The 1,153,433-nt window shown below is 42.3% G+C and overlaps 1 protein-coding gene and 2 pseudogenes across 2 annotated transcripts; 1 reads left to right on the top strand and 2 right to left on the bottom strand.

The window, feature by feature from the left end:
* Positions 1-294,971: 294,971 nt before the first annotated feature.
* On the bottom strand, positions 294,972-954,012 carry LOC126336137 (suppressor of lurcher protein 1-like). 2 transcript variants are annotated; one of them, XM_049999628.1, is made up of 13 exons: positions 953,963-954,012; positions 824,543-824,624; positions 798,668-798,731; positions 701,559-701,739; positions 568,632-568,855; positions 481,820-481,973; positions 441,686-441,745; positions 405,782-405,996; positions 357,068-357,266; positions 338,039-338,235; positions 327,531-327,744; positions 307,744-308,003; positions 294,972-295,298 (listed from the first exon to the last, which is right to left on the bottom strand). In XM_049999628.1, exons 2-13 carry the CDS (start codon positions 824,564-824,566, stop codon positions 295,210-295,212), a joined length of 1,881 nt encoding a protein of 626 aa, XP_049855585.1. In that variant the 5' UTR covers positions 824,567-824,624; positions 953,963-954,012; the 3' UTR covers positions 294,972-295,209. The 2 variants fall into 2 exon arrangements, with proteins under 2 accessions (XP_049855585.1, XP_049855584.1); XM_049999627.1 differs by having other exon boundaries at positions 953,764-954,010.
* Positions 933,625-933,742, top strand: LOC126337353 (5S ribosomal RNA; annotated as a pseudogene).
* A 138,122-nt stretch (positions 954,013-1,092,134) lies between the features above and the next one.
* Positions 1,092,135-1,092,252, bottom strand: LOC126337455 (5S ribosomal RNA; annotated as a pseudogene).
* Between the last annotated feature and the right edge of the window lie 61,181 nt (positions 1,092,253-1,153,433).

Below are 1,153,433 nucleotides of genomic sequence, written 5' to 3'. Positions count from 1 at the left end.
ACACTTTCCCAGTAGCACTTATCGAACCATTTACTTTCGTGACTGTTAATTCGTTCGTAATATGAACTGACGCAAAGAAACCACTTTAGTCGCTGCCTGTATCAAGAAGACAACGCACTGTTATTCCTGACATGTTAGTTTTTATAATAGATTGAGTTATTGTAGTTTGAACTAGTTCCTCATGAAAGTTTCTAATAAATATTTTTCATTATGTTTCCAGCTAAAGTAATTTTGCTCAGATGCAAGTACATTTACGCTTAGATACGTGGGGTCATCAACCCCTACATCCGCGGCAGCCTTTTCGAACCTGTCCATCAGATTGAAATCCCGCGCTTGTCGACTTCCTCCACTTTACTTTGCTGCACATCAGCTAAACTAGTGTCTACCTCTGAGCAAATGCGTCCCTGCGCAACATTGCTATGTGTAATATTGTCGTCTGCTTTAATAGTCTGTGGTGAGTCAATATAACTAACAGATCCTCTGACCTCATTATAATTGCTAGTCCCTTCACCTAACGACTCCTTCTCCTCAAAACCTTTCAAATCTGGATTTGCTTCCTTTACCAAAACTTTATCCTTCAGACTGCCATCATTGCCGAAGTTGTAAGCCTTTAATTCCTCTTCTGATTCATTATATTTTGCGCTTTCTCTTTACTTTTTGTTTCGTTTTTCTAATTGGTCACAAATGCTGTGAACTAGATAATGAGAGTGACTCAGCAGAATGCTGGTACTGTCTGTTTCTGCTCAATCGTCCCTGTTATCGGTTTGCGTGTACTGATTGGCTCTGAACTGTGTTTTTGTACTGGCTGCGTCACTGTTTCCGTCTGATTCACGCCAGTTTCCTCATTGACGGGACTTGTTTCCCACACGCGGCCTATTTGTTCATACGATTCAGAATGAGATCGAGTATCGTTCTACTCTTCATCTTCTCTCAGTCGTACATTATTTATGTTTCTGCCCTTGTCATAATAACTATTGCGAAAGCGCAGTGGCTGCTTACCTCCTCTTTCTCTTCCATGGCCTTGACCACAATAATTACATCAAATATTCTGAACTCCTATACTTCTTACATTCAAGTTCCCACTGTCATTACTACGGTTATTTACATGGCTGTTAGAGAACCCACGCACCATCGTGATTCGAAACAGAACTATGAACAGTTCAGAGACGACCTTTACAGGAAGTTCCAAGGAAAATGGTCTATGGTCCTGACTTCTAATCGCCTTAAAAGTGGAAAATAATCTCGCTACTTGTCACGCTGTTTGATGAAATTTACGTCCGTTCCCTGTAGCTGAATGGTCAGCGTGACAGATTGTCAATCCTCTGGGCCCGGGATCGATTCCCGGCGGGGTCGGAGAATCTTCTCCGCCCAGGGACTGGGTGTTGTGCTTTCCTCATCATCATATTATCATCCTCATCAACTGCAGGTCACCGAAGTGGTGTCAAATTGAAACGCCGGCACCCGGCGAACGGTCTACCCGATGTGGGCCCAAGCCATACGATTAAATAAAAATCAAATTTACGGGCGGCACACAAACGGTTACCTCTGTGAAATCTAAGCTATTCAGGACGGTGTACAGTCCTTGCCAGTTCACTTCCTACTCTTACCAAAAAATGCGTTGAAGTCTGCTCAGCTCTGACATAATTCGAGGCACAACACTCACGGGCATGTGACTGACGCAGACAGTTTGAAATCTCGGTACGAAGCCTGTCATACCACTGCCCCTCTGACTGTTTGTATATAGAGGCGCAGTGGTCCGCCAAATGGAATATCTGCTATCAGCCGCTCTACGCACAGGTATCAGTTCCTAAATAGCCCCTTTCACGGACACGTATTAATTAATAGTCCTGTCGTTTAGCAATTTACACTCTTCTTATTTAATATAAATGGAGGTAAGCATTCTTTTGTTACTGTAAAACTTTTAGATCGACTCCATTTAAACTTCGCTGGCTAAAATACTTAGAACAGTACTCACAGTAGAGCAGGCCTCTGAAATGCCTCTTTAAGTTTCCTTGCAATCGTTGTTATTTAAAATACATTCCGGAAACTTGCTACAGCTTTATTATTTCATGAATGTATTTTCTACTCTCCTGGAAATTGAAAGAAGAACACCGTGAATTCATTGTCCCAGGAAGGGGAAACTTTATTGGCACATTCCAGGGGTCAGATACATCACATGATCACAGTGACAGAACCACAGGCACATAGACACAGGCAACAGAGCATGCACAATGTCGGCACTAGTACAGTGTATATCCACCTTTCGCAGCAATGCAGACTGATATTCTCCCATGGAAACGGTCGTAGAGATGCTGGATGTAGTCCTGTAGAACGGCTTGCCATGCCATTTCCACCTGGCGCCTCAGTTGGACCAGCGTTCGTGCTGGACGTGCAGACCGCGTGAGACGACGCTTCATCCAGTCCCAAACATGCTCAATGGGGGACAGATCCGGAGATCTTGCTGGACAGGGTAGTTGACTTACACCTTCTAGAGCACGTTGGGTGACACGGGATACATGCGGACGTGCATTGTGCTGTTGGAACAGCCAGTTCCCTTGCCGGTCTAGGAATGGTAGAACGATGGGTTCGATGACGGTTTAGATGTACCGTGCACTATTCAGTGTCCCCTCGACGATCACCAGAGGTGTACGGCCAGTGTAGGAGATCGCTCCCCACACCATGATGCCGGGTGTTGGCCCTGTGTGCCTCGGTCGTGTGCAGTCCTGATTGTGGCGCTCACCTGCATGGCGCCAAACACGCATACGACCATCATTGGCACCAAAGCAGAAACGACTCTCATCGCTGAAGACGACACGTCTCCAATCGTCCCTCCATTCACGCCTGTCGCGACACCACTGGAGGCAGGCTGCACGATGCGGTGCGGTCCCCTACTGCACTGCGTAGGATCCTACGGTCTTGGCGTGCATCCGTGCGTCGCTGCGGTCCGGTCCCAGGTCGACGGGCACGTGCACCTTCCGCCGACCACTGGCGACAACATCGATGCACTGTGGAGACCTCACGCCCCACGTGTTGAGCAATTCGGCCGTACGTCCACCCGGCCTCCCGCATGCCCACTATACGCCCTCGCTCAAAGTCCGTCAGCTGCACATACGGTTCACGTCCACGCTGTCGCGGCATGCTACCAGTGTTAAAGACTGCGATGGAGGTCCGTATGCCACGGCAAACTGGCTGACACTGACGGCGGCGGTGCACAAATGCTGCGCAGCTAGCGCCATTTGACGGCCAACACCGCAGTTCCTGGTGTGTCCGCTGTGCCGTGCGTGTGATCATTGCTTGTACAGCCCTCTCGCAGTGTCCGGAGCAAGTATGGTGGGTCTGACATACCGGTGTCAATGTGTTCTTTTTTCCATTTCCAGGTGTGTATTACAAATAAAAATAATACACTGAAGAGCCAAAACAATATGACCACCTGCTTAGTAGCATGTTTGCCCGTCTTTGGAAAGAAGTACATCACTGATCCTGCGTATCAGGTACCCGACAGTTTGTTGGTGGGCTTTTGGAGGTAAGTGGCATTATATGCCTACGCACAGGTCATGTAATTCTCGTACATAACCGGCCGTTGATGTGCGTACGCGGTGATGGTGCTCGATGGCGACCCAGATGGGTTCCATACATTAGGCGATTTTGGTCGCCGAGACATTAACGTGAGTTCACACTTACATTGCTAAAAAACATTCACAATTTCGAAAATCAGTTTGAAGACGTGTTTATAAACGTGTGCAGTGTACAATGCTCAGATTCTGATTGGCTGAGTGTAGTTGATATGAGAGAAGATAAAGAGAAGGTTAGTGTTTAATGTCCCGTCGACAACGAGGTGATTAAAGACTGAGCACGATCTCGAGTTAGGGAGCGAAGGGGAAGACAATCGGCGGTGCCCTTTCGAAGGAACCATCCCGGCATTTGTCTGAAGTGATCTAAGGAAAATCTAAATCAGGATGGCTGAACGCAGGTTTGAACTGTCGTTTTCACGAGTGTGAGGACGGTGTCCTAACCACTGCACCACCTCGTTCGGTCGAAAATGTGAGGACTTCGGAGTTGTATCGCTGCATGCTACAAACCACCGCCGCGAGACACATTACAGTCTATTAATGCTGCAGGGCTATGATAACGCTGGCATATGTCAATTCTGTTAGATAAAAGATTTATCCAGGTGCGCACAGAGTACCATTATTATATTGTAATAAAAGGATGCTGCCTGTGGTGCCTTTATTTCAAGGAATAGTTAGATCGACATCTAGCTGAAAGGAAATTTGTAAGTGAAAAATGTAGAACTTTAGAATCTGACTTGAGGCACTACCACATTAATGGGAAAATAAAGAAAAGCAGAAACTTGGAATTTGAATACACTGTATGTAAAAAGTCTGTACAAAAGAGTTTTTATAATACATTTTGTATCTATCTTTTGTGAGTTTGAATTTTAGTTCGTATTCATTCTGTGGTCTGTTTCCATACAAAGTTGGCAAGTGTCTTTATCTCTTGAACTGAACTCCGCCCTATCTGGATAGGTGTGAGATGTGCAGAGATGTCTCCCTCTTGCTAGACCACTCTATCTGGTGGTGGCAGGTGAATAGCAGAACTAAGAAAAATGCGTACTGTGTGTGTGGTTTGAGGTTTCCGGGCGCTAAACAGCGTGGTCACTGACGAAAAGAGTTTGAGAACATAACTTTCGTAGAAAGAGAAGCTGTGAGATAGTCTTTAATGATTGGACAGATGTAGTCAAACCATGTTTGAGACAAGATTTAGTGAGGAAATTAAATAACGTGACAGTGCAGAAGGTAATTTAAAGGGAACCTTCCTCCAACTTCTGGAAAAATTGACAAGAATTCATAACCGCACACAAGTGTGTTTAATCAGTATGGTACAATTTGGTGTATGAAATAGAGAGATATATGAGTGAGAGAAAGAGAGAGAGACAGAGGGGAGAACGCGACAAAAATATTACTAGATATCACAGCTTCTGAGACGTTATATGCAGAGAGAAAGAAAGAGAGAGAAAAAGAAATAATATAGCACGACACTATTTTTATGCCTGAAACAACGAATATCTTACAATCTCAGTAATGAATATTTACTTTCTAGTGGAAGTTATGTAATGTTTATTACATACCTGGCACCATTTTTACCAATCATTCAATTACTGTGCTCTGATTGGTTGGAGATAGGGACGATGGGAGGATGAGTGTATATTGGAAATAAGGTAATTTATTACCACTTTTTGCAAATCATTTAAACTTCACACTCCCATTGTTTATTCCTCTGTAATACATTCCAATAAGAGAGTAATTTTGACAAAGTTGTTTATAAAAAAAGAAATGATTAATTTGCGTGAGAAACAACAAAACAGCACAGTAATTTATGATGTGAGGGATGCAGAGATATGTCTGCACGTAAATGATGCATGGATTTAACCTGAGAATTGTCGTTCTTAGTATTATGCCAGAGATTTGGTTACATACACAATCAGTTTCGAAGTTTGGCAGAAATAATTGACACCATATTTACGCATTATCAATTTTCATAGAGATCAGTAATTGTACAAGCATACTGCTACGGCGTTTAGCGTTTACCAATAAGCGTGTACACAATCTAGCGTTTACCATTTAGCGTTCATTCACCGTCAGGCGTTTAGCCCTCATCGCTTAGCGTTTACCATTAGAGGTTTAGTGTTACCATTTAGCATTTACCGTTATGCGTCCAGAGTTTACCATTTAGTGTAAGGCATCTAGTGTTAGACTCTAGGAGCCTACCTTCGAGCATTCACCAATAAGTGTTTATCATTTACCGTTAAATGTTTAGCGTTTTGTGTTAAGCCTTTATCATTTACCATTTAGCGTTTAGTGTTAATTGGAGGGAGTGAGGCGTATTAAACAAAAATTTGGTCCATTTCCATCATCTTGGAGTTTTAATAGTACCCTATGATTGCTTGGGAAAAAAGGGAGGGGAATTATAAAGCACAAATCACTACAAAATACCCACTGGACCAACTGTTTGCGCAGCAGTGAAGGTGAACATGCAGAAAGTGAAGTCATTGCCCGAGCACATTACAGGAAGGACGTGCTTGGTCACCAACTGGGCTTTCTGAATGTTCACCTCGGTGGAATGGATATTTTGTATGTTCTTTTTTATTTGTATGACGAGCCAAAGTGGCGTTGTTTGCTGTTAGTGTAAATGGTGGCATGTTAATAAGACTTTTCTGAAGATCCGATGGTGGATGAGCTAATACTTCTACCCCATTGATGAATTTCGTAGAATAACGAAGTATCAAATGACGTGAGGTGTACAAAATGTGACTAACTCAAATAGTCAGAGCTGTACAGCAGCCTGTGTTCGTAAGTATTATAAAATTATGTGGTAAATACACGCCAATTTTTATACACAAATGACTTACTTGAATGGCATTTCACTCAACTCTCGTAATATCTAGTCTATCGTAAATATAAATCGCAAGTTTTGCCTGTATTACATGTTCTATCTCGTTGGAGGATTATCCGTGGACCTATAGAAAGTACATCAACATGCCTAATACCAAGGTAAATGTCCAGGAATCTAAGACGGTGACCCCATTAGTTATCTCTCAAACCGTAGCTCGTGCTACTACGTTTGCTGTCTCATGGAACGTTCACTGTGAGAAAAGAAGCAGGGTCCTCGCTTTTTACGGATAAAGAGGGCATAGAGGTTTAATTCGCCCCAGAAATACTCAAACAAGATCACATTATACCAAGGAGTAAGAACATGTCAGTTCAGTATTTCACATAACATTCAAAGAGCGATCATTGTACTTGAAGGGTTCGTTACTGTGAAGTACTGCAGGTACCCTGCAATAAACTCATTAGCTCATAATTGCTTTCTGGAAGAGAGTCACCTGTTCTGAAGGGGTTTTATCTGTTAGCAACTGTCGCACCTCTCTATGATCGCGCGTTTCCCAGCAGAAGTGGTTCTTTCTGCAGAGAGGGACCCACCCATATAACGCACAGGAGTCCTGAAAGGACGCAGGCAGCTATGGTCAGTCGTGAATGGCATGGAGTGTTGGCGCTGTAAGCCGCATTCAGTCTGCGCACACGTCCCCTTCCCAGGCACACAAACTGAAACGAGATGACTCTTCAGATAACGGTCCAACCACGTGTCGCACGCCGGCGTTAATTCACGTGGCCCATTAGAACTAAGCGAGATATTCTGGAGCTGGTTTACCATCAGTCCTCCAACAAGTATGTCTTAAATATGACGACTGTAGATGACAATACAGAAAAGTATTTCCATATAATGAAGAGGGAGTTCTATTAGAAATCTTGTCAACAACAGCGCAGTGCCATATACAATGGCGTAAATATAGTCTCAAAACTGAAGCTAACATTTAAACTAAATATTGTTCCCACTCAGTATGATGAAATTACTAAGAACAGTTTTTATCGAGCAAAATAATTACAGCGGCTTTTCACGTGATAGTAATGTGCCATCTTAATACACGGGAATAAACACACTAGGTTAACATAAGGGAGACCTCTGGGCAGTCCTCTTTGAACGAGACGGCCTTCATCTCAGAATGCATCGACAGACAGTGAAAGACGACAGCTTTACCCTCAATGAGCCTTACATTACTGGACGCTTGTTACTTTCTAGCTAATAAGTTAGAATCAGTTGAACTGGAATGTTTATTAACTGCTATTACAGCTAAGTGATTGCGAAATGCATCGAAAGGGATGTATTAGGAACGCAGAAATTGTGCGCAAAGTTAGAGAAACATACTCCTATAGGCTGCCGCGGTGATAAACAGAAATTATGTTTGATATTTCAAGCACCTGTCGGAACACCTGCTCGCATGTGGATGAGAGACCTAGACAGTAACTAACAGATGCCAAAGAAGGGGAAAGACAGCTGAAATAAAATATGTGAGGATAGTAACAGATACACTCTGAGGGCGCAAATAAACAATTATGGGATAAGGAAAGAATTACATATGACTCGTGTGAGTGAAAGAATATGATACAGGATAACAAAATTAAAGAAACATCAGAATATAAACCTAAATGAATGAGGCGTATACGGAGACAAACGAAACGGGGTCGGAATAGGCCATAAGCCTACTACTTGATGGGAAGAAAAAGAAAAATATTTGAAATAGTACTAAATGTTTCTTAATGGTGTTAGTATTCGTAGTACGAAGGACTCAAATCAAGAAAAATCGTAAATGCATCTTGAATTCCGATTTCTTTCTACACAAGTTTTTTACATACTCTAGCAGGGATTCGAAATGCCGAATAAACTAACTTTTATACATCCTTTGCTTGTGCGCATGCGTTTCTTATTAAGCTACAAACAAGTCAGCGAAAACGGCACCTGTTAACGAGAAAAGGGTTACTGCCGTTCATAATAGGAGTTCCCTAATGAAATGGATAATAATAGACAGTTTCGTCCATTCGATTATAAACTTTACAAACATGAAGAAAAAAGCAGAACTTCTACGTTGGGACCGACTGCTACCGTCACTCAGTTCCTGAATTCCGCCTCAGTTTTAAGGTGATTCAAATACGAAATATGAAATGGTAGGTGTTTAATGTTTTATTTCGCTGTTAAAAGAAATTCATGGTAACTGTAAATGTAATGTAAACATTGAGTGTCACAACAACTGTTTTTATTCAGCGCATAGGAAAGAGATTTACAGAACACAGAGAATAAATACTGTAAATTGAAAACTTTTTCTGACACAACTTTTACCTGTTTAATAAGACCTAATTTGGAATTGTCGATGACAGCTATCGAACGCTAAGTATTCGTTGAACATAATTTACAGTTATATATTTAGGGATGGCATTAGATTAGCCGGCCGCGGTGGTCTCGAGGTTCTAGGCGCGCAGTCCGGAACCGTGCGACTGCTACGGTCGCAGGTTCGAATCCTGCCTCGGGCATGGATGTGTGTGATGTCCTTAAGTTAGTTAGGTTTAAGTAGTTCTAAGTTATAGGGGACTGATGTCCACAGCAGTTGAGTCCCATAGTGCTCAGAGCCATTTGACCCATTTTGATGGCATTAGATTGATTAATTAATTTAAAAATGTAATAGGAACTATGTCTAATCAATTCACGCATGAAATATTAGATTGAAAGGACTCAATATCCTTTACCTACGGTTTATATAAAATGGCTTGAGAAGGATTCCAGGGCTTAAAATTCTGGAAGAAGGAAATCTGGTTAGAAAAAATGGGGTATTTTTGCTGTACTTACACGAAGAGAAAAATTTTATATTATGTTCATTTATTTTCCGTTACTTGTCTATACCGGTACATTACTTTACTATGATTAGTTTAGATTAGATTAATACTTGTTCCATAGATCATGAACACGACACTTAGTAATGATGTGGAACGTGTCAGGTTAATAAAAGATGTCTGTACAAGATATTACATTACGCAAAATGTTGCATGACACTAATATTTCATTGCTTTTTCCCCTAAATTTATATCTAAAAATTCAGCCAATGAGTAGAAGGAGATTTTGTTTGCGTTGCTCCGAGACAATGGTGACGTAGTCAAACAAGTGTTCGAGTCTCATCTATAGATTTCTCTTACAAGAAGAAAATACGTCGGATTTCATGAACATGGCTATAGAATATGGAAGGTGGTATTTACATGAAGAACTCACCTATTTCTTCATAGCTAAAGTTACATTTGAGAATAAGGTGTAGTGGCGCTTTGAAACTAAATACTGCATCCTTCCTCCAACGCATCTAGGAAACTAAAAACAACCATCTAGTCTCCAGTGGCCAAACGGAGGAAGTACTGTTGACGATAGAGGAGGTGTAGATATCACAAGGCCCCCAAAGGTGGCAGAAGTAACCAGTTTGGTTGATAACTGCCATCAATTTCTGTTTGTGTTTCTTGTAATTTAACATTTGTGAAGAGATACAATACAACAGTTTATTGGTAAGTGTGTTCTGCAGTTGTACGGTACTTATTGTATACTTACTGAAAATAATGAATGTACTTGAGTAGTTTCCTGTGTTGCACAACCACATTACTTATAAGGGATGTATGGGGAACGATGCCTTTTTTCGGTTATTAAAGAAGTACCTAGGTTGCATTGTTTAGTATAGTGACAGTAGATATTGAGCGTCAGTGAGAGAGGGGAGCAAATGTCATTATTTTATCACGGAAGAAAGCGACACTTTGTGGGCGCTTTAGTGGGTTCTTTCCTTGTCTCAGTGAGCGGTTTGTGAGGGACACTTTGGTGGTTCCACTAAACGACACTTAAAAAAAAGAGTAATATAATGTGTTTTACCTCGCTCAATTCCTCGTTGCTGCGGAGCGACGGACTCGTAGCGTGTACACTCCGGTGGCAGCTGACGGGGCAACTGCTCGGTTTTGCACCGGCACGCCGACGGCGTATTCTCCCGTGACTCACTCGGGTGGCTGCGCGGCCTCCTTGTGAACTCGCTCATTGCGCCATTAACAAGCGGCTACGGCGTAGCGCGGAGTGCTCCGATCTGGAATCGAACCAGCGACCCTCAGGTTCGGCGTTTCTTCTGACTGCGTTCATCAACCTCTGCGTTCATAAACGACACGTTTGGTGAGGCCGCAGTCCTTTCGTCCTCACCAGGCACCTGGGTAAGCACCAGAAGAAATTCTATCTGATAACATGTGGCATGGCATCTTCTACGTTGACCTATTGGCGTGGTACCGACATCTTCTACTGTCGAGCAGCGTGGCGGCTCGTTCGTTGTAGCGAAGTTTGACGTCCACTGACTAACCATCGGTCCGTCCGTCCAGGTGACGTTTCTTCGTATCTTCCTTCTCCCCTCGAAGGACCTCCTCAACGGACCATCTCAAGACCGTTTGTCGGCGATGTTTATTCGGTGTTTTTGCCAATGTCGCAAAGTTTCTAGGGCGGCGACTGACTCTTCGGTCGTTGATGTATGATTCTCACATTGGGCAGAAACGTGACCAATGTCGACACACGTGCCGGCTTTCCTTATTCGACTGCTGCCGCTTCCGAATATTATGGCTAACGTGTCAATGTCTCTAAAATGTTCACTAAACCTATAATAGGTATTTACGTATTTTTCTGCCTTGAAAATCCATAAATAATATATTATTATAATATACAATTATTATACACCCTACACTATAAACTAGGAAGAGAAAATTTATGTTGTCTTAGAGGGAACCTCAAAAACACATTTTCAGATTCTTGTAAAGTAATATTTAGGCAAGAATTGGAAATCATCGGATATTCGTTCAGTTTTCATGAGTTCTTGGGTCGACAATTTTTCGAATTCTTCGGCCTAGCATTTGGCCTGTATTCGCAAGAAATCGACCCCAAAATACGAGTATACTATCAAGCGGAATCAACTATTGCTTTGTACACGACGTCAATTTTGGTTTATCATGCGGAGAAGTAAAGGTTGGTCTATTACAAGGGCTGGGTAAGCAGTCAGCTCCTCAGACGAACATGAAACAAAGTTGTATAACTAGTGTAAATACACCGAGAAAATGAAAAAAGATAATTAAATTGTTTTTTTTCTGCTAGTAAACACTTGTCGCATTATTTTTATCTATATTAGTGTCTTTACTTGGGCAGAAGTACCCTAAAAAATTCAACAACTTAAGAAAGAGAAATACCTAGTCCATACTACGTAGTTTTTTAAAATATTCGTTTAAGAAAACGTACGAACATCCGTCCATCCACGCTACGCGTTTGTCGTCTGTGCATTCTACGAACGCTGAGATATTTTATCTTCAAAAGTATGCTTTAGTTCAGTGTTCACTGTTAGTTTATTCGATATTACGCTCTATCGGTAAGGAATCTTGTTTCCACTTAGTTCTTCGTATGGGCAGTTTTTGTGGTTCAGTGACAATAAGTTTGGTTATTCGCTAGTGCCTTCTTACAATAAGACATTTTCTTCTCACTTTACTAGTAGTTTGTATGATCGACGACAAAGTGCTGCCCAATGTAGCTACTACTCTAACAGCCAGTTGCAGTTGAACGCTGTTGTATTCAAATTAAACTGTATGTTCAGTTTCTCGTTCTAAATTGTGTTTATCGTTCGGAACTGTGGTAACTCTCGCGTTACAACACTAAAGTACAGTTCATCACACCACTCACTGACGGCAAGTAGATATGATGATATTCCATGCTGGGCAGCACAACATGCATCACAGTCGTTAGAATTTTCGCGTAGGAAGGCACATACCCACAATTCTCCAGTTTGCTCCTGTCTCTGGATTGTTTGTCACCGGCTCTCCTCACTGAAGTAAACTATTTTTCCATAACCCTAAGTACTAACACAGACAACAACAAAAATCACGAAACTCAAGCTAATCTAGCATCTAATCGCTACTAGTATCTCGGACCTGGTATTTTTACTGAAGCCGACAAATTGCAGTGACCATGTAGCTAATTATCTGCACAAAATAGTCCCTTACACTGAGCGACGCAACGTTATTTCAATAGCTTTATCACAGAGGATATAAATTCATCACAGTCGCCTTCCTAGCATTATTTCATTTCAGAGTTTTTCATGTCACAATACAATATTCGTAGCTAACAATTCTCAGTTTCTACTTCGAATATTTTGTTTTATTCCAATGAAATACAGTTTCCATACTCGATTTTTAAATTTTATTTTGGAAGTTGTCTCATGCAAGTACCATCGATTTCAAGACAAAATTACCTCATCACCAGTTAGCTTTTAGGCGTGTTTCTAGAAAGTAATAGTTAGCTTTTAGGCACGTTTCTAGAAACTAATGAGATCATATAGTCTTTAAATCGATTATGCATATATGAGACAAGGAAAAAATAAAGAAGTACAGCTATAAGAAAACTGCCTTTCATTTGAATAAAATTACAAATAAAATCTGAGTCTTTGGAACGTAGTGAGCTCCACGACTAAAAATCAGTTTTCTACATCAGACACCTGGATACCGATTTGGCAAATAAATACTTTTGAAAAGCGCGTCAGGGACTACAAAAAAATCTTATTTCTGAAATATGTACATCGACTACTATATCTACATGATTATTCTGCAGCTCGCAACAGAATTTCTGGCTGGCACCTTTAAGCTACTTCTCTACCGTTCCACTTCTTGGATACCGCATTGGAAAAACGAACACTTAGATCGCTCCATGCGAGCCCTGGTTCCTCTTATTTTATTATGATGATTATTCCTCCCTATGTAGGTGGAGGCCAACAGAATAGTTTTACACACTGCGGGGAGTGACGGAACGAAAAACGCCTTTGTTTTAATGACTGCTGTTCCAGTTCGTATGTCATATCCGTGGCGCTCGCTCTTTTATTTCGTGATAATATAAAACGAGGTGCCCTCTCCCAAATTTTTCAATGTTCTCCGTCAACTTTACAAGCTGCTGAGCACCGAACGTACAAGATTTTCAAATAAAAAAAAAATAATGAATGATAAATGAAATAATACTGAATATAAAAGCCAACCTATGGCAATTATCTGTGTAAGCCATCTTTTATTTTGTCCCATGAAGCGTCTCGAAGGCTTTGAACCACTTGTTCAGGTGGATTAGTGGATTACATTACATTTTTGTTTGCTGGATGTAATCAATTGCCGGTTTTGAGTTTCATTTCGCTACAAATAAGTTACAGTGAGAACTTGTTAACGTAATATGGCATTGCGTCGTGGACTTCAGTCCGAAGACTGGTTTGATGCACCTCTCCACGCAACGCTATCCCGTTCAAGCATCTTCATCTCCGGAAAACTACTGCAACCTACATCTTTTTGGTCTGCTTACTGTATTCGTCTCTTTGTCTCCGTCTACAATTTTTACCCCCCACCCTTTGTCCAATACTAAACTGGTGATCTTTGATGTCCCAGAATGTGTCCTATCAATAGATCCCTTCGTCTAGTCAGGTTTTGCCATGAATTCCGTTTCTCCCCATTTCTGTTAAGTTCCTCTTCATTAGTTACGGGATTTACCCACCTAAACTTCAGCATTATTCTGTGGCACCACGTTTCAAAAGCTTCTATTCTCCTCTTCTCTTAAAAGTTTATCGTCCATATTTCACTTCCATACATGGCTACTCTCCAAAGATTTCCCAAAACTTACATTGGTATTTGATGCTAATAAATTTGTATACGAACATTTCTCTACTTAAGCCATCATCATTTATTTTGCTGCCCACATAATGACATTTAACTGAAATTTTAAAAGTCTCGTTTTGTAATCGAATTCCCTCAGCATTACCCGACTTTATTGGACTACATGCCATTATCCTTGGTTTGGTTTTTTTTATGTTCATGTTATATCCTCCCTTGATGACACTGTCCATTCTGTTCAACTGATCTTCCAAGTCCTTTGCTGTCTCTGACAGAATTACAGTGTCATCTGCCAACTTCAAAGTTTTCATTTCCTCTCCCTGAAGTTAAATTTCTTCTCCAACTTTTTGTTTGGTGTCCTTTACTGATTGGTCAATGTACAGATAGAATAACATCAGGGATAGAATACAACCCTGTCTCACTCCCTTCTCAAACACTGTTCCCCTTTCATGCCTCTCTAGCTCGGTTCTTATAATTACCATACTGTTTCTGTACAAGCTGTAAACAGAATTTCACTCCCTGTATCTTAAACTTGATACTTTCGCAAAACAATTAGTGTAGACAACATCGTAAAAAGCTTCATATAAGCCTACGGATACTATAAACGGGGGTTTGCCTTTCCTTAGCCTATCTTCTAAGATAAGTTGTAGTGCCACAACTGACTTGCGCGCTCCCACATTTCTGGAGAATCCAAGCTGATCTTGCCTGAGGTCGGTGTTTACCAGTTTTTCCATCCTTCTGCATAGAACTCATGGCAGTCTCTTGCAGTCACGATTTACTAAACTGATAGTTCGGTAGTGTTCACATCTGTCAGCACCTGCTATCTTCGGAATTGCAATTATTACATTTTTCTTGAAGCCTGTGGTTATTTCATCTGTCTCGTACATCTTCCGCACCTCTATCGACACAAATTTTAAACTATAGTATAGCTATTTACAGTATGTTTCAGTAGAAAGGCCGGCCGCGGTGGTCTCGCGGTTCTAGGCGCGCAGTCCGCAACCGTGAGACTGCTACGGTCGCAGGTTCGAATCCTGCCTCGGGCATGGATGTGTGATGTCCTTAGGTTAGATAGGTTTAATTAGTTCTAAGTTCTAGGGGACTAATGACCACAGCAGTTGAGTCCCATAGTGCTCAGAGCCATTTGAACCATTTCAGTAGAAAGAACCATGAGGTTCCTCATAAATATAAACTTTCATCTTCAGGTGTCACACAAACACGAAATATGCACATAAACATTGCAAGAGATTGTTCACATATAGAAATAAACTGTCTTGTTCGTCCAGGAGCATTCATTATTAACTTACATTGTGAATGAAAGATATAGATATAGATAGGGATATAGATATAAATATGACTATGTTATGAAAAGGATAGGTTGCCGCTCACCATATAGTGGCGAAGATAAGTCAAAGACAGGTACAGCAGAAAGAGTACTAAATACGTACCCTTTCGGCCGAAGACCTTCTTCTGAAATACGCAACATACTCACAAATTCAGCTCTCATACACGCATGACCACTGTCTCTTGCTGCTGAGGCCAGATTGCGAGTAGCAACATATGATGGGAGAAGCAATTTGGCTCATGGGGCTAACAAGGAAAATAGGGGAGGGAGAGCAGAGTATGGGAAGGTGATGATAAAGTTCTGTTTGGTGGAACATACAGGAATGAAGTGGAGAGAGGGTAGGGTAGCTGGTGCAGTCAGGAGATTAGATGGAGGTTGCAGTGGGGGTGGAAAAGGAGAGAAGTAAAAAGACTGTGGGTGAGCTTGTGGAATAAGAGATTTTGGAGTGGGAACAGGGAAAGGTAGGTGGTTCCAGAATAATAACTAACGAAAGTTGTGGCCAGAAGGGCTACAGGAATGTATGATACACTGCCAGAAGAGTTCTCATCTGTGCAATTCAGAAAAGCTGGTGTTAGTCCAAAGGTTCTAGATGGCTCACTGTGGAGAACGTTGTGACAAGCAGCCTGCTGAACATCTTGGTGAACCAGCTGTTTCTTGGCCACAGTTTGTCAGTGGTCATTCATACAGGCCGACAGCTTGTTGGTTATCAGGCACATGTAGAAGGAAGAACAGTGCTTGCAAGTTAGCTTGTAGATCACATGGCTGGTTTCACAGGTTACCTTTCCTTAAATGGGAGAGGTGATGCTTGTGACCGGATTGGGGTTGTTGAATGGGACAGGTCCTGCATCTAGGTCCATTATAAGGATATGAGCCTCGAGGCAAGGGCTTGGGAGAAGGGGTTGTATTGGGATGGACAAGGGTACAGTGTAGGTTCTGTGGGTGGCAGAACATCACTGTGGGAGGAGTGGGGAGGATAGTGTGTAGGTCATTTCTCATTTCAGGGCACAATGAGAGGTAGTCGAAACCCTGGTGGAGAATGTCAGTCAGTTGCTCTAGTCCTGGCTGGTACTGAATCACGTAGGTTACACTGCTCTTTAGTTATATGGTGGGACTTTAGGAGGTGACAGGTGTCTGGAGAGGTAAGCCACAAGATATCTGTTTAGGTACAAGACTGGTAGGGTAATCATGGCCCCAATGAGACTCTTGGTACATTTCCAGAGGGTTTATCATCACTACAGATGCAGTGGCCACAGGTGACTAGGCTATATGGAAGGTACTTTCTAGTATGTAATGGGTGTCAGAAGTCGAAGTGAAGGTATTGATGGTGGTTGGTATGTTTTTTTTATGGATGGAAGTGCTTATGTAGCAATCTTTGAGGTGGAGGTCAACATTTTTTTTAATGGATGGAAGTGCTTATGTAGCCATATTTGAGTTGGAGGTCAACATAGAGGACATTAGCTTGTTGGGTTGAGGAGGACCAGGTAAAGTGAATGTGGAAGAAGGTTACAAGGTTCTGGAGGAATGTGGATCCTCAAACTCAGTCAATATCATGAAGATGCCATCAGTGACTCTAAGCCAGGTGAGGGGTTTGGGATTCTGAGTGTCTAGGAAGGATTTCTCTAGATGGCCATTAATTGATTTGCTTAGGATTGTGTCACGCATTTGTCTATTGCCATACCTGGGAATTGCCTCGGTGTGATGCCTTAAAAGGGAGAAGTAATTGTGGGTGATGAAGCAGTTGGTTGTGGTGACCAGGAAGGTGTTTGTAGAGTTGGAATCCATCAGGGACTGGGAAAGGTAGTGTTCAGTAGCAGCCAGGCCTTGGGCATTATGGATGTTAGTATAAAGGGCACCATGTGGTAAAGGGACAGGAACAGTGTAGAGTCTATGGGGGAAATGGTTGGCATCTTTCGTATAAGGGGTAATAGGCTGAGGGCGTTGTTGTACAAAAGCTGAGATTCTCTGAGTGGGGCATGGTAACCAGCCACAATGGCGCATGCTGCGCCATTGGGTTTATGGATTTCAGTAAGTGTGCCGAATATAGGAGTGTGGGGAGTGGTAGGGGTCAGGAGGGAGAGACACACTCTGCAGAGAGGTTGTCGGATTGGTCTAAGGATTTCTAGGGTGTGCCTAAGGAGCACTGCAGCAGGATTTAAAGGTTGTCAAATCTGACAGCTGCCAGAGTTTTTGTGCCAGGTAGCTTTTGCGGTTCAAAACAACAGTGTTGGAGACTTTGCCAGCAGATAGGATAATAAGGTTGGGATAAGATTTTAGGTGGTTGATGTAAGGTTAGCTTGTATGTTGAAGACTTTGGTGAGACAAGGTTTGAGGTTAAGAAATTTTGGAAAGCTAACTGTGGCTGATTAGGGGAGAGAGGGGATGGATCACAACTGGAAGTGGAATTAACTGAGTCAGGCAGGTTTCAACATCGGTATTAGGTTGGTCTGATTGGTAGGGTTGGTGACAATAAAGTGTTTTCATTACAGGGTCTGGGAAAACGAGAGAAGGTCTCAAACAAGTCCAGCATGTTATAATTTTGGAGCAGCGCCAAAGGTAAGGCCTTTGGAAAGGACAGATATCTCTATGGCACTAAGACTTTTGGAGGAAAGGTTCATGAATGTGTTTCGGGTCTGTTTAGGTTGTGGATTCTGTATGGTGTTGAGGGTTAGTTAAATGTATTAGGTCTGCAAGGTAGGGTCTGTCAGCTATGAGATGAGGGAATGTGGAGGATATTTGGAAACTGTTTTAGTGGTAGTCGATGGTGGAAGTTAGAAGTGAACAGGTTGGAGAGTTTTTTGAGGTGGCGTTGAGCATGCTGCTATAGTTCCTGGAGGGCAAGGCTTTCATTGTTTGAGATGGCATCTGGGGATCTGGGGCTGCACAGCAGGAGAATTTTATGAATAACGAGGAGGTGCTGCAAGAAGATTTTGGCCCGATTGGCATGGTTTTGCAGGACTTTGTTGGTGAGAATTAAGGACTGGTGGAATCTGAACAGATGAAGGTCATTGGAAGGAGGGGTTGCATCTGGAGATGCTTAACTTGATGGTAAGGGCATTTGGGGGGGGGGGGGGGGGGAGGATTCGATGAGCCAATTAACAAAGCCGGAACAGTACGTATAACTGGCTTCTGGTTAATAATAAGGAAACTTTTCTGTGGTGGTGCATATAGAAGGAGCAAGGATCCATGGTGTAAGATAAAAACGCTTAAAATACGTAAATAACGTAGTTATACGAGCAAAAACATTTACAAAAGTACAATAAAAATACGGAGAAAAAATCTGAAATGATGGAACAGGTGAAGTATGGGAAAACAAGACGAAATCCGAAGCAGTAGACCAATAAGGAAAGGCGAAAACTGATTGAAATTGACGTGAAAACACAACGAGATCAAAGATAAAAGTAAATAAGAAGATTGTAATATTGGTTGCAGGTCTCTGCGTAGTACGTGTGAAGAACAGTATGTATGAAGAGACAGCAGATGTGTCTATATAATGTGAGATTCGTATGTGTGAACTGGATTAAGGCACAAGAGAAGTGAGGGGTGGGAAGAGGTTCGTAGGATGAGATACAAGTTCGTGTGGCACAGGAAGGTATGGAAAACATCACGCAAAAGTTCGTGAGGGTGATACCGCAAGTGTGATCAATTTGAAGGTCTAGGATTAATTGTACTGAAGAGATTAATGTGGGACATGAGATGCCGCATCAACAATCAGCTTGGTCTTGTAGTCATGTGTTGAACTAGGGCGAGAGGGTTGATAATCCTTGATAAAACGTCCCCAAGCTTCAAAAAATCTGAACCCGTGTGGCCATGTGGACCTGCATACCTTACTAGTACATTAAGTTTTTATCCTCCATAAAACAGAAAATAAAGAAAGTTTCGTTTTTTTTGCGATTGGCTGGCGGCCAGAACCAATTGAGCCATCTCAACAGTAATATTATTTATGGCGATATGAAAGCAAACACAACACTTTACCCCGTCACCGAGTGAAAAAGTAGATCTTTGACACACCTGGGAATCAAACCTAGGTCCCTTCACTTCAGAATCCGCCGCATTGACAGCGCAGCTACAGGGTCAAACGGACAGCAGTGATTCAGTACAATACAATGTGGAAAATACTTCCAACATCATGTTTCCACTCTTGAGTTCAAAAAAATATCTCAAATTTTAGTAGTTCAATAAACGTTTAGATACTTTTGAGTGAGTTGTTATTTGTTATTCTTTCGCTTAGCATCGCACTTGGAATGTGTTGCCAGTGATCATAAAAGCTCCAGTCTTGAGCCACATACACTGTACAGAGCGTATGGCAAACCATCCACTCCCCTCCCAATAGCTTAGGCTCCCCACCACTCTCACCGATCGGATCCTAGTCCATATCACTAGCTCACTGTTGCCCAACATTCTCACGAATCAGATTGCAAGTTAGCTCAGTAGCTCACCACTCCCCACAACTCTTGCAAATCTGATTACAAGCTGCTCCCCACGAAGCCAACTAAATCTCGTGGACGAGATCGACGGGGTAGACCACTCGTCAACTTGAGGGGTTCTGCACTCTTGGCGCAGTGATACAGCTTGCAACTAGCTTTCTTGACTGAGCACCTCTCCACCCGAGTTTAGCTCATTATTCTTTGTAACCTTGTTTGATTTTTTCTAATCGTCGTCTTCTTGTGCTGTTGCTCTTCTCTTATCTTGTTGTGTGAGTGTTCTTGCTAGGTGAACTATTATGTCTTCATCTGTATCTGTTGCATTTATAGTTGCTATTGTTGTTGTGTTGGTAGCCCTTATGAAGGTTTCATTCTTAGGGTGGATAGAATACCAAATGTTATTGTATGTATAACATATAATTAATTTAACATTCATGATAGGCCTCGTATGAAGATTGTCTCAGGAGAAATTGTATGAGAGGCGTCATCATTTGAGGAAAAAACTAAATATGTAGATATGACCTATTCCAATTGGTTTCTGGGATGGAACGTATTTAAAGTTACTTTTATACGTTTTTCTCAAATAACAAGAAATCGGCGGCCTCTAGCGAAAACTTGTTGCAGTATAAAATTAAAATAAATTAAATTTTCTTTAAAAAGTATTACCCATTTTTTCTCAAGAAATTACAGGTAGTGTGAAAAGAATGAGGGAATACAGAAAATCTTGTACAACGTGCTTGCGTTGAGGTACAGGTAAGCCTGTTGGCAGTAGTTTGCTAACTTTATAGACCATGAGTCCACATAAAATTATTGGTCTCGATTTAATCCAAACTACTATGTAACGTTGTAAAAAAATGACACTGTATTGAACAATATAGAAAATAAGTAAAAATGTCCATTAAATAAGTTCTGTCTCTGAAACCATTCAGAATAATGTATTTGTCCACATGAAGTATTTTCCTTCAAATGATCATACCTGTCTCATCCATGAATATTGGCCATTCGTCTTGGGGCAAATTGTATATTATGTTGAATTTTTTATTTAATCATTTAACCGAGACTGATTTGTGCCTTCAACAATCCTCTTACATCAGAAGAGTGTTTCACATGTAATCACAAAACTTATGAAACTCACAGTTACTCAAAAAATAATATTTTTAGTATGAGTTCTCTTGTGCTTTCTGGGTATATTTAGAATTTACCTGTTACGCCCCCTTGGTTGAAATTGTTGATTTTCCTCAGTCTTCCTAAAGTTCTCGTGCCCACTGGGTAATAAGCAACACTAGTTTTGGTAATCTGTCATCTTCCACTCTAGTGGCGCAATCTTTTCAGTTTCTGTGTTCTTTAATCTGCTCATGTATGTTATTCATTCTCAGTTCTTTTTTGATGTCTGCAGTCTCTCTCCAGTCATACAGAATGTACCCAGCTACTTTTCTTAGCAGTCGGATTTCTAGTGGTTGTATTCTAATGGGAACGAATGTTTCTGCTGTGTTGTCCTGGCAAGAGCTTAAAGGTCTAGGGAGCAATAGTTTTTATGAGTAGTAATGGGGTCACCAATAAGCTTGATCATTTAGACTGCGACGCAGACCTGTACAGTAATTCATGAGATGAATCGTTTTTCGACAGCATTAGCATCTCTTTACGGTTCAATGGGGTTTGCACTAAAGTCAAGTACTGGTTTAGTTCTTCGGTTGGGACAATGGGATCAGTTGCAACCTCTACTTTGTCTTCTGTTGCCTAGGTCATAGAAGCTTTTCCATAGAATATCTGTCTTAGGGTAATGTTTTGGCATGTTATAATTGTAGTTTCTATCAGATTGATTGATTCTGTTTGCTTTCTGCTTCTAATCAATTTTGTTCTGAAGGGTAGGAAGTAGTTTCTAAGCTCAATGTGCAGTGCCTCTGAGATTCATGAACTGTTTTCGCTCTTCCGTTAACCATGGTGCAGGTTTTCCATTCAGGTTTCCGCTCTTTGGGGGAGCATATTTGTTGTGTAATAGAGTTACTTTTGTAGTAAATAAATAGAGTTGGTCTCTCTTGATCTGGAATGGTATGGAAGTTGTCTCCCAAATTACCTCTTGTGCCTCCGCTGCAAGTCCAGGCACGCTGATACATCTGAAGATTCTGTATGTTGGCAAAGTTTATTCCTTGCATTATTTAGATAATGAATCATGAAAAATGTGTTGTAAGCTGATACTGTTTGTTGTGGTCTTCAGTCCTGAGACTGGTTTGATGCAGCTCTTCATGCTGCTCTATCTTGTGCAAGCTTCTTCATCTAGTATCTACTGCAACCTACATCCTTTTGAGTCTGCTTAGTTTAGTCATCTCTTGGTCTCCCTCTACGATTTTTACCCTCCACACTGCCCTCTAATACTAAATTGGTGATCCCTTGATGCCTCAGAACATGTCCTACCAACCGATCTCTTCTTCTGGTCAAGTTGTGCCACAAACTTCTCTTCTCCACAATCCTATTCAATACTTCCTCATTAGTTATGTGATCTACCCATCTAATCTTCAACATTCTACTCTAGCACCACATTTCGAAAGATTCCATTCTCTTCTTGTCCAAACTAGTTATCGTACATGTTTCACTTCCATACATGGCTATACTCCATACAAATACTATCAGAAACGACTTCCTGACACTTAAATCTATACTCGATGTTAACAAACTTCTCTTCTTCAGAAACTCTTTCATTGCCATTGCCAGTCTACATTTTATATCCTCTCTACTTCGACCATCATCAATTATTTTGCTCCCCAAATAGCAAAACTCCTTTACTACTTTAAGTGTCTCATTTCCTAATCTAATTCCCTCGGCATCACCCGACTTTATTCGACTACATTCCGTTATTCTCGTTTCGCTTATGTTGATGTTCATCTTATATCCTCCTTTCAAGACACTATCCATTCCGTTCAACTGATCTTCCATGTCCTTTGCTGTCTCTGACAGAATTACGATGTCATCGGCGAACCTCAACGTTTTTATTTCTTCTTCATGGATTTTAATACCTACTCCGAATTTTTATTTCGTTTTCCTTCACTGCTTGCTCAATATACAGATTGAATAACATCGGGGAGAGACTACAACCCTGTCTCACTCCCTTCCCAACCACTGCTTACCTTTCATGTCCCTCGACTCTTATAACTGCCACCTGGTTTCTGTACAAATTGTAAATAGCCTTTCGCTCCCTGTATTTTACCCCTGCTACCTTCAGAATTTGAAAGAGAGTATTCCAGTCAACATTGTCAAAAGCTTTCTCTAAGTCTACAAATGCTAGAAACGTAGGTTTGCCCTTCCTTAATCTAGCTTCTAAGGTAAGTCGTAGGGACAGTATTGCCTCACGTGTTCCAACATTTCTACGGAATCCAAACTGATCTTCCCCGAGGTCGGCTTCTACTAGTTTTTCCATTCGTCTGTAAAGAATTCGCGTTAGTATTTTGCAGCTGTGACTTATTAAACTGATAGTTCGGTAATTTTCACATCTGTCAACACCTGCTTTCTTTGGGATTGGAATTATTATATTCTTCTTGAAGTCTGAGGGTATTTCGCCTGTTTCATACATCTTGCTCACCAGATGGTAGAGTTTTGTCAGGACTGGCTCTCCCAAGGCCGTCAGTAATTCTAATGGAATGTTGTCTACTCCCAGTGCCTTGTTTCGACTCAGGTCTTTCAGTGCTCTGTCAAACTCTTCACGCAGTATCGTATCTCCCATTTCATCTTCATCTACATCCTCTTCCATTTCCATAATATTGTCGTCACGTACATCGCCCTTGTATAGGCCCTCTATATACTCCTTCCACCTTTCTGCTTTCCCTTCTTTGCTTAGAACTGTGTGTCCATATGAGCTCTTGATGTTCATACATGTGGTTCTCTTATCTCCAAAGGTCTCTTTAATTTTCCTGTAGGCAGTATCTATCTTACCCCTAGTGAGATAAGCCTCTACATCCTTACATTTGTCCTCTAGCCATCCCTGCTTAGCCATTTTGCACTTCCTGTCGATCTCATTTTTGAGACGTCTGTATTCCTTTTTGCCTGCTTCATTTACTGCTTTTTTATATTCTCTCCTTTCACCAATTAAATTCAATATTTCTTCTGTTACCCAAGGGTTTCTACTAGCCTTCGTCTTTTTACCTACTTGATCCTTTTCTGCCTTCACTACTTCATCCCTCAAAGCTACCCATTCATCTTCTACCGTATTTCTTTCCCCCATTCCTGTCAATTGATCCCTTATGCTCTCCCTGAAACTCTGTACAACCTCTGGTTCTTTTAGTTTATACGGGTCCCATCTCCTTAAATTCCCACCTTTTTGCAGTTTCTCTAGTTTTAATCTACAGGTTATAACCAATAGATCGTGGTCAGAGTCCACAACTGCCCTGGAAATGTCTTACAATTTAAAACCTGGTTCCTAAATCTCTATCTTACCATTATATAATCTATCTGAAACCTGTCAGTATCTCCAGGCTTCTTCCATGTATACAGTCTTCTTTTATTGTTCTTGAACCAAGTTTTAGCTAGGATTAAGTTGTGCTCTGTGCAAAATTCTACCAGGCGGCTTCCTCTTTCATTTCTTTGCCCCAGTCCATATTCACCTACTACGTTTCCTTATCTCCCTTTCCCTACTACCGAATTCCAGTCACCCATGACTATTAAATTTTCGTCCCCCTTCACTATGTGAATAATTTCTTTTATTTGTTCATACATTTCTTCAATTTCTTCGTCATCTGCAGAGCTAGTTGGCATATAAACTTGTACTACTGTAGTAGGTGTGGGCTTCGTATCTATCTTGGCCACAATAATGCGTTCACTATGCTGTTTGTAGTAGCTTACCCGCATTCCTATTTTCCTATTCATTATTAAACCTACTCCTGCATTACCCCTATTTGATTTTGTGTTTATAATCCTGTAGTCACCTGACCAAAAGTCTTGTTCCTCCTGCCACCGAACTTCACTGATTCCCACTGTATCTAACTTTAACCTATCCATTTCCCTTTTTAAATTTTCTAAACTACCTGCCCGATTAAGGGATCTGACATTCCACGCTCCGATCCGTAGAACGCCAGTTTTCTTCCTCCTGATAGCGACATCCTCTTGAGTAGTCCCCGCCCGGAGATCCGAATGGGGGACTATTTTACCTCCGAAATATTTTACCCAAGAGGACGCCATCATCATTTAATCATACAGTAAAGCTGCATACCCTCGGGAAAGATTAAGGCCGTAGTTTCCCCTCGCTTTCAGCCGTTCGAAGTACCAGCACAGCAAGGCCGTTTTGATTATTGTTACAAGGCGAGATCAGTCAATCATCCAGACTGTTGCCTTTGCAACTACTGAAAAGGCTGCTGCCCCTCTTCAGGAACCACACGTTTGTCTGGCCTCTCAACAGATACCCCTCCGTTGCACCTACGGTACGGCCATCTGTATCGCTGAGGCACGCAAGCCTCCCCACCACTGTCAAGGTCTGTGTTTCATGGGGGGGAGGAAGCTGATACTACAGGTACTAATTTCTTTTCTTTTGGATTTCGTGACAAGTATATTTATGGGGGCCAGACTATAGGCTTCATTACGGGTTGTGCAAGTTGCAGTACTGTTACATTTGAAGAAGAAGCTACACACTTGAATTTCACAGTAACGGGACAGAATATTTATATTAATTTTCCTAGCATTATATGTATACTTCTAAGTCGAATCGAATTATGAAAGGTCAGTTCTGAAGCATTCCAACCCACCTACTTTCTGAGATCTGTAGAGGACGCACATCAGACAAATTTTCTTAAGGGATTTGATATTTATGAACATATATTTGCTTGTTTGTCTTCATTATTAATGGATGTGTAGCAACGTCAGCAATAAGTTAAAGGGTTTGCATGCCACTACTCCACCTGCTCATCTGTTATTTCTCTGGTGTCTCAGGACAATGGAGTTTGTCAAAATGGGTTGAAAGTGGTGGCCAACTATGTTCTACAGTAACAATAGAGCCACAGTTCTAGAACTAGTGACTGCAGGAGTAGAAAAGTTCATAGGTACTAAAGCACAGGCGTTACAGTTCATTTGCACTGCTTTTTTTACAAGCCTTTATCCGCACCATTATCCTGCCATCTTTTGTTCACGCGCTCTGTTGCCCAAATTTGGATATCATATTATTTAAAATTTATATCTTTCGATACTGAAAACCTCACATATTATCAGGCGTGCCTTCGCGAGTTTCATAATCACTATAATTGCTTCAGACCTTTCCGCATGTGATACAAGCTTCACGGTTGTGAATCTAGATCACAACGTTCAACATATTACTCTATAACTTCCGACTGTAGATTGTGCTGGATGTATATTTGTTCTCACTTTAATCTTTTACAATTTATAATTGCTATGTTAATTGTAAATATTTTAATTTTACCAGTGTACTTCTCATTGCTGTACAACAGTTTGTTCTGCGCCAAGCTCTGATTTATTTGCATTTGTGTTGCCTTCATCCTCAACTGCTTTTCATTTACAACAACCAATAAGTGACTTTTTTTTAATATTATAAAGAAGCTGTTCATATTAAATACTGGTATGGCATTAGATGTACAGCTTGCAAAAATGATTTGCAGAGAATACCATTTTTTCTCTATAGTTGAAGAGACAATATATATATATATATATATATATATATATATATATATATATATATATATATACTTTGCCAGAATTATAATTAACTATGTCGAAAAACATTGTCAAACTCTCCAATGCCCAGTTTGCATCATGAGCTATTTGATAAAATTAAAATGATTTGACCACTGTGAAGGCAGTCTGCCTTTCGCCTGATGGGTGGACAAGTGTAGATATCATTACTTTCCATTCACTCACTGTACATTTCGTAGATGAGAATGGTGAACTCAAGTCGTACTTTTTAAAGTGCTCACAGTTCGAAGAGAGAGACACTGCAGAAAACATCTCAAACTGAGTAAAGTCTTTTAGCCTAAAAACAATATCAGTTTCAAAATCACTTCTATAATAACAGAAGATACATCAAAATATCAAATTAACGGCCATACTTCTGAAACTTCCACATATCTCAAGCTTTGCACATTATTTCAACTTCACTGCGCAACACGCAGTTCAGAAGTCCTTTCAGAAAACCGCTGACGTTATCAAATAGTTGTTATCTTTTTAAAGAGGGATCCTTTGCTTTATACAAACTCACTGAAGCGTAAAAAAAAATTTAAAATATGGTTGACTGTAACAAGATGTGCCAACCAGCTCGAAGTATACTTACGAAATGTCACAAAGGTTCACTTTAAATAAAGATCTCACAATTTCTTGTCTCGCTATTTTAGCTCGAAAATCTAACGCATTTAACATAAAAGGTACAGACTGGGAGATAATGCAACAGGATTTAAAGATTTTGAATGTTTTAGCTGAGGCAACCAAAGAAATGTCCTAAGAGAAAAAAAGCCTCACTTTTAGTGATGATCAATGATGATCAATCAAAATAATGAAAATCAAGATCAATGGAAGAGCAACTAGAATCTCTTAAAGAGAAAAATAATCAATATCCTCAAGGAGTATAGCCACTGGTTGATAATTCCCTTAAGGGTTATCAGAGTGGTTTGGGGTTATCTCCAGCAAAGAACTGATTAGTCAGGCAACGTTACTGGAAGCCCTGATTCAAAGAGGTTTTCTAACTACAAAACATTTCAGAAGCGTTACATGAAGAATATTGCACAAATAAAAGCGTTCGTTGTTCAAAAAAAAAAAAAAAACGTTGCCCATTTCTCAACCTGTTACCACTAAGACACATAAGATGTCTTCAGTCTGGGAGGAGTTCAATGAAACTATTGGTCAGCTTCAAGCAAGTCACGACCCAGAAAGTGCGGCAATTGTCGAAGTGGACAACTATTTAGTGGAGGGAAACAGCAATCCTTTGAGCTGGTGGGAAGCAAGAATATTGCTGTGGCCAAGGCTGTATCAACTGGTTCTGAAAGTATTATGCAACACAGCAACATCAGTGGCCTGCGAACGAATATTTTCAAAAGCAGGAAAAAGGGACAATAAGAAGAGAAAGAGACTCACATCACTAAATGGGTAAAATTTTATTTATAAATGACAACATTGATAAATTTTTTTCTTTATGGGAATTATATGGTAATACTGACTGTAAGCGATAACTGCAGACACACTTGCCGCGCGGGATTAGCCGAGCTGTCTTAAGCGCTGCAGTCATGGACTGCGCGGTTGGTTCCGGCGAAGGTTCGAGTCCTCCCTCGGGCATGCGTGTGTGTGTTTGCCCTTAGGATAATTTAGATTAAGTAGTGTGTACGCTTAGGGACTGATGACCTTAGCAGTTAAGTCCCATACGATTTCACATACATTTGAACATTTTTGAACAGATGCACTTCAGTTATACTTGTTACAATTTTTATACTGTTTCTTTCCAGTAAAAACATCAAAATATAACAAGGTCCTCATTCTATTTTCTACTTGATAAAAAATATTTACGATTTTGTTGTAACATTTATAATTTTTACAGCAGCTGAAATGTAAAACAGTTGTTAGGGAGTAATACAAAATCATTAGTGCACTTTACATGTTCTTTCAGAATAGCACAAAATCAGATAAAAATACAGGTTTTATTAACAGAATTAAAAAGACAATGTACTTTCCTTTTACTTATTTTTGTGAGGTAATGGTGAATGCTGAGTAATGGAAAAAAGCTAGTTCATTTCAGTGACTAACAGTTTTGATCCGATCACTTAAAATAACAGTTTTGCTCATCTCTAGTTTTCAAGTCGACACGCGAACACAAGAAAGCAGAGGAAGTAAACGACTGACGCTGAATATAATGGCGTTACAAAATAATAACAAAGGAAAACATAACTTGGTTGTGGGATGGGAGAAAAGACGTTACGCAAAACCAAACAATGGAAAATCCAGGATAGATAATGACAATATTATGGAAAGGATAGAATGCTACTCACCATACAGCAAAGACACTGAGTCGCAGACAGGTACTGCGAAAAGTTGGCCTTTGTCTCTGGCATGATGTACACTTAACTTTCGTAAATGTTCTATCCTGTGTCTCCTGTTACAATTTTATGTTGACAAGAGCTTCTACCAGTGGGCATTAACCAGTGAGCATTCATTCTGATATTCGTTGAATGTAATCCGGCTGCTATCTAAAGCCATGACTTGGGATAGTTCTTGTTTTTTGTCAATTCTATGAATGACAAGAGCCGTTCGGCTTCAGCTAATCTAATGTATCATCAGGTGATGTAACAAGGCCCAGGACTCATGAAGAAGATATTTTTAGAAATATCGAAACGTAGGTCAAGGGCTAATAAACCTTTGTTTTGCCAATGGTTAGTTGATTTTTGCAACCTCTTGAGGAAAAAAGAGTACTAACACCTTAAAACCTTTAACAAGACGTTTTCAGATGTGCTAATGGTGACTGTTTGTTGAAAATGGCTCAAAGAACACATATTGATGACGTTATGAGGGGTAGAATACTAGGGTGACTGAAGGATGGTCAAACACAGCAGGTTGTAGAAACGGGCCCTCCGTGTGCCACAAAGTGTGATCTCAAGATTATGGCAACGATTCCAACAACAGGAAACGTGTCTAGGCGCTGCAGTAGGGGACTTCCACAGTGTACAACACCACAAGAAGACCGATATCTCACCTTAAAACACGTCAGTGACGACACATATTTTTATTAAACAATAGAGTGCCGGAATTATTCAGTAATTTTAACACTATGCAGGATATTTGGTTCAAATAACATATCAGAAACATTAAAACGATGGTGAAGCAGAATTCTACCGATTATTTTTTGACGATAACTAGAAGTAGTTGCGAACCTAAGAACATTCACACATTTAACAGCAGTTCTCAGCGGCGGCATCACGAGTTTTCTAATCAAAAAACTGGTGCATCTCTTATAATTCCTTGTGAACTGATTTCTTATTTCCAGTGTTCCTTTTTATTTCCGTTAGATCTATGTCTCATGCAATGGTTCCAATTATTTTCTAGCAATGAGTGCCTTCAATCTGTTTTTATGTTCTACTATCACCGCAAAGGAATTAACTTCTGTATGTTGAATATATTTTCACGTCATTGAATCTAAAGTAATCAATGTATTTTTAGTAGCCCACTACGAGTTTATTTTCCAACTCATAACTACTTCCTGACAACAGTTTCAAAGGTGTACTCAGTGAGGTGCAGGGGAAGGCAACGTCTCATGGCAGCCTGGATTTGATGTTAGTGGGTTTGTCAGAATGCTACGCCAACTCTATGAACGATCCTGAGCTACGCTCCTTCACAAATGGATTCTGTTGCCTGACACTAATAAGTTTTTCATCACTGACAATATCTTGAATGTGCGAAAAATAGTGTGGTTCAGAGTGTAGCTGAAGCTGTAGGTCCCTCACTTCGTACCTCATTGAACAGGTACGGAGCACGTGTAATAATGGGCGGTGGATTTAGAACCAACAATGTGACTGAGAAAGGCTCTGCTTCTTTTACGAAATGAACTGCATGATAAAAATAGCAGAATAGTCGCACAGCAAACGGTGCCTTTATTCCGCTCTGACTATATACCCAAAAAAGTTCATCTACATCGAAAATTAATTAGTAAATCGACAGTACTCTGTTGGCTCTTGTTAATTTTTCTCGTAGATCCACATTTATTAGTTTTAAGTATGCTGAAGATAAACCAAGTCCCCTGACACACGGGTTGGACTAGAGGTTTCGGGCAAATTTCTCTTCATTCACAGGTGCTAATTGGCAATTAGCAGTCATGTGGCTAAGCTGCAGATGGACCACTAACGAGTGGCTGGCAGGAGGTGATGCTTACCGCTCTGAGTGATCTCGTAATGACGCCAGGCGCCACTGGACAAATAGCACGGAGCGTTAACACTTCGATGCGTTACGCACATCTCCAGGCGAGGAAATTCCCGCTTCGCGGGTAACGGCGACAAATATTGACAAACTCTGCAGCTGACGTGTCCCAGAGGAGTCGTTATCGCTCGCTCCCAGAGTGTTTAATAAAATAACACGACCCCACAGGATACGAAGCTAAAAATAGTATCATATCACACTGTTATTAACGAAATTTTCGTTTAAAAAACTGCAGTCCGTACATAAATTTAACACGAAAAAAGCGTAGAATTGGAACTGGTAATCAGATATCAGGCTGTAATGCTCGCTTGTGAAACTTTTGGATCGGAAAAGTGGAAACCACATCTACTAAAAATAGTCATTTAACACAGTTATAAAATACCCTACGTTAACTGACAGAGATATATGCTGCGGTGCTTGTAAAGAAGGACCACCGGCCTTCACTGAAACTGCTCGCACATGGAAGACACAGTGCCCGGCATAAAGAAATGCAGATACATAAAAAAATGTAGATTCATGAAAGAGGAAGTCTGAACTGTTTCAAAGAAAGAGGGTCTATTATATGTCGTAATTTTAATATTTTACTGTAATATATTGCAATGGGAATATTACAATAGAGAATCAGTCGTAATTGAATCAAACTGGAACTTACAATCCTGCCTATATTTCACAACCTGCTACTGCACATTTTTGACGTTCCTGTAGTTCAAGGACTAGATGCAAAGGCACGTCAGCTGCATTTCCCTCGCAGGAAAGAAAATTATTCTTGAAAGCTACAGGGATCTGATTTTGTAGACTTGAGCTACGTAATGGACGGCGCAGTAGCCACCGAACTACCCACCAAACAACATTGGCACTCGCTATCATAGGGCCGTTGTCTGTCAGGAAGAGATTTACTGTTAAACAGGTGAGAGTGTGCGTTCCAAGAAGAGCCAGTCAATAAACTTACTCCAGTGTACATCCCGTGATCTACGGGTGGAATCGTTGATTAGTAATCAAAAAGTCTTCTATTCCAGTTTCGAACTTCACCACTGCTTAAATTGTGGATAAAAATCATCAGCAATGGCAGCCGACGTCTTCCAGTTTAAGGTCACCCCCCATTCAAAAAACGGCCTTGTCAAAAAGGGCGGAGGGGCCGACAGAGGTTCAGGGCGATTTCTAGCCCGTGGGATGGGAAACTACCCTTAAAGGAGGAAGAATCAATAGTGATCACAGACTTGAAGATGTAGAAGGCAATGTAAAGCACTGCATTAAAGACACATAACGTGATTCCCCAGAACATGTGATCCGTATTCACACATTCCGAAGACAGAAGACAAGTGCGAGAAGTATAGCACAATCAGAATAAAAGGTCATACATCGAAATTCCTGACAAGAATAGTATACAGAAGAATGGAATAGAACATCAAGGATGTGTTAGATGACCATCAGTTATGCGTCAAGAATGGTAAAGGCACCAGAGAGGCAATTACAGCTCTGGCCTTGCATTTGATAATGGAAGCAAGATTGAACGAAAAGCAAGACACGTTCGTTGGATTTGTCGGCATTAAGAAAGATTTCGATAACGTAAAATTATGAAAAAAATATGGGTAATCTAGAATGAAGTTCAAATGGTTCAAATGGCTCTGAGCACTATGGGACTCAATTGCTGTGGTCATCAGACCCCTAGAACTTAGAACTACTTAAACCTAACTAACCTAAGGACATCACACACATCCATGCCCGAGGCAGGATTCGAACCTGCGACCGTAGCAGTCGCACGGTTCCGGACTGCGCGCCTAGAACCGCGAGACCACCGCGGCCGGCAATCTAGAAGGAAAGACGAATGATATACAACATGTACAAGAGCCAAGAAGAACCAACAAGAGTGGTACACTACAAATGAAGTGCTCAGATAAAAAGGGGTGTAAGACGGAGATGTAGTCTTTCGACCCTACAGTTCAATTATATATCGAAGAAGCAATGACGGGAATAAAAAAACAGTTCAGGAGTGAAATTAAAATTCAAGGCGAAAGGATATCAGATTTAAGGTTCACTGTTGACACTGCTGTCCTCAGTGAAAGTGAAGAAGAATGACAGGTTCTCCTGAATGGGGTGATCAGTCTAATGAGTATAGAATATGAACTGTGTGTAAATCGAAAAGGGGCGAAATTAACGAGAAGTATCAGAAACGAGCACAGTGAGAAATCTAATATCAGAATTGTTGATCAAGAAGTATTTGAAGTTAAGAAATTATGCTAACTATGGAGGCACATAACCTATGACGAACGGAGCAAGGAGGACATAAAAAGCGACTAGCACTGGACAAAGGGCATTCCTTGTCAAGAGAAGTCTGCAGTATCAAACATACGCCTTAAATTGAAGAAGAAGTGTCTGAGACTGTAGGTTTTGAGCACAGTATTGTATGATAATGAAACGCGGACTGTGGGAAAATTTGAACAGAAGAGACTCAAAGCACTGAAAATGTGGTGCTACAGAAGAATCTAGAAAATTATATTGACTGATAAGGTATGCCACGAGGAGATTCCCCGGAGAATCCGCAAGAAGAGGAATAAAAGAAAAACAGTGACAAGAAGAAGTGGCAGGATTATAGGACATTTGTTAAGACATCAGAGAATAACTTCCATGATACTATGGGGAACTGTAAAGGGTATAGACGTAGAGAAAGACAGAGACTGGAATAGATCCAGCAAATAATTGCAAATAATTGAGGACTTAGTTTGCAGGTGTTACTCTGAAATGAAAAGTTCGGCACAGGAGAGCAGTTCGTGGCGGATCGCGTGAAACCAGTCAGATGACTGATGGGGAAAAAAATTTTTGCGAAGTGACCGTGTCGGTAAAATGAGAGAAATTAAAACTCATACTAAGGGTTCAACTGCATCATGCGCCGGTGGAACAGGAAAGGGAAGGGGGGGGGGGGGGGGGAAGAATGATAGGCCTGCACGAATTAGTATTCACATCGTGAAGTCTGTTGACAAGTGTAGATGTACATGTAGTTGGAACACGATAATTCTGTTAATTACCATCGACAGTTTCTATTGTTTACGTGTGTTCCTTCCAAAGGGAGTGGTAGAACACAATTCCAACTGGGTTCATTACATAATACTGACATAAAGTGACACGTGCCTATACGAGGTGTCTCTCCTAAGAGTTGTAAGGAGCATTTACTCAGATTATTCGGCAGATATTTGCAATTTAGTTTTTGCCCTGTATATCTGGAGTCAGCCCAAACAATTATGGCTCATCACTCATCAGGTCTTTCGTATGACCTCCAGTGACGACGGAAGACGTCTGTTTGTTTCCCGTTGCAAACAAGATGATGCTTAAAGCGAAGTGCCTATTTGACAGAGCAATCCCAAATTAGTTTAGACCGATATTCGCTTCGTAGATATGTGTTTACAGGGACTGTAAAACACGAAGGATAACGAGTAATCTACTAGCGACAGCACTTCCCTGAGCCGCTTTGCTACCGCTATGCATTCTGTGCTGCTGAGTCGCTGCTGGATTGCTGTTTATTCTTCGTGTTCTATCGTCTTTGTTAATACCTATCGATAAAGCGAATGGCCTAGGCAAATTTGAATGCGCTCTATCGAAAGTGCACGTAAAATTCGGATTTAAAAATAATTTTTGTTTGTAATTTGAACAAACCGAGGGGCTTTAAGTTGTCATGGGGCATCGCATGGAAAACGTGACGAGCAGCACTTATTTGGTGAAATACACAAAACCACTACGAAATTGGAAATACGTGTCGAAATACCTGAGACAGTGCGCCTGACGAATCTTAGGCAAAACACTCGGTCTGTGCTGTCCAAGACGGTACTAGACAAAGAAGTATTTGTGTTGTAGGTCATACTAACTGCCATGATCTAACAAAAACGCTAAATTAGCCTTCCAGGGTAAATATTGTGTGCGTTATGTGGCTGTTTTTGCAACATGGACAAATGCAATGAATATGGATGATACGATACGCTATGGTATTCTGCGGTTTGAATTCACTCTGTTTTTTACCAGTTGCATTGATTTGATTTTGTAAGTGATACTGACAATATTATACACATGTATAATGCATTATTCATACTACAACTCCTCCCGGATAATTATTAAGTTCAAATTGCACAAGAATTCCATGTGACGTAGTGTAATACTATTGACTGTAAGTTGTGTTCATATCATTAAAATTACAGATCGTACGTCAGAGCTTTTATAATTGTTGTCTTCCATAGATTTAATTATTCTTACGAAATTGATCATGAAAAGGAACCACAGAATACCACCCGCACACAACACTGACGTATGCTACCAGGAATATTTTTCTCCGTGATTCGTTCGTAGTTTAATTGTGGTCTCATACATCAGCAATGAAATCTTGTTCAACAATAAATACCATCAGCAGTGTTCTTAGAAAATGCAGTCTGCTCCGATTAATTGTTTCTTTTATAAATAGAGTTCAGTACCACCGCTGCACATTTATTTCTTACACATCGGAATATTGTTTGGAATTTCAAGTAATTTAAATTTGCCGCTGTGATAAAAGTTAAGATGGCGGCCAACAAAAGATACAGGATTTGTTTTTTAATTAAGATTTTCGTTTGCTCAATAAATGATTAATCACTTAAATTGATGCCAACAAAAAAATTATTAAATTGTTTTGCAAATTATTGTAACACAAATCCATGCTATTTTCAACTAGAAGTACAGAAGAAGTTGCTATATAATCGCAACTAACAATGGCTGCGCTTCTTGCAGATATAATAACACAATTAATACACAATTATAATTAAGAGAGGAAGTGATTTTTCAATAAGTATTCATAAATAGTTTTAACGCATTTCGCTTTATTTGTTTTATTTTTACCAGGAAATGAAAATAAAAGTTCAAAAATTTTACATTAAATGTTTTTCATTGAATGAATATTCATTCCATTATGAAATTATTTCTTAAAAAGATGATAATTATGTAAAACAGAGACAATATTTGTCTCACATTCTTTGTTAAACTGTCATTCTTTTCTTTTGTTTTGTACTCTTTTGTATTATTGTTCTGATGTACGTCGCTGACGCAAGACGCGAATCGATGTGAGGTCTGTTGAATGAAAAACATTTAATGTAAAATTTTTGTACTTTTATTATATATATATAAATCGTGGATGTTATAGTTAGATAACAGTCACTATTATTATTATTATTATTACTATTATCATTATTATTATCATTATTATCGTTGATTGTTATAATTATTTTTATTGTTATAACTATCATTGTACTACTGTTATAATCTCAATTTTTTTCGTTTGACATCAATACTGCATAATACGTTAAATGTTCTTAATGTTATTTAGTAACTGTAACTCGTTCAATCTGAGTATGCCTGGTTAGGTGTAAGAGAGGGCCTGAAGGCCCTAATCTTGCCAGGTAAAATAAATGCATAAATAAATAAAAAATAAATAAATAAATAACAAAAGATAAAGAGAGATTCCGAACTTGATCAGATTTCAGATAACCAGGTGGCTGGTGATTCAACGACCTCAATATCAGCACAAAGATGTCCGTATTCAATGCATTTTCGCCCACACAATGCAGCACATTCTCCTTCGGCATGACAAAGCTAGAGCACACACGAGTGCTGCGACACCTGCAAAAATCCTACACTTTCGTTCACTGTCAGCGATCATCTTCCATACAGCTCCGACTTGGTACCAGTCGATTTTCGTTTGCAAAACGTCGACGACTTCACGCAACGGTGGAAAGATATGGGAGGTAGTGTCTCCACCAACAAAATCAAACATTCTAAAGTGACACTGCATACAGAATGTGCCAGTGATTCTCTTATCTAGTACGGGCAGTAATCCAGTTCGTTTTGGCATGAGCGTTTTCTCTTTGGTTTGTCTCTTCTGCAGCTCTTTAAGCGCGGCGGTTCCGGTTATGGTCTATTGGTTTTCCGCTACGGGACCTTAGTGGTCGTGCTTGCCGGTTGATTGGGCATATGTTGCGTTGACAAGTCTTGGAGTGACCGCTGGATGGCTGTGTATGGATTCTCGCCGTTTGCTGCTACAAATGGTGGGCATCAGTTGTTTCTTTGAAATAGTGTTTGTGATCAATCTGATAGTAATTTGTGTTCACAGCCGGAAACAGTGATTAGTAGGTGGTAATCCCCGCCTTGGCGAGAATAAGGAATTCACACTTGGTTCCGGTGTACGTGAGCAGTGCTGTTAAGATTGTAAAACATTGTTCAGCGACGGGGGCACTAAGTGTGAGTAGTGTGAAGGCTGCATGAGTCATTCTAGCATAGTGCGCAGGCCATGTTTAGTGTTAAGACAGTGCGCTTGTAATGTTACATGAGTGTCTTATGATTTATTCTGTGGTCTTCATTTGGAGGGGCCGTGAATTCGATGTCTTGTGTTATGGGTTTTTATGTTCGTAGTTCGGCAGGTCGTTAACTTCTCCAGACTTTAAGCTTCTTGTTGGAGTCTTCCTGTAATAGTAAAGAATAATTTTCCACGCTATTGGTTTTACGTCTTGCATTTGTTAAGGGTATTAAATTTCAAGGGGCAGACATAACTCTTAAATAAGAGGGTTTGTGTTGTGTCCTTTGGTTTGGTTGTCTGTCCTTTGTTTCTTTTTTCTTTTACGTTGCAGTGTGCTACGAGCGGCGGGCGCAAACGGTTCCGGATTGACCATACAGGGGACGACGCCTTAATTGAAATATGTTAGGACGGCATTAGCTCACCCAGCTACGTCTTGGTGACGTTCGGCTCTACTTGGCTGTATCTATCGGAATTATGTGGAGATTCCTCTCGTTAATGTGTTCGGGTTGCGCCAAATTGTGTCCCCTATTCCTAGTAGTTTGGTGACTCTTGATTTGGGGTGGGTCACCCGTTGGGCTACGCCCGCTGTTTAGTGGAACTTAAACTGGCTATTAAGATAACTGTATTTTCTGCCTAAATATTGTTATTATACTTGAGAGGGATTTCACAAGTGAGTTCAGTGAAATAAGTCACTAACCAGGGTGAATCACTAACTATTACCACCAAGAGTAACTCCGAAAGTATGATAGGAGCTGAAAAGTTTGTGGGACAAAAGTTGCATGCGACAACGGGGCCCATAATATGACGTTGTGTTTTTGTTGCTAGGTGGGGTCGCGTCAGAGGTATGAAGATCAACTTCGTGTTTTTAAATGGGAAGCTATTGTTTGGTACTTATTTCCTGATAGCAGCTATCGAGACGAATCCAATGATGTGTAACACTAAGGTCTTTGTAGGCCAACGAAGGTCACAAAGGAAGTATGAACGTCCATTTACAGAAGGTGTTCGAAGTGATGATCATTCGTATCGATGCATTGGTGCAATCCTCTTATCATGGTTTGAGTGGTATTCCTTATTGAATCACATACTCTGACAATTCCATCTTGCATATCTTCAGGTTAAGTGGAATGTCTTTATAAACAATGTGTCTTACGAATCTCCACAAGAAAAAATCCAGAGGCGTCAAGTCTGGCGAACGAGCCGGCCACGATACATCTCCTCCGCGTCCAATCCAACGATTTGGGAATTGCCTCTGCAATTCATTTCCAGCCATCGGCGAAAAATGTGCCGTACACCCATCGTGTTGATACCGCATTCTGCTTTTTTTTTTGTTCCTAAAGGTATTTCTTCCAATAACAGACCTAAAGTTTCTAGCAGTAATGTGGTGCACTACCTATTAAGATTTCCTTCGATGAAATAAGGGGCCTATAATTCTGTCCTCCAGAATCCCACACCATACATTCACCGACCACGGTTTTTGGTGTGCAACTTGCCGCAGCCAACATGGATTTTAGGTTGCCCAATAATGTATGTATGCAAATTAACATTTCCATGGTTCGTAAATGTAGCCTCGTCAATAAATAAAATCAAATTAACGATTGTGTCATCGCCCTGAATAGGAAGTTCTACCCATCGGCAGAATTAAATGTGATGCATACAATCCCTACCAGTTAACTCTTGATGGAGACTGATGGAGATGCAGAACACCAACACTACTTTGGCTCATGTCAGATTCCCTTGCGATCTGACGCGAACTAAAACAAGGATCTCGAACCACAGTGGAAAGAGTACCAATTTCCGTTTCCTCGTTAGCAACTTTCCTTTGCCGTATGTGTTTCCGATGTGTTAAATATCCAGTTATTCTCAACTTACCATAAGCATATTTAAATGTAAAACGAGTAGGTTGATTACCTTGAGGACACCTTTCAGTGCATAAGTCTCTAGCTCTCACTGAATTTCGTTGGCATTCTCCGTGAATGAGAAGCATATTGACTTCTTCTTCGAAGGAATACATCATTCACATTCGCTCTGTTCAACGACATTAGGGTTACCGTTCCTATTAGTGTTGTATTGCGAAACCGTCGAATGGTGTTTACATGTCAATGGCACACTAGATGGATACGTTGTATTCGGCGAATATTTACTAATTGTACGATATACGAGTGAGAATTGACAGAGCATGTGCTTCCATAAGTGCCGATGTGATAAGGAATACCACTCAATACATGATAAGAAGACTGCAGCACTGCGTTGATTCCAATGCTCATCACTTCGAACACCTTCTATAAATGGACGTTCATGCCACCTTTGTGACCTTCGTTGACCTTCAAAGACCTTACTGTTACATATAATTCGATTCGTCTCGATATTCGCTATCAGAAAATAAGTACCAAACTATAGCATCCTTCTTAAAATAAATAAAGTTGACCTCTTCATATCTCTAAAGCGACCACACTTAGCAACAAAAAACCAACGTCATATTATGACCCTCGTTGTCCCATACTACATCTATGCCACAAACTTTTCAGTTCGTATCATACTTTCGGAGTTATTCTTGGTGGCAATAGTTAGTGACTCATCCTGTAAACTACTTTGTGACCTCATTGCACTGCTGAGCTTATATGTTATGAAGCATCTGGTTGGTCTAAGTTATTTGATATCAGCGATTTGCCCATGTTTTACTGTTCAAGTTTCTTTCAGTCGTTAAGAAATATCTATTTCAGATGGCTGTAATTTGGTACTGGGTTCGCATCTAAGGAACTATCGTTTGTTGGTGTTGTTTCACCGTACTTTAGATATTTTGTGCCTTAAAGGGAGTTCCCTTTACTCAAGCATTTTGTAAAGATTAGCTGCGTGGATGATCACTGAATTGTTTATAATTATATTAAGATTACGATTAAGTGGTCTGACCCTGGTGCTTTTGTCGTAAACCGAAGATGTGTTCGTGACTAGCTGTTGAGCTACTAAGAGCGCGTGGAATAATAGTAACTGGCTTAAACTGTTTGTATTGCTGTTGATCCGGAATTATTTTATAAAGTGAAGTGCTCATGTTTGCATTGGTCAAACAGTTAATTTTTACTTGAATTGTCTGGAAATCATTCAAATTGTCAGTTTGTTAACTTAGTATGAGAGGGAGCAATAATCTATTGGATTAATTCACAGACAGCTTAATTAGAAAGTTAAAATTAAATGGGTTTGTTGCGTTTAATGCCAAGTGATAATTCTAATAATTGCTTTTCATTGCAAATTTTCTGTGTGTGTTTGTGGGGGGGGGGGGGGGGGGAGGGAGCATTTATTATGTTTGTTGTCGTTATTAAACGTCTTAAATAGGTGCTGTGAATTCTTGTCTACGGCTGGTGTTAATAGGTTTGTTACGGATATCGTCAATTACTCTAACCAGAGGGACCAAGAGGTGGACTATTGTAAAGAAAAAGGCAGCAAGTGCACTAAGGGACTCAAAATTTTGTAAGACTAATACCAATACTGTGGCACTTAAACCCTCCTCTCCCCTTCCCCACAGATTAAGTACTGTTGTTCATTCGTTGGTGGCCAAAATTGGTTCGTAAGGATTGTATCAGTTGTTTAAGTGGTTGTCTTAAGTGGTTTCTCGAGCCAGCCATTTGTTAAATTTATTCGTTTCAAGGTAAAAAGGTCATACTTGAAGACTCTTGGAATTCTTCGTACGTTGTTTACTGTCAGTGTTATTTCACTGATGGCAACCAGTCTTATAAAGGTAATAATCTTCTGTAATGCTGGTTATCTGAGTTTTCTGAAGTGACCATCTGTGCTCCGCTGTTTAAAAGTCTTGAAGAGACTAACAATAAATCTGTTTTTAAGATATGTTCGTAAAGTGGCTGGGCACCTTACCACTCATTTCCACTCCCACTTTCTCCTACCATGTCAGTGTGTTTCGTCGGAGTGAGGAAGAAGGGATGGGGTTTTAAATTTTCCTCTAATGCAACTGACTATTCCCACCATCTTGGACATTTTTAATACTGGATTATGATTGGCTGGAGATAAGGGGAGTGTCACCGCTCCTCACTGAAAAGGATGATGTCACTGAAGAAACGATCAGTTCAAGGTCACTGATGACATCGTGCATGTCGTCACTGATAAGATCAAATTTCAGTGTCAAAATGCTCCAGAATAACCAGATAGTTGAGAAGTGATGATTCTAGCTGTACTGGATAAATGGTAGTACTCCCGGCATTGATCAGTCACGATCTCAAATGTGAACCACAGTCTTACTGTCTGCAGACACCAGTATCATCTGATTAATGTTTTATTTTCGCATACAGGACGTTGCTAAGTCTCAATGCAGTTAAACTGATTTGAAACGAATAATAATTTCAGTAGCAAATCGTGCAGTCAGTGATTCACCAGTAACTCTTATCAGCTGAACTTTTCGTTGTCCATTTCCTAAATATTACATAAGGTATATAACTGTCCCTCGCGGTGAGGAGTAGTGAGACGCATCTACTGATATTGCATTTGGAATCATTCTTCAGTGCAGTTCTTGTATGCCGGTACATAAAACCAGCTTGGTATAAAGGAGCTTAAAGGTTCTTTATAAATAAAACGAAGCAAGAGGCATATGAGGCAGAAAACATGAAGCATAGTGTTTGTTATGACACTGCATCCAGATTTCTTGCCTCTCGCAAATATAAGTCTCGGCCAAATCAATAAATGGTCAACGCCTGGCATTCAGCAAAATGATTATTGAAACCAATAAGAAGTTCAGTGAGACTGACAATAACCAGCCACAGTGCAGTGACTAATGAAGCAGAGAGTAAGAATACTGCTTAAGAAGGAATGAGTATCAAAAGTGGCAGCGTTAGGAGAGTCTTTTCATAGCATTGGTATCCACATAATATGGAAGATGTGCTGCGTTGGGCTCCAAGATTTTCTTTGTGTTTAGTGCGACTTACTAACACTACGTTATTAAACCTTTGCAAGCTCACGTCCAAGGAAAATCACTTTTGTTTGGTAAACCAACTTCGAAAATGTAACCTTAATACTTCACGTAAAATATATATGTGCTTTTCTTTTTAACTACAAGAAACTGTGTTTATGTATCGAGAGACGAGTATTTTCGAACGTTGAGTGTGATAAGCGTCTCATATGTTATTCGTTAGTGACTGGAAGGCCTGTCGCCTGAATTCTACTCCTGTCAATTACTGAAATATTTAACGTTTGTAATAGGTAACATCAGTGATGGCCAGGATTCAGCCATCTTCTTTTATTTTAATTCCCAATCTTTCCATGTATTGTATGTAATATTCTTTGTAGTTCAGGTAGATCTGTGACTTGGTGTCCCGCTGCGCTCCCTGCGATTTGTAACTCGCCTTCCATAGGGAAGAGAAGGAGTATAAGTCGAAGTGACCACCCTTGACTGGTGTCACCCATTAACATGGGAACCAGAAATTCGCTTTCTTGTAGTTCTTCGTGTAATGTGCCCTGCACAATATGCAGTCCAGGCCTACATTCACAAAATTCGTACAACATAGTGCTCCCTTGCAATTTTTACAAGCAATGCCATCTGGTGAAAATCACCTTCAAACGAACTTTGGTGTGTGCTGACGTGTCGCTCTCTGTGAACGCTGTGGAAGGTAAGTCAGTAAGTCTCGGCAATGACAGAGCTGCATTGTGGACACTAATTCTTTTCTCTTTGTGGAACAATGGATCGACTTTCAGTCATCGCTATAGATGGGGTGAACAACCTCTTGTCTAAAATGCTGCAAGAGGGCTCCTCATTGGTTAATCCTAAAAAAAAAACAGAAGAAGAAGTCAACATGTTAGTTGCTGAGAAATGTCGATTTGGAGACGAGCTTATTGGCTCAAGCGAAAAATTTGGTTAAGTGAGAGAGCAACTCAGAATTATTTGCAGACTGCATACATGGAAAATATTCGATTGATTAACATTGTAGGAAGGAAGAATGTTGCCTTGTTAAGAAAGATATCACTGGCCAACACTTTGCAGATCCTTCGTCACTGGTAGAAAGGAATTGGGTGGACTGGTATAGAGGAGAAAGTATTCTGTGCAGGTAAGGAACACATTATCTGAAGAGAACTCTTCAGCTGGGGACCTGGAAAGACAGTCTTTGTCAGGAGTCTAGTAGGGAATACTTTGGCTGAAGACATGGAACGAGACGATCTGGTGATACGGGAGAGAGAGCATCTGAGGATATAGAGAAGGGTTGTTCCAGTAGCCGACAGGTGATGTGTAACGGTCTGCAGCAGATCACAGCGATCGGAGCTCTTCACGCAGTTGAGTGCTGAATAGAGTGAGAAACGGCAGCTCGGATGACAAGAGTATGGGACTTCCTGATCGATTATGGGCATGTTGTAAGGATAATGTATATTCCGAGATTCTTTGTGAGTAACAGATGATCACCCTGTCACCCTGTTAGTCACCGTTTGTGAGGTGCAACTCCCATGTCCCATGTTTCCAGGGCCACCCCTGTCTTACCAGTTACCTGTTGCACGACGACACCTTTTACTAGAATGGGAGCAATCTGACTATAGGCCAGTCCAGGTACTGTAGACCATTGTGACATCACAGAGGTATGACAGAAACTCAGCTGTGTGCTCACAGGTGTAACGAAGAAAGTATTTCGTGTTAACAACCTCGGTCACACTGATACTTACGTGGGGAAATATATGCATTTCACAAGTTTTGGACGATATGAGTTATAGAATTGGAAACGGAACATAAAAAGACAAAAAAAGAAGTAGTTTCAGCAAACCCAGTAATTCTTATCCTACGTTTCTCTGCTATCGTAATAGCAGACAAGCTGTTGGCGATGAGTATAAGAGTATAATTATATTCACTCGAGACATGATCACCCACATTTCCTGAGGAACCTTTTTCAAATACCAGTGCACTTTAATCACTTGTCTAAAGTATTTACTTGTATTGAACTGAAAGCTAATTTGTAAGCCTAGCAGCCGATAGAACTAATATACATGCCACGTGCTTAAATAGATCTACAGCTCCTTTCTGTGCGCTGGCACGCACTTAATAGTATAATTTCTGCACGATGTATGGGAGTCATCCAGACAATAATTGACCCCATATTTTATGAATAGTGACTAACTTGTTATAATAAATAAACAACCACTGCCACAAAGTGCAGTTTGTCGATGAATGTATACAATTAACGTTACAAAGCGTTAGTTTTTTTATTCAGCCAGACAGTTGCTACTTTTGTTGTTTATTACCTCTCTCTTTTCGGAGCAGTTAAATGAAATCTCTCTTTCAAGCATCGTTTCCCTTTGATCTGTTGTTCAACTTTAGTGTCTAATTTGTGAGGAGGATATTATTTAGAAACTATCAGAGTTCCGATATGAATAGGTAGGCTCCAATGTTGTTAGGTTACGTTAGAAATGCAACATTTTGAATCACATAAACTTCCGGCAAAATTCTCCCACTCCTTCAGAACGACCTCAATGCCCCTCCCCCCCCCCCCCCTCCGAAACGTGGTTATTTTACTAGTTTAGTACTTTAGTTATTTTATAGGATGACGGAGCAGCACAGCCAGAAAAGTTTTAATGAAAACCGAATTCCACTTCGAGTTTGAGAATTAATATTGATTATTCGGCAAGCATATAACATTTGAAACAGTAACTAACAACTAAGGAAGTGAAATAAAATTAAAAAAAAAACCAAATGAATACATCTGTGAAGGAATGCATCTGTGAAGTATGATAATGACTAAATTTTTGTGCAGGAACTCACGAGAAGAGAACAACAATGTTGTGGTGCGCTGTGCAACAATATTATCGGGTCCCAAATCGATCACGGATGCACTGTGCGTGCGGATCAACAAGGGGAACAGAGCTCAAGGTATTAGACGCAGTCCATCATGAAGGGATTAGTCTGACTGGAGAGGTTTATCGAACAATCCGTACAGTCGATCTCTGGCTGTACGTGGTAATAAGCCTCCAGTCGCAAACCTGTAGGCAGTATTTGATAACTAAACATAGATTTAGAGATGTGCTTTCCCAATGATAACTTAAATTTATCGTTCCATACGCATCCGTGAAGAGTCATTTTGTTAAATGGACACTTATAACATTTTCAGATAAAATTTTAGTTTAGCCATAATTGGCTGAAACGATCTCATCCATACAGAAGTTGGCATTTAGCGCGATACTTCATTTGAAGTACACGTGATGCTCCTTGCTATACTTACTTTCGGATTACTCTTGTATTTGGGGCAGTGCATACTGATGATTCCGAACGAGAGTACACCTGTTTGCTCAAAAAGCCTCTCGTTCAATCGTTGACACTAAAATTAAATAAATTTAATGACGCATGCAGAGATGTTGAGTGGTTGTGACTCTTCACTGCTATTTTCTGATACGAATCTGGCTGAGTTAATATAAATCATATTTTACATAGAAATCAAAATTAACGTTGAGTGCCGCAGGTTTATTTTGAGCAGTTCAAGTAAATTTTCAAATGTTTCTCTGTCTTTACTTATTCAGATATAAATAGGGGCACTTTTCATTTAAATACTCGTCACATTGACACTAACATTAATGGCATGGTCCCCACATCACAGATTTTTTGTGCTTTTTTTCTATTGGTTATAAAGTCGTCAACGAGCTCAGACTACAGATACACGACGTAATATTAGAAGCTGAAGAGAAATAGTGATTCTGAGAACAGTAGCAACTAAGAATTCCTTTTAGGTGAACTTAACGATACCTCAAAACTGTCGACGCCAAATCACTGGTATTTAGGTCTGCTGCTACCTTTGGTTTCCACCTTGTGCGCTACAGTGGTTTCGTGAAGGCAGCTGTTGTGACTACGAAGACATGAGTGTCTGAAGTGGTGGCAACCAGAGCATCTTCAGTCTCTTTCACATCAATATATTTCACAAGTGAAAAAAGACTAAAAATGTTCTATAATGGTCTCCAGCTATTACGAATATTCCCGAATGTTAAAGAAATGTTCTAAAATATTCTAAGAAATTTAGAAAATAAGTTGGAAAGGGCATTTATCGCACACATCTGCGCTCCAGCAAATTAACTGTTGTAACCGATGAGTTGCAGGACATAGTAAAGAAAAGAACTCATGGGCAAACCGCATCCTGTTGCACAGGGAAATTACTTAAACAGAGTAAATTTGTTGGTGGACAACTTCAGCAAACAAATCAGCAATTACCGAATAAGATACCAGGAGGAGAAAAACTATTTGAATCCATTGATACGAGTAGGTATCGGCGCGTTCTCAGACAAAGCTTCTAAACAACATCATTGAAGTGTAAATGTTAAGCGAAAAAAGGCAAGTCAATATTTGTATCACGACTTTCACCCATATCAACTAAGTTACCATTCTGCTTTAAAAGACTCTGATTTACGGTACGATCATTTTACAGTACGACCAACAATAAAGCACAAGGGCAAACATTTCCATGTTGTGGAGTGAATTTAAGGGAATTTTGTTTCTTGTGTGTGAAATCTTATGGGACTTAACTGCTAAGGTAATCAGTCCCTAAGCTTACACACTACTTAACCTAAATTATCCTAAAGACAAACACGCCCACCCATGCCCGAGGGAGGACTCGAACCTCCGCCGGGACCAGCCGTAGAGTCCATGACGGCAGCGCCCCAGACCGCTCGGCTAATCCCGAGCGCAATTTTGTTTCTTGTATGAACAAAGTCACCTAGTGAGTATGCGTGTTGAACAAACACAGAAACTGTCCGTCTTCACACCCGAAAGCAGAACTCCGAATATTTATAGTCACATATTTCGAATCAGTTAGATACTACAAGAATGATTAACTGCAATTTGTTTCTAACTGAGAGAAAAACGAAAAAAGACCAAGTAAGGTAGCCCATTTTCAGATGGTGCAGAAATAAAACGCAAAATCGTATACAATACGTGATGGAATGGCTGAATACTTAAAAAAGTGGTTCTGTTTATCTTATTTCGCCTCGACAAGATTTTCGTTAATTCCAGGATAGTGAATACGCATTCACTTTATGCCAACATTCATCTATGGGAATACACTGTAATCTTAACGAAAGAATTAAGTTACAGTTTTCTTGAAACATGGCGCTGGCACTAGGTTGCGTTATTGTTTAGGCTGGTAATTCGTGGGTTTCTAGCAGTTCTATGGTAACACAGACAAAATAACACTCATAGCTTAGTTTTTCAAAAATAACTATGAGCATCATAGAGCAACGAAACGTCACCCCAAATCATGACAACATATGGTCACACACCATTCATTATCAACTTTAAAAAAAAATGAACAATTTGTGAAGGATTATTTGACATTCAGTTAGTGAAGGTAAAACAATTCAGTTGATTTATACGATATCCAAACAGTAAAGGAACTTTCAACATTCCAAAAATAAAATATTCTAACTGTGAACTGGAAAAGAAACATGGCAAAATGCAACAAAATGCATTTCATTCAGTCAAAAATATGATTAAATCCACCCAAAAAAGTGCTCATTGTAATATATGAGTATATAACTAATAGGAAACACAGATAACTATCTACATAAAAATCTCTTAACTTCTTGCATATTTCTATAGCTCAAAAACCGGCCCTGAAGCAACTTTGGTTCAACCAAGTGCCATAGATCACAGGGGTGAACGACGTCTGCGAAGATGTGTACAGACCAACAGACGTGCAACTGTTGAGCAAGTGACCGCCCAGATGAAACACGGGGCTACCAACAGTATCTCCTCAACGACCGTTCAGCAAACATTGTTGCATATGGACCTCCGCAGCATCCTCCTGGCTCATGCACCCATGCTTCATCAGGGATGAAGGCTGAAATTTGCGGTCCATTACCACGGTGTGGTGACAGGTGGGCTTTTCAGATGAATCAGGTTTTATGCTCCATCTGACAGATGGCCGCTCTATTGTACGGCTTGAAACATCTAAAAGCAAATACCATGCGACAGTTATGGTCTGAGGAATGTTTGGATAATCTCGTCACTCTTGAAAGCACACTGTATCAACTCAAGTATGCAGCTGTTCTTGGGGACCACGTCGACCCCTGCATGAAGTTAGTTTCGCTTCAGCACGATAGCATCTACCAGCAGGACAATGCAACATGTCACACACATCGCAGTGTACGTGCATGGTTCGAAGAGGACATTGATCGGGCTTTTCGCGCCATGGATTCTCAACTAAGAAATCTTGTGCACCTGGCCATAGCACTGGAATCGGTATGGTTTCACATCCCTATTCGTACTTCCCAGTCTCTCATTGTCTCTCTTCCTGCACGTCTCGCAGAGGTCACCAGTGCAGAAGGTGGTTGTTCGGGCTTGTAGCAGGTGGTCGCGTTAATGTGACTGGACAGTGTAGTTGTGCCAGCATCAGAATTATTTGCTACGTTTGCTCACTTTGGAAGTAAACCTAATAAGGGTGGAACTCAGACTGGCTTCGGTATCTGTTTTCAGTTGTTACAAATTGATGCCAACTACTACAAAATTCACGTCAGCCTTTTCTATGGGATTTGAATGACACTGTCAAGACGTGACAGTCGCGACCGATTCCTGTCGATTGTGATCTTGTTTTGACCACCGTTACTACGTCACATGACCAGCGAATGGTACACCGCTGCTCTTTCACACGTTTGAGAGTCGACAATGACGTCTACTGCTCGTGGTCTTGCAATCGCGTTCTCGCTTCCCTAGCACGGGGTCCCGGGATCGATTCCCGGAGGGGTCAGCGATTTTCACCTGCCTCGAGATGACTGGGTGTTTGTGTTGTCCTCATCATTTCATCATCATTCATGAAAGTGGCGACTTTCGACTGAGCAAAGGTTGGGAATTTGTACGGGCACTGATAACCATGCGGTTGAGCGCCCCACAGACCAAACTTCATCATCATCGACGTTGATACACTACCAAATCGAGCAACTTAATTCACAGCCAATCTTGGGCACTTACAAGTTCTGTCATTTCGACGAGTCTCCACGTCGATCCATCTTACTGCACTGATTCCATACAACTGAAACTTACACAGTGATTCACTGCCATGGCTTTACGTCAAACGTGCTCGAAGTGTGCCCCTATGATTGGTTGATTGATTGGTTGATAGGACGGAGGGAATCAAACAGCGAGGTCACAGGTCCCGTCGGATTAGCGAAGGATAGGGAAGGAAGTTGGCCGTGCCCTTTCACAGGAATCATCCCGGAATTTACCTGAAGCAGTTTAGGGAAATCACAGAAAACCTAAACCAGGAAGACTGGATGCTGGTTTGAACCGTAGCTGTTCCGAATGCAAGTCCAGTGTGCTAACCACTGCGCCATTTTGCTCGGTGTGTGTCCCTATACAAATAATCAATCATGATGTTAGTTCTGAGCCGTGGGGCCATTAAGTTAGTAACTGTTCAGTCTTGCACCACTTCCTCAAGGCTAGTGCCGACCATCCCTCTCGCGGCCCCATTGTCAGTATCTGTGGGGAAGAGTTGGTGTCTATGGGTTGTATACTCAGAAGGTCTTTGCTTGCCAATATATATACCGGTTCGCTGGCCCGAGGGCAGGAGGCAACAAGTTTAGGGATTGGCGCTAGTGACGCGACAAGAGGTGGTGACGAGGTCCGAGCGGCCGTAGCCACGAGCTACTCAAGGAGGGTCTGCGCAGAGTAAAGATGCCGGAGTTCTTCACTGGGATCAGCGTCGACTACAAGCAGCAGGCTGAAACCCCCTCGGTTGTTTGGCAACATGTGTCGGACGACCGCTCGTGGCCCGGCTGCCCTCTTCTACCTGTATTTCATTGGAGCCACTCAGTAACCGCCGAGACGCACCTTGGATCCATGGAACTGCATCCTGATAAAGGGGAGTAACATTCTGTGGTCCTCTTGGTGATTTGTGTCATTGTCTACCTGACCTTCTAATTATTTTCTTGTTTGTACCCGACCCTCAGAGTTTCACTAGGTCTGCTGTCTGGTCGTAAATATAGGCCATAGTAGTGTACTAGACAGTAGTTGTTGTTTTAAAATTTGTTCCGATATTATATTGCCTTTCCTGGTTTATACCTGATCATTAATGTTCTAATGAATCGGCTCCTGCTCGTAAAAGCAGTTGGAACAACTGTACTAAGGCACAGGTTGCCACTAAACAAACATAGGTCTTGTGGCTAGATTTACATGTTAACTTGTTCAATTTGATTGTAGTTGCGTTAGTTACAATCTGAACGACCTGCTGCACTGAGATGTGCGTTGCTGTGCATTGCTGTATTTTTAACTGGATCTTGTGGTTGCGCCGAGTGAGTTCTCTTGTAATAAGTGTTCATAAGTTAATGTTTTAAAACGTTCCTTCAGAGCGGTCTTCATAATTGGCAATCAGTTTAACTTTTAAAATATTAACAGCCAACTGTCACCAGGTCTTTAGTCACGATAAGATTATCAAAAGGGACAGGTTGGGATCCACTCGAACCTTGGATGCCGATTGAAAATAAGAGGTAGCTTGCTTTGAAGTAAGCCTTATCATTGGTATAATTGTTTCCTAATTTGTTTAACCTTTAGGCACAGGTGCGCATCTTAACCCCGAACCTTTCGATACACAGCTTTCAAATTAAAAGTTACCTCATCCGTTTAAGTTTCTGAAACACTTTTGTCATCAATGGTGCTTATGTAGTTTTCATGTGTTGCAGGAGGGCATTTAATAAGAGAAACTGTGTCCAGCGCGGTAGTAAACACAGCTGTTTCACCCGATAACGGGCAGGCTGCAGGTCCGGTCGTCTTGTAATTATTGTCATGTTGTTGGTTGCTTGATTTCTCTTGCAAAAGCTTATTCATTTCACAAATTTGTTAATTTTGTAAAAAAAATATATTAGAACATATTGCTAAATAAACAGGCTGCGCGAAACGAAAGTTATATTGGTAGGTCCCTTCCACGTTTTCCTTTATTCCAGTGAGTACCCACGCCTCAAGACCTATGGATGTCATTGTTTTCAACTGCTGGTATGGTTCCGTGGCTTACTTGAGAGTGAAATGAGTCTCTTTAGACCTACCCTTGTGCTCGCACTGCACATACAGGGAAGTGTACAGTAAAAACACACTAGCTCCACGCGTCGTTTTTTGTTATAATTATGTCACTGAAGTCTAGCAAAAAAAGGTTGGTAGTGTTATCGTGTGAACAACAAAGGTGCGGTGGGTGGTTTGTGTCGCCTCTCCTTCCCATTCAACAATGGCCGTGTGGTAGAAGATAGAACAACGCATCAGCGGATTTTCACCTCCGAATATTGTCGGTTAGGATTTATTTACGATTGCTGTCACTATACCGTGTTACAAAGATCAGGTGATACACTAATATACACAAAGAAGCTGGTACGTTTTAGGTACTCGGTGTGCAAAATATGTTGTGAACTATTGCAACTCGTCAGCATCTCCTATTCCAATGATTTGGTTCTGACCATCAATTGTCTTGTGGCGTGAGACTTCAATAGTGTTCGGCAACATAAATAACGATTCATCATTGGTTCTTGGCATGATTATCAATCGAAAGAGAAACCGAAGTATTATCTGATTCAGTAGGTTTGAGAGCTTATCAGTCAATAGCTAGATAATACCAATTTCCCTAAAGTTGCTACAAACTCTTAAATGCACGTATAAAAAGTCAAGGTGGTGTGACTTACACGCTGTGTGCCATCTTCTGCTGCCGATAAATACACCGAAGAACCAAAGAACTGGTACACCCGCCTAATATCATGTAGGATCCCCCCCAAGCACGTAGAAGTTCCGCAACACTAGGTGCCATAGACTCCGCTAAAGTCTGAATTAGTGCTGGAAGGAACTGGCAACACGTATCCTGCAGGGTTGTCCATAAATCTGTAAGAGAACAAGGGGTGAACATCCATTCTGAACAGCACGTTGCAAGGAATCACAGGTATGCTCAATAATGTTGTGTATGGGGAGTCTGGTGGCCATTGGAAGTCTTTAAACTAAAAAGAGTGTTCCTGGAGCCGCTGTATAGCCATCCCGGACGCATGGGGTGTCGCAGTGTCGTGCTGGAATTGCCAAGTCCGTCGTAATGCACAATGGACATTAATGGATGCAGGAGATCAGACAGGATGCTTACGCACGTATCACCTGTCAGTTGTATCTAGACGTATCAGGGGTTCAGTATCACTAAAACTTCACACGCCCCATACCATTACAAGCCTTCATTGGTTTGAACAGTCCCGTGCTAACAGTCAGGGTCCATACAAGTACACGGCCATCCGCTCGATACAATTTGAAACGAGTCTCTTCCGACCAGGCAACATGTTTCCAGTCATTGAAAGTCCAATGTCTGTGTTGACGAGCCCAGACGAATCTTAAAGCTTTGTGTCGTGCGATCATCAAGGGTACACTAGTGGGCCTTTGGCTCTGAAAGGCCATATCAATGGTATTTCTTGTTGATGGACCAGCACTGAAATCTGCAGCAATTTGCTGAGGGGTTGCACTTCTGTAATGTTGAACGATTGTCTTCAGTCTTTGTTTGTCTCGTTCTTGCAGGATATTTTTCCGGCAGCAGTGGCGTTGGAGGTTTGATGTTCTACAGGATTCCTGATATTCACGGCACACTCACGAAATGGTTGTACAGGAAAGTCCCCACTTCATCGCTTCCTTGGAGATGCCTTGACCCATCGCTCGTGCGCCGACGATAACCACTCACTAAAGTCTGTTAATTCTATGTAAGTGAAACATTATGTAAATAGACACACACGTAGAATTAAATAATTTCAGGTATAAAAATAACAAGTTTTCGAAACGTAATTTTGGATTAAACAGTTTATCTACTTTTAGGTATAAGTGGTTGCAGGTGACAAACTGTGCAACAAAACGGTCACTATAGAAATACAACACATAAGAAAAACCACACCATATGGTAAAAAGGTATGAATTCGTAATTTAAGTGTTTTTTCAAATATCTGTAATTACGATTTAAAAACTAATAGCTTCATGTATACAAACAGCAAGGAATATTTTTTATCATTAACAGATGAATAATAAAAGGCCACTGAATAGCTACATGTATACAAACAGCAAGGAATATTTTTTATCATTAACAGATGAATAATAAAAGGCCACTGAATATATTGAAACTGTAGTGAAACATGTTTGGATTAAAAAACAAAATTGTGTTTTGCTAAAGGCGGAACCTATCCAAAAACATAGGTATAGTAATAATATTCATTTATACAGTTGGGTATAACTAACCAACCACTTCCGTGAATTCTGACGGTCAAATCTGCTCCGCACAGCCACATTGACTGGTTGATATTTTTGTAGTGAAGCCCAAAGTTAGCAGCTCTTGTACATGATAAAGAGGTTGAAATTCGCAAATGTCTGCATGAGGTTTCCAAAGGGGAAAAATATTTCTATTGATACTAAGAGACGCAGTAAAATTTTGTGCACACGTTTGTAGCCAGAGGTCTGAAAGGATTAAAAATCTTTCTTTAAATTTTGCATTCATATATATTTTCTGTCATTCCTTGATTCTTCTTCTGTACATTCTCCAAGCAGAAGAATGGAATATTGTGCCACTGGCAGCTCACCGCTCGTCCGTGTGGGGCGAGTAGGATGAAATAACAATAAGGGAAAGGAAAGCTGGGGTGGGTAATGGACAGTTACTAGTAGCACGTGTACCTAGAGACAGCTTTCATGAAATCATGGGTAGACCCGTGCGTCATTGCCTAAATAGCATTACATAGTTGTTCAACAACTGTCACTGCAGACAGTATTACATCGCAAACAGCATTATTGCTACTGGGCAAGTGTATAACAGTGCCGATAACTGCCGAAAGGTAGGCTGCTGTGGCCGAGTGTTTCTAGTTGCTTCAGTCCGGAACCGCGCCGCTGCTGCGGTCACAGGTTCGAATTCTGCCTCGGGCTTGGTTACATCATACTCACAAAACCACCTAATACCATGTAGCGGACTGTACTTTATGTACCGCCAACTGATTCCTCTTCCCTGCTCCACCCGCGAATTTATGCATGGTTACATTGAATGTCGCTAAACGTCTGCATTAGCTCAAATTTCTCGGATTTTCTCGGAGTGGTAATTTCTGGAGAAGTGTGTTGGAGGAAGTAATATGTTGTCCGACTCTCCCCGGAAACTACTCTTCCCAAATTTCAGTAGCAAACCTCTTCACGATGCACAACGCATCTCTTGTAACGTCTGCCACCAGAGTTACTGAGCGTCTCTGTAACGTTCCCGCGCTGACTAAACGATGCCTTTAAGAAGCGTGGCACCCTTGGTTCGATCTGCTCTATCTCTTGTATCAGTCTTGTTAAGGACCGAGAGAGGTGGCGCAGTGTTAGTACACTGGACTCGCATTCGGGAGGACGACGGTTCAATCCCGCGTCCGGCCATCCTGATTTAGGTTTTCCGTGATTTCGCTCAATCGCTCCAGGCAAATATCGTGATGGTCCCTTTGAAAGGGCACGGCCGATTTCCTTGCCCATCCTTCCCTAATCTGATGAGACCGATGACCTCGCTGTCTGGTCTCCTCCCCCAAACAGCCCAACCCAACCCCCAACCTGTTACGGATCTCCGATTGATGAAAAGTACTTAAGAACTGGTCGAACAAGCGTCTTGCAAGCCTCTTTCTTCGTGGATGACTTTCATTACCTTAAGATTCTTCCTAATAATTTCATCTGGCATCTGCTTTTCCTACTATTTATTTTATGTGGTCATTCCACTTAAGGTAACTCTGGATAGTTACTCCTCGACATTTTACGGTAGATGCTGTGCTCAGCAGTTTTTCAGCAAAGTGTCTTGTAAAGCAGTAGAAAGGTTGCACGATTCAACAATCCTCTGCGGATCATTCTGCAAATCGATTCTGTCTTGTGGTGGTGCTACCTTGTTATAGACAACCGTGTTATATGCGAGCAAGTTTAAAGAGGTCCGACTCTTGCTACTAGATATACCTTGTAAAGAGCAACGGTACTACCATGCTTCCTTGGGGTACTCCGGAAATCATCTTTACATTTGTTGATCTTTCTCCGTTGTATTTAGATCTATCTGCAGTCACCGATCTGGTCCGATAATCGGTAAACTCGTATTTTGTTCCTTAAGCGGCAGCGTGGAACACTTTGAAATGCCTTCGTGAAGTCGACGAACGCGGCACCAATCTGAGTGTCGTTGCCTACAGTGCTATGAATCTCATGGAGGAACAGAGCGAGCTGAGATTCTGCCTGCGGAGTCCTAGTTGAGTTTTGTAGACGAAATTTTCGTTCTCCTTCGGCGTTATGAAACATGTTCCATAATTCTGCAACAGACCGAAGTCTACGGCTGCTGTGTAAACCCTTATGGCGCCACCAGGTTCTGTGACGAGGCGTCACTCTTTGTGGTGGCTGGTCTCCGGGCAGCAGGCAGGCGCAAACGAACGATAAATCACAGTGCACGCAAGAAGCGCATTTGTTGGGCCGCGCTAACGCTAAACTCATCAATTTCCTTTCTTTCCCCCAGGAGAGTCTGGCGGTTTTAATGAACGACCTAAACCAGCAAGGTCAGAGCACAGTACTCCCTGAGGTGTTCCTCCACTCCGCCTGGCAGGCTCAATAATTTAAACGTAGATCTCAGTTACCGTTGTGAAAATGCAAAGGGACTGAATAAACTTTTCCTTAATACACTTCCAATGATCTCCACCTGCTTTCACCGAACTTCTAGTTACGCAACAGAACAGAAATGAATTGCGCAAGCTTGCCAAGCTACACACACTACGAGTTACGACTGCATTTAAGGCTGGTAGACGTCAAACGGGCCGTTTGGGAGCAGGAGATGCACTACAGGACATTTTAATCTCCACTATGTATATTTTTACGCATAAATTCATAACACTTTGGCAGCATGAGCATGAAGGTTTAAGAATTCACACTCATAGCAGTGGAAGTTCTAAAACATAAAAAAATAATTTTTTCACATGTGACATTTTATCATTTTTTCACTTACTATTGGCTGCATTTGCTGCTATAGGTACACTTTTCATCATAAGTAAGAGAAATTCTTCGATGAATTTTGCACAGCAGACAAACAATATTTAGAGGTGTATGAAACTCTAGAATTTTCCAAATCCATTAGAAAGTGTGGTAAAAATTGAGATAGTTAACTATAAAATTTGAGTTTTTTCTGAACATGAAGTTTAGAATGAAACAGCTCATTAGTTTTTTTATGAATTAAATAAATTATAGAGTTTCATGCCTGTATGAATGGTGTGAATGCTATCCAAAATTCAAAGAAGAATCTTTCATACCCATGAGTGAAAGTGTACCTATACAAAAAATGTTGCCAATACTAGGTGAATAAATGATGAAATTTCACATTTAAAAAAATTTTTTCTTATGTTTTTGCTCTGAGTGTGAATCCCAAATCCTTCCTCGTCATGCTCAAAAAGGGTTATGAATTAATTTGTGAGAGTATAGACAGTGGAAAGTAAAATGTCCTGTGGTGCCTTTCCTGCACCAATTAAGCCCGTTTGAAGTCCTACCTCCCTTAAAAATGAGTTAGGAACTGAAGCTTTCTTACTTCATATTCAATTATCTGACTACCAAACCTGTTTGTTCCATTTCTTCCCTGTCCCTCTGCCCATCTCTTCGTCCCCTCCTCCCTCTGTCGTGTCATCCTCCCACCCTCTCCATCCATCTCGTCCTCCCCATCTCTCTGTCATATCAGCTCCTTTCTTTTTTCTGTTCATTTTCCTCCACCCTCTCTCTGTACACTTCCTTCTTCCCCTATCTGATTCCATCTGCGAAATTTGTTGCGAATAGTGTTAGTAATAAAGACGTAATAGAACGGTACGTATGATGTGGCGCTTTTTAAGACATTTCATTGTTATTGACATTGTCTCTTGAACTATGTAACGTACAATTATGTACTTTTGTTGGTACTTTCAGCCAACGGCCTTGCCGCAGTGGCAACAACGGTTCTCGTCAGATCACCGAAGTTAAGCCCTGTCGGGCTGGGCTAGCACTTGGATAGGTTACTACCCGGTCTGTCGAGCGCTTTTGGCAAATTAGGTGCACTCAGCCCTTGCGAGACAAACTGAGGAGCTACTTGATTGAGAAGTAGCGGCTCCGGTCTCGGAAACTGACATATGGCCGCCGGGTGAGCGGTGTGTTGATCACATGATCCTCCACATCCGCATCCACTGATGCCTAAGAACTGGGGGTGACACGGCGGCTGGTCAGGACCGTTGAGTCCTCATGGCCTGTTTGGGAGGAGTTTACCTTTCTGTAGGTGCGTTCAGTGCCTTATATGGATACGGTGTGCCAACTATGTTGCGAATAGATTTAGTAGCAAAGAAGCAATAAGCTAAACGTCATGCACAATGGACCAGTTTTCCATGCATCTCGCTGCTTATGACACCAAATCTCCTAATCTACATATCGTACAATGTTATCATTTTGTAGGTACATTCAGCAGAATGTGTGAATACTGTCAGCAAAAGGTGTTCTGATTAGAGTTAGTAACAAAGAAGTAATGAATTTAAACGCCATACACAACGCGCCAGTTTTTCACATTTTATGGGTGCATTTATAGTCATATGTGGATATTCTCGGTGAAATTTATTGCAAGTATGGTTTGTAGTACAGACGTAATAAATTTAAATGTCATGCAAGTTGCATCGCATTGTTTATAATGTCATAAACTCCCGGGGTATGCTAGGTATCCCACAGCGATTACCGAGTGACAGTAAAGGATATGTGTACCGAGATTGGCTGAAATCGGTCTTGTGGTTTATGAGGAGATGTGGAACATACACATATATAAACGCATGCATAGATCCATTTTTACGAGTATAGTATGTGTGGATAATATCAAATTATCGTTAGGCAAAATTCAAAGCAAAAACGAAAGCGTTCACAAGGTGAAAGAAGAGAATGCTTAGGAGGAGAGCTTACAATAAGGGTTTGTGTAAGTGGGAGGAACTGTCTGTAGTACAATAGAAGAATCAATTGATATTTGCTTGGAAGACGGATGAAATATTACAATCACTGCCTAACATGGTGTTGGAAGACCTAGATCAAACAAAACACAGTGTATAAAGTCACCTGGAATTTCTAAACTTATTGAGGTAACTGAAAACCAAACGATAATTCCACTCAGTGTGTGGAATCTATGGAAATGGAGACATAAAATCGTAATTGGGAAAAGTGTCACTGTCACAACCACTGAGATACGAAATGTAGTTAAATCGTGAACTGCCAGATCAAAAGCTCATGCAAATCAGTTCCTGATAGAAATTATATACATAACATTTGAGGATTCGTTAGATTACAATACGTTTAGCTTCAGCGAAGATAAATTCTCCAGAGAGGGGATTTAATAATGGAACCACGCCCTACAGAAAGTGAAGACATGCACTTAGAATTTGTTGCTCAAGAAAAAGTGCTCCAAAACGTAAACCTAAGGTATGAAACTATCCGAAATACAGGTATAATTTACATTAAAGACGGCTAATATGCATATATATGTACGACATCCAGTAGAGTCTTCGCCTCTGTTGAAACTTCATGGTTTTGTATTAAACTGCTGAGTGAAATTAAATGCATGTAAACCTGCTTAAACTGCTGAGTGAAACTGAAGGTACTGTCACTTTGCTTGTCTGTATCTTCTCAACACTGACCCACAATATCCTAGCGCAACGCAATCAGACTGCTGAGAAATGATAACCTGACTTCAAATTACTAGTACAAAAGGATGTCCCTGAATTAGAGGAAATCCTAACAGTAACCTATACATTTCAAACTCACTTACCTCACAAAAATCTTCATTACACGAACTATTTCAATGCAGCAAGTGCTAATACAGCCAACTACTATTGGCTCTAACTACTATTAGGCATCTGGTTAGCAAAGGAAAGATTTTGTTGCACAGCAAACAATATATTTACCTTAAGAATGTGATAACCAGTTCAAAAATTATATAATAGTCCATGACACCCAGTTCCGAAAATTATGTAATCATCGACAAGTTACATTTCCATGACGGAAACACGTCCAGTTCGTCCACATGCACTTAAACTTCAAACCTCTAACCTCTATCAATGCTAACTAGTCACATCTGACTCCCATCACAGCTGGCTGTTCACCTCCAACTGCCATCACTGCTGGTGATTCACCTCCAACTACAAGTGTGACTATCCACAGAGTCTCTTACAGAGTGCGCACAGCTCTGTCAAAGTTATTAATGCAGAGCGCTACATAGCGCTGCCAAGATACAAACACATAAACAGCCTACTTCTCTACATAGCGCTGCCAACATGCAAACACATAAGCAGCCTACTTAACTAGCCCCCTGCTCCTCTCAAAAAAATTAAGAAAACAGTTTGGGCAGTGCCCAAGACTAACATGTTAAAATTTTTTCATATTAACAGTATCAAATAGATCAGATCCACACAATTAGTAATATTCTGTTGTTCAATAAATATAAAATATCACCTCACTGTCCCTAAAGACAGTCCTTAGAACTTATCAGAAAGTAATCTAGGGCAGTTTCGTTCACAAAAAGTAACCAGTAAAAGAAAATGGACATGTACGTAGTGGACCTCCATGCAGTCTTGAAGAAGTAGTGTTATACTCCCAATGGAAGCACAGTGCTGCGTCTTGATACGAAGACTGGTAATGGGCCACAACAGAGAAAACCTACTGCAGAGTCAGTCGAAGTCTTGAAAAATGTTGGTAGAATTGGTAAGTCACAGAGCAGACCCACAGTATGCTTTGTAGAAATTATGGTGGTAATGGGCCACCAAAGGTGCAGACCCACTGTAATCCTTGTAGAGATGGCCAGTAGCCATCCGTTGCGACAGTGCAGGTGCACAGTCACAATCTTGATGACAATGTAGCAAGTCCATGAACCACCACTTTTGCACTCACAAACTTTTGCAGTACCCTTAGAACCAGCAACGCTGTCAACCAGTCGCTTTATGAATTATCAACACACATGCAGGCACTATAACAGTCATATAACCATTGAAATTTTACACATATCGTATGATCAACAGAAATGTGTGCAGTAAAATGAATCCCTACAATTTACTTAACTTGAATAACTGAAGTCTATACGATTACAATTTTACAGCCTAAGAAGCCAATTACAAATGTAAATAAAACGTCATTGTAGTCAAAGACATGATAATACAGAAAATATTTGTAGTAATACGGGCTTTTGCAAAAGGAATAGAAATAACCATATACATCAGTATTAGAGGAATTATAACATAAGTAAATAAATGAAAAAATTAGGATATTGTTAGAAACATTAACCTGACTTATGAGCGTTAAAGAAAATATAGCAGAATAAGTAATGTCCAAACATATTTTAAAAGTAAAAAAGAAGGTTACATTTAAGTATAAAAGTATTCCTCATCATAATGAATGCAGCTTAGTATTAAGGGAAAAAAGCCCTACCAAATTTATCTTATCAGGTAAACACAAAGAGACAGGATGAACACAGACACACAGGTTCTGTTTTCAGTGTAATATTCAGTACTGCAGTCCTTTTGGAACTTCATTTCCAGTCAAAACTTCATTTATCTCTCTTACTTGAACATTTGTTGAAACAAACAAAAAATCCTATCCAAGCATGCTTTTTGTATTTATATTTTCAACCAGTGCTGATAAATCCATATTTTTTTCTTACCCCATCATTTGTTTCCAAGAAGAATCCTACCTAAACCTGTTGTCACTATTCCCTCTTTCAAAATAATTAGTCGTCATAATAGAATACTCTTTGACCAGACCTTTTCCTTATAGCTTCTCATCATAATTCATTTTCTTATATAGCATACCCCTCCTAAGCTAACTTAAACCTAATGAGATCAGATACATAAACTAGACAACAATGCAATGCAGCAGCACAAAACAATTAACAAAAACTGCGAATTGGCAAAGCAAGCAGCAGCATAATTAAATTTTGATAAAATTGGCTTGTCAGAGTAATACAAAGTAAATTTCAGTAGGGCAATACCTGAGAAATAGCAGCATCAAATGCTATAACATATACTTAAACATGACAAAGCACAAGCAAATATATATATATATATATATTAAAGACAGCAATACAGGTAAGGAAAATGTCAGTTCACATCTTAATGTATATGTCACATCTTAACACAAGGGTAGTGCGCAACAACAACTTACTCTACCAAAATAAATAAATAAATAAATAAAATTAAAAGTCCTTGAAAGAGAAATTATGTATGCAATTCCTGATACTAGTCCCTTCGCCTTTTTATGCTTCTTTCCTTTCCTAGTGCTCCTTTTTCAAAGATGTGGATCATAAAATTATTATTTGATGGACCTACTGAGAGAAAGTGTTTACAAATTTTTTATCTTATAAAATAAATGCTGCAGTGCAGCTAGAAACTAGATATCAAATAAAATAAGCAAATATGTACAAAACAAGGCATAAAAACATCATTCATCAACAATATGGCATTTCATAAGTCAGTAAAATTCTCTCAACTCTCATAGAAAGCCACTAGTTATAATCAGGTGTGTAGACGTAAGAACATTTCTCGACAGTTCATAAGAATTTTAGTAAGTAGCACAAAGTACGAGCTCCAAAGAGTAATCATACGTTCCCAAGCAGACTAATTGTGTGTCATGTTTCTGGTGTGTCCTGCAAAGAAATAGCAATGGTGAGGTCACCTGCCTCTCTTTTTCTACAACTGTGCAAGCGCTTATGGAGGCGCAGCAAGCTTCAAAGTTGCTGAAGTGGCACGACAAAAGTTCAAAGTCCACAGAACAGTAATTATATTTCAAAGCGGCTAGCATGCAGCTCAGAGTAGCATTACGTCAAGGCCACATGTACTCTTTACCGAAATATTTACAACAGTTCCTGCTACAGTGACCGTTTTATACAAACGAAAAATTTTACATGTTGAAAATTTATATTGGAAATTTATAGAAACAAAATCTCATGAATAACCGTGTCCAAAAATTTCTGTCGGCATTGCGATACTCACATTCACATATATACTCACCTTTCATAACTCGTAAAGTACAATTCTTGATTTCCAACTTCCTTTTTTTAAATTTTTTTTATTTTTTCATTTTCATCCTAATAAACATGTAGCAAGATCACATTGATAGTAAACATATCTCTATATCATAATACACATCATCGCCACATAATATCATCACAACTCCTCAATCAAATTTCGAAATCGCTGTAGCTTCTTTCAATACTTTCAAAACCTAAAACTAGTGCTCTCTGCTGGTTTCAATAGTGTCATCTACTTCAAAAGTACTTCGAACATCATAATCCCATGCAAAATACATCACTCAAATCCCTCACAGTATCACAATGGTTCCGAAAATATATGAACAGTTACCAAAATGCAGACAACTACAATTTCATAAATGCAAACTAATTCAAATGTGTAATTACCTAGAAATATGTGATAGACATAGTAAAAAAAAAATGTTTCTCTCTCTCAGTTAAATGATCAAATAGCTGTGTAACTCTGTGTTAGAGAAATATAGAACCGATGTGTAAAATTGTATAAGGAAATAACATATCATTTATGGCTCCTTGCGTTTGTCACACGCATGGTACACGAAGTAGGAGTACCGTCATAAAACTGCGGAATGAAATGTATCGCCGAAAACCTTCTCTGTATCATAGTGGTTTAAAAATATTTCTTAAAAATGTTCCAAGTACAAAAGTTAATAACTAAAATGTGTGTCCTGCAGTGCTGAATTATGCTTATTGCTGTAATTTATGTCATTCTTTAGCGCTAAAATGTACCAAGTGTCGCAGTTATCGTCGTTCAAAAGCAAAATTCTCCAAAAACCTATGTAATTACCTTGTCATATACAAAAGTAAATAGCTATGTGTATAAATCTCGTAGTTATTACGCTCATTGCTGTGACCTTGAAAGTACTATACTGTAACGTATTGTGTTCCGAAAATAACTGTCTCACTGTAGCTATGCCAAAAAAGTAACATATTTTACTTCTCCCCCCCCCCCCCCTCATGAACCATTGACCTTGGCGCTGGTGGGGAGGCTTGCGTGCCTCGGCTATACAGATAGCCGTACCGTAGGTGCAACCACAATGGAGGGGTATCTGTTGAGAGGCCACACAAACGTATGGTTCCTGAAGAGGGGCAGTAGCCTTTTCAGTAGTTGCAGGGGCAACAGTCTGGATGATTGACTGATCTGACCCTGTAACACTAACCAAAACGGCCTTGCTGCGCTGGTACTGCGAACGGCTGAAAGCAAGGGGAAACTACGGCCGTAATTTTTCTCGAGGGCATGTAGCGCCCTCTTGGGTAAAATATTCCGGAGGTAAAATAGTCCCTCATTCGGATCTCTGGGGGAGACTACTCAAAAGGACGCCGTAATCAGGCGAAAGAAAACTGGCGTTCTACGGATCAGAGTGTAGAATGTTAGATCCCTTAATCGGGCAGGTAGGTTAGAAAATTTAAAAAGGGAAATGGATAGGTTAAAGTTAGATATAGTGGGAATTAGTGAAGTTCGGTGGCAGGAGGAACAAGACTTTTGGTCAGGCGAATACAGGGTTATAAATACAAAATCAAATAGGGGTAATGCAGGAGTTGGTTTAATAATGAATAAAAAAAATAGGAGTGCGGATAAGTTAATACAAACAGCATAGTGAACTCATTATTGTGGCCAAGATAGATACGAAGTCTACGCCTACTACAGTAGTACAAGTTTATATGCCAACTAGCTCTGCAGATGACGAAGAAATTGATAAAATGTATGATGAGAAAAAAGGAATTATTCAGGTAGTGAAGGGAGACGAAAATTTAATAGTCATGGGTGACTGGAATTCGAGAGTAGGAAAAGGGAAAGAAGGAAACATATTAGGTGAATATGGATTAGGGGTAAGAGATGAAAGAGGAAGCCATCTGGTAGAACATAGCATAACTTAATCACAGCTAACACTGGGTTCAAGAATCATGAAAGAAGGTTGTATACATGGAAGAATCCTGGAGATACTAGAAGGTATCAGATAGATTACGTAATGGCAAGACAGAGATTTAGGAACCAGGTATTAAATTGTAAGACAGAGGCAGATGTGGACTCTGACCACAATCTATTGGTTATGAACTGTAGATTAAAACTGAAGAAACTGCAAAAAGGTGGGAATTTAAGGATATGGGACCTGGATAAACTGACTAAACCAGAGGTTGTACAGTGTTTCAGGGTGAGTGTAAGGGAACAATTGTCACGAATGGGGGAAAGAAATACAGTACAAAAAGATTGGGCAGCTCTGTGGTATGGAGTAATGAAGGCAGCAGAGGATCAAGTAGGTAAAAGGACAAGGGCTAGTAGAAATTCTTGGATAACAGAAGAAATATTGAATTTAATTGATGAAAGGAGAGAATATAAAAATGCAGTAAATGAAGCAGGCAAAAAGGAATACAAAGTCTCAAAAATGAGATCGACAGGAAGTGCAAAATGGCTAAGCAGGGGTGGCTAGAGGACAAATGTAAGGCTGTAGCGGCTTATCTCTATAGGGATAAGAGAGATACTGCCTACAGGTAAATTAAAGAGACCTTTGGAGAAAAGTGAATATCAAGAGCTCAGTTGGAAACCATTTCTAAGCAAAGAAGGGAAGCCAGAAAGGTGGAAGGAGTATATACGAGGGCGGGGTACTTGAGGACAATATTATGGAAATAGACGAGGATGTAGATGATGATGAAATGGGAGATATGATACTACGTGAAGAGTTTGACAGAGCACTGAAAGATCTAAGTCGAAACAATGCCCCGGGAGTAGACAACATTGCATTAGAACTACTGATGGGCTTGGGAGAGCCATTCCTGACAAAACTCTACCATCTGGTGAGAAAGATGTATGAGACAGGCGAAATACCCTCACACTTCAAGGAGAATATGGTAATTCCAATCGCAAAGAAAGCAGGTGTTGACAGCTGCAAAATACTAAAGCGAATTCTTTATAGATGCATGGAAAAAGCCGTAGAAGCCGACCCCGGGGATTCTGTAGAAATATTGGAACACACGTGAGGCAATTTTGACTCTACAACTTATCTTAGAAGAAAGATTAAGGAAAGGAAAACCTACATTTCTAGCATTTGTAGACATAGAGAAAGCTTTTGACGAAGTTGACTGGAATACTCTCTATCAAATTCTGAACGTGGCAGGGATGAAATACAGGAAGCGAAAGAGTATTTGTCAGATGGCAGTTATAAGAGTCGAGGGGCACGAAAGAGAAGCAGTCTTTGGGAAGGGAGTGAGACAGGGTTGTAGCCTCTCCGCAATGCTATTCAATCTGTGTATTGAGCAAGCTATAAAGGAAACAAAAGAAAAGTTCAGATTAGGAGAAGAAATAAAAACATTGAGGTTCACCGATGACATTGTAATTCTTTCAGAGGCAGCAAAGGACTTGGAAGAGGAACTGAACGGAATGGATAGTGTCTTGAAAGGAGGGTATAAGATGAACATCAACAAAAGCAAAACGAGGATAATGGAATGTAGTCTAAGTCGGGCGATCCTGAGGGAATTAGATTAGGAAATGAGACACTTAAAGTAGTAAAGGACTTTTGCTATTTGGGGAGCAAAATCACTGATGATGGTCGAAGTAGAGAGAATATAAAATGTAGACTCGCAATGGCAAGGAAAGCGTTTCTGAAGAAAAGAAATTTGTTAACATCGAGTATAGATTTAAGTGTCAGGATGTCGTTTCTGAAAGTATTTGTATGGAGTGTATCCATGTATGGAAGTGAAACATGGACGATAACTAGTTTGGACAAGAAGAGAATAGCAGCTTTCGAAATGTGGTGTTACAGAAGAATGCTGAATATTAGATGGGTAGATCACATAACTAATGAGGAGGTATAGAAATAGAATTGGGGAGAAGAGAAATTTGTGGCACAACTTGACAATAAGAAGGGACCGGTTGGTAGGACATGTTCTGAGGCATCAAGGGATCACAAATTTAGCATTGGAGGGCAGCGTGGAGGGTAAAAATCGTAGAGGGAGACAAAGAGATGAATATATTAAACAGTGTCAGAAGGATGTAGGTTGCAGTAGGAACTGGGAGATGAAGAACCTTGCACAGGATAGATTAGCATGGAGAGCTGCATCAAACAAGTCTCAGGACTGAAGACAACAACAACAACATTTTAACAGAAGAACACAGAAAACTGTGCAGACATAAACAGGTACAGTGTAAAAATCAACAACGAAGATTGCGTCACTTATTCGTAGCGTCTTAAATTAATTGTGTACCTGTCAAACAAATCTAATACTGTGTCATCTGTAATCTCTCAGGAAGTACTTTACATAAAGAAATGTATTTTCAAGTAAACCAGAATGTTGCAGTAAAACCTCATAATCGGTATACGTTCCAAGTATGTGAGCCTTATAGTCGTCTCATAATCGTGCAACTAACAAACAAAATGAACACACAATAAGACTGTGTCATCTCTTCATATTAAAAGAGTACTCGCAAAATTACTATATTAATAGGTTTCATAGGTTCTTGATTAGATTGTTAACTTCAAAACGTCGTTGTATGTTAAGAATTTCTGAATTGTAACAAAGCGAAATGGTAACGTGAAGTAAAAAATTTAGTGGCAAAGACTAAGTCAGACAGCAAATTGTTTCTCAATAGTCGGTTTTACAAGAGAAAAGTCGTACAATCTTTTGTTAATTTTTCTGTACTTTAATGACCAATTAGGAAGAAAGCAATAAAAAAACTGATGAAATCAAGCCTGTTGCTGTACACCATTACTACATTTCTTGAATGTTCTGAATTTCCGTCTAGTGATGTTTACGTTACAGTCAAAGTCATCCTGGTGTTAATGCCATAAATTTATGTACTACATGTTTATTATTTAATCTGTCTGCTGCTTATGTTTGGAACATTTTCTCGAGACTTGACAATTGGAATATACAATAACACACAAAATAACCCACGTTATCATAAGAAATTTTACTAACAGTACAAAATATTTTTATGGTCTTTCAAAAATGGCAGTTCCTATCTTTCTTTAGACTTAAGGCCCATGCTCTCTGTTATTCATCCATCCCTAAGACATAGGTTGGGCCAAGAAATATTAAAGTATCCAAATCTTTTCAAGGTGGTCGCCCAATAAATTACAGTGCTTCATGTAGCCATTAATATGCAAAACAAGCAGTTACATCAGTTATTCTAGAGGTTATCTATTGGTCATTACATAATTATATAAAATTCTGTGAAATATCCTATGTAATTTTACTTGGCCATATTTATGCTCTTGGCTTACATTTTAAAATAAAACATCATTTGACAAACTGATTGTCCAAGTCTAGTGTTTCCCTAATGTGTATACTCTTTAAACATTTCAAAAATTTTACGTTCAAAAGCGGTTGGAAGCTACAGTTTTTGTGAAGTTTCGTAAGTGAAGATTAGTTCAACATTTCTTTGAGATCGCTCATGGCGGTTTTGCAAGTCAGTCTTAGGACCCTCAGCCATTGTTGTTCCCGTCGCGTTGCAAGTCTCTCGCAGAGATGATGACGTGGAAGGATCCTCAGAATATTCAGCAGTGTAAGTGGGTAGATATTTTGAAACAGCCACGTTTTTGTCGAAATTGCACACAGTATGAGGGACGTACAGTCAGGTAGGATCTTCATAGGTCGCCTAAAATTGTTCTACATCAGCTAAGAGAAGTGTAATGGTATCTAGTCTTCAGTTCTTCATGTTTCTTCTTTGTACTATATTTGCGTTCCTAATCTTCTGTTCTTCATGTTGCTTCACTCTCTTGATATAAATATTTTGTTTTGGATAAGGATACTGGCAATTGTAGACAGGTAGGTTACCTGTTTGGTGACATTATACTTGGAATTTCAGTCGTTGTGTGTGACTCAGATTCATTGTAAGTCAGTGCCAGGTGACTGACTGCTACAGATTATGATGTTTATCAGTCTCTTTGTGGTAGATGACAGCAGAAGGAATAGCAAATAGAGTTCACAGTTCCATACAGCTATTTGTGAAATCTGTATGCACTATTACATACAATTAATTTCCGATTTACACAAATACTATACAATACATGACACAAAATCATTGACATGTTCCTGTTATGAAATATTTTTTAAGATGCACTCACCAGTCATTTATCTTTACAATGAGGCAAGACGCTCACTTATTAACTCTTATTATTCTGATCAAAACTCCATGTACAAAGTTAATGTTAATTATAAAAGAACACATCCCTGAACCTACACTCCTGGAAATTGAAATAAGAACACCGTGAATTCATTGTCCCAGGAAGGGGAAACTTTATTGACACATTCCTGGGGTCAGATACATCACGTGATCACACTGACAGAACCACAGGCACATAGACACAGGCAATAGAGCATGCACAATGTCGGCACTAGTACAGTGTATATCCACCTTTCGCAGCATTGCAGGCTGCTATTCTCCCATGGAGACGATCGTAGAGATGCTGGATGTAGTCCTGTGGAACGGCTTGCAATGCCATTTCCACATGGCGCCTCAGTTGGACCAGCGTTCGTGCTGGACGTGCAGACCACGTGAGACGACGCTTCATCCAGTCCCAAACATGCTCAATGGGGGACAGATCCGGAGATCTTGCTGGCCAGGGTAGTTGACTTACACCTTCTAGAGCACGTTGGGTGGCACGGGATACATGCGGACGTGCGTTGTCCTGTTGGAACAGCAAGTTCCCTTGCCGGTCTAGGAATGGTAGAACGATGGGTTCGATGACGGTTTAGATGTACCGTGCACTATTCAGTGTCCCCTCGACGATCACCAGAGGTGTACGGCCAGTGTAGGAGATCGCTCCCCACACCATGATGCCGGGTGTTGGCCCTGTGTGCCTCGGTCGTATGCAGTCCTGATTGTGGCGCTCACCTGAACGGCGCGAAACACGCATACGACCATCATTGGCACCAAGGCAGAAGCGACTCTCATCGCTGAAGACGACATGTCTCCATTCGTCTCTCCATTCACGCCTGTCGCGACACCACTGGAGGCGGGCTGTACGATGTTGGGGCGTGAGCGGAAGACGGCCTAACGGTGTGCGGGACCGTAGCCCAGCTTCATGGAGACGGTTGCAAATGGTCCTCGCCGATACCCCAGGAGCAACAGTGTCCCTAATTTGCTGGGAAGTGGCCGTGCGGTCCCCTACGGCACTGCGTCGGATCCTACGGTCTTGGCGTGCATCTGTGCGTCGCTGTGGTCCGGTCCCAGGTCGACGGGCACGTGCACCTTCCGCCGACCACTGGCGACAACATCGATGTACTGTGGAGACCTCACGCCCCACGTGTTGAGCAATTCGGCGGTACGTCTACCCGGCCTCCCGCATGCCCACTATACGCCCTCACTCAAAGTCCGTCAACTGCACATACGGTTCACGTCCACGCAAGCTACCAGTGTTAAAGACTGCGATGGAGCTCCGTATGCCACGGCAAACTGGCTGACACTGACGGCGGCGGTGCACAAATGCTGCGCAGCTAGCGCCATTCGACAGCCAACACCGCGGTCCTTGGTGTGTCCGCTGTGCCGTGCGTGTGATCATTGCTTGTACAGCCCTCTCGCAGTGTCCGGAGCAAGTATGGTGGGTCTGACACACCGGTGTCAATATGTTTTTTCTTCCATTTCCAGGAGTGTATTACATTTGATTATTAAATATCTGTTGGCACTTGTAGACCTATGAAAAAATACGTATAACAGTAGAATTATGATCATCACCAGATCCTAATATTAATAATTGCAAATACTACTTGTTAAACTACTGACCAGTAGGATGTTTATACTAGTCTAACTACAACCCTATTTGAAGTACTACACTGACGTTGCGTATCACAAGATCGTCCCATCTCATGGCTCTTTTTTTCTTCGTGGATGTCGTCGTGAATATCTGTGAACAAGAAAGAGCACATCTGCACAATCATACATAATTGAATGAATATTCAGGCGTCTTCTTCATTTCATGCTTTGGCTTACTTCCCGTGGACAATCATAAACTACATAGCAAGTTTAGTACAAAACTACTGATAGCTTCTTTAATCACACTGTCACGTACCTTCTTTCATGTTTTTGCTCAGTAATACATTCGCAGTGACTCCCCTTTCTCTGGAGCTGCTGCTATTAGCTTTATCTGTCGTTAACTGTTCCTTTTATGTTACTAGAGTTATATTTTATTTTACTAGTGATACCGGCTATTATAAAGATTTTAGTACATTATATAAAATCACTGTTCTTCAACACGACTGCCATGCCCTTATGTATTACCCACAATGTCATGTGCTTTGAACGTTTAGCATTTCGTACTTTATTAATTTTTACGTGTCGATTTTCCTCTTATTACATGTCCATTTCATGACGCTATAACACTCAAACAGCATTTCGGTGCCCTCATATGGTATTTCGGAGAACTGTCCACCGTGTACACAATTATTCCATCTCTCTGAACAGCATAAATACAACACTTCCGTATACGAATAATGGTGCGCTCTCATGTAGGCACGTGGAGCAGGTCACCTAGTGAACTCTGATTTCTCTGAATGGAGACAAATCATACTTGGACGACACACCTGCGTGTCACCACAAACCACTACTAGCAAGTCACTTATTTGTGATCCCATTGCTAAACATCGAAGATAGATACTGATTTCGTTAAGAAGTTCCAAATTTGTTTCAAAATACAGACATTCTCTGCTAATATGTTCCACATCAATTTGGTAATAAATTTGTCTTTTCACATATCTTTACAACATTTTTGTAGTACCACATGTTTCACATTTTTGCTTTATTCCTTCATGGACAGACAACACATTTTAAACTCCAAACATCCCTTTAAATTGCATGCTCAGCTTGCTGTGCACATAGTTATAGTCTAAACAAAGAAAGATTCCCAACTTTTCTCACCCTCTACATCCTGCCCTTTTTTATGCACTGACGTACGTCTTCTTAATGTGATAACAGCACAGAAAATATTGATAAATCTACATATCCCTTCAGTGCATAACTTAACTTACTTGCTTACCATTGCATGGGGGCTCAATTAAATATAATGCAAATATTTTTTAGTTTTAGTCGCTGTTTGTCCGCTTACGCAGTCACGTAATCGGTTGTCCCTGAATATTATTAGTACGCAATCTGACTGCACAGAATAACAACAAAGAATGAAAGGAAATTTCCGTTAACACAATTAATTAAGACCCCAGCAACTATAAAAGCTACGAAACAAGAAAGTATAAGTATAACTGTTCTGTGTGTGGAAGTGTGATTCAAAGTACACATCTGGCAGGGTTCTACCTCAATAAGACAAGATATTTTAAACACGATTTACACTGAAGTATTAAAAAAAAACTAGAAATACTATAATTGCATATAGAAACCAGAATTACAGTCTAACACAAGAACACAAGCCAGATGCTTTGTTGACTGAACCTGTGACCAAGAGGATAAGACATCTGAAATAAAAAAATTTCTTTACCTTCATATATATTGACGAAAAATACACTTTGATCATTACAACATCCTCAATCAAATAACATATGGTGTCTTGCCCAACAGAACAACTAGTACTCTATCGACGTCTCAACAAGCACAGATCACGCCTACCTCAGAACTACCACTGCTCTCAGCAACTTCTCAGCGGCAACTGCCAGTGGAGGCGGCTGAATAATACTCTTTGGCGCAATCTCTGGCGCTGTGACTCAGTGTAGCCACCATTCATGTACCCCTCCTCCACGGGCTAGAATTTGATGCTATTTTTGCCAGCATTGGTGGTGAAAATACCACCAAATTCGTCCAAAAAAAATCCAGACAAAAATAAAAGATTATATTAAATAAGTAAATACCATATAGCTAAATAAATTTTGGCTTTGCACTGAACCTTCAATAACCTAATATGTAAAATACAGTAAGGGATACAAATACTTGCATACATGTGATTTTACATAATAGTTTACACAAGTATCATGTGATTAAACAATTCAATCAATAGCGTCAGCAATGACTAATAGGTGCAGGTAAGAGTCTCATAATATTTCATAAACAGTAAACACAAAAAAATTAGTTTATACAAATATTCACATAAAATCCTTTCAATAGTTCAATAAACAAGTAGGACTCCTCAGAGTAGTAGACAGTGCCAACATTAACACCCAGCAATGGTCAACAGGTGCAAATAGCAGTCTCATAACATTTCATCAGCAGTATTTAAACAGCTCCAACAGTGGCGCCCAGAAACAGCGAGCAGGTGCAGACACCAACAAGTCACATTATCTCAGTAGAAGCAGTTCCTTTAGTGAGACCCAGCAATGTTGAACAGGTGCAGACATCATCAAGTAACATTATTTCAGTACAAGCAGTTCCATCAGTGGCACCCAGCAATGTTGAGCAGGTGCAGACACCAACAAGTGACATCACTCCAGTAGAAGCAATCCATCAGTGGCACCTAGTAATGTTGAGCAGGTGCAGACAGCAACAAGTCACATTATCTCAGTAGAAGCAGTTCCTTTAGTGAGACCCAGCAATGTTGAACAGGTGCAGACATCATCAAGTAACATTATTTCAGTACAAGCAGTTCCATCAGTGGCACCCAGCAATGTTGAGCAGGTGCAGACACCAACAAGTGACATCACTCCAGTAGAAGCAATCCATCAGTGGCACCTAGTAATGTTGAGCAGGTGCAGACAGCAACAAGTGACATCCTTTCATTAGAAGCAGTTCCATGAGTGGCACCCAGCAATGTTGAGCAGGTGTTCACACCAACAAGTGACATTATTTCAGTAAAAGCAGTTCCATCAGTGGCACTCAGCAGTGTTGAGCAGGTGGAGACACCAACAAGTGACATCATCTCAGAAGAAGCAGTCCATCAGTGGCAGCCAGCAAAGTTGAACAGGTGCAGACATCAAATGACATCATTTCAGTAGAAGCAGTCTATCAGTGGCATCCAGCAATGTTGAGCAGGTGCAGACAGCAACAAGTCACATCATTTCAGTAAAAGCAGCTCCATCAGTGGCACCCACGAATGTTGAACAGGTGCAGAACATTTCATCAGCAGTATTTAAAAAGCTCCAACAGTGGCACCCAAAAACTTCGAGCAGGTGCAGACACCAACAAGTGACATTATCTCAGTAGAAGTAGTTCCATCAGTGGCACCCAGTAATGTTGAGCAGGTGCAGATAACAGTCCATAATATTCACTATCACTAAATAGACAGTTCATCAGATTTCATTATCACAAATTAAATATTTTCAAGTAGCACCCATCAATGTTGGAGAAGTGCAGGTAACAGTCCATAATATTCACTATCACTAATCAGACAGTTCATCAGAGTTTATCAGCAGAAATTAAACATTTCCAAGTGGCACCCATCAATGTTGAACAAGTGCAGGTTATAGTCCATAATACTCACTATCACTAATTAGAGAGTTCATCAGGGTTTTTCAGCAGAAATTAAACATTTTCAAGTGGCATCCACCAATGTTAATATGTGTAAGCACGAACAACACACACAATTGCTTTTACAAAATCATTATCAATGCTCTTACACTAAACATACAAATTATAATAAATACACAAATGATATCAGATAATTGTAACATTAACTATTACAAATACACAAATGTCAGTAAATCTATAATATTCATGGGTGTCAGTGCAGGCCACAACAAACAAGTAAAATAATATTCAGGAGATAGGTCGGTACCAATTATTTGGGATTAGGAAAGGAAAGCACACAAAACACTCACTCATCTCTCATCCACATATTAAGTACTACTGTGTAATTGAATAGTGTTAACTGTGTAAATGCAATTCTGTCAAAATTTGATGCTCAATATGTGTATCAAGTAGTAGTGGTACAGTGTATAACTGTCAATAATAGTTAATCAACGTCATATTCATCATGTCAAGACCAATGTTTGCCAAGCCAACTTTTTCTTAACAACTGTCAGTGTGCCATGATATGCAAATACTTCCTTTCTCCAAAAAAAAAGTATATACCGCTTATTGATTTATCAAAGTGTGTGTGTGTAGACAATCTTCTAGTGTTCTAGTCTGCCATCTTCATCCTCCTTGTTCCAAATAAACCAACAAAAAAAAATATGCTCCTCACTTACTTTACCTCTTATCCACCAAAACTCCTATAATCATCACCATCACATAATCTCAATACTTCAATAATACCTCTTCAATACGTCGATACATATAAACTTTATCACCAATATCATTTCACTTCCGTAACAACTCTTTCCTCTAGTCAGGCTCCTCGAACAAGTACAGATAAAATCCCAGTGCAAACTTCATCATCCCATACAATCCGAAGACACAATGTCCACACACAACCTCTGTGTAAACGATCTGATCTGAATATTCTACTGATTATGAATTATGAAATACATTTTGGTTACCTTGTCCATAATTAAATAAGAGAAATGCATACATGACCTCTAATAGCATTTAGTTTGAATAACTTTCAGTAAGTACGAGTACGGAGTGTGAATGATCGTAATATTTTACAGTGTGTACACCACTTCAAGAATCATGGCACAACAGAAGCAAACATGTACTCACGAAGAATGCACTGTAATAACTGTCAATGGTCTAAACCTAGTGTTGGTATGTCATGTTGTTAGCTTCCTTCCTATTAGCATAAATTTATACAGCTTCCATAAAACCTCCAGCTCACGTGACTTCAATGAAGTTTCTTGTACCAACGTCGTTCGTAGAATTATAACAGTTCATTTTCTTATCTTAAAATATAAGGCACTGAGCGTAAGCAAAACATGCAATAGCGAGTAAATGTACCAGTAGAGAACAGAATGTTAACAAGTGGATGTAGCACAATCCCTATAACGAGGCTCTGCCAAGCGAACAATTTATAATTAATACCACGGTGTGACCCAGACTCCATGTACGTACACCGTATATCAGCATTTCTATATACCAAATTAAAGAGTAGTTATGACAACAAAACAGAAATGTGTAATATGCAATCCATACGCAGAGCGCCAAATATATATCTTACATAATAAACAGGTCATTAGCATCATATCAGCATAAGCAAATAAATGTTCATATGTAATCTTAGTAAGTAAACATTTAGGCGCAAGTAGATAAATCACAAAGTATAACTTACATACATAACCATATCAGCATAATTAATCAGGTGACATAATTTAAATAAATAAGCCCAGCAGGCACATAATAAAAAAAAGTAACATCAGTAAAAAAGCATTGCAGCCAAGCGATGCATAATATACATAATTAACAACCCTGTTCATTAATCAATCATTGCCAAAATCAGTTTATACAAAGTATAAATCACGTAATCGCGAGCAACAAATTACGTCTAAATTACGTACCTAAGTGGAAATATGTTTCCTGAAAAATAAACTCAGTTAATAGTTACCTTTTTAGTTTATTACTTTCTTCTTCGAAATTACATTCTTCCTGAAATTTTCTCGATCGCATGTCCTCTTAACATCGGACACACACAGAATTTACCTGAAGTTCTTAAATATTTTATACAACTGTATCCTGAAAAATACTGAGCGTTAATAACATAATTTATCAAGTCACTATAGCTTTATACTTAATTTAATCAGAGAAATTAGACTGTGTATTTGTTTACGGCTGTCAATGCAATCGCACTGAGCGCTCAATCAGCTGTAGGTATGCATGACGTAGGAAGTAACTGTTTGCGGTCAACGACTACCTTGTGCGGCGCGCAAACTTGACTGTTGCTTTGAGTATGTGCCGCCGTCGGAACACGGCGCGGTATCCTTGTACTTTCTGTGTGTTTACGTATAACTGTTAGTTTCTCAAAAGTACGTCATTCCACAAAAATTTTAACGTTCGATATATAATGTATTCCCTTAGAGTGCCGTGATTTAAGTTTCTACTTCGACAGTGTTATCATGAATAATTTTGCGAACCTTATATGGACCGTCATAAAGCAGACAAAATTTGCGACATAAGCCTTTTCCTTTGTGAGACAAACGATGAGACTTAATTAACACCTTCTGACCAATTGACAATGTTTTTAAACGACCAGGACGTTTAGCTGATTTCTCTCATCTAGCAGCCGCAGATGCAACATTTTGTAGAGCCAGATTAACGACTTCAGAATGCCGTAGTTTCCGTGAAGCCGGAAAAGGAACGATTTCCGAAATGCGATTTGTCGGTGCTTTATTTTTTAACATCACTATAGGCGGTAAAGAAGTTGAATCATTAGGGAGTTCATTCAGAATATTTTGAAAAATATGAAGATACTGATCCCACGTTCTATGATTCTGATGACAATAAAGTCGACACAATTTATTGATTTCCTTCATCCATCTCTCTGAAGCGTTAGATTGAGGGTGAAAAGTGAAATGAAAATTGGTTTAATCTTACGACGCCGTAGAGTACGATGCCAAATTTTAGAGCGAAACTGTGATCCATTATCTGATATAACCTTATCAACATGACCCACTTCTTTAAGATAATGTTTAATGAAAGCATTAGATACTGAACGAGCTGTTGCTTTGCGTAAAGATGTAAAACACACATATTTTGATGTCAGTTCCACTGCTACCAAAATGTACGCAAAACCATTAGTAGAACGAACCACTGGAACGAACAAATCGACTTCAGCCATGTCCTTTAATTTTGCTGGAATGATAGGAAACAACGGTGCTCTGTGAGAAATAGTTGGTGGCTTAGCCTTTTGACATAATTTGCAATTGGCAAGAACGGATCGAATACGTTTTTCCATATTACCGTGAAGTAGCAATTTTATCGTAATTTATGAAAGCATTTTCTGGGACCAAAGTGTACATAACCGAAATGTGTATACCAAATCAATTTCTTAACCCACTCATCAGGAATGCAAACTAACCAAACAGAGTTGTCGACCGATTCTCGTTTAAAAAGAATATCATTGCGAACTAAATAATACTGTCTAATCGCTACAGTTTCCTTTCTCCTCCACTTCTCCTTAATGTCCTTCAAGATTGGATCCTTGTTCTGCTCCTTAGCGATGTCCTGGAGCGAAGACGAAATAAAATTTTCAAACACAGCACCTTGAATATACATCAAACAATAATTGTTTTCTTTGCAGTCCTCCTCAGAACTTTGTTTCAAACCCATAGGTGCACGTGATAAAGCATCAGCAATAACATTTGAAGAACCCTGTATGTAAACAATACTAAAGTCAAATTCCTGTAGATACAGCGCCCATCGTGACAATCTTCCATGTGTTAATTTTGTTGACATAAGAAATTCCACAGCTCGATGATCGGTGTAAACCTTAATATGTCTGCCATACAAAAATATGCGAAATTTTGTGAAAGCCCAAACAACAGCCATGGCTTCTAATTCCGTAATCGAATAATTCTTTTCTGATTTGGAGAGAACATGACTTCCAAATGCAATAGTTTTCTGTACTACAACGCCGTTTTCTTCTATGTCTTGAAATATGTGTGCACCTAGGCCTTTGTATGATGAGTCCGTCGCCAAACAAAAATCTTTAGATAAATCCGGATGTGAAAGAAGTGTAGCAGCAACTAAAGAATCACGAAATTGTTCAAATTCTGATTGTGCTTCCTCATCCAAACACCATTTAGAATTCTTTCCAGATAGCTCACATAAACGAGGTGTGGCCAAATTATCCAATATAACAAAGCGTCTAAGTTAATTACAGACACCAAGGAAACTACGAACATCACGTTTTGTAGTAGGAACAGCATAATTACGAATAGCGTCTAGTTTCTCTGGATCAGGAAGAATACCTTCTGTAGAAATATTATGAACAAGGAATTTCACCTGAGAACGACCAAATTCAGATTTTTCCAAGTTCACCGTAATGCTAACTCTTGCAATACGTAATAATGAATCCAAAATTTTGTTGTGCTCACTCCAAGAACGTTTAGCAATAAGAATATCGTCAACATATGAAGTAATATTGTCACGAAGATAAACAGGTAAAATTTTGTTTAAACTACGAATGAATGCTGCTGAAGATACGGTAATTTCCGAAATTGGTAACAGTTACCAAAAGCTAAAAAAGCAGTGTATTTTCTACAATCAGGGTGGAGTTCTATTTGCCAAAAACTTGCGCGCATATCAATCGTGGATAAAACTTTAATTCCATGGAAATGTTGAAGAAGTTCATCTAGATGTTGTGGACGGTCAGTTTCACGAATGATGATATTATTTATCTGTCTGGAATCCAGAACCAAACGAATTGACCCATCCTTTTTAAAAACGACGTGTAATGGGCTGGCATAAGGACTGGCTGTTGGCTCAATAATGCCTTGATCTAAAATACATTGAAGTTCACTCTTCACCTTGTCTCTATAAGCCAAAGGAATAGCGTACGTTTTTCCTCGAAATGGTGTGTGTTCTTTTACTTTAAATAAATATTGAAAGCCTTGTATAGTTCCTGTGTGATGACTAAATACTGTAGCATGTGACGTCAAAATTTGGTGCAGTTCTTCTCATGCAACGTCACCTGGCACTTCAGCTTTCTTAACCTTTTCATTAATTAATTCTTCGCTATTAAATACATCATCCATCGCGTCTCTGTATCTATTGTCGTTGTCATGAATGAACACATTGTCGTCATAATGCTCAGAGAAAACATCAGAAGTAAGAAACCTCAAACATTTTGCGTCTGATTCATATTTCGTCAAACACTCGAGTAATGGAACAATTATAAAATTAGCAGAAAATTCATATCCTTGACAAATGAAATTTAATTTGGTCTGTTGTTTGACTTCCACATTTTTTCCAGAAATAGCTCCTCGAATTGTAGTTTTAGAAACAGGTAACACACGACAAGCAATAGTTCTTACACATACACGAGAAACTGATTCACTAATAACGTTCAGTGGGCTCCCAGAATCTAAAACTGCAGTGAACTTACTCTTACCCACACATACTTCAATACCAGGATGTAAAAATGTGTCTACATTATTTTCCTTTTCGTCTATAAAAATGTCTCTCATGTCTTCCAGGCGTACGTAGTGTAAAGTCGTAGTGTCATTACTTTCTGAATCGTCTATATTGCTGCCAGAAGCCGAAGCTACAAGTCATTGTCGATTGTTCGCGTCACGTCTTTGATTATTCCCGTCATTTTGGGGATCAATTTCTACCATTTGCACTCGTCTCTCTGAATTTCTGTCACGCGGAGGATGCCAATTAGGTCCTTCCTGTCTGTTAGATGTAAATTCTTGGTTGTGTCTGTTATTAAAATTTCTATTTTCCTGTCTATCTGCATGACTGCTTCTTGTGTAATTTCGTCTGTCACTTCTGAAATTATTGTTATATCTACTACCCTGGTTATTTCTATAGTAAAAATTTCTATTATAGTATGAATAATTTCTGTCTTGATGATAACGATTACTGTTTCCGTATGATTGATCATTCCGGTAGGAATTTCCGTTATTATAATTGTCTGTGTAATTTCTGTTAGACCGTCTGTTATTGTCATATGGCTGGTATCTATTGTCCTGTCTGTTACGTCTGTCATTTTCAAAATTACCGCTATAACGTCCGTTCCGATCACTGTTCCTTTTCTCTGAAAATCTATTGTAATTACTGTTACTGAAAAACTTACAAGAAGTCCCGTCGTCGTTGTCATACTCAAGTTCTTGTAGCAACGTCTTAAAAGTCTCAATGTCGTCTTTACATCTTCCGGCTAAAGCAATCTGTCTTATCGATTGTGGCAGCTTAGTTAAACAAATGCAAATTAATTCAGTCGGGCTATAAGGGTTGAAAAGGAACTGATTCTTCCGAATCATTTCTTCAAAGTATTCTGCTGGCGTGCGGAACTCAGACAGTTTAAAATAACGCTGCATAATAAGACTATGTTTGATTCTGTCCTGCGTGTTTTCGGACCAATATGCCGATAGAAATGCATGGTAAAAATCATTTACATTATTACAATCCCTAATAAGTGCGCCCATCCGCGTCGCCGGTTCGTTTTCTAAATATCCACACATAAATTCCAGTTTTTGACTTAGTGGCCAATTTGGTGGAAGTGCGTACATAAATTGATCTAACCATGAACATGGATGTATGTCATTCTTAGAATTGCGAAAGATTTTAAATTTCCGAACAGTTAAAAAGTGTTTATAGTCAAAGTTTTCGCCTCGTGGCGACAAAGACCTACCGCGTCTGTCCCCGTCCCAATGTCGATTATTGTCAAGTTCGCGCGCCTGGCGCTCTCTTGTTGCTTCTCGTAAATGAAATAAATTATTTTCTTCAAAGCCCTCTGCTATCTGTGATTCTAAATTTCTTCTGCTATCTTTTCCTACGATTTCGTTTTCAATTTGTTTGACTTGCTTTCTTAACGCCTCAAATTCCCATAAAGCGTTCATTAAATTTTCCCTGATTTTCAACATGTTTATTTATGTTGTGGTACTCTTCGGTTTCTGCAAATGGCAACGGAGCTGTACCGTCGGAATCTCTGTCCCATTTAAACTAAGACTCGTCAGTTTATCTGAAATCTCCCCAACTCTTTCCGATAAGTCACCTATTTTTTCTTTCTATTTATTTACGTCTTCCGTAAGTGTCGCCACTCGGGTTTCAGTATTGACACATTTAGTAGTTAACTGTTCATACTGTTGTGTTAGGTTATTTATTCTTTCATTTGGTACAGATTCCTCGATTCTTTCAAATATTTCTTCCTTATCGTGTGCGAGTTGTAAATTTAACTCTGCAAATTTTTGTACTATCACGCCATCTCTTTCTTCCTGTTCTCTATCCTGTTCCTTTTGTCTGATTTCTATTGAAATTAATCTATTATTGTGAGCATTCAAAATCGGTTGTACTTCTTCTCTAATTTCTTTCTTTAATTTATCTTTCATGTTTTTAAAACATGTCCCTATTCGTGTATCTAACCGTGTTTCCATTGTTCCCATATCAGTTTCTAACCGTGTTGCCAATGTTCCCATGTCTGTTTTAATTGTTCCTATTTGTGATCTCATTCTTTGTAATTCAGATCCTAACTGTGATCCCACTGTTTTTAATTCAGATTGCACTCATCAATTGCTCCATATTAACTGGTTCGAAATTCTTTTCGCCCCTAAAATTTCCCATATATGTAACTTCCTTCGGCATACCCGTAAAGCTATCTGTGTTCGATACTATTTCAGAATCGTCTATCGTTAATCTCGTATTCTGTGAATTTTTTGATTGAGAAAAATTTTGAACTTGTTCCGGACTATTTTTCCTACTTATTAAATTGTTTTCTACTTCATTATTCATCATACTGTTCTCATATGTTGGCGAGTTCGCCATGTTAACAATTTCGTCATTCTCACTATCCAACATTTTTGCCTTTTTGATCGATCGCGTAATCATTTACAAAACATACAAAACTCGTCACAATACGAAAATTACACACAAAATGACACTTTATCACCAACAATACCATTCACACGACATGCTTCCCGACAAACACGATTAACGAACAATTGAAATGTTCATAATTGCACAAAATTGTCAAACACGTATATAAGACATCAAAAATTAAATTCTGCAAAGATACCATTAGTTGAAAGACAGGACCACTACAAATGTTCATTACCAAATCTACACATGCAATGTAGACTACAGGTACTAAACTACAAATTATCACAACAATACTACTGTTTGTTACTTTTACTATCAAAGAATTCCAAGAGACGATCAGAAGCAGCGGTCGCCACGTGCATGGGGGCTTAATTAAATATAATGCAAATATTTTTTAGTTTTAGTCGCTGTTTGTCCGGTTACGCAGTCTCGTAACCGGTTGGCCCTGAATAATATTAGTACGAAATGTGACTGCACAGAATAACAACAAAGAATGAAAGGAAATTTCCGTTAACACATTAATTAATTAAGTCCCCAGCAACTATAAAAGCTACGAAACAAGAAAGCATAAGTATAACTGTTCTGTGTGTGGAGGTGTGATTCAACGTACACATCTGGCACGGTTCTACCTCAATAAGACAAGATATTTTAAACACGATTTACACTGAAGTAATTAAAAAAAAACTAGATATACTATAATTGCATATAGAAACCAGAATTACAGTCTAACACAAGAACACGAGCCATATTCTTTGTGGACTGAACCTGTGACCAAGAGGCATAAGACATTTGAAACAAAAAAATTTTCTTTACCTTCATATATATTGACGAAAAATACACTTTGATCATTACAACATCCTCAATCGAATAACATATGGTGTCTTGCCCAACAGAACAACTAGTACTCTATCGACGTCTTAACAAGCACAGATCACGCCTACCTCAGAACTACCACTGCTCTCAGCAACTTCTCAGCGGCAACTACCAGTGGAGGCAGCTGAATAATACTCTTTGGCGCAATCTCTGGCGCTGTGACTCAGTGTAGCCACCTTTCACCATATACAATATACTTTACTTGCACCATACAGGCTCACATTAATTCTTCCTACTTATTCTATAAATGTCTTGAGATTTGCTCACATGATGGACTCCCAAAGATATTCCTGATGTCACAGAGTCAATTTCAACCACATCTGCGTGTGCTAGTCTTCATATACGTACAGGGCCGCTGTACCTCTTGAAGAGCTTTTGACATAGTTTCATTTGTTTATTGGACAACCTGTAAGACTTAACTGAGACTTTTGTCCAACTACAGATTCCCTTCCGTGTGCCTTTTGTCCGCGAGCACCTTGCGCTTCTCTCCAGCGACCCAAATATTGCGCAAAGCCTCCTCCACTATGACTTTATGTTGTCGACGCGTCCTTTGTGGAAAATCGATCAGTCCCCAAATTTTATCTGGACTGTCTTTATTCTTGGGAATCATCGTATGTGGCATCAGTGAGGTACTGTTGGAGAGCTCGTTTATCATATCCTGAAAATCGTTAAGAAATACATCCCAGCTAGCATGATTCTTTCCACAGTACAGTCTACATAAATTACTCAAATCTCTCATCGTTCTCGCTGCGGGATTCGAACTCAGATGAAATTTACTAATGAATATGTACTTTATTTTATACCTTCTTAGTGTACTTTTCCATACCTAGGATTTGTATTGAGGTTCATTATCTAAGATAATACAATCTACGTTCCCACTTGGTTTATGATGTCTCTGTACAAGATTTTACTCATAGTTGCACCAGTCGTCCTTTTTAGTGGTGTCAACATCACAAATTTAGATGTGAGCTCCAGTAGTACCAATATGTATCGATGACCCCTGGGTGTGTTGGGTAATGGTCCCATTAAATCCATCGCTGCCATATACCTTAGTTTCTCAGGATCAATTTGCTATAAAGGAGCCTGGGTTTCTACAGTAATGGATTTCGCCTTTTGGCAGTTTTTCCTTATACGTTTCTCCATTTTTTAAAGGAGCGGACACTCCTCATTTTCGAAAAACATTTTCATGGACCGAAATGTACGTAACTTAGACGTGAATGCCATATTAGCTTGTTTAATAACTGATTTGGTGTGCACACCACCCATCAAGAATCATTAACGTTTGCCCTATAAAAAAGAATCCATTTTCTCAAGAGGTACTGCTGTCTTATGCAGGCCTGTGTCTGATTCTTCATTTTTCCTTTATGTTGACTAAATCTGGATCCTTGTCCTGCTCATTGTAGATATTCCGCATCGTTACATAGACGAAGTTTACAAATGCAACGCTCTTGATCTGATGTTTCAGCCGTCTCTTCTGTTATACCAATAGGTGAGCGGGACAGGGTGTCAGCAATGACATTTGTCGGACCAACCACATAGAATGTTGAAAACTGGTATTCTTGAAGCACAACTACCCATCTCGCTAGTCTTCCATGTGGAAATTTGGCTGCTAGGAGATATTCTACGGCCCTATGGTCCGTGTAAACTTTTGTTTTTCTACCGAACAGAAAGTATTTAAACTTTTTAAATCCCCATACTATTGTTAAGACCTTCAAGTTCGGTAACACAGTAATTCCTTTCAGTTTTGGATAGTACCCTGCTATCAAGGGCGATTGTTCTGCGTACTAATTTGCTGCCTTGTTCAAACTCCTGAAGCAACGTAACTGCCAAACAGGTCTTCATGCTGTTAGTGGCCATACAAAAATCCTGTGATAAGTCAAGATGTGATAAAATAGGAGCACTGACGAGTGCCGCCTTCAAAGTACTGAATTCCCGAGCTGCACACTCATCCCACACCCAGGGTGTTCCTTTTCCCATCGACTGGCAGAGTCGAGGACTAGCAAATGTTTCCTCGTATATACATTTTTTATAAAAAATTTATTATCCCTAGAAACCCTCTCAGTTGTCTTCTGGTCGTAGGGGTGGCAAACTTTGCAATTGCTGCCTACTCCTTTTATCATGTGTATCAGAACTAACGTTACTGCTCCCAAAACAAGACGTATCAATATTTGCAGTCACCTCATATCTTTTCAAACTGCTTAATACTCCCTCCAAGAGTTTGTTATGTTTCTCCAAGGTATTTTATGCTATCAGTATATCGTTTACATATCACGTGATCTCGTCTTTTAACTCTTCACTCAATATTTTGCTAAAACCTCTGATAAACGCAGCTGAAGATATATTCCATCTAAAATGAAGCCTTTTGAATTGAAAACACCTTCCGAAGGCAATAGAGACTGTGTATTTTCGGCAGTCAGGATCGAGCTCTATCTGCCAAAAGCTCGATCCCAAATAAAACGAGGAAAACACAGAAACCCCGTGAAATCTTTGAAGGAGCTTCTCAATCCTTTCAGGGCGATCCGTCTCTGACACAATAATGGTATTTATTTGGCGTGAGTCTAACACCAGTCGAATTCCACCGTCCTTTTTGTCTACTTTGCGTAGTGGACCATTATATTGAGATCTCACGGCCTCAATTACACGTTCGTCCTTCATTCTTCGTAGTTCACCTAGAACCCTTTCTCGGTATGACCATGGGATGGCATAAGGAGGTACCCGAAATGCTCTTTGTTCCTTTACCTCAAATTTATGTTGACACCCCTTAATGCATCCGGTTTTAAGTAAGAAAAGCTCTGCGTTATTTTTTAGTGCAAGCTACAACCCTTGCCTCTCCATATTATCTATGTTTACCAGATTCTCGTGTTTCGAATCAATCTTACTGTTAATTTCATTCATCTGCTCACGTTATGAATTGAACTCTGCTCTACTCTCATTATTTTTTCTACTCTCTTCCCTCTGAACTCCATGTTGGTCCATGAATTGTAGCTTTAGACAGATCGCCGGAATTTGCACTTTTATTGAATTCTCATCAAATCTGATTTTTATTTTATTCTCTTTCCCTAACATTAATTCCCCTCTTCGTAGATCAACGATAGCTTTCGGCGCTGAAAGAAAATCTCCACCGATTATTGTATCAGCTGTTAGTTTCGATATTATTGTGGTGTGTGTATTGTAAGACCATCGGTACACACACCATCAGATTATTTGACTTGTCGCTCTAGGCGAGTGTCAGCAATATGTCTCGTGATTTCATCGTGGCGTGTTTATCTTCTGCCGCTAGGTCAGACGATAGAGATGCCACTTGCACGCTTAGAGTAGCAGATTGACGGTGACCCACTTTAAACAGAACTTGATTAATTTTCACACACATTTATTAAAATAATAACCAGCATAAAAATTACTTAACTTGGTTCTGGATGCTATTTACAATTGACAATCTGAAATTCCTTTGGTATGATACGTTAATCTTATTCTCACATATATCTGATACTTGACAATAGTCTATTCATTTATCTTCATGGCTATGTACGGGAATATGGTGATCTTATTACGCGCAGACGGAAACTTGACTATAGACTGGGACAGACAAATGCAGACTACTGCAGACTGGCTAATCGGAGGTTTGTACACTTGTTGTAATACCTCGAGCGTTCAGGTATCACTGTGCGAGTGTGATCCACGAGGAGAAAAGGTTCTATGTTAGCAGCAATCTCATTGGCTGCGTGACATATTAATACGCGGATCGGCGGAAGCAGAATTCGGTCCATCTCTAAGACAGCGCCATCTCGTAGTGCAGAGACGGATGAGCGCTGCGCCTGCGCTGTTGTGCTTAGCGGAGCGCGCTCTAGTGGAAAAGTTGTGTACACGCTGACTACGCGTTGATTTTAGCGAATAGCCTATCTGAAATAGTTGAGAGTTCACTTCTACTATCTATTATTGCAGTACCCCTAATCCCTCGAAGTTGTATTTTTACCACCGGACAGATGTCCTCTTTAGGTAAAGTTTCATTTTCTTCAAGTAATATCTCAGTCATGTCCTCATATTGTATAATATTTATATTATTACTTCCTAGACGGTTTACAGGTGCATTTTCACTAGTGACCAACGTCTGTCCTAGTCGTTGTTCACTTTCTACGTCGTTCTGGAGTGCTCTCTCAGGGTTAGGTGGTCTGATTTCAGCTGCTTGTTCCTGATTCCTGTTGCTATTCATTGCACCCCTTCCTGGGTCAGACCGTAGACGAGTTTCTCTATTGTCGCCCCATGATCCGCCATTATTTTGTGGGTCCCAACTGCGTACATTTTGTTGCCTATATTCTCTGCCATAGTTCTTCCACTGTACATTGTTCCCACTACGTTATCTATGGTCTATGTTTTGGTGAGGCTGCCGATTAACATTGATTTGCCAGTTATGGCCTCTATTATTCCCTCCGTTGTTCTCCCTTCTTTCACTCTGCGTATCTCTCTGCCTACGTTTACCTCGAGCCTGGTGTTCGTTGAAAGCGAACTCTAACTGTTTTAGGATACCCTTGAATCCTTCTACATCACTTCCACATCGGCCGACGAGCGTTTGCTGATAGGAAATTGGTAATTTCATGTAACACAATCTTACGATCTCAGCCGGTGTGCATGGATCATACAAATACTGATTTTTCTTGGTCAAGTTTTCGAAATTCTTCACCACTACGGAACTCTGAACTCTCCGAGTGTCTGTTCATCATTATTTCCTGTTTGATCCTGTCCTGTGTCTCCTTGGTGTAGTATTTGTTTAAAAATGTGTCACGAAACTTTGCGTATGACGTGCATGCTTATGTAATGTTCTGCATGCATTCGGACGGTGATTCCTCGATATGTGAACATACGAAGTCCATCTTGTACACCAGATGCCCTTGAGGAGGTAATGATAAATCAAATTGTTCAATAAAAGTTTTTGGGTGTAAGACATTCCCCTCGTCTTCGTAATGCTGGAATTTTCTTACAGAGATAAAATCCTTAAAATCTAAAATTTCGTTAGAATTTCTTCCCGCTCGGCCCACCACATTCTCACTTGGCGCTAACGTTTCCTGTTTACCGTTACCTTGGGCATAATCTCTTCTGCTCCCTATCACGTTTTCATCACTGGAAAAATACCGTATGATGCACATTATCGGGTAGTGAAATAGCTCATTGCCATTCTCCGTATTTGCAATTTGCGACCCAGGAGTGCAGTTTGTAGACGCAGGGGCCATATCTCTAGCGATATATCGTTGCTCTGCAGATACGCTTTCAGTCTGTAGTTGACTAGCAACTCTTATATTCGAGGACATTCTAGTACTGTCTGGTCTTGGACATGTACGTGCTGAGTTTGAGCTAGCTCTTTCGGCTTCTGTTATTTCCAGATCGCCTACTATTTCCTTTCTGAGATTTTTGACAAGGCTGCGACCTGAGATAATTGTTTAATTTCGTTTTCTATGCCTTGTTTAAATTGTGAGAGGTCAATGCCCTATTTGATGCAATTTCTGCATTTTGCAGTTGTGTTCTTTCTACTTGGTTCAAGTGCCTCTCCAACGTCGTTAATGCACCTCTACCTATCTTTGTCGTATTTTCTGTCTTCTGTCTTTGCTTTGCAGCCCTCGCAAGTAATCGCGCGTCATTTTCTGTTCTTCTGACCTCCGCAGTCCGCAGTCTCTCGATCTAGTTTTGTTCGGAGTGTCACTACCTCATTTTTCACTTCCCTCGTTTCATGTTTTATCCACTGAATTTTGACACTAGAGTTTTGAATTTTACTTCCCATTCGAACACTAACGCTTTGAATTTTATTTCCCATTTCAGCACTAACGTCTTGAATTTTATTTCCCATATCTGAGCTGAACTTACGAATTTTACTTCCCATTTCACCTCCCAAGTGTTATCTAAATCTTCTCTCGTATTGTGCTTTTCTCTTCCTCTGATCTTAGGTGATCTTCTTCCCCTTTCCAATTCTTGGTATTCAAGAAAGTCATCACCGCATTCCCCTGGTATTCTGCCTCGTAATGATGTCACTGATGGTGATATACAACGATTCTTAGTTGTTCCATGTTGACTTGGAATTCCAGTATTATAGTCCGGCATCTTTACGATTTCCTCAGCGTGTCTCTGTTCCTCATCTTCGCTATCAGATCGCCCACCATGGGCTGTACTGTGTCTGTCAACCTCAAAAAGTTCCCTTGGATCGGTATTCTCCTCACCTGTTCCTAACACTTTCTCATCCCGTAGGTTTTGTTGGCTACCCCGTGTGCCTGCCATTTCTATATTGTTACAACTGGTGATCTGTTGTGCTACTAAGCGTGCTTTCGCCCTAGATTATCATGGAGTGATCTCTGTTAAAAGTACACACAAATTACATTACTCACATTCATTATGTAATGGGCATGTAACATAGAACCTCTACAGCAGACAAGCTAAAGTAATCGTAATGATGTGAACGAGCAGTGTCATTACAATACAAACAAGATTCAACGACAAATGGCATAATATAACTATCAATAAATTGCAACAAGCGGGCTGAAGCGCAACACCTCTGAAGCAAATACATAAAAAAAACAAATGTTATTTTTAATGTTATTATGTGATTTTACCACTGCAAATTATACATGTGAGCTAGTGATCACTATCAATAACACCTAAACATTATGAACGGAAAAAAAATTTTTTGAAAATTTCTGAGGTTTGAAACTACTATCAGAAGACTCTAAATAGGAACCTGGCAGGGTCACCATATCCAAGATGCTGCTCCAGGTAGATGTAAAATGAATGAGTGGAATGGAAAACACTGAATGCGAAAATCAAGATTTGGCCCTGTCAGACTACCTGCTGAAACAGGTCTTAGGATATCTTAACTGTGATATTATTTCCTCGTTCTTGCTCTTTAACTTATAAATTACAACCCAAACTTAAATGAAAGACTAAGGGAACTAGTAACAACTAAATAATAAATGTTGTTTCTGCTTATACATTTATTGTAGATGAAAACCCTTTATATTACAAACGTTTATATTTCCTAACTAATGCCGCCCGTTGTGGCCGAGCGGTTCTAGGCGCTTCAGTCTGGAACTGCGCGACTGCTACGGTCGCAGGTTTCAATCCTGCTTCGTTCATAGATGTCTGTGATGTCCTTAAGTTAGTTAGGTTTAAGTAGTTATAAGTTCTAGGGCACTGATGACCTCAGATGTTAAGTCCCATAGTACTGAGAGCCATTTGAACCATTTGAACCTAACTTACTGATGAATTGCCCAAATATGTCCTTTTTTATGGCTACTCAATCTAATAGAAATAACGTAAAATGACTGAATCATCTACGTGCCAATCATTAGAAGACACTACTTTCAAAGATGATCTGCAGTGGTGTGCAACCTCAGGAGAAATAAAACTTACCTGACCACAGCTGTTTAGCCTTCTAGCCCTAATAACCCAAAGCAATTAGCAATATCACCATATGTACTGCAGACGGTGCATCGGAGTGATGGTTCACGTACACATCTGCAACGATGGAAGAACCCAAGCCACGAAATAAACTTTCAAACACTAGGACGGCAGAAGGCGGTCCTCTGACTAGTATACTCCAATACTGTCTTTCCTCTCTGTGTTCTACAGACAAGAAACGCCAACTGCCAGCTACAAGTACGGAATTCAGGTAATGTCTCTATGTGAGTATAGACAGAGGAAGTGCTCTCAGTCACTGAACACTGCGTACACAACGGCGACTCCCTACTGGGAGACAAAGTGCAGAATCGTATAAGTTCACAATAGTACAGTGCCTAATGGTTCTAACTATAAAATCTCCTGAGATTAAAGACAGCAAGTCCGTCTGTACCAACAAAGCTGATACTGAGTGACCGTCAAACACGGGCGCTCTAAACGGAAGACCTCTTTCTCTCCACCGCTGGCTTCCCTGCAAAGCTCACTTCCCCTCCCTCGTAAAAGCAGAAGGCGAATCATATTCTCGAAACCATGGTATATTCTCCCTGAACGCCGACCAACCATATTTTAGTATTTTGTCGTCCAGTGTGGAAATTGTGCCAGGAAATACCAATCCCCGTTAATTAGGAGCTCATACAATCGTACCTTTCTCAGAGTAAATATCCTGAAATAATCCAGCCTGCGTGATTTCCGAAGTAACGCTTCCATGTTCCTCTCTACTGCGTCCAAGAATTTCAGAGTTTCCGGTTATCCTTCCAGCCTAGTTACAATAACAGTCGGCCACCGCTGTATTGTGGTTCAGTGCTCAGGTGCCCCGAACGTCCGTCTTGGCTACTTCCTGTATCAAGCAGGACCAACACACCTGTGCGGGATTTTGCACCCAGGGCTTGAGTTACACTTGCCGTTTCATTTCCACTGGCGTTCCAACCTCTATTAGTATAGGCAATCATTCATTGCGCCGTTTTCATAATAAAGACACTGTCACCTTTCATGCAATAAGCGTAAACAACTATTTACAAGGCGTACGTGAAAAAATCTTCCTATTCATATATAAGATGTACAGCCTATCAAATGATACCTAATTCCTGTTGTAAATCACTGCGATGTACAAGAGTGCTAGTAAGGTCCGAAATTATAGCCACCTTACAAGGTCTTGGAATCTGTTTCAAAACACTTAATTCAGTGTCTCACATACGCAAAAGCAAAACAGTCATGTGTGCTCCACAAGTGTCTACTTGCAGTTGCAAGTAATTTCCTTCCAATGAGGTTTCGTAGCCGGCAAAATGGCGGTATCGGTGCGTAGTAAACACTTAGCACTGGCTACTCATTCGGTAATTTTGACTAGATTTTGTGATAACGGAAACACGATCACGTAGCAGCCAGCTGCACGAAATGGCAACGCTGAAAGATGCGGAAATTTCCGCAGGAAGAAGCATTCCACTTGAGCTGTAGTTTCACTGCATGTTCTCGTGTTCTAGTGGTAAACATCCTATAAAGCAGACTTAAAGTCGACGGTACGCTACCGCACATTCCTTTAAATTCTAAAGCAATTCCGTCACTCTGGAAGACCAGAGAGTGTCCTCTGGATTCAGCTGATGCGTGCCAAACCCACCAGCCACCTAACGCTGGCCGACGACTGCCGAGGTGACAATGACGCTTTGTGCCTTCCACCTATACCGAGGTGACGAATGTCGTTGGATAGCGATATACATGTACACAGATAGCGGTAGTATGGCGTACACAAGGTATAGAGAAGTAGTGCAATGGCGGAGCTGGTGATTCATGTGAAAAGGTTTCCAACGCGATTATGGCCAGGAATTTACAGACACTGATCGCGTATGGTTATTGGAGTTCGACGTATTGGACATTCCATTTCGGAAATCGTTACGGAATTCAGTATTCCGAGATCCACAATGTCAAGTCAGTGCCGAGAATACAAAATTTCAGGCAGTACCTCTCACCACAGACAGCTCAGTGTTCGATGGTTTTCACTTAACGACCGAGAGGAGCGGTATTTGCGTAGATTTGTCAGTGCGAGCAGACAAGCAGCACTGCGTGAAATAACCAGCGGATTAAAACTGTGTGCCGGACCGAGGTTCGCACAAGAGCTTCTGTGAATTTTGGAAGGTAGGAGACGAGGTACTGGCAGAACTGAAGGTGTGAGGAGGGGTTGTCAGTCGTGCTTGGGTAGCTCAGTTGGTAGAGCACATGCTGGTGAAAGGGAAAGGTCCAGATTTCGAGTCTCCGTCCGGCACACAGTTTTAATCTGCCAGGAATTGATAAGCTAACGTTTCAACAAGTTAAACAATAGTTCAGAAACGTTGTATATCCCAGTGTGGGAGAAAAAATCGTTCATATTGTATGCATGGAATAAGAAAAGAAAATATTTTTTGTTGCATGCATATCTTTACCGATTATCATTATTGTAACGATTTTGTAACATAATCAATTATTATTTTCAGTTAACAATAACACTCATGTGGAAAGCTAACTAGAGAACGGTTAAAAATTACAACGTAACATAACAGATTAAAACATGAACGAAAATCTCATTTCTTTCAGAGGTCGATTACACGGTTTTCAAGAACGTTAGATATTTCGACTTTTATATCATATATGTTTTTTATATTTCATGTTTTCGAAGTTATTCCCTCTAAAACTAATATACAGATTACTTTTCTGTGTGCATTTTACCCTTTAAAAATGAAATTGGACCAAAAAAGGTATTGCATGATTTTGCCTGCTCTTCACACCCGCCAAGTATCATGAAGATCGTTAATTGTCAATTCAGAATGTTCCTTTGTGAGTGGCGACAGGTCGACAGGTGGTCTTTAGAGAAAAATCAAATTTTTTTCTCCATCGGCCTGAAACCTAACACCCTGGACCACTTTCCAGAAGAGTGAAGGCCGTAGGATGGAAAGTTATGCTCTGAGGGTTGTTTTCGTGGCATTCGCTGGGTTATCTCGTCATTGTGCAATGCACAATGGACAGCACAACTATGCCTCGATCCTTGAGGAGAACGTCCAACCCTACATGTACACTACTGGCCATTAAAATTGCTACACCACGGAGATACGTGCTACAGACGCGAAATGTAAGCGACAGGAAGAAGATGCTGTGATATGCAAATGATTAGTTTTTCAGAGCATTCACAGAAGGTTGGCGCCGGTGGCGACACCTACAAAGTGCTGACATGAGGAAATTTTCCAACCGATTTCTCATACACAAACAGCAGTTGACCGGCGTTGCCTGGTGAAACGTTGTTGTGATGCTTCGTGTAAGGAGGAGAAATGCGTACCATCACGTTTCCGACTTTATCAAAGGTTGGATTGTAACCTATCGCGGTTTATCGTATAGCGACATTGCTGCTCGCGTTGGTTGAGATCCAATGACTGTTAGCAGAATATGGAATCGGTGGCTTCAGGAGGCGGATCGTGCAGCCACGCCTCGATCCTTAAGTCAACAGATAGGGACGTTTGCAAGACACCAACCATGTGCACGAACAGTTACACGACGTTTGCAGCAGCAGGGACTATCAGCTCGGAGACCATGGTTGCGGTTACCCTTGACGCTGCATCACAGACAGGAGCGCCTCCGATGGTGTACTCAAAGACGAACCTGGGTGCAGGAATGGCAAAACGTCATTTTTTGGGATGAATCCAGGTTCTGTTTACAGCATCATGATGGTCGCATCAGTGTTTGGCGACATCAAGGTGAACGCACATTGGAAGCGTGTATTCGTTGTCGCCATACTGGCGTATCACCCAGCGTGATGGTATGGGGTGTCATTGGTTACACATCTCGGTCACTTCTTGTTCGCACTGACGGCACTGAACAATGGACGTTACATTTGAGATGTGTTACGACCCGTGGCTCTATCCTTCATTCGATCCCTGAGAAACCCTACATTTCAGCAGGATAATGCACGACCGCATGTTACAGGTCCTGTACAGGCCTTTCTGGATACAGAAAATGTTGGAATTCTGCCATGGCCAGCACATTCTCCAGACCTCTCACCAATTGAAAACGTCTGGTCAATGGTTGCCGAGCAACTGGCTCGTCACAGTATGCTAGTCTCTACTCGTGATGAACTGTGGTATCGTGTTGAAACTGCATGAGCAGGTGTACCTATACACGTCACCCAAGCTCTGTTTGACTCAATGTCCAGGAGTATCGAGGCCGTTATTACGACGAGAGGTGGTATTGATTTCTCAGGATCCATGCACCCAAATTGCGTCAAAATGTAATCAAATGTCAGTTCTAGTATAATATATTTGTCCAATGAATACCCGTCTGTCACCTGCATTTAATCTTGGTATAGCAATTTTAATGGCCAATAGCGTAGTTTGTTATCTTCGGAACGATTTCTCAGTGTACCTACGTGATTCGAAGAGAAGCAGGATGGGTTTACTGTTCTCCCCTGGCCACCAAACTCCTAGGATTTAAACCCAATTGAGAATCTGTAGGGAGCGAGCACCTCTGTCGAGCTTTTTGCGCCACGGACCTTTAACCAAGATAGCTAGCGCAGCTGGTCTAGGTACTGGAGTAGGTATGGCTCCACATCTTTGTCAGTATCTTCTGCAATCTAACTGACTCTTTTCCTGCACCTCCTGCAGCAGTCTGTGCTGCAAAAGTTGGTTATTCGGGCTTTTGACAGGTCTTCACATTAATGTAGCTGCACAGTGTATTAATGGGTGAGCCACAATGCAAGAGAAGATTAATGGGCGAACACTACATATAATATTTTACGTCTTCTGGTACAGAAAGGAGTTGTGACTATGAGCAGCATTCCAGTAGTACGTCTACCGTCGCCGAAATTTATTGCCTTTCGACAGCTTTCGGTGAGAAAGAAGACCAAGAACGAAGCATCAAGCGATTCACTGCTAATCCCACAAGAATATTTTTCGAGCAGATTAGTTACGTCATCCCTCGCCGACCCTCTCCTCACGATATTTTTCTGTAACAAATGTGTCGTTGTCACCTCTTCTCGAATGCCCATCAAGAAAATTCTTTTCTTCAAGAAAATGCACTTCTAGTTGCATTGCCCCCAAACCAGGAGTAGAATCGAGAAACTACTTAAGCTTTGCAACACTCTCGTATAAAGTACGAGGGACACTATCGGTGATAGATTTATCTGTTGTATTCAATAAACCAACGAGAATCGCTGTCACATATGCACTGTTCTAATACAAATGTATTACAAGTTATCTGTTGTGAAATAGTTGAACAACTGTATCACGAACCAGTCCTGAGATTATTAAGCACCACTTTTCGAAAACGTATGGCTTATGCAATACAAGTTTCAGGATTACACTGTCCCATTAACAAATTCTATAAAACCAGGGAACATAACACATTACTTCCCTTCCACTCATTACTTCGCATACTACATCTACTAACAAGTATAACATAAATCTACAGGGCACTATGCCTCGATAGACTGATCAGCCAGAAAACTGTAACCACCGACATGCTATCGACATGAAACCGTTCAGACAATAGCGACGTCACCTGGCGGGGAATGACTGCTAGTCAGACATACGCAAAGTGCGTGTAGTATCTGTGAGCGTGCGGCCTATGTGGGGAAGATGTCCGATATGCCTGAGTTTAGGGCAGACTGTGATGACCCAGAAGCTCGGCACGAGCATTTTGGAAACTGCACGACTTGCCTGGTGTTCTAGGACTGCTGTGGTGAGTGTTTTCAACACATGGCGAAACCAAGGTTAAACCACGTCCCAACGTCGCGTGGTTGGGCGGTCATTCCTTATTACACATGTCGGACGTCTTAGGTTGAGCAGACTGGTAAGACAGGGCAGGCGGCGAACTGTGGCGGAACCAACATCAGACTTTAATGTTGGGCAAACTACAAGTGTGTCTGCACACAAAGTGCACCGAACACTCCTGACGACGGGCCTTCGCAGCAGATGACCCAATCTAGAGCCAATGTTAACATCAGGACAGCGGCAACTACGACGGTAATCGGTACGTGACTGTCGGCACTTTACGATGGTGCAGGGACGCAGTGTTGCATGGTCTGACAAGTCCCGATATTCTTCATCATGGCCGGCCGCGGTGGCCGAGCGGTTCTAGGCGCTTCAGTCCGGAACCTCGTGACTGCTACGGTTCGATTCCTGTATCGGGCATGGATGTGTGTCATGTGTTAAGGTTGGTTAGGATTGATGACCTCAGAAGTCCTATAGTGCTCAGAGCCATTTGAACCATCTCCATCATGCCGATGGGAGGGCGGAAATTCGTCGCGTTCCAGGGAACTGTTCCTTGACACCTGTACTGCGGAACGGAGACAAGCGGGCGGCAGCTCCATTATTATCTGGGGAACATCACCTGGTCATCCGTAGGTCTAGTAAGGCTCGCGTAAAACGCCATGATGGCCAAGGGGTATCGTATCCGGTTACAGACCACAGAACATGATGATCATGTTTCCCAACTCCAGAGGCATTTTTCAGCTCGATTATGCACCATGTCACAAGGTCAGGAGTGTCATGGATTGTTTCGAGGAACATAGGGATGAGTTCCTAGTGATTTGCTGCCCCCATACCCTCCCCTTCCCTCCCTCAACTCGCCATATCTGCACTGTGTAACTGAACATGGCGTCAGAGATTATCGCCCTCTTCCCCGGAATTTGCGCGAACTAGGTGACTTGTGTATGCAGAGGTTGTACCAGTTATCTCCAGAGACCTACCAAGGCCTCATTACTTCCATGCCACGATGCTTCGCCAGTATTATACGTTATAAAGGTCGACATACTGGCTATTAGGTAGATGGTAGTAATGTTCTGACTGATATGTGTACATTTAAGTTTTAAATATGTTAGTATATGCAATATGTGAAGTAATGATCTGTGTTTCTTTACAGCATGGTAATGCGATAATTTGTGCCGAAAAATAGTGTATTAAATGGATCACACATTTCCTCAGCTGGTTCAGAATAATGAAGTACTACTTATCATTGTCATCTTACGACGAACCTCTACTTTAGCAAAATAAAAAAGTATTCGTTACATGAGCCTCCTACTACAAATTATTAGTGAGATATTACGCGTTTTTCACCACCTTACGGTCTTTGTCTTCATGAAATCCTGTGTCACATCCGAAAAGCATTGTGGGACTATCACCTGACTGTGTAAAACTGAGTGTGCGAATAGATCCCTAAAGAAATCTATGCCACACGTTAATCATTTAAATAGTGTATTCTCAAACACTAAAAACTGTGTCGTTTTATGCAGTAAAATTTCAGTTTTTACAACAGTGCAATGTCACACTATCTTAAGTATTTCACCTTTATATGTAGACGGTATGAAATCGAGGTTTCAGGAAGACTTAAGACGGCGAATATTGTGCTTAGTGATTTTCATTAGGGAAATTTGTGTATGACTAATTCAAGTAACAAGCTGACTAGCTGTCTAGGTCTCCAGTGACATTGAACCCTAGAGCTATTGCATCTTCCATTCCACAAAGTGGCCATATTACACGCAGCTACCAAGCCAATACTGCCGACACAACACTGTCACCGATAATACCGATAACACACGAAGTAAAATATCATGCGAATTGTAGATTCTGTGTGAAATGACATTCCTGGAATCAAATCCCATATTTAAGAACCTAGTCTTACATCTTGCATGATAATCGTTGAAATGACAAGCGACAAGAAGACATCAAGTGCATATATCAGGTAAATTGAAAACTACTCCGCTATATAAGTAGACGGTCATACATTTGCCACACATATTCTGCAATGTAGCCAGTGCTTCATTAGTACAATAGCAGCAAGAATACAATTGCACAGTGTGTTTCGTGCTCTGATCCACATCCAGAAAGCTCACATTTCGAAGAAACAGCAACTCTGGCTTACGCTGAGAGATGAAACACCTAAAGTATAAGTCAATGAGGTTTATTTCCATTTCTGTAACTATGACGTCGTTCTGAAGTGTAGTTAAATATGATATCCCAACGCACTGACGGCTACCTGAACAACATAAATGAAGAGCGGGTGGAGTTTTTTGTGTGGCACTTGTCTTTAGTAGCTCAAATAGCTATATTTGCTTTTCTACATGCTGCAAATTAAAAAAAATATATATTTCACTGGAAGTGTTTTACATTTATTTATCATCACCCAACATTATAAAGATTTTGAGTAGTAACGTTTTTTGTCCTTTTGAATATTAATGACATAAATACAGTTTCTCTTCAGCATGCTTTTCTTGGCACTAGCTCTTGCATCGTGCACTGTTTCGATAGGAAATCCAAAGCGCACCGTAACCTCTTTGTCGGCAACCAAACAACAGCTTCTTTCATGTCCCAAAAAGGACGAGTGATTGACCCCAATAACTGGAGGATGTCTTTCTAAGGACATGTGCTGCCAGTTATGTAGAGATAGAAACAAATGCCGAGATAAAATATCACTTTTCGCGAGATTATGTTGCTAATTTATCAGTTTACATGTCCGAGGAACACATCACTCAGATTTGCTGGAAGACGACGTTGACATAGCGTCTGATGTGTGGAGTTACAGAAATCACCGGTAGTGTGGAATGGCTGAGGCCTATGGACTTATCTGTTGACAGCATGAGTTGCTACTCGGACCATTCTGCTGTGCTGTAAGGTTCTAAATACTGCGTGTTTTAGGCTTGAGTTAATACCTATGTTATTTAAAAGAATTTATCAGCCGCACTAATTTACATTGGTAATTTCTTTTTACGTCACTGTAATTTTTGTCTATTGGAGACGAGTCCTGATTTTATTTATTTATTTATTTATTGTAGTCATCACTGTTTATGGGTTAGACGCGGCCCATCTAGAATTACTGTCCTGTGCAAACTGTGCATCTCAGAACAGCACTTGCAACCTACGCCCTCAATTATTTGTTGTCGTTATTCCAATTTTTGTCGTCCTCTATAGTTTTTACCCTTTACGCCTCCCTCTGGTATCAAGATAGTTATTCCCTGAGGTGTAACACATGTCATATCTCCAGCTTCCTTTCCCCGTCAGTAATTTCCATACGTTCATTTCTTTTCTGATTCTGTAGAGAACCTCCTGATTCCTTATCTTATCAGTCCATCACCTTTCAACATTCTTCTGCAGCATTATATCTCAAATACTTCGAATATTTTCCTCTCTAGTTGATAATTACGGCTGATAACGTATGAACATCATACCAGACGCTTCTGTAATCTATTGTGTATTCATCGTAAGTGGCGGTTCAGCTTTCCTATCTTAGTAGTAGCCATGTCGGCGTTATCATTCAGACCTTACTTAAACACTCTTTTACGCAACTAGGCTCAGTAATTTCAATTTAAAATCAGCCTATGTACATCCCAAAGGTTTGTGTCTGTCTACGTTATAGATATTTCTGTCAATTCGAGCGTATGAATTGTGCTGTCTTTGATACTCAGGTTTAACTTTACTACTTGTTGTTCTACCTTAAATTGTATTTCTACATCTTTTATCATTGCCTATTACCTTCCGAATATTTTTATTCCTAGTAGAGGCTCACTGCCTGTTCTGATCAGGTACGTATGTTTGATTTATTATTGTGGAACACTTGATAATTGAAAGATTTTTGTCTCTGTTTTAGTTCATACTGTGCTTTATTTAATCTGTGTTGAAAAAGAATCAATAGAGTGGAGTGAAACTCAGGAGTTTGTTCCATTTTTAATTTTCACTTCTAAAACCTTATTGTCTATTTGCTTGTGTTAGCTTCAGTTTCTCAGGCTTCAAATGCTAAAGGAACACATTCAACTGATTGGAGTACATTAAAAAAAATGAAATTATCGTTTCCAGTTCAATTCTAACGTTTTATGACCTGTCAGCTTACCAGTACCAACTCTTCGCTCGCCATAATATTTCAGCCCTAATACAGAAAAACAGAACTGAAAAAAAAATCACAGAGTTGTTTGTAAAACGTGTACATCGAAAAAGAAATTTCGTGAGCTGCGAATGACAAGATTCCAAATAAAAACGCTAGCTTTACAGGGAAAACTTGCGCATTAACCGAAAAATTAGATTCACAAAACTGGGAGGCTTCTGTTAACATGAAATATATGGCAGTTGAGGTCAGAATGTGGAACAAAAAACACAAAAAATAGTTTGTTCATATGTAGATCAACAGCCACGACGTAAGTTATGAAGGCTAAAACTGTTTTTACTCTCCACTGTAGTCTATCATATCACCACATGACACACACTTAACAATCAAAGCTGCATGATAATAGTCCCAGAATGAAACTGGCCACTAACATAATGTAATACATGTTGCCATATAGGTCATCTTGTGTAGATAATTTGACAGTCTACGGTGCACATTTACAATGTATTTATTATTCAGCTGATAGTAATGCGTGAATAAGTCACTTTTATGTGACACTATCATTCATTTTATAATAACCATAGAAACGAGAAGTATCGTACACTCTTAATGATTACAAAATAGCTCCAGGTGATGGATTGCCAATAAAAGTGAAAAGTGTCTGAAGAATGAGGCTTTGAACTCTTGGACAGCTAAAGATAGGGAGAAACCAAAGTAATAAAAAGAGGTTTACCGAAGGCAGTGTGGAATGGAACTTCTATGAAGCTTCTCGCAGCTGGCATATTTTAACCGTCATTTAGTACCTGGTTACTTAACACCGACGACGCCTCTAGACTACTGGAACATTCATACAGGAATTATCAATATGTACTTACTTGAACAGACTGCAGCATTAAGTACGTTGGTGCTTGCTGCTTAACGCTAGTTGAAATTTAATCAGGAAGAAGACAAGAAACGCTAAATAGCCCTTTGAAGATAGTCCCGGAGCATACAAACATTTCTCCTGACACTACTGCTCATCGGCTTTTGCTTAACTATAAAATGGGGATCACATTAGCAGAACAAAACCATAACGACAAATACACTCCTGGAAATGGAAAAAAGAACACATTGACACCGGTGTGTCAGACCCACCATACTTGCTCCGGACACTGCGAGAGGGCTGTACAAGCAATGATCACACGCACGGCACAGCGGACACACCAGGAACCGCGGTGTTGGCCGTCGAATGGCGCTAGCTGCGCAGCATTTGTGCACCGCCGCCGTCAGTGTCAGCCAGTTTGCCGTGGCATACGGAGCTCCATCGCAGTCTTTAACACTGGTAGCATGCCGCGACAGCGTGGACGTGAACCGTATGTGCAGTTGACGGACTTTGAGCGAGGGCGTATAGTGGGCATGCGGGAGGCCGGGTGGACGTACCGCCGAATTGCTCAACACATGGGGCGTGAAGTTTCCACAGTACATCGATGTTGTCGCCAGTGGTCGGCGGAAGGTGCACGTGCCCGTCGACCTGGGACCGGACCGCAGCGACGCACGGATGCACGCCAAGACCGTAGGATCCTACGCAGTGCCGTAGGGGACCGCACCGCCACTTCCCAGCAAATTAGGGACACTGTTGCTCCTAGGGTAACGGCGAGGACCATTCGCAACCGTCTCCATGATGCTCGGCTACGGTCCCGCACACCGTTAGGCCGTTTTCCGCTCACGCCCCAACATCGTGCAGCCCGCCTCCAGTGGTGTCGCGACAGGCGTGAATGGAGGGACGAATGGAGACGTGTCGTCTTCAGCGATGAGAGTCGCTTCTGCCTTGGTGCCAATGATGGTCGTATGCGTGTATGGCGCCGTGCAGGTGAGCGCCACAATCAGGACTGCATACGACCGAGGCACACAGGGCCAACACCCGGCATCACGGTGTGGGGAGCGATCTCCTACACTGGCTGTACACCTCTGGTGATCGTCGAGGGGGACACTGAATAGTGCACGGTACATCCAAACCGTCATCGAACCCATCGTTCTACCATTCCTAGACCGGCAAGGGAACTTGCTGTTCCAACAGGACAATGCACGTCCGCATGTATCCCGTGCCACCCAACGTGCTCTAGAAGGTGTAAGTCAACTACCCTGGCCAGCAAGATCTCCGGATCTGTCCCCCATTGAGCATGTTTGGGACTGTATGAAGCGTCGTCTCACGCGGTCTGCACGTCCAGCACGAACGCTGGTCCAACTGAGGCGCCAGGTGGAAATGGCATGGCAAGCCGTTCCACAGGACTACATCCAGCATCTCTACGATCGTCTCCATGGGAGAATAGCAGCCTGCATTGCTGCGAAAGGTGGATATACACTGTACTAGTGCCGACATTGTGCATGCTCTGTTGCCTGTGTCTATGTGCCTGTGGTTCTGTCAGTGTGATCATGTGATGTATCTGACCCCAGGAATGTGCCAATAAAGTTTCCGCTTCCTGGGACAATGAATTCACGGTGTTCTTATTTCAATTTCCAGGAGTGTAGATGTCTAGACTGACACCTGTCTCTTGACATTACCCTGATAATGCGATGGTATTATATGATACGAGACATTAGATGTATGAAAGAACTCGTGATCAAATCATAATCATTGCTTTCATAAATACTCCCGTTGAAAGGGTACAGTACCGCCCGACATTGAAAATAGGTACAACATTCTTCGTTATTCTTGTCAGTACAACATATTTTTTCTAATAATAACTCAATTTCAATTAATACCGCGAAGGCGGATACCAGTGTGGGAAAGAATGACAATTTATTTATTTAACTGATCACATGTGCACTCCCACAAAATAAATCACTACATCCAATTTGGTGAGATCTGCAAAATGAATGAATGTATGGTCGTCTGCTAACCACATATAGTGAATGTGCAATGTATGATCATCTTTGAGACGGCACTTTTGTCACCTTTGGTGAAACCAAACAGATGAAACTTCCCGGAGCCTTGAAATGTGGCTGACCAATACGGTAGCAAGGTGCTCCCCCACTTTGGCAGAGGTGCGAGAGAACCTGAAGAATGGCCATGTTTTCAGCAATCTGCCGCTGCATCTTGTGTTGGTAAGACCTGTCTTAGGTGCGCTCCGTAAAGAAAAAAGAGTGGAGACATGGTATGCATGTGAAATACTTAAGTGTAGTTTGCAATAATAATTTCTCTATTTCAGGAACTTTTGGGGGAGAATTAAATGTCAGGCAGGTAATATTAAGGGGATCGTAGTAATCTTCGGAAGTGACCAACTGTCACAATGAAACCACATGTAGCAATAAGTTGAAATACTTCTGAGTGCTTAAGTTAAGCTGTACTACTAGCGTGTGTACTATAAGTTGGAAATAATTAAGAAATGGCGTGTACAGGACTTGGAATTAGAGACGAGTACTTCCACGTGGTGAGTACTGTGTGAGTCTCATACTGTGTGTGAGACAAAGGATAAAGTGAAGTACTCGTCCACGGTATCAGTTGAGGACTCACATGTGTGATTAATATGTTCTTAATATTACTTTGCGTGTTAGATGGTGTTTAAAAAATGACCGGTATATTTGAAACTGCAATAAAAACTAAACGAGCAGCGGTAGAAATACACCGTTTGTTGCAATATGCTTGGGACAACAGTACATTTTCAGGCGGACAAACTTTCGAAATTACAGTAGTTACAATTTTCAACAACAGATGGCGCTGCAAGTGATGTGAAAGATATAGAAGACAACGCAGTCTGTGGGTGCGCCATTCTCTACGTCGTCTTTCTGCTGTAAGCGTGTGCTGTTCACAACGTGCAAGTGTGCTGTGGACAACATGGTTTATTCCTTAGAACAGAGGATTTTTCTGGTGTTGGAATTCCACCGCCTAGAACACAGTGTTGTTGCAACAAGACGAAGTTTTCAACGGACGTTTAATGTAAGCAAAGGACCGAAAAGCGATACAATAAAGGATCTGTTAGAAAAATTTCAACAGACTGGGAACGTGACGGATGAACGTGCTGGAAAGGTAGGGCGACCGCGTACGGCAACCATAGAGGGCAACGCGCAGCTAGTGCAGCAGGTGATCTAACAGCGGCCTCGGGTTTCCGTTCGCCGTGTTGCAGCTGCGGTCCAAATGACGCCAACGTCCACGTATCGTCTCATGCGCCAGAGTTTACACCTCTATCCATACAAAATTCAAACGCGGCAACCCCTCAGCGCCGCTACCATTGCTGCACGAGAGACATTCGCTAACGATATAGTGCACAGATGACGGTGATATGCATGTGGGCAGCATTTGGTTTGCTGACGAAGCTTATTTTTACCTGGACGGCTTCGTGAATAAACAGAACTGGCGCATATGGGGAACCGAAAAGCCCCATGTTGCAGTCCCATCGTCCCTGCATCCTCAAAATGTACTGGTCTGGGCCGCCATTTCTTCCAAATGAATCATTGGCCCATTTTTCAGATCCGAAACGATTACTGCATCACGCTATCTGGACATTCTTCGTGAATTTGTGGCGGTACAAACTGCCTTAGACGATACTGCGAACACCTCGTGGCTTATGCAAGATGGTACCCAGCCACATCGCACGGCCGACGTCTTTAATTTCCTGAATGAATATTTCGATGATCGTGTGATTGCTTTGGGCTATCCGGAACATACAGGAGGCGGCGTGGATTGGCCTCCATATTCGCCAGACGTGAACCCCTGTGACTTCTTTCTATGGGGACACTTGAAAGACCAGGTGTACCGCCAGAATCCAGAAACAATTGAACAGCTGAAGCAGTACATCTCACCTGATGTGAAGCCATTCCGCCAGACACGTTGTCAAAGGTTTCGGGTAATTTCATTCAGAGACTACGCCATATTATTGCTACGCATGGTGGATATGTGGAAAATATCGTACTGTAGAGTTTCCCAGACCGCAGCGCCATCTGTTGTTGACAATTGTAACTACTGTAATTTCGAAAGTTTGTCTGCCGAAAAATGTACTGTTGTCCCAAGCATATTGCAACAAACGGTGTACTTCTATCGCTGCTCGTTTAGTTTGTATTGCCGTTTCAAATATACCGGTCATTTTTGAAACACCTTGTATGTTTCCGTATGACGCTTGATTCAAACTATAATACACTGAGAGGAAGCAAAGGTGAGTCAGCCGTCTATTCAGCAACGCAACTAGGCTTGCATTGCACAGGAAGACGTGCATGCATCCTCCAGAGTTCATAGTAGGAAAGAAAAGTTACGAAGTGGGGCAGTGTCGTGTGAAACTGGGATAAATACTAATTGAAGTGGGAAAGCTGAAAGTGATGTGATTATAACGTTGTGACTATTCTTTGATTTGTATGTTGCCAGTGTGATGTATTTCATCAAATTTAAGTATGTGTGGTTGGCATGGGAGAGGAACAAGATAGTTTCAGAGGCAGTGAGTTATGCATGTTCCTTTTAGTACCGCTCAGTCTGGAGGAAATTTTCGTGATGATGGGTGTGAGAGTCGAAGTGTGAGATATAGAGATCCACCATCCTATCCAGAAAGTGCACTGTAGCGTTAAATAATTACGAGACCATAAGATAGAGAATCACCAATGTAAAGCCATGCCCACTGGTCGGAATTTCTCATGTGTTATTGTTGTAGGTTATAGAATTTGTGTCTTTAGGTTATAGTATTTATCGGAATAAATAAGATAGTGAAAAGAAATAGATTGGTGGCCTTTCTCCTTCGAATAGTATGTTGTCACGATACCTAGAATTTATAATGTGTGCGTCATTCATATTCAGTGCGATGGCCACGTGTTGATCAAAGCCGTTAAATAAGAAAGAAGCGTAGTGAAGAGTCAGAGTTGTGTACATTACTAATAGAAAGATGTGCGTTTCAGTTGCGTAATATCCAAGCAGGAGACTAACTTTTAACTTAATTGTGAGTACTAGAGTTCATGTTACTCGATAAATAAGAATGAGTCCATTCGCTTGGCAGACCACTCATCTTTCAGGCCTGACTGCTTGATGCCACAGTATGAGCATGGCATGTGGGTGCCTCTCACCGTATTCAAAAGCACCTACATGGCTAACAAACGGCCAATGCATGGCGACAAACAGGTATTTGCTGCATTGAAAGGAAACCCTTTTGACCTTTTATATGAGTCACATTTTATTTTATCTGATGAGCCAAATGTCATGTAACAACACTTATTTCTTATGGTAAAATGTTTCATGAGAGCCGTTCCGTTGACTCCATTGAGCTGCCTTCAGCCTTTCTATACCTATTTGCACCTCTGCTGGTCGTTGCATCTGTGCTTTCGTTTCCGGGGAGCAGGATGAGCAGCAGAGAATGGTTAAATAGCTTCTGACGGGCCAAAGAGATATTGGGGGACTCCGGTCATCAGCTACTGCAGGGTATACGGAACCTATTTTCTGTCCCAATTTCAGTCCCTACCCGTGGACCTCAGTCCAGTAGCGTGAAACAATGCTGTCCGCTGGGTCACTGGAAGAGGAGAAGAAGGAAGAGGAGGGGCAGCAGCAGATTAGCGTGTGACGTACCGTCGACAAGGAGACCATTAGAGACGGAACACAACCTCGGACTAGGAAAGGATGGAGAAGGAAAACGACAGTGCCCTTTGAAAGAACCCTCCGAGCATTTGCCTTAAGCGATTTAGGGAGATCACAGGAAACCTAAATCACGATGTGCGAGCGCGGGTTTGAACCGTCGTGTCGTCTTTCGGAATGCGAGTCCAGGTGCTAACCGCTGGGTTAGCTCACTCGGTTGGTTCATTGGAAAGGGGTGTTTGACTCCACCTTTGTAGTTAGTGTGAATGTTTTATGTGTGAATGCGTTGTGTGCGTGTTATCTGTTTGCCATGTTAGAATTCTTTTCCTCGTTTAGATCCTAAATTCGTGAAGGGAGTTTCGGGTTTCATGTGGCATGTGAATCGGTAATAGACCACGTTCTTCTCACGTGGCGCAGTTGAGTTTTCCGCTCCGTATATCTTATCTTCTCTTGCTGTTGTTTTTTCTGTAACTTTCTGTACGTGAGTAATACACTGAAGAGCCAAAGAAACTGGTACACCGGTCTAATATTGTGTAGGGCCCTCGCGAGCACGCAGAAGTGCCTCAACACAACGTGGCATGGATTCGACTAATGTCTGAAGTAGTGCTAGAGGGAACTGACACCATTAATCATGCAGGACTGTCCATAAACCCTTAAATGTACGAGAGGGTGAAGATCTCTTCTCAAAAGCATGTTGAAAGGCATCCCAGATAAGCTCAATAATGTTCATGTCTGGGGAGTTTGGCTGCCGAATGAAGTGTTTAAGCTCAGAAGAGTGGAGTGTTCTTGGAGCCACTCTGTAGGAATTCCAGACGTGTGGGGTATTGCACTGTCCTGCTGAAATTTACCAAGTCCGTTGGAATGCACAATGGACATGAATGGATGCAGGCGATTAGACAGGATGCTTACGTATGTGTCACTTGTCAGAATCATATGTAGACATTTCAGTGGCCCCATATCACTCCAACTGTATACGCTTCCACTAGCTTGATCAGACCCCTGCTGACATCCAGGGTCCATGGATTCATGTGGTTGTCTCCACACCCATACACGTCCATACCCTCGATACAATTCGAAACTAGACCCGTCCGATCAGGCAACACTCGAATGTTGGTGTTGACGGGCCCAGGCGAGACGAAAGGCTTTGTGTCGCGCAGTAATTGAGGGTACACCAGTGGGCCTTCGGCTCCGTAATCCTGTACGAATGAAGTTTTGTTGAATACTTCGCACATTGACAATTGTTGTTGGCCCAGCATTGAAGGGCTGCATTGAAGGGCGGCACTTCAGTCACGTTGAAAGATTCTCTTCAGTCGTCGTTGGTTCCGTTCTTGCAGGATCTTTTTCCTGCCGCAGCGATGTCGGAGATTTGGTGTTTTACAGGAATCCTGATATTCGCGTGGTCGCACGGGAAAAACCCCACTTCATTGCTACTTCAGAGATGCTGTGTCCCATCGCTCGTACGCCGACTACATTATCATGTTAAAAGTCACTGAAATCTTGATAACATGCCATTGTGGCATCACTAATCGATCTAACAAATCCGCCAGACTCTTGTTGTCTTATATAGGTGTTGCGACTACAGCGACGAATACTGCCTGTTTACATACCTGTGTACTCGAATATGCATCCCTATACGAGCTCCTTTGGTGCTTCTAACTTCCGTGAGTTCGGTGTTTCATTGTGCAGCGTAGCAAAAGTAGACCAATTGCCAATCCGCCACGTGGAGAGCCTAACCGCATGCAGATGAGACGAATACTTCCTTATATCAAATTGAGGTTTTTTCCGCATGTTAAGATATAGTTTATGAAATAGCTTCTATGTCACACGAAGAATGTAAAGGAGTCTTTTAGTAATCATTATTATTCTTAATTAATATTATTACATGATCTGGTTCGTGAATAAATACTAAATGGACTCTAAATTGTGATTCCAAACGTTTCCTAATGTTGAACAAACATCCAATTCGTGGCCTGTCTCCCTCAGAGGCACCTGATTCTACTCTTTGTTTCTCTTTCTAATACGTTTTTTGGTGTAGACAGAAAAGTTTTATTTCTCATATAATCGAAGGCTAGCCAGGGAGAAAACATCTCAGTGGTTCAATGCACTCTTAACTGATTTAATTACTAATCCCCTCATAAATTTAATTTATTGAGATTTACTCGATGCAAACGAGAAGTAGGCGCTTTTTCAATCTGACCATTCCGATGGAATGTTTAGTTGAAGTATATGTAGGTGTCATTCAGTTGAGGATGTTGAAAATAATTGGTACAAAACTGCGTGTTGAAATCAGATCCTCACTTTCGTGGGAGTTGAGCCCTTTGGGACGATACAGTTCCTTTACTGACACATATCGCGTTCGAATCCTGGCACGACGCAAAAGGTTTCATTATGTCATTGCAAGCTGTAGAATTCACGCTACAGACTACTAGTGAAAGGCAAATAAGATTTTTAACGTCTCTTCAAGCGTTGTCAATAATCACGATACAGCAGGTTTTGATTCTGTCAGACTCTGAACACTACATCACATCGTTTCAGGTTCGATCGTGGGTTCCCTAGCTATTGGTGAAAACTTTTGGATCCTAGATTCACAAGAGTTTTCTTGACCAAAATTGCTATTTGTACAGTCACTCATCAAATACTACAAACGTAAAATAATAAAATATCGCCAGCTGGTATTCTTTGTGACTCTTTCCAAGGCGTTTGATTGTGTAGATCGTGTTACATTCTTAGACAAATTCAGGTTTTATGGAATCAATGGCTTTACGGACAACTGTTTCCACCCATTCTTCACGAAAGAAATGCAAAGAGTAGTGCTGAATAATTCAAACTATGTTGGAAGGGTAGACAAGTGCAGTAAGTAGACAAAAATTGCTAACCGAGTGCCAATAGTTCAAATTTGGGTGCATTCCCATTCTTTATGTATGTGAATATCCTTCCATTCAAAATTCATCAATCAGAATTCTTATTTTTTGCAGACTTTACTAATGTTATAATAAATCACATAAGGAGAAAGCCACAGAAAAGACTGATAATGACGTTTTCGAAGAATTATAAAGTAGTTCTCTGATAAAAGACACTCCCCAAATTTTGAGAAAACGCTATATATTACGTTTTGTACAACAACAAAAAAGTCATACCACTAGTTGATGTAGCACATGAACTGGAGTCAGCAACTAGGATGCAATGCTTCAAATTGTTGGGTGTACATACTAATGAACTCTTGAACTGGAAGAAGCATATTACTGAGAATCTCTAGCAATGAAGTCCATCTACTTTTGCTCTTCGTATAACTGCTTATGTTGGGAACAAACAAATTAACCTCCTGACATATTTTGCATATTTCCACCCAATAATGTCTTACAGAATAATTTTTTGGGGTGACTCATCACTTACAAAGAAAGTACTGATTGCAAAAATTAAAAAAAAAAGAAAAAAAAGGACGAGCAGTAGGAGTAACATGCATTGTGCGCCTGCAGCCCTCAGGTATCATCTCTTCGCGGAATTGCGCATCTTAAGTGCACCGACACGTGAGTTTTATTCGCTAATCAAATAAATAACCCATCGCCATCTGGAAAGACCAGCGTTGTCCATACCTGCAAAGTTAGAGGAAAAGATAACCGTTATTACGTATTACTAAAGCTGCCAGTGGCCCAGAAAGAAGTTCAATATGCAGCTCCAAATTTTTTTTTATTATTTGCTGAATAACATATATTGCATGACAGGTAATAGATCAAGTTTTAAATCTAACCTAAAATCATTTTTCTCGTGGACAGCACTATATATTCCGATTGCGAATTTATATTTAAAACCTGTTAGAGTGAAAAAAGTCTTGTTTTAATGTGTAGTTGTATGTGTCGGGTTAAAAATAATGTGTTCGTTAAAGTTTATTCATGTATGCGTCATTCGAATGATCTATGAAAAACTAAGTAAGTAAAGAGTTCTGTGGTTATCGTCTCGGGGCACAGTCATCAACGACGATATCTGTGAAGATTGACAAAGTCGGTTTTTTATGTAAATATTTGTAACCTTGCTACTCCTGAAAAAAACTATATTTGACGTCTATTCGTGACTTGAAAACCACGTCGGTAAACACCTGGTACGAATTCCGTTAATGCAATACATTTTCGTCTTTGCATTTCAGTGTCTACCATCTAATGACTGTCGAGAAAGTTCGTTATGTAACATTTGATTGCACTTTGTTATTAATCCGATTAGGTGATCAGTATATATACTGCAGACTTTACTAATGTTATAACAAATCACATAAGGAGAAAGCCACAGAAAAGACTGATAAGGACGTTTTCGAAGAATTATAAAGTAGTTCTCTGATAAAAGACACTCCCCAAATTTTGAGAAAACGATATATATTACGTTTTGTACAACAACAAAAAATCATACCACTAGCTGATGTAGCACATGAACTGGAGTCAGCAACTAGGATGCAATGCTCCAAATTGTTGGGTGTACATACTAATGAACTCTTGAACTGGAAGAAGCATATTACTGAGAATCTCTAACAATGAAGTCCATCTACTTTTGCTCTTCGTATAACTGCTTATGTTGGGAACAAACAAATTAACCTCCTGATATATTTTGCATATTTCCACCCAATAATGTCTTACAGAATAATTTTTTGGGGTGACTCATCACTTACAAAGAAAGTACTGATTGCAAAAATTAAAGAAAAAAAGGATGAGCAGTAGGAGTAACATGCATTGTGCGCCTGCAGCCCTATATATATATATATAAAAATATATATATATATATATATATATATATATATATATATATATATATATATATATATACACTCCTGGAAATGGAAAAAAGAACACATTGACACCGGTGTGTCAGACCCACCATACTTGCTCCGAACACTGCGAGAGGGCTGTACAAGCAATGATCACACCCACGGCACAGCGGACACACCAGGAACCGCGGTGTTGGCCGTCGAATGGCGCTAGCTGCGCAGCATTTGTGCACCGCCGCCGTCAGTGTCAGCCAGTTTGCCGTGGCATACGGAGCTCCATCGCAGTCCTTCACACTGTTAGCATGCCGCGAAAGCATGGACGTGAACCGTATGTGCAGTTGACGGACTTTGAGCGAGGGCGTATAGTGGGCATGCGGGAGGCCGGGTTGACGTACCGCCGAATTGCTCAACACGTGGGGCGTGAGATCTCCACAGTACATGGATGTTGTCGCCAGTGGTCGGCGGAAGGTGCACGTGCCCGTCGACCTGGGACCGGACCGCAGCGACGCACGGATGCACGCCAAGACCGTAGGATCCTACGCAGTGCCGTAGGGGACCGCACCGCCACTTCCCAGCAAATTAGGGACACTGTTGCTCCTGGGGTATCGGCGAGGACCATTCGCAACCGTCTCCATGAAGCTGGGCTACGGTCCCGCACACCGTTAGGCCGTCTTCCGCTCACGCCCCGACATCGTGCAGCCCGCCTCCAGTGGTGTCGCGACAGGCGTGAATGTAGGGACGAATGGAGACGTGTCATCTTCACCGATGAGAGTCGCTTCTGCCTTGGTGCCAATGATGGTCGTATGCGTGTTTAGCGCCGTGCAGGTGAGCGCCACAATCAGGACTGCATATGACCGAGGCATACAGGGCCAACACCCGGCATCATGGTGTGGGGAGCGATCTCCTACGCTGGCCGTACACCTCTGGTGATCGTCGAGGGGACACTGAATAGTGCACGGTACATCCAAACCGTCATCGAACCCATCGATCTACCATTCCTAGACCGGCAAGGGAACTTGCTGTTCCAACAGGACAATGCACGTCCGCATGTATCCCGTGCCACCCAACGTGCTCTAGAAGGTGTAAGTCAACTACCCTGGCCAGCAAGATCTCCGAATCTGTCCCCCATTGAGCATGTTTGTGACTGGATGAAGCGTCGTCTCACTCGGTCTGCACGTCCAGCACGAACGCTGGTCCAACTGAGGCGCCAGGTGGAAATGGCATGGCAAGCCGTTCCACAGGACTACATCCAGCATCTCTACGATCGTCTCCATGGGAGAATAGCAACCTGCGTTGCTGCGAAAGGTGGATATACACTGTACTAGTGCCGACATTGTGCATGCTCTGTTGCCTGTGTCTATGTGCCTGTGGTTCTGTCAGTGTGATCATGTGATGTATCTGACCCCAGGAATGTGTCAATAAAGTTTCCCCTTCCTGGGACAATGAATTCACGGTGTTCTTATTTCAATTTCCAGGAGTATATATATATATATATATATATATATATATATATATATATATATATATATATATAGAGAGAGAGAGAGAGAGAGAGAGGGAGAGAGAGAGTTGAAATTAACCGACAAAGATTTATTCAGAAGCTTTTGTTGCTGTTAACTAACAGTGAGTGGTCTGGAGTGTTTTTTCATTGAAAATAACATTATCTGCACATCCACGAACTTGAAATGCTGGTTCGTAAATTTATGCGTTAGATGGGGATTTGAACTGATCATCTAATCGGATTGCTAACTAAGTGCGATCAAATACTTTATATAGTCCATGCATATTGCATACCTTTCCAAAGTTGTAATGGTATTTTCAAAGAAACAAAAATAATCAGGACGAAAAACGGAATAAATCATAATTAAAGAATTATTTTGTAACAAGCCACCAGATAGCACAGGTCACTAAAGCAAAAACGCTCAGAAAATTTCCTCTAACAGTCTCTGAACTTTTATCGGTGGTGTTCGCGCTCACCCTGTATATTCGAACTGATTTCTGGTGACAGCACTGATTAGGACTCTCTATAGGCTAATTAACTTCCGATCCTACTGCTCCTTCATCTGGTTCAAATACGCGCACGAGATTTGCCTGTCAGTGACTACAAGAAACCGCAAGGCAGCCATAAAACGGCGTCATTATCTTAATAAGCTCGGCGACAAGTTACCGGAGCGGTGCAACCGCATTGGACCCCGCTATTTGGCGAGATTAAGCCAACAGCTTACGGCAATTACAGAAATCCCTGGGAGTGCAGTGACCTGGGATTTACCGCAATACCGGCCCGCCGTCTCTCCGCGGCGAATGGCGAGGGGGCGAGGGGCCGGAACGGCTACCTGCGCGGTTCTTTTGCTCCCGGCGCTCGAACAGACCATTAGTCGGAGCGAGTGCCGGCGCAGGTAGTTTATGGCTCGGAAGAGAAGTGCGGGTGGCGGCCGCGTGGCGCATGCAGAGCGCGCGGGACCCACCTGTGTGCGTGCTGGGGCTGCGGCCGTGATGTGGGGCGGGGGTGCTTTCACATTCCGCTCACCGCTGCCGGCACAGTTCGCGCGCACGTCGCTCAGCCACCGTCGCCATTTCCGGTGTCGCTCACGCAATTTTTTTTCTTTTTTTTTTTCGTCTCCTGACAGCCACGCGTGAGCAGCAGCCCAACTCCGCTTGTTCGAGGTACCACTGCACCGAGCAAATGTGTAACATTTCTCTCTGCACTTTACGAGAACCTACCTGTAAACCTTTCCCTGCAATTTATTTATTTTCCTTTCTGCCTCACTACTTTTACTGTACTGTAAATATTGCGACACTGCTGCAGCAGGGTTTGAAAATTCGTTGGGTTGATCAGTAATGAGGAAGTGCCTTGCAGGACTGGAAAACATTGACAATAAGAAAGAACTGGATGACAGGACATGTGTTAACCTTTTGGTGACCAGCTGACACATGTGCGCCAGATACTAATTTATTTCCCTGAGTTCATAGTCATGTGGAAGTCCGACATCTGTTTGTTGCTGCGATCCGGCGTTGAATGTATCTTCTGTTGGGTCCCAACAGGCACATTGTTTGGCACCGAATGCGCAAAATATAGCTTAATTGTCTCAGCTGTGCAATATGTGCCTTTTGTGTTGATGGTGTTGCGTGATTTTTTCCTCTCTTGTATAGATAAACTCAGTAAAGGTACTTATTGTCTTTCTTTATATTGTTTGGTACTAAGGCACCGAATTCGATAAATATAGCTTAATTGTTTCATTTGTGCAATATGTGCCTTGTGTGTTGATGGTTTTATGCAATTTTTTCCTCTCTTCAACAGATAAATTCAGTGATGGTAGTCTTTCTGTATACTGTTTGGTACAAATATACAGATTAATGCACATATTTTTTCACAAAACACTTTTCCAATCGACTAACGGTTTTTCCTTGTTCGCAGTGTGCGTAGAGAGTTTTTCTTTGTGCCTGTTGTTCATATTTATGTCTAAATGTTTGCATTTATGTATTGTATTCGGTGCTGTGGTCTTATTTTATTTCCTTTGATTTGATATGGAACGGAAAACTCTTTTAGTTCCTGGTTTGTTTCTTCTGATGAGTGCTTGGCTTCTCTTTACATTCGTCCCTGCCGAAAGCTGCCTCACAAGAGCAAGAGGAAATGAAAGTGCGTCGCCCATTTACCCACAATTACATTTCTATATGATGAAACTGTTTACCATTGCAACGTCCAAAACAAAATAAAAAAGACAAGTGACCTACTGAAAATAGCAAATGTTTCTCTACGTTGGTCGAACCGGTCCGCAATTTCCGTTACAGCTGCGTACGTTGCTACTGACGCACGGCAGAGTTTAGATGAGGTTGTTCCACCTCAATTTTTTGTGACTTACCTTACATCTCTCACGTGATAAACAGCTGACAATATTGCACCTGGCTTATTATCTTGCTATTTTACTGCATGTGTATATCCATTTGGAAGATGAGAAACTACTTTCATAGTATGTTAACTGAATGAGGAGAAGGGGGAGGGGGAAGAAATTAAGGAAAGGGACATTACCCGGAATCAACGGCGACGAATGAAAATGTGTGCTGGACTGTGTTAGGAATCACAGATCGCCGGCTTCCTAGGCAGGAGCGTTAACCACTACGCCACATGCGACAGAGTGTTATCGCAAGTGCGCGGACTATCTCGGAACGCCTAACGGATGAAGAATGCTCCCACCGACCCCGCCTACCTGCCCTCTCTCTCATTTCCTTCATACTACATACTCGTTAATCCGAATTCCCCGTAGGTGGTCTGACATATTTGTCCATCCACACTGAAGAAGGTGCGTCAATTGTCTAGGACGAATGCACAAGTACGTCCAACATTTGCAGGAATCTCAGAGCAGCGAGCATGGAGGAAATGGACAGGGATTGCAGATAGGTGGTGCTCGGTGGCGGTGTGGATCGGCCGTAAAGTGTACCGAGATGGTCCACGCAGTTACGATAGCAACGTATCCCGCATGGGGCAGTGGTTAACGAATTTGCCTAGTAAGGGGGAAATCCCTGATTGGAATCCCAGTTTGATGCACACTTTCACTCGTCACCGCTGATTCCGTGTAATGCCCGATGCAGCTGACATCAGTAATCCCATCTCTTTTCTTTCCTTTCCTTTCTCCCCCTCTCCCCTCCCCCTACCTTCAATTTACATGTAATGTATCACAGCAGCGGAGCCCGTATGTTTTCGATTCTTTTGTACTTGTCCAAAAGGACAGTACCCAGCGATTATACACTGAAGAGCTAAAGAAAGTGGTACACCTGCGTAATATCGTGTAGGGCCCCCGCGAACGTGCAGAAGTGCCACAACACGACGTGGTATGGACTCGGCTATAGTGTGAAGCGGTGCTGGAGGGACTTGACACCATGAATCTTGCAAGGCTGTCCATAAATTCGTAAGATTACGTCGGGGTGCAGATCTCTTCTGAACAGCACGTTACAAGGCTTCCCAGATATGCTCAATGATGTTCCTGTCTTGGGAGTTTGGTGGCCAGCAGAAGTCTTTAAATTCAGAAGAGTGTTCCTGGATCCACCCTGTAGCAATTCTGGGATGTCCTGCTGGAATTACCCAAATCCTAGGAACGGACAATGAAAATGAATGGATTCAGGTGATCAGGCAGGATGCTTACGTACGTGTTACCTGTTAGAGTCGTATGTAGACGTATCAGGGTCCCATATAACTCTAACTACACACTCCACACCATTACAGAGCCTCCACCAGCTTGAAAAGTCCCCTGTTGACATTTAGGGTCCATGGATTCATGTGGTTGTCTCCATACCAGTACACGTCCACCTACTCAATACAATTTAAAACGAGACTCATCCGACCAGGCAACATGTTTCAAGTTATCAACACTCCGGTCTTGATGGGACCAGGCGAGTCGAAAAGCTTTCTGTCGAGCAGGTGTTATGGGTACAAGAATGGGCCTTAGGCTCTGAAAGCCCGTACCGATGGTTTTTCGTTGAATGCTTCGCACGCTGACACTTGTTCATGGCCGAGCACTGATATTTGAAGAAATTTGCTTAAGGGTTGCACTTTTGTCACGCTGATCGATAATTATCTTACAGGATCTTTTTCCGGCCGCAGAAAAAGATTTGATGTTTTACCGAATTCCTGTTATTCGGGGTTTACGCGCCCTCTGTAACAGAAAAAAAAAAAAAACTGAGTCAATCGCTCAACAACGAACATAAATGGATGTCTTACGACGTCCGCAGATTCAACGAACACATTCGAACAAAATGAAATTAAAAAAATAATAGAGGGGGGGGGGGTAGCGTCTTTGATTCATAATTAAAACGTCTTCGGTCCCCGATTCGATCCCCGGAAGGCCTTGTCAAAGAGGGCGGAGGAGCGGATAGAAGTTCAGGGCACTCTCTTGTCCTAGGGGTGGGAAATTGCCCCTAAAGGCGGAAGAATCAGCAATGATCAACGACATGAGGATGCAGAAGGCAATGGAAACCACTGCATTAAAGACACGTAACGTGTATCCACAGCACATGTGGCCTGTAGTTGAAGAAGTGTCATGATGATCTCTACATTGGCAAAAGATTCCGGAATAGTCCCCCATTCGGATCTCCGGGAGGGGACTGCCAAGGGGGAGGTTACCATGAGAAAAAGATTGAATAATCAACGAAAGGATAATGTTCTACGAGTCGGGGCGTGGAATGTCAGAAGCTTAAACGTGGTAGGGAAACTAGAAAATCTGAAAAGGGAAATGCAACGGCTCAATCTAGATATAGCAGGGGTCAGTGAAGTGAAGTGGAAGGAAGACAAGGATTTCTGGTCAGATGAGTATCGGGTAATATCAACAGCAGCAGAAAATGGTATAACAGGTGTAAGATTCGTTATGAATAGGAAAGTAGGGCAGAGGGTGTGTTACTATGAACAGTTCAGTGACCGGGTTGTTCTAATTAGAATCGACAGCAAACCAAACCCGACAACGATAGTTCAGGTATACATGCCGACGTCGCAAGCTGAAGATGAACAGATAGAGAAAGAAAGTGTATGCGGATATTGAAAGGGTAGTGCAGTATGTAAAGGGGGACGAAAATCTAATAGTCATGGGCGACTGGAATGCAGTTGTAGGGTAAGTTGTAGAAGAAAAGGTTACAGGAGAATATGGTCTTGGGACAAGGAATGATAGAGGAGAAAGGCTAATTAAGTTCTGTAACAAGTTTCAGCTAGTAATAGCGAATACCCTGTTCAAGAATCACTAGAGGAGGAGGTATACTTGGAAAAGGCCGGGAGATACGGTAAGATTTCAATTAGATTGCATCATGGTCAGACAGAGATTCCGAAATCAGATACTGGATTGTAAGGCGTACCCAGGAGCAGATATAGACTCAGATCACAATTTAGTAGTGATGAAGAGTAGGCTGAAGTTCAAGACATTAGTCAGGAATAATCAATAAGCAAAGAAGTGGGATACGGAAGTTCTAAGGAATAACGAGATACGTTTGAAGTTCAGTAACACTATAGATACAGCAATAAGGAATAGCGCAGTAGGCAGCACAGTTGAAGAGGAATGGACATCTCTAAAAAGGGCCATCACAGAAGTTGAGAAGGAAGACATAGGTACAAAGAAGGTAGCTGCGAAGAAACCATGGGTAACAGAAGAAATACTTCAGTTGATTGATGAAGGGAGGAAGTACAAACATATTCCGGGAAAATCAGGAATACAGAAATACAAGTCGCTGAGGAGTGAAATAAATAGGAAGTGCAGGGAAACAGACGAAATCGCTGCAGGAAAAATGTGAAGACATCGAAAAAGATACGATTGTCGGAAGGACAGACTCAGCATACAGGAAAGTCAAAACAACCTTTGGTGACATTAAAAGCAACGGTGGTAACATTAAGAGTGCAAAGGGGAATTCCACTGTTAAATGCAGAGCAGAGAGCAGATAGGTGGAAAGGATACATTGAAAGCCTCTATGAGAGTGAAGATTTGTCTGGTGTGATAGAAGAAGAAACAGGAGCCGATTTAGAAGAGATTGGGGATCCAGTATTAGAATCGGAATTTAAAAGAGCTTTGGAGGACTTACGGTCAAATAAGGCAGAAGGGATAGATAACATTCCATCAGAATTTCCAAAATCATTAGGGGAAGTGACAACCAAACGACTATTAACGTTGGTGTGTAGAACATATGAGTCTGGCGACATACCATCTGACTTTCGGAAAAGCATCATCCACACAATTCCGAAGACGGCAAGAGCTGACAAGTGCGAGAATTATCGCACAATCGGCTTAACAGCTCATGCATCGAAGCTGCTTACAAGAATAATATACAGAAGAATGGAAAAGAAAATAGAGAATGCGCTAGGTGACGATCAGTTTGGCTTTAGGAAAAGTAAAGGCACGAGAGAGGCAATTCTGACGCTACGGCTAATAATGGAAGCGAGGTTAAAGAAAAATCACGACATGTTCATAGGATTTGTCGACCTGGAAAAAGCGTTCGAAAATATAAAATGGTGCAAGTTGTTCGAGATTCTGAAAAAAGTAGGGGTAAGCTATAGGGAGAGACGGATCATATACAATATGTACAACAACCAAGAGGGAATAATAAGAGTGGACGATCAAGAACGAAGTGCTCGTATTAAGATGGATGTAAGACAAGGCTGTAGCCTTTCGCCCCTACTCTTCAATCTGTACATCGAGGAAGCAATGATGAAAATAAAAGAAAGGTCAGAAGTGGAATTAAAATACAAGGTGAAAGGATATCAATGATACGATTCGCTGATGGCATTGCTCCTGAGTGAAAGTGAAGAAGAATTAAATGATCTACTGAACGGAATGAACAGTCTAATGAGTACACAGTATGGTTTAAGAGTAAATCGGAAAAAGACGAAGGTAATGAGAAGTAGTAGAAATGAGAACAGCGAGAAACTTAACATCAGGATTGATGGTCACGAAGTCAATGAAGTTAAGGAATTCTGCTACCTAGGTAGTAAAATAACCAAGGACGGAGCAAGGAGGACATCAAACGCAGACTCGCTATGGCAAAAAATGCATTCCTGGCCAAGAGAAGTCTACTAATATCAAATACCGGCCTTCATTTGAGGAAGAAATTTCTGAGGATGTACGTCTGGATTACAGCATTGTATGGTAGTGAAACATGGACTGTGGGAATACCGGAACAGAAGAGAATCGAAGCATTTGAGATGTGGTGCTATAGACGAATGTTGAAAATTAGGTGGACTGATAAGCTAAGGAATGAGGAGGTTCTACGCAGAATCGGAGAGGAAAGGAATATGTGAAAAACACTGATAAGGAGAAGGGACAGGATGATAGGACATCTGCTAAGACATGAGGGAATGACTTCCATGGTACTAGAGGGAGCTGTAGAGGGCAAAAACTGTAGAGGAAGACAGTAATTGGAATACGTCAAGCAAATAATTGAGGACGTAGGTTGCAAGTGCGACTCTGAGATGAAGAGGTTAGCACATCTTTATCTGTTGTCATAGATAGCTCCATATATTTTTCTTTCCTATCATAAGCAACCGTGTGCGGTTATTTTTAAGCTTTATCTCCTGTGTAGCTCATCACTCATTCTATCCATTCTATTTTTGAAATACGTTGATCCATGGTTGGGAATATAAGGGCTATTTAGCCACGACCCATGTATAAACTTTCACGTGTTAGTATGCGCATGCTCATTCAATTAACTTCCCTTGTGTTGCGCATGTGCATAGGTAGCGGGTCGAGCGTGTAAGTGAGCGACGATTTGTAGTTGCAGTGTATGGCGGGTCGTGGCCCATCGAACACAAGCCGGTGTGAGGTGGATGTTACACCATTAAGTTAAGTAACGGTTTAGACTTTGTACATATGTACTGTTTGTGTTTCCCTTTTTTCGTTTATAAATGTGTAGCCATGATGTTCTTTTAATAATTGACAAAGATCTTTTTAGGCACTTGTGGGTTTTATTGTTCTGAAGAAGGTGTAGTTATCTACGCCGAAACCTAGGTAAACACTAGGTGTATTTTTTTTGCAGTCGAGGCGGGTTTCTAGTATTTTAATATATTAACCAACGAATGCTGACGTGCTGCGATGTTGAAGGTTCTTAGATTTGAAATTACATTCTCATAAGATTGCATCCAAGGTATTCACTAAATTATATATATAAAAAAATAAACCTATGAAATTTCCTCAGAAACTTTTTAAAATTCCCATTTTACTATGGGAATTTTAAATGAAAACACTGCAATAGAAAAAAGAACTATTGAGGAAATGTCTCTGCATATCAATAAAAATAACCAACAAAAAATACCAAATTAACACTCATCGAGGTGGGGGAATAGGGAATAAACTTTATAAATGGCTTATTCCACTTTGATGGCATCTACAGTGCTTTGTTTGCCTTCTAAACTGCCCATCTGGTCACGTCAATGCATTTATTTTATATCTTTCACACATTATACTTTTTAATGTTACCATGTGCAGATAAAGTTGAAGAAAGAAGTTATGTGATTTGAGTTGGCCGTGTAAAGTGTGGCTTAGAATCGGAATATGTATGTGTGTTCATTTTAATCTGTCTACTAGTATTTTCAGTTTACCTGTCTGGATATGTGGCACACAACTCTACCCCTTAGACTAGGACAAATGTGGTGTCACCGCCAGACACCACACTTGCTAGGTGGTAGCCTTTAAATCGGCCAAGGTCCGGTAGTCTACGTCGGACCCGCGTGTCGCCACTATCAGTGATTGCAGACCGAGCGCCGCCACACGACAGGTCTAGAGAGACTTCCTAGCACCCACCCCAGTTGTACAGCCGACTTTGCTAGCGATGGTTCACTGACCTCTACGCTCTCATTTGCCGAGACGATAGTTAGGATAGCCTTCAGCTACGTTATTTGCTACGACCTAGCAAGGCGCCAGTATCCGTACTATTGATATTGTGTATCATGTACCATAAAGAGCGACGTTCTTCATTAATGGATTAAAGTTAAGTATTCCACCAGGTACGTCCGTTTTTCTCAATTCTAATTCTCTTGTCATGTTCCAGACCTCACGCCAGCCTGCGTGAGCTGGGACGCGTGCGTTTCGGCCTCCTTCAGTAACACGGTTGGCTCTCCTGCCAACCACAACAACAGTTGTCTGGAATTATTGATTTCAAGCCATCATGGTTGTCAAACTTAACATACATGAAAACAAGGGCCCGAAAGCCGACGTATATCTTGAAAGTGCCTCAGCCACAGATCTAGTGGAGGAGGCAGGGTGCATCTACACGAGTTTATAGGGCTTTCATCAGATCACGTCTAGTAACGGCTGCACGGTATACCGATATCGAGAACTTCTCACCTGAAAGTAATTGACGCCATCCACCATGAGAGTATCAGGATGGCTGCGGATGCTTACAGGGACATCTCCACACCCTGTGTCTTTCCTGCGTAGGGGACCTACCATTCAGCATTCTGTGGAAACTCCTCATGCTGCGTCAAGCATACGATTGTAATACGTCAGAACACGGCCACTTTCGCCGGCCGGAGTGGCCGTGCGGTTCTGGGCGCTACAGTCTGGAGACGAGCGACCGCTACGGTCGCAGGTTCGAATCCTGCCTCGGGCATGGATGTGTGTGATGTACTTAGGTTACTTAGGTTTAATTAGTTCTAAGTTCTAGGCGACAGATGACCTTAGAAGTTAAGTCGCATAGTGCTCAGAGCCATTTGAATCATTTGAACGGCCACTTTCGCCAACGTGCCGTTGGTGGCTGAGAAGGAGGAGCAAGTCGGACACACTGCAGACAACCCTCAAGAAGAAGACACAGGAGTCATTCTGGAAGCACAGAGAGGGAATCCGGGCCAGTGTCCTCAAATCTCTCAAGGAGGGACACGATGCGAAGGGCCCGTCTGACAACGAGAAGCGTGCCGAGAAGTGATGGTCACCTTCAGCCATTAGGGCGGAGAACCAAGAATGTGTGAGTGAAAGCATCTGAGTTCTTCTGGCCCGATGGTAGTTATTTTACCTGTCTTAGAAAGCAGGAATGTGCAGACAATTCAAGCACCCCATGGGCACAGGGAGGAGCGTTACAAAAAGTGCACGGAACTATTCAGGGAGGCGTGTGAAAGAAGCCTGCACTCTTAAGATGATATTTTTCTCGCCAATGAGGACGGATTTTGAGACAGAGCCTAAATATGAGTCTGTCCAGAGCTCACGTACAGAGAGAGAGAGAGAGAGACAGAACAGTTATCGAGAAGTGCTGTGTAGGTGCTCTCCAAACAGCCTCAGAATGAAGGAAAACCTGTTAATCCTGAGAAAGATGCCGATTCACGAGTCACACGCCAGCCCACTCCAGATAGGAAATTTCCACTCCGGAAGGAGAAGCTTGGCTATGGAACGGCGATCTGTTATTGGGCTGCATTGACAATTTCGTCTGCCAATGACAACGCTGAAAGGAAGAATATTTCGAAGAGGGGTTGAGCTGAGAGATGGACCAGAAGCGAGGGGGAGTCGTGAAGACACGGTGGCAGCGAGAGGGCACGTGCACTCTCCCACCTATCGTCAACATCCGCCGTCCAACGCTTTGATATCACGGCTTCGGCCACGCAACCGACAATGGGCAGACAACGCACAGCTGGAAATCCGCGATTGCTGATGAGGGCAGCCAACCCATGCAGCACAGCTGCAAGGTGACGCGCCGCAGTGACGCAGCACGTGCCGCCGACAGGAGTACACGGCGAACGATAACGAAGAGTGGTGAGACGATTCGTTCCTTCCTCCTTCCCCTTAGTAAGTAAGTACATGTCCGTGTCCAGTCACGTCGGCCCAGATACTTGTAATTTTGTTTTGTGTAAACAGCACGAAAATAAATACATTTCTTTCGTGGTTTGATCATATAAGCAATCTTTTACATTCATACTTGAAAACCTCAATGTCGTAGCATTTGTGTTTGATTTTATTTACTTATTGATATCAACTAATTGTTGACTCCTAACGTGGGGCAATCTCATCAACCTTCTGCTCGTCATTTCACATCCAATAGCAGAGAGAAAAATTCAGAGTTCACTACATTTTTGGCGTCCAACTTGGGGCGACCTCATTAGTAACGTTCATGGTATCTGATGTCACAAAATAATTTCACGAGTTCACAACACATTACGTCGCTATCCCGAATTCACCAACGTACCACACTATTGTTTGTCGAGATGTGGAGGGCGTTTCCTTCATTCGTCGGTTAGCAATAAGGCCGTTTGAGATCCGTTTGAGGTTTGCACTGGGGTCACTAGACGTGGGGCAAGTACAGATCCAAATCCAGCGTCTTAGCAGGCTGCCACCCGGCTTACTGCAGAGGATCGGAGTAGGTCAGATTTAGTGCCATATAGGAGAGGTACATTCCTGAATATGTTGGCGACAACGGTAAGCAACGGTCGAAAGAAACAGATCACAGACATCTCAGGCAACATAACCTCATTCAAACATTAGTTGATTTGTGTCTTCATCATAAAGTTGTTCTTTATTGAAAATGTCAGTTTACGAGCCTAATTGTCGTCATTTGCGGAAGGTGTTACTGTTTTGTTTCAGTATGAAGAAAACAGCAGCTGAGTCTCATCGAATGCTCTCAAGTACGTGTGGTAAGGACGATACTAGTTAAAGAACGTGATGGGAGTGGTTTCAACGCTTCAAAAACGGTGATTTTAACGTCGTATACCGGCATAGCGGTGGAAGAGAGAATGTTTCGAAGATGCAGAATTGGAGACATTGCTGAGTGAAGACTCGTATCAGACTCAAGAGGAATTGGCACGATTAATGGGAGTGACACTGCAAGCCATTTCAAAACGTCTCAAGGCCATGAGCATGATTCAGAAAGAAGGAACTTGGGTCCCGTGTGAGCTGAAACCAAGAGACGTTGAATGGCGTTTGTGTGTTTGTGAACAGTTGCTTCAGAGGCAGAAATGGAAGAGATTTCTGCGTCGCATTGTGACCGAGAACGAAAAATGAGTTCATTACGATAATCCTAAACGCAAAAAATCATGGGGGTATCCCGGCCATGCTTCCACGTCGATGGCCAAACCGAATATTCACGGCTTCAAGATCATGCTCTGCATTTCCTGGGACCAGCTCGGCATTGTGTACTATGAGGTGTTAAAACCAAGTGAAAAAATCGTAGGTGCTCGTCATAGAACGCAATTAATGCGTTTGAGCAGAGCGTTAAAAGACAAATGGCTGTAATACAGCGAGCTCTACGATAAAGTGATTTTGCAGCATGACACCGCTCGCCCCCACTTTGCAAAAGAGGTCAAAACGTACTTGGAAACGTTAAAATGGGAAGTCCTACCCCACCCACCGTATTCTCCAGACATTGCTCCTTCTGACTATCACCTGTTTAGATCAATGGCGCATGGCCTGGCTGACCAACACTTCCAATCTCATTAAGAAGTCACAAATTGAATCGATTCCTGGATCGCTCCAAAAGATGAACAATTTTTTCGATGCGAGATTCGTACACTGCCCGAAAGATGGGAGAAAGTAGTGGCCAGTGACGGAAAATTCTTTGATGGATGCATATGTAAACAATTACTTTCATGAGAGCCTCAAATGTTGGGGAAAACCGGCGGAAGCAGAGTTGTACACCTTGTAGATAATACTTCATAAAGCTCATTTCCTTCATCACCAGTAACGGCAGTGGTTTCACTTAACTTATGGCTAATCAATGTTTTCAAGTCATCATATTCTGCATGACGTGTGAGTGTCTGTATGTTTTTTTTGTTGCTCTCTTGAAAAAAATTGAATTTTGTACCCTGTACAATACTTGTCATATTTGAGAGTCCTGGTATCGTAATCTATTGTGATTTCACTGCCACCGGCCGGTGTGGCCGAACGGTTCTAGGCGCTACAATCTGGAACTGCGCGACCGCTACGGTCGCAGGTTCGAATCCTGCCTCGGACAGGTATGTGTGTGATGTCCTTAGGTTAGTTAGGTTTAAGTAGTTCTATGTTCTAGGGGACTGATGACATCAGATGTCAAGTTCCATAGTGCTCAGACCAATTTGAACCATTTCATTGCCCATACGTGTAAGGAAACATTTACGATTCGAGAAGTCGGTAATACTGTCCTGCATATCTAAACCTATAATACAATTAGTAACTAGATTCTGGACTACGAGGAAAGGCCTTTGTACTGTCCCATTACCTGTCTTAATGGTCAGAAACACCTGTTTCGTAACTCTGCTAGACTTATTACCTACAGCAGTTAATGTCTTACACTTTTGAAGAGGGAATTCTTATAGAAATTATACGACATAACACTCACAGCTGCTCTGATGTCCAAAACAATAATGGTTGGAGTACTCCCTACTATATCAATAGTTGTAGCTAAAACTACACTCCTGGAAATGGAAAAAAGAACACATTGGCAGCGGTGTGTCAGACCCACCATACTTGCTCCGGACACCGCGAGAGGGCTGTACAAGCAATGATCACACGCACGGCACAGCGGACACACCAGGAACCGCGGTGTTGGCCGTCGAATGGCGCTAGCTGCGCAGCATTTGTGCACCGCCGCCGTCAGTGTCAGCCAGTTTGCCGTGGCATACGGAGCTCCATCGCAGTCTTTAACACTGGTAGCATGCCGCGACAGCGTGGACGTGAACCGTATGTGCAGTTGACGGACTTTGAGCGAGGGCGTATAGTGGGCATGCGGGAGGTCGGGTGGACGTACCGCCGAATTGCTCAACTCGTGGGGCGTGAGGTCTCCACAGTGCATCGATGTTGTCGCCAGTGGTCGGCGGAAGGTGCACGTGCCCGTCGACCTGGGACCGGACCGCAGCGACGCACGGATGCACGCCAAGACCGTAGGATCCTACGCAGTGCCGTAGGGGACCGCACCGCCACTTCCCAGCAAATTAGGGACACTGTTGCTCCTGGGGTATCGGCGAGGACCATTCGCAACCGTCTCCATGAAGCTGGGCTACGGTCCCGCACACCGTTAGGCCGTCTTCCGCTCACGCCCCAACATCGTGCAGCCCGCCTCCAGTGGTGTCGCGACAGGCGTGAATGGAGGGACGAATGGAGACGTGTCGTCTTCAGCGATGAGAGTCGCTTCTGCCTTGGTGCCAATGATGGTCGTATGCGTGTTTGGCGCCGTGCAGGTGAGCGCCACAATCAGGACTGCATACGACCGAGGCACACAGGGCCAACACCCGGCATCGTGGTGTGGGGAGCGATCTCCTACACTGGCCGTACACCTCTGGTGATCGTCGAGGGGACACTGAATAGTGCACGGTACATCCAAACCGTCATCGAACCCATCTTCTACCATTCCTAGACCGGCAAGGGAACTTGCTGTTCCAACAGGACAATGCACGTCCACATGTATCCCGTGCCACCCAACGTGCTCTAGAAGGTGTAAGTCAACTACCCTGGCCAGCAAGATCTCCGAATCTGTCCCCCATTGAGCATGTTAGGGACTGGATGAAGCGTCGTCTCACTCGGTCTGCACGTCCAGCACGAACGCTGGTCCAACTGAGGCGCCAGGTGGAAATGGCATGGCAAGCCGTTCCACAGGACTACATCCAGCATCTCTACGATCGTCTCCATGGGAGAATAGCAGCCTGCATTGCTGCGAAAGGTGGATATACACTGTACTAGTGCCGACATTGTGCATGCTCTGTTGCCTGTGTCTATGTGCCTGTGGTTCTGTCAGTGTGATCATGTGATGTATGTGACCCCATGAATGTGTCAATAAAGTTTCCCCTTCCTGGGACAATGAATTCACGGTGTTCTTATTTCAATTTCCAGGAGTGTATTTTATTGCTAGACGAACGACATTGTGTATTTTCCTTCAATAGTTCATCATAAAAGCCGTTATCATAATTGCAGCGTATAAATAACAGTGGTTGCTGCTTAAAACTATTAGCTAGTTAATCATTGTTTTATTCGTCAGTGGGTGTATCAACCAATGATTTGATATTGAAGTCGCCCCCCAAACCTTCTTCAGCTACGACCTGGGGCACAGTAGTAATTGTCTTTACGTCGTCGTAATTGGTACAGGTGATGATACAGGTGGAGGTGGAGTTTCACTTGACACTTGCATTATGTTTACATTAGGGTATTACATTCTCCAATCTGTTGTGGCTGTTGTGGCTGAGCACCTTGACTTTGTACAGGCTGTGGCGGCATTTACCGTGGACCTGTGTTGAAGTTGTACTGAGGTGGTGGACTAATACGCATTACCGTAGTTACTGTTCCAGTTTTGCTGTTGATTTTGGTCAGACTGATAATTGTTTCTGTTTTTGTTGTTTCCGTTTCTGTTTCTACCATTATTATTGTTACGGCTCCTCTTGTGTGGGTTGTCACTTGTTTTCTATGATATGATATGATTATTGTTCATAATGGGGTGTGTCTGCTGATTTTGTTACGTATATAGGTTTGCGGAAGGAAGCTGTCGATTCTGCTGCGCTACGTAACCGAAAGCGGCCGGCGCGCCAGGCTTAAGTTGGCTAGCCTGCGCGCTTTGCATGCCACTGACGTAAACGTTGTGGCAGCTGTTTTGATCCTCATACAACATATCAACAGAATCAAGCACAGTCAGAAAATATTGTGGAAATATTTGTCAACTGAAACTGCTCTGCCCCCGCCACGCCGTTTGGCATGACGTTACGGACAAGAATGGGCTCTGAGCTGGATTTAGCTATTTGACTATTGGTCGGCCTATTTATGAAATTTCTGTCACTAGGCATGTGAACTGCTGTTGTAGCCAACTCTGGAGTCATTGTGACTGTTTTGTTCAATGCCAAAGCTGGATTCGGTTTGTGTCTGTTATCTTTTCGTGTTCCATTTTTGCTAATTGTTTACGTGTTACTAGCATGATGCACTTAATGTATATTGCAAGAAAAATCTTTAAACTCTTTTGAGAATACATTCTTGAAATTAATTCAGTATGGTAACAATGTTGGCTTCACTGAGCAATGGTGAATTAATGGTGAAAAAAATTAACAGCCATGGATGCTTGCCATTTTGCGTTCCACATGACACAGTTCGGTCTTCTTTGTGGAATGTTATGACTGTATTGTTGTAAGAAACTGTATGATAAAAATAATATGAAGTATGCGATCTTGCACAAAAATGTCTGCTAAGATTGTGGAAAATTCTGACAAAGCTAGAAAGCAAGCTAGAATTACTGATAGCGCTGGGTCTAGCGCGCTAATGTAAAAATGCGAAGTCTTACATTGGATACAAGTATTCAGTGTACGTTGCAGGTTTCACCAACAATTTAAAAGCTTAGTCTTTTTGTATGGTCTTTATAAATATTCAGTTGCAATGGCTCGTCAGTTATGACCCAATTATCCATGCAATAAAGAAAAAAAAAAACAGAGCAAATACAATAAAAGATTGTGTCACGGTCGTCAGTTTGATTTATCGTGGCTTTTCCTGTCTGGTTTGAGAATATCTAAGAACAAACAAGTACACATAAGTAATGATAATAGTATGTAATCAGTTTATACAAACTCTGGGCGCTTAGCAATGGCTTTTTGCGTAAGGTCCGATCCTTGTAAGTTACACTGTGAGTGATTTATCTGGAAATATCGGACTTCGTAGTTTGAATAATTCCAAAGCTTTTGTTCATACTGGATCTTTGATATAATTTGTAACACGGAACCTTTAGCCTTGAGAAGACGCCGTTTAATATGAACAATAGCTTGCAACGCAAATGAAACACAAGATTAAATAATGCCGTTTTATTCACAAAATATTATTGTAAACTAAACCGTATAGATACTTACACCAATTCTGTTGCTGTGTGCAACTGTGAGTACGCCTTGTGAGATTGCGTCACATAGAATAATGGCGATGTGCCAAATAATTATGTGCACCGATGGCAGACATGCGTCCGATCAGGACGGCTTCCAGAACAAAAAAAGGTGCCGTTTTCTCTGCAAGACAACTGAACTGCATAATTATTCTAATGTTTCAGCGGTTGCACGTCGTAATCGATACAACCGCATATACTAGTTAATATCTTATGTAATTCTTTACTTATATTCTGAACTTATATCTACGTTTTTGCTATATATCCACGACCGTCCTGCCAAGTGTGCTTTTCAAAGGAACAAGGGAGATCACTGCGAAGAAACTGTGGGTTAAAGCAGAAGTGCTTCAGCTGATCGACGAAAGAAGGAAGTGCAAAAACATTCTGGTAAATACAAGAATACAGAAATTTCAAGATTTTAAACATTGAAATTCTTCACGGTGATTGATGACAGCCAAAACAGTTGCAGGATAAAGATTTATTAAAATTCTTGACCACTGTTTCGGTATATATAAATATACATTAATCAGAAGTAAAATACCTAAAATTACATCCTGCAATGCAGACTAATCAAACAGTTGTGCCAGAGGCGTCGTCAGTAGTTCATAGGCGAAGTACTGATGCTAAGCTGTGTTCGCATCGACCCTTTGTCCATAATCATGACGTATAAATGGACATGATGTTTTAACTACTGACGACGCCTTTGACACAACTATTTTATGAATCTCCACTGCAGGATGTGATTTTAGGTATATTACTTCTGATGAAGGTGTATTTATACATACCGAAACCGTGGTCAAGAATTTTAATAAATCTTTATCCTGCAACTGTGAAGAATACAGAAATACAAAACATTTAGGAATGAAATAAATACGAGGGTTGAATGGAAAGTAAACACTCCACCTTGGTTAATTGGGTTTAGATGGGAATATTTTAATAAATCAACCGCAGAACTAATCCTTAGAATGTGATCTTTAATAACAATATTCACTTTTCCACATAATCACCAGCCAATAGGATACATTGTCTGCCAACGGTGAACAACTTTTCTGAAGCCGTTACAGAAGAAGTCGACACTCTGTTTCCGCAACCACAGTCTCACAGGTCTCTCAACGTCTTCATCAGAAGCATACTGATGTCCCCACAGATCGTCTTTCATTATCGGGAACAGATGGAAGTCAGACGGTGCTAAATCTGGACGGTATGAAGGATGCCGTACGGTGGTGAGATTCAGTCTCTGAAGTTCTGCTGTGATTTCACGTGAAGTGTGTGGTGTGGCATTGTCATGCTGCAGTAAAACATTTCCCTTCTCCTTTGGGACCCTTGTTATCCGTCGTTTCAAAGTTCGCTCTGAATGCACTGTTGTTCCACAATCAAGGAAATTAACATGGATAACACCATCTGGGTGGTTGCTGTCATAGGACGTCCAACTCTTTGTTACTCAGGCAGATGGTCCCGCCTCAACATCTTTGAACTTACTCGCCCAACGACGGACAGTACTCACATCAACACAATCACCAAAAACTGTTTTCATTCTCTGATGAATCTCTTTTGGAGTTACACCTTTTGTTGTCAAGAATTCAATGACTGCACGTTGTTTAAATCACTTAGGCCGACCGTCTGCGCAGGGTTCCATACTTTACACTGTAGCAACACAATCGTTCAATGCTAAGGCTTCCTGCCAACTGGAGCTGTAGAGAGGAGGCTACAGAACAAGCCAGTACCTGCCACATACCAATGCTGTCTACCGTTTAAAAGTTACGAAGGTGACGGCGTTTCTTTTCAGTCAACCCTCGTAGGAATTGCAGGGAAATAAACGCGAAATGGCTGAGTGAAAAATGTGAAGAAATCTAAAGGACATGATTTTCAGAAGGACTGAAAATAACCTTCGGTGAAATTAAAAGCAAGTTCGGTAACATTAAAAATGCATTAGGAATTACATTGTTAAATAAGGACGAGAGAGCAAATATGTGGAAAGAGTATGCTGAAGGCCTTTGTGAGGCGAACAACTAGTCTGATGACGTGATAAAAGGTGAAACATGAATTGACATATCAGAGAAGGGGATGCAGTATTAGAATCAGGATGTAAAAGAGCTTTGGACGACTTAAAATCGGATAAGGTGGAAGGACTTGATAACACTGCATAGGAACTAACTTCGGCGATATGCCATTAGACTTTTGCAAAATAATCATCCACACGTTTCGGAAGACCGCAAGAGCTGACAAGTGCAAGAATTACCGCACAGTCAACCTACACACATGTGCATCTAAGTTGTTTATAAGAATAATACGGAAAAGGATGGAAAGGAACTGATGATTTATTAGATGAGGGTCAGTTTGGCATTAGGAAAAGTGAAAGCGACAGAGAGGCACTTCTGACGTTGCGGTTGATAATGTAAGCAAGACTAAAGAAAAATCAAGACTCGTTTACAATATTTGTCGACTTTGAAAAAGCATTTGACAATATAAATTGGTGCGAGATGTTCGAAATTAGCTGTAGGGACAGGCTCTTTATATACTACATGCACAAAAAACAAGAGCGAACAATACGACTGGAAGCCTAAGAACGAAGCTCTCTGGTTAAAAATGGCGTAAAATGGGGATGTAGTCTTTTCCACCTACTTTTTTATCTATACATGCCGCAATAAAAGAAACGTCATAAGATGCTCTGACGACATTACTATCATCAGTGACAGTGGGGTAATTAAATGGTCTGTTAAACGAAATGAACAGTCAGATGAATAGGGAATAAAGACTGAAAGTAAATCGAAGATTGACGAAAGTAATGAGCAGTTGCAGAAATGAGAACTGTGAGAAACTTAGCATCAGAATTAGGAATCACAAAGTAAACGACGTTCAGGAATGCTGTTACCTAGAAAGCAAAATAACCCACAGCGGACGGAGCAAAGAGGAAATAAAATCCAATTTAGCACTGACAAGAAGGGCTTTCCCGGCCAAGGTACGTGTGCTAGTATCGGACATATGCCTCAGTTTGGGAAAGAAGTTTCTGAGAATGCTTGTTTGGAGCATAGCATTGTATGGTAATGAAACATGAACTATGGCGAACTTGAACAGAAGAGAATGGAAGCATTTGAAATGTGGTGGGCCGAAAGAAAGTTGAAAAGTATGTGAAATGATGAGGTAAGGATTGAGGAATTTCTCTTTGGAACTGTCAAGGAAAGAATATATGGAAAACACTGACAATGAGAAGGGACCACAAGACAAGACAACTTTTAAGACGTCAGGAAATAACCTTGATGGTACCAGGGAGAGCTGTAGATTGTGGTAAGTGTATCGGAAGGCAGAGACTGGAATATGTCCAGCAAATTATTGAGGACATAGGTTGCAACTGCTACTATGAGATGAAAAGGTTATCTCAGGAATTTGTGGCATGGTGCTATAAAGCAGTCAGAAGACGAATGGATAAAAAAGAGAAAAAAATAAATATATTGTATGTGGGCAGTTTGTTAGAATTTCCTTTCACACTAAAGAGAATCTCGACTGAGAGTAAGGCTAGTCACCACAAGTGGGGTAATGTATGTCACCACGTCTATTGAACCTCATTACCCTAATAATATTCACCGGGCATTCAATTTAATGGTAGTCACAGTTACCATGTCCATTAACTCTCGTTACCCCAGTAGTATCATTTTTATTGTACCATTTTCGGTAGCAGCACAGCAAGAATCTTAAGATAAATTCAATTTGAAAACGCAGAAAAATATTTTTAATACGAAATGGTGCCTTAATGGGCAAATTGATACCATTTTTATTTGACGCGATTTGTGGGACAGTTTGTAACAGTTTCATTTAGAAACTTTAGATGTATGGAGAGAGTTATCTGATGTTCATCTGTAACTTATGACATATGGGGCAGTTTCATGTCTATTTGTCGCAGGTTCGAATCCTGCCTCGGGCATGGATGTGTGTGATATCCTTAGGTTAGTTAGGTTTAAGTAGTTGGAAGTTATAGGGGGCTTATGACCGCAGAAGTTAAGTCCCATAGCGCTCAGAGCCATTTGAACCATGTGTGTTTGTAACGGTATAAGTTAGCATTACCAGCAGAAGATGACTAACGTTTTGTACTGAAAGACACGAACTTCCCCTATCTCAGAGTCACTGTAATGTTTGCCTTACTTTGAAAAGTAGTAGAAAGTGGGTAGCTGAAAGTACAGCAGCCCTCATTTCTTACCTTTAGCTAAGTGTTTTAACTTCATATGTTAAACTGATATACAATATTCTGTTCCAGCGATATGTCTCGTAATTTCCACTGCCTGAAGACATAAGTGTATCTTAATCTAAGTGAGACCAATACTACCAGTAAGTGACCCAAACTTGTTTTAATAAATAAGAGCGATACTTTTTTGTTTTTTAAAGCGTGGTAAAGGTATCAAACTGTTCTCCTTGAGAAGTGCATTGTAACTTGAGTTATATTAGTAGTGCACAGTGTGTTACATAATGTTAAAGAGCAAATTTGCAATTTAATGGAGACATCTTTTGGTGTCTTTAAGCTGAGGTACAGTGAAGTGAACCTTAATGTGTAAATTACATCAGTTCTGCTTATATGCGAGCTACATGTACTTTTTTACTGTCATAAAACAAATAAGTTACAACAGCATTAGCAAGTGTGTTTTGTACTGTTACAGAGGTAGTCTTTACGTATTTTGGTGAACGATACATTCAATTTTATTTTGGTTCAAAGACTGAATGTCTTTCAAGATCAGAGATGTTTGGCACCATGTCGATCACTGCCTTCCAACTTAGCAGTTTTCATGAACAGTAATTGGTGCTTGGTTTAAGAGAAGTCATAAAAATGTCGATATTACCCACTCAACAACATTAATTACATTTTTCTTGATGCATCATCTTATTCCTCTAAAGAGGTTTCTTGGGAAGGTTCGTTTTAGTATTATCTGTAATATGGCCTCATTTACCATTAAGAGGATATTTCATCTCTTACTGCATTGACCTGTTTAGCTTATTAATTTACTCACATGTGTTTCCACTGTTACAGAACAACAAACCAAACAATTTTAGGTGGAAATAATATTTTTCTACTTAATTTGAGAGTCTACAGTCATTGAATAACATGTGTTCACTGCAGCTATAGAATAATAAGGCAAATATTTGATATGTATAAATATTTAAGTCTGGGTAGCCCATTGTGCCTTGCACCAACTGTGGTACAAGGATCAAAGTTTATCTCTGCTCGAGTGCAGCTCAGTTAGATCAGCGGAATCGCATTTATTTGGAAAACACTTCAGTAATGAAAGTACTGTAAGTTACACCGGTATTGTCAATATATTCATGTATTTTTGACTGACTTTCTAATGTGAAAATAACATTGTGACATCTGACATAAAAGGCTTTCACATTTTTCATTAATTAAATATTGTAAGTTATACCAGTATCGTAAATATCTTAACATGTTTTGGAAAGAGATGCTAGACACGCAAATAACATTGATATACAGTAACTCTTGTATGTGTGCTTACATATTTTTAATACATATTGCAGATGTGGAAATACTATTTAGACCATTATTGTCAGTAACTTTACGTTTTTTCACAAGCAGTTCAGGTTATTTATATATATATATATTGAACACTGTGACAATTTACATGGTTCAGATTCGTTGGATATTTTTGTCTGTGGGACAATTTATGCAGTTCAAAATTGTAAGTAGGATGTTTAGGTTTTTTTATTGGTAACGCCAACGCCACGTAGCGCTCTGTAAGAAAATCACTGGCTGTAATGAACCAGTTGTAAGAATGCGATCGGTCATTCACGATTGCCACAGCGAAGGAGAATTTTACCATGCCTTCCTCTCAGCATATTGGTCTCAAGCCACACAAGACCGAGTAAAATATGGCATCATAATGATGAAAAATTTCGAACAATCTGAATTTTCTAGTCTTGTGAAATATTTTGTAGACATGTTACATAAGAATCAATATCTTTCAAACCCATACAGCCCCACAGAACTCATCCGCATTTGCTTAATCAAATTACCTGAACATTTACGACAGATTATTTTAGCAGGACTATGCAAAGACGACATTGAAGCTTTCCAGGGACTGTTACAAGAACTGGAAATTGACACTGACAATCGCGGAACGCGAAAACAGGAGCACAACAATTACAGGTCACACCTGTCACAATTCCTGTAACAGTGATGTATATGTAATTTCGATTCTTTTGTAAAGCCTGTATTACTGCAAATGTTATCTGTACTATTATGTTCTTCAATGATATATTTTGTACCTTTGTTATTGTATTCTCATGTTATAAAATTGTAATTGACACCTGTTCATCAAATTAAGTAACTTGTAAGTTACATTTCACTGCACACATTTCTGTTGGTCATAGTATATGGACAATATGTGAGAAGTAGGGACTGATAGTGTTTGCACGTGTGTTAATAATTCATTAAGGGATTGGATAACAGCACTGCTGGTTCTAAGGACATTTCAAAAACAATTTTTGTGAGTGCACAAGTGGTGGTTGATGGACTTGCTATATTCTCCGCAAGACTCTTCGATGGTGATTGTGCACCTGCACAGTCGAAACAGATGACTTCTGGCTATCTCTACAAGGACTGAAGTGGGTCTACACCTTTGATGACTCACCAATACCATTATTTCTACAAGGACTGCAGTGGGTCTGCACCTCTGGTGGCCCACCAATACCGTAATCTCTACCAGGACTACAAGGGGTCTACTCTGTGTTGACCCCAATATTCTTCAGAACTACGACTGACTCTGCTGTGGGTTTGCTCTGTTGTGGCCCATTATCTGTCTGCATGTCAAGAGTCAGCACTGTCAATCCGTTGGAAGGACAATACTACTTCTTCAAGACTGCATGGAAATCCACTACTTCCGTGTGCATTTTCTTTTACTACTCAGACTTTGAGAAAAACACTGCAATTTTACTTTGATGAATGATCAGGACTGTCTTTATGGACTGTGAGAAAATTTTAACTTTTGACCAACATTGTATCGATAAGTGTGTGCATTTCATTTCTTTGTTATTGTAATTATGAAAAAAATTTTCAAATCAGTATTGGCCACTGCCCAAAATAATTTGTAAATTTTTTTTGTGGGGAGCATGGGGGCTATGTAAGTAGGATGTTTAGGTTTTTTTATTGGTAACGCCAACGCCACGTAGCGCTCTGTAAGAAAATCACTGGCTGTGCTGTGTGCAGTCTGTGGCTGGTTTGCATTGTTGTCTGCCATTGTAGTGTTGGGCAGCGGCAGCTGGATGCTAACAGCGCGTAGCGTTGCGCAGTTGGAGGTGAGCCACCAGCGGTGGTGGACGTGGGGAGAGACATGGCGGAGTTTTGAAATTTGTAAGAATTGGGGGTGTCACGAACTGATATATATATATATATATATATATATATATATATATAATGACTATTAAGGTAAATACATTGTTTGTTCTGTATTAAATTCTTTCATTTGCTAACTATGCCTATCAGTAGCTAGTGCCTTCAGTAGTTTGAATCTTTTATTTAGCTGGCAGTAGTGGCGCTCGCTGTATTGCAGTAGCTTGAGTAACGAAGATTTTTGTGAGGTAAGTGATTTGTGAAACGTATAGGTTAATGTTAGTCAGGGCCATTCTTTTATAGGGATTATTAAAAGTCAGACTGCGTTGCGCTAAAAATATTGTGTGTCAGTTTAAGCACAGTCGTGTATAATTGTTCATAGGGGACGTTTCATATAGACCAGTCGTGTATAAATTGTTCTAAGGCGACGTTTCAAAATGTTTGGGTACTTTTGAACATGGCTCCAATTTACACAAGTCATGTCATTCAGATACTTTTGAAGATGACACTACAAAGGCCATGTGACATAGTTCTGTCGTCTTCGACTCTTTTTTTCTACTTACAGCCACTTTTAACTTTGGGAAATTGTGCCAGTTCTGCAATCTTCTCCTTTTGTTATTTCCTACCACAGCTATCTTGGATTCTGCATTCTTGGATTTTAATTCTTGAGTACTGTTCAGATTTTTGAGATTCACCAGGTTGGATTAAAGGAAGAGGTCAGAGGAATTCGGAGTCGTGGTGACAGTTTTGTTAACAGTAGTTTCGATAAACGTGTGAGTTGTAGGGAGATGTTTCATGAACTCAGATGGGAGTCACTCAAGGAAAGCCAAAGTTCTTTTCACGAAAATAATGATTGAGAAAATTTGGAGAACTTGGATTCGCAGCTGACTGCAAAATTATTCTACTGCTGAAAAAAAAAGTTCCACATGACTGTGAAGACAAGAGATATCGGGACTTTCATGGAAATATTTACGCAGTCGTCTTTACTACGTCCCATATGCCAGTGGAACAGGAAAGGGAATGGCTGGTAGTGGTACATTATACCCTCCACAGTGGTCCATATGTTGGCTTGCAGAATATGTATGTCGTTCTAGACTTAGGTGCCGACATCACTGCCCTGCATGTAGGCAAACTGGGTGCCTTATGACAATCTATTTTCATACTAGTTATTGGTCCCTCAAGTGGTTGTAAACTTTGCTCACAGACAAACATGGCAATGGCAGGTCTGTCCTTGTGAATATAGACTTTCTCGCTGTGCACTGTTGATGAAAAGATCTGGACTACTCAAGTAAATCAGAATATTTGTGATGTTTAAAAATCAAAATTACCATTTTTGTGGTCAAATGCTTGGACATTACATATCCTCTTCCTTACAGTGGAAGGGCGGCTGCCGCCTTGCTCTGAATGAAAGTATTCTAGAGTATACTCTTGATGGAAAATGGGAAGTGTGTGAGGACAGAGGCAGGACTAAATTCCTTTGGTGGGCATTTTTGTTCTGTGTGGTGTGGCAGCAGTGGCAAGTGCGCTCTTGAGAATGACAAGTATGAGCCTCGTCGAAACGACCTCCATAGTTCAACCTCACCAGCCAGGTAGAAATCAGAATGCTTTCCATTGTCTTGTTCATTATTTCGCTATGGTTATTGATAGCATTATTTCCCTTTGATGGACTACTTTTTGTACCAAATGCTGAGCAGTCCTCATTATTTTCAAAGAGTTGCTTTTCTACCTTCGTTTCCCTAAGAGATTTTTGTCAACAGCAGTTCCTGTATAGGTGTGACCTCCCATCCTGTATCAACTAAAGTTATTAGGTCAATATCTTCAGTACCAACTTTCTGTTGGGCACAGTCTGTAACTTCGTCGTGGACGTTTGCCATTCACATCAAAGAATTCTTATAGTTACAGTATCTTCTTTCATCCACCTTTGTGGCCCTTTTGAGTCGTCAGTTACGAGAGGTATCGCAAAGCAATTCTACACATAATTGGTACACGTTCTGTCATATATTCGTACCTGTTTTTATAGCGTCCTGTTTCTTCTCGGCTTAGCATTCATTGACAGAGTTCTTCTCGTGAGTCATATCGTGCCAAATTCTGCACGTCTGCACAAATTCTGCAAGTCTGCACACCTGCAGTAGATGCTCTTGCCGTGTGCGGACAGGCATTATCTTGCTGAAATATAGACCTAGGATAGCTTGGCATGAAAGGCAACAAAACAGGACACAGGAATCGTACACGTACTGCTATGCTCTAAGGGTGCCTGAGATGACAACGAAACGGATACTGACATGATAGAAATGGCATCGCAGGCCAGCACTCCCGGTCGTCGGGCCGTATGGCGAGCGACAGTCAGGATAGTAACTCACCCCTGACCGGATCCTCTCAAGACACTTCACCGCTGGTCATCGCGGCTCTGTTCTAAGCAGGACTCAGCACTGAAGCCAGTTCTACTCTAGTCCGTGCGATTCCAGGCAGAAGGCGTGTCTTGAGGCACCCTGAACAGCTGTGGAATGCCAATATGATTTTCACCCGCCAAGTGCTGCGACAACCAGGAGCAATGGACACTCGTCATAGCAGGATTCCCTTTTTTGTCATCCGCAGCAGCCTTACGGCACGGCAGTACATCGGCGATATTCTGCTTCCCATTTTGTTGCTCTTCAAGCCAACCCATTCTAGGCTTGCATTTTCGCAAGAATATCCCTCCCGCATATGGCGAGAGTTTCTGCTGTCTTCATTCTTACGATACCCTACGTTGGCCAGCAAGGTCGCCGCATCTGTTCCCAACAGAAAATGTTTGGAGCATTATGTGCGGGGACTACCAACCACTAGTGATTTTGACTGCCAAACAAACCAGTTGGACCGAATATTGCACGACGTCCCTGTGAAGGACATCCAAAAACTCTGTCAATCACTGCCGAGATGGATAAATGATTTGATAAGGGCCAGAGATGAACCAACATTTGTTTGTCTTATTCAGTTTTTGAAACTCTTTTCCTTGAAGAAAATAGAAGTCGTCCAGTTTTTTCTGAAACTGTGATCGCTTGCGTCTACATGTACATCACATCGACCGATTCCCATCATATTCGGATATTTCCTTTATGGTGCCTCTTCTCTTTTGTCTTAGAGTCTATTGCCAAACTCTCTTTCACAGAATTCGTCTTTCACGATGCCAGTTATTATCACTGAATTCAAACTCCTGGTTACTAATTATCTCGTGGTTGATTACTGCTTTTGGTGAGCTTTGTCCTCCTTTGGTGTCGACAAGGAATTTGAAGCTCCAGGTAATAAATTGTTTGTTCTTGTTTGTATTCGGACGTATTATCTGCTACGTAACAGCTCTTTTTAGATAAGTCCCCCTACAGACTTATAGATTCATTACCGTCCTCGATCATATGAGTACATGTTGTTTCTGCTAGTTTACTCACATCATCTCCTCTCTTCTCATTATGTTGTCTTCCGCTCTTTTCTGATCTCTTAAAGTCCAGCGACGATCCATTCCCATCGTTACATATCCTCCACATCGTCATTTCGTTTTTATTGTAGCCATACTTATGTCATACACTCCATCTTGTTGCCTGATCAATATTTTTTTTTCTTTTTTCTCGTAGTCGTAAGGACCGTACTGTATGCCATTAACAACTTGGTGTGTTAGTAATCTTTTATGGTGGATACTAATGTTTGTTAGTCATTGTTGAAGTCTGTTATTGTAGGAGAAACTAATTTGAACTATAATGCTTTTGAATTGGTTCGTAACTGATATATACAGTGGGTGGGCAAAATAATATGAACATCTGACATACACACAATATTTTCTTATTAATAAGGAGTTGGGCCACAACTGGCTTTGAGAACTGCTGAAACTCTTCGCGGAATAGCTTCTCTCATTCTTCTACCAAAATTTGCGCCAACTGCTTAAATGATGTTTGGTTTGCAGATCTGGTCCTCAGTCTGTGGTCTAAAACTCCCCGTAGCTTTTCAATGGTGTTGAGGTCTGGCATTTGTGCTGGTCAGGGAAGATGTTTGATGATATTATGATGCTCCACAAATGATACCTGAAGCGTTTTGACTGTGTGTATGAGTGCATCATCATCTTGGAATATGGCAATGTTTCGCAGCTGATTATACTAAGCACTTCTTTGTCGAGGATGTCCAGATATTCATTCGCACTAATCTGGACAGATCGCGTAATATTAGGACCAGCTGAATATCACGACGTAATCGGCCAAATCGTAACGGAATTTCCCCTATGCTTCACTGTAGGAAGCAGGCAGGCCGGATCGTAGCATTCTTTTGGTGTCCTCCATAAATAAACCCAGCCGTTTGTGGGAAAACAATGAAAACGATGATTCAGCGGACCATACTACGTTCTGTCGTCATCAAGTGTCCAGGTTTTATGATCGTGGCGCTATTTCTTTCGCAGCATTTCTTTGCCTTCCAACTGTAAGGATTTTGCAATTGTAGCCTTCCATGAATGTTAGCCTTGTAAAGTTCTCTCAGTACTGCTTCTGTCGACACAAGTGTGTGTTGAGTTCTGCAGTCACTTTTGTCGCAGTATTTTTGTGTTGTCTGGTCGCTATCCTTTTGATTTCTTGTTGGTCACAGGCAGTTACTTTGGAATTTCGTCCACTTCTCTTCGCTAACGATGTTTTACCATGTTACGTATATCCCGTCATTACAGTGGATACTGTCACTCGTGAAACGTTAAACAGTTCAGCCATTTTCGTCTCAGATGTTCCTGCTAAACGAACACCAACGAGATGTCCTTTTTTGTAAGTCTGAGAGATCACACATTTCATTATCACTTGTGTTCACTGTTACAGAACAAAGTGTACAGTACATTGGAATGTAACGTCCAAGACACGACACGTCAGCAGTGCGCTGCAAACGTGTCGCAGTATTTACACATATGAAGCGGTTCCAAATTGCAGAAAGATATATTGTAATGCAACGTGTTCACATTATTTTGTCCACCCCCCTGTATATGAGTAGGGCTATAAAATGGTCGCACGCTAGAGTCCATTTCCATTACCTATAATGGATCAATATCTTATAAACATAACTGTTATTTTTCTCTTAAATTCAACATTGATCAAATAGATGGAACTTACGAATAAAGAACAAAGAAACATGTCGATGCCTTAGGGTTTGACAACGTAAAAAAAGTCAATTTCCAATTTAAACTCCTGTAAGTGAAACGTGATTAGTGGAAAGTAGGCTCTAAACCTAGCACATTGCAGATATGAGCAGCACAATGCTCTTGCAGGAGTAGGATGATATTATGATCAACAAGCATACCTTTCTTCCGGCGTCATGTTCCTTCCTACCACATTTCCTTATCCTTACAAACAACAGAAACGGAGTACCTTGTGACTACCTCCTCTGTTTTGCTTACCTGAGCGGCACATTTAAGAGAAGTTATGAGTGCATAAAAAAGAACATGAAGACTTTGAAATATTCGTAGAGGGCAGTTTCGGTTATTGCCACACGTCCTGTTACTGATGACGTGGTTTATGTTACTATCGAATATAATTAATCGTGAACTGAATTGACTAAAAGGACAGATAAAAATAAGATGTTTTTGAGGGATTCTGTCATCTCCAAGACACGTGGATTGATCTGAGAATTTCACTAATGTTCCTTTCTCTCTGTTATATTGTTCTTAAGGCCTCATATTTTAAATTCAACGCAGTTGCCCCTATTCTTATTTGTGTGATGCATTCTAGGAGCTAAAACTTTTATCGCGAGTAACATTCAAACGAAATGCCGCATTTCTTTCTCTTCCTTCTTACGACCAAAGATATGGCGGGAATTAAGTCTCCTCTCAAGGCAAGAAGTAAATAAGAAGTTTCGTCATTACGAGCCAAGCAACGTTAACTTCAGGACGTCTGTTAATTTCAGCCGCTCAATGGAGAGAGCAGACTTGGAAGCACTGAACTTCGTTCCCACCACAGTCCACCGCACTATCTTTCGTTGACAGCCTCTCGCCTTCTTTGGGTCAGCAAGGAGTTGTGACGTACTTGACAGTGAAGACTGCATCGGCAAATCCTACTGTCAACTAACCGAATTGCTGCACATACAAATCTTAATTCCCCACTGATTAACAGAAACTTGATATTTTACTTCCAAGTAGTTTATCGATTTATCTCATGGCCGCTACGAATTTTATAAAGGACATGAGAAGGAGAAATAGTCGCAGTTAGTAAATCTTACAGTCGTAACGTTTACCTATGGTCTTTGGTAGATTAAAATAATTAATGTTGCAGGTAACTGTAAACTGCGTCAATGTAACTTGAATTGATGTCCTGTAGTTTACCTGTCATTCATGCATTGTAGGATAAGTATTTTACATACAGAAAATAACATGTCACAAACATTTGAGGATCGCGAAGCAAGGTTTCTAGCTGAAAAGAAACATTTACTACAGGGTTAATAGTCTTCCTTTTTTCTACCTCTTTTTTGCAGGACTGTTTTTGTATCTATAACTTGTACAAAAATATTGGACCATCGTGTTTTAGTTTTTCTATGATTTCCCTAATCGCTCGAGCAAAATACTTGGATGGTTTCCTTAGAAGCCTTATATATGAGCTAGTGCTCCGTCTCTAAAACCGCAATCTTCGTTCCTTCAGTTTGCCAAGCAGACATTCCAACATATTTTTTTTCAATCATCATTTACTCTTGAGCTCAAGTAACATGCGTAGTTCGCTACTTTCAGCTTGAATTTGAAACAATGTAGTAATCCGTCGAGGTCCTCGATGATGTACGTCCCAAAGTATTGCTTTTCATATTCTAATTGTGAAATGTACCATATTAGTTGTTAGCCAGTTCAGTGCATTAGTTTTCATGCTAGGGTAAAATCTGCGACCAGGTTTTTTGTAACGGCTACATCTGGAAAATGGATGGATTTGTTCTGTGCGCCGGCCGGTGTGGCCGAGCGGTTGTAAGCGCTTCAGTCTGGAACCGCGGGACCGCTACGGTCACAGATTCGAATCCTGCCTCGGGCATGGATGTGTGTGATGTCCTTAGGTTAGATAGGTTTAAGTAGTTCCAAGTTCTATGGGACTGATGACCTCAGCTGTTAAGTCCCATAGTGCTCAGAGCCATTTGAACCATTTTGTTCTGTACATAATCGCTTACTTATTTTATGTCTATAATCAGTTCTTCACATTTTCTCCACGTACAGAACTACGTGCTATGCTTTCCAGCACATTGCAAGTATTTGTATGTTTACCGAGAGTTAAGTGCACTTTATTTAGCTTTTTCTTTAATACGGAGATGGTGCAGTGGTTAGCACATTGAACATCCGTTCGGTAGGACGATGGTTGAAGCCCGCTTTGGGCCACCCTGATTTAAATTATCCGTGATTTCCATAAATAGCCTCAGGAAAATTCCAGCATGGTTTCTTTCAAAGGGCGCGGCAGATTTCCTTCCCCATGCTTCCCTAATCCGACCTATTGCTCCATCTCTAATGACCTCTATGTCGATGCGACGTTAAAAACAAATCTCTTCTTCCTCCTCTTTTTATCCTTTAATGTGATTAATAATTGCCCATCTTGTACCAAGAGGCCATGAAGTCACATACGAGAACGAAAGGTTCAGATTGTTGCAGATGTTGTCCCGGTTACAATTGAGATATGTTTCCTGATCTCTCTTTTAATTTACTTCTTTGAAGCAAAAACGCTTTGTCTTGAATGGAATTACACTCTACGGCGTTAGATAGGTCTGAATAGAAGAGTATGATTCAAATAGCTCTAAGCACTATGGGACTGAACATCTGAGGTCATCAGTCCCCTAGACTTAGAACTGCTTAAACGTAACTAACCTAAGGACATCACACACATGCATGCCCGAGGCAGGATTCGAACCTGCGACCGTAGCAGCAGCGCTGTTCGGGACAGAAGCGTCTAGAACCGCTTGGCCACAACGGTCGACAATAAAAGAGTAGTTCGATACAATGCAAATTATTGTTTACAATGACGACAGCCTTAGTATTCACACCTCATTGTTACATATATTTGCTATTTGCTTTTTGTCATATCTAGCCGGAGTCAACGCAAGTGAATACCGCTCAACTGGTGTTTCATGCGCTGTCCATTGTCGACGGAAACCGTAGTATTTTTGTTACGCACAAAACGATTTTTAAAGTCGTATTTTACGTCCCCGTCCTTTAGAACTGTTCCAGATCAGTTTAATGTAATATTCATTTTATCGATATGCATTAACAGGGACAATAAAGCACGCAGAATAATCAATAATCGAGCAGCGACAGCACCGCCTTGGTCAGCGCTTACTGTTACCGTCATGTAGCAGTGCTGCTCAGTCGCTGCTAGAGCACTGGTTATTCGTTTATTTTTGCTTCTCTTGTATTCCTGTTAACAGTTTGACAAAACTAATATCGCATTAGATTGAGCTGAGACCTCTCAATCGAATGTGCACGTGAAATTCCGCTTAAAAATCATCTTGTTTGTAATGGGAAACAAGGCGACGCTTTACGTCGGCGCTGGGCGTTGTATGAAAGACGTGATGGTCGGTATCTATTTCGGCTTAGTACAGTAACAAGTTGCAAACATACCATAGGAAACACTACCAGACTTAAGATGAAATTTCCAGACTGGTAAATCTGTATGCCGAACTGGGACTCGAAGAAGATAAATTCATATTCGCGGCCAACGCTCTTACCTACTTTTTGAAATTCTTCTTTTTTGTTTTTATTTTTTATTTTTATCTGTTAAAACATAACTCTCCTGGGAGATGGAGGAAATTAACTAATGCTACCATTCCATCTGATGTTGCAACTTCTACTTTAAATAATTATTTAAATTAAATTTCTTGTTAATTGTAAATTAAATTATTAGGAAAGTATTTCATTTCCTGGAACTGAAAAAAGGTAATCCTAAAATATAGTTCCTTTTGATGACTATTCCTTCATTCTTAAAATGTGATGTAATTTCTCCATCTGAAATCCGTGATGTCTCTCTTAGTACTTAAAGTGAAATTCATGATTCTTCATAAATGCAAAGAATTATAATAATTTGTCCAGATGTATGACTTTATCATCCACAGAAACTGAAGTTCTTTTATCGTTTTAAGGAAAAATAGATAAATAAATAAAACCAACTTCTTCTCTTGCTCTGTAGAATTTTTTTTACTAGTTTTATCATCCTATGCGTGTCTGAGTTCTATTTAATATATAGAAACTAAGTGGCTAAATAAATAATCAATGAGAGTAGAACACTCAGCATTCTATACAGGGTGTTACAAAAAGGTACGGCCAAACTTTCAGGAAACATTCCTAACACACAAATAAAGAAAAGAAGTTATGTGGACATGTGTCCGGAAACGCTTAGTTTCCATGTTAGAGCTCATTTTAGTTTCGTTAGCATGTACTGTTCTTCCTCGATTCACCGCCAGTTGGCCCAATTGAAGGAAGTTAATGTTGACTTCGGTGCTTGTGTTGACATGCGACTCATTGCTCTACATTGTTGGTGATGTCTTGATTGGGCCCCATCTTCTTCCACCTACGCTCAGTGGAGCACGTTATCATGATTTTATATGAGATACTCTACCTGTGCTAATAGAACATATGCCTTTAGAAGTACGACACAACATGTGGTTCATGCACGATGGAGCTCCTGCACATTTTAGTCGACGAGTTCGTACGATTCTCAACGACAGTTTCGGTGACCGATGGATTGGTAGAGGCGGACCAATTCCATAGCCTCCACGCTCTCCTGACCTCAACCCTCTTGACTTTCATTTATGGGGGCATTTGAAAGCTCTTGTCTCCGCAACCCCGGTACCAAATGTACAGACTCCTTGTTTCGTATTGTGGACGGCTGTGATACAATACGCCATTCTCCAGGGCTGCATCAGCGCATCAGTGATTCCATGTGACGGAGGGTGGATGCATGTATCCTCGCTAACGGAGGACATTTTGAACATTTCATGTAACAAAGTGTTTGAAGTCACGCTGGTACGCTCTGTTGCTGTGTGTTTCCATTCCATTATTAATGTTATTTGAAGAGAAGTAATAAAATGAGCTCTAACATGGGAAGTATGCGTTTCCGGACACATGTCCACATAGTATATTTTCTTTCTTTGTGTGTGAGGAATGTTTTCTGAAAGTTTGGTCGTACCTTTTTATAACACCCTGTATACTGATATTAATATCTCATATGTAGGGATACCATGCTTTAGCGTAGTTAAATTCTTTTCATAATTCAGTTTTTTTTTCTATTCATGGTGTCTACTCTCTATACATACACTCTGTCAAGCTCTTTGTTTCCGATATTATCACGTAATGTACGATTTGGTCCGATAGCCAGGACACCATATTAATTTCTGGCTGGAGAAATGTTTTTTGTCTGGTGTTAGAACTTCTTGTATCTTGACATACTGCGTTGCTATACTTGGTAGTGATACAAATTTTTGTTGCATTGATTGCAGATTACGCGTGCGCGGTGATGTGTTGAGGTATGTCTTCTGTATTGCACCTAGCACAGTTGGGCGAATCCGTAAGATGGGCAGAATGACGGCTCTGCCTCACTCTGGCCCGAAGTCTGATGAAAGCTAGTTGTTATGAACATTCTCCCATACCTCAGCACAATTGACGTGGAGGTATTTAGCTTCCATTCTGTTAGGACTTGTACATTTTCTAATACGGTCGTCCTATTTCTTTGCGTTGTTCGTTAGCGGACCTTTCTTGGATACCAATACGATGAGCCCCTAATGGAAAGTTATGGGAAGCCGTTGGACATTACATGAGTCGTTGACCAAGTTGATTAGCACTTCTTTCTATATGTCCCAACAATCGACGTAAAATTCAGTTGGTATGCCATCTGTTCCGGGAGACTTCCTGTTGGTATCATTCACAAAAACTGATGAGAGGTTCTCATCTACTTCTGCTGCAGCATACAACTCACGGAAATGTTACAGCACTTCACTTTCGATTTGTGCCTGCCGTTGTGCTATCTCGTTTCCTTTTCGTATATCAGCCATTATTTTTTGTTTTGTCTTTTTCGATGTTAGGATTAAAATGTAGAGTGAGGCATTCTCCTCTTGATATATTCTCATGTATTGACCTCACTTTTTGATACCCTAGTTTCGGTTATTACACTGATATTATCTGCGCTCTAATCTTCTTGATCTGGGAACTATAAGCAGTTACATCTCAGGTATTTTCATGCAGGTATATAAAATTCCTCTGTTCTATTTTGCCCGTCAGTTCTGTTGTAACCATGTTGTGCATCAAACACATTACAAGCATCAATTTAATCAGCTGAGATATTTCTTCAATTTAGCCTTCCCATGCTTCCAGCACTATAATTCTCTGAGTAACGTAGTGTTTCCAGTATTCTTGTGCAGTGAAAGTCGTTTGCCTCTGTAAACTTATTCTGGTGAACTAAGTGCAGTGATAGGAAAAAAATCACAGGACAGATTTCTGGTGTAGTAACGTTACGTCCTATGACCAGAATGTAAATCTGGTCTATTCTTCTCGCAGAAGACTAATTACCTTGGTAAACACTAATGAATCTGTGTTTGGTGCTTCCTATGTATCAATCAAACTGCTGGGCATGTGTTCTAGTTGCACGCACCTGTTGAAATCTGAATTTAGTCTTTTTTATTAATAACAGAGTAAATATAAACACGAAATTCAACTTAGTTCCATATAGTTGGTAAAACAGACATAATTATCTGTCTGAGAAACTGTATGGCTGCTTCCAGACGGAGTATTGGGATTTAAAAAGATTTTATCTTCCATTTGCGCTGATATTCCGCTACCTCTTGAAACCCTCCCAGTTGCTACAACCTTTGTTAATGCCGCTGTGCCTGCACTTTCAGATCTGTTGTGAACTGATTCAGCTTTTCTATACCAGCAGACACATTTGTGTGGTAAAACTGTAGATGCTTTCGCTGGATGTATAAGGGCGCGCTGAAAACGCAGGTTATTAACATTCTACATCTTTATTCTTCGTATCTGCATATTTATTTCTCAATGTAGTCGGCTTGGAAACAAACACATTTCTCCCAACGAGAACCCCGGTTTTATGGACACTGTCAGCGTACAGTCTTTATTGATGGAGCAACAACCTCACCTCTCCTTACATCGGTTTAGCAGTATCAAAGTGAAGATGTTCCTAAAGTTTTGAAAACAGATGAAAATCGGATGGGGCTAAGCCGGGATTGTGTGGAGGATTATCGATGACAATGAGCCCATGGTGTAAGAGTATTGCAGGTGTCGCAGCACTCGTGTGTGGTGCGCGGTTGTCATACTGAAGGTGGGTCGATACTCCATATGTAGACGAAATCTTCAAAACTCGTTTACAGCCTGCTGTTTGTCACACACCGACATGGTCACATTAGACACTGCCATGTTATACGCTACAATTCGGATGCTACTAGTGGCAGAAGACCGCAAATACGCACTGTACATATGAAGAATAAATATGAAAATTGTTAATAACGTTTATTTTACTTAAAACACTTTAAGAGTTTTCATATAAAAATGAGAGGCGTTAACTGCAGATGCGTGCCACTGAGGTGAGGAGATGATACCTTCCGCAGTACGGGTTCGGCTTGAGGTTTGTGTTGTACAGTCATTCACCTGTGGAAACTGCTTCGTTCACTATGTCTTACCACATCCAGTGACGCTAGAAATTAACGGGGGATTTTTAGTATTTTCTAGCATAAATTTCCAGTCTCTATACGGATACTTGTCTTCACTGTGGATTACCGTCCTTGAATTTGAGATGAACTGACTTTTGTGGACTGTTTTCCATATAAACGATTTCTGTCAAATATCGACGAATGTATTAGAATCCCTTGTGATTTGTCCTATGTTCACTGGTGGATTCCTGTCATTAGGGTATAAAATAGCAAATAAAGTTTTGTAATGCTTGACTGGTTGTGCTGTAGTGTTCTAACAGTGTTCTTAATGACGGTTGCTGTGCACTGTGATTGGATGTCTTTGATCCACTAGCCTACCGGTGTGGCCGAGCGGTTCTAGGCGCTTTAGTCTGGAACCACGCGAACGCTACGGTCGCAGGTTCGAATCCTGCCTCGGTCATGGATGCGTGTGATGTCCTTGGGTTAGTTAGGTTTAAGTAGTTCTAAGTTCTAGGGGACTGATGACCTCAGATGTTAAGTCCCATAGTGCTCAGAGCCATTTGAACAATTTGATCGCCAGTCTGCCTTTGAGTCGCCAAAAAGGTAGTTGTCTCGTAGATAAAGATATTCGCTTTCCAGATATACCTACAACCGAGGGCAAATACAGGATTTTGTAATGGGGAGTATCGTCATGTGGTATATTCTGCTTAATACGAAATTATGGGGAAAGCTGACTCTCGATGATTGGTTAAAGCTCCACTTTATGTGCTCTTTGAGGATATACCATAGGCTGTTAAGTTTCATTTCCCACTCAGTTGTATCACATCCTTGCGGCTGTCTGTCAACATGATCCCTAGAAGTTTAATCTCTGTAGTGCGCTGTAGCCACGTTTTGTGCACGTATTCGATTCACGAGCATAGGGGCATTATTTTTCATTTCTTTGCACTGAGTTTTGCTACAGTTCACCTGTAATTTTTTTTATCCATTTAACTTTGTTAATCTCTTCTCCGCCGCGCGGTCTTGGGCATCGTGTCACGGTTCGCGTGGCTCCTCCCGTTTGAGGTAAGAGTCCTCCCTCGGGCATGTGTGTGCGTGTGTGTGTGTGTGTGTGTGTGTGTGTGTGTGTGTGTGTGTGTGCGTGTGTATGTTTGTTGCCCGTAGTGTAAGTTGGTTTAAGTTAGATTAAGTAGTGTGTAAGATTAGGAACCTCAGCAGTTTGGTCCCATAAGATCTTACCACAAATTTCCAAAATTTCTCTTCTCCGAAACTGACGAATACACATGTGATCTGTGTGTGCTTGGCATACCGTTCTTATATTATCTGAAGACCTTGTAGAAAACTGTAGAATATGTTCAGTTTAAGTTCTTTAGCTACGTCGAACAGATGTACTGAGGGACGGACCATTGCTTTCGTACTCAATTTTTTTCGTAATAGCCACGGGATCTGTGTGTTGCCCATTAATTTTCACATTCGATCCTACGCCAGTTTTGCATTTCTTTATTAACTAACTGGCTCATTAAAACTTAGTATTTTTTTAGTTTTAACTAACAACTGGTGATTAATTCTGCCAACGGCTTTATTAAAATCACGGAAAGCTATCGCTAATTTCGTCTTGCATATACATGTTAAATGTATAATTCCACTGTCCTCAAAGAAATGTTTAACATAGACCGCACTCTAAATGAAACAGCTGGGTACGTTCCAATAACTTTATGGAGAAGTCGTTTCATGCTATTGCTTTCAGCACGCGTTATTATTTTAAAATTGACCTTGAGCAACATAACAGGACGGAAATTTTCTAGCACATTATTTTGTCAGTGTTTGAAAGAAAACCATCATTTCCTCCATAAACTATGATGGACGTCGTTATTTATTAAGACTCCATTGTACATTCCGATGTCTTCGTTTCCTATAATACCGCAAACCTGTTCGTAAATGTCAGTGGACAATCCATAGAATCTAGCAGATCTTCTCTTGGCAGGGTTAATGATGTTATGTTTGATGTTCCCGTTTTTTTGTTCTAGCGATAATATCTTGGTAATCACTTGAGTGAATAAACGATACTGAACTGTTCAAAAAGTAATTTGCTCATGTGTCCTCTGCTTATGGTGTTGAGCAAATACCTTTATAATATCTTGCAGCTTATTCCTTGGTCGTACTTTGTTGGATATATTGATTTCCACCGTCATCTACAAGCTTACTCATGATGTTTTACTTTCTCAGTTTTGTTTCTCGTGTTACGTGGTGGATAAATGCAGTTCATTCGGAGTCTCGAGACCGTTATTCAACGCCAGGAAACGTTTGGCGCACTCATGCTTTTAGTTTTGCCTTAATCCACTCATTTTTAATTACGTTGTCCATTAGAGTAGTTGGTTGACTGAATGGTTTGCGTAAAATTGCAAAGTAGTATGTCAGTGTATCCCTTCTCTAGTTGTTGTTGCTGTGGTCTTCAGTCCTGAGACTGGTTTGATACAGCTGTCCATGCTACTCTATCATGTGCAAGCTTCTTCATCTCCCAGTACCTACTGCAACCTACATCCTTCTGAATCTGCCTAGTGTACTCATCTCTCGATCTCCCTCTACGATTTTTACCCTCTACGCTGACCTCCAATACTAAATTGGTGATCCCTTGATGCCTCAGAACATGTCCTACCAACCGATCCCTTCTTCTGTTCAAGTTGTGCCACGAACTTCTCTTCTCCCCAATCCTATTCAACATTTCCTCATTAGTTATGTGATCTATCCGTCTAATCTTCAGCATTCTTGTGTAGCACCACATTTCGAAAGCTTCTGTTCTCTTCTTGTCCAAACTATTTATCGTCCATGTTTCACTTCCATACATGGCTACACTCCATACAAATACTTTCAGAAATGACTTCCTGACACTTAAATCTAAATTCGATGTTAACAAATTTCTCTTCTTCAGAAACGCTTTCCTTGCCATTGCCAGTCTACATTTTATATCCTCTCTACTTCGGCCGTCATCAGTTATTTTGCTCCCCAAATAGCAACTACTACTTTAAGTATCTCATTTCCTAATCTAATTCCCTCAGCATCACCCGACTTAATTCGATTACATTCCATTATCCTCGTTTTGCTTTTGTTGATGTTCATCTTATATCCTCCTTTCAAGACACTATCCATTCCGTTCAACTGCTCTTACAAGTCCTTTGCTGTCTCTGACAGAATTACAATGTCATCGGCGAACCTCAAAGTTTTTATTTCTTCTCCATGGATTTTAATACCTACTCCAAATTTTTCTTTTGTTTCCTTCACTGCTTGCTCAATATACAGATTGCGTAACATCGGGGAAAGGCTACAACCCTGTCTCACTCCCTTCCCAACCACTGCTTCCGTATCATCTCCCTCGACTCTTATAACTTCCATCTGGTTTCTGTACAAATTGTAAATAGCCTTTCGTACCCTGTATTTTACCCCTGCCACCTTCAGAATTTGAAAAAGAGTATTCCAGTCAACAATGTCAAAAGCTTTCTCTAGGTCTACAAATGCTAGAAACGTAGGTTTGCCCTTCCTTAATCTAGCTTCAAAGATAAGTCGTAGGGTCAGTATTGCCTCACATGTTACAACATTTCTACGGAATGCAAACTGATCTTCACCGAGGTCGGATTCTACTAGTTTTTCCATTCGTTTGTAAAGAATTCGTGTTAGTATTTTGCAGCTGTGACTTATTAAACTGATAGTTTGGTAATTTTCACATCTGTCAACACCTGCTTTCTTTAGGATTGGAATTATTATATTCTTCTTGAAGTCTGAGGGTATTTCGCCTGTCGCATACATCTTTCTCACCAGATGGTATAGTTTTGTCAGGACTGGCTCTCCCAAGGCCATCAGTAGTTCCAATGGAATGTTGTCTACTCCGGGGGCCTTGTTTCGTCCCAGGTCTTTCAGTGCTCTGTCCAACTCTTCACGCAGTATCGTATCTCCCATTTCGTCTACATCTACATCCTCTTCCATTTCCATAATATTGTCCTCAAGTACATCGCCCTTGTATAGACCCTCTATATACTCCTTCCACCTTTCCGCTTTCCCTTCTTTGCTTAGAACTGGGTTTCCATCTGAGTTCTTGATGTTCATACAAGTGGTTCTCTTTCCTCCAAAGGTCTCCTTAATTTTCCTGTAGGCAGTATCTATCTTACCCCTAGTGAGATAAGCCTCTACATCCTTACATTTGTCCTCTAGCCATCCCTGCTTAGCCATTGTGCACTTCCTGTCGATCTCATTTTTGAGATGTCTGTATTCCTTTTTGCCTGCTTCATTTACTGCATTTTTATATTTTCTCCTTTCATCAATTAAATTCAATATTTCTTCTGTTACCCAAGGATTTCTACTAGCCCTCGTCTTTTTACCTACTTGATCCTCTGCTGCCTTCACTACTTCATCCCTCAAAGCTACCCATTCTTCTTCTACTGTATTTCTTTCCCCCATTGCTGTCAATTGCTCCCTTATGCTCTCCCTGAAACTTTGTACAACCTCTGGTTCTTTTAGTTTATCCATGTCCCATCTCCTTAATTCCCACCTTTTTGCAGTTTCTTCAGTTTTAATCCACAGGTCATAACCAATAGCTTGTGGTCAGAGTCCACATCTGCCCCTGGAAATGACTTACAATTTAAAACCTGGTTCCTAAATCTCTGTCTTACCATTATATAATCTATCTGAAACCTGTCAGTATCTCCAGGATTCTTCCATGTATACAACCTTCTATTATGATTCTTGAACCAAGTGTTAGCTATGATTAAGTTGTGCTCTGTGCAAAATTCTACCAGGCGGCTTCCTCTTTCATTTATTTGCCCCAGTCCATATTCACCTACTACGTTTCCTTCTCTCCCTTTTCCTACTACCGAATTCCAGTCGCCCATGACTATTAAATTTTCGTCACCCTTCACTATCTGAATAATTTCTTTTATTTGATCATATATTTCTTCAATTTCTTCGTCATCTACAGAGCTAGTTGGCATATAAACTCGTACTACTGTAGTAAGTTGTGGGCTTCGTATCTATCTTGGCCACAATAATGCGTTCACTATGCTGTTTGTAGTAGCTTACCCGCACTCTTATTTTCCTATTCATTATTAAACCTACTCCTGCACTACCACTATTTGATTTTGTGTTTATAACCCTGTATTCTCCTGACCAAAAGTCTTGTTCCTCCTGCCACCGAACTTCACTAATTCCCACTATTCTCTAGTATGCTTGATTTTGTGCAAAGTGGATGAAACATTTCTTTATTTTCGACTTTGCCCTGGCCGTCCACTATAGCACATTTTCTGCGTAACTGTCCCAGTTGCTTAAACACTTACTCCAGTAATCTTTAATTTCTTACCTTAACGCATCAACGTCTGGTAGCGATACATTCAATTACAATACACGATGCTCTAGATAATTTTTCTCTCTGGTGTGAGGATAGGGGTCTATGGTAAGCGTAATGACCATATCTCATAATCTTGTACATTATTTGACATGGCGTTTGAAGGAACAAATTCTATACAGTCTACTGGCGGATTGGCTACTGACTTGAATCAGGATGCAGGAGGTTACAGTTGTTTTTGAGGGGCTGACGTTATGCAAGTAGTTCGCTTCTTTCCTTACTGTTCAATTGCAATGTCCTTTTAGTAGTAAACATGGACATGCTTTAGTATGAAGGCCTGCCATTCCATCTCGAAATAAGGGACTTACATTCTTCCTTTTGTGCATTGGGGCGTCCATGTTTAAGAGTACACCCTCTATCATGGCAGCGATGTGTTTTCCTAGCTCTAGGCACCCCTGAGCTGTACATCGTATACCCTTTCTGTATATATCCGCGTTTCCAGTTTCTTCACCCGTAAGTCAAGATCATGTAACGTTTAGCGGATCCAAGCTTTTATTTTTGTCTTAATTCAATCAGTGTTAACTACGTTGTCCATTAGAGTAGCTGGTTGACTGAATGGCGTATGTGAAATTGCAAAGTAGTATGACAGGGTATTCCTTCTCTAGTAACTATCACATCAAGTCCAACTACCCCTGAAATCATTGTCCCATGGTGCTTCGTAACTCATTTTTAATGCGCTTCAATGTTGAAGATCATTCTCCATCGTAATTGGTGATGAAAGACGTGAAATGGGCAAGACTGTTTGTACATTTGGCAAACGCGATTCTAATGAATTTTCCATTAAAAGTTTATAAAACTGCAGCCCCAGGTGCTCCTGATTTTCGCTGTTAATAGCAGCAGCTACGTATGTTTTGAGCAGCTCAGCAAACTGCTTTCTTCCAAATACTTTGGGTAAAGAGTAACGATACTTGGAGTTCTTTTCAAGCTCTTTTCTGTTGCTGAAGATTTAAATTTCGAAAGTATTCCAAATACACTAGTCACTTCATGGTTCATTTTTATGCATTTAGCTAATGCAGACATCACTTTACCAGTTATGACAATTAACAACTGAATTGGAAAATAGTGTCCTTAAAAATCACATATGACTTCACTTAACGAAGTCTAATTATATCATACATTGTTGTAGTCGATAATGGGTTAAGGCAGAAATCGTGATAGTAATATAAAATAAAGAAGTTTTTACAGTCAAATGGCGGAAATAGCAATCAAAAGCAGACAAGTGCCTTCGCAGTATCTATTCCGGCCGACCACCTAGTGTCCGAGAACGTTTTTCAAAATCGGAATTTTTCAACTACTCTTAGTTTTCTTCAGTACTTTCAAAAGAATACTCCATCGATAGATAGATGCACAAACATTATTTAGAGGATTTCAACGTAATTGAAGAAAAATTATGTTTCTATACAGTATAATATAGTACGCTCCAAAACATCATTTAATGTACGTTCATAGTAGGGAATTTGTTGTGTGTATTGCTTTCTCCTGTTATTCGTGCTTCGAAGCCACATCACTTCTCGCTCATGTCGCTGGCACTACCATAGCTTTGTTCCCTAGAATGTTTGATATTAATGTCGATAGAGTTTAAAAAAATCTAGTAAGCTTTGGGCGTATTGCACAGCATTGTGGCTTTTCATGTCGAAGAACCTTATGAGTGTCTCCACTACTCTAGACGGCAGGACACAGCACACTATTAAAGTCAGTTGGTCTGCATGTGATACATCTGGAGTGGAATCGAATGAAACAGAATAATATTTGCGTCACTTAACCTCACCAATCATAACATCCCATGTCATTAATGCAATTAGTTGGTGGTCTTATGCAAGTAGATGAATAAATTACTCGCATGTTATTCATGAAAACTATTATATTTTATTTGCAGTGATATGTGGATGTCAGGCAAGGAAATTGTCTAACAAGGCTATTTATTCTAAAAAAAAACTAAAAATTTCTATTCTGTGGTGAACCAACAGTTACATCACTACCCAGAAAAACAAGATATCGTTCTGCTTAAAAAAGGCATAACTGCAGTAATTTGTTCAGAGCGTGTCTTCCAGTACTTTTATTCGGTTTCAGATTGACTTACAAATTGAGAAACCCGCATCCATGTTTTTGCGAACTAACAACGAAATTATCTATTGCTTATGTGGTGTGGTTCTTTCCTGCCTTTTCAACAAAATATTCCTTCCATCTTTTCCATCTTTCGTAAGCCGTGAGGAGCAGTCCGAATCCGTAATTTTGCAGACAAAACAGGAAACTTTCTCTTTAGATTTTGAATAACACAACCACTCCTTAATGTGAGTTTTACCCGTTAGCTTATATCCATATGTGAAATACGACTTTTGAAAGAATCATTGTTTGTTTTCTTTGTCGTACATTTTCTGTGAAGACAATTTGCTATTCGCATGTTGCACTCTGCTGTTTCCAATTGTGAACCGATGATGTCGATCTAAGTTGCCCGGCCATTTACCAATATCGTTGAAGTAAAAGTCACTTTTGTTTCGTTGTTGGTTGTAGAATATGTAATAACATCAGAAATGTGTAATATGAGAATGAGATTTTCACTCTGCAGCGGAACGTGCGCTGATATGAAACTTCCTGGCAGATTAAAACTGTGTGCCGGACCGAGACTCGAACTCGGGACCTTTGCCTTTCGCGGGCAAGTGCTCTACCAACAGAGCTACCCAAGCACGACTCACGCCCCGTCCTCACACCTTTACTTCTGGCAGTAGAGCACTTTCCTGCTAAACGCAAAGGTCCCGAGTTCGATTCTCGTTGCGGCACACAGTTTTAATCTGTCAGGAAGTTTCAATATGTAATATGCTTTCCATCTTTCTTTGGCTTGAAGAAGACATCTCAGGGGAAAAGCGATGGCCGTACTTTCAAGTTCTGTTTCGGTGGAAGACGGTATGGCCGAACTTCATTGGCCCAAGCAGTTGCTCGTTACGATCTTCTGTTAATCGGCACACGTCTTTGAATATTCCGACTGGCGGACGAGTCTGTCAGCACTACAACAGAAATGTTCAGTTTAGCATCGCGCTATTTGATTGAGGTCCGTCGACCTCCTCGAATGAGAGAGTCCGCACGTTCCAACTTTGCAGGAGTCACAGCTGTGTTTGGCCAGCCAGCAAGCGGGAGATGGGTAGGTTTGCGCCACCTTGTTGCGATAATGAGAGAGACATCTTACCCATCGACCCACCTTCCTCTGTTTCACTGCCAGGTCTCCGTCGACATTCTCCTAGCGGCAGTGGATACCTGTGATGCTCTCGGCTACACGTAGCACCGACATCAATCGGACCGTCGTAAAACTATAGGGAAGGGAGCGGGAATATTTCACGGCGTAAAAAAAAATAAATAAAAAAAATAAAAAAATAATAAATAAATAAATAATAAAAAAAATAAAAATCGCATTTTTCAACTGAAACTGACCAAGAAAAAAAAAAAGATGTGGTTTGCTACTTATCGAACGCCCCTCGTGTAAATGGGGCACGTTAAAACGACAATATTGTTAAAAATATTGACATATACGAGTATACCCAAATGTTTGACAAATTATACAGGAACACTGATTAAATCGGACTGAGCTGAAATAATTGGATAGGAATTATGGCGGAACCCTCTAGTGACCTTAAACCGAAGCTTGCACTGGCTTATATACGAAGAGGAAGTTGCACAACGTTGCGGGCGTGTGCTGTGGTGCTACGTGTGTTTTTCTTATAGGTAGCCGTAATATAATTTTTGTTCTGTATATCGCAGCCAACAGATGTAGTATTCAAGATGGGTAGGTTGTGCTAGACACTTCGTAAAGGTTTTACTATATATTTTGTAAACAGTGCTTAATAGTGACAATAATGTCGCATTTACCCTTGCGGCTGTACCATTTGTTATTTGTGCGTTCTTGGTAGAAATAAAAATGGTGGGCTGCCGCCGCAGTATTTTTCTATGTGGGACTGCTTATTTGGAGTGGTCCACTTTAGAAAAATAATATCAAGGCATATTTCTAAATAATAGAGAGATCAATTATTACTATGAGTATTGAAATTATAGCTGCAGTGCTACAGTTCAGTTGCTGGAAAGCCTATGCTAATTATAGTCTTTCTTGCTATCGTAGATTATGTCAAAATGTGTTAAATACGGTGTCTGTGAAGACGAGATAATGAGAAGATGTTTATTTGCCTACATAAATGGGGAAATGGGGTTGTACTGTGGAGGCCGCACGTACAGTTTTCGGAAGGCCACTTTCAAACAGTCTATTGATGCTTTTGATATTAACGCGTTGAAAGTAAATACGTCTTTTGGAACAAGTGCTGACGTTCCTGAGGACGTAGATAATGCCTTGGTAAGTCATCTGTTAATACTGGAAATAAGGTTGTTTGAACGTAACGCCTAGCGTTGGAAGTAGCGGCCCGTCACGAATACTTCTCTTGTGTCAACCTCTTCACCTCAGAGTAGCACCTGCAACCGACGTACACCACAAATTTTACCCTCTACAGTTGCCTTTAGTACCGTGGAAATCATTCCCTGATGTATTAACAGATATCCTATCAATCTGTCCCTTCTTCTTGTCAGTGTTTTCATTCTATTCGTTTCCTCTCCGATTCTGCACACAATCTTCTCATTCAGTACCTTATCAGTTCTCGAAATGTTCAACATTCGTCTGTAGCACCATATCTTAAATGTTTCGATTCTTTTCTTTTCCAGTTTTCGCACTGTCCATGATTCACTACCGCACAATGCTGTGCATTATACGTTGATCCTCAGAAACGTCTTCGCCAAATTAAGGCCTACCTTTGGTACTAGTAGACTTCTGGAGGCCCGGAATCCCACTTTGGAAGTCCTAGAGTGTTTTTTGTGTCGTCCTTGCTCTGTCCGTCATGGGGTTTAACTTCTTCCAGTTCGTGATCAGCAATTCTGATACAAAGTTCCTCACTGTTCTTCTGTCTGCTACTTTTCATTACTTTTGCCTTTCTTCGAATTTACTGTTAATCCGTTTTCTGTACTCATTAGATCGTTCATTTCATTCAGCAGAGCCTGTGATTCTTCTTCATTTACATTAATGATAGTAATAACAGCAGTGAATCTTATCATTGATGCCCATTCACCTTGAATTTCAATTCCACTCGTTCTTACTGTTTCTCCATTACATCTTCAATGAATAGATTGAAGAGTAAGGGCAAAAGACTACATCCGTGTCTTACAGCCTTTTTAATCCGAGATCTTCGATCTTCGTCTTTCACTCTTATTGTTTCCTCTTGGTGCTTGTAGAAATTGTATATCATCCTTTATTCCCTACAGTTTACCCCTATTTTTCTTAGAATTTCGAACATCTTGCACCATTTGACGCTTTGACGCTTTTTCCAGATCGAAATATTCTGTGAACGTATCTTGCGTTTTCCTTGTTTTTCTTTCAGTATCAAGTTCAACGCCAGAATTGCCCTTCTATTACCCTTATCTTTCCCAATGCTAAACTGCGGCTGGTCCCGGCGGAGGTTCGAGTTCTCCTTCGGGCATGGGTGTGTGTGTTTGTCCTAAGGATAATTTAGGTTAATTAGTGTGTAAGCTTAGGGACTGATGGCCTTAGCAGTTAAGTCCCATAAGATTTCACACACAATGCTAAACTGATCGTCATCTAACTCATGGTGAATTTCTCTTTCCTTTCTTCTTTGTACTTTCCTTGTCAGCAACTTGGATACAAGAGCATTTAAGCTGATTGTATGATAATTTTAGCTCTTGTCGGCTCTTGCAATATTCGGAATTGTGTGTATGATTATTTTCCCAATGTCAGATGGTACATCGCTTGACTCTTACATTCTACAAGTCAACTTGAATAGTCGTTTACTTTCCACTTCCTCCAATGACTTTAGAAATTCTGGTGGATTATTATCTATCTCTTCTTCCTTATTCGATCTTAACTCTTCCAAAGCTCTTTTAAATTCTGATTGTAGTGCTCGATCCCCTATCTCCCCTAAGTCGACTCCAGTTTCTTGTTCTATCACAAGTCTTCCTCCTCAAGGAGGCCTTCTACATACACCATCTACCTATCTTCTCTCTCCGCTGCATTTAAAAATTGAATTCCCAATGCACAGTTAACGTTACCACCTTTACTTTTAATTTCATGAAGCTTGTTTAACTTTTCTATATGCTGAATCAGTCCTTGCGACAACCATTTCTTTTTAGATACCTTCACACTTTCCATGCAACCAGTTCGCGTTAGCTTCCTTGCACTTCCTATTTATATCACTTCTAAGTGGCTTGTATTTTTGTATTCCTGAATGTTTCTGTCCTTCCTTCTTTCACCGATCAACTAAAGTCATGCCTCTGTTACTTATACTTTCTTCATAGTTCTTTGGACCTATGTTTTTCTTTCCATCAACTGTGAGAGGTCACTCCTCTCTCAACAGTACTGCCTTCTGAGCTATTCCTTATTGTAATATCTACAGCCTGAGGGAACTTCAAGCGTATCTCTCCTTTCCTTAGTACTTCCGTATCCCACTTCTGTGCGTATTGTTTCTTGCTGACTACTGTCTTAATCCTTAGCCTACTCTTGATCACTACTACACTGTTATCTAAGTATACCTGCTCATGGTTACGACTTACAATCCGTATCTGATTTCGGAGGCCCTGCCTGATCATTAAGTAATCTAACTAAAATCTGCCTGTACCTCCCGATCTTTTCCAAGTCTATCCACTCTCCTGGTGATTTTTGAACGGAGTATTAACTATTACTGGATGAAATTTATTGCAAAACTCAGGTAGTGTTTCTCCTCTCTCATTCCTAGAATCTAGTCCATGTTCTCTCATACATCTTTCTTCTACTCGTTTCGCTTTAACCGCATTCCAAATCCCCATGGTTATTAGATTCTCATACTGAATTACCCGTTCAGTATATACTTTCTCTACCTCTTCATCTTCGGCTTTCAATGTAGACATACATATTTGAACTATTGTTGTCGGTGCTGGTTTGTTGTCGATTCTGACGTAGACAATACTGTCACCGAACTATTCACAGTGACACACTCTCTGCCGTAAATTCCTATTCATAGAGAATCCCACTCACGTTATACCATTTCCTGCTGCTGTTTATATTACCCTATAAACATCTGACCAGAAATCCCTGTCTTCTTTGCATTTCACTACGCTGTCCCCAACTATAGAAAGAGCCCTAGCATTTTCCTTTTCAGAATTTTTGGCTTCCCTACTACTGTTCAAACTTCGGACAATTCACTCCCCTAGTCGTAGAACATTATCATCTCATTGGTCATTCAATCTTTTTTTCATGGTCACCGCCCCCTTGGCAGTCCCCTCCCGGAGATCCGTATGCGTGAGTAGACCGGGAGCTTTTGTCAATGGAGAGATATTCTTGACATTATTTCAATTACAGACCACATGTCTTGTAGATATACATTATGTATCTTTAATGCCGTGGTTTACAATGCGTTTTGCGTCTTGATGCCATTGATTACTGCTGATTCTTCAGCCATTAGGGGCAGTTTCCTATTCCAGTGGCTAGAGAAAGTCATGATCTTCTGTCTGCACGTTTACCACCTTTAAAAAGGTCATTGGCTGAATGAGGGTGGCTTACTACACTGAAAGTCTTCGGTCGCCGTTGGTGATGCTTTTTACCCAGGATAGGAACCCGTGAGCGAAGACGGTTTGGTTACTAATCAAACGCGCTACACTTAGGCCCAAAGGAGAAGGTAGATTTTCTGAAATGCTATAAAATATTTGGAATCCCTGCTTAACGCGCAGGACAGGACAGATAGAATAAATTGCGGAAATGGGCCAAAATAAGGCGCTGTCAGTTACACTCGAACATACAATTTTATTACTAGAGGCAAAATTTTTTTTAAACACACAGCTTTAATCTTTGGGACTTAATTACCGGCTGAAAGACACTTTAATGTAAAAAGGCTGAAGGCCAATAACTTAAAACGCAAGCATAAGCTGGAATTTAACAGGCAAGCCTTATCTTAATACAGTTCTTTAGTTACGCTGAAGTAAACAAGTTAAATTCAAATCTTCTAAAGGCTGAACATTTAAAACTCCAAACCATTATTTTTTTTAATACCAAAGTCCTTACGTGAAACAGTTCCTTCATTTAGGCTGAAGGCCTTAAGAACAAACAAACGAAATTCAAAATGGCTGAAGGCCGAAGACTTAAAAATTCAATAGGCTGAAGTAAAGAAGTTGAATTCAAATCCGCTGAAGGCCGAAGACTTAAAAATATTTTTTTTAAATGACAAAGGGCTTACGTGAAACAGTACTTTAACTAGGCTGAAGGCCTTAAGAGAAGCCGGCCGAAGTGGCAGTGCGGTTCTAGGCGCTGCAGTCTGGAACCGCGAGACCGATACGGTCGCAGGTTCGAATCCTGCCTCGGCATGGATGTGTGTGATGTCCTTAGGTTAGTTAGGTTTAAGTAGTTCTAAGTTCAAGGAGACTAATGACCTCAGAAGTTGAGTCCCATAGCACTCAGAACCATTTGAACCTTAAGAGTAAAACAACTCTAATTTAAAACACAACAGGATAGAAGCCATACAAGTACCAACAACAAGAACAAATTAAATAAAAAAAGGCAGTCCACACATGGGCGCTCAGATGTTCGAGGGTCGGCCTGCATTTCAAACACTAACGCTCGCTTAGGTGAGATAAGCAGTCGGGCCAACCATTCACGATCCAACGACAACCCCAACCGACCGACAGTCAGCGGACCCACCGACAAGATAACTTCCACTTCACCCGACCAGCACACAACTGGGAGTTCATTGGAACAACGTTGACGATATTGGCGCCGACAACCAATCATACACTACACACCACGCTGAGCAGCAACAAGACGATGAGGAAACTACACTGTCTGAAATTTACGTCAACGGCCAGGGTAGGTAACCGGAACGTTAACGGCTACAAGGCAGAAGATTCGGCTGGTGCATTTCAATTCACCAAATACAGTGAAACTCCACCGGTGGATGGCTAGAATTTGCCAACTTCACGTTGTTGCTGGCGGGAATATTCTAACAGCTGACAACGAACTCAAAACGACACAATGTGAACAGTCTGGACTTGCTGGTAGGTTAAATAAAAACAAAATTCGCGTCCAGAATCGGTGAGGCACGGACCTCGTAGCAATGGGAACAGCGCCACACTCTCCGACACCACGAAGAGGTCGCCAGCGGGCCTCGGCCAAACTCGACCCGCCGCTAATTCGTCACTGCTCCACGCCAAGCGACCGATTCCTCAGAGCCAGTACGCCGACGACATTTAAAATAACTTGTCAATCAAAATCACACAAACTACACACGGTTTCAGGAACACTTGCACGAAGAACCAGACAATGCTAACGGCAGTGACTCAACAATAACAGTGACGAATCACGAGTCGGCACACACAGCCCCCGGCCAAATACACGTCGTCCGGCAAGACGACCGACCGACGAACAACCAAAGTCGTCGCCGCTCCAATGATGTGTGTCGGCAACCGTCGGGCAGTACACACAAGGGCGCCCAGATGTTCGAGGGCCGGCGGTCCAGACCTCACTGCTGCCGCGTACCAACTCAAACACTGCCAGGTCCGAACTAATGATCGCGCGTTCCAACTCGCTGGTCGACACACGACGATCGGGAAGTAATAGCAATCCAGCAAATATAATACGGCAGGACTTTTATCGATAAGTGCTGCTGCTGCCACTCACGGGCAGGCAAAGCAGCAACTCAGTGACACAAGTGATTGAAACTAACATAACGAGGTGGCAGTACGGGAAGAGAAGGATGTTGAGTAGGAGATGTCACTAACACGAGCCACGCACGGATCAATATTGTTGATGAAAGTAAATTTGATGCTACACGAATGTTCAGCGTAGCTGAAACTAATCTTTTCTCCGTTCAGAAACCTCATAAAATATGGAAGGGAACGCATAAAGTTGGTACGGTAACAACTGGTGAAAGAGGAAACAATACTATGGCACTTTCTTGCTTGAGTGGTGCTGGGATGTTCGTGCTACTCATGCTTATATTTAAGGGGCTCCAGATTAAATTTCAGCTCTCAGCAAGAGCACCTCCAGGAACTAAATCCACATGCTCCTAAAGTGATTGGATGATAAGTGAAACTATTTTCCGGTGTCTTGAACACTTTATAGAAATTGTAAAATCGACAAAGGATAAGGAAGTTTTGCTTTTGCTGGATGGGCACACTACTCACACTAAGAATATTGCCGCAATTTACTTCACACCTCCTGCAGCCTTTGTATGTGGCATATTTAAGCCTCTTTCTGTGATCTGCAATCAGTTTTGCCATACTTGGGCGAGAGAATATCTTATGCACTAATTACACAATTCCAGATAAGTGAAATGCTCGGCAATTCACATAAGCGAGCTGCAACAGCAGCCAACGCTGTAAACGGGTTCAAAAGTATTGGAATTTGGCTTGTTAACAGAAATGTTTTGAGAGCAACGACTCTGAAGCAGCAGATTTATCAGCAGTTTCAGTGGAAACTTCTGCCGGGATTTTAGCAGAAAATTCCGCTTGAATTACAGCAGCAGAGGCTCATGCAGAAAAGACTGCTTAAAGTGATGCCAATTATGTCAGTATAAAAGCTCTCCAAGATCTGAAACCTGTATAAAAACGAGGGAAATGTTTCCGCTGCCTAAAAACAAAGGAGTGGAAAGACGAAAACAACAGACTGTACAGTTTTGACTTCGTCTCCATATAAGGAAAAGCTGGAAACGAAGAACGGCTTCGTTTTGTAAGTTATGCAAGAAGGATGAACAGAGGCACATAACTGAATGTATGAAATGTCGGGAGTGGAAACATCAAGACTGCGCTAGAGTACGGCCAAGGAAGAAGAAATACTGTTGTTATGAACGTATTTAGATCGTTGTTTCAATTACAAAGTTATTTTCATTTTTCTTCTCAGGGATAACATGGGGCAAATATTATCGTATTTATTTCATAATGATGCAATTTAGGAAACCAGAGGTCCGATATAAGACAGTGTATCCCGAAATTGGAAGAACGTTTGTTTAAATCAAATATTTACTGTGTTCCTTTACAAATTTTCAATTTCATTAATTTGAGGAAGCTGTGATTCACAATAAATGTGTTTGTACGTACACAAATTTTCATAATTTGTCATTCTTAATTTTTTTTGTTAAAATGCCGAAGTCCTTAGTTGGTTCAGTACGGGCTGCCTCATGTTACATACTCATTTAGCGAACCAATTTCCGCCTAGAATAAGATGTGTTCTCCAACAGGATTTCGGAACTGGTTGTTACTCCGCTGTACAAAACTGGGCGCTCGGGCATTAGGCACCTACACCGGCGTAGAGGTAATGACAAACATCGCTGTGCGCGAAAGTTTGTAAGCTTTACTTTCAGAAGATGCTACCTGCGCCCTTTAAGAATTGTGGTCACAATTTTCGCTCGCGATCGGTTGCTGGGGCTGTTAACTTGGAAGTTTAGTTACGTTTTATTATTAAGTATGGTATTATGAAGTTGACACATATTGTATTTTATCGCAGCGTTTTTGTAATGCATTTTTCGTATTTTCCGGTTTATTGAACTAGGCGTTCTTTTAAATTTTATTTTGACGTGAAATGATAGCTCTTTCGATATGGCCCGTAACGGGCCATTAACTTGCCTGCTACCCTGGTTAAAGATCATAAGAATAATCAGAATTTTTCATAGCCACTGGTATTCCTATTTTAACAACTTTCGTTATATAGTTTGTTCCTTTGAAAATTGTTTAAAAAAAAGAGAATATCAAACTTTAATTAGCTGCATTGAGCGGAATGTAGTACTGATTGACAAAAATTAACCCACAAAAATAATATGGATAATGCTTTATATCGCAGCAATGAAAAATGTAAAAATTTAACTCTTAACTAGTTAACTTCTTTTTTACATTTTCAGCGAACTCATCATTAACATTAGTGACAAAGAAGTACACTTGAATGCATAATGTTTTTATTTTGTACTGCAGTGAGTGCAAAGGAAACAGCAGTTTCAAATTAGTAAACCAATTAATGATCAGACTTTTGCTCTTTTAAATTTATTGTTAGAATACGTCAGAGGCACTTGAAAAGCTGTTTGTAAACCAGCCAGGGAATTACCTTTTATGTACACTACACATCTCACAATGCTGTTTCCGCTGTGGGCGAGGTGAACTACAGCGGGTGTCTTACGTTACATCATTTTCTTTTACTGTATTTTAATGTTGACGTAATCATCAGTACTAATTGGTAATGAAACGATATTGTTAATTGGCTCAACACCTACAAAACAGTACTAGTACATTAAGTGATTAGTAAATTATTATCACATTGAGAACCGTGAAGTCTACCATAGCGCATGTGACGTCCATGAGCATATAAAATCTTGTAGCATGTACAGAAGCTAGTGACACTTCAACTAGCAATAAGAACCTTTACGAAATTAAGTATGTGTGACAGCTGTCGAATCAGATATTTACTTTTTCAGAACATAATCTGTCGCAAATTAGTTGAAAAATACAATGAAGCGCCAAAGCGCCAAAGAAAGTGGTATAGGCATGTTTATTCAAATACAGACATATGTAAACACGTAGGATATGGCGTTGCGGTCGACGACGCCTACATAAGACAAGTGTCTATCGCAGTTTTTAGACCGGTTACTGCTGCTACACTGGCATGTTATCAAGATTTAAGTGAGTTTGAACGTGGTGCTACAGTTGGCGCATGAGAGATGGGACACAGCATCTCCGAGGTAGCTATGTAGTGTGGACTTTCCCGTGCGAACATTTCACAAGTGTATCGTGAATGTCAGGAATTCGGTGAAATATAAAATTTCTGACATCAGTACGACCGGAGAAAAGATCCTTAACGATGGGACCAATGATGACTGAAGAGAATCGTTCAACGTGACAGAAGTGCAAGCATTCCGAAAATTGCTGCGGGTTTCAATGCTGGGTCATCAACAAATGTCAGCGTGCGAACCATTTAACGAAACATTGATGACTTGATGATGCTTCATGACTGCACGACACAAAGGTTTACGCCTCGCCTGGGCCCTTCAACACCGACATCGGACTGTAGATGGCTGGAAACATGTTGCCTGGTCAGACGAGCCTCGTTTCAAATTGCATCGACCGGATGAACGTATAAGTGTATGTAAACAAACTCATGAATCCATGGACCTTGCATATCAGCAGGAGACTGTTCAAGATGAAGGAGGCTCAGTACGTACGTAAGCATCCTGTCTGATCATCGGCATTCATTCATGTCCATTGTGCATTCCGACGGACTCAGGCAATTCCAGCAGGACAATGCGTAACCCCACACGTCCAGAACTGCTACAGAGTGGCTCCAGGAACAATCTTCTGCGTTTAAACACTTCCGCTGGCTACCAAACACCCTAGACGTGAACATCATTGAGCATATCTGGGATGCCTTGTAACGTGCTGTTCAGAAGCGAATTTATGGACAGCCCTACAGGGTTCATGGATTCAGTTCCCTCCAACACACCTTCAGACGTTAACTGAGTCCATGCCACGTTGTGTTGTGGAACTTGCCTGCTCGCGGGGACCCTACACGATATTAGGTAGGTGTACTAGTTTCTTTGGCTCTCACTTGCATATAAGAGTTTACCTAACGGAAAAGACAGGCCTGGACCTCTTACTGTAGCTGACTGCTGTGGTATTATAGATCGATGCCACCCTAACAGGCGTCTCACAGTTGGAAACGGAAACGCACATTTCACGCATTTCCGCCAGACTCCGATAGCTGTCGTGCGGGGACTCAACAGGTCCAATGATGCGTGTCCACTGAATCTCACCTTCATCGGCTCCAACTAAGGGCGCCCTCTGCCGCCACGATATAGGATCGCCGGCGGCAGCTACACAGCCCAACGTGAGATGCAGTCTTTGACAGCTCGTGCATAAATAGCGGGAACCTCATACTGCATGATGCTCTTTAGTAGCTAGGCATTACTGGTTTGTTCTTTTGTGGAGCTTCTTCACAACGCTTAGAGAAAGTTGTAAGTTAAGTAAAATATTTGTTGCATTTACATGTTCACTAACCATTTCTGCTCCTGTCCAGCATCCCTACGACGACAACTGCAGTACGACTCTGTAGCCCATCTATCCGTACTGTTGTATACGAAGTAGTACTCAACAGAGGCCGTGACAATGAGCACAGTGTAGAGGCGTGGAAGTATTCCGAAAGTGGCTAGGCATCGACTCTATGTGGCAACTTCCGTCACGTTTCTTTACTTTATTGTTTTTCCTTCTATTCTCTGGGCGGGCTCGCAGAAGGACTGTGTGTGCTTTTTAACCACAAATTTTTGCTTATATCAAGGTTGAAAATAAATACAACAAACCTATAATAATGGAGATTCAGCTTTTGGAGTTGTCATGCGGTTGAGAATGATGGAATTCAAATTCCTGTGATTGTTCTAGAGCTGATATTCTCTGCTTGGTGCCCAAAACAACTAGATGAAATGGGGTAGAGTGAGACATAGTGGTCACGGAGCTCATGTGAGGATGACAATACGAGAAGAGAATTATGATTTGGTCATTCGGAGGGCAGGAGAGAGGGAGAGGGGGGGGGGGGCGATAATGGAAGAGGTGGAGATTGCGTGCAGTGAAATTGGAGACGGTAATGTGATAATACGGGAGAAGAAAGCAATACGTCTGGGAGAACGTAACTGTGGAATTGAGGTTAAATGATGATTTGTACCCGGATTTTTGTTTTCACAAACATAGGTAATGTGATGAAAAAGACATTGTGACAAACAAATCTGTTTCATGTCAAAGAGTGAATGCAGGCTGATAACGTTTAATATTGAAACTGGTCGGTTGAATCTGCTTCCAAGCGCAACAGGCGCCTTATCATGACGGCCGTGTTTAGTCTGTCTGACATTTCACTCTGCCACAACTATACTTAGCCCCTGGATCACGGAAGACCGATTCTGTTTGTTTATTCACTTTTTTACTCCCCGTTTACCTCCCACTTTACCCTAATAGTATGTGTGAGTGAGTGGACGCGAGATAGAGAGTCTCGTTTTTGCAGTTGTCTCTACTAAATCCAGAGTTCTCAGGGGTGTGGGGTCGTATTACCGGCCTAACCATCGCAGGTGAGAAGCGCTGGGAAAAGAGAGATTCGGTTAGTGACAGGGGTAGAAGTCAGTCTAGAATGCCTTACGAATGTGGTTTGCAATCCTTCTATGACGGAAACTTCTCGCCCCACTGAGCTCTAGGTGGACGTTTCAAACAGGTGTCAGCGATCCCCTTTTATTTGCACTTTGGCTTAATTTTCGTGAGCTCATAAGAAAATCTCAGTGACACTCTTTGTCTTAGCCGAGGAGCCATTGTGTTCTCTTGCCCAAAACTTTAAGGTATCATGAACAACGTTTTTTGGTATCGTGGCTCTGTTTTATGATAGCCCAAGTACTGAGTTGTCTGGCGCGATTTTCCAATATCTGTATGAAAACACCTTAGTAACTGAGGAGGTAACGTTTGACTTTTAGGATCCTACGTGCCCGTACATAACTGCTACAGTGAAAGGCTGTACAAACTGTAGACCCCAAAACAGCGAATCCAACGAATACCCACACGTTGGAGGAATTTCTGTCCATTTTCCGATTTTTAAATCCCTCAAGATTCTCGTTTTCAGCCCATCAGATGTATTGAGTCTGGTCATTACAGGTAGATGTTCAAAATTCTTTAGGTATGACAGTTGCTGAACTTTGGACGACAAGGTCTCGGATGTTTTGCAGAACTCCAATGTCCAGTCAATGTGAGAACTATCCCACGGTAGAACTGCTGACAAGATATGTTGAGTACTTCCGATGGAGGGACACCCACTGAAGATTCCTCTACCCACTAATAGGAGAACTGGGTGGGTGGGTGTGTGTGTGTGTGGGGGGGGGGGGGGGCATTTACGTGAAGCGCGCCGGGACCGGTTGGTGATAACTCGTTTTTATTGAGAACGGTCTCTTACCTAGCAGCTCGGTCCGCGACCAGACGTGTCCACTAGTTCCTCCCTTTGGGGGTGCAGTTTCAATTTAACTGCGACAGCCTCCTGTTGCCGTAGAGAGTTTGAGTATTAGGCATAGGCTTTTGAAGATATAAAAAGGCCACTGGCGACTGGAAATAGTTCCTTCTTTCGAAGATTTTCCTCAAACACAACCAGACTACCCACTTGCTGCTCATTTTTCCCAAAAGTCCAGAACATACAAAGTGCTCTGAACTACGTCCGGCTAACACGTTTCCTTTGTGGATTGTCGCCACTTTGATTTGATGGATACGAGATGGCAGAGCCTGTTTGCCTGTTAGTTCCTATGTAATATGGCTATGATAAAAAAAAACCTCGACGTCTTGTTTGCGTTTGGAACCGCATACTGTGTGCTCGCCACGTGCAAACGCTTGCGGTGCATATTGTCATAGCATTAAGCCATAGACGTTTCCTTTGCTATCTAACATTCGGCGTGGTGTCTGTTTGTTCTAAGTCGTGTCTCCCTACCACTTTAGCGCAACGAAGTTCTGAGCGTGTTTTTTTTGGGAATTGACTGGTTTGAGCCTGGGACCTGTTGCTGGTAAGGAGACGCCAGACCACACATGACATGTAGAGTTCAGAAGAGTTCAGTGAGACTAGCGATGATATAATCAAATACTTAATGATTTCATCATCAGCTCCACTGTACTCCCTGTAAAAAAAACTTAATACTAACTAAATTTAGTGGAAGGGGTTTAAGGCTTTCCTATTTTTATTTAGCTGGTAAAATAACGTCGAAAAAGCAGTTAAGTTTACCATTGGAAGTTTTATTCTACTCACAAAACATTGTTTATAAATTGTACTATTGATGAAAGGAAATATTTGAATACAGGATGATAAAAACCAACTGCGTTCAACAAAAATGTGAACGAATATTCCCTGAACGGGTTTCCAAGTTCTATAATGGATCGAAGGATGACCTATGCCACATCACATCTGTGATCTAGGTTTTAATTAAGTTTCATAAAAGAGAAAACTATCAAAAATTGTCTACAGTGACCCTCAATTATCTTTAATTACTTATCTAACTTGTCGTAAATTACAGTGGCTGATGTGGCTTCTCAATAATTATATAACAGAAAAATCATCGTGTTTCAGATTTTAACATACGTAGCAAATGTGAATACCATGAGCTTCAATTGACGATCGACACTAGTATTACGTAAAAAGAGGATGTAACAGATGAGACTTCTGCAGTTCTGAGTGAAGCCTTATGTGCTCTTATCCAGCATCGCGTGCATTCATTACCTTGTCGGTGGTTAGGCAGCGTCAGGGGCGGCTGGCAGCGCAGCTCCACACACCTCGCCGTCTCGGTAGCAACTCTCTCGAACTTATCCTTACTACTGTTTACCGATGTTGGTTTAAGAAAAAGGTACCTGACTTTGTTTTCAACTGACCAGTCAGCGTCTAAATGTTAACCTTAAGCTTCGCCTACAAAAATTCTGCCCATCGAATGAGAAACGTTATACTTTTCGTGGTGGGGCAATGTTTTTAATGTTTGCTACATAACAGAGACGCGTATAGTCTCACGCAAAAACTTGCAGCTGGTGTGGCCTTTTTAGTGTTATTGTAAGATCTATACTGTTATTCTGGAGGGCTCTATCTTTTAACAGGGGCTGGGGAATGTACCTCTTGGTGGTCGGACTGCGATGCGGGTGTCCCATTGTCCCGCTCTTATCATAGGGCCTTCTAGCCTACACGGCTCTGCTCTCGGCTTCTGTTCTCGTTTCTCCCCTCGGAACTGGGTCTACTTCACGGTTGGAAGGTATGACATGCGTTTAGACGTTCTTGTGTTAGTCTGTGGTATTCCATTTGCTGACTCGTTGATCATATTACTTTGGTCAGTTTAATGCCAGGATTTATTCGGAGCTATGTGACATATTGCCGGATTTGCTACCATGTCAGGGTTTTCATGGAAGGTGTTGGATTTGCCTGACACCTTACAGCTCTGTGGGCGCACTATTCCGTACCGCGTCACGCTGCTGCCGCAGTATTCTCTACGCTGCGGGCGTAGTCTGCTGCATGCCGCCGATATCGCCGCGCCTTCGTAGCGGCACTACCTCGACACATCACCGAGGGTCCGTGCCGCCTCGCCGCCGCATGCAGATGCTGCAGCCGCCGCCCTGGATACCTCGACACCTGTCATCGCCGTGCCGTCGGCCCGTCGACGCAGGATGTTAGTGTAAGTGTCACTGCATTCGCGCTTAATTTTGCGAGCTTACGCCGCGGGAACTCGTCGCTGGTAAATCTAATATAAGAAGGTGAGTCAAATGAAAACCTTAAATATTTTGTAAATATTATTTATTGTGCAGAAGTGGTACAAAGCTGTATCACTCCTCAACATAAGCTCTCCAACGCTGAATGCAAGTCCTCCAGCGCTTACAAGGTGCATAAATACCTTTAGAAAAAAATTATTTTGGTAGTCCGCGCAACCACTCATGCACCGCGTGGCGTACCTCTTCATCAGAACGGAACTTCTTTTCTCCCATTGCGTCTTTGAGTGGTCCAAACATATGGAAATCACTTGGGGCAAAGTCTGGTGAGTATGGGGATGGGGAAGACACTTTAAGTGCAGGTATGTGATTGTTACAACTGTTGTACAGGCATTGTGGGGCCTTGCATCGTCATGTTGCAAAAGGACACCTGCTGACACCAATCCACGTCACTTTGATTTGATTGCAGGCCGCAGATGATTTTTTTTTAGGAGATCTGTGTATGATGCACTGGTGACAGTGGTCCCTCTAGGCATGTATTGCTCCAAAATGACGCCTTTTTCGTCCCAAAAGAGAGTCAGCATAACCTTCCCTGCTGATGGCTCTGATCGAAACTTCTTTGGTTTTGGTGACGAGGAATGACGCCATTCCTTGCACGCTCTCTTCGTTTCCGGTTGAAGGAAGTGAACCCAGGTTTTGTCCCCAGTAACGATTCTTGTAAGGAAGCCATCACCTTCTCGTTCAAAGCGCCGAAGAAGTTCTTCATCAGCATCAACACGTCGTTCTCTCATTTCGGGAGTCAGCTGCTGTGGCACCCGTCTTGCAAACACTTTGTGAAACTGGAGCACATCATGCACAATGTGATTCGCTGACTCATGACTAATCTGTAAACATGATGCAATGTCATTCAGTGTCACTCGTCGGTTTTCCTTCACTATGGCTTCAACTGCTGCATGTTCTGTGGAGTCACAACTCGTTGTGCCTGACCTGGACGAGGAGCATCTTCCACTGAAGTCACATCATTTGCGAACTTCCCACTCCATTCATAGACTTGCTGCTGTGACAAACATGCATCACTGTACTGAACATTCATTCGTCGATGAATCTGATAGGTTTTACACCTCCACTACGCAAAAACAGAATAACAGAAACCTGTTCTTGCCTGGTGCCAGTCGCAAGTGGGATGGCCCTCTTTATTCTGATACTGCGACTGTATGTGTGCATCTGCACTATGCTGCCACCTACAGGACATTCTGCACACTGTTTGTAGCACGCTATCCAACTTACAGGATAACGGCGAGAAATTTCGATTTGTTATTACAAATTTAAGGTTTTCATTTGACGCACCCACGTAGGTTGCTATTGAGACTCCTCTCTTGTAACGTTGCTGGTCTACAGAAATCTTGGCTCTTATGTTGTAACCGTGCCTCCCAAAATAAAAAGTAAGAGCAGAGTTCAAAGACACTCTGAGAGCGCGTGGTTAACCCCAGACGAAGATTTTCAAATTTAAGTAGAGAGACTGTTGGCGAAAAACAAAGGATTAGAAGAGAGAGGAACTAAATTTCTAGAAGAAAGAAATTCTGAACGATCAGCCGCACGGTCAGGCCTCTGCAGTAAGATCAGATTTCAGTGAAACATTGAAGTTAGGCATGCAGACTGCTTCAGAAAAAGAGGACAAGTTTATAGCAAAGAGTAGCAAATTGGAGAAGTAACTTGAGGGACTGCAGAAGCAAATCCTTGTTCCTCCAACAGTAGATAAAGAAATGCAGATAGACGGTGGCGGAACAAACCCGAAAACAATAGATTTAAGATGATCAAGTATCCGTTGAGAAGGACAAGGTAGAGAGGTACGTCCCTCCAACTGCTTGTACAACTCAGAACAAGGTCAGAAATCTTAACAAATAATTTAGACGCAGTATTAGAGAGAATTGCGGATCTTGCAGCGGAAGAGAGAAAAGCAAACAGGAATCAACACCGCCTGCCCCACACATAACAAATACTTTTCGGGCAGTTCCTTTTATCCTCACTTGCGTGGGAAAATATTATGAAAATGTCATCTTATTTCTTGCTATATATCCGCTATATGGCTCATTTTTGTTCTTGGAAAGATGACTTTTTACACTTTCTAACAAAATTTGAATTTGCTCGCATGTATATGTAGTCTGTTGATACACTCAGAAATGCGAGGAGATATGAAGTATCAGCAAAGGGTTTGGCAGAGATTCTCAGATAAACGTGGGAATAGTTACTGCTGCGATAAGTTGTCCACTTAGTGGCAAAGGCCGGGTGAAGAACTGGAAGCGTTTGCGGACTGCATTCGCGTAATTTCCTCCAAAAAATACCTCCTTGGCACTGACGCGATCCGAAATGAGGTGTTACAAGAGGAAAACGAGAGAAGGGCTATATATGTGTTTATACGTGGAATTGATTCACATTCGATCCCCACTTCCCTGCACGAAGCAGTGCGAATAGCCTTTCTGTGGGAAGAGGCGCAACGGTTCGTTTCCACTTCGCGCAGAATAACAAACCAAAGTGCCATGACTTTGCACAAGTGGCAGAATGTCACCGATGTGGTCAGTCAGGACATGTCGCCAACCGGTGTCAGACACCTTATTGCCTGAATTGCCGCTAGGTCGGACACCTAAGAATGCACTGCCAGGAGCCACAAAATCGACTCGAATGAGTCGGGGCTGCGGCGCCACGTCCACTTACAAAGTAAGAAAGCAAATCTCCCTATAACCCCAGAGCATCCGCGTCAGGGTGTGAATAGTTCCAGTAAAAAGCGACAGCGGAATAACCATAAATTACCAACCAGCAAAAGCAGACAGGCACTAAAAGAAAACACTACTTCCCAAATCGGAAAACGACAGTTTAAAATCCTATACGAAAAATGCAACATCACCGTCTGTTGGGAACACTCGACCGCCAAGCAGCAAATCCCGCTTTGTCCAAAATGTAGACAATCCGTCCTACTCCGGCCGTCTCTCAAGCCGAAAACGCTCGTTGACGAGCAAGATGAGATCATTAGTGGAGGAGGAGGAGATTAGTGATTAACGTCCCGTCAATAACGAGGTCATTAGAGACGGAGCACAAGCTAGGATTAGGGAAGGATGGGGAAGGAAATCGGCCGTGCCCTTTCGAAGGAACCATCCCGGCATTTGCCTGAACGGATCTAGGGAAATCACGGAAAACCTAAATAAGGATGGCCGGACGCGGGGTTGAACCTTCGTCCTCCCGAATGCGAGTCCAGTGTGCTAACCGCTGCGCCACCTCGCTCGGTGATCGTTAGTGTTAGCGAAGAAATGTTCCGGGGAAGTAGTATTTCGAAAGAAGGGAAAATCATACGAAATTAGAGAAAAATGAGGATTTCACCAAAAACATGCTAAAAGTAGCCGTAATTAGGCCCGATGAAGGAGATAATATGGACGTGAGCATAACACCAGACTGGACAGTCGAAAAAAACTCAAGCACAACCATTATCATTACTTTGACCCGCCATCTATAATGTGTTGAAATTATGTCTACCTGGTTCAGTGGAACAATGTAAATGGATGTTGTGGGTAGAACTACCTTTTTACACACAGATATTTATGCCGCTGCCTGAGGAAGAGCTGCTCACAAACACTCTCATGAACCATAGCCAATTGCTGTAGCCTCGTTTCATCAGGTCCTCCATTTTCTGCCTCCTGTGTTAATATTTTGCCTCCTGCTGCTGTGCGATGCTTCACTGTCCGTGATTCCCACTTGTGTATACTTTTTGTGGTTCATGTTTACACTAAGTCCTTATTTCTTCTATGCTTGTGGTTAAAGTAAGGATTATCCCCACTATAGAGGCGAAGTGAGCGGAGTGTTCTACTTCCTTCACCTGAAATATTGTTTTGCATTGCCGTAAGTTATCACAATCTACTTGTTGGCTGTGTCGTGATTTATTTATGGTATTCTACGCTGTATTGTTCAGTAGTGACAGAATGTATTTGGGTAACGAATTGCCTTGTACATAGAATCTAATATTGAATTATTACCACCCGGAAACATCTCAGTTTGTAATGGTTCTGAGAATGAACACCCGTGAATTGTAATTTTACTTTCAGTGATGTACGAAGATCTCGAGTAGCGGTAACATTAAATCATTCCTTGACCTCTAACGCACTTAATCCTATATCTTCTGTTGGCTGATAGAGTATAATTCTAATTAAAACAGTACATAGTGAATAACATCCATTTGTCAGAGACAGTTACTGAAGAAATGTACTAGAAGAATCTCCCATCCTATGATTGCTATAGAGACCTTTGTCATACCAGGTTACAGCAGTTGCTTCTTATCCTCGACATCCACCGTTATGGCGAAGAAGAGTTTAATGGTTTTCTTGAGCTACTATTTAGCTCACTTCCTCATATTCTACTGGCACGTTACTCGAGTGGCTTAATTCATATTGCTCTCACCTATGGAATTTAACCAATTAAAGTGTATTTATAGCAATTTGTCCATTTTATTTGGACTGTTTAGCTCCGTGGACGTGGATAATGATACGGAAACCAGCCACTTTTTAATGCGTTTTTTTATTTACGCCAATATGCATTTCGGGTTTGCACCTATCTTCAGCTGGCAAATTACATGGATCTTCAGTTACTACAGTAGTACAATGTCGACAGCAGTTTGGATGCTGCAGCAGCCCTGTGCAAAAGCAACGACTCCAATCATTTACTTCAATTTCGCGAGTTTAAAGTCACACACTATCAGTTGTTCATTTTACTTACATTCTCCTCTCCTTGTTATTTCTCGGCTTTTCTTCTTTTTTGCAACAACACAAACACTTTTTATCGCGTATTTTGCACAGGCGCACTGCGTTATCCGCCATGTTGTCGACTGACAGTTTTTGTTCACATACAAATGGTTTATCTATGGACAGAGTTATATTTTTACGAAAGTTTTGAGGTTCTAAGATATGCTATTGTTTTCTAAATATTGACTTGGCTGCTAGAAGTATTCTAAGTACGATGTATACATTTTTTTTGTAGTATTGAAGATAAAAACTAACATTACACAGTTATACAAAGCAGTAATTCATACATTTACAATATAACAAAGATAGAATTAAGATTTTTATGTTTTATATTATTACATGCATTTGTTTGGTTTATACTAGATTATGTTATTTCTTGATTGTGCTTAGTAAGTGGTAAACAAGATAATTTATTACAAAAGGTATGTTGATGATATAATAGTCTTATTTGATGGCACAGCAGAAGAAATTGATAACCTTGCAAAAGAAATGAATAAAATGCATCAGAACATCATCTTCACTGTAGAACACCAAACAGAAGTAGGTTTAAAATTTCTGGATCTCTGCATAAGTAGCTCCAACAACAAACACAAATTTCAAGTACACAGGAAACCAACATACACAGATAACACAATTAATAAGTCATCCTGCCACCCGGATAAACATAAGACGGCTCCATACAGAGCAATGCTAAACAGAATGCACAAAATACCACTAGAACCAGCTGACCAAATAGAAGAACTAAACACCATCAAAGCAATTGATTACAATAATGGTTACAATCCAAAATTAATAGATGAACTAAACTCTAAGATGAATCCTCACATAAACAAATACAATAACAAAACTACATTAGAGAATACCACAACACAACCAAATGAAAAATATGTAAGCTTGTCATTTGTAGGAAAGCTGTCATATAAAATAAGAAACTTGTTCCGAGGAACAGATATCAAAATCAGCTACTATACAAACAACAAAATAAAGGACAAAGCTATCCATAACATTAAAAATAATTCCAAACCGTACAATCAATCAGGAATATACAAACTTAACTGCAACTCATGTCCAAAAACATATATAGGCCAAACAGGAAGAAACTTCAGCATACGGTTTCCAGAACACATGGATGCTCTTCGTTTAAAAAACTTAAATAAATCCACATTCGCCCAACATGTAGTAGAAGAAGAACATCAAGTAACAGACATATACCATAACCTACAAGTTCTCCACTTAGCCAACAAAGGAAAAAGAATGAACCTCCTAGAAGAAATCGAAATTTATTCACATAAACATGCATCCCCTTCTGACATACTTAACGACCAAACAGAGCTGCCAAACCGAATATTTCTAAAAAACTTCCACACTCTGCTTATCAACAAATAACATAATCTAGTATAAACCCAACAAATGCATGTACTAATATAAAACATAAAAATCTTAATTCTAAAATCTTAATTCTATCTTTGTCATATTTTAAATGTATGAATTACTGCTTTGTATAAATGTGTTATGTTAGTTTACTATCTTCAACACTACAAAAAAAATGTATACATCGTACTTAGAATACTTCTATCAGCCAAGTCAATATTTAGAAAACAATAGCTTATCTTAGAACCTCAAAACTTTCGTAAAAATACACTCTTGGAAATTGAAATAAGAACACCGTGAATTCATTGTACCAGGAAGGCGAAACTTTATTGACACATTCCTGGAGTCAGATACATCACATGATCACACTGACAGAACCACAGGCACATAGACACAGGCAACAGAGCATGCACAATGTCGGCATTAGTACAGTGTATATCCACCTTTCGCAGCAATGCAGGCTGCTATTCTCCCATGGAGACGATCGTAGAGATGCTGGATGTAGTCCTGTGGAACGGCTTGCCATGCCATTTCCACCTGGCGCCTCAGTTGGACCAGCGTTCGTGCTGGACGTGCAGACCGCGTGAGACGACGCTTCATCCAGTCCCAAACATGCTCAATGGGGGACAGATCCGGAGATCTTGCTGGCCAGGGTAGTTGACTTACACCTTCTAGAGCACGTTGGGTGGCACGGGATACATGCGGACGTGCATTGTCCTGTTGGAACAGCAAGTTCCCTTGCCGGTCTAGGAATGGTAGAACGATGGGTTCTATGACGGTTTGGATGTACCGTTCACTATTCAGTGTCCCCTCGACGATCACCAGAGGTGTACGGCCAGTGTAGGAGATCGCTCCCCACACCATGATGCCGGGTGTTGGCCCTGTGTGCCTCGGTCGTATGCAGTCCTGATTGTGGCGCTCACCTGCACGGCGCCAAACACGCATACGACCATCATTGACACCAAGGCAGAAGCGACTCTCATCGCTGAAGACGACACGTCTCCATTCGTCCCTCCATTCACGCCTGTCGCGACACCACTGGAGGCGGGCTGCACGATGTTGGGGCGTGAGCGGAAGACGGCCTAACTGTGTGCGGGACCGTAGCCCAGCTTCATGGAGACGGTTGCGAATGATCCTCGCCGATACCCCCGGAGCAACAGTGTCCCTAATTTTCTGGGAAGTGGCGGTGCGGTCCCCTACGGCACTGCGTAGGATCCTACGGTCTTGGCGTGCATCCGTGCGTCGCTGCGGTCCGGTCCCAGGTCGACGGGCACGTGCACCTTCCGCCGACCACTGGCGACAACATCGATGTACTGTGGAGACCTCACGCCCCACGTGTTGAGCAATTCGGCGGTACGTCCACCCGGCCTCCCGCATGCCCACTATACGCCCTCGCTCAAAGTCCGTCAACTGCACATACGGTTCACGTCCACGCTGTCGCGGCATGCTACCAGTGTTAAAGACTGCGATGGAGCTCCGTATGCCACGGCAAACTGGCTGACACTGACGACGGCGAAGCACAAATGCTGCGCAGCTAGCGCCATTCGACGGCCAACAGCGCGGTTCCTGGTGTGTCCGCTGTGCCGTGCGTGTGATCATTGCTTGTACAGCCCTCTCGCAGTGTCCGGAGCAAGTATGGTGGGTCTGACACACCGGTGTCAATGTGTTCTTTTTTTCCATTTCCAGGAGTGTATAACTCTGTCCATAGATAAACCATTTGTATGTGAACAAAAACTGTCAGTCGACAACATGGCGGATAACGCAGTGCACCTGTGCAAAATACGCGATAAAAAGTGTTTGTGTTGTTGCAAAAAAGAAGAAAAGCCGAGAAAAAAGAAGGAGAGGAGAATGTAAGTAAAATGAACAACTGATAGTGTGTGACTTTAAACTCGCGAAATTGAAGTAAATGATTGGAGTCGTTGCTGTTGCACAGGGCTGCTGCAGCATCCAAACTGCTGTCGAGATTGTACTACTGTAGTAACTGATGATCCATGTAATTTGCCAGCAGAAGATGGCTGCAAACCCGAAATGCATATTGGCGTAAATAAAAAAACGCATTAAAAAGTGGCTGGTTGCCGTATTTTTTCAGTGAAATAAAGCGTATTTGTTCTTGAACTGCCAGCAGTGTGGGTTCCCGGCCTCCCTTTACAAGATGGTATGTAGTAAGACACGATCAAGTTTGTAAATATGAATATGTAAATGGAATTAATACACATGGTTAGTACAGACTCAATACACATAGTCCCATGGCGATACCCGTAAGACACCGCTAGCCCACGCCTCTCGCGGTGTGCGTTTAACCCCATTTAAATGACGCGCCAAGCGCGCGCCCAGCGGCTGTACGATTAATTAAATAATCGGCGTGCGAATCACAGTTGAAATCTCTGGTCCAGAGGGACGTGAAGAGGCTGTGGTCCAGAGAGAGAGTAGAGTCAGTCGAGTCTTGTTCAGTCTTAAGAGTCAGTCGAGCTAGAAAGTGTCTTGTGAAACGATCATTCTGTGGATAATATTAGTATGATGATTTCTTTTAAATGTGTTGTGTTGTCTTCTTCGATGAGTAAAAAAAAATATACGTCAAATAAGTTTTTGTGATGTCCATCAATAAGTTCATTCCAGTAAAAATAGAACCACTTCCCTTCACCTTTATTCACCCTTTTTTCTTTCTTTCCTTTCAACAAAACAAAAAACAAAAAATTACCACCTTCCCTTTTTTTTAAATTCCGGACATCACACTGGCGACCGTTTACAGGACGTCAATCTCCGGATTTTACTGGAATGAACTTAACAAGGGCAAATTAAAGTAAAATCATACGTGTAGTAATATTTATTGTCTTGTACATTGGCTAAAAAACTGTAATTTTCTCTTTCATGTCCAATATGAAAACGAGAGCTAACGTTGTTTCAAGATTAACAAGATTTCTGCAAGCTTCACCGCAGCGCGGTGAGTAGTGCAAAAGCATTTGTTCTGCTATGCCATTGTCCAGCGTGCGCCTCCCGCCTATGCTAACTTTTATTCCCATTTCCCATGCCTTTCCCTAAACAAGAATCATACTCTTTGTCAATGGAATTTCTATTATTGTAACATTGAAATTCAACAGTAAGATATGCAGAAGTCATTGTTATGAGTCAATCCTGTTTGTTACGTCATGTCACAACTTTCAGATTAGCTACGCGAATACGGTTACAACCACAATAATAATTCAGACATTTTTGGAAATTCTATCAAGTAATAGTTATTACCGTCTAACTATTTAAATTTTATTTATCTTTTGTACTTTGCAAGCCATCGCCATTCTGGGTGTACTATTTGTATATTTCACGTTTGTTAATTATTGGCAAAAATGGAAGAACAGCAACAGCAAACTGATAACGGTGGTGCTACTGTATCATCAGCATCCCCTTTCCTAGGCTTTTCCAGCCCAGTATCTATGGAATTTACTGCAGGTGTATCACATCAAATAATACTAAGTAACGAAAGTAATTCATCAGGTGACACACCCAATAACCCTCACCCTATGGAAAACGATAGTAGACGTGTCCAACTAGGGATTTCCCACTCCGATCCTAATTTGCACAACTCTAGTAAAAGGAACAATGATCCAAACATTGATCCGAATCAGTACGGAATTTTAATACAACTTCTTACGCGAAGTATGGATAGCATCCTTAATGAAAGGTTTGATAAACTAGACACTAGATTTGATAAACAGGAGCAGAGTACAAAAGAATTAAACAGCAAAATCGATCAATTGTCTTCTGAGGTAACATCTACTCTGGAAAAACAGGCTAACCAAATCTCAGAACTTAATTCAAAAACGACACAATTGACCGAAAGTTTCAACGAATTGTCATGTCGTGTAAACACTCACGAAAATTCCTTTGTTAAATATCAAACAGTGACAAATTCCGAAATGCAGTCATGTAAAACCAAGTTGGATCAGGTCACGAACGCTCAGGCTCAGGTCAATGATCTAGTTCAGAATTTCGTGCAAAATCAAACCACCTCACAAAATAAAATTTCGATGGATATCGAAGGTATTACTCAACAAGTTAGCGTAGTATGCTTACAACAATTAGAAATGAAAGAAAAAATTTCCCATTTGGAGGAAAAAACAGAATCGCTTTCTTTAGAGTGTAACGCAAACATTGCAGAAAAATTAGTGCACGAATGTGGTATTTGCAACAAGCTCATTGAGCAAAGGGTAGAAACCGCTACAAAAGAGATTTTACACCAGGCCATGTCGCAGGTGCAAACCGAGACCAACACTTTAAAAAACCAAATTTCTCAGTTATTAACTCCCGATTCTAACGTAGTTACTGTTCCGCCTACAACTCCACTCACAACGAGTTCACCGCCTAATTTCACTGTGCAGTTTGTTCCACAGTCTAACAGCGAATCACTTGCGAGCGAAAAACATCAAACAGAGCCGCTCTCAGTGATCGCACAAAACAGTAATTCTCAACCACCCTTGTGCCATGAAGTTTCACCAGGGAACAATAGTTCAGGCCCTATAGTGCCTGCCGGTATTGTTGACGGTAACATGATTAAACATGCCTATTTTCCAACGTTCAGTTCCGATGATACCCAAGCGGTGCACCCGATTGTTTTTATTAGGTCTTTTGACGGAATGTTTCCGCACAACTGGTCAGATGCGGAAAAGATTTTTTTTGTAAGTAATTTGTTGAGGGGGCGAGCATCCAGATGGGGAGCTGAAATAAAAAGGCAAAATTTAACTTTCAAGCAATTTGAAGAGGCTTTTCTGCAGGAATTCTGGTCAGAACATGAGCAAAAACAACTTCGACGTGAAGTTCACAATCCCGAACCATACAACCCTCGTAAAGAAACTTTGCGTCAATATTTTGAAAGATACCTGGACAAAACACTTTATTGGTCAAAACCGGCCGATCTTGCCGATGTGATTAACACCTTAAAAAGTCATTTACCCCTGCATTACCGGACACAATTAATTGGTGTTCCGGAAACTAACATCAAGAAATTTCTAGATTATTTGAATGAAGTAGACCTTGTGTTTAGAGGAGATTCAGGGAACACTCCACATATTTATAATGCTAATTCCAACTCTCGCCAAAACAATTGCCATAATTTCAAGCAAAATAACAACAGCGGTAACATGTGGAATGCAAACCCGCTTCCTCAAAATCAGGGGCAAAAATCACAACAGCCCAACTTCACACAATATTCGCAGCAATCTTGCGATCCCCGATTCCAAATTTCCAACAATTACAACGGTTTTGGTAATGATCAATTTTACCGAAAAAGTAATAGTAATGGCAACAGACGCAATGGTAGTTTCAACAACAATCAGTACTCCAGAGGCAACAACAACCGTAACCGAAACAACAACAATCAAAACAGACGCAAATTGTTTTTTGAGATTCCAAGACGGACACACTATGGAACATGACCTTCTTGCCGAGAATAATAAGTCTAGTAATAACGACAAAGTAAAGGTAACGGTTCAGGCAACTGCTGTTTTATCGTTAGAGAAATCCATTGTAGAAGTGTTATTCGACACTGGAGCGTCAGCAAGCGTGATTTCTAGTTCCCTGTACTTGGATCTAGATAAAGGTTCTAAACTTCCGACGTTTCCAGTGCAGAACTGCCGAATCATCGGTGCCACTGGAAACAAATCAAAAAATGTCAAATTACTAGCTCTTCTAACTTTTGTTGTTTCCAACGTGCATGTTCGTTATCATTTCCTTGTTGTGGATAATTTAACAGTTCCATGTCTTTTCGGCATCGATTTCTTAAATCAGTATCGAGCAGTGATTGACTTAGGGAATGGTATCTGTCAATTGACGGTTGAAAAGCAAAGAATTTTGATACCTTTATCTAAAACAATTAATAACAACAATTCTTATCGGGACGTACGTCACTTGAAAGTACAATCTGTGCCCATCACTAATTTTTCTATGACAAACAATTGCAATTCTTCTTACAATGCTGATAGTAAAACTCTGTGGGAAAAGTGTGCCGAAGCCTACCATCTAACTGATTTGCAGAAACAGAATCTGTTTCACCTTCTTCAACAATTTTCAGTAGTCTTTCAAGATAAACCTGGTATCATACGTGGGTATGTGTACAAGATGGATGTCAAACCCCACCTAACATTTTGTCGTACACACTACAATATACCGTGGTCTAAAAAACCAGCGGTTATGCAGGAAATTAACAGAATGCTACGTTGGAAAATCATAGAAAATTCGCACTCGCCGTATTGAAACCCTTTGTTGTCAGTTTCGAAACCCGATGGAAGCGTGCGTCTTGTTCTCGATGCACGCGAAATCAACAAAATTATTATACCGGTAAATACTCGCCCTGTAAATCTGGACGAACAACTCCTGAAATTTCACAACGCCAAATTTCTGACTAATATCGACCTACGATCGTCCTACTACCAGGTTCTTCTACATCCTGAATCACGTAAATATACAGCATTTTTGTGCGAAGGACGATCATACCAATTCCGTGTTTTGCCATTCGGGTTACGAATAAGTGCAGGAATCTTTATCGAGGCGCTTGACGACGTCCTCGGGCCAGGTTTACTTTCACAAATCACTCCCTATGTGGATGATTTAGTTGTGGCGACTGCCACCTGGGAAGAACATGTCGATCTTCTAAGACAAATTTTGATTAAATTCGCCGATGCAGGCGTGACAATCAATTTGGAAAAATCAAGGTTCGCCCGACAACAGATTAAGTTCCTTGGCCACATCATCACGCCGGAAGGCATCAGGCCGGACTCTAAAAAGACTGAAGCAATTCGCAACTTTCCTGCACCCCGAACCAAAAAACAACTTAAAGCATTTTTGGGTCTTTCGTCATTTTTCAGAAAGTTCGTGTCACAGCAAGCTCTTAATAGCCCACATCTTCTAAATCTTCTAAAGAAAAATTCCCTTTGGCGATGGACTACAGAATGTCAAGCCGATTTTGAAAAAATTAAACAATCACTAATCCACGGACCACTCCTCTGTCATCCGGACATGTCAAAAGACTTCTGCCTATCGACCGATGCGTCATCTTATGGACTTGGGGCCTTTTTGTTTCAACTGTCTGTTGAACATGATCGAACAATAGTAAAACCTATCAGTTTTGCCAGTCGCACCTTAACTGAATGCGAGAGATCGTATTCAGTTACGGAACGCGAGGCCCTTGCAATTATTTGGTCTATGCGAAAATTTCAATATTTTCTCTGGGGAAAACATACACGCATCTATACAGACCACCAAGCTTTATCATTTTTACTGTCTTGCAAATTACTTCATTCCCGGCTCACTCGTTGGTGTTTGTCGTTACAAGAATACGATTTCGAAATTATTTACATCTCCGGCGAAACCAATATTGTTGCGGACGCTCTTTCTCGTCTTCCGCACGATGCGAAAAATCTTTCAGATTTGCATGAGCAAACTTCCGACTTTCAGGTCATGTTAATGTATGACGAATCCTACAACCGCTACTATCACCGAATCTGCAGGGATTTTGCACAGTTACAAGATGCCGATCCTAGGTGGTCTACAGTAAAAACAAAATTATGTCAGAATTCAAATTCTAATCTTCAAAATTACTACAAGATCAACAATGGTGTACTGTTTCATCGTTCCCATCTCGTGTCAAAGCGCTGGTTAGTATGTTTACCGGAAGCTTATGTTGACGACTTCATTTTGTTCACCCACAAAACCTGGGGACATTATGGCATTAATAAATGTGCCGCCAAGATCCTACGCTTCTGCTATTTTCCTAACATGCGACGTAGAGTCCTGCAGGTCATTCGCAAATGTATCATTTGCCAGAAGGCAAAATATTTGAACAAACATGCATCAATTGAATTGCATCCCATTCTTCCAAAGCAACCGCTTGATTTGATTTCCGTAGACATTGGCGGACCCTATCCACAATCCCGCGGTGGTGCTAAATACATTTTGGCTATATTGGACGTTTTTACTAAGTATGTGAAATTGTACGCCTTGCGCACAGCCACTGTTGCGGCTATCATTCGACGCTTTTCGGCCGACTACCTAGCCCGCGTCGGAAAACCTGTCGCTGTCCTAACGGACAATGCATCGTACTTTACGAGTGCAAAGTGGAAATCATTTCTGCAAGATTCCGATATTAAACATGTTCTTACTTCCCGATTTCACCCACAGGGTAGCCCCGTTGAGCGAATTTTTAAAGAATTTAATCAATTTATGCGCATCAATTCTTCTACAAAACATTCCAAATGGATAGAATACCTCGCTCCGTTCGAGTACATTGTGAACAATTTGCCTCATAGTTCAACCGGATTCTCACCTGCCGAGTTATTATCAGACGAACCAGAAAAAAACTCATGGACAAGTCCCCTGCCTAAGTTGTCTTCGAACGATATTTCTTTGCAGGAAAAGGTAAGGCAAGCTGCCATTACCCTGGCACACACTGCGGAGCTCCGGAAGAAAAAATTTGATAAACGGGTCAGACCGACACGTGTGTTCGAAATTGATGATTTGGTATTGCTCACAACCCATCCCAAATATACGAGGCTAAAACGTTTGCTTAAGAAATGGCAATTAGTTTACTCAGGTCCATACCGGATCGTCGATATTCCTCACCCTGGATGTTATTTATTAGCATACCCTACAACAAAAAAAGTTAAAGGACTTTACGCCCACCACCACTTAAAGCAGTATGTAAAGTAAGAGAAAGAGAAAGGATGTGCTAGTTACAGCTAAAATGTTAGTGTTAATTGTTAGTCAATGCAAAGAATCATAACGCATTAAACTATAGCAAATCTACGTTAAACATTACATGCAATCCAAGAACTATTTCATCTACGTTATATTTACTATGCTACGAATAATTTGACTACTAGCAAAGGACAACGAAGTTAGCGACCAAACTTACTCCTTAAACAGGCATTTTCTAGAACAGGAAACTATGTACAAGAAAAAAGATTTTATTATGTTAATAACTGTGATGAATTTGAGAGCCACCAGAATGCTATACTATACGCCAGCATGAGTGAATGATTGTGCTGAAATGAGTGTGAAAGAATGAATGTGAATTTTAGTTTATAAGGTAGTTTTTATGATGATGATGAGGATTTCGTTGTGTGTGAGCCAATGATGCCACCACGTAGTATTATTTGATGATTTGCGATTTATATTGAAGCTGTTCTATGAGAATAAAGGTGAATATTAATTATATGAAGCTGTATGAATGAAAACGATACGTGTGTATGAATACTGATAGATGTTAATGAGAAATGATTCGCCGTGTAGGCAATAAAAAAGGAGAAAGAAAAACTTATTTGGTATGTGCCCTATTTAAAAAACCATTATCTCACGCTTGGCATAAAGAGTTTGTGTGCTCTCCATCGTAACAAACGTAAATTTTGTACATAGGTCATTGTGGAGGAAAAATGTTTATCAGCCACAGCGAAATAAATAATCTGCTTACGTAGCGAATAAAAATTGCTGTCGTTATAGAATCTCATTCTTTACACAGGCTAATTGTGTAGTACCATGCATGCAGGCTGCCTTCGTAAGATTCGTATTCTACATTTACGAAGGTCGTGTTTAATGGTTACGAACTTATGAACTCACTAACATTAACACTATTTAAAAAAATGTTTTTATCCTGTGAAGTAATTTAGGTGAAATCTAGCACTCATTACTTGATACTGTGAGGACATGGACATATGTATTTGTGTAAGTGGGATAGTATGTAAGTTATGCAATTTTATGTCGTTCTGTCTGGACCAGAGTTAAGAAAATGCGACTCTCATAAAACAATTGCTAGGATACGAAGTCTCCCGCTCTCTGCTCATATTCTCGACCAGGAAACAAAAACTACACGACTACCGGTACGACGTACAATTCACGATTACAAGAAAACATACTTTAGTGTATGAGATTTTTCTTTCTCTTTCAGCAAAGTGGATAAGTTTTTGAAGATTTGTGTGTGAAGCAGTACGACGCAGCTGTCTTCGTGGACACAGCGATTTTCTTGTCTTTATGGAAACTAAAGCGCATTCATTTTCCTTTACCTACAGGAAATTCATATATTTATTTTACTACGTGATGCTCACTAAAGTACACCTCTTATGGAAGGATCCTATAGTCATTTATTAGTACGTTTACTGACCGAATTTTTTTTTCAGGAATATAAACTACCGTGTCATTAAGCGCGTATTTACCTAAACATGACTGATTCAACGAGTGAATTAAACCATATACGGTACTCACATTGATTCTTGCAAAAAATCTTTGACTGATTTACAGGAAGTGATTGACAATGATCATTGAATTTCTTTTTGCTTAAACAGCAATTCGGATCAACTTTAAAGGATGAAACTGAATACAACATGAATTGGCTTAAAGTCAGTGACACTTGCGCAATGGCAAAGTTTATGATGCATACGTTACGCAAACAGACACACTATTCGTCGCACACATGTGTGAAAACACTACTGTATTGATGAAGATTTTGTAAATATGAATATAACCCAATCCTTCTATCTTGATCCTACTCCCACCTCCTTGCCCACTGCTGGACGATGGATAGTGGGGTAGTGAGGTTTTTGCACTATTCTTTTGTATATTTTGTCCATTCATAATTTGCAGCACTTAGGGTCTCTCGTCGAGTTTTGCAGAATTCTTGATGGCAGATGCCATAGATTTCAATATTCTGTAAAAAAGGAGATAGTACTCCGTTAGTGCCCATGCACAGCAAGAAATAGATGGCACAACCTGAATTTCGTGTACATAAATATGTCATGTCATGTCTAATTGTAAAATTTTGTAAATGTAAACAACTAGCAATCTCAATATAAATCTGAATTTTGTAAAGTTTCACAGGACACGACTAGCAAAACATGTCTAATTGTAAGTTTTTGAAGATGTAAACAACTAGTATTCTCTATATAAATATGAATTTTGGGAGAGTTTCACAGGTCACGACTAGCAAAGTATTTCAATGGCTATGTAGCAACTTAGCTACGAAGAAGTTCATTTGTATTATGTATATTGAATTTCATGTCTATAGTAGGTAATCATTTTATGTATATGTACATGTCCATTTTTTCTATGTAATTTTGAACTTGCCTATTCAAAACTTAAATGTCCTCTTGTGAAGGCTACACACAAAACAGTCTTACTATGTGCACCTAATATAAAAGGAGAAAAGATGCAAAGTGTAATTTTGCTCAAAAGTGAAGTGTCTGTGAAAATGTGTTCTCAGAAGGAACAGGACGTCGAACCTCCCTTCTGAACAGTGTAAAAAAAATCAAATAGTGTTGATAAAGAGAAATCAACCAGTCAAGAGTAAAAATATGATAGAAAAGTGTTTTCCGTACAAAGTGATAAGTTTAATCTCAAATTCTACGATAAAGTGCAATGATGCGTATCACAGTGATCCCTACCTTGGAAAGTGCTTGGAAGTGTGCGTTGTACGGTCTTCGGATGCGGCTACCAGTACTGTCGCGTCCGTCGTAAGGGGTGGCGCCGCCAGACGTGTCACCGCCTATTATACCTCAACAGCGGACCCGAGCGCGAGGCTGTACGCAGTGCCGCGGTGCGTGGTGGATGGACCACTTTATCAAAATTACTGCACTCGTGCACGCACAGCCACTCTCAAACACCAACAATACTGACATGAACTTTGTTGTCATCGACAACTTAAAACCAAATTGTATGACCTTTTGTGTTCTTTTGTCGTAAGCAGATTCATTACCTATTGTCCTGATGTGCAAACTGTAAAGTAAACAAAGTTGTGGTGCTGTGACTTTTACTGTGCTTCGCACGACGCACCACACTGAACTGAGCAAAGCATAGTGCTCACTAGTCGACACAATAAGAACTGTGAATACAGGGTAGCAGCTATTGTTTTAATAACAGGACTGCCAACGGTGCAGGCATCTCTCTAAAAAAAATGAATCATTCATTGATCAATTTCAAAGTGGCTATTTTGTAATGTGCAACAATTTATGTATATTTACTTAAACTTTGTACTTTAGGCTATAATTCTTTATATATGTATGTACTTGTCATATGTTTGAAAATGTTGTATAATGCTGGTGCAAACACTGCACAACCTTGTTCGTCAACTCAAATCTGGTACTGCCGCGAAGTTTGAAAAAACTTACGCACCAGTAGAGGGGGCCGTGTGGCGATACCCGTAAGACACCGCTAGCCCACGCCTCTCGCGGTGTGCGTTTAACCCCATTTAAATGACGCGCCAAGCGCGCGCCCAGCGGCTGTACGATTAATTAAATAATCGGCGTGCGAATCACAGTTGAAATCTCTGGTCCAGAGGGACGTGAAGAGGCTGTGGTCCAGAGAGAGAGTAGAGTCAGTCGAGTCTTGTTCAGTCTTAAGAGTCAGTCGAGCTAGAAAGTGTCTTGTGAAACGATCATTCTGTGGATAATATTAGTATGATGATTTCTTTTAAATGTGTTGTGTTGTCTTCTTCGATGAGTAAAAAAAATATACGTCAAATAAGTTTTTGTGATGTCCATCAATAAGTTCATTCCAGTAAAAATAGAACCACTTCCCTTCACCTTTATTCACCCTTTTTTCTTTCTTTCCTTTCAACAAAACAAAAAACAAAAAATTACCACCTTCCCTTTTTTTTTAATTCCGGACATCACAGTAGTAAGACACGATAAAGTTTGTAAATATGAATATGTAAATGGAATTAATACACAAGGTTAGTACAGACTCAATACACATAGTCCCATGAGCAAACAAGACCTTATTAACACCAAAACGTATGCACACACAAAGCCGGCTACGGTGGCAGAGCCGTTCTAGGCGCTTAAGTCTGGAACCGCGCGAATGATAGGGGACTGATGAACTCAGATGTTAAGTTCCATAGTGCTCAGAGCCATTTGAACAATTTTTGGACAATTAAAGCCAGTTACAAGGTAGTACTCAGTGAAATCAACTGGAAATACTTGTTAGGCTTTCTAGGTTTTGTAATTGTTCATGAAATGGCCGTTGACGCCATGCAACCAGATGAGCAAGGCCGTCACTTGACAGTTACTTGAATTTTCCGGTCGGCCACGCACTTGAGATGCCACCTTTGGAAGGCGAAACTTACTCTTTTCCCGTACCTCCCTCGTGCCTCTCACTCGCACAGATGTTACTTACCTCGTTGCGTGGACACAGAGACCTTTCCGTGCTCCCCTCTCTTGCCCCTCCGATCGAGCCACAGCTACTTGGACGTCACGTGAGCCAACGCACGCGTACTTCTTCCCTTCCGCCCCTCCCCCGTCGCTCTAGGTGAGAGCTACTGCGACATCAACACCCACAAACAACCTTGTGAGGTACTGCACTATCCACAGCCACCAGTTGATAGTGCCTTGAGTAGAATAATTCCAGAACGGATCCCATAAATAAGTTCGTACCTGCTTACCTGACACAACAAACCAATATGAGTACACCAATATCTGTAGTAGACTTCTTACTCTCAAAAACTCCTTTATCGACTGGTTGATTCGTTAGCGTCATAAAACCGAATTTAACTATCCTTCAAAGTGAAGTTTTTCGATATCTTGGATGCCGCTGGGGTAAGTAAGGAAATCAAGCGTGAGGCAGTGTCTTGCCACTAAACCATGACTGATATACGCACAGCCCCAATGGCATGCTGAAAGATAGAGCCGGCAGACCTCGGATTGGAAATATTAAGATAGTGGAAAAATTCAGTTCGCAACTGTATGGTGTTACCCTATCAGAATTCCTTGGAGAAATTTACACAATGAAAACCGCTCTCTCGTATACGGTCTCTCAAAGAGTAACAAGAGCCGGCCGCTGTGGCCGAGCGGCTCTAGGCGCCTCAGTCTGGAACAGCAAGACCACTACGGTCGCAGGTTCGAATCCTGCCTCGGGCATGGATGTGTGTGATGTCCTTAGTCTAGTTAGGTTTAAGTAGTTCTAAGTTCTAGGGGACTCATGACCTCAGATGGTAAGTCCCATAGTACTCAGAGACATTTGAACCATTTGGGTAACAAGAAGTCTGTTGCCCTTTCCATTAAGATTTAACGAACTCGAATCCTCATTACGAATATTATCAATTGGTTTCAGACTGTAGCTTTTACCACAGTCTGTGTGCTATTATGTCCGTAGTGGTTACCATATAAACCTTCGAGACATCACAAGTTTCATCACACAGTACTTTCAATAATATGTAAGCCATCAATAGGAGACCACCATCGTTGCAACAAATACACAGTTCAATAAGTTGCGATAATGCGAGATCTCCTATTAACATTCTGGTATACATAAGGTTTATTAATTCACTAATAATCACTGTATACTGTTACCGTCACGAAACACTTTCTATTCCGCGACTCGTAATGTATCAACTTGAAGGTAAGTGCGAGAACAAATTTTCAGCAAGAGCCCAGCGATGCAGATACGTATCAAAACGGGCGCAACTGAACCTGTCCACGACATCAACAACAGCTGGCATAATTCATTCGAATATATACTCCATTATTTATCAATAACACCAGCTACAATTGTTGCTTGCTCTACATCTACATGTACATGGTTGCTCTGCAATGTACAGTCAAGTGCCTGGCAGAGGGATTTTTATACTGTTTCTCTATACTGTTTCTCTACCATTCCTCTCTCGAATGGCACGCGGGAAAAAGGAACACCTAAATCTTTCCGTTAGAACTGTGAAATTTCGTAAATAGATCTCGCCGAAAAGAAAACCGCCTTTGTTTCACTGACTGCCATCCCAACTCGCGTATCATATCAGTGACACTCTCACCTCTATTGCGCAATAACACGAAACCAGCTACCCATCTTTGAACTTTTTCGATGTCCTTCGTCAATCCTACCTGGTAAGGATACAACACCGCGCAGCAATATTCCAGCAGAGGACGGACACACGTTTAATGTAGGTTGTCTCATTAGTGGGTTTGTCGCATCTTCTAAGTGTTCTGCCAACAAAGCGCAGTCTTAGTTTCGATTTCCCCAGAATATTATCTATGTGGTATTTCCAATTTAAGTTACTCGTAATTGTAATTCCTAGTATTTAGTCAAATTGACAGTCCTTAGATTTGTTCGATTTATCGTATACCCAAAATTTATCGGATTTCTTTCAGTGGCCATGTGGATGACCTCGCATTTTTCATTGTTTAGTGCCAACGTACATTACTCCAAGTGTCAGGTAGAGAAGTGGTACACATTAAAGAAACTGTTGTTAATGCATTAAGATCTTATTTGCCCTAAACTACTAACCCGCGAGGTGACAGTAAGCTGCATTCTCGGACGAGACTGTACATCATTTTTCACGCGCGTGAGAATACACTTTATCAGCAAGCGAGCTACACGCCTCTAACTGTTGCACTTCGAGGCTGTTAAATTTACGATGCGGTAAAAAGGACTGGCTGGGATAATATTCTGCTCCTTCAATTGCAAGCAGTTGCCCCGAATGTTATCGCAGCGTGTGGGAAAATTGCTAATTCTTTCACCTTAGGTCCAGTCCCACAATCATATTGGACGATAGTTTCAACTTTGGCTACAGACTGCGCGAACCAACTCCCAAATGATACTTCTAAGGCGACCTCTGCTACCATCTTCTCCGACTCCACTCGCCCTCATTATTTGTGATGTTTATATTATGAATAATTGCGTGACACTTACATTATTTTACTGTGGTGTGTATTTTGATGCCAGCCGCTAGTTAATCATTTAGTTTAACGATATTTACATTTGTGCTGCTATTATTTGTGCAAGTAGATTATTTAATTTGTCCATACTTCAGCCCCATGTGTTACACTGCTATGAAGTTCATGCTACTGCATGAATAATCTCTTCTGGTTAGAGAGAAGTTCTCCATTATGGTACTTACGCAATTAACTGTCTGTTCATCGCGTTTTGAGTCCGCCCCTCGTGGTCTAGTGACGCCGGCACGGTAGCTCAGCGTGTTCTGTCAGAGGGCTGCTTGCTCTCTGTAATAAATAAATAAAAATAAAAGTAAACTGAGTTAAAGAATCAAAGATCAACTTGAATGTATGTCTTCTGCCGTCCGCTCAGACCAAACGCAGAGAAAAATACCGAACAAAATATAAAAAAAGAGAAAGCAAAACATCATCATGTTCCTGATGCGTCCTCAGTTTCTGTCGTTAACCATTTACTCTCGTTTCTAGTTTATGGATGTGTCAAGCTGTTTCCTTACTACGTTGTTTGCCTCAAATAGCTACGCCTCGTTCACTCATTTCTTCTGTTACTTGGAAACATATCATTGTTCTTCGTCTTCCGCTGAAAAGTGTCCTGCAAGCGTCATCTGAGCCCTGGTTCACTTGCTTCTAGGAAGATGTCATTTGCGTCATTAAGATTTCGATGTTATTGACCTTACATTTGTCGATGTTCCACTTAAAATCTTTTTACCATTTCTTTGTGAGTGTTATTAAAAGTCATTCCCCTTTCATATCCACCTGCAACGAGTGATCTGCGTTTGGAACTAATTCTCAGACTTTTATATTTTGAGCATTAATTTATACAATTTACCAGCAGGATGTCTCTAAAGTCTTCGCCAGTGGCTACTTGAAGTTTTTCCGCAATGACCGTGAACGGTATGGTTTCATCTGAACAAGTGCCCAGTTTGCGTGTGATCTGTGGAAGTGCAGTTATCTTGAATCCTTCTAAATCCTCTTTGATTATTCTGATGCATCTTGGAGTTGGAAGTGTTTGTACTTCATTCCTGTTCTAATATCGTCCTTTATTTCTCAGTATCAATTTAAAATTTACCTTCAGCAACTGTTGGCATCAGTTCAGATGAAACTTGGTATTGATGCCACCTCACCCGCTGACTCCTTGAGGATTGCTTTAGTGAGTGATAAAAGCCCCATCGTTTGTGACAGCTCGTCGTTGTAGGATTCACTACTCCCCCTCCGACTTTTACTGTTTAAGTGTGGCCGGGCTGTTGACTCCCTCTCCCGGCAAGCAGGGTCGAAGACAGACTACCGTCAGAGAAGTATTGCTCCTCCTCTACCGTAGTGTCCGACAAAAATTCATCTCCTGAAGCTTCCCTCTAAGCTCGACCACGTTAATATACCGCGCTATCGATTCAGTGTTAACTAGTGTGAGCCAATCTCTGGTTGCTCCGAGGAGTTACTGTGCTCTACAGTATGTACCCACAGTGTCGCATTTCTGAAGATCATTTCCGAGGATGATGCCTATAGAAGGCCTCCGCCTTGGCACAGCCACTTTTTGTCAGATTTAAAACACACCAAGATGCATACCACGCAGGATTATCATGCCGTCGGCTAGTTCGTATTGTGATCGAGGACCTTGTGCGTTGTGTCCCAGAACTGTTTACGATCGGTACCTTGTGATGTCACACATCTACCAGCCGTGTGTCTCTGCTTCTCGCATTGCTAATATTGCTAATAGCGTATTCCTCTAATGACATTACCATGGATGCGTTACAACCACTGGTGTGGTACCATTGCACCATCTTGACCCCGTTTCAGCATGTAATTTAGCCTTCAATTTGTGTCCCTTCCTGTCAACCTATTCCGTGGTACCGGAAGAGCGTTCTCCGCCTATTCATCTGTCCCTTACCGTAACTTTCGGCAGTTGAACCTGTGCCAAACAGATAGCCTATGTAAGGCGTCAAACGTTGATTGTACTAAGACGTTACGGATGAGATGTGAAGCTACATATTTACATCGTACCCAAAATATTATTTCAGAAACTGCGTGAACCATAACGCCGAATAACTTTTAATCCATCCACACCGGCTGGCCGGGGTGGCCGAACGGTTATAGGCACTTCAGTCTGGAACCGCGAGACCGCTACGGTCGCAGGTTCGAATCCTGCCTCGGGCATGGATGTGTGTGTTGTCCTTAGATTAGTTAGGTTTAAGTAGTTCTCAGTTCTAGGGGACTTATGACCACAGCTGTTGAGTCCCATAGTGCTCAGAGCCATTTGAACCAACAATTTTTTCCACCCACACCTGTGAATCGCTGTTTCGGTACCTTCTCCCCGTTTATGCTTTTGACTAGAGATTGACGTATTCTCTCCTTGTTTACATCACCAAGAACGGCTTGCACGCCGGCTTCCTAACTCTTATTCTTCAAATTGCTTTATCTCCAAGAGAGACTGGTAGGCAGTTCTGTGAACCACTGGAAGAAGTGGCTGTAAGAACTTCAGCCAGTAAACCCTTTTAATGTCTAGACTGTACATATAGCGGAGGCATGGTGCCTCCCTTAGATTAGTACGTAGCTGTAAGTACAAAACCACTCAATCTTTGTGCCTGATAGGTATGATAGCAAATTTAGAAGTTTATTAAGGCCGAACTACGTTGTGATTAGATTATGAAAGTGTAATACTGTAACCAACCATTTGTCCGATGGTCTCCAACTGACTTTGTATAATGTTGATAACTGACTCAACCCTTAATAGATTTTTCATTTTTGCTTAACATTACAGTAATTACTTAGCGCTGTAGAAGGAACCAGTATCTACATTCCTAAGATACAATTTTACTAGATACTTATATAGGTCTTAACGGAATTAAGGATTAATTTTATTTAATGTGCAATATTGTACAACATATATACTTGTAATTTGGATAATTTTCTTATATTTCTCATTTTGGGAAAGAGCCTTAATAATTAAGAGGGACTAGACAAGAATAAAGATAATTAAAAGAAGGAATGCTGCACTCTCAAATGTTATAAGAATATAGATGGACAAAACTTAGCAGAAGATACCGACAGTCGCTCATTAGGATTTTAGAATAGAAGACTTGCAGCCGCAGCTGTTAGTTTTATGGAACGAAAATGCTTACTCACATTATCTTTTACTTACTATCGCCAATGCAAGTGGTGTACACTAAGAGGAATCTACTCTGCCGTATTATTACTCCGTTGTGAAGGTGTGTTTATGGCGATTGATGGACGCTTTATAGGCAATCATGTCGCTACCTGCCGTAAGTGGCAGCTGAGAATTTGAGTGCTACTGTCTACGCTCTTTTCCGGTTGCCTGGACAGCCACACAGAAACACATACTCTGGCGTTATCTCTTAATACCTTTTAGTCTCGTATCCTAGAAGAGATTGCTGTCTCTCTTTACTCTCGTACCATCCTTACGATACGCGAACCTTTGCTTGTCCCTGTCGAGAAAAGTTTGTTGTACTGTGTACGAGAATCAGTCTCAGTAGTTTTGAAGTTCTATCTGTCTACGCTCTTGTCTACCGGGTAGTCAGAACTAGCAGTGGATTATTGTTTAACATTTCCTCTTGCGATATATTTACGTCCACTGTTAAGCTTTCTACTTATTTAACTTATCCCAAAACGCTAGTCTTAGACCTTTCATGTTATACCTGCCTCAAGTACCTACTGTGTTGCCACACCAAGACAGCTTGTCGGTGTTACTCAGCAATTTTAAGTCTCGACTTTTAGACTCAGTTAACATGTCATTAGCTAAAGGACACAGGAAAATCATTTTTGAAGGCGTAATTGCGCATATCAATGAGTGGAACGACAAAGATTACATGTAACGAGTGATTCTTCCCAGTGCTACGAGTGTCCATCTAACTCTAATCCTTGTTTAACTTGTTAGATGGACCTTATATATGAGTGGATGCTGTGAATATCTTAATCCAAGACCTCAACCACTAACCGAGCAGCTTGCATCAAGCGAGTATGACGGTTAACACCTAAGCACAGTCCAGGTATGACCCTCCCTTATGTTACGACGTAGAGAGCAGCGGTTTGTCTTATTACATTGGTATTCCTTTTAAATGGACAAATTTTATGTCTTGGTATGAGGTCATCCAGAGTCACTATAGTGAAACTTTATATTTGAGCGTTAAAACTCCTACATATCAGGCAAAAGGGATATTTTGCCACGTTCAGTAAGAAATGTAGATAATTATACGCTTTTGTAAACCACAATCACGGAGATGGCCTAGTTGTCAAACAAAGCCCGTTCAATGGCATTCACCCTAATAATAAGTGTTGCATTTTAAACCGCACCACAACATGAATTCTTCCTCGAGCCCTCCACTGATGCGAGCCCCTCTGTTGAGCGTTACAGCCGCATGAAATCTGCGAGGCCTACTCACCGAGTCCTCCGACCCACTACGACAGCATCAGCCATGTCGGATTCGACCGCTCGCCTACTCCGCGGCGCCCGACCCCTGCCGCGTGCACCCCGCCGCTGTCCGGCTAACGGCCTCAACCGCCCCCTCGCGCCGTCCACTGGCTTCGACCGCCTGACACCGCTCTCACACCGACCGCATCCCATCAGCCTGCCCATGTCAAGACCGAACTCACCGAACCACTTTTCTGTTATGTTGGTTGGTTTTATTTAATTTTGTAACAAGTTGTATGTGGCTATTCCACAGATATGAAAACCAAATTACACTACTGGCCATTAAAATTGCTACACCAAGAACAAATGCAGATAATAAACGGGTATTCATCCGACAAACATATTATACTACAACTGACACAGGTTCTAGGCGCTTTAGTCTGGAACCGCGCGATCGACACGGTCGCAGGTTCGAATCATGCCTCGGGCATAGGTGTGTGTTATGTCCTTACGTTAGTTAGGTTTAAGTAGTTCTAAGTTCTAGGGGACTGATGACCTCAGAAGTTAAGTCCCATAGTGCTCAGAGCCATTTAAACCAATTTTGAAGACCTGACATTTTCACGCAATTTGGGTGCATAGATCCTGAGAAATCAGTACCCAGAACAACCACTTCTGGCCGTAGTAACAGCGTTGATACGCCTGGGCATTGAGTCAAACAGAGCTTGGATGGCTTTCACAGGTACAGCTGCCCATGCAGCTTCAACACGATACCACAGTTCATCAAGAGTAGTGACTGGCGTATTGTGTCGAGCCAGTTGCTCGCCCACCATTGACAAGACGTTTTCAATTGGTTTGAGACCTAGAGAATGTGCTGGTCAGGGCAGCAGTCGAACATTTTCTGTATCCAGAAAGGCCCTTACAGGACCTGCACCATGCGGTCGTGCAATACCCTGCTGAAATGTAGGGTTTCGAAGGGATCGAATGAAGGATAAACCCACGGGTCGTAACACACCTGAAATGTAACGTCCACTGTTTAAATTGCCGTCAATGCGAAGAAGAGGTGACCGATACGTGTAAGCAATGGCACCCCATACCATCACGCCAGCTGATGCGCCAGTATGACGATGAAGAATACACGCTTCGAATGTGCGTTCACCGCGATGTCACCAAACATGGATGCGACCATCATAATGCTGTAAACAGAACCTGGATTCATCCGAAAAAATGACGTTTTGCCATTCGTGCACCCAGGTTCGTCATTGAGTACACCATCGTAGGCGCTCCTGTCTGTCATGCAGCGTCAAGGGTAACGGCAGCCATGGTCTCCGTCCTGATAGTCCATGCTGCTGCAAACGTCATCGAACTCTTCGTGCAGATGGTTCTTGTCCTGCAAACGTCCCCATCTTTTGACTCAGGGATCGAGACGTGGCTGCACGATCCGTTAGAGCCATGCGGATAAGACGCCTGTCATCTCGACTGCTAGTGATACGAGGCCGTTGGGATCCAGCATGGCGTTCCATACTTCCCTCCTGAACCTACCGATTCCATATTCTGCTAACAGTCATTGGATCTCTACCAACGCGAGGAGCAATGTCGCGATACGATAAACCGCAATCGCGCTAAGCTACAATCCGACCTTTATCAAAGTCGGAAACGTCGTGGTACGCATTTCTCCTCCTTACACGAGGCATCAGAACAACGTTTCACCAGGAAACGCCCGTCAACAGATGTTTGTGTATGAGAAATCGGTTGGAAACTTTCCTCATATCAGCACGTTGTAGGTGTCGCCACCGATGCCAACCTTGTGTGAATGCTCTGAAATGCTTATCATTTACATATCACAGCATCTTCTTCCTGTCGGTTAAATATCGCGTCTGTAGCACTTCAACTTCATGGTGTAGCAATTTTAATGGCCAGTAGTGTAATTTAAAGTATTATATTTCCTTTAAACCATGCCCCTCTTAAACGATATACTATAATTCAATGGCCTCAATATTTTAAGGTCCCACATTACCGTAAATGTTAGCAAAATTTTTGAGGAAGCAATTTAAACTTGTAGACAGTTTTATAACTTGTAAATCATTTTTAGGATCCGGAAAACGGCTCTCATCGAAAGAGGAGGAAATGTGCGTTATGAGCCGTTTTAGTGAGAGGAAAAACGAGTTTTAAGTTTTCTTTTTTTAGAATTTTCAATTTCAATTCTCTTTCGCGTGACACACGTTACTGCATCTTCGGCAAGATATCGACTGAGCCTGGGCCTGCTTCGTACCGGATGTTTTGCGTAACACCCAGGCTCAGTCCACGTAAACATCGTCCCCCGGCAGTACAGCTGACTGAGGACGCAATATTGCGTACCGCAGATGGAGGGACGCCCACTGAAGCACCCTATGCCCCCCAATAGGAAGACTGGAGGGCGGTCGCGTGGGGGGCGCCGGACGGGTTGGTGAGGATCCGTCCGTATTGAAGCCGTTCTCTTGCGTGCAAGCTCGGTCCATGACCAGACGCGTCCACTAGTTCCTTCCTTTGGGGGCGCAATGGCTCTCAGTTTTAACTGCGGCAGCCCCCTGCTGACATAGCGAACTTGAGTGGCGTACCCCTTAGGTATATGCTGTTGGAGAAACAAAAGCTCCACTGGTGGCTGAAAAGTCTCTTCGTCAAACACCGCCGGTAGCCTCGCTTCTCGCTCATTTTCCCGTCCTGACTGAGTTCAGCACGTACATTCTGTCACAGGATGCGTAATCTGAGATATAATGAATACCTACGTGTGTGGATAATTTCTCTTAGTTTCTGATTACTATATTTTCATTCCATTTTACGTGGTGGTCGTGGATATTTCTCACCAGGCCCGATGCACGCCCCTGAAGCTCTCAGCTCCTCGCTGGTCTGCCACGAAGGCAGCAAACAGTAGATTTAAATGTTGTGTTCCTGTATTTATCTGCATGCAAGCGAACTGAGTCTTCTCCGCTCCCCTTACCATATTGCCTCTCACATTTAATCGAGGTGCGTCTGAGTGTGTTTAAATTACTCATTTTCCTTACAGAGGAGCATAGTAAAGGACCATTTATGGAGTAGTTTCGTCACAAAATTCAACTCTTGCTGAACAGGACACACTCCGGGTTTTCCTTAGCACATGATGTTGTGCAGAGTCAGGTCTTTTTACGGTACATTGATGCGAAGCCTTATCCTGTCTTACTTCACACATTCACATAGTGGTTAAAGAATCTCGTTGTACCTTAATACAGATTCCACCATCTTGTTTCCCAACGTCCCGCGTGACTACCGAAAATGTTTCTATGCAGTAACTTTTTACTTCCCAAATTCTTATCAAAGAATAAAATAAGTCCAGCACTTGTTATGCGTAATCATTTCAATTACTGGGTCAGTTTAGTAGATGGACTTAATTAGTGCAACAGGCATACAACGCTTGAATGTGATGTAGGTGAACGTAAACGCGATCCCAGACGACCATAGAGGAACGAGCAAAGGTAAGTAACCACCATCGAGAGAAATGTTACAAACACCCACATTTCAATTTTAAACTCGCTTAGTGTATTGTCAGAAAATGGTTGATATTGCCACTCATACTACTATCCCTTATGAAATCGCAGCTAATATCAAGTTTTCCTGCGTTCTACAATTTAGTACGTTATTATGAAGTTGAAGTGTATTTTATTTTAATGCAGCATTATTTTAATGTGAGTAATTTTTTATTTCTCTTTGTCTTGCTTAAATTTTATTCATATGCGAAGTGGTCGTAAGAGTCCATCAATACGTCTGCTAAGCAGGTTTATGATCGTAACAATATGAACTTACGAACGTTCCGAAGCCGCTGGTTTTCCTGTTATAACATTTACTTTCCTCATTTACACCGTTTAATTGAAAATTATTTGAAACAAAAGAGAATACCCATATGTTAATTAGCCCCATTGAGCAGAATGTAATTCTAATAAAGGAATAAAATGTTAATACATTACCGAAAATAGTGTGGACTGGATTTGCGCGCTTTTATATTCGAGATAAAAGTTAATTACTTCCGAGATAGCTACCTTTCTTGAAAACAGTCACTGCAATCGGAATTTAAAAAAAAAATAATGAAGTGGTTCCACTGACAGTACTAAAAGACAAGACAAGGTTCACATCTTAATTAGCGCCTCTGATCTCTATGTAATATTTATGGAGGAAAAACTACATTTTATTTCGCAGAGATAAAAAACGTCAAAATTTAATTTTTAATACGTTAGCCGCATTTTTTAGACATTCATGGAACGTGTTTTCAAAATTACTGACAAAGTACTATCTTAGAAAATTAATGTTCGTGTCTCTCAGTTTTATTTTTTGATGTAATGAATACAAAAATAACAGCAGTTTCAATCTCTAGATCAGTTAACGAGCATTATTTTGCTGTTTTAATTTTTTTTTCGAATATGGAAATAACGCATGAATAATTAGGTATTGGCCCACCCTGGGACTAGCTTTTGTATATAGGAACCTCTCCACGTATACTTGTTGACAATATGGTTTCTGCTGTTGCGGAGGTGAGCCATAGCATGTATATTCAGCCTCTTTTACTGTAGTTTAACTCTGATGTAATCTGCATATCTGCCCTTTTAACTTTTAACCTCACTCCTCTAGCAAATATGAGGATAGATGATGATGGCTAAAAATAGGTAATACTGTTGTGATTGTGCTAGACAACAAATTTTTCAGGACTGGAGACTAGTTGAAACAGTGCTGCAACATTCCATGTGATGTTGTAACACATATACTGAGACTTTCGTTCGTCATTTTGAAAATGTACTAAGAGATTAAGTTGTTACTGTGAGTTTTGAATTGTTTACGACCAAGACTAAATATTTTCGACATCTAGTTTCTTATCTCAGAATTCTCATAATTGGATTCTATATTACATTTGCCCACGATATTTTGGGAACGTAAGTGTTAGTTGCTTTGTTCATCACGCTGGAATAAAAGGAATCAATCAGTGTTACTGGAATGTCATCATCATTCAGTTGAAATGTATTTATTACACTGGCGGCTGATCTTAGGCGGAAGTATTACCTCAGCACATATTTGTGCACTACACTAGTTTCTACATGTAAAAATGAACTCCACAACCAGCTGCATAGTGCTGTAAGATGTTTTCATATCATTCCACATTCAGTACTTTTTTAAGTGCATTGGGAGGACCACACAGCAACAACGAAAAACTCGTACTGTAAAACCACCTGATCCGCACGTCATTGTTGGTGCTACATATTGGGACAGGTAATGTTCTCCAGCCGTTCGCCAAACCCAAACGCTTCCATCGGACTGCCGCAACGTATTTTACTACTCGACAGCCAAGTGCAGTGGCATCGCTCTTTGCATCACCTCAAGCGTCGCTTAGAATTGATTACAAAAATACACTACTGGCCCTTAAAATTGGGGTATTTACTGGACAAATATATTATACTAGAACTGACATGTGATTACATTTTCACGCAATTCGGGTGCATAGGTCCAGTGAAATCAGTATCCTGAACAACCATCTATGGCCGTAATAACGGCCTTCATACGCCTGGGCATTGAGTCAAACAGAGCTTGGATGGCGTGCACAGGTACAGCGATACCACAGTTCATCAAGAGTAGTAACTGGTGTTTTGTGACGAGGCAGTTGCTCGGCCACGTTTTGAATTGGTGGAGAGATCTGGAGAATGTGCTCGCCAGGGCAGCAGTCGAACATTTACTGTATCCTGAAAGTACCGTACAGGACCTGTAACACGCGGTCGTGCATTATCCTGCTGAAATGTAGGGTTTCGCAGGGATGGAATGGAGGGTAGGACAATGGGTCGTAACACATCTGGAATGTAAAGTCGACTGTTCAAAGTGCCGTCAATGCGAACAAGAGGTTACCGAGACGTGTAACCAATAGCAACCCATACCATCACGCCGGATGACACGCCAGTATGACGATGACGAATACACGTTTTCCAATGTGCGTTCACCACGATGTCACCAAACACGGATGCGACCATCATAATTCTGTAAACAGAACCTGGATTCATCCGAAAAAATGACGTTTTGCTATTCGTGCACCCAGGTTCGTCGTTGAGTACACCATCGCAGGCGCTCCTGTCTGTGATGTAGCGTCAGGGGTAACCGCAGCCACGGTCTCCGTGATGATAGTCCATGCTGCTGCAAACGTCGTCGAACTCTTCTTGCAGATGGTTTTTCTTGCAAACGTCCCCATCTGTTGACTCAGGGATCGAGACGTGGCTGCACGATCCGTTAGAGCTATGCGGATAAGACGCCTGTCATCTCGACTGCTAGTGATACGAGGGCGTTAGGACCCAGCACGGCGTTCCGTATTACCCTCCTGAACCCACGGATTCCATATTCTGCTAACAGTCATTGGATCTCGACCAATGCGAGCAGCAATGTCGCGATAAGGTAAACCGCAGTCGCGATAGGCTACAATCCGACCTTTATCAAAGACGGAAACGCGATGGTCCGCATTCCTCCTCCTTACACGAAGTAGCACAACAACGTTTCACCAGGCAACGCCGGTCAACTGCTGTTTGCGTATGAGAAATCGGTTGGAAACTTTCCTCATGTGAGCACGTTGTAGGTGTCGCCACCGGCGCCAACCTTGTGTGAATGCTCTGAAAAGCTAATGATTTGCATATCACAGCATCTTCTTCCTGTCGGTTAAATTTCGTGTCTGTAGTACATCATCTTCGTGGTGTAGCAATTTTAATGGCCAGTAATTTACGTGGTTTTTGAGGAGCTGCTCAGCCTTTGTACACTATTCTTTTTAAATTCCTGCACACAGTTATTTTGCTAGATGGACAGCTAGCAGCACTTTGGAACTAACTATTGGTGTCTTCCGCTGATTATATGCGATTTTTTTACAACAACACTGTGCAATGTTCAACCATCTCCGTCTGTCGGTACGTGAAGTCTACCGGGTCATGGTTTAGCTGCGGTTCTTGCTTCGCGTTTACATTTGACAATCACAACACCAACAGTCAAACTGCGCTGCTTTAACCGGGTTGAAATATCTGTGATGGATTTGTTACACCGGTGATATCCTATGATAGGATACGTCCATGATATTCTGACTGACCCACCGCTTCTGTACTGACAACACAGCACTCCCCCCGACTCCTTTTATATGGACAAGTCTGCCCGCAATTACATCTAGCAATCAGTCCTGCATTAAATAAGGGTGTCCACTTACTTTTCATCAGATGGTACACGGCGCGAGTATAGTTGCGATGCCTGAATGTATCCTGTTTACATGCTTGTTGTGAACATTGCAGCATATTTCGAGTTCGCAGATTTTGAACTAGGGACGATAATCACGCAAGAAACGTGGATTGCAGCATATACAAAATTGCACGTGATTTCGAGTTTATTAGGTCAACAAGGTCTCTGATGTAACTTCAGTGTTGCAGGGGCGGTGTATTCTCCTAATAGGACGAACATAAATATTTGACGAACATATGTCACACCTCTTCCTTAGACGCATACTGGAAAATCAATGGACTACAGAGAGCCTGATCGCTGCCATTTCAAACTCGGCGCATCAGAACATCTGTTCTCCAAGAACTATACAGCAACGTCCATGGACTTGAATAGCCGATGACCGATTTTGTAAGGGCTATCACTAATGATAGTGGTATGACGTGGTACTCTTTACGCTTTACTGGTTCTGTCCAACATTCGGTGTTGTGTGTCCTTGAGGAGGCTGTCATGCGGCTCTCGCGAAACGTATTCGATAACATAATAGACACATCTAAATAGTCAGTCCAATCTATTCTTCAATGCTGCATGAATACTGAACTACTGCCAAAGATTACACAGCTAATCACTTCTGCTTCTCGAGCCCTCTCTTGGGCATGGGTAACTTAATTTAAGTTAGATTAAGTAGTGTGTAAGCTTAGGGACCGATGACCCAAGCAGTTTGGTCTCGTAAGATCTTACCACAAATTTACGATTTTACTTCTGCTTCTCCCTTCCTCTTGTTGCGGTAAGGGGGACCTGTTATTTTCTGCTGCCTTGGGAGCTTTCTTTAGGTGGCTCGCAACAAGGAAGGTGACATCGGACCGGGGAAGTCACAGTGTCCCATCTCTGAACAGTCCGCCCCGATAGCTGAGTGGTCAACGTGACGGATTGCCCGGGTCCGATTCCCGGCTGCGTCGGGGATTTTCTCCGCTCAAGGGCTGGGTGTTGTACTGTATTCATCATCATTTAATCCACATCCGGCACGCAGGTCGCCCAATGTGGTGTCGAATATAATAAGACCTGCACCAATGCAGCGGGACCTGCCCTTCAAGGGGCCTCCCGGCTACTGCCGCCAAACGTTTATTTCCATTTCCATCTCTGAACAGCAAGCGTAGGAGGGTGGCCTACGTTCCATAAAACTGCGCTGTGTGAGGCACTAGTAGGAATTCTTTTTTTAAGAAAAATTATCTGGAAGCCAGGTGATGCAGTTATAACTTGAGAATGTGGGTGGCCTTTGCCCTCGGTCAGACCACACGGGAATGTTCTTTTAAATCCAATTAAAAGGGACTGTGATTTGCTCATAATAATTATACGGATAGAAGACTGGTTTTCCTGCGTATGTATACAAACCAAGTTTTACATTGGGTGGGGCCGGAAGCCTATCATATAGTGGAAGGAATTTCCGACTCCGTTCCCATAACACCTTTACTGGCGTAGAAATTTGTTAAACTTGTTTATAAAATTATTGTTGGACGCAACTCGCAAAGCATGCTACATTAGCCAGTGAAATTACTAAGCTGGCAGGACCAGATCATTTGTGAGTAGTAAGGTCAGAAAACACTTGCTTCCGGGACATCGAGGAATATTCTTGAGCCAGAGCGCCATTGAGAACGCACTTTGCTTTAGGCAGCTGCAGAGACCGGTATAGTTAAGAGCTCGAATTGGACTCAGGATTTCCAACAGCCACTGCAGCTGAGTTCCATATATATTCTCATGCTTATTTTGTCGGTGAGTAATAAATGAGCCAGCAATGCAATCAATGAGCCAAGCGGGGGACCCTATGCTGTGTGATTTACGTCAGGGTATAATTGCACAGTTTGAACATTTGCAGCGAGCTAATTCTACCCATCATGCATTTTGTTGTATCTATTGGTGTTTTTACTTGCTTTTCCAGCGATCTTTCTTCAGATATTATTTTTTTCACGTGGGGCACCACAGCAGTATATTTGCCAAAGGACGCTTTCAAGTATTTCACCTCGGCTGTTTTTTTCACAGGTTTTCAATTTATTATACCTTGCATGATTGGCCAGTTTCTGCTGTACGGGCCGTTTTCAAGCACAGTAGGTGGCGGTATGTTAAAGAATTAGTATGCCGTTGAACGGTGGTATAGCCTATCTGAAGGCGAGCACATGAAGTGCAAGTGTCGGAGTTAAAACTGAAAGCCCACTGCATGGAGTAACAGTTATCTTTACAACTAATTTCGGTTATAGGACACTACATGTGTTAGCTTTCGTTGTCGAACACCAGCAGTCACTTCTGTCCACGTGGAAACAACCACTAACTATTTATATATATATATATACTACAACTTTGACTTTGGAATTATAATCATACTGGTGACAAATCGTCTCGCTTTAAATCTAGACGTAAACACTACTTTCTATTATGTGATCCGTAGACAGAAATTTAACTGGTCGGAACTAGTAGTCGTTGCATCCTTCCTTGCTATACTGGCAACTAAAATATTATCCAAAACAAAACTACAATTACAGATCACTCCTACAACGCTGAAAACGTCTGGTAACTGTAATAGAACACTTTTGTTCATTTCAATCTTTACATGCTTGATTTATTGAGTAATCATTTGTTTCATGTCTAATAGTAATAAACCTAACGCCGCCCGGGGTAGCCGTGAGGTCGACTCGCCTTGTCAGGGTTCGCGCGGCTCCCCCGTCTGAGGTTCGAGTCCTCCCTTGGGCATGGGTGTGTGTGTTGTGCTTAGCGTAAGTTAGTTTAAGTTACATTAGGTAGTGTTTAAGCCTAGGGACCAATGACCTTAGCAGTTTGGTCCCATAGACCTTACCACAAATTTCCAAATAAACCCAATTGTTAAAGTGACTACTACTTTTTTGTACAGTCCATTTATTAATATATCCGTGTGAGTTATGGAACGTATCTTTTCACGCTTAACTGGCAAACCCCTAACAGTTTTTATTCAGTAAAACATCATCCGTTCCTCGATACTGCTTCCCTTAAGTTGACATAACCTTATGGGAACTTCACTTCCATGTAGGTAACCGGAGAACCGTCTTATGGCATCTTAGGGGTATGCTAAATAGCTCAGCCGACATCTCGCAGCATCACTTTCAGGCTTTGTACGAAGCGTACTCTCTCTTCTTCAGTAGAATTCCGAGTTAAGAGGCCTTGGTCGAGACATAAAAGTACTCCCTTAAGTTTCGCATCCTAATGTAGTGGACATCTTCAGAGGTAAAACGTTTTACTTCTGAAGATGCCTCCTCAAGTCAGAAACGAAACTTCAGGGAGTAATTTCATATATTGTGCACGGCACCTCAACCGAGAAGTTTTATCTGAAATAAACACTAGTTTTAAAAGGCCATATCGTATGAATGTGTTCTTTGTTTTACCCATCTATTACCAGTGGTCCGATCACGGCAAGGAAAAATATTTCAAGAATGAGATTTTCACTCTACAGCGGAGTGTACGCTGATATGAAATCTCCTGCCAGATTAAAACTGTATGCCGGACCGAGACTCGAACTCGGGACCTTTGCCTTTCGAGGGCAAATGCTCTACCAACTTTTTTTTTTTTTAATCTCACTTTGTTCGGTTTAGTTCGATGCGTCTGTTCGGGGCGGACGTTGTAAAACATCCGTTTAACTTCGTTGATGATCGATGAACTCAGTTTTTTTTTATTACAGAGGGCGCGTAACCCTCTGACCGAACACGCCGAGCTACCGTGCAGGCAAGCATCTGAGCTACCCAAGCACGACTCACGCCCCGTCCTCACAGCTTTACTTCTGCCAGTATCTCGTCTCCTACCTTCCAAACTTCACAGAAGCTCTCCTCCGAAACTTGCAGAACTAGCACTCCTGTAAGAAAGGATAGTGAGGAGACATGGCTTAGCTACAGACCGGGGAATGTTTCTAGAATGAAATTTTCACTGTACAGGGGAGTGTGCGCTGATATGAAACTTCCTGCCAGATTAAAACTGTGTGCCGGACCCAGACTCTAACTCGGGACGTTTGCCTTTCGCGGCCAAGTTCTCTAGCAACTGAACTACCAAAACAAAACTCACGCCCCGTCCTCACAGCTTTAATTGCGGTAGTACCCTGTCTCCTACTTTCCCCTACTTCCCAAACTTCACAAGCTTCTCTGAAGTTTGGAAGGTAGGAGACAAGGTACTGGCGGAATTAAAGCTGAGGACGGGTCGTGTGTCGTGTTTGGGTAGCTCAGTTAGTAGAGCACTTGCCCGCGATTTGCAAAGGTCCCGAGTTCGAGTCTCCGTCCGGAACACAGTTATAATCTGCCAGGATTTTTCAAAGAGGTTTTAATTAATAATCAGCAAAATATTGATCTAAGGTCGCTAAAACTCGAGTGCCAGTACCTCCATGAGACTTTCGACCACTTAGTAACTTAATCTTGAATTATCAAACAGCTTTTCTTGCTGCAGATTACTTTTACAGTGTTGTAGTCGGTGATATGGCGATCACCTTCGTTGTTTTTTCCCGAACAGGGTTTGTTCCGAGAAACGGCCATCCCGTTTGTGCTCAGGACGTACCTGACGTACTTTACGTATAAAGTTCCGTTTATATTGGCTTTTCCATCGCCACATGACATCAAAACATTTGTAGAAGTTTACGGGTTTGAGACGAGTTCGTCGTTATTAAAGCGGCGGCTTCCTGGAACATTTTTCATTTCGTATGGCAAGTGAAGGTTGAAGGGCCGTAGGCCAGCACGCTGGTTCATCCAGCACGGCAGGCGCCCTGCCTCTGGACACGGGGCTGTGCCGCCCCAGTCCGACAGCGCCGCATCACCGCTCGCGGCGGCCGACAGCAGAAGGCTCTGTGGAGTACTTCGAGGCCACGGATGCCGACACGGTGTGTTTGTTCGGCAAACAGCGGTGCTGTGCTGCCTGCTGCAGGTGGCCCACGGTGTTGAGCTGCTGCTGTTGCTGCTGCTGCCGCTACTGCCACCGCCTGTAGCGCCGGTGATCGATAGCCACCGGACGCGCGCTCTTTACCTGCCTCGGCGCCAGCGCGCCGAAACTCACACACCAAGCGTTTCGCCACCTGTTTGTCTTTTGTCGCTGTCTCGTCGGTTGATAGTTCGTGGTACGTAGTCGACGCTTTTGCTTCAGTCCAAGGTACGGCGCTCGCCCTAAGGCATGCAATCACAATGCACTACATGCAGTGCTGTCCATTAAAAAACACAAAGAATAACAGCAAATACAATTTTACTCACGTTGCATTTAGAAGAATACAGCTGATTTCAAGGCTTACACAGTCCTGCGTTTCGTGCAGCACGATTCCACCTGTAGTCGCGGCAGCTGGTCTAATCTGTATGATCCGGCTGCGTGTAGGATCCAGTTAACCAAGAACGACAGATATGGGAAGGTCATTCATCTACATGACTCTACATGACTACTCTGCAATTCACATTTAAGTGCTTGGCAGAGGGTTCATCGAACCACAATCATACTATCTCTCTACTATTCCACTCCCGAACAGCGAGCGGGAAAAACGAACACCTAAACCTTTCTGTTCGAGCTCTGATTTCTCTTATTTTATTTTGATGATCATTCCTACCTATGTAGGTTGGGCTCAACAAAATATTTTCGCATTCGGAAGAGAAAGTTGGTGACTGAAATTTCGTAAAAAGCTCTCGCCGCGACGAAAAACGTCTATGCTGTAATGACTTCCATCCCAACTCGTGTATCATATCTGCCACACTCTCTCCTCTATAACGCGATAATACAAAACGAGCTGCCCTTCTTTGCACCCTCTCGATGTCCTCCGTCAATCCCACCTGGTAAGGATCCCACACCGCGCAGCAATATTCTAACAGAGGACGAACGAGTGTAGTGTAAGCTGTCTCTTTAGTGGACTTGTTGCATCTTCTAAGTGTCCTGCCAATGAAACGCAACCTTTGGCTCGCCTTCCCGACAATATTATCTATGTGGTCCTTCCAACTGAAGTTGTTCGTAATTTTAACACCCAGATACTTAGTTGATTTGACAGCCTTGAGAATTGTATTATTTACCGAGTAATCGAATTCCAACGGATTTCTTTTGGAACTCATGTGGATCATCTCACACTTTTCGTTATTTAGCGTCAACTGCCACCTGACACACCATACAGCAATCTTTTCTAAATCGCTTTGCAGCTGATACTGGTCTTCGGATGACCTTACTAGACGGTAAATTACAGCATCATCTGCGAACAACCTAAGAGAACTGCTCAGATTGTCACCCAGGTCATTTATATAGATCAGGAACAGTAGAGGTTCCAGGACGCTTCCCTGGGGAACACGTGATATCACTTCAGTTTTACTCGATGATTTGCCGTCTATTACTACGAACTGCGACCTTCCTGACAGGAAATCACGAATCCAGTCGCACAACTGAGACGATACCCCATAGCTCCGCAGCTTGATTAGAAGTCGCTTGTGAGGAACGGTGTCAAAAGCTTTCCGGAAATCTAGAAATACGGAATCAACTTGAGATCCCCTGTCGATAGCGGCCATTACTTCGTGCGAATAAAGAGCTAGCTGCGTTGCACAAGAGCGATGTTTTCTGAAGCCATGCTGATTACGTGTCAATAGATCGTTCTCTTCGAGGTGATTCATAATGTTTGAATACAGTATATGCTCCAAAACCCTACTGCAAACCGACGTCAATGATATAGGTCTGTAGTTAAATGGATTACTCCTACTACCCTTCTTGAACACTGGTGCGACCTGCGCAATTTTCCAATCTGTAGGTACAGATCTATCGGTGAGCGAGCGGTTGTATATGAGTGCTAAGTAGGGAGCTATAGTATCAGCGTAATCTGAAAGGAACCTAATCGGTATACAATCTGGACCTGAAGACTTGCCCGTATCAAGCGATTTGAGTTGCTTCGCAACCCCTAAGGTATCTACTTCTAAGAAACTCATGCTAGCAGATGTTCGTGTTTCAAATTCTGGAATATTCCATTCGTCTTCCCTGGTGAAGGAATTTCGGAAAACTGCGTTCAATAACTCCGCTTTAGCGGCACAGTCGTCGATAACAGTACCATCGGCACTGCGCAGCGAAGGTATTGACTGCGTCTTGCCGCTTGTGTACTTTACATACGACCAGAATTTCTTCGGATTTTCTACCAAATTTCGAGACAATGTTTCGTTGTGGAACCTATTAAAGGCATCTCGCATCGAAGTACGTGCCAAATTTCGCGCGTCTGTAAATTTTAGCCCATCTTCAGGATTTCGCGTTCTTCTGAACTTCGCATGCTTTTTCCGTTGCCTCTGCAACAGCGTTCGGACCTTTTTTGTGTACCACGGGGGATCCGTTCCATCTCTTACCAATTTATGAGGTATGAATATCTCAATTGCTGTTGCTACTATATCTTTGAATTTGAGCCACATCTCGTCTACATTTGCATAGTCAGTTCGGAGGGAATGGAAATTGTCTTTTAGGAAGGCTTCTAGTGGCACTTTATCCGCTTTTTTAAATAAAATTATTTTGCGTTTGTTTCTGATGGATTTGGAAGAAATGGTATTGAGCCTAGCTACAATGACCTTGTGATCACTAATCCCTGTATCAGTCATGATGCTCTCTATCAGCTCTGGATTGTTTGTGGCCAAGAGGTCAAGTGTGTTTTCGCAACCATTTACAATTCGCGTGGGTTCGTGGACTAACTGCTCGAAATAATTTTCGGAGAATGCATTTAGGACAATCTCGGAAGACGTTTTCTGCCTACCACCGGTTTTGAACAAGTATTTTTGCCAACATACCGAGGGTAGGTTGAAGTCCCCACCAACTATAACCGTATGAGTGGGGTATTTATTTGTTACGAGACTCAAACTTTCTCTGAACTGTTCCGCAACTGTATCATCGGAGTCTGGGGGTCGGTAGAAGGAGCCAATTATTAACTTAATTCGGCTGTTAAGTATAACCCCCACCCACACCAATTCGCACGGAGTATCTACTTCGACTTCACTACAAGATAAACCACTACTGACAGACACCAACACTCCACCACCAATTCTGCCTAATCTATCTTTCCTGAACACCGTCTGAGACTTGGTAAAAATTTCTGCAGAACTTATTTCAGGCTTTAGCCAGCTTTCTGTACCTATAACGATATCAGCTTCTGTGCTTTCTATTAGCGCTTGAAGCTCAGGGACTTTTCCAGCGCAACTACAACAGTTTACAACTATAATTCCGACTGTTCCTTGATCCAAGCACGTCCTGTAATTGCCAAGCACCCTTTGACATTGCAGCCCATCAGCACTTTCCCGAGGCCTTCTAACCTAAAAAACCGCCCAGTCCATGCCACACAGCCTCCGCCACCCGTGTAGCCGCCAGCTGAGTGTAGTGAACTCCTGACCTATTCAGCGGAACCCGAAACCCCACCACCCTATGGCGCAAGTCAAGGAATCTGCAGCCAATACGGTCGCAAAACCGTCTGAGCCTCTGATTCAGACCCTCCACCCGGCTCCGCACCAAAGGTCCGCAGTCGGTTCTGTCAACGATGCTGCAGATGGTGAGCTTTGCCTTCATCTTGTAAGCAAGACCGGCAGCCTTCACCAAATCAGATAGCCGCTGGAATCCAGAGAGAATTTCCTCAGATCCAAAGCGACACACGTCATTAGTGCCGACATGTGCCACCACCTGCAGCTGGCTGCACCCTGTGCTCTTCATGGCATCCGGAAGGACCCTTTCCACGTCAGGAATGACTCCTCCCGGAATGCACACGGAGTGCACACTGGATTTCTTCCCCTCCTTAGCCGCCATATCCCTAAGGGGCCCCATTACGCGCCTAACATTGGAGCTCCCAACTACCAGCAAGCCCACCCTCTGCGATTGCCCGGACCTTGAAGGCTGAGAATGATCCTCTGAAACAGGGCAGGCGGCTGCATCTGGCTCAGCCAGAGACAGTGCCTGAAACCGGTTTGTCAGACGCACCGGGGAGGCTTTCTGATCAGCCTCCGGGGACGCCTTTCGCTGTCTGCCACGCCTTGGAACGACCAATGCTAATGTAATCTAATCCCACAGTAACTGGTCAGTGGTGGCGTGCCAGTTTCGCAGCAAACACATGGCTACATTTTTCAAATAACTTCCGGGAATTCAGCCAGGTAACACTTTCAGCGACCGCCTATATTTCGGCGGAAGAACACCCCGCCATTTTCAAGACAAACTGCAACGGACAGGAGGCGTACATGCAAATTTAAAACCTCGGTTCTCGGACTGAAGCGGGAAAGATAACACACACACTTAACACTTGTGCCACCAAAGATCACCAAAGTCAGAGCTATCGATATTGAGACTGTGAATTCGCAGGTGAGGTATCATTGACTCTGTCCCTCTGTTTTTTAACAAGAGAGAGAGCCGGATTCCAAACAGAGTTTAAACAGAAACCTCCATCTCCGTTAACGAGGTTGCTCGCTAATGTAATCTCAACAGCAATGTTCGGCAATAGTAGATCTATTTGGCTGCTGTAATCGTGTGTGCCGCTAATGCTCAGTACATCGGTCCTCCACGGTCCTGATAGCTTGACCAATATATGCCATGCCGCAGCTACAATGAATGCGATATACACCCGTCTTACGCAGTCCAAGATCTTCCTTAACGGAACTGTAAAATACGACCGATATTGTTGGACGTGTTTCCTACGTAAGGGAAAAACGCAGGTGTTGACTCAGAATTATCATCAATCACCCGATGTACAGTTGATCGATAGCGCAATGCACTTCAATCTGTCTATCACTATAACCATTTTGACGGAATGTAACCTCAAGATAGGACAGCTCAGCTGGCAAAGTCTCAGCGTCAGAAACGACATGGGCCCTGTATACCAAGGTACGAAGTACCTCTTCACTCTGAGCCGGATGGTGACAACTATTAGCCTGTAAGTACAAGTCGGTGTGAGTACGTTTCCTGTAGACTGCATGTCCCAGTGATCCATCATCCTTCCTCCTAACCAACAAGTGAAGAAAGGGAAGGCAATCATCCTCTTCCACCTCCATCGTAAAACTAATGTTCGGGTGGATCGATGGAGGTGGAAGAGGATGGTTGCCTGCCCTTTCTTCACGTGTTGGTTAGGAGGAAGGATGATGGATCATTGGGACATGCAGTCTACAGGAAACGTACTGACACCGACTTGTACTTACAGGCTAATATTTGTCACCATCCGGCTCAGCGTGAAGGGGTACTTCGTACCTTGGTACTCAGGGCCCATGTCGTTTCTGACGCTGAGACTTTGCCATCTGAGCTGTCCTACCTTGAGGCTACATTTCGTCAAAATGGTTATAGTGATATATTGAACGTGCGTTGCGCTATTGACCAACTGTTCATCGGGTGATTAATGATAATTCTGAGTCAACATGTAAGTCTCCTGCGTTTTTGCCTTACGTAGGAAACACGTCCAACAATATCTGTCGTATTTTACGGAAATACGATGTGAAATGTGTTTTCCGACCTCCATTTAAAATTAGAACACTTTTCAATTTCGTTAAGGATGATCTTGGACTGCGTAAGGTGGGTGTATATTGCATTCATTGTAGCTGCGGCATGGCATATATTGGTCAAACTATCAGGACCGTGGAGGACCGATGTACTGAGCATTAGCGGCACACACGATTACAGCAGCCAAATAGATCTGCTATTGCCGAACATTGCTTGGATACTGGTCACCCCATATTATATAATAACACCGAGATATTGGCATGCACGTCCAGCTTTTGGGACAGTGTTATTAGGGAGGCAGTTGAGATTAAATTAGCGAGCAACCTCGTTAGCGGAGATGGAGGTTTCTGTTTAAACTCTGTTTGGAATCCGGCTCTCTCTCTTGTCAAAAATCAGAGGGACAGAGTCAATGCTACCTCACCTGCGAATTCACAGTCTCAATATCGATAGCTCTGACTTTGGTCATCTTTGGTGGCACAAGTGTTCAATGTGTGTGTTATCTTTCTTGCTTCAGTCCGAGAACCGAGGTTTTAAATTGGCATATTCGCCGCCTGTCCGTTGCAGTTTGTGTTGAAAACGGCGGGGTGTTCTCCCGCCGAAATATCGGCGGTCGCTGAAAGTGTTACCTGGCTGAATTCCCGGAAGTCATTTGAAAGTTGTATACGCCAGGAGAAACGCAGGTCTGACATGGCTACATGTCTACTGGTCAGAGCGACAGAGGAAGATGCACTGTATCGACGCACATCAAAACAGCATGAGTAACTAATACTCTTGCGTTGTCTTGTTCAACAATAACGTGATAGATCTCGACTAAGCAACTTTCCCTAACACATCGGTAACATACGGCCCAGTCACATTAATGAGACCACCGCCTCTGTTCAATGTCAACGTGCAATATCCACTAAAAGACCGATAGTGGCAGCACTAGTATTGGAGGGTATAAGGAGCGTGCCGAGAGAACGAGCGTAACACTACGGTCTTAATCGTAACACGGCATCAGAGCGATTTATCTGACGTTCAAAAGTCTTGATCGAAGATTTTCTGGCCAAGCGTGGAAGCGTTTGTGAAGCAGCTGAGTTTGAAAACTGTTCGCATTCCGCCCTGGGTGAAGAATAACTTGAATGGCAAAATGCCACCATCCAAAAGCGGCGCCGAGGCAACAGAGGTACCGCACAGGCCATATGCGAACGTTGCTGCGTATGAGTCTCCGCATGAGCCACCTGGTTCGAGCACCCATGCTGACCACTGTTCACCGGCTTCGAACGCTGGTATTTGCGCGCCAGTGCTTCAACAGGACGTCCACTGGGTGGCGACAGGTGACCTTTTCAGATGAATAACGTTTAATGCTCCATCGGACAGGTAGCTGGCATGCAAGGCGTGAAACGGATGAAAGCAAACACCCTACAAGAATATATAAACACGGTATCTGTTCTTTCGGACGTGTCCGACAGTACAGGTTGAGCCGTGGTAAAAATTGATGTTTTGAAGAGCGCCCCGCAGCGTGGAATGTGAAGCACTCGCTCTCCGTTTCTGACGGTGGCGCCGCTGTGGCAATCGCAGCTTTGGTGTCTTCCTCTGGTGGGAATGGGGAAAGCTTGTCTGTACACGTGTATTTAAGGGGCGCTATGAGCTCGTCATTGGGTCAGGCGCGTCTGGTCAGTTGGTCAGCCGGGTCAGTGTGGGCCAGTTAGTGTCTGTCTGTCGTCCGGAGTGCTAGTATGTGTTAGGCCGCCCGTCTGCTCGAGTCTGTTCAGGCAATGCGCATCGGTCGTACACTGGGACACAAGATGACTTCCCCGTCTTGAGCGTCGGCACATGTGAGGTCGCCACGTCAGTCCAGTGGGCCGCGCTGTATTGCGAGGGGTAATGGTTTCGCGGCCGACACGAGAGCAACAGGAGTCAACTCACGACATCGGTCTGTTCGGTTCGAGCTGCGACACCGTGAGACAGGACATCGGCGCGCTTTCCTGCGTCCGTTAAAGCGGCTGGCAGCGGACGGTTCGAGAGACCGTTTTTGGGGTGCTGTGCCAGGTCTTCGCCAGACATCGCAGTTTATTAGAAGTGACTCGTGATACGTTATATCGTTTACTTGTTAAATTCTACTTGTTTTCTTGGTCAGTCTTCCGTCCCCAGCTTGTTCGTCTGTCTCTCGTCCGCATGTGTTAGGCAGTTAGAGTCTGTCTGTCTGTCGGTCTGCCGTACGGTAATAGCTGCCTCTGTCATGTTGGTAGGATTCGGTTGTTAACGAATTTATTGCTTGAAGTGACGGCCGAATTCCTGAAAAATGTTTTTATCTTGCCATCTTCTTGAGAGGCGGTATATGTGTAATGTAGAGCATGTTTGTAAATATTATGTAAGACTGCATTTCATGGGTTTTTATTTAAATGGTCGTTTTAGTATATAAAGTTGCCACCGTTCCACCATAACAGTTTTATTTTAAATCAAGTTGCACCTTCGGTGACAAGTTAATTTGTTTTTTAACGTTAGTGTATTGTACCATTTCCATCCCTCCTACGGGTGCATAGTTTATGTGCTTGTGTGAGTTGTTAAAATTTTAGTATAAAGTAATCTGGTGTGTTGCATATTTGCACCAGTGTAGTCTTTCAGAGGTTGTTGTGAGCGGTCGTGAATACGGCCGTGTCAAAAGGGAGCGGCAAAATTCTCAGCCCGAAAGCTCATACAGTCGAAATTTGTTCTTTCTGACTTCCAATAAATTGTAACTTGGTATTTATAGGGTGCTTTCTTATTATAATTTGAAATCCTTTTTTTTTAAAAAAAAAGGATTTTAGGAATAAAATTTCCATTTCTTGGAAGAAATTTCATTTGTTTTCATCAGTTACCCACTTGCAACTACTTCCACGCTCACATAGTGTGATTAAATGTGTTAATGTTTTTGATGAATCGCTAGTAAAGAAAGTAAATTCTTAAGAAAAGTTTTTGAAAGTAAATTCACGGTTCACAGATACCATCTTCTTATAGATAAGGATTATCGGCCAATGAACTTCTTCAGAGCGGGTGCACTCACATTTTTGAAACTCTTACGGGAATCGGTAGATTGACTGCCGCGAATAATGGCTATAGTGGACAGGGGCTTAGAATGTAGCGCGTGGACAGTAAGCTGGAAATGTGGGTCTCACGGGGAGCGTGCCAGAGATAAGTTCCTGCAGTTACACTATCCTCTGTGTCTTCTGTGGCTTAGTCGGATAGAGCGTCTGCCATGTAAGCATGAGATCCAGATTCGAGTCCCGGTCAGGGCACACATTCTCAACTGTCCCCGGTGATATTTATCACCGCCTGTAAGCAGCTAATGGTCTGGATTTCATTGTAATTTGACCCTCCATGCATAGTCGGAAGAGTTCAGGACGGAGGAGGGAGCGTTATGGTATCGGCACGGATCGACGCTACTTTGCATCTATCCTTCGGAACTAAGCCCATCCACGTACTTCGTTTTTCCTCGGCACGATGGCTTCAGTGAGACAATGCAACGTGTCACACAGCTTGCAGTGTACGTGCATCGTTCGAAGAGCATCAGGATGAGTTTACTGTATTTCCCTGGCTGCCGAACTCCCCGGATCGGATCAAACCCAATCGAGAATCTGTGCTCGGGTTATTCACACCGTACTTTCTCAGAGAGGAAACGTAACGCAGCTTGCCACGGCACTGGAGTCGGCATGGCTGCACATCCCTGACCGTACCTTCCAGAACCTCTTTGGCTCCATGACAAATTACTGTGACTGGAAAGTGTATAACGTCTACTGTTGATATTAATAGCTATACAAACCACAAGTGGTCATGTTCAGTACGTAGTGACACCTGGTACCATAACGCCAGCTCCTGGGTCTGTATTATGTTGACGATTGCTGTATGAAATGTTCTTCCGTGTTCGGACCTCCACACATGGACGCGTCGATTGTGATGCTGTAAGCTGGACTGTGATTAGACTGGAAAGACGAAGTGGTAGCACATCTGTCGCTGTCGCTGGATTCACCATTGTCGTCTCGCCTCTCTTCGTTACCCCATCAAGGGAAGCCGTAGTGGTGTCTGCCGTTCTCATTGTCCGTGGCGCTCCAGCTGTTGCGTACAGTCCGTGTGGAGACTTGCTTTGCAGCGTTACCTGCCTAAAGATATGTGACGGGGCTGTATAATCCTTCATTGACAACCTGACACTTTGTGTGTACTATCGAACACTGTTGTGAAATTCACGAACCATGGCGTTTTGTGCAGACCGAGGAATGGACGGGGTTCGCAGCGACGGTACGCGCACACACGTGCTTTGCGATACAAGAAAGCTTGTATCCTGCAAATTATGTGCCTCGCTTACTTCTGTAGAATTTGTCGCTTACCAAGAACATGAATGATAATAACTCGCAACAAATGGAATAAAAATTGACTAAGTAACTCGCATTTAGAGCTCACGTTGGCTGCGACATTCACAGAAAAGCGCTCAGAACACTAACGAACGCCCATTGATCGTCGGAGAACGCCGCCGTTCGTCACTCGAACTACAGATAGAGGGAGCCGTTGAGACACTGGATAGAGATGTGGAAGGCCCTCCGGAACCAATCCATTCCATATGCGCACGTTACTTGTCGTTTGCTGTAAAAACGTGCACAAAAATTGCGCCGCCGTAATCGCAGTCCCATTAGAACACGATCAACTCTCGAATTCTGACAAGTGGTTGTGAAGATTTCTGTCCCTCTTTCTTTTTTATCTATTTCTTTTTTTAATCGTTTTTCTGACTTGTGTGATGCACCCGTCATGAATTCTTGTCCCACGTCAAGCTCTTCATCTCAGACTATCACTGGCATCCAGCATAAATGGTTCGATAATACTTAAACCTAACTAACCAAAGGACATCACACACATCCATGTCCGAGGCAGGACCGCTCGGCCACTGCGGTCGGCTTTACTTTTTTGGTGGTATATCTGTAGCTGATTCAGGAAAGTCATTAACCTCTGTAATTAATGACATCCAATTCCTCCTCGCTCTTCTCTGTCTTTAAAGGCGTTTTGTTGTCGCTGTGTACTGTGGATTTATCTGCAGCCTTCTTCTGTACGTCTGAGTGCAATGATGTGGTAGGAATTGCGGCGCAAAAAGTAGTTTTCAGCAGTACACCATAAAGAAAAAGAATCTAAGTGAAATGCTAGGAGAGAAAGGGCGAACAGCTGAGAGACAGACATGACATCCAAGAATTTTATCAATTCACACAGCTGTCCGAAACGAAAATGCATTATGGAGATTCGTTGTGCTGCGCATGAAAAATCATAACTGGTTCAATAACTTCATTATTCAAATTGTAACATGCAAAATAACCTGTGCAGAGTGTCTATGCCGCTCTCCGCTCAGTTATGTGGATTTATCAAGTATCGGCGGAAGAGGGCAATGCCAGCGACGTTTCTTGTACTTAGAGATAACCAGTGCAAAAGGGAAAAATGTTATTTAGACGCAGTGTAAATTGATATTCCAAGGAAAGAATCATTTATTTGGTACTACTGGTCTCTGTCGGCTACTGTGGCCGAGCTGTTCTAGGCGCTTCAGTCCGGAACCGCCCTGCTGCTTCTGTCGCAGGTTCGAATCCTGCCTCGGGCCTGGATGTGTGTGATATCCTTAGCTTAGTTAGGTTTAAGTAGTTCTAAGTTCTAGGGTACTGATGACCTCAGATGTTAAGTCGCATAGTGCTCAGAGCCGCTTTAACCATTTGTCTCTCTCAGAAATACATGTTTTACAGCCCCCCACTACACATCGTATCCAGTGAAGGCGATCACAGAGTACTAACGGCTTTCACTTATTAGTGTAAAACATCTTGGAAAGAGTGTTCATGTCATCCTGATTGTCAGAGTTCTTACCCATTCGTATTCTCTGACTGAATTGCTGTCACTCTGGTCTATCAGAAAGGAATCAGAAATATTAAGTTTGTTTAGAGTGCACAAATATGCATTTCATCTCCTTTGGTCCGAGCAATCGACTTTTAAGATACTATTAAAAGCATGATCTGTAAAGAATAGCAGCACCGAAGCAGTTTATCTAATGTTAACAGTGAATTCATCACCTGGGACAGGCTCCAGATATGGTCTGCTGTGGCGAACATGAAGATAGATGCCGAGCAGTGACATCTAGTTATACGAGCGACTCTCGTTCGTCCAGTGATAGATTCTGTCTCTCCTGCTAGTATGTGGATGGGGTTTGTATAGCCAGTCTGGAAGTTAGTTGCGTCTACATTTCGTCCCACACTGAGTTTCTCTGCATGGAATAACGTGACCTTCTGCGGCTCCTGGTGCAGGTGACCCTTTAAAATACGATCAGTACTTCGTGTACCAACAGTATCGTGCGTCAATAAAGAGAAAAGGTAGCTGGGAACATGCAGCATCGTTCTCTATCCAGAGGACCCAGAAGAAATTCCTGGACATTAAATTCGCCTTTAGGATTTCATCTTGGCACATTGTTCTCCTGGTCTGCACTGCCATACTAGACTACGATAGCTGATCAGTTGATGCCCCCATGAATACTAACCATTTCTTACTCAAAATCTTTTCTTCGCGAAAATACAACAGTACATTTACAATATGCCACTACCTGGTGAACGTTTCATCAGTGGAAAACCTTAATGTCATTACCTGGGATGCAAACGCCGTAAAAAAGGGAAAAAAGTCTCGTCTGGCAAATCTAAAAACACCGGGAAACTATTTTTCCACCGACAGTTAACCTGGAAGAAAACACTGTGAAGATACGAATGTCTCCGACTGACATAAGATTAGTCTCTGCATTTCAACTGCCCCAAAGAAAACTTCTAGCACTTGATCTCACTAGCGCCCTATATAGGTCCAACGAACCAGTAATACCGGTACGTGATCTTAATTCTAAATATACCGTCTTGCATTAAGGGCTACCCAAACCTGAAACGTATCTAACTACTACAATATCTCCAATTTATCTGTTATTTCACCAAATGAACCAAATAGTTTCTCACAAGTACGGTTTACTTACCGGGCGTTCTGTACATCGTTCTATATAAAAGCATACTAATGTAAATGCTCTTTGTACCGTAAAGTCTGATTCTAGCCCGTTACCATAATCAGTAGGTGATACATCGCTAGTCATTGACTAAATTCAGGTACACACGAACATTAAACATATAAGCAAGAAATTTCAGCTACGATTGAATCTGTTTCTGAAGCGCTGAATGTCGAAGAAGTGGGACTGCGAGTAGTATTATTCACGAATATCTTCACCACAGCGGCTAACCTCAGTAATACGCACATCTCAATTACAAACAAATGAGTCACCTAAACTGAAACTGTTAACTGCATTTTAATTAATGTCTACAAAATTAATTAGAAAACCAAAACTCTAATGTAAATAAGCTGCCCTAGAAACTCTGTGCCGGCCGCGGTGGTCTCGCGGTTCTAGGCGCGAAGTCCGGAACCGTGCGACTGCTACGGTCGCAGGTTCGAATCCTGCCTCGGGCATGGATGTGTGTGATGTCCTTAGGTTAGTTAGGTTTAAGTAGTTCTAAGTTCTAGGGGACTAATGACCACAGCAGTTGAGTCCCATAGTGCTCAGAGCCATTTGAACCATTTTTAGAAACTCTGTATTGTTCCAAAGTGAGCAGTGTTGAAATTCGTGACATCACAATACGTAACCTAGAATTTCAACACACAAAGTGAACAGAATAAAAATGCTACATAAAATCACTCTAAGAATTTCGAAAGAATAAATCACTACACTGTAGGAAAGAAAATTAATGTTCTTGAAGAGATTAAAATTTACATACATAGCTAAAAATCACCACATCTCATTCTCAGTGAAGAAATAGTCTTGGCAAACAGGTTGTTTCTAGACATGTTTAATGAAATTTTGAAAAACTGAAACTAGTTCTCATTGTCTCATCACAACTAGCAAAAGAAAAAAATGTTCTGCACTCATTTACATTTCTTTACCGGCTGTGAGGATGCAAAAAGTAACAGTTTTAACTTTTTTTAATGTTATGAAAGGTGTCTAGAAATGACTTGTTTGCCAGGTTCCCGTGTTCACTGAGAATCAGATATGGTGGGTTGGAAGTTTGCAGGCAAATTTCACTCTCCTCAGGAAGGTATGTATTCTTTCCTTAGCTGACAGGGTGTAGTATCTGCAGGTTGGCTGTAATGGTTTCTTCCTGTACATGTAACATCTTTGAACTTCCTGCACCTAAGGTTTTATGGTTTGTAGTTTAGTTTTGGTATTCAAGGAAAATGATGTGAGCTTTATATTTTCATCTGAATTGTCATATACCGTATGTATACACGGGTCACTTTTCCAACAGCAGTTTTCGATAGTCGGTGTGTTACGCCACAGAGGTTGTGAGTACAAACGCTCAGATCTTTGGCTGCTGGTAGCATTGTTGTTGGAGTTAGCGTTCTGGAAGAGGCTAGTAAGAGAGTCGGGTGTTAGATATGTTACTGCATGAATGAGAACAGCTTGCAGAGCACAGAGATAAAAATACGGAGAAGGATAAATTTTGAAATGTGATTTGGTAAAGCGTAATTTGGGATGTGAAGTTTCCCAGGTTGTATTGCTTACTTGCAAATAAGTGTGATGTGCTTTTATAATGGGAGGTTTTAGGGGAATCTCTTATTATTGCTTTGGGTTAGTTAGTTAATTGTTCAGACTTGCACTCAGAAGTGGGTTTTACCAATCTTTTACCATTTTCAGTAACTAATTTATTGGCAGAGAAATTTTTGTTGTAAAGGATAATTTAATTAAAGATCATTGTAATATTTGCGAAATGACTACTAGTCTTCGTAATGCCGATTTTTGAAGGGTACATTAGTTTCAATCATTTAGCAAATTCAAATTCCACCACATTCTCGTCATTTCCCTGATTATGTGTGTCACGGCATTGCACAGATCGCAACACTGTTTTTGAAAAGGTTAAGCATGATCTGTTTAGTATAGTTTCACGTCCTTACGTTGCACAGCGTAAGACATCTTTCTTATTTGGCTTCGGTGCTTATTCACATCATAATTTTCTTGTTGATCTCTGTGTCGTTAGCATAACACTGCGCTCACATTTACGTCTAAAGACGGTACAAGCCAACTTAAGAATTAAAAATACTAGTGATCAAGGGAAAAACAAAAATCGAAGAGATCGAAAACAAGAGAGTAAAAGACCGAGAAAGATCTACGGACTGGTTCAAGAATTGGGGATCTGGGTAAAGTTACCAGCAAAAGGACTTTACGAACAGACAGGGACGCTTACAAACAATATCAGGAAACGAAATCCGAAGCTCTTCGCACACATACACAGGACGATCAAAAACAGACTGACTAAGCAGATTTTTAATATAGTGACAACCAATACAGTGAAGAGAAAGTGGGTAAAGGAAATAGTGGAATATCTCAAGAAATTGAACATCTTCACAGAAGATATGACAGACAGAGGTAAATAGAGCGAAAAAATCAGAAAACAAAAACTAGAGGAAAGAAGTGGACAGAAGGGAGGAAGAAGAAAGCCAGTGGGTATATGAGAGGATTTTGATAAGAAAAAAGAAAGACACAAACTGCCATGAAAATTCATTGTGTTTCAGCACTCTCCTTAAAGAGGAATTAACGATAATAATAATAATAATATGAGGTATAATGTATCCTGAGTTGGAACCTTACGAAGTCAAATAAATGAAACTAAATACCGCGAAATAGATAAATGAGAGTAATTTTTCTGAGTTTTACAGTTATCACAAACGTTAATTTATTAATGACTAACTTCTTCCATGTTAATTAAGTAGCAGAACTTTACAGCAAGGTGAAATAGAGCGAGGGAGAAGTGATATATGTGTCTACATTATAAAGCTCTAACCTCAAAAACATTTCTGTTCTTCATACCTCCGTTGTGTTACTACTGATAATGTGTCTCTGATCTCATTTGTACTAAGATTGCAGTACACGCGAGGTGCTATTTGCTTCCACCGCCTGAGTGCAATGCATAAGTTACAACAAATGTTCACTAACCTGCAGTGTTCTGCAGTTGTTGTTCCCTCCGCAACAGAAAAAAAAGCACGTAGGTTGTGAATCCGTAATCTTGAGACAGTAAGAAACTGTCAGTGAGGAACTGTTGTTTTAGAAATGATTAAATTTCCAATCAGTTTGCCACTCGCTTTTTATTGGCAGAAGACGAGAAACTGCACAATTACTTCCCTTTTTAGAGTCAAAAATGATATTTATTCCTCAGTAAATTAATAAGCTGTATATTTCCTTAATTAGTATCACAATTTTCTCAACTATATTTCCAAATAATCATGCATTGCTAATAAAGTATTAACTACTAAAACAACATGTCTGTCCTCCGGGACTGCCGAACCAGCTCTGATCTTACAGCCGAACCACTTCAGCCGCCTTCCAAGTTAGGCGCGATCCGAAGATCACCGAAGTGCTTTTTCTGTCTTTTTCTTTCGCAGTTGTTTGTTATTCGGCTGGTTATTAGTACTTCTGAAATAACGAAATGATAGAACGCTACTGAGAGGTGATTCAAATATGACATGCAAGTAAATACGCTATTAGCTTGTCTAATACTAATAGCTGAAAATTATCATTTTGGCGCGCAAGTACCAAACGCAGCAGCCAATCGCACAGAAGGACCACAATCTAGGCGCTGTTTCTTACGATACCCGAACACACCATCTGTCATCGGTACCTCAGACCATATAACGACATCTTGGCAGTTCTGCCTTCTCATCAGCTCTAAGTAGAGCTTCTTTTACCTCAATATGATAGCTGCAAAGCTAGAAATATTACAATTTCTATTGATCTTTAGTGCGATGTAATTGGTTTGATCGAGGCATCTCTTTTGTTCCAAATTCCAGAATTGAATCTACTAGCGGCAATGACCATCTTGTCATTGTATAACAAATAAGACTGGAATCTATAAGTTTTATCTTCTTATAGATGATTAGAAACAAAAGTAGCGGATAATTCATTTGACTACCTTGTAGCACATTAGCACCTTCCAACAGACGTGAGTATTGGGGCGTACTATCCGTTTACAGACCGTGAAATTACCGTTCACTGACAATGGATGACGTAATATTGGCTGCCAATCATAGCAGAACATTGAAACGCGTAGGAGCGAAACTAATCAGTTAGGAGTGTGTGAGCGTTAGAGCGCACTCGTAATGGGTGGGCGAAACTATTGGTTACATTAAGCAGCTACTTCCATGAATCAGATAGTGAGTGTAGTTTCGGTGATACAGATGGTTTTCTGCACTTATTCACACAATAATGTCCTTCTTGACCTCTGTGTCGTTAGCGGAACACTGCGTCCACATTTGTGCCTAAGGACGGTATTCACCGACTGTATAGAATCGAATTAAGAATATTAGATCAAACTAAAAAATAACCCTGACCCTATGATTAAAATAAGGAATTTTTATGGTATCCCCACGAATTGATGGTAAACATGGCGATGTTATCTGACGAATATTTGAATTGACGATTAATCTGTATCCTGCGACAAGAGACAAGAGAACTCTATAAGTGCGAAATTAAATCGTTGTATCGTTTAATTAATTGTTATTCGAAATAGAATTACGCCAGTTACAGCAAGACCAATTCGCAAAACGCTGTATAAATTCTCTAAAGACTGTACTATATTACAATGGCAGGCAAATCTCCTGTTGCGACTAACTGGAATTCTTCTATGGTCTTTCTATATTTAAAGGTGGATTTAAAAATTTTGTTTATCGAGATTTAAAGTGGATTTTGAGGGTAGATCGGACGGCATTACTCTTGAATGAGATTTCTTACAAATCCTACTCTTCCGTAGTGCGTGTCTAGACCCCACCCACGGTGTCAAATTTTTGAGAGGGGCCACGCTTTTCGCTGTGGTGAAGAGTTGTAAAGTTTAGTGTATTTTCTTCGCTGAGTTTCTGCATGGATTTAAAACAAGGAAAAAAGTAACCTCAGACCACTTCAAAGATAACTGCAAACAGAAATAGAAACTACAGTGTCGTCGTTTTGTGTGACAGGTTTTGTTAGAAACAGCATTTCTTTGTGTGTAAATAATAGATTTCAGTTATCGGTCGTCCTTTGGTATTTTTATTCGCAGATCTAGATTTCAGCTGGTAACTAGCCATTCTCAATGCACTATCATTTTTGGTCAATGCATGTAATGCCTGTTGGTCGGCCGGCCGGGGTGGCCGAGCGGTTCTAGACGCAACAGTCTGGAACCGCGCGAGTGCTACGGTCGCAGGTTCGATGTGTGTGATGTCCTTAGGTTAGTTAGGTTTAAATAGTTCTAAGTTCTAGGGGACTGATGACCTCAGAAGTAAAGTCCCATAGACCTCAGAGCCATTTGAACCTGTTGGCCGGGCTTTGTCCGCATTCAATAAATTGTGGACAAAGCCCGACCAATAGGCATTATATGCATTGACCAAAAATGATAGTGCATTGAGAATGGCTAGTTACTAGCTGAAATCTAGCTTTGCCAGTAAAAATTCCAAAGGACGACCGATAGCTGAAATCTGTTATTAACAAACCAAAAATAACGATCGCTGCGTGCAACAGCCTCTGAATGGAGGGTAACCAGATTTCTTTGTGTCTTCTGCGATAGAAGGAACATTAATGTATCCAGAATATCTTTGATTTACTGTATTTTTCTGTACTTAAAGAAAGATGCAGATTTCTTATTTTAGCTAGAATATTTCTTGATTATGGCGACTGCCTCAAATAAATCTTCCTGTGTCTACATTCTGGAGCATATCGAAAAAAAGAGTCAAACTATCGTATAACATTTTTTAGTCAGAAGAGGAATATAAATTTTCCATGAAAAAAGATCGGTTGTGTGAGCACAAAGAAGGTCAAACGCTGATTTTTAAAATACCCTGACAGAAATGTGAAGAACGGGTGCCACAGTACTTATTTCACCTTCCTCAGCAAAAATTTTGGCATGAAAAATATTCATGCTCTTTTCACCAAGAACGTTCTAAATTCCTTAACTTTGTCGCCCTAGGTAGTTAGGCAGTCATATTCAACACATCTTTCTCGCTGGCACTGCCTATAAGTCTCTCTTGACTTACAGTATATACCACCGCCAGTGTCACATCTCTCAGTTACTGTCTCCTTTAGTGTTTCTTTCCCATTGACACTGGCTACATCATAGTTTAGCAGCTCAAATATTCTGACGAACCCAACTTTTCCCCTAAATCCATGTGTTTAAAATTTCTGTCCCCAAATGCGCCCTTCCCTATACCTACTTATTGATGTTCACTGGTCTCGGGGTGGTCCACTCCCCCAAAACCTATGTAGGGAATCCACTCAGCTGTCTTTTTCATTTCCACTGTCTCCTCTCAGTTTTTCTGCCTCTGCTACTATCTCCTCCATCTCTCTTACTCTTTTATTGCCACTGGCTCTCACTGACCATGAATATCTCCTCTGTCTTTGCCTCCCACTGCTATTGCTTTTATTCACTCTCGATCTCTTTCAATGCAACTTTCTCTCTCGTGCCATCATTGTCTCCTCTATACCACTGGCAAGGTCCCCTTTTCCTCCACCGTCAGTACCTCTGAGCTACTCTCTTTCTGTGCAGTCCTAAAGCATGGACCGCACACCGACCAACGCAGCGCCAATGGAAAGGGCGGGCAACGTCACAATCCAGGAAGATAAGAGTTCAGGTCCCCCGTCAACGCTGACTTAACCAGCCGCCCGTCGTTGGTAAGCCCCAGTTGTTCTAGAGCATCAGTACTGATTAATAGGAACTCGATACTTAGCCTGCGTTCGGCTTTTAGTAACAGAGAGTAGATGTAACTGAATATAGGAGGCACAGGAAGCATAGGAACCCACTTCATAACGAGATGTTATGTTAAATTTCTTTCTTTTTTAGAAATAAAGTATTCTGTAAATATCAGAGTGTTACCGGTATACATACATCATTTTGGTTGCCAGCCACCGGTCATCGCAACTTCTCTCCTTCGTTGTTTTTGTCGGTGGTGACTGCCGCATTAGCCGGCACAACACTTCCGCCAAATTTTGTTTCTGCAGAAGGGGGAATGGGGATCGTGTCTCCGATTACACACTTTTCTGTCAGGATGTTGTTAAAGAGTAGAATATTAGAATTTTCTGTGCTTTGAGAAGGGCGTTTTTCGGCTGGTTCCTGTATTTTTCCCTGCTACAGTACGATGAGATGCTTATATAAAATGAATTCTACATTCCAGTAATGTTTTGACAATTTATTTATAGACTTCGACACATTTATATTCTTCGAAATGTATAACCAAAAGATAAGTATACACAACATTAAGTTAACACGAAGGAGTTCACTTTAAATTAGTTCTGGATACTTCGCTCATTGATCGCAATTAATGGAAAAGCCAAGTTTCTGATTTGTATCTTAAACGAGTAAAACTGTTATTAGAAATATTTTACTGGATTTAAAGTCTTTCCGGTTGTACAAAATTTTTGCAAGTCATTTTAAGTACTTTGAATGCATTTTTTGTCAGTGCAATAATAATTTGGGCGTAGTTGTGTGGACGTGAAGTACCCATTGTGCGGAGACAGCACGTCGCAGTTTCGTTGGTGAAAAAATGCTGACTAAAAACATAGTTTAGTAACCTCAGAACCGTCGCGATGATCATGAAACCCTTGCCACGTGTTCACTAAATCTGTTAAAACTAGATTCACGCCTGAGTTCGGAAACTCTGAATCTCTGGATCTCTATAATGGATAATTACATCGAGAAATGTTTCACGGTTTGTTCAGAACATCATCTTAAGAACATAAGGTAAATATTTTGACTATTTTTCCACGGCCTGCACGAGAATACGTACCTTTCATACCCAAAAAATTATGATTTTATAGATGTATCTTGATAATGGATACAGTATTTCGGAAACGGAAAACTGTCGTTCCTAGACGAATCCCTAAATAATGTATACTTAAAATTTTATCCAATTGCCAATGTTAATTATTTAGATAATAGTGGCTTACGGAGAAAAAAAAGGCTAAAATCCTGTTTCTATGATGTTCTGCGTAAGTACGGTAACGTTGAACCTCTGGATTTCAGTAACGAATAATGATGTCAAAAAATTTTCTAAATCTTCCCTGAATATCCCCTTAAGAACATATGACAAAAAGTACGACGATCTGCCACGAACAAAACAATATAGAATTGGGGATCCCAACAACTGGTACTTTAGTTACCAGAATCCATGCTTTCTCCGGGATTTGTCAGGAACCGACCATTGGACAAATGATGTTATTATGACCCACCTAAGAACCACCCTAGATCACAACCAATACAGAAGAACCAACCACTGGGCTCTGTTTGCCTGGGCTGGAGGTAGTGTGCAAAGTTTAAATTTTGGCCCGGTGCTGTAGGATAGCAACTGAATTCCAGTTTTCCCCGTATGCACACCAATGATCACTAGGCTGAGGGCTAACCAAAGCACTTGGCCCCATATGTCTGTGATGAATGGAATCCGAGATATGAGCGCCAGAAAAATCACATTTCCGCACACGGTTTTATGGAACATATTAGTACCGTACACTGCAGTGCAAAGACCATTGACAGACCAAAGACCACTGATAGAAAGTGGGATTCCCTTATGAAATTCCGTCTATAGTTTCGCAATATAGAGAAGACGTCTACTTGAATAAGTAAGGAGATGGCATCTGCAGTTCTGATTAATAGCAGGTTACAAGTGTACTTAATTGTTGACGGCTTATGTAAGGTTCAAGAGGAATTTTGATGTTTAATGTCCACTTGGCGAGGGAAGGGTGGAAGGAAGATTAGCTGTCGCTGACGAGGTTATTAGAGTCTAAGTTCGGATAAGGGAAGGATACGGAAGGAAAGCGACAGAGATCTGTCAAAGGAAACATCTCAGAATGTATCTTATGCGACTTGCAGATATCACGGAAAAACTAATTCCGGATGGTCGGACCGGGTATAGAACCGCCGTTCTCTGGAATATAAGTTTATCGGCTTAACACAGCAACAACTGTGCTAGCAGGCCAGACGGTTGGAAATTAAAGGTAGTCGGCCGTGGCATTTTGAAGGAAAATACCGCAGTAATGGAGGTAAGTGTTCAGAAAAACATAATGCGTCTAGTGTCAAACTCCCCGCTCTGTAGGTCGTGGAGACGCATGTCACATTCCATGTCGGAAATCGTTACGAAATTCAATATTCCGACATCCACAGCGTCTAGTGTGTGCCGAGAATACCCAATTTGAGACATTACCTCGTGGTACGGACAACGCAGGGACGATGGCCTTCTCTTAACGACCAAGAGCAACGGCATTTGTATAGAGTTGTCAGTGCGCAGCTCGTGGCCTTGCGGTAGCGTTCTCGCTTCCTGCGCACGGGGTCCCGTGTTCGATTCGCGGCGGGGTCAGGGATTTTCTGTACCTCGTGATGACTGGGTGTTGTGTGTTCTTCATCATCATTTCATCATCATTGACTTGCAAGTCGCCGAAGTGCCGTCAACTAAAAAGGACTTGCAATACGGCGGCCGAACTTCCCCTCTAGGGGCCTCCCGGCTAACATTGCCATACGATCATCATCAGTGCTAATAGATAAGGACCATTGCCTGAAATAACATCATAAATCATTCTGGGACGTACGACGAACGTATCCGTTAGGACAGTGCGGTGGAATTTGGTGTTAAGGGCCACCATCATGGCGGCAGACGACCGACGTGAGTGCCTCAGCTAACAGCGCGACATAGCCTGCAGCGTCTCTCCTGAACTCGGGACAATATCGGCTGGACTCTAGTTGACTGGAGAACCATGGCCTGGCAAAATTGGTCTCTATTTCAGTTGGTGAGAACTGATGGTATGTTGCGAGTTTGGTGCAGATACCACGAAGCCATAGTACAACGTTGGAATTGTGATAGATAGTGGTGGCTTCATAACGGTGTAGTTTATGTTTACATCCTTTGCCTTTCATTTATGTGTGTCTGAATTCCAAACTGGGGTGTGCACTACTTCTCTATCCAGAGCTGATATCATCTGGAACGTAAAACAAGGATACGTTCTTGGCTTATTTTTTAGTTGTTACTGGACTTATACCTCCATCATTTCAGCGTTACATTTTTGCTTAGAACCCATTGGGTTATGAATTATGTTGACTGTAGATGTCTTTTTCGAATTTAAGGCAAATGTTAAGATTCCATTTTACGATACTAAAGTACAGCATCGTGTTTATGTGGTTGGTTGAGAAGAAGGTCCCTTTGATTTGAGCCATATAATTCCTGATCAGAGAAAGTATGACTTGCAAGTTTTACAATAGTTTCCTGAAGCCCTTTCTGACTGGCTAGAGGTTACCAACCGAATTAAATATCAGATTACATTAACTGATTCCACTGCTCTGAGACAGATCTCAAATACGACTTTACCCGTGAAAATGAAAGAACTTCATCGAATTAGTTGTATCAAGTGTTGGAATATGACGTTATTAGACCATTAGTATCGCCTTATGCCTCGCCAGTTTCCCTGGCGCCTGAGGCTGAGGAAGCAGGGTAGAGGCCGCTTGTTGATTACAGGCCTCTTAATCAGAAAGTTGAATGGGTCCCTATGCCTGTATTTACATAATTGTTTTTCTTGGTTTTCAGGCATTAAGTTTTTAGTGTCATTTATCTCAAGCTACCAGATACCGTTAGCTGAGGAATCTAAAAGTGTCGCCCCACTTTGCACCGATTACAAATTGTATGAGTTTAATCACGTGCCTTTTGGCCTCGCTACCGAGGTGGCAAACATGTTTCAGTGCTGGAGGAATCAAGTTTCGCTGCGTTTATAACTACTTAGATCACGTGGTAATACATAGAGCTCTGAGAAGCACGTGCATCATTCCTCTCAGGTTTTAAGTAGGTTTAAGGAGACCGGGTTCAGTGTTAAGTCATCCAAGATGATCCTTGTACCCACTCAGATTTCATTTTCGAGCCACGTTGCCTATAGTGTAGGCTTGGCGACTGATCGATCTCGAACCCAAGCCATTTATGGCTTCAAACCTCCCATAGACAAGAAAGGAGTGAGATGTTTCATTGGGGAGGTAAATTCGTAACATTCCGCTCATGTCTGCCCTGATGAATAAGCTCTGGAAGACGAATTAGCATTTATGTTGGTCGTCGGCTCAATAGGAGGGCTTCAATGCCTCTTGCGAGTGCACCGGTCTCGGGGAGTCCTGTCTTTAATTGAGAACTTTTGCAGCCTGATGGTTCCTATTTGGGAGAATCTGTGGTGCATCTTCACGGGGAATTGGGCGGGGCGAGAGCGGTGACCGCTAGTGCATGCCGTCGTGCAGTTTGTCCAGGGCAGGAAGCAAATACTCTGTCTATGAATGGATGTTTCATGAAGATGGGGCATGTCATGAACCTGTAAACCGTGGGATGGTCAAAGAGAAGGGCTGATGCTGATTTAACAGAGGTGCCCTCGCTTTTTGTTAATTGAAGGAGCAACAGCGTCAGAATCCTGATACGGCCATGATCCGGGAAACGATCGATAAGGACGACGCTCTCTGGAGCCCTATTTGCTGTCCTGGTGGTTTCTTTGCTACCACACCAACAATGATCAGAAACTGAAAGTTTGTCTTCCTAAAAGTTTGTTTCCAGCTGTTAGCTATTGTTTTCATGCTTCCCTGTATGGCGCACATCTGGGCTCAGCTGAGACACTTCATAGCATTAAACAGCGCGTTACCTGGAGTGGTCTGATAAGAACTTGATGGCGCAAAGCGCGTTGTGTAAAACGGCTATGCCGAATTAGAACACCCAGTAGAGGCTGTTGGGTTCCTCTCGGGAAGACAGCCCCAAGGATCGATTACATTGGTCCTTTACAACATACAAGCGTCTAGGAGAGCCGGTATAGTAGCTCAGCGTGCTCTGTCAGAGAGCTGGTCTCCGTAGTAAGAAAACTGAGTGAAGGGATGAACAACGAACTTCAAGGATGTCATTTGACGTCCACTACGACCAAATACAACGACCAATACAACGAACAATAACGAACAAAATGCCAAAAAAGGGGGTAGCGTCTTTGATTAGCCATGAAAATGTCCTCGGTCCAGGTTCGAATCCCGCCACCGACTAAATTTTAATTAATAATCAGCACTGGCGACAGAAGACTTCCGGCATAAGAAGTCACCCTCGTTCTGCCAACGGCTTTGTCAAAGAGGGCAGAGAGGAGGACAGAGGCTCAGGGCACTGTCTAGTCTTAGGGGTGGGAAACTGCCCCTCAAGACGAAAGAATTTGGAATTATAAACGGTATGGGGATGCAGAAGGCCATGGAAACAACTCCATTAAAGGCACGTATCATATCCACACGACTTGTGGCCTGCAATTATCTCTCCACTGGCCAACAATTCCGGAATAGTCCCCCATTCTGATCTCCGGAGGGGAATACCAAGGGGCAGACGACCCTGAGAATAATCAACGAAAGGATAATGTTCTACGAACCGGGGCGTGGAAGGTCAGAAAATTGAACGTGGCACGGGAGCGAGAAAATCTGAAGAAGAAAATGCGAAGGATCAGTCTAGACATAGTAGGTGTCAGTGAGGTGAAATGGAAAGCAGACAAGGATCTCTGGTCAGATGAGTATGGAGCAATTTCAACAGCAGCAGGAAATGGTATAACTGGAGTAGAATTCGTTATGAAGAGGAGGGTAGGGCTAAGAGTGTGTTACTATGAATGTTTCAGTGATAGAAGTGTTCTTATCGGGATCGGCAGCAAACCAACACCGACAGCAATAGAGAAAGTATGTAAGGGTATTGAAAGGGTAATGCAATACATAAAGGGAGATGAAAATCTAATAGTCGTGGGGTTCTGGAATTCAGTTGAAGGAGAAACAGTAGAAGAAAAGGTTACTGGTGAATATGGGCTTAGGAGAAGGAACGAGAGAGGAATAAGACTAATTGATTTCTGTAAATGGATATGCCGTGTGGCTAGGGCCAGCCGTCGGGTAGACCGTTCGCCTGATGCAAGTCTTTCGAGTTGACGCCACTTCGGCGACTTGCGTATCTACGGGGATGAAATGATGATGAGAAGGACAACAGAACACCCAGTCCCTGAGCGGAGAAAATCTCCGACCAAGATGGGAATCAAACCCGGGCCATTAGGTATGACATTCCGTCGTGCTGACCAGGGGCGGACCATTGTTTTCTCAAATAAATCTCAGCTAGTAATAGCGAATACTCTGTTCAAAAATCACAAGAAGGGGAGGAGGTATACCTGGAACCGGCGGGGTGATACGGGAAGATTTCAGTTGGATTACATCATAGTCAGACACAGATTCCGAAATCAGCTACTGGATTGTAAGGCGTAGAAGCAGACTCAGATCACAATATGATAGTGAGGAAGAGTAGGCTGAAGTTTAAGACATTATTCAGGAAGAAACAATACGCAACGGAGAGGGATATGCTTGAAGTTCTCTAAGGCTATAGATCCAGCAATAACGAATAGGTCAGCAGGCAGTACAGTAGAAGAGGAATGGGCATATCTAAAAAGGGCCATCAAAGATGTTGGGAAGAAAAACATAGTACAAAGAAGGTAACTGCGACGAAACCAAGGGTAACAGAAGAGATACTTCAGTTGATCAATGAAAGGAGGAAGAACAAAAATGTTCAATGAAATTCAGGGCTGCATAGCTACAAGTCTCTAATGAATGAAATAAATAGGAAGTTCAGGGAAGCTAACACAAAGTGGCTGGATGAAAAATGTGAAGAAATCCAGAAAGAAATGACTGTCGGAAGGACAGTCTCAGCACACAGGAAAGTCAGTACGACATATGCTTACATTAAAAACAAGGGTGGTAACATTCAGAGTGCAACGATAATTCCACTGTTAAATGCAGAGGAGAAAGCGGACAGGTGGAAAGAATACATTGAAAGCCTCTATGAAGGGGAAGATTTGTCTGATGTGATAGAAGAATAATCATGAGTCGATTTAGAAGAGATAGGGGATCCAGTATTAAGATCAGAATTCAAAAGAGCTTTTGAAGACTTAAGATCAAATAAGGCAGAAAGACTGTATAACATTCCATCAGAATTTCTAAAATTATTGGGTAAAGTGGCAACAAAACTACTCTTCGCGTTGATGTGAAAAATGTATGAGTCTGATGACATACCATCTGACATTCGGAAAAATATCATCCACACTATTCCGAAGACTGCAAGAGCTGACATCTGCGAGAAGTATCGCACAAACATCTTATCTGCTCATGCATCCAAGTTGCTCTCAAGAATAATACAGAGAAGAATGGAAACGGAAACAGGTTGTGCTAGATGACAGCTTGGATTTAGAAAAGGTAAAGGCACGAGAGAAGCGATTCCGACGTTGCGGTAATGGAAGCAAGCCTAAAGAAAAATCAAGACACGTTCATAGGATTTGTCGACCTGGTAAAAGCGTTCGACAATGTAAAACGGTGCAAGATTTTCGAAATTCTGAGAAAAATAGGGGTAAGCTGTAGCAAGAGACGGGTAATATACAGTATGTACAATGGCCAAGAAGGAATAATAAGAGTGGACGATCAAGAACGAAGTGCTCCGATTAAAATGGATGTAAGACAGGGATGTAGTCTTTTGCCCCTAGTGTTTAATCCGTACGTCGAAGAAGCAATGATGGAAATAAAAGAAAGGTTCAGGAGTGTAATTAAAATTCATGGTGATAGGATATCAAAGATGCTGATGACGTTCCTATCCTGAGTGAAAGTGAAGAATAATTTGATGTGCTACTGAGTGGAATGAGCTATCTGAAGAGTACAGAATATGGATTGAAAGTAAATCAAAGAAAGGCGGAAGTAATGAGAAGTATCAGAAATGAGAATAGCGAGAAACTTAACATCAGGTTTGATGGTCACTATGTAGATGAAGTTGAGGAATTCTGCTTCGTAGGCAGTAAAATAACCAACGGACGAAGCAAGGAGGACATAAAAAGCTGGCTAGCAATGGGAAAAAGGGCATTCCTGGCCCAGAGAAGTCTGTTAGTATCAAACATAGGCCTTAATTTGAGGAAGAAATTGTATGGCACTGAAGCATGGGCTGTGGGAAACCCGGAACAGAAGAGAATCGAAGCATTTGAAATGTGGTGCTACAGACGAATGTTCAAAATTAGATGGGGTGACAGGGTAAGGAATGAGGAGGTTCTGTGTAGAATCGGAGAGGAAAGGAATATGTGGAAAACACTAACAAGGAGAAGGGACAGGACTATATGACGTCTGTGAAGACATCACGGAATAACTTCCATCGTACTAGAGGGAGCTGTAGAGGGCAAAAACTGAAGTAGAAGAAGACAGAGGTTGGAATACATCGAGCAAATAATTGAGGACGTAAGTGCAAGAGGTTGGCACAGGAGAGGTATTCGTGATGAGCGTCATGAAACCAGTGAGAAGAGTGATGAAACCCCCTCCCCTCCCCCCCCCCCCCCCCCCCAAAAAAAAAAAAACAGACGGTTATCGATATAACTTTGCGGTAGTCTCGTAGTTGCTTTTTATGGCTTGTTCCCGGTAGATCAATCACAGGTTGTGCCACCATTAAGCACTTCACCAGTATTTTTCCCCAATTTCGGTCCATCAAAGCCCCTAGAAGTTTTGTTTGGCCTAACCTATGAAAGTGTATTGTCCCCAAGCATGTTAATCCCATCTTAAAAACTACTTTCATCCTATATCATGCCAAGAGTCAACCTTGCTCGGACATATCGGTTATGTTGTTTAGCTTTTAATACAGCTCTTCATTAAGCACATAGGCTTCTTTCATCATATATCATGCCAAGACTCAACCGTGCTGGGACATGTCAGTTATGTTGTTCAGCTTTTAATATCGCTCTTCATGAAGCACATAGGCTTGTTGATTTTGGGCTGTTCCATAAACTCCCCCCTTTCCAATCTGTGGACGATTGGTGGTTTCCAGCCAGAGAAGATTCGTCCTTTTGATATTAAGATCAAGTGGAATGTGGCTTGGCATAACACTGCTCCAGTGCGTCAGAGACATGGTGTGATGTACATCAGGGGGCGCCGGGAGTGCAGCGTCCAGGTAGGAGGTTTAGTTTAGGTGTGTAACTTCTGGGGGTCAAAGTAAGGGCAGTCAAGGGATTATACAGAGGATACTCCCCCGTTTTGTGGGTCTGTGTAAGGTAGTAGAAAGGATTTCGCGTGCCATTTTCTGGTTGCAGCGTATTAAAACCAAGAAGCGTACGCAGGCAGACATCAGTGAAACAAAGCCTGACAGCAGAGATAGTCTTAATGTTAAGAAGACCTCCAAGTTGTTCTGGTTTTAATCAGCAAGGTTGAGATGGACTGTGGTCAGTGACCTGCGAGGTTTGCCTCTCCGATAGGGGCGGAGTTGGGCCGCAGAGGTTTGAAGAGCACACGCAGGCTGTCTTGACCGTGTATGTTGAGCCCGTCAAGCGAGCCTGAAGGTGGTTTTCCTGGTAGAGTACACGTATATGGCGATAGATGCTGTGGACAATGCTGTGTGGAACTGGATATGTCATTAGTAGTGCTAGTGAAGTTACGTGAACGTGTTGTAGTGTACCTTTTGGAACGACAAGCGTCCATGACAATTGGTTCGTCCGAGTTAGGAGTCTGTGCATTTGTTCGGAAGCTAACATCGCAGTCTGCTTAATTGGGGTGACACCGAGGCTGTGCTTCAGAAAAGGTGCTGTTCCGCGGAGGTTACTTAATTATACTGATCTCACCTCGGCTTCAGGATGCGTGTAGAGCGATTTTGGTGGAGTCATTTGAGTTGTACTTCACAGTACGATTGATCATGGCGTGCGCTGTCCTTAGATGGTGGTAGAATGCAAATGTTAGGCTTGTCGACTTAGGGAATGGTTTGGAGGCTCCTGTTTCAGTAGCCTGTGATCGCAAATGATGTTAATCTGGATTTTTTAAGGCTCTGAAGTATTTTTAAATTTTAAGCTCAGAGTATTTAAACCTGGTGGTCCTTGCAGTTGCTAAGCGAATACCTGCTGTCTAAATCTAATCTGCAGTTTGTGCTACTGCTAAATTTGATTACTTTTGTACGATTATAAATATGAAAAACGAATTGATTTAATTGAGCTTTTACTGTTTAAGCCTGGTGGGATTTTGCAGCTCTCAAGTGAATTACTGGAAGCTAAATTTAATTTGCAGTTTATGGTACCGAGTGAATTTGACTATTGAGCTCGATCGTAATCATGAAACATTCATTCATTTAATTGATTTTCCAGTCTAGTTGCTGGTGTTATTGCAAATTTAATAAGTTTATAATTTTTTAAAAATACGTTTTCAAGTTATCTCGCCCATGGCATGGGTTTGGTGTTATTGTTTGATAATTGTTTGGGTGTTGAATGTTAGGTAGCCTGCCGGCGGCCGCTGTTGGCGTCATCTTGTTACTGGGGAATCTTGCGCTCGTTTATAAGAGGAGAAATGTATAAATCTGAAATTTAGTTCTTACTTATATGTGAATCTGGAATGATTATTAATTGTGTGATAACTTTGTAACGAAGTGTGTGAATTGTTAATCTTACAGCCTCTGGGTTGTGGTCTTGGCACCTAGTACGACCGAGCGTCTAACATGAGAGGGAACCATGGATTACCACCAAGCAGCCGAACAGGATGGATTTGGCTGGAAGCCGGGGCAGCTCTAATCTGCTCAGCAGCCGAGATGAAGAGTGTGCTGTTCGCAAAATGGAAGTACGGCACTAGGCAGGATCCTGAGCTGCATGGTGTGCTACCTCTCCTTCAAACAACCAGTATCGTGCTTATTGGAAAGAGCTTATTGGTGTGTATATAGGTTCTCAGTCCGTGCTTACCTATTAAGCGTTTTTGGAATAGAGTACTCCTAATTATGTCTTCTTGTACTGTGATCACTTCATCTAGTGAGCAGTTGCATTCCGTGAAGCACCGGTACGTTTTATTACATCTTTGGACAGGTAATGTAAGCACATCTCAGTGAAGCAACCCTTTGACTCATTTTGATACAAATTAGGTCTTTGGAAAAGTTAGTAATTAGTTTCCCGCGAATGGGCTTGCTCTGAACTGTGAAAAAAAAAAACGCAGTACATCCAATCTTTTGCTGCAAAAAGTATAATTCCTTCAATGAACGTAACACGTCAAAAGAAGTCAGTAGCCAGGGTAGAGCACAATAAGATTTTGGGTGTACATATAGATGAGAACCTTAATTGGAAAATTCATATTTTGGATCTCCTAAACCAACTAGGTTCAGCAACTTTTGCAATCAGAATATTGCCCATTTTGAGGATGTAGAAATTAGTAAGCTAACATACTTTCCATACTTCCGCTCTCTGATGTCATACGGAACAATATTCTGAGGCAACTCAACATTTAGGCAAAATGCATTCACTACCCAAAAGAAAGTGGTTAGAATAATGTGTGAGGTTTCTAGCCACACATATTGAAGGCATATTTTTAAATGGTTACGAATTCTTACAACTGCTTCACAGTACATTTACTCAGTAATGAAATTTTTTCTCAACAACATAGACCAGTTTAAAATCAACAGCAACATTCATGATTACAATATCAGAAAAAAGAAAGACATACACTATCCTTTACTTAACTTATCTTTGGCACAGAATGGGGTAAAATATGCTGCTTTAAAACTTTTTGATAAATTACCAGATGAAATAAAATGTCTGTCAGACAGCAGTTACAGTTTCAAAAACAAATTGAAATCATACGTCCTTGACAACTCCTTCTATACCATAGATGAATCCCTGAATATGAGTAAATAAATCTGGAGATATAATATATGTATTTTGTGCCATTTAATGGAATGGGACAGATAATAGAAATTTTAAGGTATAACACTATAATGTAAACAAAAAAATTTGTTTCCTGTAAGCATTTCTTGTGCGTTTGACACGTGCAACATCATAACGGTTTTCCGTGCTATTGATCAATGGAACACGTAACTAACTAAATAACTTTGTTTCCTTTGATCTAGTTTTGTAGCTGCCACTCTGGTTCCTTCTGCAATAAATGTGTTTTGAATCCTACATATAATTTTAATGAAGTTTCCCATAAAGACTCTTTTTGGTACAACACCTAAAGCAGGTTTGGAAGTTTTTTGGAAACGTTCTCTCATCTCCTTGTGATTTTGAATTGTAAAGAAGTTCATTATGACCCATTATATTTCTGAGTTATTACCATTCTGGTATTTGGCAGCGACTGTGGACGCGATCATCCACAGCAAACTTTAGATACATAATTTTCTCACTGTTGCTCTGATATTGTACTTGATGCTCTGACACATGTGCAGTCAATTCATTTTTGAGCGTTTTTAAATTTTTCTCATTCCGTGGCTTGACACATTGTAATTTCTTTTTTGTTATCCTTGCGGCTGTTACCTGGTTTTGGATTTTAAGTAACCCAAATGGTTTTTGCGTTTTGCGTTAAATGTGGGTCCATTAGTGAGTGTATAACTGAATGTTTGTTGTTATTTGGCCGCTTGTTGTTCTAGTTAAATTTATTTCTGTTGTAAGTCTTTCATGTTAGATTGTAAGCTGAAATGTGTCATCTTGCTAAACACAAGATTTAAAATTAAGATCACTCATCCCTCAACCCAGCCATACCCTTCCTGTTACATAAATAATTTAAGTAATTAATACTATTTTATTTCGTTGACTGTTTTCAGACATGTATATTGTTTTCGAAGAAAGTCATTAATGGATCTTCTATAATTAAAAAAATACATTTTGTGATTTCTCTGATCATTGCGTAGGGAACCGGTAACTAGAACTGAATTGCTTATTGCAGAAACCCCAAAAGACCACTTTTGGTGAAAAGTGAGATAAAGGCAGAAATACATACTTTCCATGTAGTTCCTCCAGAAAGTGCACAAAAACTACCAAATTCATCGTTTCTTGCCATGTAAACAAAGGTAGGAAGTGTGAGCTGGGCGCTGAAACACCCAAAGTCCAAGACTATTATTATTTTTCCTTTCAGCTGTTGGTACTCCAATAATGTGTGGTACAACTGCGCAGAAGAAACTGGTTTCCCTATTCTAAGTATTATTGTCAAAATGGACGAAGAGTCTTGCACAAACAGCATGCCAAGAAAAGTGTGAAACATTCTTCGGAATATCAGAGAAATATTACGGAGAAAGCTAAAATTCACGAAGGGGAACAAGTGAATTAGAGAGGCAAAGCAGTTACGAAGTGCCGAGGAACCTGTTTTACTATTTTTCATAAGCAACAGAACTCTTGATTTAACATATTTCCTGAACATAGAGCACAAGAGTGATCAGGACCTTTTCCTGCAAGGACTGATTGTAGCTACTAATCTAAAAAGACACCGTCAAAATAACGAGAGGGAGTACAGGCATGAAAAATCTTTTAACTACTTTTGTGTTGGTTAGAGACTGACGATTTGACTTACATAGACCAGCTTTTCTAAGTTATACATGCTTGAAATTATCAAGTTTGGGGTGATCTACGCTAACGTAGAAACAGAAGTATAACTTCAAACAGCCAAGGTCGCTAATGTAGAGCAATGATTGTGAGGACCGGTTTCAGTAAACTACAATGCCATCATCAGATTTTCTGCATTACATTGCTCTGAATATTGATCAAATATATATTACACCGCATCGTATAACAGAACGATTCTTCATGAACATGAGGACAACAGTATACCAGCACGTCAAGCGTGAAACAACTGTTACATAGAACAACGTACGTCTTGCACGATTATACAAGATCATGTTCATACATTAGCAGAATACAGACATATTGTTCTCATGTTCATGAAGTATCGTTTTACGGTATGACACGGTATAATATACGAGTACATTTCGTCAAGATTCAGTGAAATGCGCTGTAGAAGATCTGACGAGGGCACCGTAATTTTCTGCAACCGCTCATTACAACAAATGCCGTAAAATAGCGATCTCGGTTGTTCGAAATGGAAGTGAAGGTGCAACGAGTGTTAGTCCTATGCCATCACAGGAAACTGTCAAAATTACAGACCACATTAGATAATTTAGCATCAGGGAAAATCATTATGGCAGCCACACATGCGCTACCTACACTGCGAACCATCTGTAAAGATACCTCGCCGATTTTTTATTGCTAAGCATCCTAAATCGATATTGAAATAAGAGCACTATAATAAGGTTTTTCGTGAAAAATTTTCACTTTCTTTCGGGAGACGTAAAGTAGACATTTGTTACACGTGCGAAAAGCTGATGCTGAAGATTAAGTCGAAAACATTCAATGAGGTCGCAAACCGAGCTGTAGTAGCAGAGACTATTATCAGTACACAGAAGATGTAAGAAGTTTTATGATTCTCTAAAAAATGGGAAAAGACGATCGAAGATTGATCCTGGAGTCACTGCTTTACGTTAGCACTACATGCCAAATGTTCAACTTCCTTGTGCTCCTGTACAAGGACTGTTGTACTAGCACCAGTTGACTGTTGCAGTATTTTGTATACATAATCGACAAACTTTGGCTCTAACGGATAGCGAAGAAATGAACCAGTGAAGTTTTTACTTTTCTATTAAGCTGCACCAATGAACATATAGCCCAGATGTGAAAAAGATGCTTCTGTCTTGCGATAACTGCCCGGGACAGAACCAACACAGCACAATGACCCGCTTGCAGTCAGCTCCTGTAAAGTTAGACTAGCTTGAAATGATAGAACATTTTTACCGTATGCACAGACATTCATTCCTACTTTGTGATATGGCATTTGGCTTAATAAAAAGGGCCCTCAAGAAAGCAGAGATAATGTAGACAATCCAGGAATTACTGGAGATTAGTTTCAAGCAATATTTTCATTGTGCACTGGGTGAAAGGAAATGAAAAAGTACAGTTCAAGTAGTGGTGGCCACCAGTTTATAAGAAGACTTGCTGTTCTGTTGAGACGTGAAGACGAGATATTGCAGGCGCTGACAGGCACTGATAAGTGTTTCAAAATTTTAACATAACTGTTACAAATCATGAATTCCAGGAGTTGTGGGAGGAAGGAAATTCATTAATGAACTCAGACGAATAAATTCAACCTGAAATTTGATATAGGAAGAAACAACAATCTGTAAGTAGGCTGTTTAGGTTTTTATATTTGTAACGCCACGTAGCGCTCTGTATGAAAATCACTGGCTGTGCTGTGTGCAGTCTGTGGCTGATTGGCATTGTTAGAATATTCGCTATTGTAGTGTTGGGCATTTGGATGTGAACAGCGAGTAGCATTGCGCAGTTGGAGGTGAGCCGCCAGCAGTGGTAGATGTGGGCAGTGAGATGGCGGAGTTTTGAGAGCGGATGATCTGGACGTGTGTCCATCAGAGAGAGTAAATTTGTAAGACAGGATGTCATGAACTGATACATAGTTCGAGTAACGAAGATTTTTGTAGGTAAGTGATTCATGAAAGGTGTAGGTTATTGTTAGTCAGGGCCATTCTTTTGTAGGGATTATTGATAGTCAGATTGAGTTCCGCTAAAAATATTCTGTGGCAGTTTAGTGATGATCAGAGTAAGTAAAGAGAGAAATGTCTGAATACGTTCAGTTTTGCTCAGCTCTTTGAAAATCAAATAACGTAAGGGGTTTACCAGCACAGTAATTCATAATTTTTTTAGGGGACGTTTCAAATTTTCAGATGAAAAGTGTTCCAAGGATGCGGAAGTACCTATAGAGAGGAAGAAAATGGAAGATGTGAATAGTGTGTACAAAAAAAATAATTAAATTATGATATGGCATTGTTGGCCGAGAGGCCTCTTTCGGTGGAGTTTGGCCGCCGTATTGCAAGTCCTTTTCAGGTGACGCTAAATCGACGACTTGCGATTCAATGATAATGAAAACGATGATGAAGGACACACAACAACCAGTCCCCTGCCGGGAATCGAACCCGGGCCCCCTGCGTGGTAGGCGGAAACGGAACCGCTACGCTACAGAATACAAATTGTTGATACTGATAGTGTGTCATTCTCCAGGAACGAAATTTAACTTGGCCCACTGCAGCTGTGAAAGAAACGTAGGCAGGCTCCCTGTACTGTTAACATCGAACACTATTTAGCTTTGTTGCATGTTTGTTCTTCTGTAATCAGCAATGATTAGTAAAACTGATTAAGCATGTCGTACTGCAGTCCTGTAAGGAAGAGAACAGTGTACAGTTTTCTCGCTAAACTTATTTAATTTGTTTGAGTATTTCTTGAAATTTTTTATCAACAAACGCATTAACTGCATAACAACCTAAATCTACAGCATAAAAATGTCTCTTATTGTACAAACGGCACAGCAGGTCAAGTGAAATGCTAACCTGGATCAGTGCTACGTAGTCTTCAGTTTAACTTTCATCTCCTTCTAACAATACATTCAGTAATAACATTGTTTCTTTCTTAAAATTAGGTCAATGGCATTTAGATTGTTCTTGTAATCAGCGTTATAACTGTGATTGTCAGAACGGAAATAGAGGAGAGAAGTGCCTGTATGAATGGGATGTGTTAGCATGCCAAAGGAAGAAGCGAGATGCATGAGGTTAATGCAATAACAGCATTTATGGGAGTCAAGAGCTCTTTGCTGAAATTTGAAAAGTCTGGAGTGGAAAGTGACGGAAAATTATTTGCAAACTGCTACTAAAAGGTCTTAGATGGATGTTCTGTCAAAATGTTGCAACTTGGCATAATGTACAATGCTCCAAGAAGTGTAACAGTGGAAGGAAGTGTAATTCGCATGAAGAGCCACTAGGATTCATGATAGTGCTATATTCATTTTCACTGTCGGTTAGCAGGAAGTATGTTTTTTTAGGAATTGATTTGAGTTTTGTCTGGAACGCTTTTGTTGGGTCTTTTTGTTTTTCAGTGATACCATTTTCAGTATAGAAGTCTAATGTTTTTATTATGTATTCTGCTTCTTTCAATATACATAATGTATTGCCTTTGTCTTCTTTAGTTATCCTTGGGAACCAAAGCTAACATCACAAACAAAGATACCTAAAAAAGGCTCTTCAGTTCGCCCAACTGTGAACTCAGGAAACATCCCAGGTTACAAAATTACAAACAAACTTAACCAGATTCTAACTAAGACATAAACATTCGCTAAAAAATACTCAGTAAAAAACAATCAGCAGCTAACAGACGAAATTAAAAACACCAACATTCCCCATTCAGCCCAACTTTTATCATGTGCCATTACAAACCTATACAGTAACATTTCCATCCCCAAAACGCTCAAAATCATCAGGACAAACCTCATAAAACATTAAAAACTATCATTGCCGGAAATTATTGAATTCATGGACCTCCTTGAACTAGTACTAAACTACAACTATTTTACATTTAATAATAAAATCTACATGCAACAATGTCGCCTTGCAATGGGCTCAAGTATAGCTGGTACATGTGCCAACATATATATTAACCACCTTGAGCACAAAACTCTTGCTAAAAAATCAAGCTCTATGGAAAAAATAATTTACTATAAACGTTATGTTGATTATACATTACTCCAAGTAGATGGTGACACAAATGATATTAACAACATACTCGACACTCTCAATAAACAAGATAGTAATATAAAATTCACAATGGAATATGAGAGCCATGGTAGCATCAATTTTCTTGATCTAAACATCAATAAAGAAAAGAACTCACACAGCTTAAAAGTGTACAGGAAGGCAACAGCAACAGATATCACCACACTCAGCTCATCCTGTCAGCCCACAACACACAAACTTGCTGTGTATAGTGCACTACTTAACAGAGCCAACAATAAACCAATGAGTAAATATGTAATTCTTGATGAGCTCAGCATAATAAAACGAATAGTTTCAGCAAATGGCTATGATGAAGTATTAATTGATAACCTTACGCAAAAACGGAAAAACAATGATAAACAACCTTCCATGTATGAAATGAAAAAGAAACCAACGACTTGCACACCTTTCCCAGCCACACTCTCATACAAAATAGTAAACATTCTCAGATTCCATGACATTAACATTGCTTATACAAAACACGACAATCTGTAGCAAACACTGAGACACAATATACACACACAGACTGATAAACAATCACAATCAGGCATATATAACATAATATGTAATACCTGCAGATCCCTTTATACAGGCCAAACTGGGAGAGACTTCCAAACAAGATATAAAGAACACATAAATGGTTACCACACTAACAATAAGAATAGATCAACCATAGCCACCCACATAAGAGACACAGCTACCCATTCCATGATATTGTGAATGATCTTCATACATTACATAAGAAGTAAAAGGGAAAACAAATAGACTTATATGAAGAGCTGGAAATCTTCATTCATGGCATAGCACATGAAGTTGTATTGTTAAAAGATAAGCTTGAATGTAATAATGTTAACTTCTTCAAAAACTTTTCCAACATTAAATGTTTATTTTAGTAACACAATAGTATTCATTAAGTATCCATGTTACATTCTCCATATTGCCAATACATCTAGATAAAAGTTTTCATCTTCACTACAGTTGTTATAACTGTCTTTGAAATTGTAAGTTCTTTATCTTAGATTTTAAAACTCCTTGGAAAGTTGTAAACAAACGTTTGTAAAAATGCTAAGTTGAGATTTACCTGTTACCGTGCTCTGTGTGCCAGAAAATGAAATCGCCAACAAAAATGTAAGTAAATGTTTTAATATATACAGGATGGCTTATTGAACATGACAAGGCCACGAAACCAGATGGCGTTATGGTTGGCCCGTTAGATGGCGCTTCCATACATCAAACGGATATCAACTGCGTTTCTTTAAATAATTATTTATTACATATTCTAATAGTAAGGAAAGAAATATGAATGTTTTAGTTGGATCACTTTTTTCACTTTGTAATACATGGCACTGTAATAGTCACAAAAATATGGCTCACAATTTTAGACGAACAGTTGCTAACAGGTAGATTTTTAAATTAAAATACAGAACGTAGTTACGTTTGAACATTTTATTTCGGTTGTTCCATGTGATACATGTACCTTTGTGAATTTATCATTTCTGAGAACGCATGCTGTTACAGCATGATTACCTGTAAATACCACATTAATGAAATAATGCTCAAAATGATGTCCGCCAACCTCAATGCATTTGGCAATACGTGTAACGACATTCCTCTCAACAGTGAGTAGTTCGCCTTCCGTAATGTTCGCACATGCATTGACAATGCGCTGGCGTATGTTGTCAGGCGTTGTGGGTGGATCACGATAGCAAATATAATTCAACTTTTCCAACAGGAACAAATCAGGGCACGTCAGATCCGGTGAACATGCGGGTCATGGTATGATGCTTCGACGACCAATCCACCTGTCACGAAATATACTATTCAATACCGCTTCAACCGCACGCGAGCTATGTCCCGGACATCCATCATGTTGGAAGTACATCGCCATTCTGTGATGCAGTGAAACATCTTGTAGTAACAACACTAGAACATTACGTAGTAAATCAGCATACATTGCGCCATTTAGATTGCCATCGATAAAATGGGGGCCAATTATCGCTCCTTCCATAATGCCGCACCATACATTAACCCGCCAAGATCGCTGATGTTCAACTTGTCGCAGCCATAGTGGATTTTTCGTTTCCCAGTAGTGCATATTATTGCGGTTTACGTTACCGCTGTTGGTGAATGATGCTTCGTCGCGTTCAAAACCGTACTTTTTCTTGTTCCCAGTAGCAGAACTGTACACGACGTTCAAAGTCGTCGCCATGCAATTCCTGGTGCATATAAATATGGTACAGGTGCAATAGATGTTGATGTAGCATTATCAACACCGACGTTTTTGAGATGCCCAATTCTCGCGTCGTTTGTCTGCTATTGATGTGCGGATTAGCCGCGACAGCAGCTAAAACATCTACTTGGGCATCATCATTTGTTGCAGGTCGTGGCTGACGTTTCACATGTGGCTGAACACTTCCTGTTTCCTTAAATAACGTAACTAACTGGCGAACGGTCCGGACACTTGGATGAAGTCGTCCACGATACCAAGCAGCACACATAGCACACACCCGTTGGGCATTTTGATCACAACAGCCGCACATCAAGACGATATCGACCTCTCCCGCAATTGGTAAACGGTCCATTTATGACGGGTAATGTATCATGAAGCAAATACCGTCTGCACTGGCGAAATGTTACGTTATACCACGTACTGATACGTTTGTGACTATTACAGCGCCATATATCACAAAGCGAAAAAAGTTGTCCAATTAAAACATGCATATTTATTTACGTACTACACGAATATTTAATAAAAATGGGGGTTCCTATTTAATAAAACGCAGTTGATATCCGTTTTACCTATGGGATCGGCATCTAGCGGGTCAACCATACCGCCATCTGGTTCCCACTTCAAGCTAGACAAGTTTCGTTCTTGGTAGTTTTTTCGTTTGACGCTTATTTCGTGAGATATTTAGCCCGGTCACGATCAATGTACCACCCTGTATTACCTAATCATGCTATTCACATAACGTACACACTGTAACAGATTTATCCTTCCACACATGTTTGTTTTTTGATTCTTAGCCCCACTGGCACTCACAGCTAATGTACATAACCTGCCAGCTGATGTATAAGTAACTCTATAATGCACCTGATGATGGAAGCCTGCTGCCGTAATGCATTGTGCTAATGAAATACTAGTAAATGTGACTGCAGCAGTGTAAAATTATTCCACATAATAATTAAAGTTGTTAAATCAGTTTAAAAGGTAATGCATTTTATGAATAGCTCAACATGATCTAAAAACCAGATAGCTGCAGAAGATAGTTGATTTACTTTTCATACTGATCTGAAATTACTTTTGCTTACATTAGTGCTGCAAAATTTAACACATGTCCTACACGTCTCTGCGTCTGATATTTCTTAAAACGTGTTGCTGAATGATATCTCTGGCCTAGGGTTAACATATTCTAGAAATGGTTGTGATGAATGATTGATAAAGTTTTACTAAGGTGGCGTTTTGTTATTATGCTGGTTAATTAGTAAACTTTATGGTGTTCATGCTCAACAGGAGAGATCTTTGTAGATGTTGTAATTTATATTGATGTTGCTGACATGTTCTCGCCTAATTCCCATTGTTAAGAGTAAACGCTTTATTTCTGAATTCTGAATGTAAAATCAAATGTTATTGATGACTACTCCAAAATTATTTGTCTGATTTGGACAGATAACTGTTTTCGTTTCTCCCATTACATGCTATTCCTATTGCTTAATGAACTTGTATTCGAATAGTGTTCACATTTTTGCTCTCTTTTTGAGACAATGCTATGTTTTGGAACGAAGGTAACAGTCAAGGGACTTTAATTCCTTAGGCACAGGATCACGTTCACTTAATCTTGGAAACATCTTGGCATTTAGTAGCTGATGTGTTACAAGATGGTGAATATTTTTCAGATCTACGAGAACCGTATTAAAGCAAGCTATTTTCCCTTGGAGAAACGCCGTGTAATGTCCATTTACCAAATAGGACACTAGTTGAAATGAATTTTATAACAAATAGCATTATTATATTGCCAGACAATGAAAGACACACCTTCCCCTTGCTGGGATAATTGATTCGCGAAACTGGACTATAATCAGACTTATTATATCGAATAACCGTAACATCGATTTGCTCGTGTAAAAGGAGTTCTACGAGTAATCGGAGATTCATGGATAAAGCAACAGTTTTCAGAAAAGAAGGAGTGTGATTAGGAGAGTCTACACAAAGAAAAACACTTACTATTATGATAAAGGAAGAAAATGGTGAAGGTAATGGCGTGTCTTAAGATATGAAGCCTGTTTGACCTACAAGTTTCTTTGCGCTCCAGAAGGTTGAAGGAGGGTGTGAGCTTCCTTGGTGGACGGACGAGCAATTTATCAGGCCACACAACTTATGAGATCACATTTATTCCGCAGCCTTCCTAGGAAAAGATAATATCAAGGTACGTTTGCAGAAAATAAATGTTGAGGAGTGATGTTGGAATATACGCACCGTATTATACTGCCCATTTTTCATTCAAACATTATGACGAAGACTACACCATTAGGTTTTCACATAATAACAATGCGGAAGTTCGGTTTTTCACCATCCATCATGAGTTGTGTTAAATACCTGAGTGCACATTTTACTACGACAATATTAGCTTCAACATCGTATGTTACTTTTTTTTAACTTTTAATTAAGAATCGGAATGAGTAAGAAGCTTGTTGATAAATGAAGAGGATGTTTACTAAACCACAGAATTAGCTTTATGTACATAACGAAAGTGGGAGCAATAAAATTAGCTCTGAATATCGCCTATCTCTTTTTACAAGCCCTATAACGACACAAAAACGGTAGCAAATAAAGGTCCTTCCTGTTTGAAGAAGCATTAACACACGATAAACGTGAAGTAGCCCATCAGCTATTTCCAATGATCTTTCACCGAATGACCTGTACATTCATATGTCTGAACTTAATTTTCTCCGATGTCTCAGAAATTTTTAAGTCTGAAGTTGACCAAACGCGAGACTTACGGAGGTACTGTGGAACGTCAAATGGAGAGAAACATTATACTAAAAGTGAAGGACTAAAGAAGGAGCGTCGCAGAAAAATTAGCTGAGGAGTGCACTGAAGAGGGTGGAAACATTTCTAAAGATATAATCATTCATATTTAAAATTTTTCTATTTTTATTTTAGTAATGAATTCAATCTCTATTAAGTTTACGTATTTCGCTTGTAATCAAACACGTTATGGGAAACATACATAAATTTATCTTAATATTGTATGGAAGTGTGTTAATATTGGAAATATTCGTAAAGTGTTGATCGTTGTCTTTGGAAAAAAAAGAAATGTCAGCTGCTGCATTGTTGGTATTGTTATCACTGTGTGAAGTGCTTAATTTTGAATCTAAAGACTTATCATTTCCTTTCAGAATGTCCTAATTCCTTCCTTGATCAGTTCATAAAATTCTGAACAGTGTGTTAATGAAGTGCATACCTGAAGAAAGCGAAGGGAATGAAGAAGCGCTTCAACACCGCACTTCAATAGCTTCTGACCGATTCAGATCTTTCTTTGCCAGCGTCCATATTTCTTGCTCACAAGGAGCTGTACTCTAAACATAGTTTTTCTATAATTATTTTCTGCTATCAAGGTGGAAATGTTTGGATTTTAGCAGCTGCTGAAGAGAAACTACTTTTCCGTTGTGTAATTCATGTTGCTCTGTCTTTCTCGCCTCTTTGTTATCTATCTCTTCCGAGGGACAAATTTCATACAGCTCTTTAAGAGCTTCATACAACCATCCAGTACTTGCGTATTCCTTACAATACCTCAGCCTTCTTGCTTTCTGTCTGTCTGTCACAAGCGTTAGCTAGCAAATATTTCATTTCTTCAATCACTCGACGCTACTGCTGTTTACTTTCGGCAACTACAGCGAACCATATGATGTTGATGTTCTGTTCATGAGAAGCCACTCATATATTGAGATAGTCCTTTATTGTCCTAGTTATGTTTTCTGCATTAAAATCAAGTTAGTGCTGAGAATGAAGAACTGTCTTACAATTTCACTGTGTATCGTTTCAACAGTACTCAACTCTCCAGAGAGCTTCGCATAAAGAGAATGAATCAGTCAGTTTGATCCCGCGCTGCCAGGTTAACAACACTCTTCTCTACGAATGCAATGTAGGTTCTCTTTAACTTCTCTACGTCAAAATTTTCTTTAAGTTGTACATTTGCTGGGCATGATGCGATACTTGCTAATCATTTCGACATTTTTTTTTCAAGAACAGCTGAATGTTGTGTCTGTACTTCTAATTTAATATGACTTGCAGGTATCTTCTGAGTCAACTGTTGCTGGCATTGTATTTGAATGAATCATCGGTATAAATTGTGGATGAATCTGTAAATTTAGGAACTAGGCCTATATGTCTTGATACTTTCAAGAACATAATTCATCTGCATGTGTAAGTAAGCTGTAAATGTACGTAGGTGTGTACAATATAATTCTATTGGTTGTTTAGGTGATTCAGATACCGTCAGTCCTTACCGTAAGCTTATGGTTGTTTTCGCATAGACCGATAGATAATTCTTCCGTTGTGTAATAGGCATTGCTATGTCAATGTGCGTCGCGAGTACAGTGTTGTATTTCAAATAATATTTAAAAGTCGCTGTAGTGCTCACTCACGCCACCGCTGACAAAGCACGTAAAAGCTCATTGACGCCTTCGCTGCATTTCCGTTCAGTTTTAAAAAATGGTTCAAATGGTTCTTAGCACTATGGGACTTAATATCTGAGGTCATCAGTCCCCTAAACTTAGAAATACTTAAACCTTACTAACCTAAGGACATCACACACATCCATGCCCGAGGCAGGATTCGAACCTGCGGTAGTAGGAGCAGCTCGGTTCCGGACTCAAGCGCCTAGAACCGCTCGGCCACAGTGGCCGGCTACTCAGTCTTCCCTGAGGGGCCGTGACTATAACGGCTCCAAGGACGAACTTGCCTCCACCACGGGGTACACTGTTTGTCCTATGGACTTTTATTTACCTGTTACATTTATTTCACCAACAAATTTGGGGCATTTATTTCATAAATAGAGTGTACTCTTTCTATTGTTGTGTTATTCAAGCACAGTAACATTATTTCCAGAACGTGAATGATTACAACGTGATCTGGTTACCACGTTTCTTCACTTGTTTATTGGCTGCACGATTATGTCATAGTAATGTTTCTCCCCTGCCATAAAGTAGATCAGAAGGTGACAGCTAGGCTCTGTTGAAAACATTAATTGAGGAAACAAAAATATTTCAGCATTCCATCTTGGCTGCAAAAAATCTTATACATCGTTTAAAATTTTCCTTCCATTCTTCTAAAAAGTACTCTCTAACAGATTTCTGCGGTTACGTTATTCGAAAGCTGAGTAATTATATTAATTCTCTAACCTGATGTAACCCCCCCCCCCCCCCCCTCCGACGCATGAATTACATCCATGAGATCTCACTCTTAGCCAGCCACAAAAGACCGTAATTACTTCTTCCTTTCATTTCGGTTGCAACACAGACTTTTAGTTTGCCAGTTCTTGTGTCTTCAAAGTTACTACTATCAGACACATATTCTGACTCACAGTAATCAGCATTTGTGTTTTTTTGTTTGTTTGTGTGAATATAATGTCTCGTCTGTATCCATTTCAGCTCACCATTCATTCTACACTGACCAGCCAATAAATTATGTCCACCTGGATTAATGGCGGTTAGATGCACCCTTGGGAAACAATGCAGCATCGATTCAGCATGGCATGGATACCACAAGTTCTTAACAGGTGTCCGGAGACTAACACATCTACGCTCAATCACACAATTTCCGTAAATTAGGGGTGTTCATTTACGGGCGCGAACGTCACGTTCGAAAGTGTCCCAGGGGATTCACATGAGTTCAGGGCAGGCTAATTCGGTGGCGAAGACATAAACCTAAGTTCAACATCATGCCTCTCAATCCACTGTGACATGGTTATCGCCATCTGACATGCACAGTTATAGTGCTGGAAGAGACCACAGCAGTTGTGGAATATATCAAGCATAGAGAAAACGCAGGTAGTCCGCAGTAATGTTCACGTACTCCCGATGATCTCAGTGATCCAGTACTCTGTACGACGCCACTGGGTCAAGCTGTGAAGACGTAGGGGTTACGTGTTGCGGAGCCCCATGTCGAACAACGTGTGCTGAACGATGTTTTCCGACTCAGTAGACTGTTCTCAGATCTGTCACAGATGGTCGCCTATACTGCTTTACTGACTAGCCACCGTCGAGGCGTTGACGTTTCTTCCCTTGGCTTCTACTCATGGTTTCGGTGTCCTTCAACCACTTTCCATAGTTGCTCACACTGACTTTCTGTCATATTAACGCCCCCTGAGGAAGACACGCAATGAGATCCGAAATTTGGGACTATTTTACACATGGAATATTTTATTCAGGTGGAATCCGTCATTGATTGTTTAGCGGAAGTATAAAGTCTGGTTTCCAGTGGCCTTCCACGCCACAATACTGTAGCTGTTAAAGTAATTTCGTCCATACCAGCATCTAGTTGCGCTATCACCTTTGTTTCATACACTTTCGACTATTGGAAGCACTACTGCCAAGTAAAACAATTAAAATAATAATACTTACAGTAATACGATTTAATGATACAGACTAACTGCCTAAGCACCCTCGACTACTGCTTTTGTATGCCAGAATGTCTCTGAGAATTCTAGAATCACTAACTGCTGCCACTGTCTGCAACAGCGACTTTGGGTGTTACCTCTTCAATACAAGTCTAATGCTTCCATTGAGCCTATACACTACTCGCCTCAGACCTTGCTTTCTATATGACAAGCGCCAATTATCTCTTACTTGAAATAGTTACAAATATGAAATCACAATGCCATATGTTTACTTACTTAAAAAAGTAAACTGCTTCTGTCGATTTTATTCAGTCGTTATGCCACAAGATATTTAGCACATCTTTCACTGTCCAGAAGTAAGACTGTGTAAACGAAATTGAATTATTAACATTTAAAGATCAAACACTACGTTAAATGATAATTTAAATGACGTTTAGATCGGTGTGCTGACCACATGCCTTTTCTATCCGCATCATCAACTGAGGATGACACGGCGGTCGGATGGTCCCGCTGGACCACCTGTGGCCTGATGATGAAGTGCATTACATGAATTTTATGACGTATACCTGCGACCATATCCGTCAAGCTTGGTATCCATTAGAAATTTCTGGTCCTGAACTGCTGAAAACTGCTGTATCTACAAAACTGTTTTAAATGAGCAGATGAATAGAATGGACAGTGTCTTGAAAGATGGATATAAGATGAACACCAACAAATGCAAAGCGAGGATAATGGAATGTAGTCGAGTTAATTTGGGTGATGCTATAGAATTAGATTAGGAAACGAGACTCTAAAAGCTATTGGTATGTTTTGCTGTTTGCAGAGCGAAATAACTGATGTTGGCCGAAGTAGTGAGAATATAAAACGTATACTGGCAGTGGGAAGAAGAGAGTTTCTGAAGAAGAGATCTCTGTTAACATCGATTACAGATTTAAGAGTTAGGAAGAGTTTTTGAACGTATTTCCATGGAATATAGCCATGTATGGAAGTGAAACATGGACGATAAACAGTTTAGACAAGATGAGAATAAAGGCTTTTGGAATGTGGCGCTACAGAGGAGTGCTGAAGAATAGATGGGCAGATCGCGTGACTAATGATGAGGTGCTGAACAGGACTGGGGGGGAAGAGGAATTTGTGGGACAACATGACTAGCAGAGGGAAATGGTTGACAGGGCATATTACGAAACATCAAGGGATCATTAATTTTATATTGGATGTAAACGTGAGGGATAAAAATCGTAGAGAGAGACCAAGAGACGAGTAGAGTAAGCTAATTCAGAAGAATGTACGTTGCAGCAGTTATTCGGAGATGAAGAGGCTTGCACAGTATAACGTAGCATGGAGAGGTGCATCAGATCAGTCTTCGGACTGTAGACCACAACAACAAAAACAACTATTACTCTTTTGGACGAGTGCCTTTACTTTTGTCTCACCTCAGCTGATGTTCACCAGGATAGTCTGCTACAAACATCCAGCTCTAATGATGAATCTCTGCAATTTTTCCTTGTCTCCCCTGGGGTGCTACCGCTGTAGTTGATGGCAGCAGGAATCATTGCGGAGCGTACGTTCGGCGGTCCATGGCAAGAAAAAGGCAGCGTGGAGCTATCTTTCCAATGAATGAATTACTTTGTAAAACTTCATCGAAAAACTGCCATCGCCGCTCCAATGCGCCAACACGTTGTAGAACACTCACTGTCGAGAAATTCTTGTTGAGAAGGTGTGGGGCTGGGATATGCCAGTGTTGAAACATGGTCACTACTTCATGAATGCAACAACGGACTACAGTGTAGCGATGTACTTCTGTAGTGTACAGTCTTTTTATTTGCAGCTTTCAGTTTTCAGAAAACGTGCACTTTGGTCTTCAGGTCAAATAACAATAATAAGTCTGTTCATAGTTCACTCTTTCGAATACCAAATAATCAGCAACACTCGCTTTTTGCAGTACCATCTACATTACTGGCGAAGTTCAGTTTCTCCTCAACAAAAATTAAACTGTTAACTGTTCTGTACATTGTCTTGGTGAATTCACAGTATATTCGCGTTTTGTGGCTATGACCGAACATTTGATGTCTTGAAAACATTCTGAGCTTCTGCGTGGATCCTTCGCCAAAGTGTTAAGTTCTGAAATCTTCGCTCTTGTGTCTTCTTTTCTAATAATCGTCTCCTCTGGAAAATTCTCTACTTCGCCGAAAATGTCAAAGTCTCATTTCTTTTCGAAACTTCTTTTACCACAATAATTGTGCTATGATGTTTATCTGGAAATTTCTATGTTCTGTCGTTTCTCTCTTCCACATACAATCATCTGAAAATCATCAAAAAGAAAACTGCCTCTCTTTCTGCAAAATTATCCCTTATTAAACGACGTATTGTCGTCCGGCAGTCAGTACACTACTGAGTCTCCGCACTGACTGACTGCTTCCACTTGTCAGTTCCTTACCAATAAAATATTGTGGATACGAAACATCTCCTGCTGAACCAAAGTGTATTCTTCACGTATAAACAGCATAAACTAAAGTTATATGAAACTTTACAATATATTGATTGGGCGAATTAAATTTGATTGGCTGACTGAGCGGTCGGTTTATGGTAGTGTGTGTTATATATTATGAATCAAATCACACACAACTCTGGTGCAATATTGTACAGTAAGATTATTACATCAGTGTTGTGTATGTTTTCATTCTTAATATTAAATTTCCGGCTATGATTAATTGTGTATTTCATAACTGAAAATGCGCTATGTGGTTTTCTCTTGGAGAAAATAGCTATTATAATATCAGTTATAAGTAAAAAGAATAAAAATTATACCTTTCCTATATTTCATTGAGTCAGTGCGGGGATCCTAGAATAGCGCAGGTCTATGAAGTTGTGTTGAGTGGTTTCGGCACATTCTGTTGGTGAGTGTGAGGTCTTTCGGAGATCTTTTGTGAGAAATGTAGGAAACTGCTCCGTATGTATGCATTACCAGAGCACCAATATTATGTGGTTATTTTATATTGTCTGATAATAATATCAAATTACCCTATATGAAATCATACATAAGAAAGATATTAAACTCACACAGTTGCAGGCACTAAGTAAGGCAATTTCTTCCATCTGGAGTTGACAATTCACCGTCCGGAATTGTTTACCATTAGCTTGTAATAGAGAGAGTTGACATACAAAGTGTTAAAAAATACATTTACACATTTTGAGGACAGGTTCCTTAAACACAAAGGAAAAAATGTTCTGAATAATAAAATAAAATAAAAAAGAAGATACACTACGAAGGAATTATTCTAATGGGACGGAAATCGGTAGATGTGACGTAAATGCACAGACATACAGGTGATTACAATTTGGGCCCGGAATCTCATTTACTGGAGTGGAAAAGTCTTCAGTGAAGAGCCCAGCCTAGAACTGAGCCATGATAATCGGCGAAGACGTGTCTGGAGACGTCCCGGACAGTGGTGGGATACCAACCTGACTGTGGACCCATCACAAGGCCCGACAAACAGTATTGATGGTCTGCAGTGTCATTTCTTTTCATAGCGAGACTCCTTTGGTTGTCATCTGCTGCACTGTAACAGCGTAATGGTACGTCGACGATATTCTACTCCCAGTTTTGTTGCCCTTCATGTCAAACCGCCCTGGGCTTTCATCTGAGCAAGAGAACTCCCGACCGCACTTGGCAACATTTTGTACTGCTTGTCTTCGTGCTTGCCAAACCCTGCCATGGCTAACGAGGTAAACAGATCTCTCACCAGTTGAGAAAGCTTGGAGCATTGTAGGCAGGGTCCTGCAGACAGCTAGAGATTTCGACGGTCCAACGCACGATTTGTATAGAATTTGGAACGATATCCCTCAGGAGGACATCCAACAACTCTATTAATCAATGAAAAACCGAATAACTGCTTGCATTTTTTTTAGGGCCAGAGGTGGACCAGCACGTTACTGACTTCTTCTGTTTGTAAAGCTCTTTCTCTTGAATAATTTATCTTGTCTTCCAGAGATTGTAATAATTTATCTGTCTGTACATGTATATTACATCTACCGATTACAGCCCCATTCGGATACTTCCATAGTGGTGTGTCTTTATCTTCTTCTTCTTTGTGTGTAGATCCACAAAACATTGGTTTTCCAGTGTCGATGAAATATGACGTTCAACGGCTTTCCAGGTACAACACAACAACATCAATTATCTACAGGGTGTTTCAAAAATGACCGGTATATTTGAAAGGGCAATAAAAACTAAAAGAGGAGCGATAGAAATACACAGTTTGTTGCAATATGCTTGGGACAACAGTACATTTTCAGGCGGACAAACTTTCGAAATTACAGTAGTTACAATTTTCAACAACAGATGGAGCTGCAAGTGATGTGAAAGATATAGAAGACAACGCAGTCTGTGGGTGCGCCATTCTGTACGTCGTCTTTCTGCTGTAAGCGTATGCTGTTCACAATGTGCAAGTGTGCTGTGGACAACATGGTTTATTCCTTAGAACAGAGGATTTTTCTGGTGTTGGAATTCCACCGCCTAGAACACAGTGTTGTTGCAACAAGACGAAGTGTTCAACGGTGGTTTAATGTAACCAAAGGACCGAAAATCGATACAATAAAGGATCTGTTTGAAAAATTTCAACAGATTGGGAACGTGCGGATGAACGTGCTGGAAAGGTAGGGCGACCGCGTACGGGAACCACAGAGGGCAATGCGCAGCTAGTGCAGCAGGTGATCCAACAGCGGCCTCGGATTTCCGTTCGCTGTGTTGCAGCTGTGGTCCAAATGACGCCAACGTCCACGTATCGACTCATGCGCCAGAGTTTACACCTCTATCCATACAAAATTCAAACGCGGCAACCCCTCAGCGCCGCTACCATTGCTGCACGAGAGACATTCGTTAACGATATAGTGCACAGGATTGATGACAGCGATATGCATGTGGGCAGCATTTGGTTTACCGACGAAGCTTATTTTTACCTGGACGGCTTCGTCAATAAACAGAACTGGCGCCTATGGGGAACCGAAAAGCCCCATGTTGCAGTCCCATCGTCCCTGCATCCTCAAAAAGTACTGGTCTGGGCCGCCATTTCTTCCAAAGGAATCATTGGCCCATTTTTCAGATCCGAAACGATTACTGCATTACGCTATCTGGACATTCTTCGTGAATTTGTGGCGGTACAAACTGCCTTAGACGACACTGCGAACACCTCGTGGTTTGTGCAAGATGGTGCTCGGCCACATCGCACGGCCGACGTCTTTAATTTCCTAAATGAATATTTCGATGAGCGTGTGATTGCTTTGGGCTATCCGAAACATACAGGATGTTTTTTTTTCTTTATTGTTATTTTATACCTATATATAGGTAGGCCAGCAGCGGCGTAACTAAGCCGCTCTTCGGCCACAGCCATGAACATAGTACAAGCAGTAAGAGATACAAAGAGACATGGAGGTTAAAAAACAGTAGACAAACAGAGTAAAATAACAGAAGCCTGTTCACTGTGGAGCAGTCAAGTTAAAAGCGATTCACACAGCACATAACGGAGAGATACAAAGTAGCACACGTGAACGATGGAGCACGGAACAAGAGACACGGATGCACTAACAGGACGACAAAACACATAAGCACTGCGGCGACAATCTCCGGTGGTTGTTGATGCACGTGTCACACGAGTAAGGCTGGGGACCTGCCAGAGGGAAGGGGCGAGGGTAGGAGGGAATGGGGGAGGGCTTGATGCCAATGGGGAGAGGATGGGAGAGGAAGGGGTGGTGTGTGGAAGCCCAGGGAGAGGGGGAGGGGAGGGAAGGAGGGAGGGAGAGAAGGGAGAGAGGGTGCCCACAGGATAAGGAGAGGAGAGGGAAGGCAAGGCTCAAAGTTGGTAGGAGGGGTAGACGGAGGGGAGGAGGGCATCATCCGGGAGGGGGAGTTGGCGGAAGCCACCTTGGGAGAGGGTGTGGAGAGTGTGAAGATGGAGAGCAGGTGGGATACAGGAGTACAGGCGCGGCAGCGGGTTGTGGTGGGAGAGGATGGGAGAGACAAGTGGGTAGGGAGGATCAAGCTTGCGGGAGGTGTAGAGGATCTGTATCCATTCGAGGAAAAGGAGGAGGTGTGGGAAGGGGATGAGGTCATAGAGGATCCACGTGGGGGAAGGGAGGCGGATGCGATAGGCGAGGCGGAGTGCATGGCGTCCAAGGATTTGAAGGGATTGGTAAAAGGTAGGAGGGGCGGAGATCCAGGTGGAATGGGCATAACAAAGGATAGGATGGATGAGGGATTTATAGGTGTGGAGGACGGTGGACGGGTCCAGACCCCAAGTGCGGCCAGAGAGGAGCTTGAGGAGGCGGAGTCGGGAGCGTGCCTTGGCTTGGATTGTCCGGAGATGAGGGGTCCAGGAGAGGCGACGATCAAGGGTGACGCCAAGGTATTTGAGGGTGGGGGTGAGGTTAATAGGACGGCCATAAATGGTAAGATAGAAATCAAGGAGACGGAAGGAAGGGGTGGTTTTGCCTACGATGATTGCCTGGGTCTTGGAAGGATTGACCTTGAGCAACCACTGGTTACACCAAGAGGTGAACCGGTCAAGATGGGATTGGAGAAGGTGCTGGGAACGTTGCAGGGTGGGGGCGAGGGCAAGGAAGGCGGTGTCATCGGCGTACTGGAGAAGGTGTAGGGGGGGTGCAGGCGGAGGCATGTCCGCCGTATAAAGAAGGTAAAGAAGAGAGGAAAGGACGGAGCCTTGGGGCACACCGGCGGGGGGGTAGAGGGTGTAGGAATCCGTGTTGTGGATGGTGACATAGGAAGGACGGTGGGAAATGAAGGAGGCGAGCAGACAGACGTAGTTGATGGGAAGGGCAAAGGTTTGGAGCTTGAAGAGGAGACCAGAATGCCATACACGGTCATATGCGCGTTCAAGGTCGAGGGAGAGGAAGATGGCAGAGCGACGGGAGTTGAGTTGTTCTGAGAGGAGGTGAGTGAGGTGAAGGAGAAGGTCATCGGCAGAGAAGGATGGCCGAAAGCCACATTGGGTGGAGGGAAGGAAGCGGTGCTGGTGGAGGTGCTGGTGGATGCGGCGGGTAAGAATGGATTCCAGGACCTTGCTGAAGACCGAGGTAAGGCTTATAGGACGGTAGGAGGAGACAGCGGAAGGTGGTTTATCAGGTTTGAGGAACATCAGGATCCCGGAGGTTTTCCACAGGTCGGGGTAGAAGCCGGTGGACAAGACCACATTGTACAGTCTGGCCAGGGTGGAGAGGAAGGAGGCGGGAGCTTCACGGAGGTGACGGTAAGTAACACGGTCGTGACCAGGAGCGGTGTTGCGTTTGGTGCGGAGTATAGCTAGGATGTCTTGAGTAGTGATAGGGGTATTGAGTTCGGCGTGTGTAATGTTGTCCAAGTATTGGAAGCCAGGAGCGAGTGGAGGGACAGAGGTGTCAGTTCGATCGCGGAAATCGGGGAAGAGGGAATAATCGAACTGGGGATCGTCAGGGATGGTAAAGATATCCGTGAGGTAGGAGGCAAAATGGTTGGCCTTACTAAGGTTGTCAGGAAAGGGACGGTCATTATGGAGGAGAGGATAGTAAGGGGGGGGGGGGGGTTTAGATCCGGTAAGGCGGCGGAAGGCAGACCAGTACTTGGACGAGTTAAGAGGTAGGGTAGCATTAAGACGGGTGCATGTCTGTCGCCAGTCCCGGCGTTTCTTAGCCGCGAGCAAGTTCCGGATGTGTCTCTGGAGTTGCCGGTGGCGTCGTAGTGTGTCCCGGTCACGCGTGTGAAGGAAGGCACGGTAAAGACGACGGGATTCTCGTAGGAGGAGAACGGCCTGTGGGGGTAAAGTGGGACGGTGCGGGTGGATAGCGATGGTAGGGATGTGGGCCTCCACGGCCTCAGACAAGGTCTGCTGGAGAAAGGACGCGGCATGGGTGATGTCATCAGGTTGGTGGTAGGTGAGGGGGTGGCTATCGACTCGGGCAGTAAGGGTATCCCGGTAGGCATTCCAGTCGGCACGGGAGTAATCATGGACATACCTGGGGGGTGGGTCAATGTGAGGGTCGGGACGGGGGCGACGACCGTCAGATATGGTAAGGAGGACAGGGAGATGGTCACTGCCAATAGGATCAAGGACGTCCACCGCTATGCGGCCAAGGAGGTTGGGGGAGGCCAGGACAACATCGGGAGTGGTATTGGATTCAGGGCGGGTGTGTTGGGGAAGAGGAAGGACATCTCCTTGGAGGGTCGCGAGGAACCGATGCCACCGCTGTAGCTGGGCAGCGGAGTGACTATGGATGTTAAGGTCGGCGGCAATCACGTAGGAGGAGAAGGTACGGTCGATGTGGGAAAGGAAGTCGAAAGGAATAGGGGCAGTGGAGCGGACATAAATGGTGGCACAGGTAATGGTGAGGCCGGGGAAGAAGAGGCTGAGGATCAGATGTTTTGTGGGGTCAGGAAGGAAGGGTTGGAGCCGAACAGGGATCTGGCGGTGGTGGCCAATGGCGACTCCACCACGCGCTATTGGGAGGGGATTGTTGGAGCGATGAAGGAGGTAGGGGGAGGTGTGGACGGTGATGTGGGGCTGGAGAAAGGTTTCGTTCAGGAGGTTGTCAAGACGGGAGAAGGTGAAGTGGGCCAGGTTATGAGAGTAGGTGGCATAGGTATTGAGATGGAACACGGAGCGTGTGGCGAGGGATATCTGCTGGAGGGTGTGGGGGCGCTGAAAAGGATGGACGTTTTGGAGGACAATGGTGACAAAGCAGATGATGTCCTCGGTAGTGGGGGGGGGACGAAGGGAGTTATCAGGGGGGTAGGGTCATCCAGAGGGTGGACAGGGACGGCGAGTTCAGGAGTGGAAGGGGCTGGTCGAGCCTTGCATTTCTGGGAGTATGTGGGGTGAGGGAGGTTACAGGTGTTGCAGGATGGAGGGGATTGAAGGTTGGGGCACTGCTGGAGGAAGTGCGCTTGCTTGCAGTGCGGGCAGACAGGGGCCTCGCGGCACTCAGATGTTGGGTGTGCATTATAGCGCAGGCACCTCTGGCATCGGATGGACTGGGGAGGGGAGCGGGAAGGGTCGACCTTGTAGCGGCGGTTGAAGAGGAGGGCACCCTCCTTAAGGAGAAGGTCGATCGAAGGAGTGTGCTCAGAAAAAACCCGCATAAGGCGGGTGGGGCCAGCAGGGTAGTGGATCCGGCGAACGGCACGAACATCGAGGTAGGGATGCGCCTTAAGCTCTGCCAACACCTCCTCCTCCGTGATCGTCGGACTAAGCCGAGTGATCACGGCGGTGAGGGTTGGCGGGTGACGCGGGGGTTGGGGTTGACGGGAGGAGGAAGGGGAAGGAGCAGGGGCGAGAGAGGCATTGGGGCCGAAGCGGGTAATGGGGATGCGGGATAGGATGTCGGTGTGGTGGGTGGGGCCAGAGGAGGTGATAAGGACGGAGTCCCTACGAGGGGTGAGAAGGGAGATAGGGGCGCCAGGAAAGTGTTGGCGGAGGAGCAAGGTGAGGTTGCGGGCCTCCAGGAGAGAGGGATCTGGATGGGAAAGGAGGTATCTGTAGGAGGGGGTGGTAGAGGAAGCGGTAGAAGGGGCGGGCGGGGAGACATCCGTGGCATCTTTGAGGGGAGGAGGGGGAAGGGGCTGTGATATCTTGGGAGTGGAGTAGGCAGGGGTGCCACTTGGACGTTTTACAGGATGGGAAGAGGGGCGGGGTACAGGAGCAACCGGGAGATGGTGGGAGGAGGCAGGTCCCGGCAGTGGTGCTGGGGCCGGTGCTGCAGATGATGCAGGTGCGGGCGCAGGCGCTGGTGCTGGTGCTGGTGATGGTGAAGGTGCGGCACGGGTGGTGGCTCTCTGAGCCACAACCCTGGCGGGGGCTGCAGGAGCGGATGAAGTGGCGTGGGGGAGTGGAGGGAAGAGGTCAGGTGAGGTGGCTGGGGGAGAAGGAGCGACAAAGGGAGCGGGGGAGGGAAGGGTGAGGAGGGGTGGGATGTAGGGGGCGGGGGTGTTTGAGCATACCAAGTAATGGTGGTGGCAGCTGCTGAGGGGGAGGTGTAAGTTATGGCTGTGATAGTTGCGGTGGTGGTAGGGGTGGTCATGGTGAAATGGAACAACTGAACGGGATGAGGGAAAAAGAAACACTAAGGATGACAGACAACGAAGACGAAGATGAAGACGAACACTACACTACACTGCACAAGTCCAGGAAGGCGAAGACGGCGGTGGCGGCTGCTGCTGCGACGGCGGGGAGCGGGGTCCGGGGCCCCGCCCTGCTGCAGCGGCGGCGGAGGAGGACGGGCTCGGTGGCGAGCTGGCGGAGGCGGCGGCGATGACGACGAACGGGGCAGACCGCGTCAGCCGGCGACGAGAACGGCGAGTAGGAAGGGCTGCACCGGCGACAGGAGTCGCGCTGCGGGGGCGGCGGCTGCTGCTGCTGCTGACATTGGTGCCTGCGCTGCCGGAACTGTTGGAACTGCTGGAACTGCTGGAACCACTGGAACTGCGACGGGAACCGCTACTGGAACTGCTGCTGCTGCTGCTGCTAAACCTATCGCTTCGACGATTGCGGAAATCAATCCTCGAAGGGCGCAACTCTCTCGAGTTCCGCCGAAGATGCATACAGGAGGTGGCGTGGATTGGCCTCCCTATTTGCCAGACATGAACCCCTGTGACTTCTTTCTGTGGGGACACTTGAAAGACCAGGTGTACCGCCAGAATCCAGAAACAATTGAACAGCTAAAGCAGTACATCTTATCTGCATGTGAAGCCATTCTGCTAGACACGTTGTCAAAGGTTTCGGGTAATTTCATTCAGAGACTACGCCACATTATTGCTACACATGGTGGATATGTGGAAAATATCGTACTTTAGAGTTTCCCAGGCCGCAGCGCCATCTGTTGTTGACAATTGTAACTACTGTAATTTAGAAAGTTTGTCTGCCTGAAAATGTAATGTTGTCCCAAGCATATTGCAACAAACGGTGTATTTCTATCGCTGCTCGTTTAGTTTGTAATGCCGTTTCAAATATACCGGTCATTTTAAACACCCTGTATGAATACATCTGGCCCATTGTATGGTTTGTAACATTGTTACCAGTGAGACTTGTTAACTACACAGGCTAGACGTTGCATCAGTTTAGGATTTTGTCCTAGGTGACACTGTCGCCAAGGAGACTTCTTTACTGAACATGCTGGACATCTGCATCAGTTTAAGATTAATTTGCGGACTGGAACTGTAGGTGACTCTCTGATAGACTCACACGTCCTCCCAGCATGTCTTACACATAATTTGTACAGGGAATCTGTTCAGAACACCCAGCAAAAACGGATAGAAGAAGTGCCCTCGAAAATAAGATGAAACCTGTGATTAATGCATAATAGGGCTCCATCTCATTTCCACCTCAGTGTTCGAAATGCGCCGCGTGATACCTACCATGTAGATAGATAGGTAGAGGAGGGCCAGTTCCATGGCCTTCACTTCCTTCCGACGTCAATCCTTTGCATTATTACCTCTGTGGACATCATAATACACATATCAATAAAAATTTTGAATCTTCCCGGTTCTCAGAACTACTGAAGATAGACGTTGGCTGTGGATATTGTATCACAGACACAGTCACTTTGATTGTTCATAGATGTCACTAAACTTGCCAAAGATGTAAGCACCATCGATGAGCAGCACCAGCGGAGGGAGTCCGACAACCGATCGGGTCCAGTCATTCCACCAGGAAGATGGTACACGCCTCGTGTCGTCTCTAGTTCAACTACGCGGAGATGGTCAGTGCCGCGGTTCGATCGCGTTCGAATTATTACTTTGTGCCAGGAAGGTCTCTCAACAAGGCTAGTGTCCAGGCGTCTCGGAGTGAACCAAAGCGATGTTGTTCGGACGTGTAGGAGATACAGAGACACACGAACTGTCGATAACATGCCTCGCTCAGACCGCCCCAGGGCTGCTACTGCAGTGGATGACCGCTACCTACGGATTGTATCTCGGAGGAACCCTGACAGCAACGCCACCATGTTGAATGATGCTTTTCGTGCAGCCACAGGACGTCGTGTTACAATTCAAACTGTGCGTAACAGGCTGCATGCTGTTCAACGTCACGCTCAGCGTCCATGGCGAGGTCCATTTTTGCAACCACGACACCATGGAGAGCGGTACAGATGGGCCTAACAACATGCCGAATGGCGCGCTCAAGATTGGCGTCACGTTCTGTTCACCGTTGAGTGTCGCATATGCCGTCAACCAGACAATCGTCAGGGACGTGTTTGGAGGCAACCCAGACAGGATGAACACCTCAGACACTGTCCAGCATGGTGGAGGTTCCCTCCTTATTTTGGGGTGGCATTATGTGGTGCCGACGTACACCGCTGTGGGTCATGAAAGGCGCCCTAACGGCTGTACGATACGTGAATGCCATCCTCCGACCGACAGCGGTACCATATCGGCAACATATTAGTGAGGAATTCGTACATGGACTACGATTCGCGCCCCCATCGTGCACTTCTTGTGAATGACTTCCTTCAGCGTAACGACATCACTTGACTAGAGTGGCCAGCATGTTCTCCAAACATGAACGTTATCGAATATACCTGGGATAGATTGAAAAGGGCTGTTTATGAACGAAGTGACCCACCTACCGCTCTTATGGATCTACGCCGAATCGCCGTAGAGGAGTGGGACAATCTGGACCAACACTGCATTGATGAAGTGTAGATAGTATGCCACGACGAATACAGGCATGCATCAATGCAAGAGGTGCTACTGGGTATTAGAGGTAGCAGTGTGTACAGCAATCGGGGCCACCACCTCTGATGTTCTCTATGGTGGTACAACATGCAATGTGTGGTTTTCATTAATAATAAAAGAGGTGTGAATGATGTTTATGTTGTGTTGATCTCTAATCCAATTTTCTCTATAGGTTCCGGAACTCGTGAAACGAGGTGATGCAAAACTTTATTTGATGAGTGTGATTAGTTAATGCAGCAGGCCACACCAATGCAGAAACTTTTCCCCGACGTATCATGGGAGACAGCACAACCACTCGAAACCGTAAGTGAGTGTCTGAAAGGCTGCGAGAGTCAGTGAGTGATTCTACCATTGGAGGTAGGTTTAGAACCAAGACAAGGCCATTTTTGTTCCGGCGCAACATCAGGCGCCTTCGCGCCGGCCCGAAACGTTGCAGCAGAGAAGGCTGTAAGACGACGTCAGCCAATAGAACGCTGGCTAGGATGACACCACGACGGGAGCGACACCTATACGAAGAGAATATAAGTGCCGCTCCAGCTAGCCACGGCCGGAGTGCAAGAGCCGCACTAAAAGACGGGCTGTGACATAAACTCTATACCAGTGGCTAATGAACTTGTATGATTGCTTACATAGGAATTGTATATATCGAAGGACACTGATTATTCACATGTCGCCATTTGCTTGCGACCTACCTTGTATATATGCATGTTAAGTCTTGTCAATTCAATTTATTGTAATAAACTACATTAATAAGACTTGCATGAATCTTGTCTAGCTATCCGAGAAAACAGCTTCCTACACATCCTATATTAGACGTGTGGGCAGGCTCCACAATTTAGGTCATTTGTTATGAGTTTGTGTGTTGATGATATCCAATCACCTAATCTGTAAGCTTCCACTGTTAACTCCAAAAAGAAGGATTTTCGGACATACGTTAAAATAAAGTGGGATCTTGTTCGCTATGAGCAACCAGTTGGATTCCGTTTCGCTATGAGGAACCAGTCCTCAAATTTTGTAAAAGTGTTTTTGAAGTAACCTGTATATCGTGGTACTTAGGGTACCATTCATAATCCAAGACGGAAATACTGCTGCACGAGACCAAAAGGATGTACGTGAGTTCATGGTTAATGGCCATATACAAAAAGAGTATACTTCGAAAAAATTCTTAATTTATTATATCCGTTCAAGAGCAACCACCCTGGGCCAACCACTCTTCCTTTTTCTGTTGAAGTTCTTGTTCGTGTTCCGAGATCTCTCACATCATCCCGACCAATTATAAGAAAAGCCTTTGTTCATTACGATAATAGTAATTTCTAAGTTTTAGAGCTGCACTTCGCCTTTGTTTATGAAGAAAATGATTTTTGTAGGCGCCCCCGTGAAATTGTTGAACACCGTCACGCTCATCACTGAAACAAATATTGTCTATACTTGAGGCAAGCCTGTCGAGCTCAACAAATGTACTGGGTTTATCAGCAAACTGAATAGATGAACGATATTTGGGACACATTCCCTCCAAAATATTACTTAGAGCTTCTGCCTCGATGATTTTTAAACACAGGGCCGAAATAGCAGTTTTTAATTTGTTCTATATATTGGACAATTGCGTTATGGCAAGTCTGTACCTAGAAATAATGCTGGTTCACCAGCTCATTCGTAATCTTGCTGGATAATTTCTCCAGATCAACCTTCTTAAGTAAGTTTTTTAATGTTTCAACATTATACTTGACCTCAGCAACAACTTTGAGTTAATGGATGTATTGATCGGAGAATGACTGAATGAGAAATTTGATGAATACGGGCATGTTGTTTTGATTAAACAGAGAACCACAAGATATTTAACAATTCCTTCACAGGTACTTGCGAATAAATTAACAATGTGGTGAAAAAACGTCACAATTTGCTAACTTCTTAAATTGTCTAAACATATCTATACCGTCACCATTCAACAACCTGTCTGCTGACCCATGGTTTTTGACCTCCCCAGGAAAAGGTTCACTCCTACTATCAAATGACATACATTACCATTTTAGCCCACCGATACAAAGAACTCTGTTTCTCTGCACAACGGCGAAAAAAAAAAAGGTTCAAAAGGCTCTGAGCACTATGGGACTTAACATCTGAGGTCATCAGTCACCTAGAACTCAGAACTACTTAAACCTAGCTAACCTAAGGCATCACACACATCCATGCCCGAGGCAGGATTAGAACCTATGACCGTAGCGGTCGCGTGGTTCCAGAGTGAAGCGCGTAGAACCTCTCGGCCAACCCGGCCTGCCACAACGGTGAGTAAGGTGAAAGAAAAAGACACGCTGGCACGCACCTTGCCAACGTCAGACATTGTGACTTGTGGCAACGTACCACAGAGCAAAGCATACAAATCGGCCATATTATTTTATTTAGGTTGACAATGGATAAATCGCTATTGCACTTGTTCCTTTTTATGGCACAGCATCCCCAGTACATCTCTTGGCGCCATACTTGCTGAGTTAGCACCTATATCAAAAACTCAGAAATAGACACCACATTTACAACTCCAAAAACAAGAAATACCTTTTTCTTAACAAACTTAAAATCTTAATTACTAGCAATCTTTCAGTAGCAGCCAGGGAACTATACTATGTTGCCATTCAAAGGGTGGGAAACACGGGTGTGTGTAAGTTGTCAGACCAAGAAAATATTTATCGCAAAAATATAAACAATTTTCCTTTTTTGTGCCAGTAATCCACCAAAACAATAAAATCTGCCCAGGTGTGTGATGCTTAACATTACACATCCGGAATTAGTGACGTGCCACACTGGACCCTGAAGAATTTATAACAACGTTTGTTAATGCAATCAAGTTACACATAAGAACTGGGTACTATTACCAAGAATGGACGCATGATGAAACTTGATAATTCCACTCAGTAAAGCGGTAACACGTGGTATCTACCACATTTACAGGAAAAGATCTTATAAAACATGAAATAAACGTATTAACACATATAACTTCAGATTCCATATAGAACACGTAAACCAAAAAAATTCAGATCTCGGAATAACTTTTATGAAAATTTGATAATATTAAATAAAAGAACCCTCAACATTTAAAAGGCATAGCACAGGCATTAATTAATGCCAATACCAAAATATAACGTACAAATTAAACGCTATGGCAGCGATTAGCGACTTCACAAATTATATCACAAGCACCATTAGTATCAGAGTGCCCTGCCACAGCATTAAAGAACCAAATGAGGCTTGCAAGATGAATAATTTTAGCTAAGGTTCTGCTTATGCAAACACATGGATCACTCACTGTAACCCAGAGAACAGCTGAAAACGTGTTTGTTAATGTGCTTCTCACCAAATTAATTATTTTCGGTGTTCCGCTTGTGGTGCAGTGGTCGAAGTCGGAAACAACAAGTCCTTAGGGGCAGCTGGCTTCGTTCTATCCTAGCCCAATTATTCAGGCCGTAGCACGTTCCCTCCAGCGGGCCGATATGAACAGGGTGGCGCAACGCAGCGGCCCTGCGTGCTGTCGTGTATACTGATCAGCCACATCATGAAGATGCCAACTTCCGGCAGCGATGAACACAATGAGAGCAACACCCCGAGCACTGCTACTAAACCGGCCAGGTAGGACACGGCGCTACCTCGACTGCACTACTATAACACACGGTGCTAAGTTACGACGTCAAAGTTATTATAGACGAAAAGCCTTTATCGATACGAGCCGATATACAGTGCAGGAGTCACCCTCATTCGAATAACAGTCTTGTCAAATATGTCGGAAGAGAGGACGAAAGTGTGAAGCACCCTGTTGTCCTTGAAGCTGGAAACTGGCTGGAAAATTGGAGTAATCAGAAACGATAAACATGAGGCTACAGAAGGCAATAAAAACTATTGCACTAAGTACACAAAATGAGTATAAACTCAATATATGGCATGTAATGGCAATGGCGAAATAGTACCGATTGGTCTCCTTTTTAGTTTTGTGGGATGAGAACGCCAAAGGAGAGATGAGTAAGTGACAGGTAACATTCGAAGGGTAAAATGTATGAATGTGATAGGGACCATAGAAAGTCTGGAAAGGGAAATGCTACAATCCAGTCTAGATATAGGGGTGTTAGTAAAGTGAAGGCAAACAAGTGTAGGGGTGCTGAGTGGAGACGCTCCTACATTGTCAGCATAGTGATGTGAACATGTAGAGCAGTTTTCGCTGCTAATAAAATATCATTAGTAAATAAGTACTTCCAGAATGAAATTTTCACGCTGCAGCGGAATGTGCGGTGATATGAAACTTCCTGGCAGATTAAAACAGTGTGCCGGACCGAGACTCGAACTCGGGACCATTGCCTTTCGCGGGTAAGTGCTCTACCAACTGAGATACCCAAGCGCGACTCACATCCTGTCCTCACAGCTTTAATTCCGCCAGTACCTCATCTCCTTCTTTCCAAATTTAGCAGAAGCTCTCATGCATACCTTGCAATACCTTCTGCAAGGTATGCAGGAGAGCTTCTGCGAAATTTGGGTCGTGAGTCGTGCTTGGGTAGCTCAGTTGGTAGAGCAATTGCCCGCGAAAGACAATGGTCCCGAGTTCGAGTCTCGGTCCGGCTCATCGTTTTAATCTTCCAGGAAGTTTCAAATGAGTACTTACTGATTCAGATTGTCAGCACACTGTCTTCTCGTCAGCTCGGTTGATGCTTCTAGCTAGTGACAGAGTGAAATTTCGATGTGGTCGGCTCAGATGGCTGTCATTAAGACTGCTCCTCCCGTAATTCAACTGAAATCTTGCGGGCTGGTGTCTGGCAGTCTGCAGGCGAACCCGCAATGTATGTGCCACACACTGCGTTAGAGCGTCCTTGATCTCTCGCTCCGGAAGATGATGATAACGTGCGGTGATCCACCGGAATGTACTGCGCTATCGTAAGTCCTGTAATCGGCTGATCTTGGCTCCACTGGAGAGGTAGTTCCTGCACGCTGAAGTGTCTGCTGTGAAGATCAGGAACAGAGACACCAGATGGCTCTCACGCACTGACGATGATTTTAGTGCGATAAGCACCGCGAGGATGGTGTTGGAAGACCCCAGTCTCGCCATCTGCGACGTGGTACAGATGAATGTCACCACATCGTAATAAAGATTGAATCGAGTGCTTCAGATGAACGTCATGGATCCTAATGTCCAATTAAATTTAGAGTTGCACTATTTATGGATATGATCAGATGATAATGACGTGACGCTCTGTCCTTTATGGAAGAATATCTACGGTCCTTGTTCTCCAGTGCTTTCTTTAACAATTTGTTAAAGGCTCCTAACCGCACTGACAAGTCTCTGAAGAGTATTACTACATCTGAGCCTGTTGCTTCATCGACTGTTGATCGACTTACAGTGCTAACTGTTTCTTTGTGCTGCACATCTATCGTAACGTGAAGAAAAATTTTAATTTATTCCTTTTTCCTTCTTTGTGGTGTAATGGAAGATAAGGTTTTCAGGTCAGACGAATGTAATAGCAGCATAAAATGTAACCTAGCAGGAGACGAGAACATTTGTGAGTTCCAGTGCACAGTTTAATGACAGGATTAGTCTCATCAGAATCGACGGCAAACTATCCTCAACAAGCAAAGCTCTTTGCAGATCTTTTATGGGTCCATCCTGTAATCGATATCGAAACGTCATGTAATTTCTTTAAGCAATATCTTTGTGAAACACTACTGTTGCTAAGCTTTCCAGCTTTGGTGAGTTCTGACTTGTTCGACCAATTAGGTGCGGAAGCTGCTGAGTGGACCACAAAATATTACAGTGAAATGATGTGGACGTGGCGGCCATGAGTTTTTTGCATTTGGAAATGTAGTGAGATCGTTGCAGTTATTTGAGATGATTATTAATACGCAACGTGAAAGACATTTCAGTTGGGAGGTATTACTACTTGACATCTAAATCGTTGTTCCGCTTGCTAGTATGGTGATTAATAAATATGAGTGTGGACTATATTAAGAGAATGTTTACTTTTCATAAGCTGGATGTGATTACACGACTGTGACGTAGTTCTTCAGTCTAATGTTTTTTGCAGTCAGTTTAGTCATCCTATTCTGTTATTCAGGTTAGTTACTGCATTGTGTAAATATCTGCATAAAAAATTATATTTATGGAAATTAAATTCATAACTACCTGCATTACGAAAACTATGTGGTCTATAACTATGGTTTGATTCTTTTGAGGTACAAAAAGCGTGTTAACTCAATATTGTGGTTGCTTATTTATGAAATCCTCAACCGTTTAATTAATTTTCATGCGTAATATTGAAGCACACGTTACCGACGCTGTCGTGGCGATATTTGTTGCCGACAACGCGTTTATTATCTATGAAACAGAGAGTGAAATTGTTCATTCAGGTATAGTTTCTCCCACGAGTCTATACATGTCATGAAAGTGAATGTACAGGGGAACAACTATTAAACTGTATGAAAGAAAACCTAAATTAGTTACAAACTCCTGCGTGCAAACATTTTATTCAACATGTAAACGTCACTACACATATTCGGATTTCGGCTGTGATATGTCCGATATGCCTGCCATCTTTGGGGCAGACGAAGAGCGAAATTCTGCATGACACGCTGAAGTCTCTGAACATCGATGCTGCCGACCACTTCCTAAATGGCTGTTTTCAGCTCAGCGATGGTTTTGAGGTTATGGCGGTACACCTTGCTTTTAATATAATCCCAGAAAAAGGAGTCGCGTGTTTTCAGATCCGGAGAATATGGAGGCCAATCGAGGCCCATGCCAGTGTCCTCTCGGTACCCCAGAGCCAGAATGCTGTCCCAAAGTGCTCCTCCACGACATCAAACACGCTACTTCTTCGATAGTGTTGGTCTCCGTCTTGTATGTGTCACAGCTCGTAGAAATCAGGGTCACTTTGGATAATGGGGATGAAATAATATTCCAAAACGTTCACGTACCTTTCGTTAGCCACCGCGCCATCAAGGAATATCGCACCGATGATTCCGTGACTGTGCATTGCACGCTACACAGTCACCCGTTGAAGGTGAAGAAACTTCTCGATACCTAAATGATTCTCAGTCCCCCAAATGAGCCAGTTTTGCTCACTGACTAACCAATCCAAATGAAAGCGGGCCTTCGTTGCTAAACCAAACCATGTTACCCGTACTAATTCCCATCATGTCCTGGCGCCAACCTTGCAGTTTGAACGTCCTAATGCAAACTGTTCAGAAGTTACGAACTATTTATTAAAGCGGTATCTACAGCCTTGGAAAACTTTAAGCGCATCGCCTTAGTCCTCATTATGTCCGTATGCCACCTCTTTGCGCATTGGTTGTTTCTGAGTAAATTCTGAAACTTCATTCTACTCTTCATCACTATTAAATTGTGATCTGAGTCTATGTCTGCATCTGAGTACGCATTACAACCTAGTATCTGATTTCTGAATGTCTGTCTGACCATGACGTAATGCAACTGAAATTTTCCTCTATCAACCGGCCTTTTCTGAGTATACCTCCTCCTCTTATGATTTCTGAACAGAGTATTCACTATTATGAGCATAAATTTATTGCAGAACTTAATTAGTTTTTCTCCCCTTTCATTCCTTGTCCCAAGCCCATATCCTCCTGAAATGTTCTTCTACTCCTAAAACTGTACAACTGCATTCCAATCCGCCATGACTAATATATTTTCATCTTCCTGTAAGTACTGAATTACCCGTTCAACATCCTCATATACTTTCTCTGTATGATCATCTTCATGTTGCGACGTTGGCAGGTATAACTTAACCATCACTGTCGATTCTGATAAGAACAATCACAGAACTGTTCAATGTGACACACTCTCTGTCCTACCTTCCTATTTATCATAAATCCTACTCCTGTTATACCATTCCCTGCTGCTGTTAATATTACCCTATACTCACCTGACCAGAAATTATTCTCTTCTTTCCATTTCATTTCACTAACACCCGCTATATCTAGACAGAAGCTTAACTTTTCCCTTTTCAGGTTTTAAAGTTTCCCTACCACGTTAAGACTTCTGACATTCGACACGCGGGCTCGTTTCAAGTGACCCTTCCGTAGATGATGCAGTCTCCTTCGCATGGTCAGCTCCCCATTGGCAGTCCCAGACCGGAGATCTGAATTACGAACTAGTCCAGAACTTTCGCCAATGGAGAGATCATCCTGACAATTTTTAAAATATAGCCCGCATGCCCTGTGGATAAACATTACGTCTCTTTAACGCAGAGGTTTCCATTGTCTTTTGCATCCTCACGTCGTTGATCATTGCTAATTCCTCCGCTACTGGAAGCGGCTTCCTACCCCCAAGGGCAAGATAGTGCACTGAACCTGTGGATGCTCCATTCGGCCATTGGCTGAATGTGGGTGACTTCTTATGCCTGAAATTTTCAACGATTATTCCTAATAATTTTTGTTCTAAATATAAGTGGTGGCGGGGTTTGAACACTGGACAGAGGACGTTTTGGTTGCTAATCAAGACGCTACCTTCCCTTTTTTCCTTTCTTCGTTTTTACAGTTATTTATCTTCGCATTTTATGTGGGCGGACGTCACATGACATCTGTGCAAATTAATCACCGAATGCTTCACTTGGTTAATTATTATTATTATTATTATTATTATTAGCGGCAGCCTCCGAGTCTAGGAGACGCGCAGCAGAGCAGCAGCAGCATTTGTCTGATAAACTGTAAATTAATTTAGTCCTTGGTTTTTGTTCCCGTAATTTTACAAAGAAGTGAGCTGTACGTGTGTATTTTGCTGTGTGAACTAGTGGTTAGAAACTTAATCGTAGTTTTTGTTGTTGCGTAAGTCTTGTAAATATCCTTGTGTAGGGCAGCTTCCTAGCGTAAATTTTCCCGTCACCAGGAACTCCATCGCGCCACTAAGTTTTAATTTTGTGCTAGTAGGCAGCACACAGTTCAGATCAGTGCAGCAACGTTTCGGCAAAGGGGATTTATAATAACAGGTATCCGTAAATACATCAACTTCAGTAGAGAAATTTATTTCTATTTAATAGCTTGCGGTCTCAGAGTACAGTGAGAAATCTGCACAGTAACTTTTTATGTTATTTTATTCTCCTTTGGTATATTTTCAATCTTAGTAGCGCTATTTGAGACCTTATATCTAATTAATACACAATACGTTATGACTAGGGACTGTGCTTTTTGTGAGCTGACACAAGGAGAGTTGGCTCATCTCAGTAAATAGCTGGAATGTGCGTTGGCTACTGGCGACAAGCTTCTAGCTAATGCTCAAAGTTGGGGGGCCAGAGACGAGACCTGCGACACCTCTGGAGCCACTGGAATCACCTGGTGACCAGGACGTCGCTGCGGCTTCCGATATGCAACATCTGACCGGTCCGTTCTCACTCCAGAGTGGGTGGCAGACATTGGTGGGGGTTCGAATGTCACTGGGTGGAAGGCGATAGAGGGAACAGTCCGTGCGGCTGAGTCCCTACATCTTAGCTACAGGTACGAGGGGCTACACAGCCAGCACGGGATGCCTCCCCTGTTGGGCCAGGCGTCGATATTCCTGTCCAGTATGGACAAGTACAGAGCGCTGGTATGCTCGTCATTGGGAGCTCCAATGTTAGGCGGGTAATGGAGCCCCTCAGGGAGATAGCAGGCAAGGCGGGAAAGAATTCCAGTGTGCATTCGGTACGTTTGCCGGGACGTCTCATCCGTGATGTGGAGAAGGCCCTGTCGGCGGCTATTGAGCACACAGGGTGCAACCGGCTGCTGGTAGTGCCACATGTCGGCACAAATGACGCCTGTCGCTTGGGTTCTGAGGCCATTCTGTGCTCCTTTCGGCGGCTGGCTGATTTGGTAAAGGCAACTAGCAACGCACGCGGGGAGCAGGCTAAGCTGTCTATTTGTAGCATCGTACCCAGGCATGATAGTGGTCCTCTAGATTGGAGCAGAGTGGAAGGTCTAAACCAGAGGCTCAGACGGCTCTGCGACGGTATCGGGTGCGAATTTCTCGACCTCTTCTATAGGGAACAGAATTTTAGGGTTCCCCTTAATAGGTCAGGCGTACACTACACGCAGGAAGTGGCTACTAGGGCCGCGGAGTACGTGTGGGGTGCACATGGCGCTTTTTTAGGTTAGAGGACCTTGGGAGCAAAGACGATTTGCCTGTTAAATCAGCCACAGCGAGCTCAGAGAATATTGGTCCTCTCAGATCGGAGATAGAAAAGATTAATATCATTTCAGTATGCAGGAGCATCCAAGGAAAAGTCCGGTAGTTAGCATCGCTTACTGAAAGTTGTAATGCATGGATAATTTTATGAACAGAAAGCTCGTTGAAACCAGACACCAGTGACAACAAAATCCTAAATTCGGACTGGAATGTTTCTCATAAGGACAAGTTAGCCGCCAATGGTGGAGGCATGTTTATTGCAGTAAAATTTCCATAAAATCTAGCGAGGTTATCACGGATTCCTAATGTGAATTAATGTCGGTGAAACTGAGTATCAAAGAACGGTCAAAAATGGTGATCGGATGCATTTATAGACGACCTGGCTCAGGATCTGTATTTGTAAAGCGCTTCAGACAGATCTTTCAGAATATAATTAGTAATTTTCCTGATAATCCTGTTGTAATAGGGGGTGACTTCAACTTGCCAGGTATAGACTGGGAGTGTTATGCCATCAAAACTGGCCCCAGAGACAGGGAATCATGTGGCATTTTTCTGGATGTCTTGTCAGAAAATTACGTTGAGCAGATAGAGACCCGACTCGTAAGGGTAAGTCTTAGACCTCTCGCAACAAACAGACCTGGACTTATCGAATCAGTTAACTAAGAGGAAGGTATCAGTGATCGTAAGGCTGTGACAGCATCTATGACGACGGGTCCTACAAGAAATGTTAAGAAAGGTAGGGAGATATAGTTGCTTAGCAAAAGTGACAGGATACAAATTTCTGAATATGTCAGCAGTCAGCATCAAATATTCGACGATGAGGACGAAGATGTGGAGAACAAATGGAAAAATTTCAAAGGCATCGTTCAATATGCCGAGAAAGGTTTTAAGGTATGGGAAAGATCAACCATGGTTTAATAGCTAAGTAAACAAAGAGCTCTTCAACTCGGATTCAAGAGAAGTAAAAACCAAGCTGACAAACAAAAGCTGAACAAAGCGAAAATGAGCGTAAGCAGGTCAATGAGAAATGCGTTCAATGATTTTGAAAGTGAGACGTTGTCAAACGATCTGAGCAAAAACCCCAGGAGATTTTGGTAGTATGTAAATGTAGACCTATGTGGGTCAAAACCACCTATTCATTTTCTCAGCGACCACACCGTCACCGAAACGGAGGATAACAGAGAGAAAGCCGAAATACTGAATTCGGTCTTCCGAAGTTGTTCTCCGCGGAAGATCGTAACATTGTACCTCCTTGCAATCGTCTTAAGAAAGTCGAAATGGCAGATATCGAGATAACCGATCGCAGAATTGAAAAGCAGCTACAATCGCTTAGTAGTGGAAAGGCTCCAAGACCAATTGAGATACCTATAGGATTCTATAAAGATTATGCGAAAGAACTTGCTCCCTTTCTAGCAGTAATTTATCGTAAATCGCTTGAACAACGAACGGTATCTAACGACTGGGAAAAATTGGAGGTTATTCCTGTTTTTAAGAAAGGCCGAAAGGGAGATCATTGACGTCAATCTGTTGTATAATTACGGAACATGTTTTATGCTCAAGAATTATGACGTTCTTGGAAAATAAATATCTCCTCTATAAAAACCAACATGGATTTCGCATACAGATAACCTGCGAAACTCACCTCTCTCTGTTCCTCCATGAGATTCACAGCGCAGTGGACAACGGCGTTCAGGTTGATGCCGTGTTCCTTGATTCCTGGAAGGCACTTGACACCGTGCTGCATTGCCGTTTAATGAAAACAATATGAGCTTACAGAGTATCGAAGCAGATCTGCGATTGGATTCAAGACTTTCTTGCAGATAGAACTCAACACGTATAAATCGACAGGTGTAGTGGTAATATCCGGAGTACCATATGGAAGTGTGATAGGACCGTTCCTATTAACAATCTATATAAATGGTCTAACAGAAAGCGTCGGATGCTCTTTGAGGCTATTCGCTGATGATGCATCTGTTTATAGGAAAGCAGCGGCACCAGAAGATAGTAAGAATTTGCAGAACGACCTGCAGAGAATTGATGAATGGTGCAGACTCTGTTCGTTGACCCTGAACGTAAATAAATGTAACATACAGCGTATACATAAGAAAAGAAATCCACTACTGTGCAGCTACACTATTGATGACAAACAACTGGAGACAGCGTCTGCTGTAAAATATCTAGCCGTGACTATCCAGAGCGACCTTAAGTGGAATGACCATATAAAACAGATTTTGGAAAAATCTGACACCAGAATCAGATTCATGAGAAGAATCTTAAAAAAAAGTAGCTCATCCACGAAAGAAGTGGCTTATAATGAGCTTGTTCGCTCGATTCTTGATTATTGTTCCTCTATCTGGGATCCCTATCATGTAGGACTGATAGAGATAGAGAAGATCCAACGAAGAGCGATGCGTTTAGCGGAAGAGAGAGCGCTACGGAGATGTTAAACAAACTTCACTAGCAGACGTTACAAGAGACGCATTGTGCATCACGGAGAGATCTGCTATTGAAATTTCGGGACAGCACTATTCGGGAGGGGTCAGACAACATATTACTTCCCCCACATACATTTCGCGTATTGACTACGAAGAGAAAATTCGAGAAATTAGAGCCAATACGGAGTTTTTTTTTTTTTGGGTCATCAGTCTACTGACTAGTTTGATGCGGCTCGCCACGAATTCCTTTCCTGTGCTAACCTCTTCATCTCAGAGTAGCACTTGCAACCTACGTCCTCAATTATTTGCTTGACGTATTCCAATCTCTGTCTTCCTCTACAGTTTTGCCCTCTACAGCTCCCTCTAGAACCATGGAAGTCATTCCCCCATGTCTTAGCAGATGTCCTATCACCCTGTCCCTTCTCCTTATCAGTGTTTTCCACATATTCCTTTCCTCTCCGATTCTGCGTAGAACCTCCTCATTCCTTACTTATCAGTCCACCTAAACATTCGTCGATAGCACCACATCTCAAATGCTTCGATTCTCTTCTGTTCCGGTTTTCCCACAGTCCATGTTTCACTACCATACAATGCTCTACTCCAGACGTACATCCTCAGAAATTTCTTCCTCAAATTAAGACCGGTATTTGATATTAGTAGACTTCTCTTGGTCAGAAATGCCTTTTTTGCCATAGCAAGTCTGCTTTTGATGTCCTCCTTGCTCCGTCCGTCATTGGTTATTATACTGTCTAGGTAGCAGAATTCCTTAACTTCATTGACTTCGTGACCATCAATCCTGATGTTAAGTTTCTCGATGTTCTCATTTCTACTACTTCTCATTACCTTCGTCTTTCTCCGATTTACTCTCAAACCATACTGTGTACTCATTAGACTGTTCATTCCGTTCAGCAGATCATTTAATTCTTCTTCACTTTCACTCAGGATAGCAATGTCATCAGCGAATCGTGTCATTGATATCCTTTCACCTTGTATTTTAATTCCACTCCCGAACCTTCCTTTTATTTACATCAGTGCTTCCTCGATGTACAGATTGAAGAGTAGGGGCGAAAGGCTACAGCCTTGTCTTACTCCCTTCTTAATACCAGCACTTAGTTCTTGATCGTCCACTCTTATCATTCCCTCTTGGTTGTTGTACATATTGTACTGACCCGTCTCTCCCTACAGCTTACCCCTACTTTTTTCAGAATCTAGAACAGCTTGCACCATTTTATATTGTCGAACGCTTTTTCCAGGTCGACAAATCCTATGAACATGTCTTGATTTTTCTTTAGTCTTGTTTCCATTATTAGCCGTAACGTCAGAATTGTCTCTCTCGTGCCTTTACTTTTCCTAAAGCCAAACTGATCGTCACCTAGCGCATTTTCAATTTTATTTTCCATTCTTCTGTTTATTATTCTTGTAAGCAGCTTCGATGCATGAGCTGTTAAGCTGTTTGTGCGATAATTCTCGCACTTGTCAGCTCTGAACGTCTTCAGAATTGTGTGGATGATGCTTTTCCGAAAGTCAGATGGTATGTCGCCAGAGTCATATATTCTACACACCAACGTGAATAGTCGTTTTGTTGCCACTTCCCCTAATGATTTTAGAAATTCTGATGGAATGTTATCTATCCCTTCTACCTTATTTGACGGTAAGTCCTCCAAAGCTCTTTTAAATTCCGATTCTAATACTGGATCCCCTATGTCTTCTAAATCGACTCCTGTTTCTTCTTCTAACACATCAGACATATCTTCACCCTCATAGAGGCTTTCAATGTATTCTTTCCACCTATCTGCTCTCTCCTCTGCATTTAACAGTGGAATTCCCGTTGCACTCTTAATGTTACCACCGTTGCTTTTAATGTCACCAAAGGTTGTTTCGACTTTCCTGTATGCTGAGTCTGTCCTTCCGCCAATCATATCTTTTTCAATGTCTTCACATTTTTCCTGCAGCCATTTCGTCTTAGCTTCCCTGCACTTCCTATTTATTTCATTCCTCAGCGACTTGTATTTCTGTATTCCTGATTTTCCCGGAACATGTTTGTACTCCCTCCTTTCATCAATCAACTGAAGTATTTCTTCTGTTACCCATGGTTTCTTCGCAGCTACCTTCTTTGTACCTATGTTTTCCTTCCCAACTCCTGTGATGGCCCTTTCTAGACATGTCCATTCCTCTTCAACTGTACTGCCTACTGCGCTATTCCTTATTGCTGTATCTATAGAGTTAGAGAACTTCAAACGTATCTCGTCATTCCTTAGAACTTCCGTATCCCACTTCTTTGCGTATTGATTCTTCCTGACTAATGTCTTGAACTTCAGCCTACTCTTCAACACTACTATATTGTGATCTGAGTCTATATGTGCTCCTGGTTACGCATTACAATCTAGTATCTGATTTCGGAATCTCTGTCTGACCATGATGTAATCTAATTGAAATCTTCCCGTATCTTCCGGCCTTTTCCAAGTATACCTCCTCCTCTTGTGATTCTTGAACAGGGTATTCACTATTACTAGCTGAAACTTGTTGCAGAACTCAATTAGTCTTTCTCCTCTTTCATTCCTTGTCCCAAGCCCATATTCTCCTGTAACCTTTTCTTCTACAGAGGCTTACCGACAATCATTCTTCCCACGCACTATTCGCGAGTGGAACAGGGTTGAAGGGATCAGATATTTGCACAAAAAGTACCCTCCGTCACACACCATTAGGTGACTTGCGGAGTATCACGTAGATGTAAATGTAGATTATTACTGGATAGGATAGTCACCCCTCTTACCGAACACGCTGAGCTACAGTGCTGGCATCCCTAGACCACGGGTTCTTTGATGCACCCGACACTCGTAAGAGAAGTGGCAAAGGATCCATCTAAGACTATCCAGTTCGGCAGCTCCATCGGTGCTTCCCACGCTTTTTTTGTTTACATTAAGGATGTAACCTGTACAAGGACTACTGTTTATTATTATCCAGACGTCTGCGGGACAGGCAACCCCTTCAACACCCTCAGATGTCGCATGGCCACAAGCAAGCGCTACAGCACCGGCGTCATACCACTCGGTTGAAGAGTGTTGCAGTAGTCGCCTGTCCAGCAGGTGGTAACGTATATTTAAAATGCATTTCTAAAGTGCTAAAAGAAGTACTATGTGACATCGAGGATGCAGCTGAGCTCTTTGGTGTTAGATGGATAACTGCCCTTTTATACGCAGTCGTGCTAGTGTCGTGCTCTCCGAGCATGCATCCTAGGAGTAGGTGAAACAGAGAGCTGACAGAGCATTACCACCGTTTGCTGCTTCGGATCAAGTTCATGTTTCGTTGGTTCCACGGTATGTGCCGAAGCTAAACTTGTGGTCGTGCTACATTCAAAGGAGGTGAGATCACATTCAATAGGTTTTCACCCCGATGATGCCCTTCGAGAAGAGTTGAATCCTCTAAGCCCCTTGATGGAACCTTCTAAGGCCTTTACGTTTCGCCTCTGAGCAGCTGTGGGTCTGAAATATTTTCCTCGTGCAGCCATAAGAAAACCGCGTGATTTCGTCGCTGGGCGTAGCGGTTCTGACCTCCATCACACTACCGTCATAAGATGTGGTGCGATGTGCGTAAACGAGGTGTGACGACCTTTCAACTGTGTGACATATCTGCTGTTGCTTTGGGCAGAATTGTGCTGAAATTTTGTGTCAATGTTACATAATTCACCCACCTGACACAAGGAATGAACTTTTGAACCCAGTCCTTTTATTCCGTAAGTGTCGACACCTTACTGTCTGAAGCGACGCAGAGTCCGAAGCTGACGTCACAGGACGCCACGGGCACCACTCTTTTACACTGATACAGAATTCTGTTGGCACCTTTGAGCCATTTGTCAAAATAAAGTAGTTTCAAAGAAATGACTCTTTAATTTCGCTGTGAAGTGTACTTTCTATAGGCTGACTGAAGTCTTCATCCACCCATAACAGGAACATAGATTTATATCTTACACAATTTCGTGATCATAATGAATACTCACAAGGCACAGAAGATTTACTGAGTTATTAAATCTTTAGTCAGTATGGCGGATTTAGCTTCGTATTTCCTTGTAGATCCATCCGCAGTGATAGTGAATGATAGTACGCAAACTCCATGTAACCTCATCCCAGAGGTTTCGCTTGGCGAAGTCCAGAGCTTATTGGGTTCTCATAAACATCCATATCCTACCATCTTTGAGCAAGGGTCACTTGCTAATTTTAAATATAAACCATGTTTAATCTAAATTCTCTCTCTCTTAAGAAACCGTATTAATAACATGGTTCTTGGCATATGATATGTGAATCGAGAGGAAATATCTGTCAGGCTAATAAATACTTCTTTCATTGTATATAATTCACTCCTCGTCTCTGGCCTGTGCATTCTGCTATTTTCCTACATCCCATGTGAAATCACTGATGCAAGGGGCCCTGCTTGAGGAATTAATAACGAATGCTCCATAAAACCCACTCCATGGACCATTCCGCTGAAGTGGCGATATTAATTTCCGTTGCGCTTTTCAAATAATTGATCGGGTTATATATAAGTAACGTTTCACAGAGACTTCACATGACAATGTATACTGTGTACAGCAATATTTTCCCTACCCCTAATGACAATCATAATAGTGTCCAGAAATCCACGGCATACAGCAGAAAGTTTGATCCGGAAAAATAAAAAACTAAGAATCATAGATATAAGCAGAACCACCAATTTTTATTCCATAAGGAACTGTTTATCACAGCGAATATAGACTACCAGGGAGGAGAGGCACAAGGCAATCAGTCTCAATTGCATTAATTTTTATTATTCTTGCAAATCTATATTTCGGTTACAAAGAGCCATCTTTAGTGCATTTGAGTTACAATTCAACAGACTAGTGCCAGTACATGTCACATTATGTTCTTACAGGTATAAGAACACATGTTGATATTGCCTACACACGCTCATACTCTGTACATGATGTGGATACAACAGGTTCTCATCTAGCACTCTAAAGACCGTCATGTGTTCAGCATTACTTGTTGCAGCTAATTGTCTTACGCTGACACTAGTGTTTTCGTCAACTGCACGAAAATGTTCCTCCTCCATTTCGGGTGTCCTTTTCCCTACAGACCTCCCCCAGTCACCAACAGCAGGCTTGATCGTTCCGTGCTCAGTGAAGACGACCATTAACTGCTTCAAACCTCCTCCTGTCGGGGGACTGTTGTTTTGGAAATCTCTGCCGATATAAGCATCGAGATCCACGACCATTAAAATCTACTAACCCTGAGAGAAAATGGACATCCGACAACTCCACAGTTTAGCACATCTCCATTGCACTGTATCGGAAACTAAGTACGTGGTTAACATCACACAGCTAATGCTACGTGCTCGATGCTAGTCGCATGTCAATATGAGCAACGAAATGAGACACATATCAGCGTTACCTTGGTTCAGTTGGAACATCAAAAGTTGGTGGTGAACCTAAGAATTACAACTTACTTTATACACTTCTGACATTGTCAGTGTATTATGAACACGGAACAGATTTTCAACTGCCAAGATCGCTAAAATCTTGTGTTCATATAGATTACCGGTTTCGGCAGTTCTCTGTACTATCTTCGGATCTATATTTACATCATTATACAATCTTCTCCTTCAGCACAGTTCGTATCAGAACTCTGCTACAATTCGGCATGTTTGTTGTGAAATAACAACCATGTTCAAACACCTTTGGGCCCATTACAAGTTTTCACATGTATCACTACTGGCGATCTTGGCAGCTGAAAATTTGTTCGGTGGTCATATAGGAAAAAGTTTCATGTACCGCTGGTACGTTCTGTTTATGTGTGTCTCTCATGATTAACACGATTTTGGAGGGAAGCAGACAATGAGTGCCAATATGGAAATAAAGGGTTCCCTCAGCCAGGTACTATTATTTGTAAGTCATAAATTTTCTGACTGGTTTGATGCGGTCCGCCCGCCACGAATTCCTCTGCTGTGCCAAACTTTTCCTCTCAGACAGCACTTAAAACTTGTGTCCTCAATTACTTGCTGGGTGTATTTCAAGCTTTGTCCTCATCTACTTGGGTAAATGTTTCCTGTCAGTATGGCCACACCTTTTGTGTTCATCACGTTTGTGGCACCTATCATATTTCACAGTTTTGATCCAAATTGAATATGGTGAATGCATGGAGTCGTGAGGATGAAACATCAGGCGAAAATTTTAAAAGTGACACGTAGAAATAGAATTAACAATAGAAATTTTCAGTAATGCCATTTAACAGCTTGTTTCTGATAAAAGTATTATTTACCAAATTGAACTTAAATGACGTGAGCTAATGACTACTTCACAATGACATGAAAATGAGAAATCTTCAAGATATAGGAGGTGCGTCAATAAAGTAATGAGACCGATTTTCTTTGCCAGATGTGGCAACCCTGTAGGCTTGCATAGGCACAATATCTTTGACCTTGGTCTATAAGCTGCTTCTAGTCCAAACAGCACATTGATGCAACTGCTCAGTCGTGAGTTGTACTGTAATAAGTTAACACGTGTTTGTGTCTCTCGCCACGGAAATGGAACCGCATAATATTGCGCAACGGTATGCAATTTCTTTTTACGTTAAATTGGGTAAAAACGCGATGAAAACTTACGGTAAGCTTCAGAAGGTATTAGGAGAGTAGGTTATGTCAAGATCTCAAGTTTTTCGTTGGCATAAAAAGGTTAGTGAAAGGAGATGAAGATCTAGGCGCTCAACCGGAACCGCGCGACTGCTACTGTCGCAGGATCGAATCCTGCCTCGGGCATGGATGTGTATGATGTCCTTAGGTTATTTAGGTTTAAGTAGTTCTAAGTTCTAGGGGACTGATGACCACAGATATTAAGTCCTATAGTGCTCAGAGCCATTTTTGAAAGGACATGAAGACCGCAGTGGACGGCCATCAACCTCAGGGACGGATGTCAACTTGGCCAAGGTGCGTGAACTCGTACGGTCTGATCGAAGATTATCCGTGAAAATGATTGCAGAAGAACGGAATATCAATCGAGGAACGGTCCGTCTAATAATAACTGAAGATCTTGGTATGAGAAAGATTTGAGCAAAAATGGTCCCCAAAAATATCACACCACAACAGCGAGAAACATGGTAAAAAGTGGCAGGCGATCTGTTAGAGCAAACGGAAATTAATCCAGAATTGTTGAGCCGTATTATCACTGGTGATGGAAGTTGTTTTTTTCAGTACGATCCAGAGACATAACGCCAAAGTCAGCAGTGGTGCTCAAAGGGATCACCCAGATCAAAAACAGCTCGCATGTCAGAGTCAAAAGTGAAATGCATGCTTGTGTAGTTCTTTGATTCCAAGGGAATTGTTCATAAAGAGTGGGTGCCTCCGGGACAAAAAGTTAAGCAATATTACTACAAAGAATTTTTAGAAAGACTTCTTAAAACAGTTGTGCATGTCCGTGCCAACATTGCTGTTAATTGGATTCTGCATCACGATAATGCGCCATCCCATACTGCTCTGTCAGTACAGCAATTTTTAACCTCAAAACAAATTTCAGTATTACCACAGACACCTTATTTACCATATATTGCTCCGTGCGACATTTTTTTTATTTTTAGGAGTCAAAACGGCGGTCAAGGGACACTATTTTCAAACACCACAAGATGTCCAAAACACTGTGACGGGGATATTACAGAAGATGAGTTCCAGAAATGTTATCATCAATGGCAGAAGCGCTGGAAAAAGTGTGCGCAATCAGAAGGAAACTACTTTGAAGGAGACAACACTAAACTTGATTAAAACGGTAAGCAACATTTTTTTTCACTTCAGTCTTATTACTTTACTGGCGCACCTCGTATACCTGGAATATTTCCTGAAAGTTTTGATATACCTTTTTGTTGCACACTGCATAGGGTGCGCACCTTCAGCTGTATTTATAGGTCTAGTTTTATTTTCAATCTTTTCCGGTGCTACATTACACCATCTCCAGACCACTTTATTATACCAGGTGATCATGTGGATACCGGGTATTCATCGTCATACATCTCATGGAGGGTACAAAAAGTTTATGTCCTTCGAGCTGAAACTTTTAATCCTTTCATCGCCTGAACGGCGGTATCAATACGCTCAGTCTTGTACTGCCGCCGTTCACAACGTAGCAGGCAAGATGGTAAAATTTGACGATAATCATGTGTCTTGACCATCTCGCCGCCTCGGCGCCTCGAAGACGGCCAGTTGCAAGGCTTGACGATATGGCCGTCTGGTGGAACTTGAGTAGTGCGTTCGCCGCGGTAACTGGGACGCTGTCCTTCCAACGCATCTTGGCGTTCCGAAGTGTGCCTGCTCTGTAAATTACGCTGTACAAGTATGGTAATCTGTAGAATCTCTGCCGGAAGGCCACAATTCTGGTTCAGGCAACAGCGTTTAGCTGCATAGTTCTTTGCACATTGTTGAACATGGACATCCTGAGCAGGCTACCCGCAAGTCGTCAGACCCCGGTAGCTGAGTGGTCGCCGGCACGGTAGCTCAGCGTGTTCGGTCAGAGGGTTAGCTGCCCTCTGTAATAAAAAACTGAGTTAACCGATCAGCGACGAACTGAAACAGGTGTCTTGCGACGTCCTCCACGAGCTGATTCAACCAACAAAAGCGAACAAAATGAGATTTTAAGAAAAGTGGTCAGCGTGACAGAATGTCAATGTTCAGGGCCCGGGTTCGATTCCCGGCTGGGTCTGAGATTTTCTCCGCTCAGGGACTGGGTGTTGTGTTGTAATCAACATCATTTCATCTCCATTGACGTGCAAGTCGCCGAAGTGGCGTCGAATCGAAAGACTTGCACCCGGCGAACGGTCTACCCGATGGGAGGCCGTAGTCACACGACATTTACATTTTATATACCCTCGTCTTTACATGTTGACCCCAACGACATCGTAAATTAGGATTACATTGAATACCAGACCATCCTGATTCGACCGTCAATCACATTTCTGCTACTTTATGTCTATGGTGGTCTCCACAAACGCCGTCATCGAGGCGAACGGCGGCTCTAAACTGGCAGCGTGTCACGGACGCTGGCTAGTGGGGGGCTGTATTGACATTCTCCTCTACTTTCAGGGGACATTTGTTAATAATCGCGGACACCCCTGCATCCCTTCATGCTTGATGTCTTCCCCGAAGGCGATGTCATCGTTCACCAGTGGAACTATCCGTGGCTCGAAACCAGACCCGTTCTACAATGGTTTGAAGAGCGTTATGGTAAACTCAGGTTGATGTCTGTTAATCAATATAACCTGATGTAAATCCTATGGAGTCCATCCTGGTCGCCGGCATCATCAACGCGTACGCAAATCAGCGACCCGTTACTTAAGCGAATTACATTCAAATGGTTCAAATGCCTCTCAGCACTATGGGACTTAACATCTGAGGTCATCAGTCCCCTAGAACTTAGAACTACCTAAACCTACCTAACCTAAGGACATCACACACATCGATGCCAGAGGCAGGATTCGAACCTGCGACCGTAGCGGGTGCGCCTAGAACCGCTAGGCCACACCGGCCGCCCGCCAATTACGTGGCCTGTGAGTAAACATGTGATGCCACATAACCCCACAAACCTACCAACGAGCTTTCGGGTCCCTAACAAGCAGAATCGGTCATGTATTTTGTTCCAAAGGGAGCCAAACTTTTATTAAGCCGGTGGTCGTAATGTTTAGGTTCATCAGTGTATATTTCCTATATTTTATCAATGCTGAAAACATTGTCATATTTCTGCTTTCATTGCCAACGTAACATTTAACAGATCGATATATTTACGTCTGGCTATATTTAGCCATCACTGCTGTAACCACGCGTGAGAACTAAAAAGAGATAAATTATGACGAGGCACTATGAAACAAGCTGCTAAAAGAAGGTGCTTCATCTTAACGGCTGTCGGAGTTCCAATATAATTTCAACAAATACCAACAACCTGCGGAGAAAAATAGTTCTTATTCATCATGCGGCTTGTTACATATTGCCGGCCGATGTGGCCAAGCGGTTCTAGGCACTTGAGTCTGGAACCCCGAGACCGTTACGGTTCGAATCCTATCTCGGAAATGGATCTGTGTGATGTCCTTACGTTAGTTGAATTTAAGTGGTTCTACGTTCTAGGGTAATGATGACCTCAGATGTCAAGTCCCATAGTGCTCAGAGCCATTTGAGCCATTTGTTACATATAACTTGTCTTCGCACCACAGTTAAAGGCATTACAAAATCCGAGAAAACTGTAACGTCATTTGGCAATTTCGGAGGATGCGTCAGTGGCATCTGATGACGGATCAGTGCACAAACACAAAACTTAAACCTTACAAAGAAATGCATCGACTGACCAGATACCTTAGCTCGCCTTCAGTACTGTATATCACTATTGTAGTCTGTACATGGTGGCAGTGTTGATCTTGATATTCTCATTCTTGTCACAAAGTACTGCTACGTTACTTGGGGTAGGTGAAAGAAGGAAACAGTCGACGTTGGAGTTCTGTCCTGTCTTCAGATACGCCTCGTTGTCTTAGACGCTCTTCCATTACCGTCAATAAAATAACCAAATGCTTTTTTGTTAGTTGTTGATTCACATCCACATCAGACGTGCGGGTTGGTGGAAAATAGATCACGCTGGAGTAACTACCCTTGATGTACGAATAACGTTGAGATTCGCAACTTGCGTTGATCTTGAAGTTCATGTACGGAAAAAAAATTCAGCCATTCTTCTGGAGGACAAAAGGCCATTTCTCGATGCACCAATCACATTGAATAGACTGAAGTATTTAGTGGCAGTGCTGAAGTCGAGCAATAGTATTAAAATTCAATTTTAGTTTGAAAATCTTGTGTAGGTGATGACTTACAAATAAATTTGTTTTTGGGTGGGAGTTGAGTAAAACTTACTCCTGTACCCCAGACGTGCTTGCTGAACTTACAGCATCATCAGTGAATATTTTTCTTTCTATTAAAAAAACAGGACGAAAATGATCTTTACTTAATGTCATACATAAACACGAGTTATTAAGTATTCATAAAATTGAAAACATAGAAGATTTATTATTTATACTTTGTTACCAAATGCAATGGTTTTCGTTGTTATTCGTGTTTTGCATTACAGTTATTTTCCTTTCACAGTTTGTCACGGGCAACCGAATAGAACTTAACGCAGAAAATTTATATACTTTAAAAATATACGACTGTATATATTATGGTTAGCCCTATTATGAATTAACACTCTGTGAATGTTTTGTGTCCGTTTATGCAATATGTTAAACTTACTTTTTCTGGTTTCCCCACTATCTTCGCTGTAAAAACTGTTCTTTGTAGATTTTTCATTTTCAGTGTTAACAAAACCACGAAAACAAGATGGTGGTGAGTTGAACAGTTGGTACTGTGGGTGGGAGTTTTGAATATCTGTGGGGTGTATCTGATTGTGAGTGTGCATGCCCTCGCGCGCTCGCGCCTATATGTCTGTGTGTGAGAGAGTGTTTTAACAGTTGAGGATGTGTGGGCAATTATTTATTCCTGCGATCAGATGATACCGCCTCCCTCGTAAATGGCGCTTCAGTTTTCTTTAACGTCCTACCAATGTCGCTCCAAACCCGGATTTCTGCTCAGAACAGCACGCCAACATCTTTAGTTGGAGGTGGTGACTGAAGAAGGCTCTGAGCACTAAGGGACTTAACATCTATGGTCATCAGTCCCCTAGAGCTTAGAACTACTTAAACCTAACTAACCGAAGGACATCACACAACACACAGCCATCACGAGGCAGAGAAAATCCCTGACTCCGCCGGGAATCGAACCCGGGAACCCGGGCGTGGGAAGCGAGAACGCTACCGCACGACCACGAGAAGCGGGCACCGAAGAAGGATCCTTTATTGTATGATTATATATATGATAGCGGAACAAACACTGGTAGTAGTTACTTCTGTAAAATATCTGGAAGTATGCGTGCGGAACGATTTGAAGTAGAATGATCATGTAAAATTAATTGTAGGTAAGGCGGGTACCAAGTTGAGATTCATTGGGAGAGTCCTTAGAAAATGTCGTCCATCAACAAAGGAGGTGGCTTACAAAACACTCGTTCGACCTATACTTGAGTATTGCTCATCAGTGTGGGATCTGTACCAGATCGGGTTGACGGAGGAGATAGAGAAGATCCAAAGAAGAGCGGCGCGTTTCGTCACAGGGTTATTTGGTAACCGTGATAGCGTTACGGAGATGTTTAGCAAACTCAAGTGGCAGACTCTGCAAGAGAGGTGCTCTGCATCGCGGTGTAGCTTGCTGCCCAGGTTTCGAGAGGGTGTGTTTCTGGATAAGGTATCGAATATATTGTTTCCCCCTACTTATACCTCCCGAGGAGATCACCAATGTAAAATTAGAGAGATTCGAGGGCGCACGGAGGCTCTCCGGCAGTCGTTCACCCCGCGAACCATACGCGACTGGAACAGAAAAGGGAGGTAATGACAGTTGCTAGTAAAGTGCCCTCCGCCACACCCCGTTGGGTGGCTTTCGGAGTATAAATGTAGATGCAGATGTAGAAGTCTGTCTCCTGGTTTTCCCACATGACGCTGGTGGCGTTAGATTAACCACTGAAAATGATTTGAAAGTTGAAGACTAAAAGGCTCATAATCTGCTGGATTAAAATCATAAGTATATGAAAACTATATTTCATTACCTCATTTTAATGGACGTTAAAACCGGCATTGTCAAAAAATATTTTCTGTGGTAGCTGAGAGGCAGTAGCCAGTGTAACACTCTGAAAAAAGATCCAGATTGTATTTCTGCTCAACGAAAATTATTTTAATTGTGTAGGCTTCTGTGAACAGCGTCAGTTGACATGTAAGTATTCTGAGTATCGCAACCCGTGATATTGTAAAAAAACTACACTGAGACACCACCGTTTCAGTCACGGTACTGTATAAGAATAAATTTTCTCACACAAAGCGAAAGATATAGCAAAGTTATCGTTTGGTATCTGATAATATAAACTGTACAGGAATACACTATTTAAAATCAATTCCTGCTCTGCTTTGGTGAAACTACCCAAGGTATGCTCATCAATAAACTAACTGGAGGACGTAAGTGACATTTGTCCCTTATTTGTTAGCGGTTTCGCGAAGTTTCAGTCTCACTCAAAAAACTAATGCACAGAACCTCTTACTGCTGAACTGCAATAGTTCGTATGTAAGGAAGCTTAGAGTATACATCGATAATGAGATGTCCTCCATATACTTCCAATATATTCAGCATTAAAATGGGAGGAAGGTAACTATTATATAACCAGACACTTATTATTATGAAATGTTTATTTCACTTTTGATTGTCAGCATACAAAAACGATCGATATTTTCTACCATGTTTTCAATATTTTATCAGAATTTTGTACAAAATTGTCATATAAAACGGTTAAGTACAAACATTGCTGCTCCTGAGGGTCGAGCTGACGAAACAGCCTCCATTATTGTATTGTCGGTTGTGAAGTGCAGAGAAGCTCCCTCTTGCGACTGTGATATGTGTGTGTGGCACTCCTCAGACCACGGTCCACTGTGACGGCGTGGAGCAAGACCGCTGCAGAAGCCTGCTCACCAGCACAGCAAGTGCCCACAGGACCACGCAACCTGTGAACAGCAGTATCACTGGAGCGCATACACCCAACAACAACGAGGCAGACATCGTAGGAGAAGAGGAAAAATTTGTTACTGACGTTCAAAAAGGCAAAAAAAGGTGCAGTGTTCGATGCAGAGCAAAATTAGTAAGTGAATTACGAGGCATGCAACAGCAATGCAAATTGCTTGGGTGAAAGTAGTAATTATCATTTCAGAAATGAAAACTACAGACATCAAAAAAAAGTTTTGCATCACCCCGGTTCCCTGAACTCCTCAAGATAGACGTTGACTGTGGATACTGTATCACAGACAAAGTCCCTTTGACTGTTCAGAGATGTCGCTAAACCCGTCAAAGATGTAAACAACTGTGCATGAGCAGCGACTATTTGACGGTAGGGGTCCGACAGCCGGTCAGCTCCAGCCATTGCACAAGGAAGGAGGTACACGGTTTGTGTTGTCTGTGGCTCAACTACGCCTAGACGCTCAGTAACGCGGTTCGATCGCGTCCACATTGTAACTTAGTTACAGGAAGGGCTCTCAACAAGGGAAGTGTCCAAGCCATTCGGAATGAACCAAAGAGATGTTGTTCGGACATGGAGGAGATACAGAGAAACAGGAGTTGTTGATGACATGCCTCGCTCAGACCGTTCAAGGTCTACTACTGCAGTGGATAACCGCTACCTACGGATTATGCCTCGGACGAACCGTGACAGCAACGTCATCAAGTTGAACAATGCTTTTCGTGCAACCACAGGACGTCGTGTTATGACTCAACCTGTGCAAAGTAGGCTGCATGATGCGATGGCTTCACTCCCGGCGTCCGTGGCGAGGTCCATGCAGTGAGGTATAGATGGACCCAACAACACGGCGAGTGGACCGCTCAGGACTGGCATCACGTTCTCTTCACCAATGAGTGTCGCATATGCCTTCAAACATCATGTAGCTTACTGCGCACAGTTTGAGCCATAACACGACGTCCTGTGGTTGCACGAAAAGCATTGCTCAACTTGGTGGCGTTGCTGTCACAGTTGCTCCGAGACATAATCCGTAGGTAGCGGTTATCCACTGCAGTAGAAGCCCTTGAACGGTCTGAGCGAGGCATATCATCGACAATTCCTGTTTCTCTGTATCTCCTCCATGTCCGAAAGGCCTGGACACTTCCCTTGTTAAAAAAGCCCTTCCTGTTATCAGGAGAATGAAAAATGGCATTCTACGGATCGGAGCGTGTAATGTCAGATCCCTTAATCGGGCAGGTAGGTTAGAAAAATTAAAAAGGGAAATGGATAGGTTAAAGTTAGATATAGTGGGAATTAGTGAAGTTCGGTGGCAGGAGGAACAAGATTTTTGGTCAGTTGAATACAGGGTTATAAATACAAAGTCAAATAGAGGTAATGCAGGAGTACATTTAATAATGATTAAAAAAATATGAATGCGGGTAAGCTACTACAAACAGCATAGTGAACGCATTGTTGTGGCCAAGATAGACACGAAGCCCACGCCTACTACAGTAGTACAAGTTTATATGCCAACTAGCTCTGCAGATGACGAAGAAATTGAAGAAATGTATGAACAAATAAAAGGAATTATTCAGATAGTGAAGGGAGATGAAAATTTAATAGTCATGGTTGACTGGAATTCGGTAGTAGGAAAAGGGAGAGAAGGAAACGTAGTAGGTGAATATGGATTGAGGCTAAGAAATGAAAGAGGAAGCCGCCTGGTAGAATTTTGCACAGAGCACAACTTAATCATAGCTAACACTTGGTTCAAAAATCATGAAAGAAGGTTGTATACATGGAAGAATCCTGGAGATACTAACAGGTTTCAGATAGATTATATAATGGTAAGACAGAGATTTAGGAACCAGATTTTAAATTGTAAGACTTTCCAGGGTCAGATGTGGACTCTGACCACGATCTGTTGCTTATCAACTGTAGATTAAAGCTGAAAAAACTGCAAGAAGGTGGGAATTTAAACATGGGACCTGGATAAACTGACTAAACCAGAGGTTGTACAGAGTTTCAGGGAGAGCATAAGGGAACAATTGACAGGAATGGGGAAGGAAATACAGTAGAAGAAGAATGGGTAGCTTTGAGGGATGAAGTAGTGAAGGCAGCGGAGGATCAAGTAGGTAAAAAGACGAGGGCTAGTAGAAATCCTTGGGTAACAGAAGAAATATTGAATTTAATTGATGAAAGGAGAAAATATAAAAATGTAGTAAATGAAGCAGGCAAAAAGGAATACAAAAGTCTCAAAAATGAGATCGACAGGAAGTGCAAAATGGCTAAGCAGGGATGGTTAGAGGACATATGTAAGGATGTAGAGGCTTATCTCACTAGGGGTAAGATAGATACTGCCTACAGGAAAATTAAAGAGACCTTTGGAGAAAAGAGAGCCACCTGTATGAATATCAAGAGCTTAGATGGAAACACAGTTCCAAGCAAAGAAAGGAAAGCAGGAAGGTGGAAGGAATATATAGAGGGTCTATACAAGGGCGATGTACTTGAGGACAATATTATGGAAATGGAAGAGGATGTAGATGAAGATGAAATGGGATATACGATACTGCGTGAAGAGTTTGACAGAGCACTGAAAGACCTGAGTCAAAACAAGGCCCCAGAAGTAGATAACAGTCCATTAGAACTACTGACAGCCTTGGGAGAGCCAGTCCTGACAAAACTCTTCCATCTGGTGAGCAAGATGTATGAGACAGGCGAAATACGCTCAGACTTCAAGAAGCATATAATAATTTTAATCCCAAAGAAAGCTGGTGTTTACACATGTGAAAGTTACCGAACTATCAGTTTAATAAGTCACAGCTGCAAAATACTAACGCGAATTCTTTACAGACGAATGGAAAAGCTAGTAGTAGCCGACCTCGGGGAAGATCAGTTTGGATTCCGTAGAAATGTTGGAACACGTGAGGTAATACTGACCCTACGACTTATCTTAGAAGCTAGATAAAGGAAAGGCAAATCTACGTTTCCAGCATTTGTAGACTTAGAGAAAGCTTTTGACAATGTTGACTGGAATACTCTCTTTCAAATTCTGAAGCTGGAAGGGATAAAATACAGGGAGCGAAAGGCTATTTACAATTTGTATAGAAAACAAATGGCTGTAATAAGAGTCGAGGGGCATGAAAGGGAAGCAGTGGTTGAGAAGGGAGTGAGACAGGTTTGTAGCCTCTCCCCGATGTTATTCAGTCTGTATATTGAGCAAGCACTAAAGGAAACAAAAGAAAAATTCTGAGTAGGTATAGAAATCCATGGAGAAGATATAAAAACTTTGAGGTTCTCCGATTACATTGTAATTCTGTCAGAGACAGCAAAGGACTTGGAACAGCAGTTGAACGGAATGGACAGTGTCTTGAAAGGAGGATATAAGATTAACATCAACATAAGCAAAACGAGGATAATGGAATGTAGTCGAATTAAGTCGGGTGATGCTGAGGGTATTAGATTAGAAAATGAGACATCTACCACTCTTACGGATCTAGTCCGAATCGCCGTTGAGGAGTGGGACAATCTAGACCAACAGTGGCTTGATGAACTTGTGGGTAGTGTCCCACGACGAATACAGACATGCATCAACGCAGGAGGACGTTCTGCTGGGTATTAGAGGTACCAGCGTGTACAGCAATCTGGACCATCATCTGCGAAGGTCTTGCTGTGTGGTGGTACAACATGTAATGTATGGTTTTCATTAGCAATAAAAATGATGGAAATGATGTTTATGTTAATCTATATTCCAATTTTCCTTATAGGTTCCTGAACTCTCGGAACCGAGGTGATGCAAACCTTTTTTTTGTTGTGTGTATTTCGGCAGTAGACTTCGTGCCCATCGCGAAGCTTTAGATATTCCATATCTTAAGGAGCGCTAATAACGCAGCATTGTGTTTCTGTCAAATTGAAGGGGAATGCGGTGACAGTTTTGATTAGTTAGACCTTTGCTTCAGTCAATGGAGAATGGAAGTAATGCATAATTGGTAACAATATTTCCCACGAAGGATTCTAAGTTCGATGTTTTCAACAGACTTCCAGAAAGAGAGTAGGTTACCAGTTCATCAAGAATAATTTTTACAGAAATTCTCGTATAACTAGTCAAGAGGGTGATCGATGTTAATAATTCTGGTCAGGATAACCCGATATCATCTTGAGTCAGTGCTGGCTAAGTACTGGGCTTACACGAAGAAAAAGACAGCTTATTAAATTTTATATCTCCATCCTTTTAGCAGGAGGTCTCTGGGACGACGGCCGTTCACTATCGTGACAGAAAATAAAAACACCTACAGCTGTCCATATGATTTTATTTTGTCGCTACCAGTTTCAACGCTTCATTGCGTCAACTCAGGCTTTTTTGATGCTGTACAGGTTGGTATGATCCCCATGCTTAACCCATCAGTTGCCAGTATTACTGGATTCGCAGATAATGTGTCAGCACTCCAACCATCAACTGCCACTTGGCAAATGGAGTGTACTAATTGCACAAAATGTAAAGTGACGACCTGACGTGAAGGCTTTCAGAGTACTAGAATTGTAGCCTCCTGCTTTCGACAAGTAGGTTGTAATAAACACTGACAAGCAAGCAACAGGTAGAGGATGTGGAAGTGTATTGCAGAGATGAATGTGAGTGGAGAATGCAACGAACTCTCAGGTGCAATCAGGAGCTTAAACAACAAATTTATTAAAAAATTAGAGGAAATGTTGGTAATGGAGATACACTTAGAAGAAGCGCACTGTGTCATAAGTAGAGTCCAATCTGAATTCTGGGAGAAGGTAAGGTACAGAACCTCATCTTCGTCTTGTCAATCTTCTTATGGGAAGATGTATGTTGCTGTGCTGAGGAAAGAGGGAGCATACCGCTGGAACAGAGTTCTGATGGAACAGGAGATAGTCTGAGAAGACGCTAGCCGATACAGACGTTCGCATTTTAGACGCCGCAAACACTATGTATGGGATGAAGGGCTTCCTCCCCGCAATTCAGCATCGAAGACCATAGACTGCCGCTGCAGATGACCATCCGACTCGTTTCTAGACGACATAAAGACATGTCCTAAGCCTCATTTAAGCATAGATATACTTATACGAGGAATAAATTCTGGTATCAGTTTTCTTTTACCTTTGGTCTCCAGTGCAGACTATCTTTTTCAAAATTGACTATTTAACCATTTATTTGGCAATATTGCCCTATAGCAACTTAAAAACTGCACACTGTTTTCTGCAGTACGTTTCAAGTTTTGGTCTGGATGGGCACTGGTGATTGTAAGAAACATTTAAAGTCTAATTTACAAAGATATTCTGTCCTTTGCAAAAACAGACATGATGTCTTATGGGATAACAGCAATCAGTGATTTTATAATGTTACTTGATTGAATTTTTTTTATTATTTTTATTCATATGACCGGTTTTGGTTCATTTAGAACCATCTTCAGATCTGGTATTTCAGTTACAGGAGTAACCCGTCCAAATCCAGCAATTTCCACATGCTACGTCACATCACGTCACATCACGTCCACCCATGTGACGTAGCATATGAAAATTGATTGATTTTTACGGGTTACTCCTGTAACTGAAATATCAGATCAGAAGATGGTTCTGAATAAACCGAAACCGGTCATATGAATAAAAAAAAGTCGCAATCAAGACGGATTTTAAGCAACATATTCTGTCCTCTCTGGTGGAACGTTTCACAATAGTGTACTTCTTTAGCAGGCACTGTGCAAGGTTATGTGAGCATCAGTTACCAGCGGAGCATTTTCTTATTTTATGATGCTCCTTTTTCTTCAATAACACAGACTTATTGTCAACGGGAAGAGGGAATCATAAGGATAAGTTGTTATACAAATGTGTTAGAGAATTCGTACGTGTCACATTGCAAATGGAACGATATCCTGTCTGAAGAGGAATTCTGGGTCTGGCTGTTGGATGGACAATAAGTCAAGAAAAAGAAGAAAACATTAGCTCCTGTGCCAGAAAATTATGTTTGATTCATACTGATTTGCTCAAGAGGGAAGATGTTTGCATAGGCTTCGATTGTTAAGTGTGGAAAATGTGTTACTGTTCGATGCTTTGTACCAAAAAGAAATTCTTTTTAGACATTTCACATGAAATACTGCAGCATTCAATCAGTTTTACAGCCATTGGAACATCATTGTAGTATTTATGTTTTAAAACCCATGCACCTTTCCAAGGTAATAACACTAAATAGTAAAATATTGTATTTTGAAATTTGTATAATTTTGTTTGCCTGACCATATACATCTAATTTAAGTAACATAATTTATTTCCTCACGCTATTTGTGTATGCCAAATAAAGGGTTGACAGACCAGTTTGTGACACACAATTATAATGACATGAAAATAGTTTAAAATTAACTAGTCGAATAGAAAATAGTACAGCCTGGGAAGGAAATCTTAGCACTACTTGATGTGTTGTTATATTTAACTCTCTATGGCCGAGCTCAACAGATTTGTAATACATACTACCGAAACACTGTTGCAAATTTATAGCAACAAGCACTCCATCGCGGTTATCACGCATCAGAGATTTGTAACGATTCAGATGACGTCCATAGGAAATGACGCTGTGCTGTGACAATGTATTGAACCACGTGCACTGTTGCGTCTTGGGAGATTTGTATAGTGCGGAAGCGTTTATTTCAACGGTTGATATTTATTGTTAATCATATTAAGAACGTAAGTGAACTTCTACAACATACAAGGGGACCTTATCGTATAGGAAATCCAGTTGATGGTGAGACTTCTCAGGTTTGTAGTATACCTCAAGGGCGTTCACGAATAAAAATTTTAAAGTGCACTAGCCAGAACATCCCAAGAAAAAGGCTTGTAAATTTTACGCGTATCTCATTTACCGATCAAATTTTACGCCTAGTGTAGCACAGCCAAATGGCTGCGCCTTTAGCGGACTCGCTTGGCACGTAGAAGTCCAAGGTTCAGTTTTAACTTTGGGTAGCTTTTTATTTTTTAATTTTTTAAATGACAGCAACTTTTAAATAAAGTTGATATCCTATAATATTATCAGTTAAACCACAAAGAGTTTTACTTTATTTATGAAGTGACTGTTACAACTAGTTAATATAAACTGTGAATTACAATTAATATTTGTAGATTTCCAGAATGCTGGGTTAATGACAGGAATCATATTGTGTTAAACACCCATAGTGGCGAAATTCAGTTCTTTTTATGTAACTTACGAAGGTCCGTTTATATTTTAGGACATCTAGTTAGGATCTCAGCTCGGAGTAGTCTGCGAGCCACCGACTTGATACATATTCTTCTTATTTGTCGAATTACTTAATTTTCACTAAAAACTAGGACTGAGCAACTTCTGTCATTTAAGGCTCTTACTGCATTTTTAAATACAACATGTATTAAATGATAAGTATTTTGTTACAGTGGGACATTCTGGGTGACGAATAACAAGCGTTTTTTTTCAATACATACATATATACATTATTGATATAAACTTCTGGTCACTGGTATTCCTCGACAGCGAGGCTGGCGTAGAAGACTCTTTGCCGCCTTTCACTACCAAGACTCCAAGTGCGCCTTCAACTCTCTCGGAAAGTTACGGAGACCAGGCGGAATATCTCATGCAAAAAATAAAACACACAAAACAGGACTTGTACCCTGATAAAACGTCTTACATAATTATTAAAACTTTATATTCCGAACGATTATTCTGGATAACAAAAGATGTATATACACTCCTGGAAATTGAAATAAGAACACCGTGAATTCATTGTCCCAGGAAGGTGAAACTTTATTGACACATTCCTGGGGTCAGATACATCACATGATCACACTGACAGAACCACAGGCACATAGACACAGGCAACTGAGCATGCACAATGTCGGTACTAGTACAGTGTATATCCACCTTTCGCAGCAATGCAGGCTGCTATTCTCCCATGGAGACGATCGTAGAGATGCTGGATGTAGTCCTGTGGAACGGCTTGCCATGCCATTTCCACCTGGCGCCTCAGTTGGACCAGCGTTCGTGCTGGACGTGCAGACCGCGTGAGACGACGCTTCATCCAGTCCCAAACATGCTCAATGGGGGACAGATCCGGAGATCTTGCTGGCCAGGGTAGTTGACTTACACCTTCTAGAGCTCGTTGGGTGGCACGGGATACATGCGGACGTGCATTGTCCTGTTGGAACAGCAAGTTCCCTTGCCTGTCTAGGAATGGTAGAACGATGGGTTCGATGACGGTTTGGATGTACCGTGCACTGTTCAGTGTCCCCTCGACGATCATCAGAGGTGTACGGCCAGTGTAGGAGATCGCTCCCCACACCATGATGCCGGGTGTTGGCCCTGTGTGCCTCGGTCGTATGCAGTCCTGATTGTGGCGCTCACCTGCACGGTGACAAACACGCATACGACCATCATTGGCACCAAGGCAGAAGCGACTCTCATCGCTGAAGACGACACGTCTCCATTCGTCCCTCCATTCACGCCTGTCGCGACACCACTGGCGGCGGGCTGCACGATGTTGGGGCGTGAGCGGAAGACAGCCTAACGGTGTGCGGGACCGTAACCCAGCTTCATCGAGACGGTTGCGAATGGTCCTCGCCGATACCCCAGGAGCAACAATGTCCCTAATTTGCTGGGAAGTGGTGGTGCGGTCCCCTACGGCACTGCGTAGGATCCTACGGTCTTGGCGTGCATCCGTGCGTCTCTGCGGTCCGGTCCCAGGTCGACGGGCACGTGCACCTTCCGCCGACCACTGGCGACTACATCGATGTACTGTGGAGACCTCACGCCCCACGTGTTGAGCAATTCGGCGGTACGTCCACCCGGCCTCCCGCATGCCCACTATACGCCCTCGCTCGAAGTCCGTCAACTGCACATACGGTTCACGTCCACGCTGTCGCGGCATGCTACCAGTGTTAAAGACTGCGCTGGAGCTCCGTATGCCACGGCAAACTGGCTGACACTGACGGCGGCGGTGCACAAATGCTGCGCAGCTAGCGCCATTCGACGGCCAACACCGCGGTTCCTGGTGTGTCCGCTGTGCCGTGCGTGTGATCATTGCTTGTACAGCCCTCTCGCAGTGTCCGGAGCAAGTATGGTGGGTCCGACACACCGGTGTCAATGTGTTCTTTTTTCCATTTCCAGGAGTGTAGATAGGTTCAATAGGAGGACTTGATCCAGCATAGGGTGTCAAATGAGATTATGAATGAAATGATCAGTTTCACTATATGCCAAGAACAGATGGAAATATGATACTGTTGCCTGTTCACGTATATGGAGAACATTCCCTAATAATTGTGTATTGCACTTAAACAATTCCCATAAAATACCTTTATCACGTTTATCACAGTAAGGTAGTGTTGACCATTTCCTGAGACACATGTCTGGGAAACTCCACAACGCAATAATTGGTGAATCATAAACATGAGTAACAACATAATTGTTTTCAGAATGTGCCACTCATTATTACCGTTGAACTGCACTGGTCATTGTTTATCGAAATTGGGTTTAATCCAAAAACTCAAGAGGAGTCCAGTACGAACTATGTGTTGCGTGACTAGAGTACCTCCTTGTGTCGAAGGTGAAAAATTAGTGATATGTAGTTCCTATTTCAAAAGGCTGGACTGTGGGTATGCAATGTAATTTAGTACATTTGGTAACCTAGCTGAAGGTGTTTCATGTGACGTTTCAGCGGTAGTTGAGGAGCCCATACTGCTATCGCTGAATTATGTCTGACCTTCATTTAGTGTTCAGAGAGTAAAAAACGATTTCCGTGATTTTAAACCGTTTGCAGTTGTCTGAATATAAGGTTTTGTGCCCCATATAATAGTAAATTACAATTAATTAGCAACGGAAAATTTGAAGCTTTTTATGTGAACGAGCCTGGCACCCAGCAGCGAGTTTCTAAACCGCAACCCTGGAAGCCGGGCGTTCGCAACTGCAAAACATCGTAATGAAAGTGCAGCCGTATTTGCAGTACAGCTAAACCGGCCGATCAGTTCTGAAAATGACAAATCATGAGACCAGTACCATCGAGTCCCTCGCAAAATGAGAGTTGCGTTACGAGTATATGTATTACGCACAAGTTCCCGCTTCCTCAAATCAAGGTAAAGAAGAGAAGCCGAAAAGAGGAGAAGACCCGTGCAATAATAACAAATAATTTCCCCTTACTCAGTCAAACTTATCTTCTAAAGAGAAGGAAAGAAAATAAAAGCAGCTACAGGACCCCAAATTAAAAACAATTGAGGAAAGTTCTCAAAAAAAAAAAAAAGAAAAAGAAAAAGCGGAACGTGCTAAGGAGAATGATAAGGAAGCAAATGTGAAAAAACTGCTGCAATTTGAAAATGCTGTCTGAAAATCCTCTGCAATTGCGGCCCGAACTATCTAAGAAGAAGAGAACGAATCTATTATTTGCTGAGAAGAAACTGGTATTCTGAGGATACGGTGCACTACTGCTTATCCAAAGGGTGATGGTACAAGGAAAGGTCAAATTGTGAAGGGAGTTTAACGTTGATTTGGGAGAAATACTACTGTATATTCTTGTCTTCATATTGAGTGAACTGTACTCAATATGAGTATAAGTATTTTATTTTTAATTTATTTCCTTCCAACTGCTGTATTAAAAATTGATAGTAATTTTTGACATTCTTGAATGAAAAGTAGAGAAATTTTTGCAAAAATTTTGACTTTGACATTTTTCGAATCAGCCGAAGTATCACCAAAAATCACTTATGTGCGTATTCTTACCTTCCGTTACCCTATATTTCTTTTCATAATGACGATGGCGATTATGTAAATTTCAGATCTAGACTGTTATTTATGTAAGTACTGAACTATTTGCCTACCCTAACTGGGGTGTCTAAAAGGACTTTTCACAACTTTGAACATTCATGCAAAGTTATTTACACAGCTCACACGCCTGGTCTTGGCGTAATTGTGTAGGATTCATGTAGTATGTTAGTACCAATCACACCATGACGAGCAACAGTTCTGGCAAATATGACTGCTTCCACTCGTCATGCGCGTGCTCGCTGTGAGTTTTGACTTGTAGATTCAAAATCAAAGATAGCAATATAACTACTTTTCGGACAGAGCAACGTGAAGATCCTCCCATTAGGCTAACAATTTGAGAATAGCATAACGTTTTGGCTTGAAGTGGGTGGTGGTGGGGGGAGAGTCTACAGAAAGTCATAAAAATCCTCATATCGGCAGCATGTATTGACGATGTCGTAGAACAAGTGAGTTAAAACTTTGTTAATAGTCCTACGAAAACAATGCGCTTCTTTTTTTATTATGAACACCGCAAGCCGTACAAATTACCACCGGTACTAGCACTGAAAGACAGTTATATGGCTGTACGAATCGACTTTTTGCGGGGAAACATTATGTTGATTGACTAGAAGTGTAATTTACCTTGGAAAAAATTATCTTTGGTGATGGGTCGACTTTTCATTTAATTGGTAAAGTTAATAAATACCACTATGGGATTTTGGGAAGTGAAAATCCACGACAAACTTTGGAGCACCTTTGTGATAGCCTAAAATTCTATTGTGCTTGGAGCGAGAGTAAAATTTACTGCCATTTCATTTTCCAAGAGTAAATAACCAACGAAATAATTCTCTGGAAAACGTTTTAATTCTTCTGATTGGCGTGTCTGACAAGAACGCAGCGTACATTTCATGCAAGACGGCGCACTACCGCACTATCTACGTCTGAGATTTCGTCGATAACGGCTTTGTAGGTAAATGGATTGATCGAGGAGTACAGATTACATGGCTCCCACGATTGCTGGATTTGATACGTCTTGACTTTTGTTTGTAGGGATTCATCAAGTATACGGTGGTTGTAGCACGCTTACCGACTTCTCTAGCAGCTCTCAGAGAAAATAAATAAATAAATAAATAATAAAAAATAAAAAATATTCAGATGTGTGTGAAATCTTATGGGACTTAACTGCTAAGGTCATCAGTCCCTAAGCTTACACACTGCTTATCCTAAATTATCCTAAGGACAAACACACACACCCATGCCCGAGGGAGGACTCGAAACTCCTCCGAGACCAGCCGCACAGTCAATGACTGCAGCGCCCAAGACCGCTCGGCTAATCCCGCGCGGCTCAGAGCAACAATCTGCTCAGCTATTGAACAAATGATGCCTAACGTGCTACAGCGAGTCCGCCAATAAACCGAATTTAGATGGGTTGTGTGACACATAACAGCTGGAAATAATATTCTTTTTTGTTAGCTAAAGCGTGAAAAGTACTTCACGCACTTTGCTGAAAAAATAAAAATAAAAATAAAATACACCAAAACCAGGTATATAAGCCATGTGAATAACTCTACGTCAGTGTTCAAAGTTATGAAAACATTTTCAGACATACCCTATATTTACAAAAAAGATCGTGCTACATTTATAAAGCGCGAATTGTTGGCACTACTGCTCTACCAAGGGTTGGCAGACCTACCGGAGGCCCTCGCCGCGGCGGCCTCCTGGTCCTGCTCCCTCCTGGCGGGCCGGCTGTCGGTGCCGGGGCCGAAGAAGCGGAAGCTGGCGTTGAATCCCGTCGCGTCCAGGCGACCGTTGGAGCGGAACGTCAGCCGAAAGTACTTGCCGTCCGAGACGGCGTCGAACCCGCGCCTCTGGCCGCAGAAGCGCGGGAACTTGCGGTCGCGGCCCATGTAGTTGGACAGCTCCACGTAGTCGCTGGCCGAGACCGCTTCACACCTGTTGGATGGTTTTAAGATTGTACTCACGACTGCATACAAAGCACCAAGAACACACACTCGAAACAAAATTCTGGAGTCCCTGTTTGTAACGAAACATATGCGACATGTGTACTAACAAAAGCATTGTAATAATGAACAACTACACACATTTCAAATACAATAAAATCACAAGAGGTTCTACTTACAACAGTTCGATTAGAGGGAATTTATGTCTGATTCTGCAGTGAATTTGCAGCTCAGTTAGTCCTACTTTTACCAGAAGACAATATACGTTTCAGCCTACAGTCGCAGTTTCTTTACAAACTACTTTGAGGGTACGGCAGCCACAGCTAAGGAAGTATATTGTCAATATTTAAGAATCTTCAAAAGCGTTTTTTACAAAAAGGTCTTCTGAGACGCTTTAGCTGTTTTGTAATTCTTTATTGGGAACAGTACCGCTTTCGCACCGTTACAGGTGCACCTCCAAGTTAGGCAGTGATAGCCTTCAACTAGTCGGGAAACTACGATGTTCCACAGCGCAGTTGTACATCGAAAATGTTAATCCAATCCATGCTGTTGTCAACGGCAAATTTGGTTTAAAATGGTTCAAATGGCTCTGAGCACTATGCGACTTAACTTCCGAGGTCATCAGTCGCCTAGAACTTAGAAATAATTAAACCTAACTAACCTAATGATATCACACACATCCATGCCCGAGGCAGGATTCGCACCTGTGCCGTAGCGGTCGCTCGTCTCCAGACTGTAGCGCCTAGAACCGCTCGGCCACTCGTGCCGGTGGCAAATTTGGTATTAAGCACTAGTAGGTGAATGTCCAACTGGAGACTTCGAGTCATAAGACCATAAAACAAACGTGAAAACGGCTACAGTCTATTGTTCATCCAATGCTACTCACTGGTAGTCGATGGTGTTCTTCTAGAAGCTCATATTGGCAATCCCGGGACGGATGTCTGTCAATATGAGCTTCTTACAGCAACCACCAATTTCCTGTCAGCAGCATTGGCATAACAAGCTGTCACCGTTTCCACAGTTGCTTAATGGTCTAATCACCCATGTGTTTAACAATCAGCCACTGGTGCTCAATGCCAAATTTTCCGTCGACAAAAGCCTATAATGGATTAGCATTTTCGATTTACAATTAAACTACGGGATATCGCAGCTTTCTGATTGGTTCAGCGGTATATTGTATCATCTGAGGATGCACCTGTGCAACCATTAGTGTTCCCAATAATGGACCACAAAACAGCTAAACCGGTTTCAAGAGTCTTCATTCATTGTGAATCGCATTAAATCATAAGACCTTTGAAGTTTATTAAATATCAACATCGCTTTTTTAAATTTTTGCTTAGAGGTTACCAGTTTCGATACATCCTCAGGTCACCCTCTGGCTTGCAATGGCAACGCTCGCTTCCCAAGTAAGTGGCCGTTGCTGAGTTGTGTGTCCGACACACGTACTCTGGAAGCGACCGTGTCGTTTGCGTGCCAGGGAGTGGTCTGAGGATACTACTGTGTATAGAAACCGGTAGCCTGTAGGCAAAATAAAATCTGGGGCTCTGGACTAAAACACGGACTGTGGTGGTCGCTGTTCTGTCAGATATTATGTCGGAAATGTGAACCTACTTTTAACCATAATGTACCGTAGATCCCAAGTACAAAAATTGTGTCCAGTTGGAAGAAAGCACAGGTCACACTTGCCTACAAGAAGGACAGCATAACTGAACCATATAACTGCCGCCCGGTGTTCTCAACATACACTTCTTCTTGAATCCTGAAAGGTATTCTGACATCAAAGGTAATGACGTTTCTAGAACAGGATAAGTTCCTCCACGCGAACCAGCATTAACTCCGAAAAACACTGATTATTTGAAACGTACTTGCAGTATATTCTCATAATATCCTGAAAGCCACTTATGAAGACAGTTAGGTACACGTAGTATCTTTCGACATTCAATAAACACTTAATTGAATGCCACATCTACATTTGTTATAGAATGTGGTATCGTATTGGGTACCAAGCGAAACTTGTGACTTTATTGAGGTTTCCTTCATAAGGAGAACACAGCAGACTATCTAGAATGGAGAGTCATAGACAATAGAATTAAGTTCAGTGTGATGGGACCCTTGCTGTGTGTATTCTATATAAATGGCCTACCAGACCATATTAATAGTAATTATAGACTTTTCGAAAATGGTACGGTATTTAGTACCGCGAGAAAAAAATACTGCAAAGATATTCATTAGGTTCTTAATAAGATTTCAAATTGATGCGTAGATTGGTAACTTGGTTTGTACGTTCAGAAACGTCAGATTCTGTATTTCACAAAACGAAAAAGTATGTAAAATAAATTACAACATTTAGATCGATCAAAAAGACAAAAAAGAATGGGACCCAATAAATTGTAGTAATAATTATTTTGAAATAAAAACAAATTTTTATTTTAGTACATTTTTAAATTGGACCAAAAGGTATCCTAGCTCTATACAGATTGATAACTCCCATACATGTAGCTCTGAAAATCGTGTTTGTGAATTTTTAACAGCTCTGAAAATACTTGTAAGATTTAAAATGAAAAACGTGTGGAGTATACAAAAGGTAACTCTTAGGAGCTCAGCTACTCATGCATTACACATCAAGTAGTGTAGCAATAAGTTAGTGAACTATTCACAGATTAATTATGTATTGCAGGCGCCCCACGATTGCGCTTTAAATCCTACAAATACTTTCACAGCAACAGAAAATTAATAATTACAAATTTTCAGGATACCTGTGTGGGATAATTGATCTATGTGGGGCTGGAAAAAATTATGTTATACGTTTTAGTGCCAACTGAAAGCATGGTATACTATTTTTTTTTAAATTCTAATAGTTATTTTTAATTATGTGCTGGATGATGACGTCCGTTCGATTTGTTTAAATACCTGAAAACACCATATTCCAGTTAGTCGCATTGAAGATTTCGCCGCTCGGGTTTAGCCGCGCGGTCTCAGGCGCAGCAGTCTTGGACTGTACGGCTGGTCGCGGCGGAGGTTCGAGTCCTCCCTCGGGCATGGGTGTGTGTGTTTGTCCTTTGGGTTAGGTAGCGTGTAAGCGTAGGGACTGATGACCTTAGCAGTTACGCCCTATACGATTTCACAGACATTTGAACATTTTTTTTTAAGATTGCGTGAACGCTACACCCAAAGAACCATCCACAGCTTGAATTGTCTCTTAGTATTTAGCGAGTTTAGGTGGCAGTGAAACATACGTAGTACCCGTACGGCAGTTGGCATACATGTTGTCGAAGTACCTCAGACAGCAATTGGGCGACAAGTGTTCACCTGCGACGAAATGGCCCAATTCAGAGCATGAATAAACCAATAGCCGCATCGGACTTCCCAAGCACCCCTGACTTTGCAGGTAAACCTCACCGCTTATCTTGCCTGTGGGAGAAAGATATGTCGAAGATTATGAAATGTATTCGCAGATTGCGAATTCTGTAGTACATACAAGGTGTTATAAAAAGGTACGGCCAAACTTTCAGGAAACATTCCTCATACACAAAGAAAGAAAATATGTTATGTGGACATGTGTCCGGAATCGCTTACTTTCCTTGTTAGAGCTCACTTTATTATTTCTCTTCAAATCACATTAATCATGGAATGGAAACACACAGCAACAGAACGTACCAGCGTGACTTCCAACACTTTGTTACAGGAAATGTTCAAAATGTCCTCCGTTATCGAGGATAGATGCGTAAACCCTCCGTCGCAAGGAATTCCTGATGCGCTGATGCAGCCCTGGAGAATGGCGTATTGTATCACCGCCGTCCACAATACGAGCACGAAGAGTCTCTACATTTGGCACCGCGGTTGCGTAGACAAGAGCTTTCAAATGCCCCCATAAATGAAAGTCAAGAGGGTTGAGGTCAGGAGAGCGTGGAGGCCATGGAATTGGTCCGCCTCTACCAATCCACCGAATCTGTTGTTGAGAAGCGTACGAACACTTCGACTGAAATGTGCAGGAGCTCGATCGTGCATGAACCACATGTTGTGTCATACTTGTAAAGGCACATGTTCTAGCAGCACTGGTAGAGTATCCCGTATGAAATCATGATAACGTGCTCCATTGAGCGTAGGTGGAAGAACATGGGCCCAATCATGACATCACCAACAATGCCTGCCCAAACGTTCACAGGAAATCTGTGTTGATGACGTGATTTCACAATTGCGTGAGGATTCTCGTCAGCCCACACATGTTGAGTGTAAAAATTTACAATTTGACCACCTTGGAATGTAGCCTAATCCGTAAAGAGAACATTTGCACTGAAACGAGTATTGACACATTGTTGGATGAACCATTCGCAGAAGTGTACCCGTGGAGGCCAATCAGCTGCTGATAGGGCCTGCACACGCTGTACATGGTACGGAAACAACTGGTTCTTCCGTAGCACTCTCCATGCAGTGGCGAGGTCAACTTCTCTGACGCTGACATTAGGGTTATCGTCAACTGCACGAAGAATTGCCTCTTCCATTGCAGGTGTCCTCGTCGTTCTAGGTCTTCCCCAGTCGCGAGTCATAGGCTGGAATGTTCCGTGCTCCCTAAGACGCCGATCAATTACTTCGAACGTCTTCCTGTCGGGACACCTTCGTTCTGGAAATCTGTCTCGGTACAAACGTACCGCGCCACGGCTATTTCCCCGTGATAATCCATACATCAAATGGGCATCTGCCAACTCCGCATTTGGAAACATTGCACTGACTGCAAAACCACGCTCGTGATGAACACTAACCTGCTGATGCTACGTACTGAAGTGCTTGATGCTAGTACTGTAGAGCAATGAGTCGCATGTCAACACAAGCACCGAAGTCTACATTACCTTCCTTCGATTGGGCCAACTGGCAGTGAATAGAGGTATTACAGTACATACTGACGAAACTAAAATGAGCTCTAACATGGAAATTCAGCGTTTCCGGACACATGTCCACATAACATCTTTTCTTTATTGGTGTGTGAGGAATGTTTGCTGAAAGTTTGGCCGTATCTTTTTGCAACACCCTGTATATTTCTATGGTTTACTGTAGACACAAGAAAATTTGTGCCGCACCACGACCCCAATCTGAATTGCAACTTATCATTAGTGCTCGCCTTAAAAACTTCGGCTATTCGTGCACTCCTCGTGAAACGATCCGAACTTCCATCTATCATAACGTCTACGGCTCATAGCTCTTGCACACCGTTCATATGATTTTTCCACAGGGAGAGAGATCGTTTTTCTCGTCAATTTGCCTTGCTTTCGCTTGAAATACACTTAGTGCAGTATTTGACAGTTTCTTTATAGCTCTACTCAAATATCTTTCAGACATGCACGCATTTGTATAGTAAACTATACAGGTGACACAATATCGTAATCGCAATTTGCGAATACATTTCATAATTTAAAACAGCTGTAGATCGTCAGTAGTGTGTATATGTAGGGCATGTGCATCCGTGTATACAGACACTGTCAACAGACTCTGCACTAACTGTAACTATATGTCTGGACTTATTTAGCCACTGACTAATACAGCAAGACATTTCACTTTATGGTAACATGTTGAGCTGCTGGTTAACATAAGTTTACTCAGAACACCCATACAGTTCGTATGGTAAGAGCTAGTTTATTTGTATTTTCCTGTGTTTGCTGCAGATCTGAAGATGGTCGTTGTTGATCGAAACCAGTAGTCTGAGGAGCTATCAAGTTTGTGATCATAGAAGTAAAGAAAATTGTGTTTCACTTTCTTCATCACTGTTACATTCGCGACGATGTCACAGCATGTCCAAATAGGGGCTGTCGTACCTATCTAGAACCTATAACATAAAAGACAACTATTTTTTTCTGTAAAGCTGTGCCTCTCAGGCTTTTTAGTACCTTCCGCGTAGGCAACTGCGTGTCAACTCTTCCTCGGCTATTCTCTGGGACGTGTACGTTCCTACAAAAGTGGGAACACTGCGAACAGTTGGGCAATGTAAGATAGTTACTACAGAATTGCACCTGTCACAAGACTCTGTAATTATCATATCAAGCAATCGATCGGTGACCATGAAACTTGGCGCTTGGCCTCCTCTACATACGCATTGGATGACTTGGCTAAGAACTTAGTTCTGGAAGTCTGCATTTTGCCGGTTTAAGCTTTAACACCAGTTGGTTGTCATACTGAAACAGCCTGAACTGCAATGATCGTTCAGGTGAAGGAAGAGGAAGACACTGGGTGCTCTATAACAATAATACGAGGGTGAGGCGACATTTGATAGCCCAAGGAAGCAGAACGTAATGTGTGTCCTGTACGCAGTAAGCTGCGACCTTGTCGTGGAGTAAAAGCGTTGATTTTCGACAGGTTCCCACGACGTTTCGTCTTTACAGGCTCTCGTAAACTTGTCAAGAGATAATTAGGTTAAGTATATAACGCATCCCTGCTGCTAACTGCGTAAATCTGTAGGATCTCATCGGCAAAGTGCGACGGACATTCAGAGACGATTGTTTTAACTTCTCGTTGTATATATTCCCTTGTCCACGCTAGGTATCACACCGCGGGAGACTGACTTTCTTCGGAAGATGCCTACACTGTCATCTCAACACTGCAAGTGTTACACTACGGTATAGAGAATTGAATATTTGAGAAGGTCTCTAATTACCAACTTGACATAACATTAGAAACAGATTTGGGTATTACTGCCATAGTTATGGTTCCACTAGTATTCAGAGATACATCAATAGGAAGTTCATAGTGACTTACTGAGCTTTTCGTATACTGAGTAGTACGTGGCAATATAGTAATTTAATTGTGTTTTGCCTTCCCCCGGCATTCTAATTACCAAGAGCTACATCAGTATGTGATTATTGTTGACGATCTCGTGTATATTTTATACATTGTTATGTCGTTGGATGCTAACAAAGTTTGGAGGCTGCTTTGGAACAGATGAGTAAGAGCAAGAAGATTACTTGCAAAGTACTTTTATGTGATACGTCTTCCTAGGACATTGTAGGAATATACGCAAACATGTAAGTTGGTGGCGCTTAAGTTGAGCCAACAGAGATGTTCATTGAACTTCTAGTGATTAACTTTCGCCTGTGCTATAACTGCCCTAAAGCTTGTTGATAATTGTGTGTCATTATACCATGGTAATCGTGGAATCAAGCGATGGGTTAGTGCGTAGTTACTCCCTTGGGTTTTAGATGTCCTCGAGTATTCCTCTTACCAGTCCGGCGACAACTGCTTTCAGACCACAGAGTTTGTTATGTTTAATAACTCCGTGTAGAGATGCTTGCTTTGCTAGGACATCTAATTATTCATTTCCTCGTATCCCAGAGTGGCCTTCCATCCATACCATCACTATGCTGCGATAGTTCCTCTGCAGCCGAAACAATTATGAGGTTGCCACAATTCTCATGATGGTTTCTAATCGGCTATAGGGCGAACATACTATGAGAGATTATGACTATCGTGTCTGCTGTGGTCATCTGTGCGGATATAAGGGCTTCCAAAACGACAGTCAGCTGGGCTGTCATAGTACTGAAGTATTGAAGTGTGCATCCATCTTGTACAGGCCTTGTCGTTTATTTCAGGTTACCCAATAAACACTATTAGCGCCGTCACTCACGTACGCAGCGTGAGAGTGAGACAAAAATTCAATTGCCGTTGCTTTAGCTGCGTCGTGGCTTTAAAACGCTAAACTGGTCCCAGCATCAGTTTGTTGAAGTTGATGTTCCATATGGTCTGTTGTAAAGTGGTGGAAGAGGACTTTATCATGCTTGGTGCCTTAATGCATATATCTCCATATATTCAGCTACAACGGGTGAAAGTGGCTTATTTAGCAGTATTTGTCGCACATACAGAACCACGTTTTTCATCAAGGGGCAATATTCGTCGAAACAGAGCCACATTAGGAATTTGTTTGTGAGAAACGTTCGTTGCAGCTGTAACGATGGTTCATTCGCTTCAGCCAGTAGTGCATTGGTTGAAGTTGACATGAACGCCTGGACTTTGTACTGCAAAGTGTCGAGTCTTTGGAGGGTGCTGTCTGGTAATGATCCGGAGTATATGTGTCCGCAATCAAAGTATGTTCTTAGCAGGGACCGATATTATATCGTCGCTGACCGCCGATCGTAGCCCCACTATACTCCACTCGTAGATATGATAAGACTGTCTGCTTATGTCGGATATAATAATCCCATCTTAGTTTATCATCTGTAATCATCCGAAGATACTGTGTTGTTTTTGCAACTGGAAAACTGTGTTGTCCCAGTTACACTGTTTGCGGAAGTGATATACTGTGGCGAGTAATGATCATTAGAGTAGACTTGCTATCACAGATTTTTAAGCACGTGTCTATACACTACTCATATAGTGTAAGTCACCATTTGGTGCCACAAAATTTTCCGGATCTAGTATATTCACTAGCATTTTTCCCACTGCGTTTGCATTCCTGCAACCCCAGAGTGTATGGAGGTCGTTAAAGTCACCTAATACCAGAAGAGGTTTCGGATGGTGTCAAACATTAACTGTTGACTGGGAAACCTGTCGTTAGTTGCTTTGTATGTTAAGATCAAATCCAGATGGACATCCTCGATCCGCAGTCGAATAACCACCATTTGATTGTATCTTGCTGAGCGTCAATGGAAAAATGGATATCTTCCTTTAACAATAACGTTGCACCGCCTTAGCCATCGTCCATATCTTCTCTAATTACAAAGCTTCCCTGGATCGTGACGATTCGTAGGACTTTAACTAGGTTTTAGTGTTGGCAAGAAAGTCTCCTCTATATTTCATACAATTTACTCGCTGCTGGTATAGGAGCCGGGCGTACTGTATTAGAGGAGGAGGTGGTGGTATCGGCCGTGAATCCACTGGAGTCACCGATCCTGAGGTCTGCAGCATCGTCGTCATGGCATAGGCTAGTTGCTGTGCATCATAGATGGCGGTGCTAATTTTTCCATTGAGTCGCTGCTGCGTCGTAAGGAGCGGCATTTCTGTGCATTGTCTCAGAATTTTTGGGGGAGAAGTACCTGCATTCAAATAAGGCCTAGCGTCGAAAAGGCTACTGCTTGTGTAAAGGTAATATTATTGAGAGATACAATGTTGTGAATTTCCTTGTGTTTGAGATACAATTGGGAGTTTCGAGAAAGGTCACTATGACCACCGGCACAATGAATAAAAGTTGGGTGATTGGGACTAACACTGGCATAACTTCTATGTGGGCCTAAGCAGCACGCATATCTTGTGTTCCTTCTGCACTTTTTGCTGCCATGTTTAAATCTCAAACTGGTATAGCACTGTAAAACAGAGGGAACATACACTCCACTGGACAGCGAACTCCACGAATATAAATCTGTGTAGCCGCTCTCATCTAAACGACAAAAAAAAAAAAAAAAAAAAAAAAAAAAAAAAAAAAAATGGTTCAAATGGCTCTGAGCACTATGGGACTCAACATCTGTGGTCATCAGTCCCCTAGAACTTAGAACTACTGAAACCTAACTAACGTAAGGACAACACACACATCCATGCCCGAGGCAGGATTCGAACCTGCGACCGTAGCAGTCACGCGGTTCCGGACTGAAGCGCCTAGAACCGCTCGGCCACCAGCGGCCGGCTCTCTGCGAGTGCTTCAGGCCTCTTGTTGTAGGTGCATTAGATAAAATATGTTTGGGGAGTCTGTCTTGTGGGATGCCATGACTGCGTCACTAACTACTTCACCGGTGGGTTGATGAAGTGCATCAGTAGCCACTGCGACATTGCGCTGCTGATTTTGTGAAGTTTATGTAGTGGGAGGAGGGCTCCAGACGCCAACATCCGTGGTGGTGATCTCAGGGTAGCGGAAGTTCTAACGATTTGGCAGAGACTATGGAAATATATCAGATACTGCTACAAACCGTCGCTGTTTACACTGCGCGAACACTAACCGAGCAGGAAGTGTTGACACCATTGTACTGCACCGATGAATTTTCTTCCATATCACGTAGAAAACTGCTTCTAAGTCTTCATTATTACATGCCACATGTTGGTCTTAAAATATAAAGAATCCAGGTTGATTTTCGAAATTTTTGAGCTTACTTGTACTACCTCCTACCACACAATAACTTCGCTTTATCGACATGTTGAAAAAGATTAGTCGTTGACTACATTAATTACATGCTCTGTAGCAGCATGGGTATCAAAGTTTAGCAACATACACCGTTCTTTAGCTCCGCAAGGGCCACTCGTCGCTCGGACTCGTGGCAAGAATTGTAACGTTAACAGGCGCTTCTGAGACAGGAATTCACGTAGTATCTAACTCATGTCGCAGTTTAAAATGCGAAGATAACTCGGTTGCATTATTCAGTCTGAAATGTATTCTCGGTTTATATTTTATTAACTTAATAAACGCCGTTCAAACATAGTATGTCTAAATACTTTGTGTCTTGTGACTGTTAATCCAATAATATAATCGAGCAACGAGACTTGTTATGACGGCGAAACAGAAATTTTATGGGTGTACTGGGAAGTGTTGGGAAGTGCTGGGATGGTCTCCTATTTCTCCTCAGAAAACATGAAAGATAAATGGTTAAAATCCGAGAACGTGCAGAACGAAGTTAATATTAGCGGGTAGAAGTCACACATGACATTCCAGCCCATAGGTTATGTGATTACTGTGGCAGAAGGACAACGTCTGACAACAAAGCGGAAATAAATTAGTCACATAATGAAAGAAGTGGGCCTCTTACGAAGGATAAATGTAGGAACAGAAAAGGAGTGAAACTTTTTCGACTATTAAAACGGCGTGGGGGATCGGGACTCAAAGCTGGGACGTTGCAGGGTAAAGTGCTCTGCCTACTGAGCTATACAGACGCGACTCACAACCCACACTCACAGATTTACTTCCGTCAGTACCGCATCTCCTACTTTCCAACCTTTACAGAAGTTCTCCAACGTAAAATGCGAGACAAGAATTCCTGGAAGGAAGGATATTACTCCGTAGTGAAGTGTGGACGGAATACCCGTGGTCCAAGGGCTACTCTTTAAAATCCACTACGATACCTTGGAGCTGTCAGTGAGAGGAGGAGGCACCGGTCTCGTAAACATGAGGAACAGGCCGTGCGATATTTTTTAGTACTATCCAACGGTACTGGAGAACCAAGCACATCACCTTAAATGGAGTTATGATCAACGAAACGATCCAGCCTCCATTCACTATGTCCACCAGTCAATATTGGCCTCATCACGAGGCCGTTCGCACACCTTCAGGACATATTCGTCTATTGCAGTTACGTTGAGGAGAGTTTTCCGGAGACCACCCCACAACGAAAGACGTATATCGAAGCTTCCTCCAACAATTTCGCAATATGGCCCAACGGAAGTACCAGGCGATACAGTGGCAGAGAATACGGAGAGGGATTTATCTTCTCTCACTGTCAACGACTTCACTCTGTTCACCTGGTCGACCCACCATAGTGTCCCCACTGCGCGGTCGTCGACTCCGACGAGCACCTTTTGGTTTGTGACAAGGCAACCGACTGTTGTCTTCCCATGAAGAAAATGATGGCTATTTTATTGCGTACGGCGCATGCTTTGACCAGATCTAAGGACCAACTGTTCCCTGACGAAGTACACTTTCCCACCGCCCAGACAAATTCCGTAAACTGGATAAAGGATATGGTGACGTATTATCTATATCGCGAAGGTGACAAGGACGACATAAACTTCTGGCACATACTGCAAGATCAACATATGATCTTGTGCTGGCACGTAAAATACAGCACTTGTTTTTCCAATTACTTGGGTTTCTTATTCATGGATCCTCTGACCAGCTGGGATGTTCTGGTTGTGAGAAGTGAAATGAGAAGATGCTCGACGTTCTGGAACTAACGTTCATGCTAGATGTACTCTGGGGACTATATAATGTTTATAATTTTGCGATAAACCGACTTGGATACACACCATCTGGGCCATTTTAGGGTCCCGTTTTACTTTTGTTAGTGAATTATTTAAATCTAGACGGCATGGAGAGCCGTTTCACGTTTGGTAGAGTTATGGAGCACCTTTAGTTTCTGTATGTTGTGTTTTGCACCTATAAAAAGCAAAAATAAATTTCTAATGAATACTCAAAACGTAGTTGGCCCCGGGTTGGAACGCAGTCACTGCTTAAATTTCGAATACAAATCATTAGCATTGGCGGCTGAAGACATCCACATAATAAGTCACCCTCATTCTGTCAACGCCTTCTCAAAGAGAGAGGACAGTCTACAGCTCGTGGTCTAGTGGCTAGAGTTGTTGCCTCTAGTTCACAGGGTGCCGGGATCGATTCCCGGCCGGGTTGGGGATTTTCTCTGCCTGGGGACTGCGTATTTGTGCTGTCCTCATGATTTCTTCAGCATCATCATCGTCATCGTTCTTGTCAGTGGCTAGACGGGATTGAGAAAAATTGGGACTGCTTCAAAATTGGGACATTTACGGTTGCTGATGACCGCGCATTTGAGCGCTCCACAAATCAAACTATCATCATCGTTAAAGAGAGAAGAGGAGGAGCGGACAGAACTTCACGGCACTCTTTTGCCCTTGGGGTGGGAAAGTGGTTCTAAAAATGGAAGAAACAGCAATGATCAAAGGCATTTCGATGCAGAAGGCAATAGAAATTACTGCATTAAAGACACATCACATGTGCCACGTAATGAAAATGCGTCACGGTGAAATCTTCATTGGCAAAAGATTCCGGAATAATCCACCACTTGGATCTACGGGAGGGGACTGCCAAAGGGAAGATGACCATGAAAGAAATAAGCTTAACCAACGGAAGGATAACATTCTACGAGTCATGGCGTGGAATATCAGAAGCTTGACCGTGGTAGGCAAGTTAGAAGATTCGAAAAGAGAAGGGCAATGCAAAGGCTTAATCAAGATATAGTAAGAATTAGTGAAGTTAAATGGAGAGAAGAATTTTTGGTCGGCTGAGTATAGGTTAATATCAACAGCAGCAGAAAATGGCATAACGGTAGTAGGATTCGTTTTGAACAGGAAACGAAGGCACACACTGTGTTACTGTGAACAGTAGGGTTATTCTCATCTGAATCGACAGAAAACGAACACAGACTACGATAGTTCAGGTCTACATGCCAACGTCGCAAGCAGAAGATGTACAGATATGTAGTGTATTGGGATATTGAACGGGTAACGCACTACGTAAGGGAAATGAAAAACTAATAGTCATGCGGAACGGAATGCGGTTGTACGGAAAGGGGTAGAAGAGAGGGGAGAATGTGGGCTTGGTACTTGGAATAAGAGAGGAAAAGGACTAATTGAGTTCTGTAATAGTTTCAGATAGTACTGGCGATACTCTGTTCAAGAATGACAAAAAGAGGAGGTATACTGGGAAGAGGCCAGGGGATACGGGAAGATTTCAGGTAGATTACATCGTAGTCAGACAGAGATTCCGATATCAGATACTGGTTTGTAATGTATGCCCAGCAGCTGACATAGACTCAGGTCACAATGTAGTGGTGATGAAGAGGAGGCTGAAGTACAAGAGGGTGGTCAGGAAGAATAAATACGCTAATACGTGAGATAGGGAGGTACTTAGGAATGACAAAATACGTTTGAATTTCTCTAAGGCTATAGAAACAGCAATAAGGAATAGCTCAGTAGGCAGCACAGTTTTAGAGGAATGGACATCTCTAATAGAGTACAAAGAAGGTAACTGCGAAGAATCCTCAGGTAACAGAAGAAATACTTAAGCTGATCCATGAAAGAAGGAAGTACAAAAGTGTTCATGGAAATTCAGGATTACAGAAATAAAAATCACTTAGGAATGAAGTAAACAGGAAGTGCAGAGAATCTAACACGAAATGGCTGCACGAATAATGTGAATAAATCGAAAAAGAAGAGATTATCCGAAGGACTGTCTCAGCATATAGGAAAATCAAAACAACCACTGTAATTAAAAACAAGAGTGGTAACATTAAGAGCGCAACGGGAAATCCATGTTTGATTCAGGGGAAACTGCGTAAGTGGAAAGAATCCATCGAAGGCGTAAGATTTGTCTGATGTGATAGAAGAAGAAGAAACAGAAGTCGATTTAGAAGAGTTAGGTGATCCAATATTAGTATCATAATTTAAAAGAAATGCAGTAAATGAAGCAGGCCAAAAGGAATACAAACGTCTCAAAAATGAGATCGACAGGAAGTGCAAAATGACGAATCAGGGATGGTTAGAGGAAAAATGTAAGGTTGTAGAGGCTTATCTCACTAGGGGTAAGATAGATACTGCCTACAGGAAAATTAAAGAGCCCTTTGAAGAAAAGAGAGCCACTTGTATGAATATCAAGAGCTCAGGTGGAAACCCAGTTCTAAGCAAAGAAGGGAAAGCAGAAAGGTGGTAGGAGTGTATAGAAGGTATATACAAGGGTGATGTACTTGAGGGAAATATTATGGAAATGGAAGAGAATGCAGATGAAGTTGAAATGGTAGATACGATACTGCGTGAAGAGTTTGGCAGAGCACTGAAAGACCTGAGTCGAAATACGGCCCCGGGAGTAGACAACATTCCATTAGAACTACTACGGCCTTGGGAGAGCCAATCCTGACAAAACTCTACCATCTGGTGAGCAAGATGTATGAGACAGGCGAAATACCCTCAGACTTCAGGAAGAATATAGTAATTCCAATCCCAAAGATAGCAGGTGTAGACAGATGTGAAAATTACCGAACTATCAGTTTAATAAGGTAAAGCTGCAAAATACTAACGGGAATACTATACAGACGAATGGAAAAACTGGTAGAAGTCGACCTCGGGGAACATCAGTTTGGATTCCGTAGAAATGTTTGAAGACGTGAGGCAATACTGACCCGACGACGTATGTCAGAAAATAGATTAAGGAAAGGAAAACCTACGTTTCTAGCATTTGTAAACTTAGAGAAATACTCTTTTTCAAATTCTGAAGTTGGTATGGGTAAAATACAGGGAGCGAAAGGCTATTTACAATTTGTACAGAAACCAGATGGCAGTTATAAGAGTAGAGTCGTGTGAAAGGGAATCAGTGGTTGGGAACTGAGTGAGACAGGGTTGTAGCCTATCCACGGTGTTACTCAATCTGTATGTTCAGCAAGCAGTAAAGGAAACAAAAGAAAAATTTGGAGAAGGAATTAAAATCCATGGAGAAGAAATAAAAACTTTGAGGTTCGCCGATGACATTGTATTTCTGTCAGAGACAGCAAAGGACCTGGAAGAGTAGTTGAACGGAATGGACAGTGTCTTGAAAGAAGGATATAAAATGAACATCAACAAAAGAAATACGAGGATAATGGAATGTAGACGAATTAAGTTGTGTGATTCTGAGGGAATTATATTAGGAAATGAGACACTTAAAGTAGTAAAGGAGTTTTGCTATTTGGGGAGCAAAATAACTGATGATGGTTGAAGTAGAGAGGATATAAAATGTAGACTGGTAATGGCAAGGAAAGCGTTTCAGAAGAAGAGAAATTTGTTAACATCGAGTATAGATTTAAATGTCAGGAAGTCGTTTCTGAAAGTATTTGTATGGAGTGTAGCCTGTATGGATATGAAACATGAACCATGAATAGTTTGGACAAGAAGAGAATAGAAGCTTTCGAAATGTGGTGCTACAGAAGAATGCTGAAGAGTAGATGGGTAGATCACATAACTAATGAGAAGGTATTGAACAGAATTGGGGAAGAGTTTCTGGCAGAACTTGACAAGAAGAAGGGACGGGTTGGTAGGACATGTTCTGAGGCATCAAGGGATCACAAATATAGCATTGAGGGCTGCGTGCAGGGTAAAAATCGTAGAGGGAGACCAAGAGATGACTACACTAAGCAAATTGAGAAGGATATAGATTGCAGTCATTGCTGGGAGATGAAGAAGCTTGCAGAGGATAGAGTAGCATGGAGAGCTGCACCAAATCAATGTTGCAGAGGCACTTACCGTGAGTGTCTGACAATCCGTTTTTTTAGCGATGGCCTTGGTTTTTTAGAAAATCGATTTTGAATTTCATTGCGTGCTTTGTATCCCCGTAACATAAGAGGTATACCGTGTAAGTCAGCGCAGCGCAGTGGTAGAGACTAACGGCTACCGCGCTGAAGGTAAAGTGATCAAATCCTAATCGTGTACTTCGTTTTTCAAAATATCAACAAAAAGTTTAAGGTGTGCGAAATTGTAAAGATATATTCAGTTATTAACTTTTTCTGTCATATAATATTACAAATTGTTATTTTTCATCGTTCAGATTGCTTGATGTGCCAGAACAATATTGTGGCTGATACCTACCATAGAAACAACCGCAGCACCACGCGCATTTTATGAAAGCAACCGTCTTGCAGGCAAACGGTTTCATCATGAGTGATACCGGGAAACACAATTCTTTTGCATTCAAAAAGATTTGTCTTTCAACCGCTAATTTCGATGCGAAGCATGCGTATCTAATCATGCTTTCAAAATTAGGTGCCCTGAATTAAAGTTTGATTAGAGAATGTAACTTAATCGAATCTTTCCCAGAAGCGATGTCCCTATTGTCTTCCATCAAGTCGGGACTATCCTGAACAATCTTCGTGAAAATTTTCACCTGTCGGTAAAAACAAACAACGCAGGGCTGCCAATTAGGAGTGCACTTTGGTGGGACCACTTTTAGGGTGCAGGTGCTCGCCTTCCTTTCATCAGTGTACATCGTATAAAGTTGAATCGATTTGCCCTCTCCACGAATCGATAATGTACCAAAAAAAATTCTGTCCCACGTACGGAAGAATTACAGAACGCAAAAATTCTTCGTATACCAGTTTCGTGAACTTCCTGCATTTCGACTACATTTCTGTATTTCCCAGTTAATTCGTCTACTCGTTTTTGAAAATTAGAGTAAAATTTTGTGGTCTGTCTAGCATACATAGAAAAAAACATACGTGAGCACGATTCTGACACGGTACCTCAAGCGCAGAAGCAGTGCGTTTAGCCACAGCGCTACGCTGACTTTCTCGGGTTAGATGTAATGTTACAGCAATACACAGCAAGCAAAGAACTTCAAAATCACTTTTCTCAGAAAACAAGCCCCATCGTTAAAAAAACGAATAGCCTGGTACTCAGAGTAAGTACCTCTACAACACATTTGACACCGAACGAGGTTGCGCAGTGGTTAGACACTGGACTCACATTCGGGAGGACGACGGTTCAATCCCGCGTCCGGCCATCCTGATTTAGGTTTTCCGTGATTTCCCTAAATCGCTTCAGGCAAGTGCCGGGATGGTTCCTCCGAAAGGGCACGGCCGACTTCCTTCCCCATCCTTCCCTAATCCGATGAGACCGATGACCTTACTGTCTGGTCTCCTTCCCCAAAACAACCCAACCCAACATATTTGAAGCGCATCAAAATCCGTGATTTACACTATGGAGGGTCCCCTTGTAAGATGAAGAGGGTGGCACAAGAGAGGGATTCGTTGCGGGTGACATCGCACCTATGAGAAAACAGGACTGCCAATAAAAAAAAAAAAAAAACTAGAGCATCAATTTCGCATCCCGCGTACTATCCGCCTCTTCAGATGCGTAGTGAACGACGTGGATATGTTAACGAGCTTAATGGAAAGAGATTCGGCTCTATCGTTAAGTACTAACATTAAAAACACCCATCGATAGACTGGAGCAATCCATCAGTTCAGGTCACAGTTCTGAGGTAATAGCACTCACCAAACATGATGAGACTATTATGAATTCTAAACATGCATGGTGGTGCCTGTTTGTTCTATATCATGTCTCCCTACCACTTTCACGCAACGACGCTCTGAGCGTGTTTTTTTTAGGGAATTAACTAGTTTGAACCTGGGACCTGCTGCTGGTAAGGAGACGCCAGACCACACATGACATGTAGAATTCAGAAGAGTTCAGTGAGACTAGCGATGATACAACCAAATACTAAATGATCTCAGCGTCAGCTCCACTGCACTCCTTGTAAAAGAATCTTAATTCTAACTAAATATAGTGGAAAGGGTTCAAGGCTTTCCTATTTTTAGTTAGCTGGTAAAATAACGTCGAAAAAGTAGTTAAGTTTACCATTGGAAATTTATTCTAATCACAAAACATCGTTTATAAATTGCACTATTGATAAAAGGAAATGTTTTAATACAGGATGGTAAAAACCAACAGCGTTCAACAAAAATGTGAACGAATATTCCCTAAATGGGTTTCCAAGTTCTAAAATCGATCGAAGGATGACCTATGCCATATCACATCCATAATCTTGGTTTAAATTAAGTTTCACAAAAGATAAAACTATCAAAATGGTCTACAGTGACCCTCAATTATCTTTAATTACTTATTTAACTTGTCGTAAATTACAGTGGCTGATGTGGCTTCTCAATAACTATAGAAAAGAAAAATCATCGCGTTTCAGATCTGTTCTTCAAGTGGCAAATGTGAACACCATGAGTTTTAATTAACGATCACCATTAGTTTTACGGAAAAAAGAGGGGTGTAACAGATGAGTCTTCTGCAGTTCTGAGTGAAGCCTTATGCGCTCAAAAATGCGGCATCGCGTGCGTTCATTACCTTGTCGGTGTTTAGGCAGCGTCAGGGCGGCAGCGGCCGGCGCAGCAGCCATCCAGCCCGCCGTCTCGGAACTCACTCTCGAGCTTCCCTTTACTACAATTTACCGAAGTTAGTTTAAAAAAGCTATCTGGCTGTGTTTTCATCTGACCAATCAGGGTCTCAATGTTAACCTTACGCTCCGCCTACAAAAATTCTGTCTATCCAATGGGAAACGTTATACTTTTCGTGGTGGGGCAATGTTTTTAAAGTTTGCAACGTAACAGAGACGCTAAAAAGTCTCACGCTAAAACCTGCAGCTAGTGTGGTCCTTTTAGCGTTATCGTGAGATCTATACTGCTCTTCTGGAGGGCTCTATCTTTTAACATGGGCTGGGGAGTGATCCTAATGTAACAGACACGCGAAAAAAGTCTCACGCTAAAACTTGCGGGTGGTAGTGGCCCTTTTTGTGTTATCGTAAGATCTATACTGCTTTTCTGGAGGGCTCTAGCTTTTAACATGGGCTGGGGGTTGTCCTTGACATACCTGAGACGCGAAAAAGCCTGACGCTAAAACGTGCGGGTTGTATAGTTGTACAGGTAGGCTCGTGGCGTGGGTGCCCAGCACCTCCCCACGGTTCTGCTCTCGGCTTCTGTCCTCGTTTCTCCCCTCGGAACTGCGTCTGCCTCAAGGTGGGAAGGTACGACATGCATTTAGGCATTCTTGTGTTAGTCTGTGGTATTCCATTTGCTCACTCGTTACTCGTATTACTTTGGTTAATTTAATGTCACAATTTATTCGGAGCTATGTGATATACTACTGGATTTGCTTATCACGTCAGGGTTTTCATGTAAGGTGTTGGATTTGCCTGACACCTTACAGAATGTTCGACTGTAATTCACCGGCTTCACTTAATATCTGTTCCTGTGTGAGATTCGAGGTTCAGTTACTTGCTGCAGAAATGTCGGCAGTGAATATTTGTTTTAGCAGGTATGAAGTGAGACTGAGGTGCGATACTCACGGCTCCACGCCTTCGACGTCGAAGTAGTGGAAGCGCACCGCGACCCTCTGTCCGGGCCGGCCGTGGAAGAAGTAGTGGCACTCGGTGTCCCGGGGGTAGAGTCCGGGGAAGTTGGGGCTGGAGAGCCGGCCCGCCGACGCCACACTGCTGTTGAACGAGAAGGCGCACGGCCACGCCGACAGCTGCCGGCCGCCCACCGAGGACACGCCCAGGTCTGCGGCACGGCACGTCGCCACAGCCTCAGCCGAGTGGCTACACTGCTCTGGGAGTTCCACTACTGTGTGATAACACACTGCAAGCAGATGCCGCGTGCCAATGACACAAAGAAAGTCTCTGATTTTTAAATATTCACTACGTGATCAAAAGTATCCGGACAGTATCAAAAACATACGTTTTTCATATTAGGTGAATTGTGCTGCCTCCTACTGCCAAGTAATCTATATCAGCGACCTCAGTAGTCATTACACATCGTGAAAGAGCAGAATGGGGCGTGCTGCGGAACTCACGGACTTCGAACGTGGTCAGTGGTTGGTTGTCACTTTTGTCATGTGTCTAACCGCAAGACTTCCACATTCCTAAACGTCCAAAACGTACATTTTTCATATTAGGTTTCCCATATGATAGTGAAGTGGAAACGTGAAGGGACACGTACAGCACAAAAACGTACAGCCGACCTCGTCTGTTGACTGGCAGAGACCGCCGACAGTTGTAGAGGGTCGTAATGTGTAATAGGCAGACATCTATCCCCATCATCAGACAGGAATTCCAAACTGCATCTGGATCCACTGAAAGTACTATGTCAGTTAGGCGGTAGGTGAGAAAACTTGGATTTCATGGTCGAAAGGCTGCTCATAAGCCACACATCACGCCGGTGAGCGCCTAACGACACCTCCCTTGGTGTAAGGAGCATAAACATTGGACGATTGAACAGTGGGAAAATGTTGTGTGGAGTGACGAATCACGGTACCCAATGTGGCGATCCGATGGCAGGGTGTGGGTATGGCGAATGTCCGGTGAACGTCATCTGCCAGTGTGTGTAGCGCCAACAGTAAAATTCGGAGGCGGTGGGGTTATGGTGTGATCCTGTTTTTCATGGAGGGGGCTTGCAACCCTTGTTTGTAGTGGCTCTATCACAGCACAGGGCACATTGCTGTTTTAAGCACCTTCTTGCTTCCCACTGTTGAAGAGCAATTCCGAGATGGCGATTGCTTCTTTCAACTAGATCGAGCACCTGTTCATAATGCACGGCCTGTGGCGGCGTTGTTACACGACAATAACATCTCCGTAATGGACTGGCCTACACAGAGTCTTGACATGAATTGCATAGAACACCTTTGAGATGTTTTAGAACGCTGACTTCTTGCCAGGCCTCACCCCCAAGAAACCTTTCAGCACCTGATTGATCGTTTGCCTGCGAGAGTGGAAGCTGTCATCATGGCTTAGGGTGGGCAAATACCATACTGAATTCCAGCATTACGGATGGAGGGTGTCACGAGCCAGTAAGTCATTTTCAGCCAAGGGAGCGTATACTTTTGATCACATAGTGTATTCGACCTGCTTCACAAGCCGATGTGTTCTACAGGGGTTCAGATAAAGTTCTGGGATGTTCTTCAACTTGCGTGTGTAACAACGAAGTTTTTATTTGCAAAATGACTTAAGATGTTTCTTACAACTAGGTTCGGGATGAACACTTTCATTTATCTTTCACTGACGCACAATGAGCCCTCCATTGAACACACGATAAACATTCAGACAATAATATATCTCGCCCGATACGTTTCCTGCCATGTACTGCTCCCATCACCCCCCCCCCCACCCCCCCTCCCCCAAATAAAATATCACAACATATTGTAACATCAGGTGATTTCAGAGTCTAATAGTTCAATTTGAGTTTCGTACACCCTTTACGACCGATCCACCACTGAGGCTGCGTATTGTTAGCAAATACTTTGATATACATACAGTGTTGGTCTGTCATCTTGTAAAATATATCTTTCGTCATGCTCTCGTAGTTGTGAAATTAAAGAGCAAGCCAGCTGCCACAAGGAGACCCTACCGACAACAGCATGAGCAGGTATCCTACAGTTGACCCAAAGGTTAACTTGTGGTTTCAATTCTCAAGTTAAAATCAGAAGTTTATTCACGCATGTACAGGATAGTCTTATCAAGCCGTATGAATCCTTCTGTAGCGCCATGTACTCCGGATGACTCTTTCACGCATTCGGAAACGTCGACTGTACAGGTAATTTAACGTCAGAGTTTTTTTGTTTAAATGCCTTTCAGAAACCACCAGTGACGGGAAAAGACAGCGGTGCACACATATCGGAACAAGCAATGGTGGACATCAGGATTCGGGTTGACAGTACATGGTACTTACATAGATGGAAATAAATGCCATGTTCTCTTAACGATACTTGCCGGGGAGCCCAGTCTGCCAACCTGGAGAAGTAAGGCTACTATGTCCCCATTATTACCTTTTTTGCAATGTTTACTACTGCAAATTTTTGTGCATTTTGGAATCAACGTGCTTCGCGTAGACAAATGAGATGAGGAACTTTAGAGATAACTCCCAAATAATAGACGTGATTGTATGATTCCGTCCATGATGTTTAATTTTTCGTACATATAGAGAAATCACCTGCTACATAATACAAGGTGAAACAGCTAAGACGGGTCCCACAATGGGAAAATACATTTCCTGACACAAAAAAAGGAAGCACCCAGAGGATTTCGTAGGATGACAATGTCACTTCGTACACATGTACGCCATTTAATGATTAAAATCTGTATTTTACGCTGTAACCAGGACTGGTAGGGTATTTAAAGCCCATGAATTGATCAGTTTCTGAGTGATCACTGTGTAGAACACGGATGTGCCTTGTACTCTTGTCTATCAGCGTTTTCAGCACTTGGAAGAGTTTGAAAGGGTTATTATTGCTAGAATCCTTTTACCTGATTTGTCGAATCATACAGTAATCCACATTTGTAGGACATTTGTATGTGACATTGGCGAGATGTAGGACTGCTTCGAAACGTGAGGACAGGCATACACTCTAAGGTTCCGATCGACTACCTCTGACCACCAACGGAGGATTGCTATGTTGCTCACCAAGCACGTTGTAGCTCCTTCATATCGGCCATCTGAATACAAGTAACAGACTCCCTACAACGTATTATATCATCCCACAGCTATGGTCAGAATCCAGCAGCAACCGGACTGTGAAAACCAGAACACAAACGGCTGATTAGATTAGATTAGATTAATACTTGTTCCATAGATCATGAATACGACACTTCGTAATGATGTGGAACGTGTCAGGTTTGGATTAGTGCCGTGACCAAGAAGTATGGACAGGTGATGAATAGCATCGTACTGTGTTCAATGATGCATTGTTGTTCTTACTATCCCATCGTCGGTGTGTATGGTGCCAAGCTGTTTTGAAGAGGCACAGCAGTGTTGTTAGTCCTGGTGTCAAGGTATGGAGAGTCATCTGGACAATTTGGTCGTTACTGAGAAAACTAAGACGCCGCAATGATACGTGATGTACATTTAGTGTCGTAGCGGCCGCTTATAATTTAGAGAGCCCGCAAGGTGAATTGCCAACCTCCCTTTAACAGCTCATATCGCAACATCGCCAGTGTACGTAAACAACAAAAGACTTTCCGCATAAACACGGAACTACTTCGTCACAAACTATGTGACAGAGATCCTCCAATTGGAATTAATGTGACTAGGTGTAGTACTCCGCCGAATCGGCGTTATGAGCACGCCAGCAGAGTCAGACCGGCAGTATGTACCTGCAGCTAGAACAGCTTCGGCCAGTACCAACGCCGGTTCTAGCATAGTAGGCACTCACCGTAGCATTCAGTAAAATTTTATATTTTTCTAATAGTATAGAACAGTATTTTGATTATTATTTTCTTTTCATTGTCTTGCTCTCCTAACTAGCTTTTGCCACTACAAGAGTTGTTGTGCTTCTTGTTGTTCTTGCGTTTGGAAATTAGTGCACCCCAAGAAAGAGTTTTGGTTACAACAAAGTATGTTCAAATTTGACTCTTAGTTCTTTCCTATCGACTGCAGGACACTACATTTATTGACGACGAGGATCAAACTTTGATTTTTCAACGAAATGGCCTTCTCAGAGAAACTTCTTCAGTCCTTGGTGGAAACTAATCAGATTCAGGCAGCATTCACAAGATCAGAACTTTGCCCTCACTCCTCAGCATTGTAAGAGGTAGCTCGTATAGTTGATTCTATTGCGGGTAAACTGAACACTTTGCCCATGGCTCCACCGACATTTCCGGCTTTTAATAAGTCCGTCGAACCATGGTCAAATTACTTCATCCAATACTTTACCAACAGCCGAATGCATTGTAGAAATTTATTTTGTGAATATCTAATATGCTACCAGTTTCGGCATTATATTGATGCCATCTTCAGACCCCACAGGTCATAGTCGTACACGGAAGGAGCCATATAACTGGATTTGTGAATCAAATCTTTATGCAACAGCTCTGCTCTGGTGTCGCCTGGCCACAAATAGCTGTTGTATAACGATTTGATTCACGGATCCAGTTATATGGCTCCTTCCGTGTATACCGATTTTACGACTATGACTTGTGTGGCCTGAAGATGGCATCAATGTAAAGCCCGAAACTGGTAGCACATAAGAAGTTCATAAAATAAATTTCTACAGTACATACGGCTGTTGGTAAATTATTTCATCAAGAAATACATGCCAGCCGTTGTCCCATGGTTCATAACGGATCAACTAAGTTGGTCAAATTGCGTCGCACGGTTGGAACAACAGTTACGGGCACATGGGATCCAGGACGAAAATCGAAGTCGAGGTCAGTCGGTCTACAGGTGTATCGTTTCATTCAACATTGGAACCCTGAGCAGCCCCCTCACGATCTCTTGTTTACTCATATTAAAGGTTGCCTTTTTGCGTACAGACACACACCACCTCCACCCTTAAGACTTTCTTTTCTTGTTGAATGTCCCAAGATCAGACATATTGGGAATGGATTCCGACATTCCAGGGTCCCTCCTACGCTTGCAAATTCCGGTGTGCCAACGTTGCTTGCAAGCAGTCTTATGCCTCTTCGTTGATTCACGAAATGGTAATGTTTCACACACCTGACGAGGGTCTTCTGGCTGATATTTTGAAATTACAGGACCCGTCCCTCCAACCATGTCTGCTGATCATTCGTGCGTTTGAACATTTTCACTGGCTACAACCGCCGCGTCTTGATCGGCTGTTTTTGCGGCTCGCCAGTTGCCTAGCGCCGAGCGAGAGTCTCGTCGATCCGTTGGTACATCCAGTGAGGGAAAGCTTCTCACCCGCTTTCCATCATGTCTGGACTCACCAACGATCGGAGTGCCCCCCACTGGCGAGCAAGGTGCACGGCTTGCAGCCGAACGGGCAATATCGCCGTTGTATGTCAGGCTTTGCAGAAACATCACGTAGACGCCATGCTTCCTGCAGACGCACATATTCCTCACGAATCGTCACCTCAGGAGGTGGCAGCCTTGCATTCTACTGATGGACAAGTGTACTTCATCATTCTCCAGTCGGGAGCCCGTTTTCTCCTTACCTTGGAGGCCATGCATATTCCGGTGGTCTTCCAAATTGATACGGCATCGTCCGTTTCTGCTGAGGATGATGACACGTACCGACGCTTGGGCTCGCCAGCTTTGTCTGAGTACACTCGCTCCTTGCAGGGTTTCAGTAATCACCCTAGATCAGCCGACTCTCATGGATATGATGGGGTGCCTAGCGGAATATTAAAGTACTGTGCTGCACATGTTAGGCCTGTATTTAGCCATATTTGTTATTTTTCCTTTACGAATGGTTAGTTTCCTGAACGATTAAAGTACTCAGTAGTGAAGCCGTTTTATAAATGGGGAGAAAGGGATCATGTAGATAATTTTAGACCTATTTCTATGCCGTCAGTGTTTGATAAAGTTACTGGAAAGGCTGTGTATGTAAGGATTATTGATCATTTTATATCACACGATTTGCTGTCAAATGTACAGTTCGGCTTTAGAAGTCCTTTGACAACTGAAAATGCTATATTCTCTTTTCTCTGTGAGGTACTGGATGGTTTAAACAAAAGGTTTCGAACGTTAGGCATATTCTTTTTTAGATTTAACTAAGGCGTTTGATTGTGTTGATCACAAAAATTGCTCCCGAAGTTGGACCATTACGGAATACGGGGAGTAGCTGACAACTCGTTCACCTCTTACTTTTGCAACAGACAGCAAAAGTTCATAATTCACAGGGTTGAGAATGGCTGTGATGTGGGGGCCTGAGTGGGGTACGGTCAAGTGTGTGTGTGTGTGGGGGGGGGGGGGGGGGGGGGGAGGGTGCCACATGCATCAGTGTTGGGGCCACTCCTGTTTCTTATTTCTATAAATGATGTACCTTCTAGTATCACAAGTAACTTTAAAATATTTACGTTTGCTATGACACTAGCTTGGTAGTTTAAGGATGTTGTGTGCAACTTTGGCTCTGTTTGAAATAGTGCAGTTTATGACGTAAGATCATGGCTTGTAGAAAATAAACTGATTCTAAATCTGAGTAAGATTCAGGCTTTACAGTTTCTAACACACAATTCAATAAAACCTGACGTTTTAATTTCACAGAATGGGCATATGTTTAGTGAAACTTAACAGTTCAGATTTCTAGGTGTTCAGATAAATTGTAAACTGTCGTGGAAAGCCCACGTTCAGGATCTTGTTCAAAGACTTAATGCTGCTGTTTTTACTATTCGATCGATATCTGAAGTGAGTGATCGTTAGACACGAAAATTAGTCTACTTTGTTTATTTTCATTCGCTTATGTCATGTGGTATTAGATTTTGGGGTAACTCTTCCTGATAATAAAGGATATTTCTGGCTCAGAATAGGGCGATTCGGGCAATAAGTGGTGTAAGTTCACGAACCTCTTGTCGACCTCTGATCACGAGTCATTTTTTGTTAACAATATTAACTTATTCCCAAGGATAAGCAGCTTTCACTCAGTTAATACTCGGCAGAAAAATAAATCTGCATTTGGATCGGACTTCCTTAACCTTACTGCATAAAGGTGTGCAGTATACTGCTGCATGCATTTTCAATAAGCTACCGCTAGAACTCAAATATCTTAGCAGTAATGTACGCGCTTTCAAATGGAAACTGAAGAGTTTCCTCATAGGTCACTCCTTCTATTCTGTAGAGGAATTTCTTGAAAATTAAGCTGATTCTTGTTGCATTGTTAATTGCGTTTACTTAAACGTATGGCTTGACATTTTTAGGGTTTATTAACATTTTATTTTTATCTGTTACTACATTGATGTTGCTGGCCGAAGTGCCCGTGCAGTTCTAGGCACTACAGTCTGGAACCGAGCGACCGCTACGGTCGCCAGTTCGAATCCTGCCTCGGGCATGGATGTGTGTGATGTCCTTATGTTAGTTAGGTTTAATTAGTTCTAAGTTCTAGGCGACTGATGACCTCAGAAGTTAAGTTCCATGCTGCTCAGAGCCGTTTGAACCATACTTTGATGTTGTAATTTCATTTACTGACATGTTCCATGTCCTTGGAGATTTGGTCCTCTATTTGGTCCAATGGAACTTGACGTGTAAATAAAAAATAAAATAAAAGTGAAGAATAAAAACCATTAACGAAGACGAATAGCAGCGGTTGAGAGAAGTACAAGTAACATTTTAAGAGAAGTAACACACAGTCCACATATCACTACGAGGTTGCGCAGCTGGAATCTGTCAAAGGAAGATTCTTTGGGTACTATCTTCCAATGCATCTGGAACTTCTCATTTCACTCCCTTAACAGCTACATGACAATGACTTTCTAGATCGGTTACAGTTGTCCGAATTACGTCAACAATAACTGAAAAGTTGTGGGACATTTCTATTCAAGGTTGTGTGTACAGATGATGAATCGCTTACAGATCACTGGCAAATCGGTTTATGCAGCATACATTGCTATTGAGTTCAACATTCGTACTAGCTAAGAGAGAGGGATAAACAATGACCTTAACTTTCCAGTTTCTGGTGCGCCTCTTCAAGAATTGTATTGCTGGCTGCATTGTGCTGCTGCGAATTTAAATTGGCATATAACGTATATCTGCCGTTCTTAGTGGATACGCTGCAGCTGTTATTAGAAGTCATTCCACTTTACAGAAGACAATTCTTGACTGACTTTCGTAACAGTAGATTTACTCATCTTACGATCGATCAGCCTCTAAGCTCACCACATTTAAATTAAAAGATTTACAAGAACGTAGCGATAGCTCACGAAGACATAGGATAAGGTGCAAAATAGTCTTGCACTGCGGTAAGTCCATATGCAATTAAACATGCAGTATTGTCTGCATGAAATCGAATTATAACATTTATCAGTGAGCATGGTCAATATTTTGAGCACATGAACATGCTAGTCATAATAAAAAAAACCGCGAACAATATCAGAGTTACTTGCTTGCTTACATTTCGTACAATAGGGTAAACGATTGAGGCGCCTCCTCTCTCTAATGCAAAGACTGTGGTCCACGACGCTGTTGTCCTGTTGCCATTGAATCAAGATCCATATACTTTTCTGAAGTCCTCTTCAAAGACTCTTTTCAGTGCTGGAGAGGAAACTATGTATTTCAGACAATCTTTATGTTTCCAAATTTCGTAAAGCTCACACTTGTTTGCAGAGTAAAAGACTCACGGTGGCTGTACTTGGCAGACTAAAAGAGGGGTCTACATCCAATCTCACTGCCTTTTCGAACAATAATTACATGGCACCTTGGGTCATCTCTCATATTTCATATACTTCAGTGACTCATTTAACTGGGGAAATAGCAACTATACAGGTTTACATGGGTAAAAGGGACTTGTGATTTAAAGATTTCGAAAATCAGCACATTATAACAACAATGCCACTCGCGTCGTGGTCGGAATGGAAGCTTTACATTACTATGCTACAAATACGCCCGCATCACCCTGCTTTGCAGAGCATAGTTATAGGACCGACCCCAGTAAGTTACAAAGACAGTGAAGTGTCACTAGTTTCCAAGGTACCAGAAAGCGTGGTGGCAATCGCAATGGAGGACGGACTGGAAAATATCGTGTAACGTCAGTACACTTTGATCAGAAAGTAACTTCTTGGTCTTAGCTATCCTTAGAAATTGCAGTACACTCAGAGTTCCACGAGAAATTATCTACGGAATTCTTAAATCTGTTCGTAAATGTGCTGGGTTTAGCAGTATGTTTTCCGTTCGAAGCAATACTTAAGTGGTAATAATTACAGCGGAAAGATGATCATTAATCGTGTACCACGAATAAACGGCTGATAACGATCTTCACAAATGAATTCTACTTCAGTCTCTCGTCGGTGGTTCATACTGAGGATGAGGTATAATTATGAGAAAGAAACGAACATCATGGAGAAAAATTAGATTGGAGGGGTGTTTGTGGTGAAGGGACGGAGTGGAGTGATGGAAAGACGTCTTGGTGTGAGGATTGACACGGAGGTGCACTGGGAAACGTTCGTGACTTATAAAAAGTTCAGCTGGGTATCTTCCTCTTTGTGAGCTGTGAAGCCCGTCCACATTGATCTGATTAGTTGGCTGAATTTCGCGCATCTGACCTAGTGCACTGATTGGGCAGCGTAGTTATTGGACATTATAGTTGGAGCCACGAAGGATGGTGCTCGAGTTTAGGTCTGTTCTACGCACATACGTGACGCATTCCGCAACAGCCAATGAGCACACAGCAATGTTACAAGCACTCTGCTGTGAATGTCGTAGCCAGTGCGAATGTTAAACGTGATAGTAGATAGTTATGTAACGAATTTTTATTCTATTTGTTACGAATGGTTATCGATTATGGTGATGGTAAGCGATAAATTCTACGAGGATTTGAACTTTAATAGTGGCAACTATTTATTTACTGCTCGAACAAGATAGATACATGTTTCAAAGTTTTACTGAACTTCAGAGTGGTCACCAGCATTGTGAGCCATATGTTTGTGACTATTACAGCGCCATTTATCACAAAGCGGAGAAGTGATCCAACTAAAACCTTCATATTTCTTTACGTACTACACGAATATGTAATAAAAATGGGGTTTCCTATTTAAAAACTGCAGTTGATATCCGTTTGACCTATGGCAGCGCCATCTAGCTGGACAACCATAGCGCCATTTGATTTCCCCCATTCGAAATACACAAGTTTCGTTCTTTGTAGTATTTTCGTTTGACGCTTATTTGGTGAGATATTTGGCCCGGTCACGATAAATGGACCACCCTGTATAAGCAAGCGAGAGACGTGATACACATGATACATGCTTTCCTCAAGCTCGAAGTGCGAGTATGGGTGTACCGCTTGGAACTGCCAACAATGCAATCCCTGCCTGTGCCTCGGCCCACGCGAACTGCCATCTATCGTGACTCCCAGCATAGCGTTCCTTGGTTCTGTGCATGCGCAGCAACCAAATGAGGTCGGCAGTTTCTCACTGACTGTTGACGAAGGTGTATCTGGCCTGGAAGCCGACGCCGCCGGAGCCCCTGGCGCGCAGCTCGAGGGTGAGGCGCGGCCCGCTGGACATGAGGGGCTGCTGCAGCTGCAGCTGCAGGCCGGCGCCGCACGCGCTCCACACCTGCTCCTGGCGGCCCTCCGACCACGCCAGCACCGACACCGCGTCCACCGCGTCGCACCTGCGCACCGCAACACCGCGCGACTGCTTAACAGGCCGCAGCTGCTGGCCGCCCACAACTTCACTACCTTGTACTGTGGTACCATGTGTCAATCTAAATGTCTGGACAGCTCGTATTCCGCAAGTTCATAGACTTAGTACTTTGCAGACTGCTAGCGTAACAGGGAGAGGTGAGGCGTTTTCAACTTAATCGTTGTGACTGGAGAACTCAACTGAGGGCAAGTTCAACGATGAGCCAAACGCTGAAAATAGTTTCCCGGGTTCATGGTACAAGTTTATCACTAGGAGGGAAAATGAGTCACATGTTTAAAAATAGTGCTGTTTTTATTAATTTATTGAACTTGATTGATTAGAGACTCAATGTCCTCACCTTAGGTCGGACCGCCGCTTTATACATACAGTGAATTTAACATAACAATTACTTAAAATAAAATTACAAGGAAGGTCAGCATTGGCCGTAATTTTGATGATTTATTAACAGCAAAATCGATTTTCGATCACCTAATGATCATCTTCAGTGCTTCAGCGTGCAAATTAAAGCTCGTAGGCACTAGTGTAAAGCTATTAGCAGAAACAGAAGCTATGAAAGGATCACAATAATTATACGAGCTTCAATTTGTACACTAAAACACCGAAGATTATCATTATGCGATCGAAATTCGATTTTGCTGTTAATAAATCATCAAAATTACGGCCAGTTCTGACCTTCCTTCTAATTTTACTTATCATATGGTCGTTGCGAACACAGCATTCTATGGAATCGCCAATCAATACTTAAAATCATCATTATTATTATCATTCGCTTCCAATTATTAACAGTCTTTCCAGTGTATGCCATCTATCCATCCCTAACGAAGTCTACCTGATTCCCTCTTTGCAGTCGGCCGATAACTCATTTTTTGCCATCATTCTATCATCATGTTCCTCCCATTCTTTCTATTTTATTCTATGTTGCATTACCTGAAAAGATTTTTAAACCTGATATTATTGTTACATTACTTCCTGCATCAATTTTACTACTGTCCCTTACATATCCTGTTGTGTTAAATGATGCGGTACCATAAACACGAACAGATGCAGCCATAACTTTATAAGCAGGGAAATGTTCCTATCGGAGCACAAAAAAAGCGAATATGTTCCTCTTCATTTGATACAGTCTGACTGAAAAGTGAGTACCAGCTGCCTCATTTTATCTTCTTCAGCACCTTTAAAAGATTTCCTAAAAATTTTGCTTGCGAACCTATCCGAGCTTTTTCTAAAATTCAAGTCACCTCGAACTCCCAAAAGCTCCCCTAAACGGAGCTACATTATACCGTGGTACCATGCATGAATCTAAATGTCTGTACAACTCATATTCCGTTAGTTCATAGACTCACCCCCAAAAATCTATCACTGTAAGTCGCTCTTACCCATCCACTCCCAGTTGCCGTTTCTCAGTACGTATTCCGCCCAGCTCGTCGCCTTTATCTGTTCGTGTCTGTCTGCCACTGCCCACTGCATCACAGCCACAGAACTTTCCTTCTGTCCTACTACTACAGTCTACTCTCACTGTTAATGTCTTCCTCTTGCTCCCTCTTACATAATTCCTTCTTTCCTACTGCTGCTATCTTTTCTCACTGTCGTTATTTCTGTCTACCTAGTTGTTACTGTCGCAGATTCTGTCTCCCATTATCACTGGCCCTCACCCATTTCCACTTTCTTCGTCTCTTTATTTTTCTCCCACTGGTATTGTTTATTTTATTTTTGTCTGGTACTGTTCTGTCCCTGTCAGCTATGTCCCACTGCCACTTTGTGCTCCGATAGAAACATTTCCCCTCTGGTTCTCTTCTTTTCCCTGTCACAGCTTGTTTTTCCTCCCAAAGTGCTTCCAATGTTTCCGCATGTACGTTGATATTTATTAACCTTCTCCTCAGTGTCTTCGTTACAGTTGAAACTAATATCACATATTAGACAAATGAAGAGGTATACTTGTTCTAAAATGTTCTTTCTTATTAGTATTATTTTCGATATGAGTAGAGTCTTAAAAGCCATTTCTGTCTTATTTGCGGATCTAGTTAAATTGTGTGTTGGATTTGGGCTTAATCTATGTACTGCTCTTTATAAATTGACTTGAAAATTTATTTATCTTAAAAATAAAATTGTCTTAAAAATGACAATAATTTAAATATGACGAATATTATTAAAACCTACATCTTAATCTATATCCATCCTACAAAAGCCACCTTATGATGAATGACGGAGGTTCCTTTGTGTACCGCTGCTATACACATAAGGAGATCCGACACGACATTAGGAGGTATCCCATGGCTTTTTTCATCTCAGTGTAACTTGTCCTGGTCGATACTGTACCTCCTGTTTAGTTCTGTTCGATTAGGCATCCGTCATAAGCACTGTTCCTTGTAAATTTCAGCTTAGCGGAATTACGGTGTAACGAGGTTTTCTGGGACATGCTGTTGGTAGTTTATTATTCAAGAGTTCGTAGGTACAGACCTTAAATACAAGTACTATTGTTTTCACTTATTTTTATTTGAGAGGTTTAAATTATTAACTAGCATTGTGAAAAGTTATTTTAATCATATATCTGGATGCGGGAAATGTACTGTGTGACCCTGTGAAACTTTGGAGTGTCGCCCACTTATATGGGTTGGTTATCGTTTGTTTGCTAAATGTGTTATATTCACAAGTATTAGAAGTATTCGTGTTTGCAGTATCTGAGCAGCCTCCTGTAGATTAGCGCGTCCACTTCTACCGTCCACAATTGGTTGGTTGTAAAAGGAAGCTAATTGGACACTAGCTGGAATTTATAAATTAACTGTATTGTAAACTTTCAGGCAACAATCTCTATCTTGTGATGTTTAAAGCTTTCCTGGCGTACTGATTGTTCCATAGAAACACTGTAGTACTACTACAGTGGCACTCAGCTGAAGATGGCCAGAAGACTCTGCGCCAAAATATCGTGGCAGGACTTTACTGATATCCGGCACTTCTCCCGTGTTTTTATGGAACAATCAGTACGCCGGGAAAGCTGTGCCACTGTAGTGGTACTACTACAGACTCTGCGCCGAAATATCGTGGCAGGACGTTACTGATATGCGGCAGTTCTCCCGTGTTTGTATGGAACAATCTCTCTCTTGTTACTTAATTAGGGCCATAGTGTTGTATTTTAATAAAACTTGTATTGTTCGAATGATGTTTATTTGATGGCCTAGCTCCATCACTCCTCATGCACCTATCTCACTGGCAATTCCACTCATATTCCCAGATCTTTAATGGCTGTGACTACTTGCAACGATAGTTCTGCAATCGAACAACCATAAAGAAATGATAACAAAAACGTTAAAAATTATAACTATAGTTAGTAATGATTAATAAGTATCAAAAAATGGCCCTGAGCACTATGAGACTTAAGATCTGAAGTCATCAGTCCCCTAGAACTTAGAACTACTTAAACCTAACTAACCTAAGGACATCACACACATCCAAGCCCGAGGCAGGATTGGAAGCTGCGACCGTAGCGGTCGCGCGGTTCCAGACTGAAGCGCCTATAACCGCTCGGCCACGGCGGCTGGCGATTAGTATGTATCAAATGTCAGCACTGACCAAGAAGAAATAGCGATAACTACGGCACTGCTGTTAGTACGAGAATCATCATCATCATCATTTAAGACTGATTATGACTCTCAGCGTTCAGTCTGGAGCATAGTCCCCCTTATAAAATTCCGACATGATCCCCTATTCCGTGCTAACATTCGTGCCTCTTCTGAGAATAACGGAAAACAATCGCGGCAACAAGATGGAGTTGTGCGACATGAACGAGAGTTGATCGGCAACTGAAAGCTGAAGCCTATGCAAATTTCTTGACAGTCAAATAAGAGTGGCGGTAGTAGCGCTATTTTGAGGATGCAAATCAGATTAGCTTTAAATACACGCTATAACGGTCGTGAGTGTTCGTTATCTTTGAGATCTACATCTACATGGTTACTGTGCAATTCACACGCAAGTGCCTGGCAAACGTACTGAGTTGAAGTTGGTCAAGAATGGCGTTAAGGCGACAAAGACGCCGTTATTGAGTTTGAATCAGTTCGTGTAATAGGGCTACGAAAGCTGGGTGATTCTTCTGCGATACTGCAAAAAGATTTGGCAGAAATGTAGGCACTGTGCATGACTGGTGGCTGCGGTGATCACGAGAATGTACGATCACAACAAGACAGGGATCAGGAGTGCCACGTGGCGCTACCGGGGGGAAAGCCCTGGTGTTCGGCGCTTTGCTATGGAACAGTGTACTGCATCTGCAGTAGGAATCTGAGCAGCACGTGGCACCACAGTGACAACAGCAAAGTTTTACAAATCGCTTGCTTCAAGGATAGCTCCGAGCCAGTCCCCTGTACAGCGTGCATTCTACTTACCCCAAACCACCGCCATTTGTAACTTCAGTGATATCAAGCGAGAGCTCATTGGAGGGCAGCGTGAAGGCCTGTTGAGTTTTCTGATGAAAGCTGGTTCTGTGGTTACCCTGCGCACCCCGACTGTAGATTTGTGCGCCAGTCTGGTGATTTGGCGTGTTCTGAGCCGTTAATGAGTAGAATTCCAGATGGTGCTTTCCAGCAGGATAAAGCTCGTTCACATACTGCTGTTGTAACCCAACATTATCTACAGCGTGTTGACATGTTGTCTTGGCCTGCTACATCACCAGATCAGTCTCGAATCAAGCCCGTATGTGACATCAACGAGCTACAACTTCTGCGTCTTCCACAAACAGCTTTATCCGTCAGTGTACTGATCGATAATATGCCAGAGGTGTGGAACTCCATGCCACTAACTGATATTCAGCGCTTGTACAACACAACCCACGCACGTTGCTTGCATTCAACATTCTGGCCACCTACACCGATCATTAATGTACCCACGTATCATATTTTCAGTGGCTCATCGAACACTTACATTAACCTCTAATATTGCAATGTTAACCACTTAAAAATGTTGCCTAGAGAAATTCCATTATTCTACAGTAACTATTTCTTGGTGTCACTATTTTTTTGCTCCCTTAGTGTGCTACAACTACTACAATTACTACTACTCTGCAGCTGCTGTTGCTAATAAAAATAATAACAGTCGTGATAGTGACTGATACAGAATGCATTTATGAGTGTATAAAAGTGATGTGTTCTGAAGGGAAAAAAAGACTTGATTTTCCGGCATTATCACTCACAATTTAAATTATAAATTACAGGTTTTGGGCCGCTAAAGATCCGTGTAGCGTTATAAATAGATAATTTATCTGTGATGTTCAGGTGTCTTTCGTTACAAGTATCGTGTATGGTTTTTAATTCCCACTCTCAGTAACAATACTAAGTTTCTTTTTATTAAGTTGAAGCCCCAGTACTGATTTATTGTTCTTGTACGTATTTTCCTTGATATCAACGTGAAAGGCCTACCAGTTTTCGCTAGGCACTGTTTCATACTGAAAGAGAAGAATTGAAAAATCAATGTATACAAGAGAGGAAATACCATGGCCGGTGTATGCCAGGCCTTACTTCATTTGGAAGACTGGCTCTGTTTCAGCTGCTAAACGTGAACCACCGTGGCACGGTGGATAAGCGGTTCGCGTCAGATCATCGAAGTTACACAGCGTCCGGCGACGCCAGAACCTCCATGGGTGAGTGCTCTGGTACGCAGCACGTTTTTGACTATTTTCTGTTTCTTTTTATGCAGAGGGGACGGGAGGGGTGGTGGCGTAAATCCCCTGATCACCAGTGTATGCGCCAGTGTCCTGGAATTAATTCGAACCCTTTCATTAGATACACTTACACTGCATTCATACGCGAAGAAAAGGTGCGTGCGAAGACCAGGAGAAACGTTTCCAATTAGGCGGCTGAACCTGTCCTGCGAGGGATTCTAGCCATTCATGCCTTCTCAATTAGCACCAGCCAGTTTCGTGTTATGGCACGTAGAACGTCCGTTAATAAATCATAAGGTTTCTAATTTATCTCGTTTGTGCAGTGATAGGATGGGCAAGTTATTTCTGTGGTATCAGAACAACTTTTCAGTCTTTTGGATAAAAATAACTTATATACAAAAAGAACTACAATAGTTCCTTTAGGTCTTTCTTTTTTGTTTTCAGAATAAATGTGAAATTTGCCTCTTACAACATATCCTGTGTAATATTGCTTAAAAACTTATAAAAGTCTTAAAATTCTAACTTAAAATCAAGTACAAAATTTTTAAATTACGGTAAGGGGTTCATCACATCGGAATAGGTACCGGTATTACGTTAAAAGTACATGCAATTTTTTTTACTTTGCAGCATGTAGTACATAACGTCAACTAACTAACTTCCTAGGTATTACAGAGACTGAAGGTTGTTTAAGTACGTTTTCCATTTTGGCACAAAAGACACGTGGTCTGCTGTGGCTCTTTAGAGAGTAACTGTTTTCCTAGCTTATTCACTGAAGTATCTGACTACAGAATAACAGTAGACAGTATGCACTGTACGTCTTCTTTGGGAAGAAAAGTGTCCCATCCTCTCACATTAGTTGCTCTTAACAACAGTAATGCTCAGTATATTGTAAGTCCTGAAGGTTGCATGCAGTAAGCTTGGTCCTATCGCAGGTTTGTTTATTTCTGGTAGTTTTAGTTGTACGTTGATAGTAATACACAGCAGTTTGGATACGTTTAGCACAAAGGATAATTTTGGTTTCTACTTCAGTCGTGTCACTAATAACAGATTCGAAATGAAGCAGTGAGGTGTCATATGAATTTTTAGTTTTTGGTTAAATCGTAATTTTGTCCTGTGCTCTTCCATCTGTATGACATTTTATTTCTGCAGTGAGGGTCATAAGGGAAAGAATTTACAATCACGTCACGAGGTGTATTCCAAAGCATCTGGGATGGGCTGACGGACACCGTATGTGACCTCTTTTTTCAGGACAAAACCTTCTATGTTCATATTAGTTAACCCAGAATATGATGCGATATGAGTGAGAATAGCCACAGTAAGCACCTACTGTTGGTTCTTTTAGATAATGGAATACTGTAATCAGTTCCTGGAAACCGTAAGAGTCCTTTCCAGTCCCTTAAGGGAAAGTTTACTATCTTCTGGTTCAAAAAATCCATTTTTTTAAAATGCATTTCTGTATCCATAAAAGTGTTTAGAATACACCCCTGAAACGGTTTTTCCAAATACGAAACGGAAATGTTTGTTATTCGCAGTTGAACAAAAACATGCACCTCCCTGAAATCGGCCTTTACATGGACAAGTTTTTTCTTTCGGAGGACTAGTTATTGTACCGGTGCTTGGGAGGAACCACAAAATTCAAATGAAAGTTTGAGCGCGTGTGTTTGGAAGTTAACCCCTATGCATTTGCATTCTGGTGCAAAAACTGTGGACATTGCGACTTTCCTGGCAGTGAGCAGCTTCAACGAACGGTAGTCAGCAATTCTGAGTACCATGACAACCCTAGACGTCACCCCGGGACTCTATTCGACGAAGTTCACCAAGCATTCGGACGGCCACCAGATTCGAGCGGCCGAAAACCGTTTGTCACCAGCTGTACGAGCGGCTCTGGAGCAGCACAGTATGGCCCAGACCGAGCAGAACGCCCTCTGTCAGGGAGAGGAAGGACTAGTTTATGGACCCGCAATAGTAGATTGAACGTACGTTGCATAATATTGCATTCATATGTAGTCAAAACTTCAAGCGCGTTTTTCTCGAAATGACGTTTTTTTATCGCGCGGTATGGTAACTTCAAATATACTGAACCCATTGGCATGATTCTTAGTTTCCGACGAAGCTAACTAAATTGTCTAGGACTTATACCAATTTTACTCCGATCCATCAACTATAAATAATTTTACTTGGCCGGCGAAGTCGAAAAATCCATGGAAAAACCCTATTTTCTTCAAATAGCCGTCATTTTGCTTCCTACGGTCCAAATAACCTAAGTGAGGAACAACTCCTAAAAAATCTTATATTCTTCGCTAACGTCAACTCAAGTTTGATTTCAGACGAGCCGGCTGACCTGTGTCATACAGCGCGTGGAGGTCTACATCGAAATTTTGTTTCGTTCCGATGGCACTTCCGCCTTCGCTCTTCGACATTTCCGGTCGAAAAAATTCCAGTTTGTGGAGGAAATGCCAATAAACATTTTGAGAAAATTTGACATTGATATCTATAACACATCACGAGAAAGCAATTCTCAAAGTAGATGCTTTTTTCGGCCCAAAGATAGTAAACCTCCCCTTAATAAAATAGCGCCGATTACGTCACCACAACACGCCACACGATCTGTATTTGTGCGAGCATTTGTTTGACATGAAGGGGTTCCCTGCATAGGAAGTCATTACGAATGTGATCGCTGCCAGATGACGACTGTTGGTGCCAGTTTTCATGAGCTCATCTCCATGACCTGAATTTGCTAATGGATCTGCAAATGCAGTAGGATATGAATAATCTTCCCTATATTTCACCGCATATGCATCTCGTTATGCAGAATGGATTTATTAATAGGATCTGCATATATTGTTCTTTTGCAGCGTGATAATACAAGCAGATGGATCACACACTGCAGTTCTCAGCATTACAATAAATTAGAGGTTTCTAAACCATACTTCAAGCTAAATATGATAACAGTATTTTGATACGTTATTGCTCTTCGTACCAGCAACCTGAGACTAGGCTTTAGAAAAGAATGAATCCCCAATTACATGTCAACGAAAACGTAACTGCAACGAAGAACGGGAAACAATACCAACAACGAAAAATTGTTGTGGTGGAATACGATTAGTGTGGCGTAACGGGCACAAATGGGAAGAGTTCATCATGAAATCTCTTCAGGTAAGAATCTGAATGGTTCTGGTGCTTAAACGGCCATTAAGAATGAAACAACAGTACGACATCCGCAGAAACAAATTTTATTGAAAGCAGCATGGAATACACATTAATTGTGAGGTAAATATATTCAGAAGCAACATTCTACCAAGAATTTTTTTTTTTTTTAAATTGACGTTACTATACGAACAACACACAGATCAGAAGCGAATTTTCACTCTACAGCGAAGGGTACGCTGATACGAAACTACCTTGCAGATTAGAACCGCTGAGACTGGAAATACTGAAACTCGAAATCGGCACCAACGTTTTCCGTGGGCGAATGTTCTAGCGGCTGATCTACCTAGGACGACACAAGACCTCTTCTCACAGCTCTGATTCCGCCAATATCTCGTCTCATATCTGTCAAACTTCACAGAAGTTCCTCTGCGATACTTGCAGGATTAACACTCCTGGAAGAAAGGACATTGCGGAGACATGGCTTAGCTACAGCCTGGGGGATGTTTGCAGAATGACTTTTTCACTCGGCTGTGGAATTTGTGCTGATATGAAAGTAAAGATCTTGAGTTCGAGTCATGGTCTGGCACACAGTTTTAAACTGGCCGTTTCAATACTCAGATCAGTTCGTAGAGGTAATTTGTGGTTAATTGTCTGTTTGTGATTGAAATTATATTGTCATTCATAGTACTTCGAAAATATACCTATTGAAAACAGTCTTGCGATAAATATTAGCACACATACTACAAGCAAACCTTGGCCAGAACTAGTTTTTGTGGGAAGAGTTGACGTTCCCACTAGTTTCTTGCTGTGAAAATAAGTTCGATGCTCAGCCTAAGAACAGATCTACTAAAGGGAGAACCTATTTTCAATTACATGGGCAGCCTTTCCATTATAACGTTTACAAAAAAAGTTAGTTTGATGAAGGGAATGTGAAATAGAACTTTGTACGCATGAGGTACAGCTTCATACTCAATCTCTGTAGACAACATAGTTCCACATTAACCATTTCACAATGGAACCACAATTTGTCCACCTATCCATCTTGTTCAATAAATTGGAATAATGTGATTTAGTCAGTTGCTCCCGATATGAGAAATAAATTATTTGGAAAAACGTAGCAGCCTCCGACAACATTGATCAATCATGCATTTAAGAAAAGCAATTCATGACCAGAAGCGTCCCACATCCAACTTGCGACAGAAACTAATTCTTGGTGAACATCTCACTCACCAGGAGAACGATGAAATGGTAAATCGATAATCTCTGCACCAGCCCGGAGAGCCGAGCGTGTTAAAGAGCCGCTTCGGGGATTAGGTCACGTTTCCCACGTCTGACTAGGCGAATACTGAACTGTTTTCCAAGTCCCGACTCAGTTGCACGATTCAAAAACATTCAGAGAACGTTAGCACACAGGTGGGTACATATATTGCGTGTAGGTGCGTAACAGGGTGATGACAGGAAGAGCATCAAAACACCCCTTAAATTACCCATGCCAATTACAATGAAAACAATATCGATCTCGTGTGGATGAGAGAGTAAAGAAAAAAAAAAGGATTTTAAAAAGAATTTGACAGAAAAGTGAATGATTTAAGCCAAAATAAGGAACCTGAGTTGACGACGACCCTTTATACACTCTAAGATAAAAAAGCATTAATTAAAAAACACACCACGAAGAAATTATCCGAATTGGACGAAAATCGGTAGATGTATATGTACAGACAAACAAATGATTATATTTTTCAGATTAACTGGATGCCTTTTTCAAGAGAAATAGCTTCATAAATAGAGAAATTCAACAATGCTTTGGTTCACCTCTGGCCCTTGTGCAAACAGTTATTCCGCTTGGAATTGATTGATAGAGTTGTTGGATGCCCTTCTGAGGAATGTCGTACGTACTGTAAAGGAACTGAAAATATTGTGATTTAATCGCAGAGGTGCTGAAAAATTGTTCCAGTGACACACCAGAGAAATATCTGGTAAACCTTTTATCTTTGAGAGACATAGCAACAATTTCGCCCTTCGTTTTTTATTTCTTATATGAACGACTACTTTTTGTTCTGATGGGCTGGTGGGATGTCGTGCTGTCTAATTACTAGTGTGTGTGTGTGTGGTAAATGAATGAGTTAAAAGACGCAAGATGTGTTTTATATTATTTTCATCGCACAACAAGCCTTATTCCCATGCCTATGGAGTATTTATGTTAAGCAGAGAAGGCGAGTTTTAGATGGAACCGAAGATCTTCAAAACGGCGCTGCTCAACAATAGAGGTACGTGATTGTGCTCTCTACTTTCGTGGCCGCTAAAATTACTTCCGATTCGTTTTGCCGAGACATTCAGAACCTGCAATCTTCTTTTTCTTATAAAAATACTAGTCCGATGCAAAAGAAATACTCTTAGATTTAAATAATTGCCATTCTTTTACCCAGGCCACGGGGAATGATAGAACGTACGTGCCTCTACTCTGAATGTACGTTCGCAATCTCCGAGTGTGTTACGACGAAATTATTTCACAATGAAAATTTCTCATCAGACCGCAACCACTCGCACGCGAATGTACGTACCCTCTGAATGTATCTAGTCAGTCACGCGCGTTGTTCAAAAGCTTTACTTTTAATATTCAGTGGATTACATTTCCGAAATTAATTTTTGTTTATGCTGCAAATCGTACTTCACGCGAAGTATTTATTACGTAAGTTTCAGGCTCAATTTAATAAAAAAAAAGGATTCCGAATAATAGAAATGAAGAATAACAATCAAACAAATCAAACCTAAATAAACAGAAAGAGGGAGCGTTACAGTACTTCTATCTATATAGTGTGTTAGATATTAAAAATCACGAGCTGGGTGGAGAGCACTGCCCACAATGCTCTAAATATTCTCTACTGGGGAGAGATCCGTCGATCTTGCCGCTCAAGGTAGGGTTTGGCAAGCACCAAGACAAGCAATAGAATTTCTCGCCGTTTGCGGGCGGGAATTATCTCGCTGAAATGTAAGCCTAAGCCCAGGGTGGCTTGCCACGAAGGGCAACAAAAAGGTGCTCGGAATGTCGTCAGGCTGCCGCTGCTGTGTAAGGGTGCCACGGATGACAAAAAAAGGCAGCCTACTACGAAACTGATTGATTTCCTAGTGCAGGGGTTTGTCTTTGGGCTTGGGCCGGCTCGAGATGTAAGGGAGTGCCGACCGCGAGCAGAGAGGAGAGGACACAACGCTGTGAGAACGAAACAAGGTGCGCGAGTCGGCGATTGGCGGGCAGACAGAAGCGAAGACGGCGTGCCTGAGGCCGGGCGTCGGGTGTCACGTGGTTGTGCTGGAGTCGGCGGGAGTTGGCCGGCGCTGTGCATTCTCCGGCAACCTCGTGAGCTGTGGACGTGCCCCCTTCCTTGGAGAGACACGCTGTTATGGTCTTGCGAAGTGATGGTCTGGCATCTTCGCAAAACCGCGCCAGCATCAAGACACCCAGTTAAGTACGCTAATTACTAAGAGCGCTTAGTTTACTGTCATTGTGATCGCCCTTGGTACAGTAAAATGTTACACGACGTGTGATGTTACGCTTGTTCCATTTCATTTGAGGCCTCTCACTAAGCGTGTGCTCTGCTTCCACATAATATTGATGTATTTGCAGATCTAAGTTCTAGTGAGTGCCGGTTCTCGAGAGCCAGTTCATTTCCCGCTCTTCGAGTATGTTTATCAAGTATTGTTTCAGTTAAAGGAAGCACTTCCTAGTCAAATTAGTTGTTGTTTAGTTCATTTGCTGGTCAGTCTTAAATGTTAAGGTTAAGGAAGTTTTTACTGCCTTTTTTTGTCGGGTGTGGTCTGTGTTTCAGTGAGCTGAGGCCGCGGGCACAGAAGCGCAGGGCCTCTTTTTAGATTACAAGTTTGGCTTAGGAGTGGTGCACTTCGCCTGAGCTCGTGTGTTCCTCTTCGGTAGCGTCTGCTTCGTTCACATTTTGGTGGCCTACTCGACGTATGGTTGCAAACGGAGCCACGCCTTGGTTCGAAGTTAAGTACTACTTCCCTCAGTCGGTTAAATCGTTCGTGGCTAAACTTCGGCCATACAAACATTGACCTTGCTTTATCACTGTACAAAGTTGTAACTTTCTATGCCCTAAAAGTCCACCTTACAAATCAATAGGCATTTGAGTAATTTCGGAGTCGCTCTGTAAGATTGACCAAGTTATAAATATGTTTTAGGTGTTCGCGTTGAAGTTGAGGCTGAGTGTCAAATGTTATTTTACATGTAATGTGAGGTTGTAATTGAAATGGTGTTAAATAATGTGTCTTAACTAGAATTGTTTGCGTAAGTTATGGTTAAATTCAGCCTCAGTTGCTTCTGTCAATTTCAGTGGAAAATCGTGGGCTACATGTAATGTTAATTGGAAAGGTCTTTTATAATGTGTCTTAACTAGAGTTGTCCGTTAAAGTTTTTTATTAACTTCCTCACGATTTATGTAAGGAACGTCTCTTAAATAATATTGCCCGAGTGGCGCTTGTCAAATTTTAAGGGAGATAGTTTTGGTTAAATAATAAATCCATAGGAATTGACATGCTCTCCTTATTGGATCAGCCCTTCCACCCCCTTTAGATTTAAAGGTTAAACAAAGTAGCTGCTAGGTATTCCGCTCCAGGGCCTTATGGAGGGGACATTCGGGCTCGTATTCCACCACTGTATGGGGCTCTCCAGAAACGCTTCGCTTCAGTTCGGGGCTCAGTTCGAAGCGGGGCTCACCACTGAAGACATTTCTACTCCAGTCAACGAGATTCTAGGCCGAATGTGCCCGACATAACTGGAAATGGGCGTGTCGGAGTACAGAGGTCAATTTTAGTCGCCGAAACAGATGCCCTGAGTTCAGACGCCTCTCCGTAAGCCAACTATTAATGTTCTTGAAGCACTAGTTGTGTGTCGGCTCGATGATGATGATGGATTCAGGGCTTTGAGTGCCTCTCTGACGAATGCTCGTTCTTCTCGTACTGTCATCTGTCTTGGTCGATCGTTTCCTTCTTGACTCTGTGTTCGGACACGGTGTACCCATTCCTGTCAGCATTTTCGAATAGTGGCATCGCTCCTAGTCAAACGCCGAGTGATTCGGCGATTACTCCAACCTGTCTCTTCGAGCCCCACTGCGTGTCCCCTCTCAAATGCTGAAATCTACGTACACTGTTCATACGCCAACGTGCGGGGCATAGTTACTGTCCAACTGAGTATGTGGAATGCAATTCTCAAAGATTTTATGTCTTTCTATCGATAAGTTCCATGTTTACTACAACATTTATCCATAGCATGTTAACCAGCAAACGTATGATAGCATCACTTCCCGAAGTGAAGAAAGCACTTGGTTCAGCATACAGAAAAATAATCACCGTGCCTTACAAAAAACTTTAGACTCTGAAATTTCCAGCTAACCAGGTGAATAATGTTAGTAAAATCTTATAACCCAATATTTCTGGAGAAAGAAATCATCAAAAATAACGATTACAGGAGATAAAGAACTAGAAAGAACTAATATAAAAACGCGAAATTAAAGAAAGCAATTTCGTAAGTAGAAAGTACTAAATTAGGAGACGTTTAAAAGGCAGAACAAATAATAAATCAGGAACAAGTAAAGACAAGGTTGAGAGAAGTGGAACGACCTCTGCAAAAATATGGAACAAAAAAGAGGAGGAAGTTGTTACTTGATCCCAGATAGTTAATAGTTCATACCTTATTTCACCACCTTAGTGGATGAATTTCCAAATACAGTGAATCAAGTATTATTTTATTTTAGACTTAGAAGTCAAATACCAATATTCTCACATGTAGATTTAAAAATTCTTTAGTAGTTTTTCACTAATGATCTATTTAAAAAAAATACCCACTACTTCACCCCACACGGTTTAAATTTACAAAAATTTTCGAACACGTATTTCTTATTCCGGTCGAGATCCCAAATTATCTATTTTTGTAGGTCTAGTTTCAAAATTGCCTTAATAGCGGCTTTTTTCGCAAAACGTTTCATCCGCTTGTTCACCACCTAAGGAGAGTAATTTCGAACTATCCCATCTTGTACGATGCCTACAATATATAAGAGCCACACCCCTTCGAAATTTAAAATTGCTGCCCGTAGCGCTTTGGGCTGGGCGATGATGAGCCAGTGAGTGAGTCAGTCAATCAGAACATTGCCTTTTATACAAGTTCATCGTTAATAAAACCGACAAACTGCAGGGATCGTTTCAAGACTGGAAGTGGAGGAAAAGAGGACCAATGAACATGTGTCCATAAATGCATCGTCATGACGGTAGATGGCATTGACGAATGACAGTTTCTCGGAACATCAGCAATATCTGTAGCTGACAGATAAAAATTGTTGAGGTTAATGATATCAATTCTCGTAATGGTTGCTTCGTAGGTAAAGTGGTCTGATGACAGAAGTCTCATGATTGTGATGGTATGGTACAAAAACTGTCCAGAAAATCCTTCACGTAGTGGAAAATCAACCGTTGACAATCCTTGTACTCGTTGCAGGTAAGCCGGTCGGGGTGGCCTAGCGGTTCTAGGCGCTACAATGTGGAACCGCGTGACCGCTATGGTCTCAGGTTCGAATCCTGCCTCGGAAATGGATGTGTATTATGTCCTTAGGTTAGTCAGGTTTAAGTAGTTCTAAGTTCTGGGGGCTGATGACCTTATAATTTAAGTCCCATAGTGCTCAGAGCCATTTGAACCACTTTTTCGTTGCAGGGTATAGGGATAGTAGTGGTTGTCATGCAGGATACACATACTCATGCTTACGCTTACAACATGTTGGCGGGCCACTTGCCTCGAGCTTGCGCTAGGTTCGTCATAGTATCCTGTAGAGCCCAGTCCACCAAATCTCGTGTACGGACGTTCCGCCGACCCTCAGCACGTTCGTCTGAATCAGATTCATGATCACACAAACGACCAAAAAGGGCTTGAAATGTTTTGTGATGCGGTTGGTGTCTGTGAGGGTAATTGTTTTGGTACAGCCGTGCTGTCTCTCGACCGTTTTCATCGGCTTGGCCGGACACAAACAACGTCTCGGATCGTTCCCAACATGGCTACCGGAAAATTCTGATGCTTACAGTATGCTGCGTCAATCACACGGCCGGCAACGCACAAGGAACACACGGCATGCGATCAGAGGAACCTTAATTCGTCAGCATCACCTACCACGGCGACGATGCACTTCCGGACACAAGTTCATAGGACCTTTTCTCCCCCATTTCCAGTCAGGAATTCGTCCCTGCAGTTTGTCGGTTTCATTAATGTTCACCTTGTATGTAGGTGTGGAGACGTTGTTACCTAAGGCAACGGTCCAGGGATGCACCTACGTCAGCAGCTCATGCAATGGGCAGGAATGCGCAATGCTCTATAAGTAAATAACCATAATTTTTTTAAAAAAGTTACCTGTTTGTGAATGCACCTGTATGGTTTTTTTCTACTGCAATGAAATATTGAGGTACCAGTAGTAATGCCAGACTTGGTTTCACACCTTTAAATCTTACACCTGGGGAATACTTAGTCTTTCAAAAATGGAAACGGTCCCCAGTTTCTGCCACAGTGCTTAATGCCGTAAGGCGGGTTGCCTGCACTATCCTGAAGCCTTCTGTAAGCAATCCCTGCTCTGCGCATTAGGCACAAACTGGCTCGCAGTTTCATTCCTTTATTGTCTACGTGTTTCGGAAAGTATGAGATATAGAAAAGTGAAAACAGTCTGTGCTATACAGGGTGTGACCGATATAAGGCACCAACACTATACAGATGGTACAACCCAGTGTGCTTGACAAAATAGTCTAATGACATTTTCTCGTATCATGTACTTTATTTTTGTATTATTAAAACCTAATGTTCGTAGGATACACGGTATACGCATTTCTGTTTACTTAGTCAATCGACAGTACACGGCATACCGAGCTTATTGCCTACAATGACGGGGCGGCCAGAGAAAGGGAACGAGCCGACCAGAGGATTGAAATCATTAGACGTGTACAACGACGTGGTGTGATAATCAGGTGGTACCGAAAAAAAGAATGTAAACGGTTTTCGGGTTGTCAAGAATGTGTAATTCGCTTTACGTGAATTGAATACAACCAGTCTGTTTCTCAACAAGTCGATAACAAAGGTCGTAGTAGTAATGACAAGCTAATATCAAACACAATGTATTTCCAGTAGTACAAATTCGATCAGTCACCAAGTAGATAGTTGTGCTTTAATTACAATCACCTGTTTCACCTTTTTACTGCAATGCCATAACGAGTGCTGAATTCACATTATTTTTCTTCTGTACAAACTACATCGTAGCGAAAAGAAAACCCATTACTTCGTTTCCTCTTACGCCAGTACTACAATAAATGTTCGAAATGACCACCATTCACTTCTACACATGCTTCATTACAGCGAACCCAGTTTCGTCGCACTCGTTCACACACATGCACATTGGCCTTTATGGTACTGGCAGCATATAAAATCTTCTGCGTCAATTCGTCCACATTATTTACTGGCTCAGCATAAACAGGTCCCTTCACATGGCCCCAAAAGTAAAAATCCAGTGCATTTAAATCACGGCTCGGAGCTGGCTCGGAGCTGGCCGGACCCGAACGCCAGGTCCATCGTCCTGGAAATCGACTATACAAGAATCTTCATACTCTGTGACCAATGTGGTGTGGAGCGCCATCGTGGAGGAACCACATGTTATGACGCATGCCTAACGGAATTTCTTCTAACAACGTTGGTAACAATGTTTCCTCCAGAAACGTTCGGTAATAGTTACCAGTCAAACGTGCAGGTAAAACATAGGGCCCAATAATGTAATTATCGAGCATACCCGCCGACACATTTACGGAAAATCGTCGCTGAAAATGTGTTGCCACTACGTGGCGATGATTGTGTACACTGCATGTGTGCATGTTATGGAAATTAATTATTCCGTCGCGAGGGAAACACGCTTCATCTGTGATGAGTATTTTGTTGACAAAATCATGCTGCGCTGTGTGTAACAAAAACCACTCCGAGAATTCACGTCGTGGAGGGAAATCTTGTTCTTCCAATGCCTGGTAAGGCCGCAGACGCTCTTCTTGCAAAGTGCGATGAGCGACAGTGTGCGATATACCCACGTGGCGGGCGATGCTTCTAGTACTCTGAGAAGGATCTTCCTGGATGCGGTCCAGAATTCTTTCCTCAGCTTCCAATGTACGATCGGCGCGTTGTGGGCCTCTGCCTTCTGCGCGGGGCAGTAAACAGCCAGTATGTCTCAATGAAATGAGATTAAATACGTTCTCGTCAGTTGTATTCTGTCATGATGTAACAAAAATGGAGAGCATATCAGAACAGAAGATACGTTTCGCATACGGACGAAAATTTACAAAAGTGCAGATTGCTATTGTACTTTATTAAGATGTAAATGCATAGTAATCACATACAAGTAGAAAATTACAATGACACAAACATCAGCGAATGTCTTTCGTGCAAGAAGTTGTCGTTGTGGGAAGCGTTCTCGATAAATTCGTACAGCTGCCCTCGCAACCTTTTGCCTCACCATAAATTAAACGCATATCGCATAGTTCAGCTATAGTAAATCTCCTTTCCATCCTAACAGTTTACAGAGTTGAAATAACATCTGCACAGGTTACTCGCCTACTGTCGTCGCTCGGTGTATTACAATGACGCAGACACTCGAGCCGCAGTTGCCTATGTGTTTACGATTTACGCTCGCGATGTCAATACGCGCAGCGGGCAATAACAGGAACCGATTCCTTACGTACAGGCTCGGCCAAGAATCTACTTTGCCAAAACCATTATCCTGAGAAGAAATGTTTTTTTGTTTTTGTTTTTTTTCTGGGACAACCGTAGGAAATACGCAAACATGTTACTAGACTTTTTGTGAAGCATTGCGAGATGTGCCATCTGTATAATTTTGGCGCCTTATACCGTTTACACCCTGTATAGCGTAGCACAGAACTGCAGAATTTCAGGTGAACTCCCTCCGGCGTGCTGCTGTGTGGTGAGGCGACTCACTCCGTGGCTGAGGCGTCGGGCGGGCCCAGGCGGAAGTCGGTGAAGAGCAGGCGCACGCGCTGGCGGCCGCGGCCCACGAACTCGTAGCGGCAGCGGCTGGCGGCGGGGTAGGCCGCCGGGAACCTCGGCGACTGCACCAGCCCGCTCTGCCGCCCGTCGCTGTCCACCGTCACGTCGCACGAGCGCGGGTCCGCCGAGCCTGCAACGCAACGAGCGTCTCGCTCAGTAGCAGTGGCCCGCACCTCTACTCTAGGAGCAGCCGCCTGTTGCCTTTTCTTTGACATTCCTAGAAGGGAAAATCTAAGGGGAGCTAATCGACTGGCTCACATAGATTTTCTTCATTCTCATACGATTTAGAAGTCAGAAACGTAAGGAAAAAAAAGCAAAAAGCCTCGACAAAAGCACTTTGACGATTAGAAAGATTTCCGCGTGCTTTTAAGTACGCTACTGCCCATTAAAATTGCTACACTAAGAAGAAATGCAGATGCTAAACGGATATTCATTGGAGTTAAAAATTGCTACACCAAGAAGAAATTCACATGATAAACGGTTATTCATTGGACAAACATAATATACTAGAACTGACATGTGTTTACATTTTCACGCAATTTCGGTGTATAGATCCTAAAAATCAGTTCCCAGAACAACCTCCTCTGGCCCTAGTAACGGCCTTGATACGCCTGGGCACTGAGTCAAACGGAGCTTGGATGGCGTGAACAGGTACAGCTGCCCATGCAGCTTCAACACGATACCACAATTCATCAAGAGCAGTGACTGGTGTATTGTGACGAGCCAGTTGCTCGGCCAGCATTGACCAGACGTTTTCAATTGGTGAGAGATTCGGAGAATGTGCTTGCCGGGGCACCAGTCGAACATTTTATGTATCCAGAAAGGCCAGTACAGGACCTGCAACATGCGGTCGTGCATTATCCTGCTACACAGTAGGGTGTGGCAGGGATCGAATGAAGGGTAGAGCCAAGGGTCATAACACATCTGAAATGTAACGTCCACTGTTCAAAGTGCCGTCAATGCGAACGAGAGGTGACCGAGACGTGTAACCATTGGCACCCCATACCATCACACCTGGTGATACGCCTGTATGACGATGACGTATACACGCTTCCAATGTGCGTTCACCGCGATGTCGCCAAACACGGATGCGACCAGCATTATGCTGTGAACATAACCTGGATTAATCCGACAAAATGACATCTTTGCCATTCGTGCACCCAGGTTCGTCGTTGAGTACACCATCGCAGGTGCTCCTGTCTGTGATGTAGCGTCAAGGGAAACCGCAGCCATGGTCTCCGAGCTGTCAGTCCATGCTGCTGCAAACGTCGTCGAACTCTTCGTGCACATGGGTGTTGTCTTGCAAACGTCCCCGTTGACTCATGGACCGAGACGTGGCTGCACGATCCGTTAGAGCCACGCGGATAACGTGCCTGTCATCTCGACTGCTAGTGAATCGAGGTCGTTGGGATCCATCACGGCGTTCCGTATTACCCTCCTGAACCGTCCGATTCCATATTCTGCTAACAGTCATTGGATCTCGACGAATGCGAGCAGCAATGTCGCGATACGATAAACCGCAATCGCGATAGGCTACAGTCTGACCTTTATCAAAGACAGAAATGTGATGGTACGCATTTCTCCTCCTTACACGAGGCGTCAGAGCAACGTTTCATCAGGCAACGCCGGTCAACTGCTGTTTGTGTATGAGAAATCGGTTGGAAACTTTCCTCATGTCAGCACGTTGTAGGTGTCGCCACCGGCGCCAGCCACGTGTGAATGCTCTGAAAAGTTAATCAAATTAGCATATCACAGCATCTTCTTCCTGTCGGTTAAATGTCGCGTCTGTTGCACGTCATTTCGTGGTGTACCCATTTTAAATGCAAGTAGTGTACAAAACATTTCCAGCACCTTAATACAATGACGCTAAAGAAGAAAACAACGTAACAGCTATAAATAATTACTGTAGAGCAATGAAACTTCTGGAAAGCATTTGTCTAGGTAACATATTAAAGTGATTAATACTGCAAGTACACAGGTTAATGAAAGCTCAAGATAAGCCATAGAAAATCTAAAATGCTGGTACATTAATAGCCACCAGTATCTTGAACGCAAGCATGCAAATGTGCTGGCATTGTGTTGTACAGGTGCCAGATGTCAGTCAGCGGGATAGAGTTCAACGCCTGTGGCACTTGGTTGTTCAGTTCAGGGACGGTTAGTGCTGTTTATCGATGATGGTGTTGTCAGTCAATGATGTCTCATATGTCCTCGACTGGAGACAGATCTGGTGATTGAGCAAGCCAAGGAAACACATCGACACTCTGTAGAACATGTGTTACGACGGCGGTACATGGGAGAGCATTATTCTGTTGGAAAACACCCCCTGTAGCACTGTTGATGAATGGAAGAACACCAGGTCAAGTCATCATACTGATGTACAAATTTGCAGTGAGGTTGCGTGGGATAACCATAGAGAGTGCTCCTGCTGCCATACGAAATCGTATCGTAGATCCAGTGTGACTAGCATGCAGACATGTTGGTTGCCAGCCCTCAACTGGCCTCCTAATCAACACAAGGCCATCACTGACACCTAAGCACATTTAAACTCGAGGCGGGCGTAGGGGTTGATAATGGCATCTTCGTCGCCTTGATGGCATTCTATACTAACGTCAAGTCCCCACGTCCAATCTCAAACGTAACTAACGTTCATGACCGTTTCTGCTTTTATTTACAGCAAGCGTGATTTGTATCGTCGTAGTGACGTTACTAGCACCACTCTTGTGCGACTGGCAAGACACCATCTTTATGATGTAGAAACACGCAAGTCAACTTTCATTTATGACGTATGAGTCCTTCTAGCTGCCGCGGTTTTTTTCCGTTAGTCTATACTCGATATAGACTAGTCGTAAAGTAATTCTAAGCCTCCTAGTTCGATTCTCACAAACATTTTTTTACTTTTATTTTAATTCCATATTTATAAACAGATGGAAATGTTAATTAAAGAACACTCACTAATTCTGAAATGAAAGTAATATTTTTATCTTTTGGTTGTACGAAACTCAAAGTTTGGGAGGACACATGTCACAGTTCTAAACATGGCTGACAGCATCAACCGTAAATAAACGTGTAATAAATGACGTATAAAGCAAAGTAAGTAACTAATATGATTTCCCTCCTTCTGTTGAAGATACCTCTTGTAGTACTAAACCTGATGAAGACTTATTACAATAAATTTGCCTGTTTTCGTCATATATTCAAACAAAAAATTGTGTTGTTTTATTTGTGATGTTGCGCATTTTCCAGTCAAATATTAATTAACTGTGAATTTTCGGATTACCATGCAAACAGTAATTATAATTGAAAGTTAATTTTTTAAATAAATTCTGATTCATTATTTCGTAAATATATTGGTTAGTAGATGAGGAATTTAAATAAAAGTAAAGTAAAGTTGCTACTAGCGGCATTTGAACTAGCGATTTTACGAATACTGTTCTTTTTTCCTGCGAACTACGTTATACCTGAAAGTGTTCGGAAACACTACTACAAATTGATTTTTTATTTTTTTTTCCTTTTTCTTTTACTGTGGCATCTCCTTAAGGTATGATATTTTTGTCCGGCCACTAACCTTAAAACTTCGTTAAGTATGAATCACATCGAAGGAGATCAGTTCGTAAGGTATCATTGTAGTGCGAGATTTTGTCTATTTGCGACTTTTTATTTGTTAATAATCTGAAACTAGTGATTCAAGTGGGAATTCTTATCCTTTTTAGTTTTACGTAGCACCGAGAAATGACGCCGCCGTTGCTTCCAAGAGATAACGGAAGACCAAATGAGTGTAACAGCACATCTGTCATCTTCCCTAAGATACCTGCATTTTGCTGTAATGCAGTGTGCTGATCTTTTATTTCATTGTTCTATGCAGACATGTGTGCTTCGTTAAACAGATTTCCCAGGTTTCAGTTCATCAGAGAATGGGAGGGACAAAGAGAATGGGAAGCAAAACAAACATTAACAAGCGTGCTCAGGTCGAATTCTATTACTGATTCTGAACACATTTGATTTAAAAATTCGTATTTCTAGATCTTCTCGACCTTACAAGGTTTTAGATACGTCAGGACGAAGCTTTTTCGATCTAAGGAATGCCCCAAGAAAATACATAGCTGCCTCGATGTTTGCAGTTGGCTAAACGTCATGACTGTGGTTAATGAAACAAGATAGATGAGCTTTTTATTCTCAGAATATCTACAGCGATACCCTCCGCTGGGAGAAATAGCCGATACTGAAACGAAGACTCACTCTCCATCAAGTGATATCAGTAGAATTTCCATGATGGACTTCTGTATTACTCTTGAGTGGAAAACAAAGAAAAACGATATAGTTCTGCAGAATTTTAGGGCTGTTTTCATTTATAGAAAAATATGAGTCGTTAGACCGCGCTGTACTCCTGTGGAAACTCCTTCAGTGCTCGGTGTTCGATCCCTCCGCTGGCATTTGCTTGAGGACTCCACTGGTGTCACTGGTTGATGTTGTCTGAGTTACGCAATGCGTCCAAACAACTCACAATGTTTTAGCGTCAAGTAGAAAGGAGCAAAGACGTCGTAACAGAATGCCATGTTTTAAAATAACATTTTAATAAAACACGTATGGATATATTTTTTGTCAAACAAAATTCGCTTGATGAGGATTATGTACCCGCTTTTTTATTTCTCGGAAGGTGCCCTTAGAGCCAACACATGGAGTTTTACATTACATTTTGTTTTGTAAGTTCACGTCAGACATCAATTTCAGTCTCATAGTGGTATGAAGTTAAGGCTTAACCAAGGACTGATTCGAGAGAAAATAAGTTTTACAGTCAGAGTGTACTAGAACTAATATAATAAACAAGGCAAAAATGGAACACAGGGTACACTGTGGTACTATACTATAAAATTACTGTTTCTAACACAATAACAAATAAACCACCGTTAGTACACATTTGTAATGTTCCCTATTCAGCACATGTTAATGACTAGGTATCTAAATTAACAAAACATGTACTTTGTATGTTCTGTAAGAATTGTTTCAATTGCTGCTGATAGAGAATTGCATATTTGTCCAGGTCTGTAAGTACAATCCCGATACGGCAGCAGAACAGTTTACAACTGTATTACAGCTACACGTTGAGATCCACCAGTGTTCAGAGACTACGCAGATCCGTTAAGATGTGCTGCACAATAAGCGAAGGTCGAAGGTAACAATGCTTAGTACACTGCTACTTCAAACTACAGCGTTTTGGAATGATGTATTTCTTCACATTTTTCGAGCCCACCAAGAAGTAGCTAAAAGAAAAAGTTCCATGCTACGCTTGAATTTTTGAAGAATTTTTGATGCCATTCTGAATGTGAAAGGTTCCATGCACTCTTTTGCATGTCGCCGCACATTTTCGTCTATTTTATTAATGTTTTATGTCACTGCTCGGTGGCAACAGGCCGACTAAGGTCATTGTAATGAGAGTATTTGATCTGAGAGTTCAAAATACTTTTCACGTGACTCCTATGCAATTTGGGTTGCTTGCATGGGTGGCCTGTGTGAGGCGAGCATCGGAGGACGCGGCACACTGCGTTTCCGCTTGGGGGCTGCACTTGTGTGCATACTGAGACGGTCGTACTTCAACGGGCTTAAGCACCTGGTGGAACGACTGACGTCGTACGAGCTTCGCCTTTTGTATTCAGGGCGAAACGACCTGCGAGAAGTCTGTGGCCGCAGTTTATGTGTGTGCCGTTACGACGCGTCTGGAACGACGATTGCTTGCGACGACTGACTGCACTGTCCTCATGATTCTGAGAATACTTATGGACCGTGCCCTGCTGGGCGCGACTGTCTGGCGCCGAATGGCCGGTGGTCTAGGCTTGTCATTTTCTTAGCGCGTCACACGGCAAGTTCAGTGCCCTCAGCCGAATAGCAGAGGCATGGTTCAAATGGCTCTGACCACTATGGGACTCAACTGCTGTGGTCATCAGTCCCCTAGAATTTAGAACTAGTTAAACCAAACTAACCTAAGGACAACACACACATCCATGCCCGAGGCAGGATTCGAACCTGCGACCGTAGCAGTAGCACGGTTCCGGACTGCGCGCCTAGAACCGCGAGACCACCGTGGCCGGCTGCAGAGGCATGATTGGTCAACTTAAACTGAGGCAAGTTGACGTCATAAAGCCCTGCTCGAAATTGGAGCGAACGGTCGCTGTTGGCGCGAGTGATGTTCTGAGACAGTGTGGGGGAATTTTGGAATCAGCACTGAATGCTGATTTGCGGTTTTGCGAGAGTAGTAGGGAGTTGAGCAACGTTAACCTCACTCTTGCGTTGCGCGAGCGCATGGGATTCAGGATCTGGTCTTCGTCGGAGTCGGACGATCTTGCGACTTATTCGCACTTTTTCGGCAGAACTTAGAATTGTCGGACAGCCTTCGAGGCCAAGGGTTGAAACAGAGTTACTGCACGACAGAAGTCGGCGCCTACGTCATCAGAACGCTGCCTGCCGACGCCGTATTGCAGATTTCAGGATGGGTAAAGCATTTTGTGGTTCCGGCATTGTAGGACCTATCAATTTTATACTGAAGTCCTCAACAGAGGTACAAACGCTTCTCCACCCCGGCACCTCGCAAACGCATAATACTTTCATTTAAGGATTAGTCTTTGAAACCATTTCTCGATTTTATTTTTACATAGATATTTGTAAAAAATGCATTTGATCTACTTTCCTCAAAACTGTTTCTGTACCTAAAAGTGTTCAGTGTCCTCAATATTCAACAAAGGAACAAATAAATAGTGGGGATAATATTACTGCGTAGGCTTTCGTGTCTGAGTCTGTTGATATAAACGTTTTCTGGATATGGTACCACGTCGTATTGTAAAAAAAACTGTTGTCTGCAGTAATAAAATTTTTACAATATTACGCCGTACCATTTTCAAAAAGCTCTAGTGTTAACTGCGATAAATCCTTTCCCTTTTCCCACTAAAGAGAGGGTGAGACAGCGAGAGAGATAGAGCGAGAGAGAGAGAGAGAGAGAGAGAGAGAGAGAGAGAGAGAGAGAGAGCTTTGGCGCTTAGACCTCTTAGCTTTTCCACTCTACATTTGGTTCATAGAACCTTACAGTTATTGTATTTAGTTCTAAATGCCGCAGTTGTGCATTATAATGATCTTGTTTACGTTGAAGTAACTACGTTACATTTTAAACATCAACTCTGTGGACCGAATAGAATACACAGTAGATAATAACACATTAGTATTTTCCCGTTTCCCACTAAAGAGAGGGTGAGACAGCGAGAGAGATAGAGCGAGAGAGAGCTTTGGCACTTAGACCTCTTAGCTTTTCCACTCTACATTTGGTTCATAGAACCTTACACTTATCGTATTTAGTTCTAAATGCCACAGTTGTGCATTATAATGATCTTTTTTACGTTGACGTAACTACCTTACATTTCAAACATCAACTCTGTGGACCGAATAGAATACTCAGTAGATAATAACACATGTGAACACATAGTTCTTATGAAATACATATTTAAACAATACATATTATCTTGCAAGTTATTACAAAAATAATTTAAGCTTAATTCAGATTGAAACAGTGCTATGGCTTTTCAACAAGATTTTAAGGATTGCTATAGGAATTTTTTCTCACTGGAAAGTGAAGCAACATTCTGTTGGAAGCAGACTGTAACAGAACAACCCCCAATGACTCATTGTTACAAAATAGCGGTATATTGATGTTGATTCTGTACAGTCTAGACCGGAAACATCCATATCAATTTTTTTCACTACATTACTGTACATGAGTAGGATATATTATGTACAGGAGAGCTGGGCGGAGAATGAAGAAGAAATTTATGAGATTGTTCGTTTCATGTACGGCATTGTGTGGAGTTGTATCATGGATTGTGATAAAACAGAATGAGAATGGAATTGTAGCGCTTGAGATGTGGTACTGTAGAAGGATGTTAACAGTTAAGTCTACTGATGAAGCAGCAAATGAGGTGGTTCACAATATAATCCACGAAAGGGATATTTGGAGAACACGACAAGAATGGACAACATGACTGGACGTCTCTTCAAACGTCAGAAAATAACTTCTGTGGTTCTAGAGTTGTACGAGAGCAGCTGAAAAGTAATGCTTTGTAATTTTTTATGTGCTGACTTTTAAAGCTTTTCAAACAAAACAAATTTTATCAATAATCTACATCTTTATAACATATTTCTCACAAATAGAGACCAGTTTTTTGATTTCATCACTGCAGAACTGCTACTATATTATTTTTTTTTGACGAAGCTACAACCTTGCAGCGCTTCATCACTATTAAAATGAAGTTCTAGAAGGTGTTCTTTAAGTTTTGGAAACATATGAAAATCGAATGGGACTAAGTCGGGGGTGTATGGAGGATGATCGACAACAGTGAACCCAGCCGTTTGTCTGGTGCAGATGTCGCAGCGCTCGTGTGTATTCTGGGATTGTCATTCTGAAGCAGAGAGTTTTCCACGTGTGGAAGAACTCTTCGAATTCATGCTTTCAGTTTTCTAGAGGTCTCGCAGTACACCGACATAGTTACGTTACACAGCGCCACGTTACACGCTATAATTCGGAACCCCCTAGGAGCAGAAGGTTGCAGCTTGCATCATCGAAGCGGGAAAGCCGACGGAGTAATGTGAAAGACATGTAACACCTCTACTTGTATTGAGAAAACAATAAAAAATTCGGAGGAACTACTTTTCAGAACGGCCTCGAGTATTTAAGAACTGTGGCGGTTGCCAGAGATGGGAATGCATCCAACAAATAATGGAGGAGGTGTGGCACAAGTGCCACCCTGACCTGGGAAGGTTCTACATTTACATCAGCGCCACGCAACCCACCTTACAGTGTCACTTTGTGGATGGTGCCTCGGGAGAGTGATCTACATCAACATCTACATCTACAAGACTACTCTGCAATTCACATTTAAGTGCTTGGCAGAGGGTTCATCGAACCACAATCATACTATCTCTCTACTATTCTACTCTCTAACAGCGCGCGGGAAAAACGAACACCTAAACCTTTCTGTTCGAGCTCTGATTATCTCTTATTTTATTTTGATGATCATTCCTACCTATGTAGGTTGAGCTCAAAAAAATATTTTCGCATTCGGAAGAGAAAGTTGGAGACTGAAATTTCGTAAAGAGATCTCGCCGCGACGAAAAACGTCTTTGCTGTAATGACTTCCATCCCAATTCGCGTATCATATCTGCCACACTCTGTCCCCTATTACGTGATAATACAAAACGAGCTGCCCTTTTTTTGCACCCTTTCGGTGTCCTCCGTCAATCCCACTTGGTAAGGATCCCACACCGCGCAGCAATATTCTAACAGAGGACGAACGAGTGTAGTGTAAGCTGTCTCTTTAGTGGACTTGTTGCATCTTCTAAGTGTCCTCCCAATGAAACGCAACCTTTGGCTCGCCTTCCCCACAATATTATCTATGTGGTCTTTCCATCTGAAGTTGTTCGTAATTTTAACACCCAGATACTTAGTTGAATTGACAGCATTGAGAATTGTACTATTTATCGAGTAATCGAATTCCAACGGATTTCTTTTGGAACTCATATGGATCACCTCACACTTTTCGTTATTTAGCGTTAACTGCCACCTGCCACACCATACATCAATCTTTTTTGGTCACCAGTCTACTGACTGATTGATGACCTTACTAGACGGTAAATTACAGCATCATATGCGAACAACCTAAGACAACTGCTCATAATGTCACCCAGGTCATTTATATAATCACGAATAGCAGAGGTCCCAGGACGCTTCCCTGGGGAACACCTGATATCACTTCAGTTTTACTCGATGATTTGCCGTCTATTACTACGAACTGCGACCTTCCTGACAGGAAATCACAAATCTAGTCGCACAACTGAGACAATACCCCATAGGCCCGCAGCTTGATTAGAAGTCGCTTGTGAGGAACGCTGTCAAATGCTTTCCGGTAATCTAGAAATACGGAATCAACTTGAGATCCCCTGCCGATAGTGGCCATTACTTCCTGCGAATAAAGAGCTAGCTGCGTTGCACAAGAGCGATGTTTTTTGAAGCCATGCTGATTACGTATCAATAGATCGTCCCCTTCGAGGTGATTCGTAATGTTTGAATACAGTATATGCTCCAAAACCCTACTGCAAACCGACGTCAATGATATAGGTCTGTAGTTAGATGGATTACACCTACTACCCTTCTTAAACACTGGTGCGACCTGCGCAATTTTCCAATCTGTAGGTACAGATCTATCGGTGAGCGAGCGGTTGTATATGAGTGCTAAGTAGGGAGCTATCTGAAAGGAACCTAATCGGTATACAATCTCGACCTGAAGACTTGCCCGTATCAAGCGATTTGATTGCTTCGCAACCCCTAAGGTATCTACTTCTAAGAAAGTCATGCTAGCAGATGTTCGTGTTTCAAAATCGGGAATATTCCATTCGTCTTCCCTGGTGAAGAAATTTCGGAACACTGCGTCCAATAACTCCGCTTTAGCGGCACAGTCGTCGGTAACAGTACCATCGGCACTGCGCAGCGAAGGTATTGACTGCGTCTTGCCGCTTGTGTACTTTACATACGACCTGAATTTCTTCGGATTTTCTACCAAATTTCGAGACAATGTTTCGTTGTGGAACCTATTAAAGGCATCTCGCATCGAAGTCCGTGCCAAATTTCGCGCGTCTGTAAATTTTAACCAATCTTCGGGATTTCGCGTTCTTCTGAACTTCGCATGCTTTTTCCGTTGCCTCTGCAACAGCGTTCGGACCTTTTTTGTGTACCACGGGGGATCCGTTCCATCTCTTACCAATTTATGAGGTATGATTCTCTCAATTGTTGTTGCTACTATATCTTTGAATTTAAGGAACATCTCGTCTAGTCACTTCGGAAGGAATGGAGATTGTCTACTAGGAAGGCTTCCAGTGACACTTTATCCGCTTTTTTAAATAAAATTATTTTTGTTTGTTTCTGATGGATTTGGAAGAAACGGTATTGAACCCACCTGCAACGACTTTGTGATCACTAATCACTGTATCAGTCATGATGCTCTCTATCAGCTCTGGATTGTTTGTGGCCAAGAGGTCAAGTGTGTTTTCGCAACCATTTACAATTCGCGTGGGCTCGTGGACTAACTGCTCGAAATAATTTTCGGAGAAAGCATTTAGGACGATCTCGGAAGATGTTTTCTGCCTACCACCGGTTTTGAACAAGTATTTTTGCCAACACATCGAGGGAAGGTTGAAGTCCCCACCAACTATAACCGTATGAGTGGGGTATTTATTTGCTAAGAGACTCAAACTTTCTCTGAACTGTTACGCAACTGTATCATCGGAGTCTGGGGATCGGTAGAAGGAGCCAGTTATTAACTTAGTTCGGCTGTTAAGTATAACCTCCACCCATACCAATTCGCACGGAGTATCTACTTCGACTTCACTACAAGATAAACCACTACTGACAGACACAAACACTACACCACCAATTCTGCCTAATCTATCTTTCCTGAACACCGTCTGAGACTTTGTAAAAATTTCTGCCGAACTTATTTCAGGCTTTAGCCAGCTTTCTGTACCTATAACGATATCAGCTTCTATGCTTTCTATTAGCGCTTGAAGCTCAGGGACTTTTCCAGTACAACTACAACAATTTACAACTATAATTCCGACTGTTCCTTGTTCCAAGCACGTCCTGTGTTTGCCTTGCACCCTTTGACAATGCAGCCCACCCCGTACTTTCCCGAGGCCTTCTAACCTAAAAAAAACCGCCCTGTCCACGCCACACAGCCTCCGCTACCCGTGTAGCCGCCAGCTGAATGTAGTGAACTCCTGACCTATTCAGCGGAACCCGAAACCCCGCCACCCTATGGCGCAAGTCAAGGAATCTGCAGCCAATACGGTCGCAAAACCGTCTGAGCCTCTGATTCAGACCCTCCACCCGGCTCTGCACCAAAGGCCCGCAGTCGGTTCTGTCGACGATGCTGCAGATAGTGAGCTCTGCCTTCATCTCGTAAGCAAGACCGGCAGCCTTCACCAAATCAGATAGCCGCTGGAATCCAGAGAGAATTTCCTCAGATCCAAAGCGACACACGTCATTAGTGCCGACATGTGCCACCCCCTGCAGCTGGCTGCACCCTGTGCTCTTCATGGCATCCGGAAGGACCCTTTCCACATCAGGAATGACTCCTCCCGGAATGCACACGGAGTGCACACTGCATTTCTTCCCCTCTTTAGCCGCCATATCCCTAAGGGACCCCATTACGCGCCTAACATTGGAGCTCCCAACTACCAATAAGCTCACCCTCTGCGATTGCCCGGACCTTGAAGGCTGAGAATGACCCTCTGAAACAGGGCAGGCTGCTGCATCTGGCTCAGCCAGAGACAGTGCCTGAAACCTGTTTGTCAGACGCACTGGGGAGGCATTCTGATCAGCCTCCGGGGACGCCTTTCGCTGCCTGCCACGCCTTGGAACGACCTCCCAATCAACCTCAGACGAGGGCTCAGCCCCACTGCGCGCAGAAACCGGGGCAACCACTGCCGCAGACCGATCTGGGGACAGACGGGACGAGGTTGACATTCCCGTGATACCCAAGTCCGGCACCCCACAGTGGTGTCCATTGGCAACAGCCTCAAGCTGCGCGACAGAAGTCAGCACCGCTTGCAGCTGTAAGCGAAGGGATGCCAACTCAGCCCTCATCCGAAACCAGCAATCGCATTCCCTGTCCATTCTAATCGATGTTGAACAACAGTTACTGAAACACGAGTCAATGCCTAGATAACGCAAGCGAAACACGCAAGGAATGTATCAACTAACCTGTACAAATGCCTAACGACTGCGCTACAATATGCCTGAATTTACGATTACAGTAACTAAAACTCGAAATTACACGTCCTATACGAAACTCACACGCAATTTAAGTAAGAATCTACCAAGTAAACACTAAAGCGCGATGCTACAACTCTCAAATACTATAATGATCGTTTGTACGTCTCTGTATTAGCTCCAATTTCCAGAATTTTCTCCTCGTGATCATTCCGTGAGATGTATAAGTGAGGAATTGTTAGGTTGTCTGACTCTTCCCAGAAAGCACCATCTCGAAATATCATTGTTAAACCTGTGTGAGATGTATAACGCCCTTCTTGTAGCGTGTACCACAAGAGTTTGTTTAGCATCTCCGTAACACTCTCGGTCCGACGAAACGATCCCATCGCGACGCCCGTTGCTCCTCGTTGGATCTTCGCTATTTCATCTATCAGTCGTACCTCGTATGAGGTTAATGAACAAAATTCAAGAATCTATAGAAAAAGCGCCTTGAAAGCCACTTCTTTCGTGGATGAATGACATTTCCAAGGCACACGAGAGAAAATCATGGCAGGAAACATCAAACGAGTTTTAAGACCGACGAAGCAAAATTATGGTCCGTTTATTTGACTTTTTATCAGCATGCTGCTATGTAAGGCCACCATGCTATTTAATGTGTTCTCAGAGTTTGAATAAAAAATCGGAAGAAGTAATCAGTCTTGCAGCCACGAGTGCCTGTATCTCATCATACATACTGGTTGCTGTATCAACCTCTTTATGAACTGAATAAATACAAAATGAGAAACTAATCAATTGGCTTGGCTGGTTTGTGTGGGGATGGAGACCAGACAGCGAGATCGTCGGTCTCATCGGATTACGGAAGGAAGTCGGCCATGTCCTTTGAAAGGAACCATCCCGGAATTTGCCTGGAGCGATTTAGGGAAATCACGGAAAACCTAAATCAGGATGGCCGGAATGCGAGTCCAGTGTCTAACCACTGCACCACCCAGCTCGGTAACTAATCAATTCACTGAAGCTAAAATCATCGATGTCGCTCACCATTACTGATCGTAAGAAAACTGTCATCTTTATTTTTTTTTGGTCATCAATCTACTGACTGGTTTGATGCGGCCCGCCACGAATTCCTTTCCTGTGCTAACCTCTTCATCTCAGAGTAGCACTTGCAACCTACGTCCTCAATTATCTGCTTGACATATTCCAATCTCTGCCTTCCTCTACAGTTTTTGCCCTCTACAGCTCCCTCTAGTGCAATGGAAGTCATTCCCTCATGTCTTAGCAGATGTCCTATCATCCTGTCCCTTCTCCTTATCAGTGTTTTCCACATATTCCTTTCCTCTCCGATTCTGCGTAGAACCTTCTCATTCCTTACCTTATCACTCCACCTAATTTTCAACATTCGTCTATAGCACCACATCTCAAATGCTTCGATTCTCTTCTGTTCCGATTTTCCCACAGTCTATGTTTCACTACCATACAATGCTGTATTCCAGACGTACATCCTGAGAAATTTCTTCCTCAAATTAAGGCCGGTATTTGATATTAGTAGACTTCACTTGGCCACAAATGCCTTTTTTCCATAGCGAGTCTGCTCTTGATGTCCTCCTTGCTCCGTCCGTCATTGGATATTTCACTGCCTAGGTATCAGAATTCCTTAACTTCCTTGACTTCGTGGCCATCAATCCTGATGTTAATTTTCTCACTGTTCTCATTTCTACTACTTCTCATTACCTTCGTCTTTCTCCAATTTACTCTCAAACCATACTGTGTACTCACTAGACTGTTCATTCCGTTCAGCATATCATTTAATTCTTCTTCACTTTCACTCATGATAGCAATGTCATCAGCGAATCGTATCATTGATATCCTTTCACCTTGTATTTTAATTCCACTCCAGAACCTTTCTTTTATTTCCATCATTGCTTCCTCGATGTACAGATTGAAGAGTAGGGGCGAAAGGCTACAGCCTTGTCTTACACCCTTCTTAATACGAGCACTTCGTTCTTGATGGTCCACTCGTATTATTCCCTCTTGGTTGTTGTACATATTCTATATGACCCGTTTCTCCCTATAGCTTACCCCTACTTTTTTCAGAATCTCGAACAGCTTGCACCATTTTATATTGTCGAACGCTTTTTCCAGGTCGACAAATCCTATGAACGTGTCTTGATTTTTCTTTAGCCTTGCTTCCATTATTAGCCGTAACGTCAGAATTGCCTCTCTCGTCCCTTTTCTTTTCCTAAAGCCAAACTGATCGTCACCTAGAGCATTCTCAATTTTCTTTTCCATTCTTCTGTATATTATACTTGTAAGCAGCTTTGATGCATGAGCTGTTAAGCTGATTGTGCGATAATTCTCGCACTTGTCAGCTCTTGCCGTCTTCGGAATTGTGTGGATGATGCTTTTCCGAAAGTCAGATGGTATGTCGCCAGACTCATATATTCTACATACCAACGTGAATAGTCATTTTGTTGCCACTTCCCCTAATGATTTTAGAAATTCTGATGGAATGTTATCTATCCCTTCTGCCTTATTTGCCCGTAAGTCCTCCAAAGCTCTTTTAAATTCCGATTCTAATACTGGATACTCAATCCCTTATAAATCGACTCCTCTTTCTTCTTCTATCACATCAGACAAATCTTCACCCTCATAGAGTCTTTCAGTGTATTCTTTCCCCCTATCTGCTCTCTCCTCTGCATTTAACAGTGGAATTCGCGTTGCACTCTTAATGTTGCCTCCGTTGCTTTTAATGTCACCAAAGGTTGCTTTGACTGTCCTGTATGCTGAGTCTGTCCTTCCGACAATCATATCTTTTTCGAAGTCTTCACATTTTTCCTGCAGCCATTTCGTCATAGACTCCCTGCACTTCCTATTTATTTTATTCCTCAGCGACATGTACACTCCTGGAAATGGAAAAAAGAACACATTGACACCGGTGTGTCAGACCCACCATACTTGCTCCAGACACTGCGAGAGGGCTGTACAAGCAATGATCACACGCGCGGCACAGCGGACACACCAGGAAATGCGGTGTTGGACGTCGAATGGCGCTAGCTGCGCAGCATTTGTGCACCGCCGCCGTCAGTGTCAGCCAGTTTGCCTTGGCATTCGGAGCTCCATCACAGTCTTTAACACTGGTAGCATGCCCGACAGCGTGGACGTGAACCGTATGTGCAGTTGACGGACTTTGAGCGAGGGCGTATAGTGGGCATGCGGGAGGCCGGGTGTACGTACCGCCGAATTGCTCAACACGTGGGGCGTGAGGTCTCCACAGTACATCGATGTTGTCGCCAGTGGTCGGCGGAAGGTGCACGTGCTTGTCGACCTGGGACCGGACCGCAGCGACGCACGGATGCACGCCAAGACCGTAGGATCCTACGCAGTGCCGTAGGGGACCGCACCGCCACTTACCAGCAAATTAGGGACACTGTTGCTCCTGGGGTATCGGCGAGGACCATGCGCAACCGTCTCCATGAAGCTGAGCTACGGTCCCACACACCGTTAGGCCGTCTTCCGCTCACGCCCCAACATCGTGCAGCCCGCCTCCAGTGGCGCCGCGACAGGCGTGAATGGAGGGACGAATGGAGACATGTCGTCTTCAGCAATGAGAGCCGCTTCTGCCTTTGTGCCAATGATGGTCGTATGGGTGTTTGGTGCCGTGCAGGTGAGCGCCACAATCAGGACTGCATACGACCGAGGCACACAGGGCCAACAGCCCGCATCATCGTGTGGGGAGCGATCTCCTACACTGGCCGTACACCTCTGGTGATCGTCGAGGGGACACTGAATAGTGCACGGTACATCCAAACCGTCATCGAATCCATCGTTCTACCATTCCTAGACCGGCAAGGGAACTTGCTGTTCCAACAGGACAATGCACGTCCGCATGTATCCCGTGCCACCCAACGTGCTCTAGAAGGTGTAAGTCAACTATCCTGGCCAGCAAGATCTCCGGACCTGTCCCCCATTGAGCATGTTTGGGACTGGATGAAGCGTCGTCTCACGCGGTCTGCACGTCCAGCACGAACGCTGGTCCAACTGAGGCGCCAGGTGGAAATGGCATGGCAAGCCGTTCCACAGGACTACATCCAGCATCTCTACGATCGTCTCCATGGGACAATAGCAGCCTGCATTGCTGCGAAAGGTTGATATACACTGTACTAGTGCCGACATTGTGCATGCTCTGTTGCCTGTGTCTATGTGCCTGTGGTTCTGTCAGTGTGATCATGTGATGTATCTGACCCCAGGAACGTGTCAATAAAGTTTACCCTTCGTGGGACAATGAATTCACGGTGTTCTTATTTCAATTTCCAGGAGTGTGTTTCTGGATTCCTGATTTTCCAAGAACATGTTTGTACTTCCTCCTTTCATCAATCAACTGAAGTATTTCTTCTGTTACCCATGGTTTCTTCGCAGCTACCTTCTTCGTACCTATGTTTTCCTTCCCAACTTCTGTGATGGCACTTTTTAGAGATGTCCATTCTTCTTCAACTGTGCTGCCTACTGCGCTATTCCTTATTGCTGTATCTATAGCGTTAGAGAACTTCAAAAGTATCTCGTCACTTCTTAGAACCTCCGTATCCCACTTCTTTGCGTATTGATTCTTCCTGACTAATGTCTTGTACTTCAGCCTACTCTTCATCACTACTATATTGTGATCTGAGTCTATATCTGCTCCTGGGTACGCCTTACAATCCAGTATCTGATTTCGGAACCTCTGTCTGACCATGATGTAATCTAATTGAAATCTTCCCGTATCTCCCGGCCTTTTCCAAGTATACCTCCTCCTCTAGTGATTCTTGACCAGGGTATTCGCTATTACTAGCTGAAACTTGTTGCAGAACTCAATTAGTCTTTCTTCTCTTTCATTCCTTGTCCCAAGCCCATATTCTCCTGTAGCCTTCTATTCCTTACCCAACAACTGCATTCCATGACTATTATATTTTCGTCCCCCTTTACATACTGCATTACCCTTTCAATATCCTCATACACTTTCTCTATCTGTTCATCTGCAGCTTGCGACGTCTGCATGTAAACTTGAACTATCATCGTCTGTGTTTGTGTGCTGTCGATTCTGATTAGAACAACCCGGTCACTGAACTGTTTATAGTAACACACCCTCTGCCCTACCTTCCTATTCATAACGAATCCTACATCTGTTATACCATTTTCTGCTGCTGTTGAGCCGGCCGCGGTGATCTCGCGGTTCTAGGCGCGCAGTCCGGAACCGTGCGACTGCTAACGTCGCAGGTTCGAATCCTGCCTCCGGCAAGGATATGTGTGATGTCCTTATGTTAGTTAGGTTTAAGTAGTTCTAAGTTCTAGGGGACTGATAACCACAGCATTTGAGTCCCATAGTGCTCAGAGCTATTTGAACCATTTTGCTGCTGTTGATTTTACCCGATACTCATCTGCCCAGAAATTCTTGTCTTCGTTCCACTTCACTTCACTGACCCCTACTATATCTAGATTGAGCCTTTGAATTTCCCTTTTCAGATTTTCTAGTTTCCCTATAACGTTCAAGCTTCTGACATTCCACGCCCCGACTCGTAGAACATTATCCTTTCGTTGGTTATTCAACCTTTTTCTCATGGCAACCTCTCCCTTATCAGTCCCCGCCCGGAGATCCGAATGGGGGACTATTCCGGAACCTTCTGCCAATGGGGAGATCATCATGACACTTCTTCAACTACAGGCCACATGTCCTGTGGATACACGTTACGTGTCTTTAATGCAGTGGTTTCCATTGCCTTCTGCATCCTCATGTCGTTGATCATTGCTGATTCTTCCGCCTTTAGGGGCAATTTCCCACCCCTAAGACAAGAGAGTGCCCTGAACCTCTATCCGCTCCTCCGCTCTCTTTGACAAGACCATTAGCAGAATAAAGCTGACTTCTCATGCCGGAAGTCTTCGCCCGCCAATGCTATTTATCAAAATTTAGGCAGTGGCGGGGATCGAACCCGGGAACGTAGAGGTTTTGATTATGAATCAAAGACGCTACCTCTAGACCAAAATGCTGTTACAGGAAGCTCTTTTTCTAGAGATCACCCGTTGTTTCAGAGGGCCCTCAAGATGGTCGATTGTACCATAGAAACCAGTGAAGTTAATGAAAAATAATACAACTGATGATGTTACTGGTACTGCACATAAGACTTCTTGATTATGAATCAAAGACGCTACCCCTAGAGCACACATGTTTATTTCAAATCATTAGGCAATTTTATTTATATCACTTCACAAATTTTTGGCACTTAGAATTCCGACTACTTAATCACATGTTGACCTAGTTTAAGCTACTACTGCTGTAGAGCGTTAATTTGATAGTGTGTAAGTCTCTATGATATACAATGAACAAGTTAAGGTCGCATATTTTCTGCTTCTATACAGGCAAGAATTCAGTTCTTTATGGTGTCAGTGACGGTCAGGTACAATACTCTGAACATTCTATTATCATATGCCGACATGAGGTACTTCACACGTTTAGTGCATTCTGGGTGACAATCAGGATAGCACCAGCCCCTGGTACAGAGGCGGACAGATTTTTGGCTCACGGGCCATGTCTGGGAACGAGTGCCAAAGCGCTCAGCCTCGCTTCGCATTTTCCCCACCATCACACCACGCTACCTGCGTGCGAGGAGTGGGAAGAGACGAAAGCTACGAACACGCAGGATTTAAGTGGCAGTGCTTACTATTTCTTTTTATATTTTTACATTTCTAAATTACATAGATCACAAACAGAACAAATTTTCATTATTATTTACTTATTTTTGGCATGCTTAAGACATATAAAGTTTTTACCTGGTACAAAGTGAAACTGTCGGCATACGGACATAAGTAGGCAATTTCAAAGCTTCGCACTGAAGTTACCACGTAATCGTGACTTATTTAGTTTCATAATGGAAGAAAGTTCTTTCGCACGAATATAGCGATTAAAATGTTACAACATTTTTGCAGCCTCATAAAGGAGACTTCGAAACTCTACCTGAGGACAGCAGTATAGACGTCCTGATAGTTTTAACGTGAAACGGTTTGTCATTAAAATGGCAATTACGTTGCAGATCAATCAGTTACATCTGTACATACACAGGGGCGCTTTCAACTGAAACGGCAAGCAGTCTCGGGAATTGCTCGGAAACAGATGAAAGGTTGACAGAGACCTCAAAACCTTTATAAACTATCGTAATTCTTTCAAGATCACAATGAATTCGTCAAACCCCGCATTTTACTTAAGGCCAGTGAGTTTTCGAACTGGGCAGTCTTTGTCAGAACGCGTCCCGTCTACAATGTGATTTTTTTAAAATGCGTACCCATCACATAAAAAAGAAATTATCTTGCTATGTCTTACTGTGGGCAGCGTTCAGTCAAGTCCTCTTAAAATGCGAAGTCTGCAATCCATTTCGGATGTTCTAATTTTCATTCTTGTGTTCCTTCTTTTTGTGCAAACAGCTACTGTACCTGTGAACGTCCTACACACCATGAACAAATAGCGAAGGTTAAACAGCGCTGTCAGCACGATTCTGCCGAACTCAGAGAGTCGTGGCGACCGAAATATGCCACTCTGAAATGCTAAATGTCGCGCTGTACCGTGTACTTCCGGGAAATCGAATGACAGGTCGGGCTTTCGCCCGCACACGGTCCACACACGCTGCGCGGGGGCAATTCGGAACGCCGAGCCTGGCTTTGCCGTAGCACAACTATTCTCGAGAGATATTTTTACTTACTAAGCTCTCGGTACGTTTAATCGTAGCTACAGATATTTGCATTACGTTGCTTCATTTTTAGTTGACTCTCCTCCAAGTTCTGGTAGTGCACAGGTCTGTTTACATACTTTTCTTAGCGTCGTGATTTCCCTGTATACAACAGCAATACTCTCTTAGAACTTCCGGCATTCAGCAGGTCTTACAGATAAATGGTAACATTCACATCGGACGATTGTTCGAGCAGAACGGATGGATTTTATGTGCTAGAAAATTATAGGCGGTGCGTATTTTATTGGCTACATGACTGTGTACAACGGTATCGAATGCTTTAAAGAAATTAAGGTGCAGTTAAATACCTTGTGCGGAGTTATTTGCTGCTCATCCGATCTTGTGGGTGACTGGGCTGAGTTTCAGGAAGATCTCCGTTTCGGAATGTGTGTTGATTCCTCTGTAAATTTTTTGTCTCGAAAAAGTCTTAATACCTGGGTGTGAGGTGTTTTATTTATTCGTGGAACAAAACGATAGAATCTGTCCTTTTATTATCTCGGGGTAATCGAGCATATGAGACGAATTAACAGTAAAATATTATTAATCGCCTTATTTTATGTTAGGTACAATAATGACACAATAAAACGCTCATTAGATATAACGTAATGATGTTTCAAAACGGTGGTGAAAACATTCTGCACTAGTTAGACTGATTACACTGTTTGATGAATTTTTCCCAACAGACATGATAGTACGAACACAGGTGTGAGGAATTCCACGAGTTAGTCACTCTCTATTATAATCGATACTGGCATCTCCCCCCCTCCCCCTCCCATGAACCATGGACCTTGCCGCTGGTGGGGAGGCTTGCGTGCCTCAGCGATACAGATAGCCGTACCGTGGGGGTATCTGTTGAGAGGCCAGACAAACGTGAGGTTCCTGAAGAGGGGCAGCAGCCTTTTCAGTAGTTGCAGGGGCAACAGTCTGGATGATTGACTTATCTGGCCTTGTAACAATAACCAAAACAGCCTTGCTGTGCTGGTACTGCGAACGGCTGAAAGCAAGGGGAAACTACAGCCGTAATTTTTCCCGAGGGCATGCAGCTTTACTGTATGATTAAATGATGATGGCATCCTCTTGGGTAAAATATTCCGGAGGTAAAATAGTCCCCCATTCGGATCTCCGGGCGGGGACTACTCAAGAGGATGTCGTTATCTGGAGAAAGAAAACTGGCGTTCTACGGGTCGGAGCGTGGAATGTCAGATCCCTTAATCGGGCAGGTAGGTTAGAAAATTTAGAAAGGGAAATAGATAGTTTAAAGTTGGATATAGTGGGAATTAGTGAAGTTCGGTGGCAGGAGGAACAAGACTTCTGGTCAGGTGACTACAGGGTTATAAACACAAAATCAAATAGGGGTAATGCAGGAGTAGGTTTAATAATGAATACGAAAATAGGAATGCGGGTAAGCTACTACAAACAACATAGTGAACGCATTATTGTGGCCAAGATAGATACGAAGCCCACACCTACTACAGTAGTACAAGTTTATATGCCAACTAGCTCTGCAGATGACGAAGAAATTGAAGAAATGTATGATCAAATAAAAGAAATTATTCAGATAGTGAAGGGTGACGAAAATTTAATAGTCATGGTTGACTGGAATTCGGTAGTAGGAAAAGGGAGAGAATGAAACGTAGTAGGTGAACATGGACTGGGGCAAAGAAATTAAAGAGGAAGCCGCCTGGTAGAATTTTGCACAGAGCACAACTTAATCATAGGTAACACTTGGTTCAAGAATCATAAAAGAAGGCTGTATACATGGAAGAAGCCTGGAGATACTGACAGGTTTCAGATAGATTATATAATGGTACGACAGAGATTTAGGAACCAGGTTTTAAATTATAAGACATTTCCAGGGGCAGATGTGGACTCTGACCACAATCTGTTGGTTATGACCTGTAGATTAGAACTGAAGAAACTGCAAAAAGGTGGGAATTTAAGGAGATGGGACCTGGATAAACTAAAAGAACCAGAGGTTGTACGGAGTTTAAAGGAGAGCATAAGGGAGCAATTGACAGGAATGTGGGAAAGAAATACAATAGAAGAAGAATGGGTAGCTTTGAGGGATGAAGTAGTGAAGGCAGTAGAGGATCAAGTAGGTAAAAAGACGAGGGCTAGTAGAAATCCTTGGGTAACAGAAGTAATATTGAATTTAATTGATGAAAGGAGAAAATATAAAAATGCAGTAAATGAAGCAGGCAAAAAGGAATACAAACGTCTCAAAACTGACATCGACAGGAAGTGGAAAATGGCTAAGCAGGGATGGCTAGAGGACAAATGTAAGGATGTAGAGGCTTATCTCACTAGGGGTAAGATAGATACTGCCTACAGGATGTAGATGAAGATGAAATGGGAGATACGATACTGCGTGAAGAGTTTGACAGAGCACTGAAAGACCTGAGTCTTAAAAAGGCCCCTGGAGTAGACAACATTCCATTGGAACTACTGACGGCCTTGGGAGAGCCAGTCCTGACAAAACTGTACCATCTGGTGAGCAAGATGTATGAGACAAGCGAAATACCCTCAGACTTCAAGAAGAATATAATAATTTCAATCCCAAAGAAAGCAGGTGTTGACAGATGTGAAAATTACCGAACTATCAGTTTATTAAGTCACAGCTGCAAAATACTAACTTGAATTCTTTACAGACGAATGGAAAAACTAGTAGAAGCCGACCTCGGGGAAGATCAGTTTGGATTCCGTAGAAATGTTGGAACACGTGAGGCAATACTGACCCTACGACTTATCTTAGAAGCTAGATTAAGGAAGGGCAAACCTACGTTTCCAGCATTTGTAGACTTACAGAAAGCTTTTGACAATGTTGACTGGAATACTCTCTTTCAAATTCTGAAGGTGGCAGGGGTAAAATACAGGGAGCGAAAGACTATTTACAATTTGTACAGAAACCAGATGGCAGTTATAAGAGTCGAGGGACATGAAAGGGAAGCAGTGGTTGGGAAGGGAGTGAGTCAAGGCTGTAGTCTATCCCCGATGTTATTCAATCTGTATATTGAGCAAGCAGTGAAGGAAACAAAAGAAAAATTCGGAGTAGGTATGAAAGTCCATGGAGAAGAAATAAAAACTTCGAGGTTCGCCGATGACATCGTAATTCTGTCAGAGACAGCAAAGGACTTGGAAGAGCAGTTGAACGGAATGGATGGTGTTTTGAAAGGAGGATATAAGATGACCATCAACAAAGGCAAAACGAGGATAATGGAATGTAGTCGAATTAAGTCGGGTGATGCTGATGGAATTACATTAGGAAATGAGACACTTAAAGTAGTAAAGGAGTTTTGCTATTTGGGGAGCAAAATAACTGATGATGGTCGAAGTAGAGAGGATATAAAATGTAGACTGGCAATGGCAAGAAAAGCCTATCTGAAGATGAGAAGTTTGTTAGCATCGAGTATAGATTTAAGTGTCAGGAAGTCATTTCTGAAAGTATTTGTATGGAGTGTAGCCATATATAGAAGTGAATCGTGGATGATAAATAGTTTGGACAAGAAGAGAATAGAAGCTTTCGAAATGTGGTGCTACAGAAGAATGCTGAAGAGTAGATGGGTAGATCACATAACTAATGGGAAGTATTGAATCGGATTGGGGAGAGGAGAAGTATGGGGCACAACTTGACCAGAAGAAGGGATCGGTTGGTAGGACATGTTCTGAGCCATCAAGGGATCACCAATTTAGTATTGGATGGCAGCGTGGAGGGTAAAAATCGTAGAGGGAGGCCAAGAGATGACTACACTAAGCAGATTCAGAAGGATGTAGGTTGCAGTAGGTACTGGGAGATGAAGAAGCTTGCACAGGATAGAGTAGCATGGAGAGCTGCATCAAACCAGTTTCAGTTTCAGGACTGAAGACCACAACAACACTGGCATCTATTTGAGAAACATTTTCATGTGTAAGCAGAATCATCATTAGCTATAACTGATAACAATTTTACAATTCAACTACTAAATTTTTGTGAGCTCACGTATGTTTCAAGCCTCTACGGTCTACATTTTGTAATGATATACACAACAAAAAATGTTTTGCATCACCCCTGTTCTCAGAACTCCTGAAGATAGACGTTGACTGCGGATACTGCATCACAGACACAGTCCCTTTGACTGTTCAGAGATTTCACTAAACCCACCGAAAGATGTAAACAACCATGCATGAGCAGCGCCTATTAGATGGAGGGGGTCCGACAGCCGATCAGTTCCAGTTATTCCACCAGGAAGGAGGTAGACGGCTCATGCTGTCCGTAGTTCAACCATGCCTAGACGTTCAATACCGCGGTTAGATCGCGACCGCATTGTTACTTTGTGCCAGGGAGGGCTCTCAACAAGGGTAGTGCCCAGGCGTCTCGGAGTGAACCAAATCAATGCTGTTCGGACATGGAGAAGATACAGAGAGATACAGGAACTGTCGATGACATGCCTCGTTCAGGCCGCCCAAGGGTTACTTCTGCAGTGGATGACCGCAACATACAGATTATGCCTCGGAGGAACCCTGACATTTAGAATAATGGTTTTCGTGCAGCCACAGGACGTCGTGTGACGACTCAAACTGTGCGCAATAGGCTGCATGATGCGCAGCTTCAGTCCCAACGTCCATGGCGATGTCCACCTTTGCAACCACGACAACATGGAGCGCGGTACAGATGGGCCCAACAACAAGTCGAATGGACCACGCAGGGTTGGCATCACGTTCTCTTCACCGAAGAGCGTCGCATATGCCACCAACCAGACAATCGTATTTGGAGGCAACCCGGTCAGGCTGAACGCCTTAGACACACTGTCCAGCGAGTGCAGCAAAGTGGAGGTTCCCTGCTGTTTTGGGGTGGCATTGTCTGGGGCCGTCGTACGTCACTGGTGGCCATGGAAGGCGCCGTAACGGCTGTGCGAAACGTGAATGCCATTCTCCGACCGATAGTGCAACGATATCTGCAGCATATTGTCGAGGCATTCGTCGTCATGGACGACAATTAGCGCCCCCTTCGTGCATTTCTTGTGATTGACTTCCTTCAGGGTAACGACTTCGCTCGACTAGAGAGGCCAGCATGTTCTCGAGACATATATCCTATGCCTGGGATGGATAGAGAATAGTTGTTTATGGTCGACGTGTGCCACCAAGAACTCTGAGGCCTCTACGCCTAATAGCCGTTGAGAAGTGCGACAGTCAGCACCAACAGTGCCTTGATGAACTTGTGGACGGTATGCCACGACGAATACAGGCATGTATCAGTGCAGGAGGACGTGCTACTGGGCGTTAGAGGTACTGGTGAGTACAGCAATCTGGACCACCACCTTTGAAGGTCTCGCTGTATGGTGTTACAACATGAAATGTGTGGTTTTCATGAGCAATAAAAATGGCGGAAATGAAAGTTATGTTGACCTCTTTTCCAATTTTTCTGTACAGGATCCTGGTCTCTGGGAACCGAAGTGATGCAAAACTTTTTCTGAAGTGCGTAATTAAAAGAGAAGAAAATTTGGGATAGTGTTGCTCATGATTTAAGAAGACCGCACACCAAAAGTGGTACGACGTATTCCGTTGTAAACCTTCTCAAGTAATGCAAACAGTAGCAGTGGAGGCCTTAAGAGGTGCGCCGCAAGTATCGTAACAGGCGAAGATAGTGTATCCGAAAATGTATCATAGATGCTCAGATACTTCAATGATAATCGTATTAATAAATGCAATGTTGTTCTCACGAAACCCTAGTGCGTAAATTTTGAAAGTGCAATTTGAAGCAGGTTTTACAATGATTCCATTGTTTTCACTGTAGCGTCAGTTAGAGTAGTGCCGTACATCTATAAATATAGAATTTATATTTTTTTTCTGAAAGAAGTATTGAAGTGTTATTCATACTAACTAATGCTGTTATACGCTACGCAATAGAATTATGAAGTTAGATGTCATAAGAATTTGTATCTTTGATGCTTTATTTACATTTTTTCCACCCCCATCAATTTGGTCGTTTACATCTTTCGAACGTACCATGCATGGCACGTGAAATTGTAGAGTGTATAAAATCATTTTGGTGAAAAAATTTTTTGTTAGATCATAAATGGTTATAAACTAGAACTCGTTCATGACACTCACCAAGTCTGTGAAAGTATCTGTAAACTTGTTTCATTCTAAAATCAGGTGCCCGGTCCAAAGTCATACTATAAGTGTTTATTCACTTCCATCTTTGTCTAACGGAACTGATGCTTTATCTTTCGGTTGTCATGCATATAGGTACATTACATTTAAGAACTCATCTTTAGTTGAAAACACCTATATTTTTAATATGGTAATACAATATTATTTCCTGTTCATCACTGAATGTTCTCGAAAAATAAGTTCTTGTTTTCTGAACCAGGTTTCATGGTGACTTCTTTGTTTTACCGTAAAGTGTTAAGTCCGGCATATAATACACTTCTTGAAACTTAATATTTGTCACTCGCTCCCCTGATCGTCGTTTCAAGATGTCTGACTTTCTCTACAACTTTATTTGTGTTATTTTCATACCATTTATGTCCCAACTTCTCAATGCGTGCAGAAAATATTTTGGTAACTGTGACTGTGATCAGACCGCAACTGCACAATGCATTCCTGACAATGAAAATTTGTGCTTGACCGGGACTCGAACCCGGATTTCCCGCTTTATGCCTGCGGCCACTTTAACCGCCTCGGAGGTCTCAGCACGCCTCCAGGACCGACCCAAATTTCCATAAGTCACCATGTGCCTACGTCCTATACCCGCACAACTGCTGTGATTATAGTACAGGGAGAGACTTACAAGTATTGTCGCAACCTCGCCTTGACATGAAATACCAGATTGCAGTGCCTGGGTTTTTACGAAGTACTCAGAAATGTCCTTCAGTCATGCGTGCATGTGGTGGTTACAGCCGGGAAATTTGAGTTCGAGTCCGGGTCGGAAGAGATTTCCATTGTAATCCATATATTGTACAGCTGGAACCTGATTATGTTCCTAGTTGGGAATACATATCTTGTATTTCATACAGCTGTCTACAATAGCAATGCCTGTTCCCTTAGACATGCATCCATGTCTGAAGGACGTTGCAGAATAAATAGTAAGAACACAGGCACTGCAGTGTAATAGTTCTTCGTAGGCGCCGGTTAAAAATAAATAAATAAATAAAAGGTTAAACTGTCAGTTTCTGTGCAGTCGGTTGTCTTGAGAAGAAACAGAAATTTGCACTTGCAACCAGAACGTATCACTGTGATTATTAAACACTCCCATTATAATTGTTTGAGCTAGGCACTGCTACCGCCTAAAATATAGAGAATAATATAAAGTACAATGAAATAATAAAACAATAAAATTACAATGAAAACGTAATGTTACTTGATTGCAAACAAATATCAACACTCCAAAAATTAAGTTTGAGCACTGAAATACTCATTAGGAACAGACAACTTGTTGCCGCAACAAAACGCACAGTTATTTTCATCAAAATCGCGTCAATAGTATTTTTTCTACATGTTTCACGCTGCAATGCCGCTTTAGGTGCTCCCTCTGTCCCTAGCGTTTAGAATCAGTTCTTGTCCGGTATAATCCACTATCCGATACTACCTGACCTTCCCTTGTATGTTGTGAATAAGAGAGATTCAGTCACATAAGCACATATACGAGCTATCATTTTTTTCCCTCTCAGACATGAATGTAATATGATACAGAATAACTAGTTCATTTCAAAAGGCACTGTGCAGTGCTTTGCAGATTAGATGAAGTGGTCGTTTACTACAGTAAATACCTTCATGGCTCGTATTCTGAAAGCAGCCCATGTGCTGGGTTTTCGTATACACCACGAGGCTTTTTTATTTTGACGTTGGTTTCCGTGGTACTAAATCATTTGCAGCGCTCTCCATTACTGTTTAGACCTCACTCGCATCTATGCGTACGTAAGGTCATTACAGGACTTCCTGTTCTCGGCGGCTTTTCTGGTGTTCGGGGGAGATCGGTTCTTGCAGAGAGTGCTGGACGCGAAGCCGTTTATCTGCGCTGAGTGCCGGGCAGGCACGCAGTCTGTTTCGAAATCGGGCGCCTGACGTCAGGCTATTAGCCGAGGCGGGATTTCCATTAGGGGCTGCGAGCTGCCGCGTCCATACCGATGAGCGCGCTGCACCGCGGCATCCCGTAAACTCGTGCCTCCCTGTCTTACACTCTCTATCCCGCTCTCGTCTCTCCACTCCAAGTCCCTGTCTCTCTTTGTATAATTGCGTGTCCGTATATGTGTGTGTGTGTGTGTGTGTGTGTTCTTGCTCGTATGCTTGTGTCTGCACGTGTGCCTCTGCGTGGGTTTGTTTGTGGGTGTTTGCTACTGAGTACGGGATTGATTCCAAGCTCATCTAAATGCAGCGAGCGGTCTAGGTGAGCAAAGGTGCTGCACTGTTGCTTTGTGTCAGTCGAGGTCCTAGAAATCTCTTAGGGTGTTCGAAGATGATGCTGTAATTTACCGTCTAGTAAGGTCATTCGAAGATCAGTATCAGTTGCAAAGCGATTTAGAAATGATTGGTGTATGGTGTGGCAGGTGGCTGTTGACGCTAACTAACGAAAGTTCCAAAAGAAATCCGTTGGAATTCGATTAATAGATAAATAGTACAATTCTTAAGGCTGTCAATTCAACTAAGTACCTGGGTGTTAAAATTACGAACAACTTCAGTTGGAAAGACCACATAGATAATATGGTGGGGAAGGCGAGCCAAAGGTTGTGTTTCATTGGCAGGACACTTAGAAGATGCAACAAGTCCACTAAAGAGACAGCTTACACTTCACTCGTTCGTCCTCTATTAGAATATTGCTGCGCGGTGTGGGATCCTTACCAGTTGTGAATTGCACAGTAATAATGTAGATATAGATGTAGACTCATGGGTACTTACAGACATCAGCACTTCACGAACGGCACTTCATGTTTCGTAGGAACCCATTTTAGCGATGTTAGGTCGGAGGCGTGTCTAGCATCTACTTGTGGTATATATGCATTTGCCTTGAAGCATAATGATTTGCTTACTAACTGGAGTTCGTCCAGACTGTGATATATTAAAAAAAAGAACAAAAGAAAGAAATAAAACAACGTACACTGAGTACACCTTGGCTCAGCATGTGACTGAAATGTCACGGTAATTCCTTGAAGCCAGTGTCGCCGCTGCCTTAAATTTTGTCCGGTTATGCTCTATTTACAGAAAGCGCTAACAACATTAACGTTAAAAAAAGGGGGGAGGTTGACACTGGCTTTTATTTCAGTCGAGACATAGAAATCATTGTTTTTCGATAAACATTACGTCTGAAGATGGTAATAAAATAAGTTAAAACTCGGAGATGGTGGGCCCCGCGGGGTAGCCGCGTGGTCTAAGGCGTCTTACGCAGTATGGGCTGCTACCCCCATCGGAGGTTAGAGTCCTCCCGTGGGCATGAGTGTGTGTGTTGTCCTTAGCGTAAGTTAGTTTAAATTAGATTATGTAGTGTGTAAACTTAGGGACCGATGACCTCAGCAGTTTGGTCCCATAAGACCTTATGACAAATTTCCATTTCGGAGATGGTGGTTTCTATATTCCTTTATTATTCACTTGACTTTTGCTGTGTTGTGTCCGTTATCTTTTAAAATTCTGCAGGTGATACGTAGAATACAAGTACAGCGCGAGATATGTGAATCTGAAAGACAATCTGAAGAATAAAAGGATGTACATCTCTATAGACCTTGTGAATCTGAATGAAATCATATTGTATATTCCACTGCTAGGTTTTGTAACATTTTAACAAAAATGAAATCGAAGGTTCGGCTGTCTGTGTAAGCCCTATCTTCGGGACGAGTTCTGTTTGCAGTGTTACGAACTGAAGCGGCGTAATATCCCTAATGATTTCGTTAAAAAAGAAAATATTTTTCCTCTAAAAATCCATACTGTAAGTTAAAGAAGAACGCATTTTCCGGAACAAATGAAAGCTTTAGTGTAGTTCGGTAAAGTCGAAGTTTCACATTGTGTAGTTGAGATCTTATGCATGGAGGAAGTTGAAATTACTTACAATCAGATAAAGACCATGACGGGTGAATAGTTACTTTGTGAAGGATATACAGTGCCTGATGAAAAAGGGGCAAAGTTGAAAGTCGATGTAAATTCCTGTGCTTACAAACCATTAGCAGATATGTAAATTTTGAGAGTTGAAATTCTCTTTGACAAATGGGACGGCACAAGAGTGAATTAGTGTTATTCGCGTTTAATGGTTTTACCAAGCCTCGTAGTGTGCATAAGGGACTTGAACACCGCTGGATGTTGAAGAATCAATGTGAAAGGCACGGAAACGCCACGTATTGATGCAAAACAGCCTTATCAGCAACTGACAGACATTGAGAGGGACCGCGTGGACGATTTCCGTTTGGCCGGTTGATAGACTCGTGCAACATCCAGATTTGTGGGACATTCACATGTGACAGTGGCTCGTTGTTAGACTACTGTGAACATGAGGCCGGGCATTCTCACCTTCAGTGTTCCAGTCGACCATGTCTCACTGTCAAAAATATTGTGCACCAAGCATAATATTACCCGTTCACGTCTGTACCTGCCATCGAGAAACAAGTATTCCCGGCCCGCTGAAACATGTCACTTCAAGGTCACTCCCCAAGCGCCGTAGAGTTGGTAGTATAACTAACAAAGAAGTGAGGTACGGGAGGCGTCTCGTCTCCTGAACCAATAACTGCACCGAATAAAAGCTGGTTCCGGCGTCGACGCTACCACGTTGCCGACTTCCATGTAATCATTGTAAGTTAGTGCGCGAACTCCTGCTGTTGTTTTGTGTAAACGCCCCGACTACAGTTTTTGTTTGTTAAACAGTGTTACCAAGCAACAATCCGTTGCGCCGTGGGATACCATTAAATAGTCACGCTTTGGGATTGTTACGGAGGGCGTGTGAGTTTCATGAGCAAGAAAAGGAATTTCTTTCTGTTCATGGGCATGCGTCGATTTCTACGGATAAAGTTTTACAGGGTACCGCGAAAGATCTAGCACTCAATGAAAGAACAGTTATAAGGAAATGGGTGCTAGCTACTTTAAGACTTACAAGACAGTGAAGTAAACAATGTGGAAGAAAGCCCTTGAGGAAGAAACAGTGTGTTTTTAAGTACTCCGGGAAAGAAAAAACTACAGCCTATTCCTGTTACAGATACTGATTCTTTCCAATCCGATGCAATTCGCCAGCACATTTACGGATACTATAAAAGGAAAGAATACCCCACACTAGCGAAGTCTCTAATTTCTTTAAAAGTAAGTGAACTTTTCTCAGTGGGGAAAACGTCACTTAAGATGACATTAAAAAGTATGGGCTTCCGTTTAAAAAAATTTTATGGACGAAAACTGTTACTAGAAAAGGCTCATGTAGTTGAAGCTTATACCATTCTCTTACACAAAACTGTGGGAAAGGAAAATACACTCAGTCATATGGTTAGACGAAACCCGGGTCAACTCTGGAGAATCAGTCGAGGAATGCCGGACAGATGATACTCCGAATAGCAGCGGTCATCAGACAACAGGAAGAGAATCCCGACTAATTGTGGCCCATGCAGGACCTTGAAACGGCTTTGTGCCTGAAGGACTTCTAGTTTTTCGATTGAAAAAAGCCGGTGACTATCATGAGGATATGGTCCATCCACGGTTTCTATAGTGGTTTAGAAATTTGTTGCTCCAGTTTAATGTTCGGACAGTTTATGTGTTGGAAAATGCCCCGTACCATTTCGTGATTTTAGATAAAATTCCGACTACTAGTGGCCGTAAAGAAACTATGGCGCAATGGTTGCAGGCGACAGACATTGTTGCAGACATGAGACTGACAAGGCTGCTGTTATACTCGCTGGTGAAACAAAATAAGCCTGAGATGCCTAAATACGTGGTAGATGAAACTGCAAGCGAACAGGGTCACTTGATAATTAGGCTACCGCCTTATAACTAGCATTGTAACCCAATTGAATGGGTTTGGAGTGAAGTCAAGGCGTATATTAGAAGTAACAAAAAGACTTTTACTATAACAGAAGTGGAAAGACTGCTACGTCAAGGTCTTGCTACTGTAGACACTAGCTCATAGAGAAAATAAGTAGACCATGTTGCTAAACTGATAAGAGAAGCACAGACTATAGATGGCACTATAAATGAAAGCGAACAATTAATGATTTCTCTTAATGTTGATGATGATGATGATGACGACGGAAACAACACGGTTTTGTCACAGATTCCGATGACAGTGAAGGACAACTGGATAGAACTGCGCCACTGACATCGAAAATTGGTGAGTGTATATGTATGTTGCTGTTGTGGTCTTAAGTCCTGAGACTAATTTGATGCACCTCTCCATGCTACTCTATCCTGTGCAAGCTTCTTCATCTCCCAGTACCTACGATTTTTACCCTCCACGCTGCCCTCCAATGCTAAATTTGTGATCCCTTGATACCTCAGAACATGCCCTACCAATCGGCCCCATCTTCTTGTCAAGTTGTGCCACAAACTCTTCTCATCAATTCTATCCATTACCTCCTCATTAGTTATGTGATCTACCCATCTAATCGTCAGCATTCTTCTGTAGCACCACGGTTCGAAAGCTTCTATTCTCTTCTTGTCCAAACTATTATTGTCCACGTTTCACTTCCATACATGGGTACACTCCATACAAATACTTTCAAAAACGTCTTTCTGACACTTAAATCTATACTCGATGTTTACAAATTTCTCTTCTTCAGAAACGCTTTCTTTGCCATTGCCAGTCTACATTTTATATCCTCTCTACTTCGACCATCATCAGTTATTTTGCTCCCCAAACAGCAAAACTCCTTTACTACTTTAAATGTCTCATTTCCTAATCTAATTACCTCAGCATCACCCGACTTAATTCGAGTACATTCCATTATCCTCGTTTTGCTTCTGTTGATGTTCATCTTATACCCTCCTTTCAAGACACTGTCCATTCCGTTCAACTGCTCTTCCAAGTCCTTTCCAGTCTGTGACGGAACTGCAATGTCATCGGAGAACCTCAAAGTTTTTATTTCTTCTCCGAGTATTTTAATACCTACTCCGAATTTTTCTTTTGTTTCCTTTACTGCTTGCTCAATATACAGATTGAATAACATCGGGGATAGGCTACAATCTTGTCTCACTCCCGTCCCAACCACAGCCATCTGGTTTCTGTACAAACTGTAAATAGCCTTTCGCTCTCTGTATTTTACCCCTGCCACCTCCAGAATTTGAAAGAGAGTATTCCAGTCAACAATGTCAAAAGCTTTCTCCAAGTCTACAAATGCTAAAAACGTCGAAGGTCAGTAATGCCTCACGTGTTCCAACATTTCTACAGAATCCAAACCGACCTTCCCCGAGGTTGGCAGTTTTTCCGTTCGTCTGTAAAGCACTCGTGTTAGTATTTTGCAGCTGTGACTTATTGAACTAATAGTTCGGTAATTTTCACATCTGTCAACACCTGCTTTCTTTGGGATTGGAATTATTATATTCTTCTTGACGTCTGAGGGTATTTCACCTGTCTCGTACATCTTGCTAACCAGATGGTAGAGTTTTGTCAGGACTGGCTCTGCCAAGGCCATCAGTAGTTCCAACGGAATGCTGTCTACTCCCAGGGACTTGTTTCGACTCAGGTCTTTCAGTGCTCTGTCAAACTCTTCACGCAGTATTATATCTCCTATTTCATCTTTATCTACGTCCTCTTCCATTTCCATAATATTGTCCTCAAGTACATCGCCCTTGTATAGACTCTGTATATACTCCTTCCACCTTTCTGCTTCCCCTTGCCGGCCGCGGTGGTCTCGCGGTTCTAGGCGCGCAGTCTGGAACCGGGCGACTGCTACGGTCGCAGGTTCGAATCCTGCCTCGGGCATGGATGTGTGTGATGTCCTTAGGTTAGTTAGGTTTAAGTAGATCTAAGTTCTAGGGGACTGATGACCACAGCAGTTGAGTCCCATAGTGCTCAGAGCCATTTGAATCATTTTTTTGCTTCCCCTTCTTTGCTTAGAACTGGGTTTCCATCTGAGCTCTTGATATTCATACAAGAGGCTCTCTTTTCTCCGAAGGTCTCTTTAATTTTCCTATAGGCAGTATCTATCTTCCCCCTAGTGAGATAAGCCTCTACATCCTTACATTTGACCTTTACCCATCCCTGCTTAGCCATTTTGAACTTCCTGTCGATCTCATTTTTGAGACCTTGTATTCCTTTTTGCCCGCTACATTTACTGCATTTTTATATTTTCTCCTTTTATCAATTAAATTCAATATTTCCTCTGTTACCCAAGAATATCTACTAGCCCTCGTTTCTTTACCTACTTGACCTTCTGCTGCCTTCACTACTTCATCCCTCAGATCTACCCTTACCTCTTCTACTGTATTTCTTTCCCCCATTTCTGTCAGTTGTTCCCTTATGCTCTCCCTGAAACTCTGTGTAAATGTATACAGAATTAATTCTTTTTCTCTTTGCAATCGGGCGGGCTATGCATGGGTTGCTTTATTTATTTCTATTAGTGTGGATAGCGTTATTTGGTACGCTTAGATTTACATCATTATACGACGTATCACAAGCAGATATTTCTGTAAAAATTTGGAACGACTTTTCATAGATATTGTCATTAACTTCAGGTATTTTTATTCCCGGTTTCATATGCTATCAAACGGTTAGTCTTCGCAGTCGTTCTCTCCATTGTTAGAAAAACGTACTTTGTTACACTTACGTATAAACGTTCAGTGTACCTTACATTTACAAAACTTACTTCGGTGTTGTGGGCGTGTGCGGTGGCATCTATTGCAACCTCGCAATCGCAGTGTAGCCAACCACAAGCGAACTGTCAAGTGACGTGTTTTACCGGCCCGGGTATAATGAAGTCCATGTAATGTTGCGTCGTCCCTCACCGTTGATAGGAAGGTAGTTGCAGCTGGTGTAGGGAATTGTCGTCTCACCTGTAGGCTGCCGTTAGCAGCACAACACAAACGTCAGCGTTTGGAGTGGCGCCGTGACCTGGATGCGTGGACTGGTGATGAACGGCGTCGTACTGTGTTCAGTGATGAATCGCAATTTTGCACTGCACCAGTCGACCATCGACGGCGAGTATGGCAGCGAACTGAGAGGAAGTCACACTGTTAAATTGTTTTGGAGAGGCAAAGCAGTCTTCACTTTTGAGGTCATGCTGTGGGGAGCCGTTGGGTATAACTTTAGGTCACGGCTAGTAGTGACAAACGTGTGTCAAGGACAACTTGCACACCCGTGTGATTTCTTCCATGCGACAGCATCGTGGTGCTACATATTAACGGGATAATGCTCATTCGCTCATTGCATCTGTCTCTGTGAATTGTCTGTTTCATGTTGAGCTACTCCTATGGCCAGTAAGATTCCCCGATTTGGCACCAGTAAAAGATGCATTACACCAGCTCGGACATAGGTTCTGTCTCAGAGCCAATATCCAAGATGTAATGGATCAGTTGCGATAGTTGTGGTCCAGCATGCATCTGGAGAGGAGATTACGGCTTTGTGACACATTTCCCAAACTAATCAGAGCATGCTTCCTGGCCAGAGGGTGCAGCGTTATACTGATCAAGTCGGCTCGCACTACAATGATGTTTGTAAATTTGACACGATTTTATAATCACGAATATAAAACCACATGCCTTCTCAGCCCATGAAGATACATTTCCAATGCTGCTCCTCTTCTTGGCGGTGAACGTTTTTTATCAGGCGGTGTACATTTTTCGATGTACGGCGAAACAGTTACCGATGTGAGCATACGTTATTAACGTTCAGAAAAGCGAATATGAGTATGTACACTGGATATGTATAGCGAATAAATTTTGTTATAGAAATAGTAAACAGCCACTCAGTTGCAAAATGGAAGGTTTACTAAAACCCCTTTACTATTTTTTCAACGTTTATAAAATCATCTTCGAAAAACTTTTTACTGCTGCGTCAGTCACGTTGTCCACATAAATATACCGCTATGTTAAGTACGTCAACTTTATTCCATTACACACACAAAAAATACTTGCACATACGCTTTGAATTCAGTAAACTCAACAAAAAAATGTATTTTTCTTTTCGCTTCAGTACCCCAGAAACAAATTAAAAAAGTTCCAATCAACCGGTTGTGGCTAAGGTTTGACGTGGTTCTTCTTTTTTATATGGAAATACAGAAAATTAAAAAATATTCCGACTGGAATCCTCTGTGCCTCACAAAAAGCTCACTGAGTTTCGGATGGGACTAGTTGACATTGAGGGGCGCTTAACATAATTAACATTACCCACATAGCTCGCACTAAACATTAGTCTATGGCTACTGTCATCAACAACGACTCACTACAACCATCTAGTATCAAGTAGCTGCTGGGCTTCCCACTCGCACATCAAAATACAATCTTCTGTACAACAAAAAATATACAGAATTGGATCATACGCAGCAGAACAACAAGGTACTGTGACGAACCAAATCAGTCACGCTCATAGAGTAATAAAATGAAGTGAGCTTCTTTATAACAATCACGCTTTCTGAGTAGAATTAACATACGAAAATGGCTCCCGCCTTTGGAGAACACATTTACGCACTCAGCATGCTATCAAACAACGAGCGTAACAACTTGCACCATAACAACGAACCTTCCATGCCTATATCATTTTTCAACCAATCCACCCACTGCACCGCTTGTTTTACACTGCATTGGATGCAGCCGTCGGCTACTCAAGCTCGTGTTCCTCTTAAAAAATAGAAGCTCTTTTCCCTGCCTTCGCTGAACTCGTCATCTGGCCTCGGAAAAGACACCACCTGCTCGATCGTGTTGTTTACGTCGACGCATCGGCCGCCCTCCGCTCTGCCCGTTAGCGATGTCCCATTCACAGCTCCTCTGCGAACCAGTTTGGAGAAGGCTTCTCATTCTTGGCTGTGCAGAAAAAGACTCCCATTCCGTTCGTCACTGCTCCATCTCGGTTACAGTGATGCTGGCGATATGACGCCAGTGTAACGCGCCATTAATCATGGCTGTCTCGCCGTGGGCAAAACGAATGTGCTGATTGACAGGGTACAGGGGTACAGTAGGAGGAATATGTGATCACATACGCTGACGGGAAATATTGTATAACTAAAAATGTAGAGTAATGAAACTCTAGGAATACACTTGTCTAGGTAACGTATTCATGTGATTAATATTGCAAGATCACAGGTTAGTGCAAGAGCCATTGCAAATGTGAAATGCTGGTACAATAGTAACATCCTGAATGTTGAATGAAAGCATGCAAACTGCTTGCGTTGTGTTGTAGAGGTACCGGATGTGAGTTTGTGGAAAGAAGTTTCATGCCTTTGGCACTTGGTCCAACAGTACAGGGATGGGTAAGGCTGTTTGTGGATGACGCTGGAGTTGTCGTCTGATGATGGAACGTACGTGCTCGAATGGAGACAGATTTGGTGATCGAACAGGTCAAGACAACCCGTCATCACTCGTTAGAGTATGTTTGGGTGCAACTACTGTATGTGGGTGAGCGTTATCCTGTTGGACAGCACCCGCCGGAATTCTGTTCATGAATGACAGGATAACAGGTCGAATTAGCAAACTGACGTACAAATTTTCAGTCAGGGGCATCAGAAAAAACAACAGACTTCCACCCTACCCTCCAATGAGGTCCTCTTGAAACCACTCAATCGCAAATGGCGGTGGTCTGAGGTTAGTGGAATGCACGCTACAGGAGCTATCCTTGAAGTAATCTATTTGTAACAGTTCGTTGTGTCACTGTGGTGTCAGCTGGTGCTGACATTGTTGCTGCAGATGCAATACGACACGCCGGAGTCATACTCTCAACGCAGTAGTCTTCCTTGTCGATACTGCCACGTGGCTGTCCGATCCCGGTCTTCTTTACACTGTACATTCACGTGATTACCGCTGCCGGCAGTCATGTACAGTGGCTACATTCCTGCCACGCCTTTGTGCAATATCGCAGAAGGAACACTCTGCTTCTCGTAGCCCTATTACACGATCTCATTCAAACCCATACAGGTGTTGCTAATGGAGTCTTTGTCGCCTTAGAGGTATTTCTGACTAATATCAATTCACCACATCGAATCTCAATAGTTACTAACTCTCACAACCGTTGCAATGTATTTTTAAGAAAATCTGATTTGCATCCTCATAGTGGAGCTACTAGCTACCGCTCTTACGCAACTGGTGTGAAGTTTGAATAGACGTAATGTTTCACAGGTAGGAATATGTCTACCAACATTCGTTTATGTCGCACAATTCCTTGTTGGTTCTGGGACTTTCTCTTCCGTCCGTGTATTTGGGTGATTTGGTGGTGTGTCAACTCATGACTGAATGTTACCTGTGTGTGAGTGATCTACAGAACACGCTGTCCAAGGCATAAGTCGAACACCCTCTGTATCGAGGGACGTCAGTAGAGCAAGGGCAGTATCCGATCTTGAGTTATCTTGATGAAAGAAACGGAGCTGTAGAAGACAGGGTATTGTGAATGACCTTAGGACTTCAGAAACGGCTGCTGTCCAAATTAATGGGTGGGCAAATCAGAGGCGATCGTATGTTGTATCTAGCAACGTATATTATCTGCAGAACACCCAGAAGCGGAAACACGTAAGTGTCTGTTAGCAAATTTAGAACAAGTTGTACTGGTCACGTGTCAAACAACAATCTTGTATACTGTCAGATGTGGACCATCTTGTGTATGTGCGCTTAGTATTATTTACGAATAGTTAGATTCATTCTTCAAAAGCACAAGAAAGTTCCCTCTGATGGGTTTACTAATAATGTGACTAACCATCGAATAAATGAAGGACTTGGTGGAGTACAAGGTACGAAATTAACTCTACACAGAATTATAACTCTAGCAGTACAATGGAAACAAGTAAGTCGCCAGGTCCGGATGGATACCAGTTAGATTTTACGAAGAGAACTCTACTGCCTTGGCGTATTACCTAGCCTGTGTTTATCACGAATCTCTTGCCCAGCGCCAAGTGCCAAGCGATTGGAAGAAAGCGCAAGTGACTGCTGCATATAAGAAGGGCATAACAACGGACCCGTGAAATTATAGACCAATATCCCTAACATCATTTTGCTGCAAAGTCCTTGATACATTCTCAATTCAAATGTAATAAATTTTCTTGGGACAGAGAACTACTTAAACCTAACTAACCTATGGACATCACACATATCCATGCCCGTGGCAGGATTCGAACCTGCGACCAAAGTGGTCGCGCGGTTCCAGACTGAAGCGTCTAGAACCGCTCTGCCACAGAAGATCCCAGATATGTGAGTGGCTCGAAGACTTGTTAACTATTAGAACTTACATGTTGTCCTTGATGGTGATCCAAGAGTACTGCAAGTAGTTCCTGACGGAAGTGTGAGGCGACCGCCATTATTTTCTGTACACATAAATAACGGACAGGGTGGGCAGCAACCCACATTAGTTTTCTTATAGTGCTGTGGTGTATGGTACGGTGTCGAAGCTGAGTGACAATAGGAGAATGCAAGATGCCTTAGACAAAACTTGTAGTTAGTGTGATGAACGGCAGTTAGCGTTAAATGTAGAAAAACGCATGTTAATGGGGTTAAGAAGGAAAACAAAGTTATAATGTTCGGACACAGTGTCCTGCTTGACCGAGTTACATTGTTTTAGTACCTTGGCGTAACGCTGCAAAGCTATATGAAATGGAGCGATGTTGTGAGGATTGGAGTAGGGAAGGTGAATGGTGGACTTCGGTTCATTCGGAGAATTTTGGGAAAGTGTGGCTCATCTGTAAAAGAGACAGCATATCGGACGCTACTGTGGCGTATTCTTGTACGGCTCGAGTGGTTGGAATCTGTACCCGGTTTGATTAAAGTAATACATTCCAAGAAATTGAAATAAGAACACCGTGAATTCATTGTCCCAGGAAGGGGAAACTTTATTGACACATTCCTGGGGTCAGATACATCACATGATCACACTGACAGAACCACAGGCACATAGACACAGGCAACAGAGCATGCACATTGTCGGCACTAGTACAGTATATATCCACCTTTCGCAGCAATGCAGGCTCCTATTCTCCCATGGAGACGATCATAGAGATGCTGGATGTAGTCCTGTGGAACGGCTTGCCATGCCATTTCCACCTGGCGCCTCAGTTGGACCAGCGTTCGTGCTGGACGTGAAGACCGCGTGAGACGACGCTTCATCCAGTCCCAAACATGCTCAATGGGGGACAGATCCGGAGATCTTGCTGGCGAAGGCAGTTGACTTACACCTTCTAGAGCACGTTGGGTGGCACGGGATACATGCGGACGTGCATTGTCCTGTTGGAACAGCAAGTTCCCTTGCCAGTCTAGGAATGGTAGAACGATGGGTTCGATGACGGTTTGGATGTACCGTGCACTATTCAGTGTCCCCTCGACGATCACCAGAGGTGTACGGCCAGTGTAGGAGATCGCTCCCCACACCATGATGCCGGGTGTTGGCCCTGTGTGCCTCGGTCGTATGCAGTCCTGATTGTGGCGCTCACCTGCACGGCGCCAAACACGCATACGACCATCATTGGCACCAAGGCAGAAGCGACTCTCATCGCTGAAGACGACACGTCTCCATTCGTCCCTCCATTGACGCCTGTCGCGACACCACTGGAGGCGGGCTTCACGATGTTGGGGCGTGAGCAGAAGACGGCCTAACGGTGTGCGGGACCGTAGCCCAGCTTCATGGAGACGGTTGCAAATGGTCCTCGCCGATACCCCAGGAGCAACAGTGTCCCTAATTTGCTGGGAAGTGGCGGTGCGGTCCCCTACGGCACTGCGTAGGATCCTACGGTCTTGGCGTGCATCCGTGCGTCGCTGCGGTCCGGTCCCAGGTCGACGGGCACGTGCACCTTCCGCCGACCACTGGCGACAACATCGATGTACTGTGGAGACCTCGCCCCCCACATGTTGAGCAATTCGGCGGTACGTCCACCCGGCCTCCCGCATGCCCACTATACGCCCTCGCTCAAAGTCCGTCAACTGCACATACGGTTCACGTCCACGCTGTCGCGGCATGCTTTCAGCGTTAAAGACTGCGATGGAGCTCCGTATGCCACGGCAAACTGGCTGACACTGACGGCGGCGGTGCACAAATGCTGCGCAGCTAGCGCCATTCGACGGCCAACACCGCGGTTCCTGGTGTGTCCGCTGTGCCGTGCGTGTGATCATTGCTTGTACAGCCCTCTCGCAGCGTCCGGAGCAAGTATGGTGGGTCTGACACACCGGTGTCAATGTGTTCTTTTTTCCATTTCCAGGAGTGTACATCTAAGCAATTCAGAGGGAGGCTGCTTAATTTGTTATCAGTTGGTTCGAGCAACACACAAATGTTATGGAGATGCTTCGGGAACTCAAATGGGAATCTCTGGAGGGAGGGCGGTCTTATTTTCGAGGAACACCACTGGGAACATTTAGAATTCCGACATCTGACTGCAGAACGATTCTGCTACCACGTACGTACAGAAGGATCACCAAGATAAAGGGAAATTAAGGCTCTTGCGGAGGAATATAGACAATCGTTTTACCTTCATTCTATTTGCGAGTGGAACAGGAAAGGAAATTACTAGTGTGAAACATGGTACCCACCGCCACATACCATACGATGCCTTGCTGAGTATGTATGTAAATGTAGATAACGATGTGGCAATGGTCTTGCCGCAGTGGATACACCGGTACCCGTGAGATCACCGAAGTTAAGCTCTTTTGGGCGTGGCACGCACGTGGATGGGTGACCATCCGGCGGCCATGAGCTGTTGCCATTTTTCGGGGTGCACTCAGCCTATTGATGCCTCTTGAGGAGCTACTTGACCGAATATTAGCGGCTTCGGTCAATAATATCGTCATAACGCCTGGGAGAGCGGTGTGCTGATCTCACGCCACTCACGGCGGTCGTATGGTTCCGGTAGGCCTCTCGTAGTCTGAACACGGAGTGCAAGATATCGATGTATACTTCTTTTAGTCGAACATCACAGTAGACATGACTGATGTATGGCCAAGAGCTTTCTCCAAGCTGGTACGACAAGGAACAGTCTAAGGGATATCACTAACGATCAGTGCAGAGCATGGCCCTGTGTGAACACAAACAGTCTGGTGGAGCGGGTGGTATCTCTTCCGATGCCAGAGGATGGTGATTCCTGTGGAGGCAGAGCAAGGGGCTTCCGTGTTTGAGAAGGAACACAACCTACGTGTTTTAGTAGCCGTCGTCTGTATCTTAGTGGTTCAGTTATCCAATATAGAGTACAGTGGATAGTACAAGCAATGCATTTAGAGGACTCCTTAAAGAAGCATACTGCGCAGGGAAAGTCAACGGTTATAGTGCAACGTGTTACGGTTTTTGCGTGGTAGCACGATGGGTGTGCGAATGTGTTTCCGAAAGACGAGAGTCAATTTCATTTGTTAATTACACGCTGAGAGCTTAGTTGATTTGTATGTTTTATTATAAAGAAGGTTACCTTGTTTTATTATGCAGTGAGTCTGACCGATCTGGTTCATGCCATTTGTACAATGAAAATACCTTCGTATTTGTCTCTATGAAACATAGTCCTTATTTTTATTGTGTACTAGATTGTATTGTGGTACTTGACAGGAGCTTTTAGTAGAGACTAGTTGGTAATGAGAGCAGCAATAGAACAATGTTTGATAAAGTCACCTTTATTAAAATTACATTTTACTAAAGAATGCCGCAGGCAAAGACTGTGTGCTGCGTAGCTGATCTTACTTAAATCTAAGATTTGTCATAGTCGCCAATGGTAAATTGCAGACGCCATACTTATTTTCTTTTCGTGTGTCCGTCACAATTTTTATTTGTTATTGCCGTTGTCTCATTGTATGTATTGCTGCAGGATGGATTTAATTCTGTTTCAATGAACTTTTCTTCAGTGTGCTGAAGACATTTTCATTATTATACTCTAGATCGAGCCGTTCTTCAAGAATTATTTTGGATTAAAAATTAATTTAATTTCTATTGTTGTGTTACTAAGAAGATCTTATGAGTGTTTAGTTATTAGACTGAGTCCACGCGTGCACAGCCCTCAGTCCAAACCCCACGCCATCATACTCCTACACTAAGCTGTATAAGCACAAGAAGTCAGATTCCGGCTCACCATTTATTAAATGCCTCTTCTGGGCGATTCCATGCATTACGATGCCCAAGTACGGGTATATGTGTCTATGTTACGTTTGCATGTTTTGTTTTGGATGTATCCCATAAGGCCGCATTCTTGATAGTAAATTCTTTCGTGAAATGCACTGAACAAACTCTTTCATTTATCTGTCACACACATGTGCTGAGACACGTTATCTGGAATTTCAAGAAATGATAATTTTGTTTTCACATATGATCCCGGTTAAATTCGTCAAAACAAAGAGAATCTGTCATTCACAAAATCGAACTAAAACCTCGAAAGACTGCATTATATAAGAGGTTCCCTTCATTTTAGTGAAAATTGTCGAAATGTCTGTTTATTGTAGAGTACTGTAGTTTCTGTGAAGTAGTTTTGCATTACACCTAGACAAAGACATCTACTGTCAAGAAAACTAGAAGACATTTTCTGCTCGGTGGCAAGATTAACACTGTAACCGAACTTCCCGAAAATTTCAATCTGTAAAGAGATCATCCTTTAAAGTTTACGGGATAATTCATAAGCAATGTGTTCAAAGAATAATTTCATTTTCGTTTCAGAAACATCTTTCAATAATTATTTACAAAAAACATCAGCAATGTAAGAGCGCGCTCTGCCTCTATGCTGTGGAAAATATATATTAATGTGCACACAGCTAAAGTGAACCATGTCTTAACTTCATGGAGTGATAGCATGGTACCACTCACATTAAAAGTGACGCTCTGGAAACTCAACGGGGAATAGGTGGACAAACGACAGTTGTAGTATATGCAGAACCAGTACTCGTGTATGCCGATATTCTAAATATGGGCCACTTGGAGAACGTTTTCACGATTCGGCGGCTTGGTATAATAGAAGGGGGCAGTATGGGAACACTGAAGCAAAAAAGCGCTCGGTAGGTTGGGGTCTCCGAAAACACTCAGCATCACTTTTAAGACGATGCCTCGGTCTTCGCCTTTTTTCAGTTTTGGAGAATCCTAATCTTGCCACTGTCTGTGCTCATTTCTCTCTGTGGTGATTGGTTCTGAAATAGAGGTAACATTTCCGCTGCAGCTCTGTTCGTTCTGCATCCTAAATGGATGAGAGCCCTCGCGGAAGCCATCGAACGGTGAACTTTGTTATGATCCAACTGACAACTGATTCATGATTTATTTCCACTATCTCTTCCTTCACAACGATTGCAGTGGGTCGGTCTCCGAAGACCCTCCATTTCTTTTCTCGATTCTCAGGTCTTCAGAGATAGTCGGCTACCTCGGACTTCATCAGGCACAGTTGTTTACCCACGTTGGAAGTTCCTGCACCATCTAATCACTACGTCATGTGATGGTGCACTGTTGACGGACATGACATTTATACCTGATCAGTACGAACTGTTGCAGTGTTGTTCGCCTTGTAATTCAGAAAATGGATAACTGCAGGATATTCTACTTTTAGAAGGGGCTACGCTACTTGGTTTTGCCTCATCTATGACGGTACTATACTGGCGTTAGTTCGGGCTTGGAGACGTATACACGGAAGCAAGCAAAAAAATTAGTCATTCAATTTCTAGCGTGCAGCCACGTTAACCTAATACCGTGTACCTTTCACCCATCTTTAGAGCGAGCCTACAGGCTGAAGTTGCAGCACTCGCTCTGTCCTTTTCAGCCCTCGGAAGTTGGTAGCTTCAGCCTCAAGGCTCACTCTGAAGATAGCCGAGAGGTACGTGGACGAAATATTAGGAGGACAGTTTTATGTGGCTGCAAGCACGAAACTTAATGGGATAATCATTACGCAGCGAAAACATGAGGAAGTACAAAATAGAAATGTAATTACGGAGCTTTATGTTTTGCAAGGTGATACTTAACATTTTTTCAACCCTTTGTATACATTTTTAAGACTAAAATGTGACACAATGTGTCGTGTTGAACTACTGAGACAGGCATATCTCCTCGGCTCTACATCCGAAAGGACTCTGACAGGCCGTGACTGACATTAGTGAAAACTTTACTCTCCCAGTCTCTGGGGCAATGGCTCGCGAATATTATGCTAGTGTGCAAATTATGGGACGGAAAAACTTTTCCATGGTGCGTCGCTGCCAAGTAACATAGCTCGATGAATCTTGGAACTGCTACAGTACAGTTGAGGAAGTAACTGAAAGAAATACGTAGTCAGACGAACGGAAATAATTTATTCAAAGATAATAATTACACTGAAGTCACTGTGATTTATGGTGCTCCCCTAGATATTACACAATGCGAGACATGGTTCTTAACAGGCGTGTAATTATCACGGATATTATTGCATGTTGTGGAATGGGTTCCTATGTTGGCCATTCATCCACTACTGTGGTTGACTACTACTGGATCGTTGTTGATGAATAATGTTGGACGTACCCTCATATGGCGAGTGTGAGAGGAATTTTGTAGAAAATGATCGCTGTGGTGTTCCACATGATAAGGTGTGCGAAGGTATAATGTTGCGTGGTCATACTGACGTCCAAATCTTTGAACACGATACAGAACCGTCACGGTTATAATGACATAGGACTTTTTATCCATGTGCCTCTTTTCCATTTGGCCCTGACGTCATTTTCATGGATGACAATGCGCAAGCCCATCGAACACGGTAGGCGAACGAACTATTCCACCAAGAGGGTATCCAGCGAATCGACTGGCCTGCTCGTTCCCCAGACTTATAACCCATAGAGTACGTGTGAGATACATTAGGCAGACGTACTGTAGCTCGTCTGCATGGGCCATTGATCATGCAGCAGTTGTTAAAACCTTCTTACTGACCTTGTGAGGTAAAGGGTGAATTATGGCACCCTGAAAATATTCTGAGTTCGGTGTTGGCCTGGACGCACGGGCTGCTCGGCTTGCCGGGGCTCGTTGGCAACCATGTGGTGCCGAATATCAGCTGGAGCAAGAGGGGTAGTCCCAGTACGTGGTCATGGCAAAGCGCATGGCTGGGAATTCCATGCTGACGCTGTGTTGAGGACTCTGCTTCGTGCCAGTGAAAGAGATTTGTATGCTGGGAGTGCCAAAGATGGCGGACTTTGTGAAACCATAAAGGCAGACATTTCACAATTCATGTAGAAAATAACAATAGCCAGAGGAATCACGATACCTTAAAAAGAAACATGTACATTACCATTATTTTTACGACGATTATCATGGTGTAATCAGATTTACAATATCTTTATTAGTTTAAAGTTTGGTATTTGATTGGAAATTGTACAAGTAACATCCAGTAACGAATTTCCAAAATCTAAACGGTTCATCCGATTTTGAAGATCGACGTGTCTTTATGAAGCTATGAGTGTAAGCCTAAATTGGCAGGAATTACAGGCACGTAACTTATTGGGTTTATTGGAGGTCAATGTGGCCAATTACTATTGATCGCGTCTGGTCATACGTACTCCACAGTGCCACGAAAAAACGGTAGAAGCATGCTTATGAATATATTTATTCGTCTATGTCTTTGTTTGTATCTGATATATACTATTCATGAAGAAATTGGTGAAATATTTACTGTGTTTTAGAAAGCACAGAGACATTAGGCTACTGGTCTACTTTTGTTCCTATTCCTTAGATATATGTTTATTTGATTTGTTTATGTATTTAATAATGTGTGTTAGAGCGTGTTTATGGTTCATTCGTAGGAATATTTACTTAATTTAAATATATTAAAAGTAAATCCAGTATTTCTTATGTGTTTCAATATGTTTGTGAGTGTGTGTTGGCGTGGAGACATGGCAGGAGCGCTCTAGCCAATCACAGCACTCGTTACTACGGTAAACGACTACTAAAGTCAATTGAGAGACTGTATGGAAGTGGGGGAGGAGCATCGGGTATGGGGAAGTGCTGGACGTGGTGGGTGTTGAGCAGTTTGCGTGTGGTCGAGGGAGATAGAAATATTTCGTAGTGCCGACTTGTGCATTTCTGAGATTTCCATGGCTTCTGCAGTGAAGGCGCAGTATTCGTTTAGAAGTGAATATCTCGCGAGCTGTGTTGTTGCTCGTAACTCAAAAAATTGTTGAAATGTGTGTGAAATCTTATGGGACTTAACTGCTAAGGTCATCAGTCCCAAAGATTACACACTACTTAACCTAAATTTTCCTAAGGACAAACACACACACCCATGCTCATAACTAATTACGTGAAGTAGGAATCTATTGTTTCCCTGTTATTCAATTTATATGTTATTTAATTGCTCGACCATCGACACCAATAATTGTTTTACAGTAATAAATGGAATTCTCAAAGGTACTTCTGCTATCGTAGCCATCATTTAAAGTCGTTAAAATAGCACCCGCAGATTTTATTTAATTGCAATCTTTCATTTATAAATTTCTATGTTACATTCAAAATTCGCAATTGCTGAGTGGTAGGAACCTTCGACCATTCTGTTCATGTGTATATTCATATTGTATACTGTAGACTCAGCAGTATTTGCCTTGTGATGCGGCAACTACGTATCCCAGCCCCTAGACAATGAAACCCCCCAAAACTTTTAATATTTCAACTCTGAGTCTGAGGGTATGTAGTTGAGGGCCATCACATATTTTTTATTTGGAAGCCCACAACCTTGTAGCTAGCAAGGCATCATGTTGCAGCGGAATGTATCCCAGTCCGACCTTGGTGATCACACACGCTCTTAAGAACCAAGCTCAGCTGTTTTTAATATCTATGGAACCATCACGAATTGTGGTGACTTCAGTGTAATCATTGTCTGAATAAAAGAGTCATTCTGTTCGTCTCATTGGGTCTTTATTACAGTACATTCTGTACTACACTACACATGTGTGGCCCACGTTTCATCCAGCTATCTTACTTACCAGTGACTCATCATGCGTAAGTTAATTACTCCCTCAATTTTCACATAAGCGCACATATCACCTTTCGTATCACATTAATGTTCGGTTGGAGTCAGGGGGTCCAGCTTTCTCTGTTCACTTGTGCATTCCCGGTGCGGTGTGACGAAGTGAGCTGAGGTATGGACTGACCTGTGGCGTGGTTGGCGTCCCCCGGCCCCTGGAACTGGAAGGAGGCGCGAAAGCCCTGTCCGGGCCAGCGGGAGCGCGCCGTCAGCTCCACGTAGAGGCTGGAGCCCGTGGACAGCACCTCAAGGTGTGACGCCTCGTCGCACAGCACTGCCACCGCCGCCGCCGACGGACTGGGGCCGTCGAAAACCGACACCATATCTGGGCTCTCCAGGCAGCTGTAACAGGCGCGCTGGTTCACAGCTCCTCAACCTTACACCCTCTTTTTTTCACTGCCATAGGAAAATTTAACAGAAGTTTAAGGACATACTGAACTTATGGAAGAACAAGTTAAGAACAATAAGAATAGTATGTAAGCTTGGAAATATGCTAAACTCTATGTGATGTTCTATTCCTTTATTTAGCCACCTAAAGAGTCACGTTCAGCCGCCTCCACCAATACCTCTAAATGAAGTATTATTGGATCGTCGAATTATTAAATACTAATCTTAGGCTTTTCTGGAGGTCTCAAAGACCCAGCATCCGTTCGTAGGGTCACTAACCTGAAAGCATGTAGATACCGTAAGATTGGCAACAACAAGTAAAACTTGACAAACATCTCTTCCGTTTAGTAACATGTTTCACACAGAAAGGTTATGGTGCATATTCAGAAAGAAACGACAACACAAAGTGTTTGGAAAACTTAGAAAGGATAAGACCAACTATTAAAAAGGATACACCGATATACATTGTAAGTCAAAGTGTTTAATAATCACCATACTCCAAAACGTGACTTTCGGTTTGGTAGCGCCCTCACATAAAGTCTCTCCTGAAAGCTGGTTTTCAACATTATTCTGTAGCACCAAATCTCAAATGTTGCAATTCTATTTTTCCCGGTTTTTCCATGATCCATGCCTCACTACTATACAATTATGAACTCGAAATGTACATTGCCAGTAATTTCTACCTCAACTTAAGATCTATGTTCGATACTAGCAGACTTCTCTTGTCCTGGAGTACACTTCTTGCCAGTGCTAATATGCTTCCTATGTCCTCCTTGTTGCGTCCGTCTTGATTTTCCTTTTTTTTTGCCTAGGTAGCAGACTCCCCTAACTTAATCTCTTTCGTGATCCCCAAGTGTGAAGTTAACTTTCTCGCTTTTCTCATTGCTGTTACTTCTCATTACTTTCGTCTTTCTCCGACTTACTCTCATTCAGTGTACTCTACTCATTAGACTATTCTATTCAACTTATCGTTACTGAAAACCCATAATAAACCACATCGAGATCCCTTCGTCTCTTTGCCTCCCACTGCGAACACTATGTATTCCCATGTTACGTTAGTAAAAGTAGAACTGATAACATCTTCCATCGTAGCGATTACACTCTATCCCTCTGCACGCACTTTGCACTTGCCATGCACGTTTGTGGTCGCCAGTCCCAGACAAGTCCGACTGCCTGTACTTCCCCGACCCTACCCCCAGTGCTTCCTCACTCAGACACACGTTTCGCCTTCTTACTCTTCATTTGTAGTCTTGCCAAAATCTGTTGCACGGAGCTCATACAGGGTGCGGCAGCGTTCATAGTAGGATATTAAAAACACACCATCAGGCAGTAACTGTGTTTATATTATGCATACGAGATGAAGTCCTCCCCTCAGCCAGCAACTGTAAACGCAGGTCTTTGTGACAGAGAGCTATTTTTTTCCGAGTGACACTCTACACAAACGAATACTATCGAACCGACGCCCATCCGTAAAATGGTTTACGTAGGAACAGAGGTTTTGATTCGTACATCTGTCATTTACACAGCTGGCCCATTTTCTTTCATCCTCACATACCTATCTACAGCATATTGTACGATTCTCTCCAACTTCGTTCACTCATGCTCATCATTTTCAGTCTCGGAAACTAAATAGCCAAATATCGACAGTATAAATACTGAATTTTCTTTTGAAAGCCAAATTTCAACTTCAACTGCACAGGTAGACATATTGCCGTTAACTAAATTAGGATACCCCTAAGATTGCCTGTGCTGAAAACGTTCTCGATCTGACTGAGGTACGTTCGATGAATCTGATCCCTTCAGACTCTTTCATTCACGACGTTTCGTTCTTTATTATGTTTATAAGCAGCAGGAATAAAAAATAATACATACACTTTGTTATTCACAAAAATGTGAGTTTTTTGTCCACTGTTAGATTTCAAGATAATTTGATGGAATTATGAAGAGTAATTACAATGATGATACTAATATTTATTTGTTTTATCTCCTTTCCTTGATCATTTCTGTATGCCCAAACTTTCTCAACATATCTTTCTCAATAGTCGCCACTAAAACATCATTATCTCCACAGCGCTCCCTAAAATTAATAAAGTTTAAGTACGTTGACTAAATCTTTACATCATTTCAAATAAGGATATAATCTATTATTGTTCTTGGTATTTAATTTTAGCCACCATTCGAAGTTCTGATGAATAGGACGACTTCTAAACTTATTCTTGATAAGGTTCATGCTTAAAACTGATTATTCGAATAAATTTGTGGACGTGTATAAGAAAAGAACAGCCCACATTGGTTTCTTCAGCTGTGTGTACGAGTCAGGAATATTATTCCAGGCGTTACAAATCAGCATATACTGCTTCTCCAGGTCTTGTGCCGTAAACTAAGTTCACATTTGTTTTTATCCGTTACTTCTTTATCAGCACAAAGATTCCAAAATTTCGACAACTACAGTTCTTAGCTTTTTTTAATCCACCTATCCAATTAAAATTTACCAATGCCTTTATTAAAAGGCGGAGTACGTAATTATGTTAAAGTAGGAATAACAGATACTTTTTGACGAAGGTTGACGTCGCTTTGCTCTTACCAATTTCCTGAAATCTGCTGCGAAAAACAAAGTCTGTCTTTCGAAGTATTCAGCAAAAAGGCGGAATTTGTTTCCGAGTAAAATAACTTCTCCGAATATAGGAAAAAATTACTTTGTGTCCCCTGCGTTTTACGATTGAGCTGGTTTGGATGAGATGTAACTTAAGCCATGAAATAAAATTTTGGAACCACTGATCGTTAGTTCTGAATAGTAAACACCCTTCTAAAGAAAATGTTTCAATTCCTGTTTGTAAAAAAGCGAAACGTTTCAGAATGTTTCCTTTCCATAATAAATGTATCTAGTTATGCAGCAGAAAATATGAGTACTCACTCTCACTTTAAAAATGGTGATGATTAAAAGCTTTAGCCGCAATGGAGATCGAAAATCTTAATCACGATTTCCATAAATTTGCAAATTTCATCTACAAGTATCAGCGCACAAAGCGCTTCTCGATGAATAATGCAATGGTAATTAATTTATTTTTTTCAAAATGGCAACAAACTGTATCTTTACGCCGGTCACAGTTTCCGACTCGCCTGTTGAAACTGAGACAAATTTGTCTTGTGGAATATAATATTTTTTATTGCTCTCAAATTACAGCAATTAATACTTCCTCTCCGCCTTTGAGTGGCAATAATCCTAAGGTTCATTTTTATGACATGCAGATGAAATAACTCGCAGAGAAAGAGAAACGCGTTGTTTCATTTATGTCAGAAGTCTCGTCAGCTGCTATCGATAAAGTTGAAACCAATTTAACATCTTTGAGTTGCTGGTTGGTTATTGTCGGAGAGGATTTGTCTGTTCCATCTTTCACTGTTCTACCAAAAAAATGGTAACTCATAAATAATTTTTAGCATATAGTTGTTCTTAAAATATCGAAACAGCTATTCGTACGCTTTTATTAACGAGCTTTTTAACAGAGGTCTTCAATAAGTGGCTTTCACATTAATATGGGAAGCCAAATAACTGTTACTTAACGGTGCACTACACTTCACAGTCACACAGACACGTGACACCATTTCTCAACATCGTCCCCAAGTCTTTGTGAACAACGTCCGGATGGTTCTGCCAATCACTCAGTTTCTCGGCGATAGAAATTTGCCGCTCAGTCACGGAGCCATTTGGAAACCGTTGTGCGAACGTCCCATAGTCGGAAAATCTGCAGTCGCTGCGAATAATTTCCTCGATTTTTTCATCTGTGGTCGATCAGCATCAGCCACATCTGTCTAGCTTTGGCCGTCTTGTAGGCACTATTTCACTACGTCTGTAGGCGCCATAGCGTTTGGTATCAGAATGTCACAGTTAATGTGTGTGGGGTTAAGAGGTTTTTTCCCGCAGGAATCACAGTCACCCACGTACTTCAACTTTGAAGTACGTTCGCAGTTGCTGCACCATTTCACTCCCACACTGTTAGGCGCCTGTTACCCGAACAGCAGCAGAACCTTGCCTGCAGGAAATTCAGAACATGTCTTCTCTCCCAAAAATGCCACGTTCTTGTTTCGTAATGGTCTTAAGGTGCGAGGACGTGTGTAACTTTACTGTATTCTAAGGTATATACTGTTAAGAAGGACCACACAGTGTTCTTTCGGACATGGATGGATGTATGCATCTCCTAATGAACAGGCAGTGCCACGATTACAGCCGTTATGAAATACATAAAATGTATTCGCTGTTGTGAATACCGATAAGGGTGAGGTGCATGTCCAAAGGAAAATTATATCGTTCTTTTAAACAACACAAGAACAGTTATATCGTTTTTGTCCGCTGATACGGGGATTACATAATATGTGTATGAGTACAGGTTTTGATGCAGGAACGACGACACGTGGAAGTTTGGTTCCAGCTCTGAGTAGTGCACGGATAACCAAAGCGGTTGAGGTGACTGCTCGCGTAGAGAGGGAAATCCTGGTTCGAATCCAAGTCAGGTACAATTTTTCACTGTCGTCATTGCCTTATACGGCTGATGGTTATTCGTATTCGCAACTACGAATACATTTCATGGATATCATAACGGCTTTAGTCGCTGCAGTGGTTTTTCCTTTGGACATGTCCGAAGTAACATTGCATCGTTATTCATATCAACAAAAAAGCTCATACCGGGCAGCGACTTTGAATTTTTCCTCTGTGCGGGAAATACATAAGATGTGTACCAGCAAAGGATCTGACGCATGAACAATGACATATGAGAGTTTGGGTAGCCAAAGCGGTTAAGGCAACCGCTTGCGTGAAGCGGGAAATCCCGGTTCGAGTCGTGAACCGGCACAAATTTTCATTGTCGCCATTCGCTTATAAGCTAAGGGTTGTTCATATTCGCAACTACGAATACATTTCTGTATGTGTAACTCTGTTTGTAAAGTGTTCTCATACATTTTCGCCGTCTGTATATGCTTTTCCTCTCTTAGCAATCTCTTCACAAAACTTTTAGTGTTAATATTGTCAAAAGTTGACGCAAGTAATTAAATACAGAACTTGACTTTTATTGACTCTTCTGAATTTCCTCAATTTCTTTTTTCCTTGCATCACAGACAGGACATTGAGTGTTAAATGACCGTGTATCGCCAAATTCGATTTCTTGTTATGAAACAATTTATCCCCGACTAATAGTGCATTTCGAAAGGTCTTTTGAGATCTGAATAAATGCGAAAGTTTCGGTCTATTCATTTCTAAGTTAATGGATTTCCTCTTACATTTTTCTTCACTTCTTCCTTGTAGCCATGTCAGTGACCTAAAAATGTTTCGTCTTATAATAATGAAGAAATCAACACAAAATCAGTACAGTTCTTGCACTGATGACGAAAATTTGCACCGGAACGGAAACATTCCGCTAACTTTACGTTTCGAGTAGCGTTTGCGGCCGCGACTGGCACTAACCATGCCACAATGAGACTGCGGGCTGAGTGGCTCCCTCGACTCGAGCATTAATCGCTCTCCTTCCCTTTGCGTACAGGCCGACTGAAACTTCGTGGCCCGTAAATGCACTGAACGGTAGCGAGTGGATGAAAAAGTGACGCTTGTGGGGAAACCTTGGAAGGGAAGCCAAGCGCCTCGGACCAAGTCAGGTAGAATTGCCAGTCGGAGGGGTGGGAAACTTTAACTGTAGTTGTAGTCGTTCCTGCAGAGGCAAGTGCTCGGTAGTAATACACTGTAGAACACGGTGTGATGATACTTGATGATACGCATTCACATTTTATCTCTCTGCAGATACACGTAGTCGCTCACACGAAATATTTAGTAGAAGAGCCGGACTCAAAACAGCTGCATGTAGCTCGCAAACCGCGGATTTCAGGTCTGTGATATAGAGAGGAGACGTTTTCACAAATAACCTCTATATATATAGGAATATTGAAACCAGCTGGGAAGAAAAGTCAAGGAGGACAGAGGACGCTTTAAAATGGATCAAATGGCTCTAAGCATTATAGGACTTAACATCTGAGGCCATCACTCCCCTATACATAGAGCTGCTTAAACCTAACCAACCTAAGGACATCACACACCTCCATGCACGAGACAAGAAAAACAGAAATGTCCGAAGTGGAGATAATGGTGATAATGATGATCATCAGTTGCACGAGAGAAAGACGTGTAGGAGATGTTGCCATTTCTTCCTCAACAGCATAGGGAGTTTTTTCAGTAAACATTGCAACATCTGATCCAAAGAATGAAGTCGTGTAAGAAAGAGAAGTAAATACTGAGAGATCTTTTCGGTTGAATTTAATATCGTTACACCCTTGCAAAAAATTTGAAACAATTAAGAAATGGTTTCCGTTGACAACAATTCTAGTAATTAAAATATTATTGCTTTAGTTGTATATTTTTGTACTTGTTTTATCACAAGTAAAACGTAATGCCTCTCTGTTAGTGCCACATGAAAACAAAAACTTTGCTGTTGGCACAAGGAAGAAGACAATTTCTTACATGGCACTTACAATGTTGTCAATACATTACTTATTTTGTAACTTGTCTCGTTATTTTTTGCTGTGATGAGGTGGGGAGCATAATTTTTTGGTATCAGCATGGCTTCTCGTTTTTTGCGTATAAATTTAAGTTCTTTCAAATAGAGATGGATTACTTTTTGTTTCTGCTAACAAATGTGGGATTTGGAACTTAGAACCGTTTACACATTCAATCTACATCTGTTTCGGTATAATAGGATAGACTGAATTAAGTACTTGTTTTTAAAGGCATTTCGGTACACATTTACGTGAAATTGTGTTAGATACTCGTTCCATATCTGCGACCGTTGCCTAAGCTGTAGCACCACTCCGTAATTTCCTTTACGATTTGCAAGTGAGCATTAGCACTATTTCTACTTGTACAACCAGCTTAAGCATTTCTTTGGTTTAAAAATTTTGTAAAGAGAGGAAAGTCATAGACTTTTACACATACTCACCACATCCCCTACGGTAAAGTAGAACAACTGCATATTGTTCCAATTTTGAGGAACTGTCTTCCTCCATCGACATTCTGTATTGCATAACTTATTTTGCTTACCGCCATAAATCTCCTATTTCCTTTTTGTTGGTTCTATGTTTAGGATTTTTCCTGTCGGTAGAACGGATAATTATTTATGCAGTGTATGGTTTTAGGGTATTAACGAATGCGATAGGTAATGAAGTTAAAGTAAAGACAAACAAATCACAAGAAGGACAAAGTTTTGGATTTTTCTTTCCAGAATCGAAAATTAAATTAGTTTACTTCAAAAGAGGAAGTTGCTGATATTAATACAAAAAATGTACATCTACATCTACACCTACACTCTACGAATCACTCTGCCGCGTACAGCGGGGGCTACTTCTGGTGCCCCCTCCCCCATTTCCCTCTTCCATGTTTGAATGGCGCGTGGGAAGGATGATTGACGGCAGATCTACGTATAAATCTACCCCACCATTCCCAGAGCGTACTCTGACAGAATTCCAACCAGTAAAACTCGATTCTTCAAAGAATCGAATGTCCGTGTATAAAACAGCTTGAAACTTCTGATTGCCTTACAAATGAGTTTTTATGTGTTACGTCATTGACGTTACCTTTGTAACAGAGAAAAAGTTTTTTAAAGTCATATATCGTGAGCTATGAGTCTTACAATGATATACACTATGTGATCAAAAGCATCCGGACACCCCCAAAAACATACGTTTTCCATATTAGGTGCATTGTGCTGCCTCCTACTGCCAGGTACTCCATATCAGCGACCTCAGTAGTCATTAGACATCGTGAGAGAGCAGAATGGGGCCCTACACGGTTCAAAATGGTTCAAATGGCTCTGAGAACTATGAGGTCTTAACGTCTTAGGTCATCAGTCCCCTAGAACATAGAACTACTTAAACCTAACTAACCTAAGGACATCACACACGTCCATGCCCGAGGCAGGATTCGAACCTGCGACCGTAGCAGTCCCGCGGTTCCGAACTGCACTGCCTGGAACCGCACGACCATCGCGGCCGGAGCCCTTCACGGAACTCACGGGCTTCGAAAGTGGTCAGGTGATTGGGTGTCACTTGTGTCACATGTCTGTACGCGAGGTTTCTACACTCCTAAAGGTCCCTAGATCTACTGTTTCCCATGTAATACTGAAGTGGAAACGTGAAGGGACACGTACAGCACAAAGCGTACAGGCTGACCTCGTCTGTAGACTGACAGAGACTTGCGACAGTTGAAGAGGGTCGTAATGTGTAATAGGCAGACATCTATCAAAACCATCACACAGGAATTCCAAACTGCATCAGGATCCACTGCAAGTACTATGACAGTCAGGCGGGAGGTGAGAAAACTTGGATTTCATGGTCGAGCGGATGCTCGTAAGCCATACGTCACGTCGGTAAATGCCAAACGACGCCTCTCGTGGTGTAAGGAGCGTAAATACTGGACGACTGAACAGTGGAAAAAAGTTGTGTGGTGTGACGGATCACGGTACACAATATAGTGATCCGATGGCAGGGTGTGGGCACGGCGAATGCCCGATGAACGTCAGCGTGGGTACTGTCAACAGTAAAATTCGGAGACGGTCATGTTATGGTCTGGTCGTGTTTTTCAGTGAGGGGGTTGCACCCCTTATTGTTTTGCGTGGCACTATCATAGCTCAGTCCTACCTTGATGTTTTAAGCACCTTCTTGCTTCCCATTGTTGACGAGCAATTTGGGGATGGTGATTGCATCTTTCAGCACGATCGAGCACCTGTTCATAATTCACGGCCTGTGGCGGATTGGTTACACGACAATGACATCCCTGTAATGGACTGGCCTGCACAGAGGTTTTGACCTGAATGCTATACAACAACTTTGGGAGATTTGGAACGCCAGACCTCACGGACCGACATCGATACCTGTCCTCAATGCAGTACCCCGTGAAGACTGGGCTGCCATTTTGCAGGAAACCTTCGAGCAACTGATTGATCGTATGCCTGCGAGAGTGGAAGCTGTCATCAAGGCTAAAGGTGCGTCAGCACTATGTTAAATTCCAACATTACCGATGGAGGGCGCCACGAATTTGTAAGTCATTTTCAGTCAGATCTCCGGATACTTTTTATCACATAGTGTAATTTTGCAGGTACTGTACACTCAGTGGTATATATCAGTGCTGTCTGCAAAATGCGTTGGAATAGGTTTGTTAGTAAAAGAATAATAAATTAAAAGGGTTTGCTCATGCGACAGTCTTACTGCAATGACAGCGGTAATGTAGTATGCGATAAACTTTTTCCCTTACGTTATATTGTGGGGAGGTTCAGCAAAAAAAAAGTTTCATAAAGTTTTTAAATTACGTGTAAAGTTTATTGGACATCACTAAGTGCTCTCGTTCTCAATTGCTGGATGAAAATAATCTTGGTAATTTGAGTGTCGTATGTTATTCTGTCTCACGTTACGTACAGTAGTACTTGCCTCACTGCGTTTAACTTTTATTATAAGATTGTACCTCTTAATGAGTTAATAGGGAGAACACTTAAATTTTTAAATTCAGGCAACAGTTGTACAAAACATTGAAAATCAAGTTTATGTTGCTAGTTTCTTTCTTTCTTTTTAATACAGGATCCAATACATTCCGAACTGGGAGTCACATACAACATTAAAAATGTTTTATGTGCTGCTGCTTCTCTAGATAGTCACCGCTTTATCTTAGAAATTTCTCGTAGCGTTGCACCAGCTTTCCGCTATTCTCTTTATGGAAGGCATCCGCCTATGCTTTCTGTTAATGCCCTACACTGACCGGGTTCAAATGGCTCTAAGCACTATGGACTTAACATCTGAGGTCAACAGTCCCCCTAGACTTAGAACTACTTAAACCTAAATAACCTAAGAACATCACACACATCCATGCCCGATGCAGGATTCGAACCTGCGAACGTAGCGGTCACGCGGTTCCAGACTGACGGGTCTAGGACGGCTCGGTCACAGCGGCTGGCCCCTACACTGACCTACAATCCGTCTGTGCCAACATGCTATCCTCATAGCCAAAGGTTCTTGTCAGCAAAGAGGTGAAACTCACAGGGCTGTATTGTGGGTGACCAAACACGTCCCATCCAAAACACTGCAGCAGCGTCTTTGTTCCAGCTGTAGTGATTTGCTACATCATTGACTCACTTTGCTGTCACACTGGATGGTCACATCTAAGTGGGCAGCATGTAATCAGGTGGAAACAATTACTTGGCGGGAGACTCTGTTGTCATAGGCATCTTCATTTGGTCATTGTTCACTGAGAACTGAAGTGTGCGACATGACGCCAATTAATGGGCAGACTAGAGACCAGCGCAATACAACAGTGCACACTTTCACCAAATTATCACTGTGGCTATAATTACACATGAGCTCAGAAAAAAAATGTTTCTCAGCAACGTTCTCCCACTTACTAAATGCTAACGTGTCAAAATGTGTTCCATCTCGTCCAACTCCTGTGTTAATCCAACCTGGTAATGATCACTGTCTGATGTCAGTATTCACGAATCGATCGACCGAGTGTTAGTTGGTCGATCTGGGCGAGGGGACCAACAAGCGAGGTTATCGCTCCCATCGGATTAGGGTAGGACGGGGAAGGAAATCGGCCGTGACCTTTCCAAGAAACCATCCTGGCATTTGCCTCAACCGATGTAGGGAAATCACAGGAAATCTAAATCAGGATTGCCGGACGCGGGTTCGAACCATCGTCCCCCCGAATGCGAATCCAGTGTACTAACCACTGCGCCACCTCGTTCTGTTGACTGAGTGTTATGTAAGCCATTTGTATCGCAGATGAATTACATTTTTGGAATGTTCTGCCTATGAATCTCAGCATAACATCAAATTCTCTTGTAGTTCATTTCGTATGGTTATTCCATTTCAAATCGCTTCGAATGGTTCCTCCTACGTATTTTATGGTATTTAATATTTCTAGTGACTTGACAGCAATACTCTATAGTAGTTGATCTCTGCACCTGTTTGTACACAATATGTTTACAGTCAACGCCTAGTACCTGTACCAATTATCTATCCTGTGTAGGTCTTCCTGCAGTTTACTAGTCTCTTCGAGCATTGCTCCTACTTGCAGACAACCCTGTTGCCTACGAAGAACCTTACGGAGCTTCGAATATTATCAACTAGAGAATTTATATATAGTCTACAAACCAGCGACCATATTAATGAGGGAAATTTCCTGATTGAGTCCATAATAATTTGAAATATTTTTTTTAATGAAAGAGAATGCGTCACTTAATATATTACTTCATTTATAACGTCATTTCAGCTACTGCCTTCATCCGATCTGTAATTAAGACTAAAGGAACAAAAGAACGACAGGCATTTGTTATACATTATCAGGCTGCAAATGTTGGTCAAGAAGCTAGCAAGTTTGTTTCATACACGAGAACAACGTCATCATTCCACCGACTTTTAACACATTGACTTCAAGAATACGTATATCTGTCATTATGCTAATTAATTAAACTACCAAATTTACTTTGTTACATTGTGTTGTTGCTTATGAAGCTTACACATCTTTTTAATTAATACAGAAATTTTATATGTGGAAATACTGCAGCTCGCACCAGTACTGTCAACATTTCTATGTATTTTTGACAGACATTTTGGATTTGGTAATAACGCCGAGGCCCAAAGTGTGCAATACTAGCACCATTACATGAGTCAAGTGCATTTTGAACTGTAATATAATAACTGAGACATAAAACAGTATTGTGACACTTAACTTTAAGGTGCATTACGGTTTGCACCAAGTGTGATACAAGATGGATGCTTGATCTTGACAAGTGAAGCTTAGTACGCATTTAGACTGATAGTGCCATTAAGTGAGCCGAATGTGTTTAATATTGTTGTAGGAGATATTCTGTATATATTTTGATCAAATATATAGACACTTTAGGTATGGAAGTATTTAATTTGAGGGTTCATTGTGACTTGCGTCAAGTATGGCACAAAGATCGAAGTTTTCTTGTTGCCAAGTGGGAGGTAGAGAGAGTAAGAATGGGACTGGCTGTTTTGTTCTAATGGTCAGTGTCATACTGATCTGTGATGGGCTGCGCTGTTGTAATACAAGCAAAAACAGGGCTAGGTTTGAGACACCATAATGTGTGTGTGTATGTGTGTGTGTGTGTGTGTGTGTGTGAGAGAGAGAGAGAGAGAGAGAGAGAGAGAGAGAGAAAGAGAGAGAGAGAGTTGGCTTAGAAACTCTAGTCTGGCCTGTTTCCAACATAAGAGATTGGAATGGAAGAGAAGAAGAACATGATAATACTATGCATTTTCCTCCTGACGCTGCAGGGAGGCATTCCATATGTATGACGTCATAAGAATGGTTCTTATACGGTACGGCACGGAAGGACGTCCAAAAAGTGTGGGCCAAGCTCGCCACAGACATACAGTGCCAAAAAAAGTGTACAACCTTTTAGAGGTTTCCAGTTCACTGCAGATTTATTGTTACAACAGTGCATATGGAGTAAATGAAAAGATTACGTTTACGTATTAGTAGCGCAAGTGGTTCTGCGTTGGCAGGTATCGGCCCATTCAGAAATACTCATATTAATATGCGATGTTGGTTTCATGAGTGGCAATGCAGGCCTTACCTCTGGAAACCAGGTGCTCTTATAGATGGCGAATACTGCCTTCGATAAGTTACGCGACGCCCGCTCAACCTCTTCATATAGTTCTGTAAGAGGTACTGGTTGACGGATAAACGATTCACTTCTCATACCACATCCCATGATATCCCACACGTATCCAATTGGAGACAAGTCCGGAGAGCGTGCTGGCCAGGGATGCAACTGCACGTCTTGCAGAGCGCGACGAATGTCACAGGTAGTGAGTGGGTAACCATTACCCAGTTGGAACAACACATCACCTTCCTGCTGCAGGAAGGGCAAAGGAAGCGACAAAATAAAAGAAATTCCCACGTACCGAACGCTAGTTAGCGTCCCCTACAGAAACCCCAAAGGTGAACGAGAATTGTGGTTATAGTAACCTAAGCCTGGGATGGTGCCAGTGTATATCGGAGGATACAGCGCTCACCAGATCTACATCGTTTCCCAAGCGATCCTCTGACGGAACCAGCCGAACCAAGCTAGTCGATTCTGTGGCATGAGTGGAAGGCGGTCTAGAGATGCCCGTGTCCGCAGTCCATGTGGCAGCTGCATTATCTCTCACTGCTGTCCTTACAATATGACGAAACAGACGGGCGTCTGTGATTTCAGTAACAGAGAGGACTATATATTATTCACGTGTCTAAGTTCTACTACGCTTTACACCATATCTGGCAAATAATTTAGTCCACTGCAATTAATTCCTGTTAGCATTTCACGTCCGTGAAAGATAAGTTTGAGCTAAGGGGTTGCGGCATTGCGCGTCGAGGCAGCCATTGCCGGCAAGGCCGTGCCTATGATTCACGACGGGTCTGGCCGATGTTAATTAGGCCAGCGGACGACTCGGCGCGATAACAATTGCCGCTCGCCGCGCCGCCTGAATGCGCCGTTAATGCGTGTATTAAATCACGGCGAGCATTATCCACCGTCGCCGTCGTTAATTACGTACATCCAGAGGCGAACCCATCTGCGGGATTTCGCGTGTCTCCTACAGGAACCACCACAGGTTTTTTTTACTGCAGCTTTTGCGGCAGTGTTCCTTCAAATTCACGGAGGCAATTTTGTGGGTAAGCGTAATCAGTTGGTGAACAGAATTTCAGGGAGAGATTTATTTATTCAGTATGAGACTCCTCGAGTTTGATACTTCCACATCCATTCATATGTATCATCAGACCAGTCCATGTTTGTTTTGTAGACACGAACTTTGGTTTAGCTAATGATTAGATTAGTGAAGATTATAATGAAGTTGACATTGGGCTTCTGTTTTTGTACGTATGTAAGTTTGTCACGCTCCCTTTCAGGAGACTCTAAACGAGGAACGGTCGTAAAGTATTCATTAGCTTCTCCAAAACAACCCTGGTTTTCAGCTATTGGCGGGAGACATTGTTTGTAGAAGAGTGCATTCTGGCTCTTCAGGTGCCATTCCTTCCAAAAACTTATCCTGGAACGGCAGTCGCTCATTAGGTTCCTCACCAGAGAAATGAGGAACAAGTCACTCTGTGCCATGTCGTGTGATTAAGGTTCAAATGGTACAAATGGCTCTGAGCACTATGGGACTTAACTTCTGAGGTCATCAGTCCCCTAGAACTTAGAACTACTTAAACCTAACTAACCTAAGGACATCACACACATCCATGCCGGAGGCAGGATTCGAACCTGCGACCGTAGCGATCGGGCGGTTCCAGGCTCTAGCGCCTAGAACTGCTGGGCCACCCCGGCCAGCTGTAATTAAGGGGTGGGTTATATTAGGGGTGGAATGTTAGGTACTGCTGCTACAGTTGGCCCCTTACGAGTACAAAATGTCTCCAACACTCCCTGGCAGCGCTGAAAAACAGTATATTTTCACTGCCTTAATCCTATGCTTGTTTCAAAACTTTCCGATATCTTATAACTAACTTTCACAAATGCCTTCAGTTGGTTGTGGATCCTTTCCACCAACTCTAGTAGTGAACCATCCATTCCAGTCATTTCCACTCCTGTCAATAGCAAACTCCTCGGCACACCAAACATCTTTAAGTTGTATTGAACAATGCACCATCCACTCCAAACATTTCCACTGTTGTCCATAGTAACCTCCTTGGCACACCAACCTTATTTAAATTTTATTTAGGATTTGTTCTTGATTACTGTAACACACAGTGTGGAACTTTAGGAGTGAGAGTACAGAATCAAAGTTTTCTGTTTGCTGACGATCAAGTACTTGTCGATAACGATGATGCCGTGTATCAAATGGATAAATTAATGGCTACCTATAAACTGTAGGGACTAGCAGTCATCGTGGATAAAACGGGGTGGTGTTCAAAGTACACTGGCGGAAAAAAATCGCAACACAAAGTAGGCAATGTACGGCATGAACGAAAGTCTGTAGACGTGTTTCAACCTCTGAAAGATGCTGTCGATTTAAATTTCGTGCCAGTTGCGTAAGAGTGGCGCTGGTAGCGCCACTATGATATAGCGAACTATAAGATTCAACACGTCACTGAGTGAATGTAGTCGTACAATGGGCTACGAAAAGCTGAACATGCACGAAGGTTTCGCAGGACTGTAGCCACTGTAAACTATTACGCAGCGGTGGTGACGGGAATGTACGATCTCAAGAAGATCTGGCTCCAGACGCCCATATGGCACTAAAGTCCGCGTCATGATGGAAGGCGGCCCAATTTTCATCCGTTCTCAGCATCCCCCTCTGCTGGCCACTGGCAGCCAATAATATTCATTCTCTTTCCGAGCGGCTAGCAGCGAGCTACAGCTAGACAACGAGAATCTCGCTACTACATGCTACACTGTTGACATACTTCAAGACAACCAGGTCATTCATTTAACAGGCAGTTTTTTTTTTGTATTCTTGTTCTTTTTTGTATCAGTATATGTGCGAATATGTATTTGTAAATGTTTAAGTTAATTTTTTTAAAAGCCAAGTAACGGCGATAAATGTGAAGTGCTTCAGAAGCACGTGAGGGGGATAATTCACTTCATTTATAACTTTTATAAAAATGAATTTGAAAGCAGGTCTCCTACTGCTGACTCAGCCGTGGCGCTGCTCTCGGGCGCAAGACGCTATCGATCACTCCTCTGGTTGAGGTTGGCACTATGTGCGATCGCGAGCGCCTCCTGTCCGAGCGGCTCCTAACGAGGGAGTGAGTGCGAGTACGGGAGTCTGGGGCGGACAGCAGGGGAGAACGGACATTGCGGTCACATTCTGAGACGACAAGAGAAGCGTTGTGCACGGCCGAGAAGGGAGCGTTGAGCAAGGCGGCAGTCAGCATCGCTTTCCGGGGGACAGAGAGTTGCGGCAGTCCAGCGAGCATACACCAGCACCGGGAGCAGTGCTCCGGTTTGTGGACGTGAAGTGGGTTGTATTTTGGCGCAGTACAGTTTGCTTGGTACGCATCTGCTGTTCCCTTTATGCCCACGTGTGTTGTTCTGTCCGTGTGTACATTGAAAAGATTACGATCCGGCTGGAACAGTGGCTTGTGCATTACGTTCATGCATCCTGACTCATTTGGTTTGCTACAGGCAGCTGAAATTTCAGAGACTGTTTTGTCGCGATTGTCTTAGCCCGGTGGTGCGTAGTATCCGAGAACAAGACAGCTAACGTGTGACCTGTGGTTTTGGGTTTTGGAGTCCTGTTTGGGCAACCTAGTTATCACGCACACAAATGTATTGCTGCCGAGTGAGGTTAGTCCTAATCTTGTGGAACTGAGCTTTCAGTGACTGGCTCATCTGCAAATTAATTAATTTAACCTTTGTGGTGTGTTGTTTTTTGCTTTTAATGGTAAATTTCTTGTCATTCATTTGTGTATGTTTCGCCGTTAATGATAACTGTGAGTAGGATGGTAAGGTCTTGAAGGGCTTGCGTATCGTGACTATTTTTGCCAACTGTATAATTTGATTTCTTGTTTATCGGTCTGGTGAAAACTTATGCCAAGTTTACTAATTTTCGCCTGTGGTCCGGAAGTTGGTTTGAAGGTAAATCCGTTGGTAAGTCTTTACTGGATGTAACTGTTAACTGATCTTGCGTTGAACTAATGCCATTGCTAAAACGTTTCTTGTGTGCTGTAAATTGTATTACCATAGACAAGGAGACAGGGTACATTCTGTAGTCGAGGGGTAGGCACGGTTGCTGCTTTGCGCGTGGCGTCTTGTCGCTCGCTATCATTTACCGCGTTAGTACGGGCGGCGTGAGGTTTGTGTGCTCGCGGTTGTATGGCCGCTAGTCAGCTGTGCCTGCTCCCGTTTTAGGGTGTGCCGTGTTTCGTAAGGCGTACGCCGACTTTCAGTGTTACTCCTGTGTTGTTGTCGCTCGCTTACCGAAACGTCAGTCTGTTTTAGCACGGTGGCCACTGGGCCGTGACGATGTCGGTTGATGACCAGCGTTGGGGCGGTCGTCCGCTCTGGGTGGCTTCGGTCGCTTCGACTTATCAGTTACTTTCTGGTTAAGCAGATCAAACTTGTTTATTTGCTGTAAATTCACAGTAGTTTGTGAGAAAAGTTGTAACTCAGCTTTTCATGATTTTACACAATTCTAGCATTTTGGTAAGGCATTTTCCTATCTATGTTTTATTTAAATGAGAATACTTCACTGAGGTTATTCACCTGTTGAAGCTTAACATAAAATTTGTAACTAAGCTTTCATGATTTTACTTAATTTAAGCATTCTCGTAAAGCAGTCCTTTATCTACGTTTTATTGATTGGCAATTCTTTATTCGGGTTATTCACTGGTTGAAGGTTAACATATGTTTGTAACCATGTTTATGTCCATGCTTAATTGAGATTTGTTAAGAGCCTTTATTGCTGAAAGATAAGTAAAGCTTGGGTGCTTGTAATTGTGAATACTGTTGTCTGTCTATGTTGTGGGCTACCCTTCCACTTACACAGTCAAGCTGTCCTATCTACCAGTACACTGACATTTGAAGACACAACAATGAACTCCAGAACCATGTGGTGTTGGTAAGAGAATGGTAAAGAGAGTTGTAAACGAAAATGTCAGAGCTGTAGGAACAGTAGAAAAAGTTGGTTTCGTGTCGCCTGGAAAACATCGAAATCGCAAGTAACCTGTAACACAAATGAATGGTTTTAACAATGATGTTTCAAAGTTCTCCACGTGAATGATGAATGCTCGTCATCACAAAAACGTGTTACAGTTACGCAGGAGAGTGCAAAGAAGTGACGTAGGTGCAGCACGAACAACATTCCATATAAAGATTCACGATACAAGAGAAGGAGGTAGTTCGTGTATTACCCTGATGAAACATGGGTCAATTAGAATTATTCCAGGAATATGTGATGGAAAATGGGTGATGGTAATGGCGGTTTAAAAGTTACCATAGGAATAGGTTCCTTCTGGTTTTGTTTCTGAGAGTAGACTTCTCTTTACGTTTAAAAAAAAACAGCAGTAACTACCATACGGAAATGAACGCTGTCAGTTTCGTGACGTGATTCACAATTCTTGTCATACCTTGCTTCGAAGTCGGCCATTGCCAGTTATAATTAAAGTGTTACAGAGAAAACACCAAGTATAAACACCAGAAAATAGAAATATTAAGCACAGTATAAACCACAATCGTTTTGATCTACAGTAGCTCGTTAATTTACACAAGTCACGTGACAGAACGTACAAACTGGACTTCCTTGCATGTGAATGGGATCACACAGTTTTGGGTTTATCCACGTGTCACTATCATTGTAGCCCTATGGAGTTAATTTGATCACAGTATAAGGCTATATGGGATAAAAACAATCGCTTGTGCATGAGGCCGTAGACAACATTCCACCTGCAGCGTGGACACAGTCTGTGCGACAAGCTGAAAAGCTTAGAAAGAATAATTTGACAGAGAAGTGATGTGGATATAAGACTTGAAACTGTCACAGTAAATTTACGGTCACATTGTTCAGAAACAGATTCAGATGAAAGTGATGGTCGTATTGCGATATAGACTTTGCAACAAAATAATAATATTTCTTAGTTTTAAAGTCTCATGGCTTAAAAGATGTTTTTGTCAACATATCAGTTGCGTACATAATAATGAGAACTTCCTATACTTTTTGATTAAGACTTTGTATCCTTTGAATTATGCAGACTATAATGTTCAACATATTGCCCAAGGAGAAGTTAAGCTTCTCCCACCATGTTGTAAGCTCTAATAACATGCGACAATGCAGCTGGGTAAATTCGTCAAAAGTCTGACATTTCCACATGTAAACCCCTGTCATTTTCAAGGTACGAACCAGATAAAGACCTTAAATGACAGTAAGTGTTACTTGTCGAGATATCGGTCGTTTTCGATGTTCTCTGTCATCATTCACTAGAGTTATTCACAGATGATGGTTAATTGTGTGCTTGTTTAGTGGATTATAAATGTGGTCTTTTACTGTAATGTCGAAGGAGTTAGTTTACACTCGTAATGTCCATTAACAGAGAAAAATATGGCATCTTACCGACCATATTTACGATAGTCTTTTCATTAGTCTTTTCGACCAGTAATTCTTTTTTACACTCAGTGATTACACTTAACTACCGTCAAACCAATAACACCCACCTTATACTCATTTTTAAAAATTCTACTGAGCAGAAGCAGCTGTCAAGCAAATACAATGATTTCGGTTTTTGCCTGAAGTAATTTTGTTGTGTATTACATTTTTATTTAAAAACATTTAAAATCGCAATAAATTATAATTGTTGCAAGCAGTTTGGTTGACCTTGTGGTTAGACAGTTGTAGGTTTGAGAAAAATTGTACTCCAAGTCTTCACAAAGCTGTGTCAGCTGTTCTTGCCCCCCGACGTCACGCAGACTAAATCTGTGGAGCAGTGGACGCAGCGTCGTCAAAACGTGAATTGATATTTCTCTCATGACGACTGATCGAAATTGGTTTTAAAATTTACTATTCTCTCGTAGATTTTAATGTATAATACAATATACTGTAGGCAAATGAGCCTGGCTGTTCTCCGCAACAACGGAGTTCGGCAACGTGGACTTTGTTTGCCCACTCTCTGCTGCCACGCATGCGCAGTTCTCATGCCTTCACTGTTCGGCCTCTATGTGTGAAAGCGCCATCTTACGTGACGCGAGCTATGCCGAGATGGAAGATCATTGTTTTAGGCGTATGGCTCTGGCGCACTACCCTGCAAGTACAGCAGCAGTTCGAGCAGAAGTTGGCGCCACAGTAACACAACTAACTACTAAAAGTCAGTTGCTTCAAAGGTAGCTTCTAGCCAGACGCCCTGTAAGTGCATTCCATTGATCCCAAACCACCGCCATTTGTGATGTCAGTGATGTTAATAGAGAGCTCACTGGAGCGTCTGTTGTGTTTTCTGCTCAAAGCTGATTCTACCTCAGGACCAGTGATGACCTTGTTTTGGTTATAAGGCGGCTAGTTGAGGACCCGCAAATAACCTGTCTGTGTGCTAGACACACTGTACCTATACCTGGAGCTTCTATCTGGGGTGAGATTCCGTGTGACAACAAGAGCACTCTCGTGGTTCTCAGTGAACCACGACTCCCAATTTATTCGTCGACCTGGTGTTTCGACCTGTTGTGTTGCCATTTATGAACAGCATTCCAGGGGTGTTTCCAACAGGATAACGCTCGCTCAAATACCGCTATTGAAGCCCAATATGCTGTGCACTATGTCAGCATGATATCTTCGTCTGTTCGATCACCAGATCAGTCTTCAGTCGAGCACATATGAGAAATCATCTGTCGGCGTTTCCAGCATTATTAACAGACAGCATTGATCATCCATCTGTTGACTGCTAAGTGCAATAGGCTGACATCTGGCATCCGTAAAACAGAGTGCACGCCCGTTTGCGTGCTTTAATTCAACAATCTGGCTGTTACAACGGTTATTAAAGTATCTGCATTTCACATTTTCGGTGGCTTGCCTTGAACTTTCACTGATCTGTGATCTCGCAGTCATCACTTAAATGTGTTACCTAGACGAATGTATTGACAAAATTTTATTTCTCTACATTCATAATCTTTGGTTTTGTGATTTCTTTTCTATCAGTATATCTGTGTTCACAAATCGATATGACTGGACAGTGTGACTTGGACATATCCCACAGGATAAATCAAGCGAAAATTGTTGTTTGACCTTTAAATGGGATCTTGTAGAGTCGACACATATCTTGGCGAACAAAGAAAGTAATGTTAAGTGCTGCTGTTGAAATCATTCCGACATACGGGTCAGAGCATTGGGCACTGAATTAGAGAAAAACAGGGAAAGTAGGGACCGTCGACATGGAGACATTATAGCGCAGCAACAGAGTGACCCACTTGGATCGGATAGGGTCTGAATATGTAAAAATGGGGAAGGATGCTATGGAGTCAGTCAGGGAGCAGATAGTATGGGCACGTCCGACATATGGAAGCAAAACGATGGCCGCAGTGTTTGCTCAACTGGTCTCCTCCAGGGAGAAGGAGGCGAGGGAGGCCGGAGAAACGTGGAGGTTAAGTATAGGCGAAGCCATGGCAAGGAGAGGTCTATCGGAAGAAGATTAGCAGGACAGAAATTTGTGACATCTGGGAACACGCAAATGTTGATAAGTGGAAATGCCAGCTGAAGTAAGTAAGTATATATCCACTGCGTGCTGCATTTTTCCTTTGGTATGGACAGTCGTGGATCTTACAGGGCGATGACATTTGTCTTTTCCACAGTTTCATGCAAGATGATGAAAATTTGTTCATGATTTATTCTCATTTGGGCCACTATCGTCTCTACTGTGGAAATGCAGTATTCGAGCACCAGGACATCCACTTTTCTTGTGATTCTTCAAAGAAAGATGGTCTGCAACTTTTTCATTGAGACTTAATTGAGAGCTATGTAAGCGTCTGGGTCAACGACGGTGCATTGTTGCCAGACACTTACTCCAACTCAGCAGGGATCGATTGGTACACAATTGTTGCCCTTCAAAAGGAGAAACGAATTATCGCACGCAAACCCACTAAATTAGTAGCCGGCCACATAAAACATCATTGTTTGGAATATCCAAACGGAACACAGAGAAAATTCGCTTCTATGTGGGCATTTTAGCGTACAGAAACATCGCAGACGTGTTACAAAAAACAAAGAATTAATTGTGTAACTTCAAGGTGACAGTTAGTATTTCAAGACGACTCCTCGTAGACTGACGATTTAGACTGTATCTCGCATCCTTCTTTGGTCACTGAAGACGGATCCATTCGGTTATGAAATCGATAGCATGTAATTCTCGCGTCAATAAATACCGCTGAGTGGAAACTGATACGAAAAATGGGGCAACATAAAAAATATTTGTTTCCTCGGTGAGTGCAGTTGTGGTTATCAGAGTACGACCCTATCAAAACAACAAAAAATTAAAATTAGTAGTTGTTTTCCTTAGCCACATAAACAACATACATGAGGATGTATAAAAAAGATGCCTCAGAATTTTTATGTGAATACTGTTAAAGCTCTTTCTACGTTCTTGTTCTTCAAGTCTACATATTTATTTCTCAACATTGTTACCCTGGTGAAGAACATATTTTTTCCATCACGACACCAGTTTGTTGATTGCTTCACTGTAGAACATTTGACTTTTTTGACGGAATCATACCTTCACCTCTGCTTGCAGCGCTTCATCACTGTTAAAGTGGTGTCCTCGAAGGTGTTATTCAGGTTTCGGAGATGGGGCCTCGTTGGGACAGTATGGAGGGTGATCAATGACAGTGAACCTAAAGCGTCGAATTGATGCAGATGTGCAACCTCGTGTATGGTCTGGCATTGTCGTGTTGACGGAGAGGGTGATCCCTCTGTAGACTAAATCTGCGAACTCGAAACTAGTTTACAGCGTACTGTTTCTCATGCACCGACAGAGTTACGCCACGTTCAGCCACGCTACACGATACAGTTCTGATCCCTGTAGTGGCAAAGGCTACAAATATGAAGACATGAAGAATAAAGCTACGGAAATGTTTATACTATTTGGTTTATTTAACATACTTTAAACGTTTTCACATAAAAACTTCGGAGAAATAACTTTTCAGCGTGCCCTAGTAAAAAATGAGAAAATAAATGACCTGAGGCTGGAGTCTAAGAAATCCTACAAATTTGTCCAATTAAATTGAAGTCGCTGATGTGAGTTCAGTTCTTGGGTGACTGACACCAACTTGACAGCCCGTAACGAGCTTCTGCGAAGAATTTTTCTTCTTAAATCATTTCCAGAGTTTAGTTCTTATTTTGGTACCTCCTACTTTAATACAACGTAATACTCAGTAAAGTTCTGTAACGACGGTATTGCAGTTGCTGTGTCCTGTAGCACATTAACCGCCATCATTATGATTTGGTAACAGATTCCACATTGCAGTAAAATGCCCGTGTGGGCTATAATTTCCATTCATAGACTAATACAGTTCAAAGCGTGCCGTTAATGCCCTTCATCTCTCCCCCCCCCCCTACAGCCACCCCTACCGCCTTCCTCCCTACAGTCTGCTTATGCATCTAATAAGCTGGCGTTATTGAGAAAAAAAGTTATGAAATTTATAGCAGTGATGTTATTCCATTCGTAAATCAACGAAGCGGAGAGTTTCCCTTCTCATCACGAAAAACTTCAAAATGTAAATGAAGCGTAGTTTACCGCAGTAAGTTTTCATCGCCGTAATAAAATTTTCATAAAGTTATGAGAGGCGCCACAGGAGAAACCTCTCGCACCTCCCTGTGCTTCGAGATCAGCAGTCGCCACCAAGATATCCGACAGCTACTTTGCACCACTCATCCCTGATTTCTGCACGCTCTCATGTTAAAAACTGCAAGGTAATGGCAGTGTCTATCGTTCACTAATTACGATCTATTTTTACCTCAAACCACCCGTTTGCCTATTTTGCTTAATTAATTAATTTAATATCGACAGAAAAATTTTGTCGGAAGGAAAAAAAAGTGACCTGAGTAAACTTTAGATGTATCAAATATTTCAGATAAACTGCGAGAATTTGTCACTGAACTTGGTTTTATTTTGAAACATGTGTCTGCTGGCCCATTTCCGTGCAACAAGGAATACAATACTTATTCATATTTTAGTTCGTTTTTGCGATGTATTCTAACACACAACTATTTTCTTATGATGACAACGATTTGCGTTTCATAAAATGTGTCTAAGGAGCAAATTCTGAAAATTATCTCGTCAGCAGTTCAGCAATTGTGCCACATCCATGTATTGCCTACCCAAGACTTCCTCTCCACAGGAGACCTCTAAATAAGATTACGTCACTGAATTGTTTATCGGGACTCGCGGCAGTGACAAATCTGTTAAACGCAATAAAATGTATTAATACCACACAGACAGCAGTTTTCTTAATATTGTTTTCCTATGCTGACTTTTTTGACCTTCCGATCTCCTCATCTTCAGACCTGTTGCATGAATGATACCTAGAGCCAATCGTGCATATGTAAGACAGGCAACCAATACTCGTATCTGGTTCCGTAGGTATCTCAATGAGCATGCCTGCTCTTCATACATTTGACAGCTCCTCACATGCTGTCAAATATGTGAATAGCGCAGCAGTTGATACAGCAAGCATTATTACATTTCACCGACCAGCCGCTGTGCCACACTCCAGAATCCACGGTGAAGTTACACTGATTTGCAAAACCGTCGGTAACCTTGCATTTAGTTACAAGCTTTGTGTTGTTACTCTGCAACTGTCCACTCTTTCTGTTATTGGACTGGCAACCATACTGGTAGGAAGTGCATTCCGATTCTAGGAAAAATTTGACCTCTTGCCTTCGGTTTCTCTACATCAGGGCTGGTCAAGATTTCATCTAACGATCCGTAATTTAGCGCAAATGCTCTAGCGCTCAACCTGACAATGAAGTAGCACTGCTAACGATTTGGTTTTATATTTCACATTTCTAAACGATATCTCAAAAACGAAACAAATTTTCAGTACTATTTGCTGTACGGACAGACGCAGAAAGTTTCAGATTTTCACATCCAGGTGGCCACATGATCGTGGATTATTTAGTTCCAAAATCGGAAAAAAGTCTTCCACACACATATTGTGATCGAATTATTGTGGCACTTTTCCAACATTGTTTTGGAAACGTAAAACAGTCTGAGAAACCATTGTAGACATTCTACACTTTTAATGTTGAAGGTATTAGACTCTATACGGGAGTTGCCTTGCAGAGCAAACAGTTCATATGCACATGCACAGAGGCGATTTCAGCTGAAACGGCAAACGGTCCCGAAATTAGCTTTAGACAGATATAGGGTTTGCAATTTTCTCAAGACTTTAGAAAACTATTCTTGTAATTCTTTTAAGGCCACAATGACTTCTTCAAATCTCACGTTTTCTTTAACGTCAGGGTGCTTTGGGAACTGGGTGGTCTTTGTTAGAATCTGTCCCTTCTACAACGCGAATTTCTTCTTAAACGCATCCCCATCAAGTCAGAAAGAAATTACGTTGCAACGTCTTACCGTAGGTAGTGTGGAGTCAAGGCCACTTAAAATGCGAAGTCTGCAATCAGTTTCGGATGTTGTAATTTTCGCTCCTGCACTCATTTTTCCTTCATAAATTCGACAATAGTGAGCTTAAATCGAAAAACCTTTCCAGACATGCCCTTTCACTTAACTTTTCAGTGATGTATGTAGTTACCATTCTCTTCCTTCAATTCCATTGAAAACTGTTGCGACTGACAATGGAATAACGCGTGCGACTTCAGAAATTTTACTGTTCCTACCACCAACTTCGTCTTGTGCTCTGTGCTTGCAAATTTAACATAGGGTGCTTCTTCATGTACAGAACAACCAACCCTGTCTGTCGATCGTTATAAGTTTCTGCTGTTTCATTTTCAACTAAATCTTTAAATGATTTCTGCGTAGTATGTAATGTCATTTCATAGCAAATATGCAGTACACATCGCTTACGTATATTGAGAATTCTCGTCCGTCTATTATGTACTTCCCATTTATTTTTAAAGGATTGTGACGATATACCTCTAGACTGCCTCTTTTCGTCCAAACAACTACTGGACATGTGAACATCCTTCATACCAAGAACAAGCAGCTAAGGGAAAGCAGTGCTACACCGTTACTCTGTGGAGTTTGGCACGGCGTGATCTACAAGCAGAAGAAACTTAGAGTTTAATTTGCATTTCGCCAAACATGTTTTGTCTACTCATACTGGGCATCGTCAGTGGTATTCATTTTTCTGTTCATTTTAGTGTCGGATCTTCAACAAGTGGTACATGCATACAGTACAGGTCTACAATTGGCAGTACGTCACACTTCCACAATTCACTGTACATAATCCTTACTGTTGCACAACGCACAAGACCGTGTTCACAGTGAGCATACATACAAGAGAAGAGAAAGGTAGCTCTACCTTCACTCCTGCTATTGACAAAGCCTGGTTGGGAATACTAGGAACGAAGCTGATGGAGTCATCGACGAGGGTTGACATCGGCAACAGTCAACTGGATCAAATGTGTATGGAACGTGAAACGGTTTAAGCAACACAGTCACAGGACAGTTATCTACCAGACAGTGAGCAGATTGTATTCTGGAAGAAAAAAATGAAAAATTAAAAAAGAATTACAAAAAAATTCTCTTAAAGCATCGAGAAGTTAGTTGCACTGTCAGGAGCCACGTAAACTACGGTTAAGTGGGTATAGCTACTAAAGGAGTAAAAACAACCTAAGAAGAAAAAGCGGGAAGAGGTTACCGATAATGTACTGAACTACGTAATTGAAAGGACTTTAGATTAAGCTACGTGGCAATCTGACAACTCAGGAGATTGATTCGCACGTTGCTGCTTAGAGTGCAAGAGGGAAAACATATGGTTCAACACATAGTACTTTATAGCCATTCCTAGGAGCAGCAGAAAATTATGATTCTGGCATTTGCTACTCTCAAGAGTATTAGTTGGAGGAGCGGCTGGGATTGTAAAAGGTTGGTGTAGTGAAAGCCTTTAACGCTGCCAATATGGCTCGCTAGCAGTTAGCTGAAGCACAGTGCCTTAATAAAGTAATGGGATCTATAGCACTTTATGGTGGGAAAGATCTGTATCCAGACCCCTACAGAGGGAACGGTTTGGCTTATATCTGAAAACATAAACAGAAAAAAAGTCCTTGAACGGTATTCCAAAAAGAGCGCTTACTAACATTGGCTTGATTTATTGTAGTGAAGCACTATTAATTCGTTATCTTTGTTGGAACATACTAAAAGGAGATAGGAATGTGGGTTATTGAAACTGCACATAATTTGCGAAAGCTCTTACTGAGCTCTTAGAAGAAACTACCTTGTTACAGTACGTCAGATATTGTCGCTCTTTATGACAGTCTCCTTTAGTTAATTCTGTTTTACCGTCAATAAAATGAAAACTAGTAATACGTCTCGGTGTCCTTGTATTTTAGAGCTCACCACCGTTTACAGCATTGCTCTGATAAGGATCTCTACCCCTCGTCGTTGGTTCTCCACGCTAATTCCTGTCACGGCTACTACGTTTTAATTTTCTTACCTTTCAGGTAGTGCACATACAGCCATCTCAACACTGGAAATACGATGCGACAGTGTATGATGCGATAATTCATAAGATACAGTCGCTTTAGGTCGTACTTTGTTACGGAGTTATACAGGCGTAAAAATAGTTACGCAGTGCGTGCAGTGACGATGGTACGAGGCTAATGATAGTACAACACTCCCTTCTCGAGCAGAGAAAATCATTATTAAGGCCGGGAATCGAATCCACCCTCACCCCTTTACATTTTTTAAAATTTTGTTCACCGAGTGAAGTGGCGCAGTGGCTAGCATGAGACCGATAACCTCTCTGTCTGGTCTCCTTCCCCAAACAACCAAACCCAACCTATCATTTTGTTCTATATTGTTTGTTGAATTTGCTCGGGGCGGACGTCCGACGACACCCGTTCATTCGGCCCCTTTGGTTAGCAATCTAACGCGCTGAACCCACCCTCAGCTACCGAGTTGGACGTTGGGGCAGCTATCTTTCAGTTAGCGCACCAACTGCACACGGAAATTGATCAACAGCTGTTAAATGAATGCCACACACAAGCCGCCCCGTCTGACTTCAGAGTAACAAACCACTCGACTACATGAGCTCGACACGACTCTGGCCACTCGCTTGGGATCCATTTTCGAATTCATTGAAACCTGACCCGTAGTCGCCGACTCGCCACAGCGAAAACACCCTTACCCACGTTTCCTTCGCCTCGACACCTAGACAGGTTGAAACTTACTCGTTCTGTTTCTAACGTTAAACTTTACCGCTCTTCCTAAAGTCATCCAACTGTAGACATACAGCTTCACGCACCATCACTCAACCTGCCAAATGTAGCTCCCATGACAGCGTATCTATACCTACGGTAGCACTATGGCGGACAACTGAAATATCTGAAAATGTCAGACCAACACAGCACATACATTACAGCGAATACAACTTTTACGAGTACTAATGACTCTACTGCAAGTGTCCGGTGAAGAAAATATTAAAATATATGGAATTAAAATTTTACTGTTCACAGTATTGTATTGAACTTTACTGAGAAAGTAAACCAATGGCTGAACGGTTTAAGCAAAACGGATACTATCTCAAACAAAATCCTAGTTAATCAATGAATGATCGGAACTGAAGATTCACAATGCTGTCAGTTTATTTAAATGAAATAACGTTTTTAGTTCTTGACGGTTTCTTGAACTATGACACTCGTAGAACTTCTTCAAATTCATTTCCTGTATTGGTTTGTCATGGAATCCTGTGGGGTAGTGGGAACTATTAGTGAAATGCATCTGAACTTCATTCACAAATTACTGCCAATATCATTACTTACGTCTTTAACGGCTTTATGCTGCCAAGTAACGAATCCCAGCAACATTTATCGCTACTCGGGCACTTGAAAGTTAAAGATGTGCAACTTACGGCCCACAGAGTCACTCGTTGTTCCTTGACCCTATATTACTGAACCCTCGTATAATTTACGACTGCAGTGGGCTGTAAGACAGGACATGTCCTACTTAATTTGGTATGTAACATACTTTTGGAGATCTAATAGTTTCAGTTATTTAATGCATAACATATAAATTATGACGTCCTTTGTGTAAATTTGGAGTAATAAACTTTACGATGGTTTAGTGGAAATGTAAAGTTTTCTTCCACTTTAGTGATATATGATTAAGTAATAGCACAAGGTATATGACGAAAGTAATAGTCATGATCACTTCCTTATTTTACAGTACCTGGTTAGTTGTCATTTGCTTGACAATCCGTTCTTTTATAGCACACACACAATAAATCATACTTTCACTAATATAGGTCGTCTTGGGCTGCTCAATTTTCACACATGTATAGAGGGTGAAGTAAAACTTCACCGAAAAACTTTCAAAGCTTTTCAGAGACACCTTCTGAATATTTCGATATAAGAGACCCACGATTTCCGGCATATCGTTTCAGGTCTGTTGCATTTCCTTTAGTTTCTCGCCGCAGTTAGCTTTGTATTTGTATTGTAGTGAAAGCAGTGCACAACAGCGCAAATGTCGGCGGTATGTGCTGAGCGTGTTGTTTCCTTTCGCTCACTGCACCTTCTGCTGACAACACCAGTAGCTACTTTGTCTTCAAGCTTGCTTTCAGTACTGCTCAGTTCTGTGTCTGGGCCTTTTTTCCCAGCAGTGGTATATGTACGTTAACAGTGGTACACACTTGCTTAGGTTTACTTAAGATGAGCTCCATCGCTGTTTTTGTCTTGCCCATATTTCATCCACTCAATTCGCTGTCTCTGACGTCACCCCACTGGCTCGCCACCCTTTCCCAGCCTCACGTGTCTCAATTTCCTTTAAACTTTTCTTTTGGGTTCAAAGGCATCAACACATTTCAACTGAAATTTTAATAATCTAAGACAAATTACTAATTATCCAGCAATATTTCGGACATGTAGAATAAATTAATTTTATGATCACATAAATTTGAAACTACCGTGTTTTGACGGAGAATCCTTCAGCAATTAAAGTTTGTCAGTGTCCTCTAGCTTGTAGCAGGTGTTTCCCTAACCATATATGGGTATTAAAAAATCATCGAAATTTCGAATGTCACAGGATATCGTTACAGTGCCCTTGTCGTCAATTGCATTTACACCAGTGATATAAACATTAAAAAATGATGAATCTATTAGGGTACAATAAGGGGGATAACGTGCTTCTTTCCTTAGACATCATTTACAGCCTCCTCTAGAAACGGTGATGTATTTTAAAAAATTGTGCAATAAAATGTAACTAAAATACATTTCAGATATCTAAAAGTCAGAAATGTTATCTTTGTTTAATGTTCGTGAATATTCAGCACTTACCGATAGTGTCACAACACTTCTAGATCAATGTGGTATAAGTTTCAATCCATTGGCTAAACTGATCAGAAATGCTGTCTTTGACCATGCACCAAATTTGTTTCACCATGTTTATGAAATCGTCTTACTCAACATGTTTACCTACAGTTCCATACCGAATATTACGTCACGAAACAATAACTTCTGCTTTTATAACAGGATAGTCGATTAGAAAATTTTGTACAGCAGCCTTCCTGAGATATACTGCGTTATATAGCATCGGGAATGATAACATAGACGTTTTGACAAAAGTAGAAAAGAAATCAACCAAAAATTGTAGATCAGCTTTCACGCTCCACCGATAAGAGTCCTAGAATAAAGTATAAGTTGATGCTAATACGAATAATAATATAGGTTCAGTTTTAGGTTTTGAGAGAAATGTAGCATCCACTAACTATTCAGAACATTAACTTTCTGTGCTTTGAGTGTAACATTTCTGGAGGTTCGTTCTGCAGTGATGCTCGAACACAAGTTGCATCTTTTCTGGCCTGCAGTAGATCCTGGAAAAAAGATTGCGATTTCACCAAATTTATCCATTTACACGTAGGTTGTGGAAAGATACGTCTCAGAGTTGGTGAAAGTAATCAGTGACCAATCTTGTGATATCGTTGGTGAAGAAATGTTGGATCGTACTTAAGGGAAGTAGTGGGTCAAGTTGTATATAGGCAACATTCTAATAGCGGTGTGTCTGAAAAGAAAAAGAAAAACAAGAAAACCAAGATCAAGAAGAATGAAACTAACGTGAAAAAGGTGCTAACACTTCTCATTTGACACATACTATCATCATTTGAATACACGGTAATAGAAACAGGGACATAATTCTCTGTGAGTTCTCCTGCAATATAGAGGATATGTAGCATGTTGACAGAGAGAAAAATTCTCGATGGCGACTCCATTACTTACTTCGAATATCAAAAACGTAACACATTTGGACAACTAAGTGTCATTCCCAACTGCTCCATATCATATGAATGCGTGATTTTTTTGGACATGTATGAAAGAACAGACACAATACGGAATCTGCGGCTGTGATATGCATCATGTAAAGTGAAGGTGGAGCTGAGAGAATTTCAGTCACCCTCCACACTTAAATACACACCTATTTTAACTATCTGAATAACTGCCTTTCTTTAATCATACAGTCTTCAATGCCTTAATCTCCACGTAACGTATGGCTCCCCTACCTCTGACGCACGCTAGCTGCATATCCTCAACAATGTCCATATTTAATGTCAGATAAAATGAAGTCTACAGACGAAAATCACGTCAGTCATCTCCAATTTTAATAATTTGTTAACATAACTGACTGATTTATGGAGGCAACGTTGTTGTTTCATTATGGAACACTTTCATGGAACTACACAGAACCAGTTTTGGTGCAACCATATGACTACTCCAGTTTTTATTTTTTAGTCGGAAACTTCCTCCTCAATCCACATTTAATCACAGGAAATCATTATCTACATCGGTCTGTGTAGTGTAAGTAGCAATTAATTGACAGTCTCAGTACAGTTCAATGACAAGTAATGTGTCTGCCACCGTGAAAAGGACAGTACGACTTAATGAAGGACATTACAATGGTTTCACCTTGGCTGATGTTTATGTGTATTTACTTAGTTTTGCATGATTGACCAATATCGGACTTAATGGCCATTATCAAGTGTTATAGTTACCAACGTGACATATTATATATTTCTATTTAGCAGTGGACATGGACAGCTCCAAAAGTAAGCATGTGTATGTGCAAGGTCCAGGTTTAAAATATGTCAGTTTCTACCTACGGAACTGAGCATGTCCAGTGCCTAAGAACGTGACAGTCATTTCAACGATGACGAATACCACGTCCAGCAAATATTCTGTTTTAAATATAAGACTCTTACACATACGTGCTCGCTTACGCAACTACCCATGTCCGATGCTAAAGAGACGAATATATGACGTGTTGGCATCTAGAACAGTGGTAAGACCAAAATTGACCAACTGCACATAACCAAATGAAGAAAATGTGTGTATGCAACTGATTATGTGGAACCATTATATTGTCCTTCAATTAATATATGGCTGTGATACCAAGAATTAAGACAGTGATTAATATCTCTTAAATAGGTTAGTTCTGCAGTTTGTAGCACACACTGCACTATTATCAGATCTCTCCATCTCCCACTGCTCGCCGACCCCTGCGTCATATTTACCCAAACGCAGCCACTGATTACTTGTCTGACTAAACCGATGAGGCAGGGTGCGGTGTGGCATAAATTGTTTGTAATAAAAATGCTGTGATACTCTACAAATAATGTCCCTAACAGCTTTACTTCATGCTGTCTTTCATAAAACGTCGTGATTATTAACAAAATAGCGTCCTGCATTGGTCTCTGTGCGAGACTAGGTTACTTATTGTGTTAGTCCTATGTAAAAGACTACAAAGAGATAGGGTTCTACATTTTGCATGAAAAATTGCGTTCAATAGGGTTTTGACTACGAATTAGTTCTTAGATACCTACAGCCAGCATGGCCAGAATGGCAGCGTCGTATATATTTAACTTGATAGACTTAACTGCTGTGAGGTTTAAAGGCTCACAGTTAATTCAGCTGTCAACCTTGTAGGGTGCTCATTCACTCAGGTCTTTCATCATGGAACGCCACCTCGGTTTGCCTGCCATGGCAGGTGAGCTAGTTGTGCCACTTTAAATTGTGTGTCCTTTAAAGGTGGAGAAAGTGGCTTCACATAATCAAGTTACAGAATATTGTGACTATTAGTTAATACAGAGAGGTCTGCCGTCAGCACAGGTAGTCTCTGGAAAATGAATGCTAGAAACTACTAAACCCTGTACTACTAACGGCCATTTCAAGCTTAGACCACCACGCACACTGTCTTTCTGCATTAAAACGAGAGGGCTATTTCTATGCACGCAGTATGAAACTGTATCTGTATGATAAATTTGGCCTCTCATCGTCCGTTCAGTACAGACTTCACAGTACTGAGATGAGTGAAGAAATTGGGCAACACTTGGAAAGGAATCTGAATTTATGGCACTGCGTTATCCTCACTACCGAGTGCCTGACTTCTTAGTACCTGACGAGCAATACGGAAGTGTGTGGAAGCGAAGCGACCAAGCATCAAGTCACGTCTGAAGCTAGCATTTGCATGGGTACCGCCAACAGTGACTTCTAGGAGAGTCTGCTTGATAAGGCTTTTGTTATTATTCTACATTATAACGTTTTAAGTCCCAACAATATGGAAAAATGTTGTTGTGGTTGTGGTCTTCAGTCCAGAGACTGGTTTGATGCAGCTCTCCATGCTACTCTATCATGTGCAAGGTTCTTCATCTCTCAGTTCCTACTGCAACCTACATCCTTCTGACACTGTTTAATGTATTCATCTCTTTGTCTCCCTCTACGATTTTTACCCTCTACGCTGCCCTCCAGTGCTAAATTTGTGATCCGTTGATGCCTCAGAACATGTCCTACCAACCGATCCCTTCTTCTTGTCAAGTTGTGCCACAAACTTCTCTTCTCCCCAGTCCTATTCAGTACCTTCTCATTAGTTATGTGATCTACCCATCTAATCTTCAGCATTCTTCTGTCTATACTATATATTGTCCATGTTTCACTTCCATACATGGCTACACTCCATACAAATACTTTCAGAAACGACTTCCTGACACTTCAATCTATACTCGATGTTAACAAATTTCTCTTCTTCAGAAATGCTTTCCTTACCATTGCCACTCTACATTTTATATCCTCTCTACTTCGACCATCATCAGTTATTTTGCTCACCAAATAGCAAAACTCATGTACTACTTTAAGCGTCTCGTTTCGTAATCTAATTTGTAAAAATGTAGTTATAAATATTTTCAGGTAATTCACTTTTTATCAGTACAAGTAACGAACACAAGAGGTAATTGGCAAACAGTAAACAATCAATTGTTTTAAGGATGTGGCTGCACTTGGTAATATAAATGTAAAATGTTTCAGGAAATTAACCTTTATTTCCATAGTAAGCAACATATATAAGACGAAACTGGCAAGATTAGTTGTTTTAAGAAGGTGGTTTTACTTTGGATTTACTGGAACTACAGTTTTCAAACTACACTTTTTAAGTCAACCTGAACAGGCCTTGGAGGGCCCAACGGTACCGCCCTATACATTTTTCAACCACCGATTAATACATGTACCATATTTGAAAGCCGCGAGGGGTATCCGCGTGGTCTCAGGCATCTTGTCCATAGCGTAAGTTAGTTTAAGTCAGATTAAGCAGTGCGTAAGCTTAGGAACCGATGACCTCAGCAGTTTGGTCCCATAACATCTTACTACAAATATCCAAATTTCTAAAATATATTTGAGAGCAAATTCGGATTTTCCTAAATAAAATCCCACAGCTCGGAATTATCATGAACTCACAACAGCTGACACCAAATTATAGATATAAATAAGAAGCAAAAATGGGCCTAAGGTTTAATAAATTTTGTGTCACTTGTACCTGTCTCCCAGTGATTTCATTTCGATAATACTCATTAAAGTAACAGCACAAGCTCAGATTTATGTTACAATAACTTACATAAACTTACTTTCACAGTCAATCATCTCTTCAGTACTTCCACTATATAACAGAAATCCATGTCAGAATCTCCTACAATCGCGTGGCACAATCTCCGTGCCCTATATTGCTTGGAACGTTATGAAAGACTCCTAAAATGCATACATACTTATAAGTACCTTGATGTACCACTAGAAGTCTTTGTCTTTCAGTAACATCGTTGCTTTAATGCTAAAAGTAATGGTACATAAAAAAATTATGAAATGGTGGTCTCAGGCAAAAATCACTGGGGTCAAAGGGTTAAGATGTGAAGCACAGACAGAGAGATCATACAGTGGGTTGATGAAACTTATGCTTCCTCAATACATTGAAATTAGTTGAGATGTTGCACATTAATTCTGTTAATGAAAACACATATTTTTGTAAGCGAAATTTTTTGTACACTACGAAAAACTTGTGAAACCTTACTGTGAAACAACTAGTTACAATAATTTACGTTGCTGTCTGGCAGACGTTAATGTTTAAATGATGTATTCTACATGTCCAGTCTTGCCGTATATATATTACTTACGTAAATAATAAAATATATTTATCGTTAAATATGTTACATACCTTACAATAATGGAAATCTAGGTAACAGATTTCTAAACTCAACATTCTGCCACACGACGACCTATATTATTGAAACCAAATTTGGCAGAATGATGTTTATGACAGCTTTTTAGCAGTATATGTAAAGTGTCTATTATGAAAACTACGGAGTAAAACCTAGAGAAGAGTTGTGAGCAATCGCCTCATTACTTTCGGAACACTGTATACGAAACCTCGCTGCGAAAATGCAGTATTACGGACTCTGAAAACATGAATTACGGGGGTGTACGTCACATATTCGTCACATGTGCTAGGCAGTGTTTAACTGTGGAACATGAGTCAGTTCTAACCCGAAGTGAATTCTCTAGACGGCTGCAGGTCACCAATGGTGTCTGTTCTTTCGGACATGTCCGAAAGAACAGACACCATTTCCATATAAGTACTAAGTGAATTCGGTGCGATGTAACTCGTACGCAATTCAAAGTTGTACTGATTATCATGAGACAACTACAGTACGCTTTAAATTCTACTCACCTGACGTCTCCTTTCTGTAGGGACACTTCTTCGAACACCAGACGAATACGTTCATTGTCCCTGTAACGAAGTAAAACAGCAGTTATGATTCTAATATGTTAACTCTTGATATTTCCGTAATAGTTTTACTTAATCACCTCATATCGCAAACTTTGCAAAGATCAGCAATTTTGTACTCATTAATTTTCTAGTTTCTGACTTATAGTTGTTAAAAACTAGCTCCTCAGGAAAAAAATCAGCCAATCAGCCTCCAAGACATTAGTTTCGTTTGAGAGGTGGAGATTGGCCATTTCAAAATAAAACTGAAGATATATTATGTGTGACACCTAAATATATCATTTGATTAAAATCGGAGCCCACACACAGCATTGATTTACAACTAGTCACAGATCTAGCTTAACAAAAGACTGTTTTTGTAGATTTTTCACGTTTAATGAATACTTTAAACACAAAATGTTTATTTATTTTGTCACAATTACCAAACAAGTGAAGGATCTATGGTTTCTGAACCAATGAAACTGTTTCAGCTATTTCAGCAGGTAACATTAAATAAATAAAATTTAAGCTGTAACTATTAAATTCCGGAATTGAGGAATATTGGGTTTACATACAATGGCCGTTTAATATTCTCGTCTAATTTCTTTGAATTAGGTTTAACAATTTTCGTAAAAAATATCTTTTACGATAATATTATCCCAGCCGACTCTACACCCCCAAGCCGACAAAATGGCCTTCTTCCATTCTTGCATCCACCGAGCGTTCGCCATTCCTCTTTCAGCAGACGCAATGGAGAACGAGTTACAAATGCTAGAAGTTATAACCTATAACCTATAAAAATATAAACCAGAAATTGTGTGACAGCTGTTTAACAAGAAAACAGGTACAAAAACAGCGACCTCATCTACACTAGGTGTCGTACCAGAGGATAACTCCACTAGCTCTATTTCTATTCCCTTTATGGGCAAAGCATCTTATAAAATAGGGCGACTCTTAGAGAGCCACGGCCTTAAGATAGCATATTCTACGAATAACAGCCTCAAAAAGAACTTGGTATACTCGTTAAAGAATACTAATTACAAATTATGTCGTTCTGGGGTGTACAAAATCACCTGTATTGATTGCCTGTGTTATTTCATCGGCCAGACAGGGAGAGACTTCTCAGCTAGATATAAAGAACATATACCCACGAAAAGTACTTTGTTCAGTTGGCCCATACTCCCAATCCACCAAATAACACAGAGCTATTAAATTGCGATGTTAAAGGCACTAGGCTTGACATCCTTGAGGAGTTGAAATTTGTTGCTTGACAAAGAAAACCTAATTAATGACCAGCTACGATTGAGAATTAAGAACTTTATCGAAGGTTTTCACCCTTGCTTCACCAGCCCTGCTGTTACGTTAGCTTTGCAGTCGCCGACCCCTGACTACACTTTCTTTAGTCGAATACTTGTGTATTCAGAACTGAGGAATAATTTTGCGGAGTAATAGCTAGTCTATCTTACAGGCTCCGAATCCATCCAGGGACCTCTGCTGTTCCTGATCTATATAAATGACCTGGGTGAGTATCTGAGCAGTTCTCTTAGGTTGTTCGCAGATGATGCTGTAATTTACCGTCTAGTAAGGTCATCCGAAGACCAGTATCAGTTGCAAAGCGATTTAGAAAAGATTGCTGTATGGTGTAGCAGGTGGCAGTTCACGCTAAAGAACGAAAAGTGTGAGGTGATCCACGTGAGTTCCAAAAGAAATCCGTTGGAATTCGATTAATCGATAAATAGTACAATTCTCAAGGCTGTCTATTCAACTAAGTACCTGGGTGTTAAAATTACTAACAACTTCAGTTGGAAAGACCACATAGATAATATTGTGGGGAAGGCGAGCCAAAGGTTGCGTTTCGTTGGCAGGACACTTAGAAGATGCAACAAGTCCACTAAAGAGACAGCTTACACTACACTCGTTCGTCCTCTGTTAGAATATTGCCGCGCGCTATGGGATCCTTACCAGGTGGGATTGACGGAGGATATCGAAAGGGTGCAAAAAAGGGCAGCTCGTTTTGTATTATCACGTAATAGGGGAGAGAGTGTGGCTGATATGATATGCGAATTGGGATGGAAGTCACTACAGCAAAGATGTTTATCATCGCGGCGAGATCTTTTTACGAAATTTCAGTCACCAACTTTCTCTTCCGAATGCGAAAATATTTTGTTGAGCCCAACCTACATAGGTAGGAATGATCATCAAAATAAAATAAGAGAAATCAGAGTTCGAACAGAAAGGTTTAGGTGTTCGTTTTTCCCGCGCGCTGTTCGGGAGTGGAATAGTAGAGAGATAGTATGATTGTGGTTCGATGAACCCTCTGCCAAGCACTTAAATGTGAATTGCAGAGTAGTTATGTATATGTAGATGTAGATAGGGTTCTCGTTCTCCTCAGTTGTGTTACGTATTATGCCATTAACAGTTTTAATGCTTATATTAATCCAAATCCTAATGTAAAGGTAGCTACTTTAAGCGCCTATATTTCCATGCGCGCATGCGCATGACAGCGGTGCTCGGTACACAGCTGCTCGCTGCGATTAGTTCGGCGCAGCTCTCGAGGCCTACCGTTCTCGTCCGCGCAGTGGGGCCTGCTGTTTCTTATCAGCCCAAGTAATGTAGATTTGTGACTGGTTACTACGGTGCTACGGTTTTATACTTGACATGGCCACACTTTGGCATGCAGTAGTTCAGTGTCAATAGCTTCTGAAGAAGGCCAAATTATTTTGGCTGAAACCTAGGGATAGATTGGTTTCTAATTGCAACTGAAGCTGACGTGTTATATGTTTGATAGAACTTATATTTGAAGATTTTTTTGTCTATTACCTTTTCTACGCCTTTTATTCAGGAATATTAAACTCACTTTTTTCAAGGGGGTGTTTGACTCCCTTAACGGCTGTGTGGGCACGTATAGAACGCATGTCTCTTATTTTTTCTCTACCCTACAACGTATTCAAAGGCTGTCAAAAGCGAAGTGTATCTTTATTGTAAATTTACTTGTTTTCTTTAGTGTCTAAACATTTTTCACTGTCTTGAAGATCGAAATCTGCGTTACATTGCAATAGCTTCTGTTTCCAAATCTTTTTAACTTGTAACTGGTTTTTGATTATACTTCTTCTTAATTTTATTTTACTTACTAATTATTGGTGTGTAGTAGAGTAACGAACACAGCTTATTGAACACAGTGTTGACAAGATTTTGTTCTATTACAACACCTTTAAATTTCAGTACAATATCTTTTCCTTGTTACTTGACCATGTAGTGCACTGAGTAATTTTTGTAATTTCAGAAAAGACTGCAGTACACGTAAAGCTAATACCGTCATTTTAAAATGGGATAAGAAAATGTAGTAAATCACTATTAGAGTGCTGGCTAGAGGCGTAAGTTTGAAAATTTCTTGCCAGGTACAGCACCCTGCTGTATAAATTATCTTAGTATTTTGTGGCCACTGCTCGTTATGTCGCCTGTTTGCCTACTTCTCACAATGTTCGGGTGACGGTCGTTTATTGGTTTTGCTGGAGTTTCATCAGCATTAGTGGGCTGCAGTCATCCTGTTAACCCACCTTACAGGGTGTCAGACTATCAAGAATCCTCATAAAAATTTGCTTTACACAGACGCTTTCGTAGAAGGTTACTTATAGTCAGAAATTATATGAACCTGATGTAAACATGCAGCTATGCCGTGTATGTTATTTGACAAGTCTGCGTTGTACACAATGAATCATAACGCGATGTAAAAGCAATTGGGTAATGGATGTCACAAGTAAAGAAATGTAAAATATTATGTACACAAAAGGGAAAGAAATTCACTACAGCTACATTACTGCCGACCAATTGCTGGAAACATTAACTGGTAGTAACCATTATTAGCAACTATACGTGGAATGACCACGAATACTAGGAACAGTGGATGACACACTGTAATTCATCGGAAGGCTCACGATGGAATCTAACTCATCCGCTAAATAAGTGGCTTTACAAAATACTTCTTCGGCTGATTCTTTAGTATTATCTGCCAGTCTGGGACCATTACCAGGTGTATTTGATAGAAGAGACAGAGAAGGTTCAACGGAGAGCGGCGTGTTTGTACATGGAATCGTTTAGTCGGCTCAAGAGCGTTATAGACATGCTCAGCGAACTACAAGAAAAGCGTTGAGGATGACTAAGAGGTTTAGTATTGAAACCCCGAGAGATTGCATTTTGGAAAGACTCGGAGAACATATTACTTCCTCCAACATACGACTCGTGAAGTGACCAAAAAGAGAAAATTCGAGACATTACAGATAATGCAGAGGCTTAGCACTCCGTCTTCAGGCCACGAGTGCCCTACCGGGACCATCCGACCGACGTGTCATCCTCAGAGGAGGACGCGGATAGGAGGGGCGTGGGGTCAGCACACCGCTCTCCTGGTCGTTATGATGGTATTCTTGACCGAAGCCGCTACTATTCGGTCGAGTAGCTCCTCAACTGGCATCACGAGGCTGAGTGCACCCCGAAAAATGGCAACAGCGCATAGCGGCCTGGATGGTCGGCCATCCAAGTGCAGACCACGGCCGACAGCGCTTAACTTCGGTGATCTCACGGGAACCGATAATACAGAGGCTTAGGGAAAACTATTCTTCCGAGGCACTATTAGGCAATGCAGCAGTGAAGGGGGCATTAGTTAGTAGCACGAGAATCACCAGAATCACCCTTCGCCACAATCCGTCAGGTGGCTTGTTGAGAAGCGAAGTAGGTATACCATGTACGTCAGTCAAAGATACATACATGCTGCAGGGGGTGAACAGAAGATGGAAAAAACCGAAAAACCACACGTTACCTAATACGGTTTAGGAAAAGCGTTGGCATTAAAACAGGTTCCAAACGTCTAGAAATAGATAAATACATGGACTATATCGTTTTCAAGGGAATTTCAAATAACTCTTCCTGCAAAACAGTAGCAAGCTCAGGTAACGGTGATGGAGGTGGATAGCGATTGCGCACTTTTCTCCCCAAAACAGACCACAAAGGATCAATAATATTGAGATCTGGTGACTGGTGGCCAGGGGAGATGTGAAAATTCATCCCCGTGCTCATAAAAGCAGCCCTGGAATTTTAGAGCTGTGAACAGTGGTCCTGTTGTCTTGGACATAACACAAGCATTGCACTATGGGATGGATCTGATCCGCCAAAATGGTCAAAAAATCTTTGGAAAAAAATGCGATCTTGCAGAGGAACCATGGAGTCCATGGACTACCACGAAATGGCTGCCCAGATCATTACCGAATCCCTGTACCGTTTCACTATTGGGACGTAAACTAAGCCTGGAATTGAAATCAGTGTAAAACCAGACTCAGACGACCAAATGAGTTTTTTCAATTGCCCGATAGTCCAGATATTATGACTACAGCATTAAGTTTCCCTACTATGACCATCTGCGTCACTGACGAGTGGTTTTGGAATTCCAGCTCGCCCTGCAATTTCGTACTTATGGAATTTACTTGGTGTTCCTTTGCTGCTGACGAGCTTCGCCAGCGTAACAGTCTGTCCTGCAGTGACTTTCGTCGCTGTTGCCCTCTTATTTTTCATCACCATCTTACTCACTGACCGACTGTCACGATCATTCAACACATGCGTCGTTAAATACAACAGAGTAACCTGCACGCTTGGCTAGCATCTGCGTCGATGTTTAGCCTGGCATTTCTCTCTGTCTTTCCATATTATCCCCCAGTCAAATGGTTCAAATGGCTCTGAGCACTATGGGACTTAGCTTCTGAGGTCATCAGTTCCCTAGAACCGAGAACTACTTAAACCTCACTAACCTAAGGACATTACACACAGCCATACCCGAGGCAGGATTCGAAACTGTGACCGTAGCGGTCGCGCGGTTCCAGACTGTAGCGCCTAGAACCGCTCGGCCACTCCGGCCCGCTTATCCCCCAGTCCTTGCATATGTTTGTACGATGTTGTGAACATACAAAAGAATGGAGTAAACTCAGATCTTGCCTTAAGGGTCTTAAAATATTGCCCATGAACGTCAAGTATCACATACCAGCGAAATAATTGGCTCTGAGCACTATGGGACTCAACTGCTGAGGTCATAAGTCCCCTAGACTTATAACTACTTAAAACTAATTAAGGACATCACACACATCGATGCCCGAGGCAAGATTGTATCCTGCGACCGTAGCGGTCGCCCGGTTCCAGACTGTAGCGCCTAGAACCGCTCGACCGCTCTAGCTGGCGGCAAAATAATTCTCGTCTATAGTATGAGAGGTGACAACGCAGGTTATTAATATTGGATTTTTTATACCCACTACAATGTCGATAGTTAATAAACTGACCAAGTTTAATCGCATCACCGTGTACAATGTTATCGAGAGGAAAATGGGCTTCTATGCAAGTTGTTTCAAAAGTCCGGTTCCATATTAACAGCCTCTTTGTGAGCTGAGATTTCACGAAAAACGTCCACCTAGTCGCTGGCCATATCGCACTACCCACGCGAGAACAGAATGCTCATGATAATAATATTTACATAAATATGGGAAGACTGGTGGAACTGGACCCTGAGGAAGAGTATTTTGAGGAGGAGCATGCGAGGCTATACTGTCGTTACTATTTACCTAAGAAGTTAAAGCAAACAGTAGTTTCAAGCGTTTGTATGTTTAAAGAACACTTTAAGAAATATTGACTACATTATCATTCTTTGACTTTCTAAAGATAGCAACTTGCGAGAATTTATCTAAAACCGGAATACAGACTAGATGGTGGTAGCTGGTGGTTGCAAGAGTACAAGGTCATTAAAGTGGCGCAGTCAAATAGGGAGTAAGATAAGGTTGTCGCTTGTCCCCATGTTATTCAATCTCTATACTGAACAGGCAATAAATAAAAGCAAAGAGAAACACGTAATGACAAATGAATGAAACCTTCAAGGCTTGCCGATGCGACTGCAATTCGGTCAGGGATGAGCAATGACTTGGGAGATTAATTCAGTGGAATGGGTAGTGGACTGAGAAGTAGTTCTAAGACGAACATCAATAAAGAAAAAAAGATTTAGTCGATTGTAGTCGTATTCAATCAGGACACTCCAGGGAATTAGATGGGACATTGTGTCTAAAAGTAGTGGTTTAGTTGCGAGATTCAGAGTGATGTTAAGAAGTAAAGAGTTTCTCGGAAAAAGATATTTCCTAACGTGGAACTTGTTTTCTGAAAGTGTAAGAGGCCCAAAACAAAACTGGCAATGCAAATACAATGCTCTACGCAGTTTAAGGACGAGGTAGTTAAAGTAAGATACCGTATTAACTACCCACTGCAAAAGAACAAAATTGCGGGAGTATGCTGCAAGTTGTCTCCCAGTCGTGCATAGACAGTTAGATGTCACATGGCGCGAGGTCAGCGTGACTATAGCGCTCAAACGGAATGGCCTCTCGACATGAGGCAATTGAAGGATGGAGAGAATGCAGTATGTGTCAATCAGCAAGCACTTATTTTACTCTGTGGTACTGGTCTTCATTACAACATGGCCCGTAGTCAACATTTACATGGCTTCACACAGGAAACGATCACCGGGAAACTGGAAGAAAGACGAAGTGCGACGTGTGCAGCCCAGGAGTTTGGTACTGCTTGTAGCATTGTTTCACGTGCATGTCGAGCGTTCCAAGTCACATGCACTGCCGCCTCAAGGAGAAGAGGTGATCGACTTCGCTCAACTACCGCAACAGATGACTAACCACTACATTTAGCAAAAGGAAACACGGGAACTAATTCAAACAGCACGTGTAATTGCTACCACATATTACAGGAATGCAAGGTACGCAATCTCACGCTTCACTGTGGCACGGTGACTGCAGTGCGGGTCGTCTCTTTGCCCGACGACTAGTATGTTGTGTTCCGTTGACACATGCACACCGTATGGTGCCAAGAACATATGGAGCGAACCAACGAGAAGTGGGGTCACACGCTCTTCTCGAATGAGAGAAAATGTAATCTGAATAGTGACTCTGAAGGAACCCTCATAAACCGACAGGTGAGAATAATTAACGCACCAAGAAACATTGTCGAACATGATCTTTTTGGTGGTGCAGCTGTTGTGGTGTAAGAAGGCATGGTGTGGCAAAAGGGTACTGACCTCCGAATTACTGAACGCGGTAAACACACTAGCCAGCTATGTTGAGACATTGTATTCCTTCCACATGTGCGACTTTTCAGGGGTGCTTTCGGCCTTAATTTCATTTTAACCGGTGATAATGTGCGGCTATATCGAACAGAGCAAATGCAGGAGCTCTTGAAAGGAGAGTATATTCATAGATGAGCCTTGCCTGCTCGTTACCCCGACTTACATCCCATCGAACACGTGTGGCATGCGGTGGAGACGCGAACTGCAGTACGTCATACACCAACGACCATCCACCAGTTGTCAACCACGCTGGTGGAGGAATGGAATGCCCTACAACAAGGATTCCTGATCAACGTAGTAACCAGTATGGGAACACTGCTCCAAGATGATCACACACATAATTAAGAACCATGTCTTGCATTTTGTAATGTCCAGGGCCCGTCATAGATGGCGTTGAGTTCAGGATATTGTATGTTAACTGGGACCTAGAAACGACGGAGAGGCTCCGTCCCCGCCGCAGCCATCGTGGTCCTCAGAGTAATGGTGGTGTACGCGTACGTGGAGAACTTGTTTGCGCAGCAATCGCCGACATAGTGTAGCTGAGGCGGAATAAGGGGAACCCGCCCGCATTTACCGAGGCAGGTGGAAAACCGCCTAAAAACCATCCACAGATTGGCCGGCTCACCGAACCTCGACACAAGTCCGCGGGGCGGATTCGTGCTGGGGACCAGGTGCTCCTTCCCACTCCGGAAAGCCGTGCTTTAGATCGCTCGGCTATCCGGGCTGGCGAGTTCAGAGTAATTATAGTGTTTGAATAAAAGTGTAATTTTTATTCGTGTCACTACACATTTTTGTTAGATTGTCTACTGTGCTGCACTGCATTACACTGTAGCAGTTCCTTCTGTATGTGGTCCAGGTTTTATACAGCTGTGTTACTTGGTAGGGAAACATCATACGAAAGTCAGTTTCTTCCTTACGTTTTGGATACCACTGTATTTCATTCACCTAACTTCTAACACTTTCCCCGTGTGCCAGCGATGTGAGCTGACATGCCTGTCTTAAGATCTATGGAATATTTTCAAGATAGATTTTATTTTAACAAATTTTTCAGTACTTGTAACACTGCTGAGTACGGCGATAGAAAAACTTTCTACACTTCATATTCAATAGCTCACGAGAAGCTTTCGCATGATATGTGACTGCCAAGTAATTTAGCTCGATGAAACTTGGACCATGCATAAAAATAACTTTTACAGTGTAGTACAGAAGGCAAAGGAAAGAAATATGCAATAAGACGAATAGGTATTACACTTTTATTCGAAGACAGTAATTACAGTCAACTCATCGCGATTTAGGATGTCCCCTGTACATTAGAAAATACGGGACATGGTCCTTAACATGCTGCGTGATCATACTGGACGGCAATATTTGCTCTGCAAAGTGATCCCCTTCTGGCCACAGGGATGGTAAGGAATTCTTGAGGTGTGCGTGACATATTGCATCCTTTCTCATCTTCTGAATCTTCCTTTTGTCTATCTCCCCTTCTCTTACACTTATCGTAAAAAAATAAATTTTAAAATACGAAATTGTGTTATTTGGTGTACTGCTCTCAGGTCGTGGGGTACATGTTTTTTAACGTGTCTAACATTATATAGGCTCACTTTGTGTGTAGTTTTGTATAATCAATAAAAGTGGTATACTCCCTTTTCCATATTTGTCCCACTTCCTGCATGCTCTTTTAACATTTGTCGATATGCTGTTAATTCATTTTAACTTTCATCTTTTCGTACTTTTATATTCTTCATTTATATATTATTCTGTTTTGACGTCTCTTATGCTCCTCAATTTGCCTTTTATGATTTTTGAAGACGACTCTTATTCATACATATGATATATTTAACATTATTTTGTATATCGTTAAATATTTATTATTTTATTTTTAATAACCCTTTTGCAGAGTACGATCAATCAACTTTTGTTTGTCTTCTTTGTGTTTAATTTTTAATGCTCACAGAGAGTTTAGTTCCTTTTCTTCCTGCGCCCAATTTATTCCCTCTGCAGACCTCTTCCTTTCCTAAAATCCTGCCCTATAGTGTAGCTTCTGTGAAACGTATTCTGTTGTCTACTACTTCCATAAAACTTCATAACATTATCAGTTTCGGTGAACATAGAGACTGCAAAAATGTTCCCTTATATACGATGAAGAGGCATGTAGTACAGGCTTGTAGGAATTTTGAACGATAAGTTATGTACATTACAGTGAGTGTTTGGTTAAAAACTTGCAGGATGGAACTGGTGACATGATAAAATACGATGCACGTTGCTCTTAGGAATGCCAATATTTTGTTAACACTATCGCTTGACCACAGTGGACTCACTGAATCCGAAGCGGGAATAAAACTTCCGTGGCTTAGTCTGTGCGAGTACTATGATGACTGTGTTGCCTTGAGTTGATACTTTCCGTTTCCCGAAACTTCACAACGAAACGGAGTAATATTCGTCAGGAAAGTGGATTCGTGTTGTGGTGACGCTCTATGAAAAGTTTCTCAACCTGAGTGGCATTACACCTACCTCCAACAACAATAAAAGAAAAGAAATAATGATGTAGTTTTTAATCAAAGGCTTCTTGTAATCTAAACAACATATTGTTTAAGAATGTCACAGTACTGTTCTTCATGAAACTGTGGTAAAAATATGAAACTATCACTGCCATTACTGTTCTAGCAACTTAATTACTCCACAGATACGTAGCATTGCTATCTTCTCTTCGTTGGTGGACACAAACCACAAACTGAAGCAATTGACTGAATAACCAGTCTATATTTCTCTTGTTTTTTTTCATTTGTTTACTGTCAACTCCGGCAAGTGAGTTACTTGAAGTACCTATACTGTGTGGTAGAACAAGAGAAGTAAAGGACGGGTTATGTTAAGTTTTTAATAACATCATGTTTACTTCAGTTGTAATCTGTGACACGTCTGTAAACATGACTTCAGGAGAGCAAGTGAATTACAGGATAAGAAGTACGGGGTTTAAGAAAGACGTACTGCTGTCTGTATTTTACTTACCAACAAAGTAACAGGAAATTAAATCATTCTGTTTAATTCCCCCTAGGAACTAAACATCGCCTTTACTCTGTTTTTAGGTCGTTGATGAACAAAATTTTTTTGGGGTGGTCAGGGTGAGACACCCTGTGGTTTTCATTTTGTGGGGAACTTCCATTTTTATTCTGATGAACTGGTTCTTGCCTAAATCAGGCTTTCAGCGAAATAAGTAATTACGAGTATGTACAGAACAATCTGAATTATAATATGTTGTGGTTATGTCCGGCTTGGTTGATGGCACGGTTACGAAGTTAGAAGTTAACTTAACAAAAGAAGTTGCCTCAGTTGAACACTGAGGGAGAATTGGAACTGGCTGGGTTGTTGTACTGGAAGCTAAAGTAATAAACAAACACTTCGTGGAGTTTCCTGTGCTACTGAAATCACAATACCACCTCAGAGATCAAACGAAGATGTGCTATCAATATCTGGGAATCTGCTAATAAAGCGTTTTTTAAATATTGGAAAATAACTACGCTTAACTAGGCTGAAATCTTTTGCTGACACTGAGTGCATTCAAATGATGGTTAAATGTCGTCATGACAGGAATGAATAAAGAGTGATGTTTGAATACTTCTTTCACACGACCCAGGAGAACTTATTATGCAAACTTGTACCTTTGCTCAGTGTTTGTACAAAAGAAATAAACCAAGAGAAACATATTTTAATAGTTACCATTATTTATAAATTATGAAGTATGGTATTTACATGGCACGTTTTTATATTCCTTTACAATTATTTTTGGGCCATCACCCTATTGAGTTCAATTATATGTATAAATTAGCTGCTTGAAATTCGCGCTCACTAGGAAATGGACCAGGGACTTTTTCTGAGTCGCCATCCTTCTGATTGGTTTGACGCGGCCCGCCAAGAAATTCTCTTCTGTGCCAAGCTCTTCATCTCAGAGTAGTAATTGCACCAAAGGCATCAATTATTTGTGAATGCATTCCAGTCTCTATGTTTCTCTACGGTTTTAAATTGTACACCTCCCTCTATTACCATGAAAGTTATTCCTTGATATCTTAACAGATCCCTTATTTTTGTTAGCGTTATTCATACGTTCTTTTCCTTGTCGATTTTGTGGAGAACCTCCTCATTCCGTTCTTCATCAGACCACCTTATTTTAACATTACTTTGTAGCACCATATCCCAAATGCTTTGATTCTCTATCCTTTCGCTTTTCTCACGATCCGTCTTTCACTACCATACAACGCGGTGCTCCAAAAGTACATTCTCACAAAATTCTTCCCAGAGATTAAATCCTATGGTTGGTGCTAGTAGACTTCTCTTGACCGGGAATGCTCTCTTTGCTGTGCCGGTCTGCTTTTTATGTACTTGTTGCACCGTAGACCTGGTAAGTCGAGAAATCCGAAAGATGTCAGAAAAGCAATAATTTAGGCTACTACTGCTAATACGTGAAAATGGTATCTATTCCCTAATGTAGGTAAATTTTATACTTCAGTCTCCCTAACATAATACGTTCTCATACCACATATCGCATTGTTCGCCTGTAGGAACGGGTGATGCCAAGCCTAGTGGAGGAAGAAGATTAAGTAAAGGATAATGGAATAAAAGAACAATCCACATCTAATTCAATGCTGGTAACTTTACAGATATTTTCGTCGTTTAAGTCACTTTCATTCAGGCATACCTTGTCATTTTTTCTCGTATCAACTTGATGAATTTATGATCCGATGTCCATGAAATGTCGACTTACAGTTACACATTCGGAGGGAGATCCATGAACATCGAGTAATAACACTGTTTCAAAAGTTCGATAGCCAGAAATTAAAAAGAGAAAAGAGGAGGATGTCTAACAGTAATGTTTCATACGTGGAAATATATAATGTCAATTACTGGAAACAGTTCACATCCTACTCCATTGATGAACTTCTTAATAGAACAGACTGATGTATATATACCGTCAATATCATCAGATAATGTATTGCGTAAAATCTGACTTCCATACATCTGTAATACACTAAAGTGAACAAAATAAATAAATATAATCATAATTTCTCTTTAATGATATATGGCCACTACAGCTTAGTAACTACACTCCTGGAAATGGAAAAAAGAACACATTGACACCGATGTGTTAGACCCACCATACTTGCTCCGGACACTGCGAGAGGGCTGTACAAGCAATGATCACACGCACGGCACAGCGGACACACCAGGAACCGCGGTGTTGGCCGTCGAATGGCGCTAGCTGCGCAGCATTTGTGCACCGCCGCCGTCAGTGTCAGCCAGTTTGCCGTGGCATACGGAGCTCCATCGCAGTCTTTAACACTGGTAGCATGCCGCGACAGCGTGGACGTGAACCGTATGTGCAGTTGACGGACTTTGAGCGAGGGCGTATAGTGGGCATGCTGGAGGCCGGGTGGACGTACCGCCGAATTGCTCAACACGTGGAGCGTGAGGTCTCCACAGTACATCGATGTTGTCGCCAGTGGTCGGCGGAAGGTGCACGTGCCCGTCGACGTGGGACCGGACCGCAGCGACGCACGGATGCACGCCAAGACCGTAGGATCCTACGCAGTGCCGTAAGGGACCGCACCGCCACTTCCCAGCAAATTAGGGACACTGTTGCTCCTGGGGTATGGGCGAGGACCATTCGCAACCGTCTCCATGAAGCTGGGCTACGGTCCCGCACACCGTTAGGCCGTCTTCCGCTCACGCCCCAGCATCGTGCAGCCCGCCTCCAGTGGTGTCGCGACAGGCGTGAATGAAGGGACGAATGGAGACGTGTGGTCTTCAGCGATGAGAGTCGCTTCTGCCTTGGTGCCAATGATGGTCGGATGCGTGTTTGTCTCCGTGCAGGTGAGCGCCGCAATCAGGACTGCAAACGACCGAGGCACACAGGGCCAACACCCGGCATCATGGTGTGGGGAGAGGCTCTCCTACATTGGCCGTACACCTCTGGTGATCGTTGAGGGGACACTGAATTGTGCACGGTACATCCAAACCGTCATCGAACCCATCGTTCTACCATTCCTAGACCGGCAAGGGAACTTGCTGTTCCAACAGGACAATGCACGTCTGCATGTATCCCGTGCCACCCAACGTGCTCTAGAAGGTGTAAGTCAACTACCCTGGCCAGCAAGATCTCCGGATCTGTCCCCCATTGAGCATGTTTGGGACTGGATGAAGCGTCGTCTCACGCGGTCTGCACGTCCAGCTCGAACGCTGGTCCAACTGAGGCGCCAGGTGGAAATGGCATGGCAAGCCGTTCCACAGGACTACATCCAGCATCTCTACGATCGTCTCCATGGGAGAATAGCAGCCTGCATTGCTGCGAAAGGTGGATATACACTGCACTAGCGCCGACATTGTGCATGCTCTGTTGCCTGTGTCTATGTGCCTGTGGTTCTGTCAGTGTGATCATGTGATGTATCTGACCCCAGGAATGTGTCAATAAAGTTTCCCCTTCCTGGGACACTGAATTCACGGTGTTCTTTTTTCAATTTCCGGGAGTGTATCATACGAGTATTACGCACCTGAGTATGTTATACAGTTAGATGTTTTTCGATAAGCTATTACTTTTAAATGGATATATGTTTCACATTTTTTTACTTGTTCCACAGACTCGAGGACACTTGAGATCTGTGGAAGGTACAATACATACCTGTTTTTCTTTTTAAATTTGTTTTATGTACCTTTTTTAATGCATGTTCTGTGTACTTAACGATCTCCTCAATATGGTCCTACGCGAGACTGTCTGTTACCAAAGACCTGGTCCTGGAAAAATATTGGAAATTGCTACGTTCCAAAGCGGTGGCGAATTACTTCCAGCATTAACATACGGTGGAGACGAATCCTGTGTTTGTTTTAAATTGTGATCCGCGCAAAATCTCGCATTGCCGGCAGTGAGCTCTAGGACTGCATACCATCAGAGAACAGTATCTTTTCAATGATTTCTGATTGAATAATGACATAAGTCCAGTTTAACGCATTTGTTTATCACACAAATGCATCAGATAATGCTACTTTTAGACATCAATATGTTTTGTTTGGAAACTTATGCCACCTCTATTTACCAGATGGCATCACACATATGGAATAATTTTTAGAAACGTTGTTGAGGTATCGAGGGGATGCTCAGGAACATATTCAACTATTCCGATCATGAAGAAGCACAAAAAGTTTCATGAAAGGAATAATAAGTCACAATAAGTACCACCTCCTAATTAAGTCTTTTTTCAGTTGAGATGGGTGACACCGTTGAGAATCAATAGACTGGAATTTCTGTGGACTACTGTTGGTATTCTAAGATGCGGCGGTCAGCTGGAATGAAATAGCATTGCGGCGTGCGCTGGCCGGGGTGGCCGAGCTGTTCTAGGCGCTACAGTCTGGAACCGCGCGACCGCTACGGTCGCAGGTTAGAATACTGCCTTGAGCATGGACGTGTGTGATGTCCTTAGGTCACTTAGGTTTAATTGGTTGTAAGTTCCAGGGGACTGATGACCTTAGAAATTAAGTCCCATAGTGCTCAGAGCCACTTGAACCCAAAAGTGCGCTGCTGAGAAACAACAATTTAACCAACGTAAGAAAGACATCAGGTTGTTTGTGACTACAAAGATGTTCATGAGAAGAAAGTTAACAATAAACCAAGCTGCAAAACGCAGGATAAATTTCGTTTAACGTTACACTGAAGCTCATAGTTTGATAGTATAGGGTGTTCCCGTAACAGGGCGCAAAAATTTAAGAGGACGTAGAAGACCCTCCACTGAACAATTTGAGGTAGGGAACCTGGGTTCGGAGAAGCCAGCTTAAGGAGATAATACGAACAAAAACAGATTACTGTGTACATTCTTATTTGCATTAGATACAGTTAAGTGCAAATACCATCACTGACACAATTAACGTAGCATTTGCACTATATCTAACAAAATGTGCTGAATCTGACAAACATGACATCGGCGAACCAGACTCTGACAAATCTTGAGAAATATCCCTGGTGTGTTTCGAATCACATCATTGGCAGCTACAATTCTGGCCTCTAATTCCAACTTTGTATCCACTGGCAACAGAGCCAGCTTACGGGCAAGTGAAGTAAACAAAACCTGCATCATAAGTTCCTAGTATTCAGGCTCGTCCTCCTTGTTTGCTTGCAGAAAATAATAAATGTACATCGTGTAAACAAACAGCACAGAACTTGTAAACTTGTACTCGTGTTTGTTGTAAATAAGCTGGCAAGCAGTAATGCTAGGCAAGGCGGTAGACAAGTTTACTGCCATACCTCATTAAGCTAAATTCACCGAGTCCAGGTTTCCTACCTTGTTCAGTGCAGCATTATGTGTCCTATTATATTTTTAAACGCTCTGACGGAAACACCCTGTAGAGTAGTTTTGACTGTAGAAAAGCGTAAGTGGAAAAATTACCAGTATTCGATAACCTGAGGTATTAAATAAATAAAGAGTGTTTGAGAAAACTATAATCCTCCTTGCTTTCAGATAGTAATGTTTCTTACAATTAATTCCTTGAAGTTGGTGTGCACTGTTAGAGTAGTAGTTGTCGGAAGATAGACGAGAATGTGGCTGGCAGCATAACAGCTTGTGGACACACACAAGAGCGCGCGCGCATGCGCTCTCAAACACGCACACAAACACACACACACACACACACACACACACACACACACACACATATATATATATATATATATATATATATATATATATATATATATATATATATATATATATATATCAGCTGGTGTGTGGCCGACGAGTCATTTGGTGAATTAGAGACATGCCAGACGCACCAAATATGAACAGTTTCAAACAAAGGTGTACCGAGCGAGGGTAAGGTGAATGTAGCATATGCTGTCTGCAGTCAACCCAACCCGCTCAAATAAATCCTGATGACCAACCGAATTCCCACATACATGCTCACAGACAGACGTATCTACTCAGTACCCCGTTGAATGTGAGATGCATATTGACTAGTAGCAAGTGCACTCAGGCACATTTATTGAGATATCACAGGATTATTTCACCGTTCCCCAATATTATGCTTGTAGTTACAGATGTGATGTTGATCTGCTGGTTGAAAGCCTCGTCTAGTGTCATAAGCAAAATTAGTAATCTATTCCCTTCGTGCCATCAACTAGTGTCAGACTCAATTAAAAATGCGAACACTGGTGTCAAAGGAAAAAAATGACGCACATATAAACTGCTCTCTCTCTCTCTCTCTCTCTCTCTCTCTCTCTCTCTCTCTCCTTGCACTTCGTAGCAAGAATTAAGGAGTTAAGGATGGATGTGCCTTTTTCAAAGTACAAAAATTATTCTGCCGTTTTGTGAACCGCTGCGGAGTCAATGACTTTGTTTGTATTGTCTCTGCAGCCTCTACATCGGATGCTAGCATCTCAGCAGAAAGGCTGGATGGGACTAAAGCTGTTCGTGCATATGCGGATGACGTGATGGTTCTGCTCCGCAATTCTGCGGAGATACCTCGACTGAAGGCTGTAATCGATGATTATTGTCGGAGTTTAGGAGCGATACTTAATGAAGGTAAATACAGGCTTCTTACTTGGCGAGGTTTTGATGACGCCGTCGTTCTATCGGCTACTGCACTGGATCGGCATACGTCTCTCGGTATCATCGTTGATCGTTGTCCACTCAAAGTGGTGACGCTCAAGTGGAAGCCTATTACGGAAAAAAATCAGGGAGCGATACTAGAACGTGAAAGGCGTTCGCTTGCACTGCTCCAGAAAGTTCGAATACTGGGTACACATGACTTATGCAAAGCTTATTACGTTACCCCAGCTTATGCGCTTCCGTCGATGACGGTGAAGAAACTACGGCAATTGTCTGGACGTTTCTTATAGAAAAGACACGGTATCAGGTAAGCCTCTTTCCTTTGGGGGATAGGGCCTGGCAGACATACGAAGGAAGACGCAGATGCTATATGCGCGACGTACTGGTCTGATGATGACTGAAGAAACTCACACATTCACGTCTCGTTTATTTCTCCGTGTCTGTCTTGGTAGTCTTATACCCGCTATTAAAGCTGGTCGCATAAATAAGAAACTAAAACACATTGGTCACTTCTATCTTGCGGTGAGCTATTTTGAGGCTGACATTTTGTGGAGACCTTTCCTCACCATGAAATTCCTACAGACTCGTTGGAAGGCAGTCCTTGCCCGAACCTCGTTGAAAGAGGATCACAGAAAACAAACTGGAGGACGGTTTGGTGCAATATCAGTCTTCTTATTTTGACAATGGGCGTAAAGTTCCTTTTTGTATATCGTAGTAAATAACTTGATTACAACAATTGAGCGACTTTCCCGTATTGGGCTTAGCGACACGGATTTGTGTAGTCTTTGTACAGATGCAATACGACGTCGCTTTATTTGTGGAGGCCAGATGGCAAATTGGTCTTCGATGAAAACGGAAATGGCCTTCCTTACTCAATCTCCCGAGACTTTATACACTACGAACATCATATTCCACCCATATTCTTCCTTCTTTCTACGGTCGATAACCCATACCGTTATGTAGTTGCTAGGACACTTTGATCATTATGTTGTGAAAGGCGAGGAGGAAGATCAGCAAAACTTTATGCAGTACATGATCACGGCCTATTAGACATCTTATTTTCCATCGGCAAGGTGTTGGTTAATTTCATTTTTCTCATGATAGATGTTTTCTTTGTTATGTATGTTTCCCATATGGTTTGCTTCGACTTGTTCTCTCCTACTTTACCTGCTCGTTTTGTTTTGTGTTTTGGCTCACTATCACTTCAGCTCTGTTTTAAAATGTATATAGATGAAGTATATATGCACATGAGCCTATACAATATTTGAAATCAGCTTGGAATTTTTGTTAGTTTGGTATTTCGAATACAATCTGATCCTGCTGTCTGTTTTTAGATGCTATATATGAAAACAACACACACACACGCACGCACACACACACACACACACACACACACACACACACACACACACACACAGAAGATCATAGAAAGAGGATCAAAAATTATATATATATATTATTTTTGATCCTCTTTCTGTGATCTTCTATATGATCCTCTTTCTGTGATCTGTGTGTGTGTGTGTGTGTGTGTGTGTGTGTGTGTGTGTGTGTGTGTGTGTGTGTGCGTGTGTGTGTGTTGTTTTCATATATAGAATCTAAAAACAGACAGCAGGATCAGATTGTATTCGAAATACCAAACTAACAAAAATTCCAAGCTGATTTCAAGTATTGTATAGGCTCATGTGCATATATACTTCATCTATATACATTTTAATATATATATATATATATATATATATATATATATATATATATATATATATAAAATTTTTGAAACAGAATATCTCTTCACTTAAAGGGGACAAAAACACAATTTTTATGGATAATGATTTAGAAGGCGGTGAAAAACATAGCAATGCTTTCTTCTGTTCCAGGATTGATAGCAAACGTGGCGTTATCGTTTCAAGAACGGAAATGGGTGCTAAAAGTTTACTGGAAAACAGAAGATGTGAGTAGGTACGCCGACGTTGGAGTGTTGAATTTGGAACACCACCGCTCATGAGAGTAACAATTACAAGAATCAGAGGTGAGTTTGAAGTCGAAGGAACGGTGCACGATATGAAGAAGAGGCACAGCCGACGAAAGAGAAGTTCAGCAGACAATGAGAGTGTTGATGCAGAAATCCAGGCATTCGCACGATTCTCGAAGAAATATGTGAGGCAATGCTCTCGTGAGACTGGGATTTGCAGAACCAGGTTCATAGAATTTTAGGCTCTCAGAACTTTATGCCTTACATTTCAAGACTTCTCCATTCTCTTAACGAAGATGATCCTGGTAGGTCAAGCGAGTTTTGTGAGTGGTTCATTAACAGTTGAGAAGAAGAGCAACATTTCCAAGATCGAATTCTTTGTTCAGATGAAGCGACGTTTAAACTTGATGGAACAATTAACCGCCATAACTGCGTGTTCTGGGTCGGTGAGAATCCACATGTAAACGAGCAAAGTCATGTTAATCTACCAGGAGTAACAGTTTGGTGTGGTCTGTCTTCGAGAAGGTTAATCGGGCCATACTTCTTTGACAACGTGTCACGAGCGACTCGTACTTGGAAAAGTTGGAAATGATAACCCCAGGTCTTAGCATTGTGTTTGGAAATGAAGATTATTACTTTCAACAGGATGGGGCGTCACCTCACTTTCACCTGGATGTGAGGGCATTTCTCAATTGTACTTTCCCTGCCAGACGGATGGACGAAGAGAGAGTGTGGAGTATCCCGCTCGATCTCCAGATTTAACTACTCTAGACTTCTTTCTGTGGGGTACTCTCAAGAACACAGTTTACGCTGCAGGATCACACATTGGATCATCTTAGAGAGCAAATTGATGAAGCCTGGGATGCTACTCCGTTTTAAACAATAAAGTGGGCATGTTGCTCAGTCGTAAGTCTTTGCCGACGGTGTAATGCGGTGGACGGACACCAGTTTGAACATTTACCATCTTACGTCGGACCGTGAGGCACGTAACACCACTAAAATTGTATTCCTAACCCCTTTAACCCCTTTATTATACAGTAAATTAATCTTAGCCGTGTGTGTGGATCTTGGTCCCTTAGCACATCATGCAGATTGCTTCATTTAGTTTACTGACATTGTCCTCTGTTTACATACCCATAGAAAAGGACAAAGCATTTGTTTTCGATCACCTGCTAGCAAAAATTAGCGTACTACTTCATAAGTGCTGTCACCGATGCGTTTTACTTCTGTTGTTGAGCAAATGGAAGCAACCTTGTGGGCCATGCTCTCCGCGCTTAAAAATATACACTTGACAGAGTACAACCTAATGAACGTCCCTGGTGACGTTTCTAGACCCTTATGAACCTAGGTTTTGTATCCCTCCAAAGGGTAAGAAGTGGAAGATCTGAGAGGAAGGAACGACGGTACGTGTCATTGACGGAAATCCTGGAAACAACATGCGAAGCTAAGGTAGCAGAGAAATGCAGTTATCTCCCTCTTAAATGCCTTTCTTAGGCCAAAGAGTAATATGGAGGTCTACAGAATATCCAGCAGCATACTAGGTCATAAGGTCTACAGACAGTCGACGCACACCAGAAGATAATGGTGTGCTACGTACGTCGAGAGCTTGAGCTCATCGGATCAGTGAAGCCAGCCACATACGTGCGAATGGTTACAACAACAGAGACATACAACGGGCATTGACGTAGAACGAAAACAAGACAAACAAGGGTACAGAAGACACTATTCATGTTGCTCGCGTACCTTATGTGAGAGACCTTAGCGAAGGTGTAGATAAGGTCCTGCCTTGCAGAGGAATCAAACCCTTATTTCAGAGTGCCCGCAAGATGAGAAATTTTTTGAGGTCCTCTCAAGATCCAGTGAACGCCCTGCGCACTGCAGGTCTCCACGAACTCTGGTATGAATGCGGCGAAGTCTATGTTGATAAAACTGGGAAACTGGGAGAGTTTCGGAGCACGAACGATAAATATGACTGGGACAGAACAAAAAGTCAGCTATAACAGACCACCACCAGGAATGTGACCGTACTACCGGTTTTCAAGAATCTCACGAGCTTTACGGCAGCCGTGGTTCCAGCAACGGAAAATAAGAGAGCATACTGAAATAATTAAGAGCCTTGAACAGGGAGGATGGCTACGAGTTACCTACGGCTTGGCTACCGGCGATTCCAGCCCGGTTGATCGCGTGTGTCGCCAGCCACCAGTACCACTTGACCTGGCTTTAGCAGTATAAACAGCGACCGCGAGGAAACTGCCGTGCACTTAGCTGCACTTCGCTGCAGGGAAACGCTAGCCCCTAGATACAAACAGCAAATTCGCTATTGCGTTCCGGTCCTGAGTGAGGGACTGCTTACCAGTCACTTAAGGAGTGGCGTAGGCAACAGCCTGCTATTTTCTACCAATTACCTACCAAAGGTTCCCTCCGCCACGGTAGCACAGACAACAGTGTACCTTACAGCCAGCCCCTCCATAGAAATTTCTCTTCAAACTGTCCAATCACATACCAGATAAGAGACGTCGGTGGCCACCAGATAAACCTAAATGGCGGTATATAAGGGGCGACATTCACCATTACACACCGCTCCCTCCTGAACTGTGCCCCTTCCACGCCCTTCACTCCCCAGCCCTCTTCGAGGCGCCCCGGCCATTCTCCCCCCTTCTAGCCCCTCTCCCTCTCTTATCCCTCATCTCCATGCCTGTGGCAGATCCTGTGTTTTGCTCATCGTCGTCAGTGTGCTACGTCAGTGTTGTGTTTGGTGTTGTTCTTCTGTGCATCAAAAACTGTGGTTTTAATTGTGTGCTCGACCTGTTTATCATCTGTGACTGTTCCGTACCGCCGGCCGGCGTGGCCGAGCGGTTCTAGGCGCTTCAGTCTGGAACCGCTCGTCCGCTACGGACGCAGGTTCGAATCCTGCCTCGGGCATGGATGTGTGTGATGTCCTTAGGTTAGTTAGGTTTAAGTAGTTCTAAGTTCTAGAGGACTGATGACCTCGGATGTTGAGTCCCATAGTGCTCAGAGCCATTTGAACCGTTTGTTCCGTGCCATGCCGTCCTTCACGTCGCTGTTTTATTTAGTTTTATGACTTTTCTGCTCCGGCCGTACTTTGCCTGGTGCCTTTTAATCAAGTGTGTGTTTTTTGTGTGCGAATGTTTTAGATTTTTATCTCCGATTTACGGTCACCACTTTGAATGCATTCTTTTCTTCTGTTCCGCTTTTGTTGTTTTCTATATTCCACAATGTTTTCTTCTGTGTATTGTTTTATATGTCTTTCTGTCTATTTTTGTCTCTCAGCTGAAGAGTAGCAGTTATGCAGCTGCCAGCCCGCCCCTGATGGTGTATGGAAAAAAAAACAATAAAGGGAAAAAAAATACAACAGTGAACCGCCTTGAAGAGGACCGCAGCAAGTTGTTGGTCGAGACTTGAGCAGTTTCGTTGCTTTAGTACTTTACAGTGTTGCTGACCAATACTCAGTATTGTTATATTCAAAGTGAGAGGCGTGAGAGCCTACGAAACTATATTAGTAGGCAGATATATTGCTCTCAGTGGACATCACACTGAGCCCCTCCTATGAACGGATTTTCAGATCTCAGAAAATATGCTTTGCCGGACTCGTGCGTATCGTGATCATTTTTATTTTGCTTCGACGTGTACTATCAGCTCTTAAACTCCACACTTCTTTTAACACACTGCATAAGTAGAAAACTTGATAGAATTACGTGTATGTCGTGTTTTTTGCCCGCCTACTATCGTAGTCTTCTTTATTCTGTACGAAAGAATCGTCATACGTGCCTAGCATGCTGGGGTAATGCCGCTTACAGAACATCAGTCACGCTGGATTGGCCTCCGTCTGTGGCTGGACCGAGGTGCACCGCGCTAGGAACTCCGGGGCGTGGCTCCTCGCCGCAGCAGTCAGCTGCTGCGATTTCAGAAGCGACCGCGGAAATTTCTGCGGCTACTATTCTAAGCCGTTCCTCAACTACAGCTCCCGCCCGTCAGAATTGAACTTTAAGTTCCGCTCTTGTCCCTCTAACCGAATTCCGCGCCGCCGCCGACGTAACTCATCTGCATGTTAAGTGGCTCTTTAATGAATAAGTAAGTACAGTCGGCCCTAAACAAACCCCGCTGTGGTGTCCGCAGCCCGCCTATATTTTGAGCGCAGGGAGCGGGGGCTCTGAATAAGGCATGAGCTCCCCTTCTAGCCCTGCCTTGCCCAAAAACGCTGTCCTGTTGTCCCGGGGGAGGCCAGGCGCGACAATTTGCCAGATTTCTGCGGATACCCTCCGGCCCTTAAAGGGAGAAACTCCTGTTCTTCACAAGAAAGGGGAAAGACGAGCAGCTAACGTACAACTGGGGGGGGGGGGGAAATGGAGGATGTTTCACAGATATTTATCCCATTTTTAAAAGCCTGTATTTTCCACACAAATGAAGATAGAAATGGGGGTAAATTTTAACTTATACGTCTAAAACCATGCAGCCATTTGGAAGTTGCCTCTGCATATACACTCCTGCAAATTGAAATAAGAACACCGTGAATTCATTGTCCCAGGAAGGGGAAACTTTATTGACACATTCCTGGGGTCAGATACATCACATGATCACACTGACAGAACCACAGGCACATAGACACAGGCAACACAGCATGCACAATGTCGGCACTAGTATAGTGTATATCCACATTTCGCAGCACTGCAGGCTGCTATTCTCCCATGGAGACGATCGTAGAGAAGCTGGATGTAGTCCTGTGGAACGGCTTGCCATGCCATTTCCACCTGGCGCATCAGTTGGACCAGCGTTCGTGCTGGACGTGCAGACCGCGTGAGACGACGCTTCATCCAGTCCCAAACATGCTAAATGCGGGACAGATCCGGAGATCTTGCTGGCCAGGGTAGTTGACTTACACCTTTTAGAGCACGTTGGGTGGCACGGGATACATGCGGACGTGCATTGTCCTGTTGGAACAGCAAGTTCCCTTGCCGGTCTAGGAATGGTAGAACGATGGGTTCGATGACGGTTTGGATGTACCATGCAATATTCAGTGTCCCCTCGACGATCACCAGAGGTGTACGGCCAGTGTAGGAGATCGCTCCCCACACCATGATGCCGGGTGTTGGCCCTGTGTGCCTCGGTCGTATGCAGTCCTGATTGTGGCGCTCACCTGCACGGCGCCAAACACGCATACGACCATCATTGGCACCGAGGCAGAAGCGACTCTCATCGCTGAATACGACACGTCTCCATTCGTCCCTCCATTCACGCCTGTCGCGACACCATTGGAGGCGGGCTGCACGGTGTTGGGGCGTGAGCGGAAGACGGCCTAACGGTGTGCGGGACCGTAGCCCAGCTTCATGGAGACGGTTGAGAATGGTCCTCGCCGATATCCCAGGAGCAACAGTGTCCCTAATTTGCTGGGAAGTGGCGGTGCGGTTCCCTACGGCACTGCGTAGGATCCTACGGTCTTGGTGTGCATCCTTGCGTCGCTGCGGTCCGGTCCCAGGTCGACGGGCACGTGCAGCTTCCGCCGACCACTGGCGACAACATCGATGTACTGTGGAGACCTCACTCCCCACGTGTTGAGCAGTTCGTCCACCCGGCCTCCCGCATGCCCACTATACGCCCTCGCTCAAAGTCCGTCAACTGCACATACGGTTCACGTCCACGCTGTCGCGGCATGCTACCAGTGTTAAAGACTGCGATGGAGCTCCGTATGCCACGGCAAACTGGCTGACACTGACGGCGGCGGTGCACAAATGCTGCGCAGCTAGCGCCATTCGACGGCCAACACCGCGGTTACTGGTGTGTCCGCCGTGCCGTGCGTGTGATCATTGCTTGTACAGCCCTCTCGCAGTGTCCGGAGCAAGTATGGTGGGTCTGACACACCGGTGTCAATGTGTTCCTTTTTCAATTTCCAGGAGTGTAGTTGCTTATAAGGATTGCCCTGCTCCAGTTAGCTCTAGAGAGCCCACACATAAAGAGAAAGAGAAAGTGCTACTACTTGAAGCTGCAGTTCATTACCATTGCGACGCCACATGCTCTCTGCGGATCTCTTTCAATTCATATGTTCGCAGTACTTTCCGACGGTGGAATACTGTTTTGACCGATCATGAAATCTACCGTCGCAACGGGGAAGCTCTGTAACAAATATGTTTGAAATAGCGACGCGAAGAAGCGCCGTTGGAGGGGTCTTGAAGCTCGGTTCCTATATCAGCTAGAAACATGGGGTAAAAAGTTTTTGGATTAGCTCGGACCAGCGGCCGTATGAATAGCCATTCGATCTGACTCTATCTTTGTTATTGTCTGTTAAGCAATGTTTGAACAACGAATGGGAGCTGGTGCTCAGGAAAATTTTGCGAATGGGAGCTGGCGCCCAGGAAAATTTTGCGAATCGATTAATTCCTACCGCGTATGATTTTAACCGGGCTGAAATGAATTCTCAACTAATGCCACCATTTGTATGTGCACTGTTCGGATTTTATGTACAAAAACAGATTTTATGTTCAAAAGAAGTCAGCATTAAATAACGCTGGGCGAGAGGGAGACTGACGGTTAAGATTTGATCCACCGGCGTATCGACCTAAAATAAGTTTTAACCGTTTGAAAATGACCTTGCTTTGTTTCGATTTTATGTGCAAAAAGCAAGTTTGTCTGCGTGGTTTCAGACACGCCGCTTCTATAGTATAAGCTTGTGCAAATCGGTTCAAAGTTTTTACGATGGCACATAGACTGATAAAGTCAAAACAAATTTTTTTATCGATTAAACTCTGTGCGTTGTCAAGATACTATGGTTTAAATTCAAGCTAATGTTGCACGCAAAATTCGTTCTGTCATGTGGATTGAATGCGCAGAAACTGTTTACTGTGAATAAAATAAATAAAAAAATGCATTCTTCAGATAAATTTCAAAACTCGCTCTCATAAATCTACATTCATTCGCATTTTACTGCAAAGAAGACGTTTTCTGTGAGTCGTTTTACACGCGCAATTTTACGTTTTCGACTGGCTCGAATCAGTTCAAATTTTGTGAGAAGTTATACAAATACATGTAAATAATGGTAGTCTTGGTGTATTGTGAAAGTTTTATTCTGACGGTATAAGCACCATGGTACGAAAAACAATAAGAAATCTATCCCTGATCAGTAGTCGCTCAAGTCAACGAAAATCTACATCGGTTTGCCAAGGTATGGCGGTCTATTGTCAGAATTATAGTATCGTAAAAGTTGGGAACCAGAGTGAAAAATGATTCTATCACAGCATAAAAAAGGCGAATACCTCCTGGACAGAGTTAGGAATGTAGAAGTTGGGAACTAGCTTCCCGACGTATATGGGAGCTTCAAAGACGTTTCAATCAAAACATCTTGACATATTCGCGCTTTCTGCGAATTAACCGTGCTTTCCCAGTGTAGTGAGCTCTCTTGGCTGAAAGGTGTTCGAAAACCTGTACCTTGAAGTTTATAGGCTAAAGTGACTGCGCATAGTAAACAATACATGTCATTTGAATGAATAGCATACAGAGTAATAGTCGAAAAAGTTGTCAGAAGTGGAAATATTTCTGCAGGTGGATTCACTGTTCTCATACTATCAAGTAAAAAGGCGCTCATATGTCAAGATGTCTCGATTAAAAGGTCTTTGAAGCTGCCACGTATGTCGAAAACCCAGTTCCTTCCTTTTGCATCCCTAACTCTGCCCACGACATATTCACCTTTTTTGTGATACGACAGAAGCATTTTTCACTGTAGATTTATTATATCTGAGTCATTTTAGGATTTGCTACGCACTTTTGTATGTCACTGTACTTTGATTGAACAGCTTATTGCACAGATATTACGAGTAAGCATAAACATGAGCCATTATTTGAGAACTCTCTTTTCAAAGTTTGAACAGGAAAGTATTCTTGGGAAACTAGTTTGGTAGGTTGGATCATATCTGTACTGTTTGTATTTACCCATCAGTCTCTCATTCTCCAGATATTCAGAAGCCATGACAGTGTCTTGCTTTCGATGAAAGTAGTGTTTAACGTCTCATTGATATCAATGCTTCTTCTACTGCGTGTGTCTCCCCTTCTGTTGCTGGTTCGGCTGCTGGTGTTATTAATGTTAACGCCGCTATTGTTTTAGTTTCCGCTACTACTGCTTTAATTTTTGCTGATTAAGTAGCTGTAGAGGAGGACCACTTTCCCTACGCTTCGATTCCAACCATACTGATCGCTACATAGCATAGCATGTGTATCCTGCGCCGGCCGGAGTGGCCACTGGTTCTAAGCGCTTCAGTCTGGATCCGCGAGACCATTACGGTCGCAGGTTCAAATCCTGCATCGGGCATGGATGTGTGTGATGTTCAAATGGTTCAAATGGCTCTGAGCACTATGGGACTTAACATCTGTGGTCATCAGTCCCCTAGAACTTAGAACTACTTAAAACTAATTAACCTAAGGACATCACACACATCCATGCCCGAGGCAGGATTCGAATCTGCAACCGTATGTGTGTGATGTTCTTAGGTTAGTTGGGCTTAAGTAGTTCTAAGTTCTAGGGGACTGATGACCTCAGAAGTTATGTCCCATAGTGCTCAGAGCCATTTGAACCATTTGTGTATCCTACACGATGAAGAACCTGTATTGCCCATTCCACAGCTGGTGTTCATATCTTTCTCCAATTGCTGATGTTTCTGGGTCATCAGGAGGGGAAAAACTGGTATTTATTTATAGAGGTTAAATAATTGATTTCTCTGGCAACAACAGACTTTCCAGAATGAAATTTTCACTCTGCAGCGTAGTGTGGGCTGATATGAAACTTCCTGGCATATTAAGACTGTGTGCCCGACCGAGACTCGAACTCGGGACCTTTGCCTTAGGCGGGCAAGTGCTCTACCATATGAGCTACCCAAGCAAGACTCACGCCCCTGCCTTACAGCTGTACTTCAAGTTTCAACAACAGATTTGCTTCGACTGTTTCATTATTTGTTAACTGTTGAAACTAATTTGGATTTCAAGCAATCATGATAACAAGCTTACTGTGTGAATTTGCCATCTGTCCTTCAATCTGCAGATATTTGGAAATGACGACAAAGTAGCTTGCTTACAGTGGGATTAGTGTTTACCATCCCATAAATGTCACTGTTTCTTCTACTGCAGGTATCTCCCGTTCTTTTGCTAGTATTGCTGCCGCTATTGTTGTTGTTAGCGCTTTTTTGTCTTGGGGACGTTTATACTACAGTCTCGCCGATCGCTGCTGGTACATCACAAATCTCGTCGCTCGCCGGGAGCCTTGCTGGATTGCAGCCTCGCTGCTCTCCACTCGCCTCGAGTAATTACCTCGAAGCTGGTCATATCAAATGCGGCAATGCTGGAGTGCACCTGAAGCAGCCAGTCACTGCTCGTTTGGTCATGCGGCCATGGTCGCAGGGCGAAAGCCAAACCAGCTTGATATCATTGCCTGGCGAGGATTCTAGTGGGAAGCTGAGTGAGCAGCGATGTTACACTTTAAATGGGCTGGTAAGATCCAGTGGACTTGTTTTATCATCGACATACTATGTCGGCGAGCAGCGAGGTAGCAGCATATGTGCACCCTTACTTCCTGTTACAGCTGCTTTAATCTCGTCTGCTGGAGAAGCTGTGTTGTCTATTCCACAGCAGATGTTCATATTTTCTCCATTAGCTCCGGCTTCTGGGTCATTGTGTGGGGCAAAAATGGTATTTACTCATAGTAGTTAAATAACTGATGCCTCTAGCAACAGTAGAATCGTTTCGATTGTTTCAGTAATATTGTTAACCCAGTTTTCATAAGTTAGTTGGGCTTCTGTCCTATTTATAGTTTGCCTTTTTCTTATTTAGATGTATCCTACGGTCTATATAATCAGATCTTTGCAGGTCAATTGTGATGAATAAAACTGCATTTTCGGATGAATGGTAGCTCTTTTTATAGATACCGTTCCGTTTCCTGAATTTCTTGCCGTCCGGTGTGGTCGAGCGGTTCTAGGCGCTTCAGTCTGGAACCACGCGACCGCTACGGTCGCAGGTTCGAATCTTGCCTCGGACATGGATGTGTGTGATGTCCTTAGGTTAGTTAGGTTTAATTAGTTCTAAGTTCTAGGGGACTGATGACCACAGCAGTTGAGTCCCATAGTGCTCAGACCCATTTGAACTATTTCTTTTTAAATTTCTTTTTACAAGGGCAGTCGAGACGCTATGCCTTGTGAGGGTTACTAATATCAATTCTCGTTATTTAGTTTACTCACAGTACCTCTCGAAGTTCAAGGTAAATGGTTCAGTTGGTTCTGTCAACTTCATTCACTAAACCAAGTACTTCAGTCCTTAAAATCTGTAAATTGCGTTACTATTAAATACCGTGGAGACAACCAAAAGATTTTATGAAAACTATTTCTTACAATCCTTGCTGATAACGTAAAGTTTCGGTAGTCTGTTTCCCATTGTTGTGATAAACCTGTTTTATTACGACCAGAGACAACAAGTGTTGCTTCAATTTCGGTATTACCGCTTGTTTGTTGGGCAGATAAATTGTTGTTGTAGTGTGCCATGTTTGTTATTGGTTACATAATTACTACGACACTAAATAAGCGACCACTTGAAAATTTTTTGCTTCATAAATTGCTTTGTCAAACTTTACAGTTTATGACATCTGCAGGGTTACTGTAGAAGTTAAGTTTTTAACATTTATTGTGGGGAAGAGGTAGTTACTTTCTTATATTCTACGTTTGTTTAGGCACTTCAGTGGATTTTGACACTACGAGATGTCAGGAATAGTTCTTATTCGTTAAGCTACACAAGTAGAGCATGGAAGCTGTATACGTGAATGAATGCAGAAAAACTCCACGATTATCGTTGGTTCATCTACAAGAACTTGTTGCGAGTCGAAAACCGCCAACTGCTTGCGATTTTATTTTCTCTGAAGTGATTTTCGTTTTGTTATTAACTTTTTGTGTCAGGTGTTTACGTTTTTGTTAGTGCAGTGATCTATCTCTTAAACGAGCTTCAAAGAAAAAATAGCTAGGTGCTCGAATAGTTTTTAAATTCACTGTGTGTACGCCACATACTATGAACATCAGTAGCAGTACAAGTATGTGTTATTGCTCTAGTAATGACCAAATATTTCGAAAAAAATTTACTAGCGTGTTTTACACAGTTTCATGTTGTATTTTTTTCTCAGTTACATGTATTTAAGTGGACAGTCAATTATCAGCCCTTGTGCGGCCAACTGAGGAGTTACTTGATTGAGAAGTAGCGGCACCGGTCGTGAAAAGTGACAACAGCCGGGAGAACGGTGTGCTGACCATGGGCGTCTACGCATCCACATCCGCTTACGCCTAAGGGTTGAGAATGACACGGCGACCGATCGGTACCATTGGGACAGTTCAGACGGTTTTTGTTTGTTTGTCTGCAGTCCATTACGGCGCTTTAGTGTCGGCCGTTGTGGCCGAGTGGTTCTAGGCGCTTCAAATGGTTCAAATGGCTCTGAGTACTATGCGACTTAGCTTCTGAGGTCATCAGTCGCCTAGAACTTAGAACTAGTTAAACCTAACTAACCTAAGGACATCACACACATCCATGGCTGAGGCAGGATTCGAACCTGCGACCGTAGCGGTCGCTCGGCTCCGGACTGTAGCACCTAGAACCGCGCGGCCACTCCGGCCGGCCTCTAGGCGCTTCAGTCTGGAACCGCTCGACCGCTACTGTCGCAGGTTCGAATCCTGCCTCGGGCATGGATGTGTGTGATGTCCTTAGGTTAGTTAGGTTTAATTAGTCCTGTGTTCTAGGGGACTGATGACCTCAGATATTGAGTCCCATAGTGCTCAGAGCCATTTGAATCATTTTTTGATCTGCGCTTTAGCAAATTTAGCCGCAGTATGGACGAAACGTGGCCGTGATAGTGATGTTAGCCGCTCTTTGCATAGTATAGCTGCTTCCTCGTTCCCTCGTTTATTCCTTAACGAAATGTGCATCGAGCGGAGATCGTGACAAAACATCAAAAGAAACAGTTTCGCAATTGGGGTACAACTGTAAGGCGTGATTTTTCTGGAGGGTACAGCGCTGCAAACATGGATCCATAATGGGTGAAAGGATCTCGCACCGGAACAGTAACGTCCTGTGCCTCTTGATATCACGGTACCTGATTATTCTGAGAACTTGTGAAAGACTTCGTATAAGTGTCTTCCCTTCTAACAACTTATACCGAGTGTTGTGGTAAAGGGGGTAGCACAGTCGGGATGGCAGCTGTTCATATCCCTGTCCGGATATCCAGATTTAAACTTTCCGTTATTTCCTCCAATTGTCTAAGGAAAATTCGCAAATGGTTCCTTTCGAAACGACATTCTCAATTCCTTGTTATATCCTTACAACATTCGTGATTGTGGTCTGTGTTTATTGCCCTCGTCGTCGTTGTCTTCGAACGAGCCTATGGTGAATTGCAATGCCGCAGAGCAAGAGCAGTTAACGACGTAACTTCTGACATGCTGGCAACAGTATGGCAAGAGTATGAATATTGCCTGTTAAGAATAGGACTAGATTGTATAAAATTGTGTGTAAAATGTTATAACTTTGTAAAATGGCGTGGTTTTTTGAAAGTAAAAAGTCTGTTGTTGTGTGCCTATGTTCAAATTTGCCTCAGGCCTTCACTCCTGTAGAAGGTACAGTGTTGTTAAGCAGGATGAAACTTTTTGATTAATCCCGTATTTTCTTCTGTCAAACAGCAACGAAGGTTGAGTTGCTATGCACCATTTTCCGATGTATGGTTGGAATCCGGAAAAGATGACATAACAGTCCGTTTGTTGTACATTTAACAAAGACGAGTACACAAGTCGTCATAAAGTTATATGTAAAAAGGAACTATTAGCAAAACAGGACAGACAAAGAGTGCCTTCTGTCAATGATGCAGGTAGATCAGAAGAAATCACAACACAATCCTCTCAATATGCGTTAAATTTGGTACCGACAGGAGCAGTTTGTGACGTATCACTAAATGCCGGAGTTCGCAGAAATGCAAACTCGGATGCGATATTTCTCAAAATTTTCATTATAATATTAAGTTATAATAAATAAACACCAGGTGATTAAACACTGTGTTGCTTTACTTGTCAATAATACTGATGTATCACTAAGTGCCCGACTTCTCTGCAGTGCAAACCTTGACAGGATATTTTTCATGATTTTCATAAAGGACTTACACAATCAATTATAACCACCAGGTGACTGAACAATGTTATTGTGTTACTTGTTTATAATACTCATGTATTTCGTAGAACAACGGATAAAATAAGTATGTAGCAGAAAACCAAACCTACTTTATTGAACTAAACCAAGTTTAGTGACGCCTACATGTTTAAAAAAATAATATAATACAAAAAACTTATTAAGTGGATTCTTTTTAACATTTTTATCCAGTAAAGGTCGTAGAAGAAGTACTATTATAAGCCTTTACGCCTGAAGTCAGTATACTGTAAAAGTCTGGAATCCGTTTTATGCTCGTATATTCTTAAAATTTGCTCCCCGCCACGGTCGTAGACATTCACCTGCTATTCCATAAGCACTGGGACACTAATGAAACATACTACAATATCTGTTTGGTAAGAGAAACCTATTGTGAAGTACCTGTATCCCTTCACGCTTATTTCTTCACAGACAGACATGGAATCTTCCAACAGCATGACTGTCGGTGCCAAAATGTCAGAACCATATGGTTTAAAGAGCGTGGTAGTGCACTCACACTGATGTATTGGCTGATAAATTCGACTGATCTTAATACGCTGGAACATATCTGGTACGCTATAGGACACTAACTCCACGCTCAAAAACCACATGAGTTTCGTGACCTGTACGTAGGATTTTGTGAGGCATTTCGTCGGAAATCTACCAAGGATTTGTAAAATCCAAGCCACGCGGAATCACTGCTGCGATACTTTCCAAAGATGGACCAACATCCTATGTTACAGATGGTCAAAATATCTTCGCTCATCGCTCTAATGAAGACAAACATTCCCATCTAAGAGTTAGTGAGTTCATCGTTAGAAAAGCTAAAGGTATGGAAGTCGATAAACTTTGGTGGATCATTGGTATTTTTCTTCTCTTTCTCTGGTTAAAACTTAGTGATCATTCGTCGAAATACAGTTATTTAATACTATATTCCGAGAGAGATTTATGGTTTCTCGAGTATATTTCGGTGATAGCTCGGTCACTATAGAAAGAGAAAATTTATTCAAAAGTAATGCTAGTGTCGGTAAACTAGAACCGCTCTGTATTTTATCTATTTCACAAAGTATTGTGCACAGAACTGTTTAATGTAATGAATGTTCCAGTACAAACTTCCGAAAATTATATAATTTCGAAAAACAAGTGCTTCCGATATTACACTACTTCCCCCTAAGACAACAGTCCTCTTGAAATGGGATACTACAGAAAAAAGTGCTGGTTATTGATAGATATGTAGGTCGGATAACTAATGAAGGTGTGCTGAATTAGAAAGGTTAGAAAAAAATGGCATTCATCCTGTAACTATAAAATAGCTGTATGAATATTCAAATGCCATTTTTCTAATGGGAAAGACAAACGGAAGAAAAACTGTTACTGCTCCCAGTCGATATGGAAAAGTGGCTGGAGACAGGCAAAATGAAAAATACGTCTCAGATGAAGTGAAATGTCGTTAATGTTTTGAGGTACCTTGCTAAACTGTGTAAACCAATCTTTGCCAGTCATCTTCTTCTGTTTATTGAATACGTGTGATACATTATTGACGGAGATCAGTTACTGATATGCCATAATACCTTCAGTCCATGTCAAATATAGGTTTAAAGAGTTCTTCTTCTTGCTCTTGGCTGAATACATATCCCAAAAATCTTGTCTTCTAACACCAAGGGTTTCTTAACCCTTTTTTAACTCATGTTTTACATGTGATTCGTGAGACAGTAAATAGCTTTTATTCTATAGAACATGGAGTCTTTGCTTATCTTACAGCTTCCAATGCCTTTGGCTTAGCTTGGAAACCTCATGATCGTCATAGTGATATTCGTAAATAATTTGATGATATCTTAATATATCTTAACATACGCCCGTAATAAGAGCGAGTAGTTTTTCGCCAAGCTCATGACTCAGTATAGTTTTTGTGAAATACCGTAGGTACGCATGAAGCACCATGCTCTACCAGTATGTTCCAAAATGAAACGTATGAAACCAGGCTATTTCCAGGGCACATTCATCGGGTTCTGTTGGTGATAGAAAGTTAGGGTCAAGTGTTTCGGATAGACCTTGGGCTAGCGACCATGTGTGCACCCAACAGAACGACCGTCTTACTGTAACTATCCTATAGTAAAGGGTTAAAATTTGAATATTACACACAATCTCCGGCGTACATCAATGGAGCAAATCGGTTGGTTCTTTTTGTATGATTATGGACCTCCATTTAGTTCATGCGTGGTTCCTCAGAAAAAGCTTTTCTCTCCATTTTTTCGTCATCAGCAACGAATATCTCAATAGCCAACCGCAGAAAGTTGCTCAGATTTTGAAGGTATATTCTCTAGGCATTTATCTAGAAGTGATATCTTTCTGTTTTCAAAAATCTTCTTCCGTTATCGAGAGCACCACAAAAAATATGGTTTATTTGTTCCATAAACGAGCCGCTGATTCCAAGACGGCTGTGCATAACAAATGGCTGTAATTTTGCCGGTGTATTCCTAAGATTACGTTCTCCAACAACATTGAGCATTTTCTTGATGTCTTTATTCATTTCCTGAATAAAGAGGTTAAGATTTAGCCTACCTGTATGCCGACATATTTGCCCTTTTTTGCTGCGAGAAAATGAGACAGTGGAAATAGAAACAGACGGAGAAGTAATAAGTACTGGAAGATACTAGACAGTGATTGCATAGAAAGAGCGAAGGACACAGTAACAGTGTCAGAGAACGAGAGGGATAGAATGGTAGTGGATCATACTTGACAGTGACTAAGCAATGCTAGAAAAAGAGCAAAGGAGACAGTGCCAATTGGACAGGAATACAGAGGAGGAGAGAGTGGAAGTCGGTCAGAGCCAGGGATAATGAGAGACAGAGTCTATGACAATGAGAATGAGGAATAGTGAGATAGCGACATTGAGAAGGGGCAGCAAAAGTGAGAAGGACTGAAAGAGATTGTAGCAACAAGAAAGAGAGAAACAATTACAATGAAAGGAGACTGTGGCTGTGAGACGGAAGGCAGTGACAGAGGCAGTGCGACAACGACAATGAAGAGCGCTGAACGAGCGAGTGAGCATCAACAAGTGCGTTAGTATGGGTATGAGCGACTTGCAGAGATGGCCTAGTTGGTGTGATCGATTTACTGTAAGCGGAGCTTGTAGGATTTAGAAGGGAGTCACATGTGAAAAAGAACGCAAATATTTTCACATGCCAGAATTTTTGGGAGCATTTTTAAATGTGCCGACGGGAAGGTAAAATGGGGCAGCCGGTGCCCTACTTTGAAACAGGAGGGTTTCATCTTTCTTGTGCTGTGTTAGGATCATTTTTCCACTGGTAATATTGAACCCAATTCAAGGACATGGAAGGACAAATGACATACACGACTAAACACCGCGAGAATAAAACCCGACTAATGTATATCTAACGTATTCGTTTGATAAGCACATTTGGAAATGAAACTGGATTTCGTGAAGCAAAAGTAATACGAATGACATCGACGTATCTTTATCGAAGTTTTTATAATCGACGTTTTAATTAATTAAAACTTTGTCTCTTAAGTAAAAAAATTTATCAGACTCAGCATATTTTGATCTCTTGCTTCAATTGCAAGAAATCAGTTGCTTCACTTCTAAAAAGAAATTTGAAGTAAATGTGAATAAGTAGTCTCACACTAGTTTTTGGAGGATTACTTTACCAGTGGATAAATGCTTTTGTCGGAATACAAAAAAGAACATCTCATCTTTAAAAGACTCTGACAGAAAAGTGGGGAACCAGAAGCCTCAGCCTTCATTCCGCTTTCCTCACCAAACAGTTTTGAATGCGAGCATGCTTACACCCTTTTAGCACAAAATATTGCACTTCCTTTAATCCAGACGTTCTTTATAATCACCGTCTCCCTCTCAATGTCACTGGCTATAGATTACTCTCTCCATCGGTCTCCTTATTTCCCGTTGATCTACAGTAGATCCCACCATCACTGCCTCCTCTCTCACTTACTCTGTCTCCTTTTGCCTTTCGTTCCCATTGGTACCGTCGCCGCTGTACTCCGGCAAATCCAAAATTACTTTTCTCCCACGCCCACGTGTTTAAAATTCACAAGTCTCGGAGCGCTCAGACTCCCAAAGCCTATGCGTAGTCTCCACGCTCACTGACCATGAATATCTCCTCTCTCTTTGGCTCCCAATGCTGCTATCTTCTTCCATCTCTGTTTCTTTACACTGCTTCTCTTTCTTTCTCTCTCTCTCAACATCACTGTCTACTCTCTCTTTCTCTTCCACTGACACTGACTTCTTTCTTTTCCACCGTCACTTCCTCTCTGCTAGGTTCTTTCAGCATAAAAAACTAATAAATACGCATGCCAGAGTGTTTGGTGACGAAGGCAGAATGAAGATTGAGGTACAGGTTGTCCCATTTTTTGTCACAGTCTTTATAGAGGAGCGTATTTGCCTTTTGCGTGTTCCGACAGGAGCACTTCGCATCTCATTTCCTTCTTCGCCCTAATACAGCAGGGTGCGCTGCTTATATAAAAGGAATGCGATAGGTCAGTAAAGTTCTGTTTATATGTTAACTTTATATTATGCGTATTCATTTGCTATTTATGTGTGTCAAAATTTGTAAATGAGCCGATACATAGAAATAAAATGTCGAAAGAAACTTCCTGGGAGATTGAAACTGTGTGCCAGAACCAGACTCGAACTCGGGACTTTTGCATTTCCCGGGCAAGGGCTCTACCAACTACCAACAGAGATACCAAAGACGGCTGAAGACCCGTCCTCACAGCTTCAGTTCTGCCAATACCTCCTTTCCTACCTTCCAGACTTCACAAAAGCTCCTCTGCGAACTTTGCGGAACTAGCACTACTGGAAGAAAAGATAATGCGGAGACATGGCTTAGCTACAGTCTGGGGGATGTTTCCAGAATGAAAACGTCCCGAGTTCGAGTCTCGGTCTGGCACACAGTTTTAATCTGCCACGAAGTTTCTTTTGACATCTTATTTGTATGTATCGGCACATTTACAAATTTTGACACACATAGATAGCAAGTGGTTCAAGTGGCACTGAGCACTATGGGAATTAACATCTATGGTCATCAGTCCCCTAGAACTTAGAACTACTTAAACCTACTTAACCTAAGGACATCACACAACACCCAGTCATCACGAGGCAGAGAAAATCCCTGACCCCACCGGGAATCGAACGCGGGAACCAGGGCGCGGGAAGCGAGAACGCTACCGCACGACCACGTAGATAGCAGATGAGTACGCATAATATAAGGTTAACACAAAGTCATCCATGCAAAGCAAGTTCACTTTACACAAAATGCACAGTTTCAGGCTGCATCTGCAATATACCAAAATATGTAGTATTTGATTTGTATATACAAAGAAATTCGAATGACAAAATTATTTTTGTAAGATGCTTACTCCGCCAGGCGGTACCGTCATATGATTTCCAACTCAAGACAGCCGGCATAAACGGGAAGCGTCCGATATACATAGACAACGCGTCGTGAAGATTTGTTGGTGAAAAATGGCGAGTAAAAACGTAGTTTGGTGATCACAGAACCCTTGTGATATCCCCATAACCGTTGCCCTGTGTTAATTGCGCGAGATAAAACTACATTTACGCCTTACGCCGGAGAGTGATTTGATGCAGCTTTCCATGCTGCTCTATCCTGTGCGGCACTCTTTATCTCCGAACAACTACAGCAACCTTGGTCTCCCTCTACGATTTTTACTCCCCCCCCCCCCTACCCTGACCATGCAACACTTCCCCCCAATACCACAATACCAAATTGGCTATCGACGTGTCGGAATCTGTCCAACGGATCCCTTCTTTTGGTCAGGTTGTTCCACAAATTTCTTGTCTCCAAAATTCTGTTTAGGAGCTCCTTCTGTAGCACCTCGTCTTAAAAGCCTCTATTCTCTTATTATCTAATCTGTTTGTCAACCATGTTTCACTCTCATATACTCCAGACAAATACCTTCAGGAGAAACTTCTTAACGTTTAAATCTATATTCGATGTTAGCAAATTTCTATCCTTCAGGAACACTTTTCTTGCCATTGCCAGTCTGCATTTTATATCTTCTCTACTTCGCCCATCATCAGTTAATCTCCCGCCCAGGTAAACAAGACTCATCTGCTACTTTAAGTGTCGCGTTCCTACTCTGATTTCTTCAGAATCACCTGATATAGATCAATTACATTCTATTACCCTTGTTTTGCTTTTGTTGATGCTTATCTTATAACCTCCTTTCAAGTCTATGCCCATTCCCTTCAACTGCTCCTCCATGTCCTTTGCTATCTCTGACAGAACCCTCAAAGTGTTTATTTTTTTCCCCGGAAATTTAATTCGTACTCCAAATTTTTCTTTGGTCCCTTTACTGCTTGTTCCTTGATCAGATTAAATAACATTGGGAATCGGCTACAACCCTGTGTCACTCCCTTCTTACCGCTGCCTTTCTTTCCTGACGCTCAACTCTCATTACTGCCGTCTGGTGTCTGTAAATATTGTAAATAGCCTTTCGCTCTCTGTACTTTCCCTACTAGTCTACAAATGCTATAAACATAAGTTAGTCATTCCTTACTCCATCTTATACAATGAGTCAAAGGGTCAGTATGGCCTCGCGTGTTGCTACATTTCTCTGGAATCCAAACTGATCTTCACCGAGGCCGACTTCTACCAGTTATCCCATTTTTCTGTGAGGAATTGATGTTAGTGTTTTGGAACCATTTCTTACTACACTACCAGTTCGGTAATTTTTACACCTGTCTGCAACTGCTTCCTTTGCAATAGGAATTATTATATTCTTCTTGAAGTCTGAGGGTATTTCGCCTACAGACCGGATATTAGGTGCATATTTTATTGGCTAAGTACGATAACTTTGAACCTCTGACTCTCGGTAACCGATAATGTTATCGAAAAAAGTTTCATGACAGCAATACACCATCATCTCAAGAAAAGAAGGAAAGAATTAGACGAAAATTAGTAAAATAAGTATAAGTAACAACATTGTCATAATTTAAAGCAGTTCTTCTTAGTAGCCGAAAGTGGTATTTACGTCACATCACAATCAGCTTATACTACGGAGAGTTTACGATTTGGTGTACGTCGGTTGTTTGCGATCTATCTCGGATATATGAAATGAACGGCGAGTTGAAGAGAGTTACGTCACATGGTAAGTCAAAGGACATGTTAATGAAACCCCATTTGGATGTTTGGACGGCTTACCTGGCGCGGAAGTAGTATTTGCAGGTGGTGTTGCTGGGGTAGCTGGAGGGGTAGCGCGGCGAGAAGAAGCGGCCGCTGCGGGGGCCGTCGCCGCTGGAGAACAGCTGGTCGCACTCCGTGCCCAGCACCGGCCGCCCGTCCGACCGGAACGAGCCTGCGACACCACAAGAGAACAGCCGTCACAACGCCAGCCCGCCCCCGTCTGCCATCATTGGTCAATGGATGACCACGTTACAGGTCACGCCATCACTCTATGGTGTACGAGTTGTCACTTTCGCTCCCGTGCTATTAGCGCTGTGCTTGCTGCCGCAAAATAATGTCTCTTGTGTCCTTCAGATTTTCTTGTCCAAGCCTTGACCTTACTGATATTTTTATGTCTGGCATTCTTCCGATTTGTTGTTCCAACACTCCGTACCGCCACTAATGCGTTTCAGTACACATCACATTGTAAATATGCACACTTAACACAATTAGTCAACCTCTCAGGACAATGACTTCAATTTGGCAAGAATGTGAGTCCACAAGATTCCTTAGATACTGTAACGCCGGAAATACATATTTCCATCTATTGTACTATAAATTTTTTCCTTAATCATACAATGTAAACTTACACGGCCGATATTGTCTTCACTTAAAACTGTCGGTCTGATAGTCCATGGTGGAAGTATAAAACGTCTCCTGACGTTTCATCACCAACTGTGGGACACATCCTCGGAGGTAAAGCCGCTTTACCTTCGAGGATGTCTCCTGCAGTCGGAGACGAAACGTCAGGAGACTGTTTTATACTTCGTACACGACCTATCAGCCTGACAGTTTTAAGTGAAGAGTTATTTTGTTACCTGAAGATATGACATTTCAGTGTCTAATTACGCATTTATGTCGATGTATAATTGGTTTGTTTTGTAAATATTATTTGTATTTTTACGCTGGGTCTGGCCTAGGGAAAACTCTGTTGTCGAACGATTATATCGATAGGTCGTGTGGAGAACCAAAGTGTTTAGGATCTTTGGTAGTGCTAACTTTGCCGCATGGAGCGCGGGAGGAGCAGAGGCAGAGCGCAGTCTGGCTGGAGTAAGGCGGTGGAGCAGGTGCTTTGTGTGATGCTCCCGCGAATTGCCACGCTTACGGGGTTTGGCCGAATCTAATTGTGCTCGACTTGCTATGATAGTTTGTGACACGGTGTCGGGGATGGGAAGCATTAGCTGGCGCACACCAAGAACCCGTTTTGCCTGGTGACAGTGTCGAGAAGAAGGCGCGCCAACAGCCAGCTTCTGCAACAGCAACAGCCGACAATGAGTGACTGTCGCCACCTCCTCGATCGACGACTTTAAACCTTCAATCAACCAACAAGGAAGACTGGAAGCACGTATAGGTTTAGAACTGTATGGAAGACCTCAGCTTTTCAAACTGTTAAATTTTTCTCGCTAAATTACAGCAACTTAGCTTGAACCTTTGTTAGTCATTGTCCCAATTGCATTACCAAGCAGGGTCCCTCCCTTTTCCGGAACGAACCCAAGTGTCATTGAAATTCAAACGCCAGCATTAAAGTAATATCATTCCATTTCACTGCTTTAACTTCTAAGTTCAGTTAAGGTATTTAGATTACACAAGCACAAATTAAGATTGCGAGTTTTGTTACCATATTTTAGCTTACCTGTGACTGCAGCTCAGCTTGGTACGTACTAAATTTTACTACTGTTAATTGTTCAGATCATTTATTTCGAGTTCAAAGTTAAATCTCTTATTTCTAAATTGCGTAGATTCAAGTAACTTTTGAAATGATTGTTGAAGGAGCCCAAGACTAACCTTATTTCACTGAATTTTGTAGTGCTTCAGAAACAAAGTTCACTATTAGTTTCAGTCAGTAAATTAATTTTCAGTTTTCCGGTTTTATTAATTCTTTTGCTAAATTAAGTCAGAGTGTATCAGAAATTTATTATTTCTGACAAACATTCAGTTTTCACACAACACGTATCAACCTTCAGTTGCCACGCTTTTAGTGCTAATTATATGTGCATTAATATTACACTTTTAGTTATTATAGTAGTTGTCCATAGGACTGGTGACCGTAATTTTTCCCAAATCTCTAATATCTAATTAATGCCAAATAATTGTTAACATAACGACCGTACATTTACTTTCTTTATTAATTTTACCCTTTTCTCAAAATTAATTTCCAACAATTACGTTTGCATTTTTCCTTTCATTTAGATGTAACCCTTCCCTCCCTCTTAACCGACAAATAAACTTCGGTGAAGATTGCTTTTCCAAATTTTCATTAGGTACACGTGGTTAAATTTTTCACTGTCATTAAGGTCGATAAGTGAGGTGGAGGTTAAAATACCTAAGGAATATTGTGTAGCTGTAGCCAACTAAAACAACGGGAATGTCCTTGGGTACTCTTAAACAGCTGTTCCAAACAGCCTACATCCAATGGTTTTTTATGGGTTTTGGACTGGGTTGTTTAGGGTGTCTAAGTGTTCCTCATTCAGTGAATATAAGCACGCGACTCTGTTAATATGTCTCTCACTTCTTGGAGAACGGAATTTTCGTCAGCATTATCTTCCAAAAATTACAGAAACGCGAGGAACATTTATGTGCAGTACCAGTAACATCATCAGTGGTATTATTTTTCATTAACTTCACTGGTTTCTATGGTACAATCGACCATCTTGAGGGCCCTCTGAAACAACGGGTGATCTCTAGAAAAAGAGCTTCCTGTAACAGCATTTTGGTCTAGAGGTAGCGTCTTTGATTCATAATCAAAACCTCTACGTTCACGGGTTATATCGCCGCCACTGCCTAAATTTTGCTAAATCATCACCATTGGCGGCCGAAGACTTCCGGCATAAGAAGTCAGCTTCATTCTGCCAACGGCCTTGTCAAAGAGGGCGGAGGAGCGGATAGAGGTTCAGGGCACTCTCTTGTCCTACGGGTGGGAAATTGCCCTTAAAGGCGGCTGAATCAGCAATGATCAACGACATTAGGATGCAGAAGGCAATGGAAACCACTGCATTAAAGACACGTAACGTGTATCCACAGGACATGTGGCCTGTAGTTTGAAGAAGTGTCATGATGATCTCTCCATTGGCAAAAGATTCCGGAATAGTCCCCCATTCGGATCTCCGGGAAGGGACTGCCAAGGGGAGGTTACCATGAGAAAAAGATTGAATAATCAACGAAAGGATAATTTTCTACGAGTCGGGGCGTGGAATGTCAGAAGATTAAACGTGGTAGGGAAACTAGAAAATCTGAAAAGGGAAATGGAAAGGCTCAATCTAGATGTAGTAGGGGTCAGTGAAGTGAAGTGGAAGGAAGACAAGAATTTCTGGTCAGATGAGTATCGGGTAATATCAACAGCAGCAGAAAATGGTATAACAGGTGTAGGATTCGTTATGAATAGGAAGGTAGGGCAGAGGGTGTGTTACTGTGAACAGTTCAGTGACCGGGTTGTTCTAATCAGAATCGACAGCACACCAACACCAACAACCATAGTTTAGGTATACATGCCGACGTCGCAAGCTGAAGATGAACAGATAGAGAAAGTGTATGATTATATTGAAAGGGTAATGTAGTACGTAAAGGGGGAAGAAAATCTAATAGTCATGGGCGACTGGAATGCAGTTGTAGGGGATGGAGTAGAAGAAAAGGTTACAGGAGAATATGGGCTTGGGACAAGGAATGAAAGAGGAGAAAGACTAATTGAGTTCTGTAACAAGTTTCAGCTAGTAATAGCGAATACCCTGTTCAAGAATCACAAGAGGAGGAGGTATACTTGGATAAGGCCGGGAGATACGGGAAGATTTCAATTAAATTACATCATGGTCAGACAGAGATTCCGAAATCAGATACTGGATTGTAAGGTGTACCGATCAGCAGATATAGACTCAGATCACAATATAGTAGTGATGAAGAGTAGGCTGAAGGTCAAGACATTAGTCAGGAAGAATCAATACGCTAAGAACTGGGATACGGAAGTTCTAAGGAATGACGAGATACGTTTGAAGTTCTCTAACGCTATAGATACAGCAATAAGGAATAGCGCAGTAGGCAACACATTTGAAGAGGAATGGAAGTCTCTAAAAAGGGCCATTACAGAAGTTGGGAAGGAAAACATAGGTACAAAGAAGGTAGCTGCGAAGAAATCATGGGTAACAGAAGAAATACTTCAGTTGATTGATGAAAGGAGGAAGTACAAACATGTTCCGGGAAAATCAGGAATACAGAAATAGAAGTCGCTGAGGAATGAAATAAATAGGAAGTGCAGGGAAGCAAAGACGAAATGGCTGCAGGAAAAATGTGAAGACATCGAAAATGATATGATTGTCGGAAGGACAGACTCAGCATACAGGAAAGCCAAAACAACCTTTGGTGACATTAAAAGCAACGGTGGTAACATTAAGAGTGGAAGGGGAATTCCACTGTTAAATGCAGAGGAGAGAGCAGATAGGTGGAAAGAATACATTGAAAGCCTCTATGAGGGTGAAGATTTGTCTGATGTGATAGAAGAAGAAAAAGGAGTTGAATTAGAAGAGATTGGGGATCCAGTATTAGAATCGGAATTTAAAAGAGCTTTGGAGGACTTACGGTCAAATAAGGCAGAAGGGATGGATAACATTCCATCAGAATTCCTAAAATCATTAGGAGAAGTGGCAACAAAACGACTATTCACGTTGGTGTGTAGAATATATGAGTCTGGCGACATACCATCTGACTTTCGGAAAAGCATCATCCACACAATTCCGAAGATGGCAAGAGCTGACAAGTACGAGAATTATCGCACAATCAGCTTAACAGCTCATGCATCGAAACTGCTTACAAGAATAATATACAGAAGAACGGAAAAGAAAATTGAGAATGCGCTACGTGACGATCATTTTGGCTTTAGGAAACGTAATGGCACGAGAGAGGCAATTCTGACATTACGGCTAATAATGGAATCAAGGCTAAAGAAACATCAAGACACGTTTATAGGATTTGTTGACCTGGAAAAAGCGTTCGACAATATAAAAGGGTGCAAGCTGTTCAAGATTCTGAAAAATGTAGGGTTAATCTATAGGGGAGACGGGTCATATACAATATGTACAACAACCAAGAGGGAATAATAAGAGTGGACGATCAAGAACGAAGTGCTCGTATTAAGAAGGGAGTAAGACAAGGCTGTAGCCTTTCGCTCCTACTCTTCAATCTGTACATCGAAGAAGCAATGATAGAAATTAAAGTAAGTTTCATGAGTGGAATTAAAATACAAGGTGAAAGGATATCAATGATACGATTCGCTGATGACATTGCTATCCTGAGTGAAAGTGAAGAAGAATTAAATGATCTGCTGAACGGAATGAACAGTCTAATGAGTACACAGTATGGTTTGAGAGTAAATCGGAGAAAGACGAAGGTAATGAGAAGTAGTAGAAATGAGAACAGCGAGAAACTTAACATCAGGATTGATGGTCACGAAGTCAATGAAGTTAAGGAATTCTGCTACCTAGGCAGTAAAATAACCAAAGGCGGACGGAGCAAGTAGGACATCAAAAGCAGACTCGCTATGGCAAAAAGGCATTTCTGGCCAAGAGAAGTCTACTAATATCAAATACCGGCCTTAATTTGAGGAAGAAATTTCTGAGGATGTACGTATGGAGTACAGCATTGTATGGTAGTGAAACATGGACTGTGGGAAAACCGGAACAGAAGAGAAGAGAAGCATTTGAGATGTGGTGCTATTGACGAATGTTGAAAATTAGGTGGACTGATAAGGTAAGGAATGAGGAGGTTCTACGCAGAATCGGAGAGGAAAGGAATATGTGGAAAACACTGATAAGGAGAAGGGACAAGATGATAGGACATCTGCTAAGACATGAGGGAATGACTACCGTGGTACTAGAGGGAGCTGTAGAGGGCAAAAACTGTAGAGGAAGACAGAGATTGGAATACGGCAAGCAAATAATTGAGGAAGTAGGTTGCAAGTGCTAGTTTGAGATGAAGAGGTTAGCACAGGAAAGGAATTCGTGGCGGGCCGCATCAAACCAGTCAGTAGACTGATGACAAAAAAAACTGCGTATCATCTTTGAATCAAATCAAAGTCACAAGGACTTAACTCTGGGGAGTATGGAGAATGGCACAGTACTTCCCAGTCCCATCGACCGAACAGAGCAGCCACAGCTTGCGCTGTACGCGCCCTCCCATTGTCGTGGAAAATGATGGGTGGGTTGCGCAGAAAATGTCGCCACCTCTTTCGCAAAGCTCGTCTCAGGTAATGCTCCAAAAACGAACAGTAATACTGTGCATTAACGGTCTGCCGAGGAGGAACGTAATGCGTTAGGATAACACTGTCACAGCCGTACGTGAGAATCACCATAACTTTAGACCGCTCAATTCTCACCATCAACACAACAGACTCTGCTAACGGTATGCTATGCTTTCCACATCGCTGGCAACAGGTTCTACACAACGCTGGTGACTACTTTAAAGGACAGTAACAGGTGCAAACACGAAACTCATTTCGATATGTTGTGGATAAATAGTTGCCACTATTTAAGTTCCAACCTTCGTATAACCACTGCTGTTAGGCCATGTTACTTTTCTGCGAGTGATACGACAGTCCTTTTAGACACGTGGGAAAATCCGATACGAAAAATAAATTGGACATCATTCACGATGCGTCTCGGACACGTCCAAACGCGATAACTCCTTTCCATAATAAGTCTATTTCGACGCTTAGTACTTCGTTGATCCCATACAACCGAATGGCAAACATATGACATCTCAGCCCATGACTTAAATCGGCACTGAGTGTCAGTCGACTGCAGGGTAACGGACCTACGCCGTCTGCTGCTCTCCAACGACAGCAAAGTGCTCTTTCAAGAGGTAACTAATATTCTTCCGCTGAGTACATCTGTGTAGCCTAGCTCACCAATCACACTTATATTACCGTTTCTATATTTTCTTCCCATCACAATATTCATGTCACGTTTTGATACATCAAGGGAGACATCCAACAGATTATTTGAAGCTTTTCCCTTGCAAAATATTTATGATGACCGAAAATGAGTCTTCAGACTTTTATTTTGTTTCTACGAAAACGTGACAGCCTCATCCTAAGGCGCTGCTGTTTGACAAGGCTGACAGCAACGGCCACCCAAGAGGACACCACAACCAACGTAACTACAATTCCACGCCTTCCGCAGATACCAGTCACCTGTCCGATGACATGACGTTACGCAGAGGGCCAATGAGGCAACAGCTTGTCATGTCGGCCAACGGAAGCCAATTGTGCGGCTTGAATGTAGTAATGCGCTTGATAATATAACCTTTTCCTCTCGGATTTTGCAAACAGTCTACGCTAAATCCACTGCAAGCTTACGGTACGACCAGCCCACCGTTGGGGTCCACACTAAGAAGCACGCGAGCTAATATTTATGGCTGTCTATAGGGAATGGTACCATTACCAATACTGTGGATCTCCAGCAAGTCATCTTGCAATAAAACTTGGTAGATGCAGATTTGTAGGAGAAACTTTCAGATTTATATTGTATCGAGTTGGGTTCTTAATGACTGGAAGTTACCCGATCCAGGAAGTACTATTTGTATTCACGTATACAAGAGTTGTACGTTATGTTTCAGTGTCCCAAAGAACGCAGTTATTGTACGTTGATTATATATTTGTTTACTTGTCTCAGACACAACACTGGTGAAGTCTGATTGAAGTGACATGCTATTGGACAGATAGTCACGTTGCAGCATACAGATAGGGGTAGGAGGATGTGACAGGGATCGAGGGAGAAGAGGGGATGGACAGCTAGAGGGGTATGAGGCGATTAACGGAGAGAGTGAGAGGAGGAGACGGAGACATAAGTAGAGGGCTGGAGGGGATGTTCAGGAAGAAGGGGAGTAAAAGGGCAGGTTGAGAGGAGAGGAGGAGATGGACAGAGAAAGGGGAGAGAGAATTGTGTTTTGTACATACTGGTAAAGTTGTTGGAGGAAAGTTAGTAGCACACATAATTCCTGATTTGAGAAACACACGGCTCATATAACAGGTGAATATTGCAAGCCGTACATAAAACGAACATCATAATGGCTTGATGTAGAATTGAACAACACCCCTATACAATACAAAACCAATGCCTTTTAAACAATTCCATATCGCTGGTGGAAGCAGCTACAAAGCATTAGATTTTTCACATCTGATATTGAACATGGTCAGCAGTAAACATTGGCACTGCCCCCTAGAGTTTCCACGGATCTGGTTATGTGTTGGCATGCGATGTTTCTCAGAAACATCGCATGCCAACACATGCTTTATCCACTATGCATATAGTTAAATTTCTGTCCTGATTGCCATATCCATCACCAACGTATCATAGAATATAATCCTCAAATGCAAGTCGTAGGATTTCTACTTTCGAATGACATCGCGAATTACTAGTCTACTTAGCATTGTATTTATACTAGGATAGGTCAACCAACGACGAAAATAATGAATGGTAGAATGAAGTGACCGCCACACCCGTCAGTCATAATTTGAGTGAAAAGCAAGCAAATGAATTCTGCTGTTTCAGCATGGTGGAGGGTCATGACAATACTTTCGAAAGACATTTGGCATCGAAAGTAAATTGGGAATAGGAAAAAGGGAAATCAATGAATTTGGCTTCCAGCGGGAAGTCGGTTGTCATAGGCCAGCAGTACCCCTGAAAGGATCGGCAACCCTTCGGACGGAGAAACAGCGCACGCGTGATAATCCCAAGGCGTCGCTTCCCAGGATTTCCATCACCAGCCTTAGTCGTATTGAAACCGGTACACGGTAGCGCAAGCGCCACCTGAGTTACTGCTCGCTGGTTATCTACTTTGCTCTCACGTGCGCGGAAATAGATCCACAGGTGTACCTCAGCGCACCGGCTATTTATAGCGGCGCAGTTCTAGTAATTAGCGGTTCACCGTCGACGCTCTGGGTCGACTAAAGTGCCGGCTAATCCTAGCCCTTCAGAGCTCTGTAGAAGCCACCTTAGAGGAACTTCACACATCTCCAAAATCGGCCCTGAGAAGTATCATCGGCGAGTTTCGGCAGAGTACGTTCTACTTCCTTCCCCGTGGGAAGCTGCATTGTGTTAGTCTCTACGTCCCATTATCTTAATTTACTTTGTTGCTTTCCAGGCACACTCCTAAGAGAGTTTTGTGTGAAGATGTTTTTGTTTTGTCACTGTTGTATTGTTTTGATTAATTACATTTTTCTCTTTTTGATCTGGAACGAGTATGCTCTTAGGCATTTCACCACGTGAGATAAAGCATCATTGATATCAGTGATTCTGAAACATTCTTGCGAAAAGCTGAAAATGAAATTAGGAAAAAAGTCGATTCCCATAACTCATGGTGATATACACACAGCCGCGCGGAGTGGCCGCGAGGTTAGAGGTACCATATCACGGATTGCGCGGCTCCTCCCGCCGGAGGTTCGAGGCCTCCCTCAGGCATGGGTGTTTGTGTTGTTCTTAACGTAAGTTAGTTTAAGATAGATTAAGCAGTGTGTAAGTTTAGTGACCGTTGACCTCAGCAGTTTGGTCCGTTAGGAGTTCGCACACATTTGAATATATACACTCAGTGTCCAAAAACCATGGGAAGGCATTGTACATGAAAACGGTTTTCACCTCCTGTTGCCTACGCAGGGCGTTTGACACGAGACATTCCAGGTAGAAATGGGTTCCTGGTGACCACATTCAAGCCAGTAGTAGTGTGACTAGTACTGGACGAGTGGCGACCTAACTAACTGCACACTGTCTGTTACCCCATATGGCTCCGCGTATAATAGGGCTACGAGAAGCAGGACGTTCCTTCTACGATATTGCAGGCGGACTTGGTAGGAATATAGCCACTTTATTTGACAGCTGGCAGCTGTTATCACAGGAATATACCGTTGCATGAAGACAGTGCTCCGGACAGCCACGTGGATCCTTGTGTTCAGCGAACGGCTCTGCCACATCATACTCCACCTGCCGCAGCAGTTTGTACAGTACTTGGCATCACAGTGACACAACGAACTGCTATAAATCGGTTACGGCTCCTAGCCGTCGCCCTAACCGCCGTCTGCTTCACGTCTGCTGCGCAGCGAGCTACCTTAATTTAAGTATTAACTGTATTTTTCCTACTTGACACTTCTTCCGTGTGTTTTTGCTTTTAGGAAGCTTTAATTGTCGAGTGCTATTAATAGTGTTCCATAGATTTCGTGTTTCTTTTGAATACAGTCAGAGAGTCCCTTTAGTCAGCCATAGTGCCAGTAGTGTCAATGTAGCCCTAACCGCCGTCTGCTTCACGTCTGCCGTGCAGCGAGCTACCTTAATTTAAGTATTAACTGTATTTTTCTTACTTGACACTTCTTCTTCCGTGTGTTTTTGCTTTTAGGAAGCTTTAATTGTCGAGTGCTATTAATAGTGTTCCATAGATTTCGTGTTTGTTTTGAATACAGTCAGAGAGAGTCCCTTTAGTCAGCCATAGTGCCAGTAGTGTCAATGTAGCCCTAACCGCCGTCTGCTTCACGTCTGCCGTGCAGCGAGCTACCTTAATTTAAGTATTAACTGTATTTTTCTTACTTGACAATTCTTCCTCCGTGTGTTTTAGCTTTTAGGAAGCTTTAACTGTCGAGTGCTCTTAATAGTGTTCCATAGATTTCGTGTTTCTTTTGAATACAGTCAGAGAGAGTCCCTTTAGTCAGCCATAGTGCCAGTAGTGTTAATGTAGCCCTAACCGCCGCCTGCTTCACGACTGCCGTGCAGCGAGCTACCTTAATTTAAGTATTAAATGTATTTTTCTTACTTGACACTTCTTCTTCCGTGTGTTTTTGCTTTTAGGAAGCTTTAATTGTCGAGTGCTATTAATAGTGTTCCATAGATTTCGTGTTTGTTTTGAATAGTCAGAGAGAGTCCCTTTAGTCAGCCATAGTGCCAGTAGTGTCAATGTAGCCCTAACCGCCGTCTGCTTCACGTCTGCCGTGCAGCGAGCTACCTTAATTTAAGTATTAACTGTATTTTTCTTACTTGACACTTCTTCTTCCGTGTGTTTTTGCTTTTAGGAAGCTTTAATTGTCGAGTGCTATTAATAGTGTTATAGATTTCGTGTTTCTTTTGAATACAGTCAGAGTGAGTCCCTTTAGTCAGCCATAGTGCCAGTAGTGTCAATGTAGCCCTAACCGCCGTCTGCTTCACGTCTGCCGTGCAGCGAGCTACCTTAATTTAAGTATTAACTGTATTTTTCTTACTTGACACTTATTCTTCCGTGTGTTTTTGCTTTTAGGAAGCTTTAATTGTCGAGTGCTATTAATAGTGTTCCATAGATTTCGTGTTTGTTTTGAATACAGTCAGAGAGTCGGCCATAGTGCTAGTGCCAGTAATGCTAGTGTTTGTTTTGAATACAGTCCAGAGACAGGTAGTGCTATTTTCATTGTTTTCTACAAGAAGTGGTTAGCAATCACAGTTTAGTCAATAATCAGCTGCCTTTAGTGAATTAGCAGTCTAGTTAAAAGTTGATTAAGTCTCTTCAGTAAATTGATTCCTTAGGATGGATAGGATGTGTGACTGCTGTGTACGGACGCAGGTGGTGCTGGCCACTCTTCGCGAACAGCTGAGCGTGTTGATGGCCGCGGTCAGCCGTCTTCAGGCTGCTGCCTCGGAGTGTAGCGGCAGTGGGGAGTCTGGTGCGTCGCATGGTGCACCCCAGGTGTTAGATGCTTCACCCACTGTCCCTGCTGTCGAGACATCTTCGCGGGTACCGGGCGCGGTTGGGCCACCCTCTCCCCAAGGGGAGTGGCAGGTTCAGCGGCGTTCGCGTCTCACGAGGCGGAGGGTAAATGTGGAGGCTGGCCGTGTGGCGTCGCCCGCTCTGCCTGTGAGTGGACATGTGGCTGCTCCTTCAGCAAGGTCCGAGCAGGCACACGGGGGGAGGGGTTTATTAGTTATTGGGAGCTCCAACGTTAGGCGGGTGATGTGGCCCCTTAGTGAAATAGCGGAAAGGTCGGGGAAGAAGGCCAGTGTTCACTCTGTCTGCTTGCTGGGCGGTCTCATCCGAGATGTGGAGGAGGCCCTACCGGCGGCGATAGAAGGCACTGGGTGCACCCGACTGCAAATTGTTGCTCATGTCGGCACCAGCGACTCCTGCCGTCTGGGTTCAGAGGTCATCCTCAGTTCGTTCAGGCGGTTGGCGGAATTGGTGAAGGCGGAAAGCCTCGCTCGCGGGGTGGAATCAGAGCTAACTATTTGTAGTATCGTTCCCAGAACCGATCACGGTCCTCTGGTTTGGAGCCGAGTGGACGACTTACACCAGTGGCTCAGTCGATTCTGCGGAGAGCTGGGGTGCAAATTTCTCGACCTCCGCTATCGGGTGGAGAAATGTAGGGTCCCCCTGAATAGGTCAGGCGTGCATTACACGCCGTAAACGGCTACAAGGGTAGCGGAGTACGTGTGGAGTGCACATGGGAGGTTTTTAGGTTAGAGAATTCCCTCCCTAGGCCCGACAAGAAGCCTCCTGAGACGCGGCAAGGTAGGAGTAGGCAAAATGCAACAGGGAATGACGATATTAATGTGCTAATAGTAAACTGCAGGAGCGTCTATAGAAAGGTCCCAGAACTGCTCTCATTAATAAACGGTCACAACGCCCATATAGCACTAGGGACAGAAAGTTGGCTGAAACCAGACGTAAACAGTAATGAAATCCTAAACTCAGATTGGAATGTATACCGCAGAGATAGGCTGGACAGTGAAGGGGGAGGCGTGGTCATAGCGATAAGAAGTGCAATAGTATCGAAGGAAATTGATGGAGATCCGAATTGTGAAATGGTTTGGGTGAAGGTCACAGTTAAAGCAGGCTCAAACATGGTAATTGGGTGTCTCTATAGGCCCCCGGGCTCAGCAGCTGTTGTGACTGAGCACCTGAAGAATAATTTGGAAAATATATCTAGTAGATTTTCCCACCATGTTATAGTCCTGGGTGAAGATTTTAATTTGCCGAATATAGACTGGGAGACTCAAACGTTCATAACAGGCGGCAGGGAAAAAGAATCCAGTGAAATATTTTTAAGTGCTTTATCTGAAAACTACCTTGAGCAGTTAAACAGAGAACCGACTCTTGGCGATAACATATTAGACCTTATGGTGACAAAAAGACCCGAACTATTTGAATCAGTTAATGCAGAACAGGGAATCAGCGATCATAAAGCGGTTGTTGCATCGATGATTTCAGCCGTAAATAGAAATATTAAAAAAGGTAGGAAGATTTTTCTGTTTGGCAAAAGTGACAAAAAGCAGATTTTAGAGTACTTGATGGCTCAACACAAAAGTTTTGTCTCAAGTAAAGATAGTATTGAGGATCAGTGGACGAAGTTCAAAACCATCGTACAATATGCGTTAGATGAGTATGTGCCAAACAAGATCGTAAGAGATGGAAAAGAGCCACCATGGTACAACAACCGAGTTAGAAAACTGCTGCGGAAGCAAAGGGTACTTCGCAGCAAACATAAACATAGCCAAAGCCTTGCAGACAAACAAAAATTACGCGAAGCGAAATGTAGTGTGAAGAGGGCTATGCGAGAGGCGTTCAATGAATTCGAAAGTAAAGTTCTAAGTACTGACTTGGCAGAAAATCCTAAGAAATTTTGGTCCTATGTCAAAGCGGTAGGTGGATCAAAACAAAATGTCCAGACACTCTGTGACCAAAATGGTACTGAAACAGAGGATGACAGACTAAAGGCCGAAATACTAAATGTCTTCTTCCAAAGCTGTTTCACAGAGGAAGACTGCACTGTAGTTCCTTCTCTAGATTGTCGCACAGATGACAAAATGGTAGATATCGAAATAGACGACAAAGGGATAGAGAAACAATTAAAATCGCTCAAAATAGGTAAGGCCACTGGACCTGATGGGACACCAGTTCGATTTTACACAGAGTACGCGAAGGAACTTGCCCCCTTCTTGCAGCGGTGTACCGTAGGTCTCTAGAAGAGTGAAGCGTTCCAAAGGATTGGAAAAGGGCACAGGTCATCCCCGTTTTCAAGAAGGGACGTCGAACAGATGTGCAGAACTATAGACCTATATCTCTAACGTCGATCAGTTGTAAAATTTTGGAACACGTATTATGTTCGAGTATAATGACTTTTCTGGAGACTAGAAATCTACTCTGTAGGAATCAGCATGGGTTTCGAATGAGACGGTCGTGTGAAACGCAGCTCTCGCTATTCTTCCACGAGACTCAGAGGGCCATAGACAAGGGTTCACAGGTAGATGCCGTGTTTCTTGACTTCCGCAAGGCGTTTGACACAGTTCCCCACAGTCGTTTAATGAACAAAGTAAGAGCATACGCACTATCAGACCAATTGTGTGATTGGATTGAGTTCCTAGATAACAGAACGCAGCATGTCATTCTCAATGGAGAGAAGTCTTCCGAAGTAAGAGTGATTTCAGGTGTGCCGCAGGGGAGTGTCATAGGACCGTTGCTATTCACAGTATACATAAATGACCTGATGGATGACATCGGAAGTTCACTGAGGCTTTTTGCAGATGATGCTGTGCTGTATCGAGAGGATGCAACAATGAAAAATTGTACTGAAATGCAGGAGGATCTGCCGCGAATTGACGCATGGTGCAGGGAATGGCAATTGAATCTCAATGTAGACAAGTGTAATGTGCTGCGAATACATAGAAAGATAGATCCCTTATTATTTAGTTACAAAATAGCAGGTCAGCCATTGCAAGCAGTTAATTCCATAAATTATCTGGGAGTACGCATTCGGAGTGATTTAAAATGGAATGTTCATATAAAGTTGATCGTCGGTAAAGCAGATGCCAGACTGAGATTCATTGGAAGAATCATAAGGAAATGCAATCCGAAAACAAAGGAAGTAGGTTACAGTACGCTTGTTCGCCCACTGCTTGACTACTGCTCAACAGTGTGGGATCCGTACTAGATAGGTTTGATAGAAGAGATAGAGAAGATCCAACGGAGAGCAGCGCGCTTCGTTACAGGATTATTCAGTAATCGCGAAAGCGTTACGGAGATGATAGATAAACTCCAGTGGAAGACTCTGCAGGAGAGACGCTCAGTAGCTCGGTACGGGCTTTTGTTAAAATTTCGAGAACATACCTTCACCGAAGAGTCAAGCAGTATATTGCTCCCTCCTACGTATATCTCGCGAAGAGACCATGAGGATAAAATCAGAGAGATTAGAGCCCACACAGAAGAATACCGACAATCCTTCTTTCCACGAACAATACGAGACTGGAATAGAAGGGAGAACCGGTAGAGGTACTCAGGGTACCCTCCGCCACACACCGTCAGGTGGCTTGCGGAGTATGGATGTAGATGTAGATGTAGCTAGACGCAGTGTAACACTTGCTCCACTAACCCAAAACCACCGCCATTTACTTCTTTAGTGGTGTCAAGCGAGAAGCTATTGGAGGGCAGAGTGTAGGTCTATCGTGTTTCCTGATGAAAGCTGTTTCTGCTTCGGAGCCGGTTATGGCCGTGTATTGCATACACAGATGCAAGTTGAGCGCCTGCAACGAGCCTGTCTGCATGCTAGATACACTGGACCTGCACCTGGAGTTATGGTACGCAATACGATTTCGTATGAGAGTAGGAGAACTCTTGTGGTTATCTCACGCACACTGATTGCAGTTATGTGCAGTAATCCGATTGTTCCACCTGTTGAACTGCCATTCATGAACAGCACTCCAGGAGGTGTTTTACAACGGAACAACGCTCGCCCACATATCGCTGTTGTAACCCAACCTACTCTAGAGAGAGTCGACATGTTACCTTGGTATATTCGATCACTAGATCTGTCTCCAGTGTGGCACATGTGGGACATCACTTGACGACAACCCCAGCATCATCCAGAACCAGCAATACCCGTGTAACATGTGTGCAACTATTCGCAAAAATGGTTCAAATGGCTCTCAGCACTATGGGACTTAACTTCTGAGGTCATGAGTCCCCTAGAACATATAACTACTTAAACCTAACTAACCTAAGGACATCACACAACACCCAGCCATCACAAGGCAGAGAAAATCCCTGACCCCGCTGGGAATCGAACCGGGGAACCCGGTCGTGGGAAGCGAGAACGCTACCGAACGAACACGAGATACGGGCTAACATTTAATAACCACAGCATTAATATATTAATTAGATATGGAGAATAATTACTATTATCTGGAGGATAAGGAGGCTTCATTAACGGACAAGAAAAACATGGGATTTTTGCAAACTCGGACCAACAATCACAAGCCTAGCCCTGTATTTGCTTTTGCGCTATGCTTGCGAATTTTACCTTGAATTCCATCTTCAAAAGTAGTTAAGTCATCTAAATCTCTCCTGGCTATATAAATGATATCAGGCCTTGAGTGTGATAAGATCTGCCATCACCGACGTCAGGGCAGCGTGACACATCTTCTGTCTCCGAGCCTTTGACCGACACTACTACTTCCACTCTCGCAGACAGACCTCCTCTCACAACAATGTTTAGAATTGCGCTCCCATGTTTCGCCCTCAGATTGTTACTACCGATATCTGAGTGCTTACACAATGCAAAGAATAGCGTTGAGTTTATTATATTGCTCTCAATGTAATGGAGAATTCTGACACACTCCTAACATCCGTCCCTTTACTGACCGACCAAGCACAACAGATATGTAACTGCATCCCACAAACTGACTTCCGTCACCTGTACGACACAATTCATTCAGGTTTGCATCATTACATTCACCATTGTACTCGGTACATGGTACATCCGTTATTAATGTACCAGTCGTGAATTTTTATCTTGCGATTATATTAACCTGTGATCTTGCAATATTAATCACTGAAATATGTTACCTAGGCAAATGTGATCCCGAAATTACATTACTTTACATTAATTATTTTTGGTGTTGCTATGTTTCTTCTGTCAGTGATTTATACACAGTTTTTCTTTATACCCGTGGATACTTTTATAAATAAATGCTACTGTCACAGTGGGCAACACAGGAAGTGTACTATTTTCTCGCTAAAGTTGAGGTCATTGTCGTAAGAAACCTTCCGGTGCAGCTTGCAGGTGCGTTCAGCACCGTCACGAGTAATCTTACTTGTAATTTCCTGAAACTGCAATCACAGAGCAGTTGAAACAGCTCTGAGGCTTATTTAATCTTATTTTAGGACAGAAAAGACAAAAACTTGGAGTTGTTATTGGTTCTCTTCTTCATATCTCAACCAGTGCAGGATGATAGTGACTATCTGCAGGCTTTGCTTGTTTTCACAAGCTACCTATTACAGAGAACAAGCTGTAATGTGTTGATGCCTAGAATGTGGATAATAATGGTATCAATAATAATATGGTTCAATGGTAACTATTGACGTCTTTTGTATTTTGAATACGTTTGGTGCCCCCAGTCCTATGTGTGTCATCATCATTCTTAAATGTAACTCAAAACTGCGTTCAGGGGATGCCATAATTGTACGATGGCTATTCGAAAAGTAATGTCCGATCGGCGGTGACATGGAAACCACAGTGAAAGACAAAAATGTTTTATTTGCAACAGTTTGCGACACGTTTCAGCTTCGTCTGTATTAGGTGCCGTTCCAAGTTATACATTTGTCGTAACGTTTTGCCAACTTTTCAAAACACTCGTCATAGAACGCAGCCTCCTGTGTTTTCCGACTATTTCCTGTGCTAGGTTGCAGCTCGTTGTCTGTGATCAAACACTTCTCAATGTTAACGCTGCAGTAGCGTCATTGCCCCTGCAGTGTGTGGCCGAGAACTGTCACGAAGAAGGAAATACGTGACTGTTACGTTATGTGGCGTTGCCTGAAATCCGGCGAAACCCTACAGCAGGCATCCATAGCTGGCGGGAAACATTATTTTTTCACGGACCTTTATGTGTTCAGTGTGTGGTGAGAACTGAAAAGAGCGAAATGACGTGATCGATAGGCGTACAAGAGGCATCGTCCCATACATCTGGTGCAAGTCTTCATGGATTTCCATTGTTTCGATTTCGCGACCTATCGGACCTTACTTTCCGAACAGTCCTCGTAGTTACACCTTACTGTAGCAAGTTAAAGTATGAGATAAATACATGTCTTTCTTAAATGTGGTATTTTCATTATATTGTAGATGTCAGGTGATTGGGAGAATTTTAGGAAAGAGTGGTTCATCTGTAAGGGAGATCGCGTGTGGAACACTACTGCAACCCATTCTTGAGTGTTGTTCGACTGTTTTTGATCCCCACCACGTTGGATTAAGGGAAGAAATCAAAGCAATTCAGAGGTGGGTTGCTTTATTTGTTACGAGTAGGTTCGATCACCACTCGAGGGCTTCGTGAATTGAAATGAGAGTCCGTGAAAGGAAGACGACTTTTGGAAAAATTAGAGAACCAGCATTCGAAGGTGACTGAAGAACGATTCTACAGATGCCAACATTTATTCTGCGTGAGGACCATGAAGATAAAAGAAATTAGGGCTCGTATGCAGGCATACAGAGAGTCGTTCCCCTTCGATGTTCTTGCGATTAGAGCGGGAAAGGAAATGACGAGTACTGATAAAAGCTATCCTCCCCCATGCAGCATACAGTGATTTGCGGGGTGTATGTAGATTTTAGATGCCGATCCGGTGAGACTTCATCAATATCGTACCTTTATTTTATATGCACCGTGGAATATATTATCCTTGCAAAATACAGTGTGTCACAGCGACTTCGTAGGGGTTATCGTAAAGTTGACACATTTATGCAAATAATTTTTTGTTTTATTCATCAGTCTCCTGACCAGATTGTAGCGGCCCGTCACTGATACCTCTCCTGTGCCAATCTTTTTATCTCAGGGTAGCGATTGCAGCGAACGTGCTCAGTTATTTGCTGGAAGTGTTCCCGTCTCGGTGTTCCTCTACAGTTTTTAACCTGTGCTGATCCCTCTGGTGTGGAGGAAGTTATTTTCTGCTGTCTTAACAGACGTCCTATCATCATGTTACTTCTTCCTATCAGTGATTTCCATATATTCCTGTTATCGCCCATTCTGCAGGAACCTCCTCATTCCCTACATTATCAGTCCATCAGTCCACCTAAATCGATCTAATTGGATGCTAGCAGGCGGCAACTGTGAGAGAACTGACTCAATTGATTGATTCAGGAAATGGGCATGATTGATATAACAATCAAACTACGCCTTCTGCTTCGCTTCATCTACTTATCTCTGCCGTGCTTGCTCACTATGTCTGTACTGTTCACACAGCATTTGATAACTTAATTCATAGATGGTAATGAGGGAGTATCGACTCTAAGGAGTACAGTAATGCACTTCGTTTTTCACGTAAAATATTGTTTTTTAGAATCTCAATTCGAATATTCACACTCATATTGACATGTTTACAATTCATATCTCCTATAAGATTGGAGTATCGTAAAGAAAATAATTTATTTGCATCCGAAATAAATCGTTGAAAACTTCTTTACCTGAATGAAGTTTATTATTCAAGTGTCAACCACATATACGATTTGTAAGCACTTTTTGCTAGCCGTTATAGGCGAAGCTGGGGCTTTAGCTGATGGTTTTGCCGTCCATTACAAAATCATTGGCTGTCCTTCACTCTTCGAGAACATCTGCCATTTAATCTGGCAGCTCAACAATCTACCAGCAGAAGATGCGACAGTATCAGTATCACAAAAAGAAAGGGTATACTTAAGCAGCAACATAAAAAATCTAGAGGATGAAAATAAGCAGCAAGAAATAAACTCCAAGGATGGTTCAAATGGCTCTGAGCACTATGGGACTTAACATCTGTGGTCATCAGTCCCCTAGAACTTAGAACTACTTAAACCTAACTAACCTAAGGACATCACATACATCCATGCCCGAGCCAGGATTCGAACCTGCGACCGTAGCAGTCGCGCGGTTCCGGAGTGAGCGCCTAGAACCGCTAGACCACCGCGGCCGGCTAAACATCAAGGAGAAAACGCTCTTAATTTCTTTGATATAGTCTTATGTTTTGGTATATTTTAGACATAAAAATTTTCTATCCAAATATAGCCTCTACTCAAGAAGCTCAACAATGCAATCTATTCTAATTTGTTAAAAAAAATTTGTGCTAGAACTAAATGTTTAGTACAGCATCATTCATCTACATCTACATCCACATTTATACTCCGCAAGCCACCCAGCGGTATGTGGCGGAGAGGACTTTACATGCCCCTGTCTTTACCTCCCTTTCCTATTCCAGTCGCGTATGGTTCGCGGGAAGAACGACTGCCGGAAAGACTCCGTGCGCGCTCGAATCTGTCTAATTTTACGTTCGTGATCTCCTCGGGAGGTATAAGTAGGGGGAAGCAATATACTCGATACCTCATCCAGAAACGCACCCTCTCGAAACCCGGACACTGCGATGCAAATACACTCCTGGAAATTGAAAAAAGAACACATTGACACCGGTGTGTCAGACCCACCATACTTGCTCCGGACACTGCGAGAGGGCTGTACAAGCAACGATCACACGCACGGCAACAGCGGACACACCAGGAACCGCGGTGTTGGCCGTCGAATGGCGCTAGCTGCGCAGCATTTGTGCACCGCCGCCGTCAGTGTCAGCCAGTTTGCCGTGGCATACGGAGCTCCATCGCAGTCTTTAACACTGGTAGCATGCCGCGACAGCGTGGACGTGAACCGTATGTGCAGTTGACGGACTTTGAGCGAGGGCGTATAGTGGGCATGCGGGAGGCCGGGTGGACGTACCGCCGAATTGCTCAACACGTGGGGCGTGAGGTCTCCACAGTACATCGATGTTGTCGCCAGTGGTCGGCGGAAGCTGCACGTGCCCGTCGACCTGGGACCGGACCGCAGCGACGCACGGATGCACGCCAAGACCGTAGGATCCTACGCAGTGCCGTAGGAGACCGCACCGCCACTTCCCAGCACATTAGGGACACTGTTGCTCCTGGGGTATCGGCGAGGACCATTCGCAACCGTCTCCATGAAGCTGGGCTACGGTCCCTCACACCGTTAGCCCGTCTTCCGCTCACGCCCCAACATCGTGCAGCCCGCCTCCAGTGGTGTCACGACAGGCGTGAATGGAGGGACGAATGGAGACGTGTCGTCTTCAGCGATGAGAGTCGCTTCTGCCTTGGTGCCAATGATGGTCGTATGCGTGTTTGGCGCCGTGCAGGTAAGCGCCACAATCAGGATTGCATACGACCGAGGCTCACAGGGCCAACACCCGGCATCATGGTGTGGGGAGCGATCTCCTACACTGGCCGTACGCCACTGGTGATCGTCGAGAGGACACTGAATAGTGCACGGTACATTCAAACCGTCATCGAACCCATCGTTCTACCATTCCTAGACCGGCAAGGGAACTTGCTGTTGCAACAGGACAATGCACATCCGCATGTATCCCGTGCCACCCAACGTGCTCTAGAAGGTGTAAGTCAACTACCCTGGCCAGCAAGATCTCCGGATCTGTCCCCAATTGAGCATGTTTGGGACTGGGTGAAGCGTCGTCTCACGCGGTCTGCACGTGCAGCACGAACGCTGGTCCAACTGAGGCGCCAGGTGGAAATGGCATGGCAAGCCGTTCCACTGGACTAATCCAGCATCTCTACGATCGTCTCCATGGGAGAATAGCAGCCTGCATTTCTGCGAAAGGTGGATATACACTGTACTAGTGCCGACATTGTGCATGCTGTGTTGCCTGTGTCTATGTGCCTGTGGTTCTGTCAGTGTGATCATGTGATGTATCTGACCCCAGGAATGTGTCAATAAAGTTTCCCCTTCCTGGGACAATGAATTCACGGTGTTCTTATTTCAATTTCCAGGAGTGTACTTTATGACAAGATATAGCGAAACTTTATAGATATTTGATATTAAAAAATGTGATTTTCAATTTGCGATATAGTGGATTAAAATGAAAAATAATGGTAGTTAATGTCAATTTTTTAAATTAATGTTATTACTTGTAACCACACAGTGATTATTGAAAGCCTCTGAGATTATGTTAAGGTGTTTTGGCCTAACACCTCAGTAGATAATTTTGCTGGCTACAACGATAAACGAATTGACTAAAACTTACTACTTCAGCAATTCAGTCCTTCGAGCTCTATGATAATGACAACCTGTTGTAATAAAATACCCATCCCAACCAAGGATAGGTCCTCCCTCTTATCTCCGCTATAAGGGTTGACAAACAATCAACTGAACCCATATTCTCATCAGCATCCTCATTGCGACACTGCAATATTTCTGGCTTATTAAGCCATCATTTTAGGCTCCAGGAAGCTATTCGCTGGGCAGTGGAGATTCAAGAAGCATAGAAATGGCGTAATGTGGGATGAGATACCGGTGCGAGATGTTAGATTCAGTACCATGCCCGTGAGAAAGACCGCCTGCACGGTGGTGGTGCTCTGTGATTGGCTGCTGTGTTCGGTGGTAGGGTGCTCAAACGTTAAAGTTTGGTTGCTATTATTAATTAAACCTGCCATCCAAATTACTTCATTTTTATAAATATACATCTCTCAACAGCCAGGTATCAATCAGTCATTTCAAAATTATTAATCAAACTATTACTAAAACAAAAGACTGACGACATTACTGCCGATGCACTTCGGTGGCGTTCGGGTCACGCCTTGCTGGCTTGGCGCGTGAAGTGTCTCGGGCAGTCCGGTTCTCCAGTTCTCACCGTTCCAGTAGACAGACACGTTGTCTGTTATAGCAGTAACTTGTTTCAAGCAATTTTATTTACTACAGTTCCGACCGTTGCTAGGTACAGTCATGTTGTCTGTAATAGTAGTATTTGATTTACGTAATTTTATTCTCCAGTTCTGACGGTTCCAGTTGACGGACATGTTGTCTGTGGCAGGATGTATTTCACGTTACATTAGCCAGATATAATGACTGTGGAAAGATATGTTCAATACATTGTGATCAAGAATAGTTTCTCTTGTCTGTATCAATAAAAACGAGAGTGGCATCCCAAATGAGTTATAGTTTATTCGTAGCAGCAGTTCCTTGCGAAGTTAATTTCAGCCTCAAGAAAAGGAATCCACGACCTGGGTGCTGTTTTCTGCGCTGGGGAAGACAGCAGGTCAGTGAAGTGTACAAGAACTTATGTATTCCACACAGGGCAATGGAAACAACTAGGCACCTCACGTGTACTGCATGCACAGTACAAATGTGCTCAGTGACACATCATCTGCAGTAATGCAGAGGAGGTAAAGAAGGATGAAAGTATTAACACTATCTCACTTTTATTCCCTTTTCTTGACGTAACAAGCAGGTAGCACCGAAAGCAAACGAAGGAAAATTTGGTATGGAGAAACTGTGCTGGGAAACGACACACAAGACATGATCAGGTATGCCGATTTCGCCACAATCACATCTGGTCGTTGCGAAGCCTTTGATATATCTCAGTAACAGTCACGCCTTTGAGGATCTCGTTCAGAGACTATGGCCGGCATTCGGGACTGGCAGAGATTACAGGGGGAGCTGTTGGCGCGCCAGACTGTGGGGCGCTTCCCCGTTCGGCGCTACGCCGGCTGGCTGGAGCGTCTCTCGGTGCGGCTGTCACAGCCCTCGGGCCGGCCGGGGTGATCGATGCGCGCCGTCAGCGCACGGACCAGCGCGGCGCCGCACTCAGCTTTTATCTCTCTCATTGTTATTCACGGCGCTGCTTTACGCGCCCAGGCGTCATCGCCGCCACACGTTACGCTCCGTCCGGCGCTCCAAAGGGCGCTACAGTGATAGCCGCCATAAAGAAGGGCAGGCTCGCAGCACCGCGCTTCATTCGGAGCGGCGTAACGACTCAATGGCCCTACCCTCCTGCGGCTGTCTGTTTGCCGTCGCAGCAGAATACTGTGTTCTAATGCAGTAACCGGACAATACGCCTCTCTTAATAAACCTGCGCGTCACGACGCACTGCCGGGGTGAAAACAGGTTTCGACTGTCGTTTCTGTATAGACGTGTTAACGGGACGGCTCGTTCGATTAGTTTGTTTGGGGTAAGTCCCGGCCTTCCACAAAAGAATCGTGGTATGCCACGACTGGAGGCTTACAAGGCTTACGAGAGACGTTGCAAGGTGTAAACTTATTCTCCGTCCGTGCATTGCATTAATGGTTCTGAGCACCAGTAAGATTAATTAGAGAAAATCGGAATATTATGCGCTTAAGGGGCCGGAAGGAAGAACATAATTTGAGCCGAAATAGATACCCCTTGGTTCCAGAGGAAGGGCCGTCTCATTTGGTAGCCGCCTGCCGACCTGCAAACTTCGAACATACTCGTTGCTATCCCTTTGTTACACAGAATGTGCTTTTGTTTTGTGGAAAAAGCTGTTATAAGTAGACAAGTGTGACTATATGAAATGCTTGAAAGTCTCTTCGGGTTTGCTGCCGGATACTAAAATAAGCTTGACTCCCTCTGAGAACTGTTCTCAGCGTGTCTCATCAGCAGAAGCAGCATTCTCCTGAAGATGGCGACCAGCTGGATCGCCGAAATATCGAGTCAAGTTGATTTTAAGATCCGGCAGCAAACCTAAAGAGACTTTCAAGACTTATTGCGCCGGGAAAGCCTACGTAATCATATAAGAAATGCTACAAAATTTTTTTTGAAAGACGAAACATGGAAGCAAAAATGTCATTCAGATCTGTCTTTCACAGGTTTTTAGAAACCTCTGACTCTCCCAGTGGGTTAGTAAAGACACTAAAGAAGGAGAGGGAAGACAAAGCAGCAGGTATTTGTAAACTGACATGCAGAGGGACAATAATGTGATGTTCCCTGCTTCTGACCTCCTTTGTTTTGTACGATACCTATATCATTTTGGCAACACGCGGTGATTTAGTTTTGTTTTGGTTCACTGTGTATCCTACTATTTATTTTTAGGTACTATAGTGAGTTTGCAAGGAGTTGCCTTTCATGTGGGAAGTATGTTTCGGTTTATAAAATCATCTTCACTTTCTGCTTCACACGTTACCATAGGGTCTACTTTATGTACATCACCACAGTGCTCCTAAAAGTCCGCAGCTCGTGGTCGTGCGGTAGCGTTCTTCCTTCCCACCCGCGGGTTTCCGGGATCGATTCCCGGCGGGATCAGGGATTTTCTCTGCCTTGTGATGACTGGGTGTTGTGTGATGTCCTTAGGTTAGTTAGGTTTAAGTAGTTCTAAGTTTTAGGAGACTGATGACCATAGATGTTAAGTCCCATAGTGCTCAGAGCCATTTTTTGCTGCTAAAATGTTATTGCGCAACTACGTTGGAGAATGTGCAGTATCTATGAAATATTGTTATGTCCTCCAGTATAACATAATTTAACAATATATTACGAAACTAATTGGCATTGTGGAAGTAAGTAGATGTGGAGCACGGCACGAAAACTTGTATCTCAGAAAGCTGTATTCAACCAAATGATAACGTACTATCGAAACCAGTTGCACCGTAGTAAAGGCGTTTGGTGTTTGTGGAGGTACACAAGAAAGTGGCATTTTTTTTTTGTCTTTTGTGATTTCATATAAAACGATTGTCTGTAACTATTTCCAGCTCTTGACCAGCAAATGACACAAATGTTAAAAGATTTTAGAAATTGCAGTTTTTTGTTTGTTAATTACATTCAAATTCCTCAAAGCACTAGGGCTTGTCTCTTTTCATTCGACAATACATTGTTATGCAAACAACACGCATTTTTATATGCAAATTAGAGTCAGTCTGATGCGCAAATTAATTACATTCCAAATTAAATCCAGTCGGAATGGAGGAGAGAGTGGAAATACATGTTTATTTTCAACTGCAATACAACAGCAGTGACTGCGTAGGTGATATCTCTCTCTTCCTCGATCTCGGCACTTTTATACATTCTATTCCATATACTGCATGTGGATGAAGGTGATTTCTGTCTGCTGTGCCTGCCATAGACCCACATATGCAGTTCAAAATAAGAGGCATCTCAACCTTTGCTGGTGCACCAGGCAGGGAAAGCATGGTCTTCTGGTGCCGGACTCTGGTAGGAGTTGGTGGATGCTGGAGATAGACGGTCATTGTGCTCTGTCTGCCTCCTGGAGAGACAGTGTCAGCCAGGCACACTCTGTAAGGTACACTTTCTTATAAGGATATCTTCGAATCGTGTCCATGAGGGAAAGAGGATTTTGTAAATAGCACAGCCACATTTTCTAGGTGTGATATTAATCTCTAAAGCCCTCTAAAAGACATGGACAGTCCCTCGCAATGATGGTCAAACGATTTGGTTACCTGTTACTATCTAGCCCAACATCTTTAATTCATCTCCTCTACTTTGTTCTTCAACACTTGGAAACCGAATGCAAAAGGTATCAGCAGGAAGACTGGATTGGCTAGGCTGTCGTGGCGTCAAATTTCCAGATACAAGTTTCTGGAGCAGCTGATATAGTACACGTGATTCGGAGGGCCTCATTTTGGCTGCGGTGGAGGGAATCCAGCAGTATGTTTAGTATGTTCATTGGTGGGACAAAAATTGCCGCTTGAGACACAGGAAAAATCCTCAGAAATTACCCGATCTGGACTTTTTACTTAATTTTGGATTCTGTTCTGAGCAGGGTGGCGTCAGGTCTACTTGCAGAGAGGACACTTTGGCCTCTGTCTGCAGAAGCGTCACTTCATGCTTTACTCTCGGTGGGACACTTACGGTTCTTCACGCAGCTGTAAAGTCTTTGGTCAGGACGCCTCAGGCAGAGAATTGCGGTCACGTCAATAACTTCACTGTCACCTGCTGTCTGGCCGCTGCGGATGGCACACTTGCACTACAACTTCAATTACATTCCATATACGAATGCAGTCACCGCTGCCGAGTCGTGGCTTTGAGTCAGTAAAAATTAAATTTTTTAAAGACATGAACTTACTATTACAAGATTCTCTTCCTGAGATTTTTCAGTGATAATTCACTTCAATTTTATCCTTTACTGTGTTTATGATGGTTGGTGCTACATCCGGAGTAATATTTACCACTTTACTTGACAATGTTTTAGTTGTGCCGTGATCCAGTCTTTTATCAGGATATAATTTGACTTTAACTAAAATAGGGAAAAGTAGCACGCAAGCGCCTAGGGTTAACTGCGTTAACAGCCGCAGTGCAGTAGCTGCAAGTGAGGCCACACGTGAGTTACAGGAAGAGACAAGTCAGTGGATTGCACAGCAAAGGAACAGAGCTCAGTGGTAAACAGCGTTGCTCAGCTGTAACTGTGTAGCAAATGGCGTGTTTCGTCACACCAGGGAAAATCCGTTGTTTCGGCAACGTGATTAGCCGCTAGGTTTTAACGAAACAAACGGGCACCAGAGGTATATAAGTAAATTTTGATTTCAAGACAGTGACCACTCGTCACCACTGGAAGCCAGTAGTACTACCAAGACGCCAGAGCAACGGCGGACAGCGAGACAACTGGGCTCCGCCAGCTGCAGCCATGAGTTCGAGACCCAGTGGCGCCTGTCGCCTGCACTAAGTCCTTCAAGGGACTTGGCGTCACAGCACTGCTGATATGCCCTCCGTATCTACTGACTCCGACTTTGAGTTCCTAGTGGGATTCAGCTCCGCAACACCAGCCGCCAGCGCATTCATTCAAACTGATACGAGAGGAGTGAGGCACTGTCGAACTTACATGACGCCAAGGAAGTAGTGTACCCACCGACACCGCGGTCGCTTGGGGAGCCAAGGGACGCTTCCCAAATGGGGCGCCGTTGCAACACAACTCCGCGCTCCGCTGACGTCCATGTCAATAGCCCGCAGAGGCTGACGGTCTCAGCAATGCGAGGTGACAGCTCAGTAGTACCAAACGAAAGCTGCCAAGTCAGAATCAGGTAGGAGCGGCGTGCCTGCCTCAGTACGCCATGTACACAGATCACAAAGGCTGTTTGTAATTGTTCACAGCGTCTGTTTTGGGCCCCGTGACCTGTCACTACCACTCACTCATTTAGCAGCGTGCTCAGCACACCAAAAAGTGATGTCAGAAGTGGCATCTTTGAGCCTGTCACTATGTGAGTTGGTAACAGTAGAAGCAGTAACAATGCCTACAATATCTTCATTGTCGGGTGATGGGTCCAAAATTTTTGGTTTGTTATTGTCTGAGTGCGAGTGTCATGGGAAGCCATTGAGGTCTGTCAGGGGTTGAATTGTGGATGCAGTTTAAGGGTGACAGGGGAACACAACAAGATTTGGTGCAGGATAAATATGAAAGGTTTCACCTGCTTGTTATGAGTGATACGAGTATCATGACCAAGGGGCCTGACACATTGTCTAGTAGTACATAAACTGTTAATCTTGAGTAGTGATTCAGGAGGTGAAGCCAAGTTAAGTCGTTGTTTTGGTGCACAATAATATGGGAAGGATAAGCAGTTAGACGCACTGGCAGGAAGGAGAAGGTGGAAGCTGAAAGATGAGAGGAGCAGGCTTGTAGATAATTTACCTGAACCTGCAGAATTTCCGATGTCGTTGCTGTAGTTCAACCTGTCGATGCTGCGAAGAGTACGACAGAAAGTCCCGACTGGTTAGAAGACTTTTTTAGTGGAAAGGTTAGATTAGTTGAACCTGGTGTCGAATTATGACTTCCTGCGAATTTAACCAAAGCATAGAGTGTTGAAGTGAAAGAGAGTAATGTAGAAGTACCAGCTCCAACATTCAGTGGAATTGTGGAGTCTAGGATAACTGCAGTGCCTGGCGGAGTGAGGCTAGGCTGTACCGAAGTGACTAAGTGTGACGCTACCAACATGGGTGACTGAAGTACAGTAGTGTCTGCCCATCGTGTAACAGTTGCTGTTGTGTTGAGGCAAGGCGAGAGCTTGGCACAGACGAACAATAAAGTCCATGTCCCGGTGATTTTTTTTCTCGTGCATAGTGGAACTGTAGACAACTTTGTTGTTTTAGATACTACATGCAATGCACAAGAAGTTATTGGCAGTCGCGTTGCAGATGTTGTGGCTGAGGCTGTACATGCGCTTATGTTTCCTGTGAAGCAAAGTGAAAGGAAAAGGAAAGCGAGGCGAATTCGTAGAGTGAATAATCAAGTAGACTGAGCATAACCTGTAGGGCATTTCATGCTATGTGTTCAAAATGAAGCGCGATTGCTTGTATCTCGTGACAGTTCCACAATGGCAACAGATTTCTGTTGTCGAGGATAACTTTGGCATGATGTTCAGTCAGAGCATTTACAGGCTCACGTTGCACCTCTCACTCACGTCCTACTCGTTATGTGCACCTGACTCCGGCTGTGCTCTAAACAGCTCGCCGCGCAAGTCAGCTGCTTATCCTAGAAGCACAGTGTCACAGCCTATCTGCGCAGCGAGCTGCTTACAGATAGCCTGAGTTTGGTGTACGCAACGAGTGAGGCGCGAGTGAGGGGTCCAGCTCGAGCCTGAAAGTAAATGTTTTGGTTGAACATCCTGCCAAAGTCAAGTTTCGACGACATAAAACTGTTAACAGTGTATAAATGTAACGAGGTTCGTCTTTTGTTCAAGGGAAAGCAGTTAAACTGTGTACAAGTACATTAATGACTAATTCACATTAAACAGTTCCACCGGGCACCAGAAAGTCGTTTTGGGTTTGCAGGAGTACCAGAAAACCAAGCATTTTGAGAAAAAATCTGTCTTCAGTGAGTGACACAGGAGAACTAAGTAGCACCACCCATTCGAAGTGTTGTGAATGGGAATACTGTATGTAGTCTTCTTGCAAGGGTAGCTGCTATATTGTCTGGGGAAGCGTAAAGAGAGCTCGTGTCGCAAGGACAAGATTCCGTAAGTTGTGCCAAAGCAAAGAGTTAAGAAACTACCACACAGAGAGTTGAAATTCCAAGCATTGTAGTTAAGTGAAACCACACCGTATTTTGTTGTTGACGATATGTTGAGGACAATTTATAGAAGACATAGAGAATGTAATTTTTAGTTTAAAAGTGTGGAAAGGAGGTGGCACGAGATCCCTGGCAGTGAATTTTGTTTCGTAGCTTTGAGCTAATGACCAGGACAGGGCAGCCTTGAGAGAAGTTTTGAGATTAAGCATTACGAGTGAGAGATGAAAGATACAGTCACGGAGTCAATATTTGCAGCAGTAATTTGCGTATCTGTTCATAATAGTCGATATAGTTTTGGATACTAGTTTTACAGATTAAGTGCCGAAGTAATTACAATAGATTTCTAGGCCGAGTGAAGACCTGAGGCACCGGATCATCTCCGTAGGGGAGGGTGATGTAGTGCCACAATCACGTCTTTGGTCGGAAAATTAGTAGCCTTTAAAAGTAAGGAGAAGTACAATGGAAGCGGCATAGAGCGTTACGTTAAGAGCCGCGGATCAATAGCCGCAAGTGTGGTGACATGTGGGTTGTAATAGTAGACAAGCCAGTAAGTGGACTGCACAACAAGGATAGCGGACCTTGGCAGTAAGCGGCACTGCACACCTATAACCATGTAACAAGTTGGGAGGTGTCATCACACCAGGGCAAGTCTCTTGTTCTGTCAACGTGACAAGGCGCTGGGTTTTAACGAAACAAATATTTTTAACCAAATCAAATTTTTCTGATAAACTCAAGAATTAAGGTTCAAATGGTTCAGGTGGTTCTGAGCATTATGTGACTTAACATCTGAGGTCATCAGTCCCCTAGACTTAGAACTACTTAAACCTAACTAAGGACAGCACACACATCCTTTCTCGAGGCAGGATTCGAACCTGCGACCGTAGCAGCAGCGCGGTTCATGACTGAAGCGCCTAGAACCGCTCGGCCATAATTAAGGAAATTGTGTGATTACCTCTGTCACTAATCTATTGCTGGGAGCGTTTAATAATTCCGTTGTGCTCAATTCAGTTAATGTGTTTCTTTGAAGGAGAAATCAAGATAGACAATTAAATAACATCATTTCTCACTCTCTTTACTAGCGAGGCGATGTTTTGCTTAAATTAGCTGAACATGGCAAAGATTTCGGGTATTTCGACCCTTTTGTGAAGCAGAAGAAATCGGACTGAGGAGAGCTGACGTAACAGGCTATATAAATAGGACACAAACCTTGTCACATGAGGAGAAGGAAGATGACGACATTGAAGTACGAAATGAAAATATTGTCACGTGGAAAATGAGCAAATTCGAGGATATGAGGAGGATCCTTTAATTATTTGCGCACTAGTACATGTAGCAGAGTGGACGGCGAACCATGAAGAAGATGAAAGGTAAGGTCAAGACGTGAAGGAACAGGATGACAGAGAATCGGAGTCCGTTCCAGGTGAAAAAAAGAATGAAGAAGATGAAGGTGCAATTTAGGTTATTTCAGACATTTGTACGAAGCTCAACAGTGAGCATTGTATAATATGCAATACAACTAAGGGGATAAAATTGAAATTCAAGTGGGAGGTAATTCCTTTCTGTGTATATGGTAGGAATGTTAGGAATAGACTGATGTTGATTTTAAGGAATAGTTAGGTGTGAGCTATCAGCATATTTTGTTTTGCTATGTGAAACTTCACATTAAAATAGCACATTTATGTGGAGATGTTTTTGTAAACGTATTTGATCGTTTTGTCTTCCTATAGAAATGCTTTGCTGTCTCATAAAGAAATGTGTGTAGAAGATTATGTATATTCTTTGTCTCCACGAGCAGCTTATGATTATATTTAAGGTGGGTGATGAGAATGATGGAAGGAGTAGTCGATCTGTTCCAATATGAGGCCACGAACATGGATCGTTAAAGGAATGTATGTATTACGGCAATTTTCACAATGGAAATCAGTGTCAGAGATATAATTGAGGAAAAATGAAGTTTTAAGAAAATTGTTAACTTTTATGAGAATTGTATGTGACCTCAGAAAGTTAATACAGCTCAAGGTATCGCAAGCTGTAGCGCAATCAACGTCTTATTGGTTGGTCATCGTTGGGAGAGAGATAGAATAATTTAGTGCAGTGAATTTGGTATCCATGGCGTGGAAGCATCTGGATGGAGGTTATCAGTGACGGTTAACATGTGTTTCTGTCCAAACCAAGGGCGTCAGGATTTAATATATTTGATAATGATTTTTGTATTTATGATGTTCAACATAGGATACCTGCACCAATACTAGGAGAAAGTTGCTGACATTTTTTTCTGGGTACTTTTGTTTAAAAAAAAGGAGCCACTTCTCCTAATAATTTTTTGCTTATATAGTGTTATGAAACTAGCACGAGAGAAAGATGACAATATAAGGACGATAATGAGGCTATATCAAGAAGGAAACGGTAGAAAGGGGCTCAAAATCATTCTACTGAAGCATGGAACGTGATTACGTAAGTGCATGGACAAGGTCTGAAAGTTCTTATCGATCTGAGGGTAACGGAACCTTTTGTTACACAGGAAAGAATAGCAATGAGCGGTTCTCCGCGCTTCAGTCTGGAACCGCGCGAGCGCTACGGGCGCAGGCTCGAATCCTGCCTCAGGCTTGGATGAGTGTGATGTCCTTAGGTTAGTTAGGTTTAAGTAGTTCTAAGTTCTAGGGGACTGATGACCTCAGGTGTTAAGTCCCATAGTGCTCAGAGCCATTTGAACCATTTTTGAATAACAATGACTATATAACAAAACAGATTTTTATTTTTTTAATTTAAGGCTTCCCACAGATTCTAGCGACATACAGCTGGAGCCGAAGGTCAGAAAAGATAAAATAATGATTCGTAGGATTATGATAACCCGTGGAAAGGTCGTACGGCTGATGGTAAAGGGATGTTGCGTAAGGTGAGAGGAGAAGACGGAAACTTAGACTAGTAAATAGTGTGCATGCTAATGGTGAAGGTTTCGTGTTCCAGTACTACTGATTACATTAACGATAATTTGCACAGTTGAAAGATGAATTATTCGATACGAAGCAGGTATGTAAACTTAAAATTTGACTAATTGGGGTGAAAAGATCGGAATTAAAACGGAACGGGAAGAGATAGGAAGGAAATCATGACTTACAGCCGCATAGAGCACTGCAACAATGCAACGGAGGGAGCTGAAAACTTGTGCCAGACCGTGACTCGAACGTGAATGCTCCGATTCTCTACAGCGGTTAACCGTCTCGCTCACCTAAGGAAACTAATGTGTCTAAAATGAGTTGTATGTATGTATTGAACTGGGGACCTAGAAACGACGGAGAGGCTCCGTCCCGCCGTAGCCCTCAGTGGTACACAACCCCACAACAGGCAACAGCAGTCCACTCACCCCACCGCCGCTCCACACCGAACCTAAGGCTATTTTTCGCTTTGGCCCCCAGTGCACGCCCCCCTCCGCCCCCCCCCCCCTTCCCTCTGGAACTTCTCATTCCAGACGAGTGTAACCTCATTTTTCGCATGGTAGAGTAATTATGGTGTACGCGGACGTGGAGACAGTGTCAGCAATCGCTGACATAGTGTAACTGAAGCGAAATAACGGAAACCAGCCTGCATTCGCCGAGAGAGATGGAAAATCGTCTTAAAAACCATCCACAGGTCTGGTCGGGACATCGGACCTCGACACTATTCTGCCGGGTGGCTTCGTGCCTGGAGCTGGCACCCTTCCCTCTCGGGAAGCAGTGCGACCACACGGCTAGTTGGGCGGGCTTAAAATGGGTTAATCGTTCAAGCGCCAATCTTTAAGGGCGATGGGAACGAGGGATAGGAGATCCCAGCAAAACATGAAACAATGATTTTTTAAATTTTTTTATTTTTTAAATTTTTGTTGTTGTTTATGTTGGTTTTATATCAGTTCGTTGGCCTGTTCGTGTTGGTGTACATAACCTTAGAAGGTGTATCAGGGATATATCACGAAATGGAGAGATGTGGCGCACCCCAACTGCTGGAGGTATCATGCGACGTTTCATCTGTAATGGGGTGACTAGAGGACTGTATTGTGCTCAGTAACAATCGAATCCCAGAAATACAGGAAAATATGGGGAGTGTTATGAAACAGGTACTCTAAATCCGTTCGTCGAAATAAGACGAAGGTATGGTGTTTTGTATTAGTGTGAAGTCTGGGGCAACAACAGGGACACCAGGATAAACATTATTGGGGCAGAGAGGTCACAGCCATGATGCGATGGTTTAGAAGCGGAACATCCCATTTCAGTGGCCACATAACACGGCGCTCGGCTGGGTCCTCAAGTTGGCAGCCAGAGCAAAGTGGTGATGTAGTCAGTCCTGTATTATGAAGTTAACAGTTGGTCGGGAACTTAACTGCACGACGACATATCAGTGTGCAGATGCGTTCGATCATAAAAAGAATGCTTGGACGCACCCCCAAACCATCTGCCAGTTAATGGCTGGGTGTTGTACCTAGACGAGGTTGTGAGCGGTGGAAGATGTAAATAATGGACAAAATTCCTTCGCAAAAAGAGGGTGAGTGAACATGAAATCTTCCTGAACATAGCGGTATTCGATGAAATAAATTACGGTATGGTACAATAATAGGGAGCTATGTTGTATGTCGATCAGTGGTTGAAGAGAAGCTGGTCGGAGGATATCAAAGAGAATGAATTTAAAGACAGGGAAGACCCACGCCAGCGTCACAACATAGTATACACACGGTGGCTAGCTCTTGCACAATGATGAGTCTGAGGCCGCCTTTTAGAGGAATCACTGATAAAGATTTTTAGTGGATCTTGAAAAGGGCCCCTGCTGACACGAAGTATCCAAAGGCAGATTAAAGTTGGTGATGATGGAGGAACAACATCTGGGCAACATGTATTAGTTTAGGGGGCACGTATGAATTAACATAGACCATGTTTAGAAGTTGTATAGAAACTATGGTAGACATGGCAGTGAACATGGTGCCATGTGGACTGTAAAAGCCAGTGCTAAACCAATGCTGCAGTATGTTGTGTGGAGCCAGTAAAGGCGATCACTACCTATTGAAGGGCGGTACCGAAGGGGAGTAAGTCTGGCACCAAAAACTCGGGTCCACACTCAATATGCATAATCACCGACTTATGGGCGTTAAAAATACTACTCGAAATATGTCCATATTTTTGGATCCACTGAGTAGCGTCATTGAGTTCCAGAGTTGAGTAGGTGAGACATAAGAGATCATCTGCAAAGGCCCTGCAGTGATAGGTACGATCGCGCAAGTTGATACCCTATATGTGCATTGTAAGACCAGCAGTGAGTGGATCAAGGGCAATGGCATACAATAGTGTGGACATGGGGTATCCCTGAAGTACAAAGCAATGTATAGGAATCAGTCCAACAAGTTTCTCATCGACCTGGACCATTGAAAGAGCAGGAAGCAGTAACCAGCGAATGGCATCCGCAAAGAGTGGCGGGAACCCCATACACGTCACGATGGTGCGGAGGCATGGATATCGAATTTCATCAAAAGCACTTGTAAAATCAAAAGATACTAGTACTGTACATAGCAGAGAGATCACAGCTATCGCAATGAGGTCACAGCTTTCCCCAAAGCAGTCTGAATGATAGCCCCACAACCTCATACAGTCTGTTCCATTGAAAGGATGGTAGTTAAGACAGTGCAAATGTGTGCTGCTGAGAGGCGTGGATAGAATTTATAAATTACATTCATTAACGTAAGGGTACAGTCAGCAGAGACATATTTTGTCCCTCTCAATGACTTTGGCACTGGTGAAAGAACTCAGGTGACAAATTCGAGTGGTATTGGGAAGGATGGAGCAAAGAGCTCCTGAAGCATCTCCAACCAGGGAAGATACATTAAGGTGGTGAACGCCCTGTAGAGCTCAACTGGAAGACTCTCTGCTCCTGGCAACTTGGTGGATCGTTGGTTGGTTGGTTGATTTGGAGGACGGAACCAATAGCAAGCACTTAGTCCCATTAGATTAGGAAGAGATGGGAAGGAAGTCGGCCATGCCCTTTCAAAGAACCCATCCCGGCATTTGCCTGAAGCGATTTACGGAAATCACGGAAAAACCTAAATCAGGCTGGCTGGATGCTGGTTTGAACCGTTATCCTCCTAAATGCAAGTGCAGTGTGCTAACCATTGCGATACCTCGCTCTCTGGGCGACTTGTTCCTTACTCCCTTGTCGGTGGCTTCTATCACCTCGTCTGACATCACTGGTGTCGACTCTGCAAGGTGAGAGTCCATTCAGGAGTGCGGCGAAGCTCACCAGGAATTGGCGCCCCCCCGCCCCCTTGGACCGTCGTCGTAAAAGTGGCGGTAGTGGTTGGCGAAGGCAGATATCACAACCAGCTGCGTTGTATGGCAATTACCATCAGAGATGGGGAAGTTGAATACGAAGAGTCAACGCCGGCGACTGTGATCAGATGCAGCGTGGACTGTGGACACCATACGATTTGTCATGTTGGAGAGTGTGGAGATGGGCTTTAGTATGATGGCGTTCCTTGTGGACATCAGGTGATGTGGGAAGCGCCTCGAGCTCACAAAGGATGGTGTAATGAAAGCTGACGATGTCCTGATTGCAAGCCCATGCATCCTTGTCATATTTCACGAAGACCTTTGTGACTCCAGGTTTCACACGCTCTGAGTCACCAGTGCATCATGGATGACTGCTGCTTTTCACAGGATGCCCACATTGTAGCAATACGTTGTCGCCAGTGTGGGTTAAACTTTCAGAACCCTTTGCTGCGCTAGACAGACTGAAGTGGTACAGTGAACGTGCAGATGGCGGCACAGTGGCAGAAGGCAGAAGAAGACTTCGTTTCGAAGGTGGACGGAGACATAAAACCAGTTAAGTCTGCTAGCAGAACGTACTGTGTAATGGTTATGACTGCGGTTTCATGTGCATCTTTTCCCAAACGTCAAGGATCTGAAAGTCTTCGACCACGGTATACAGCATTGGGAATGGTGAATGAGCAGGTATCAGGTCGTTTGGATAGATTATGTAGTTGAAACCGCTCCCCACAACCAACTGATCATTGCGTCTGGAAAATAAAGGGGTCATGTCATTTGCGAACTGCGAAGAACATGGAATGCTCCCGTTGATTCTTGGAGCCAGAAGGGGAGTAGATACTGACGACACGCATGTCAAAGATGGTTACAGCCATAACCCTGCTGGTGAGAGAAGAGTGACGTCTGCGACCGAGATCTCTTCCTGTATGCACTTCCTGAAGAAGAGTGACGTCAGAGCCCAAAGAATATCACAGAGGGGCTGTGCCCTAGTTGTTGTGCCAGTTATCTTGATGTTCAGTGTGGCAATTTGGTACGGTGCTGGATCAATATCTGCCATCACTGGGACGGTGTGGGACATGAACTGCGAGCAGATTCAATCCTGATAGCCGCCGTTTGTCGATTCCAGTATTAACAAATAACGTCGTCGGAGGGTGGTAGACAGTCCTGTCGAGGACGCATTCCGTCCTCCACGTTGCTACCTCACGTCTCTGTCCCAAGGGTTTGTTCAATGTCCATATGAACGTCGTTTTTCTGTGAGAGATTATTAGGCGTTAGCAGAGAGACGAGTCTCAACCCGTGCACCAGTTAGTACCATGTTCGTGGAGGCCTCCACCGGGTGCCTATCCGGTAAAACTTGTTGATCATCGGCAGTACCGCCTGCCGACAGCCGATTAGGACCGCCGGCTGGTTGGGTGGGCAACAGGCGACGACGTTTACGTGGACGCGGCTACCAGTGTTTGTGCACGTGTTCCACAGTGTAGGATGACCGAAAGGTGGAGCGTCGACCTGGTTCGACGGCCTCTGTTGGTACAATGAAAGAATCAACCGGTTGTCATGAGGAGGTATCCATCTTCGTGGCGTCCGTCGCGGGAGTCCGGGTGGCGACCATGTAGTCAAGCGGAGCAGCTTTACAATACGAAGGATGGTGGGTGGCTGGGCGTACGGATCGGAGAGACTATGTGACCACAGCGAGGGTATCCGTCTAAGTTACTGGTACGGCGCCCAGCGTGTGTAGTAGGGGCGCTTCTGACAATGGGAGGTACGCTACACATGCTCCAGGACGTTGCCGTACAGTCGAAGCGCCATAGTGAAGGCATCAGCGGGTAGTTCGAACGGCAGTTAGAATATCCGTATCGTTCTTACGCAGAGACCGGCGTGATCGACGGCAACGGTCCCTACATTGCAATCGGTACAAAAGAAATGTAAGTCACGTTTGGTCTCCTGTAGACCTCTGTCGCACCCTACATCGTTTATTATCCAATACTAACTGTGGACAGGTGGATTCCAATTAGATCTTTTGTCCATATTTTAACGTAGTCACGAAGAAATCACTGTGTGTCAAAATCTTTGGCACGGGTCAAATCTGAAAAAAGGTGAAATATAAAGTCGTTTTGACATAGCTTTGCGCCATATCGAAGACGGCACTTAAGCAGCGGCCTAAGTAAACACAACACGCGACACGTGCCTCGTTAGCAGAGCTGTGGCGTGTGATCGCTCAGTAGCACTGCTTTCGGTAGGGTGTGAAAGAAAATGGGATGGTAAAGAGAAAGGAAGGTAGTAATGATTTCCAGCCCTACAGGGCACTGCTGTAATGCGACGACCAAGGCAATTTAAGCAACCGTTCTAGGGTCGCAGTGCCATCGGCTTTCGAGTCCCAGTCTGGAACATGTTTTCAAATCTTGCTGTTGTAGTACCGCATTTCCCTGTGCGTCTGGAAGTCATTATTACCGTCTTGTCCACGTCCCAGCTCGTTTGTATTCTATTTCTTTCACAGCAGTTATTTATCATTATGTCCCAGCTGCTTCATCACGAGTGGTGTCTGTTCCGTCTGACATATCGGACGGATCAGATACCTTTCACATCTGTAATAAACTGAAAACAACGCGTAAGAGAAAAGAGAGGATGTATGACTACTACCAGACTACATAAAACTAAATGCTTATGCTCTAAACATTGAAATATATGTTAATTCAATATTGTGTAAATCGTATATGAGTAATAACAATTCATTTTCGTTGTTTGGGCTTCCTGAATTTTCATGAAAATTTATCGGAAAGAAATTTTTTCGATAAGACTGAGTGCAGATTGTATGCATTTTGCAGAATGGCAGAGCTTGAGGGGCTCTCATGGTATGGATCGAATGATACAATCATACTGAACAACACAATAAAAGAACTACAAAAACCAGGCTGACATTAATTAAAAACTGCTCAGCTTCGATAATCGGAAGAGAATCTTGTATTCAATCTTACAATTTGTCATGTACATCCAGACTTACTAGTAGAAATTAATGCAGGACTTACGAGCTGTATGAAGATGGGCCCATGTAAGGAAAGAAGAGCGAGCAGCGGGGAGTGGATGGCGTCATAGAGGGTAGAGCGATGGGGCATCAAGACAGGCAAGGAAAAGCCAACTAGTTGAATAACAGATCTGGCCAACTGTGGCTTGAGACAGGGCGGGTGGCAGAGCTAGGTGTAAAGCATCGGCGGTATAGGTCCCGTGGCTACGTGGACCCTCAGCTGAGTCATGGGCCAATGCCATACTAGCGGAAAGTCCCCGACGGCTGAACTTCGAGGAGTGCCATGCGCTACCGAGTAGATGGCACATCGCTCAAAGTGGCTGCGTCCTCCGCCGCAGCAGAGAGAGGAAACATTCTTTTTTAAGACACTCCACACAATAACTTGCCTTCAAAACTAGAGGTGATACAGTATCTGGTTTAAAAACGTCAGGAGGGGCAGCCAACACCACCTGCGCAATTGCACCTATAAAAGGGCCAGTCCAGAATACTAATCACATTTGTCTCTTCCTCCCCTTACACGCTATACCGAGGACACTGGATCAAACGGCATTTCCTCACTTACCTACCCTTGCGAGACCCGGTGAGACTCCCCTTCCTGAGTCTGGTACCAGAGGCCAATGGTTTCCCTGCATGTTAAATGAGCTTTTGGGACAGTTTTTCTTTAGGACTTCCCTCTTTGCCTGGTGAGGCTCCCCCAGAGCCCATTGTGGAATGGAAACTTGGAGTAAATGCTCTCTCCTTACCACTAATAACAGTAAACTGATCAGCAATAAGGTGAGATGCACGTAGCTTCATATTCTGCCACACTTGGTATGACCAGCAGGCAAGGACATACTCTGGCTGAAGACAACAGGGAGCAGGTCTCAGATGCAAGAATAACAGAGTGTGTCATGACATTACTTGAACTCCTCAAGACAAAATACCTACTTAACCTGATGTAGTTGGCATACGTATGTGTGGACCTTACGCCAACAATGACTTCGTTTGTCTTTTGTTACACGTGAACTTGTTAGTAAAGCAGCCACCAATGATTTCCGGGAAGAGTCTTAGCTATATACGTAAATGTGCCCTCATACCCAGGTCGTGATATGAATGCTTAAATGTTTGCTGAGCTACACCGAGTATTTATTGTAGCCACTTCTATCTTTGAAGTTCTGTGTCATGAATTAATAATTCTCTACGTTAAATGAAACATACAGTTAACCATAGAATGGTCAGCTTTAGTATCTGCGTGTCGGGGAGACACTAGGTTTCACAAAAAATTATCACTGAACGCACAATGTTTCTGAATATCAAATGATTGAAATGGCTCTGAGCTCTATGGGGCTTAACATCTGAGATCATCAGTCACCTTGAGCTTAAAACTACTTAAACCTAACTAACCTAAGGAGATCACACACATCCACGCCCGAGGCAGGATTCGAATCTGCGACCGTAGCGGTCACACGGCTGCAGACTGAAGCGCCTAGAACTTCTCGGTTACACCGGTCGGCTTCTGAATAGAAGCAAAACATTATCAAAAGCGCCGAAGCAGTAGGCCTCATCTCTTTTCATTCTGAAATGTGTTATTATGCAAAGTAGCCATATTCTTACATGCGAATTAGACCGTTTGAGACAAAAAGTTATTAGATTTCAAATTAAATACAGTCAAAAGTGGGGAGAAGGTGGAAACGCACATTTATTTCCAATTACAATACAACAAAGTGACGGCGTAGGTAATTTCTGCCTTTTCTTCCATCTTAACACTCTCACGTAATATATTGCCTGTACTGGGCACGGGCTAACAAGATTTTTCTTGCTGTAGCAGGCGCAGAGCAACAAGAGCTTTCAGCAGAAGAACTGTCCCAACCCTTGCTGGTTTAGCACGCAGGTAAAGCATCGACCTCTGGTGCTGGACTCAGGTAGGACGAGGACAGATGTTCGAGCTGGTCGGTCATTGTGCTCTATCCGCTTCGTGGAGAGACATTATCAGCCTGGAACGCTAAATAACATTTTCCTGCTAAGGACATCTGCGACGCTAACCTGGTGAAAACAGGATTTTGTAGATAACACAGCCAGTTGCTTGAGCCGTTCTTAAAGACAAAACATTCTGACTGGTACAGCAGTCTCGAAATATCCCTAACCGACACGGACAGTCCGTGGAAATGACCGTGATATACTTGGGCCACCTGTTCGGCATCTAGACTAATAGTTTCCCCAATTTTCTTTTTTGTTTTTCCATGCTGGAAGATAGCACGCAGAAGGTGCGAAAAATAAGACATCTGAATTTGCATACATGACATACAATTTTTAGATGCAAGTTTTTGGAAGAGGGGTTTAAGTTCACTTGATTTGTAGGGCCGCATTTCTCGTGCAGTGGTGGGAGTGCAGCGGTGGCTGTTCGTATTTTTATTGACAGGAAAAAAATGTCCCGCCCAGCTAGCCGCGCGATCCAGCGCGCAGCGGGAAGGAGTGCCAGTCCCTGGCACGAAGCAGCCCGGCGGATAAGTGTCAAGGTCTGGTGCGCCGGCCAGCCTGTGGATGGTTTTTAAGGTGGTTTTCGACCTGCCTCAGCCAATGCGGGCTGGTTCCCTTTACTCCGCCTCAGTTTTACTGTGGAGGTGATTGCTGCACAAACACTGTCTCCACGTACGCGTATACCATAATTACTCTATCACGCAAACATTTTGGGTTGCACTCTTCTGGTATACCCCTAGGTTCAGTGGGGGGGGGTGGGTGAACTGCTGTGACCTTTTGTGGGATTGTGAACCACTGAGGTATACGGCGGGATGAGGCCTCTTCGTCGTTTCTAGGCCCCCATTTCAATACACAAATACACACATATGATTTTCAATGGCTGCTCGAGCCGCAGGAAATATACACAGAACTGATGCGCTCTGAACTTTTTACACAACTTCTGATTCTACCCTGATTAGTGTCGCTTCAGCTTTTCTTACAGAGAGGGCACTTTGACCGTTGTTTGCAGCAGTCACTTAGGGCTGTACATTCTGTAGAGGCATTTTGCATTCCGCACGCATCTGGGACACTCTTTGGTCATGACGCTCCTGACGGAGACCTTATCCGTAGACTTGTAGAGGATGCTGCTGCGGCAGGCACACAGTTACAAATAGATAGGCATCGTCACCTTTCACAGTCAGAAAATTCACACCCATCGATGGTGAGACTTATAGAGAGCACCTGTGGTACATGTCATGATTTATCTAATAAACCTCAGTAACTTCATGCTTAGGTTCTATCTGGCCACGAGGGCTGGCACAGTTGCACAAGTTTACTTACATTCCATGCATGAGGGGAATCAGTGCTGCTGAGTCACGGATTTGAGTCACCTAAAATTTATTATGTTAGAGAGCTCAATTTACCGTCACTTGCTTCCCCGCTCAAATTTTGGCCAGTTTTTATCTTTTTCGTGTTTATTATTTTAGTTTTTAAATATGAAGCACTATTATTGTAATAATTGACAATGTTTTAACCAAATCAACTTATGCTAATAAACTCTGAAATTTATCGCATTATTTAATGTTGTGTCATAGCTAATAATCCCTGCGCATTATCAAGCAAACTATGTGATTACCCCCACCAACTGACATACTGATGGGCCGAAAATTAACGTTTATTAACTCCGTTGCGCACAATTTGATAAGCTTGCTTCATTGGGGGAGAGTTCTAGACAGCTAACTAACTAGCATCATGTCTGACTCTCTTTAATAGGGAAGGGAGATTTCGCACACATTTCAGAATAATTCGTTTCTTTGCCGACTTTCATAGATACTATGTGTTGTTCACTGTTTCCTTAATTTGTAAGAAACGCTCATCAAGATTTATATAACCTTCCAAGGCGATTAATTAAATGAGAACTTTGCAGTGCTTTCTGTGGCACATCCCATTGCTGTCTTATATAAACGACCATTCATCCCGTTGTTTTTCATATATTTCAACTTCCTAGTCTCTGAAAGTTTAGCGATATTAAATAAATGTCGCGAACGGATATTGAACGAGTTACTCAACAAACCAAATTATGATCAGAGAACGTTCATAAGACGTTGTTACAAACACGAGGAATTATCAAAAACAAAACAAAAAAATAATTCAGGAACACATTTCTCTTAACAATATAAATTTATGTTTTCAGATGTAATCCACTGCTCTGAAAAATTTAAGGAAGAGATAGATAAAGTAATATTTTAATTACTTGGTTGAAATAACTAAAAACGTGGGAGCATGTTGGTAGAAGCTTCCTAGTCGTGCACAGAAAGCTGGACGTCACATGACGTAGGGTCAGCAAGACTATAACGCCAAACGCAGCTGGCCTTGCAACACAGGGTAGACGAAGGAATGGGATACGATGGTATGTGTCAGTGAACGAGCAGTTGCGGTGCACTGTGGTGGTGTACGTACTACAACATAGCATGACTTCACAGACGGAAGAATCATTAGAAAACTGGAACAATAAGTGAATGAGTGTAGCCCAGGAGTTTGGTATTACTCATAGCATTTTTTCACGTGACTGGGGTGCTTTCTGGACCAAAGAAAATGGGGTCGGCCACGGTCAACTACAGCATCAGGTGACAGATAAATTGTGCAAGAGGCTAGAATCAACCACCAACAAACAGCGAGCTAAATTACAACTACATGTAACAGGACTACAAGGCACGTAACCCCACGATACACCGTGGTATGGTGATTATAAGGGTATCTTTGCCCGATGACCAGCACGTGTGTTCCGTTGACACTTGCATATCCTCAACACCCCCTGTGGAGGTGCGAAGAGCTATGTACTGGACCAACAAGGAGTGAAATTATTTGCTCTTCTCGGTTGAGAGTAGACTGAGTTTGAGTAGTGATTCTAGACGTGCCATCATGTGGCGGGACGTCGGAATACTTAATGCACCCAGGAATATTGTCGAATATGATAGTTTCGGTGGTCTAGGTGTTATGGAGTGCGGAGGTGTGATGTTGCACTGGCATCGTTACTTCCAAATCTTCGGACACGGTACACTCACCGCTCAACGTCATTGTAACCTTTACTCCTTCCCCGTCACGCGTTTGCCTATGACAATTTTTTTTTTTTTGGATGACCATGCACCACGGCATATAATTGCGCAGATGGAGGGGTTCTTGGAACAATACAATTTGGTGAACGAAAGGCCTGGCCATTTCCCCGACTTAAATCCTATCAAGCACATATGGGATGCGTTGCGAGGCGTACTGCAGCATTTCCACTGCGCTGGTGGAGGAATGAAACGTCCTACCACAACAGATCCTTACCAAGCTTGAGGCTAGAATGAGATTCATTGCAAAAGGGGCATTGCTGTCCGTGGTGATCGCGCACTCTATTGATAACTACACTGAAGAGCCATAAAAACACGCACAGCTTCCTCATATCGTGTAGGGCCCCAGCGAGCACACAGAAGTGCCGCAACACGACGTGACACGGACTCAACTAATGTCTAAAGTAGTGCCGGAAGGAACTGACACCATGAATCGTGCTGGACTGTCCATAAATCAGCAAAAGTAATAGGGAGTGGAGATCTCTTCTGAACAGCACGTTGCAAAACATCACATATATGCTCAATAATGTTTATGTCCGGGGAATCTGGTGTCCAGCAGAAACGGTTAGCTGAGAAGAGTGTTCCTCTAGCCACTCTGTAGCAATTCTGGATGTGTGGGATGTCGCATTTTTGTGCTATTAATTGCCCAAGTACCGCCGGTCGGAGTGGCCGAGCGGTTCTAGGCGCTACAGTCTGGAACCGGGCGACCGCAACGGTCGCTGTTTCCAATACTGCCTCTGGCATGGACGTGTGTGATGTCCTTAGGTTAGTTATGTTTAAGTAGTTCTACGTTCTAGGGGACTGATGACCTCAGAAATTAAGTCCCATAGTGGTCAGAGCCAATTTGTCCAAGTACGTCGGAAGCAATAATGGACATGAATGTATGCAGGTGATCAGACGGGATGCTTACGTACGTGTCACCTGTCAGAGTCGTATCTAGACGTATCAGGGGACACATATTACCCCAACTGCACACGCTCCACACCCTTAGAGAGCCTCCACCATCTTGAACAGTTCCCCGTCGACATGCAGGGTCCATGGATTCATGAGGTTGTCTCCATACCCGTACACGTCCATCCCCTTGATACAATTTGAAACAAGAATCCTCCAACCTGGCAACCTGTTTCCAGTCGTCAACAGTCGAATATCGGCGCTGACAGGTTCCGGAGAGGCGTAAAGATTTGTTTCGTGCAGTCAGGAAGGGTATACGAGTGGGCTTTCGGTTCAGAATGCCCATACACGTCGAATGGGCACACGCTGACACTTAGTGATAGCCCAGCACTGAAGTCTGCAGCAATTTGTGGAAGGGTTGCACTTCTGTAATGTTGAACGTCTCTCTTCAGTCGTCGTTGGTCCCCTGCTAGCAGGATTTCTCTTTCCGTCCTCAGCGATGTGCGAGATTTGGTGTTTTACTGGATTCCTGATATTCACAGTACACTCGTGAATTGGTCGTACAGGTAAATGCCCACTTCATCGCTACCTCGGAGATGCTGTGTCCCATCGCTCATGCGCCGACTATAACACCACGTTCAAACTCATTTAAATCTTGGTAACCGACCATTGTAGCTGCCGTAACCGATCTAACAACTGCGCCAGACACTTGTCTTATATAGGCGTTGCCCACCTCAGTGCCTCTTTACACGTCTCTGTATTTCAATAGGCATAGCTATACCAGTTTCTTTGGCGTTTCAGTCTTTATCTTGCGTTTTGTAATAACCACAGGAGCTTCATAAATCATTGTGACTTCAGCGCAAATGCTGTCTATGAATAAAAGTATCATTTCTGCTTATCTCATTATGTATTTCTTTCAGTTATCTTCTAGAAATTCTTTCTATGAATGGTCCAAATTTCATCGAACAATGTTCTTTGGCAGTGACAAATGATGTACAGGCTACTTTCGTCTTCCAGCATTGCACACAACTGCATATTTCTGTTTGCACCACGTGTACACCAAACAACATAAAAACATATGAGAATGTAGGGTTTCTCGGCGAATCTCAATGATAAAATTTTCTCGGGTTGACAGCCGAGTCATTGTGTTGTTTTCGAGCAACGTTTCAGCATGTTTCTTACTTGCCGTCTTCAGGCAAAGTATCGGGTTCATGTCTCGTACGGGTCTTTATAGCCGCTGGACCACTAGCTTCTCTGCATCCTCGGCGCCGATGGGGCCAATCAGGCGCAAGCGGAAACGGCGCGGCGGTGCGTGGTGGGGGAGGAGCGGCCTGTTTATTGCGTCAGCCGCCACCGACCTGCCTCCATCGGTATGCTCTCTTCTCATTCCACACGCTGCTGAATTAGAAGCCATTGTCCCGATTGACCAGGTTATCCCCACTGCCTCTTTAATTATAGAGGAGCAGAAACCTTTCGCTCTACTCTCTTGCCTCTTGGTTTCCTCAAATTGGAACTGGTTTTCTTCACTGAGGCTGTGCTCCACTACCAAGAATTGTTCTTTTTGTTCGACGCGGACGTTTCTCAGATGTTCAGAGATGCGTTATGTTATGCAACGCTGTGTCTGTCCGATATATTATTTCCCACATTCACAGGAAATACTGTAGACATCCGCTGTTCTTAGACCCAGGTTGTTTATTAGGATATCGAGGAACGGTAGGCAGCCATTCTCTCCCACCTCCATTGCAAACTTAATGGTAAAGATGAAAGAATAATAAAGAAGAAAACAGACGGCATACTGGGACATTGGTCTGTACCTCAACGCCAACAGCTGCCATGACGCAGCACAACGAAAGTCCGTGCTCACTACTCTTGTCCGCAGAGATCATGAAATATGCGACAAGGACAGTTTATCTACTGAGATTCAGCACCTGAAAATAACCTTCCTAAAGAATGAATACACCGAAACGCAGATTAGATGCGGTATCAAGATGGGCAAGAAGGAGAAGGGCCTTTAGGAAGAAGAGAACAACAAAGGTCTGGCGTTCCTCCAGTACGCAGGGCCACCAACGGCCAAGATTGCCAGGACACTGGAGAAGGACAAGATAAAAACCATCATCCATCCTCCAGCAAAAATCAGAAATATGCTGGGCTCAATGAAGAACAACTTGGGTCTGAGAACACCGGGTGTCTGCAGTACTTCCTGTGAATGTGGGAAACAATATATCGGACAGACACAGCGTTGCATAATACAACGCATCTCTGAACATCTGATAAACGTCCGCCTCGGACAAAAAGAAAAATCCGCCGTAGCGGAGCACAGCCTCATTGAAGAACACAGGTTTCAATTTGAAGAAACCAAGAGACTGTGTAGAACGAAAGGTTTCTGGGCTCCACTATTAAAGAGGTAGTGCAGATACGGGTCAGTGATAACCGGGTCAATCGGGATAATAGCTTCCAACTCAGCAGCGCATAGAACACAACATTATCAAGAATGAGACGAGAGCGCACCGATGGAGGCAGGTCGGTGGCGACGGATGGAGTAAAGAGGCCGCACCGAGACCAGACACCAGGACCCGACGGCCCGGCTCCGCCCCCACCACCTCCCGCCGCCTCGCCGATTCCGCTTGCACCTGATTGGCCCTACCGGCGCCGAGGATGTAGAGAAGCCCGTGGTTCAGCGGCTATAAGGATCAGGAGGAGACATGACCCCGACACTTCGCCTGAAGATGGCAACTAAGAAACATGCTGAAACGTTGCTGGAAAACGACACATTGACTCGACTGTCAACCCGAGAAAATTTTATCAACAATAAAAGCATATTCAGATATCTGATAGTGATATGACTTGCACCCCATGAGGATATTCATATCTCACGCAAATTGAAGGTCGAGTGGGAAAGAAGGACAGGGAAAACCTAATGATATTAATTGCATTGGGATGCTATGGTGAATCAGCGCGATGAGTCAAAGGTGTGTCAGACTGTGATTCAATCCAAAGATCTCCTACTTAGTAGGCAGATGCAACCACAGCCGACCACCCGCCCTTTTCAGTTAAACTTAACCCAAAAATGTAAGTCTCAGTATTAGATGTTACTTTCGCCATCAAATGTACCTTTACGGACTTTTTTACATATCCCTTGAGAATGTACTTTCAGAGTGAAAGTTACCAACAGTGAACGATATTTGCATTTTTAAACTTTTGTGGTTTTCATAAAGTCGGCAATGTATGTTAAACAAAGTGCATCGATATAGCTAAGAGAGAGCTAAAAGCTATTTTCAGGTTCTTGATCCTACTTATACATCAGTATCTCTTAAATGTATGTTGTTATGTTATTCAACAACGATTAATGAATTCTGCTTTTTTATTTTTTTAAGAGGGCATAAGATATTCCCTTCCCCTTCAGTAATGCGTATTATGGAAAGTTTCTTGGTATTGCAAATGTTAACGAATATTAAGTTACTTCATACCTCTTATTTTTTGGGTCACCACGGATGCCACTCTTCTACCAGCCTTATCATTTCAGAGTAGTATTTGCAACTGTCAGTTATTTATTTGATGTATTCCCGTACATCTTCTACTCCATACTGCCCCCTCAAGACCCATGGGAGTTACTCCTTGATGACTTTGTACTTGCCACATTATCTTGGTTCTTCTTCTTGTTGGTGATTTGCATACGTTCCTTCCTCTGCGATTCTGCGGAGAGTCTACGCGTTACTCATCTCATCTCATCTCATCAGTCCTTAGAACCATATCTCAAACCCTTTGATTGTTTATTCCGCTTTTCCCCACAGTCAAAAAGGTGTATCTTCAGAAATCTGTTTCTCAAAGGAAGGACGATGTTTGACACTAGTAGACTTATATTGACCAGGAAGCACCTCTTTGCCTGAGTTTGTATTCTTGTTGGGTCCGTCATGTGTTACTTTGTTTCCAAGTTACCAGACGTATCTCGCTTCATCTACTTTGCGATCGCCAACTTTGATGTTTGTTGCTTGTCTCTTTTTTTGCTAGTCTTCATTAATTACTTCATCGGTTCATGGAGGACAGCAGTGACAGCAGAGAATCTTCTTTTTCTCCATGAGCTGTAATTGCATTAATGTTCCTTTCTTTTATTTCCTATATTGCTTCTTCGAAGCAATTTGAACAACTGTGGCGAAATATTGCATCCGTATGTAACATCACTTGTAATTCAAGAACTTTCTTCTTGGTCTTACATTCTATAGTTCACCCTCGCCTTTTTCCTTTTTTTCGTTTCCTGCAGCTTACACTTACTTTTCTTAGAATCTCGAACATCTTGTAGCATTTCACACAGTCGAACGCTTTTTCTAGGGCGACTAGTCCTATGAACAAGCCGTGACTTTTCTTAAGTTTCATCAAACGCGACTGCAGAACCACCTTTGAAGTGACCTTACATTTCATAAAGCCAAACTGATCGTTTTCTAACGAATCTCCAATAATCTTCACCATTCATCTATATTTTAGTCAAAAATTTAGATACATAAGTTGTTAAGCTAATAGTTCTCGCACTTATATTGCCTTTATATCTTCGGGATTTTGCAGAAGATATTTTTCCGAAAGTATGGTAGCATGTCTGCAGTTCCATAGATTCTACATGACACTTGAATAATGATTGGCTGTTACTTCCAGCAATGATTTTGGGAATTTCGAAGGAATCATGTCTATGCCATATGTCTTACTTCATCAAAAGAATTTCAAAGCTATGTTGATCACACAAGCAGAAGCTGAAGAAATAGAGAAAACGTATTAGATAACTGAAAGCGTAATTCAGTATGTAAATAGAGACGAAAATTTAATAACAAAGGGTGGCAGAATAGATATAGTAGGGACAGGACTAGAGGACGGAGTTACAAGAGTAGGAGGTATATTAGGATGGTTCTTTAGGATTTATATCAGAGGCAGACAGAATTCATATAGTGTAGTTTAAGGTGTACCCCAGAGCAGATATTAACTCAGATGTCTATTAAGTAATGACGAAGAGTATTCTGAATCTTAAGAGAACAGTTTGAAAGAATCTTTGTGGAAAGAAATGGGATCTTAAAGTATTGCTGAGTGATATAATTCGTTGATGACATTCCTATCCACAGTGAAACTGAGGAACAACAGCAAGATCTGTAAAATGGAACGAGCGTTTTAGGTTAACATGGCCTAATAGCCATAACATGTAAGTAACATGCTTACGCAATTGCATTTTTCCTTCTGTGTAATCTCATATAATTCGTTGATGACTTTGCTATTCACAATGAAAATGAGGAATAATCGCAAGAATCAGCGTTTAAAATTTTTTGTTAAATAATTTGAAAAATTCTGTGTTTTTCAGCTTGACTTGATAATGGCCTAGGTCCCAAATTGCGTAAATATGATGTCTTTCATACAACTTCATCCGTCATAAAGCAGCACCTGTGAGGCAGTTGTTTGTGGACAACAACATTTCTGAAACGAGCGGTCCGCCCCGAGTCCTCACCTGAACCAGATAGAGCAATTTTCGGAAGAGGTATGCAAAAATTTAAAATTCTTCCGACGTTTTGGCTGCTGTTCCAAAGGGCCTTCCTCAGGTTGCTTTGCTGGTGGACAGTGACAACTGTCGTGGAAGCCTATGTTTGCACCTTTGGGAAGTTAGAATGTCGACTTCATTCGTGCTTCTAATGTCAAACCTCAGTACATCACTGCCTTAACTCGTTTCCGCGCTTGAGGAAGAACGGGCTGCCTCTCAGACACTTCGCTCGAAGTACTGAAAATTTCCAGAGTAGGGCTATCATGAAGTCGAGGGGTGGATACAGTCAATCTCAAGAACCAGATAGTGTATCTGGCACGACCACTAACAATAGTGATGATCGGTCATTTTCAAACTTAAAGATGGTCAAGGTCAGATTTCGGGCCTGCACTTTCCAAGACAGACTCACGTTTTGTCTTCATTGTCTTTTGAAAGCGATTTTTTATGGCACCCGTGGTCTAGGGGTAGCGTCTTTGATTCATAATCAAAACGTATTCGGTCCCGGGTTCGATCCCCGCCACTGCCTAAATTTTGATAAATAATCAGCATTGGCGGCCGAAGACTATCGGCATAAGAAGCCAGCCTCATTCTGCCAACGGCCTTGTCAAAGAGGGCGGAGGAGCGGATAGAGGTTCAGGACACTCTCTTGTCCTAGGGGTGGGAAATTGCCCCTAAAAGCAGAAGAATCAGCAATGATCAACGACATGAGGATGCAGAAGGCAATGGAAACCACTACATTAAAGACGCGTAACGTGTATCCGCAGGACATGTGGCCTGTAGTTGAAGAAGTGTCATGATGATCTCTCTATTGGCAAAAGACTCCGGAATAGTCCAACATTCGGATCTCCGGGAGGGAACTGCCAAGGGGGAGGTTACCATGGGGAAAAGATTGAATAATCAACGAAAGGATAATGCTCTACGAGTCGGGGCGTGAAATGCAGAAGCTTGAACGTGGTAGGGAAACTAGAAAATCTGAAAAGGGAAATGCAAAGGCTCAATCTACACTCCTGGAAATGGAAAAAAGAACACATTGACACCGGTGTGTCAGACCCACCATACTTGCTCCGGACACTGCGAGAGGGCTGTACAAGCAATGATCACACGCTCGGCACAGCGGACACACCAGGAGCCGCGGTGTTGGTCGTCGAGTGGCGCTAGCTGCGCAACATTTGTGCACCGCCGCCGTCAGTGTCAGCCAGTTTGCCGTGGCATACGGAGCTCCATCGCAGTCTTTAACATCGGTAACATGCCGCGACAGCGTGGACGTGAACCTATGTGCAGTTGACGGACTTTGAGCGAGGGCGTATAGTGGGCATGCGGGAGGACGGGTGGACATACCGCCGAATTGCTCAACACGTGGGGCGTGAGGTCCCCACAGTACATCGATGTTGTCGCCAGTGGTCGGCGGAAGGTGCACGTGCCCGTCGACCTGGGACCGGACCGCAGCGACGCACGGATGCACGCCAAGACCGTAGGATCCTACGCAGTGCCGTAGGGGACCGCACCGCCACTTCCCAGCAAATTAGGGACACTGTTGCTCCTGGGGTATCGGCGAGGACCATTCGCAACCGTCCCCATGAAGCTGGGCTACGGTCCCGCACACCGTTAGGCCGTCTTCCGCTCACGCCCCAACATCGTGCAGCCCGCCTCCAGTGGTGTCGTGACAGGCGTGAATGGAGGGACGAATGGAGACGTGTCGTCTTCAGCAACGAGAGTCGCTTCTGCCTTGGTGCCAATGATGGTCGTATACGTGTTTGGCACCGTGCAGGTGAGCGCCACAATCAGGACTGCATACGATCGAGGCACACAGGGGCAACACCCGGCATCATGGTGTGGGCAGCGATCGCCTACACTGGCCGTACACCTCTGGTGATCGTCGAGGGGACACTGAATAGTGCACGGTACATACAAACCGTCATCGAACCCATCGTTCTACCATTCCTAGACCGGCAAGGGAACTTGCTGTTCCAACAGGACAATGCACGTCCGCATGTATCCCGTGCCATCCAACGTGCTCTAGAAGGTGTAAGTCAACTACCCTGGCCAGCAAGATCTCCGGATCTGTCCCCCATTGAGCATGTTTGGGACTGGATGAAGCGTCGTCTCACGCGGTCTGCACGTCCAGCACGAACGCTGGTCCAACTGAGGCGCCAGGTGGAAATAGCATGGCAAGCCGTTCCACAGGACTACATCCAGCATCTCTACGATCGTCTCCATGGGAGAATAGCAGCCTGCATTGCTGCGAAAGGTGGATATACACTGTACTAGTGCCGACATTGTGCATGCTCTGTTGCCTGTGTCTATGTGCATGTGGTTCTGTCAGTGTGATCATGTGATGTATCTGACCCCAGGAATGTGTCAATAAAGTTTCCCCTTCCTGGGACAATGAATTCACGGTGTTCTTATTTCAATTTCCAGGAGTGTAGATATAGTAGGGGTCAGTGAAGTGAAGTGGATGGAAGACAAGGATTTCTGGTCAGATGAATATCGGGTAATATCAACAGCAGCAGAAAATGGTATAACAGGTGTAGGATTCGTTATGAATAGGAAGGTAGGGCAGAGGGTGTGTTACTGTGAACAGTTCAGTGACAGGGTTATTCCAATCAGAATCGGCAGCAGGCCAACACCGACAACGATACTTCAGGTATACATGCCGACGTCGCAAGCTGAAGATGAACAGATAGAGAAAGTGTATGAGGATATTGAAAGGGTAATGCAGTATGTAATGGGGGACGAAAATCTAATAGTCATGGGCGACTGGAATGCAGTTGTAGGGGAAGGAGAAGAAGAAAAGGTTACAGGAGAATATGGGCTTGGGACAAGGAATGAAAGAGGAGAAAGACTAATTGAGTTCTGTAACAAGTTTCAGCTAGTAATAGCGAATAGCCTGTTCAAGAATCACAAGAGGAGGAGGTATACTAGGAAAAGGCCGGGAGATACGGGTAGATTTCAATTAGATTACATCATGGTCAGACAGAGATTCCGAAATGAGATACTGGATTGTAAGGCGTACCTAGGAGCAGATATAGACTCAGATCACAATATAGTATTGATGAAGAGTAGGCTGAAGTTCAAGACATTAGTCAGCAAGAATCAATACGCTAAGAACTGGGATACGGAAGTTCTAAGGAATGACGAGATACGTTTGAAGTTCTCTAACGCTATAGATACAGCAAGAAGGACTAGCGCAGTAGGCAGCATTGTTGAAGAGGAATGGAAATCTCTAAAAAGGGCCATCACAGAAGTTGGGAAGGAAAACATAGGTACAGAGAAGGTAGATGCGAAGAAACCATGGGTAACAGAAGAAACACTTCAGTTGATTGATGAAAGGAGGAAGTACAAATATGTTCCGGGAAAATCAGGAATACAGAAATACAAGTCGCTGAGGAATGAAATAAATAGGAAGTGCAGGGAAGCTAAGACGAAATGGCTGCAGGAAAAATGTGAAGACATCGAAAAAGATATGATTGTCGGAAGGACAGACTCAGCATACAGGAAAGTCAAAACAACCTTTGGTGACATTAAAAGCAACGGAGGCAACATTAAGAGTGCAACGCAAATTCCACTGTTAAATGCAGAGGAGAGAGCACATAGGTGGAAAGAATACACTGAAAGCCTCTATGAGGGTGAAGATTTGTCTGATGTGATAGAAGAAGAAACAGGAGTCGATTTAGAAGAGATAGGGAATCCAGTATTAGAATCGGAATTTAAAAGAGCTTTGGAGGACTTACGGTCCAATAAGGCAGAAGGGATAGATAGCATTCCATCACAATTTCTAAAATCATTAGGGGAAGTGGCAACAAAACGACTATTCACTTTGGTGTGTAGAATATGTGAATCTGGCGACATACCATCAGACTTTCGGAAAAGCATTATCCACCCAATTCCGAAGACGGCAAGAGCTGATAAGTGCGAGAATTATCGCACAATCAACTTGACAGCTCATGCATCGAAGCTGCTTACAAGAATAATATACAGAAGACTGGAAAAGAAAATTGAGGATGCGCTAGGTGACAGTCAATTTGGCTCAAGGGAAAAGTAAAGGCACGAGAGAGGCAATTCTGACGTTACGGCTAATAACGGAAGCAAGGCTAAAGAAAAATCAAGACACGTTCAGAGGATTTGTCGACCTGGAAAAAGCGTTCGACAATATAAAATGGTGCAAGCTGTTCGAGATACTGAAAAAAGTAGGGGTAAGCTATAGGGAGAGACGGGTCATATACAATATGTACAACAACCAAGAGGGAATAATAAGAGTGGACGATCAAGAACGAAGTTATCGTATTAAGAAGGGAATAAGACAAAGCTGTAGCCTTTCGCCCCTACTCTTCAATCTGTACATGGAGGAAGCAATGATGGAAATAAAAGAAAGGTTCAGGAGTGGAATGAAAATACAAGGTGAAAGAATATCAATGATACGATTCGCTGATGACTTGCTATCCTGAGTGAAAGTGAAGAAGAATTAAATGATCTGCTGAACGGAATGAACAGTCTACTGAGTACACAGTATGGTTTAAGAGTAAATCGGAGAAAGACGAAGGTAATGAGAAGTAGTAGAAATGAGAACAGCGAGAAACTTAACATCAGGATTGATGGGCATGAAGTCAATGAAGTTAAGGAATTCTGCTACCTAGCCAGTAAAATAACCAATGACGGACGGAGCAAGGAGGACATCAAAAGCAGACTCTCTATGGCAAAAAAGGCATTTCTGGCCAAGAGAAGTCAACTAATATCAAATACCGGCCATAATTTGAGGAAGAAATTTCTGAGGATGTACGTCTGGAGTACAGCATTGTATGGTAGTGAAACATGGACTGTGGGAAAACCGGAACAGAAGAGAATCGAAGCATTTGAGATGTGGTGCTATAGACAGATGTTGAAAATTAGGTGGACTGATAAGGTAAGGAATGAGGAGGTTCTAGCAGAATCGGAGAGGAAAGGAATATGTCGAAAACACTGATAAGGAGAAGGGACAGGATGATAGGACATCTGCTAAGACATGAGGGAATGACTTCCATGGTACTAGAGGGAGCTATAGAGGGCAAAAACTGTAGAGGAAGACAGAGATTGTTGACTGATGACAAAAAAAAAAAAAAAAAAATACGTTACGACGATATTGTAAGTAGTTCATTAGTATAAAATGAAGGCGCAAATCAAATACGCAATGAGATTATTTAAAATAATAAATCTTACACTGGTCATATGGAGAAGTACAGCATTGGTATCAAATATAGGTAATATGTACTTGGATGATGTATTCAACTTGATATCTTATATTCGACTAACGCAAAATTTGCTTAGAGTTACAAATGAAATACTGATGCTTCGCGTGGACGTGAATCAGACCACCTTACAAATATCGTTGTTCATACCGATGTAAAGAGTAAACAATATATTTTTTTCTTAACTTTTATCAGATCATTTCACCAGAACTTATGGAGTAAGTTTTTTTACGATCTAGTAATAAACTTTAAATGGAGTGTTATAAGATTTTAATTCGAAAATTTCTCTCAAATTGTAATTTTAAGGTATAGTTCTCATAAAATTTATCTTTGCAAGACCATCACCTTGGTTTGAGCCTAAAGGGCTTACAGGTCACAAATACTGCCCTCGAATCATGCAGTATGTTTGTGGCAGGCCCTTCCGGCTAGCTGTCTACATCTACATCTGTGCGGTCTAACGCGCTGCCTCCGGAACGGGAATGCGTGCCGGTTCCCGGCACGTATCCGCTCGGCGAATTAGTGTCGAGGTCTGGTGTGCCGGCCAGCCTGTGGATGGCGAATGCGGGCTGGTTCCCCTTATTCCGCCTCAGCTTCACTATGTCAGTGATTGCTGTGCAAACACTGTCTCTATTACTCTACCACGCTAACACTAGGGGTACACTTGTCTGTATGAGACGTTCCAAGGAGGGGGAAGGGGTGTCCATTGGGGCCGAACCGTAGAATAACCCTTGGTTCGATGTGGGGCGGCGGTGGGGTGGGTGGACTGCTGTGCCCTTTTGTGAATGATTGAGGGCTACTGCGGGACTAAGCCTCTCCGTCGTTTCTAGGTCCCCGTTTCTATGTGAAATAGAGGTACATATGTTTGTGGCCGGAATTTCGTCTCTTTATTTCATTATCGTCTTCGTTAAACATTTTTCCTTGCTGAATCATTAGAGGATATCTTCTTTACTTACTCGTTCACTGCAGTGTCATCTTCAGCAGTATCCTGCCATGACGTACTTCAAAGGCTTCCCATCCTTTTATTTCTGTCCTCCCTGCTGGCCATGATTCGCATCAATACGAAGTAGACCTCCCAATGGGGCTTCTAATGAATCGTTTTTGGTCAAATGTTTGAGGGGAATGAAAGAAGACGCCCCAGAAATTGCACAATCGACCTATGTCCGCATTTTAATAGCAAACGAAGAATGAGAAATGAACAAATGGGGTAGCCAACTAACCAATGTGAAGTCTACTATCACAAAAATTGTTTTTGTTGCTTGAAAGTAATCAAGGTAGTTAACAGAAACGTAATCATTGATTTGAAGGAAAAAATTTATCTGAATTTTCATAAGAAAACGGATTCTGTTAAAAGGAGAAATTAGGTGTAATTTTGACCAGCATGAGGCACAGGTTTTCAAAAAAATATATAATTGTGAGAAATTAATCGTTGTTATTAAGAGAAACTTAGTGATATGAGAGAAAGCTGTAATATTTCACAAGACCTTCGACTGACTATACAAATGAAGTGTTAAAAAAAATCACGTTTTCACGGTTATCATGGGCATAAAATACTGCGTTTGTGAGATATCTGACTCTCAATAAAAACACTAAAAAGAAAAAACAGTCAATAGTTTTGTTACATTATTCATCTAAAAGTAAAATAATCATGTACATCAAATCAGGAGCCGATGGAGAATTTAAAGCACAGTGTTTAACTTATAATCTTAGAACTTTAAACATTACTAGAGCAAATGTGCCTGGTGTATTACTTTCACCGAGTAGTCTCATCTGCTGTTGGTATTTCGAGCTTCATTCAAAGGCTTATAAAATCTTTCTCCAGTCTGTACTATTTCCTACTTTCAAGAAATCATTCCACAAAACATTTGATCGTTTCTTCAAAAACAGTTTTTATTGTTCTCACAGAAGGTAGCTATGTTTTCTTAGAGAAAGAAATATTCACGGACAGTAGCTCATATCATTTTTTCTCTTTACTTCTTTCCAATTTCTACATCTTATATAGCAAAATTCATTAACGTCTTTGTCTTATCGAAGGTTAACATTTTACCCTGCAGGGTGTAAGCCGGTTGCGTATACCACTGCAAGAGTCTCCTCTTTCCTCGTATGAATATTGTAGCCATCAGCCATAACACGTTTCATTTAATTTGACACGTTGTAATTTCCGTTCATGTTCGGTAACCACTGCATTGTAATAAGAGAACTATGTCAGGCTAATTTTTTGTCCGTGAAAAACATCTCTCATATCGGTACAGTTGTCCTCTTCGTTCATTGTCTCACCTGCACATAAATCAATGATGATATTGGACACAATTCACATACAATTTTAGTGATTTTGTCTACTTCCACAATTCTGTCATCATAGGCTATTCCAGTTTACATGGCGGAAAGAATGGATTACCTTTCTGTTCTGTAGTTGACACCAAACCATCTTTTCCACAAGCAATCGATTACTTCTCTAGCTGATACCACACTGCTAAAAATGGAAAAAAAATTATTCTGTTTTGTGATATCAGGTTAATATTATTCTGTTAAGATACTACACGATTTGTTAGCGCGCTTTTCCTTCTTAAAACTTTTTATCAAGTTTCTCCCCGCCCTAAAAATTTGAGGCCAAAGTCACACAGCCGTAAAAGCAAATTAGAACAGGCATTCAGAGTTTGCCCTCGTAGATGACGAAGAGATTGAAAAAATGTACGATGTGTTACAGGAAACTCTTCAGATAGATAACGGAAATGAAAATAGCCTTTGTTCTTTGGGGCTCACAGTCCAAAATATATAATCACGGTGTGCGCCTGAAATCTGGTAATATGGAAACGAAGAGAAATACAAATACTAGGGAAATATGAAGGGGGAGAAAGGATTGTAAGAGGAAGCCTCTCGGTAGAATTTTGTACAGAGTGTAATATAATCGCTGCAAACACCTGGTTTAAAAACGTGAAAGAGCGAAGCCTGCTGTGAAATGAAATGGTGATCGGTTTCAGTTGAAGCGAGAGTCATCACGAAAGACGTGTCTGGAGAGGCCTCGGTCAACGGTGGCATAATGACGCTACAGTCGCCCTCCGTACGCCCCCGACATCCATGAGTGATGGTATGAGACACTATGTATTTTCATAACAGGATCCCACTGTTTGTCATCCGTGGCAACCTTACAGCGCAGTGGTACGTCGACGATACTCTACGCCCCATTTTGTTTCCTTGATGGCGGGCCATCCTGGGATTACATTACATTACAAGATAATTCCCGCCCACAAAAAGTGAGAGTTTCTACTGCTCGTCTCCTCGCTTGCTCAACCCTACCTTGGCCAGCAAGGTCCCTGCAGTGTCTTAAAATTCCACCTATAACTTTTTCATCTCTCGTTCGTTACACGCAAACAACGCACTTAAAAAAAAAATCGTATGACCCCGGTTTCCAGAACTCCTGAAGACAGATGTTGACTGTGGATATTCTGTCACAGACACAGTCCCATTGACTGTTCAGGAATGTCACTAAACCCGCCCAAAGATGTAAGCAACCACGCATGAGCAGTGCCTATTACACAGGGGGGGTCCGACAGCCGATGAGTTCCAGCCATTTCACCAGGAATCAGGAAACGGCAAGTGTAGTCCGTAGTTTCACCATTTCAAGCGGTAATTACCCAGTTCGACTGTGTCCGCATTGTTACTTTTTGGCAGGAAGGGCTCTCAACAAGGGAAGTGTCCAGGTGTCTCGGAGTGAACTACTGCGATATTGTTCGGACATGGAAGTGATACAGAGAGATAGGAACTGTCGATGACATGCCTCGCTCAGGCCGCTCAAGGGCTACTACTGCAGTGGATGAACGATACCTAAGGATTATGGCTCGGAGACACCCTGACAGCAACGCTACCACGTTGAATAATGGTCTTAGTACAGCCACAGGACGTCTTATAACGAATCAAACTGTGTGCAATAGGCTGCATGATGCGCAAGTTCACTCCCGACGTGCATGGCGACATCCATCCTTGCAACGACGACACCATGCAGCGCGGTACAGATAGGCCCAACAACATACCGAATGGACAGCTCAGGATTGACATAATGATCTCGCATATGCTTTCAACTAGGCAATCGTCAGAGACGTGTTTGGAAGCAACCCGGTCAGGCTGAACGCCTTAGATACACTGACCAGCGAGTACAGCTAGGAGGAGGTTCCCTGCTGTTTTGGGGAGGCATTTTGCGGGGCGACGTACACCGCTGGTGGTCATGGAAGGCTCCGTAATGGCTGTACGATACGTGAATGCCATCCTTCGACTGATAGTGCAACCATACCGGGAGCATAATGGCGAGGCATTCGTCTTCATGGACGACAATTCACGCCCCCATCGTGCACATCTTGTGACTGACTTCCTTCAGGATAACGACATCGGCCAGCATGTTCTCCAGACATGAACCCTATGGAACATTCCTGGGATAGATTGAAAAGGGTTGTTTATGAACGACGTGACCCACCAACCACTCTGAGGGCCGAATCGCCGTTGAGGAGTGGGAGAACCTGGACCAATAGTGCCTTGATGATCCTGTGGATAGTATGCCACGACGAATTCAGGCATGCATCAGTGCAATAGGACGTGCAACTGGCTATTAGATGTACCGGTGTGTACAGCAATTGGACCACTGCCTTTGGACGTCTCGCTGTATGGTCGAATTTTAAAGCTATTGTCCACCACGTGCTAGAGAAATATATGCCTAGCAAAAATAGAGGGGAGGGAATTGATCCACCTTGGTTCAACAAACATATTAGGAAGTTTTTGAGAATATAGAGAATTGTGGACAGTCGTTTTAATCGTAGTCACTGCCCCGATGGTAATCAGAAATTGAGCGAATTAAAGCTGCTGTCACAAGGTTAATGAGAGATTCTTTTTAACGAATCTGAAAGCAATATTTTATCTGCAGAGTCTATAAAACAAAAAAATTGTCATATGTGAAGTCTATGAACGCTACAAATAATTCAATACAGTACGGGTAATGTAACGGATTATGGTGAACAGAAGGCCGAAATTCTGAACCTAGCTCTCAAAAACTCGTTTACGGTAGAGGACTTGCAGCACCATTCCCCCTTTCAATTATCGAACAAACGCAAAGATGGCTGACATAGCTGTTTAGTTTATCTGGGATTGTAAAACAGTTAAGATTCTTAGACACCAGGAAGGCATCTGGCTCCAACGGTATCCCCTAAGATTTTATGTTGACTATGCTACAAATAAAGCACCATTCTTATCCAACATCTATCAGAGGTCATTGGAACAGCGGAAAGTTCCACTGGATTGGAAGAAGCCCTGGTCATAGCAATCTATATAAATGGTAGAAAATCGGATGCATTTAATTACCGGCCAATTTCACTGACATCGATTTGTTGTAGAATTATGGAACATATTTTGTGTTCTGACATAATAACCTTTCTAGATCCTGATAAGCTCATCTGCAGAAACCAGCACAGTTTTAGGAAACAGCGGTCATGCGAGACACAGCTGGCCCTCTTTGTGCATAATATACAACAGGCTTTAGATACCGGCTAAAAAATGATGCCAAATTCGTCCACTCTCGAAAGGCGTTCGACTCCGTTACACACTGTCGCTTGCCCCAAAAAGTGTGCGCTTACAGTCTATCCGATGACATATGCCGTAGGATAGAATGTTTCCTAACACACAGAGAGCAGTATTCGTCCTGAATGGGGAGACTTCAACAGAAACAAGTGTAATATCAGGTGTGCCCCAGGGCAGCATAATACACTCCTGGAAATTGAAATACGAACACCGTGAATTCATTGTCCCAGGAAGGGGAAACTTTATTGACACATTCCTGGGGTCAGATACATCACATGATCACACTGACAGAACCACAGGCACATAGACACAGGATACAGAGCATGCACAATGTCGGCACTAGTACAGTGTATATCCACCTTTCGCAGCAATGCAGGCTGCTATTCTCCCATGGAGACGATCGTAGAGATGCTGGATGTAGTCCTGTGGAACGGCTTGCCATGCCATTTCCACCTGGCGCCTCAGTTGGACCAGCGTTCGTGCTGGACGTGCAGACCGCGTGAAACGCCGGTCTAGGAATGGTAGAACAATGGGTTCGATGATGGTTTGGATGTACCGTGCACTATTCAGTGTCCCCTCGACGATCACCAGAGGTGTACGGCCAGTGTAGGAGATCGCTCCCCACACCATGATGCCGGGTGTTGGCCCTGTGTGCCTCGGTCGTATGCAGTCCTGATTGTGGCGCTCACCTGCACGGCGCCAAACATGCATACGACCATAATTGGCACCAAGGCAGAAGCGACTCTCATCGCTGAAGACGACACGTCTCCATTCGCCCCTCCATTCACGCCTGTCGTGACACCACTGGAGGCGGGCTGCACGATTTTGGGGCGTGAGCGGAAGACGGCGTAACGGTGTGCGGGACCGTAGCCCAGCTTCATGGAGACGGTTGCGAATGGTCCTCGCCGATACCCCAGGAGCAACAGTGTCCCTAATTTGCTGGGAAGTGGCGGTGCGGTCCCCTACGGCACTGCGTAGGATCCTATAGTCTTGTATTGCATCCGTGCGTCGCTGCGGTCCGGTCCCAGGTCGACGGGCACGTGCACCTTCCGCCGACCACTGGCGACAACATCGATGTACTGTGGAGACCTCACGCCCCACGTGTTGAGCAATTCGGCGGTAGGTCCACCCGGCCTCCCGCATGCCCACTATACGCCCTCTCTCAAAGTCCGTAAACTGCACATACGGTTCACGTCCACGCTGTCGCGGCATGCTACCAGTGTTAAAGACTGCGATGGAGCTCCGTATGCCACAGCAAACTGGCTGACACTGACGGCGGCGGTGCACAAGTGCTGCGCAGCTAGCGCCATTCGACGGCCAACACCGCGGTTCCTGGTGTGTCCGCTGTGCCGTGCGTGTGATTATTGCTTGTACAGCCCTCTCGCAGTGTCCGGAGCAAGTATGGTGGGTCTGACACACCGGTGTCAATGTGTTCTTTTTTCCATTTCCAGGAGTGTATATCAGCTGCTTTTTAAGACTTACATAAACGATCTGGTTGTTGGTATTGACAGCGGCATTAGACTGTTAGAACATGACGCTGTAGTCTACAGGAAAGTAGCGTCACACGGTAGTTGTGAACAAATCAATGAGGATTTTTAGAAAGTGAATGCGTGGTGTAGTGACTGGCAGTTAGATCTCAATATTAGCAACTGTATCCTACTGAGTATAACAAAGCGAAAATCCCCATTAACGTACGAGTACAAAATAAATGCCCGGTCTCTGGAAGCTGTAACATCCGTCAAATATCTGGGTGTGACTATTCGAAATGATCTCAAATGTAACGATAAGATTACACAAGTAAAGCGTAAAGCGCACTCTAGATTGCGGTTTATTGGTAGAATCCTGAAGCTATGCATTTCTGAAACAAAGGAAAATGCTTAAAATACGTTGGTTCGTCCAGTCTCAGAGTTTTGTTCGTGTGTATGGGACTCTCACCAGTTTGTCCGATTCAAAAGATTGAGAAGGTCGAAAGAAGAGCGGAAATATTAATGACTTGTACATTTTGCCTTCTTGAGAGCATTACAAATCTCATAGAAAGTTTGAAGTGGGACACACTTGCAGATAGACGACGTGCTAAACGGAAGAGGCTGCTCACTAAATTCCAAAATCCGATCTTCGACGAGGATGTAGGGTACATATTATTAGCACCAACTTTCAAATCACGCAATGACCACTATTCAAAAATAATGGAAATTAGAGCTCGTACTGAGGTGTTCAGAGAGTCGTTTCTCCCACGAGCGATCCGCGAGTGGAACAGAGGGGGGTGGAGGGCGTCGGGGTGGGGGGAAATATGACTTGTCGCGAATAGTACCCTCCACCACACACCACTTGGTGGATAGCGTAGTATATATGTAGATGTATATGTAGATGGTGGTACAACATGCAATTTGTGGTTTTCATGAGCAATAAAAAGGGAGGAAATGATGTTGACGTTGATCTCTATTCCAATATTCTGTACAGGTTCCGGAACCCTCGAAACCGAGGTGACGCAAAACTTTTTTTGATGAGTGTATTATCCTTACAGAAAAAAATGAGTAGGGCTTTTTGTAGGAAATTTAATGTACTTAAATTTTTACAAGCAATTGTTGTCGCTAGAAGCCGCACTTTTCGAATTATTCGAAAAAAATATACAAAAGTTAACTTGTAAAGCGTTTTCCTTAATATAATTCGATAACGTTTCCAAGTACAATATTCAGTTACATTAAATTTCTTACAAAAAGGACACGTTCATTTTTTTCAGTAGGACTAATAGTGTGCGTGTAGCGAGGAAGATAATTTCAAACTCTCGTGAGTTGGTTTTCAAGGTTCTGTGGGATGCGTAAAATCTCTCGGTACGAACAGCTGAATCGTCATGTATAACCTATATTACAAACCAAGTGACCTTTATCGTCTGTCAGCGAGATGAATTACTAGATTTTGAGCATCCATTCTCTCTACACAGCTTTGTCATAAGAATGAACGACGGGCTGTTAGTCAACGTATCCAGACAGAATTTATTTTCCATTGAATGCGCTAACACAATATGAAAAACGGAAACTGGTAACTAATAAAATTAACGAAAGATACACACTGGAACAGAATACACATGAATCAATGATCGCTGCACGGTACTTTTGGACGGGAAACTGATTCGCCGTCTCTTACAGCAGTTCTCCCCACAATAAAGACTGCTCCCTCGGCAGACTTACTGTACCTGCAATCTACACTCCTGGAAATGGAAAAAAGAACACATTGACACCCGTGTGTCAGACCCACCATACTTGCTCCGGACACTGCGAGAGGGCTGTACAAGCAATAATCACACGCACGGGACAGCGGACACACCAGGAACCGCGGTATTGGCCGTCGAATGACGCTAGCTGCGCAGCACTTGTGCACCGCCGCCGTCAGTGTCAGCCAGTTTGCCGTGGGATACGGAGCTCCATCGCAGTCTTTAACACTGGTAGCATGCCGCGACAGCGTGGACGTGAACCGTATGTGCAGTTGACGGACTTTGGGCGAGGGCGTATAGTTGGTATGCGGGAGGCCGGGTGGACGTAACGCCGAATTGCTCAACACGTGGGGCGTGAGGTCTCCACAGTACATCGATGTTGTCGCCAGTGGTCGGCGGTAGGTGCACGTGCCCGTCGACCTGGGACCGGACCGCAGCGACGCACGGATGCACGCCAAGACCGTAGGATCCTACGCAGTGCCGTAGGGGACCGCACCGCCACTTCCCAGCAAATTAGGGACACTTTTGCTCCTGGGGTATCGGCGAGGACCATTCGCAACCGTCTCCAAGAAGCTGGGCTACGGTCCCGCACATCGTTAGGCCGTCTTCCGCTCACGCCCCAACATCGTGCAGCCCGCCTCCAGTGGTGTCGCGACAGGCGTGAATGGAGGGACGAATGGAGACGTGTCGTCTTCAGCGATGAGAGTCGCTTCTGCCTTGGTGCCAATGATGGTCGTATGCGTGTTTGGCGCCGTGCAGGTGAGCGCCACAATCAGGACTGCATACGACCGAGGCACACAGGGCCAACACCCGGCATCATGGTGTCGGGAGCGATCTCCTGCACTGGCCGTACACCTCTGGTGATCGTCGAGGGGACACTGAATAGTGCACAGTACATCCAAACCGTCATCGAACCCATCGTTCTACCATTCCTAGACCGGCAAGGGAACTTGCTGTTCCAACTGGACAATGCACGTCCGCATGTATCCCGTGCCACCCAACGTGCTCTAGAAGGTGTAAGTCAACTACCCTGGCCAGCAAGATGTCCGGATCTGTCCCCCATTGAGCATGTTTGGGACTGGATGAAGCGTCGTCTCACGCGGTCTGCACGTCCAGCACGAACGCTGGTCCAACTGAGGCGCCAGGTGGAAATGGCATGGCAATCCGTTCCACAGGACTACATCGAGCATCTCTACGATCGTCTCCATGGGAGAATAGCAGCCTGCATTGCTGCGAAAGGTGGATATACACTGTGCTAGTGCCGACATTGTGCATGCTCTGTTGCCTGTGTCTATGTGCCTGTGGTTCTGTCAGTGTGATCATGTCATGTATCTGACCCCAGGAATGTGTCAATAAAATTTCCCCTTCCTGGGACAATGAATTCACGGTGTTCTTATTTCAATTTCCAGGAGTGTATACAGACGAGCATGGAGGACTTAGCTGGTGATGGAAAGGTACGTCTTAGCCGTTAGAAGCAAAGTAAATCTCCTGGAGTTATTGGTGTCTGCCCGCGCTACCTGACTGAATAGCGTGACGGCGAGTCCGCTGAGGGATCATAGAGCAGCCTGGCCAGTCGTACTCCTACAAAGGGCTGCGAGCCTAACCACAGGAGCGGCTGCTGCGCAGAGAGCGCCCCCTACCTGCTGCGTCTGACAGCCAGCGCCGTACTGCGGCCCCGCAGACTGGCCACGGACGCTGCGGTAGCTGTCTGTCTGCGCTGACTTGCGTGCCTCTCTCTGCAGTTGTACAAGCTTGAGGGACATTTAACCTCCATCTCTCTCTCTACTTCTCCCTTCTCTCTCTCTGTGTCTCTGTGTAACTCACTCCCTACCACCCTTCCCCTCCATTTCACCTCTACCTCCTACCTCCCTTTGTATATCTAACTGTCAACTCGCTCTTCTCATCTCTGCTTTAAATTCACTGTTCACAATTAATTTTTGCCTTTCCCCCAATTCCCCCAACCTCATCTACTCCACTCTCACAGTACATTTCCCTTACATAATAAATAAACACTTCTGCACAAATAATAAAATTGAATGTATGTATTCCATATACCCTTCTAAACCACTGGACCTATTTGAATCAAACTTGGTACAGAGATCACTAACTGACTGGAAAGATTTAATGTGGGATAGTAACCACTCACTTACCAAGGGGTGGCAGCAGGGGAGAAAGAGTAATGTAACCATAGATGCGATAATGAACATGCATCAGTTAGCCATTATTTGAGAATGAAAGCGCATAGTGTCTGTATTCACATATAGAGCACTTACAGACTTGCAGCAAACTTTCCAAACGCTTGCGAAATTGTTTCTGGCAGCCAAATGCCATAAAATGATGAAACGGAAAAGGTTCGTCTCTCACTATCTCTTCGCTGCTCATGCAGTAAAACTGACAGATGAAGCATGACTTTTTTATGCATTACTTCGTTACTACTAAATGTATTCGTGACGCATTTTACAGACAGTATTCATATATACTATTGAATATACAATAATAATTATTTAATTGTACGGTTCTTAGATCAGGAGATGAGACGTAATGCGTGAAAAGCTACCGTTTACGCAAAACGTTTATGGCTATTAACTTGTTGCTTGTAACTGTATTCAAAACACTTTTTTGCAGACAGTATCCACGTATATAGTTAAACGTACACATGAAAATGAATTACCGTACGACTCACAATTCAGGATATACGACGTCAAATATTGATATGCTCGTAAAGAAACTGCCACAACATGCATACGTTTTAATTTATTACTATTTTGATACTAACTCTATTCACAACATATTTCACGGACATATCCACATTTGCCGCTGAATTTACGTAGAAAAACTACATCCTTTCACGACACGTAAGTCAAAAGATATGACGTCAGAAACACTGAGGTATGGGAGAAACTGCTTCATCATGATTAACGTTTTAATTTATTTCGTCTTTCATACTAACTCTACAAGCAACACTGTCGCAAACGGTATTCGTATTTGCCAAAGAATGTATCTACATAAATTTATCACTGTATGACACAATTTTCAGTAGATAGACATCATAAACACTTAGATGCGCGAGAAACTGCTGGTTAATGCATGACACTTTAATTTATTGATTCTTTACTACTAACTATACTGTCAACACGTGTCACTGGCAGCAAGCACATCATGTACCACTGGATGTACCTGCAAATTATGTCACTATACGACAGATAGTTCAGGAAACACGACGCCATGAACTTGAAGCTGCGTCCACGTCAAAGGTCAGGACGAATTTCGCTAGACATTCGAGCGAAATATGTGTACAAATAGATGTGAAACATGTTAAACATCTGTGAAATATATTTGACTTGTGCGTATTATAGGAAACCCACGGATAAAAAGATAATCCTAAAACACTGGAGCGATTTCAGGCAAATTTTGTTCACCTAACACTATATCTGAATAGATACACTATAAGGGTATGAACCGCCAGGCTCCTATTCGGATGAAAGTGATGACGTGCGGAGTGAAGGGAGGACGGAGAGATGGACAGATAGCGAGGGTGGAAAGAGGAGATATGCACAGATAGGAAGAGTAGGTGGTGGACGGATATAGGGGAGGGGTAAATGGACAGAGAGAGGCGAGAGAAAGAGATGGAGAGAGACAGGAGTAGGAAGAGACAAGTACAGAGATGGACAAGGAGGTGATGGACAGGGAAAGGGATGGAAGAAGATGGACCAATACAGACTGATGGTGGGGGCTGAGAAAAAAGGGGGGAGGAGGAGATTGAGAAAGAGAGGGGGAGTAGGAAACAGCATGAGAGGGGAGAAGAGGAGATGGAGAAAGGGTAAAGGATTTGGAGGAGACGAGCAGATAGAGGATCAGGAGCAGATGGACAGAGAATGCGGTGGTGGGGAGAGAGAGGGAGTGGTAGACATGGACAGGGAGAGGCGGAACCTAGATGTGATGGTTGGGGACAGGGGGATGGTTGGGGAGGGAGGAGAGGTGCATAAACTAAGGGGATGCGTAGGGAGTGGGGACGAGGATGTGTATAGAGAAGGGGGAAGGAGCAGAGGGACAGAAAGACGGGGCAAGAGGAGATGGTCAGAGCGATGGGGATGGCAGAGACGAACAGAGAAGGGAGGAGGATGGAATAATAGAATATTGGGATCAATGAATACCCAGGCAACATCGGATTTCTCAGCTATCATTAATATAATTAAAGCTTCCTATTACACTTAAGACAAACCACAGACGAAGAAAACAAATTTATATTAAATTACCAGCAAAAATAGCGGTTAAGTAGGCACCGTTACACACAAAAACCCACAGGCACGTGTTCAGCCAGAAGCAAGCGAGGAAACTCCAGTGCACTGTTGTGTCACATTTGCACGACAGGCATTATGATATCAAAAATCGGACATAAAATGCCGTAAGTAAATATTTACAAACAGCTTTCCTTAGACGCAGAAAGTGGGTCCTTCAGCCGCGTGGTCCATGGCGCTTTGCCACAGTTAGCGCCCCCCCCCCCCCCCCTCCAACGCTGTCGGAGGTTCGAGTCCTCCTCGGGCATGGGTGTGTATGTGTTGCCCTTCGCGTAAGTTAGTTTAAGGTAGATTATGTAGTGGGTAAGTCTAAGGACCTCACGACATCAGCAGTTTCGTCCCATAGGAACTTACCACAAACTTCCAAATTTCCTTATCTTTCATGGAAGACCATTGACGACGTTACATATAAATAAAAAAAACACCTGGGGTGATGTAAGAGGAGTTTAGGTCCCTTCAAAATTCTCGCAGTCGGCGGCTAGGATAGGCCAATATTAACCAACTTACATGTGAATTTGTTATTTCCACCACTTGACACATTAATGTGCGTCGTTCTCCGTGACCGTACGACTGAACGTATCATCTTCTTGCATGTCGATGGACCGCAAGAACGTTAAAGACGACTATAATCGTCTATAAGTGCAGATATCTAAGAGTTAATCCCATTTTTAGCACTTTATGTTTAGTTACCTACTTCGTGTCTGCTGAAGTCGATTGGGTTTTTGACTGCAGAGATGTTTACATGACACGTTAAAATGAAGGGCTAATATAAATCATTTCATACTGCCATGAAGCGAAGTATTGTTCTCAAACCTGTGGGGAATTGTCTATTTTGATACCACTGGTGGGTGGGTATAATTTATTGTAGACGTAGAATGTAGCAGATGGTCCAGTGGATTTACGTGTGAGATGGATTCACTAGTCTCACGGATCAAAGACATATTACTTTTAACTTTCAATGTCTGTGGACTACTTTCCTAAGCCATGCGTACACGGCTTTGATTAGATTTCCAATACTCAAACATCTGATACGTCACGTTTCTGCACCCGCAAGAGTTGGTAATACCATAATTATTTGTTAACTACCGAAAGCGATCAGCCGATCATCTTCAGGTATCATAAAATTGTTTACAACACACTGACAATAGAATGTAGAGCGCTGCCCGCATTAAGAAAATGGAATCTGAGCATGACATTCAATATACTTGATTAACTTTGCCAGAACATTTTTCTGTTTTCTGTATAATGTACACAGTCCAGTCCCATTAATGCAGCCACACCCAAATTCTCAACGTCAAGATGCAAAACTGCTCACAGGCGATATATGGCATCACTAATCACTAGCAGTGGGGAAGGGACGTGCTAAACAGTGCAATGGTAGTCGTAGTGTGGAAACGGAGCGGTTTATCTGACGTCGAAAGGGTTAAAACATACTGTGCATGGCTAAGCCACGTTATCCTAAACCGGAGCAGAGACAACTGCGGTGTACCGCGGGACACAGATAACAGGTGTGAACGACGACTGCGGAAAAGTGTTCGGGCGAACACGCGTGCAACAATTGAGCATCTGATCGCCCAGATGAACCAAGGGGCTAACAACAGTGTCTCCTCAACGACTGTTCAGTGAACGGTGCTGCGCATGAGCCTCTCGAACGAGCTACTGGTCGATACATCCAAGCTGACTTCTGCTCATCGACGACGGAGGCTAGGAAGTACACGCCATTGCTGAAACTGGACTCCCACTGAGTGGCGACAGGTGGCCTATCCAGATGAATCACGTTTTCTCCTCCGTCGGGTATGAAACGTCTGAAAGCAAACACCCTGCAACGATTGTCGGAAGGGTGGAAGCCGGAGGAGCGGCGGTATGGTCCGGTGAATGCTTTCGTGTAATTCCCTTGGTGACCTGGTCGCTCCAGTAGGCTCAATGGATCAAGTTAAGTACGCACCTATCCTTGGAGACCATGTCAACCCCTACATGCAATTTCTTCAGCGCGAAGGCATCTTCCAGCAGGACAATCCAACAAGTCACACAGCTTGCAGAGTACGTACATGGTCTGAGGAGCATCTGGATGAGTTTATCGTACTCCCCTGGTCACCAAACTGGCCGGATTAAAACCCGATCTAGGATTATGGGACCACCTCTATCGGGCTGTTTGGCCACGGATCTTCAACCGAGAAACCTAGCTCGACTGGCCATGGCACTGGAGTAGGCATGTCTCCACGTTCTGGTTGGTTCCAGAACAGCACTGACTCTCTTTCTGCACATTTCCCGGTAGTCCCCGTTGTAAAGGTGTTTACTGCAACTCTGACGGGTGGTCACAATAATACCACTGGACAGTTTTTTTACTATTGATAGCAGTAACGTGGGACATTTTATATTTTGTTTGACTTTATGATGCAAGCTGCCTTAGATCAGTTTATGGTTCCTGAGGCAAATCAGGTTATCGCAACCGAACGCCAATAACAATTTTTTTTCAGTAATGAGAATGATTATTATTTTACCAGCAGGTCTTGGCATTCCTGAAGCTGACACCTTTCGAATACTTACGAGATGTGGGACACCATTTACACCAAATTTGCTCACAAACTTTATTCCGAGACTTTGTGGGCCGTCAATTATTATTAGGCTGTTTCCCGTGATTCGTGTGGCTTCTTTTCTGCGAGGAGCAAAAGTTTAACAGAGAAATGTAACTGACGGAAGAGGTTGCTGAACAAATGTGGATTCCCGTTTCTGAAACTATCTGTAACTGTAACTGTGAGTGTGTAACAAAATCTTTTCTAATATTTTTATGAATTCCTCTTTCAACATCACTGCGAGAGAATTGACTGCAGATTTAGCAGAATGGAGACAGTAGGTTAGTGATTATTTGTTACGGTTTTGATTCAGAGACGCCTGTGCTGATTTCTGACGTAGCTTATTTTGAACAATAGCTATCTGTTGAAAGACTTTCAAGTTGATGATGGTTCTGAGAATAAATTAATAATACTTGATAATGTAATAATTAACCTTAATATTTCCTTGGAAACCTTTGCTGTTGCACGACTGTCTGAGTCATGATTTCGAAATGTTGCCGGAAAACATTTTTTTTATTCTGAAATTCAAAAATGGTGTGTGGACCAGTTGAAAGGCAAGTGAGAACAACTGCCCGTGTATGATTACAGATCTATTACAACCTTGTGGGGATAACAGGTTACCAGATTGACCCAGAATCACCTTAGTGTGTTTCTATTACTAAGTGTGGCGCAACTATGTCATGTACAAGAATCTTGTATGTTGACCAGGTGGACGATGACGGTGGATGCTATTTTGGAGGGAGACTCTTAATCTTGTGGAATCCGAAACAGCTTCTCAATGCAGTTTTTTGTTTCTTTTGTGAAAGCCTTTGATCAGTTAAATCGTCATCAGACTCTTCCGTCTCTTAAATTATGAAATAATACAAATAGAAGATAGATTTGTTTGCTAGTTTAAGGAGGCAGACGAATCTGATGATGACCTAACTGATCACGGATCACTAAATAAAAAAAGTTGGCACTGAAAGACAGTTTTGGACTCCAAAGGTTCTTAAATATTGGATTGCTGTATTGTCAGGCGTCATCATTTCGCGCTTCATCATTCTGATCTTGTTAGTATCGTACATAGGAGACGTACAAGCGTTTCCACTGAGCTTATGTCCTACTGGGCATGACCACTACATACAATGTATTTCAACTACTTTCATTTTGCAGCCCCACTTAACCAAGTCTTATCACACAGATCTGTTATTATATTCACAATGGCTGCTGTGTTGCGATTTGTTTAGTTGTGCTAACGTCACTAGAGCTCGAATGGTGTAAATTGTAACCTTGACCAATCTTGAAATGAAGCAACCCAGAGGGTTTGGTACCAATTGAATGTGAGTCATTGATCCTCCTTCTCTTTCAGTGATGCGTTTTTAACCGACCGTCAGGATTGGCTCTATAAATTCTATCGCCTTATGCGAGAAATAAACTTCTCCCCTGCTTCTGTGCTCTTCAGCACTGAGTAATTTTACATCCTAGATGGGTAATACAGCATCTATACTTACTTCAGTGTGGTCATAGTGGCTAGTCAGTACAGATAAACAGGCTGTTAAATCAATTGTGTTGACTACTACGTGCCATTGTCACTTTTAGCTATTAGTGGCTGCTTTACTGTGGACTCAAGAGTGGTGCTTTTATATCGTTATGATGGTTGGGAGGCAAATCCACCGACAACGTAAACGGGCAGAAAACCCGACCTGTTATACAGGATATCCCAGAAGGAATGGTCATTATACAGGGAAATGCCTGGAACGATCATTCGAGGAAAAAAAAAAAGAGAAAGAGAGCCATTACTACATGTAGATGAAGATATACTCATGACACTTAAGTACTTCTTCACACATGAGCACTTCTTCAGCGGAATGGATGTCTTTCGTAGTATAGAAAAGAAGAAATGCTCGTAGCTCTTAAGGTACATATTTTAGGGCTCATGTTTACAAGACTTACTTGCATCGAATGATCGTTCCTGTCATATGTCTGAATGTTGATCATTCCATCTCGGGTAGTATATTTGTATATTGATGAGGATTTCCATTCATAATTTGGTATCTAGTCATTACAAGTATCATAGGACGGATTCGTCAGCTATGTACAAATTCATCAATCTCTGAGTCACTTGACAGTAGTTTGAGAAAACAGTGTATTAACCAGTCACCTAGCTTAATAACATTCAACTATTAAGAATGAGTAAAAGAAAACGAATAGAATTAGGTCACAAAATCTGTAATTACTGTTAAAATATTCGATAACGTTATAAGAATATCGCAAAGAAATGGCATCGTAGGCAGTGGTGATGGGGGCAGAACCCAACACAGCACGGATCGGATAATCCTGCCATTGCCCGAACTATGGCGTTGTCTGGGTGAGATGAAGGTGAACTAAACACCTAAGACCATTACCTACAGGAATAAAATACTGTTGAACAGAGCACCGTGTCCAACTGCTTCACGCGATACTTAGTATCAGCAGTATTTTGTTCCTTTGAAAATAACGCAATGCTGAAACACGTAAGAATGTAATAAATAGAATAGATACTTGTGGTAACATCGAGAGACTTAATATAAGTGCAAATTATAACCCACAATTTTCATTAAGCTGTTAAACAATAAGTAAAAATAAATAAATGTAAATCAGAGCGATTGTTTTAGTTGATCAAAACAAATCGAGAACGGGTATGAGTCCTCCAAAATTCGACGTGACGCTGTGGAGATGAAATAGTGACAATACGCTAACTTGTAGCAACCTGTGCAGCAGGGGTGAGGATAAAACCGTGTCTATCATATTTAGTTCCTTCGACCAAGTAAATATTCCCCATTAATTTGGCCAATGGCAGTGTTGTTACAACAAACATTCATACCCCGGACATTATTAAATTTGGTAACACTAAATACGGTCCATGTAACGGCAAGTATTAAATTCCTTCGCTTCTAGCAAATCGGTAATCGAGTGAACACTAATAGAGTGAATTATTATTGGAAAACCTATCAACAAATGCATAGCGATAGATAACGTTAACAGCATAGAGTGGGTGATATTTTCAGGTGGTACTTATAGTAAAATTTATTTATTACTGGCATACTTAAGAGAAATGGGACCGATGACCTTTGTAGTATGGTCCCGTCTACTCCCACAAACGAACCAACTTAGAAGAAATGTGGTTTGTAGCGTCAGTGAAGTGAACGTAATCACAATATAAACATGAGGAGGCAGATACATCCTCTTATAAAAACGTTCTCTTCCTTGTTAACTGTGAAGGTGTAACGTCAAAAGATAGGTGAAACGTTACCATCTTAGCCACCATATTTTCTGACTACTTTCCTCGAAAAATAGTTTACTATTATCGTATTTTCATGCACACACTTAATTGCCTCGATGAGCAGAATTCAGTGTCACCTGCTTTACATATTTGTCCACTTTGTTGCCGTTTACACGACCGAGAGTACTTTCATAGTATACAATTAAAATAAGTGTTTCTATGATAAATTACATTACATGTGTTTCACAGTGATCGTAAAATTTAACTGACACTAATATGTAGTTCCTTTATATATTTATTTAAATATTATTTACTGAAAAAGACCTGTGTCGCTTGGTCTTCGTTTCCCTTTATTTTCCGAATATAAAATAAATTATTCAAAGCATATTCTCGTAAACTGTATTTGGTATTTTGGTCTCAGGTACAAATATTTATTATTTCTGCGATTTTGCAACGTGCAGTCCATGCGCCAAACGATTCTTTTTAATTGACTCCTAAACACTGGAATATTTGCCTTTGAGCTTTATTCATAGTCATACTAATCTTAACAGAAATTGTGGACTTTTAATGATAAGTGCTACGTTATTTGTAGTATGTAGAATTCGTGGTATGAATACTGAGCTGCCTTTTTCTTCAATATTTCCACTTTTACAAAGTTGTTTGGAAGCGTTTTTACGAGGACGTACCAGAAAAATTGAGCGAATTCTTATTCTTGGTTCATAATTGTATACATGATTTAACTATCTTTCTCCTGGATTTGCAGATTTTTTTGTTAAACTACGTCAGTTTTTGTTTTTAAAATTTTGCACTAACAAAACCATTATTTGTTTAAGTAATTTCTCTCTGTAACACGAAACACTTTTGCCAAGTGTTGTTTCTCTGCCTTTCTACGTACATACAATAAAAACTTCACATGGTTTGTGTAATGACTAATGACAGTGTGAAAATGACAGCACAATTCTGTCGAAACTAGTAATTGGAATAGAACTCTTATAATGAAGTGATCGTGGCTTTCACAATATATATATATATATATATATATATATATATATATATATATATATATATCGTTAGGTAGATTTCTTATGGTTAAAAGAAGTAAGAAACAAAACATTACTATTGCTTTATTTTAAGGAGGAGCTGACTTACAATTAAACATATTCAGAAAATTATAATTCTGACCATAGCTGTACGCCTCTTTATCAGAAACCAAAAACTTTCAGTAGACATACAGGTATTGTGTAAAATAATTATATTATTATAATTGTACTTACTTTTTCCATTGACAAGGACTTAATCTAATGATTCTGTAGTTGATAGTTCATCACCTTTTCATCGCATATTCCTCCACTTTTTAATATGTTGTACAACTTCCTTCAAAATAATAATGTCAATAGTTGCACTAGAAAGGAATAGAGATTTCAGATTAGACTGAAATCTGTGTATAGTAATAATTAGGAAGTTTCTCAGTTCCGTATTTTGTACTTCATTAAATGACCCATATAATAAATGGATAAAAATAAAATATCTAACTAAGCATCGTAATGCCATGAGGTGAAACTCTGGCAGTTAAATACCCAGTTCTATTTCAAACGCTATTGCTCTGGAACTTTATATTGCCTTCAATGAAAACGCAACAGTTGTCTCGTTAGTATCGCATTCCTAATGCTTAGACACAGTTACATATATCACAGGTTAAATAGTTAGGTGGTCAACAGCACCTGGATCGAAGTACAGTGAAATGAAGGCAGTGCTGCCAAAGAAGAGCTACTAAGCACAGCTTTCCGAAATTCCTTCACCATAGAAGATGAAGTAAATATTCTAGAATTCGAATCAAGAACAGTTGTCAACATGAGTAACGTAGAAGTAGATATCCCAGCAATAGTGAAGAAACTTATATCACTTAACAAAAGCAAGTTTTCCGGTCCATATTTTATACCAATTAGGTTACTTTCATAGTATGCTAATACAGTAGCTCCATATTTGACCATATACAACCGTTCGTTCGACGAAAGATCCGTATTCAAAGACGGGAAAGTTGCACAGGTCATACCAATATTTAAGAAGAGTAGTAGGAGTAGTACACTAAATTACAGAACCATATCAGTAAAGTCGATATGCAGCAGAAATTTGTAATATATATTGTGTTCGAATATGAATTACATCGAAGAAAACGGTCTATTGACACATTGTCAACATGGATTTAGAAAACACCGTTCTTGTGAAACACAACTAGCTCTTTATTCGCATTTAGTACTGAGCGCTATTGACTTGCGATTTCAGACTGATTCCGTATTTCTAGATTTACGGAAGGCTTTTGACACTCTACCACACAAGCGACTTGTAGTGGAATTCGGGAATATCGTCTCAGTTATGTGACTGGATTTATGATTTCCTGTCAGAGAGGTCACAGTTCGTAGTAACTGATGGAAAGTCATCGAGTAAAACAGAATTGATTTCTGGCTTTGTCCAAGGTAGTCTTATAGGCCCTTTGCTGTTCCTTATCTATATAAACAATTTTTGAGACAATATGAGCAGCCGTCTAAGGTTGTTTGCAGATGACGCTGTTGTTTATGGACTAATAAAGTCATCAGAATATAAAAACATTTTGCAGAGCGATTTGGAAAAGATATCTGAAAGTTGGCAGTTGATCCTAGATAACGAAAAGTGCGACGTCATCCACATTAGTGCTAAAAGGAATCTGATAAACTTTGGTTACACGATAAATCAGTCAAATCTAGAGGCCGTAAACTCAACTAAATACGTAAGAATTAGAAGTACGAACAACTTAAATTGGAAGGAACACATAGAAAATGTTTTGGGAAAAGTTAACCAAAGACTGCGTTTTAGTGCCAGCACTCAGAAAATGCAACAGGTCCACTAAATAGACAGCCTACACCACACCTGTCTGCGCGGTGTGCGGTACTTACCAGATATAATTGATGGAGTACGTGGGGAAAGTACAACGAAGGGCAGCACGTTTTGTATTATCGCGATGTAGGGGAGAGAATGTCACTGAAATGATACAGGATTTTGGGTGGACATCATTAAAAGAAAGACTTTCTTCGTTGCGGCGGAAACTTCCATGAAAATCACCAACCCTCCCGTCCTGAATGAGGAAATATTTTGTTGACGCCGACCTGCCTAGGAAGAAACCATCACTATGTTAAAATAAGGAAAATCAGTGCTCTTATAGATGTTCGTTTTCTCCCTGTACTGTACTAGATTAGAATAATAGATAATTATTGTTAAGGTGGTTCGATGAACCCTCTGCCAGGCACTTAAATGTGATATGCAGAGTGTCCATGTATATGTAGATGTAATTTACTTCTATGCTGTTGGTGCACTAACTTTTCATTAAGATACCAGCGATTTCAGTACTATTGAATTTAAAGATTCGAGGACAAAAATTTTCTGGAAGCATATAAACACACCGGCTCAAAAAAGGACAGTTTGACAAAATTCTGTAATTATTCTGTAATTCAATAAGTACATTATTTGCTTTAGTAAAACTAAAAAGAAGTATAATTTCCTTTTTACACTTTTCTTACTATTAATTTGATACGAGGTTATACTTTGTTTCCAGAAAGTATTAAATCATTCGTCTGGTAGCAAAAGTCCATTTTCTTCCATTGAAGGTCATAAGCACATTCACTATGCGAAGAGTTCCAGTGTTCTGTCCTAAGCATTTTGAAACATGTCCGTCAAATCATGGCCTGGCACGTCTCATATATCATTGCTATGTACTGACTTTAACGAAATCTTTATCATCCTACCGATTTATGAATTACTGATGGTGGTGGTTTTTGTGACTGCAAAGATCGAGTCACTGAATTTTCTTCTATCTTCGCAGTTATCTGCTTGTTCCTATATGTGCTGCGCTGTATGGATCTGATAAAGTCGAGGATGGACATCACCGCGGAATGAGGCAGGGGTCGCTGCTGGTCAGCCCACAGGGGGTGGCTTCTGAGGACCAGGTCGATCTGAGTAAGGGCAGTGACGCAGACACTGATCGTCAATTATGTGTTGAAGGGACCATGTCTTGTCATGTTAGACACCTGTGGGGCACGAGTGGTCATACCGCCACATACTGCATCAACATGCTAGGCGGTCACGGATTCTGCCAAAAAATGGAAGTATAACGAACTGTTCATGCGCTAGGCCGGTACAGGATAAATAATTTTTGCAAGCTGGTATCTTTACTGAAAGAACAGCTCGGTGTAATGTTATTTTTCGTTGGTAACGCTTTTCCCCGAGAGATATTTATCTCTGTTTTCTCTCGGAAAATTGGCTGCTGCTTATCGTTAAATTTTTTTTTCTTTCCCTCTTGTATGGGAGATGTGTGACATTCAGATTCCATACCACCTGACGTGAGCATTTCTCTCGCTCCGAAGATGGGTTGGTAGCTGACAGCGTGATGTAAAAATTTATCTAAAAGTGATAGCTTAGAGCGCCTTTTTCTAGAAATTTCAGACGATGGAATACAGTCCGTTGGGTGACGTAAAAACATATTTAATAAATGTGTGCCTGGAGCTCGGTTATCGCAATAAAAACATATCGAATAAGTAACCGCATGGAGCTCGGTTTCCTCAAAATTGTACATGCCATTACGCCATAAGGCAGCTCGTTAATTGTTATTATAAATATTTTATTTAAATCTTATCAAACATTATTGAGTGGAGCCTTCTTATGGTGGAGTATTCTTTTGCATGCGTTTTGCGCAGAGGGGAAGGATAAATTTTTGGACGCTGTGAATGGAGATGCAGATACATAGGTTTGGGGCTTATAGATGTGAAAAAGCAGGCATTCAGACTTGGGAAGCGTGCCACAAGCCTGATTCCCATCCACATTGGTAGCTGGTGACTGGCAGTTGGCACCACACTCCGCCGTGTGTATATCTCAACTCTTCGAATCATCACCTATGGTGAGATTATCTAGCAACACAGACAACAAAGAAAGTAAGCAGTTAGGTGTTTTTCGTCCTCTTGCTCGTATGCTTTATTAGGTTCTGTGATTTAACACCTAGTGAATGATTCGAGGGCTCACCCTTTACCGAGCAGGTTCTGCATTAGCAAACGGATTTATTAAGTCAATCTGCACACCACGGAGAGCCGGTGTGACCGAGCGGTTCTAGGCACTTCAGTCTGGAAGTGCACGACTATTACGGTCGCAGGTTCGAATCCTGCCTCGGGCATGGATGTGTGTGATGTCCTTAAGTTAGTTAGGTTTAAGTAGTTCTAAGTTCTAGGGGACTGATGACCTCAGATGTTAAGTCCCATAGTGCTCAGAGCCATTTGAACCATTTTGCACTCCCCGCGACGGTTATTCTCTTTTCGGGAATGATCAGTTCAGTGCACACTTCGGACAACCAACCTGTCTTGGGTTTAAGTTCACTTCAATGTTCATGATTGGTAGTACCTTTGACTTTAGAATTTATTGCTCAAGTTAATTTGTGGTCATAACTTTCTTGTTCATGTATGTGCTTATGAACAGCAACTATAATAAATCGGGCTATATTGGGCCAAGACTTGGAATTCACTATTTCTAATTAATTAAACTTTTAATGCTTTCTGTAAGAAACAAGGCCCGTAACTGATTTATGAGAGCCACTCTAGTCTCATGGTTCAATCTGTTGTGCGATGAATGCATTGCCCGCATCTCGTGGTCGTGCGGCAGCGTTCTCGCTTCCCACACCCTAGTTCCCGGGTTCGATTCCCAGCGGGGTCAGGGATTTTCTCTGCCTCGTGATGCCTGGGTGTTGTGTAATGTCCTTAGGTTAGTTAGGTTTAAGTAGTTCTAAGTTCTAGGGAACTGATGACCTAAGATGTTAAGTCCCATAGTGCTCAGTGAGATTTGAACCTTTTTTTTTTTTGTTCATTTCTGAATCAGGGTTCATATAGCGATATCCAGGTTTCGGTTGCTGCAACTGGTGCATATCATTTTAGCATCCAGAAGGCTTGTTAGCTCAGTTGGCATCTTACAGTTTAAATTTTACAGTTCTCAAGAAATCACTTGTGCTCCCTCTGAAATATTTTAATTCCAGAAGCGTACGTAGTTCAACGTTTACTGTCTCACGATATTTCAAAATGGCACAAAATCGACTATCAAATCGAAGACAGAAAGAAGCAGTGATCAGGTGGCAATCAATCAGAAGCTCTGAAAAAATGAGTAAGTAAGATTGCCTAAAGAGTGGTATGGAACAAGACAGAGAACCTCACAAAGTTTCAAGAGCCGACGTTCAAAAATTTGTCAAGAAACATGTTACTTCTTACAATTTATACTTCGTGAAGTAAGATGGGGAGAGGAAACGAGATGATTGGTGCTTGTAAACATCAGATCCTCTGGAAAACACTGTGTGGTGGCTTCCATAGTGCAGATGTAGTTGTAAATATAGAAAGATTAATTGTGCACACTGACAATCCAGTTTTGGCAACTCTTCAGTAGTGAATTTCAAAAGGGCACTCATTAATTATTAAAGCCCATGAAAAATGTATTACATGAGTGTCGAGAAAACAATAAAAACGTCCATTACCGTACCTGCGGCACAGACAGAGTAAAAGGAACACATAGTTACGAGATTTGTATCATTAGAAGCGTTTACAGCGGTTCCTACCTATGAAACAAAGCGAAACTTAAGTGAACTTTTATAGCTGGAAGAGACAGCAGCTGCAGTAACCGTGTAGCGCAATAAGCGATCAAATGCGTGTTTCGGACACCATGATCGCCAACATGTCCTCGCGCATGCACCTCGCACACACAAACACACACATACAGGCACACACTCACGCACACACACGCATTAAGACGGGTCGCGCCTGCGATGTTACTGCCGCCTGCGTCTGACGGCTACCCGCAGTGCAGTTCGAAACACGCGAACTGTGCTTCGCAGTGGCGTCTACATGCAGCGCCTGCTGCTCATCTGCATGCGAAATGCAGCGCCTGTATGTGACAAGGTAATCGTAGTACTTGTCAAGTGATAAAGTCCACACTCATGACAAGAACAAGGAAACGGGAAAGGTGCGAGTATTAGTTGTAAGGCCACTTACACACAGTTTATATTCAGTATTTTAGACAAGCGTGGGCACTTGAGTGAAAAAGGTGCACAGAGCCAATTTTGGCCTTCTAGACTTAAGCGTTGCTTATTGTAAGCGAAACAGATACCGTGAGGAGAAAACAGACCGCATCCTGCAGTGTATATTTTTACAACCGACTGTTGACGGGAACGTGCATCGAGATCTCAATGTGGCGTCCTACTATTTGGAATTTAACAGTTATAGTAATTCTGGAGACGATTAAAGAAAGTGAAAAGACAACTTCTTTACCTAAACTTAAATTACAAGATTTATGTTAAAATTCATGTGCTGTGGGTTGCAGGGGGTACCACCGCCATACCGCACCTCTCAGTTTTTTCTGGGAGGAAGAACAATTGTGTATTAGGTATTGGGCCTACAGACAATGCGTTGGACAAGATTTTAAACTGTATGTTTATACACCCAGGAAGCACACTTGCGAAATGAGAGATACATTTTACACTATAGTAACATCTGAAGCAAAGGTTGAAGGAAAACACTGAAAAATATTTCTTGCTGCGTATGGAGAGGGCAAATACAGCAAGGGAGGGCTTCAATAACTCTGAACAACACTAGAAAACTTATTCCTTACAGAGTTCTTGTACATTCCGCCACATATCGGAAAGTAACCCCAGAAGTTGTAGTCAATGAAGATGAGAGATATGTTGCCAAATATACCTGTAACTAAGAATGCGTTATCATATCTTTAGTGTCTGAAAATGCTGTCAGTTTAAGATATTTACTTCAAAGCTATTTGCAGTGAAAATGTGTAAGTGACAATAACAGACAGAACTTATTGTTGCCAAGCCACCTGTTAGAATACAAGCCAGGTCGTAATTATAGCTTTCTAATTGTACTGGTACTATCTGAATCTATAATTCGAGTATATAAAATAACGAAATATATCCCCATATTTAATGAGTGTGTTAACTGAAGAAGCTATTCAGATAATGCAGGAGATGACAAAGGAAATAGAAGCAAACTGTGACATGATACATTGTGTTGGATTTGCTGATGACATCGTGATAGTTGGGGACTCCGAAAAAGAAATGAATAGACTGTTTCAACTCCTATCAGATATCCTTAGAATATGAAAATAAAAAGTGAACAGTCAGGAAACGAAAGTAATGGTAGTAAGGGAAAACGTTAAGGGAAAGTAAAACCAATTAAAATATTGACGACGTCACAACTGACCAGTATTATAGTTCTGATATGTTGGTTGTATAAACACAGAGGACAAAGGCTGCTTAACGGAAAAGATAACAAAGACTGCACTGGCAGGAAAGGCATTTATGACTAATGATTGTTCTTTGCTTCTTCAACCACCAAAGATGTGGATACCTATGTCTGAAGATATTTTGCAAAATGGCATTTATGGAGTACAACGCTTTATTGAAGGGAATGTTGGACTCTGGGTGAACGGGAAAGGAATCAATCTCAAGTGCTGAAATTTGGATATGGCGAAAAATTACAGGAGAGGGCTGGAAGGTGAGATAAACCACCATCTAAGCCTTAAGGATAGTCAAAGAAAAGGCAGGATCACTAAAGGAAATAGAAACGAGAAAAGTAATGTGTATTGGACATATCATCATCAATATTCCTGAAGGGAAAGCGTTGGGAAAGAAAGAAAGAGGACGGCATGAGATGAAGTATTTGGAAGACAACAAGAATAGGATAGGACGTAACAATTACATGGAACTGAAACGAACAAACAGTGATAAAAGAGAGAGAGTTTGCATAGACATGTCATTAGCCTTCAGAATATGTGGGTATGTATGTGTATATAACCAAAGTATGTTTCCATGTTTGCAGTAAACAAAGAACTGCTTTCATTTTAAAAGAAAGTATATAATTTTTGGCTCAAGTGTCCACATGTAATACACTTAAAAATTGATGTACGAGTTTCATTTGCATGCAGAATTCGCCTACTGTATGTGACTAGGTAATAGGAGAAGTTGATACACGATAACTTTTAGCCGTAAAGCATGTACATATGAGCCAATGAGATTGATGTGTTACTTCTATTGATACTTATTTCTGCTTACAGTAAGTTACTAAGAAATTAGGTTACACAGATGACAAGCAACTGAAACAAATTGGGACGAAGACAAAGCCCTACAAAGCAATGGCTGTCATAACTTCCGTATACGAAAACATGTACCAACGAATTCAGGTTACTGCGACATAAATTAATTTTCATTATTAATGTGGTTCAAAATTGTTTCGAATCATCGTACTCCAGGTGTAACCAAATTGGCAGTTAAGTTCCTCCTGTAAACATCGCATAACACAATCCAGCGATATGTATAACATGTGGAAGTAATAAATTTCTATATTTTTCACTAACATTTCATGATGAAAAGGAACATTAATTATTTAATATTTTGCCCTACAGCAAATAGTACAATGTTCAGAATGATTTTAAAAAACTTTGAAATTTGCATAACATGTGACAGAGCTCCGTTAAATTGGCACCTTATATCAAAGCTCGATTTTACTGTTACGGTAGACAGACGGTCAACAACAAACTAATAAATGACGGTGGTCTGCGGAAAATGTGTGGTGTGCACCCTTATAGATTGTGATGCTCCATAGTGCCGAGATATGACATTACCTTAATATTCTGGAAGAAATAAACCACCAAATTACATGGACTACGAATACCTGCAGGGTCAATGGTAATGTTGCGAGAAAAATATCGATCATTTACCAGCACGAATTTCGGGACTGACGTCGAAAATGCACCGAAAATGCCCTACATTGAATTAACTTTTAGAAACGCTGGCTCTTTCTCTGCATTTTCGTTTGCCTGAAAATTAATAAATTGCTAAATGTGTAGTCGTATTTCTAACTGTTGTTTTCCGTAGCTGTCTCCACCGGTTTCGAACTATGATTACATGGAAAAGTAATGTTCTGTATTGGATACCAAATTACGAAAAACGTTTTAACAGAATGTATTTAAATTAACAAACATCGTAACAATAAATAACGCAACATTTTAATGAGAGAGTGTTCTTCCAACAAAGGTATCTTGAGTGAAGTTGTTTCATGTGGGATTAATTGGAAGCCTGAAGAAACACATATTGGATTTGAATAGTTGAAAGCTATGAACAGATTTCACGCAAATTTTACAAAAGACGACATCAGCATTTTGGGTGGAAACCCTTATGTTCGTTCCTAAATCCCAACTATGGTCACAAAAATTCAAATCACGTAACAGATATGACTTTAGCTACAATCTGAAGGCAACCACAATGGTTTCAGCACTGTACCGCCTACAGTATATTTTTATTATTATTTTACTTTGTGAAGCGAGTTTTGTGTGATGTATTATAGTTTCACGACTACTACACACATTTTCCTTAATTATTTGCCTGATGATAATAGTAATCCCAAAAAGGGACATTTACATATAAATGTGTTTACGCTAATTCATGAAGTTCGAAAAATTATTTTAGCAGCAGAATAATTCTGTAAAGTAACGTGAGTTATGTTTACTACCGAATGAAAGTAAACACGCAAAAATGTTTACGTTATGCTTCAAGTAAGTAACTACTGTTTTGTCACTTTTGGCTGTGAGGTCTCGTAATATTAGCATTTCTCTATTTGCACCTCACGAGGTACCGTTTCTTTCTGAAAGGCTAAGTCCTGTTTTAAGAATTATAGTTTCGTGTAAGTACCTATCATGAATGCATGTAGAGTGTAGTGAGGCGTCCTTCCACCATTTTCAGAGTTCATTTTAATTTGTTCACGTTTCTGATTGGGATATAAGAATAGTGACGTCTCTAGCCGTGCCTGGTATAGATGGTATTGTGTCAAGTTATTATTATTAGAACATTTCCTGCAGTGAAACTGAGCCCATATGGGCACCCATCCCCAGAGCGTCTTTGATGAAACGTAGCATAGCGTAAGGACATAATTCAAGGTCGACGAACAGATGCGTGCCACTGTGTTAGAAGAGTAGTATCAGTAACAAGAGCAGTATAAATTCTTTTGCGTTAACATAGATTGTAAATTAAGTTGTATTGTATTCGTTCCAGTCGTTCCGGGACGGCTCTGGGCCCAGTGTGGCTGCTATCAAACTAGTACAGGGGATCTTTCTTCACCTAGACTACGGGCCTGCCATCCACCTAAAGCTGCGGCAAAGAAATATTGCACTCTTAACCGCAGTCATGCCAACAGTTCAGTGACTGGCTTGGGCCACGGATAAAGCATTTTTTTTATTGCGTTATAGACATTGGAGCACGAGCCTTAGCGGGATTGTATAGCGGTAGGATAACAACGCTAAAATATTTTATTTCAAATTTTTCCATAAATCAACGTATGTAGAATGTAAAATTGTGATCCTATATAGAAGCCAACATAACGCGGTGGAAGACTTCGTTTTTAGCAGAATAGAGAAGTGTGAAAATTTTTATAAAACCACAGGCGTGAAATGTAGGTGCCTTTGATAATGTAAGGGACACTGCAACACAAGTACGTCGAAATTTTCAGATCGCTAAAAAGCTTGTGATGGGTACTCATTAAGAGATGAAAAGCAACAGACCCGATGCATGTTTTACTTTGTGAATGTGTCCATTTGAGCACACTTCATTGTAAACCGAGCACAGTCGCTGTTATAAGCCTCGCAGATACAGAAAGGTGTTGATGGGGACTTAACTAATTTGGATGTCAAGTTTCACATTCTGTATACAATCAAGTATCAATGTGAAGGACTGCTGTTTTTAGCTGGTGTATTTTTGTCTGAAATTGATAAATTCCACCGTCACCACTTATTCGTGACAACAGCATTGTTACTAAAGTAATTGGGGAATTATTAACTGCGTAGACGGAGCAGGTATAGGAGAAGATGAAAGCAGCAAACGAAATTTAAGAATAGCGAATAAATTATTGCAAAATTAAATAAAGCAAGCGTGGAGATATGAAAGAGTTATGAAGATGAAATTATGGACACCAAAATGTTACTAGAGAGGTAGATGATTTAAGTGAATTAAATAAAATAGCGATGGCGTTGACAGTAGAAGCTATGAAGAGATCAAATTCTAGAGAGACTTGGAAGAAGTGTGAAAGAAATCGAAATACTGATGTATATAAAGAAGACAAATGTTAACTTACGCCTGTCGAGGAATCGGAAGCGCCCCAGAAAACCAGAGTTGTTTCCTGGTGAGGAGTCGGAGTGCATGGCGAGGACCAGGGCCGGGCCCTGGCTGTATAGAGTGGTAGGCACGTCTCGCAGACCGCCGCACAGCACGCCAGACGCCACCGTGCGCTCGCTCACCTCAGCACGTGCAGCTGGTCCCAGCGACAGGAACACCTCCACGTGGTCTCCACGAGAACACCTGCACACAACACACTCGTATTGATTACGTCAGTCTTTGCTAGCTGACCACTGCATGAGCGGTAAGGGACAGGAACTCCTCCATCAGGCCACCACGAGAACACCTGCACACAAAGCACCTCATCGTGTGCTTACTAACATCATCACGAACACCTTCAGTTAAGGAATATGTACTTGATACGCCATACTGCCCCCTGTCATCAAAATTCTCGTAGTGCCGGGGAGACGTCCAAACGGTCACAGCAAGAACATCTATACATAATACACATACTTGATACATTGCCGTGTGCTCTATCACTACAGCAGGTGCAACAGTAGTCCGTGACAGGCACACATTCATGTGGTCGTTGCGCCATCACCTGGACGTAATTTATATGTACTGTTCTTTCAAATTCTAAAGGTGGCAGGAGTAAATACAGGGAGCTAAAGGCTATTTACAATTTGTGCAGAAACCAGATGGCCGTTATAAGAGTCGAGGGACATGAAAGGGAAGCAGCGGTTGGGAAGAGAGTGAGACAGGGTTGTAGCCTCTCCCAGATGTTATTCAATCTGTATATTGAGCAAGCAGTGAAGAAAGCAAAAGAAAAATTCGGAGTAGGTAATAAAATCCACGGAAAAGAAATAAAAACTTTGAGGTTCGCCGATGACATTGTAATTCTATCAGAGGCAGCAAAGGACTTGGAAGAGCAGCTGAACGGAATGGACAGTGTCTTGATAGGAGAATATAACATGCACATCAACAAAAGTCGGGTGATGCTGAGGGAAATAGATTAGGAAATGAGACACCTAAGATAGTAAAGGAGTTTTGCTATTTGGGGATCAAAATAACTGATGATGGTCGAAGTAGTGAAGATATAAAATGCAGAGTGGCAATGGCAAGGAAAGCGTTTCTGAAGAAGATAAATCTGTTAACATCGAGTATAGATTTAAGTGTCAGGAAGTCATTACTGAAAGTATTTGTATGTAGTGTAGCCATGTATGGAAGTGAAACATGGACGATAAATAGTTTGGACAAGAAGAGAATAGAAGCTTTCGAAATGTGGTGCTACAGAAGAATGCTGAAGATTAGATGGGTAGATCACATAACTAATGATGAAGTATTGAATAGAGTTGGGGAGAAGAGGAGTATGTGGCACACCTTGACAAACAGAAGGGACCGGTTAGCAGGACATATTCTGAGGAATCAAGGGATCACAAATTTAGCGTTGGAGGGCAGCGTGGAGGGTAAAAATCGTAGAGGGAGACCAAGAGATGAATACACTAAGCAGATTCAGAAGGATGTGGGTTGCAGTAAGTACTGGGAGATGAATAAACTTACACAGGATAGGGTAGCATGGAGAGCTGCATCAAACCAGTCTCAGGACTGAAGACCACTACAACAACAACAACGTGTCATAATGCGTTCTTTCTGCTCAAAGCATTCAATAGCACATAGCGAGAGGAATATCTTCATGTAGTCTTCACGGGAACGCATGTACCCAACGCATATGAACTGAGCATGTCATATGTTCCCTTACATCATCGTGTTTCTCAGGACACAGCGACAGGAATATCTCCACATTCCAGTATGAGAATAACCTACACACGACGCAAGTATGCTGAATATATCGTCTTCCGTTCCCTTAGCACAGTGTGAACACACATGTACTGCTTAGGTCATTCGCACAGTAGAGCCCAACTACAGGAAGGCCTCCATATTCTGCTACAGAGACACCTAGAATAACCTACGGTGCACTGTGTTCATTACACAACGCTAGCTCACCTCGGCTGTTGTAGCAAGAGCCACCGACTGCATCACCTCCATGTGATCGGTGTGAGAGCATCTGCATACAACACACCTGTACTAAACTCGTTAACGCCATGTGTAACTCAGAACTCCGAAAGAGGAACACTTCTATCTGGTTGGAATCGGAGAACTAAACCTGTATTGACTGCTCAAAGATGAAGAGGCAGCCACATAAAAAGCTGGGTTCAGCTCACTAACTAAGGCAGAAATAAAATTTAGGAGGTTATTACGACTGCAGCCATTCTATAGCATTATCCCAATATAGTCTATTATTCAAAGAGTTGTACAGCTAGACTTCAGCTATATTGTTGACCTACTAATTTAGCGTAAAGTGCAGTCGGCTAGCTGTTTAGGCAAATGGTGATTACTCGCCAGTCTACGCCTCAGAAAATTCAGCAATAGTGTAAATACGATAAAACACCAATAAGGTTCACATTGCGGAACAGGCTGTAGGGCGAATGGAGTTGGGCGGAAGTTGTGCAAGCATAGGTTCTTAACCAACTAGGGATTCCTTTGTTTTATCATCATAAAACCTTGTATGCCACAGCACGCATAAACAAACAAAGCAAGTACTAACGCTCAATCTTCCAAATTAGTTGACTTCTGACGCAACAACATAAATTTGGTAAAAATAGTTTCTTGCCTAGCAGTGATAAAATAAGACTTCAAAATCATATAAGAACCCACGATAGAAATGGTTCAAATGGCCCTGAGCACTTTGGGACTTAACTTCCCAGGTCATCAGTCCCCTAGACCTTAGAACTACTTAGACCTAACTAACCTAAGGACATCACACACATCCATGTCCGAGGCAGGATTCGAAACTGCGACCGTACGGTCGCGTGGTTCCAGACTGTAGCGCCTAGAGCCGCTCGGCTACTCCGGCCGGCCCCACGATAGACCGCTTAAACTAAAATACATGTAAAAATGTCATTAATAGGAAATATTGCATCACCCCACTGAAAGAAACATGTTTACTAACTGAGCACTATTTCCGCAACAACAACACTAGGTCATCAGATAGCACAACAAAACCCAACTGCAACCAGACACCTTCGGCATCTACATCTACATTTATATTCCGCAAGCAACCCAACGGTTTGTGACGGAGGGCACTTTATGTGCCACTGTCATTACCTCCTTTTCCTGTTCCAGTCACGTATGGTTCGCGGGAAGAACGGCTGCCGGAAAGCCTCCGTGCACAATCGAATCCCTCTAATTTTACATTCGTGATCTCCTCGTGAGGTATAAGTAGGGGGAATCAATATATTCGATATCTCGTCCAGAAAAGCACCCTTTCGAAACCTGGATAGCAAGGTACACCGCGATGCAGAGCGCCTCTCTTGAAGAGTCTGCCACTTGAGTTTGCTAAACATCTCTGTAGCGCTATCACGCTTACCAAATAACCCTGTGACGAAACGCGCCACTCTTCTTTGGATATTCTCTATCTCCTCCGTCAACCCGACCTGGTACGGATCCCACACTGATGATCAATGCTCAAGTATAGGTCGAACGAGTGTTGTGTAAGCCACCGCCTTTGTTGATGGACTACATTTTCTAAGGAATCTCCCAATGATGCACCAGACAAACAACACGTACAAAGAACATAATCTACCTCGACACATGAGATTCGTATACAGTCAACTATGAAGTTATATAGAATGGCAACAGCTAAATGTTGTCACTAGAATGCAACTAAATCGTAACATGACATTGCCATACTTTATCAACTACAAATACTGTAACATGACAAGAACTATGCCCCTTACATGAAGTCATTAAAGATCACCTAACTCACGTTGAGCGAACAGTAGGGCTGAACAAAAATGACTGACAAGGCACAATGCATCTTGTAGAGGGTATAGTATGGACGTACCGGAATAAATAATGTAGGGTGATGGTTTTAAAGTAGTTCACATGACATGAATACTTTGTGGAAACGAGTCGATTTACTGGACGCTAGTTTACCCCAGGGAGTTGACCGTGGCCGGCTGGGGAACAGTGAAGGTAAGCAACAATAGGCAGCTTAGGGCGGCTCAAGCTCTGAGAAATCGGTAACGCGGCGCGGCCTCCAGCCACCTTGGGATGAGTGACAGAATGGATGGTTGACCCCGACCCCATGCTGCTGTACCGGAAGCAGATGGAGAACTTGTACGCCTGTTGATAAATGTACGTCGTCCCGTTTTCAGAGAAACATGCGAGAAAGCTGCGCAAAGCTATGGTGGAGAGGTCAACAGAGGTCAAAATATACGTGTTTGTGGCTTATAGCAACTTCACGCTGAAGTAAATAAGGTGAAGAGCGACAGAATCAAATACGCTGGCCTCTGATGGGAACGTAGGACCGAGGAATTTGAAGTACTGTCCTGGGAGTCTGGGTGCAGACGCTAACCTTGATGGGTGGCCTGGGAGGAGCAAAATAGGAGTTTTGAGAGGAAGGGAAATATTGTGGGAAATTGTTCACTTCCCAGAGCAAGCATTGGTCATCACTGGGAAGCGACGCATAATTAATGCGACTTGCGCTGCAATTGGCATAAGTGATTTTGCTGGAGGGGAGACAGAGGCGAAGAGCGGACTGGGAGAAGTCTCTGTAGAGACCTTCCGTTCCCAGCTTACCTAGAGTGTGGACGTGGCGTTCTTTACTCAGCTTGCCTGAGAGAGAGTGAGCATGTCTGCAGTTTAGGACTTAGAAAATGGAACGATTGAGCTTGGAGATAGGAAGTTTTGGTTCAGCTATGTACTGAGCAAGTTAGCTAGGAGTGAATAGACGAGCGCAGCCTTGCAGCACCACGAGGTCGGCCGACGTCCGCACAACGACACCGCTCCGCCACGCTGAATCGGTGATATTGCGTCCTCTCCGGCCACTGATTAATTTTGTTGGATCACATCAGCAAAGTTTCCACTAGGGTTTCATGGGCCATGTCTTGTAGAATTCTTCTCGCACTTCGTATTACGCCAGGGTCAGTTGATAGGAATTACTTTTGATTTATTGCGCTTTACTCCACGCAAACGCAATTTACTACCACTGCCTGTTAGGAGAGTCATGTAATGTGATGATTGACGGTCGTGAGTTAAAAATAAAACTGTGCTAATCGACTCCATCTGTTTTCAATCAAGTAGTTGAAATCCCAAGTAACTTTCTTAATTACTTGTATGTTCAACATTTGCATCTGGTGTTCAATAGCTGAATATAACATCAATGTGCACCCCTTTTTAATTAAAAAGGATCAGTTCTGAATCAATTAATGTCAACACTGCCACCGCAGTTCAATCAGGAGTCACAGGGTAAGTACTTTCTTTGCGTTATCCGACATTGCTGCTGTTTTGCACTCTCTGTTCATCCGTTAGTCAATTACCTGGTGTGAACACACACCAAAACCAGATAAGTGACGGGTGGGGTGTTACACTCAGAGCACACAACGGCATCGCCGTGCCTTTTCAGTTCAAATACAACTGTATAAGCTACCATTCTAGAAATGTAGGAGCAGCAACGGTCCCACTGTACTTTGACAATTCACCTCTTGGTCACAGACAGGGGCCAGTACAAATGCAACTCAGCACCACTCAATGGCGAAAGTCACTCTTGAGCCCACCTTCTCCGTTATCTCTTTCGTCCATCCTCGCTAGCTTCCAGGTAGTGTAAATTCTAGGCATACGGACGAAAACGCCATCTACTGCTGCAGCCTAATGAAATTACAGCAGGCCACACCCCACGCCGCACATTGTGCCAACTCATTTCAAAATCTGGAGAGACTAGAAATAGAGAAAGTCGTACGCTATAATTTAAATCCCGTGAAACTTTGTATATACTGCACTGCTGCATACGTGTCCAATGCTACTGTGGAATTCCAGTCTCAAGTCAATATGATACGTGCCATGACAGTTGCCAGTAAAGAATGTACGGTGAGTTCATGATAATTTTGGCCGATGTAATTACGTATCCCGATGTACAACTAAGCTATGACTACAAAATTTCTTCTGCGGGGCTCCACTTTTGAAAATGGGTCTTCTACTACGTTAATAATATAGTTAGTGACTTAAAATGTATTTGAGTGAGCATATTTTCGAATTTTTATTGGTTAATCATTTTTTTAAAGTCTGTTAGTGCCACATGGTAAAAATGGATCCCCAATTATTGCAGATACCTCATAAACTACTCTCTTCACAAAAAATGTCATTAGGATGTTCTGCAGACCTGTTTCGGAGCTACTCCGAACTGTGATAATAACTTTTTAAATTATGCAAATAATTTTTACAGCATTAAAAATTTTCCTAGAAATATTGTTCGTTTCACGAGATTCTGTAGAACTGTTAAAATTTTGTACACAGGACTCTATAACTATAGCATGTGTATCAATATCTCTGAAGGAAAGTATATTTGTCGAAAGTTAGGTGTCAACTTCAGCGCACTCACAATATTCTGCAATAATGCTCGATAACGACATCAGTCCAATCAGTTTTGATGCATGGATATGTCATAATCAAAGCTACTGCTTGGCTGATTGATCAGCTACCTGTAAATGCGCTGGAAGTTCTGAATAAGGATATCTGGTGTTATTTACACTGGAATATACTCTTTAGTGTACGAGGCATGAAGTATTCTATCAGTTTCTGACATCTTAAGATATCACGGAAGTGTAGAAAATGAAAACTGCAGAAGTTAAACAGATGCTTCTAGTACCATCTCCCAATGGAAACCCGACAGTGACCCTTCTGAAAGCGATAGTGACACAAGCGACGAATGTGACTACGATTTCGACTGAAAAGATGTAGAATATCGAATAAAGCATTTCACTACGGCAATTTAGACTTCTAATCCGTTATCAGCGACCTCAAAATACTTTACTCTGAGGCGACCAAAGTCGTGGGATACCTGATAATATCGTGTCGGTCCTCCTGGCCGGTGCAGTGCTGCGGCTCGACGTGCCATGAACTCAACAAGTCGCTGGAAGTTCCCTGCAGTGATATTCAGCCGGCCATAATTGCGAATGTGTTGCCTCTGCAGGCCTTTGTGAACGAACCGACCCCTCGATTGTGTCCCGCCGGCCGTTATGGCCGTGCGGTTCTAGAAGCATTAGTCTGGAACCGCGGTGATGTTACGGTCGCAGGTTAGAATCCTCCCTCGGACATTTTGCCGCACTGTCCTAAAGGATACGTTGGTGGTACGTCCCACATTGATTTCTATGGTTATTTCAAGGAGTGTTTCTTTTCTGTTATTACTGCGCAAACGCCACCGCTGTCGGTCGGTAAGCGAAGGTCGTCGGCCACTGTGTTGCCCGTCGTGAGAGGCAATGCCTCCAATTTGATACTGTCTGGGTATTTTTGACACTGTTGATCTCATAATACAGTGTTCCCTAACGATTTCCGAAATGAAATGATCCATGCATCTAGCTATAACTTCCACTCTGCGATCAAACTCTGTTAATTCGTGTCGTACGGTAGTAATCACGTCGGACACGTTTTCAGACGAATCATCTGATTAAAAATGACATCTTCGACAATGATCTGCTCTTTTATACGTTGTGTATGCGATACTATCGCCATATGTATACGTGTTCAAAAACTCTGTATAAATCTGAAAACTGATTAAACCACGGAATACTGTAGATAGATACAAATTGACACACATGCTTGGAATGACATAGGGTTTTATTAGAACCAAAAAAATACAATAGTTCAAAAAAGTGTCCAACAGATGGCGCTTCTTCTGACCAGAATAGCAATATTTAGCATAAAAAAGTGAGACAAAGCAAAGACGATGTTCTTTACAGGAAATGCTCAATATGGTCACCTCCAATAGATGTAGTCGAGGAATAATGTTGTGAACAGCACTGTAAAGCATGTCCGGAGTTATGGTGAGGCATTGGTGTCGGATGTTGTCTTTCAGCATCCCTAGAGATGTCGGTCGATCACGATACACTTGCGACTTCAGGTAATCCCAAAGCCAATAATCGCACGGCCAAGCATGACGAAAGTGGCGGCTGAGCACAGAAGCAACACGAAACGACGCGCGCAAGAAGTCTTTCACACGTCTAGCAATATGGGGTGGAGCGCCATCCTGCATATACATTGTACGTTCCAGCACGTGTTTATCAGCCAGGCTGAGGATGATGCGATTCTGTAACATATTAGCGTATCTCTCACTCGTCACGGTAGCAGTTACAAAACCAGAATCACGCATTTCCTCGAAGAAAAAAGGCCCAATAACGGTAGATGTGGTAAATCCAATCCATGCCGTGACTTTCTCGTCGTGCAATGGAGTTTCCACGACAGTTCTAGGATTTTCGGTGGCCCACATTCTGCAGTTGTGGGCGTTGACAGACCCTCGGAGCGTGACATGAGCTTCGTCGGTCCATAACACGTTCCTTAACCAATCGTCATCTTCCGCCATCTTTTGAAACGCCTACACCGCAAATGCCGTCCGCTTCAATAAATCGCCAGGTAACAGTTCATGATTCTGATGGATTTTGTACGGATAGCATCGGAGGGTACGCCTCAGTGCCAACCAAACAGTAGAGTATATAATGCCGGTGCGACGTGCGACTGCACGAGCGCTGACTTCTCCGTGCATGGACGAACCCGCTACACTCTCCATTTCTTCCTGAACTGTCTCAGCACCATTACGCCTTGTGTGCGGTGGGCCACTACGGTGTCTATCGTCTAATCAACCCGTGGCTTCGAACTTCGAAATCATTCTCGCCACAGCTGCATTTGTCAACGGACGTTTACCCGTTCGAATCCCCTTCCTATGGCGATAGGATCGTAACGCTGAACTAGCAGAGTCCCCGTTCTGATAATCCAGTTCACTAAAAGCGACTTTTCAGGTAACGTCAACATGCTGCGACTGCTGGCGCATCTGATTCTCTCTCTCATTACAGCTCCTTTTATACACGATTGTCATGCACAGTCACTGAAGTTTTGCTGTCCAATGCCATCTGCCGGACATTTTGTGAACTTTGTTTTTTTTTCAGCTCTAATAAAACCCCATGCCATTCCAAGCATGTGTGTCAGTTTATGTCTCTCTATCTACAATATTGCGTGGTTTATTAAGTTTTCAAATTTATACTGACTTTTTGACTACCCGGTACATATCACTACTCCATTACTTTAATCACTTCAGTGTGTACCCGTGACTTTACCGGAAACCGTTAATATTGTAATTTTTTATCCGCCAGTTTGAATTTTTTTTATTCCTGTCTCGGATTCCTAATCAGCGACCAAAGAATCTGCAAAGTATTTAGTTGGCTGGGATTTTCTACCCATTTTTGTGTTTCGTCCGGATGACAGTGTGCGCTGGAGCAAAAGTGAGGCTGGCCGGCGTGCCATCGTGGCCCTGCCGTAGAACAAAGCCGTGCTGTCGCCAAGCTGATGCGGCCGCTTTGGTCAGGTGCTTCAGACTGACTTTCACTTTGCCAGCACGAAACTCGCGGTTCACCTACGCTCTGCACTCGCCGAAAAAAAAGAAAAACTAAAAATAAAAAGCCGATGCGTGCAACTTCAGCGCGCCTGGGAGCATGAACAGTGCCGACCCGGCTGCAGGGCAGGCGGGCGGGAATTCGAGCGTGTTGTGATATACTATTTCACACCACAGGATGGAATGGCGAATACAGTTTCTCTGCCTTAGATCAACTGACGCCGTAGCGACAGGGAAGGCATCGAGTGACAAAATTGAAGCAAAATTCATTTTGTCAGTCACGAAAACAGCAGACACTCTACAACGGATTAAACGCTCAGAAAGAATGACTCTTTTGAGAGAATTCGGTACATAAGTTTATTATTTATACGTTGTGTTTGATTAAGAAGGACAAGTGTGTGGATCTCGTGTAATTCATGCATATTACCAAGGTATCTCAAAGTCAAGCTATCTGGATCCAGAGTCGATTACACGAGCAAGTAATATACGTACACGTAAAGAGGAAGAAAATCAACATAATTCGTCAGCATTAACAGCCTGACGTTTCTGTACTTTCTATCAACGTGGAACAAAAAAGGTAAAATGCTTAAAATCTCACACCAATCACCCTACCACAACAGGTTTGTAGAAAATATGGTTATACCTATATAATGACATTACACTCCGTCTCCAGCATTGTTGTAGGCAATCTGATAAAATTCCATAATATTCCGAGCTTATCTCAATGCCTTAAAGATGAAGTACTGAGGAAAAGTGGCCCTGACATCATAAATGAATCGGTAGAGTGTAGAGTGAAAGTTGTATGCCTCATCTTGTAAGGAAACGTATATTGGCATGTAATTAGTTGATTGTAAGCCAGTGGGAAAAATGCAAAGTACGCATAGTCTTCCCAGATAGGAAGCGTGACAATTAAACGTAAAGCGTGTCACAGTTAACCATAGCTGTACGAGGTCGAAATGCTGCTGAAAGCTTGTGTACTGACCACTCCTTCTGTAGAAACACGTGACATAATGACACTTCTGCAACTCTTTTTATCTTTAAAAATTGTATTGGATCGCTTCACACAACCCAAACTTGTCAGCATGAAGAAAACTGCTTAAAAATGCGCCTAATTTTAGGAAAATTGCAAGACAGTAAGGATTGAAAATCCACGTCAGCTAGAGAGTACGGAACTTTTAATTTAATCTAATCAAGTGAACTACTGACAATGAATAACACGGAGAAATGTTTTCTAAACCGTATGAAAACTAAAATAAAATGACTCTTACCGACATTGGACTCAAATTTAATTGGAAAATGGTAGGAAGATGAAATGAATAACGGTTCCATATCTGGGCTGCTTGAAAGAACAATATAATTGAGACAAATATTTTAGAGTCTTAATTCAGTGAGCTAGATACATAACCATATAAGTTAATTGCGAGATGCTCAGAAGATGGACTGCGCTACCACCTGAGCTAAACTTATATTCATGGAGTACCACCAGAGGTCGTCACATGAGAGCCGGGAAGAAAAACCTCTCCAATATAAGTTCTCTCCTGAACGCTCACTGACCCCAAGCTCTACTTAAAGAGGAGACAGAATAATGCAGCCAATCTAACGAACGAAAGTGGTTCCTCTTCTACGAAAAAAACATGGGAAAGAGGCAGAAAATTACGACTCAAACGCTGCAAGAAAAAAAAAACCTTTGCCATCATGGAGTTGGTACTTGTTTCCAGCAGTGTCTCCGTCTCTCCAATGGTCAGCACTGACCGCATCCCATCTGGTTGAGGGTTGTGGGTTGCGGGTTGCAGGGACGCTCCTTCAGATTGGACAATCTGTAATTTAAGACGGAAGGAACGGACGGCCTTAGGCTAGGGAACCGCCAATAGGCGGATCCTCCTTGATGTTCAGAAATGAAAGTTTCTCCCTTAAGCACCCTCAGTGGAAAGCTGAGGTGACCGGTGGCACCATACCTGCGGCAAGTAGTTTAGTGCCAGGAACTGTCCACAGTGAGCACTTCGGGAAATAACACACGTTTTCGTGAAAATTTGTTGCGGTGCAGGAAGAGCTCGTTCTCGGCTTTTGAGTCTACTAGAATAGCCGACACAATGTTACCATCGAAGCCTCCTGATTCAGAACCTCTGGTGAGAAATCAAATACATCCCACTGCCAGAAAAAAGTTTTACAGCTCCCACAATGTTATCGCGTAATCGCAGCAGAGCTAAAACGAATGTACAAAGATATAATTGACAGTGAAGAGAAGATGAAATTCGATTTCGGAGGAACACCTAGTGAAGGATGTCACATACACACCGCTATGATGTTTTCCCCTGAGAAAAAAAATTCCTGGTCATGTATTGTCATCTCCTCTTCTTTTCCTCCATTCTTAATGTGACACTTCCAGCCCTGCTGCAGTAAGAGTGGTAATATGAGTATGACGTGAATTCCACTGATAAACGCAGAAGATAGTGCCGATACTGGAGAGGGTACATTGAAGGGCTTCATCACCAGTTGTCTGATGACTAGCTAGAAGAAGAAAATGGAGACGTTAAGAAAGGAATTAGAAATCCTGTATTAGTCACAATTTGAAAGAGATTCGGAAATCTTGAGATCAAATAATGCCGAATGAATAGATAACGTTCATCGGAATTTCTAAAATCATTGGGGGAAATTACAACCAAACGACTATTCAAGTTGTTATGCAGAATCTATGAAACCGACACCGTACCAAGAGACTTGTCGAATTATAACACCCATGTAATTGCGGAGGTACCGAGAGCAGGTAAGTACAGAATCCATCGCACAATCAGCTTAGCACCTCATGAATCCAAGATGCTGACGCGAGTAATGTAGAGAAGAATGGAAAATAAAATGATAATCAATTAGATAATCAGTTTGTTTTTAGGAAAGATAAAGACATCAGAGCGGCAGTTCTGAGTGAGCTTAATAATGGAAGCGAGACCGAAGAAAAATCAAGATAAGTTCACAGGATCCGTCGATCTAAAAAAAGTGTTGGGCAATGCGAAAAGGGAGGAAGATGTTCGAAATTCTGAGAAAAAAAGGGGCAACCTACAGGGAACGACGGGTGATATACAATACGAACAAGAAGCGAGAGGGTACGATTAGGCTGGAACAAAGTGCTCGAGTTAAGAAGAATATAAGACAGGGATACGGTCTTTCCTCCTACTGTTCGATCCATATATCGAGGAAGTAATGACGGAAATTTACGGTTCAACAGTGGGATTAAGATTCAGAGTGAAAGGATATCAATGATACGATTCGCTGACGACGTCGCTATTCTCAGTTAAAGTGAAGAAGAATTACAAGACCTGTTGAATGGAATGAACATCTAAAGAGTGCAGAATATGGGCTGGCAGTAAACAGAAAAATGTAATGAGAGGTGGCAGAAATGGGAGCAGCTAAAAACTTAACTTTAAAATTGCTTACCAAATTGACGGCTTTAAGAAATTGCATCGGCCTGAAGGAAAGTAACCCATGACGGCCAAAGCAATGAGACCAAAACAGATAGACTGGCACAGGCGAAATGGACATTGCTGACCAAGAGAAGTCTTCTAAGAACGTGCGTTTGGAGCAGAGCATTATGTTGTGGTAAGTCATGAACAGTGGGAAACCGGAAATGAAGACAATCGAAGCGCTGGAGATGTGATAACTGCAGAAGAATGATGCAAAGGATAGCTGCTAACAAAAGGCACGAGAAACTTCCCTGTAGAATCTGTGAAGAAACGAAAATATGGAAAACACCGACTAGAAGAAGTGACATGATAGTGGGGCATTTGTTAATAGTGTCGGGGTACGGGCTTGGCGACCCCGGGGTCCTGAGCTGGGGACTGGTCTGCCCCGCCAGTCTCCTGTCACCGTAACACCCGTACATGCTTCATTGACCACCGTACGACGCGGTGGTGAAATGTTGTGTGCTGCGGGGAATGGTAATCTTGGCTTGACCGCCTGGATTGCGAGGAAGGCCAACCTTTCGGTGTGCTCCGCGCCTAGAAGATGCATGGCTGTTGGGGTGGAACAGTCGCAAGCGGGCAACCTCTGGAGCACCTGCCGCACCCCAGTTGTATAAGGCTTACTCAGGCACGCGGGGCTCTGTCTGAGCGGACCTTTAGTTCCCTAGATGCTCGTGGGACCGCAATGGACCCTTCTACCTCTACATTTCCCCCTACCAGTGGCTTGGGTGGTAGGAAAACACACCCATCGAAAATTCGGCTACGCGCTGCGAGTCCTCCAGCTCCTGGTGTTGCTAGAGATTTAACAGAATGTAGTAACGGAGCACATACTGATAATCAGAATGTGTTTTTGATTATTGCCCGAGACTCCCAGAGCATGTTAAAGCGGGGTTCTTACGTTTGCCAGTACGGCCATATTTCCCCAACCCAATGCGCTGTTTTAAATGTCAGCGCTTTGGGCACACTACGTTGGGGTGCAATCGGATAGCCACTTGTGGTAAATGTGGTCAGCCTGCCCATGACGGAGCCGATTGTCCATCGCCTGTGAAGTGCGTGAATTGCTCTGGGAGTCACTCTGTGTGGAGCCGGATCTGCCCCAACTATCTCGAAGAACGGAAGGTACAGGAGATGAAAACATCTAAGCGCATTCCCTATGGTGAAGCCAAGAAGCTCTTGAAGGCCATGCGAACTCCTGTGTTTTCAACATCTTTCTCTTCCGCTCTCAAAAAACTGGTACAACTGGCCACTGTTGCTACGCAAACGGAGGTTGCTAGTGTTAGCACTAATACCTGCGCTTGCCAGTGCACTTGTGCTGCTGCGGTTGTTTTGCAACCTGCGGCTCTCCCCGCTACGTCGGACAAGGCCATGGTTGCTGACATTGGGGTACTTCCTGCCTCTCCTCATATGGCGCCTTCTGCCCAGGCGAGTAAATCTCCAACTGTTGACAAGGCTCTGCATTCTAAGCCCCCCAAGACAAAGCCTCTGAAGGTGAAGGTTTTGCCACCTGAGGAGGCTAGTCAGCATCGGTCCGATGACGAGGCCATCGTACTGTCTGACATCTCCCGTGGGTCGTCATCGGAGCTTATGGACATTGATGTCGACTGGGGGCGATCTTCTCGCCCCAGGAATAAATCTCCGGCCAGTACGGGCTCACCTCCAGATCACAGAGGCAGGGTGAAAGTTCAGCCACCCTGATCACTGGCTCCCATATTACAGTGGAACCTGAATGGGTTCAGGACGCATGTGGCCGAATTACAACTCCTTATACGAGAGTGCCCCTTGTGTTTATGTCTCCAAGAGACACATTTTCGGGCCACTGATGCTCCTTCTTTACGGGGCTATACCGTATATCGAAAAGATGATCTGACGGGGGAAAGGGCAAAGGGTGGTGTTGCGGTTTTTGTCTGTGACATGCACCCCTCATCTGAGCTCCCTCTCGTCACCGATTTGCAAGCAATTGCAGTTGACATTCTTGTGGGTCGAAGGCTCACAGTCTGTTCAGTTTATTTACCGCCTCAGGATGCGATAGACTCTGAGGCTCTCACGGACCTTATTAGCCAACTCCCCCTCCCATTTCTTCTTCTGGGGGACATCAACGCTCATAATGTCTTAAGGGGCTCTCCGACTACTTGCCCCAGGGGTCACATTCTGAAAAGTTTCATGATATCTGAAGAACTGTGCATCCTCAACTCTGGTGCTCCCACTCATTTCTGTACTGCTTCCGGGTCGTCATCGGCTACTGACCTTTCCTTTTGCTCTCCAGCACTTGCGGATTCTGCTCTGTGGGGTGCTGCTGCCGACCTCAATTCTAGTGACCACTTCCCCCTTTGGATTCGCCTCCTGGATGAGGCTGCGGCATTACCAGTGCCGCCCCGGTGGCACCTCTGCAGAGCTGACTGGACACTTTTCAGCCAACTGGCTGTTTTGGAACACCGTGCCAGCGTCCACGAATGGGTAGACCATGTTACAGCCGTGATCTCCCATGCTGCTGAATTGTCAATCACACGGTCATCCTGTCATCCCAAGAGGCGTCCTGTCCCTTGGTGGACCACTAAGTGCCGCTCAGCCATCCGAGCCCGCCGTGCAGCTCTGCGCCGCTTCAAGTGTCGTCTCTCAGCTGACAATCTTGGGGCCAGAGCGCGGCGAGTGATTAAAGAGAGCAAACGCCGGTCATGGCAATCGTTCGTGAACTCCATCTCTCGCTCCACTAGTTCTACAAAAGTATGGGAAACCATCAGGAGGATTTCCGGGAAACTCATCCAGCTACCTGTCACGGCATTGCTGCATCAGGGATGTCTCCTCACGGCGCCGAGAGACATTGTCCAGACACTGGCCATGCATTTTACGGACTCTACCGCCACTATTAACTGTGATCCAGATTTCTACCGCTATCGCACTGCCATCGAGAGGGGTCACTTGGACTTCCGTTCTCTAAATTCTGAACCCTATAACTGCCCCTTCACAGAGTGGGAACTGGATTCTGCGCTGTCTGTGGCTCATGATACTGCGCCTGGTCATGATAAAATCCGGTACAGCATGCTGCGGCACTTGTTGCTGCCATCCAAGGAAGTTCTCCTGAACTGTTTTAATATGATATGGTTATCCGGCACGTACCCTGACTCGTGGATGGAGGCGATTTTGATTCCCCTCCTCAAACCGAGGAAGGACCGAACGCATCCCAGTTGTTATCGGAGTATTGCTTTGACGAGCTGTGTTGGGAAGACGTTGGAAAGCATGGTCAACCGCCGCCTGGTTTGGCTGCTCGAGACCAGGCAGCTCCTTAGCCTCTCTCAGTGTGGCTTTCGGAGATGTCGTTCCACTATAGACAACTTGACCCTGCTTGAGGCCGCCATCCAGCAGGCCTTCCTACGTAACCAGCATTATCTAGGGGTCTTCTTTGACATTAATAAGGCGTATGACACTACTTGGCGCCGCCTTATCCTCAATCAACTCCATGAGTGGGGCTTTCGTGGCCGTCTCCCCATCTTCATTCGGTCCTTTCTTTCTCACCGCCTCTTTCGGTATCGGGTTGGTAATGTGCTATCTGATTTATACGTGCAGGGAAATGGTGTTCCTCAGGGTAGCGTTTTAAGTGTCACCCTCTTTGCCGTCGCTATTAACAGTATCACGTCCACTATCCGGAGTCCTGCCCAATGCTCCTTGTTTGTGGACGATTTTGCTGTTTTCTGTTCTTCCTCCAGTCTTGTCACTGCTAGTCGGCAGTTGCAGCTTACGATAAAGCGCTTAGAAGCATGGACTGCAAAGACGGGTTTGTACCTTTTCTGCAGACAAATTTGTGTGTGTTCATTTTAATCGTTCTCGGCGTCCTTTTACCTCCCCTGAACTGCGTCTGAGGGACCCCGTTCTTCCTTTTAGAGACACTGTGAGGTTCCTGGGCCTCACTTTTGATTCCAAGTTGTCGTGGTTGCTTCACCTTAAAGACCTCATGGTGCGGGCCCTGAAGGCACTGAATATTTTGAAGTGTCTGAGCCATCGGTCCTGGGGAGCAGATCGGGCGCGTCTGCTGCAGTTTTATAGGGCTTTCGTCCGATCGCGCCTTGACTATGCTTGCACCGTGTATGGGTCAGCAAGGCCTTCGTATCTGAAGATCCTTGACGCAGTACACCATGAGGGTATCAGGCTGGCCACTGGTGCCTTCCGTACCAGTCCCATCCCCAGCCTGTGTGCTGAGGCAGGGGACCCGCCGCTCGCCATCCGGCGGAAACTCCTCATGGTGCGACGGGAGTGTCATTTCCTTGCCTGTCCTGTTTCCCCTGCGTTCCCTACCGTTGCCCGACCGCCTATGGAACGTCTCTTTTCCAGTCGTCCTAGGGCAACGAGACCATTTGGCATTCGTGCCAAGCATTTGCTTGAGTCCCTTGATGTGGAGCGCGTGGCCCCCCAACGACAAGGTTTTACTCGCCTGCCTCCCTGGTTGCTCCAGAGGCCCAGCATCCTTCTAGACTTGTCGGAGAACCGGAGGAACTGCACTCCAGCATTTGTTTTTACCTCCTTATTTTACGATATTTTAAACCAGCATCCGGACCATGTACCTGTATTCACAGATGGCTCTGAACAGGGGGTGCTGTGGTTTTCCCTGATCGAGTCGTCAAGTTACGGCTTCCTGCGGCGTTTACCATTCTTGATGCCGAATTGTTTGCAATCTTGCGGGCATTGGAGCAGATGAGATGTGTTCCCAGTCTTAAGTTCCTCATCTGTTCTGACTCCCTGAGTGCCCTTCAGACCATGCAACACTTGTACCCAGCGGATACGGTCGTCCAGAACATCCATGATGCCCCACTCCACCTGCAACGGCAGGGGAAGGAGGTTTCTTTCTGCTGGGTGCTGGAGCACGTGGGTATTAGGGGAAACGAACTGGCGGATGTGGCTGCCAAAGATGCATGTTCCCTCCCTCGCGTTGTTGAATGTGCCGTCCCCCTCCATGCTGTAACCTCCCTTTTGCGTTTTCGTGTGATGCATCAATGGGAAGAGGAGTGGCTGGCAGTTTCTGACAATAAGCTGCGTCTGGTAAAGGCCACTACGCGACCTTGGCGTACGTCCTACCAGTCATACAGGCGGGATGACGTTCTCCTCACTCGCTTCCGCATCGGGCACAGTCCCTTAACGCATGGTTTTTTACTCCGGCGTGAGGACCCCCCAATTTGCAGTGCTTGTGGCGTCCAGATTACTGTCCGCCACATTTTACTTGACTGTATTTTATTCTCTGACCAGAGGGCGGTGGTTTCCTTGCCACCGGATTTGCCCTCTATTTTGCAAGACGACGCAGCGACTGTGGTTAAGGTCTTATGGTCCTGTCCAATCTGTTGCCTCGGATTTTAGGGAGAGGGTTTTAATGTGGTGCTGGGTGACTGGCTCACCCAGGTTTTATGTAAGAGGTCCGCCAGTCACGATTACCTCCTTGTTTCCCTTCGGTTTCTGTTCTCTTTTCCTTGTGTTTCCATTCCTTTTTTAGTGTGTCCCTTCTCCTCTTGTTTTGCCTCTGTATGTGGGGATTTGGAACTGCGTCAATTCTGCGTCTTTTAGCCATTCTCCTTGATCGCTGTTCGTCTTAGTCTCTTCACTGCATGTGTTCCTGTTTTTATGTGCTTGGGCGCTGATGACCACGCTGTTTAGCGCCCGTAAACCTCAAACACACACACACACACACACAATAGTGTCGGGGAATGACCTCCATAGTCGTGGAGGGAACTAGCTGTCGGTGGAGGGGGTGGGGCGGAAAACAGAGGAGGGAAAGACAGAGATTGGAATACATCTTACACCATCAAAAGCAAAAAATAAATAAATAAATAAAAATTCTCGTTATACTTTCGAGAACCGATTTACGCTGGAAGGCTGTTTGGTTATCATTTACTTCGAGTAATGGCTTGAATGATGTACTGAAAATGAGGCTAGAGTTGACTTCAAATCGACAACGGGATAATCGGGCAGCCGATAACAAACTCTGCTTCTGGAATCACTCGAAGCACCGTGGTGACATGTTATTGGTATCCGTATCGTTATACGAGATGAGACCTGATGCTACTAATGCGATATGGAGACCAACCGACAGTCAGTAGCATGGTGTTTATAGTCTTCCAAGCCTCCCAAAAATGAAAAAGAAGTAGGGTGACAAAATCCACGACTAAGGTAATGTCAGTCACCTGTTTTGATAGCAAGGGTTTGATACATCATAAATTTCTACCCAAGGGCTACAGGGAAGAGGAGTAACACCATGCCACAACGGTACTTTTTAACCCTTGTCTATTTTCTTCGACCATTTACCGAACTTTTCAGGAACGCCTTGTAATTGAGGAAGTAGAGTGCCAGTTCTAGTCTAAGACGAAGAGGTTGTTACAGTAGAGGAACTCGTGGCGAGGAGCATCGAGGAAGTCAGAATTATGATGACTCTAGTCTTCTTCAATAAAAAGGCTCAAACAGTGGTGTCACGAAAAAGAAATTACCTAAGTGGTACCTCTGGTAGCACTGAATGGAAGTGAAGCGCGAACCATCGGTAATTCGGTGAAAAAGAAACTTCAAGCATGTTATAAGTGGTGCTATTGAAGAATGTTGAATATTTAGTGTAAAGCTTAAGAACCAAGGCAAAAGTAGTAAAGTAGGTATGCTGGGAAATGCTTCAATTAAGGCCCCTTACAATACAAGGGCCATGACATTGGGCCATGTGCTTTGGTATCCGAAATCCGCTTACCTTGCTTTGGAAAGAGCAGCAGATGTGAAATTAGAATGTGCAGTAAAAGAGTCTATAATTCGGAATATATGGTAAGTTTCTTATGGGTTCAAACTGCTGAGGTCATCGGTATCTAGGATTACACACTACTTAAACTAACTTACTTTAAGGACAACACACACACCCATGCCCGAGGGAGGACTCGAACCTCCGATGGAGGGAGCCGCGTGAACCGAGGCAAGGCGCCGCTTGACCAAGCGGCTACCCCCTACCCCATGCGGCTAAGGAGTGAATAAAACAAAGCATAAAGGATGTTGTATAGTAGATATACTCAAAAGCAAGTATCAGCAGAAGATAGAAAAAATGGAGGAAATATGGAAGTAGATGTAGGACTGATGACTTAAAAATTGGAAGGGTCATGCTGCCCGTTTTCCCATGTCTTTCAGAAACCAAAATAAATATTCCATGTGTTAACAATCCCATATAGTTGAGACTTGATATAACTGTATTCCGAAATTTACGAAAATGTTCTCAGCAACAAACTCTAATAGAAATATATGGAATAAATAGGGAATTTTACTTTTTGTGCGTAGATCTGGAGACGCTCGATTGATAAGCTTGTAACCGATAACATTAAAATATACATGACTCTACCACTAAATATTTTTAAACAAATGTAAAAATGATGCGTAGCTCTACTCTATGGACTCATGAAACATCCGCTGACGTAACATTCCAGTCTTTCTTCAAAACCGTGGTTACTGTTGAAATGAAAAAGTGTGTATAGTTTAACTGCTACGCAATGTTTAGTCTTCCTATTTTTGGTTGAGTAAAATCTAATGTCGTCAGTTGTTTGTGGTCTCTACCTCTCTGAAACGCTTCACCCAGCACCCTCTGCGATCTTACATAGTATGTTGCGCGTGAACTCTAGTTTCTTTTTCTACCAGAATTGAAAGATCATGTTTTGAAATGTACTCTCTCCCACCCAATGGAGGCTACGGGAGGTACTCCCACACCAACAAAGGGTAGCAGAGACCTAGCTAAATGTATTTAATACCTTCTTCAGTCAATTTCGTGGCACCGTATACCACTAATGATTAATTACGTGTGAAATACATGGTTTACACTGGTTCCTAGTGAAGCACAGTTCACATCAACACTTTTTTTTCTCGTGTCCATACGCTCAGAAAGAGCGTATCGTTATTTATCTTAAGGCATATGCTACAATGTGCTGTGTTTAAACGGAAGAGTTCGCTAATCATTCGTGCGATAATCATGGTCATAAACAGAAAAAAGTTTTAACGTTTTTCCTAAAACGTTCATAATATTGAGTCTATCTTAATTATATTTTTATGGGTATTTGGTGGAATAGGTGTATGTGATTATTTTATCAAGTTGTTCATGCGCCTAGAATTGTGTTACATTGCCGTAGTAGAGAGATTCTAGTGGTTCTAATGAATGTGATAGCAGGTGAAGGGTTCACATACACCAGAGACCTTCAATTAAGTTGTTTCTGCCATTGAAGCAGACACGAATTTTATGCAGCGTATGCTACCACTAGCAATACAGTGTTGCTTTTTAATATGTATTTTAGTCAAGTATTTTACTTCTGCGAAGTGTACAATTTACGTGAAGGTATTTCTCCACGAACTTCTGTATCTCCAATTCACAGGTGTGGTGTGTAACGGCATTCCCATGCATTGATAAGAAGCATGAATTTGTCTTCCACAGTGATTTCGAGATTTCTGAGCGTGAACAGTTCGAAGCCATTCACTGATGCTGCTGAAAGTTAAAGCACCTTTCCCTTCAATTTATCGTTTGTTCTGAACTTCTTGCAACAGCACGAACCGGTAAGTGGTCGGACATATGTTAATTGCTCGACGTTCACACCGCTGAATATGCAACGTATGGAAAACGCCCAAATGCAGATTACCAGCTTTCTTTGCCCCTGTGCAAGCAGTTTGCTGGTGTCCATTATTATACTGTAACAACAGGGCATGTGAACAAGCTTGGTGAAGTTCGGGCAGTTTCTGAACAAGTTTCTTAATAGACGGCTCAGGCATCTCAAATCGGTTTTTACACATTAAACATCTGCTAATACGTTTGCACAATTATTTTTCTAGTATCATGAAAAAAAAGTGACCCATCGTGGTAGGGAGAGATGGAATGTTGCCTATGCTGTTGTGTTTATTCAATTACCGAATGTGAATTCGAGTTGTGATAGATAGTGTCTTTGTAACTGACATAAAAATCGTCTTTCTTGTCCAATAAGCTCAACAATTTAGCTATATAGACTCCCTGTTTCCATCCTGGCAAAATGTTGTTCAATATGAAAGTCAATGAATCAGAATTTAAAGAATTGTTGTTGCAGGGTTCTTATTACCAACGCGTGAGAGAAAAACTGGCAAGAGAGTAGCAGAGTTAACGACAATGATTAACTTCCTTAATTGGAACTACCATCAAATAACTCAGTTATTCACGATAGAGTAGGAAAGAGAACTGTAAATTAAGATACAAATAATCTCAGTAAGTGAAAATCCTTCTTGGCAATGATGTGCTCCAGCTATTCCAAAAATCATCATTTTCTACTTCAAATATTCTGCAAAGACTGCCTCTGTTTTCTCCATTTGTAAAAATAAAATATTTCACTCTATAAAAATAAGCTACGTTATAGTAATAAATGTTTCCACTAGTGATAAATATTATTTAACAGCACATGAAGGAGCACCAAAACGAGTAACTACATTGTCAGATTTTGCAGCCATTTTAATAAACTAATAAGCTGTTATTAGTATTGACCATTGTATTTATTCATTTTGTATTACTCTAAGCATTTCGGCCTCATGCCACTCTAAAAAACCCTGCTACACACATTCACGAAAGCGGTTCCGTGAAAAAAAACATTAGTACAATTACGTAAAACGGTCATTGTAAAAACGGAAGGAGCAAGCACTCAGTGAAAAACATTGTAAAATACATGATATACACATCGTAAAAACAAGAAATGGCAGAACTCAGCAAAATATCTATAACACATTCTGAGATAAAACAAAACTGAATTTGTCAGACATGGATACAAACTATCTGTTCTACATTGCTTGATCATATTTGAGTATAAACTGACTCATTGTAAATGTCGAAGTACTAGTGAGGAAGACTTCCAAATGGCAGTTTCAAATATGGATTTACTGATGCAGTTGATACATCGAATGTAATTTGAAAAGAGAAATAATATTTTATTACATGACTCAGTTTATTATTTAACAAGTATCCATCTCATACCTGGGGACTGACTAAAATTATCACCACAAGATGGCGTCAATGTACAAAAATGTATTTAAAGTAACTGAACATGAGCGGTTCACTAAAATAATAAATTACAACAGATGCATAATTCAATATCCATAAATGCATTTATAACAACCTTAAAATCAGTATATTAGTACTGAAACCATCAAATAAAACAAAATTTAAAGGTTCGCGGAAAATGACAGGTAGCGGATTTAGTGTTTAACAGTTTTGTGGAGACAAGCATCAGTGCATAAAATAAAATACAAAACGCAATAAGTGTATGGACAGAAATACGACAGATGAGTGTGTGTTAAATATACGGCTGATGACAAATGGTGACAAATTAGCGTCTGCCTAATCTTATGATCATGAACAATGTGCAAAGTAATAACTAATGGTTCTGAACTGTAGTAGACAGTGATCGTACCATAAATGTCTAGAGATTTCGTGTCATGATTATCTATTACGGTAGAATCAGCAACACACAATACAGGAAGGTGGCAGTATGTAAAATTAGGACACAGAAGATTAAGCACAGCGACGACTGTATCAGTCAGTCGTATCAGTATTTCTGTATTTCGAAACAGATAATATTCATGAACGCCGCATTGTTCTACCGTCTGAAGAGCTTCATCACCTGATACTTCGACGTGTATAGTGAGTCAGTTTGCTCTCAAATGTCATCAGTTTCTGTAGAGCAGATACATTGAATATACGTTTGATAAATTCAGTTTACCTCAGAATGTGTTACAGATATTTTGGTGAGTTCTACCTCTGTTCGTTTTTACGATGTGAATTTAATGCATTTTACAATGTTGTCACTCAGTGTTTGCTTCTACTGTTTTGTGTAACTGTACAAATGTTTTTTCTCTTACACGCATTCGTGAATTCCTCTTGTGGCCCCTTTGCAAATAGCGTAAGGCCGAAACAAGTATGGCATTGTAAACATAATAAATGCAGTGGCCAAAACTGATATTAAGTTTTGTGTACGTGTATGACTATCGGTAACTTGCTGTCCTCATTGACGTTTATTCAAATCGACGGAAATCTGATCACACCTCAGCCACATTTCAGTACTAACTGAATCAGAGTAGTTCAGTAGGAAACAAGAAATTATGCTATCTCGTTATTTGGAATAAAAGTGCTAAGGTTTCAGCGATGGTAGGAGACTACACAGAAAATACGCAAGCACTTATATGAAGAGCAATAGCTTTCTTCGGATTTGCAGTTTCCACCAGGTATTCGGCATTACGCAATATCCCAATGATTACATGTACCTCTTATTCAAAATGTAACCATACCTGATAAAGTTTGTCAAGCATTCATTTCTTTGGCTGTTGAAAAACATGAGTATCCCAAATAAATCTCTGACACTACATTCGTTGAGGAGAATCGCGTCCATTCAGTTACCTCATATGCACTGTGTCCCATATTCTAGTTTGAACTGCGTTGGTTAAACACCTGTAGCTCGAAGTACGTTTGATTCATCCCATCACTGCCGATTATTAGTCTTCATGTTCTGTATAGAAGATTTGCAGTCGGAACAGAATAAAGTTGTCATGCTCCTGTAATAAAACATATGCCTGGGGTATATAAGTAAAGTAAACAGATTTGAACTTTGCTGTCGTAATTTTTTAAAAAGAAAGAAACACAATTCGTTTTCATTGCAGCGATGTTGCTCGATAAGTCATTGTTGTACAATATTTACATTCTGCATAATGCATTGTGCTGATAAAACACTTGAACGCCAATTTCTTTTTTTCTTTCTTGGAAGGTTTCCTAAAGACATAGCCACGATTTCATTAAAATTATTATCATATTTTGCTGCATTATTAATAGGTGCTTATTTGGGTTATCTATTTGTAAGTTCGATATTCCCATAATTTATTTTCTTTAAATGTATTGTATCATGCTAGATTTGCTGGTTCTACATGATTTATACCTTTTCTAAATAAATATTCAAAAAATACAAGTTAAAAGATAAATCTTAAAATTTAGGTCAACTTTATATTAAGAACATGTTGTAGGCTTTAAAACAACTATCTTTAAGGTTAAGGTTTTGTTCAATATTTTATCTTTTGATTTTATAATTATTTTAGGTTTTGTATTAATATTCTTGATTTAATTTAACCGAAATTGTTTCTCATTACGTTATTGTAATATGTGATTATCACATTATCTCTACTTTCGAGATATTTCCTTGGCTCTTCTTCACATATTGAATTTAATTTTTATTCCGAATCATAAGGATCAATGAATTTTAAAACTTAATAAATGTTGGACTGGAAGACTTCTTGATACTTATTCACTAAGTGGTTTCTTGTTGGCATATTATGTTTCTATAGCCTGTTATACGCCAACTGCGTTGGTATATGTCTCTTCATATTTTTACTTCAATAGCGGTTATAATCCTTAAAAGCGTATTTTTTCTGTGTCCTTGAATTAACGTGGCTTATGGTGCTTTTCAAAACACACAGATGTACCACACTTCGATGTTGCGGTATCGCTAACAAATAATATATATCGAAACGAACAATCTTGTCTACTATGTTGCTTACTTCTTACGAAATTTCACAAATCACGTATTTTGATTTGTATTTCGTATGAATTATTAATCATTTCAGTCGTTTCAAATTACGCTTATTGTTCAAAACTGTTTACTGTGGTAGACTCTATCAGAAGCCTTTTCTAGGTAAAGCCAAATCCACTGATTTATAGCTCGCGACATTTACTTTCTTTTTCTCTGAATGTGCATATTATTTCAGAAGGTATCAAGAATGTTCTCCTTCAAACAGTTTGGACCAATTGTCTGCCTCTACGATATACAGTAATTCAGTGCCCCTATTCCTCTCAAATTAAATCATTCATTTGTAAGCCTGATTGTTAAATCTTGACAATTTATTTTTCATCGAGTAAAGATTCTGAATTACATTAAACAGTCTTCTGAATATTTTGCACATCTTTGTAATATTAAATTAGCTGTCTTATTCATGCATTTTTACTCAGATTTACTTCTTGTTTTAAAATGTTTTATACTTTCTGTTGCTGCATTCGGTTCTATCAGCTCTAATAATTGAAATGACACATTACGCACAGTATCTGCCTATCATTTCTGCACAATTGTATCTAGTTGTGCTACTCACTACTAGACAACCTGTTGCTAGGTCTTTAAACAGTGCATCGTTTATTAACTATATACAGTTAGCACAAACGCAGATAAATCCTTCTGAGATTACGTGGGATGTGCACATAATACATTGCTTTTATCATTTGCCATTATCATCATATATAGCAAATATTTAATCACCTTAAAAGCAATGTCAATCTATTAAGTATTGATACACAAATTCATTCGTGTCAATCCAGTACTGTTAGCAAAAGTACAGAACTACCAACGCAAATAGCATTGAGGTCTCTGTCTTGACCATACGAGTCAACATAGACTGAAATCTTTCTGTCATTGTGTTAACTACTCTTTCCGATTTCTTTGGGCAATATTTATAGAATGGCTTATATCTTCATCAGAATAGTAACTTTAAAGTAGCTGATGTAATATCTCCAAATTTGCACTCAATTTCACAATGTAAAGTCATTGGGTCTAATCAGGCCATAAGAGAAGGTGAATATCGAAATGGGTACAGCACAATAGACCATTGTAACGCTCTATGCATCTTCTGTAATATAATTGTGTTAGTTGAAAAAACCAGCGATCTGTTGCGCAATAGAAATTTTAATCCTTTACATGATTCAGGCACCTAGTGCCTTCTATAGGAGATAAGAATTAGCGCTTTATTAGCGAACGTGATAAATCAGTAGGTGTATGCTGTATATTATTGTAGCCATGTAGTACAATGCTGCATACAACTGCTTTTTTTATACGCTCTCTAATAATATGCTAATTCTTATATTCTGTGGAAGGTCATTAGGTGCCTGAAACCAGTAAAGAATCGAAATTTCTTCTGTTGCTGATGTTTCTCAGCTCGTGGGACTATTGGGGAAATTACGGAATGGAGCAATGAGTGTGTCTATTACTTTGTCTGCTGTTAATGTATTCTGAGAAAGATTTTTCCTTGGGTTGAAAGAAATGTGTACTAACAGCAGAAGAAATATGCCATTGGTTCCACGCGCGAGGCAATTTGAAGAGTGTGCGGTTTATACCGCAGGAAGCATAAGAGCTCATCAGTACAGTAAGGATTACGCACTGAAAAATAGGAAAGAATTCGAAATGCGAAAGTAGGAAAAAGAATGCATTTCCGTGCAACATACAAGAATTATCATTTTTCTAGTAGTGGAGACAAATTGTAGCAACATAAGATATTAATGTTAAGTAGTAAAACATGCATATTATGAAAAACTTAATGGAACAAGTTTGAAAATAGTTATGTAACTCAGTTTCTAAGTAACGAAAATAATGTACGAGGGTGCGCTGAAAAATAATGCCTCCGAATGGTTTATGTGAAAATTCTTAAAGTTTTTGAATAAAACCAGTGTTATTAAAGTACTACATCTGTGCTCTTCAAGCCTGCATTTTTATATCTCAACGCAGTCATCCTGGGGACGAACACGTTTATTCTATCGAGAGACCAGTTTGTTGATACCCTCAATGTAGTGGGTTTGGCCGTACTTATAGAGCCACAACCTCACCTCTACTAGCACCACTTCATTACGATCAAAGAGAATTCCCCCAAAGTTTTCTTTAAGCTTTGGAAACAGATGAATATCGGATGGGCAAAGTCGGGACTATATAGAGGAAGACCTATGACAGTGATCCCAAGGCGTCGAGCTGTTGCAAATATCGCAGCGCTCATATGTCATCTGGCACTGTCATTCTGATGGAAAGTGTGCTCTGTAAGCGGACAAATACATTACTGGCCATTAAAATTGCTACACCAAGATGAAATGCAGATTATAAACGGGTATTCATTGGACAAATATATTATAGTAGAATTGACATGTGATTACATTTTCACGCAGTTTGGGTGCATAGATCCTGGGAAATCAGTACCCATAACAACCAACTCTGACCTTAATAACGGGCTTGATACGCCTGGGCATTGAGTCAAACAGGGATTGGATGGCGTGTACAGGTACAGCTGCCATGCAGCTTCAACACGATACCACAGTTCATCAAGAATAGTGACTGGCGTATTGTGACGAGCCAGTTGCTCTGTTGACCAGTGGTGAGAGAACTGGAGAAGGTGCTGGCCAGGGCAGCAGTTGAACATTTTCTGTATCCAGAAAGGCCCGTACACGACCTGCAACATGCGGTCGTGCATTACACTGCTGAAATGTAGGGTTTCACAGGGATCTAATAAAGGGTAGAGCCACGGGTAATAAGAAATCTGAAATATAACGTAAACTGTTGAAAGTGCCGTCAATGCGAACAAGAGGTGACAGAAACGTGTAACCAATGGCACCCCATATCATGGCGCCGGTTGGTACGCCAGTATGACGAATACACGCTTCCAATGTGCGTTCACCGCGATGATGCCAAACACTGACGCGACCATCGTGATGCTGTAAACGGAACCTGGATTCATCCAAAAAAAGACGTTTTCCCATTTGTACAGCCAGGATCGTCGTTGAGTACACCATCGCAGGCGCTCCTGTCTGTGATGCAGCGTCAAGGGTAACCGCAGCCATGGTATCCGAGCTGATAGTCCATGCTGCTGCAAACGTCGTCGAACTGTTCGTGCAGATGGTTGTTGTCTTGCAAACGTCCCCATCTGGTGACTCAGGGATCGAGACGTGCTGCACGATCCGTTACAGAAATGCGGATAAGATGCCTGTCATCTCGACTGCTAGTGATACAAGGCAGTTGGGATCCAGCACGGCGTTCCGTATTACCCTCCTGCACCCACCGATTCCATATTCTGTTAACAGTCATTGGATCTCGACCAACGCGAGCAGTAATGTCGCGATACGATAGTGCGCAATTGCGATAGGCTACAATCCGACCTTTGTCAAAGTCGGAAACGTGATGGTACGCATTTCTCCTCCTTACACGAGGCATCACAACAACGCTTCACCAGGCAACGCCGGTCAACTGCTGTTTGTGTTTGGGAAATCGGTTGGAAACTTTCCTCATGTCAGCACATTGTAGGTGTCGCCACCGGCGCCAACCTTGTGTGAATGCTCTGAAAAGTTAATCATTTGCACATCACAGCGTCTTTTTTTCTGTCGGTTAAATTTCGCGTCTGTAGCACGTCATCTTCGTGGTGTAGCAATTTTAATGGCCAGTATTGTAGCTCTGACTCCAAACTCGATTGGAACATGGTTTCATCTATGCACCGACATAGCTACTTTACACAACGTCATGTTACGTGCTCGAGTTCGGAGCACTGTAACGGGAGATGATTGTAAATACGTTCGCACCGTGAATAAATATGTATAATGTTAATAACGTTTGTGTTTTTAAACTTTTAAGATATTTCTCATAAAAAAATTCTGAGGTAATCCTCTCAAGAACGTCTTCGTGTAATCAACCTCTCGAAAAAATCGTACAAAATAACAGCGAAGTCGTGGAAATATTAATGTACTTTACTATTTAGACCCTTTTCGGATGAGTACTGGATGTACAACAAAGGATATTATTGAAACTTCCTGGCAGATTAAAACTGTGTGCCCGACCGAGACTCGAACTCGGGACCTTTGCCTTTCGCAGGCAACTGCTCTACCAACTAAGCTACCGAAGCACGACTCACACCCGGTACTCACAGCTTTACTTCTGCCAGTATCCGTCTCCTATCTTCCAAACTTTACAGAAGCAGAAGCAGAAGAGCTGCAGAGTGAAAATCTCATTCTGGAAACATCCCCCAGGCTGTGGCTAAGCCTTGTCTCCACAGTATCCTTTCTTTCAGGAGTGCTAGTTCTGCATGTTTCGCAGAAGAGCTTCTGTAAAGTTTGGAAGGTAGGAAACGGATACTGGCAGAAGTAAAGCTGTGAGTACCGGGCGTGAGTCGTGCTTCGGTAGCTCAGTTGGTGAGTCGCCTTTCGGCACGCTAGCGGCACGGACGTCTTGTTTACGTCCTCGCCGCGCAGCTCGCTCGCGGAGTTGTTTACGTGATTCTGCCGTCTTAGCGCGCTATATTTCATTCGACAGAGAATGGCTTATGCCCACCGAAAATCGACACTGAAGATTAGCTTTGCACCTGAATATGCCCGACCAAAAGCACTGGAAATCGAACAGTTTATCAGAGATGAAGTCAAGATTGACTGCAACGATCTTGTTGGCATCCACCTTTCTATAGTGAGCAGTGTGGTATACGTGAAATTGGTCAACGAAGACATATGTGAAAAAATTCTAGATGCAACTCGAAGTGGTCTTAAGTTCCGTCACTCTGATGGACACATCGGTGACGTAACTGTGGAACATGCGGGACTTGGACTGCGCACGATACGTGTTTTTGAACTCCCTTTCGAGGTGCCTTCAGAGGTAGTGGTATCTGCATTCCATCCATATGGAAAAGTGATTAGCCACACAGCTGAGAAGTGGGTTCAGTTCACTACATACCCGGTTCTCAATGGAGTACGGCAGATCCGCATAGAACTAACCAAACATGTGCCGTCCTACTTATATATTGGTGGCTGCCGTGCAATTATTATTTATGATGGACAGCCGAAGACATGCTCGGGATGTGGCAAAGAAGGACACCTCCGTTCCAGCTGTCTGCAGCGCAGAATCACACAGTTACCGCCTGGGGACCTGCCGGCCACGACCGCTCCGACGTCGCTACCGCTGACGTTTGTCGAAGCTCTCCATAGCGACCCCCGACCGCGAACACCACTGGCTCCTACTACTGGTACATCGTCATCTCCGGTACTGCCTCAGGCTGTTGCGGACGGACCGACGCCTTTGCCTCCTCCTCCCGACGTGTGCAGTGGTGAGCAATCTCAAGGACAGAGGATGGCCCTTGACTCCATGATTGTGCCTACCGATGCTTTTGTGTCTGAACATCCGGATCCCCAGGCGTCTTCGGACACTGAAGATCACGTGCGCAAGCAACGGTCGCCGAAGAGACGTCGGAAACGGCGGATCGCCCCGTCTGACACCTGCAGGACGCAGTCTCAAGACGATGAAGATCAAAATTATCAAGTTGTTCCTCCGAAGGACGAATCTATGGTGGAAGCACCAACTTGCACTCCGTCGGACGTACAACCATCCTTGCATGCACCAGGCGCTGTACCTATGGACGTTGAACAACAGCTGAGCCAGGACAACTCTTCCACCACCGACGTGACACTGCCTTCGGACTCTGCTGGTACTCCACTGGACGCACACCATCCACGCACCCTTGCGTGGTCTGACGATGTAGCCGACGAAACACCAACTAGTGAGACAGCCGCGAATGCCGCTGCTCCAGCCCACGACTCCTAATCGACAGGGTTACAGGATGGGGATGTGCAGCCTACTGGGACAACATTCTTGTTCGCTGCTGCTCTTCGTGCCTCCATGAGCGTCCCTGTAGTCCCAATTCTACAACAAGCTTACAGGATTGGCTCCATCAATGTCAACACCATTGGCACCCCTGTCAAACTACAATTGCTCCGTGATATGTTGAGGGCGTCGGACCTAGATGTTGCCCTTTTGCAGGAAGTTCGCCTGGTGACGTTTCCTAATGTCTATGGCTATGTTTCCTACCTCACGCCGTGTGCCGACGGTGGCAGTGGGACAGCTATTCTTTTAAAGGAAGGCATTGATGTAGATGACGTGATATACCTACCATCGGCTAGGGGTCTTGCTGTGACTTTCCACGGTGTTCGAGTCATCAATGTTTACGCTCCCTCGGGCACGGCCAAGCGACGGGAGCGGTCGCGATTCTATTCAGAACAGATCGCTCCTTTGTTTGTCGGACGCTACGACCATATTGTTCTTGGCGGCGACTTCAATTGTGTGTTATCCCAAAAGGACCAACATCCCCATTTCACCACATGCCAGGAACTCAAGCTGCTTGTGCATGAACTGAAACTCACCGATACTTGGGACCGCGTGCATGGCGATCGGCCTGGATATACGTACGTCACCAACCATTCAGCAAGTCGTCTTGACCGTGTCTACGTGTCCCCAGGACTCGTAACTGCCACGCTTGACGCTGAGTTATGGCCTACCGCCTTTTCCGACCATATCGCCTACATTTGCACTGTTTCGCTCCAGAGGCAGAAGGTGTGGCGCGGTCGAGGCCTGTGGAAGCTGAATGTGGCCCATCTCAAGGATCCGGAATGTAGGCAGGTCGTAGAGACGACGTGGAACAACTGTGTGAGACGCCTTCCAGCGTATCCTTCAACACTTCGGTGGTGGATCGACTGCGCCAAGCCTGCTTTACGTCGTTCTATGATGAATTACGGTCGCGATAAAATGTTATGGCACCGACATACCATGGAATACTATTTCACAATTCTCCGGGAACTCTCAAACCTTGCCCCCTCAGTTCAACGACAGGTTGAAATTCAACGTATTAAGGCGAAGATAATTTCTCTTATGCGTCACCGCCTTGAAGGCACAGTAGTACGCGCAAGATGTCACGAATGTGTACCAGGAGAGCTCCCGTCCACGCATCATGTTATCCGAGAGAAGCAGCGGTGTCGTAGAAAGTTGATCAACGCCCTCGACATGCCAGATGGTCGTCGATTGACGTCCCAGAATGATATCGTAAGAGCCTTTGTGGATCACTACAACGAGTTCTATGCAGCAGAGGACCGGAACGTGGCGGTAATGTCTGATGTCCTCCGTTCCTTGACAGATACCCTGGACGAGTCTGCTGCGGAGATTCTCACGGCGACAATTACGGCTGATGACGTCGCCGATGCTCTTCATAAGGGTGCGGCAAACAAAGCCCCAGGTCCAGATGGGTTCCCGCTGGAGTTTTACCGCACATTTCATGACATCATGGGCTCACGCTGGACTGCGATGTATGAAGAACTGATGAACCCTGACTTTCCTCTCCCACCCGAATTCGTAGAAGGCTTGCTTATCCCGATCCCCAAGCCATCGGGAGGTCGAGGAGTGGAACATTATCGGCCGCTGACCATGTTAAATTGTGACTTCAAGATTTTTACCCGGATTCTTGGCGCTCGCATTAGGCGCGTCGTCCCTCAAGTTATCTCTCTGGATCAAACGTGCTTTGGAGGTGATAGTAACATTCAGACGGCACTCAGCGATTACCGTGACGTTATAGCCCTGACCATGACCTGTCGCAGTCGTGGTGCCTTAGTGACAGTGGACTTCGACCACGCCTTTGATAGAGTGAGTCATGACTTTCTCGAAAACGTACTCCGACGGATGGCCTTTCCCCACAGGTTTATACACCTCGTCTTGCGGCTTCTCCGAGGTGCCACGTCGCGGGTGCTGGTCAATGGCCGTGTGGCGGGCCCTATTAACGTCATGCGGTCGGTCCGTCAAGGATGTCCGCTGTCGATGCTGCTTTTCGCCATTGCCCTTGAGCCACTATTACACGGTTTGAGGAGCCGGTTGACAGGCATAACAATGAGGGGGACTTCTTTCATCTGCCGCGCCTATGCAGATGACTTGGTGTTCTTGGTTCTATCGGAGGATGAAGTGCGAGAGGCACTGGCGTGGATCAACCAGTACGGGGCTGCTGCGGGCAGCCGTGTGAACCTGACGAAATCTAGTGCTATGTCCGTCGGTAGAGGCCTTCCAGCTGAGAGTGTGGCACCATTGCCATTAGTGGACAAGCTCAAATGTTTGGGGATCACCTTCACGCGTGATATACAGCGCACGATCTCATTTAACTACAAACGCCTGCTTCAAGCTATCCGCACGAACGTTCGTGGCAACCTCCTGAGAGCATTGGACATGTTACAAAGGGTGGATTTTGTTAACACTCATCTAGTCTCGCGACTACCCCATTTAGCACAGATTTTACCGATGCCAAAGGCAATGGCACACAGACTTCAGGCGGCGTTCGGCTACTTTGTTAGCGCGGGTCTTATCTTCAAAGTCCGCTACGACACGCTGCCACTTCCTCCTCGAGATGGCGGCCTCGGCCTTGTCAACGTCCGAGCGAGAGCAGCTGCCCTTTATGCAAGTACGATGGTTAAATCGTGGATCCGCCGCCGAAACGGATTATCGGGAAGCCTGATTGATGAAGTGGCCCCTCCCTCTCGAGTGGCACCCGTTGCAGTAGCCCATATTTCTTCCCCTCTCTCACATATCCGGACCTTTTTCATCGAATACAGTTATGTCCATGCCGACTTGCCTAGTACCAGACCCCCTATGGCACGTGATGTTTACCGAATCATGATGAGAAATCACACTCGGAATGTTGTGGAAAGGCGATATCCTACGATCGCATGGCCCGTGGTATGGCGTTCTGTACACCATATATACCTAGACACGAGCGCACGTGCGACCTGGTATTTGGTCGTTAATGGAAAATATATGACACAACTTCGTCTACATGCCATAAAAATGACAGATTCGCCGCTGTGTCCTCGCTGTCAAACGCTTGATACGGACGAACATCGACTGATGTGTGGATCTTCTGCAGAGGTGTGGCAGCTGATTCAGAAGATGCTTGCCTTTCTTCTACGTACGGCTCCCCATGCCATTACACCGAAATCTCTTCTGTTCCCAGATGAGACATACTTCCCAAGTACGAAGACCAACGCTGTGATCTGGATAAAAGGTCTCTCGATCTCTTATTTGTTCCATGAAGGTGATAAGAGTGTTCTTGATTTTTGGACATTCCTGCAAGATCGCTTTACTTTTCTCATGCACCATCCGCGATACCGTCAGTACTATGCCAACTTTTTGGGTAGTGCCTTCTTCTATCCCCCCTGCAGCTGGGGTGTCCCAGGTATGAGAAGATGACTTCAATGAGAGTGTGTAATACCAGGACTCAGTCCCATGTACCGGAAAATGCAATATTCTTCGTGAAGACGTGCCTGGAACATGCTTGACTGCCTTGGGATTCGGTGTGCGTCTACCCACAAGTTGGCGGGACGCGGATGCTGCTTTGTCTGTTCTGCCAGGAGGGCGTTTTCTTTAATTCCTATAATTCCCTTTAAACATTTTAAAAAAAACTTATAAAAATGCTTTATTGACAAAATTTCACAGGGTAATCACCAGTCGCTCCAATCTATAAATTCATTGTACTATTCTAGTTCATTTTACTGTTTAATTTTATTTAAATCAAGGCTATTGCCTAGGAACTTGTTTTTGTTGTCTGAATACATGTGTTGATACCACTGTGATACTGTTATGTTGTGGTAAATAAACTTTGTTCTCCAGAAAAAAAAAAAAATAAAAAAAAAAGTTGGTAGAGCACTTAAAAAAAAAAAAAAAGTCCCAGTTAAACAGCAGCTTCAAGATTAGCGACTTCGACAGCAGCGTCCACGCTGTACAGACTTGGGATTGTCTATTCTGAAGAAGACTGATTATTTCGTATGTTGCACTTTGCTTGCGACACATCAGTGTAATTGCCGTAGTTAAGTATTGTAATTTTCTTTTTGTAATAAAACTCGTTAACACGAAAAAAAAAAAAAAAAAGTTGGTAGAGCACTTGCCCGCGAAAGACGAAGGTCCCGAGTTCGAGTCTCGGTCGGGCACACAGTTTTAATCTGCCAGGAAGTTTCATATCAACGCACACTCCGCTGCAGAGTGAAAATCTCATTCTGGAAGGATATTATTGTAAGAAGAAGAGGATGTGCAGTGGTTTTGGGTGACTAGGTGATTCAGCCACGTTATTGTGACTAACTACCAAAAGTCTGAATAATTGTCCTTTTGCAGGGCAAACTTGCAGAAAGAAAATCAATGAGGTTCTGAAAGGTAGGCACATTCTGAAAGGCAGCCACATTGATGTGAAGCCATGTCGACTGTAGTGCCTTGGCCAGCAGCGCTGGGTTACTACGGTGAAGATCCATGGCTCAAACAGATTCGCGATTGGGTATAAAGCCAGGTAGTATGGTGACCTGGGAAGTCTGGTGAACTCATCCTGGTGTCTTCAAACTACGCGCGTACACTGAGTGACACGATGAATTTTCCTGCTGGTAGATGTCAACGTGCTGAGGAGAAAATAAATTCCATGTAGGGGTGGTCATCGTCCCCAAGGACAGATGCATACTTGTGTTGATCCATTGTACCTTCCACAATGGCGAGGTCCCCAGAGAATGCCACGAAAGCATTCCCCAGACCGAACGCTCCCTCCTCCGGCCAGGATCCTTCTGACGTTTGTAGCAGGGCCATACACGAAAACGGCCATCTGTCCTACGGAGCATAAAAGGTGATTCACCTGAAAAGGTCACCTGTCGCACCATCAGTGTACTTCCCGTTGCGGGACTGCCGTGAAAATTCCAGTCTTCATCGCCGATGAACAGTAGTCACCATGGCTGCACAAACACAGTGGCTGCTCAGGATGCCCATATGCAGCGACGTTCGCTGATTGGTCGTTGAGTAGACTGTTGGTAGCCCCTTGGCTCATCTGGGCCGTCTGTTGCTCAGTAGTTGTACTTCTAATTGCCCGTTCCCATCTCTGCAACCGTCATTCACCCCTGTCACCTACGGCCTGTGGTGCACCATTATTACACCTGCGCCATTTTTCCATGCAAAGTATAGTTTGTATAGTTTTATCACTACTGTACGGGGCAGTTTACAGATTCCATCCTTATCCAGAAAGGCAGTGAGCATGCCTGTTCAGATAAATCGCTCCATTTCCGCATTACTACAAGAATTGCACTGTTTTACTTGTCTCCCCCCCCCCCTCCCCCCCAAACACGGTTTATAAATTCTTCACTGCCAGTACAGACATCTGGTGTCTTTGAGTGGTTATTAGACACTGATGTCAAAGATAGGCGGTACTCACATTCATGTGGCTGGAGCGTATAAGGAGGATATTCAGAACGAAGCCTACATTCTATCTCCAAAAGAAACCTTTACCATTATTATATATTATTCCTTTTGACGTACGGTGTTGCGATATATAGTTCCAATGAGAAAACTCTTCAAGAAATTCTGCCAACTGCATTACAGAAACGTTACAACACACTTGGGTAGATTGTAGAGGGTGTCTTGAGGAACGTAACGAGGATAGGTACGAATGTCAGAAAAGCAATCCGACGACGCTACAGAATGATGAAAAGTTATAGGCACAGGCGCCTGACACAAGACCACCCCTTCGGCAGCAAACTTGACATTGTACGCTGACGGAAAGTAGGCGGAACGTCTCGTAATGTTCTTTGTTATATAGTGATCGCAACTGATAGCGACGGTCACCAGTTGAGAAGATGGAGTTATCTGCTGCATAAACCCGCCTTGTCCTCCTATGGATGCAGTACTGTGTTACCTCGATGGATTAATGATTGTTATATGTAGTAGATAGTACATATACAGGATGGTCCATTGACAGTAGCCGGGCAAAATATCTAACGAAATAAGCATCAAATGAAAAAAGATACAAAGAACGAAACTCGTCTACCTTTAAGGAGGAAACCAGATGGTGCTATTCTTGGACCGCTAGATGGTGCTGCCATAGGTCAAACGGACATCAACTGCGTTTTTTAAAAATAGGAACCCCATTTTTATTACATTTTAGTGTAGTACATAAAGAAATATGAATGTTTTGGTTGGATCACTTCTGTCACTTTGTGATAGATGGCGGTGTAATAATCAAAAACGTGTAAGTAAATGGTATCACGTAACATTCCGCCAGCGCGGACGGTATTTGCATCGTGCGTTAAAATGGACAGTTTACCAATTGCGGTAAAGGTTGATATCGTGTTGATGTATGGTTATTGTGATCAAAATACCCAACGGACGTGTGCTATGTATGTTGTTCGGTATCTTGGACGACAGCATCCAAGTGTCCAGACCGTTCGCCGGATAGTTATGTTATTTAAGGAAACAGGAAGTGTTCAGCCACATATGAAACATCAACCACGACCTGCAACAAATGATGATGCCCAGGTAGCTGCTGTGTTTTAGCTGCTGTCGCGGCTAGTCCGCTCATCACTAGCAGACAATCTGCGCGAGAATCGGGAATCTCAAAAACGTCGGTGTTGAGAATGCTACATCAACATCGATTGCACCCGTACCATATTTCTATGCACCAGGAATTGCATTGCGTCGACTTTGAACGTCGTGTACAGTTCTGCCACTGGGCACAAGAGAGATTACGGGACGATGACTGACTTTTTGCACACATTCTATTTAGCGACGAAGCGTCACTCACTAACAGCGGTAACGTAAACCGGCATAATATGTACTGTTGAGCAACGGAAAGTTGACGATGGCTGCGACAAGTGGAACATCAGCGACCTTGGCGGATTAATTTATGTTGCAACGTTATGGGAGGAAGGATAATTGGACCCCGTTTTATCAATGGCAATCTGAATGGTGCAATGTATACAGATTTCCTACGTACTATTCTACCAATAGTATTACAAAATGTTTCATTGCATGACAGAATGGCGATTTACTTCCAACATGATGGATGTCCGGCACATAGCACGCGTGCGGTTGAAGCGGTATTCAATAGCATATTTCATGACAGGTGGATTGGTCGTTGAAGCGCCATTCAATGGCCCGCACGTTCACCGGATCTGACGTCCCCGGATTTCTTTCTGTGAGGAAAGTTGAAGGATATTTGCTATCGTGATCCACCGAAACGCCTGACAACATGCGCCAGGGGATTGTCAATGCGCGTGCGAACATTACGGAAGGCGAACTACTCGCTGTTGACAGGAATGTCGTTACACGTATTGCCAAATGCATTGAGGTTGGTGGACTTCATTTTGAGCATTTATTGAATTAATGTGGTATTTACAGGTAATCACGCCGTAACAACATGCGTTCTCAGATATGATAAGTTCACTAAGGTACATGTATCACATTGGAACAACAGAAATAAAATGTTCAAACGTACCTATGTTCTGTATTTTTATTTAACAAACCTACCTATTACCAATTGTTCGTCTAAATTTGTGAGCCATATGTTTGTGACTATTACAGCAACATCTACCACAAAGCGAAAAAAGTGGTCGAACTGAAACACTCATATTTATTTACATACTACAGCAATATGTAATAAAAATAGGGGTTCCTATTTAAGAAAACGCTGTTGATTGCGCCACCTAGTTTCCGCCTTCAAGCTAGACAAGTTTGGTGGTTTGTAGTTATTTCGTTTGACGCTTATTTCGTGAGGTATTTGGGCCAGTAACGATCAATGGACCACCCTGTATAGTAGATAGTATTAAAAATAAAAGACATGAATCTGTCTATTACTTTTAATAATTAATAACGGCTAGATACCTTAAGCGATCGTGAACAACAAGGTCTCCACAGACATTTCATGAATAGAACTGTCGGTAAATGGCTTAAGAATTGCTGTTAAGGTCATGGAGTTTGAGTTGGGTAGTTAAAGAAGTGCAAAATAATGTTGCATAATCGTACTAAAGCTTCAGATAATAATTTGCAGTAAATGCCGTAACCGCCAGTACCCGGATATCGGTACTCACTTCGGAGCTCCAGAAGAAACGGAGAAACGGGGGACGCAGCCAGGCGGGAGAGTTGCCTCCGGAAACGTAACCCAAAGTAACGAACAGCGACGGACAGACTGTGGACAAAACAGCAGACTAGCACGAAGACAAATAACCTAGACCACAATGAGGCGCTAAGAAAAGTCTCCGCCACTACGATAACGACAACGTCCAAAGCAGCAAAGACAGAAATCAAAGACGCGACCTAAGGTAGTAAGCAGGTAGCAAGCAAGGTAGATACCAAGTAGCCCTACGACAGCTAAGACAGATCCGAGAACACCAAGCGCAAGCATCGGACTGACTAGCTGTCTATTGGGCGGTCGCATCTACAAGCTTGCACAGGATAGGGTAGCATGGAAATCTGCATCAAACCAGTCTCAGGACTGAAGACCACAACAACAACAATAATATGCAACACGGCGAACCGCTCCAAATTCAGTTCGAGCCTTGTATTGAATTCCACACCAGGGCTTCTTCGTTGCGGAGGGCCACACGTTTCCGTGCTACAACCATTTGAAAACGTGATGGTAATAAACATACTTTTGCAAGTAATTGGTTAGGTGTGACCCAATACGTTACTGTTTCACTCACTAATAGTCAAAGAAACAGCTCGTGTACTCGTTGACGCATTGTCTTGAACGTGATGAAGTGCGGCCTCCTTCAGTTTTGGTGTGCGGCATCTTCTTGGACCACCACAGTCACTTCTACTGATAGTGGAGGAGACAATTTCTTGAAGCCGTTGCGTAACTATGACGAAACACGTAGGTGATGCAGTGACACGTTATGCAGAATGACCTTGCTGAAGGTCACGAACATTTCTTCCATTACCGTGAACATCACCATTTAGAAGGATCATACCTGGAACCGCGCGACCGCTACGGTCGCCGGTTCGAATCCTGCCTCGGGCATGGATGTGTGTGATGTCCTTAGGTTAGTTAGGTTTAGGGGGACTGATGACCTCAGAAGTTAAGTCCCGTAGTGCTCAGAGCCAGAGCCAAGGATCATACCGATGTATTCTGCAAACGTGTAATCGGCCATGTTGTTCTAAAACTCACAGACAAGTGTGTGTGTGTGTGTGTGTGTGTGTGTGTGTGTGTGTGTGTGTGTGTGTGTGTGTGTGTGTGTTCGTGTGGCTTCCTGAGGGACCAAACTTCTGAGTTCATCGGTCTCTAGACTTACGCACTACCTGAACTAACTCCGCCAAGAACACCACACACACACACACACACACACACACACACGCACACACACACACACACACACACACACACACACACACACACACACATGCCTGAGGAAGGACTCGAACCGCCGGCGGCAAGGACTGCGTAGTCAGTGACATGGCGCCTCTAACCACGCGGCCACAGACAATTGAATGAGGCTCGCACCAGTTCGCAGAAGTAGGATAAACGTCAAATAACATCATTCGATACGACTTCAGTATTCACCACAATGACTACATTGTTGCATACTTACCTAGCAAACATGTGTTCAAACGGCCGTATCACGGAAACGATACGTTTCTGGACCTGTGTTCATATTGAAAATATTACGTACTCACTCCCTTCTAAAAGTCCTGGAAGTTTGTAACGGAAATATCCGAACACTGCATACCGGAGCCCAGTAACAGCTATCAAAGTCCATCTCCTCTGGCAGGCATTCAGTCTAGCGGCGCCCGATAATAAAGTAAGGAAAAGAAAATTGAAGTTTAACGTTCCGTGGAGAGCGCGGTCATTAGAGACGGAGCACAAACACGGAATACGGAAGGGTTCGGAAGGGAAGCTGTCGTCATTTGTTCAAAGAACCACCCCAGCATTTACATGGAGAGATGTAGTAAAATTACGGAAAACCAAAATCTGGAGAGTGGGACGGCGATCTGAAACGTCGGCCCCCACAGTGCGATTCCAGCGTGCTGTTACGCGTTGAGATAAGACGGGTATATTTCTGCGCATAATATGTCGTCCCGGCGAGCGAACATCAGCCACTTCAGCTAATTTTACGCATAAATTGACATTTGCCGCGTTACAGATAAAACCTATACGGAGCACCTTAGTGGGGGTTAAACACTTGGAGAGTTTCTCTATCCCCTGCCCAGCTAGTACTTTGCCGCAGTCGTCTTTTGAACCTACAGAGGTCTTATGATTAACCTCGTTTGTGTCATAAGCTTTCGCCACATTATTTTTTTGAGAACTGTCTTTCCCTCACGAAACATGACGCCGTTACCAGCATGCCAGCATGTCACATATCTACCCCAAAAAGCTTCAGTTCAGTGTCTCTCACGAGCAGAGAAATACATAAAGAAGAGACAATCGCGCAGAGCCGCGCTGTGGCCCTACACAGCGGTAGCGAAACAATTGCTATATACAAGGGGCCGTTTTACTGCGGGGCGTTATGCGCGCTTTAGCACTGGTAGCTGCGCCGGGTCGTGTGCTTTTATGGCCGGCATCCCTCTAGCATCGGGCCCTGAGCGCAACGACCGGCAATAAGCCCTCAGCTCGCGCCCCTTGCCATAGTGTTTGTTTGTGTTTCTGGGAGCAGCGCCTGCTGAACAACCTATTACGGTAGCAACGAAGGAGGTGGCGAAGCTGTTTACCACGGACGAAAGGGAGTGCTACCCTTCTTCCGGGTTCCACGTGTGAACTATCAGCCACCCATCGAAATCGTGGTATATCAACAAAAGCGTTAATCAGCGTACATTATCACTGCAAAGGAGCCGACTGGTGTAGAACACGACTGTGCTATTTTCTTTTCATGTGCAGTTCTTTCTTAACTCCTCCTTGCACTTCCGTAGCCGAGTTGGGTAACGCAAGCCTGTGCAGCCGCACTTTGTAGAAGTTCCTACTGTCGCACTTGGGAACCTGCCACAGAACAGGGAAGTGACTACACCAACCAGTCTCTTACTACTTACCAATCGGCATCTGCTCTGTTGCTCGTTTGATTGGTTAGTTGATTTGGATGAGGAGACCAAACAACGAGGTCATCGGTCCCATCGGATTAGGGAACGATGGGGAGGGAAGTGTGCCATGCCCTTTCAAATGCACCATAACGGCATTTGCCTGAAGAGATTTAGGGAGATCACGGATACCGCACGAGGGTTTCAACCGCCGTCCTCCCGAATGCGAATCCAATACGCTAACCACTGCGCCACCTCGCTCGGTGCTCCGTTGCTCCGCAAAGACTATATGAGCAAATGCAACAGTTACAAGAACTAATTGTAACGTGTCTTGTTCAAAATGACACATGCTGTCGTTAAAATACCGTATTTATTTGGTACTGCATACTCGGCCATAAGTTTGTGACATATTCGTACTCACTAACGCATCGCACTCTTATTATTCACATATATTTTCTGATAAGATTCGTAATCCCTTGGAACATGACACTTTGGAGACTTTACGGGTCTAGCCATTACGCATTGCTCATTCTCACTTAAGCGATCGAACGGCACTGAAATGTGAACGACACAGCGTCTGAGCTACGACGACCATTCGTGTCCGAAGACAGTAGAGTGCCTAAGACTTCAAATTATTGTTCGTACAACTTCGTACACATACGTTAGTGATTGCTGAAAATGCAATACTGACTTACCCCTATTAATTCAGATAACTGGATACACTTAGTCATACTAGCACAATTAATTAATACAGGGACTTTCTCTGCGGCATGCGTTATTAGCTGCAAAGTGTATTGTTTGTGATATAAACTAGCAGAGAAACCCCGTGTTACCCAGGTATGGCTATTTCATTTTTTCACCTCTTTCTGTCCATTTGTACGCAAGAGATGTTACTTTCCCTTACCTGAAGATGTACAGTGGGAACGAGTACCACCTTTCTGACAAAGGGAGAGTGTCATAAAAGATACGTTTTACTTTTTTGACAGTAGATTTCAACTATATGCCAATTTAAGAATCATTTGATGTATCACAAAGGTCGATCCCATTAATATTCAAAAAGTCGCTGAAATTTATCATCTTTTTACCGGCATCAAACTAACTATCCCCAGCGTTCACCGAGCGAGGTGGCGCAGTGGCTAGCACACTGGACTCGCATTCGGGAGGACGACGGTTCAATCCCGTCTCCGGCCATCCTGATTTAGGTTTTCCGTGATTTCCCTAAATCGTTTCAGGCAAATGCCGGGATGGTACCTTTGAAATGGCACGGCCGATTTCCTTCCCAATCCTTCCCTAGCCCGAGCTTGCGCTCCGTCTCTAATGACCTCGTTGTCGACGGGACGTTAAACACTAACCACCACCACCACCCAGCGTTCAGATATCACAATAGTCTTGCCAATCTGAGAACTGTCGTCTCGTAGGAGCGTAGTAATGTTCCGGGCCTTGATTTAAGTATTCCTAATTAAATGCAATACGGCGAACCGCCCCAAATTCGGTTCAAGCCTTATTTTGAATTCCAGACCACGACCTCTTCGTTGTGGAGGGCCACCCGTTTGTCCCTCCCCTTTCGACGAGTTACTGCCACCCCAAGGAATCCAACTGCTACACCGTAAGACCATGTCCTCCCCGATAGCTGAGTGGTTAGCGTGACAGATTGCGGTCCTACGGGCCAGTGTTCCATTCTCGGCTGGGTCGGGAATTTTCTCCGCTCAGGGGGGCTTCTCTTTCTGCTGGCGGAAGTTTATGGGCTGCGATACTCTCGGTAATGAAACGGACGGGAGAGGCCCTCTCGTCTTCAATTGCTTGCAGTTGTTAGTTGGAGTAGATCAGTACCATAGACGTTGCCACCATTTGTATGTCTTTGTGCTTGCTTGCTGTTCTCAGTATCATTAAATGACCGTATAACTGCTATTATCACTGAAACCGCGATAGGTTCGGTCGTGAACCATCAGAAATGGAACGGTTTGCATTTAGATCGGTAGGCGCGGCAAAACTAACCATGCTTGCGCGATAGTGCTCTGTACTGCCCCTGCATGGGCTTCATCTTAAACTTTCTCGTACGTAATAATCATTTATCTCTCAGTGTACACATTGCATCTTTCTCTGATCAAGGCCTGAATGACTTAACAAAACGTTCATTTATATCACAAATTATACCTTTTGTCTTGACCTGCAGCAATACGTCTACTGTGTCGTGTTCGCGCTGTTCCTATGTTTGTAGTATTCGATATTTTATCTGTAGCAAGGTACTTCGCATTTCCATGTACGTGTGTTTGTGGAAATATGTGCAAGGTTTTACCAAATTGTCCGACTTCTAGTCTGTAGAATGCCCCTATGGCAGCCAACAGCCCTATATTTAACAATCAGAAACCCCTGCTAGAAGAGATGAGGTCTGATGTTTGCCATAGTAAACATAGCAGAAGATCAGCAGCTAAGACCAAATACACACACACACAAAGAAACAAAAACATTTACATGACAACGGTTCCTAGAACGCCAGAAGATAGACGTTGACTATGGATAATTTATCACAGACAGAGTTCTTTTGACTGTTGTGAGATGTCACTAAACCCGACCAAAGATGTAAACAACCTTAGACGGAGGGGGTCCGACAGCCGATCAGTTCCAGCCATTCCACCAGTAAGGAGGTACACGGCTCGTGTTGACTGAAGTTCAACCATGCCTAGACGGTCAATTCCGCGGTTCGATGGCGTCCCCATTCTTACTTTGTGCCAGGAAGGGCTCTCAACGAAAGTGATGTTGTTCGGACATGGAGGAAATACAGAGAGACGGGAACTGTCAATGACATGCCTCGCTCAGGCCGCCCAAGGGCTACTACTGCAGTGGATGACGGCTACCTAAGGGTTATGGCTGGGAAGAACACTTACAGCAACTCCACCATGTTGAATAATGCTTTTCGTGCAGCCATAGAACGTAGTGTTACGACTCAAAGTGTGGGCAATAGGCTGCATGATACGCAACTTCATTCCCGACGTCCTTGGCGAAGTCCATCTTTGCAAACACGATACCATGCAGCGCTGCACAGAGGGGCCCAACAACATGCCCAACGGACCGCTCAGAATTAGCATCACGTTCTCTTCACCGATGAGTGTCACATATGCCTTCAACCAGTCAATTGTCGGAGACGTGTTTAGAAGCAAACAGGTCAGGCTGAACCCCTTAGACACACTGCCCAGCGAGCGCAGCAAGGTGGAGGTTCCCTGACATTCTGCGGTGGCATTATGTGGGGCCGAAGTACGCCGCTGGTTGTTATGGACGGCGCCGTAACGTCTGTAAGATGCCATCCTCCGTCCGATAGTGCAACCATATCGTCAGCATATTGGCGAGGCATTCGCCTTCATGGACGAGAATTCACGCCCCCACTGTACACATCTAGTGATTGTATTCCTTTAGAATAACGACATCGTTCGACTAGAGTGGCCATCATGTTCTCCAGACATGAACGCTGTGACAGATTGGCTGTATATGGACAACCAATCTGATGGATCTACGCCAGATCGCCGTTGAGGAGTGGCACAATCTGGATCAACAGTGCCTTGATGACCTTGTGCATAGTATGTCATGACGAATACAGGCATGCATCAATGCAAAAGGACATGCTACTGGGTATTAGTGGTACCGGTGTGTGCAGCAATCTGGACCACCACCCCTGACGGTATCGCTGTGTGGTAGTACAACATAAAATGTGTGGTTTTCATGAGCATTATAAAGGGGTAAATGATGTTTATGATGATCTCTATTCCAGTTTTCTGCAGAGGTTCCGGAACTCTCGGAACCCAGGTGATGGAAACAATTTTTTGATATGTGTGTATATCTGTTAATTGGTAATCAGAATTCAAGCAGCCATTTTAAATTGTTCCTCTGTTTCCACGTTCGTTCTTTTAAAAGGGAATCAACGAAAGCCGCAACAGCAACACATTTTATTCTCTCCGTCTGTCAATCCAGATATTCCTTCCCATTTTTGGACCAAATTTTGACGACGGAAATTTCTTGCTTTGCCAGGATATGGAACAGCAGGTATGTTCTGCTCATCTCTTCCTAAACCTCTGGATCGATTTCAACTAGACTTGATGCACGTATTACTTACTACCTGAAAAGAAACCACCTACTTCTCAACGGGACCTGGTGGCGGTGAAATAGAAGTGTAAGTGACCGCTCGCATGTACCCCGAACATATTCATTCAGTATTCTGGAATGACAGTATTTAGTGACTCATAACAACCTTCAAGTAAATTTTCTCGCTGACACCGCCGCTCAAAAAATGATGAAAGAGGAATAGCTTATCGTTCACTACATTTTTTGCAGTTCATGCACCAAAACTGCCGCACCAGGCATTACTTCTCAATTTGTTATTTTCTTATTAATATCTCTACACAGCCCGCCGACGTGGCCTACCGGTTGTAGGCGCTTAAGTCTGGAACCGCGTGACTGCTACGATCGCAGGTTCGAATCCGTCCGCGGCATGGATGTGTGTGATGTCCTTAGATTATTTAGGTTGAAGTAGTTCTAAATTCTAGGGGACTGATGACCCCCGATGTTAAGCACCATAGTGCTCAGAGCACTTTGAACCATTAACTCTACACAAAAGGCATTTTTCGGGCCGCGCGGGATTAGCCGAGCGGTCTCAGGCGCTGCTGTCATGGACTGTGCGGCTGGTTCCGGCGGAGGTTCGAGTCCTCCCTCGGGCATGGGTGTGTGTGTTTGTCCTTGGGATAATTTAGGTTAAGTAGTGTGTAAGCTTGGGGACTGATGACCTTAGCAGTTGTCCCATAAGATTTCACACGCATTTGAACACTTTTGCATTTTTCGGGCATACATGTATACCAAGGAATGTTCCTGTCGCATAACCCTCTTGTTGTTCTGTTTACTTCCTCTAGTTTGACTAAATTGCTACCATGATTGTGGTTAGTGAAATGAATAAAAGACCTTAACACAAAACGGAAACATTTATTCGACTCGTATTTTTTACCGTGAGAACGAAGGCCAACCACTGTCTTCAAATCGCACTTACTCAATGATACTAACTTTTCCTTCTTTGGACTACATCATTCGAAACATTTTTCAATAAAACGAACCCTGCTGCAATTAGCACACAGAAAGGGATCCATATAATCATATACATATGTGTGATCAGACTAACGATGTAGTCTAACACTAAAAGCCTACGCACTCTCATTGTAATTTATGATTGAATCACTAGCTCGATCAAGAACGTACCAAGTCCGGCACACCACTTTGCTGCTCAGAGCTAAAGTTCGAAAGCGGACTGTTTGCAGCTTTCCGAAGTTCACGAAGCTGTGCTGGAATTTCCAAGAATATAAACATAACTATGAAGCTTTAAGTGCACGAAGTTGTGTGCAAATTTCACAAGTATTTAACCACTCTGCTACTGAGCATTAAAGTCCATGAGCGCACCTTTCGAAACTTTCTCTTCTCGAATTCTTACAAAAAATTATAGCAGTCCCACCACTTGTTGACCAAAAAATTTTAAGTACTTCACCAGCGATTGGTGTGCCGCTCATGAGGACACATCGCTATTCACCGGCCTCTCGAAGCGAACCGACCACAGGCCAGCATCGCTGCCGGCCCTATATAGACTCGATGTGTCGACGCAAAAACCACAAAATTACACATAATGTACATACTACAGTTGGCATTGGATTAGGAAAGGAATTCGTGGCGACCCGCATCAAACGACTCAGAGTACTAAAAAGGAAAAAGCGACCTTCATTTTATTATATTACCGCACTAGCCCACTGAGTTGTTTGAGGGGTTAAAAATACGTTTCACTGCCTAGTTTTTAAAAAAAAAGAACAACAAGAATCAGCTCGATCGCTTCGTCTTGTCGTACACGCACCTTCTGACGAAGGAAACTGACATGAGACTTACCGCTACCACAAGTGAATTAGAGCAAGAATTTCACAAGCTTTCCTCTGGTGACATTAGTTTTCTTCGGTTTTCACTTAATTACATGTTACGGATATAGTCAACATACCCTCATTTTTTGTTATCGGTACTGAAGGAAATGACAACTAAATGTCTGCAGATATTTACCGAATTTAACAAACTCGGCTCAGGGATGCCGGAGATCGTAACGCCGATCCGATCCGGACAAACTTGAACTTTGGCAGATCGCTGTGGTGAAGGCATGACCATTGTGCATTTGTTAATGTATCCTTGTGATCGTGACCATTCCATATGTTTGTAAATAAACAGAAAAATATTTGTGACAAGGGAGAATGCGAACGTTAAGACTCCTCGTTTAACTAGCGGCAATTTAAGCTGACCTCGTAAGTTCCTGTCAAACTAAACACTCCGAAATCACCACGTATTGGGAAATAAACCGTGAAATACTTGTGACAAAGAAGAGCATGAACATTATTCCTTATGAATATTATTCCTTCTTGTTGCCCACACAGCAGTTTAATTCCTGCCTAACCACACACCTTGAAAAAGATACGATTGTCGGAAGGACAGACTCAGCATACAGGAAAGTCAAAACAACCTTTGGTGACATTAAAAGCAACGGTGGTACCATTAAGAGTGCAACGCGAATTCCACTGTTAAATGCATAGGAGAGAGCAGATAGGTGGAAAAAATACATTGAAAGCCTCTATGAGGATGAAGGTTTGTCTGATGTGATAGAAGAAGAAACAGGAGTCGAATTAGAAGAGATTGGGGACCCAGTATTAGAATCGGAATTTAAAAGAGCTTTGGAGGACTTACGGTCAAATAAGGCAGAAGGGTTAGATAACATTCCATCAGAATTTCTAAAATCATTAGGGGAAGTGGCAACAAAACGACTATTCACGTTGGTGTATAGAATATATGAGTCTGGCGACATTCCATCAGACTTTCGGAAAAGCATCATCTACACAATTTCGAAGACGGCAAGAGCTGACAAGTGCGAGAATTATCGCACAATCAGCTTAACAGCTCATGCATCAAAGCTGCTTACAAGAATAATATACAAAAGAATGGAAAAGAAAATTGAGGATGCGCTAGGTGACGATCAGTTTGGCTTTATGAAAAGTAAAGGCACGAGAGAGACAATTCTGACGTTACGGCTAATAATGGAAGCAAGGCTAAAGAAAAATCAAGACACGTTCATAAGATTTGTCGACCTGGAAAAAGCGTTGGACAATATAAAATGGTGCAAGCTGTTCGAGATCCTGAAAAAAGTAGAGGTAAGCTATAGGGAGAGACGGGTCATATACAATATGTACAACAACGAAGAGGGAATGATAAGAGTGGACGATCAAGAACGAAGTGCTCGTATTAAGAAGGATGTAAGACAAGGCTGTAGCCTTTCGCCCCTACTCTTCAATCTGTACATCGAGGAAGCAATGATGGAAATAAAAGAAAGATTCAGGAGTGGAATGAAAATACAAGGTGAAAGGATATCAATGATACGATTCGCTGATGACATTGCTATCCTGAGTGAAAGTAAAGAAGAATTAAATGATCTGCTGAACGGAATGAACAGTCTAATGAGTACACAGTATGGTTTGAGAGTAAATCGGAGAAAGAAGAAGGTAATGAGAAGTAGTAGAAATGAGAACAGCGAGAAACTTAACATCAGGATTGATGGGCACGAAGTCAATGAAGTTAAGGAATTCTGCTACCTAGGCAGTAAAATAACCAATGATGGACGGAGCAAGGAGGACATCAAAAGCAGACTCGCTATGGCAAAAAAGGCATTTCTGGCCAAGAGAAGTCTACTAATATCAAATACCGGCCTTAATTTGAGGAAGAAATTTCTGAGGATGTACGTCTGGAGTACAGCATTGTATGGTAGTGAAACATGGACTGTGGGAAAACCGGAACAGAAGAGAATCGAAGATTTGAGATGTGGTGCTATTGACGAATGTTGAACATTAGGTGGACTGATAAGGTAAGGAATGAGGAGGTTCTACGCAGAATCGGAGAGGGAAGGAATATGTGGAAAACACTGATAAGGAGAAGAGACACGATGATAGGACATCTGCTTAGACATGAGGGAATGACTTCCATGGTACTAGAGGGAGCTGTAGAGGGCAAAAACTGTAGAGGAAGACAGAGATTGGAATACGTCAAGCAAATAATTGGGGACGTAGGTTGCAAGTGCTACTCTGAGATGAAGAGGCAAGCACAGGAAAGAAATTCGTGGTGGGCTGCATCAAACCAGTCAGTAGACTGACGACAAAAAAAAAAAAATTAAAAAAAAATTCTTTTGCATGCGTTTTGAGCAGAGAGGAAGGATAAATTTTTGGACGCTGTGAATGGAGATGCAGATACATAGGTTTGGGGCTTATAGATGTGAAAAATCAGGCATTCAGACTTGGAAAGCGTGCCACAAGCCAGACTCCCATGCACAGTGGTAGCTGGCGACTGGCAGTTGGCGCCACACTCCGCCGTGTGTATAGCTCAACTATTCGAATCATCACCTATGGTGAGATTATCTAGCAACACAGACAACAAAGAAAGTAAGCGGTTAGGTGTTTTTCGTCCTGTTGCTTGTATGCTTTATAAGGTTCTGTGATTTAACACCTAGTGAATGATTCGAGGGCTCACCCTTTACCGAGCAGATTCTGCATTAGCAAACGGATTTATTAAGTCAATCTGCACACCACGGCGAGCCGGTGTGGCCGAGCGGCTCTATGCGCTTCAGTCTGGAAGTGCACGACCATTACGGTCGCAGGTTCGAATCCTGCCTCGGGCATGGATGTGTGTGATCTCCTTAAGTTAGTTAGGTTTAAGTAGTTCTCAGTTCTAGCGGACTGATGACCTCAGATGTTAAGTCCCATAGTGCTCAGAGCCATTTGAACCATTTTGCACACCCCTCGACGGTTATTCTCTTTTCGGGAATGATCAGTTCAGTGCACACTTCTGGCAACCAACCGGTCTCGGGTTTAAGTTCACTTCAATGTTCATGATTGGTAGTACCTTTGACTTTGTAATAAACATTCAAATATTTGTGCCAAGAAGAAATATGATTTCCTTGCTGCTCGTTTCAATAGCAGCAATTTAAGCCGTGCTCTTAGGTTCCACTTGGATCTCGCCACTGACACTAAATCTCAGTCAGACTCAGTTTTTACCGTTTCATCAAACGCTGAAGTTTTAATTTCACAGAATGAACTTATGATTAGTGGAACTGAACAGTTCAAGTTTCTACATGTTCAGATGGATGGTAAATTGTCGTGTAAAGCCCACATGTAGTATCTTATTCAGTGACTTAATGCAACTCAAAATAAGCGAAGGGGTCGAACAGAAATACTGATTAAATTCAGTTCTCAAATTTATTCATAAACACATTTACGGGATTAATAGATAAAACAGGAAACGAGTGATTTGCATGAAGATTAAATGGAAAGGAGTGTCAACCCTCTGTCAGTTAAAATACGTCTTGTCCCTTTGGGAACTTACTCTCTCTCGAAGTTCGATAACTGACATCTATTTAATTCTGCAATTCTCTATTGGAACTACGGCTGGAAGCTAGTGACTAAAAGCCAGAAGTCGGAAAATTCATTACCAGTGCGAAGTGTGATGAGATTGACCATCGTCCTGTGTTCCACAAGTCTGAAACCAAATTGAACTACTCTGCGACTGCTGAAACTATGCTCAACCGCTGCGTCCTAACACACTAATCTGGTATGGACACTCTTGCATCCTACCCAACTCTAGCTCCGGACACTCTCTCATCCCACCGGACTGTGCGTCTGTTGCAGCACTCAGTTATGCTCTGCCTTTTCCTTGCCGCCAACATATATCACTCACCAAGCGCAAAATAGTGAACCACTGCGGTCCAGTCACGAGGATTTCCTCATGCAGAGAATATCGCTCCGAATGGCAACAAGAAACTCTTAGCCTCATAACTTGGCACAACAAATTCAGATAAGACCGCCACTAGGCAAGAGATTGTTTCCTGTGGCACTCGCTTTCTATAATGGCCGAGAGTTGTCTTCAAAAGAAGTGAGAAAACATGGAAAGACTTCCCCGACTTCCACAGAATGCACTGTGCAGCTCCCCAGCTGCATATTAGCCACAAACGGTCATTTGAGAGAACAACACCTGCCTCCCCTGTGGGTGCTGGGTCGACCTCACTTCCAAGAATCTTATACCACGAAGGCCGTAGTTCCGTCCACAATCGACCTGGACGGCTGGAGCGTTTCTTGTTCGTCTTTCTTAATTCCAATGCGCCGCACATTAGCACATTCCCAGAAATATTCTTAATCCATAAAGTACTACCACCTTCTTAATATAGAGAGAAATGGAAATTACACAGCCCCCCCTCCCTTACTGCCAGGTACCGAGGTTTATAATGTTAATAATATTTTCATAGTGATTTTCTCTGTTGTCAGACTAAGACTGACAAATATATTCTAACGTTTGATGAAACCGAAATGCAAAATGCTTTCCGCGCATAGCGAGATGCGAACTTAACTCCTTCGACACTGAAATCCACAACATTACGATAATCTTCTAACAACCTCACTACAAGAAAGGTCAACAATTTAATTATGATGTGTAGTGTTGCTCACGCTGCTAAATATTGCATTTTCGGGCAACAACAAAGTTATACTAAGTGGCAGGTGTCATTAGAGCACAGTTAATAGTCATTTCATGAAATAATGGATAACCTAGGCACTCATCTTTTCGTGTTTCCCACGCTGGTCTCGTTTTGAACTCATGGCTCTATCGTCGAAATCTAGGTAGTGATGATTCCAAGCTGGGATACAAAGAGGCCTAGGTGTTATTCTGCGATATTCAAAAGTTTTATAGATGCCTTTCATAAACCATTCTTGAAGATTAAACTTTTGCAAGTTAGCACAATGGTGATGTAAAAAAGTAACCAGCACTCCGAATTTATGTTACACTTCTTTTTTTATTACTTTTGTTGCAATATCACGTAACACACAAAATGAAACATACTTCAAAGTATCTTCCTCTCTGTTAAAGTTCACATTTTATAAACTGACTGCAATTTGCGCCTTTCAACATGACGACCAAGTCTTGACTCTCTAATAACCGCTGACGTGCCCAAAAATCAGAGTTACGAGCACGTCAAAGATCATAGTGACAAAAGAAAGAATTCACATAAGAATAATATCATTGAAATATAAACATATTGATGTATCAAAGTACCTCTACATTAATGAAATCAAATCTGAATGTTGTCTCAGAAATATGTTAACTACTTTACAGAAACACAGTAGAATATTGCTGGTATCGAGAGGTTGAGGTGAGGTCCCGTAATGGTTACGTAATTCAACTACCACTACAACCTGATTTATACGACTTTCAGCTTTAATTTTGTTTATCATAAAATCTTTTCATGGCTTACGTCGTTGAGATGTTGACATTTGACTATAAGAGTGGCGAGTTTGTGATAAATCTTCAACGCGTTGTTGCATCGAAATGGCGTACTGTAAACTATCATACAAAACAGCTAAATAAACCAAAATCCAGATAGTGTCCGGCGCATCTAGTCAGAGATGATACGTGTAGGCAGTAACAGTCTCAGCCAATAGACGGAAGTTGTGTAATTCTGTCACTAACATACACTCCCGGGACGGCGTGACAGCAGATCGTTATAGTATCCGTTCATTGGGTTGCCTTTCTTTAGGTTCGAACTAATTCGAACTGACAATACGGTGCGGATCATTTCTAAACATGTGCTGACATGCTTGTTCTCTAGGTGTCTGCTCTGAAACTACGCCATTACACGTATCAGGAATCGGAATACTTCTACAAATAGCCGGTCGCGGTGGTCTCGCGGTTTTAGGCGCTCAGTCCGGAACCGCGCGACTGCTACGGCCGCAGGTTCGAATGCTGCCTCGGGCATGGATGTGTGTGATGTCCTTAGGTTAGTTAGGTTTAAGTAGTTCTAAGTTCTAGGGGACTGATGACCATAGATGTTAAGTCTCATAGTGCTCAGAGCCGTTTGAACCATTTTTTCCCTACAAATACGTCTCATTTTGCTGTATGTCTTGTAAAACCGCAGATGTACTAACGAATAATCGTGCTTATACGGCGAACGTCTCTCTTTACGGCACGTACGGCATATGATATCAACTTCACTTACCTGCTAAAGGGACAAGTTCTGGTGAGGTCGGTGTGCGAGGATAGAAAGCTAATATCTCGTGCAGGAAAGGATGTTCTCTAGTTTCACATTATTTATTCACATGGTCTTTTTCTCCTTTTAGTCTTACCAATTAGTAAATTTCTCTCCTTAGGAAAGATCGTGATGGATCTAGCAGGAACCATGTTTAAGATTTCATATCCTCTTCACTGGCATAGAACATTTTAGAGATACTAACGTCTTTGCATTTCGTACTTTCACTCACGATGTTGTACCGCTCTCCGTCTGTGGCATTACTTAAGCTATTAATTTTGTCCCGAAGAACACTGTACAGATTATTCACTTACAGCTGATATTTGTTTGTTTTCCTTCAAAATTTCATTACGAATTAAGGGACTTGCAGTGTGTTCAGTTTGGTCAACGACCTTTCACATCTGTATGAAGAGAAAGAAAAGACAGTTATTTACTTGTTTTCCATCTTTCCGTAGTTCTTTAATTAGACAGGTTGAAAATTCTTGAACTATACCAATATTAACGTAAATTAGTTACAAACTACAGCATGCACACACTTTATTCAATATGTAAACGTCACCAGAGATATTAGGATTTAGTTTATGACATGTTCAATATGCCTGCCATCATCGGCGCTGATGTGGCGCAGACGAATAGTGAAATTCTGCGTGACCCGCTGAAGTGTCGGAACATCGGTGCTGTCGATGACGTGCTAAATGGCTGTTTTCAGCTCAGAAATGGTTTTGGGGTTATTGCTGCACGCTTTATCTTTAATATAGCCCAATATAAAGAAATTGCATCCAAATGAAAATGAGCTTCGTTGATAAAACCAAACAACAATGCGCATACTAATTAACATCATGCCCCCGGCCAAGAGTGCAGGTTCAACATCCTATCGGAAACACAAAGTGGAAATGAAACGTTCATCTAAAATTTATTCGAAAACACCGAAAAGCGGGCTTCCTGGTGCACGCGGGACAACTAAGTGCATCTCCATGACAACACACACGGAATAATATCACGAGATCGCCACTGAAGATACTTCATACATTTGAAGAAGCGAAACGCAAATGGCATAAATCAAATGGCCTTTCAATTCGTAGCATAGGCAGATCACGCTTCCAAGAAGAAAGAAAAAGTCTTGTTTACCGCTTTTTTTGTATGCTTTCAGATAATTTAACTGTCTGTCTGCTATACTATAACAAGTAATTAAGGCCCTGATGTCTAATACACTTATTTATTAATATTACTTTGTAACATGAATGTATTGGACTGCAATACAATGCAAATGGAATGTGAAGTAGGAACTAGAAACAAATAATTCTTTAACGCAATTTCTGTTATGTGATGGATTATTCTACGTATCATAGCTTTCTAGTAATACTGACGCAGAAAACGATTAAGATGATGGCGGATCAGTACATTCGTCTTGACTTCCCTTTACGCAATTATTTTCGTCGTACCTTAAAATTTATTTGTCACCTTCCATTGGGAATTTCATACCGTCAATGGTCTTAAAGGAGTTTCTACAGGAAGATAAAGAAGTCGGTCGTTTGATTATTCAAGAGAGCTTTTTTGTATTGCTTCTGTTACTTTTGAGTATTCGTTTGAGGTTTCTTTGCTACTTCCTCAGCAAATTTAATTTCTCTATGAGGTGTCCCCTGAAACAGTACTTCTGTCACAGGTGAAAGGTGTGAAAGCTCATAGACATAATCTCTTCGCGGCACTTTTTAGTTTTACTTACTCTGTCGTTTCCCAGTAGTGAATCCTAGACATGATGTCTAAAACTCATAGCTTGGCGATCATATCTTGTGCAGCTGGGACTTTAGAGAATATCAGGCTATATGTACATACTTTGCTTACTGCTGCCATTCATGGTAAAAAGCGTTTTAACTGAGCTGCAAACAGACAATGATCTTACTATTGTACGGTGGCAAGTTGCTGTTTTCTGAAACTATACAATTTGTTAAAGGATCACCTCATAGTAATGTAAAGTGAATGGTCTAAATGTACTTATAAGAATACCTTTAATCATACTTGTACATGTTACTGATTTCCAAAGTGAATAACGAGAGTGGCGATTTCGGATTGCCAACGCGCAAGCTACAGAGAAAGTGTGCCCCTTCCAATTGTCTAAAAATACGAGGGGGAGAGGAGGGAGGGAGAGTGGGCAGCACCCAGCCAGGAAACAGGAATCGTTTTCCTGGCAATTTAGGAATTTAATTCGTATGCCTGAAATGTTGATTAAGCAACAAGACAACACTCATTTGGCATGAGCCTAAAGGCTCACGCCAAATGAGTGTTGTCTTGTTGCTGCCGAAAATGCCAGCCAAAGTCATAAAACTACTTAAATAATTGTTGTCACCGTATTCTGTTGCTCGACGCACAAAGCAAGACTTGTTGACCTAACTCCACAGCTTGTTGCGGTTTGTTCTGCATCAAACATGATTCACCAGCTGTGGGAAACATTGAAGACAGATCGTGAAAAGAACCAGGGGATATTTACCAGCTGTTGATTTCCTCACTCCAATATCGCGTAGCGCTTGTGTGTATTGCGGTCGGCAGTATCTTTGCATACTATCATTCGAGCTTAAGAATGTGACTCATCAAACTGGGTAAGACATAAGCCCTTAACTCGAGGGAATCACGTTTAAAATATTTTCCCGGCTATCATGAGCAAGGATATTTGGCAAATGTCATAATACACTCCTGGAAATTGAAATAAGAACACCGTGAATTCATTGTCCCAGGAAGGGGAAACTTTATTGACACATTTCTGGGGTCAGATACATCACATGATCACACTGACAGAACCACAAGCACATAGACACAGGCAACAGAGCATGCACAATGTCGGCACTAGTACAGTGTACGCGTCCGGCCATCCTGATTTAGGTTTTCCGTGATTTCCCTAAATCTCTCCAGGCAAATGCCGGGATGGTTCCTTCGAAAGGGCACGGCCGACATCCTTCCCCGTTCTTCCGTAATCCGCTGAGACCGATGACCTCGCAATTTGGTCTCTTCCCCCAAACAAACAAACAACCAACCAACCAACCAACTCAGCACCCAATAGCAATAGTACAGTGTATATCCACCTTTCGCAGCAATGCAGGCTGCTATTCTCCCATGGAGACGATCGTAGAGATGCTGGATGTAGTCCTGTGGAACGGCTTGCCTTGCCATTTCCACCTGGCGCCTCAGTTGGACCAGCGTTCGTGCTGGACGTGCACACCGCGTGAGACGACGCTTCATCCAGTCCCAAACATGCTCAATGCGGGACAGATCCGGAGATCTTGCTGGCCAGGTAGTTGACTTACACCTTCTAGAGCACGTTGGGTGGCACGGGATACATGCGGACGTACATTGTCCTGTTAGAACAGCAAGTTCCCTTGCCGGTCTAGGAATGGTACAACGATGGGCTCGATGACGGTTTGGATGTACCGTGCACTATTCAGTGTCCCCTCAACGATCACCAGAGGCGTACGGCCAATGTAGGAGATCGCTCCCCACACCATGATGCCGGGTGTTGGCCCTGTGTGCCTCGGTCATATGCAGTCCTGATTGTGGCGCTCACCTGCACGGCGCCAAACACGCATACGACCATCATTGGCACCAAGGCAGAAGCGATTCTCATCGCTGAAGACGACACGTCTCCATTCGTCCCTCCATTCACGCCTGTCGCGACACCACTGGAGGCGGGCTGCACGATGTTGGGGCGTGAGCGGAAGACGGCCTAACGTTGTGCGGGACCGTAGCCCAGTTTCATGAAGACGGTTGCGTATGGTCCTCGCCGATACCCCAGGAGCAACAGTGTCCCTAATTTGCTGGGAAGTGGCGGTGCGGTCCCCTACGGCACTGCGTAGGATCATACGGTCTTGGCGTGCATCCGTGCGTCGCTGCGGTCCGGTCCCAGGTCGACGGGCACGTGCACCTTCCGCCGACCACTGGCGACAACATCGATGTACTGTGGAGACCTCACGCCCCACGTGTTGAGCAATTCGGCGGTACGTCCACCCGGCCTCCCGCATGCCCACTATACGCCCTCGCTCAAAATCCGTCGACTGCACATATGGTTCACGTCCACGCTGTCGCGGCATGCTACCAGTGTTAAAGACTGCGATGGAGCTCCGTATGCCACGGCAAACTGGCTGACACTGACGGCGGCGGTGCACAAATGCTGCGCAGCTAGCGCCATTCGACGGCCAACACCGCGGTTCCTGGTGTGTCCGCTGTGCCGTGCGTGTGATCATTGCTTGTACAGCCCTCTCGCAGTGTCCGGAGCAAGTATGGTGGGTCTGACACACCGGTGTCAATGTGTTCTTTTTTCCATTTCCAGGAGTGTATCTATTGTCTTGATGTACCTTCTCCAGGTGAGATTTTCTTGGCTCGACGAAGAAATGAGCCGAGGACTACAACGAATGTTGAGAAAACTCCTAATCAGGTAAGTAATTTGAAGCTGGCCAAGCGGCTTTAGGCGCTACCGTCGCAGGTTCGAATCGTGCCTGGGGCATGGATGTGTGTTATGTCCTTAAGTTAGTTAGCTTTAAGTAATTCTAAGTTCTAGGGGACTGAGGACCTCAGAAATTAATTCCCATTGTGCTCAGAGCCATTTGAACCATTTTTAAGCAATTTGATTGGCGAGTAGTGGGGGGGGGGGGGGGGGGGAGAGGCGGGATGGGGGTAGGCCACCAGAAAATTCATCAGAAACGCCCGAGCATCGCGTAAAAGACGAAACAAAGAGTAACGTATGATTTTCGGACCAAAACGACATAAGTGACTAATAACGTCGTAATTGGACTTTTCCATATTATAGGACGCAATGGCTTATAACGTTCTTGATGACCAAAGAAGGAAAATAGTCTGAGGTTGTAACTAATAACCGTCGGAGCCCAGCATCCGTTCACTCGAAAAATTTACGACACTGGTTTAGGAAAAGGTAAGGTAAATATAATAGTTGTAATGCATCAGGAGAATGAAAACGTCTTGAGCACTTAATTTAGAATGGTCCAGTTCGTTGATCCACTGCGATCTGTTACATAACCATGTTGCATACATTGGCCGCACACCCACCTCTCCAGATTGTTTGCTCACCACTGCCTTGTCAAATACGTATGTGCTGTTGCAGTTGTTTGTTCAAGCTGCCACAGTAGTGTTACTTCAGTGATTTCACTTACCAGCAGGAATAAAATAAGCCTCAGAACCTTCTAGATGAAAGGTATATGTGCTGCAACAACATATTTGTTTCACGGTAAACATGCAGATAGCTAGTCAGACTTTTATTATGCGAATGAAAATCGTATACAACCCCGTCAACGGGCATGCTCATGGATCGGCTCGCTTTCGGGAGGCTGGACGTTCAAATCACTACCCCCTCCCACCTACATTAAGATTTTCCATGATTACCCAGTTCTCATTATGCAAATGTCAAGGCGGTTCCATCCCAATGGACGCAGTGTATTTAGTTCCCCATCCCTTCAATTTCAATAATATGTTGCGTCGTTAATGACACCTTCTTGAATACAAGATGAAACTGTTATCGCATTTCATGCCTTCAGTAGATTTCGGTTAAAGCTGTAACTAAATTATATCATTCTTCTTCATTACGGACTATTCTCCCGTAGCTTCATTAACTGGTGCGGGAACACCTTGTCTAGTTGTACAGATTATTACATTCTAGTTCGGTTAGTAAAATAAGCACCGAGAGGTTGTCCCATCTAATGGTGTGCCGTGTATGTCTCTCGAATCTAGCGGCTAGATGCAGAGAATGACGAGACAGTACACACGATATCTAATCAGTCTGTGATACATAGATTTGTTGTGAATATAGCAGAAAGTCGAGAGCTTATGACCATTGTGATAGGAGGCGCAAGACGCATTGATCATAGCATATCAAATAGTAGACAAGAATTATGTTCGAGTATAATGTCTTTTCTCGAGACTAGAAACCTACTCTGTAGGAATCAGCATGGGTTTCGAAAAAGACGGTCGTGTGAAACCCAGCTCGCGCTATTCGTCCACGAGACTCAGAGGGCCTTAGACAAGGGTTCACAGGTAGATGCCGTGTTTCTTGAATTCCGCAAGGCGTTTGACACAGTTCCCCACAGTCGTTTAATGAACAAAGTAAGAGCATACGGACTATCAGATCAATTGTGTGATTGGATTGAGGATTTCCTAGATAACAGAACGCAGCATGTCATTCTCAATGGAGAGAAGTCTTCGGAAGTAAGAGTGATTTCAGGTGTGCCGCAGGGGAGTGTCATAGGACCGTTGCTATTCACAATATACATAAATGACCTGGTGGATGACATCGGAAGTTCACTGAGGCTTTTTGCAGATGATGCTGTGGTGTATCGAGAGGTTGCAACAATGGAAAATTGTACTGAACTTCAGGAAGATCTGCAGCGAATTGACGCATGGTGCACGGAATGGCAATTGAATCTCAATGTAGACAAGTGTAATGAGATGCGAATACATAGAAGGATAGGTCCCTTATCGTTTAGCTACAAAATAGCAGGTCAGCAACTGGAAACAGTTAAGTCCATAAATTATCTGGGAGTACGCATTAGGAGTGACTTATAATGGACTGATCATTTAAAGTTGATCGTCGGTAAAGCAGATGCCAGACTGAGATTCATTAGAAGAATCCTAAGGAAATGCAATCCGACAACAAAGGAAGTAGGTTACAGTACGCTTGTTCGCCCACTGCTTGAATACTGCTCAGCAGTGTGGGATCCGCACCAGATAGGGTTGATAGAAGAGATAGAGAAGATCCAACGGAGAGCAGCGCGCTTCGTTACAGGATCGTTTAGTAATCGCGAAAGCGTTACGGAGATGATCGGTAAATACCAGTGGAAGACTTTGCAGGTGAGACGCTCTGTAGCTCGGTACGGGCTTTTGTTAAAGTTTCGAGAACATACCTTCACCGAAGAGTCAAGCAGTATATTGCTCCCTCCTACGTATATCTCGCGAAGAGACCATGAGAATTCAGATTTCCGTGCTGAACGTTTTATAGACTAGATGTTCAGTAACAGAGTGTCTGAGGAACGGACCTCCACAGATCCAAACGGGGCGATAGATGGTCTACTGTGCAGCAGATCATAGCCGAAACGAATGTGGCCCGACTGAAAGTCATTTTGTCTGCCTCGGTTGCTACGCAGTCAGAGTTCAAGATTGCTAAGCGAAGGGTCGTGGGTTGGATTCTCGGTCCGGTCTGCCGTATCGTCATTATTGACGTTACACTACTGACATGGCTGAATGGGCACGGCCCGAAAGTCGATAAGAAAAAGTTATTTCTATTCGGGGGGGGGTTCAGAAATCGATGACCGACAGCATATCCAATGACTTCACATAACTTTGGCCTGCCGTTGTAACTTCGTGTTTACTATTCCGTTATGCTAAATAATATCGTTATATCGTAAAATAAATAAAGTAACATAATAAGGGAACAGAAATTCTGGTTGGTCACTAAGTATTATATGTCTGGCGTAGGCGTGAGTTTTAAATTCTGTCCTTTCACCAGAATTTAACCCATATAAAAGCTTTGGTTGTTAATTGATCGTTCTAGGAATATTCTGAACGTACAGGGTATACCACTCAGATCTCCCTGATTTCAAAGACTCACGAGAAAAACCCACAGTACAAACGACAATGAAAAATGCACCACATTGTAGGGCACCTCAAAGAATTTATTTATTTATCATCAGTACACCCCTACATGTGAACCATTTGTAGCAGAAAGAATATCGAGCCTATATTCAATTTCTTCCCAAGTTCTTTGTAACATTTCCTCTATTATTGTTACGATCGCATTAGTGATACGATGTCGCAACGCAGAAATATCGTCCACTATGGTCGCATACACGCGGTCCTTCACGAATCCCCACATGAAGAAATCAAGCGGCGTAACGTCGGGTGAACATGGTGGCCAGGTAGTGGGTCTTCCGCGTCCGATCCAACGATTGGCGAATTTCCTATGCAGAAACTTGCCAACAGTCGTTGACCAACGCGGTGGAGCTCTATCTTGTTGAAAAACGACGTTGGGTTGCAAGTCTTGTATTTTACGGTACACAAACTGCTCCAACATGTCCAGATACACTGACCCTTTCACTGTTAGTTCCACAAAGAAGAACGGTCCAACAATCCTGTGCTGCATTAGCCCACACAAGACGTTTAGTTTAGGGTTATCACGAACATGTTCAGTGACAAAGTACGGATTTTGAGAGCCCCATATCCGAATACTATGCCTATTAACCCTTCCTGATAGATGACAATAAAAATCTTTCCACGAATCTGGCATCCATATCAATACGCTGCAGCATATCCGCATCAAACCGTTGTCGGCATGGCTTGTCGTTCGGCATCAGATGCTGCAGAATTTGCACTATGTGGGCAAACATACGAAGACGCTAGTGAACTACACGACGCAATGTAGATCGAGGAACATCAAGTTGTCTAGATGTGGGCTTCTGAGAAACGTTTGTCTGATGTGCTCCACTGTCTCTTCTGAAACTCCGTAACGTACACCACCAGAATGTTTCAGAACACTTCCTGTTGCCAGAAACTTCCTATACCATTCCTTAATTGTTTTCACATCAGGTAGACCACATTCATACACACGGTGATAATTTCTGTGCATAGTAATTTGCTATTTTGTTACTGCAAACCGCAGAACTGCTTGAGCGCGCTGCTGTGGAATCGCCATTTTAACTTCATGTGACTATGCTGCACTCTGGCGACGATCTTCACACTTATGACGCGGGAATATAAATTCTTTGAGGTTCTCTACAATGTGGTGCATTTTTCACTGTCGTATCTACCGTTGTTTTTCTGTCCTGAGTCCTTGAAATCAGGGAGGTTTGAGTGGGACACTCTGTATTGTATGCTTAAAAAAGAGCAAATGAACAGAGTAAATAACTAGCAACTACCACTTCAAAATATTAAAGCCGCGCCGTATTAGCCGAGCGGTGTGTGGCGCTGCAGTCATGGACTGTGCAGCTGGTCCTGGTGGAGGTTCGAGTCTTCCCTCGGGCATCTGTGTGTGTTTTTGTCCTTAGGGTAATTTAGGTTACTTAGTGTGTGACCTTAGCAGTTAAGTCACATAAGATTTCACAGACATTTGAACAAAATATTAAAAAGGAGAAACCAGGAAGGTTACAGTACCAATGCTACAACCGACTTCCACGACCTTACAGCAGCTTAGAGCTTCGTTCCCATTGTTCGATTCTTTCCTATCTTAAGCGCTGCTGTATCGGGAATCAAAGTTGCAACCGTCCTCTTTTCCGGAAGGACCGTTAATTCTTTGGAAACAGCACTATCTTAACGAGTAAGTGGTCCGTTAAAGCGAGTGGTGGAGCCGTTGACAAGCTTAGTGAGGATGTATCCCCGTGGCCAGCAGACAGAGCCGCGCTAAACGCAGACGAATTGCCTGGCCGCGCTGCAGCAGAGATAAGACGGAAGGGAGAGACGGATGGCCGCCATTGGCGACTGGCGACGACTGAGGCGGCCTTAGTTCAGACGTCGAAGACCGTCCGCTTCTGGGGAGACCTGGACTCTAAATAAATGAGACGTTCCGGCGAGAGGCGTCGACTGCGCCGCGGCCACGGCCTGCCTTCCCGCCAAGTGCCGGGCTGCGGCTCCTGAAATATTCCGACGGTTCTCCGGTGCAAACAGCTGCCTTGCGCGGAGTGCACAGCGCGGCAAAAAGTGTGCCGTGGGTGCAGCCTGCCGAAGCGAGGGCTCTCGACACCCTCCGAGGGCTAAAATTTGCTACACTGCCTCAACTGCTACGAAAGGCTTCTGTTGCCTGAACAGTATGTTATACCCATTGATAGGAAATGAACGTACGTGCCACACCGCAAAGAAATTACCCGTGGCATTCTTTCTTTCTTTCTTTTTTTCTGTGTTCTGAGACTTTTCTAAACATTTGTAGAGTATCTGTTTGGAAATTCATATCCAGTGTGTTGCCGGTGTATACAGCGCATATCATAATTAACAGTGAAAACAGTGACTCCAATGCTGTAGATTATTTATTAAAACGTTTACTTGTCAATATCACAATGTAGAAAACAATGATTATTAGTGATTACTACTGAAGAGGTTCAAAAATCAGTCTACCAGTTGCAAACAAAGCTTTATAAGCCCCTGACATGGATTTCGATATTTGTAAAAATATTGCCGGTCGGTGTGGCCGTGCGGCTCTAGGTGCTTCAGTCTGGAACCGCGTGATCGCTACGGTCGCAGATTCCAATCCTGCCTCTGGCGTGGGTGTGTGTGCTGTCCTTAGGTTAGTTAGGTTTAAGTAGTTCTAAGTTCTAGGGGACTGATGACCTCAGATGTTAAGTCCCATAGTGCTCAGAGCCATTTGAACCATTTGTAAAAATATCTTCTTCAGAAGAGTGGGCCTTAGTCTCATAGTCTATTGGTATCTGGCACAATATACACGTAACTTATGTAATTATTTTTCCTGTGACTGCTATTACCATTTTACGTTGACAAGCGCCTCTATCTGTGGGCATACGCTAGTGAGCATTCACTCTGAAGCACAATATATGTAATCTGGCTCCTGTCTAAAGGCATGGCTATGTCAATTTTTTATATGACAAGAACCGCTAGGTTTCATCCAATCTAATTTACCATCATGTGATGTAATAAGGCCCATTCTTTTTGAGAAAGATCTTTTTACAAATATAGAAACCTAGGTCAAGGAATAATAAACGTGTTTTTGCAAACTGATTGGCTCATTTTTCAACCTCTTCACATTTACACAGTTGCTGTTTCGCATCCATTGACTACTAGTGTCAAGGATGGAAAGGATGTGAACACTGAAATAAGAAAATGTCTTACCTGTTCTGTTGATCCACACACGGCATGATTGGATCCCGGTGTAAAGAAGGCCGTTTAAGTGATTCAAACTACGAGGGATGCCCAGAAAGTAAATTTTAATTGGTTGCGAAATGCAAGCCACGGAGGGAATCTGACGCAGCTTAACATAGTAATACCTCCCACCATGTGTGGGTGCCTGTCAAGATATTTGGCCTAATTTCATGGAACTCCAAGTAATCTAACTGTCATGCATTTCCTTCTTCCTTCTCTGCCTCACACTATTGGTGAAATGGAGCTCCTGCAGGTTTTTCAGTGTGTGTTTTGCGAGTTTTATCACCCACAGCTCGAACATGGTTCCCTTCGATTTTCATCTCTGCTCACAAGACCTGCTGGCTACGAAGACATTTCTATACATGAAACAAGCTGCAGACAGCGTACAGAATCGGCGGAAAATACGGGAATATGCCTCCCATGAAGACACTATAGGGAACCTGGTACAACACGACAAATGTGTAAGTCAGAGCGGCGACTAGGTAGAGAAATACCTGTAATGTGTAGCTAACTGTCCCAAATGTATGATTTTGACTTCACTTGTGGTTTCAATTTCGCGACAGATCAAAACTTACTTTCTGGACAGCTGTCGTACTCTTTTGCATTGTGATCTTGGAAAGTACAGATTTTAATTAAAAATCTAGAGAATACAAGTTCAGAGATCGCTCTCTTCCTGCCCACAATGTCAGGTAAACTATATGATCAAAAGCATCCGGACACCCCCAAAAACGTACGTTTTTCATATTAGCTGCATTGTGCTGTCTCCTACTGCCATATCAGCGACGCAGTCGTCATTAGAAATCGTGAGATAGCAGAATGGGGCGCTCCGTGGAACTCACGGACGTCTTACGTGGTCAGGTGATTGGGTGTCACTTGTGTCATACGTCTGTACGCGAGATTTCCACTATTTCCGATGTGATTGTGAAGTAGAAACGTAAAGGGACACGTACAGCACAAAAGCGTACAGGCCGATCTCGTCTGTAGACTGACAGAGACGATACAGTTGAAGAGGGTCGTAATGTGTAATAGGCAGACATCTATCCAGACCATCACATGCGAATTCCAAACTGCATTAGGATCCACTGCAGAGCTAACCTAGGCGGGAGGTGAGAAAACTTAGATTTCATGGTCCAACGGCTGCTCATAAGCCACACATCACCGTGTAAAATGCTAAACGACTCCTCGCTTGGTTTAAGGATCATAAATATTGAACGATTGAACAGTGTTAGAACGTTGTGTGGAGTGACGATTTACAGTACACAATGTGGCGATCCGATGGCAGGGTTTGGGTATGGCGAATGCCCGATGAATGTCATATACTAGCGTGTGTAGTGCCAAAAGTAAAATTCGGAGGCGGTGGTCTTATGGTGAGGTCTTGTTTTTCATGTAGGGGACTTGCACCCCTTGTTGTTTTGCGTAGCACTATCACAGCACAGGCCTACATTGATGTTTTAAGCACCTTCTTGCTTTCCATTGTTGAAGAGCAATTTGGGGACGGCAATTGCATCTTTCAACACGATAGAGCACTTGTTAATAATGCACAGCCTGTGGTGGAGTGATTTCACGAGTATAGTACCCCAGTAATGAACTGGCCTGCATAGAGTCCTGATCTCAATCCTATAGAGCACGTTTGGGATGTTTTGGAATGCCGACTTCGTACCAAGCCTCACCGATCGACATCGATAAATCTCCTCAGTGCAGCCCTCCGTAAAGAAATGGCTTCCATTAATCAAGAAACCTTCCAGTACCTGACTGAACGTATGCCTGCCAGAGTGGAAGTGCCATCAAGGCTCAGGGTGGGCCAAAACCATATTAAACTCCAGCATTACCGATGGAGATTGCCACGAATTTGTAAGTCATTTTCAACAAGGTGTCCGGATACTTTCGATCACATATTGTAAATACAAAACGGAGACTGTTACCAGTGTAATATAAAAGAAACAAAACGATTCCCAATTCCCGTAAACCTGGAACCGAAAACGAGCCACTTAGGAAAGAAGTGCAAAAGTGTGCATAGAAGTCTACATTAACTACACAATGAAATAGGATCCTAATTACTGTAAGGATATTGAAAAAACAATTTTTCCCACGAATTTCCCTTACACCTGCTCTTAAGTTTGGCATAAACCCTAATGACGGTCATTAGTCATCAAATCAACAATGCATGCTTGGTGAGGTGTATTGGGTGAACCAAAATTCATCTAGGAAAATATGGTGGACCTGCGGCTTCTGCCGTGGAATCTTCCAGAAATGCCACACAATTTTCGCCTTGAGGAACGTTGCGAAATATGGTACACGTGCGACTAGGTACAAACACATTTTGCTGCTGATGTAAGACATCTATTGTGGCAGTCTCGTCCATTATGAAATGTAACTTGACCCACAAGATTATCTGATCTTTCTCTTCTGGATTTGAATGTCACATGGCATCTTTGGTACCGTTTAAGAAACAGAGCAGCGGGTGGCAAGCCTATGTCAGGATTTACGAAATGACAGAAAAGTTTGAAATAACCAAACTTGCTGTAGAGACGAGTGCAGTGTTACATCCAAATGCAGCTACGACCCGTGAAACGCCTGCTCTGACAGGTATGCGTGTGCTGTGAATTGTTACATGCAACATGCTGACGCAGCACTATATTTATTGGTATGGTATACAATGGACTAAATTTGAGCAAAGTTTTGTGAGGACTTAATGCAAAAATTTACATTTCAAGTACACACACGAGCAATACTTTCTAGAGAAGTCAGTGCTAGCTTGTAATACGAATGTTGCTCAGTCTTTAACGGCACTGCTTTTTTTTTCTAAAAACAGCTTCGTTTTATGCGGTATTCCCGCTTTTCTCGCTACTAAACCCCGTTTTACACTATAGTCTCCTTTCAATGCGAAGGCCTTACGCCACCTTATTGGGAGTGCCTTTATGCCCTAGTAGAGTCGTACCGCACTCTATTAGTCGACGTTAGAGCCAAGCCCCACCCATTCTGCAATGTATTCAAAATTGAGAAATAATTTTGCCGAGTAATAGCTAGTCTTTCTTACGGGCTCCGATCTGTTGTAGAGATATCATTCTCCTCAGAATTAAGTTCTTTTACGCTATTAAAGGTTTTAATCTTTGTATTAATCCAACTTCTAATGTAAAAACAGCTACTGTTATATATCTACACTCCTGGAAATTGAAATAAGAACACCGTGAATTCATTGTCCCAGGAAGGGGAAACTTTATTGACACATTCCTGGGGTCAGATACATCACATGATCACACTAACAGAACCACAGGCACATAGACACAGGCAACAGAGCATGCACAATCTCGACACTAATACAGTGTATATCCACCTTTCGCAGCAATGCAGGCTGCTATTCTCCCATGGAGACGATCGTAGAGATGCTGGCTTGCCATGCCATTTCCACCTGGCGCCTCAGTTGGACCAGCGTTCGTGCTGGACGTGCAGACCGCGTAAGACGACGCTTCATCCAGTCCCAAACATGCTCAATGGGGACAGATCCGGAGATCTTGCTGGCCAGGGTAGTTGACTCACACCTTCTAGAGCACGTTGGGTGGCACGGTATACATGCGGACGTGCATTGTCCTGTTGGAACAGCAAGTTCCCCTGCCGGTCTAGGAATGGTAGAACGATGGGTTCGATGACGGTTTGGATGTACCGTGCACTATTCAGTGTCCCCTCGACGATCACCAGAGGTGTACGGCCAGTGTAGAAGATCGCTCCACACCATGATGCCGGGTGTTGGCCCTGTGTGCCTCGGTCGTACGCAGTCCTCATTGTGGCGCTCACCTGCACGGCGCCAAACACGTATACGACCATCATTGGCGCCAAGGCAGAAGCGACTCTCATCGCTGAAGACGACACGTCTCCATTCGTCCCTCCATTCATGCCTGTCGCGACACCACTGGAAGCGGGCTGCACGATGTTGGGGCGTGAGCGGAGGACGGCCTAACGGTGTGCGGGACCGTAGCCCAGCTTCATGGAGACGGTTGCGAATGGTCCTCGCCGATACCCCAGGAGCAACAGTGTCCCTAATTTTCTGGGAAGTGGCGGTGCGGTCCCCTACGGCACTGCGTAGGATCCTACGGTCTTGGCGTGCATCCGTGCGTCGCTGCGGTCCGGTCCCAGGTCGACGGGCACGGCACCTTCCGCCGACCACTGGCGACAACATCGATGTACTGTGGGGACCTCACGCCCCACGTGTTGAGTAATTCGGCGGTACGTCCACCTGGCCTCCCGCATGCCCACTATACGCCCTCGCTCAATGTCTGTCAACTGCACATACGGTTCACGTCCACGCTGTCGCGGCATGCTACCAGTGTTAAAGACTGCGATGGAGCTCCGTATGCCAAGGCAAACTGGCTGACACTGACGGCGGCGGTGCACAAATGCTGCGCAGCTAGCGCCATTCGACGGCCAACACCGCGGTTCCTGGTGTGTCCGCTGTGCCGTGCGTGTGATCATTGCTTGTACAGCCCTCTCGCAGTGTCCGGAGCAAGTATGGTGGGTCTGACACACCGGTGTCAATGTGTTCTTTTTTCCATTTCCAGGAGTGTATATTTCCACACTCGCATGCGCAAGAAGCACCATCAGCGATGCTCGGTACACAGCTGTTCGCCGCCGTTAGTTTCGGCGTAGCTCTCGCGGCCTACCGACTTCGTCCCAACTGTGGGGGCAGTTGACTGGATACTGCGGTGCTACAGTTTTATACTTGACAAGGCCTAACTTTGGCATTCATTAGTTTAATGTCACGGGCTTCTGAAGAAGGCCACATTATTTTGGCTGAAACCTGGGTAAAGGTTGGTTTCTATTTGCAACTCAGGCTGACGTGTTACATGTTCAATGCTGCAATCTCCCCATCATGCACGTACTGCTTCCCGTGGAGCACATCCTTCATTGAGCACACATATGGAAGCCTTCTGTTAAGCAGCGAGGAACCAAGCGGCAACACCCCTTTGTGTTTCGCAACTAGTACGCAAATGAGTCAGCCCTAGCAACACAGACGTCCAGTTGACCAACGAGGTGTTTGTTTTTGATCTGTCAGTAACCTCAAATGAGAGCATCCACACATTCCAGAACTGCAGGAGTCAAAGGTGTGCGGGCCGATAGCACGCGGGATACGTCGTTGCGATGACGACAGACGCCTCGCCCTACGACTCACTGTAGTTTCGGTTATGCCGGAGCCAAGGTAGCCCCTGAGGGCCGGCAACCCATATTACACCACAGAGGGCGGAGTTGTCTATGTCCAAGGCGTGCCAAAAGCAACATGGTAAACACTGGCTATTTACATACAAGATATTGGAAATAGATATTCCGAGCACTACGTCGTGCAGGGGGAGCTCGAGCCACGGCGTGCATGAAGTATCACTATACCAAAACCTGATTGGCTGGAGACAGCTATTTAGGGTCTAGACCCAAAATTCAGTTCGCTCCGGATACTGACCTCGTGGACTTGGACCACTGAAGATTACGTCATCGTCTCTGAATTGGACTTTTACTAGTGTGTGTTTGTTACCACGAACCTTTGTAGAAAATTATAAGTGAACTTTTTGTAGGCCTCAGTTAGGAGACTTTTACTAGCATCGTTATTGTTATCTTTTTCTTGCTGTTCAGTCATCAACCTTGTAAACGCACACAAAGAAAAGTTGTGTTTGTGAAAAATTGTGAATTGTCAGTCACTGCTAGGTCACATTAGACACTTTACAAGCGCCCATGAAATATCTATGGTGCGCTGGGATTCCTTCAAGAGAAACTCAGTGTCAGCTATCTGCTGGGAACGCATCTCCGTTACACATGCCATGTTGAAAGCTATGTATAACGCCATCAACTACCGGAGGTCCATACAATTATAGGCGTCCAAGCTGGAATATTCCACGATGCTCCACAACCAATTCCGATTTTTTCAACCGAAACTGGTTTAGAAAAATGAAATGTTGCGTTACTTTTTGAACACCTCTTGTAGTAGGTTTCCATTTATCCCACGCATGGCTCATTTTCAAAACCACTTTTATCAAAATGTTTAGCATCTGCTGTCTTATAGTCGCAGGTTATGTCAGGTAGAGTTATTAATTCTGATACGTCCTGTACAACGGCGTACTGACAAATATTAGAAACTAAAGCCAGTTTCTAATTGAATATGTGAAATCGTCTGGTTATGTTTCGTAAACCGCAGATTCACTTTACACTTACTAGGGAACCACCTCTACTGGTGATCATCGATTTATTCCAAATTTATGGTGTGCATAGAGGTGATCCACATGCCCAAGCGTTCAGAAAAAAATTGAATTTTTGGTGCCGGTCGGTAGAAGCCTGGGCCTTTAATACTAGCGTGGCTTCCAGGCAACGATTGGCGCGGCGAAAGAGTACAGAGATAATGCGACGGCTGTGTGATCGAGCGTCTATGCGGACAACTTTTTATTTTCAACTCTACCTTATTTAACGTGCAAATAATTGTCAAAATATAGTATTTCTTAATATTTTCATAATAGGCATGGAAAGGACTGGCAAAGGAAAACAACTAAATTTCCAATAATAGATTGTACCTACAGTATCCACGAAGACTCTTGGAATAGATTTCGTGTACAAAGTTGTAAGGCGTACATGTCAAGTTCGTATATAAAACTAGATGCTTTCATTATTCTGGGGTTGATAATTTACACGGCCTTTGGCTATACTCTTCGTATAACAGAGGAAGCAGTAATTTTCTTGGCATCTTTCACAGGCTATAAACGATGCACTTTCACAACTGTTTGGCTCTTTCGAAGTTTATACAGAAACATCACAGGTTCTCCTCTCTCACTGCGCAGATAGCTACAAACCACACGACTCGAAGCTCAGACTGATAGTACTGAAAAATGAAGTGCTGTACGCCTTGATTACATTGAATTTTTTCATTTTGAGAGTACTGAAGGACGATCTGTTTTAATTCTAAGAAAAACATTAAAAGCCCAAGATCGCAAAAAGTAATTCTTCATTTAAGACAACCGTTTCCAACCGACTTTGCTGTCACCTTCAGGTCTTAAACCCTTTTTTGTTGTAACATGTGTTCATTTTACACTGAAACTCAGGCACAAGATATCAAATGAATGCTTTGATTACGATCCCGTCTTAGAAAGCTATTTTCAGAGTGCTCATTATAACAAAAACAATGATCTGCACAGTGACTCAATTCCCCGACCTTCGGATTGCTGTTCAATAATCTTTCAGTGACACCAACTGTTACGAGTATCTATTCAAGCACCAATGGTTCATGCCATGCCTTGCCCGACCTGAGCCCAAAACGCTATTTTTTTTCAAAACGCTTGGCTATCTAAAGCTCGTACTTCTGTCACTTTCATTTATGGCTTGGACAAAATCGCTGATGGCGCACCGTTCTCGTAGAAATGGGTTCCTGACGCCTCACATTCAAATCCGAAACAGTCTAACGTACAGAAAACCGTTAATGGCTGCGTGTCGCTCCGTCGAGATGACTTGACGCCTATTATTCAATTACTTGCTGTGCGACTGGGCGGCTATTTACGCGTGTAAACACGTTGCGATAAATTTAAAATACACTCAGGCCACTACTGACGGAAACTTGTGTTCTAGGATACTGTGCAGTACGCTATGACCCGTCATTTCACCTTCAGAGTTGGTTATCATCGGCGTGCTGCTATACTCACGGCAAGACTAATGTAACAGACTGTTGTGGGTACGCATGCGCATTGCAGCATTCCTTGCCACAACATTCGGCCGTCACAAACGGCGAATATTTAAACTACACTCATGCTCATAAATAAAGGATAATTCTGATAAATGGTGAAACAACCCTCTGGTGGGCGGTTTGCGGGCTTAAATCACCTCGGGGTATGACCATGCGGTTTATGTAACTGCGATTGTCCCACGGTGACGCTGGCAGCAGTCCACATACCCAGAGGTGTGTTGGGTGTCAGAGTACGGTGCAGCAAGTAAGTGTGTAGACGTTTTCAGACGTGCTAATGGTGACGGTCTGTTGAAAATGGCTCAAAGAACACATATTGATGACATTATGAGGGTTAGAAGACTAGGGCGACTGGAGGCTGGTCAAATACAGCAGGTCGTAGGACGGGACCTCTGTGTGTCACAAAGTTGAGCTCAAGTTATGGCAACGATTCCAGCAGGCAGGAAACGTGTCCAGGTGCTACAGAAAGGAACGTCCACACTCTAAAACGCCACAAGAAGACCGATATATCACCATCAGTGCCCGCAGACGGCCACGGAGTACTGCAGGTAGCCTTACTCAGGACCTTACCGCAGCCACTGGAACAGTTGTCTCCTGACACACAGTCTACAGACGACTGAACAGACATGTTTTATTCGCCCGGAGACCTGAAAGGTGCATTCCACTGATCCCTGGTCACAGGAGAGCCCCTAAAGCCTGGTGTCAAGAACAAAGTACATGGTCATTGGAGCAGTGGTCCCAGATTATGTTCACGGACGAGTCAGGTATAGTCTGAACAGTTATTCTCGCCGGGTTTTCATCTCTTGTGACCAGGAACCAGATACCAACCCCTTAATGTCCTTTAAAGGGACCTGTATGGAGGTCGTGGTTTGATGGTGTGGTGTGAGATTATGATTGGTGCCCATACACCCCTGTATGTCTATGACAGAGGAACTGTAACAGGTCAGGTGTATTGGAACGTCATTTTGCACCATTATGTTCTCCTATTCAGGGGTGCAGTGGGTCCCACCTTCCTCCTGATGGATGACAACACATGGTCCCACCGAGCTGCCATCGTGGAGGAGAACCTTGAAACAAAAGATATCAGGTGAATGGAGTGGCCTCCTTGTTGTCCAGACCTAAACCCCCTCAAACACGTCTAGGATGCTCTCGGTCGACGTATAGCTGCACGTCTTTAAACGCCTAGGAAACTTCAGGAGCTCCGACAGGCACTGGTACAAGAATGGGAGGCTATACCCCAGCAGCTCCTCAATCATCTGATCCATAATATGCCAACCAGTTGTGCGGCCTGTGTACGTGTACATGGCGATCATATCCTATTTTGATTACTACATCTACATGACTACTCTGCAATTCACATTTAAGTGCTTGGCAGAGGGTTCATCGAACCACAATCATACTATCTCTCTACTATTCCACTCCCGAACAGCGAGCGGGAAAAACGAACACCTAAACCTTTCTGTTCGAGCTCTGATTTCTCTTATTTTATTTTGATGATCATTCCTACCTATGTAGGTTGGACTCAACAAAATATTTTCGCATTCGGAAGAGAAAGTTGGTGACTGAAATTTCGTAAAAAGGTCTCGCCGCGACGAATAACGTCTATGCTGTAATGACTTCCATCCCAACTCGTGTATCATATCTGCCACACTCTCTTCCCTATAACGCGATAATACAAAACGAGCTGCCCTTCTTTGCACCCTCTCGATGTCCTCCGTCAATCCCACCTGGTAAGAATCCCACACCGCGCAGCAATATTCTAACAGAGGACGAACGAGTGTAGTGTAAGCTGTCTCTTTAGTGGACTTGTTGCATCTTCTAAGTGCCCTGCCAATGAAACGCAACCTTTGGCTCGCCTTCCCGACAATATTATCTATGTGGTCCTTCCAACTGAAGTTGTTCGTAATTTTAACACCCAGGTTGAATTGACAGCCTTGAGAATTGTACTATTTATCGAGTAATCGAATTCCAACGGATTTCTTTTGGAACTCATGTGGATCATCTCACACTTTTCGTTATTTAGCGTCAACTGCCACCTGACACACCATACAGCAATCTTTTCTAAATCGCTTTGCAGCTGATACTGGTCTTCGGATGACCTTACTAGACGGTAAATTACAGCATCATCTGCGAACAGTCTAAGAGAACTGCTCAGATTGTCACCCAGGTCATTTATATAGATCAGGAACAGTAGAGGTCCCAGGACGCTTCCCTGGGGAACACCTGATATCACTTCAGTTTTACTCGATGATTTGCCGTCTATTACTACGAACTGCGACCTTCCTGACAGGAAATCACGAATCCAGTCGCACAACTGAGACGATACCCCATAGCTCCGTAGCTTGATTAGAAGTCGCTTGTGAGGAACGGTGTCAAAAGCTTTCCGGAAATCTAGAAATACGGAATCAACTTGAGATCCCCTGTCGATAGCGGCCATTACTTCGTGCGAATAAGGAGCTAGCTGCGTTGCACAAGAGCGATGTTTTCTGAAGCCATGCTGATTACGTGTCAATAGATCGTTCCCTTCGAGGTGATTCATAATGTTTGAATACAGTATATGCTCCAAAACCCTACTGCAAACCGACGTCAATGATATAGGTCTGTAGTTAAATGGATTACTCCTACTACCCTTCTTGAACACTGGTGCGACCTGCGCAATTTTCCAATCTGTAGGTACAGATCTATCGGTGAGCGAGCGGTTGTATATGAGTGCTAAGTAGGGAGCTATAGTATCAGCGTAATCTGAAAGGAACCTAATCGGTAAACAATCTGGACCTGAAGACTTGCCCGTATCAAGCGATTTGAGTTGCTTCGCAACCCCTAAAGTATCTACTTCTCATAAACTCATGCTAGCAGATGTTCGTGTTTCAAATTCTGGAATATTCCATTCGTCTTCCCTGGTGAAGGAATTTCGGAAAACTGCGTTCAATAACTCCGCTTTAGCGCCACAGTCGTCGATAACAGTACGGCACTGCGCAGCGAAGGTATTGAATGCGTCTTGCCGCTTGTGTACTTTACATACGACCAGAATTTCTTCGGATTTTCTACCAAATTTAGAGACAATATTTCGTTGTGGAACCTATTAAAGGCATCTCGCATCGAAGTACGTGCCAAATTTCGCGCGTCTGTAAATTTTAGCCCATCTTCAGGATTTCGCGTTCTTCTGAACTTCGCATGCTTTTTCCGTTGCCTCTGCAACAGCGTTCGGACCTTTTTTGTGTACCACGGGGGATCCGTTCCATCTCTTACCAATTTATGAGGTATGAAAATCTCAATTGCTGTTGCTACTATATCTTTGAATTTGAGCCACATCTCGTCTACATTTGCATAGTCAGTTCGGAAGGAATGGAAATTGTCTTTTAGGAAGGCTTCTAGTGGCACTTTATCCGCTTTTTTAAATAAAATTATTTTGCGTTTGTTTCTGATGGATTTGGAAGAAATGGTATTGAGCCTAGCTACAATGACCTTGTGATCACTAATCCCTGTATCAGTCATGATGCTCTCTATCAGCTATCAGATTTCGGGGTACATGTGCAGCAAAAAGTGCCGTTTTGTAGCACACGTGTTTTGGACGGTTTTCTCAACTTATCACCAATATCGTAGACTTACTGGGCTGTGTCGTGTGTGTTCCCTATGTGCCTGTGCTATTACCGCCAGTTTTGTGTAGTGCCACGTTGTGCGGCACCACATTGTGCAATTATCCTTAATTTACGAGAATGAGTGTAGGTTATGCATCCCGCGACTTTTGGGCACCCAGTTTGCATAAGGGAGAATCACATACATACTTCGAACGGAGAACAGATGTAATTGTGTGGTCCTTCTAATGAGCTGACTTTATAATGATGTGACTATTGTCGTGGATTATTTAGAGCCAAAATAAACTTGTTTTCAATCCTATCATCTTAAAAATAAGTTCGCAGTATAACATTAACCCTCGCTGAAGATCTTAAACGACCTAATTTGTACCACGAGCCACGCAGGTTAGTGCGTATACTCCCATGGCCAGTGTCAGTTTGAATAGAATCGTTTGAACAAAAGGCCACGCGATTTTGTAAGTAACAAACAAAAAAAAACTGACTAATTGCGAAGAGGATTCGCGCTCCGAAGGTTCCGTAAAATCTTAATTGTATATACAGATAATTCATCTACTCCAGTAATCGAGAATCTCGACGATTTTTGTGTTATTGATATCGATACTGACAAATATTCGTCCCGGGAATTCCAGGATTTTCGAGAATGTTTCGATTCTACATAATTTCGCACTTGCTTGCTATTGTTATTCTTGAGACAAAAGTTGGCTGAAAATATGGTCAATTTAATTTATTCTTGTTGTATGATAACAAATTCACACTTTTCGGATGTTTAACCTTCACTTCAACCGTGAAACCCTGCTTCTTGCCAGACATCAGTTCTGGGTCAAGGGAAACCGTTGTGTTCTTGGCATCACCGCAAACGGTGTGACCGATGTGCGTCTGTCAACAAAACGTGCGTAGAGGTAGTCGGGCAAAGATACAACCTTTACGCAGTCGCCGTGCCTCTATGGACCGTGAAATTGCGTACCTTCCAGTCCTATTAAATATGGCTGCAATTGCACCCGCAGTTTGACGTAGATCTTCTTGCCTGTTGCATAATGCAGCGATCGCCTGGTTCTATAGTTGATCGTAGTCGACAAGTTTCTTTTCTTCGGGCAGCAGCGTCTCTGCTTTGGAACGCTCCCACTGCACTTGAGACAATGGTGTGAGCAACACCACATTACTAGGCATCCTCCTCCTCAGTTGCATCCTAGTTCCTATCCCCTTCCCCGTGTGAAGGAACCCTAGGTTTTGCTCCGACGTATGTTGTGATGAACTACATCACCAGAGTGCACCGTAACTACACGCTGATTGACACACAATACCTTTTCCTGTTCCTGCAAAAGCCGCGTTCTACGGGGCCAGCCCTATCCCCTTATTGTGCTATAGTCACACTACGTCCAGGTCGCCAAATATACTACACATTCCAATAGTCACAAATGTTAGTGATTTTGTCATTTGCTGTGATAAAGTCTGCCACTGTGTAAATTTTGCCATTTTTTAACGTAATATTAGATGCTGTTGATCCTGTAAAACTATAGAACTGGCGTTGGTTTTATGCAGGTAGACACTATTCGCTGTGCCTCATTGATTGCCACGTCGACATACTTGACGTATGGAAAATTGCACCAGACAGTTGCTAGAGTTTATGTTTTCAGAATCTGAATGTGATTTCCCCATTTCATGCTGGTGACTTTTCGGATGATAATATTCCTCGCACATACCTTTCCCTTGTCCTGACAGTGCTTACGAAAAGTGAGAATGCTGTCTATTCGATAACCAAACTTTTCGGCTAGTCATCATGGTTGAACTGCAGGCCGTGTCACATAACTTCCAATATCCTACGTACGTATTTATTTTTATGGCACAAAGATGGCTTGAGGAATTTTTTCTCTATAATGGAAATGTAAGTCTTCGGGAGTCCGCATCAGTTTCCCTTCCACTTCCTCATTTGCTTGCATAAATTGTTTCGTCTCAGCGTTTATAGGCTGGTCGGTTACATAGATGTCGTGGAAAATTGGTGACCAGACACTGCCTTGCGGTAGGCAATTCCTTTTGCCTTCTCCAGCGATTATTCCTCCCCTGCAGCGTCACATATAAACGTCTATTTTGAGGATACATGCCACTAATTTTGTCATTCGGATGCCCTTAGTCATGCTATAAAATTTAACGAGCAGCCGTTGGTGGTCGGCAGCATCAGAGGCAGCCGAGGGATCCATAAAGGCGACTACAGTTTTCTGATTCCGTTCGAAGCCGTCCTCTACGTATCGGGTGAGATTGAGTATGATTTACGAGGCATAAACCTTGCTTGTTTTTCTCTATTGTGCAAAAATTCTGTAAGGAGCCACTGTTCAATGAACCGTGTAAAGACGACGCAGTAGGACACAAGTCTGAAGTTTTGCTGATCTGCAGGTTCTTTCCCTGGTTTTAGTACAGCCACTGCCTTGACATTCATGCCGAGTTCCGGAATGTGCAAGGTAGTGACAAATCTGTTAAATTATTGTTCAAGCCATTTAAGGGCTGAGGACCAGAATGCTTTAGTTACACACAGGGGATTTCATCAATGTCAACTACTTTGTGTACATTCTTATGAACTCTTCAATACTGAACGGCGTGGCGACGGCTTCCGCTTTGTTGTTCATATCACTTTGTAATTTCACTCTTTTCATTTTTTCATTTAGTAGAAGGTGGTGAGCTATTCTGCTGGTTGTTACTCCAGTTAGAGCAGGAGTTGCGAAGCAACTCAAATCGCTTGATACGGGCAAGTCTTCAGGTCCAGATTGTATACCGATTAGGTTCCTTTCAGATTACGCTGATACTATAGCTCCCTACTTAGCACTCATATACAACCGCTCGCTCACCGATAGATCTGTACCTACAGATTGGAAAATTGCGCAGGTCGCACCAGTGTTCAAGAAGGGTAGTAGGAGTAATCCATTTAACTACAGACCTATATCATTGACGTCGGTTTGCAGTAGGGTTTTGGAGCATATACTGTATTCAAACATTATGAATCACCTCGAAGGGAACGATCTATTGACACGTAATCAGCATGGCTTCAGAAAACATCGCTCTTGTGCAACGCAGCTAGCTCCTTATTCGCACGAAGTAATGGCCGCTATCGACAGGGGATCTCAAGTTGATTCCGTATTTCTAGATTTCCGGAAAGCTTTTGACACCGTTCCTCACAAGCGACTTCTAATCAAGCTGCGGAGCTATGGGGTATCGTCTCAGTTGTGCGACTGGATTCGTGATTTCCTGTCAGGAAGGTCGCAGTTCGTAGTAATAGACGGCAAATCATCGAGTAAAACTGAAGTGATATCAGGTGTTCCCCAGGGAAGCGTCCTGGGACCTCTACTGCTCCTGATCTATATAAATGACCTGGGTGACAATCTGAGCAGTTCTCTTAGACTGTTCGCAGATGATGCTGTAATTTACCGTCTAGTAAGGTCATCCGAAGACCAGTATCAGCTGCAAAGCAATTTAGAAAAGATTGCTGTATGGTGTGTCAGGTGGCAGTTGACGCTAAATAACGAAAAGTGTGAGATGATCCACATGAGTTCCAAAAGAAATCCGTTGGAATTCGATTACTCGATAAATAGTACAATTCTCAAGGCTGTCAATTCAACCTGGGTGTTAAAATTACGAACAACTTCAGTTGGAAGGACCACATAGATAATATTGTCGGGAAGGTGAGCCAAAGGTTGCGTTTCATTGGCAGGACACTTAGAAGATGCAACAAGTCCACTAAAGAGACAGCTTACACTACACTCGTTCGTCCTCTGTTAGAATATTGCTGCGCGGTGTGGGATCCTTACCAGGTGGGATTGACGAAGGACATCGAGAGGGTGCAAAGAAGGGCAGCTCGTTTTGTATTATCGCGTTATAGGGGAGAGAGTGTGGCAGATATGATACACGAGTTGGGATGGAAGTCATTACAGCATAGACGTTTTTCGTCGCGGCGAGACCTTTTTACGAAATTTCAGTCACCAACTTTCTCTTCCGAATGCGAAAATATTTTGTTGAGCCCAACCTACATAGGTAGGAATGATCATCAAAATAAAATAAGAGAAATCAGAGCTCGAACAGAAAGGTTTAGGTGTTCGTTTTTCCCGCTCGCTGTTCGGGAGTGGAATAGTAGAGAGATAGTATGATTGTGGTTCGATGAACCCTCTGCCAAGCACTTAAATGTGAATTGCAGAGTAGTCATGTAGATGCCGTCGCAGAGACGTTTTAATAATTTCTGTGCTTGCCGACCGTATTGGTTCATGTCGAGATCCATTACCAGTGAGGGCCATTTTTCCGTTGGCGCTGTTGATGCATGATTGTCGGACCTCTTCAACTTCTTAAATAATGTTTTCTGAGAAACGATCATCTGGTTCATTGATTAGTTTTCTCCAGAACTTTCTTAGAGCGTTCCTAGCCCTCAATGTCTTCGATATTACAGCCATCCGTATGTACATTCTGGACTTTTTGTATCAGCAGAACGCAGTTGTCATAAGAAATGATAAATGGTTCAAACTGCATGGTTTCTGGGTACGATTCTTTAAGATACTGCCATTTTGCTTTTTCAAAATTAAAATTAGCATACTGTACCAGAATTCGGAGTTCAATCAAGTCTCCATATGGTTCAAATGGCTCTAAGCACTACTGGACTTAACATCTGAGGTCATCAGTCCCATAAACTGCTTAAACCTAAGTAAGAACATCACACACATCCATGCCCGAGGCAGGATTCGAACCTGTGACCGTAGCAGCAGCCGGTTCCGGACTGAAGCGTCTACTACCGCTCAGCTAAATTTAGTCAAGATGACCTCACGTAACTTCCAGGTTTCTGTGATCGACTGGGAGGCCTCTGGTATCATGCTTCCGCACTGAAATTAACTTCCACCGAGAAGTTAATATGTTATGTTACTTTATCCAGCTCGTCGTTAAGTTTTGAGAAGCAGTATCAGCATGCGTCACTAGAGTTCCAGAAGACGATAAAAATGTGCAGCTCAAGTGCCGTCAAATTTTTTCGCTCTGAGCATACATACGATCAGAAGTTTCCACCTTTCACAATGATTAGTGTATTGTAGTTTATGTGGCTAAAATGGTTCAAATGGCTCTGAGCACTATGGGACTCAACGTCCGAGGTCATTAGTCCCCTATAACTTAGAACTAGTTAAATCTAAAAAACCTACGGCCATCACACACATCCATGCCCGAGGCAGGATTCGAACCTGCGTCCGTAGCGGTCTCGCGGTTCCAGACTGCAGCGCCTAGAACCACACAGCCACTTCGACCGGCGTGGTTCATTTCGTCGTGTTGTAAAAAACGTGTCGTGTAAACGTATTGCTGTAAAATTAGAAAAGAATTGTTAACGTAGGGAAAAGTTGTTGCACGAGTCCTGTTTCATTAACTTCTCTTCGTATTACCGGAAGGTTATAAATAACCTGACGGTGTTCCGAGAGCTGCAGTGCAGGCTGTATATATCGCTTGTTGCTGAATATCGTTGGTATATCCATTAAACGGTGCCGTCACGGAGTATGCTGAAGAAACAATAGTACCAGTTAGTGCCAACAGGTGAAAATATGGCGGGGGGGGGGGGGGGGGGGGGGGAAGACCAAATGAAAATATGGCGCTGGAAGCAGTCAGAAAGTGGTGTTGGTATAGGTAAAAGGGAGGAAAGATCAAACACATGATAATTATGGTTCTCGAACGTTTATTAGGATACGGTCCAAAGTTAAAACATGTGTTAAATATGATCTCCCGACGCGGCAACATGGTGCATCCGCAAAACAGCTGTCTGCTCGCAGCATAACAGGTGCAGCAGGGCGATGTGTCGTCGTATGCTATCCTTCGAATTAGGAAAGTATGGATACATCGCTGACAGACTTGATCTTTCATATATCTCGGCAGCCAGAAGTCAGATGGATTTAAGTCTGTAATCCCGAAATTACCTAGGGATGATGCCGTTGTTACCGAACGTTTCTCGAAACAAATCTTTAACATGGCAAGCGACATTTGATGGCACCCGCACTTGCTGGAAAATAGTGGAGTGGACACCGTTCCGTTCTTGCAAAGACGGGATCACGTTTCGCACTTGCGAGGTGTCATCTGCTCTAAGAACAATGGTCCGACACTGAAGGAGCAACGAACGCCGTAGCCCCGCGGTCTTGGGCGCATTGTCACGGTTCGCGCGGCTGCCCCCGTCGAAGGTTCCAGTCCTGCCTCGGGCATGGATGTGTGTGTTGTCTTCAGCATAAGTTAGCTTAAATTACATTAAGTAGTGTGTAAGTCTAGGGACCGATGATCTCAGCAGTTTGGTCCCATAGGAACTTAACACAAATGAAGGAGCTTGCGAAACCACACCACACAGTCAATAAGCTGAGTGAAGTGGGTGTTCCCGTACAACATTTGGCGGACTGGAACCTTATATGAGAGAGTTCTGTGTATTCACGGCATTCTACGGAGTAAAATGTGCCTCGTCCGTCCAAAGAATATTCCGAGGCGACATGTCATCCATGCGTGCCGAAAACCGAAGTATAAAGTCCTGGCGTTGCAACCTAGTTTGGAGCTTCGTTTGGTGCTCATTCTGAATATTGCAGGGATACCAGTGTAAAATACGCCGCAATACCTTTTGAGCTGTTGACGACGGGAGAGACAATTCTTGTGACAAACTTCAAGCATTAGCTGCAGAATTGGAGGCACGGGTTGTACGGTCGGCTATAGCTACAGTGGACCGTCTACTTCTTCCTGCTGCACCACCTAATTCACCTGTTTCTTCAAATTTATTGGTGACATTCTTAGGCCGTTTATTGACACAGGGTTTCTTCACAGCTGTTTCTGTTGGCGATATTCCAGCAACACACCGCTGCGATTTCTGCCGTTCTGATAAAACAACTTTACATGCACAGCCTTCCTTCTCAATGGCGATTACGTTTCGTACGGAAAATTTTAACCTACATAGCCCTTTACACTTCACGAAATAAATGAACACTCTTCACCAAGTGACAAACGGCATACTCTTACTGACGTCAAAACAGGAAACATTTCACATTTTGATAGCTTACACCCCCATATTTTCATCTGTTTGCAGGACGTTCAAATGCTCGAATGTGTGTCAATTCCTGAGGTATCAAACTGCTGAAGTCATCGGTCCCTAGACATACACACTACATAAACTAACTTATGCTAAGAACAAGACACACACCCACGCCCGAGGGAGGACTCGAACATCCGGCAGGAGGGGCCACGCAATCCGTGCATGTCTCCTCAAACCATACTGCCACTCCGCGCGGCTGGCAGGATGTGTCACTATATTTTTTTGCAGCACACTCCGCGAGCGTACCGATTAATAAACATATCTACTATGTTTCAGCATCCTGCAATGTATAAAGCTGATATTGCAGCTCTCGGAACACAGTTGGTTTTTTTATAACCACACGGTACTTTCCAATCACGTGCAGGGCAAGACACTGTGACAACAACCCATCGCGAGATAGAATGCCGCCTGGTGGCGCTGTAGTCACGAGACGCACTACGGAACGTATACAAACGCATCAGAAATGAAATGGGAATAATTATACCGACGATGTGTGCCACAAATGCTGAAATCCACTGAAATGAACGACTTTGACAAACAACAGAGTGGAAGGTCAGTGTCCAGTCTTGTTGGGAGTAAGTTTAAAATCGTTGGTCCTGCCTGGTAGGGGTTCAATTTTAAGTGATAAGTGTTTTCAATGGGTGTATGCGATAATTACTTATCAATCAACTGCTTCTGCTGGTACAGATCCTTCAAGGGATTTACCGAGCCTCGATACTTTTTGGTGTTCTGGGACAGTGGTGCGATTTCGTGATGGATTCAGAGGAGTGTAGGTAGAGGCACCAGATAAGAGTGTAAAGCCATTTTCTAGCTGGTGGTGGGGTGTGATAAAACCGAGATGGACTAAGCGAGGTCTAACAGACGGCAATAAATTCGTATTCGCGTGGTTAAATATAAACGTACCCAGAAAAACTTGGTCTATTAATGCGTGATGTTCAAAAAGTTTGTTTCTCCTTTTTCACTCTAAACTGTTCAAAAATGGTTCAAATGGCTCTAATCTGAGGTCATCAGTCCCATAGACTTAGAATTAAGTGTACCTACCTAACCTAAGGACATCACACACATCCATGCCCGAGGCAGGATTCGAACCTGCGACCGTAGCAGGATCCTGGTTCCGGAGTGAATCGCCTAGAACATCTCGGTCTCAGCGGCCGTCTTCTAAACTGTTACCTTGATTTTTCCACAGGGGAGAGTATGGGTGGAAGTTGTTAAAAAGGAGCTGCGGGTCTAAGTAGTGAGAGCAGGTATCGTTTCCGAATATAATGTCGAATCTGAAATCCCTCTGAAAGTAGTTTGAGTGCTACAGGCCATTTCAACAGTATCTCTTGGGTCCGAGCGAGGGTTGCGATTAAATTAATAATTGACAGGTCCTGTGGATTAACCCGGGTCCGCCAATAACTATTTCCAAGTAAATCTTCGGGGCAGTACTTTGCGTTATTTGTCTCGCGCTTAGAGCGCGTGGATTCTGGCCCCGGGTGCAAGAAGGACTCTATGTGACGCATCGTCAGCTGTGGGGCACGGCTGAAATGAACATTTCATAAACATTATTGTTCTGAAACTTCCTTGCAGTTCAAAACTATGTGCCGGCACGAGACTGAAACTCGGGACCTAAGCCTTTCGCGGGAATGAGCTCTACTATCTGAACTAACCATGCACCAGTCACAGCTTCAATTCTGCCAGTACTTCGTCTCCTACCTTCCAAACTTCCCAGAAGCTCTCCTGCAGACATTGCAGAACTAGCACTCCTGGAAGAAAGGATATTGCGGAGGCATAGCTTAGGCCCTGCCTGGTGGATGTTTCTAGAATGAGATTTTCACTTTGAAGCGCAGTTTGCACTGATATGGAACTTCTTGGCACATAAAAAACAGTGAGCCCGAACAAGACTCGAACTCCGGACCTTTGCCTTTCGCGGGCAAGTGGAAACATCCGCAGGCACGGTAGTTAAGCTTGTTCGGTCAGAGGACTGCTCGCCCTCTGTAATACATAACTGAGTAAAGGAATCAACGATCAACTTGAACGGATGTCTTGTGCCCAGACCAAAAAACGCAACGAACAATACCGAACAAAAAAAAAAAAAGATGGTGGAACACTGGACCTTGAAAGACAAAGGTCCCGAGTTCGAGTCTCGGTTCCGCACACAGTTTTAATCTAACAGGAAGTTTCATATCAGCGCATACTCTGCTGCATAGTCAAAACTTCATTCTCGATTATTGCTTTTATCACCAAATGGATTTACTGTAAACCTTTATAACAACCCGAATATTGACGAAATGAAGACTTTACGCATGTGGAATAGTAATGATGAGTATAAAGCCATCGGAATCAGTGTTAACGCAGAAAATACTTAATTTTTATCATTCCTATATTAGTACGTCACTCTGGTGTTCTGATTCTTTTCCAGAGTGGATGACCTCGGGTTGACGGCCTCTGCCTCTCTCTTGTGTCTTGGTTTTCTTCTTCCTTGTATTTCTTGCTTAATTTTCTCCAGAACAGACAGTCTTTTCCCAACGTCTTCTGTTGCTCCAGATTCGGTGTAAAAGTGTCACTGTTACTTTTGAATTACACTGCCTGTCAAAAAGTACGGTGCACCCTGAAGGGTAGGAGGAAACGGAATGAAACGTCATGGGTTGAGAGGGTATATGATGTTTCTCTTTACCATTCATGCTATGGGATGTTATTTCGGTGATTACTAAATCCGGTAAAATTTACGAACAGCCTGGCAGTACGAGCCTACCTATCAGTATAATGTCTCTGCCCCTACGACCTGGATACATGAACTGAATCGGTTGGAAAAAGCATCACAAGGCCGCTGTATCCTCCCATGAGGCCATCGCGCCCCCAACTGTTGTAACTAGACCTTTAGGTCCTGGATACTGGCGCTGGAAAAGAGTTGACATCCTAGTTGGCCCAACATATGTTCTATTGGGAACAGACGTGGGGATCTTGCTGACCGCAGGAGTACCTCAGACATCACATAGACATTCACAGAGACTCTTGTCACGTGTGGACGAGCTTTGTCTCCTTGAAAACCACTGCGTCTCTCCAAAACCGGGTGATAATGGGCACTTTCACCATGTCGCCGTCTTACTTGCTGACTACGGTCATCCAACGTAGTGCACAGCGGTGATACATGACTGAACAGAGTTCGACGGCACTACATTCGTACTGGTCACGAAACCACTTGAAACGCAGGTGGTTCGTGTTGTGTTAGTGACAACCTACGCATGCGACGGTTGTTCGCTATTTCGGTTTCTGCTAGTTTCCGACGAATGATGCAAGAAGACACACTATGCTGAGCCAATTACTTTTCCTCGGAAGGCTGGGGCAGATGTGACAGGGTTGCGATCTGTGCGATCCACATTAAGGCGACCCTCCATTCTCATGGTCTGACGTGGTCGACCCAAACCTTTACAACGAATATGTCTGTTCTCAAGTTCCCACGCAGTCCAATGCCGCCCCTCTCTTACATCCATATGCCCCACAGTTTTGGATATTGAACGATTCGAGCAGCTTGCAAGAACCATCACTCGTACTAAACCTCAGTTTAACCTGTTAGTCCGTAGATGGGTGTATAATATACCCTGCCACACTTTCCCACCAGAGTTTTGGGATAGTTAAGCCAGTCCTTTCTTGACAGTGAATCGCCTCCAAGGGATTATTCATAACCTGTCATGTTAGTAGTTTTATGTTCCCTTGCACAGCCGAATGATGGCCATCGGATTTTGAAAGTGCAGTATTACAGTGTTTTACGTAATGAAGAGGGAAGGAGTTTTATTTGTGCAAATAATCTTTACTCAGGATGCCATTATGATGCTTTTACTTAAGAAACGCCGTAAAACGAACTTGTTCACACTAATTTTAAGCTAAAGATTAACGGCCCAAGAGCATGGTCTACCGCATGATTTGATCGAATGACATCTTATCGACGACTGTAGAATGTGGCGCAAAGTCTGTAACTTAATCGGTGAAATTCGTATAAGATCGTTTTCAATTGGTGAGAGATGTGGAGAATGTGCTGGCCAGGGCAGCAGTCGAACATTTTCTGTATCCAGAGAGACCCATACAGGACCTGCAACATGTGTTTGTGCATTATCCTCCTGAAGTGTAGGGTTTCGCAGGGATCGAATGAAGGGTAGAGCCACGGATCGTAACGCATTTGAATTGTAACGTCTACTGTTCAAAGTGCCGTCAGTGCGAACAAGAGGTGACCGAGACGTGTACCCAATGACACCCCATACCATCACGCCGGGTGATACGCCAGTACGGCGATGACGAATACACGCTTCCAATGTGCGTTCACCGCGATGTCGCCAAACAAGGATGCAGCTATCATGCTGCTGTAAACAGAACAAAAAATGAGGTTTTGCCATTCGTGCACCCAGGTTCGTCGTTGAGTACACCATCGCAGGCGCTCCTGTCTGTGATGCAACATCAAGGCAACCGCATGTATGGTCTCCGAGCTGATAGTCCATGCTGCTGCAAACGCCGTCGAACTGTTCGTGCAGATGGTTGTTGTCTTGCGAACGTCCCCATCTGTTGATTCAGGGATCTAAACGTGGCTGCACTATCCGTTTCAGCCATGCGAATAAGATACCTGTCATCTGGACTGCAGGTGATACGAGACCGTTGGGATCCAGCACGGCGTTCCGTATTACCCTCCTGTACCCCCCGATCCCATATTCTGCTAACAGTCATTCGATTTCGACCAAAACGAGCAGCAATGTCGTGATACGATAAACCGCAATCGCCATAGGCTACAATCAGACTTTTATCAGAGTCGAAAACGTGATGGTTCGCATTCCTTCTCTGTACACGAGGCATCACAACAACGTTTCACAAGGCAACGCCGATCAACTGCTGTTTGTGTATGAGAAATCGGTCGGAAACTTTCCTCATATCAGCACGTTGTAGGTGTCGCCACCGGCGCCAACCTTGTGTGAATGCTCTGAAAAGCTAATCATTTGCATATCACAGTATTTTCTTGCTGTCGGTTAAATTTCACGGATGTAGCACGTCATCTCCGTAGTCTAGCAATTTTAATGGCCAGTAGTGTATAGACTCCTTATAATGCATGAGTGGAAAAAGAGAACATTTGTTAGCAAATATTTGTAATAACAATTACTTCTTCGCACTATAATAAATGTTCTTTCCCTGCTTATTGCTGACGTCATGAGCGATTTCTGCATCAGCACCTAATCCCTCTGGCTCTGAATCCGCCAGAAGACCAGCTGCTTCTGCTAGCCAGCGTGGGAACCTACCTCTACTTTCTTACTCCGTAAGTACTGCAGAGCTGATATATTCACTTCAGGTATGTAAACAGCTAAACAGGAAATAAAATAAAGTGCACTCTTATCTGAAAATTAGGGGTATATTATAAAACTGGAAAAATGGAGACCCACAATGATACATCTCCAAAGTCTGTGATGTGCTGATAACTCTGTGTCACACGAGTAGCTGTCATATCTGTGTCTTCCACAGTGCTCCTCCGACATCTGACGCTGTATGTACTCTACCAGACCCGGTAACTACACTAAATACAAATAACACTAACGCCCTCTGGTGGTCGTTCTACGTATCACAGAAAATTGCAGCTGCATGTATTTACATACGCGCCGATGATGCGTACGTGTAGAATGTTCCATTGACATCCGACCATGTCTTCTGGGTGCTACACTTTTTTTTGTCAGGCAGTGTATTTTTTTAATACACTATGGGGCTTAACATCTGAGGTCATCAGTCCCCTAGACACCTAACTAACCTAAGGACATCACACACATCCATGCCCGAGGCAGGCTTCGAAACTGCGACCGTAGCGGTCACGCGGTTCCGGACTTGTATTTTTTACTAGACGCCGCAACTGTTCTCGAGACTGGCATTCATATCAACATCGCTAACCTGGGGCTCTCACTGTAAGCCGTATAATATGAATGATCACAGAGGTCGTGTCAGTCTATTTACGTCCCTTAGTCACCTATGACAGAACCACCTATTCACCCCACCCACAGTCAAATTGGCTTCCTGCGCAATGAATTCATTCCTGTTTAATCGCGGGTCATTTTTAAACACAGTAAATGGATTGTCATTCATTATAAGTAATTGAAAAAGTGTGGCTGTTGATGTCAAGTTCGTATCTCATTGTTGCATTTTGTCTACGTGAACTTCCCTACACTTTCGACCTTGCACTTCACTTTTTGGAAGTAGCAAATGTCACTAAAAGGCAGCTGTACAGATTAGCTATTATTTAATAATTAATTGGTAGAAATAATAACTGAGTGGCAACAGGTAGGGCTGTGTGTGAACTTAGCATATTAAACTCTAGTTACTGAATGTTTAATCGAAAACAAGTGTTTCATAGGCAGTGTCTCTCAGAAAGGATGGTTATGGAACTTAAAGTATTAAATCACAAGGAACTGAATACAGACTTTAGTGCAGCGTACTTAATGATTTATTATTGTTAGTAAGAGAGCGTTTATCTGGTTGATGCTTTTGGTGAAATATATTTTCCTGCTCAGGACATCGTTAACTTTAATGAAATTATACGACTATTTATTTTCAGAAAGAGATACATATCTGAGCATCTCGGAGAGTCCATATTACTATTAGAATTCAACATGTGCTGCCACCGTGACAGTTACATTATCTTTGAAAGGGTTGCAAACAAGAATGGAAATGCGGAGTTAAATCAATGAATGAAAAGGAATTAAAAAATCTGGTGTTTTTTTTTTATCGAAACACCGGTGGGTATCTAGAATTAACTTGTAACTGGAGACTAAGGAGCACAATGTGTTCAATGGTTTTGAAAGGCATGTAGACGACGAAAGGAAAAGATGGCAGAGGTTACATCTTGTACATGTAGATGATTGAAGAGGAATGGAACCCTCGTTTTCAGGCTTTTAGTAATTTTATTCTGTTATGTCTCTTATGGGAGTCTTAGATCCACTGAAACTGAGTCAAAGTTAAGATTAAATATTATATCTGAGTAGCCTAGTATGCAAGCGAACGGTATGGTGGACTGGTAGTATCGTAGAAATAATGAAAGGTTACCGCTGAACTTTCGACAGACTCCTTTGGGTGTCAGAATGAACGGCACTGGATCCACTGGTCGACAGGTCGCTCACCATCTGCTCATTTGCATTTAATAAAAGGTGTCGGGTGATGGATGGCTAATAAGACAGAGTTGACACAAGCAAACAAGGGGCACGGCTGTTACTCCTCACAAAAGATAAAAAACATGATAATTATCTATGTTAAGAAACAATGGTTCATATTAATTCCTGTTTATTATAAAATTTCTTGCTAACGTATTCGTGATTAAGAAATTATTACAGGATCGTACAGACCTCAATAAATGCAGAGAATACGAAAACTGACAGCTACTGAGATAGGAACATTTGAATGTCACGGCGAAGACTGTATAGGTTATGTGAACAGGAAGAAGCAGTAATCTGCGACTGATTGGCGAGACAAATCTGTGGTGGATGCAGAGTGATAGTCTGATACCTACGGATGAAGTGTATAGTCCCTTGTCTCTGGCCAAAATGTCCTCTACCAACACCGAGCTCTTTCTCCTCTCTGAATGATTGTAGAATTCCCATGTGTCAATAAAAGTGGCTGTGTGATGTGTCGATGATTAATATATTTGTTAATAAGACAACAGTCTCCTTTCCTAGTCCAAGTTTTACAACGCTAACCAACCTCTACCACAGTTCTAAAACAAATCTGCGTTGTACTCCCTCACCTTCCCAGTCTCTGAGAAATGCAGCAGTGTAGACAAACATATTGACTGAAATGTGAAACAGCTGTTTTGTACTTCAGTCAACATGCTAGTCTGCACTCCGGCATTTCTCCGAGACTGGCGTTCTGTCTTCCCTTCTCTGCTAGGAGGCCTTTTAAGAAAGTAAGTTTACTAGATTTTTTTCAATCTTTACAGTAAAATTGACTTTGAAATAAAATTACAGGACTTTTTGACATCCGTCTTGACTTCTCTTCCACATAATCGCCAGCTTTGAATGTGATGAGCCGTGGAGCAAGCTTCTTTAAGCCCTCCTCGAAAAACTCCCCCTCAAGCTCCTTCCTCCAGAACCTCTTTCAGAACCTTCTCGACAGTTGAAAATTTAATTCTACTCATTGTGCTTTCGGTGGAGTGGAAAGACGATACTCTGAAGGTGCCGAGTTAGGCGAATACGGTGGTAGAGTGTTTAAAACATCCCAACTGGATGAGTCCAAGTGCGCATTGGTATCTAAGGCTGTGTGAGGACGGGCGTGGTGGTGCAACAGTCACATGCGTCTTGTCAGCATTCCACTTCTTTCATTTTGAATACCCCTTCTTAGATTTTAAGGCCTAACAGCGTCATTGTGCAGTGATGGTCTGTCCCTGAGGCAGAAATTTGACAAAAATGGTGTCTTTTCTGCCCCAGATAGGGAATTGTAATGACGCCACTGTGACGACTGTCGCAGGCGTGGAATGAGCCATCCACGTTTCATTTCCACCCACAACAGAGCTCAGAAAATCCTCGTGTTATAATTCAAGTCACTCAAGACACTCTGGGGACGCTACTGCCCCGATTTTTCTTGCGTTGTTGCGTCAGCTGTTTTGGGACCCATTTCGCGCAGGCTTTCCGATATTCCAGGATTGAGTCTCGTGTAAGACAGTTCTGTAGATAGTGGAAACATTGCTGAAATTTCGTCCACTGTCTCTTGGCGGTCTTCACGAATAGTTTCCTCGATTTTCTTAAACCACCCATAAACCGTTTTGAATCGTGAAAAAATTTCGGTAGGAATTATACCTTCCGCTAGTAGGATTGGCATCACAGCACATGGTTTGCACTTAACAGCCGGCCGCCGTGGCCGTGCGGTTCTAGGCTCTTCAGTCCGAAACCGCGAGGCTGCTACGGTTGCAGGTTCGAATCCTGCCTCAGGCATGGATGTGTGTGATGTCCTTCGATTAGTTAGGTTTAAGTAGTTTTAAGTTCTAGGGGACTGATGACCTGAGATGTTAAGTCCCAAAGTGCTCAGAGCCATTTGAACAATTTTTTTTGTACTTTACAGGAATTCTTGCCGACGTCTTTCACGCAACTGGGCACAACAACGTGGGTTTATTACTACGTTCCTACGGCGCTCGCTCTAATTAGGGAATACCCACATCTTCCCGCTGCCCCTCCCCCCTTCTACCAATCAGTGTTGCCAGAACTAAAAGAACTAAAACCCACAGCGCGTTAAGATCAAAGGACACTTACTTTCTGAACGTGCGTGGTATTTCATAAAATTAATCTATGAACAGCCTTGTTACAACTTGTTGGACAAGAGGGTGTTCAACCTGGATAAAGCAATGTCAGAGAAAATAATTCCTGATCACAATGCAGTTCTGTCACTTCTCATGGAAGGTAGATATCATTGTATGTTGCTGAATTCCTCTTACACAGCATTCAGAGAAACGACTTGCTGGTACAAAATAAAGTTCAATCTATGGTGCCTAGGCAATGGTGACCAATGATCAGTGCAAATACACGCCAAAGGGGATAGGCTAGATGCTGCGAGAAATGAGGCTAATGAGGAGGAGTATTACATCAATTGTGTGCTTTAAGTTGCGAATTCGGGTGTGACAGGAAGCGTGGTAAGGAACTCTGTGCGGTTGTCTGGGGAATATTGTGTCCGGATGGCTTAGTGGTCAGCGCTACTGTCTAGCAAGCATAAAAGCCAGGTTCGAATCCTGGTCAAGCACAAATTTTCGATTGTCCTATTGATATTAACCAATGCTGTCTAGACTACTGCCTTTAATGCTCTGTGTCTTTAAGTTCGTTTGAAATGTGTGTTGGCGAGGTTTCACTGCCCGTAAGAGTTAAGATTTTGTGCAAGCACAGGTGTCCGTTAAGTTATGTTAGACAGCTTCTGCGGATGTAGGTCTGGATCTCATATTGCACAGGGCGCACTGTATGAAAGACTGCCAGCAAGCGGCGCCCATACGTCTGGCCTGAACAGTGCTTGGATCGGGGCGTGTATCTGCCACTAGCGGATGCTTCTTTCCAGCCCACTCTCTTTCTCCTCTGAAAGGCAAGATGAAACTGTCAGGAATCTCGAAAGGACACAAAGTCGCTGCATTGAGCCTGTCTGCTAACTCTTGCTCACATGGACCCAGTTGAACAATACAAAATAAAACATGAAGAACATCCACTAGGAAAGAAAAGGAATTAATGTAAAAGTAGATGGTTTAATCCTCGTAATCACAGACGTCACGTGTCACAATTGTTAAATATTTCATTAGTTCATGGAAACGGAATCAAGATAGTAATGAATTTAAATCAATTCTGAATGATATACGACATCATTCAGTCCCGAAATAAACTGACGCGTTTCACTGAAGCCGGCGCCGGTGGAGTGGCCGAGCAGTTCTAGGCGCTTCAGACTGAAACCGCGCGACCGCTACGACGCAGGTTCGAATCCTGCCTCGGGCATGGATGTATGTGGTGTCCTTAGGTTAGTTAGGTTTCAGTACTATATTCTAGAGGACTGATGACTTCAGTTGTTAAGTCCCAAAGTGCTCAGAGCCATTTGATTTGAACTGAAAACGGCTGAAACGGCTGGTTCGTGTATGGGAAGTAACTCTTCAAGTAACTACCACTAGACAAGAAACTGAAAACAGGAACAAAGCGGAAGTTTGCATAAGAAGTACTTGATGATGCAGAAGCAAAGAAAAAGTGAAAAATGGGATCAATAGTGCTCACCGCATTACCGATTATACAATAAAAGCAGAGATAGACCTGGAATTTCGTTGTCAGTAAAGGAAACCTTTATGCCGGAGGATTTGCATTTTTATGAGCAAGAGGGCGGTTGATATGACGCTTTGTCTTATGTGTGAAACAGTCAACTGTTGAATGAATCTAGTAAAAAATACACACATACAAACACACACACACACAAACAAACACACACACACACACACACACACACACACACACACACATACACACACAAATGTGTCGATGATGATATGATGATAAGAATAACATATCCAGTCCCTAGCGGACAATGTCTTCGACCTGGCCAGAAATCGAACCTGGGTCTCCGCAATCATGAGTCCACAACGCTAGCCTCGAGACCACGAGCTGCTGAACACAAGGCAAAAGAAGTTATACTCTGATACTGGTACTTGTACATGACGTAATACCGTGTATATGTAGCTCCCTACCGCGTTTGATCTACCGACGACGAGTTTACTCAAAACCATCAGCAAAGTTGAATTGCTGAAAACCAAGTGACTAAATTTTTCCCCAGTGACCATAACAGCGACGCATTAAAAAGAAGCTCCATATCAATAAAATTATCGCATGCCTATTACGTTCCTATATGTCACATATAAAACAGTTTAATTGAACATCCATAATTCACACCATATTAAGCAGGAACTGAACGATGAACAAATGAGCAGCAACAATAATATAGCGTCTCTCTATAAGATTTCATAAGCATTTTAGGCTTAAAATTCAATGAAAGTGAAATAGAGAATGGCGAGAAAATATTATGTTCTTTCGGTTAGTTATAATTAAAGTGAAATTGCTCACGGAGGTGCAGTCTGTGCTGCAATTATCGTATGGGAGCAAAACTTGGTCGATGTACTAATGCGTGAATGCGGAACGGATTAACGCTGAAACAAATCCAGTTTTGGCCATCAGGTACAAATGTTATTTTGAATAAATTGTGTAAGCAATTATTAATATATAAAATCAACATTATGCCTCTCTCACTTGTTTTAACTTTTCTGCCCGCATCCCATTCCTCAGACTCTACCTTTCCATACGCCTCTGTTCAATTCACAGCGCCATATTTTCAATATGTGGCCAAAATCGGAAATAATGTTTGCAATATAAATCGGTTCCGCATTAATGACTTAGAAAATGTACTAAGTTTCGCTTTCGTACGACAAAAATACTGTAGCTGCACTTAAATCACTACCACACGGGACAGCTACAACAGAAAAATGAAGTACACTAACGATGCACAACTACAAGGAATACATACACTTCTCATGGAAAAGTTTATTTTTTTTTAAATAATCCGATTCCTTACCACAGCTTTGCAATGACCTCCCGTCAAACTGTAGAAATGATAAAAACAAGTAGGCGTATAGAAATCAATTGTCACAGGTAACGTAGTTTCAGGTGAGCAAACGAGACAAAATGAAAAAACCCACACGCTACTTTTTTAAGTGTATAGTGGGAAAATAACAATGAAGTTTGTGTGATACTTTACAGAAAGGAAACGAATCTCGCTGAAGGTAAAGGTGTCGAAACATGTATCGGTAAACAGAAAGAGAAATACATAGTGTTTTGCTGAAGACGGAGTTCACAAAACGCAAATTTACATTGTTGACATAACTTTCACCGTTTATGTGCCGTTACACAGTATTGAAGCCATTCGTAGAAAATATCTTGTGCAGAGTCACAAAATGATATCAGAAGAAACGAAGTTCCTGTTGGGAAACACGTGTCGTTTTCCTGGAGGAAGTTCCCGACCAGGGTATTGCTTATTCTTTGTGGTGACCATCTCATCCCTATCTAGGTCTTAAAACGAACACACGGGATACCGAGACGCTGGGGAGGCATAAAGAGAATTTTCTCATCTCGCCGCTAGATACGGGAACGACCTCAGCATCGATACGATGTAGTCCCCTGACTGAAGTGAACGCAGACATAAAGAAAACAGCTATAAGCTAGGAATATAAAATAAATAAATCGAATCGTGGATAATCTTGAGGCGGCAGTTATAGATAAAGTGCACATTAACTGAAGCTCAGACACTTATACTGCTAAGCATTCATTCAAAATTATATATACAGCTCGGATCCGTTAATTTTCCGTAAAATTAAATTTGCTTCACTAGTTAACAATGAAATTATTTAAATACACCGAAAGAAATCACGCGATGGGGATGAAATCCCAGAATCTGGAATGATGTGAAATGAGAGGACTTTTCAGATACGATCGAACTGGAAGGTAATGAATATGCAGTGCCCATTAAAAATTTATGTCCGGCAATTGGAATTCATAGGTGGAAACATATGAGCAGATGCAAGTATGAATAATGTGTGCAAGCATCCTCACAGGATCTAATGATTAAGGCGACTGTTCGCGATAAACAGACAATTCGGATTCGGGTCCTGCTTTGACACAAATTTTCGATTGACCCTACAGACTCACTCGTTATCACAACGAGTGTAAAATACGAATTGCAGACATAGGAATAGTGAAACTTCCTGGCATGTTAAAACCACAGTCTAGTATGTACAGTCGCGACATTCTCTTCTGCAAATGTTGTTGCCGTTTGACACATTGAGCGACAATCACACTCCAAGCGGAAGGAAAGCTGACTGACACATTTGTAGTAAGGATGTTTTCATGTCATTTATACGTGACATATAAGGTACTGATTTTATTTATTTACTTGTTTCTGCCTCTAAGAGTTTGCGTAATATCAGAAGACATTAAAGATTTTCCAATTAACGATAATGAATCAAGCGACATGCTACAACGCATTCTTGAAGAAATATATGTGACATTGGACAGAACTGCAACCTATCACGTTGATACCAAAAGATTATAAATACAGAGTGTCACACATCAGAGTCAAAGAGAATCGACGCACCAGTTGTAGCATCGTTCTGTGTGTTAGCCATACGCACCTCATCCTCACAAGTACAACTTTCATCGCAATAACTTGATTACATAACAGTTCACTTGAATGCAAATACTGAATAATTGACAAACAATCTGTCTGTGAAGAAGTTCTTTTCTTTCTTTTAAAAGAAGAAGAACGAAAAAACATTGCCATCACTCTTACGAGGCAAGGAATATTAAGTGGATGCCAACAGATTTGAATGAAAAAGTACAAAATAAATCAGCCGCCCAAATGAACAAACTTTTTTCAGTTTCTTATTGGGATTCTTGATGTTAGAAAATAAGTTATGAAACCAAAATTCCATCTTAGAGAGCGTTTCTCTTGGACATATAACCTGATGGCAGTAATTTATTGCACTACAGATGCTACAGTCTATAAAAACCATTTTAAAAACCAATAAAAACAATTACTATTCGCTTTCGTTATCACAATACCCAGCGTAACTCAACATCATAACTGCTGGTCGCTTGGAGCGCTGCTATCACAGTGGGTAACAAAAAGATGACAAAGTGTCACGACTGTTATGTTAGACTGCTTGGGTTGAACCGTTACTCGAACCCGTGACATTGGCTTCTCGCATGCACTGATTAGCTATACAAGCACTACTCAGACTCCGTCCTCACAAAAGTACTTCAGCCTGTATGGTCTCTCCTACTTTCGAAACTTCACAGAAGGTGTGCCATTTAAAACGCGACTCTAGCATTTCTTTCCTCAGGTATTGCTAGTTGCCCGAGTTATGCGGGAGAGTTTCGGTGAAATTTGCAAGGTAGGAAATGAGGTTCTGACTGAGGCGTTGGTGTGAAGTTAAGACGTGCGTCGTCCTTGGATAGCTCTGTCGGTAGAAGACTTTCCCGTGAATGACCAGGGTCCCAAGTTCGAATCCAAGTCAGGCATAAACTCTTAACAAGTCCAGAAGTTTCAAATAAACATACAGTCGGCTGTAGAATGAAAATTCATTACGGAAAAGAACAGGGGTTTGCTAGACTGCAAGCTGACAATGAATAAAAGAGGATACCTTTATTAAATAAATTCCTTTTATTGGCTTCCGAACACGGGACCTAATCTAGACTTGTACAACCGAATTGAGCCGGTACATGTCTTTGATATAATTATAAGATGTGACTGAGAAATTATGGACCGTTGCTTGCTGCTGCCATGCTATTAGACGTATACAAATTTACCAGTTCGTGTATGGCTGAGACTCTTTATCTCCAATTTAGTACGAGTACTATATATTTTGAGCAACATTTTACTCATTTAATATGGAGAAACGATCAGCGGTTGGTGATATACGTTTGAGAAGTATTTAGTTAGTTGAAAACATTTTGACTGTGATGTAAGTGAGAAAATAGGTCAACGCAATTTCTTATAGATGCGTTATGGAGAATATAGTACCGAAACAGAATATGATCAGAAAACAGTGCTATTCTTGAAAGTTTCTTTAGAAATTGAACCATCGGCAGAATGAATTTCACATCCAGGGGATATAAAAGATGAGTGGGAAATGTAATTATGTGTGTCCATGTCACTTGTGTTAACAGAAATAATATTATACCACGATATTATCATCTCTCTACATTTTTCAACAGAAAATAAAAGCTACCAGTAGTAGCTGGAAAACGTAATCTATGTGGTGGGACTTCAGACGGTAAGAAGTGTATATAACTATTTGCTTCATTTATGTAATGTGAATAGGTGCCGTGAAGATAAACTGCAAAAAGGACGGAACAGGCCACAAAATATTGTATCTGGTCGTTGACTCAAGCTAAGTTCTGTGGGCGGCAAGGGGGGAGGAGGATAGAGGGAAGGTGTTTTGTTACAATCAGTCTCTCACTTCCCCCTCCCTCTGCACATTACAAGTGCCTCAACGTACTTATAACTAGCCACAGACATGACACTATAAGGAAATATCTCAGATGATTCATCTTCTCTTATTTATCTGTAGTTCAGCAAACGTTAACTGAAATCCGCTCATTTCTCGTCCTAAATTTACGCCAGTCTCACAGAATACTCCTACTTCAGAGTCTGATGCCACTACTAATGAAAAATCAAATTTATCACAAGAACGTTTCTCCTCCTTTTTTTTCGACCTCTGGTGAACGTAATTCCAATTATTCATAGCCGCTTTTTCTCAGGAATTCCTGCTTCTTGAATTATTTTTTATTGTGATGTTTCACAGACTCATAACTTAAGTGATAGCCAAATTATCCCAGACACTATTTGATTTTATACAGAGGGCTTCCTTAGAGATGCTATTCATCTTTCGTGTTTACTGAGTTTTTTTTAAACAAACGATGTTTTCTGTTTTGCGTATTGTGCATTTTCTAAGCTTTACGATCTGTGAGGTGCTGCTCTTCTTTTTGCACCTTCCTGTTGCACTAACGTGTTACCTTTCTTCGTTTTTTAGTTTGCTTCTACAAGCAACGAAACAAGGCAGTCAAGTGTTGCACTAGGTTTCTTAAGGTTCTTCAAAAAGCGGTAACTTCCCCGGCTATGTCAGTGTTCTTGCTAATCAGTCTTTAGGTTGAGTTCTGAAATCTTATTTCACTTTGTACGTGTCTGTAAGGTTCAGCTGGAGTGTACTTATGTTGCTGCCTTCAGCGGTCACTAAATTTAACATAAAAGTTGGAATTAATTTTTTAAAGAAAAGAATACTACGTAAGTCTCAAAGAAGATATTTTGCTTTCGCTCATTGATGAACTTTCTCGTTTTGAAATCCAAGTCTGAGTGCCCTAAACAACATTTAGTTTCTAAATGATCAGCAGGAAAAGTCTGTAAGATCCTGCATTCATTCTTTCATAGGTTTATCATAGTTCGTTATTGTGACCTGGTGGTGGCACACTATCGGTGAACAGAGTATGGAATAGGCTGAGTAGTTGCTCTCCTGAAGCTCTCGAGCAGAACTCATCTTCTGTGTTACGAAAATGATTTACTAATGCAAAAAGAATACTTAATGTAGGTTGATTCTTACAAAGAAGAAGACAGCAACCAGCCACTATTAATATCGCTATTTATTTAAGTAAATAGCGCCGTAACCGGTTTAGAACCGACAAGTACGACATCAGACGGCTGTTCAGAAGATTTACAAGATGCACTTTACATAATCGTTAGTTTTCGATTTTTATTCTTCCACTGCAGCGAAATGTTCTTGGTGTGTTGGTGCCATCAAAGACAGACCAGTTATTAGCAGAACGCGATTTTCACTATTCAGCGGAGTGTACGCTGATGTGAAACTTCCTGGCAGATTAAAAGTGTGTGCTGGACCGAGACTCGAACTCGGGACCTTTGCCTTTTGCGGGCGAGTGCTCTACCAGGAGACGAGGTACTGGCAGAAATAAAGCTGTGAGGAAGGGGCGTGAGTCGTGCTTGGGTAGCTCAGTTGGTAGACCACTTGCCGGCGAAAGGCACAGGTCCCGATTTCGAGTCTCGGTCCGGCACATAGGTTTAATGTGCCAGGAAGTTTCAATACGATATTAGTTCTGCACCACCATCAATCCAATAGTAGGCGGGTTACCTTAGTGTAAGCTCCAAATTCGTACCACTGAAGGGGAATCATGAACCACTTTCAGCACTGACATACAGAGGTTGATCAAAAATACAGAAACACTTTCAGACATATATGCTTGACTATATCTCAAGATGCCAGCCAAGCCTGCAGTTTGCGATGTTGAACTGGACGACGAAAGTCACCTATTCAATGTCCTCAATATATTCCATGTTTCAATTGTGGACAGAAAAGCGGTCTACCTAGTTGTGAGTGCAACATGTCGGAGCTAACTGAATTCGAACGTGGACAGACTGTTCGTGTTCGTAAGGTGAGTGCTTCCATAAACAAAGGAGCCGAGGTGTTAAGTGTTTCAAGAGGCACTACATCAACGACTTATAAGGCATACAGGAAAAGTGGCATAAAATCTTGTTACAATCACTGATGAGGATTGTGACAAAAGGAAAGTGGACGACAGGTCTATATTCACTGTAGAACCGAAAGTCGCACTCGTGACTCCTGTTGTTGTTGTTGTTGTTGTTGTCTTCAGTTCTGAGACTGGTTTGTTGCAGCTCTCCACGCTACACTATCATGTGCAAGCTTCATCATCTCCCAGTACTTACTGCAACCTACGTCCTTCTGAATCTGCTTAGTTTAGTCATCTCTTGGTCTCCCTCTACGATTTTTACCCACCACGCTGCCCTCCAATGCTAAATTTGTGATCCCTTGTTGCCTCAGAACATGTCCTACCAACCGGTCCCTTCTTCTAGTCAAGTTGTGCCACAAACTCATCTTTTCCCCAATTCTGTTCAAAACGCCCTCATTAGTTACAAGATTTACCCATCTAATCTTCAGCATTATTCTGTAGCACCACATTTCGAAAGCTTCTATTCCCTTCTTGTCTAAACTATTTAACGTCCATGTTTCACTTCAATACATGGCTACACTCCTTACAAATACTTTCAGAAACGACTTCCTGACACTCGATGTTATCAAATTTCTGTTCTTCAGAAACGCTTTCCTTGCTATTGCCAGACTACATTTTATATCCTCTCTACTTCGACCATCATCAGTTTTTTTTGTCCCCAAATAGCAAAACACTTTTACTACTTTAAGTGTCTCATTTCCTAATCTAATTCCCTCAGCATCACCCGACTTAATTCGAATACATTCCATTATCCTCGTTTTGCTTTTGTTGGTGTTCATCTAATATTCTCCTTTCAAGACACTGTCCATTCAGTTCAACTGTTTTTCCAGGTCCTCTGCTGTCTCAGGCAGAATTACAATGTCATCGGGGAACCTCAACATTTTTATTTCCTCTCCACGTATTTTAAGACTTACTCCGAATTTTTCTTTTGTTTCCTTTATTGGTTGTTCAATATACAGATTGAATAACATAGGGGAGAGGCTACAACCCTGTCTCTCTCTCTTCCCAACCGCTGCTTCCATTTCATGCCCCTCGACTCTTATAACTGGCATCTGATTTCTGTATAAATTGTAAATAGCTTTTCGCTATCTGTATTTTACCCCTGCCATCTTTAGAATTTGAAAGAGAGTATTGGAGTCAACATTATTAAAAGCTTTCTCTAAGTCTACAAATGCTACAAACGTAGGTTTGCCTTTCCTTAAATTATTTTCTAAGATAAGTCGTAGGGTCAGTATTTCCTCACGTGTTCCAACATTTCTGCGGAATCCAAAGTGATCTTCCCCAAGGTCGGCTTCTACCAGTTTTTCCATTCGTCTGTAAAGAATTCGCGTTAGTATTTTGCAGCTGTGACTTATTAAACTGGTAGTTTTGTAATTTTCACATCTGTCAACACCTGCTTTCTTTGGGATTGGAATTATTCTATTCTTCTTGAAGTTTGCGGGTATTTCGCCTGCCTCTTACATATTGCTAACCAGATGGTAGAGTTTTGCCAGGACTGGTCTGCCAAGGCCGTCAGTAGTTCCAACGGAATGTTGTCTACTCCCGGGGCCTTGTTTCGACTCAGGTCTTTCAGTGCTCTGTCAAACTTTTCACGCAGTATCGTCTCTCCCATTTCATCTTCATCTACATCCTCTTCAATTTTCATAATATTGTCCTCAAGTACATCGCCCTTGTATAGGCCCTCTATATACTCCTTCCACCTTTCCCTTCTTTGCTTAGAACTGGGTTTCCATCTGAGCATCCAGGTCCCATCTCCTTAAATTCCCACATTTTGCAGTTTCTTCAGTTTTGATATACATTTCACAACCAACAGATTGACGTCAGACTCCACACACGCCCCTGGAAATGTCTTACAATTTAAAACGTGGTTCCCAAATCTCTGTCTTACCATTATATAATCTATCTGATATCTTCTAGTATCTCCAGGATTCTTCCATGTATACAACCTTCTTTCACGGTTCTTAAACCAAGTGTTAGCTATGATTAAGTTATGCTCTGTGCAAAATTATACCAGATGGCTTCCTCTTTCATTTCTCTCCCCAAATCCATATTCCTACTCTCTATTTCCAGTCACCCATGACTATTAAATTTTCGTCTCCCGTCACTACCTGAATAATTTCTTTTATCTCATCATACATTTCATCAATTTCTTCATCATCTTCAGAGCCAGTTGGCATATAAACTTGTACTACAGTAGTAGGCATGGGCTTCGTGTCTAGCTTGGCCACAATAATGCGTTCACTATGCTCTTTGTAGTAGCTTACCCGCACTCCTATTTTTTTATTTATTATTAAACCTACTCCTGCATTACCCCTATTTGATTTTGTATTTCACCTGACCAAAAGTCTTGTTCCTCCTGCCACCGAACCTCACTTATTCCCACTATATCTAACTTTAACCTTCCCATTTGCCTTTTTAAATTTTCTGACCTACCTGCCCGATTAAGGGATCACACATTCCACGCTCCAACACGTAGAACACCAGTTTTCTTTCTCCTGATAACGACGTCCTCCTGAGTAGTCCACGCCCGGAGATCCGAATGGGGGACTATTTTACCTCCAGAATATTTTACCTAAGAGGACGCCATCATCATTTAACCATAACCCCTGTTAAATATCAAAATAACGCGAAGGAAGCTCAATAGGCCAGGAATTGCACGGCAAACTGCTCTGAGCACTGTGGGACTCAACTTCTGAGGTCATCAGTCCCCTAGAACTTAGAACTACTTAAACCTAAGTAACCTAAAGACATCACACACATCCATGCCCCAGGCAGGATTCGAACCTGCGACAGTAGCGGTCGCGCGGTTTCAAACTGTAGCCCCTGAACTGGGATTACAAAACCACTCACTGGTTACAGGAAAACGTTGTGACAAGAGCATAAAACCTGGACTGCGTAACTATGGAAAAAGTTTGTTTAGTAGAATTAGCCTTGTTTCCAAGTACTGGCTGAGTTTACATCCCATGATCGGAATATCATGGGTGTTCGGTGTTGATTTAGGCAGCCATATCATGGTATTGCATGGGCGCCATGGTTACCCTGCGGTGTTGCATTACTGAGAAGGAATAGTTCACCATTTTGGCTAATCAGTTTCATACCGTGGTACAATCCATGTTCTCCAATGGTGAAACTGTATTCCAAAACAGCAGAGTCTTTTTTGATGCAGCTCGCAACGTCTAGCACTAGATTTGTGAACACCATGATGCATTGTTGCATTTCCCCTGGTCACCACAGATATCAGACTAATTAAGTCTCCGTGGTCTACTATGGAAAGAAGGGCGCGTGATCACTATGTCTCCAACATCGTTATCTAAAGAACCCATTAGTTTGTAGGAAGAATGGTTTAAGGTTCTTTTCAAACGATAGGACCTGTATTTTACCCTCATTCACTACCGTCCTCCCTCCCTCCCTACCTCCCCCTCTCTCTGTCTATCTCTCTCTCTCTCTCTCACCAGTCTCGCCTTCATCTGGGTATATACATAAGAATGTACACATACACATATAAAACAAAGTTTTGCATCACCCTGGGTTCCCAGAACTCCTGAAGATAGAAGTTGACTGTGATATTATATCACAGACACATTCTCTTTGACTGTTCAGAGAAGTCAATAAACCTGCCCAAAGTTGTAAACAACCTAGCATGAACAGCGCCTATTAGACGGAGTGGGTCCGACAGCCGATCAGTTCCAGTCATTGCAACAGAGAGGAGGTACACAGCTTGTGTTGTCTGCAGTTCAACCATGCCTGGATGGTCAATACCGTGGTTCGATTGCGTCCGCATTCTAACTTTGCGCCAGGAAGGGCTCTCAACAAGGGAAGCGTCAAGGCGACTCGGAGTGCACCAAAGCGGTGTGGTTCGGACATGGAGGAGACACAGAGAGACAGGAGTTGTCGAAGACATGCCTCGCTCAGGATGCCAAATATGCTACTACTGCAGTGAATGACCGCTACCTACCCATTATGGCTTAGAGGAACCCTGATAGCAAAGCCACCATGTTGAATATGCTTGTGCTGCAGCCCCAGGACGTCGTGTTACGATTCAAACTGTGCGAAACAGGCTGCATGCATGATGGGCAACTTCACTCCCGACGTTCGTTGAGAGGTCCATCTCATGAAGCGCGTTACAGAAGTGCCCAACAACGTGCCGAATGGACCGCTCAGGATTGTCATCACGTTCTCTTCACCGATGAGTGTCGCATATGTCATCAGTCAGACAATCGCCGTAGATGTGTTTGCAGGCAACCCGGACACGCTCAACGCGTTTGACAAACTTTCTAGCGAGTGCAGCAAGGTGGAGGTTCCCTGCTGTTCTGTGGTGACATTAACTGAGGTCGACGTATGCCGCTGGTGGTCATGCAAGACGCCATATCGGCTGTGCGATACGTGAATGCCATCCTCCGACCGATAGTGCAACCATAGCGGCAGCATATTGGCTGGGTATTCGTCTTCATGAACGACGATTCGCGCCCCCATCGTGCACATCTTGTGAATGAATTCCTTCAGGATAGCGACATCGCTCGACTAGAGTGGCTAGCTTGTTCTCCAGACATGAACCGTACTGAACATGCCTGGGATAGAATGAAAAGGGCTTTTTGTGGATGACGTGGCCCACCAACCACTCTGAGGGATCTACGCAGAATCGCCGTTGGGGAGTGGGTCAATCTGGACCAACAGTGCCCTGATGAACTTGTGGATAGTATGCCACGACGAATACAGGCATGCATCAATGCAAGAGGAGGTGCTACTGGTTATTAGAGGTACCGGTGTGCACAGGAATCTGGACCACCCCCTCTGAAAGTCTCGCTGTATGGTGGTACAATATGCAATGTGTGGATTTCATGAGCAATAAAAAGGGCGGAAATGATGTTTATGTTTATCTCTATTCCAATTTGCCGTACAGGTTCCGGCACTCCAGGATCCGAGATGATGTAAAACTTTTTTTTGATGTCTGTTTATATGAATAAAGACCCACCAGTCTCACCTTGATCTGGGAGAGAGATTTGAAATTTTTAGGTTACCCAGACTTCTGATCTTTGATCAACGTATTATTATTGCAAATTGCCAGTGTTATCATCACCGTGGAGGTATTATACTTTTTTGGGTCAACAATCTTCTGACTGGTTTGATGCGACTCACCACGAATTCCTGTCCTGTGCCATCCTCTTCATCTCAGAGTACTACTTGCAACCTGCGTCCTCAATTATTTGCTGGATGTATTCCAATCTTCCTCTACATATTTAGCCGTCTACATCCCCCTCTAGTACCATGGAAGACATTCCCTCATGTCTTACCATATCTCCTATCATCCTGCCCTTTCTCCTTATCACTGTTTTAGACATATTCCTTTCCTCTCCGATTCTTCCCAGAACCTCCTAATTCCTTACCTCATTAGTCCACCTAATTTTCATAATTCATCCGTAACACCAGATCTCAAATGCTTTCATTCTCTTCTGCTCCGGTTTTCCCACAGTCCATGTTTCACTATCACACAATGCTGTAAACCAGACATGCGTTTTCAGACATTTCTTCCTCAAATTAAGACATATGTTTGATACTAGTATACTTCTCTTGGCAGGAATGCTCTTTTGGCTGTTGCCAGTCTGCTTCTGATGTCTTCCTTGCCCCGTCCGCCATTGGTTATTTTACTGCCTTCTTCTTCTTCTGCTTCGTTAGGACCCTTCAGGGTCGCGTGTGGCTTGTTTTGCACGTCTTCTTTATTCCCAATACCTCATTATTCTCTCGATTCTTTTGTTTCTTTCTTCTTCTGGTAAGACAACTTTGACCATCCACCAAACCTTTATACGTCTCCCTATCTGTATTACTGCCAGCAGAGGCTTATCTTTTATTCCTACAGCCCTCCATTCATCTCTGACTTCCTTCACCCGGTTGTTTCCCGTACGACAAGTTGCATTCCGTATCTTCGTAGTCAACCTCTTCACGTCCATCCTCATGAATTGACCAACAAATCCTAACCACCTCTTCCATATCTCTCTCGATATGGTTTCAATATTTTCATACAGTTTCTGTCGTGTTCTGTGCATCCAGATATCCCCATATTTTTTGGTGCCCCGTATGTCTCTCGAAAATTTTCGCTCCTCCTTCTCCAACTTTATACAAGCTCTCTTGCCGAGTATGATCGTTTCTGATGCGTATAGAGCAGCATTTCTTACAGCTGCTGTGTAATGTCGTAATTTGGCATTCCGTGACAGATTTATCTTGCCACATGCTGTTTTCACTTCATACCGAAGCTTCTGCAAAACCTGAGCCCTGTCTATTTCGCTGCTGTTTCTCTGTATGCCACCAGTTATCTTCTTCCTCAAGTAACGAAAACTGTTGACTTTCTAAAACACGTGGCCATGTATCTTCCAGTCAGACTTACTGTTCAATGTCGTTTTCTTATATGCAGTCTTCAGTCAGACCATTTCTGCTGTTTCGGCTAGAATTTTTAATGTTGTCTTTGGCTCTTCTTCTGTCTCATTTAAGAGTGCCATGTCATCTGCGAATGCCAGGAAGTCCACTGTAGCATTATGTTTGACCTTGTACCCTATTTGCTCACTTTTGATTTTCATGTTACTATTTAGTTGTCTCCCCTGTGTGACTACTTCGTCCAAAACCAGGTTAAATATAAATGATGACAGTCTGTCCTCTTGCCGGACTCTTGTTTCTATTTTGAAGCTGTCTGACAGCGTACTGCGATGCCTGATGCTGGCAGTAGTGTCGCTTAACGTTTCCTTTATTGTTGCATGTGTTGTAGCTTCCAGTCCTCTATCTTCTAACACATCAAGCAGAGTACTTAATAGAATCGTAGGCCTTTTGAAAGTCCACGAATGTCACCTCTTCTTCTTTTTCTTGTGTCCGTGTTCTACTATCCTTTTTATTGCAAATATCTGTTCTGTAAAGTTCCTCGCTTTTTTAAAACGACACTGGCACTCTATTACTGTCGGCCCAAGTTGTTCTTCAAATCTGTTCAGCAAGCTTCTCGAAAAAACCGTGTACCCTGTGTTTAATAGAGAGATGCCCCTGTAGTTGTCCAGTACTTTCTTGTCTACTTTCTTGTATATTGGTATTATAATGGCTTCCTCCCAGTCAATGGGTATTCTTCTTATTTCTCCGTTATTATATTGTACATACTTCTTTCTATTTCAGGGCCGCTCCACTTGATCTCTTCAGCATAGATACCATCATTGCCTTGATACCTTGTTAGTTTTGATGTTTTTAATTGTTGCTGCTACTTCTGCGCTGGTGGGTACATTGCCTGGACTATCCTGACTTTCATCCCTACAGTTTAAGTGTGTCCACATTACTGTCGGTGCTTCTGCATTCAGCAAATCCCTGAAATATCTAGCCGTTTCCTCGCACATCTCTTTCTCGCCAATTTTGTTTGTGCCATCTTCTCCTATTATGAAGGGTTCTTTTGCCTCGAAGCCCTTAATTCTGCTCTTCATATCTCTGAAAAAGACTCGTAACTAGTGTTTCTTGAAGCCTGTGTTTGCTTGTTCAAGTTCCTCACTCCATCTAGTTCTCTTGGAATTTCTGTTCGTTTTCCTAGCAATTTTTGTCGCATTCTGGAAGTTCGACCAGTCCTCTTGCTTTTTACAGGATTGCCATTTCATCCATTCTTTGCTCCTGGCCTCCACTGCATTCTCACATTCATCCGTCCACCACTCTTGCTTCCTTTTTTTATTGTTAGTCGCCAGTCGCACTGCCTCTTGTTCCACCATATCTCTCAATCTCTTCCAATCACTCTGAAGTACCTTTCTCCAGGCATACTCTGCTCGGCGTTTTTTTCAGAAGATTTAGGTCGATTTTGTGAATGGTTATGGTCCAACGTTCCCTTGCTGTGCTGGGTATCCATGTGCATTTTATTTCAACAGGGTAGTGATCTGACTATTTTACTGCCTAGGTAGTCGAATTCCTTAACCTTATCTACTTCGTGACCATCTATCCTGATGTTAAGTTTCTCGCTGTTCTCATTTCTGCTACTTCTCGTTACTTTCGTGTTTCTTCGGTTTACTCTCACTCCATATTCTGTACTCATTAGACTGTTCATTCTATTGAGCAGATCACTTAATTCTTCTTCACTTTCATTCAGGATAGCAATGTCATCAGCGAATCGTATCATTGATATCGTTTCACCTTGAAATTTAATTCCATTCCTAAACCTTTCTTTTATTTCCATCGTTGCTACTTCGACGTACGGATTGAACACTACGGCGCAAGACTACATTCCTTTCTTAAACCCTCTTTAATCCGAGCATATCGTTCTTGCTCGTCCTCTCTTATTATTCCCTCTTGACTCTTGTACATATTGTATATTATCCGTTTCTCCCTATAGCTTACCCCTACTTTTCTCAGTGTTTCGAACATCTTGCACCATTTTACATCGTCGAACGCTTTTTCCAAGTCGACAAATCCTATGAACGTGTTGATTTTTATTTAGTCTTGCTCCCATTATCAGCCGCAACGTAAGAATCGCCTCTCTGGAGCCTTTACTTTTTCCAAAGACAAACTTATCGTTATCTAGCACATCTTTAATTTTCTTTTCCATTATTCTGTATATTATTCTTGTCATGAACTTAGATGCATGAGTTGTTACGCTTATTGTGCGATAATTATAGTACTTGTCACCTCATGCAGTCTTCCGAACTGTGTGGCTAATATTTTTCCGATAATCAGATGGAATGTCGCCGGACTCATTCATTCTACACACCAAATTGGATAGTCGTTTTGTTGCCCCTTCTCCTAATGATCTTAGAAATTCTCATGGACTGTTATCTATCTCTTTTGCCTCCAAAGCTATTTTAAATTCTAGTTCTAATACTGGATCCCCTATCTCTTCTAAATCGACTCCTTTGCCTTCTTGTATCACATCACATAAATCTTTCCCTTCATAGAGGCTTTCATTGTGTTCTTTCCAGCTATCGGTTCTCTCTTCTGCATTTAACTGTGTAATTCCCGTCGCAGTCTTAATGTTACAACCCTTGTTTTTAATGTTACGGAAGGCCTTTATTGACTTTCCAGTATGCTGAGTCTGTCCTTCAAACAATCGATTCTCTTTCGATCTCTTCATATTTTTCATGCAGCCATTTCGCCTTAGCTTCCCTGCCCTTCATATTTATTTGATTCCTCATCAACTTGTATTTCTGTATTCCTGAGTGTCCCGGAACATTTTTGTACCTCCTCCATTCATCGATCAACTGAAGTATTTCTTCTGTTACCCACGATTTTTTCGCATTTACATTCCTTGTACCTATCTTTTTCTTTCTGACATCTGTCATGACTCATTTTAGAGATGTCTATTCCTCTTCAACTGTACTGCCCACTGAGCTACACATTATTGCTGTTTCTATAGCCTTAGAGAACTTCAAGCGTATCTCGTCATCCCTTAGTACTTCCGTATTCAACTTAAAGGTGTATTAATTCTTCCTGATTGATATCTTAAACTTCAGCCTACTGTTCATCACTATTGTATTGTGATCTGAGTCTATATCTGCTTCTGGATACGCCTTGCAATCCAGTATCTGATTTCGGTGTCTCTGTCTGACTATGATGTAATCTACCTGAAATCTTCCCGTATCTCCCGGCCTTTTCCAAGTACACCTCCTCCTCTTGTGATTCGTGAACAGAGTATTCGCTATTAGCAGCTGACATGTATTACAGAACTTAATTAGTCTTTCTCCTCTCTCATTCCTTGTACCAAGCCGATATTTTCCTGTAACCTTTTCTTCTACTCCTTCCCCTATGATTGCATTTCAATCCCCCATGACCATTTGATTTTCATCCCCATTTACGTACTGTTTGACCCTTTCAATATCCTGCTATACTTTCTCCACCTCTTCACCTTCAGCCTGTGACGTTGGCATGTATACCTGAACTATGGTTATCGGTGTTGGTTTGCTGTTGATTCTGATAAGATCAATCTTATCACTGAAGTGTTTACAGTAACACACTGCCTGCCCTGACGTCTTCTTCATAAAGACTCCTACTACCGTTATACCATTTTCTGCTGCTGTTGATATTACCCTATACTAATCTGACAACAAATCCTTGTCTTCTTTCCGTTTCACTCCATTGACGCCCACTATATCTAGATATATCCTTTGCATTTGCCTTTTCAGATTTTCTCCTTTCGCTACCACCTTCAAGCTTCTGACATTCCACGCCCTGACTCGGAGTAACGTTATCTTTTCGTTGAACATTCATTCTTTTTGTCATGGTCATCTCCCACTTCGCAGTCCCTTCCCAGAGATCCGAATGGGGGACTATTTGGGAATATTTTGCCAATGGAGAGGTTATCATGATACTTTTTCAGTTACAGATAATATGGTGGCAGTAAGTTCCAATGGGACCAAACTGCTGAGGTCATCAGTCTCTCAGCCCACATGTCCTGTGGATACACTTTACGTGTCTTTAATGCAGTGGTTTCCATTGTCTTCTGCATCCTCATGGCGCTGATCATTGCTGATTATTCCCTGTTTAGGGGCAGTTTCCCAGCCCTAGAACAACTCAGTGTTCTCAAATTCTGTCCGCTCCTCCTCCCTGTTTGACAATGTCGTTTGCAGAATGAGGGTGACTTCTTACGCCGGAAGTCTTCGGCCGCCAGTGCGGATTACTAATTAAAATTTAAGCGGTGGCGGGATGCTAACATGGGACGAAAGATGTTTTGAGTAATAAGCAACGTCGCTACGCATACACCATCCGTAGTTCATGTGTTATAGAGGGAATTATTATGAGGGCAGTGTCTTCAAGCCGAAGTCCACTATGTCTTTTGCCCCAAACATTAGCTTCTGGTGCTTTGTGTGGTTTAGTAGTGCTGTTTCGACTAAAATCCCAGAATGGGTCATTTACGGAAATACCGGTAGTAATCAATCTGATTATAGCCCAAAGTGTAAAGAAATAAGATATCATTCGTAAGTGTTCACGCTGAAGCGATATTTTCTTTTACATATATGAATTTTTATCGCGCTCTTTACTTTTCCTGTAGTGGTTTCGTTTCTATGATTTGAGTTTAGATTTTATACCAGCCAAACTCAAAAAGCTGTCTGGTGAACGCTATAAGAAGGAAATACTGGAAGTTGACCAAACAAAGCAAAATAGTTTCTCACGATTTTCGGAAAGAGGACATAGATTAAATATCAGTCTCGTCATTCTGCGTTAAAGAAAATTCTACATTACGGGCGGAGCCTTTTCACGTCACATATTCCTCCCATTGGGTACTATATGAGGCCAAATGCATCTAGTTCAAATATGCATTAAGACCAGGGAAACAGTTGAAAATGCCTTCTTGACACTGCGCTATTCACTTAAGCACTGCAGCACTTACTATTTAAAACAACTCCTGCTTGCACTCCACAGTAATTTAGAACAAAAAACAATCACAAACAGCAGACTGCTAACGTTTTTGGGCCTCGAATGTAGCTGCACTGGCTTCAAAACAACGTACAATATGAGTCTGTGGCACCATCTCCCATTATTACATCTCCATGAGACGCACAGACTGTCAAACTTTTATGAACGGTTGAAGTTTTGTGAATCAAAACTAATGGAGAGCCATAATGTAGAGATAATGTAGAGACGCTGCTATTTTTATAGACAGGGCAACTTTTGTAGGTTATTACTGTCTGCTAATATACTTTCTCACTACCACGTTCCAGTTTGTTAGTGGTAATATACCGTTCTTTCCGCTACACGCAATTGCTGTACAATGGCTTAAAAAGCCAAAACTGGTTATGAAATGAAGGAAAGTTTAAATACATAGGAGCTCCAGTAGGCTAAAATATCGCATCCGTTTTCATATTTATTGTGTCACGAGCAGGACACAACTGTTAATGCTTACTCTTAAATGTTACTTGTAGTTTGTGAATTTGTATCGCGTCAGAGTTATCTTTTTCAATCTAGTAACTGTGTTTGTTGTTTATAGCTTATGTAACGGTGCCTATTAACGTAGTCATTTTGACCCCACCTTATATCTTGATCTGAACTTCATCAGTTGCTCTAGTTTACCACAGAGCACAATCAAATAATGTCGAAATTATCTCAGCTAAGTAATTGACGAACATGTTTTAATTAGGTTCTAATAAACGATCTTTTTCACATTCTAGACTTCTCTTCGCTGCTCGCGCAAATTTGTACCTAACTCTTCCCTGTTTATTCATTTAAAACGTTTAAAAATGGATTACAAGGATAGTTTATGATAGCTTATTTCGCAAAGAAAGTTATTTCACTTCGGTTTGTGTGGGACCGATTACTATCAAATACCCTACACTAGAACGGAAAACCATGAAAATATTTTATGTATACTGATATTTTGAGTTGTAATTGCTAATTTCAAATAAGGAATTAGCCGTTTCATATGGATAAAATTGAATACCTTATAGCGTAGTTTGCGCTGTGTTCTTGTTTGAAGCAGAGTATGGGTGTATTACGTAGAAAGGTTATGGTGATCACCGCCGGCGCTAGCACAGAGTACTGCCCTACGAAGTAGTGCATGCAACGTTACTCACAGTTATTACTGTGTCTGATAGTTTGAAATATCGACAGTGCAGTATTACAATATGGGCTACGCGTCTTTTATTCATATGTCACCTGTGACAACAACCATCTAACCAAACGCTGAATTTCTTCCCTCTTCCGTCAGTACGTGTACATGGGGACTACTGACCAGTGCAGCTATAACTGACGAGAACTCCAATATGGAGAGAAGGAATGACTAATACAGATGCCAGCAGGTGTGTTTTTATGTTCCACCTGTCGAGAAATAGCTGGTGTGAAAATACTCATATAGCTGGAACTCAGCAGAGCTGTCAATATTTCTCTACGTTTCTCTGTGTTCTCTGCCTGCACGATGTGTGAACGAAACCGTGATGAGAATGTATATATATTTATATTCTTTTTTAAATTTTAATATAATGACTCTTTTCTTGGCAAGCAAAAAGTAGCTACTTTTCATATGTTTGATATCTTTTCTTATACATATTCTCTTTACATAGAATTCCTCCTTAAGAAGCGTTATCAAATTTCGTCTGTGTAAATGCCACCATTCCAAAATAGTTAAACATCAAGGATTACATCACATTATCTTGTCACCTCTTATAGCAGAATTCTTAAAGTGAATAATTCTGCCATCTGTTATACATCGTCTCTTCAGTTACTTATTTTATTTCTATAATTGTTATTATCATTTGTGCCATAATAACTGAGAACCATAGCAATGATAATGGAAACAATTAATTGTGTTTATGAAGTACATGTGTACATTTATCGATCTCGACTGTATGTTGATTTTTAGTAAACACTAACCAGCACATGATAGATGGATTATTGATTCGCACCACGCGTAGTCACATAATTCTTAAAGCAATCTTATACTGCTACAAACTTTAGCGTTCTCCAGTTACCACTGTGCGTGCTTTTCTTCCATATCGCGCTTACTATTTTCGTGCACTTGCTGTGCTGTGAACAGTATATAATATTCAGAAACATGCTCCATCTTTCTAGCCAAATACTTCACAAGAATGGCTCTTTTGTAAGATCCTGTTTGTTCAATATATCTTGATACTATAGCTCGTTTTGTGTTAGGCTGTACTAAATTTAGGTGGCAACATTCAGAACCGTTTCCATTTCATGTCCCACAATGTATTCTTGTTCCTCCTGAAATCATTGCCCTTGTCTTCGTATCGCCTTAGGTTGCCCGCTGTAGTAAGAGGTCTACGCAACATAGGAAGAGCCGACATCATCTACTTTATAAATCCTTAATGTAGAGACAATACCTTTCCTACTGCACCTGTAAGGTTCTGACATACTTGTTTCTAAGGAACGTTTATAACTGAAAGGAATAAAGTTAACTGTGCCGGGAAACAAGAGACTGCTGGCGATTAAAATTGCATTACCGGGAAGGGTAGAAAATGATGGAAACTTAATTGTGCGTATTTAGTATAGCAGAAAGAAGATGTTATAAAATTTTGATCCGATTTGGACATACAAATGGAGCAAAATGTACTACACAGAGATTCTCCTTTGACCGAAATCACAGTGTTAATTGTGCTAGGCACCAAGCCAGTGGAAAACTGAGGCTGGTAAGTCGTATACCGCCATAACATAAAGACAAATATCATCATTCTTAGTGGCAGGTAAATGAGGGTTCAGCGGGAATTGATTATCGGACATTTCCACTGGGTGAGAAACCTGGAGTGAGTTCCGTGCAGGGCAACAGTCGAACACCCGCTGTGAGGACACCGTGGGCGACTGTGCTGTGTGTTCTGGACCCAGTGGCATCCGTATCATCACACGGACGGGACAAGTATGACAGTAACGAATGCATTTTGCCAGTGTTCATTCTTCTCGCACACATAGATGCATCCATCGTAATTCTGTACGCAGAACTGAGCCTTGTATGACAGCCTCAGTTGTTGTCTGTCTCGTCTTCCGCCACACCGTTGTCGGCGCTTCTGTGCTGCCGTGTTAGTTCTAGACGTTATCCGACAGTTCAAATCGACTGTTTTCTTGTTGAAAAAAAATTTCATTTCCTGGCTCAAGGTAATCGAGTGAACAGTATGTCCTCTAAAGCGCCAGTCGCATAGGGCCGCTGAGATCCTGAGTGGCTTTCAGTATGGCCCCTGTGAACCCACTTACTCCATATGAATCGTTTGTAGCAGAAACATCACGTTTTCACTTTTAGACGCTATATGAGTTATTCATATTTCCATGATTATAGAGGCAATAACTACAGTTTTATGTAGAAAGAACGTGTTTACCTTACACCCTGGTCTACAGACAGAGTGCAAAAATTCAGTTTAGAGCAGAAACATCATTTCGTCTGAAGAAGTGCTGCTTCTGCTCTAAACGTGTGCATGAGACATCAGCACAGGGCGAACTTCTCTAAAACGACTCACCATTATTTTTGTTATTATTCACAACATGAGGAGCAGTACCGCAAAATTTTATGTCATGAGAGGGAGGCTAAGGAAAGTCCAGATGAAGTTTGCTCTTTTATCCTAGACGACATTAATAGTAATTAAATGGTTCAAATGGCTCTGAGCACTATGGGACCTAACATCTGAGGTCATCAGTCCCCTAGAACTTGGAACTACTTGAACGTAACTAACCTACGGACATCACACACATCCATGCCCGTAGCAGGATTGGAACCTGCAATCGTAGCAGTCGCGCGGTTCCGGACTGAAGGGCCTAGAACCGCTCGGCCACCGCGGTCGGCAACACTAATTACCCATATTTTCTTATGGATGTCCGGGTCATAACAAAAATAATACTGTGGTTACACTTCTCCACACCGTCATCACTACTCTAAAAATACCAAGAGTACACCTTTATTTTTCCATAAGGGATATTCTTTCATGCCATGTGATGATGATTTTGGTGTTAGAAAGATGAATATTCTCACACCAGCCACAATCTGTTCTCTGAGAGAACAGGTGGAATTAATAATACCTTCGAACAAGGACAACCGATTTATTTTTCAAATATGACATAAAGCAGACATTCCTGATTTTCATAACTGGTGGCCAAAATACTTCAAGAAATCAGTACTCCCAGTGAAGTCAATGGGAAGAATAGAGAAAAAAAATGAAAAGATACCATTCCACGTAAGTTGATCTATGGAATTTCAACAAGAAGACGATCGCGTCAGAGGAAAGAATTTCATTCATTGACTGGTTGTTCATGATTTTAAACTATTGCTTTCCGCGGTCAACGGGTTTATTGTTGTCATGTGATCCTGTTTATCCAATAACGTAACGAAATCGCAGACATACATACTAACAGAATATCATTACTTTTGCAGTATAATGAATACTAGCTACAACCTCCACAACAGCTAATGACTAATTATACTGGTAAACTGCTATATGTAGATATAACATGTCATCTTTTATCTTCTGATTCTTTATTCGGTTTCTGACACAATAGCTTTATGATGTAACAGAAATATAGCGAAACTATTTTTTATTTCAAATGACGTATTCTGTGTCGAAATTTGTGAGTCACAAACAATACTACTTTTTTTCAGTTACTGATAACCCCTGGCATAAGCTGTTATCAATTTAAACATTTCGGTAGTAGTAAGCAAAGTTTTTAAAATAATGTACTGGCTTTTGCTTTATAAGTTACTGCCGCTTATTTCAGAAACGGCACTTCTCCATCACTTTAAAAAAATTATTTAGGCTTCTGTTTTGATCTCATGCTATAGAACAAGATTTAAAATTATTTGTACTGATTAGTACATAACACCCAAAACTCATAGCTCTCCTCACTAGATTATTCCTTACTGATTTTTTTTTCATTTCCTGTACGATGTGACTGAGTGGAGAATTGTTGTTTCAGAAACAACCGATTCATATTCGTCTGACACCAAGCCAGGCGAGCAACTATAACATTATGCTATGAATAGCCATCACAATAAGCCACGATCCTGCCAGTGCTGAATTCCGATACTTTTTGTTTGGCATTTTCACTTCTTACACAAGGCGCAACACAATCTTCTCACAAACAGGGTCAGCATTGAAATGCGATTCATGAATGAGTACATGTGGGGTGACAATTATTGAAATACATGAATAAATGTAAATTAGTTATAAACTACTGCGTGCACACACTTTATTCAATACGTAAATATCACTTCAGATAATAGGATTTAAGTTATGACATTTTCGATATGCGTGCCATCATTGGATATGATGTGGCGCAGACGAATAGCGAAACTCTGCCTGAACCGCTGAAGTGTTGGATCATCGATGCTGTCGATGACCTCCTGAATGGCTCCCGAATGAGATCTTCACTCTGCAGCGGAGTGTGCGCTGATATGAAACTTCCTGGCAGATTAAAACTGTGTGCCCGACCGAGACTCGAACTCGGGACCTTTGCCTTTCGCTGGCAAGTGCTCTACCAACTGAGCTACCCAAGCACTACTCACGACCGGTACTCAAAGCTTTACTTGTGCCAGTATCCGTCTCCTACCTTCCAAACTTTACAGAAGCTCTTCTGCGAAACATGCAGAACTAGCACTCCTGAAAGAAAGGATACTGTGGAGACATGGCTTAGCCACAGCCTGGGGGATGTTTCCAGAATGAGATCTTCACGCTGCAGCGGAGTGTGCGCTGATATGAAACTTCCTGGCAGATTAAAACTGTGTGCCCGACCGAGAGTCGAACTCGGGACCTTTGCCTTTCGCGCGCAAGTGCTCTACCAACTGAGCTACCGAAGCACGACTCACGACCGGTACTCACAGCTTTACTTCTGCCAGTATCCGTCTCCTACCTTCCAAACTTTACCGAAGCTCTTCTGCGAAACATGCAGAACTAGCACTCTTGAAAGAAAGGATACTGTGGAGACATGGCTTAGCCACAGCCTGGGGGATGTTTCCAGAATGAGATCTTCACTCTGCAGCGGAGTGTGCGCTGATATGAAACTTCCTGGCAGATTAAAACTGTGTGCCCGACCGAGACTCGAACTCGGGACCTTTGCCTTTCGCGGGCAAGTGCTCTACCAACTGAGCTACCGAAGCACGACTCACGACCGGTACTCACAGCTGTACTTCTGCCAGTATCCGTCTCCTACCTTCCAAACTTTACAGAAGCTCTTCTGCGAAACATGCAGAACTAGCACTCCCCCAGGCTGTGGCTAAGCCATGTCTCCACATGTCTCCACAGTCCGTGACTGGACATTGCACGTTACACAGTCACCTAAAGAGACTTCTCGATCGCGAAATGCGTGCTCTCAGTGCCCAAAAATCACCGGTTTTGCTTATTAACCATACTGATTCCCCTCATGTCTTACGGCCAACCGCGCAGTTTGATCGTCCCAACGCAAAACCGTTCGGAATTATAGACGATTTTATTTCATCCAGTTCAATAACTGTCGCCCTGTAACATTGCTCCCACAGACTTTATGTGTTTCCCTGTTATGTTAATAATCTGCTTAGTTAAGGATACGATAGGTCTTATCAACATTTCTTGTAGTTGCAACTTAAAGGCCAACAGCGCAAGAGCAAGTTTTCTTCGACCGATCACTCGTATTGTTTTCTCATTTTTCCAAATTTCATCTATTGTAAAATTTGGACGAATTACCTCTTACGTTTTGTTCAAAACGAGCTCATTGTATACTGAATGCTAGTAGAACGTGGAAGCCGACACAGAGGTACAAGCAAAATTCAAGCTGCGAGGGAAGGTTGTGTGTAGTGACCGAACAGTTGAATCGTGCGCTCAGTCCGTTAATTCCTGTCACGGCGTGGCCCAACAAACACTTTTCAAAGAGATAACACAGCAATGTAGAGTTACACATCCGTTCTGGGAACTCACGACTAGTTCGCGAGTGAACATACTATCCCTGGGTTTGACAGAAGTGATTTAAGGCAAACAGAACCAAGTTAGGTGTTGGACGACAAAAACGTGACTGATACGATGCTTCTTGGCAGAGTACAGTGTAATCTACATTGAGACGTTTAAATACAAGTCTGTTACCTACGTAACCGGTCAGAGAACTAAGAGGGAGCATGAATTACTGATTGTATGCTGGAAATATGACCTAAACGGCGTAGGGATACTAATTAAATCACGTTTCCAAAAAGGAGAAACGGAGGAAAAACTGGAAACTGATTGGAGGTCAGTACTTCTCACGCTTGTAAAGCTGTTATAGGTGATACGTTGGTGAAAATATTTCATGTGGCTCTGAACTAATAGTTAATAAATATTCCTTTCTTCATGTACTGGCCGTAGATGAAGCCTTAGACAATTTGAGACGAAATGAATTGTGCAGAATGTTGAGAAAAATGACGACAAAATCGCAAGATATTCAGTAAGGATAACACTGTGGCAAGAAATGTGTAGCTGTTATCAAACTCTCGCCGCGAAAAGTTCGAAATGTCTCTCAATTATTACTAGTATCATTGTTGGTGATACATCTTATTTCGGCTGCTCTAGAAATTCACAATTTTATTTACACGCAAGAGAGCCAATAGATTTTTTAGTAAAGAAAATACGTTAGTACCTGAAGTAGGTATGAGTAAAAATTGTAGTGTGAAAATATATAATGTATATTATGAATGAAAGACAAATTTAACACTTCAAGGTTTGATTTTACTCATGATATACATTATCATTCAACTTGGAACTACCCACGAAGTACAGTTCAGTGTATAAACGCAGCTAATCGGTTTTAGGATTTTTTCCGTCACAACGAAGTGTAAGGGTACTGTCAACTTCAAATGCTAAAATTCCCCAGTAGATTTCACAGAATGCAGTCAGTAATGAGGGTACTTTGCCTTCTAAATCCTGCTCTTTCTTAAAAGAAAAATGAAGGCAGTGACCCATCATTGTTAATAATGCTACTTGCTAGCAACGAATAGTGCCGTTACAGGTTTCTAAGGGACATGTTCATCGTCAGATGGCTGTTCACGTTTGAAATTAGGTATAGATTGCGCTTTATGCGTGACGTCAGTGGTTTTTCGTTATGGTGAACTTTTCTTCGGCTGGTAGTTCCTCACAGCAAAAACCACTGTAACAACAGAACTACCTTGGTGCACCTGTACTTAAGAGTGATGTAACACAATGAAAATAACCAGACAACTAAAATCAGACTATCTTATAATTTTGGTTGCACACGTCACTGATATATAAAATTACAGGTATTTCTTTATTATTGTTCTCATTTTGATCGATTTTGTTCATTGCATTTGTTTGGTGCAGATGTCCCATGACACCCGTTCAAGTTCAGTGTTGAGCCGTTGACTCAGTTTTTGTTTTTTATTAAAGAGGGCAGTTAACCGTCTGACCGAACATGCTGAGCTACGGCGAACCACTGTGCCACAGAGATACAGCGCTTATCGCAAAAAGGCAGACCATCTCACATGCTCACCGGCCACCTGTTTCTCACCAAGCACGACATACCTGCTGCACCGTCCATGTCGTCCATGCTCGATATTTTTAGATTCCCCTCTACGGGTCGAATGTGAATATGCATTCTCACTAGATGTTGTGGATTCATTGCCCATCGATGCGCGTCGATTTAATACGTATGTGGTGTCTGCTCTTTTGGATATTGCAGAAACAACAGACACCACACATCCACATATTCCTTTTCTTATACTATGTTTTGCTATAATGCAAAAGTATGCCCAAGATATTTCGGCCACAGCGAAAAACAGCAAACGTCGCAAGTACAGCATAAGTCATTTTTACACGTTGACAGTCCTCCTACGATGCATTAGTCGGTAACGGCGCTACTTTTTCTCAATAAATAGCATTACTAACAGTTTCTGCTTCTACTTTTTCATTAGAAGTAGCTAATATTTTTACACAGCGTCGGGATGCCAATGTTCATAATGATTTACACACCTATTGTAACAACGGTTCTTCTGGGGCAGAAGTCAGCGTAACGTTCTTACTATAAGTGGCTTTGTAGAAGAAATTACATTCATCACGAGACTCCCAATCGACAGAAGTGTTACTAGAAGCATTTTACCATCGGGAGTACTTTTCGGCTACGGTACAAATGCGCTCTTCACCCAAGAGACGGCAACAGGAACGCCGGAAGACAGGGAACGTGCCGAAACGGAATTACTGCGAAAAGTGAGTGAACTCGTTTCCTTTTGCCGGAGCCATTTCCTCTGGCGCTATAATTGCTGGCAGTGGCAGGGCGGCAGCCATGTTTAGCGGCCCGGCCGCCCCCGCCGCCAGCAGCATCGCCCTCACCGCCGACGCCAGCGCCCGCTGCCGCTGCGGCGGGCCCCGCGACTAATGAACTCCCCGCCCGCAGAACAAGGCCCTCATTAGCGAAGACCGCCCCCTCTGACGGGCTGACGGCGGGCGCCCACGCCTGTCCGGCTCACGGCGAGGCACTTCTACCTGTCGCTGCCCACAGAGCGGCCTTCAGCCTTCTTGAGTCTGTGTGTGGAACCCAGTGCTACAGGCGATAGAGCAAGCGCAGTTAAATTCTACCGTCATTCACGTAATTAACTGAGTGCAGAAGTTGGAGTTCGTCTGTCACTTTCTGTGATTACTTGAAAGCCCATTTGTTAAGAAGGTTGATGTGATAGTAGAGTATTGTTGAATTAATTGTACCACTTTCGAGATTTCTTTTCACATAGCCCCAAGAATAAGTTACAAAATTGTACAAGCAATGTCACCATCAACTGAGAATTTTTTCTAGTATCTAACTTAATTAATCGAAATTCCAAGAAAAGTAAACACACTACACTAAATTTTCTACACATCTGGTGGTGGCAACAATTAGGAATCTGCTTGCCAAATTTGTAGCAATATTTGCATAAATTCTACCACCATTGTGAAATACACCCATAAGTGGAAAGGCATGTACTACTCCATGTTACGAGACCAAAGACGCTGCTGCGTTTGATCACATTGTTTGTTACTATAGGCCTATTTCGGCGTGGTTGCCATCTCACGTCATCTGTGAAAAGCGAAACATTTAGTACAATATTTCAAATTTTGAAGTAGATAATCAAACATATAGAACGCGCTGATGCCGTTCATAGCTTGGCATCTTGTAATAGGTATAGTGGCGTCACGTTTTCTTAGTGTGTTCACTGGCGCCACTACATTTGCTCGCCTTGTTTGTGAGTGGCAGCAACAGTAGGCCTGCTTATCGATAGCGCGTACTGTGGTAAAGTCTTTGGAGCGGCTTCTAGTATTTCCGGATCGTCGTGTGTCGAGCGAGATAAGTTGCGGCACAACAGCAGTGAGGTCGAGATACCCAGTACTCGCCCGACCGTTGGCGACACACATGCACTGTACGCCGGAAGAATGAGTGGACGACCACGTCATGGACCGCATTCAACAAATTTTAGTTGAATGGATCGTGATATTCAAGTAGTGCAACTTCACTTGTGTGTATATGTGTATGTGTGTGTGTGTGTGTGTGTGTGTGTGTGTGTGTGTGTGTGTGTGTGTCCGCCAATGCAAGTGACAAGATGGCAGCAAGTACTGGGATTTTTCCCGTGCCTGATTTGAGTGAGGACGACCGTTGGTAGGTCGTTCGGTCGGTCGTCGCAGCGGACGACGTGCATTTGGTCGCCCGACCGCCCCTGGCTTCTCTGTGTTTTTGCCGACTTATACAGGGTGTTTCAAAAATGACCGGTATATTTGAAACGGCAATACAAACTAAACGAGCAGCGATAGAAATACACCGTTTGTTGCAATATGCTTGGGATAACAGTACATTTTCAGGCAGACAAATTTTCGAAATTACAGTAGTTACAATTGTCAACAACAGATGGCGCTGCGGTCTGGGAAACTCTATAGCACGATATTTTCCACCTATCCACCATGCGTAGCAATAATATGGCGTAGTCTCTGAATGAAATTACTCGAAACCTTTGACAACGTGTCTGGCGGAATGGCTTCACATGCAGATGAGATGTACTGCTTCAGCTGTTCAATTGTTTCTGGATTCTGGCGGTACACCTGGTCTTTCAAGTGCCCCCACAGAAAGAAGTCACAGGGGTTCATGTCTGGCGAACAGGGAGGCCAATCCACGCCGCATCCTGTATGTTTCGGATAGCCCAAAGCAATCACAGGATCATCGAAATATTCGTTCAGGAAATTAAAGACGTCGGCCGTGCGATGTGGCCGGGCACCATCTTGCATAAACCACGAGGTGTTCGCTGTGTCGTCTAAGGCAGTTTGTACCGCCACAAATTCACGAAGAATGTCCAGATAGCGTGATGCAGTAATCGTTTCGGACCTGAAAAATGGGCCAACGATTCCTTTGGAAGAAATGACGGCCCAGACCAGTACTTTTTGAGGATGCAGGGACGATGGGACTGCAACATGGGGCTTTTCGCTTCCCCATATGCGCCAGTTCTGTTTATTCACGAAGCCGTCCAGGTAAAAATAAGCTTCGTCAGTAAACCAAGTGCTGCCCACATGCATATCGCCGTCATGAATCCTGTGCACTATATCGTTAGCAGCAACGGTAGCGGCGCTGAGGGGTTGCCGCGTTTGAATTTTGTATGGATAGAGGTGTAAACTCTGGCGCATGAGACGATACGTGGACGTTGGCGTCATTTGGACCGCAGCTGCAACACGTCGAACGGAAACCCGAGGCCGCTGTTGGATCACCTGCTGCACTAGCTACGCGTTGCCCTCTGTGGTTGCCGTACGCGGTCGCCCTACCTTTCCAGCACGTTCATCCGTCACGTTCCCAGTCCGTTGAAATTTTTCAAACAGATCCTTTATTGTATCGCTTTTCGGTCCTTTGGTTACATTAAACCTCCGTTGAAAACTTCGTCTTGTTGCAACAACACTGTGTTCTAGGCGGTGAAATTGCAACACCAGAAAAATCCTCTGTTCTAAGGAATAAACCATGTTGTCCACAGCACACTTGCACGTTGTGAACAGCACACGCTTACAGCAGAAAGACGACGTACAGAATGGCGCACCCACAGACTGCGTTGTCTTCTATATCTTTCACTTCACTTGCAGCGCCATCTGTTATTGGAAATTGCAACTACTGTAATTTCGAAAGCTTGTCCGCCTGAAAATGTACTGTTGTCCCAAGCATATTGCAACAAACGGTGTATTTCTATCGCTGCTCGTTTAGTTTTTATTGCCGTTTCAAATATACCGGTCATTTTTGAAACACCCTGTAATTCGTCCGTGTTGTTTCAAAGTGAGTGCTTTTAGTATTGTGAGTTGTTGTTGAAATTGTTTTCCTGGGTCCGTGTGTATCTTATGGTTTTGAATGAGCAGTTATTTTAATGCAGTCTGCGCACTGGATTTGGTGAATGAGGAGTTGCGTACGGTCATCAGTTCGGTTGGGGTGTAGCAGTGAGCAGGTTCGTACAGCGCCAGGGCAACCCGGGGCCGATGGTGGCGTCTGCCATTGCCGGATCGAGGAGGGGTAGCTGGGAGAGCGACGCCTTCGTTGGACACTGAACCCTGGACGTTTAAGTTGAGTGAAGAGTTAACTGTTAATGCAACCTCGGCTACTCTGAGATCTCGCTTTTGGTCGGCGGGTTGTTGCTTCCAGGGCACCTGAGCCTGGTGGCAACGAGTGAAGTACTTCGAGGCGGTGAAATGTTGCAGCCGTCTTTTCCTATTTGTTACTCATCATTGAATTAAGTATTATTCCTATTAGTGAGGTGCAACCAGCGGTTAAAAAATGGTTCAAATGGCTCTGAGCAGTATGGGGCTTAACATCTGAGGTCATCAGTCCCCTAGAGCTTAGAACTACTTAAACCTAACTATCCTAAGGACATCACACACATCCATGCCCGAGGCAGGATTCCAACATGCGACCGTAGTGGTTGCGTGGTTCGTGACTGAAGTGCCTAGAACCGCTCGGCCACCACGACCGGCGCAACCAGCGGTATTTTCTCCCTCGTGGCCGCTAACGCCCCAGTTACCTGCCCTGGAGGTTAGCGTACTATTCCGGCAGTGTACCTTTCCTCGTCGTGTTGATGCTGTCCGATACTGCGTGTAGTTCGACAGCCTCTTGTATTGTACTGTCGATATTTTTGGGACTTCTGCCTTGGTTCTAGTATTTCCTTCGGCCTTGTTTTTTTTTTCTGAAGACGTAGTGCTGTTTGCCTCTTCGCTCTTGGCTAAAATATTCCATCATTGTACCGGTGATCGGACGTTAGGCGGATTGGTTAGTAGGTCGGTCGGCGCTTATGCTGCCCCCTAGTTTGAGTTGCCATCCTGTTACGTGAGTACAACTCTTGCCTGCCTGTCTCACCTTACCTTATGTTTGAGTTACCTTCCCAGGGCGACCCTTGGAAGACTTGCTGAGAACCACTTGCCTGATTTCTTAGATTGTGATGCTTGTTTTAAGGATATTTGTAATTTTGTGGTTATTGTTGGTGTGGCCATCAGCCGAACAATAATTTCTTTTCTTTTGTCATAAGGCCTTCAGTCGTGTTAAAAGTAAGTTTTTTAAAGCAAACTTGTATTTATTTTAAAAGTGCTATTTGGAATCGTTTTCCTCAGTTCTATCTCAGGCTTTCAGTCGTTTGTTATCTACAACTGTTTGTGGCCTTCAGCCGAGTAGTAATTTCACTTCTTTCATCATAAGGCCTTCAACCGTCATATAGTCAGTTGTGTTTCTTTTAAAAAATTTGAATTTATTTAAATAAAGTTTCTTCGCCAGTTCTTTGGAGAACCTCCTCATTCCATCCTTATCAGTTCATCTAATTTTCAACATTCTTCTGTAGTACCACACCTCAAATTCTTCGATTCACTTCTGTTGCGGTTTTACAGAAGTGCATGTTTCATTACCATACAATGCTGTGTTTCAAACATACATATTCAGAAATTTGTTCCTCAAATTAAGGTCTGTATCTTTGATATTAGCTGACTTCTCTTAGCCAGGAATGAACTTTTTGTTAGAGACATCAGCTTTTATGCCCTTCTTGCTGCGTCCGTCGCTAGTTATTTTGCTGCCTAGGAAGCAGAATTCGTTAATTTCAAATACTTCGTAATCACCAATCATGACGTTAAGTTTCTCGCTCTTCTCATTTCTTCTTATTATCTTTACTTTCGTCCTTTTCGATTTACTCTCAAACCATATTCTGTACTCATCAAACTGTCCATATCCAGTCAACACATCCTGTAATTCTTCTTCATTTTCGTTAAATATAGCAAACTCATCAGCGAAACTTATCACAGATATCTTTTCACTTTGAATTTTAATTCCAGTACTGACGTACCCTTTATTTCCGTCATGGCTTCTCCGATATGTTGATCGAACAGTCTTTTTATTCGTACCATTTAGTTCTTGGTTCACCACTCCTATTGTTCCGTCTTGGCTCTTACACATATTGTATATTATCCATCTTTCTCTATAGATCTGTATTTTCCTCAGAGTTCGAAACTCTGCACATTTTACATTGTCGAAGGGTTTTTCCATGTCGACAAATCCTATGAACGTCTCTTGATTTTTCTTTAGTATTGCTTCCATTACTAAGTACAACGTCAGAATTGCCTCTCTGGTGCCTTTACCTTCCCCAAAGCCAAACTGGTCATCATTCAACACACCTTAAATTTTCATTTCCTTTTTTCTGTATATTATTCTCGTGAGCTGTTAAGCTGGGTGTGCAATAGTACTCATACTTGTGAAATCTTACAATCATAGGAATTGTGTGAATGATATTTTCCTTCCGAAAGTCAAATGGTATATTGCCAGATTCATATATTCTACATACTAACGATTTTAGAAATTCTCAGCTTCCAAAGACCTCTTACATTCTGATTCCAATATTGTACCTGCTATTTTTTCCGTATCGACTCCCATTCCTTTTTCTTTCATGTCATCAGATAAGTCTTCACCCTCATAGAGGCCTTCAATGTACTCTCTCTACCCATCTGCTATTTCCTCTGCACTAAAACGTTCAGACTTGTGACATTTCACGTCCCGTCCCGTAGAATGTTATCCTTTCGTTGATTGTTCACTCTTTCTCTCATGCGCATTTCCCTCTATGCAGTCCCCTACCGGAGATCTGAATGTGGGCTAGTCCGGAATTTTTTGCATTTGGAGAGGTCATCAAGACTCTTTTTCAATTATAGGCCACAAGTCCCTATAAGTGTCTTTAATGTATCCTTGAGCTATTGATCATCGCTGATTCTTCCGTCTTTAGGTGGAATTTTCCATCTCAAGGGCATGAGTGTTCCCTGGACTCTTATCCAATTCTCTGCCCTTTCAGACATGGCCTTTGGGATAATGAGTATGACTTCTTATGCTGGAAGTCGTCAGCTGCCATTGGTGAGTTTATTATTAAAAAAATTTATTAAAAATTCCGAACCAAGGGCAAAGGATATTTGGAATATTAATCAAAGACGCCACCGCCAGACTGCGGGTGTTGTCATTTTCTTACTATATGTCATATAATAAAGCTTGTAACAACAAACGTAAGACCTACAGAATACCACAGAAGGAAACAACCCGTAGCCACATAACGTCGCTGACTCAGCTGTCAATACAGCTATCACGAGACGTCATTATGAAAGAAACTATCATAACTCTACAACTACGCAGTTAACTGCTACAACAAAAGTGTATCATCTACTGTAGCTCGAACAAGATCACAGGAGCTAGCTTACACAACACCGTGACAGCAACTGAGGCATCCATATCGTATGGATACCAAGACCACCTAATGTACGTAGAAAATCACAATTATATAATACGTAAATTATCTGGATAAAAATTGGAAGTATCGTTCCAAACTAAGTACTTCTTACAGATAACGTGAAGAAGGAAACCACTCAGAAATGGGTCTATACTAATGAACGACATAATCAAACTCTGCATCGTCTTTCGTCTCATAAGATAAATAAGAATGTCCTTCCATCACATCTACGACGCAACAGGCCCAGACGTGTGCAAAAAGATATGTACTGGTCTAAGTTTAAGGAAATCTACCATATTTTAGTTCTTGCATCACTATATCCAGAGATTCCATTGTAACCTTTTCACTTCTTTTCTGCACATTAGTTTACAATTCGCATTTGATGCATCTGCTCATTTTTACCATGCTATCGCCATCCCGTAACTCGCTTTGCCATTTCTCAGTCTCAAGAATTACTTTCTATAGTGGCTTCCCCACAGAGTTTCGAAAATACTTCCTTATCACATATGGATCTACAGTTCTAAATTTCTTCTCGTCAGTTTCGGTTACCTTGTTTCGCACGGACTGCTCATCATCTCACTCCTTGGCCATCCTTTTCTTTTTCTGAGAGCTTTGATCAGTTCCCTTGAATTTGGCAATGTTGCGTAGGTGAACACCATCAGCCCACTTTTTGTCTGCCGTTGCTTCTTCTGCATGAAACTAAGAAGGAATGCGTTCCGTTTTGCAGTAGTGAAGTTTTCTTACGTCCGACATGCTTAAAATGAACACCATATCTTCAAATGTAAGAATATGCCGTGTCCATACGTTTTCAATACAGTTAAAAACCACTTCAGACCAACCAAAAGTTTGTACATACCCGTCTCCACTTTTTTTAAATTTTCAGCATGCCCCTTAACTGTTGCTTAGGGACAGTACACATGCGTGAAAACTCGTTTAACTCATGATCCCCATTTAGATATATTACTGCAGCTAAATGCAATTCATCTTTGCACCACTTTCCATAACCCTTTCCTGTTGCCATACTCTAAGAAATTATAATTAATTAATTAATTAATAACTTAGGGTAAAGAAAGCATTAGAAAATTGCCTACATAATTTGTATACATAGTACTAATAATACTAAAAGCATTTTGAAAGCTCACTATATGACCCAGTTTCTTAAATTTTACTCCTACAAATCCAAAACTTGTGATGACACATTGTAAGCATCGTCGTCTTTCTTTCTTTGTCGATTTACTACAAACGAACCCCAACGAATACATTGTCATGACTACCTGAAAACAAAATTCATTTCTTGTAATAAAATGGAACACCTAAAGCCGTCTTTGCAGTGTAATTTAATGTGTGGAGACCAGTATCGGAGATCCAGTGCACCATCTTCGCTGAGGGGTTAATTCCAATCGTGTACACCCCCTCAGTGCCCGGTAAGGCCTGAAGATGGGCACTGAAGCACCGAAACTGCTATCCATATAATAAATAACATCGTAAGGACCACATAAGTCGCTCAGACCTCAAGTCATAAGGATGGATATAAAGAAAAATTATTTCACGTGTATTTTCATATACGTGAAACATCGCGTTGCCATTTACCTTCAAACAGTAATTCCCTTCGACACGACACAGAATGTTAAATGAAAACTACAAGAAAATTAACGCTGTCTTCAGACGACCTGTCCCTCAAAAATAGAACTCGAAGCTTATAACATGGCTCCAAGAAGCACGTCGTTCACAGCGAGCTCACTAAATGTCGTATAGTACATGAGATACTAATTCCACAACAATAGTACAAATTGGTATCCCGTACAGTATAGGCATCTCTCTCTTTATATGTAACCGCAGCGAACAGCTTTATTTGGTTAAAGAACGTCGGGGAAATTTCTGACGTCTCACCTCGACCGCAGTAAGAATTTACATAGTCCAACAACTATACTTGCTGAGATTAGTGTGCGTAGCTTTCTCTGTGTCCCTGTGATGGGTCATTTGGTAAGGATAATAATCAGGTGTGTTTGGTCTTACTGAATAGTTTAATTTGACTGAAAACCGTTGGAGAATGCTGCAGTGAATGGCTGTCGAGCACTGACGGTGGGGAGAATTACACCTCCCGGACTGATGGTGACTGGTGAGTGTATTGTTGAGCCATTTGGAGACGCCAGAAGGTAGGCCTACCTAAGGGCCCCTCTGGACCCCCACAGACACTCTATGACAGACCCGTCAATAGTCCTGAACATTCTACGGAAGGCAGGTGGTTATAACGTGTGAGGCGACGTGATAGCTTGTTGAGTCCGACTGATCCGGCGGCCGGAGAAGGAATGGAAACCATTCAACCGAAATGGAGAGTGCGCAGGCACACCGGTGCGTGTGTCGGGTGAGGCTACAGGCCGCCAGGCTGCCAATTGTTAGTGCGTGTTTATTACTGAGTCGGTGAAGTTCCTGCAGTTCGCCAAGTGCCTCCTCATTACCACTAATTTCTCCACTTCCCTCCTATCTTTACGTCAAGAACTATTATACTCACCCGAGCTCGAGCAGTTCATAAGTTACCCACACCACGAAACTCAAAACACCACACAGTCTTAGTAATTTAAAATCTTCTCACAATAAATTAACATGACAGCTATTATAACGAGCAGTATCATAGACATAGTAATGTAAGTTCCAAGTTTCTGTCTCCATACAATGATTTTTTTTCTTAATTTGTACATGACTGAATTGGTAATTTCTTATCTGCAAGTGATCTCTGTGTAGAGCCTTGTAAATTGCTTTAAGTACTTCAGATATAATTTTAGCAACTGCCTGTGGTGATAGGACAGTAGAAAATGGCAGGTCCACCAAATGTATCCCCATAGGTAGCGACCCCAGCATTGTTGTAATTCGTTCATAAAAATTATCGCATTTCTCATCATCGTATTTTCCTGTCAATTAATTCAGTCACCAATGAAAGCAGTTTTATGTACTTTCGTCCATTATAATGTATTCATGCCAACTTTTAGGAGCTGCTTACAGATGAGTAAATTCATGTGTTCATAATTTGTTTCTTCAACAAGCATTTTATACATCGCATCTTCTGTTTACTTTCTCTTCATTTCTTCCTTTTCTTACTGGCTAATAACGCAACTAAAACAAGAATGATGAACACGGCTGCTCATAAGCCACACATAACGCCGGTAAATGCCAAATGACGCCTAGCTTGGTATAAGGAGCGTAAACATTGGACGATTGAACTGTTGACAAACGTTATGTGGAGTGACGAATCACGGTACACAATGTGGTGATCCGATGGCAGGGTGTGGGTGTGGCGAATGCCGAGTGAGCGTAATCTGCCAGCGTGTGCAGTACCAATAGTAAAATTCTAAGGCGGTGGTTTTATGGTGTGGTCATATTTCATGGAGGGGGCTTGCACCCCTTGTTGTTTAGCGTGGCTCTCTATCACAGCACAGGCCTACAATGCCGCTTTAAGCACCTTCTTGCTTCGCAATGTTGAAGAGCAACTTGAGGAGGGTGATTGCATCTTTCAACACGATCGAGCACCTGATCATAATGCACGGCCTGTGGGAGAGTTCGAACACGACATTAACATCCCCGTAGTGGACTAGTCTGGGCAGAGTTCTGACCTGAATCCTATATACCATTTTGGGATGTTTTGGAACGCTGACTTCTCAGTGCAGCAATCGTCAAAAATGGCCAGCGTAAACGTATGCCTGCGAGAGTAGAAGCTGTCATCAAGGCTAAGGGTATGCCAACACCATACTGAATTCCAGTATTAGCTATAGAAGGCGCCATGAAATTGTAAGTCATGTTCAGCCAGGTCTCAGAATACTTTTGGTCACATAGTGTGGATCAAAAGCAGCGAACCATCAAACAAACCAATAAACATTATTCCCCGCGGACTATGAATTCTTCACCGCAGACAACCGACACAAGAAGTGGATGAAGTCAAATCGCTAAGGTAGATCGCTATACAACCAATAGCATCCAGTAAACTTAGATATCCTGCTATGTCAGCCCAGTGAAATCCCCATGGGGGCCAAGATAATACATGTATTTTCTGTATTTCAATAAATTACCATCCCCCTTTTCTTTTCAGTCAGATGTACTGTCAACACCTGCGACTGGAAGTGTCGTTCTAGCCACTAGGTGACGTTCGGTTCATTCGTGACGTTCAAGCCTAGTGGCTCCATAAGAGCAATAATTAATTCTGCCCTTCAAGTAAGAGCAATGTCACTTTGCCACACTTTTGGCACTTATGGCTCCCAGTAGTAGTATGTAGAAGTGGGTTGAAAAGGACAGGTTTACTACTCAGTATTGGATGTTAACTGTCTTGGTGGAATTTTATTTCAAAATTAATTGTTGATTGCGAATTCCTTAAAACAAAGGCGTATCAGTAACAGTTCTTTCAGCAAACCATTCCTTATTTGTACATGCCAAGGGCGAAGTGACACTGATAAACAAAGTGCGCTATGCCACATACTGTAACGTGGCGAGCGGAGTATGGATGTAGATGTTAATCTACCGCCATGTTGGCTAAACATCTGTCTGCAACTGGCTGCTCAGATACTGCGTCTACACACGTGTTGTACGCCGTTTACATTCGCTTCATTCGGGTGACATTTCATCACATCTTTACAGAGAACACGCCTTCCTGTGAGTTTTGATCGTAGAACTCTTACCGTGACACATGTTTTACATAGTACTCACTCGAGATGCGTCTTCTGCACGTCAAAGTCGACGAAGACGATGTGCACGACGTCGTGCGGCCCGCCCACGAAGCTGTAGAGCAGGCAGTCGATGTCTGCTGGGTAGGGCCGCGGGTAGTCGGGGCTGCTGAAGGCGCCGAACTCCTTTCCAAAAGTGCTCGTGAACAGCACGCACTCGCAGCCTGCAGGGAGAGAGGTCGCGGTTAATCCTTCATCGGAAAAATTACACCCTTTCATCAACACGCATTTAACCAGCTCTGTTGTAATCAGCTTTGAAAAACAAACCTTAGACAGCGTTACTACTCTGTGGTTATTAAAACAGCAACACCACAATGGATACCAGAATATGAAATTTTGCTTATTGTACTTATACAGGGTGGTCCATTGATTGTGACCGGAACGAGTATCTCACGAAATAAGCATCAAACAAAAACACTTCAAATAACGGAACTTGTCTAGATTGAAGGGGGAAACCAAATGGAGCTATGGTTTGCCTGCTAGATGGCGCTGTCAGAGGCCAAACGGATGTTAACTGCGGTTTTTTTTTAGATTGGAACCCCCATTTTTTTATACATAGTCGTGTAGTATGTAAAGAAATATGAATGTTTTAGTTGGACCACTTTTTTCGCTTTGTGACAGATGGCTCTACAATAGTCACCAACATATGGATCACAATTTTAGACGAACTGTTGGTAACACGTAGGTTTTTTAAATTAAAGTACAGAACATAGATACGTTTGAACATTTTATTTCGGTTGTTCCAATGTAATACCTGTACCTTTGTGAACGTATAACTTCTGAGAACGCATGCTTTTACATCATGATTGCCTGTAAATACCACATTAATGTAACAAATGCTCAAAATAATGTCCGTTAACCTCAATTCCTTTGGCAATACGTGCAACGACATTCCTTTCAACAGCCAGTACTTCGCCTTCCGGAACGTTGGCACATGCATTGACAATGGGCTGACGCATGTTGTCAGGCGTTGTCGATGGATCACGATAGCAAATATCCTTCAATTTTCCCCACAGGAAGAAATACGGGGACGTCAGATCCAGTGAACATGCGGGCCATAATATGGTGCTTCGACGACCAATCCACCTGTCATGAAATACGCTATTCAATACCGCTTCAACCGCACGCGAGCTATGTGACGGACACCCATCATGTTGCAAGTCATCGCCATTCTGTTATGCAGGAAAACATCTTGTAGTAGCATCGGTAGAAAATTACGTAGGAAATCAGCATACAATGCCACATTTAGATTGCCATCGACAGAAAAGGGGCCATTTATCCTTCCTCCCTTAATGCCGCACCGTACATTAGCCTGTCAAGGTAACTGATGTTCCACGTTTTGCAGCCATCGTGGATTTTCCGTTGCCCAATATGGCGTATTATGCCGGTTTACGTTACCGCTGTTGGTGTATGACTGCTTCGTCGCTAAATAGAACACGTGCAAATAATCTGTCATCGTCCCGTAATTTCTCTTTTGCCCAGTGTACACGAAGTTCAAAGTCGTCATCATGCACTTCCAGGTGCATGAAATATGGTACGGGTGCAATCGATGTAGATGTAGCATTCTCAACAGCGATATTTTTGAGATTCCCGATTCTCGCGCAGTTTGTCTGCTACTGATCTGCGGATTAGCCGCGACAGCAGCTAAAACACCTACTTGGGCATCATCATTTGTTGCAGGTCGTGGTTGACGTTTCACGTTGGCGGAACACTTCCTGTTTCCTTAAACAATGTAACTGTCCGGCGAAGAAATGTAGTTGACACCCGTTTGACCTATGGCAGCGCCATCTAGCGGGCGAACCATTGCGCCATCTGGTTTCCCCCTTCAAGCTAGACGAGTTTCGTTCATTGTAGTTTTTTCGTTTGATGCTTATTTCCTGAGATATTTGGTTTGGTCACTATGAATTGACCACCCTGTGTAGTACACTAGGAAGAATACATTTATAAAATCTTCGGTGATACAGTACTGTACACGGTGCGAAATTCAGCATACAGAGAAGCAACTTCTGGCAGCAACAACGGCTCTAACGTGGTTGGTCATCAAGTCGAACTGAATTTCGATGACACAACTAGAGAGATGTATGAATGCGTGGTCTCGCGGTGATATGAATTAATAAAATTTTCTCGGACTTCCAGCCACGTCTGGCGGTTAGAATCACACGACTTTCCGACAGAGCTCTCCTCGGCCATTGTCGAGTGGTAAATGGGTGCCGCGTCGTCGTGGCCTCTCCGTGTGGCTGTGGCTTTCCTGGTGCTCTGTTCGTCGCCAGATATGGCAATGTTTTCGTCCCGCGTCCATCGCACCCGCTTCAGCCTTGCGATGGCCGGGTCCCAGGCTGTGCTGAGCTGCAAAGTGCCGTCCTTGTTGATGGTGTTTTCAGATAATTTTATTTCTGCAGCCTCTTTCTTGACGCTATCCCAAACTCCCTTCGTCCTCATAATGAAAGATGTTACGTCAAACAGAACTCGGTGTCGATTTGCGAAAGCGTGTTCTGTCATGGCTGATTTTTCAGGATAGCGTAGGCGTAAGCACCTTCGTGTTCCGTCCAGCGGTGATCCACAGTGTGTACTGTTTGGCCGACGTAGCGTCAGCCACACCGAGATGGAGCCGGCCGTGCTTCACAGGCTTCGTGTGCTGTCGTATTTTTCGTGGGGGCGTGAACACTATGAGATACTGAGTCACTTCAGGAGCAGGCTAATCTTACCCAACACAGAAAGACAAAAACGCAAGCTTCTTGTACTCTTTTTCAGTGGTGTTTTTCCTGCATGTCCCTCCGGAAATAGCCTTTGATGTCTGTCGGTGATTGTAGCCGTTTCTCTGGAAGACTTTTCGGAGGTGGCTTATTCTTGCGGCAGATTTTCAGCATCTGAGGTGACTTTCCCACGTTAGACGAGGGTGTTCAGAAGGCCACAATCTTGTGCCGGATGGTGGTGGCTACGGGCTTGCAGATGCCGATCAGTGTGTGTCACCTCAGCGACAGTCTGTACAGACTGTGGATGAGGTCTCCATTGTTTTTTCGGGGAACGAGGACGTCAAGGAAAGGCAACGCAGCATCTGTCTCTTCTTTCATCGTAAACCTTATGTCGTCATGAATGCCATTCAGATGTTCTAAGAATTCTCTCAGGTTTTCACGTCCTTGTGGCGAGATGAAGAAAGTACCGTCGGCGTAAGGATAAAATCAACTTGGCTCATCTGGAGCCGTGTGCAAAGCGATGTCTTCAAATTTTTTCCATAAAAAGGTTGATTATGGATGGAGCTGACGGACCTTCTATAGCCACACCGTCCGACTGCTCGAAATACTTGCCTCCAAACAGGAAACACGGTGAATTCAACCTGTGCTTGCTGAAGTAGAGAGATATTTGAAGAATGTACTGGCAATTTCATCTCTCTGTATCGGGACAGGTCTGGACATAAAGGGCAACATATAAAGTGCACGAAAATGAGACATAGACAGATGGAAAAAAATAAGTAAACTTTTTATTATTTGAAAAGTAATCGCCATGACTATTAAAATATTCGTCCCACTGTCAGGCAATACAATCAGTGCCTCCTGTGGGAAAATGCTTCCGGTTGCCTGTGGTGTCAACATTATGGAAATCGCATGGGCAGGGATCTGGTCTTCATGGATGAAGTTTAAGGGCCTCCCCGTAAAGCGTAGTAGAAAATGTCTTGGGAAAATCGTTCTGTTGGAGGATAATGCCCACCCACATGTTGCAAAGGTTGTTTTGACTACCCTGCAAAACTTTCGATGGGAAGCTCTTACACGTCTTCTATATAGTCCTGCCGTCTCTCAATATGAGACGTGAATAAAAGACATTGGCGGTCGACGATTTTCTTCAGACGAAGAGGTGCACACGCCTTGGTACAATCTTGGTTCCTTAGGAAACCGATAACATTTTTCCACGAAGGTATTGACCGCCTTGTCTCACAGTGGGATGAATGTATCATCACTTACCGCAAATATTTTAGCAATAATTAACATTTTGCTTACATTTTTACCGTACCTGCCGTTTTCATTTCACCTGCCTTATATGATTCTCCTATTTTGAAAGTAACATCAGGGAGAGCTCGAAAATAGGGAAGGGTCACCAGTCTTAGCACGCTAGAAATGTAACGAGCGCCCTCCAAATTACGAAACTGGTGAGATCGTGCTGGTAACGCAATGGCACCTCATACCATCACAGCACTGCGTAATGGTTTCTTAATGGTTTCTTATACAATGTTTATAGAGAATATTTGCATGAAACAGCTAGGGCTGATAGATGACATCATGGGTAACAACTGTTGCAGACAACAGTTCTCTGTCGTTTCCCGGCAGCGTTGGAAGTTATTTAGACTCGTGGACCTTGGGCCGACGAGGCTTCACCGCACTAGCCGGAATTACTTGCGAGGTGTGCTGCATACTTCCTATTCCAGCAAATTTATTGAGTGGTTTCCAAAAGCTGAAGAATGAGTGCCTCTAAGCGGAGAAAAATAGTTTGGAATCAAATCAGTAAGTTCAATTTTGCTGTGTGTGCCCCTTCTATATAGAGCAGATGACTGGACTATAGGCAACACGAAAGGTTATAAGCGCGACGCAGGGTGCCTACATCCTCAGGGTCTCTAATGCAGAAGGATGCCCAGCGCCGAGAGAAGTGCCAGTAACCATTTCGTATAAAAAATTGCACTCCATCACGAGCTTCATCGTCCCTAGACGTTTGATTCAAAGGCTTTGAAACACCCTGTGTATATAAGGTGTTAAAATTTTGCGAGAAATATGGGTAAGCTTTGAGAAAGACGGGTAATACAATATGTACAACCAAGAGTGAACAATAAGAGTAGGAGAATAACAATGAAGATTAAAACGAGTGTAGTCCTTCGCTCCTACTATTCAATCCATACATCGTAGAAATAATGACGGAAAAAATTCATGTGCGATATTAATATTCAAGGAAAAAGGTTATCAGTGATAACCTTCGTTGATGACACTGCTATCCTCAGTGAAAGTGAAGAAGAATTAGAGGATCAAATGGTGCAAATGGCTCTGAGCACTATGGGACTTAACATCTGTGGTCATCAGTCCCCTAAAACTTAGAACTACTTAAACCTAACTAACCTGAGGACATCACACACATCCATGACCGAGGCAGGATTCGAACCTGCGACCGTAGCAGTCGCGCGGTTCCGGACTGAGCGCCTTAACCGCGAGACCACGGCGATTAGAGGATCTGCTGAATGGAATGAACAGTCTAAATGGTGCAGAACATGGGCTGAGAGTAAATTGATGAAAGGTGACAGCAATAAGAAGTAACATAAATGAGTACAATGATAAACATAACATCAGGATGGGTGAATAAGAAGTAGATGAAGTTAAAGAATTTTGGTAGCTTGGAAGCAAAATAATCCATGATTTACAAATCAAGATGGACATCGAGAGCAGTCCAATACGTTCAGTGAGAGCACTCCTGGCCAGAAGAAGTCTACTAGTATCAAATGTAGGCCATAATTTGAGTAAGAAATTTCTGATACTGTACAGAAAAATATGGAAGTGAAACATGGACTTCGGGAAAATCACAAGAGCAGAGGATCGAAGCATTTGAGACGTGGTTCTACAGAAGAAAGTTGAAAATTAGCTGGACTGATAAGGCAAGGAATGAAGAGGTTCTCCACAGGATCGGCTAGTAAATGAATATATGGAGAACACTGACTAGAAAAAGGGATTTAGTCATAGGATATCTCTTAAGACATCAGGGAATAACTGCCATCGTATTAGAGGGATCTGTGGAGGATAAAACAAGCTTTGATTATGAGGGGCAAACGCTTTCCTACTTTTTTTTCAAGATGGTCATAGGGCCTAAGCAATGAAATGTGAGTTGTTAAGATACCGGTTATCTGAATTACATTGCTCTTTTACGAGTTGCGCCGAATAATTTACATTCAAATTGCTGAAACTTTAATAATCAGGGAATAAACCCTTGTGTTGCGGTTCTTGTTATGGTTGCCGACGTGCCTGATCAACTAAATTCAGTTTTTAATTTTTTTGGTAAAGTATTGGGCAATCGCTGAGCTGCTTCCTCTAAAACTTAGCCTCAATTGTTTACAATTGACGCACTGTGCCTGAGAACTATTGTTTTCTTTTTCTTATTTTAATGACAGTTGTTAAGGATAAGCCCACATAATCAACCAGCCCTTCCATACTTCCTGTGCTCTGGTGCAGTTTCAGTTGTCTCACAAACTTATTCTCCTTGTGCCTTTGTTCCGCATCGGAGCAAGCCCGCTGAGATTATTAACGGTTTGGTATGGTTAACTTAAAGGGTGGCCAGATGCGCTTCCTAACGCCACCCAGTTACCCACCGGGACCGACGGTGTGTGCCGCAACTGTCTGCGTGTAGTGTTACTGATGTGAAAGTGAGCGAATGTGCCCTAAATTTTTGCGAAACTTGTAAAGGAGGCGTGCAATTGGATACCAGACTGGTATTCACTTAGTGAGATGTGGGAAACCGCCTAAAAATTACACCCTGTTTGATCAGCACACCGACCCTAAACGCTAGCCCATCAGGTGATTTCGATCGGCTGCCGGTGGCCTCCTCGTCCCGGTATCAGTACTTTAACACACAACACTATCCGGACTTACGACGTGAAACTGAAAATATCCCTATGTGATTTACAGACCTGTGGGGTGGGTGCACGCTACGCAAAATATGTGAATTCAGTAAAAAAGTAACTGATTTACAAGATAACGTGTCTGTGTCGCATGGATAGGGCTGCAGAGGCATTAATATGCATATACGCTCGCGTGTGGCAAACAAGAAATGGCGGCCGGTGGAAATGGAGGAAAGAGATGCAGTACTAAAGACGAAACGAGGCATGAAAATGCCGAGGGAGAGTGGCTGAATGCGGTTTTCATGGCAGGCTGTTCCGAGCTCTGAGTAGCAGTCGCCCTGCTGCTACCAGGCTGGCCCGGCGATGGGCTAGGCTTATGATGGTGCAGTGTTCCCACGTCCATTATGCCGGTGCCTCGTTACTGGAGTGCGCATAAAATATGCATCCAGCTCCTCGGTTCATTTCGCTGCTCTCAGTCGAGAAATAATTCACTGGAGCCTATCCTCACGTCGTCGAACAAAACATAATTATTTCAGTGACGTCGGGTGCAGGCTATCAATGATGGTTGCTATCACGTGATCACCGAAAAAAGAAACGAGCTCACAACGTTCGTCCGATAACCAAACGTACCAAGCACCAGTCGGGATGTATTTGTTAACCGCAAAACGGTCACAATTACGACCAGAAAAATCGTTTTCGAAGCCGCCGAGTCGGTTGATTAGACCATTTTCGACAATCCGTAACCACAATATTTTTGCGGATTTCAGCTACATGAAACACAAAAACATTATCCCAATTACAGAGATAACATACCACATAGTCAGAATTGTTTCCATTAATATCGCTTCGATTGTTCACATGCCGTTGCCTTCTGAATAAACGAAGATATCTGGAGATTCTAGTGACAGACAATAGGCCAGCTCAAATTTCTATTGCCAGTAACCTCTACTATTTTCTAGCCTTATATGGTAACGAAGCTGGTGACGAATCAATAGGGGGGCAGGATCTTTTTCCTATGACAACCAATAAATCTGAAGTGTACTGATTCAAAGCTAGAGTGCTATGTGACAAAGTGTTAAACTAGTGGTACAGACTGGATAAAAAGTTCTCGCTTCAGTTGCTACTTCAAATACAGATGGTATTTTATGTGAATTTCACGCGGCAAGCTACCCGAGAACTGTTATTAGTATCTGGATTTAATTTCTAACATAATATACAGATGGGAACAAACGCTCTGAATATTTTCGAAAAGTTTTTAAAATATTATAAAATCTTATAATAGTCAAGGTCTAAGCAATAACACATTAAATTGTATTTTAATGCTTTTAAGTTTCCAGTCTTGATTATTAGAATGTTTTGTAATTTTTTAAAGAAATTTCCAGCATTTATTTGGTATAATAAATAATTCGTCGGAAGAACGTGAGGTTTCAGACTGCTGCAATGTCACCAGAGATTGATGTGTAAAATATCATTACTAGTTTTTTGCGTTGGGATCCGGGGATCTAGTTGTAAATGTGTGGGAGAGCTAAGTATATGAAGTATATTGTTACACATTTTGTACAAGGATGATTTGATACATCTGTTAAGAAAACAAAAAAAAATATTTGTGTTTTAAACAACTCATCTTCCCTCATGACAGTCTCCTTTGAGGGATATGCAGTTGGTTCAGTGAGCCTCCACCTTTTTTATCCCATTGGAAAATAGATTCTATCAAACTATGCAAAATACTCGTTCATTGCAAATATCGTTTCCTCATGTGATGAAAATTTCTATTCAGCAAGCCGAATTTCTGAATTAGGAAGTAGGGAGGATTCACTTATGGCTAAGCCTGGTGAGCAGGGTTAATGAGAAACCAATTCAATGCACTTTCGCCATTTTGAGCGCTGATGTGTGGGATGGTGCATTTTCCTGGTGAAAGAGGATTGTTTTGCCTGCCAAGCGTTGTATTTTTTTAGCCAGCGCAAGTTCTGACAATCCAGCTATGAAGCATAATATGGTATAGTTATGGTTCTGCCTTTTGCAAAGTAATCTTTGGGGATCGTTAGTTGGGAATCCTAAAAATTGGTTATCACCTTACCAGCTGTCAACATGGTCTTGTCGTCTTCGATGCTATTTTACCATCCTTTGTCCCTTGATTTGACTGCCGTTTTGACTCTGGTGTGTAATAATGGATCCAGTTTTCATCAATAGAAACGAATCGGTGCAAAAAATGTTGCGGATTGCTATTAAACATTGACAGACATTATTTTGAAATATTGCTCCGCATGCGTTCTTCGTCACCGCGACACCCACCTCATGAAATGCTTAGCAGCTATGCATTTGAGCGTGGGAAAGAACAGTGTTTGCAGATGATACAGAAGACATTATTCAGTAGATAGAATGTAGGTATTCAACAAGCACAGGTAGAATTTCTATACATACAGAATATCGTGTACATTAGGTACTCATTGTCTCTTATTATCACTTACACGGTTTCATTACCTCAGAGAAGAAGATAATCAATGGGAGTTTGCCATTACCTAACTCAAAATCGCTGAGTAATCCTATTAATATTGTTTAGAGCTGAAACCACATTAATATGTGATGATATCAACAACACTCGTAACTCAATTCGGTGGTTCGACGAAAACCCACATGCCTCTATGATGACGTATTCTGTAGAGACAGAATTTCATTTTGTCACTTAATATTTTCTTTTATGGTACCAAAGAGACTTGTATAACATGAAAACTTAGAATGCTGACAACTCTGGAAATACCTTCCTTTTTTGTCATGCTACATTCCCTTGTCACTTCATTGATAATATATCCTCCACGTGGCCTCTACATGTATGGACGTGTGTAATTAAGCAAGTTATTGTTTTGGAAAATAATAATAAGCACTTTGTTAAATGAAACCACCGTCGCTTGACTGTGATTGTGTTTATTTAATTTCGATGTGGGTTTCGGTATTTTCTGCTATTTGCAAGTGATTGAGTTTATGTCATTAACATTTAGTGCTGCCTCTGTATCAGGTTTTGAGAAACGAGAATGGCTCGTTGTTTTCAGTGCGTGAAGTCCTAATTGTGTGTATCCACTCAGATAAAACTGTTACTTTACTCTAAGAAGTATTATAAAAGCGTCACGTTTTAGTATCAATGTCATTTGTGTTTCTTGCGATTGATAGAGGGTTAATCATGTCGATATCAATATCAATATCAATATATGCCAGGCTAATTAGCTGAGCTGCGAGCATCCAATGCGTATATGTCTCAGGAAACAGAGGCTATGCGTACAGATCAGGCAGATAGAGCGTAGAAAGCAGTCCCACAGTACGTGGAGAGGGGGAAGGAAGAATTTTCCGAGTGGCTGGCTAAAAATTAGCACTGCTATTTTTCTCACGAATGTGAGACTTTTGGAGAGACTTGAAAGAAGAAGTAATTGTACGGAAGCGGGAAGTAAGGAGGTCAAAACACCCTTACTGATGCATTTATATTTCATCCAATAAATTATCAGTCTTTTGCTTTCTTCGATGTATTATTCTTGTCAGAAACATGGATGCAAGAGATGTTAAGATGATTCTGCGACAATTATCATACTCGCAGATCCTTTTTATCTTCAGAATTGTGTGGATAATGTTTTTCTGAAAGTCCGACGGAATATCACCTGTCTCATATACTATTCACCTACGTGAATAGTCGTTTTTTCTTTGCCACTTCCCATATCGATTTTAGTAATTCCGATGGGGTGTTATTCTATCCGTTCTGTCTTATTTAATCTAACGTTGTCCATAGCTCTTTTAAAATGTGATTCGAATACTGGAGCCCCTGTCTCTTCTATATCCAGTTATGTCTCTTCTATCACGTTATCAGACAAGTCCTTCCCATCATAGAGTCATTCAGAGTATATCTTCCACTCTCTCCTTTGCGTCTAGTGTCAGAATTGCCATTGCATTCTTAATGTTACAGCTGTTGCTTATAATTTTACCGAAGGCTGTTTAGACTTCTATGTGTCCTTCCCACAATCACCTCTTTTCCCGATTTCTTCACATTCCTCATGCAGTGATTTCGCACTGGTACCCTTGTACTTCCTATTCCTTCCATTCCTTAGTGAAATGTATTTTCGTATTTTCCTAAACATTTTTAGTACCTCCTTCTTTCATCGATCAGCTGAAGTATATCCTTTGTTGCCTATAGTTGCTTCTCCGTTACCTTCCTTGTGCCAGTTTTTCTTTCCAGCACATGGGACTGCCCTTTTTAGAGATTTCCTTCCTCTTTAAATGAACTTCCTCCTGAGCTATTCATTATCGCAGTATCTGCAACGTCAAACAACTTCAAATGCGTCCCTTCTTTCCTTAGTATTTCCGTATCTCACTTCTTTGCGAATTGATTCTTCCTGACTTGTCTCTTAAACTTCCACCTACTTTTCATTATTACTAAATTGTGGTCTGAGTCTATATATGCTCCTGGTTATGTCTTACCATCAAATATCCGATTTCGGAATCTCTGCCTGAACATGAGGTAATAGAAACGGTATCTTTACGTATCTTCCGACCTTTAGAACGTGTGCTTCCTCCTCTTGTGATTCTTGAACAAAGTATTCACTATCACTGGCCTAAATATATTTCAGATCTCAATTAGTCCCTTTCCTCTCTTGTTCCTAGTACCAAACCCATTTTCTCCCGTAATCCTTCTTTCTACTTCTTCCGCTTAAACCTCATTGCAATCTCCCATTTGCATTTACTTTTCCCTACTGAAGGCTTGACAAAACCGGGAAGATACTCAAACAAAACATAAAACATCTGTGATGTACCATGAATAGTAAATGCACGAGGTTGTTGTGTAGGCAAGAAAGATGAATTCAAGAATCAACTAAGAAATATGTGTGAATAAATAGTCCTCCATGTATTGAAGACCAATAAGACAATATCAAGTGTAGTTACACGCTTATTGTCGTAAGCAAAGTTGGTAAGCGAAATGTACAAAAATCACAGCCTACAATTATATATTTTTGTAAAGTGGCTTACCATACGTTCAGTCCACATGAAAGCACTACATAACGGAAGTGTTAAGTCATAACCAGGTAACTGTGTTGATGTATTCTAATATAAATGAAAACGCAGACGCAAAACAGAATCCCATCTTAATTATATATCTATTAAACGATCAGAAATTAAAAACCTCCAATTACGTTTTACATTAGCCTGCAACCATAAATGGGAACTTAAGGCTGTATGATTTATGCAGACCAATATTTAAAGAAAGCCACAACCCACAAGCCATCAACAGTGGGTATGATGTAGATTCAAGTTATATGTATAAATGATTAACAGACTGACACGAGCCAAAAACGAAGAATCAGAAAAGGAAGCGCAACCATATTAGATACCCGTGTTAGGAATTAAGGAAAACATTTGAAATAAATAAACCATTACAATGTAAATAGGTTGAACGAGAGCCATGAAACTTATGTCATCAACATAGAAAACGGTAAGGCGTCTCAGTGTTTTCTAGACGAATAAGTACTAAAATCCAGCAAGCCCTAAGGGAACCCGGGTGAAGCGGAAGTAAGAATAAACTAAGAAACTTAGAGGGAGAGAACACCACATGTGAATGCGACGTTATGCTTGAGATTATACTACGAAAATGAGGAAACGAGTATCATGTAGGGACGTTAGTGCCCCTGTAGCGTGTTTCGTATTTCACGTATGGACGTACATATTATAGGTCTACACCAAACAGATTGAAACTCCACGAGACAATCGAAACAAAAGCCTCAGCTATGCGTATAGCCTGGTAGTATGAAGGGGCGTAGCTGCACATCTCAAAGGTGCTCATCGTACAAGCATGAATACACAAAACACAAAATTTGAGTATTCAAAATCAAGAATCAAAGGCGTACCCGCACCTAAAAACTAAAACTGTTAGGGACTCAACCCAAACAGTTGGCCAGAAAGACAGGGAAGTAAAACTTAAATAAAGAATACCAATAAAATGTAAGAAATTTCCCTATGCTTTACCAGAATGGAATACAAATATATCAGTAACCTGTAGGACAACTGTGGCATGATGCAGTGGAATCTGGTGAAAGAGAACTAGATCCATCAAGTTCCCTGCAATGTAGGCAATGTCAAAAAGAATGAAGCAGAAAACCTTTGTTATTATAGGGAAACGGTAGCGGTTGTGGACATATCATCACAAATCACGATTGATGCCCAATACAAGGAGGGAAATACTATGTGAGAAGTAGTAGCAGCAATAAGGTCAAATACAAAAGGACAATGATAACAGCACATGCAGTAATGTTAATTAGCTTAGGTAAAGTTCAAAAGGATGAGTGTTATGACTCTATACCAGCAGGAATTCACATAGAAGTAACTCGCGAACAATGGAGATAGGGAAGAGGTAAATACCAAATAGTACAAAAACTACAAGAGTGAAGAGACTGAACGAATGTATCTCATGCATATGTGTAGTCTGCACATATATTTGTTGCAAGGAGAAGAAGTACTCTGGTACTTTATGTCAAACCCTAGTATGTTAATAAGTACGTAAAATGAGAATTCGATAGACGAGAAGACATACAAGGAGTGCAGTTGACTAATTACAGTTCTTAGTTGTAATCGTCATGCTTATATCGAATAAGCAAGTAGAAAAATATAAAACCTCGATATTATGACAGGGAATTTTCTCAATAAAACAAGGTCATACATGCTAAATGTTGGGTAGTTATTGAGACCCAAAACCTTACACGACAAAACGTGAACTAAAGCAACACAGAAACAACTTGCCCCGACTGACGTGCAGGAGGAATTCAATCCCATGAGCAGGCGAAATAGGGGCCAGCATTAAGTGACTAGTATTTGTAGACTTTTATTCGAAGAAAATAATAAGCAGGAAATATCAAACGGAAAGAACCAGAACTAAAGTATGCACATAAGACATAAAGTAACGCTTGTGCCTAGCTTCAACACTGGGCTTCCTTCGTTCATCAATCTAGGATTGCTACACAAACATTCAGTCCGAACCGGTCAAAGATGGAAATAAGTGTAGTTCTCAAAGACGCCGGAGTGTGCCAAGGTCAGGCATCTCAGTGGCATATTACTATCGACATCAAGGATTGCGAAACGTCGTACCCAAAAGTGAAGTGGCTAGGAATATTTCTACGCTCAGTCATTAGCAGAGTAGCTTAAAACCCATACTAAATGGAAAAACAGGAAAATACGTATATTTGTAAAAACAACAAGGCAACTACTGGAGTAAAGTGAGCTAAGGAACCAAATTAAACAGAAAAAAGCCATATATATAGCACATGGTAAAGTATCATGAAAGAGAGCCAGGGAATTACTAAGAAATAAAGCTAAATAGTGGAAAGTCGTAAAGGTTCACAGTGAAATATGGGCTCCAAATCTGGATGGATAAAGCTTACGAAAACAGTCGTAGAACACTTTGTTCTTGAACGCTGTACGTCATTCAGTAAGATCATAAGATCCATGTATGAATGGATACAGATTTCTAAATCTTTTAAAAGGTCCATTGCACCTCCTTTGTCTATAAATGTAAAACCTTAAGATTCGACGTGTTTAAGTGTTCTGTAATGTAGAATGTTAACGGTGTAGAGATAGATATGTTCCCAGTACTTTTCCCTGAAAGAACTACAAGCCTGGAGTCGCAATCGTCACATGTTATTTTATACACACCTAACCTTTGCAACGGATCAGAACATAGTACAGAACGTGCCAAGAATTTAGATAATGTGCTTTGTTACTGAACACTATACTATCGGCAGATTTGGGAAAAATACGTGCACTATTAGGTGAAACAGGGGCAATATTTGGAGAAACTTATCTATTTCGGTGTCATTCAAGAAAGCTCTCATTTGTTATCTCAAAGTTTTTAAGAACCATTCAGTATGTGTGATCGATCGGTTCTGGTTCAAATCCAGTATTGAATGCTATGATTTTAGGAATATAGATATGTCTAAAGGCATTACCGTTAATCTGTTGACCAAACTGTAAAGGAAGGAAGTTTTATATCTATTATAGGGGGCATTGCGTAATGGGTTATCCGGATCCGTAGTCTTTGGATTTCTGTAGATGAAGAGCCTATAAGTCCCACTGCTGTTCATTACTGTAATATCTATAAAAATTAATTTTGCTACTTTCCATCCCTACATGAACTGCATCTTGAGATGTATGCTATTCAAATCCTTCAAGATTTTCATTAAACTATCGTCGTCATCTTTAAATAGTAGCAATAAATCATCAACGCATCGATAATAATATAGGATCCAATTAGTTAATTTTTACTTTTGTGTTAGCAGAAGAGCCAACACCGTGTTAGGCGTGGAGGCCGAAATGCACGTGCTTTAGCTCACGCGGGCTGGCGTGAGGAGGGAAGAGCTATACTGACGTGAGGTGTGGAACATGACAAGGAATGAGAATTCAGAAAGCGGACGTAATTGGTTTGATACTTAACTTTAATCCATTAATGATGAACTTCGCTCTTGACGGTACATGATTCACAATATTATCTGTTCAGAATAGATTCTTGAAGATAGTAATTATAATAACAGAATAGGGCGCCTTCCTAGGTCGTAGCAAATGACGTAGCTGAATGCTATGCTAAACTGTGGTCTCTGCAAATGATAGCGTATGTAGACAGTGAACCATCGCTAGCAAAGTCGGCTGTACAACTGGGCCGAATGCTAGGGAGTCTCTGTAGACTAGACCTGCCGTGTGGCGCCGCTCGGTCTGCAATCACTGATAGTGGCAACACCAGGGTCCGACGATACTAACGGACCGTGGCCGATTTAAAGGCTACCACCTAGGAAGTGTGGTGTCTGGCGGTGACACCACATTTACTGTTCTGTGATAAACTTTTGTTAAAGGTGATTGACGAAGATGTTTGCTAGTGTACCTATGAGGAAACATCCTATGACCAACGCATCATGATCGTCTGGAAAACTCACCTTTGAAAGAAAAACAATTTGGACCACTTATTTGTGATTCTGGAGTGGCAGCTCGTCCCACAGTTCCCAGATTATGGAGGTCCCTTCGTGTTTTCTTGGTATAATGGAACTCGCGAATACGACATTCAGTTTTGAAGTCACTTTTGCAGCTGCCGTCACCTTACTCTCCGTCATAGACCTCTGTCTGTCACGATCACACTTTCGTCCGCGTTGTGACTTAGAGGACGTCGTTTCTCCTCTTGTCCTGTAGGTGGTAAATATCTTCGACACGAAGTACCTTGGAACATCAAGAACTTTGGCTGCCTTGGTAGAGGAAGCTCCGACATAATGCACTCACTGCTACTCAGAATACGATTCTAACCAAAACTGACACTTGCAAGGCATTGATAGTATCGCACAGGTGCCGTCCGTGTTCAGATAAAACAGCGCCACCTGTAGGCTTCCCTAGCACGCATCTTTCGCGGTGTTCCCATAGTTATGTCCCTTGTACACCTGTCGTCGTCGGTAATTACACTATGCGATCAAAAGTATCCAGCCACCCCCAGATACATACGTTGCTCAGATTAGGTGTATTGTGTTGTCACAGTCAGGTCCTCCATATCAGCGACCTTAGTAGTCATTAGACATCGTGAGAGAGCAGAATGGGGCGCACCGCGGAAATCACGGACTTCGAACGTATCAGATTTTTGGGTGTCACTTTCCCATACGCCTGTACGCGACATTTCCTAAACATCCATAGGTCCACTGTTGCCTATGTGGTAGTGAAATGGAAACGTCGAGGGACATGTAGGCCTACAGCACAAAAGCGTAGAGGCCGACCTCGTCTCATCATGCCAGTAAATGCCAAACGATGCCTCACTTGGTGTAAGGATCGTAAACATTTGACGACGGAAGAGTGGAAAAACGTTGTGTGGAGTGACGAATCACGGTACACAATGGCGCGATCCGATGGCAGGTTGTGGGTATGGCGAATGCCCGTTAAACGTCATCTGCCAGCGTGTGCAGTACGAACATAAAAAGTCTGAGGTGATGGTGTTATGGTGTGGTCGTGTTTTTCAAGGAGGGGGCTTGTTGGTTAGTGTGGCACCATCACACCACAGGCCTACATTGATGTTTCAAGCACCTTTTTGCTTCCCACTATTGAAGAGCAATTCGGGGATGGCGATTGCAACTTTCAACAAGACAGAGCATCTGTTCATTACGTCCGGGCTGCGGTGATGGGGTTACACGACAATAAATCCCTGTAATGGACTGGCCTGCACAAAATCCTTAACTGTATCCCACAGAACACCTATGAGATTTTTCGAACGCCGACTTCGTGCCAGGCCTCACCGACCGACATCGATACTCTACTCAGAGAAGCACTCCGTGAAGAATGGGCTGCCATTCCCCAAGAAAACTTCCAGCACGTCATTGAACGTATGCTTGCGAGAGTGGAAGCTGTCATCAAGGCTAAGGGTGGGCCAACACCGTACTGAATTCCAGCATTACCGATGGAGAGCACCACGAACATGTAAATCATTTTCAGCCAGGTATCCGGATGCTTTTGATCTCATAGTGTATATACACTCCAAGCAATGGCTTCGCCTACACGTTTTAGCATTAACGATTCCCTCTCGCACCGTGGAAGTTATTCTCTGATGTCTTGTCATATCTCCTATCATCCTAAACCTTCTCTATAGGAATTTTCTTACATTTTTCTGTTCACCGATTCTGTGGAGAAACTCATCGTTTCTTATCAGTCTGCGATTTTCTCTGCCTCGTAATTACTGGGTGTTGTGTGATGTCCTTAGGTTAGTTAGGTTTAAGTAGTTCTAAGTTCTAGGGGACTGATGACCATAGATGTTAAGTCCCATAGTGCTCAGACCCATTTGAACCATTTGATCCATTTTATCAGTCTTCTTAAATTTCAGCATTCTTCTGCAACGCCTCCATACTCTGCGGTCCGGCGTTCCCTACAGCCCATGATCCAGACCATACAACACTGCGTTCTACGCGTATATTTTAAGAAATTTCTAACACATGTTCCCATATTTGATGTCAATAGACTCCTTATGCCGCGTAATGCTGTTCTTACCTGCTTTATCCACTGAAGCACCAAAGAAACTGGAATAGGCATGTGTGTTCAATGTAAGAGATATGTATATAGGCAGAAGACGGTCCTGTAGTCGGCAACGTCTCCATAGGAGCATTCTCTTCAGTTCAAAGATGCCGCTGGCCGCCAGTCTCCCCAGACATGAACCTTATTGATAATATCTGGGATGCCTTGCAACGTCGTGTTCAGAAGAGATCTTCAGCCCCTCGTACTCATAAAGATTTATGGGCAGCCCTGCAGCATTCATGGTGTCAGATCCGTCCAGACATTACTCGAGTCCACGACATGTGTTGCGGAACTTCTGGGCGCTTGCAGGTGATCTACTTGATATTACGCAGTGTACCAGTATTTTTGGCTCTTCAGTTTATGTTCTCCTTGACCCGCCAGGGTAGCCGAGAGCGCTAACGCGGTTTTTCCTGGACTTGGTCAGGCGCGCCGGCTACGGATCGAATCCCACCAGCGGATTAACGACGAGGGCCGATGTGCCGGCCAGCCTGGAGGTTGCTTTTAGGCGGTTTTCCACATCCCGCTAAGTGAATACCGGGCTGGTCCCCATGTTCCGCCTCAGTTACACGGCTCGCAGACATCTGAACACTTTCGCACTATTCCATGGATTACACTCGACGCAGACTGTTGGGGGTACATTAATTTCGTCCCAGGGATTAAGGATGGCGGCAGGCAGGGCGTCCTGCCACCCCTTAAATAATAAAATGCCAAATCCGATGAACGATGGCCGATCCTGCGTAACTGCGCGACAAGGCTCAAGAGATAGAATAATGTATGTTCTCCTTACTTCCCGGCATGCATTATTTTGGCTCCAAGGTAGCAAAAATTACTCAGTTCTGCTACGTGGTCCCTAAATTCTTTTGTCTACACTCAAATATGATGCTCATCTTACTTTAGTTTAATCTAGGTTAATCCTTTTATATGTATAATTTGTGCTCAGTCTGTTAATTGCTTACAATAAGTCCGGTAAATCTTCCTCAGTTTCAGTGAGGATAAGGAAATCATCAACGAACTTGGTCATTGACATCCTTTCACCGCGAAGTTTAATGCAAGATATACTCTTTTATTTTCATGTTCACTTCTTGGATAGACAGCACCGGAAAAAGATTCCATTTTAATCGGAGCAGCAATATCTTGTTCTTACATCCTCACTGGTCCCTCTAGCCGCACGGGATTAGCCGGGTGGTGTAAGGCTCTGCAGTCATGGACCGTGCGGCTGGTCCCGGCGGAGGTTCGAGTCCTCTCTCGGGCGTGGGTGTGTGTGTGTTTGTCCTTAGGATAATTTAGGTTAAATAGTGTGTACACTTACGGACTGATGACCTTGGCAGTTAAGTCCCACAAGATTTCCCACATACTGGCCTCTCTATGTTCATGTAGGTATTGTAAGTAGGCTGTTTAGGTTTTTATGTTGGTAACGCCACGTAGCGCTCTGTATGAAAATCGCTGACTGTGTTGTGTGCAGTCTGTGGCTGGGTGGCATTGTTGAAATATTCGCTATTGTAGTGTTGGGCAGTTGGATGTGAACAGCACGTAGCGTTGTGCAGTTGGAGGTGAGCCGCCAGCAGTGGTGGATGTGGGGAGAGGGATGGTGGAGTTTTTAGAGCAGATGATAGATGATCTGGACGTGTGTCCACTAGAGACAGTAAATTTGTAAGATGACTTTTGAACACTATTAAGGTAAATACATTGTTATTTCTGTATCAAAATCTTTCATTTGCCAACTATGCCTATCAGTAGTTAGTGCCTTCAGTAGTTTGAATCTTTTATTTAGCAGGCAGTAGTGGCGCTCGCTGTATTGCAGTAGTTCGAGTAACGATGATTTTTGTGAGGTAAGTGATTCATGAGTGGTATAGGTTATTGTTAGTCATTCTTTTGTAGGGGTTATTGAAAGTCAGACTGCATTGCGCTAAAAATATCGTGTGTCAGTTTAGTGTTATCAGGATAAGTAAAGAGCGAAATGTCTGACTACGTTCAGTTCTGCTCATCTGTTTGAAAATCAAGTAACGTAAGGGGTATCCAAGCACAGTAATTCATAAACTTTTCTAAGGGGATGTTTCAGTATTGTATATTTTCCGACTTTCCCTAGAGCGTGTGCTTGGTTTTATGAGAATGTCGCACGTATATAAAGGGCAACTTCTTTATGTACGTAAAAATCTTTTGAAATTGTCTTTATATTTCTTAGATCAGTCTTTTGTTATCCGTAACGTCACACCTTCGTGTTTGATGTCTTTAAGTTTCCTAAAGCCAAATTTTGCGTCGTAAGTCAGATCCTTAGTTTCGTTTTATATTGTTCCTACGTTGTCACTTACCCGAATAATTTTATAAATTACGCAGGAATGTTAATTTTCCCTTAACTTGGTTTGCATAAAAGTCCTCCTAGGATGGGTCAACCCTAGCTGTAATAGGGATTTTCCTACGTTCTCCAAAAAGAGATCCATTGCATGTGTTATGTCACACCTAGTAGAAAAGTTTAACTTGACGCTAGAGAAAGAATTAGGGGCATGAAGATGACATAGATGATTGTGGTTGTTCAGTGGAAGTTTTCCATATAAATGCAGTGATTAGTACAGTCCAAAATGAGGCAGAGGATGGCATCCAACTACTCCAGGAACGTAAGATTGAGGGAGTTATTTACATCGTGTCTATTCTGACTGTTTAGCTCTAAACAGAGAACAGAAAACATTATCTGAATCGTGTATAATTATGCGATGATATCCGTTTCGACATTTATTCACCCGCAGCAAAGGCAACATGCGTATCATACTGGAACACACGCATCCGCAAATGCGTGAGTACTGACGTTTGCGCATACAGGTATACATTCTCTCTCTCGCTCTCTCTCTCTCTCTCTCTCTGTCTCTCTCTCTCTCTCTCTCTCTCTTTCTCTCTGTCTCTCTTTGACGCACATACAAATAATGATTACAATTATTATCAGCAAAACCGGTTTGAGTTCGCTGACATCCTTGGTAGTCACGGAGGACAAATTACTGCACCAAACATGCCCTAAGCGAAAGCTACCTAACAAATATTAGCCAAGTCAATCGGTCCTCGTGTACCAGCCACGCGCCAATTACTCGGAATATTTGAACAGCGCAGATCAATAGCGATGTATGGCTTATAAACACAGCGTTGCCGTGTTTAATGTTATTATGGTAGTAACGCAGGCTCAAGTAACATATGACATGCTATGTTATACTTTTGCACGTGTCCGGCACTTCCGAAGCCTGCCTGAACGTCAATGGTCATATTGCATCATGCCCGTTATGAGAGAAATTATGAGGAACATAGTTTCGTTTGTCGCTCTGTTAGTGCAGTTAAAAGTGTCTCCACGAGAACAGAGAAAAATATGACATCCCAGAACAATGGGAAGGGATAATATGACGCCTAATGACATATGCATTACATGTCGACAATGTGATCAAAATTAAACCAATATTTTTATTCATCTACCCAGAAATGTGACGTATTTCTGAGGTTCCTAACATTTCTTTATTTGCCTCACTTGTCTGTTTTGAAACACTTTACTTAAATTTTTAACTTTGGTACTTTTCGCAACGTTTTCTGCAGGTGACCATTTCTTAGCATTTCTCTCTTATTTCATTGTTCTTGCTTCCTTACAATGTGGCACGTTTTCCGCTCTTTTTTTAAATTTGTGAGCTGCTGCTACCGCTTCTTCTTTCGACTACCTTTGTTCCATCCGTTTCACGCTTTCTCGTTTCCTGTTCGTGAATTCCTTTTACCAACTAAAGAACGAACACGATATTGCAATTCTTGTGTTATTCTGATTCCGATGAAAAGTTCTAATGGATATGCATGTACGTCCAATAGAACTTTGCATCCTAGAGCAACACAGTTATCGCAATATCATATTTATTTGCGGGACACGCGACTTTCAAGTACAACGTCATACCTGTACGGGAGTATACATAACGGATGTACAAGTAGAGGTTGCTGACGCAGGGTTGACGACGTATAGAAGTTTGGGTCTAGTCGTGAATCGTGCACGGATAGCCAAATTGCCTGCCAGCACGGCAGCTCAGCGAGTTCCGTCAGAGGGTTAGCTGCCTTCTGTAATACAATAAAATGAGTGAACGGATCAACGATGAATTTTAACAGGTGTAATTGGACGTCCACCCCGAACAAATGTAACGAACAAAATGAGATCAGAAAAAGGGGTAAGGCGACCGCCCACGATACGCGGTAGGCCCAGTCCGGCACACATTTCAACTGTCGTCATTATTTTCTACAGCCGATGGTAGTCATTATGAGCAATTGCGACTTCGTTCTGTGTGTAAAGAACGAACGTCTTCCCTTCAGATTATTTTCGGTTCTTTCACTGTAGATGTTCCATGCATTTGTTGCTACCACGTCTGGAACGTCATAAGACATAGACTTAAGCATCGCCTGTAAGCAATCTTAATTGAATACGTAAGATTCATCACGCTGGCTTACCCGCCTTCTTTAACATAATTGTGGAATGTAAGTCAGATTTCTTCAAACAGACTGTGATTTGTTGACATATTTATTTACTGTTTGTACTAACGACGTTCCTTCTGTTGATGTTTCTCGGTAAGCTGAAGGGATGTGAAGAAACCGTCATTTGCGACGTTCCCTTCGTTGTTTACAAATGATTGCGCGAGCAGATGAACGATATACTCTCCCAGTGGCTGGTCATCTGGTGCTACTTCTTCGCCAATGAAGCGAAAACCACAGAAGAGTGTTCAAATAAATTGGAGACTGAATGGCAACAAAGTAAGAACAAGGGAAATAAAAAACCCTATTTTACCTACGACCCGACAACGGTTAACGCTTAAGTTACCACTATTACCTTACTTTATGGCAACTGAAAAGGCCATGGAACACGGAAACTGTTCAAATTAAATGATGACTAACAGTTGACGTGTAGTGGAGGAGATCAAATGCTTTTAGCCTGCAGTGTTTTAAAGAGAGAGACGCGCACAGGAAGCAAATAACGAACAAAGAAGAACGATAGCACATTACTAAATCAGACTTAGTTAAAAAATACATGATAAATTTTTGAAACTTTTGTTGCTCATACAGTTCTCAGATGTGTGACGGTCTATTAGTCGACTACCCCGAAAAACCCATACGTATGCTACAAGGATAGCAGATTTAGAATAATAACTCAGGATAAAGATCTGCGTGTGTGAACATAAATGTCACAGACCAGTAAATTGTATAATCATGATACATTACCATTTTCAATTTGGAAAGAAATACATCTCATATTACTAAATGAGTTGGATTATCTCTGTTAATCTAAGATTCTACAGATATTTTAAGTTAAATTTCAAACACGTAATATTTCGACGTGAAGGGGCATATAAATAAATAAATAATTATAATAATGTTGGTAGAGAGAGCAGTAATCTGCAGTGTAAAGTAGTGACTGGAAACGCGAAAAACAAATAAATGAGATTAGGTATGAGCACTACACTACAGTGTAGAACTTGGGGGCCGCCGCGCGGGATTAGCCGAGCGGACCATGGCGCTGCAGTCATGGACTGTGCGGCTGGTCCCGTCGGAGGTTCGAGTCCTTCCTCGGGCATGGGTGTGTGTGTTTGTCCTTAGGATAATTAAGGTTAAGTAATGTGTAAGCTTAGGGACTGATGACCTTAGCAGTTAAGACTCATAAGATTTCACACACATTTGAACATTTTTGAGAACTTGGGACCAATGAGGAATGTATAGCGAGCCCGATGACACTGGTCCTAAGGTTACTGCCTCGAACAGAAGGTTTTAATACCAAGGTACATGTTATAAAATAAGATATTGAAACGTAACCGGATCATCTAAATAAAACTGAAATTCCTACTAATACGATCTGATAGTCATCTACGTACAAAGTGAAAAGGATTGCTTTCACCAAACTTCTATCCATAAAATCTGATTTTATTCCTTTAGGTTGCTTCGTTGTCGACAGTTTACAATGCCCGAACCCACTAGGTAGATCTCTACATCCTGTATGCACAGTGCTAAATACGTTATTGATAACATACTGACAATGAGATGTAGATAAAAATTTTCCGATGGCCTGAACATGGGGCGAGAGCGGAAGAGGTTCGTTACTGTCTCCCGACTGCCAGAACGACCGGCGCAGACGATCTGAGCTACCTACCCTAAGAATAGTAAAACAAACGTTAGGAATATACACTGAAGATATGCCTTCGGGGCTCGAAATGCAGCTTGCTTTAAGTAAAATCCACAACACTGGCATATTCTAGAACTACAGTCATGCATTGTTTGGCAGGGGTGGTGGTGGTAGCGGTGGGGGGTGGGGGTGGGAGGAAGGGGGATTGAGGGGGAGACGTGGTCGGTGATTCTGAGGATATGATCTCCAAAATGTTTCATTCATATCAGTCAGCTCTTATCATTTATAATGTATGATAACAGCAAATGGTTCAAATGGCTCTGAGCACTATGGGACTTAACGTCTGTGGTCATCAGTCCCCTAGAACTTAGAACTACTTAAACCTAACTAACCTAAGGACATCACACACATCCATGCCCGAGGCAGGATTCGAACCTGCGACCGTAGCAGTCACGCAGCTCCGGACTGAGTGCCTAGAACCGCGAGACCACCGCGGCCGGCTATGATAACAGCAAGTAGAAGCTTGTAAATTATTATCAGTAATGGAGAAATATACTCTCAAATTTTGTACAAGATTAATCAAACAGGCATTGGTGCATTGTTGACTTGTACCGACTTCAGCTGCGTGGTAGTTAGTACTATAGCATTCAACTATGTAGTGCTGCAGCGATTGAACGCTGCTTCACGAACTTGCCTTTACTGTGGGAAGAAACAGTTAAATATTCCAGCTTCGTTGTTATCTGTTTTCCTTCCGGTGCTGTTGACAAGTACCTGAATAATGTTTTTCGTGTCAATGGCTTTTCCCTAAACGATTTTCTCACTCGCGATTATAATTCCCAGTCCGCGCCTCGAAAGTGACGCATTCAAGTCTTAACGGAATAATAATTACACTGTTATTTACATTTAATGATGATTGGATTGAAGAGTTCCTAGATAACAGAATGCAGCATGTCATTCTCAATTGACAGAAGTCTTCCGAAGTAAGAGTGATTTCAGGTATGCCACAGGGGAGCGTCGTAGGACCGTTGGTATTCACAATATACATAAATGACCTTGCGGATGATATCAAAAGTTCAATGAGGCTTTTCGCGGATAGTGCTGTGGTATTTCGAGAGGTTATAACAATGGAAAATTGAGCTGAAATGCTGGAGGATCTGCAGGGAATTGACGCATGGTGCTGGAAATGGCAATTGAATCTCAATGTAGACAAGTGTAATGTGCTGCGAATACATAAAAAGAAAGAAAGAAAGATCCTTTATCATTTAGCTTCAATATAGCAGGTCAGGAACTGGAAGCAGTTAATTCCATAAATTATCTGGGAATACGCATTAGGAGTGATTTAAAATGGAATGATCATATAAAGTTGATCGTCAGTAAAGCAGATGCCAGACTGAGATTGATTGGAAGAATCCTAAGGAAATGCAATCCGAAAACAAAGGAAGTGGGTTACAGTACGCTTGTTCGCCCACTGCTTGTATACTGCTCGGCAGTGCGGGATCCGTACCAGATAGGGTTGATAGAAGAGATAGAGAAGATCCAACGGAGAGCAGCGTGCTTCGTTAAAGGATCATTTAGTAATCGCTAAAGCGTTACGAAGATGATAGATAAACTACAGTGGAAGAGTCTGCAGAAGAGAAGCTCAGTAGCTCGGTACGGGCTTTTGTTGAAGTTTCGAGAACATACCTTCACAGAGGAGTCAAGCAGAACATTGCTCCCTCCGACGTACATCTTGCGCAGAGACCATTAGGATAAAATCAGAGAGATTAGAGGCCACACAGAGGCATACCGACAATCCTTCTTTCCACGAACAATACGAGACTGGAATAGAAGGGAGATCCGATAGAGGTACTCAAGGTACCCTCCGCCACACACCGTCGGGTGGCTTGCGGAGTATGGATGTAGATGTAGATGTAGGTTTCGAACTTCAATACAGCTTTGCTAGTAGCCTTCTTACCTAATAATGTGAGGACCAACTCCAATCTCTACGAAAGATTTTTGAGTGTTGTCAATGTAAGAATATGGGGTGAAATAAAACGGGAGTCTCAGCCGTGCAGTAGAGTACATGTAGTGCCCGGCGTCGCCACCCTGCGCTGAATGAAACGTATAATGAAGGCGGCGTTTGCAGCGTATCTGCGCCTCCTTTTCGCTAACAGAAATGTCAGGAGCGAATTCCGTAGGTGATTGATGCTCTCTCCGATCGTTGATGGCATTCGTCCTCCCAGGCGACATCGTGTAGGCGAAGCCGGTGGTCTCAGACGCATGGACTTCCCTAAGTCCGGAAGCAGAATGAGAACGACTAGGAGCGGACGAAGGCGGACGTACTTCCCATGTAGCACGTAAGCCCTTACGTACGGCGAATGGCTTATCTTCTGATACCGGGTGTGCTGAGCGGGTCCTCTGCTTTTGGAAGGCATCCTCGGCGGTAAGTGATGCAAAATTACCATCATCAGAAACACATCACCTATCGTCAACAGATGAGTACATGTATTTATCCGAAAGCCTCGTGTAGGTGGTTCTCCTTGAACACGCCGATCTTGTAGTGATACTCAGCACCGACATGCGTGGCTATAACGGGATCTACGTAATGGGTTTGTTGGATCGAGTCCTGCTGTTAAATGCTTAGAACTAGGGACAAATTTTCAGTTGGTAATAAACAATTTCAGTGATTAAAAAATAATATCTACGAATGGTGGATCTCTGTAAAACGTTGACTGAACGAATGCTTTATTTACTGTTTATGTTTCTTGTCCTAGATGCTAAAACTGATCGTGTATTACACGTAAAATGTTGAAAGTAAAGGAGGACTATAGAAACAGTATTTAAAATGGAATATATAGGGTTTCATGCCTGGATAGCAGATCTACAAGTCTCCGAAAGGCATAATACACGCTATCGGTTTTAGTGGACCCTGAATGAAGATTACGACAGCCGCGTGTTCCACATCAAAACATCACTCTCGATATTTCCATGGATCCTTACAGAGACGGTTGACATTTGACAAATGTCTGTGTTTTATTTTTATTTATTTCACCGTTCAATGACTCTAGCTTGTGTTCATGCCATCAGCTTTCACGCCAACTGTAAGGGATAATCATCTGTAGTAACTCAAGAATAACCGGCCGCTGTAGCCAAGCGGTTCTAGGCGCTTCAGCCCGGAACTGTACTGCTGCTACGGTCGCAGGTTCGAATCCAGCCTCGGGCATGGATGTGTGTGATGTCCTTAGGTTAGTTTTAAGTAGTTCTAAGTGTAGGGGTCTGATGACCTCAGATGTTAATTCCAATAGTGCTTAGAGCCATTTCAACCGTATTTGAATCAAGAATGAATAAAACTACGTAACTGAACCGAAAGCTTCGAACCTCTCACTCCGGGGGATAAGACGTTATTTCCACGAGTCGATTCTCAAAGTAATTCCTTAAGGTACATTTGAGACTATATATTTCGAACAATCTCACACGATTCCCTGTTACTGAGACTTGTTTCCGTGACGTATAACTTTCGGTCTTTGGTACCACAACATTATGCACGATGTTTTTCACATTGTGTTTGAAATATTGTTCCAGTACAGATCAGTACGCAAGTGGTCTGGTATTCTAGATTGGACCTCTTCGGTGGTTCGTTTCGTCCAGATTATATCGCAATACGAATATGTTGTGACTCTAATAAATCTGACCGAGCTCTTCACGGCAGTAAACAAACGCTAACACTTGTGTCCAGAAAATATGGTTTCTTCGTTCATCCATTTTTCTGTTTACTATGTGGGCATCATTATCTTCCATTAATTGTGACACTCGTAGCAATATTTTGAGCCCCTTTGCGTATACGTCATTGGCACCTGACAATCAATTATCTGTATTTAGTAACTGGGAGAAAGAATAGAAGAGGTAGTTTGATGTTTCTAGGTATCCAGCAGGTTACGGTGATGACAATTTAATTACCTTCAGTGTAACCTGAGACGCCAGTTAATAATGATGAAAACCTCATTAGAGTTTGGAACATCAATCCGCGAAGCGTAGTACAATTAGTAAAATATTCGGCGCTAACATCAGATACATGGTATCAGATCTTTGTGCGACACACATACACATACTGTTATGCAGCTCAAGCCTTCAACACAGTTTTCATGAAAAGTATGTTATCATCTCTGTGTTATAAGACACGGTAACGTAGGTAACTAGTTGTTCTAGGGGAGCGAGGTTTCTTACAGAGCAAACTTCACTTAAGTGGAAACGTGGGATTTATGTGTTAGAATTCTGAAATGTTTCGATTTTTATCTCTGAGTGGAGTTTTACTCAAGAGATTACCTGGCTTAGGCACTAGAAGACTGTATCAGTTGTAGGCAGGAGAATTTTAATTACGACCGAATTGGACTAAATTGTGTTTGAGGAACTGTTAGAACAAAATATACTTAGCCGCACACTTGCACAACATAAGGTCGCTTGCGGGGTATGAAAGTCGATGTAGATTTACATTAACCCCGTAAAAAGGTATCGTCAGACTGAATTTTATAAGAGATATTAACCATGGGCTAACTCTACCAGAGCGAGGAATGAAAATGTTTATTGGTTATGTAACGTTAATGTGGAAGGGGGTAACTGGAATCTAATCAGATGCTTGCGAGGTAATACCTCCAACATATCAGAAACAACTTTGCTTCTTTGGAGCATTGTTACCGCATCGACAGGATCAGAGCTGGAGGCAATAAGTAATTGTCAAAATTATACAGTATTTCACCAAATTACCTTACATTAGGAAAGTGGAGTGCCCTCTACGAATGTTTTTCAAAATGGTAACGAGCAGTAATCGCTCGTCGTTTTGTTCTAGTTTTAGTACGGCAGATCCAGATTTCGGCTAATAACTAGCAACTATTTATGCAATATTTCGGTATTGTCATCCATGCCATAGGACTTCCAGACCTGTTTTTCAGGCTCTTGTCACACTCCATTAAAGACTAACTCCGAAGTACTGTATTGATAATGGCTAGTTTCTAGCCGAAATCTGAATTTCCTCTATTAAATCTATAACGGAAACGGCGACTGATTGCTGCACTTTACCATATTGAAAACTGTGTTTATAAATTGTTGATCCTTTAATGAGGCACATACATTTTTTGTATATGTTCGTGTGATGACGACTTCTTTTTAGGAACACTGTTGCAAAACTTTTTCACTTTGACGAATTGTATATCAACACAAAAAATAACAAAGCTAGACGAAAAAATTTGATGTAAACAAACTGTTTACTGTTTTAATTTTCTGACATCAGGAAATTTCTCAGAGTTTGATTCCAATAGCTGAATTCATAAAGTGATAAATACAGTATCATCTTCTGCTACGTACTTCAGCTGAAAATCGCTTTTATAATAAACTGGTTTAGAACAAAGCTCATGCATTTGTTTTAGAAAAGTCGTAGTCATACAAAAAGCGACTTCTGTTGGACAGCAGCCATCAACCGATGGCGTCCTTTTGAATGAAAAGATTTGTGATTCACGAGACGGAAAGAATCTGAAGCATCAGGACTGGTATCCCTTAACCGTTTCCATTCCCACGTTTACGGTACTGTCGACAAATACCCCCAACATTGTTAGGCGAATGAGAGCCAAAATAGATACCGCATGTATGTACCATGTTGCAGTTTATGCTACACGGCTATTCGATAAGCGAATGCAGTCATGCAGACTTCGTATTGTTATGTGGGGACACTGCGTGTTGCGAGTAATTACAATGACATTCCTGCCACGCCAGGCAACCACGGGCACTGCGGTACAGCTGTGAAGCTGTACTCCGGCCGCAGACTTCGTAAATTGAATGTAGATCATTAGACAACAACTACAGCCCTCTCATAACTGTTTAAAAATACCGGAAATATCAGTGATTGAATCTAACTGCACTTCTGCATCCTTCAAATTTTACCTGAGTGCATAGCGGTACAAGAAAGACATACTTAGATTCTAGGAAAATAAAACCACTTAAAATAAAAACAATCTAAAGTCAGGTGTCGTGACAAAACAAGCAATTAACGCTGTACTCTGCTCAGGTGTGTCATTTTTTTTTCTACAGACAAAAATTCGCAGTGCAAGGTGTCTCTCATGCTCAAAGTCTTTTATAACACTTCGAATATTAATCGGCCATGCAGAAGCAGTGTCAGCCCTGGCCAAATGCAACTTAAGTGTGCGAAACACACTTCCTCATGAAACTGCTGCATACAGGGATTTAAATAAGGCGGTAAATACATGTGACGGAATGGGACGGAAATTGATAGTTCCAGTGGAAAGGCGAGAGTTTGCGAAGTCTAGTGATCAGATATCCGATATAATTTTCGAAGGTTTACGTATACAGTTTCTCACAGGAAGAAGATGCTGTGACATACAAATGAATAGCTTTTCAGTGCTGACACCTACAACGTGCTGACATGAGGGAAGTTTCCTACCGATTTCTCAAACACAAACAGCAGTTGACCGGCGTTGCCTGGTGAAACGTTGTTGTGATGCCTCGTGTAAGGAGGAGAAATACGCACTATCACCTTTCTGACTTTGATATACGTCTGATTGTAGCCTATCGCGATTGCGGTTTATCGTATCGCGACATTGCTGTTCGCGTTGGTCGAGATCCAATGACTGTTAGCAGAATATGGAATCGGTGGGTTCAGGAGGGTGATACGGAACGCCGTGCTGGATCCCAACAGCCTCGTATCACTAACAGTCGAGATGACAGGCATCTTATCCGCATGACTGTAACGGATCGTGCAGACACGTCTCGATCCCTGAGTCAACAGATTGGGACGTTTGAAAGACAACAACCATCTGCACGAACAGTTCGACAACGTTTGCAGCAGCTTTGACTATCAGCTCGGAGACCATGGCTGCGGTTACCTTTTACGCTGCATCACAGACAGGAGCGCCTGCGATGGTGCACTCAACGACGAACCTGGGTGCACGAATGGCAAAACGTCATATTTTCGGATGAATCCAGGTTCTGTTTACAGCATCATGATGGTCGCATTCGCTTGTGGGGACATCGCGGTGAACGCACATTGGAAACGTGTATTCGTCATCGCCATACTGGCGTATCACCTGGCGTAAACGTATGGGGTGCCACGTCTCGGTCACCTCTTGTTCGCATTGACGGCACTTTGATCGGTGGTCATTACAATTCATATTTGATACGACCCGTGGCTCCACCTTTCATTCTATCCCTGCGAAACCCTACATTTCAGCAGAATAATGCACGACCTCATGTTGCAGGTCCTGTATGGGCCTTTCTGGATACAGTATATGTTCGACTGCTGCCCTGGCCAGCACATTCTCTAGATCTCTCACCAATTGAAAACGTCTGGTCAATGGTGGCTGAGCAACTGACTCGCACCATATGCCAGTCACTACTCTTGATGACCTGCGGTATCGTGTTGAAGCTGCATGGGCAGCTGTACCTGTACACGCCTTCCAAGCTCTGTTTGACTCAATGCCCAGGCGTATCAAGTCCGTTATTACGGCTAGAGGTGGTGGCTCTGGGTAGTGATTTCTCAGGATCTATGCACACAAATTGCCTGAGAATGTAATCACATGTATGTTCCAGTATAATATATTTGTCCAATGAATACCCGTTTATCATCTGCATTTCTTCTTGGTGTAGCCAGTAGTGTATATCGAATCGGAGTATCTGATATCTATTCGGAACACCACCTCAAAACGACAGCAGAAATGACATTACAAATCACTTGATAACAGAGTCGCGAGTGGTGAAACCTGCTTGTAAGTCACTGGCATTGGAGAAAAGGGCATTCGTGGCAAAAATAATTCTGCTAATATCAAACATAGGTGCAACACAGACACTGGGAAAACCGGAACCGAAGAGAATAGAAGCATTTGAGACACGGTGCTACAGAAGAATATTGAAAAACAATTGTACTGATGAATTAAGGAATGAAGATTGCTCCGCAGAGTCAGCGAGGAGAGGAATGTGTGAAAAACACTGACAAGAAGAGGGGACAGGATGATAGGACATGTGTTATGACAACCCGGAATAGCCTTCATGGTACTAGAGGGAGCTGTAGAGGGTAAAAAGTGCACAGGAAGACAGAGATTGGAATACATCCAGCTGATAACTGACGACGTAAGTTGCAAGTGCTACTCTGAGATGGAGAGGTTGGCACAGGGGAGAAATTCGTGGTGGGCCACATCAAACCAGTCAGAAAACTGATGACACAGACAAAAAAAGTCTCTTGAATTTACAGATGATATGATTTAAAATGTTAACAAAAATCCGGCATTATTTCCGCGAAATCAGTACGTAAAAGACTACGCGAAAAGATACGGTTTTACCTAACATGGAACACATTTACATGCAAGCAACTGAAACGCTCGCGGCCTTTTGAGTCTTGCCATTACGCCGAAGTTCAGGTCGAGTGCGTCCATCCTATACACGAAAAAAAAATTTAAATGTGTATGAAGTATTATGGGACTTAACTGCTAATGTCGTCAGTCCCTAAGCTTACACACTATTTAACCTAAATTATCCTAAGGACAAACACACACACACACACACACACACACACACACACACACACACACACCCATGCCCGAGGAAGGACTCGAACCTCCGCCGGGACCAGCCGCACAGTCCATGACTGCAGCGCCTTAGAGCGCTCGGCTAATTCCACGCGGCTGCTATACACGAAGCAAATGCCTTAAATACTGCACTGCTTGCTACAGGGTGTGTCTGAGAGCGGAAGGGGAGACGAGAATGCTTTCAGCCTTAGGGTATGATGGAACTGAAACGAATTCTTCCACTTGGAGTTCTCGTTGTTTGGCTCACGCCAGAAGTCTTGGCCTAGCGCTAAAATAGCTTGCACTTCCCTGTTTTGAGAAAGGTGACTACACCTTGTAGCCAAAGGTTGTTCATGAGGCGAAATGCCATCAACACGCAAGAAGCGTTCACTTAGCTATCTTTCAGCTTCAGTGAATGGGAGACCAGGGCATTGAACTGGCTACACACGTATGCTGTGCTGCTGGTCATTGTGTTTCCCCAACCCCAAAGTTAGAACGAACATGAAAAGACGTGTAAATTTTGGGGCGCCGATAGCACACAGGGGTGCCCAGTAACTATGGTTTCCCCCACGAAGAAAGAAGTGTAAACGAAGAAAAATGCAACTTATGTAAACCATATCATATGCTCTGCAATTTGCTCTATTCCTAAATGCGGAGAATACTTTGTTTCTGGACCTTACAGAAAACGTTTCTGGTAGTTCTAATAAAAAGACTACTGTATGAGCTTAGAGAGATATAGGCATATGTCTAAGCATTTCCTGTTCGATTCATGAGATAAAACAAATAGAGCTCAATGACAGCATCAGGGTACTAACCTTAAGAAGAGAGAACGTTTGATGTCCCAGTTAAAGTGATTAAAGTCCTACACATCTCCGTGAGAGAGTCCACAACACAAATTAAAACTGAAGAACAGAAGCAGTGTCCACATTTAAAATTGATGATGCGTATTTTATGCACGTACGGAAAATTTTAATGTATCAGGTAATCAATCTCAGTTGACAATAACCAACTTTAGGTACATAGTTTATTAATAATATCGAGCTGGAATATGAAAAACAGATACAGTCACGAAAAGGAGCCAAACAATCTTCGTCATACGCATTTAAAGTTTTAAGTAAGTATTTAACTAATATGTATGACGAAGCGTAACTGGTGAACTTTGTAACTGTACTATTTTTACATACGCCGACTTTATATGCTGACTATGTACTCAGGTCTGAAGATTGTTATTACGAACTGAAATAACTTACCTTATGTAATAAAGAAAATTATATATAACATGAATAAAGTATGTAAGGATATTCTTTGATCAGTGAAAAATCTTGAAGCGACTGTAACGCAACTCGTGAAACTGAACTCACATGTTACGCTACCATAGATATTGTGAAGGATTTTCTTAATATTATACACAGTTTTGGTCACTGAAGAATTTTTCCTGACGTTTCGAAGCCGAGTGTCAAAACAGTATTGGGTATCTGTAGTAACAAGATTCCTTCCAGTCCAGTGATGCTTGATACCAATAGTAAAGACTCTATTTGAAATAAGGAAAACGTCTTGAAAGCATTAAGATGTTTTTGATGATAATTACGGTTTTCCGTTACATCAGATACTACTGTTAACTGTACGAGGAGACAGCGGTATTTTCGAGAAATAATGTTCGCAAAAACGTCAACCGAGGAGACATTAACTGGTTCCTGGAAAATATATGTGTGAACAGCTACTAGTAACAACAAAATATTTGCTTCCGTCACCAGATACAACAGAGAGCCTAACTTAAAATTTTGTAAGAAAGATGTAAATGGCAGTGCGAAGTCAGAAGTTAGTCGGGACCAGTTTCTGGAAAGCTGGTGTGTATATCGGTCCATAGATGAGTGATCTTCCTAACGACAACAGGACTGAATTTTCTGTCGAAGTAAATGAAAAAAAAGAAACAGTATAGAAATCCACAGACAATATTTCAAATATGAGTCTGGGAAAACATAAGGCCGGAACTTTGAAAGAACATCTACATCCCTTTCACATAAAGAGCTACAACGTAACCCGCGGCTCAGAATACACATTTTTCAGTCACACGTACATATATTCCCGCCAAACTGCAGTCGTCGTCGTAATGTTCATGGTGAACCCTTTGACGAGAATACTTAATTGTTAGAACGACGGTGCAAAGTGCAAATACTTTCTAGTACAGTGATTATTGGTCTATGGTGAAAGCGGTCTTGTTACTCAACACCACAAATAGGACAAAAAGATTCACTCATAATGTAGTTGTAGTTTTATTATATTTCCTTTACGTAACCTAGAATGAATATAAGGTTATTGAGAGGATCAATGGTGTGAAATACATAAATAAATTCTATTCTCTGCACCAGTGTTTTTCAGCCTGTGGGTTGCGACCACCTGGGGGTTCGCAAAGCCTTGGTCAGGGGGTCGCGGTCGCAGGAAAAATAAAAAACTTGTCCATTTTATGCTCGCTCAGAGTAACGTCCGTACCTGCTGGCCTACTCTGACAACTGATTGTAGTGACTGAAAACGTGTGACTACGCCCTCGCTCACTCCTGCTCTCCCCCCCCCCCCCCCCCCCCACCTCTACCGCGCAAAGGAAATAATTATATCTCTGCTCACAGAACACTGCGACCTCCTTCCACATTGCATTTGATTTCTCGATCAGTATATAATCAACAGAAGGAAAGTTAAATACGTTGCCTTTGAAATCGCTGACATACTTTTATTATGGTTCTGGGGGTGGCCAGAATATTTTTACTTGGAAAGGAGTCGCGCATTCAGAAAGGTTGAAAAACACTGCTCTACATCATGATAGACAATTCACCAAACTTTGCTAAACATTCTATTTGATAATCCTGTCATAAAATTATTACACGATTAGTTCCACGGCCTACCTGTGTGTATGTAAAAAAATACGTACTAAGTAGTGTTTCCTTTTACAGTTCAGTTTCGATCACCTTCTACCGTTTACATTGAATTATATTTTTTTGTTACCATACCTTATATATAAATTTTATAAAGTTTGTGATGCGTAAAGTCACAATCAACAATTTTCCTAGTAAAATCGTCTTAGGTGGTTCGATTATGGGACATACTATGCCTCAAAGGGCGCCATGATAAGTCTGGTAGAGAAAGAAGCTTGATATTTTTTCTCCCTTTCTGCAGTTGTCAATACGTTTACATAAAAAAATTGAGTCTCGTTATGCTCCCCTACAAAAGTGTGTCGATTTCGTTATCTTCGAACTAAATGGACGCCCACAGCACAAGCAGGTCTATGGTTTAATAATTCCGCTGCTCATTGTTTATTGTTGAGTGAACATGACCCGCCGTCAGTTTCATTTTTCTTCAAACGTCAGCTCCCTTTCTCAGCGTTCACCGATCTGAGAGGCAATTTCGCGTCTGTAATGACTTGGTGTCAACTGTCGGGGTTTCGTAGAAGTCCAACTCAAATTCTGACTCATAGAAGGTTAGGCGTGTGTAGCACAGAACCCTTTATGTTGAGAAAAAATAGCTGGTAACATTATATTCCCATATAAATATGGTGAAAATGTGTCCTCCTCTTTTGAAAGACCAAGTGCAGATCACATTAAAAAAAAGAGAAAAATCCTCTAACAACCAGAAGTTGTTATAATGTGCTTCTGTATATGAAAAGACTCTGATGGGGGAATGGGTTAACAGGCTGCCTCATTGTACCTTTCCCAGTATCTTGAAATACTTTCCGCAGAATATGGCTTGCGAACATATTTGAACTCTTTTTAATGTGTATCCCAATGACTACGCAACTTTTCATTCTGTGTTATAAACCGGAGCATATTCGCCTTTTCAGTGCTCCGATAGAAGCAATTTTCGACTGGTTCCCTTCTTTTCCCTGCTACAGCTGGTATGTCAGTCATATGAAAAGGACTTTATTAGTTAGTTAAATTTTTGATCGTTTACGTATGTGGAACTGTAGTAATTCAAAACTAGTTTAATTCCTCAGGTTGGATTTCACGTGCAGAAAAGATTTGCATGTGCTTCAGTACTACAGCAGCTTTGCAAAATATTTCTCCGTGCTGCGTCACTTTATAAACTACGTCTTTACCTCATGCCGGATTTTACGTCCGTATGCGGCGAGTACAAGAATAATATCTTTAAACATACATTCTGTGATCAAAAGTATCCGGACATCTGACTGAAAATGACTTCTAAGTTCGTGGCGCCCTCCATCGGTAATGCTGGAATTTAATATGGTGTGGGCCCACCCTTAGCTTTGACGATAGCTTCCACTCTCGCAGGCATATATTGAGTCAGGTGCTGTATAGTTCTTTGGGAATGTCAGCCCATTCTTCACGAAGTGCTACGCTGGGGAGAGGTATCGATATCTGTCGGTGAGGCCTCGCACGGAGCCGGCGTTCCGAAACGTCCCAAAGGTGCTCTACCGTATTCAGGTCAGGACTTGGTGCAGGACAGTCCACTAAAGGGATGTTATTGTCGAATAACCACTCCGCCACAGACCGTGAATTATGAACAGGTGCTCGGTCGTGTTGAAAGATGCCGTCGCCATCCCCGAATTGCTTTTCAACAGCGAGAAGCAATAAGGTGCTTAAAACAACAATGTAGGCCTGTGCTGTGACAGTGCCACGCTAAACAACAATGGGTGCAAGCCCCCTCCATGAATAACACGACCACACCGTAACACCACCGCCACCGAATATTACTTTTGGCACTACACTCGCTGGCAGACGACGTTCACTGTGCATTCACCAAACCCACAACCTGCCATCGGATCGCCACATTGTGTACCGTGATTCGTCACTCCACACAACTTTTTTCCTCTGTTCAATCATCCGATGTTTACGCTCCTTACTCCAAGCGAAGCGTCGTTGGCATTTAGCGACGTAATGTGTGGCTTATGGGCATCTGCTTCACCATTAAATCCAAGTTTTCTCACCTCCTGCCTAACTGTCAAAGTACTTGCGGTGGACCCTGATGCAGTTGGAAATTCTTGTATGATAGTCTGAATAGATGTCTGCCTATCACATATTACGGTCCTCTTCAAGTGTTGGTGGTCTCAGTCAGTCAACAGATGAGGTCGGCCTGTACGCTTTTGTCGTGTACGTGTCCCTTCGCATTTCCATTTCACTATCACTTGGGGAACAGTGTACCTAGGGACGTTTCGGAGTGTGGAAATCTCGCGCACCGACGTATGACACGTGGGATACCCAATCATCGTGAGTTTCCATGGAGCGCCCTATTCTGCTCTCTCACGATGTGTAATGACTGCTGAGGTCTCTGATATAGAGACCTGGAAGTAGGTGGGAGCACAATGCCTAATATGAGAAACGTATGTTTTTGTAAGTGTCCGGATACTTTTGACCGCATGTGTATGTAGCGCGGAAACGGATTAAGGTATAAAGATGGAAAGAAAATGTTTATGATATTTTACATCGAGATGTTAGGAATACATCGTTAAGATGTAATCCATTTAATGTGTATAGTCTTCTTGGAACCAGCGTATTGCTTTTGTTACCTGAAAAGATGCTTTTTTAGGGTTTTTCAGGAACCACTCATGGGTTAAATGAAGCCTCCATTAATCCCTTCAGGAGCAACGCAGACCACAACCAGCTACAGAAGAACCGACCAATTTGCTTAGTTTGCCTAATCCGTAAGAGGTTCGTAATATTCAAACTTTAACCCAGTATTGTAGAATAGTAACAGTAAGAAGATACTTCAGTTAGGTATGTAAATGGTGCGTAGTTGAGTTAAATTTCTGTCACCAACAGAATACGAAATTATCAGCCGCGGAAAAATCATACTTTTATGAGTTTTGGAACATATTAGGTAGAGCCTGCGGTCGCAAGGGTACTAGTGATAAAAAATGTTAACTATGCCTTGTCTAAAAGTTAGTTAACAACAAACGCCCTACCCAAGCAGTAAAACCATGGGCACATATATCAGAAAATCGTGAAGTGCTTTCCAAATCCTACTTCAAATTAAGAAATGCAGACTATTGCATTTGTAATTTACACAACAGAAGCAGATAGAGAAGAAATAATTTGTCAAATGCTTGTATAGGATATTGTTTCATGAAGTTACTGTATATTAAACTTAAAATGAATAGTTTGTGGCTTGTGAGTGTATGACTGACACTAAAACAAAAACGAAACTCCATCCGAACAAGCATCAGAAGTCCCAATACTGACCAACAAACGTGTCACGCCTGTAGGCCTGAATGGGAGCAAATACGGAGTGGTACATTGTCACCACACCACCGTTGTCAGCTTTCGGGACCGGAACCGCTACTTCTCAACTAAGCTACTCCTCAATTGGCCTCACGAGGACTGAGTGCCTGTCATCAGCTTTCGGTAGACCTGGACGATCACCCACCCACGTGCTAGCCAAAATCAACAGCGCTTCACTTCGGCGATCTGACGGGAACCGATATTAACAGGGTGGCAAGACTGTTGGCATACTTTACACTACTAAATTTACTTCGATGGGGTATCTACGTTTATGTTTATGTCTACAAACAACAAGTCATCTTCTGTGATGGAAAACACTCTGTCCACTGGCACATAGCACTCTTTCCTGTTTCAGTATCTAATGCGTCGCAGTAAGAATGATTACTGGAAATCATAGACATGGGCTCGAAACTCTGTATTCCATTAATGGTCTTTTCTCGATTTATATGGAGGAGGCAGCAATATATTGGTTTGAATCCTTATGGCCACTGATTGCCTGTCTTATCCTAAGTGGAATAGTTCGCGCTTGTGTGTTACCAGGCAATCTAATATGTGACCTTCACGAGTCGGTCCTCTGAGTTGGTGCTAGGGAGAATTTTCGGGTAAGGCATTTAGCATAAATTCACATGTCTCTAGTACCTCCCTCAGGTACTTGAGTACGATCTGAAATCTACAGCTATTAGTACTATATTGAAACGTCCCCTTAGAAAAATTAATGAATTACTGTGCTTAAACTGACAAACAGTATTTTTAGCGCAACGCAATCTGACTTTCAAAAATCCCTACACAAAATGGCCCTGACTAACATTAACCTATACGTTTCACAAATCTCTTACCTCACAAAAATCTTGATTACTCGAACTACTGCAATACAGCGAGCGCCACTACTGCCAGCTAAATAAAAGATCCAAACTACGGAAGGCACTAAATACTGATAGGGATAGTTAGCAAATGAAAGATTTTGATAGAGAACAAACAGTGTATTTACCTCAATAGTGATCAGAAGTCATAATGTATATAGCAGTTCATGACATCCAGTCTTACAAACTTCAAAACTCCGCCATCTCTCTCCCCACGTCCACCACTGCTGGCGGCTCACCTCCAACTGCGCAACGCTACGCGCTGTTAACATCCAGCTGCCCAACACTACAATGGCGAGTATTACAACAATGCCAACCAGCCACTGACTGCACACAGCGCAGCCAGTGATTTTTCATACAGAGCGCTATGTGGCGTTACCAATAAAAAAAAACCTAAACAGCCTACTTACAATATGACCAGCAGGTTTATGTGAAAGCTTCTCATGTTTTCCCTCGCCGCCACAACTGCATCTTAGACACAGGCTCTATAAAACTGCCCAGTGACTATATTTGCTACTCCTTTAACCCATATCTTCACCTCAGCTTTACCACAGTCGGTGTCTATGCTGACCTCACTAGTTTGCAGCTATAGAAAAAGCCTTCACCGACGTTCTTCAAGCTCTCTTTGTGATAAAACTTCCAACTGTATTCTAGAATTTCAGAATTATTAACATCTGGTTCAGCCAGATATATCTATCCACAATAACACTTGGGCATGGTTACGATTTAAAAGCGTCGCTTAACACTTTCCTTCTTCCATCTGGATTGACGAACTCTACTTTCCTTAACTAATAATTCCCTCTCTGAAATCACAATATGTCTTACCGGGTCCCCACGTAGATGTTTCTCTATCCTCAAACACCGACGTATGTACGCCACACCTACTTCGTTACCCTAGGAGCCGCATGTAGTGCATATTCTATCTATTAAACCGTGTCCTAGAACTTGCTCAATACCGTAGTTCGAGAAATACACATTCAAGTCAATAGACTGATAATGTGATCATCCAGTTTATATCTTCTACTGGATTCGAAACCAGATGACCGAGATCTGTTAAGGAAAATGTTCTGTATAACGCTAGCTCAGCAACCTCACGAGTAATACAGGATGTTTTCACCAAAGCAGCCAGCAGCCCGTAGGAATTGAGGATTGTTGTTGTTGTTGTTGTCTTCTGTCCTGAGACTGGTTTGATGCAGCTCTCCATGCTACTCTATCCTGTGCAAGTTGCTTCATCTCCGAGTACCTACTGCAACCTACATCCTTCTGAATCTGCTTAGTGTACTCATCTCTCGGTCTCCCTCTACGATTTTTACCCTCCACGCTGCCCTCCAATGCTAAATTTGTGATCCCTTGATGCCTCAAAACATGTCCTACCAACCGATCCCTTCTTCTAGTCAAGTTGTGCCACAAACTTCTCTTCTCCCCAATCCTATTCAATACCTCCTCATTAGTTACGTGATCTATCCACCTTATCTTCAGTATTCTTCTGTAGCACCACATTTCGAAAGCTTCTTTTCTCTTCTTGTCCAAACTAGTTATCGTCCATGTTTCACTTCCATACATGGCTACACTCCAAACAAATACTTTCAGAAACGACTTCCTGATACATAAATCTATATTCGATGTTAACAAATTTCTCTTCTTCAGAAACGCTTTCCTTGCCATTGCCAGTCTACATTTTATATCCTCTCTACTTCGACCATCATCAGTTATTTTACTTCCTAAATAGCAAAACTCCTTTACTACTTTAAGTGTCTCATTTCCTAATCTAATTCCCTCAGCATCACCCGATTTAATTTGACTACATTCCATTATACTCGTTTTGCTTTTGTTAATGTTCATCTTATATCCTCCTTTCAAGACACTGTCCATTCCGTTCAACTGCTCTTCCAAGTCCTTTGCTGTCTCTGACAGAATTACAATGTCATCGGCGAACCTCAAAGTTTTTACTTCGTCTCCATGAATATTAATACCTACTCCAAATTTTTCTTTTGTTTCCTTTACTGCTTGCTCAATATACAGATTGAATAACATCGGGGAGAGGCTACAACCCTGTCTCACTCCTTTCCCAACCACTGCTTCCCTTTCATGCCCCTCGACTCTTATGACTGCCATCTGGTTTCTGTACAAATTATAAATAGCCTTTCGCTCCCTGTATTTTACACCAGCCACCTTTAGAATTTGAAAAAGAGTATTCCAGTCAACATTGTCAAAAGCTTTCTCTAAGTCTACAAATGCTAGAAACGTAGGTTTGCCTTTTCTTAATCTTTCTTCTAAGATAAGTCGTAAGGTCAGTATTGCCTCACGTGTTCCAACATTTCGACGGAATCCAAACTGATCCTCCCCGAGGTCTGCATCTACCAGTTTTTCCATTCGTCTGTAAAGAATTCGCGTTAGTATTTTGCAGCCGTGGCTTATTAAACTGATAGTTCGGTAATTTTCACATCTGTCAGCACCTGCTTTCTTTGGGATTGGAATTATTATATTCTTCTTGAAGTCTGAGGGTATTTCGCCTGTCTCATACATCTTGCTCACCAGCTGGTAGAGTTTTGTCAGGACTGGTTGTCCCAAGGCCGTCAGTAGTTCTAATGGAATGTTGTCTACTCCGGGGGCCTTGTTTCGACTCAGGTCTTTCAGTGCTCTGTCAAACTCTTCACGCAGTATCGTATCTCACATTTCGTCTTCATCTACATCCTCTTCTATTTCCATAATATTGTCCTCAAGTACATCGCCCTTGTATAAACCTTCTATATACTCCTTCCACCTTTCTGCCTTCCCTTCTTTGCTTAGAACTGGGCTGCCATCTGAGCTCTTGATATTCATACACGTGGTTCTCTTCTCTCCAAAGGTCTCTTTAATTTTCTTGTAGGCAGTATCTATCTTACCCCTAGTGAGATAAGCTTCTACATCCTTACATTTGTCCTCTAGCCATCCCTGTTTAGCCATTTTGCACTTCCTGTCGATCTCATTTTTGAGACGTTTGTATTCCTTTTTGCCTGCTTCATTTACTGCATTTTTATATTTTCTCCTTTCATCAATTAAATTCAATATTTCTTCTGTTACCCAAGGATTTCTAGCAGCCCTCGTCTTTGTACCTACTTTATCCTCTGCTGCCTTCACTACTACATCTCTCAGAGCTACCCATTCTTCTTCTACTGTATTTCTTTCCCCTATTCCTGTCAATTGTTCCCTTATGGTCTCTCTGAAACTCTGTACAACCTCTGGTTCTTTCAGTTTATCCAGGTCCCATCTCCTTAATTTCCCACATTTTTGCAGTTCAATTAGTTTAAATCTACAGGTCATAACCAATAGATTGTGGTCAGAGTCCACATCTGCCCCTGGAAATGTCTTACAACTTAAAACCTGGTTCCTAAATCTCTGTCTTACCATTATATAATCTATTTGATACCTTTTAGTATCTCCAGGGTTCTTCCACATATACAACCTTCTTTCATGATTCTTAAACCAAGTGTTAGCTATGATTAAGTTGTGCTCTGTGCAAAATTCTACTAGGCGGCTTCCTCTTTTATTTCTTTGCCCCAATCCATATTCACCTACTATGTTTCCTTCTCTCCCTTTTCCTACACTCGAATTCCAGTCACCCATTACTATTAAATTTTCGTCTCCCTTCACTATCTGAATAATTTCTTTTATTTCATCGTACATTTCTTCAATTTCTTCATCATCTGCAGAGCTAGTTGGCATATAAACTTGTACTATTGTAGTAGGTGTGGGCTTCGTATCTATCTTGGCCACAATAATGCGTTCACTATGCTGTTTGTAGTAGCTTACCCGCATTCCTATTTTCCTATTCATTATTAAACCTACTCCTGCATTACCCCTATTTGATTTTGTGTTTATAACCCTGTAGTCACCTGACCAGAAGTCTTGTTCCTCCTGTCACCGAACTTCACTAATTCCCACTATATCTAACTTTAACCTATCCATTTCCCTTTTTAAATTTTCTAACCTACCTGCCCGATTAAGGGATCTAACATTCCACGCTCCGATCCGTAGAACGCCAGTTTTCTTTCTCCTGATAACGACATCCTCCTGAGTAGTCCCTGCTTGGAGATCCGAATGGGGGAATATTTTACCTCCGGAATATTTTACCCAAGAGGATGCCATCATCATTTAATCATACAGTAAAGCTGCATGTCCTCGGGAAAAATTAAGACTGTAGTTTCCCCTTGCTTTCAGCCGTTCGCAGTACCAGCACAGCAAGGCCGTTTTGGTTAATGTTGCAAGGCCAGATCAGTCAATCATCCAGACTTTTGCCCCTGCAACTACTGAAAAGGCTGCTGCCCCTCTTCAGGAACCACACGTTTGTCTGGCCTCTCAACAGATACCCCTCCGTTGTGGTTGCACCTACGGTACGGCCATCTGTATCGCTGAGGCACGCAAGCCTCCCCACCAACGGCAAGGTCCATGGTTTATGGGGGGAGGGAATTGAGGATGGCCGTCTGAATCCAGGCGGCAGGCGTCATTCGTGCCGCCATGACACATGATTTACAGCCTTATGTAACCAGTGCGCTCAGTTGCTTCCAGTGGAGCCTTGTCCACATCTCGGACGAGAAGCTGTGACAAGAAGAGTGGCCACTGCCATTAGTTCCCAATTTGCCTCCTGTCTCCCTGAGGAGCTCCGTCTTCCACCTAAAATTTGAGCTCCTACTGTCAACCAGTGGACCCTTTGAACATGTGTAGACCTTTCAGGAAAGTCGGCCTCAGGTATAACTTAGATGTACTTTTGGCAATGGGAAATAGGTGTACCTCAAACCTGTTTTGAGATGCAAGGGGACACCCGTGTATCCACTTTCACCATTTCACCATTGATTCAGGACACGCCACTGTTTGTCATTCACTATCAACCAAATGACGAACGACTTGGGCAACAGAATCGGATTGTGATGCCGAGGTGCCAGTATATGTGCCTCTTGAGCCCCAAAATTACTGCAATCCACGGTAGCTGATTGAAACCTGTCGACAGTGGCCAACACATCTTCCACCTATTTACTGACGGTGGACAAACCCCCCATGTCCTACACAGCAGATGCTGTTCTTGTCTGTCTTTATTCGACGTTCGTCTATATCACAGGGAACGAACAATTAACCCAAGCAGTCGATGGATGTAATTTAAGTACAGCTTCTACGCTGATTATGGTTTTCATTACACTTGAAAATCAGCACGTACAAAATAAATCAACTAAAATTCCTGCAAACTCTGAGAAGAAGTAAAAGTATGCACACACAGTTCACCTCTTCTCAGAAGCACATGAGAACAAAAACAGAAGTAAATCCTGCTTATAATTTAAATCTACTACTGGTCCTGGACGACTCTGCAGCGTTGACTACGCTTCTCCTTTTACCCCGCCAGTCTTCATATAACCTCCTCATAATGTCCAACATTCCTTGTTTGTTTCAGTGTAGTAGAGTTAATACACTACATTTGAGACATTAAGTTTCTCACTAGTCTCATTTCACCTCAATAATTTGTCTTTTGTTTTGTTTACTTGTAATCCATATGTTGTACTCAATAGATTGTTCATTCCATTCAACAGGCCCTGTAATTTATTTCTGAATGATAATTTGGCTTTTCTTTCGTTTACTTGTAATCCATATGTTGTACTCAATAGATTGTTCATTCCATTCAACAGGCCCTGTAATTTTTTACTGAAGACACCAGTGTTATCAGCAAGTCTTCTCAATTATGACCTTTCCTCGTATGAAACTATATTGACAGCCACCACTACAAAGCGTAGCCTCTCTGGTGCTTTTACATTTCACTGAGTGTAACAGACGTCCATTGAATACGTGCTTAAGTTTTTTCCCATTTCATCTGCATATAGTGGAATGTCTGATCCCTTAAACAGGCAGGTAGGTTAGAAAATTTAAAAGGGAAATGGATAGATTATAGTTAGATATAGTGGGAATTATTGAAGTTCGGTGGCAGGAGGAACAAGACTTTTGGTCAGGTGAATATAGGGTTATAATTACAAAATCAAATAGGCGTAATGCTGCAGTAGGTTTAATAATAAACAAAAAAATACGAGTACAGGTAAGCTACTACAAACAGCATAGTGAATGCATTATTGTGGCCAACATAGACACGAAGCCCACGCCTACTAGAGACGTACAAGATTATACGCCAACTAGCTCTGCAGATGACGAAGAAATTGATGAATTGTATAATGAGATAAAATAAATTATTCAGGTAGTGAAGGGAGACGAAAATATAATAGTCATGGGTGACTGGAATTCAAGTGTAGGAAAAGGGAGAGAAGGAAACATAGTAGATGAATATGGATTGGGGCTAAGATCGAAAGAGGAAGCCGCCTGGTAGAATTTTGCGCAGAGCGTAACTTAATCATAGCTAACACTTGGTTTAAGAATCATGGAAGAAGGTTGTATACATGAAAGAACCCTGGAGATACTAAAAGGTATCAGATAGATTAAATAATGGTAAGACAGAGATTTAGGAATCAGGTTTTAGATTTTAGGCCATTTCCAGGGGCAATGTGGACTCTGGCCACAATCTTTTGGTTATGAACTGTAGATTAAAACTGAAGAAACTGCAAAAAGGTGGGAATTTAAGGAGATGGGACCTGGATAAACTGAAAGAACCAGAGGTTGTACAGAGTTTGAGGGAGAGCATAAGGGAACAATTGACAGGAATGGGGGAAAGAAATACAGTAGAAGAAGAATGGGTAGCTTAGAGGGATGAAATAGCGAAGGCAGCAGAGGATCAAACACGTAAAAAGACGGCGGCTGGTAGAAACCCTTGGGTAACAGAAGAAATATTAAATTTAATTGATGAAAAGAGAAAATATAAAAATGCAGTAAATCAAGCATAAAAAAAGCAATACAACGTCTCAAAAATGATATCAACAGGAAGTGGAAAATGGCTAAGCAAGGATGGCTAGAGGACAAATCTAAGAATGTAGAGGCTTATCTCACTAGGGGTAAGATACAGCCTACAGGAAAATTAAAGAGACCTTTGTAGAAAGGAGAACCAGTTGCATTAATATCAAGAGCTTTGATGGAAACCCAGTTCTACGCAAAGAAGGGAAAGCAGAAAGGTGGAAGCAGTATATAGAGGGTCTATACAAGGGCGATGTACTTGAGGACAATATTATGGAAGTGGAAGAGGATGTAGATGAAGACGAAATGGGAGATATGATACTGCGTGAAGAGTTTGACACAGCACTGAAAGACCTGAGTCGAAACAAAGCCCCCAGACTCGACAACATTCCATTAGAACTACTAACAGCCTTGGGAAAGCCAATCTTGACGAAACTCTACCATCTGGTGAGCAAGATGTATGAGACAGGCGAAATACCCTCAGACTTCAAGAAGAATATAATAATTCCAATCCCAAAGAAAGCAGGTGCTGACAGATGTGAAAATTACCGAAGTATCAGATCACTAAGTCACAGCTGCAAAATACTAACGCGAATTCTTTACAGACGAATGGAAAAAGTGGTGGAAGCCGACCTAGGGGATTAAGGAAAGGCAAACCTACGTTTCTAGCATTTGTAGACTTAGTGAAAGCTTTTGACAATATTGATTGGAATACTCTCTTTCAAATTCTGAAGGTGGCAGGGGTAAAATACAGGGAGTGAAAGGCTATTTACAATTTGTACAGAAAGTAGATGGCAGTTAGAAGAGTCGAGGGGCATGAAAGGGAACCAGTGGTTGGGAACGGAGTGAGACAGGGTTGTAGCCTATCCCTGATGTTATTCAATCTGTACATTGATTAAGCAGTAAAGAAAAAACTTGGATAATAGAATGTAGTCGAATTACATCGGGTGATGCTGAGGGAATTAGATTAGGGAATGAGACACTGAAGGTAATAAAGGAGTTTTGCTCTTTGGGGAGCAAAATAACTGATAATGGTCGAAGTAGAGAGGATATAAAATGTAGACTGGCAATGGCATGGCAAGCGTTTCTGAAGAAGAAAAATTTGTTAACATAGAGTATAGATGTAAATGTCAGCAAATCGTTTCTGAAAGTATTTGTATGGAGTGTAGCCATGTATGAAAGTGAATTGTTGATGATAAATAGTTTAGAGAAGAAGAGAATAGAAGCTTTCGAAATGTGGTGCTACAGGAGAATGCTGAAGATTAGAAGGGGTGGATCACATATCTTATGAGGAGGTATTTAATAGAATTGGGGAGGAGTTTGTGGCACAACTTGACTAGAAGAAGGTCCGGTTGGTAGGACATGTTCTGAGACATCGAGGGATCACTAGTTTAGTATTGGAGGGCATCGTGGTGGGTACAAATCGTAGAGGGAGTCCAAAAGATGAATACACTAAGCAGAATCAGAAGGATGTAGGCTGCAGTAGGTACTGGGAGATGAAGCAGCTTGCACAGGATAGAGTAGCATGGAGAGCTGCATCAAACCAGTCTCAGGACTGAAGACCACAACAACATAGTTTTGATCAGCCATTTGGATTCCTTAGCTATGAAGCTCAAAGTGCAAATGTATTCGAACTCGTCTGTCCTCGCTACCTTCGGGATTTTGTGGAAGATGCTGTCCCGAAAGCTCTGTAATGTGTCAGGCAAATCCAACACCTTCCATGAGAAACCTGACATGATAAGCAAATCCAGTAGTATGTCACATTGCTCCTAATAAATCGTGTCATTAAATTAACCATAGTAATATGAGTAACGATTGAGCAAGTGGAATACCACAGACTAACACAAGAATGCCTAAATGCATGTCATACCTTCCCACCGTGAGACAGACGCAGTTCCGAGGGGAGAAACGAGAACAGAAGCTGGGAGCAGAACCTTGTTAAGTTAGAAGGCCCTACGATAAGTGACGGACACCCACGTATCCAACTAACCGTCAGGACCACCCCCAGCCTATGTTAAAAGCAAGAGCCCTCCAGAAGAACAGTATAGATCTTACAACAACACAAAAAGGGCCACACCACCCAAAAGTTTTAGCATGAGACTTTTCGTGTCTCTGTTACGTTAGGACCACCTACCAGCCTGTGTAAAAAGATAGAGCCCTCCAGAGGCACACTATAGATCTTACGATAAAGCTAAATGGACCACACCAGCTGCAAGTTTTAGCGTGAAACTTTTTCGCGTCTCTGTTACGTTGCAAACATTAAAAACATTGTCCCACTACGAAAAGTATAACGTTTCTCACTGGATAGACAGAATTTTTGTAGGCGGAGCTTAAGGTTAACATTGAGACCCTGACTGGTCAGATGAAAACACAGCCAGATAGTTTTTTAAACCAACTTCGGTAAATTGTAGTAAGGAGAAGTTAGGAGGAGATTTGCTTCGGAGACAGCGAGGTAAGCGGAGCTCTGGTGCCCGCCGCCGTCTCACGAACACCGACAAGGTAATAGACGCACGCGATGCCGCGTAACAGCGCATAAAGCATCACTCAGAACTGCAGAAATCTCATCTGTTACACCCCCTTTTTGCGTAATACTAGTGTCGATCGTCAATTAAGGCTCATGGTGTTCACATTTTCCACTTGAAATAAAAATCTGAAATGCGATGATTTGTCTGTTGTATAGTTATTGAGAAGCCACAACAGCCACTGTAATTTACGACAAGTTAGATAAGTAATTCAAGATAATTGAGGGTCACTGTAGACCATTTTGATAGTTTTCTCTTTTGTGAAACTTAATTTAAACCTAGATTATAGATGTGATATGGCATAGGTCATCCTTCGATCCATTGTAGAACTTGGAAATCCATTCAGGGAATATTCGTTCACATTTTTGTTGAACGCAGTTGGTTTTTACCATACTGTATTAAAACATCTCCTTTTATCAACAGTGCAATTTATAAACAATTTTTTGTGATAGAATAAAATTTCCAATGGTAAACTTAACTGCTTTCTCGACGTTATTTTACCAGCTAACTAAAAATAGGAAAGCCTTGAACCACTTCCACTAAATTTAGTTAGTATTAAGATTCGTTTACAGGGAGTGCAATGGAGCTGACGCTTCTGAATTCTACATGTCATGTGTGGTCTGGCGTCTCCTTACCAGCAACAGGTCCCAGGTTCAAACTAGTCAATTTCCTAAAAAACACGCTCAGAGCGTCGTTGCGCGAAAGTGGTAGCGAGACACCATATAGAACAAACAGACATCACGCAGAATGTTAGAGCTCGATGACATGTCTCCAAAAAAAAGTTTCAAATGGCTCTGAGCATTATGGGACTAAACTTCTAAGCTCATCAGTCTCCCAGAACTTAGAACTACTTACACGTAACTAAGCTAAGGACATCACACACATCCATGCTCGAGGCAGGATTCGAACCTGCAACCATATCGGTCGCGCGGTGACAGAATGTAGCGCCTAGAACCGCTAGTCCACCCCGGCCGGCACATGTTTATGAGATTCTACAGAAGGTTGAAAAATGGGCTAAGTGTCACAAATCCGATGATTTTTAAAACTCCGGAAGAATGTTCTCTAAGCGATCTGCTTTGTCTGACCGCAAGCCTTTCAAAGCAAATATGCTATTCAATAAGTCATCTACATTGACAATTATTTCTTGTTCTATAACGTGTTAGAGTTATATATCTTTTCAATAATATCTGTTATTCTACTGTGTAAAGTGCAGTTTCTCTTGTTTGATGTCAATATGATTGTCGTGGCGCTGTTGAAAAACTGCATGGTAATCCTCAGACACCTAGAGAAGCGACCATTTTGCATTAGAAACGATTGCTGTTTAAGAACTGCTATTTCCTTTGTACAGAATTTAGACAAAAGGCAATTACAGTAAATGTGGTTCCCATAAGTCCTCATAGCCCTTTATTGAGGAATATAAAGTCACTGTCTAATTATTGCTAGTTGCAAGAACAAAAAGCTATAGAGTATCTTGTCCGGTTTTCAGAGACGTGCCTGTCAGGTACTTATCGATGTACATTTCCTTACCTAAAGTGTGTAAATACTCATTCTTGGCTTCATTAATTGTGACATATTTCGGTGTCTCGACTTTTAAAAAGCTACTGTCTGTAAGTCTAAGACAATGACAAATAAGTAACGTGATGTACACTCCTGGAAATGGAAAAAAGAACACATTGACACCGGTGTGTCAGACCCACCATACTTGCTCCGGACACTGCGAGAGGACTGTACAAGCAATGATCACACGCACGGCACAGCGGACACAACAGGAACCGCGGTGTTGGCCGTCGAATGTCGCTAGCTGCGCAGCATTTGTGCACCGCCGCCGTCAGTGTCAGCCAGTTTGCCGTGGCATACGGAGCTCCATCGCAGTCTTTAACACTGGTAGCATGCCGCGACAGCGTGATCGTGAACCGTATGTGCAGTTGACGGACTTTGAGCGAGGGCGTATAGTGGGCATGCGGGAGGCCAGGTGGACGTACCGCCGAATTGCTCAACACGTGGGGCGTGAGGTCTCCACAGTACATCGATGTTGTCGCCAGTGGTCGGCGGAAGGTGCACGTGCCCGTCGACCTGGGACCGGACCGCAGCGACGCACGGTTGCACGCCAAGACAGTAGGATCCTACGCAGTCCCGTAGGGGACCGCACCGCCACTTCCCAGCAAATTAGGGACACTGTTACTCCTGGGGTATCGGCGAGGACCATTCGCAACCGTCTCCATGAAGCTGGGCTACGGTCCCGCACACCGTTAGGCCGTCTTCCGCTCACGCCCCAACATCGTGCAGCCCGCCTCCAGTGGTGTCGCGACAGGCGTGAATGGAGGGACGAATGGAGACGTGTCGTCTTCAGAGATGGGAGTCGCTTCTGCCTAGGTGCCAATGATGGTCGTATGCGTGTTTGGCGCCGTGCAGGTGAGCGCCACAATCAGGACTGCATACGACCGAGGCACACAGGGCCAACACCCGGCATAATGGTGTGGGGAGCGATCTCCTACAGTGGCCGTACACCTCTGGTGATCGTCGAGGGGACACTGAATAGTGCACGGTACATCCAAACTGTCATCGAACCCATCGTTCTACCATTCCTAACCGACAAGGGAACTTGCTGTTCCAACAGGACAATGCACGTCCGCATGTATCCCGTGCCACCCAACGTGCTCTAGAAGGTGTAAGTCAACTACCCTGGCCAGCAAGATCTCCGGATCTGTCCCCCATTGAGCATGTTTGTGACTGGATGAAGCGTCGTCTCACGCGGTCTGCACGTCCAGCACGAACGCTGGTCCAACTGAGGCGCCAGGTGAAAATGGCATGGCAAGCCGTTCCAAAGGACTACATCCAGCATCTCTACGATCGTCTCCATGGGAGAATAGCAGCCTGCATTGCTGCGAAAGGTGGATATACACTGTACTAGTGCCGACATTGTGCATGCTCTGTTGCCTGTGTCTATGTGCCTGTGGTTCTGTCAGTGTGATCATGTGATGTATCTGCCCCCAGGAATGTGTCAATAAAGTTTCCCCTTCCTGGGACAATGAATTCACTGTGTTCTTATTTCAATTTCCAGGAGTGTATTTGCTCCACTATGCTTCGAAACGGAAGGGAGCAAATATCAATGTATCAACGACGTCATATTACCAGAAATGTAAATTCTTTAGTTTCAGACTCTGAAGAGAAAAAAAAACTGGGCTTAGTATCGTACTATCGGAATCCGTAAAGATAGGTAGTTATTAAATGACAGTGGCAACCTTTACCTTAAGTCAGCTTCTACAGGGCATGTTAACGGAATTTAAGTCGTATTCAGCATGGACTGGTTTCTCGACAACATTAATTCACTTATCTTGCGTAACCGTCTTGCACTTCTTTTAATAACAGGTTTCACAAGAAAGTGGTTACTAAAATACGATGATGAACGGCTTTTATCATACTTATATCCATTCCACACAAGGGGAAAGAAATCTTATTTCTACAAAGAGTGGCACATTTCTTTATTCATTCAGCTTAAGGACAAAAGTTCATTTAGTTTAAAGATTATCACCTTTTTACCTGTACATAGTGCCTACATTTCTGCAAGCGTGCATAAATTACACTCAGCTTTGAAGTAGAAACATGAGTATCCATCCAGCTCGTTTGATTTTCGCTTGTCTGCTCATACATATTTTGTGAAAATAAGTATTTGTATTTGCACTGTAAAACCTTTTTGTGTTTTAAAAGTTAGAGCTGTCAAAAGAAATTCAGCCGAGGAACCAACACAGCTGTCAGCCACAATTTCATTCCGTATTATAGTATCGGGTAGCGTAACTGGAGTAACGTGAAATTTCAGCAAATATTAAATTTTTTGTCTAGGCCTTTGTATTGTGCACTCACCGGGCTGAATAGTTTCGGTTATTAAACCCTAAAGCGTATATTCCTGGCAGTGACACCTGTTTTTCTATGTGAAATGTATAAGTATGTATCTCGATTGCAGATGTTGAGAAAATAATGTTGATGATAAAAAAACAAATAAATGGAACAGCATTAATTCGTCGTGTAGCCGTCATACGAAAGGTATGACAAAGAGAGGTTCCGAAACGCCGGTAAAATGACTTGTTGTTATTAGAACCATTTTGCCATTTTACACATGAATCACCTCATTGTAACACCGCATTTTCTACTTCTAATTAATTCTCTCTCTCTCTCTCTCTCTCTCTCTCTCTCTCTCTCTCTCTCTTACTCTTACTCACTCTCTCTTTGTCTCTGTCTCCCTCTCTCTTTGACTCACACACACACACATACACACGCCCGCACAGGCGCACACACACACACACACACACACACACACACACACACACACACACACACACACACAAACTTGTACTGAATGTGGTTGATACCTGGAGTATGTGTTTATTTCATAACTGAGTTACAAGATTTGCTTTTTGGGCATTCCTTGTTGAGACTTTTCGCTGCATGTGGAAAGTTTTTCACTAAATACCAGACCTGAGATCTGTAGTATCGTAGGCACCAGTCGGTCTAGAGCTGTCCGCGCAACTTTATACACCTTTCTTTTTTTTTGGGGGGGGGGGGGAGTGGGTTATCAGTCTACTGGCTGGTTTGATGAGGCCCACCACGAATTCCTTTCCTGTGCTAACCTCTTCATCTCAGAGTAGCACTTGCAACCTACGTCCCCAATTATTTGCTTGACGTATTCCAATCTCTGTCTTCCTCTGCAGTTTTTGCCCTCTACAGCTCCCTCTAGTACCATGGAAGTCATTCCCTCATGTCTTAGCAGATGTCCTATCATCCTGTCCCTTCTCCTTATCAGTGTTTCCCACATATTCCTTTCCTCTACGATTCTGCGTAGAACCTCCTCATTTCTTACTTTATCAGTCCACCTAATTCTCAACATTCGTCTATAGCACCACATCTCAAATGCTTCGATTCTCTTCTGTTCCGGTTTTCCCACAGTCCATGTTTCACTACCATACAATACTGTACTCCAGACGTACATCCTCAGAAACTTCTTCCTCAAATTAAGGCCGGTATTTGATATTAGTAGACTTCTCTTGGCCAGAAATGCATTTTTTGCCGTAGCGAATCTGCTTTTGATGTCCTCTTTGCTCCGTCCGTCACTGGTTATTTTACTGCCTAGGTAGCAGAATTCCTTAGCTTCATCGACTTCGTGACCATTAATCCTGATGTTAAGTTTCTCGCTGTTCTCATTTCTACTACTTCTCATTACCTTCGTCTTTCTCCGGTTTACTCTCAAACCACACTGTGTACTCATTAGACTGTTCATTCCGTTCTGCAGATCGTTTAATTCTTCTTCACTTTCACTCAGGATAGCAAAGTCATCAGCGAATCGTATCATTGATATTCTTTTGCCTTGTATTTTAATTCCACTCCTTAACCTTTCTTTTATTTCTATCATTGCTTCCTCGATGTACAGATTGAAGAGTAGGGGCGAAAGGGTACAGCCTTGTTTTACTCCTTTCTTAATACGAGCACTTCGTTCTTGATCGTCCACTCTTATTATTCCCTCTTGGTTGTTGTACATACTGTATATGACCCGTCTCTCCCTATAGCTTACCCCTACTTTTTTTCAGAATCTTGAACAGCTTGCGCCATTTTATATTGTCGAATGCTTTTTCCAGGTCGACAAATCCTATGAACGTGTCTTGATTTTTCTTTAGCCTTGCTTCCATTATTAGCCGTAACGTCAGAATTGCCTCTCTCGTGCCTTTACTTTTCCTAAATCCAAACTGATCGTCACCTAGCGCATTATTAGTTTTCTTTTCCATTCTTCTGTATATTATTCTTGTAAGCAGCTTCGATGTATGAGCTGTTTAGCTGATTGTGCGATAATTCTCGCACTTGTCAGCTCTTGCCGTCTTCGGAATTGTGTGGATGATGCTTTTCCGAAAGTCAGATGGTATGTCGCCCGACTCATATATTCTACACACCAAGGTGAATAGTCGTTTTGTTGCCACTTCCCCTAATGATTTTAGAGATTCTGATGGAATGTTATCTATCCCTTCGGCCTTATTTGACCGTAAGTTCTCCAAAGCTCTTTTAAATTCCGATTCTAATACTGGATCCCCAATCTCTTCTAAATCGACTCCTGTTTCTTCTTCTATTACATCAGACAAATCTTCACCCCCATAGAGGCTTTCAATGTTTTCTTTCCATCTGTCTGCTCTCTTCTACACATTTAGCGGTGGAACTCCCGCTGCACTCTTAATGTTACCACCGTTGCTTTTAATGTCACCAAAGGTTGTTTTGACTTTCCTGTATGCTGAGTCTGTCCTTCCGTCAATCATATCCTTTTCGATGTCTTCACATTTTTCCTGCAGCCATTTCGTCTTAGCTTCCCTGCACTTCCTATTTATTTCATTCCTCAGCGACTTGTATTTCTGTATTCCTGATTTTCCCGGAACATGTTTGTACTTCCTCCTTTCATCAATCAACTGAAGTATTTCTTCTGTTACCCATGGTTTCTTCTTTGTACCTATGTTTTCCTTCCCAACTTCTGTGATGGCCCTTTTTAGACACGTCCACTCCTCTTCAACTGTGTTATCTACTGCGCTATTCCTTATTGCTGTATCTATAGCGTTAGAGAACTTCAAACGTATCTCGTCATTCCTTAGGACTTCCGTATCCCACTTCTTTGCGTATTGATTCTTCCTGACTAATGTCTGGAACTTCAGCCTACTCTTCATCACTGCTATATTGTGATCTGAGTCTATATCTGCTCCTGGGTACGCCTTACAATCCAGTATCTGATTTCGGAATCTCTGTCTGACCATGGTGTAATCTAATTGAAATCTTCCCGTATCTCCCGGCCTTCTCCAAGTATACCTCCTCCTCTTGTGATTCTTGAACAGGCTATTCGCTATTACTAGCTGAAACTTGTTACAGAACTCAATTAGACTTTCTCCTCTTTCATTCCTTGTCCCAAGCCCATATTCTCCTGTGACCTTTTCTTCTACTTCTTCCCCTACAACTGCATTCCAGTCGCCCATGACTATTAGATTTTCGTCCCCCTTCACATACTGCATTACCCTTTCAATATCCTCATACACTTTCTCTATCTGTTCATCTTCAGCTTGCGACGTCGGCATGTATACTTGAACTATCGTTGTCGGTGTTGGTCTGCTGTCGATTCTGATTAGAACAATCCGGTCACTGAACTGTTCACAGTAACACACCCTCTGCCCTACCTTCCCATTCATAACGAACCCTACACCTGTCATACAATTTTCTGCTGCTGTTGATATTACCCGATACTCATCTGACCAGAAATCCTTGTCTTCCTTCCACTTCACTTCACTGACCCCTACTACATCTAGATTGAGCCTTTGCATTTCCCTTTTCAGATTTTCTAGCTTCCCTACCACGTTCAAGTTTCTGACATTCCACGCCCCGACTCGTAGAACATTATCCTTTCGTTGATTATTCAATCTTTTTCTAATGGTAACCTCACCCTTGGCAGTCCCCTCCAGGAGATCCGAATGGGGGACTAACCCGGAATCTTTTGCCAATGGAGAGATCATCATGACACTTCTTCAACTACAGGCCACATGTCCTGTGGATACACGTTACGTGTCTTTAAAGCAGTGGTTTCCATCGCCTTCTGCATCTTCATGTCGTTGATCATTGCTGATTCTTCCGCCTTTAGGGGCAATTTCACACCCCTAGGACAAGAGAGTGCCCTGAACCTCTATCCGCTCCTCCGCCCTCTTTGACAAGGCCGTTGGCAGAATGAGGCTGACTTCTTATGCTGGAAGTCTTCGGCCGCCAATGCTGATTATTTATCAAAATTTAGGCAGTGGTGGTGATCGAACCCGGGATCGAAGACGTTTTTATTATGAATCAAAGACGCTACCCCTAGACCACGGGTGACGCCTAACTTTTGTCAAAACTTTGATGGGCAGTGTGACATATTGTAATTTAAATCGATTCAGCAGGCGAAATTGTTATTCATACACCGTTTACGATCGTTTCGGGCTGTTATTTTATGTGCAGGGGGAACTATTTTCATTTCCGACACTACGAACTAGAAATTGAGGACGTGAAATACAAGTTTGATCCGAGGGAATAAGCACTGAATTTGAGGAATATTTTTGGCAGGCTAAAACTGTGTGCCAGATCGGAACTCGAACCAGGGAACTTGGTCCAGGGTTCAAGTCCACTTCGGTATAAAGTTTTAATTTTCTAGGAAGTTTCATATCAGCGTACACTCCACTTCAGAATGAAAAATCCCTTCTAGAAAACGTATTTGGTAACCAGTTCGATAGGTAAATGCTGTTACTCATTTTAACAGCCATTAATGAAAATCAACTGCAGTCGTTTAGTTCTCGAAATGCTGTAGTCCGGAGATATCGATGCAGAAACTGATGCAGGTAGATGTCATCAAAGCTCGTCGAAGAACGTAGTATACGTCTGAGAGAGAGAGAGAGAGAGGGGGGGGGGTGGAGTAGAATAAGACACAAGGTTACGAAAGCAACGAAGGATGCGTATTTAGATGTTAGAGTCCTGTCTCGTACTGGACGAGGATATGGTAAAATAGCGTCTTAAATGCGCTACTGCAACTTGAGAGCAAACACCTCTGCAGTTACAGTGTTTATTGGCCAGTACACATAAGCGCAACCTGTACAGCCTGATCTTTCTACCTAGCAAAAGAAATTAAGGTGGAAAGTACTTCACTGAGAGTTTGAGAGCATCTAGCAGAGGGTGCGATTAGTGATACATGAGAATAGGGTGAGGATGTTTTAGAGCGTTCCACACTCCCTACGCCACGTTACCACAGAGGTCCAGGCGATACAGTTACGAATATATCACATGTAACTGAATACTGCAGACAAAGTTCCGCGACAAGACAGTCAGTGAGTCGTCGAATACAGAAGAGTGCAATGAAGCTGAAAAATGTACGCAGCCTCCATTGGCACTGTTGGTGAGCAGATGGTGGAATAATGCAACTAGAGATGTTATGCTTGAGGTGACAAAGCCAAAGGACTGATCTTCGCTGTTATGCAGCTCGGAATTTACTATTTCCTGATTCACCAAGAGTGTTGGCTTAGTTTTACGGTGACCACGTGGCGCATGGACCACTGCTTTGGAATGAGCCGGTAAACTGGTGATGTCAGTGGTCTCTATCATCGATTCTTCCATGTCCATAGTTGATGAAGACGTAAGATAATGGTTAATAGATAGGAAAGCTCAATTCTGGGTGGATGATTTGGACGCTACTTCAGCTGAAGGAAGATCAAATGCTCCACCATAATTGGTAAATGACATTTATGGAGAAAGAAAGAAGACTCGAAGGATGTGAGAAGACGAGAGAGATTTAATGTTTTCATTTGATTAGTCACAGAGAATGTGACAATATTCGGAGACGAAGAGTGTGGGAAACTTCATGATATTAGCGCAGAGACAAGAAAGAACGCCTAAGATAAAGAAGTCCTGCTTCATTACTACGAAGTCGTGAATTCTAAGCGGCTGTGGATGTGTGAAAGAGAAAATAAGGTCGATGAACGAGGAGACAACACATATTTATGCACCGAGTTTTCACTTCATAATCTCCGTGCCAGTTCGACCTCAGAATGTGCCATGCACCCTCGATCTAGCCACGCTCAAATACTAGCATACGTCTTTTCTATCTGGGAATCCATATTCGCGTGGAAGGTCGTTAGTGCACCTGACTATCTCGTACTCATGTGGAACCATTGAACCAATATTATTTCCCCGTGGCGTCATGAACACTCTTTCTTTGGAACTATTTCAGCTAGATATGCTTCAGTGTCAGGAGTAAGTTTTCACAAAATGGTTCTGCAATTGAGACCACGTTTTGTTGTAAACTGACCCAGCATTTCAGCCACTATTGGAATTTGCCATCATCATGGCCCACATCAACTGACGGATCGATCTCCTTTACTTCTCCGTGCTTTATGTCTTCAGTGATCCCTACACATGGTGCTCCATTACGTTTGTGAATTCACCTACTCACCTTTCAATAAATTGTAGCATCGATCTTTTCTTGTCTTGAATTGAAGCCAAGAATTTCCTTGATATACGTATAATTCTTATTCACTTGTTTTGATGTCACGTGCAACTCTATTTCACATTCATTACAGTCATAAGTAAGGTCTCGAGTCTGTACCCTGATCGATTCACATGTTATTTGTCCCAGTAATACCCCACACGCATCATTCCAAGGTTCGCTGGGCAGTCTACTGTTGAAAAATTCTTCTACTAAAAGTTGATAGTTACAAAGACGTTTAATGATGTTCACTTTAAGATGAAAATTTCTCTCATTAAAGTAGAATATGCAGGTACATCTGACTGATATTAAATACCGTATCCGGCTAAAATTGAATATACGACATCTCTCCACAATGTTTCAACACTGATATTATTCCTAACTTACAAGCGATATCAGTGCAGTAACTAGGGTGGCAACTTTAGCCAGCAGTGATAAACAACAAATGTGCAAAAGACCAGTCGGTTGTGAGGAAATAGTGCTAAGCAGCCGTCGTGTGTCAACGTTGTTGTCACAGGTCGCAAAGGAGTTACAGCTCTCAGTCAAATGTTCAAGAAATTCTCCAGAATGTTTTCAAGAAGAGAAAAGTGTATGCAAAATTTGTACCGCACTCATTGCTTCTTGAATAAACACGACACGTGGACGCCTGTCACTGTTTCACTGCAATGTAAATTGTGGAAAATTCTTTTCTGGAAAAAAACCATGACGGGTGACAAGATTTAGTGTTATCAGTATAAACCTACCACAAACTGACAAAGTTCAGAAATTCACACGAAAGTTCAATACTTTGACGAGGTAGCCGACATTCATGTCATTGCGAAGGGGGAGTTGAATAACATCCCAGAGAACGCGCTTTCTGGAAGTTTCACATGGTTGTATGAACTTTCAGTGTATTGTACTCAAGTAAACGAAGACTATGTATGAAGCATTACAATCGCCCTCATAACACTTCACTGTTGTTTTAATACTCCACTACAGAACATTTTTGGAGCGACGGGTACAAGCAAATCATACTTGAATTGAATATTTAAGGGTGAATGATTAACACTGAAATTGTAGCTCATTCCACTAACATTTTATACAGAATGTGACTAGGACTGTATATTTCAGTGAAACGGCAAGCACTTTTATTCACCAAGAGTGTAATCAGTAAGGCCCACTAAGGACCCACAGAAGACAAATTCATGGCTCCCAACAGAAATAACTCACTATTCCTTAACAAGAAATGCATGCCGGATAACGATTCTGACTACTATCCTGCGCCGCGCGGGATTAGCTGAGAGGTCTGGGGCGCTGCAGTCATGGACTATGCGACTGATCCCTGCGGAGGTTTGAGTCCTCCTTCGGGCATGGGTGTGTGTGTTTGTCCTTAGGATAATTTAGGTTAAGTAGTGTCTACGCTTAGCGAATGATGAGCTTAGCAGTTAAGTCCCATAAGATCTCACCCTATTTTGAACATTTTTTTTGCTATTCTCCACCTAACCACATCTGAAACACCGTAGTGACCCTGTGGAGTGAGAGTACAATCTTCCACCTACAGGGTGTTTCAAAAATGACCGGCATATTTGAAACGGCAATACAAACTAAACGAGCAGCGATAGAAATACACCGTTTGTTGCAATATGCTTGGGACAACAGTACATTTTCAGGCAGACAAACATTCAAAATTACAGTAGTTACAATTGTCAACATCAGATGGCGTTGCAGTCTGGGAAACTCTATAGTACGATATTTTCCACATATCCACCATGCGTAGCAATAATATGCCGTAGTCTCTGAATGAAATTACCCGAAACCTTTGACAACGTGTCTGGCTGAATGGCTTCACATGCAGATGAGATGTAGTGCTTCAGCTGTTCAATTGTTTCTGGATTCTGGCGGTACACCTGGTCTTTCAAGTGTTCCCACAGAAAGAAGTCACAGGGGTTCATGTCTGGCGAATAGGGAGGCCAATCCACGCCGCCTTCTGTATGTTTCGGATAGCCCAAAGCAATCACACGATCATCGAAATATTAATTCAGGAAATTAAAGACGTCGGCCGTGCGATGTGGCCGGGCACCATCTTGCATAAACCACGAGGTGTTCGCAGTGTCGTCTAAGGCAGTTTGTACCGCCACAAATTCACGAAGAACGTCCAGATAGCGTGATGCAGTAATCGTTTCGGATCTGAAAAATGGGCCAGTGATTCCTTTGGAAGAAATGGCGGCTCAGACCAGTACTTTTTGAGGATGCAGGGACGATGGGACTGCAACATGGGGCTTTTCGGTTCCCCATATGCGCCAGTTCTGTTTATTGACCAAGCCGTCCAGGTAAAAATAATCTTTGTCAGTAAACCAAATGCTGCCCACATGCATATCGCCGTCATCAATCCTGTGCACTATATCGTTAGCGAATGTCTCTCGTGCAGCAACGGTAGAGGCGCTGAGGGGTTGCCGTGTTTGAATTTTGTATGGATAGAGGTGTAAACTCTGGCGCATGAGACGATACGTGGACGTTGGCGTCATTTGGACCGCAGCTGCAACACGGCGAACGGAAACGCGAGGCCGCTGTTGGATCACCTGCTGCACCAGCTGCGCGTTGCCCTCTGTGGTTGCCGTACGCGGTCGCCCTACCTTTCCAGCAAGTTCATCCGTCACGTTCCCAGTCCGTTAAAATTTTTCAAACAGATCCTTTATTGTATCGCTTTTCGGTCCTTTAGTTACATTAAACCACCGTTGAAAACTTCGTCTTGTTGCAACAACACTGTGTTCTAGGCGGTGGAATTCCAACACCAGAAAAATCCTCTGTTCTAAGGAATAAACCATGTTGTCCACAGCACACTTGCACGTTGTGAACAGCACACGCTTACAGCAGAAAGACGACGTACAGAATGGCGCACCCACGGACTGCGTTGTCTTCTGTATCTTTCACATCACTTGCAGCGCCATCTGTTGTTGAAAATTGTAACTACTGTAATTTCGAAAGTTTGTCCGCCTGAAAATGTACTGTTGTCCCAAGCATATTGCAACAAACGGTGTATTTCTATCGCTGCTCGTTTAGTTTTTATTGCCGTTTCAAATATACCGGTCATTTCTGAAACACCCTGTACCTGTAAATTGTTCGTAGTCTGGTTTACACAATAAATTAGATGTGGACGAAATACATATGCAAAGGCATACCTTTTAACAACTGATTATGGTTTCAGAGACTTTGCTTCTTTTACTCCGAATGTTTTCTTTCACAATTTATTGATAAGATAATGTTTTAATTTTAAGATAGAATGTCCATTTCACCAACAACACTTAAGCTGCTGGCATAGGCGGCATGTGATGGACAATTTCAGCATATATAATCCAATGAATGGACATAATATGCGCACGCCTTCTCAGGCTCTAGATTTACACCCTAATCACGTTTAGCTAATGTTGATCACGAATCACAAATACTGGGTGTCAGGATAAATCGTTTAGGAAAAATGGACCTCACGAAGTATGCTTTAATTTGAAAGTACCAGTATGTTTTAAAAATAGAATGAAGAAATTATAAGATGTGTAACTTATAACTAAACGTATTAAACGAATCTCCAAAGGCACCATCGTATTTAGCAGTACAAAACAAAGGTTTCACTTTCCCGTACATCATCAAACAAAAACGTAACGACAACCTCACATATTCAGGTTTCATTAATCACGACACGCTATGAGAAAGGACTGAGAGTTTGGTGAACACCATGTGTTAAGCGAAATTTCTCTCCAAAACGGTTACGTGCATACTAAGTATATGCACGTGACAAATTCATACTGATTTATGTGGTACACACATAGATGCGGCTACAATAATGACATTTGACTTCGCACAACAGAACATGGCAAGAAACTGTAGCTATCGTCTTGGTCCACTAGTTCACATAAAGTTGCACATACATAAATTATTGTAAAGCAAAAAGTCTTCATGTGGTGAATAATCAGGGTAGCGGGATAACTGGTCAGCAGAGGGCCACGTCGACTTGGAGGAAGTACCAATCGTGAAAGAATCCGGGTTTTAATTTCGTGAATCACTTTACAAGGTATCTGAGAGCAGATCTGTAATTAAAAAACCGATAGAACTTGTACTTTCTCTAGTGCTCAAGATTAGCGCGCACAGCAAATATCTCGAGGCACCACAGAGCGCCTGGTGGCGTCGCCAGTTTTAGCAAGGTCTTGAGCCCACTTATCACACCGCCAGAGCTCCTCAATATTCCTTTATGTAGGACAATAATAATAACGTCGTACAGCTCAGCAGCGTGGTGGAAATTAGCTGAGGACTCTTACGGTCGTGTACTGATGAAGAGCAACGTTCGAGCAAGAACTGTAATGCCGAACGTTGACGACAGGAAGAAATCGTTCTTACTTCAGAAACTACATAAAAACAGAATTACAAATACGGATTTCAAAAATCACATTTCTTGTACAGGACAAAGCACAGTTCAAAATTAAAATAAAGTAAAACATGGTTCATACCAATGGATCAGCTTACGGTTCATGTAATGTCCATAAGATGCATTCCCACTCTAACTGAAGGGCCATAATGCATTTACACAGCTCACATGAACTGTACATAGCTGATTGTCCCATTCCTAGTGCTACTTGAGCACATCCCTCATATCTGACTTACAAACATGGAAACAATTATCTTTATGACAATAGTAAATCAACATCTCCATTGACACCGTAAAGTCCACTGCGAAGCACATTTCAGACTTCACTTTCCATTGTAGCAGCTGTTAGGGTTTTTCTCCGTTCCATTCGCGTATGGGAGTGCGGGAGGAACGATTTTCTAAGGCCTCTGTGGGCGCTTGGTTAAGTTAATGTTGTTCTTGTCATCCATACGGGACCGACACATAGGGGGTCGTACTATATTCCCAGATAGATCACCTAAACGTGGCCCTTGAAACATACTGATTAGGCTTTTTCGTGATAGTTTGACTCTAAACGGAAATGGGCGTGTGGCATTGTTGGTTGGTAGGCCGCATCCGCGGAAGTTCGGCCGCCGAGTGCAAGCCATACTTTAGTAGACGCCACATTGGTCGACTTGCGTGCCGGTGATGAGGATGAAATGATGATAAGGACAACGCAACACCCTGTCCACGAGCGAAGAAAATCTCCAACCTGGCCGGGAAACGAACACGGACCCGCTGCATGGTAGGCAAGCATATAACCCTCATCTAAGCAAGCGGACAGTTTGACTGTATCTTCAAGGGTCTGCCAGTTCAGTTTCTTCGGCATCAGCATCACTCCCGTGGTTCAGACACATCTTTGACCTCTGGTACTGCCCTTTTTCATATACGTTCAATCGCCTGTAAATCCTATTTGGTACGGATCCCAGACACGTGGGCAATATTATAGTACTGGTAAACATTCATCAATCTAGACTGATTGCTGTTGTTGTTGTTGTGGTCTTCAGTCCTGAGACTGGTTTGATGCAGCTCTCCATGCTTCTCTATCCTGTGCAAGCTGCTTCATCTCCCAGTACCTACTACAGCCTACATCCTTCCGAATCTGCTTAGTGTATTAATCTCTTGGTCTCCCTCTACGATTTTTACCCTCCACGCTGCCCTCCAATACTAAACTGGTGATCCCTTGATGCCTCAGAATATGTCCTACCAACCGATCCCTTCCTCTATTCAAGCTGTACCACAAACTCCTCCCCAATTCTATTCAATGCCTCCTCATTAATTATGCGATCTACCCATCTAATCTTCAGCATTCTTCTGTAGCACCACATTTCGAAAGGTTCTATTCTCTTCTTGTCCAAACTATTTATCGTCCATGTTTCACTTCCATACATGGCTACTCTCATACAAATACTTTCAGGAACGACTTCCTGACACTTAAATCTATACTCGATGTCAACAAATTTCTCTTCTTCAGAAACGCTTTCCTTGCCATTGCCAGTCTACATTTTATATCCTCTCTACTTCGACTGTCATCAGTTATTTTGCTCCCCAAACAGCAAAACTCCTTTACTATTTTAAGTGTCTCATTTCCTAATCTAATTCCCTCAATATCACCCGAGTTAACTCGATTACATTCCATTATTCTCGTTTTGCTTTTGTTGATGTTCATCTTATACCCTACTTTCAAGACAATGTCCACTCCGTTTAACTGCTCTTCCAAGTGCTTTGCTGTCTCTGACAAAATTACAATGTCGTCGTCGAACCTTAAAGTTTTTATTCTTCTGCATGGATTTTAATTCCTACTCCGAATTTTTCTTTTGTTTCCTTTACTGCTTGCTCAGTTTACAGACTGACTGCTATTCCGTAGTATTCTACCAATGAAACGAAGCCTGCCTTCTGCTTCACGCACAACGGATCCTGTTTAATCGCTCCATTTCACATCGCTACTAACAGTTACACTCACCTATTTGTATGATCTGCCCCATACCAGTTGCGAGTCGATATTTCTTTAGTCATGGAACACTACAAGGGGCAGACAAATGAAATCAAATCAGATGGAAAAAAGTGAGTAAACTGTTCATTATTTCGAAAGTAAACGCCATTACATCTACCCAGTGTAAGACACGGCGGTCAGTGCCTACATGAAAAATATTTCCGATTGCCTACGTTTGTAACCAGCGAACGGACGGTCATGAGTGTCTTTCTCCAGGGCTCCAAAAAATGGATATTGGGTCAGTTTGGGACTGAATGGAGAATGTGTAACAGCCTCCCAGTGAAACTTCTGCAGCGCAGCTTTGGAAACCTGTGGGTCGCCATTATACTGCAATAGAATGAAACTCTGTTTGATTGTTTCTAACTTTATCTGGTTCAATCGAGTTATTATTAGAGTGAATTTGAATGCTGTTCACTAGTGTTAGGTGTGTGAACGTGTCTGATGAAAATCCTGGCTTTGCGACTATGTCTGCAGCATAACGTGTGGTCTTTCTTTGCATTTTCGTATTGTCGTCAAGTATGACAGGATTTATTTGTTGTTGTCGTACGTGTTCTGTGCACTACGCACGGAAGTGACCAATGGCTGCGCGGTTCGCTCACGTGCACTGCTGTCCTTCATATGTCAGTAGAACTTTCTATCCCTGTATGTTTAGTTAAGATGGATTATCTTTGAGGAGGTCTATACGTACTGCCCGGACACCATTGTTGAAATTAAAATGTTTTCTGTTCTGCCATTTATCTTTTAGAACGTACAAAACGGAACCATATGACGCCAACGTCTGTTTCACAGTTTCGTCGAATATTTAAAAGGGAAGTTTATGAATTTGCACTGTGCGCAGTGCCCGCCCCGATTGTGTTACCAGGCCTTTCTTATCTCTCCAGAACTCGTTTAGAAATCGACTGTACACTTCAACCTAGAAACTATTCGGTTTTAATTATCTTGGGCGTGACGTTAACGAACGCAGCGTTTCGCAAAAGTCGTGCTGCAGTCCCATCACTTCGTTATATCTCAGACAAATTAGTTCCAATAACCACTCATCTATTTCCGCAGTCTCAGAACGTTACTGTCCACCGGATAAACGGAATCGACAAGTACAATGCCGCACCGGAATTTTCACGCTGGCGCTGATGTGAACTTACTGCTTGCTGGCAATAGTTCCTCGCTGCACGCTACGAACGTGTGTGCTTGCCTGTGATGCTTAGAGCCGCTCTGTTCCAACGATCGCTGAGACACCGACCGCCCTTGGGAAGACGGACGCCGTGTGTCTTTACGATAGATAGGGTCTTAAGGACATAAGTGCACATATTTCTATTGTTGACTAATGACAGTGTACTGAGTAAAGTTACATCACTGTGTACTTAGTTTCGAGACTAATAATTGTAGCTATAACTAGTCGTATGTTTTTAGTTTTCGAAGCCCGCGTGGCACAAAAAATGGTTCAAACGGCTCTGAGCACTATGGGACTTAATATCTGAGGTCATCAGTCCCCTAGAACTTGGAACTACTTAAACCTAACTAACCTAAGGACATCACACACATCCATGCCCGAGGCAGGATTCGAACCTGCGACCGTAGCGGTCGCTCGGTTCCGGACTGCGCGCCTAGAACCGCGAGACCACCGCGGCCGGCACGGGTGGCACAAGCAAACCCTTAGTGTTTCTGTTCCCCTGGGCCACAGGTCAGGCACTGATGGAAATTGAAATGTTCAAGACATTTGTATCTCTGATTTATAATACTCACTTTCGAAGATGTGACTTGTAAAGTCCTCCCGTTATGGTTTACATGTTCTGTGACTTGTAAATAAAGTGTGTGTTAGAATTTCCCAACATCCAGAACTGCTAGTGTCAGCGAAGGTTTTTGAACGCACTTAAAGCGCCAGTACCACGAGGGGCTCATTGCAGCGATTTGTCACGCCCCTCAACCAACTCTCCGACGGCAACCGCCTTCATACACGGTTACGTTCAACTGAATTGTCACGCCACATACTTTATAGTGCCGTTTGTAAAGGCAGTTGATTACATTATGGCCCCCTCTACTGCTATTGTAGCTGTTCGATTGGCGCTTTAACAGATTAACAGATTTTACGCTAGACCTGTAGATTTTTTTATCGCTGGTCGTGCCACGTGTTTGATCAAAAATGTTCAAATGTGTGTGAAATCTTATGGGACTTAACTGCTAAGGTCATCAGTCCCTAAGCTTACACACAACGTAAATTATCCTACGGACAAACACACACACCCACGCCGAGGGAGGACTCGAACCTCCGCCGGGATCAGCCGCACAGTCCACGAGTGCAGTGCCTCAGACCGCTCGGCTAATCCTGCGCTGCACTCGTGTTTGTTGTTTACTAAACTACGAACAGCTTTATTCCGCTCAGTCAGTTACAATTACTTCACGGTGACTGACACAGAAAATGCCGATAATAACAGTCAATTGCAGCACCTGAGTAGGATACGAAAGAGAGCAATAGCCAATTTTACACGTATTTTCAACGAAGTACACAACTTCAATGACACAGCTCCCATAGAATATGATGAATATTCTAATGATCGATTACAGGAACTCTTGTGTGCATTAACTGATTTTCATAACAAAACACATAATCTTCTCGCTGAGTATAATTATGCTGTTGAGGTGTCCAAATGTGACGAGTACGGAGATGCAGCCAAGCGACAGTTTTTCCCACGTCACGGGGAACAGAGGGGAAAGGTATCGCTTCTGTTGTTTAAACTACCCGCTACAACACACAACTCAGCACCTAATATTAGACTGACCACTACAAAAATTGAGACATTTTCAACAGATGTTCAAGGATGGGCTCATGTTTGGGAACAGTTCGAGCAATCGATGGAGAAAGGCCCCACGATGTCCATCATACATAAACACATATTTCTGCGTGGTTACTTGGAAGAGTAGCCAACGCATTTAGCCGATGGCATCGGTGTGACTTCTGAGAAATACGAATAAACGAAGAGAAATCTCACAGTTCGCTATGGCGATAAAAACTGAATTATACAAGCTCACGTGGGCTATTTAGAAGCTATGAAACCCATACGCTTTCCGAAACCAGACTCCCTTTATTCTTCGTTTATGGATCACAATTGCCACTTCCAAGCTTTGCTCGCGCTCGGTGAAGACATAAATGTTTATGGTCGCGTTCCTGCACCAAGCATTCTCAGAATTTTTTCTGATGATACCTGCAGATGCTGGCTCGTTTATGTCAAAACGGCCTTTCAGAAAGCGACTTCTTTCAGTTAATACATTTTATAGGAACGGAAATAGATGCAGGGCACATTTTACAAAATATCCGTTGTGACAGTGAAACGGTAAGTTACTCCTCTACAGCTGTCGCCCCTCGCGTCTGCTCTAATCAAATACAAACATTACGCAAGGGCAATAAAAGTTACGGCCTATTTTGCGGCTTTTGTGAAGAACGTGGCTATTGAACCAAAGAATGTAATAAGGTTACTGAGTCCACAGAATAAAAACTGAAATTAAAATCCACTACCGGGGTTTTCTATGGTTAAACACGGGGCATAAAGTGTGCAATTGCGAAAATAAAGGTGGAGACTTTTGTGGTAATTGTAAAAAAACCGCATCACAAGTCGACATTGTTGAGGCTAAGACGTTTAAGACAGCTGCACAGAGCAATGTCGCTTTTGTTAGTAAAATAGTCGCAACTACGTCCACCTCCACTTTCTTGCATATCATTCAGGCACGTATCGTAGCCAAGAAATCTTATCCGATGTGTGCTAGATATCGGAAGCCAAGCCTCTTTTGTAGCCAGATCCTGCGTAGCGTATTTGAAACTGCCTGCATTGGACGAACGACAACTTACTGCTTGCACATTCGAATCTCCTAGTAGGTCGTCACGACGGCATAGCTTTGTCAATGTCGAAGTTAGACGAGTGTAAAACTAACTGTACGACGTACACCTATTACTTCACGCGTCAGCCGTGAGTGCTGCAAGAGATTGAGGATATAACACAGAGTGCCCACTTCAGTTAGCTGATCCACAGACAGGCTCAGAAGAAGACATACCCATCGAGGTTTTAATTGTTGATGATCAATACTGGAAGTTTGTCACCACTGATATGATTTATCCATCTGTATTTTTAAATCCATTGTTCCGTTTCCCATCATATTCCGTTAGATCCTCAGTGGATGCAGATCTGTGCAAAATTAGTTGCTGTTATCTTCGAACTTCGGGATCACCTGCCTATAAATAACTAATAGAGGCCATTTTGGGATCTAGAGAGGATTATCATAAATGCGTAGTGTGATACGGTAGAAATCTATTCCGTCCTTCTTCATGAATTTCAGGTACTTCATCTCGTCGTCGATCATAAAAGAGTCGTTAACCCGCCTAAGAAATAAAATATCACTTTATGTTACAGCATCTCACTGAACGCAGAAAACAGATTTTGAAGTTTACATAAAACACTTCTTAGCACCGCCTCCTTTAAGGACACTTGCCACCGTCTGATGTTGGACTACATCACAAGGTACCACGCAGAACCACCTCCTGAAGATCCAGGTAATACTGTTTTTAGCCTTCTGTATCATACAGTTAAGAAGGAAAAACTAGGTAGAATAAAGTGGAGAATCGTACTCGACACGTCCTCTCACGAATTCAATGCACTATCTCTCACCAACAGCTTAGAAGCGGATACATATCTTTTGCCACACACATTTTCTGTTCAGTTACAGTTCTGGTTACACCAAGTGGCTACTATAAGCGATAGCACGCAAGCATATCTGCAACCTGTCTTGCACGATGACGACAGGAATTTGGCAAGACTTTCGTGGCGCAAAATTTCTCAGGACATTCACAGAAACTACGACTTACTGTTTCACTAGGCTTCCATTTGAAAAACAGACATAATGTCTCATGGGATAACAGAAATCAGTGATTTTATAATATTACTTATAATCCGTCTTTATTGCAAATTTTTTTTTATTCACTTGACCGGTTTCGGTTCATTCAGAACCATCTTCAGATCTGATATTTCAGTTACAGGAGTAATCCGTCCAAATTCGGCAAATTTCACATGCTGCGTCACAATTGATGTGACATGCAGTCCGTTCTATCTTCCGGAAAGGCTGAAAGAACATGCTTCTAAACAAGAGACTGCGGTTCCTGTATCCGCGCAGGTACTGGCCAACATTATTTTCATGAATGACTTCGCTTTTGGTGAAAACGAAGACAAAGAACTATTTCTAAGTATTATGAACTGAAGCCCCCCCATGAACCACGAACCTTGCCGTTGGTGGGGAGGCTTGCGTGCCTCAACGATACAGATAGCCGTACCGTAGGTGCAACCACAACGGAGGGGTGTCTGTTGAGAGGCCAGACAAACGTGTGGTTCCTGAAGAGGGGCAGCAGCCTTTTCAGTAGTTGCAGGGACAACAGTCTGGATGATTGACTGACCTGCCCTTGTGACAACAACCAAAACGGCCTTGCCGTGCTGGTACTGCGAACGGCTGAAAGCAAGGGGAAACTACAGCCGTAATTTTTCACGAGGGCAGGTAGCTTTACTGTATGGTTAAATGATGATGGCGTCCTCTTGGGTAAAATATTCCGGAGGTAAAATAGTCCCCCATTCGGATTTCCGGGCGGGGACTACTCAAGAGGGCGTTCTACGGATCGGAGCGTGGAATGTCAGATCCATTAATCGGGCAGGTAGGTTAGAAAATTTAAAAAAGGAAATGGATAGGTTAAAGTTAGATATAGTGGGAATTAGTGAAGTTCGGTGGCAGGAGGAACAAGACTTCTGATCAGGTGAATGCAGGGTTATAAATACAAAATCAAATAGGGGTAATGCAGGAGTAGGTTTAATAATGAACAAAAAATAGGAATGCAGGTAAGCTATTACAAACAGCATAGTGAACGTATTATAGTGTCCAAGATAGACACGAAGCCCATGCCTACTACAGTAGTACAAGTTTATATGCCAACTAGCTCTGCAGATGACGAAGAAATTGAAGAAATGTATGATGAGATAAATGAAATTATTCGGATAGTGAAGGGAGACGAAAATTTAATAGTCATGGGTGACTGGAATTCGACAGTAGGAAAAGGGAGAGAAGGAAGGATAGTAGGTGAATATGGTTTGGGGCTAAGAAATGAAAGAGGAAGCCGTCTGTTACAATTTTGAGCAGAGCAAAAGTTAATCATAGCTAACACTTGGTTCAAGAATAATAAAAGAAGGTTATATACGTGGAAGAATACTGGAGATACTAAAAGGTATCAGATAGATTATATAATGGTAAGACAGAGATTTAGGAACCAGGTTTTAAATCGTAGGACAGGAGAAGATGTGGGCTCTGACCACAATCTATTGGTTATGAATTGTAGATTAAAACTGAAGAAACTGCAAAAAGGTGTGAATTTAAGTAGATGGGACCCGGATAAACTGAGTAAACCAGAGGTTGTACAGAGTTTCAGGGAGAGCATAAGGAAACAATTGACAGGAATGGGGGAAACAAATACAGTAGAAGAGGAATGGGTAGCTCTGAGGGATGAAGTAGTGAAGGCAGCAGAGGCTCAAGTAGGTAAAAAGACGAGGGCTAGTAGAAATCCTTGGGTAACAGAAGAAATATTGAATTTAATTGATGAAAGGTGAAAATATAAAAATGCAGTAAATGAAGCAGGCAAATAGGAATAAAAGCGTCTCAAAAACGAGATCGACAGGAAGTGCAAAATGGCTAAGCAGGCATGGCTAGAGGACAAATGTAAGGATGTGGAGGCTTATCTCACTAGGGGTAAGATACAGCCTACAGGAAAATTAAAGAGACCTTTGGAGAAAAGAGAGCCACTTGTATGAATATCAAGAGCTTTGATGGAAACCCGGTTCTCAGCAAAGAGGGAAAAGCAGAACGGTGGAAGGACTATATAGAGGGTCTATACAAGGGTGATGTGCTTGAGGACAACATTATGGAAATGGAAGAGGATGTAGATGAAGATGAAATTGGAGATACGATACTGCGTGAAGATTTTGACACAGCACTGAAAGACCTCAGTCGAAACAAGGCCCTGGGAGTAGAAAACATTCCATTAGAACTACAGACGGCCTTGGGAGAGCCAGTCCTGACAAAACTCTTCCACCTGGTGAGCAAGATGTACGAGACAGGCGGAATACCCTCAGACTTCAAGAAGAATATAATAACTCCAATCCCAAAGAAAGCAGGTGCTGACAAATGTGAAAATTACCGAACTATCAGTTTAATAAGTTACAGCTGCAGACTACTAACACGAATTCTTTATAGACGACTGGAAAAACTGATAGAGGACGACCTCAGCGAAGATCAGTTTGGATTCCGTAGAAATGTTGGAACACGTGAGGCAATACTGACCTAAAGACTTACCTTAGAAGAAAGATTAAGGAAAGGCAAACCTACGTTTCTAGCATTTGTAGACTTAGAGAAAGCTTTTGACAGTGTTGACTGGAATACTCTCTTTCAAATTCTAAAGGTGGCAGGGGTAAAATACAGGGAGCGAAAGGCTATTTACAATTTGTACCGAAACCAGATGGCAGTTATAAGAGTCGAGGGGCAGGAAAGGGAAGCAGTTGTTCGGAAGGGAGTGAGACAGGGTTGTAGCCTCTCCCCGATGTTATTCAATCTGTATATTGCTCAAGCAGTAAAGGAAACAAAAGAAAAATTCGGAGTAGGTATTAAAATCCATGGAGAAGAAATAAGGACTTTGAGGTTCACCGATGACACTGTAATTCTATCAGAGTCAGCAAAGGACTTGGAAGAGCAGTTGAATGGGATGGAGAGTGTCTTGAAAGGAGGATATAAGATGAACACCAACAAAAGCAAAACGAGGATAATGGAATGTAGTCGAATTAAGTCGGGTGATGCTAAGGGAATTAGATTAGGAAATGAGACACTTCAAGTAGTAAAGGAGTTTTGCTATTTGGGGAGCAAAATAACTGATGATGGTCGATGTAGAGAGGATATAAAATGTAGACTGGCAATGGTAAGGAAAGCGTTTCTGAAGAAGAGAAATTTGTTAACTTCATGTATAGATTTAAGTGTCAGGAAGTCGTTTCTGAAAGTAATTGTATGGAGTGTAGCCATGTATGGAAGTGAAACATGGACAGTAAATAGTTTGGACAAAAAGAGAATAGAAGCTTTCAAAATGTGGTGCTACAGAAGAATGTTGAAGATTAGGTGGGTAGATCACATAACTAATGAGGAGGTATTGAATGGGATTGGGGAGAAGTTTGTGGCACAACTTGACTAGAAGAAGGGATCGGCTGGTAGGACATATCGTGAGGCATCAAGGGATCACAAATTTAGCATTGGAGGGCAGCGTGGAGGGTAAAAATCGTAGAGGGAGACCAGGAGATGAATACACTAAGCAGATTCAGAAAGATGTAGGTTGCAGTAAGTACTGGGAGATGAAGGAGCTTGCACAGGATAGATTAGCATGGAGAGGTGCATCAAACCAGTCTCAGGACTGACGACCACAACAACAACAACATGAACCGAAGAAATTATTGAACTTTTGACTATCGAAACGGGCCACTATTTCATATCGGTTATATGGAGAGCCGACTGGCGAGAGATCACATATATAAGCTTTAGGCCTATGTTGGAACACAGAAATCGACATTATAACATTAAGGCGGATGATGTCACTGCAAATTTATCTGATGGACCTACTACCAAAAGGATAGTATGTCAGACTGAAGCTAAATTTTACGACCTACTAGGACTATTCTTTCCTCCGTCAATCATGAAAAGAACTACTGCTCCAAGAAGTGTGATGTATGTGAACTTATTGGAAGGGACTGCTTCCCAACAATCTGGCAACGCGACGGAATTCTCGGACTTTCACTTTACCTATATCGACTTACATTCGTATGCCACGGTAGAATTAACTACCAAAGAGCATGATGTTGAGATTACCATATTTTGTGAGTTTCGGAACGAGCGTATGGGATAGATCTGTGCACCCTCAGTGTTTTACTCGCCAACGCAATGCACTATGCTTCACCTAGCCTGTAGCAAGAGGAGACTTGCACCTGTCAAAACGATAACATTGCCGTGTATGGAACTTATTAGAGCACTTGTGGGAGCACTATTACTAACATATTTCTGCAGTTCTACAGGTTACGACGTTCCTCACAAAACATTGTGGACGGACGCTTCAGTGTCCTCATGCTGGATGTGCAGTGATGCAAATCGATGGAAGAATTTAATCTGTAATAGGGTGAGAGAATTTCATACATACATGTCGCCTAGTCAGTAGTGATAGCCTAGCGGATCGCCTTCTTGGTAACCAAATCCAATCTGCACGTATTTGATGCAAGAGACCACCGTGGCATACACACCAAGAGGAATATTGACGATCTGGTACTCCAAACATGCGCCATGATCCCCCGCAGGAGAGAAGGAATGTAAGACATGTGATGGCACTTGCTGTACCTACTGGCATCATAGTCATTTCCAAATTCACTTCACACATAACATTCGTCTGATAGAGAAACATGCTGGAGAGTTGACAGCGATCGGGCTTGGAAGTGCACGTACTTACTGGATTAAAATACTCCAACGACAGTGTTTCAAGCGGGAATTTCGCGCACTCTAGAACGGTGAACCAATCCCTAAAGACTCTAAGATTTGACGCTTTCATCCATTCATTGAAGATGGACTGTTTGCGTAACTAGTCTGTGAACAACAAAATCCAATACTAAGAGATGGTCTACACCACTTCCCGAGACTCCTCATATTTCAAAGAAATTTGATTTTCATCGTCTTTGTGTCATACTTGTGTTATCCGATCTTCAGAAAGAAATTTCATCAGACCATGAAAGGGGTCCTGCATAAATGCTTCCCATGCAAGACCATGAAGAATTCAAGAGAACAACAAACTGAAGCACCTCCAACTGAAGATCTATTTAGACCCTACATAACACTCTTCACTTGCGTAACAACACACGCATTACATTTAGAACTTTGCTTCAATACGAACACCGATAATTATTCGATGGTTTATAGACGTGGACTACCACACACAACCTACATCGACAACGCAAAGACCTTTCAAGGCGCCAGAAAAGAATTGTCGGAATCATGATACTCACTGACAGCCTCAGAGACTCATCACTTCTTCGCCAAGAACCGGACGACTTGGAATTTCACTGCACCACGAGCGTCTTGTTGGGAAGGATGTTGTGAGAAGATGATGGTCACCGTCAAACAGTGCTTACGGAAGGTAGTGGAAAGATCACATAAAGTTGATCGTCGGTAAAGCAGATGCCAGACTGAGATTCATTGGAAGAATCCTAAGGAAATAGAATCCGAAAACAAGGGAAGTAGGTTACAGTATGCTTGTTTGCCCACTGCTTGAATACTGCTCAGCAGTGTGGGATCCACACCAGATAGAGTTGATAGGAGAGATAGAGAAGATCCAACGGAGAGCAGCGCGCTTCGTTACTGGATCATTTAGTAATCGCGAAAGCGTTACGGAGATGATAGATAAACTCCAGTGGAAGACTCTGCAGGAGAGATGCTCAGTAGCTCGGTACGGGCTTTTGTTAAAGTTTCGAGAACATACCTTCACCGAAGAGTCAAGCAGTATATTGCTCCCTCCTACGTATATCTCGCGAAGAGACCATGAGGATAAAATCAGAGAGATTAGAGCCCACACAGAAGCATACCGACAATCCTTCTTTCCACGTACAAAACTAGACTGGAATAGACGGGAGAACCGATAGAGGTACTCAGGGTACCCTCCGCCACACACCGTCAGGTGGCTTCCGGAGTATGGATGTAGATGTAGATGTAGATGTAGATCAACATTAACTGCAGAACAACTTTATACCACTCTGGTCAGCATCGAAGCTGCAGTAAACACGAGTTCAGTCTCGCTGGAGATATGATCTCTGCCGCTAGAACACTTTCTGGTTGGTGAAGGTCTTTTAAATGTGCCCACTGGACCAGAACCTACAGTCACCCATAATCTGAGCAGAAAGTGTCAGACGAATTTTGAAAAAATTGTACCAAGAAAGTTCTCATGAAATCTAGGAGATCCACGAATTTAGTGACACATCTGCCCGATGTATAGACTTTCGACTAGGTGATCTGGCTTTGGTTCAAGAGCATGGACGCATGAGCCACATGTGGATAAAAAGGAAAACACAAAAGTGTGTGCAGGAAAGAGGCAATAAAATAAGGACCGTCACACTGCGCACGACAGAAGGACAGCAGGCACCACGTCCGGTTCAGCTGGCCATGGCCCTGGAGATTGGCCTGGGTAGGGAGAATGCTGGAAACTGAGATGTCCAAGACGTTTATATCTTCGCTTTGCAATAGTCACTTTCGAAGACATGATTGATTGTAAACCCTCTTTTTATAGATGGGTATTATAAATTACGTGTGTGTTAGAATGAAAATCAATGCTTACTACCTTCATTTCACGACATGTATTTCACTAGAGGTACTGAAGTGTAGACGGAAAATGGGTAGTCTACATTGACAGGGTAGACTACTTCGTAGCGCAGTTACGACTGTCCAGAAAACGTAGGGGAATAAATTAGGTACGTGATTTATTTGCAGGAGGACTGTTACGTAAAGAGGAGAAAAGTAAGACACGTGAGTGGCTAAAATATTTCTTAAGGATTAATCACTGTATGAATGCCCGTAATAACAGGTCTTCTTGCATGTGGTACCTTAATGGGTACACACTCCTGCGTGTCGGTTGTTTTTTCTCGTCGTCAGTCTCTATAAGAACATTTTACAAAATTTACGACGTCATGATTTCTACATGGCCGTAACTGCAGCACTAAGTGGACTACGCCAGTCAGTATAGATGAGCTGTTCTACGTCCACGTGACCAGACTTCAACGCCTGACCTCCTGCCATGGGGAAGATGGGCATTAATGGTTTGCTCTTGCCGCATGTACTTGTACTTAAAGGCACTGAGCAAACTAAAAGCTTACCACTACTAATAGCTGAAGAGGTAAATACTGATGAAATATTGTTCAGTCATTGAGCCTTGCAGACTCGGTCGCTATAGCCGTGCGGAGTATTTGACGGTTCGAGGCGCCACAGGCTTTGACCGGCACTTGGGTAGGCGATTGGTTACGGTTAGCGAAGGCGGATAGAACAGCTGGGGGCCCGAAACTGTCTACATCCGTTCATCTCTGACACATTAAAATCTGCTTCGGCGCCTGGAGACCTTATCTGTACGTGGAGCGTGTATTGCCTAATTGTGGGGTCATGATACATACTGATCCGAGCTTGTGAAGACCTTCCGCGCTCCTTCGCTATTGATTCATCAAATATTTTAGTGAGCTGATTACTGTAAACTGTGTGGTTGCTGCGTTAACGTCATGGTACTACGATCAGTCCGCGACTGCTACGGTCGTAGGTTCGAATCCTGACTCGGGCATGGATGTCTGTGCTGCCCTTAGGTTAGTTAGGTTTAAGTAGTTCTAAGTTCTAGGGGACTGATTACCTCAGAAGTTAAGTCCCATAGTGCTCAGAGCCATTTATTTTATAAGAACTGTCCTTTTCACTGCAATTATACTGGCCAGCATTTATAAGACATTTTCAGGCACTGAAATTTTATCTTGTTTGCTACTTAAAAACAGTGCACTGTTATTAGTTTTTAAGATTAATATTTAGTTTGTTGTAGTTGCCCTTGTACGAGACCCACTAGTCTACCGGTACGGCGGCGAGTGGCTAGTTTGCAACACCTTTCCCGTCCGTTGGATTTCACTGCCTGTAGCAGGGTTTAAATTGTATTCAAATAACTTCGCTTTATCTTATACTTACGTCACCAACGGCCGTAACGCATTTGTTGTGGATATACTACCAGTTTGTTGTGAATTTTAATGGCATTATTTAAATGTCATATCCAACGTAAATTCTAGGTATATTGAAATCTATATGAAAAAGGAATTTTCTGTAATTGGTAAAGTTTATAATTAAAAGGTTGGTTTTGGCAATTTCAGAATTTTTTTTCCTGTTGAGAGTTTTGTAAATTGACTTTATCTTAGTGTTCTACTGAGTACAATAACATTCGTGTTATCAACTGTGAGCGCTGTTCATTGCTGTCAGGTTCAGTCCTACTACTCCCAGGGTGTTAGACTGGATAAGGGCTGTCCAAGGCCATCGCCATCACCAGTAAAAGTATCTGCACTTATACCAATTACAGCCTGTACATATAGATGTTCGTTCTAACTTGTGATAGCCAAATACTTCGAAAACGACGCATCGTACTAAAAAATGGTGTAAGTGAAAAGCTGACGTTAGCAAGGCGGACATCTGTCTGCGCTTCAAGTGACCACTTCCTAACTACCCCTCCTGAGTTGGTGGGGTTAACTTTATACTTTCAAATATGGAACCCCAAGTTTTCTTGCATGTTCGGTTCCTATGCCAAAAAATGCGTATGTTTTACTAAACCACTGTCTCTCAGTCGTTTTAGATGGTGCTGCAGTCGATAAATAACAACTGTGCTCTTTTTTGCACAGAACCGAGGTATTGGTTTCTTCTACAATTCATTTACGATGTAATTGTACACCTTTTTGTTCTAACGGTTGATACTGAAATTAAAACGTTAGTTTATTGTAATAAATATGATCGTACAGTACAGATAATAAGGCTAAACGTCGAAATTACTGGCAAATAAGTTACATGTATGGCAACGAGTTTTCTGTACCATACGAGGATTATTTTGGTGACTCCATAAACTATCGGAATGCTTGGTTTCAGTGCTCATCCTCGTACCTCTCCATCGGATAATGATTCCGGTGTGTGTTTTCATCCAACCACCGTAACTTTATCTCTCGCCGCTAGGCAGATATACGCTGAATAAAAACCACAACAATTGCAATAAGGTAAAATGTCCATTAAGTGAAAACAACAAGGGCAACTGACATGGATATTCACTGAAATTAAGCACCCCAATAGTGAGAGGAAAGGATACTCATTAAAACAAGTATTGCGATGACAAGAGAAAACTATTGCATCCACGCCTTTTTTCCTGAATCGTGCCAAACGTAGTTTCTAATCACACAATGAAACTGATAGCCATATGGCACTGCGCAATTAAATTTGCGACTCTGAAGTGAATTTTCAACGTAAATATCAACCGTTAGAAGGAAAAAGTTTATATTTACACCGTAAATGAAATTTAGAATCATATGCACCTGTTATAACCAAAAAACAGGCACATTTGACATTTTTCGATAACAGCGGCCTCTGACACAAACAGAAAACAATGGTTTGCTAAACAGTACGTATGTTTTGTTGAAGAATCCGAACATACAATAAAAAAAGAGGGGTTTCCCATTTGAAAATAAGCACAAAAGCACAGTGTCATTACCAATGCACAGAATGTTGTGGGACGTGAGCCCAGTTTGAGTCTGCTAGTTCATGGGTCTCATTGTTTTGTGAGAGGATGTTAGTTTTCTTGTTATTACAATGACAACACGAGACTACACAATGCTATGTAGTCGCATGTTGTACTTTATTGATCCAACGTGATTGAAAACGTGCTGGTCCACCTTTGGAATGCAATACAGTAGGGGTACTGCACAACATGGATTCGGCAAGGTACTGGTAGTTTACCGGAGGTGTTAGGTTACGCAAATCATGTCAATTATGGACCGGGTGTGTGGGCGCAGAAATGGCGCCCAATAGCGTTCCAGATGTGTGCCATCGGGTTAGTCTGGCGGCTCCTCAGACCACTGCAGCACGATTCTAGCCGTGTCGCACAGACCGTTATCCAACTTCAATACGCCATCTCCGACTGGGAGGATATAAAGCTTGAATACATGCAAGTGGTCCACAACCGTACTCACGCGGTTGTTATGGTGTCTACGATTACGACCATAGATCTCACGGAAGCCTAGGTCATTTTAGTATGCCTGCGTCGGTGAGCCAGTGAATGTTTCGTTTATCGGTTCGTATGGGTGAAGTCGTATTTGGACAGGGCGTCGACCTGATGTAACATGAAACACGATTCATCACACCGTCTGACACGTTTTCACTGATCCATGGTGAAATATCGAGATCCCGTGCCCATCGTAATCGTTATTGACGAACGTGTCGTGTTTGTTTGTCACAGAATCCCGACGAACATGTAGTGGTTGTCAACTGCACGGCACCATGTACGGCAATTTGCCTGCACCAGCGTTGAATACTCTTTCGTCAGGTCTGCCACAGCTCACCGGCTATGCTGTTTTGCACACGTTGTTTTATGTAGCGTGGACGTCCTACATCGTTTTGCCTACTAGTTGCTTCAGCGTCCTTCGACCACATTCGATTAACTGCTGACGACACTAGCACGCAAAGATAAGAGAAGCTTCATCGTTTCCCAGACGCTCGTTCCAACATGTGAGTCCATAGCACTACGCCTTCTGTTGAAATCGCTTATGTCAGCGGATTTCCCCATTTGGGTCCCACATGGCCACTACAATTATTTTCCATTCCTCTCTGTTCCGCTTATATATGAGAGGCGTCCAGTAGGCAACGTAACACTTCTTTTTTCTGATAACAGGTTGGTCTTATTCGGAATTCAGATATACCTCATTATTCCCCACTCTTTTGGCTACACAACACTGTTTTTCAACGCGATGGCCTTACGCCACCTTACTGGGAGAACTTACATGCTCGTATGGTCGACGCCGGAGCCAACGTTTTGCCGCACTGCTCATATACTGCATCCTGCAGAGTGCATCCTGCACTGCAGAGTCGCTCTTTATGGTCTTCTGTTGGGCAGGGAGGAACACAAGCGGCACACACATTCGAGTACTGCACTAGTGTGTCAGCACCACCAACAAGTCTACTTGAGCAGCGAGTTACTTGATTGTGATCAGCCGATCACATCGAATGAGAGTGTCCGCACGTTTCAGTTACAGCTGTGGACGGACCGCCGGTACGCGGGAAATCAGACTGGTTTCTGCGAACTTGTTGCGACGATGACCGACGCCTCTCCCAACGACTCACCGTCCTTTCGTTCACTGACACGTCTCCCTAAGCACTTTGGAAGTCTCTATGAATATCTATGACGCTCTGGTTTTCCACCAAAAGAAACTCAATGTCAGCTCTGTTTCGAACGCACCTCCGTTACAGACACATTTTGGAGGCGCTGTCACCTATCGGAACTTCATGGAACTATACGAGGTGCGACAATGAAGTAATGAGACTGATTTTCTTTGCAAGATGTGGAGACCCTGCAGGCTTGCATAGGCACAATATCTTTGACTTTGGTCTATAAGGTGCTTCTAGTCCAAGTGGCACATCGATGCAACTGCTCAGTTGTGAGTAGTGCTATAATAAGTTAGGACGTGTGTGTCTCTCTTCACGGAAATGGAGCCGCACAATATTGCGCCACGGTATGCCATTTCTTTTTGCGTAAAAATGGTGTGAAAACGCGATGACACTTTACAGTAAGCTTCAGAAGGCTTTCGGAGAGGAGCTTATGTCAAGAGCTCAAGTTTTTCGGCGGCATAAAATGTTTAGTGAAGGCAGAATGTTGAAGAACGTGACCGCATGGACGACCATCAACCACACGGACGGATGTCAACTTGGCCAGGGTGCGTGAACTCGTACGATCTGATCGAAGATTATCCATGAAAATGATTACAACAAGAACTGAACATCAATCAAGAAACGGTCTGTCTAATAATAACTGAAGATCTTGGTATGAGAAAGATATGTGAAAAAATGGTCCCCATACAGTACAGCAATTTTTAACTTCAAAACAAATTTCGGTACTAACACAGCCACCTTATTCAGAGATATCTCTCTGTGCGACTTTTTTCTATTTCCAAGAGGCAAAACGGCGGTCAAGGGACACCATTTTTAAACAACACAAGATGTCCAAAAAGCTGTGACGAAGGTCTTGGAGGATATTACAGAAGATGAGTTCTAGGAATGTTACGATCAATGGCAGAAGCGCTGGAAAAACTGTGTGCAATCAGAAGCGAACAACTTTCAAAGAGACAACACTAAACTTGACTAAGACGGTAAGCAACATTTTCACATCAGTCTCATTACTTTACTGTCGCACCTCGTAGGTGCTTACGCGGGAATGCTCCAAGATGTCCCACAACAAATTCTGCATTTCTTCAACCGAATTGGGCCGTGAAGAAAAATGAGTTTCTGTACTTAATGAACGACCCTCCTTCTTTCCTACCGCAACGACAACAAGCGCCATCAGTCCCGCGGATCGCAGTTGCTATAATGTACTGTATTTTCTCTAGGCAGCTCATACGCTGTATACAAACGAAAAAATGATGACGGGCAGTCTAAAGACAGGCTACTCTCTAAAACACGTAACATATTTTTGGAATGAGGGCTAGGGAACTGATCGCCCGTCGTAAAATTATGAAGTAACATCGCTTATACATTGGTGAGACTGGGAAAATACTGCCCCAGATCGGAAATAACCCTCCCAAATGTGTGTCACAGCGGTACCGGATCGATCGATGCCAGTCTCAGTTTTGGACGCGCTCGTGAAACAAACTGACCCACTCACCTATCGACACACACACAGCCACGCTACAGTGGGCATTTACTGCAGCTTAGCGTTATTGGCTGGAGAGTGCGCAGCTGTTAGAATTTTTTCACCCACTTCGATATTCTGATTGCCGGCCATGTCGCTGATTCTGGAAATGATCCTATGTGCACGATGGGACTGGCGGGCGGGCAGTATGATAGCGGCGCGCTACACACGACACGGCGCCGCCCGCATTTGAATTGCTGAGCGCCGGCCGCGGCGCGGCGCGGCGGCGGGCAGACGAGAATAGGACGTCCGGCGGCGCGTCTCGATTACCGCCGCCCCCGGCCACGCTGCCGCCCCCACTCCCCCGGGGCTCTCACGGAATGTCGCGCCCAGCAGGCAGTTAATTAGAATTCCTGCGGACTCGCGAGCTGGGGTACTGGGTGCGAGGCTGCCGACCGCGCCGCGACAAAACACTGGCGCACCCAACCGCCTGGCGCCAGCCAGTGGCACGCCAGTGACGGCCGCAGCGTAAATCTGGCGGCGCGTGCGTGCCTCGTAATGCAACGCAGTGGTTACGGCCCAGCTCATCGGCGAGATTGCGATGCGAACTGTGGCCGTTTATGCACACAGCAGGGGCAAATCACTGCCTGCGAGTGACTGACTCATTTTTAACTGAATATAGTAATTATTTGCAGAGGTCTTAAATAATTCTAACTAATAATGTTGCTAAAACAGTATTTTACTCAACTGCTCCTATGGGTATGAGCTCATTGCGACTACATGGACATTTTTAAGCTATTTGCAACACATATAAGACGTTAGTATGTAATTCTTATACCTCTTCATTAGTAATAAATTACGTTATATATCTTACATTAAAATCTGTAAGCACTTACATCATTACAGCACCGTTATTGTTGGTAACTATGGATTTGTGTGGTATTATCATCTTTTTATCGTTTAAAGAGTATTCTGTGAGGTTTAAGATGTGATTCAATGAATGATGTGATGAAATTCTGAGGACTGCTTAGTACCGTTTTTTCATTTGTGTTCTCGATATCTTGAAACTCCTACCTGTTTCGTCTACGTAGGATTTTTCACAGTCTTGGACATAGCACCTAAAAGGTCCGAAGCTGAATTTTCTGGAAGAAATATAAATTTACTCTCATACGCGCAAATACCCGAACGTAATCTTAAATGAAGAAACTGAATGAAAGCAGAAGACTTACATGGTAAATTTTTAAAATTAGTTGAAAGACTTCATCAATAAATAATTTAGGCAAACGTAATAACAGCAGTGAACAATACAAAGATAATAATATCCCACAGATTCAAACACTAATGAACCAGAGATGTAACCATGGTACACATGTAAAGATAATGCCATCAGTAAACGATACAAAGATGATAATACAATTAAATAATAAGGAACCAGTTGCATGAAGGAAATTTAATTTCTTTACCGGTTTCGGGCAGAGGGTTACACGTATTGCATTATTTGCGAGTTCCAACAATAAGACGTATACGGGTAAATGCCGTGGTAGTATGGTTCACAGTGTCTATACAAAATTTGTGTAAAGAAGCAAAATAACAAGTGCAGATATCTTGCCAGATCAGTAGCTAATCAGCTATGACTAGGAACCGCATGACCATGGCATTTTGCTGTATGCAACTTATTATTCACGCTCGCAAATATTGCGATAGATGTAACTTTCGGAAAAAGGTCAGCAAGTGCTATAAACTAGTAAATAAATTAAATTTCTTTTATGCAAAAAGTTGCTTATAATTGCATTATATAAGACTACATTTGTTGAGGGTAGAAAAATACTAAAGAAATTAATATCATACAAATACAAATTCATAGACGTACAAAAAGAAGGGACTTGTCATTATGTTACAAACTTGAAGCCAAAGTCTTCCGTCTGAAATAGCCCAAAACATTAGGGTCATCGCAGTCACACCTCCATGGGGTTACTCAGTAACACTTCCTAGTGAAGTCACTGTGACTTTCCCGTGCCCAGTTTCGACCGTGTTGAGTACTTTGATCGTATGCAGACGTAGTTGTTGCCGACTTCTGTCGTTTCCGGTTGCACTAATTGATCCGATCCGAATCTAAAGTTTAAAGGAATCAAATTTCATACGTAAGTGAAGCTGCTCAAACAAGATTTTCTTTTGTGTACATGAATTATGATTGCACTGTTTATTTTTATTGCAGTGGTTTTATTTCTGTCATTTGACTTCAGATCACGTTTACTTTACTCAGTGTCCGTTCTTTATCTTCTTTCCTGTGTTTTTCATTGTGTTCCAAACGACTTCGACACCCGAACTGTAATGTATCAATGGTCTCGTCCCCACACAGCACACAGCTACGTAACCTCGCTGACTTTTGATGTAGCATCCCGTGTCCTAAATTCCTCCCGCTGATAATTAGTCATTGTTCGTACTTCCTATTTAAAACAGATTCTGGATAGAACAATCAGAGACAGCGGTCATGTGTGTGTGAGTTTTTTGCGTATGATTGGGCGTATGGGCTTGTGTGTGACCTCTGCTTCTTTTCTGAGGAAGCCTTTGGCCAAAAATTTATGTCAACACTCTTTCCGTCGTGCCTGGCTGCTGTTCGGTGTGTGAGTAGCAATCTGTTCACTACACAGTATAGTTATTCCCTCATGAATTTTGTAGTAAATAATCCATTGCACTTCAACAGGAAAAGTGATGCCGATAATTACATTACCAGAAGAAAGAAAATGAGATTCATTATGCCATTAAGTTTGTCTGTTGCAAAAACAGGGCTTTACAATGCTGCAGCCGAGGGTTTTTATCACATACCCATTGATATAAAATGCTTGATTGACAGGAAAGTAAAATGTGAAACTAAACTCAAAACGTTTCTTTTTGAAAATTCCTGCAATTTTGCAGAAGACTATATATTAATTTGTAAATAGTGATAAGTGGGGATTACTAAAACCTTTAACTGAAAGCAAAAGAAACAAAAAAGTAAATTATCAGAATGGAGAGATTTTATAAAAACTAATAGGTGTTAAAATCAAATGGCTTCTTTCTCATCATTACGATTTATCATGCAAATAATACATGGAATATGAAACTAACTAACTAATTACTGGTGTATCATACAGAATGATATAGGCTTACATACTTTGAAAACCTAAAAATGAAATTCGAAAATAAATTCTAGCTGATTAGGAAAGTAGACATGCATAACAATTGTAATATATTTCGGTATTCCTGAAAAACTGTGAGGATTACTGGACAAAAATATTCCGAGAAAGGAAGCCAATAGGCTGCTGCTGGAAAGTAGGTCTACATGTTACACAACCAAAACTGACTTACCTACATTTTAATGCAAAATGTCCGTTTTTCAGGGTCTTGATCTTTTGAGACCATTCGATTAATCTCATTTACAGCATTGCACAACGCTATATATATATATATATATATATATATATATATATATATATATATATATATATATATATATTATTGGTGTATTGCCCTTAAAGAGCGCATTTGGACTAAACTACATGGCCAATTCCTTTTGCTGCCTTCCTTGCTGCCCAAACTTCCCTCATTCGCTCGCTGTGTTTCTGTTTCCGGTCCTCTGTCCATGCTTCTTGTCGGATTTGTTGTGTCTTCGGCTTCATCTTGATTGCCTTTTTGGTTGCCCATATTTCTTTCATCTTCTGGCTGTGCTCTTTCTTTCGTTCTTCGGTCCATTTTATGCCTGTTCGTTTGTCACATTGTATCTCATGTAGTTTACTTTTCTTAATGATGTTTCTGAATTTTATTATGTCGTTTATTGTTCAGGTCGTTTTCTACCTCTGCCACCCATTTGTTGTTTCTAGTGGTTACCCAGTCAAAGATCTGTTTGGTCAACCTGTGTGATGGCATTCTGTATAGGTGTCCATAGAATTGTAGTCTGCGTTTTCTAATCTTTTCTGTGATTGTCTCCGTATGTTTGTATAGTTCCTCTGTAGATTTCTTGATCCATATTCCATTGTTGTTAGTTGCGCCAAATATTTTCCTAAGTATTTACCGTTCTAATTTTTCTAATTGTCTGATACGTGTATGCCCTACAATTAGTGTGGTCTCTGCTGCATATAGTGCCTCGGGGAGCACCAACGTGTCGTAATGGCGTAATTTGGCTTTTTGTGAGAGAGACTTCTTGTTGTAATGATTCCACATTACTTTGTATGCCTTGTCCAGTTTAGTCTTTCTTTCTTCGTTTGAGTCTCTGTTATGTCCACTCATTTGTAGTGGTTCACTGAGGTATTTGAAGTTTGCCGTTTAGTAAATTGTGCCATGCTTTATGTTCAGAGATGAGAGTTTCTTTGTGCTCATAAACTGTGTCTTTTCGTAAGAGATCTGTAGTCCAGTTTTGGAAGCGATTTCGTGCAGTTTTTCAACAGCGTCTTTTGTTTCCTTTATACCTTTCGCTAACTACAGTGGAACTAATGCTCTGCTGCTCTAACACACTAATAAAACAAAAACCCCATTCTGCTCGGATGTATATGTCTGTGCAATTCTGTTTCTTTGACATTTCAGCAGTAATTTATTTTGCTGACAAGCAGAAGAGACGTCAGCATGTCTTGCTTCTTTCGTCATTGCACACGTTTATGGGCTAACAAAGAACACGTAGGTAAGGTTTTGGCAAACTCCTGAACATTAAAAATGTTGTGCATACGAGTTCTAAGCTGAAACTGTGACGAAGAAGATGCAGTAGCAGTAAGCAAACAAACACTGGTCTGAGTGCCAGTTTCATTTGCTATCAATACAAATGAAGTAAAGTGGAATTAAATGCGTTACGAAAGCACTCTTTTCGCACCACATCCTTCCTTTCTTGGTTATTCGAAACATAACAAAAGCAAATTGCGTTATCGTAACTAAATCAGTCCCATTACTATAGCAAATACGCATTTAAGATCAGAAAATCATTCGAAATGGCGTTGTTTACGCTATGTTATTCATGTAAGCACTGTAATTTTTAGTATTTAAAACGGCCATTGCGTGCACACGATAGAAATAATGAATACGAAGCAGTCATAAACAGTAGTCTACAGATGTTTTGGGCTATTTAAGATGGTGGTTGGCACTACCCCCTCTGGCTTGAAAACAACGTACGCGTAAGACAACAGAGCCATCTGCCATCGTTTTCTACCTCCTTGTACATATATTAAACCACCACAGCTGTAACCATAGTAGATTGTTACCAGATATCAACAGATTCTGTCCTTTAAAAAACGAATCGGGCACTTCAATAAAAATGCCCAGCAACTGCTGTTTAATAAAACTTATTAACAAATAATAGATTTTTACAGCACCAGCAATAACGATGTGTGTAGTATATCAGTACGCCCAAATTGTAGCGTAAAAATTATAACCTAATTTTTAACTAATGAAAACGTACAATGATTATCCACCTTATATGTTTTGCAGATGGCTTGAAAATGACCATGGTGTCGAGTGTACTAACTAAATAGCAGTGGTGGAGGACCTCATGTCATTCCATACCATAGTGAGAAAAGAGAAGCTCACTCAGCATTGCGACACGGATGAAAACCAATAAATTCTCCGCATATCTTCCTGAATTTCATAATTTCAGAGGAGGGTGGTCGGTACAGTTCCAACTACTAAGACAGAGGGTCTACTCGAAAGGGCACGCGTCCACACCACATACTGAACTCATGATACTAAAATTCACTATAGGTAACAGAAGTTCATACACAAAAAGCAATCTAAATATAGTCGCTCCAAGGGCCTGAAGGTGCTCATACTAACAGGTTTAAACCCCTCCTAACGTACAAGATACAAACCAACTAAAAATCGCATCTCGTCATTTCAGCAGTAGTCATATTCACTAGGACCCCAGAGCAGAGTGCGTTTCTGAATCTTTTGCAACCTCGCTCCGACGTTAACACTCGTGTCATTTGCGGGAGCTAAGTGACCAGTCTGCTACGCCCACCATAAAGTGTGATGCCCTAAGCTAATGAGAGGGTCTCGTAAGCGTTGTCGTTCGTTGGTCTCGGTTCTTACATAGGAGAGAAAGCTTCGAGATTCTTCTAGAATATTTTATGCTACGAAGTTAGGCCCTGCCATGGAGATTTGGTCCGCCAACTAAGTTTGAAAAAAAATCGGAACGAATCCTCCCTGGCTCCCGAATGGAGAAATGAAACGAAATCTCCACTGACTTGAGTGTACGTCGCCGTATTTCCAATTTATGCAGGTTACTACCTTAGGACTTGGTACATGGGAAGCCGTCACAAAGGCACATACAGAAAAGTAAAAGAAAATAACATCTCCTACAGAACAATTGTAACAAGCATCAGCATGTAAAAGAAATACGAACCCGATAGAGAAATTAACTTAGAACAGTAACTAATCTGTGAATGACAACATTGTGGAAGAAGTCCGAAAATAACGTACGCCTGTCAGGGCTGACAAAGAGTTATATAACAGTATATTTCACAGCTTCCTCTGCCAATGCTAGATTCACTATAGGGTAATGCAGATCAAAATTCCTTCTAGTGTTTTAACAGTGGACATCTCTTACTCTCAGACACTGATGGAGTGTTGCTAACAGTGAACATGAGTGAATGAGTTATGCAAAATGCGTAAAGTTATTGATTTATAGAGCTCCAATGTTGTCAATTTTTCTTATAGTAAAAGTAAATTAAACAAAACTTTTTGGCAGTTCTGTTATACGCTGTTTCCTATTTTATGTTTTCATCATTATTACACCTAGGTAATTGATTACTTCTGCCCTTTGCATTATTACTTGTTGCTACAGTATTAAGATGTGGGATAAATTTAACAATACAAAACTGGGAGAGATGGGTCCCTTCAAAGTTTAAAACGAGCCCATTTGTGCAAGAACAACCAGTAACTGTCAGAAAAAGAACATTTTCTATAATTTCCTGTTGTTAGTATCTTGTTTGTATGTTGGCACTGCTATAGACAGTGTTAATATCGCTGACAGCGCTCTGCACCCTCTGCAAGAGATTCTGTGGTTGGAGGAACTAGCAGTTAGCGAGTGGATAGGGAAGTGTATGGACATGATATTCTTAGTGGAGACTCTGTGCTCGTAGCACACACAATGTAAAGTGAGAGGAAATGATGTGTTTATAAGAACATATGTAAGGAAATGTATGAGGATGGATGTTGTTCGTAATGTTTGAATAGTCGGATTATTCTCAAAAATATAGTATTTAGAGGCCACGGCCTTGCCTCAGTGGGTACGCCGGTTCCCATCAGATCACCGACCTTAAGCGCTGCCGACCGTGGCCGGCACTTGGATGGGTGATCATCGGGCTATCATGCGCTGCTGCCATTTTTCAGGATGCACTCAGCCCTGTGATGCCAACTGAGGAGTTATTCGACTGAATACTTGCGGCTCCGGCCAAAGAAAACCATCATAACGACTGGGAGAGCGGTGCGCTGACCACACGCCGCATCCTGAGCTGAGGATGACACGGTGGTCGTGTGATCCAGGTGGACCACTCGTGGCCTGAAGACGGAGTGCTTTTTTGATTTTTAGAATTGGATGTCACATAAATAAGATAATTTTCTGAATATATTGTTTACTCTTCAACAAAATCTTTCTTTAACTAACGATATGCCTCCTAGTAATTAGTCTATAGTAGTTAGAACCTTTTGATTTAGCTGGATGTTGTTGCTACTTGCTGTTATTGCTGTAGTTCGTGTTATTAAGATTTCCTATGAAGTAACTGACATGAAAAATAATGGAGTCTCCCCTATTGGGATTCATGATTGAACTGAGTTTAGGCAATTAACAGAGTTTGAGTTGGTTTCATATTTCTTGAACTGAAGTGAGTTTAGGCAATTAACAGAGTTGGAGGTGGTTTAATATTGCTTTAAATTCATATTTTCTGAATTTATATTATTGTTAGGATTTCTTGTAATTCAGGCCCTTTCTTTCGTGTTAATTATTGGAAGTCATGATGTCAATGTATAGCAGCCGGGTCGCGTTGGGTTTGAGTATAGTGGGTAACAATTGAATAGATTAAGTTTGAGTTGTTTCTCTCAGGGAAAATTCTGTATGTCAGTGTTTAATAAAAATTTAATATACGAAAGAGTTTCAGAGTATCCTCTGGAGAATAACTGGCTGTGTTTTGACGAAGGCAGCGATATGTGTTATGACTGTGGTCCGGTATGGAGTGGATCCCCACCGTGAACGGTAGCGGTACCCGCAACCATAGACTCGATTAACCTCCGAGTTGTGGTACAGTATGCTAAGGCTCGCATCGATGTCCACACTAAAAACTAGCAGTAGTAAAGTGCCACATTATGTTGATTTCACTCATTGTGCTCTACCAACATCTCTACAGACGAGTTTATGCATGTGATTGAACAGCTCGTTGTCTCTTTCTAACCAGTTGGATTATTCAAAAGTGACTCTCGTAATTATACATACAGATGTTCAGATGTGTGTGAAATCTTATGGGACTTAACTGCTAAGGTCATCAGTCCCAAAGCTTACATACTACTTAACCTAAATTTATCCTAAGGACAAACACACACACCCAAGAGCGAGGGAGGAGTCGAACCTCCGCCGGGATCAGCCACACAGTCCATGACTGCAGCGCCTAGACCGCTCGGCTAATCCCGAGTGGCAGCTAAAAGTACGATCTGAGCCACAACTGCCAATAAAGTTTTTCTAGGAATGCCCTCTTATGGGAAGTTGCGTTTTCTCGGACTCATGCCTGTATCTTGAGTAATGTTACTGTTTTCTCATGTTTTCAAAAGGTGCCTTTTTATCAGTAAAGATATGCTTTCGGCCCAGCCCAGACATCCTAGTGGTCTGTGTAAATACACTCGTGTGAAAAACCCATGGGCGAAAATAACTTATGCATGGTATTGTGTGACAGTCAAGTAACAGAGCTTTATGAAACTTGGACCATACATAGAAGGAACCGCTATAGTGTAGTACACGAGGTAAGTGAAACAAATACGCAATACGAAAAGTAATGACACTTTTATTCGAAGACCGCAATTACACTGAATTCACCGTGATTATGATGTTGCCCTGGGCATTACAAAACGCAAGATGTGGTTCTAAGTACGGTGTGTAATCACCACGGACAGCAGTGCACGCTCTGTAACGTGTTCCCATGCCGACTGGTAAACACTTCCTGCGGTAGAGCGCTCTGTTCCTCCACCAGCGCAGTAGACAGATGCTGGATACTCGTTGGTGCAAGCGCTTGTGCTGCGATACGCCTTCCCAATGCATCCCACAAGTGCTGGATGGGATTCAAGTAAGGAAAACCAACAAGTAACTTTGTTCGGCGAATATCTTCTCGTTCAAAGAGCTCCTCTGCTTGCGCATTTCGATGTGGTCGTGCGTTGTCATTCATAAAAATGAGGTCAGTGCCGAATGTACCACTGGAAAGACGCACGCAAGAAAGGAGTACAGTATCATAATAAGATTGCCCAGTGATTAGACAGTGTTAAAAGATTTTGAGGTCAGTATTCTTAAGGAACATTGTGCCACCCTACACCGAAACACCTAGGCCATCAAAACGTTCTTGTTGGTCAATACTGGACTACCCGTTCATGGTGATAGGGAGGATCATGTAATCCACCCGGGAACGATATCAAACATGATCGATTTGGTCGTCAAGGTGTTATTGTGTGGGGAGGCACAGTATACTCACTGGTAAACGTTATTCTGACACTGTACTCCTTCCCCATGTGCGTCTTCTAGGAGTTGATATCCGCAATGACTTCATTTCTATGGCTGATAACAAGCGTGCAAATCAAAAAGCGTAGGTGAAAGTGCTCTTGGCACCAAAGATATTCGGCGAATGAACATGCCTGCCCCTTCGCCCGGATTAAACCACATCGAGAACTTGTGGCATGCTTTGGGGAAACGGGTTTCACTTGCACCGAGGATCATCCAATACTTACCAACAGCGCTGGTAGAAAACTGGGGCGCTCTACCTCAAAAATTCTTTGCCAATCTTCGCTCACAGCCGTTATGGCCGTCCGTGATGATCACACAGGCTATTGAGAACCATGTCCCACCTTTTCTAATGCCTAGGCGACCATCATGAATCGCGGTGACTTCTGTGTAATCATTTTATTTGAGTAAAGATGACATTTATGTTCCTCTTATGGCGTAGCTATTTCTGTTACCTCTTGTAGTTGTCTCATCAAATATTGTTTATATTTTACTCGTTTCATTTATTTAATGCAAACTGTTACATAGCCATAGTTTTGAATATAATGTTAATGTTAAGGTGCAGTACCATCACTCTCTCAAAGATAGCATTTATTGTATGTTCCCTCAAACGCGTCCATCTTCCTGCATTTACTAATTTCTGTGTATCTTATTGATATTGCTTAAGTTCCTAATAAGTTCTGTAGTTACATTGATAATTGTCTCTTCTTTTAATTGGTTTGGGTATCACTCCGCTTGTTTCATACCTCCTGACGTCCTCATGTCAATTACTAATTTTATTTTATTTAATTAGTTCTGTTTATTAACAGAAACTGTTATGCAGGCATTTATGTTAAAGTTTTTCCTGTCTACTCCATTTTTATTTATTTACTGTTCAATTTTGTAGATCTTCACTGCATTACCACCACACATCAAAGATGTTACTGTATGTTTCTATTTTAGTCTAGACATGTTAATTCTCTCCCAATGTTGTTTGCAAACATTGTAACTTCTTTGGTGACAATACTCTGTAAATATCTGAAGATAGTCTTGTAAGCCGAAAACCGGTTAACAGAATTAAAGTAATATTGTAGAACAAAAACAAAGTGGTGCATTTCATTTATTATGATGTTGTTGTACCGAGAACAAACGGAAGATTTTGTTAACATGAAATTTGGGACGTATTTTGGTTGCTACTTCTCCCCATGAATTTAGAAAATCCTAGGTAATGTTGTCTAAGCCTTCCTTCATACTTCATCGCAAGACTCCCGAGACCAAGTTAAATTTCGACCCCTATACTACATCCCATTTATTCTTCTATCAAGTCGTCGGACAGTTCCTCCCCTCTCCTAGGGAACTTCAGGTCTCTCTCTATGTGTGTCGCCTGTCTTTCATCTGCGATTAACTACTGACGTACAATTAATATTTCTAAGGAATTTTTTTTGCAACCAGTCACGACGTGGCACTTTTTATGGATAAAAAAAAATTCTGTCACTCAGAAAAAGAACTGATAGATGCATCAGTCCAATTTGTTATTCAACGTAAAACGTATAACTATAATTGGGCGGAGGAGTGGTTCACTATTAACCCCATGTTCTTCACTCAATTTGACGCTAAGCCTATAAATTTTATGGTTTATTGATTGGCACTAGGGCTCTCATGACAGGCAGGACACAATGAGTATACGGTATAGGAAGGGTATTTATTGATTATTATCAGTGTGATAACAGTCTACAATAGGGAAAAAAACTTACTAGCGGCTGGTAGTAAGTAAAGAAATAACGAAAGCTACACAGCGCCGCTGTTTGCAGACACGGGGAAGTAAGGCGCTGAGATCTTAGTGTCAACGAGATCACTGTAAGAGGATGAGAAATGGATGCAGCCGAGACAGTCACGCCAGGAGAAATGGATGCAACCGAAACAGTGTGAAGTTTCCTTTACAGGATGATACGAAGTTTACTGTGTTACTCTGTTGCAGATTCTTGTACAGAGTTACATAACAGTCCAGAAAGAGTTTACTGAAACAGAAAAAATTGTATTATGTTTAAAATTACAGTTTATCTTATTATTTCCAACAATTCTTGAGGTGTAAAATGTAAGGGAATGTACAATTTTTTCCAGAACAACGTCAGTACGAAAGGCATGATGGCCGAAGCTTTCTGGATGATATATATCTACTTCGAACCAACAGTCTTTTCAGTGAGATGAATGCAGCATCGTAAGGAGTTTCAAAGCCTCTTAGTACTCGATCGGGAAACTATGCCTATGCGTGGGGATTATGGCGTCACTTTGAAGCGCTTCATTATTGAAAAGGTGCAAACCATTTTTGGGACATCTTGACTTGCGGCAGTTACGTTTTCTGTAGTAGATGGCTTGTGAAATATTGATTTGCCAGATACAAGCCATTGAACTATACAGATAGCAGCTCTGGGACTCAATGGCTCAAGTGTATTTATACTACATGTGATGCTCAAAATAATTTTCTCTCGGACTCTTCGTTCGCAAGAGTTTCTGGAATTAATAATTTTATCTTATAATATATAACGCAGTATTGATATGGAGTCTGTTTCAAACAGAGGGGTGAATAAGGCAAGAGATCTGCGGCTAGAAGCTTAAATTATGTGAATTGTTTAGTGTACCACGCTGCCATAATCTTTGGTAAGGATTTGCTGTGGCTTCTGGTGCTTTCACTTTCTGTAATTTCACGCTAATATCAAAATTTTGGAAATTTGTGGAGAGGTCTTACTGGGCCAAACTGCTGAGTTGACCGGTCCCTAAGCCTACACACTACTTACTCTAACTTAAAGTAACTTGCGCTATGAACGACACACACACACACACACCCATGCCCGAGGGAGGACTCGAACCTCCGGCGGGGGAAGCGGCATGGACCGTGACAAGGCACCCTAGGCCGCGGGCTACCCCGCGCGGCGCTGATATCACGTCACCGCACAGTAGACCTGGAGCACCTCAGCATATCTAACTGAGTCTAATGGGCGGAGACACGTGAAACCAAGCTAATATTATATTTGAACTCTATTAATGGTGGTTCGCAGTTTTAGTCAGTTTTACTGATGCCTTCGCTTTCGTGAGCTGCTCGAGTTGGGACGAGACAACTGCAACCAAGCTAATATTATATTTAAACTCTATTAATGGTGTGTGGCTCGCAGTTATAGTCAGTTTTACTGATGCCTTCGCTTTCGAGTTAACAGGCCCTAAACACGAACGAAAGAAGGAAAATAAAATGTCAGAGTGAATGTGGAAACAGATGGCCATATCAATGTAGTTTAAGAAGGCAATAACGAGGTAATAAAAATATTTTAGCAGGTCACTGTATAGTGATAAACAAGTATCATCAAGTAGTGAATTGGTTATGACGAGCTTTGTCATGGATACGAAAAGGGGGTAAAAATTGACTTGTTTCCAGTTGAGTAGTAGTTATTTATTCTTCTTCCAGGTACACAAATCCATCAGCAGCCGCTTTGTACAGTTTCATGTAACCGCACCAGAATCTAAGTGTGATATACAAACATACGAGGGAATTGCAGCGCTGTTTTGAGAATAAACATAATACTAATTGGTTATGATATGTTCCATTGTAAAGGAAAAGTTATGGCTCAAGAATATATAAACGCACAGATCAAGGCCAGGGACAGGTCTATAGTTTCTACAGTGTTGCTATACGAATCTCTTCGAATTCACAAGGGAATAAATCACCGCGTCATAAGAAAAGGCTGAGAGAAACCAAAAGGTAACGAGTAGAACACATTAGCAATTAAATGCTAGACGATACGACTATTCAAATGCATACGGGTCTACATTTCACTCTACTAGAGTATATCGGCAGTGAGATAGAGCAACATACGTATCGGGATGTTGTTACGGTGACCAACGGGCTAAGCGAAGCACTAAAGACACTTGCTATGCGCTAAGCTGAATGGAAAATAAAGGTGCAATTATGCCATACTTTGTTGGTGACAATGCAGGAATCTCGTTTATTTTTTTTTTTTTACTTCCGTAAGAAGGTACACTATTATGCGGTATCAACTTACTGTATGCTTCGTTAGAATCACAGTGTTAATTAATTCTGTAGTATAGGGATGTAATGCCGTAAATGAGTGGGGGGTGAGTGGAGCTGAGTGTTTCACGTATTGCCTCGTGATCAGGTACTTAAAAACACTCTTGGCTGGCTGAATACTTGTTATGGATAACTCTTCAAACAGCTAGAGATTGACCCAAACTTTCGAACATTGACTTTCACATTTTTATGTTACAGTGCATCAGTCGTTTAGTGAACAACATGATTTCATGTCGGAAAATGTAACATACTCTTCGATAACTTACCACATCAGAAATGTTTTGGCCCATATAATTTCTAGAACAGTACGCCATCACAACGAATGTTCTACTGAGAACTCCTTAATGTAACTGGTGGAAACAGGATAGAAGAAAGTTACTAGTATACTTATTGTGAACACAAAGACTCTCCTAACTGTGTTAGATATTAGAAATTTGCTTACTGAGAAGACATTTACTTATTTACATGTTTAATACGTATATCAAGGACGACAACTTCTATTAAAATGTACAGCATAAGGTAGGTACATCTCAACGACAGCTCTGTGACATCTTACAGAATCATATGTTTTACATACTTCTTCAGTAAATCCTAAACTATACCTAAATTTCCATTGTTCCGTTGTATCTCCAAGCATCAGATAATCGGTAGTCTTTTATAGGAAATTAAAACATGTAGCTCACCTGGGTTTATAGCGTTGCCTGCAGCTATCAGCAAGAGTAGCAACAGGTGCAGAAGTAGCGGCGGCTGGAAGCAAAAACAAGAACGTACATTATTCTTCGAGCTACTGCTGCATATAGCAAAGAGACTACTTTCAATAATAATAGCTGACAGAAGAAATGATCACTAGAATATCCTTCGACGACATTCGCTGACAGTGATATGATTTAGAAACTACAGCAGGCCTTACAGGAATATTTTTGCTATCTAGTAAGAATATTGACCAAAACCATGGTTGTGTTCGCATTTTGTTGTGTTCTTGCGTCCTGCATTTATTGCGTATTGTTTGAATTGTAATTCTCGTGGTACCTCTTATTTAATAACACTTGGAATTGCTATATCTCTTAAGGAAGTTCCTTGGTACTGTTGCCTTGAATATTATTATTAAATTATATTCCAGTTATGTGATCCTTTTAAAGTATCTTCGCAGGAAGTGTTTTAGTGAATACTTTACTATGTTCAGATATAAATGATGTCGCTGCTAAATAGTAATTACGCCTTCACAGCCCCAAGCAATTTCCACTCAACAGTTTATGCTGATTCGTAAAATCCTCCTCTAGCACACTGACGAGAAACAGTATCCAATTTGTGGCATGTAAGTTGGGGACTATAGACTGTACTGTGTGCGAAGTAATACAGAAATATCAGATAATCAAGTACATACTGATGAATGTTATTTCACTAGGAGCATTGAGCAGTCACAGTATTCAGGTGTGACCGATGGAGAACGCCGTGTTACACATGTAAAGCATTAGAAACTCAGATTTACAGTAATTCCAAAACGTGTGTAGGGAATGATGTGTTTAAATCACAAATTAGCTTCTTCCAAGCTTAAGTCTTTTTCATTGAACGCATATTGCGGCACAAATGTGTGGCGTAGTTTCGCGCCTACTGTGGGTGTTATTTTAAAACTGATATAAGACAAGTGTCTGGCGCGGTTGTTAGATCGGTTACTGCTGCTATAATGGCAGGTTATCAAGGTGTAAGTGAGTTTGAATGTGATGTTATAGTCGAAGCACGAGCGGTGGAGCACAGCATCTCCGAGGTAGCGATGAAGTGGGGACATTCCCGTACGAAAATTTCCGAGCGTAGCGTGAATATCAGCAGTCCGGTAAAACATCAAATCTCCGACATCGCTGAGGCTGAGAAAAGATTCTGCAAGAACGAGATCAACGACGACTGAAGAGAACCTTTCAACGTGACAGAAGTGCAACCCTTTCGCAAACTGCTGCAGATTCCCATGATGGGCCGTCAACAAGCGTCAGTGTACGAACCATTCAACGAAACATCATCGATATGTTTTTTCGGAGCCGAAGGCCCACTCGTGTACCCTTGAAGACTGCACGACAGAAAGCTTTACACTTCACCTAGGCCGGCCAACACCGAAATTAGACTGTTGATTACTGGGAACATGTTGTCTAGTTGGACGAGTCTCGTTTCAAATTGTATCGTGCGGACACTGCATGTAAGTAGGGGACTGTTCAAGCTGGTTTAGCCTCTGTAACGGTGTGGGGTGTGTGCAGTTGGAGTGATATGGGACCCCTGATACGTCTAAATACGACTCTGACATGTGACACGTACGTAAGCATTCTGTCTGATCACCTGGATCGGTTCATGTCCACTGCGCATTCCGAGGGACTTGGGCAGTTCCAGATGGATAGTGCGGTACCCCACACGTCTATAATTGCTACATATTGCTCCAGAAACACTCTTCTGACTGTAAACACTTTCACTTGAGCATATCTGGGATAGTTTACAACTTGTCGTTCAGAAGAGAGCTCAACCCACTTGAACTCTTACGGATTTATGGACAGCACTTTACAGGATCCATGGCGTTAGTTTCCTCCAGCGGTACTTCAGACATTAGTCGAGTCCATGCCACGTCGTGTTGCGGCACTTCTGCGTGCTAGCTTGGGCCCCACACGACCTTAGAGAGGTGCACGAGATTCTTTGGCTCTTCAGTGTAGATGGCTGCCGTAGCTACGAGGTGCATTCAAGTTCTAAGGCCTCCGATTTTTTTTCTAATTAACTACTCACCCGAAATCGATGAACTGGCGTTACTTCTCTACGTAATCGCCCTGCAGTTTTCACAACGCTGACGCCTTGATTCCATGGCAGCGGCGAAGGCTTCTTTAGGAGTCTGTTTTGAACACTGGAAAATCGCTGAGGCAAAAGCAGCACGGCTGGTGAATGTGCGGCCACAGAGAGTGTCTTTCATTGTTGGAAAAAGCCAAAAGTCACTAGGAGCCAGGTCAGGTGAGTAGAGAGCATGAGGAATCACTTCAAAGTTGTTATCACGAAGAAACTGTTGCGTAACGTTAGCTCGATGTGGGGGTGCGTTGTCTTGGTGAAACAGCACACGCGCAGCCATTACCGGACGTTTTTGTTGCAGTGCAGGAAGGAATTTGTTCTTCAAAACATTTTCGTAGGATGCACCTGTTACCGTAGTGCCCTTTGGAACGCAATGGGTAAGGATTACGCCCTCGCTGTCCCAGAACATGGACACCTTCATTTTTTCAGCACGCAGTTACCCGAAATTTTTTTGGTGGCGGTGAATCTGTGTGCTTCCATTGAGCTGACTGGCGCTTTGTTTCTGGATTGAAAAATGGCATCCACGTCTCATCCATTGTCACAACCGACGAAAAGGAAGTCCCATTCATGCTGTCGTTGCGCGTCAACATTGCTCGGCAACATGCCACACGGGCAGCCATGTTTTCGTCCGTCAGCATTCGTGGCACCTACCTGGATGCCACTTTTCGCATTTTCAGGTCGTCATGCAGGACTGTGTGCACAGAACTCACAGAAATGCCAAATCTGGAGGCGATCTGTTCAACAGTCATTCGACGATCCCCCAGAACAATTCTCTGCATTTTCTCGATCATGTCGTCAGACCGGCTTGTGCGAGCGTGAGGTTGTTTCGGTTTGTTGTCACAAGATGTTCTGCCTTCATTAAACTGTTGCACCCACGAACGCACTTTCGACACATCCATAACTCCATCACCACATGTCTCCTTCAACTGTCGATCAATTTCAATTGGTTTCACACCACGCAAATTCAGAAAACGAATGATTGCACGCTGTTCAAGTAAGGAAATCGTCGCCATTTTAAGTATTTAAAACAGTTCTCATTCTTGACGCTGGCGGGAAAATTCCATCTGCAGTACGGTGCTGCCATCTCTGGGACGTATTGACAATGAACACGGACTCATTTTAAAACAATGCGCATGTTTCTATCTCTTTCCAGTCCGGAGGAAAAAAAAGTCGGAGCCCTTATAACTTGAATGCGCCTCGTAGATAGCCGTCGTGCTGCTTGAGCCAACAGCATCCACTATTAGCCTGGCACTTGTATGCCTACGTACTGAGTTTGGGGCTACCAATGACGCGCTGCCACCAATGCCGTTGCCCGATACTGCACGAAACGCTTGAAAGCGACAGCTGAGTTGTGGAGGCCATTACAGTCCAGCCTCGCAGCTCGGTAGCTGGCTGCTCAAAAAATTCCCGAACTTTGTCCACAAAAGTATATTACGCTCACCTTTTACTTATTCTACATGGTTTTCTCTGAAGTACTCTCTACCACAATTGGTACATCGTTCCATCGCCGTTAGCATTTCCGGATGCAGTCTGGTACGCCTCTTGCTGGATCGCGGGAATTGCTGTCTGCAAATTTTCTTTAATCTCGTCCATCGTTGCAAATCTTCATCTTTTCAACAGAGTTCTTAACCCTGGAAATAAAAAAATGTCCCCAGGGGACAGGTCTGGAGAGTACGGAGGTTGAGGCAGCACAGTTATTTCATTTTTGTTGAATAGTCACGGACCAATAGGGATGAATATACGGGTGCGTTATCGTCATGCAAGAGTTATAAACTCTCTCTCCACATTTCAGGCCGTTTCCTTTTAACATTTTCTCGAATTTTTCGGAATACATCCCAATAGAAGCACCGATTAACAGTCTGTGCCGGTGGGAGGAATTTATGATAAATTAATCTTTCAAATTCGAAGAAAAATGTCAGCATGACTTTGACATTTGATCTGTCCTGACGGGATTGTTTGGTCCTGGAGAATCATTTCCGACCCATTCTGAAGACTGGACCTTGGTCTCAATATCATAACCGTTCAAGTGGTTCGAATGGCGTTGAGCACTGTGGGACTAGACTTAAAACTACTTAAACCTAACTAACCTAAGGACATCACCCACATCCATGCCCGAGGCAGGATTCGAACCAGCGACAGTAGCGGTCGCGCGGTTCCACACTGAAGCGCCTAGAACCACTCGGCGACAACGGCCGGCTCATAACCGTAGACCCATGTCTCATCACCTGTTATGATTCTCTTAAGGAATATTTCATTCCAATTTGAGCGACCCAAAACCTCTTCACAGATTCCTAGGCGACGGTATTTCTAGTCTTGATTCAGGAGTCGTGGGAGGAACGTGGCGGCAACACGATGCATTCAGAGGTGCTGTGTCAGGACTCAATGACATGTTCCAACTGAAATGTTACATTCTTTCGCAATCTCTCGGATATTCAGTCTTCCATTGACACGCCCAAATTTCGTTGACATTCCTGACATGAGCGTTGTCGGTAGACGTCGGAGGGTGTTCTGAACTAGGTCATCTTTAATTTCTATCCGGCCATTTTTAAACCGTGTCAACCTTTCGTAACTCCGAGTACGGCTTAAGCAGCCATCACCGTAGGCTTCTTGCATCACTTGGTGTGTTTTTCTCGAGTTTCACGCGCTGCTCTTCTAACTCTGCCAACTCGAAATTAGCAAACTGTGCTACACATCGTTCTACTAAATACAGCAATGAACAATAACTAACGGACATACAAAATGAAATTAGGGCAATTTGGCAAAAAGGCGTACGGCGGGTATTAAGGAGAAATATAAAATAAAAAATATATTTGTAGCTTAAGTCAGTTATGAGCGAAAAATCATGTTTTCGACTTCTTTCCTTTAAGTACTAAAAATATCTTTAGCAATATATGAAGGGAACATAACACAAAATGTAATTAGCGTAATCCCTGCATTTTAAAAATTGGCGGGTAGTATGGGCCACACCAATATGAATATCTTTATAAATTAAAAACATGTTTTCGATAAAAGTTTTGTTGTATAACATTATACACAATGTATAACATTATTACCTTATGATTCCCAATGTATAACAGTGATCACACTATGATTTATTTAGCTTACAGTGATCACAATGAATTCACAGGGCTCATGTACCCAGCTTCACACTTGTTGCACTCAATCAATTTTCCTCATAGCTTTCTCCACATTTTACATACATAATGTCTTCAGAAGTGCTTGGTGTAGGACTGTTGTTACGAAAAATTTTGAGTTATTAATTTTTTTCTTCTTATCGATCATCGTTTGTTCTTGTTTTGAAAATTACATTTATCTGTTTTTCTGTTGTGCTTTTTGCCTTTGCTCTTCTAAATCTTTCTTATCTGTCAACATATGTTTTATTGGAGTTGATGTCAATATTTCACTTCTGTCTGCCTTTCGTTTCCGACATGTCAACCTCTGTTCCCTGCAGGAGGGCAAAGGCGACATCAGTTTTAAAACACTTGCAAAATCTGAATGTTCACTTGAGTGTAGCGCATTGGAGGAAATGGTGGTCTCTCCAGAAGTGACTGTAGTATCTGCCTAGCAAGCAAGCTTAGGTTTTGTTTCTTATATGATGGCATAGTATCCTAAAAAAAACGGAAATGGGTTCTGTTGCCCATCCACCTGAATGTTGCATAGCCCATGCTACCCGACTCACACAAATATGAAAACATTGTAGTAAGCGAAACATTGTTAGAGCAAACGAAATACAACTGTCACTGTCTGATGTTAATAGAGTAAACCAAATAACAACTCTAGTTTCACAAGTATATTCTTACCTGTAATCATGTAGCGTGATGTTAAAAAGTATGCGAGGCAACAACTTGTAGGAGCACAAACCAACAGTAGTCACCCACAGACGATACAACATTGAGAATAAAACAACTCTCTGCACGTGGCGAAATGGCGCTGGCGGAAAGATTCTCCTGTGTACCGTGCTGCTACCTAGTAGTGAATAGTTGAAATACCATTTGGCCCATACTGCCCGCTGGCCCATACTACTCTCCGTTGCGCTACACGTTAAGGCCATGAGTGTGCAGGGAAGCCAACCGCATTTCGTTCCAACACACCACTGGAGCGAAATCACCAACGTTCCGGAATTTTTTGAACAGACGCGGTATGCCAAGTTTTTACACTGCCGTTCGAATCTTATATCACAGCACAGAACTGCTTCACGTTGACTGAAGTTCCACTCTGGTGGTTTTATTTGACACCAAATTCCGAAACGCATTTCTGTAGACAGATGCGTGTCCCTCAGCTACTGGCGTCTTACTAACACGTTCCTGACCACGTCCACTGTCGAATCCACAATGCCCCCGTAGGAGAGCAGTTACGCCTTCCTGACAGATCTAAGCAATAATCGACTAAAGATAGTCGTTGGAATCGGCACGTTATTTAATCTGCACGACCAGAAATGAGTCCAGCTGGTGTAGAACACCTTATTGGTTGTCATTTGCTTCAAACATCACCTGAAAGGTATATATAAGAAAAGTTCTTCTTTTGTGCCCGTCACATTCACTTCATCAGATCCCATTTGGTATCTGCTCTGAACTGTGTGAATAGTCTTGTGTAGGAGACTGAAGAGGATCTTCTGGTAAGAATTATCGGTGTCTATGGGACTTTGTCTGCTGATACAATAATCCAGATAGAATATGCCACTGTGTGCGGGTTTGAACAGCGGATTCACTATTACTAGAACTTTCTATTGATGATAAATCTGAATCGTGTTACATAATTTTATCTTGATGTTGAAGTTACCCTACATTCGTAAGTTTCGTATATTCATCATAACAATAATATGAAGAGTAGACTGACGTTTAAGGGAGTATTCAAGAAGAATCATGGTACAAATGTGGTATGCAGAAGAAATGAGGAAATGATAAGGAGCATTTGAAGGTCCGTAAGGCTGTAGTTACTGTGATAATGAGCACTGCAACAGGGTGTTCAGTTGGAGATAAATGAACACTCTGAAAAGAGAAGTCACCAGATATGCAGAGTCAAATACAAGGAAGATAACTGGAAAGAAACCTTAGGTCACAAAAGAAATACTTTGATTGGTCGATGAAAGAAGTATGTTAAAAGATATTATGGAATGATAGGACTGCTTGAACAAGGGACACTCAGGAATAAAATAAATGGAGAATCAGTGATATTAACACCATCAAACTGGGACGCCATTGACCAAGGTCAGAGCAAATGAGCAAGAAACTGCATCTCCCTTACGTATATCAGTGAACATGCACCCCGTTATCTATCACATAACAGGCCACCCACCTCATCTATGATGTCATTCACATTCTAAGAAGCCACATTGAACATTTAGGTTTTCTGTGAAACTTTCAAGTGTATTTTACCATAAATTTATCTGAAGGGTGTGTATTGCAGTATTTATACATCTAAAGTACGTTGCCAAAACACCCACCCACCAACACACACACACACACACACACACACACACACACACACACACACACACACACACACAATGTTTGTGCCATGAACTTGCAGTTCAAACACTACATGTGAACATCTAAAGAATAAACTATTTTAAAACACACAGCAATCCCTCATATTTTATTTATATTTTATAATTCTATTTTTCTTCCCTCTATTTTATATGTTTGTCTACAGTCCATAAAATGCCTTTGCAAATTTTTGTATGACGTTTGTCAACTGTCACAGTGTTCTTTCCATGTGTAGAATGTCTTTAAAAATACGTCAGCAATGCAAAATATGAAAAATATGTGTAGAGTTGCACAGTATTTTTTCAACATATATCCGCCAAACTGGTGCCTAAGAGAAGATTATCATCACTCAGATTAAGCTCCCAGTGCTACTACAATGCCGAAATAGCTACAAAATACATTTGCTTGAGAAACAACGTGCTAAAAAGGCATCTAACCCTTTGTCTCAGGGCTAAATGAGATGATCTAGCAAAACTAATATGACAACGCTTGTAGCTGCAGAAAACACGTTTGCAAAATACTACGCTATGCATGGACGTACATAAACAAATATATATTCCGAATTACTGTGAGCTGCTGAAAGAATGCAATTATTTCCATTTTCATGGGTTTGTTTGTAAATAACTTTTCTGCTACCAGTCACGATTTTCTTGTACTCATGTTTTACAAAGTATGTTTCGGGAAATGATTCTCATTTTCAGGTGTGTTTCACGTCGTAATGTGCCATTTTTACGCAATGTTTACGATGTGTGCGGTTGTGCTTTGTTTTGTTGGCTGTAAGTTTTTTGTGGTTAATTTGTGCATAGTCCCACACATGTTAAACTTTACTTACAACTTTCAGTGCACTGGAAGTTATGAGCGATATTTCAGAAAAATTACGTTTTGGAAATGATGCCTTATGTTTCCTGTGCACGGACTCTTATAAATTTTTAGAAAAATGATACAATTTTGTTGTGTGTCGCATTTCGAAATTTGATTAGCAATTAGGGATTTGTAATTAAGCGTGCATATTTCAATTATCTACTTTTGTACGTGTGTGTGTGTGTGTGCATTTTTCTACTCTAATTCATTATTTATTTTGTTGAATTATTTTATTTCTGTTGCAAAAATTATATTTTCTCCCTCATCTCTTTCTTGTTCCATCACTATCTTTGGCTGTGTTCTGTGGTATGTAAAAATTTCTTATTATGAAGTTCTCCGTAAGTATTACCAAAATATTTACTTTAACTGTTACATCGCAAAAACCCCTTCTTCCATCCTTACTAAAATGGTGTTTGGTCAGTTCATTTGTTACTGTCTAAGATGTGCGTTTTACATCATGCATTTTGAGTACATGTTTTGCATTATTTAATAGTCCATTATCGGATAGGCAAGCATTTTATTTCCAAACGTAAATACTGTTGCCTTCATTGACAGTTATTTTGCACATAACCTTATTTAAGCCTTATTCAACTGTAATAAGAGCAATAATTTCTGATCACTATCATGTATTATATTTTTGTAGTTTAGATGATGCATTATCTTCTTGCCACATAACTTTAAGAAAAACCTGTAAAAATCATGACTTGACGACAGTTCTTCCCTATCAGCCACCAATAAAGTAGTATCAAAAGTACCAACAACTTTTATGTAATGCCTGGAGACGCCATTTAACACTTGAGAGGCGTCGTAGAACAGTTGAGGTATGGAAACATTTGACTTGCGGGACCATTGTGGCTTACACCAAATGTAAACTGAAAAGTGGAATTAACTGCATTACTCCAGTAGTTGGCGGTAACTCCAGCTGCCCATTTGTTTGTGTGTTTTACTGCTTAGCATTGTATTTTAGTCAACAAGTGTTTTGTGCATTTATAAGCTTGGTCAGGTTAGTCAGGTTAGTTTTGCTACAGTCCTCATTTAGGCATAACATGATGTGTCAACGGCTTGTTTAGCATGTTATTTTTTACCCACATGAGTTTTGTGGTTATTTAGGCCTGGACCAGCAAGAGGAATTTAAATTAAGATTTCATAATCACGTTTTACTCCTAAATTATAGAAATATGAGTGCGTCAACGTGCATATATGTGGTTTTGTGTGTGTGCATGTGTGTGTGTGTGTGTGTGTGTGTGTGTGTGTGTGGTGCTGACGTATTTTATGTGAGGAAAAAGTGAAAGATTAACTGCTTAGGTAATTTTTTTGATAGATGCTTCTGAACAAAATTTAAAATAAATTCGGATCATCTGGATTCATTAGAGCATGGATGAAATGGCTGCTCTGCACTAAAATGCTGTTGTATGTCTTGTTTTAATGGCCTATAAACTACTGGAACTACTGGAATGAGATGCCTATTTTGTTTCAGTGGCCGCCACTGTTCCAAGAAATAAGGCGTGGTTGCTTGGTGTGTGAGATAAGGGTGGCAAGCTTGTCACGTGAGAGATGAAGGGGCTCTACGATGTGACATCATGGTTAGTAGAACAACAGTGTCTCTAATCCATATTCTCTTATCAATATCACTGTCATCCCAGGAAAATGGTAGCAACACTACTAAAAAGTAACACTACCAAAGGTGCCACTTGTCGATTCCGATTCTCTTCGAATATGTTGTGGTCTAGGTCAAAACATGAGACAAGTATTTTTTTTATCTGTTCCCATATATGGTGTGCGTACTGTAAGAACTTCGGTACACATACCATCAGGTTATTTGACTTGTCGTTCTAACGGAGAGGAAAGTGTCAGCAATATGTCTACTGGTCTTACTGTCGCGTGTTTATCGTCTGCCGTTAGGTCAGATGATAAAAATGCCACTTGCACGCTTAGAGTAGCAGATTGACTGTGACCAACTTTAAACAGAATTTGATTAATTTTCACGCACATTTATTAAAATAAAAACAAGAATAAAAATAACTTAACTTGGTTCTGGATGCTATTTACAATTGACAATATGAAGTTCCTTTGGTCTTGGTACGTTAATCTTATTCTCACATATCTCTGATACTTGACAAAGTGTCTATACATTTCTCTTCATGGCTATGTACAGGAATGTGATAATTTTATTTGGCGCAGACTGAAACTTGACTATAGACTAATGCAGACTAAAGCAGGCTGACTAATTGGAGGTATGTACACTCATTCTAATACCTCGTGCGTTCAGGTATCACTGTGCGAGTGTGATCTGGGAGGAGAAAAGGTTGTACGTTAGCAGCAATCTCATTGGCTGCATTAAATATTAATACGTGGATTGGAGGAAGCAGAATTTGGTCCGTCTCTTAGGCAGCTTAGCTTAGCGGGGCGCGCTCTAGTGGGAAAGTTGTGTACGCATTGACTACGTGGAAATATGTACACAATACCATACGACCGTTGAAGAGGGGAAAACCCTCCTGAAGAAAATGCGGTTGTTATCTTTCGGAGCACATATCGTTATAGGAGATATAAAATATGTTGAAACATATTTTCCATGATTGCTACTTCACCTTAGCACTATGCAATTACATCTCTAAACATTTTGATGTATTTCGGGATACTCCCAACTCCTTACATTTTGAAACACTAAAAAGTTTACATGTAGCAAATGTAATAGTCTATCTAACAGCAAATTCAACCATATATGGTGAAGTTACAGCCCAAAGTCGCAGTAGTCTGATATAAATTGGAAGTACCCCTAAATACTGCAATTTGGGCGCTCTGTATGCCATATGACGCTTGTCACACACGGTGACAGTGGTGTCTGCCGTTTCACAGTGCAAAGATGAAAGAGGTGCTCCTGAAGGATTGAATTAAAGAGTGAGGTCTCTCCCTCTGTCGATTCCGGGAATAACCAACGTGGAGGTGGCGAGAGGCTATGCCCGTTTTGTTTTTTCATGGTCTTTGTTCGTTGTTTGTTTTGTTTCATTCTTTGGTTGCTTGGCTTTGGATGTCACGTTTGACACCTACTTTGTTATTTTAGTACCTAGGTTGTATTACATTATCTTCGATAGTCAGTGCAATAATGAGATGACGATGTTGTGCATTGCAAAGAAGTGAGGCATATAGATACACATCGTGCATCACACACATCTGATAATTGCAATATAATTGCACAATTTACAACATGTATCACAAGTTGTAAAGCAATAATTAACAGGAGGGGCCCATTTATCAGCTACTTGTGTGATGTATCCGCTGTTGAACCACGTATAGCTTAACATATTCAAAAATCGATGGGACCAAAACTGATTATGAGTCAAAGATTGAATTTTCAGGAATTGATTCCTAACGTGCAAATTTCTTCCACAGTCGTCTGATGCTGTGAACATCAAGTGGCTGGACTAAGACGATCGTTCCGGCAGGAATTGACATAAATTGTACGTCCTTATATCCTTTTCCATATATTTGCGATAGGTCGTCAGAAAATTGTATTACAGGAAAGACCAAACTACACTAGAAATTATTACAAAGGCTGCGGTAAATATGAGCATGTACAAAGCATTACTGTGGACTTATTCTCGCCACATTTATTGCGACCTGTAGTGCAACCGTGGACTCTGAGGGGATGGGTGGGGCTTGGATAGGGTGGAGGGGTGGGTGTTGTGGTTGGGTGGGGGAGGGGAGGGGAAGGACGGCTACGAGCGCACAACGCCCTCTGTCTACCAGAGACCCCTGCAGACGCGCCCACGGCCGCCTGCTGTTTACACCAATACACGTCATGCGGCAGGGTGGATATGGACATCGAATCGCTCGGCGGAAACACGATAATGAGAGAGTTTTGGAAGGTCGGGCAGTAGGATAGGTAAGCATTAATGTATGCAAGCACAGGTGCACGTACTGTCAATCGGTAATCACCGCTTCCATTTCACTGCGGCCGGAATTTGCAGACGGAACGTCCGATTGAAATAGAATAGCATGTACAGAGTGCAGGAGATTGAACGTATACACATTTATTCTGAATACAGCACGATGAACCCAAACAATGTGTTGCGTCTATAACACAAAAGCTCCGATCATCCGCAATACGATATGGACTCTGCGATTACCGACGAAGAACCAGTGTGAGACGCCCTGTTAAACCCGCAGGACAGGACAGGTAGTTTAAATTGTGGAAAGTGGCTAATATAAGTGGCTGTCAGTAACACCCAAACACACAACTTTATTTATTTGACCAAACATTACAAGAGCAAAGAAAATTTAAAAACGAAATCACAGCATTAATTATTGGAACTTAATAACCAGCTGAATACACCATACAATCTCATGCCCTAAGGGCAAGAGCACTTTAATTTAAAATCGGCCGAAAGCCAATGACTTAGAACTCAAACCAAAATCAGAAACGTTAAATGCAGAAGGCCTTATTTTAAATCAGTACTTTCAATTAGGCTGAAGGCACAAACGATCACACACCTTAAGAGCAAAACAACTTTAATATAAAAATCAGCTGATGGCCCATCACTTGATATTCAACAAAATTAAATTTTATAAAAGGCCAAAGGCCTTTCTTAAAACAGTTCTTTAAATTAGGCTGAAGGCCCAAGCAATCTTACGCCTTAAGGGCAAAACAACCTTAATTTAAAAATCGGCTAGAAGCAATACGAATACAAACAACAAGAACAAATAAGAAATGGCAGTACATTCAACGGCGCTCAGATTTTCCAAGGGTCGGCCTCGAATTCAAACACTAAGGCTCGCTTAGGTGAGACAGATAGTCGGCACAACCATTCTTGATCCAACGACAACCCAACCGTCTTACAGAGAAAGGACCTACTGACAAGATGAATTCCACTCCACCCGACCACCACACAACAAGGAGTTCAATGGAACAACGTAGAAGGTATTGGCGTCCTCAACCAATTATACATTGAGCTGTGAAGCTACACACCGTATTGGACAGCGACAACACGGTGAGGAAAATATCCTGAATTTACGTCAAAAGCCAGGGCAGGTAACCGGAACGTTGACGTCCACAAGGCAGAAGATTCCGCTGGTGCACTTGAATTCAAAATAAATGGCTACAGTTGAACTCCACCAGAGTGTGACTAAAATTTGCCAACTTGAAAACACATGTTGTTGCTCGCGGGAGTGTCCCAACAGCCGACAACTAAATCCAAACGACACAATGTTAACAGTCGTGACTTGCTCGTAGATTATTTCAAAACTCAACTTTCGTGTGCAGGATCGGTGAACCACGGACCTCTTAGCAATGGGAACAGCGCCACACACTCTGACTGTGCGTAGACGCCACCAGCGGTCCCGGACAAACCACGTGCCGTGGGGATTTCCTCGCTGCTCCACGCGAACCGACCAACTGGTCTCACACAGCAAAGCCGGAAACTATAAGCGCCAGGCAAAAGATATTACAAGGTGCGAATGTCGATACACACCGCTGCTGCCACGCGGGGAGAGAGAGGATAACAGCATAATCGGTATACTGCGGGAGACTAAACGCAGAATAGTAACCAAGGTTTAATCCAACACTTAACATTAGCCTGATATGGCTCACAGTGTTCGCATTACATTTAGCGAATATGATTAAACAATCAACACCGACGTATTTGTAGATATTTATAGTATTTTAGCTTATGATGACGAAAGTATATTTCCTCAGGCTGTCGCAGCACCGAGAGGATTATGAGTATGCTGTGGAGGACAGTAAGAAGAGTAAAATAGTGGTAGATCTGGAATATAAAAAAGGCAGTAACGTTTTGGCGTGGAAAGAAGAGGAATTAGAGTTTAAAAATAGTCCAACCTAATTTCAGAAAGAGTAAGGATACAAAATCACTATGGCGACGGGAAAAACAAGTCACTGAAGGTGGGACACGAAGCGAAAAATTAGTACAGATTTACAAATATGTATTGGAACAATTGCAGAAGGCATGCGATAAATCACTACCTATTCATGGCTTGGACCTGAAACGATAGGCTTTGAGGAAGAGAGATGAAGTTAATTTATCGTGTCACCTATTCACGGAATCTAAAAAATGGGTTTACCATATTAAAGAAAGGCATAGGATTATTTCCAGTAGGATTAATAAATTTGTTACTCAAAAACAATTAACCAATAAGTAACAATTAGTAGAACAAACTAATGTTTTTGTGGCTAACGTAAAATTTTATATAGCATCATTAGGAGAGGACAATGTTTATAATTCGGGCCAATCGGGATTTAATTTGGAGACACATGCAGGTCGATCCCTATCCTTTAAAGGCGTGCTAAAAATTGAATATCTCGCTCAATCGCTGGATCCGCAAGCCGTAGCTACTTGATAAAGCCAACTCAATCTGCAAGTGGTGTTTTAAAATCTCATTCGCTCATAAGCCTGAAGGAAACAGGTGGGTAGTTTGAACACATTGTTCAAGAAATTATGTGAAATTCCGATAATATTAATGCATTTACTTCAACACCTGGTAAATTAACATCATATCAAACTATTAAATGGTTTGAGGATATTTACTTACCTACTGTTGGTGAACGATCTCTTCTGAGTTTGTATTCTTAGACAGGACTAACGGCAAATAAATTTAACAAAGTTAATAAGGACGTAAAAATTATGAAGATTCTTGCCAGAACAATCGGCATAATCCTCTACTTGATTTTTACACATTCAGGCCGTCGAATAATTTTCTAAAACAGTTCCCTCACGTAATCCTACTGCACGGCTATAATGTATATTTTCATCTGAGGAATAATATTATGAAAATTCAATCTTTGATTGATAATCAGTTATTACCTCCTGTATTTGTGAACATGTTTAGGTATGCGTGGATAAATGTGAACCTTCTGTTAACTGCTGCTTTAAAAATTGTGATACATGCGGTAAATTGTGAAATAGTATTTCAATAATCAGACTGCGTGGTGGAAAATGTGTATGTGTATGCAGCAGGTAATACAACATTTTAGCTGTCGAATTTCCTCGTTTCCAATGGAGTAAGTGTGTGCTTCATATCATATTCATCAAGTATTTCCACAGTGATTGACTATGATCAGATAGAGCGAAAAATTAAGCGATACTCGAATGCTGGATGTTACCTAAGATCATTGATGTAACTGTAGAACAGTACATTTGCGTGAAAGGACAGCCGATGAAATAGTGTTCGCATCCAGTCTGCTGCTAAACTCGCACTGACATTTAGGTATATTTCGGGAAGAAGAAACTAAAAATCATTTATGATGAGGCTTGTGACAACAGTTTACAACTGTCAGTTTCGTCTACAGTTAACAAGAAACATCAATATAGCTACGCTATAGGTGCTCCTGAGTAAGTCGAACAAAACTAACAGGATTCGTGAAACGACCGGAAAGAGGAATGACGCGCAGGACAATTAGTAAGCCAGGAAGGGCATTATTCGAATAAATTTCTGTCGGGATAAATATTCCAATAAATAGGTCATTCAAACAAATTTATTCGTGAATAAATTGTTTATGAGTTAAGAACGCCGGCCGCTGTGGCCGCGCGGTTCTATTCGCCTCAGTCCGGAACCGCGCTGCTACTACGGTCGCAGGTTCGAATCCTGCCTCGGGCATGGATGTGTGTGATGTGCTTAGGTTAGTTATGTTTAAGTAGTTCTACGTCTAGGGGACTGATGACCTCAGATGTTGAGTCCCATAGTGTTGAGAGCCATTTGAACCATTTTTAATTTAAGAACGTGTAACGTAGTCGTAGAACGCCAAAGTAAGATATGAGGCCAGCGAATTGCAAAACTTTCGAGGAGGCTTTAATTTTAAGTTAGAAGTCGGATGAAATTGGAAGAGGAAATATTTATTTAGTGTGACAAAATTAAAAATTTATAATTTCCTGTTGTTTTTTTTGTTTTTGTTTTTAATGTGGGATCCTGCTTCTTAGCAGATCATTATTTGTGGCCAGTTGGCAATAGCCTACAGGTTTTGATAATGAAGATCACGAAGTCGAAAGTATGTAACATACTCGGCAGTATCCTTTTGCTGCGTTGACGTAGAAGCTTACGTTTATTACACCGCCAAGCAACCATAGACCTTAGTAAGTGACATATGTCTAACCGTCCCGAGAAAAAGTGGTCTTAACCGACGATTGGACGGACAGTCACGCGATTATAGAAACTTTTCTTGTGCGATGATTGCAAATTAACAATTTTCCACTATTTTGCATTACTTGTACTGTGACAGATTGATTTTTGCCAATTTTCATGGTTCTAGGACAACAGGAAACGCCCTATGTGTTTTCATAAGTGAATGTGCGAATGTCAAAATATACAACGTATATGCCGTATCTTTTAACTTCATTGACGTAGAATCTTAAATCTTTTTACGAAGCAGAAGCCTTAATCTGTGTTAAATATAACACAGATTTCAGCTCGATACATCTACCCCTTCCTGCAAAAAGAAACAGACGGACAACAAAGGGATTCTACAAGGTTTCCGTTTTTATCGATTGAGGTACGGAACCGTAAAAACTGAGTAAAGCTTTGATAACTGAGCCAGATTTGCTGTTGAAAAATCAGGGAGAATCAGATAGAAGAAACTGCGTAAGGTTTCAGACTACAAGCTAAAAATACGTGGGTTCACTTACGGTCTACAAAACTGTTTTGCGTTAGATCCCCCATTAGCTCTACCATTCTTTTTGTTACTTATTGCTTCTTTCACCTCTAACAATGCGAAAAGCCTTAGTAAAGCACTGCAGTATTCAAGCCAATCTTCGAGCTGAGCATAGCTTTACTTGTTTTGTAGCGAAACAAATGCAACCCAAAAATACTTCATCAGCGGACGGCATTAGCAGGTACACTAACGACGATGCCCAGTTCAACTGATACTGCGGTTGTATTTCCACGCTCCCCCTGCTAACATGCGGAAATACGCTGCGTAAGTAGCCACAAACAAGAATTCAGCCAACGGAAACGCTTTAATCTGCAACACCTTCCTCCATTGTACCGAAACTGCTAACACTATCGGATGAGGGTGTCCCGTTGATATAATTACGGACTTCGATAGTGATTACAGTGCTACCAAATGAGTGTACGAAGTAAGAACTCAGTTGCTAACCACCAACATCAACACGTGTAACGAACTAGAAAACGTTTGTGGAACTCCGGTGGACATCCGAAGTCATCCGAAATTGTTTTAGGAGTAACTCTGAGTAAGGTTTCCGTTTTAATATGGATATTTTTTGATCCAACATTTGTCTATGTAGTAATGTAGAGTTTTCAGATTCAAAACATTCTGAAGGTACAATGAGTTTGTGTACATAAAAGAGTTCACAACACTGCAAAAAACTGGCAACATTTTTGTGGAGAAAGTGTCAAGGGACGGCTGGAATACGTTTTACGCCTTTTTGCACGAACTAAAATTATTGCAGCAATGTCCAATTTATACTTTAAAAACAAATATTTCGTCTGTATTGCTGTTCACTGCCAAATGCGGCTTACAAAAAAATAAAGACGCGAATTAACCAAGGAAATGGAGAAGAAATCAAGTAACGAGTTTCAAATGATGTTATGACGAATAAAAAGATTTTATTTTGACTGTGACTCTGGAAATAAAGCTCATGCGGAATCAATACGAATTATTTGCCAAAAACTGTAGCGGAATTGATGATCTCTCAATTTTTGCTGAAAAGGTTTGTGAGGTGAAGGTAATACATATTTATCATGAAATAAAGACGATTTCAACAAACTTAACACACCGATAACCTCTTTGAATGTGTGGTACACATTTCATTTGTGGTCACAATGACAAATCCTCGAAAATCTGTTAAAGAGGTTTTCGAAAAATCAGTACTCTAAAAATTAATTAGAAAGCATGTAACAGATGACAAAGAAATGTATCGAACAGTTCTATTGGATTTCAAAATTTATTTATCGTCTACTTTTTTCTCCTGAGTTGTTTGTTGCGGTCCCCTCGAATTCCTCTCCATTGTTTAATAAACCATCTCAGCGTATTACGCCCTGAGTTAATTGCCGGATGTATTCCAATCTCGGTCTTCCTCTATAGTCTTATGGTTTTATCCTCTGCAGCTCCCACTCAAGCAACAAAAGTTATTTCCTTTTGTATTAACAGATGTCCTGTTATCCTGTCTTTTCTACTCATCAGTGTTTTCCATACATTCCTTTCCTCATCGGTTGTATGGAGAACCTCCCCATTATGTACCTTACCACTCCACCTTATTTTCAACATTTTTCTGCAGCACTACACCTCAAATTATTCTATTCTCCTCTCTTCCAGTTTTCCCACAGTCTATGTCTCACTACTACACACTGTATTCTCCGAACGTACATTGTCAGAAAGTTCTTCCTCATATTAAAGCCTATCTTTGATACTAGTAGACATATCTTGGCCAGGAACGCTCGTTTTTGCGAGTGCTGGTCTTCTTTTGACGTCATTGCCCCGTCTATATTCGGTTATTTTACTGCGTAGGCAGCCCAATTCCTTCACTTTGTCTACTTCGTGGTCACTAATCCTGGTGTCGAGTTTCTCGCTATTTTCATTTCTGCTACTTCCCATTACTTCCGTCTTCCTTCGATTTATCCTCAGTCCATACTTCTTACTCGTTAGATCTTTCATTCCATTCAACACATCCAATAATTCTTCTTCACATTCACTGAGGATAGCAATGTCACCAGTGAACCTTATAATTAATATCCTGTCACCTTGAATGTTAGTTTCACTCTTGAAACTTTCTTTTAATTACGTCATTGCTTCTTCTATGAATATATTGAACTGTGAGGCCGAAAATTACATCTCTTTCTTCCGTCCTTTTTAATCTGAGCACTACGTTCTTGGTCTTCCATTCTCAATGTTCCCTCTTGGGCTCTTGTACATGTTGTATATTATCCATTTTACCCCATAGCTTACCCCTACTTTTCTCAGAATTTCAGACATCTTGTACCATTTGACACTGTAGAACGCTTCTTACAGATAGACAAATCCAGCGAACGTATCTTCTGCATATTATTCTTGCCAGCAACTTGGATGCATGAGCTGTGAAGCTGTTTGTACGATGATTGTCACGCTTGTCGGCTCTTGCAATCTTGTGAATTTTAATGACTATGTTTTTCGAAAGTCTGGGGGTATAACGCTAGCCTCGAATATTCTTCACATCAACTTAATTAGTCGTTCTGTTGCCACATCCCTATCGATTTTAGAAATTCCGATGGAATGTTTGTATCTCTTGTCCTTACTGGTTTTCAAGTCTTTCAAAGCTCTTCTAAATTCTGATTCTAAAAGTTGATGCCTTGTTTTCCCCTTTCGTCGCTTGTATCTTTTTATATCACGTCATCAGATAAGTCCTGCCCCTCATAGCGGCCCTCAATGTATTCTTTCATCCTGTGTCCTCTCTCGTCTCCATTTAATAGTGTACTCATGTTACCATAGTTGTTTTCGTTTCACTGGAGTTTGTTTTCACTTTTCCTTACTCTGTCAATGTTACCGACAGTAATTTCGTTTTGATTTCTTCACATTTCTCAGGTAGCCATGTCGCCTTTGCTTCCCTGCACTTTTTATTTCATCCCTGAGTGACTTCCATTTCTGTATTCCTTCTTTTGTCGATCAACTGAAGTATTTATTATGTTACCCATGGTAACTTAGCTGCTACCTTTCTTGTACCTATTGCTTTCTCTCCATCTTCGGTGATTCCCTATTTAGAAATGTCCGTTTTCCTTCATTTGAACTGCCTATTAAGCTTTATTAGCATAGTATCTGCAGCATCACAGAACTTCAGGCGTATTCCTTCTTTCCTTAGTACTTCTTACCCCGCTTCTTTGGACACTGATTCTTGCTGATCAGTGTCTTAAACTTCAGTGTCATCACTACTAAATTGTGATCTGAGTCTAAATCTGCGTCTAAATAATGAAACACAATGCCACGAACGTATAACTCATTTCAATGAATATCGATACATGGGAGAGCTGTGTCGCGACGCGTGCCAAGGACGTCGGCGAGGAGTGAGAAACCGGCATCAGGATCTCCAATAGATACCCCGTTGGGAAGGTCTGCTGACTGCTCCATCTTTTCCACTTACTTTGTATATAAAAGGCAGCTGCCCGTCGTCGGACGTTAACCAGTCCCGACTCTCCACTGCGTAAGGATAGGGTGAGAGTGTCACAACGTACTTTACATACGTGTCCTACGTATAGGAAATAACCGAAGGCTGCCTGAAGTCTGCGACTTATGAGCGACGATAGGGAGAGGACGTGTGCCGTGTGACTGGGCTTAAACGCCATGCAGTAGTTCAGGTATTCCACACGTTGCGGCCGCTGTCGCCGAGTGGTTCTAGGCGCTACTGTCCGGAACCGTGCTGCTGCTACGGTCGCAGGCTCGAATCCTGCCCCGGGCATGGATGTGTGTGATGTCCTTAGGTTAGTTAGTTTTAAGTAGTTCTACGTCTAGGGGACTGATGACCTCAGATGTTCAGTGACATAGTGCTTAGAGTCATTTGAACTTGGGTGTCGAGTGCCGTGACCACTAATCCCAGTCCCTGTGTGCAGGGGACGAACGTTATGGTGGCTTCCACACCGTCAGGCACTAACAGCACCATGTCACCACCAGGTGTCTAATATGTTGTGTAATTACAAAAGTTCTGGAGTGCGTTCGTTCGAACTTCTTTCCTGTGTCTCGTATGGTTTCTCTCAGGAGTTAGATCTTTCCAGGAGAGCCAATCATGTTGATTTTCATCGCGGCCAAACGGTAGGCCTAGCATTGCGGTGGTAGGACAAGGATATCCATGGTGATTGGGGGAGAGAAGCGAGCGTCGCGAGTGACGTCACACAACGAAGACCGAGGCCCTCCCAGTCTTATTGAAATCTCAGCGGTCTCCGCATCGGTATCCACGATGTGGGCACTGAAGTCTGTTCTTGTTCCATAGGAACGTGATAGTTGACAGGAAGTGAGCGAGCGGCCTAGCTGTCTGCGCAGGATCCTTCCTGCACCGGAATCTGCATACCGGTCACTATTCGTTGCACAGGACTAGGAGACGGGCTTCGCCTTCCCCGTCCGTTCAGCAGAGGTGGAGTTAGTGGCAGTTGTGTCAGCCACATTATCAGCGTCCTGTAGAATCGGTTGTTCTTCCTACTGTGAGTGGGAGCAGCCTTGTGCCGTCACGGTCCTGCGACGTCACTTTCGTCATTTCGGTGAACGCTCTTTCCGTTTGTGGCACTCCATCTCGGACGAGGATGTCCGAAGACTGGTTTGATGCAGCTCACCGCGCTATTCTATCCTGTGCAAGTCACTTCATTTTCGAGTAACTACTGCAACCTACATCCTTCTGAATCTGCTTAGTGTATTCATCTCTTGGTCTCCCTCTACGATTTTTACCCTCCACGCTGCCCTCCAATACTAAATTGGTGATCCCTTCATGCCTCAGAACATGTCATACCAAGCGATCACTTTTTCTGGTCAAGTTGTGCCACATACTTCTCTTCTCCCCAATCCTATTCAATACTTCCTCATTAGTTATGTGATCTATCCCTCTAATCTTCAGCATTCTTCTCTTCTTGTCCAAACTATTTATCGTCCATGTTTCACTTCCATACATGGCTACACTCCATACAAATACTTTCAGAAACGACTTCCTGACACTTAAATCTATACTTGATGTTAACAATTTTCTCTTCTTCAGAAACGCTTTCCTTGCCACTACCAGTCTACATTTTATATCCTCTCTAATTCGACCATTATCAGTTATTTTGCTCCCCAAATAAAAAAACTCCTTTACTACTTTAAGTGTCTCATTTCCTAATCTAATTCCCTCAACATCACCCAACTTAACTCGACTACATTCCATTATCCTCGTTTTGCTTCTGTTGATGTTCATCTTATATCCTCCTTTCAAGACACTGTACATTCCGTTCAACTGCTCTTCCAAGTACTTTGCTGTCTCTGGTAGAATTACAGTGTCATCGGTGAACCTCAAAGTTCTTATTTCCTCTCCATGGATTTTAATACCTACTCCGAATTTTTCTTTTGTTTCCTTTACTGGTTGTTCAATATACAGATTGAATAACATCGCGGAGAGGCTACAGCTCTGTCTCACTCCCTTCCCAACCACTGCTTCCCTTTCATGTCAACACTTATAACTGCAATTTGGTTTCTGTACAAATTGTAAATAGCAATTCGCTCCCTGTATTTTACCCCTGCTACTTCAGAATTTGAAAGAGAGTATTCCAGTCAACATTGTCAAAAGCTTTCTTTAAGTCTACAAATGCTAGAAACGTAGGTTTGCCCTTCCTTAATCTAGCTTCTAAGATACGTTGTAGGGTCAGTATTGCCTCACGTGTGCCAACATTTCTACGGAATCCAAACTGATCTTCCCCGAGGTCAGCTGCTACTAGTTTTTCCACTCGTCTGTAAAGAATTCGCGTTAGTATTTTGCAGCTGTGACTTATTAAACTGATAGTTCGGTAATTTTGACATCTGTCAACACCTGCTTTCTTTGGGATTGGAATTATTATATTCTTCTTGAAGTCTGAGGGTATTTCGCCTGTCTCATACACCTTGCTCACCAGATGGTAGAGTTTTGTCAGGACTGGCTCTGCCAAGGCCGTCAGCAGTTCCAATGGAATGTTGTCTACTCTGGGGGCCTTGTTTCGACTCAGGTCTTTCAGTGCTCTGTCAAACTCTTCACGCAGTATTGTATGTCCCATTTCATCTTGCTCTACATCCTCTTCCATTTCCATAATATTGTCCTCAAGTACATCGCCCTTGTATAGACCCTCTATATACTCCTTCCACGTCTCTGCTTTCCCTTCTTCGCTTAGAACTGGGTTTCCATCTGAGCTCTTGATATTCATACAAGTGGTTCTCTATTCTTCAAAGGTCTCTTTAATTTTCCTGTAGGCAGTATCTATCTTACCCCTAGTGAGATAAGCGTCTACATCCTTACATTTGTCCTCTAGCCATACCTGCTTAGCCATTTTGCACTTCCTGGCGATCTAATTTGTGAGACATCTGTATTCCTTTTTGCCTGCTTCATTTACTGAATTTTTATATTTTCTCCTTTCATCAATTAAGTTCAACATTTCTTCTGTTACCCAAGGACTTCTACTACTCATCTTTTTACCTACTTGATCCTCTGCTGCCTTCACTACTTCATTCCTCAGATCTACCCATTCTTCTTCTACTGTACTTCTTTCCCCCATTCCTGTCAATTGTTCCCTTATGCTCTCCCTGAAACTCTGTCAACAGCTAGTGGTGGACGTAGAATTTTGCAGCGAATTATGTTTGAGATAATTCTACCATGTATGGGTCACTGATCAAAGCGGGAGACGTAAGTTTGCTCGTGATAGTTCCAAGTACCAGCAATCATGTACGGATTACTTGATACCAACGGTGTTTTTCCGTTCTTCCAGGCAAGCAAGTGTACTTTGCGATACTGAACTTATTAGTTTTCTAGATGTGGGAGACGCCATAGCCATCAGCCAAACATTGAAGATGTGAGTTCAGCTAGAAACTACTCACACACAAAATGTGGTAGCTTCCACATGAACTGATCTAGGTTATTGCCATGCACTTGTAACCTGCAGAATCAGCATTTGACGACGTCCATCATCGGCTACTTGAATTCCTGTGTAGCGCAAGTGTCTCCACACAGGTCACGGGTTCAAGATCATCTGTCATTTGACAGGTTAGAGATGATTGATGTCTTGATCTTCGATTTTATGATTAACATGAATCTGATGAGTAATGAAACGAATTTGCAATCAATACTTTGCTCAATATTATTGTGAAATCAGATATAGTCAACATCCAGCTACAAGCTTCCAGTTGGTGGTACTCTTGTGAGAAAGCGGATATCGTCCACGAATTCCCCATCATGACTGGGAGACGCAGCAGGTTAGAAATGAAACGTATGTCTTCTGCTGGCAAGAAGAATCCACGAACTTTTCGATCCAGTGAAAGTATGGCTAAGAAGCAGTTATTACAAGGCCACATTCCATCAGCAATTGCTTTTGTGGACAGAAAACGTAGGAAAGATAGAACAATTTCCTCTTTAAGATATATACATATATATATATATATATATATATATATATATATATATATATATATATATATATATATATATATATATAAAATTAAAATGAAGTTTCTACATACGCTGAGGGATAGGAAGAATGAATCGTGGTTCAGTAACGATGTTGGAAAACTTAATATGTTATCTTAGAGCTGCAGGGCATATTCAAAAGAAATTCAACCTGCCGAAGAAAAGATGACTCTATACTCAACAATGGAAGACACCTATGTGCGAATAATCCAAGAAATTCAATAGCAAGAACTCACATTGAGGAAAGTTTTGGTACTGTGTAAGATCAGTCAATGGAAAGTAGTTATACGTCCAGGAACTTGCTCAGCGTAATAGGTACCTAAAAGAAGACAGTAAAATGAAGCTTAAATAATTCCGTCTGTCAAAGTTGCTTCACGAAAGAAGCCCGCAAATAATGGAACCAGATGGGTCAGTCGCCGTATTCAATATAAAATACTTCCATACGAAATTCGCAGAAACATCTCACAGAACGTCTCTCAAACTACAATCTGACGTGACTGGAAGATAAAGTTGATAATATTATGGTTCTTAGAACACACAGGTAGGTCTGTACTCCTGTATAACGTCAGTAAGATGCAGTTTTATGGAAGATATTCTGTGTTCGTGAAAGATGATTTTAAATAGCACTTTGTATAAACAAAATGACTGTATAAATCAAGACTGTCTCACCAAACGCTGACTTTGTGCAATCTATCTTACTCTGTTACTTATACCGTGTGTATCTCCAAAGAATCAATAGCCACAGTATCTCTGCTGTTTGAGCAGATATATGCAAATTCTTCTGTACAACACGTGGATTGAATGGAGCTAACAAGTACTACTTATTATGCGTGTCCTGCGATTCCGTGTCACAAATAAAAATGTTGTATTACTTCACGTTACAAAACGTTTCTCTCTTTCTTCTAAATGCATTTTTTGTCCCCGTTCAATAGAGCTGTCCCAAATTAGCCCGTGCTGCATTCAGCTGAACGACGTGTGATTACAGGGCCAGCAGTACATGTGGAATAATCAGTATATTAGCAGAAACTGATTAGAGGTTCTGCAAAACGTCAGCATACAGAATTTAGGAGGACGGCTTTAGCTGTGTTTACAATCTCATTAGATAACCAAAGCTGAAGTGGTATAGTCTATTGAGTCGTGTATTAACAATTTGTTGTCATAATTCTGAAATTATTTTTTCTTCAGAATCAATATGAGCCCTGTCGAATATTCGCAAGTATTGGTTTTAGTACGTAAGCAGAGACTGATTAACTGCAACAAAAGTCCAATTTACTTTAAGTCTCCATAAAATTAATTTATTACTTACCTCCATCACACTATCCAGCAGCATACTGAGACATCATCTTGCACTGGGATGAGAACCGCTTATGCCTGAGCATCACGCTTCTCTGGAAAGAAATAGAGGAAAATTAATTCACTCGGGGAATGGCATTAATAAAAACCATTCATTATAAATAAAAGTGCGAATTACTATCAAACTTCGTTCTACAGTGAGCCTCAGGAAACTTCGAGTGAAGAGTACGTCTTAAAATCGTGATGTGTTTCGGACTTACCAGTCCACAGAGATTTCTTGCTTTGATTTTCAGAATGAGTTATGTCCGCTACTAGGACCACTCACCTAAAGATCATTCTAATACAAAGGGAAGAAACTACATTTTACTGAATGAAACGGGACGAGTAACATTGTTGTTCTGCATGAAACAGGGCATTAGTCGACGAGAAGGCCTATGTCGAATGGATATGAACGAGGGAGGTATTATTGCGAGTGAATAGCCCGGAGCGGTTAAAATAAACTGATCACAGGGAAATGAAACGTGAATTTGTTGTTATTGCAAACCTCAATAAAAAAGCGACCTTTTCACATAAGAAAACGTTTTTTATTATTTTTCAACGAATTGAAAAGTTTCATTCGACGAGGCAAAGACATCTAATTACTGTTCATGATCGTGTTCCCGGGGACAATTCCAGCTCAATATTGTGGTACTCCGAGAAAGAAACAATTTTTCTCACATTGAACTCTGAAATTCTCATTAATGTCTTCATGTTGCGACATATGGCTTCGACGCAATTTCTGAATACTAAAGATACTTTTGTGTCCACCATAGGCTCCCAGAAATTTTTGTGCGGATGAACTGTGTAACATCATTTAGTAAACAGCAATGATGAAATACATTGAAGTTTTGGACAGCTCACGTTGGACATAGTATTGTTGTAAAATTTAAAATTTTCGATAACGCTTGACGGAATACCATTTACTATGTGAAGTAACTGCACCATGTACAGACTTTTAAAAGGGCTTGGGAAACAATGAAGCGCTGAATGGCATGTGTTGAAGAATTTGGCAAAATTAATGCAATTTAGACGCTAGAAGTTTTAAAAAACACTTTTTTTTTTAAATTGACGTAGCACTGGACGAAGCTTACAAATCTGATACTTCTGCATCTATTGTAATAAACTTCCAGCTATGGCTAAGCTTGCTGCTTAACGACAAGTTCTCAGTAAGCTTTTAAAAACTGATTTAATGTGGGAATCATCGTTTACATCACTGTTGACGCGGGACGACCTTCTGATACGTAATTTTGTTAAACGTGTAAGTGGGATCTTTCCTGAACTCTATACAACTTTATCAAAGTTATCTACTTTCAAGAGAATACCGATGGTCAATTTTGTATGAGGAAGAGAATACGTGAAAAGGTCAGAAAATCAGTACCAATGGCAAATCTAATATATGGAGGAGGATCCCTAGAAACTAATTAGAATCCAGTCCAACATAATCGATTTCCAATCAATTTCTGACGCCGAAAAGGTATTAAATAAACTCAGAATATACCTCTTCACATCCAAGTACTAAGAATAGTGTTATGTTAGTAAAATCGTGAAGAAGACCCAACAATTGATGTAGTAGTAACCTGCCATATCAGCTGACAGCGCTAATGTGCTGCTTCCTGGATTCAGGTAGGCGCACCGGCCTCAGATCGAATCCGCCCAGCGGATTAACGACGAGGGCCTGTGAGCTAGCCAACCTGTACGTAGTTTTTAGGCTCTTTTCCACATGTCACTAGGTGAATACTGGCTAGTACCACTTCAGTTACACTACTCGCACATTTTTGAAAACACGTTCTAAGTTTTTCATGGCTTACTTACACTACATGCAGGCAGCTGGGGTACTATAATATCATCCTGGGAGTGCGGGGTGGCGACAGGAACGACATCCGGCCACTCTCTGACACTAACATAGCCAAATCCAACCTGCGTTGCAGTGGGACAAAGACGCAAAGAAAATGATGAACAATTGATGGTGATGTCTGGTTATGTCTACAACATCGCGAATTTAACTGAAAAGGTAAATAAAAATATGTTTTAAGCAAAACATCGTTAACAATATGTTTACCACTGATTGTTTCATCCAGCTTGTCAGTCAACAGCATTCACGGGAAAAACTATGAAACTCACAGAATACGGAACTTAAGTCTACAGATATTAAACATATGTTGTTCCGTTCTTCTGGGAGAAATGACTATTGCGAGAGCCTGCGAAACATTGTGAAACTCTTATCAAAGATACTTAAATATTCGCTCAAATTCATTCTCTTCTTAGGATCGGACACACTGGCGAAGAAGCACGAGGTGATTTCCTTTTAACCAGTAAACAAATATGTATCATCACAGGAAAAAAACTCTCACTTTTCTAAGTGCATGATACAAAAGGACAAGGATAGCCCATGTTAAGATGTTGTGGTTTCCCGGCATTGCCACACAACTGGAAACCTGAGAGTTTATGGTCAACCGGCCACGGTGGTCTAGCGGTTCTAGGCGCTCAGTCCGGAGCCGAGCTTATGGTCAGCAGTATACATCTGGAGCATACATTTATCCACTGATTGATAATGAGAGCACTTAGTGACTTGCCACAAGTTTTAAACGTATTTTGTAAATTTTTCGAATCGTATTCTGGATTGTAATACCCATCAGTAAACACTTCCGGGCTAAATTGCCGTGGTCGATCTGTAGAACTTCTTCTCCCTGACGTTTCGTTCTCAACTGCGGAGAACATCTTACGAGGTGAATCAACGACTGGCTGCTAGGAGCTGGGGCCGCCGCTTATATGGAGATCGTAGAGGGCGCCACAGCACGTCACGTTGCGTCGATGTGTAGCTATCTCTGGCTATCGTCTGTTCTCTCGATTGCAGGCAATGGATTGTCACGTGATTGATGCAACGTCGACCGCCATATTTTGTCCAATTTTAATCCTTCTTCTTTACGATTAAAATTGTATTGGTGTTTGTGGATATCAATTGCCTCTCTATACATACATGTATAATAATACGACGTCCTCGCTAGCATGCTCGCCTCACCAAATTTTATTTCGTGATCTCCATCCTTAAGAACATGTTCCACTACTGCCGATTTGTCGGTATGTCCCAAGCGACAGTTTCTTTTGTGCTCCGTCAAACGTGTATTGATGCTTCTTTTTGTAGTTCCAATGTAAACCCTGCCACAATTACACGGACTTTTATATACCCCTGGGGTGGCTAGGGGGTGACGAGCATCTTTTGTTGATCTTAGGCATTCACTAATTTTCTTAGTAGGTCTGAAAATAGTCTTCACCTTAAACTTGGCTAGTACTTTCCGAATGCGATCCGTGATGTTATGGATGAAGGGAAGAAATACTTTTCCAGCTGATGGTTGTTGCTGTCTCCTATTTTTAGGCATTTTTCTACTTGGGGGAAGTGCTCGTCAGGGAGAAGAAGTTCTACAGATCGACCACGGCACTTTAGCGCGGAAGTGTTTACTGATGAAAACGCCGGCCGTGAAAGCTTGCATGGGATATAATACCCATGTTGGGTGTCCAGCCGCAAGATATTGTCATCTGGACACAATATTTCGGCAAAATATTTCCGGCGAGTTAATGCGATGGCCGTCTCACCTGAACATGGTGGCCAGGTGGACCGCCGAAATATTGTGTCCAGATGGAAATACGTTCCGGCTGCAGACACGACATGAATATCACAAATTACTACGCTCGGAAAGTTTACAGAGCCTTATTCTCGATTACATACTAACAGTCAATTGCTTACTGATTTGTAAGTATTTGACGGAGTTCGATTACTTAAAGAATACTGGGTTTACTGACTATTTACTATCTGGAGAGTATCGCAGAGGTGTTAAGAATCGCTGCATCGCATAGAGGTAGAAATGAAAGGTGAATGACTGAAAACGTGCAGAAATTTCGACCAAATATTGAGATACCATACTTATGATTTATAAAAACATACTGTGACAGTAATATTCCCCACTACCACTAAGTGCGCAGGATGGATGAGAAGAAGTGACACAAAAAATTCGAAAACGACCTATTTATATCCATTTCCTTTATATAGCTGACTGAATACTTTCAAAAGATTAATTACAATTAGTCAATGACCTCTGCTCTACATTGTGCTAACCAAGACGTGGGAACGAGTACTGCAGCGGGGGCAATAACTTTGTCAACGTGTTTAGTGACCTAGTATCAAGCCAAACGTCTCAATAGCACACAGAAATTCATGAGCCTCTTTCCAGTCACATGAAGTAAATTTGCAAAGATTCAGATATATATGTGTGTGTGTGGGAAATATATGTCACATATGCATATAGTCGACACCTCTTTAAGAGCCCCTGTATCGATTTTAACGAAACATCGTACTTATATCATTTACTGCCAAGAAAGTAATACTACCTAGGGTGGTGGTGCTGTTGACAATGGGATTAAGGACGAAGGTGGAGGTAGGAAGAGGTGGATGGCGGAGGGGATGAGGAGATGGACAGAGAGATGGGAAAGCAGCAGATGTTTGAGAAAGGGGGAGAAGGAAATAGAGAGAGGAGGAGGAGAAGGAGGAGATGGACAGAAAGAGGGAAAGTGTATAGAGAGAGGGGGACGGAGAAGGACAGGCGAGCAGGAGGCTGTCAGTGACTGAGGGGATACATAGAGAGCGGGCATAAGGAGAAGTTGGATTTAGCTGTGGAAAAGAGTTGATGAAAGTGTGGTGGGGAGGGGGGGAGGGAGATAATGAGAGAGGGGGTTTGTGGATAGAGAGAGGGCGGAAGGGAGCGGAGTAGGACAGGAGGGAGAAGGAAATGAACTTATATAATATTAGAAGGAATATTAGCTGGGTTTTTCAGGTATGAAATAAAGAAGAATAGCCGGCCGGTGTGACCGAGAGGCTCTAGCTGCTTCAGTTTGGAACCGCGCGACCGGTACGGTCACAAGTTCGAATCCTGCCTCGGGCATGGATGTGCGTGATATCCTTAGGTTAGTTAGGTTTACGTAGTTCTACGTTCAAGAGGACTGCCGACTTCAGAAGTTAAGTCCCATAGTGCTCAGAGCCATTTGAGCCATTTCAAAATGAATTAAACAGATACAGGTCAGCAGAACCCAACTCACTCCGTTCGTCTACGAGACCCAGACTGTTGCAGACATCGACCTCCACGTTAGTGCGGTGTTCCTGACTACTGGAAGGCGTGTTATGCAGTTCTGCATTATCTTTTAGTGAACAAAATCCAGCGCACCGGGTATCTAATCCGATTGTGATTGAGAACTTCCTTACATGTAGAACTTAAGAATACGTGTACGACCCATTCTTGAATTCGGCTCGGATATTTGGGATACTCACCACGTTTGGTCAGAGGAAGGCATCGAAGCAGTTTCATTAGGTTTGTCAGCGGTAGGATGGACCAGCACGCAGGTATTACGGAGATGCATCGTGAACTCAAATGGGACTCATTGAGGTGAAGACGCCGCTCCTTTCGCGAGGCACTGTTGCAGGATTTTACGGAAGTGGCCTTCGAGGACGACTACAGACCAACTATACTGCTGCTGATGTGCATTTCGCGTAAGGACCACGAAGATAAAATAATTTAGAGCTCGCACGGAGGAGTGTAGATTGTTGTTCCTCTGCATCTCCATTCGCGAGTGGAACGGGAAAGGCAATTCAGCGTTAGGCGGGAGCCTCCGCCAAGCACCGTTCAGTGGCTTCCGAAGTATATACGTGAATGTACCTCTGGAAAGCTGAGGTGGGTTGCTAGTACTGTTTAACGTTTTGTGGATAACGTCAGAAGCGGCGTGATATTGTTAGGTGACGCTGCAGTGAGATATCAGAAGATAGTAACGCAAGAAGTCTGCAGCAAATTGCAGAAAGACGCGCAGACGATCGGTGATTGGAGTTGGGAATGGCAGTTGATTTTGAACGTAATTCCATTTATTACGAAACAATAAGTGCCCATATGCACTATCTATCGATTACGCAATTGACAACTAATCAGTTGAAACAGTTACTGCAGCAAAATATTCAGAAATAACCACCCGGAGAGGCCTAAAGTGAAAACACTGCATAATTGATGGAGAAGCGAATGCCAGGGTAAGATCTATTGGAGGAATTCTAAGGCAACGTAAACCCTCCACGAAGGGGGTGCCTCACAAAACGCTAGTTTCAGTGATTCTCGTGCATTGCTCATCTGTCTGGGATTTCTATCACGATGGTCTAATAAAGTAGATAGAGAAGATACAACACAGAGCGATGTGTTTTCTCACGGGATCATTTAGTCGACGCGATAGTATTACGGAAGTGCAGGCAGACCGGTGAGACATTGGGAATCACGGAAAAGGGTCAGGCAAAAAACTACTTGTACCAAAGCACGTCTCGCGGTATTACCACAACAACAAAATCTGATGAACTGGGGTTAGTACGGAGGGAATCATGCTTCCCTCGCGCCATTCGCGAATGAAAAGGGCAAGGGGAAAAGATAATGGAACAACATGTAAACTTCGTCTCGCATTGTTATGTAGATTGGCGTGTAGTAGATGTGATAGTAAAGGGCTCAATGCGAGCTTCCATTATAGGAAAAGAGAAACTGGTGGTAGAGGATGTATTGGTTACTGTAGTAGACGGATCGCAGCCATCAGTATCTTGTGACTCAGCTGATATTACTTCGGGAGGAGTAAAAGTATTAGTCGGCGCCGGATGAAGCGAATATCTCCCGTCCTTCGGAACGCGAACGCATTTCCCAGCAACCGCTGCATTAGCATAAACCACAGGAAATTGTATAAATCGAGTAAGATGTTTAGAACCAGCACGAGCTGCGTAAGCCTGAGACTTGTAGCGAGTGCTTTGGTGGCTTCCCAGTTCTTCCACTTTAGCCCGCTCCCTAGCCTTTCCCAGCAGCAGCAAGTGCCCTAACTCGGCCGTTCTTCTTGTGCGGCTATCCGTCTCCATTGCAAAACGGCCCTCGTCGCCCGTGCGGCACGGCGGGGGCTTTTTATTGAACTTGGCACGCGGACAAATTGCATTAAGTGTGCGCCCGGCATCTGGAGACATATACGCCGAGGGAAATAATTCACGACGCAAAAAAGCGGACAGGATGGACCGTAGTTGGATGGCCCATTTCAGTCGCGTGCGGATGGCGGTGGTTTGGGGTGGCAAGGGACGGTCCGACTTGCCCAGGGAGAGGCGAGTGGATGAATATATTCCTGGATGTTTGGGCTGGGGGGGGGGGGGGGGGGGTGGAAGGGGGCTACGAAGGGCTACATCGACTGGCTTGTGGTGGAGAGGACGGCCACGTCGGACGATTCCTGCCTGCAATTTCTTGTTCCTGCGGTGCGGCCTGAGTTGTGATAATAACAGCGGTTTATAGCAAAGTAAAGACCATCACTTGGTAAAAAATGTCTTGGGCAGGATTGCTCAATTATTCAGCCATTCGTGCGACTGCGTTCCTTACAGCGTCATTAACACGGGGTGTCTAGAGACCTAAGTACAGTGCCATGGATCAACGTGCCATGCAGGTGGAGAAAGACTAGGACAGTTAGCTTTCTAGTATGCATCAAGATTTAAAGCTATACCGTATAACCTTCGGTTAACACTACGATTATCGTGAATACATCTTTCTTTCGTCAGAAAAGATTTTTGGAAATCACTAGAGACCTGAACTAGGATGGACAGTAGGGGTTAGTCGCCCATTTTCGCCTCTCCTACGTGAGGAACATGTAGAGCTTATGTAGCAGGATAGCGGAAACGCCATGTCAGGAACATTTGCGTGCATTTTTACATTTATCTGCTACTTATTACTATGGATTATATATTTTCATATCTCAACTGATGGTAATGTTTAACTTTAACTGCAAAACAAAATTAAACGGCATTTTTACTTATTAACTGGGTAGACAAGGGTGACGTTCGATTTTGAAACCAATTTTCTAGATCTTTTCAATATAAAATGTTCAAATGTTTGTTAGGTCATCGGTCCTAGATTTACAGATTACTTAAACGAACTTATGCTAAGAAGACACACACATTCATGCCCGAGGAAGGACTCGAACCTCCGTGACATGGAGCCTCGAACCACGCGGCCAATCCGTGTGGCTTTTCAGTGTAATAGCAATCAAATTACAAAACTGACTTTAGACGTTCAATGTACACCTTTAAGATTGTATTATGTACTATTTTAAGTAAAAACTTTCCACCCAGAATATACTACAAGACTGCGGCGAAAAGTTTCCGCGGATTCCGAGGACGGTTGGTGGGAGCTCTGAATGCCACAATATTCAACCCAGAACAAAATTTGAAAAAGATGCTGCTTTGAAACTGATGATATTGTTTAACGCAGTACGAGGCGCTATTTAAGAAAGTGGTTTTTAACAAACTGGTGGTAGTCTGAAAAAGAAATCAATTTTTTCGACAAAAAAGGTCTATACAAAAGACGTTCACCAAATTCGAAGCAAAAATATATTGTAAAAATCCCACTAACTGCAGTAGAAAAACATCCACTCACAATTTACCTTTGTATAATATATCTGCATCTATATTTAATGAGCTATATCTCCTGACAACTTGGAAATTTGTGTTTTGAAATAAACAAGCGCTTAAAGTTTCAACTGTGGTTTTTAATATTGAATTTGAACAAATCTTTAATAGGCAATCGTACACTAGACCTTTCTTCTCGATGTCGAAACTCTTTTTTACGGAATAATATCGCTGGCATTTCTTTACCAGATGAAGCGTTTTTTGCCTGATAGAGATTACTTTAAGACACCTTTCTATCTGTTTAAATATGTTTACATGTAATTTTCAAACAGACCCGATGAAAACGATTTCAGAATGTGTACCATACACGAACTGTATTATGAGGAGAAGTCTTTTCGAGAATAGTATTTTAGTTTATACCGGTGTCCTGTGTGATACCATCTGAAAGTAGCTCCGTCAGTAAGTATTGTAGTATTACTTTGGTTACATTCGGGCGCTCGGATGCACTAGACACTCCATGCAGAAAACGTATGTTAATATTTATGGCACACTCTTTATCAATGTGTTTTAAAAACACACTATAAGTAACTTTCTAAAGAAATTAAAAAATAGGCTAAAAGAAATTTCTATCCTAGATCTAGCGCCTTAAGGAAGTTGTTAGGTGTAGCATAAATTCACGTTATAAGTGGAGAGTAGCGGAAAATGAAATCTCAAAGAAAATTTGGATCTGACTGGTTTCATGCTGTAAATGAAGTATCATCCATTGTTCTTACAATTGAAACCCAAAAATTGAAACTGTGTTATCATGTATATGTATATCGTATAGTGTACCAAAAGCAGTGACAACGTACAGCCTGTTGTACAGGACGTTAGATTGATCGTTTTTCGAGATGAAACGCTTGTCCGGAAATGACAGATTTTGAGAACGGCGTCTGCAATATGTCTTCAATTATTTTTGACAGCCTAATCAGTCATACAACTCATTAGCCATTAGCGTAATTCGGATTGAGGAATGTCCCTTTTGGCATTCTTGTTCATACGATTTATTCTCCCATAGTCCCTTATTAACGAGGAACCAAAGCTGAAATTGCTCAAACGCTTAGTACAGACAAGAACTTGTTTTGTAGATCCTGTGAATCCACACTAGTAACAAGCTTGGTCAATCTCGAACATCCTAGCAGGATGTGAAAATTCAGAGCACAACGCCCTGTGAGAGAGGCAAAGGTGACATTTTAAAATATTCGTGAAATGATTTGCATGAACTGATTTGTCTGTGGTAAACACACACACAATTAAGACCTTAAAACCTCTTTATTACAACAATTTATAAGACGTGAATCAACGTGTTGCTTAGCCAACGATACATTTTACAACTCTCAAAAACAATACAATCTTCTTTTGTCTGTTGTGATATCACAGAACATATAGCTCTGAACTCAGCCTTATCGATGTCAAAACATTCACTAACAAACCAAAACACTATATGGAAGAGCAACATTCTCCCACATCACCTCCTTCTGAGTAAGGCGGTCACAATTCACTGTACCAAGTCCACCAGTCTTGCAGGAAATCGAATTAAGCGACCCGATCGTGATGTTCGTGGTTTTCTTCTCTCCAGGTTGTTTGTCCTGGAGTGGTGGTGAAGCTGGAGGCGGTGAAGCTTGAGTATCTTCCGGCAATCTAACGTCTTCGTTGAGCAAATATTCAGGTTTCAATCGATCGAAATGTTTTTTACTTGGTCTTTAATTTTGAGTCCAAAAATGTTTGGTGTTCTTTCCACGACTTCGTATGGGCTTTCACATGGAGGTTCTAACGACTGTTTAACTCTGTCAACCTTTACAAACACGTGTGATGAAGTGCTGAGGTCCTTCTATACAATGGTGTCTCTCATACTTTGTGAGCTATTTGCACAGGTTTCAGCCGGTTCATATATTGTTTTAGTTCTGAAACAAATTGGGGTAAGTCTGAATCCCTTTTTCCTTTGTCTGCTCTGATGGGTGAATCATAAACGATTTCTGCTATCGTAGCATTCGTGTTTACTCTGATTAGACAACGAAGACCAACAAGGTTTGCAGGTATTGTTTGAGTCCATTTTGTAGTTGAATGTGAACGGATTGGTGCTTTAAGTGTGTTATGCAATCTTTCTATTTTTCCATTGAATTGAGGATGATATGCAGTAATTTGAGTTTGATTACAACCACATATTTTTGATAGTGTTTGAAATAGCTCAGAATTAAATTGTCTACAGCGATCGGTTACTATTTGATAAGGTGTACCAAATCTAGTAATCCTACAACTTTGAAGCTTGAGCTACAGTTTCTGCTTGTATATCCCGAAGTGGTGTTACCTCTGTCCAATTCGTAACTTTATCGATGCATGTTAAGCAGTACGTATATTCATCAGAAGGAGGCATTGGCCCTATCAAGTCCAGATGAACTACTTTAAAACGTTCATCAATGTCAGGAAAGTGTGCTATTGGTGAATGCACATGTCGTGGTACCTAGTTTATTTGACAAGAATTACATGCTCGTGACTAATTTGCAATGTCCTTCTTCATATTCGACCAGAGACATCTAGAAATAATCATTTTTACAGTTGTCTTGATACCTGGATTAGCCAAATTATGATAATGTTGAAAAATAGCATAACGGAATTGTTCAGGAATACAAAGTCAAATACTTTGTGTCAAGACATCACACCACAATTGCTTTCCTGTCTGATTCAAATAGTATTTTAATTCAAGCGAAGTATTATTGCCAGATTGCAGTTGATGAAGCTCTTCGTCCTTTTCTTGTGCTTGGGCTATCTCTTTCATAATTAATTTGAACCAATTCTACAAGCTTTGAAAAGCTATCGGCCCCAACATTTGCTTTACTAGAAATATGTCGCAAATCTATAGTAAAGTGTGAAATATATTGGAGATAACATAATTGGATTGACGTTGCGTTCTCATTCTTGTGCTTGAATGCCTATGTTTGAAGTGAATGATCAGTATAAATAACAAAGTATCTACCTTCTAAAACATATTTGAAATATTTGACAGCCATGTATATAGTAAGTAGTTTTCTGTCATATGTGGAATACTTTTTTCTGTGCATTCGTGAACTTTTTTGAAAGGAATGCAATAGGTTTCCATTGTTCATCTTGTCACTGTTTCGTCACAGCACCAGCTGCAAAATCGGATGCATTCACAAATAATGCGAGTTCGCTATGCAAACCCGGAAATGTTAAAAGTGATGCATTTTCGAGATCTTCTTTACATTTTTGGAACTGAGCAATTGCCTCTTCTGTCCAGGCAATGTATCTTCGGTCATTTTTAGTTGTTCCTTTTAGGTAATCGTTCAACAAGGCTTGGTTTCCTGCAGCATTTCCTAAATATATACGATAACAATTCATGATTCCTAAAAGTTTTCGATGTTCGCGTACAGTTTCAGGTCGCTTGTAGTTTATTAGCGCAGACTCTTTTTTGGTTCAGACTTAGTTTGTGAGAGTGTGAGGAATTGTCCCAAGAATGTGAGTTCTTGCACTCCAAATACGGAATTTGCAACATTTATTACTAGACCATACTGATTCAATTGTTTGAAGAGTAAATTTAGATGCTCAATATGCTGTTCGGAAGATTCTGATGTTATTAAAATATCACCCAGGTAGGGAAAACAGAATTCCAGCTCTCTCTCAACTTCGTGGACAAACCTCTGAAATGTGCATTTCGAAGTCCGAAGGGCATATAAAAAAACTTCATACAGACAGCGCTGCCTGTGGTTTGTGTTCTTCGGCTAAAGGAATTTGATATTACGCTTTTAGTAGGTCAATTTTGGAAAATATCTTCTTATTCTCTAGCATCAAATTTAAGTCTTCTACTCAAGGGACTGGATATCGGAATGGGAGAGTCGTGACATGAAGGCGACAATAATCTCCACAAACTCGCCACTGACCATTGGAATTCATAATAAGGTAAAGTGGGCTTGCCCATTGTGATTGTGATGGACGTATCATACCATTATTCAGCACAAACTGAAATTATTTCTTAACTATATGTAATTTATGTAGGTCCAAACTACGAGTTTTACTATACACCGATGGACCACAAGAAGAAGTGAAATAATGCTGTAGTTTATGCTTTTTCATCTTTGGTACTATAGATGGTTTTGTTAGGTCAGGCGTCGGCCGTTGTGGCCGAGCGGTTCTAGGGGCTTCAGTTTGGAACCGCACAACCGCTAAGGTCGCAGGTTCGAATCCTGCCTCGGGCATAGGTGTGTGTGATGTCCTTGGGTTAGTTAGGTATAAGTAGCTCTAAGTTCTAGAGGACTGATGACCTCAGATGTTAAGTTCCATAGTGCTCAGAGCCATTTGAACCACTTGTTAGGCCAGGAAATTTCTCTAACAGCTTTGAATACTGACATTTTGCTCAGAGTGAGCTTACTGAATCGTTAGCGTCCACAGCGGTTACCCATGCGGAAATTTTAACTTAGTAATGTCATCTATAAACTTTTTATTTTTCAGATCTCTGAGTAAAACAAAATTATGAAGAAAATCAACTCCGAATATTCCTTTCGATACACATGCTACTACAAATGGCCGTTCAAATTTACGTTTACGGCCTAATCAATGGTTAACGGCTTTGACCCTAAGTTTTTATTTCAGAACCATTTTTAGCATAGAGACTAAAGTCAGAAGGTTCAAGCTTCCTAGTTTTTGCCACTCGTATAAGTGACTAATCTGCTACCACTTCTGGTAGCTAGGGCGTAGCCACCTGTGGTAAACTAACATACGCAAACAGCGACAAACGTCGGGCAGCCCTTGCACATCAGCAACACTGACTGGTGACTACCAGCTGCTACTAGAGCCGATCAACAGGCCACAGCAGGGACACCGACCGAGCTCGCCCACAGGCGCACAAAAAAACTGCCAACATTCCCTCACACTGTGTCCCCGGTATATGACCTATCGGACACAAGATCGATAACAAACCTAACTGTTGTAACAAACCTAACTGTTGCAGGTTGCTGACGCTGAACGAGGACTCTGTACCAGCACCCAGCGCCAGCCGCCGAGCAGCACAACACACAACGCCAAGGTATCGACAAGCATGATACCCACTACTAACAAAGCCTATCCTTGCACAACCTATCGCAGGCGGCAAGAAAACCCCTACTGCTCTTACCACCCGACCTAACTATCGCAGAGGTTTTTTTTGCCTTGGCTCTTGCCCTGGCACTTTTTTTCCTCTGCCCTTAAAACTGCTACCCTTCGTCAGATTTCGACCAATCTATCTCCAGATGAGCGCGTATTAATGGTTAATCCTAACCAGACGTACGCAAACATAGCAGTACCCACATCCTGCGACACCTCACTTTAGTGAATACTAACCCTTATGCAGAGATGGCAGTAGACCTTTTGTGTTGGCCATCATGCCAGTGTGGGCGTGGAGGGGCTCCACCTCTATATAAAAAATCTATATAAAAAAGTTATCTACCAGATAAGATCGCCCAAAAGTTCTGTCTTTAACAAATAATTGATATTGGCGGATTACTGTAGGAACTAGTGTAGAAAATAGAGCCGCTTTTCACTCTACTCTTCCTTGGTTTCCTTATTTTTCCATCGGAAAGGTTGTACACACTTTTCAGGTAAACATCGTGAGCCAAATTAGAAGTGATAATAAGAATATTTACAATTTGTTCTGAACTATGTTCTGTTTCTACTTCTGCTGCGCCATATGCATCTATTTCGGTCTCGGAGCGTCTTAACTTTATTTTCTAAGTCTTTAATTATTACAAGAAGATTTTGGACTGATAAGGATGTGGAACGAACTTATTGTAAAGGGGTAATTTGAAGCTTCTCATGATATTGCGTCTCTGCTATATGATCGGCCATCTGTGCGATCTTGTCCGTCGTTTCTTCTGATATCACTAATATACTGCGACTATTACTACGAAATTTATCGAGCCACAATGGTTTTAAAGCCTTCTCCGACAAGCTGGTACCAGCATAGTTTCGCATATTTCCTAATAACTGGCTAGGTTTCATATCGCCAAGTTCCAACCTACTCAACATTTTTTTTTTTTTAATTTTACGCTGTCCCCTTTACTTGAAAATTGATAAGAGTCGTTCTTTTGCCAGTGAATATTTATTATTTTCGTCACTGGTTACCAGATCCCAGATGTTTTCGACATATTTCGGTTCAAGCTGGGCCAGCAGATAATTGAACATAATTGCTTCCGTTGCTGTGGCAGTGATTGTAAATTGAGCCTGGGCTTGGCAAAACGAATATCGGGCTTTCCTTCTCAAAAGGGAGGAAGCTTTTGATCTCCGGATTACTCACAGGATTGTCCCCGTCAAGTACACTTCCTGCTTGCATTTTGAGTATTTTATTGAACACCGTCTCCGCCGAATTCCAGTAGATTAAGCGTTGGACAATTCGCCAATAATTACGTTGCAGTGTTTCTTTTGTTTCCTCACCAATCACGTCCGGGTCACCAATTTGTGGGTGGTGTCTACCACATATAAACATACACAAAAATAAGAACTTAAAACAACCCTATTATAACATTTTATAAGACGTGAATCGGCGTGTTGCTTGGGCAACGATACGTTTTACAACTCTCAAAAACAATACAATCTTCTTTTGTCTCTTGTGATATCACAAAACATATAGCTCTGAAGACAACCTTATGGATGTCAAAACACTCACTAAGACACCAAAACACTACATGGAAGGGCAACCTGGTCCCACAGATTCGTACGGTATCGCTAAATTAATTTACTTACTACACTTCCAAGGAGTGTGTAGCAAACATCTGAATGTTGACGTAATCCACAGCCTGCCTAGAAGAGATACGATATTCGGCCAATACAGATTTCTTCAGCTGAAGACGATTGTCCAGCTGAAGACGATTGTTCAATGAATGTATCATACGTTTGTTATTTAGACACACTCGTAAAGAATGCTACAGATTTCTTCTGCGAGGCTGCCACTCAGGGCGATGGGAAATAATGTCTCGCTTGACGCTTCTACATGACTCAGACTTTTTACTTGATAAACTCTATGCCATCTTTATGTGACTGATCTTCCAGTAGCTGCTATTATACATTTATAATCTGATGTTGCTAATATGTGTTTTCACGAATATTTCCGATGAGTACAGCAGTAGGGTCCGTATCTCGGAGGTGTGCAAAAGCCAGACTCTTCATATACTCTGTCAACCCAAGTTATAAGGACCTGACGAAGTCGATGAGTGGAAGTTCAAAATGGCTCAAATGCCTCTGAGTACTATGCGACTTAACTTCTGAGGTAATTAGTCGCCTAGAACTTAGAACTAATTAAACAAAACTAACCTAAGGACATCACACACATCCATGCCCGAGGCAGGATTCGAACCTGGGACCGTAGCGGTCGCTCGGATTCAGACTGTAGCGCCTAGAACCGCACGGCCACTCCGGCCGGCATGAGTGGAAGCGTCCTGGTAAGTTCCAACTGGAAAGGACATGACCTTTGTAAAAGTCACGCTAAATGGCCAGACTTGAAAAGTTTCTTGTGCAGTTTACCAACGTCCTGTAGAAATTACTAGTATTGTTCGGACTCGGATGGGGAATTTTATCATAACGCATTAATCTTGTGCTGTACTGTGGCTGGAAAGACGAACTGAATTCCTATTTACGTGTGTTAAAATGGTCGCATAAGCCCCTTTTCATACTAAGTGGAGCGTAAAATTACGCTTGAAAGCATCTCCAGAAGACCGTACTCGAGAATAAAGGAAAAGTTGAGGGTGAAGGATGGGCTTAAGGCGACAGTGAGAGGCGACGCGAAATCGCAATCAGCAGAGGCGAGGAGCCAGAAGTGAGACAGGCTGCGTCGGCGCCTGCGCACAGATTAAAACGATAAGTCTCGGGGCCGCTGAAGCTCGCTTAATAGGCTGCTCCACGTCTTCCACTGCCCGGGCGGACAGCCTCGAAATCTCCGCCAGTCTGCGGGAAAAATGACCGTCAATATTTTGCTGCCGTCTGGTACGACGACTGATTATGCTCCACTGTGCAGAGGGAATGGCGGTCAGCACCAGGTAATCGGCTTAGCAGGGACCAACCAATACGCTTAAGAAGGTCTCCTATGGGATAGTATCTAATGGTAATGAGACTATCAACAATATCACACATCATTTGTTAACAGACTAAATCTTGTCGATCTTTGTTGACACATTATCTACGGTGGGACAACGGCTGGCATGTACTTCTTGATACAATAATTTACCAACAACCCTATGTATTGCAGAAATTTATTTTATGAACATCTTATATGCCACCAGTTTCGGCGTTACATTGATGCCATATTCAGCCCCTGTACAATGAGTAGAACAAATGTACGTATGTTCTATATTTTTATAATAGTACATTTGTTCTACTCTTCGTACAGGAGTCTGGAGACGGCATCAATCTAACGCCGAAACTGGTAGCATATAAGATGTTCGTAAAATAAATTTCTTCAATACATACGGTTGCTGGTATATTATTATATCAAGAAATCTTGTGGAATCTGTGTTCTCAGGATTGAAAACAGATAGAAACATGTAGTTTGTTTACGAACATCCAATATATTCGAATAGCTGTGGGTCAGCAGCTTCTGTAAATCAGTACAAAGAAAAACCATGGAAAAGCGTCAATTTCCCTTTTTTTTATTCACTCGACGACTAGTTTTCGGGCAACGAAGCGTTTTCAGATCATCGTAACATGGTCAACAATGGTATTTCCGAAAATGTGGAAACCATGTCAAAAATGTGCAATGATCAGTTACAGAGCTTACAGATAACTTATCTTTGGCTTAAGAAATAACACAGGGTATCCATTCAAAAAACATAAGTTGGTCTTCATAAATAATATTTGCTTACGTTTCACGACGTATCACACTACTTCCTTTCATGAGCCCATGAGCCCCTGCCTTATATTCATAGCCGTGAAAAAACAGTTTTTGATCGATTAATTTCCATCGAATTTTTACATATTACTCTAAGCCGGCCGCGGTGGTCTAGCGGTTCTAGGCGCTCAGTCTGGAGCCGCGCGACTGCTTCGGTCGCAGGTTCGAATCTTGCCTCTGGCATGGACGTGTGTGAACTCCTTAGGTTAGTTAGGTTTAAGTAGTTCTAAGTTCTAGGGGACTGAAGACCATAGATGTTAAGTCCCATAGTGCTCAGAGCCATTTGAACCATTACTCTAATGATAATTCGGATGAACATTTGGAAACGTTGGTAGCAGACATGAAAGTTGTATTTGGGTCTTAGTGGCCTACGAACACACTACTACTACGGAATCTGAGTTTGCAATAACAATAACCAAGGTTCAAGGTTCAGAGAAAAGAGGAAACAGGAGATGAACTGAGAGTTGGGAAGAAATGGATGTAGAATGCGGAAAAAAGGAGTTGGACAGAGAGAGAAGCAGAAGGAGATTGGGGGAGATAGAGAGGGGACGAAGAAGGCGAAGATAAAAGAAAGAAGGGGGGAGGGGATGGTCAGAGACGGAGAGAGAAGGTTCAAAAATGGCTCTGAGCACTATGGGACATGGGAATTAACATCTGAGGTCATCAGTCCCCTAGAACTTAGAACTACTAAAACCTAACTAACCTAAGGACATCACAAACATCCATGTTCGAGGCAGGATTCGAACCTGTGACCGTAACAGTCGCGCGGCTCCAGACTGAAGCGCCTAGAACCAATAGACCATCGCGGCCGGTGGAAAGAGAACGATATAAGAACTTAAATGCAATTCCCAGTAAATGACTTTGTCAAACCAGAAAATAATCCCATAGCTCAGTTAGTAACATCATTATGAAAGTATCCATTGTCTTGGCCCTTTGAACAAGTCAAGATTTTCCCACCTGGTTGCCGTGCGGATATAGTGTTTGCGGTAGTGTGTGTTTGCAACCGACAACCGGGAACCATTTTGGTGCCAGTTGGGGATTTTTTTCCCGAGAACACGAGATATGTTTCCATCTACTCGCCGCCCCCTTCATACTTCAAGATCCGTGTCTTCACAAAAGCTACCACGTATCACGTGGCAATTCCAACAACATACGTGTTAGAATATTGACTCAAAATAAGAATCCGTTTGAACAGTACGTGATCTTAGGGAAGGAGGCTAAAGCAACCGTTTCGTAATGATTACAACCAAACATGGTCTAACACTCACTCCACTGACTTTAGGGTCTTGTTCCCAAGAAGCAAGTAATCTAATTTTTAGCAATATAAAGCTAAGAGAAAACGACTCATGAAGGCTGTATTTGCGATCTTCAGTTCGAAAACTTATTTTATGCAGATTTCCACATAGCCTATCCAGTGGAAGCCTCTTGATCTCTTTGCTGCATGCAACGTCCATCTGAACCTGCTTACTGTAGATAGTTCGAGAACTTCCTCTACAATTTTTACCCCGACATAGCTGTCCATTACCAGACTGATGTCCCATCAACCGACCCTTCTTTTAGTCGAGTTGGGCCACAAATTTCTTTATTTCCCTTTTCAATTCAGTATATCTTCAGCGAATAATCATCTAATTTTCACCATTATGTCGTAACACCACATTTAAAAAAATTGCATTATGTTCTTGTCCAAAAACTTGAACAGGATAGAGTAGCATGGAGAGCTGCATCAAACCAGTCTCAGGACTAAAGACCACAACAACAACAACATCTCGTTTCCAAAACTAATTGTTCAGCAGCATCTGACATCGTTCCGTTACACTCCATCGGAATTGTTTCACTTTTGTTGATGTTCATATTATCACCTCTTCAAAAACACCTATCGATTGTGTTCAGGTGATCTTCCAAGTATTTTGCCGTCTCGGCCGGAATTGCAATGACATTAAAAAACCGAAAAGTTATGACTTCTTGTCCCTGACTTTTGGCTCCTTTTCTACACTACTTGGTTTCCTTTACTGCGCATTCAACATACACCTTAACTAACGTTTGTGTTAAGCTACAAACCCGTCTCGCCCGCTTCTCAGCTACTGCTTCCCAATATCAGCAATGGGGGAGGGGTAGGGTGTGTACTTTTCACGCACCTTTTGAAAATATGGTACTCTAGTCTGGCATTATAAATTTTAAAAATTTTAAAGATTTTTTTAAAGTTTCTAATGATTTCTTACATAAGATTCGGTAAACGTTTTAAATATTTCAGTAAAACGCAACTAAAAAATTTAATTAGTAGTGAATATGACTTTTTGCAACAAATGTCGTATTCATATTTTCATCTGCAGCTCCTTATTACATATGTTGTGGATGAAAGGCAACAACAATTAATGAAAACTAATTTTTTTATGTTTTTTGTGGTGGTCATAAAATGCCCAACCACTCAGTGTAAACATGACGGATAATGCGTTGGTGTTGCTAAGACTGCGCTAAAAAAGATTTTCAGCCTAGTTATATACCAGAATCTAGTAAAAATTATTTTGTTAATAAAAGATTACACTCATTTAACGGTTTTTCAAAGTTTTGTATCTTGTTGAGCACAAAGTACCTCCTCATCCCTCCCTTTCTTTTTATTATACGTTATACAAAATATTTTGGCCTTTGCCTCTCAAAGCTGCGGGCTAGTTTCTGTGTAAGTTGTAGACAACTTTTCACTCCCTGTATTTTATCCTTCTATCATTCACAGATTCAAGTCAATATTTTTGAGTGCTTTCTGTAACTCAAAAAATTCTATAAAAGTCACAGGGTCGGTATTTCCCAGAGTGTTCCTAGATTTCTTACGAACCCAAACTGATCTTGCCTGGGACTGGGTTCTACGAGTTTTCCCTCCTTCTGTAGATAGTGTCAGTATTTTGTATCCATGACTTACTGAACTTATATATGTGTGAAATCTTATGGGACTTAATTGCTAAGGTCATCTGTCCCTAAGCTTACACACCACTTAATCTAAATTATCCTAAGGACAAACACACACACCCATCCCCGAGGGAGGACTCGAACCTCCGCCGGGCACTGAACTGATCTACATCTACACATCTACATCTACATGACTACTCTGCAATTCACATTTAAGTGCTTGGCAGAGGGTTCATCGAACCACAATCATACTATCTCACTACTATTCCACTCCCGAACAGCGAGCGGGAAAAACGAACACCTAAACCTTTCTGTTCGAGCTCTGATTTCTCTTATTTTATTTTGATGATCATTCCTACCTATGTAGGTTGGGCTCAACAAAATATTTTCGCATTCGGAAGAGAAAGTTGGTGACTGAAATTTCGTAAAAAGCTCTCGCCGCGACGAAAAACGTCTATGCTGTAATGACTTCCATCCCAACTCGTGTATCATATCTGCCACACTCTCTCCCCTATAACGCGATAATACAAAACGAGCTGCCCTTCTTTGCGCCCTCTCGATGTCCTCCGTCAATCCCACCTGGTAAGGATCCCACACCGCGCAGCAATATTCTAACAGAGGACGAACGAGTGTAGTGTAAGCTGTCTCTTTAGTGGACTTGTTGCATCTTCTAAGTGTCCTGCCAATGAAACGCAACCTTTGGCTCGCCTTCCCGACAATATTATCTATGTGGTCCTTCCAACTGAAGTTGTTCGTAATTTTAACACCCAGGTACTTAGTTGAATTGACAGCCTTGAGAATTGTACTATTTATCGAGTAATCGAATTCCAACGGATTTCTTTTAGAACTCATGTGGATCATCTCACACTTTTCGTTATTTAGCGTCAACTGCCACCTGACACACCATACAGCAATCTTTTCTAAATCGCTTTGCAGCTGATACTGGTCTTCGGATGACCTTACTAGACGGTAAATTACAGCATCATCTGCGAACAACCTAAGAGAACTGCTCAGATTGTCACCCAGGTCATTTATATAGGTCTTGAACAGTAGAGGTCCCAGGACGCTTCCCTGGGGAACACCTGATATCACTTCAGTTTTACACGATGATTTGCCGTCTATTACTACGAACTGCGACCTTCCTGACAGGAAATCACGAATCCAGTCGCACAACTGAGACGATACCCCATAGCTCCGCAGCTTGATTAGAAGTCGCTTGTGAGGAACGGTGTCAAAAGCTTTCCGGAAATCTAGAAATACGGAATCAACTTGAGATCCCCTGTCGATAGCGGCCATTACTTCGTGCGAATAAAGAGCTAGCTGCGTTGCAAAAGAGCGATGTTTTCTGAAGCCATGCTGATTACGTGTCAATAGATCGTTCCCTTCGAGGTGATTCATAATGTTTGAATACAGTATATGCTCCAAAACCCTACTGCAAACCGACGTCAATGATATAGGTCTGTAGTTAAATGGATTACTCCTACTACCCTTCTTGAACACTAGTGCGACCTGCGCAATTTTCCAATCTGTAGGTACAGATCTATCGGTGAGCGAGCGGTTGTATATGAGTGCTAAGTAGGGAGCTATAGTATCAGCGTAATCTGAAAGGAACCTAATCGGTATACAATCTGGACCTGAAGACTTGCCCGTATCAAGCGATTTGAGTTGCTTCGCAACCCCTAAGGTATCTACTTCTAAGAAACTCATGCTAGCAGATGTTCGTGTTTCAAATTCTGGAATATTCCATTCGTCTTCCCTGGTGAAGGAATTTCGGAAAACTGCGTTCAATAACTCCGCTTTAGCGGCACAGTCGTCGATAACAGTACCATCGGCACTGCGCAGCGAAGGTATTGACTGCGTCTTGTCGCTTGTGTACTTTACATACGACCAGAATTTCTTCGGGTTTTCTACCAAATTTCGAGACAATGTTTCGTTGTGGAACCTATTAAAGGCATCTCGCATCGAAGTACGTGCCAAATTTCGCGCGTCTGTAAATTTTAGCCCATCTTCAGGATTTCGCGTTCTTCTGAACTTCGCATGCTTTTTCCGTTGCCTCTGCAACAGCGTTCGGACCTTTTTTGTGTACCACGGGGGATCCGTTCCATCTCTTACCAATTTATGAGGTATGAATATCTCAATTGCTGTTGCTACTATATCTTTGAATTTGAGCCACATCTCGTCTACATTCGCATAGTCAGTTCGGAAGGAATGGAAATTGTCTTTTAGGAAGGCTTCGAGTGGCACTTTATCCGCTTTTTTAAATAAAATTATTTTGCGTTTGTTTCTGATGGATTTGGAAGAAATGGTATTGAGCCTAGCTACAATGACCTTGTGATCACTAATCCCTGTATCAGTCATGATGCTCTCTATCAGCTCTGGATTGTTTGTGGCCAAGAGGTCAAGTGTGTTTTCGCAACCATTTACAATTCGCGTGGGTTCGTGGACTAACTGCTCTAAATAATTTTCGGAGAATGCATTTAGGACAATCTCGGAAGACGTTTTCTGCCTACCACCGGTTTTGAACAAGTATTTTTGCCAACATACCGAGGGTAGGTTGAAGTCCCCACCAACTATAACCGTATGAGTGGGGTATTTATTTGTTACGAGACTCAAACTTTCTCTGAACTGTTCCGCAACTGTATCATCGGAGTCTGGGGGACGGTAGAAGGAGCCAATTATTAACTTAATTCGGCTGTTAAGTATAACCTCCACCCACACCAATTCGCACGGAGTATCTACTTCGACTTCACTACAAGATAAACCACTACTGACAGACACCAACACTCCACCACCAATTCTGCCTAATCTATCTTTCCTGAACACCGTCTGAGACTTCGTAAAAATTTCTGCAGAACTTATTTCAGGCTTTAGCCAGCTTTCTGTACCTATAACGATATCAGCTTCTGTGCTTTCTATTAGCGCTTGAAGCTCAGGGACTTTTCCAGCTCAACTACAACAATTTACAACTATAATTCCGACTGTTCCTTGATCCAAGCACGTCCTGTAATTGCCAAGCACCCTTTGACATTGCAGCCCATCCCGCACTTTCCCGAGGCCTTCTAACCTAAAAAACCGCCCAGTCCATGCCACACAGCCTCCGCTACCCGTGTAGCCGCCAGCTGAGTGTAGTGAACTCCTGACCTATTCAGCGGAACCCGAAACCCCACCACCCTATGGCGCAAGTCAAGGAATCTGCAGCCAATACGGTCGCAAAAACTGATGCTTTATTATATTCATTCCTGTTACTAAATTCACAGGAAGAGCTCCAAATGTGCGCCCTCGCGTATGTAATCTGGTACCTCTCAGTGTCTACATTGCTTGTAGTTGTCCACATTCGCCAGCCGGAGTGGGCGAGCGGTTCTAGGCGCTACAGTCTGGAACCACGCGACTGCTACGGTCGCAGGTTCGAATCCTGTGTCGCGCATGGATGTTTGTGATGTCCTTAGGTTAGTTAGGTTTAAGTACTTCTAAATTCTAGGGGACTGATGACCTCAGAAGTTAAGTCCCATAGTGCTCAGAGCCATTTGAATTTGTCCGCATTCTGTTACTGGGTGTTGTATAAGGTTAATTTCTATGTCCTCCTGGAGATGGATAAGATTTTGTCTACAAATCAGCGGGAGTTTGCTGAATGACTGTTGAAGGATAGAAGATGACTTAGACAAAATTTATAGCTCGTGTGGTGGATGGCAGCTAGCTCTAAATGTTAAAAATCGTTAGTTAATGGAACATCACAGAATAAACAAAAACGTAACGTTACAAGAAAGTGTTACAAGTGTGCTGCTTGACGATGTTATGGCCATTACATATCGAGCGTAACGCTGAAAGGAGATATTAAATGGGACAGCATGTAATGGTTATAGGAGGAAAGGTAAATGTTCGGTTTATTGAGAGAATTTCAATTAAGCGTCGTTTATCTGTAAAGGAAACCGCCTATGTTACACTATTGCGACCCACTCTCGAGTACTGCTCGCATATTTGGCAATCACTCACGTTGGTTTAAAGGAAGACGTCGAACCAATGTAGAGGCTGGCTGCTAGTTTTGCTAGCGGCACGTACGAAAAATATGCAGTTGTCACGAAGATGTTTCGCGAACTCAAATAGGAAACAATAGAAGGAAGGCGACGTTCTTTTCGAGAAAGACTATTGAGATAGCTGGTGCTTGAAGCACATTGCAGAACGGTTCCACTGCCGTCAACATACATTTCAAGTAATGACCACGACGATAAGAGAATTTAGGTGTCTTACGGAGGCATATAGATAATTTTTTTCCATCGCTCTGCCGGTGAGTTGAACAGAAAAGGAAGTTGTGTTACAGGGTAATGTCCGCCATGCACCGTACGGTAGCTTGCGGAGTATGCATGTAGACGTATGTCTTCGAAGCGGCACGCGCTAGGGCGCCAGTAATCTCCGACGGTGATCTTCTACTACGGAAAGGCATTGGCATAAGTCCAGTGTCATACATTGTAGATAAACGATAATAGTGGCCTTTGTGAATACTATGAGCCAGTAATACTCCTAGTAATCGAGTATACTAGTAATATGAATAGCGAAAGTACACACTTATAAAACACTTCAAATGTTTTGTGCCTTAACTTGTCGTAGTAGTTCTGTTCCTAACAGATTGCGCAGTTGCTTTCTGTTATTTTAAGTAGATAGTGGGGCCGCAGATAACAGCGGACCAAGATTCAGCGGCGAACTTGGGGCAGCCGGTCGGCTGAGACAGGAATATCGGTTCCTGAGTCAGTTACCAGAGCTTGTGCGTGGGTGCCTGTGTATGTGTGAGTGTGTGTGGGGTGGGAGGGGAGGGGGGGCAGAGGCCTGCAGGCCAGGGCCTGAGACGTAATCTGCAAGTAGCCGCCGGCGCTGCCCCGGAATTCCGCAACCAACCAAACTTGCCGCCCAACAGCAAGTTGCGGTCCACGCAGCAAGTCACACTTGCTCGATAGCCATGACCTTCCCTCGATAGAGTGCGAGCGAAATCTGCCAGCAGCACGGAGCGCCGCTTCCTTCCAGCGAAGAGCTCCTCTACAAAACATCTACAGCATCATCGTCATTGTATTTCGGTGTACTGACGCGTAGCTATAAAAGCGTCTTGGGACACGGTTTTTGTGCAATTATTAGTTGCATTAAAAATTACGGTTATCTAATTCCTTTTCCTTTTAAATGCAACGGCTCACTAACCTCTCACAAATATTTTAGGAATCAAGTTTTGACGTACTCTGACGTAGACATCGGCGTTAACTACTGGCACTAACATTAAATAATCACTTTATTGCTGTTCCTAACTTACGTCATTCTACCACTCATCCTGTTTCTATCTTCTATGCTCAATCTAAGAACTCAAAATAACTCTTTACATACATACGTAACCAGACAAAAAACATGTTAGTGCAGATTCCTTACACGAAAAAAAAGGCAAGTATACACAGGCTCTAAAATGCATACCTTAAGAGTCACGAGCACTTGTTCATCTCCGATATTATGAATCCGATCTCTTCGTCTGCAGATAGTATGGAGCAAACCAAGGAAAAAGGTACCCAGTAAATATTCGTTCTAAAATGTGTACTTTAAGAAACAATTTGTGTAAAGCCATCTCTTCTAGTGAAAAATAACTCATAGTTTTTTATGTATGCATTTTAAAGCCCATGTTTGACGGTGTTTTCCTTGTTTTAGTCTATGCCACCACCACCCAAAATATGGAAAGCAATGAAATAAAAGTAGTAGAGATGTATTTCATAGTATCGGAGATGAACATAGTGCTCATAGCTCTTAAGATATGACTTCTAGAGCTAATGTTTACTACACTTTTTTCTGGTTTTTGTGTAAGGAACCTGTCCCTAAGGCTAGTCGGTTTTTCTGTGTGACCCCCGGTATCGTACAGACCGAGTGAGCAGAGCAGTATTACCTCATTGGACCGCAATTCGGAACATCCAGATTTAGATTTTCAATTGTTTTCCCAAACGGCTTAACACAAATGTTCCTTTGAAGACGACACGGCAGAACTCTGTCGTCATTCTACCTCCAGTTCAAGCTAGTGCTTACATCTTCCGTTCTTTCTCTTATCCCACGGGTTACCAAATTGATCCTCCGTACGCCAAGGTATTTCTTAAGAAATATTCCTGCATGTATCAGTCCTGCAATGGTTTGCTTACTCTGCTCCTGCAGTATACCAGGAACACTTTGGATAATTCAAGTCGCAGTATGCGATTGTCAGAAGGCCTTCGATACAATTTTGTTCCATAAAGTAGTGGAAGGTTAAAGCTTAGCATCCAGTCGTCAAAGATGTTGTTAGAGACGAAGCACAAGAATGACTGAAGCAGAGATGAGGATGGAAGTAGGTCATTTCCTCCTCAGGGGAGCATACGTTTCCTACTTGTCTAATCTGTGCGAAGTCATGACGACATTTTTCGCTAATGAGTTTTGTAACATGTCACAAAAATGCTACTGTGCATTGTGGAGCGCCTTACGATCAAAATCCCGGGATCTTACAATCCAATACGAGTTCCGGTGGACTATAGTTCATTCATCTTACGGCATGTGTGAAAACAACGATGCCCACATCAGAGAAAAATCTCGATAATCTTTATTCCCATACACCATCCGCGTATGGAGCAGAAAACGACTTGGTACATCGACAGTGCGGGTGTTAGAGATGTAGATAAATTTTTTACAAAAACATTATTTGACTGACGCCAAAGATCACCTTTCAGAAAGGGGAACAATATTTTGACACACTGCAATTCGGATGTTCCATTTCTTTCCCTATCTTACATTGAAGGTGTTTAATGGGAATTTTCTTTTGATAAATCTTTCCATAGTTTTCTCTTCCTCCTGATAGGAGAGTGACACCATTGAATGAGCTGAAAATTTGTTGGTTGAATTCCTCTGCCGAACAGACCTCTGACTTCACACACTTTTTACTTTGCATAAGTCTTGAACAGCAGTCTTACGAACTCCCAAATAGTTATTATTTTTGTCATTAACATGTTGTTATTCCATCTGTTACGCAGTTAGTGAAAATTTCTCGTCAAATACATTTGATGTCATCTTCGCTTGTCGCTATTCCTTATGACTTCCAACCGTAAAGCATAATTTCTGCCGTTATAGTCTCAGTTTTCCTGACATAAATGTGATTATCCTCCGATAGATATTGCATTTTGCTCTTGTCCTTGAATAGAGCTGCATTGTGCTACAGCATCACTGAACCGTAGTTGTTACACCGGACAACGTTTATAACATTTTCAGCCGATACGTCTTTCGTGGTGGGCATACTGTACCAATGTCAATCCTTCTTGTCACCTGATCAGACAATTTTCGTTGGTGAATCTCACGTTAATTTCAGCTATAATGCAGGAACTTCATCGAAAACTGTTGCTTTGTTTCGGCTGAAACCTTAACTTCTTATGATATTTTAGTAGTATCGTAGTAACCATTCTTCTTCCCAGTCAATTATTTCTGTTGTATCCTGTCTCGGCGTCCCCCTGCCCACACTCCGCAACCACACCCAGCCCATCCGTGCACGCAATTCACCGTTCAATTAGTTTCCTATTCTGGGTTCCCTAGGTACATCTACATCAACATGATTACTGAAATTCACAATTAAAGGCAGGGCAGAATGATCAGCTAACAACTTTTAAGCTACTTCTCTACCGTTCGACTCTTAAACATCTCACGGGTGAAACGAATACATAAATCGTCCTGAGCAGGATCTTACTTCCCTTATTTTATCATGACGACCGTTTCACCCTATGTAGGTGGCCAACGACAAATTATTTCCACAATCTGCGGACAAAATTGATGACTGAAATTTCATGCGAAGGTGCTGCCGCCTCGAAAATCGCCCTTAATGACTGCCACTCCAATTCTTGTATGATATCCCTGGAAGTTTCTCCCTTATTTGGCAATAAAATAGAGCGAGCTGACCTTCATTGAAATTTTTAGATGTCCTCCGTCAATCCTGTCTGATGCGGATTCCACACCACAGCAGTACTCCAGAAAGGGGAGGAGAAGCGTAGTTTTAGAAGTCTCGTTAGTATATCAGTTCGCCCCTATAGCTGAGTGGTCAGCATGGCAGTCTGTCACACCAAGGTGCCCTTGTTCTGTTCCCGGAGGGACTGGGTGTTGTGTTGTCCTCATTACAATTTCATCATCATCAGTGGAAGGTAACGGGAAATCATCAGTGGAATCACTTCCCTAGACGCTCATGCGGTGAACCTATCTGACGAGGCTTCCCCCATCACAAGACCTGCCGTAAAGCAGAACACAAAGTTATAGTTAATAGATCAGTTACATTTTCTTTCTGCCAATTAATCTCAGCCTTTAGTTTGCTTGCCCAACAGTATTACGTCAACGATCCAATGTAAGTTATTCGTAATTGTAATCGCTAAGTATTCATAACTGTAATCCCGTGTAAGCCTTTGGATTTGCGTGATTTGTCGTGTAACGAAATCTAGCGGATTTTTTCTAGCGCTCAGGTGGATGACTTCACAATTTTTATGATTTAGAATCAATTGACACCTTTTGTCCCATTTACGCACAAGGATGTCTAAATCATTTTACAACTCCTTTTGGTCATCTGAAGACTTTACATGACGGTAAATCACATATCTCCAAAGAATCTAAGAGGGCTGCTCAGATTGTCTCCAAAATCGTTTATATAGTCCAGGAACAACAGAGCGCCTATAGGACTCTCTTGGGGAACGGCAGATGTTGCTTCTGTTTTACTCGACGATTTTCCGTGAGTTGTGTGCTCTCCAAACCTGTCTGCTGTTTCATTTATAATCAACAGCGGATCGTATTCTTCCGTTAACAACACTCCCTTTTCACTTCACTGACACTACACAAGGTTATCAAGGTTATTAGTAAGTAAAGGGGTGGGACATAATTAAGGAAACCCCGTGCGAAATACGTATTTGAATATAAGTACACATTCTAGCCATGCTTGAAGGTTACACTGATAAATGTGATGTAGGACGGCATCTGCGCCGTGTCCTCAATACGTTTCAGGTGTCAAGTTTGGTCGTAACCGTGTTCTGTGTAATTGTAAGTTTACAATGTCAGAGGTAAGTGAATTACAGCGTGCGAAACTGGTTGGTGCTCGTATGGTAGGTGTTTCAGTAACCAAGGTTTCTGACTTATTTGGTATTTCAACAGGAAAAGTATCGAGGACTAATATTGTATGCAGAAAAAGAGGAAAAAAACGTCATTCGCTCTGTCACAGTATGGACGTATGACTGTGCCGAACGGTCCTTGAGAAGGATTATGACGTAAAATAGTAGGACAACACCAGTAGAAAAGTCACTGCAGAACTGAACTTCGGATTCGCCCCAAAACAACACGAAGGGTTCTCCAGAAGCAAGGAACTGATGGTCGAGCTGGAATTCCAAACCTACTCATCAGCGATGCAAATGCATGTAACAGGAAAACGTGGCGCCGAAGCCATAAACCTGGACTATGGAGCAATGGAATAGAGTCATTTGGTCAGACGACTCTTGTTTCACAATGTTTCCATTCGCTGATGTTTGGGGCGGCCATACCGTGGCATTTCATGCCAACGATGGTCACTGTGCAATGTCACCGTACTGCCAAGGATTATGTGACCATTTTGGCTGATTAGGTCCATTCCATGATAAAATGTTCGCTCCCCAATGATGATGCTGCATTCCAAGACGACACGGACCCGGTTCGTACTGCCCGGATGGATGAGCTCTCCATGCTACTCTATCCTGTGCAAGCTTCTTCATCTCCCAGTACCTACTGCAGCCTACATCCTTCTGAATCTGCTTAGTCCATTCATCTCGTGGTCTCCCTATACGATATTTACCCTCCACGCTGCCTTCCAATACTAAACTGGTGATCCCTCGATGCCTCAGAACATGTCCTACCAACCGACTCCTTCTTCTAGCCAAGTTGTGCCACAAATTTCTCTTCTCCCGAATGCTATTCAATATCTCCTCATTAGTTATGTGATCTACCAATCTAATCTTCAGCATTCCTCGTTAGCACCTCATAATTTCCAACCTTTAATGATATTTTCTCGATTACATTCTCAAAGTGAAATAGTCAAAAGATTAATTTATTTGTGAAGTAATAGGACGTTTGTAACTGTTTCACACGTGGGAGATGGATTCTTTAATTATTCGGATATGAAGGGTTTATGGGCCTCCTTCTTTCTATTACAGCTGTATTTTAAAAACAAATAGCGATATATTAGAGTCAATAGTGAGTGTGCAATCGTTTTCTGAACACAAGGATGAAGTGTAGCATCTCACCAGGCAACCACAATTATGAGAACTGGATATTATTCTTTGTGGCTTGCTTTTGAGAGATGTGTGCGTGATTGTTGTCTACCTCCATCACCGTTATCTTAACATTTCACAGTTTTGCAGGAAGAATGTAATAAGCTGCCCTTGAAAATCATAGAGGACGGATATTTATCCATTCCGAGAAGACTGTGAGCTGTTTAGGATACGAATGGCTTTCTCACACCTTATTACGCACTGTAATGTGTTCCGTTTTTGCTGTTTTCATATTTTTGCGTATTCCCGGTACCTTACCTTTAGTTTGAGAACACGACTACATGGAAATGGAAATATATACCGGAAAGTGGCATATTTAAGTGGATAGAAACCCTCTCGAAGTGTCGATTCATAATGGGCGCCGTGGCGTAGTTGCACATATATTGCAGACAAAGTATCTCATACACATTGTTTCGTCGAATTAATTCGCACCTTTCGGTAGGTAGACGAAGTAACGGGCTGCGAAAGCGGCCTACTCTCCTCCCTCATTGACGTTGGCCACGTCACAAATTGAGCCCCTATTCGGCATACCTATCGTGAGTTAAAAATGTGGAGAGATGGTCTACCCACTACCCACTGATGTGTATCTATTTTCTATATGTTTTGCAGATTTTTTGCAGTCGTTTCTGAAGCCCCAGAGGTACTTACGAATAACATTGTATTGAATACGCTTGTAAGCAACATTATTTTTCTATCTCTCAGCTCTGAAGGATAAGTAGGTTGCTGCTAGGGAACAGAACCGTTCCTTTACTATGAGTATCTGTTGTGCACCGACAGGGGTGGCTGGACTCGTATTCTGGAAGGTAGTTGTTTAAATCTCTGTCTAGGAAAGTTGATTTGGTTTCCCATGATTCTCCTATTTAGCTTAAGACAACTCTCAGTTTTCAATGGGGAATGGTACGGCTAATTTGCTGCCCCATCCCTACCTAACCAAAACTTGTGCTCCGTCACTGTTCCAACTCATCGATCGGATTTCAAAGCTTAATATTCCTTCATTCTATATATCACTCACTGCGGCATTTATATGTTGCAAGTTGATCACGAACAAACGAGTAAGCTTCATTTTTAGCTGCAGTACAATAAAGCCTCTAACACAAATATATATATGTCTGTTCTTTTCGACGTGGCAGAAAGAAAAGAAACCATTTCGATCCAGCAGCCACTATGAATCAAGACGCAAAGGGATGAGGATAGTGGGATAGGAGCACTACATTAGTAGTGTGTGGATAACTTGAAAATTTGGGTCTGACGGGAGGCGTGCTAGGGTAAACCGCGCAGTTCAGGTAGCCACCGCGTCCGGATGGCGCAGTCGTCAGCGCATCTGTCTAGCAAGCGGGAGACCCATGTGTGAATTCCGCTCCAGCACAAATTTTCAACTTCTCCATTGATTGAAATCAGTGCCCACTGGCAAGTAATGTCATTAATTCTGTTGTTTCTTTCACTGTTAAAACTGCTGACTATGACACCAAAATACAAAATATATGAAGGTCAAGTGAGAGGCGTTATTGGAAGGACACACAATATTTCCATCCGATAGTGTAATTCGCGGCAGACGTTTAGTAGCAGACATTATGCATTCTTAGTGTGAAAGCAACTTGCGTCTCTGTTTCTGTCTGAAATTTTCCTTTATAATGTTTATCGTTCTACTAAAACAACTGACATTGGTCGTTTGGTTGCGGTCCTTATGAAGCAGCGCTTCAAGACCATTCGCATTCTCCTAAGTGCTGTGTGTGAGTGCAAAACAGCCGAACAGTCTAGCAGGATAACACAGATGCTACAAATTGTGTGATTCTCCAAACAAGATTTGAAGAGGAATTTTAAGAGTTGAAGCCATGATCCAGACATGATAAAGTACTTTTCGTATGTGACCTAAATATGGTAGTTTCAAACAATAATTTAACGTTTCAGAAATTTATCCCCCCTACTCTTTTGCAGCGTAGCGATGCGCTTAAATTTATTGGGCAATTACCAAATCATACTAGCAAAATTATGTAATTGGAAGTTTCCGTCTTCTTGCTGAGGTCAGGATGTACTCATTGGTAACGTTTGAGTTTTAGCGAAATTGGAACATCAGTGTAAACGAAAAGCCAGAGAGGAAGTGTAAAGTTCTGAACGCCCAAACAGTTTTAATCGTTTAACAGATGTAGTCTGTCAGCGGCAGGGTTGCTGGCCCACACGGCTACGAGTACGCAACCGGCTTATGCAAACATATAAAAGTAACAGGGTGCCATCCACGCCCCGACATCCAGCCATTAGTTCAGCTGTGAACTTTGCCACCAATCATGGCAACGTCTTCTTTAACCAAGTATCAACTTTTGTGGAGATAAATGTCATAAATATTGTCTTTAAAAAAATGGCTCTGAGCACTATGGGACTCAACTGCTGAGGTCATTAGTCCCCTAGAACTTAGAACTAGTTAAACCTAACTAAGCTAAGGTCATCACACACATCCACGCTCGAGGCAGGATTCGAACCTGCGACGGTAGCAGTCTCGCGGTTCCGGACTGCAGCGCCCAGAACCGCACGGCCTATTCGGCCGGCTATTGTCTTTAAATTAGTGTAAGTTTTACAGCGCACGTCTGTGTGCAGTTGCTTCCTGGACTAGCTACGGTCTTAGCTATGAAGCCGAAACGTCTCCTCAGGAGATCCTGCAATAACAACGCGGTACCGATAACCGAGTAATTATAACGTAGCCGGAGATGGCCGTGAGTGACTACGTTCTTGTACTGAAAGCGTGATGTCACATTTCTGTGATACTGCCTGTATTATTCAGGATACGTTATTATTGACCGGGAGACCCAAACCGACTTGGCAGGGAATCAAACGCGGGACACTCTGATCTGCAGGCAGCAATAGCAATCACACGACCACGAGCAGTGATTCTCCTGGCCAACGCCTCAAGGATATCAAATGGTCAGCCTTTGAAGTAGTTACTGCCGCAGTGGGTGTTTTTAGCAGTACATTTCTGAAAGTACATTTTGAGAGAAGTTTTCTTTCTCACATTACTACCTAAAGTATGTCCCAAAACTTGAAAAACCATCTGACAAGCCTACCATTATCGTAAAAAAGAAGCATTTATTTAATTTTGATATCGGCACTCATGATTCATCTGCATGATTAGCATTCTGAAATGACGTAAAATTTTTTATAATATTTACGGAGTATACTACCAACTCAGCCTGTATATAGTGCTTCAGAACATTTTACTAAATGATACCGTCTGTTTCTTTAAGGTTCAGTATCCTTGCAGCTTCGAAGTAGCGATTTTTACCTTAGATAAACCTGGCGTAGAAACAGCCGCCAACTTAGAAATCAAATTGTAACTTTAGTTCCTAAGAGCGTGCTTTGCAACAAGTGCCTCTCAATCACAAGTACGGAGAAAAATGTGGCACGCTAATATTAATTTCCACAAGTCACCACGTCAGGGAGGAGGGAACTCTCCTTACTATTTACTAATTTCATCTCCGGAAATAACCAGAGGAAATGGCTTCACGTGGAACACTTTTTTTCTTCGATATTCATGAATATGGGTAATATGATATTAACATTTTTTGTTAAAAGCAGTTTTCAGGTTTTTAAAAGTAAGTCTCTACATCAAGCATCTCTTAGAGTCCTCCTTTTTACTTTCTTTAGAGTTTCCGGAAAGCTAGCTTGCCGGTAACCAAAGAGACCCTGAGAGGCACACATTTATTAACGTCTTGGTTAAATTATTAATTGGCTATGATGTCTCTGGTTTGCCACATAGACATAAAAGCAAACTGCGCAACAGCTACTACAATCATATAAGTGAGAAATAAGAGAAAAAATAAATCAGACAACAAAATGAAACCTCATGTAGGAAACAATGCAAACAGCAGCAAATATTTTAGATATGGTTTTATTGGTCCGTCATTAGCTCCGAACCTGAGCCCATCGTCAGACGGCATCGTTGACATCTTGGCAGGTTTTACACATGTCTTCATGGAAGGATTTGCATATTGTAAGACAGTCGTTTGAGTCTCTTTTTCGACTCACGTTGATCCATAAGCTAAATTAAATAGTTTTCAGTTTTGTTAATGGATCACCGTGGAGAGAAAACGAGAATGAATCCTCTCTCTTACGATATGTAACGGAGAGCGTCCCACGAAAACATAAATGTAAAACTTGGCAAGAAATCGTCTTTCGATGGGCACAACTTGAGATTAGTAACGTTACAACAAAGTGATTTCTAGAAATCTAGGGGTCATTACAGTTTTCCTACAGTGTAATTTACAAAGACACCTGCGGTGTACTCCAACTACACTGGACAAAATAATAAAATAAATTGTAGCAATAAATAAAAATTAACTCATCTGAGTTACAGATTAATTTATTTTTTAATGAAAGCTACCATTTTAAATGTATGTAAGGTCGCACTGTGTTCGGTTGGTCTCAAACTCTGATTCCCCGAGACATGATGCTGGTTCCCGAATGGGGCTACCTGTCGTTATATACCGCATTACTCTTGCTCTAAGATGATCACTTCCTTGTATTTAGTTATAGTGATAAAAAGTTGAAGTATTTAACTTCTTCTTTAGGGCGTATAGCTGCTGAGCTGACACAACGGTCGTCAGCTAGAATCCAACTCGCAGCTGAATGAGTAATAGCCGAGGCAGGTACGAAATAACAACGGCTCGTAAACACTGTGAATAAATGACTGAACTCTAATAATGTTTTACTAGCGTCGTTGACGCTTCACAGGTTCCCAACAGCTATCCTGACTTTACGCATAGCTGTCACCGCTCGGTCCTCTGTAAATCGGTTTACCTGTGATATAAAATAAAATAAATTTTGTGACATTAGGTGACTGAAATTCACAGTAACCAAATCGTTTCACTTGATACTGATTGTAAATTCTACACACAATTACAGTTTTCCTAATTAGTAAGTGCGATTATTGCTTTCAGAATAAATTTTTCACTCTGCTGGGGAGAGTGCACTGATATGAAACTTCCCGGCAGATTAAAACCGTGTGCCAGGATGGGACTCGAACCTGAGACCTTTGCCTTTAGAGGTCATAGAGTCTCCCAACCGAGCTACCCAAGCACGCTTCACAATCTGTCCATCTTTTGGAAGCAGTCACCATGGCTGTGGCTAAGCCATGTCTTCACAATATCCTTTCTTTCAGGAGTGTTGCAGGTTTCACTGGAGAATTTCTGTGTATCATGGAAGGTGAGATATGAAATACTGGCAGAAGTAAGCTGTAAAGAAAGGCCGTTAATCGTGCTTGGGCAACTTAGGTGATAGAGCACTTGCCCTCGAAACGTAATGGTCCCAGGCCAGAGACCCAATCTGACACACGGCTTTAATCTGCTAGGAAGTTACGTTGAGTTACTGTTGAGATTGTACCCTGTAATTTCCAACATATAATCTGAGAATCATTATTAAGTCTAACGACAAGGCCTTTCAGTTGAGATAATGGAATGCAAAGTTGGTGGACGGTATATTTGTAAATGTACTCGCAACCTGTATGTGCTTCAGTCTGTGTTCTCGCAATATATTACTGTGTCCCGAACTTGACAAATTCCTTCAAAATCACTACCTTCACGGTGACCTATTTTTAAATTAATTTTCATCGTAATTTCCGTAGCAGTCGACATTAAAATAACTTCCATCAGTGATTCAAATGGTCCAAATGGCTCTGAACACTATGGGACTTAACATCTGTAATCATCAGTCCCCTGGAACTTAGAACTACTTAAACCTAACTAACCTAAGGACATCACACACATCCATGCCCGAGGCAGGATTCGAACCTGCGACCGTAGCTGTCGCGCGGTTCCGGACTGAGCGCCTAGAACCGCTAGACCACCGCGGCCTGCTTCCAACAGTGACTCTCCCTTCTTGTGAAAATGAGATTTCTGTTATTCCAGTTTTCTGTTAATAAATTACATTTTGATAATTAGAGAATAATAATATTAAAAATAGTATTAAGATGTGTTGTGCTGGTGCCGGGGTTTTCTCACTCCTTCTACGCTGTTGGCGAAACATTCTTTCTAACTGCGTGGCGTAGCTGGTGTTGCTATTAGAAGTAACTAATTGGTAACGTCTCAAAACAGAACTCGGGAGGGTTTGTGCAATTTCCAACAATTTCATATAGGAAACTTGAACTGCAACACTTAGAAATTTGAGTCACATTTATCGGTTCACCTGTCTTCAACGACAGTTTTCCATGAATACCACAAAGTAGTGATCTAACGTTTTATGTTCTTTAAGACGAAAATGGCACTTGATTTAAGTTCAAGACAAATGGATCAATTCTGACATTTCTCATTTCTGCGGTTTCGATGTCCTAGTCGTTGTCTTCAAAGGTCTCGCAAGTCGTTTCACCTCTTCAAAAGTACTGCAGCTAGCACCCTCTATAGCCCGTTTTCAACCCAGTATTTATTCTACTTCTCAGTCGAGCACATAGATAATAATTGCTGAATCCTGTACTAAATATTCCAGAAATCCATCCTTTCCCATACATTTTCTTTCTCGGCTTTCCTGCAACGCTGCATTTTAAGTATATCTACATCTACATGGATACTCTGCAAATCACATTTAAGCGCCTGGCAGAGGGTTCATCGAGCCACTGTCGCGCGGACGGTGTGTTGTGGCAGGTGTTCGCTTTCCATTTGACTACCCCTTATAATCTGCACATACAGTAAAATATTGTGCTGTTTCACTCCCCAGGAGAGTTATAGTTCTCTCCATGACTCAAGACGCCCTCTCAGAGAGAATATTTTTGTGATACACAATCAGCCAACACTTCCTCTCTCTCTCTCTCTCTAGTTATCTCATGCTATCTCTTTCTCTGCCTGACTATCACTCTCTCTGTCTTTCCAGCCCTTCTTAAATATACAGGCACTCACGTACGTCCATGCACGATCACACACACAAGCACATACACACACACGAGGCAGATAGGGAGAGCGTTAGGGGCGGAGAGACACCAGGCAGTCTGACAGAGCAAGAGATGAGAGAGTGACAGAAAAAAAAGGGAAGGAGAGAAAGACAGAGGGTGACTAAGGAGAGAGATACTGAGCAGCGCATTTAGAAATTAATTTATTCGGCGCTCTTGAATTATTCCACTAAACCCGACCGTATGCAGAAATTCGCACAATGGAAAATGCCTGTTTATTTGGAACAAAAGCACAGATCTCTGTGGTCCGTGGTCTGCCTATTTTTCTCTTGTTATATCTTGACGCGTTTGGAGCTGTTCGCTGCGCTTTACTTTGACTTGATGCATTTTTATACATAACCAGGATTTTAAATTCTCTGGGGAAAAAATGACAACTGCCTTTCGCAATCCTCTGATAAGGTAAGCGTAATATGCGAGCAGAAAACCGTTTCAGAGAAGCATTGTTTTTTTATTTTTCAAAGGGAAAATGTAGTAGATGATCACGTATTCCTACTTCTTCTCCTACGTAACTTATAGCCTCGGCTTCCTGCGAGGATAATCGTATTGTCTGGTTAGATGGTGTCTAGGTTGATGTGCCTCTCCAAACTGTTGGTGTCGAATATAATCGAACAGGCATTGCTTGTACTGCGAATGTAAATGCGAATTTCAAGATTGATATGCCTCATAGTGAATCGATCGAACGTTAACTCAACCAGTGAGCTAAGAAACTAATTCATTAATTATGTTTCACGCAGTAGTAAATATAATTTAATGAGTACTGAACGTAGTGGAAATGTGTAGTTGAGAAATTGTTTCAGAGTTGTGCTGACTCAATTACGCTTGAATATGGACAGAATATATTCCCACGTAAGATGGTAGATAGTGATGTGCCAATCCTTACATCTGTAGAATTCTTTTCATTACTCGTATCGTCGATGAAGATGAATGTCCCTACAGATCTGCTGGATGAGTGGAAAGAAAGTCAAAATAAATAAATATCCGGAATTCACTGATGAACTGTGGAGAAGTTTGTTACGTATCGATACTGTCACCACTATAGTGGAGGAGCGGTATAGAGCCACATCACAAATGCACGCAGTTGTTAGGTTACAACCTTGCTTATTGACGAATTGATGTAGTTTGGTCGTCCAGCTGTCGTGATACCGTACGGCTAACGCCTGTAGTTCAACTGTCCATGAAAGGTGTGTTGCAGACGTGGCCTGAACTCTTGGCCCACCTGCTACAAGGTCCCGGCGAGCACAAGAAAAAAGTTCCTCGGGAGTGGAACCACTATCGGGCGGAGACTACGCTTCAGCGATTTGGATGGGAATCATTGCAGCACAATCCATACAGCCCCGATCCTTCACTGTGTGGTTTTCAAATCTTTGGCAACCTGAAAAAAGACATGCGTGGAGGTCTGATTCAGCTGGACGAAGGGGTGCAAGAGTGGGTACGGTTCAGGATCGATCAGCGGCCGTCCACGTTCTATAAAAGAGGAAATGATTGTCTCGTTTACCCGTGGGATAAATTCCTTAACCATCTTCGAAATATAAAATCATAGTTTGCCTTCAGTGGTCTCTTTTGAAGCAGTTCCAAGACAGACAAAAATGCTTCAGAAAGAAGACAATGTCAGATCTACAATCTAGAACTGCATAAGATATTCAGGAATACGTGTGTTCAGAGGTAGTGTTACCCGACAAACACGAAATTCAGGGAAGGTAAGGCGAAACGGCTGCATGAGGAATGTGTGGAAGTCCAAAAAGAAATGACTGTCAGAAGGACTCACTCGGCGTATACTAGAGTCAAAACGGTTTTCAGTGAAATTAAATTAAAAGGGTGGTAGCATTAAGAGTGCAATGGTATTTCCACTGTTGCATGCAAGGGTGAGAGCCGATAGACGCAGAGAGTACACTGAAGGCTTACAGTGGAAGCCCCTGTGAGGGAACAGATTTATCTGATGAAGTGACAGAAGAATTCACTGTGTTTAGTGGTGTTCTCTGAGGTGCTGGAAGTAGTGGACAGACAGCTGTTTTGGACACGTTGTATATGCAAATAATTTATGTCCTTATTATGCTGGTGAGCTGCTTGCCCTTTGTGTCACAGGTGGTGATAATTTCATTAATTTCGCCATCGGTCTTCGCAGAGGCTGCGGGAGGAACCGAACCACTGTGGCAGGCAGTTACGTAGTCGCGCCCGACCACCGTAGCGGGCGTTGTTTACTAGCCCGACGCCTTCCCGTACTTGGTGGCGGGAGCTTGTTGACTAGTTCCTTACGGCTTGCAGTCTGTGAAACCGTGCCTTTGGTGTACACGTGGAAGACTTACGTTTTGCTTCCAGTACCTCGGAGTGGCTCTATGTGGGTAATGAGAACGACTTATGTTGCTGGTGGCTCAGGTTGAAAGTGATTCATTTGCTAAACAGTAGGTGTATATGCATTTCTTTCCTGTAAATCTGTAACCATGTTTAGGTGGTTGTTTTTTTTAAGTCATTTGAATTGTTGTTCAGAGGTTACTATGTATGGCCATTAACTTATGCAGACATTTAATAACAAGGAAGTGTATGGAATTCTGGTTTCAACTCGTGTTGATTATGTGGGGAAATTGCCTTGAACAGACATTTAATTAATTTGTAAACAGATGAATGCTATTTGTGAGTTGAAACTTATTGCGTTCCTAAACATATTAACGATTATTTTTAGTAGTTGACTTATGCAATCAGGCGATTTACAAGGCCCTTTTGTGTTGTTTCCTTTTAAAAGTATCATAAATGTTATTAATAAAGAAGTATGTTGCAAAAAAATAAACAGTGAATGAAGTGCCTCAAATCCATTTGGTCCACACCTTACGTCATTCACCCTTTGGTGGCATTAACAAACCGTGAAAACCGATTTCAAATAATATTACATTAGAATTTCTAAAATCATTGGCAGAAGTGGCAACAAGACGACTATTCACGTTGGTGTGTAATATGTGTGAGTCCGGCGGTACACCGTCCGAGTTGCGGAAAAAGAACTTTCACACAATGCCGAAGATTGAAAGAGCTCGCAAGTGGAATAATCGTCACTCAGTCAGCTTAACGGCTCATGCGTCCACGTTACTGACGGAACAATATACCGAAAGATGGAAAAGAAAACTGAGGATGTGTTAGATGACAATCACTTTGGCTTTAGGAAAGGTAAAGACACCAGAGATGCATTTAGGAAGCTACGCCTGATAATGGAAGCATGGAAGCAAGACTAAAGATCAATCAAGACACGTTCATGTGATTGACACGGAAAAAGCGTTCGGCAGTGTTCAATGGTACTACATGTACGAAATTCTGAGAAAAATAGAGATGAACTGTACGGACACATGCGTAATATACAATATCTACAAGAACCAAGAGGAACACTAAGACTGGAACCCCGAGAACGAAATGGGTCGATTACAATGGGTGCAAGACAGCGCTGTAGGTTTTGCCCCAGTGTTCAATCTACACATCGAAGAAACAACGACGGAAAGAAAGGAAAGGTTCATTACAGGAATTAAAAGTCAGCGCGAAAAGATATTGATGATAATAATCACTAATAACATTGCTATCGTCAGTGAAAGTGAACCAGAATAAGAGGATCTGCTGATCGGGATGGGCATTCTAATGAGTAGGCCTACAGAACGTGGACTAAGGGTAAATGGAATAACGTGGAAAGTGATGAGAAGCAGCAGAAATGATAACAGTGAGAAACTTAACATGAAGATTAATGATCACGAAGTATATGAAGTCGAGGAATTCTGATACCTAGGCAGCAAAGTAACCAATGACGCTCGGAGCAAGGAGGACATCGAAAGCAGACTAGCACTGACAAAAAGAGCATTCCTGACCAAGAGAGGTGTAGTAGTATCAAACAGAGGAATTAATTTGAGGATGGAATTTCTGAGAATATACGTTTGGAGCACAGCATTGTATGGTAGTGAAACATGGACTGTGGGAAAACCGGTACAGAAGAGAATCTAAGCATTTGAGATGTGGTGTTACAGATGAGTGTTGAAAATTTGGTGGGCTGATAAGGGATGAGGAGGTTCTGCGCAGAATCGGAGAGGAGAGGAATATGTTGAAAACACCGATAAGAAGGAGGAACAGGATGATAGGATATGTGTTGAAACGTCAGGGAACGAAGTCCGTGATGCTAGAGGTAGAGGTAGCGGGCAAAAGCTGTAGAGGAGGACACTGATTGGAATACATCCAGCATATAACTGAGGGCGTGATTTGCAAGTGCTAATAGACTGAGATGATGTAGAGGAGGACACAGATTGGAATACATCCAACATATAACTGAGGGCGTGATTTGCAAGTGCTAATAGACTGAGATGAAAACAGTGTACAGAACAGGAATTTGGGCGGGCCGCATCAAATCAGCCTTCTCTGATCATTGAAGAACAAAAATAAATAAACAAATAAATAAAAAATCTGGCGCATATAATATATGATTCGCTTGTTACCAACTCACTAGACAGCAACATTTCACAAATTTAGTGTATTGCACGGTTCAGTAAATGGTTTCTGTCTTCGATATAGAGATATGTGTGACTGGTGACAGGACCTTACGATAGTCTCCCGTGTTCTGTGAAATGAACGACTATGGCTGCTAGTGTATATGTGTTATTCCAACTTAAGTAGGCTGTTTAGGTTTTTATATTGGTAACGCCACGTAGCGCTCTGTATGAAAATCACTGGGTGTGCTGTGTGCAGTGTGAGGCTGGTTTGCATTGTTGTCTGCCATTGTAGTGTTGGGCAGCGGCAGCTGGATATGAACAGTGCATAGCGTTGCGCAGTTGGAGGTGAGCCGCCAGCAGTGGTGGATGTGGGGGAGAGATGGCGGAGTTTTGAAATTTGTAAGACTGGATGTCATGAACTGCTATATATATATATATATTTTATGACTTTTGAACACTATCAAGGTAAATACATTATTTGTTCTGTATTAAAATGTTTCATTTGCTAACTATGTCTATCAGTAGTTAGTGCCTTCCGTAGTTTGAATCTTTTATTTAGCTGTCAGTAGTGGTGCTGGCTGTATTGCAGTAGCTTGAGTAACGAAGATTTTTGTGAGGTAAGTGATTTGTGAAACGTATAGGTTAATGATAGTCAGGACCATTCTTTTGTAGGGATTTTTGAAAGTCAGATTGCGTTGCGCAAAGAATATTGTGTGTCAGTTTAAGCACAGGTATGTATAATTTTTCAAAGGGGACGTTTCACAACACGTTAGGCAGCACAGGTGTTCGGTTGCTTAGGATCGTCTAAATCTCGCTGCGGTGTTGCCTCTGGTAAATTAACAACAGGCATTACGACAATGTTCGTCCACTATAAGTGGTCCAGTGATAGGCACACGTGGTCTAGGGGTAGTGCTTAAGAAACGGAAACTTCCTAGTACCGAATTCAATGTAGCCACTGCTTAAATACATATAAATTACAAAAATGTGTGGACTTACTTATGTATGTATGCATGTATGCATGACCCACATCTCCTCCTAAACCACTGGGTCGATTTTAATCAGACTTGCTACACATACATGTTACCGTAAGGGAACAATCTCTGTGGTGGTAAGAACCATCTACCTATAAAAGTGGTGGGGTTGAGATTGAGAGCACTTAAAGACTTGCAACAAATTTTACACGTAATTTCAAACCTTTACGAAGATTGTTCTCTCAGACTTCATAGAAAATCATGAAAGGAGGAATGTTTCTCTCTTATTTCATTTCCGCTGTATATGGAGTACAAATAGCACATGACAAATGACATTATTATTTATTCCTTCTTTATTACTAAGAGTATTCGCAAAACGTTTCACAGACAGTATGCACATATATGGCGGAATGTAAGTGCAAAATTATATCAGTGTACGACATATAGTTCAGGAGATATGACGTTATAAACATTAAACTGCGTGACGAACTACCGCGTCATCCATGACTTTTAGTTTAGTGCATCTTTACTACTAGATCAATTCGCAATAGTCGGCCTCAGGAGCTGAGTGCTAGGCGCTGCAGAACGCGATGCGAGAGGCCCGGGTTCAAATCTCCAGTTCGTCGGAAACTCTCTGCGCTCGTGGATTAGGTGTTGTGTTGTCTTTGTAATCTCACACTCTTCAACATGCAAGTTACCAAAGTGGCGTCAGCTAAAAAGAGTTCCATCAGGCGTACGATCCACGCGACAGAAATTCATAGCCACACACACATTTCATTGCATTGGCAACAAATTACGCAGATGGTATCCACATATGTCCCTTAATCTACCTAGAAAACTCATTGTAAAATACATAGTTGAAGAGGTAGGACGTAATAACCATTAAGCCGTAAGAAAATGAAACTGCAGAAAACCCAGAGAGATTGTAGTCATACATAAGGCAAACCAGTGGCAAGACGCAATCAACACCTTCACTGCGCGATAACAACGGTGAAGTCACTGATGACAGTGCCACTAAAGCAAAGTTATTAAACACGGTTTTCCGAAATTCCTTCACCAAAGAAGACGAAGTATATACTCCTGAATTCCAATCAAGAACAACTGCCAATATGAGAAACATAGAAGTAGACATCCTTGGAGTAACGAAGCAGCTTAAATCACTTAATAAAAGCGAGGTCTCCGGTCCAGATTGTATACAAGTCAGGTTCCTCTCAGAGTATGCTGACAAAATAGCTCCATGTTTAGCAATTATATACAACCACTCGCTCACAGAAAGATCCGTACCTAAGGACTGGAAAATTGCTGAGGTCACACCAATACCCACAAAGGGAAGGAAGAGTAATCCGCTGAATTACAGGCCTATTACACTAACGTCGATTTGCAGTAGGGTTTTGGAACATATACTGTATTCGAACAATATGAAGTACCTCGAAGAAAACCATTTATTGACACAGTCATCACGGTTTCAGAAAATATCCTTCTTGTGAAACACAACTAGGTCTTTATACCCATGAAGTAATAAGTGTTATCGAGATGGGATGTCAAATTGATTCCATATTTTTAGGTTTCCAGAAGGCTTTCGACACTGTTCCCCATAAGCGTCTTCTAACCAAACTGCGTGCATAGGGATTATCGCCTCAGTTGTGCAACTCGATCGTGATTTCCTGTCAGAAAGGTCAAAGTTTGTAGTAATAGACGGAAAGTCATCGAGTAAAACAGAAGTAATATCCAGCGTTCCCCAAGGAAGTGTTGTAGGCCCTCTATTGTTATTGATCTACATGAACGACATAGAAGACAATCTGAGTAGCCGACTTAGATTGTTTGCAGATGATGCTGTCATTTAGCGTCTTGTAAAGTCATCAGATGATCAAAACGACTTGGAAAGTGATTTAGATAAGATATCTGTATGGTGCTAAAAGTGGCTATTGATCCTGAATAAGGAAAAGTGTGAAGTTATTCACATGAGTACTAAAAGAAATCAGCTTAATTTCGATTACGCGATAAGTCACACAAATCTGATGATTGTAACTTAAACTAAATACTTAGGCAAACAATTAAAAATAACCTAAATTGGAACGATCACATAGATAATATTGTGGGTAAAGCAAACCAAAGACTGCGATTAATTGGCAGAACACTTAGGAGTTGCAACAGGTCTACTAAAGAGACTGCTTACACCACACTTGTCTGCCCTATTCTGGAGTAGTGCTGTGTTGTGTGGGATCCACATCAGTTGAGACTGACGGATGACATCGAAAAAGTACAAAGAAGGGCAGCTCGTTTTGTATTATCGCGAAATATGAGAGATAGTGTCACAGATATGGTATGTGGAGTGGCAATCATTAAACAAAGGCGGTTTTCGTTGCGGTTGGACCTTCTTGTGATATTTCAATCACCAATTTTCTCCTCCGATTGCGGAAACATTCTGTGGGCACCCACCTACATAGGGAGAATGATCATCACGATAAAATAAGAGAAATCAGTGCTCGGACAGAAAAATTTAAGTGCTCGTTTTTCCCGCGTGCCGTTAGAGAGTTGAATGGTGGAGAGACAGCTTGAAGGTAGTTCATTGAACCCTCTGCCGAGCACTTTATTTTGAATAGCAGAGTAATCACGTAGATGTAGATGTAGATGTTTGAGAGGGAGATGGACATAGAGGGGAAGGAGGAAATCGACAAAGCTGGAATCACAGGTGAGAGAGGGAGATGGACAGTAGAGAAGGAACAGATGGACGGGGAGGAGCAGACTGGCAGAGAGAGGGAGTGAGTATGATAATGTGGACAGATGAAACTGGAGAGGGGAGAGGGAGATGGACAGAGGGGGAAGGAACAGTCAGACAGAGAGGGAGCAGTAGACTGACAAAGAGAGGGGGAGCAGGGGATGAATAGAGAGAAAGAATGGCAGGAGCATATAGTGAGGAGGGAGCAGAGATGGATAAAGGAGGAGGGTCTGGGTGGAGAGAGGGGAGTGTAGGTCATGGCTAAAGAGTTAGGGAGGGAGGAGGTGAACAGAACGAGGGGTCAAATGGAAAATAATAGTGAGAGGAGGGAGGACGAGATGGACTAATAGAAGATGGGAATAAATAAACAGACGGCAACGCCAGGTTCATCAACTAACGTTTAGTAAAAAACGTCAGCAATGACGACCGAAGACATCCAGTGGAAGCGGTAAAGCTCGTTCTACCGACAGTTTTGTCGAGAGGTCGGAATAGTGGCAAGAGTTTCAAAGCTGCATCTTGCTCTTGCAGCCGCTAAAAGCTTCATTAAACGCACCTAATGTGTTACGCATCAATAGCACTTCTAGTCTGTAAACAGAAAATGTCAAGATGTTATCTGAATTGGCAAAAACAATCCGCATTAAACGGTATTTGAATGTCTGGGAGGTGAAAGCCGAAGGGGAGCTAACGGCGAGAAAAAGTACTGAATGATAGTAAAAAGGATTGCAATCTAAGAGACGGAGACCAGGAAATTAGAAATTTAAAAATTCTGGTAGTTCCAGAGAAGTGTAGATGATGTAATGGTGATCAGTGACATGGGACTGGAAGAAGATATTGATTTGCAGTAAGACCAATACTGCGTAATATGAACAGCAGCATAATGTGGTGTACTGGAAGTAGGATACGTTATGAACAGGGAGTTAATGCTGTGAACATTTCAGTGATATATTTGTTCTCATAAGAACATACAACAATCCAACCCAACATAAAATATTAAGGTACACATTCCGCGGTCAAAAGCAGAAGATGAGTATATATGATACAATATGAGATTATTGTTGGTAATTCAGTATGAAAACAGAGATAATAATCTGATAATCATGGGGGACTGGACTTGGTGGCAGAGGAAAAAGCAGTGGGGAGAATGTTGGCTTTGTAGTAAGACTGAGAGAGGAGAAATCCCAGTCGATTTCTCTAATAAATTTTGTATACTAACAGCGAAACACTGTCCAAACATCACAGAAGGAGGAGGCATTATTGGAAAAGGCCCAGAGATGCAGACTCCAGTGACATAATCAGAGTTAAAGAGAGAGTCCTTTATCAAATATTCAATAGTAAAGTGTAGTCACGATTTAGAGAAAGAATTAGAGCAGAGTTTCGTAACGATAAAGAACGGACTAAAATTTAACAGATTCGTCCAGAAGAATCAGAGTGCGAAGAAGTGAGATACTGAATAGAAGAATAATAATCATGTGCGTTTAAAATTTTGTGTACCTGTATATACCGAAATAGAAGGCACCACAGACAGGAGTGCTGCTGAAGAGGAACGAACATCTCTAGATAGAGTAATCACAGAAGCTGGACAGGCAAACCTAGGTGGAAGGAAGGTAACTGTCAAGAAACATCGGATAACACAATAAATACTTTTAACGTTGCGTAATGAAACAGATGCCTCAATCACTTAGTGATGGGATAACGTACTCGCGAAACATGTCGTGGTAAAAATATCACACGTTTGACCGATGATGCATCACGTTCTCAGTACGGAAAAATACTTTAATTGGTCGGTTGAAGACATTGACACGGAAGACAAGTCGTCAGACTTTCAAAACAAATATCATCTACAGAATCGGGAATATAGCAGTGACAAGTAAATTTGAGAACTATCAATCAGAGTAAGTTGAGGAAGAAATGTCTGAGATGAAAGCACAGCATTGTATTATAGTAAATCATGAACTGTGGCAAAATCTGAACAGAAGAATATCAACGCTTTTGAGATGTGGTGCTACAGAAAAATACTGAACTGATAAAGTAAGAAATGAGAAGGCTCTCCGCAGAATCAGTGAATCAAGGAGCACACGGAAAACACTTACGACTAGGGACAGGATATAGAATATATGTTAAGGCATCGGGGGATAGTTTCCATGATTCAACAGGGAAGTGTTGAAGGTGAAAACTGAAAAGACAGAGCTTGGAATACAGCCAACATATAATTGACGACGTTGAGTGCAAGAGCTACTCCAACTTGAAGAGGTTGGCAGAGGAGAAGAATTTGTTGCAGGCCGTATCGGACTGGTCAGAAGACTACAAATATTTGGTTTCAAGGAGAAGACATTCAAGAAAAGGTCTATCAATGGTTTGCTTACGTCATGAAATACGTGGTGGGATGGTTCTAATTTTAAAGGACATGGGTATCCAGTAGTAGCAGCACATTTTGGTGGAGCCCTGGAAGCCTTGCGAACGAACTAGGTTAAACGGGGAAATCAATCGAAAATTCTAAAGTCCCTTAGGGAACTGGCAACCAAACGACTGTTCAGTTTAAATTGCAGATGCTATGAGATTGGAGACGTACTTTCGAACTTACGGCAGATTGTAAACTACTAAATCCCGATTATAGCAGGCACAAGTAAATGCGTGAAGTTTCGACCCATCGCATGACAGCTTACATATTCAAGTTACCGATCAGAATGATATACGAGGATGGGAGTGAAATAAGAATCTGCTGAGTGTAGCATGATTAGTAATGGTGCAAGGAAGATTGTGTTGCTGTTATGCTTGATAACGGATTACACCTGATAATGGATAATATTTAACATAATAAGGCGTTAGACAACGTACAGAATTCCTAGTTTTTAAAATCGTTAGAAATCTTGAAGACACTGTGCTCCGATTCTCGCCCTGTAAGTGTGCCTGAAATCCTCTTGAAACGGTGTGAACAAACCTCATTCGTTTCTCTCTATTTAAGGACGATTCTGCGTAACAAATGCGTCTTCTACACATCTGTATCTTTTGGAGATTATTTATTGTAACATAAGCTGTGTTTTTCTGTCCGCATCGACGTTGTTCACTTCAAATCTTGTAGCTACAGGCTTGTTACGCTTTTTAAGTAATTTCTACGTTATTTAATGCCATAATTTTTATTTTGTCAGCACATTGTGACATGCTCACATTAAAAATTTTGTCTGTCTGTTAGGCTTCGGCTGAATAGTGGTCTGCTGATGGCAACCGCTAGGATTGAGAATAAAAATAAATATCTGATGGTAATCTACAATGAAGTTTCACAATTACTTGACAGCTACATTTAGTTCAGTTAAAAAAGCTGTGTAACTATTACTGATCTTTATTTGTTTTTTTTTGTGTAAGTCAGATACCCGTACACTCCATCGTTATAAATATTTCATGTCCCAAAAGAACAATTTGACGACAGGTACACGAAATGCCACCCCGTAGAAAAAAAAGTTATAGCGATTGCCGGATCAAATGTGGAATAATTGAGAACCAAGTTGTTTATGTGATCAACTGTTAGTTACCCAATTTAGCATACTAGTTTAAGAGGAGATTATGGACGTACAAAGATTCCGTCATACAGGCGTTATGGACACATGCATAATCTATGTTCCAAATCCTGTTAGTCTCACTATTATCAAATATGAATGTAGTTGCAATGCTACGGGTTGAAAAAATGGTTTTCTTACTTCTAAGTATGAAAGATTTGGATTTGTCGTCACATAGTCCTTAGAGACGACGTAAAAATATGGATTGTTGAAGAATGATGCGTATATTGACAAGGTCTTGACAAAGATACCATCCCGGGCACGACCTTAAGCGATCTAGGTGAACCACAGAAAGCTGAAAGCAGAGATGCAAGATGATCATTTCTTGAATTGAAGTCCTCCAGAATGAAACTTTAGTCTCTTAAGCACCCTAAAGCTTCACTCGTTTCTTTATTGCGTCTGCTGTAAACGCATTTTGTGAAAAATGAATATAATTTGGCCGTCATTCTGCCTGCAGAGACTGCGTCGTGCCTCACTTAAATAGGACTGCGCAAACGCTTTTGCAGACTGGAGGGGAATAGCTTCATCTCCAGCGACTTGCAGAAGTAAAGGGAATCTATATTTGCTTGACTACTCTTCATTTTTCTGGAAACCTATTGCACTACCAGAACTTGTTGAGGTTCTATCACGTGCCTGCTGCTCAAGACACACGACATCACAGTAGAATAATTACAAGTTCTCTGCTTTTGCTAGACAACTGTGCCAGATGTAATCCGAAATACGTCTCTAGAATGTGGGGATGCGACTACTGCGTTAAATCCAGCGTTTCTCGCCTCTGTAAGACACGTTATTTGATCAGATATCGCTCTCTCTCGATATTCGTTTCCGCGACGCAGGATTGATTTATCTCCAGCTTTGCTGGAAATCTTTCTCTCCCATTCCCGGGTTATAAGGTCACAAACCTCAGCTGTGTACGCGTGCACGCACAAACACACACACAGAGACGCATACTCAAGCCAGTAGACACACACACACACACATACACACACACACACACATGCAGATGACCGAACTGCTGTATGGAACATCCGCGCGATAGAGATTCCATTTTCGCGACCTGCACTGGTTGCGTGCCGACGGCTATGAACGAGATCTGCTCTGGGCTACCCCATCACGTGAACGTGTGTGTGTGTGTGTGTGTGCGTGTGGGTGTGTGTGTGTATGGGTGGGTTGGTGGGTCGGTGGGTGGCTGTGTGTGCTGGTGCCGGAGAGAAATTGCATCCACTCTTTTCGTCAAAAGCTTTCAAGCAGTAACACGAGGTCGCGGCAGTGTTCCAAGATTGCCCGGTCGCTCGCACTCGCTTCCGCCCCCCTTACCCTTACTCCCCCAGGAGGCTGCGCTTCATCCCACACACGAGATCACACGAGCGGTTCTCTGGCGTAATCCGATTTCTGAAGCGCCAAGTGAAGTGCGTGTTCTTCTGATGTCGGCTGCAAAAAGGGCCGACTGCGAAAAGAATTAGCCCGGGACGGGTCCTTTTCTTCTCGGGAGTAGTTCAATCTACAAAACCGCTCCAAGATAGCATGTACGCCCTTGCTACTTATAAATTTTTATCATAAACACTCTGAGCACGCCGAAGGACGTACCAGCCATTACTGTTGGTTCAGCCCTCTGGTTATTCACGAAATGAGGCAGTCTGTTTTAGAAAACTGCTCAAAGATATGAACTGGAAAGATATTTATAGTGCTCACGACATGAATGAAAAATATAACACATTCATGAACAATGTCAGTACCATGTTTGAAAACTGTTTTCCTCTAAAAGTTACTCAAATTAAACAGAAGTTTATAATAAAGTCATGGATTACACAAGGAATAAAGATTTCCTGTAAGACAAAAAGGAAAATATATCTGTCGACCAAGAATAACTCCAATGCTTATGATTTAGCTAAATACAAATAATACTGTAAAATATTTAAAAAAATGCACTATGAGAAGAAGATAGCAATGTCAGGGAACAAAATAAAAACAATATGGGACATAGTGAAAGAGGCAGAACCAGAAAGGAACAGGAGCAAATAGCACTAAGGGTAGATGACACATTAGTAACCGATGGGCATAGCTTGGCAAATCTATTTAACAAGTACTTTATATCTGTTACTGATAGAACGGGATTGTCAGGATGCTCTTGAATATCTGAAACTAGTCTTCACAAATAGCTACAGGTACATGAAAATGTGACTCACTTCACCAAAAGAAATAACTTCCATAATAAAATCTTTACAAACAAAGAATTCTAGTGGTTATGTTGAAATATTAACAAAGTTAATTAAGGCATGTTCTTGTGAGTTTAGTACATTTCTAAGTTACTTGTGTAACCAGTCAATTATAACTGGGACATTTCCTGACTGGCTAAAATATGCAGATGTTAACCTTCTATTCAAGAAAGGAAATAAAGAGATACCATCACACTACAGACCGATTTCACTTTTGCCAGCGTACTCAAAAATTTTTGAAAAAAGTAATGTACAGGCAGCTTCTCAACCACCTGACCACAAATAATAGATTATCAAGAACACAATTTGGATATCTGAAGGGTTCTGATATTGAGAAGGTTATTTACACATGCAGTGAAAATGTACTTAATTCATTAAATAACAAGTTACAAGCATAAGGTATTTTCAGTGATTTATCAAAGGCATTCGATTGTGTGAACAACAACATCCTTTTAAATAAAGTAGAATTCTATGTTGTCATGCAAAATGGTTGAAGTCACACCTCGCTAACAGGAAACAAAGGGTGTCAGTGCAAGGGACTAGTGAATTAAGTCATCAGTCATCATCAGAATGGAAAGTAAATATTGTTGATCACCAAGTATTAAAGAAAGTTAATATTGCTACTTCTACGGTTCTTTGAAATTTATTACATAATTTGGAAAACCAAACAGATGTTGAAGTCCTACCTTCCAGATTACTGGAAATTAGTAAACAATGTCATTTGTAACGAAATCATTCAGTTTCACTGTGGTTGGTAACCAATAAAATGATGATTCATTAATCGGCCATTGGGATGACTGTGTTGCTAACTAATGGGCAGAGGACGAGTAAATGAACTGAAATTTGCATTTTATTCAACTGTACCTTAGGAATCTGATCATGCAGCTTCACTTTAGGTCGTGATGGATGCCTCGATCTCTCATTAGCACTAATTTAGCACAGACCGAAAGAGGAAATTGTAGCAGTACAGGTTAATAAATGGATTTACAAAACAATGTATATATTAAAGGAACCATCCCTAGGGATAATTATGTAGACTAACCACAGAATTGAAGCTCACTATTAGCTTATTCAGATCACTTATTAATTTACTTCGAATGGTGGCCTCACGTGAGCTGGCATTTGAACACAATAATGGAATAATAAATCAGTTGATTGATTTGGCAGAGCAAGCAAAGCGTTCGCGTTCAGTAACTAACCTAACCCAAATGTAATGTGAAATGCAGCGCATCACTTAGAGCAGAGTTAAATTGTTGGTGTTCAATAAATTCATTCAAGATTACATATAAAAACAAACTAACCATGACAATAGTTCATCCACTGATAACTATACTCACTGTTTCGAAGGTCCACAACTGTTGCACTGAAGAATTCTCGGCCCGGAATCGGTACACACCGAAATAACTATATGTCATAACCCACACTTCAGCTCATGCGGCTCACCGAACACACAAACCTTACAAAGCAACATTTACCGTGCTCATTTGAAAGCCAGGTCATGTAACCAACCACTAGAGCCAAGGGAGGGACTTACAGGTAGACAATCCATAGTGATGTATTGTGCTAGGAGATCACGATGATTGTCTAGCAGACTTATTCGTTGCTTCCTTAGCACCACCCAGGAGTCACATCTGTGGACGCAAAACAACAGCTGGGTGAGAGTGTGTGTAAAAAACTAGGTGTCGCTATAGTTTGCTAGAGGTTTGCAGATGTTTACAGTACGCAAATGAAAATTTGAGGTATGCGTATTGTAAATATCTTCAAGCCTTCATAAGTTCAATGTCTATATCAAGTCTATCATACACACCCTCACCCAACTATTCCCCAGATTGATTTCAAAAGTCACCATGAGCAACGGACGTATAACTCCATTGATTACAATGCAGAAGCTTTAATTTCGGACAGAAAAGCGCAGTCTTTATGTAATTATTGATTCCAAGGACCGATCCACATGTAGATCAACTGCGTAGAGGCAAGTGTACAATCCTGATCTATGTTTTCTGTATTCAGAAGACATCCTCCAGCTATTAGCAATAACACTGACAGTTCTGTCTCACGTCGCACACAGTCAGCACCGCCCAGTAATACGGGAATGCTTACAGACCCCACTCCTAAATTACATTGCGCGACCGCTCTGGAAATTTCAGGAAGCAAACTGGTCTGACTTTTCTCAAAAACCTTACTAAGAGATTGGGATGGATAACTCTCTTGAGCAATTACTACGTAGCAGTTTTGGGTTCACTATTAAGCACAGCAAGAAAGTTTATTCGCAGAGGTTACCAGGAGGAGTATATTATTGGATGGTCAGAGGTCAGTGAGATACTGTATGGTGGTTTCCTCTCACCTGGTGAACAAGATATAAAAGACGAACTGCTGCTTTGTCTTGACTTCACGCTCCTCCAGAAACAGCTGGACACTGTTGAAAACACTTCAGTCAAGCAGGAAATCTGCTCTCTGTCAAGCAGCTTGGAAGTTGCAAATCATATGACAAGTACACAACCACGTAGAAACGTACACTTCGTCTCAACATCCAACCCAGTATTTCCCGACCACGCACTACACGAGTGAAGCATGAAGTGCTCCACATTCTCTCCCATTCACTCCTGATAATATTTTAGCGGACATACAAGACATTATATCGGGTAATGCTCTAGGTTTTAATGGAACACATCCAGAATTCCTTATGCAAAAACATAGCAACACCAATTTTTTCCAACATTCTCGAAACATGATCCATTTCACAACTTACGAAACAGGTACATCATTGGTATTTAAAAAGCAGGCAGCCCTAACAAAAAACCTCAGACTTATCGTTCTATTGCCATTATGAGTTTTGGCAGATAAATTACATGAAAGAGTGCTGCATAAGAGAATATGTATCGAACAACAGAAAATCCAAGATGTAATGACAACAGTTTTATGAAAGCGATAGAGTGTTACTCACCATATAGAGGATGTGCTGAGTCGTTAATAATAACTAAGAGACTGCCAAACATGTGGCAGTTTGACCAAAAAGAGTTCTACGAACGTAGGAAACAAACACACACATTCACGTAATCACAATTCGCACGCTAGTATCGCGACACTTGAGAAAATTCCCGTTGACCAGGCTGATTCCAAACTGTAGGTATGTGGACAACTTTCATTGACACCTTACGTAGAATCTAGCTTCCGGATAGAACTAAAGACTTCAGCTACATTTATTAACCTGCTGCAGCCTGTGATGCTGTCCCTTTTTGTTGTCAGTGTTTTACATATATTCCTTCCCTCCCCATTTCTCTAGAGAACCTCCTTATTCCTTACGTTGTCGACCGACTAAATTTTCGACATTCTTCTGTTGCATCATATCTCAAATGGTTCGATTCTTTTCTTTTCAGGTTTTCCCACAGCTTAACAATATACTTGTAGGCAATTCCATAAGTAACCAAAAGTCTCTCAATAGTGGCCAGCCTCAAGTCTCAGCCCTAGTAGCGCCAATATTTAGCTTGTATATTGCAGATAACACAACCACTCAGTCCAGAAGTTTTGTTGTGCTGATGACCGGGTGGTTGCAACACAGCAAAAGTAATTCTAGGTCTCGGACATACTTTAACAAAAGAACTAAATACCATGGGCCAGTACTGCTGTGAATGGGAACTCCCATTCAACTGTGATTAGTATCCCTGCGAACTGAGAACTGGACATATTATTCAAATATAGCCGCCTGACTCATAGCAAACATCCACTGTACTAGAAAGTGGACGGACATTTAAACAGGATCTGATAAAGACTGCGGCTAAATTTAGGTCAAGAAATAATATTCAGCAAAAAATATGTCTTACAACATGGGTTGCTGCAGCTTCGACCTGATGACCATCAGCCCTCTGCCTTGTGTACTCAGCGCCAGTATATTGCAGATCTGTATGGGTTAACAGCAGCCACACGAAGCTGCTAGATACGCAACCAAATCAATCAATGCAGACTCTTACTGGCACAACCAAGTCCACTCCAGTATACTGGCTACCTGTCCTGAGCTGCATTCCGCCACCTAACCTGAGAAGAAAAATAGTTTTCTCAGGGAATGTTAGGAAATCTTTAACAACCAGTAGCTACCAATGCATGAGGACATATGTTCTGTCCACATCAACAGATTTCTGGCGGACCATAACTTCAACCTCCATGAATGTTGGGTGCGAGAGAGATCTAATAATACTTCACCATAGCTCTGTACTTTCTCGATGCCAACAAGAAACCATAGGAACTTCATGTGCACTGGAGAACATGGAGCACACTTAATAGGATCCATGGGAGACACGGTCTACAGAAGAGGATCACTAATGGTAATATCACTAATGGTCTGAGCTTTTCAGAATCATCTGAACTATAACACAAGACCACTATCAGTCTCTCCTTACTGCGTTTCCCCGCATCAAGTTCCAGAAAATTCCGGATTCAACGACATTAAATACTGTGTCTTGCTGATACATATGAGAGAGCTTGGATTGAAATTTCCGCTCGCAATGACATCTTCTTCATTAACTCTACGTGCCTCCCAACAGACTCTGACTGCATTGACTTTATATCTGTTCTAAAAACACCTCAGAGCACACAAATGTAGACCTTCCGGTTTCCTCGTCGATTTTACGAGTATTGTGCTGGACAACGAAATCTGCGGTGAACATAAGTAATGGAACCATTGGAACAGCGAATCCACTTTCTCATGTTTGGCTGGCCTCATGCTCTTTCTATTGTCCGTAAATGAACAACTTGTCAGACTTGCCTCTACTATCTGTCTTAGCCATATTATCGATGAAGGAGTGGATCTCGGGATCTGATAGTGTTCTAAAAACTGTGTTTTGGTCACCTCTCCACTCTCAACCATATGCAGCATTTTCTGCTTTTGTTTTGGGGGCCAGAGCATTATGTACTCCTTTCTGTTTCGAGACATTGTGTATGATGGAGTGAAAGGAAAATAAAACTACATTCATTTGTTCACAAACAAACACAGCCAGCAAGATCTCTGGATTGTTGCGTGTCGCGCACTGTGCTGTCTGCTGACCACCTCCCTCTTCCCCTACTCTGGTGTTTTATGCTGGGGAAATGGCATACGAGCTGGAAGCAAGCTACGGGTCACTGTTGTTGAATTACAGTGTATCGTTGAGAAAAACTATGTGAAATGCAAAACGGAAAATACCATAGTGCTCAGCGTTTCGTATTTCAGAGTTATTTGGTTTATAAGAAGAAAAAGATGTTGAATATTTAATGTTGGGACAAGAGTTTAGTTTGTGGTACTAAATATCCGAAACGGCTTTTAAGTGGTAGAGTAATTTGGCAGGGAACAAACAGCTAGTACGAGTTAACCGAATTTTCGGGTTATCTGCTTTTTAAATAACGAAGGTCTACTGTATCTAACTTTATTCAACGTACCTGTAGTTTAAGATTTAAAACGTCACTTAAAATTTGTCGGCTTACTTTTACAGATTGTTGTAGTGTGAAAGAAGTAGTTTCGATTGCTGAAAAACGCATGTTGAGATGGTTTAGACATCAGGGAGGATGAACGAAAGGGGACAGATATTACAAGAATACCAGATAAGTGTGCATGGGAGAGTTGGAAGGGATCAATCTCAGTGAAAGTACCTCAGTGAAATTGAGGACGTTGCTATGAAACCTCATCTCCTTGGGGTGCACTAATTAAGTTCATAACTTTATATGTGCCTTTAGGGTTTTACTATAAAAATATGGCTTTCAAAAGGAATTTCAGTCGTTGTACTGTTTGCATCTGGCTCTGTTGACAAATGAGTTCTCTGAACACTGGCCTAGGCTCGTGTTGCAACACAACATGGGTCAGTCAACACCAGTCTAACAACTGGATAATATTAGGAAGTAAGCTGCAGAATTTGACTCTCAGGTTTCCGAAGTGGCGTCAAATCGAAAGACTTGCACCCGGCGAATGGTCTACCCGACGAGAGGCCCTAATCACACGACAGTTACATGTTTAGCTGCAGAATAACACAGTTATAACAGTGACTAAATTTATTATGGGTGTGTGATCGCACTGTCAATGTGTAACATTTCCGATGTTCCAACCACTACTGGAAAAGGCGTTCCTCAGGCATTTTTTATTTGTATTTTTTGTTTTTGCAAAAGTAAACAATATCCACAAGAAGGCTATTTGCAATAGTGGCCGGAAAGTCGGAGATTTTACACACTGACAGTGCAATCACATACCCAGGACTATTTTATTCACTGTGACAATGGCCGCGGAAAGCTATGCTTACAATTAACAATAGTTTGTCGAAAGCAGAACAATAAAGGAGAATTACAAGTAAGAAGATTTAATCTGCGAGATCTGGCAACAATGGACGCTAGAGAAATGTTGCGGGATAAAGAGACGCAGGGAACGTAACGGAAGCTGAAAGTAGAGTGGGGCCGGGAAACAGCCTTGAACGGGAAAAGAAAAGGGAAAGAAACGTAACTGTGAATGTGTATATCCATTTTCTTCGATGTTTCACAGATAGAAACGAACGTATAATTATGTTAATTCTTCAAACAAAAGTCTTGAAGTTGACAACATTACGTGTTTCAGCTACTTTTAGTTATTGCATGGTACTGAACTGTGCGGAAAGTGCAGACTACAGAAAGGGAGAAGAGGTAGGTGAGTAGGTGAGTTTTTTGTTTGTGACCATCGTGAGGTGCGAGGTTTCTGACCTGTAATACGAGCCATTGCGGTATCTGTAAACTGAAGAGTCGTTGAAGCAACCACAGAGCACGGCCATCATGTAACATGTTCGATCATAACCATTCGAACTCTGGGTCCGTAGCACTGAAATGGTCAAATAGCCAGATATTGAGTACCTAATGCATGTAAACGTTCATGGTTAGTTCCAACCATCTATAGTTGTCAGTACTATTCCATTTATTGTTTACATTGCAGTAGTAGCTGCACAAATTTACGTTTTACATCGCCTGAAAATACGTATTCGGGAACTTGAGGACAGGAGAGTCTTTCTGCACGTATCGAGAATAAATTCAGCCCAGTTGAGGTGTTTATCAAAAGCTATATACAATTTCTTGGCAGCTGTAAGCTATAGGGAAAGATCTGTATTGAACGTAAACCAAGATAGAACAATAGGAATGGAGCACCAAGAACGAAGTACTAGGATTAAAAAGAGTGGGAGACAGAATACTGCCTTTCACCACTAATGTTGAGTCTCTTCTTCGAAGGAGCAATTACGGAATTAAAAGAGACGTTCATGAGTTGGACTAAAATCCATGGTGAAGGGATATTAATGAAAAAATTCACTGTTGACAATGCCATCCTCAGTGAGTGCAATGATTTAATGAGTACAGGATATGGTTTGAGGGTAAACCAAAGAAAGGCTAATATAACGAGGGCTAGCACAACTGAGATTAGCGATAAATTTATGAAAATTAGTGTCTAAGATATTCTGTTACCTTGGAAGTAAAATAACACTTTACGGACGAAGCAAAGCTTGCTACCAAAGAGGACATTCCTAGTCAAAACCATTCTACTAGTATTGTAAGAAACAAATTTCTTAGAACTTATATTTGGAGCACAGCATTGCAGCTAAAATGAATCACGGAGTGTGAGGAAACAGTATAAAAACTAAAGAATCGAAGCTTTTGAGTTGTGGTGGCGATCCGCCCAGATAGTTGCGCGTTTGCTCGCCGCCACTAGGATTCTGGAGTCGCGCCGGCCCTGTATGCGAATGCTCCCATGAATTAAACAAGGAGAACCGGCGTGCAGGACAGCCTGGATGTGGATTTTTATGCGGTTTGCCACATCTGATTAGGTGATTACTGGGCTGCTACCCACGTCACACTTCAGTTACAAGTGACGGAGGCAGGCGGGATACACAAGTTCCGTCCCGAACGGCGATGGAGAGAGGGGCGGAAGGGGAGAGAAGGCGTGATGATGGGCTGGGTGGCTACTCTCTACCACTGACGTTGCGAGATCCGAATTAATACATCCACCCGGTGAAGATACGGCATAAATAGAAGAAAAATAAGGATTTTGAGGCATGGCTTCTTATTTCCATGGCCGTGAAAGCTTTGAATGTCTCCTGTGTGCGATATTTTATTCACACTGGTTAGACGTACATCGTGAATTAAATGACATATAAAGTCTAAGTTATTACTACGAATTGTAGTTATCGCATTGAGATGGTCATAATGACTCTAAGCAGATATCATGCAAGCCGATTAGTTGTGCTCATAAGGTAAGAGTCACTTGTACTTCCACTATACACTCTGTCAGTAACATACCAACGGTATTAGCGGTACAGAACAAAAGAACATGATACAATACTTGAACGCAAATCTGTGAATATTCTCACTTAAAGAAATTTACATTCGTATCTGAATCCTAAGAGACCATGGCTAGGAGGAGGAAAAGTAAAGAAGAAACGGACAAGAAAGGCATGTCAGACAAAAGACAGATACAGCTTTACAAAGATAGATTTGTCACTGAACCTATTCCTACAGCACTTAAGCATTGTGATTTTATGTTTTACACACAGAGTACAGTAAAAAGTGCCGCACTTGGAGATCAGCATATGATTTCTCGTCCAGACTGAAGAAAAAAGTCTATCTAGCAAAATAAGACGGGTGCATTTCGAACACGTATGGATGTAAACCAGGAGCTGGCAACCCTTTATATAGTGCAGCGAATTTGGATTTTGCACAGGAGCGTCTCACCCCGCACTGCCGTAGCAGCTGTCGTAGCTTACTGAGTTTATTTCCGCTTCGCGCGTCGGGAGAGTAGGTTCTGCTTGTTCGCACCTATACAGTGGCACCGCGCCAGCTTCAATGTTTGTCCTGTGTCGAGTCCTTGAGCGCATCGCATCGTCTGTTTGTCTCTCAGAGTCTCATGTTTGTCATTCAATTTTGCCGCAGCGTTGTCTTGCGCCGTGACGTCGTTCACGGCTCCCAGGAACATTCCACGTACAGGTACCGTCTGCTTCAGTATTGAAACGCCGACGCGTCATGTGTAGCTGGATTTTTGAGAAATTCAGGATTGGCTTGTAGACACATCCAAGGTAAATACAGTACAGATTCACAGGGCTTACTTCGATTCTAAATCGTATGTGTTTTATTTCAAGTTTCAAGTTAGTTAGCTTTAATTTTATTATGTTTGATTATTTTAATTGATAGTTTTAATACATTTGTAGACTACAGTCCTGTTTTAGGTTGACTGTTTTCTTCTATGTCACGGACAACACTACCCGTTCACGCATCGCGATGGTTTTAACAGTAGGGTTTTTTTTCTGGAGATCGCATAGGTAGAATATATGGAACGTGAGGGTGTTCAACCTTTTCTTTCCGAAGCTAATGAGTTTCCTCTAGAATATCCTGCTTCCGTTTGGAATCGTTTGAATCGGGAACACTGGTTGCCTCAACATCATTTACAACTTTATAGTGGTGTTCGCTCCATGGACCAGGTGGTGAACGGGACCTGCGTAGTTATTGGGTACATGAAATGTCCAGAGGACAGATAGGGAGCAGTTTTATATGTAATTGGAATGGACACTTCCACAAAAATTGCCCGCACCTTGTCACAGTATTAGACGCCACTTATAAATATCACAAAAGATTATTTTTTGCGGAATTCGTTCCCCGAAGGACAGCCATTGTTGGTAAGCAAGTTCCCAAGTAGTAACCAATCCATAGCTTGATGCCCCAAGTGAATGTTTCGACTTTAAACTTGCGTAGGGACTTCGCCTTTGTACCTCTCGCCTTGCCGCCATCTCCACTTCAAAACAAGCGTAGGCGGGCGCAAGATAGAGAGAAGTCAGATGATTCGTTTTTTCTCCACTCTGCTCAAAAGAGTACTTTGGAGGAGGCCTCTTTCCTAACAAGTTCAGACCAGATGATAAAATGTCAGCTGCTGTTCAAGATTCTAAATCGTCCAGTATCCCTCCGATGTATCTCACGAGACTGAGATACACTCTTCGGGATCGCATGAGGATATACCTGTTCCGGACCCCCGTACAATATCGACGAACTTTCCACCAGGCTTCCCTGAGTCTGTAACGTATTCCCACACTGCTTCTGAGGCCCCGGGCCGCAGATCATGCCACAGGCTGAAGATGATCACCCCCAGGTCGCACAAGTGTGCCAGTGGAACACTTTATGACGATAAAACATATACCACCGGTTTTCGTCTCCGTTGATTCTCAGGAGCGTCGTGAAGGAAAACGCATGAAGACGGTGGAAGAGCGGGATCAACCACTTTACATTCAAATCCATCCGTTGACTCTGCTATGGATGTGAGTCACGATCTTGAAGGTCACCTTTCTTACCTTGAGTGTGAACACAATTAGTTGCAATCTAGGAATTGTGGCACTGTGACAACGTATTTACGATTCAAGAAATCTTACGTGATCATATTTCTATTCCCCGGGACCGAGGACTTTTTGATTACTAATCAAAGACGCCAGCCCCGTTTTTGGTATTTTTTTAATCTCATTTTGTTTGTTAGTGTTCCTCTACTTGTTCTGTGCGAACGTCCCATGACGTTTGTTCAAGTTCATCGGTGATCCATTAACTCAGTGTTTTTACTAGAGAGGGCAGATAACACTCTAGCCGAACACGCTGAACTACCGGGCCGGTCCCTTAGACGACGGGCTTTAATCATATGCCACGCTAAGTCTCCGAGCAAATGGGATGGAACCATCCCCTATTCCCACTTCTCCCACCCCACCGTTGCTCAATTTCACACTCAGTTCCGCCCATCATGATGCATCCAAGGCCTTCCCTGCCGCTCTTATCTTGTCGTATCCATATAATTCTCATCTCGCCAACTTCTAGAACATTAATTACCTTTTACCCACGTCAGTCTCTCTGGGTCTCCTCAAGCAGAACTGGCAGTGAGCCAAGCAGAATACTGAATTGTCTCAACGCCGTCAGGCAAGGCGCTACAACCGTGGCAGACGACTCTTTTTGAGAAAAGCGGGAGATAAAGTTTTTGTTAGAAACTTCATGGGGCGAGCGCAGAGTGGCGCTCTAGTTGGTAATTTGACCGTCTGGTTTGTGGGCCTTGTTCTGTTGTCAACATTTTAGGGCGCTTCATTTGCTAGTCAAGGAATTATCTACTGGGAAGACTTCCGAGTTCATCTTAGTCAGATGAAGCTTTTTAATTATTGTACTTTTCCTTCTTTGGGGGTGGGGGTGGAGGGGGAGGGGGTTGAGCCGTGGCCGGACCGGCGCCAGTACTATCTCTGACATGAGTACGATCGACTTCCTAGTGCAGAGGTCAGTGTTGGGGCTTGGGCCGGCTCGGGATATAAGCGAGTGCCGTCGGCGAGTAAGAGAAACACCGCTTTGAGAACGGAAGGCGGCGGCGCGAGTAGGCGATTGGCCGTCGGGCAGAAGCGAAGACGGCATGCCTGAAGCCGAGCGGCAGTTATCACGTGGTTGTATTGGAGGCGCCGGCAGTTGGTCGGCGCTGTGCATTCTCCGGCAACCTCGTGAGCTGTGGATGTGCCCGCTTCCTTGGAGGGACTTCTTAGCAAAATCGCTCCAGCATCAAGGCACCCAGTTAAGTACTATAATTACGTTACTGGCCATTAAAATTGCTACACCAAGAAGAAATGCAGATGATCAGCGGGTATTCATTGGACAAATGTATTATACTAGACCTGATATGTGATTACATTTTCACGAAATTTGGGTGCATAGATCCTGAGAAATCAGTACCCAGAACAACTTCCTCTGGCTGTAATAACGGCCTTGATACGCCTGGGCATTGAGTCAAAGATAGCTTGGATGGCGTGTACAGGTACAGCTGCCCATGCAGCTTCAACATGATACCACAGTTTATCAAGAGTAGTGACTGCCGTATTGTGACGAGCCAGTTGCTCGGCCAACATTGAACAGAAGTTTTCAGTTGGTGAGAGATCTGTAGAATGTGCCGGCCATGGCAGCAGTCGAACATTTTCTGTATCCAGAAAGGCCCGTACAAGACTTGCAACATGCGGTGGTGCATTATCCTGCTGAAATGTAGGGTTTCGCAGGGATCGAATGAAGGGTAGAGCCACGGGTCGTAACACATCTGAAATATAACGTCCACTGTTCAAAGCACCGTCAATGCGAACAAGAGGTGACCGAGACGCGTAACCAATGGCACCCCATACCATCACGCCAGGTGATACGCCAGTATGGCGATGACGAATACACGCTTCCAATGTGTGTTCACTGCGATGTCGCCAAACACGGAGGCGACCATCATGATGCTGTAAACAGAACTTGGATTCATCCGAAAATATGACGTTTTGTCATTCGTGCACCCAGGTTCGTCGTTGAGTACACCATCGCAGGAACATTGCAGGCGCTCGTGTCTGTGATGCAGCGTCAAGGGTAACCGGTGCCATGGTCTCCGAGCTGCTAGTCCATGCTGTTGCAAACATCGTCGAACTGTTCGTGCAAATGTTTGTTGTCTTGTAAACGACCCTCCTGAAACCACCGATTCCATATTCTGCCTACTGTCATTGGGTCTCGACCAACGCGAGCAGCAATGTCGCGATACGATGTACCGCAATCGAGATAGGCTACAATCTGACCTTTCTCAAAGTCGGAAACATGATGGTACGCATTTCTCATCCTTAGACGAGGCATCACAACAACGTTTCACCAGGCAACGCCGGTCAACTGCTGTTTGTGTATGAGAAATCGGTTGGAAACTTCCCTCATGTCAGTACGTTGTAGGTGTCACCACCGGCGCCAACCTTGTGTGAATGCTCTGAAAAGCTAATCACTTGCATATCACAGCATCTTCTTCCTGTCGGTTACATTTCACGTCTGTAGCACGTCATCTTCGTGGTGTAGCAATTTTAATGACCAGGAGTGTACTAAGAGGGCTTAGTTAACTGTGATTGTGATCGCTCTTGATATGGTAAGACGTTTCCGGAATCGTGATGTTATTTGTGTTCGATTTCATTTGATGCCACTTACGAAGAGTGTGCTTTGCTTCCGCGTAATATTGATGTGTTTGCAGAATTTTAGTTCATTAGTTATTATCAGTAAGTGTTTAATTTGCTTACGATATCGGTTAATCCATGTCAATATATCCTCTGCGGTTGATCTGAGTTTTTATTTCTAAAGGTTACCGTGTTGACCTTGAAGGTCCACTTAAGGTGGCAATATGTTTGTCATTAAGTTCGAGTGAGTGTTTGTTCCTGTCAGCCAGTTCATTTCCCACTCTTAGCGTTTGTTTATCAGACACTGTTTCAGTTAAAGAAATGACTTGATTTTATTGTGTTATTTTACTGGTCAATCTTGAATGTTAAAGTTAAGAAAACCATTTTGGCCTCCTGTTGTCGGGTGTGGTCTGTGTTTCAGTAAGCTGAGGCAGCGGGCAACCTAAGCACAGAGCTTCCCTTTAGATTACAAGTTTGGCTTACAGGCGGTGGACATCGGCTGAGCTCATGTGTTCCTCTTCGGTAGCGTTTGCTGGGTGCACATTTCGGTGGTCTACTTTATGTGGGGTTGCAAACGCAGCCACGTGTTGGTCCGTAGTTAAGTATTACTTCCCTCAGTCGGTTCCACCGTTTGTGGTTAAACTTCGGCCTTACGAGCTTGGGCCCTACTTCTGTTGTTACACATTTATGATTTTACAAAGTTGTAACTTTCTAAGCCCTAAAAGCCCTTCTTACAAGCGAATGGGCACTTGCATAGTTTTGGTGTTCGCTCTGCAAGGCTCTCTAGACTATTATTTTGCAAGGTTGCCCAAGTTACGATATAATAAATACGTTCTAAGTATTAGTGTTAAAACTGAGGCTCTGTGTCTACTGTTATTTTAAATGTAATGATGAAGTATTGAAATTGAAAGGGTCTTGATCAAATGTATGTGAAATCTTATGAGACTTAACTGCTAAGGTCACCAGTCCCTAAACATACACCCTACTTAACCTAAATTATCCTAAGGACAAACACACACAGCCATGCCCGAGGGACGACTCGAACGTCCTCCGGGACCAGCCACACAGTCCATGACTGAGAGGGTCTTAAGCAACGTGTCTTAACTAGAGTTGTTTTGTTAAAGTTATGGTCAGATTCGGCCTTAGTGGCTTCTGTCAATTTTTATATGAGATCGTTGCTAATGGTTTATTAGTTTATTAATGTTGTTATGCAATGAGAGAGTTCCTTAAATGTTTTGCCTGAGTGGCGTCTCTCAAAGTTTATGGGAGATCGTAGGCTAATGATTTGTTAAATTGCTTATGATTTTATGTAAAGAGTGTTTGGTAAATAATCTTGCCTGAGTGGCGTCTGTCAATTTTTATGTGAGATTGTTTCTCTTAGTTAATAAACACATTGGAATTGAAATGTTCACTTTATTGGTTCAGCCCTTATACTCCCTTTAGATTTAAAAGTTAATCAAAGAAGGTGTTAAGCGAAAACGTTCCAGGGTGATCTTTGGGTTTGGGCGGTGTAGATTGAGTCGTGGCGGCTTCTGTGAGGGCGCGCGTTCCATCGATTCTGTCCCTCGTTGTACCATTTTTGCTTGGTTGCCTGTTCGTTCTGGGGCAGTGTTGTAGGGAGTAGGGTGTGGGAAACGAAGCTGGAAGGGTGTGCCTGCGTACTCGGCGTCCTGGCGGTTACAGCTAGTTGAAGCCATTGACCGATGGGACACGGAGGTCCTGCTTCCCTTGCAGCGTTGACCGTTGCTACTCGCGGCTTTAGCGGACAAGGATCGGCTCTCGTCGTATGCAGCCTGCTTACAAAATGCGTCAGCTGATTGTGGTGTGCTAAATACCCCGAAATTAATTGAACAACTTGTTAGCGGCTACGAGCAGGAGGGCTAAATCTACTCTCCTCCTTGGCAATTATTTGAAATTATGTATGAAAACTGTTCAGTAAATATTCTACTTAAAGGCTGCTTATCTGCTCCCGTGTGACGTGGCCAGGTATCTGGTTCCTTTATTCCATTTAGTGACCTCTTTTTTGGGCTGTGTGTCTGCATTCTGGAGGTTTCTGCAAGCACCAATGTGCAAATTTGGCACTGTTAATCTGGTGCTTGAAATCACTGTTGTCGTCTTTGATTATTTGATACTAGTGTTTTAATTCTGTTTGTTGTAGACTTTAAGGCCGTTCGTTTGGCGAGCTTTTGGTTTTGGCCTGTAGATAAATTTTGTGCGCTCGGCTCTTGTAGGTCACGTGTGGGTGTATGCTTGTATTTGCACACTCTCTTACTCCGTGTTGAAGAGCCCTTCGGCTAATAGGTGTACATTTTAACTGACCATCTGCGATTTGGTACGTATCCAAATCACAGTGTGTGTGTTAGCCCCTTAGAGACCCAAGTAAAGGTATACCATGTCTTATTTCATCTTGTCTGAATCATTATGTAATTATTCTTTTCAGAGACTTCGTACTTGTTCCCTGTTATTGCTAGAAAGGTTAACTTGGAATGGTTATGAGCGGGCCGCTCCTATGTTGAAGTCTTAAGTTGGTTTCATGGAAAATTTCCTCTAATGCCCCTTTAAGAATTCCTGTGTATTTCAATTTCCAAACTTGTTTTACGTTTGTTGTGTGGTATATGTTGGCGGTATTGTATCGGCAGCGTTTGAAGCGTTGCTGTTTTGCTGGTCCGGGGCAGGCACGAGTTTTCCTTTTGCTTCGGCTGCTTTCGCGTCATCGCATGAGGCCTAGGTGCTTGGAGGCAAGATGCGCTTCGCGGATCTCCCGTTCTAGCCTCAAGTTGAATAGTTTTATACCATACTTTTGGCATCGTTACGCGGTGGCTCTGTCGCTAGATTACGACTTAGCTTTAGTGATTTTGGCCAAGTAATTTACTAAGTGTTTCCATTCTTGGAAGGTCATTGTAGGCGTGTGATGAAAGGCTTTGTGCAAACTGAGCACTGAGTTTCTTGTTTCTTTTTAAAAAATTAGGGTTTAACTGTCATTATCATTCTAACTGTGCTTTAAGGGCCCGGTAGTTTATTTACGTGCTTGATTTATTTGTAATAAGCTTGTGGTCAATCACTGAAGTGCTACTGTTCGCTCCGCGTTTTACACGTGGGTAGCATTTGGCCAACTTGGCCGTATTTTTCTGTATGTGAGCCGAAAAACGTTGTCTTCTGACTCAAAAGTGTCATCATTTGCCTTACACTCACTAGTGTTTGTAGGAAGAAAATTTAACGTGATTGTGTACCCCCTAGTGGTGAAGTGGCTAATGTATTTGTGATACCAACATTATATGTACGTGTGTCTAACCTCCTGCCTTGGCTTAGGCCTGGAGCTTACAGTTGTAGTGGAGATGTATACATTATAATATCTTTTATTTAATTTTTTTTTCAAATTGTATTCACGTCCTGTTGTGGGATTAAGCCACAGTTGTGATCCTAGTCGAGCAAACGGAATGCCGCGGGAGCTTTATTTAATCAATCAGCTGTAGTAATCGGACCACAGTTGACCTGTTCCTCGAGTAACGTTGGTAATTTTATGTATAATACAAATGTCCTGTGTATTGTGATATTAATTTTAAAAATTTAACTATTTGTATGAATTTGGCAAGGATTTGGGGAAACTTTAATTGGTTTATAATGGTTATTAAATAATATTTGTTTGGGAAAGGTTAATGACGCATCAAGTTGCTCCCCCCCCCCCCCCCCCCCCCCTTTCACGTGTTTTCGTTAAATTAATCCTGATCTTTGTTTTGAGTCTCAGGTTCCACATTTTCACTAACGTGTAGTATGTTGCACAATATTCCAGCTCCTCGCGATGACATCACGCAAACTGATGCAATTATCGGGTAGTTTCCTATGGAAGACTCATATGTTTCGACTCCGGTGTGAAGTGGTAGCAACGTCCGGTCCCACTGGATTGTTGAGACTTCTCAAATTCAAACTAAAGGCTTCAATATTATTTATACGGAGTGAAGTTTTAACATTTACATGAGATAGTCATTCCACTACATCTCGCTTATTTGTGTACTTTTGACTGGCCGGTCTGACTCCCGCTGCATATTTTGTCCTGGTCAACTGTAAGTTGCACCACTTCCCTGAATTCTATATTATAACTAACGGACCCGACTGACGTTGTCCTGCATGATATTTCAAGCAATTAGGATATTAAACGAAGTATGAAATGAAAGACAAATAATATAATAATTTCATTATTCTTTACTTTGAAATAACATCAATTTTTCTAAAAACAATTCGTTATAATCAATAATGCTTTTTTAATTTTATCTTAATGGGAGCTGATGAACAATATTTTTAGTCAATTCCTGAGGAGTATAAATGAATAAACTTGACGGTTTTCCAACGCGAGAACACACCACATATACTTGGCCATGTGAAAAGACCGGATTTTCTAGATCGAACCCACAAATCTACATTGTTTGACATTGTATAAAAATAAAATATTAGGTAATGACATGAGTAGATTGTACCTGTTGCAAGATTTCCTTGTTTGATATTTAAATTATATCTATCTTCTCCTTCCCAAAATGTCTGTGGATATTGCAAAGCATCGTAAGAGCGATGACTGTCTTCAATAGTATGCACTGTGTTATCTCTGCGTTGATTCGTATATCTCGACGCTCAAATGCGTGGCCAACCATAACAACTGCAGCTTCATTAACGGTCGGTTCTCTATATGGGCCCGCGTGCTGCTCAGATGGTACTTTCTCTGCTTTGATGACGATCGAATAGTTGTCGTTTTGCAGTCTGTTTGAAACGGTATGGAACAACTGGGCCAACTGGTTGTGATTCTGTAAAAACGGCTCTAAAATACCCACAGTTTCTCGCTCCTCCATATGCTCGATATGATTGTACTGGCAGCGTGCGTTAATCTGCTGCTCCTCATCGCCCATGAAGAAGATTTGCAGAAGTTATGAGTCGGTATCAGGCATCGGAATTAAAGAACCAATTTGATGACACACTTGGCCCAGAATCTTAAACGTTGATTGAAAATTGCGACCATCCTCATTCTGAATAATTTTGTTTCTCCAAATGATGACATTTGAAAGCACGAATTGAATTTGCGATTTTTACGCAAAAACAATTTAGATTGAGATATAGTTGCAGCCAATAGTGTTTTCAATGGTTCTGGCAGCGAACTTAATGGTTGAAATACAACTGTTCCAGACGCGGAGCAAAAACGGCTGATTCACCTTTGTATTTGAGTGCATGACGGTGTTGGCATTGTTTGTTCATAGCACCGATCACAATTTGTGAATGTGACAAATAGTCGATGTCCGACTCATATTCAAACGCAAGGCGAAGGAGTGATGCACGTGTAAGTGCGCGATACACTTGTAAACGCAGTTGTTCACGTGTTCTGAATGTGTCGGTGAGGCGTTGACGGGCCAGTCTTTGCCTCAATGCATTAGCTCGAAGGCGTTCGTTGCGTTGCGCTCATTGCTGCCTGGTTTCTTAAATTTTCACTGTCCGTCAGTTGATCTTCTGCCGATCTATTTAACCGATCGTTCTGGACTATTTGTGAATTCCGAGTCCGTCGACCAATATTTCCTCCTTGTTCACGAAGACGTGACAGTGTTTTATGTACGTAACTTATATGTGAACATAATACACTTAATATTCACTGAAATAAGACACCTGAAATATCAAAAGACACTGTACAAAAAATTTAAAAGTAAAAAAAAAAAAACAGAGCTCACTTAATATAATACACTCAAATTAAAATGTCGAAAAATAAACAAAATCCTTTGCAGGCAACTTATATCTGAATATAATACGCTCAATATTGCACACAAAAATGCAACGCGACTTACCGTGCTGAGTTAAGAATGTAAATTTTCCAGGCCCCCACTTGAATGCGTACACAATAATTCATTCAAGCCGATCCATCCGTTTAGTTGCAGTACAGATAAATAACCTAGGTATCGAGTGCAGCTCCATCGACGGGCTAATTTGTGAATCTAAACCATCCAGGGCGCCACCCACACGCATACCAAAAAATTCATGCAAAACGGTCAACCAGTTTAGGAGGAGTTCAGTGACATACACACGTACAGTAGAATTATATATATAAAGATAAGTTTTCTGGGAAGCGAGATTTAATCAACGACACTCATTAATTTAAGAACTTCGCTTTCTCGTTGGCTATATAATCATTCCCTCACCAGTTGAAACAGCTTTACATTTCTTATCCTCCCAATGAAAGTGTCCTCATCGTGGCGTAGGATCATACACTATCTAATTCCGACCAACGAACGCCTCAGTCGAACTGGACTTTGTGCGACTGGTCTTTTGGACGCACTTCGTGAAACTGAGACGTTACCACACAGGCTTGCTTCCGCGGACGAGGACGGTGGCACTGGATTCGCCGTCATCGTTCTTTCCTTACTCCACCAGCTGAAGCTGCTTTCTCGTTTGAACCTCTTCTCTGCCCTGAATTTCCCGGTTTTCCCTTGGACGAAGACTAATTGGATCGTATTTACAAGAAAATTACATAAAATAGAATAAAAACAGTAAACCACGCAGTATCGCGTGAAGGACCAGCATAGGGACAGGCTACGGGAGACATGGTGGTGATGTCTCGGGACTCGACCCCTGCCGCACCTTATGCCCACCCTAAATGCAATCCGTCTTAGACTCAGGGGCGTGGGTCAGCATCGGATCGAACAGCCGTTATTTTGTTGAAGTAGGCAACCAGTTTCGACGCTCCAATCACGTTATCTTCAAGTCTGTCACATGAATGACACCATGTACCTCTCGTAACACGTACACGTGTAAGACAAATCACCTTCCGGACTGAAAAGGCGCGGCTGGTCCTCGGCACGAATCCGCCAAGCGGACGTGTGTCGAGGTCTGGTGAGTCGGTCAGTCTGTGGATGGTTTTCAGGTGGTTTTTCATCTGCCTCGGCGAATGCGGGCTGGTTCCCCCTATACCGCCTCAGCTACACTATGTCGGCGATTGCTGCGCAAACAAGTTCTCCACGTACGAGTACAAAACCATTACTCTGCCACGCAAACATGGGGGATACACTCGTCTGGTGTGAGACGTTGGCTGGGGGGGTCAACCGGGGGCCAAATCGCACAGTAACCCTGAGAGAGTGGTTCGATGTGAGCGCGCGGAGGGGTGAAGTGGACTGCGGTAGTCGTCGTGGGGTTGTGGACTACTGCGGCTGCCGGGGGGGGGGGGGGGGGGGGGGGGAGGGACGGAGCCTCTCCGTCGTTCCTAGGCCCCCGGTCAATACAATACATACAAAACAAGACAAGGCACCAATATTTGTACCCGGTTCCGCAGATATTCGAACTTCATGAGCATGTGTTTGCTTCACACATGTGACGGTAGTTGCTGTAAGTGTATTAAGACGTAAGGGGATTACTTCCGTGGTACTAGAGTGAAACGTAGAGGGTGAAAGCTGCAGCGGAAGACAGAGATTGGGATACATCCAACAAATCATTTTGAGGACATAGACAGCAGTGCTACCGTGAGATAAAATGGTTGCCGTTGGAGCGAGAGCCGTGGTCGGAAGCGCAAAACTAGTCGGGAAGATGAGGAGGCAATTTTTCGTAGAAATCGAGCTCACATTTTTGATGAGACAGTCAAGTAGGACTTATTCATTCGCAAGTCGCACATTTTGCAGCCGTCCGAAAACTGTAGACGGGCAATCGTTTGCTTGGACGATATCAATACTGAGGAATTTAGGCCTGGCACTGATTTAAAGCTGAAATGAATCGGTACAGAAATGATATTTAGAGCTGAACTTTCTACTCGATTCGCCAGAATTTCTATAAATTTACGTTCAAGGTGACTATGCGAGGAGAAGGTAATGTGTTCCTTGACTACATGTGTAACGTGATTCCGGAATTTTCTGAAGAAGGCTCTTTGTGATGCATAGTGCCTTCCTTTCGACGCCCCCACTGGACTGTGGTGAGTATTTCTGAGACTCTGACTCACACAATAACCAAATGCGTAACGAAACCTTACAATTATTTAAATTCTCACTATCTGTCCACGTAATTGTATTTAGTAAGGATCTGAAACGGAAGAATAGTATTCATGTTTTTTTCGGACATGGGACTTACAAGTGAATCCCTTCGTGGACAAATAAATATGCTTCCCTAGGATTCAGAAAAAAATCTTTACAAGTTGATGGAGTACACGCTACGTTTATAATATGTAACAATTTGAATTATGTGCGACTGGTATTCAAACCAATGGCGTCTGGGGAGGCCTCGATTCACGCTAGAATCCCAGTCGCGCACTTAGCTTTCACGCATCGTCACTGCAGCAAATACTCTCCCGAGGGAATAGTGGTTCAAACGGCCCTGAAACGGTGGATAAGATACAGATGCCACTACATCCATGGTGCTCTCAGTCCTTTACTATTGTGACTGATCGTCAATCGAAGGAACACATAGCATTAGAAGGACGGAAGACCACGGTTTAACATCCCCACGACTACAAGATCTTTAGAGATGGAGCACTGCGGAAGGATATGGAATGAAGATAACAGAGTCCTTTTTAGAACATACCGCTTCTTATTGTTCATTCAAGTACATAATTACATTGCTTTATGTTCAGTAACGGCTGTCAGACAATGCAGCAAGCTCTAATCGCCTTCGTCTCTCTCTCTGTACTTTCTAACAACTTGCCAACAATGTTTGCAGAAATTAAATGTGTGGTCCGTCACCTTCTTTATACATAACATGAATATTACCACTCTTCTTTGATGTAAATTCGAGTTTCCTTTTGATTCTGACTATGTGGTCCCCTAAAGATCGAAGTATGGCGTTACATAGTGTGAAACAATACTCCAAGGAAACTAACAGGTACTACGATATGCGGTACGTGTATACATCCTTAGGATTGTTACATTACGTGGCGTCATGCACTGCATTTGGTTATACTGCCAGCAGCATCTAGTATTCAGTTTATTAATCATTCGTTTCTTATTTGGAATATATTAAAAATATAAAAAAAAGGAAACCGTCGGCGAATGTTAATAGCGTCGGCCACAGATGCAGACGGAAAGCCATTGAATTTAATGTTACATATATAATTTCGTAATAAATCACTGTAACAACGTAAAACTTTGAACATAGCTGCTAAGGATCAGTGACCGTGTCAGAATTACATTAGACCAAATAAGCCCTAGGTCACAAATATTAAGTCAAAATTGACCAGGTTTTATAGCTACTATAAGCGTCGTCTTCAGAATTAAAAGTAACTGTTCTAAAACATAATAGGTACATAAGACATTAATAAGCTAAAGTGTGTACTGAAAGGCGACGTCATGAAAAGTTGTAAATAAACAATAGTTTTCTTGCAACCCGTGTTCACTCAGGTACGAGCAGCCCTTAGCGGCTCGCCATCTTATCATATTTACTACTGTTCATGACGTTGCCTTTCCGGCTTATTTTTTTTTAATAGAATGTAGCTTGTAAGTACTGAATCTCTTTCCAGTCAGTACACACATTACTTTATTATGTCTTATATACCTATTATGTTATTATGTTTTAGAACAGTTAGTATAATTCTGAAGACGACGCTCATAGTAGCTATCAAACCTGGTCAACTTTGACCTAATATTTGTGACCGAGGGCTTATTTGTTCTAATATAATGAAACTAAGGTTTCTATCCAATCTGTAATTGGATTAATTGGATTTAGTGGCGACTGTGACGTTTATTATCTTTATTCCTTCTTTCATTATTCACTGACATATGTCTACATGAAATTTACATATGTCTTACGGGCAGAATGAGAGATTTGTCAGTCATTGTGCACTTTATAATTTATACGCTAAATTCCATCAGTTGCCCATGAGATCATAACATATTTGATTGTCTTTTCCCCTACTTTATTTCACATGATGAGCCAATAATTAAATTGAGTAGAGCTTCATCAGTTTATAATTTTCTTGCCTTCTTTCTATTTCTTCGACAGGTGTTGCGGTACTTATGTTAGCGTAACCATATCGGGGGACATTTAATTCCTGTCCGTCTGTCGGTATTTAATTCAATTAGCATGATGTCTTTTATCGGTTAGTATTTTTTTACTTATTACGACATATCGTGATCTGCGGTGAGACTTTGTGTGAACTGTACACAAATTTTCCGCTTCCGAGCTCCAATCTGGCGTTCTGTCGATAAAATTTATGCGTATTACAGAGGAAATTATTTTTTAAATTGGAGGTAAATATTTAATGAGTACATGTGACAGAAATTCAGTCGTCAGTTGGTAACAGCCGCTTCAATAAATGCAATTTATCAACCTCAATTTATAATCGTATTTTTATGGATGGAGAGCTTTTCAGCAAAATCCGGAGATCCGTAAATTTAATTCAACGCTTTTAACATTTCAGTCAATGGTGGACCACTATTCGTTTCCTATTACTGACATTAAAGTTTGAATGTAATAAGACGCATATATCATTTAAAACATTTTTAACAGTTATGTGGTAAAAGCCGCGTCTACTGGATAAAGTCTAGGGGTTGAAAATAACAAGATGTAAAACAGACATAAGGAAATTAATTGTTCAGAAATCCTCTACAGATAAAGTTTGTTCCGTAGTGTGAAAACAATTCTCACTTTGTCGTAATTAGATTCGAACAAATCTTTGCGTTAAACGAAACAATAGGATTGGATGAGTTTCCGGTTCTCTTTAAGCAATGTGCCAGGTATCTAGGACGTCATACAGACTTTGATGGTCCCTACGTGCAGCCCATGTCAAAGCTACGTGCGAAAACGCTCCGAATACACTTCGTGTTACGGTGACAAACACATGGGGCATGAATCCTATGCACATGTGTCACGCGTTTCCGCACCCTCGCCTAGATTGCGCCTGCATGCTATACGGCATGGCCTCCAGCCAGTTGCTCCTGACACCCGCCAGATATCACTACAAATCACTGAGACTCTGCATGGGAGCTCGTAGACACTACCTCAGCAGAAAAATTATTCAAAATAAATTCAAACCCTTGGAATAAGTGATTATAAAGAAAATTTGCAATCTTATAGTGCGACGATACACCAACCCTTATAGGGTATAAAATTCAACACCGTTACTTGTGGAGGAATTTACAGCAACTAACAGAATATCATTCAGAGATGGTGACTGCTACCCAACTTTGAGTAAGAGTACGAACATATCAAACGGGTATAAAATGTATGCATTAATCCGGACTACTCCGTGAGCGCAGTTATCAATAACATTTGTTTAGAAAGGGTTCTTCAACAGTGGCCAGTGCCACGTGTGTGTAAGCAACAGCTCTGAATTCGGGGGCGTGCTAAAAAGTAATGCTTCAGAATTTTTATGTAAAAACTCTTAAAGCTTTTTAAATATAAGAAACGTTATTAAAATTCTATGTCTTGATTCGCTATATCTACATATTAGCTGCCCTCCGTCGCTATAGAACTCTGAACTGTAGCGTGTAACATGGCGTTGAGCAAAGTAACTCACTCGGTGTATGTTGAGTAGCATATTGTAATACGAGGAGGTCGTCCACACATGGAGCACTTTCTCCTTCAATGTCCGCAGCTCGTCATGTAGTGGCTAGCGTTGCTGCCTCAGGATCACAGGGTCCTGGGTTCGTTTGTGTTGTCCTCATAATTTCGTCACCATTCATGAAAATGGCGACACTGCACTGTGTAAAGTTTGGGATCTTGATGGCGCTGATAGCCCACCACAAACCAAATAATATCATCATCATCATCATTTCTCCTTCAGAATGATAGTGCCAGACCACGAACGATGGCACCAACATCTACAATAAGCCGACTACATGTTTTTACTGTGATCGACGATTTTCCATCCAGTTCCGATTTCACCTCGTCAGATTTGCATCCGTTCCCAAAACTGACATACAATCTTCGAGGACTTCACTTTGATAGTGGCGAGTGGGTGCCAGTGGAGGTGAGGTTACGTCTTAGTCGACGAAGTCAAACTTTCTACGGCGACAGTGTCAACAAACCGTTCTCTAGCTGGGAAAAATGTGTTCGGCGCCAAAGTGTCTGTGATCAGAAATAAATAGTAGACATGAAGAATAAGGAATTAGAATGTTAACACCTAGTTTTCAAAGAAAATCATTCAGAGTCTTGACATACAAAATTCGGAGGTATTACTTTTCAGCACGCCCTTGTACAAGGTATCTGTCGGCTGCGCCTGTGTAGACTTTACAAATAAGGAGAGTGACCTATTTCGCCTACCGGAAAAGTCTTCAATTTACACAGCCAAACTGATAGGCATTGAACGGGCTCTAAGAAAGGCATGACTGTCGCAATTACTCTTATCGCTGCATCTAAGGACTCCGTGCAACAAGCACTGTCCTCAATTGCTAAGGACGAAGGTGGTTGTTATTGACTTTGCCAAATAATTGGTGGTGTATCAGAGTTGCACAATACCGGTACGGAGGTATAGTTTGTATGAAACGGTGGCCATGCTGAGATTTTGGGTAATGAGAAGGCTCAACAGACGGCTAAGGGAGCAGTGATGATTAACGTACAAGAGCACTTCATCCCAATGGGTGATCTGATTGCAGAAAAACGAATGGAACAACATCTACACAGGGGAATTCAGTAAAACTAATTCACCTGCACCTAATGGAGGCCGAGTCGTATGCAACAAACAGGGCTCTGGATGAAACCCCTCTGGCATGGGTAATGAGACACGTCGAAATTCAATCACGACTGTCACGAACAACACCTTTGTAGACTCCGCTTCTCACCAACACAGTACTGCGACTGTGGGGAACTCCAGGACATTAATCACATCTTCTCCACCTGTCCACTGCTCAGAGGGCATACCGTAGCTGCTTACAGATATTTATAAATTCCTACTGGATTTTGTTTTAAACGTTTGAGTGAAATTGTATCTGCTAAGCTACTTTGTGTGTGTGTGTATGTGTGTGTGTGTGAGAGAGAGAGAGCGAGAGAGAGAGAGGGAGGGAGAGTGAGAGAGAGAGAGAGAGAGAGAGAGAGAGAGAGTGGGTGCATATGTGTGCCTATTTGAATTCTAGTCGTGTTATTTTGCTTTAACTGTCGGTGACGCTATATGTTTACACTTTTGTGTTACTGGCTAAGAAATTGCAGTTAGCTTCAACTTCTTAAGAATTTGTAGGTTAGACTGACTGCATGGTTACAGCCGAAGGGCAATAAATAAATACAAATCTCTTTCCATCATTCGATAAGTGCTCATTTTGTATAGTGACAGATAATTGTCGCTGGTCTTACCTTGAAATCCTTCAGAATGTAAACATATTTGGTCTGAACAATACCCCAATTTCGAGAAGACACATTCCAGTTGAAATATAACATATTCAGTATGTCTGAAGATGAACAGGTAGAGAAAGCGTATGAGGATATTGAAAGGGTAATGCAGTATGTAAAGGGGGACGAAAATCTAGTAGTCATGGGCAACTGGAATGCAGTTGTAGGGGAAGGAGTGGAAGAAAAGGTTGCAGGAGAATATGGGCTTGGGACAAGGAATGAAAGAGGAGAAAGACTAACTGAGTTCTGTAACAAGTTTCAGCTAGTAATAGCGAATACTCTGTTCAAGACTCACAAGAGGAGGAGGTATACTTGGAAAAGGCCGGGAGATTTCAATTAGATTACATCATGGTCAGACAGAGATTCCGAAATCAGATACTGAATTGTAAGGCTTACCCAGGAGCAGACATAGACTCAGATCACAATATAGTAGTGATGAAGAGTAGGCTGAAGTTCAAGACATTAGTCAGGAAGAATCAATACGCTAAGAAGTGGGATACGAAAGTTCTAAGGAACGACGAGATACTTTGAAGTTCTCTAACGCTATAGATACAGCAATAAGGAATAGCGCAGAAGGCAACACAGTTGAAGAGGAATGGACGTCTCTAAAAAGGGCCATCACAGAAGTTGGGAAGGAAAACATAGGTACAAAGAAGGTAGCTGCAAAGAAACCATGGGTAACAGAAGAAATACTTCAGTTGATTGGTGAAAGGAGGAAGTACAAACATGTTCCGGTAAAATCAGGAATACAGAAATACAAGTCGCTGAGGAATAAAATAAATAGGAAGTGCAGGGAAGCTAAGACGAAATGGCTGCAGGAAAAATGTGAAGACATGGAAAAAGATATGATTGGCCGTAGGACAGACTCAGCATACAGGAAAGTCAAAACAACCTTTGGTGACATTAAAAGCAACGGTGGTAACATTAAGAGTGCAACGGGAATTCCACTGCTAAATGTGTATAAGAGAGCAGACAGATGGAAAGAATACACTGAAAGCCTCTATGGGGGTGAAGATTTGTCTGATGTAATAGAAGAAGAAACAGGAGTCGATTTAGAAGAGATTGGGGATCCAGTATTAGAATCGGAATTTAAAAGAGCTTTGGAGGACTTACGGTCAAATAAGGCAGAAGGGATAGATAACATTCCATCAGAATCTCTAAAATCATTAGGGGAAGTGGCAACAAAACGACAATTCACCTTGGTGTGTAGAATATATGAGTCGGGCGACATACCATCTGACTTTCGTAAAAGCATCATCCACACAATTCCGAAGACGGCAAGAGCTGACAAGTGCGAGAATTATCGCACAATCAGCTAAACAGCTCATACATCGAAGCTGCTTACAAGAATAATATACAGAAGAATGGAAAAGAAAACTGATAATGCTCTAGGTGACGATCAGTTTGGATTTAGGAAAAGTAAAGGCACGAGAGAGGCAATTCTGACGTTACGGCTAATAATGGAAGCAAGGTTAAAGAAAAATCAAGACACGTTCATAGGATTTGTCGATCTGGAAAAAGCATTCGACAATATAAAATGGTGCAAGCTGTTCAAGATTCTGAAAAAAAGTAGGGGTAAGCTATAGGGAGAGATGGGTCATATACAATATGTACAACAACCAAGAGGGAATAATAAGAGTGGACGATCAAGAACGAAGTGCTCGTATTAAGAAAGGAGTAAAACAAGGCTGTACCCTTTCGCCCCTACTCTTCAATCTGTACATCGAGGAAGCAATGATAGAAATAAAAGAAAGGTTAAGGAGTGGAATTAAAATACAAGGCAAAAGGATATCAATGATACGATTCGCTGATGACATTGCTATCCTGAGTGAAAGTGAAGAAGAATTAAGTGATCTGCAGAACGGAATGAACAGTCTAATGAGTACACAGTATGGTTTGAGAGTAAATCGGAGAAAGACGAAGGTAATGAGAAGTAGTAGAAATGGGAACAGCGAGAAACTTAACATCAGGATTGATGGTCACGAAGTCAATGAAGCTAAGGAATTCTGCTACCTAGGCAGTAAAATAACCAATGACGGACGGAGCAAAGAGGACATCAAAAGCAGATTCGCTATGGCAAAAAAGGCATTTCTGGCCAAGAGAAGTCTACTAATATCAAATACCGGCCTTAATTTGAGGAAGAAGTTTCTGAGGATGTACGTCTGGAGTACAGCATTGTATGGTAGTGAAACATGGACTGTGGGAAAACCGGAACAGAAGAGAATCGAAGCATTTGAGATGTGGGGCTATAGACGAATGTTGAAAATTAGGTGGACTGATAAGGTAAGAAATGAGGTTCTACGCAGAATCGGAGAGGAAAGGAATATGTGGAAAACACTGATAAGGAGAAGGGACAGGATGATAGGACATCTGCTAAGACATGAGGGAATGACTTCCATGGTACTAGAGAGAGCTGTAGAGGGCAAAAACTGTAGAGGAAGACAGAGATTGGAATACGTCAAGCAAATAATTGAGGACGTAGGTGGCAAGTGCTACTCTGAGATGAAGAGGTTAGCACAGGAAAGGAATTCGTGGCGGACCGCATCAAACCAGTCAGTAGACTGATGACCAAGAAAAAAAAAAAAAAAGAAAAAAGTCTGAACCTTATGTATGCGTGCTAAAATTTCTAGAAGCTGCCTTTTGTACCAGATTCCATCAAATTCTACATTTTGCAATATTGGGCGCTCCAGTTATATCACATGAAGGTACAGCTCATATCTACAAACAGCGAAAATTATATTCAGTAACTTAAGATGGCGTTTGATTTCCACATCTGATCAACATAACAGAAGCATAACATCGAAAAATACCTGAAAAAGGTAATTGTGTTTAACTCACGCAATGCGTTGCTACAGAAACGCTTATTAATATTTTACAAAGATTAATAACTGGGGCAACGAGTTAGCAACCGTATGAAGTAGACCGAAGACAAAATGATGGCGTTTCATTAGCGATCTATTGATGGGTGTATGGCTTTCACTTCCTGTGTTCATGTGCAGGAGGGCACTTTTTACCAAAATCTATGATTTTTCAATAAGTATTTATTATTACTGAAGTAAATGTTCGTACACATACTTGATTCATTGCAGATAAATCAGTGAAAAGGTCCTGGGAGAGGATTTATACAGTTTGTGTTTTGGAATATTGTTAAATTTGATGAGCCGTAAAATCTGGATGATATAGGTAACGCATTTTCCACCGTGTGACGCGAAGGACAGATGGATTTAAACTCCCTGAAATAGGACCCGTTGCTAAAGCTGAGTTTGTAGCATTACTAGAGAAGGCACAATTAAACAAAGAGACATGACTGTAATATTTTAAGAGTGAAGTTGAATACCATTTCCTTTAAAAGACCACATTAAATATTGCATACTGCGCCTTAGAAGAAGCACAATACCTTTCAAGCCAGAATGTAGCATGGTATCGTGCTCTTCGTTAAGCACAACGTTGGAATTAAAAGCAAGGAAAGGCTAAGCAAGCGCTGTCACCTGATTCATAGAATGGACAAACGTCCAACTTACGATTTTCTATTCATCAAGACATAATTTGGAAATCAGTACTGGTAGAAAGAGGACATCAACTGTATTTTCTTTGGTTGTCCGGAAGGCAGAACACAATAACTACATTGCTATGGAAAGAGGTGACATAGGGAAACAAACTCTAACGAATTAGAAAACCTTATTATCATTAAAGATATAACATAACTTCCTAGCAGACTATCAAACATAGATACAAAGTTTCAGGCATATAAATTACTACGTGATTAATATGAAAGATAATAGTGATATTAAACCGTGATATTTCTGTATATAATAAGTGCTGAATATGTAATTATGTCATATTAAGTTGTTGTGTTTTATATTATGGGCTTCCAGAGGCACATGCAACCTTTGTATTTTCCTTAAAATTACTCCAGTGTGAATTGTATCTAGTCATTATTCTGTGTAGTTTCCCATCATCTTCCATTTGCCAATATTATTAATTCTATTCCTCTGTTGTAATCTAGAAAATTTGTACCTTCTCTTTGACTGCTGAAAACCAAAGAAAATTTTGTTTGTCAGTAACAGTGATAATTATATGATAGTTCAATAGGAGACCATATTTTTCACTTGTGTTTTGGCATCAGAAAAATAATTGTATTTTCTTGGTCTCTAAATCTTTCATACTCATACAGTCAGAAGAACCACTGGCATACTTGTTTCGAAAGAGATCGAAACAGTCTTATTGAGCATCTCTAGTGATGCTGTAAATATCACTGATGGCCCCATTAAGAGAATTAAATACGCTTGCATAAACACAGTCTCGCTTTCACGTCGACAGGCATTGAACGTAAATAAAAAAGCCAACTTATTAACACATTTTCTGATCAGTAACGTTTATTTCGTAAATATGGCTTCAGCGAATCATGCCCCCAATTTGTATTTCTTTTATGAATATTAGTAGCAGGGATTGGTGGTTAAGTAGATTACTTATAATTTGTTTCATTGATTATTTATCTGGACAGAAGCAGGCTCGCTAAAGGGAATTAACTTAATTCGTTGCCCATTAAAATCACAAATACTTATGAAATTAGTATTTTTATAAATTATATCGATTTATTTCCCAAAATGTGTAAAATTGCAGAGATTTAAATTTTTTGCTTGATAACACGGTTAAATATTTCATTAAGCAACTCGTAGGCCTCTACGTTAAGGACACTGAGTAAAATCATTCAAAAAAAGGAATACTCGGTAATAGCATGTGACTAATTTTTCATGCATTAAGAACATCTATTTCACTAAATCAGGGAATAAAAATAAACTGAAAAATTTGTAGACGAAGAAACATTATACAAAACGAAACATGTTACCAGAAATCTACACCAATGGAAGATGATACTGTAGAGTTTCTACGCAGCATTTCACGGAAATTCTACTCAAAATGTAAGGGAAAGTCATTAAGCAACACTCAGATATGCAGATAAATATGATACATGTAGAGAAAGTGTCTTTAAAAGGTGTAGGTCTTTATTTTCTAGTTTTCCACGGGGATAACAAGCAGGTGCATGAACGAATAAAAAGTATCTGACCACGCCTATACAGGGTTGTCAGTTTGTAAGGGTGTCACAGGGTAGACTCTACTCAGAAATAATTTTTGAAAAAAATACTCGATACTTTGCAACGTTTTTGAGTTAATCAGCGTTGAAGTTAGCCAACCAGGCCTCTGCGAATACAAATTCAAATGGCCCGCCGGAGACGGTGTCATCAAACGTGTTCTTCGTTTGGTTTTCTAAGAAACCGAACAAGAGAGCGATTCAAAACTTGGACATGGGACGCTACTAAAGATCTTGAAGTACGGAGGAGGTGTGATGTTACGATCTAAGGGTTTCTACCGGCCTTAGGATATATGCGCTTAAGAAAATGTGAAATGCAGAACCCTTTTTATAATATAGTGCAGTACAGGAACAGTTTGGAGAGGTCGGTTGCTTATATTACCTGTACCCTATCATAAAGCAGCAATGATTAGTAGACAATAACATTTTGAAACTAACTGGCCTGCTCAGCGTTCCTACCTGAACCCACAGGAACATATTTGAGATGAGTTACAACGTTGGCTTCGCTCGACACCCAACGTCCAGTCCTCTACGTTTTTGGCTCTTACGACAGAATGGGCTGACATTTCATCACAGACACCTATCTGAAAGTGTCCCAAGAAGATTTAAAGTACCCATAAACGCGAAGGATGGTCACATTTCATATTAATGTCCACTAATATGTGTCAGCATGCGTTTGAACTGATAGTGTTTGTAAATCACTGTAATTAATATAATACTGCTTTTAGAAAAATAAAAACAGCCGCTATTGCGGTTTCATTAAGGTTAGATTTGTTTGTTAGTTTCACTCCAAATGTGTTTGACCGCAACTGTAGCGTTATTGTGAGATTTGCTTCAGTGCTAGAAGCGAAATGCTAAGAAACCTGCACATGGCCAGCACCTTGTACCCGACCGACTCTCGACATAAATAAATGAGATGTGATGCGCGTAAATAAAGTGTCCGATATCGTTTGACTGCATGATCGGCGAACACACATTAGAAGTTAGTCAACCTTCAGATGTGAGAAATTATCAGTCCAGAAAGTTTCAAGGTTGAATAAGCAGATAAACATGGTTGCGGCGTAGGCACATTCCAGATTCAGATTTACTGGAAGAAACATGAGGGTGTGTAATTTACATATTGAAGATGTCGCTTATTAAATTGTCGTTTGATTATATATCCTTCACGGGTTTTCAGCCGGATCATGTCGTCGTCCTGACACAATATTTCGGCGGACCAGCTGGCCGCCATCTTCAGGGGAGTTAATGCTCGCGCACTGCCTCGCCGTAACTGAATTCCTGCCACAACCTCGGAAACATTTATACGCCATGAAGAGAGCACCGCTCATTCGTGAGATGATGGGCAGCGCCTCCTGGTGGCAAGTAGATACGCAGCGCGTCGGTGGGAAAAGACGGCAGAAACGATAAATCTCAACAGCACTAGTTTGAAGAATCCAATGATCGAAAAGAAGAACGTTGTTGTTTAATGTCGGACAAAATCGGATTCCATATCTTCCTTAGAGGAAAACTTTTATCCCTGTTAATAATGTTACTGGATAATCTAATTTCAATGGATTCTTTAAGAACACTTTCCCAATAGCGGGAAGCAGGAGAGATCAATTGTGTCTTGTCATATATAATCCTGTGTCCTTCGTTAAGGCAATGTTCCGCCACAGCCGACTTCTCAGGCTAGAACAACCGAGTGTGCCGATGATGTTCCACGCACCGGTCCTGAATAGTTCGAATAGTTTGACCAATATACTTCTTTCGACAGTGACACGGAATTTCGTAAACCCCGGGCTTCCTCAAACCCAAATTATCTTTAACTCTTCATGGTGTATAAAGGTTTCCGTCGTTGTGGTTGGAATTCAGTTCCGGGGAGGCAGTGCACTAGCATTAACTCACCTGAAGATGGCGGCCAGCTGGTCAGCCGATATATTGTGTCTGGACGACGACATGATCCGCCTGCAAACCCGTGAAGAAAATCAGAAGCTATTACGCCAGGAAAGTCTACGAAATCACAGTTGTTTCATCAGTTCGGGAATAGCGTTTGTCGCTCTCAACATGTCTAATGAAGAGGAGACTTCTAAATGATATATTGATGAGCTGCCTGCAAGCGTAATACTGTCAGATAACGCTTTACATATGTAACTGACTGCTGAATCTCTTTTCGTATTATTGTGTGAATTTGCAAATGTTTTGAATTCGTATGTACGTGGAAATATTTCTTTTTAGTGCTCTATGACTGTGAACTTATTATTATCTAAATTTAGTACTAGCAGTTAATGTTTTGGCAATTGTAAATATTCTGCTGTTAACTGTTGTAGCATTACGTTGTAGTAGTCTTCAGTCCAAAGACCGGTTTGATGCAGGTCTCCATGCTACTGTATCTGTGCAATCCTCTTCATCTTCGTTTAACTACTGTAACCGAAATTCTACCGAATCTGCTTAGTGTATTCATCTCTTGGCCTCCCTCTACGATTTCTACTCTTCGCGCTTCCCTCGAAGGCTAAATTGGTGATCCATTGATGCCCCAGAACCCGTCCTACCAACCGCTCCATTCTTCTAGTCAAGTTGTGCCACAAATTCATCTTCTCCCCAATTCTATTTAGTACCTCCTCACTAGCTACGTGATCTACCCATCTAATCTTCACAATTCTTTTGTGGAACCACATGTCAAAAGCTTCTATTCTCTTCTTGTCTAAACCATTTATCCTCCATCTTTCACATCCGCACATGGATTCCATCCATGCAAATACTTTCAGCACAGATTTCCTGACATTTAAACCTATACTAGATGTTAATAAAGTTCTCTTCTTCAGAAACGCTTTCCTTGCCATCGCCTGTCTACATTTATATGCTCTCTACTTTGACCATAATCAGTTATTTTGTTACCCAAACAGCAAAACTCATCTACTACTTTAAGTGTCTCGCTTACTAATGTAATTCCCTCATCATCACCTGATTTAATTTGACTACATTCCATTGTCTGCATTTTGGTTTTGTTGATGTTCATCTTATGTCCTCTTTTTAAGGCACTGTCGATTCCGCTCAACTTTTCTTCCAAGTCCTTTGCTGTCTCTGACAGAATTACAGCGTCATCGGTAAACATCAAGGTTTTTATTTCTTCTTTATGGATTTTAATTCCTGTTCCAGTTTTATCTTCTGTTTCATTTACTGCTTACTCAACATACGGATTGAATAACATCGGGGATAGGCTACAGCCCTATCTCACTCCATTCTCAACCACTGTTTCCCTTTCGTGCCCCTCGACTCATATAACTGCCATCTGGTTTCTGTACAAATTATCAATAGCCTTTAGATCACTGTATTTTATCACTACCACCTTCAGGATTTGAAAAACAGTGTTCCAGTCAATATTTTCAAAAGCTTTCCCTAAGTCTACAAATGCTATAAACGTAGTTTTGCCTTCCTTAACATGTCTTCCAATATAAGTCGTAGGGTCAGTACTGCCTCGTGTGTTCCTACATTTCTACGGAATCCAAACAGATCTTCGCCGAGGTCGTCTTCTACCAGTTTTTCCATTCGTCTGTAAAGAAATCGTGTTAGTATTTTGCAACTGTGACAAGTTAAACTGCTTTCTTTACAATTGGAAGTATTTTATTCTTCTTGAAGTCTTAGGGAATTTCGCCTGTCTCATACATTTTGCTCATCAGATGGAAGAGTTTCGTCATGGCTGGTTCTCACAAAGATATCAGTAGTTGGAAAGGAATGTTGTCTACTCCCGGGGTCTTGTTTGGACTTAGCTCTCACAGTACTCTGTAAAATTTTTCAAGCAGTGTTATATCTCCCATCTCATCTTCATCTACATCCACTTCCATTTCCATAATATTGCCTTCAAGTACATCGCCCTTGTATAGACTTTTTTCTGCTTTCCATTCTTTGTTTATAAATGATTTTCCGTCTGAGATCTTGATACGTGTGGTTCTCTTTTCTCCAATTGTCTCTTTAATATTCCTGTAGGCGGTATCCATCTTACCCTAGAGATATATGCTTCTTCATCCTTACGTTTGTCCTCTTGCCATTCCCGCTTAGCCATTTTGCACTTCCTTTCGACCTCATTTTGGGGACGTTTGTATTCCTTTCCGCCTGATTGATTTACTGCATTTTTATATATCTTCCTTACCATTTAGATTCAATATCTCTTGTGTTACCCAATGATTTTTGCTAGTCCTCGTCTTTTTACCTACTTGATCCTCTGCCATCTTCACCATGTCATGCCGCAAAGCTATCTATTCCTCTTCTAATGTGTTCGTTGTCAATTGTTCCCTAACGCTCTCTCTGAAATTCTCTACAACCTGTTGTTCTTTCAGTTTACTCAGGTCCCATCTCCTTAAATTCGTACATTATGAGGGGGAGCAGTTTCTTCATAACCAATAGATTGTGCTCAGAGCCCACATCTTCCCCTGGAAATGTCTTAAAATTTAATACCTTGTTCCTAAATCTCTGTGTTAGCATTATATAATCAATCCGAAGCCTGCTGATGTGTCTAGGTCTCTTCCACGTACACAGCCTTTGGTCACTATTCTTGAACCAAGCATTAGCGATGTGGAAAATACTACCAGGTGACTTCATCAATCATTCCTCATCCCCAGTCCATATTCACCTGTTACTTTTCCTTCTCTTTCCTTCCTACTATCACATTGCAGTCCTCCATGACTATTGAATTTTCGTCTCACTTTACTATCTGAATGGCAACGGCCTTGCCCCAGTGGATGCTCCGGTTCCCATTAGACCACCAAAGTTAAGCACTTGGGTGGGTGACCATCCGGGCCGCAATGCACTGTTTCCATTTTTCGATGTGCACTCAGCCTCGTGACGCCAAATGAGGAGCTACTCGACGGAATAGTAGCGACTCCGGTCTAATAAAACCATCATAACGACCGAGAGAGCGGTGTGCTGAGCGCACGCACCTACTATCCGTATCCTCAGTTGACTATGACACGGCCCTCAGATGGTTCCGATGGCCACCTGTCGCTACCGAGCATCGAGTGTGCCAAACAGATGACTGGTAGGACCTCCTCAGTTTCATAACAGAAAGAAGTCAGTTGCACACATATTTTTATATTTCTTCCTTACCAATTAGATTCAATATCTCTTGTGTTACCTAAGGATTTCTACTAGTCCTCGTCTTTTTACCTACTTGATCCTCTGCCATCTTCACCATGTCATGCCTCAAAGACGGAATCGTGTTACGTACACATTCACAGTGGACTACAAATAGTAAAACGATTGTAACATCAGTACCTTGAAACGACATAATTGCTGCCGCCAACATACAGACTGGGGAATTACTCTAATCAGCCGAACAGTCATTCAAATGTTACCCGACCAAGACGTGTTTGCCTTTAGGTATGGCAGCGGAATCTTAACACTCAGCGACGTAGCGCAGTTGTTAGCTCACTCGATTCTCACCCGGGAGGACGAAGGCTAAAATCGGCGTCTGGCTATCCAGATTTAGCTTGTATGTGATATCCCAAAATTGCTCCACGCAGATGCCGCGATGGTTCGTTCGAAAAGGGACACCAGGTGTCCTTCCCCATTTATTCGCAATCCCAGCTCGTGCTCCGACTGTAACAACCGTATTAAACTTAACTTGCCCTGCGTTAAAATTTTAGCACGTCGAATCTCTCCGTCCTACTGTCAAGCACGTGACGTTGTGGAGCCGAGCCGTCTTGAGCCAGTTCTTTCGTCTGCCTGGCTGGTTTATGGATACGCCGAATGTCGGTATTCCGGGCGACTATATTCACTCACTGATTTAAACTGCGTCTCTTGGTGAAAAAACTGCGTATTGCGACGATATTACTCTCATTCCCACCTCCGGATTGTCCGACACTAGATTAATGAATGTGATTGTGAACATGGCATACTACTCCGTCACACAACCGATTTTGACTAAAACTCAAAATGATTTCCGTCTCCAACGAAACCATTTTGTTACAGAGTTTGATACGTATCCCTCTCTTGTACACGTACATTACTTGTATTTGTCCATCGGACGTCGTATACAACCGTTAATTCAGAAACAGGAATGATACCAATGTAACAACAAGAATTTCATCCTCTCGAAACATTTCATATTATGTTGTCCAGTTCAACTTCCACTTGAACATACTGCAGAATTTGAATACGCTATTTTGACATCCACTTTTTGAGCAGTATAGTTGCATTTTCCCCTTGCTCCTCGTCGCATGTTTCTAATGTGCCTTATCTATAGATATTATGTCCCAAATTTAGAAACTATTCTGAGGAAGTGAATATTTTCAATCTTTTTTTTTTAAGTTCCTCTCCTTCGCCACCTCTTCATCTCAGAGTAGCGCTTTCAGTCTAACTCCTCCCGAATAGGCCATGAAGGCCCAAAGGTACCGACCGGCCGCCGTGTCATTCTCAGCCCATAGGCGTCACTGGATGTGGGTATGAAGGGCCATGTGGTCAGCACACCGCTCTCCCAGCGGTATATCAGTTTCCGAGGCCGGAGCCGCTACTTGTCAGTGTGCCTCACTTGGGCTGAGTGCACGTCGCTTGCCAACAGCGCTCGGTAGACCGGATGGTCACCCATCCAAGTGCTAGCCCAGCCCGACAACGCTGAACTTCGATGATCGGACGGGAACCGGCGTTACCACTGCTGCAAGGCCGTTGGCACTTTCAATCTACGTCATCAATTAATTGCTGCATGCACTCCAATCTGTCTTCCTCTACAGTTTTTGTAGTGTGCAGCTTCCCGCAGTACCATTCCGCAATCCATTCCCCCATGATTATTAGACTTTTGTCTCCTTTTACGTACTACATTACACGCTCGATACACTCATATACTTTATCTTTTCATCTTCAGCTTGCAACGCTGGCATGTATACCTGAACTATCGTTGCCGGTGTTGGTTTTCTGTCGATTCTGACTAGAACAACCCTATCACTGAAATGCTCAAAGTAACACTCTTTCTGCCCAATCTTCCTATTGATAACAAACCCTACTCCCGTTTTCTGCTGCTGTTGATATTACCCTATACACTTCTGACCCTAAATCCTTATCTTCTTTCCATGACACTTCACTGACCCCCACTATGTCTATTTTGAACCTTTCCATTTTTCTTTTCATGTTCTCAGCTTCCCTAAAACATTCATTTTAGAATTACTGCGTCGCCAAAATGAATTAGTATATGTCAGGGTTTGGGTCTGTCCCCAGAAGACGGCCACTGTAACCGTATCTGAAATGTTGGCTTCTCCAGTACAGCTTATTTTACGTTGTGTCACGCTACAATATCGAGAAATGTGCTGACCCTAGTCGCGGAAGTCTACACAATTATATTGAATTAGTATATGTTTTCGTAATATTGTTATTTAAACAAGTAACCCTTTTGTAGGACACACAACTGCACTTTCGTATATTTGCTGGGTTTTATAAAGAACTCAAAGCTTTCTGCATAGATGAAAGGTTAATTAATTTCGCTAGTGCTTGTTGGTTACATTCGTGGTGTTACTGGCGATATTTGCATGAAGTGGCTAGAGTTATTACCCTCAAACGCTTGTGTTGCTAGAAAGCGTTGTACCGTGGTTTATGGAATGATAAAAATGTACTGCCCACGTAACAGTGCGCTACCTGGAGAGGAAAAAAATAAGAGACTGCTGACATTAGTAAGCAATAATTTGTCTGCACGTACTGTGTTCCTACGCTGGGTACATTTCATTCAATTTATGATCGAAGGGGCAATGTACGACATTGCTCTTGCTCCCCTCCGATAAAAGAAGTGTGCGAGGTTTAACACAAAACAAGCAAAACTAATGCCACAAATTGGAGTTTTCACTTATTTCATACGGAAAATTTGCTCTCTCGTGTGTCTAACGCAATGGTATGTCACATTCATACCAAATATTCTCCACAAAATGATACTTATTACTTTTATTCTTAGCGCCAATAATACTGTAACACAGATTTTACTTTATACAGTATAAATTAAAAATAAGTCTACATTAAAGTCTCAATCATAACTAACTACAACAACTTGAAATGAAAATAAACATGGAAAATGCACAGTAATGTAAGTCATAATTTCCTAATAATGTGGATTTTTCTTGGAGCATTTCAGTTTGGGGACACTCTCGTCTGCGAGATTTGCCTGCAGTGAGTAAAGAAAACAGCCTACACTTATTGCCACCTGAGTATTTCCTGGAGACGTTGTCTCTATATTGACAGTTTTATTTAATTTATTAGAAGACGTCCAGTTAGTGTGTGGCTTGGAAATTCACGATATAATTCATTCTGATTATCTAATCCTTTTTTTCAGTCACTGTGTTATGCCCTGCCATCATCTGAAGAAGGCACGCAGACGACAGATGTGTGGGGCTTCCTAAAGTACCACAATTACACAATAATGACGATATCATTTCTGTTCTTGATGAGTATTGGGTGTACGTCATGTCATAAAATGAATCATGTGACTGATTTTTATTCCTTCTTTGATGTTTGGGGGAACTGTATACTCGGCGGTCTGCATTTCCAGCGTCCTGATCCCGCTTTCATTCACCAAATATCCAGTTTCGGATACTTTCTTTACTCTTTACTAGGTGGAGTACCTGTCGTTACCCAGTTCTATTGGTCCATCATTTTCTCCATTCCTCTACCTGTCTCCTACTCACCTCTCTCTGTCCACTTCCTACACACCCACTCTCTCCATCAGTCCATCCCCAGCCCCTCTATCCATATCCTCCTATCCCATCTGTCCATCTTCTCCTCGCCTCCATTCCGTCTCTTCATCCACCTTCAGTCCAATTTTGCCCCTGACCCCCTCCCCGCCCCTGTCTCTTTCTCGCAGCCTCATCTCTTTTTCAGTCAATCACCTCGCCCTGTCTCCTTGTCTTTGTAAATGTCTTCTTCTCTCCTCTCTCAGCCCATCTCCTACCTCGATCGGTCCATCTCCTTGCTCCCCATATCGATGCCCCTGTTCTCTTTCTCCCTCTCTCTCTCTGTCTATCTATTTCTACACCGTTCTCTCTCCACGTTATCACGAGCAATAGCAGGTTGCTGGCTATTACCTCCACAGTATTCCCTTCCAGATATTAAGTAATACGTGTACCATATTTGTTTGAAATCGATTCAGGTTCAAAAAATGGCTCTGAGCACTATGGGACTCAACTGCTGTGGTCATTAGTCCCCTAGAACTTAGAACTACTTAAACCTAAGGACATCACACACATCCATGCCCGAGGCAGGATTCGAACCTGCGACCGTAGCAGTCGCACGGTTCCGGAGTGCGCGCCTAGAACCGCGAGACCACCGCGGCCGGCAAATCGATTCAGGGATATGCTAGTTTACCTGCCGCTTTGCCCTCACACACACGTGCCAATTGTATTTCACAGAAATTTTAATATTTTGCACATGTGTTCTTACACGCATTTCAACTGCTCTTCAACGAATTTCGCCTGGAAATTACGTTTTCAAGCAGTTCAATGCTTATTACGTTGTATCTCCTGAATCACTTGTTGTGCAATGATATAATGTTGCAGGTACATTCACTGGCATATATGGAAACTGTCTGTGAAATGTGTTGCTAATAAAGTTGGTAGCAACGAAGTAGTAAATTTAATCGCTATGCGTGACGCTGCAGTTTTTCATTCTTCTCAATGTATGAGACGTCATATACTCTGGACTATGTCGCATACAATGGTATATTTTTGCAGGTACATTGAGAGGCACATGCGAATATTGTCTGAAAAATGTACCACGAGTGCAGTTGGTAGTAAAGAAGTAATACATTGAAATATCATGCCTGATGCCGCAGTTTTCTGCTTAAAAAGGGAAAATGTAGTAATCGATAAATATTTTTCCTGTCATCATTTTGCGGAAGTTCACAGAAAGAAAAAAATTCGTACAGGTTTGAAATCTTGTCTAAAGTTTGTTCTCGGTCGCTAAGTGATCTCATTCTCAAACAAAAGATGAATGCATTGCGAGAATTTACGATTCATTGGCTACATAACTTTTTCTGAAGTCCACAGGTATTATTTCGAGAAAATAAGTGATATTAGTGCCAAGTTTGAATGAAACAGGTGTAATGGTTTATGAGGAGATGTGGAACATAAACAGATACATACATACATAGAGGGGTGATTATACTTCAATTAAATTGACAGAGCGCTGAGTATGTGCTTCGATAAGTGTCGAAGTGATAAGGAATACCACTCAATCCACGATAAGAATGTGGCAGCACTGCGTTGATACCAATAGTCCTCACTTCGAACACCTTCTCTACTGGACGTTCAACGTATGTTTTTGACCTTCGTTGGTTTTCAAAGACCTTACTGTTACACGTCATTGGATTCGTCTCGATAGCCGCTATCAGAAAATAAGTACCAAACTATTGCATACCATTAAAAAAATTGACTTTCATGTACTTTCGGAGTGATTCTCGGTGGCAATAGTTAGTGACTCACCCTGTACATCGAAGCAACCCTGAAACTGATTTTACGTTCCGTCATCTGTCCATTGCCCGTGCAGAGAAATGGAAAAACATTAGAGAACATTAGATCTTCGGAGAGATTTGATGAAACTCGCCACTAATTCCTCTCTTGTGTCAATGTCTTTATTTTAGGTGATGATTTGTATCCAATACCCTCAACTATTTGTTGAATACATTCGAATCACATTATTTCACTAAAGTTTTCATCCTCTGCAGTTGCCTGAAGGAAGTCAATCCTTAATATCTAAATACATATGTCGTAATACTTTCCATTCATTTTGTCAATGTTATCCACTTTTTTTTCCTGCTCGCCGATTATGGGGAGAAGCGTCTGACTTCTAATTTTTCAGTGCACATGATGTTCAACATCGTTATGTGACACTACATCACAGACGCTTTGATTCTCCTCTTCTGCGGTTTTACACCAATCCACAATGCTGTGCTCCAAAGATACAATCTCAGATATTTATTCCTGTAATTAAAGCCGACGTTTGACAGTAGTATACTTCTTTTCACTAGGAATTACCATTTCTGGCTGTGCTAGTCTGCTCTTCTTGTACTACTTCGTGAGACGTATTTTACTTGGCTTACAATGTACCAGTTTCCTTCTTCTACTTCGTGTTTCACAGTTTTGATGTTAACCTTATGGCTAAACTCATTTTTGTTACTCTACATTTTGTTCGTCTTTTGTCGATTTACTCCGAATCCATATTGTGTGTTAATTACATTGTTCATTACAATAAACACGTCCTGCAATTCATCCTGACTTTGACCTTTAATTTAAATCATAATCTGAAAACTTTCCTTTAAGTAGATCATTGATTCCTCGATATCTCAGCAGCAGGACCGAAAGAATATTTTTCTGTCTTATTCCATTTCTAATCGAAGTACTTCGTTCTTGGTCGTTCATTTTCATGTCCTTTTATTGGAATATTTTATATATTACCCGTCTTTCCCTATCGGTTACATCTATTCTCCTGGTTTTCGAGAATGTTGACAATTTTACACTGCCAAACGCTTTTCGTAGGTCGACCAGTCTTATGACCGTGTCTTGATTTTCTTAAAGTCTTGCTTGCATTATACAGTCGCTACGCCAGAACTATCTCCCTTGCACCCTTCATGTTTTATAAAGCCAGACTATAATCGTCACGTAAGTGATCAGTTTCTTTCGCGTTTTTCTGCATGTTATTCGTGAATGCATCACCTGTTAAACCGACTATGCTATAATTGTCCCACTTCTTTTCCTTTCTGATTTCGAGATTGAGGCAGAATAGTTTTCCACAAGTCAGATGGTATGCTTCAAGACTCATAATTCTGCAGGCAAACCTGAGTAGTGCCTAGTGGTTTGATGGCCATTTCTCCAATCAATTCAGAAATTCCGTATTAATGTTAACAGGTCCTTCGGCTTACTGGATTGCAAGTCTTCTAAAGTTTTGTCAGAATATGATTGTAACACTGGATCCTCCGTATCTTCTATATCGGCTCCTATCTCTTCTATCACATCATCAGGCAGTTATTACTGCTCGTAGCACGCTTTAGTGTATTCTTCACATTTGTCTGCTCTTTCTCCTCTGTATTTAAAAGTGGAAATCGTATTGCAATCATAATGTTGCCGTGTTGTCTCTTAACATAATCAAAGGTCGTTTTGACTTTTACGTTGGCTGAATTAGTCTTTCTGACGATCATTCTCTTTCGATTTCTTCCCATTTTTCTTACTGACATCTCGCCTAGGTTTTCCTGTTTTTCCTCTTTATTTCATCTTTAAGTGAGTTGAATTGCTGTATTTCTATCTTCTCTGTACATTTTTCCTCTTCCTTCATTGGTCAAACATTTTCTTCTGTTACTCAAGCAGTTTTATGAGATACCTTCCGTTCTGTCCTTTGTGAATGTCTCTTTTAATTATGTTTGTTCCTTGCTAACTTACAAAAGAATTTGTGTAGATGCGAATGTAACACTAAGGCGTGATAATAAAGCTATGGTTTTGGAGGTACCTTTTAGAGAAATATAGCATAAGGTTTAAAGATTTCAGCAAGTAATGTTTACCGATATTCAATAAAACTCATATTTGAAAGGCGACTCTAGCTTCTTCAATGTCATTACATTAAATTACGTACTAACATTGCACAATGAATAGTCAGTATACAGTGATAAGTAACGTTCTACCACTTCGTTATAGTTCTTCCTTAAAGTATTTCATGGTTAGCACATATAAATTGTAAATCTGAAATTCTTCCAGAATATGAGACAAGCATACGCATCATGAACTTCTGTGTCCTGGAATTTATGGGAATGAAAATACTCTACTCCAGATTAAGTTACGGCTCCTTGCCTGTTCTAATTCGGAATCTGAAGGAATTAAATCTGTAGCCACTTGCACGATGTGCTGTTGAGATATACAATTCGCTGTTATGTGCATTGTATGTTTTAAGTGTTTATTTTCTTTTTTATCACGTGTAGTATCCATGTAACAATATGGTGCTGATTAAATGCCAGGCAGGACAATAGACGTATAAAACATATAAAACCTCGATTTATTTAGTTTTTGCGTTATCGACCGTTTCGAGCTTATGGTTGACTACTAGCTTACCACTTTCTTCTCACAACCTTACAAAAATTAAGAGCTTTGTGTAGAATGATCAACAGAAAGTAGCAGACGAGTTATTGTGAGATATGATTGTGTTGTCAGTTCTTTTCATTGGAAATCTTCAAAAATGGACTTACTGCTGTTGTATTACACGTTCGTAAACTATTCACCTTTGCCGGCAGTGAACGGAGAACCTTCTCAAGGGCCACATGATTGCAGGGTAAAGGGCACCCCAGCGACGTCTTTCTGCAGGAGGCAGACTTGTAACTAGCGGCTGAATGCGCTTTGAACCTCTGACAGAACTAACAAAACCGGGTAGCCACAATTATCGACTGCGGGCGTTCTGTTCAGTGGCGGTCTGTTTGCCTTTGCTGATGCCGGTCTAGAATGTTAGGAGCTGCTCCCTATAGCTGGTTGTTAATTGACGTACTTCGTGCAGTTATTCGCTTGCAAAATGGTTACTTGGCAGATGTCGGCGAGTAGTTTATAGCTGACGTTAATAATCTGCGATAACTATAATGTTACTGTCTGTACTACCAACCTGCATTTATCGTTAACGACGTTAAGTAACTGGTTCCCCGTAAGAGATGAAATTTTTTGACTGTCGACTATGGTGATGTTTGGATAGCAAGATAGTGAGAGACGTAGCAATTAATATTGCTTTTAGGCTCTGCTGAATCCTTTGTACCAGTGAGAGGAGAAACAGTAGTGGCAGTCGCAGACAATAATAAGATAAAAAGTGGTTTTAGGAGTGTAATAGTTACACAGAGATTGAAAGATTAGCACAAGGTAGAAAACCCAGGAAAAGACTGGTGACCTTAAAAAAAATTCCCAAACACCAAATATCTTAGGACGACACTTTCTGTGTACGACGTGGTGCAAAACTTTAGTACCACACCTCTGTGGTGGGAGAATGAGGGAGAACGTTACACTTGGAATAAGAGTCTGAGAAACATCTAGGATCACTTTACATTGTCAAACGATTTTTCCAGGTCGACAAATACTATGAACGTGTCTTGATGTTTCTTTACTCTTGCTTCCATTGTCAACCGCAACGTCAGAAGTGTCTCTCTGGTGCCATTACCTTTCCTAAAGCCAAAATGATAGTCGTGTAGCACATCCTCAATAATAGCTAGTATCCTCAATGGTGGTGTTGGACGGTTTTGAATCGGTGCAGGGTTTGAGTCGTTGCTCGTTCCTGCAGCCCTCTGTTCCGTTGACAGCTCCATCTGATTGTCGTCAGGCTGTGAGAGGGAGTATTAGTTATGCTGTCTTTTTGTGATGTCCTTCGTGAGACTGTTTTGTATTTTATGCCCGATAATTTACGGACAACAAGACTTTTGGTCTTACCCCTGATAGGGTGGTCGAGCATCAATGTTCGGTGGCCTAGAATCTGACGAATTTGGTAACTCTGGCTGCATTACGTGGAATGCCCTCTCCCTTATCAGTGGTAGGAGTTATTTAGCGTGCTCTTCTCGGAGTCTTCTGTCCTGGGAGGTGCTACCGTGGCTTGGTACGCAGGTAGCTGTTGAATTATCTGAGGAGGAGGAGGAGTGTGTGTTTCTAGTCTAACGTTCCTGCTTGATTTCGGCTGCCTGGTTCCCTCATCCTACCTGTGCCTGAGAGATCGAGGGATGACTTTCCTAAGGCGGGGGCCTTATGCTCCATTGTCCTGCTCGCGAGCTGCGTGTGCCGCGTTCGTTGCCCGGTTCGTCGTAAGACGTTGTCCTTTATATGTTCGCCATTACCATGGTCGTCGTATATGGAGCGACCGATGAAGCTGTGGGAGGCTGAAGCTCCGCCGGGCAGCGGTCGGCCAACTCTTGCGCAGCCGCACGCATTTAGATCCGTCTTCTGTGGCATCACGCAGCTGACTATCGACAAATTACCCACTCCGTATTTTCACACAGAAATAGCCTGCAGTCAGGCGACCAATCTGCAGCGTGCTGCTGTCGTTGCTGCCGGCAAGTCGCATCGACGGAAACTTCAATGAATTTTAAGCATATATTGACATTTGTCAGTTCACGAACGATAACTACGTCCAGCACATGTAATGTCAGTTGAAACGTGGAGAGAGGCTCAGTCCAGAGAAATGTGTCTTTTCTGTATATCTTGAAGTTTTCGCTTAGTCGTCTTCCGCAGTCTTGGAAGTCTACTCGGCTTTTTGTAACAGAATGATGTATTACTGACGCTGCGTGGTTTTGTAATCTTTGTGAATCCTGCCAGTTGTTGTGTCACTTAGGAACTACTGCAGAAGGCGATTCAACGGAAACAACTGAGATTGTATTAAAAGTCTGTTGTGTTGTTGCCCCTCTCTGCCGGATCACATACGACAGCAGTCAAGCTTTGTTTGGTCTGGCGTTCCGATGGAAACTATAGTCCAACAATCTCAGCCCAACAACATCTCCCATCAAGTTGTTTTCATCCTTTCGGTCCGTTAAAGACTCACTTGGCTCGTCACCACCCCATCTGATGCCATCGTTCAGGAGGCTGTTGGTAAGTGGTTCCTAGATCTGGACACTGAATTAGGTCCAGTTTGACAAATTTGTTTAGAGAAGTAGGGGGAAATGTGAAGGTTCTCATACGTCGGTCGACCAGCTACCCTTGCCCATTACGCCAGACAGGTTTCAGGAACAAAGGGTCGATATGGTACATGTCCTGAAGATACACTGCATGACAAAAAAAGTGTAGCACCTAGAAGGGAAAGAGGAAAAGAAATAGAACTTCACCGGTTTATAGAGTAGGTTAAGTTACAGCAGTGATCACAAAATTGAGTCAAATTAACAAAGAACTTGGAGGAAAATGATGTTGTACCGTCTCTGGCTTGGATGTATGCTATGGTTCGGTTTCGAAGCGTGTCATAAAGTCGTATTCTCTCCTACGGCAAGCTGGACTCCTGTATCACTGATATCCCAGATACTGCCGCTGGGATGAAATTAACACCGCAGTTGGTCCCAAGCATTATATCGGAGACATGTTTGGGGAACTTGCTGGCCACGGGGTTAACTCAGCATCATGCAGAACGGTCATTTAGACAAGTTCAATGTGCCGACGAACATTGTGGTGCTGAAAGCTGACACCATGACACGATCGAATGAGAGGCGACACATGAGGGTGAAGCTCAGCAGTGGTGTACCACTGTGCATCCAGAATTCTCTCCGTCACTACCATCAATGACCTGAAACCATATCTGAGGGCTTCCCACGCAGTGACGCCAGGAGTTAGACCATTGCGCATCTCTATAATTTTGTCCAGCTTACCTCCGAACTCGTCGACGTCATCCAGGGTCCTGCATCAACCGAATTTCATCTCTGAACACATTGCAACGCAATGCATGCTTCCCTGTCACAGCAACGCTCCAAACTCGGCTGTCCCTTGTCTGGCTGCTGACTGGTGATACACCAGGATCAACGGTGCAGAATAACAGAATGTTAAGGGGGTCTGTTACTAGTTCTCGGACTGCAAGAGCATATATGGTCGGATTACAATACTTGGTGCACAAATAAGGCGCCTTTCCTTGCGGTGGTCGGACGTGGTCAACCGTGTGCTTATAAAGTATGCCTCTCCTCACGGCCCTATGCAGTCCAACTTCGGGCTACTTTCACATCGGAATTCCTCACAAATCTACCTTGAGCTGATAACGCTGGCTCACATAAGTAGGCGGCGTCTTCGTGTCCATCACAGTGATCACTCAGCATCTGCTGCTCTTTACGCCCCTTGTATTCCCTATTATGTCTCGTAGCAACAATAAAACGAAGAAAAGTAATGCACTCTGCTGGTATTTCTTGCTGTCACAAGGAAACAACTCCGTTCATTTGCATACCTGCCTGTGGCGTGCACACACATTGCAAGTTACCGAGCGAGGTGGCGCAGTGGTTAGCACACTGGACTCGCATTCGGGAGGACGACGGTTCAATCCCGTCTCCGGCCATCCTCATTTAGGTTTTCCGTGATTTCCCTAAATCGTTTCAAATGCCGGGATGGTTCCTTTGAAAGGGCGTGGCCGATTTCCTTCCCAATCCTTCCCTAACCCGAGTGTGCGCTCCGTCTCTAATGACCTCGTTGTCGACGGGACTTTAAACACTAACCACCACCACCATTGCAAGTTGCATTGCCATCTGACCACGTCTCCTGGATGCTTCCCTTTATTGTTAGTCAGTGTACGTAACATTGCCTTAGTAATTTCATGTATCTCTTTGGTATACTGAATAAACTTTTTCTCTCAGATAACATCGTTACTTTCTGAAGTATCATCATTTTTTTTGTAAAAAGAACTCTAGTATATTCATTTCAAATTCTAAATCGTTGTCCTCATTGATAAAATCCTCTTAGTGGGAAACACTAAAGTCTTAACAACCCTGTTGACCAGTCTTCGTTATCTGCAAGGTACACCAAGGTAGCGAGAGGCTACTGTGGTGACTTAAGCGTCCTGAATGTGTTTGTCAAGCTCTTATGTGGAGGCATACAAGGATGAGAAGAAACACATGACGCCACACCGTTTCCTGAAGTGGTGCTATCTATTTCTTCTTCCTGCATTTGGCTCATAAAGGGAAATATAGTTCTTGAACAGCGACATAGCGATCCTACTAGACACATTTCTTAGATAAGGTATTAAATGTACAAAAATAGAGAACAGAATACAATGTGATCGCGACATATGGCCAAGGAGACTATATGATCTCCATTCTGAGATGCAGAGATAAAACGAGGCAAAACAGATCTGACGGTCGGCCAAAGAAATCGATTGTTTCATGGCCTTAATGACTGTCGTCGCAGATATTCCGTCTATAAAATAGGTCCACACAGATGAAGGGTGTTGCAGATACGATATTCAGTGCTAGTGATGAACATATCGACCATGCTTTCTGTGGTGTTGTACACTACAGACACCATTCAAAGTCCAGAGGGCGGAAGCAACACAAGTGACTGTCCTGCCATCCCATTACCGTCTCGTGGACACACGCACTGCTGGCATTGCGAAGAGCGACCCGGCTTAGGACGATCCAACACTGACACCAGCCATTCTAACCGTGTTCACTTGGAGCCTCCGCAGTGTTACTGTTTTGTTTCTATGTTACTGTGAGTGTTTATGACGAACGTGCCTATATGACGGACTAGTGTGGAATACTATTTGGATTTGCAGGAGAATGTTAGGGAGACTAAGTCACATACGTATTACTTGTGATTCTAATTATTTTAATCTGAGTCTGAGCACCCGCCTTTTCCTCGGAAACCACCCTTGGACGGACCCAAGACTTTCCACCTCACTAAATGTCCCAGACTCTACGGAACAAACTACGCATATCAAAAAAGTTTTGCATCATCCCGGTTCCCAGAGCTACTGAAGATAGCCGTTGACTGTGGAAAATGTATCACAGACACTGTCCCTTTGACCAGAGATGTTACCAAACCCGCCCGAAGATGTAAACGACCATGCAGCGTGGTACAGATTGACCAGACAAGGCTCAACAACATGCTGAATGGACCGCTCAGGATGGTCATCACGTTCTCTTTACCAATGAGTGTGGCATATGCCTTCAACCAGATAGCCGGTCAAGCCGAATGCTTTTAACACCTTGTCTAGCGAGTGCAGAAAGGTGAAAGTTCCCTGCTGTTTTGGGGGTTGCGTTATGTAGGGCCGATGTACACGGCTGTATGATACACGAATGCCATCCTCCGCCAGATAATGCAGCCATATCGGCAGCATATTGCCGAGGCATTCGTCTTCATGGACGAAAATTCGTGTTGCCATTGTGCAAATCTTGTAAATGACTTCCTTCAGGACAACGATATCGCTCGACTAGACTGGTCAGCATGTTCTCCAGACATGAACCCCATCGAAAATGCTTGGGATTATTTGAAAAGAGCTGTTTATAGACGACGTGACCCGCCTACCACTCTGAGAGATATAAGCTGAATCGCTATTGAGGAGTTGGACAATGTGGACCAACAGTGCCTTGATGATCTTGTGGATAGTATGCCACGACGAATACAGGTATGCATCAGTGGAAGAGGTCGTGCTACAGGGTATTAGAGGTACCGGTGTGTACAGCAATCTGGACCACCACCTCTGAAGGTCCCGCTGTATGATGGTACAACATGGAATGTGTGGTTTTCATGAGCAATAAAAAGGGTGACAATAATGTTTGTGTTGATCTTTATTCCAATTTTCTGCACAGGTTGCGGAACTCTCGGAGCCTAGGTGATGCAAAACTTTTTTTGATGTGTGTGTATTCACGTAGCAGCAACTTAGAAATTAGAAATTCTCTTTTTCTGGTAACTGTGGTGTGTAGCAGCTTTTCGGTAACCTTTCACCAAAGACTGACAGCCCAACATGAGTCTGTAGGATGGTGTCAGCTGGGGTACCAAAGTTGGAGATCAAAAACTCTTTGTAATACGAGGGGCGTTCAATAAGTAATGCAACATATTTTCGTTCTAAAACCAGATTTTTTTGTTCAGGATTCCAATACGACATACAATTCCCCATATTTAGGCTATAAAATCCAATTTTTCTACAAAATCTTCCTTATGTGCGTCGACCTTTCGCTACTTACTGGTGGGGACTGTATGCCAGCACGGTACCAGCCTACTGACGATGTCGGAGCCAGCAACTTCAATCGTCTGTCCATCATCCACCTACTGCTTTCCGAGGAGTGCTCCCTTCACTGTGCCAAACGGATTTAAAACTTGAGGTGCGAGATGTGTGCTGTAGGGTGGATGGGGAAGAACAATCCAATGAGGTTGGAGTCTTCTAATGAGCGCAGAGTTGTGTGAGACTCTGTGTGTTGTGGAGAGGAAGAAGGTCGTTTGCATTTTTGCGGTGACGAACACTCTGAAGCCGTATATTAAATATCCTAAGGGTAACACAATGAACTTCAGAATTGATTTTGCACCATGAAAGAGGACATCAAACAGAATATCCCTTGAGAGTCCCAAAGACCGTCGCCAAGAATTTACCGTCTCAGGGTGAGGCTTTGAAATTTTTCTTCGGAGGAGAGGTGGTGTGGAGCCATGGACTGTAATTTTGTTTCCGGTTAGAAATCATGAATTCATAATTCGTCGCCTGTGGCGATATTGACAGAAAATTGTCACCAGAAAACCTATAACGAGCAAGAAATTGAGCACTGACAGTCCTCCGTTGCTCTTTATGGTCTTCTGTTAGGCGGAGAGGAATTCAGCAGGCACACACCTTCGAATACTAAAATTGGTGGACGAGTTTGTCAGTACTAACAACAGAGGCGTCCAGTTGAATAGCGAGGTATTTGACTGTGATAAGTCGATCATCTCAAACTAGAGTATCCGGATGATCCACAATGCAGCATTCACAACAACGTGGGGTCGGCCGCCATGCGGGAACTGGACAGGTTTACGTTTGCTTGTTGCGTTGATGACCGACGTTTCGCCCAACGACTCACCGTGCTTATGTTCATTTCCAATCCTCCGTAGAAAATCTGAATATCTGTGATGCTGTGGTATGCCGTCAAAAGAATCTCAATGACAGCTGTCTGTTTGGAATGCATCTCCGTTACAGACGTCATTGTGAACGCAACTTACAGCACCACCACCTATCAGAACTTCATAAAACTGCAGTAACTGAAGTGGGAAGAAATTCCGCAATTTTTCAACCGAAATGCATCGATAAAAAATATGTTGTTGTGTTACGGATCGAACGGCCCTCGTAACTTATTTTTTAGAGATGATATTTAGGGCGTTTTAAAATCATAAGATTTCACAAGAACTTGAGGAAGATGAAATAGCTACATGTGCGAAGCATGTCGTCAAAAATAGGTCGGATTCTAATCAAGCACAAATTTAAAGTGGTATTTCGATTTCAACAAAACCCATCAATTCTTTTGAATCTCGTCAAGGACAAAATGTCTTGTGACTATGGCCTCCCGTCGGGTAGAACGTTCGCCGGGTGCAAGTCTTTCTATTTGACGCCACTTCGGTGACTTGCACGTCGATGGGGATGAAATGTTGATGATTAGGAAACACAACACCCAGTCACCGAGCGGACAAAATCTCCTACCCAATCGGGAATACAACCCGGGCCCTTACGATTGACATGCTGTGGCGCTGACCACTCAGCTACCGGGGTCGGACATCGTCAAGGATGACTTGATACTCTACAAGGTCATGGTCTACAATATCCACTGCGAGTGTAGCCTTTCATACATCAGACAGACGACGCGTACAGTCGATAATCGATGCACGGAACACCAAGCTCTTACACCACAATGAATTGGCTGTGACAGAGCAGTGTATCGACACTGTAGACTCTATGGTGCGCGACGTCGTGAAAATGCTGGCGTCGACTAAGTGATTTAGAAAACCGCCGATAAAGCAATGAAAATATGTTTGAAGAAAGATTTAATTAGTATATATAGGAGTTTCAGTATGGACAAAGAATGGAATTGGGCACTTTCTTTGATTAATCGGGAAAGACGCATCTATAGCGCGGCTCGATGCATATCCCAGGATAGATGAAGCGTCTAATCATAGATCCAGGTTATGCGAAATTCTTTGGCGCCGAAGGCCTGTGGCCGTTGTGTACCAAAGAACAGACAGAAGTATTGCAGCTTCAGTCTCTCCGTTCACTTGAAATGAGGCTGGAAGATGTACGGCCGAAGTATGTTGAGGAAGTGGGTTATATGCGGCTTAAGGTCGGAAATCTAATGAATCTAATATGTCGATCTTTTTTATAATCTGTATAGAAAACCATACTTTTATCGGTTATAAATTTCAATTTTTTGCCCATAATTTTTTATTTTATAAAGTAAAATAAATGAATGAATACCCTTTCCTATGACATTTATTTACATTTTCAAGTGTGTTTACGACGTCTTCCACCCTTGGATAAATGGTTGAGTTGCCTATTACAGGTATGCTCGAAATCGGATATAAATGTAGCTAGTGATTCTTTCTCAGACTAGGACACTCCAGAAGCTCCTGTACAAATGAGAAGCGTTATCCAGTCCTACGTAAAACGCTGCGGTCGTAGACATTCCGCGAGTGGCCTTCTGCTTACAGTTTCTTAACTTCCTACGAGAAAGTGTTTCCCGTTTATATTTAAACAAATTCACGAACTGAGAACTAGGGCAACGCACTGCTAAACTGAATGTTTCCTTGTATTTGGTGTTGACTGCAGTCAGTCGTGCAAGGGAATCTCGACACTGTCAGCAAGTTTTTTCTACTCGGCTGAGTATTCCTGTTTTGCCCATTAAAAGTTTTTGATGACAAGGATAATCCTAAGTAAAAGATTCAACAGAAAAATTAATTATCTGTTAGATTAATTAAGACAACTTCCGTCGTCGTCGAGCAGCTTTCAGGAGCTACTTTTATTTGTGATGGTAATAGATAAAGGAAAGGTATTTTCGACCCACCTTTAAATTCCGCAAAACCTGTGAAGCGTGTTTTCATTGTTCAGCGCTTGCTGTGATTACTAGGGCCGGCGTGGATAGAAATTATCTTGGCTTACAGACAGTGGTCGACCAGCAGTGCGCTTCGTCTTACAAGACTTCTGAAAATCTGCAGTTTCGGGAGGTACATCAGGGGTGAAATGGCCTATCAGCCAAACAAGCCCTTCTTACATTACTGTCACTTATTGATTCACGGTGTCTATAATTACAGTACCAGTTTCAAAACTCTGCGGAAAGAGATCTACACTGAAAGACGTAAAATTTCGAACAGCATATTATTATCCCAAGAGAATATGTCATGTAACAAAAAATATGCAACGAAATTTTTTCCAATAGATAGCGCTATAAGATTTTTAATGTAAATCTTGGCAGCTACAAATGACATAAGAATCGCTATACGACGGCTATAATTTGAGTTGCACATCACACCATCCGTATTCTTCAATGTGTATGGCTGCACAAGACGGAAATCAACAGTTGTGGCACTACTCGTTAGGTACACGGTAACGTCGCACTACATCAGGTATGAAAAATAGATTTTCAATTGTCCTGAGGCCAGAAACGGCATACAAAGCAATATGACATCGCTTTTTACACTGAAGCGCCAAATAACCTGTTACAGGCACGGGTATTCATACACAGATATATGTAAACAGGCAGAATACGGCGCTGAGGTCGCACCGCCTATATAAGACAAGTGTATGGCACAGTTGATACATCTGTTACTGCTGCTACAATGGCAGGCTCTCAAGATTTAAGTGAGATTGAACGTGGTGGTATAGTCGGAGCATGAGCGATGAGACAAAGCATCTCCGAGGTAGCGGTGAAGTGGAGATATTCCCGTACGACTATTTCACGAGTGTACCGTGAATATCAGGAACCCGGTGAAACATCGAATCTCCGAGATAGCCGCGTCGGAAAAAGATCCTACAACTATCGTTCAACGTGACAAAAGTGGAACCCTTCCTCAAATTGCTGCAGATTTCAATGCTGCGCCATCAACAAGAGTCAGAGTGCGAACCACGCAACGAAACGTCATCGATATGAGCTCTTGGAGCCGACGTCCCACTCGTGTACCCGTGATGACTTGCACGACACAAAGACTTACGCCTCGCCTGGGACCGTCAACACCGACATTGAACTGTTTGTTGATGGCTGGAAACATGTTGCCTGATCGGACGAGTCTCGTTTCAAATCGTATCGAGCGGAGGGACGTGTACGTGTACGGAGAGAACCTCACGAATCCATGGACCGTGCATGTCAGCAGGGCACTGTTCAAGCTTGCGGAGGCGTTATATTGGTGTGGGGCGTGTGCAGGTGGAGTGATATGGGACCCCCGACACGTCCAAATACGACTCTGTCAGGTGACACGTACGTAAGCATCATGTCTGATCAACTGCATCTATTCATGTTCATTATGCTTTCCAGCAGAAAAATGCGACGCCCCACACGTACAGAATTAGTACAGAGTGGCACCAGGAACACTCTTCTGAAGTTATCCCCTTACATGAGCATATCTGAGATGCCTTGCAGGATTCATGGTGTCTGTCCCCCCCAGCACTACCTCAGACATTAGTCGAGTGCATGCCACGTCGTGTTGCGGCAGATCTGCTTGCTGTCGGGGACCCTACACGATAATAGGCAGGTGTACCAGTTTCTTTGACTCTTCAGTGTAATTTTCCTGTGGCCAGAAACTGCATATGAAGCTAAATAATATCGGTTTCTAATTGTTGTGAGACTATCAGAAGACATGATCAATATGCCGTTCACCGTTTTCTGAGACAAGCACTGTTCAAGAAACAGCAGGTTCCTCAAAAGCCCATAATACTTCGGGGGTTACGTTCAGAATGAGTTGTGTAGTGCGTGCCTTCAATTCAGATACGTTCGAAACTGGAGTAATAAGTACAACATTTTTTAGATAATCCTACAGCCAGAAGGGACTCGGATTAAAATCAGGTGATCTGGAGGGCCAGCCTGTAGGGAAACGGTTGATAATTTTAACATTTTCGAAATGCTTGTGCAGCAGCTGCTTCACTGGCTGCGCAATGTGTAGAGGAGCGAAATCTTACATAAAATTAATCCCACCCACATATCACGCTGTTGAAAGGTTGAAACGACGTTGGTGCACAGAAGACTCTTACGCGGTTTACAAGTGACGGGATCCACAGGACTCACTTCCTGGAGAAAATATGGCTCTCCGCTAAACGATGCCATCAACCCGCACCACACAGTGTGGCGTGAACTGTTACCGGCCAATGTGCCTGCTGATTTTATGCTGCCCGTATTTTGCAATGGAGCGTATTGACATATCATTGGAAAACGAGCTCCGTCTGCCAGATGAATGTTCCGTGACTATTCACTGCCTACTTCCAAGCGAGCAAGACACTCCAGAGCGAACGTTTGTTTTTCTGGTAGGTCATAAATTGTATGGACAGCAAAGCAGGATGTTTCGGAGGATTTTATGAGCCGTGGTAGCAAGCATTTCCAACTTTCGGAAAGTTCCCCGTGCACTGCATGCCTGTACAACACCGCTCGACCTATCCTGCAATGCTGTGGCCACAGCTTCGACAGACTTCAGACCAACTGCTCTCCTCCGTCTGCCATACTTCACTTCAAAAGAACCTATCTTTGTGAATTTTATAAGCATTTCCTCCAGACTCTTAGCCACCGTCGGACCTATGCCATTCTCTCATCCCTGAGTGTGTGTGGAACTTCTGGAGTGCTATCGGCGCAAGGTCACCGTTCTTTTAAAAGAGCTTTACCAGCAGCGCGCGACCCTTCGTGGATAGAATCAAGCTTGGCTTCTCGGATTCCACGCGTCTGTCGGCATGCATATACTGATGCTTACAGTGCCATTTATTGGTCACATTTTCGTGAATTTCTTTTTGTGCCATGACGTTTTCCCTGCATCAATAATAAGCTTTTCAAATGTGACGACACTCTGAGCAGCTGTTCTCTTTCTATAGCGTTTAAGTCCTGGAGCTTTATTTATGGACACCAATTATATTACACTGAGAATACTAAGTATTTTGCGAATTGTTTGTGTATATTAATTCTCCTCAAGCGGTAGCTCGGTGTTATGACCAAATGTCTCTATAAGGCATCGTAGCTTTATTTATGGACACCAAGTATATTACACTGAGAATACTAAGTATTTTGCGAAATGTTTGTATATATTAATTCTCCTCAAGCGTTAGCTCGGTGTTATGACCAAATGTCTCTATAAAGCGTCATAGTATTGGACGTAATATGCCACTGTTTTCCTCCGACATATCAGCTTACCCGGTACTCATAGAAGAAACCTACATTTTAATATAGAATATGAACCACGATGGAACTCAGCATTTTCCACGTTAACAAATCATTGTCATATGTAAAAAAAAATGTGATAAGCAACCAGCTGAGGATTAGAAACTACACGTTTATACCTTGTGCCTGAAATTTCCGCTTTTAGCTTACATGCCATTCTACGTAAACTAACACTACGAAATGACTAAGTTTTCTGATGAATTTTAGTGCCATAACAGGTCGAAAGAAATAAACTTCGTGGCAGCATGAATTTCACACCCTAAACAGGCACTGAGATGAAATAACGTGTATACGTGTGTGCCAGTAGACCTCGCGCCCTGAGGGTTCTTCGTACAAAATTCATAAAGCATTTAGGTGAATATAATAATTCCATGTGACTCTATGACCTTGAGCAGGTCTCACTGTTAGATGTTACTTCTCCCAAACGAACCCTACTATCCATCCGGGGAATGGAGACATACAGTTTAGCGTGGAACCATAGGTCGTTTCTAGTAACGTTGAGAGGTGAAAGTTAGGTTAGAACGAAGGCTGAAAAATCTGTTTTCCAAACGAGATTTTATTTTCAGATAAAGACGGAAGCACACCAATGTTATTTTGCACAATTCGGTCCTTGTGGTAGGAAAACATTAATAACATATCGTACATTAATGAAAGAGCAACGGCCTTGCCGCAGTGGATGCATCGGTTCCCGTGAGATCACCGAAGTTAAGCACTGTCGGGCGAGGTCGGTACTTGGATGGGTGACCATCCAGGCCACCATGCGCTTTTGCCATTTTTCGGGGTGCACTCAGCCTTGTGATGCCAATTGAGGAGCTACTCGACCGAATAGTAGCGGCCTCGGTCAAGAATACCATCAGTACATCTGTAGAGTGGTGTGCTGACCCCACGCCCCTTCTATCCGCATCCCCTGTGAGGCTGACACGGCGCTCGGACGGTCTCGGTAGGCCACTCGTGGCCTGAAGACGGAGTACATTAATGAAAAGAAATCCTCCTTCCCTGCGTAACAAACAAAATGGCCGCAAACCCTCCGACGTATGCGAGTTGCTGCAAATTGTTACTCTAGTTCGAGTACCTGACCTCTCGTTTTCTTCTGACGTGCTTTACCGCTAGACCACCTTGCCAGAGGTGTAACAGAGAGTTCATTTTATCTGGAGATTCCGATGAGTGAGTTTACGATTGGCAATATATGTGGCATATAAGGCCGTATATTTCGATCGCATTGACTTAGAAGCTTGAATTTTTGACACAGTCAAGGGACCGTAGACCTTGAATGTGGTATACATTTCAACTTCATACCTTTACCCGTTCCTGAAGAAAGGGGTCATAACAGTCTGAGAGGCAAGAAGACAGACAGACGAACGGACAATAAAATGACCCTATAGAGGATCCATTTTTACCGAACCAGGAACGGAATCCTAAAAATAATTTTCTATTGAGATAAACGCATAATGAAGTACACAAGAGTTCGGTCTTCAAAAAGATCAAAAGCTGGGCAGTGAATGTGCCAAAAATATTTCACTGTAAGCAAAGCGAAGCTACGTTGTCTTTGCTGCTATAGCTGTAGTACTGAGAACGCAGAAAAAGAGTTTGTTCATTTCTCATCCAAGACATCCGCACCGCTGTGCTCCAACGGCGGCTATAATTAAGAATACCGAGGCCATTTTTGCCGCTTTTATTACCCGCCGTTCTGTAATTCAGCTAACAATAATAACACACAGCCCTGGGCGGACGGAAACTCACATTTCACAAAACGGCCCCTACGGCGCGAGCGGAGATTATATGACGCCGTTTCAGCGGGCAGCACATTTACGTGTGCAGTATATGTATTGGTGTAAGGGTGAACCGAACGCCAGCGAGCGATGATTTGTGAATTATAACCAGTGTGAGACAAATAAAACTGCACGAAGAGAGCAGAGGGAGAGAGAGAGAGAGAGAGAGAGAGAGAGAGAGAGAGAGAGAGAGAGATCGAAGGTGATTCTATGTGGATGGGGAGGGCAAGATAAAAAGAGGAATCACATACAGTAAGATAACCACGAAAGAACGGCAGGCTAGATGCCGCTGTTCAGGAAAAGCCAAAAGCCAATGAAGCTAAGTGAATATTGTTCCTCTCATATTAGTATGTCAATGCTATATTTCGTGTACATTGCTGACTATGAACAGTATCAAGGCGTAATGCAGAAAACTTCAAACTGATATAAAATGTATTTCAGTCTTGGATACGGAATGAATAGGATTTCACAACAACGGCATAAGGCAGGTTCTCGAACTGCTTCTCGTCGTCATTGAGTATTTGTAAGTAATATAATTCAGAATCAATGGGGAGCTACACTCTGGACGTACATTGTGCTAGAGTTAGAATTCGTGACTGTTTGGTTTTCCCTTTTTCTCTCCGTTTATAACCAGGACCTGATTTTGTCATTCGACAATAGACAGTCACATCATAGTAGTATCCATTAAACTGCATGCATTTCTCTATCTACAGCGCAGTGCACAATTGCACAATCATATCTGGTCTTGTGAAGAACATGCAAGGCGGCTTCCCGATGGTGTGCACAATCGATGACTAAGTTGACACGCTTTTGGTGCTGGGTGCATCCGATAACCAAGATGCTGCTTCTCCTCATGCGTATTATGCATGGTATTCTCAAGGTACCATCGTGAGAAGCAAGTTTATCGTCACCTTGAGCAACGTCTTCGCAGTCATCAACTGTGCGGCTGGTCCCGGCGGAGGTTCGAGTCCTCGCTTGGGGATGGATGTGTGTGTTTGTCCATAGGTTAATTTAGGTTAAGTAGTGTGTAAGCTTAGGGACTGATGACCTTAGCAGTTAAGTTCCATTAGGTTTCAACCACTTTTTTCTTTTTCATTAACTTCTTCCGGAACGAATATGTAATGGACTGAAATTGTCCTGTAACTAAACGTACTCTACAACAGAAGATGCGATTCTTGAAACCATTCAACACCTGTGCGAAGCACCTGTGATATTGCAGGGCAGTTACAAATATCTCGAAGACAGTTGTTTTAGTGTTGCACTATGAAGAGCTCCATCCACATCATTAGACGACAACGGTCAGGAGACGGTAATCGATGATTACGGTTTTGTGAATCGCTTTTAGACCAACTGGAAAATATCGGACACTTTATGAATAACATGTTAGGGACTGACGCATCTAGCTCCATTACTGGAGGTATTTTCAACGTCCAAAACAGCCATTATTAGGAGGAACATAACCCACATGTCAACCTCGAACGTGGCTTTCAGTCAACCTTATTGGCATTAGCGTGTGGGACTGAATGGTGGGAGGATAAGTTGGATTCGCCCTTGTATCATAACTTTCTTTCCATCACTTTGCCCCTCGTATTAGCATACTCCGTACCCTTACACATCCATCTGCTCGATACAATTTGTAACGAAAGTCGTCCGACGGGACAACACGCTCCACTTGGTGTTTGGGGACAGCTATGGCTTCATCATGATGATCCAGTGCCAAACTTTGGAATGAACGAGCATAACTATTAGAATGAAGCGTTTCCGCCGGCTGTTGTGGCCGAGCGGTTCTAGGCGCTTCAGTCCGGAGCCGAGCGCCTGCTACGGTCGCAGGTTGGAATCCTATCTCGGGCATGGATGTGTGTGATGTCCTTAGGTTATTTAGGTTTAAGTAGTTGTAAGTCTAGGAGACTGTTGACCTCAGATGTTAAGTCCCACAGTGCTTAGAGCCATTTGGACCATTCTGAAGCGTTTCCAGCGAAATTTAGTGACTGTGGAGATTCAGTGTCCTTACATCCACATTCCGCGGACCTGTTTTTTTATTTGCGGGGAAATAAATTTAAAGGAACAAGTCTATAGTACTCCACCCATGGATGGACACGACCTAATAATTCGCTTGCATGCCGATTCCGCAATCGTGGATGCAAGTGTATTGCGTAGGGTCTAGAAAAGGACGATACAGTGAGTGGCGATGTGTTTGCAGATGCAAGGTGGCGCTTTGAAAGTCTCCTGTAAAGTGAACGTTTCTTGTGCATGTACATACCGGCTCTGACTCAAATGTACAGAATGGAATTCCTGAGTGTAGCGTAATGTTCAATCTAGTGCCGCCTCCTTATTGTACTTTTTGCACTTCATTCGATACAGCCGTTGTTACTGTATCCACTATTATTTTCTTTTAGCTTTGTTTCATGGACGGAACAAAGTGGTCGTTTACATCTGTGATGAGATCACGTTCTGTCTTAATATTTAAATTAAGATAACATGAACAGAAATAAATACGCAAGGTACTGCACTATGGAAACGTAGGTAGAATACAATTTGATGCTTTAACACAACAACTTTTTGGTGCAAATGGGACTGGAACAGCAGCGAGCCTGCATATGCGTTCCACACGGCATCGCTACGTTTCACTGAGCTAAGAGGACAGCGCCAGCACGTCGCAGAGTTCATCCTACCCGTTTCTGGGCTCGCTGCACGCTTTGCCAGAACCTCATTTTTAATCGCATTTCTATTAAGCCTATTGGCGGGACTAAGTTTTGCGAGATAGAATTCTGTCTTGAATTGTGATGAGAAGTACCATTATGTCCGACAAGCGCGGTATGTTTTGTTCAAATTGTATCGATAGATTACAAGTAGTTTTCTCATTCGGAAATAAAATTTTAATGTTGCTTGTGAGAATATCGTGTTTTGCCTCATGCAACGTGTGTCAGCAAGTGTCGAACTTACACATCGACAGTATCGAGTTTATGAGAACTCATTCTGCAACGCTGCTTATCTTGTTGGTATGGATCCCAGGACTGTCAAGCGAATATGCAATCAATGGGGCAGGAGGGCTCCACTTAACTATCATGCGGGACAAGTGCCCCACACAGCTAGTGCCCGAGAGGCTAGATACATCCTTCATTAAGCCTTTGAAGACAGTAGATCATGTTAAGAACCTTGATTAAGGAAGTGGCTTATGCGCAACAAGATAAGAGCATTTGTAGAAAGGCTTTAATGATCTTCTTTTAATAATGTTTGGCCATTGACGTCTTTCAATGGTAACAGATGAAATTTGTGTCGGACCGGCACTCGAATCCGGATTTTGCATTTCACGCTTCTCATCCGACACAGATTCCCAGCCTGGTGCACACTACCGATGTAGCGTCACCTCCACTTGAACCCCTTACTCTCAGTTCCTGGTTCTGTTGCAGGGTGTAATAGGTATGAGTGCAGATGTTTTTAATGGTGGCTGAGAACAGTGTACTGAACAATACTACTTGAGTACATAATTGATTTGAAGACTAATAACTATATCTATCAGGACTACAGGGGTACCGTTTCTAAGATGGTTAGTACCTCTAAGTACATGTGGCAAGAGGAAGCAGATGATGCACACTTCCCCCTAGGCCGCAGGTCAGGTTCTGGTGTCGATGTGCAGATGAAAAATGGTTAGTCTATACTGAGAGCCATGTTTCACTTAGTAGTGCAGTTACGACTGCAGAAAACATCAGGTAATAAATTATGCGACGTGATTGTGGGAAGACTATTCCACACGGAAAGTAAACAACCGACACACTAATGTGTGTATATGTTAAGGTACAACATACAACAATAACTGCAGTTATACTCATTACACTGTACATGTGTCAATAAGGCTGTGCTAAGGTGGCCGACGCCGTTAAAGGTCCGCTGGCGTTAAGTGGAAAATCCGGATTCGACTCCCGGTGCTCCAAAAATTTTCACGAGTTACTATTGATTTATTTCAATGCCCAAATGCGCGGAACGTCATTAAAATCTTTGTACATGGTATTTGAATGGCCACGGGATAAAATAAGGTGTTTGTACTTTCCGTCACTTCAAGACAGAACAGACAGCATATATAAAGCGAAACCACAGACATTGCGACTAAGTCTGTAATATCATCGTATTGCTCGTGGAGATCATAGTCCGATGCGGCAACTGAGACAAGCGCTCTAAAAGTGGTTGGCCAATGACAGCACTGCAAACATGAGGTATGAGTTACAACTCTGAACAAAACATTTCTCCTTGTCATGGTCGATAATTTGGACAACATCTATTATATCTGACGTGTGAACCATGATAACTATGACCTGTCCTCGAAGTCCCCATGGCCTTATCTCCAAAAATGAAAACGGAGGACTGTACATTGTTCGTGCTGTCCTCACCCATTTCGGCCTTCCTCCTGTGCACGAGTGAGCAAGAGCTCGTACACAGTGGAAACATCTGGTCGTGGATAGCTGAGAGCGTGGGATGCCACCTCCCGCCACACACCGATAAAAGCTGAAGGAGCGGGGAATCACCTAACTATATCTGTCGTCAAGCCCAGTTCGACTTGGTACAGCGTGGTCTTACACCAACCACCGTTACCAAGGTGACGGTCTGTTGTAATGTATAGCTCCAAAATCACACAAATATAATACTGAATTCCCTCTAATATTTCGTATAAGCACAGTACATCATATTGTAGTGTTTTCTGTCCTTCCTGGGACTCCAACTGTGTACCTTAGTAGGTCTTCTGGTCGGCGTCGGTTTTCATGAAACACTTCTGCGCTGTACACCGCCTCGCATTACAAAATGATAAACCGACGTGCACTTCTTACCGTTGGTGGCTGCGTAGGCTGCCTAAATGTTACTTTATCAATATGCAAAGTGACTCGGTCTCTAAAGCGAACCTATTTTACAGAAACCTTAATTAGAGAGCTAATTTCCGGGCCTGTTGCTGAACAATTTCTTTCAGTTTATCCGCTATACAAAGAGTGGCGTCGGGAAGAGAAAGAAGTCTATAGGTTCGACTCCCTAGCCGCGACAATGATTAATCTTACAGCTAATATGTTTGGTTCTCTCACATTATATCATGCGACTAAGAAGAAAAGTTTATTTGGCAATGAATTTAATAAAGTGCTTTCAAACTGCAATCATTTGTGAAGTAGATCAGCAGTTATAATACCCTGATTATATTTTGAAAAATCGGGCATCCTTGTTAGAGGAAACATATGAATATCCTGCTACAGCACTGTAGCTGAAGTTAGCATTTCGTCAGTAACGATGATGATGTTCAAATTCATTAGCTTTTTTACCCATGAAATACGACTTCCATTTATGATTGATCTTTCTAAAAAAGTTGAGAGCTATTGAATAAGAACTGAATCTTCCTGATTACATAGCTACTGATTCACCATCACAACAACAGCAACAGTTCGGATAATTTTCATCACCTTACTACTTCTGCCTAATGCTGAACGTTTGGAGATGCTTTTCGTCTCTATACCAGTACTGACACTACCAAGAAAATGTTATTTCGTACTTATTTGTGAATATAGGGAAGAAAATTTTAAAATATAGAAAGTCGGTGACTTAGAATACCTCCCGATCTAAAAAGAAATATTCACGTCATGTCATCAAGAAATAAAAGCAATATCGTCGATAGATTGTAATTTGTCATTCCTAGACATCAGTACTTCTACGACTGTTCGAATCACACTCTCGTTATCAGAAATAACACAGCAACCAACCTGTACATTACTAAGAGAGATGCTTGCATGTATTGCTCCACATTTGGGTAAGAAATCTTACGGGAATGAATGTTCCGATTTACCTCGATGTTTTCATCTTATGCCCGATTACAAGTTTCGCGGTGAGTGGACTTTTTAGTACCTTGAAAGCAACGGTTTGGACAAAGAATAGCCTGTTATAGTGTGCAGTTCACAACGATGTTGTTCATCGAATCATCTTCAAGTTATTTCTACATCTTTCCACCCTCGAACAGTGCATAGGAGAAAGAACACATTTTTTTTCCATTGACAGCTCTGTTTCTTTTATCTTATTACGATGGTCATTTCTCCATACGTAAGTGCGGATCCAACAAAAAAATTTTGCATTCTGAGGGGAAAGTTGGTGACTGAAATTTCATGGAAAGATGCTGCCATCGTCTTTTTAACGACAGCCACCCGAGGACGCGTATCATTTCCAAGACACTCACTACCATATTTCACGAAAATACAACTCTAGCTGTCCTCCGTCAGTCCCGTCTGACGCGCAGCAATACCTAACAGGAGATGGACAAGCATGTTGTAGCAGTCTCTTTAGTACCTCTGTTGCATTTTCTGGCGATCTGACAACAAATCGCAGTATTTGCTTTGCTTCCTCCACAACATTTTCTATCTGAATGTCACAGTTCGTAATTGTAATCCCCAAGTCTTTTGCTGAATTCCCAGCTTTTGGAATTATGGGATGTATCGTGTAACCGAAATTTAGCTGATTGCTTTTAGTACTCATGGTGATGACTTCACATATTTGAACGCTAAGTCAATTGACACTTTTTCGCACCGTACAGATACTTTGTCTAAATCATTTTGCATTGGTTTTGATCTTTCGATGATTTTACTAGACGGTATATGAGAGCACGATCTGCAACAACCTCTAAAGGATGCCCCAATTGTCCCTTTAGTCGTTTCTGCATCTTAAGATCAACAGAGGGCCTATAACACTTCCATGGGGAACGACAAAAATTACTCCTGTTTCACTCGATGACTTACTGTTAATTGCTGCGAACTGTGATCTCTTTGACAGGAAATCCCAAATCCAGTCGCACAACTGAGGTGGTACTTCCTAAGCACGATAATTGATTAGAAGTCGCTTGTGAGTAACGGAATTCAAAAGCCCTCCGGAAAACTAAAAGTGTGTAATCAGTTTGATGTCCCTCGTCGACAGCACTCATTACTACGTGAGCAGAAATACCTAGTTGTGTTTCACAAGATGAAATCTTCTGAATCCGTTTCGGCTGTTTGTCGATAATTTCTTCGAGGTATATGTTCAAACATCCTACTCCAAATCGAAGCAAGTGATATGAGTCTGTGATTCAGTCGATTATATTTCCATTATTCTGTACTGATGTGACATGAACAACTATCCAGGTCTTAGATACGAATCATTCGACGAGCGAGCTGGTGTGTATGATTGCTAATTACGAACTTTGAAAAGTACCTGTCTGATACACAATCTGCACCGGACATCTAGTCTTTATTAAGTGATTTAAGCTGTTTCATATTCTGAAAACGTCTCCTTTTAAGTTACTCTTGGTCTCAGTTGTCCTCGATTCGAATTACAGAACATTTCTTCGTCTTTTGGCAATCCGTTTTCAGTAACTCTGCTATAGTGGCACTGTGATTAATAACATTACCATTACTGTCACTCAGTGAAGGTATTGACTAGTCCTGCTGCTGGCGTACTTTAAATAAAACCAGACTCTCTTGGCGTTTTGTGCCAGATTTCGAGACAGAGTTTCGTTGTAGAAACTGTTAAAACATCTCGCACTGAAGATCTTCTTGAAACTTACAACTTTTATAGAAATTCGTAATTCTTGGGAATTTTGAGTTCTTCTAAATTTGGCATGCCTTTTCCGTTGTTTCTGCAAGAGTGTTCTGACCTGTTTTGTGTATTATGGTGGATCGGTTCTGCACGTCCGAAAATAGAGACTGAAGGAGAGCAGTCGTAATATTACCCACCTTATGTGCGCTAGGCTCATCTCTCCTTACATCCTTAATTCACCAATTTTCGTTACGTGGAAAGAATTGTAACAAATTCCGCCCAATCTCATGAGGACAAATGGAGGTTGTATGAAGAAATAAATACAGAAATTTAAACGCAAGTCGACTGATCGATGTCATATGAAAGTGAAGTATCAGTCTTTAACACGCATTCAGTAACGACTTACGCAGGACATCGAGCCTACCGGACGTCGTGAGATAAGAGAAACCCTCAGCTCTTTATGGTTACGTGAAAATCCGGGTCGGCTAGCATGAAAATCGTTCAAATTATGAAAAAAAGAGCATGAGGCGTACATGAGCCCTCTGACACCAATTCCAGTTTTACGTTTGATTCATAAAGTGAATCAGGATTCGTGCTAGTGGAACATATGGAAGAACACTGTCTACAAAGTTTTGTATGTCCTGGAGTCTTTTCCAAGAAAAACCGTTGTAACTTGTGAGAAGAAATACCGAAACTCATAACTGCTAAACTTTTACACATTATTCTCATGTATCATGCAGCTTTGATCACAGATACAGAGCTTTCAACTGTGTGCATAACACATATTGGGTTCACTTAGTTACACACATCAAAAAAAGTTTGGCATCACCTCGGTTACAAGAGTTCCAGAACCTGTACAGAAAACTGGAACAGAGATCAACATAAACATCATTTCCGAACTTTTTATTGCTCATGAAAACAACACAATGCATGTTGCACCACTATATAGCAAGACATTCAGAGGAGGAGGTCCAGATTGTTGTACACACCTGTACCTCTAATACCCTTTAGCATATACTCTTGCATTGATAAATGCCTGTATTTGCCATGGCATACTACCCAGTAGTTCATCAAGACACTGTTGGTCCTGATTATCCCACTCCTGACGGGCGATTCGCCATAGATCCCTTAGAGTGGTTGGTGAATCACGTCGTCCATAAAAAGCCCTTTACAATCTACTCCAATCATGTTCGATATGATTCATGTCTGGAGAACATGCGGACTCTAGCCGAGCGATGTCATCCTTAAGGAAGTCATTCACAAGATGTGCATGATGGGGGCACGAATTGTCGTCTCTGAAGACGAATGCCTCTCGAATATGCTGCCGATATGGTTCCACTGTCGGTCGGAGGATGGCATTCGCGTATCGTACAGCCGTTACGGCGTCTTCCATGACCACCAGCTTCGTACGTCGGCCTTACATAATGCCACCCCAAAGCCGCAGGGAACCTCCACCATTCTGAACTCGCTGGACAGTGTGTCTAAGGAGTTCAGCCTGAGCGGATTGCCTCCAAACAGGTCTCCGACGATTGTCTGAACTCATATGTAGACCACTCGGCATGTTGTTGGGGTTATCTGTACAGCGCTGCATGCTGTCGTGGTTGCAAAGATGGACCTCGCCGTGGACGTCGGAAGTCAAGTTGTACATCAAGTAGCCCATGGCGCACAGTTTGAGTCGTAACACGACGTGATGTGGCTCCACGAAAAGCATTATTCAACATGGTGGCGTTGCTGTCAGGGTTCCTCCGAGCCATTATCCGTAGGTAGCGGTTATCCGCTGTATTAGTAGCCTTTGACGGCCATCGACAGCTCCTGTCTCTCTCTGTATCTCCTCCATATCCGCAGTACATCGCTTTGGTTCACTCTGAGACGCCTGGACACCTCCCTTGTTGAGAGCCCTTCCTGACACAAAGTAACAACGCGGACGCGATCGAACCGCGGTACTGATCGTCTACGCATGGTCGAACTACAGACAACACGAGCCGTGTACCTCCTTCCCGGTGGAATACGAGGGACTGATAGGTTGTCGGACCCCTCCTTTTAATAGACGTGGTTATTTATATCTTTGGGCGGGTTTAGTGACATCTGTGAGCCGTCAAAGGGTCTATGCCTGTGATACGATATCCACAGTCAACTTCTGTCTTCAGGAGTTCTGGGAACTGGGGTGATGCAAAACTTTTTTTAATGTGTGTATATTCAGCGTTCCAGTAAGGGAGAAGTGGTGTTATTGTTTATATACGTTGTGCAGCGTATTGCAATCCGACGCACTCCGAGTAGTGCCTCAGCGAACATAGCTTTCTCCATTCAGTTCATAATAGAATTATTTCTACGTACATTAGCATACAAAACTAAAACTGTCTTTAACGAAGTCCACAAGATTTTAGAGATTAATTTCGTGGAGTTCCCTTTGAAAATGCTGTGCTACGGCTCCATAAGAAACTAACTATGCGTACATGATGATCAATCACTTGATATACCTACTGTACTTCTTCCCTCCTGCGTCGCTGAAGGTAGGACCATAGGAGACACGACGTCACACCTATTTTCAGACTACTTCAGAGGGCACAGATTGTGTGCGCCGTTGAAGACAGTCTCATTCTCTGGGTTCGCGACGTACAGATCCCTTGTGAGCGCGATGACAATCACATTAGACCGTGCAGTCGTACCATAACCGGCTGATGTGCAGAATACCAAAGAAACGTTTTAAAATTAATCGAAAACAAAAGAAATTAGCAGTTCTTGATCGCAGACTTACAGATAATCATAGAATAATTTCTGATGAAATTAAAAATTGGTATCATGCTTCTGCACACAGGGATTCTGTTAATAATGAAGCAGCAGAAGTTAATATTAGAATACTTTCAACAGACAGAGACTATAGACTCAATGTTGCGCTGAAAAGATACAGTGACATAAGCTGAACTCCTTAGCTTCCTAGGAGAGTGGTGCCTTATATACTGACTCAGAACTGATGCGCTGAGAAAACGAAGAATGCTTCGTAGGAAGACGTCGTGAAACGAGGATGGTAATCTTCCGACACTGGAACTATACTAAAGCAAACTTCGATGTATTGCCTGTAGAATTAAGTTTCAGGATCTTCCGCTGTGTTTTGTTTAACAAGTTCGTGATGTTTCCCTTCACGAATGACCAGCCTTGTCAAAGATTCACCCTTCGCTGATTGGCGAGGCTGAATCTGTGACAATGCTTGCCACTCGTGCTGGCGAAATGTCAGGTAAGAAATTAAACAAACGTCGGTAGGAGGTCCTGCAACAAGGCAACAAATTGAAACGGTAGATTCAGTGGTGTTGTAAAGGAAACTTTAATAATAATGACTTTTGGAAATGATATAAATCCAATTCCGATTCGTTGAATTTTTCCTGATTGGTTGATAATGATTGAAATTATGTTTATGGTTAATTATGATTTCGGTAAACGGTGGTCCGCAAAAAGGTGCGGTTATTGTTGTACGGCTCATAATTGTTCATTAAGCTGCGTTATGAAACAAATATTTGCATCTTTTTCTTTAAACGAACCATACATTTTCTTTGATCTTACTTAACAGATCATTGCAATCAAGTAGCACTGAAATGCGTTACGAAAAATAAATTATTCACTGGCCCACGACTTCAGACAAGGATAGTTTCACTTCAATTATTGCTGAAACATGAGAATGCTGTTAAAGACGATGATAATTTCATTACTATGTTCATGGTTGCTTCATTATTTCGACATATGATCTTCTAATAGGTAATTAGCCTTCGAATAAATTTCCATGACTATAATCATGTTTCTGTATCAATCCTTTCATGAAACAGTTGTGGTATCGGAGAACATACCACACATCACGTTTACGAGTAGTGACACTTCATTGATAAGTGACGGTTATCACACTGTGAGAACGCCAAGTGGTCGCACGACAGGTCTGAGAACTCAAATACGTAAATCCTGGTTTAAGTCACTGACAAGTCCTAGTGACGTCACTGGCGAAATCGGGAGTGGTATATTTACCGAATCATCCGGCATTGCGGCAATGTCCTGGAGTTAACTTCCAACCCCTTCCTCAGGGTCTTACGCAGTGGGGACATGTGGCATAGTTAACGGCGATCCGTTAACCGGATATGGGTTTCAAAACCAGCAGCGTCTGTGGCACTATTCTAGACGAGTAGACTAGCTGCCGGCATCGGGTTTCACCGTCTCCTTTCCATTTCATAGTCGTGAACCACAGAAGAACGCTAATAGAAACTCTACACGAAATGTCAGCCTCCATATACACACTTTCGACAAAACATACGTAGTGAAGAAATAGCACCAGAGTGGAAAACAAAGAAAAGCTTTAGAAATCTACAGCTGAACCTATTACTTGAGGTGTTCGTGACAAGAAGGAAGTAGTGAGAGGAAATGAAAAAAGGGATAATTATAGAGGAAATGAGCGTAAGAAAATAAGGAGACAAATGCATCTCCTAAGTCCCAGAAGAAGCAGCTTCACCAGGATAGTCAAAAGATAGGGAAGAAAACTGGCTGAGTAATTTTCTGGTACATGATGTCTGCTTTTACGTTAAACAATTTGGGGTGAGGACGGAAATCATAAGTCTGGTATTTGAACAGTCGTTCTCTGGAACTGGAGTCAAATTTCTTACAACCATTGGGTCGCCAGTGGGAACGAACGATGGGACGTGAAAAATACGAAACAATATAAAGGGTATCAATGGTAGGAAAGAAAATAAATGGGTCACAGAAGGAACTGAAGAAATGGAAAGGGGAAAATGGATGAGAGAGGAACGTGGAAACAGGAAACAGGAAAATGAACAGATCCAATTAATAATATACAAACAACGATTTTCTTCTGCTGCAAAATTGTCCTCCCTACAACATTATCTCCAAACAACGACAGGCATTAAATAACCAATGCAACAAAATCGTTTTCTGTGACAATTTAGATTTGCAAAACGTGAAATTTGTTGTGGAAAAAATTGAATATCCTCGCTTCAGGCTCTATAGTTTTATAAAGTTCTGATGGATAGCGACGTTATACATAGCCTTCAAAATGGTGTCTTTAACGGAGCTGTCATTCATTTTCCATTGGCAGAAAATCAGAACATCGCAGATATTCGTAGGTGCCTGCACAATGTCTACGGAAACCTGGTAGTGAACAAAAGCACGGTGAGTCGTTGGGCGAGGCGTGTGTCACAATCGGAGCAAGGTGGCACAAATGTGTCGTAAGTCGAGCGTGCCCGTGTGTGACTCCTGCAATATTAGAACTCGCGGACACTCTCGTTCGAGGTGATCGGCGGATCATAATCCAATACCGCGCTGCGCAACTGGATGGCTCCGTTGACAATGCTGACACACTCGTCCATTGGTTAGGGTTTTCGAAGGTGTGTTCCTGCTGTGTTTTTCACCGCCTAACAGAAGAGCAGAAAGAGCAACGAAGGACCATCTGTGCAAAATTGCTTGCGTGTTACGGGCTGACGTGACACGATCGTCAAAGGCGGTGAAGAATGGGTTCATCTCTTTGAACCGGAAAACGGTAATCCATGCAGCGGCGCCACACCATCTCTCTTCCGAAGAAAAAGTTCCAAGCTGCACCCTCAGCAGATAAAGACGTGAGGACGGTCTTGTGGGACACTGAAGGGGTTATTCTGTTCGATGTCCTCCCTCATGGTGTAACGATAAGCTCTGAAATGCAACCCCCCCCCCCCCCCCCCCAAGGAAATAGAAGAAACAACTTCAGCGTGTATATCGTGAGAAAATCGCTATCGAACCCCTCCTTCTCCACGACAAAGCAAGGTCTCACACGAGCCTACGCACCCCAGAGGCGCTCACAAAACGTCATTGGATGATCCTCCCCAGCCACCTAGCAGCCCGGTTCTCGCAACCTCCGACTTAACCTGTTTGCCCAAAGAAGGATACACTCTGCAGGAAGCAGTACAGGGATGATGGATAGGTTATTGACGCAGTGAGATGTTGGCTCCAACATCTGCCAATGGAGGGGAACCAAGCTGGCATACAGGCCCTCCTAGCAAGATGGTGGAAGGCTGTTGCATTGAACGACGATTGTGCTGAAAAACGGGTTTGAAGGCAAAAGAGAGGGGAATGATACGAGGGCTACTATATATATTTCTGGCCTAGGCAACACTAAGTGTTGCCAGGTGCAATCTGACATTTCCATTGGAAAGTTTGACATTTTTTTAGCATAAATGTACTCAGAACTTTTTGACTTACGACAATTTTTTTTTCTTTTACAGGGACTTGAAGAAATCAATTTGGCACAAAAATGGAATTAACTCGTGAACATTTTCGTGCGATCATTTTTCACAACTTTCGACGTGGATTATCACGACAAGAGTGCATCGATGAACTTAAATCTTTGTATGGCGACGAAGCACCATCCTATAGCACTGTGAAAAACTGGTACAACGAATTCAATCGTGGCCGACGCTCGCTCAAAGACGAATTCCGTGAAGGTCGTCCAAAAACAGCCGTTGTGCCAGAAAACATCGATGCCGTACGTGAACTGATAATGCAAGACCGTCATGTGACATACCGTGAGATAGAGGCATGCCTAGGCATTTCTCCCACCAGCATACATTCGATATTGCATGAACACCTGGCCGTAAAAAAGGTTTGTTCTCGTTGGATCCCGCACAATTTGACAATCGCTCAAAAGAAAGCTCGTGTGGATTGGTGTAAAGAAATGCTGAAAAAATACGATCGCGGTGCTTCAAAAGACGTTTATAAGATCGTCACAGGTGACGAATCATGGATCTATGGGTATGAGCCCGAAACAAAACAGCAATCGATCGTGTGGGTCTTCCAAGACGAGCCAAATCCAACGAAAGTTGTTCGTGGAAGAAGCACTTCGAAGCAAATGGTCGCCTGTTTCTTCGGCAAAACTGGTCATGTGGCGACTGTTCCGCTTGAGCAACGTAGGACGGTCAATTCTGAGTGGTACACCACCATTTGTTTGCCTGAAGTCTTCAAAGAAATTCGAAAAATGAACAAGAGGAGACGAATCATTGTGCACCATGACAATGCGAGCTGTCACACATCGGCTCAAACCAGCGCCTTTTTGACCGGCCAAAACGTCGAAGTGATGGGTCATCCGCCGTACAGCCCTGACTTGGCACCCAATGACTTCTTTTTATTCCCACACATCAAGAAAAAAATGCGTGGTCAACGATTTTCGTCGCCAGAAGATGCTGTTGCAGCATTCAAAAACCATGTTTTGGAGGTGTCTCAATCGGAGTGGAAAAAGTGCTTCGAAAATTGGTTTGAGCGCATGCAAAAGTGTATAAATCTTGATGGAGAATATTTTGAAAAACAATAAACCATTTTCGTTGATAAATATTCGTATTTTCATTATTAGGCCAGAAATATATATAGCAGCCCTCGTATGGTGTATTGGAATCCTGAATTGAACCAACATGCTTTTAGACGTATAGCTACTGTTAACAGTTCAATCACTAACTAGTTGATAATAGTTCAGGCTAGCTTCTGGAATGTAATCAATGAAATAGTCAATTACATCATATTCTTCGTAAAAGAACGTTCATTATTCTCTTTTGTTGTAAAAGTGCAGATTAAAATAGTGCAGAATAACTACAAGACACGTAGAGCTTACTGTTTTAGAGTCGTCAAAGACCAGCGAGGCAGTAAATGAACGTCTCATGAATGAATGCAGCGCATAGAACCACTCATTCTGTAAATCGCTTAGCCGGCCGTTGTGCCCGCGCGGCTCTAGGCGCTTTAGTCCGGAACCGCGCTGCTGCTACTGTTCAGGTTCGAATCCTGCCTAGGGCATGGATTTGTGTTATATCCTTAGGTTAGTTAGGTTCAATTATCTCTAAGTTTAGGGGACTGATGACTTCAGATGTTAAGTCCCATAGTGCGTAGAGCCATTTTTAATCACTTACCACACAAGTATTATCTTAGTCATCGCATATTTCGCTGTACTTCAACTCATCTGCCAAACTATAAACAGGACCGTTAGTTAAAAGTATCTCTTGTGGATATTTTAGAACACGAGACTTTGTATTACCTGGAAACAAATACAGATAATTGCTACGAGTCATGAAATAATTATTTCAATAAACTTGTGTACGAAAATTTTCAGGCTAACACTTCGATGGGGCTACTGGCGACTCTTTGTATTTTTAAGGACTGCTGGAGCCATACAAGACCTTTCTAAACACAGTCTAAGAAACAAAAGTACTCCGTAACAAAGTTACCACGCTTCATGTTTGAAAGGCTTCTTCTGCCTATACCTTTAGCTTGTGTTCCAAGTTAAAATAACGTCGCTATAATTTTAAAAGAAAGTTACGTTGAGTGTGGTAGTATAAGACTGCCAACTTTTATCAGAAAAGAGATTCAAACTGAAATTATTTTATTTTAGAATTTGTAATTATGTTGCTCATTCATAGCTAACGAAAGACAACCAGTATTGTACAGAAGACTCCGGTATGATCTTGTCAGTTTATTTTACACTTAGATGTACGTGAATTGTTACTAAGTCTTTACTTAGAAACCAGTCATGTATCGCTACGTGTTTAAGATGCTTAGTTTCATATATCATGACGCCCGAAGTTTCTTACACAGCTACAATCTGTTGTAAGAGCCTGTGGATTCTTGATATAGAGGTTTATCGCTGCGACGTCTACGTGTAAAACATCTTTGGTTTACCTGTCGTGTCAAATCTGGGTAAAACTCTCGAGGTTTCGATGAAACCCACCAAATTCTTTGTCACGTAATAGCTGGCAGCTGTTCCTCACGAATGAAGTGGGAAAATTTGGACGAAAACTAGAGGTTTTATCTAGGTTTGATACAACAAGCTCAGTCTACATTGTTGCCGTGCGAATGGTGAGTTGCAACTCAACGTTTTGAGCATTACCTTCTTTACTTTTGTTCAAAATACCGCTGATTTCATTCTCATCATTAATCTCAAAAGCCCAATACGTACCAAATGATGTACAGTGAGATGAACTATTGAAATGGATGATGGTAAACATCGAAACGGGTTTTCATTCCTATTAAATGAAGCGAAATTCAAAGTGTCCTTACATGTGGTCGCCGCAGCGACGGCTATCATGGACACATATCCATGACGGACATCGAAAGATTAAATTATGGTATTAGTAAATATGGACATTAGAGAGTAGTTGTTGCTTGAAGCTCTTTGCAATGTTTTAATGCCTGCTGTGTGATACGTATGTTTATGGCAAGAAAGCTAAAATTAGCTATTCATGGAACATGACAGTACACACATAAACTACAGAAGATGCAAGAAAGGACGAAAGTAAGAGACTGGTTACACTGCATAAGTAACGCAATACGGCGAAAAGGTGTGAGCTACTCTGATAAATTTCTACACACAATAAATGTGTTTAGCCCACGTAATTGTTTTGATTTAGGTGTGAAAGCCTGGAGCCTGCTTCGCACAATTTTCTCTTTCTCTGGAATGCAGCTGTTCAAGAAACCTGCGGAATGGTTTACATCCATTTGTGCAGTTTCAATAAAACTCTTCAGGGGATGTGACCGCATTGTCAATAAGCAAAACAGTCCGATGTTTCGGCGGCTGTGACAAATGGCTGTGACAAATGGCTTTCCTCGTGGTATTTTGCTGACTTTGCAACGGCGGCCGAAATGTCGGAGAATTTTAATACTGTCAGCGCGGTCACACAGCCCGAAGAGTTTTATTAAAAGTGACAACGGCCGCTGAAACCTACTCCTGTGGAGATCTGTTTTCTATGCAGTTTCCACTGAATGAACGCTGTTTCATTCGCCCCTGGTACAGGGCGTCGCTATTTCCTTCCTTGATTTACAGAAATGTTTAGAGATTTTCATGACGTATTTTCCTACGGTACGTTTATCACTGCTACAGCCTCAGCTCCATTTGTCATCAAAAGAGGAAGAAGATAGAAAAAAAATTATATTAATCAATCTCTCTTTGATTGTACGCGAGACCAGCAGCTAGTTTAATGCAATCGTAAAAAAAGTCTACAATTTTAAATGAAGAACTGCGGAAGAGCGAATAAAAAGACGAGTTAACAAAATGTTTAAAGAGTTGCCTCCATTTTATCAAGACAACATTTAGCATTTCACTTCAGTTTCACTAGATGCACATTCCTAGTGATACAACCAAAGTTTAGTGTATATTAACAAACAAAATAAATTTCTTGGACTTTTCTACATTTTTGGTTTCTGCAGACGGAACCGTCTCGATCACTTAACGGCGTTTGGGTTACTGCAATCATCATATCTGTAATGAAGATTAAAGAGGCATGATTTGTACATTACTAGGCGATAAAAGGTAAAAAAGTTAAGGAAGTTGGGTTTTTTCTAATTTCTAAACTCTAGTAAATATCCTTTCACAGATTTTCATTTTTGCCTTTCGTCGACTGATAATGTATAAATAACACGTCTCACTATATCCGAAATGTCATTACAAATGGAAGGAAATACCAGTCACTGAAATCAGTCACAGCCAAAAATATGCGGGAGTATGCGCAAGGAGAGACTTAAAGTGGAACGACCACGTAAAAGTAATCGTAGAAAAGGCAGATGATAGACTCAGATTCAGTGGAAGAATCCACAGGAAGTGCAGTCCACTGAAGAATGGCTTAGCTTACCAAAACCTTCGTCCGACCAGCACTTGACTATGCGATTGTCAGTCTGGGACCACTCGAAATACGACTAAAAGATAAAATTGAGCAGATCCAAAGAAGAGCAGCACGTATCCCCTTAAGTTCGTACAGCGTCGCAATACCGAGGTTGGTTACTTTATGCTTTTGAAAATATTCTAATCTAGTAATGCAGACTGTATTTTAAAATGATGAAAAAAATATTTAATGGTTTTAATGATTTATTTTACTAGATTCCATAATTGTTTTAAACTTTTCTGTGAAAGTGACATTTCACAACAAATGTCATAATAATCTTTTGAGGTTCAGGACCTTTATTACACCCTTACAGGTCTTGAGAAAGTATGTTGTGATACAATGTCAATGAAAACTAAAGAATTTTGTTTTTTTTTTTTTTAATTTTCTTTCGCTTTTTTTCGTAAAAAACTCGTACCGCCCGTGTATACTGAACGGAAAATGAGCTGTTATTATTAAGATTGTGCTAAAAGATATTGTCAGGTTCTGGATACTACTTATATATCGTTTAGAAAGTATGTTGTTAATAAAAGTTAACAACGATTAACAACATTTTTGTGGTGGGCATAAAGTATACTCCTTCCCTCTCATATGTTAATATATCTTATGGAAAACGCGTTGATACTGCTAGGGTTTATAGGGAGCTGATCGACGAACTCGAGTATCGGACTGTATAATGAATGATTTGTATATATATACTGTTTTATCCACAAATGGCACGACAGACAGAATTAAAAAAAAAAGAAAAAATTGTATGTTTGTTGAGAGTTATTTTGCGTGAACGAGCACATAGGCCTTATACAAATAACGAAAAATTATTATACACCACCGGTCATTGTGATTACCTTTTTCTAAGCTAAGAATAGCCTTCATGAAGTAATAGAGAGAAGAAATGCAAAAGTAAACATGCTTCATTGTCGGTGACAGAGAACGTTTTTGCCGTAGAGAAGAGGGCAGAAGTCAGCTTCTGTACCCGGTTTCGGAGTACAGTGTTGTCAGTGGATGAAGGAGCGTGGCGCGCGCGGCGTGCGGTCGCGTACTCACCGCGCAGGGTCGGCAGAGCGCCCTCACAGGTGCGCTACGCGGCGGCTACTGCCGTCCGGACTACTCGGCGCGCCGAGGAGCACTTCTCCGTGCACGGCGCATGCGCCGGCCGCAGCCCGTGTCATTCGCGCGCGTCCCTGCCTTACTTCCCTCACAGCAGCCACAACCCGCGGCGCCTTCACTCTGCGGCTTACCTGCTTCCAGAGTGGGGCACGGAAAAAGTGCTTTCGTTTGCGACTGTTATCATTTTGGTCATCTGAGTGACCAAGGACATCTCGAACACTATTGCAATGGCGCTTTAACTGTCAAAAGCAATTCGGACTTTAGCTGACGAAAAAAATCTGTCACTCAGCTCCCCTTTCTGTTTGTCTATGACATAATCTGTCAAATTATAATGACTAAAAATTTTGTATCCATCCTGGATAGGCGGCGAGTGGATTCCCTTCTGTGAACTGCTTCTGCAAAATAGGCCGAGAGTGAAGGACGCGAGTAGGAGCAGGAAAAGGGGAAGTACTTCGTCACTACATATAAATTTAAAGCACTTTTACTATAGGAAGAATATGAATACGTAAATTCTTACTTAACTTTGGCAGAGATGAGCACTTAGGTGCAAAGCCCAAAGCTAACATAGACTAGAAGTTATAAAGGTAAATCTATAGTTGGACTAAGATGGTATCTGTTCTTTCGGACATGTCCGAAAGAACAGATACCATCTTAGTATATATATAGTTAAGACTCACCGGCCACTTGACCATCTTCTTCCTCTGTGCGAATGCACAAACAGTGCCCGAACTCTTACGGGAATCAGCAACGTGCCGCGAGTAATGAGTATAATGGGCGGGGGCACTACGAATGTAGTGCGGGACAATACGTTGAGGATGTGGGTTTCGCGGGAGCCGTGCCACAGATAAATCCCTGCACTCGCTCTATCCTCTGAGCCCTCGGTGGCTCAGATGGATAGAGCATCGGCCATGTCAGCAGGAAATCGCGGGTTCGAGTCCCGGTCGGGGCACACATTTTCGTCTGTCCCCGTTGACGTATGTCAACGCCTTTAAACAGCTAAGGGTGTTCATTTCATTGTAAAATCTGTAGTGCCTCTTCCACTACGCAATAGAAACAATCTTGTTAGGTCGTCTGCTCGTGATCAGCTAGGCTGAATCTGGAGCGGCGCTCATAGAGCTGCACAGCGCCGGCTGAGGGGCGCTGACGTCAGTCTGGATCGTCCGCTCTCGTAGTGCCAACTTAAGAACTTTTACCTACGCCGTGGCATCGTAGCTATCGAAGGAAAAGCAGTATCAAGAAGGAGTTGTACGTGTCTCTACATGTTAACGATGAGTCTCCTAATATCTTCAGAAGGCTCCATGCCTTTCTGCTAGAGCGTCTAAAATCCAGTTTTTTCATAGTGTTCCTCCACTTGACCTCCTAACTTTGTTCAGGCTATGACGGACGTCATCTGCGCCCAGATCTTCCTTCTCGTAGTCCTCATACAGCCGTTACCAGCTTCACTCCATCCTGGTTCAAAATGGTTCAAATGGCTCCAACCACTACGGGACTTAACATCGCCCGCATCTCGTGGTCGTCCGGTAGCGTTCTCGCTTCTCACGCCCGGGTTCCCGGGTTCGATTCCCGGCGGGGTCAGGGATTTTCTCTGCCTCGTAATGGCTGGGTGTTGTGTGATGTCCTTAGGTTAGTTAGGTTTAAGTAGTTCTAAGTTCTAGGGGACTGATGACCTAAGATGTTAAGTCCCATAGTGCTCAGAGCCATTTGAACCATTTTTTTTTTGGACTTAACATCTGAGGTCATCAGTCCCCTAGACATAGAACTACTTAAACCTAAGTAACCTAAGGACATCACACACACCGAGGCAGGATTCGAACGTGCGACCGTAGCAGCAGCGAGCTTCCGGACGGAAGTGCCTAGAACCGCTCGGCCAAAGCGGTCGGCTCCATCCTGGTATATACTGCTTTCTAATGCCCCTAGAATGTGTCTTTTAGCGGTCTTTATAACAGTGTCAGCAAATTTTTGATAATGCTGAGTATGAGAGGGTATGAATCGTATACTGGAGTCCAGGTCACTAGAAAAGCCAGACCAGTCAGCTTTGGAGAAATTCCACCGGGGGCAGTGGAGAAGTAAGGGTCACGGGGACCTGTAAGCCCGCCTCAAGAAAAACTAGTCGGTGCTGGCTGTGCGGGAAGTGTTTAATGATGTGACAGTTAACAGGGACTGGCTTAGCCCTGGGTTCGGTGGAAACAAAACATAGGTTGGTGTTTATCTCCAACCTCTATCTGGCTGATTTCAATGATTCCATGTCTTTATTGCTACAAATTAGCTGCCTGTTCTGCACCTCAGCCATTCCATAATCCTGAGCCCTTTTGCGTCGTTTTCCCAGTACTTCCATTCAGTATGGTGGCTATTAAAATCACCTGCAATTAGATCAGGATGGCCGACGAGTCGAGGCTGATTTTCTGGCCAGGAAACGGCGGGGTGTTTGTAGATGTTAATGATAGTTAAATCTCCCCATTTTGTAGTAGTGTTATGGATATTATCGTTGTCAGATGTAGAGACAAGCTTCACATTATCAATATTTGTCTTTGCGTTAGTAGCGGTGCCGTAGTTGCTATGGTATGGTGCGCCAGTCAATCTGTACCCTGGAATTTTTCCTCTCGACCGGAGCTGTGCTTCGTCTACAGTGCGTGTTATTCGTATTGAAAGGATGTCAGTGTCATGGTGTAAACTAAACCGAGTATTACACCAGACCAAATTACCAACAATATAGTCAAAACGTCTAGAGCACCTGTTGATAAAGAACACTCACGTAATAATAAATAAAGAACTAAACACATTAAAGAAAACCAGTCGTGAGCAGCAAGACTTGACAAAACCGTTCAGTTACAGAAACGCTACAGTCCTAATAAGGCATAAGAAGCTGCGAAGTCCCTGATCTCAGTACCATACACCCAGAGTTCCTAACAGACAGTGGACAAAAAACTAAAGAATAGCAGACGACATTTCACTCCCACATACTCCAGTCAAGAGATTTGCCAAAAGAATTGAGGGCTAAGATAATTGCCATCCTGAATCCAGGCAAACCAGACGATAAACCAGAAAGCCATAGACCCATCGCTCTCTTAAGTCTAGCATATAAAGTGCTTGAGCGTCCATATTAAATCCAATCATACTGGAATCTCTGCCTACCGACCACTCACGACCTACCGACCTTCAGACTCGATCGAACCTGCGGGATCAGGTCCTCGCATTAATAACGTACATTGATCGGGGCTATGAACAACACCTGAAAACTGGGGCGGTTTTCGTCGATTTGACAGCCAGCAAGTAATACTGTTTGGAGAGAGAGTTTAACATGTAAGTTCCTGATTTTTTTTCCGTTAGTCACCTGGCTGGTTTGATGCGGCCTGCCATCAATTTCTTGAATGTGCTAAACTCTTCATCTCAGAGTAGCACATTCCAGTATCAAAAGTATTGAATGATTTAAATAACAAGGTGATAATTAGTGAGTATTGGGATCTATCAGATGTCTGGCCAGTTAACGAGGATTACCCAAGTTAGCACACTTTGTAAGACACTGGGCTGGTATAACGTGCCATAACTGCAGTTACAACAGCACTGCTGCACTGCTAATGAAAGCAAAATCTTGAAGCTCCTCATCGGCTATTAAAGGACGGACGTAGATGTGCTGCCTGCAGTCCCGTGGTTGCATGCAGATCAAAGATGGGGGTCTGCAGCTCCGCTCCGTAGGCTGCAATGGAAAAGACCCCTCTTCCCACGATACCACTTACTACAGCGGATCGCGGCTCTCTCTCACACACACACACCGTTCAAAGCACAGTTGACAACCCGAAACCACCAGGTGCTCCGCTCGCTAGCGAGCTTTCGAGTCCAGAACCACCTGCCTCCTTCGCACGTGTCTGAGAGAGTCGTCTGGAATTTAGTGTTCCAGATTTCTTAGAGCCTAGAATCGGAGCGGACGTCCCGTCATGTTACCAACTGTTACCTGACGTAGCAAATGCGCCGTTCGTTGATGGTGACACCAGACTTTCTACTGCTTAATTCCGCTGCAGTGCAGTGACTCACAACACGAAGCTGGTGCAGGTAGCACAAGGTAGATAGTTCGAGTTGCTTGACCGGTTTCCACTGATAACCCGACCATCCAGCACACGGAGGGATGTATGACTGATGGCACATTAGTTTCATTCCTTTCAGCTTATTCGCAATTCCCCGTATGACACTTTTGCACGTTACCACTCAGTCATGTCAGAGGTTCATTGATTCTGTGCGGGAGGAACTGCCAATCTGCTCTGTGTATTTGTTTGATATCTTCGTCTTTTCAGCCACAGCAGGATACCACAAATTTCATGAGTAGTTTTTCAGCTTCCTTTAAAATTTAGTGGAATTAAAAGTACTGGCAGAAAGGAAGGAATCAGTCATAAACGAAACTGCACGACCGACCGAAGACGCCTGTCCTCTTGGGCGCTATTTGCATGGGGCCCTTGAGATCCTCCATGGCATTGTTATGGCCATTCTGAATCCATTCATTCCTTAATCTCATGATAGTAGCGATCAAGGTGAGGCCAAATAAACTGCAACCGAACAGCCCACTAAGCGACCTACGACGGATTTCAGTACGTACTGACAGGCCTTTCTTCTTCTTACACGACGCCTATAAGGATTTTCCAACAGGAAACCAACTCCCAACCGCGATCTGAGTGATAAAGGCACTACGGTAGCTTTATACTCATCGCGTTGTGACTGCCGACATCCCTGAATCCTGCAGTTGGTCTGCAGCCCTATTCTTAGCACGGCGATAAATATAGTAAACTTCATACCAATGTAACGTTTTTTGCGTGCCATCTACACGAAGTTGAAATTTTTACATACTGAAAGTGTATTATTGCAGTCAATAAAGACATACATTGACGAAAATAATCGCAACAACAAAAAAAGTAATGTGCAGTAATGAAATTTCGGGAACTTAATCGTTTAGCCAAAGTATTTAAGTGATTAACATTGCAGAGTCACTGGCTACTGTAAGCGCAAGATAAATCACTGCAACTATGAAATGCTGTTACATTAATAAGCGGCGTAACCGCTAGAATGTTGAAATCAAGTACGTAAACGTGCATGATTGTGTTGTGCAGGTACTGGATGTCAGTTTGTGGGATGGAGCTCCATACCTGTTGCTCTTGTTCGGTCAATCCAGAGACGGTTAATGATGGTTGAGAATGACTTTCGACAATGCCCCAAACGTCCTCGATTGGACGATTGGAGACATAACTGGTGATCGAGCAGGCCAAGACCACATAACGACACTCTGTAGAGCATACTATATAACAGCAGTATGAGGGCAAGCGTTATCCTGTTGGAAAACAAACCCTGAAATGGTCTCTCGAATGGAAGCACAACACGTCAAATCACCAGACTGACGTACAGATATCCAGTGAGGGTGCATGGGATAACCACGAGAGTGCTCCTGCTGTAATACGAAATCGCTCCCCAGTACAGAACTTGAGGTGTAAGTCCAGTGTGTCTAGCACGCGGACAGGTTCAAAAATGCCTCTAAGCACTATGGGTCTTAGCATCAGAGGTCATCAGTCCCCTAGAACTTAGAACTACTTAACCCTATCGAACCCAAGGACATCGCACACATTCATGTCTGAGGCAGGATTCGAACCTGCAACCATAGGAGTCGCACAGTTCCGGACTGTAGCGTCTAGAACCACTCGGCCACCAAGTCCGGCGCGGAAAGGTAAGTTGCAGGCTCTCAACTGGCCTCCTTCTAACCAAAACAGGGCTATCTCTGGCACCGAGGCAGAACCAGCTTTCATCAAGAGACTACAGTTCATCATCCAGTTCTCCAATGAGCTCTCGCTTGACAGTGTTGAAGTCACAGTTTTCGGTAGCTGGAGTTCAGTTGAATGCACGCTACAGGGAGTCTGTCCCGGAGCTGTCCTTGAAGTAACCAATTTGTAACCGTTCATTGTGTCACTCTGATGCCAACTCTGCATAAATGGCTGCTGCAGATGTAGTTGGATGTGCAGTGCCATACGCCGAACACGATGGTCTTGCCTTTCGGTAGTGCCACGTGGCCCCGATCTTCTTGCGACCGTACATTCTCGTGATCACGGCTACCAGCAGTCATATACAGTGGCTACATTCATGCCACGACTTTCTACAGTATCGGAGAAGTAGCACCAAGCTCCTCGTAGCCCTATTCCACGACCCCATTAAAACTGAATGCGTTCTTGATAACGTCATGTATGTCACCTTAAAGGTATTCTTGACTAATATCAACTCACCACGTCCAGTCTCAAAGGTAACCAACGCTTACGAACGTTACAGTGTGTATTTTGATGTACATCCTAATACTAGCGCTTCTGTTGCCACTCACGTGACTGGCGCGAAATTTGACTAGACTCGTCGTTATTATTTATTTATTTACCGTATAGAATGACGCCCTATATTGGAAACAGCATAAAAGAGAATATACGTTGTTAAAATATAGGATGAAAGAATAAAATAATGTAAATCGAACACTGGCACATAACAATAAATGTATAATTACACTACAAAGCAATAAAACTGCATAAAGTTCAGATTCCAGTATTTTCAGCAATCACAATTCCATACTTACATTCTACAGCCACTGAACAGCTTGTGGTGTTGTCCTCAGGCAGTCGTCATCAGTGGGAGTGAACGCCCTCACCACTCGCTGACGATGTGATGGATTGTTTGTTCTTTGGCACCACAGTCGCACCCATGGTCAGGTCTCAAGTTCCATCTGAACATCGAGGATCCGCGTCGGCCATGGCCTGTATGTATTGTATTCAGTGTTACCCAGGTATTCCTCAGGATGTGGAAGCCTGCTGGATGGGTGGGTGCCCCAAATAAATTATGCCATCTTGGATTGGCTCTGTTTCTCCATTTCGTTCGCCAGAACTCAACACTATTGTAGTTTTGGCTCAGGTTCGATATTACTGAGGACTGGTACCCAGTAGAGTGGAGTGGTTTTAATAGCTCCAGTAATTATTCGTATCATCTGATTCATCACCACATCTACTTTTCGCACGTGCGATCTGTTTAGCCACACCGATGTGCAGTATTCACCTATTGACTAGACGAAGCTTAGAGCGGAGATATGGAGTATCTCTTCACCAGCTCCCCAGGTCGTTCCCACTAAAAATAAATGTCGTGTGACTATGGCCTCCCGTCGGGTAGACCTTTCGCCAGGTGCAAGTCTTTCGATTTGACGCCACTTTGGCAACTTGCGCGTCGATGGGGACGAAATGATGATGATTAGGAAAACACAACACCCAGTCCCTGACGGGAGAAATTCTCCCAACAGCCGGGAAGCGAACCCGGGCCCTTAGGATTGACATTCCGTCGTGCTGACCACTCAACTACCGGGGGCTAATTTGTGGAGTATGCTGTTTCACGGTTTCGGGTTTGCGACCAGGTCTGATAGGTGTTTTCTTTATGAGAGAGAGTGCAATCCAATATTATTCCCAGAAATTTTGGATTGAAATGGTAAGAAAGTGCAGTACCATTCAGAGATATATCTAGAGGTGTTCAAGAAAGCCTATTATTTAGGGGCAGGCATGAGGACTCCGCTTTAAGTGCGCTTGGGATTAGCCGCCATTTCCTGAAGTATTCAGCCAAAAATTCCAGATCTTGGGTGAGAGTCTGTTGAGGAGTAGTCATATTAGTATGTTGGCATGCAAGAGTGATGTCATCTGCGTAAATAAATTTTCTGGAAGCGGTAGTTGGTAGGTCGGCTACTGATCCTTGGGGGAGACCATTACTCAGAAGTTTTGATTCGTTGTAAGAGCCACCCATTGAGATTTGAAAGTCTCTATTTGACAACATGTTTTCTAAAAGAGACGTCATCTTTCCACCTAGTAGCTTTTAGGATGGGACGACCAAGAACGAAGTGCTCATATTAAAAAGGGTGTAAGACAAGAATATATTCACTCTGTACATCGAGGAAGCAATGATGGAAATAAAAGTAATGGTCGGGAGTGAAATTAATATTCAAGGTGAAAGGATATCAACGATACTACTCGCTGATGGCATTGCTATCTTGAATGAAAGTGCAGAAGAATTACGTGATCTGCTGAACAGAGTGAAGTCTAATGAGCGTAGGGTATGGATTGAGAGTAAATCGAAGAAAGTCGAAGGTTATGAGATGTAGTAGAAATGAGTATAGCGATAAAATGAACATCAGGTTTGATGGTCACAAAGTAGATCAAGTTAAGGAATTCTGCTACCTAGGCAGTAAAATAATTAAAGACAGAGGGAGCAAGGAGGACATCAAAAGCAGACTAGCAATGGCAAGAAGACCATTTCTGGACACGAGAAGTCTACTAACATCAAAAATCGGCCTCAATTTGAGGAAGAACTTTGTGAGAATGTACATCTGGAGTACAGCATTGTAGTGAGACGTGGACTGTTGGAAAACCAGAGCAGAAGAGAATCGAAGCATTTGAGATGTGGTGCTACAGACGAATGTTGAAAATTAGGTGGACTGATAAGGTAAGAAATGAGGAGATTCTTCGCAGATCTGGAAAGGAATATGAGGAATACTCTGATAAGGAGAAGGGACAGGCTGATAGGACATCTGTTAAGACACGAGGGAATGATTTCCATGGTACTAGAGAGAGCTGTAAGGGTAAAAACTGTACAGAAAGGTAGGGATTGGAATATATCCAGCAAATAATTGTGGACTGAAGTAGCATGTGGTACTCTGAGATGAAGACCTTCCCATGCTAAAACTTCCTTCTAAATACATGCTTGCTGCTTTTGCGTTAGTTCTTTGAAGACAAAGGTGGAAAAGGGCATTTAATCTGACATTCAGCAAATTTTGCCATCGCAAATTTGGTGTGACTTTTGTTGCTCCAACTACGTTCTTCACGCCAGCCTTATGGTAGTCGCCCAGTCTGGACTTTCTTAGTGTAAATAGAATTGTTTATTTAAGACTGGCATTATGGATCTTGCAACAAAAAAATTCTACTTCTTCTACATGAGGAAAAACTTTATTCACTTATTGTAGCTCTCTGTTATATAATCTGATTCCAGGAATTCTACTTGTCCTTTCTTATATTGTAAAACAGTGTTGTATTGAAGTAATGGTTGCAGTTAACCCCTAAATTTAATCCCCAGAGTGTGTGATTCAGCTGTTTGTTGCCACATTATACTGTGTGTATCAATTTAATTGTGTTTGTAATAACAGTGTGGCTTACATTTTAGAGCCAGTTATTTGGGTTTATAGAGTGTGTTCTTGTGAAGAGTCACGGGTTCTACTGTCCAGTGCGAACTACTTGCAATACCAGAAGGTTGCTCCTATTATTTATTAAGGATTTCACGTTCAAATTTCTTATTACAGTTTTTGTTTGGTCAAAAGATCCGCCTTCAGATTTCATATTACAGTTGTAGTGCATGTTCTTTGTTAAAACGTCCTTGAAATTGGTTTAAATGTCACTGGATGTTTGCAGTTAAGGTTCAGAAGTGTTCCACGGATTGCTGAAAGCTTTTAAGAGTATTCTTTTAACTCCTGAGCCGTGAGGGAAGCTCTGACGGCAATTATTGTCTTTCTAGCTAGGGCATCAATCCAAGTTGTTCTGTCAGGCATGTTTTCTCTTTGGTTTTCCTCTTGAGGCCGCTATTAAAGCACGACACTTCCAGCGATGTGACTCTCTCCATTTCCACACCCTCCACCTCCTTTCCCAACGCAGCTTCCAGCATCTGCCCCTCCCAGATGATGTCTATCCTTCGTACTAACTCTAACCCTACCTTACTCCTGCCTCCTCCTCACGGCTCCCTCTCCTCCTCCTCCCTTATCCTGAGCGGCTTTCCCCCTCCTACACCCCCTGTGATCCCCTTTAGTGGCTCTGCACTCCCTCCTGCCTTGTCTTCCATCTTCTTCTCCCACCCTGCATGTCTCCTGCCTCTTGGTGTACCCCTGTCCCATTTTTTTCCTCTTCCTCCCTCCTCCCATCAACCCTCCCCCCTTTTCCTCCTCCTTGACTTCCAATCATTTGGCAGGCCTCTATCAGCGGGTTTTATTCTTTGTGAGTGTTCCATCATTTCCAGTGTTTTTTTTATATGTCTCGCTCTGTGTGATTGTTATTCTGTGGCCGACTTTTAACTTGTGTTTGACTCCAGGGATTTTAAGTACGCAATGAATTGCCAGCTGTGTTCCTTCAACTTTATGTTGACTTTTTAATTGTCCCCAATATCCCCATGTTAGTGTTCATTTTAACTCTCATTATCTCCATTTTCTGTATTTTTATGTCCCCCTTTTCCCCCCATTTTTTCATGCAAGAGTTTTCATCTTCGTGGCGTTAGAGGTCGTGCTCGCCTGTTGTATAGGTGTAGGTTGTGTTGTGGAGTCCCGAGGTGACTTTTACATGGAGTGTTGGTTACTCGCAGCGCCGTGTTATGATTTCAGAATTGTGTCGGCGCCAGGCTGGTGGTGATGGACTCTATAATGTATCAGCAAGAATGTATATAGTACGTCTCGATGCTGGATGCCGATGTACGCTATGTGGAGAGTCGCCGCCTGCTGCTATTAGTGGTGGGCGTCCTCTATTTTCTTTGAAGTAGCATTGGTGATCAATCTGATCGTAATTTGTGTTCACGGCCGGAAACAGTGTTTGACTATGATTATCGCAACTAAGGCGGAAATAAGAATTCACTCTTTGTTCCGGTAGATATATATTGAATAGTGCTGTTCAGAAAAAAATGCCCAGTGGTGAGAGTACTAAGCGTGAGTAGTATGAAATTTGGACGAGTCGTTCTAGCGCAGTGTACAGGCCATGTATTGTATTAAGACAGTGAGCTTCTAATTTACTTACGTGTCTTGTGATATACAGGGTGTTACAAAAAGGTACGGCCAAACGTTCAGGAAACCTTTCTCACACACAAATAAAGAAAAGATGTTATGTAGACATATGTTCGGAAACGCTTAATTTCCATGTTAGAGATCATTTTAGTTTCGTCAGTATGTACTGTACTTCCTCGATTCAGTTGGCCCAATTGAAGGAAGGTAATGTTGATTTCGGTGCTTGTGTTGACATGCGACTAATTGCACGACAGTACTTGCATGAAGCACATCAGTACATAGCGTCAACAGGTTAGTGTTCATCACGAACGTGGTTTTGCAGTCAGTGCAATGTTTACAAATGCGGAGATGGCAGATGCCCGTTTGATGTATGGATTAGCATGGGGGCATTAGCTTTGGCGCGGTACTTTTGTATCGAGACAGATTTCCAGAACGAAGGTGTCCCGACAGGAAGACGTTCGAAGTCAATTGATCGGCGTAGCAGGGAGCACGGACCATTCCAGCCTATGACTCGCGACTGGAGAAGACCGAGAACGAGGAGGACGCCTGCAATGGACGAGTAAATTCTTCGTGCAGTAGACGATAACCCTAATGTCAGCGTCAGAGAAGTTGCTGCTGTACAAGGTAACGTTGATCACGTCACGGTATGGAGAGTGCTACGGGAGAACCAGTTGTTTCCGTACCATGTACAGTGTGTGCAGGCACTATCAGCAACTGATTGGCCTCCACGGGTACACTTCTGCGAATGGATCATCCAATAATGTGTCAATCCTCGTTTCAGCGCAAATGTTCTCTTTACGGATGAGGCTTCATTCCAACGTGGTCAAATTGTAAATTTTCACAATCAATACGTGTCGGCTGACGAGAATCCGCACTCAATTGTCATCAACGTTTGGACAGGCTTTGTTAGTGATGCCTTGATTGGGCCCCATGTTCTTACACCTACGCTCAATGGAGCACGTTATCATGATTTCATACGAGATACTCTACCTGTGTTGCTAGAACATGTGTCTTTACAAGTACGACACAACATGTCGTTCATGCACGATGTAGCTCCTGCACATTTCATTCTAAGTGTTCGTACGCTTCTCAACAACAGTTTCGGTGACCGATGGATACAATACGTCATTCTCCAGGGCTGCATCAGCGCATCAGGGATTCCATGCGATGGAGGGTGGAAGCATGTACCCTCGCTAACGGAGGACATATTGAACATTTCCTGTAACAAAGAGTTTGAAGTCACGCTGGTACGTTCTGTTGCTGTCTGTTTCCATTCCACGATTAATGTGATTTGAAGAGAAGTAATAAAATGAGCTCTAACATGGAAAGTAAGCGTTTCCGGACACATGTCCACCTAACATATTTTCTTTCTTTGTGTGTGAGGAATGTTTCCTGAAAGTCTGACCGTACCTTTTTGTAACACACTGTATACTGTGGTCTCTGTTTCAAGCGGCCGTGACATTCATGTCTTGTATTACAGTTTTAATATTCTTGGACTGGCAGGCCGTTAACACCTACTATCTTTATGCTTGTTAAAATTTTGAATTATGAGTTGTATAGAAGCGAGTAATTTTATATTTCATTTATTTGAGGTTCTCTTTCCGTTGAGGGTGTTCAATTGAAAGGGGTCATAATCTTGAAATGAGAGTGTTTGGTGTTATCACTTTTGGTTTGGTTGTCTGTCCTTGGTTTGTTTTAAACATGTTCCATTGTACTACCAGCGGCGGGAACAAACATTTCCAGGTTGACCGATACAGTGGGCGGCGCCATGGGCAAAAGTGTTCGGACGCCATTAGTTCGGCCAGCTACGTTTCGGTGACGCTCGATTCTACTTGGCTGTATCCTGTCAATGTCGCTGCTCGCACCAGTAGTTAACAGAAGAAGGGTATTTTTCTCTTACTATTACCTGGGCATTTCTCTCGCTAGGGTATTAGAGGTGCAACAAGGTGTGTCCCCTGTTGTTGCTGTGGACTTCAGTCCTGAGACTGGTTTGATGCAGCTCTCCATGCTACTTTATCCTGTGCAAGCTTCTTCATCTCCCAGTACCTACTGCAGCCTACATTTTTCTCCATATGCTTAGTGTACTCATCTCTTGGTCTCCCTCTACGATTTTTACCCTCCACGCTGCCCTCCAGTACTAAATTGGTGATCCTTTGATGCCTCAGAACATGTCCTACCAACCGATCCCTTCTTCTAGTCAAGTTGTGCCACAAACTCCTCTTCTCCCCAATTCCATTCAATACCCCCTCGTTAGTTATGTGATCTACACATCTAATCTCCATCAGTGTCCCCTGTTCCTAGTAATTGTTTTCTCTAGCATTTGTGTGGGTTATAGGTCAGGGGTGCCCGCTGTTCCATAGAATTTAAAGTGACTATTAAAACAACTGTTTTGCACATATTTGGTGTTATACTTTGAAGACATTCCACGAGTGAGTTTTGTGGAATCTCATTGATGTGTTTAATGGACTAAGCTTCTCAAGGCAGAGATTGCTTATCAACAAGTTATTAAATTTGCCATATTGTTTCTTAATGTACCTGGTCGATTTTGTCCCAGTAAATTCCTGTTATCTTTGTTAGGAATGACAATTGTCATTTATATTCATTTTGGTCCGTTTATTTAACTGTAAAGGAAGGATCTTTACTAACTTGTTTCATTCTATGTAGTCATAAAAATATTCTATAAGGGCTTTGATTATTCTTGTTATTGGTGGGTATTCTAAAAAAAATTGTAGAACTGTGTTGGGTATGTGTATAAGAAATCTTTGTGGGCTACAAGCCCGTGTTTGCGTTTTCTTGTGATTGCTCTTGGTGACTGTTGAACTGTAAATTTTATGTCCCAGTGCTTATACCGTTAGGATTACGTAATTATACTGAAAAAAACGCACTGATCTCTGCCTTGTACCATACTTAATCTAGAAATTGCTACCTATACACTTTCGTTTTGGGGGTCCATCCTTTTCAGTTTGCTGATTTAGGTGGAATTTTAATAAACTGCAACTCAAACGTGCATTAACGAATGATGTTAAAAATCCATTTGCTCAAGTCCTGTAGAGGCATACTGAGGCGTGTCATTAGTGGCTACTACGTGGTTCCCTTTGGTGGTAGGGCTTTTCATTGAACTTTCGTTATCATTTTTGTTACAGTTATGAGTTTCAGTAAAACTGCTGTTTTGTCAGATTTTACTGGTTGTGGTTTTCAGGCGCACTTGGTGGCTTTAAGGACCCTCGACTGCTGATACGGTTTGGCGTTTGAAGAAAAAATAACTACCGTATGAATGGCGCGTAGCAAAACATGTCGAGAAAAGTATCTTCTTCTTAGAAGGTAGGTACCCCTCCCGAGCCCAAATATATCGATCTGCAGTATCAAATGGCCCATTTTTTTCAACCGTGTGGGATGTCTAGGGCGGGTAGCCTCAGAATGTGAAGCAACGACTAAGGCTGATAAGTTGCAGAGTAAAATAGTTCTGTTGCAGGTGAAATTAAGTGGTTTAGAAAGCGCAACTGGTCTCTGAGGGAGATCTTTGGCAATGGCAACACCACTGAGAAATACTCTCATCGCTGTGGGCAGCTAGGTCACCTTTTGTACGACTGTGAAGTTCGGTGGCAGAAACCAACAGCTGACGCCACATGTAATAAGGTTCGGGGAATTACTAGAAACTATTTCCCTTGTGTGTGTGCTAGTCAAAATCATGAACCGATGTGCACGTTACTAGACTCAGACATTAAGTATTTGGTTATTGGATCATAAATGGTACGTTAGGCACCGATTAATTTGTAAATTTCTTGGGCTACAATCCTTCAAGGGGATCTGCAGTTTTTTTTTTTTTTTTGTTAGGCTGAGATTTTGTGAAAATCGCTAGTTTTATACAGTATTATTCACGTGAAAGGTTTCTATTTTAAGTTCTATCTCATGAAGTTCCATTTATGCCGGAATGTTGATTTTTCGGCTGTTTGTTAATAGAGGATCGTGGTGGCTTTGATGTGAACCCCTTGTTCGGAGAAAAAGCTCAGGAGATATTAAAGTTGTAGCAACAGCTTCCGGGGCCTTTGACGGAGAAATTAGGTGTCGCCAATAAAACAGGATATTACCTCCGCTGCAGTGCCAGATAGAACATCATCTATTATGACTTCAATAGGTTGCCTTTCGAGCGTCAACCGGAGCATCCATTTTCTCCTGGCACCTCGATTCTACGAATTCCTCTCCTTTGCAACCTCTTCATCTGAGAGTACAGTAGCACATGCAACCTACCTCCTCAATTATTTGCTGGATGTATTCCAATCTCTGTCTTCCTCTACAGGTTTTGCCTTCTACAGCTCCCTCTAGTACCATGGAAGTCATTCCCAGTGTCTTTACAGATTTCCTATCATCTTTTCCCTTTTCATTGTCAGTGTTTTCCACATATTACCCTTCTCTCCGATTCTGCGCATTTCTTACATTACCAGTCCACCTAATGTTCAATATTCGTCTGTACCACATCACAAATGCTCCGATTCTCTTCTGATCCGGTTTTAGCAAAGACCATCTTAAACTAACACACCATGCTCTGCTCCAAATATACATTCTCAAAAATTTCTACCTCACACTAAGGCCTCTGTTTGATACTAGCAGACTTCTCTTGTCCAGGAATGCACTTTATGTTATTGATAGTCTAATTTTGATAACCTCCTTGCTCTGCCCGTCATTGGTTATTTTACGGCCTTGGTGTCGGAATTCCTTAGCTTCGTATACTTCGCGACCACCAATCCTGATGTTAAGTTTCTGGCTGTTCTCATTTGTGCTACTTCTCATTACTTTCGTGTTTCTTCGATTTAATCTCAGTCCATATTCTGTACTCATTAGACAGTTAATTCCTTACACCATATCATGAAATTCTTCTTCACTTTCACTCACGATAGCAATGTCATCAGCGAATCGTATCGTTGACATCCATTCGCCTAGAATTTTAATCCCACTCCGGAACCTCTCTTTTATTTCTATCATTGTTCCTTTGATGTAGAGATTGAACAATAGGGGCGAAAGTCTACAACCCTGTCTTAAACCCTGTTTTTTCCGACAACTTCATTATTGATCTTCTAGTTTTATTATTTCTTCTTGCTTGTTGTACGTAATGTATATCACCCGTCTCTCCTCCTAGCTTACCAATTTTTCTCATAATTTCGAACACCTTGCACCATTTTAAACCGTCGAAAGATTTTTCCATCTTGACAAGTCATATGAACGTGTCTTCCTTTTTATTTATTCTTGCTTCCATTATCAACCGCAACGTCAGAATAGCCTCTCTCGTGCGTTTACCTTTTCTAAAGCCAAACTGATCGTCATATAACACAATCAGAATTTCCTTTTCCATTCCTCCGTACATTATTTTTGTCAGCAACTTGGATGCATGAGCTGTTAAATTAATTGTAGGATAATTCTTACACTTTTCAGCTCTAGCAGTCTTCAGAATTCGGTGAACGATATTTTTCCAAAAGTCAGATGGTGTTTCTGCGGACTCACATATTGAACACACCAACGTGAATAGTCGTTTCGTTGCCACTTCTCCGAGTGTTTTTAGAAATTATGGTGGAATCTTATCTATCCCTCCTACCTGATTTGATTTTAAGTCCTCTAAAGTCGACTTCTGTTTCTTCTTCTACGACATCAGACAAATCTTCCACCACACAGAGGTCTTCAGTATACTCCTTCCACGTATTCGCTCTCTCCTCTGCATTTAATAGTGGAATTCCCTTTGCACTCTTAGATACCACCATTGCTTTTAGTGCCAGCGACGGTTGTTTTGACTTACCTGTATGTTGAGTAAGTCCTTCCGACAATCAATTCTTTTTCGATTTATTCACTTTTTTCATGCAACCGTATCGTCTTCGCTTCCCTGCACTGCCTTCATTCCTCAGCCACTTGTATTTCTACATTCCTGGCTTTCCGTGATTACTTTTGTACTTCTTTCTTTTAGTACTCGAAGTTTCTTCGCAGCTACCTTCTTTGTACCTGTAGTTTTCTTTCTAATTTCTGCGATTGCTCTCTTTAGATATGTACATTCCTCTTCAACTGTACTGTAAGCTATTCCTTATGGTTCTATCTACAGGAACAGAGAACTTCAAACGTACCTCGTCATTTGTTAGTACTTCGGTATACCACTTCTTTGCGTATTGATTCTTCCTGACTAATATCTTAAATTTCAACCTACTCTTCAGGAATGCTAAACTATGAGCTGAGTTTACATCTGTCTCGGGTTACGTCTTAATATCCAATATCTGATTTCAAAGTCTGTTTGACCACGAAGTAATGTAATTGCAATCTTCTCGTATTGCCCGCCATTTTCCAACTAGTTGGAATTTATTAGAGAATTAAATTAGTCTTTCTCCTCTCCCGTTCTTTATCCCGAGCCCACATTCTCCTGTAACCTTTTCTTCTACTCCTTCTCCTGCAACTGCATTCCAGTCCGCCAAAATTATTAGATTTTCATCTCCCTTTATGTATTCTATTAACCTTTCAGTATTCTCATACTTTCTCTCTCTTTATTTTCGACTTTCGGTTTCAGAATTATTACCTGAAATATCGTTCTCGGTATTTGTTTGCTGTCAGTTCTGATAAGAACAACCGTATCACTGAACTGTTCACAGTAACACACTCTTTTGCCTACCTTCAAATTCATAACAGTCCTAATCCCGTTACACCATTTTCTGCTGCTGTTCTTATCACTCTTTTCTTATCTGACCAGAGATCCGTGTCTTCTCTCCATCTCACTTCACTGCTCTCTGTTGTATAAAGATTAAGCCATTGCATTTCCCTTTTCAGATTTTCTAGCTTCCCTACCACATTTAAGCTTCTGACATTCCACGCCCCGACTCGTAGAACGTTATCCTTTCGTAGATTATTCTTTTCTCATGGTTACCTCCTCCCTGGCAGTTCCGTCCCGGAGATCCGAGTGGTGGACTACTCTGGAATCTATTGCCAATGGAGGGATCATATTGACAGATTTTCAGTTAGAGGGCTTATGTCCTGTAGATACACGTTACGTGTCTGTAGCTCAGTGGTTTCCATTGCCCTCTGCATCCTCTTGTCGATCACTGCTGACTATTCCGCCTTAAAGGGCAGTTTCCCTGTACCTCTGTCCACTCCCCTGCCCTCTTTGACAAGGCCGTCCGCAGAATGTGGTGCCTTCTTATGTCGGAGACCTTCGCCCGCCAATGCTGATAATCAGAAGTAAAGCTGTGGCGGGGTTTTGAACCCAGGACCGAGGACTTTTTTATTACCAATCAAAGACGCTAATCTTCTTTTTGTTTTAACTTTTCGCAGGAAGGTGCTTTACCATCAGGACAGTGTTGTACCATCTTATCCTTTGTTTTTCATCTGTTATTTCTCTTTATTTTCTTTTTCTTTTTTCTTACTCAGAGCTCTTTCACTTGAGGCGCTGGATTCTCTCCCCCATATTACACACAAAAACCTATCCAACCCAAAAACAAAAACAAAGCTAGTGCCATTCTTTCACATTAAAAGCTGAGTAGGACGGTTATTTACCACTTATTCAGGCTCCGCCCACAAACAAAAATTAAATACGTCTCTGAACGGCCGGCCCTGGTGGCCTAACGGTTCTAGGCGCTACAATCTAGAACCGCGCGACCGCTACGGTCGCGGGATCGAATCCTACCTCGGGTATGGATGTGTGTGATGTCCTTAGGTTTGTTAGGTTTAAGTAGTTGTAAGTTATAGGAGACTGATGACCAAGAAGTTGAGTCCCATAGTGCTCAGAGTCATCTGAATCATTTGAACCTCTGAATGTTTTGTTACAAAAGAAAAGGATAAGAGGGTACAATACTTAATTAAATTTTTTTCATTTTTGCTTATGTTTTCGTTTGTAAGTTTTTATCTATATTTGTTTTTAATCTTGTTCTGGGAGTGTCCACTGCAGCCAGATGCCGGAATTCCCACGTATTTTTGTTCAGCGAGGGAGAAACAATCTATAATTACCTTTGATGTTTATCATCAGTCCATCATGTTCTATATCTCAATCCCTTCTCACGCCCAATACACCACAATGATCCTGTCCTCCAAAAATTTGAGGTTGGGGGACGCGAAAGGGGATGATTAGTTTCTGGCGGGCCCTGCTCATTTCTTCCCACCTGATGGCATGCAAGAATGTTGAAATCTGGTGGTCGCAGGATAGAGAGGATCAGGTTATGGTTGTGGAGGGGGGACCATAATCAGCTACTGTCAGTTGCACAAAAGACATAAAACTAATTTTCCTATGAACCACTTAGCTACACATTGCCTTAAAATTATCAAAATAAAACAGTATGGCTGAAGGCCTAGTTAAGAAAACTTGATATACCTCCTGGGCTGAAGGCCCAAAACCACACCATAAACAGGAATGGCTGAAGGCCTGAAAAAGTTATTAAAAAAATTGCTGTAAGAAATACCCGTGGCTGAAGGCCTTACCTAAAAATATTTCACTTAAATACTCGGCTTAAGGCCACACACAAGTCATTGAACAACTCAGAGCTTAGGGCCTGGACAACAAGAATTTCAGATAGAACAAACATTCAAAATTTAGCTTTTAAACAAATCAGTTCTCAAATTTTAACTTAAGTCGGTTGAAGGCCTTATTTTAAAATGAAAACAAACTAAATTAATTGACGGCTGAAGGACTCCGACAGTACTTCAGACTAAAATGAAAATTACACTCTAAAACCAACAGAACGGTGGTGCTCATAAGTGTTTCAAGGGTCAGCCTGAGGAGGTAGCTCTAATGTAAGGTGAAGTGAGACAGGCAGCCAAGAGTAAGGTTAAATAATCGGATGGCTGCCCAACCCATGGACGGTTAAGGACGGACCAACAACCTAATCAATTCCCGACCAAATGGAAATGTTCAAAATGTCCTCCGTTAGCGAGGATACATGCATCCACCCTCCGTCGCATGGAATCCCTGATGCGCTGTTGCAGTCCTGGAGAATGGCGTACTGTATCACAGCCGTCCGCAATACGAGCACGAAGAGTCTCTACATTTGGTACCGGGCTTGCGTAGACAAGAGCTTTCAGGTGTGCCGCAGGGGAGTGTCATAGGACCGTTGCAATTCACAATATACATAAATGACCTGGTGGATGACATCGGAAGTTCACTGAGGCTTTTTGCAGATGATGCTGTGGTGTATCGAGAGGTTGCAACAATGGAAAATTGTACTGAAATGAAGGAAGATCTGCAGCGAATTGATGCATGGTGCACGGAATGGCAATTGAATCTCAATTTAGACAAGTGTAATGTGATGCGAATACATAGAAAGATAGGTCCCTTATCATTTAGCTACAAAATAGCAGGTCAGCAACTGGGAGCAGTTAATTCCATAAATTATCTGGGAGTACGCATTAGGAGTGATTTAAAATGGAATGATCATATAAAGTTGATCGTCGGTAAAGCAGATGCCAGACTGAGTTTCATTGGAAGAATCCTAAGGAAATGCAATCCGACAACAAAGGAAGTAGGTTACAGTACGCTTGTTCGCCCACTGCTTGAATACTGCTCAGCAGTGTGGGATCCGCACCAGATAGGGTTGATAGAAGAGATAGAGAAGATCCAACGGAGAGCAGCGCGCTTCGTTACAGGATCATTTAGTAATCGCGAAAGCGTTACGGAGATGATAGATAAACTCCAGTGGAAGACTCTGCAGGAGAGACGCTCAGTAGCTCGGTTCGGGCTTTTGTTAAAGTTTCGAGAACATACCTTCACCGAAGAGTCAAGCAGTATACTGCTCTCTCCTACGTATATCTCGCGAAAAGACCATGAGGATAAAATTAGAGAGATTAGAGCCCACACAGAAGCATACCGACAATCGTTCTTTCCACGTACAATACTAGACGGGAATAGAAGGGAGAACCGATAGAGGTACTCAGGGTAACCTCCGCCACACACCGTCAGGCGGCTTGCGGAGTATGGATGTAGATGTAGATGTAGATGCCCCCATAAATGAAAGTCAGGAGGGTTGAGGTCAGCAGAGCGTGGAGGCCATGGAATTGGTCCACCTCCACCAATCCATCGGTCACCGAATCTGTTGTTGAGAAGCGCACGAACACTTCGACTTATATGTGCAGGAGCTCCATCGTGCATGAACCACATGTTTTGTCGTACTTGTAAAGGCACATGTTCTAGCAGCACAGGTAGAGTATCCCGTATGAAATCATGATAACGTGCTCCATTGAGCGTAGGTGGTAGAACATGGGGCCCAATCAAGACATCACCAACCATGCCTGCCCAAACGTTCACAGAAAATCTGTGTTGATGACGTGATTGCACAATTGCGTGAGGATTCTCGTGAGCCCACACCTGTTGATTGTGAAAATTTACAATTTGACCACGTTGGAAAGAAGCCTCATCCGTAAAGAGAACATTTGCACTGAAACGAGGGTTGACGCATTGTTGGATGAACCATTCGAAGAAGTGTACCCGTGGAGGCCAATCAGCTGCTGATAGCACCTGCACGCGCTGTACATGGTACGGAAACAACTGTTTCTCCCGTAGCACTCTCCATACAGTGAGGTGTTCAGCGTTACCTTGTACTGCAGCATCTTCTCTGACGCTGACATTAGGGTTATCGTCAACTGCACGAAGAATTGCCTCGTCCATTGCAGGTGTCCTCGTCGTTCTAGGTCTCCCCCAGTCGCGAGTCATACGCTGGAATGTTCCGTGCTCCCTAAGACGCCGTTCAATTGTTTCGAACGTCTTCCTGTCGGGAAATCTTCGTTCTGGAAATCTGTCTCGATACAAACGTACCGCGCCACGGCTATTGCCCCTGCTAATCCATACATCAAATGGGCATCTGCCAACTCCGCATTTTTAAACATTGCACGGACAGCAAAACCACGTTCGTGATGAACACTAACCTGTTGATGCTACGTTCTGATGTGCTTGGTGCTAGTACTGTAGAGCAATGAGTCGCATGTCAACACAAGCACCGAAGTCAACATTACCTTCATTCAAGTGGGCCAACTGGCGGTGAGTCGAGGAAGGACAGTACATACTGACAAAACTAAAATGATCTCTAACATGGAAATTTAGTGTTTGCGGACACATGTCCACATAACATCTTTTCTTTATTTGTGTGTGAGGAATGCTTCCTGAAAGTTTGGCCGTACCCTCATGTAACACCCATATGTATTACTAATGGGCAGAGACAAGATCTTCGTGCGCTGATCCGCTGACCATGGGCATCAGGTTGCCCCTCGAGTCTGATATCATTCTTTCCATCTCGGACGCCTAATGAGCAAGCAAGGTGGAGATGTGGTACATTAGGCTATACATGACGTTCATCTGGTATCTCAGCCACAAAATCGCCAGGGAGCTCGTCGGTGGGTTGAGCGTCGTCGACTTGGTTTGTCCTTGGGCGGAGGTTGCCAGCAGCTAACCGAGAACCTTTGGAGATGGGTCCACAGACCGGGCTGCAGATGGATTTCCCTCATCCTCCTGCAATGTGTCACCATCTTGGGAAACATTTCCTGCGAAAAGCATCCTCTTCTTCCATTGTTTGGGAGATTTCTGCATGCGGGAAAGCCTTTCCACGTCCTGTGAAGCACGAGAAACACCTTCCGCATCATGTTCGAGCTCGATTCGGTTTTCTGGTGCTCTCCTTCCTCACACGGCCGGGGTCAGACGTGGTCGCTGAGGTCGAGTGCGGCAACAGTTCCAATGGGGCCTGCGTCGACGTGTGCAAGGAGACCGGGTCCCCAGGGGTCGGGAACTGGATCAGGACAACGTCCGCGTCTGTCGCGTTCCTCGCAGCCTCAAAGTATGTAATAGGCAGCGTCGTCAGTTGCAATGTAGGCGTCGTGTAGTGCACATGGTGGACGAGACGTCTCTGTAAGCATTCAGAGCGTGCATACCCTTATGCCCCCATTCTGCACATGTCCGTGGTTGATGGTCATAAATGACGATCGCTCGACGGACACCAATGGTCACTTACGACATGATGTGTTTGCGCAGTTCGAATCGCATCTGATGCACTCCGTTCAAAGCAGGATACATGTCAAGTTTATGCCACATTCTTCCGCGCGACTTAGTACTACGCCGTTCGCGACAAGCGTGGCTGGAGCTCCAAACGGAAGCTCGAAGATTCATAGGTTCCGAACGGTGGGTCCTGCAGCCACTACTCACACATTCCGTATGAGTGGTGGAAACGGTATCCATCGGTGGAACGGTGAACAAGCCGTTCGCATGCTGCTTCTTCGACAAATTCCAGGTAAACTTTGTTGTAGACGGTCGAAAGATATACAGCGTGACCCATTGATCGTGACCGGGTCAAATATCTTAGGAAATAAGCGTCAAATGAAAAAACTACAAAGAACGAACTTGTCTAACTTGAAGGGGGGAACCAGATGGCTCTATGGTTGGCTTCCTAGATGGGGCTGCCATAGGTCAAACGGAAAAATGGTTCAAATGGCTCTGAGCACCATGGGACTTCATCTACGGTCATCAGTCCCATAGAACTTAGAACTACTTAAACCTAACTAACCTAAGGACATCACACAACACCCAGTCATCACGAGGCAGAGAAAATAACTGAGCCCGCCGGGAATCGAACACGGGAACCCGGGTGCGGGAACCGAGAACGCTAAGGCACGACCACGAGCTGCGGACGGTCAAACGGATATCAAGTGCTTTTTTAAAAATAGGAAGCCCCATTTTCTGTTACATATTCGTGTAGTACGTAAAGAAATATGAATGTATAAGTTGGACCACTTTTTCCACTTTCTGATAGATGGAGCTGTAATAGTCACAGTCATATGGCTCACAATTTTGGACCAACCGTTGGTAACAGGTAGGTTTTTTATATTAAAATACTGAACGTAGGTAAGTTTGAACATTTTATTTCGGTAGTTACAATGTGATATATGTACCTTTGTGAACTTATCATTTCTGAAAAGTCATACTATTACAGCGTGATTACCTGTAAATACCACATTAGAGCAAAAAATGAGCAAAATGATGTCCGTCAACCTTAGTGCTTTTGGCAATACCTGTAACGACATTCCTCTCAACAGCGAGTAGTTCGTCTTCCCTAATGTTTGCACATGCATTGACAATGCGCTGACGCATGTTGTCAGGCGTTGTCGGTGAATCACGATATCCTTCAACTTTCCCCACGGTAAGAAATCCGGGGACGTCAGATCCGGTGAACGTGCCGCTGTTGTTGAGTGATGGTTCGTCGATAAATAGAACGCGTGCAAATAAAAAATGCTTCGACGACCAATCCACCTGTCATGAAATATGCTATTCAGTACCGCTTCAACCGCACGCGAGCTATGTGCCAGACATCCATCATGTTGGAAGTACATCGCCATTCTGCCATGCTAAATGAAACATCGTGTAGTAAAATCGGTAGAACATTACGTAGGAAATCAGCATACACTGCACCATTTAGACTGCCATCGATAAAATGGGGACGAACTATCCTTCCTCCCATAATGCCGCACAATACATTCCACTTGTCGCAGCTATCGTGGAATTTCCGTTGTTTAATAGTGCATATTATGCTGGTTTTCGTTACCGCTGTTGTTGAGTGATGGTTCGTCGATAAATAGAACGCGTGCAAATAAAAAATGGTTCAAATGGCTCTGAGCACTATGGGACTCAACTGCTGTGGTCATCAGTCCCCTACAACTTAGAACTACTTAAACCTAACTAACCTAAGGACATCACACACATCCAAGCCCGAGGCAGGACTCGAACCTGCGACCGTAGCAGTCGAACTGTTCCGGACTGCGCTCCTAGAACCGCGAGACCACCGCGGCCGGCACGCGTGCAAATGATCTGTCATCGTGCCGTATTTTCTCTTGTGCCCAGTGGCAGAAATGTACACGACGTTCAAACTCGTCACCAAGCAATTCCCGGTGCATAGAAATATGTTACGGGTGCAATCGATGTTGATGTAGCATTCTCACCACCGACGTTTTTTTAGATACGCGACTGCAGCTAAAACACCTACTTGGGCATCTGCATTTGTTACAGGTCGTGGTTGACGTTTCACATGTGGCTGAACACTTCCTGTTTCCTTAAATAACGTAACTATCCGGCGAACGGTCCGGACACTTGGATGATGTCGTAGAGGATAACGAGCAGCATACGTAGCACACGCCCATTGGGAATTTTGGTCGCGTATCACGAATCAAATACCGTCCACATTGGCGGAATCTTACATGATACCACGTATTTATGCGTTTGTGCCTATTACAGCGTCATCTATCACAAAGCGAAAAAAGTGGTCCAACTAAAACATTCATATTTCTTTACGGACTACACGAATATGTAATAAACAATGGCGGTTCCTATTTAAAAAAAGAAACGGCGTTCATATCCGTTCGACCTGTGGCAGCGCCATCTAGCGGGCCAACCATAGCGCCATCTGGTTTCCGCATTCAACCTAGACGAATTTCGTTCTTTGTCGTTTTTTCGTGTGACTCTTATTTCGTGAGATATTTGGCCCGGTCACTATCAGTTGACCTCCCTGTATGTACCGAGAGATTTCTGTGGGTTGAAGAGCATTACTTGAAGCAGGAAACCCTTTACTTCGTATGCCTTGGGTCATGCGTACTAGGCATGGAACGTTAATATAATCATGGCGTTTCTATAAGAAAGTACTATCGTCGTTCGAGGTGATGTGTTTACACTAGAGTACCACATATCCGCGTGAATAGACAACGGTACGCTCGCGAAGCGCCGCGCTAAGACTTGCGCATGTCCGCTTCGCAACACGGCTGAGAGCGAAGTATGTCTTTTCCCTAACACCTGGAACAACTTCGTCAGGTTCTATCATGCACAGTGAAAACTTGAAAGGGTAACTTGCCACGTGAAGAAATTTCTTTTCTGAGGCATTTGGTCTGTCAGTGGAGTGGAGTTTGAAATGATGAAAGGAATAGCCTGGTTAGTTTCATAAGTTCATTCCTAGGTTTGCGAAACTCCTGGCTCCTTCGAATTTGTTACATCGAAAGGAAAATTAATCCCATTGAGAGGCAGCAAACAGCTTTTGATGACCGATGAACGCCTTAAGTAACACTCCCACATTGGCTGTTCCAGATTTTGACCACCCTTTTATTGTCGAGGCGGATGCAACTCTAGGGTTACAAGAGAGGAATAGACGATGTCGAACCGTTGCCTATGCCTTCCAATAGTAAGATGTAACGCGAGTAGATATTCCACCTACGAGCTGTGTTGTTCGCCACCGAAAAATTTAAATTCTACCTCTATCATCGATAATCTACCTTCAGAAAACCATATACAACACCTCTCACGCAGTCAGAATCTAGGCGTTAAAATTCTCCTTAAAGCGTATTAAGAAGACGGGAGAATGTTGCGGACGCCGTTAGTGCGATGTTCGACAAGGCAGTGTCCTTTCCCTCTGATGACGCAGGCGGGGGTAGAGATTGTTTTTGCAGTGGTTGCCGAGGTACCGAACCTATTTGCTGACTTGAGTAGGAACAGAATCCTGAGCTCGGGCTTATTAAAGGTCGTCTAAAATCCGGTGACGCAGTACCAGGCTATCAGTGCAGGAACACAGTCTATCTGCGTACTAAGAAGGACAGACAATTAAGAATTCGCAGACCAAGGGCGCTGATGGCAGCTGTGTTCTGGTACTATCAAGAGTAGCTTTTAGAGGGAGGCAAAGTTACTGGCCACAGGGGCCTAGTTTTATAGGTTCACGGCTTATCTTAGTGATGCCGCCCTCTTTCATTCTTTAAATTGATTTAAATGTCACTGAGTGTTTCCAGTTAAGGTTCAGTTGAGAGTTACTGTGAATTTGTGTACCTTATTTATAAAACAATATATAAAATGAAGGAATCATTAAAGTGGCCATCTTTCTATTAGGACTTGCGTAAAAAAATCGGTCACTGCAGGAATTGTAAGCCAAAGGGAGTTGCGCCAGTCTACCTAAACCAAGTGGCAAATGGAGCATTTATTTATTGATTCTGTAGGACAACTGCGTCGCAGTCAAGCGGGTCACAGATACATCTTTGTGGCGGTCGCCTCCGTTTCCACATTTGTGTGTTTACTAGTAATCGTGTATAAAGGGCTCATAAAAGAGAAGCGTCGCAATACAATCGTGGTTCGTTGCCTGGAAAGATAAAGGTGGGAGAAGTAGTTTCCATGACAAACTTCGAGTCGTGGGAAGCAGACCTACTGGAAACAGAGACCTAGTTTTTCAGGTCCAGGTCAAAGAATGTTTCCAGTTAAGGCTCAGGTGAGTGTTATTGTGAGATTACATACATTATTTAACGCACTGCTAAAAGATATTAAGAATTGTTTCAATTTATTTCACGCATAAGCTTTTAAGATAATATAATATTACTGTCAAATGCTCATTAACGTAAAGAATTTATTTTAAATTTCGTAATACCCTACTCTTAGCCTTGTAGCACTCGTAACTTAGAAATTGGTAACCATATCCTTTGGTTTTTGGATCATCGTTTCAATTTAGCTAATTCATGTAGAAATTTGCCATCTTATTAAAACGTAATTCAAATGTGCATAGCGGACGAGGTTAGTTCCTGTTTGCCCTGGCCTTCTTTGTCCTTCCGTGTAGAGGCGTACTGAAGGTCTCAGTTCCATCGTCATTCTGCATTTTAATAACTCAGATAATTCTCCACTGCATCCTGTGGTACAGCATCTAAGACACAGCACTTTAGTTTCAGCAGCTAAATAACCCCAAAAATCTGAGAGATCGTGACAAAGACAGTGACGATTGAACGAAATCTGGTATTAAGCTCTGGAAAGAAAAACTGTCAAATCTGACATTGGACTCACTACCGGGATGCATTCCTTGATGCGAGGAATGTTGCAACTGGAGTGTTTGAATCTACAAATCTATGACATGAGAAACAGGTGAAAGTAATCGGCATTTCCAGAAAAAAATTTGTGAAACAATGTTCTGTCTGGGAATGTATCAAGCACTTAGTCAGTCAATGTATGATGTGACCAATAGATAATTGCAAAATTTTAGGCAGTTCTTCAACAAGTTGCTGAAATGTGATCAGGTAACTCAGAAACTAGAACCGTGATAAGCTAACTCAGCTCAGTGTCTTGCTCTGAGCTACCATGTAAAATGGAAACTGAACAGATCTCTAACATCCTGAAAGACGTCAGCTGATGAGGGTTCTGTATTGGCGGAACTGTTGAAGCTAATGATGACGACACTCTGGACGAACCATTCCGTCTCATTAACTACATTTTGGAGAAACAGTACAGTAACAGTTGAAAGGCAGCACTAATCTTTGTGACAAGACTGGTTTCAGAGCGAACAGTTCCTGCCCAGAAATTATTTTCAGTCTGAAGAGCTTTGAGAGGCGCTGGGCATGCATTTCCAATTAATATTTAGACTAACGAATCTGTCTTTTTCAATATGATGTAAGTCACTACATTAGCTACGTCTCATTTTATAGCGGGTCACATATTTTGATGATACATCTGTTTCTCGTTTAAATTTCGAAATTTGTGGTAAGTTCTTACGGCACGAAGCTACTGAGGTCATCGGTCCCCTGCCTTACTCACTACTTAATCTAACTTAAACTAACTTAAGCTAAGGACAACACACCAACACACACACACACACATGCCCAAGGCAGGACTCGAACGTCCGATGGGTGTGCAACATGTTACTGACATGGGCCCTTTAAAAACTGAGTGGTTGCCAATGGTCAGGGACTGAAAACATTCAGCACCTAAAGAAGGGATAAGCACTAAGTATGTTTATCGTGAAGGAACCGATGAAAAGGATGCCAATGAAGTCTGTTCCTTTTTATTTGATTCTGAAGTCTACCACAGAAAATATCATAGAACTTCTAATGTTCCGTAACAACTGCACAGGATACAACAGAAACCGAACAGTCTCTTGATTTCTACTTTCACTAACGGATACTGGGGATTTTAAACTAATTCAACAATATTTGCCAATCAGAGAACATAGTCATTTAATTTGCGATAGAGACTTAGGCATTACTTCAGAGAAGCTCCGACAGTGAAGTGATATTTACTATTCGTCAAATAGCGCAAGTTTATTGTTATAACAGTTGACACATTCGACATTCTGGACTTAAAATGCTGGTGGACAAAGGGTTTTAAGAAGACGACCGTTTCTGAAGAAAAAGGAACAACCCAAGATATGACAGATATAACTCTGAAATCAGCAGTTTCTTTCATTTTGTGTATTAGAGTGCACAGAGCTGGCTTCATCAATGGTTGGGCGTGCATCAATGGGTTAGTGAGCCGCACATTGTCCATGGCACCTCAGCGAGAACCAGTTCCTACGCGAGCAAACCCCGCCTACATAGCGGGACTGCTGTCAATTGAATTATTAAAATTGTCTTAGAAAATTGTCTTAGAAAAGTTGAGCAATTCTTTCCAAGTGAGCATATGGAATTGTATGGGGATACTTTGGGCTGGACTGCTGGCAATAGAACAGAACATTACGACAACTAAGGAACAGTTCATCACAAGTGTAAAGACTATAGTTTCATGTAACTTTTTCAGTATTTCCACACGTTTCTTTTGCAAATTTAAAAGTATCATGTTAATTTTCTGTGGCTTAGAGTATTTTTGTAACATTGACTAATGTGACCAAATAGCAACATTATGTTCCGTGTCTTCTTTCTATGAAATCCATTTCTTTTAAAAGCCGTATGTTTTCACATTTTAAATGACAGTAAAATTTATGTATTTGTATTCACGTACAGTTAATGTAAATAGAAATCAAGTGGCACGTATAGTACTTTATATGAACAGATATTATTTCCTGGTATTTTTCCTCTAAAACAGTTTTTAAATTTCCCTCTAAGTTAGTTTTCTTCACTTAAGCTCTTTTAAAAAAGATCGATTCATATGTAGTTCAGATCGATCGAATCTTTCTCTGATTTAATATGAGAGGAATAGCAGTGATTGTAAGGCAGGATAATCTTCTTCTGTAATTAACAATATAGGCTGATGCAGATGTTGGATTCTGTTTACGAAACTCAAGTCTTTAGAGAGAGGGAAGTCGGATAGTGGCATGTTCGAACCCTGGGATGTGGGCAGCGGATGAACGGATGTGGGTCACTGCAGGTAAGACATGGCAAACGCATTCACTGGTGACATCCTGGGGCGCTTTTGCCAGCTGAGGAACAATACTTGCAGACTCACACTCCATTCAGTCGGCAGTATAGCGAATCTTCCCAGCAGAGGAACGGCCTACTTTTTGCAGTGTGACTCTCACGAAAAGCGTCAATGTGGTAAAGCGGAACTGTTATAGGATCTCTCTGTTGTCCATCTGGTTCGACTGTCTGCCTGTCAGACTGTTAAGGTAGATGTATCAAGTTCAAACTACTTAGGTCTATGGTCACTTAGCAGCGGAAAAATTAAAAGTTATAAGTCAATGCAGTCGAAAGATACGGCACTTTACATGACATATTTTCATACTCTAAAACTCAAGGAGCGATCCGCCTCTCCGTAATTCCAGTTGACGCAAATCAGAAACTTCACATGAGGCATTTCGTAACTCGATGGGAACCAATAATCTAAGTGTTTGACTGCATGTTTGCTTTTGTTAACTTCACAAAATTATAGGTTTTATTGGGTGAGAATCGTTGTTGAACATTCTAGAAAACTTTGGAATGCATGATACATTGAGAAGCTTGATAACCTGATTCTCACTAACACAATTTAATAAACAAAATTCTAAGATTATGGGTTCCGTCGAAATAATGAATGTTTTCATACAAGAAGATGAACTTCCTAATTTTCTTATGAATTGTACGTTGGAGACTGAAGAAAAGCACTGATCTACTAAGAAGGAACGGAGCTTGGTTTCGGGTAATGCCAAGACTAAAACGAGTGTATTCTGAGAGTCTGCCTTTCCCGGGTGTCGTGGTCATTTATCTGAACAATATTAGTCAGGAATAGGAACAACTTAAAGCAACAGTAGAAAAGGTAAGCTTCGAGACCTTCTTTGAGAAGACGAAATGCACGAGTAACAGCAGCGATGGGCCACAGCAAGAAGAACTGTGGTAAGTGTGGATGAGTAATGATGTTTTAGTACTGGGGGAGGTAATCCAGTAGAGCGACGAGGGGCTGATATCCATATGTGAATAATAGGGTGTACGTGTCAAATAGCTGTAATACCCATGATATGACACTGAGTGTAGGAGACACACTAAGAAATTACAGCACCGCAGTAAGCCCAAACGTTTTGTGTGCTTCGAAAATCTTGTGATAAGGTTCTATGGGACCAAACTGCTGAGGTCATCGGCCTCTAGGCTTACATGCTAATCAGTGTCAACTTACGCTAAGGACAACACACACCAATTTCCGAAGGGGGGCCCGAATCTCCGACGGTGTGGTGGGGTGTGTGTGTGGGGGGGGGGGGGGGGGGAGAGGGAAGGGTGAGGGAGGAGAGCCCCGTGAATCGTACAAGGCGCCCAGGACCACGTGGCTACCCCGCGTCGTTATCAGGTTCTTAAAACATAACGAAGGAAACTATGAAAGATGTCATGCAAGAGATAGTTTGACGGGCTGGTTCGGTTAAGATACAATAAAGGAGTAAAAGAAAACATAGGGACAGCAGAAATAACAAATTAGAAATGAAGTTTGCTCTCTTACGGCGCATATTCAGTATGGATAGTGAATTCCTCGCGAAGAAAATACAGAATTTCTAAAATCAAAGTAAATTAAATTAATATGACACCAAGTCTGTCATGCAGGTCCACATGAGCTGTGCTGTGTCGAATAATGAACTGAAACGGATAGCTAGGAGTTTTATGGCGGAATAGAAATCCTCTTTTAAAGAGCAGAAACTCAAGAAATGCTGTCAGTTCTTTTCCATTCTAATTTAGTACATACCAATTTGTGAAATAGTTAAGTTTATACTTGTGGTATTTTAACGCTGGCCTTATTGTTGAAGTGTATTTCCACAATTTCTTAAATACGTCTTGTAATACTTACACATAAGGAATTTAATTCTTATATACCAATTGATACGAATATACTAACGACATTTTGTTTTGACACAGCAATAAACGGTTCAAATGGCTCTGAGCACTATGGGACTTAACATCTGTGGTCATTAGTCCTCTAGAACTTAGAACTACTTAAACCTAACTAACCTAAGGACATCACACATCCATGCCCGAGGCAGGATTCGAACTTGCGGTCACGCGGTTCCAGACTGAAGCGCCTAGAACCGTACGGTCACACCGGCCGGCTTGACACAGCAGCTGTCGATCTGTTGTACATTTCAGCCTGTTATTAACTGTTGTTGCACTGCGATAAACATATATAACACATGTTTGTGTTATATGAGACACTTGTTTTGGCTATCAACACATCTACTGCCACTGTAAAACTTATTATTGGAGCATTCGAAATGGTTCAAACGGCTCTGAGCACTATGGGACTTAACACCTTAGGTCATCAGTCCCCTAGAACTTAGAACTACTTAAACCTAACTAACCTAAGGACATCACACAAATCCATGCCCGAGGGAGGATTCGAAACTGCGACCGTAGCAGTCCCGCGGTTCCGAACTGCAGCGCCTATAACCGCGAGACCACCGCGGCCGGCATTGGAACATTCGTTAATTTCCCAAATCACCTTCAAGATTTATGAAAGAAAACCATCTTCTACAATGAATGTCTTACTCTGCAGGTGACTATACAATCTTACAAAATTTCGTCACAGATTTAAATTGTTTACCAGAATGGAAAACGAACCCAGAAACTTTCCTCGAATATTCGTGTGGCACACAGTTTTAATCATTTAGAAATGTTTCAAAAAAATTTGGAACACTTCAGAAGTCTTGGAGATATCTCGCTGATATTCGTACGAGTCGAATTCAGGTAAATCATTTTTTTTCCTCTCGTAAAACAGTGACTGTGTTAGCACATCCATAACAACAAACGCCAGCTCTGAAATGTAATACATCCGCAGTTGTTAACAAGCGTTATCCATAAACGTCAATTTATTGTTTGTACCATTGTTCAAACTAAATTCATGCCGTGAATCGTATATCTCTAACTGCACCGTGCTGAAGTTCGACACTACATATTCACCTATCAGTTCATGAAGTGGGGTATGGGTGTGAGAACTAACAGATAGCAGCGCGAGCAGTTCGCGGGGATGGCAAAAGAGCGCGCCACCAGAGACAGCGGCACATCACAGTATTTATCTGAGCGGACTGCTTAAAGCTACGTGACAGCAGCAGCAGCAGCAGCAGTTGTCCAAACGTGGCTCTTTCCGTCGTTACATTTAATGACACATTACGCGGGTGCCGCTTTTACAACCACGACTGTAATTCACCGTAAGCGATCGCCATAAATTTCCTTCTTCATTGTTCAGGTTCCCAGCTCAAAAGGACGTTCTGTAAAAAGCCTGCGCTGTTAATGTGGATGGTATCCCGTTGCCTGTAAAGTAGACGCCCATTGCAGCAAACCAGAGTCTATCCTAGCTATATTGTTTGCTGCTCCATTTACCTAACTATCATCTTCGTGAGATAATGTGACATTCAGGTTTTTATAGCATCAATCACGACGTATATTAAACTAAATTTAAGAAATGTAGGTCAATGGTATTGTCTGCTTAAAATATTCGTCAATAAACTAAAATATTGAAAATATTTGTTGTTCAGTTTCAAGAACAACACACCCAGTTTTGGTTTTATTTTAGATTCCGCTTAATGCAGACATGTTTCGACAATTGAGAGGGCGCGGTTACAAGTAATGTTTCCGATTCTCTATGTCGAAGCACTTAAAGCTTTTTAAGTAAAACAAACGTTATTATCATTATACATCTTTATTCTTCATGTCTACATATTTATTTTTCACCATAGTCATTCCTGCGACGAACAAATTTCTCCCGACGAAAGACCAGTTTGTTGGTACTTTAATGTATGAGTACAATATTTGTTCAAAATAATGGTTCAAATGGCTCTGAGCGCTATGGAACTTATCATCTGATGTCATCAGTACCCTAGAACTTAGAACTACTTAAACCTAACTAACCTAAGGACATCACACACATCCATGCCCGCGGCAGGATTCGAACCTGCGACCGTAGCGGTGGCGCGGCCACAATGTTTGTTGACGGAGGCACAGCCTCACCTGTGCTTGCACCGCTATAACACTGTCGAAGTCCTCGGGGGTGTTCTTCAACTTTTGGAAACAGATTAAAAATCTGATGGGTCGAAGTTGAGGACGATCGATGACAGTGAAACCAAGGTGTACGATTTTCACAGATGTCTCAGTGGTCGTGTGTGGTCGGGCATTGTCTTGCTGAAGGAGTGGGTTCTCCAGTGTGGGTGAACTCTTCGAATTCGTAACTAGAGTACAGCACACTGTTCATCACGTATCAACATATTTACGTTACACTCTGCCATGTTACACGTTACAACGAAGAGCGGCGCGTTTCATCACGGGATCGCTTAGCTGGCGAGAGAGCGTTACGGAGATGCTAAACAAATTCCACTGGCAGACGTTACAAGAAAGGAGTTGTGCATCACGGAGGGATTTACTACAGATTTACTATTAAACATATTACTTCTCCCATCCCCCACCACCCAACCCACCCACACATACATCTCTTGTACTGACCACGAGGAGAACATTCGAGAAATTAGAGCCAATACAGAGGCTTCCCGACAATCATTCCTCTCATGCACTTTTCACGGAGAGTAAAATGACTGGAGGGATCAGATAGTGGTACCGAAAGTACCATATGCCACACCATTAGGTGGCTTGCGGATATGACGTAGATGTAGATGTAGAGGTATGATTTGGAGCCCTCTAGCGGCAGAGAGTAGCAAACATGTATACTCGAGGAATAAATGTGTAAAAATGTTATTAACGTTTGTTTTATTGGAAAAAATTTTAAAATTTTCTCATTAAAATTTAGAGGCATTACTTTCCAGCTCGTCCTCTTATTTGTCATCTTCTGTAGGCCTCAATTTATTTATGTAAAACATAGAACAAAGTTCATGATTCTTTTTCTATTTTGTGCTTAAAGAACTATAAGATGTGCATTTTGTTTGATTTGTTTCAGTTCGTCACCTGACACTACAATACCTGTAAAAATAGATTTTCAAAGGTAGGCCTATTAGCTTGTTTCTTTAAATAATTTTTCTTGAGTTGTGGTTTTGTATGCCACACTACTTACTACTCCGTTCCAGTTCTGCATCTTCGGTAAATTTTCTTTTTCTGTTGATATTGTTTACATAATATTCCACACCTTAGTTTGTATTTCAGTTTCACGTTTTCCTAAGACGACTTTTCTGTAAAATATGTTTTGAGAAACACTTATGTCACCACACTCTAACGGAGACATCATGATGTCGCTGCGTATTTGTTAACCGTCTTGTTTGCGTTCAGTGTGTCGTTAATTTTGAATGTTACGTGAACATAAATTAAAATACATGTGGAAACATGAGAGTGTAAAATATAAAATAAGGATAACAACAACAAAAGACATAGAAAGGGGAGTTAGAACGGATCTTTTCTTCATATTTTCGGGCATATTCCTCTCCTTTATAAAATTTGGAGTTCCTTTAATAAAACGGTATACAAATCACTTATTAATTCGCATGGGAATTAATTTATTTCTTTTTTTAAAATACTGACAGCACTCGTTTCAATTTAATAATTTTACCTGCGTTACTTCAAGATCAAATAAAGTCGGTAACTTTTTACACAGAAGGCTGTAAATTTCTGTATTACGTGATACTACGTTGTTTCTCTTGGTATAACTGCTGATAACAGTATCGTAGCATTTCACAATATGAAGCCATTTTGTATGCAGAAATTTGAAAAATTTTGTTGCTATGGTAACCGTGATGGATACTAGAGAGGCAATCGACTTCCATTTCCTAACGAAACATTGTCCTAAATGCAAATCAGAGAACCACGCAGAACAAATATTATGGCAACTACGAAGCAACTACGAAGGGAAAAGTGGGCGGATACAGGCCTCTGCAACTTTTAAAGTTTTCTGTCGTTTCATGGAAGAAAAGGGTGTTTGTTGTTCTGTGTTCTTAGCTGATAGTGACTCAAAAGGATACAACTGCGTGATAGCAACTTGCCCTTCTAGTGATGAGATTATAACAAAACTGGAATGTCTGAATCACTTCAGGGAGAACATCGGCAGGCGACTGAGGAAACTGACACCAAGTTTGAGAAAGAAGAGACTTCCTCATGCTAGAATCACAAGGGGCGGATTTGCAGACAAAATTATTGATGACTTGCAATAGTATGTCATGGATTTTATGAATAACGTCAATTTCTTTTCAGAAAGGGGCAGGCAGTATGGGATACCTTCGTCTATAAACACATGGCAAACTAATATGTCAACTTAGCCCACCCACACCAGATTCACGGCGCAAGTAACAGAGTGCCCAATACTGAGACTCATCGTAGAGCCAGAAACGTTCCAACCTAGCAGCGGTCATGGAAGTCATAAAGCCCGTTTACATAGAAGTGACACATCCTGACTTGTTGGAGAAGTGTCTACATGAGGAAATTCAAAAGCCAAATGTGTCGTTCAGTAATCTAATATGGACTCACAGTACAATATATTTCTTTGCTGAAACGAAGACGAATAGTAGGGGGCTGTAGCGCTGTTGGTGCCTTTAATGATGATAGAATTGGTGAAGTGTAAGTGCTGCTCCATGTGAGTCTTGATCCTGCATCAGAGAACTTCAGTGGATGCAGAAGGCTCGCATCAATAAAGCAACATGTGTAACAGAAATGGCCAGGAAAGAGTTCAGGAGAGAGAAATGAGTGATATTTGTGCAAAATAGTGAAGACGATCATAAACAGAATGATGCAGGATGCTTCAGTCAGTAAAAATAATAAATAAAACATATATTAAGTTCAGATCAGTTAACGTTTTGTAGGAAGTTCACATTTTCTATTACTTTTTTTCCTAAGGCTCTGGGACCAGTTGTTGTAAAGGATTCACACTTTCTGAGAGTGGAAAGATAGAGCTACTGAATTAACTGAATAAAAATAAACGTAATATTGAATATAATTAGAATTATTTAGGAGAGAGTACAAAAAATTTAAAAAATATTTTAGACTTAGTCAAAAATTGTACCACCCAAACCAGTGGCTGAAATGCAATTATTTTAATTCCATTCTGTTAATATATGGAACGATGAGTGTGTAAATGCCACTATACGTGAAGTATTTAATTTAATCTTGTCCTCCCAGTTCTTTCGGGAATGATACAATGATTGTTGATGTACAGTAAAATCCTGTTAGTACATCCATCATTTGAAAATGATTCTGGAAACTTCGAAAGTAGTTCTCTCTGGATTGTTTACGTCTATCTTCAAGTGTGTATTAGCTCAGTCTCGTCAGCATCTCTGTTATACTCTTCCACTGTTCAAACAAACCAATAAGATTTCGTGCAGTCGTTCTGAATGTAGGGTCAATGTCCCCTGTTAGTCCTATTTGGTAAAGGCCCACAGTCCTTAGCAGTATTCCAGGACGAGTCACTCGAGTGATTTCTAAGCAGTCACCTCTGTAGTCTGAATGTTTTTCCCACGTATTATAGCAACGAACGTAAGTCTGTCAGATTCCTTACCTGCGATTGACACTGAGTGATGTTCCATTTCATACCCTCGTAAACTGTTACATAGAGGTACTTGCATATGTTGACGGATTGCATGTGTGGGTGAGTGATATAACCATAGGGTAATACGCATTTTCGTTTCGATAAGTACACAAATCTACTTTTCTGTAGGGTATAAAGCAATTTGCTAATATATTGCACCATAAAGAAATTTCATCGAGATACGACTGAATATTTGTGGAACTTTCTTCAACAACAGTGCATTACAGGAAACTGCAGCAGCTGCGGAAAGTCAGAAGTAACTATTAATACTGTCTCCAAGGTCACTAATATTCACGGACATCAAGGGTCCCAACACTCCCACGAGGTACAAGCGAAGTTACTTCTACAGCTCTCGATGTCTGTCCATCCACGAATACGCTGCGTCCTTCCTAGCAAGAGGCCCTCAATCCCAATTCCGTTTGAAGCGGTATACGTTCGTATTTCTGACAAATACTTTTCAGAAATACAAAAGTTCTGCGTCTACCAAATTACCTTGATTAATGGCTTGCACGATGTTATGTGAGAAAAGTGCGAGTTCATTTTCAAATGATAGACTTTTTCGGGACTCGCGCTATTTGGCATAGAGGATCCTATTCTGTTAAAGGTGCCTCATTACGGCTGAGTTCAGAATATATTCATAAACTCTACAACAAATGGATATCTAGTACATCGGACAATAGTTTTATTCATCACGTATGCTACGACTCTTGTAGAAGTGAGTGAACAGTGCTTTCTTCTAACAAATGGGCAAGGTTTCTTGTTTTAGAGACATACGGTAGATTACAGTGTAACACAGTTGAAAAATAGGACATCAGGCGCAAGTACAATTAATCAACATGCAGTACGTAGGACACAACAACAGCTACCACAAACCTGACAGTCGGGTTTAGAGCCTAGGACAAATTGTTAACCGAACATACTGACAGTTGCTATGGAAGAGGCGTCATTCGGATTTGAACGAACAGAGACTCACGTCATAGCCTCCAGCCAGCCTCCATAAATATCCTTGTGAGCAATGTGCCGAGGTCGATAGCTCCCGTCCAGATAGTTGAGCATATTTTTTGCCGGTCGGTAGGTGTTTGGCTTTTTACTCTGCTGGATGTAAGGAAGTCGATTGTGTGGAAAAGATGTAGAGAGTTGGGACTGGTCGGTTGAGGTGGATGGTGTGTCCGGTGGCACGCAGGGATTTCCTGGAGAGCAAGTTGCCAGCATTGCCGGGGAATCGTTTTCGGTGTGAGCGTTGGCGGTCGGCTCTTTCTGATCAAGGCGGTGGGGATGTTCTGGTGCCGTCCTGGGGCAGCCTACTTATGTAGTACCTTGGTTCCTCCGGGAGAATTTGGTGCAATCCAATTAAGCCCACCGGTCGTGTCCCCTTCTGCACAAGACCACCGGCAGGCATTCACCAGAGAACTTTTCCGGTACCGAGTGAGCGCCTGCGGTTGCGCTTCCTTATTTTTTATGGCGAGGGTCCCTGTTTGTTCTCCAGCGACTTGTCTCCACTGCCTGCTGCTGGTTGCGTTTGAAGCAGCTTGGCGCTGGCCTTCCGCTTGGCTTTTAGATTTTTTTAGTTGTGTGGCGCTCCTGCATTTTCCATTTAAGGTGATTCTTAATGGGTTTGTGGCACGTGCTTAATATTCTACCGTGGGGAAGCTGGCTCATGTCTAGAGTAAATGTTTTCAAACAATTTTTGGGCGCCCAGTTTTAAGCAAATCGCATTCTAAGTTGGTCTTAAGAAAAGAGATCCTCTTTATTTAGAGATACTGACTTGTTTCTTGTAGCCTGTGACTCCCTCCCCCCCCCCCCCCCCTCCCGAGCCCCCTCTCCGCGCCCTTCATAGGCAACACATCATTTAATAGAAGTAAATCAAATACATTATATGAGGCTTAATGATAATTTCGTCTCTTAAGTTATATGTAAAACTGTCCTGAAACTATTCCATGAGAAAATTGAACTTCCTGACATCCTTTGATTTGATCATTAAGCTAATAAATGTTTATTTGCATACCTTACGCAGAGGATACCATTTTGAAGACCTCTTCTGCATTTGTATGATTGAGGTGAAGTTTGTTGTACATTTAAGATACTATTAATTTTTTATCCCTGTCTGGTTGCAATTCCCGCTTTAAGTGTATCCTTGCTGGAAACCACTAACTTTAACTAGCATCGCAGGAGAGTTAACATTCAGTGACGCATTAATCCTAACTCGGTGTTAGGTTTTGCATTTCTTTTATAGCCGGGGTAGAGGCTTTGGCTTTGTGGAACCGGTTCACTGCTTAAGAGAACTTTGCTGTATGTGTTAAAGTACGCTACCTATCGTCTTTGGTTTGTTGTCGCAAGGGCTGGGTCCCGAGGTCTACGTCGAGGGTCTGTTGTGTCGTCTGTGGGTTTGTGTCCGACTTGCTACCGCTCTATTACTCAGACATAGTTTTCTAATTATGGTGGGTGTCGGCATCACTTACATTGAAAGTTATTAATATTTAATGTCTGATGAACAGTTATTTAAAACAAGTTAAGAAATATTAGAACAGTTTCACGTCTAGTATTTTTCGATTAATGCCTTTTCTTATGGGTGAAAGCTCAAATTTAACCTTTAATGTGTGTGTTTTCTTTTTTTCTTTTTTTTAAAGTTGAGCCTTGTACCTTGTTGCTGTTGAGGGGGAGGGAAGGGGGGATTATTGCTGGTTAATACATTGTTTTGAAGAGTGGTTGGTAACAAATGATGTTCATTGTCTTTCTCCAGTCTTTTCTCTAGGGCCTGCTGATTGATGACTTAAGATACTAGCACTTGTTACATGTACCATTCAGTTATCCTCATCTGAGCGCAGTTGGTCATCAGGATCGAAGCCGTTCGTAACGAAGCACTGGACTAAATTATTTATACAGCGACATCCATGTTTTAGATGCTCCAGCACTTTTCGTAAACACGCTGCTTGCGCCGTCTCCGAGTTGACAGCATCCAGGTAACCACGACGCGCCACTCTTGAGACATTGTCCTAGTCGCCTACAGCATCGCTGATGGGGATGCTGAAGGTGCTTGTCACACTGACGTCATCGTCGCAGCTGGATGAGAGGTCCGTGCGGTACCTTTGTCCCTGATCGACGCTGCAGTCACTTCCTGGTTCAAATTGTTCAAATGGCTCTGAGCACTATGGGACTTCTGGGGTCATCAGTCCCCTAGAACTTAGAACTACTTAAACCTACCTAACCTTAGGACAGCACACACATCCATCCCCAAGGTACGATTCGATCCTGCGACCGTAGTGGTCGCGCGGTTCCAGACTGTAGCGCCTAGAACCGCTCGGCCACAGCGGCCGGCTGCAAAATCGGGTTCTTGGGGCCTACCTGTCCAGTGGGGCCGGGATCATCCCGACTACGTGACTCCTGATAGCGCGGTACCTCCCGATGGGACATCGCGTATCATTGAGCGGGATTGAGGACGCTCTAACCCAGCGTCAGGCCGTAATCACACGATGTAGCCAGACGACAGAATTCGGCTGACTTGCTGGAGCGGCGGCCTTGGTGACAAATAGCGCCGAGCCGACAACGGGAGTTAGCGGAATTCTTCCATGTCACTGGCACGACACAACCGTCGAGAAGACACAGAACCGTAAATCTGATTGCGTAAATATTAAATTGCTAACCGTTCCACAACACCATCCTGAGAACGCAGTGGCATCTCTGTGAGGCACCCCTACAAAGCGCTTGTGACACCATTCGTTTCGCATCTCATTTTCTTCCCAAATTACTTAGGAATGTACGTAGTCATCCATGCACGAATATCCATTATATTATGTTATATTCATCTATATATTTAGAATATTCTTTTGTGATTGATCGCCGGCCGGTGTGGCCGTGCGGTTCTAGGCGCTTCAGTCTGGAACCGCTACGGTCGCAGGTTCGAATCCTGCCTCAGGCATGGATGTGTGTGATTTCCTTAGGTTAGTTAGGTTTAAGTAGTTCTAAGTTCTAGAGGACTGATGACCTCAGAAGCTAAGTCCCATAGTGCTCAGAGCCATTTGAACCATTTTTTTGTGATTGATCAGTGTTGCAATGTTTAATATACATTAGTTCACTCTGTAATATACAACACGTTATTTATTCGCGGTAAGCGGTAAAGACAGTGGTGCCACACGCCCCTCGGAAAGGAGCTTGTATTCCTACGAATCCGTTTACAATAAGTTACCAGATTTGCAAATTTATGTTACGTTCCACTGGGACCAAACTGCTGAGGTCATCGGTCCCTAACCTTAAACACTACTTAATCTAACTTAAACTAACTTACGCTAAGGACAACACACACGACCATGACCGAGGAACGACTCGAACCTTTGACGGGGAAAATCCGCGCGAACCGTGGCAAGGCGCCTCAGAGCGCGCAACTACCCCACGGCGCATTGAATTCTTTATTTGGTGAAAAATTTCATAAAAATGAATCCCCTATTTGGCAATGTTCTTGCCTCAAAACCAGGCACTCCAGAAAAAAAGGCTCAAACGAAACGACTTCAGGAATGTTGTTCTTTTCCATGGAATAATGTGTCTGGATCGTGTGTGTCCCGTATGTGGGCTCTGATTGGTCAGACTGGTCTCGTTTCCAAGGCAACTGTCACTAATTACATAAATTTCAAACTTAACATTTTCAAGTGGGGTGCAAAAACTCGCGTGAAGGTAAACGTGCCATTCTTTGCTACTGCCTTGATCGATTTTAATGAAATTTTTGATGGCTCAATGATATTATTTTATGTTTTAAAACGGTCGCGTACTAATTAGACAAACAGAAGAGTAGCTCCTTAATGACATAGACACTGCCATATTTTTTTAGTTCTTCTGGAGTTATTTCACATAAAAAACAAATACTATGGGTAGTGCTTTAGTTTTTACATTGTTGATATCTTATAAGTTAATAAAAAAATCAATATCACCAAATCATCTTTTAAAATTCGCGATAAAACTTTAAGAAAATAGTTTTTTGTTCTTTTACTGTTTATATATTCACTGCATTGTTGATATCTGATAAGTTAATAAAAAATCAATGTCACCAAATCATCTTTTAAAATTCGCGATCAAAGTTTAATAAAATAGTTTTTGGTTCTTTTACTGTTTATATATTCACTGCAGTTTTCCAGTCCGGATTATGAAGCTGTAATGTCGAAAGCACTGGTTGAACTGGATAGTGTATTTCGCAATCAGTATGAGAGACTCTTTGGCTCTTCTTCCTTATTAAATAGCTGATGGTAGCTGCCGTTAAATGTTGCCTGTGTTGTGAGTCTCAATTTACGGTACACTAGAGTAATATGACAAACTGTATAAAAACGGAACGTTTTACACTCTGGAAGGAAACATGCCGGCCGAAATGGCCGAGCGGTTCTAGGCGCTACAGTCTGGAACCGCGCGACCGCTACGGTCGCAGCTTCGAAACCTGTCTCGGACATGGATGTGTGTGATGTCCTTAGGTTAGTTAAGTTTAAGTAGTTCTACGTTCTAGGGGACTGATGAGCTCAGAAGTTAAGTCCCATAGTGCTCAGAGCCATTTGAACCATTTGAAGGAAACATGACAATAAAGATTTCCTCATAAAGCTGCCACACAAAATTCCGTCATTTAGATGTGCTATTAAAACGGTTGTTCATTATCAGGAACTAGTTTTTGTGGACGTTGCTTTTGTAGCACTGGTATTACAGGAGAAGTCTCGAAAAATAAAGTATCTGGTAACGAACCCTAAACTTTCATCTGTCATATCCTCAGTGAGAAATGTTACAGACCCTCTTGTTCCTAAATCACCACACTGTCCAGGATATTTGAAGTGAACGACCAACTGATGCAGTTTATGGAGAGTGTATTTCTTCTTGGAACAGTTTAGCATCATATCTGTTTACACAAACAGAGCTAAATTATTTATTTGCTATTTTAGGCCTAGAGAAGGAAACAGATGAATTGCTTCATCTCAGTCTCAAGGGAAAGGTGTTCTCCTTACCAGGAAGAGATATTTTATTTCCTCGGAATTGGATATACTTGCCTTTAATGAGTGATCCGCAGTCCTTAATTATGAATCCTTTTCTTTCTAAAGCTGTTCTTTATTTAAAGATTGTTCCTTGTCACACATCTTAAACTCTGTTAAGAAAGCCCACAGAAAATGACCATTGGATACCTAATCCTGAGATTCAACTATTAGAACTAAAAAAGTTTAACCACAGCTGAGTAGCTTCCTCGTTTCCCTTGGTGTGTATTATACTGGCACAAACTTTCGTCTGGGGACGATTAATTGAATCATTGATATACATTTTTCTTGTGTTTACAATTGCTTACTGTAAACTCCAGCAAGTGAACCCGTCCCTGTATTCTGTGCTAATACAGGGATTTCTAAGTCAATTTTGTGTTTCGTTTTTAATGACCTTATGTTTATGCGAGTGGTAAACTAAGATTGTTTTGAACATCTCTTGAGCAGATAAAGTGAATTACGGGATAATACACATTGGCTGTTATTTAAAAAGTAATGTATATACTGCTGTTCATATCTTCGTAACGAACAAAGATACAGGAAGTCAGTCACGCTAGCTAATGTTACTCTGTTAGCTAAACTACATTTGCTTGATATGTTGTTTGTTTTACTTTAGGACTAAACTATGTACGTGCTGGTTAAGATAAAATGGAACACGTTTGCTTATAAATAAACTAGTATCACTCTCTTTATATCACATATCAGAAACATGTTTACTAGTGCAAACTATGCCTGTGGTAACCAAGGACAGCAGTCTACATGTTACTAACGGAAATTTAAAATACACACTGTAGTTTGTACATAAAACTCTATAGATCGCATCTTACGTTCCATAACCACTCTTATTAAAGCTAATAGTTAAAAAACTTTTAAGAGTTAAACGTAGGTCGGTGGTGTCGCGTCGATGACGAACCGAATGGGAGAGATGTAAGTTTCTCCCCTTTTATCTAGTTTGATCTCGCCAGTTTTTGCGGTGGACATCCACGGTAGACTCACAGCACACCACAGTGCACTAGTAAAGGCTACAATGAGTCTGAAAATCTGGAAATAATTATTATGTGCAAAGTTACTTTCCTCATTCAGTGGTTTCTTTGGCGTTTCAAATTGGTGATCGTAATTCCTGAGCTCCACCAGTGTGTACGGATAATAGTTCTTTGAAACTTTTGCATTCCCTCACCTCCTTGCCCACTATAGGAAGTTCATGTTCGGTGTTTTATATTTGTACCAAAGCCCTTCCTATTCCTGCATCCACAAGGGCTCTTATATTTAAAAATTCGTCTCAGTTTTCTCTACGTAAAATTGGTTATATTCTACACACTAAACTTAATAAATTGGGTTTGGTTATGACTGGTTCCTGTGTAATTGCAAGTGTCATTAAACCTTATTTTAGCAACAGATGGATCTTTTATAGCTTTGTAATAATTTTTTACGTATGAAGAATAGTTACGGAAAATTAGAAATATATTTAAATGAAATAATTAGTGACTAGTACACTCGCTGTGCTTTAAATGTGTTATAAATGGTTCTTAACCAGCAAATCCGGTTTATTGAGTACCCTGCTTCTTATGTGAATGGCCTTGTGGGGTCAAAGGGAACAGAATATCGAAGAGCTTTCTCGATCAAGAGAGTCGAGCATAAAAAATATATGTAAAACATTGGAAAAAAACTATTATCACCGTACCCATTATAATGGGCCTTGTGAAAAAGTGTAGACATAGACGGATAATGTTGAAGGTAGCTTACAGATATATCGTGTGTCAAAAGGAAAGTTCGATTCCGACTCAAAATCAGAATTAATTGTGTGTCGGGCGGACGCTTCGGTATCATTCAAGAAGGTTATTACAATGTTATGAAGTAGCAAAACCCGACATTAAATTTCAGTTATTACCGACTTGCTCAAAAAGTTCTAGAAATTGGTATGTTTTATGAACCTCAATATTCACTTTTTGCACGTTGATCTCCATTATTTCACAGAACGTTTGTGTGACACCAATGAAGAAGGTGAGCGATTCCACCAAACAACAAGGTAATGGAAACATGGTATCCAAGGCCGTTGGCACGGCAGTATGATGGGAGACTGCTGTTCTTCATTTCACTGAGACGTTCAACAAGCTATTTATAAGAGAAAACTTTTTGTGTTTTAATGAAAAAAGAAAAAAGAAATATAATCAAGTGGAAATGCAGTTACTATAGAAGCGACAGGTGTTTTTATGTACTTACATAAAACCTTTGTTCAAATGGGAAAATTAAACCCGAATTCCACATTTTTTTGTATCTTTCTATCATTGTTATTGTGTTTGTTGTGGTCTTCAGTCCTAAAACTGGTTTGATGCAGCTCTCCATCCTACTCTATACTGTGCAAGCTTCTTCATCTCCCAGTACCTACTGCAGCCTACATCCTTCTGAGTCTGCTTAGTGTATTCATCTTGGTCTCCCTCTACGATTTTTACCCTCCACGCTGCCCTCCAATACTAAGGTGGTGATCCCTTGATGCCTCAGAACATGTCCTACCAACCGATCCATTCTTCTGGTCAAGTTGTGCCACAAACTCCTCTTCTCCCCAATTCTATTCAATACCTCCTAATTAGTTGTACGATCTACCCATCTAATCTTCAGCATTCTTCTGTAGCACCACATTTCGAAAGCTTCTATTCTCTTCTTGTCCAAACTAGTTATCGTCCTTGTTTCACTTCCATACATGGCTACACTCCATACATATACTTTCAGAAACGACTTCCTGACACATAAATCTATACCAGATGTTAACAAAATTCTCTTCTTCAGAAACGCTTTCCTTGCCATTGCCAGTCTACATTTTATATCCTCGCTCCTTCGACCATCATCACTTATTTTGCTTCCCAAATAGAATAACTCCTTTACTACTTTAAGTGTCCCATTTTCTAACCTAATTCCCTCAGCATCATCCGACTTAATTCGACTACATTCCATTATCCTCGTTTTGCTTTTGTTGATCTTCATCTTACATCCTCCTTTCATGACAGTGTCCATTCCGTTCAACTGCTCTTCCAAGTCCTTTGCTATCTCTGACAGAATTACAATGTCGGTACTAATGTCGTAGGTGTGGGCTCCGTGTCCATCTTGGCCACAACAATGCGTTCGCTGTGCTGTTTGTAGTAGCTTACCCGCATTCCTATTGTTTTATTCATTATTAAACCTACTCATGCGTTACCCCTATTTGATTTTGTATTTATGACCGTGTATTCACCTAAGTCTTGTTCCTCCTGCCATTGAACTTCACTAATTCCTACTATATCTTACTTGAAACTATCCATTTCCGTTTTTAAATTTCTAACCTCTCTGCCCGGTTAAGGGATCTGACATTCCACGCTCCTATCCGAAGAACGCCAGTTTTCTTTCTCCTGATAACAAAGTCCTCCTGAGTAGTCCCCGACCGGAGAACCGAATGGGGGACTATTTTACCTCCGGAATATTTTACCCAAGAGGACGCCATCATCATTTATCCATACAGTAAAGCTGCATCCCCTCGGGAAGAATTACGGCCGTAGTTTCCCCTTGCTTTCAGCCGTTCGCGGTACCAACACAGCAAGGCCGTTTTGGTTAGTGTTACAAGAGCAGATCAGTCAATCATCCAGGCTGTTGCCCCTGCAACTACTGAAAAGGCTGCTGCCCCTCTTCAGGAACCATACGTTTGTCTGACCTCTCAACAGATACCCATCCGTTGTGGTTGCACCTACGGTACGGCTACCTGTATCGCTGAGGCACGCAAGCCTCCCCACCAACGGCAAGGTCTATGTTCATGGGCTATCACATAACCAAATTACATACCTTAAGTGTCGAAAAAAACCGAAGTCAGACTAAGATTTAGCTCTCTCTCTCTCTCTCTCTCTCTCTCTCTCTCTCTCTCTCTCTCTCTCTCCCTCTCTCTCTCTTTCTCTCTATCTCTCACAGCAAACTCCGATGTTGTAATACAGGGAAACATAAATTACATCGCGCAGTGCGACACTGGATTTGCATAGCATCTGTCCACAGGACGGATAAGAGCTCGTCTGTTTATGACGAATGCGAGGAATCTTTTTAATCAGTATATTTTATCTTATTTATATTATGTCGGTTTTCGTATTTCAATGTATATGACAATGACTGCTTTGGTGATTCAGTACTCTTGACATCAGGACAAAGCCGTTTCCATGGATATGACGCGAACGATCATTATAAGCAAATTAATACGGGCTTTAAAATGAATGCCTTAAAAGATATGAGCAGTTACTCATCTTAGGTGTTGTGAAGTGAATATGTTCTCTTGCAAGCTCTTTTCTTTCCATATTATTGGAGGAGGTAGTATTGCCCAAAGCAAGAAATACGCGTAGTAAACATGGGCTGTAAAAAGCATACCTTAATATCTAAGACCGCTTGCTCATTGAGAGGGATACATTTCACACAAGCGAAGATGATCAAGCGCTCACAGCTATCTCTCAAATTACAGAAAAGAGAACGCTCGCAACACAAGGGATTTGCTTCATAGTAGCGAAAATGAATTAATGCTCGTAGCTCTTAAGGTGTCCACCTTAGAGCCCATGCTTACTACAATTTTTATCCTGTGGGCCAAGACAATGGATTCCTATTGAATCAAAATCATATTCTCCTACAGGACATGACTTTTCTTCATATTCTCCCTCTCTCTCTCTCTTCTGCCTCATATATATACTCATGCTCATAAATTGGCGATAATTGCAAAATGTGGTGCCGTACAACGTGGCACTATACAAAACTGGCGCTAATAGCATAGGCACAAAGGGAAAACACACGACACAGGTCTGTAAGTCCTCTATATTGGTGATAAGTTGAGAAAACTGTTCCAAAACACGTGTACTACAAAACGCCACTGTTTTCTGCGGCCGTACGCCGACATCAATATGGGATATGATCATATGATCACCATGCACACGAACACAAGGCGCACAACGGGATGGCATACTCTGGATTGGGCGGTCGAGCAGCTGCTGGGTTATAGCCTCCATTCTTGCACCAGTGCCTGTCTTATCTCCAAGGGGTTTGAAGACGTGCAGCGACACTTCGACCGAGAGCATTCCAGACTTGCTCGATGGGGTTTAGGTCTGGAGAACAGGCAGGCCACTCCATTCGCCTGATATCTTATGTTTCAAGATACTCCTCAAAGGTGGCAGCTCGGTGGGGCCGTGCGTTATTATCCATCAGGAGGAAGGTGGGACCCACAGCAACCCTGAAAAGGCGGACATACTGGTGTACAATGACGTCCCCAAACACCTGATCTATTACAGTTCCTCTGTCAAAGACATGCAGGGGTGTGCATGCACCAATCATAAACCCACCCCACACCATCAAACCACGACCTCAATACAGATCCCTTTCGAGGACATTAAGGAGTTATTATCTGGTGCCTTGTCCACGCCAGATGAAAACCCAGCGAAAATCACTGTTCAGACTACACCTGGACTCACCCTACAAGCGACTGTGTTTGAGCAGCCTCCTGTCGCCCTAGTATTCTACTCCTCATAACGTCATTAATATGCGTCATTTCAACCATTTTCAACACACAGTCACCATTAGCACGTCTGAAAACGTCTGTACACTTACTCGCTGCACCGTACTAGGACATGAACCAACACACCTCTGCCCATGTGGACTGCTGTCAGCGCCACCGTGTGAAGACCGCAGGTCAAATGCACCGCATGGTCATACCCCGAGGTAATTTAAACCCGCAAACCGGTCATCACAGCGTTGTTTCACCATTTATCAGCAAAATATCCTCAATTTATGAACATGGGTGTACATATACAGGGTGGTCCATTCATAGTGACCGGGCCAAATATCTCACGAAATGAACATCAAACGAAAAAACTACAAAGAACGAAACACGTCTAAGTTGAAGGGGGAAACCAGATGGCGCTATGGTTGGCCCGCTGGCTGCCGCTGCCATAGGTCAAACGGATACCAACCGCGTTTTTCAAAATAGGAACCCCCATTCTTTATTACATATTCATGTAGTACTTAAAGAAATATGAATGTTTTAATTGGACCAATTTTTTTCGCTTTGTGATAGATGGCGCTGTAATAGTCACAAACGTATAAATACATAACATTCCGCCAGTGCGGACGGTAATTGCTTCGTGATACACTACCCGTGTTAAAATGGACCGATTACCAATCGCGGGAAAGGTCGATATCGTGTTGATGTTTGGTTTTGTGATCAAAATGCCCACCGGCGTCGACCTGAAACAAATGATGATGCCCAAGTAGGTGTTTAACTGCTGTCGCGGCTAATCAGCACATCAGTAGTAGGCAAATTGCGCGAGAATCGGGAATCTCAAAAACGTCGGTGTTGTGAATGCTACATCAACATCGATGCAGCCGTACCGTATTTCTATGCTCCAGGAATTGTATGGCGACGACTTTGAACGTCGTGTATGGGTCTGCCACGAGGCACAAGAGAAATTACGGCACGGTGACACCTTTTTGCACACGTTCTATTTAGCGACGAAGCTTCGTTCACCAACAGCGCTAATGTAAACCGGCATAATATGCACTATTGGGCAACGGAAAATCCACGATGGCTGCGACAAGTGGAACATCAGCGACCTTGGCGTGTTACTGTATGGTGCGGCATAATGGGAGAAAGGATAATTTTATCCATGGAAATCTAAATGGTGAAATGTATGTTGATTTGCTACGTAATGTTCTACCGATGTTACTACAAGATGTTTGAGTGCATGGCAGAATGGCGATGTACATCCAACATGATGGATGTCCGACACATAGCTCGCGTGTGGTTGAAGCGGTATTGAATGGCAAATTTCATGGCAGGTGGATTGGTCGTCGAAGCACCATACCATGGGCCGCACGTTCTCCGAATATGACGTCACAGGATTTCTTTCTGTGGGGAGAGTTGAAGGGTATTTGCTATCTTGATCCACCGACAACGCCTGACAACATGCGTCAGCGCATTGTCAATGCATGTGCGAACATTACGGAAGGCGAACTACTCGCTGTTAAGAGGAATGTCGTTACAGGTATTGCCAAATGCATTGAGGTTGACGGACATCGTTTTGAGCATTTATTGCATTAATGTGATATTTACAGGTAATCACGCTGCAACAGCATGCGTTCTCAGAAATGGTAAGTTCACAAATGTACGTGTATAACATTGGAACAACTGAAATAAAATGTTCAAACGTACCTACTTTCTGTATTTTAATTTAGAAAACCTACTTGTTACTAACTGTTCGTCTAAAATTGTGATGCACATGTTTGTGACTATTACAGCGCCATCTATCACAAAGCGAAAAAAGTGGTCTAATTAAACATTCCTATTTCTTTACGTACTACACGAATATGTAATAAAAATGCGGGTTCTTATTTTAAAAAACGCAATTCATATCCGTTTAACCTATAGCAGCGCCATCTAACGGGCCAACTATAGCGCAATGTGGTATCCCCCTTCAAGCTAGACAAGTTTCGCTCTTTGTGTAGTTTTTTCGTTTGACTCTTATTTCGTGAGACATTTGGCCCCGTCACGATCAGTGGACCACCCTATATATGTGGAGATTTTTTTAAACATTGTACAAAGTCTAGGGATTGATCTATGAGAGGATGCGGAACTAAAAATATCTAATGATAGGTCTACTGACCTTACGTCCGGAAATGCGTAGTACCCAAGTGAGAGACAATTTATGCAGTCATGCTTTGTTACAGACACTGCGGTCTAATACGCGCTATACCAGGCAGCAACAGTTACAATATGCGTGCATGGTTTCCTCCTACAGGATTTTTTTTTTTGGTCTCCTATCTTCTGGCTGGTTTGACGCAGCATGCCACGAATTCCTCTCCTGTGCTAACCTCTTCATCTCAGAGCAGCACTTGCAACCTATTTCCTCACTTATTTGTTAGACATATTCTAATCTCCCCCCATGAACCATGGACCTAGCCGTTGGTTGGGAGGCTCAACGATACAGATAGCCGTACAGTAGATGCAACCAAAACGGAGGGGTATCTGTTGAGAGGCCACACAAACGTGTGGTTCCTGAAGAGGGCAGAAGCCTTTTCAGTAGTTGCAGGGGCAACAGTCTGGATGATTGACTGATCTGGCCTTGTAACACTAACCAAAACGGCCTTGCTGTTGTGGTACTGCGAACGGCTGAAAGCAAGGGGAAACTACGGCCGTAATTCTTCCCGAGAGGATGCAGCTTTACTGTATGGATAAATGATGATGGCGTCCTCTTGGGTAAAATATTCCGGAGGTAAAATAGTCCCCCATTCGGATCTCTGGGCGGGGGCTACTCAAGAGGATGTTATCAGCAGAAAAAAAACTGGTATTCTACAGATCGGAGAGTGGAATATCAGATCCCTTAATCGGGCAGGTAGGTCAGAAAATTTAAGAAGGGAAATGGATAGGTTAACGTTAGATATAGTGGGAGTTAGTGAAGTTCGGTGGCAGGAGGAACATAGACTTCTGGTCAGGTGAATACAGTGTTATAAATATAAAATCAAATAGGGGTAATGCAGGAGTAGGTTTAATAATGAATAAAAAATAGGAGTGCGGGTAAGCTACTACAAACAGAATAGTGAACGCATTATAGTGGCCAAGATGGACACGAAGCCAATGCCTACTACAGTAGTACAAGTTTATATGCCAACTAGCTCTGCAGATGACGAAGAAATTGAAGAAATGTATGATGAGTTAAAAGAAATTATTCAGGTAGTGTAGGGACACGAAAATTTAATAGTCATGGGTGACTGGAATTCGACAGTAGGAAAAGGGAGAGAAGGAAACATAGTAGGTGAATATGGATTGGGGCTAAGAAATGAAAGAGGAAGCCGTCTGTTAGAATTTTGCACAGAGCATAACTTGATCATAGCAAACACTTTGTTCAAGAATCATAAATGAAGGTTGTATACATGGAAGAATCCTGGAGATGCTAGAAGGTATCAGATAGATTATATAATGGTAAGAAACAGATTCAGGAACCAGGTTTTAAATTGTAAGACATTTCCAGGGGTAGATGTGTACTCTGACCACAATCTATTGGTTATAAACTGTAGATTAAAACTGAAGAAACTGCAAAAAGGTGGAAATTTAAGGAGATGGAACCTGGATAAACCGAAAGAACCAGAGGTTGTACAGATTTTCAGGGAGAGCATAAGGGAACAATTGACAGGAATGGGGGAAAGAAATACTGTAGAAGAATAATAGGTAGCTCTGAGGGATGAAGTAGTGAAGGCAGCAGAGGATCAAGTAGGTAAAAAGACGAGGGCTAGTAGAAATCTTTGGGTGACAGAAGAAATACTGAATTCAATTGATGAAAGGAGAAAATATAACAATGCAGTAAATGAAGCAGGCAAAAAGGAATATAATTGTCTCAACAATGAGTTCGACAGGAAGTGCAACATGGCTAAGCAGGCATGGCTGGAGGACAAATGTAAGGATGTAGAGGCTTATCTCACTAGGGGGTAAGATAGATACTGCCTACAGGAAAATGAAAGCGACGTTTGGAGAAAAGAGAACCACCTGTATGAATATCAAGAGCTCAGATGAAAACCTAGTTCTAAGCAAAGAGGGGAAAGCAGAAAGGTGAAAGGAGTATATAGAGGGTTTATACAAGGGCGATGTACTTGAGGACAATATTATGGAAATGGAAGAGGATGTAGATGAAGACGAAATGGGAGATAGGATACTGCGTCAAGCGTTTGATAGAGCACTGAAAGACCTGAGTCGAAACAAGGACCCCGGAGTAGACAACATTCCATTAGAACTATTGACGGCCTTGGGAGGGCCAGTCATGACAAAACTCTACCAGCTGGTGAGCAAGATGTATGAGACAGGCGAAATACCCTCAGACTTCAAGAAGAATATAATAATTCCAATCCCAAAGAAAGCAGGTGTTGACAGATGTGAAAATTAGGGAACTATCAGTTTAATAAATCGCAGCTGCAAAATAGTAACGCCAATTATTTACAGACGGATGGAAAAACTGGTAGAAGCCGACCTCGGGGAAGATCAGTTCGGATTCCGTAGAATGTTGCAACACGTGAGGCAATACTGGCCTTACGACTTATCTTAGAAGAAAGATTAAGGAAAGGCAAACTTACGTTTCTAGCATTTGTAGACTTATAGAAAGCTTTTGACAATGTTGACTGGAATACTCTCTTTCAAATTCTGAAGGTGTCAGCGGTAAAATACAGGGAGCCAAAAGCTATTTAAAATTTGTACATAAACCAGATGGCAGTTATAAGAGTCGAGGGGCATGAAAGGGAAGCAGCGGTTGGGAAAGGAGTGAGACAGGGTTGTAGCCTGTCCCCGATGTTATTCAATTTGTATATTGAGCAAGCAGTAAAGGAAACAAAAGAAAAATTCGGAGTAGGTATTTAAGTCCAGGGAAAGGAAACAAAAACTTTGAGGTTCGCCGATGACATTGTAATTCTGTCAGAGACAGCAAAGGGCTTGGAACAGCAGTTGAACGGAATGGACAGTGTCTTGAAAGGAGGGTATAAGATGAACATCTACAAAAGCAAAACGACGATAATGGAATGTAGTCGAATTAAGTTGGATGATGCTGAGGGAATTAGATTAGGAAATGAGACACATAAAGAAGTAAAGGATTTTTGCTATTTGGGGAGCAAAATAACTAATGATGGTCGAAGTAGAGAGGATATAAAGTGTAGACTGGCAATGGCAAGGAAAGCGTTTCTGAAGAAGAGACATTTGTTAACATCGAGTATAGATTTAAATGTCAGGAAGTCGTTCCTGAAAGTATTTGTATGGAGTGTAGCCATGTATGGAAGGGAAACGTGGACGATAAATTGTTTGGACAAGAAGAGAATAGAAGCTTTAGAAATGTGGTGCTACAGAAGAATGTTGAAGATTAGGTGGGTAGATCACATAACTAATGAGGAGGCATTGAATAGGATTGGGGAGAAGAGGAGTTTGTGGCACAGCTTGACCAGAAGAAGGGATCGGTTGGTAGGACATGTCCTGAGGCATCGAGGGACTACAAATTTAGGATTGGAGGACAGCGTGGAGGGTAAAAATCGTAGAGGGAGACCAAGAGATGAATACACTAAGCAAATTCAGAAGGATGTAGGTTGCATTAGGTATTGGGAGATGAAGGAGCTTGCACAGGATAGATAAGCATAGAGAGCTGCATCAAACCAGCCTCAGGACTGAAGACCACAACAACAACATTCTAATCTATTTCTCCCTCTACAGTTTTCGCCCTCTACAGCTCCCTCTGCTGCCACAGAAGCCATTCCCTTATGTCTTAACAGATGTCTTATGATCCTGTCCCTTCTTCAGTGTTTTCCACATATTTCTTTCCTCTCCGATTCTGCGCAGGACTTGATTTCTTACCTTATCAGTCCACTTAAATTTCAACATTCCACATCTGAAATGCTCCGATTCTCTCCAGTTCCGATTTTCCTGCAGTCCATGTTTCACTACCATACAACACTGTTCCCCAGACGTACATTCTCAGAAATTTCTTCCTCAAGTTGAGGCTGATATTTCACATTAGTTGACTTCTCTTGGCCAGGAGTGCACTTTTGCCATTTCTAGTCTCCTTTTAATGTCCTCCTTGGTCCGTCCGTCATTTTTATTTTACTGGCTAGTTAGAAGAATTCCTTAAATTCATCTTCTTCGTGACCTTGAAACTTAATGTTAAATTTCTTTGTCTTCTCATTTCTACTACTTCTCATAACATTCGTCTTTCTTCGATTTACCCTCAATCCATATTCTGTACTCACTATACTGTTCATTCCATTCAGCAGATCATGCAACTCTTCTTCTCTTTCACTCAGGATAGCAGGGCAGTCAGTGAATCGTATCATTGATATCCTTTCCCCTTGAATTTTAATTCCACTCCCGAACCTTTCAGTATCTCCAACATTCCTTCCTCGCTGTAAAGATTGAACAGTAGGAGCGAAAGGCTCCATCCTACTCTTACACCCTTTTTAATACGAGTACATCCTTCTCGGTCTTCCGCTCTTATTATTCCCTCTTGGCTGTTCTACAAATTGTATATGACCCGTTTCTCCCTATAGCTTAATCCTATTTTTCTTAGAATTTCGAACATCTTGCACCACTTTACATTGTCGAACGCTTTTTCCAGGTCGACAAAGCCTATGAACGTTTCTTGAATTTTCTTTAGTCTTGCTTCCATTATCAACCGCAACGCCAGAATTGCCTCTCGTGCCTTTACCTTTCCCAAAGCCAAACTGATTGACATATAGCGTATCCTCAATTTTTCTTTCCCTTCTTCTGCATATTATTCTTTCAAGCAACTTGGATGCATGAGTTATTAAGCTGATTGGGCAATAATTCTCGCACTTTTTAGGTCTTTCCGTCTTCGTAATTGTGTGGATTATGCTTTTCCGAAAGTCAGATGGTATGTCGCTAGGCTCATAGTTCTAAAAACCAACGTGAATAGCCCTTTTATTTCCACTTCCCCCAATGATTTTAGAAATTCTGATGGAATGTGATTTGATATTAAGACCTTCAAAGGTCTTTTAAATTAATACTGGAACCCCGATCTCTTCAAAATCGACTCCTGTTTCTTCTTCTATCACGTCAGAAAAATCTTCCCCCTCATAGAGTCTTCCGATGTATACTTTCCAACTATTCGCTCTATCCTCTGCATTTAACAGTGGAATTACAATTGCACTCTTAATGTTATTACACTTGCTTTTGATGTCACCCAAGGTTGTTTTGACTTTGCTTTATGCCGAGTATCTCCTTCCGACAATCATTTCTTTTTCGATCTGTTCACATTTTTCCTGCAGCCATTTCGTCTTAGCTTCCCTGCACTTTCTATTTATTTCATTCCCTAGCGACTTGTATTTCTCTATTCCTTCTTTCATCGATTAATGGAAGTATTTCTTCGGTTACCCGTGGATTCACCGGAGTTTCCTTCTTTGTACCTATATTTTTCTTCATAATTTATATGATGTCCCTTTTTAAAGAGGTCCATTCCTCTTCAACTGTACTGCTTACTGAGCTATTCCTTATTGCTGTATCTGTATCCTTAGAGAACTTCTAGAATATCTCGTCATTCTTTAGTACATCCGTATCCGACTTCTTTGCGTATTGATTCTTCCTGACTAATGTCTTAAGCTTCAGCCTACTCTCCATCACTACTATATTGTGATTTGAGTCTATATCTGCTCCTGGGTACGCCTTACAATCCAGTATCTGATTTCGGAATCTCTGTCTGACCATGATGTAATCTAATTGAAATCTTCCCGTATTTGATTTCGGAATCTCTGTATGACGATGATTCAACCTAACTGAAATCTTAGCGTAGCCCTCGGCCTTTTCCAAGTGTACCTCCTCCTCTTGTGATTCTTGAACAGAGTATTCACTACTACTAGCTGAAATTTGTTACAGAAGTCAATTAGTCTTCCTCTTCTCTCATTCTTTGTCCCAAACCCATATTCTCTTGTAATCTTTCCTTCTACTCCTTTTCCTACAACTTCATTCCAGTCTCCCATGAGTATTCTATTTACATACACTTTACGTACAGTATTACCTTTTCAATATGCTCATACACTTTCTCTGTCTCTTCATCTTTAACTTGCTACGTCGGCATCTATAACTGAACGATCATTGTCGGTGTTGATTTGCTGTTGATTCTGATATGAACTGTTTACAGAAACACAATGTAACTGCCACACCTTTCTATTTATAACGAATCTTACACCCATTATACCATTTTCTGCTGCTGACGATGTTACTCTAGACTCATCAGACCAAAAATCTTTGTCTTTTTTCTCCAATTCACTTCACTGACCCCTACTATATGTAGATTGAGCCTTTGCGTTTACCTTTTCAAATTTTCTAGCTTTCCTACCACATTCAAGCTTCTGACATTCCATGCCCCGAATCGTAGAACGTTATCCTTCTGTTGATTATTCGTGCGTAATCTCACGGTCACCACACCCTTGGCAGTCCCTTCCCTGAGATCCAAATGGGGGACTATTCCGGAATACTTTGTCAATGGAGAGATCATCATGACACTTCTTCAGTCACCGGTCACATGTTCTGTCGATACACATGAAGTGTGTTTAATGCCGTGGTTTCCATTTCCTTCTGCATCCTCATGCCGTTGATCATTGCTGATTCTTCCGTCTTTCGGGGCAGTTTCTCACCTGTAGGACAAGAGAGCGGCCTGAACCTCTGTTCGCACCTCCGCCCTCTTTGACAAGGCCGTTGGCAGAATGAGGGGGACTTCTTATGCCAGAAGTCTTCGGCCGCCAATGCTGATTATTTTTTAATATCTAAGAAGGAAACGGGATTCGAACCCGGGATCGAAATGTTCTGATTCTGAATCACAGACACTATCCCTAGACTACGGGTCTAAATTAATGGTACTGCTCCTTATAGGTGATGCCCAGCACCCTCTCGTGTCTTAGTGATAGGCATTTTGTTTCCGTTTTACTTGGACTGGATGTCATACAGCTCGCGCACAATGGTTCCTTATTCGATTCGAGGGCTTGTTGACATGGTGTTTAGTTACGGAAAGACAAATGGCCACGGGCGGCCGGTAGCTAGGTTTTATCAGGAGATCTATCCCCGACGACTTCAACCACATCATTCAATGTCTGCAACAGCGACTCGCCGCTTATCTGACACAGGGTCCTTCCAGGACGCGGTAAATCATGAACGACGTACCCGAAAAGTTCCGACCCAGACTTGGAGGAAAATATGATTAATATTGTGGAAACCGACAACCGTGTCAGTAGCAGGCTGTTGACCAGCCTGTAGCGGGTAAACCGCACGACGGTGTGGAACATTCTATATGACAACTTATGACTTACTGGCGACGAACTTTCCACATCGGGAGCAATTTTGTCAATAGTTCCCTCACCAGGCAACCACAATTCCGGGATTTGTGTCATCCATCCTATTCACAGATGAGGCCACCTGTACGTGGAGTGGTATCTTCACCTTTCATAACAGTCATCTGTGGACTAGTCTGCAGAGCCCCCACGGTGACAATAGATTATCAGCATCAGTGCAGCTGGATTCTGTGGGCCGGCGTGATTAGCGACCGTATTTCGGGATCAGTCTTCCAACCATGTCGCCTTACACCCGGATATATCGGCGTTTCTTGGGGGTGACTTTGCCTTTCCTGCTGGAAGAAGTACCACTGATGAATCGGAGGGTTACGTGTCTGCCACATAATGGCACTCCAACCCAATTCCACGTTAACGTCCATACGAGGGGGTCAGTCGCATGGCCTGGTCATTAAGCCCTTGCTATTTATGGTTGAAATGGTCTGTCACGGTTTGTTAATACCACCCAAGGGTGAATGACGGAAGGTGTGGACCAAAGGGATTTGAGGCATTTCATTCACTGTTTATTTTCTTATAACACACTTCTTTATTAACAACATTGACAGTAATTTTAAAAGGAAACAACACAACAGGCCTTGTAAATCACCTAACTGCATAAGTAAACTACTAAAAATAATCGTTAATATGTTTAGGCACACAATAAACTTCAACTCACAAATAGCATTCAGTTGTTTACTAATTAATTAAATGTCTGTTCAAGGCTATTTCCCCACATAACCAACACAACTTAAAACCAGAATTCAATACACTTCCTTGCTATTAAATGTCTGCATAAGTTAATGGCCATTCATAGTAACCTCTGAACAACAATTCAATTGACTAAAAAAAAACCACAACCACCAAAACATGTTTACAGAATTATGGGAATGAAATGCATATACACCTTCCGTTTAGCAAATGAGCCACTTTCGGCCTGAGCTACCAACAACGTAAGTCGTTCTCATTACCCACATAGAGCCACTCCGAGGTGCTGGAAGCAAGACGTAAGTCTTCCACGTGTACACCAAAGGCACGGTTTCCCAAACTGCAAGCCGTAAGGAACCAGTCAACAAGCTCCCGCCACCAAGTACGGGAAGGCGTCGGGCTAGTAAACGACGCCCGCTACGGTGGGCGGGCGCGACTACGTAACTGCCTGCCACAGTGGTTTCCGTCCTCCCGCAGCCTCTGCGAAGACCGATGGCGAAATTAATGAAATTATCACCAACTGTGACACAAAGGGCAAGCAACTCACCAACGTAATAAGGACATAAATTATTTGCATATACAACGTGTCCAAAACAGCTGTCTATCCACAACTTCCAGCATCTTAAAGGACACCACTTAACACACTGAAATTAGAGTCATCTAAATATACCGCGCAATCTGGGCAAAACCACATAAACTTCCTGTATGAGCGCACTACGCTTAAAATAAGGAGTGTTAACTTAACACAACATACAACTTCTAAATTTCCGGCCTGGATTCGTGAAATGTATCATGGCCAATAAACAGCCTCCGCTCGCCACTTACAAGGTACAAATAGGATATGTCCTGCAACACACTGATTAAAATATCTAAGTGTTCGTTACAAGATTAACACATTAATCAGAAACAGACATCGATTCCTTACAATAAACGCACAAATTACGTGGCTGAAAAACATAACCAAGTATGTGGCACACAAGAACACAAGTCCTCACAGGATAAACGCGGCCTTACGCAATGGACTTCTAATAGTAAAGTCAAGCGACCAAAGCTCACTGCTCAATAAATACACCACAACGGCAAACACACTCAGTAATCGCCAGAACGATTAACACTGAGAACAAAATGCTGCTTATATCCAAACCAACTGTGCTCGCAATGGCATCACTCCAGTCCCAGAGCCATAGAGACGAGAATTTATTCACTAAAAGCAAACGGTACATCCATCATAAACAAGGAAGCAGCATGTTCCCGACAGCATCGGCGCCTCTACCCACCAAGTCCGCCGCAAACGCCGAATCACAGTCAGGTAACGTGGCAAACATCCCTCTCGCCACCACACACGGCGTCGGCAGACACGGCTTCACGCTCCGCGCAATACTGCCTTTCTCTCTGTTTCTGCTCGAACCTCCAAAATCCAACTACTCGACTCTCACAGGTACCTCGCCGACTTCCCCCACTAGGGGGCGCCACTTCTCTATGTCTTCCGCGATACAGCGTTATTATTGTACACGGTACGTTCGATAGATCAAACACGAGTCGAAACGGCTCAATGGTTATGGGACCATCTCGTAAGAATCGTGTATGCAGAGCTCATTTCAGATGTGGAGACACTGGAGCAGTGTATTCCTGCTGCCTTTGACACTGTTCGAATGCCGCCTGGCCGATATGAACGTGTGAGACAACATGCTACGGTGCGTGCACGGATGCGTTGAAGCACATGTGAACCACTTTTAACTCATACTGTAAGTGTGGCTACATGCTACAGCGCCTATTAAACAGAAGTCTCCGTAACAACGTAGACTGAGGTAAATAGTCTCTAGCATGGGAACCATGGATTTCAGGACATAAGTTCTTTTGAAATTTTTATTCCGTATCCTCTCATCGACCAATCCCTAGAGTTTGTACACAGTGGAAAAAAATCACCCGGAATATAGAGTGAACATTAATAAAACCAAGAGACTGCACGGACGGAGCATCGTGGAGGAAAATACAGTATGTTATGAAAAGTACTCGGACACCTGGCTGAAAATGACTTAGCAGGCCGGAGTGGCAGAGCGGTTTTAGGCGCTACAGTCTGGAGCCGCGAGACCGCTACGGTCACAGGTTCGAATCCTGCCTCGGGCATGGATGTGTGTGATGTCCATAGGTTAGTTAAGTTTACTTAGTTCTAAGTTCTAGGGGACTGATGACCTCAGAAGTTAAGTCCCATAGTGCTCAGAGCCATTTGAAAATGACTTACAAGTTTGTTGCGCCCTCCATCGGTAATGTTGGAATTTAATATAGTGCTGACTACCTTTATCCTTGATGACAGCTTTCACTCTCGCAGGTATACGTTCAATCAGGTGCTGGAAGTTTTCTTGGGGAATGGTAGCTCGTTCTTCACGGAGTGCTGCACTGAGGAGATGCATCGATACCGGTCGGTGAGGCCTGGCACGAAGTAGTCGTTGCAAAATATCCCTAGGTGTTCTACAGCATTCAGATCAGGACTCTGTGCAGGCCAGTCCATTACAGGGACGTTATTGTCTTGTAACCACTCCGCCATAGGCCGTGCATTATGAACAGGTGCTCGATCGTGTTGAAAGAAGAAATCGCTATACCCGAACTGCTCTTCAACAGTGGGAACAAGGAGGTGCTTTACACATCGGTGTAGGCCTGTGCTGTGGTAGTGCCACCCGAATCAACAAGGGGCGCAAGCCCCCTCCGTGAAAAACACGATCACACCGTAACACCACCCCCTCCGAATTTTACTGTTGGCACTACACATGCAGGCAGATGACGTCCACCGGGCATTCGCAATACATACATACTGCCGTCGGATGGCGACATTGTGTACCGTGATTCGTCACTAGATCCAACGTTTTTCCACTGTTGAATCGTAAAATGTTTACTCTCCTTACACCAAGCGATGTGCCGTTTGCCACTTACAGTGATGACGTGTGGCTTATGAGCAGCCGCTCGGCCATGAAATCCAAGTTTTCTAACCTCCTGCCTGTCATAGTACTTGCAGTGGATCCTGATGTAGTTTGGAATTCCTCTGTGATGGTCTAGATGGATGTCTGCCTATTACACATTACCACTCTCTTCAAATGTTGGCGGTCTCTGATAGTCAACAGAGGAGGTCAGCCTGCACGCTTTTGTGCTGTACGTGTCCCTTCACAATTCCAGTTCACTATCACATCAGAAACAGTGGGCCTAGGGATGTTTACGAGTGTGGAAATCTCCCGTACACTCGTATGACACAAGTGCCAGCCATCACCTGACCACGTTCGAAGTTCGTGAGTTCCTAGGAGCTCCCCATTCTCCTCTAATGACTACTGAGGTCGCTGATATGGAGTACCTGGCAGTGGTTGGCAGCACAATGCCCCTGTTATGAAAAACGCATTTTTTAGGGTGTCCGGATACTGTTGATCACGTAGTGTAGGTACTATGTACTTGTAACCAGAAATGCACCGTTGCCTCGGTAGATGGCGCTGGCGAATGAAAGATCGTCTTGTCGTGTAGTGTTACAGGCTGCGTTGTGTACTGTAAGCAGAAGAATGGTCCGGACTTGATGGCCATTATCAAGTGCAAAATTTTTGTGCCCTTAAGCTGTGTCAACTTAAAATCAGGTGACTCATTTATATGTCGTCAGTACTATTAAATACATGCGTGATGATGTTACATATTGCGAGCACACGTATCTATATGTCATAAGAAATATAGTCTGTAGACACTCATGATCGTTAGCCGATCACTAGTCACTTAGTGCATCAGGAGAATTTTCTCTGGTGTTTCGGATGATATTTCCATTTTCGTTTTCGCTTTGCATGACTGAAGTCAGCCCAAATAATTACCGCTCGTCACATGCTTCATTCGACTCCTAGTGCCAGAAGAAAGCGTTGGTTTGTTTCCCATTACAAACAAAATTATTTTCAAGTTTGACTTCTACGTTACCATTCGACAGAGCACTCTCAAATTAGTCCACTCCAGTGACTCAGGAACGCTGGACATACAAAAACACACACACACATATGTATATAGCGCTGTACTGCGGGACAATTGAGGGAAAATGGGAAAGTTTGAGTTTAAAGCACAGTGGACGTTGGTGCATAGACAAGGGAACCGATAAGAATCGTTTCGAAAGAGTTACTATTGCATTACCATTCACTGATTAAGAGAAATCACGGATAACCTAAATCTGTAGATCTGTACCGATAACTTAATCCTCCGAAATACGGAATGTGTCCAGTGTCATAACCACTACGTCACTTCGCTCACCTACAACGCAGGAAAGAGTTAACGCAGTGGCGTGATATGTGTATGTCTCATGCGCCCTGAATGTGTTGATGAGTGTTAAGAAAATGGTAACTGCTTAGTTGCCATCGTTATCAACAACATAGAAAATGATATTCTGGGTCACTCAATAATATTCCTTCGTATCTTTCACAGCTTATCGTACGCCCGTGTCGCCCAGTGCATATGAAAAATATCCCATCACGCTACTTGTATCGCGTTGCATTGTACATAACAATACTTAGAGTGGAAGGATGACAGATCGCCCGTTTGCGGTACACGTGTTGTTAATCAGGGAGAAAAATTGTTCGCGTATGAAACCCTGACAGCTGAAACGGAGTTTTGGAAGTGGACAAATTAGTCTGACATTTTTCGCTTCAAAACATATTCATCTGGTATGGCAGGCTTTCGTTCCTATCACATATATACGGATAGTTTCCGCGGAATAAATACATTTTAACTGGTGTCATCAGCTGTCGTCCCTCTTATAACATGCCCTCAAAAGGTTTACAGAGGTATATTGCAAATAAAAAAGTCGAATTATATAAAAATTTTACTACAGCTTTACCTTGTAAAAGTCAATGCGAAAGCAGTTATAAGAGAATTATTTCTCTAATATGAGAACTGAGATTCTCTCACGGTGAAAAATCGGGTTCTTTGCAGTGCGATAGCTCGTTACGTAAATTGTGAATGCCAGCCATCACAGCCTCACTGATCTTTACGACGTTCCGTTGAGCTATACACAAAGAACGATAATCTTAATCAGTAACAGATATATTTCTAAGGATCCTTACTCCTATCGCTGTCAGTAATATGTTTCTTCCTTAAAGTTCTAGCACACTGGACTTGTATTCGGGAGGACGACGGTTCAAACCCGAATCCAACCATCCTGATTTAGGTTTTCCGTAATTTCCCTGAATCACTCCAGGTAAATGCCGGGATGGTTCCTTTGAAAGAGCACAGCCGACTTCCTTTCCCATCCTTCCCTAATCCTATGGGACCGATGACCTCTCTGTTTGGTCCCTAGCCCAAACCAATTAACCAACTAACCAACCTTAAAAGTTCCTACCTTTATATAAAGTGTGTAAAAAGGTCAACATTTATTTAATCAATGTTAATGAATGTGTTCAGCATTTGTCGGTCGACGCAGAAGTACGAAAAAAATAACGTTTAATCGTTCTTCGCAGTAAACAGGGATAAGTCAATATTGACGAATAACACGTCCTGCATTATTAATTTCGGACAATCTCTTCACCTCTCAATCATTAACCAAATGAACTATACCTAAACTAATTTGTTAGTCCGTGACTTCTTTTTGTTTTGATCTCTTCAGCTGAGAATACATCCAAAATACTCTCTTCAGTGTTCACTCTTCCCAATGGCTATTAGATACAGCTGGTGGGCTTAGTCTCCTACGTGTGGATAAAGAACGAAGTTAATGGATCAGTTGCTTATGAGTAGCAAATTAATCACAGCGAAGTTCACAGTGATCCAGAATACCTTGGTAACTTTATTCCAGCGTTAATCGTCAATATTATACAAGTATACCATCGTCGATCGTCAACAACTAATTAATTTTTCGTATACTATGGCTGTGGTCTAACTGTACCATATTTCAGTAAGTCGGCTTGAAGTATGAGATGAGATTTTGTTCTCAGGTTTTTAAAATGACCATCATAGACCGAAATTAATTACATTTTCTTTAATATTATGGTCCGTATAGAATTAAGATAAAAGTCAGTAATCATTGAGTGAAATACTCGGTTGAATCTGTATAAGTAAATTATTTTCGTAACTGTGAATGCTTCGACAATCACAGTGACGATAATGAAGTTATTTTTCCTGTCTTGTGGCTGGTCACATGCGGCCTCCCAACGAATTACTCTCGTATATGACATCTTCATCTTAGACTAACACTTGTACCTAATGTCCTCAGTTAATCAATACCAGGCCGCGTGGCCGTGTCCGATGTATAAAACTATCCACGGGCGTTCAGTCTCTGTACATATCCCCTGCGGAAGGGAACAAGACCTCAGTGAATAGTATTATACAGTTACCAATGTGTTTACTTGTTGGGCATATTCTAATATTTGTGTTCCCCTGGTATTCGTGCTCTGTGACTCTCTTTGCTTTATGTCGCATCCCATATCCTATCACCCTGTCCACTGTATTTTCCACACACTCCTTTCCTTTCCAATTCTGAGGAGAATTTCCTTGCTTTCTATCTTGTCAGTAAATTTAACTTTCAACACGGTTCTGTAATATCACACATGAACATTCTCAGTTTATGAAACTTCCTGGCATATTAAAACTGTGTGCCCGACCGAGACTCGAACTCGGGACCTTTGCCTTCCGCGGGCAAGTGCTCTACCATCTGAGCTACCGAAGCACGACTCACGCCCGATACTCACAGCTTTACTTCTGCAAGTACCTCCTCTCCTACCTTCCAAACTTTACAGAAACTTCTGTAAAGTTTGGAAGGAAGGAGACGAGGTACTGGCAGAAGTAAAACTGTGAGTATCGGGCGTGAGTCGTGCTTCGGTAGCTCAGATCGTAGAGCACTTGCCCGCGGAAGGCAAAGGTCCCGAGTTCGAGTCTCGGTCGGGCACACAGTTTTGATATGCCAGGAAGTTTCATATCAGCGCACACTCCGGTGCAGAGTGAAAATCTCATTCTGGATTCTCCGTTTATCTTGATTTTCCGACCACTTAGCACTTCCACGCATGTTATACTCTTGATGTTCATTCTCACATATTTCATCTTGAGGTTAAGAGCTATTTTTGATACTAGTATAATAATTTCAGAGGATAATGCTTTCTTTCTCTGCAATAGTACGCTTTTTATATCCTACTCAATTTACCCGTCGGGTGTGTTTGCTTCTATGTTATCACATTTGACTTCATCAACTGCAAAGAACCGAATTTTGATGTTGAATTATCGCTAACCTTATTATCTTCCTCTTTCTTTGATATATTCTGAACCACATATTGTGCTCGTGAGACAGTTCAATCCACACAACGGGTCCTGTAATTCTTCCTCACTTCCACTGAGGATAGATGTTTCAACAAACATTCTCATGCTTGATATCCTTTCACTCTCAATATTAATCATAATTTATTATAAATCACAACAGTCTTTGGTCATAAAAAGGCTCCTGAATGTTCTATATGCATTACTATCTTCAGTTATATGCGTCCGCGTTAATCCAACATGTGTTCTACGGTCAGTCACCCATCTTATGTTTTGTCGCTGGATATCCCTGTCTTAACATCAGAATTCCAACACATTGTTGCTGGACAAAGAATACTGTTTAAAACATGCTGTATCGATTTGTCGCATAAAAGGGAAAGCACTATCATCTATAGGACACTGCTGTTGATCGTTATGTATTTGAAAACAGTTCTTAGATCTTAGATTTAGTCATCGGAAATGTACAGCATTTCATATTGAGATATTTAATCCTAGAAGAAAAGATCATTCTCCACTCGAAAATAGTGTATGAAAGTGGAGGTTTGTTTTTAGAGCCATTGGCAGCTGCTAGCCACTCCACCAACGGGTGGTCCTCTGTGGGCCTTTCGGTACCTCGCTACAATCGGCTAGCATTGCAGCCTCCATATAGACAACAGCAATGCCCGGGAGCTGTGTGAAGGAGATTCCGCCGCTCCACTTACACAGTTCCCAAGAATTTACTCTTCTTGCCTTCATTGACCTAAATGGTATTCCTGCAGCTTTGTTGTTGTTGTACGCAACTGAAATCTAGTCAGTAATAGCATTTGCTCTGAGTCTAGCATAGTAGCTGTCGAAAACCATGAAAATAGGAACGGTTAGTTATGCGATGCTTTTGCATCTGTATTCTGTGATGTGCAAAATTTAAGGACGAAAGTAATTTCGCATGATGTTCTTCTGGCACTTGGCCACATCGAGCAGACATAAAAATAACTGCTGCAGTATAATACAAAAGGTAGCTGTAAGAAATGCAAGATGAATCAAAACAGAATGACATGACACTTCAGTCAAAGAAAATAATTACAGTCAAGTCATCGCGATTGGTGATGGTCACCTGGATATTGTAAAAGTTGGGAGATGATTGTTCCACAAGTCGTCGATGGGAACGGGCAGACCAATACGTTGGCCGAACATCCTATCCTTCCAAGAGCTCCCCCACCTGCGCTGTTCGATGCGGACACGCGCTGTCATCCTTGAAAGTGAAGTGAAGGCCGAGTGCACCTCTGAATAGGCGCACACCGGGAGGTAGTACAGTGTCACAATAACGTGGAAGTTGTATAGTGTCACAACAATGTCCTGCAGAGAGTGTACCATGTTCAAAGATATGGAGGTCAGTGCGACGATCATGTGCTTCAACGTCCCTGGCTGTATTACATGCCCTCACCTCTGACCATATGCGAGACATCCTTCATAGTCGAACATGATCGTTTTCAGATCATGGTGTCTTGTTACGGAGAGACATAATGCTGCATGGGCGGACTGATGTCGAAATCTTCGAAAACGCAACACTCACCGGTCAGTGTCACTGTTGCACTGTGGCATTTCCCCATATGCGTCGTTTCAAGAGGACATTGGGTCCTGACTTCGTTTCTGTTGATGACCATGTGCGACCGTATCGAGCAGCGCAGTGAAAGGGGTCTTGGAGCGAGAGGATATTCAGAGAATGCGCGACCTACCCGATTCCCCAACAAATCCCATCGAACACGTTTGAGATGCGTTTAGAAGAAATAATGCAGTACATCCGCATGCGCCAACGGCCGTCCAGAAGATGTCACTCGCTCTGATAGAGGATAGAAACGCCCAGCTATAGGTTGTCATTACCAACCTTGGTGCGTCACGTGTTTTGTAATATCGAGAATACGATCATCAATCGCGGTTAATATTGACTAAATTAAATAGTCAATTCTGTTAGTCTCAAAGAGTATCATTCACTTACCTTCTACTCTATGCTGTAGCAATTCTTCCTGTTTACGGTCCAAGTTTAATCCAGTTGCCTTTCTTGGGAATGATATATGACAAAGTTATTTTCTTCCATATTTTTGCACATAATTTTATTTGCTTGGCTCGGTATATCTCTATTGCATATTAATAGTGCCCTCGATCCCAGCATGTTCGTGCCACCGGGGGTTCGTTCTTTTCATGTGACTCCGCGTGTCTTTCACCAGTGTCTTCTACACCTGTTTGGGCCTTGCAGTCTTTATTCCTGTCCTTTTAAAAAACTCCTACATGTTGCCATTCGACTTAGATTTTTCTACTGCATTTACTAGCGGATTATAACTTCTTCCTCCAGTTGAGCTATAGCTAGGAACCTTAAGGATGGAAGTAAGTTTCCTGTATTCTATGATTTTCGATTCGAACCTCCACAGGCTGCCTAGGTTGTGGATCGCATTGTAATCTACTTTTGGGAGTAATCTGTAATTAGAACCTTGATATGTTTTGCTTTCTTTTTACGCGGGTAAGCATAGCGCCAACTTCTTGCCCTGTCCAATCACTGTTTATTGTGGTACACTCCCATTGTTTTGCAGAGAAGTTGTGTCTGTTTTCTAGTTCTCCCTGAGGCTTTAAATCCCCGTTTGCCTTCTCCTCTTCCTGTCCCAGTTTTTCTCCTCTTTCTGTTTAGTTAGTAAACTTATTCATATCTTCCATAAAAGGTCTAATAACTTTCTGTCTCCAATACAAGCCTAATTTCCCAACCAAATCCATTATAATACGACATGGCTAGTTAAGAAACACAAATCAGCCACCCACTTCATAGCAAATTTCTCACTGGGATTGAACTTTCCTCAAACCCAGAAACTCTTCGGCAATTCCATTTCTTCTTGTCTACTCCAAAATTCCTCAAAAATGTATGCTGAAGATTTTCCAGAGTATTATACAGTTCAGCTGCAGAAATTGAACAAGTTACCGTTCCCACAAAATATTTGAAGTTATCATAATCATCATCGCTATGCATGTTCCTTAGGACAAAACATTGCTTTTTTCTTCTTAAAAACTGAAGCACTGAGTATTGCATCTCTTGCCTATCACTCCATAAACTGCAAAACGTTTTCAGAACGCACTGCCAGCGGATCAGATCTCTAGACATTCCTGTTAGTATTATAAGCCCATGCAATTAAACTACATTAAACCGGGGTAGGTCAATTTCTAATATTCTTTCCAGATTGCGCTATGTGCTATCATGCTCATGAAACTTATCTTCTACAGTGTTAACGTAAGTAGTCAGCTGATCTGAGTCATTCAAACAAGCATTTTAACTACTTTTGGGAGTAATGTGTAATTAACTCGTTGATCTCTTTATCTTTTTTTTATACGGCTGAGCATACCGCCAACTTCTTGCTCTGTCCACTCACTGTTTACTGAGGTACACTGGCATTGTTTGGCAAATCACATGCCACTTTTCAGAGCCTTACAGTGGATGGAACGTAAATGAAATTCATCTTTCGTTGTAAGCGCAGACGAGGCCTTAAAGTGTGCTCCATGAGACTGGGACAGAGGCCTCAGAGTGCTACGTAAGCAGTCAGCTCACCATGCTGTAAGACGCTAAGCTGTAGATTCGGAAGCTCCGGCCGTTCACTCTTACACTCGTTCTTCCTGTTTTTGATTGATGCCTGCCAGTAGTATCAGTTTGTAGCAGAAGGTATTTCGCTTCACTGATTTCCTTTTCGTTTTATTTGTTCGCAGTGCTTGACTCTTTCTCATTACAATCATTTTTTTCCTGTTGCGATTCTAAATTTAAAAAGTTTTCAGTGTCCCAAATTTGGGAAAAACTTTACTTTCCTAGCAAAATATGCACCATATGAATCTCTGGGCGACACTGCCTCGTCTATGTGCTGACCGTACAGTGGGACGGACTTGCGTGTTCACTTGAAACTGACAGTTATACCGGTTGCAGCGCAACTACTGCCACGGACTTCTATGATGAACATGCTTCAGCTGATGAACGAGGTGAAGAGTGTCCCACGTTGCCCCATCTCCACCATCTCCATTACCAATGTCCTTCCACAAATGCCCAGGTACCCGACAGAAACTGTGAAGCGATTCGAGCAGTAAGGTGCCTGACACATGGGAAAAAATATCATGAATGGAGCCTCAGCGATACCAGACGTGTGGTTATCCGTGTCGTAAACCTAATAAACATCCAATTCTTGTTGGACCAAATTAGAAAACATTGAGCAGAACAAAACAAAAGCTCATAGACACGACGAGACTTTAAACACGAGCCATCAGGTCTGGAACCAATGGAAACTGTTTCCGCAAATGGATAAAGGTCAGAATGAGATCCTTGTTCTAGGGCTCAACGAAGAAACCTTGTCAAAGACAAAAATGATGAAGAAAGCGAAGAATGGCTTCCTAAATGTAAATGAAGCGAACTGAAAGGTTTCGAACATAAAACTTCCAAATGATGTCTTAAGGTGAAGTTCTACCTCCAAGACTAGATTCCAAGGAACTTCCAGAATGGATTATTATTCTCCTCTCTGACTGGCTGGGTTGTAATATAGTCAATCCGCTTCACAGCTATTCCTTGCCCAGCCCTCAATTCCAAATTTACTTTAATCATTTATTTGTCTTTGTATTTCCAAGAAGTTAATCAATTATTACTTGTGTTCAAGATTAAATTATAGATTATTCTTTATAGAATAACTAAACTGGCTCTTTTACAGTAAGAATGTAAATGACTCACCCCGTAGTTTCAAAGCATGAACCAGTCATTTACTCACAATTATTTATTACTTATTTCAATATCCATATATCATGTATACACACTACACTCACTCTTTCGCTCAGTATCACAGCATAAGAAATGGCATTAATTTCAAACAACTGATAATAATAACAACTAAGGTATGGTTTTCTAAAAATGGTGCTCTAAAAACGGTGTTACACCCGGTCTGTTCATAACAAAACCCTATCTATCTAAATGTTCCTACTGTACTACAATTGTTTAGGAATAGTTTGACATAAATCGTTTTTCCATTAGAAATTTCACCTAGTAAGTAAAATAGAATTCTGAGAAACGCCACTTTCTGACTTAAAATAAGTTTGCACACAGTTCCAGAATATTTGCTTCATTTACACCAATATTGACTGTGCTACACCTATCAAAATTTGTGCTACGTACTGCGAAAATTGTGCTTTGTCTGTTGAATTATTCATTATTGTCACATTTGTTACATGAAAGTAATTACTGAACACTCAATATAATCCATGAACTCCACTCGAAAGTACGATAAATTTTATTCCAAAAAGTGATACATTGTCGCCTGTTATGCCGACACCAACGAAACAGCCGTGTAGTGCGGGTTGCAGCAATTCCCATACGCCTCGAACAAAACCGCAGGAGATCGCACTTCTAAATTAAAATCGCAGCTGGAAAAGAAAAGCCTCCAAACAAAAAAAGAGCTAAGCCAAAAGAAGGGGAGGCAGAAAGCTATGCCTGCGACAACATCTGTGGCAAGTACACGATAATGAAAGAAAACTGAGGAGACGGTCTGATTCTGACATCTCCTTGAAGAGTGACGACAGCATTGATGATGTCCATCCCTTTGGAGCATCCACGCCAGCTCCTACTGTATGACTTATCCAGTAGATATAGGTGCAGAAGATTATATCTTGACTAATTTTTGAAGAGGAAAGAGGAATTCAGACAGCCATAGATGCGTCTTCAGCATATAAGAATTGCTGTAAAATGGTATAGAATTTGTAAGAGGTCCATGATTAAACAATTTGTTGCTAGTGCAGTCGAGCAGATGTAATTTCGATGGATTGCTCACGCGCTGCCTGCCATATGTAAGCTAGAAGAGAATCTGAGACCAAAAAGCAGTATTGACTGCAGTAGGAACTGTGTAGCAGTAGGAGTAAGTTGTTGCTAGTGAGCAGTCGTCTGGTGTACCGTGTTGGCTGGGCCAGTCGTGTGCAGCGATGGCGGAGCCTGAGCGTTGTAGGATAAGAATGTAATTAACTCCATACCAAATGAATCTACTATGCTATCTCCGACTGTTATATTGAAAAATGTTGAACCACCTAACAAAATCAAAGAATTAGTATCCTTTCCTACATCTCGTCGACTACGCCACCATGAAATAATTGAGATTGCGCTCAACAACATCAAACGTGCCGCAGAGCGTCGGAGAAGACAGCAAATACAGGTTTGTAGGACAGAAGATATTAGTACGTACACACTATTTATCCAACAGAGGAAAGAGTAGATGCAGTAAATTTGAACTTCTATACGCAGGTTCATACAGAATTCGCAGCATTCCTCATCCCAATGTGGTACATGTTGAAACTTTGCGAACCAGAAAAAGCAAAGGCAATCACCATGTCTCCAATATTAAACCCTTTATTGAATGAACAGACTTTATGATTTATCACACAGTAATGCCATTTCCAGATATTTATATGAACACTTACTGATGATTATCATATTTTTTCCTGCAAGTGCCCGGCAAGGTAAGGTTAGCAGGTCAGTTTTCTTGTCGTTATATATCAGACCGTGCACATTTTCGATTTTGTGTATGTATGATTGTTTTCCTATCGAAAGTAGAATTTTTGTCTGTATGCACTATCAAATGTTGAAGATGTAACAAACACCAGTTGAGTTTGACATTTTTCCTTGTGATATATCAATATCTTGACTATTCTACATTTTTTGCTACTACATTATGATACTGTGTGTACATTTTCGCACTTGGAAACTATCTATGTTTTTGACCTAATATGTTTTCTGTCATGCTATGCTGTATGCTTAATTATATTACTGGAAACAAGCTTTTATTTAATGGGTATATGAATTACATGCAAGATATTAATCCATGTTCATCATTTTTCATAAAGCAATACCATGTAAAGGAAAATAATTAAGCAACCACTGTGGTTTACTATGAAATGGAAATTTTACCATCAGAATGAAGGAAAGAAAATGAAATATCTTGTCATGAAGAGTAAATGGATTAGAATTAACAAGCATTAACCAGAATATACTGTACACATCGTATGATAGCAGTCTTGACTAATTATTTTTCTTTCAGAATACAAGGCGATTGATGCAGACTGTCAGACAGAACTACAGATGTTAATTTTAGTGATGAAATATGCTAAAAGTAAGAAACTCTATACTATATGAAATAAATGGTAATATGAATGTGCATAATGAAGTGTCTATTTTTTGCAGATGATAATAAATGATGATGAATAGTTATATGAAGAATATGTTAATATGAATAATGAAGTTTTTCTTTGCAGATGATGATAATGATGAAGTTTATATATTTACTGTTAGTTAAGAAATGCTATGTAGTTATTTAAGTATTTGTTGCAGTTCCTTTTGACAGCATGTCTTATGTCGCATAGTATAATGACTGAATGTTTTGGAAAACACAGCTGGAGTACATACTTATTAAGTACACGTTTCATTACCTGTCAGTTCGAGGTTCACTATTTTTCTGCATAATATGCATTTCTTCTTTCAGCTCAATAATCCATTTTGTATTTTTTCCAGGAGAAGCTTTTCGTGACATAGTATGCTATAAGTTGTTATTAAACCTGTCTAGTACTTGCATTTTTTTTACCCAGTTGTGTCTATCATTTATGAATGTGATCACATATACTGCACTTGTTTCATAACCTTGCTACAGCTGACTCATGACGAATGACGTTAATAATCCTTAATTCCAGCAATAAGTCAAAAGCAAATATTTTCATGCCCCAGCAACTATCGATCCCAGTGCAATGCATTGCTAGCAAAAAAATAAATAAATAAATAAAATAAAATTATTACAAGTCCCAACTATTACCAGTATACACCTAAATAATGCTACCAGTTTAAGATATATTTTTAGTCCTAAAGATAATGCCAATTTTCTGTGTATTGATTCCATTATGTCTATGTATTATTGGACTACCGACCTTGAGTAATAGTTCCAATGCCTTACATTTTAAATATGTCTTATGTCACTTACATGATATCATACATAAACACCAGTAGCTTAATGCTACACTCAATAGCTCCTGTTTCAAATGAAGACTTGTGAATAACACTGAATAATGTTTTGTAACACTATATGAATACTTTGTAACTGGCCAATGAATGCCACTGATTACTGTAACATGATGACTTATGCATAAATGCTATGCCATTAATTAAGTCTTGCTTTGAATGATGACTTCTGAATAATGCAGAAAAATGTTCAGTAACTAACCAATGAGTGCCAATAATTACTCAAATCCGTTGATACACTAGTGTAATTTTATGATGACTAGCATAAGACTTAATGTGTCCTTCACCTTCTGCCCTAATTACCAGCAATTACTGCAATATACGTTTATCCTGTCCATCCTCATGATCATGGAGCACGCAATTGGTAAACCGTCAATTTTCACACGGGTAATGTATCACGGAGCAAATACCGTCCGCACTGGGGGAATGTTACGTGATACCACGTACTTATATGTGACTATTACAGCGCCATCTATCACAAACCGAAAAAGGTGGTTCATCTAAAACATTCATATTTCTTTACTTACTACACGAATAAGTAATAAAAAATGGGGGTTCCTATTTAAAACAACGCAGTTGATATCGGTTTGACCTACGTCAGCGCCATCTAGCGGGCCAACCATAGCACCATCTGGTTTCCTCCTTCAAGCTAGACAAGTTTCGTTCTTTGTAGCTGTTTCATTTGACACTTATTTCGTGAGATATTTGGTTCTGTCATTATCAATGGACCACCCTGTATAAAATTTCAAAATTGACATGTATGTATCACAGCCTCGTTCTTCCGATATTGAAACATCCCTAAGCAACATCATGTAACAGTGTATCAGCCATGACGGATTTAGGAATGAGTTACTCGGATAAAAGAAATTCCCTGTCTCTGATGACCTCAATGTTAAATCCCACCTTCCTTACTTGTTCTTAATCGACATTTATATAGAATTAATAATAAAGACTGTGTAAATACATTTCCGTAAAAAAGTGGAATTTACTCATACACACACACACACACACACACACACACACACACACACACACACACACACACACACACACTGAACAGAGAGGTTACATATGCATTAGAACGGAGAAAATGTGTAGGAACACTAGGAACACTAAACGTGGAAAACGTAACGTTTGTGTATCCGGCAAATACGCTGCCATAAACAAGACTACAGCACTTTACAAAATACTGAAAATCATGTTAAAATATTTGTAACTTAAAAACAATCAAAATAAATTGCCATCGTACCACACTTTTCTCATGAAAACCAGACGGACTGTCTCCATGTGCCACGAGTCTTGGTCACTCAAGATTAAGTTGACTATAGAGTTGCACATTCAACGCCAGTGTGACGTGATCAACCAAAAGTACAACATTTTAAGCATTGTAACAAAGACTAATTAAGCTAAAAAACTATAGACCAGATCTTTTAATTGTCCAGATAACATTTCTATAACATTCCGTGACTACTAATTTCAGATGAATATGTAGCATATCTGCACACAACATCAAACGTTTACCTGCACTATTTCTGAAATTCCTGGACTAGCAGCGCAGAGCGGATGAGCTTTTATTTGTGGAAAGGGTCCGAAATAAGTTACTGTCAGTTGCACTCCACATATACACTTTCTTAAAACAGACAATCACACAAGCAAGAATAAGAAATCTCTCAAAGTTTTGACGAAAGACGTCCTTTGATTTAATTCAGATCGGCTGAAGGCCACATCTAAAATCCAAGGCACAAGGTCTAAGCAATGGATTGAGGTACAAGAGTTCTCCTGGAGATTTCACTTCTTTAGAAATAGGCTGAAAGCCTTAGCTTAAATTTTCCCCATAGAACTCGGCTGAAGACGTCACATTAATCAAAAACAGCGTTAAGGCTGAGACAAATATTTTCAATGGTTAATCAAAATAGGTTGAAAACTAGGCTGAAGGCCGCATATCAACAAAACAATTTAACGGCTTAAAGCCTAGGAAGAAGATGTTTTAATGTGAAAAGGCTGAAGACCTTTTCTTCAAATATTTCGTGCAACACTAGGCTGAAGGCCTCGTACTAACGAATAACAATCTTATGACTTAAGGGCAAGACAAGGATTTTGAATCTTTAATTTTAGAGAGATTAAAACTCTGCTGAAGGCCACACACCATGCACAAAATAACTTTATGGCTTCAGGCCTAAAGGGAAGAGCTTCTAAAGGTTTTATCCTAAAATGCTTCACATAAAACTCGGCTGATAGCCACATACGAAATCGAAACCATCTCACGGCTTAAAGCCCAGATAAAGGAATTTCAATTTTTTTAAATTTAAGCTGGATAACTCGGCTCAAGGCCACATACGAACTAGAAAATATTTCTTACAGCTTAAGGTCTAGACAAAATTTTTCAACTTTTCATTTGAAAAGTCTGAAAATTCGCCAACACGAAACAGATTTACTGTTTAAGGCCTAGGCACACGGAATTTTCAATTTTAATTTTGAAAGGCTGAAACTCGGATGAAGGCCACGTGCCACACAAGAAACAATTTTTTTACGGCTTAAGGCCTGCAATTTTAATAAGCTAAGACTCGGCTGAAAGCCAAGACAACTTAAGACTGAAAAGGAAATCCCAGAAGGTTCCAAGGATCGGCCTCTGAAGGTAACACTAACGCACGTTTAGGTGAGACGGGCAGCCAGACCGACAACCTCTAACTCGGAAGACAACCCAGCCGAAAGACAGCCAACGAACCATCCAACAAGATCAGTCCTGCTCCACCCCACAAGAAAAATAACAACAAGACGTCAATAGCACAACCTTCAGGATACAGGTGTCCAATTTAGCCAAGTCAGAATAAACGCCCATAATTACCAGCAACACCTGAGTTGTCGAACTACACGCAGTGCTGGACAGCATCAACATGACGAGGATAATACACTGCCGACAACTACGTCAACGACCAGTGTGGGTCACTGAAACGTCAACGGCTACAAGGCAGAAGATACCACTGGTGCGCTTGATTAATGAAGAAAATCATTAAATTGAGTTAAACACGGCCCAGGAAGACGGCAGCAATTCTATCCGAATTCAGTGCACACATATTGTTGCTCGCGCAAGTCTCCCAGAAAGTGACAACCAGAATGAAACGAAGAGATGTGGCAGCAGTTGAGGCTTGATAGAAGGTTAAGTGAGCACAACTTGAGTGTCCAGGATCGGTGGCCGACGAACTTCGTAACCCTCGCAAGAAGCTCCTCACAACACAAACCGCACGTGCACGCCGCCAGCGGCTCCAGCCTCAGCCCCTACCGACCGACTACCACACACAGCTCACCCAGAAAATATATCCGCCCCACCATAGATAGTACAGCATTACTTATATCGATACACTCTGCTGCTACCGCTCACGGAGAGGAGAGAGCAGCGTTTTGGCGGTAACCGAAAAGGAAATAAGGCACCACTGGACTGCAACCAATCATAAAAAATCAAGACATGACGCGAGCTAGCCGCAGCTAAATTCCTCCATTTGCTTCATCGTCGCCACTATGATTCATACATCTTAGTGACTTTGTGTTCTCTCTCCCTTCTAATTTGTGCAACGCCATTAAAGAATATCTCATGTGTGTGTCAATACAATGTCAAAAAATACAAACAGTATTTTCACATCAGAATCAGTAAAATGCTCTTTCAATAATGCTTGATTTAATGAGGGAATGAATGAGTAATAAGAAAGACACAGAAAAGCTGTTGAAGTACATTCTATTACGATTGTTTAACGTTTTTTTATACGATAAAAAAACTCTCAACTTCGACTTGTGTTACAAATCATTTGACTTTAATGGTGTCACACAGAGTGGAAACATGTATTGTTTCGGAGAATGAAAAGAATGCAAATGGTTCTAAGCACAATTGGACTCAACTTCTGAGGTCATCAGTCCCAGTTGTAGTTACAGTTTCACTTGAGACACACAACCCGTGCCCCAGCCACATTCCCGGGCCCAGCACCGTGTAAACGAGGCCAAACATATTACATGCAGTGTTTGCCCCACCGGCGCACCGATATTTATCCTGCCCCAGGTCAGTGCAAAGCGAAGTCATGTATGACAGACTATGTCACCATGATCGGTAGAATTTCTTCTTCAGACAATCTGAACGTAATTTTTGTCGTCACGCGGAACTTACAATACCAGTTTGCCTAGAGAAAGCCCTCCTCTGTACTTTAATCAAGAAATTCACGCTTTAGTGCATACACAGATACAGAGAACCCTTCTTCATAACATGCAATGACAACTGCATTCAAAGAACACACTGAAAACTGAATTACAATGCAAAATTGTAACCATTCAGTGTCTTTTCAATTATATAATGCAGCTTCTGTCACGTTGCGTAGTCTAGGCACATATGAAAAACTTGGCCAACCATTTTTGGAAACATTAAGTCAGAATCTCACCGCCTATAACGGCGACAGCAGTTCAATGCATGGAATGTGGCTAAAAATGGTTAAAATGGCTCTGAGCACTATGGGACATAACTGATGTGGTTATCAGTCCCCTAGAACTTAGAACTACTTAAACCTAACTAACCTAAAGACATCACACACATTCATGCCCGAGAGCCTAGAACCGCTCGGCCTTTCCTTACGTGCAAAATAGAAAACCCCAGGTAAAAGTGCCCTGCACTGTAGTCTGCTCACACACAAGCCCAAATGTTTACGGCATGGAAGCGTTCCATTACTTCGAATTAGACATACAAGCCAATTTTCAATCTATTAGCAAAAAAGTATACCATATATTAATTCAAAAATTCTCTGACAGGTATCAACTTCTGTTGGAATGTACCCTGGGATGAGCACCGTCACACTACGCTGAACGCTAATGAGCAAGCCAAATTTTGCCACGCACGCCCTGTACCTCATGCACGACGCAGCGACTTGGCTACAGAAACCCAGAGATCGAATCCGTGGCTGTCTTAAAACCTATTTCAACAAGACAGTGAAGTCACCCTTAGATGTCATTTAAAAGCCAAATGGGAAGATTCGTCTTTATGCAGGTTTCAAATGCACGGCAAATTCATAGACAGCATTGATTTCTACCTGCTCCCTCGTGTAGAGGAAGTTTTGGCTCACTAGCGGAAGGAAAGTTCACAAAAATTTATCTTTAAAAAGCTTGTCCTCAATCTCCATTGGACGAAGAGACAAAGAAAATGTTTGTTGTGAATAATCATGTCAACCTGTTCAAATGTTAACACCTACTTTTCGGAAGTGCTTCCGCGCCAGCGTTGTTCCAAAATATTCTCGAACAAGTAACGTCCATGGTGCCTTCTTGTTTCAACTTAGGACATATCAATGACGCCAATGGAGCTTGTACTTCAATGAAACATTTGCAAGCGATTCAGCAATTGTCATCTATGAATTTATGTTAACTGAAGACTACTCTTAGAAAACTGTCTTACTAGATACTTTCCTAATGTAGTGCAAACTGCCGCGCATCTGAACCTCCTCAGATGTAAAAATGTTCCGTTCCATTTGACAACAGACTGTCACCAAGATTTCCTAAAACTGAAAAATGTATTGCTTCGTCAATCTTGTGTTATGTTCTACGATCTGCCCAAATCGCTTATGCCTTCATCTCATTCCGTAGCATCGGGTCGATTTTATCCCAAAAATCTGGCGAAACAGAATACTCCACAGTATTTGCTTCCAAAACTTTGCCGGCTAGTGTGGCCGAGAGGTTCTAGGCGCTTTAGGCTGGACCCACGCGACCGCTACGGTCGCATGGATGTGTGTGATGTCCTTTGGTTAGTTAAGTTTAAGTAGTTCTAAGTTCTAGGGGACTGATGATCTCATATGGTAGTCCCATAGTGCTCAGAGCCATTTGAACAGAGCTCTAACTATTGTTAGCTGGAGAAGGAAGCCTTGGCTTTAAGGCAGAAAATTTTTCCTGGTCACAAACCATAACCTTTGCACTGTTACATCAGTCGAAAGAAGTTCCCGACCGTACGGCGCCGAAGCTTGAATATTAGTCGCCATTATCTTCCAATTACCAGTACGAAATTCTGTATCACCTTACGGCGCAACACACAAACGCCGACTCATTGTCTTGTTTACCTGTCGACTGATCGGAAACTTCTTGTTTACATATTGATTCTTCTGATTCACAAGCACTGGATTCTTTTCCTAGTGATTCACGGCTGATCGCACAAGCCACTGAGCATTTACAGTCACTACGGTTAGTAAAAAGTTACATTCACGAATATTTTCCGTGTTCTTACAAATGTATTCCCAGTCCCTTAGTGTTAAGACACATTGTGTACCGCAACATTTTATCTCTTCTGAATCATGTGATTCTGTTTCGCACGCCTAACGAGCAGACAAGTGTGTTAATCCTCGCCTCGTTGCAACAAGACATGTTTTCTACACAGAGGTAATTTGTTAATAGTTGATACGCAAACATTATGAGTGGCTTGGTTAAGATAAGCAAATAGAGAGTGTGACGGCAGAACGTTCCGCTTCTGCGGACAATCAGGCCACCCCTCGCCAAATGTTTTTTCTCCTGGCCACATTCTGATACTCCTTTGAAACGTCTCCATATAGACTTTGCTGGCCTCTTGCGGCAAACACGTTTGCTGATTATCGTCGATGCCTACGACTATTACTCTTTTGTTATTTCGATACATTCTACGAATGCAGCCAGCATTATCAAGGCGCTCGCTAGTGTATTTTCTATAGAGAAATTGTTACGAACAATTACTTCTGACAATGAACCTCCTTTCTCTTCCAAAAAATATGCACAATTTCCAGCCACATTGGAATGCAGCATGTCAGGAGAGCACCATTCTTGCCACAGCCCAACAGCGACAACGAGCGTTTCGTTCGAATGTTCAGTACCCAGATGTCAAAAGTTTGAGCTTGACATTCACGTGGAGATGCCTTGATGACTTTTTTTTTTTTAAGGTCATATCGTATATCGAACTTTGCCTGCAGAACGTTAGCATGAGAGACGTCACCACCATCTGACCTCGCTTCATTTGCATCGTCCTTACCGCTCCATTCTAGTTTCACGAAATTTTACCCGAATGTCAGAGTTCAATATCGAGTGTACAACAAGCCACATTTGTGGGAATAGGGCGTTGTTCTCAGATCAGCTGACAGAGAGCTGTACACTATTTGTGGCAGCGCAGGCAAGCACCGGCGCCACCAAATTCAGCTACGACTACGTGAATTCAGTAATGCTGCCACAGATCAAACTGTTAACTGCAAGACGTCTAGCTGCCGTGCCGCAACCTCCCATGCAGATTACCGAGCGTGTGCCCTCACCCGTGGCCCTCTCCCCCTCGGATAGTCCCGAGCACCCCTCGCAGCACCCTCCATACTCCTGCTTGTACCGTCGAATGCGTCCTGAACCTTTCTTCCCGGGGAAGTTTCGCTGGTGGACGCAAGACGCCACGTCAGGACTAGGTTTGGTCCGCTCCGTCGTCAGCCCATCAGCCAGCCACATCACTCCTCTTAGCACTACGGGACTCAACTGCTGTGGTCATCAGTCCCCTAGAACTTAGAACTACTTAAACCTAACTAACCTAAGGACATCACACACAGCCATGCCCGAGGCAGGATTCGAACCTGCGACCGCAGCAGTCTCACGGTTCCGGACTGCGCGCCTAGAACCGCGAGACCACCGCGGCCGGCAGCCACATCACTGTCCAAGACACAAGCCTCCCCCGTTACCTTCCAAGTTGGGCGGGGAAGGCTGAGGTATTGGACGCAATCCGAATGGCCGCACTTCCAAATATGTACGCTGCCATTTACTCCGTCGCATTTCCTACAGCCGCCGCCGCGGCACGAGGACAATGTGACGAAGGATCAGGCCGCTGCCAATGAAATGCAAGCATCCCCTCGCCGGGTCTCCAGTGGCGGGTGTACTTTAGTTAGAAAGTTCATGCACAGAGCCTCTTTATGTGTGTTTGCAGACGAAAAACATTTGCAGATTTCCATAGTGGCCGGCACTGGCTATCGGCTGAAGAGACATCATACTGAAGAGTGACAGAATTATAAATCTTTTGTGTCTGTACACACAGGGTGGTCGTAAATTCCCATTACAGACCTCTAGGACTTGTAGAAGGGAATGAGTACATCGTATTTCGAATAGAAACACATGTCTGCAAACGTCATCCAACGAGACCACAGAGCGTCAAAGTTATAGGCGCGGGCGTCTGTAAATGTACGTATACACGGGCTGATTCACTGATGATGCTAGAGACTTTCTAGGATGAAGGACAACGATAAATGTATTAATTTGAAGTCAGGATCCCTGTATCGGAAACCAGCGAGTCGAAAGTTATAAACGGAAACAGTTCTGATACCTCTGCCAATTCAAAACATGTACCGGTTCATGTGTTGCGAAGAGTGTAAGCTTGGTAACTTTCAGTGGTAGTAGTGTGGACAAAAACGAGAAAAAATGTCCAACAATCGTGGGCTCTAAAGTGCGTACCTTAACAGCTATGAACACTTGCTTAGTAGAGCAGATGTGTTTTACATTAGCGAAGATGCACGAATGGTCATAGCTCCTCAGGTATGCAATTTAGAGACCACGTTTATTGCACCAGTTTGACTTCGAAGGATTCCGCACAACAGACTGTCGATTTGTCCCGAAGGAACGTGCATTCCAGATGTTAGGTGATGCTCGAAGTAGCCTGGTTCCTTTTGTTGGCTTCATTCTACAATGGGCGATGAGGAAAAGATGGAACAATGAAAGACTGGAAACCATTTTAGAAGTCGGGACGTGGAATGAATGGTAGAAAAGCTAGAAAATCTTAAAAGGAAAATGCTAGGTGTCACTACAGATTTACAGGGTGAGTGAAGTCAAACGGAAAGAAGATGAGCGTTTCTGCTGAGGCGAGTGCAGGGTAATATTAACAACAGCAGAACATAGTACAACGGGACTACGATTCGTTATGAATAGAAAAATGGGGCAGAAAGTGAGCTAGTGAGAACAACTCAGTGACAGTGTTTTTATCATCAGACTGGAAGCAAACCAACGGAGGCAACGATAGTTCTGGTATAATGGCACTGCTACCCTTGTTCTACATTTTAGTATTTTCTTTTGTGAATAGCTAATCTTCCAGTTGCTCCAGCAGTTTTCCTTTCCTCAAACACTGGAAAATATCATGAGAAGAAGGAACTGAGACATAGGTTACACATAATCACAAACTTTAAGTAATTCGGTTTCAAGAATCATGAGAAGAAGAAACTGAGACGTAGGTTACATATAATCACAAACTTTAAGTAATTCGGTTTCAAGAATACACTGCTCGCAGCTAAAATCTTAACGTCCAGAAGGATACAGATAATGAAATTTTAGTTGTCTGTCTGGATTATTTTTGATGAAGGATATGCAGTTAAATTTGTAGGTGATTTTAAGATGTAATCTGCTTGGGCATAGGAACAAGTAGTACAATGTATAAGATACAGTCAAATGGAAATGAGACAAATGGAAAAAAGTAAGGTAACTATGTATTATTTAAAAAGTAATCGGCATAAACGGTAATACTTACATCCGGCTATGCGGCAATATAGTGAATGCTTACGGAATCATGATTATTGTACCCAGACATGTCCTTCTTCGTCCCAGGCAAATTGACAGTCACGAAGGTCTTTCTTCGTGGTTCCAAATATATGGAAATCGCTTGTGGACAGATCAGGACATGGAAGACATAGAGGGAATCACAGTAAAACTTCTGCAACATAGTAACACCTACCTCCCCTCCACTCCAATTGCACCCGCCCCTCCGATCCTTTTTTCTCCAATCAAGAGTCAAGTATTTTAACCACCATGAATATAAAAGAGGCAATAACGTATCTTGTTTATATATATGTACAGAAGTAGATGAGGAAATAACATGTAGCTGCCTAATTTAAGTTACTTCAATTAAGTAGCCCCTTATTACTTCATCATCTACATTGTTACAACACACATGTGGCTAAATAATAGCCTTGTATGCTTTTAAATGGCATTTAACATATGTCTACGCTTGGCGTCAGAGACGAATGACCTCTAGATTATTTATTTCCATTTAAAATTGTTCTGTGAGGCCTGTCACGTATGAAAATGTTAATTCACATCTGCAAGTTCTGTAAAAATAGGTAAATGTGACCAGCAACACGAAGTTTGCGTCATAGTTATTTCCACATCTTGTCCAAAATATGTCAGCGACGTACACATAATGTTTATGTCGGGCGTTACAATGGAATCTCCAAGGCTAAAACATCTGACATACAATACAATGAGTGTTACCCCCTCGATATGAGGAGCTATGTACCTCATGGTTGAATGATTGCTTTACAAAGCGATCAGTAAGCAACGCATTATCGGCAAAGAAGATGATCTACCCTAGAAAAATGCAATCGATGATACTGACTACATTATTTTACTTTTCATTAAACGTGATCCAGGCTTACAGGCGGTTACTTAAAAAAAAAAAAAAAACACAAGAATTTGAAGAATGCTGAACTTCACCAGTCGGATGAATGGTGCCATTCTCTATAAAACGTTAAGCCTGAACTTCTGTAATTAACTACTAAATAATACCAAAAGTTAATCTCAGTGGTGGAAATAAGTGCTGTGACAACAAAAAACGTAGCCAAAAACCAAAGGAATTGACCAAGTATCATTTTAGAGGTATTTTGACGAAATCTGTATTGGAATATATTACCTAAACTGCATATTCTTTTAATATGAAAATGTAAGTCCATAACGCTATGAATGCGTGGAGTAAGCATGGCAAAAGACAATATTAAACAAGAGGTGAAAGACCAATATCTGAAAAATACAACCTTTGCATTCAAATAAAATTATTTCTCAAAATTAGTGTAGATTTCTACGACAAACCCACACACATACATAGGTTACTTAACCTAATACACAACTCCAAAACAGAGCTCTGATCATAAATAAAAATAAGAACTTTGTACTAAAACAAAAATATTTCTCAAAATGTGTAAGCCTTCAAACACAAAACACCTACGCCACTATGGTTGTAACTTGTCTGTTCCGCAACAATGAAGAATTTACACCTGACTTTTATATTGGCAGTACTGATAAAATGTGAGTGTGAAACATCACTTGTTGATGATCAAAGTTCAACGTCCATACCACATACTTCAACCATCATGGCACATTAAATTAAATATATCCATATCTTAATTGTCTGTATTACTTATCAAATTACATGTGGCTTGCTTATTGGCACTATTGAAATTAATTATGAGTTACGTAATGAGTTTCATTTGCCTTTTTGACCACTTGATAAAGATTTGAAAATACACTATAATGAGTTCCAAAACATAAAAAGCAAGTGGATGCTACTGTCGAAGTAATGTACACCATACATTTCATTTATTAATGAGACTTATTAATGAGACTCTACCATCTTATAAATGTGTCCAACCAACGATATTAAAGTCATCGAAACATTATAATGACTCGCAGTGGTAGACTATTAACTTTATCTTTTAGATCAAAATGTTTGTCATCTTCTGTTGAGAACGATAAATGAAGCAGCCTCCAAGAAATAACATACTTCGACTATAATATCACACTGAAAAGTAGTAATATATTTACAGATGTCAGAAACGAAACTCACTGTTATTTCAGTTACCCACTTTCAAAATCAATCAAACATTATAGCAAGCCCAAACAAGGGTTTTATCTCTATCATGCAGTAAAAATGTTTCTCATCTTCTGCTGTTACACAGCAGCGAGTACAAGGCACGTCGCCCTCCATACACCACCAAATTACATGAAAGTTATAGTGTCTTGCTATATAAATTAGTATGTTATACAATTTATTAACAAATTGCACCGAACATAACGATAAGTGCACATTAGTAGTAAATTAGATTAACGTTTTTATCATGTTATAGAACTAATTTTCTGTGTTTTACTTTCCTTAATCCTTGGGACTAAGATCTATTTGAACTCATCGAGCATCCTGTGATTTATTTCAATAGTTTCAATAAGCGGGCTGTTTGTATTATGGCGTGTGGGAGAGAGAGAGAGTGTGTGTGTGGGTGTGTGTGTTCGTGTGTGTACTTGTGTACATGTTTTTTATTTGAAATCTTTACTTACTTTAAAAATGATATTATTTTGGTGCAACTATTGTATTTTAGAGATAATTACCTTTCATCTCCGCTTTATTCCATTTTGTCTATGGCTTTCCTGTTTCAGCAAAGTGTTTGGTTATTTTACATTTAGTATATGGCGCTTTATGAAATTGTAGTTATTTCCGTTTTACGAAATTATCCACTTTAAACAATGTATCACAATTTTGATTTCACCAAAACGCATTATTCCCTCTTAATATCGTGCTTGATCTTTTTTTTTCTTTTTTGCGTTTTTACTTTGTTGTGTGTTTTTGCTATGCATGTGATGGGGCATTACGATTAAACTTATGTATCATTTAGTAGTTAGCTTTGGAAATGCAGTCTGCAAATATTTTAGAGTTTAGCCACCATAGTTCCATTGGTGAAAATTACAGTATTTCCCGGAAGCTTCTTATCGTGTATTAGTTCGATTAGGCGTAGATCTAATGAAATAAAAATTAAATTTATCAATTCAGTATAATAAATTACATTTTTCTAAAGCTGAAACGATGCATTGTCTGCTTCCCCTTAAAATGGTGCTTGCTGAGACGCTCACTTTCTGAAAAACATGAAGAAATGATAGCCACTCAGATCGAAACTGTATCATCATTTATGATTTTTGACTGATCCGCTAGAGGTGTAAATACTTCCTTGGCATTTTACGTAAACATTGCGAGTGTGTTGCTGACATACGTTTTTTACAAGATGTGGAAATTATTTTGACCTAAACAATGTGTTGTGATGAAGTTTTCCTGTTTTTACTGACCCTTTAGTTGTTGAACAACACTGTTACGCTTGACAGCTGTCATACAACAAATTATTGTAAAAATATTTGATTTCGTGGCGCATTGTGTCTTATGCCAAGTGTAGATCCAATAAGAAAAATCAAATCAGTGTTCAGCATTATATTTTTTCTCCATATGTGCTTTGTGACTTTTTTCACGTGGAGCTATCATAGTGTCACTTATTTTGAGGGTCCGCAGTCATATTTCTAGGCATCAGTTTCAAAGTATGTGTGCGTTAGTAGAGATAACTGTGACAATGGATACCAGCGTGAATTTTCTGCGCTGGTGGCGTATTTTTAGAGTTATTTTAGATGCTGAAGTAGGATTGTTACACTTGAGAAACACCATAGAGCAATTTACAAGGGAAATATTTAATTTGTGGCTCTGTTGTGCTTTACACCAAGTGTAGGTCTAAATATTAAAGGTAAAATTGAAACCTCCCCTTAGGAAAATTAATGGATTACTGTTCTGATAAACCTATTACCTTATTTGATTTTCAAACAGCTGAGCAGAACTGAACGTACTCAGACATTTCTCTCTTCACTTATTCTGATCAGCACGAAACTGACACACAAGGTTTTTAGCGCGACGCAATATGACTTACAATAATCCCTACAAAAGAATGGTCCTGACTAACATTAACCTACACCTTTCATGAATCACTTACCTCACAAAAATCTTCGGTACTCGAACTACTGCAATACAGCGAGCTCCAATACTGCCAGCTAAATAAAAGGTTCTAATTACTGAAGGCACTAACTTCCAATAGGCATAGTTCATAAATGAAAGATTTTGGTAGAGAACAAACAATGTATTTACCTCCATAATGTTCAAAAGTTATCATATATATATATATATATATATATATATATATATATATATATATATATGATAACTTTTGAACATATATATGATAACATTATGGAGGTAAATACATTGGTATATATATATATATATATATATATATATATATATATATATATATATATATATATATATATATATAATTTTTCTGACAGACACACGTCCAGATCGTCCGCTCACAAAATTCTGCCATCTCTCTCCCCACATCCTCCACTGCTGGCGGCTCACCTCCAACTGCGCAACACTACGCACTGTTCACACTGCATACAGGACAGTCAGTGATTTTCATACACAGCACTACGTGGCGTTACCAACATAACAACCTAAACAGCCTACTTAAAAGCTACTTGCTTAGAATGTTATGTTTTAACCGCATGTGGTGTGTAAGAAACATTGTGACAATTCACTTAAAGTACTTTTGTGTTGCTGAAGAATGTGTGCAAACAATTTAGACATTGAGTGGATGTTGTGACACTTCTCAACCCTCATAGAACATGTCTGATATAAAGAAAAACATTTTATTTAGTGGCCTGTTGTACCCTACACAATGTATAGCATACATAGCAAAATATTGTCGCCCACAAGTTCTCCTTAACCCGTAACTTCATGGCACAAAAATTTTGTGAGTGTTGTGTGTTGGTGTGTATGTGTTCATGTATGCGTGTGTGCTGATGTGATCACGCGCGTGCGGGCGTGCAAGCGTGTTGGATCAAGCATTGCAACTGTTTCTCATCTCATATCGTTCGCATCACGAGATGGACCATCGCCGGCCGAATTGCTTCACGGCTGCCGTCATCGCACACTGCTCCACCCTCCCCAGCATCAGGCGCCCCAGGAAGGCCGCAAGTACCGCTTCGCGCCACATGATATTGTCTTTTACAGTGTTTCTACCGGCAGCAGACGGTGGGCGTGGGAGAGATCGTCTGTCGACTTCGCGCTTGCGTGTTTCTTCTTTGAGGTCCTGATGGTTTGCAGCGCGGCCATAAAAATCAACTTCTTTTCTGCCCCTTACACGATGAGCTTTCAGTCTCTCTTCCCCCAGATTCACGGGTCCAGAGGACAGTGCAGCCGCAGCAGGTGCTAGAGGGTGTCACCACGACACCCCCGGACGATCCCATGGAGACGGATCCTTCGCCTCCTCCGCCACCACTCGTCCTATCGATGGAGCTGGACCCGCCGGCACTGCAGCAGTCAGCGCCTTCTTCATTTTGTTCCTGGCAGTAGGAGGTAGACGCGTACCCTTCTGGTCGTTTTCCGGAGACGTTTTCGCCAGAGCTCAGGCCGGATGGCCTGCCCTACAGCCATAGCTTGCGGCCCGTCGGGGGGCCCACAATTTTGCATCCCCCGCCGTGGTCACGCTCCACACACGACGACGGTTCGTCACTTCGTCATTTGGGGGGGGGGGGGGGGAAGGGATGTTCTGGCGTAATCGGAAGAGCCGGAAGTAAAACTAACAGAAAACCAGTAAAGGCGGAAAGAAACGTCGGCCAATGGTGCTAGGAATTGGAGCGCGCCGAGCCAGGAGCGACATCTTATAAAAAGTGAATATAAGCTGCGCACCTGCCAGCCTCGTTGCTCAGATCGGCCCATTCTGCAACTGACAGTAGTGCTACGCTATCACAAGTTCTTTCTGTATAGCAACAACTTTTGTTTTTTCATGACGCCTCTCGCTAGCGACATTTGCTGTAATAAAAGTATTGTCAGTTACTTTATAGAAATAAAACTACTAATTTCATTGTTTTAATTTTTGTATAGCATTCAGTTCCCTCTACTACCATGGAAGGCATTCCCTCATGTCTTAGCAGATGTCCTATCATCCTGTCCCTTCTCCTTATCAGTGTTTTCCACATATTCCTTTCCTCTCCGATTCTGCGTAGAACCTCATTTCTTATCTTATCAGTCCACCTAATTTTCAACATTCGTCTATAGCACCACATCTCAAATGCTTCGATTCTCTTCTGTTCCGGTTTTCCCACAGTCCATGTTTCACTACCATACAATGCTGTACTCCAGACGTACGTCCTCAGAAATTTCTTCCTCAAATTAAGGCCGGTATTTGATATTAGTAGACTTCTCTTGGCCAGAAATGCCTTTTTTGCCATAGCGAGTCTGCTTTTCATGTCTTCCTTGCTCCGTCCGTCATTGGTTATTTTACTGCACAGGTAGCAGAATTCCTTAACTTCATTGGCTTCGTGACCATCAATCCTGATGTTAAGTTTCTCGTTGTTCTCATTTCTACTACTTCTCATTACCTTCGTCTTTCTCCGATTTACTCTCAAACCATACTGTGTGCTCATTAGACTGTTCATACAGCAGATCATTTAATTCTTCTTCACCTTCACTCAGAATAGCAATGTCATCAGCGAATCGTATCTTTGATATCCTTTCACCATGTGTTCTAATTCTTTTATTTCCATCATTGCTTCCTCGATGTACAGATTGAAGAGTAGGGGCGAAAGGCTACAGCCTTGTCTTACTCCCTTCTTAATACGGGCACTTCGTTCTTGATCGTCCACTCTTATTATTCGCCCGTATCTCGTGGTCGTGCGGTAGCATTCTCGCTTCCCACGCCCGGGTTCCCGGGTTCGATTCCGGCGGGGTCAGGGATTTTCTCTGCCTCGTGATGGCTGGGTGTTGTGTTATGTCCTTAGGTTAGTTAGGTTTAAGTAGTTCTAAGTTATAGGGGACTGAACACCATAGCTGTTAAGTCCCATAGGGCTTAGAGCCATCTTATTATTTTCTCTTGGTTGTTGTACATATTGTATATGACCCGTCTCTCCCTATAGCTTACCCCTACTTTTTTCAGAATCTCGAACAGCTTGCACCATTTTATATTGTCAAACGCTTTTTCCAGGTCGACAAATCCTATAAACGTGTCTTGATTTTTCTTTAGCCTTGCTTCGATTATTAGCAGTAACGTCAGAATTGCCTCTCTCGTGCCATTACTTTTCCTAAAGCCAAACTGATCGTCACCTAGCGCATTTTCAATTTTCTTTTCCATTGTTCTGTATATTATTTTTGTAAGCAGCTTCGATGCATGAGCTGTTAAGCTGATTGTACGATAATTCTCGCACTTGTCAGCTCTTGGCGTCTTCGGAATTGTGTGGATGATGCTTTTCCGAAAGTCAGATGGTATGTCGCCAGACTCATATATTCTACACACCAACGTGAATAGTCGTTTTGTTGCTACTTCCCCTAATGATTTTAGAAATTGTGATGGAATGTTATCTATCCCTTCTGCGTTATTTGACCGTAAGTCCTCCAAAGCTCTTTTAAATTCCGATTCTAATACTGGACCACCAATCTCTTCTAAATAGACTCATGCTTCTTCTTCTATCACATCAGACAAATCTTCACCCTCATAGAGGCTTTCAATGTATTCTTTCCACCTATCTGCTCTCTCCTCTGCATTTAACAGTGGCATTCCCGTTGCACTCTTAATGTTACCACCGTTGCTTTTAATGTCACCAAAGGTTGTTTTGACTTTCCTGTATGCTGAGTCTGTCCTTCCGACAATCATATCTTTTTCGATGTCTTCACATTTTTCCTGCAGCCATTTCGTCTTAGCTTCCCTGCACCTCCTATTTATTTCATTCCTCGGCGACTTGTATTTCTGTATTCCTGATTTTCCCGGAACATGTGTGTACTTCCTCCTTTCATCAATCAACTGAAGTATTTCTTCTGTTACCTATGGTTTCTTCGCAGCTATCTTCTTTGTACCTATGTTTTCCTTCCCAACTTCTGTGATGGCACTTTTTAGAGATGCCCATTCCTCTTCAACTGTACTGCCTACTGCACTATACATTATTGCTGTATCTATAGCGTTAGAGAACTTTAAACGTATATCGTCATTCCTTAGAACTTCCGTATCCCACTTCTTTGCGTATTGATTCTTCCTGACCAATGTCTTTAACTTCAGCCTACTCTTCATCACTACTATATTGCGATCTGAGTCTATATCTGCTCCTGGGTACGCCTTACAATCCAATATCTGATTTCGGATTCTCTGTCTGACCATGATGTAATCTAATTGAAATCTTCCCCTATCTCCCGGCCTTTTCCAAGTATACCTCCTCCTCTTATGATTCTTGAACAGGGTATTCGCTACTACTAGCTGAAACTTGTTACAGAACTCAATTAGTCTTTCTCCTCTTTCATTCCTTGTCCCAAGCACATATTCTCCTGTAACCTTTTCTTCTACTCCTCCCCCTACAACTGATTCCAGTCGCCCATGACTATTAGATTTTCGTTCCCCTTTACATACTGCATTACCCTTTCAATATCCTCATACACTTTCTCTATCTGTTCATCTTCAGCTTGCAACGTCGGCATGTATACCTGAACTATCGTTGTCGGTGTTGGTCTGCTGTCGATTCTGATTAGAACAACCCGGTCACTGAACTGTTCACAGTAACACACCCTCTGCCTTACCTTCGTATTCATAACGAATCCTACACCTCTTATACCATTTTCTGCTGCTGTTGATATTACCTGATACTCATCCGACCAGAAATCCTTGTCTTCCTTCCACTCCACTTCACTGACCCCTATTATATCTAGATTGAGCCTTTGCATTTCCCTTTTCAGATTTTTTAGTTTCCCTACCACGTTCAAGCTTCTGACATTCCACGCCCCGACTCGTAGAACGTTATCCTTTAGTTGGTTATTCAATCTTTGTCTCATGGTAACCTCCCCCTTGGTAGTCCCCTCCCGGAGATCCGAATGGGGGACTATTCCGGAATCTTTGGCAATGGAGAGATCATCATGACACTTCTTCAACTACAGGCCACTTGTCCTGTGGATACACGTTACGTGTCTTTAATGCAGTGGTTTCCATTGCCCTCTGCATCCTCATGTCGTTTATCATTGCTGATTCTTCCACCTTTAGGGGCAATTTCCCAACCCTAGGACAAGAGAGTGCCCTGAACCTTTATCCGCTCCTCCGGCCTCTTTGACAAGGCCGTTGGCAGAATGAGGCTGACTTCTTATGTCGCCAACGCTGATTATTTATCAAAATTCAGGCAGTGGCGGGGATTGAAGCCGGGACCGAAGACGTTTTGATTATGAATCAAAGACGCTACCCCTTTTTTGTTTTATTTTTATTTTATTTTTTTGTTTTTTTTGTGCCCCGACCGGGACTCGAACCCGGGATCTCCTGCTTACATGGCATATGCTCTATCCAACTTTTTTTAGTTATTTTTTTATTTTTTATTTTTATTTTTTTGACGCTACCCCTTGTTTGTTTTTTTAGTTTTTTTGTTTAGACAATATCCCTTTTTTCTTTTTTTGCAACCCCTTTTTACTACCCCTTTTTTAATACCTTTTTTTAGTAATTTCCCTTAAAAAGCCCCTTAGGAAAATGGAACTAAAAAGAACCCTAAGTGCCACCGCCACTTTTCATCCTATAACAAAATATCTGATCCACTTCAGGCGTTGGCTCCTGAGTAAACCCATCCCAGAGAGCTGCCTATATATCAGGGGAAATATGGGAAATCAAGGTTAGGGCTATCCCTTGCCACTTTTTTTTGTTACGTGATTACATTTAGGGAACGTGTACAAATAAGAATTCTAGTAACTAAGTGTTACAAGTAAGTGTTACAACAACAAAGGTGGCATAAAAGAGTAATCCAGAAATAAAAACATAAATCACTGATGGAATTCCAACTAAAAGTTTCTTCAATAATGTAACTGGTTCCACTTGGAGCCTCGTCATCGTTATCTGATATCTCCAATTGCGCCTTTGAAGGGCAGCTGCAACGGAGGCATTCAGCGTCGCTAGTGCCTCAAGGAAAACAGCATCCTTGCAGCAGCTTGTCTCTTCCTTCGCTCATGACTGACAAGGCAGAACGTTGAGCCGTTTGTGTGATGCGGCATAGAACATTAACCGCGGCTCGGCACTCCCCAGCTGAGTGGGGGGTTAACGAAAACGCTGCGTAAATAATTTGCGAAGAGCGTACGGTATTTCGGTGTGCGTTCGAGGGCATTGTGAGCATTTTGCAGGAACCACCAGTAATCAAGCTGCTCTTGCTCTCCGTCGCTAAAGATATAGGCGACGGTAAGTCCTTTGAACCATGTAAGCGCATGATATTTTGCAGCCGGAAAGTAAGTTCCATCGGAACAGAGTAGGGTCTGAGGGTCAATCATATAATATATATATAAAATAATATAAAAATAATATAAAATATCATTACCCGGAGGTAACAAGCCAACATCTTCTGTGTTAGTCGCCAAACTCCGGACGATGATGCGCAAGTAAAACGATGTTCATCAGTATCCAAAAGATGACAATCTGGGCAATAAGGGGAGTCTGCCAGTCCAATAGTGTGAAGTCGCTGTAGTGTGGCATATTTTTTGTTGGCGATCTGATACCACTTCGAACGCACCGTGGAGGACAGAAAGTTGTGGTGTATCGTTTGCCACACTCTTGGCCAGTGAACCGTAGGGTACTTGTTTTCCACCACGTTATGGGGAACAGCACGCTGAAGGTTGGTATAAAAATCTTTCGCCTTTGGTGAACGCGTGGCGGAGAGGTTCGAGCTGACATAACTGTAATCAAGAATGAAGGTCGAAAAATGGGAGAGCTGTGGTGCGACGTGCGCAACCGACATAGGCGGGACGTTAGAGACTGGCATCAGAACCTGTAGTAAACGACCCGTGAGATAGGTATATTGACTTTTCCATCGTTTCCTCATGTTGCTCATGTAAAGGCTAGCTCCTCTCGCCCTGACGTTGACCAATCCTAGCCCTCCTTTGTGCAGTGGCAGGGTAAGAGTGTCGTATCGTACTTTAAAGATATGACCTGCGGAAACGTAGTAACTGAAGGCCGCCTGAAACCGGCGACCTATCTGCATCGGTAGTGGGAGGACTTGTGCCACGTGGTTGAGTTTTGATGCCACGTAGAGGTTCGGGTATTCAACACGTTGTAGCTGATTCAAGTCCCGGAGCAGGTTCTGTCGCACCATTGCGCGTATGATCTGTAATAACCGTCGGTAGTTTGCTGCAGCTGTTTTACGTACATCTTTCTTGAAAGTGATTGCCAAATATCGCAGATCAGAAACTGGTGGGAGGGGAGCGAGGGCTTCCGGTCCGAGACCACGCCCAATATCCAACGCCGCCGACTTGTTGATGTTCAGACGACTGCCTGCGGCCTGTCCGTATCGCTCAATCCAGGTTAGTACGCTTTGAACTTCGTAATTGGAACGAACCAGCAGTAGAAGGTCGTCAGCGTATGTCCTACTGCGAAAGGTGACGTCCCGCAGCGTGATGCCAGATAGGCGTTGGTTAAGGCCCCCTAGGAGTGGCTCGAGTGCGATGGCATAAAGGTAGGTAGAAAGGGGACAACCCTGTCGTAGAGACCTCTTAATGGGTACTGGTCCCACCGTCCTTCCATTGACCTGGACGTGTGAGCTGGCAGCGGTCCAAAGACGCCGTAAGGTGTCGATGAGGCCCGGGGGAAATCCCATACAGTCCATCACTCGTAGGAGGAAGCTGTGGTGCATTTTATCAAAGGCGCGGTTGAAATCTACGGAGACTATCGCCGCTCTCAGACGGCACGCAGAAGCGATTGCTATTAAGTCCCTGCAGTCACTGGTGGCCATGTGTATGTTGGCTTCTCCCCCCTGCGACGTCTGTTCTGGAGCGAGGATCATCGGCAAAGTCGTCTTAATACGGCTCGCCATAATCCTGGTGAAAATCTTGTAATCGGCGTTCAGCATTGTAAGCGGCCGATAGTCGTTAATCGATAGCCCTCCACCTGGCTTGTGTACCGGTATGAGAAGACCTTCTACAAACGCTGGCGGCACAACACAGTCTGGAGACATAAGTTCGCGGAACGTTATAACCCAGCGAGGCATCATGATGTCACGAAAAGTCCGGTAGAATTCGATGGGCAATCCATCAGGTCCAGGAGACTTATTGGCCGCACCTTTGTCCACGGCGTCTTCGACTTCTTCGAGTGAGATTTCCTCTGTTAGTGCATTCACGGTAGCCTCGTCGATAGTACGTGTTACCTGATGTAACACTTCAGTAGTGGCCTCTTCATGGACGATTCTTTCCTTGTAAAGATAGCGAAAATGATCCTCCACCGCCTTTTCTATGGTTGCTTGGGTCATACATAAGCGACCGTCGTGTTTCCTGAGTTGTGTGATTAAGTGTTAGCGTTGTCGGCGCTTATCCGCCTCAACGTGGTGCATAGTGGGTTCCTCTGCAAACGTTCGGTCGTGCCGTCGCGAGCGGACGACTGCACCTTCTAGTCGGCGCTTCGTCAATGACAGTATGTGAGCCTTGATTCTGCTTTGATCATGTTGTCTCTCCGGGGAAGGGGTAAGGCTCGACGGCCTGAGTGCCGCGTAGTAAAAATCGAGGGTCTGTCGATGCCACGCAGTCACGTCCTTGCCATATTGCATAAATGTCCTACGGATTGCTGATTTGGCACAGAGGAGCCACCACTCCAGGGTCGAGGTGTATCGAGGGTGGCGGCGTTCACAGTCAGCCCACGTTGCTGCAACTTGCCGACGGCAATCCAGGTCCTGGAGATGAGTTATGTTGAGCTTCCAAAAGCCATTGCTGCGCCAGACTTGTTGGGGGCGTAGGTGTATAGTGCAGATATAGGCACTGTGATCAGAATAGGCTTGAGGCCATAGTTCGGCGTCCACCACACCTTGTGTCGAGTCGGTCGGCTGGCCGAATGACTGGTAAGATGAATGTTGCCAGAGAGGTTACGGTGGACTTTTTCCCACGTGTCGCACAAGTGAAGTTCTTGGATCATCGCACCCAGTTCCGGACAAGGCATGTAATGTGGGATTTGGTCCCTGGGGTGAAGTACGCAATTAAAATCGCCGGCGAAGACGCTGTGGTCGTATCGTCCAAGGAAAAGGGGAGCGACATCTGTGGAGTAGAATCTGGCACGGTCGTGACGTGTTGTGGTACCCGACGGCGCGTAAACATTAATGAATCGGGTGTTGAGTGCCGTAAATGCTATTCCTCGCGTGGAGGGAAGAAACGTGATGTCGGTAACTTCAATACCTTCATGCACTAATATTGCCACTCCGGTATCTGCAGGGCTACCGGGCGTCTCATATGTGGTGTACCCGTAAAAGTGCGGGAGTGCAGTCGTTTTCACTTCTTGTAGGAAAGCAAGGTCAACCCCCATGGCTCGTATGGTTTCTTTCAAAAGTTGGATATTGACAGGAGAACTGATCATGTTGATATTCATTGTCGCCAGGCGGTAAACCTGGCAACGAGTTGTTTGGGCGAGGTTATCCATGGTGAAGGTGGAGAGAAGCGAACATCGGAAGTGATGTCACCCCCCGCCGAACGCGGTCCTCCTTGTGCTGCTTATGCTGCATGATCCGGCGCCGCCTCAGCTGGCCGCGGGTCGGGATCTTGTGTCTCGACGTCCTCGGCCCACGAAGCGGGTGCGGATGTCTGTTCATGGTCCATAGCCTCGGAATGTTTGATAGTAAGGGACCGGGCGACTTCGCTGCCTGCACTAGTACCTTCCCGCTGCTCACTGTTTCTGTCAAAGGGCTGATGGTCAAAAGCTGCATGTTTTTCTGTCTGTTCTGCTAGGTTGCAGTCAGTGGAAACAGCTTCAGCTTCGCGGCTGGCTTCTTGAGTGGTCAGTCGTTCTTCCCAGGCCGAATGCGAACCGCTGTGTTCCGACACGGTCCGACGACGCCGCTTTCGGCGTATCGGAGATCGCTGTTTCCGTACGTGGCCTTCATTGTCAGAAGACGGCACTGACTCATGCTCCGGCGGAACAAACGCTTCGGTCGCTACAATAAGGGAATCAATTGCCATCATACTGGCGTCAATGTCTGTCGCGTTTGGTAGCTCCAGAGTCGTAGTACTAGTTTCCACCACTGGCCAGGTCGGCGGATTATCCAGGTCTTTGTCCGTGGAAAGTGATTCTTGTACCGCTGAAGCGGTCGGCCGTGTCTGTTGTGTGGAGAACGTCGTGAGCGCCGCCGCGTAAGTAACGGGTAGAATAGTCTTCGCCGCTGGCGGTGCAACGTCCTTCGGTGGGAGTTGTGTGATCCGAGGCTGGAGGCACTCGGAACGAAGGTGACCTTCCTTACCGCATCCGTAACACGTCTTCGGTTGGCCGTCATAAATAACTATGGCCCGGCATCCACCTATATGTAGATAGGATGGCACGTGTCGTTGGAGATCTATGCGCACTTGGCGTACTCCATTGAGTACTGGATACGTCTTAAACTGGGTCCATTTTTCAGCCACATGTTCGTGTACCATGCCGTAGGGGCGGAGCGCCGCTACAACTTCTGCCGCCGGGAGTTCAAATGGAAGTTCGAAGATGCGTATAGTCCGCAGTCCCATTGCGGCATGGCGGACCTCGACGTTGCCAATATTGCCATCTGCGTGGCAGAAGCGGAGTTCTCGTTTCACCTCTCGAAGCACCTTGTCGCAAGTAGGTTCGTTTATGAGCTTTACATAGTCCGTGCTACTGACGATCGAAAAGTGAATGCCGACAATGTCGGCAGCCGGGATCTTAGCTTCCTCTTTTAAAAAACGTTCGACTTCGAGCGCCTTTGGTCGGGTAAAGTCGTTCCGAAATGTGAATTTCAAGGTTGATCTTCTGTATTGGTTTGCCATGGTCTTGTAGCGCTACGACGTCACGTTAGTGTCGGCCGAAGAAAGTAAACAAGGCGCGCGGGCCCTCTCTGCCAGCGGAGAGCACATACCGCACGGCCGCTTCGCTCGGCTGCGAGAACCGCATTGTCCCTAGACCACTGGTACTTGTTTCCTGTATATACAATCAGTTTAATCTCTTATATTCCTTCCGTGATATTTTAACAAGTACTTGTGTCCGTGAGGATACGAGCAGAATGGCTCGTTGTCCTGGCTATTGTTTCCGGGAGCTGCAATGAGTAATTATTCAAAATGGACCAAAATGTTATGCCAACCTGTAGAGAGTTATGAGAAAAATTTCATAACACTGGCAATGGCGATAAATCCATTTGCGAAGAAGAGATATTTGTTAACATTTAATGGAAATTTTAGAGTCTTTCCTGAACGCTTTTGCCCGATGTGTACGATTGTGAAACGTTGACGATCAGCAGTTGTAACATTAAGAGAATAGAAGCTTTTGAAATGTGATGCTACGTAAGATTGACAAAGACTGGGTGTGTAGATCGAGTAATTACTGAGGTGCTGATTGTAAGTAGGGAAAAGTAGATGTTAATATGACGCATCCAGAGATACGAAGGAATCATCAGTTTGGTAAATGTGGTTCAAAATTATACTGGGAGACGAGCATAAATCGGAGATGAAGAGATTTGTGCAGCATACACTAGCGGTGAGGGGGGAGGGAGGGCGGGCTGCATCATTCAATCAGTAATCGAACTGGTCTACACAAGGAAAAAACAGTCATAAGGAAACGTCCTTCACACCAAAATAGCTTCTTAGTTCTTAGTAGTTACACGTTTTTCGATGTGATTTAAACGAAACTGAGCATCGGATCACACGTTTTGCTTAAATGAACACTTGTGGTTCGTAGTCGAATCAGTGCACTACGAAATTTTTCCTCGATACCTAAGGAACTTAGTTGGGAAAGTCGAAGATATCTTGGAAACAAAATGACGATATCTTGGTGACAAATCCGAAAGTTGAATATTATCAGTTCCGTTCACAAAACACTCACTTTCTTTCGTGCATATCGAGTGTTGGATGCAAGTTTTGGGTTAAATTTTATCTTTATTACATATTGACAAGCAAAATGTATTATAAAAGGTTACCAGAAACTACGATCTTAATTGCGGCGTTTATAAAGTATGCATAGTACTGGGCTGAGTCTAGCGCTGATGAAGGACGGAGACGAAAGAGAAGCACGAGCTGAAAATATAAAAAGCTTGCTCCAAGCTGCTTGGAGAACGGGACGGCGCTTAGGAGGAAGGCGGGGGTCGTAAAATATCTACGCCTGCGCCATCATGCAGCGTGTTTGAAATTCCCCGTCATCCGAGCTCGCTGGCGGTCTGCTGGGGCTTTCAGCAGGCGGCCATAGGGCTGGGTGGGCCCACGCAGGGTCTGGTGAATAAGTGACTAAGCACTAGTGCGGGCCCGGCTGAAGTATTCAAGCGTCCTTCAGGCGGCTGCAAAAGGCGGCAGCCACCACCACACACACACACACACACACGTACACACACACACACACACACACACACACACACACACACACATGCTCCAGGGCTCACCCACTGAGCCCCATAACCGGACTCCGACGCAGAGCGGATTTGACGCACGGCGCCGCTCCTGCCGACCGACGCACGTTTCCCCCTTTTGCTTGCCTTTTCTTTCTTCTTCCTTTTCGTTCGAAGACGCACCTACAGGTTGATACCAGAGACTACAACTATATTCGAAATTCTCGAAATTTTGACTCAGGTGGCTTGAAAGTTGCAATACCTGTTACGTTGATTTCTAATTTTGCCATCAACTTCACTGTTCACAAGATATAAAAACGACCTAGCGGATATCACCAGAAACAACATGCGGCTATTTTCCGATGAGAGTGACAATGCTAGAAAATTGTAGTGAAGCCGATGATTGTTGATTGTTGAGGAGGTTCTCAATGGACTCTTAACATGTTAATTGTTGTATGAAAGTAGTATTATAACACAATCCCCTGAAAGAGTCACATCCATCAAATATTTGTGAGTATTGCTTACAGAACGATTTAAAGGGAGACCACATAAAAGTAACTGTCACAAACGCAGATACTAGATAGATTCGTAGGAAGAATCTTCAGGAAGAATTATCAGTGAAGGGGGTAGCTGACGAAACCTACGTTCCATCGTCACGTGAATATTGGTCGTCAACTCTGAGATACTTACTAGATAGGACTGAAAGGGGCAATACACAAGAGCTAAATAAGAACGTTACATTCCGTCACAGATTCGGCTGAAAAACACAAAAGCGTCACTCTCATGATCGTGCAACTCTGGAGGTATAATCATAATATTGCTAAACCCTGTAACAGAGGCGTTGCGCATGATGGCGTGGCTCTCTGCCAAATTTCCGAGAGCCTACGTTCTTAGAAGTGTCAGCCACTACTTAGCCATCTTTCGTTAATTTCCGCGAAAAAGTCATGCAAGCATAGCAAAATTCGTTCTTCCCGCGTGCCATTCGTTACTTGAAAAGGCAAGCGAACAAGTGTCAGCAGTACACAAACCCTCCGCCAAATATCGTAAGATGTCAAGAGGCGTATAGATGCAGAACGTCGGAGACCAAAGCACAGCAAGATTTTTCCAATGTTATACAAATGTTATCTGCCACTACATCATCAGTGGAAGTTTTACGCTACTAACGTCATCACACAAATAGTCCAGATCATTATACTTCCAAAATCGTGCAATGTGTTTCGTCAGACCGTTCACATCGGGCACATTCCAACTAACGTTAATAGTAGCTGAAAACTATGTAGTATAGTTTGACAAATCAGTACTTAACCTAAAGGTCTATGGCTCGACTGATGTTGGTCCTTTGGTGCTTTTGTTACTTACCACGGACTTTCACCGCACGTAATGATCTTTATATAGTGAAAAACGTCAGGTTTCACCGTTGTTGTACCCATACTCAGATGAAAAATCGGAAGAAGGAAAGATCATACCAGTTTCAGCGGGGCCGTGCATAGTAAGGAACAGCAATATTCTAAGCTTTCGGATGGACACAGCGTCCAACAGCGTTACTTTAACGACACATATTAACTGCATTGACGTTAAAATGAATATGAAAATTTGAGAGACCCATGTGTCCCACGAATTGTTTTGTGACATCTTTACCCATGAATACGTATAGGCATATGTCTGGATCACCTTATTGCACTAATATAGGAAACCGAGCATATCGGCGTAGTGGTTAGCACACTGGACTTGCATACGGGAGGACGACGGTTCAAATGCACGTTCGGCCATCCTGATTTAGGATTTCCGTTATTTCCCTAAATTATTTCAGGCAAATGTCGGGAGGGTTCCGTTGAAAGGGCGCGGCCAATGTCTTCGCTGTTTGGTCCTCTGCCCTGCCTCTTCTAACATGGAAGGAATATAGACACTGAACAGTACCTTAGATCACACAATTAATCCTTGAAAGGAATCAAACTATGAAACATAATCTAATTTCATTACATACCATTCTCCATATCGTGTACATCATCATATAAACCGTTACTTGTACTATTAACCATAATTAAGCGAAACGAACCATTCTATATCTTCTTAACCTCATTTGTATTTTTGCATGTTGAGCACGTCAGAATTAATGTGACTGAAAAAAACATTTAGTTTAAAAATGTGAGTAAGTATAAAATAATTTTGCAGCACATAAGTTACATATTTCTTAATACAACTTCATGTATCTTTATTGTGTTATATTAAGCCGCAAGTTTTAAAAATTAAGACACGGCAGAACATTGTATGAAAACCAGTTATTAACTCTATTTAAGCAAATCAATTACAATTTATTCGGTTGCTATACTTCCCTTGATGTTTATTACACTTTCCATAGCGAGAAAAATACACAATCGTTAGATTTTACCCTCTACCTGCGCTGTACCTGTTCCGAACTGAGGCACGACACAAAGGTAATGAACGGCAGGAAACAACATTACAAGTGAGTCGTACATATGTTATGAGGACGGCTTGGTCTTACGGTGAAGTTCACAACTTTACTTAACAGACAATATTGGGACCCTGTTTTGCAGAATGGAATCCTTTCGGGCCCTGAAGACTAGCGGGCACAAAACTCATTACTACCATTGCTAACGTTCTTTATGTACGGTATCAACATCGAGATATATTTTCGTACACTGGACAACATTAAAAACTGTTGCACATAATAACGTTACTACCAAAAAATAGCATTTACAACATAAATCTTACCTCGTATTTGAGATTCCTTCTACCATTGTTGGGGCTTCAGTATTTTTATTGTAAAACATTCATTTAGTTGTAAGCTAATGATGTGCGTGTTAATAACAATGTGACGCATGTGATGTTTACCTCAAGTAAGTAATATTGGCTGTGGCACTGAAAAATGCAACGTCACTGGCTCTACAGATTTTCTTTCCTTTATTTCTTTTTGATTGTTTTGTACATTTCTCTTAAACTTCTATCTACCCTACTTCTTTAGTTAAACTTTAATCTATGTCTAAACCAGGGCATGGCCTACAATCCAGTGTCTGACTTCAGACATCTGCAGTCAACCTTTGTCTCTAGTCTTTATTCAAGAATACCTCTTCGTTTTGTAAATTTTAATAAGTATATTCGCTATTACCAGCTGAAATTTATTACAGGAATCAATCAAATTCTCTGGTCTCTCATTTTCATTAACTGGCCTATTTTCTACCCTAAATATGTCCTCTGCTATTCCTTCACATTACAGCGTTCCAGTCATCCACGATTCCTAGTGTTTTTCTTCCTTTATATTCTGACAAGGGAATCTATCCATCGCATCCCCCTCACATTTAGTGTTAAGAGGGCCCAGTGGAGAGCCTGTAAAAACCTGAACACAGATTAAGCAGGGAAACAGAAAGAAGGTGTACTGAACTACGAAAAAAACTAAATAGAAACAGTGAACGGTCCAAATCAAGAAGTGCAATATAGAGAAGCGTCATGAGAGGTCAGCCCCGAACAACTAAAACGAACAATAATGGCGAAAATGTGATAAAACAAAGCGTGTACGATGTCGGAGTGCGAAGCAGGCGAGCCGCGTGCACGTCTTCCTCGTGTCAATTTGTTCTCTCTCTCTCTCTCTCTCTCTCTCTCTCTCTCTTTCTGTTCCATTTATTCAAATTTGTGTCTGTGTTGTGGTGTAACGTCTGGTTGCAGCAGCGAGGTGTAAAGTGGGGACCTATAATGACAGTTGATTCTGCACTATTCTATTAGCCGGAAAGGTGTGTCATACAAGGCCTTAGTGACAGTACGTGTGTTATATGATTAGGAAATTCTTCCCTTCACATCTAATTTGTACGACTGGTAAGCGAGTTTGATATGCTTCCTTGCTCGTTGTAGGTGTTCGTATGACTGTGATGCGATCACTCCCAGGAAATGATGAAAACATAATAGTTTGTCACATAAAGTAAAACAAATGAACGCAACAGTTTCACAACCACACTGCTTCTACGTCCTCTGTCAAAACATGCTTTTTTAAAGTTTTTGAAGCTGTGTTCCGTTTCGGAAGTCATGACTCTTGAATTCCTTTACCGTAACGTAGTTCACACCAATTTATTTGTTGTTTTCTTTTTTGTGAGAGGTCTGTGTGGTAACTCGCCTGCTCTCACTGTTCATCAGATTTATTGGCGACGGTAACGAACTCTTACATATGACTCATTTATTATAACCAATGTGTAATATAACAGCTGCCCAGGCTACAGAAAGAAAACAAACATTTCAATGACCGTCGACAGTTCATAACGTTGTAAAAAAATGGCATGAAAGAATTTTGAACACGACTGGCCCACTTGGCACTGAAACACCATGCGCAACTAACCACGCCACTGTCGCTGTTTGAGACTGCTCTTTATTGCACTTCTTGGACCTTTCGCTGTTTCTATTTTGCTTTGTTTTCAAAGTTCAGTACACCTTCTTCTCGTTTTGATGCTTCATCTGCTTTCTTACCACTAAATCTAAGGGGGTGCGATGGGAACTTTCCCTTGTGAGTTACCCGTTGAATATACTTAAAAACTTTCGGTATCTCCTCGTCTTCTGCTTGTAACGTCGTTTGTGTAGCCGAACTACTGGTGTAGATCTTCGTTTGCTGTCGATTCGCATAAGAATAATCTTATCACTGAACTGTTCTCAGAAACTCACTCTCTGCCCTACCTTCCTACTCACGACATATCCTGCTTCCCGAACACCATTGTCAGCCGTTTCTGATATTACCATGCGTTAATCAGACTACAGCTCTTATTTTCTTTCCATTTCACTTCACTGATGTCAACTGCGTTTAGCTTGTGCCTTTACATATCACTTGGGGGATATTCTTGCCCCCTATCATATTGAGACTCTTGGCATTTCGTGCTGCGACCAACACTATTGTACCCTTCAGTTGACTATTCCATCTTTCTCTCATGATACGCTACTACCACACACACACACACACACACACACACACACACACACACACACAGAGAGAGAGAGAGAGAGAGAGAGAGAGAGAGAGAGAGAGAGAGAGAGAGACATGGTAGCAGACACACAGATGGTGGCAAACATACACGCTGTTGTGTAAGGCCAGCACAATTCATGGCACATTTTTCCTGAAATTAAGGCGCTTCCATTTCTGATAAGATACGAAGACAACGTAGGATGAGCAGTAAGGAAGTTAACTAGCACCATAAAGAAATAATAAAATTGGAACCACAGGCATAAACCTTTCGTTCCCTTTTTGATAGATCGTCCACTACACAGTTAGTACGATGCAACAAATCGATACGAGCCCTTGCCGCTAGCGGTAATCGAATAAATTAGAAATAATAAAAGTGCAACCACAGGCATAAACCTTTACTTCCCTTTTTGATATATTGTCCACTATACAGTTAGTACGATGCAACAAATCGATAACGTGCCTTTGCCGCTAGCGGTAATCGAATAAATTCCAGTGTACAGTTTCGCTACAGCGGGACGTTTGAGACTGAGGAAGTGCTGAATGCTCTATACAACCGAAATGCTTCTGGTCATTGTCACCACTTACCCCCTTTTTTTTTTGAGTGACTTCAGGTGGTAGATGAAGAAGAAGACTAAGACATTAAGAATATTAAAAATTTACAAAGGTGTAAAAGACGTCTCACAGTGATCAAACGTAACCTCTGAGAACATAACAGAGAGAAAAAAAAGAATAATCGATATATTCAATCAAGTTTTCAGGTGAAACAGATACGACATGATAAGGGCGTCCAAAGCTACATTGATCATATACACCAGCTTTGGTAATCCACCTTACATTTGCAAACCACAAAGTGTGGGAATGATTTGAAGAGAGCCGCTTTTGTTACCGAATAATAGTCAACATTAATGAAGAAATATTTTGATTTCATTATAGAATAAATATTATCTGTTTTAAATTTTGAAACTAACATTTTTGAAAATTTCGTTAAATAACAAGAGAAAAAGATTATATTTCCATAGTCCGGGCCTCCATCCTATAATACTCCACAAATGAAAATTCTGCCGTTTGACTGTACAGGTTGTTTATTTTATCCTACAACCATGATTTCGACCAGTGTCTATTTTCAAGAACCACAATGTTAATGAACTCTAGACATCTGTGAAAGAAGTCATCGTCGAAACATATTATATGTTCTCGTCTATACCTGCAGTATATAACCAGGAGTAACATATTTCGACTGTGATTTCGATTACAAAAGTCTGAATGTGCTTCACATTGTGTTTCTCGAAAATCGACAAACGCGGAAATCATGACTGTGCAACAGAATAACAACGTATACAGTGAAAAGGAGGAACTACAATAAAAAAAAGAAGTTACTTTTCTAATTTGTATTTTTTTAGTTTCCATTTTTGCTCTGAGCCTAATCCAGTTGAAGTGAACGCACTAATAATTGTTTGACAGAGGTCACGACCCGCTTTCTCCGGGTCATTGCCCTACATAGTATATTTATTTATGACCTTGTAGACCTTCCCTTACTGGTTTTGCTTTTGGTGTATGCAAACGGAGTCAAGAACAATATAAATTACGTAATCTCTTTCAAACGATTCCCAAATGTACTCTTATTGAGGCCAACTGTTTATTGTATGTTTGTTTTCATGCCCACATTTCTTAGCAACTGATACGTTACAACTACAATTAGTCATGTTTTATAAGGTCTTAAATTTATTACAGCTTAATAGCGTTTTACAATAGACACATTAAACTTTTATTTACAGAGCGTCTCCTGTGGTCACTGTACAAATACGGTAGTAGTGATTTGTTTATATATTCGAAAGAGTTTTCCTTTACAAACATAGCGTACAAATTACTTACGGCGTTAATTCCTCTCGTCTGCATGTTACATAGTCCACAGTTGTTTGAATGTGGAACTGCGTTTTTAATTACATGAACAGCGACTAACAATTAGAGGAGAGCCCTGGACCACTGAACATGCAAGCAACGGAAAACAAAACCGCATGTATACAGGTCGTCAAAGTTATACGAGGGCTGAAACTTCCTGGCAGATTAAAACTGTGTGCCCGACCGAGACTGGAACTCGGGACCTTTGCTTTCGCAGAAGAGCTTCTGTAAAGTTTGGAAGGTAGGAGACGAGGTACTGGCAGAAGTAAAGCTGTGAGTACCGGGCGTGAATCGTGCTTCGGTAGCTCAGATGGTAGAGCAAAGGTCCCAAGTTCGAGTCTCGGTCGAGCACACAGTTTTAATCTGCCAGGAAGTTTCATATCAGCGCACACTCCGCTGCAGAGTGAAAATCTCATTCTTATACGAGGGTTGTTTGGAAAGTAATTTCCGATCGGTTGCGAAATGGAAATTACAGGGAAAATCCGATGAAGACTTGCACAGATGTGTGGGCAGAGTCTCTACTACACCTGTTGATCTTTTCATTTCTGAGCGCACAATTGTGTCTCCCACCATGTACGAGGGCATTGTGCGACATTTCGCCTGAAGCTATGCAGCCCACATAACATAACTCCAAGACAACCTCAGGCTCATTTTGCAGGGGCAATGAAGATGCTCGTGCAGCCTTTTCGATACGAATTGTTTGATTACCCACAACACAACTTGCAATTGGCTCGCTGTGGGTTTCATCTCTGCTCACATGAACCGCTGACTATGAAGGCAACATTTTGACACAGACGACCAACTACAGACCAGAGTTGGGAACTAGCGGAAAGCACTGGCGGCTGCCTCCTATGACAAGGCCACTAGAAAGTTAGTACAACACTACGACAAATGTCTAAGTCGGAGCAGCGACTATGTAGATAAGTTTTTATTAAAAATGAAACTCCTCCAGTTGTACTTGAGGTTTGATGTTTACTTGGCTACTAGTATCGACGTTGCGTCAACGTCATCTTCAGGCCCGTAACTGCCCGCCATCCATGTAGAGCACATGTTGATCTTACCGCGTACTTCTATACTGAGAAACACACAACTGATTTCATCAAAGTGTACGGGCCTGAAGATGACATCGAAACTAGTAGCCAAGTAAACATAAAATCTTAAGTACAGCTGGAGGACTTTCATTTTTAATAAAAATTATACCATATGTGTACCACCTTCATCCACATTAAATATGGATGTACGAAGATGTACATAAGTAGCTGCAAGTCGTAGCTAACTGTTGGACATAAAACATTTTCGATTTTTACAGTAGTTTTCATTTCGCGGCAGATGGGAACACTTTCCGAATACACCTCGTATAAATACACCATGCCCGCCCTGTTAGCCGTTCGGTCTAACGCCACTCTGTGGATTTATTTATTTATTTTTTTTTTTTTTTTTGCGGTTTTTCATCTGCCTCGGCGAATGCGCGCTGGTTCCCCGTAATTCGCCTCAGCTGCACTATGTTGGCGATTGCTGAGCAAATAAGTTCTCCAAGTACGCGTACACCGCCATTACATATGGGTTACAATTGTCTAGTGTGAGACGTTCCCTGGGTGGTCCATCGGGGGCCGAACCGCACAATAACCCTGGATTCGGTGTGGAGCGGCGGACGGGTGAAGTGGACTGCGGTAGTCGTCCTGGGGTTGTAGACCACTGGGCATTGATCTCTATGTTACCTGTATGTTGAACTTCAGCTATCTAATCGTGCCAGCCATAGATGCTCATATTTCGTTTCTTCCCAAACTACAACATGGCTGCCAGGAAATGTCACTAGAGCACGAAAAGAAAATACTTTTCAATTCCTCTCCCTCATAAGCCTATTAATTCATATATTGTCATGAAGTTCAAAACAAGAAATCAGTCTGCAATTCTGTGTCACATGCACACCGATGGAAATTTTTTGCCGAACTACAATATGGCGGACGATACAAAGCACGTGTATTTGCAGACACGCTGCAGTTTTATACTCAGAGACCAGACTTCTACATCCAGATGGTATAGAGATAACTGCCACTGCGGCTGCTGCGAGGACGGAGCCTCTCCGTCGTTTCTAGGCCCACCAGTTAACATACAGGACAATACAATACTATACACTATATTTCCGGAATGATCACTGAATATGCTTCGTAAATGAAAGCGAAAAGCCTCTGATGAAAAACGCTCTTAAAATTAAATACGCTTAAGACGAGGAAAACAATAATAATCGATATACTTATTACTAAGTGCCAAATGTGCAATTATCTTCATAAAGACACTGGCTTTAAAGAGAAAAGCTTTTTTTTTTTTTCTTCAGCGCGTCGTCATTTCAGCAGACCAGAGAATAACCAGCTGCAACAAGGCGAGGCCAATTGCAATAACAACAATAACAGCAGGTCAGAAAAGAGAGCTCTGTGGAACCAGCGCAGAATTTTCTCCCTCGAACATGTCGCACCGCGTTCTCCCTTCATTAGTTTCATTCTTGGAAGTGTACTTTTTACCCGTTGCATACAAAGCTGATAGCGCACCGAAGTTGAGGGCGCAGAGGTCTTTCGGTGCGGCACGGCGCCCGTCCCGGCGGCAGCAGCCGTGTACACACAAAGGAGTTTCTTTAATAGTTTCCGTCCGCTCTTTGTCCGGCAGCGCACCGTACCGGCCTCTCCCTGGGAATGGCGCCACTTCATTTGTTCGTGCATTATGTATTTAGCCGCGTAACGGCGCGAGAAAATTAATGCGGGCTTTTCGGGCGTACGGCAGCCGGCGCCCACTCCATACTTAATAAGCGGCCCGCAGCAGCCAAAGAGGAGCGGCGCGGGCCGCTCGTTTCCCGGAACGCCGCGCCGCGCTGGCGATAACGCGGCGCAGTTATCTGGCAATTTGGCCGCACGGCCACAAAGGCTGCGGCGGCGGCGGCGGCGGCGGCGGCGGCGCCTGGCCACGTGCGTGCACGTGCGAGCGGCAGCCACGCCGGCCGGCGACGCGGCGCTTGGCGGCGGGCAGAGGGCGGTCGTCAGCGGCGGCGCCCTCCTGGGAGCGCCGGTGGTCGATGGCAGCTGCGGGGAACAACTTGTACTTCGCCGCCGAACGATAAAATTGTTATGTCGAGAGCCAGGGTCTGGGCCGGCCCTGCTCAGCACTCGCCTTTCTTATTGTTTGTCCGCGACGTACTGTCCTTCAGAAAAGAAGAAGAAAAAAAGGAGCAACTGAAAAGGACTTGAGTCCCGCGAGGCGCGCGGTATGACATCTCTGAACACGACGCTGACGTATTAGCAGCACCATACGTCACCTTCTGTTACAGGGTAACGCCTGCTTTAAACCTATTTTCTTTCAGTATCTATATTTCTATGTGAACTTGTAGTATTGCTTATGTTCACTACTGAACTTTAAAACTGCTACACCACGAAGATGACTTGCTACAGACTCGAAATTTAACCTACAGGAAGAAGGTGCTGTGGTATGCAAATGATTAGCTTTTCAGAGCATTCATACAAGGTTGGCGCCGGTGGCGTCACCTACAGTTACAACGTGCTGACATGAGGAAAGTTTCCAACCGGTTTCTCATACACAAACAGCACTTGACCGGCGTGGCCTGGTGGAACGTTGTTGTGATGCCTCGTGTAAGGAGGAGAAATGCCAGCCATCACGTTTCCGACTTTGATAAAGGTCGGGTGGCAGCCAATCGCGATTGCGGTTTATCGTATCGCGACATTGCTGCTCGCGTTGGTCGAGATCCAATGAATATGGAATCGATGGGTTCAGGAGGGTAATACGGAACGACGTGCTGGATCCCAAAGGCCACGTATCACTAGCAGTCGAGATGACAAGCATCTTATCCGCATGGCTGTAACGGATCTTGCAGTCACGTCTCGATCCCTGAGTCAACACATAGGGACGTTTGCAAGACAACAACCATCTGCACGAATAGTTCGACGACGTTTGCAGCAACATGGACTATCAGCTCGGAGACCGTGGCTGCGGTTACCCTTGACGCTGCATCACAGACAGGAGCGCCTGCGATGGTGTACTCAACGACGAACCTGGGTGCACGAATGGCAAAACGTCATTTTTTCGGATGAATCCAGGTTCTGTTTACAGCATCATGTTGGTCGCATCCGCGTTTGGCGTCATCGCGGTGAACGCACATTGGAAGCGTCTATTCGTCATCGCCATACTGGCGTATCACCCGGCGTGATGGTATGGGGTGCGATTGGTTACACGTCTCGGTCACCTCTTGTTCGCATTGACGGCACTTCGAACAGTGGACGTCACAGTTCAGATGTGTTATGACCCGTGGCTCTACCCTCCATTCGATCCCTGTGAAACCCTACATTTCAGCGGAATATTTCACGAATGCATGTTGCAGGTCCTGTACGAGCCTTTCTGGATACAGAAAATGTTCGACTACTACCCTGGCCAGCACATTGTCCAGATCACATTCCAAGTGAAAACGTCTAGTCAATGGTGGCCGAGCAACTGGCTCGTCACAATACGCGAGTCACTACTCTTGATGAACTGTGGTATCGTGTTGAAGGTGCATGGGCAGCTGTACCTCGCGGTTCTAGGCGCGCAGTCCGGAACCGTGCGACTGCTACGGTCGCAGGTTCGAATCCTGCCTTGGGCATGGATGTGTGTGAAGTCCTTAGGTTAGTTAGGTTTAAGAAGTTCTAAGTTCTAGGGGACTAATGACCACAGCAGTTGAGTCCCATAGTGCTCAGAGCCATTTGAACCATTTTTTGGCAGCTGTAGTAGTACACACCATCCAACCTCTGTTTGACAGAATGTCCAGGCACATCAAGGCCGTTATTACGGCCAGAGGTGGTTTTTCTGGGTACTGATTTCTCAGGATCTATGCACCCAAATTGCGTGAAAGTGTAATCACATCTCACTTCTAGTCTAACATATTTGTCCTATAAGTATCAGTTTAACATATGCATTTCTTCTTGGTGGAATTTAAATGGCCGCTACTGTATAATGTTGTATCTGTCATGGAAATTCTTTGACTAAGTATACATGCTTAAGTCATGTGAAATTTTCAGCGATATTGTTAAATATTAGGCTTGTGCATTTAAATAACTAATGGAATGATTATTATGTAATGTACTATAAATGATTTGGTCCTTAGTTAGGGAACGTAGGGTTGAATGTAAAATATGTAGGGAATCCCCGCAGCTACGGAAGTAGCCTGGCTAGGTGGAAAAGTTGTGGTTGGTCCGTAAGTGGCAACTCGTCCATTGTGATGAGCAAGGAGTCTGGGCTGAGCAGTGCTGTGGTTAACACCCCGCTAGCTGCAGCGGATCATAGCGGCTCATATTCCTGAAGTTTTGAGGCCAGAAGAACTTAAGGGTAGTATGTATGGGCTTCGGGTTCTCAATTTGATGATACCATTACCATGGCATGGTGTTTGGCCCTACAAAAATATTATTTCGACACGAAGATCAGTAATATGGTGAGGCCAACAGTACTCCCATGACTGCAGGTAACTGTTGAAGTTGTTGTGGTCTTCGGTCCAGAGACTGGTTTGATGCAGCTCTCCATGCTACTCTATCCTGTGCAAGCTTCTTCATTTCCCCGTACCTATTGCAACCTACATCTTTCTGAATCTGCTTAGTGTATTCATCTCTTGGTCTCCCTCTACGATTTTTACCCTACTCGCTTCCCTCCAGTACTAAGTTGGTGATCCCTTGATGCCTCAGAACATGTCCTACCAACCGATTCCTTCTTCTAGTCGAGTTGTGCCATAAACTCCTCTTCTCCCAATTCTATTCAGTACCTCCTCATTAGTTATGTAATATATCTAATGAGGAGGTACTGCAGGTTAACAGCCACTGCAGATAGCGCCACCAGTGCCACCAGCCTAGCCTTCCACAAATTTTTTTGTATTTAGCACTTTGTAAATGGACCAGGTATTTGCGAAAATTGCTTAATCTTAATAATAATCGGGGTGTTACTGAAAACTCTATCTTAAATAGATTATCATCCCAAATCAAAAGTCTGAGCGCGATTTCTGTCCTAGTGAATTTAATTTCGAGTGTCGTAATTTATTATCAGACAGTGGCTGAATTTGGATTTAGCTCGTTGATCTTTGCTTATAAAATGTATCCACTCTCGTTTGCGTTTCAACCTTCGTGGAGCATATATATATGTTGAATTCTTTGTTTAGAGTTTCATGCTTCGTAGATTAATAGATCATCTGATAGTCTTTCATTTAGTTCTTTCCGAGGAATAGATGTTGTTAGTTTCCTAGTATTTCTGGTGGTAAAACTTTCAATAATGTTAATATCTGGTTGCAGTAGCTACCATCAATGTCAGGATAACCCATTTTTATATATTGTGCTGTCAAAAGAGATGTCATTAGGTACTCTATATTTGGGGTGTTATATTAGCTACACTCTGTAGTCGTAGGGTCGAGCAGTTTCATGCCCTGCAGCTCATTCGCTCCAGATAATAACCTGTTACCGTGATCCTCCAGTCAAATAGTCCATAGACTGACTAGAATTGCGGATTACTAAAATATACAGAAATAAAGTTAAATGAAAAAATAGTAACAAGTGCTCTAGTATAATTCCTGTAATTGATGTAAGCAACACAAAACCACCCACCTCCCGTGGAGATCACGAATGTAAAATTAGAGAGATTCGAACGCACACGGAGGCTTTCCGGCAGTTTTTCTTCCCGCGAACCATACGCGACTGGAACACGAAAGGGAGGTAATGACAGTGGCACGTAAAGTGCTCTCCGCCACACACCGTTGGGTGGCTTGCGGAGTATAAATGTAGATGCAGATGCAGATGTAGAAAGTTATGTTAAATAATATTTATTGAAGAAAGGACATTTACAACAAACGGGAAGTCGTCATACGATATTCACTTAAAATACAGCAGAAAACTCACTTATCAGATACAAGAAAGTAACACTGAGAGCCTTATGAGGAGGGCAGCAATATCCCCAAACTAAAAAGTCTTCGAAGGCAGGTGAAAACTAAAATTTCCCTCATCACAAGCCGGCCGCTGTGATCGAGAGTTTCTAGGCGCTTCAGTCTGAAACCACGCCACCGCTACGGTCGCACGTTCGAATCCTGTCTGGGGTATGGATGTGTGTGATGTCCTTAGGTTATTTAGCTTTAAATAGTTCTAGGTTCTAGGGGACCGATGACCTCAGATGTTAAGTCCCATAATGCTCAGAGCCATTTGAACCATTTGAACCTCATCAAAATTCATGAAATATTCACCAGCTCAAAAATGTTGAGTTTAATATGATAATTTACAACTCATTATATGCGATACAAAGAAGAGTAACTTATATTCTGTCTGCCCTCAGTTCCACAGTACTGCCCTGGGGCACATTCAAGTCTCTTGTGAATCATGGCCTACATGACTGAATCTTGAACGTTACCATAGGCATGTCGCCTGAATCTCCCCCTTGAGCTCTTCACTCGATGAGTCCCAGTCACCACTTGACTCCTGTAGTGTTCTGTTTCTGTCTGCTTTACCATTGGCTGAAGGTCGATACGTCGTTCTTAGGCAGTACAGACTTTATTTGATCCAACTTGATCACTTTACATGTAAACTAATATTGTAAATTAATATTTAAATAAAGGAATGTTTTGAATATCCGGACAGACTCAGGTAATTCACAATAATTACAAGCAAATGTTTCTTCATAAATAAAACAAGTGCGCTCACGTTAAATGAGAAGGAATCGTCAAATTTTGTTCAAACAGTTACACATGCCCTCTTGACAGAACCGTCTTTTGGTTCTCTTCTCAGCTGTGGTGTCCACTAACACATGTGACTGACCACTTTTAAATTGGCACAGTTTTATTAATAGCATAGGAATCAATATTTATAATAAGGTTACTGGCAAAATAGTAATCTGGTCATTAAATTAGTACTAAAATATGATATAATAGGAGATATTCACGCTTTAGCCATTTGCTGAGTGATTTTTAAGATTACGAAGTTGTAACAAATATTTGTCTAATGAAAGTACACAAAAGATTATGTCAGTAATAAATAAAGTAGATACAAATACGTAGCTATCAGGGATGATAGCTACAGTGCAATGCTATCGTTTTAGATATCGTATGTTTTAAAATCATGTAACGTTCAAACATTATTAATGCAGAGATTCACTATCAAAATTTCTTTTTTCTGAGGTCGCAGTTATGTGCAGATTTGAAAATTAATATTATGACTGCGAGTTACTGTCGGATCTTGTTTGATACTCGGTCATTTCTTGATACATTTTCCCCTAAACAAAGGCCATGCGAACTACAGAATCCCAAATTCCCAGCTTTGTGATATACTCATTCCTGGAGACACTATTCCTTTGCGCGCCCGGATGGTCAGTACCAGACGTGACGCGCCGTCCCTCCGTCCTGGGATCGCATAGCTTCCCTCAGCCGAACAAGCAAATTCACCTCCCTTAATACGAGCCCTATGTGTAGGAATACCTCGCCTACATACTTGCAACGTTACATGCTGCATTAGAATGGTTGGCCAGGTCCCCTGATTTCACTTCTGTTTATTTCTTTGAGTGGAGAGCTCTGTAAGCTGTGGTCTATCACGAAGACTTAACGATGCGAGGCGATGTGCAGCGTCAAATCGCCAGAATATGCTACTGCATATTATCCAATTATGTTTCATCCAGTCCCCTATCTCTTGAACGGTGACTGTAAATTTGCCGCTCTGTCGATGATAAACAATTTGAGTAAAAGCTTAAATAAAGTATAAAGCAACGTTAAGCAAATAAAAGTATTTATTTTTGCGGGTAACATCGCTGTCAGTGCACTGCTACAGAATCTCACTCACTGTTCGTAGCCTAGCTCCACTCACATTTTGCCATTTTTGTTGCTTTTGATGTTACGCAACATTTGTCTGACAAAAAATCTTGTCCTCTTTACAAGTCACTTAGAGGACTCTTGCTGTGTCTAGACTGTTTGTGTATTTCAATTTTCTGATTTTATAGCCTCCTTAGCGAGTTCACACCTCTGATACACCACCCTCCGATTGGTAGAATATTACCCCTTCGTTGGTTATTCAGCCTGTTTTTCTGTTATATTCCAATTCGGTCGTCCCCTCCCGAGTTCAAAAATGAAATTTCAGCCAATGGAGATTCATCTTAACACTTTTTCAATTGCCGGTGACATGTATTTTGGACACTTCAGTTCAGCGGTTCCCATTGCTTCTGCACGGTCATTAAGTTTACCATTGCTGATTCTTCCCTTGTTTCACGTTGGCAGAACGAAGGTGACTCCTTATGCCAGAAGCGTTCATTCACTATTCATGGTGAATTTTACTGAAGCATTTTGACGAGAATAGGACCAATGACGTTTCAATTACAAGCCAAAGACACAATTCCTAAACAACTTTTCTTATAGACTAATATTCGCTAGTAGTAATCGTCTTCAGGGGATTCAGCTTCTTCTGACTTTATCGACTTCTCGTTGTTATTATACATAGATTGTTGAAAAGTAAATCAGTCACCCCCACAGATGGTTCTCCACCAGTGCCGACAGGAGCTCTTGCTCAAATAATGTGAGGCTTTTTAAATTAAAAATATTCTTCGCATAGAGTGGAACAAAGTAATACCAACGTTTCTTAATAAGTTAGACTGTTGAATATGTCTAACACTCCACTGCTGTTTGAACCACAGGCCTATCTCACAGGCCAAATATACTGTAACGGAAAAAAAATTGTTACACATAACGTTAAAGTCACTGAGTCTTTACCTTATTGCTCACAAAGGATAGAGGAGTAATTGGGTGTAGCGAAGAATCGGAGATGGAAGGGATTTGGGCATGGGTTGAGATGTGGATATTGTAATGTCGATGAAGTACTTGTTCATTATATATCAGTGAAGATTTTGGCGGTGGTCCCTCAAGTCTTCAAGAGCGGGATGTACCGAGTGATCAAAAGGTCAGTATAAATTTGAAAACTTAATAAACCACGGAATAATGTAGATAGAGAGGTAAAAATTGACACACGTGCTTGGAATGACATGCGGTTTTATTACAACCAAAAAAAGTTCACAAAATGTCCGACAGAGCGCGCTGTACAGCAAAACGTCAGTGACTGTGCATGGCAAACGTGTACAAAAGGAGCTGTAATGAGAGATGCGGCAGCAGTCGCAGCATGTTGACATTACCTGAAAAGGCGCTTTTAGTGAACCTGTATTATCAGAATGGGGAATGTGCTAGTTCAGCGTTACGATCCTATCGCCATAGGAAGGGGATTCGAACGGGTAAAGTTCCGTTGACAAATACAGCTGTGGCGAGAATGATTTCGAAGTTCGAAGCCACGGGTTGTTTAGACGATAGACCCAGCAATGGCCGACCGAGCACAAGGCGTAATGCTGTTGAGACAGCTCAGGAAGAAATGGAGACGGTAGCGGGTTCGTCTATGGACGGGGAAGTTGACACTGAGGCGTACCCTCCGATACTATCCGTTCAAAATCCATCGGCATCACGAACTGTTAGTTGGCGAATTAGCGAAGCGGAGGGCATTAGCGGTGTGGGCGTTTCAGAAGATGGCGGAAGATGACGATTGGTTGAGTGACGTGTTGTGGACCGACGAACCTCATTTCACGATCCGAGGATCTGTCAACGCCCACAACTGCAGAATTTGCGCTACCGAAAATCCTAGAACTGCCGTGGAAGCTCCATTGCACGACGAGAAAGTTAAGGTATGGGTTGGATTTACCTCATCTACTGTTATGGGGGCTTTTTTCTTCGAGGAAATGCGTGATTCTGGTTTTGTAACTGCTACCGTGACGGGTGAGAGGTACGCCGATATGTTACAGAATCGGATCATCCCCAGCCTGGCTGATAAACACCTTCTGGAACGTATGACGTTTATGCAGGATGGCGCCCCACCCCATAGTGCTAGATGCGTGAAAGATCTCTTGCGCCCGTCGTTTGGTGATGATCGTGTGCTCAGCCGCCACTTTCGTCATGATTGGCCTCCCAGGTCACGAGATCTCAGTCCGTGCAGTTATTGGCTTTGGGGTTACCTGAAGTCACAAGTGTATCGTGATCGATCGATATCTCTAGGGATGCTGAAAGGCAACATCCGACGCCAATGCCTCACCATAACTCCGGACATGTTCGAATGTGTGTGAAATCTTATGGGACTTAACTGCTAAGGTCATCAGTTCCTAAGCTTACATACTACTTAACCTAAATTATCCTAAGGACAAACACACACACCCGTGCCCGAGGGAGGACTCGAACCTCCGCCGGGACCAGCTGCACAGTCCAAGACTGAAGCCCGCCTAGACCGCTCGGCTAATCCCGCGCGGCAACTCCGGATGCTTTACAGTGCTGTTCAAACATTATTTCTCGCTTATAGCTATTCTTGAAGAATGATGGTGGACATTTTGAGCATTTCCTGTTAAGAACATCATCTTTGCTTTGTCTTACTTTGTTATTCTAATTGTTGCTGGTTTTTTTTTTTTTTTTTTTTTTTGGTTCTAACGAAACCCCATGTCATCCCAAGCATGTGTGTCAATTCGTACCTCTCTACCTACCTTATTCCGTGATTTATTCAGTTTTCAAATTTATACTGACTTTTTGATCACCCGGTGCATTCCATAAGGGATAGTACACCAAGTACGCTGCACTGGAAACGTAGCTGTAGTGTTTGGGTGTTTGGGAGGCAGGAAGGATTCTCAGCCTGGTTATAACAAAGGGGATAACCTGATTTTTCGATCCACCGTCGTGGTGGTAAGAGCTCTTTTCCTTTCAGTCTTTTCTAAATGGCATTTTGGTCCCTACACAAGTACCGATGTTTCATTATATCGGTTATTTGACAATGGTTTCTGGTTAGGCTCTGTGCAAGGTTGGTTCGGCTCCACTTGTCATGTGTAGGGACAGTGCTGGTGACCGGAAACTCTGTGCCATCGATATCAGAGGGCTTTACCGCGATTGCAGTATGGCGAGTGTTACCTGTAGCCAAAGCGGAAACTGAACAGCATCGGCCAGTGCGGAGTCTCAGCAAGAGTCTCCTTATGGAGATGGAAGTCAACATAGATCAGATGACGTGCGTTCAGGAGGGGGCAGCATGTGTAGAGAATCGCCAAGGTGTGACCAGTGAGCCAAATTAACAAAGCCGAACCTCTGGCAACGAAAGCACGTTGTCTGTGAATTGTTCACTGCCATGTATGGAGTATGGCGTCCAGACGGACGGTGCAAACAAACCAGCAATGAATGCATGTTGTATACCTGCCTGCTGCGTTGCCCGGAGGGATGCTGCAGAATTACAGGCGGTGAGTTCAGGCTCTTCGCTTGCCACCTTCTCGCTGCCGTGTACGAAGTATAGCGCTGTTGTCATGGCCGTGCTTGTCACGTTCAGATTCACGCAGACGTAACGGCATCATAGTGCCATCGTTTGAGGCTATGGTTGCAAGAGATCAAATAGCCACGACGCCAGTGATCACCGGTGTGATCTTGTGTTCTGTTCGATGTTGTTCACCGAGCGTCTCTTACGGCAGAGGCCATTTGTCTGTTTTCATCTTTCCTGCTGCATACAGATGGAGCGTTGTGACTCGGACCTAATGTGTGGGTTGACAGTGACTAGGCGGCGTTGTGTGGTCATCATTGATCATTGTGTTGTTCACTTTTGTGCACGTTGCTTGGGATGCGTTTCAGTTCAGGGTGTCTTAGTTATTGGTGTTTTCTTCGTCACTTTTGTGTCGAATTTTGCATTGTGAATCTGTGTCTCGAATTTCTTTTACGAGGAGAAGATTTTTCCTCGTCTGCTCTCTTAATTTTAATCAATAGTAAGTTTGGCTTCCATTTTGTTCGTTACATATGTTTTTAATTGATGTAAGCTAATCTCATGTTCTTCAGTTATGAAAGGAGTCCCCATTTGTTTCTTAAGACTATTTGTTCGTTTGTAGCCTCGAGAGTGTGTGCAGATGGTGCTTGCGTTTGAGAGCGCTATGATAATTCAAGCTTTAATTTTATGATCACTAGGTAATTCTCGATTATTTTGTAACTGTTCCTTTGTGTTAAGGTTTAGAGTGCTTGTTGCACTAGGGCTATGCGAAGCATTTAAGGTCTGTCCAATAATTTGCTACATGCTTCTAACTCTTTTTTTATATGAATATAAAAGGCGTGGACAACTAAGCAGTTAACGTTTTTTTTGTGCTTTGCAAGATAAAAGATTTGTTTCCCTTGTTGGTTACTACGCTTATTTTTCTGTTAAATTGACTGATGGTACATTTTTGTAAAATTCCTCTTGCGGTGTATGGTGATGCAATGTTTGTTATGAACTGTTAACTTGGAGCTATATTCAGTAAAATCCCCAGCACTTTGCACTCCCCACCGAGCACGCTCCTAACGTGAGCATATTACTCTGAGGTGACAAAAGTCGTGGGGCACCACCTAACGCTGTGTCGGACCTCCTTTCGTCCGGCGAAGCTATTTTGAGCCATGTTGCCTTTATAGCCATCCATAATTGCCAAATGGTACAGGATTTTCTGCACGAACTGATCCCTCGATTATGGCCCATAATTGTTTGACGGAATTCATGTAGGACGACTGTGTGGCCAAATAATTCTCTCGAATTGTCCACAACGATCTGCAATACACTCGAACCCTACCATCAGGTCTTACCAACTGAATACTGACTCATGTGACCAGATCACAGTTTTCCAGTCGGTCAGAGTTCAACCGATATGCTCACCAGCCCAGGATAGTCGCTGCAGCCGATAGCCGATGTCGTGCACTTAGCAAACACACTTCCGTTAATCTTTGCTGACACAACCTATTAACGCCAAATTTCGCCCCACCGTCCTAACAGTTGCAAAGCACGCCCTGCCCCTATTGTTTGCGGGCTTGATAGTAGATGGCAGCGGATACAGACGTATTGATAACGACCTCTGGAGGCAGTGATGGTTCGGTTCCCTGGTGGTAGGATGCTTAGAGGTATTTAATTGTGCTGTAGTTAGAATTACTGATGTTTCGTACTCCCTTTTGAGGAGAATCTTCGTTCAGTTGATTCACGTATTTTTAGGTCACATTCCCCCCGTATTGCTGGGTTTATCTGTGGCTTTGAGAGGTCCTTTGAATACATTGTACTGCTAGATTTACCAAGATTTTGAGACGATGATTGCTGTGCGATCGCGTTAGATATGAGCAGGTGTATTGTAACATACTGCAATCGCATATGGTTATATTGTTTGACGAAGAAGGCTTTTTGGATGCGATTTAGGTATCTCATGATTTTTTTGCCTAAAATGGCTTTTATATTTTGTGTCCTGTTTCTTACCACATCGTTTGGGCAGGAGGTAGGGAACGTAACCAAATGTTGCCGGTTGTCTGTTCGTGGTTACCTAGCGTGTTCTTCATGCGCATGCCCACCTATGGGCACATCCTGGCACAAATGTAATGATTGCTTAACGTCCTTCACATTACGACTAAATCGAATACGTTTGCTTGTAAGGGGTTATATTGCTAACATATTTCTTTTTGTCCCTTTTAAAGCCGAAATATTCACTGCACCAGAACGTTCAAGTTCAGCTGTGAAGGAGGAAACTGCTGGGGTCTACGCAGTTTAGCTTTTCGACCTGTACTCTACTATGTGGTCCATCGAAGTTTCTACATTTGCATTTTAATGGAGTCAGCATATTCTCCAACGGTTTCCGCTAACACGGATTTTCACTGAAGTCCACAGTTCCTAATAAATTCATTAATTAAAGCAGAACACCAACAACTCACAGAGCGGAATAAATATTTTGACGAAATCTGTATAATATAACTTCTTACAGAATATGTCTACATTTAAGCAATTTTAAAATAAAAACAGACGGCGAATCACTTATACAGAAGAAATGTTTCTGAATTCCAGAGATTTAAAAGAGTACCCATTTATTTACTGTTTTGCAGGTTGATTTACAATTCTTATGGGTACGTTTCCACTTATTATTTATTTAGTACGTCAGGTGCAACAAGTGAAAATATTTAACAATAGAAAGATCAGCACATTGTCAATTCGATGATCTGGCAGGTCACACATGCGAATCTTGGAGTAGCTTTGGTTACCAAAGAAAAGTTTCAAATATTTCAAAACTGAAATCGATCATGACCGGGTTAAAAGGCGGTAATAATTTTATAGAAGTATTGGGTAATATAATAATTATATAGAAGTATCGAGTAATATATACGTATGCAAGATTACGGGAAATTTTGTTTGGCTTACGGACTGACGCTTTCAGCAAAGTTTACGACCATTCAGACAAGACGGAGTAATCGGATGTCATCCAGTGATACTATACCCTTCTGAACAATAGCACTCTTGACTGCTTTTAGAATGCAGCGATATGCGAGCGTTGTGGGGCACTCTTCCCGGTTAGGTACACTAGAAGTGAAGGTACATTACAATCGACCTAAATGTGTACTGTCACAGAACTCGTTAAAATGTTTAATACTGGTGCTGACAATAGGGTGATATTAACGAGTATATTGCCATGCCTAAAGAGCTTCATAGATAAATTATATTGTCCCATTGTTTTACTATAAGGTTAGATATAACACAAAAAGTTCCTTAACGTCAGAGAAATGAAGACAGTATCGAATATGTTCATATGTTTTGTATACTCTTTGTTTGTATGTGTTTTTATTCTCGCTGTTTTTAATTCGTCAGTTTGTTACTGATTTGATGGTGTAGTTCCTGTATTACCTTTTATCGCTTTCAGTCTCATCAGAGCTCTGACTTCTGATTGTTTCTAGAATTTTGCTTATCACTGCAACTTCCAGCGTCTAATTAACTATTAACAAATGCCATTCCAGATGTTTCACTGATGAATCACTTCTTCTTCATTCCAGTTCCATTCCGTACTTTACATTTCATTGTAAACATATGTCACATATTATACACGGGTTCACTTTTTCCCCTCCATGTTAGTACAACTCGAGTTCATTTCACACAGAATACTAGAGAGGTGAAATCTCAATAGCTTCTTCCTCACATACACATCAACATTCAAAACGATCACACCAATTTTGTGAAGGGAAACTATTTACATACTGCAATTTCTCTGTAAGCTGTGCCTTACTTGTATTTTCACTGTAGTCATCTAACAATTCTTACAGAAATTATAATCTGTTTCTTCTCTGTTTTTCATTAGTAACATTGTAAGCCATTACCCCATATTCTGTTTTAAGTATGGAATCCATTTCACTCCAAAAATCTACCAAGCTGTGGTTCCGAGAGACTCAGCAGCGAGAAATAGTTAGTGTTTCTTTCTCCTTTCTTCAAATGGCTCTGAGCACTATGGGACTCAACTGCTATGGTCATCTGTCCCCTAGAACTTAGAACTACATAAACCTAACTAACCTAAGGACATCACACACATCCATGCCCGAGGCAGGATTCGAACCTGCGACCGTAGCACTCGCACGGTTCCGGACTGCGCGCCTAGAACCGCGAGACCACATCGGCCGGGCGCCTTTCTTCTTTCAGTTCCTTCACTACTTTATGAAAGTTAAACAGTACAGAGATATAGGCGATTAAAATTCCGTTCTTATTACTTCCAGTAGAATTCGCAGACTCTGCGGATTACACGTCATTAACATCGCCTTGCGGAACCAAGCGAGTGATGTAATTAATACTCCAATAAAACTGGAAAGGTCGCACACAGCCTCATACGGCACGAACATCAATAGAATATCACTGACTGGCGGCATACGTTAGGGCCTAAAAACACTGCACGGTACGGCAGCCAAACAGGAATGATTATCAGATGACGCTTGCATCTGGCAAGGGGAACAGATAGTAACGTGTGCGACCTGTGGCTGTGTTAACTGAACTTGAATATAGATTGCTCTACAGGATTTGTAATTTATCTCCTTATTCAATAGGACTGTAGACGTACCTTAATTATAATTGCAGTAGAAGGTAATAAGAATGTAAAACACAGACAAACACATAAACATTTCTACATAGTGATACATATCGACTGGTTTTACAAACTTCGACCAGTCAACACCCGATCATGAATAAATAAATGAGAGTTCCCCTGTAAATAATTACAATTGAGATACAAGGTGAATATTACCATATAAGTTGTTTGCCGTTGGCAGAATGAGGGTGATTTCTGATGCTGGAAGTCTTCGGCCAACAGTATTGATAAATTTTGAAAGTTTAAGTGGTCGCGGGTTCCGAATATTGGACCTAGGACTTAATTCTGCTAACGCCTTTGTCAAAGAGGACGAATGACCGGACAGAGGTTCAGTGGGCTCTCTGGACCTCGGGATAGGAAACTGCCCCTAAACGCTGTTAATTTTTGGAACACAACCTACGACCAGCTTATGACATTAGTGAAGACACTTTCTGCAGGACCTGACCATCATTTTGCAGGAATATGCTCAAGCACGTACAGCGCAAGCTGTTACTGATTTGTTTGACTGACGGGGCTACTAAGTGCTCTACCACCTACTGCACTCCCCTGACTTAAGCCCTCGTAAGTTCAACTCGATTTCTAAACTGAAGGAAACACTTCACGGCATGCGCTTCAGAAGTGCTACAAATTCGTAGGGCAATAGACCGCGTCGGTCGAACTGTCAACACAACTGACACTGCTAAGAGTATACTACGACTTCCACAGCGCTGGCAACGGGTTATGCACGATGCTAGTGACTACTCTGAAGGTCAGTAAAACTTTGAAACACGTATCCACTTTGTACGAGCTGTAAATAAATATTTGCCAGTATTTAAGTTCCAACCCTCGTATGTGAGGATAATGAACGGTGATTCCGTGTGTAACGAGAGATGAAAATCTGTTAGTCCTGGGGGACTGGAACGCGCTTAGAGCAGAAGTAGTAGAATAAATGTTTACTTGAGAATATGAGATTGGTACTAGATATTAGAGAGGAAAAGACGAATTGAGATCTGCAATGAATTTCAGGTAGTGACAGCGAATACTCGGTTCAAGAATCACAAGAGGGGGAGGCATACTTTGAAAACGCCAAGAGATACGGCAGCATTACAGTTAGATTGCATCATGGTCAGACAGAGATTCCGAAACCAGATACTAAATTGTAAGACGTACCCAGGAGCAGATATAGGCACAGAACACAATTTATTAGTGATGAAGAGTAGGCTGAAGTTTAAGTGATTGGTTAGGAAAAATCAGTGCGCGAAGAAGTTACATAATGAAGTCCTAAAAAAATTAAGAGTTACGCCTGATGTTCTCAACTGCTAAAAATTCTGCATTAAATAGAGGCAGTTCAGTTAAAAAGAAAAGGACATCTGTAATAAGCTTAGTCACTGCAGTTTGAAAGAACGACATAGGTGAATGTTCTTGTAAATTGAGGAATACAGAAACAGAATGTGCAGGGAAGCAAATACGAAATGAAGAAATCTGAAAAGAATTTATTGTCTGTAGGACTGACTAAGCATATAGAAAATTCGGAATCACTTTCGTTGACGTTAAAGCAAGGGTGGTAACATTAAGGTTTCAATGCGAATTCCACCGTTAAATGTGTAGGAGAGGGCGGATAGGTGGAGAGGGTACATTGCAGGCTTCGATGAAGAGAAAAACTTTTCTGATGACGCGATAGAAGAAGAAGCAAGAGCGAATGATATAGAAGAGATAAGGGATCAAATATTAGACTCAGAATTAAAAACGTTTTCAAGACTTAGATTCGAATAAGCAAGAAGGCATAGATAACATTTCATCAGAAGTTCTTTCATATAGACTCTACCTCAGAATACTCGGGTTACTGCTGTGTCCTCTCTCCACGAGGGGCGGAGGAGAAAACATGGAAAAAGCGTTCGAAAATGTAAAATAATGCATGATATTCGACATTCTGAAAAAATATTAGTAAGCTACAGAAAAAGATGAGTAATATAGAGTAGGTACAAGCGCCAAGAGGGAATAATAAGAGTGGAAGACTAAGAACGCCATGCTGAGATTAAAACGTATGTAAAACAGGGATGGAGTCTTTCGCTGCTACTGTTCAGTCTATACATCGAAGTTGCAATGATGGAAGTAAGAAAGGTTGAAGAGTGGAATTAAAATTCAAGGTGAAAGTGCTAATGATATATATATATATCCTCAGTGAAAGTGATGATGAATCACAGAATCAGCTAAATGGAATGAACAGTCTAATGAGAACAGAATGTGGATTAAGAGTAAATCGCCGACAGACAAAATAAATGAGAGGAAGCAAGAAACTTAACACCACGACTTGTGCCCACGATGTAGATGAAGTTCATGAATCCTGGTACCCAGGCAGCAAAGTAACCAATGGCGGACGGAAAAAGAACGACATAAAAAGAAGACAAGCACTGGCAAAATGGGAATTCTTGGCCAAGAGAAGCCTACTAGTATCAAACGTAGGCTTTAGTTTGAGAAAGAAACTGCTGAGAATGTACGTTTGGAACACAGCATTGTATGGTAGTGAAACATGGACTGTGGGTAAAACGGAAAACAAGAGAATCGAAGCATTTGAGATGTAGTGCTACAGAAGAATGTTGCAAATTAGGTGGAAGTTTTCTGGAGAATAGGAGAGGAAAGAAATACAAAGGTCGTAAGTAATGCCCAAAATTTGTTTGAAAAGCCATTAATATACAGGGTGATTCAAAAAGAATACCACAACTTTAAAAATGTGTATTTAATGAAAGAGTATTTGAAAAGGTTTTTTTCCACTCAAAAACAAGTTCAGAGATGTTCAATATGACCCCCTCCAGACACTCGAGCAATATCAACCCGATACTCCAACTCGTTCCACACTCTCTGTAGTATATCAGGCGTAACAGTTCCGATAGCTGCTGTTATCTCTCGTTTCAAATCATCAATGGTGGCTGGGAGAGGTGGCTGAAACACCATATCCTTAACATACCCCCATAAGAAAAAATCGCAGGGGTTAAGATCAGGGCTTCTTAGAGGCCAGTGATGAAGTGCTCTGTCACGGGGGGCCTGGCGGCCAATCCATCACCTCGGGTAGTTGACGTTCAGGTAGTTATGGACAGATAAGTGCCAATGTGGTGGCCCTCCATCCTGCTGAAATATGAATAGTTGTGCTTCTTGTTCGAGCTGAGGGAACAGCCAATTCTCTAACATCTCCAGATACTGTAGTCCAGTTACAGTAGCACCTTCGAAGAAAAAGGGACCAAAAACTTTATTGGCTGAAATGGCACAGAAAACGTTCACCTTAGGCGAGTCACGTTCATACTGAGTTGTTTCCCGCGGATTCTCAGTGCCCCATATACAGACATTGTGACAGTTGACTTTCCCGTTAGTGTGGAAAGTTGCTTCATCACTAAACACAATCTTTGAAACGAAAGATTCATCTATTTCCATTTCAGCAAGGATAAAATCACAGAAATCGATTCTTTTAATCTTATCAGCTGCAGACAGTGCTTGAACTAATTTCAGACGATAAGGTTTCATAACTAACCTTTTTCGTAGGACTCTCCATACAGTTGATTGTGGAATTTGCAGCTCTCTGCTAGCTCTGCGAGTCGATTTTCCTGGGCTGCGAACAAATGCTTGCTGGATGCGTGCTATATTTTCATCACTAGTTCTCGGCAGTCCAGAACTTTTCCTTTTACACAAACACCCATTCTCTGTAAACTGTTTATACCAACGTTTAATGCACCACCTATCAGAAGGTTTAACACCATACTTCGTTCGAAATGCACGCTGAACAACTGTCGTCGATTCACTTCTACCGTACTCAATAACACAAAAAGCTTTCTGTTGAGCGGTAGCCATCTTAGCATCAACTGACGCTGACGCCTAGTCAACAGCGCCTCAAGCGAACAAATGTACAACTAAATGAAACTTTATAGCTCCCTTAATTCGCCGATAGGTAGTGCTTAGCTCTGCCTTTTGTCGTTGCAGAGTTTTAAATTCCTAAAGTGGTGGTATTCTTTTTGAATCACCCTGTACAGTGACAAACGTCCTTGTTGGTGCTTCACATTCGATGTTTGTTCTGTGCGCAGGTGCAGTTTCGAACAGTTCCGGCAGATGGCAGAGCCGTAGTACAGCCTCAAAATGGCGTTTACATACGACTCATTCTACAAGGAGCGTGCTGTTATTGAATTCTTGTGTTCAGAAAAAGAAACCTTGGTGAACATACTTAAACGTTTGTGGGCAGCGTATGGCGATGCTGCAGTTGATAGGAGTACAGTTGGGCGATGGGTAAAGAAAGTTACAGCCTCAGGAAACGCGTAAACAGAGCTCCATGATCAGCCACGCTCGGGACGTCCAATCACAGCCACTGCTCCAGGCATGCAGAATTGTGCGGATGCCATTATTCGTGCCGATCGGTGCATCTCAAATCGACGATTGGCTCTGTAGTTGTCAGTAAGCAGTGGAAGTGCGTCTTCAATGGTCAAGACTCTCAGATATTCAAAGAGGTGCTCGCGATGGAATCCACGAATGCTCACAGCGGACCACGAGATTCAAAGAAGGGCCATTTCATCTGAATTGTTGGAGCTTGAAGATTCTTTACCGGGAACACACTCTGAAGACGCGAAGAGTGTCAGTCATACAGTGTCAACATGGCTACGCCTACACGACAAGAGCTTTTACCAACAGAGAATACATGCTCTTCCACAACACTGGTGTACGGCCATAGAACGTGATGGAGACTACGTAGAAAAATACGACACGGACTAGACATGTTGATGTATATTTTCACCAAGTTCTGATACTTCACGATAAATATGTTCTGAGAAAATAAATGTAGGGTATTACTTGGGTGATTACAAATTGAACGACCCTCGTGTATGAAAAAACTCTGACAAGAAGAAGAGACAGGATTTTTAGGACGTCAGTTAAGTCATCGGGGAATAAATTCAATTGTACTACAGGGAGTTGTAGAGGGTAAAACCTATAGAGGAAGACGGGAATTGGAATGCATCGTACAAATAATTGAGAACGTAGATTGGAAGTGCTACTCTGAAATGAAGTGTTCGACAGGTCGACACAGAAGAGGAATTCATGGCTGGCCGTATCAAACGAGTCAGAAGATAATTGAGTCAAAGCAAAATAAATAAGTAAATAAATCGGTAGTCGGCGGAGTCTAAAATGAAAACACAATTTTTATGTAGTTTATACTATTATGTACATCGAAGTGGCGAATGCAAGTGGTCGGCAAGCCATATTTCTGTTACAATCAATGCATTTTATTTAACGTTTGTGAGTTTCACTCACTTAAGCTTCGAGACAATGAATGTGTTGGCGACAGGTATAATCGAACAGATTAGTTAGTGAAAGTAAGTGAAGATGTACCGATTCCTGCTATACTCTAACTTGTGATCTCGTATTAATGTTCGTGCCGCGTTTTAGTTTCATATCGATGTATCCCACTTCTAATCAAAGTTCGAACTAATTTTCTATTTAACAAGAATAAAAACAATACTTCTGTCGCAGACAAAGTAGATGGTAAACGCTGGTAGGGACAGTAATACATGTGGTAGATAGCTCTTTTTACGCAATTTCTTATACTAGTAGAGCTTCATGTCGGAAGGGGATTTTCAGCCACCACCACAAAGTAGAAATACTGTACGGTGTAAGAAATCCTAAAGACTATTCTTCTAGCACATTAAATCGATCGATGCTGGTCTCTTTATTAGTGAATCGTCCGATAACGTTTTTGGCCATATTTGCTAGGCAAATTGGTTTTTTATTGTATTCATCCGTTATTACTGTTTCTTTATCTTTCTTGATATTTACGAAAACTTTCGCTGAGGAAGCTAATCATCTTGATGTTTACTACGACAAAAAATAAATAAAATCATTTATTTCGTAAAGAAAATGTAGTTGAACAAAAACAAATTTTACTGAATGAATAGAAATTTGGTGGAGAACTTTCTTATACACGAGGAACGTATCTTTGGTGTAAAGTAATCCCTGCATTGGTGTTCACGCCAAAATGACATACTTGAACTCAAACAATCGGAAGTCTGGGATGGAATAATGATAACGTGGAAGGGAGAAATTGCTACTCCCTACATAGAGGATGCGTTGAATCACAGACAGGGGCAATGAGAAAGACCACTAAAATAATTAAGCTTTCGGACAAATTCCTTCTTCGTAAATAGAGAACTAACATACACAAGCACAGCTGAAACAGACATGGTCACCGTCTCTGGGCGCTCGCACATCGGCGAGTGTTTCTGATTTCGAAACGACTTTGTTCGAAAACTTATTTACTTTCGCAATGTTTTTAATTTTGCCTGTTGGCGATTCAACGCCGTGAGTAGCAACTTATCCTTTCCATGTTGTTGTTACGTTTGAGAAACTGTTATTTTTTGTACATGAACCCGTTTATCTATTGTTTATGCACTCAGACACATTTAACTCAGCCTGTCAAAAGTTTCTGATACTGTGGACTGATATTTAAGAATAATTTTGTTGTGAAACAATGGAAAGGTTTTACAAGCTTTAAATGAAGGTCAAACGAATAAATTGTAACGGTATCAAAAAAAAAAAAAAAAAAACTCGTGGTAGCTCGTATATTTAGGCCTGGTGCAAATACAAATGACCATTAAAACGCGAAAATATTTGTCGGGAGGTAGGTTCCAGGCTTGCTCTTTCAACAAACTGAATCTACTGTTTCATAACCTTAAAGCGATTAAACGTGAAAAATGTTCCAGTCGCTTCACAGGAGTCTTCCACTTACACCTACTTTATGGAGTGAGGCACGAGGAACTTGACATTGAACGGCCCTGCGCAACGGAACCCGCTGCGGTAACGTAGCGTTCTACTACGAGATGACGAGGAGTCGCTGCTGCATAAGCGAGAGACAAAATAAATATGAGCTCTTAATGGCTCCCATCTGGTGCGCCCCTGGCTTTCGAGAGTGGCTTCGGTTTGGCAAAGGACACGCCCGATTATCAGTCGGTAGATTGGCCCGGACATCTGGTCTAGAACAAACATGCGGCCCTCCCTCAGACAGGAGCATTACAGCAAACAGTTTTAGCTGTGTAAACAGCGAGAGGGCAAACAAGCCACGAGCCCATTCACAAACGCGATTTATACGTGTACAGTTGCGCCCGCCGAACCGTGTGTAATGCGCTGCCGGGCCTTTGCGATCCCGCCCCTATGGCTATGAAGGAGCGCTTTTGCCGTTCTCGGACTCGACTCCGATTTTCTATCACACACGTCTCGTTACGCATCTAACGTCTTTCGTCTGGCGTTGTCTACGGAGCTACCTCATTTCACGCATGGACGCCTGCGATGGGAAAGAAGTCAACATGTGGCGTTGCGGTTTCTCCTAAAGCAGTTTTCAAGCTTTCACTGTGGGCGAATGCGACTTCTGTGATAGACATAAGTTCTGCTAAAGTCGCTTTACAGGGGACATTTTTAATCGGGCTACAGATTACATTGCACTTTATCATTACTATGAGAAAGTACAAATACAAGTTAGGCAATACGATTCCATAACACGAAAATTACGTTCATAGAAGGCAGCCTCCTCCGTCATCAACCTCTTCTCTACACTGATACACAGCTCGTCTTTTGGGCCGAGCCTTGTTTCCGAAGCAAAAAAAAAAAAAAAAAAAAAAAAAAAAAAAAAAAAAAAAAAAAAAAAAAAAGAAAATAATACTAATAATAATTTCTAACGGCTCTGAGCACTATGGAAGTTAACTGCTGAAGTCATCAGTCCCCCAGAACTTAAAACTACTTAAACCTAACTAACCTAAGGACATCACACACATCCATGACTGAGGCAAGATTCCAACCTGCGACCGTATGGTTCGCGCGGTTCCAGACTGTAGCGCCTAGAACCGCTCTTCCACTCCCGGCGGCGTCTCCGAAGACAGTGGTTCGTGTCAGCAGAGACGAAACTCATGTGGAGACAATAATGGGCTGTATTGTGAGTGGTCACACATTTCTCATCAAAAACGCAGCACTTGCATTTTCATTTTCCGTGGAGAGTGCCGGTGAGGATGGTCATGAAGAAGGAAACGCATGACATTTATGTTACGTGGGCTGCATGACATCCGGCGAAATCTTGCATCAGGCCCCGATACTTGGCGGTAGACACTATTCTTCTAGGCATCTTTACGTGCTGACTGCGAGCTCGGAGACGAAAGAAAGCGAAGTGACGCAATCCTCGAGTATACTGGAGATGCTACCCAACACATATGTTGCAAAGCTTCACTGTCGTTTCCATTTCACACCCCATTGAAACTTACTTTCCGAACAGCCGTAGCACATCTGCATCTACGTCTATACTTCACAATTCACCTGAAGGTGTGCGTTGGGTACCATTGTCACTTCCCCTCTTTTCCTTTTCCAGTCACGAATCATTCACAGATTGCTGGTAACCCTCTACGTGGACTCGAATCTACTTTTACCTTGATGTTATTTTCCTAATAAATATGTAGAAGGAAGCAATATTGTTTGACTTTTTTAGTAACGTGTCTTTCCGAACTTTAACAGTATACCAAAGCGTGATTTAGAACACCTCTCTTACTGGAGTTGGCTGAGCGTCTCAGTGACGCTTCAAGCTTGCTACGTGGATCTGTTACGAAAAGTGATGTTCGGATTTCCGTCTTTTGTATTTCCTTCATAATACTATCTAGAACGGATCCCAGCCTGACGAGCAATATTCAAGTATTATTCTAATGAGTGTTTTGTTACCATTTCCTCTGTTGAGACTGATGACCTCAGATGTTAAGTCTCATAGTCCTCAGAGCCATTTGAACCATTCCTCTGTTGATGGACTATATTCCCTGAATCTGCCTGGCATCTGTCTTACGTGTGAGTGACTTTTTATGGTCGTTCTGGTTCAAACCTCTCCGTACGTATATTACTACATTTTTTATGGAAATACCTGCTTCCAAGGATTGTTCTGCAGTCGTATATTCATCTGCCTATGTGCACGCAACATATTACATTTGTTTATGTTCTGTTTGAATATCGACTTCCTGCACCAACAAAATTTTCTGCTTTTCCGACTTACCTGTATACAATAGTATCAGCCGCGAAAAGTCTCACGGATTTTCCAACGTTACCTGCAATATTATTTGTACGCAGTGTGATCAAAAGTATCCAGGTAACTCCAAAAACATACTTTCCCATATTAGGTGCATTGTGTTGCTACCTACTGCCAGGTACTCCAAATAAGCGACCTCCGTAGTCATTAGACATCATGAGAGAGTAGAATGGGATGGTCTGCGGAACTCACGGATTCGAACATGGTCAGGTAATTGAGTGTCATGTATGTCATATTTCTGTAAGCGAGATTTCCACATTCCTAAACTTCCCTATGTGCACTGTTCCTGACGTGATAGTGAAGTGGAAACATGAAGAGACACGTACAGCACAAAAGCGTACAGACCGACCTGACAGAGACCGCCGACAGTTGAAGAGGGTCGTAATGTGTAATAACCAGACATCTATCCATACCATCACACAGGAACTCCAAATTGCATCAGCATCCACTGCAAGTACTATGACAGTTAGGTGGAAACTGAGAAAAGTTTAATTTCATGGTCTCGCGACTGCTCATAAGCCACACATCACGCCGCTAAGTGCAAAACGAGGACTCGCTTGGTGCAAGGAGCGTAAAGATTGGACGATTGAAAAGTGGAAAAACGTTCTGTGGAGTGACGAATCAAGGTATAATTTGGCAGGGTGTGGGTATGGCAAATGCCCGGTGAACGTCATCTGCCAGCCTGTCTAGTGCCAACAGTAAAATTCGGAGGCGGTGGTGTTATGGCGTGGTCGCGTTTTTCGTGAAGAGAGCTTGCACCCCTTGTTGTTTTGCGTGGCACCATAAGAGCACCTTCTTGCTTCCCACCGTTGAAGAGCTATTCAGGGATCGTGACTAAATCTTTCCAAACGATCGAGCACCTGTTCATAATGCACGCCTGTGACGGAGTGGTTGCACGACGATATTACTACTACGAGGGCTGAAAGTAAGTTACGATTGACGCGAAATGAAAAGCACAGTGAAAATCAGAAATGTTTCATTTGTAACAGTTAGCTACACCTTTCAGCTACTTCTCTACGTAGTCGCCGTTCTGACTCAGACATTCGTCGTAGCGTTGTACCAACTTTCCAATACCCCCATAATAGAAGGCAGCCGCCAGTGCTTTCAGCCAGTTCTCTACTCTGGCCTAAAGCTCGTTGTCTGTTCCAAAATGTTGTCTTCATAGCCAGCGGTTCGTTTGAGCAGAGATGAAACTCAGTGGGAGACAATTACGGGCTGTATTGTGGGTAACGAAACATTTGCAAATGAAACGATGCAGGAACATCTTCATTGCCCCTGCAGAATGAGGCTGAGAACTGTCTTGATAAAGAAACCGTACGACAGTTATGTGATGTTGGTTGCATAGCTTCAGGGGAAAATTCTCACCAGGCCTTCGTACTTGGCGGGAGACACTATTTTCTATAACATCTTTACGCGCTCACTAAGAGCTCTGGAATGAAAAGAGCGATATAATTCTACCTAGAGTCATACTAGAGACACTGCCCAACACATCTTTGCAAAGCTTTATCGGATTTTCATAGTCGTTTCCATTTCGCGACCGGTCCTAACTTACTTTCTGGACAGCCCTCGTATTGTGGGCTGGCCTGCACAGAATCCTCACCTGAATCCTATAGAACAACTTTTGGGATGTGTTGGAATGCCGACTTCGTGCAAGGCCTCACCGACCGACAGCGATACCTCTTCTCAGTGCAGCACACCGTGAAGAATTGACTGCCGTTCACAAAGAAACCTTCCAGCACCTTATTGAACGTATGCCTGCGAGAGAGGATGAACGGCGCACAAACTTGTGTGTCATTTTCAGCCAGGTGTCCGAGTACTTTTGATCACATAGTGTTTATGGAGGTAGCATAAAAATATGTAAACACCAATGACACAACACATTACCATGCCTAATATGATGTAGGAATTTCGTTGACTTCAAAACATCTTCCAGTCGTCTCTGAATGGATAAATACAGGTCTTGTGTGAAACATCCTGTCACATTAAAACAGTGTACCGGACCGAGACTCTAACTCGGACGTTTTCCTTTCACGGGTAAGTGCTCTACTGGCTTAAATATCCAAGCGTGACTCACGGCCCGTCCTCAAAGCTTTGCTTCTGCCAATATCTCATTTCCTACCTTCCTAACTTCACAGCTCTCTTCCAACATTGCAGGACTAGTAGTCCTGGAAGACTGACTATTGCGGAGACATTGGCTTAGCTACAGCTTGGGGTATTGTTTCCAAGAAGGAATATTTCATTCAACAGTGAAAAGGCAGAAGTTCTGGGTTCGAGTCCCGTTCTGCCATCATATTTAAATCTCCCACGAAATTTTATATCAGTGGACAGGCTGATGCAGAATAAAAAAATTCACTGTGTAAACGTTCCCCATGCTGTGACTAAGCTACGTCCCAGAAATATCCATTCTTCCAGGAATGCTAGTCGTTCACGTTTCCCAGGAGAGCTTCTGTCAAGAATGGAACATAGGAGGTGGGCACTCGTCGTGACTCCTGCTTAGGTATCTTAGTCGGTGGAGGATTTGCCCACGGAGAGTGAAGGCCCCGAGCTCGAGCCGGCATACAGTTCTAATCTGCCAGGTAGTTTTATTCTGTGCACACTCCGCTGCAGAGAGAAAAATCCATTCAGGTCCTGCACGGGTTTCTTGGCAATCTTACGCACTCTTCTTCCGAAATAGTGGCTTCTTCAGGTAAGGTAAGTAGATATCATGCACACTTCTCCACAAATTATACCATAAAGTCTCAATAATATTGAGATCTGATGACTGAGGTGGCTAGAGACGATGCTAAAATTTATGTTCGAGCTCAAAAAACTAATGCTGGACGATGCTGTGCGAACAGTGGCCTTATCAACTGGAACACAGTATCACCGCTGGAGAAAAATGTTGTACCATGGGATGTATGTTATTAGTCTTCGAAGTTCTACTTATTTGCACAGCTACCAAGGGCTTGACAGATACAACGATATGGCTGCCACAACCATCACCGAACACTCGCCATATTTCACCCTTGGTATTTAAACTGTCCCTGAAGGCGGAAACGGTCTGAAACAAGATGCATGCAACCAAATTACTTTCTTCCATTGCTCCATAGCCAGGGTTTTATGGCTCTGGCATCATGTTTTCATTTAACAGCCATTTGCAACACTGATGATTGGTTTAGAAATTCCCCTACGGCAGATTGTTTCTGGCAAGAAATGCCTGTGTTTACTGGACTCTGGTGTGGTCCTTTGAACTCTATGGAGCTTTTTAGTGTAGCGGTACCAGACATACTACGTACATTCATTCTGTGGCTAGCTCATAGTCGGCACTCATTGTGTATGGTACAATGCCGTACTCAAACGGCGAATACTTGGTTAAGCACCTCCTTTACGACACAGCAGCAGGCAATGCACGAGCAGCAAAGTGCGGTATGTGGAATTGTTTAAAATAAAAAGAGTACCAAACCCTCAGACTCTCATAACTGTGGGCGGGAACTTAAGGGAATACGGCAGTCGTTTCGCGCCAGTGTTAGGTCCGCCTCAGCTGGATGGAGTGGATGTGGAGAACATCCTGGAAATGGTAGATGAAGATCCGACCATAAGTACCCACCGTACAAATCTCGCTGTAGGAGTTCATCTACATCTACAACAACATCGTGCCCCGAAAGCCACCTAATGGTGTGTGGTGGAGGGTACTTTCGATACCACTATCTTAGCCCTCTAACCCTGTTCCACTCGCGAATAGTGTGTGGGAAGAACGATTGTCGGGAAGCCTCTGTACTGGGACTAAGTTCTCCAATTTTTTCCACGTGGTCAGTGCGTGACGTGTATGTGGGGGGGGGAGAGTAATATTTTGTCCGACTCCTCCTGAAAAATGCTGTCCAGAAATTTCAATAGTAAATCACTCCGTGATGCACAACGCCTGTCTTGTAACGTCTGCCAGTGGAGTCTGTTTAGCATCTCCTTAGCGCTGTCTCAATAGCTAAAGATCCCGCGACGAAACGCGCCGCTCTTCGTTGGATCTTCTCTATCTCCTGTATCAGTCCTACCTGATAGGGATCCCAGACAGATGAACAACACTCTAGAATCGGGCGACCATGCGTCTTATAAGCCACTACTTTCGTGGAAGAGTTACAATCCTTAAGATTCTTCCGATGAACCTGAGTCTGTTGTCTGCTTCTCCCACTATCTGCTTTATATGGTCATTCCACTTAAGGTCGCTCTAGATAGTTACGCCTTGATGTTTTACGGCAGACGCTGTCTGTTGCTGTTTGTCATCAGTAGTGTAGCTGTCAATCGCAGGGCTCCTCCCTAGGAGAAAGCAGTACCACCCATTTCACCTGCAAAAGGTTCAGTAACTGACATCTGCAGATTGCCCTAGACGTCAGAATTTCTGTCTGTGGCTACTCGAGCGCCATGCTGCTGATGCACTGTTCCGTCTTCGCATACCGTGTTTTCGTCGTGAACGATCGTGGCACGCACGTACGGTAATACGAAAATCCTCGCAGAACTACAATGCGACAATATTAACATCGTTTTGCGGTGAACATTCTGTGTGGTATAGTGGTCGAACAGATTCTCAGTCCACGTGTTACTTATTCCGCATCGCCTGACCGGCAGAGTGTATCGACAGTTCTTGGAACATAAAGTGTGCGGTCTGCTTCACCACATCCCACTCGGTTGTTCATCAGTTTTGCTTACCTTGAGTAGTGGACATGTCATGCAGAACCAGTTGCTTGACCCGGCAGATCTCTGGATTTATATTTTTTTCAGCCGTCTAGAGCTGCTCCTGTATAGTGTTGCAACTAAGAATGCAGCACAGCTACACCAGCTAGTTGAACATGGCCTCGCAACTGCGTAGAATGTTGTGAACGGAGCTTCCAACATTTCGACAGAGGTGAGACGTCGAACCTTCGTCTACTTGGATATTATTTTGCACATATTCTGTAGTAATTGTACAGTACATAGCACACTTCGAATTCAGGCCTGAAGTGGTCCATCGGGACCATCCGACCGCCGTGTCGTCCTCAGATGAGGATGCGGATAGGAGGGGCGTGGCGTCAGCACACCGCACTCCCAGTCGTTATGATGGTTTTCTTTGACCGGAGCCGCTACTATTCGGTCGAGTAGCTCTTCAGTTGCCATCACGAGACTGAGTTCACCCCGAAAAAATGGTAACAGCGCATGGCGTCCCGGATGGTCACCCATCCAAGTGCTGGCCACGCCCGACTGCGCTTAAATTCGATGATCTGACGGGAAACAGTGTATCCACTGTGGCAAGGCCGTTGCCCGTACGCTACATAGCTATGTTAAATTTCGGGTCCCTTCTTGTTGTTGCTTTCTGTGGAGAATTATTTTTGTTTTGCTTGTGTTGCACGTTTGATACGTACTCTACTACATAACTAAATAAATCAATTTCAGACAGTACATTATTTGACATGTTATCTTACTTTGATGAGTACTTTACACCTAAGAAGTGTGTAAAGTAACTCGCCCTGTGTAAAGGATTTAGCAGACAATGTGCCCAGCTCTATTTGATTGTTTGCATACCATGCAGGAAAATTATCAGAAGAGAGAATTGCATAACAATTCAGGAAAGATATGTGAATGTTACGATAAATTTCACTTGAACATTAACAGTAAAAAGTGTGAGGTTGATGGTACGAACACTGGAAAATATCCGTTAAATTTAGGGTACACGATTTCCGACTTAAACTTCAAGGTTTTAGATTCACCTCAACACTTGGGGATTACAATTGCAACGTGATATGAAACCATCACATGTCGTCACGAAAGCGAAACAATGCTGTCATTAACAGAACACTTAGACAATGAAAGAATTCCCCCTAACAGATTGCCTTTACGAATATAATTTCTCTTCTATTGTAGTAGAGCTGCGCGGTATGCGATACTAACCGGAAAGGGTTGACCGAGGACGTGGAAACAAATCAAATAGGGAAAGTTTATTTTTGTAATATCATGAAAAAAGAGAGTGCATCACGGATGTGATAAGTTATTTATCACATCCGTGATACACTCTCATCTGTTTCGCGATATTCCAGTGATTTAATCGACGGCTTTTCGTTTCGTTTCGTTTACGTGTATATATGTTTTAAATTGATGGACGCGAAACGGCGAGCTTCTTATTACTTTGACACTAGTTAAAGGAATCGAATGTGGATAAAATGGCCAAAATTTTTGCACTCAGTTAAGACGAAACCTACAAAGCGAAACTCATTCACTTACTCCCAACTCATACGCATTCGCTCTTACAATACTCTGACTCACTCGCCTTAACACAACGGACAGGGGATGAAAACTTGATAGTCCAGGGATGAAAAGGCATGTTAAACTACATAACATCTAAAACAATAGAACAGGTAATCAGCGGACCACTTACAGAGACATTGGTGAGCCAGTCACCTAGTTAACACATTAAGACCATCTCCCTACAATCTTGGGGAAACTATTGAGCAATTCACAAAATTCTAACCACATTCGTTGTTGGTTAGTTGGTCTGGGGGAGGGGATCAAACAGCGAGTCATCGGTCCCATCGGATTAGGGAAGGATGGGAAGAAAGTGGGCCGTGCCCTTTCAAAGGAACCATCCCGGTATTCGCTTGAAGTGGTATAGGCACATCACGAAAAATCTAAATCAGGATGGCCGGATGCGGATCTGAACCGTCGTCCTCCCGAATACACGTTCAGTGTGTAACCACTGCACCACCTCGCTTGGTCACTTAAAATAGAACGTCTGCCGGCAAACCTGTCGTTATCTACATGCCTGGAAATGAAACGTAGCCTAATAGAATGTGGTGCACAGTGATCTATCGGAAGGTCCTCTCTCTGGAGCCCGATGCCATGCGTCATAGGGCTACGGCCTATGCGAAGATTAAGAAGGACCTCGTTCCGCCGGCGTGCCTGGAAGGATGTACTCCACGGCCGCGGTGTTGGTTTTACTAGGTGGAGCTAATCGTCTGTCAGTTCCAGCCACTCATCCTCCCATCGACACAGTCGTAACAGCAAGGCGATAGCATGGTTACTGTGGCACACAGAACCAATTGAGGACCGCAGCACGCTTCCTTGGCTCTTACGTCTACTATTTCGTTCCCTGCAGTACACATGCGCAGGAGCACACAGGAGAGAGACACCTACTTTTTGTACTTGGAGGAGGGAGCCCTGGATATTCTGGACTACTTCATCTGCTGACTGTAACCGTTGTGGAGAGAGAAGTACACTCAGAGCCTCGGGATACAAAAGGAATTTAGTACTCAAATCACCTGTCATCAGTTCTAGTGGCCATAAGGACACAGTAAAGTCTTGAGGCATTTGGGCCTTAAGAACACGATGAGATAAATCAACAGACAACCTACGGGATCCCTCTGTTTCGACACATCCGTAAAGACAGCTATAGAGTCGTGGTACTCAATTAAAGTGACCTTAAATAACCTAATAAACACATTAATAAGAACAACAGCTCCTGTACTGCACTTTGTCTAAAATTACTCTGGGTCTTCGCATTAACCTGGACAGTAGACCATCAAAACCCTGGCTGTGGAGTCGTACTTGCTCCACACCAACTGACTCCCGCACGCCCCACACGCGGATCCCAAACGACCTCATTGCTCATGGACTGTTGGAGAAAAGGCGTTCCAGAGGCGGAAGAGCAACAGTATGGTAAGAAAGTGAATTCAGAGTTGCGAGTCAACTGTCTGCTACGAAAGCCAAAATACTTTGTTGACCCAAAGCTTCATATTGCAATAAAATAAGGGAATTCACAGCTCACATAGAAATATTTAGTATCCATTTTCACTACTTTCTACTAGGGTGTATCATCGAAAAGTGACTCCATGCACCCCTTGCAGAATAGTTGTGTGTGAATTGCAGTGTAATCATAGGGATGTAGTTGTAGACATTGTACTTCTTCCCTCTTGTGGAGCTCACACATAAACAATAAGTGGCAAAACTAGTGCACATTTGAAAGTAGGGATCAGAATAATTTAAAAGATTGAAATTATGTAGAATGCACTCATCATAAAAAAGTAGCAGAAATTAGGAATGAAATCACGAAACATGTTGGTGAATCGTTGTGTTTAAGAAGTTTAAGGTAACTGAATTTATAGTGACGACCGTAAAACAGTTGATTAAAATGTCTTAAATTCAAACCTAAATAACGTTTTCTAACTTTCGTTAAAACTCAAGACGAATATCATAATAGATAAATGCGAGTGCTATCGGAATATCGGCTTAAAAGCCCATGTGTCCCAATTACTAACAAGAATGATATACAGTGGAGTCTAAACGAAAGTTGAGGATGAGTTAGATGACTATCATTTGAACTTTAGAAACGTTAAAAACCGGCAAAGAGAGATTTTTGACCATGGAGTTGGTGATGAACGAACGTATTAAGAGTCAACTTAGACACCCTTAAAGGATTTTCCGACGTAAGGAAGGTCCTGTAAATTAAAATTGCGCAAGATCTTTACAAATTTTTCTTCAAATAGATAGACCGCCGTGTCATCCTCGGTGGAGGATGCGAGTAGGAGGGACGTGGCGTCAGCACACCGCTTTCCCGGTCGTAAGATGGCATTCTTCACCATATCCGCTACTATTCGGTCCGAGTAGCTAATCAATTGGCATCAGGAAGCTGAGTGCACCCCGAAAAATGGCAACTGCGCATGGCGGCCTGGGTGGTCACCCATACAAGTTCTGACCACGCCCGACAGCGCCTAACTTCGGTGATATCACGGGAACTGGTGTATCCACTGCGGCAATGCCGTTGCCCAAAGATAGTGTTATGGAATCTATTATTACTTCCAGCTGCTTATCCACTTCAGAAAGTTCCACTGATTCTGACAAGAGTGGTGTCCCTCATCTTTTGGACGGCGCAGCTGCACGCGGGTAGCAAATGGTTGAGGTGTGTACACAAAAACGTCTTCTTATTTCTAAACAGTGTACATCATATCTATGTGCCGTGCCCGTGCGGCCTATAAAGTGTAGCGTGTCAGCTCCCAAAGCCAGTGTAAGGATACTTCCACGTAACCAACGAAAGGGAGAAATTATAGTTTGCCTTTGGCACTGATTTCTCTCTTGAGTTTGCTCGCTGAGGTTAGCTCTAAACGCTGTGAACGAAGCGAGAGTGATGAATGGTTCTGCCACAAATTGTTGACCGCCGTCTCCTCGGATGCGTTATGTATCACAAGGTGGTTGTTATGTTAGCAGTTAAGTCATTTAAAATCAGCTGTCGTTGGACATCTTGGTTTCTCATCGTACCTCAAAACTGACACTACCAACAGTTTATCGTATTACACGTAAGGAAAGGGTGTCTTACCAATAATATTATCAGTCCGTCATTATACTGTCCCCTTCATAGCGCGAATTGACGCACTGTCATCACCAGAAATACTGGCGAGCCATAATGATGACCCTAAAAATATTCTTAATTTGTACTGAGCGTGTAGCGTCGAGAATCGTCGGTGTGACGTTATTTGCCATTCAGGTGTTCGCAGAGTTTCATGAATCAGCCACAAAGGCCTAATGTGCACTCTTCATGTTATTATTCCGTCTTTGTGCATAACATCGCTCAGATTCAACTTTTGTAGTTGTCGTTCAACAGAAAATAGTTCTAAAAGAACTACGTACTAGTCGTATTTATCTCTTTACGCCGATCAATCGAGCATTCTCTACGGTATTGTCTTCTTCTTTAATTTTTGAACGTAGTAGGCCTCGCCATGTTTCACAAGCTTCTGTTTTCGTGGATAAGATTTTTGTAAGTTAATTAAATTACGACAAATAACTTCTCGTTCAATAATTCAATAAAGTGTATAAGCAATGGCTATGAAATACGTATCAGTCTCGTCACATTATTTACGTTAATTACCTGAATATATTATTGCATTACAGATATAATTATTTCACAGGTTTCATTAGCAATTTTGCTAATTGTGTTTGATGGTAATGCAGTATTAAATTTCAAACACTCGAATTATTTGCCTGTTGCCAGAAATCTCAGTTACACATAATCTAGTCGACTGCGATTGTCTTTCCCGTTGACGAATTTTTATTTTTTATTTTGCTTCGTATCAATACTAACAATTTGTCGTGAGATGGACTCATAAGAAAATGGTTTGACATCTTTTCTTTCCGTGGATAAGATTTTGGGCACTACATTAACAATCAAGTAGCTTCTTGTCAAATAATTCTCGGTAGTTTTGCCCCATTTTCATTGTTTTCTGTTGTTTGCCAGCTACAGCTGAAGTAATCGTGGCACACGCTTTCTTTTGGGTATTCGACATCTTAACCTTCTAAAATGATGAAAATAAAAGTAAAGACCTTCAAAATGCCACTATCGCCTTAGCAGAGCAATTATTCAGAGTATGGCGACATAGTTTGCCGAAACCGGTAATCTGAATAAACGCTATACTAAAGGGATTGTGGCAGTTTGAAGTTTGTTCCTTCCATTTTCATATCAATAAAGATCGCATCCAGAATGGAGCAATATAAAACATATATACTTTCTAAAATCTCGTTGCAAACTGATAACACTGAGAAAATTATTGGTGGTGTGAGGGTAGCTTTAATGTTTTAAAGTTATAAAAAACTACTGTTGTCTGTAAATACTGAATATGTACAGGCCCGTTAACATCACTTGTGAAGTGACGCACCTTGCACAGTTTCTAAGGGAGCTGCAGCCGGTAGCCGATGTGGCGATACTGTCGATGCAAGTGATACAGATTAACTATCAAATAATTTTAATATGGACATTAGTAAGCAGCAGACCTGGGCATGAGTCCCGGCTGTCGCACTAATTTTAATTCATTGATTCAGCTCCAATCCTTATCAAGCATTGAGCTAAGACTCCTTTGCCTCCAGGAAAATATAAATCAATTAGATCAATAGCACACTCACACCATAGTTACACTTTTAGTTTACCCATTACGTAAAAAGCTGTGGTGCTGTTTCAGCGTAGGATAGCATTGGAAATAATCACCATTTAAGATGGGAAAAATGGGCTGAAGGTGTGAATTGAACTTTGTATTAGGAAAGGCAATGGAATGTGTAGCTGTGGTAGACGCAGTTCTATGATGCTGTAGTGGTTAGCACACTTGCCTAGGAAGTTGGTTACCTGCGTTCAAGCCCCAGCAGTGGTACTGATTTTAATTCATTGTTTCATCTTCTATACTTTTTTTTGAGTCATTATTCTTCTGATCAGTTTTATTCAGCCTACCACAAATTCCTCCATTGTGCAAACCTCCTCGCACAGAGTAACACTTTCAACCTATGTCCTCAATTATTTTCTGGACTGCTGGATGTATTCCTGTTTTTGTCTTCCACCCTCTACAGCTCCCTCTAATACAATGCAAGTTATTCAAAAAATACTTCAAATTGCTCTGAGCACTATGGGTCTTAACGTCTGAGGTCATAAGTCCCCTAGAACTTAGAACTACTTAAACCAAACTAGCCTAAGGACATCACACACATCCATGCCCGAGGCAGGGTTCGAACCTGCGACCGTAGCGGTCGCGCGATTCCAGACTGAAGCGCTTAGAACCGCTTGGCCACATCGGCCGGCCTATGTTATTCCTTGACGTCTTAACATATGTCCTATCATCCTGTCCCTTCATCTTGTCAGTGTTTCCATACATTCCTTTCCTCTATGATTTTGACGAGAAACTCCTCATTCCTTACTTTACCGGTCTACCTAATTTTCAACATTCGTCTGTAGCATCCACAGTCCATGTTTCATTACCTTACAACGCTATGCTCCAAATGTAACATTCATAGAAATTTCTTCTTCGAATTAAGACGTATGTTAGATATGTATACTTCTCTTGTCGTGGAATGCCCATTTTGCCAATACCAACATGCTTTTGATATCATACTTACTCTGTTGTCATTGGCAATTTTGCTGTCTTTATAGTAGAATTCCTTAAATTCACCTACTTAGTGACCATCAATCCCCGTGTTACATTCTCTCTGCTCTAGTTTGCGCTGCGTCTCATTAATTTCGTCTGTCCTCGATTTACCCTCAATCCATGTTCTGTCCTCTCATTAGACTGGTCATCAAATTTTACAGATCCTGTAATTTATCTTCACTTTCACTGAGGATGGCACTGACATAAGTCCTTAAACCATGAACTTTAGTATCATTCATGAAGCTGTGTTTTATTCCCATCACTGCTTCTTCTATGAATTGACTGACCAGTAAGGGCGTTAAACTTTTTTTTTTCATCAGTCTACTGACTGATTTGATGCGGCCCGCAACGATTTCCTTTCCTGTGCTAACCTTTTCATCTCAGAGTAGCACTTGCAACCTACGTCCTCAATTATTTGCTTAACGTATTCCAATCTCTGTTTTCCTCTACAGTTTTTGCCCTCTACAGTTCCCTCTAGTACCATGGAAGTCATTCCCTCATGTCATAGCAGATGTCCTATCATCCTGTCCCTTCTCCTTATCAGTGTTTTCCACATATTCCTTTCCTCTCCGATTCTGCGTAGAACCTCATTTCTTACCTTATCAGTCCACCTAATTTTCAACATTCGTCTATAGCACCACATCTCAAATGCTTCGATTCTCTTCTGTTCCGGTTTTCCCACAGTCCATGTTTCTCTACCATACAATGCTGTACTCCAGACGTACGTCCTCAGAAATTTCTTCCTCAAATTAAGGCCGGTATTTGATATTAGTTCAAAATGGTTCAAATGGCTCTGAGCACTATGGGACTCGACTGCTATGGTCATCAGTCCCCTAGAACTTAGAACTACTTAAACCTAACTAACCTAAGGACATCACACACATCCATGCCCGAGGCAGGATTCGAACCTGCGACCGTAGCAGTCTCACGGTTCCGGACTGCGCGCCTAGAACCGCGAGACCACCGCGGCCGGCATTTGATATTAGTAGACTTCTCTTGGCCAGAAATGCCTTTTTTGCCATAGTGAGTCTGCTTTTGATGTCTTCCTGGCTCCACCCGTCATTGGTTATTGTACTGCCCAGGTAGCAGAATTCCTTAACTTCATTGACTTCGTGACCATCAATCCTGATGTTAAGTTTCTCGCTGTTCTCATTTCTACTACTTCTCATTACCTTCGTCTTTCTCCGATTTACTCTTAAACCATACTGTGTACTCAGTAGACTGTTCATTCCGTTCAGCAGATCATTTAATTCTTCTTCACTTTCACTCAGGATAGCAAGTCATCAGCGAATCGCATCATTGATATTCTTTCACCGTGTATTTTAATTCCACTTCTGAACCTTTCTTTTATTTCCATCATTGCTTCCTCGATGTACAGATTGAAGAGTAGGGGCGAAAGGCTACAGCCTTGTCTTACTCCCTTCTTAATACGAGCACTTCGTTCTTGATCGTCCACTCTTATTATTCCCTCTTGGTTGTTGTACATATTGTATATGACTCGTCTCTTACTATAGCTTACTCCTACTTTTTTCAGTATCTCGAACAGCTTGCACCATTTTATATTGTCGAACGCTTTTTCCAGGTCGACAATTTTAGTACATTTGCCTAATATGCTGGAGACCTGAACTCAAGTCCTGGCTGTGGCACAAATTTTAATTCTTTCTGCTTATTTCGTTATCGAATATAAAGTTGACAGCCTTATATTTCTACACTCCTGGAAATGGAAAAAAGAACACATTGACACCGGTGTGTCAGACCCACCATACTAGGTCCGGACACTGCGAGAGGGCTGTACAAGCAATGATCACACGCATGGCACAGCGGACACACCAGGAACCGCGGTGTCGGCCGTCGAATGGCGCTAGCTGCGCAGCATTTGTGCACCGCCGCCGTCAGTGTCAGCCAGTTTGCCGTGGCATACGGAGCTCCAACGCAGTCTTTAACACTGGCAGCATGCCGCGACAGCGTGGACGTGAACCGTATGTGCAGTTGACGGACTTTGAGCAAGGGCGTATAGTGCGCATGCGGGAGGCCGGGTGGACGTACCGCCGAATTGCTCAACACGTGGGGCGTGAGGTCTCCACAGTACATCGATGTTGTCGCCAGTGGTCGGCGGAAGGTGCACGTGCCCGTCGACCTGGGACCGGACCGCAGCGACGCACGGATGCACGCCAAGTCCGTAGGATCCTACGCAGTGCCGTAGGGGACCGCACTGCCACTTCCCAGCAAATTAGGGACACTGTTGCTCCCGGGGTATCGGCGAGGACCATTCGCAACCGTCTCCATGAAGCTGGGCTACGGTCCCGCACACCGTTAGGCCGTCTTCCGCTCACGCCCCAACATCGTGCAGCCCGCCTCCAGTGGTGTCGCGACAGGCGTGAATGGAGGGACGAATGGAGACGTGTCGTCTTCAGCGATGGGAGTCGCTTCTGCCTTGGTGCCAATGATGGTCGTATGCGTGTTTGGCGCCGTGCAGGTGAGCGCCACAATCAGGACTGCATCCGACCGAGGCACACAGGGCCAACACCCGGCATCATGGTGTGGGGAGCGATCTCCTACACTGGCCGTACACGTCTGGTGATCGTCGAGGGGACGCTGAATAGTGCACGGTACATCCAAACCGTCATCGAACCCATCGTTCTACCATTCCTAGACCGGCAAGGGAACTTGCTGTTCCAACAAGACAATGCACGTCCGCATGTATCCCGTGCCACCCAACGTGCTCTAGAAGGTGTAAGTCACCTACCCTGGCCAGCAAGATCTCCGGATCTGTCCCCCATTGAGCATGTTTGGGACTGGATGAAGCGTCGTCTCACGTGGTCTGCATGTCCAGCACGAACGCTGGTCCAACTGAGGCGCCAGGTGGAAATGGCATGGCAAGTCGTTCCACAGGACTACATCCAGCATCTCTATGATCGTCTCGATGGGAGAATAGCAGCCTGAATTGCTGCGAAAGGTGGATATACACTGTACTAGTGCCGACATTGTGCATGCTCTGTTGCCTGTGTCTATGTGCCTGTGGTTCTATCAGTGTGATCATGTGATGTATCTGACCCCAGGAATGTGTCAATAAAGTTTCCCCTTCCTGGGACAATGAATTCACGGTGTTCTTATTTCAATTTCCAGGAGTGTAGAAAAATGTAATTCCATCAGATCAATATATCCCATTATGTAGAAAGCTGGGATGCTTTTCCAGTGTCAGATACCCGCTGCGATACTGATGATTGAAGAAGCGAAATGGACTGAATGTCTGAACTGAAGTTTGTGTTAGGAAAGGAATTGTACTAGGATAGTCCACATAGCTGTGGTAGCCAAAAGGCGACGGTAGTGTCTCATTGCCTTAGTGTAGAAAGTCAGTACCAGCTGGCCAGACTAGGTTGAGCAGTAATGACGTTATGAGGCGGTGAATAGACATATGTTTTTTCATCATATTTGTTTATTTCACGTAGTGTGGAGAATTCAGAAGAGACTGACGTTGTAAGGCGGCATCTCATCGAAGTTGGACAAGCAATTTTGGCCTAAGAAACTTCTATACGACAAAAAATATCCTTCTTGTATACAGAAACACAAATTTTATTTATCCCGCATCAATTTAATTTCAAATACAGACTAAATATCGCCTAAGAAACTTCCACCCAGTGAAAATTATATCCTCCTTGTATGCATAAACAGAAATTTTATGTACCACAGATGGTTAAAAAAATGGTTCAAATGGCTCTGAGCACTACGGGACTTATCTTTTGAGATCATCAGTCCCCTAGAACTTAGAACTACGTAAATCTAACTAATCTAAGGACATCACACACATCCATGCCCGTGGCAGGATTCGAACCTGCGACCGTAGCGGTTGCGCGGTTCTAGACTGTAGTGCCTAGAACCACTCGGCCACCCCGGCCGGCTAGTACAGACGGATTTAATTTCATATACAGAAGAAGAAATATTTAGTTTGTATTTTTTTACCGAATCGTCTCAGTTAGTTACACAAAAGTTATTTTAAATTCTGGAAATTTGTGAATGTCCAAAATCTGATACGTCAGGCAGAAATCAGAAAGACAACTGCCATTAATGGGTAATAAGTCCTTATGTCGGGGAGGCTTATAAACCAAAAAACATGTTAGGCGGAAACAGAAATATCTTCACACTTTTTAGTACAACATTAGAAGCGATTATCACGGGCTAAGAGTGAAGGGCGTGTAGTGGTTAGCACATCTTCTTTCAAGCAGAAGACCCATGTACGAGTCCCGGCTGTCGTTCAAATTACAAGCTCTAATTTTTGCTTCAATCTCTACACTTATCGAAGTTAAAATTGAGACACACATGTCTCCAAAAAAATTTAGTTCCATCAGCTCAGCAGATCACCTATTCCTGATATACAGGCAGGATTTACCCATTACATACAAACCTGGGGTGCTGTAATTATGTCGGAGAGACTCAGCTTAGTGACGATACAATAAGGGGGAGATGGGGTGAAGGTGTGAACTGAAGTTCGTGTTAAAGAGTGCATGGACTGAGGTAGTCTTTTCAGCTTGAAACTAAGTCTACAATTATTTTTTTATCATTCACACATTGTCTTTCAGAATTTTCCCTGATAAAGATAAATCAAATTTCACCAATTCATTTATTACCCGCAATATACAAGCCGAACGCAATCTGACTCCTATACAGTGACGGATTCCAATAATTAACGCAAAAGAATGGCTCTGAACTGCAAGAAATCCTGACAATAATAAAAATTGAAAACATATTAAATTAAAGATATTTGAAACTACCTCCAGCTTTATTAATTGCCTAAACTCATTTCTGTTACGAACTCCACTTTTTTTATGTCACTTACCTCACAGTGAATCTTCATAACACGAACTACAGCAGTTACAGGAAGCAGCAACTGCAACCAACTAAAAAAAAATTCTTACTACTATACATTATAACTACTAGGAGGCATATGGTTCGCAAAAAAAAAAAAAAAAAAAAAAAAAAAATTGCTGAAGAGAAAACAATGTGTTTAGAAAAGTTAACCTTATTCATGCGACATCCAGTTCCAAAAATTATATGATTTTAAGTAATTTCACTGCCCAAACATTACCAATCCAACATACGTCATCAGACATTTCCTAGCGCCTCACTTTACAATGCATGTTCTACCAACACAGAGCCTCGACTAAGGAAGAAAAAGAACGTCCATACACTTCCCTGTCGTCGGCTGGTGTGGCTGATCGGTTATAGGAACTTCAGTCTGGAACCGTGCGACCGCTACGATCGCAGGTTTGAATCCTGCCTCGGGCAGGATGTCCTTAGGTTAGTTAGGTTTAAGTAGTTCTACGTTCTAGGGGACTGATGACCTCAGATGTTAAGTCCCATAGTTTTCAGAGCCATTTGAACCATTTGAACACATCTCTATCCACTAGCAGCCGGTCCGTCCGACCACAGAATCTCTTAGTATGGGCGCAGAGCACTGTCAACGATATTAACAGAATCTTTAGCGCTGCCAACATACAAAAAGGCTACTTACAAGCTGTGGTTGCAACATTCCTACGGTGGTGTAGTTGTTAGCACAACTGTGTAGTAAGTAATCTGCCTGTGTCAGAGGCTGCCGTGACGTGGATGTGTACTTAATGTGGCATGTTGGTACGCTATTGCAGCATTTAGTTTTATTTGATATTTCGTTTAGAGGCTATTATATTACATGAACAGGAGAGGGAACTTAACTGTAGGGACACGTTGAAGTTTACTTTCTCCTGAAGCCTTGCCAAACCGATTTCTTCCAAAGTTAAAACATGGATAAACGAAGTTGTGAAAACAGATCAACTATATTATAGTCATCCATTTCTCTTTGGTGAACCCCATTGTTTACCACAAACTGAAAATCTCAAAAATCAATCTTAGAGTCGTAGAATCTTGTGGTTGTAAGACCAAATTTAACTACTCTGACGATAACGTTAGTGATGTGGAACTTTTTGCTGTGGTCTAGTTATATGAACCATTAGAATTTTTGAGTTTTCTTTCGAAGTACAAACAGACTAGATTAACTTAAGGGTATCTCTCTATGTGCGTATTATCAGTAATATTGCTGAGAAGTGGTCTAGTGCCATAAATATCCTGTACTAATTGGAGTGAGGCAATTGAAAGTAGATCTACGGTATCATTTACCCCGCTCCGTCAAGGTATGTGGATACCAAGGGCTCGTCATCTACGACGGGCAGCCAAGAACGTGTGGTGCATGTAAATCTCCCGGGCAAGTCCGTGCGCAGTGCCTGCAGCGTCGGGTGACCCAAACACTGCGTGGCGAATCTGTATCCCCCCCCCCCCCCCCCCTGCAATATCGACACTGCCCCTGTCTCACGTGGCAGCGGCAACCCAACACACACCATCAACCTCGAAACCCTGTAACTGCACCAACCGCAAACGCCAACAACACCGCTACTGCAACGAAAACAAACATCACAACAGACGTAGCTTAGCCAGAACCTCAGGAAACAATGATGACTCCTACTGCCACATTGGAGGGGCTTCCGAACGATGATTCAAACCCTAAACCACCATCTAGCTCTGAGGGTAACGCTGTACAAGATACACCCCTCAACTGGAACGTAACTGACTCCAATGCTGAAAGCACTTCACCACAAAATAAGAGGAAATGGAGGAAAGCACATGAAGTTGCTGAAAATCTGTCGGCATCATACGCGACAAGGTGAGGCAAATTCAGCAAAAGAAATGAAAAGCATCACAACCTGCGTGGCACGAGCCAGTCCGCACCACAGAGTATGCAGGTAGAAATGAATCCTAAAATCATCGCACTCTCCAACGGAAATCTCAAGGGAAGGCAATCATCAAGAAGAATGAAGAATTATACAAGAAGAGATGACAATCTGAAGATCAGTCTGGGTGCTATGCAACCGACAGACATGAGTCTCTGCTCCGTCTCTAATAACCTCGATGCAGACGAGACGTTTTGTAAGTAGGCTGTTTAGGTTTTTTTTTTATTGTTAACACCGCCGCCACGTAGCGCTCTGTATGAAAAATCACTGGCTGTGCCGTGTGCAGTCTGTGGCTGGTTGGCATTGTTGTAATACTCGCCATTGTAGTTTTGGGCAGCTGGATGCTAACAGCGCGTAGCGTTGCGCAGTTGGAGGTGAGCCGCCAGCAGTGGTGGACGTGGGGAGAGAGATGGCGGAGTTTTGTAATTTGTAAGACTGGATGTCATGAACTATCATATATATTTTGACTATTAAGGTAAATACACTGTTTCTTCTCTATTAAAATCTTTCAGTTGCTAACTATACCTATCAGTAGTTAGTGCCTTCCGTAGTTTGAATCTTTTATTTAGCTGGCAGTAGTGGTGCTCGCTGTATTGCAGTAGTTCGAGTAACGAAGATTTTTTGTGAGGTAAGTGATTTGTGAAAGGTATAGGTTAATGTTAGTCAGGGCCATTCTTTTGTAGGGATTATTGAAAGTCAGATTGCGTTGCGCTAAAAATATTGTGTGTCAGTTTAAGCACAGTCGTGTATAATTTTTCTAAGGGGACGTTTCAGTTTAACCTGACCATCCTTTCTTCTTTTTTGTCCCAGTAGACACCATGTTTCAGCTTTCCCCACAGGAATGTCTACGGGCATCAAATCCTGTGAACAGGCCAATAGAGGTACAGGACTTTGAAACAATTCGTAATGACATGCTGTAGTAATTCTTGCGTTATGGGCTGCACAGCTTTCATCTTGGTACCACATGGTCCTCCTAGTCTGTAGAGGAACGTCTCTTAGTAACCGTGGGTGATGGTCTGTAAGGAGCGTGCGATACTCGTGCACTTTCAGTATTCCCTCTAATAAAAACGGGCCTATGACGTGCTAGCTCGCTATCCCACACCAAACGTTTACACAACAGACCAATAATGGATTTTTCGTTCGTTTACCTGGGCATGATTGGTAAATTTGGTTTCATCACTAAACAAACTACATGATACATCTGAAGTATCCTGTCCGAATGTCAATGTACAGAAGTTAACACGATTCTCATAATTGTTTCCAGGCCACTCTTGATGGAGGGAGCTGAGATGGAATGGGTCCTATGTAGAAAGAGAATGAGTATGAACTTTCCTGACTCATGCCAGTTCTTCATACGATTGCTCGAGAATTAACGTGCGGATAAACTGCAACAACAGCAAGGACGTTAGTTGCCTCCTCTTCCCTCGTCACTTGTTTCCTTCTGTCCCACTGTCTACGTGTGAGACTACCACTTCGAAGTAGCTGGTTCAAGAGGTTGATAAAGAAATGCCAAGCTGGTTGACGTCTGCTGGGATATTTTGCTGCACACGCCGTACAAGAAGTAACTGCATTCTGCCCACACTCTCTCATTAGTTATGTGAGCTACCCACCTAATCTTCTGGATTCTTTTGTAATACCACATTTCGAAAGGTTCTATTCTTTTCTCGTCTACACGGTTCGTCGTTCATGTTTCATTCATATATGTGGCCACACTACCTACAAATACTTTCAGAAAAGTCCTACTAGGACTTCAATCTATCTTCGATGCTAACAAATTTCTCTTCTTCAGGAAAGCTTTTCTTCCCACTGCTAGTCTACATTTTATATCCTCTCTACTTCGGCCAACTTCAGTTATTTTGCTGCACAAATATCAAAACTCATGTACTGCTTTCAGTGTTTCGTTTCATAAGTACCTCGTTTCATAATTCTCTCACCACCACCTGGATAATTCGACTTTTCTTAATGTCCGTCTTATATCCTCCTTTCAAGGCACTGTACATTCCGCTCAACTCCTCTTCCAAGTACTTTGCTGTCTCTGGCAGAATTAAAATATGATAAGAAAACCTATAAATCTTTAATTCTCCTTCCTGAACTTTAATTCATACTCAGATTTTTGGTATTGTTGTATTTACTGCGTGTTCAGTTTACAAATTGAGTAACATTGGCGATAGGCTACAATACTGTCACATTTCCTTCTCAACCATGGCATCTCTTTTAGGCTTCTCAATTCTCGAAATTGCTGTCTAGTTTTTGTAAAAGTTCTAAATAGCCTTTTTCTCCCTTTATTTTATCTCCGCTAACTTCAGAAGTTCTAAGAGGGTACTCAGTCAACAACGTCAAAAGTCTTATGTAAATCTACAGATGCTATGAATATAGGCTTGCGTTTATTTAACCCATGTGCTAAGATAAGTCCTATTGTCAGTACTGCCTCGCGTGTTCATACTTTACTCCGGAAAACAATCTGATCTTCCCACAGGTCGGCGTCTACGAGTTTTTCCATCCAAGTGTAAAGAATTCATATTATTATATTGTTACCAAAAATTTTAAACTGAAAGTTAGATAATATTCATACCTGTCAGCGCCTATTTTCTTTGGAATGCGAATTATTACATTCTTCTTGAAGTTTGAGGATATTTCGCCTATCTTATACCTGGAAGAGTTTTGTCAGGGCTGGCTCTCCCAATGCTGTCAGTACTTCTGACAGAATGTAGTATCCCAGGGACTTCTCCAGGCTCTGTCAAATTTTTCTCGTAATATACTCTTCCTTCTCATCTTCACCTACGTCCTCTTCGATTTGTATAATACTGTCTCGAAATTCATCTCCCTTCTCTATACCCTCTACATACCTCTTTCACCATTCAGCTTTGTCTTCTTACTTTAGGACTGATTTTCCATCAGAGCTCTTGATGTTCATACAGCTGCTTCTCTTTTCTCCCAAAGCCTCTGTAATTTTCCTTTAGACTCTATCTATCTATCCACTAGTCAAATATCCTTCATAATCTCTACATTTGGCCTCCAGTCATTCCATCTCTTCCTGTCAACCTCATTTTTTACACTGCATTCCCTTACACCTGTTTCATTTACTGCATTTTTATATTTTCTCCTTCAATTTGTTAAATTCATTGTTGTCTTTATTATCCAAAGTTTATATTTTAACTTCAGTGCTCCTCTGCTGCATTCACTATAGCGTCCCTGGAAGCTCCTCCCTGGTTTTATGCTGTATTTCTTTCACCTGTTCTAATCAATCATTGCTTAATACTTCCTCCTAAACACTCAACAACCTCAAGGTTCTTTCAACGTCTCCCGTCCAATCTACCTAATTTCCCACCTTTTTGCAATGTCTTTGGTATTTGTCTACAGGTCATAGTTGATAAATTATTGTCAGAGTCCTCCTCAGCCACTAGTTCCTAAATTTCTGTCTTACCACAATATAACCGAGATGATCAAGCCTAAACCTTTCGATGTTTGCAGGTATATTCCACGTGACTTTACCTTTTTTGTTGATATAGCCAGGTCGTCAGCAAATACCAAGCATTTCATAGTGTATCTTTTTACTTTCTCTTTTCCAATATGGATACCTTTGATATGCTTTTCTCATTCATGGACTATTATTTTTTTGTATGACGTTGAACAAGAGTGCCAATAAACTGTCGTCGGACACCTCTGTGAATGTCGAATGAGTTTGAGATGTCTCCCATGAATTTCACTTTTAATGTGGTTTCTGATAGTTTCCTGGATGACTGCTTTCTTGTCCTTTCTTGCAGAATGGGTGTATCCAGGCGTTCTTCAGTTCGTTTGGGGTTTTCTGTGTTTCCTAGACTTTTGATATTAGTTTGTGAATTTTTGATTTTATGTTTTTGTTGTTCAGTTTTCATAATCCTGAAATTATTTCATCTTCACCAGGTGCTCTATTGCTTTTTAATAATTTATTTTTCTCTGATTCTTTGTGTGAGAGTTGTAATCTTACCTTACCATACATCACTATTAAAATTCTCATTCTTTGCACAAATTTTAAAAGTTTCAAGAGGCGTGAGATATTCAAAAGAATAATTTTTTACTTATCTTCATTATCTCGTAGTTATTTTCGATGGCTCAAAGTTTTGTCTAGGGGTACATTCTTGTAGGTCAAATTCCGGTTTTGTAGGTATTTGATATTTTCTTCAAGACTAGGTGACATTATGCATTCACGTTTATATGTCTTGACCCCTATAGCAAACTTTAACAGTACTTGCCATTTCACATACTGGTTTTGCTTACCAGTAGCTCCTCTTATCTTTGCACCTACAATGGGCATTTCCATAAAATTCTTACTATGCTGGTTCTTGTCTCTAAATTGTTCAGATATACTTTAAATTGGGCTTCCTCTATCAATCAAACAGTTCCTTTCCCACTGATGAGTCTTAATCTTAATGCAAGGCCATCCAAAATATGAATCATCATCTCTATTATTGGTCACTCCATGTAAGAGTTCACTTTCAGTTTCATCAAATGTTAGATCTGCACTGTTTTTGGAGGGTTTTATCAACTTTACTGGTACCATAGCATTACTTTCCTTGCAAATGTTGTCAGGTAAATATTGAACACACTCAAATAGTTCCATAGCTCAATTAACATCACTTATCACAGAAGGAATCCAAAATACATTACTCTCAAAATTGCACTTCCTAATTAGGTCTGCTTTCACTTCATCCCACCAATTTGGATACAGACTTTGACTAACCACAGCTAACTTATTCCAGGATGCACATTTATCTACGATATCATCAATTTGGTTCCAAACAAAGTAAGAAAACTCACTGTTGTTCTCTAAGCTTACATATAATCCACATTTACTGTTTGGATCAGTACTCTGCATGGCATTAATAAAAAAAAAACTGCTGCAGTTGGACTGGTCTTCCTTGACTCTCACTTACATCATCACAAACATCACTTACCTTACCTGTATTGGCAAATAGCTGTGAAATTTCATTATTCTTAAACTCCACAACACCTGATACTCATCATTATCATCATCATCATCATCATCATCATCATTATCATCATCATATTCTTCCAAAGCTACTTTAAGAATAACATCAGTAACAACATAAGTCTCACTACTATCAAAGTCACACACCTCACCTACATTCATTTGCAATATGTTACCTGTCCAAGACCTACCAGACTCAATCATTTCTCATTCACATTTACATTAAAAATACCACCTAATTCAGATCCAAGAGAGTCATCACTTTACTTACATATATCAATAACCTTGTTTTCTGAGAAAGAGAAGAAATAATTAGTACATACTACATCAAAATTTCATTACTCTTACAATTCTGGTTTGTGATTAGTACCTACATCGTTATAATTATACACAGTATTCCTAAACTTCTGAACAAAATATAAATGAGAAGTATGATGTTCCTTCCTTCAACTACAAATACCTGTGCCACATTATAAGTACTGTTATTGTTGTCTAATGGTAAGTGCAAATTGTAAGTGTAGATTGGGTGTATTGTACTTGTTGCGCTTCCTCGCCCCAAAGCTGTGGACCCTAACTGAGGCAGACTGCTATATCCGAAGTCGTTACCTCTATGATTGTTTCTCCTATTATATTGCCCATGGTTATCCCCATTTCTCCTGTTCTGCTGAGGTTCAAAATTTGTATCTCTGTTACCAGTACGCCGCGTGGGATTAGCCGAGAGGGCAAGGGCACTAAAGTCATGGACTATGTGGCTGGTCCTGCAGGAGGTTCGAGTCCTCCCTCAGGCATGGGTGTGTGTGTTTGTCCTTAGGATAATTTAGGTTAAGTATTGTGTAAGCTTAGGGACTGATGACCTTGGCAATTAAGTCCCATAAGATTTCACACACATTTGAACATTTGTTACCATTTTGATCCTGATTGATATTACCTATATTTATGTTTCAGTAATTGTTACTATTGTGATGTCTATTATTTTGATTGTTATGATACATGTTGCTTTCAACTGCCCAATGCAGCTGGTCTATATATAACAAAAGTTGTTCTAGACAATCACCAGGTCTGCATACTAAATCCTACTGCAGCCTTTCTTGTAAACTTATTTCTGGTACATCAGTTAATGTCATTTCGTCAAACGGCTTATCACTGCGTGGTAATTTCTGAAGTTGGATTTTACAAAATTCTATTTCTACACTTTGGCCATTCAGAAATTCCCTTCAAATTCTCCCTTATTCAGCTTCTGACCGAAATTTATTCAAAAAGCTTTTTTTCGAAACTTTGGTATGTCTCCCACTGACTTAAATTTAGATATTCGCAAGTCGGAGCTTCACCTTCAGGATATCTTTTAACAAATTTAACCTTTTGGTCGTCACTCATGCCTGGAATGAAACCATCTCTACAGTGGTGTAGAAAATTCACTGGATGTAAATTGTCTGATTGAAAACTTTTGATTGGAATGTCGGATCACGCAATAGCATTGTTTCAATACAGATTGTTGTGAATGAAATTTTCCTGAACTACTAACATTTTTAGCTCTAGAACATCTACATTATTTAGCATAACGTTTTCAACATTTAAAATTATTTTATCTAAACTACTAAACTGTTGCTCCAATTTTAACTCTACGCCCTTTCGTTGAACTCTGCATCATTAACATTTTTCTTTTGTTGCGAAAATTGTGCACCAAAGAATACATTTATTTTCTAATACATCGACTTTGTCATTCACATATTTCCATCCAACTGGCAACCCATTTTTTAACTCCAAAACCTGATTTGATATGGGCCCCCGTCCATTTGGTCACTGTTTTCAGTTTTCAGTTAATTTAATTGTCCTTGTAGTTAAGTAAATTTTTCGTTCGACTGATCGTTAACTGCACTAAACTTGCTAGTGTTCTGTGTTTTTATTTCTATTAACTGATCATTAACTGATTAAATGTGCTGTTCTTGTCTGTCTTCATTTCTCTAATTTTACTAAAATCAACAGCAAATTATCAGTTTTCAAAATTTCTTTGAAAAATACGCTTGCACTTGGTCCAAACATGTCTAGAATGGATCCTACAGCTTTCACCTCATCACCACTACCCTTGTCTCTATTCATTTTGTTAACAATCACACTAGTCCACATATAAAAATTAATTCCACAAATGATTGGTACTTGTCTTTTCTAATCTCTTTTGTCATAGTTGTCAAGTCCTCTTTCAGTTCATCCAGACTGTCATTGTTGATATCGAATGAAATTCCCGTCACTTTGTGGGGCAGCTGCGTAGGGGATGTAGGGTAACTCATAAAATCATGGGTATATCCACATGTTTTGACTTTAGTGTCTTTGGAGCTGCCAGATAAGTCGAAAGGCTAGTTCTATTATGCCTCTACCTTTGCCCAGGGCATATTCCCCTTTATGTGCTATGACCTGAGCATTTTTCATTTCGGTAACCGTATTTTACTCTAGCATGCTTTTGACATTAGACTATCATACCTTGGCATCGGATGTAGATCTATATTGGCTCGAGTGGGGACTGATCCGTTACAGGTTTCTTTATTATCTTTCGATCCATTTTGCTTGAGAAAAGCATCGTTGTCTGTCTCCTCTACGGTTACCTGACTGGTATGAATGGACTTCTGCAGTACAGCCTACCCTATCTTCAGAGCACGCAAGCCTCACCACTACGTTTAGGCCAAATGCCGCGAGAGGACTTTTGTTTCATTCTTTTTTTTATTTTCAGGTATATTTCATTTTTATTGCTCTTATGATTTTATTATTTTGTTTTATACTTTTTTATTTTGTATTTTTTTATTTTTAATTTTTTTTTCGCAGTGTACATATTTTTTTTCTCATATATGCATGAGACAGTATACGAAAACATATGAAAAATAGCCATAAATACTTAATACAGTGCAGAAAATAACAGTAAACATTAATAACATATCAAACGAAATATTAAATACTGTGCGAAGCTTGCGACAAAAATGTAAGCTGTAGTTCGTATTATGTCGAAAAACGTATGATGTGAGCTTGTTGTAAATATAAATTTACTTAAAAGCTTACTACATCGCAACCTGACCGATTCACAAGACCAATAGCAAACCACTGAAATGCGTCCATCCTTTTAATATCTCTTATCTTAAAACTCATGTTATTGTGTGTTTAAAGTTTGCAATACCAAATATTTAATATTAAGAAACTGCTACAGAAAACTCACATGAATAATTTTGGAGCGAAATGATGCAAAAACCACTCCGAATTAAGTATGAGCACGTTTGGCTGAAATAACAGTAAAACTGCGAAACAGTGTATACGCGGCAAAATACTAGTAACTTTTCAGTCCTTTACGAAAACTGAAAAAATTAAGGTGGTTTCCCCTGAAAATAACTTTTCTACAAGATAGCATAGCATTCTTTGATACAGAAAACGCAGTAAAACACTTTCTCTCGATTAGAAATAAGACTGCCTTTTTCTGACTTATTTTTGTAGCAATTTTCAGGTTAGTTTAATTTTCTGCGTGGTCATGGATAAAGTTTCGATTGCTCGATCAAACAGTATACTATTCTTTACAGAGCTTGGCATAATTATGGTTTTGGTATTGGCATTTTCACGTTTTGGAGGGTTTCATGCCACTGGCGAATAAACTCGTTCGCCTATAAACAACTAAACGATAATCATCTGTAATAACCAGTTTTTTAATTATATCTAGTTGCAGCGCTTAAAATGCAACGCATTTCTACGAAACACAGTTTCATGAGAAACCGTGTGATTTTTCGCAGGTAAAAACGATGACAGGTTTTTGCTAACGCTTTTTATAACAACCGTAAGAATATATTTTTCATTGTAAATTGTATCACTTTAAACCGTCTCAGCATGTGTGATTCACGTAAAATCGAATATTACGAGCATTTTATGTACAATTTTAGACTGCTGTATCGTGGCAAATGTAAGATTTTCCCAAAACAGGATGATCATTAATTACAATGGATTTCTGTATCTTGTTATAAAATTGAACCGATACGTACAAGTTTGCAACATCGAATTGGGGTATGCAAAAGATGATTTTAAAAACCGTGTTTTTTGCACGCAATGTCTAAATAAGCTGGATTCTTGAAATCGAATTTTTAATTTTATGTTAAACATGAATTTTTATATTTATTTGATTCAATGAATACCGTTTCAGCACATTCAGTTCACGTAAGAACGAGTTTTACGTGCTATATTTAGATCGATTTCAAACCAATCTATCTTGATAATGGATAATGATTATAGGATAAAAAAGTAGTTTTACTTCGTCCATTTATCTGTCATCGTACAAAGTTTGAACCCATTTGTACAAAATTTAAGTAAAGAACCGGTACCATTGAAACACCTTCCAGAATAACGTGTTTCTTGCACGTAAAATCCAATCGACGTGAGATCATAGGCCATGTTCCAATACACTGCCGGACCAAATTTGATCTATCAGTCTCGCTCCAGTTCGGAGTTATTTAAGGATGACTGTTTTTGTGTGTAAAATGCTACGGTGCACGTAGAACTGGAGCCATTAGCTAAGCGTTAGTTGCAGCAAGATAAAATCTTTTACAAAAGGAATTAATCGATTCGCACAATTCGCCTGGGCGCCAGCTCCGGTTCATTCTTCAAACTTTGCTTAATATACCGTAACATAGTTACAGTAAGACGGATGTTCGAATGGCTATAAAAATGGCCACTGGCTCGGAGTGAACCAAAAATTCTGTAACCCTTGCTCAGAGCTCAAATAAGAACCGAGCAAGACCTCCCGAAACCGCTATTCTGCGCACGTCCATTTGATCCCTCCTCGTGCTGTAACGATTTGGTATACTAGGGACTTATTACGCACTACTGAAGTTCTGTTCAAAAGCGACCCCTTTTTGTGCTGGGAAATTTTTGGGCAAATGTAATTAATACATTTCATGCGGATATAGAATAAAGAGATTCGCTTATACACTTCTGGAAATTGAAATAAGAACACCGTGAATTCATTGTCCCAGGAAGGGGAAACCTTATTGACACATTCCTGGGGTCAGATACATCACATGATCACACTGATAGAACCACAGGCACATAGACACAGGCAACAGAGCATGCACAATATCGGCACTAGTACAGTGTATATCCACCTTTCGCAGCAATGCAGGCTGCTATTCTCCCATAGAGACGATCGTAGAGATGCTGGATGTAGTCCTGCGGAACGGCTTGCCATGCCATTTCCACCTGGCGCCTCAGTTGGACCAGCGTTCGTGCTGGACGTGCAGACCGCGTGAGACGACGCTTCATCCAGTCCCAAACATGCTCAATGGGGGACTGATCCGGATATCTTGCTGGCCAGGGTAGTTGACTTACACCTTCTAGAGCACGTAGGGTGGCACGGGATACATGCGGACCTGCATTGTCCTGTTGGAACAGCAAGTTCCCTTGCCGGTCTAGGAATGGTAGAACGATGGGTTCGATGACGGTTTGGATGTACCGTGCACTATTCAGTGTCCCCTCGACGATCACCAGACGTGTACGGCCAGAGTAGGAGATCGCTCCCCACACCATGATGCCGGGTGTTGGCCCTGGGTGACTCGGTCGTATGCAGTCCTGATTGTGGCGCTCACCTGCACGGCGCCAAACACGCATACGACCATCATTGGCACCAAGGCAGAAGCGACTCTCATCGCTGAAGACAACACGTCTCCATTCGTACCTCCATTCACGCCTGCTGCGACACCACTGGAGGCGGGCTGCACGATGTTTGGGCGTAAGTGGAAGACGGCCTAACGGTATGCGGGACCGTAGCCCAGCTTCATGGAGACGGTTGCTAATGGTCCTCGCCGATACCCCAGGAGCAACAGTGTCCCTAATTTGCTGGGAAGTGGCGGTGCGGTCCCCTACGGCACTGCGTAGGATCCTACGGTCTTGGCGTGCGTCCGTGCGTCGCTGCGGACCGGTCCCAGGTCGACGGGCACGTGCACCTTCCGCCGACCACTGGCGACAACATCGATGTACTGTGGAGACCTCACGCCCCACGTGTTGAGCAATTCGGCGGTACGTCCACCCGGCCTCCCGCATGCCCACTATACGCCCTAGCTCAAAGTCCGTCAACTGCACATACGGTTCACGTCCACGCTGTCGCGGCATGCTACCAGTGTTAAAGACTGCGATTGTGCTCCGTATGCCACGGCAAACTGGCTGACACTGACGGCGGTGGTGCACAAATGCTGCGCAGCTAGCGCCATTCGACGGCCAACACCGCGGTGCCTGGTGTGTCCGCTGTGCCGTGCGTGTGATCATTGCTTGTAGAGCCCTCTCGCAGTGTCCGGAGCAAGTATGGTGGGTCTGACACACGGGTGTCAATGTGTTCTTTTTTTCATTTCCAGGAGTGTATTTAATATTTATCGAGTTTTTCGGCTCTTTCGCAGTCAGTACTGATTACAATGCGTGGTAGACAAATTCTGTGATATGAGTGAAGAGCATAACAATGGTTTGATGTCCAGATATCCCTAAATAACGCCCGTTTGTTACGGAACGAACGATGTATCGGCATTTCTGGCCTCCCTTTCCACGGCTGCGTGTAGGAAGGTGCCTAAGGGGTACGAAGTGCAGTAGCACTCGGCGCATTAGCCGCTCGTTTGGCAGCCCGCGTCGGGCCGGCCCACACTCGACTGAATTAGGCACGGTGAGTAAACGCTGGCGGACGCTTTTCTGAACGGCGTATCGATTTGACCCCAGCGGGCGCGGCGGAGCCGCGGTGCAGCTGGTGAGCCGCCCGAGCACAACAAATAACCTCAGCAGGACGCCGGAGGACGTCGAAAAGCAAATCAGACCACTCGCAGAGGCAGCCAATGGCACCAGGCAACGAATCAGCACACTTCCACGTCCGTTCTGTTGACCGGCAAAATCTGTCTGCTCTAGAAAACTTCTCCCTTCGTCTGTCCAGAAGCCACGTACCTGGATTCGAATCCCGGCCCGACATAAAAATTTTCGTCATGCTGTATCAAGCTCTAGAATACGCTCTGCTTTTTGGCACCGAAAAATATTATTCATAAAATATCATTGTATATTTTGAAAAATTATAGGTAACAGTTTCGACTCCCAGTCAGACAGGAGACTATTTCACATTCCCCTGTTCTCACTGATGGAAAACAGTTATGTAGTTAACATCTATTTTGTGTAATCAACAATGACCATACATGCAAGATTTGACTCTGACTCAACATACATCGTTTCGTTGTATTGTATCTATTTCAATTACGCACACATATCGCAACTGATTAAAAAGATTGATATATGATTGCTAGTCGCTGTTCTTATTAAACTATCTCCCCAGGTGTTACCCGGATCCAGAAGCAAACACTTCGTCGTGGTATCCATTTTTCAAACACGTTAATAAATATCTTTTCGATAGATAACAAGAACGGCAGGTGAATTTTCAAGTGGATATAGACTGTCTTTCCATTATGAATACACTTTAAGTTACGATAAACTATTGACGTTCTAAGTTCCGTAGAACGCTTGAGGCTGTTAATATCAACTTTTCTAACTGGTTATTTTATTAACTGGTACATGATATATAAACGCTCAGTAATATGCACGGTAATCAACTCAGGGACAACCAATACTTCAAATCATTGCCGAACTTCCACGTGTTATCAAAAACTCTTATTCTCAAAAATATTTCTTCAAAGGACTGCTGAATGCGTTACGTGATGAAGTTAGGGGTGTTATCTGTGTAGTAATGAGGTTGTTAACATTTTTAATTTGTCAATGAACGTAAAGAGTTAGAATTCACAGGCATTATGGGTTGTCTCATCCCTAATATTGTGCTTCTCGTATTTGAAGTAGCGTATTCATTTAGATATGGATTAATTGCCATAGTGAGCGGTGTTCTCCAGTTGTCTCTTGGGTTTGTCATTTCGTGTACTTAAACGGCAGTGTAGAAAAATTTTAGTGGAGCTGTAAGACAGTTAAGTTATGAGGGCTGCATCCAAAAGAGGCGGGAAGCAAGTCAGGTCATTCTACGTCTACATCTACATGGATACTCTGCAAATCATATTTAAGTGCCTGGCAGAGGGTTCATCTAACCACCTTCACAATTCTCTATTATTCCAATCTCGTATAGGGCGCAGAATGAATGAACACCTATAATTTTCCGTTCGAGCTCTGATTTCCCTTATGTAGGTCGGTGTCACCAAAATATTTTCGCATTCTGAGGGGAAAGTTGGTGATTGGAATTTCGTGAGAAGATTCCGTCGCAACGAAAAACGCGTTTCTTTTAACGATGTCCAGCCCAAATCCTCTACCATTTCTGTGACACTCTCTCCAATATATTGCGATAATACAAAACGTACTGCCTTTCTTTGAACTTTTTCGATGCACTCTGTCAGTCCTAACGGTAAGGATCCCACGCCAAGCAACAGTATTCTAAAAGAGGACTGACAAGCATAGTGTAGGCAGCTGCTTAGTAAGTCTGTGACATTTCCTAAGTGTTCTGTCAATAAAACACAGACTTTGGTTAGCTTTCCCCACAACATTATCTATGTGTTCCTTCCGATTTAAGTTGTTCGTAATTGTAATATCTAGGTATTTAGCTGAATTTACGGCTTTTAGGTTAGACTGATTTATCGTGTAACCCAAGTTTAACGAGCTCCTTTTAGCACACATGTGGATAACCTCATACGTTTCGCTATTTAACGTCAACTACCACTTTTCGCACCATTCAGATACCTTTCCTAAATCGATTAGGAGTTTGCTTTGATCTTCTGATGACTTTATTAGTTGATTAACGACAGAGTCATCTGCAAACAGCCGAAGACGGCTGCTCAGATTGTCTCGCAAATCGTTTATATTGATAAGGAACATCAAAGGGCTTATAACACTACCTTGGGGAACGCCAGAAATCACTTCTGTTTTACTCGATGACTTTCCGTCAATTACTAGAATCTGTGACCTCTCTGACAGGAAATCACAAATCCAGTCACGTAACTCAGACGATATTCCATAAGCACGCAATTTCACTACGAGCCGCTTGTGTGGTACAGTGTCAAAAGCCTTCCGTAAATCCAGAAGTACGGAACCGATCTGAGATCCCTTGTCAATAGCACTCAACACTTTACGTGAACAAAGAGTTGTATGTCATAGGAACGATGTTCTCTGAACCTATGTTGACTGTATGTCAGTAGACCGTTTTCTTCGCGGTAATTCATAGTTTTCGAACACAATATATGTCTCAAAATCCTGGTGCATATCGATGTTAACGATAAGCGCCTGTAATTTAGTGGATTAATCCTACTAAATTTCTTGAATATTGGTGTGACCTGTGCAGCTTTCCAGTCTTTGAGTATGAATCTTTCGTCGAGCGAACGGTTGTATACGATTGTTAAGTATGGAGGTAATGCATCACCATACTCCGGAAGGAACCTCGTTGGTATACAGTCTGGACCAGAAGAAGTATTAGATATATTTGAGGATGGTAACAGCTTTCCAGATCTCCAGGACATTTCCAAATACATCATATGTGATGCTTGAACAGCGTATTTGCTATTAATAGCTGAAAGGTACTGCAGATATTTCGGAGTCTTTCTTCTCTCTCATTCGTACTGCCGATCCCGTAACTGTTGGCTACACGGAGAGTTCGCATCAACGACGCCTATTACGTTTCCATTCCCTCTTATGTACTGAATTCCCCGTACAGTGCAGACGTGTAGTTTGTTTCGTTGTTCGATACGTGGCAATGTATACCTCAACTATTGTTATTACCACTGATTTGTGATCGATTTTGACGAGAAAATGAAACTGTTCACGGAAGCCCGCTCTTCGCATGACATCTCTGTCCATTATTAATCGAATTCCCGTAGCAGAGTTTTCTGCAACTGTTACTAAACTGAGGTGACAAAACTCATGGAATAACGACATGCACAAATACAGAAGGTGGTAGCGTTGCGTACATAAGGTGTAAAATAGCAGTACTTTGGCGGAGCTATCATTTGCACTAAAGTAATTCATGTAAAAGGGTTTCCGATGAGATCATAGCCTCACATCGGGAATTAACAGACTTTCAACGTGGATTGGTTATTGCAGTTAGATGCACGGAACATTCCATTTTGGAATTCGTTCACAAATTCTATACTCCGCGACCCAAAATGTCAAGAGCGTGCCTAAATACGAAATTTCAGGCACTATCTTTCTCCCGGCAATGTAGTGGCCGATGCCCTTTTCCTACCGTCCGAGAGCAGCGGCATTTGCCTAGAGTTGTCAGTGCTATAAGGCTAGCGACACTGCGTGAAATAACCGCAGGAATCAATGTGCGTTCAGTTTTAATTGCTATCATACAAGAAACACTACGTGAAATAACAGCATAAATCAGTACGGGACGTAAGACGAAAGTATTCGTTATGATCGTGCGGCAAAATGTGGTGTTAATGGGCTATGGAAGCAGACGACAAACGCGACTGTCTCCGCTAACAGCACATCACCTGCAGCGCCTCTCTTGTTCTCGCTACCGCTTCGGTTAGATATAGACGACTGGAAAACCGTGACCTGGTCGGATGAGTCTCCATTTCAGTTGGCAGGGGCTTATGGTAGGGTTCGAGTGTGGAGCATACACCACGGACCCAACAAGGCACTGAGCAAGTTGGTGGGCGCTCAATGATGGGGGTGGGCTGTGTTTACATAGAATGGACTGGATCCTCTGGACCAACTGAACAGATCTTTTACTGGAAATAGTTATTTTCAGTTACCTGGAGGTTATTTACTGTCATCTATGGACTTCATGTTTCCAACCAAGAATGTCACGTTACCGGACCACACTGTTTTGAATTTTTTATACCGGAGGCAAGGTAGCCCCTAAGGGCCGGCAACCCATATAACACCACAGAGGACGAGATTGTCTGTGCCAAAGGGGTACCCAAAAGCACCATGGTAAACACCGGCTATTTACATACAAGATAATGGAAACAGACATGCCGAGCACTATTTCCTGCAGGGGTAGTTCGACCCACGGCCTGAAGGAAGTATCACTACGGCCAAACCTGATTCGCTGGAGACTACTATTTAGGGGCTAGCCAGGCCCGAAGTTAAGTTCACCCAGGATGCCGACCTCGTGTACAGCTACCGTGAAGATTACGTATTAGTCTCGGAATTTTACTGTTACTAGTGTGTGAGTTCGTTTCAACGTACCGACCTCGTGTACAGCTACCGTGAAGATTACGTATTAGTCTCGGAATTTTACTGTTACTAGTGTGTGAGTTCGTTTCAACTTACCTTTGCGCAAAATTAGAAGTCAACTTTTGTTTGCCTCAATTATGGGACTTTTTTCGTTGTTGTTACCTTTAGTTTGTATGATCAGTCATCAGCCTTGTCAACTTACATCAATAAAAGTAGTGTTTGTGAAAAATTACGAATTGTCAGTCACAACAGGATTGGTTTGAAGATTTTCTGGACAGTTCGAGCGAATGATTTGGCCATCGAGATCGACCGACATGAAACCCATCGAACATTTATAGGTCACAGTCGAGAGGTCGCTGTGTGAGCAACGATCTGCAACGGCAACAGTTTCGGAATAATGGACGGCTACAGAGGGGGCACGGCTCAATATTACTGCCTGAAGGAGGTCCGACACGATATTAAGAGGTGTACCATGACTTTTGTCACCTCTGTGTAGTTCATTTTATTAGTCTGCCAATAAATTATTATCTTCATACTATTGCAATTCATTCACTCCTATTATACCTTAAACGTACATTTCCAGTTTCAATATACCTCACTTGCCTACTACATCCAGATCTCATATATTTCACTCTTCGTCTCCTGTTCTTTCGTTCTTATTTAGTGTTTTCTTCATAGTCACTCCCATCTTGCCCTACCCTTCCCAGAGATCCGACTGGAGCTGACTGACGTGGAATCTTTTGCTACTGGAGAAATCATCATGAAATAATTTTCAGTTACAGGCTACATTCTGTGTACGCATTATTAAAAATAAGCAAACGCTTTTATCTTCATGAAACTTGTGTACATGGGAAAGAGGCCGGCCGCTGTGGCCGAGCGGTTCTAGGTGCTTCAGTCCAAAACCGCGCTGCTGGTACGATCGCAGGTTCGGATCCTGCCTCGGGCATGGCTGGGTCTGTTGTCCTTAGGTTAGTTAGTTTTAAGTAGTTCTAAGTCTAGGGGACTGATGACGTTAGATTTTGAGTCCCATAGTGCTTAGAGCCATTTGAACAAGTTTTTTTTTTTTTTTTTTTTTTTTTTTTTTTTTTTTTTTTTTTTTTGGAAAAGAAAACTGAAGGTCTCTTTGCATGCAACAGTTCTCTGTAGCGTTTGTAGCGTTAGGCAGCTAGTAAACAGTAAGCTCTAGAAATGGAAAGTGTTACTGCATCTCCTGCCAGTTGCGAAATACTTGTTTCTTCAAAGCATGAGTCAATTCCCCCACCCCATGATTAAACTTCTATTCTGTCATTTGAATGGGACTGGGTTTATGAATGATGGTGTTCGGAGGGAGTGTGCAGAAAATTCATAGCTGGTTTCACAGATGCACATGATGAAGCTGGTCAAGGAAGACATTCAGGCGTGACTAACGAAGCTATGCAATATGTTGACGAAGTTATACTCAGAGATCTTAGTTTATGAAGAAATCATTCTCCTTCACAGAAATACGTGATCCTGTATCCCTAATCGAATGAAGGAAAAAGGCTGGGATTCTATTATTTTCCTAGCATCCAACCCTCAGGTCTAGATTCGGGCACCATTAATTTCTTCCCCAGGATGAAGATGTGGCTGAGGACGCATCGCATCACGACCGACGATGAGCTGTAGAATGCTGTCAACAGATCGCTGAAGCACACCGATGGCCTCACTGCTTGAAGAAGGGACAGAGGAACTGGTGTCACTGTACGATGAATGCTTGGATGACGAGTTTGTGGAAATCGCGGTTTCTATACAGAACTTTTTATATACTTTTTTGATTCTTTAATACGCAATCAGAGGTTAATTCACGAGTAGCCCTCGTATTAATAATGTCTGTCAGATCCAATATACACGGGGATGAGCAGACTTTGAACGCGGAATGGTACGGTAGATGGAGCTGGACCTTGGGATAGTCGATTTCGGAAATCATTAAGGTATTCAATATTCCGAGTTACACAGTGTCAGGAGCGTGCCGAGAATACGAAATTTCAGGCATTACCTCTCACCACGGAAAATGTAGTGCCCGATGGTCCTCGCTTAACGTCCGAAAGCAGAGGCGTAGAGGCGTTTGCGTAGAGTTACCAGTGGTAAGAGACAAGCAACACTGCTCGAAACAACAGCAGAAATCAGTGTGAGACGTAAGAACATGTCAGTTAGGACATTACAGTGAAATTTGGTGTTAATGTGCTACCGCAGTAGACGACAGGTGCGAGTGCGTAACAAAACCTAATACCATGAATCGCCTCTCCTGGGCTCGTGACCACGTAGTTTGGGCCCTGATCGACTGGAAAATCCAGATGAGCCCCGATTTTAGTTGGTAAATACCAGTGGCAGGGTTAACGTGTGGCGCAGAGCGCAAGAGTCCATTGATCCAAATTGTCACAAGACAACCTTGCAGTATTCATGGTGTCAATTCCCTCAAGCACTGCTTCAGACATTAGTCGTGTTGCGGCACTTCTGCGTGCTCGCTGGAGCCCTACACGATATTAGATAGTTGTATCAGTTTCTTTGACTCTTTAGTGTATGCTCCGTGTTTTATCTTCAGTGGACCATCACAAACCGCACTGTCTTCGATCTAAATGTTGTCTTTCAGTAAAAGTGTCATATCTGCTTGTTTCACAGCGTTTTCTCCGCTGTTTCCTTCGGTGCTATAATGTACCAGATCTATTTATGTATAATACTAGTTCCATCGGGCTGTGTTAGTTGGGAGTGGCTCATCATGTGAAAGTAACCTTATCTTTTTAGATTAATTTACAAGGAGATGTTAAAATTTAAGTGGAGAAAGAAGTTACTCAATTAAGAATTACGACCAGCATTCGGCTACGAAATGAAGTATTATTTGAGAGAATACGTAAAGGAAAGTGTTCTTGTGTTTAAACATTTTTCTGAGAATGGAGGGGTTTGTGAGAAATGCCCCAAAAACTGAAAACTATGTACAGCTGACACAAAGAAGAGTAAGATGGAAGAAAAATTGTTGAGACTGATAAAAATTAGATTATGCTAAGGTATATAAATATCTTCGATAACTAGGTGTGAATTAGTTAGAAGCTTTAGAAATGTTGCAAATAGTATATAGGCAATAGGCAGGTGTCTGATGAATGGAAACTACGATGATTTTTCCATAAAAGAAGAATGAAAGACAGGAAAATGCTTAGCTCAAAAATGGCTCTGAGCACTATGGGACTCAACTGCTGTGGTCATCAGTCCCCTAGAACTTAGAACTACTTAAACCTAACTAACCTAAGGACATCACACACAGCCACGCCCGAGGCAGGATTTGAACCTGCGACCCTAGCAGTCGCACGGTTCCGGACTGCGCGCCTAGAACCGCGAGACCACCGCGGCCTGCAAATGCTTAGCTGATTATCTTTGATTACCTCATAGTTTAAAACTGTTATTAAAATGCTCATTGTCTCATTTCTTACTCGAAACGAAAAATATTACGTGCTAATTATTCTCAGGCAATTCACCAACCGCTTCGAGACTGCGTGCAGCATTTGAATATAAAGTATTCGTAAAGCACTGGCATTCAATACTGGCTTCAGGGTAGTTGATGTAACTCAAGGCCGATAGTCTCCCGTTAACCGGTAAAGTTTAATAACACTTTTAAAAAGTTTTCGCTTTTTAATTTCCGCAATGAAATTGATTCTCTTGTGTGAAGAAGAGTTTGCGACTTCCTTCATCAAAAGGAGTGCACTTCCTCTGGCTTTCTGTAGAATGTAGGAAGGCTTTCGTCACTATAACGCCAGCCAAGAAACATGACACATCTCCTGCTTTGAAGGAATCGCGACACTTGTCTGACTATTTTTCTAAATATGTTACATAAACCTTAGCGACGGCAGAATATAATTGCTAATTGTGCGATATGGTTAGAAAATAAATAATCTGTTTTCCGTTATTCTGCTTTGCGAAATGTTGACCTACACCTGTTCTATATGTGTCACGTTTTCGCTATGTATACAATTATTTCAACCTTATTTCAACATTACTTCACATCATTGAGTAGCAGAAAGAATAATGTTACGAGAATATTTTGGAATTTAATTTCTCGTCAAACTTTGTCTTAGTTTTGGCTATAATCAATCCCTTTGTAAGGAATTTCTCCATTCCATTTCATTTCGGCTGCAAGAATTCGGTGCATTCTTCTGGATAGGCATAGTTCCTGACACCTTGTCAATGTTTATTGCTATACAACCATATGTTCTGTTATTATGAAGAGGTGTTCAGTGTCCTATATTTCTTTATGCTCCCTGTAGAGAATGTTGTTTGAGTGACTCTAAATCTCTTCATTGGGCAGTTTGGAACACGTAAATCAACATCAGTGTAGCAAAAGCTGTTGTTCGCTCCTAAGCCGACCACAGAGATATGGTTCTTATTTTGTCGAGTTGGGTAGATATCATGGAGAAGTGTACCTGGTCAACTCGAAAACAATCACTCTTCCATTTGAACCTCCTGTTGGTGTCTAGAGATTGGGTTTCATCAAAACCGTTGAAATGTGAGCCTGTGTAAAAACACAGTGTAAGAACACAATTCAAGAAAGCAATCTACCACTATTACACAGCTGTGAATAGTTTAATGTTAACAGGGGACCTAGAAACGACGGAGAGGCTCCGTCCCCGCCGCAGCCGCAGTGGTCCACAAGACCACGACGACTACCGCAGTCCACTACACCCCTCCGCCGCCCCACACCGAACCACTCTTTCAGCGTTATTGTGCGGTTCGGTCCCCGGTGGCTCCCGCAGGGAACGTCTCACACAAGACCAGTGTAACCCCTATGTTTGCGTGGTAGAGTAATGGTGGTGCGCTTACGTGGAGAACTTGTTCGCGCAGCAATCACCGACATGGTGTAGCTAATGCGGAATAAGGAGAACCAGCCCGCCTTTGCCTAGGAAGATGGAAAACCGCCTAAAAACCATCCAGAGACTGGCCACAAGTCGGCCGGGCGGATTCGTGCCGGGGACCTGGCGCTCCTTCGCACAGGGGAAAGCCGTGCATTAGACTGCTCGGCTAACCGGGCGGGCGCCTTGAACTGTTACTCGTAATTGCCAATATGAGCAGTCTAAATTATTGTTTTCAATATATTTAAGTCGAATTATCTACCTAAGAGTGCCTTAGTTTCTCGAAAAACGTTCTAACGCTCATCTGCAGTGACCTGCATTTGGAGGGTGTCTAATATACGTCTGCCCCTACATACATACTCCGCAAGCCACCGTATGGTTAGTTGCAGAGTGTACCTTTCCTGTTTCACTTGCATATAGGGCGAGGGGCGAGGGAAAAACGACTATGTATATGCCTCAGTACGTGCCGTAATGTCTCTTATCTCCATGGTCCTCACTTGAAATGTATGTTTGCGCCAGCACACTCGTTCTGTGATCATCGATTGTTGGTTCTCTAAATTTTCTCACAGTGTTCTTCGAAAAGAACCACTCCACGGATTTGAGTTCACAAGACATGTTCGTAATATTTGCTTGTTGATGGAATTTGCTGGTAAAAAATCTAGTAGACTGCTTTGGAATGCTTTGATGCCTTCCTTTAATCCGACGTGGTGGGGATGCCGAGCACTCAAGAACAGCTCGCTCTAGGGTACCACACGCCGACACCTTTACAGCTGACCCGCACTTCCCAAAAATTCTTAGCATAAAACGAAGTCATCCATTCGCCACCCCTTCAAGCTCATTCTATTACGTATCGCTTTGCAACGTTACGTCTAGATATTTCTTCGACGTAGCTATATCAAGTACCACGTTACTAATAATCCATTCGAACGTTACGGGAATGTTTTCGCCACTCATCTACAGTAACTTATATTTTCTTACAACTAGAGCTAGTTGCTATTCATCACACCTACAAGAGATTTTGTGTAAGTCATCTAGTATCCATTTACAGTCACTCAACGACGACAGCTTCCCGTATACCCCAGCATCATTAGCAAACAACCGCAAATTGCTATCCGATAATTAATGTACATAGAAAATTATAGTGTCCTGTAACATTTCCTTTAGGCAGCCCTGATGATGCCCTTGTGTCTGATGAGCACTGACCATCTAGGACAACGTTTTGCGTTACATTACATAATGAGCCTTCGAGTGACACACATACCTGGGAACCTACCCCCTACGCACCTACTTTCTTTAACTGTCTGCTGTGGGGCAACGTTTCAAACGGTTTTCTGAAATCTGGGGATATGGAATCTGCCTGTTGCCCTTCACCACGGTTCGCAGGATATCATATGACAAAAGGGCTACCTCAGTTTCGTACGAGCGACACTTACTAAATCAATGTCGATTGGTGGACAAAGGCTTTTCATTCTCAAGTGACTTTATTATCTTTCATTTGAAAATATGTTCAAAATTCCTGAAGCAAGCTGATATTAGAGATGCTGGTCTGTACTTTTCGGGTTCCTTCTTTTACCATTTTTACCACAGGAGTCACTTGCGCTTTTAACCAGTCGCTTAGGGACTTAGGGGAGGGCGAGAGATTCGCGATGAATGCTGGCTAAGTAAGGGTCAAATACCTAGAGTACTGAAACCCAATTGGGACCCCACCCGGACCTGGTGACTTATTTGTTTTCAGCTCTTTCATCTGCTTCTCTGTACATTAGGCAAACCACACTATGTTTGTACGAACTTCCTGCGTGGAAGATTTCTTAAAGGCGAAATTTAAAACCTCACCTTCCCTCAGCAAGTGTATCTCTTAAGCAGTTCTGACAATACGCAAAGTGACAAATGTTTTGTAGTGTTTTACAAATGTGTATATGTTATATTTCATAAAAACCCTCTGTAAACTTCACGAGCACACATTGCGAAACTGAATGAATTAGGATATTTTGAAACTCGACAAAAAACGACTATATTGAACAGTTGGTTTTATGAAGCAATAGTCTTATCAGGCTACCCATGTAAAGAAATGTCCGTATTGTGAAAAATCAGAGAACAAATTTAAATAATAGACTGTAAGGAAAATATTCTTTCTCGTCTCTTCTTCTTTTCGAAAAATTGGTTCAAATGGCTGAAGCACTATCGGACTTAAAATCTGAGGTCGTCAGTCCCCTAGAACTTAGAACTACTTAAACCTAAATAACCTAAGGACATCACACACACCCATGCCTGAGGCAGGATTCGAACTTGAGACCGTAGCAGCAGCACGGTTCCGCACTGAAGTGCCTAGAACCGCTCGACCACAGCGGCCAGCTCTTCTTTTCATTTTGGCGATATAAGGCTTACGGTAACACGTTCTTCTTTCGTTTAGGTCATCTAAGGCCCACGATAATACGTGGCAGTTTTTTGAAGCTTTTTCTCTCTTCTCTCCATAATGATTTTTAACAATTTTGTTCTGGATCTATTCGGTCCAATAAACCTATTAGAGCCCGAAACTGTGTCCTGAAAGTCATTTTGCTGCAAACATCTGTTCCATATTTTCCCGTTCAAGAGCCCTGTCTACCTCTTCGATCAAGCGTATTTTATTTATCTTGTTCCCGAGAAACTATATTGACAAAAAATAAAAACACCTACAGCCGTCCTTATGATTTTATTATTTTATCGCTATCAGGTGATGGTTGCAGTGCTGACATGTGAGTTTTAAATTATCTGCGAATCCAGTAATGCTGGCAACTGATGGGTTATGCATGGGGATCGTTTCCATCTGTACCACTTCAAAACAGGCTGAAGATGGCGCAATAAAGCGTGGAAACTGGTAGCGATAAAGTAATAAAACCATAAGGACGGCTGTAGGTGTTTTTATTTTTTGGCCATAGCAAACGGCCGTCGTCCCAGAGACGTTCTGCTAAAAGTATGGACATAGAAAAGAAACTGTATTATCTCACGTATCACTCTTCCCCGGTCCATTCTAAGCATTTCCAAAGAATATGCGCTTATATACCCTGATAGTAACACAGATTCTCACTGACTCTACAGTTCATAGTTCGCTGCTCTATCGACCGTCTCTCGCTCCCCTAGTCCAGCTTCTAAATCAACCTCCGCAAGCCGCATAACGGTGTGAGTTGGAGAGTGTTGCATAAGTTATCCGTTTCTTAAAAGGTTCAGATTTTCTACTGAATAGTTGTAGACATCAAGTTTTTAAGCTCGTAAACATGTTAGATCTAGGCGACGTATAGATAAGTTAGACCATGTTCGAAGAAAAATAACACTTTTTTGGAATATTCCGTGGGAACTTGGAGGAACGTAAAATAATAATGTTGTTTAGAACCATTTATACATTGCGTTTCAAGCTTTGAAGACGTATTATTATTATGATAGAGGGAACTATACAGAAAATTTCAAGACACTGAATGAGAAAGCCACGAATTTTAAAAGGTTGTCAAATTTTCAGTATCGATTGTACAGAGCTGAAACGAGGAACAATGTATAGAGCAACTTGATGAAAATTATTAGCAGAACACGCCCGGGTTCTCGGGTTCGATTCCCGGCGGGGTCAGGGATTTTCTCTGCCTCGTGATGGCTGGGTGTTGTGTGATGTCCTTAGGTTAGTTAGGTTTAAGTAATTCTAAGTTCTAGGGGACTGATGACCATAGATGTTAAGTCCCATAGTGCTCAGAGCCATTTTTTATTAACAGAAGAAAAACAGATCAAGATCGGAAATAACGTCAGGCAAAACACACCTCCAGAAACAGCCAAGGTCGCTACTGTACACCATTTATTGTGACGACTGGTTTAGGAAAACTATGTAGGTGTCATCAGATCTGTAAAGAATACATGAATAACTTCAAACACAATGGGGTGGAGTATAATTTAACACATAATCCTAGTGTGCTTGACAATGTTGATCAATGCTTTACAAATCTGGTGATGGCAACGTAGTTTGCTGAAACCGGCCTTTTCTATTAATCTAGATTGCCCCTAACTTGAGAACGTGAAGTATAAAAAATGACTTCTTCGATGACAATACATTCGTCGAGGCGGTCCTTGAAGTTCGTCATATGCTGCTGAGGATAGGGAACACGTCTATGCGGAGGAACCACGCGTCTGGGAAAACCGATCGCACCTAGTACAGTGAATTTCTTACCATGTGAGCAGTGACACCATCTCGTTGAAACCAAATGTTCTACATTCCAGTTTCATTTCCTGAAAAAGGAGCGCAGAAAACGTCTTGAAGGAATAGCGACGTAGTGATAGGAATTCACCGACACTGTCACATCCATCTCACACTAATAAAATGGAAAAGAAAAACGAAAAGGGAAAACAGGGCCTAATTCCTCGGTTTTTGCAAATTCCACACCGCGCTGATACCCTTCCCCTGTGTGAAGGACGCCTTTGATCTCTCGTGTGTTGTTAGTCAGCCAATAACAGCAATTCTGTCTGTTGACGTAGCCGAACGGGGTGGCCGAGCGGTTCTGGGAGCTACAGTCTGGAACCGCGCGACCGCTACGGTTCGAATCCTGCCTCGGTCATGGATGTGTGTGATGTCCTTAGGTTAGTTAGGTATAAGTAGTTCTAAGTTCTAGGGGACTGATGACCTCAGAAGTTAAGTCCCACAGTCTTCAGAGCCACTTGAACCAACCTCATCTGGAAACATAACCATTGCTTTTTCACCTTGTATCATTTCCAACATTCGTACACTGAATCGTTCACATTTGCGGTAGTCATTGGGAAGGAACTTTTGAACGAGCACGATTTTGTAGGGGTGATATTTCAGATGTATACGGAAATAGACTCTTCATCTAGTCTGCGATTTAAGTTTTGAAGTACGTCTGCGCTTAGATCATGACGCGCTGGTCAACCAGAGGAGCCTGTTGTGCAGCAGGCAGCGCGTCATTGACCGCTCACAACGGATAGCGCGACAGCGGTCGTCCATCGCCGCCGGGCGCTATTCACTACGCTATCGACGTCCGGCAGTGGCTCGTAATATCCTGCGGCCTTCCTGCGCGCCGGAACAAGTGGCTGACACCCCACGCGCCCCACTCCACGCTCCAGGCCGTCACTCCCGCAACCCGGCTCCATTATTGCCAAGTCACTGACGCGCAATGCAACTGGATCACAGCCACTGTGAGTCTCTCGCAGTTACGAGAGAACTGATTGCCTACAGGAAAGCTCTGCGTGTCAGCCAGTCGTAGCCAGTTCGGAAGTTAGAAGGCCATGCACTGATGAATGTATGTTTACATTACTGTAAGAGCGCGGTGGCTCCTTGACATTTGTTTCAATGTAGATGCACCAATATCGTCCGAACTCCTAAGTGTAATCAGTAACTTACGAGTAGAAGGTCAATGGAGGACGGAAGCTGCATTGCAGCGTGCGATAGGTAGAAAATTTTAGTCTTTCAGAACATTGTGTGGATGGCCAAAGCGATTAAAACAATCACTCATCAGAAGCGTTACATCTGGTTTCGAGTTCCGGTTCAGCAGTCATTTTCAGCTTGCGCCACTGCATTACCACAAAGCCCTGTGAGGCTGGAAGTCACAAATACCCATCCAGCCCTCCCCTTTCTTACCTCGTTCTCTGTTTCATATAAAAGAATATGCATTGTTGAGAGTCTTGAAGACAGATCTCAAGCGTTGAGATACCACTTGGGAGATATAATTGAGACAATCCTTACCTCATGAAGCGCCTTCTGCTTGTTAATACTTATTTACGATGTGTATTCAAGTTCTAAGGCCTCCGATTTTTTTCTAATTAACTACTCACCCGAAATAGATGAAACTGGCGTTACTTCTCGACGTAATCGCCCTGGGCGTACAAATTTTTAACAACGCTGACGCCATGATTCCATGGCACCGGCGAAGGATTCTTTAGGAGTCTGTTTTGACCACTGGAAAATCGCTGAGGCAATAGCAGCCCGGCTGGTGAATGTGCGGCCACGGAGAGTGTCTTTCATGGTTGGAAAAAGCCAAAAGTCACTAGGAGCCAGGTCAAGTGAGTACAGAGCATGATGAATCACTTTCAAGTGATTTAAAAGGTTCCACAACGAAACATTGTCTAGAAATTTGGTAGAAAATCCGAAGAAATTCTGGTCGTATGTAATGTACACAAGCGGTAAGACGCAGTCAATACCTTCGCTGCGTAGTGCCGATGGCACTGTTACCGATGACTGTGCCGCTAAAGCGGAGTTATTGAACGCAGTTTTACCGAAATTCCTTCACCAGGGAAGACGGATGGAATATTCCAGAATTTGAAAGACGAACATCTGCTAGCATGAGTTTCTTAGAAGTAGATACCTTAGGGGTTGCGAAGCAACTCAAATCGCTTGATACGGGCAAGTCTTCAAGTCCAGATTGTATACCGATTAGGTTCCTTTCAGATTACGCTGATACTATAGCTCCCTACTTAGCACTCATATACAACCGCTCGCTCACCGATAGATCTGTACCTACAGATTGGAAAATTGCGCAGGTCGCACCAGTGTTCAAGAAGGGTAGTAGGAGTAATCCATTTAACTACAGACCTATATCATTGTCGTCGGTTTGCAGTAGGGTTTTGGAGCATATACTGTATTCAAACATTATGAATCACCTCGAAGGGAACGATCTATTGATACGTAATCAGCATGGCTTCAGAAAACATCGCTCTTGTGCAACGCAGCTAGCTCCTTATTCGCACGACGTAATGGCCGCTATCGACAGGGGATCTCAAGTTGATTCCGTATTTCTAGATTTCCGGAAAGCTTTTGACACTGTTCCTCACAAGTGACTTCTAATCAAGCTGCGGGCCTATGGGGTATCGTCTCAGTTGTGCGACTGGATTCGTGATTTCCTGTCAGGAAGGTCGTAGTTCGTAGTAGTAGACGGCAAATCATCGAGTAAAACAGAAGTGATATCAGGTGTTCCCCAGGGAAGCGTCCTGGGACCTCTGCTGTTCCCGATCTATATAAATGACCTGGGTGACAATCTGAGCAGTTTTCTTAGGTTGTTCGCAGATGATGCTGTAATTTACCGTCTAGTAAGGTCATCCGAAGACCAGTATCAGTTGCAAAGCGATTTAGAAAATATTGCTGTATGGTGTGGCAGGTGGCAGTTGACGCTAAATAACAAAATGTGTGAGGTGATCCACATGAGTTCCAAAAGAAATCCGTTGGAATTCGATTACTCGATAAATAGTACAATTCTCAAGGCTGTCAATTCAACTAAGTACCTGGGTGTTAAAAGTACGAACAACTTCAGTTGGAAAGACCACATAGATAATATTATGGGGAAGGCGAGCCAAAGGTTGCGTTTCATTGGCAGGACACTTAGAAGATGCAACAAGTCCACTAAAGAGACAGCTTACACTACACTCGTTCGTCCTGTGTAGAATATTGCTGCGCGGTGGGGGATCCTTACCAGGTGGGATTGACGGAGGACACCGAAAGGGTGCAAAAAAGGGCAGCTCGTTTTGTATTATCACGTAATAGGTGAGAGAGTGTAGCAGATATGATACGCGAATTGGGATGGAAGTCATTACAGCAAAGACGTTTTGCGTCGCGGCGAGATCTTTTTACGAAATTTCAGTCACCAACTTTCTCTTCCGAATGCGAAAACATTTTGTTGAGACCAACCTACATAGGTAGGAAAGATCATCAAAATAAAAAAAGAGAAATCAGAGCTCGAACAGAAAGGTTTCGGTGTTCGTTTTCCCTCGCGCTGTTAGGGAGTGGAATAGTAGAGAGATAGTATGATTGTGGTTCGATGAAGTCTCTGCCAAGCACTTAAATGTGAATTGCATAGTAGTCATGTAGACGTAGATGTAGAAAGTTGTTATCACGAAGAAACTGTTGCGTAACGTTAGCTCGATGTGCGGGTGCGTTGTCTTGGTGAAACAGCACACGCGTAGCCCTTCCCGGACGTTTTTGTTGCAGTGCAGGAAGGAATTTGTTCTTCAAAACATTTTCGTAGGATGCATCTGTTACCGTAGTGCCCTTTGGAACGCAATGGGTAAGGATTACGCCCTCGCTGTCCCAGAACATGGATACCATCATTTTTTCAGCACTGGCGGTTACCCGAAATTTTTTTGGTGTCGGTGAATCTGTGTGCTTCCATTGAGCTGACTGGCGCTTTGTTTCTGGATTGAAAAATGGCATCCACGTCTCATTCACTGTCACAAACGACGAAAAGAAAGTCCCAATCATGCTGTCGTTGCGCGTCAACATTGCTTGGCAACATCCCACACAGGCAGCCATGTGGTCGTCCGTCAGCATTCGTGGCACCCACCTGGATGACACTTCCACGTTTTCAGGTCATGCAGGATTGTGTGCACAGAACCCACAGAAATGCCAACTCTGGAGGCGACCTGTTCAACAGTCATCGGCGATCCCCCAAAACAAGTCTCTCCACTTTCTCGATTATGTCGTCAGACCGGCTTGTGCTAGCCCGAGGTTGTTTCGTTTTTTTTTTTCTTTATTGATTTTCAATTAGCTCCTCTACAGCCTGCAGACTGTTTGGTAAGAAAATGCAGAAGAAATAAACAAGGAAAAACAGGCGGTAAAATGACGACTTCAAGTGTAAAACGGCGAAAATTGCGGAAAATTAAAACAGAAAGCAAAAGGGGTTGCTAATGTCGATAAAATACACCGGAATCAGACAAGTAACATAGTAGACACACAATTAAAAAAACATGGCGACAATCTGGTTTCTGTTCGCAAGAGATAAAAAAATCACACCCAGCGACAGTATGATGGCTGTTCGCTACACGTCCCTAAAGACACACCACGGAACACTCACTGGAAAACACACACTGTAAAACACTGCACAAATACGACACTCCCGAGCCAAAGGCCGATGGGGGGCGGGACCTGGAGGAGAGGAAAAAAAACAAGGAGTGAGGAGAGGAGGCGGTCTCACGTTACCAAACCTGGCATCCGAAATTTGGGACGTTTCATCCTAGGTAGAGAAGAGCATAGAAATAATTTGTCGAGAGTTCCTCTAGCTAAGGTATTCGGTTTAACACCCTAAAAAACATCAATCACTGTAAGAGTTGGAGAGAGCAATACAATGTACGACGGACTGAACTATCCGCTTTTCGAAATAAATTAATAATGACACGAATAACACCGAACCATAAAATATTTATGTCTACGCCAGTTTGAGAATGGGCAAGAGGAAGACAAATGTAGTGCTAAATATCTGAATTTTTGGGCATACCCAATATAACAATCATGGATCACGTATTTGAAAAAGCAGACCAGGAAAGGCTAATTTGAATGTATTTACGTAGCGCCGCATCTCTAACGCTTCGGTTGTCTTGAACGAAATTGTAGCGTAATTTCTGAATTAGGTGTAGAATGGTTTTAAATCAAAGTACGTCCTAATCTTAAGACATTTCTCTCACAGTAGTGTAGAAAACATTTCCATGGTTTCAGTCGTAAGCCGATAACATGAGTTGGGAAAGTACAAAACCAGAAATTCTTCGACGTCAGTAAAGAGTTCAAAGGCAGCGATAGACATGCTTTAATAAGCATGCCTTGTAATAGGCTGCCAAGCGATGCCATTACTGAGAAAGGGCTGTGCAGAGAATAGGGACTTCTTGCTGGCATTTGACGGGTTGTCAGGTTGTCTCTGAAGTAAGAGGGTCATTCTAAAAGTAAATAACGTTTGTTTCTCGAAACTTTATTTTATTCAATTCAAGCGACCGGCGTATGTTTCCGTTTGGAAGAGCTAAGTATCTACAGCCGAACGAGTTGATTATAATTCACAGTGTGATACAGGGTGTTTAACTTGAGCGGCTAAATATTTCGAAAAGGACTCACTGTAGGATGAAACTATTCTAGGTGAAATTCAATATGTCTGTCTTTATTACACTTGGTCACCTCCTAATCACTCTCCTGCATGGACAAGGTCAATTTTCTATTTTCAAATGGGAACCTCTCATTTTTAATGCACATTCATTTTCTTCCTCACAAAATACTTACAGCGCACTCAGATCAATGCTATCCAGTCGTAGTAAATGGTGGTGCAATCGACAAACGGGTAGTGTGCCTGTTTTAACAACTAGAAACCAAAGGACTTGATTCTGCATTTAATTTACAATTGAAATGTATACGTTTGTGTTCTAACGGTTGAAATTTGCTTCAGTGTTGCAAATTTGACTGTAGAGTACAACATTATTTGCTATTTCATTGTCTGCTTTGAAACTTTGTTTAGCATGATTCGGGAACAACGACATGGATACAATATTTTTCTACTCCCATGAAGCCTAAATCAAGCACCCCGACTGTGAAAGGCAAAGGACCTCATCCAAATCAAGCACCCCAATGATGAGAGGTAACGGGACTCACTTAAATCAAGCACACCATGGGCGAGACGCAAGGGAATGAAGCATCCCGATAGGAAGAGAAAATGATTACACCCATATCCGTGTTTCCGGATCAAATCAAGTGTAGCTTCCAACCAGAGAAAGAAATGGCTGATGCTACTGTACTGTACAATCAAATTTGCAGCGCCAAAATAGATTTCAAACGTAAATATCAACTGTTACAACACATAGGTGTACATTTATATCGTAAATGAAATTTAGAATCACATACGTTGGTTGTTAAGTGCAAAAACAGGCACATTTGATATTTATCGATTACAGTGCCATCTACCAAGAGTGGTACACAATAGTTTAAGTAAGTCGTACGTGTTTTTTGGCGTTAGCATAGAATCCGAGTATGCAATAGAAAGGATTGGTTCCTATTTGAAAACGCAAATTTGATCCCTCCTACACAGGAGGTGTGGTTAGGAGGTGGCCAGATATCACCTTTACTAATATTAACTTTTAAGCCACAAATGTTTTTCTCACGATGCATCGTTTTCGAGACATTTAGTTGTTTCAAGTTATTGCAACCAACCTTTACATAAATCTTCCTATGAGTCTATCTATTAGTGAAAATCATATCAAAGTCCCTTCAGCACTCACAGAGATTAGAGTTCAACACAGACAGAGAAACACGGCGCGGTACTGTAATTTATATCACTTATAGTCGTGCGGAGATATTGGCATTAGCAGCAACAGAGGTTGTGAACAGCAACTGACTGAGGGTTGTGAAGGCATAATGATAATTCAACAGCATACGAACGTAATTTCCCAAATTCGCACTAACAAGGGGGCAGGAGGTTCTTTACGCCTGAAGCAAAAACAAACAAAATAAAATTCTTTAATTGTTGTTAGCGTTTTACAACTGCATTCTTTCAAATAGGTACTGACGTATAAGAAGGATCAAGTACCTGAAAATGTATTTTAGCACAATCTTAGCATTACCAACACATTTTCTGTGTTGTGAGCACACAGAGGAGGGGTATTTTATGACAACCAGAAAAAATTAAAAAATACAGATTTCGTTAAGTATAGTTAAGTTTTATTTACAGTATACTTTTTAAGCGTATAGAGAAGTGTAGGAATGGCGCTGAACCTGAAAATATCGATATGACATTTCTTGCAATATGCACATTCACACTAAGACCTCAATTTTTGGATTTTATTTAACTGAAAAAGTCAAAACAATTTCGGAAACAAGTAAAAGAAATCATTAAAAACAATCAATACTTCTGAAAACCTTAAAACCGAAAATGGATGACTAGACTGCGATAAAGGCCACCTCCCCCAACCACACCACCACCGCTCCTCGGTATTAATAGTTAATGGTTCTCTTACAACAGTTATTCCAGCGGAGTACACTCAGCAAAACATCCACATAACAGTAGTCGAGACAAATAGCACCACCAAAAGACCACTAACGTTTGAACTAAATCACACATTACAAACAAGTGTCAAAGCTCATAAACAGTTTTGAATCAGTACTCAACACCCGGAATTACAAAATGGTAAAATCATGAGTCTGAACACTGCTGACAGCCTCAATACCTTAATATGAATCAGCATCAATGGTGAAACACACATATACTTCCTGGAATTCTTGTTTCTTATTAATATTTCTTGACAAACGAATAATTTAAAACAAAACTGTCAAATGCCTACTAACATTTTATTCTGCACTTCACTTTTCCAAGATGCCATGTGGCACAAAACGCAGACCGTATTCAGTCCACTATTCAGTTAGTCAGAAACATTAACACTGATCAGAATTAATTAATAGTACAACATCAGTGTAAACTCGCTTATGTGGAACCTAACAATGCCTGTTCACATATTTTATAACTATTTACACCGTTTCCAAAGAAGTTTTGTAAAATATAGACGTATTAAAAGACAGAATTAATCTAACAAAGAAAATATCTGCTTGTTTATATATTTTACGATCGAGCATTTTGTATAAAATGATATAGTTTTTTTGAAGTTAGACTAATATTTGGTACTACTGTTCAAAACACGTTTTCTTAATAAATACTTGGAATTACTTGTTTATCTATTATTGCATTACCTACTTCTTCGCAAGTCGTGGTCTTGCGGTAGCGTTCTCGCTTCCCGAGCACGGGGTACCGATTCGATTCCCGGCGGGGTCAGGGATTTTCACCTGCCTCGAGATGACTGGTTGTTGCTGTGTAGTCTTCATCATCATCATTCATCCCCACTACGGTCGGAGGACGGCAATGGCAAACCACCTCCGCTAGGACCCTGCCTAGTAAAGCGGTGCGGGTCTCCCGCATCGTCCACTACGCTCTGTCAACGAGTATTTCCGTACTCCTCGTCATCATCGTCATTGATAACTGATCAAGACACAGTGCAAATTATTTGCATTGGTCAGTTGTCAAATTTATATGAGGTTATGCAATAAGAAGTGTTAATAGTCGTACATATTTCCCCAGTTTTTCGATAAAATTAAATGATTCTCTACCAAGTTGCAACATGCCTTATTCTATCACACATATCTCCCATGAGACTTAACAGATCAGCTGTTGGAGAAAGAGTCTTACCAATTTTAGCAGTTCAGCTGCTGCAACATCAGAGGGTAAGAAACAGAAATTAATAACTTTTTTTCAGTTGTAATTGGACTCACTGGACTTGGCACAGGCAAACTGGAGTAATGCTAAAAGAGTTTGGTATAACACAGATACTACGCTGCAGCAGATACGTGGCAGTATAATCGTAACGCTATCGTCATACATTCAATCAGAAAAACCTTTGTCTGAGTGACATATTTAAATGATTAACGTTGCAAAATCGCATGTTAATGTACTCCCGAGATAAGCCTTTGCAAAAATGAAATTCTGTCACGTTAGCAACCAGAGTAGCCGCCAGTGATAAATTAAGGCAAGCAAACGTGAATGCACAGTGTTGCAGATTCCGGATTCAGTTTATGGTAATGGAGATCAAGGCCTGCAGTACTTTGTCAGTCAGTATTGGGATGGTTACTGCTGTTTGTGGATGACGCTGCAGTTATTGTCCAATGCTTCAAAAAAATGGTTCAAATGGCTCTGAGCACTATCATCTGAAGTCATCAGACCCCTAGACTTAGAACTACTTAAACCTAACTACACACATCCATTCCTGAGTCAGGATTCGAACCTGCGACCGTAGCAGCAGCGCGGCAGCGGACGGAAGCCCTAGAACAGCTCGGCCACAACGGCCGGCTGTCCAGTGATGTCCCATATGTGTTCGACTGGAGACAGATCTACTGACTGAATGCAGATCTGATGACTGAGCTGGCCGAGGCCACATGTCGATACTTTGTAGAGCATGTTCGGTTACAACAGTGCTATGTGGGCGAGCACCATCCTGTTGAAAAACACGCCCTGGAATGCTGTTCACGATAGGCAATACAACAGGCAGAATCACCAGACAGACGTACAAATGTGCAGTCAGATTGTGTGAGACAAACACGAGAGTGCTCCTGTTGTGATACCCCAGACCACAAGTCTTGGTTAGGTCCACTATGTCTAGCATCAAAACAAGCTGTTTGTGGGCCCTAACCTGGACTTCTTCTAACCAACATAAGGCCATCACTGGCACCCAGGCAGAACCAACTTTCATCAGAAAACTCAACAAACCTCCACCTTGCATTACCATGAACTCTCGCTTGGCGTCAACGAAGTCACAAGCGGCGACGATTTAGGGTCAATGGAGCTCACGCTACAGAGCGTATGTTTCTGAGCTATCCTTGAATAACCGATTTGTAACAGTTCGGTGTGCCTCTGTATGGCAATTGCTGTTCACATTGCTGCTACATATGCAGTAGGATGCGCCAGAGCCATACGCCGAACACGGCGATCTTTCCTCTCTGTAATTCCATGGGGCCGTGCTGAGACCGGTCTTCTTGCGTCTGTAGATTCTCGTAACCACCTCTGCCACAGTCATCTGTAGTGGCTACATTCCTGCCAAACCTTCTGCAATATCGTGGAAGAAACGACTAACTTCTCTTAGCCTCGTTCAAACTCAGTGACTTGCTGATAATGGCGTCTCTGTTGCCCTAAAGACATTCTTGACTAACATCAATTCGGCATGTCCAGTCTCAAATGTAACTACGCCACACCCACGCTACAGGCGGGATACATGACTAGCCATCATCTTTCAGATTTAGAAACACGCCTTCCAGATTTCACTTCCTTCTTTCGTCATATCCGATGTTACCTCATTGTGTACGTTCCAACTGGCACTGGCACACACATACTCACACTTCACGTCCGTATTAAAACATAAATTTCAGTTTTGCATTTAATGTTTCTTTTTCCCATACCGGATGCAGTAGTATGAAGGCAGCTTGTCCTTCTTTATGTGGTTCTTCGCTTCTTATCCGACTCCGCCATCTTCTGTCACAACTCTACTCTCTAAACAACGTTAGTTCCAAAGTCGAAAAACTTGTCCTCATTTCCTTTGTTTTACCTACATTTATCTTGAGACCTGGAATCTCTGATTCTTTGTTTATGAAGTTTAAATCTACTTTCATATCTGTCGGCCTTTGAGCTAAGAAAGCTATGTCGTCTGCATTATCTAAATCCTGGAAGCGTTCAAGGATCCCCTATTGGATTCCTCGTCTCCTGCCTAGTGTGACTCTACTCGTAAGTGGATCAAGGACGAGAAAGGGAGATGTTGGTGTCATCATACAACCCAGCCTTTACTCAGTTTATTAACTGTGTTGGTTCTCTAAGATCCTTTGCGCAGCACACAAACTTTACAGCTGTCGTACAGATCTTTGACGATGTTTATAATCTCCTGTGGTGTACCATACTCCCACAACACCTGCCAAAGCACTTGATATTTCACAGAATCGTATTGACTTTTTACGATCCTCTCTACATCCTTCGATAAATGTAATCATGTCTACTTGATAACTGTATAAAACACTGGATGAGCAGAATCGTTGGTAACGACTTTTCCTTGCAGGTGCACTGTATTTTTGCAGAATCCTCCTAATAAATGAACTTCGATGTTTTCCGCAAGTGAATTGGTGTTCGACATCGTCACTGCAGTCAACTGGGGTGCGGCGCAGCGACTATACAGCGTGCTACCGTCAGCCACTCTGGGCTGATGACCTGTTTAGCACTGCTGTTATGATTTCCCTTAGCAGACAGACCGCGAGCCAGCATCGCACAGTATCTTGCAGTTAAGATGATGTATGGAGGTACTGTTAGTTGTCCAGTGGCCGACTGCGTTCTGTATCTCCTTCAGCAGTATGCGCTGGGAGCACTGTACCTAGAGCTGATAAAAGTTTTTGGTACGGAAATGCTCTGCACAATAAGGCTAGCGGCTGTAACTCTTGAAATATATCTTTACTTCACTGTGGGTATTCGTCACATTTTTTAGGGTCACGGCCGGCCGGAGGGGCCGTGCGGTTCTGGGCGCTACAGTCTGGAGACTCGGGCATGGATGTGTGTGATGTCCTTAGGTTAGTTAGGTTTAATTAGTTCTAAGTTCTAGGCGACTGATGACCTCAGAAATTAAGTCGCATAAGGCTCAGAGCCATTTGATGGTCACGATTTAATGTAGTATATACGTTTTTGGTTCTCTAATGTGCATGATGCTATCCTGGTGCGCATAAGATTGAGAGAACTGGAGCTTTGCTTTCATGGATCTGTTTGTTCATTAGCGGGTACCCATCCCACACATCAATTTTCGTTGGTGAGTTTAAAAATCATAGTACTGAACTCTCTTTAGCACAAGTTTTCACAGAGGACAAATGGGCACCCCACAGTTTCTTAATTTCCCTGCAGAACACATGTGTTGGACATTGTTCATTTTGAACTTTTGACTATTTTGAATTTTCCGCCGTTTCTCAGTATGGGTGACTGCATCAGTGTGCTTCAAGCGTTTTCATATTTGCCGACTCTTTTGACGTCGGTCATGGTTGCTGTCACTGTAGCACTATCGCAAACGACACACCAGTAGTAGAGATAAAAATTTTTATCTTGAATGTTTTAATTTCCCACATTTTATACATACGTCAGGGCAGGTGTGCTCTGTGATGGTATGGGAGATTGCTAAGAAAGGTCTGCGCTTCGAGTCAAGTAATCCATTTTCCAGCGCTCATTTGGTGTTTTGTAATAACTTAGAGCATAGATTTGTCTCTGGCTGACGGTGACGTGATTCTGGTTTCTGGCAGCAACTGCGCCTGGATGTCTCTCTTGATAGGGACCACAGAGTGCCCCTGGTAGGAAAAATGTTTAAATAAAGTAATTGTTTCCATTCTATCCTAACGTAAATATTTTAGCAGCACACAGATTGAAACTTTATAGAAATCAGGTCTTTGGTTACAAACTTAGGATGGCAACTGTTTAAACAAGACAGCTGTGTTAGTGAACTGTAACGTAAGAGGAGCGTTAGAAATTGTTGAAACGTCCATTCTGTGTGACTTTTAAACTTAGAGCAAGTGTAATGTAACATCTTAGGAGTGGGGAAAATGTCCTTCATTTTACGCTAGGAATAGAATTCTGAACAGAAGAAATATGACAACCGTGCAGGCTACATCAATATCCTCAGGTCCTCCGTTTTGGTTTCGTATGCCATAAACCAGCAGAAAACCCAAGAAGTCTGACTACCATGCAGGCTGCACCAGCACTCACATGTTTTCCATGTACGACAGCAATCTTAAATTCTGATATCATAAAGCTATGCCCGAGTTCCCATGTCTATCATGAATGAGCAACATCTTGGGTTTTTGGAAACTGAGAGCAACAGGACAGTTGTCGAAAAACGTAGTCAGCCATGTGATTTTAGCCTAAGTAGCAGTCAGCTGGCTCACACACAATGTACGTGGGCGACAAGTAGCTTATCTATAGATTTCGTTGTAGAACATACCTACCTACCATACACAGATATCACAGTCTCAGACGGTATCTCTGTTAACTGCAAAAATGCAATACGGTATGTAGTCTCTGTTCTTCATCGGGGTACAAGCTACGTCCATACCAAAGTTCATGGAAATCGTTTTAGTGGGTTAGTTACAATATTGATAAAAGTTTCAATTAAGAAATTTGTTTCCGTGATTAGATTATCAAGAAATAAAGCCTATAGGGTGCTTCAAGCAATGTTCAAGTTATCTGTGGAAACCTCAAACAAATTCGCATTGTTTTTTCTGGAGTATTGCCTGTTCCAACACAACAACGGCTTTACTAAAACTTTAAATCACGATATTATGTTTCTCGTGATACGCTTTTCTCGAAAAAATTGCGATATGTTGCCGCAAGCTACGTTCCAGTTGCATGAGAAATTCCCTTCAACGTATGTCTAGTGGTTTAGGAAAGCGTTATCAAACAGACAGATGCGACAGTTTTATAGTTTTGTGATAAATCGTGAACGAAGATAACCGTAACATTGCCAACTGCAACTTACGTTGTGAAACTATTATTACTATATTCATTATTTAAGACTGATTATTTTTAACTATGTTGACGCTATAAATTTCGATTCTCTTGATGTGAGGCAGAAAGAAAGTCTCTAGCGAGTGGCTAAGGCTCTCAACGATAAAAACTGAATAATTTAATTTATTTCTTCCAAGTCAACGGCACTAATTAAATGGAACGAAGCTTTATCTCGATTAAATAACGTAACAAAGTTATCACAATAACACGGTTAACGAAAATTATCTGAACAGTTTATGCGACACCTAATTATTGAGGATCGCTGGGGTAATTGTAAATAAGATCTGACTTATTCGCTAACAGAAATGTTAATAAATGGAAGCTTGTCTACACCTCCCTCCATTACTTACTTCATGACAGTTAATATTATTTTCATAATTACTAAGTGAGGTATGGGAGCGAAACGCAAAAAGGGTGCATGAACATGTATATTGGGTGTTCTAAATTTTACAGGTGAATGTGTTATCTTACATGCTATAGTGTACGTGTGAGTAGGTAAATACATGAAGTATACAGCACCCTTACCACCACTATGTACCCTGTGTCAGTAGCCATGTAGGAAAGTGGGATCCTTCGCCTCTAGATCATCGTATATATTCCCAAACACGCTTTAAAAGAGGTAGCCAAGAATTGCAAGTTTTATCCTAGGTCATTTGTGTATGGTGCAAAGGAAAAAATGACTGGTTATATGTTCCTCCACAGCACCCTAACCTTCCTAAAGATATTCACAAAATACTATGCGAGAATTGCGTTAGGTGCAGTGAAACTGATTTACAATACTCCATGAGCAACAACTTAAATTCAGTCTACAACATTTTGCGAGGAGGAAGTTATATTTCATACAAATATTGTTCAGTATGTCCCTCGTGCATTTCAGCCCTTCCTGAGCATTTCCATATGAGGGACGACGACCCATTACGATCCTGGAAGTGCATATTGGAATTCCTTACATGTCTATTGTCGGATTTTTTTAAGGGCTCCCGACTTTAACACCTTTCCCCAGAATATGTTTTACTGGCACCTTTTGCGGTAATCCGTAAAGAGATACACCGCTGCAAATGCTATTACACTGATTGGCTTCACGTTTTCACCTGATTTCGATATCGCTTCCCCGATAAATTTAAACTAAATATTAGGATACGGTGGTTGACGAATAATATTGTTATCAGCTAATAACGAGTTATTATGTTAAGGGCTTTATTGTGCTTGAAAGTGATGACGCAATAAAAATGTACTCGTCCATCTCATGCGAATAGAGACCGGCATATCCAGTAAGACTATCATTTAACTGCTGTCGAAACGTGCCGAACAGATGTGCAAAACAACCACTTCTCTTTGGCACATTTTATCTGATATTAAGTGAATAACAACACTGATGACTTGTGTATTACTGAGCCAAGGTGGATTAGCGTTCCTCACAAACGCCCTGGGTCGGAGCTGTGCCACAGCGAATTGCCTGAGTTAACAGGCTTCAATGGATTGGTACACGTTGGCCGGGACGCTCCTCTAATTGGCCGCTCGTTAGTGTCTCTCTAAAGGGTCCTGCGTGGTGAGGACCTCGTTACGCCAGAACGCCTCCATGTGCGTCATGGAAAACAGCAGTATTGAATGGGAGAACAGAGGGGACTAATTATATATCACGCATGCAGTGGTTTCCAAGGGTCTTACACAAAGAGAAATATAGAGAGATGTTCTCCTGTTGATCGGAGGCTTTAACTAAGGAAGGAATTTGGGCATCGAACAATGTGCTTGGGAAGTGAATAAGAGAGACGAGTATGCGACGCGGCGTTGTTCAACATTATAACCGGAAAGGAGTCCCAATTAAATAATAATGTACAAATTCAAAATGATTTTTTTAAGGTACTGTGTGAGGACGAAACATTCTTTACACATTCTTCTACATCGCACATTGGTTTAGTTAAACATATTCATGACAGGCTGTGCGAAACCTTACACCGTTACGCTTAACTGTCAAAGGTTTACGTGAGGAAATGCTAGGATTTAACTGAGAGAATGAATTTAACCGAAGTAAAGAAAGCACTGGCTCACTGTTTCTTTATTTGATTCGTCGTGATCGTGATAAGCAAAGAAGAATATTAAAATATTTTTTCCGTTATATGAGGGCATACATCTGGAAACAAGAATGCTTGTCAGGGATATTACAAAAAATCTCATAGACGCATGTTACTATCTCCTGTAAAGTACGAAATTCGTTTTTGTATTTAAGGATGTTAGTGACACAACGTGACGGGAGAACTTACGGGACGGGCACCTCAAGTTTCACATGGTTTATCTGTAGACGGCCCCACCTAAAGCCGGACAAAGAGACTGAATGTCCTGAGGCGTAGAAAAAATGCGTACATCAACTGCATACTGGAGGAATATATTTTAGAGGAAGAAATGAAGATTTGTAGGAAACGATTAAGGAAGGTATGTAGAACATCAGTCAGTAGGAATACCATTAGTGTGAGCTATTTTGTTGTAAGGGGATATGGACATGAAGTGGCCCCCTGTCATGGGGAATCACACTGGCATTGGCCTGAAATCAGGACTTTAGGGTGAGAACTTTAGGTTGATCTTCCAGTGTTACAAGTACCTTAACAAAGGCAACGGCTTCCTGATTAGGTTCCTAAATCTTCGTAAAATGATATACTGTAGCCCCATCAGTAGAAAATAAGCCCTATTAGACAGAAGACATAACTTACAGCAACGAAACATTTCGATCGAATTGAGGGGATCGGTGACAATTACAGAGTGTTTACAGCTTGTCTGTGAGGTCCGCCTCGCCTTTAGATGGCGGGAGCAGTGCGCGCACGCTTGAAGAGACCAGACGCGGGACGTCTCATGGCAGTCGGTGATCTGGCGGGTAAGTGAAAGTGAGACTGATTGAAAACTGCTGGCAGACTGCTCAGTGATGGTCAAGAGATACTGTGGCCAACGCAATGAGTGATGAAATATGTTACCTGTTCAATTAGAGAACCTGCGTTGACTTGTTGCTGCGTCGTCTTCACAAAGAGAAATTCGCTGGAGTCATTTAAGTTATACTTCGTGGCTCGATTATTCATGATGAGCATCAGCCATTGTGACTTTACTGAACTAAAAATATAAAAGTGTGATGTTTGGCCCTTGCAAGAACATTTTAACGACATCTCTTGTTCCTCCTTTAAAAACTGTTTAGTTAAATGATCATTTTCCTTTGTAATGTCCATTTGATGAAACTGATTCTCATGACTCAGATCAGGTTCAAAAAACTTTTCGTGCTGTGAAAGTTGGTTTCTGTTGCACGGTCGTTCCCGCAAATGTTTCAACAAAGTTGCACCTATATTTGTTGTATCATTTTAGTTAAATTCATATAAAATATTTTAAGGTCTCTTTTCATGGTTTTATCCCTCATTTCCTAGAGAATTCTGTTGTAATTAATAAGGCTGGATCGAAAATTGTAGTGTGTTTTATCTAAGGGCTTTAAAATAAAGTTATTGTACTGTGGCATTATAAGTTGTATTCTCTATTTTAGAAAACCAGCTATTCAGAGAGTGTATTCTGCGTTACGTGCCTGAGGGCGGCTGCTCTCGGCATTATGTTCGTAAGGGGGCTGTTTGCACCCGTTTTCTTGTAATCAGGAGAGATCAGAAATGAAGTTCGTCGCTGTTTGGATATTACTTGTTCAATATTTGTAATCCAGCAGTTGTAATAAAGTGTGGATTTGTTAAACATACGGCCGTTTTGTTATTGTCTTAGGCTCTTCATTTTATCCTTCTTTTGTTTCCATAATTGTCTGATAAAGTGAATTTTACCTGTGTGACTTATTGTTAGCTTATTTCGTTCCACAAAATATTAGCTTTAATGTTTAAAGAAATTTTTATAATCCTTTGGTTGTTAAAGAAAGAGATGGTTCACCACTGATAGAGAAATCTTAATTTCCAGCATCCACACGTGTCGATAGCTATACAGTAAGAACAGTCGAAAGTAATCCAAGATATGTTTCAGATACGTGTTCAGCTGATCACTGGATACATTGACGTGGAGGGAGTACACCAATGTAACCAGCTGCATCAATGTTTATTTCGAATATTTTTCTGGATTACATTGCACTACGGATTTCGTAATTTAGCCCAACGTAGAGTGCCCATTTCTATCTATGTCTGCAAAATGAACCGTAAAAGGATCTTAAAATTTTTTCGTAACCTGTCTCAGTGTACTGGATGTCGTCAAAATATTCCATTTTGCAAACCACGTAATCGTTCCCCACAGGTATTTACTATGTACTGCATTACCTTCCCTTGGTCAGAGGCGTCCCCTTGGCGAAACAAACTTTGTCTCTGTTTAGTGGTACCACCTTTAAGTGGTTGTTGTGAAGAGTGCACGGGGTTGACGTAGTGGCCAGTCTGTTATCAGCCTATAACCAGGAAGATGCTGGCCGTAATTGTAGATTGCCAGATACTGTTAGTTGACGGAGCCACTGGAAGTGTGTCGTGGAAGTCGTCAGCAGCGTGTTATTTGGGTGCATTTGTACCGCAATTCGCATTAGCACCCATAACTGTTCTATTTTCTAGAGCCATCAGTCTTCTGAATGATTTGACCCCCCCCCCCCCCCACACACACACACACAACCCCTTCCTGTGCCAACCTCTTCATGTCAGAGGCACTTCAATCTACCTCCTCAATTATTTGCTGTATGTATTCCAGTCTCTGTCTTCCAATACAGTTTTGCCCTCTAGAGCTCCCTTTAGTACCATCCTCTGATTCTGCACAGAACCTTCACATTCCTTACCTTATAAGTCCACCTAATTTTCAACATTCGTCTGTAGCGCCACGTCTCAAATGCTTCGATTCTCTTATGTTCCTGTTTTCCCACAGTCCATGTTTGAATACCATACAATGCTGTACTCCAGACGTACATTCTCAGAAATTTCTTCCTCAAATTAAGGTCGATATTTGATATTAGTAGACTTCTCTTTGCCAGGAATGCCCTTTTTGCCATGGCTAGCCGGCTTTTGAAGTCCTCCTTGCTCCGTCCGTCATTGGTTATTTTACTGCCTAGGTGGCAGAATTACTTAACTTCATCTACGTCAGATCATCGATGCTGATATTAATTTTCTCGCTGTTCTCTTTCCTGCTACTTTGCAATACTATCGTCTTTCTTTGATTTACTCTCAATCCATATTCTGTGCTCATTCGACTGTTCTTTCCATTCAGCAGATCATTTAATTCATGTTCATTACACTCCACATTTCATATCACTGACTCCTCGTACACTCAGAATGAGACCTTGTATTTCCCTTTTCAGATTTTCTGCCTTCCCTGCAACTCTCAAGCTTCTCACATTTCACGTCCGGACTCGTTGAACGTTATCTTTTCGTTGGTTATTCAATTCTTTTTCTCGTGCCCACCTCCCCCTTAGCAGTTCCATCCCGGATATTCAATTACTCCGGAATCTTTTGGCAATGGAATGACCGTCATGACATTTTTCAATTACAGGTCACTGTATCCTATGGATACACATTATGTGTTTTTAATGCAATGGTTTCCATAGTCTTTTACATCCTCATGCCGTTGATCGTTTCCGATTCGTCCGCGTTTTGTGGCACTTTCCCACCCCAAGGACAAGAGAGTGCCCTGAACCTCTGTCCGCTCCTCCGCCCTCTGCCGTTGGCAGAATGAGGATGACTTCTTATTTCAGGAGTCTTCGGCCACCAAATCTAATTATTAATCAAAGACTAAGCGGTGGTGAGTTTCGAACCTGGGATCGAAGACGTTTTAATTATTAATCAAATACGCTACCCTCACACCATAGAAATCTATAACCTGTAATTATCTTGGGAAATATTATCTATCAAACGAAAATTTGAATATCGATAAGTTAGTTCAATTCCGTGGACAGCGTGCATTTAGGCAAGTATGAATTGAAAAGCTAAGAAGTGTAGAATAAACATTCTCTGGGTATATGACTCTAAAAATTTCCATGCACTGAAAGTGATATCATATTTTACAAAAGAAGGAAACGAAAGAGGTAAAATTTTGGTTTCAGTGTTGTCACTCATCTTGAAACACATTTTCTGCATACGACAATGAATAATTTCTTCACAGCCTTGAGTCTGTCAGGTTGCCTACTACAACATGGTTTGACACGTGTAGGAAGAATTCGACAAAATGAAATACACACAACAATAAAAGTTTTGCATCACCTCGGTTCCGACAGTTCCCGAACCTGTATAGAAAATTGGAATAGAGGTCAACATAAACATCATTTCCGCCCTTTTTATTGCTCACGAAAACCACACATTCCACATTGTACCACCATATAGCGAGACCTTCAGGGGTGGTGGTCCAGACTGATGTACACACGGGTATCTCTAATACCCAATAGCACGTCTTCTTGCAAAGATGCATGCCTGCATTCGTCGCTGCATACTATCCACAAGTTCATCAAGCCATTGTTGGTCCAAATTGTCCTGCTCCTCGACGGTGATTCGGCGTAGATCCCTAAGACTGGTTGGTAGGTCATGTCGTCCACAAACAGGCCTTTTCAATCTATTCCAGGTATGTTCGATAGGGTTCATGTCTGGAGAACATGCTGGCGACTCTAGTCGAGCCATTTTGTTAAACTGAAGGAAGTCATTCACAAGATGCGAGCGAAGGGGCGCGAATTGTTGTCCATGAAGACGAGTGCCTCGCCGGTATGCTGTAGATGTGGTTGCACTGTGGGTCGGAGGATGGCATTCACGTATCGTACAGCCGTTAGGACGCTTTCCATGACCACAAGTGGCGTACGTCGGTCCCTCTTAATGCCACCCCAAAACAGCAGGGAACGCCCACCTTGATGCACTCGCTGGACAGTGTGTCTGAAGCGATCAGCCTGATCGGGTTGCCTCCAAACACGTCTCCGACGATCTTCTGCTTGAATGCATGTGCGACACTCATCGGTGAAGAGAACGTGACGCCAATCCTGAGCGGTCCATTTGACATGTTGTTGGACCCATCCGCACCACACTGGCTGGTGTCGTGATTTCAGAGATGGACCTCGCCATGGTCGTCAGGAGTGAAGTTGCAAATCATGCAGCCAATTGCACACAGTTTGAGTCGTAACACGACATCCTGTGGCTGCACGAAAAGCATTGTTCAACATGTAGGCGTTGCTGTCCGGGTTCCTCCGAGCTATAATCCGAGGGTTTCGGTCATCCACTGCAGTAGTAGGCCTTAGGCGGCCTGAGCGAGGTATGACATCGACCCTTTCTCTCTGTATCTCCTCCATGTCCGAACCACATCACTTTGGTTTACTCCGAGACGTCTGGACACTTGCCTTGGTGGGAGCCCTTCCTGGCACAAAGTTACACTGCGGAAGCGATCGAACCGCGGTATTGACAGTGTAGGCATGGTTGAACTACAGACATCACGATCGGTGTACCTCCTTCCTGGTGGAATGACTGGAAGTGATCGGCTGTCGGACTCTTTCCATCTAATAATCACTGTTAATGCATGGTTGTTTACATATTTTTGTGGGTTCAGTACCATCTCTGAACAGTCAAAGGGATTGTGTCTGTGATACAATATCCACATTCAACGTCTATCTTCAGGATTTCTGGTAACTGGGGTTATGCAAAACTTCTTTTCATGTGTATATTTGTACCTAAAGAAACATACTACAGAATTTCGTTGTTCTCAAGAGTCTGTTCTGTTTTCATAAGCTCCAAAGAAAGAGTAGAAGTGTAGCAATACTTTCTATAAAGCATCATACATCAAATATAATTACTGAAGGTGCTTCTCAGCCACGTACGTAAGTACTATAGAGCGATTAAAGTTAGGGTGGACTCTTTAATTCGGAAGATGTATATTTACTCCTTCAAAGGAATAACTAGACACTATCCATAGATCCAGTTGATGTTTGTGGAGTTGCTGAATATGCGGTATTTATGCGTAAAATGCAATATAACAAGTCAAAAAGATGAAATCTAAATTTCAGATTTTTTCTTGCTACACAAAGAAAAAGCAGGTCAAAACTAGGTCTTTCTAAACCTGTTCTTTATTGTATACAAAGCGCTGTGCATGAAGTTCAAGACTACAGCGCTGTAGTAAAAGGAAAGGTCTAGCAAAAGAAAGAGTGTTGTTTCATGTGCAACCATAAAAAGGGAAGAATGCAGAAAATCTTTAGTAGTAACTATAGAAGAAAAATGTGTAGTGACAATTTAGTCTGTGTGTTGAAGTGGATTACTTGTTCTCATTGAAACAAGGCAGAAAATCTGAACTTTCTCAGTAATAGAATCTGTCAGTACATTATAAAAATATACAAAACCACTTGTGTTTCAGGGTTTACCAGTCAGTGAATTTTAGAAAAATAAATAAATATATTCCCTAACCTCATTAAATTTTTATACTGATACTAGCTTAGCGCACGCCGCTTTGCTCGCGTGGACTGTATGGTCTGCTCAGTTCCTTTAAATGGAATGTTTATGTTGTTAGCTAATAACGACGCCTTCTAAACATTTCACTGTAATTAACTCCTCAGGATCGTGGTCTTTTCCGAACGTACTCCTGACCAAAGAGCGAATCAGGAAGCTGGAGACCAGGGTTTGTGTTAATCATGCCCGGCTTTTGAATTCATGCAGGGATTTTGCATTCGAAAATTTCTTCCCCTAACACACATTTCTTTATATTCAACCGAGAAATGATATAAAAATTTTTATCGATCCAGCTTTGAATATTTTTAATGTAAAGATATATTTTCCAAAAACAGTGAAATACGCGTTTTGTATTTCCAACTAAAATTCAAAATTCAAAATTTCGACATTTATCTATAAAAATGCTTTGCTTATAAAATATGTTCAAAAATATTTCATTCCCTATTTCACCTCCTTCAATGTTTAATTTGCAAAATACATAAACTGATAGTGTTTATTTGTAACGGCGAAGTCATACACCAATTTTCATACATGTTGCTTTAATGAAACTTCAGTAGTATTTTAAAAATCTATTTAAAAAAAAATTTCACCTACATTTCACTCCTACATATTT

Source organism: Schistocerca gregaria, chromosome 2, assembly GCF_023897955.1.
Source record: "Schistocerca gregaria isolate iqSchGreg1 chromosome 2, iqSchGreg1.2, whole genome shotgun sequence".
In the NCBI taxonomy this organism is placed as follows: domain Eukaryota; kingdom Metazoa; phylum Arthropoda; class Insecta; order Orthoptera; family Acrididae; genus Schistocerca; species Schistocerca gregaria.
This window is presented reverse-complemented; position numbering and strand designations above follow the sequence as displayed.

Bases quoted from the DNA above. Each gene is read 5' to 3' on its own strand.
- LOC126336137 (XM_049999628.1), bottom strand. From the start codon at position 824,566: ATGCTGCTGGATAGTGTGATGGAG. The intron at 481,974-568,631 runs GTAAGTTAACAT...GTGGTGTCGCAG, and splicing joins CTTCCGATTCCTCGACAGGC to GCTCGTTCCGGTCGGACGGG. The intron at 357,267-405,781 runs GTCAGTCCATAC...GTTGCGTTGCAG, and splicing joins GGACGCCAACCACGCCACAG to GCTCGGCGGACCCGCGCTCG.